The 1,153,433-nt window shown below is 40.0% G+C and overlaps 18 protein-coding genes, 1 long non-coding RNA gene and 7 other non-coding genes across 38 annotated transcripts; 18 read left to right on the forward strand and 8 right to left on the reverse strand.

Moving 5' to 3' along the window:
- Positions 1-3,157: 3,157 nt before the first annotated feature.
- On the reverse strand, positions 3,158-8,393 carry adra2db (adrenergic, alpha-2D-, receptor b). 2 transcript variants are annotated; one of them, XM_063011868.1, is made up of 3 exons: positions 8,377-8,393; positions 4,395-4,445; positions 3,158-4,327 (listed from the first exon to the last, which is right to left on the reverse strand). In XM_063011868.1, the coding sequence occupies exons 1-3, from the start codon at positions 8,391-8,393 to the stop codon at positions 3,223-3,225; spliced, it is 1,173 nt and encodes a 390-aa protein (XP_062867938.1). In that variant the 3' UTR covers positions 3,158-3,222. The 2 variants fall into 2 exon arrangements, with proteins under 2 accessions (XP_062867938.1, XP_062867937.1); XM_063011867.1 differs by lacking the exon at positions 8,377-8,393 and having other exon boundaries at positions 3,158-4,431.
- An 8,520-nt stretch (positions 8,394-16,913) lies between these two features.
- cnot6a (CCR4-NOT transcription complex, subunit 6a) lies at positions 16,914-36,770 on the forward strand. Its single transcript, XM_063011421.1, has 12 exons — positions 16,914-16,985; positions 21,251-21,372; positions 23,715-23,901; positions 25,614-25,699; positions 25,842-25,943; positions 26,170-26,238; positions 27,592-27,749; positions 29,008-29,162; positions 29,303-29,457; positions 31,089-31,319; positions 31,410-31,612; positions 33,370-36,770. Exons 2-12 carry the CDS (start codon positions 21,261-21,263, stop codon positions 33,580-33,582), a joined length of 1,671 nt encoding a protein of 556 aa, XP_062867491.1. The 5' UTR covers positions 16,914-16,985; positions 21,251-21,260; the 3' UTR covers positions 33,583-36,770.
- Positions 36,771-65,970: 29,200 nt separating this feature from the next.
- adamts2a (ADAM metallopeptidase with thrombospondin type 1 motif, 2a) lies at positions 65,971-160,506 on the forward strand. The gene is made up of 22 exons (XM_063011316.1): positions 65,971-66,089; positions 71,808-72,196; positions 102,254-102,422; positions 125,969-126,171; positions 132,603-132,686; positions 133,063-133,219; positions 135,264-135,369; positions 135,527-135,670; positions 136,715-136,847; positions 137,469-137,582; positions 137,703-137,848; positions 138,532-138,707; positions 142,762-142,895; positions 144,312-144,435; positions 144,853-144,933; positions 145,676-145,839; positions 146,443-146,602; positions 147,797-147,929; positions 148,023-148,230; positions 149,020-149,149; positions 149,895-149,969; positions 158,120-160,506. Exons 1-22 carry the CDS (start codon positions 66,002-66,004, stop codon positions 158,857-158,859), a joined length of 3,858 nt encoding a protein of 1,285 aa, XP_062867386.1. The 5' UTR covers positions 65,971-66,001; the 3' UTR covers positions 158,860-160,506.
- Positions 160,507-174,671: 14,165 nt separating this feature from the next.
- si:dkeyp-72g9.4 (uncharacterized) lies at positions 174,672-182,550 on the forward strand. 2 transcript variants are annotated; one of them, XM_063012028.1, is made up of 3 exons: positions 174,672-174,771; positions 177,875-177,960; positions 179,768-182,550. In XM_063012028.1, the coding sequence occupies exon 3, from the start codon at positions 179,770-179,772 to the stop codon at positions 180,490-180,492; it is 723 nt and encodes a 240-aa protein (XP_062868098.1). In that variant the 5' UTR covers positions 174,672-174,771; positions 177,875-177,960; positions 179,768-179,769; the 3' UTR covers positions 180,493-182,550. The 2 variants fall into 2 exon arrangements, with proteins under 2 accessions (XP_062868098.1, XP_062868097.1); XM_063012027.1 differs by lacking the exon at positions 174,672-174,771 and having other exon boundaries at positions 177,719-177,960.
- A 935-nt stretch (positions 182,551-183,485) lies between these two features.
- On the forward strand, positions 183,486-191,068 carry kiaa1191 (KIAA1191 ortholog). Of its 3 annotated transcripts, none has more exons than XM_063011755.1 (9): positions 183,486-183,624; positions 185,303-185,421; positions 185,807-185,915; positions 186,700-186,893; positions 187,082-187,196; positions 187,459-187,583; positions 188,204-188,307; positions 188,399-188,559; positions 189,459-191,068. In XM_063011755.1, the coding sequence occupies exons 3-9, from the start codon at positions 185,888-185,890 to the stop codon at positions 189,668-189,670; spliced, it is 939 nt and encodes a 312-aa protein (XP_062867825.1). In that variant the 5' UTR covers positions 183,486-183,624; positions 185,303-185,421; positions 185,807-185,887; the 3' UTR covers positions 189,671-191,068. The 3 variants fall into 3 exon arrangements, with proteins under 3 accessions (XP_062867825.1, XP_062867826.1, XP_062867827.1); XM_063011756.1 differs by lacking the exon at positions 183,486-183,624 and adding an exon at positions 183,825-183,841; XM_063011757.1 differs by lacking the exons at positions 183,486-183,624; positions 185,303-185,421 and having other exon boundaries at positions 185,653-185,915.
- An 18,797-nt stretch (positions 191,069-209,865) lies between these two features.
- Positions 209,866-231,477, forward strand: gfpt2 (glutamine-fructose-6-phosphate transaminase 2). The gene is made up of 19 exons (XM_063011108.1): positions 209,866-209,966; positions 213,103-213,210; positions 213,733-213,828; positions 215,070-215,195; positions 216,354-216,412; positions 217,417-217,551; positions 221,820-221,881; positions 224,463-224,542; positions 225,073-225,190; positions 226,094-226,257; positions 226,646-226,741; positions 227,286-227,383; positions 227,551-227,671; positions 227,806-227,963; positions 228,047-228,161; positions 229,204-229,331; positions 229,687-229,854; positions 230,055-230,216; positions 230,557-231,477. Exons 1-19 carry the CDS (start codon positions 209,960-209,962, stop codon positions 230,599-230,601), a joined length of 2,046 nt encoding a protein of 681 aa, XP_062867178.1. The 5' UTR covers positions 209,866-209,959; the 3' UTR covers positions 230,602-231,477.
- A 1,000-nt stretch (positions 231,478-232,477) lies between these two features.
- On the forward strand, positions 232,478-254,392 carry mapk9 (mitogen-activated protein kinase 9). 2 transcript variants are annotated; one of them, XM_063011469.1, is made up of 12 exons: positions 232,478-232,707; positions 239,906-240,057; positions 241,656-241,785; positions 241,874-241,932; positions 242,065-242,203; positions 244,810-244,975; positions 248,605-248,676; positions 250,138-250,320; positions 252,117-252,241; positions 252,645-252,708; positions 252,796-252,867; positions 253,226-254,392. In XM_063011469.1, exons 2-12 carry the CDS (start codon positions 239,942-239,944, stop codon positions 253,366-253,368), a joined length of 1,269 nt encoding a protein of 422 aa, XP_062867539.1. In that variant the 5' UTR covers positions 232,478-232,707; positions 239,906-239,941; the 3' UTR covers positions 253,369-254,392. The 2 variants fall into 2 exon arrangements, with proteins under 2 accessions (XP_062867539.1, XP_062867540.1); XM_063011470.1 differs by having other exon boundaries at positions 253,229-254,392.
- Positions 254,393-257,830: 3,438 nt separating this feature from the next.
- Positions 257,831-272,390, reverse strand: si:ch211-247j9.1 (rho GTPase-activating protein 24). Its single transcript, XM_063011471.1, has 8 exons — positions 272,339-272,390; positions 267,683-267,796; positions 263,618-263,825; positions 262,865-262,997; positions 262,377-262,450; positions 262,165-262,286; positions 260,922-261,927; positions 257,831-258,909 (listed from the first exon to the last, which is right to left on the reverse strand). The coding sequence occupies exons 1-8, from the start codon at positions 272,388-272,390 to the stop codon at positions 258,672-258,674; spliced, it is 1,947 nt and encodes a 648-aa protein (XP_062867541.1). The 3' UTR covers positions 257,831-258,671.
- Positions 272,391-277,248: 4,858 nt separating this feature from the next.
- Positions 277,249-288,413, forward strand: clk4b (CDC-like kinase 4b). 2 transcript variants are annotated; one of them, XM_063011109.1, is made up of 13 exons: positions 277,249-277,347; positions 280,564-280,738; positions 283,216-283,447; positions 283,905-283,995; positions 284,711-284,777; positions 284,915-285,031; positions 285,362-285,528; positions 285,950-286,044; positions 286,127-286,256; positions 286,370-286,452; positions 286,783-286,862; positions 287,209-287,299; positions 287,450-288,413. In XM_063011109.1, exons 2-13 carry the CDS (start codon positions 280,569-280,571, stop codon positions 287,579-287,581), a joined length of 1,455 nt encoding a protein of 484 aa, XP_062867179.1. In that variant the 5' UTR covers positions 277,249-277,347; positions 280,564-280,568; the 3' UTR covers positions 287,582-288,413. The 2 variants fall into 2 exon arrangements, with proteins under 2 accessions (XP_062867179.1, XP_062867180.1); XM_063011110.1 differs by lacking the exons at positions 277,249-277,347; positions 280,564-280,738; positions 283,905-283,995 and having other exon boundaries at positions 283,363-283,447.
- Positions 288,414-324,995: 36,582 nt separating this feature from the next.
- trnaw-cca (transfer RNA tryptophan (anticodon CCA)) lies at positions 324,996-325,067 on the reverse strand. The gene has a single exon. It is a non-coding gene; the product is annotated as a tRNA-Trp (tRNA).
- A 46,881-nt stretch (positions 325,068-371,948) lies between these two features.
- LOC134330626 (uncharacterized) lies at positions 371,949-374,852 on the forward strand. Its single transcript, XR_010015021.1, has 4 exons — positions 371,949-371,978; positions 372,162-372,188; positions 374,626-374,652; positions 374,824-374,852. It is a non-coding gene; the product is annotated as an uncharacterized LOC134330626 (long non-coding RNA).
- A 1,183-nt stretch (positions 374,853-376,035) lies between these two features.
- On the forward strand, positions 376,036-388,656 carry LOC134330870 (collagen alpha-1(XXIII) chain). The gene is made up of 22 exons (XM_063012142.1): positions 376,036-376,089; positions 376,483-376,542; positions 380,777-380,893; positions 381,321-381,347; positions 381,546-381,572; positions 381,663-381,716; positions 382,548-382,610; positions 382,713-382,748; positions 382,900-382,932; positions 383,173-383,217; positions 383,910-383,954; positions 384,053-384,124; positions 384,207-384,260; positions 384,623-384,679; positions 384,793-384,819; positions 384,920-384,988; positions 385,310-385,372; positions 385,616-385,642; positions 385,738-385,791; positions 385,918-386,004; positions 386,732-386,770; positions 387,794-388,656. The coding sequence occupies exons 1-22, from the start codon at positions 376,036-376,038 to the stop codon at positions 387,869-387,871; spliced, it is 1,188 nt and encodes a 395-aa protein (XP_062868212.1). The 3' UTR covers positions 387,872-388,656.
- Positions 388,657-390,692: 2,036 nt separating this feature from the next.
- trnav-cac (transfer RNA valine (anticodon CAC)) lies at positions 390,693-390,765 on the forward strand. Its single transcript has one exon. It is a non-coding gene; the product is annotated as a tRNA-Val (tRNA).
- A 1,462-nt stretch (positions 390,766-392,227) lies between these two features.
- LOC134330254 (small ribosomal subunit protein RACK1-like) lies at positions 392,228-397,247 on the forward strand. The gene is made up of 8 exons (XM_063011302.1): positions 392,228-392,436; positions 393,794-393,965; positions 394,967-395,114; positions 395,207-395,302; positions 395,650-395,760; positions 395,989-396,129; positions 396,837-396,947; positions 397,116-397,247. The coding sequence occupies exons 1-8, from the start codon at positions 392,328-392,330 to the stop codon at positions 397,179-397,181; spliced, it is 954 nt and encodes a 317-aa protein (XP_062867372.1). The 5' UTR covers positions 392,228-392,327; the 3' UTR covers positions 397,182-397,247.
- Positions 397,248-399,565: 2,318 nt separating this feature from the next.
- Positions 399,566-403,708, forward strand: LOC134330551 (heterogeneous nuclear ribonucleoprotein A/B-like). 2 transcript variants are annotated; one of them, XM_063011729.1, is made up of 9 exons: positions 399,566-399,630; positions 400,090-400,253; positions 401,218-401,386; positions 401,455-401,613; positions 401,699-401,830; positions 402,018-402,111; positions 402,378-402,545; positions 402,643-402,728; positions 403,101-403,708. In XM_063011729.1, exons 2-8 carry the CDS (start codon positions 400,111-400,113, stop codon positions 402,711-402,713), a joined length of 936 nt encoding a protein of 311 aa, XP_062867799.1. In that variant the 5' UTR covers positions 399,566-399,630; positions 400,090-400,110; the 3' UTR covers positions 402,714-402,728; positions 403,101-403,708. The 2 variants fall into 2 exon arrangements, with proteins under 2 accessions (XP_062867799.1, XP_062867800.1); XM_063011730.1 differs by lacking the exon at positions 402,643-402,728.
- A 2,269-nt stretch (positions 403,709-405,977) lies between these two features.
- trnav-cac (transfer RNA valine (anticodon CAC)) lies at positions 405,978-406,050 on the reverse strand. The gene has a single exon. It is a non-coding gene; the product is annotated as a tRNA-Val (tRNA).
- Positions 406,051-408,695: 2,645 nt separating this feature from the next.
- On the reverse strand, positions 408,696-408,768 carry trnav-aac (transfer RNA valine (anticodon AAC)). The gene has a single exon. It is a non-coding gene; the product is annotated as a tRNA-Val (tRNA).
- A 2,575-nt stretch (positions 408,769-411,343) lies between these two features.
- Positions 411,344-411,416, forward strand: trnav-aac (transfer RNA valine (anticodon AAC)). The gene has a single exon. It is a non-coding gene; the product is annotated as a tRNA-Val (tRNA).
- Positions 411,417-411,796: 380 nt separating this feature from the next.
- On the forward strand, positions 411,797-411,869 carry trnav-aac (transfer RNA valine (anticodon AAC)). Its single transcript has one exon. It is a non-coding gene; the product is annotated as a tRNA-Val (tRNA).
- Positions 411,870-415,950: 4,081 nt separating this feature from the next.
- mat2b (methionine adenosyltransferase 2 non-catalytic beta subunit methionine) lies at positions 415,951-425,188 on the forward strand. 3 transcript variants are annotated; one of them, XM_063011556.1, is made up of 7 exons: positions 415,951-416,027; positions 418,836-419,030; positions 419,138-419,252; positions 420,078-420,230; positions 420,632-420,825; positions 421,678-421,791; positions 424,131-424,822. In XM_063011556.1, the coding sequence occupies exons 1-7, from the start codon at positions 415,998-416,000 to the stop codon at positions 424,305-424,307; spliced, it is 978 nt and encodes a 325-aa protein (XP_062867626.1). In that variant the 5' UTR covers positions 415,951-415,997; the 3' UTR covers positions 424,308-424,822. The 3 variants fall into 3 exon arrangements, with proteins under 3 accessions (XP_062867626.1, XP_062867627.1, XP_062867625.1); XM_063011557.1 differs by lacking the exons at positions 415,951-416,027; positions 424,131-424,822 and adding exons at positions 417,395-417,538; positions 424,953-425,188; XM_063011555.1 differs by lacking the exon at positions 415,951-416,027 and adding an exon at positions 417,396-417,538.
- Positions 417,848-417,920, forward strand: trnav-aac (transfer RNA valine (anticodon AAC)). The gene has a single exon. It is a non-coding gene; the product is annotated as a tRNA-Val (tRNA).
- A 1,724-nt stretch (positions 425,189-426,912) lies between the features above and the next one.
- On the forward strand, positions 426,913-435,729 carry zgc:165573 (cysteine-rich and transmembrane domain-containing protein 1). Its single transcript, XM_063011766.1, has 3 exons — positions 426,913-427,140; positions 433,069-433,378; positions 435,520-435,729. The coding sequence occupies exons 2-3, from the start codon at positions 433,090-433,092 to the stop codon at positions 435,624-435,626; spliced, it is 396 nt and encodes a 131-aa protein (XP_062867836.1). The 5' UTR covers positions 426,913-427,140; positions 433,069-433,089; the 3' UTR covers positions 435,627-435,729.
- A 7,539-nt stretch (positions 435,730-443,268) lies between these two features.
- tenm2b (teneurin transmembrane protein 2b) lies at positions 443,269-874,915 on the reverse strand. 2 transcript variants are annotated; one of them, XM_063011444.1, is made up of 30 exons: positions 874,774-874,915; positions 788,390-788,643; positions 755,354-755,626; positions 573,242-573,460; positions 552,494-552,719; positions 526,551-526,789; positions 491,265-491,387; positions 485,326-485,531; positions 484,399-484,594; positions 483,158-483,259; positions 480,027-480,221; positions 476,061-476,261; positions 474,184-474,369; positions 468,501-468,647; positions 463,602-463,812; positions 462,984-463,103; positions 461,713-461,974; positions 461,342-461,609; positions 460,264-460,407; positions 458,678-458,930; positions 457,793-457,813; positions 457,297-457,529; positions 456,334-456,488; positions 454,744-455,618; positions 451,836-452,011; positions 450,913-451,148; positions 449,627-449,923; positions 447,313-448,933; positions 445,193-445,323; positions 443,269-445,073 (listed from the first exon to the last, which is right to left on the reverse strand). In XM_063011444.1, the coding sequence occupies exons 2-30, from the start codon at positions 788,589-788,591 to the stop codon at positions 444,336-444,338; spliced, it is 8,256 nt and encodes a 2,751-aa protein (XP_062867514.1). In that variant the 5' UTR covers positions 788,592-788,643; positions 874,774-874,915; the 3' UTR covers positions 443,269-444,335. The 2 variants fall into 2 exon arrangements, with proteins under 2 accessions (XP_062867514.1, XP_062867515.1); XM_063011445.1 differs by lacking the exons at positions 755,354-755,626; positions 788,390-788,643; positions 874,774-874,915 and adding an exon at positions 608,986-609,173.
- An 89,760-nt stretch (positions 874,916-964,675) lies between these two features.
- Positions 964,676-966,605, forward strand: LOC134330920 (EF-hand calcium-binding domain-containing protein 9-like). 2 transcript variants are annotated; one of them, XM_063012194.1, is made up of 5 exons: positions 964,676-964,753; positions 964,933-965,072; positions 965,332-965,512; positions 966,179-966,267; positions 966,411-966,605. In XM_063012194.1, the coding sequence occupies exons 1-4, from the start codon at positions 964,720-964,722 to the stop codon at positions 966,223-966,225; spliced, it is 402 nt and encodes a 133-aa protein (XP_062868264.1). In that variant the 5' UTR covers positions 964,676-964,719; the 3' UTR covers positions 966,226-966,267; positions 966,411-966,605. The 2 variants fall into 2 exon arrangements, with proteins under 2 accessions (XP_062868264.1, XP_062868265.1); XM_063012195.1 differs by lacking the exon at positions 966,411-966,605 and having other exon boundaries at positions 966,179-966,268.
- Positions 966,606-993,174: 26,569 nt separating this feature from the next.
- nipal4 (NIPA like domain containing 4) lies at positions 993,175-1,004,678 on the reverse strand. Its single transcript, XM_063011989.1, has 6 exons — positions 1,004,432-1,004,678; positions 999,799-1,000,062; positions 998,492-998,548; positions 998,272-998,362; positions 997,225-997,385; positions 993,175-996,563 (listed from the first exon to the last, which is right to left on the reverse strand). The coding sequence occupies exons 1-6, from the start codon at positions 1,004,469-1,004,471 to the stop codon at positions 995,953-995,955; spliced, it is 1,224 nt and encodes a 407-aa protein (XP_062868059.1). The 5' UTR covers positions 1,004,472-1,004,678; the 3' UTR covers positions 993,175-995,952.
- Positions 1,004,679-1,031,277: 26,599 nt separating this feature from the next.
- gria1b (glutamate receptor, ionotropic, AMPA 1b) lies at positions 1,031,278-1,149,725 on the reverse strand. Of its 2 annotated transcripts, none has more exons than XM_063012057.1 (16): positions 1,149,644-1,149,725; positions 1,149,406-1,149,540; positions 1,119,054-1,119,293; positions 1,100,989-1,101,173; positions 1,096,255-1,096,308; positions 1,087,049-1,087,207; positions 1,077,630-1,077,797; positions 1,075,857-1,075,961; positions 1,075,379-1,075,489; positions 1,070,506-1,070,712; positions 1,068,262-1,068,725; positions 1,047,464-1,047,662; positions 1,046,845-1,047,092; positions 1,038,574-1,038,688; positions 1,035,154-1,035,288; positions 1,031,278-1,031,602 (listed from the first exon to the last, which is right to left on the reverse strand). In XM_063012057.1, the coding sequence occupies exons 1-16, from the start codon at positions 1,149,723-1,149,725 to the stop codon at positions 1,031,444-1,031,446; spliced, it is 2,766 nt and encodes a 921-aa protein (XP_062868127.1). In that variant the 3' UTR covers positions 1,031,278-1,031,443. The 2 variants fall into 2 exon arrangements, with proteins under 2 accessions (XP_062868127.1, XP_062868128.1); XM_063012058.1 differs by lacking the exon at positions 1,038,574-1,038,688 and adding an exon at positions 1,039,183-1,039,297.
- Between the last annotated feature and the right edge of the window lie 3,708 nt (positions 1,149,726-1,153,433).

Here is a 1,153,433-nt window from a genome sequence, read left to right on the forward strand (position 1 = left end):
CTAACTCTAACAAAAATGAGCAACCAAGCTAATTTGACTCCCCCAGTTGGTCTTCCCTTTAGATCTTCTGGATACAGTAGACCCTTGACTTACGAATTTAATTGGTTCCAAAGGGCTGTTCTTAAGTCAAAATGTTCGTTAGTTAAACCTGTTTTTCCCATAAGAATTAATGTAAATAGAATTAATCTGTGCCAGACCCCCCAAACCACCCCCTTACCTAACCTTTCTAATGTCTTAAATGGTCTTTTTTGTTATAAATACAAGTATATTTTCCCTTAAATCTTAAATTATAGAATAGACATTACTGTAATAAACAATAATAAAAAACAATACACAGTAGTACTGTACATAAAACAACACATCACATTTCAGGACAGTATGTGTGCTGTATCATACACCATAATACATTTCCTTCTTTTTTTTTTATAAAATGTATCTACCAGAAACAACAATAACTCTCATATATCTCTATTATTTCCTTCTTTATTTCAATAGTGTTGTATTTTGTAGGTGTAATTGCACTAAAGAAAGACTACTTTACCGAGCCAAATTCCTTCTTCACTGTCCCCTCTGTCTGATACACAGTGACAGCTACTGGCAGGAGTAATTATACAACAACAAATGTAATAGATTTGTTCATTCTCTCAACACTGCGCTTTCTTTGCACCTTCTTTGGGGACATTTTAATATTGAATTTAAAAATATACAGTGTATCACAAAAGTGAGTACACCCCTCACATTTCTGCAAATATTTCATTATATCTTTTCATGGGACAACACTATAGACATGAAACTTGGACATAACTTAGAGTAGTCAGTGTACAGCTTGTATAGCAGTGTAGATTTACTGTCTTCTGAAAATAACTCAACACACAGCCATTAATGTCTAAATAGCTGGCAACATAAGTGAGTACACCCCACAGTGAACATGTCCAAATTGTGCCCAAATGTGTCGTTGTCCCTCCCTGGTGTCATGTGTCAAGGTCCCAGGTGTAAATGGGGAGCAGGGCTGTTAAATTTGGTGTTTTGGGTACAATTCTCTCATACTGGCCACTAGATATTCAACATGGCACCTCATGGCAAAGAACTCTCTGAGGATGTGAGAAATAGAATTGTTGCTCTCCACAAAGATGGCCTGGGCTATAAGAAGATTGCTAACACCCTGAAACTGAGCTACAGCATGGTGGCCAAGGTCATACAGCGGTTTTCCAGGACAGGTTCCACTCGGAACAGGCTTCGCCAGGGTCGACCAAAGAAGTTGAGTCCACGTGTTCGGCGTCATATCCAGAGGTTGGCTTTAAAAAATAGACACATGAGTGCTGCCAGCATTGCTGCAGAGGTTGAAGACGTGGGAGGTCAGCCTGTCAGTGCTCAGACCATACGCTGCACACTGCATCAACTCGGTCTGCATGGTCGTCATCCCAGAAGGAAGCTGACGCACAAGAAAGCCAGCAAACAGTTTGCTGAAAACAAGCAGTCCAAGAACATGGATTACTGGAATGCCCTGTGGTCTGACGAGACCAAGGTAAACTTGTTTGGCTCAGATGGTGTCCAGCATGTGTGGCGGCGCCCTGGTGAGAAGTACCAAGACAACTGTATCTCGCCTACAGTCAAGCATGGTGGTGGTAGCATCATGGTCTTGGGCTGCATGAGTGTTGCTGGCACTGGGGAGCTGCAGTTCATTGAGGGAAACATGAATTCCAACATGTATTCTGAAACAGAGCATGATCCCCTCCCTTCGAAAACTGGGCCTCATGGCAGTTTTCCAACAGGATAACGACCCCAAACACAACCTCCAAGATGACAACTGCCTTGCTGAGGAAGCTGAAGGTAAAGGTGATGGACTAAACCCAATTGAGCACCTGTGGCACATCCTCAAGTGGAAGATGGAGGAGTTCAAGGTGTCTAACATCCACCAGCTCCGTGATGTCATCATGGAGGAGTGGAAGAGGATTCCAGTAGCAACCTGTGCAGCTCTGGTGAATTCCATGCCCAGGAGGGTTAAGGCAGTGCTGGATAATAATGGTGGTCACACAAAATATTGACACTTTGGGCACAATTTGGACATGTTCACTGTGGGGTGTACTCACTTATGTTGCCAGCTATTTAGACATTAATGGCTGTGTGTTGAGTTATTTTCAGAAGACAGTAAATCTACACTGCTATACAAGTTGTACACTGACTACTCTAAATTATATCCAAGTGTCATGTCTATAGTGTTGTCCCATGAAAAGATATAATAAAATATTTGCAGAAATGTGAGGGGTGTACTCACTTTTGTGATACACTGTATATATAAAGAAAACACCGGAAAAACAACCCCCGCTGTCCGAATGTTCGCTCGCTGTATATATACTGTATATATATATACTGTATATATATATATATCTATATATATAGAGAGAGAGAGAGAGAGAGAGAGAGAGAGAGAGAGAGAGAGACGGTCGGGGTCAACGTGTTTGTGACGTCACCTGTTTCGCGAATTTCGGTTCGCAATCCGAAGTTTGTTCATACGTTAAATTGAAAAAGATCGTTCGTAACCCAAAATGTTCGTATGGTAAACGGTTCATAACTCAAGGGTCTACTGTATTTGCCTGGCAAATAGCCCACTTATTTTGAGCAGCTGAATATTCTCAACCACTTCTGTTTGATTTCAGAGAAAACAAATACTGATAATTAATGACCAACCCTTTAAAGCAAACATTAACATTCTTAAGGCTTTTTTTTAAAGCTTTAAAGCTTTTAAACTAAATATCTCTTTGTACTAAATGGTTGACATTTGCCTACCACCTCTAATTATTTTAAAATAATAACCGTATATGCGTTTCTTTGTAGAAGCTACAGTTTTTAAACACACAAAAACACACTTTCATACATTCAAACATAACAGACTGACCAATAGAATGTAATCTTGGGCTTTTTGAATATAACCTGCTGTCTTTGCTTGGTTGTATTTTGCTTAGAGTAGCATGACTCTTTGAGCTGATTGATTAAATATTGCCTGTCATCCACATGCAAATTCATTATACTTACAAAACATCTGTCTAAAATCACTGACCCCTCTTTAATTTGTTGTGAGGACATTAGTTTTGGCTTTCTTTAAATTGGTGCATCCCTAATTATAATATATACACATCAACACACCAAAATTAGTTCAGTCTCTTTCTATTAGAACAGGTAAAGTAAACACACACATGGGAACTAACTGCCCCTCATTTACATTTAGATCCTGGCTGGATTGTGGCACATTATCTTCTTAAATGCTCTCCGAAAGTCTCGGTTAAATATTGTATAAATTATAGGATTTACCGAACTGTTGCAGTACCCAATCCAAAAAAAGAGGTCAAACAGGGTATCCGGGATGGTACAGCTCTCTCGGCACACGGCATGCAAGCTGTAGGTGAAGAAAAACGGGAACCAGCAGAGCACAAAGACCCCCATGACTACAGCTAGCACAAAAGTAAAACGCTTCTCACGCATCTGGGCCAGTTTGGCTTTGGAGAGAGTTTGCTGCCTTACATGATTAGGTGGATCCTCTTCAAAATCTTCTAAAGAGCGCCCATTGAGCTTGGTGCGTGCACATGGGTATGCACTTTTGTTTGAGCGAGCACTGGAGACCTCCAAATCGATAGTGTCCAGCTCACCTTGGCGCTGGTCTTTTGAGCTGCAGTCGCTCGGGGTGGTCGCCTCAGACCTTCCTTTACGAACAAATCCGGTCTCGGACTGTGAGGGTTGGCGTGCCATGCTGGGCTTGGCGACAAACACGGTAGCGGCACGCTGCTTGGCCACCCTGTAGATCTTACAGTAGACTGAAACCATGATGAGACCTGGAGCGAAGAAGGAGACGATGCAGGAAGCCAAGATGTACCAGGTGTCATTGTTGAGCAGGCACACAAGCTCATCGTGCTTGGTCATGACCAGCGGCGGAAAGGAGATGACGGCCGACACAAGCCACACTGCAGCGATCATGGCCTTGACGCGCCTTGGTGTCCGCTTCAGGTTATAACTCACGGCACTTGTGACTGACCAGTACCTATCCAAGCTGATGGCACATAGATGTGCGATGGATGAGGTGCAAAACAGGACGTCAAGCGCCAGGTAGACGGCGCACCACGTGCTTCCGAAGTACCAGTACCCCATGACCTCATTGGCCAGAGAGAATGGGATGACCAAGGTGGCCACCAGGATGTCAGCGGATGCCAGGGACACCAAAAAGAGGTTCTGAGGAGCTCGTAGGGCACGACTGGTGAATACAGCCACTACCACCAGCACGTTGCCCACGATGGTGACCAGGATGATAATAGTGACCACCAGGATGATGAGCGCGGCAGCGCACAAGGAGTGTGGTGCAAGTTTCGGTGCAAGTTTTGGAGCGCTGGTGCTGTTTGCGGAGGAGTTGAGCACCGAAAAACTCGCCTCCGCTAGATCCATCCTGAACACATAAGCTCACCATTTCTTTACTCTAAGCTTCCAGGCTCCATTTAACAAACTGTTCTGGTTTTTGCGAGTTTTATTCCGACATGCGGCGTTGCTCCTGTGAGAACTGCACAGTTTTCCGACAATTACTGAAATCGTTTCCATCTTCTGCGTCTGCCGTTGCGCTTTGGAATGGATAGCAGATTGTTCCATGTCCGGGCATTCTGTCCTTGGAAAACTGGGTGTAAATTATATTCCTGGGCTTTGTATTATTTTTCTAATCCGTTCTGACAGAACTCGAGAAGATAAGCATCAAAATGCGTCTGTTTCTGCGCGCGGATTCGCACAACGTATGTGGGAGATGTGGCGCGTAGTTTTACATTGTGCGCCTGTCTGAGAGAGAGAGAGAGAGAGAGAGAGAGAGATTACACAGGCATTACACAGAGGAGAACAGGTTGGTTTTAGTATTGGTCAGTCCACTTTTCCCTCACAGACCTGGTTTGGTGGCATGGTGGCACAGCTGGAGTCAGTGAGGTTTGCATGTCATTGTTTGGATTTTTTCTGGGTACTACTAAAATTGCCTCTAGATTTGAGTAAGTGAATGAACATTTGAGGGGAGGCATGGTGGCTTGGTGGGTATCACCTCACAGCAAGAAGGTCCTGGTGGAGTTTCCATGCTCTCCACGTGTCTGGTTGGGTTTCTGGTGTGCCAATCAGGTAAATACTAAAGTATTTACATACTAAAGTCCTCTTAAAAATCAGTGTGTGAATGTGTGTGTTAGCCTTGTGATGGACTGGCAACCTGTCCGGGTGTTTTGTGCCTTTCACTCAGTAAATCGGAACCACCGCCTCCTTTAATTGGATTAAATGGAGGTAAAACAGACAATAAATGAATGAATAAACGTTTCAGTGTTTAATGTCCTTCTATGGTTTGGTGCCCTGTCCAGGTTGGTACAATTACCACCTAGCAATCAATGTTTTCAGGTAGCTCTGGATTTATTGCGAACCAGTGCCAAACTTTCCTGTATGTGCCAGCTTACCCCATGTTGGAGCTGGATTGCACAAGTGCACACCAGATTCATCAGTTCACAAGTTTAATGGTAAACACAGTCATGGACAATTTTGTATCTCCAATTTACCTACCTCACTTTCACGTGTTTGGACTGCGGGAGGAAACCGGAGCTCCCGGAGGAAACCCACGCAGACACGGGGAGAACATGCAAACTCCACACAGAAAGGACCCGGACTGCCCACCTGGGGATTAAACCCAGGACCTTCTTGCTGTGAGGCGACAGTGCTACCCACTAAACACAACAGAAACAACAAGCCCTGCATGAACCCAGTTCTAAAAAGTTGGGACAGTAGATAAATGTAAACAAAAATGTAAAACAGTCAACATCATATTACAGATATTTAACCAAACATCTTTGGTTTATTTGATGTTTTACTTTATCAGGTTTATTCTTTTTTTCTTAATATTTCTCTATTTCTAATGAATACAGCTGTCCACCTGCAAAATATGTTTTGGAAAGTTCCACAGGTAAACAAGTGAAAAGGTAACAAGTGATGCTATTACGATTAGGTATAAAAGGAAGATCAACCATAGGCTTAGTGTTTACAATCAAGGATGGGTTGAATTTAGGAATTTTATCATTTACGTTCCATCACATTATGCTCCTTGATGCTTATATCCCTTAGACAGCACTGCACTAGGAACTGTGTCTGTAATAAATGTAACCACATGGGATCGGAAACACTTTTGAAAACCCTTGTCAGTAAACACAGATTGACTGAACTACACAGAGCAGAAGCTGAATATCAACAACATGCAGGAACCCAGCCGACTTCAATGGGCTAAGGCTCATCTGAGAGGCAAAGTGGTAACATGTGCTGTGTGGTCTGACAAGACAGATCTTGTTTTTGGGAATAAAAAATGCCATGTTTTTCTGGGCCAGAGAGGAACAAGAACACCCTGATTATTATTAATGAAAAGTTTAAAAGCCAGTGTACCACTGTGTTAAAGCCAGTAGCATGGGTGAGATGGGTAGCTGTTTTGAAATGTGTGAAATGTGTACACCGATCAGCCATAACATTAAAACCACCTTCTTGTTTCTACACTTACAGTTCATTTTATCAGCTCCACTTACCATATAGAAGCACTTTGTAGTTCTACAATTACTGACTGTAGTCCATCTATTTATATACATACTTTGTTAGCCCTCTTTCATGCTGTTTTTTAATGGCTAGGACCAACACAAGACCACTACAGAGTAGGTATAGTTTGGGTGGTGGATCATTCTCAGCACTGCAGTGACAATGACATGCTGGTGGTGTGTTAGTGTGTGTTGTGCTGGTATGAGTGGATAAGACACAGCAGTGCTACTGGAGTTTTTAAACACCTCACTATCACTGCTGGACTGAGAATAGTCCACCAACCAAAAATATTCAGCCAACAGCGCCCCATGGGTAGCGTCTGAACACTGATGGAGGTCTAGAAAATGACCGACTCAAACAGCAGCAATAGATGAGTGATCGTCTCTGACTTTACATCTACAAGGTGGACCAACTAGGTAGGAGTGTCTATTAGAGTGGACAGTGAGTGGACACGGTATTTAAAAACTCCAGCAGCGCTGCTGTGCCTGATCCACTCATACCAGCACAACACACACTAACACACCATCACCATGTCAGTGTCACTGCAGTGCTGAGAATCATCCACCACCTAAATAATACCTGCTCTGTGGTGGTCCTGTGGGGGTACTGACCATTGAAGAACAGGGTGAAAGCAAATTAAAAAGGTATGTAGAGAAACAGATGGACTACAGTCAGTAATTGTAGAACTACAAGTGCTTCTATTTGGTAAGTGAAGCTGATAAAATGGACAGTGAGTGTAGAAACAAGGAGGTGGTTTTAATGTTATGGCTGATCAATGTATATACAAATACAAAGTTATCTTTTATTTGTGCTGTTTTAATTAAATGTAGGCAAAACAAATTCCCAAATTCTAATTGCATAATGTATTCATTTTTGTATTGTTTGTATTTAATTATTCCTGTGACATACCTGTACCAACTAATTCGCTCCTATACTGATACATAAGCTGTTACACATGCCATTTAAACCACCTATTCAAGCCACCTATTTAAAAAAAAAACAGCAACGTTTCCCTCTCATCTGAATTTCGGCTCATGGTTCATGCGCTCTCCTGTGGTCTCTGATAAGAGTTCTCACATTAACACCACACTGCTCCATTTACTCACCAAAAGAGCTCAACCCAAATTAATTGCCATCAAATGCCACAAGTGGCTTCGTCTCATTAGCTGCATTGGGTCCCATATAAAGAGGCTACATCCCAGAACACATTTTGCACATGCAATACCAATCCAAACTTCTTATGAGCAGTCTGAGCTTATGCTCCATGGAAGCGCATCATTAAATCACACCATGTCTGTGATGGCTTTCAGTTATCCTGTTTAATCTGAATGTCTGGGTTGGAGAAATAAACACCCACGTTCATGAAAAGTTCAGTTTACTCTGTGGGCAGCATCCTGACATCAGTGGCAGATCTTAATTTTTATATTTTCTTAAAACCAGTTATATGTATCAGCAAAACCTAGACCTATTATATTACTGTGTCTGTAGCAAAAACTCTGATATGACACAGCTACAGTATTTCTTATGTTGAAAATTAACCAAACATGGATGTTTGCTTAAATGTTTTACAGTTTTACTTTCTGCAGTGTGAATATTAAGAAGCAAGATTATATTTAAAATAATTTGACTTTTTATTTACACAGTATTTTACTTTATGTCCACCTTCCTAATATTGTGTTGGTCCCCCTTTCGCTGCCAAAACAGCCCTGACCTGTCGAGGCATGGAGTCTTTCTATCAGAACCAGCATTAACTTCCTCAGCAGTTTGAGCTACAGTAGCTCGTCTGTTGGATAAAACCACACTGGCCAGCCTTTGCTCCCCATGTGCATCAATGAGCCTTGGCCTCCCATGGACCCTGTCACCGGTTTACCACTGTTCCTTCCTTGGACCACTTTTGATAGATACTGACCACTGCAGACCGGGAACACCCCACAAGAGCTGCAGTTTTGGAGATGCTTGTATGTCAGTTGAGAGGCGTCCTCAGTCAGCGGTCGAATCAGTATAGAGGACGCATTCAGGGTAACTGGACACGACTAGATTATGGGGAGAAAGTTGGGGGAAAAAAGTGGGGAAAATTATATATATATATACTGTATATATATATATATATATAATAGATAAAGTGCTACCTAAAGCGATGTAATTTACAGGCATTTATTAGCCTTTTTAACTTGGACTTTATGGACAGATTTATATTTAAATCACAAATAATTACAGATTAAAGAATGTTGCTTTACCTGCTGGATTTTTTTCTGACATATTTTTGGCTTTCAAGTAGCAGCCCTCAATCCATTATTGATCAAGTCTGTTCCTGTTTTATCATTTTAATTGTTCCTTATCTGAAATTGCCCCAGTCTTAATTTTTTTAATTGTTTCCCTGTAAAACCAGACCAGAACCAACAACTGAGGGATTGTTTGTTTGATTTTTTCATTGGTCTTGTGCACCACTTTTCAAACTTTTCACTTATTGCTGTTAGCAGTGGCAAATGCAGAAGTCACAAATATAAAAAGGCAAAAATGTTATTTCTGAGTGACATTAGGAAGTCAAATTTTATCATTACTCAGTCATTAAGATGAGCAGACGTGCATACAGTAAATGTATAAATAATTTTCACATGACTGAATTTTCTAGACAGTTTTCTATTCGTCCCCTTCCTACAATCATTAGCTATTGTAAGGATTCAACGAGAAGAACATCCTTATTAAATCATCATGTAATGAAGATAATTACACAGTAGAAATGTTACTTTGACAGTTTATATCTCGAAGTGTTGATGAGTCTGTCTGACTTATAGGATCTTTAACATCATTCACTGTGCCCAAGCCTGGCAGATCTACTGAAGTGGTTTAGTTTAAAGCATAAATCTTCTCCTTTTGAACACTCAATGGGATGCATCTGTAGCGTCAGCGGATGCAAGCGGCCCATCAATGAGGGGTTCTTTATGCTAAACTAAGCAAAAAATACAGCAGATGCACTTCTGTAAAATTATAATGTGCTGACAAATCTGACATGAGGGAAAATGTGTGTGGGTGAGACAGCATATAGGCTTACCTTCTAAGCTTTCCAATTTTACCCTGTTATAGCTTATGTGGGTCATTCTAGGATAGAAAAGTGCCACAGCAGGGTTATCTTTGGACAGTTATTGCATTTCTATTAACTACATCACAAAAACAGTGTTATGAAAAAAATAAGGCAAAATTACTGTAAACAGTTAATAAAAGTGTGCTTTATGGAGGAAACTGTAAACCTTGTGTTAACACCTGCCCATAGAGTAACTCCCTACAAGTAGGTATGTGCAAAAATATTTATACTAACGGACTGCAGATAAAGTAAAAACATAGAATGGTCAGTTGTAGCTGTAGTGGCAGGACTTGGGTTGCAGTTCTAGGGGTATTTCAACCACAATAAAGTTGGTCCTTCAGGTACTTCAAATCAAAGTGTCTAAAAATCATAACTGCATGACCACATGTTGTCTTTTATGCTTTATACTTATCAGCCATAACATTAAAACCACCTCCTTGTTTCTACACTCACTGTCCATTTTGCCAACTCCACTTACCATATAGAAGCACTTTGTAGTTCTACAATTACTGACTGTAGTCCATCTGTTTCTCTACATACTTTTTTTTTAACTTGCTTTCACCCTGTTCTTCAATGGTCATGATTTAGGTGGTGGATCATTCTCAGCACTGCAGTGACACTGACATGGTGGTGGTGTGTTAGTGTGTGTTGTGCTGGTATGAGTGGATCAGACACAGCAGTGCTGCTGGAGTTTTTTTTAAAATAATGTGTCCACCCACTGTCCACTCTATTAGATACTCCTACCTAGTTGGTCCACCTTGTAGATGTAAAGTCAGTGACGATCGCTCATCTATTGCTGCTGTTTGAGTTGGTCATCTTCTAGACCTTCATCAGTGGTCACAGGACGCTGCCTATGGGGCGCTGTTGGCTGGATATTTTTGGTTGGTGGACTATTCTCAGTCCAGCAGTGACAGTGAGGTGTTTAAAAACTCCAGCAGTGCTGCTGTGTCTGATCCACTCATACCAGCACAACACACACTAACACACCACCATGTCAGTGTCACTGCAGTGCTGAGAATGATCCACCATCCAAATAATACCTGCTCTGTAGTGGTCCTGTGGGGGTCCTGACCATTGAAGAACAGCATGAAATGGGGCTAACAAAGCATGGACTACAGTCAGTAATTGTAGAACTACAAGTGCTTCTATATGGTAAATCGAGCTGATAAAATGGACAGTGAGTGTAGAAACAAGCAGATGGTTTTAATGTTATGACTGATCTGTGTATATTTAAGTAAAATCCAAACTTTATCCACTCCCATATTCCAGAATTCATTAAAAGTAATTTGGTTTGAATCAGTTATTGTGGTCAGACCCTATTAAATAAACAGTAAAATTGTAGTTATGTGCCAATTCACAATGTTAAAGGATAGGTAATTTTCCAGAGACTCAAACGCTGGTTAGCATGTCTTTTAGCTTTGTGGGTTAATCTTCTCTACATAAAATCCTGCTTTTGTCCTGAAATAAGAAACTTTGGATAAACATTCTTATATATTTTGCTGAAAACATAATAATGCAGTTTTAGAATCAGATATTCAAATTCCACTTTTGTCTAAGTGTAATTAGGGCAAGTATAGCTATTAGCACTTAGCTTAGCACACTGCTATTTGCTTATCTATATGCTGTGTACTAATGCTACCTAGAAATAAGTAAATATATGCTGTATAGCAGTAATTATAGCATACTTTGTCATGTTTGTTTACAATTAAATAAATTGCTAAGAATATGATGATTCTGATGCAATTAAATGATCAGATGTGACCTCATGTGCTTTGTTAGCTGGCAGCTTGCTGGTTTTCTTTATTGGATTGCTCTACACTATCAGAACATTTAAAATCTGATTTTGATGTGTATGGCTGTGCAGTGTCTAGTCACTGGAAAGTAACATTTAATCGAATTAACACTACACCTGCCCACGAGATATTCATTTAATCACAGACACACCTGTTTTTATCACAATGCTCTATTTAGGGCTAAGCTGTGGTATAACTGTGTCCAAACTCATGGAAAGTTTCTGAGACCATTTCTGATTGATGCACAGTGTTTGGAAGGCAAAAATCATCTAACATCTACCTGTGAAGCATGGTGAAGGTAGCACCATGTTTGGGCTGCTTTGCTGCCTATGGACCTGGGCAGCTTCCAATTGTAAGTGAATAAATGGACAGTGGTAGCCTAATGGGATGTCAATTTGGAAGTTGGTAGGTTTGAATACCAGTTCTGCCATGCAGCCACTGTTGGGTACTTGAGAAAGGCCCTTAACCCTGTGTGCTCCAGGGATGGCGTACAATGGCTGACCCTGTCCTCTGACCCCAGCTTTCAAACAAGCTGGAATGTGTGGAAAATGAATTCTATTGTACTGTACGCGTGTATATGTATATATGACATTATATTCTATTTGGAGTTGTATACGATTTGACAGTACAATATAAGGGTAATAGTACATTGCTTGAGACTACAATGAAACTGCATGTTGTAGTGAGACAATTACTCCAAAATACATGATTAATTAAGAATAAAATGTGTTTTGTAATATCCGAGTTTAGACATTAACCAAGTGAGATACTGTAGCAGAGGACTGTTTATGCAAGAAATCTAAAGTCACTCACACTCACTGTCTTAACCGCTTATCCAGTTAGGGTCACGGGAGGGTGCTGGAGCCTATCCCAGCTTTTTCAATGGGCGCAAGGCATACAGTAACACCCTGGACGGGACGCCAGTCCATCACAGGGCAGACGCACATACACACACACCCATTCACCTATAGGGCAATTCAGTGTCTCCATTTAACCTTGACTGCATGTTTTTGGACTGTGGGAGTCGCAGACATGGGAAAAACATTCAGACTCCACACAGAAAGGTCCTGGTCCGCCCTGCCTGGGGATTGAATCCAGGACCTTCTTGCTGTGAGGCGACAGTGCTACCCACCAAGGCACTGTGCCGCCCCAATCAAAAGTCTAAAGTCTAAAATTTCTTCTTACTGTTGTGAAAATCTGATCAGCAGCTACAGGAAATGTTGCTGTTAATGAAGTTGTAGCAGTATGTAATATGCAAATAAAACAAAACAACACAACTGACCTATATTAGATTAAAAAAGTTTGAAAAAATGCATTATAACCATTTAAAAAATATATTTACATTATTTGAAATTTACATGAATTCAAGTTATCAAATTTAGAATAGTACAATTTTTATCACAAAAACATGGTCTGGAGCTGTGGAACAGACCATAAACTTCTAATCTGCAAGCTCTGAATGAGGCTAAAGAAATATTAGGTCTCCACAATGTGACATGAAATGCATACCACCTGTTTTCAGGGAAAACATCAGAGACAACTCTGAGAAGAATGAAAAAGAGAAGGAGATCAAACTGGATAACTGATTTTAAAGTGAAGATTGCAAAAGAGAACAGGCCAACATCAAGAAGGATACAGATCTTTTAATGGAAATAAACCATGAATTTCAGAGAGCCTCGTGAAAAGAAAAGGTCCAGTACCACAACATCTCTAAAGACTCTAAAGATGGAAACAATGGTGGAAAAACAAGAACTGTTTTCCAGAAGATATGTGACACAGAAATAAATTTCAACCCTGAGTTGGTATGCTAAGGAAAGTCTATGGACAAGTCATTACTGATCATACAATGTGCAAACAATGATGAAGGGAATACAAAGAAGATCTATTCAAACAAGACAGCAGTTCACAAGACTCTTATGTTGATCTCAAGTACATAAAAATCAGACAGGCCTGAGATCACTACTAAAAAGCCACATGGATTCAATAAAATCAATGGGAACCAAATTATACCAACAAATCTGAAAAAAAAACTGTCACTCAATTGGCAGCATAATAGAAGAGTTCAATTTATATCCCAAGACCATAGAAAGGAGACAAGAAGAATATTGCAAACTATCTTACAATCTCCCTCTTATCACACTCCAGTTAAATTATGCTGAACAGTATTCAGCACAGTGCAGAGCTTTAAATCGAAAGAGAACTGTTAGACGTGCAGGTAGGATTCATAAAAGGCAGATGAACAAGAGATATTATTACAGATGTACACTGGATTGTAGAAAAAGCCATGGACTTTAAAAAGAAAGTCAATATTTGCATTATTGATTGCAGCAAACCTTTTGACCTTTTGTCACCATTCCTGTTCTACCTGTACAGTGAACATTAAGCCATTAAGAAGCCTGAGGAACCAAACAGAAAACAGGATGTTCTGAGAAAAACACTGTCCATATGGTCATTAAGAGTCAGAATGGACTTTATAGGCACATGCTTTTTTGTTGTGTTTCCTTTTAATAACACTTTATAATTGATTAGTGTCTAAAGACAACAACTAATCCAGCTTTTACAGTGAACTTTTTGCCATTTTTCCTCTATGCAATACTGTACTTCTGGGGAAGTTTTAACTACAATGCAACTGGTCCTTTAGTTCAAGCGTCATCTACCTTTAAAAAAATGCAATATAATACAATACTGAATGACCACATGTTGCCATTTGTGCTTTGTGTTTAAGCAAAACATTATATTAACAGTGTTATCTCTTAAAATAATAACTCTGGTGGCCATAGGGCCAATTCTGGTTGGGAATGATTCCACACTGTTCGAACACTGGGACACTTTCACAAACCAGCCAAATTACCAAACATCAGTCCGCCTAAAAACAGGGGGTATAATTTAGAATAGCATATACAACAAAACCAAGCTACTAAAAACTGAATTGGATTAATTGTGTACCTGCTTGCTGAAGGTGATATTAGGAAAGAAATTAAATGTGCAGTTACTTTGTGCTTGGTGAGTAGTAGTAGCTTAATAAATAGTATCAATCAAGTTGTATGCCTTTGAACTAATTCACCTTATTAAAGAATGAGGAATATTTTGATAATGTCATGCCCTGTAGGGTAAAATACCTAATATCATTGTGCACTTGCTTATTTAGGTACGTTGTGCTTAAACTTCTAGATAATTCCTGATGCCTTAATGTCAAAAGGGCAAGAATCAACCCATACTTGCTCTCAAGAACTGTGACTTTTTGGGAAGAGGATGGAAATCAGAGTACCTGCATAAAAAAACACACAAAGCTATTTGCCGACCTCAGAAACCATATAGCAGTCAAACACCTACTCTACCAGCAGATGTATACAAATAAAGCCAACCCCTAGATCTTAGCATCTATGGCATGAATTATATACAGTATACAGCTTCCAGCCGTGTTGTACTTAAGGAGTGCGTATCCTATGATAAGCCAGAAAACCAGCTAATATTAAATGTATAGACTGCCCTCTCGTGTCAAATTAATGCATTGCAGCATGATTGCAGGAAAGCATTTATATAATGAATAGATACAAACACATTTATATAATGAATAGATTTATGTACTGAACACACACACACACTGGAGGACATCCAGTGGCTTGCACTGAACCCTGACCTTAGCCCCATTTAATGCCTTTGAGATTAATTTAAATATGAATTGCAAACCAGACATTCTCAAATGGTTTTTGAACTAACACACTCCAAAATCTTGTGAAAAGATTATGTTTTATTTAACAGACAGTATATAGTGAATTTAAAAAGTATTTAGCATAACCATAAATGCTGTTTACTGTGTTAGATCTCAATTTCTTTTCCTTTTTTCATTTCATTTTCATCAAATGCTTTTTCCTGGACTGGGTCCCACTAGGAAACAAGAGAGGAATACCCTGAACAATGCCATCCAGAAGCAAGGCTGACACACGCTCCCTGAACATGCCGTCAATCCATGAGAAAGCAATCTACACACTCATATTTACTCAGTCATTTACACTTAGGGAGAAGTGTTTTTGAGTGACCTTGAATCCATCACAGCTCTAACAAGAACAAAGCAGTAAGGTTAGCTGAGATGTCAGGTGGAATGAATAAACCATACTGCCATTTAACAATGGAAAGCTGGAGAGACGTTATCTGGAGAGACATTCCCATGCCAATAGAATGTGCCTGAATGCATAAGGCCAGCTGTAAAATTGTGTTAAATGCAGTGCCTTTGGACATTGGACAACTGTTTAAGCCCAAGAACCATCTTGATCAAACCAAAACTTTTTCGAGAGCCAATTACAGTGTAGCGTTAACAGATAATGTGTCTGGATGCAGTGTCGACTGCAAAGTTTACATTTGCATTTTCGGCATTTAGCAGACGCTCCTATCCAGAGCGACTTACAAAAGTGCTTCCATAGTGAACATTACCTTACTCTAGTTTAAGTAGACAACAGTCCAAGAATACAAATCTGCTGAAAACCCTGGTTTTTTTTATGCAAGAAATAAATAAACGCATAAGTAAGTACATGTCAGCTTAAGTGCTTAGTAAAGAGGTGGGTTTTTAATCATCTTTTGAAGACAGCAAGAGACTCATGGACAGACAAGGGAAGCTCGTTCTACCACTTGGGTGCAAGTACAGAGAAGAGCCTTGATGCTTGTCTTCCTTGAGTTCTGGGTTTACCAATTAATCTAACTGAAGTGGTGTGAATCATACTGCCAAAGGATTCTACAGCAGTGAAAATACATTTTATAGAGGGTCTTGATGCATGATGCCAACTTTCCAACCATCTATTTTGGTTCAAGCGTCTCAGTATTGGTGGGGTGTAAAAAGGTAGTGGTAACTCAGCAGTTAAGGTACTGGACTGGTAATCAGAAGGCTGTTGGTTCAAGCCCCACAATGCTTCGGTTGTAATTTTTTGGCCCCCTGAGCAACCTTAATTGTATTTGTTTGTTTTATTGTTGTATTTGTTAATTGATTGTATTTGGTCACAACGATAAGTTGTATAAAAGTGTCTGATAAATGCATATAATGGAAAAACAATGATATTACACTGATACTAAACTCTGAAGCAGTAAAACCTTATTTTCTAAAGTGGTTTGATGTAAAATAGCAAGTGTAAAGTTTGCTAGAGTAGCTTTAGCTGCAGTGATGTAAATTACACCGTTTTTAAACTCCAGAGCAGCAGTATCTTCAAAATATAAAAAAATATGATGAATATATGATTTATGCGTGTGTTTGTGTGTGTTTTGAGTGAGTGTAAACGTCCATGTAAACAGTATTTATTACGGAATAAAAATCTGACTCAGTTCTACTGCTTTCTTGTCGCGAAAACAGTGGAGGCGTTGTGTGAATTAGCGGACCAATCACAGCGCTCGGTTCAGGATCTGCCAATCAGCGCGCGTGTTGTTCTCGCAGCGCTGAACTCTCACGGACGCCATGATGCTTGTTTGCTTTCAGTAAGAACAGCGGATAGAAAGTGGAGCAGAAACAAAGGAGACGCGCACTCGGGCTTTTTCAACTGGTAATGCTCTTACAGGTAAAACAGCCGCGCTTAAACATTGACTGCCCATGGTTTTAATGTAAGTGAATAGTTTGCTTTGTCTTTATATCTTGTGGTTATCGAATTCGCTTGTTTTTTGAGTTTGCAAAAGGGAGATTCGCGTGATAGCTAGCACGCTAGGCTAACTCCTCAAATCTTAACAATAGCTCTTCACCATGGTAGCAGTCAATTTATTTATTTATCTTCATCTGAGTTCTTTATTTGCATTTATTTATCGGTGCGTTTGTGCGTGCTATTTCCAGAGTTTATATATAATTTAGTATTATGTAAGTTAATTGATATCAGCCGTTAGTTTGGGTTTAAATATTTTATATATATTTGTATTTGAATCTACTATTAAGTGAATTAAATGCTTGTGGAGTGTTTGTTCCAGGTTCATTGGTAAGTCAGCACTTTCAGTGACCTTCTATTATATCGCTATTAATTCTCAGCTCATTTAAATATGAACTCTGTAATTGTTTGATATTTAAGCTTAACGATAATGCACTTCCTAGAAAATAAAAGTGGTTTATTGGAAATTACCCTTTATAACTTTGTACTGTCTATGTTTCTGAATATAATCCCTGAGAACTTTACCAAATCCAAACAGGAGTAGCCAGCACTTACAAACTTGGCTTATCTGGCGTTGCAGCCAGGTCTACAGTAATTTACAAAATATTATTTTAACTTTTATTAGATAAATAAACACACAAGCTTCACAAACATTAACATTCAGGTTTCAACCAAAGTGGTTAAAAGAACACGCACTGATACACATGGCCATGTGCACATGGACCGTTCACTAACAGGCAGTGTAGGTAGGCACCCAACTTAGTGCTGGGAACTACTATTATATAATCACAGTTTGGTACTTTTAAGTGCATTTTTGTTTCAATTTTAGGTGGTTTATGTAGAATCAGAGGACCAATCAAGTGGTGATGATTAGTCAGTGATGTGGTACCTACTTTAGAAGCAATTCTTTACAGATGACTTAAATGAAAATCTTTAGTTTAAGGGTCAAATTAATGATTTTGTGCTTTGTGTTTGAGCAAACACAATATTAATATTATCTTATGTCTCTAAATAATAACTCTGGCGGTCATAAGGCCAGTTCTGGGTGGTTGATTCAACAAGCATGGTAGAACTCTAAAGCACCTTCACAGACCAGGCAAATCACCAACCTCAGTCTGCCTAAAACAGGTGGGATTATTTAGAATTTCACATCCACACAAAAAAATACTTCAGACGCAATTCTTTACAGGTGACTTAAATGACTGCCTAACTTCTAATGTTCTACAGAAAGTAGGCACATCACTAAATGTGTTCCTCAGACAAACACAAAGAAACAGTCAAATTACATGGTAGTATTGACTTCAATTTTGGCTAGTTATTTCACGTAATCATTATAAATGACTTGTTTTCTGATTTATTTCCTTATACTCAATACTTTGCCAAATCTGTACAAGTGAAAAAATTGCCAGGCTCATAAAAAGTTGGATGTAACTCGAGGTAAAGAATGTTTAAGTGTATTACAAAATATGAGTGGCCACCCACTCAAAACATGTAACAGAGGGGATAGATTATATAAGGTTAGTACATGCTGTAGTGGTTTAGTAATAAAAACTGAGCTCTACACATACCATTTTAAACACGTGGAATATCAAAGTTCTTAATGATGCATTAAATAAATCTTAATAAACAAGCAAAAATGACAACCTGACTTGTAGGGTTGATAAGATGTGCTTGATAACAGCACTATATGAACAGATTAGGAGTTCTTGTTGGTGTCCAAATATTTCACTCACACACACATTTGTTTTTGACTAGATGGGCACAACTTCCCACAGAAAAGCTGAAAAGATTACATAGAGGTCATTCTTATTTTAATACCATTTGTCTATAATTTGGAAAGTCTAGCAAGCATGGGCAAGTGTCCAAATACTTTTAGCTGTATAGTATATGTATTCCACTAAAATCTGGGAAATCAGTTAAAATAAATAGCCTTGGTTACACACAATAAGTGGTCAGCTATTTTAGCAGCGTCTGACAAACACATACATTTTTTATGCAGTAGTGGTTAGTGGTTGCAGCCAGTGCTGAGGTAGTTACTACTCACAACTATAGTAATTATTACTAATACGTATCCACCAAACTGATTAGCTTGCATCAGTAAGTTTATACCAACTCAAAAACTTTAATGTCAGCCATTAGCCTAGGTAATTTACTGAACATAATTAACATTTTGAAACATCTAATGATTATAGCCTGTCTAAAAATAGCAGCCCTGAAGAGAATTAAGGTAATATGGTTCAGCCACAAGTTACTAAGATTTACAGTCAGCACATGGCGTTTCAGACATGTAGATTGGCAAGTATTTTTTCATATAAGTTTTAATAGTAGCCTAAATTACATGATTAGTACAAGGATGAGCTGTGGTTACCTGACACAGTTCATTTGATAAACCCCATAAAACTATGTTCGAAGTGGGTAGCACTGTCGCCTCACAGCAAGAAGGTCCTGGGTTCGATCCCCAGGTGGGGCGGTCCTGGTCCTTTCTGTGTGGAGTTTGCATGTTCTCCCCATGTCTGCGTGGGTTTACTCATGGGGCTCCGGGTTCCTCCCACAGTCCAAAGACATGCAAGTGAGGTGAATTGGAAATACTAAATTGTCCATGACTGTGTTCGATTAAACAAACAAACTTCTACAGCAACATGGTTATTTAGTTATACAGGCTATAAAGCTACTTAACCACATGCTTACTACAGTCATGTTACATAAAACCAAATGGTCTTGTATGTATATATTAATTTTACGTAACACTGGTGCTGTTTTATTCTGCACCTCTTGTGTTTTGAACATTTGTGCTTTGTTAAACAGGGGATGTATTCAGTTAAGTCATAAACAGGAAAGCTGTTGCACATCAACAATGAGCCATGGTTTGTCAGTAAAGAGAATGTCCCAATATCAAAGTAACACTGCTATTCTTAAAAATAAGAATTGAACAGTGTTTGTTAACTGTTCTTAGGTCGTATTCAAGTTTTGATATTGGTGAACCGACAAGTCCTACACGAAGTCGAAACTACGGCTGGATGATATGCCAAATCTTACTGTTCTTTCAGTGCCGCTTAATAGGAATAGCACATTCAACGCTTTATTTATTAAAAACGATCAAATTAAATAAATATAATTTAGGTCATTTTCCCTTTGATTATCCAGCAGCTTTTGTAGAACCAGTTCTGCATTCAGAGTGTAGACTTTCAAGGGTTGCTGCTAGTGAACAGTTCATTACAAGGTCTAACTAAATATGCCAATCATGATTAAATAAGATGAAGTCAGTTCATTAAAGCACTTTCTGGCTGTACTTCCTAGTGTAGTTATTTAAAGATTATAAGCAGTTTTACCTTCATTCTGTGCAAGAAAGCACATTTTTGTGTGGGGGGAAAAATGATCTTAAACATCACACATGTTCATATTGATGCAAAACAGCTTCCATTTGTGTTTTTAATGGTTCAGTTGTTCACATTGTAAATAATATATTTTCATAAAGTCTATTGTTCATATCAGAGCTCTCTCTTAACGAGTTTATACCCTGAGTATGCACACTAGGATTGTGTGAGTCTCAAATCAGCAGTCTGAAGCCTCACTCAGTTCAAATTACCTTTTTAATTGTTGTTAATAATCAAACAATTGTTTCTTTGCTGGTTATTGTTTAAATGGCTACCATACTTAATTCAGATTGGACTGTTTTATAGAACATATAACCAATGCTTTTGTTCACCCCATGCCATTTTTACCTCTAAACATTTTGTACTGGGTTCCCTGTTCCAAACCTGAGACCTAAAAGTGCAGCAATGCAACCTATGAACATTTATATGCACCATGAAAAATTATACCCAACTAGCCTATTGATCTTTGTAAAGTGCTGCCATGTGTTCTCTGAATCCTGATATCCATTCAGGGGCTCACGTACCTCAATCATGTCCATGAGCTACTGTTAGACCTCAGTGTCTTTTCATGCAACACGAACACATGCTTTAATGCCCTGCCAAAACCAGCTTGGCTTAGATTGTGTCTCCAATCTGTTTTTAGGCCTTTTATGTCAGAGCTTCCTGCATTTGATCCATTCATTTCAGATTGGTTGTTAGGATTATTGCATCAGAGCAGTAGATTGCACCCAGCTGTCACACTATGTTGCTTTTAAACTGCACTCTCGTTTCTATGGAATCAACTAATGGAACTAACCCTTTCACCTTTTTTTTTAGTATTACAGGGATGCCCAAGGAAAAATATGATCCGCCAGATCCAAGGCGAATGTACACAATAATGTCAAGCGAAGAAGCAGCTAGCGGAAAGAAGTCATACTGGGCAGAGCTGGAGATCAGTGGTAACGTTGAGGCTTTCACTGGAAGGCCATTTTTATGTATCTCAATGTGGCTTATTGCATGGTTTCACACATTCTATTGTGAAAGCAGCTGCCTTACCCATTGCATCCTTCAGCATCAGCTGCTCAGAGGGCAGCATTTAAACTGAAAATGAATCTTGATGGGCATTTCATACAGACTCGGTCATGTCATCACAAAGCCACCTTGTAAATAAATCAGCTTCTAATCAATCAATAGCCCAGATCAAAGGCTAGTCTGAAGTAGTTTTAAGCCTAGTCTTAGTCTTGAGCCTGATACACTCTGGTGATTTTCAGCCATGTTGAGTCGTTTTCTCCATAACTGGTTTCTTTGCTTTAGAAAGTACTTGCTGACAACAGAATAACGGAAACAGACTGCATGTCTTGCCAGATGCAAATTACTGATGGGTGACATTAGTGTCGGGACTCTAATAAACCACCGAAGCAACTTCAGTTGTCCTTGGCTGAGTTCTAAAAAATTGACAGATGTAATAGCATTTGAATTTTGGGTTTGCCATTGTAGGCATTAAGTAAGGATGCAGATGACTGTGTTCAGCACAACACAATAAACTCTACAATGCTTCATGTAGCCTATGTGATTATCCTGCCACCAGTGTTCATATCTTGTGGTCTGCTCAAGATGCCACAGCTCATGTCTTAAGTTACCACAGACACAAGTGCCTGCTGCTCCGCACCAGATAACTATAGTGGGATGAGAGAACTTTCAAGAGTTTGTACTATTACCTGAATTCTGGTGCAGCAGGTCCTGGTTGGTGTAGTGCAGTGTTTTATATTTGTTTGATCTTCCAAAACGTGAAAAACACCACACTGCACTTTTCAAAGATTCTTCAGGACCCAGTGCCCCCACCCCCAAAATACTGTCATTTTTTGGCTCTGCAGTATAAAGTGAATTTGTTTGTAAATTAGTAGTGGGTTCAAAGAAGGGTTAATGAGCAGAAACACAACCAACGTCTCCACCATACTTTGGGGCAAGTTGTGGCTTTTCCAACATTCCAATGTACATTTGAATTTGACAGCCCAGTTTTAAATTTCTTTTGTAATGTAATTTGTTCCAGGGCCAAGTAATCTAATTAGTGTGTTAAAAACACCTCTAATTTAAAATCTGTGTTGGATGTAAAAAAAAAAGTGTTGGGTGTAGCATCTGAGCAACATTTTAGTACAAAATCTAACAGGAAATGATTCCTGCTTCTTGCACTACACGGTAATTTGGATGTGTTTTGGCCACTGTAAATATTAGGTTTTTACGCCTATAGTTTGTTTGCACTGATGCAAATCAGTTGATGAGTTTGTTAACTTGGAGCGTTTCCTCCTTGGTTTGGTTTCTTTTCACACAAAAATCCCAGCGCACTAAAAACCATAACAAACCATCTGAACAACAAACATTCACTCTGATAATTAGTCTGAGGTGGGAGCAAGAAATACAGGGAAAAGGGCCTGTGTTTTGGACTAGTGCATGTTTTTATGCAATTTAACATGGTGCCAAGGCAAATATGGTATTTGTTTATAGCTGTGGTAATTACCTGGGCAATGTACCAGGCTACACTAGATCAGAAGAATGCTGAATTATTTTTGAAGGCACGTATTGAAAACGCTGTTCTGCTTTAAACTTGGCCAAGAAGACGTGTTACCATCAGAGGACTGAGCAAAAAAAGGGAGCCAACATAGAAAATGTACAACGACATGCTAGTTAGGTCAGATGCTGAGTTTGTTTTATAGATTGGGACTGGACAGAGACCACCTCCTCAAGAATCTCGATTCAGATGTTTTGGTCTGCACCCTAGTATGATTACTGTGTTCCCCCCTACTGAAATGAATGGCATCAAGAAGGAAAACGAACCAGAGTTACCTGGACTAAAAGTGCATGTAAGCACCCCTAATTTAAGACAAGCAAGGTTATTATACACTTGGCCAGCATGCGTAGCTAATGTTGACAAGTCATGAAATTTAATTGACAAGTCTTAGCATAGGTATCTTTTAGTCTGCCACTAAAAGTGTTCAGCACCCCTGGTACAGCAAACAAAAATCTGAATTTAGAAGGCCTTTGTTGTCCAAGCCATGCCTTCTGATTGGGACAGTCTCTTAGCAGTGATTAAATGTTGCTCAGAATTGCTGATTGCTAAAGGGTCTGTCTTTCACATGCAGCGCTGAAGGGATTTATTGATTAAATGGCTTTTTTGGCAGCTGCTTGATTTCAACTGTGATGAACAAATAAATTGATGTCAGTTACATTTTTAAAAGGAGACCACTGATACTTAAATGTAACCTGATTATCAAGAATGAACTTGATCTCTCCGGTTTGCCTTTAGGTAAAGTCAAAAGTCTGAGCACAGCGTTATGGTCCCTCACCCACCTGACTGCTTTGCACATCAGTGACAACTCTCTCTCACGCATCCCTCCTGACATCTCCAAGTTACACAACCTGGTGTACCTGGACCTCTCGTCTAACAAGATCAGGAGCCTGCCTGCCGAGCTAGGCAACATGGTATCTCTCAGGTCAGTGGCACTCCATGAGCTGATGTGTGAAGTAAAGAGCTGTATACTTTGTTCTCTGCTTTCAGAATGTCTGCTTTTTAATGCTGCTGGTGGGCTTTGCAGAGCTCTTCATGTTTTTAAATTCTGATGTTATGAGTCATTGTGGGTTTCAGCTGCAGATCCCTGCTAATTAGTTTTTTTTTTTGTTTGGAGATGTTAATGACTGCCTCAGTGCTCAGTAATACCAGCCTGTCTGTTGGTGTTAGTGTGTTAAGTGTTGCTGATGCAGGGTGTTACATGGGGATCAATGTCACTGACGTTATAGACCAACGTGTGTGCTGCTGTCAGACCGGGTGGTTATAAATTATTTAATGTAAGGGTATTGCACATATGGTTTACTGTTTCAGAGAGTCTTGATTAGTCCTTGTGATAAAGGTTTGTTGTACTGCTTCTTTTGTACATTTTGCTTGTCAGTCATGGAATTGTAGCTCCATGATGCAACTGGCGATTTAATTTATGCTGCACTTAAATTCTAAAGTTTTCTTACACATTTAATCTGTGTTACACTGTCAGTGTTAGTTATTAGGTATATCACTTGTGGGTTAAATCTCATTTTTTTCCATTAGATTTTTTTTGTTTCATTTAAATGTTTTCCCACTTCAAATCAGAACTCTAGACAAAAAGCCAAATGTGTTTACAGTGTGCTTTTTGAGTTTTGCATACTTTAGCTTTTATATTGCACTGTGTTAAATATGTAATACATTTAGGGGAGAACACAGACTGATGCACACCCACTCAGGCGGAAATGCATTGTGCACTATTCGAGTAAAAATGTTGCACAGAGGTGAGGAATAATGCACTGATCAGGGTGTGACTCTCTGTACTCAAAGGTGATTCACATATGAACTCGCCTCATGCAGGTGAAAAGATGCAGTCGGCTACTGCGCACGCAGTCAGAGGGGGCGTGTCAATCTCGCTCTCCTCAATCAGGAGTGGTGATCAACATTGGTAGAGAGAAAGCGTAATGCAGTCAGGTAATTGGATACGACTAGATTGAGAGGAAAATTGGGAAAAGATGCAAAAAAAGTGTGAACATTTGTTTCTTAAATGTGATGAGAAAAAAAATCACAGCTTAATCGACTATCAGAATGATATATTCAAAATAAGCTATATTCAAAGCAGATATTCTGTTTTGTCTTTTAAAAAAATATTTATTGCAGTCAGTAGTAACAGTTTGACAGGTGTAGTTTACCCTTGAGTTCATAGTGCTTTTTGTGAGGTCTTGTCGTCATTTTGTGATGTATCACTTTTTAAACCAGATATTAATAATATAATTTATTCTAGAAGCCGATCATCATGAAAAAGGGTTTTGTTTCAAAACGCATCCTGCGGTACAAGATAGTATGTTAGCACAGTTAGGATACAGGTAGCTGTTGCATGGTAGCTCACTCTAAAGCTAGCACAATTTTAATGAATTTTAAGAGACACCCAACAAAGTCAGAATTTTTCTGCAATTTGCTGTGTTGATTTCTGTGTCAATCTGTGAACACCAGAATGCAGTTTACAGGCCTGAAAAACATGGCCTAGAACTTCAGCTATGACCTGCCAGCTTAAAAAAATAATAATAACAATCTTAATTTTAAATCATTTAGGTGTTCAGGCTGGTATGTCTGGGTGTGTCTTTAGTTGCTCAGTTTTGCTCGAATGTGAATTATGCTTTCTTTTCCTTTCAGGGAGCTGCTTTTAAATAACAACCAGTTGCGAGTTCTGCCTTTTGAGCTTGGAAAGCTGTTTCAGTTACAAACACTGGGGTTAAAAGGTCAGTTAAGATCCTCGTTTAACTGGGACTTTGTAAATAAACAATTTGGTACCCAGAAAGGCTTTTCCATTTAACAGAAATGTAGTTAGTCTGCCAAGCTGTGTGTTTTGAGATGTAAATGCATGTTTTCTTTGGATTTTAGGAAACCCACTTGCACAAGACATCATGAACCTCTACCAGGAACCAGATGGAACACGCCGGCTCCTGAACTACCTGCTGGACAATCTTGCAGGCACAAAGCGTGGTAGTTTGATCTTATCCCCTGTAACTACATAAACACTTCCCAAGAAAGCTTGACTTTCTCTAAAGTAAATGTGTGTTGATAGATTGATTATAATCATCTTGTTTTGCCTTTAACTTTTTTGTAATTAGAGGTAATTACATTTGCAGGCATTAATGAAGTGGGAGCTTTTTATTTTTTTTGTGTTCATTGTGTGTATGATATTTAACATTGTCTCTCTCTGCTGTAGTCTCCACAGAACAGCCTCCTCCTCGCTCCTGGGTACCTTTGAAGGAACCTGACAGGACGCGACCAGCAGGTAAAAAAATATGTTATAAACACACACACACACACACACACACACACACACACACACACTATAGTACAAACTCTGTGCATCTTTTCTGCTAGCAGTTTATTGGTGTTGCGGAACCATGGAAATGTAATTCATTCAGGACAATATAATACACAAACCTCAATTTTTGAAAAGTTGGGACACTTTGTAAAATGCAATAAAACTAATTTGGGATTTGCTAATTCTTATTAACTTTCACTTAAGTGACAAATACTAAGAAAAGATTTCCAATGATTATATAAACACTTTTAGAATTTGATGCCTGCAACACACTCAGATACTTAGGACTGAGAGAGGTTTACCACTGTTTTACATCAGCTTTCGTAGTAATGACGCTTTAATAATTTAATTATAACTAATATAAATAATTATAGGACACGAATTGCTGCAGTTTTCCAAGTGGATTTTTTTTCCTATTTTGCAACACTTTATCTGCTGTCTATGCTGGCCATTGTTTGATGCTCCTCTTTGTGATATTCCATAAATTTACAATAGGAGATAGATCTGGACTGCAGGCTGTCCAGTCAAGCACATGCACTCTGTGTGTATAAACTTACCGTTGTAACGTATGTACGTTGTCTTGCTGAGATAACCATGGACTTCCCTTAATAACAACAAATGTCTTTCTAAAATTTCAATCTATGCCTACACACACTATGGTACCTTCACACACATGCATGTCACCCCTGCTGTGGGCACAGCAGATGTTTCCACTGTGTCAATCCATCTGAGAAAAGCCAAGTCCAGAAAACTTGGCTGCAGTTCTGCATATAATTAATGCATGGCTTTGTATATGTGTAATAGTTTCAGGTTGCATTTCTTCTTATATTGACAAATTCTGTCAGAACCGATTATGCCAAACTTTGAAAGAGAACTGTGTAAGTGGTGTGTCACAACCCATCTTTGCTAGCATAGACAGCCTTTGGTCAATGTACCTTTTATACCCTGTCATGATACATTTACCTGTTACCAACTGACCTACTTATTGTAGCATGTTCCAAAGCGGTGTAGTTTAAATATTCTTAGTTTGCCCTGCCGCAGTTTTTTGAATGTGTTGCAGCCATCAAATTCAAAATGTGTTTATCTTTGGCCATGCAGTACCTGAAGATTTAAAAAAAAGTGACATTTTCTGTTCATAATAAAAATTATACAGCTTCAATGCTCTAGTATGCTTTTGTCCTTTTTGTCAACTTAAAGTAGCTGTTTAAAATTTATTGCCTAAGGTATTAGTGTCCTAATGTGTATTAATGTGAATTAATGCCACAAATGTTTCAGTGGCTGGTCTAATTTATTTTCCTGAATCTCTTCCTCTCCTAGCCCTGTTCTCAGTAATGTGTTATAACGTTCTGTGTGACAAGTACGCCACACGCCAGCTCTACGGTTACTGCCCTTCATGGGCTCTCAACTGGGAATACAGGAAGAAGTCCATCATGCAGGAGATCCTGAGTTGTGGTGCAGATATCATCAGTCTACAGGTCTGACTTCCCCCACACGAATTCACATGCACAAATATAGAGCTGAAAATTAAAACATTATATACATTATTCAACAATCATTAAGATCAGAAATGTGCCAGTGATGTGACTGTATGGCTGCAGTAGTTTAACAGTTTTAGATTTTAGATTGTTTGGGACACAATAGTTGTATTACACCATGGCACTGATTATTAACAGAAATTGTTTTTTCTTGTGCTACACTAAAATTTGTAGACATTTTAATACATACAGTTACTCAAAACAATGTAGTCCCACTTACTGACTTTGGCCTCATGATATTTGGATCAGTAAATGTAACTACCACAGTATATCCTAGTATAATATGCAGCATTTTGAACATCTAGCTGACCTTGTTAAACCTGAAATGACCCGATTAGCAGTGCAGCTAAAGTGTGTTTATAAAGCAGATGTTGAAAAACTGTTATAGCAAACAGTGAATGGTTCTCTAGTCAAGCGTTCAAATAAAATTGTACTTTAACTGAAGTTAATTTATCAAGTGTTAGCCAATTTTCCTAATGGGTTTTGTTAAGCATTTTCTTTCTGGTGGTGGGCGGCAAGGTGGCTCAGTGGGTAGCATTGTCTCCTCACAGCAAGAAGATCCTGGGTTCGATTCCCAGGTGGAGCGGTCCTTTCTGTGTGGAGTTTGCATGTTCTCCCCGTGTCTGCGTGGGTTTCCTCCCACCGTCCAAGGACAAGCAGACAGGTTAATTGGAGATACAAAATTGTCCATGACTGTTTAACTCAAAGACGTGAACTGATAACTTGTGTAACGAGTAACTACCGTTTCTGTCATGAATGTAGCTAAAGTGTGTAAAACATGACGTTTAATCCTAATAAATTAATATTCTTTCTGGTGTCATATGAGTAGTTGTGGTGGTATTTCCGATTTGTTTAAACCATTTGGACAAAATAGAAAATTAGTATTGTTTAGATATCTTGTGAACCTGCCAGCTTATCTAAAAATACAGTGAATGACTTTGCACTGTTAGACCTGGACTGACTTTTTCTGGCCCCCCTTGGTCCAGTATTGAGAAGTACTACACATTTCGGAGTAACAGAAACAAGATTCAAATCAGCATTGTTGTATCTAAATGCAGCAGAGGTGCAGATGGCCAGGGAGTTTTGCAACTGTTGAAAGATGTGCTTGGATAACTTGCGTTCACAGACAGCTGGTAATTACTCGTGATTGTGAGGGGAAAATGTGAAAGTTTTAAGCATTTTTGTGTGTTCTGTTCAGGAAGTGGAGACAGAGCAGTACTACAACTTTTTCCTGGTAGAGTTGAAAGAGCAAGGTTACGAGGGCTTTTTCAGTCCCAAGTCTCGAGCCAGGACCATGTCCGAGTGTGACCGCAAACATGTGGACGGCTGTGCCATCTTCTATAAGACGGAAAAGTGAGTGCCTTGTTTATTCCCCCAGCGTTTGTTTAGTGTTTGTCAGTTTTAGTAGTAAAGTGAAATAGCAGCTTTTTAAGTGTAAAAAGCTGGTCAGACAGTGTGTCACTTTAACCTGGCCTTGTGTGTGCTGGGAGCAGGTTCAGCCTGGTGCAGAAACACACGGTGGAGTTTAATCAGCTGGCCATGGCTAACTCTGAGGGCTCAGAGGTCATGTTGAACAGGGTCATGACCAAGGACAACATTGGAGTCGCTGTGCTGCTGGAGCTGCGCAAAGAGATGATTGAGCAATCAGGTCTGTCTTAAATCTCTAAAGAATTTTGTGTATGTATGCATGCATGTATATGTATATTTATATATATATATGTAACCCAAATGTAGGTCATATGGACTAAAGATTATGCAGGGTTAGAATAACTAAGGCAGTATTAACAAAATATCCTGTTACTCTAAACTAAAATACATCATTTTCTGTGTGCATTTGCTGTATCAGTCATCTGATAAAATCCTTAATTAAAAGTAAAAGCACACCAACAGTTGTTAGGGAATTGTTACCGTGGATACCACTCAGTTGTTTTTATATAAAAGACTTCCAATTAGGAGCACCAATACACCTGCTTGCTTATCTGATCAGTCAGTCATGTGGCAGCAGCACAACACAATCATACAGACATGGGTTTTAGTGTGTACATTTAACATTTAGTCTACCTCTGTTTTTATGCAGCCAAGAAAAGGAATCTAAGGCCACAGTGGGAACAGGCTTACAAACATCAAATGGCAGTAAATGAAATAAAAATCTGGTCTAATGAATCTTTATTTCTAATGTCACGTTCAAACATTAAGCTCTGTGGGTAGCACTGTCTCCTCACAGCAAGAAGGTCCTGGGTTCGATTCCCAGATGGAGCGGTCCAAGTCCTTTCTGTGTGGAGGCGTGTTCTCTCCGTGTCTTCGTGGGTTCCTCTGGGAGCTCTGGTCCTCCCACAGTCCAGACATGCAATTGAGGTGAATTGGAATTACAAAATTGTCCATGACTGTGTTTAACGTTAAAGACTTGAACTGATGAATCTTGTGTAATCAATAACCACCTGTCCTGTCATGAATGTAATTAAAGTGTGTAAAACATGATGTTACAATCCTAATAAATAACATTTTGTCTAAACAGCTTAAATCTCTATTTACCCAGCCTGCCTAGTTCAATCTGCCTTCTAAATTCAATTGAGCATTGCTTGTCACGTTTTGTTCCTTGCTAGTCATCTCAAACTGGTTCCATTAACACAATACGTGTTAATAGCCTCCCTAGTAATCAGATCTAAATATAATAAAATGTGTATATAATACTTAGTAGAATATATGCAAGGCTTAGGCAAAAAATTGAGCATTGGGTGCTTATGTTCAATATTATTACAGTTTTCTTAGTGAGGAGGCTGGTAAAAGTCTACACAATAATGCTGCCTATAGGAAAAAAGAACGTCTTAAACTGTGACCGTTTTAGCGTCTGTTCATACCATAAGTGAAATGATTGCTGTGACAGCTGCTAGAACTGCTGTTTGTTGAGGGCAGATATTATTGGCTGTAGCAATGCCTTGATTTAAATAACCATTAGTCTTCTACCAGTTAATCACTGTGCAAATGTACTGCAAGCTCATACCTCAAGCTTTATGTGGTTGTACTTGCTAACGTCTCTGTCATGCTGTCAGAAAATACCTAAACTAAACAGTGCTGCAATTTAAATGCATTTTCTATACAAAAGTCAAATACATTATTATCCAAGGTTAATCTGCTGTCATTTTATAGCAGGTGAGAGATGTCACTTTTTTCTATTTAAATCTATTATATCCAATAGGGCTTTTTTTCTTCTGCCTACTTATTTTAGTTCTATCTTAGTCAGCACACATGAATTAAACATGTATTGTTCCTGTCCATCAGGGAAGCACTTGTCTGGCATGGAGAAGCAGCTACTGCTGGTAGCCAACGCCCATATGCACTGGGACCCAGAGTACTCTGACGTGAAGCTGGTACAGACCATGATGTTCCTGTCAGAAGTGAAAAACATTGTGGACAAGGCCACTCGCAGCCTCAAGCTCTCCTCTGTATCCGGGGAGACCAATGCCATCCCACTCGTCCTGTGTGCTGACCTTAACTCATTGCCAGACTCGGGTAGGCTTTTTGTCTGTACGTTTATTGTATGTGTTTAAATCTTCTTTTTGCATTTTATGTTATAAATAAAATGTTATGCTGTGTACGTAGGAGTGGTGGAGTACCTGAGTACAGGTGGAGTGGACAGCACACATAAGGACTTTAAGGAGCTGCGTTATATCGACTGTCTGACCAACTTCAACTGTAACGGAAAGAACGGCACATCCAGCAGCAGGATCACGCATGGCTTTAAACTGAAGAGTGCCTACGAGAACGGCCTGATGCCTTACACCAACTACACCTTTGATTTTAAGGTACAATTTTTCTCTAATGCACACATGCACTGTTTATGAAGCTCTTTTCAATAAAATATTAATTAGATACCAAAGTTAACATGGCTCTTATTTGCTGTAACTTCCAGCTCTTTCCATCATTCCAACTTTGCCACAATTTTGAATTTACATTAGTCTAATAAAATCTTGGTACAGCAAAGTTACTGTAAAGAAATCAGTATTTGGTTAGGTAACATCAGCTCATACTTAAAGCTCTGATGGTAAAGTCAGATTGATAATGTGGAGAAGGAATCCGGATGTCCATTACAAAAATAAAATAAAAGCCTTTTTATAGTAATAATCAAATTAGGCAGTGACGCACAAACCAGTCTGGCAGTATTTCAAAGTAACTTTTTAGAATGTTCTTAGTAGGCTATTTTTAGTGTCAGATCACTCTAATTCATTCTTTTTTTTTCTGGATTTTTGCCCTTAATCTCCCAGTATATTTTCCAATTCCCAATTCTAAATCCGACACTGCTTGCGCGGTCTGATCAAGAAGAGCCAGATTACCACACTCCCCCTTTGACACGTCTAATCTACAGCTGATTCTTATTCCACACAGAGAGCCACACTAGACACTAAGACCCCTCCCCTCTCTTACGCAGGTGCCCAGAAAAGTCGCGAAGATCCCAACAGGAAGAGACCCTGTTCACCCTCCCCACTTTCAAACACGGTTGATTGTGTTTGTGTTGATGTCCAGCCTGTTTGAGCTTGCAAATTCGAATCTTAGCAGGGCCACCAAACACTCAGCAGTGGTGCCACCCGAGCACCCTCGAACCATTTCAATAAGACTAACCGCTAAGCTACCACTGCCCTGATGTGTTTTTACTACTTGTATAACAATCCAGCTATCCAACACATTGTCTTTACAGCTTCTTCTCTTTAGTTTTTAACCATTGTCACCCTTAGTCAAGGGGCTGCAGGTAGTTCTCTGGTCCAGCAGAGTCCCTCTGACCGGGGATAGGGAGGAAAGCCCATTGTGTGTAAATGCCAAGGAGGAGACGGGGTATTGCTAAACTTTTATTCCCGATTGATTTTTACCGACGCAGCCCTGCTGAGATTTGAATTTGCAAGCTCAAACACTCACAGTGGTGTGGTACTGCCAATTGAGTGCCCTCAAACCATTTCTATAAGACTAACCGCTAAGGTACCACTGCCCAAATGTCTAATTTCTACCTGTATAACAATCCAGAAATCCAATACGTTCTCTTTAAAGCTTCTTCCCTTTAGTTTTTAACCATTGTCACCCTTAGTCAAGGGGCTGGCTGCAGGTAGTTTTCCGATCCCCTCTGAGCAGGGGTTAAGGAGGAAAGCCCATTGTGTGTAAATGTCAAGGAGGAGACGGGGTATTGCTTAACTTTTATTCCTGATGGATTTTAATTGATGCAGCCCTGCTGAGATTTGAATTCACAAGCTCAAACGCTCGCAGTGGTGTGGTACTGCCAATTAAGCGCCCTCAAACCATTTCTATAAGACTAACCACTAAGGTACCACTGCCCAGATGTCTCATTTCTACCTGTATAACAATCCAGCTATCCAATACGTTCTCTTTAAAGCTTCTTCCCTTTAGTTTATAACCATTGTTGTTTTACACTTACTTTAGACTGGTTTTTATGTTGGTTTTGCTTTTCTACCCAGTTTAGTTTGGATTAATATATATGTTTGCCCTTTATGGTTGTCTAAGTACTCTGAAACAGGTGTAGAATTTTGCTCTGACACTGTTTTTCTTTCTCACACAGGGCATCATCGATTACATCTTTTACTCTCAGCCTCTGCTGAACGTGCTTGGAGTGCTGGGCCCTCTGGACCCCCACTGGCTCAATGAGAACAATATCACTGGCTGTCCGCACCCCCACATCCCCTCCGATCACTTCTCTCTGTTTGCACAACTCGAGCTGCTCCTGCCCTACTCGCCCTTGGTCAACGGGCTGCACGTGCCTGGCTGCAGGTAGTTCTCCGATCCAGCAGAGGGAGCTCTCGTCCCTCTGAGCAGGAGGTCAAGGAGGAAAGCCCATTGTGTATAAATGTCAAGGAGGAGACGGGGTATTGCTAAACTTTTATTCCCGATGGATTTTAACTGACGCAGACGTTTGGCAGTCTTACCTGTATCGCCCCTTTGTTTGGTTTGTTTCTTTTTTTGGGCACAAGTTATAATGTTCTCTACTATTTTCACACTGTATCCCAAACCAGATGGTGTACTTTGTATATTTTACCTAGACAATGGTTGATGCTTTTATATCAAATACGGCAATACCTTCTCACACAAGCAGGGAGTCCTGACCAAGCAAGCTCATCAGATCTCTATTTTGGTCCGTGCCATTTTTGTGAGGCCAGTAAAGAGCGAGCAGCTAAATTCGATAGGAATTGGTAATCGCACCAGCGTTCCAGCGAGTCTGTTGTCATTCTGTAATGCCCTCCACACAGAGGGCAGCTTAGATGTGCGCAGCAGCTCGTTCGGACTCGATTTTTTGCACTCCATATGGTGCTGAGGCTTCTCCTGGTGCAGCGGATTAGTGCTGTCGCTAATTCACCAGCCTCGGACACTCCATCTCGAGATTAGAGTGCAGTGCCCAGTGTTTTTAGCTCACGGTCTGAGGGTGTACAGTATCAACACAGGTGCAGTCAATAGAAACGATCAATTGGAAAGCTGGGATTAGGCATGCAGTAACGGGAGTGCCGCTGAATTAAACGCTTAGTATGCTGCGATTAGTGAACCACGCACAAGCTCAGTCACTTGGCTCTAGCCACCCTCACCAAAAGGCTCCATAATACAGTTTGCCCGTTTTCTTTCTTTTATGTTTGGACTCCATGTGATTGATTGTATACAAATTCTACACATGCTGACTTTGTGTACATACCAATTCTCATTTGAACGAATGATTGTATTGTGAATGAATGGGGAATTTCTATCAGTTTTCAGTGTCCCCTAACATGCAATGATCAGCATGTATTTAAACCAATTTTTATGATTTGCTGTAGAAATTTGCACTCGTCCAGGTCTTTTTGACCCCCCCTTAAAAAAAGAAACCCAAATTAATTAACTATAATTTGTGTTTTTAATGCACAGAGCCCGGTGTCTTTGCTCATTTTTTCCCATAAAAGCGTACAACATTGTGCCTCATCACTTCTTTCCTTCAAGTGCACTGCCACTTCTCCCCCTGGATACCTGAACATGTTGTTTTATTGTAATAGCTAACCTTCTGTCCCCCTTTAGCTACTTTAATAATTGGCTTCACTGTCATTCTTTTTTTCTTTCTTCCTTGCTTGGTTCAATTTCCGCAATCCCCAAGTTCCACGATTTTACTGCCACTTTGTCCCTCTTGACTCAGGCGATTTCTTACATTCGGTTGTAGCTTGGTTTGCGTTGCTTATACTACTGCTAGTTCGCAGCCGTCTCCTTGTTTGTGTTGTGCCATCTAAATCTGCATTTTGCTGCAAGGCCAAGTGTAAATCTCCAAGTCCGTCTACTGTAAAAGCCGACGTTTGTTTTTGCTGCGTGAGTACCGTGGGTCTAAGCTTGTTTGGTTCTCTTTAAACCAGGATCTTTCACTGATGTGCTTCAAAGCCAATCATTATTTTTTTTTTTTTGGTAAATGTTTTCGTTCTAAGTTTGTCAAGTTTTTAAATGGAATGGATTGACAAGCACTTATTGTATATCACTAGTGCAGCTACCCATGTCCCCCTTTTTATGAAAAGCTTCGTTTGCCATGAGGCAGAGATCAGTTTTAATGATTCGCTGAGCAGTGGATAAGGCATTATAAAATGGTCCACGCCGTCCCACTCTCTGGTTCTCCCTTTTATTTCCCTGTTTCTCTTGGTCTCTTTCATACCTCTCTGGGTTGTTTTTAATCTAAAGCAACATGTCTGGTTGTTCTATTCAATTGCTGATGGTGTTGTAGCTGAAAAGAGAATTTTCCTTTTTTTTCTTATTTGTAAAGTGTGAATAAATTATGTATCACGTTTCCTTTCTTTTACATGAATTGTGCTGTGTGTATCATGATTATCTAATGGTTGTTTTGTCTGTTTTCATTTTGTTTGCTTTTTTGTAATACTCAGAACCAAAACTTTTGTAAACATGTTGGCACACTGAATTCTAGATTTATACGGTTGCTAACGTTCACGTCGAGATACTTTTTAGTGGAAAAAAATTCAATGAAATCTAGAGAAATCACAGAAATAAAGAGCTGTCGTTTGTCACCAATCGTGATTTCTTTCAGCTTCATGTGGCATTTTTACCAGGCCGACGAGCATGTGTTTGATAAGCTTTAGATAGTATGAAGCGTAGCGGGCAGCACAGCCCTTTGTTTCCTGCTCTGTGTTGTGTATCTCTCGTCGAAGCTGGTTCCCCAGAATCTCACCAGGGCAAAAGTGAAAAGCTTTGAGTGGAAATGTAGGGTGTATTGTGAGCGTTTTTAGCCTTTGAAATCAACACGCTAGCTCTTTACGCTCGGCTCTCTTTTGCAAAGCCAGTCGTTTCTGGTTCAACACGGGTTCAGTTCTAATCGTTCCTATTATTTTAATCAAAATAATAATCCGTTCAGAGGGTGTCAGGAGCTGGTAGCAAATTAATTAGCACTCGAAACTTGGCAATAACAGCTTTTCTTCTTTTACAGCAGTTCCAGGCTTTTTTTTTTTTTTTACTTACTCAAATGATTGAAGCGGAAATGTCTGGCTTTACCAGAGAGTTTCTCTTTCATTTTGCTGTTTCATGTCTCTTTTCCTTTCTCACTGTCAGTAGGAGTAGTCACACAGAGGTCAGGATTGTGGTTGAATCAGATGGACGTCTATAAGTATTTAGGTAATGTCACTATATGATGCACTGGACCAACTCTTGTTTACCATTTATGGAATACCAGCAAAACACTTGCACAATGTTTTAAAAAGAATGTTGAATATATAAATATATATTAAAAATATACATACAAAAATTATGGCAGCTGTTTTTATTCTAATCTTAAAAAAGTGTTTTAACAAAAAGCCTAATGGTAAACAAGGCGTTTTGGGTTTTACTTTTCTTCTCCAGTTCTCTTGGTTCTTCTCTTCTGAGTAGTGATGTGTTTTTAACAGGGTCAGCTTGTTTCCTCTACACCTCTGTATTTTTTCCTACCCATGGTCAAAATAAATTCTACATTTGTTTCAACACTGTTTTGGTGGTTTTCTCCTGGTTGCTGTGTTTTTAACAAATGTCAGGAAAAACAAAAGCTAAAACATTTTTAATTCACTTTAATTCACTCTTTTGTTGTTTTAATGTATGGTTACAATTAAATGTAATCAAGTTAAAATTTGGTTACTGTGCAAAATCTGCCAATGAAATCAAATCAAAAAGAACGTAGACACGCTAGCACACCAGAGTTGACATCAAACTCGAGTTCGAATTAAAATAAAAGTGTGGAAACTTTTTGAAGATCCCTTGTACAATGCTATGGACTGAATCTTTTCAAAGTGAAAGTATATATTATTTCATAATTATTAAATTTATGATTTTCTTTAACAATTAAATATCAGCTATAGAGCTTAGTTATTATGTAGTTCTGTCACATTGTGTTATTTACCTATGTTTGTTAGGGAGCTGGGTGGCACGGTGGCTTTGTGAGTAGCACTGTCGCCTCACAGCAAGAAGGTCCTTGGTTCGCTTCCCAGGTGGAGTGGTCTGTGTGGGTTTTTAGTCTAAAGACTTGCAATCAGGTTAACTGGAGATACAGTACTAAAATTGCCCTTGTGTGTGGTGTTTGGAGGTGCAGTTGCAAATGGACTGGTGCCCTGTCCAGGGTTGGGGGGGAGCAATTTTTCTCACTGCCCCCCTGAGCAACGCAGCCCAGAACCGGGGCTGCATGTAAGTGTGAAGATGGTTTGTGTAAAAATGTTGTTTGTGCTATTGAGAAAAACTGGTACATGATGTTCATGTTGTTTTACCTAAAATATGGTTCTGATTTATTATTATAAAGAATGAAAATAATAAATGTTAAACAGCCTAAATAAAACATTTTGATCATGTTCCTATGACGGTGTAAGACCTGTTATACTTTTTATAGGTGCAACCCTAACCGCCTACCCGCCGCTCCCGCTCAGGTAAACACCCGCCATCCCACCCCACACCCTGTGCCCTCCGCCAACCCGCCAGCCCAGGGTGTTCCTTATTTCCAGTTCTGAAAGTTGGCAACCCTAGTCAGGTCATTAAATGAAACTTTAACTTTAAAGCTATTGTACCTTCCCAAACTTCAATTTCTGGTGCAAATAAAAATAATTAGCAATCATTTTTGTTGAATATGGAGCAAACTTCACATGTTTGGCTGGAGTATTTGGAGACATTAGCGTCTTCTAGTGATCACTTTAATGTCGTTGTTAAAGGTTCGTTTTACTGTCTGCTGAGGTGCATGTTGGCCAGCAGGTGGAGTTCCTGTTTCACTACATGACTGACCTGAACTTATAAAACCTGTGTCTATAATCAGCCAAAATATGTCATGGTAAATATGTTTAAATATGGTTAAATTACCCTGTATATGTTGTTGCTGTTATGTTAGATACTAGTTGTGGTTTTGTAAGGAAACAAACATTTTTTGGGCCAGCACAAGGGTGTGTGGGTGCTGCACAGTTCTAGCTCCAAACCTTGCCTCTGGATACTTCATGAAGAGTTCACAAATATTGTCTTCAAGTGTGAGCATTGGTTTTCTAGTGATACGTTGTTCCCTCCCACCCTCCAAACATGCCTGTAAATAGAATGGCTACTTTAAGTTTTCCCCAAAGTGTTTATAAGTGTTGACTGGCATAAGACTAAGCCAAATCAAACACGCCGGCGATTTATTCGCTGTGGTGACCCCTAAACTGAAGCAGAACTGTTCACAGTAACCCCTAGTAATAGAAAATCAAACTTAAAGAAAATGAAAATTTTAGTGGACGAAAGCACACAGGATGCACCTGACTACAAGAGGGTCTGAACTTATGATTTTTTTTTCTATTTATTTATGCATTTTCTTCCAATTTAGCATAGCCAATTAGTCTTCCGCTGCTGGGGATCCCGATTGCATCCGAGCAGGGTTCATACTTGCATGCCCCACGCCCCCTCCGACATGTGCGCAGTCCCTCGACCCCTTCTTTTTTGCCCGTGTCTCGGTGGATTCTCACATGAGGCTCATCCACCTCTGCACAGGCGCATCGTCTGCTAACCAGGGACCTCGAACAGCGTTTGAAGACCCCACCCACTTAGTCCCGCTTAGAAAGAATAAATAATTAGAGATCGCTATAAAAGCAATGAAAACACTGCTTTTTTACGAATGTTATTGTCTCCAGTCACCCCTAGGTGGGAGCAGTGTCTCGTTGCAGCAAAAAAGCTCTTTTGTGAGTAGTATAGTTATTCCATTTTAAATGCCCCCGCCCCCGCTGGTCTGTGAAATTATATCTTATATGAAACCGCTCCGTGGTGCAAAAAAGGTTGGGGACCACTGCTGTAGTAGACTTGATGACCAATTTTGTCGGATGAAGGCACTGCCAATTGTGCCCGCTAGATGGCGCCCAGTCAACCGGTAGCACACCTCATATTCGAACTGGGTGGGATTCTTAGCGCTGGTGTTCTAAAGGAATATGAAAAAATGAAAGTGCCTGACCTCACAAAGTCTCTTTCAACTAAACCTGCTACGTCCACCTGCTTCAACGCTTTTTAAAATAGCTCGAGGGGAACCCTTTACTTTTCCCAACCCTTGCTTTCACTGTCAAGTCACATCTTATTCCACTTCGTCTGAGGTTACCCAGGTATAGAGTTGCTGAGCAACAGAGAGAAAGTTTACTGAAATATTCCACAGAGAGCCAGTGGATGACCATCACGGTTTATAAAAAAACAGAGAGAGTCTCATTTCATTAGGAAGAAAAGATGCTGTCACTAAGGAACCAGCTTAGGAACACAGTAAGCTGTAGAATTACTTTGAGATTTGGTGCTAATGCCTATTAATACATGATCTGTCTTCTGCCTGAGGACTGACTCGACTGAGTGTGAATTCATGCGCTGGCCTGCCCTAACCTGCATAGCACAACTGACGGCTACATTTTTATTACTAACAAGTCACAACTAAGATACATTTAATTGGCACAGATAATATAGTATAAATAGTTGAATGTATGATTCATTCTTTTAGCAGAGATGGGAAGTAATAAGTCTTTCCTTTATTAAACGCTTTAATTTGTATGTGCTACATTTTAAAAACAGACTTATTACTGCGCTCCAGAAATAAACCTTTTTTAACATCTGGCAGCATCTGTCGAGACATGCTATCTAGCACTGTATCAATTTGCCATCCTCAGTTTGGTTTGCTTGTTAATGCATATCAAGCAGGACTTCATTCTCTGATTCGAGGCATTAGGATTTAAGAGTCGATTGCAAATCTTTAGAGATGAATCTACAAACTTGTTTAAATAATTACTGGCCTCTTTATTAGGAACACATACCCTGTTAGCACTTGTATGTGTACTAGAACTTTCTTTTGTCATGCATAATGTGTGTAAATGTTCTTATATCCGTGGAGGATTTTTGATCGCAAGATGCTGTTGGCTTTATATATTTGGAGCACTATTCTCCTCCCAGCATTGACACTGCATTAAAATATCAAAAATATCAACACTGCTGCACCTGATACACTCATACCAGTACAATGGTCCCAAGCAACATCTGGTCAGTGAGGGTCCTATTAGGGTTATGGATTACGTATTAGGGTTAGGGAATATGTGTTAGGGTTAGGGTATTAGGGTTATGGAGTACATATTAGGGCTTGGATATTAGGGTTAGGGTATTAGGGTTATGGAATACATATTAGGGTTAGGGTATTAGGGTTATGGAGTACATGTTAGGGTTAGGGTATTAGGGTTATGGAGTATGTGTTAGGGTTAGGGTATTAGGGTTATGGAGTATGTGTTAGGGTTAGGGTATTAGGGTTATGGTATTAGGGTTATGGAGTATGTGTTAGGGTTAGGGTATTAGGGTTATGGAATAGGTGTTAGGGTTATGGTATCATGATTATGGAGTACATGTTAGGATTAGGGTTATGATATTAGGGATATGGAGTACATGTTAGGGTTAGGGTATTAGGGTTATGGAGTATGTGTTAGGGTTAGGGTATTAGGGTTATGGTATTAGGGTTATGAAGTATGTGTTGAGGTTAGGGTATTAGGGTTATGGAATAGGTGTTAGGGTATTAGGGTTATGGAGTACGTATTAAGGTTAGGGTATTAGGGTTATGGAATAGGTGTTAGGGTTAGGGTATTAGGGCTTTGGAGTACGTATTAAGGTTAGGGTATTAGGGTTATGGTATTGGTTTATGGAATAGGTGTTAGGGTATTAGGGTTATGGAGTACGTATTAAGGTTAGGGTATTAGGGTTATGGAATAGGTGTTAGGGTTAGGGTATTAGGGCTTTGGAGTACGTATTAAGGTTAGGGTATTAGGGTTATGGTATTGGTTTATGGAATAGGTGTTAGGGTATTAGGGTTAGGGAGTACGTCTTGGGGTATTAGGGTTAGTGAATACGTGTTAGGGTGCTAGGGTATTAGGGTTAGGGAATCTGCTGCTGACTGATGGATAAACGTGACTGATGATCCTTCTAAATGTAGAAGGTGTGTTCCTGCCTGCCCCTGTCCTCAGAGACAAGAGCAATATGTAAATGTAAATGACTATATTGAAATAGAAAAAGTGTACACGCAAAATTAAAATATATAAATAATAAAGGAGACCATACTGATACTCTTAAACTTAGTCCTACAGCCAGGTTAACAACCGTTCTCTATGTTCAACTGGTGTGGGCTACTGTAGACATACTGTAACGTAATCTATTGCTTTGTTGTTTAGTGTTCAGGGCTTATTAATGATTGAATTTATCCCAGCGTACTCATATTATGCCAGCAGCTGTGTGCCTGTTTTGGGGTTAATGATAATTGCTGGTACAATTTCAAAGGCAACCTAGTCTGACCAGTTTAGTTGACACCTTCAAGGCAGGCAGGTGCTTCCCTCAGGAACGGTGCACAGCTGCCCCCTATTATCTTTTAACATCCTGTCTGCTGAGTCTTGGGTCACAAACTTGATTTGGCTCTTCTGAGGGTATGAAAAAGTTATTAATATTCATCCTGTCTGAGTAAAGTTATTGCTCTAGCTGTTAACTAAGAATTATAGTGCAGATGACAACATGCAAGCTGAGAACTGTACTGTATGACTGATGTATTTTATATATTTATAGAAAACACTTAGCATATGTGATACATACACTACATGGCTAAAAGTATGTAAGCACTGCTCTTAATTATAGAGTGTAGGTGTTTTAGCCACGCCCATTGTTAACAGGTACAGTGGTACCTTATAACTCAACACCAAAATCTTTGAAACTCAACACCCTTCGAGAAATTTGTATTCTTCAACTCAACGTTTCCCTTAAACTCAACGTGTTTGGTTTGTTTTTAAAAAATTTGTATTTATTTAATTTCAAATTACCAATGAACAGTCGCTTTGTTCAGCACTCGGCTTGAGCAGTGCGGTAAAACGTCATCAAAGTGTGAATATGAGACGAAACTACATTTGTGTGGAATAACCATCAGATTCACTTTGAAAGCTCCACATGTATCTGTGTTTATCTGGATTTTCCTCCTGTTTCACTTTTAAACTTGTGTTACAGCTTGGGGTTCTGAGAAATTGTAAAAATCAGCTTTTTATTTCAGTGTTTTTGTATTATATTTGTTATTTTCAGTGTATAAGTGTCAAAAACAACCCTATTATTTTACATTAGCCTAAAATATATGCAAGTCCACTGGACCATGGAATGCATTAACAGGTTTCCCATACATCCTTATGGGAAAAAATATCCTGAAACTCAACACCTTTTAAACTCAACGTCACTCCCAGAACCAACTGACGTTGAGTTACAAGGTACGGCTGTATAGGCAATCAGTTCTGTAAAATAAATAATACACTTTTATGGTGGCAAAAAATTATATTTTAGTAGTAAAATTCTATTGGCCACTATACCACTGAGCTGCTTAGCAACATACCTTAGAGGAAGAAGAAGAGCGCCTTTATTTGTCATATCACTGTCGCCTCACAGCAAGAAGGCTCTGGGTTTGATCCCCAGGTGGGGCGGTCCGGGTCCTTTCTGTTTGGAGTTTGCACGTTGTCCCCATGTCTGTCTGGGTTTACTCTGGGTGCTCCGGTTTCCTCCCATAGTCCAAAGTCATGCAAGTGAGGTGAATTGGAGATTCTAAATTGTCCATGACTGAGTTTGACATTAAAAACTTGAACTGATGAATCTTGTGTAACGAGTAATTACCTGTTCTGTCATTAATTAAATATTTGTCATACATACATACTGTTTACTTGGACAATACAATGAAATTTTTTCCCTGTATCCCAGCTTGTTTGGAAGCTGAGGTCAGAGCGCAGGTGTCTGCCACTGTATGGTGCCCTTGGAGCTGAGAGGATTAAGGGCCTTGCTTAAGGACCCAACAGTGGCTGCATAGCAGAGCCTGGATTTAAACTGACAATCTTCCGATTGATAGTCAAAAGCTCTACCCACTAGGCTACCACTTGATTTTTGTGGATTTGAAGGGGGCATGCCTATATTGGGATTATTAGACAGGTAAACTAGCCAGCCCAGCTTTGTGTTTTTCAGATGCTGTTTTCCCATTGTTTAAATGTTTTATTTCATAGTTTTGCAGATATTTTTCCTTTTTTTTTTTTTATTCATAGCAAAAAAAACTATATAGGTGCTCTGGCAGTGCAGCTGTCTAATATGCTAGCACACCACTGAGATCTGGGTTCCAATTTCAGTTGGCTAGGTGTCTAGACAGACATGATTGGCTATATCTGTAGCCCTGCGATGTCTAGTGTGTTCCAGACCTGTGCCCCGAGCAGAGGAACCAATCCTGAAGCAACCCTGTCCAGGATAAAATTATATAAATTAATTATTTGTCTGAACACCTTTAACATAAGTTTGACATCTGCCAATCTACTGCAGCCACAGTGCAAAACAGACCTGGAACTCCCACTCCAACTGTTTTCAAATATTTCAAGTAGACATGCGATGTTATTGTGTTCATTAGAAAGATGCATTGCTCCATAAACCCTGTTACCACATCAGCGCCTACATCTTTGTAGCATGTGTGTTTTTACATGCAAACTTTTCCATAATCAGGATCAGGATGAGGAACATCCACGCGCAGAGATCATCAATATGAACAGCTTGATCGTTGAGAACTCAGGATAAGGCCTGGCCTAAAAGAGATGGAGTCAGGAGTGCAGGCTGCTCACCCGGAGTGATGTAGTCTAATGAGAAGCATGTGGAGCTAAGGATGAAAACAATCCACTGCAGAGTCACTCGTTCAGTCTGGCAGTTGGAAAAATGTGGGTTTTACTGATGATGAGCTCAGTGTCTATATTTCTGACATGGTTTTATTTTATTAGAGTGACCAGATGTATATTCTAGGAACAGACACAAATTTTTTACTTTTCAACTCTTCAGACATCCTCAAAAGTACTTGAAATAATTTATACTGTATCTGCACACTAGAATACACACACTATCACAACTCAGATTAACCCCTCCAGTATACACCATATGGCCAAAAGTATTAAGGGGGATCTCAGAACAGGACATCCAATATGCTCAAAGTCAGGTGTCCTCATACGTTTGGTTATATAAAAAAATAGTCTCATAACTTGGTCCAAGGAACACAAAACCTGGACCACTGAGCATGGAAAAGCATTATCTTTTTTATCCATATTTCTGATTTTAGAAACCATAATCCCTGCAGCCAACAGTTAATGATGGTCATGGTTCCATAATGTTGTGGGCAGCATTTAAGGACATGGTCTTATAATAGCCTGATGATTATCCTTTATTCTAGGATAATAATGTCCCATTATCATTGTTATTATTTAAAAGTATTTGTTTGAATTACAACCCCAAATCAGAAAAAGTTGGGACAGTGTGGAAAATGCAAATAAAATAAAAATGCAATGTTTCTTTTATTGACTTTTATTGACTATTGATTTTTATTTGATTGTAGACAGTTTGAACCTGAGATATTTTATGTTTTGTCTGCTCAACTTTATTTCATTTGTTCATATACCTCCTTCCTGCATTTCAGGCCTGCAACACATTCCAAAAAAAGTTGGGACGAGGACAATTTAGGGCTAGTAATGAGGTAAAAAACTGAATAATGATGTGATTCAAAACAGGTGATGTCAACAGGTGATTGTAATCATGGTTTGGTACAAAAGCAGCATCCAGGAAAGGCTGAGTCTTTGATGAGCAAAGATGATCAGAGGATCTCCAGTTTGTCAACAAATGTGTGAGAAAATGATTGAAATGTTTAAAAACAATGTACTTTAAAGAAAGATTGGAAGAGATTTGCATATTTCCCCCTCTACAGTGCATAATATCATTAAACGATTCAAGGAATCGATAGGAATTACAGTGCGTAAAGGCCAAGGGCGCAAGCTTAAGCTGAATGCCCGTGATCTTCGATCCCTCAGACGGCACTGCATCATGAACCGCCACTCAACAATAGCTGATATAACCACATGGGCAAGGGATTACTTTAGCAAACCTTTGTCAAGCACTACAATACAGAGTTACATGCACAAATGCCACTTAAAACTTTACTGTGCAAAAAGAAGCCTTATGTTAACCATGTCCAGAAGCGGCGTCGACTTTTCTGGGCTCGAAGGCATCTAGGATGAACCATCACACAGTGGAAACGTGTATTGTGGTCAGATGAATCAGCATTCCAGGTCTTTTTTGGAAAAAATGGACGCTGTGTTCTTCGGACCAATGACGGAAAGGATCGTCCAGACTGTTATCAGCTACAAGTCCAAAAGCCAGGGTCTGTCATGTTATGTGTCAGTGCCCTTGCCGTGATGGCAGCATTAATGCAGAAAAGTACATTGAGATCATCTGTCATTTTCCACGCTGTCCCAATTTTTTTTTATTTGGGGTCGTAATCAACCAGTGAAATTTCAGCTTTGTTTATTTTCAGCCCTGGTAGCCATTCGGCTCATGAAGAGACGACCTTGCGTTTTATTTCCTCAGAGAGTGGAATTAATTGTTCTCGCATTAAAGGCAAATCGTCCAGATACAGACACATTAAAGCGCCTCAATATCACATTACCACTGTTAAGAATTGCTGCATATGTTTTCTTTTCAGATATAGAGACAATTATTGTCCAAAACATTCCAAATTTGATTTGTTTGTGCATAGAGAACTATCTTAAAACATTTGTGGATCATACAGAGGGTTGTTGTTTCAGAATGTCAGGCAAGCACGATGTTTTTCTTGGTTTGCATCATTTTAGTCTCTTTATTACTGTAAAGTCATTTTATTTATTTTTTAGGATTTACTAGATTTTTCTACTGACCCTAGTGGGCTGATGTCTGACAATACATGTCTGATGTCTTATCAATAGATAAAAAAAATGACTTTCTGTGTAATAGAAATATCTTAGATCTGAGTCATTACTTGTCTGGAACTGCCACAGACAGAATGTGTTTGATTCAGTCCAGCAGCCCCGTTGGGTTCCACATCCAGCAGATATGCTTGTATTTACTTTGTATACTCTTGTCAATATTATCTAAATGAAAGAAAAAAGCAACATATCTTCCCACCAGGGCCTTCACTCTGTACCTAAAAGCAGCTGATTGATTGCCTGTCCCCACCCTTGCGCTGCCTCCTCGCCTCTGTCACTGCGAATCCCTTTTGCCATCCATCTCGCCCTCCGAGGAACGTATACTGTGCCAGAGCATTGTTTTGGTACGCTCCTAAATTGAGTTGTTGATTAGGTTCCAGGCTGAGTCGAAAGACAGAGAGGGGGCCGGAGCTGGGCTGCGTGCCCGTGCCGAGGCTGGAGGCGTTTGTCTATGCCACAGCGCCGGCAAGGCATCAAGGAAACTGCTGTTTGTTAGTGGGGGAGCCAGGCTCTCGTGTAGTTTCAGCTAAGATGATGAGATGCTAGGTGACAGGAAGAGCAAGTAGCTTATGCTTTGCAGGGATTTGCTGAATCAGCAGGCGGGGAGGCACAGGTACCTCTGAAAATGTGTAGGCAAAAGTGCAGAAATTGAACTCTCTTAGCTTTCATAAGGCAGAGAGTCTGTTACCATTCATTTGAATTGCTTTAATAGTTAATTGGTCTTGCTGAGAAATATCTGCAGTTCATCCAAACCTTTCTTAACATCATACAGTTAAGTGAAATGTTTAAGTTCACATGCAAAAAACATGTAATTTACAGCAGTTTCAGGACCTTTTGTGATTTCTGCAACTGTTCTCTTTTTGTGATTGAGGTCTTTGATAATTTTGTTGTGTGTTTTCTAAAAATATGCTTGGTTAAATGTATATGCTATATACACCCATCAGTTTAGATTTTTTATTTGTTATTAAAACCAGCAGCAGATTTGTACTAAAAGCTTTAACATGTTTAAAAACACGTTATACTCTTAGCATCCCTCTGCCAGTTTTGTGGCCCATGCCTCAACCAGTCAGCACTATAGGAGTTGCTGTTGCAGCAGCATGTGACTCAAACACGGGCAGTTGTCTTTGTTGAGTGGCTGGAGCCATCAATGGATGCTAAAACCTGGGTCTGGTAGTGGTGGGCAAGTGAATTTGACTATGGTCAAATCTAAAATCTATGGTGCATCATAAAGAGAAGAATTAAACAATGGCAACCATAGATTGATAAGAATCTGAAGTCAAGCGAAAATGGGGATAACAGTCTTTTCCGAGAACTCATTCTGCACACGGTTTAACAGGGTGGCTTCATAATCTAAGTACAGGTGCTTGACGGGCCTGCCTACAGCCCAGACCTGCCTTTTATTATATGGTGCATCATGAAGAGATTCAGCAGCTGAAGTCTTGTGTCAAGCAAGAATGGGTAAATATTCATCTCAGAAAAGTGCAACAATTTAAAACGATTAAAAATGTTAATTAATAGGAAAGTTGATGTGACACAGTAGTAAACATGTCTGTCCCAACTTTTTTTGAGTGTGTCAAGAGGCATCAAGAGCTCATATAAACACAGATATATCTAAAATAGGCTTAACGTTTAGTTAGATGTAGTTCTGTGGTTAGCATTATCTGCAGGAGCAAAAGTGTATGCATTGCAAAATGGTATGCTCAGCTTAACAGTCAAAAAGCACCATAAATATATGGACACTTAAAATATCTAACAAAATTATACAAGGGTTCTTTCTGTACTTTTTAAACTATTTATTAAGAATTTCAAAAACAAATGATATTTTTCTACAAATGATACTTTTCTACATAGTCACCTTCCAATGTTTTTTTTCCCAGTGTTTGTAACGTTTTAATGCCATTAGCGGAAAATATTTTTGGTTGAGCACGTATGCACTGATGCACCGCTGCTTTCACGTCATCATCATCATATGAAAATCTTCTTCCCCTTAAAGCTTCTTCGAGCGTCCAAAAAGGTGGAAATCAGATGGCGCTAAATCCGGACTATAAGCTCGCTCAGTCTCTCAGACACGACCAATTACTACTCCTCCCACCCTCACCTTTTCCAACCAAAATATAAAAGTGCGGAAACTTTTTAGAGATCCCTCGTATATTCTTACTGCTTCCGTTTCAAATGATTTATGGTGTTTATAAGTGAGTGAATTTGACGCCTTTCCTATGACCATTTGTAGAAACTCTGTGAAGGGTTCTGTGGTAAAGGGTGGACCGCCAAGCTCATGGGAATACAGAGAAATCATGATTCCTGATTCAAAAGGAAAAACAACAAAACAAACAAAAAAAACAAACAAACAAAAAGTTTCTTATTGGACATACTGTATATTGGACAATTTAATCTTTTTTAAATAACTGGGTTTTAGAAATCATTTCATAGGAAATTAAATACAAATTCTTGTATGGACAAGTCACACATTGGAAACATAGCTTTGACTGATTTATGGATGGCCTAGGGTGTCAGAAAAACTTATTAATTCATGAGATTTGAGCAAAACGCTGCATACCCGTCACACTAAACCAAGTGTAAACTGTGTAGTGTATAGTCACAAAAGATACACAGATAGTGTATTACCCTGCGTCCCATATGAATAGGGAAACGGTGCAATGATCAATCCCAGTACCCCAGGAACCTGGTGCTGTATGGCATTCACACTACCTGTTGTGCTACCATGCTGCCTTAATGTTATATTCTCTACTCATACTATAGAGAACATACTGTATGTACCATACCATATGAGAATTATTTTGTGTTTACTGAGGATGCAACTGGTAAAGAGGATGCCATACAGCAACATGGGTTCTGAGAAATTGTGTTTGTACCTTAAATCATTGGTAAATGTGTAATTAGTTTAGGATTGTAGTGGAAAAACACTTAATGAAGCCTCAGAGACTGGATTATGAGTGGAAAAGTGTTTTAATATTGTCTGCAGAGAACGATCGCACTGACATAGTCTCACATAGAAACTCAGTGAATGCGATAAGAACGGAAGCAAATAATCATCCTTTATACTCCCATACTCCGGATGACAGAGATTTCTTAGCTAGAACATCGGAACTGTCTAAATCAGCTGCAACTGGGTTTTGGAGGTCATACAATGTAATTGATGCACTTTTTAAGGCCTCTTGCATACTTCCTGCGAAACTGAGTTCCTGAGCGTTGCACGAAGCTGAATGCGCCTTCGCGAGCTTACAAGCTGGCATATTTTCAGCGGTTTCGTTTTGCCTGTCACATCTACTCCACAGCTGACATTTATGATGTCAAGTTCCATGACTACCGAAAAACGATGATCACAGTTATATAGAGAGTCTCTCCGATTTCTCTCCATGAGTTTATAACAATCTGAGTGTCTTTATAATCTCTCAGCAAGGAATCATAAAGGTGACGATACCGCCGTACTTGCTCTGAGAGACGCTAGTTTTTTTACCGGCCAATCACAGGCATTGTTGCGGAGTGTCGTTGTCCATGGAGTTCGCCCAGCTTCCATGTGCGCAACAAGGCGAGCGAAGCCTTTCAGGGACATCCGTGGTTGTTCACTTTCTCCACAATTACGTCACATTTGTCGCCAAAGCCAGGCAAACATCATCTCCGCATGAAGTATGCTGAGGCCTTTACACATCCAGTAATATTCCAAGGTAGCAGTATTCTTGGAATATTGGAATATGACTACTGGCAATCATGCCCTGAATATGTACACACATTCTAAGTAGTAATTAATCATGTTTATAAAACGGATAGTTCCGGTCTGATTGGCTGAGCCGCGTTCGAAGCCGTTGTAAAATCCCCGATAAACTCACACCTATGACCACCTCACATCATTCCATATTAATACGCAACTGAAAAGAAAAATTTAATGTTATTTTCGCCCTCATGTTGCCTAGCAACACTGTTAATCGAACTATTTTGCGTCGCGGAAGAATGCTTTATTGTAAGTTTATACACAATAAATACATTTATGAATTAAACATTGTTGTATTTATTATATTTTATGTTGACCGCCGTTTTATAAAAGCAATAAGCCACTCGAGACCGTACGTTACTGTTACGATTTTAGCACGGGGAAAGAAGTTTAAAATCACAGTAACGTACGGCCTCTCGTGGCTTATTGCTTTAATTAATACTTCTAGTGTAAATTAACATTTTCCTCTGGGTACTCGGTTACTGTAGAATGTGGACTCACTGCTATTACTTGCCTGTAGTGACTAAATATAAGTATGTAGTGACTTAATGTAAATAAATGAAGAATGTGTTGCCCTGCAATTGATTGGCACCCAACTATGTGTGTTTACATCTTGTTCCTATGGTTTCCAGGTAGTACTGAACCCAACGTGACAGTAAGGTGGCTACTTTTTAAATGCCTGTCTGTGTCTGAGTTTTCAACGGGGAAAAAAGAAAAATCTGATTTACAATGTCAGAACGATCAGTTCTAAACAAACTGTTCCTTCATTCCAGCCTCTGACTAGTTTATTGAATTGAATTCCCCTCTCTATTTTATTCCTTTCCAACATCACACTTCTTTGATCACTGGAATGAAAGCAGTAGATGTGGCGCTGACTGCCAGAAAAACAAGGCTGCTTCTGCTCAAGCGTCAGACTAAAACACAGAGTGGATTTCTGGTAAGCAGCCCATTATAGACTTAGGATATACAGAATGGATTTTTTTATGTTCGGTCAGATTTACTGCTTTGGATCAGAAATAATTGTTTCAATGGGAATGCCAGGAACAGGTAGTAAATCATCCCTACACTTCCTCTGCTTTGAATTTTGTGTATCTTGCAAAAAAGTGGGGGAGCCCATGTGGCTTTTCCCATATTTTACAGCCAGGTTGAGTTTTGATTTCACTCTTGATGTTTATCTTATGTGTAATCTAATTGTTCATTCATTTTTCAAACCAGCCTGTAGAGAAGCGCCCTCTTTTTTCTCCTTATCTGTACTTATTGAAACTGAGCTGAACAACAGCAAAAGAGACACCTCGTCTGTAAGACAAGCTCTAATGAGGTTCTGTTATTGTCAGCTACTGTCACAAGATTTCTCCTTAAATTGTGTCTCCTTTGCATCCCCGTTCCCCAGCATTTCCTTGGCTAACAGGGTTTATTCTTTGCTGCAGAAGGTGCAGAAGACCTTGCGGTCCTTCTGGACCATAGACAAGCGCTGCAGATTTAGCATATGGCTGCCCAGTGGGGTTTACTGTGTGGAACAGCAGAGAGCTGTCCAGATCTTCCCCCAATAAGCAGCCAGGCTGATAACCTTTATCTGACCTATCTAAGTTCAACTAGTTCCTTTTCCTAACAGTGCAGTACAGACATCCCAAAAAACAAAGAAAAAAACAGGATTCCTTTTCTGAACTTCAGCTGAACTTCAGGATTGCACAGTGTGTAGATTGATTTTATGTACAATTGAAGGAAACAGTTTATAAACTCTGTGGAATTCACTCTTCACTACATTTCCACATTATTTGCGTATGAAATGTCTTCACCTGAATCAGCAAATGAATAAGTAATTTATTCATTCATTATTGTCTGCTTTGCTACTGCTTAATCCTGGTCAGGGTCATTTCATTTGTCAGTTTGTGTCTGTTGCTTCAACCACTGCTTTTATTTTCTCATTTTCCCCTTTTGCTTGTGGCTTTTAGCCACAATTTCGTTCTACCTTGGTTGAGCATTCTGCACACACCAGAAAGGTGCCCTTTTTAGCGCGTCCAGTTGCCCCATTGCATCATGCTTCCTCTCCACCAATGCCGATCTCCGCTCTGACTGAGGAGAACGAAGCTAACCCACGCCCCCTCCGACACGTGGGCAGCATGCCGTATGTATCTTATCACCTACACTTTGACGAGCACTTTTTTCTCACCTCTGTGCAGGCGCCATCAATCAGCCAGCAGAGGTCATAATTGCAACAGTCATGAGAGAGAGACCCTATCCAGCTTAGTCCCGCCCATCTGAACAACAGGCCGATCGTTGTTCATGTGGCCGCTCAGCCTCAGCCGGCAGAGCTGAGACTCGATATGATGTATTCGAGATCCCAGCTCTGGTTCCAGCATGTGTTTTTACCACTGCGCCACCTGAGGGGCTAAACTGGTTCATTTTAAATTTAGGTACGGAGCTACACCAGGCACCTCACTCGCGCAACCCATTACATAAACCCATAAAACTAATGACATTATTTAGTCAAGAATGTCATCCATACAAAGTCTCCTACGAATGTGTGGAAACCTTAGACACCAACTGTTCCATCTGATTTCATTTGCACATGTTATCTTTTGGGTGGCGAAAAAGGGAAAAGGCTATTTTATGTCTCAGCATGTTTGTAGGAGTCCATGCTGGCTTGTATAAGCATGTGCTCATGAACCCAGTTAACTCCTCTCATACCGCTGTTTTACTAGCACTCGGTTTTATTTCTGGTCCTGTAAATGTCACATCAGGACCAGAAAACCAGAGGAAGGGCTTAAAAACTCACTGGGAAACCCCGATTGACCCTCTGAAATGTCAGTTGTTCCACTCTATTAAACAGCTGTAAACTTCCACCAACTTTTTTTGCATTTTAATTATATTGCTTTAATTTTTAATTGCTTGATTTATTCAAAACATGAAACTTGATACAAATATCTTTATGTAACAGGATTGTCATGCTTTCATTTGTCCTTTTCACCCAAATGTTCCCCCAATTTGTTCTTAGTCAGTTCCCACTCACTAAGCATCATCTATTACATAACAGGTTCTAATCTTGATGGGTCAGTGCTAGGGTTGCGTTCGACTAAAAGTTCAACCTACAACTAGGAAAAACCAAAGAAAACACTCTAATGACCGTGAATTTCTGATCTCCTCAACCCCTAATTAGGCCTGTGATGTCATTTAGCATGGTTGCTTACACTGGCAATGTTTAACATACACCAATGAGCCAAAACATTAGAACCATCAGGTCCTTTAAATTCTGTACATTGTAATGTGGATCATCCTATAGTGCATCCTGGTGCCATATCTTCAATGGATAAATGATAAATGTGCCCAGGGGTCCACATGATCTTGGAGAAACCCAGATTCGTCTGACCAATTGACCTTCTTTTATTGCTACAATGTCCAGTTCAGTTTTTTTGGCAAGGTTGGCAAGACAGTCCATTTCTTGTTTGAATATTGTGATAGTTGGGGTTGCCAGGTGTAATCCAACAGCTACCATACCATGCCATGAATTAGAGAAACCTGCTGAAACCTGGGTGACTGTACACAGTCAAGTAAGCTAAATGGGTTTAGAGGTCTTGCTTTTTCCGTGTCAGCAACAAATCAACAACTTTGGTCAACTCTGAGAAGCTAGTATTGAAGTAAGGTCTCATGATGATGTAAAGCAGGGTTTTTCAAACTTTTTGTCCATGACCTAGGCAACACAAACAACGTATCTTACACTCTCTGTACAATCTGGTCCCACTGTGGTTTACAAGATGTAACAAAAAGCCTCCACAAGGAGGTGCTTGTGTACAAGTTTATTTAATTTTTATTATAGTTCTCTTCGGCCCTGATGTAAAGCCTGCTTGACTGAGAAAAATTTAATTTATGTTCATGCTGCTTCCAATTCATCACAGACCTGTTTTTTCCCCTGGTGTTTCCTGGATTGCATCTAATCACCTAAACAAATGTCCTCTTAGCACATGTTATCTAGAATTTTCTTCCTGTCTGTAGCAAGACGCCACTGTTTCATATACTTTTTGATAGGTAAGAGAGAACTTAAATTCATAAAAGCTTTGTTTTGAACATCATTTAGTCCACAGAAATCACTCAAATTCCAATACTGCCAATAGATAGATGATAGATAGATAGATAGATAGATAGATAGATAGATAGATAGATAGATAGATAGATAGATAGATAGATAGATAGATAGATAGATAGATAGATAGATAGACAGAAACTAAAGGTCTACATATGCAATACATCCAAAAGTTGTGTAAAAGTCTGCATAGACATTGCAAGCAGCAATAGATTTGAACTGATCATGTGATCTGTCAGCGTGCAAGTGCGTGTTTTTGAAAGAAAGGAAGCATCGGGTAGAAGAAATGAAAAACAGCATGGGCAGGGAGTAAATGTGAAACACACGCTCTGGCGGGACACTCTGACTCGGCCGTGCTTTGTTCCAGAGCCAATGGTGACGCCAATGAAGTTCCGATCTCTCTCGCTCTAACACTGCAAAGTAGTTAAAATGCCCATCCCAGAATTGCATTCTTTCTTCAGCCCCCATCCATCCTCCGAGATCAGAGCTGATTTAGGATAACAGTGGCTTGTATGTCAGTGGTGGTGTGTTCTGTTCTCGGAAGTCTGAGGTCAATCATGTTGATGTCATGTGAGTTTATGAATCATGGAAATTGTGAGCTGGACTGGTGAAACAAGAAGTAGGTTTTGGGTTATGTATTTTATATTTAATTACTCACTATTTTATATACAGTATTATGCACTCACAAGCACTTTATTAGGTACACCTGTCAGGTATGTGCATTCATATTATGAGTTACACCAATACCTGTGGGTATACAATTACTGACTGTTGCATTTGTTGCTCTGTAGATTTTGTCACCTCTTTGAAAAGACATGGTAGTGTCTTGTGATGGGTACTGTAGGTATCAGGTGCAACCTTAGTGTCAATCTTAGGAGGAGAATAGTGCTCCAACCAAAAATATAAAACCATGAATAACATACGCCCCCTCTGACACGTGTGCAGTAGCCGACTGCATCTTTTCACCTGCATGAGATGTGTTCATATGGGGCTCAGTCTCTCACATGCAGAGTCACACACTGATCCCCAAGATGCAGGCACCATGATGCAGGCGCCATCGATCAGCCAGCAGAATGCATAATTGTATTAAGGAATCCCCTCCGGATTTTAACCAGATGGACAAGCCAATCATTGACTTTGTAGGCGCCCTGCATGCCAGCAGCAGAGCTGAGATTCAAACTCACAAGTTCAAGATGTCAGCTCTGGTGTGGTAGCGTCTTTTATCGCTGCGCCACCTAAGCACCCTTCTTGCATTTTGTATCTTAATTCATCCCAAAAATGTACAGTGGCATTGAGGTCTGAACTCAAATTGAAAAGAACTTGTACATCTGTGAGAACCTCATTAATGCTGGATAAATATACAGGGTAACTTGTACATCTGTGAGAACATCATTAATGCTGGGAAAATCTATGAACAACACATGCTGCCTTCTAGACAATATCATTTTTATGAATGTCCATGCTTATTTTATGAAGACACTGCTAAACTACATTTTGCTTGCTTTTCAGCAGCGTGTCTGGGTAATAAGTTGGTGTGTAATCAATTAGTAAAAGACAAATTACAAATGACTGATTGTTTTTTAAACATCCATGATACAAAATCTTCCCTTAAATGCTTTTGTTTCAGCAGGAAATGCTCATCTCGCATAACTGGTTCCATCCGTCCTTAGACAAGGACCAACCAGATGCTAACCAGACCTAGAGAGTTTACTTCTCAAGGTTGAAGCTCTGTCATAACTGAGTTGTTGCAATAAAAGTAATAAATAATAGCAAATTAAATGATTTACATTAACACAGACCTGTGATTTACCCTGCAATTACAAAATACTTCTATCATGTTTAAATGTGCTAATGCAGGTCTTTAAAACAAAATATTATTTAAATTAGGTTGTGGATAGATGAAGCATTATTACAACAATGCCTAATTTTAAGAAGTGTCTAATAATTATGGCAACAAGCTACTTAGCCAAAAGTATGTGGACACCCATGTTTACATTTACATTCATGTAATTTAGCAGACACTTTCCTTTAAAAACGACTGACAATTGTGACCAAATACAATGCAAGCAGTTTAGGATTAAGGGCATTGCTCATGGACCCAGCATTGGCATTTTGGCAGAGATAGGGCTTAAACCAACAACCTGCTGACTATAAACTTATATAAAGTGTCAGCCCACCACCACTGAGATCCGGGTTCGAATTAAAGCAGCACTGTCTGCCAACCAGGTATCTACACAGACATAATTGGCTATGCCTGAGGTGGGATGACCAAAGCCCTGTGATAGAGTGCCACCCTGTCCAAGACATTTCTGCCTTGCGCCCAGTGTTTCCCGGTGGAAACAGACATGCTACGGTCTTCACCAAGATAAAACAGTTGAGGAAAATGAAATGAAATAACCAAAGTGTCAGAGTACAGACTGCAAAGTAGATATAACTTTAGGATTATATTAAGATTGTATTCAGATTTTTGTATGACAGCATTCCAAGCAGGAATGAAGCTGAACTTAAGTCAAAAGGGTGCAAGTGCATGTGTGGCATACACCAAAAGAATGGTATAGCATTAAATGTATAATGTGCTTGTAAAGTTACAAATGACTAGTACAGGTTTTTCAGGTGAAGAGTTGATTGATTTAGACTAGTTCTTTCATGCAACATGCTAATTCAAAGAATTTTAGAATGATGGATTCTGTGTAAAGCAGCTTTAGAGATTTCTAAGTACTTACAGAAATGCTTTAGTTTTTTTAAATGTTTATTTTTATATTTGTTCCATACTACACTGAATGCACTCTAAATAATTTTGTACTGTAGAGTTATATTAGGGTTAGTAACAGAGTGGTGAGCTTCATTAAGTAGGCAGATGCATCTGTTCTTGTTAAGTCTGTTTAATATACAGTACATGTTTAATATACATGACCATCTGTTTTAATACTCGCTGTTTTTCTAAACATTTCTTCTCCACTGAGTAAATTTCCACATCCTACTTACTTGAAGGGCATTCACAATCATCTTTAAATACAGAAAGTAATGCTAAATTTAAATATTGCAGAGTACATTAATCACCTTAATCCTCCCAGTTTGGACAAATTTAATTTCTGGCTTTCCAAGGATGGCCACAGCAAGCCTCGCTGCCTACTGCCTACCTAGGCAGCTGCCTAAATAGAATGGATTCTAACTGACATTGAATTTTAGAAGGCAGATTATTTAGACACACTACTTGGACAGGGATTACTTCATCGGCTGTCACCGCCTACCCCCGCGGTGTTAGCTTACTAACAGAGTTAGCCTCAGGCCATTCAAACCAATGGAATCTGTGTACTGAAACCTGTCACATTGTAACTGACAAACCCAAAATTTTAAATAAATGACACTTATACACATTTAAAAAATATATATATAAATGAATTAGAATTAACTGCATTAGAAAATAACTTAACTTGCTGCTCTGTTTTTGTCCGCCATTGTTGTGAAAAGTGCTGGGATTGCCTTTGCAGGTGAGGAAGTTTCCTCATTATTCAGTCAGAATATTATGCAAAATAAGGCATCTCGGTAGGCAGCATTTTAGATAGATGGCAGCATTTTAAGGCATCAAAGAATTTAGAAAGACTTCTTCTCGAGAGTGTGCATAGCATGATGTAAAATGCACTTCTTTTTACTGGACAGTGGCAGATTTCTATAGAAAGCCCTAGTGAATTGTCAGTCTCTATATTCCTCAACTGCTTCTGCTAGTGCATCAACAAGATGATAGGTGTTTGCAGACATTTTAGTCTGTAAAGCCCTTGACCAAGCTGGTGGCCTGGCGGAGACCCAGCACAGCACCCACACTACCTACTGCATGCTGCCCATACATTCAGCTACCTTTAAATGACCTTCTTGGTAAACTACATACCTATTAGTCAGCTACCTCTTTGTAAATATAGACTATATTTTTATGGCATGGGTAGCCATTTGGGTCAGACAATCATTGTCTATGTAGGTGCCCAGTCTGCCGGTAGCAGAGCTGAGATTTAAACTCATGAGTGTGAGATGTCAGCTCTAGTGGGCTAGTATGTTTAACCTCTGCGCCTCCTGAGGGCATTTTATTATCATTTATTAAACTTAGTTGGCACTATTCAGCTAGGTTCTAATGAAATCTATCAAAACTAGATTTAGCTGGCAGACTGCTAGAAAATGTAGCTTGATTTTTAACCCAGACTAATACATATAAGGAACATTGTTCAACCACAATGTGCTTTATACCACTTGTGCATGTTGATTCTACTTGTGTGTGACTGCTTGGCTAATAGGAAACAAAATCAACTAGGCTTTTGACAAACAGTTCTTCTGCTTTTGTTGCCTTCAGGGGCAGTTTGGGATTTGGTAGTGAGTAGTACAACTGAAAATCAAATTTTTATTTGAATGCACAACCCAATATCAACAGTGAGTGGCCCTGTTCTGTAAGCTTGTGGGTTATACCTGTGTGGGCAGTGGTTTCTCACTGGTTAAACTACTGGACTAGTATTTATAAGGTTGCCGGTTCAAGCCTCACCACCACCACTGTTGGGCCCCTGAGCAAGGTTCTTAACCCTCAATTGCTCAAACTGTATTCAGTCATAATTGTAAGTCATTAAGCGTCTGCTAAATGCTTAAAATGGAAATAGAAATACCGAGCTGTTGTTCACAATAAAAGTGTTAGGAATTTACTGGGGCATCTTAAAAAGTGGCACCCTGTATCAGCTGTCACTGAGCTTACACATTTTTCTGCCAGTGTTTGTCCATGCATGGGTCTGTGCTTGATTTATGCACTTGTTAGCAATGGATGTGACAGGAACAGCTTCATTATGCCATAAATATGCAGTCTGTCTTCAGCTTTGCACATCTCGTTCAGCTAAGGCTCCTGACAAGGTCACTTGGAGGTGGTAAAAAATGCCATATGATCTTTTTCAACCTTTCTTTTGGATGAGTCACAAATATTTTTAAATGCTATAAAAAAAAAAAATCAAAGACCCAAACAAACTGTGGTTAACGCTTATAAGAACGACATGCTTTGGTATGCCAGTGCATTTCAGCGGCCTTTAACATGTTATTGCTTATCCCCGCATAACCTTTGCTGGCAGAGAGGACCTGTAATTGTACTTTCAGATGCACAGCCCAGAGGAGATGACGCGAGAGAGAGAGAGAGAGAGAGAGAGAGAGAGAGAGAGAGAGAGAGAGAGAGAAGAGAGAGAGAGAGAGAGAGAGATGTGCTGACAGATAGATGGCCTGCGTCCCTCTTCCTCCTGTGCTGCATTCATTAGACATTCATCAGATTTCTCTGTCTTTCAGGAATTCGTCATCCAATCCTACCAGGTGATTTATTTCAATAATCCATTTATATAAGCTCAAGTCACTGCATTCTTGCCCATTTTACCACAGAATACATCGCAGGATTACACATGCTGAGATGCCGGACATACTTTCAGGCAGATTGCATTTGGCCACAAGTCCTCAGAGATGACAGAATAATAATTCCAAAATAATCCTGATTAAAATAAATAAAAATAAAACAAGATTTTTCGGTTATGGGGTCGGCATTTCTGGCTTCTTCCCGTTAGTGGTCGCCGGCGGGATTTGGCACAGTTTTACGCCGGATGCCCTTCCTGACACAACCCTCCCTATTTATCCGGGCTTGGGACCGGCACTACAATGCACTGGTTTGTTCATCTAGCGGCTAGGTATCTATAGGACAATTCAGTGTTTCCAATTAGCCTGGTGGCATGTTTTTGGATTGTGGAAGGAAACCGGAGCACCCGGAGGAAACCCACCCGGACATGGGGAGAACATGCAAACTCCGCACAGAAAAGACCCAGACCGCCCCACCTGGGGATCGAACCCAGGACCTTCTTGCTGTGAGGCGACAGTGCTACCCACTAAGCCACTGTGCCACCCCAATTATAACATTGTGTTGTCACAACTTATTCAACACCTGTAATGTATCTTCCATTAGCCATCGTTTCTTTAACGTGTATTATTTTTAGTTCTACTCACTATCTTTTTCATTGACTGGTGCCCTTTATTTGGCATTTGCCTAGACATTTTTAGACAAATGCCTATATTCCCTATGCCAGTTCTTAGTCTGGACTGAACAATGTGTGTAATAGGTTATTAGCTGAGGCAGATTGTGTTTGTCTAAATCTGGGGTAAGACACACACTGTAGTTTAAGAATGTTATGTCAAAAAGCTTATGGTCGTGTTCACATACATATAATATCTCTTGATATTTTTCCTAAATTTTTTCCTACTGTCCACTCTTAAGTGATCAAATGTGTAGGATAGTAGTCAAAAAATCCTGCATTGTTAGCTAAAGCAACCGATGATGCAGCCTTTCATATTGCATCAGGCTCAGAGGTGTTATTGTCCCTGAAAGGCAGCTGGCAGGAGAGAGAACCTGCAGACAGGGGTCTCACGGGGTTTGACCAGGCAGAATGATTGATAGAGAAACCCGAGCACTAATATCTGTCTAGGTGGGAACAGGTGAGGAGGGTAATACAGTTTTTTATATATAACTATATATAGTTCTTTCCCAGCAAAGGTTTTCTGAAGACTGGGAAAGACACTCCAGGATTTACCAGGACTGATTCCTTAACCAGGCTGTTGTTGACTTGGAAGTGTGCTTGGAATCATTGTCTTGCTGGAAAGTCGATTTATAACCAAGGTTAACTTTCACCACAGAAGGCATTATGTTCCTTGTCAAAATTCCTTGATATTTCTGTAAATCCATGATGCCCATCAGATGGTCAAGATCCTGCAGCAGAAAAACATCCCCACACCCACCACCTGACCAACCTTCATGCTTAATCATTGGCTTAGTATTCTTGTAACCTTTGATCCATATGGCCAAGCAGTTTCAAGTGTGTTTTAACACACACCCAGAATACTGCAGGCCTATCCAGATTTCTTCTGACATATTCTAGTTGACCCTTCCTGAGCTTGTAGGTCAAGAGTGTCGATCATCCTGGAGCCCGGCCATGAAGTCCTTAGCTGATAAGTGAACTGTTTATGGTTGCCAATGACACATTTGTCCCATCAGGTCATCCTGTAAAACTTTTGCAGTAACACGTGGGGTTCTTCATTGTTTTGATAAGATTGCTATAGCCACTGAACAATATTTTGGGCTTTCTCCCATGGTCAGGCAGGTTTGCTTCTGGACATGACTCCCAACGGTATCTCTAAGGATGATCAAGGTCTTAGTTATCTTTTGTGCTTTTGTGACAGCTCATTGTTTTTCATCCTGGTTGCGGCACACTTTAAACAAAGCTAAAGCAAATGAAAGGTGGTTATTGAGTTCTCAGTGGTTTAATCATGTTGTAATTCAACTTTAGATCATACAGACTAGCAGTAGGTTTTATGATCAGTAAAATAATGTAGGGTTGAATAATTGTGACATGGCAATATTACCAAAATGTTTACTAATCTAAAATACACCATTTACTGTCTTTGTTCATTTGCTGCATCAATATACAGTGTATCACAAAAGTGAGTACACCCCTCACATTTCTGCAGATATTTAAGTATATCTTTTCATGGGACAACACTGACAAAATGACACTTTGACACAATGAAAAGTAGTCTGTGTGCAGCTTATATAACAGTGTAAATTTATTCTTCCCTCAAAATAACTCAATATACAGCCATTAATGTCTAAACCACCGGCAACAAAAGTGAGTACACCCCTTAGTGAAAGTTCCTGAAGTGTCAATATTTTGTGTGGCCACCATTATTTCCCAGAACTGCCTTAACTCTCCTGGGCATGGAGTTTACCAGAGCTTCACAGGTTGCCACTGGAATGCTTTTCCACTCCTCCACGATGACATCACGGAGCTGGCGGATATTCGAGACTTTGCGCTCCTCCACCTTCCGCTTGAGGATGCCCCAAAGATGTTCTATTGGGTTTAGGTCTGGAGACATGCTTGGCCAGTCCATCACCTTTACCCTCAGCCTCTTCAATAAAGCAGTGGTCGTCTTAGAGGTGTGTTTGGGGTCATTATCATGCTGGAACACTGCCCTGCGACCCAGTTTCCGGAGGGAGGGGATCATGCTCTGCTTCTGTATTTCACAGTACATATTGGAGTTCATGTGTCCCTCAATGAAATGTAACTCCCCAACACCTGCTGCACTCATGCAGCCCCAGACCATGGCATTCCCACCACCATACTTGACTGTAGGCATGACACACTTATCTTTGTACTCCTCAACTGATTGCCGCCACACATGCTTGAGACCATCTGAACCAAACAAATTAATCTTGGTCTCATCAGACCATAGGACATGGTTCCAGTAATCCATGTCCTTTGTTGACATGTCTTCAGCAAACTGTTTGCGGGCTTTCTTGTGTAGAGACTTCAGAAGAGGCTTCCTTCTGGGGTGACAGCCATGCAGACCAATTTGATGTAGTGTGCGGCGTATGGTCTGAGCACTGACAGGCTGACCCCCCACCTTTTCAATCTCTGCAGCAATGCTGACAGCACTCCTGCGTCTATCTTTCAAAGACAGCAGTTGGATGTGACGCTGAGCACGTGCACTCAGCTTCTTTGGACGACCAACGCGAGGTCTGTTCTGAGTGGACCCTGCTCTTTTAAAACGCTGGATGATCTTGGCCACTGTGCTGCAGCTCAGTTTCAGGGTGTTGGCAATCTTCTTGTAGCCTTGGCCATCTTCATGTAGCGCAACAATTCGTCTTTTAAGATCCTCAGAGAGTTCTTTGCCATGAGGTGCCATGTTGGAACTTTCAGTGACCAGTATGAGAGAGTGTGAGAGCTGTACTACTAAATTGAACACACCTGCTCCCTATGCACACCTGAGACCTAGTAACACTAACAAATCACATGACATTTTGGAGGGAAAATGACAAGCAGTGCTCAATTTGGACATTTAGGGGTGTAGTCTCTTAGGGGTGTACTCACTTTTGTTGCAGGTGGTTTAGACATTAATGGCTGTATATTGAGTTATTTTGAGGGAAGAATAAATTTACACTGTTATATAAGCTGCACAGAGACTACTTTTCATTGTGTCAAAGTGTCATTTTGTCAGTGTTGTCCCATGAAAAGAAATACTTAAATATCTGCAGAAATGTGAGGGGTGTACTCACTTTTGTGATACACTGTATATTGCACTCCTACAGTATTTATGCTCATATCGAAATAACACCTTCATATGTACCCTCAGGCCATGTTGTTGTAGTGTGTTGTGATTTACAGATACTTGTTTGTATAATGTGAATATTTGTAGTGTGTACTATTACTTTTGATTTACATAACTTGCTACTGAGGTCTTAATTTATAAAGAAGTATCTATCTATCTATCTATCTATACTCTGGGAAGTGAACTCTTAGCTGTGGACCTTCTGCCGTTGCCATGCAGAATTTTGTGCTGCTGATTACCAGATTAATTTCATTCTAAATTTTTTAACAGCTCTGAGCTTCTTTTGCTCTGACTCAAAGACAAATTAGAGATATTTCGGGAAATAACTAATAAATCATTAATATACCCTGCTCATCTCCGTAGCCGGCTAAAGAATAGAATAACGAGAGGAGGGGTGAGAGGAGATGCCTCCACGGTGCACTTTGTAGGATGGACAATTTCGACTCACTTTACTGAATCGATTCTTTTATGTAAGTGAATCAATGTCAAGGTTGAATTCATTTGATTCATGTAAAACTTTTGTACAATTCTAACCTATTTACAAATGATAATAATAATAATAAATGTATGTTGTAATATGTTTACTTATAGCTAGTAGCATGAGCACAGTGCAGTTGAGCCCAAGACGAATTTCAGCTCTCATGCTATCTCATCATTACATCTAAATCCACAGTTGCTAAAGTCCAGGGAGGTCAGGACAATATTAGGCACCCCAAGTGGACAGGGCCAAAAATAGCCCATGGTCTGAAAACCATACAAAGTCTGAGATGAGGTGGATTAATTTATCTAAGTGCCAGAATTGTCTAAAAAGTCAACAGCAGGAGTTTCATAAAAAAAAAAGAAAAAGCACAGACAGTTTTAAGAACCCCACTTGGACAGTGCCCAAAAACATATAGAATGAAAACTGTCAGATGTGCGGAATAGTGAATCTACCTGCCTGTGTTCTCGACATTTCTGCGGGTGGCTTTGAGTATGAGAAGACGCGCAATAATTGGAAGAATGGGATCAATTTCAACAGGCCCAAGTAGACAGGGTCCATGAAAAGGTCTTGAAATAAAAAGAGTCAAATTGTGGGACAAGATGAGGCGTCCTGTCACTGTGACTGCTATTTATTGCTTTGAGGCTAAGCAGGGGTACTGTAATGAGGTGAAAGGTTGGGCCAATTTTAAAAGACCCCAGGTATGAGGAAGTCCAAAAACAATCCCTGAATTAAAGACTAAAATTGTGAAATAAAGTGGATGAAGGGGGCCAGAATTGCTAATAATGATTCAAAGGTGTTACAAAAGAAAGTAAAGTCAAAGATTCCTTGTGGACACAGTGTACAGGTGATATGTCACTTGTGTGGACAGAGTGGGATTACCTTGTTAGTGGGTCCAAAGTTCCCATGATTGGCTCTCCAACTTAATCCAAGTCCAAGTCCACCACTGATAATTCATTTAGACTGTGGAAAAGGGCACCAATAACAAAGATTTCTGACTAGTTAATGGACTGGGGCCCCCACCCTGTGCAATTATTATTTTCAAAATTTTGTTTCCCATGGTGTCATTGAGTGTGGTGATCTGCAATGCAGTGTCAAGTCTAGAGTGTTTTACCTTTACATAGTGTGTCAGAAAAGGTTAGAACCTGCAATGTTCCTAAACAGGATAGACTACTACATTAATTTGAAGGACACCAAGTAGGTGGTCTGAAACCAGTTAAAACAAAGAGTGTTAAACAGGCCGGGGAAATTCTATCTCCTCAATTTTATCCCAGCCCAGGCACTTAAATTCATCCACCCCTTTCTATATGACACCTGTAGCATTGTGGTGCACGGCTGGCAGCAGACAAATACACTAGCCTACCACATGAAGCTCAAAAGTCCATTAAACTTGTTGCTGATTTAAAAAAACGTTGGCTTTAGCTATAACGGTATCTTTCTAAAAGTATCACTAACATTTAATGTGTAAAACTAATGACTTTAATTGTTAAGAACAATGTATTTAGGCTGCTCCTGTATCTAGGTGTTGCCACAGTGGATCTGGTCTGTACCACCTTGGCACTGTTTTTACACCAGTTGCCCTTGTTGACACAAATCTCCTTATTGTACCTGAGCTTGTGACCAGCACCGAGAGCACACTGACTATTGCACTTCCCAATGGCTAGGCTGTTTTAGCAACCCCCACCTTGGACATTAGCCAATCATGTCTTTACCAATTTATTGCAGGGCAAATTTTATGTCTTTGATTGGCAAAAGAAACTGGAATACACCAAGTGATCCACCTCCTCACAGACAGTGACCAGAGGTCATGGTGGGCTCAGTTTCCCTGGAACCACTAAGTGCAATGCAGTAATGCACCCTGGACAGAACTTCAATCCATCACAAGACATAGTCAATCATGTCTGTATGTATACGTCTGACTGGCAGATAGCACAACTGGGGATTTGAACCCTGGATCCCTGCCCAGTAGTAGAGGGTTAGAGTAATTTACTTGTGCCCAACCCGAATGCCTATTTATTTCACTTATAAAGTAAAAAACTGCATGGTGTGCTGTAGTTAAAACAGCAATTCTGTGAGGTTTTCATCCACTTACTTATGTTTACATGTTCTATTACACTGTCTCATCATTCACCATCCAAATCTGTCATTAACTTTAAGGGCAACAGACCAGACAGAAGCTCCAACATTCATGTTGATGAATCTTTGAGTCACATGATGAAATTGTTTTATGAAAAGTTTCGTATTTATTTGAAATGGGTAAAATGTTTAAACCATTCTAAAATATAAAAAGAGGGTTTCAGTGTCATTACTGAACTAAATACAGCTGCGTGTACAATAGGTACATCAGTAGACAACGGTGTACAACCTCAGATGCCTGTGAGTCGATTCGCGCGAGTCATTTAAAAGAGTCGTTCGGAGGAGAAACGATTCATCGCGAATCGCCCATCACTAGTTTGCAGTCGGTCGTCCGCGCTCTCTCTGCCTGTCCGCCGACTTGCCATGGATGTACCGCCTGCTAAATATGCATTTTTTGTTATTTTACTTCACTTTCAGCGCACGGACACTTTATATATCACCGACAGTATAGGTAGGTACACAGGTTTCGTGTTGTTTATGCGGTTTGCACTATTGGTGGGTACTTTATTGTTGCTGGAATACCGGGAGAGATGAGGACGGTTCAGATAAACGCTGAGGAGACTCGACGGAGTGATAATTTAGCTCTTCTGATGCTACTGTACACATTTTAAAGCTTTGGGTGCTTGAATTATTTAGGGAATTCAAACAGGAGCATAACCCTGAATGTTAAGACTCTTTTTTTATAAGTGTTTTATAAGTGTAACTTTTCAGGCTGTGTTTCATTTGAATGACAGCGCGTCGTGTTGACGGTTTGTTTTCTGAGGTAACTTTGTGCTGTTTGGTTCTGACACTTCAGAATGCGCGTGAGTGGCCGCTGGAAGTGAACTAGCTGACGGAGGCAGTGTTTCTGCATAACATACAGGCATTACTGTCATTCCTACAGAAAAAGCTAGATAAAAGTCGACGTGCATTGCTCCTGCAGGTTGTTCTTGCACCCTTGGTGTTCCAGGAGGTACTTCCAAATGTGTAGAACACACACAAGAGGAAAGTGATGAAAACTTGTAAGTATCCAGTGTGTCAGGACTGTACACTTTAACGTGCAAGTGCTTTTAACTTTGACAACGTGTAGGATGACATTGTGTGACAGGTTGGTAGCTCCAGAGAGTTTTACAGAGCCTTGACCTCAACCCCATTAAATGGCTGAAGTGTGAATTGGAACCTTGATTGCGAATCTGGATAATCGATCCAACATCAGTGTCTGATTCTCAACATTTTGTGGAAAGACTTTACAAAGAGGGGAGGCTGTTATAACCTAAAAATGGGAAAATAGAACAGTATAGAATAGAATGCCCATGTTTTTGGAATAGGATATTCCTGTTGCCCTTTATGTCTAATAGGGACAGTGGTAGTCTAGTGGGTAGAGCTTTGGACTATCAACCGGAAGATTGGCGGTTCAAATCCAGGCTCTGCTGTGCAGCCACTGTTGAGCAAGGCCCTTAACCCTGTCTGCTCCAGGGGCGTCGTACGATGGCTGACCCTGCGCTCTGACCCCAGCTTCCAAACAAACTGGGATATGCGAAGAAATAATTTCATTGTACTGTACACCTGTATATGTATATATGACAAATAAAGTATATCTTCTTCTTCTTCTTCTTTTAATAGCCATCAACATTCTCAATCCGGTGTAGGGATCAGGGATTAGGGAGTAGGTCAGGGATTGTCACTGTCCTGTTGAAACACTTAAGATTTATGAATATTACTTACATTACATTTTTGGTATTTAGCAGACACTTTTATCCAAAGTGACTTACAATTATCATGGAATACGTTGAGGGGCTATGTGGGTAGCACTGTCGCCTCACAGCAAGAAGGTCCTGGGTTTGATCCCCAGGTGGTGCGGTCCGGGTCCTTTCTGTGTGGAGTTTGCATGTTCTCTCCGTGTCCGCGGTTGTTTCCTCCGGGTGCTCCGGTTTCCTCTCACAGTCCAAAGACATGCAAGTGAGGTGAACTGGAGACACTGAATTGTCCAAGACTGTGTTCGATATAACCTTGTGAAGTGATGAACCTTGTGTAATGAGTAACTACCGTTCCTGTCATTAATGTAACCAAAGTGTAAAATATGACGTTAAAATCCTGATAAACAAACAAGTTGAGGGTTGAGAGCAGAGCTCAGGGGCCCAACAGTGGCAACTGGGTGGTGACGGGGCTTGAACCGGCAACATTATAATTACTAGTCAAGTATCTTAACCGCTGAGCTACCACTTAATTATTTTGTTCCAATTCACAATTGACAAGTTCCAAATGCTTGATAGTAGGTACATTAATGTTGGAATGCATGCCTCCCCCTTTTTATTTGACCTTTGACATTGTGGTCAGATAACTCAATCTTCACAATCTTTATCTGACCACAAGACACTTCTTCAGAATGTGGTCAGAATTTTTTTTTATAATTAATTTGGTTAAATTCAGTGTTTTAGCAACATGTTCAAAGTGTAATAATTTAGACGCACATTTTCTTTACGGCTCTGTTAAATTCACAGTGTGGAGAACACGAACAGACTCGCGGTAATGACAGATGAAACAGATAAGCCAAAATGACCCAAATATGTGAAGAATTTGCTAATTTGCTACAAAAGTAATGAACAGGTTTAATGTTTTTTTCAGAAATCCTAGCAAGCACCCTTGACTGTCCCGCAGTGTTCTAAACACATATGAATACTTTATTTGTTTACTCGATCACCTACTCTTAATAATAACAAGGAGAAGCAAAGTGGTCAAGACGATTTGTTATACAGCCTTTGTACACACGTGCATTACAGCTTAGCCTTTAAACAAACATGCTTTGAACAATAGATCACTGAGGGCCTTAGTGTGTTGTTTTTGCCTTGGCATTACATATTGTGCTCATGGGATCTTTGCTGGATGGTCACTTTTAGGAAGAGCAGCATGTGTACTATAACACCTCTATTTGCAAAAGATATTTTGTTAGGGATGATGCTAATAAAATGCTACATCATGGTTTGCACAGACCTTAGATTTATACCATGTATCTACATTTTTGTAGATGTTGCACATCTTTGGCTACCTCAGGCCGGGTGCCTATACGGACAAGGATTGGCTCGTCTGCAGTGGTGTATACCGGAAGGCCATACTTGAGTAAAAGTACAAGTATCTTACCAGAAATTTACTTTGATAGAAGTATAAGTCACCTTTTAAAATATTACTTGAGTAAAAGTCTAAAAGTATCTGATGTTTAATGTACTTAAGTATCAAAAGTAATTTGATATTAAATGTACTTAAGTATTAAAAGTAGAAGTAAAAGTAAATGCCGTTAGTATAAATGGAAGCGGTCATTTTAAATATAAAGATTGTTCTTTTAAGCCTGTAAACCACCTTAACAATTAACCTGTTTTCTTCCTTTCATCTGAACAAGATTTGTGGCAATTCATGATCATAATCAACTGTTGACATCACCTGTTTGAAGTCATGACATTATTTAGTTGTTTTTTTAAAACTTATTACTCGCCCTAAATGTTCCTGTTCCAACGTTTTTAGAATGTGAGTCGATGTAAATGTAAGAAACACTGCATCTATTTTATTTGCATTTTCTATACTGTCCCATTTTTTTATTTGGGTAGTATATTTCAATAACAAAAAAATAATTTTGGCATAATTAATTTAAAGCAAAACTTTTGTGGCACTTTTAACCCTTTAATGATCTGTTCAACCATTATTTTAAATCAAAATATTTGAGTAAAATAAGCTGTATTTAAATAATCTTTTTTGGGCTGTATCTACTCACTGAATGGCATGTGTTAAACTAAAATAATATTGGTATTGTTTCTTTAAGAAAACACCATTTCTGACTTGAAGCCAACAGCTAAAAAATCATGAATAATAAGTTGGATAAGTTGAGTTTTTGTTGAGATGATTAAAGGGTTGAAGACGTGCTGCATGTTCCTCAGCACCATGAATCTCTCCTCTGCCGGTCTAATACAGAAGTTATCTGAGGAAATATTTGTCCGTAGGTGAGTTTTTAAAAATAATGGACGTGTCTTCATGAGTTTTGCAGTCAATGAATCCCAAACAAATTTAGTGAAACGTTTTATTTGTGGTTCGAATGTAATCGGTAAAAATGGTAGGTAGATATCTGAACAATGTTAATGCTAATAATATTTAAAAAACGCTGATGCTGCAGCTTTACTTTGTTAATCATTGTTAACTTACATCAGTGTGTTGGACGGGGAGCTTCTGAAATGTCCATATTTGCGTGTCTTTGGGTGAACGACGCACTTTTAGAACACTCAGCTAGCGTTTAGAGAACGTTTGCACATGCGCATTAATGTGTTTAACCACCGTCTAACTCACAAGCGCAGATTCACCAAACCAGCGTGCAGTCCGTCACACATCTCACATCATTTAATTTTCATTTTGTAGTAACGAGTAACGAATTTACATACAGCGAATGTAACGGAGTAAAAGTACACAATTCCTTTAGAAAATGTAGTGGAGTAAAAGTGAAAGTTGCCGAAAATTTGTATACTCCAGTAAAGTACAAGTACTTCAAAAAACTACTTAAGTACTGTAACGAAGTATTATTACTTTGTTACTATACACCACTGCTCGTCTGAGACTGGGAATGCCTGAGGGGTTTCCACATAGCTGCTACAATTATTACCTCTGCTGGCTGACTGAAAGCCCTTGCACAGAGACAGGGGATAATGTTGTGCCTCTGTGACTTTCTGTGCATGATACGGATCTCCATATGAACCCACTTTGTGCATGTGGATCGCATGTTAGTCATGGCCTTCTTGATCAGGAGTGGACATCATCAGGAATAGAAAAAGCAGAATGTAATTGGGTATGACTAGATCTGGAGGAAAATTTGAAAAACAAAAAATAAATAAATAATTGGAAGACCTAATGTTTTCATCGGTTGTTAGCTCAGAGCGGTGATGTTCACAAGTCACAAAATACGAGTCCGAGTCGAGTCACGAGTCTTTAGGCTAGAGTCAGAGTCAAGTCACGAGTCAATATAATAAACACAAAACATATATTGGAAATGTAGTGTAGAAATAGACAAATAATATGTATGTTCAGATAAAAAACAACAACAGATTAGCGACTGTATTTTGCAGTTTTACTTAGTGCTTTTACTTTCCTATGTACCAGTTAAAAGCTTATACTGACGTTTTGTTTTCTTTGCAAATTACGGCACAGCGGCCAAAATCCAAAACACAGCAAAAAATCCATAACCACTGCTTACCTTAGCTTATGTTGTTCCAGATGCTATTACATTTATAACCGTGTGTCCCATCAGGAATATAATCTGTTATTTTGTAAATGTGCTTATAATTAAAAACCTCCAAACTTTTCCCGGTTGTGAAGTAAAACACGAACTCGTTAGCAAGCCAATTAAGCATCTCATTGACAATCATTTGTGTGACGCTGCAATACATGCAAATAACAGCAATTCTTACTGACAATTAAAATCAGAAGGTCTGATTGGTTCAGAAAGCGGTTCTTACAATCATTAGCGCCAATTCTGTAGGAGCGTTCCATTCACATTATCTGTTACTGTGAAGTGCACTACTTATTCCACCATTTTAAGTGAGATTCGAATTCAGAGTAGGGAGCGACGCTTCATCACTATGCCAGAAACTGGCTGGAACATTTAGCCATTGCGTGCGTTGCAGGTTAAGACGGCCGGAGCCTTATTAGAGAGCAGAAAATGACACGATCAGAATGATGTGGGATCATATATATATATATATTGTCACACGTAACTAATGTTGCTGACTTTTGTTGTCCACAAGTAATTTTGTGCAAATCTCGAGTCGAGTCTGAGTCATTTGAAACGAGTCCGAGTCGAGTCTGAAGTCGCTGTGTGTGCTGGCTCAGAGATCTACATACTTTTCAGTTTTAACTTTGAATGATTAGTTTGTTTAAGAAAGACAGTGAGAAAATGAAAGTAATAATGCAAATATTGAGGTAATTCTATATACAGTAGTTCACAAACCTTCTCATTAAGAAGCACTCTAGTTTGCTCTAAAAATATGATACACTAATTTATTAGAAAGGAAAGGCATGCAGGAACGTTTTCTCTACTGATTACTAACTTGTATAATAATTGTAAAAGGGTTATCTGTAGACGAATGTAAAAGATGCTTATAGCCCTGTGTAAAGTGCATTCACTTTGTCCACTTTCTTGTGTGTGCGCCTACTGCAGATTCCCTGCAGCATGTCCTGAAGGAGTACGCCCTGGTGAGACCGGCGAGCGTGGATGCAGATGGACGCTTCCTCTCCCACGCCGTCTCGGCCCACTGTCTGAGTGGTCTGCACCGGCGCAGGAGGAGAGACACCCACCAGCACAGAGAGCAGGAGACAGAGCCGGAGCGCCGCGAGACGCTCTTTTACAATGTCACCGTTTTCGGGCAGGACTTTCACTTGCGCTTAAACCGCAACTCACGCTTGGTGGCACCAGGAGCAACTCTCGAGTGGCACGAGGAGGATAACCGAACCCGAACAGAACCCCTACTGCCGAGTGACTGCCTGTATGTGGGCCACGTTACTAATGTGCCAGATACCTCAGTGGCCATCAGCAACTGTGACGGCCTGGTGAGTGAATCCTCATTGTTATGAACGTGTAAGTTATCTGTCATTACGTCATAGGTAAGGCCCTACGTAACTCACGGACCTCATTTTTCAAAAATCACAGATTTCACAGAGTTTTAAAGAAAAGCGCCACATTTCACAGCAGTCAATAAATAAAACGTATAAACTGAATGATAGAATCAGTGGAAGACACTTCCATATTCATATTACAGACACTTTATCAAAAGCGACTTAAGCAAGGCCCTTAACCCCATTCTAGTTGCTTGTATTGTTTGCTTTTTCAGTTTGAAGGGCCCAACAGTGGAACAGTAGAAGTTTATCACTGCTAGTGGGACTTAAACCTTCAACCTCCAGATTAATAGGCCAGTACCTTAACCATAAAGTTTCATCTGGAAACACTGTACACAGTGCTAGAATACAACCTAGACAGGATTAAATTTACAACAAACGTAGCAAATGCACCTACTGGCATGGATTTTGGATGCAGCAGGTTAAGCCCCATACCTGCAGGACCGGGAGAAAAGACCATGACATGCTCTCTACAAGTGTTTTAACCTATGAGCTCAAATGTAGGTTGTGACACTATACTACTAGATTCTATGATTTGTAAACGCTGCCACTGATTGTACTCATGTTATCGACTTGTCTTGTCTACATGGCTGGTCAAGCCAAGCAATCTGATCCTCAGTGGAAAAATAATTGAATCTCATATCAATCACTGTTAAAACTGAGCACCGTCTTTAAAGGAGGTTCTCGAGTGCGGACTAAAACTTATTAGATCTTTATATTCTTTAAATCTCAAAGAACCGAATGACTTTTCTTCTTAATGCTGCACAACAGATCATGAACTGTAAAATTTATTAGTTTCTACATGTTGCTTTTATACTCTCCACTCCCTGGATCTAACAATAAAACTAAAACACGACCCCATAAAGTAAGCATTTTAACACACGGCTAATGGAGTGAATTAAACATGTCTTTTTTTGCTTCTGGACCTACAGCGGGTCTGAGACAGTTAGTAACTGTGCTTGTATTTTACATTTTTCTTAAATAAAATACAATGGGTTTTTTTTTCTTTTTCAAATCGTATTATCTTTGTAATTTCAGTAAGGCATTAAATGTTTGAAAATCTTGATTATCTTAGTATTTTCGCTACTAAAAAGAAAATAAACACATATGTAAAATTAACCATTTAAATAAGTGGTCCCCAACCACAGGGCCGCAGACCGGTCCCGGTCCCTGTGTCATTAATTACCGGGCCACACAGAAAGATTGCTACAAAAAGCAATTAAATTTCCAAAACTCTTTGGGTGTTATTGTTTTATTACTACAAGGTGGGAGCAGCGTCTCGTTGCAGCAAAAAAAGCTAAGGATTTACACTGATTTGCCATTCTATAGCTGTTTTATTTTAAATCCTCCCGCCCTTGCCGGTCTGTGAAATTATATCTTATATGAAACCGGTCTGTGAAATTATATCTGAAATTATAAGAACCGGACCCGCCGCAACCGGTGTCGCGGACAAACTTTACAGTGTACACACTTGAGTGTAATTACAATATTTCAATGATTTATTATAAAAAGATTTAACAATCTGAACGTCAAACATTGCTTATCTTGTCTGATCTATAATAAATACGCATCAGTATAAATGCATGTGTATCAATTACACTTTAACACAAACATCAACACATAACATTTTGGCATTGTAATCTCTCTCTGCCCACACAAAACAGAATAACAGCAGCACTTCAATATATTTCAAAAGTTAACTGCTTACTTTATAGTTACAGATATTTCTTAACAGTGTATGAACGTGTGCGATTAGTTATGCCTGTAATCCAGAATTAAGTTCTATACCGTAACAAAAAATATGAATGTAAATGTTCATGTTGCGATGACGGTAATGTAAAATAATGTTAAAATAATTCAAAGTCCAAACATTTGAGTGGTTAACGAGAACGCTACTTTAAATGTCACACAAGCTCAGTGCAAAACACGAACACGGAAACGGTACAAATCTGCTCTCTTCCCTACACACTCGCTCCCTACGCCCTATAGTGCGCTTAACTTTCTTAAAGGGCCAGACAATATATTTTAGAATTCACATTACACGACAGGTGAGACGTTCTTTTTTCTTAATATAGCGCTTTTATTTAGGAAAAAATAGTTCTTACATAGGCAGGAAAATCTATGGCAGACAAGAGTCAGAACAGCGGATTGGGCGTAACGTTATTATTACTGTTTGCTCCTTTTTCTCAACACTTGTGCTCGATTTACACTGAAGATATATTTAGTAAATAAGTGCATGTCCGCGCATGCACGCGCTTAAAAGACGAGCCGTTTTTCAGTTTCTGCTTGTTAGCTCACAGCTAACGCTAGCCAGTGTGGCTCTTCACTCGTCTCTCTGTGTTATCACCAGTGAGCACCCCACAGCCAATCAGCGAGCTCCAACCGCCTACCCCTCCCACCCCTCCCTTACTGTGGATGCGCGCATGTCCTAAAGTCTCAGTTTTCAAGGTAAACCTGAAGCAGAAATTTGGCGCTTCACATTTAAAAAATACCGTCACCATTTTTGAATACCGTCACCATTTTTGAATACCGTCACCATTTTTGAATACCGCGGTATACGGTAATATCGTCATACCGCCCAACCCTATTACCACACATGATTTCTATTTTCCGAGGTGATATACGTGCACACAGGTGTGCAGAGTAGCGAGTCTGACGTGGAACTCGTTACCTTTAGTCTGAAACACAAACAGCTTTGAGCATGTCCAGACGTCTCCCAGAAAACACTGGTGTGACCTCATGCAAGCTGCCTACTGTTTTTACTTCCCATTCCACTCACTGCCTCACCAGTAACAACCAGCCTTGCAGTGAACCCAGCGAACACACACAGGGCACCCTGGGAAATGACGGACACAGCTTGGAGTCTGGCCAAGCCATCCGGATGGCAGGATTACACCATCCGACCTATAGTGCCTGTATGTAGTTGGGGAAAATGTTTGGCTTTTAGCATTCAGATGTGAAAGGTTAAATAAGTGAATTACTATCATGCCATTGCTCACTGTCAGTTATGGATACACAATGCTAATGGTGTGCGATACGGCTCATATACTGTACTGTGTTGTGAAAAGTGATCGCCTTCTTTCTGATTGACTCTGTTAGTGCATATGTGTCAACGAGTGAAGGAAACTACAGTTAAAACACTTGTAAAGCAAACATTCCAGCAATGTTTGTCATTTAGAGATGAGAGAAGACTGAAAACTGATTACTACAATCAAATGGCACACTAAATCATAAAAAAGAGCTACAATGCCACAACAAACGATTCTAGATTTAGTAAACGTGAGATTACTATTTAAAATACTTCTTGTTTTACATCATACTACTCGGCATGCAGTATTTTTCTCACAATGCCATGATTTTAATTCAAAGTGGTACATAAAACTTCAGGGTTTTGTGAAACGGTGAGAGTCAGTTTTCTTCCACCATTTTTGTGCTTCTTGTTTAACTATGTCATATAAACACTTTATGTAATTGGTGGCACTTTTTTATATTTCTGTTTATTCATTTTGTCCCCTTTTTCTCCCAACTGTAAGCGCATCCAATTACCCGATTGCATTACGCTTCCTCTCTACTGATGCTGATCCCCACCCTGATTGAGGAGAGCGAGACTGTCACACACCCCCCCGACACGTGTGCAGTAGCCGACTGCGTCTTTTTAGCTTTGTGTATGGAGAGCCACACCCTGATCAACTCATTATCCCTCGACTCTGTGCAGGCGGCATCAATCAGCCAGCAGAGGTCATAATTGCATCAGTTATGAGGTCCCTATCCGGCTCCCACCCTGTATGAACAACAGCCAACCATCGTTCATGTAGGCGCCCAGCCCAGCCATATGGCAGAGCTGAGTTTCGAACCGACGAGTTCGAAATGTCAGCTCTGGTGTGCTAGCGTGTTTTACCACTGCACCACCTGAGTGCCCATTGGTGGCACTTTTGAATCAATCAGATTAAACTTAGAGTGTAGTGGCAAGCTGTAAAAAACGCGCAGCAAAGCAGTGAATCTGCACAGTCCGAGATGTTTAAGGTTTGAGGTAGCGCAGGTGTTGCAGGGTTTTGTGAAACAGCGAGAGTCAGTTTCTGTGCTTCTTTTGTAACTACGTCTTGTAAACCAGTGGTCCCCAACCACCGGGCCGCGGACTGGTACCGGTCTGTGTGTCATTTATTACCGGGCCGTACAGAAAGAATAAGTTATTAGAGATCGCTACAAGAGCAATTAAATTTCCAATACTTTTTGGGTGTTATTGCCCCCAATTACCACTAGGTGGGAGCAGTGTCTCGTTGCAGCGAAAAAAGCTCAGGATTCACACTGATTTTCCATTTTATTGTTATTCTATTTTAAATCCCCCCCACCCAAACCGGTCCATGAAATTATATCTTATATGAAACTGGTCCATGGTGCAAAAATGTTGGGGACCGCTGTTGTAAACAATTGATGTAATTGATGGCACTGTTGATACAATCAGATTAAACTTTGAGTGCAGCGACAAGCTGTAAAAAATGCACAGCAAAGCGGTGAATTTGCACAGTCTGACACATTTATGGTTTGAGGTAGCACACATGTTGCAGGGTTTTGCAAAAAGTCAGTTTCTTTTCACCATGTCTGTGCTTCTCTTTTAACTACGTCTTATAAACAACTGATGTAATTGGTGGCACTTTCGGAAAAAAATCTGATTGAACTTTGAGAGCAGCAGCCAGCTGTAAAAAACGCGCAGCAAAGCAGTAAATCTGCACAATCCGAAACATTTATGGTTTGAGGTAGTGCAGGTGTTGCAGGGTTTTCTGAAACAGTAGGAGTCAATTTCTTTTCACCATGTCTGTGTTTCTTTTGTAACTATGTCTTGTAAACAATTGATGTAATTGATGAAACAATCAGAGTGAGCGGCAAGCTGTAAAAACTGTTCGGCAAAGCGGTGAATCTGCACAGTTCGAGACATGTACAGTTTGAGGTAGCGCAGGTGTTGCAGACCTCAAATTTAAAATTGGTTTATAATTGCTAAATACAATTAGGTTGGTCAGCCAAAACATTAAAAGTCCTTTTTTTGTAATTTTGTCAGGTTAATAAAGATTTAAGAGTTGTAGCCAGTTGTAGCCTAGCGGTCAGGTACTGGACTAGTAAGTAGAAGGTTGCTGGTTCAAACCCCACCACTGCCAGGTTGACACTGTTGGGTCCTTGAGCAAACCCTCAATTGCTTGGACTGTATACTGTAAGTCGCTCTGGATAAAAGCATCTGCTAAATGCCATAAATGTAAAGACATCTCAGGTTTTTGTATTCATGTCCCAACTTCTCCGAAAATGGGGTTCGTACATGTGATCAAATAGTACAGCGCTGGTGATGATATTTTTATATAACTGTTCTAAATAACTTTCACATTAAAGAGTTTAGACATGTCTGATTCCTCCACTGCAATGTGAACCTCCACCTTCCATGCATTCCATCCATGTTCATCAAGGAGCACGTTTACAAGCACGCTCACCCGTCGGCTCTTTTCACCAGCCAGCGGCGGACTCCTTCTCGAGCCAGTATGTATTTCTATTACCGACAGCTTGGTATCAGACAGACTGCTTTTACTTAGCTGTCGACCTTGTCAGAAATAACTGTATTCAGCCTGAGCGCTGACCTATCGGTGATCTATTCCAGCACAGTCATTTACACTCAGGCTTTTTTTTCAGTGTCACTGGCTTGCATTTGCACAGCGGTCTGCCAAAGCACATGTAATTCCTTATTACAGCGTGTTTCTGCTTCTGTGATAACTGATAGCAATACCTGTGCCTGAGGACGCGGCTCTTCCAGGAGCGCTTCCAAGGCTGAAGCACTCGGCTCTCTATTTGATTTATGTTGATCTAGGCGGGCTCAGTTTTGCCACGCGGCTACGGTTCGAGGTGATCAATGATCTGCCCTGACAGGTCTACCTTCCATCTTTATGTGATAGGCGAGCAAGTGTGGATTTCACCAAGGTTCACTATATGGCCAAACGTATGTCAGCACCCCTCTGAATCATTTAATACGGATGTTTCATCCAATTGTTCCTCTTTCAGCATTATGCGCCCATGAGCACAAAGCGAGACACGTTAAGCATAGTTTGTTGATACTGAGTGTAAGGGAACTCTGGCTTGCACAGAGCTTTAACCTCAGACCCACTGAATGCCTGCTCGATTGACTGAATGGGCTCAAATTCCTACAGACGAGCCTTTTTAGGGGAGTGGAAGCTATTATTTAGACTACTCTACCCAACTTTGATATTGTGTGATGATGTATCTAAGTGTTCATGATGTCTATAAGACTGTGCTTCTGTGTAGCAACAGAACAGCATTTTTACTATTTTATTTATGCATTTTCTCCCTTTGTCTCCCAAATTTACTGCACCCAATTAGTCTTCTGCTGCTGGGGACCTTGATCGTGTTCAAGGAGGGTATACACCGATCAGCCATAACATTAAAACCACCACCTTGTTTCTACCCTCACTGTCCATTTTATCAGCTCCACTTACCATGTAGGAGCACTTTGTAGTGCTACAATTACTAACTGTAGTCCATCTGTTGTAGTCCATGTTGTTCTTTAATGGTCAGGACTCTCCCAGGACCACTACAGAGCAGGTATTATTTGGGTGCTGGGTCATTCTTAGCACTGCAGTGACACTGACATGGTGGTGGTGTGTTAGTGTGTGTTGTGCTGGTATGAGTGGATAAGACACAGCAGTGCTGCTGGAGTTTTTAAACACCTCACTGTCTGGACTGAGAATAGTCCACCAACCAAAATCTAGCCAACAGCGCCCTGTGGGCAGCGTCCTGTGACCACTGATGAAGGTCTAGAAGATGACCAACTCAAACAGCAGCAATAGATGAGCGATCGTCTCTAACTTTACATCTACAAAGTGGATCAACTAGGTAGGAGTGTCTAATAGAGTGGACAGCGCTGCTGTGTCTGATCCACTCATACCAGCACAACACACACTAACACACCACCACCATGTCATTGTCACTGCAGTGCTGAGAATCATCCACCACCTAAATAATACCGGCTCTGTGGTGGTCCTGTGGGTGTCCAGACCATTGAAGAACAGGGTGAAAGCAGGCTAAAAAAGTATGTAGAGAATCTGATGGATTACAGTCAGTAATTGTAGAACTACAAGGTGCTCCTATATAGTAAGTGGAGCTGATAAAATGGACAGTGAGTGTAGAAACAAGGAATTGGTCATAATGTTATGCCTAATCGGTGTATTTGCCTGATACACTCCTTTCAACCTGTGCGCTGTCCACTCACCCCTTTGTGGATTGGTGCGTGAGGCCAGTCTCGCACACGAAGAGTCATGCACTGATCTTCATGTTCCTCCACTTCTGTACAGGCACCTCGAGCTACTAACCAGCGTCCTTACACAGTCTTGAAGACCCCGCCCCTTTTTAGTCCCACCTAGCAGACTAGTGGTTAATTTTGTCTGCTGCTAAGGAATACCCAGCCGACTAGTAGCCATGCTGAGATTTAAAGAGAGTTCAGAATCCCAGAGCTGGTGTGTTAGCGGAATATCCCGCTGCGCCACCTGGGCGCCTCAATTTTTTACTTGTTGGACAAAAGACCACATTTCATTAAAGCTAAAACCCCCCCAAGTACCAGCCAAAAGTCTTACAGGATCTCTTTCTTTCTCTCTCTTTTACACGCACACACACACACACACACACACATGGTGCTGTCAAGTCGATTCTCATTCCTGGTGACCATACGGATAGTGTTTTTCCAGAATATCCTGTTTTCTGTTTGTGTCTTTAGGCTTCCTAATGGTTTGTTCAGTATTTCTCTTATTCTATCCAACTATCTTGTTTCTAGCAGTCCCTTTCCTCTTTTACCTGCAGCTGTTCCAAGCAGCTGTTTTTTTTCCCATTGAATTGGTTCATCTCATGATGTGTCTGAAAGAACAGTGGTAGTTTAGCTTTGAATTACCAGTTGGAAGGTCGGGTGTAGGAACCCTGGCTCTGCCATGCAGCCACTGATGGGCCCTTGAGCAAGGCACCTGCACCCTGACCCCAGATTCTAAACAAGCTGGGATATGCGAAAAAAGAATTTCTTTGTACTGTACACGTGTACATGTATATATGACAATTAAAGGTGTTCTAAATAAGAAAGTTTCTGGCTTATTTCATTCTTAGTTCTGATATAAATAAATCTTTCTCTTACGGTAATTGTGGTTACCATTATGCAGCTGTTTTAGCTCTGGCTAACCCTAACAGGACAGTCTGAATGAAAATCAGATGTTGCATGGGTAGCTGGTCAGCTATGACATAATCCATAATTCTGAGCTTGTGAAATGTTTGTTTTACTGAAATGCAGTCATAAACGTCTCAGTGTTGAGACACAGTGAATGACATGGATTGTTGAAGCAGAAAAAAATGTACTCATTTATATATTGGTTTTTTTCCGGCTGCTCCCATATTAGGGTCCGCCCTAATACCTAATTTGGCACAGTTTTTTTTTCCATTTATTTATGCATTTTCTCCCTTTTTCTCCAGATTTAGCGTAGTCAATTTGTCTTCCGCTGCTGTGGATCCATGATTGCATTCAAGGAGGGTATATTTGCTTATCACATGCCCTCCGATGCATGCGCAGTCCTAGCGGGCCCCTTCTTTACGCCTGTGTTTTTGCACAGATGCCTCTATCTTCTAACCAGGGTCCTTGCACAGCGTTTGAAGACATCACCCACTTAGAACTGAAAAAAAAACAAAGAACTGGTGGTTGATTTCCGTTGGTGCAGACACCCCCTGCCACCAGTGAACATCCAGGGAATGGACATTGAGAGAGTGGACTCTTATAAGTACCTGGGTGTCCACCTCAATAACAAACTGGACTGGTCAGTTAACACTAACGCACTTTATAAAAAAGGTCAGAGCAGACTGTACCTACTCAGGAGACTACGGTCATTTGGAGTTCGGGGGCACTCCTGAGGACTTTTTTTGATACAGTGGTGGCATCAGCCATCTTTTATGGAGTGGTATGCTGGGGCAGCAGCATCTCTACAGCGGACAGGAAGAGACTGAACAAACTCATTAAGAGGGCCGGCTCTGTCCTGGGGAGCCCCTTAGACCCAGTGCAGGCGGTGGGAGACAGGAGGATGTTAGCCAGGCTGGCATCCATGCTGGAGAACGAATCCCACCCCATGCATGAGACTCTGGCAGCACTGGGCAGCTCCTTCAGTGACAGGCTGCTTCACCCCAAATGTGTGAAAGAGCGGTATCGCAGGTCCTTCCTTCCTGCTGCTGTTAGACTGTATAACCAGCACTGTTCCAGAAAGATCACACACGCTTTAAATCATTCATAGCAATGTGCAACTTTCCCCTTGTGAAATTATTACAGTGCAATATTTTTCCCAAGTGCAATTATTTGTAATTATTTGTAAATATTTTTAGAGTTTTTCTGACTTTTTTATTATTATTATTATTTTGTACATTGTACTTCTTATTGTCTATATTTTTGTACTGAGTGCTTTACTATCCCTTTGCTGCTGCAACAATGTGAATTTCCCCACTGTGGGACTAATAAACGATTATCTTATCTTATCTTATCTTAGTTCGGTCATTTCCCCAACCCAGCAGGTGGCCAATTCGTGTCTGCTGCAGGCACTGCCAATTGTGCCCGCTACATGGCGCCCAGCCGACCGGTAGCACAGCCGAGACTCGAACCGGGGTGTTTGGAATCCCAGCGCTGCTAGCGCCTGGGCACAGTTTTATGCTGAATGCCCTTCCTGATGCAACCTTCTTATTTTTATCCATGCTTGGGACCAGCACTGAGAGTGCACTGACAATTGCACCTTCCACAGTACCACACAAAAAATTCCAGCACCTCTATTATGACTTGTCCCACTGCTTATGTCTGTCCCCAAAGACTAACCTCCAACAGTGTGTGATTCAGGGCCGGCCTCTGGTGTAGGCCTTGCAGGCTGGTGCCCATTTAATTTATTTTTTATAAAATTTTAATTTTATATTCATGTTTTATCACTCTTTTATCCTGGTCAGGGTAGTGGTGGCTCCAGTTTCCCTGGGAATCACTGGGTGCAATGCAATAACACACTCCAGAAAATCCGCCCCAAAATGTAGACAATCATGTCTGCTTGTAGCTGCCCGACCGGCTGATGGCACCACTGCGCTTGAATTGTTTTGGATGAATTTTAGGGCTCCAGAGGTTCTAGGGTCGACCTTAGGTTAAGACAACTAGCCCTATTTCTTAGAAAGGCATTTGTGTAGAATGTATGAACAATGTATTACTATTCAACTTTTATCCTGACCAGTTAAAAAACAATCAGCTACCCTGGTACTGAAGCTTCATAACACATACATTCATGCTTCATAAAAAGCATTAGAAGCACACATTAGTCTTCATCTGCACTGCGTTATCCCAGCAAACTCCTTTGCAGTCTGATAAGCCTGCAAACCTCTGCAGAATACACCCACCGCTCAGCTCCAGCTCTGTCTGTGGCAACGGGGCTCGAGTCTGTCAGGAAACTGGCGAGGGCAGGTGCATGCTGGGAGGCCCGAAGCCCTGCTAAGTGAGAAGTGAGTAGGAGGCAGAACGGCGACCGTGTGCTTTGATTCTCCAGCAGGGGCACAAGCTGTTGCCACCACTACTGCTACTTTCCCATAGGGAAACTTGCTAGTGCGGACGTGCCTCCCACACAGAAGACGCACGTGTGGCGGTGCAGACGTTCCATCCTCTTCTCAGTTGATTAGGAAAGCGCTGGTTCAGAAGAAACTTTACGCTACCCTATCGCGCTCTCGCTCTAGATTTAGCCTTGTGTGCCAGGCTTCAGATGTGAGAAAGAGTTCAGCGTGCATTCTTCCCAGTGAGCGTCATGTTCAGCTCGCTGGAGCGATGTCTCCTCTCGGTTTACAAATCGAATTTCTTCTACTGGAGTTTAAATGGCTGTTTTGTTTCAGAGATATGATAGTGGTGGAATAATCCTTTTCTCACAGAGGGAACTAAGCAAACATCAGGAAAGTTCATAATCCACTTAGAACAAAGAGGCCTTTTCAAAAGCAGATCTTTTACTTGTGTCGGGAAAGTGATCTTTTTTGTCTAACTGTATGTCATTGGGTGTGTAGTTTTAGTTTTGGAGGTCCAGTGGGCAGTGTCTGAGCATTATAACACTTATGAACTATTATGTAGCTCATGAAGTGATCACTGAATGTACACTGATCAACCATAACATTAAAACCACTTCTATGTTTCTACTCTCACTGCCCATTTTATCAGCTTCACTTACCATATAGAAGCACTTTGTAGTTCTACAATTACTGACTGTAGTCCATCTGCTTCTCTGCATGCTTTGTTAGCCCCCTTTCATGCTGTTCTTTAATGGTCAGGACTCTCCCAGGACCACTACAGAGTAGGTATTATTTGTTTGTAGGTATTATCTGTTTCTCTGACACAGCAATGCTGATGGAGTTTTTAAACATCTCACTGTCACTGCTGGACTGAGAATAGTCCACCAACCAAAAATATATCCAGCCCACAGCACCCCGTGGGCCCTGTGACCACTGATGAAGGTCTAGAAGATGACCAACTCAAACAGCAGCAATAGATGAGCGATCGTCTCGGACTTTACATCTACAAGGTGGACCAACTAGGTAGGACTGTCTAACAGAGTGGACAGTGAGTGGACACGGTATGTAAAAACTACAGCAGCGCTGCTGTGTCTGATCCACTCATAGCAGCACAACACACACTAACACACCACCACCATGTCAGTGTCACTGCAGTGCTGAGAATCATCCACCACCTAAATAATACCTGCTCTGTGGTGGTCCTGTGGGGGTCCTGACCATTGAAGAACAGGGTGAAAGCAGGCTAAAAAGGTATGCGGAGAAACAGATGGACTACAGTCAGTAATTGTAGAGCTACAAAGTGCTCCTATATAGTAAGTGGAGCTAATAAAATGAACAGTAAGTGTAGAAACAAGGAGGTGGTTTCAATGTTATGGCTGATTAGTATATGTACGAGTAGATAGATCTAATAATGTCGCTGGTTTAAAATGTAAACATAAGAAGTTAGATGTAAGCAATTTTCATTTTGCTTTATCCTGGTCAGAGTTGCTGCAGTGGTTTCACTGGGAAAACACTGGGCGTAAGGCAAGAATACACTGGACAGGGCGCCAATCCGTCGCAGGGCTTTTCTCCTCCCCCCTCCCCTCCAAGACATAGACTATCGATAGCATCGCTGAGTGCTATCAGCTGGCCGAGCGTCTACACAGATAATAGACCGCTGCACCACCTGAGCACCTTATAGTATAGTGATTGCGTTCAATAACTGTAACAGAACACATCTGATTACTGCAGATCAGACTTCTACATCGGTGGGATAAAATCTTGGCCCCATCATCTTTGCAAAACTGCTTTTAAACGAGCAGAAACTGCCCATCTGAGGTCCTGAAACGGCAGGCAGCTCTGCTCAAGACCCCTTAATTGTGTTTTATTTTAGCTATGCAGAGGTGACCTTGCTCTTGTGCCTTGGATCACTGTCTTGTTGCGTAACTAAATTTAGCCTGAGCTTCAGATTACAAATTCAGATTTTTGGGTAAAGACCAGCATTAACGTTCCAGTCCCTTTATGGCCAGTCACTCAGATACTGAAGCAGCAAAGCATCACTACACCAGCACTGCACACACCGTCACCACGTTTCACTGTTAATATGATCTCACTGTGAGATGCTGTGACAGATAAACAATACATGTACATGTTAACCATTCCTTTCAAACATTTTACCTGCATTACATGGGAGTTTTGAGAAGCTGACCACCTCTTGGAAGGTTTACCACTGTTTTAAATTTTCTCCAGTAGAATTGGCATTCACTCAAATATATTATAATAGCTCTCTTTTTGTTCTGTCTCGTTGTTTCACTTCAGGGATTGTTTTTGGTCGTGATATTCGTGTATGTTGTGTTTTTACACACTTTAGCTTACACCCATCAGCCATAATATTAAAACCACCTCCTTGTTTTCACACTCACTGTCCGTTTTATCAACTCTACTTACCAAATCAAAGCACTTTGTAGTTCTACAATTACTGACAGTAGTCCATGTGTTTTTCTATATGCTTTGTTAGCCCCCTTACATGCTGTTCTTCAATGGTCAGGACCACTACAGAGTAGGTATTATTTAGGTGGTGGATCATTCTCAGCACTGCAGTGAAACTGACATGGTGGTGGTGTGTTAGTGTGTGTTGTGCTGGTATGAGTGGATAAGACACAGCAGCGCTGATGGAGTTTTTAAACACCTCACTGTCACTGCTGGACTGAGAATAGTCCATTATTCAAAAATATCTAGCCAACAGCGCCCTGTGGGCAGCGTCCTGTGACCACTGATGAAGGTCTAGAAGATGACCAACTCAAACAGCAGCAATAGATGAGCGATCGTCTCGGACTTTACATCTACAAGGACTTTACATTTCCACCGGACTTTACAAAGTACAATCTACATCTACTGAAATAGCATTGCTGTAAATGTATGTTGATACATTATTTTTTATTCTGTTTATGCATTTTCCCCATTTCTCCCAATGAAGTCATATCCAATTACCCAGTTGTAGGTCCTCTACAGCTGCAGACGGCCCTGCTCATGGCGTGCACTGCTCTCCATTATTTCCCATCTTTGTGCAGACATCATCGACCAGCCAGCAGAGGCCGCAGTTACAGCAGCAGTAAGGAATCCCTTTGGCCCTCCCACCCCCGGACATAACCACTCATGTCTGTGCAGACGCTCGGACGGCCGATAGCAAAGCTGAGATCCGAACTCGATAGCTCGATATCTCAGCAAGGGGGGCTAACGTTATTTAACAATGCGCCACCCAAGTGTCTGGTGCCATTCGTTCATAACTGTCATTTTTTTACAATCAGGGTCACAGAGGGTTCGACATTCTGGCACTAGAAACTCTGGATAGGGTGCCAGTTTATTGCAAAGCCCTCTCATACTTAGCAGCAATTCAGAATATCCAGTCTAGCTTTTGCCAGATGCTAAGAGAAGAGTGGAAACTGGATTAGCTATGGGAAACCCATATGAAGAAAATGTGTCACAGACAGTGACCAGTAGTGAGATTTTCACCCAGATTGCTGGAACCCTGTAGCTGTTGGGCATACACACTTTCAGCTCTGCTACTATGCCACCTCTTTAAGTGAACACTGGACACCAGCATCTATTTTGTCGGTTATTGATGATATCAGTCAGTATATGGATTGGTTGATGCTCATAGCTTTGATATTGGTATTGAAATTTACATTTACATTTTCGGCATTTAGCAGACGCTTTTATCCAAAGCGACTTTCGGTACTGTGACAGTGTATTGGTTAAGCAATTGAGGGTTAAGGGCCTTGCTCAGGGGCCCAACAGTGGCAATCTGGCTAGTGACCTTTCAATTACTAGTCCAGTTCCTTAACCACTAGGCTACAGCTATCCTGTTGAAATAAGATCAGGACATCTGTATTGCTTTCCACAACCTATGTCAAGTAAAAAACATATGCAAATCAGCGCAGTCCCTGTATCAGTTCCTAGTTTCTACCATCTAACTGTCTTTGTCACTCTGTCACTGGCTCGAAGCCCAGTCTAGCAGAATGTGTGTTACGTTACCATTTGCAGGGGACATATTGACGGTCTCGTCTGGATTTCTGGTCGGGCAAATTAGCTTCGCTTGGGTGTTAAGAGTATCTTTTATCTCAAAGACACAAGCAATTTACTCTCACAACAGGACTCAAACACAGCTGTGTACTTTCACTGTTCAATCCTTTGAAGCCGAAAACCCAGGAGAATGTTTCAACACCTCAGACTGCACTTATTCTCAGCTTTTATTTACCCACAGTTTTACCTTCCATCAGTGGAGGATTAATCAAAGGTCTAAATTCTCTTTGGGTTTTTTTCTTTCTTCTGTTTGGGTGACTGTGGCAGATAAGGGGAAAAGTACTGTATTGTAATATGCAATCACAGTTTCAACTGAGGGATACAGATTTAAATCTGTAATGAACAATTTTAATCATGGATAGATATGGGTGGATAAAGTATGCCAAAATAAAAAATATATATATAATGACTTTGTCCTTACTCATATATAATGAGTTCTTTGTCCTTCGGTTCGAGAAGTTAAAGGGGCTTGTTGGTCTTACTATCAGGGGGTGCACAAGATTTGGCCGATTGCTGGTTATTCAAAATCTTTCCGTACTTAGCGCAGCTCTGTACACCTTTATCTGCATCCGCCTGGGCTTGTTAATTCAGTCTGTTCATGTTCCTCAGAATAAGTCCAATATTAATCCTGGATTTAATAATCCTCCCATAATGAAATTTGACTGCACACCAAGGCTGACCAAAGCTGACATGACCCATAAATAGCCGAGAGAAACAAATACCTAACCACTTTTGTTTTTGTTATTTAATGCACTTCTAGTGGGTTGAGAAAGTATTCAGACCTCTTAACGTTTTGCATACTTTATGTTAAAGAATGGGTTGTTTTGAACAGATACACTGATCAGCCATAACATTAAAACCACCTCCTTGTTTCTACACTCACTGTCCATTTTATCAGCTCCACTTACCACATAGAAGCACTTTATAGTTCTACAATTACTGACTGTAGTCCATCTGTTTCTCTGCGTGCTTTGTTAGCCCCCTTTCATGCTGTTCTTCAATGGTCAGGACTTTCCCAGGACCACTAAAGAGCAGGTATTATTTAGGTGGTGGATCATTCTCAGCACTGCAGTGACACTGACATGGTGGTGGTGTGTTAGTGTGTGTTGTGCTGGTATGAGTGGATAAGACACAGCAATGCTGCTGGAGTTTTTAAACACCTCACTGTCACTGCTGGACTGAGAATAGTCCACCAATTAAAAGATATCCAGCCAACAGCGCCCCGTGGGCAGCGTCCTGTGACCACTGATGAAGGTCTAAAAGATGACCAACTCAAACAGCAGCAATAGATGAGCGATCGTCTCTGACTTTACATCTACAAGGTGGACCAACTAGGTAGGAGTGTCTAATAGAGTGGACAGTGAGTGGACACGGTATTTAAAAACTCCAGCAGCGCTGCTATGTCTGATCCACTCATACCAGCACAACACACACTAACACACCACCACCATGACAATGTCACTGCAGTGCTGAGAATGATCCACCACCCAAATAATACCTGCTCTGTGGTGGCCCTGACCATTGAAGAACAGGGTGAAAGCAGGCTAAAAAAGCATGCAGAGAAACAAATGGACTACAGTCAGTAATTGTAGAACTACAAAGTGCTTCTATATGGTAAGTGGAGCTGATAAAATGGACAGTGAGTGTAGAAACAAGGATGTGGTTTTAATGTTATGGCTGATCGGTGTATAATTGCCATTTATTTACAATCAATCTACACTTCCTCACCTAAAAGAAAAAGTGAATCAATTTTTTGTATTTTTCTTTACAATAAATTCCAAATGAAAACCTAAAATCTCTTATACGTAAGGTATTTAAGTAAGCTTTATTCAATACAATATTCTCGAAGCACCTTTGGCAGCAATTATAGCCGCAAATCTTAGAAATGGGCAGTTTATCCCATTCTTCATTGCAGATCCTCTCAGGCTCCCTCAGATTGGATGGCAGGTGTCCGTGAACTGCCATCCTCAGGTCTCTCTACAGATGTTTGTTTGAGTTTAAGTCTGGGCTTAAACTGGTCACTCGAGGACATTCAGAGACTTGCCTCGAGGCCACTCCAGTGTTGATTTGGCTGTATGCTTTGGGTCACTGTCATGTTGAAAAGTCCCCACAGTCTGAGTGTGTGTGCTCTGGAGGAAATTCTTTTCAAGCATGTTCTTATATTTGGCTGCATTCATTCGTCCCTCTATTCTTGCCAGGGTTTCTGTCCCTGCCCCTGAAGAACACTCCTAACACATGGTACTACCACCAGCATGTTTCATCATATAGTATACCAGATATAGTGCTTGTTATCAGGCCTGAGAATCATTTTCCCCATGTTGTGCATGTCCTTTACATTAGGGATGCAATGTATCTTACGTTGATTTTATTTGAGAACTGACCGGTATTAGTAGGTTAACCAGTTAATGACATCCCTTTAGCGTCCCATCAAATTATTAAACGGATCACAGAGTTAATTTTTAAGGTGAATCCTGATGCTTGCATAGCTTTGTCAGTCCTCGACTTTATTCCTATGAAAACTGATGATGCGAGTACATCAGCTGGACACTACTAACCTTGGGAAGAAGGTCAAATTTAAACCACTCAGAAATTATTTCTATTATACATGGTGACTATTTTGGCCACCAGTTTCCTGGGTGGGAAAGACCAAACTAAAAGTAGGTGGGGTCTTGAACACTGTGTAGGGACCCTGGTTAGCAGCCCAGAAGTAGCAGCAAGACAGAAGTGAAGGAGCATGGGGTCGGTGTGTAATCCTTAGTGCGCAATATCTGGGCCCATGTGCGAATCCACCGAAATGTGGGCGAATAAGAAGGAGTCCAGGAACTGTACGTGCAATGGGGGGAGGGGGGGTGTCATAGGGGATTGGGGGCATGGGGCATAGGGATGCCACTGGTTCAAACCCCACCACTGCCAGGTTGCTGCTGTTTGGCCCTTGAGCAAGGTCCTTAACCCTCAATTGCTTAGACAATATACTGTCACAGTACTGTAAGTCGCTTTGGATAAAGGCGTCTGCCAAATGCCAAAAATGTCAATGGGGAAATATACCCTCCTTGGACGCCATCAGGATTCCCAGCAGTTGACGACTAATTGACTACGCTAAGATCAGAGAAAAAGGAGAAAATGCATAAATAAATGTATTTATTTCAGTGAAATAGATAGGGGTGTCCACATATTGGATCTTGGTGTAATAAATCAGATTTGTTAAATTTATTTTTTAAAAATTGACCCTCAAATGCTTGGATTAGATTCATCTTCAGTAAGCTAGAACATCTAGACAAAGTCAGTCACGATGTTTTATTCCTAAAGCTCATTGTTGCTATGCTGTTGGTTGCCAAGTGTCCACGTTGTTAGGTGATATCAATAAAACCTGTTAGAGTGTGCTGAGCCGCCACTGTTTCTTCTTTAATTAACCATATGTAGTTGCATGGGTGGCACAGTGGCACAGCTGGTAGAGTTGCTGTAATGAAGCGATGGGATCTGAGTTTGAACGTTGTCACTGTTTACTGCCTGTAAGGAGATATGTATGTTCTTTTTTGATCACTGTAGGGTTCCTTCATGTTCTACAGTTTCCTCCTACGTGTCCAGTGTTTCCATGAGGGTCTCGACCCAACTTGTTACTAATTGAGCTGAAGGGGTGTCACCATGCATCATTTTTTTTTTCAGATTATTTCTCCAGAGCTGATTTGTTGATCTATTCACTAGCTCCAGCACACTTGTACTGACAGGGGTGTTTAAGGTGTTTGCTGTGGCTCTGTTGCTTTTTCCATTTAAGTGTTTGATCATTTTCTCTATGAGAATTTTAGGAAACTATTTTATTTCCTCTGTTTGCTACTCAGTGTGAGATATTTTCCCAACCAACACCTTTATAATGAAACAACATTTGTTTTTGCTGCATAAACATCTAGAACCTTATTAGCTTTTTAAACTATAGGTACATATTTAATACAGTAACTCTACAGTGTGGGATTCTGCAGTTGTCTGAGCATAATCTGATGAATGAGCGGTAAACAGCATACTTCACCAACAAAATGTCCAATTTTAAAAAATCCAATCAGGCCAGCTGAATTTCATTCCAGATTTCCATATGTGCACGGTTGCAAAAAGAGTCACATGTTTACGCGTGAGTTGTTTGTTTGTTTATTTGGATTTTAATGTCATGTTTTACACACTTTGGTTACATTCATGACAGAAACGGTAGTTACTGGTTACACAAGATTCATCAGTTCACAAGTTTAATGTCACAATAATGACACAGTCGTGGACAATTTTGTATCTCCAATTCACCTCACTTGCATGTCTTTGGACTGTGGGAGGAAACCGGAGCTCCCGGAGGAAATCCACGCAGACACGGAGAACATGCAAACTCCACACAGAAAGGACCTGGATCTCCCCGCCTGGGGATCAAACCCAGTACCTTCTTGCTGTGAGGCGACAGTGCTACCCACCGAGCCACCGTGCCACCCTTATGTGTGAGTAATTAAAAGAAGATAACAGGGTGCCTAGGTGACACAGCGGTAAAATACTCTATGGGCTGGTTGGAAGTGTCTTTAAGTTTAAGTTAAGTTTAAGTCTTTAAGTTTTTAAGTGTCTTTAAGTGTCATTAAGTCTCAGCTATCGGCCGGCCGGGTGTCTACGCAGACATGATTGATCATATCACAAGCCTTTTGCATTAAGATTACAATATAGATTGATAAACTGCATTGAAGTTTGGCATACATATGTATGTGGCGGCACGGTGGCTCAGTGGGTAGCACTGTCGCCTTACAGCAAGAAGTTCCTGAGTTTGATCCCCAGGTGCGTGGAGTTTGCATGTTCTCCCCATGTCTTTCTCTGGGAGCTTCGGTTTCCTCCCACAGTCCAAAGATGTCCAAGTGAGGTGAATTGGAGATACAGAATTGTCTATGGCTGTGTTTGATATTAAACTTGTGTACTGATCAGAATCAGAATACTTTATTGATCCCCGAGGGGAAATTTCAGGGAAATTACTGATGAATCTTGTGTAACGAGTAACTACATTTCTGTCATTAATGTAACCAAAGTGTGTAAAACATGACGTTAAAATACTATTAAATAATAAACAAACATATATACAGGGGTTGGACAAAATAACTGAAACACCTGGTTTTAGACCACAATAATTTATTAGTATGGTGTAGGGCCTCCTTTTGCGGTCAATACAGCGTCAATTCGTCTTGGAAATGACATATACAAGTCCTGCACAGTGGTCAGAGGGATTTTAAGACATTCTTCTTGCAGGATAGTGGCCAGGTCACTACGTGATGCTGGTGGAGGAAAACGTTTCCTGACTCGCTTCTCCAAAACACCCCAAAGTGGCTCAATAATATTTAGATCTGGTGACTGTGCAGGCCATGGGAGATGTTCAACTTCACTTTCATGTTCATCAAACCAATCTTTCACCAGTCTTGCTGTGTGTATTGGTGCATTGTCATCCTGATACACGGCACCGCCATTGGATGCACATGGTCCTCCAGAATGGTTCGGTAGTCCTTGGCAGTGACGCGCCCATCTAGCACAAGTATTGGGCCAAGGGAATGCCATGATATGGCAGCCCAAACCATCACTGATCCACCCCCATGCTTCACTCTGGGCATGCAACAGTCTGGGTGGTACGCTTCTTTGGGGCTTCTCCACACCGTAACTCTCCCGGATGTGGGGAAAACAGTAAAGGTGGACTCATCAGAGAACAATACATGTTTCACATTGTCCACAGCCCAAGATTTGCGCTCCTTGCACCATTGAAACCGACGTTTGGCATTGGCACGAGTGACCAAAGGTTTGGCTATAGCAGCCCGGCCGTGTATATCGACCCTGTGGAGCTCCCGACGGACAGTTCTGGTGGAAACAGGAGAGTTGAGGTGCACATTTAATTCTGCCGTGATTTGGGCAGCCGTGGTTTTATGTTTTTTGGATACAATCCGGGTTAGCACCCGAACATCCCTTTCAGACAGCTTCCTCTTGCGTCCACAGTTAATCCTGTTGGATGTGGTTTGTCCTTCTTGGTGGTATGCTGACATTACCCTGGATACCGTGGCTCTTGATAGATCACAAAGACTTGCTGTCTTGGTCACAGATGCGCCAGCAAGACATGCACCAACAATTTGTCCTCTTTTGAACTCTGGTATGTCACCCATAATGTTGTGTGCATTGCAATATTTTGAGCAAAACTGTGCTCTTACCCTGCTAATTGAACCTTCACACTCTGCTGTTACTGGTGCAATGTGCAATTAATGAAGATTGGCCACCAGACTGGTCCAATTTAGCCATGAAACCTACCACACTAAAATGACAGGCGTTTCAGTTATTTTGTCCAACCCCTGTATGTACATATACATGAGTATAGTAGAGCACATTTCTTGTACTGCGTATCCCAGCTTGTTTGGAAGCTGAGGTCAGACCACAAGGTCAACCATTGTAGGGCAGCCCATGGAGCAGACAGGGTTAAGGCCTTGTTCAAGGGCTTTACAGTGGCTGCATAGCAGAGCCTGGATTCGAACCAACAATCTTCTAATTAATAGCCCAAAGCTCCACTCACTAGGCTACCACTGTTCCATAACTTTGTTTCTGTTATTTTGGCCACCTGTATTATTTTTCCATGACTCTTTTTGCTTGTGGCTTTTCAGTCACAGTATTGCTCCACCTTGGTTAAGCATCCTGCAAACTGGGTTCATTTTCACTAGCATTTTCAGTAGCATGGCGAGACCAATCCTTTATCAATATTAGACCAAATTAATGAGTAATTAATGCAGTCAGAAACTTCATTTCAAATCTGTAAACTTTGCTTTTTACCAGAGCCTCTTGTGTCGACTGAAGTAATCCAGCAGGCTTCTGGGAGTTTTCCTTTCTTCTTCTCTAGTTTTCATTCAGCAAACAACCAGAACAAAGAATTGTACCAAACTACATATCATTATATCATGATTTATGTGAATAAACAATGCAATTTAAATCATTTTCTTTAAAAAACATACACTTACCATTCCAGACGATTTCCCAGCATTTATATTTGTATATAAAAAAGCTTTTGTACTGAAATTGTTTGATGATGTGGTGTGTTAAGAATGACAGTGATTAACTCCGTCTTTAATCCAGTCACTATAGAGATGTGTACTTGTGTATTTATCTCTCATTTAATGCCCACCAGTGTTTTACAAACGATAATGGATAGGTCACTGCTTCACTCTATAAACATCTGGTTCCTGTTAGCCGACTGTGCTCACAGGTAAGAAGCCTGCCCGGTTTTTATATACACTGTGAGTCAAACAGGGACCTCTGTAACTTTGCAAGAGTTTTGGAAATTGATTAACATCTGCCAGTGTTGCATTCAGAATTAAATTTGCAATGAGATTTTCACAAACAATTATATTTTTTATATTAACTACATGTGACAACAGGCCTCACAGCGACAAGGTCCTGGGTTCGATCCCCAGGTGGGGCGGTTCGGGTCCTTTCTGTGTGGAGTTTGCATGTTCTCCCCGTGTCTGCGTGGGTTTAAATGCAGTCAGGTTAACCGGAGACACTGAATTGCCCTGTAGGTGAATGGGTGTGTGTATGAGTGGGTGTGTTGTATGTGTGTCTGCCCTGCAATGGACTGGCACCCCATTTAGGGTGTTACTGTGTGCCTTGTGCCCATTGAAAAGCTGGGATAGGCTACATATAAATATATATACTGTATATATATATATATATATATATATATATACTGTATATATACAGTGTATCACAAAAGTGAGTACACCCCTCACATTTCTGCAAATATTTCATTATATCTTTTCATGGGACAACACTATAGACATGAAACTTGGATATAACTTAGAGTAGTCAGTGTACAGCTTGTATAGCAGTGTAGATTGACTGTCTTCTGAAAATAACTCAACACACAGCCATTAATGTCTAAATAGCTGGCAACATAAGTGAGTACACCCCACAGTGAACATGTCCAAATTGTGCCCAAATGTGTCGTTGTCCCTCCCTGGTGTCATGTGTCAAGGTCCCAGGTGTAAATGGGGAGCAGGGCTGTTAAATTTGGTGTTTTGGGTACAATTCTCTCATACTGGCCACTGGATATTCAACATGGCACCTCATGGCAAAGAACTCTCTGAGGATGTGAGAAATAGAATTGTTGCTCTCCACAAAGATGGCCTGGGCTATAAGAAGATTGCTAACACCCTGAAACTGAGCTACAGCATGGTGGCCAAGGTCATACAGCGGTTTTCCAGGACAGGTTCCACTCGGAACAGGCTTCGCCAGGGTCGACCAAAGAAGTCGAGTCCACGTGTTCGGCGTCATATCCAGAGGTTGGCTTTAAAAAATAGACACATGAGTGCTGCCAGCATTGCTGCAGAGGTTGAAGACGTGGGAGGTCAGCCTGTCAGTGCTCAGACCATACGCCGCACACTGCATCAACTCGGTCTGCATGGTCGTCATCCCAGAAGGAAGCTGACGCACAAGAAAGCCAGCAAACAGTTTGCTGAAGACAAGCAGTCCAAGAACTTGGATTACTGGAATGCCCTGTGGTCTGACGAGACCAAGATAAACTTATTTGGCTCAGATGGTGTCCAGCATGTGTGGCGGCGCCCTGGTGAGAAGTACCAAGACAACTGTATCTTGCCTACAGTCAAGCATGGTGGTGGTAGCATCATGGTCTTGGGCTGCGTGAGTGTTGCTGGCACTGGGGAGCTGCAGTTCATTGAGGGAAACATGAATTCCAACATGTACTGTGACATTCTGAAACAGAGCATGATCCCCTCCCTTTGAAAACTGGGCCTCATGGCAGTTTTCCAACAGGATAACGACCCCAAACACAACCTCCAAGATGACAACTGCCTTGCTGAGGAAGCTGAAGGTAAAGGTGATGGACTAAACCCAATTGAGCACCTGTGGCGCATCCTCAAGTGGAAGGTGGAGGAGTTCAAGGTGTCTAACATCCACCAGCTCCGTGATGTCATCATGGAGGAGTGGAAGAGGATTCCAGTAGCAACCTGTGCAGCTCTGGTGAATTCCATGCCCAGGAGGGTTAAGGCAGTGCTGGATAATAATGGTGGTCACACAAAATATTGACACTTTGGGCACAATTTGGACATGTTCACTGTGTCCAATGTGTTCTCACTTATGTTGCCAGCCATTTAGACATTAATGGCTGTGTGTTGAGTTAAATCTACACTGCTATACAAGTTGTACACTGACTACTCTAAGTTATATCCAAGTTTTAGTTCTATAGTGTTGTCCCATAAAAAGATATAATAAAATATTTGCAGAAATGTGAGGGGTGTACTCACTTTTGTGATACACTGTATATATATATATATATATAATATATTTATAAGGCGACTTATTGAATACAGTTTTGAGGATTAAGGGCTCTACTTAGGGGCACAACAGTGGCAACTTGGCAGCGGTTGGGCTTCAACCAACAGCCTTCTGATTACTATTCCAGTACCCTAACCACTGACCTACCTCTTCCCTACCACTACCGTTTTCATCAGTTTACTTCATGTAGACTTGAATGCACTGAAAGTGGGTCACATTTACACCAAATGTTTGGACGCTGAGCCTACAATAAAATCTTTTTTCACTCAGACTGACTTAAAAAAGTTATATTATTATTATAATACATCTGTTAGCATGATTGTGGTTAGCGGTTGTTGTAGCCTAAATCTGGTATTGACTGTGCTTCCTGTTCCTCAGACTCATTTGTATTTCATGCCTTTTGATTTTGACCCTGTCCTGCTTGTTTGGATTATGATGATGGATTTTCCAGTGTTAGCTCTATCTGCTGATGTGCTGACCCAAGCCACGGGCTCAGGCTCTGCAGATAAATTCAATATTTACATTACATCCCACTGTTTCTGGCCTTTGGCGCCCATGTCATCAAATGTGACATGCTATTTAACTAAAATGAGTTTTAGAAAGTTTTAGAACCTGCATGCTTCTATTGGAATGTTCCGAATGCTCTCTGAATGTTATAGAACATTGTTTTAGAGGGATTTAGGTCTCGCCCATTGCTTTCTGATGCATTAAATCAAGCATATAGCTATTTAATCTCTGTAGACAGTTACAGTGAGTTGAGTTATATACGATTGTCTTATATACTATATACTTATATACGAGTTCAGCACAGTGGTACAGCAGATATAGCCGGTAGTGTGGGTGCATCGTTGTACCAGGGTATTTGGGACCTGGACTAGTCCACAGCTGGTGACCTGGTTCTATTTTCCACATGATGTCCTCTGTGTGCATTGGTTTCTTCCCAAAAATGTTCCATGGGTGGCATTATTTAAATACCCCCCCCCACGCACCCACACACACATACTGTCATTGGCAAATATAACTGTCCTGGATGGTGCTCAGGTGGTGCAGCGGTAACACACACTAGCACACCAGACCTGAACTTGTCGTGTTGAATCTCAGCTTTGCTATCTGTTATCCGGCTGGGCGGGGTGCCTACACGAACAACAATTGGCTGTTGTTCATACAGGGTGGGAGCTGGACAAGGGGTTACTCATAACTGATGCAATTACGACCTCTGCTGGCTGCACAGAGTCGAGGAATAATGAGGATTAGGGTACACAAAGCTGATCTGCATATGAACTTGCCGTTCGTGCAGGTGAAAAGATGCAGTCGGCTACTGCACACATGTCGGAGGGGGCGTGTATTAGTCACGGCTCATCTTATTCAGAGTGGAGGTCAACACCAGTAGAGGAAAAGCGTAATGTAATTGGGTAATTGGATATGCTAAAGTCAGGTGAAAATGTATAAACAAAATAATAGAAAAATAAAATTGATAACTGACCTGCACTGAGCCCTCTTTGACCTCAACCCCATCAAACACATTTAGCATAAATTGAATTGCATACTGTAAGTCCTTGGGTTACGGCGGACTCGACATACAGCGTTTCGTGGTTACGTCGCCATCTCCTATAAATTTATTAAGAAAGTCTTGTTCCGTCATTCCGATGTACGCCGTTTGAGACGTACAAACAAAGTTCGCACGGGAACTAGTTGAATACATTATTTTTACTGTTTCACTTCATTACTGTGCTGTGTATGTGCTCCATGTGAGTGACGTAGATGCTTATGTAGGTGGGTTCCGACTTACGGCGAAAATTGCGTTACGTCGCGTCCGTGGGAACGGACCCCCGACGTAAGTCGAGGACCTCCTGTACTGTGAGCCAGGCTTCAGACCACATGCTAAATGCTAATGCTAATGCTTGTGTGGCTAAATGGCGGCGAATCCTTAAGTCATTTTAAAAATCTAGTGAAAAGCCTTTTATAGCAGCAAAGACGACACAAAATCCATATGAATATCTGTAGTGTGACTTAAAACTTTGGCATTGAGACTTTTGGCATTTTACTGAACAGTGATGCTAGAAAAACACGTTGATTAGCAGTACAGACGGTCAGATGTACATAACCACGTCCAAACAGATGGTTGTGGCTTTCCTGTTAAGGGCTTAAGCGTGGCAGGTTTCCAGGAGAACTGTTCTTTCCGTCCTCCACACACACACACACACACACACACACACACACACACACACACACACACATCCAGCTGACTTTTCTCATGCTCGATCCACCTCAGGTTTGACAGGAAATAACTCCTCCACTCAGTGCAAATGACCACCGGACTCGGGTGCTGGTGTTGGACATGCATCCGGCCCTGCTGGGTTTGTTGGAATTCCAGTTAGTTTTTTCATGCTGTTCATATTAATGATTCTGTGCCTAATGGTTTTTACACGCATGATTAGAGGCCAAGAGACGCTCTCTGGCTGTATGTGTAGGAAAGTAAGCTTTCCCCCACTTATTTGATGATAAGAGTATGCAGTTTTGGAATTTCTAAGCTTTTCGAATGGAAAGAATTTCCCCTTTAAAGCTCTCGGCTTGTGCTACTGTGTGGAATGCGTACACGATACGACCAAAAGCATTCGGATACCTGATCGTGAGCTTACTAAAACCAAAACCAAAACCACTGCTGCTCATTTTGAGTTGCATCCTCACTTGTAGGCACCACTTCTATGGGAAGCCTTTCCACAAGAGCTTATTCAGTAAGGCCTGATCACAGTCAGTGTTCCAGTTCTGCCCAAAGGTGTTGTCGTCTACACAGACATGATTGCCTATGCCTGAGAATGGGGAAGGTAAAAGGCCTGCAGTGGATTTTTACCCTGTCCAGTGGCTTCCTGCCTTACACCCGGTGTTTCCTAGTAAAACCGGGCCCTGACCCTGACCAGGATGAAGCAGTTTATGAAAATGACATGAAATAATAATCTTATTTAACTGGATACTTTAACTGGAGGAATTCAACATCAATGCACACATTTTCCAAAAAAATGTATTAAATAAAGCACAGTGTTATTGAGTTGAATTACATCTCCCCTTGTGGAGGAGCTTTGACCTGTTGAACATATAAGGTTACGAGTCTCCTCACATCAATCACGAGGTGCCTCACATCTAATACCAAGATACCCTGTCATCGCCTTGGTCAGGTAGAGTCAAATTTATGTGTATAGCACTTTTTACAATAAACAACTTTACAGAATCCAGGACCGACAGACCTTAAACCCCTGTTGAGCAAGCCAAGGGCGACAGTCCACAGTTTTTATGCTGGATGCCCTTCCTGAGCTTGTGACCGGCACTTAGAGCACACTGACTAGTGCACTTCCCAAAAGATAGGCTGTTTGGCCAGCCCCCCTCCTCAGACACAGCCAATCATGTCTGTGTAGGCATCCAACTGACCAATAGTAGATTTCAGAATGTCAATGGTAGTGGGCTAGCATATTCTACTGAGCGCCTATAAAGAGAAAAAAACATAATTAAGCATATTTGCTTAATGTCAATAACCTTTGAATTAAGTAGTTTACATAAAATGTATAATTATTATTTTCTACTCATGAAGAGATCCCTGGCTTTAAACGGTTACAGACCCACTGCTTTAAAGCATCAGGATCACACTTTGTGAGTTTCCCTTGTAATGAAGACTGCACAATTTGAAAATAGCCAGTTTTTTGGACAGATGATGGACTCCTGGACTCCTGCGCGTCTCGTTTTTGTCAGCACATTGTCAGAATAAGTGATTGAGTGTGATGGCTGCCCCTGAATACAGCAGTATCGGTTTATGCAGCACGCAGCCATTTCCGCCGTAATGAACGCCCAGGGGACACGAGAGAGAGTGAGAAAGAAGGAAGGGACAACTTTCCGTGGAGTATTTCCTGGGAGACTCGGCTAAATGGCAGACTCAGCGGCCTAGTTAGGGCTATTCTGCATCGTGCTGGACTTCTTTTAATGATGACCAAAGGAAAGCGGGAGCGCCTGTATGACATTATAGGTGCTCCCGGATTTCCCAGAATCACTGGGTGCAATGCAGTAACACACCCCGGACAGAAAGGCAAGCTATCACAGGGCCTCAGCTTTCTGTGTATGTAGACGCCAGATTAGCCGATAGCACCACTGGTGTCAAAATTCATCTAACAAAACAACAAACAAATTAAGATTTGATTGTTTATGTTATGAGCTTTTAGCTCTGCAGTTTAGGCCAATCTGAGATTCAGTTTTGAACAGTGGTCCAGGTCCCTGAATTTCTGTCTATTACAAGCATAACTTGAGATCTGCTTTACTGTCTGTCTGTATATATTGGCCAACGTTAAAAGCAAGCACTTGTTTTGAAGATGCGATTAGTAGAAACTGATGTTCTGGCAGCTTTTCTAAGAAGAACCTGCCAAACTCGAATGTGTGAACTGATCTGAATGATCTAAAAGCCACTGATTTTTGAACATTGCTTATGTAATGATACTGTCTCAGTACAATTACTTTTGGAAATGAAAATGTACTGTTTTATGTAACCGTTTCATTTTTGTTATTGTAAGATAAACATGTGAAATCTCCTGCAGTGTGATTGTAATAAAAATAAATTATAATATATAAACATTTATAAAATAAACAGTAACATCTGGAACTGTTTATAAATGCGGCAGTATTAAATTTTTGATGCCATTATTTTAAACATGTTTTTTAAACACTGCATAATTTAATTACAGAAAGAAAACAGAGATTTTTCTTCAGGATTTTATCATTTTATAAGATCGTTCCACTACTGCGAGTGATAAAAAGCTACAAGTAAAGACTGGAATTGAAAAACAGCTGTGAATAATATACAAATAATCTTAACTTAATCAGGAGCATTGTGGCCTCATCTTCATTTCCGATGCTCATGAGCCCAATGTTGCCGCTTTCTGCGGTGGACAGGGGTCGACATGGACACCCTGACTGGTCTGCGGCTATACAGCATTAACCAGCATTAACGTCTTCAGCAATCTGAGCTACAGTAGCTCGTCTGTTGGATCGAACCACACGGGCCAGCCTTCGCTCCCCACGTGCATCAGTGAGCCTTGGCCGCCCATGACTCTGTCGTCGGTTTACCACTGTTTCTTCCTTGGACCACTTTTGGTAGATACTGACCACTGCAGACCGGGAACACCCCACAAGAGCTGCAGTGTTGGAGATGCTCTGACCCAGTTGTCTAGCCATCACAATTTGGGTCTTGTCAAACTCGCTCAAATCCTTACACTCGCCCATTTTTCCTGCTTCTAACATCAACTTTGAGGATAAAATGTTCACCTGCTGCCTAATATATCCCACCCACTAACAGGTACCGTGATGAAGATATAATCAGTGTTATTCACTTCACCTGTCAGTAGTCATAATGTTATGTCTGTATATGTGTATATATACTGTATATATATATATATAAATGTGTGTGTGTTTGTACATATTTATTTATTGATTTCTTAGTATTTTAACGTCATGTTTTACACACTTTGGCTACACAACATTAATCAGTTCAAGTCTTTTAATATCAAACACAGTCATGGACAATTTTGTATCTCCAATTCACCTCATTTATATATATTTATATAGTTTAAGTTTTGAATATATGTTTATGTAGTTTTATAAATTTTGAAACAAGGGGCTTTGGCTTTGGAAACAGGACAGCTTCTTGAAACGGTTAGTAGAGCTCATACCAGGTATCATCCTATGTTTTTAATAATGGCTCCTGTCTCCACACATGATTTAGCTGAAGACAGAGAAGTTATCGATCAGGAGATCAGGTTGCTCGAGGGTTCCTTCCAAAGCTGCTGAAAATCCGATCTAGTGAGCCAACAGAAATAGCCCCAGTAGCTGCTTCTCTTAATGGACTCTACGTGCAAGCTTTGTAGCTGTCTTTGAATGAAATGTTACTTCGTTCATTCTTACCCTTCATCTTTATGTCTTCTTCCCTCTGCATTCTCTCTCTCTCTTTTTCCCCCATACGCCTTCCTCTCTCTTTATTTCTGACAGGCCGGGATGATCCGTGCAGGTCAGGAGGAGTTCTTCATCGAGCCACTCGAGAGAGGAGCCGACACGACAGGCGAGGAGGAGGGTGGATCCGGACGACATCACATTCTCTACCGCTCGTCTGCCATCAAGAAACCAGGCGTCAGTCACGCAGACTACTTCCTCCCCAGAGGTCAGGAACTCACCGCATCAACTGCATGCTGATGCCTGGTGTCAAAAGATTGTTGCTCTTGGGGCTGGACTCAGAGTAAAGATATGCAGTGTTGTAGTCCATGTCTGTTGTGTTAAGACCAAGATTTAAGGGTTAAGACCAAGATCAATACTAACAAAAACTGAGACAGGAATGAGACACGTCCCGTGCTAAGGACGGCAAAACCACTTCATGCTGGCTGTGAACAATATTGATTGATATTATTGACAATTTATTCAGATGCACAACCAATTTTATTTGAAATTGATTTTTTATTTATACAAGAATGCACTGGCGTGCTCAAGTGGCACAATGGTAAAATACATTAGCTCACTAACGCTGGGATCCAGGGTTTGAATCACCAGTGGTACTATTGACTGGTCAGGCCTCTACATACAGTCATGATTGGCTATGTCTGGGGGGAAGGAAGGTTGAGCCTAGCAATGGTTTGCCACCCTATCTGGAGTATACTGAGTTGCGCCCAGTAATTCAGGTGCAACCGGACTTGATTAAAGCAGATTTTTAACTTCATTTGTTGATTATTTGGCCAATTCGGAATGCAGCCTTTAATCCTTTCTTTTATAATATTACCCCAATTCCTCTAGGGTGTTGCAGCGGTACATTACACCAGCTCACTACCTTTGGGTTCAAATCACCAGTGGTACTATCGACTGGTCAGGCATCTACATACAGTCATGATTGGCTATATCTGGGGGAGAAAGGGGGGTCGAGACTAGTGATGGATTTCCACCCTATCTGGAGTGTACTGAGTTGTGCCCAGTGATTAAGGTGCAGCTGGACTCATCGTGACCCAGACCAGAATAAAGCTGTTTATAAAAATGGGGGATTTTTAACTTCATTTGTTGATTCTTTGGCTAATTCGGAATACAGCCTTTAATCCTTTCTTTTATAATATTATATTTCTCATTATCATAATTCCACTAGGGTGGTGCAGCGGTACATTATGCTATCCCACTAGCATTGGGATCAAGGGTTCCAATCCCCAGCAATACTATTGACTTGTCGGACATCTACATACAGACATGATTGGCTATATCTGGGGGAGAAAGGGGGGTCGAGACTAGTGATGGATTGCTGCCCTGTCTGGTGTGTACTGAATTGTGCCCAGTGTTTTCGGGGCTACTGGACTCATCGTGACCCTGACCAGGATTCATTTGTTAATTTTTATAATATTGTATTTCTAATTACCGTAATTCCACTAGGGTGGTCCAGGGGTTTTCAACCTGTGGGGCTTGTCTGGGGGGGCGCGAGTGCCTGACCGGCGGGCGTGGCATTGCGAGATTTTTTTTTACTTCTAAAACTAAAGCAATTCATTTTTCACCCACGGGAGACATATTTGATTAGTCTCACTGACCACGCTCACACGCACGTTTAATGTTATTCAGTTATTCAATTCAGGCTGCTGTTATAGGACGTGTGTGTGTGTCTTTAAGAGAGATGCCCTGTTCACAGTATCGCAAGTTCGCGGTTGGCACACGAAGGGGGGCGCATGTCCAAAAAGGTTGAAAACCCCTGCTTTAGACTATCACACAAGGGTTCCAATCACCAGCGGTGCTACTGGCCAGTCAGGCATCTACATACAGGCATGATTGGCTATGTCTGTGGGGAGGGGGTGTTGGGTTAATGGCCCTGGGTTGTGTTGCTGCCTTGCATTTAGTGATATCGGGGATTTGACCAGAATAAAGTGGTGATAAACTAATTAGAGGACACTCGGGTCTATTACACCAACCCATAATTATGGTGTAACAGAGACATAATTGGCTATGGCTAAGGGGGATGGTCAAAACCCTGCAATGTATTGGCACTTCGTCCGGGGTATTCCAGCCTTGCACTCAGTGTTTCCTGGTAGAACTGGACTCACTGTGACTCAGACCAGGATTAAGTGGTTAATAAAAATGTAATTAATGATCTTAATTAAATATTAGCACTTAAGTCTTGTTCTTGAGTGCGGTCTCTGCATTGGATTTTTTTAAGGTGCTTCAGCTGAGCACCTTTTTAAACTTGTCCTGAGTTTCTATAAAACACATCTGAAGTGTTTTACTCTGCAAATCATGTCTATGTATTTTTAATCAATTGTTGTAGAGTGCCTTTCTCTGCTTCTCAAGCTCCTGGGCCATTTTTGCTGAGACCACCCACTGGTCATTAATATTCATGAGCAGACCCTTAGTGTTCATTAATATTAATTAGTTGGCTCGCATAAGTTGCATGAATTAGAGCTGCTCTCCCTCGGCCATATTGCACGAGTCTAAATTTGATTGTATATATAAGTAGGAGAATGAGCGAACGCTCCTCAAGGATTCATTTATACCACAGTTTATCAGTTAAAACCTCCTTCACCATTTGGCACACTCATTGGGTCTTTCTGAAAACCTAATGAGCTGCCTTGCTGTCTACTGCCTACCTGGGTAGCTGCCTAACTAGAGAGGATTCCAATAAGACATTAAACTAATAAGGCAGATTATTTAGATGCACTACTTAGACAGCGATTGCGGCAATTACGTCACCACAGTTTTCGCTTACTAAGCTAACACAGTTAGCCTCAGGCCATTTAAGCTAATAGGTTGAGGTGGCACATTTCATCAAAAGCAACTTATAGCACACGGTCTAAGGACCTTGCTCAAGGGCCCGACAGTGGCAACCTGGCAGTGATGGGGTTTGAACCAGCGATCTTCTGATTACTAGTCCAGTACCTTATCCGCTAGGCTACAACTGGCACAACTCGCTAGAATCCCAGCTATCATCTCCCAAAAATGGTTAAATTGTCACTGATGAATCCGAATTTGTAAATAAATGACACTTGTACACCTTTATACAAATCACTCACTCACTGACTCACTCACTGTCTTAACCGCTTATCCAGTTAGGATCGCGGGGGGTGCTGGAGCCTGTCCCAGCTTTTCAATGCGCGCAAGGCACACAGTAACACCCTGGACGGGGCGCAAGTCCATCCCAGGGCAGACACACGTACACACCCACACACACATACACACACACCCATTCACCTACAGGGTAATTCAGTGGGTGTGTTTGAAAAACTAGGGAGCTGTCTACATAGACAGCATTTTACGTCATCCTGTGCGCGCTCCCGAGAACGAGGCTGTTCGAAATCCTAGATGCCTTAAATTCCTCACTTCTGAGGCATCTTAATATCTCAATGTTATTTTGGCTCAAGAACGAGTGAGCATCGGTCCTTAGTGATCAAGGCAATTCCAGCATTCATTGCGGGTCGGGTGGAGTTATTTTCAAACGTAAATAAAATATTACTGATTTTTAACTTGTATAAACTTGTACCGAGTGTTTTTATTTGCAAGTTCGGGCTTGTCAGGAAATTTAACCGTTATCGGTACATGAAGGAAGATGTTATATTGACGTTAGCGTGCTGTGCTACCTCAGTTTATTGGTTTTATTGGCAAGATGCTAAATGCTAAACGCGAAATGCTAAACCGGATGGAATCGCTGTCTAAGTATTGTGTTCGAATAACCTGCCTTATAAATCATTGACTTATTAGAATCCTCTCTACTAAGGCAGCTGCCTATGTAGACAGTAAGACAGCAAGGCAGCTCCCTGGGTATTCGAACACACCCAGTGTCTCCAATTAACCTGACTGCATGTCTTTCGACTGTGGGAGGAAACCGGAGCTCCCGGAGGAAACCCATGCAGATACGGGGAGAACATGCAAACTCCACACAGAAGGGACCCGGACCGCCCTGCCTGGGGGTCGAACCCAGGACTTTCTTGCTGTGAGGCGACAGTGCTACCCACCGAGCCACCGTGCCGCCCAATCAATGAAAATTAATTTACATGAAAAAACACAGTTTGTTGTTCTGCATTCGTCCACCATGTTTGTCATTTTTTGTGATAAAAGTTGTGCTACACTGAATGCTGGGATTTCCTTCACCGCTGAGCAAGCATTGCATGCTCCCTCATTATTCAGTCAGATTATTGGTCAGAATTAAGGCACCCCAGTAGGCAGCAATTTAAGACATCTAAGAATTTGGACAGCCTTCTTCTGAGCGCATGTAGGATGATGTACAATGCGTCTACGTAGAGAGCTCACTAGATTTTCAGACAGACCCATGTCTTCATGGATGTTTTTTATTTATTTATTTATTTTGCACATATACAGCTAGGTATTATGCTAACCCATTTCCACTGACATCTGGGGATCCGGGGTTCAAATTCGCCAGTCAGGCATCTGCATGGACATGATTGACTAATATCCAGAGGGGGATGGTCAAAACGGCCTAGCCACTGGAAGGTGCTTGCTCTTAGTGCTGATAAAAATCAGAGGGTTGAGGCAGTATTCACATTTGGCAGCTTATCACCGAAACCTGGTACAGCTTAGCTAAAGTGTCTGGTCTTTAAAGTAGTTTTATTTCTGTACATACATTTTTGATTTTCTTCTTTTTTCTCACTTCCTCTGGTGCACCGTGTGGGAGCGGTGTGAGAGGAGGACAGGCTGGATGAAACCATAAATTTCTCCAGGTGGAATTCACGTCACTCAGAGTCTAGCCTGAAGGGTTCAGCCGTGAAGTTACCCGGACTAGGCTAGAGTCTGTTTACTTTCTTTACGTTCTCCTCAAGTTTCTCAGGGTCATTAGTCCTGAAGCAATGAAAAGATAAAAGAGGAATTGGAGGAATCGTGTGAGCTGGGTTATTCCACACCATCCACACATAAAACTTAATAGAATATATAGAAGAATACACCGATCAGCCATAACATTAAAACCACCTTCTTGTTTCTATACTCACTGTCCATTTTATCTAGAAGCACTTTGTAGTTCTACAATTACTGACTGTAGTCCATCTGTTTCTCTACATACTTTTTAACCTGCTTTCACCCTGTTCTTCAATGGTCAGGACCACCACAGAGCAGGTATTATTTAGGTGGTGGATGATTCTCAGCACTGCAGTGACACTGACATGGTGGTGGTGTGTTAGTGTGTGTTGTGCTGGTATGAGTGGATCAGACACAGCAGCACTGCTGGAGTTTTTAAATACTGTGTCCACTTACTGTCCACTCTGTTAGACACTCCTACCTAGTTGGTTTATCTTGTAGTTGTAAAGTCAGAGACGATCACTCATCTATTGCTGCTGTTTGAGTTGGTCGTCTTCTAGACCTTCATCAGTGGTCACAGAACGCTGCCCACGGGGTGCTGTTGGCTGGATATATTTTTGGTTGGTGGACTATTCTCAGTCCAGCAGTGACAGTGAGGTGTTTAAAAACTCCATCAGCATTTCTGTGTTTTATCCACTCATACCAGCACAACACACACTAACACACCACCACCATGTCAGTTTCACTGCAGTGCTGAGAATCATCCACCACCTAATTAATACAGACTGTGTAGTGGTCCTGTGGGGGTCCTGACCATTAAAGAACAGCATGAAAGGGGGCTAACAAAGCATGCAGAGAAACAGATGGACTACAATAAGTAATTGTAGAACTACAAAGTGCTTCTATATGGTAAATGGAGCTGATAAAATGGACAGTGAGAGTAGAAACAAGGTGGTGGTTTTAATGTTATGGCTGATCGGTGTATATCTACACCTTTCTATCATTTCATCACTTGCGTTCAATAACAAATACATACTGCAGCTCAGAATTGCTCCCCAAATATCAAAATTAAAAATATTTGGCTGTTCTTATCCAAATGCATATTCATAAACAACATCAAGAAGCCAACTAATTACAGAGCAACTTTGCACATCTGGTTTTTGTAATATTCCTGTCAGAGCCATTTTTAATTTTAAAGAGATTAGAGCATAATGACTAGCACATACTTGACCTACGAAAGTGGAATATTACTAACGTCTTTAGCTCTACCTTTCTTATTTGTACTAGAATAAGGGAATATTTACAGAGGAAGCACTTCTATAAGTCACTGTGGATAAAAGCACCTACTAAATGTAATGTAAAAAAGGTGTCCACGTACTTTATGCTCAAAAGTAAGTGGACACCCCTCATAATGACTGAGTTCAGGTTTTTAGCCACACCCATTGCTAACAGGTGTATCAAATAAATCTTATTAAAAAAGCTTACCATACTGAGGCAAAGGTCCTTTCCTGTTTCAACATGAACCCTGTGTCCAAACTGAGTTCCATAAATACGCCTCATTGTGAGAAAAAATGGTGTGGAGTGCACATATTTAACACCTTTGGCATGAATTGGAACGTTGATTGCAACCCAGGCTTTCTCATTCAACATATGTGCCTGACCCCACAAATGCTAGTTTGACTGAATTGGCACAAAATTCCCACAGACTCCAGAATCCTTTGAAAACAGTGAAGGGTGTTATAGCTGAAAAGGAGTGGTCATGGTCAGGTGTCTACATAAGTTTCACTATATAGTGTATTAGCAAGGTCCTTACCAGATACAAAATTTTTAAGCAACCCCTTTTAGACCTGGGTTAAACCTACGCCTCTGGTCACTGTAAGAAGTCTGGCATGTTCTTCCTATGTTCACATAGCTTTCCATTGAGTACGTATTGTAGAATCTGCCAAAGGTGGACTGACAACTCTAAATTGCTTCTAGGTGTTAGTGAGTGTGCTATGCCATGCAATTGTTTGGCACCCTGTCCAGACTGTATTTCTGTCTTGTGCCTTCTGAGTGGTGTTGAACCCACTGCCATCATGGTCAAGTAAATGAGGGACTAATGTTAGTACAGTGCTATGTGTAATTGCTTGTTTGATAGATCAACTGATATTAATGAAATATTAAGACAGAAAGTACTTGTTTTTTTGCCTACCTGATAAAAATGTGACCTCGGGAGGTGCAGCACTAATTTACACTAGCCCACTATTGTTGGAATCCAGCGTTCCAATTTTCTGTTGTGGTATCAGCCGGTCGAGCATCTACATACAGACATGATTGACTATGTCTGAGGTGGTGGCTTAGGCCCCAATATGCTTTGTCATCCAGATTTTTGGGGTGTCCGGTTAATGCATTGCACACAGTTATTCTGGGGACTTTATGTAGATAAATGTAGATCAAACTACTTCGTCCAACATTTATTAATCTTGACTGGCAATAACTGAAATGAATATTGTCTCTTAAATTTAACACAGTTCACTGTTCTGTGGTTTTGTATGTTCTCTACCGCTAGCCGTCATGACTTCCAGCAGCAGTTCTAGCAATCCCCTGTAATAATGTGTCAGGACATGAAGGTAACACTGTAGTTCTGAGTGCATGTCAGGATAGATAAACTATAAGCTCACATAAAGCTTTAATATGCATGTTTTCATTCATGTGTCCTGTTGTATTATTGCAAAATGATAATGGACGTGTTCCAGTTTTAATGTATGCATAGAAAAATTTAATAGAGAGAGAGAGTACACTGCAAGTGCTCCAGCAATGCAGGGCTGGAAATGAACTCATTTCTACATGTCTTTATACATACATGTATTGTACATGACCATAGATTTATGTTTACGGCATTTAGCAGATGCTTTCATTCAGAGCAATGTGCTTTTGTGACTAAATACATCACAAGTGATCAAGGGTTACAGGGGGTCTTGGCGAGGGAGTGTCTTGTCCCTTCAATTAATAGTCCAGTATCTGTAGTAATATCTCTTCCAGGGACAGTAGTAGCCTAGTGAGTAGAGCTTTGGCTAACAGTCGGAAGATTGCCAGTTCAAATCCAGGCTCTGCTATGCAGCCACTGCTTGGCCCCTGAGCAAGGCCCTTAACCCTCTCTGCTCCAGGGGCGCTGTGCAATTGTTGACCCTGCGCTCTGACCCCAGCTTTCAAACAAGCTGGGATACACAGAAAAATAATTTCCTTGTACTTTACATGTGCAGGTGTATATATGACAAATAAAGGCATTCTTCTTCTAGTTTGGCATTGAGCCACGTTAAGAGTCGTGTCCTTCTATGTGGACGTTTTGGCCGGCAGAGGAGCCATGGAAGCTCAGATGATTGGTAAGTCAGTTGATTGACAATCATATGCACCTCATGAGTGTGAATTCACTCCAGATGGAAGTTTTACTTGCCAGCTCCTTTGTTGGCAAACCTGCCTTTCTCTGAAAACATGATACTTGGCTGCTCAGTCCAGCCTGGTTTCCTCTGGCAAGTGTTCATTCTGGGAGCTTACCCAGTGTCCAGGTGTTATGGGCTTAGTGAGGAACCACCCTGGGAGAGTGGACTGCCCCAGAGGTGGCGTGACATCCCAATTCCCAAATCCACAATATGGATAGGCTGTGCCAGTCGGTGGGGTTGGGGTCCTGGCTGGTTTTGAGGGTATCCTCATATACAGTATCTTAACGGATGAGCTACCTCTGCCAACACAATGAGGTGAAACAAGTATTCAACTCCATTTGTTTTTAATATGCACACATTTGTCTTTCATTTATTTTTCATTTCATTTTCATTAACCACTTTATCCTGGTCATGGTTGTGGCAGGAATTTTTGTTGTTGGAAGTGGAGGCAAATCTACAATAATGCCCACAGCTTTTGACAAGCAAGCACTTAGACAGGAGTCCACATGCTTTTGGCCATATAGTGTATTTTATCTAATAACTGACTCTTGTGTTTTGAATACTGTTGGTGTAAGAGAAAGGTTTCATTCCTACTAGGTAGCTCTTAGCCCTGATCTCGGAAACGCATTCTAACACTGTCATTATCAAACCCTAGAGAACATCAGACTTTTACTTGACAGCTTGTAGCAATTTCCTAATATAAACCTGATTACAGAGTCGTATTATGTTTGCATCCACGTCTTAGCTTGAAGTGAACAGCGGTATAAGAGCGCACCCATGGAGCTTTTACCTCAGCATGTGCATCCCAGACATAACATGTAACAATAATAAAACGGCTCACTGAGTACAGAGGGGTTTGAAACTAAAGCCAGGCTCAGATGAGATGTGTGGCAGTGTGAACTAGAGCATGTGTGTATGCCCGAGTGTGAATGAATGCTGAAGCTCAAACTGAAATCCAGCAGAGGCATGTCGCAGCCAAGCCTGCACTCAGGCAGCCAGCGTCTACGTGGCAGATTTGATGGGATTTTAAGCTCTACTTGGCAGACATGAAACGGGCAAAACTTAAAAACTTGTGAAGGGGAAAAATGAGGCAGAGGGAGCAGCGACAGGTCAGGCCTTAAAAATGCCTTTGTTTTCTGCATATAAATGTTCAGAGCTGAGCTAAAGAAAACCCAGGCTGTTTTCTTTGTCTGTGATTAAGCCTGAACGGTTTCCTGTCGCATCTCTCTTCTAAACATCTACAGTTTTAAATCAGTACTTAAATGTCTTAGTGTTGAAATACACTGACCAGCCATAAAATTAAAACCACCTCACTTGTTTCTACACTCACTGTCCATTTTATCAGCTCCACCTTTCTCTACACTTTTTTAGCCTGCTTTCACCCTGTTCTTCAATGGTCAGGACCACCACTGGACAACCACAGAGCAGGTATTATTTGGGTGGTGGATCATTCTCAGCACTGCAGTGACACTGACATGGTGGTGGTGTGTTAGTGTGTGTTGTGCTGGTATGAGTGGATCAGACACAGCAGCGCTGCTGGAGTTTTTAAATACAGTGTTCACTCACTGTCCACTCTATTAGACACTCCTACCTAGTTGGTCCACCTTGTAGATGTAAAGTCAGAGACGATCGCTCATCTATTGCTGCTGTTTGAGTTGGTCGTCTTTTAGACCTTTATCAGTGGTCACAGGACGCTGCCCACGGGGTGCTGTTGGCTGGATATATTTTGGTTGGTGGACTATTCTCAGTCCAGCAGTGACAGTGAGGTGTTTAAAAACTCCATCAGTGCTGCTGTGTCTTATCCACTCATACCAGCACAACACACACTAACACACCACCACCATGTCATGGACAATTTTGTATCTTCAATTGACCTCACTTGCATGTCTTTGGACTGTGGGAGGAAACCGGAGCGCCCGGAGGAAACCTACAGAGACACGGGGAGAACATGCAAACTTCACACAGAAAGGATCTGTACCGCTCCAGCTAAGTCAGCAGAAATTGTCACTAGCACTGCCCCACACTGGCCGAAAAGGGCACACGCCCCTGTCCGACATATACATAGTTGCCGGTTACATCTATTAACCTGTTCACAATGATGTCTCAGAGAGAGCTGCATCATGTTCAGAGAGACATGCTAAGCTTCACTGGGACAGTGGTAGCCTAGTGGGTGGAACTTAGGCTATCAATTTACATTTACATTTTCTGCATTTAGCAGACGCTCTTATCCAGAGCGACTTACAGAAGTGCTTCCATAGTGAACATTTCATTTCTCAAGTTTAAGTAAACAACAGTCGAAGAACACAAATCTGCTGAAACCTGGAAAAAAAATGTTAGTAAATAAGTACAAGTCAGCTTAAGTGCTTAGTAAAAAGGTGGGTTTTTAATCGTTTTTTAAAGACAGCAAGAGACTCAGATGTTCAGACAGACAGAGGAAGTTCATTCCACCACTTGGGTGCTAGAACAGAGAAGAGCCTTGATGCTTGTCTTCCTTTAGTCCTGGGTGGAGGCTCAAGTCGAATCCTAGCTCTGCCATGAGCATGGCCCTTAACCCTCTCAGCTTCAAGGGTTCTGGTGCAGAGTTCGAATCTCAGCTCTCTAGCGCCGACCAGTCAGCGAGCGAAAATCAGGGCAAAAATCGTGTAGTGTGAACTAGGCATTAGCGGCGAAGGCAATCCCAGTATTCAATGCGGCATTACTTTTCTCACAGAAAAATAAAAAACGGTGGCGGACGGTGCAGAGAAACGAACATATTTTCAAACGTAAATAAATTATTATTGATTTTTAATTTGTATAAACTTGCACAAGTGTATTTATTTGCAAATTTGGGCTTGTCAGCAAATTTAGCAATTTTTTAATTTTCAATACACGGAGGGAGATTTTAGTTGACATGCTAGCACGTTGTGCCACCCCATCCCATTGGTTTGAATGGCATGGAATCGCTGTCTAAGTAGTGCGTTCGAAAAAAACCTGCCTCATAAGTCGATGTCTTATTAGAATCCTCTCTACTGAGGCAGCTGCCTATGTAGGCAGTAAGACAGCAAGGCAGCTCACTAGGTTTTCGAACACATCTTGTGTCACTGTGGACTAAGCAAAGTCAATACGAAATGGATTTGACCTTGAGTTTGGTGACCCTGTTTTTAACCCATTTGAACATCCTTGGAATGTTGGAATGGATCAGTTGGAATGTTGATTGCGAGCCAGCGATTCTTGACTTGATCTCACAAATGATATTTGTCGACTGTTGACTGTCGACTTATTCCTATTCCTGACACACTCCAAATTCTTGTTTAAAGCCTGCACAGAAAGGTGCAGGTTTTAGAACGGCATGTAACGAGCTCAAGGTCAGTTGTTTGTGTACTTTTGCTCATAAAGTGGATAGTAATGCTGATATTTCAAAAAAGAAAAAAAGAAAACGAAAGTATTTGTGTGTATGAGTGTGTGTTAGAGACACGCTTTCCATTTTTATTTTTGCTTGTCCAGAAACCACATTCCAGTTGTTGCACTGGCTCGGCCCAGTGTTTCAGGGGAGAGTTCACATCCTCCGGTTCTGCTGCCTCAGCCCGTCTCTACTTTCCCTTCAGACCTCTGATATAAACAGAAACCCACACAATGTCTTCAGATGTGTGCATCATATGCAGAGGGTGGCATGGCCTTTGCTCCAGCACCGGTCGTCTCAGCATTGCATCGTTTATCAGGTTCAGAACCGTAATTACGCTTCTCTGGAGGTGCTCTGGTAGAAGACTGTGATTAGGCTTATTCACTAGGGCCTGTGTTTTGGCTCAGAGTGATGAGGTGTGTCAGCGTTAGGTGTGTTTATAAGATACGCTGTATAGCAAAAGTATGTGGACACCCCTTGTACTAATTACTAGGGCCCTATATAATTCACAGATCGTGAAATGAGCTGTTTTCTGTGTAATATGCAATTTGCTGTGAAATTTCAGCATTCAAGTGCCTTACGTTAACTGGTTAATTTGCACAATGAGGCGGTCCTAGCAATCCTACGGCAATTCAGTTAGCAAGTCTAAATCAGCTAAAAACATTACTCGGGTAACTGAATTTGGAAAACTTGCAGTTTAATTCTGTGGACACAGAGGGGTGCGCGTCACATCACGGATGAGTATTTTCGCATTTGAGACAGAGCCTTGCACCGTCACTGGATGTTCTAGGTTTACATTAAACCATTAAAGTAGGCTGTGCTGTGTATTGTAGCTTCCATTTATTCCATGAAATACGTTTGATGGGGAGGAAATGAAGTGGCCTGCAACTTCGTTAAATACCTTTAAGATGAATCAGAATGTAGGTGCTCTGGTGGCACAGCGGTAATTTGCGCTATCCTACTACCACTGGTATCCAGGGTTTGAAACCCCACCAGTGCTATTGGCCAGTTTGATGGTGTTTGCAGTGTTTTTTTTCTTTTACTGAGGCCTAAGATGGATTGGCTTCATGATGGATTGCCATTCCTTCTTAAAAATAATAAGGGCGCTGCTCAGGTGGCGCAGCGGTAAAAACACACGCTGGAACTAGGGCTGGCGATTTTGCAAAAAAATAAAAAATCTCGATTATTTTAAAATTATAACCGATTGTCGATTACGATTTCGATTTTTTTTTTTTTTTTGTATAATGCAATTGAAATAACACTCAAATTTCTTTTTTTTGCATTGTAATTTAAAAGACTGCAGAAGTGCAAAAATAGTAACAGCACCACCTATAATTATCCTTGTAAGGGACTCAAACTTTATAACAATAATGATATAACAATAATTAAAACAGAATAGAAATCTAAATTATCTATATGCTTTATAAGAATAGCTGACAAATAACTCTTGTTTTAAATATTGTGCAGCAGAACCACCTTACAAAAAGTTCTTTACAGGTTTCTTAAAAGGAACACGAGCCTGTTTACTGTTTCCACCACTAAGTGAGTCTGTATCAGTATCTACACTGGGGGGGGGCATCAAGTAATCACTCAGCTCAGCTTTGATTTTGTCCTCTTGTGATTGGGGAGTGGATGGAGGGGGCCAGTTCTGCTTCTAACAATATAGACTACAAATCCCAAGCTCTCACGGACTGTCACGTGTCAGCCAATCCTGAGCCAATCCGCGCTCATCGGAGTTTTGATTCAGTTCGGCTGTGTTTGTTTCAGTGAATCTTAATGAAACTCTTCTGTTTGTGTCTCGTTTTGCCGATCATGTTTGCGCTCTTTATTTCTAAATCTAACCGTTACCTCGTATAATCCTTGTTGTCTTCCGTTTACTGTTTTAGTCTATCCTCTGTACACTGTTTTTGCCCTTTTGATATTAAACTTTCCCTGATTTATATTCCGCGAGCGTCTGGTCAGTTTCTGCCTCGTGACATGTTGATATTTTAATTAAAATATAAAGTATGTAAACAATCGCGATTGTCACATTCTAACATCGGGTGAAAACGTTCATGCGAATTAACCGAATTAATCGTGAAATTCGCCCAGCACTAGCTGGAACCAGAGCTGGGATCTCGAATACCTGCCGACTGAGCTGAGCAGCCACATGAACAACGATTGGCCTGTTGTTCAGATAGGGGTGGGATATTTAAAGACGGATAAGGACTCTCTCATAACTGATGCAATTACGACCTCTGCTGGCTAATTGATGGCGCCTGCAGAGACGGGAAAAGAGTGCTGTGAGGGAGTGTCTCTTCGTACACAGTGCTGATCCGCATCGCACTCATCAAAGTGTAGGTGACAAAAATGCATTCGGCTGCTGCCCACGTGTCGGAGGGGGCATGGGTAAGCTTTGTTCTCCTCAATCAGAGTGGGGATTGGCTTTGGTGGAGAGGAAGCATGACTTAATCGGGCAATTGTATGTGCTAAAAGGGAGAAAAAGGGGAGAAAACCGTTACTCCTAAATACAGGAACAGCCGAATATAAATTTGATTGTACCGTGCCTGCACTGATGCTTCCATCCATGCTAATATTGAAGCATGCTAGTCCACCACTGTTAAAGCTAAATAATGCAGAGAGTTTCCACTGTTTAAATCAGTGAAGAAGACATGGCGGATAGACACGACGCTGCGCTCTAGCGGTGGCGTTCGGCTGTGTTTCTCAACATCGCCAACAGTTTTCTACTGTTAGCATTCAGATACACCCAGCGAAAATTTCCTCACGTGTTTATTTACTGAATCTGTCGCATGATTAGTCACATCTGCTAGTCTTGCTCAAAACGCCAAGTTACGTGTTCTGTTTTGACTCCTGATGCCAGTGTCTGTGCATCCATCTGGCAAGTAATCTTCCTGGATCTCATCAAAAAGCATGTGTGTTACTAGGAGACCTCTGGAATGTGTGGATGTGGCTGAGCTTTCACTTCATCAACTTGATGAATCGAGTTTGAGTTTGTTATATTCTCAGCATTTTTAACGTTTGAATGTTATTTTTCACATTTCTCAAGTTTTAATCTCTATAAATCTCTATTGATCTGGTTAGTGTGTTGTGGGCAAACAGCACACCAGCAGTCAGGACACATTTTACTCAAACACTTTCATATGTAACGGGTCCAGTCATGCCACGAAAACCTCACTATTAAACTAAGTATAGTATACCGTTCTTTCTTTTTTCTTTCTTTCTCTTTTCTATTCTTTTTTCTTGTCTTTATTTATTTATTTTCCTTGTCCCATTTTCTTTTTTTCCATAATTTTTTTCTTTTCTTCCTTTTTTCTTTCTTTTTTTCTTGTCTTTCTTTTTTCTTTCTTTTTTTCTTGTCTTTCTTTTTTCTTTCTTTTTTTTCTTGTCTTTCCATTTTCTATTCTTTTTCTTTTCTTCCTTTTTTCCTTCTTTTTTCTTGTCTTTCATTCTTTCTTTCTTTATTTTCCTTTTCCCATTTTTTCCTTTCTTTTTTCTTTCTTTCTTTCTTTCTTTCTTTCTTTCTTTCTTTCTTTCTTTCTTTCTTTCATTAATTTTTTTCTCGTCTTTCTTTCTTTTCCTTTTTCTTTCTTTTTTCTTGTTTTTCTTTGTTTTTTACTTTTTTCTTTCTTTTTTCCTTTTTTGTTTTTTTTTCTTTCTCTCCCATTTTCCTTTCTTTTTCTTTCCTTTCTTTCCATTTTTCTATTCTTTCTTTCTCATCTTTCTTTCTTTTATTTCCTTTTCCCATTTTTTTCTTTCTTTCTTTTTTCTTTCTTTTTCCATTTTCTGTTCCTTTTTTATCTTTTTTTCTTGCGTCTTTCTTTGTTTCTTACTTTTTTTTTCTTTTTTCCTTTTTTTGTTTTTCTTTCTTTCTCTCCCATTTTTCATTCTTTTTCTTTACTTTCTTTCTTTCTTTCCATTTTTCCATTCCTTTTTTCTCATCTTTCTTTCTTTCTTTCTTTCTTTCTTTCTTTCTTTCCATTTTCTATTCCTTTTTTGTCTTTCTTTCTCTCCTATTTTCTATTTCTTTTCTTTCTTTCTGTCTTTTTCTTTTCCCATTCTTTTTTCTCTTGTCTTTCTTTTTTTATTCTTTCTTTAATTTTTATTCTTTTCTGACTGTGTCTGACTTTGTTCCATTTTCTTTTCACATTCCTTCTTTTCTTTATTTTTTTTTCCTTTCCCTCCTCCCCGGCTTCCTCTCTTGTACTTTTCTTTTATTTCTTTTACAATGAAAATTCTTTTCCTGGTGTCCTCATTTTCTTCTTCTTTTTAATCTTTTTCTCCCTCCCTTTATTCTACACTTTTAACAACAATGGAAATTTGTTTCTCACAACCTAAAAAAAGACTTTTCAGTGATTACAGAAAGGTGTGTCAAAGGAAGAGCTGCCAGATTAAATATCCTTACAATTAAATACTCATGTTTTCCTATTTCTGTTACCAGCAGACTTTGTCCTGCCATGACATGCCAGCTGTGTGGATGTCTACAATTTGCATACAAACATTTTACAAAATAAATTAAAATAAAAAATAAAACAAACCTGTCATTTCGACATGCACCATTTTTTATTATAGCACTGTTCTGAACACATGTGCAGCCCTTCTGTAGCTTTCTATTTTTAGACTTTAGCCAAACACACGGTGGTGCATCGAACCTGGTTCACCCTTGAAATATGATGAGTGTGGTTTTTAAATGGACGCTGACTGACGGTGTGATATTCGCTCGACTGTGGCTGTAGTTGCACATGATTTTGCTGTTAGCTTTGTCTTGTAGATGAGGACGGCACAGCTGCAAAAACACAGCTGCTTAGATGACTTGAAATGAACTAGTGAAAGAATTTAAGCCCATTTCTCTTGAAAATTGCATTTTTTTTTACTTTGATTGAAAGATACAGAAATATTAGAAATTATATACTAAGCATGTTGACTAACTTGAATTCTTACTGGAGTAAAAATGTGCAGATAGCTGAGATCTGTATAAACGCATTTACTGTGTTTGTGATAGGGATGTAACGATACACTCTACCCATGATGCTACTCAATTCACGGTACTGGGTTCACGATACGATTTTTTCCAGATTTTTTTAAACAAAATGATATTGAAGACAAATTATGACAAAGTTTCCTTTTATTATTTCTCTTTAAATAAAATAAAATACTGTATTCGTGCTTATCTTTGTTTATCTAAATAATTAATGTCCTTTTATTTCTGAAGTAGGTACAAACTAGGCCAAATAATGTTTAGTAAAAAACTAAAATGAAATTTTAAAACAAATCCAACATTATATAAATAAATGAATAATAAATGAATAATACAAATAAAGAAAGTATCCTCACATAAATAAATTTGCCTGGAAATTTAAGATTCATCTTAAATAAATAACCAATTTGAATCGTGGCACATGTGCACTGATTTTTAACTGTCTTGTGGTGCATCGTTACATCCCTAGTTTGCTAAACATTAAACATCACCAAAAATTAATTCTAAAAGTTTTTATACATCCACTATCTGCCTCTTAAATCTTGAATTGTTTTTTAAAATGTGGTGCACTAAAAAATGGGAACGCAATTGAGGCTCTGGAATTATTCAATTTGCTTATAGAATGTCTGGGACCAGAAGTCTTACAGTTGTTGTATTTCATGTGTTGAACATTGTATTACATAATCAAGTAATAATCATTTGACTCAGTCTAGTCATCTGCTAAATAGACCTAAATAGTTATAAAATAATATGATGTTTTCCATTTAATGAAGGGATTAATAACTCTGAATGAACAAAAGTGATACAGAACTGCCATGTCTCCAGTATCATGTTGGCACTTGCCAGTGCAGTGCTTGTTGTTGTAAGTATTCCCTGTAGTTTGCAGGCCTGGGCTGATAAACTGCTGACTTCACCAGGTGTTTAAAGTCTTGGCTTTAATCTTTTAAGCCCTGGTGAATACTTTGATGCATGGTCCTTGTCCTGAACGAGAGTCAGAATAATACTGATAGCCTTGAAGTTTGGGAGGATCTTTAAAACATCTCCAATCGTGGTCCATTTATAGATCTAAGCAAGATTTGTGAGTGTTAAAGAGGAACTTGATTTTGCTTTTAGGCGTACCACTTTTCTTTTATTCAAAAAAAGACATATGAACAGGGTTTAATAGTCAAGTGACTCGATAGCCGAATTTATAAATGCAACACATATTTCTAGCAGGTACATAAAAGTAAGCATTTAACGACACAAGCTCTATAGACAGCGCTTGACAGTTGAATGGGTGACTTTCTAAATGACTTTCATTCTGGCATTGTCATAGGATTGTTACGACCCGTCTAGGGTTAACCCGTAATATAAGGTAGTTCTGTGGTCAACAGAGGTCTAACTGAAATAATGGATTGTACAGAACTCGAAAATAACAAACAAATAAACGAAGTCGTAATGAATGCAACTGAACATGTGGTACATGGGGGCACGGACAACCATGTGCAATTTTTTATAAAGGGAAATAAAGTATGATCACAGCAATATTTACAGGCGATAAAACACAATGACTATTTACAACTACAAAGTATCTACAACGAATCATAGCTTAAAGTTCATGAGGACTACACAGTAGAGTCAGGACCATTTACAAAAAACAGAAGAAAACAAAGTCTACTGAAGAACGAATGTAAATGAGCACGTCTGTCAATGGCACTGCCTGACACCTGACAGCCCGCTGCTTGTAACAGATAAGGTCCTCCCTCCTGCACGCAAATGCACTGCTCCAATAGTTGGATGACGATCAGCCGTTCCAGAAATCGAAGCAATCTATTTGCTGTTGTCTTGAAGGCACTTTTACTCTACTCACCAATCTGTTTTCTCAAAACCTGCTACAGATATGAGTGGGAGGAGCACACAAACTCACAACACAATCTCTCAATCTCTCCACCATAGTAAACCGCTACAGATTTCTGTTATTGTGAAGTAAAAACGTCTAGGAGCAACAATATCTCAGCCCTAAAGCCATACATATTTACATAATACATGTATATAACATTTCTAATGTAATATACACCGATCAGACATAGCATTATGACCACCTTCCTAATATTGTGTCAGCCCCCCTTTTGCTGCCAAAACAGCCCTGTTCCATCAAGGCACGGACTCCACAGGCCAGCATTCGCTCCCCACGTGCATCAATGAGCCTTGGCCGACCATGACCGTGTCGCCGGTTTACCACTGTTCTTTCCTTGGACCACTTTTGATAGATACTGACCACTGCAGACCGGGAACACCACACAAGAGCTGCAGTTTTGGAGATGCTCTGACCCAATGGTCTAGCTATCACAATTTGGCTCTTGTCAAACTCGCTCAAATCTTTATGCTTGCTCATTTTTCCTGCTTCTAACATCAACTTTGAGGATAAAATGTTCACTTGCTGCCTAATATATCCCACCCACTAACAGGTACCGTGATGAAGAGATAATCAGTGTTATTCACTTCACCTGTCAGTGGTCATAATGTTATGCCTAGTCGGTGTATAATCATTCTTTAAAGTAATGTACTATGAAAAGTGATAGCTCAGAGGTTAAGGTACTGAACTAGTAATCCAAAGGTTGCTGGTTCTAGCCCCACCACTGCCAGGTTGCCACTGTTGGGCCCTTGAGCAAGGCCCTTAACCTTCAATTGCTTAGACTGTATACTGTCACTGTACTGTAAGTCGCTTTGGATAAAAGCGTCCGCTAAATGCTGAAAATGTAAATGTTGAGCCCCTGAGCAAGGCCTGTAACCCTTAATTGCATGAAATGCCACAATTGTAAGTCACTTTGAATAAAAGCATCTGCTAAATGCTGCAAACGTAAATCTAACGAACAAATCTGGAGTCAGCAGATTCCAGAAATTTGGGCCAGTACCTTATGTGGTGGATTGTTTAAAAGTCGTTTTTTATGATCTGTGTAGGTGTCATTTTTCCAGTGAAGGGAATGGATTGTGTGCTTCTAACTTTTGGAGTAGCTGTTTGAGGAATACCCTCCGTGCAAAAACCTAGGTTTATAAGGAAATAGAAATGGTTTGTCTTGTTTGTTATGGTGGAACTGGACATTTACATCCAACATCTTTGGGCTGAGTTGGAATCCTGACTGTATTCGGCCTTTTCTGGCTCAGTGTCAGGAATCCCTGCAGCCATGTTTCAGAATCTAGTGAAAAGCCAAAACTGACTCCTTATTAACAGCCATAAATTTGATATAATGTTTGGGTGTCTGGTGTTGACAGTTGTCTGTATAATAAAGATCTTTTATTCCTTGAAGCGACGTGTACAAGTAACAGCATGTTTTGTCTGAGCGTATTCCACTGCACACTTTGCACATTTTTTAATCAGGGTTTCTGTGTTTCGATAGCAATTTCATTAGATAAACAGATCCATAGACATCAGCTATGATGTAAGCCAGCATTTTTTGGTTCACACAGCTGTTTTGCTGTCATATTCTTGTTAACCTCACTGCTAAATGGAAATAACCCCACATGAACCAGGCTGTTGTAAATATTAGACTAATCAGATGTTCCTGGGAGTTGAACTCTTCTGAAAAAATGCAGGGAACAAAGCAATCAAAGCCTCTCTTGGTCATTTCTCTTGAGATATGCATTGCTTTGATTTAGTCAAATGAGCATTGATAGCCAAGAAAACCTCACAATTAATCATATGTACAGGCAACATTCTCATAAACTATCTTCCAGATGTGCAAACACAGTAGTTTATGTGATACTTCCCAACTGTAAATTGGTTTATAAACTCTAACAGCATAGTGTACAGTCATCTGGGAGTCTTAAAAATGATTTTAATGTTCTTTACTGTTTATGGTTGCCAAGTTAATTTGGGTATGTTGGCAATTAAAGAAGCTAGGAATCTTAGAAGTCGGAATATTTATTTATTAATTACATTATTAAATGCATTTGGCTGCACAGTGATTCGGTGGGTAGCTCTGTTGCCTCACAGCAGGAAGGTTTGATTCCCAGGTGTAGCAGTCCGGGTCCTTTCAGTGTGGAGTTTGCATGTTCTCCTCGTGTCTGTGTGGGTTTCTTCTGCGAGCTCCAGTTTCTTCCTATAGTCCAAAGACATGCAGTCAGGTTCATTAGAGAAGTCCTCCTAGGTACGAGTGTGTAAATGTGTGTATGTGTGTTTGCTCTCGCTCTCTGGGGTGTTTCCTGCTATTCGCCCAGTGAATTGTACCCACGGACCCTGAATAGAATAAAGCCGTGGTAAGACAATGATTGAATTAATTCATTTTTCCTAATTTTTGTCCCGACTTAGACGTATCCAATTACCCGATCACATTTTCACAACCTCCGCTCCTGACCGAGTAGGGCCGTGACCAACCCACATCCCCTCCAACATGTGTGCAGTAGCTGAACGCTTCTTTTTCACCCACATGCACCGATCTCTGTTATGTAATACATGATGGTTCTTTAAAAAAGCATATAAAAGGCTGTGGTAATGCAGCGTTTAAGGTACTGGGTTAGTAATCAGAGAGTTGTCAATTCAAGTCCCATCACTGCCAAGCTGCCACTGTTGGGCCTCTGAGCAAGGCTCTTAACCCTAGATTGCATGAAATGTCACAATTGTAACTCACTTTGAATAAAAGCGTCTGCTAAGTGCTGCAAATGTAAATATAATAAACAGAATTCATTCTTTTTTCTTGATTTTCCTCCCAACTTCCCAATCACATTTTCACGACCTCCACTTCAGACTGAGGAGGGCCGTGACTAACCCACGCCCCCTCCAACACGTGTGCAGTAGCCGAACATGACTCGAGTTTATATGGAGATCCGTATCACACACTGAGAGACAAGCACCGATTGATCACCCAATTCTTCAGCATCATAAAATGAATTTACTGGCAAAATCAAGATTACTTAGCCAACCATGTTTTCCACAGTTAAAATGCTAAGCAATGCGGAAAATGCTGACTGCACCACAATAGAGGACTTTTTCATCTCCAAGCTAACAGAACTTCCCAGAACTATTACCTAAAAAATGACAAGTGTTACAGTTTTGCAGATGGACACCTGAATGATCCCATAATCTAAAAAGAATGTTAGGGAAACATTTTTGGCTGAGCTATATCTGAGAGAACATGAGTTTGGGGTTGCGTGGGGTTGAGCTATTCGAGTGGAGCTTGTGTAATCACATTTTAAGCAGTGAAACCCTCCTCTACGTCATTTATCATGGCGTCTGCTCTGCTTTGCCTCTCCGTGAAACCTTATTAGCCAGACGGACCTCGTTATTAATCACACTTACTGGCAACATTTGCATAAACGATCCCGAAAGCTTTGCACTCTGAAGGTATTGTGGATTTGTCATCCGTTGTGCGTCCTACATCGACCCAACAACGATTTAAGCGGCGAAATCCATTTATCCAGCTCGGGTGTCTGAACCCAACATCAGCCTGTATGCAAATAAGGTGAGACAGTTTGCACCGTAAGACAACTTACTGTGATAGTCAAAGTGCTGATTCATCCTGGATTATAAATATCTCCTGGTTCTATTAAACACGCTTTTATTCATGAACTGGGAGGTGTAGTATCATATTGTTTACTCTGCTGTTAGCAGACTTGCTGCAGTGGGAGTTTTAATTACACAAGGCTGAGAATAGATCACTCTGGTCAAGCAGGTCCCATCATTTACTCATACAATGGGGGGAAAAGCTGTTTAACACCAGGTTTTTACTATTTTGGGTATTTGCAGTGCTTATATACTTTTCAAATTTACACACTAAATTTCACTAATACACAAAGAAGTATGTGCTTATATGTTTAAAAAACTGATTGACTATCAAATATCTTTTTCTATTTATTTATGCTTTTTCTCCCCTTTTTTCCCAATTTAGCGTAGTCAATTTTGTCTTCCGCTGCTGCGGATCCCTGATTGCATTAGAGGAGGGTATATTGCTGCTCACATGCCCTCCGACGTGTGTGCAGTCCTAGCGGACCCCTTCTTTATGCTATAAAGTCTCTATATGCTAACCAGAGTCCTTGCACAGCATTTGAAGACCCCACCCACTTAGTCCAATTCGTGTATGCTGCAGGCACTGCCAATTATTCCCGCTAGATGGCGGCCAGCCGACCGGTAGCAGTGTGCTAGCGGAATATCCCGCTGTGCCATCTGGGCACCAAATTTCTTTTAATGTATTATAATTTCATTTCTTTTTTTTTATGTTAAATCATCGCTTTTTCCTGGTCACTGTCACGCTGGGTCCAGTTTCCTCAGATTCACCGGGCACAATGCAGTAACAAACCCAGAACGGGACTCCATTCCATCGCGAGTCCTTGGTTATCACCCAAACCCAGACATAGCCAATAATGTTGGTGTAGACGCCCAATCTTCTGATCATCATCGCTGAGATTCAAACCCTGGATCTCAGTGGTATTTGGCTAGCGTATTTAACTGGTGCATCACCCAAGTGTGAGGAATTACACATTAATGTTTATAATCATAAATACAGTGGAACCTCGATTTAAAATGCAATTGTTCGAAACAACTAGGTTTTTTCCAAGGGGTGCAAAAATATACGAAATTACAACACTAAGGTCCACAAAAGTGCTAAACATGCACATAAGGTAAACAGTAAAATGAACAAAGTAAATAGATATGGTGGTAGCTATGACGTGATTGGATGATGCAGCCCAAAGTTATCCAAAATACTGAAGTAGGTTCTTAGTAGAACCCAACAGAAATATAATAATTCAAGACTAGGGCCATTTTCGAGGCTCCAGTTAAACTGACTGCATGTCTTTGGACATGGCGAGAACATGCAAACTCCACACAGAAAGGACCTGAAGCGCTCCACCTGGGAATTGAACCCAGGACCTTCTTACATTAAGCCATCGTGCTGCCAAAGTCAAATTTTATACTATTGATTTTACACATTTATCAATGGTTGTGGCTGAAACACCTAAACTTGATCATTAATAGGGAGCAGTGTCCACATACTTATGGCTAGACCAAATGTGTAAATATTCTGTCTCTACCACACTGTAATTTTTTTATTTCTCTAACATTCCATAACTTCAGTCATTCCTTATTTCCACCAATATGTCCAGCAGCTGAGGTGGACCGTCCTCATGGCTGCTTTACAATGTAGGTGTGTCACACGTCACTAGCCATGTGGTTTTCATTGTGTGTGTGTGTGTGTGTTCAGGTCCAGTGCTGACTGGTTTGGCTGGAGTGAAGACCATAGCCAGTGGAATAAAGCCAAAAGTGAATAGCAGCAGGCGTACACGCAGGCAGTCTTACCAAGACGAGATCTTCAACATCGAGGTGCTCCTGGGGGTGGACTGCTCCGTGGTGCACTTTCACGGCCGAGAGCACATCCAGAAATACCTGCTCACTCTCATGAACATAGTAAGTGACCTAGATTTCAACACTGGTTCCAATTAACATCCAAAAGTCTCCTTTTTTCCACAAACGATGCGTCCAGGCTTCATATCTTACTGTTTTCTCACCTCTGAGATTGACTTTGGAAAGTGTTGAAGTCTTGGAATGATTTTTTTTACACCTGTACTCCAAGAGGACTGCCCGACTGCCAAGCTTGTTCAGGCCACTCTAGTATAAAAAGTACTAATTTGCAGAAAGTCAGTAGGCAAAGGCAATACTTATTAATACATATTATTAATATATTATTAATAAATAATAAAAAAATATTTTGTCATTTATATTAGTAGTCTCAGAGCCTGTTGTTGGAGCCCAAACTATTCAGAAGGTGGAGTGACTGCTCTGAATGAGCCCTTAGTTTGGGTATCATCGGACCTGCTGCAACCCTATTTACAATTAGTGACTGTTGGATTCTATGTGACATAAGGGGTCAGCCTCATAATTTACAGCAGTACAAATAACGTCACGGACCATGAAATAAACCATTTCTCATGTAATATGCAATTTGCTCTGAAATTCATATTCATTTAAGGTTTGTGTTTAGCAATTTAAAATTTTTCATTCTCGTAGCGTTCAAGCGCCACCACTGGTTAATTTGCGCTGTGAGGCGGTTCTAGTGTAATCGAGCGTCTTTAGAGTTTGCTAAGTTTATAAATTAAAAATTAAACTGTACATAGACAAACTATCTGAAGGTTAATACTTTACTGGCTTGTTCTTTTGAGGCACAGACTACAGAGAGATGATCACGTGTGTAGAGAAGCACACTTTTACACTGATTATGGAATCCACAAAGGGACAAAATGCACTCGATACATAAACATATACAGTGGGGGAAATAAGTATTTGATCCCCTGCTGATTTTGTAAGTTTACCCCCTTACAAAGACTTGAACAGTCTATAATTTTTATGGAAGGTTTATTTTAACAGAGAGAGACAGAATATCAACAAAAAATCCAGAAAAAAAACATTAAATAAAAGTTATAAATTAATTTGTATTTAATTAAGGGAAATAAGTATTTGATCCCCTACCAACCAGCAAGAATTCTGACCCCCACAGACCGGTTATGTGCCCATGAGGCACACAAATTAGTGCTGTCCCTGTATAAAAGACTCCTGTCACAGAATCAGTTTCTTCCATTCAAATCTCTCGACCACCATGGGCAAGACCAAAGAGCTATCAAAGGACGTCAGGGACAAAATTGTAGACCTGCACAAGGCTGGAATGGGCTACAAGACCATCAGCAAGAAGCTTGGTGAGAAAGAGATCACTGTTGGTGCGATCATTCGAAAATGGAAGAAATACAAGATCACAGTCAATCACCCTCACTCTGGAGCTCCATGCAAGATCTCACCTGGTGGGGTAAGAATGATTCTGAGAAAGGTGAGGTCAGTCCAGAATTACACGGGAGGAGCTTGTCAATGATCTCAAGGGAGCTGGGAGCACAGTCACCAAGAAAACCATTAGCAATAACACACTTCACCGTAATGGATTGAGAACCTGCAGTGCCCGCAAAGTCCCTTTGCTCAAGAAGGCTCATGTACAGGCCCGTCTGAAGTTTGCCAATGAACACCTGAATGATTCAGAGAAAGCTTGGGAGAATGTGATATGGTCAGATGAGACCAAAATTGAGCTCTTTGGCATCAACTCCACTCGCCGTGTTTGGAGGCAAAGAAATCCCCGGTGGGGATGGTGTTCTTGGGGTCATATCCAGCATTTCTCTGCTCCCAGCTCCCTTGAGATCATTGACAAGCTCCTCCCGTGTAATTCTGGACTGACCTCACCTTTCTCAGAATCATTCTTACCCCACCAGGTGAGATCTTGCATGGAGCTCCAGAGTGAGGGTGATTGTGATCTTGTATTTCTTCCATTTTCGAATTATCGCACCAACAGTGGTCTCTTTCTCACCAAGCTTCTTGCTGATGGTCTTGTAGCCCATTCCAGCCTTGTGCAGGTCTACAATCTTGTCCCTGACGTTCTTTGATAGCTCTTTGGTCTTGCCCATGGTGGTCGAGAGATTTGAATGGAAGATTCAAAAAACTGATTCTGTGACAGGAGTCTTTTATACAGGGACAGGACTAATTTGTGTGCCTCATGGGCACATAACCGGTCTGTGGGGGTCAGAATTCTTGCTGGTTGGTAGGGGATCAAATACTTATTTCCCTTAATTAAATACAAATTAATTTATAACTTTTATTTAATGTTTTTTTTCTGGATTTTTTGTTGATATTCTGTCTCTCTCTGTTAAAATAAACCTTCCATAAAAATTATAGACTGTTCAAGTCTTTATAAGGGGGTAAACTTACAAAATCAGCAGGGGATCAAATACTTATTTCCCCCACTGTACATCAGACATGGTCAGCACACAAGCCATTCAGGTGGCACAGTGGTAAAAGCACACCAAAGCTGGGATTTCGAATACATTGTATTGAATCTCAGCTTTGCCATCCGGTGGGATGGGTGGCTACATGAACAACGATTGGCTGTTGTTCACAGGGTGGGATGAGCCAGGCCAGGGTTCCTCATAACTGGTCATACGACCTCTGCTGGCTGATTGACGGCGCCTGTGCAGAGTTGAGGAATAATGCTGATCAGGGTGTGGCTCTCCATGCACAGGGCTGATCCGCATTTAAACTGCAGGTGAAAAGATGCAGTCAGCTACTGCACATGTGTCGGAGGGAAAAAAAAACACTGCCAGCACACTACACCACAGAAAAGTCTGTTACACTAGCAATCCTACGGCAATTCAGTTAGCAATCGGTTGGTCAAAACGTCCAAGATGTTGAAGTCTAAAGCAGTAAAAAAAACACAGGTACCTGAGTTTGGAAAACTCCCAAACGACTCTGTTGATGCAGGGGGGGAGTAAGTATTTTGGAACATGAAACCTTGTGCCATTGCTGGATGTTCTAGGTTTACATTCAACCGTTGAGGTGAGCTGTGCTGTGTATTGTAGCTTCCATTCATTCTGTCATTCAATGTATGAGTGTAATTCAATGACTGCCGTAAAATGTGGCCCTTTTCTTTAAAAATCTGTCCTACCTCTGTCCTCGGTCCATCCCAGTCTGTCCTTATTGTTTGCTTTTGATCGCGGTCGTTCTGTTGCTCAGCAGAAGACGAGTCTGGTGGAAGCCCGTGCTGCATAATTAATTTCATTTTAACGATTTTCTGGCACTTCGGCCTCCCGCTCGTCAATATCCTACCTGCTCCGGCGGCAAGCTGGGAGCCGAACTAATAGAGCTCGGCCGGGGTCCGACCGAGGGCCGGAGACAGCGACGTGCTAATGAGGGGCCTCTGCTCTGCTGGTTAGTGCTGCGTGTTTGTCAGACAGACAGCGTGAGAAGACGAACGCAGGGAAAATAAGCGGTAATGAGAGAAACGTTACTGATTGTTGTTTACGTGCTAGGTTAAAAGGCTAGGATATGTTTGTGGGAGAGACGCGAAGCCGTAGAGGGCACGACCGCACAGTCGATACAGAGCTTTCCCACACTCGTCTTGTCTCTTTCTCAAGGTTGCCAGGCAACTTTAATGACTGTGTAAGGTGATAAACATGATGAGAGGACATCCCCCCTGCTTATTAGAGTCATCAGCACCCTTAATTACCACAATTGCAACCTAATACTACTCTATGTGGGCTAATGAGGGCTAACACCAATTAGAACTATAAACCGCCTCATTAGTTGCGTTTCCAGTGAGTCGCCGGTCCTTGACGTGGATTGTTTCCACTCTAACCGGAGTGGACGTTTGATTGTCTGTATTGCATTTTTCTATTTTTTGTGATCTGTTTTCTTTCTTCTGTCAATCTGTCGCTTTTTTTCTCTCTGTTTGCTCGATTGCACTCAGATTCTTAAGCAGCCTCTGGTCGACCTGCCACCCATCTGTCAGTCTGTGTGAAGGGCTGTCTGAGTGTCTGTGTGTGTGTCACAGGGCTTCATTAGTTTTCCCACCCTAACACACCCAACTGCTGCATGTTCTGGCATCACTTCTGCAGCTCAGGCTTCTTTCCATGATGGGCTCTGTAAATGGACAATAGGGCAGGGTTGGGTGTGGGGGGGGGGTAGAGGGCAGGTATAGACATGTATACTATTTATTTTCTCTTGTTCTGTCACAAACACACACACTGTGGTATGTGGATATCTGACCATGTGCTTGTTGGACATTCCATTCCAAAACCATTTTCATTATTACATAGAGTTGCTCCTCTTTGTGGCTATAACAGCCTCCACTCCTTTGAGAAGACCTTCGTAAGAAGAAGAAGAAGAACGCCTTTATTTGTCATATATACTGTACATATACAAGCTTGTTTGAAAGCTGGGGTCAGAGCGCACCCCTGGAGCAGAGGAGGGTTAAGATCCTTGCTCAAGGGTCCAACAGTGGCTGCATAGCAGAGCTTGGATTTGAACTGACAATCTACCGACTGATAGCTTAATGCTCTACCCACTAGGCTACCACTGTCCCCTAAAGGCTTTAAAGTGTATCTGTGGTGTAATGTGCCCATTGAGTCTAAAGAAAAAGAAACAAAAATTTGACGTCAGGCAATGATGCTCCAATTCATCCCAAAGTGTTTCATTGGGGTTTCGGTCAGTGATTTGTACAGGCCACTGAAGTTCCACATTGTCTAACAGGTCCCCCTTTACAAGGAAACCCAGACTGAGCTGGGGACAGCACCAACTGGCACAGGCCACACTCAGTGCGGATCCAAATGTGGGGCCCGCTCCAGAAAGAGTGAGCCCAGCCTCAAAGTTCTAAGAGGAAGCAGGTTTCCCTGCAGAGAACTTGACTTCTGTGAAGAAGATACAGTGATAAATAGAAACACTTCCACCTGGAGCAAATTAACACTCACAGGTGATGGTCAGTTAAGAGGAACCAGCATCTTCATACCCTTTCTGTCGTTCTCCATAGCGGTGGGACTGTTACAATCATTTTATTTATTATACTGTGTAATTATCATTACTTTACGTTGTTATCCTTGATGTCATGATTACTTAAAGTAGTTGCCTATTTCTGCTGACAGTGTGATATATTTTATAATTATAATGCAATAAATACATTTACATTTTTGGCATTTAGCAGACGCCTTCATCCAAAGCGACTTACATTACAGTACACAGTCTGAGCAACTGAGGGTTAAGGGCCTTGCTCAAGGGCCCAACAGCAGCAACCTAGCAGTGGTGGGGCTTGAACCAGTAACTTTCGGATTACTAGTCCTGTGCCTTAACCATTAGGCTACGGCTTGCCCAGAATACATAGGAATCTGTTAATAATGTTCCCTTGTTTCATTTTTATAGTATGATAAGCTTTTTTTAAAAGAAATACACAAGCAGGTGGTCAAAATGCTATTAAATTACGTTAAACTACACCCATAAGCACCACTCACACAGTTGTTACATTGACATCCATGAATAACCTCCTTTGTCTTTCGAAAATTGCTGTATGTTGTAATGCATCAAACAGCCAGAAAACCAAAGATATAAAAGGATTAATGATCCATTACCCAAAAACCACCTTCTTTACAACAGACTGGAGAGCTGAGGTGTCGACTCTAAGGTTACGATGCATGGTCATTACCTTAATCAGCCCTGAGGTTACTGTCAGGCTAAAAGCTTTGACTGAATCCACCATTGATCAGCCACTAATACTCTTAAACTGCTCAAGGGAATCTGGCTTCCCTGGCCTTCCAGCTACTGTTAAAGTCAAAAGTTTACATACACTTGAAAGGAATATGTATTTCAAGACAGAAATGAAGAATTTTAAATATTTTATTGGCTGTTCTTTTGTAACTGAAGATCTACAATGGTGTTTAACTTTGGTTAGTTCCAGATTGTTTGTTACTGGTTATGATTGACGATCAGAATAATAACAATAATAATAATTTTACTACTACTGTCCCTACTACTAGTCATTTTACCTTTAGTACGTCTTTACTTTTATCTTTTCACAATATTATGTGAAAAGATAAAAGTATATTAGTATATTATATTAGGTAAAACACCTAAATTATTGTTTTTTAAAGCAATTCTCTCACAAAGTTTGTCGCAAAGTGGTGAGCCTTGATCCATCTTTGATTGCAAAGCCTTTGGTTTGTCCTCTTTTTATACCCAAACATGATACCCTCACCTGTTACCAATTCATCTGCTAATTGTGGAAGATTTTAATATTATATAAACCCAAATGTTTTGTAATTTTTCTTATTTTATCTCTGTCCCAACTAGTCTTAAGTGTGTTGCAGGAATAAGATTCAAAAAGTGTTTCAGCCAAAACAATAAAATCCATTTTTTTTTTAATTAAGTTTTTCTACTACTTGCATTAGATTATGCCTTCCCGTTCTTTCCACTTTTATTCATATACTGAAGTTGGTTAATTAGCTCTATCTAAAATGAGTCTCTCTTTCTGACTCTGCCCTCAGGTAAATGAAATCTACCAAGATGCATCACTGGGCGCTCACATTAATGTAGTGCTGGTGAGAATCGTCATGCTCTGCTCTGCCAAGGTAAGACCACCTTAAAAATACAGCCAGCTCAGTGAAAGCCCTGTCAGAACTTTTGGTCCTGGCCCTTTTTAGTGTAGTTTGCTTTATGTAAAGTAGTATGTAATGATATTCAAAATGTTAAATAAAAGAAAGTCCAGGCAGAGTAGATAGATGGATGGATGGGTGGGCGGGCGGACGGACGGACAGTTAGTTAGATAGATAGATAGATAGATAGATAGATAGATAGATAGATAGATAGACAGACAGACAGACAGACAGACAGACAGACAGACAGACAGACAGACAGACAGACAGATAGATAGATAGATAGATAGATTGATGCAGAAATTCTGTGTTAATTTATGTTCTCTGTTTCTGTTCCTATGCTCCTTCTTAGTCTATGGGACTGATTGAACTAGGGAACCCCTCTCAGAGTCTGGAGAATGTGTGCCGTTGGGCTTTCCTGCAGCAGAAGGAGGACGAGAATGATGCAGAATATCATGATCACGCCATCTTCCTCACCAGACAAGAGTTTGGTCCCACTGGCATGCAGGGTATTACTGCTAAATACAGCACTATACACACACTTATAAGGGATAGTTTTAAGATTTCAGTGGGTTCTGTAGTGGTTGTTTTTGTGACTAAAATGATCGGGTTAAAAAATCAGTAGTTTATTGTGAGTTGTCTCAAAAATACACTGGGTCAAAATATACACACACCAACCTAGATTATTCATTTGAAGGTATAGAAAGTTCATAATGTGTTTATATGATGTGACTTTGGGTCTGTTCGAAAACCTAGTGAGCTGCCCTGCTGCCTACTACCTACCTAGGCAGCTGCCTGAGTACAGAGGATTCTAATAAGACATTAAACTCATAAGGCAGGTTATTTAGATGCACTGCTTAGACAGCGATTACGCGATTATGGCGATTACATCACCGCAGTTTTCGCTTACTAAGCTAACACAGTTAGCCTCAGACCATTCAAACCAATGGGTTGAGGCAGAACAACCCGCTAGCTTGCAAGCTAACATCTCCCTGCATGTATCGAAAACAGTAAATTGTCTCTGACAAGCCTGAATTTGCAAATACATTAAACCTGTACAACTTTTATACAAATTAAAAATCAATGAGAATGTATTTACACTTGAAAAGAACTCCGTTAGTTGCTCCGCATTTGTCTTCCATATTTGTAATTTTTGTGAGGAAAGTTGTGGCACACTGAATGCTGGGATTGCCTTCACCGCTAAGGAAGCATCGGATGCTCCTTCATTATTCAGTCAGATTATTGCTTCGAAATAAGGCACCTCAGTGGGCAGCCTTCTTCTCGGGAGTGCGTGTATGATGATGTGAAATGCATCTATGTAGAGAGCTCACTAGGTTTTTGGACAGACTCATGGTCTCCTAATTATAGTGACTATAAATGACGACTCATCTTGCTAATTTGCCTCAGTTGTTTCAGTAAATTAAAATAATCACACATTCTCACCTCAGAACGGATCACACTGCCAAATTCATGAATTACAAACATTAGTACAATTAGCAGTTCATTTACAGCCGGTCACACATATACACACAGACAGAGCTTATTACACATTGTACACTGTTACTCCAATGTGCTCACACATTTTGTGCCAACACAGACAACACAGTTTTGTTGTGTTTTTACCTAAACAATGTGACATGATTAATCAAGATTAAATGTTAATTAATGTTATATTGGTAAAAACCGAAATATCTAGTAGTAAAGCTCTACAAATGTTAATCGTTGTCGGTTTACATTGATAGACAGAGTAGATTGGGAGGGGGGTGTTGTATACAGACTGTACAGTCAGTAATTTACACTTATGGTAGGTGTACCAGATGTAATTGCTGTTAAGTATAGGTGTAATCAAACCCCTTTAACACATACATATTTAGCCGGGTATTTACTGCTATATATTTACAATATTCTGGGTTACAACCTACAAACCCATTTCAAGAAACACTGGGATATACACCGATCAGCCATAACATTAAAACCACCACCTTGTTTCGACACTCACTGTCCATTTTATCAGCTCCACTTACCATATAGAAGCACTTTGTAGTTCTACAATTACTGACTGTAGTCCATCTGTTTCTCTGCATGCCTTGTTAGCCCCTTTTCATGCTGTTCTTCAATGGTCAGGACTCTCCCAGGACCACTACAGAGTAGGTATTATTTGGGTGGTGGATCATTCTCAGCACTGCAGTGACACCATGGTGGTGGTGTGTTAGTGTGTGTTGTGCTGGTATGAGTGGATAAGACACAGCAATGCTGATGGAGTTTCAGGTGAATTGGTAACAGTCAATAAAAGGATCCAATGGTTAGGCTGTTGGGTCACAACAACTCCTCCTCTCACCACCCCCAACCCACCAGACATTGGGTGCCGATTGTCTGTGTAGATGGCTGATCGGCCAGTAGGACCACTGGGATTCAAACCCCTTATTTCAGCTGTTAACATGTAGTAAATATTTTAGGCGCACGTTTGGGTGTATACGGCCTATTCACTTATCAGATGAGTAATCTGTTTTTGTTGTTTTCATTCTGTACATATGTGTTTGTTTGTGTGTGTAGGTTATGCTCCAGTAACTGGCATGTGTCACCCAGTAAGAAGCTGTACTCTGAATCATGAAGATGGTTTCTCATCTGCCTTTGTGGTGGCACACGAGACAGGACATGTGTGAGAAACAACCGCCTTCACACTCTTAACTTATACTTCTTTAGCAGCTCATTAGATCTTTCAAAATGTCCAGAATATGTCTCAATTCATGGTAACTGTGTATATAAAGAATTTTAGCATGTGCAGACTTTCTGTTTCTATGTTGTGCAATAATCAGGTTAGGAATGGAACACGACGGGCAGGGTAACGAGTGTGGGGATGAGGTGCCGATGGGCAGCATCATGGCCCCCTTGGTGCAGGCAGCCTTCCATCGCTTTCACTGGTCTCGCTGCAGCCAACAGGAGCTTAGAAAATACCTCAAGTGAGTCAAACCTTTTAATTATTAGTGATAATACATATATACACGTAAAGTCAAAAGTTTGACATCTCCCTGAGGGCCATGGGAGCCTTGGGAATTTTAAGATTTTCTGCAGCTGTACTTTTTCTGTAACTGAATGATTAAACCAAATACTTAGACCATAAAAAGGTTTATTTTAGGTTTAGGTTAGCAATGCCTGAGAAGCAATGTCCCAACCCCACCACAATGTCCCAACCCCACCAGATGGCACAGCCATCGCCCTTTGTGAGTCCAAACGTGGGTCCCGCTCCAGAAAACAGGCATCACAAAACCTCTAAGAGCAGTTTACTTGTCCAGGGCGGTTTTATTGGGAAGGCTGAAATGTGCCACAACACTGGCTGAGTTCACAAAAAGACACAAAGTATGCTGGCATTATATGCCAACCGCAAACCAGACACCGAGTGTCTGTTGAAATGCCAGCATGAGCGGCAGAAGAATAAACTGTCGGTCAGAGGAGTCAGAGTCACTATGTCCACAAATAACAACAACAACAAAACAAATACAAATGCACTAACATCTATTACACTAGCAGGTGTACACTGACCATGGAGGGCAGTACCCGACACACGTCCTCTCTGGCATGTAGTGTCCAACCGCTTCTTTTTACCTGGATGAGGCAGGTTCACACAGGAATCAATATCGCATACAGAGAGTCACACATTAATCTTTGCTTTTCCTGTCTCTTTTTGTTCTGGAATTCTTTCTGCCTTCCCAGTTTGTGATATAGCCAATTATGTCTGTGTAGGGCCCAGCCTGCCAATAGCATACAGCGTATTGTTATGATTAACCCAACAATGTTTTTAAATTTTTTTTTAAGTATTTACTGTAATCCTGGCTTAGTAGGTCTTGCATTTGAATCAGTGTTAAATTAACTGGTCAGTTTTTGTATACCTCTTTTTCCATATATGGCTATTCTCTTAAACGTATACATTTTTATTATACATTATCTAAAATACAGTTATTAATAAGAAAGCCTCACATAATTATGTTGTTTTTATGTTGTTGCAGCACCTACGACTGTCTGCGTGATGACCCCTTTGACCACGAGTGGCCATCCCTGCCACAGCTACCAGGTCTGCATTACTCCATGAACGAGCAGTGTCGCTTTGATTTTGGCATGGGATACATGATGTGCACAGCGGTGAGTGAGACATATCTGGTATAACTGGTATTAACAGACAGACACACGATCTGATGCACAATTTGCACCACTCCTGAAGTTGCTACGAGAGGAGTAAAAGAAAAAGAATGCAACTTTTTTTTAAATGTCAAGGGCTAGAATAAAAGCGGTCGCTGTTGTCAGATTCTTGTCTTCATGATGCGTCATATAGAAGACCAATCTGGACTGCAGGCAGACCAGTCATGCACATGCACTCTGTGTCTGCATGCACTCTTTGTGCACAGGCACACAGTCATGCTGAAACAGGAAAGGGTCTTCTCTAATTAATTGTTGCCACATTGGAATAATAAAATTCTTATTTAAATTGTTTTTACATAATTTTTAGCACTAACTGCAGTATTATCACTGCACTTATCAGTTCATTGGCTCAGGCCTGAAAGCCGACCGTCTCTAGCCCATCAATCCTGTATTTTGTACACACTTGTTATTCAACAGTGCAGATTGATAGATGGAAATTAATTCGAGTGAGTCTCTGGTTACTGGTAAATTGCCCTGCCTGCATTTGACATTTGTTTTTCCTTACTGGCTGTATTGAACCCTACAAGCTGCATGTGTGAATGCGAGCATGACTGTTTCTTTTAGTACAGCACCTACGACCCCTGCAAGCAGCTGTGGTGCAGCCATCCTGAAAATCCTTTCTTCTGCAAGACCAAAAAGGGCCCCCCCATCGATGGCACCAAATGTGCTACAGGAAAGGTATAATACAACTGCACTTTATATTTTTTACCTTAAGAACAACAGCATTGGTCTTACAGTGAGGTAAGTGACTTGCTAGTCATGCCCATTTCTTCAACTTTGTTTCTTATTCTACTACAGAACTGTTTTAAGGGGCACTGTATCAAGCTGACATCAGACATACTGAGGCAGGATGGTCACTGGGGTCAGTGGACTAAGTTTGGTTCCTGCTCCCGTACCTGTGGAGGCGGTGTTCGATTTCGTACACGCCAGTGTGACAACCCTATGTTAGTATGCACTTTCACATTACTGCCTGATTTTTATTTTAGGCTTTAATAATACTAATATGACGATCTTGATGTTTAACAAACCTCTGTATAGTGTTGGCAGTGTTTATGTCAGAATAATAAACTCTAAAATCAAAAGGTCAACATCATGCACAATGACAACGCAGGTGACGCTACACTGTCCGAGTTTCTCAGAAAGAAGATCAAAGAATGCCAAATGAACCAGTCTCGCAGAGCTTGCAGGTGTCAAAAAGGCACAGACACCATAAAGTCTAATGGCATTGAGCCTACAGCAAGGAGGCCAGCTAAGTGGGAATATGAAAGACTCTTGGCTGCAGCGAATTCATGCTGATGAGACGCAGAGACTGTCTAATTAAGGAAAACACAACTGGCAGTCATCTGCACTTCCATGTCCCCTATTGGTCATAATAGCATAGCAAGCGGGCATGATTCTGCAACCAATGCCTCTGCCTATCTCCATGGCAGGTGGTTTATTTATACCTTGGTTTTTTTTTACTTTTAGAGATTCAACTTTGATAGCCTGACATTAAAGCAGTGTGTGATTTGTTATTATGATTTTGTCAGTTTACTACCGTAGAAATCACTGTAAAAATTGTTTGGCAATTTTGTTTGTATTTTACAACTTTCTTACTTCTTTTGCAACTCTCTCTTTTCTTACCCAGTCCAGCCAATGGTGGTCGCACCTGCTATGGAAACAACTATGAGTTCCAGCTGTGTAACTCGGAAGAGTGTACCAAGGACATGGCAGATTTTAGAGACGAGCAGTGCAGGTTATGGGATCCACACTTCGAGCATCAGGGGACCAAGCATTTGTGGCTGCCCTATGAACACACTGACCGTGAGTTGCCAAAATATAAAGACAGACTTTATATTATCAGGCTCAGTATATTTTTAGTGTGTGACCGAATCATTGAAGAATATGGAATTCCATGAGAAACATTTTTAATCTTTCAAATTCCTTAGATGTTTTATTGATTCCATGGGGCACATAAACATCTTGTTTTTGTTATTTCTTAGAACATGCTTGTAAACAAGGTGCTTGGCTTTAATACAGATAAGCACTGGGACCAAAACCAAGAGTTTTCTTTGAGTATAAACAACAATCCCAACCTTTTAGCACCATTCTATTTTAATGACTCTGCCAAAAAAAATTAATATAATATCATTAGGGTGACATATTGGCGCAACTGGTTGAGTGGGTGCTGCAAGGCAACATGGGTCCTGGGGACCTGGGTTTGATCCTCAGCTTCAGAAAACATCTGTGAAAAGTGTTTGTGGATTTATTTTTTGTACTTTGTACTTATACTCTGGTTTTCTCCAGTACTCTAGATTCTTCCCACCAGTATTAGGTGTATTGGCTGCTCCAAATTCCCCCTAGATGTGAGTAAGTGAATAATAGAGTGATGTACTGTGATTCTCTATGATTCCTGGTCCAGTGCATTTTCCTTTCTTGTGCAGTGATTTCAGCAGCCCCGGGCCCAGTGTGACCCTGATAAAGCAGTCAGTGAAGGAATAAATGATAAAATAATTAATACTGTATAAATGACTAAAATTTAATAGTCCTTTATTTACAACACTTGTTTTGGGAGGAAATTGCCTGTTGCCTGTGTAGACAATGCAACAATGCTGTTTCACTGCTTTATCGGAGTGGCTCATGCAAAATCTGCTTCCATCTTCTGGGGAAGCTGAGAAATTGCATGTCCTTAAAGACATTTGCCAGGATTCTGTAACAAATTATCTAGTTTTTTGGGGGTTAAACATCTGTTAATGGCACAAACAAAATGCTCTTAAGGCTGCTCAGGTGGCAAAGCGGTAAATTATGCTAGCCCACTGGGATCAAGGGTTTGAATCCCCAGCAGTGCTCTTAGTCCTAATAAATACAACAGTAAGTTTGAACAGTACTTAAAAATTCCAATAACACTGCTGCACCTGGTACACCTATACCACAACTTATACTACCATGTCATTACCATTTTGGCGTCATTGCAATGCTTAGAATGGTCTATCACCCAAAGATCATCTGTTTAGTGGAGGGACTATGGGCATCCCTTTCTGTTGATAAATGTCGACCAGAGGGGTGACTGTGTACAGAGCAACAGATGGGCAACAGTCAGTCAGTGTATACTCGAAAAGTTTAACTATATGGCAGGTGTAGCTTAAACATTTATCAATGACTGTGCATTCCAGATGTGTACCTAATAAAGTGAGTGTAGTGATAATTGTGAATACAAATGAAACTTTTCTCGCTCTTACTTGTAATTCAGAAATGTTTACTCATTTAAAATATTGACTAGTGTTTTAGTAGCACAGCTTAATTGTTCACTTAAAGAGCACTTTAAAAATGAAACCTTTTAAGTACAAGTGGAGAAAATATCGTAGCTGTGTTGAGGGGTAATTCCTCGAATATTGTTTCTGGCACTTCAGGGACTTGGAGGAGTAAATGTTGAGAAGCGGTGATGTATTACACTTAAAGTGAAACCTACACCTGTGAAACATAAGGCTAGAGAGGAGAAGTGTCTGGATCAGTGATGCCAAGATAAACCTGTTTGTATAGTTCTGTAATGTGTCAGAGTACTGGATCTCTCCCAGTAGAAACAACTCTAGTCATTTGCCTACACACGTACAGTCATTAGAATATGTTTATCACTGAGTGAGATGCACTGGGTGGGTTGATGTCCTCTGTCACACAGTCTAGTTCTTCACTTCCCATGAATTACGCAATCCCTACGTCATAGAGCTCAGTATGTCACATAGAAGTGGGTGATATAGTATTGATTGACTACTTACTATATACTGAGCATTTTGTAATATTGCTGTTTACTAGTGTATAGGGCAGCACAGTGGCTCGGTGGGTAGCACTGTCACCTCACAGCAAGAAGGTCCTGGGTTAGAGTTTGCATGTTCTCCCCGTGTCTGCATGGGTTTCCTCCGGGAGCTCCGGTTTCCTCCCACAGTCCAAAGACATGCAAGTGAGGTGAATTAGAGATACAGAATTGTCCATAAATGTGTTTGACATTAAAGACTTGAACTGATGAATCTTGCGTAACCAGTAACTACCTGTCCTGTCATGAATGTAACCAAAGTGTGTAAAACATGACGTTAAAATCCTAATAAATAAATAAATACTAGCATATGACCCACTTTGTTCTGATTTTGACTTTGGAATATCCTCTGTCTTGTTTGCATGATCTGCTGTGCCCTGGCCTTGGACTACCTGTTGTTTGTCACGACTGTGATTGTTGGCACACGTCTGATTTGCCTGGTTCGTGTGACATCCTCCATGTGTCGTAAATTTGCTTTGTTGACTGCTGGAAGGATTTTAGGTTCTTCAAGTGGTTGAACCATAGACTGTATTTACACAGTATGTACAAACATCATGAAAACACATTAAAAGTAAAGCCACAAGGTTAGAAGTAAGCCAAAATTATCCATATTCCTGTTTAATGTATTCTAATGAACTAAGTTTTTTAAATGCAATTTTATTTTCATCAACTGCTGGTCAGGTAATCCTGGTCAGGGTTGCATTGGGTCTGGTTCACTCGAAAACACTGGGTAAAGGCAAGAATACCCTTGACGAGGTGCCGATTCACCGCAGGGCTTTAGTTTTCTTTAGGACCTCCTGGAAGAGTCATTATTGCGTTCTTGGTGAAATTATGGCTGGCTGGACACTCTTGGTTTACCACACAGACTCCATTTGTGGATAATTACTCTCACTCACATCAGTTCTATTTTAGTGATGTCTAGATTCAACAGGTCTGGCAGTAATCATACCTTGAAGTGGCTAGTCAATAGAACTCAGTTGTCAATTAAATTTGGTTAAATTGTGATTTAGTAGCTAAGAGGGAAGTTACAATGGGGCCACATTTGGGGTCAAGGTTTTGTAACCACACTGCGTCGCACTGTACAGTAAAGTAAAAAAAAAGTGTGTATCCTCTCAACAGTCTTAAGGTGTCTGGTTTAGAGAACACACACACAGCGCAGGCTCAGTTGGATGTTTTACTTCTGGGCTGTGGTTTAGTCCTCTGGCATCCTGCTTCTGCAATTTATGCCAAGCTGTAACTCAGTTCTAACACAACACAGGCAATAGAATGGCTTCCCAAAAGAGAAAATTCTTGCTGGAAGACGGTTAGAGAAGAGACTGTGTTTAAAGGGATATTAGTAAAGTAATGGATTCTAACCATGGTAGCCGAGGGAGTGTTGGTAGGAATTTAGACAGCAGCAGATACACATGCAAAAGCAATTATGCAGCAGTGACATCTCTGTTTTTCCACCAGGACGAGACTGCTCATGGATGGAATGTGCATTAAATAGCACTCAGTTATTTAGTGGAGAGTTGCACCCTGTCGTACCAACACAGTTCTGGGTTTCTGAGCAAACACACTGCTGTAAACGATGGCGAAGCATGATTCGCTAACAAGGACAAATCGGATATACAGTTTGAATTGAAAAAGAAAGGGACTGCGCATGCATCAGAGGGGGCGTGGAGCAGGCAAATATACCTTCCTCGAATCCAATCAGGAGCCAAAAAACAGTAATAATAATCATATTAAACAGTATCTGCATAGCAGAGCCAGGATTCAGGCCCACCACCTTCCGATTGGTAGTCCACAACTCAACCCACTAAGCCATGAACACAGGGTTCTGAGAAGTACTTTGTAATACAAGAAATGGTTATACAAAGGAACACCTGAGGTATATGTACACACTAAATACACAAAGAACAGTTACAGGTGTATACAGTTAACAAGAACCTAGGTCACAAGCCTGACCCAGGATAAAGCAGTTGATGAAAATGAAATGAAATAAAAATGTACATTTATATTATATTTATATAACTGCTGCATTGATGAAGATTTTATTTCCATTTGTTTTGTTTGTGTGGGTGCTGGTAGCTGAGGAGAGGTGCCAGCTCTACTGTCAGTCCAAAGAGACGGGAGACGTGGTGTTCATGAAGAGGATGGTACACGACGGCACACGCTGCTCCTATAAGGATCCTTACAGCGTGTGTGTACGTGGAGAGTGCGAGGTAACTCATACATACCGGCCGCTGACACTAATCCCATCACTGGAATGCATCTCCTCCAATGCTATCAGATGAAGAATGTCAGGCCTAATCAAATAAATCTCAGATGGCTAGCTCTGGCTTTGCTCCCGGGTTCTCTTTCAGTCTCTGTAGGAGAAACGGGGGCAGGGCACTTTCATTCGAGTCAGGTTATTGGATAGGCACAACCAGACAGATATTTAGAGATGCTCTCTTTTTTATTTCGAAATAGCATCTTTTAATATTTTGGTCACATGTTCAAGTTACTGGGAATGTGCTCTTCTACCAGCTTTTCAAAATACCTAAGGGTGGAATAACCCCTAAATTACTAGAATATTCTCATGTTTATGTTGTCCAACATGTTCCATGGAAGCTAGCCACAAAGCTACTGCTTAATGTAAATTCTCTCTTTTCTTCACGACCACCCTAAAAATCTCCCTTCCATCATCAACTTATTCTAAACTGTTGGCACATTTCACATTCAATGGGTGACATTTTACCTATTGAATTCCATCTGTTATTTATTTGCAGCAATCAGTCATTTAGACATTCAGGAAGAGTTCAGATTTGTTAAGCCTTTACCTGGAGATTTGCTCTGCATTGGGTTTAAAGTGGCGGTGGTTCCCGTTAAAACACAGTAAATAGAAAACGGCACAAGTTAGCCTTTACTCAGTTAAGTGTCATTCAGCAAAGAAGACTCAGTTAGCAGTTGGTTATTGGCAACATCTACACCATGAGCCTGACCATCAGCTTTTTGGAAGTCCCATTTCAAAAACAAATAGTATTAAAAATGAGTGACCTTTGTGTGATATTTGTAATTATAACAACAACCGTTCTTCTGATAGGCTTCTGATAGGTTTGTGGGAATTTGTGCCCATTCAGTCAAGAAACATTTGTATCGATGGGCGCTGATGTTGGTCCAGAGAACCTCAAATGAAAATGTAGGATTCTGCAGATCTCATTTAAATATCAGTGACACCAGGTTTAAATAAATAAAATATTTTAACATTTATCGTGTATCCTGTACAGAGAGACATGCTAGGCTCCATGTGACAGTTTTTCCAGTTGTGAGTTTACATATTGCGGCAGCAATTGGAAGAGACCCCCAGGGCTCTGGATGTGGGAGGGCTATAATCTCTGGAGGGCTTTTCTGCTGCCCTCTAGCGATTAAAGACTGGCATCTATGGGGCTAAATTGTGAGCTTGTATGGCATAATAATTAAGGCTACACTCCTAATTGTTGCACATGAAGCACACTTGAAACACTGCATATTATCAGCATGAACATTAACTTTAATTTGTCTTTAACTTTAATGTCTTTAACTTTAACTTTTAACTTTAACTTTACCTGACTGAAACAGTAAGAACATGCTATATCAATTCTCCCTGCTGTTTTGTGCAGAAAGTGGGTTGTGATAATGTCATTGCCTCCGAGTTAGAGGACGACAAGTGCGGCGTATGTGGAGGGAACAACTCCACCTGCAGCATAGTCAAGGGCAATTTCACCCGCAGTACCAGAAAACCAGGTGAGTATTGTGTTTGTGTTTATTAGTGAATCTTGCACATGACTGCAAGGATAAACATGTTAAATACAGTTTAAAGTGTAAAGTCATTACAATATTGAGACTCCTGATTTGAGGGTCATGTCAGTTTCATTACTAATACTGCCCCTGACCAGAAGAGTAGATCTGACACTAAGACACTGTATCTAACCCTATACAGTATTTTCACAGCAGGTTACTATCTTTAAGGCTGGTTTTCTAGAAGCAGGCAAACCCAAAATGTGAATGAAATAAAAGGCTTTTTAATGGTGCGGGACAGATGAAATAGTTTTTTCAGGTCTTCTTTGGATCAGTGTCTGGAAAATGACTTCTGTTCTCTTCAATGCATGTGTTTTTAAATGTTTTGTAGCTTCCTTATGACTCTCTTAAATAAACACTCAGGTTTTCTGAAGATCCTGGAAATTCCCAGAGGAGCGAGGCACATCCTGATCCAGGAGTTTAAAGGAACACCTCACATTCTGGGTAGGGAGCTTCACTTAAATAAACACCTGTATGGTTAATTACAAAAACCGCTGCTGAGAGCTCGGCCTTTCACTGCTCGTTATTGATGGGCTCTTTCTGGCATCGCAAACTCAAGTCGTTCTAGCTTGCCATTGGTCTGTGAAACACTGAGCTTTTAAAAACAAATTTCTTAATTGTGTTGGTTTATTTCTGTTAGACTAAGCTACAGGATATGGCCAAAAGTATCTGGACATCTTACAAAGAGATTGTTGGACACCCCATTCCAAAACTATGGGCATTATTATGGTGGCACCACTACTTTTCTTTTTAAAGGAAGGCCTTTCACAAGATTTTGTAGTGTGCCTGTGGGAATTTATGCCTATTCAGGCGAGTGTTCAAAAGAACACTTGTGAGGTCAGGCACCCATGTTGAACAAGAATCAGTGTTAAATATCCCACTGGTTTTCACCAGTGTTTAGGTCAGGGCTCTGTATGGCTTCTCCCTCTCGCTTTTATTGACCTTGCTTTGTGCACAGTGAAATTCATACTGTTGGAAAGAGAAATGGCCATTTTCAAACTGTTGCCACATATTTGGAGGCATATCATTTATTTTACATAATTGATTTTGTACCTCTGATAGGAATGGGTGTGTTCAAAATTTCTGAACTCACTGATTAGGAGGGGTGGCCCAGTATTTTTGTCCATGTAGCTTATGTTTTGTGTTGAGTCTTACAGAGTTGTAAAGTGAAAGTGTTTCTTAATAGCGGTGAAGAATCAAGCCACAGATGATATGTTCCTGAACGGTGAGGGTGACTTTCCTGAGTCCAGAGAGGTGATTGAGAATGGTGTACTCTGGGAGTACAGCAATGAGGATGATCTGGAGACACTGCAGACTACAGGCCCGCTGAGATACGGAGTCCTTATCATGGTAATGAGCCTGAGTACATGATGTCTGTTCTGTTTTTCTTGTTTTATTTCAAACATTTAAAATGAGCTATGTGGAATATGTCATCATGCCAAGTAGTTAAAACAAAAAATAAATATTACTAACAATAAAATTAATGGTGATAGGTGATGCAGCAGTAAATTACAATAGCCTACTACAGCTGGGATCCAGGGTTTGAATCACCGGTGCTATTGGCTAACCAGGCATCTATACACAGAGATGATTAGCTGTGCCTGAGGGTCAGAAAGGGTGGTCGAGGCCCTGTGATAGATTGGAGCCCTGTCCGGGTGTGATGCTACATTTCGGCCAGTGATTCTGGAAAAAACTGACCCACCGCCACCCTGACCAGGGTAAAGCAGTCTTAAAACATGAAAATGACAGATTAAAGGTTCAAATTTATGCTTAGAAATGAATAATTTCTTCATATGCATAAGTACACATTTATTTAGTAATTAAAATAAATACATTTGAAGTTTATATATACACTCTAAACATTTTAAATACCAAAAACCACAAAGTCATTGAATTCTTGTTTTTATTTTTCATTGTTGTGTGTTATTTCAGTAACAAATGTTTATTTTCCAGGTCCAATCAGATGGAGCGTCCAAAGTCACTCTGTCCTACAAGTACATTCTCCCAGAGGATCCGCCATCATCTATGGAGAACAGCTTACCTCAGGATGACATCGCTTTCTTTGAATGGGCTCTAAAGAAATGGTCCCACTGCTCCAAGCCATGTGGAGGAGGTACACTCCAGTAAAATACACAAATTTTCCTGAGATTTACTCGTCACTCTGGTGGCACAGTAGTAAAACACGCTAGCAGATCAGATCTCTCATCGGCAGGCTGGGTTCCGGTCAATGATTGGCTCGTTTGCAGGGAGGGTGCTGGAGGGGATTCCTCATAACTGATAAAATTACGACCTCTGCGCCTGCACAGAGTTGGAAAATAATGTGGATCAGGGTGTGTCTCTCCGTGCGCAAAGCTGATCCACATATGAACTCGCCTCGTGCAGGTGAAAAGATGCAGTCGGCTCATACACACGTGTCAGAGGGGGCGTGTGTTAGTCACAGCTCTCCTCAGTCAGAAGTGGAGGTCAGCATCAGTAAAGTGGAAGCGAAATGCAATTGGGTAATTAGATACAACTAGATTGGGAGGAAAATTGGGGGAAATGCAAAAAAAATGATTTACTCGGCTCATGGACAGTATGAATGAGCTTAAATGCTATAATAGATTGTGAGGGTCGTTAGTGGGTATGTTGTCTTATTGATTTAACAAGAACGGTTGTGCAATTGACAATCGTGAAGAATGTATAAACACAGTAAATAAAGGTTTTGCATGTCCAATTCCTTTTCATAACTATACTAACAAATCTGAGGTGATGTGTGTGTGTCTTGCCCAAATGATGGTGGATCATAAAAAGGTAAATTTGTGTCTTGACCATTTATGGTAGTCATTTATTACATGTGTAAGACAGTCAGTAATCACAGTTCTTATAACCAAGTCTTCTAACCAAGGCCATAGCCATGAAATGAACACTAGGGGGACCAAATCTACCAGGACAGGAGGGGGGTTCCTGTCAATCTAAATGGGAACACTGACAGATCCTAACATTACACAAAGCTAGTTAGTGGAATATGTTTATTTATAATTTTTACATCAGTATATATGTTGTTCTTATCCGGTTATTTTAACTAAATGTTAGTCTTATGTTTGTTTGTACACACCTGGGTTTTGGCTTCTGCAATTTTATTGTATTAATCGTATAATGTCAATAAAGCCCTTTCTGATTTCTGATGACACATAAACTGTTAGACTTGTTCTCCAGTTTCATACAAATGAAGAACGCTGCCTATTTGCACTTCAAACAGAGGGGCAGAAATCTTGATACATCTTGTTTTTTCTTTAAATGGTTGACCATAGTGTTTTTTTAATTGCAGGAAAGCAGTACACACGTTTTGGCTGCCGCAGAAAGTCAGATGGCAAGATGGTCCACCGCACGTTCTGCTCCAGCATCCCCAAACCCCGCGCCATCAGCCGAGCCTGTAACCAAAAACAGTGCTCAGAGCCTATGTAAGCTAAGCTTCACACTGTGCCTTAAAGTTGTTTACCTTAGATGCTGTCAACACAGCTTGACTGATAAAGTCTGTGTGCTGCTAATCACAGCTGGGTGGCAGGAGACTGGGAGGAGTGCACAAAGTCGTGTGGGAAGACTGGCATTCAGACCCGGCCTGTGCGCTGCGTGAGGCCTCAAGAGGACGGCAAATACAAAACCGTCAGTGCCAAATACTGCGACGATGAGCGGCCCGAGAGTCGCCGCAGCTGCAATCGACAGCTGTGTCCCGCCCAGTGGAGGACAGGACCCTGGTCACAAGTGAGTGTGTGTTTGTGTGTTGGAGTAAATTGAGAAAAATGCTTTTAATAAAACAAGTAATTGGAAACGGTAGGTTTAAACACTTAAAAGGCCTATATTTGGAATTGTTAAACCTAGAATAAAGGTCGCTGAGGTCACTGTACTCTTAAAAAAATAAAAAAAAATAAAAAAAAATGCAAGATTAGAATGTGCCAGCGAGAAAGAAATTAATTAGCACACCTGCTGGTTGGAGATGGGTGGTAGGGCTGGTAGGGCAGTGGTTAAGGTACTGGACTAGTAAACAGAAGGTTGCCTGTTCAAACCCAAATGCTGATAAGTTGCCACTGTTGGGCTCCTGTGCCAGGCCCTGCACTCTCATTTGCACCCTCAGTTGTGTTCAGTCATAATTGTAAGTCGCTTTGAATTAAAGGCGTCTGCTTAATGCTGCAAATTAAAATTCGTACATATTGTCCAAATACAAACATGACGAAAATGTAGCACCTACAAAAATAACTCAAAACTGTGCAGGTTGCTGGTTCGAACCCCAGCTTTGCCAGGCTGTCACTGTTGGGACCTTGAGCAAGGCCCTTAACCCTCAATTGCTTAGACAATTATGTGATCATATCATTTAACTGAACTCAGTCTCTGGAGTTTTCCTATATTAGTTTTTGTATTAGTGTAAGAGTCATGGTGTAGGAGATTAGTCTGTCTTGAACACGACTGTTTTGTGTGCATTCAGAGAAAACAGGAACTGGCTGTGTATTAGTGGAAAACTCATTTCTAACTGTCTAGTGTGTGTGTTTATCTTAGTGCTCTATGAGCTGTGGAAACGGAACTCAGGAGCGTCAGGTCATGTGTAGCACTCCTGATAATGCCATCGGGACCTGTACAGACACCAAGCCTGAAAGCATCCGGACATGCCAGCTTGGGCCATGTTCAAGTGAGTACCAGGGATCACCTCGTTCTGCTCTTCTGCAATACTATGTGCCAGTGGTACTTAAATTGTAGGTTTAAGGAGGGTGGGGGTGTCCACAGTGGAGTTTGCTAGTGGTGGGTAGCTGATCTCTACACTCAGTTTGCACCATCAACTTAAACATGGTGCTAATGGTATTAGGCCGAGCTATTTTACTATGTGAACATGGTTTAATAAACTGTAAATAGATTCTGTGGGAAGTTTGGACTCTAGAAGCATTAAAAAAGGGACGGGGCTTACACATTCCAAAAATAACCTACCAATACAGTGATTTCACAAAAAATCTACACAAAAAAAAACACTTGTCAATACTGATTTAGAGCACTTGGTGCCCTAACCAGGGTATTTCTGCCTTATACCCAGTGCTTACTGGTGGAACCAGACCTGCCACAATCCTGACCAGGATAAAATGTTTGATGAAAATGAGTTTTGCTAACACTGTGTGTCACAGTGTGAACATTCAAAGTAATGTTACTCTGTGAGCCATTTTAACTTTAAGGGTCATATATTTGACTGGATGAAATACATTTTATATAAGATGTATCCCAGGGTTTTTCACATATGGATTGCAGAGAAAATAATAATAATTAAATAAACTTGTATGCAAATGCCCCCTTGTGGAGGCTTTAGGTTACATGCTGTACACCACAGAGGGAGTAAGATGCATTGCTTGTGTTACCTGATGCATCCTCTTCTCTCTATTGTTCTCTAGGTGACAAAGGGAACTTCTTGATCCAGTGGCTATCCAGAGCAGACCCCGAGTTCCCAGCACCCAAGATCTCCTCAAGTAAAAGACCTCTTTCCAGCGGGCAGGCCTCCTTCTGCACCGTACCCGCTCCTGCCTGGAACCTGGCACTCTTTCTGGCCCTCTGGCTCTGCTACTCTCTGCCTTGACTGCTTCGTTCTTGCTCTCTGGAGCCTGCTGCTACTTTTTCTTCTTCTCCTCATGCTCCTCTTTAAGGGAGTTTCGGGGCTGTTTTTACCCTCGGCCCATGTGGGCTCTGAATCAGGGAACAGAGGTGTTGAAGGTCAGGATGAAGGATGTGTAACAGAAGAAAGGCTGAGATGTTGCCATGAAGAGATAAGTGAAGTTTTGCAAGGCTGGGAGGACTTATTTTAGAGGAACTATACAGAGGGGTCATGGAGATCTTGGTTCGTTATTGTTTATAAGGAATGAAAAAGGAGTTTTAGATGATGATTTGTATTATACTAGGTATACCGTATATTATTTAAAGCTATATTATATATATTCCACAGAAATAAAGGTATGGGTCTGGAAGCCCTGCCGTGTTGACTGTTATATTGTATCTCGTATTTTTGTACATACAGTATTTACTTGAATAGCTGTGAAAATCTTTTTGGAGCGCATTAAATGTAGACATGCGGTGTACTTAAGGCAACATCAGCTGTGATTTTCATTTAGGCTATTTTATAAGCCATGTTAGTCAGCAGGGTGTAGACAAAACTATAAACTTATTCTGCTGGGTACTTCTTTTCCTCATCAGTTTTAGTCTCCAGGTCAGGCGTGCACATACAGAAATACCTCATGGTAGTTTCTTTAAAAACCTCGATTTTGCATTTATATTTGCCTTATCCCTGATTTATAAGACTTAACAGTGTTGCATAATATTGTGTCTCCATGATAGCTTAGGTAGAGGCAGCTACAAAAAGGGGGTTTCACTATAGTGGATGTTTACAGCTAAATGAATCACTTGCTGCATGTCATCAGCTCGACTTTGTCATGATTGTTGCCATATAATACATGCAATGTTCTCTAATCGTAAATAGTTTATCTATCTTTTATAGACTACACAGAGAGAATTTATACAGTGGCAAGTACTCAGACCCCTTGACATTTTGCACAACATTGTGTTGTTGATTTGCTTTTGAATGGGTGTGATTGGCATTTTTACTCATCAGTCTACACCTAATGGCATGTTTTACAGCTGCTAGTCTTTTTAGATACCTCATTACACGCTTTGCATACCTGGATTTGGGCAGTGTATCCCATTCCTCATGGCAGATCCTCGCAAGCTTTGTCTGACTGAATGGTGAGTGTCTGTGAACTGCAATCCATAGATCTTTGATAGGGTTTAAGTCTCGGTTTGGGTGGGGTCACTTAAGGACATTCGGAGACTTCCGTAACCTCCCAAAGCCACTCTCATGTTCAGTATTGTGTTGAAACGTGAGTTTTTTACCCCAGTTTGAGTGTGTGCGCTTTGAAGAAGGCTTTCTTCAAGGATGTTCCTGTATTAGGTTGCATTAATTCGTCCTTTAGTTCTTACCTGGTCTCCCAGTCCTTGCTGCTAAAAAGCACACCCATAGTGTGATGCTGCCACCACCATGTTTCACTGCAGGTGATATGCAATGGCTGTTTATTTTAACAGACTTAGTGCTTCATGTTATGCTCAAAGAGTTCAATTTCCATGTCATCAGACAAGAGAATATTGTTTCTCATGCTGCCAGAGTCCTTTATGCTGTTTAGCAAACTTCAGTCTGTGCCTTTTACTCAACAGCGGCTTCGGTCCATCACTCTATTATCATGCTATAAAGACATGATTTATGTAGTGCTACAGAATTAGTTAACTTTGGGTGACTGCGTAGGTCCTTTTTACCTCCCTGACCCAGCCTTCACCTGCCCAGATGCCCAAACTGTAGGAAAGTTGAAGATTGTGCCAAGCTTCTTTCATTTCAGAATGGTTGAGGCCACTTGTGGCCGTAGATACGTATATTGTTTTATAGCCTTGTCACAATTTGAGATTCACAAAAAGTACATTTAAGCCCTCGTAGACCCAGGTGTGCCAGTCGAAGTCCAGTCGATTCAAATTGCAACAGAAAGACTCCAGTAAAGTTCAAGACACATCTTAAGGATAATTAATGCAAACAGGATGCAAACAGGAGAGCAACAGCAAAAGGTCTAAATAGTTAAGTGAATACGATATTTCAGTTTTACATTTTTAATTCCCCTTCAAAAAACATAGATTAAATGTAGATTGATGGGTAAAAATGCCAACTCTATCAGTTCAAAATCAAGAAAGTCAAGGGGTTTAAATACTTTGTGAATCCACTCTATATGTATCTATAAATCCATTATATAATGTTATATATAGTCAGCAACGTTTATGACTGTTATCATTTAAGTGTTATGCAATTAACAAAACTATATTGTATTTAATGTCTATATACTCTATATGGCCAAAAGTATGTGCCAGTCCCTTGTAATTGTAGTTGACTTATATCGTTTCAGCCACACCCAATGCTAACAAGTGCATAAAGTCTGTTATATAAAGTGACTCTTTGTGGCTCTTAACTGTTAGCATGACTTTGTCTCTTTACATAAAGCAAGGTCTATGAGATTTGTCTGGTGTATAGAAACTCCAGTGGCCTGAGCAGAGCACTGACATCAACCCCACTGATCACCACTGGTGTTCATTGAAATGTAGACTGCAAGCCAGGTCTTCCAGTCCAGTTCTAGTGCCTGACCTCACAAATGCATCTACTAAATCATCAATAAATTTCCACAGAAACACTTCTCAAAACCCTCTCAGAAAAAAGTGGCTGCTGCAAAGGTTAGGCCAACCCATTATTAATGTCCGAGGGATGTTCAGCAAGCTTCTGGCCATATAGTGTATTTTGTGTCCTGACCGGGTGAAGTTATATTATTTAAGCTGATTCTATAGACTAAGATTATTGTCTATAAGTATATTCAGGTTATTAACCAGATATAGTTTTTTATTATTGTAATTCCTGCTATTATAAATCCCATGAACGGATGTCTCACCCCAGTCAATACACACAACTTAATAACACACCAGACAAAACAAAGCCATCAGCCGTGTAGCTTTATGACTTCATTACCTTTTTATAAGGTACCCTGGGCTTTGTTCAGAATGGAGTTATGTGGACACGAAGCAGCAGCACCCAGGACAGAGTTTTCCCAAAAACCCGATCCATAATTTGAACTGAACCTGAGCGATCCACTATAGCAACAAGAAGCCTGACAGTTTGTTGAATCCACAGTATTTTTCCATTAAAAGTCCTGCTTAGATTAATAAAAATAGACATGAAGATTATAAAATACTATTTAAAGGTAGTATTAAATATATAGTGAGTTTAATTATTAAACATTTCTATAGATGTATATTTTATTTAGCACCCTTATCAAACATATTATACTAAATACTGAGTGTAGTTTAAATAGAATTAGTAGGCCACATACAGTGCCTTTATTTTTATGTGATTATATTTTTTACCATTAACATTAACCCACAGATGTGAGTGAGTGAATAGGTGTGTGATAGCCAGTGAATTGTAACAAATTGCCATTTGTCAAGTGTTTCCGGTTGGCCCGAGCAAGGCCCTTAAGCATAAATTACTTGCATTACAAGTGGCTTTGGATAAAATTACAGGCTAAATGCCATAAATGTATTTAATTCTGTCTATGATTAGTAGAAAATTTGTTTTAAGTGTTCATTTTACCATTACTTCAATTGTTAAGGTAATATACACTAATCAGCCATAACATTAAAACCACCTCCTGGTTTCAACACTCACTGTCCATTTTATCAGCTCCACTTACCATATAGGAGCACTTTGTAGTTCTACAAATACTGACTGTAGCTTATTTGTTTCTCTACATACTTTTTTAGCCTGCTTTCACCCTGTTCTTCAATGGTCAGGACCCCCACAGGACCACCACAGAGCAGGTATTATTTAGGTGGTGGATGATTCTCAGCACTGCAGTGACACTGACATGGTGGTGGTGTGTTAGTGTGTGTTGTGCTGCTATGAGTGGATCAGACACAGCAGCGCTGCTGGAGTTTTTAAATACAGTGTTCACTCTATTAGACACTCCTACTTAGTTGGTCCATTTTGTAGATGTGAAGTCAGAGACGATCGCTCATCTAGTGCTGCTGTTTGAGTTGGTCATCTTCTAGACCTTCATCACCGGTCACAGGATGCTGCCCACGGGGCGCTGTTGGCTGGATATATTTTTGGTTGGTGGGCTGTTCTCAGTCCAGCAGTGACAGTCAGGTGTTTAAAAACTCCATCAGCATTGCTGTGTCTTATCCACTCATACCAGCACAACACACACTAACACACCACCACCATGTCAGTTTCACTGCAGTGCTGAGAATGATCCACCACCTAAATAATACCTACTCTGTGGTGGTCCTGTGGGGGTCCTGACCATTGAAGAACAGCATGAAAGGGGGCTAACAAAGCATGCAGAGAAACAGATGGACTACAGTCAGTAATTGTAGAACTACAAAGTGCTTCTATATGGTAAGTGGAGCTGATAAAATGGACAGTGAGTGTAGAACCAAGGAGGTGGTCATAATGTTATGCCTCGTCAGTGTATGCATTAAATTAAAGCCAATTTCTTACCTTTTGAAACATTATAAAGAGGTTTTGGTATTTTTCTTTTATTGTGGATACAATTCACTTATATTTTACTCTAATGAGAGAATTTAATACAAATCCAATTCCAAAAATATTGGGACAGTACATAAAATAAAACCAAAACAGAACAGTGATTTTTAAACTCCTACTGGTATTTAACTACTAATAACATGAATATAGATATTTAAGGTTTCACCTTAAATAAATGAGCTTCAGTGATTGAATGATATGACCAGGACTGTAGTGAAATGTTTATATTCTGTCCTGCCTGTGACCTTCGATCCTATAGACTGTGCTTTAATAAAACCACCAAGCTTCTTTACAGAATCTAACCACATGGGTTAGGGAACACATCAGTAAACCTTTGTTAGCAAGCAGTCAACAACACTGCTACTTACTCTGGCTTTAGACCTATCAGAACTGGACTGACGGAAAGATGGAAACATCTTGTCTTTGTACCGTTTTCAACCAAATTTAAATTACTGCTCTCTGGATTTTAATTTTTCGTACTGTCTTAAATTTTCTGGAATTAGGGTTGAATTAAAATAGACTTTTTTAAGGCAATGCATATTTGGCAATCAAATTATTTTTCTTAACAAATAGAAATACAAAGTAAATCAAGGTAATTGACGTGTGTTGCAAATCTGACCTAATTACTTTTTACCTAGTTTACAAAGTTCAGTCAGGAGCTCTCAAAATGACCCCTTGTGATCTGAATGCTTTTTAAAACTCATTTTTCTCAGCCGCTCAGGTGGCACAGCAGTAAAAAAAAAAAACACACGCTAGCACACCAGAGCTGGGATCTCAAATACATCGTATCGAGTCTCAGCTCTGCCTGCCAGCTGGGCTGAGCGACCACATGAAGAACGATTGGCCTGATGTTTATATAGGGGTGGGGTGTTGAGCCGGATAGGGACTCTCTTATGACTGATGCAACTACGACCTCTGCTGGCTGATTGATGGCGCCTGCACAGAGACGGGAAAAGAGTGCGTTGATCAGGGTGTGTCTCTCCGTACACAGAGCTGATCCGCAGCTGATCTCGTCTGGTGTAGGTGACAAAATGCCTACGGCTGCTGCCCACGTGTCGGGGTGGCGGGGTGGCTTCGTTCTTCTCAAATCAGAGCGGCAGTCGGCATTAGTGGAGAGAAAGCATGACGCAATCGGGCAATTGGACGCGCTTAAAGTCAGGAGAAAAAGGGGAGAAAATGCATAAACAGAATATTAAAAATAAAAACAATTCATTTTTCTCCTGCAATGTCTGTCAGCGGTAAATCAGTTCTATATAAAACCTTTTTGATGAACAGGGCTATTTTAGGAATATCTCCAGCCCATCACTCTTCTGTAACACAGTGTCCCGTTTCCGTATCTTCACTTCAACAGTATGGTTGTTTGCTCTTACAGCTTGAGAGATATGACATTTTTATGTTTTATTATTTACATTCCCTGAAATCACTTGTTGTTTTGGTGGATCGAACCGTCTCACAAAGTGTTTAACCAAAGTGTTTACCAAACTGTGAATAAGCTAACGTTTTAAAACAGTTTACATTGTACTGCGAAAAACGTGTTGTATTGTACATGGTGTATCTGACAAAGACTGAGTGTTATTTATATGACTTCTTGTCAGCCAAATCTATACAGATTATAAAATAAAAGGTCAAGTTAAGTTAAATATTTAGACTCTAATCGTGAATTATTTATATTGATTACTAATTAGTGCTATTAAATACTATTCAGCTTACTTAACTTAAGTATTTTCTTTAGTTCCTTTATCATAGCTTTTTTTTGGTTTTTATTCTTAATTCTAGGTGGTGTGTATGTAATTAGTGGCAATTATGGTTGGTTTTAGTTGTGTTCGAGCTATTTTTCTGCATCTGGAAACATCACATTCATACATTTAATTGCTTTTTTGTTTTTGCTACTTTACCTGCACACTGTCTGTGTGCTAAATTTAACATTTTGAAATCTAAAGTTCAATCAAGCAAATAAACAGCAATTGTGCATTCAAATGTGCAGAAGTTTGTTCCCTTTAAAACATTTTAACTTACTTTCATTTAAAAAATGAACAAAACACGACATTTGACCAGGGCTGTCCAAACTTTTGCCTTGTCCAATAGATTTTAAAACGAAACTGTAGGGATTCACTTCTATTTAGCCACACAGTTAGTATTAATGCCGGTCTGTGAGGAGATGCACTGATGCCTGCTGTGTAGACAGTGTTCCCAATCAACTGCCAGCATTACCAAACTTTACAGTCATTACCAACTACAGTGCAAGATGGTGAAATGTGATTTATTACTCAGGAACCATTCCGCTTTAGAGTCCAGTTGTGTGTTTTACATGAGGCGGTTTGGAGATCTGTATTGAGTGTTAGAATTGTAATTGAGTGTCCCCATTTTTCTCCTGATTTAGAGCACTCAATTTTTTGTCTCTCTGATACCATATTGCATCCAAGGAGAGCACGTCGCTGTACACGCCTCTTCCGACACATGTACAGCCCTTCTCTTCTCGCCCCTGCATTCTGCACAGGCGTCTCTTCCGCCAATCAGAGTCCATACACAGCTTATGAAGACCCACCCACCCACACATAGTCCGGCCCCCACCCTCAGATACGGTGGCCAATTAGTATCTGCTGCAGGCACTGCCAATTATGCCCGCCAGATGGCGCCCAGCCGACCGGTGGCAACATCGAGTTTCGAATCGAGACTCCTTCTGTGAGCGGTTATCGATCCTAGATTTTACACTGTATAATAACAACACCTACAGTTGACCAGTGAGTCTCTAGCAGGGCACAAACATAGACCGGCTGTTATAGTTTTTTTTAATTGAATGTGTTTTATATTTGTAGCTTATTATTAACTTGAATAATCCAGGTATAATTTAAATTTCCTGTTTTCTTTTTTCCTTCTTGCTTTTTCATCTCTTCTTTCACTATGAACTTTTTTAAACTTTTTGCTTTAATTCTGTTGAAGATGTCCTGATGATCTTTTTTTTCTCATTTATATATACTCAGCATGCACTTTATTAGGAACGCCTGTCTTGAACTTTCATTCATTGGCCAGTCTAGAAGCTACAGCTAGAAGTCTAGATTTAGATGCACTTTGTGGGTGTACAATTACTGACTGTCGTCTATTTGTTGCTCTGTACACATTAATTTGAAAGGTCCCCTATAGGACCCCACTGAGCAGATGTTACTCCGGAGCAGGACCATTTGCAGCACTGCATTGACACTAACATGGTAATACTATGATAGTGTGTGTTGTACTGTATTAGGTACAGCAGTGTTGTTGGGGGTTTAAAATACTGGTTACACATATCTGCCTTTTTTATCAGGCACGCATACCCTGTTAGCACTCGTTTTAGACAAACAGTTAAAGTCTAGAAATATTTTTATTTTTAATCCTTTAATGTGGGTTAGTCCTCCTCTAGTCCTTTATTAATGAGCGTTCCTAATAAATAGCTCAGTAAGTTTATATATTTAAATAAATCCAGTAATTGTGTGCTAACCTTCATGCATGCATGTATGTGTGTTCTAGGGATACGCTGCAAAGGAGACAAGTCTACACTCTGTCGTAGACTGGAGGTACTAAATAAGTACTGTTCGAATCCTGGCTACAGGCAGATGTGCTGCAAGTCCTGCAGTGAAGGAAACTACACCATGAACCTCAACCAGACTCAGACCTGGGACAACACCAGTGCGTCTCCACACACTAATCATTCTCACTCTAATCAGACCTTCACACTCCATCAGCCACCCATCACCAGACCCAGCAGCACATCCACACCATGGAGATACACCACTCTGAACCCCTTCGCTCTTAGAGAAACCCCATTACCCAGCACCACCAGCGCTGTCCATGAAGACACAGATGGTCCGAGCACCTCACTTGATGAGGAGGAAATCTTAGAACCCTGGAAAGTAGATATCGTTGATGATGTCTCTGAAGCCACGTCTGGGTTTGACGAGCTTTCACCAACCACTCGTGAATATGAAACAACAGTGAAACCGTTCACGACGTCTGTACAACCCATGATTACTACTACAGGATCTCCACCAATAATAGAGCTTCACAGATCAGAAGACAAGAAGGAGAATAACTCTATCGATGTATCCTACAGGGTTGTAAATGTTAACGAAGTGTCCCGGAACCACTTTATACCCAAAAAGCAGGTGACTTTCCGAGAGAAAACACAAAACAAGAGAATTCAAGAGCTCCTTGATCAGAAAAGAAGACAAGGTTTGATTAAAAGGTTTATAAGAAAGCCTGGAGACTGATTACATGTGTTCTTATGCCTCTTGTGCGTACCTGTCAGGGTCGTGGGATTGCTTCTGATGTATTATAACGTTTTTGGCAAACTCACCTTCAGAAATGCCAGGAGCTTTTGGCGATTTCTCTTAGCATTTGTATAAAAAGCTTTGCTTTTGCTCCTTTCCCATCACTTACACATTATAAAATACATTTACTCACGACTGTCCATTCATTCCGGAACTGTGATTTTTCTAGTTTGGACATTTTCTGAAGAACTGCACCTTTTCATCCTGATGTTGAGCTTAGCAAGGTCACAGCCGCAAAGTGATTTAATCTCAGAGTATACATGTGTCAGCTATTCTCTGCTTGGCTAGAGTGCTGTTAGGACAGGAGACAAATTAAAGGTAAAACCAAAATGAATAGTTGGAGACACGTAGCGTGCAGATGCTTTCACTGCATGATACAGTTAAATGAATAACATCCTACTAGCTGTGCAACAATTATCATGATTTATGACGTAACATCATTAATGTGCCACAATATAATATTAAAACAAATAATACATATAGAAACTATGTGACCAAAAATATATGGACATTTGTTTATGAGCCTGTTGAACATCCCACTTATAATTTGTGGGCATTACTGTATACTGTACACCACACCCCTTTTTTTGGCTATAATTGTGGCCACTTTTCTGGAAAGTTCTTTACTTAAAAAAATCTTACAGGTACCATAAGACCTGGCTAGCATCTGATATTCCAGTTTATCCCAGAAATGTTCAGTTGGCTCCCTGTTCTTTTACTTCAGATTTATTAAACTGTCCATGCTGGAACACACATTTATGCTGGAACAGTAACAAAGCTTGGATTGTATTTGGTCACGACTCTTAAGTTGCTTTGGATAAAAGTGTCTGCTAAATGCCAAAATTGTAAATCATGTCTGCATGTAGACGCCCAACCAGGTGATAGCACTGGGGAATTGAACCCTGGATCCCAGTGGTAGTGAGCTTTCAGAATTTACTGCTGTGCTGCCCAAGTGCCTATTATTTAAATATACACAATATAAAAGATATTGAAATGACATACTTGTCCCATACAAGTTTATGTAGAATTGTAACTTTAACTGCTCATAACATTTCATTAGTGGTGGTAACATTGAGTTATTACTATAAAGATGCACATCTGTTTATTGGGATGTAATCTGTATTTTATATCAAAATCACTGCAACAAATGTCAAGACATTTTTCTTACACTTGATTTTTTTTAATATAACTTGTTTAGCAACTCATTATTTCTAACTGTGGTATAGTTTTAATGTTCTCTGGTATTTTCAAATTAATTCTCTTTTGTAACACATTCACATACATTTCAGTTACACTGCATCTATCCAGATGTTCTTGACATTCCATAATGTATATATAAGTGAGAATTTTATTTTATTTTTTTATTTATTGAAGTGCTTTTGAGTCTTTAACAGTGCACTTTGATGTGAAAGCATTGCATGCGGCATGAGCAGATGTCTTAGCTATAGCACATTCCCAATGTCTGATAGTCTGATACATACATATCCACACTGTCTGATGCCATTCTCCTGAAGACGAAATGTAAGAATGCTATAAGTATGTGCGTTCTTTTATACATTATTGTAATAAAACTGCAAGTAAAGTCAACCTACTGACTTCTATACTTTTTTGTAAGCCAAGAATGATCATATTCCAATAGTTATCAGATGTATGAAATCAAGCACCTTATTCTACTGTACATATTAATCAGTAATGAGGTACTGATTTAATGATCATCTGAACCAAATATTTATAGACGAAAAGTATCATGTTCAAATAAAGGAGGAAAATGTGTTTTGTTTTATAAATTCTTATGTTGTGAAGACCTGGTTTTGCTGTAGGTGTAAGGTCGGCTGCGTTGTTAAGGTGGTTTACAGGCTTAAAAGAACAAACTTCAAAAAATCTTCTCTGACCACTTGTGTTTTTAACAGCATTTACTTCTACTTAAGTACATTAAACATCAGATACTTTAAGACTTTAACTTAAGTAATATTCTAAGAGGTAAGTTAAAGTTAATTTCTGATAAGAAACTTTCACAATATTGCAGTTTTACAATGTATTGCACAAACTACAAAGTACAGCAGATATTGCACATATTTTAAAAAGTTATTTCACCTGAGAGCAGATTAAAACCATATGAATTATGAATCATAAGATGATTGTCTGCGTTTGGGGCGGTGCTGGTTATATAGCCTGACCATGCCAAAAGTAAGAAATACAGTAAAAACAGGGTCAGCAAACACTCGGAACTACAATGGTTGTTTTCCATTAAGTTTGTGTATGATGATGCAACACGCGTTGCAGTTGTAATAAGTTTAAACTTCTTAAATACAAGTTGGATTGTTCTGTATATTGATTTGACCATAAGATGGCAGTGCTAGTCTGTTTTGTCTGCTAAGGCAAAAAAAAAAAATCTAGCATTTCTTAAAGCAAAAAGTGTCTCCCTAAACTGTTCAGGGTTATTTCTGAAATCTATTTCTTAAAGAAAACATCTTAAACACATTTCTTGAAAATTCGTTTGCAAATCTGAACACCATTACTCACACTGCATGGCGTAAACAACAGAATGCTAGGCATGGGCTGATTGATCCAAATATCGATGTTATCAATACCAGCGTTGGTATTGGAATCGGATCACTAGTGTGATGGGATCGATACTTTAGTTTGACTTTTTCTCCGCAACATTCAGTAGTTTCTCCCGTTTCATCAGAAAGTAAAGATCATGTGTGTACATACAGTAGCAGCTCCTCTCACATCTTACATGCTCACCTCACCTCACTCCTCCCCTCCTGCTCTGCTGTGTTTTGTTGTGGTACCGTCACATTGTTAATGTAAAATCTTAACAGATATCGGTACATTGGTAGGTATTGGAAGATTGTACGTTTCTGAATACTTTGCTCTGCACATACAGAAATAAGGGGAATTGTATGGAAATAATAGTGTAAACTATACGTACGTAAAGTACGGACACACCCTACGCACTTTGCGCACCTTACGCAACGTTCCGTCTGCGCATGCGTGAGGCTCTTATTCCGTGTGTTTTGATAAATAAGTGTTCTTTTATTTTGAGCTTATAAATGTAAACAGTCTGATCGCATCTATTTTTTATTTTAAATTAACAAGGACACGTGTATTCGGTCACTATTAAAAATCTACAAATGTATTCACCCAGCAAACAGAACTACGTGGTATGAGTTAGCCGCTTGGTGGTAATAATGGTAACGTGAAAAAGTAAAGCACCAGAAACAAGAAATCGGACCGCTTTAAACAACTAAATTTATTTACAACCCTACTGAGAGCAGCTACGTACAAAATGTATGTACTACAATAATAATATGATAGAGTTATAAATACAGAGTGCTTACAGAAACAGAAATGACTGTAATTAGCTTAGCAGCTAACACTAGCGACTAAGCTAACAAGTACCCGTGTTGTCTTGGGTATTAACTCACAGCTGTAATGTCTTTCGTATAGTTAGTGTACTGCACACAGTGCACAAGTCTTTATCTTTTATAAATATAATAATAGTTATGATGTATGAGTTATGTGGGTTTTAATCAGTATCTCAGCTGTGAACTAGTTGGTATTGAAACATTCTCCAGGCTAACCTTATTACTAGGGATGGGCGGATCGATCCAGATATCGATAGTATCGCTACTTCAGTTTTACATCTACATTCAGGACGTTTCTTCCGTTTTATAAGAAAGTAGAAACCATGTGTGTACAGAGCCGCTCCTCTCTTACATGCTCACCTCACTCCTCCTGATCTGCTGGGTTTTGTTGTGGTACCGTCACGTGACTAAGCGGCACATGTAGCAGAGAGAGAGGCTGTGTGTATGGGGATATTTTACTGCAGTAAATAAAAAAAAAAATAAAAAAGAATTTAAAGTTAAACATTTAAAGAACATTTGTTCTCCAGTAATACTTTTGTTTATTTTTTTTTGTAAGCCATAGAAGTGCAGTAAAATGTAGTTTTGTTATTATATTATTGTATATGATTGTATGAAAAACCTCTAACTGAAAATAAATTTAAGTTATTTAATAATTTTGTGGATTTTGTTTATTTTACAAAAAGCAGAAAAGTGGAACTTCAGTCGATAATAAATGCACATGTTTATCATTTATGTACGGGTATTTTAGCACTGCACTCTTAACTGTTTCTATCAAAAGAAGAAAACAGCCATTTTGCGTTCAATGTGTGATCTATACATCATATTTTAAGAAGTAAAAACACGTTCAGCTCATATAAAACCACCCGGTTTCTTGTGCTCACCTTCACTGTTCAGTGTAACAGTGAAATGCTGCTTTTTCCTCTCGTGAATCACTCGATATGCATCAGTGCTTAAAACAACATGGAAACGGTTCAAGATCCACATGATGGCGCAGAAACACCACAAATATTCTGAAAACGCTATGAAAACATATTATAAATAACGAGTGCAAATTATTATTTTAATATATGGAATTGCAATAAATTATTTCATTTAAATGTAAATAAACAATATTATAATACACATTAAAATGAATGATGTGTCGGTTAGTGATTCAATAGTTCATTACTAGTTGCTCATACTCTCATAGGTCTGTGTCAGTCACGTGTTTAGCGAGGTGACGTCACCGACGCGCCACTGTATATGTTGTTTATGTTAGCAGTTTAGTGAAAGTAGCAGCAAAGACATGTGCATTACTTTTATTCTTTTAATGCAGAGAAAGATGGAGAAGCAGACGCGAAATGAGAGGAAACCATACCGAGGCAAACTCAGCAGGGATTGTTGTTTGGATAAATGATCATCTGTTAACAGCATTGATAAGCTAAGTTGGTTGCGAGCAGGTGGAACAGCGACCATGTTGTGCTTGTAGTGGTAAATGTTTGTATCATTCATGCTGCTTATTTTGCACAAAGAGTACTTTTTGTCTGTGTCTATTTACAAGTACAAATAAAGTACATATATTGAAATTTAACATAACTGTACTTGATTACTGTTCTGATTTGCACACACTCTTGAAAACAATGGTTCCTTAGTCAAGATGATGGTTTGTTTGTATACTTAAAGGCTTCTGTGCATTATGAAATGTAGGCCTAATTATCATCAGGAAAACAAATAATGCAAAAAACATTTAATGTTAGTCCACGATTTTGTTTTGTGTCATTGATGCCACTTAAAGCTAGCAGGAGCATATATCAATCTCCCTGCTGAAACTTCCTCTTGGATCTAATTAATATTGTTTTTGTTCTTTTATTTCTGACAGAAGATTGTAAGTTTTTGAATACTTTGCTTTGCACATACAGAAATATGGTCAATTTTATGTAAATTGCCCCTATTTAGTGTAAATTGTACATATAAGGTAAACACACCTTACGTACTTTACGCAAATTCACGAAACGACCCTAATACGTAGGTCAGTTTCGTGCATCGGAGCATGCGTAGTGAGGCTCTCATTCCGTGTTTGTGTTCTGTGAATAAGAGCTCTTTTCTTTTTTTCCCTTATAAACAGAATAGCATCTATTTTTATTTTAAATTAACAAGGACACATATACTCGGTCACTATTAAAAATGTACATATTTATTCACCCAGCAAACACAACTACGAGTTAGCCGCTTGGTGGTGATAGATACTTTACTTATCCCGAGGGAAATCATGCCATGATGGTAACGTTGTGAGAAAGCAAAGCACCCAGAAACAAGAAATCTGACCAAAATGTATGTATTACAATATTAATATGATAAATATAAATACAGAGTGCTTATAGAAACAGAAATCACTGCAATTAGCTTAGCAGCTAACACTAGCGACTAAGCTAACTAGTACCTGTGTTGTTTAAGTGTTGTTAACTCACAGCTGTAATGTATTTCGTATAGTTAGAATACTGCACACGGTACACAAGTCTTTACTGTATATCTTTCATAATAATAGTTATGATGTATGACTTATTTGGGTTTGAATCAGTATCTCAGCTGTGAACTAGTTGGCTAGGCTAGGTATTGACACCTTCACACGGCTGTTCTAACCTTATTACTAGGGATGGGCGGATCAATCCAAATATCGACAGTATCAATACTTAAGTTTGACTTTTTCTTCGCTACATTCAGCATGTTTCTCCCGTTTTATCAGAAAGTAGAATCCACATTTGTATAGACGCCGCTCCTCTCACATCTTATGCCAAGTTCACACTACACGACTTTCTGATTTGTCGGGTCGCTGTACAGTTCACACTACACGACTTTCTGATTTGTCGGGTCGCTGTACAGTTCACACTACACGACTGAATCTTTTGCACTCGGGAGTCTTTCAGTCTTTCAATCGGCGATAGGGGGTTTCACACTACACGATCTATCACCAGCTGGAATCACAGGCGAGCTTCTCTGGTCTCCCAAACTACGTTTTGTCACGAAAACAAACGCGAGAAATGTCGAGGGCTTTAATGATACCACGTCCAAAAATGCACGTCAACAAGTAGCGAGTGATCAGTGTTTGTGCGCTAATGTGCAGCGTAAAATCAAGGAGGAAAAAATAAATGAATCTGAGTGGATTTGGCAACACGAACAGTATGGGTTGTTCTATAGTAACTTGGAGGTTAATTAATATTTTTGCAATGCAACATTGGTGTTTTGTAGAGAACGATCAAGTCAGAAATACTGTAAAGCTTGTGTGTGTGCCGGTGTATTCTGATATAAACTATATTATGTCCCTGTCTATATTATGTACCTGTTTGCACTCCTCTCCTGCATTTCCCCTCACACCGTGTCTTGCGTTCTCATTGGCTGTTCGACACAGCACTCATTGCCAGACGTGCAACTGAGATCAGATATCTGACATGCTAGATATCTCAATCCGGTCGCCGAGCGCTCGGTGATCCGGTCGGATCGAGTTGTTGGGTAGTTCACACATAGCGACTGAGTGCCGAGTTTTGATCGCCGAGCGAACGCCGAGTTGCTCCCGAGCCGGCAAATCTAGCGCTGACCAGTCGCCGAGCGAACTTGGCATTACTCTGCTGTGTTTTGTTGTGGTACCGTCACGTGACTAAGGGCACCGAGAGACCGAACACATGTAGCAGTGAGAGAGAGAGAGAGAATAGGGGCTGAGAGAGGGGCTGAGAGAGAGGAGCTGTGTGGGGATCATTTCCAAAAAGTGCAATGAAAGGGATGAATTATGTTTTGTTATTATATAATTGGTTCTGAACAAAACCTCAGACTTAGTAATGCCCTACTCATAAATCATAACACACTGCTCTCCCCTACATGAAAGTAAACTGGCACTGTATTTACTTTATTTATTTTGCAGTATTGCACACCACTACAATTTGTTCAGATTGCTGTACAGTTCACACTACACAAGTGGATCTCTTGCACTCGGTAGTCTTATTAGTTGTTGTGTATTTCACACTACACGACCGATCGGCGATAGGGAGTTTAAAATCTACCATCAGGAGGAATCTCAGATGAGTCTGACTCTGTCTGGTCTCCCAAATTAGGTTTTGTCACAAAAACAAACGCGAGAAGTGACGAGGTGTTTAACTATACTACGTCCAAAAATGCACGTCAACAATAAGCGAGAGATCAAAGTTGTTTGTGCGCTGATGTGCAGCGTAAAAGCAAAGAGGAAAAAATAAATGAATTTAAGTTGGCAACGCGACCAGCATGGATTGTTCTGTAGCGAGCCGCTCGGATCGAGCCGTTGAACAGTTCACACACACGAGCGAACGCCGAGTTGCCTCCGAGCCGGCAAATCGTGTAGTGTGAAATCGGCATTACTGAGGGGGCAATGTTATGTCGGTGCCTCGGTGGGTACTTGGGCTACGTCCACCAGATTGTGATTGGTGCACAGAGGGACAATATGCAAATATTTGGTTTTGCAACAGCTTATGTGTAGTCTACAGTGTTTAGAGTTGCTATTGGTGGTAGTAGTAGTTAGTTCAATTCTATTTCTATTTGCTTATGAAAAGGCATTAATAGAGTAATTGGCTGGTTTCTGTGGAGAAGCAGTGTACAATATTATCTACAATCAGCTTTATACTCAAATAGTCTGTCTGCATTTCTGTCTGCCTTTTACAGGCCTAACGAATGGGTGGTATGGTAACCCTGTATGTTTTAGGAACTCATAAAAGATGTGGTAGTAATTAAATGATGTCATTTTTTCATCAGCTTAGATTATCACATGCATCAGTAAGCTTATGTACTTGGGTGACTATAAAACCATATAATTAATGAGCAAAAACTTTCTGGAATAGATTTCTGTTTGTTTGCTTGGTCACACTAGAGAGCTCATTAGACAGTTTAAAGAACTTGAATTTAAGTTTCATAACCTAGATATGGCAGGATAAAACTTTCTCTAAAAATGATAGAAAAGTACAAAATGGGGTGGCACATGGTATCCGACGTTCTTTATTGTAACCTTGTGTCCTGTAAATGTCTGAAGGAGTTTTGTATGTTCCCCCAGGGTCTGTGGCTTTATCCAGCTACTCAGACTTTCAGCTCTGCTTAGCTCAGAGGTGTGAATAAAGCTCAGCACTAGATACTGCTGCAGTTTACAATAATCCTCTTCCTCCTACAGCCCTGATGCAGTGTATTTTGAGACCTGAACTCTTAATATTGATTTTTATGCTCAGAGCTGCACTGTCAGTCAAGTTTAGAATTTCATCTTCAGTCCTGACAGGCAAAAAAAATAGCTTTGCCTTTGATTGCCTGTTTTCATTGGTTGATTTAAATGATTTTCAAAGTATTTTTTTCTGTTATTAAGAAAAGGTCATATTATTGATGTGCTAATGACAGAAGGTCCTAGTGACCTTGTTTTAGTGACCAGTAACGATAATTTTTCTGTAACATTGTTCATACTGTAAAATTTAAATTGGCACAATATACACTACAATTAATGTATGTAACAAAACAGGAAAAATGTTAAAATTAACTGTTTAAACTGGGAAATTTTATTTTTTACTTCATTTCCTAACAAAGAAACAAAACTAGGAACAAGGATTAAGAATCAATTTCAAAGAAAAAAAAGAATAAATAACATACATTGCATAATGTCAAAGTAATGTCACTTAATGCAGTTTCTTTCTGTTCTCTTGCTTTTCTTCACTGTACTTTTAAAAATGTGTATTCATCTTATAAATATTTTACATTTGTGTGTCCATGGCGCATAAGTGTTGCAATTTTAATGACCAACTCTCTGCACTCTGCACATTTCTGTATCAGCATTTTCAACATGTAAATAATTGACAGAGGAAACAAATGGAAGATGTTCAAAACAACAACACTGGACATTACTCCCATAGAGTTATGCTAGGTACTAGATTATACAACCATACCATATTTTTCTTATAAAAATAAGTGCTGAGTGTAAATGAGAGCTGATAAACTTTGTTGGTTGTTTTATAAATTAGAAGTAACAGTTCATGTCTGTGAACAAGCCTGAACAAGATTGTCCCATACTGATAAGATTACACAATTGGATGTCTGATTTTAGAAATAAGCACTACTAAAAATTGCAAAAATGCATTGAAATTCTTTAGCACTTTGACAAATGCTGTACTTTTTTTTGTATGCATTTTCTCCCCATTTTCCTTTTGATTTAGCACACTCAATTTTGTCTTCCGCTGCTGAGAGATACCAGATTGCATTCAAGGAGAGCACGTTGCTGTACACGCCTCTTCCGACACGTGCACAGCCCTCCTCGCCCTTCTCTGCACAGGTGTCTTTTCCGCCAATCAGGGTCCTTACACAGCGTATGAAGACCCACCCACCCACATATAGTCCAGCACCCACCCTGCAGAAATGGTGGCCAATTAGTATCTGCTGTAGGCACTGCCAATTATGCCAGCCAGATGGCGCCCAGCCGACCGGTGGCAACACCGAGTTTCGAACCTGGGTGCCCAATGCTGTAATTTTTTTGTAAATGTGTTAGACCTTTACTTTGAGTGTTTTCAGTTGCAGCAAATTTGGGTCCTTTAGTTATTGAAAAACGTATTCAGCACTCAACCGTTTGGCTGTGTGCTTTGGGTTAATCTGTTAAAAGTCTTTTGACAGGCGCTCAGGTGGCGCAGCAGTAAAACATGCTAGCACACCAGAGCTCACAAGTCCGAATCTTAACTCTGCTACCAGCAGACTGGGCGCCTACACTGACAGTGATCTCTATATTTTACTATTTCTAATGAACCCTGACCAAATTAACATGTTCATTACTTAGTCCACCACCTTGTTTTTAGGAAGGTTTTCTTACCCTGATGATTGATAGATTTTCACCACACTTACTACATAGAAAGTCAGACCTGTTCTACAGTAGGGGTAAAATGTATTTAACCACGTTTGTAATACAATATACACTTTATGGCCAGATATATTTGGGTACTTCCCATCCCAATGGTCATCCCATTCCAAAATTATCAACATTAATATGGAGCCCCCAATTCTGTCTATATCAGTCTCTACTTTTCTGGGAAGGTTTTCCACAAAAAATGGAATGTGCCCAATTAGTCAAAAGAGCATTTTTGAGGGCAGGCATTAACGTTATGTGAGAAGACCTGGCTCGCAATCAACATACCATTTCAACACAAAAGTGTCAAGGGGTGGGGTTCAGGGCACTGTACAGGCCACTAAACTATTGCTATAATGTTAGAAACTCTACATTTGCTTTATATTATTAGTATAATAAACTTGTTAGCTATCGGTGTGGCTGACACACCTGAAACTATTTAATTAGACCAGGTGTCCACATGCTTCTGGCTATTTAGTCTATGACTTTTATCTTTAAAAGATCACCACTGTTGCAATTGTACATTACAGTCCAAATCCCTGAGCTGTATGTTTTGTCCACTCAACCATAATAATGGGGAATAAAAACAGAATCAATCTGCTCTGTTATTGGTACCAGTGTAGCAAGGAAGATAACAAAAGCATTTAGTAATATGACTCAGTGATGAAAACAACAAGGAAAGATTGTTGTGAACAGGCTGCCAGTGATGCAGTGAATGTGCCAGGTCTTTCATTATGATTTGGAATTTCCCTTGTTTAAAAAAGATGATCTATTTAGAGGTTTAAAATGCTCACACAACGTTTTTTGAGAATATTAGATCTCTACATTAACTAAAAGCAATGTGACTGTTGTTATACTAAGCTTCCTACATGCCAAGACTTTTGACCCAGATCATTTACTCCATGTGAATTCCTGTCAGGTGTTTATACTGTAAAAGCTGCCCACGCTCTGGCCTTGTTTTCCCTGTTTATAGTAGCGGACCATACGTCTTGCTTTCCTGTGCCAGCTTAGCAACGTCACCCTGCATTAAACATACAAAGGAATACTGGGTCAAATGTAATCTCTCTATTTTCTCACCAATAACCTGACCAGTTTGTAGAATTCAGACACAAAGAATGTGCTTTGTATTTTATTTAGTAATATGCTGATTTAAATTCTATGCCTGCAAGCCAACAGACCTGGCAGACAGACAATACTCAAAGGGGCAAAATATTTGGGAGGTGGGATGTAACCAGAGTACCTAGAAGAAACCCATGAAAAAGAACATTTCTTGGCTTGCTTGTTTTTAATGTGCTCTGTTAGATTATCTATAAAAAAATTGTTGTTTTATTCATTGTCTGTTTTACCACAGCTTTTTTGTTTTAGGGTTGTGGTGGGTCCAGTTCACTGGGAGAAAGGTACACACACACACACACACACACACACACACACACACACACACACACACACACAGGGCAGAAAACAGAAAGGACCTGGACCTCTTTGTCTAGATATCAAACCCTTACTGTGAGGAAACAGCACTATCCACTGTGTCGTCCTATATCTTCTTTTTCTTCCTCGGCCTTTGTCCTGTTTGGTTGCGGGGTCGGCTCTTGGCGGATCATGATCCGCATTGATTTGGCACAATTTTTATGCCGGATGCCCTTCCTGACACAACCCTCCCTATTTCATCCGGGCTTGGGACCAGCACTACAATGCACTGGTTTGTGCATCTAGTGGCTAGGTATCTATAGGACAATTCAGTGTTTCCAAGTAGCCTGGTGGCATGTTTTTGGACTGTGGGAGGAAACCGGAGCACCCGGAGGAAACCCACGCAGACACGGGGAGAACATGCAAACTCCGCACAGAAAGGACCCGGACTGCCCCACCTGGGGATCGAACCCAGGACCTTCTTGCTGTAAGGCGACAGTGCTACCCACTAAGCCACTGTGTCGCCCCGGTGTCGCCCCGGTGTCGCCCTGTATGCAGTTTAGTATTTTAATTTCAGATCTTGGTCATGAGCTTGGCTGAGAGATGTTTCTCTGCATATCTGAGATTGGCTGTACTCAACACAACCACAATTAATCTGCTTTTAAACATCTTTACATAATACCCAGTCATTGTAGCGGCTTGGATTTTGGTTAAGGGGCCAAAACAAGGTAGACTTTTGTAGGCAAAAGGGTGCTTACTTACGTTCCCACAACATATTTTGTTCTCTGCAGGATCAAAATAAACACAGGTGTCACTAGGAACACAGAACAGTCCAAATAACCTCATGCTGGTATAAGCCTGTTTTAATGACTGTTGGACTTGAGGTGAATGACATCACCCAAAACAAATAATGTTCTATTATACTTGGCTTGAATGTTACATTTAGTACATTGAAAATATTACGAAGTAAACTTTTACATTTACAAGTATCAACAGACACGTGAACATGATGTATTATTTGTGTATTTTAGGGACATTATTGATTATTCTTTATTGTTTGGCAGATGTGAAACATGGACAAACAGCATCACTGTGGAAGAACCATACTCAGAGAAGAAGGCATAGTAACAGAGACAGCTGAAATACACCATATTTCCTAAATCCCCCCTCCCCCCCCCAAACTGAGCATTATTAGCCTCTTTGGATTATTAACTACTTTGGATTACATACCAATGCACAAAAGCACATAAGTTGGAGTAAGGAGCTAAAAAACCTAAACATCTGAGCCATAAAAATGGTTTGATATGTCTTCTCTACCCATATTTCCCACATCATTGCAAATGTATGCCTTTAACCCTTAATATACGCTTATGTACGCTTATCCCCTAATGGCATATATTATATACATACAGTATGTGTGTGCAGAGCAAATGTTCAGATTTGGAAAGAATGTCACAATCAGAGACCAAGCAGAGAATTTATCTTGGGTATGGCCTTGACTATTATGGCCAAGTATAAAAATGCTTGAAGAGCAGAATTTAAACAATTTAGTCTACGCAGCACATGCTCATGTGTTTTAGTTGTGTGGTTTAGAGAAACAGTAAGAAAAGGAGCTGTATTTCTTGGATTATGGGTTTCAGTTACATTCCACCAAAAACAGCTGACTCTATCTTTAACCCCTTAAACTCCATACCTGAAATAGCATGGACAAATATAACCACCAATTTAATTGGGAATTTCATCTCAAAATAAAGTATAAGCATATCAAAATTGTATTAAAGTTGTATCTGAATTTTGGGCGAAGTGTCCTCATTGTGGGCGGCACGGTGGCTTGGTGGGTAGCACTGTCACCTCACAGCAAGAAGATACTGGGTTCGATCCTCAGGTGGGGCGGTCCGGGTCTTTTCTGTGCAGAGTTTGCATGTTCTTCCTGTGTCTGCGTGGGTTTCCTCTGGGAGCTCCAATTTCCTCCCACAGTCCAAAAACATGCAGTCAGGTTAATTGGAGACACTGAATTGCTTTATAGGTGAGTGTGTGTGTGTATGTGTGTGTATGAGTGTCTGCCCTGCGATGGACTGGGTACAGGGTGTTACTGTGTGCCTTGCGCCCATTGAAAAGCTGGGATAGCCTCCAGCACCTCCCCACAACCCTAATTGGACCCAAGGACAAGGTTAAAATTAGCATTAGCACCCTAAACATGGTGCCATTCCATTGCAGGGCATCATTTACTGTCTGTTTACTAACTTACACACTTATTCGCTTATTCATAAGGGTAATTTAGAGCAGCCAATCCATGCATTGGATGAGTATTAAACCCAGCTCATTTAGGACCTCTATTACTGTGCTCCATTTACTCTAGCATGAAAACACTTGAACAAAGATCACCTTGGCTCTGTATCCTTCGAGGTCCACATTTTTTCTGCCTGGCTTCAGAGTCTGACCTACTTACAAAGCTCAAAACATTATACTCCCTTTTCATTCTTTTCATTTATTTTATTATCAGCCCCTCCCTCCTGTCTTTCTAATTTCACAGTCTGTCTACCCAATTCCATATCTGTCCATCCTGCATCTGGTACTTATCATGATTTGATTTACACAGAGAGAAAAACCTTTATTGGGAGTGGGTAGTGAGGGATCATATTGCATTAAGTAGGTCTGGTCAGCAAACGTGCCAAACTGTATCTGCTCCACCTTCCTTTTTTCAAACCTCTCAGTCTTATCTTTCTTTTTTTCCAGGAACTGATGGTCAATCACAACAGAGAACGAAACAACAGCATGGTTAATAAAATTCAGAATTTTAATTAGGGTTGGACCCAGAGATTTATCTCATCCACCTTAACTGTTACTCATAATGTAAAATAATAATTGCAAAATTGCACCTTACTTGGACGTAGATCTGGTAAATGTATTGTTCTAATGGAGTTTAGCAAACCTCAGGCTTTTGCATTAGTTTTAAATGAAAAATGAAAAAACAGCACTTGAAATAAACTTGCTTTCTCAAACAGGCTAATTAAAGCTCTTTTTGTAATAAGCTATAGCACTAAGATTGGATTTAGACATTTTTAGATATGAGGCATTGTCTGATTTAATTTGACTGATTTAATTATTTGTCATTATTTGTTTTCACTAACTGTCCCACCTGAAATCGCTGGGCGCAGGACTGGAACACACCCTGGAAATTATGCCATTCCATTGTAGGGCATCATGTACTGTCTTTTTACTAACTTATACACTTATTTGCTTATTCATAGGGGTAATTATACATTTGATGAGTATTAAACCCAGCTAATTTAGAACCACTGTTGTTATTGTGTATTGTCCACTTACTCTATCATGAAAACACTCTGGATAAAGCATCAGTCCATAGCAGGGCACCATGCACTCATTATGCTGAATTTTTTCTTTGTGTTATTTTAAATCTTTTACATGTTTAAAAATGACTAGGAGAATTTGGTCTCTGTGTCACTCCATATCTATACCCCAGTAAAACAAGATGTCTGCTTAAGATTTTCTAAACCTGCCACTCAGGTCGCGCAGCGGTAAAACACGCTAGCACACCAGAGCCTTGAACCTGTTGGTTCGACACTCAGCTCTGCCATCTGGCTGGGCTGGACGGCTACTGTACATGAACAACGATTGGCTGTTGATTATACAGGGTGGGAGCCGGAGAGCGACTTATTGACCTCTGTTGGCTGATTGAAAATGCACTGATTAGGGTGTGGCTCTTTGTACACAAAGCTGATCTGCATATGAACTCATTTGATGCAGGTGACAAGATGCAGTCAGGTACTGCACACGTGTCGGAGGGGGCGTGTGTCTGTCTCGCTCTCCTCAATCAGCAGTGGAGATCAGCATCAGTGGAGAGGAAGCGTAATGCAATTGGGTGCTGCACAGAAATGTGTACTGGGCACCTGGGTGTGATACTTGCCTCCAGTAATTATCTGTGTAAATTCAAATGTAATTCTTCCCCATGTCCAGTTGGGGTTTGTTTTTCAGACACACTCTGGTCCTCCCTGTTCCTCAATAAACACAGACGGTAGACTGTCTGCTTTAAAGCATCTAAGTGGTTAAGTGAGTGTAAGTGTGTGTTGCCTTGTAATGGATTGGCTTCTATTCAAAGTGTATTCCCATCTCATCATGCTCCCAGTGTTTCCAGGCAGTGTTTCCAGGGAGTGGCAGATCAACAAGGCCTTGTCCAGGATGAAGCAGGTAATAAAAGTGAAATGTTATTTTTTCCACGCCCGGGGAGTCAGGTTGCACTGCAGAGTTTAGCCTGTACCTCATTTAGTTTAACTGTTTGTCCAATAATTAGCAAAGTCCTTATAGGCTGAGGGAATGCTATAAGAAATACATTCAGCAAATCTTTCTAAGGCTGCAACCCAAAGGGAAACGAGTTTGACACCCTGGTTTAAACATTGCTTGTCAAACATGGACCCAAATGGGGCGTATATCTGAGCAGTGCAATTTAATCTATTGTCTTCAGAACTTCAGTTCAAGTTAGGCTGTGTTTGAAATAAAAACCAGTGCTTTGTCAGCAGTGTACTTACTTTATATGTTTTGGAGGAAATACTAGATAGAAATTGGCCTTTCCAAGTAGAGAAAGAACAGGGAAAATATGTTTACTCTGGCCTCACACCCACACACTGCAGTAAGAGCAATCAGCATTTGCTGTAGTTTTGTTTGTTATGTAGGCACTGCCCAAGTTTGCCACCCAATCATAACAAGGCTGAGTAATACGAACTCAACAAAAGGTCACTAAGAGATTATTATAGCAGCACAGCAAAGAGGGAAAACACGACTGTAAAGTACCTGAGATAAAGCAGTGATTCATTCGGTGTGGTTTAAAATATTTCTGAAATTAAAGTGGATAAAAAACACCTAACTTGCACAATCATAGGTGAAGAATGAAATGCAGTTTATTTCCGTGGGAATATACAGGTAAACTTTAGTTTACGTTCCAAGGCCACAGCCATGAACACTGGGGTGACCACATCTATTACAAGAGGGGGGTCCTGTCATTCTAAAACATTCTTGCCATATCAACAACTGATGGGAACACTAACGGATCTTAACATTATGTTTATTTATATTTTTTTCATCAGTATACTGGGGGTGCATATTAAACATATCTAAATATTGGGGGGAACATGTGGGCCCCACTGTATATTGTGATTACACCCTTGTTGTTACTTGATCGGGATTCTGATTATTTTTTCCAACTGTTTTTTTTTTGTAATTGAATGATTGGCACAAACACTACTTTGATCAGAAAACCTGGACAAAAATACATACAGCAGCTAAGATTATCAATTTCGATATCAAGTTCTATAGTGTCATTTAAATTTGTAGCATGGCCTCCCAATTACTCAGTAGTGATTACGATACACTATATCCAGCTGACAGCTTCTCTGTGCTGATATAAATCAAGCTAGTTTAACTACAGTACATGGAACAGTGGTTTATTTTCCAAGGTCAGGAAGAATCACCCTTATTCTGAAATTTTTCTGGAAGGTTAAATGTAATCCAGCAACCACCAAACAAGATCTGCTAATATTTGGAAACTGCTTAAACATAGATGTCACTTTCCACAGTCAAGCGAGTCTTGCACTGCCCATTTTAATAAATTTTAAATAACCAATATTTTAAGACTAAAATACGCAGCCTTTAAATGTGCACATAAGCCCTTGACTTAGTCTGTATCAGCATGGAAACTCACCATGACAGTTATTGTTTCTCTTGGAAAAGAAACTATACCCTAGTAGTTAAGGTACTGGACTCTAGTAATTAGAAGATCGCTTGTTCAGTCTTCACCACTGCTAGGTTGGCACTGTTGGGCCCTTGAGCAAGGCCATAAACCCTTAATTGCTTAAACTGTTATAACTGTAAGTCGCTTTGGATAAAAGTGTCTGCTAAATGCCGAAAATGTAAATGTAAAAAATATCTCAGTCCTGCTCAGACAGTAAACAAAAAATTAAGTACTCTGATCTGTGTAATAAATCTCTACAGTACAAACTACAATTAATGCAATGAGCTTTAGAGAATTGATATTGGGGCCAGTATTACCCTTAAATGCTGGATTTGGAATAGTATCAGATTGGATTTGGCATTTTTCACAGGCAAACTACTCTAGGCAAATATATAACACCCATTCAAATCTATATATTTACACATATCTACTGCTAACAAGTGCACAGTCAGGCATACAGCTATACGGTCTTTTACGAGTAAAATGGCTAGAATTGAAAAAGCTTAGTGACTTTCAAAACTGCACAGTGAACCAAACACCATTTTTCTTCCAAGCAAATTTTGTTAAGTGAAAGAATCTAGGAGTGGCAACAGCTTAGTCATAAAAAGGTACACAAATTAAGCTTACAGAACAGTACAGCTAAGTGCTAAAGAAATCATCTGTCATTATTATCATTTACTTCCAGGTTTCATATCACAATTCGTAGCAATATTAGTACAAGAACATATCTTTAGAAGCTTGGTGGATTGTAATTCCATGGCTAAATGGCCGCACACAACCCTAAAACCAACATGCCACATGCCAAGCATTATTTAAGTTCAATATTTAAAAAATGTGAGTGATAGTCTGATGAATAAATATGCTGCCTACCTAAATGCATTGTGCATTCATTCATATTTTGTAAAGTTTGGATAATTTAATACTCTTGGACTGTTTTTGATGATTTGTACTAATAATGAAAACATTAAGGGATGGCATTTTTCTAAACCCTGTTCTTTGAGCTATGAAGCATCAGTTTAATGAATCCCTTTTTTGTTTCAGCATGGCAGTGGCCTGTAATGTTTTTTTATAGCAGCAAAGTGGAACCAACTTATTATTAGTCCACATATTTGTGGAATTAACAGGCTCATGAACACAGTAATATCAGATCAGTTTCAGGCATTAGCCAGTATTAAGGGTTTTGATTTGATGAGAAGGGGAAAAAAATTTATTGTTTCAAAACAATAGAATGACAAAGCTATTTTTCACACTCTCATGCCTCACCCTCATCGTAATCACCCAATTGCCTCGCCTTTTTTCTCCCTCCCTTCAGCACTCCCTTTCTCAACACCCTCCTTCTTGCATCAGTCCAATTTATTTTTCAAATGACCGTGCACGGCTATGGGATAGGAATGAACTGGTGGTGCTATTTTTAGCCCAGGCCAAGGGAGGGTGGAGGAGTGAAGGAGTGAGTGCAGGAAAGTGCACACATACAGGAGAAACAGAAGGAAGGCAGAGAGGAGAGGAGTGAGGGAGGTAAGCCTGTCATTCCTTGTGGAGCTGAGGTTGAGCACTGTGCTGTTCCAGCGACAGGGGGCAACGCCAGACACAAGGAGAGGAAAGGAGGCAGAGGAGATCCTCGGAGACCATCAGGAGGCAGAGACACGTTGGGGGTAAGAATTAATAGACATATACCTGATACACTTCAGTTTTCACCTTATCTCTAATATATAGCTTTATTTCTAGAGTAAGACATCATATAAATATATACATAATTAAAAAATAATGAAAGTAATCATAGCTGTATTGGGTTTAAGGTTTAGCAGAAGATGAGCAGAAGGGGTCAGTGACATTTGGGATTCGCTTTTATTAATACATTATCTAGTGTCCTGTATGCATCTTTCAGTTTGATTCTTGAGTAGATTTGTGGGTTTGTGTATTGTGTTTTTAAAGCTGTGAAGACTCATGTTCAAAAGCCGAGAAAATGGAAGTAGATGCTAAACACTGAGAGAAAATTGGGGTGGGCATGGGCCAAGGCATGGTGAGAAAGAAGGTGTGGGTGTAGAGTGATGCGTTGTTTACTTTGTTCTCCCACCCAAAATATTGGGTCTGCTAATACTGGGGTTGAGGGTGGACAGGTTCTGAGGGGATATATATCTTTATACTGTATATGATTGTATGAGCGTGTGTGTGCGTGTGTGTGTGTGTGTGTGTGTGTGTGTGTTGCAGTATGTTGTGTGTGTTCGTGCACTCTCTAGTTGCACTGAAATCTGAGGAGTTGTTACCATGGAGACTGGGCTTGCACCGTTTCTGGTAACCAGTGCCTCAGAGCATTTATGTAGTTACAGTAATAGCTAAACAATACAGATATTACATGTTTAATATATTTATGATGCTTATTGTTATGAAATATGGCAATTTTTAGGAATAAAGGAGGTGGGAAGGTGTTGTTTATTATATATTTGGAATCCTAAATGAGTATCATATCATGGATTATAAAGAATTTTAGAATGATTTAACAGTTTGGTTAACTATACAGTAAACTGAAATATACAAATAATTTAACAACAGTTAATTCTTAAAATTAAAGCATCTTTTAATCACTTCACTTAAAAATAACTCAATAGTCAACAAATATTATACTGTACAATATATACTTTCACATTCAGTCATATACTCCCTCACATTCACATCAGAGCCTGACCTTATATATGCTCTTTTGACTGAAGGGGCACAAAATCTCACATACACACTCCAATATCTTGTGGAAAGCTCAGGAGAATGGAGGCTGTGATAGTCACAAAAGATTACTCCTCAAAAACAGCAATGAACCAGCAAGTAAACCAACAATCAGAAACTAGGTGGGAAAAAATACCCTTCATACTTCCACAATCATTTAGAGTAATTAGTAATTAGAAGCCAAGTCCTGTTCTGGAGCACTCAGGTGTGTCTCTACGTGCTGCCAAGACGAAAGGACAATCAGTGATGACCTTAGAAAAGCAATTGTTGTGGCTCATCAGTCTGAGCAGGAAGGCTTATGAGGCTATCTCCACTATTTAACATTCACAACACAGTGTGAATGATTGTTTACAAATGAAGAGCCTTCAAGACGGTTGACAATCCTTCTGGAGTAGGCTTTCCAGTCAATTCAGACCAAGGTCAGACCATCTAATGCATAGAGATATAAAAAACAAGGAGCTACATCACATGACCTACAGGCCTCTGTAAGCATATTAAAAGCTGGTTTATGACAGCACAATTAAAAAGACGGAACAAATATGAGACCAGGGTGAATATGTTTGGTCATCATGCACTCTATTTGCATATGTACCATATTTGGGGAACATTATTCACATTGTATAACCACAAACATCTCATAGCAACCAAATAGTTTTTTTGTCAAGCTCATGGTCAGGTGTCCAAATGCTTTTGGCAAATATATATAAGTCTTCATTTGAGGTGTTATCATCTGTTTTGCAGAAATGAGGCCGAGGTCCAGACTGCTGGCTAAACGAGGCCTCCCCACCATCCGGGAGGGTTCGGAGGAGCTGGTGCATGATTTGAACCAGACCAACAGCCAGCACAACAGTGCCCAAGACTACTTCCACTCAATCTGCCAGCTGGCCCAGCCCACTTTTCCCTTGCGTGAGCCGGATCGTGACATCCTATCCATCGGCACACTGGACTCCCCCAAGCCATGCTTGCGGCCACACCGTGTGCGCCAGCTTGTGCAGCCTCTAACCCCCTCCAGCAGTCCCTGTACATCCCAGCCACCCAAAGAAGACAACACACAACCTGCAGCTTCAGAGCCAGTGAAAACCCAGGGCTCAGAGCAAGACAGATTTAGCTCCACTGATCCGCTCGAGTACCTTTATGGCTACAGAGGGGCAGAAGCATCTTCCTGTTTGTCGAAATGCAGTAGCAATACCAGGCCATGTTCTGCTTCCAATGATCAGCAGAAAAGCAGTTCAGAGCTGCGTCTGGCAGAATCTGTTCCGAGTCCAGCTGTGCCACAGCGCTCCCCACTAAGCAGGAAGAAACTAGACAGTTCCAAGTTCGACGGCACCCCTTGTGGATTGAGAGCGAAGAACACTCGCAGCATGGACAAGCAAACAATGGTGTCACACTGGATCTCCGAGTGTCGAAGCGCATGGAGGGAGGCACGTAACCGCGCCTGCATGCTGCCTGCCATCGCTGAGACATAAAGCTTCTGCAAGCTGTCAAGACTTTCATCAGTACAGGGAAATATAAGAAATAGAGACATGATTTGACATCACAATTCCAGTCTATACGCATATACACATCCATTTTTAGGTGTAAACTCAGCAAAAGTGACCCTATAGATGGTAACGTGTTAATGCCACACCAGCTCTAAATATTGGTGATAAAACTGGTCAGTGTCAGTCTAGTTATGTCCAGTTGTGATCAATAACTGTCGATTGTTTGCAGCCTTTAGTGTCGTCTGGTGATTAAAATAATCAACAAAACAAAACTGCGATACTGATTAGAGTATTTTGTACATAGAGTTTGTGGAATACAAACAGTCTGATGCCTGGTCAATGCACAGAGTAAAAGATGTACCAGTGTGGGGTTTTTTTTTTACAGCATTTATTTACAGTTTTAAATAAAATTCTGTTTTATGTATAAGTTTTTATATATGCCCGCTAAATCAAAGCACTTTGTTAGGCTGTATGCACTTATTTCAAAACTCGTTTTGACCATATCTAGAGTCTAAAAGAATCTAGAAAGTCAATTATTTGTGTATGATAGTCAGAATTTGTACAGCTTGACAGATACCCAGCTGCTAAAAGCACAAGACCACTTAATTAAAAGGGGTTAAAATGTCATTTTCTCTTAAGTTTTTCGAATGTTACTACCATCCTCTGCCTGCAGTTGCAAAACAACTACTATTTTAAAAAATTGGGATTTCTACAACCATTCCTTTTCTGTGAGTAAATAATTGCACATACTTCTAAGTCCAATCATTTTTAATGAATCAAAGTAATGATGCGAATAATGTATGTCAAAATCTGCTAGATCAAAAATATACATACATCACATCATCAGGAGGCAAAAAGCTTGATATTTTTTTAGAAGTGATTATGATTGACTACAGGCTGTGATTTCTCTGTGTCCAAATAAAATAAAGTTAGTTTGACCTGCCTACCGTCCGATAATATTTAATGTACCACAGGCTTAAATGCTGCTTTTTTGGAACTAAGAAGTATGTGTTTATTTAGTCACAGAAAACTATTAGTTGCAGAAATCCTTTAACTTTAATTTAATGTTAATTTAAAAAAGGGAAACGTTTTAAAAGTGCATGTAAACTTTTGAACTTTTTTTTTTTTAATTAAGCTCTTATAATCAGTGCAATCAAAACAGTGAGCTTTGTGCCGTTGGGCTATCTGTTCCTATCCAATAATTTTGGTTAGATTTTATTATTTATAATTTATTTTTAAAATAAATTCTTGTTACATTCAACAAGCTGACAATAAGATATTCATGTTATTGACCCAGGGTCTGTAAACAGAATGAAAAATCCAACAGAGGTGATGAACAATATTAAACCAAGCAGAAACAGCTGGTGTTTATTTGTGTTTGAGGTATGAATTTATAGGGAGGGTATACATTTGTTGGGTTAATGAAAATAAATATTTTAGCTTTAACTAAAACATTTAGCTTTTTTTTATTCTTAATTTTTTACTTGAAAAGCTCATACACTGCTATTTGTTCATTTAGTGGATTCTGGTCTAGAGTAATCTAGCTTCTAAAAACATATTAGTCTTTAATATGTTTTTTAATCTTAACAATAAACTTTTCTAAAATTAAAAGACATTTTTATCACACAGATGTTTGGAAATGGCAAAATGCCTGCTTCACATCCTATATATCTCTGTGGTATTTCAACCTGTTATAACACTTTTTGACACTGATGCATACATGATGAGGAAAGCCACTTTGGGACTGCACTGTTATCTTTAAATGACTGTTCTCTTTCCCAGACCCTAAAACCTTTAAGCACTGATTTGGCATTTCATTTTTTAGGTAATTAACTGTTAAATTAAGAACCATGCAGAAAAAAAAGTTTGCTTTTTTGTAAATGATTTTCTATTTATGTATTTAAATTTCTTGTAAATAATAATGTTTGCCAATAATTTAAAAAAGGACCAATAGGAAAGAAAGGAAAATTAGGTGTTATTTGTAATGTCTTTGAAAATGTGTTTGTTTTCCACTTTTTAAAGAAATAAAATGCCTGTGTTTAATTCCTTTGTGTTTCGCAATGTACTTTTGTGATCACCTTGATTTACCAAAAGTAGCTTTCAGCATTTGAAGCAATAATAAGAAACCATACTGTACTTTTCGCTCAGTTAATCGGACCCACCGCGACCCTGAATATGATAAAATGAATTAATGAATAAAATATTTGGAGGGTAAAGTTGGAAAAGTATTGGTGACCTGTCCGGGGTGTTTTCTACTTTTCGCTCAGTTAATCGGACCCACCTCGACCCTGAATGTGATAAAATGAATAAATGAATAAATTATTAGGAGGGTAAAGTTCGTACATTTGAAGCAATAATTAGAAACCATACTGATCAAGTATTGATGACCTGCCCGGGGTGTTTCCTACTTTTCGCTCAGTGAATCGGACCCACCGCGACCCTGAATACGATAAAATTAACGAATAGATAAATTATTAGGAGGTTAAGGTTGGTGCATTTGAAGCAATAATTAGAAACCATACTGATCAAGTATTGGTGACCTGCCAGGGGTGTTTCCTACTTTTCGCTCAGTGAATCGGACCCACCGCGACCCTGAATTTGATAAAATGATCAAATGAATGAATTATTAGGAGGGTAGTAAGGTTAGAAAATTAGAAGCAATGATTAGAAACCATTCTGTTCAAGTATTGGTGACCTGCCAGGGGTGTTTCCTACTTTTTGCCAGCAGTTGTTTAAAAGAAATGCAGAACGAGTCTCTTACTCCCTCTTGTGGTACATTATAGTACTACACTTACTCCCTCTTGTGGTACATTATAGTACTACACTTACTCCCTCTTGTGGTACATTATAGTACTACACTTAAGCCGCCTGGGTGATCCACATCTGGGTTCTCGCAGTGAAGTATCGCGAGATGAAAGCGAGAGTTAGGAACCGTTCCAAACCGGTCTGTGCTTTCAATCACACACAGTTAACGGGAAGTGATGGCAAAGACGAAAGTACACACCGTACAAACCCCTTATTGTGTATTAGAACGGGTTCAGTTTATTTATTCGTCATATATATGATGAACTGTTAGATACGAAGAGGAGGCAGATAGCTACGGAATCTCTGAGTCTGGTAAACAAGCTTATGTGTACTGTTTGGTTTGGTTTGGTTTGTATTGTTAGTTGGTTTGTACAGCTGATATGAGTTGATGTGAGACTGACACACTGGACCGGTTCTGTCCTTGAACTGGAACGGTTAGATCACTGGGAATCTGATGTTCATGGCGGCTGGTTCGTGTGTTATTGTCTGCTGTCCTAGCAAGTGTGTTTGTACTGAAGCGACATGTTCTGTGAGCTGCTCCAGCCATTACGTAATGCTTTCTGTCCATGTGTGCGTTATAATATACTGGCATGAAACATCGAAATGAACTATTAACCTTATTCTATTGTTTACATGCACACAAGCATCAGATTGCTTGTGAATAAGAATACTCCTTAACTGGGTTTAGATGCACTTTATTGATCTAGTTATGCAAAACCAGTGAGTTTACCTGAGTCAGCCAATAATCTAAATTGAGAAACATCAACAAGCTTTTCAGCATGACTGTGTATAACACAATATTACCACATCATTGAGCAAAGAACAATAATAGTAATGTGAAATTAAAACCGCAACTAAGGTAAACAATGTGGAATTTGTGGTGGGGATGTAGGGAATTATTTGGGGGTGGAGGGGAGCCAGGTATTGGTGTGGTAGGATTGGCTGGTTACTCACTGTTTCTCAGGCAGAGACAGATTGTGAATATTTTTCCTTTAAACCTATAATCGACTACCATTAATCATCCTATTACAATCTAAAACACATCACTTAGCTTTATATCAAGAAGTCTTTATATATTATTAACTAAAACAGTGCAATGTAGCAAACAGTTCTTTAAAGTATGAACAAAACACAGTCATAATAAATATGTAGTTGGTATATTCATTTAAAGTTCCTACTGACAACACTGGTGTACTTATTATAGAATTAGGTTATTATAAGTGGAGTTTTATCTTCATACTGAAAATGATGCAAAACCTCCACATGATTTTTTGACAAAAAATAATAATAAGTTGTAACACACAGATCCACACACTGTAACATGCAGTCAGACTCCATACAACACAGCTTCACCTATTGTACATTTAAGAGGCTTCAGTACCAGATGACTCAGGGCCTTTTTACAAAGTTCATCTACTGAGTCTGTAAACACTTAAAAGTGCAGAATTTTATTGGGATTGATCTTTAAATGCATCCATGGATAGTAATCAGCCTAATTCAAATGATTATTTTTCTACTTTCACTTTAAAGATTTTTCTCAGCTGCTGTATTCATGTACCTGCAGCAAAGTTTAGTCAGATTTAGTTGATATTTGTTGGACAGGAGCGCTACATAAAGTCACTTATCTTTTCCTTGTGATATTTTAGGCAAATATTATAGACCCCAGGTCTGTTTTAGCCAATGAATTTGTTAAAACTTAGTACTAATGTAAAATATTTGTAGAGAGATGTCTTATTTATTTTCAGCATTTAGCAGACGCTTTTATCCAAAGCGACTTACAATTGTGACTGAACATGATTTTGAGCAATTGAGGGTTAAGGGCCTTGCTCAGGGGCCCAACAGTGGCAACTTGGTGGTGGTGGGGCTGGAACCCGGCAACCTTCTGATTACTAGTCCAGTACCTTAACCACTGAGCTATCACTGCCCTATAGTACAGATTAGTATATTGTTAAAAATTTTATGACTTGTTTTTTGTTTTTTGTTTTTGCAGATTTCTCACTGCACTCCTTTCATCGTGCCACAATGCTCAAATTGCATACTTTTCATTGTGAGAGTCTGCAAAATACTGCCCTATAGCAGTAGGACCTCAGGCCTCAACTCCCTGCACAGGTAAGCAAGCTCTGCTTACTGTAGTGTAAGTTCTAGTATAGTCTTCTTTAGTTCCATGTTCCTAGAGACTCCTACAACAGTTTTAGTTTTCTATTGGTATAACCCTGATCCTGCAGTTTGACCCAGCAGTTTAAGGTTGACAAACAAGCAGTTGGTGCCAATGACCCCCAGGAAAGAGAGCTTTTTATTCTTGTACACAACCTTCCATGTCTGTTTTAGGCTGCTTTACTTTTAATTATTATTTTCACATAATAATTTGATCTTTATAGCACTTTCTTGAAGCTTGAAGTGACATAATTAAACCTTCTTTAAATGCATTGTAATTTTATTTGCTGCTTTTGTTCTGCTGCTAATTTTAAATACATTTTTTTCTGTTTCTGGACAGGTCAGATCCAGTCTCTCATTTGCTTGGATTTTCCTACTTTTTTGCACATTTCTGCCCAGGCAGAATCATACTTTAGTGGCCATGGTGTCCAGACCTGGAGACATTCCAGGTAAGGACAGACTCGGTTTGAAATCCTTCTCTTATGTGTGTGTGTGTGTCTGTATGAGTAGGTTGTTGGGTGTATGTTTCAGTGTTCGAAGCTAAGTGACCTTATTCATAGGCTTAACCAGGTTTTACCTGTAACAAAGCTTTATATCTCTAAATCTGCCATTTGCACAGGATGTCAAGATCCTAGCCTGTTCTAAACTAAATTCTCATACTTGGAACTGATTTAGCTTTCATGATTAACTATGTCAAGGAAGGTGGTAGCCGAGCCCCCACAATAGACCCCTGCTCTAGGGGATGGGGGTGGTTGCCGCTTTGCACCCAGTGATTCTGTTAAAATCTGACCCATGGCGACCATGAACAGGATAAAGTGGTGGTCAAGCATGAAAACAGAATGAAAAATGAAATACTGTATTATATACTTAAATAATTATACAGATTGTGGTTTAGGTTCAAAGCTCTCCCTGTGCCCACGTGAGGTTCCTCTGGGTACTTAGTTTTTCCCCAAAAAACATGCAGAAGGTGGCGTGACTGTAATACATGTAATTGAGTGAGTTCATGGATTGGTGTTAAACACCCTGCAATTGACTGGCACATGTTAAAGTTATATTTGCACCATAACATCCAGTGTTTCTAGGTGGCACCAGATTCACTACAGCCTTTGTAAGAATTAATTATTAAAGCTGAGTAAATTAATAAGTTTATTGATCAACCAGAACTGTAATAATTAACGCAGTTGTTTTTATAAAACTATGGGTACTCATCTGTATGGTGTTGTGGTGTTTTAGCCTTGGAGGCGAGCTCTGGAGTAAGCGATGGCCTGCTGGGAGGCATGTCCATTCCTACAGGCATGACCCGCCGTGCCCTCAACTACGATGACAACCTGGAGCGGCCCATATCTCCTCCCCCCACTGACATCAACATAACCAACCTGTGGAGAAGGCCTGTTATTCCTGAAAGAAAGTTCTCCCGCCTGGCTGAGGTACTCCGCTTCCTGACATTTCAGTGCTTATTAGGGAAAAAAAATTGTAACCAATAATCAGCCATTATTAGTGGACAGTTAAATGTTAAGTAAACAGAGTTTGATTATGTACTATTAATGTAAGACTAACTAAATCTTGTTACAAAATCCTACAGACTGCATTTAAGCTGATCTTTTTTTGTCTTTAGGAGACTGAATCAGAGGATGCAGTGAAGATGGCATCTGCATTTGAATCCACCCAACCTGCAGTTCCAGTGGTGAAGGCCAAAGCTTCCTCAGTGCTCATGAACTCCCTCATCATCAGTAAGAGAACTGAGTCCTTTACAGTACTCATCTATTATCTGGCAGTATTAACAGACAAGTATTTGCATCAATATTGGTTTGCATCATTTGCATCATTATTCTGGGACAGTGGTAGCCCAGTGGATAGAGCTTTGGGCTATCAACTGAATGGTTGAGAGTTCAAATCCCAACCCTACCATGCAGCCACTGTTGGGCCCTTGAGCAAGGCCCTTAACCCTGTCACTGACAGGATTGATGGGGAATTTGTACCTGTGTATTTCAGAGCAGACCCAGGAGAGCATGCAGAGTTTTGAGAAGAGAGCAGGTTTGACTGATACAGGCTACACTCCACACAAAGGCCTGGCTGCTGAGGAGACCAAGTATCACCGCATGGCTCAATCAATGCAGGTCAGTTTTCAGCCTGTGCTTAAGTTATCTTATTAAGTATTTATTAGTAGAAAGCAGCCTCAGAGCACGTTTTTGTAAACAGTCACATGCAAACATTTGTAAAAGAATGGGTCATTTTAAAGAATTACTCAATTTGAACATGGTAAGATGCCACCATTGCCACAATCACCTGTAAGTGGTATTATTGGACAGTGATAGCGTTTAGGAACCACAGCAACTCAGCCATGAAGTGATCCATGAAGGATCGCTAAGCAGTAAGGCACCAACGAGTTCCAAACCTCCTCTTTCATAAACATAAGCACAATGCCTCTCCTGTTCCTGCATAACTGTGACCCAGAGGACAAAGCCAGGTCTATATAGGCATGGTTCAGTAAGTTTGACTCTTTTGAAAGAACTTTGGACTGAAATAGGAGAGAACTAAGAATATCACCCCCCCCCCCCCCCCCCCCCCCCCCCCCACACACACACAAACAAAGGGTGAACAGAACATCTGTCTCAACAGAATCTGTACTGTGTGAATTTGATCCAATCTCATTGATGGCCTGTAATTTACTGCAGTTGTGTGTACACAGTGTACATTTTATTCACTATTATTTATATTCAAATATGCTGTGTCATAGAAGTTGCAAATGACCGGTTCTGACCTAAAAGAGGAGAAGCAGTCAACCTCTGCTCAGTCAACTCCATCTGGAACTCCTCAGTCATCTCCCAAACAGAAGCGCAGGTACACTGTTGATACTTCTTACTGTAATAACTAGTAAAGCTGTTTATGCTGTGGTAAATATTCAAGCATTTTTTGTGTCTGTATGTTCCAGAAGCTGGATTAGCAGTCAAGGCTCTATAGCCTCACTCACTGGCTCAGAACATAGTTTAAGTTCCAGTTCCAGCATAGATATGGGATCAGGTGATGGAGCTGTGGAGCGCTGGAGCATGTTTGGACCAAAACCTCAAGTCCAAAAGTCCAGCACTGACCCAGGTACATAGCACTTAACAGATTTCGACCCCCCCATCATATGCCCCATTCAGAAAACCTCACTTTAGCATTGGGAGACCCATAAACCCATCCCTGACCACAGCTGACAGTCACAGCAGTGATATAAAGCAAGTGTCACTTTGATGTCAGGTGGCACAGCAGTAAAACATGCTAGCACACCAGAACTGACATTTCGAACTCTTCAGTTCGAATCCTAGGCAGGCTGGGCGCCTTCACGAACATTGATTGGCTTGTTGTTCAAAGGGAGGGGGGAGGGGATTCCTCATGCATTTACGAACTCTGCTGGCTGATTGATGGTGCCCACACAGGGGTGATGCGAGGGAGACGAGGGATAATGCAATCAGGGTGTGTCTCTCCGTACACAAAGCTGGTTTGCATATGAACTCGCCTCATGCGGGTGAAAAGATGCAGTCGGCTACTGCACACTTGTCGGAGGGGCATGTGTTAGTCACAGCTCTCCTCTGTCAGGAGTGGAGATCAGCATCAGTAGAGACGAAGTGTAATGCAATCGGGTAATTGGATATGACTACATTAGGAGGAAAATTGGGGGGGAATGAAAAAAAGGTAGCATAAAAAATATAGAATGCATGTATTCTGGCCCCTAAAACACTTATATTCATACAGAACTCGTTTTAATAGATATTCATTTATGATTGATATAGCTGATACATCCTGATATTTGTATTGCTTTGTAAACTTTGTATTTTTTTTTTTACTGTTTTTTTATCTTACTTTTAATATTTCACAGCTTTATTGCATCTTAAACTTTAATGCATCACAGTTTGCAATCAGCCCATTAGCCACAAGTTAAGGATCATTTGTTTAGAAGTTACTTTTTCTTCGCTTTTTCATACCCTCCCTTTTCTCTCTGATTTTCACAGGTGGCTTTGCATTGCAGTCCTATAAAGGTGCTCAGAAGCCCACTCCCATAGAGGTTATGAAGGCTCAGGCCACTCGGCTGGCCGAGGACCCCACCAACTTTAAAGCTCCACCCAAGTTTGAGATTCCAACTATGGATGGCAAAAAGCAAGTGACTCGACCCCACAAGCTCAAACCACGTGACATGAACGTTTTGACGCCCTCTGGATTCTAATCTTTCCCACAAACTAAGTCTCGTACATCAACACGTAGCTGGTCTATCCAGATTTTCCCTTGTCTTCATTGTGCTGTGAAGTGATACGTGATTTGCTTTCCTTGTTTAAATCTGTCTCTGCACACATGACTCAACTACAGTTAGTCCAGCTTCCCTGGAATCGCTGGACGCAATGCAGTAACACGTGACCCGTAAGTGGCGTAATCCTTTGTGGTGCTTCAGCCAATCCCCAAGTGTGGGCAGCAGACTAAACAACTTATGGCTGTGCCTCAACAGCATACTAACTTGCTATTCAAAATTTTAATTTGGTGTGTTGTTTAACAGGATATCCATACAAAACGGTTTGCATTGAAATGTAAGCAGTCATTTATGCACTCACCTTTTTAAAAGGAGCTGAGTTCGAATCTCAGCTGTGCTATTGACCGGCCAGTTGCTTACACAGACACGACTGACTACGGTTGTTGGGAGAGCTGGATAAAGAAATAGGTATAAGATCGTTCTTTGAGGTGTCACAACTGCTAATGACAATGCCCCCCAGGTGGTAATAATTTTAATATTGCAACACTTCATGTTCACAAAAGAGATGCAGGTGAGTGTTTATACATGTATGTAGTCCTGCACAAGTAACTATGATTTCACTGCTTCAAATGTTTACTGCTTTTTTGGACATGCAACCCTAATTTCTTTACCAACAAATGATCTAAATGATACTTTGTAGCTTAACAATGTCCCCTAAATCAGATTTGAAAACTTGGCCATGCTTTAATGGAAAACATTTTGGATGATTACTACTTTTCAGCTAAATTAGCATCATAGCTAAAGTAACATCAAAGCTAAGAAAGAAAACCTGTCTGAGGTCCCTGGTTGCATTTAGTAAGAGGAAATTGTTAAAATTAGATTTTGTTAAACCCTTTCCTGTGTCGTCTCTGTGTGTTAGTCTCATGTCATATTCAACACTGGTGTATGAAGGAATATGAGCTAAGTTAGATAGAAGTAAGCCTGTTAACTTCTTGTTCCGTTTCCGTCTTTGTTTTTTTCTTCTTGTAGTGTAGTCTGTACTGGACCAGTGGATTTTGTAGTAAACTTGTGGGTTTGGGGTTTGACTGTTCACTGCTGCTACATCACCGTGAAGGCTAGTATAGTATTAACTTGTGCTTCGTTGGTCCATGTGTGATTTTTTTTTTCATAATTCAGATTCATGCTATGTTGCATTGAGCCACTAGAGGGCACTAGTCACTCGGCTAATTTTTATTTCATGTAGCAACTTTACATTTAATTAGCATACAGAAATCGGTTATATTTTTGTTAAATGTTATAAAATTGAATTGAATTTCAGAATTTTGAATGTATAGTTTATTTCCTGGTGGACCGTTAAAGCTAAATAAACCCTAAACACCAGTTTGGCTTCAGTGTCATCAGTCAGTGATGTTTATGTAAATGTTAGAAAAATCAGATTAGCGTAATATGACTTGCATCTCAAACATAAAAACAACATAAAGGAGGTATTGTGGTCACAAATAAAAACTATAACTAAAATAAATGCTACTATACAGTCTAGTTCAGGGGTGTCAAACTCATTTTCACCGAGGGCCACATCAGCATTATTGTGCCCCTCAAAGGGCCGATTGTAACGTATTCTGCTGTGATTGCAATCTGTTGTTTTTCTTGGAGGTTGAATTCTGCATTTATATTGTCCTCCTTTACCACAGACACGGCCTCATAACACAAGAGACGCACCGTTTTCTCTTCCTGAAGCACAAACTTGTTTTCATTTTCATTACATTTCCTCCTTCTGCTTAATTTTCTTACTTATCTTCTTGCACATTTTGGGATCATGTGTAAATATTTCTTAACATCATCTACTGGTGGGATGTGTCACTTTGCAGGTCACAAAATGAGCATGCATTTTGAGAGATGCAGTTAATGTTTACAGAGTTTACAGTGTATTTTAAGACAATTGTTCTGCCCTCACTAAGAGTTTATCCCCCTTGCTCAGCTAGACAGACAGACAGACAGACAGACAGACAGACAGCTCCCTTCAGAATACAGTCGGTTTTATTTGCTTCCCAGCTGTGTGATACACTGTGTGCACCAGAATGAAGTAAAAATACAAACAATAAAACAATAAAGAACCTAATACAGTACAAGCACACAGCTGTAGTCAAGTGTTACATCTGGTACAATATGAGCTTTAACCAAACGTAAAATAGCGCTAACGAGTTAGCATTTTGTGTAAAGATACTAATTGCGGTAACAATTGTATTTAATTATGGTAAATTTGTAACTAAAACGCTGTGATATACTCACTAAACATTTACAAACAACTGAGAATATAAATGCCACTACTTACAGACGATGCTTTGGTAATATATTACAAGATAATTATTTATATTTATTATAATTGTTTACATTACTACCCGCGTTCTTTTGCCGTAAAAGTCACATGGCTTCTCAGCGAAGGTCAAAGTTAGTTGCCATGACTACGATGTCAACAGTTAAAGGCTTAAAGGCGCAGGAGTGCCATTAAATTATAACTGGGTCTCTGTAACTACTCGAACCATCACAACAATCATACAGTCGTTAAACCTCTCGCGGGCCGGATCAAATGACGCGGCGGGCCGGATCTGGCCCGCGGGCCGTGAGTTTGACACCCCTGGTCTAGTTGATAAATGCCTCCAAAATACAGAATAATATGAGTAGTTTTATGACCCAGACTCAATAAAATCTATACATTGTAAGCTTTACAAAGAATGGTTTAGATTACATTTTGCCATATTGCTTAAATCTAGTCAAATGATGTTTTTAACCTACAGTATCTTCTGCCAGCAATCATATGTAGTTTTACAAGGGCATACTTGGATTATGAAAACATCAAGAAATAATATCCCTATACATGCTGTTAAGCTACTCAAGAAAGGCGCCTAGGTGGCGCAGCGAGATATTCCGCTAGCACACCAGCGCCGAGGTTATGAACTCCTCGGTTCAAAATTCTGTGTTGCCGCTGGGCGCCATCTGGCGGGCATAAATTGGCAGTGCCTGCAGCAGATACAATGTGGCCACCGTATCTGCAGGGTCGGGACCGGACTATGTGTGGGTGGGATCTTCATACCCTGATTGGCGGAAGAGACGCCTGTGCAGAATGCAGGGGTGAGAAGAGGAGGGCTGTGCACGTGTCGGAAGAGGCGGAACAATGGAACAATGAGAAATCTGTTGAAATAGGTACTGGTTTCACTAAACGAACAGACTGTTTGCAAGTGACTTTTATACAGTTTAGTTTTGGTGAACGAAACATTCACTAAAGATTCAGCGATCTGCAGCATTACCTCTTTGCTGCATGTAACTTTAGAGGGGTGTTTTCACAATAGCCTCACTCTTAAAGAGATTTTCACTCACTGTTTTACACAAAAGAATGTGACAAAACCACTGCATTTTTGTGTGTTTGTTTAGTCAACTAGTTTGACCAGTCAAGGAATTCCTCCAGAAGCAATGAGTTAAAAATAAATTAAAGTTTAGGCTGGCTTTAAATAATGTTGAGGATTGGTGAGCTTGGTATGCTGTGGACTGGTACAGGAATTCCACACAAAAGCCCAGCTGTGTTTCTTCAGCTCACATCCAGCCTTGTTGGCAGACTGCTCATGTCTACGGCTGCCATGGTAAACACGTTTTCCTGAAAGTCCTTCCCTTTCCAGCACCCCTCAAGCTCTCCAGCCCTCTCCCTAGGTGACACTGGAGTTTTGCTCTGTGAAACATTGTAGGTCATTTCCTGAGTTTGGTCACCTCCCAAAAAACATGTCTGGAGTTAATTGGCAGCCTGGTGGTCCACCCACTTGCAGGGCTTACCAGCGGTTTGCTGTGTGTGAATATTGTTGTGATATAGACCATGAGATCACGGTCTAAGCACCAAACTAGATGAGACCAAGATGAATCATTTCAGAGGTTTTTTCCACCTTAATGTGACCCATAATATGTTCAGTTCAATTAAAAAACGTACAGATCATTTAGGGAGGTAAAACTTATTATAATGTGGTGACATAAATATGCACACCCTTAAACTAATACTTTGCACCTTTTGATTTTATGACTGCATTCAGTTGTTTTGAGTAGGAGTATATCAGCATGACGCATCTTGACCTGACGATCTTTGCCCACTTTCAAAATCATAAAATGTGTCAGATTGCGATGGCATCTTCTGTGCACAGCCCTCTTCAGGTCACTTCACAGATTTTCAGTTGGATTCAGGTTTGAGCTCTGGCTGGGCCATTCCAAAACTTTGAGCTTCTTCTAGTGAAGCTGTACTTTTGTTGACGTGGATGTATGCTTCAGGTCAGTCACCAGCTTTTTAGCAAAGGCCTGAAGGTTGTTCCAAAACTGACTGGATACTTAGAATCCACATTGACTAAAGTTCTAGTTCCAGCTAAAGAAAAACAGCCCCAAAGCATAATGCTGCCATCACCGTGCTTTACTGTGGGTGTGGTGTTTTTTGGTGATGCACAATGTTCCTTTTGGAATTATGGCCAAAAGGTTCAACCTTGGTCTCATGAGATCAGAACATATTTCCCACATCCTTTTGGCAGACTTGATATGAGCTTGGATGTTTTTCTTTGTCTTGCCAACCTACACCAGAGCAGTGACAACGAATACTGGAGCTTGTTGTCACATGTAGTACACAATCAGTACTTAAAAGCCCTGCAGCTCTTTAATGTTGCTGTGAGCCTCTTGGGAGCCTCCCAGACCAGTTTTATTGTCTTTTTTTTATTTTTTTTATTTGGTCAGTACATCTAGTTCTTGGTAATGCCACTTTTGTACCATATTTTATCCCCTTGTTGAGGACCACCTTAACTGTATTCCATGGTATATTCTGGATTCTGTCTTGCCACCCTACCCAAGAGCACTGACATAAAGAATACTGGAGCTTGTTGTCACATGTAACTCTTTAATGTTGCTGTAAGCCTCTTGGGAGCCTCACAGACCAGTTTTATTGTCTTTTTATCAATTTGGGCGGTACGTCTAGTTCTTGGTAATGCCACTTTTGTGCCATATTTTGTCCACTTGTTGAAGACCGCCTTAACTGTGTTCCATGGTTTATGTAATGCTTTGGATTTTTTTTGTACCCCTCTCCTGACTGATGCCTTTTAACAGTGAGATCATTTTGATGTGGCTTTTGCTTTAAGATGCAACTAAGTAAAGATCAGGAAAATTCTACTAGAAGAGCTAAACTTTATATGGGGTTTATTGGAGTCACTTTAATTGATGGCAGGTATTTAGTGACTACTGTTTAACATGAGTTTAAATGTAATTGGTTAATTCTAAATACAGCCACATCCCCAATGATAAGAAAGTGTGTGCACATTTATGCAACAACTTTATTTTAGCTTTTTATTTTTTTTTTACCTCCTAAACAATGTCAGTTTCTTTTTTATTATAATTGTAGTGAGTCAAGTCACACTAAAAGTGAAAATAATTTTGGAATGATTTATCTTGGTCTGATAATCTGATCACAAAAACCTGGCATTTTAACAGCGGGATGTGGACATTTTATATCCACTGTATGCTAGGATGCATTAAAGCTGTTTTGGTGGTTGTGGTGACACAACACATTACTAAAACCCTTTAGGTTGATATTTGTTAATGTAATGATATTTTTTAAATTACTATTTAATATAACTTTAGTATTTTTAATACTGCAGTGGGAACACCTAATACTTCAACTGAAGTTAAGCATACTATATTAATTAAAATTTACAGCTTTAGGCTGATTGTTGTTATGGAGTTTGGCATTTTATTTCTGTGTCTGACTGGGGTTTCTTCTGGGAACTCTAATTTCCCCCCCACATTCCCCAAGTGGAGTACATGTATGAAAGATTGTGTGATGCCATATGATTTGCATATATCCAGGGTTCAGATTGAATAAATAAATAGAAAATAATAATAATAATAACAATAATAATAATTGGATATTATAATCTTAATTGTTGTTGCATGGGTGCTCGAGTGACGCAGCAGTAAAATAAGCCAGTCCACTACACCTGGAATTTGAGGTTTGGATCTCAACTGTGTTAAAAGCGGGGTGTCTACACAAACATGACTGGCTATGTCTGGAGTGGTCAAATAGACAAAAATGTTATGGTTTAATTTTTTTATTCACTTTGACACAGCAGCAGTAATGAAAAGGCGTGAATATTACCCCAGGGTGCCGCAACACCCACTTTTGGATCCACTGCTATACACATCCAAAACTACATCCCAACCATAACACAGTGTTAAGAGTTAGTCGAACACTGGCGTGTTCTAAGAAGCATCCCACACATGTTCTAAAGTCCCAAAACCCCAGAGCACCACTTTGTTAGCTACAGACATTGTGACTGTTCGGCACAGCTGGGTGGAAACATGATGTTCATTTCTGACTACAGGAAGAAAACTCCCATTAAAAGTCATCATAACATTGGGGTTTTTTTGCACCTCAGGAATGAATGATATGGCTCCACTTGGTCCACAAATCTTTACTTATGTATAGTATTTCCTTATTTTCACTTAAGAACTACAAGGAAGAAAGTACAAAGGTGACCAGTACAAATGGTTTTTTTTTTCTACTTCCTTGTAAATCTTTGTTTCTCACTATAATTGATTACTCAGAATCTGAACATTCAGAATAAGACATTTTAGGGCTGGCTCGATACCACTTTTTATGTCCGATACCGATACTGCAAATTAAGTATCTGCAGATACCGATACCAATCCGATACCATAATTTCTCCTCTTAAACAACTAAGCAGTAATAATACATGTCTCAATGCACCATGGTTAAACTAGCTATCTAAATAACAATGCTCAGACTGTGAAACAAATATTCTAAAGGAATAAATACAGAACCTACAACATCACACTTATGCAAAACTGCTGTTTTTATTTTAACTTTTACACACAGAACAATTAGCAGCACTTTTGGCTTGTTTAACAAAAGTTTCTACAATTGGAAGATGTGGATGTCAATCAAATGTGATGGACCAATTAGAATTGACACAGAGTTGAGATTTTCCGTTAAAGTTCTGTCACGTTTCTTAGATTATTAAACCCTGCTGGATTTTGAAGAGGACTTCTGTGGCTAAACGGGAAACGGTGTAGTTTGTTTTATTTCATAACACTAATGGATTAATCGTTGAGGATGTGAGAGATCTCCAAGCCGGGACATGATAGGTTTTCTTTATCTCAGGTGAGCGATTTATAATTTTTAAAGTTTTTATTGTGTTTAAACAGTGTTTTTAGATGTGGTAGTAGTAGATGATTTTTATTGTGTTTAAACAGTGTTTTTAGTTGTGACAGTAGTAGATGATTTTTTAAAATGCTAAAAGTTTAAGTAGATCAGTGTGTTTTAATTTCTGAATGGCTGTTGCGGATGAGTTGTAGATCAGTGGCACATGTTAATGATGTCATCAAGACGCACCTTGTTACGGCAGTTGCGAGTGAGCTGGCAGTAAACGGCACTCTGTTGGAACGTATCTTCGTGTGTTATTTGGTTTACAGACAAACAATGGCCTTATTTACATTGTGTTATTTACATTAAGCAACATTAATGTTTTTCCTTCCGATATCTGCTGTCCAGTGTTTCCATAATAGACTCACTTTTAATAGTTCGAAACTGAGGATACTGATTTTTACAATTTGTCATGTGGTCCATTCTTGCTTAATAGAAAAATTCAGCTGCTACTTTACACATAAGCAAGTCACTCATGCTGTGGGCAACAGACGTGTCTCTACCTTAAGGACCAGTGGGGCATATGTCACTGTGGAGCAGTTCACAATATTATCAATAAATATTATACATACTTTATTTATTTTTTCTTCATAACCACAAATATTGATGTGCCTTTATTACATATGACCAATATATTCCAGAAAATCTTCCTGTACCTGTTACTTAAGAGCCAGTATTTCTCCTGGCAGTCTTTGTTTGGTGAACAACAAATGTAATTGCCAAATGAGTTTGAAATTTGCAACTTGTGCACATGTGCAGCGTAATTTCAATAAAGAACTATGAAGAACTGTCACATTGACCCTATGCCTGTACCAGCCAGTAAAAAAAGATTTACAGAGGCCTATGTCAAGACGTTTACGGTAAATATCTTTCACTGTATTGCGTTGCTACAAAACTAGCCATAGTCATCACAGTTCTGCTAGCCAGACACTACTAATAGCAAGGCAATGATGAATCAATGATTGACGATTTAAAACCAGTTCAATTTTTAATTGAAAAAAATCTATTGAAAATGAATTCATTCATGGATTGGTGGACTTTGACGGAAAAGTTATGGACAAGTTTGCCCAGATATCAGTCCCTTTATTCTGATGGATGTGGAATGGACTATAGTGTTCAGGTATTACCTGAATTTTAATAGATAAGATTGGGGTGTCAACACAGGGTTGAAGATCTATAGCAAAATATGTATTTCACCTTAATTTTAGAAAAGCACTTTTCTGGTCCTTTACTTTTTCTGCAGTCATAGGGTCTAGATAAGGTGTGTGTGTGTGTGTGTAGATCAGCACCATAGACTGTTATTGTTACTCCTCTGGACAAAATTTCTATAATGGGCTAAATTAAAAGTGGTTTCAAAATTTAATAAATTAAACAAAGTTTTAAAATCCTTCTTGCAAGCCATACTGCTGTCAGAACTGCTAAAGTGAGTATGCTCTGGACCTAGCAAAATGCGCAGAACACACGTAACACATTCCCTGATCACACACAGTTATACTGTATGTTTAAGCGATGTTCACACACATGAAAAGACATTAATGCCATCATTTTGCAGACTGTTTTGACATTCTCCTAATTGTTACGATCAGTTCTGCTTAAACCTCTTCCCATCCAGATGCCTGTAACAGCTGACAAGCTGAAATGGAACCAACAATATAAGAGGTACCCCATCAGTGGCCTAACATCTCTAATTCCAGCATAGGCAGCCATACAAATAAAATACAAAGATCCAGCATCTTCACCTTCATCAACAAAGAGAAAGGCAGCAACCATGATCAGGTGTTCTGAAATGATGTACGATAAGACTTGCCCTGAGATCTAAGTGCTAGCCTAACCTCTCCCTGGAGGTGACCTTCTACGAAATGTAAGATGTCTGTGAAATGTTGTTGCATAAATAAAGACACACTAATTGCCAAAAAATAGGTGGACACCTGACCAAAAGCTTGTTGGACCTCCCATTGCAAAATTGTGGACATTAATACACTGATCAGCCATAACATTAAAACCACCTCCTTGTTTCTACACATTTACTGTCCATTTTATCAGCTCCACTTAGCATATAGAAGCACTTTGTAGTCTACAATTACTGACAATAGTCCATCGGTGTATATTGCATTTCCTTCCTTTTGAGGCTATAAAAGCAGGAGTTCTCCACTCTTTGGGAGGGCTTTCCTCAAGATTTTGGAGCATTCATGAAATCAAGCAACAATGTTGGACAATTTGTGTTTCTCCACAACAAACCATTAAAACAGCTGAAGTCAATAACTAGGATGGGTGTCCACATATTTTGGCCATATGTTGTAAATAACTTAAATGAAAGTAGTTGAATACATGTTTTCTCTCACTGTAAAAGATAAAAGGATAACTGCGTTCTTTCCTAACAGCTTCAACCAACCATATAATCTGAGCATTGGCTTGCATGAAGCCATAATTTGCATACTGACTATTAAAAGGGGCATGTTCTTAATACTGCAAAAATTTACAGTAAGCAAAAAAAAATGTATGCATCTACATATCAATTATCTCACACACACATGAATGTCAGAGTCCTCTGGATTTACCTTTAACCTACTGGCAGTATAGCAATGCTGGTAAGTAGGCGTAGTAAAGATACAGTAAAGTGAAAGAACTATGGTTTACTGTGCAATAAAGTCGAATTAGTCTCATAGGATAACATGCATGTATGCCATGGCAGTCTTGGATTCACAATAGTTAACAAGCAAATTGTTATTTTCTGTAATTGAATAATTGGAACACATACTTCTTTGTCCAAAAAATCATCGGTTTACTGTGTCTTTTATATCTAACAAAAAGGTCAAACAATTTGAACAACACAGCTGTGGTTAAATCTTCCTTTGGCTCTTTAGACACTCTATTTGGCAGAATTGGTTGATCAGCTTTAACATGTGTTTTAGGTCACTGTCATGCTGGAACACCCAATGACGTCCAAGATTCAGGAGGTAATTTTTCTTCATAATTCCATTCTTTCTACTGGCAGCAAAGTATCACCAGAGCATAAAAATACAACAACCATGCTTGATGGTAGGTACAGTGCTGTTGGGTTTCCTCACCTTTTTACCCCCAAATATATTTATGGTCACTGGGTCCACATAACTTATTCGTTGTTTTATTTGATTACAAAATACTTATTTAAAAGTCTTAATCCAGATCACAGGCAACAAACTTTAGTCGAGCTTCAAACTGTCGGTTTTGAACCAGGGGCTTCTGTCTTGCATGGCTGCCTTTAAACCACTGCCTAAACAAAGCTTGCTTAACGCAGACAAACTATTATTATATTATTATTAAATAAAAAAGATCAGTCTGTACAAAAACAGAATGCAAAGGTTTTAATATACTGTATACATGAATTAATCTCATTCCACATTTGTTTGTTTATTTATTAATCACATTTTCTCTCTTTTGTTTTTATTTAATTTCCAATTCGAATTCTTAATGAGAGCACTAATATGTACGGAGGACCATGCTATACTTTAGGTATTTTTTCACCACCCAGTACAGTACCTTAACCAAACAGTAGGACTCTACTATAGCAGTGGCAAGTGTAGGTGAATCCCTATTAGTCCTTCCCAATTGTGTCTGTTGAGTGCCCATCGAGGCCAGTGGCATAAATGAGACTCGAAGACTTCTGTGCTACCCAAGCAAGCCATTAAAAACACTCCTTTATTGTTTTGACATAATTAAAATAATGCAGTTTACCAATGGTGCTGAAATTAGAATTCCAAAATGTTTAGCAGATATTTTATTTAAGATGAGTACAACGTTAACAGTGGGTCTGTAAAGCCCTTAATTTCTGTGGGTGTTCTGTGATTTTAAAAGTGTATTGTGATGTACTGTGTTCACCACTGATACTTTTTTTATTTAAGTGATTCCAGCTGTGGCACATCTGTTGCCCCCCTGGAGAGGCTTAACTTTTATGCAATAACCTGGAGATCTAGTGAGCATAAATACACACAGGCTTTAAGTTTGGCAATGAAGGTTGTGTTTTCTGTCTGTAAATGGCTGAATGAGTAAAAGGATGATAAATTAGGGGGCAGTTTACAAAGCCATGAGGAAAGAAAAGCATGTTCCTCATAAAGAAAATAAATGTGAATTTTAGTTCATTTACTTAAAGGCACCACCCAGAAACACTGGGCACATAGCCAGGAATACACACTGAATATGAGACTATATGTATCGATACATTTACTTGTTTAATTAAACATGCTGATTTGCCTTCTGCATGTTTTTGGAAGGGGTGAGGAAACTTGAGTAACTAGAGTAAACCCATGCAGACCCTCTGAAAAATACTCTCAAACAGTGACCGGAAATTATGACGAGGAATTAGTGTTAAATTGAAATGCAATCATTACAGTGGAAATTCTGAAATGCAATACACACGTCATTGCTTTTCACAGCAACATGTAGAATATGTGATTATTATTATTAATTGCTGTTATTAATAATATTCACTTGTTATTATTATTATTATCATTATTTTTATTAATACCACTTTATTACTATTTACTAACCTTTTTCTGGTCAGGGTAATGGTGGGTCAACCAGAAAACTGCAGAGCGACACACCTAGGGGCATTTTAGAGCAGCCAATCCTCCTTCTGCATGTTTTTTTTTTTTTTTTTTTTGATGGAAGGGAAGGGTAAAAGAAAAAAAAAAGAGTAGTCAGATGAAACCAACATTGACACATGAGAATTTAAAGTGATCAAGATTTTGATTAAGGATTAACCAGGGCCCCAGTACCAATGTTGCTGTGTGGCACCCACTCTACCAGCTGCGCCATTCCTGCTGACTAAAAGATTTCAGTAGACTGAAACTAAATAGAATACTAGCATAAGTTCAATGAACCTCAGTGTAATCATGGGCTTCAATAATGGGCTGTAAGGAGTTTGGAATGTCTTCACGGTATCTATGTGGGTTTCCATCCACCTCACAAAAGCTCCCAAATTGGCTATTGGCTAAAATTGCTACAAAAGTGTGACAGAGTGAATGTTTGAGTGGGTAACAATGATTGCTGGTCCAGGGTTTGTTTCTGCCTTGCATTCAGTGTTTCCACATATGCTTAAGTCCCAACGCTCTCGATATTTGCTTTACTAACCAGGATTAAGCAGTTAGTAAAGCTAAATGAATAAACATTTTTCTTCCTACTTTCCTTTTTCTGAAGAAGTACTTTGAAGAGACACAGCTGTTTAAAAAGATAATATGAGGGGGTTCTGTTTCACTGTAAATAATACTGGTATAAAACCAGAAAGCATATTATCTGCACAATAGTCTCTATTCAGTTGTTAGTGAAGACCGGTCTTGTTTGTCTGTGGCACCACCCTGTTAGTGGTCACTGGAAGCCTAGTTTTCATGGGCAGAGCAACACCGTCTGCTTGTTTACAGTCATCATGAAAAAATGTTAAGTCTATTGTACAACGTAAATAATAGGCTGGTGAACCAGAAAAGTAGAATTTCCACAGAAACACCTTTTAATGTAAACAATTCTTTGAAACGGACTCTTTTTTCAAAAATCATGTCACACACTAGATTAGCCATGCCCAGTGCCATTTTAACATGAGTTGTCACAACACAAATTCCTTTTGTAAATTTGATACTACCGATATCCGTGATTATCTAGATAAGGTGTAGTGACCTAATATGAACTACCGCTATAAAGGTACTGTAGATCTGCAGAACAGGTTTGGCAGACATGCAGTAGAGGAGTATAATATGCCCAGTGAGCAAGTACAGTGTTAAAGTGGCAGGGGCATGGCTATATTACGTAATCTGAGGCAAATCATACAACAGAATACACGTGGTTTTAATTTACAGTTTAGGGCAGCCCATTGTCCCAGGCTAGGCCCTTCTTCCCCTCTGTTCTCCCACACATGGGACTTCTTAAACTTATAACTGCACTGCTAAAAGGTTTTGTCCATTTTGTTAATGTTAATTAAAGCAAGCAAGAATGTGAAAATGAACTTATTTTAACCTGGTATGAAGCTTCCTGAATAGCATGGTATTTAAGTATATCCTTGTGATCTTTTAATTTGTCTGAATTTACATGCTCAAATGTTGTCTTTTGTTATAGATGCAACATACTCAACCAATCACTCCGACTAAAGCTATAACACAGTTCAAGGCAACATCTTATAATCAAGCCATGTTGGTACATACGCTGCTTCTTGAAAAATGATACACCTTTAGGTTTAATTTAAACAATCATGGGGCAGGTCGCATCTCACCACCAAGGTGTGGTCAGGCAGGATACTTAATAAAGGTAGAACAATACTGTGGCTAAAAAAGCAACAAACTGTGTTATGGGAAAATAAAGGAAGTGGACAAGATAATGGAAACAAAGTAACAAATAAAAGTTTGGTTAATCAAAGGGCAAATAAAAATGTTATCTTATTAAAAAAGCTATGAAATCCAGAGCTGAGATCTCGAATACATCGTAATGAATCTCGGCTCTGCCTGCCGGCTGAGGCTGAGCGGCCACATGAACAACGATTGGCCTGTTATTCAGATAGGGGCGGGATTAAGCTGAATGGGGACTCTCTCTCAGACTAGTGCGATTACGACCTCTGCTGGCTGGTTGGTGGTGCCTGCAAGGAGATAGGAAGAGGGTAGAGGGTGTGGCTCTCCGTACACAGTGCTGTACTGCACTGCACTCATCAAGTGTAGGTGATAAGATGTTCGATTGCTGTGCACGTATCGGAGGGGGCGTGGAGCAACCTCATCCTCCCCAATCAGGAGCAGGAACCGGCATTAGTGAGAGGATGATTGATGGGCAGAAATTGGATGCGCTAAAGTTAAATAAAAAAAATAAAAAATAAAAAAAAAGCGATGAAATGTTAAAAAAACAGTATTTTTCTTACAACTCCAGGGTATTTTTTTGAAGTTTTAAAATTAAACATAATATAATACATTTGTCTCAATGGCAGTGCTTTAAATAGATCAGTGGCAAACTTGGGTGAAGTTTAATTAGATTGACTACTGAGTGTGGCAGCAAGCCTTAAAAACCGAGCAACAAAGCAGTGAATTCGAACAGTAGTGCCCCAGCAAAGTTAGCTGTTCACTCCATAAGAAAACAATGGCAGAGTCAGCGCAGAGTGGTTTGGCCGCACATTTTGTGATAACGCTAAGGTCATGAATGAAAATGGAGAATGTCTTTTAAACACAAGATAAATAGTAAAATTAATATTTGACTTTGACCTTTTTATTTGAGTGACACTATTTTTAGGTTTAGGACAATATACAGTACACATGACAACTGTTTGGCACAATAATTACTGTAAGGAACTCTATTAAGTCACTATCTATCTTACAACAGTTTTCCTGGACATTCATATGCTTCTATGTCCTTTGTATACCCGTCCGAGTCAATGTTTTCCCTAGCGACACCATAACCTCCTGCTTTACTGCACACTATGGTTTTATGGTGTGTGGATGACTTATGACTTTACTTTATCAATCTCCTTGCTGCTGAGTACAGAAACACACAGGAAGGGTCTAGGGTTTCTTTGTCAAACACTGTAATACTACACAGATGTCTTTTTGGAGTAGGGCTATTTGAAAATGACTGTGCAGTAAATTAGCTTTAAACCTGCATTCATTTAAAGAAAAAATAAAAACTTGATGGAAATTTAATTCATCCTGAATTTGGTGTGTAATTTGGTACATATATAAGTTAATGGACAACCAACCAAGCGTCACAGTTATAACATGACCTTAAATATGGAGCTAGATTCCTCTTTACTGCTACTAGCTTCCAGTCTGTTCTGGATATTGACGGTGAGGACTCAATTCTTTTTAGTCACACATACCATGTATTGATGTTAAGTGATAAAGGCTGGTTTAGAGATGGAATTCCAAAACATCCTAAGTTTTATGATATTAAATAAGTTTAGGTCAGGGCTTCTATACCAAACATCTCTTTTTTGACCTTACTTGGTATAACTGTCTTGCTAGAACAGGAAAAGGTATATCTAACTGTTCCTGAGTTAGTACATTTTTTAAAGAGACTGTGCCAGCAATGCCAGGACATTTAGACAGAGACAGAGCTGCACTTACTAACCGATTGTATAAATTTACTCAAATTAGAACTCAATTCTTCACCAAAATTAGTCCTAAATACCCATAGTTTAAAAATCTTCCTGATGGGGAGAAGCTGCCTTATGTTTTTGTTGAATGTAAAGAGTTTAGCACACTGGCAGCACTGAACATGTCCCACAGTCTGAGGGACACTGAGTGACCATATCAGATATCAAAGATACAGGTCCATTGGCACACAGTGACAGTTAAATCTATAGTATTATTATTATTATATAATCATTATAACTGCCATTATCAATATTATTATTATTAAACATTATTACAACTATTATCATTATTATTATTATTATTATTATTTATATAGGTAGCTGTATAAGTAATAAAGATAATGGGAGTATTAGTAACTGTTAAAGCATATTTAATTACTATTTAATTACTATTATTGCTATTGATAATAGGGTTGTTATTGTAGTTACTGTTCTTGTTTTAATTATTTCTATTTTACATTTTATTTACCACGTTCATTTTTTATCAAATCTTTGGCAATACAAATATTATTTGAACTGAATGTTATTGTGTGCTATAAAATTGTTTACTCTAAACTAAGCTCTCTACTGAAATATAGCTACCCACTCTAGACCATAACAAACACTTGACAGGTAGCATTCTTTTGACATCCACCAAGATACGATTTATCTTTTAGTCTGCATGATGTCACAGCATAATTTATCACTCTATAGAACAAGGCTTTTCCTATTTTATTGCTTGAGAGTTCATGGGCAGTCTACTTTACACCACTCTATCTGAGACATGGCATTAAGCACGGTTATCCTACGCTTGTGTTCAGCTGCTCTGCAAAAAAATCCAAATTTCTGAGGCTATAGACAATAGTTTATTTGACTCAGTGGTTTTTTTTCTTTGCTTGTAAGTCCTACTGCTTCATGAACTTTGTACACTTCATAATTAAAGCTCACTGGGCAGCTGTATCGGAGCAGACTTTTGATTTTAACTGAATTGTTGGAAGGGTGAAGTTCTTTAACAGTCCTACTGAGCCTCTTTTGTAACTCCCATTCTGTTGTCTGTGTCTATATGAATCACATCAGAACTATGCCCAGATATTTATGGGCATGGGCAGCAATAGTTAATGTACTGGACTAGAGATTAGAAGCTTGCTGGTTCAAGCTCCACCTCTGCCAGGTTGCCATTGTTGGGCCCCTGAGCAGGGCCCTTAACCCTCAATTGCTTGAACTGTATACGGTCACAATTGTAAATCAGTTTACATAAAGGTGTCTGCTAAATGCCGCAAATGTACAAATACTATTATAATAAAGGTCAAAACAGAACACCCTTGAGGTGCCACACAGATTAAGGGTCCTGTGGACATGGGTTCAACTTCAACTTCCTTTGTGGATTTCCTTCTAGTACTCCAGTTTCCTCTGTCCTCTGAAAATCATGCATGGATGATCCACATTTCCCATAGATTTGAGTGAGTGAATAGGTGAGTGTGTATTGCTGTTCAGTGAACCGGCAGCCTGTCCAGGGTGTACTGCTTTTAATTCAATGATGGTAACTCTTCTACATGTTTTAGGGTAACTTTTAAAACTATTTAAATAGACCTAAGAAAGGGTTCCGCTATTTTTACAACTATATGAAACCTTTTTTTAGCTAAGAGTTTAGGGAGTAAAAGTTAAATGCATAAAGTTAGATAAAAACTATTAAAAATGACAAAGTATTAATACTGAATTACTTTCCACCTTTAGAACCCAAACCTAAAACTAATATACAGATTTTAATCTTTTAATTATTTCACTCTAAAGTCACTCTTTCATATACTGTATATGTCCTGTAAGTTCAGGTAAAAAAAGTTCAGTGTCCAAATTCCAAGAAAACTCAAACTGTCTTAATGATGAACTGTTAGTTTAACATGCTGTGAATCACTACCAAGAAAGATATTGGGTGAGTACATAATACCCAAAAACTTAACAAGCCAGTTACCCATGGAAAAAAATTTGTAAACTGCAGATCCAGCTTTGTAATGACGTCTACATTTCTAGGCTGGGCCCTCACCTAATGCCTGCTGACGTTTGTCACGAACGGACTCATGGGAGAGGAATAAGAACAAAAAGAAAAGAAGAAAGAAAGAAAGACAGATGGCTCAATACTGCAATTACACAGTAAATATTCTGTAATTATCTTTTTGATCTGTTTACATAGAATAATAATGCACATTGATTTATCAGTTCTGACACTACAGAACTGCAAAATCTAACAGTAATCTAACAAAAATGAGTTCAAAGCATGATTTGAAAAAGATCATGAAAGATCCATATATATATATATGGATCTTTGTGTGTGTGTGTGTGTGTGTGTGTGTGTATATATATACAGTATATATATATATATATATATATATATATATATATATATATACATACCGTATATACCAATCAGCCATAAAATTAAGACCACATCAGCACTTTCTAGTTCTACAATTACTGACTGTAGTACATCTGTTTCTCTACATACTTTGTTAGCCCCCTTTCATGCTGTTCTTCAATGGTCAGGACCCCCACAGGATCACTACAGAGCAGGTATTATTTGGGTGGTGGATCATTCTCAGCACTGGTGGTGTGTTAGTGTGTGTTGTGCTGGTATGAGTGAATAAGACACAGCAGCACTGATGGAGTTTTTAAATACTCACTAGTCCACTCTACTAGACACTCCTACCTATTTGGTCCACCTTGTAGATGTAAAGTCAGAGACGATCGCTCATCTATTGCTAGCTTTTTGAGTTGGTCATCTTCTAGACCTTCATCAGTGGTCACAGGACGCTGCCCACGGGCGCTGTTGACTGGATATTTTTGGTTGGTCGACTATTCTCAGTTCAGCAATGACAGTGAGGTATTTAAAAACCAGCACAACAGAGAAATGCAGAGAAACAGATGGACTACAGTCAGTAATTGTAGAACTTCATAGTGCTGCTATATGGTAAGTGGAGCTGATAAAATCGACAGTGAGTGTAGAAACAAGGAGGTGGTTTTAATTTTATGGCTGATCAGTGTATCTATATTTGTTTATATGTGTATATATGGTGTGGTCTGTCCCATTTTGACATTTAAATAATTTAATTATTTATTGAAAACAGTTAAGGCTGATAATGAATATACATTTCTTTCGCAGTTGCCAATACATTATGCTACCACTAAGTACAAACACAGTGATTGTGTGAACTTTAGCATCTTATTCCATCGTCCTTACGAATTGCGTCAGGAAGGGCATCTATGCAGAGTAGAATGATTCACAGGGGTGACCCCTAATATGGGAGCAGCCGAAAGACAACAAAAAAACATAAACAAACAAAAAAACCAAAGCTAGGGTAAAGAGCCATTCCCAGCATTCTCAGTCTTTTTTATACCAAGGAATTATATTTTATAATTAATATGAATTTCTTGAACAACAGGTTCTGAAATAAAATAAAAAACCAAGTCATACTCACTTAAGTTAGAATAAAAAAAATAGTTTCTTTATCAAATAATGTAATTTTCAGCTTGTACAACCGGCTTGTAGACCAATTACATGGTAAGAAGTAACAGAAAGGATGATATCAGATAAACTTAATGCCCTTTCAAAGCTACATTCCTTGAAAAAACATTCATTTCCTTATTTATTTTTACTTTATTCTTCTTTCTTCCCACCCAGAAACACTGGATGCAGGATAGGTACATTTACTCACACTTAGATGCAATATGATAAGTTAATCAAACTTTTGTATGTTCTTGGGAGGTGGGATTAAACCAGAGTACTAAAAACCCACATTGACATGGAACGAACATGCAAAACTCCATACAAACAATAACGAGAGGGGAGGATTGAACTTAGAACTTATGCGGTTATGCAGCACCCATACTACCACCCAACCACCATGTAGCTCCCTCTCGTAGGTAGTGTTAAATAATAATTTAGGTTCCCATAAGCATTGGAATCAGTAGGCTCAGGCTTACTTTAAGGCTTGTGTCAGATGCTAAAATGGTCTATTACCCAAAAATCTAGTCAGTGGTGGTCTTGTCTTGTGAATGTGCCATGTGAAAATCTTATGAAAATCATCAAAGCCATTCCTGATGGACTGCTGGATGTTTTTTGTATCTGTAGTGACCACACCCTCAATTTGCATGTCCAAAAACTCACTACAGTGTATTAATACTAACAGAACTTAAATATGATGATTAACTTAACTTGTGATTATCCTTTTTTGAATTTGACTTTGTCATCTCATATTGTAAATAGTCTCGCTTCCTCTCACCGACCAAAGACATGCAGAAGGTGGACTGGCTGCTCCAAACTGCAACAAGGTGTGAATGAGTAAGTGAACGTGTGAGTATGTGTTGTCCTGCAAAAGCATTCAGCCCTCCCTCAGACACGGCCAACCTGGCTTAGCCCAACTTTGCGTTTTCAAGTCTATACCGGGGTGTTTGCCTGGTGCACCCCGAAAAGTGCCTATTTGAACTAAAGTGCAGTAACTAGCCCTATTTATATGAGCACAACGAGATCACCAGCTTCAGTCAATCATAATTACTAACATGAAATTGGGGGCCATGCCTCCAACCGAATATGTGTTGTATGAGGAGGAATAAAATGATACTTGGTGTTGAGGCAAAAGGGGGGGAAGGGGGGAGTGGATACCACTGACATTTAGCGTTTTGGGTAGTTATGTCATCGGCGCAATGACGTTATAACGCCTCCATTAGATTTAAAGCGCCAATCCCAGTTCTAACGAGTTTTAAGACAATCCGAGTGAAGGTGCAGAAGTGGGCGTGTCTTTCGATGACAGCGAACACGGTGGAGCCGAAGCTCATATAACCTCACTGTGCGTTAGTGACTAGGTGATTGTGAGTGCATAGCAATTCCTTGCTGAACTTCTCGGAACTCAAAGCGACACACAGAAGCTAATTTTATCTTCGAAACACACTTTTCTTGACAGAAGACTCCATAACGATGTGTGGTAAGTCGTAACAGAACTTCGCCGTAATAGCCTTAGTGTTTTATTATTTTCCGTAATGATGAGTCGTTTGTGAACGAGTCGGCTCTTTGATTCGGCTCTTTTAGGTGGATGTTGGAAGGCAAGTCAAATCGTTCGTTTCGGGGCGTTTGCATGATGAATTTAGATATGGACTGATAAACTTATTTAAAGCTGTATGTTCTTAAAAAATATGTATCAATAAACATGAATTAGTAGACTTCACTGTCTTCAGAATACAACCAATATGTTTTTGTATTGACTATGTGTATGTTGTATTAAGAACACATTATTTTTATGATTGTTTTAAATTAACTTCAAATTGCATACCATTCATTCATTTTTATTAACCACTTAAATCTGGACAGAGTTGTCAGGAGCCATCCAGACACTGGACACAAGGCAAGAATAGAACTTGCCAATCCACACTTATTCACAGTCAGGGGCAATTTAGGGTAGGGCCAGTCCCCACCTTTTGCATGTTTTAGGGAAGGAGAATGAAACTGAACTATGCAGAGTAATACTTTTCATACATGGGGGAGACACATGACACTCCTAACAGACCCGGACCAGAAGCAACGATCCAACTCAGGTCTTTAGGACTCCTGTTGCTGGTAGGCACCCACCTTACCAGCTGCGCCACCATTTTTTTTGTTAAATGCTATACTTCTTAAAAACAAAAAATCAATTAACTTACAATAATAATTAAAAAAACAACAGTTCTTGAATAACAATTTGAAATTTGTCTAACTTAATGTATGTGTGTTAGGCCATTTTTTTTTTTACATATTTTAAAACATGTACTTGTGACACATAAGCTGATTAAGTCTTACATGCCCATATTGCACCCATTTTTACCAAAAGTTTTATATGTTATTAATACATTATTTTTTGAGCTTCATTCTGCATTTAGTAACACTAAGATAGTCAAAGGTGTTTCACATGCATTTTAAATGTGCCCTATATATGTTACTCGGTTTAATGTGTACTAACATGAAATGTTACAGTAACAATCAAGGGCAGTGTATTCAGTATTCAACTATAAAAATAAACTGCATACTGTTAAAGGCTTTTTTTTAACCCTAGGTCAAAGTAAGACTGCATGACATGACACATATCGTCTTATGAAAATAGAAAGGTTTATCTTTATTGTTTACATTGCGATATAGGTAGTAGATTAGGGCTGTACTGTAAACAGTTTCTTAAACAAGCATACAAGAGATGAAGTATATTCATTCATGGGAAAACTGTTATAAGCCATCTTTGAGAGTACTGTATTGTGTAAAATATCATTACTGTGGTATAAATTGACATAAACCATAATGAAAGATTGCTCCTATTTAGACATTACATATACAATGTTGGCTTGATGTTTTCAAATTATTTTAAATGTTTTTTGACAAGCAGTATTTTTTATTTTAATCCTAATTTTTATTAAATGATAGAATGTTATGCTTTTAATAAGGGTACAGAACACTCAAAGGTCATAATATTGCTAATCTTCTAGTTAGCTGGCACTGCTACAAAACGAAGAGTACTGTAATTTAGGAGCCGAAAGAGCCAAATCTTACTGGCAAGTCATTTAGTGAGTCATTTAATATGATTCACTAAAAGAGCCGGAATTCTCATCAATAAGAGAGAATCTGTTTAATCGACCCTACGTACTATGTACGCTATGTTAAACACAATAACACGTTTTAAAACCCCCGGAATGTAATTAAATCATGTATAGGCTGTTTAGTGGAGAAAAGTATTCTGGTGTAACCAGTGACAGATCCGGTTTCGCTCGAGCACTGAATACACACGAGACTCGGGAGTCGTTCTACTCAACTCTTGAAGCTTTGTGGTTTTATCAACAGTCTCCTTACACCGAGTTTCATGCATCACCACTGGCAAATTATTATTCAAAATCAGAGATAACAATATATGTTTATATATACAGAGGTCAAACGTTATATACTTTTGTTAGAGGCACGTATTTTTTACCAAGGTTTTAGTATTGTGATAATTTAATGAAGCGACAGCAAGTTATTTATTTGGTGTAGAACATTCAATAATGTCATTTATCTTTTTGAATAGGCCTTATAATTCTTTGTTAGTTATTATGACTGACTGTAGCAACTACAGTGACTTCTCTGGACAGAAGTAGGGCCAGTTTGACTGCACCTCTTAAAAAGTACTTGGATCAGTGATCTCCTAGTTTTGTTGGTCAATTGTGATTCAAAAACAGACCAAAAAGGTCTGCCATTATGTAGAAATGAAACAAAGATTACCCTGACCAGTCAAGCAAGGTTTACATCATCATAGGCTTCAAGGCAGCTGTCCAAAATTGCCTCTAAGCTCATGACAGTGATAAAAGGTGCGGTCAGACTAGCCCTATTTATATTGGCCCCAGCTGTAGTCAGTTATAATCGCTAATGAAGAACTGGAAAGCCATAAATATCATACTTTTTATGTTCATAGAAAATTAACATAAAATGCATGTCTGTCTCAAGTGCATATAAACTTTTGCCTTTAAGTGTATATTAATATCAGTATGCTTGTATTTTACATTTTCAAAAGTAATTTAGGCCCCTTACTATTGTGTGGTAGTGGAATGCACTGTCATTGGCTAAACTTAAACACTGTAAAAAAATACTCAAATCCTTAATTGTAACCTTGCTGTTAGTCACTATTTTTAAGACACTTTGCATGTTCTCCTCATGGCTGTGCAGGGTTTCTCAGCATACTCCAGTTTCCTCCCACTATTCTAAAACATGCAAACAGGGGATTGAATAAACTGTCCCTAGGTCTGAGTGTAATGTGTTATTGTGGGGTGCCCTGCCATATTCATCATTAATACAATGTAAGCTTTCTCACAGTGCATATAACAGTTCATTAGATTTCTATGCAAATGTAATTAAAAGGAATTTTGATTAAAGGGGACATTTCTTACTGATATTACACCACTGGAAAACTGTTCGAAGTGACCTTGGAATTTACAATGTGAGATATGTGACTCAGATGCAGTTATTCTTTGTATTTTTAAAAATTAATTATTTCTTACAATTTTATTCACATATTTTAGTTACATATTTAAAGCCTTTAATCTTTGCTCTCTTTCTTTAATCCCTCTCATCAGGCATTTTTGCTTACCTGAACTACAGAGTGCCCCGTACAAGGAAGGAGATTTTTACAACGCTAGTAAAAGGATTGCAGAGGTTGGAGTACAGAGGTTACGACTCTGCAGGTAAGGCAGCTCTACCCAAAGTAGTGAATGTTGTTCCAGGATGTTCTGGTAATAGAGACTACTGTAAACAGTGGCCTAGTTTCTTGTATTTTAGCATAAGGAGGCCAGGTATTTAGTGTCCCTGGCGCAGTGGCTGATGTATTTTTAACTGTTAATTGATACAGTTGAGCTTATCTGGCTAATGTGTTGTAATCTGTAGTTTTTTTTAATAGTGGGTATTTGAAGGTACTGGCAAATTTCTTCTACATTGTGTTAGATGTGTTGATACTGCGTATACGATGTCTGTAGCACACAAGTCTTTGTAAGTAGGAGTGAGAAAAATGATCCAGCCTGGGTGTATTTAATACAGTTGAATTGCTGCTTTTAGCCTGTACCAAAATCCCTTACTGTATCTTTAAGCTCTGCTTTGATACTAACCGTTGGGTATTATTCTAATGTTTGGGTAAGTCAGAGTGTGTTTGAACTGGTTAAGCAGGTCTCTTTAGAGTCGTCATAGTCTGACCCTGTGTCTGTTTTGTTCAGGTATTGCAGTGGATGCAACTGGAGAACACAACAAAAATGGCATCTGTCTCCTTAAGAAGAAGGGCAAAGTAAAGGCACTTGATGAGGAGATCTACAGTAAGTAAAGTCATTTTCCACACTGTAAATCTTTTGGCATCCTTTTAGCTCTGTAACTCCATGTAGTACATTTACTATACCTATGCCTAAACTTAATGCAAGTAAATTTACATGAACTGAAGCTGGGCAAAAAGGGCCTGGGTTCAGTTCTTTCTGTGTGATGTTTGCATGTTCTCCCTGTGTTTGTGTGGGTGTTCTCTGGGTAAAACATACACTAAATGAATGAATAAATGAAAAAGCAAAACTACAGAAAAAATAAAAGAAAACTTTAAATTGGTTTTAAAATCCAAATGTGGTTACCGTATTTTGCAGTAAAACTAGGTCAAATACACAAACTTAAGTCACTTTGCTGGTAGGGATTAAACATTTTATCACAAAAATAAAAATGGTCACTGTAGCCTTTTCACCAATTTTCCCCTTTTAACATGATCAGTTTCCAGGGCAACACTGCCATGTGTGTCTGTTTATGCTCTGTGTCTGTGTGGTCCTAGGCAACACTCATTGCCTATTTATTCATTCCTATATTCAGTGTCTACACCAGTCTTTTGTCTCCCACTGGATTATTACAGTATGTCTTCTTCTGCTTTTTGTCTTGTGTCTTTGGCTGTAAATCGTTGTTCTTATAAGCAATACTGAGTCTTGTTTCTTGTTCCTGTTCTTTGTTAACCCTAGGTTCAGGTCTGCTGTTCTACTGATCTCTTGGTTGTAACATTTGTATTGTGTCTCTGTATTGTATTGTGTAAGTAGATCTACCTGTAATCAGCTAGACTGCCTGTGATTTGACCTTTGCTTTGGACTTCGACAATAATTACTGGATTCGCCTTAATGCAGATATTATGCACGTGTGCCATGTCCAAACTACAATCCGCCAAGCAACAGCGACTGATTTTGTTGTTAGAAATATGTTTCTGCCACTATGATGCCCGTGTAACTTTGAAAACAAGAAAACAGACCAGAAAACAAGATAGTTATAGACTGAATCTAAAAGAAAAAAAGTAGATTTATGTTCTATTCAATAGCATTTTGCATATTAAAAAACTGTTATAAATGAGCTATTGCCTTTTATAGCTGCCCAAATTAACTTGCTCACCAAGTGCATTTAAATACTGTGGGTAAGGTATCATGTAGGCCCAGCTTACATTCTAACATTTTGGTATTATTTGATCAGTTAAGGAAATACATTTTACTCCTGAGATCATATGTTACAATCCTGCTTACTTTAAATCACTTTGTATTTTCAGAAAATGACTCGGTTGATTTGGACGTGGAGCTCGACACACACTTCGGCATTGCACACACTCGCTGGGCAACACACGGAGAGCCCAGTGCTGTCAACAGCCACCCTCACCGTTCTGACAAGAACAATGGTAACACTTGTACACTCTTTCAGAAGTTTACAATGGCAATTATTTTATGATCACTTAATATTCTAATCTAATAATTACCAGTACAATAGTGATATTGTTGTATTTAGAACATTTTATGACTTAACATCATGTACCCAGTTATCACTAACTGCCCTTCTCAGCTGATCAATGCAAAGATAAAAGACAAGTAATACCTGACTAGTGATGAGCGAAAAGCTCAACTTTAGACTTCAGTCTATGTACATCTGCTGGTTATATAAACAGCCTTTTATTAGCATTGGGTTCTGTTAGGACTGCAAATTTGAGCACGGCTTTAATCTGTGAATTTACATTGATTTGCCACCTTCAACTAGCTTTTTGTTTCTTGCTGGAAAGTGGTGCACCTTTAGAAATCTTTAAAAGTGTAAAAGCAATCCCATTAGCTATGAGATTATGACATTATAAAAAAGCTTATTGAAAAACTAAATGAAAATGAGGCAAGCATTTCAATTTGTTTTGTATCATACATGAGAAGTATTCACATGAAATCTGTCCAATCAATAAACTGTACTATATTTAATAAACAGTAAGTTTGGTAAAAGTATACAATAAAAAAAATAAAAAGACAATACGTAAGTCTTCTACTTGATTTGTCCAAGTTTGTCAAAGTGGATGGGCACTGTTCAGCTTTATACAGATCATCTTTCGCTGGTGATCATAAGGAGCATTTTTTTTTACCTCTGGAATGCCACTGTCACAAGATAGATCTTATAGATTAAGCACTACTTAAAGTATTTAAATGTATAACAACACCACATTTGAAGCACACTACCTATTTAGACAGCAAACACACCTAAAACATTCCACAGTTCATTCCTACTTTACATGACCTCACCTTGTTTGCACACATAATATGCTAATTCAGGGTCTCGCTACAGGTGAAGAGTAATCTGTGATAAAAATGGTGCAGTGCGTAGTCGTCATTGTGTCTATTGTTAGTATGTGGGCATACAAGATGAAGCTTAGTTAGATATACCTGTATATGTGCTAGCATAACCTGTCTATCTTGATTCTTCTCAAGGGGAAGGTTGAGTAATAAGTGAAAGAAAATGGATTGGAAATAACAATTAACTGAATCATTTCTGTCTTTTTCTTTTATTCTCACTTTTTACAATGCAGAATTCGTAGTGATCCACAATGGTATCATCACTAACTATAAGGAACTGAAGAAATATCTGGTGGGTAAAATGTCTACGGTGCATAACATGTTTCTATGCTATGACATTGTTATTCCTACTTATAGGGAACCACAAGGTGCATATAGGGGTAGTAAGTTTTGGTCACCAAGGTACAATCTGTGTTAATGTCTTCCATAGGGGCCATTTACATAACAACAGGACAAAAAGTATACCTTATTAGGGATGTGTCTCGCCACTTAAATAACAACAGATCATATTTTTAAATCTAAGTTTTTTGGGAGTGCATTACAGCAGAGGTCTAATGACCTACAATCCTAATTCCATCTTTATGTGGATTTGTCTACTAAAAAGGGCAGATGTAGTGAGTAGTTTTTACAATAGAAGTAGATAATATTCACTTTATTTAATGGCTACATTTACTCTGTAATTTAAAGTAGCCCAATAATAACAATTTCATTTTTAATTTGTGTGCTTGGTAATTAAATGCATTTAAATATGGATTAGTCTCTGCCACAGACGTATTAAGCCAGTTTCAGCTTTATTGATATGCAGTAGTGTATTGAGTGTATTGTGAAATATGTTTGAACAACACCATGAGCTCTTAGCAAAACCATAGCCAACATAAGCACCCTAAAATCTAATCAGATTTTTAGTAGACATTTGGTCTTTTGTGTGAACATAGTGAAACCATGAAGTGTGATGTTTTTTGTTCAAATCTTAAGGAGGAAGTGATGGTTATTTTTTTTTTCAACACATAAAAATGATGTCAATCTTGATCATCTTAACAGATGTTTAATATCTGATACAGAAAATTTTGGCTTTTTTCCCTAGACTTAACTTTTCAGTTTTTACATACCAAACCAAAAAATAGTGATAGCTACTGGAGTGTTAAATAAACTATAAAAATAAAAAATCTGAAGCTTAGTATTATTTTTGTGCAACACTACATTCACCAAATGATTATAATCTTTCAGACACAAGTTTGTTTTGCTTCTGCTTGCTTGTGTAACCATGGTATATTTGGGTTTAACCTTTTTTGACAGATTTCCAAAGGCTATGAGTTTGAGTCAGAAACTGACACAGAGGTCATCCCCAAGCTGATTAAGTATTTTTATGACAACCGTGAGTGTGATCTGGTGTCCTTCTCCAACCTGGTGGAGTGTGTCATCCAACAGCTGGTGAGCATCAAGCTTTTGCATCTCAGTGCGTATGCATGTGCCTGTGTCTGTGTGTGTGTGGGTGTGTTCGCATGTATGTGTGCTTGGGTGGGTGGAGTCCTACTCAGACACTTCTGGGACCTTTTTGTTCATACTGTAGGGGCCGAAGTCCAGTTGTTTCTCAGTGTGTTTTATGGGGTGAAGGAAGTTGGTAACAGCTATTGCTCTATTTAAAGTGTATTACTGCCATGTTTGCAAGCTGCTGTATAGCTTTTATTATTAAAACTGCTGGTAATTTAGTACTCACACACTAGATCTGAGTGATATGCACTTCTTTCATTAACTTCTACAAACATACCTACTTAACCCATTTATGACTGATACTGTTCCTATAACCTATTGTTTAGTGCTGTATGTCATTTTTGTAAGTCCAACTTCAACAGGAAAGAAATGAGTAACATTAAAATATAGGAAATACGTTTTTAAAAATAGATTTTACTAGATTGTATAGTATGAAAAATTTGGAAACTGGCAGCATTTTACTATATGTATTTACAAATTTGTTAACTTTTTTTAAGCACTGTCTTTTGGTCTTTTAAAACATCTAACTGTCATGATTTCCGGTTTGGCGGCACAGCAAGAAGGTCCTGGGTTTGATTCCTAGGTGGAGCGGTCGATTGAATTTCTGTACGAAAAATCTTGTTGCAAGGGTTTGTTGCCAGGAATAAAAATCAGAAGCTAATCTGGTGCTCATGAGTAAATGCATTTTAAATCTAAACTATATTTTAGCAGCATTATACTTTCAACTTAGTGTGGGGGGCATGCTATACATCACATGTGTAAACAGACATCAAGGCTTCTGTTGTCATGTGTGATAGGATGACAAATTAGAGCAAGCTACCTGTTAAAGTTTTGAGTTAGCTGATAAAGTATTTAGCTTCTTGTTTATATCTGTAAATTACGGTAAGTCCTGCTGTGTCTTGAAGATCTTTGGAAACTGTCCAACGTAATTAGATAACTGGAAACAATTTAAGACATAACTTTCAAAAGGTTTTGGGTTAGATATAATATGTTATGATTAGTCCTACTTACTGTATATAGATAAGCCAAAATCAGAATATTTTTATAATTTTTATTCAGTACTTTCTGTAATGAGTGTGTTATGCTTTATCAGTACCATCTTTAGATAAGCTGTAATGTTTCCTTAAAGGGTTCCAAAGTACTAATCTATGTTAACATCTCCAGCAATAGAGCTGTTTAGTTGACACTGACACACCTTTACCTAAGTTATCCTCCTGTCTTCCTGCTTACCGGAATCGTCAGTTTATCATAAGTTCATAAAAATGCCTCTGTTATCAGCCAGGCCTGTTTAGTTGGCCTTTCCTTATATACCTCACCAGGAGAAACACAGCAGGCTTTATGGTTTCTCCTAAAAACTGATTTTATTATCTAAATTAATTTTCACAGCCTTGTAAGGATTAATGACGTTCTGCAAGATGAAAGCAATTACTTTTTGAAAGTTAGTGGGTTGCTGGTTTGAGGGTCTTTTGTGTATGTAGCAACCAGGACTCAGGGATGACTCGTTGATTAAGAGGGGCCAGAGGGAGGGAGAGAGGAAAAAAGAGAGTTTTGGCAAGAGGAGATTGGAAACAGACTGCAGATTCAACTAGGTTAGCATGAGTAAATGCATTTCTCTGTGTGTGTGTGTGTGTGTGTAATGCTTACGTGTGCAGCAGAGTGTAATGTCTGTGTGTTTGTATATTGGGCAATTTCTGGAAAAGTGTGACTTAGTGCATGAATGTGAGCTGTATCTGTGTGTTTCTATGTAGGTTTTTGTGTCCAGTCTATTTCATTTTTTTTTTATTTACACATCCTGTAGCTTGACCGACTGCTAAACGGGTTGAAGCTGAGAATTAAATATGTAGAACATTACACATAAATGCAAATAAGATCAGTTTTAGCCAAAGTTTCCACACTTGTATGCAAACATAGTGTAAGAGAACAACGCGACATTGATAAATAAATAGTGCATTATATAAAACAACTGAAATGGATATCAGGAGCAAATACCACAAGTGAAATAGGCTTTCGGTTAACCAAAACTCTCAAAACTCACATGGACACAGGCACACATCTTTTTTCATATTCTAATAAATCATGTTGCAAAGATAAAGTAAAATATGGGTTTGTGGACCTTGTTTGGTCTCTTATACATTTACGTCTGGGCAAAAAATGGGCCAGATTAAAAACTTGTTTAATGGTCCTAACAACAAAATGCACTCCTGATAACTGTCACTATTTGCTACACAAGATGCTACACATTTTTTACCAGTCTGTAGTCGAAAGTGCAATTTTCTATGCAGCCATCTGCTGGGGGAGCAGCATTAGAGCCAAAGACTCCAAAAAGCTTAACAAGCTTATCAGGAAGGCTGGTTCTGTGCTGGGTTTTGCTCTGGAGCCCCTAGAGCTGGTTATTGAGCAGAGAATTTTGCACAAGCTGCTCAACGTAATGGACAATACCACACACCCGTTACACGACCTGCTGATTAAACAGCAAAGTGCCTTCAGTGGAAGGTTCCGCCAACTTCGCTGCAACAAAGAGCGCTATAGGAAGTCATTTCTGCCCACAGCGGTGGCAACCTATAATAACTCTCACTGGTGCAAGAGAAGGACTCAGAACCTATAACACCCACAAAAGACAATTAAACTACAATTTGCACAGGGTACTGTTTTTAGTTTTTAGTTTTTATTTAAAATTTCAAATTGCACAACGTCTGTAACTGCACCTTCAGCCCCCCCCCCCTTTTAGTTTATTTTGTTCTTGTCCTGTTAGATGTTTTTATATTATATTATTATTTTTTATGTTATTATATTTTTATTTTATTTTATTTTATTTTATTTTATTTTATTTTATTCATATATGTATATTTTTAGATTTTATATCTATATTTTTAGATTTTATATCTCACTTGTATTTACATTTGTACTAATTTTTTGATTCTTTATTTACCTCATTTTAATGTCACTGTGTGATGTTTTTTGTCATAATTGTTATTGCTGCTGCGACACCATAATTTCCCTTCGGGGATTAATAAAGTACTCAATCAATCAATCAATCAATCAATCAATTGATCATCACTGCTCATTGCTACAGTGAACATTGAAGATAAATTCATGGAAAGATTTAAATATTTTATACAAAACTCAAACTAATACATGCCTGGGTGTTCACAGTTTCAAAATCGTCTGGCTTTTTAAAAAAAATTGGTGATCTTTTGGATTTGGCCTATTTAGTTTGAGTAGAAGAGTACTTCAGCAACCACTTTGATCTGGTCAGGATTGTGGTAGGTCTGGTTCCACCGGAAAAGAAAGGCATAGCCAATCAGTCTGTCCAGAAGCCTGACCGGGTGACAGCACTGCTAGCGGTGGGGGTCACACAGAGAGCAATATAGCATACAGACCCATGCACTGCTATCCATCAATTAACCATCCTTCCTGCAGGCACCTCAACCAGCCATTTCAGCAGCAATGTGTGGTTGCACATCTGATATTAGACCACTACACCGCCATGTCCAGCAATTCATGTCCAGCTAATTACATGAGGGTTCTTCAAAAAGTTTCCACATTTTTTAAACTCTGTTTATTAAGAATTTCAAAAACAAATTACTATCCATTCATTTTCTATAGTCACCTTCTGATGCATTTTTTCCAGCGTCGTACCAACTTTTTAATGCCATCAGCACAAATGTTTTTAGTTGAGCATGTAGCCACTGATGCACTGCTGCTTTCATATCATTACATGAAAATCTTCTTCCCCTTAAAGCTTCTTTGAGCGTCCAAAAATTTGGAATCAGATGGCGCTAAATCTGAGCTTATAGAGACTATAAGCTCTCTCTCAGTCTCTCAGACACGACCAATTAGCTACTGACCAGGCGTAAGCCATGTTAGTCCAGCTGATTTTTTAATAGACGTGAACTTTATCTAAATGGCTGAAAACTTTCATATATCTTTGTGCGTAAGACCGTGGGTGGTTTTCTCTCATAGTGAATGTACATCTCAGGGTATAGGTGGCCCCCATCACAGAGAGCTGATATTACTCCCTTGCTATGTGCTTACCTTAAGGTTCTGTTCCTCTGAGCACTTTTTACTGCCCCTCTGCTCCCCTTCATATTCTTTGGTGCAACAAAAATACCTGTTAAAATATGTAAGATAGAGCAGATATATTGCTTGTTGGGTATCAAATCAGTTTGTGTGAATAATATATAAACAATGCTTTTTTTCTTTTGCAGGAGGGGTCTTTTGCTCTAGTGTTCAAAAGTAGTCACTTCCCAGGAGAGGCGATTGCCACCAGGTCAGTAGCAGTACAGTTTCTAAGAACAGCTTTCCCTTCTTTACCCTCCTCATGTGCCCTCTTGCCTTTTTCCACATTTTTTGTGCCTACATGTTATTTTTATGTAACTTTACATCAACCAATTACTGAAAACATTAGACTTCCTATCAATGTTGGATTGGTATAATAAAAATGAAAAGAAAAGAAAAATTTAACAAAAACGTTAACTATAGCTATTTTGGCGGGAGACATAGCTAGCAGGTTGGCAACCCAAAACTAAACCAATGCAGCCCTTGAGTTTCATGCCCCAAACATCCTGCCTAGGCTGGAACTCCTGAATGTAGTGTGAGAATGGAAGCTCTTTAAACTCATGCTCAGATAATTGACCAGTTTGGTTTGACCAGTTTGGATGAGTCCATATAATTTTTTCCTTCAGTTTACTGAGCTCTGGGCAGCGTTATAGACCATTTTAGTTTTGGTTCATATATTTTATTATAAGCTGCCAGAATGTGAGGAGAACCTCTACTATAATTCCAGTAAAACTTCTTGACCTAAAATAGCTGACCCTACCTTTAATGCAGCTCCCACAAAGTTTTGTTTCTTCTAGAGTTCCCTCTTAGTCATGTTCTGCTAGCCACTAAAAAAGGAAGTGATAGTAAAGGGGTGCGATTTACTACCTTTGATGTCTTTGACAGTGTTAATGGTAAATTCTCTCAGATTTATTCCATTTACTTCCTCAGTGAAAGTGTGCTAGATCTTGAACCTCTTACTCTGGCTTAAAGCTGTAGAGCTGTGCTGTAGCCCTTTAGGGACAGTGTACATTGATTTATACATATGGAAGTGAGCCGAGTGAGGCCACGTACGGAGTTAATCACTCCCATCTGCCTTTGTTTCGCTCTGAATGAGTGTGTTGGTTGTGGTCCCTCTTTTTTCTCCTAAGAGATATAAGTGCATGGATAATCTGTTTTGTCCTTTCATAAAAAGTGTCCAAGTATTGCTTTTTTTAAATTATTAACATGAGTTTGGGGTGGACCATTACAAGAAAATGTGCAACTTCAAGGAACAATCCTTAAAAAGAAAGGACTTGTTTTGTGTCCACTGTTCATTTTGCAAGTTTGTGGAAACGTCTATTCGCACCATCCTCCTTTCGTGTGTAAATAAGCTGCCTCCTTATTTGACTCTATTTGAATGCAACTCTCATTGAGACAAATCTGTCCTCATTTTTTCTGTGTTAGCTTCTTTGCTGTTTCTTTTGACTATAGCATTTATTTTGTCATGGTTTGTCATATGGACTGCATTACAGCTGGACATTACTTTCATGTCTATGCTGATTTTTATTCAAATTCGCCGTTGTTCAAACAGAATGGATCCTGGAAATGTGTACACAAGACAATTCTATTTGATACATTCAGCACACAGTGTTGGATTATGATGAACTATGCTTACCAGGTGTCCTACTTTATTTCCCTGGTGCCGGATCAGGGTCAGGATGTAATGAGGGAGAAAGGAAAGCAGAGAAAGTAACCAGCTCTGCAGTATGTCCCATGATAAATAAGAAATCCTTTACGGAAATCCTTTAGGGTCTCTGACAAAAAAATATTTAACTCAGAAACATGATTTTATGCATAGAATTAAAAACAGATATTATTAAAGATTACAAATGGCCAATTGGTTGGCACAGCAGACTTATATGTGTTGTAATGAGGCATCTACAAGTTTATTGAATCTGGCCCAACTGTAAATGATGTAAAATAAAAACTACCTAATTAATAATGCACTAATTTCCCAGGCCATTCAGTTTAATTATCAAGCACTTTTGTTTGTGATGGGAAGTGAGACTTAGACATTAAATTCCATTAACATCTTTTTGTGACAAATCTATAATCAGCAATAGATTGCTTTTATTAGATGGGAGGAGACATAATTTCATGAATATTCATTACGGGTTCTTACAGAAAATAAAACGCTTTTATTTGCGTTTCCAAATTCTTAAAAATCTACTGCATCTGAGTGTATTTCACCAGTTTTCAGGGTTAAAAAAAAAACCTTTTACATTTTTTTTATTTCATTTTCGTCAACCGCTTAATACTGGTCAGGTTAAAAGTTGCGGCGGGTCTGAAACTGCTGGCACTAGGCAGGACGACTCAGGACAGGGTGCCAATCCATTTCAGGGGTTTAATCACACCCCTCCAAAAACATAGCTGATCATGTCTGTGTAGACATCTGGCCGACCGATAGCCAGGTCCAAATCTCAGTGTTGGAGGGCAAGTGTAATAGACAGCTGTGGCAAGAGAGCACCTAAATCCTTTCCTTTTTTATGTTAAACAGCTGGCTGTAGAGCTGTTTTTAGTTGCTTTATTTACATGTAATGTCAATTATTCATTATTTTTATTATAGGTTGCTGTCACTAGTCATAGCTCGTCTTAGTTTCATTATTTCTATCGTTTGATGTGGCACTAATTGAATTTTTCACGCTTACACAATAAACATGACACACATGACACACCTGAGTCACTGTTTACTGCAATAGTTATTATAGCATTGTTCTATAAAGCAAAAATTACAACTATTTTTATATTGTCTCTGCTTTTTTGTGGTCTAGGAGAGGAAGTCCATTGCTGATTGGTGTGCGAAGCCAGTACGAGCTCTCCACAGATCAGATCAACATTCAGTACAAGAGTGGTATGTCACAATCTGGCATTGATCCCATATGTTAAACACACACCCATCAGCAGTTTACCAAACCTGTTAACTCTATTGTGTGTTTAATTTGCTCCCATGATTAAGCTAAGCCATTACTGTACCACAAAGGCAGCAAAATCAAACGTCACTTGATCACAGGCATGCTGTAGTACAGGACCTGAAACATAAGGGTGTGGTACAGTGATTATTGTGTTTACATTTAGTTCCCAGATGCAACCAGCTGTAGAGAAAATAATTTGATCCTGATAAAATGATAATCCCCTTGCACCTCTTCACAGCAAACAGTGGGGGGTTGAAATTACTGCTGTATTACTTTTGACCTGAACTGTGTTTCATTTACCAAGAAGCAGGAATCCTGGGTTAGTGAGGTGCCAGATTAAAAAAAAGATTTTAGATTCTTTAGTTAAAAATTTGACGTGCTTTCTTTTTAATTTCAAATTCACAAAAACTGTGCAGGTTCTGCTGTTTGAAGTGTTTACTAATCAAGTGATTTTGTGAACCTATTGCAGTTGATTATAAACAAGATGTTCAGGAGCGGAACTTAATTAACGGGATGGATAGCAACAATGCCTTGCACTCGGTACATGACAGGATGGCTGTGGAGTTCTATTTTGCCTCAGACGCCAGGTGATTCACACATGGAATGACACATACTTGCTGATAGTGACTTCACTGTTGATTCATCTCTTTCTTTACGTAAATAGCAAGAATTTTTAAGCAAGAAGATGTTCTATATGGTCTACTCCCATTGACGTTTATGTTAAATGCTTTAAATGCTTTGGCTGTGCTTTCATTTTATGAATATTTATGAAAAGCACAGCACTGCCACTCTGTGGCCACAATATCCCACTACAGTAGTAATAGTTTGGTCTGTATTTGTATGTGACTTTAGACTGGTTTTGAGGTCAAATGTAACGTCCAGTGCAAAATCCTATTATTCCATTTAAAACTGAAATATTGTAATATGTGTAACATGGTTTAGCTGCTGAGTTGGGCAGTAAGCATTGGAGTCATGTTCTTTTGCACTGCCGTTTTCTGGCAGGCAGAGGGAACACGGAGATGCAGATTGAAATGTCTTTTTCTATTAAATGACAGTCATTTGCGTCTTGTTAGCATTATATATCACAGGTTTCTCTTTCACCGATTTTCCAGTTCTTCTGTCTGGTAAACCTGCTTTTCTCTGGAACTGTGTTGTGGGGCTTGATCCAGTCCAGTTTTTAGCTGGCATATAAGGCCAGCACACTTAGCTTTTTCTAGGAACTCATCCAGTGTTGCAGCATTTTTGAGCCTCACGACAAAGCTGCCCTGGGTGAGCAAATTGCCCCAGAGGTGGCTTTAGGATTGTATTGCCTAAACTGACATGCAGACACTGCAAATCACCCATTGTTCACATTTTGTATTGCAGGCTCTAAAACCAATATTACTCTCATTATGAAAACAGTTGGTGTGTTGTGACTGTTTTGCCTGTTTTGTTGTCTGTTTAGTGTGTTTACATGTATTTATAACTGTCTCTATGTCTGCATCTGTCAGTGCAATCATTGAGCACACCAATAAGGTGATTTACCTGGAAGATGATGACATAGCAGCCGTAGCAATGGGAAAGCTGTCCCTGCACCGCATGCTCCGCACTGCTGGAGAAGACTCTGTTCGAGTCATCCAGACCCTACAGATGGAGCTGCAGCAGATTATGAAAGGTCTGAGATCTGCAACACACACTCACACACATACACACACAGGGTTGGGTTTATTAATATATGCCAAAAGTTAAAAATTCAAAATATGTTTTAAAAAGGCACACATTCCTCAGTGTACATCAGTGCTAAACGATTTATCGAATGTGCAGGATGCTTATTTAAGGCAGAACATAACTGTCTCATAACTGCTTGATGAACATAACTGCTTGATGAGGCACTGACAGTAATCTGCACCTTAAAGCCCCCCTGCCGAGCATTAGTGGCATGGCGGGTGGGCCCCTTGCTACAAGTAATTTTTATTTCCCCTAACATAGAAAATGCTTTCTCTTTCTTTTCCTCTTTGCCCTGTTTCTGTATGATGATGCTATTTTTATGGTTCCAACCATAGGTAACTTCAAGGCCTTCATGCAGAAGGAGATTTTCGAGCAGCCTGAGTCTGTCTTTAATACCATGAGAGGCCGAATCTGCTTTGACACCAACGAAGGTACAGACAGAACTAGAAAACTTTTAAAACTTCACTCACCAAACAAACACTGCAGCGATCATTGTATAAATAACTTGAATATAGTTATGGCCAGATTAAATAGCTCAAGACACAATACATTTTTGCCCTTTTATTTTGACACATTCCTTTACTAGAGTGGCACAGCGGCCTAGCCCACCACTGCTGAGATTTTGGCTGTGATATTTATTGTGTGGGTGCCTACACAGTCATGATTGGCTGTGTCTAAGGGAGGAGAATGGTTGACAGAGTTCCTCATTGCTAATACAGTTGCAGCTTTCAATGGATGTTCACTGTGCCTGTGTGAGGATTGGTTGATTCACAGATAACAGAATATAGGCTGTGTCTGATGAAAGGGATGGCTCAACAGCCTAGCCATTGGGGGTATAGGAGGGTTGTGCCAGAAAGGGCATCCACACAAAAACTGTGCCAAGTCTGGTATGCGTGGCAACCTCTAAATATGGAAACTACCGAAAGAAAAGAGGGAATTCTCAATAACACACTGTGTGTATGCTTTTGTGTGCAGTGGTGCTTGGTGGCTTGAATGATCATCTAAAGGAGATCAAGAGATGCCGGCGGCTCATCATAATCGGCTGTGGAACAAGCTTCCATGCTGGAATTGCAGTGAGTAATATTAGTAAACAGCATGCTAACATTTCTCATGAATTAATGTGAGTTCATAAAGTGGGACCTGTTTTTGCATTGAAAGTGCTTTGATGTTCCTAAACTTAAAGATCAACTACTGTTCATGCAAATTAATATCATAAATCTGTGCTTATCTGTGTGTTTAGACGCGGCAGATCCTGGAGGAACTGACAGAGCTGCCTGTCATGGTGGAGCTGGCCAGCGACTTCCTGGACCGAACGACTCCAGTCTATAGAGATGATGTCTGCTTCTTCATCAGTCAGTCAGGTACACAACAAATCAGCATAAATGTTTCAAAATAAGGATTCGTATTGGACTAAGACCACTAGTGACTGTGAAATTATTTATAAGCAGCCACATTGGCAGTTGTGATAGAGCCAGGTGTGTGTGTGTGTGACTAGGTGAAACAGCTGACACCCTGATGGCCCTGCGCTACTGTAAGCAAAATGGTGCTCTCACTGTTGGTGTCACTAACACAGTGGGAAGCTCTATTTCCAGAGAGACAGACTGTGGAGTCCACATCAATGCTGGGCCTGAGATTGGTGTGGCCAGCACCAAGGTATGCTACATCAGGCACTGTTTAAGTCTTTTGTTCTGTCTTTCTTTCTCAGCAAATAATAGGTATGGATTGTGTTTGTGCAGGCCTACACCAGTCAATTTGTGTCTCTGATCATGTTTGGGCTGATGATGAGTGAAGACCGACTCTCACTGCAAAAGAGGAGGCTGAAGATCATTGAAGGCCTGCAACGTCTTCCAGGTGTGTGTGTGTGTATCATCATGTATCTCAAAATGGGGCATTGTTTAAAAAGAGTAGCATCATGCCTGCAGCACTCTGATACCTGAATTTGAGTCTTAGCAGTTCACAGGCCTGTTCAGGCACTTAACAGACAGAGTTGGTTGTGTCCGAGGATGGGGAATGCAGGATGAGACAGCAGTGACTGATACTGTCTGGTTGAGGTGCCTGCACAACTGGCTGAAGAATACACAGAGCATAGTGATTTACTTGTAGGTGTTAAAGGCCTCTATAGGGCCTGTGACCCTTCTTGGTCAGTGTGGGTTTTAGGCATGCATTGGATTTGCAACAGAGAAATAGAATTTACTTGATTGGGAGATAAAGACTTACAGGCCAAATAGTATAAAAATCAATGTAGTGCCAAAATTTTGTGTCAACATAAATTTACAGGGCTTTGGCCATACCCCCTTAGACATGGCCATCCATGTCTGTGTAGATGCCAATAACACAGCTGAGGTTCAAATCTGAATATTAGCAGTTGTGGGCTAGCCGAAATGACCGCTGTAACACCCAAGCTTGTATGTTAAAAGTAATTCAGATAATTGTGTAATTTGAGTTTGATAAGTTTACCTGCATAATATTTCTAAGGAAAATGTGTGTGCCCAGTGGCGTAACTAAGAGCTCATGGGCCCCAGTGCAAAAAGATATTTTGGGGCCCCTTAACAAATGTCATATATACATTTATGTTATAAATGTTTTATTTCATATATGTAAGTGTTTGCTATATATATTTCCTATTTGGTTTGCCATAATACATGCATAAAACGTGCAGCCAATGGGTGGGGCAGTAAGGTGGGTGGTTGAGTTCATGTCGTGGAGGGGCCCCCCCTGCCATGGGCCCCAGTGCACCTGCCCCCCTGTAGTTACGCCACTGTGTGTGCCTATTAAGTGTTTAAACTTCTCTTGTTAACATTAGTAATGTTTTAATTGACCAACTACATCTGGGATAAAGGAAATGTGGGCAGACTATTCATTTAAACTTTTTTTTCTTTCTGTTCTATTTCAGACATGATTAAAGAGGTTCTAGCAATGGACGAGCAAATCAAGTCCATAGCCGAGGAGCTTCATCACCAGAAGTCTCTGTTGGTTATGGGCCGTGGCTACAACTACGCAACCTGCCTGGAGGGGGCACTGGTGGGTACAAAATATGCACTTAAAGTTCAACAGATTGTATCAAATGTAGTCCAGGTACTTCACAGAGAGTAGGTAGAATGTAATGATAAAAATAACACTATACTGTGGAAATCATTTGCACCCGTTTCTTTTATCTGGACTGGTCAAAAGCAAGTGTTGTGAATTGTATATTTTCTATACTACTAGTGTGTGTGTAAAAAATAATGTACAGTACTAACAGACCCATGGTATGAAGGTTCAAACTCACTTGAATGTGTACTGAGCTACAAGTGCACCATTCTTTGCATTTTTAAAGATTTTCGTGTCATATGATTGGAGAGAATATTAATTATGCACTGTACCGCATCTTTTGCAGAAAATTAAGGAGATCACATACATGCACTCAGAGGGTATTCTGGCTGGTGAGCTGAAACATGGTCCGTTGGCTCTGATTGACTACCACATGCCTGTCATTTTGGTGATCATGAGAGATGCCTGCTACACCAAGTGCCACAACGCCCTGCAGCAAGTCACAGCAAGACAGGTACCATTCACCATTCAAACATATTTACACACTGAGACACTAAAACAGACTTATTCACATTCAGTTATTTGTGTTTTGAGTGCTTTGGCTCTCATTACCTCAGACACCAGGCTATGCCTGTATTGCTGAGGAAAGAAGGAAAATGCGTGTTAAAAATGTTCTTAAATTAAAATCTTAAACTCATTTTGTGTATCTCTCAGGGTCGTCCCATCATACTGTGCTGCAAGGATGATCCAGAGATTAGTAAGCAAGGATACAAGACGATTGAGCTGCCCCACACAGTAGACTGCCTGCAGGGTATCCTGTGTGTCATCCCCCTACAGCTCTTGTCCTTCCACCTGGCTGTTCTCAGAGGATATGATGTAAGTGAACTTTACCCTTCGTAGAACACTGTCCAGTACAGGGCAGATACATTTATCTTTTTATCTTTTCCATGTTATAAAACTTTTCTTCAGTGTCATATGGGTGCCTCATCACATACCCAAAGTATTGTAGCTTGATTTTTATCCTAGTAGTAAGTTTTGGGTGTTATTGTGTTCGGTGTATTGTTTATGGTTTACATTTACCAGTTCAGTGGTACTTTTTTATCAGTAATTCTAGGAAGACAATTTTGCAAAATCTGGGTGCATGTATGCAAACGTGCTAAAACAGCATGTTTGCATACAGGCACCCATGCTAATACAGAGCCTATCTTTGTTACAGGTGGACTTTCCGAGGAACCTGGCCAAATCTGTGACAGTGGAGTAACCCATTAAAGCAACTTGAATGTTCTAGTAGCATAGCCTTGGAGAACACTACCATCATAGTGCAATTATGAGTGTGCGTGTTTACGTGTGAGTGTTTGAGCGTTTAAGTATTTATGAATTTTATCACCACAACCAATGTGAGTACAGGAGGTTTTATGAGGTACCATAATCAGATCAGTTTTTTTTCCATAAGTGCCTAATGTCTTACTATGCTATTACAATTGAAGGGAACACTAAACTGTGCCTTAAAACCTCACTGCCTCCACTCTCCAAAGGATTACAGTGAGGTAGAATGTTTACTTTTTATACCAAAGTGCAATAATTATAAAATCATTAACCCATAAGAATTCTATGGCATTTAGTAGGTAAAGTATTGTTATGAAAAGTGAAAGTTGACCTTTAATTAAAGCACAGAAAAAAAAATAAAAAAAAATAAAAGTAATCTAATTTTGCATGTATTTTTAGTGTAATAAAACAAATTATGTTTTTTATTACTTATTTTCATAGACTTTACTGGGAGATGCTTTTATAAGGGTATATTGTCAGATTTATTACTTTCACTGTTCGTTGAGGCATTCTGAATATGCGCCACTGTGTTTTATGTACATTCCATATTTTTGGTAATATTTCTTTAATCTATTTATGTTGTGTAGAAATAGGTAACTTATTTCATGCTTGCTGGCCGGGACTCCTGGTTGGTTTGCGTAATTTCTATATTCTGTTTCTATGTCTATATTCATTTCAGAAATGAAAACTGATTTTAATATGTATGGGTTTTTATGTTTTAGGGGATGATGGTTAAAATGTTGTGCATATAAAGACCATTAGTATGCATATATTTTTATTTACTACCAAACTGTGATCAGAAAAAAAGAATAAAGCAAAATATATGATTCCATGATGTTATTTTTCATTCATTCATTGTCCCTTTGCTATATCCTGCATTGTGCACCCGGGTGTTGCCTTCTGATGGTGCCCTGTGTGTATTTCTGCTGAGTACACAATGTTTCATGACGACCCCACCTCCCATACATATCCTTGACTCAACAGGCAACATTCTACATACCCCAAACCATCCATTTCACACACACACACACACGCACAATCTGCATAATTCTATTTGGTCATACAAGAATAAAAGTAATGCGTTATTAAGTGTAATATATATTTAGTGCATTTTTATATATATGTGTGTGCTAGATTTATGCAGTATGTTAGATTTAGTGCTTTTTGCCTGCACTTTTTGTCCTTTGCTGCTGAAGTTCGATGTGAGCTGATGGCTATGGCATGACGTCATTCACTCCCTGGTCGCTCTGTACTGTGTAGTGATGGGCATTCGGCTCTCTTCAGTGAGTCATGGAAAGAAAATCAACTAACCGATACGAGTCAACTCCTTCGATTCTCACCGGCTTTTCGTTTGGTAGCATTTTATGTGTGTTTAAAAAATAAAATAAATTAAAAACGTGTATTTTAGTTGAAAGGAAAAGTGATGTAACAGTGGTAAATATGTCCCATATGTTTCAAACGTGTGTTAGGCGTCAACAAAAAACAAAAACAATTGTTTATGTAGTTTTAACAAAAAATTAAACATGTTTTGTACAGTTCCTTAATACAGATAATGTGTAATGTCATATATAATAATCTTTTTTATCTATAAATCTAATTACCAGCCACTATCTCCAATAGACAGTCCGCTAAAATTTGTCCAAGAGCTCGGTAATAACTCATCTGCAATTTTACAAAAGATAGCAAAAGTCATTTAATAATAATAATAATAATAATAAATTTCTTAGCGCAAGTCGGTTCTCAGCGTTCAACTATAGAACCGAGTGAAAGAGTCGATTCGTCCGCGAACGATACATTACTAGAACCGTCAGTGTCGCACAGACCTCCGCCCCTGCAACCATGCCGCCCAAACAAGGGATAAACTCCGGATTTTACCATAAAAACCCTTAAGGAAGGAGAAAGGGAGTTTTAAAACTTATTAAGATTCAGTTTTTGATGTAAAAAAGAAGGCAGACAGACTTCCGCAGTCCAGAAGCTGTGTGTTAGCGGTTAGCTGGAGTGTATGGGAGTGAAGTGGAGAAGAGAGGAACAAGAGGAGGAGGTAAAGCTCACATTGGATTCATATGCATCTGCCCGGCTTACACATTCCGTTACTGCGCGCACATTTCATACAACATTTATTCCTTATTCACCTTGATAATAGACATGTTACTGGTTTCGCTTTGTTTCTCGGCAGTTAGAATGAGTTTGTATTGAGTTAGGAAGCGTTGTGTTGGGTTATGTTAACCTTGGCCGCCTAGTGCACAGCTGCAGAGTTTTGGCCTCCAGCTACCAAGACTAGTATGCCTAAACTTAAAATGCGCTTTTTTGTAGAATAAAACCATAACAAACTTCACTGTGTCTCGGGTTTAAGTCATAACCGGCTGTTAGCCATGTTTTCCACATACAAGCTAGCCAGATATGATCAGCATGTAGTCAGGTAACGGCGGTGACATGCGCAGTCATGTCTTTTTTAATCTGCTAACTATACTAAACCCACTATGACTATGAATCTTTACATTTAGCAGTTTAAAGGTTTAACGTTGTACTATAATGTATAGTAATGACAAAAAGCGCTTGTGTGAAAAATGAGCTTCGGGCAGCTGGGTTGACTAGGAAGTATTGAAACCGGTTGCCTTCGAAAGCGCATACTACTGTATTTAATAGTATGTAAGTATAGTATGCCACGGTAACTGCTAGTACTTGTTTTGTCACACTACTTAGTACGGTAGTATGCACCTTGAGGCAGCCGCACTCTGCTGTAATATCTACAATATGTGTAGACATCTAAAAGGGTGTAGTACGTTTTGCTTTTGTGTACTTTAAACTAGAGTTTTTACAAATTGCAAGTAATAGCTTGCAATAGTTTGAAGTTAAAACCATTTCCAAAGAAATATGGGTAAGTGGGGACCAGTGGCATATATCTGTGTTCTTATTAGGAGAAGAATCAACATAGTGATATGATTTAATGACATATCATGAAATCAGGTAAATACTGATTTGTTGGCAGACTTGGTATGTGACAGAAAGAGGGAGAGAGTGTAAAAAAACATCAACCAACATAATTTAGCATGGTTTAGAAACAACATCTTAATTTATGTAAAATCATGCACGCTTCACCCATGTCAAAGTACCCGGGATGCATACAAACATTTCTCCATGTGGTATTTTTTTTCTCCCAGGGTCAGGTTGGAATAAAACATCTAACATTGTAGTTGATTTCATTATTGTGTTTTAAATGTTAAGTGGAAGTTTTATTGGATTAACTTTTAATACATAAAAACGAACCCGCTGGCGGCTTCACACTCAAGGGGCACTGCTCTCTTGCAGCGGCTTTACTGAATTGATCATCTTTAGGCACAGCAATGACAATCAAGTCAGCTCTTTACCAGAATTAATGGGCGGCATGGTGGCTAAGTGGGTAGCACTGTAACCTCACAGCAAGAAAGTCCTGGGTTTGATCCCCAGGTGGGGCGGATTGTGGGGCGGATTGTCAAGTGAGGTTCTTTCTGTGTGGAGTTTGCATGTTCTCCCCGTGTCCACGTGGGTTTCCTCCGGGTGCTCCGGTTTCCTCCTACAGTCCAAAGACATGCAAGTGAGGTGAATTGGAGACACTAAATTGCCCATGACTGTGTTTGATATAACCTTGTGAACTGAAGAACCTTGTGTGTAATGAGTAACTACCGTTCCTGTCATAAATGTAACCATTGTGTAAAACATGATGTTAAAATCCTAATAAACAAACAAAAACTTGATGTTAAAATCCTAATAAACAAACAAACATTACCAGAATTAACATACTAACAAGGATAATGAACTACTGGTTTTGACAGGGGAAAACCTAGTAATTTGAACTTGCGTAAAATTAAATTTGTGTAGCGATAACTTACTCTAAAAGCCACTTCAAGTATCAAGGTGGTATAAAACTAAAATAGTTTATATTGGATTGGTATAGAAATAGTCTGCAGATGGTTAAATGCGAATGTTTTACAGTACACTGTATTTGTACATTTAATTGCTGTACATTTTATTGCTGATACAGGGCAGTTGTAGCCTAGCGGTTAAGGTACTGGACTAGTAACTGAAAGGTTGCCAGTTCAAGCCCTACCACTGCCAGGTTGCCACTGTTGGGCCCTTGAGCAAGACCCTTAACCCTCAATTGCTCAGACTGTATACTGTCACAATACTGTAAATCGCTTTGAAAAAAAAAGCGTCTGCTAAAATGCTGAAAATGTAAAATGTAAATGTCAGTCTTGGACAGTCTGTAAACCGAACGCTATCTGGAAAATCTTTTTTACCAGATTTGACTCTGTGAACGTGTGAATGATTGTTGCTCTGAGTAGATTAGCACCCCAGGTAGCATCATGTCAGGGGTATATTACTGTCTTGTGCCAATGCCAATGTTAGACTTTGAGAAGAATGAAGCAGGTAACAAAGGTGAATAAATGATTTGTGTTGTTTGCTTAACTGTTTATGCAGTCATTTTTAAACGTGTAATTATTCCTCTAATTGTCTTTAAAAAATACAACAATACATGACTGTCAGTTTATGATTACCTACTGACTTGCCTCATTGTTTACTTGGTTGTGTTTTAAGCTGGTAAGCTAAAAGAATTTATTTTTCATCCTTACCCACCTACATTGAACAATGCTGTGATTTGTGCTGCCAGATGATGTCATCCAGTTTAATATTAGAACATGATTAAAGAGTTATGTCCCCTGTGCAGTCATAGATCATACTTATGCTTTATGTTAGTCCTTATTGCAGATGATATCCGGTTTAATTATTACTCATAAAAAAGACAAATAAAGGAATTACACGGCTGGGAAAGGCAGGGCTTTATCTTTTTGGATGAAGGTCTGGTGCCTTTCCAGGTCAGCAGACCATCAGGATATCACAGGGCACTTAACAGATTATCGTTTCTCCCATTTGTCCTGTTAATGGGAACGTGGTGTAATGTCCTTTGTGTTTTTGCATTTGTGATAACCAGTGCTTGGTGATGAAAGCGTTTTATGTTCAGTCTGTCTCATCAGTCACCTTGTCTGAGTTGGAATTGCTTTCCTTATCAGGACGTTGCTCAGCTGTAACAGGTCGGGCTGCAGTATAAAAATGTCTGTCGTTCTCTTACTGACGGAGAAAATATGGGCACCAGATAAAGTCAAGGTGAAAGGGAGCTGTCTGCTGCACAGTTTGCTTGCTCTCAGTGATTTAACACTAGTTTAGTCCAGCTGAACCATGAGTGTGTAGTGGAGAGAGGGAGAGTTCTTTTTTTTCAGTCATTTTAGAAGCATCTTGTTCATGTTTATTTCCGGCATCTAGATTTAAAAAGTGGCCAATAAGTTGTGTGTAAAATGCCTTTATTTGTCTTTTATACATATACAGGTGTACAGTACAACAAAGTTCTTTATTTGCATATCACGGCTTGTTTGGAAGCTGGGGTCAGAGCGCAGGGTCAGCCATTGCACAGGTTAAGGGCCCAACAGTGGCTGCATGGCAGAGCTGGGATTCGAACTCTCAACCTTTCAATTAATAGCTTAAAGCTCTACCCACCAAGCTACCAGTGTCCCAGTGGTTATAAAATGTTCTTATGGTGATATTATAAGATCTGGAATGAGTGGTACTCATTTCACTTTGGTTTGCACAGTAAAGCAAAGGTGATCTATGGATGTTGGCTTCTTGAGTCATAAGTGCATATTTTTCTTTTTACAAAATTTGAGCCAATAACTGTGAGTTAAAAATGCCATGTCACTCACCATGCAAAATGCTGATTGACTGACTCTCTTGCCCCTCATTTTAATGTCGCATTTAGAAATATCCAGCTCTATATTTCACTTTTGACCTCTACCCCATACATAACATCGGGCCACAGACGAGCACATGCCTCCTCTGAACTATAAATCCTACAGACACCACAGCCTAGGTGTTGCTTATACTGTCCAACCCTACCTTCCTCAATCTCAGCTGTATTAAAAAAATATGTATTATTAAAGTTCCCTTATAGGTTTATTAAATTATCGAATTTGTGCGCCCAGGTGGCGCAGCGTGATATTCCGCTAGCTCACCAGCAAGAGTTTCTGAACTCCCTGGTTCCAAGCTCGGTGTTGCCACCGGCCGGCTGGGCACCATCTGGTGGGCATAATTGGCAGTGCCTGCAGCAGATACTAATTGGCCACCGTATCTGCAGGGTGGGGGCCAGACTATGTGTGGGTGGGTGGTCTTCATACGCTGTGTAAGGACCCTGATTGGCAGAAGAGACGCCCGTGCAGAAAGCACGGGTGAGAAGAGGAGGGCTGTACACACGTGAAAAAGGCATGGGCGGTGGTGTGCTCTCTTTGGATGCGATCTGGTGTCTCTCAGCGGTGGAAGAAAAAAAAATTAGGGGAAAAATTATCAAATTTACTCCCTTTCAGCTAGGAATTTCTCTATCCCCTTCATAATGAGGGTAGATGGACTAAATTACTTGGACTTCAGCCTCAAGCATTACAATTGAAAAGCCTAAAACCTCTTAAAAATCTTAACAAATTTGTTTATATAGTTAGATGTAATCCAATACTAACAGAACAGGTCTGCCATGAATTAAAAGCTCTTGGCACACAGGTATCACTGTCTCCAATCAAGCATGCAAGCAAGTAAAATGTCAAAGCAATGTGATTAATGGCTTAATTTAGATGCAGGTCTTCCCTAAAGGTTACCTCAATTTGTTTTGACATGCTGTGACCCTGATTATTGTCCAAACACCTTATTATCATTAAAGATGTGAAGTGTGATGGCTGCTCGGGCCATGGAAACACAATTCATGACGCTTAAAGCAGTTTCTGAATTTATGAATCTGAAGCAGTTAAGTGTAGTAGAAATGCAAGATGAAGAATTATTCACTCACTTGCAGCAAGCCTAAAACTAGGGAGTTTTACACATACAGTAGATTAAATTAGGTCTGATCATTAAGCCATACAGCATTTAATGACTCATAAAATATTAAAGAATTTAAATACAATGTGGTTGCAGCCTTGCAATTGTACAAAACATACAATGCTCCAAAGTTAAGTGCTGAAGGCCAGTTGTGGCCTAGCGGTTAAGGTACTGGACTAGTAATCCAAAGGTTGCTGGTTCAAACCCACCACTGCCAGGTTGCCACTGTTGAGCAAGGCCCTTAACCCCCAATTGCTTAGACAGTATACTGACACTGTATTGTAAGCCGCTTCGGATAAAAGTGTATGCTGAAAATGTAAATGAATAAATGACTTTATTATACAAGTATTATTTGAGCAGTATTAAGAGTGTACTATTATAATGCTAAAGAACTAGCAGAATTAGTCATATCATGACCAAATAACTCTATCATCATGAACAGTAAGCACTAAAGAGTAAAAGATAATGAGGCTTTGGTTGAAGCCAAAAGCAGCTCCCTTAAGATATTGGATTATTGAGCGCTCTTTAACCTAATTATGTTGATCCATCTCCACAGGGATCTGGCAGTTACAGAGATAACAATGGTAATCTTAATGCATAAGCTTTAAGTATTAAAGCTTTAAGTCTTAGCAGGTCAGAATATTCTAATGGTCAATATTAGGGATGCATCAATAAAAAATTTTCCCAACCGAGTACAAGTACATGCATTTTTGTACTTGCCGATACCGATACCAATACCTATTTAGAATACCGTTTTTTTTTTTTTTTACAAAAACACATGTGAGAAGTGACGAGAAGTTTAATGATACCACGTCCAAAAATGCACGTCAACAAGTAGCGAGTGATCAAAGTGTTTGTGCGCTGATGTGATGAAATCAAGGAGGAAAAATAAATGAATCTGAGTGGATTTGGCAACACGAATAGCATGGATTGTTCTGTAGTGAGTTGGAGGTTAATAAATATTTTTGCAATGTTGGTGTTTTGTTGTTATGTTTTGTAGAGAACGATCAGGTCAGAAATACTGTAAAACGTGTGTGTGCCGGTGTATTCTGATATAAACTACTGTATATTAAGCCCCTGTCCCACCTGTTTACACTCCTCTCCTGCATTTCCCCTCACACCGTATCCTGCATTCTCATTGGCTGTTCGACATGTCACTCATTCCCAGTCGCACATCTGAGATCAGATATCTGACGTGCTAGAAAACTCGATCCGAGCGCCGAGCGAAAATCAGGGCAAAAATCCTGTAGTGTGAACCAGGCATAACGCAGCAACGTGCACTAGGCACACGGTATCGGATGTTTAGTATCGGAGCCTCGTTTGCGAGTACGAGTACAAGTTAATGAGCGCGGTATCGGGCAAATACCCGATACCAGTATCGGTACTCATGCATCTCTAGTCAATATCTATCTTAAATGTGCTCTACATAAGCAATTTTGCCCTGAGCTAAAGAAATTCTGTAGGAACACAAAAAGAAAGTTTAAATATATAAACAAATATAGATCTAAAAGGGCTACAAAGTAATTTCTAAGATTTGCATCAGTGTAAAGTCTTCCCCAAAGTGTATGACCAACTCATTAAGGAAGTCGCACAAACTTAAACATCTCAGGAATGCCATACATTAATGTGAAACACATAATTGTATCAAAAAATAAAAATATATGTTTGCACTTTAACCCATTCTCTTTATTTAGTCTTAATCTAAAGTTTATTGCAGCAATTTGCTCATATGAATGGGCAAATCTTTGTCTTTGATTAGCTGATGCATGATTACGTCATGACTTTATAAATTTTTTTATGTTTGAAAGTTCGTTCCTAGTGAAGTTTCATATGGACAGCTGTTTGACCATGCATCACTGCATATGGCCCCTCGATTAGCACATCATTCTCATTAAAATCGATGACATGATTTTATTTTTGATGGATGCCAAGGACGTCCACGTGAAAGCAGCTTTACACAAGGCTGGTGTGGATTATTGCACGTTTAAAAGCTGGCCAATTTGCCACACGTGAAGTGCATAAGAAAGGTGTCTGTGAGTAATACTCATGACATAAATAACAGAGACATAAGCGCCTGTTTAAATCATAATTGTGGCACTGTCTTCCCCTCAGCTTTTGTTTTGAGAGGATTTGGATTTTTGATGGACAGTTTTCTGGCGTTAGTATGAATAATTTAATGATATTTTCTGTCTGATTCTCCCTGTATGAGTCATAATTAGTGTTTCTCCCACACAGCATTGAGGCAGTAAAGCTGGCAGGGACTGAGAGAGCACATCAAGTAATGAATTGGCATCATCTTATCTCATTCTTTTTTTTCTCCCTCCCTGTGTCGTTTTTTCTATTCATTTTAGGTCTGATTTGTCCAGAGGCGTTCAGCTGGAGGAGCCATGACTGAAAGTGAGGGACATTTCTACAGTGTACAGGTGGGAGACTCCACCTTTACAGTGCTCCAACGGTACCAGCAGCTCCGTGCTATCGGCTCAGGGGCTCAGGGCATCGTCTGGTGAGTGGGTGCCGTGTGCCATCTTCCTGACACATTTCCTCTAGTGTAGCCTGGTTACTGTCTGGTTGATCATCTCTATTGACGCAAAATGACTCAAAACGTTCTTTAGGAGAGGAGTGTTTTGTACAGTGTCTTGCACAGTAATAAATGCATCAAGCATTAAAGCTACAGCTGATTGTTTTTATTGTGATCATAATTTGGCTTCCTCTGCTCATTAAACACACAATTCAGGATCACTTCACAGTGACCTGGATTACTGCATCACATTCATAGAATTTGGTCTGATCTTTATCCAAGCCTTAATAACTAACATGTGTATTCTGCCTAAATTAGTAACACACAATTATTGTTTTTATGTATAAACAATCATTTCAAGTCAATCAAACTGGTAGAGTAACTTGTAGCTTTTGTTTTTTGCAGAAACAAACCTGATCACAATCAGTTCACATCATCTCAGTTAGACTAGTATTTGAACTTTGATTTGGCCATTATAACACATACACATTTTACTTGTTTTTCATTTTGTTGTAGAATTATTCTTGGATCAAGTTTATTGTTGTTTAGCATGTCCTTCTCATGTCTTCTTTATTTGTCTACACTTGGACGTGACATTCACTTACTGGTATTCCTTTGGTAAAAAGGAATACTTCATAGTATAGATGTGAAGTTTGATCACTGAAGAAAGACGCATTCAAGCTTGTGAGAACAAGTGCATTAGAAAACTGTAAAAAATGTCATAAAGGAAGATGATGACCACTGAGCGAGTTTACAAGATGGCCAGAACAGAGGAAGAAATGCTGAACCTTGTTAAGTCCGACATGTTATGTTACTTTAGGCACTTGATGAGACACATGACAATTATTGAAGGCAGTGTTATGACAAGGAAGATTGTAAAAAAGCTGGATTGAAGACATCACAACACGTACTTCGTTATAGCTCGTGACCCCAAAAAAATGGGTTCGCAGAGAAAAATTATAATAATTAAATAAACTTGTACACGAAAGCCCCCTTGTGGATACTTTATGTTACATCTTGTACACCACAGTGGGACCAGATTGTGCAGAGCAGAAAGAGTAAGATGCATTACATGTTTGTGTTGCCTGGTTTGTGAAAAAATCATGGACAAATCATGGGTCGCTTAAAAAAAGGTTTGAAAAACCCTGTTATTGGCTACCCCCCAAAGTTTTGCAAATCTCTCATACCTAAAAGAGGAATTTCCCCCAGATTTCCATAAGGTATTTCAAGCAATGTTTGTCTTTAAAAGGACAGTGTGGTTGGTTAATGTTGTACCAATAAATGTAGTGTATTAATAATAGCCTTTTTCTTTTGAAAAAAGAACTTAACACAAGTTTTCCTGAAGCAGGACTAAAGGTCAAAGCACAAGCATCACTATGGAAACTAATGTATGAAAAGCACAGAAGAACCAGGATGTTAGCTTCTTTTCTCTGTGTAGTCAGGTTAATTATGCCTATTGTAGCTGCCATTAGCATGCCAACTTGTTGAAGCCAACTGGCAGTGCTTCAAGTTTGTAAAGATGATGGTGATGAAAAGAATAATGTCAGTAATAAAAATATTCTCTTTTCACCCAATGTCTGCAGTTCTGCTTTGGACACAGTCTTGGGCATCCCAGTAGCTGTTAAAAAGCTCAGCCGACCTTTCCAGAACCAGACCCATGCCAAGCGGGCCTACAGAGAACTGGTGCTGCTAAAATGTGTCAATCACAAAAATGTATGTATCCTAATCCTCCAAACTCCTCCACATCTCCTACTTGCTAACTTTTTTCAGCTGACTCGGATGTGCTTCTTTTCCCCCACAGATTATCCGTTTACTGAATGTCTTCACCCCTCAGAAGTCCTTGGAGGAGTTTCAGGATTTGTAAGCACAGTTTTATGGGAGTTGATTTGTTAGCAGCGCAGGCAGAGCAATTATTATTCATAGCCTTGCCAAAGCTATAATGCTTACTTCAAGGGTACAGATGAATTATGCTGTGCCTGTTTGTTTTTTCAGGTACCTAGTGATGGAGCTAATGGATGCTAGCTTGTGTCAAGTAATACACATGGACCTGGACCATGAGAGGATGTCCTATTTGCTGTATCAGATTCTGTGTGGCATTAGACATCTGCATTCTGCTGGTATCATCCACAGGGTAAGAGTGCCATGTTGTTGTGGTCTTTTTGGTGCCAGTTGGACAACTGCCTAGTGGCGTATCCAGTGGGTAATAAAATGAGAATGCGGTTAGTAATCTTAATCATTTTTGAAATGTACAGTGAAGCAAAGCGTAGTATGGCTACTACTGAATCCTTACTAATATACTTATCCAGTATCCTGGTTGTACTGGTTATAACATCAATGGTACAAAGTAAATACTAATAAATCCATTTTCTAATGCATGCATATTATTGTTATTAATAATAACAACCAGTGGGGTTAGTACAATCTTTACTTAAAGGATGTTTTTAAGTAAACACACACACACACACACACACACACACACACACACACACACACACACACCAGACATAGCCAATCATAGCCATCTTGGTGTTGGTGCCCAAGCCCCATGATTTAAGATTAAAAGCAGTGTGGAGAAAAAAAAGATCTGATTTCAAATGTACACTATATGGCCAAAAGTATGTGTAGACCAATCCTAATTAAATTCAGGTTTTGACCCCCATTATATGCTTCTAACTTTATGGCAGCAGTTTGGAAAGGGCTTTGTCTGTTAGAGCATCAAGACTGTGATGCTTGACACAAGGTCCATAAGGACATGCTTTGATAAGCTTGGTGTGGAGAAATTCTAGTGGCCTGATCAATGTCGTATTTTTGAATGGATGAATTGGATATGAATGAGCCAGGTCTGTCATAGCTGCAAAGTGGGCAAATGGCATATTAATGCCCATGGTTTTGGGCATTAATGGGTTGTCCAACAAGCTTATGGTCACATATCCACACACTTTTGGACCATATACAGGTCCTTCTCAAACAATTAGCATATTGTGATAAAGTTCATTATTTTCCATAATGTAATGATAAAAATTAAACTTTCATATATTTTAGATTCATTGCACACCAACTGAAATATTTCAGGTCTTTTATTGTTTTAATACTGATGATTTTGGCATACAGCTCATGAAAACCCAAAATTCCTATCTCAAAAAATTAGCATATTTCATCCGACCAATAAAAGAAAAGTGTTTTTAATACAAAAAAAGTCAACCTTCAAATAATTATGTTCAGTTATGCACTCAATACTTGGTCGGGAATCCTTTTGCAGAAATGACTGCTTCAATGCGGCGTGGCATGGAGGCAATCAGCCTGTGGCACTGCTGAGGTGTTATGGAGGCCCAGGATGCTTCGATAGCGGCCTTAAACTCATCCAGAGTGTTGGGTCTTGTGTCTCTCAACTTTCTCTTCACAATATCCCACAGATTCTCTATGGGGTTCAGGTCAGGAGAGTTGGCAGGCCAATTGAGCACAGTAATACCATGGTCAGTAAACCATTCACCAGTGGTTTTGGCACTGTGAGAAGGTGCCAGGTCGTGCTGAAAAATGAAATCTTCATCTCCATAAAGCTTTTCAGCAGATGGAAGCATGAAGTGCTCCAAAATCTCCTGATAGCTAGCTGCATTGACCCTGCCCTTGATAAAACACAGTAAACCAACACCAGCAGCTGACATGGCACCCCAGACCATCACTGACTGTGGGTACTTGACACTGGACTTCAGGCATTTTGGCATTTCCTTCTCCCCAGTCTTCCTCCAGACTCTGGCACCTTGATTTCCGAATGACATGCAAAATTAGCTTTCATCCGAAAACAGTACTTTGGACCACTGAGCAACAGTCCAGTGCTGCTTCTCTGTAGCCCAGGTCAGGCGCTTCTGCCGCCGTTTCTGGTTCAAAAGTGGCTTGACCTGGGGAATGCGGCACCTGTAGCCCATTTCCTGCACACGCCTGTGCACAGTGGCTCTGGATGTTTCTACTCCAGACTCAGTCCACTGCTTCCGCAGGTCCCCCAAGGTCTGGAATCGGCCCTTCTCCACAATCTTCCTCAGGGTCCGGTCACCTCTTCTCGTTGTGCAGCGTTTTCTGCCACACTTTTTCCTTCCCACAGACTTCCCACTGAGGTGCCTTGATACAGCACTCTGGGAACAGCCTATTCGTTCAGAAATTTCTTTCTGTGTCTTACCCTCTTGCTTGAGGGTGTCAATGATGGCCTTCTGGACAGCAGTCAGGTCGGCAGTCTTACCCATGATTGCAGTTTTGAGTAATGAACCAGGCTGGGAGTTTTTAAAAGCCTCAGGAATCTTTTGCAGGTGTTTAGAGTTAATTCGTTGATTCAGATGATTAGGTTAACAGCTCGTTTAGAGAACCTTTTCATGATATGCTAATTTTTTGAGATAGGAATTTTGGGTTTTCATGAGCTGTATGCCAAAATCATCAGTATTAAAACAATAAAAGACCTGAAATATTTCAGTTGGTGCGCAATGAATCTAAAATATATGAAAGTTTAATTTTTATCATTACATTATGGAAAATAATGAACTTTATCACAATATGCTAATTTTTTGAGAAGGACCTGTAGTATGCCAGCACTGGTTTGAATGATTCAGCTTTTCTTGGTAGACACATGTGATTTGGGAGCAGGGATTTGAAGGTAACACTTTATGAATGATCAGAATTTGCTGTAAAAATCTCTAAAACCTATTAACACAAATCACTGTGAAGACTAATCTTTTCTTTTCTTCCCATCAGGATCTAAAGCCCAGTAACATAGTGGTAAAATCCGACTGCACTTTAAAGATCCTCGACTTTGGACTGGCCAGAACTGCCTGCACCAACTTTATGATGACTCCATATGTGGTGACCAGATACTACAGAGCACCAGAGGTCATATTGGGCATGAAGTACAAGGAGAATGGTAACTGTGATTATGTACTACTAAGATTTTTGTTAGGCTTTGTTGAGCCAGATATTGCACACATTGCAGATTTATTTTTGATCATGGGCATCTGAATCTGAAAGTGATAATTTATTCTCCGGAAGACACAGCTACCACTGATTTTACTGGCATTTCTGTTTTGATTATAGAGAAGCTCACAATGCTGGTATAATTTTCTTCTGACCCCCCAGTTTAAGCAGATTTCCCTACTCCCGTTATTCTAACTGATATGTAAGTCTCTTTTTTTGGCCACCAACAGTTATTCAGGGTATATCAAAGAACGAAAATGACTCTCAGTGGTTATTGTAACCAGTAAATAAAGATCATGTTGGTTTTATGCAGTTTATAAAAATGCACTCACTCTGCGGACTGGCACTCCTTACATGCTTTTCAAGATTGTAAAGATAAAATATTCTTTTTTCACTTAAGGGCATTCCAGTAGCTGTTAAAAAACTCAGCCGTGTGCTTTCCCTACACTGACACTTGTAGTGACGTTATGTCTGATGTCACCAAACGGCTCTTCGCTCCTGTTCCTGACCCACTTAATCGGTAGTCATTTGGCCTTATGAGTATATTGCCATATTTGGTGAATAACACACCTGGAGAGGGATTGTTTCTTTATTGACATTTTTTGCATTTTGTGAATATTTGGTTAAGACAACAAAAGCCATGCTTGGAATGTTAGTCATGTTTAATTCTTGTAGGTCCTGTTTTTTTGGAAACAGTGGGCGTAATGCAGTAACACACCCCAAACAGCAGGCCCTCAGCCACCCCTACCTCCTCCTGCCCTCCTCCTCCTCCTTCCTCAGACGTAGCAAGTCATGTTTGTATATAGACACCAGATTGGCTAAAAGCTCTGCTGGGGATTCGAACCCTGGATTTCAGCTGTATTGGGTTAGCAAAATTACCCCAGTGCCAGCCAAGTGCCTGTTAATATAAAAATTGTTATATTGTAGAGCTGCATAATATAATAGATGGGGAAAGGGGTGGTGGCAGGAACAGCCAAGCCAATGTCAGTGCACTCTCAGTGCCGATCTCAAGCCCGGATAAAAATTGGAGGGTTGCGTCAGGAGGGGCATTCAGCATAACGCTGTGCCAAGTCTAGGATGCGGATCAGATAAGGATAAGACTGCTTTTATTTGTGTTGAAATTTAAAATATACATACAAATTGAGCATGTACTGTATACTGTGTTGTGCAAATACAGATACGCATTATTACTAGTTGTAAATTGGTTAATATCACCCAGCCTGCATTTACCCCAGCGAGCATTAAAGCATTAGAGTCACTAATCCTCGATCCCAGTGACAAGAGAATGTGACAAACATAGTGATTAAAAAAAAAAAACATTTTGCAAAATGCGTCTCTGCTCAAATTCAGTAAACCAATATGGTGTAGGTGTACAACATAATCTCCTGACAATAGGGATGTAACGATGCACCAATACACAGTTAAAAATCGATGCATTTTTGCCACGATTTAAATCGGTAATTCAAGTAAAATGAATCGATATTTACTTTAAACAGCAAATGGCACTTGCGCTACCACCTCGCCTGGTTGCCACATCGAGCTTTATCCAAAATGGGTGAAAATTCAAAGGTTGCGATGGTGATTTATGCCCGACTTGGCAACCCGGTCACTACACAGTTCTAGAAAAAAGGCGACCGCAGGTGAAGATGTAGAACTTGAGGATGCTCCTTCCTCTTTCAAATCAGAAGTATGGCAGCATTTTGGCTTCCTCAAGACCGAAAATGAAAGAAGATAATGGACAAAACAAAAACAACAAGATACTGAACTACACAAATAGCACAACGAACATAATAAACATATAAACCGGCACCACAGTGAGAAGCTCCGGTCACCCCGTGTAAGCGAAAAACATTCATAAAAGGGCAAACCACGCTGACAAGTGCGTTTACATGAGGTGCACTGGTATTTTCAGTAGCTGAAAACACACTGGAGTCTAAATACTGCATTCCATCGCGCCCGCACTTTAGCCATACTGTAATGCCAGCACTTTACCAAGCTTGGAAGGAGCACAGGCAAAACCTTAGTTTATTTATTTAGGGTTACTTTCTTTGTTTGTATTATTTATTTATTTATTTATACAATGTGGGATTTGTTTTAAAATTTCATTTGTTTTTTACTAGGGCTGTCAAACGATTAAAATTTTTAATCGCGATTAATCTCAGAATTTCATATAGTTAATCGCGATTAATCGCATTAAAAAAAATCTGTGTAAATGTTATAGAAAACAAGGATTTTTATGTGAAATGTTACAATTAAAATGGTGAACACATTGTATGCTAAATGTACTGATGTTAAAAACGGCTGGGACAAGAGAAAACTGTAAGGGAGTTTTATTCACTCACATACTAGGCAGTAAATGTCAGATTGTAGTTTAGAATTTCTCCATCAGCAAACATTGTAGATCAGCGGTGCTTTAGGTGGGATAAGGCGTAGTTATTGTAACAGACTTTTCTGTGGTTGTATTGTGACAATGGTTTGATGGACGTTTCTACACGAAGTGAGTGTGTTTTGACCCTTTGGGGCTTCCATAGTTCATGGACTAACGTGCTTGACTCAGCTTTCCGGTATTTGGTACCTTAACAGAATAAGTTAATAAAAGTGTTCTGCTCCCGACAACTTGTGAATATAGCGTGTATTTATTTCTTTATTAGTGCATCACTACAACGCTCGGTTACATTATGCTAACAAACCGCAAATGAAAAACGGTGGCAAGTCCGACATTAAAACGTTTGTTTTAACATAATGTTAACATAATGTAACCGAGCGTTGTAGTTCTACCAGTCAAGTCTCAACATTAACTAGAATTTGCGTTAACGGCACTATTATTTTTAATCGCGTTAAATTGAAATCGCGTTAATGCGTTATTATCGCGTTAACTTCGACAGCCCTATTTTTTACACAAAATGGGAAATGTGAGGGGAAATGTGCAGCATTGTTTTGATTTTGTTTTGTTTTTTATTTAGATAAAAGATAAGCACACATACAGTATTCTATTTTATTTTTTTTAAGAGAAATGATAAAAGGAAACTCATAATTTGTCTAATTTAATTTTGTTTAAAAAAATCTGGAAAAAATCGTATCGTGAACCCAGTATCGTGAATCGTATTGTATCGTGGGTAGAGTGTATCGTTACATCCCTACCTGACGATTCCTGTCTCATGCTGAATTTTACACTTAAGCAGGGTTGTACATTGCATAAAAGACATGAAAATGTGGAACTGATGTCGTATCTCTTCCTGGGTTTTATTAAAACATTTTTGGACTATACATTTTGGCTAGGTCAGTACTTGGCCCCAAGAGACAACAGCTGTGGCTCCCTACATGCCCAGCTGAGACAAATCATGAGCAACACGAGCATTCTGTCACCTGCTAGTGTAAACATGGTTATTTAAGTCCAGTCAAATTTATTTGTATAGCACTTTTTACACCCTTAAATTGTCTCAAAGCACCTTTACAGTATAGTAACTAGAATTTACAGGGACCCATTCTCCCTGAGTGGCCTAGTGGTTCGTTTGGATGCATTACCTAGTTTTTGTGTTTTATGATTGTTTGTGACTGTAGACTTATGTGTTTTTACAGTGGATATTTGGTCGGTGGGCTGCATCATGGGTGAGATGGTTAAAGGCAGTGTTATATTCCAAGGCACTGATCGTATCCTTTCAGATTACTTTGAGTCCCTCGATCTCCTACATTGTTGCACAAGGCTGTTCACTTTTATGTGTTTTTAAAACAACCTGCTGCAATTGTTGCAGTGCGGTACTATCTGGAGGCACTTCCCTTCCTACAAACTTTAATTTGAGTGCTGTTTGCAAAATTCCTTAGAGCAGCTGCTTGAGAAAGTGTAACGCAACAGTGAACAAACATATGGCAGCAGAATGTGTTTGTGAGGCCTGGACTCCCCTGGGAGACAGGAGACTCTGTATTTTGCATTTTTGTAGCATAGTTAAATATTTTATGTCTCACAGGCTAAATGCAATAATTGTGAATATTTAAACTCGCCAGTCAAATACTGTACGTATACTGGGTAAAAAAACATGTCATGCTTAGGATGACAGCAAACATATTTCATTATTATTAATTAATAAAAAAAAAGTTTTATATAGTAGAGGTGCACAACTGAATCAAAAAGCAGAACTTCTTGTATATTTAAAGCATGTAAATAAGCTTATAAATGCTTTTAAATGGTGTATATAAATAATCTGACAGCACTACAGATTTTTAGAATTTAACACAATGGGCCAACTTTAATCTTATCAGTATTACCTTTAGCTGGTTTAATTTATTTACAGAAACAATCCAAAATCCTTACTATGATTGAATCTGAGTAATTACACAGCCATATCCAAGATAATAGATATTAAATGTTTAATATATTGCTTGTCAGTCATGTAAAATCAGATAAAATATTTCCATTTACATGATAATGGGTTTGTACAATTAGTTACATTGTCACTGTAATTACAATTTTGGATGCGTAGATTAATTTAGCATGAACCTCCCTAATTCAATGATTTCACTAGCCGTGTTTCCATCCAAACCATTAAAATCTTTAAACACAGTTTTTAAAGGAAAGAAAAAACCTATATACAATTTATTTGCAGATAAACAATTTCATAATTTTTCTTGTTTATTTTTACAATCTTAATGTGTCACAGTCATTTAAACTGCTGCAGGGTAAACAGACAGCATGACATGTTTGTCTGTAGCTGCTGTTGATTCTTCATTGGAAAACATTTAGCAGATGGCTGTAAGTGCACATCTCGAGCAGAACTCGGCACGTGTCCTCTATTAATTAAACATCTCTGTGAGTACAGCTCCTTGTAGGCAAGTTATTCAGGCAGTTAGGCTTTGTTCATATTTAAAAGAAAATCTGATTTCCATCTCATTGAGTCAGGTGCACAGAGAGCTGATAAGCATTTGATTTGTCTGATTAAGCTGATTAGCATTTGCCATTTAAGGTCAATATAAAATTAAGGTCAGTTGGCAGTAGTGTGTGACTGTCCATACGCTGTACTGCTCTCTGTGTGAACCCATCTCTGCCAGGTGAAAAGCAGCCTCACATTAAAAGCTGTTTAGTTTTTTCCCCATTTTTCTTAACTTGGCTTGTACCAGATATTGACCAGTGGAATAAAGTGATCGAGGTGCTGGGTACACCCTCTCTGGACTTCATGAACCGTCTGATGGAGACAGTGAGGAACTACGTGATGAACAAGCCACAGTTTCCCGGAGTCAGCTTTAGTGAGCTCTTCCCAGACTGGGCTTTTCCATCAGAAACAGAGCACGACAAGCTGAAAAGTGAGACTGGCATCTTTTAATTTATTGTCTGTCTGTCTTTTTATTCTTTGCTCCTCTGTGTCTGTTACAAAACCTCATGAGCAGTCCTAATATTTTTTATTTCACATTGTTTCAGTGTATTGCTTACCAGCTTAAGAGAAAGAACTGTCTCAGTGATTGTGCTAAAGCTGACTGCAACATAGTGTGAACTAGGGTTGGGTGATATTGCCGATTTTCATACCGTCATACCGTCTTCATAAAACACCGCGGTATACGGTATTACCGCAGGGGGGGTGCGGAAATCTCTCTGTTAGTAATGGGTCGTTCGCGAGTGATCCGATTCTATTGAACGGCTCTTTCAAATGAACCGAGTCGCATCTCTGGGAACCGTTATATAAATGTATTATATGTTCTTTTCATTTTTGTGCCATTCTTATTGGCTGTAATACACCAATTCTGCTTCACATCAGTACGGGGAATTAATCAGTCATAATAAAAGCTGTTTATTGTCGGAATTCAAATCTGAGAATCGCGAAGAGTGAGCGCAACACACACACACACACACACACACACACACACACAGAGATAATATTATATTGTATAAACTTGCACAAGTGTGTTTTTTTGCAAGTTCGGGCTTGTCAGTGAATGTAACTGTATTCGGTACAAAGAGATGTTATATTGACATGCTAGCGCGTTGTGCCACCCCATCCCATATTTTGAATGGCAAGATACTAACTGTTAGCTTAGCAAGCAAAACCCGATGGAATCGCTGTCTAAGTAGCGCGTTCGAATAACCTGCCTTATAATAAGTCATTGACTTATTAGAATCCTCTCTACTGAGGCAGCTGCCTATGTAGGCAGTAAGACAGCAAGGCAGCTCACTAGGTGTTTGAACACACCCTATGCAGAGTGCTCCCTAGCTTTTGTGTTATCGCCTCAAAAAGTGAGCATCCCCACAACCAATCAGTGAGCTCCAACCGCCTACAACTCCCGCCCCTCCCTTATTGTGGATGCGCGCAGGTCTTAAAGTGTCCGTTTTTAAGGTGGATTTTAAGCAGAAATTTGGCGCTTTGTAAATACCGCGGTATACCGTAATACCGTCATACCGCCCAACCCTAGTGTGAACTGAACTTTGGTTTCTTTGGATTGCCCATTAACCAGTTCATATTATATGCAACTAGAAATACACCAAATAATACTTAAGAAAGCTTTATTATTAATTCGTTCATTCATTAATTGTATGTTTTATCACTGCTTTATCCTATTCAGGGTTGTGTTGGGTCCATAATCTTTCATTATAATCGGGTTTACAGGGGTTTGGAACACATCCTGGACCAATTCATACCCCATGGCAAATTTAGAACTGCCAATCTACCTGCATGTTTTGTGCCTGAAGGAAACCCACACAAACAAAGCCAGACCTTACCAAACTGGTGTAATGCAGCACTTACATGCTGCAACACAGTGCTGGCAGTTTTTAAATTTAAAAAAAACTGAAGGGGTGTTAACACCTAATGTTGGTAAACCAAATCATCAGTTTTTAGTTTGTGCAGCTGCTTTTTTATATTAAAGAAAAGAAGAAAAAAAAACACTTTTGTGGTTTGGTGTCTATAACATAATAATACCTGTTGTTTTGGAAATGGATAGTATTTAAAAGCTTATGGTCAGGTGTCTACATACTTTTGACCTTATAGCATTCTTTTAATAATACAACTGGACTCAGAATCTGTTATTGATGACATTTTATTACCACGACAGCCAGATACAGGATGAAGAAATAATTTCTGTCTGTTCTTCCCTCATTCCTTCTGCAGCAAGTCAAGCTCGGGACCTGCTGTCAAAGATGCTGGTAATTGATCCAGAGTGTCGCATTTCTGTGCAGGAGGCCCTGAGTCATCCTTACATTCATGTGTGGTATGACCCGGCTGAGGCTGACGCGGTGGGTAAACAACCCTCTTCCTTTAACACCACATAGTTGTTTTAAAGTCTTAAATATATGTGTGTATATACTGTATATATATAGATATATAGCAATATATATGTAGTTATTTACAAAGGCACTGGATGATAATACTATTCTAGTATATTCTAGGAAAGTATTATGTTTTAGGGGGAGTGCACCAAGGGGTTAAAATAACTTTAAAGCCATTATATAAAAATTTGGGCAGGTATTTACTAAAATGCTGCATCTGTAGAAAATGTTAGCCCACTACTACTAAGATCCAAGGTTTGACTCTGACTAGAAACACCTGCTATTTATTATCCTTAATAGCCTCAGAGCTTCTTAAGAGACCCTAGATTTAATAGGGTTAATACATGTTGTTTCTGTTTCATTTTTATAGCCCCCACCTCAGATCTCAGACAAGCAGTTGGAGGAAAGGGAACACAGCATCGAACAGTGGAAAGGTACAAGTTATTGACATAAAAAGAAATCTGACACAATGTCCCTTCCTCCAATAAGATCATCACTTGTCTTTGTATACATTTCTGTAGAGCTAATCTATAAAGAGGTGATGGACTGGGAGGAGAGAAATAAGAACGGTGTCCTGAAGGAGGAGTGCTTAGGTAAGTCACCACCCATCACCGGCTTTGACATAAAGTCTGATACATTTTTAGTGGGAGACAGGTCTGGACTGCAGGCAGGCCAGTCTAGTATGTGCGATGACATGCTGTTGTCACACATTCATAGGTCTTGGCTAAAGCAAGCAGGAACATCCCTAAAAGAGCCGTTGTCTAGATGGAAGCACACATTGCTTGAAAATGTGAATGTACCCCTCAGCATCAATAGTGCTTTCAAAGACATGTAGCCCCTTGGCAGTGACTGAACTCATGTTTTTTAGCACTGTAGATTAGACTATCTAACAGCTTATTGATTTTAAGAATATGCACTCATATTCTGTGTGTATGTGTGTGTGTTTTGTAGTAGATGGGGTGGTAAATAGCAGTGCCACAGCTTCTCAGTCCTCCTCCATTAACGACATCTCGTCCATGTCCACCGAGCAGACCCTGGCTTCAGACACTGACAGTTCCTGTGTTGAGACCATCGCTGGGGGCCTAGAGGAGTGACGGTGAACCTCTCCACCCCACATCACACCCTTTCTCTGTTTCGACTCATCTTTTCCACATTTTCTCCAGGTGCTGGTCTGGGCTGGACTGTCGGGATGTTAAACCGAGAAGGAAACCCATGCAGACACGGAGAACATGCACACTCCACACAAAAGAGACCCGGACCGCCCCGACTGGGGATCGAACCCAGGACCTTCCTGCTGTGAGGCGACACTTTTACCCATCGAGCCACCATGCCTCCCACATTGACTAAACATAATTATAGTCTTATAGCTTCTGTATGTGCATCTTTCTTTTCAAAATGAATGTCACATGAGTAAAATGCTTGCTGTATCACTAGTTGAAATCTAAAACTTGAATGTCATAGCAACAGCATGTGATTGTAAAGTTTTTGAAGGATTAAACCCAACTTATCTGCAGTAACACATGAACTACCAAAGATGTAGCAAAATTCAGGAAATCTGAAATGTTGCACACTGCAGCTTTTAAAATACATTTAGCTGTTTAGCTTATTTTATGCTACCACTATTGAAGCTGGGTAGAAAAAATGAATGAATGGATGTGTAAAATTTTAAAACGTATTCTGTTACACTAGGCACATGTCTTTGTTCGTATAGTAGATCACCAATGCATTCCAGTTTAAGGAAAATGAAACGTACCCAAAGGTAAATATGACCGAGAATGTTTGGAGTGCAACAACGTGAAAAAGTACGAACAAATGCAGTGTTAAAAGTATAGTGTAGCCCTTTGTAACAAAATCACATTGGTAAATATGAATTATACTGTAATACAACCATTTTGGCCTCAGATAATTCTAAAAAAGAAAACTATATAGACATGTCTGTTCTTAATGTTTTAGTCATTTTTATAGTCACCTTCTTGTAGCCATGGTGTAAAATGCACAGCAGATTAGTACCTGCCCTTTAGCCCTAGTATTCATTCATTTATTTATTCATTTTGATGTCTGTTTTATTACTAGTCCCGTACTAGTTTATTATGTTTCCCGGATGTGTTTTGCCCAATTAAACAGACCCACCGCAACCTGGACCAGGATAAAGCGGTGGGTCTGTTTAATTGGGCAAAACACATCCGGGAAACATTCCGGACTAGTCGCCAGTCCTTCACAGGGCTCCAGCCCTAAAAATGTACACAAAATAATTGCCATTTTTAAAAAGAAGTTTTACACATTAACAATAGATTAAAAACTAAATTAATATTTTACATCATCACTGCCATATATTTTCTATTGTTTAAACAAACGCAACTTTGAGAAGTTTGTAGAGATGCGATCCTCTGTAAACCCTGGTACTAAATCAGCTTGCATGATTTTGTGAATGTTAGCAACTTTGCTTGGATTTTTAAAAACACAATACTTTAGTAAATCAGGGCTTCAGTGATTAATAAATTAAGTCATGGACTTAATTTTCTTAGACAGAATCTTTTGAAAATTGTTCTCCCTTTTTATTTCTCAATTTCTCCCTCCCTGGCCTTGTTTTCAAAAAACAAGAAAAACCTTTAGCTACAACCACAGCTTCCGACTTCATTCAGAAGTGAGGTAATGGGTACTTTTACTTAATGGATTTTCTTTTTCTATCTGTGCCATGTAGCTGATACCCGATATCTTTCATATCCCGATATCATCACTCGAAAGAAGCACAGTCAGACAATTATGGAACCAGCCGAGTCATAGTGAGTTCCTCCTGTAAAGGTTCTCAGTGCTCTTTTGCAACAAGTATTGCATGTTTGCTTAACATTTAACACACTGTATGACTACAACAAATCCGTTGAGTATGCTTGAACACAAATGTAGTGCCTGCCTCTGTATATACACACAACACAACATGCTTTCAGACCGAGAACTTGCTATGCTCACTCATACAGGGTGTAGCCTTGTACATACGTAAATAGGGCATGCGTAAATGTTACAGTTTGTTTTTCTTGTGTTGCTCAAACCTGATTTTAGAGCTTCTTAGAATGTTGTTTCACGCATGTACTGTAGGCGGTACATTCTTCATTTAAAAACAATGTGAACAAGTCCAAAAAGTAAAGCGTACATTCACGGTGAGCGATCAAACTCTGAAGTTATTGTATGATTTCAGACAAAATAAATAAAGCCGGAGCCTAAATGCTGACCTTTAGCTGTTGACATTTCATACATTGACAAATTCTATTAGAATTTGTGACTTCAGTAACCACAGTGCCCTACCTAATGATTGACGGACAGGCACACCGCCTCATCACAATCGTTCATCATGCCTTAAGCTTCTTGCTATTTTTGCACCATCCTGCTTTAATTTTCTTTGCTCTTAAACAAAAGGTTCACATATGGTTCACGTCATGCCTTCAAGCATCAACTTGATGTAGGTTGTCCAGCACTTCTTTACATACTAGTAGCACTTTTTATTTCTTCAGTATGACAAATAAGTATGCAAGTATTCAATCTCAGTGCTGTAAACATCTGTTTGAACAAAACTGGACTTAGTGGTATTGAAACCATTGCAGAACAAGCAGGCCATTGAATCTTTCAAGGGCTTTTTGGTGTTCCACGGCTGTCACCCTTGAAAAAGAGTGTAAACAGTGTGACAGTTGGTGGTGTTAGACATGGGACCAGTAATGATTTGAGTAGATGTTTTTGTTCAATTTTGTTTTATGCAGTTCAAGCACTTTTTGAACCCGTCATCTCTTTATCATGTACCAACCCATGAATGGAGTGTCATAACTGCAGTGTATATAGAAAAAAATCTTCTGTGTGGTTTCCCACGTCCTCTCACGGGCTGTTGAGAGTAAAAGCTCTCCGTGAGCTTTTGTCAATACAGCTCTGTCTGAAACATGCAAAATGTCAAACAGGATTCTAGAACTGCTGCATCTGTCAAATCCATCTCTGTGTGGAAGAAAACAAACATCTGTAACAAATGGCCAAATAAAAGCTTAAACAAAGCCCTGTTGTGATTTGTTTTATTTTTTTATAAATGCATATCAGTTTAGATACTGTACAGCCGAGGTCAAAAGTTAAGACACTTGCTACAGATTTGTATTTCATGGCAGTTGGAACAACAAAAACTGCTTTTTAATAAGGTAAATTTAACTTTGCATAATATATGACAATCTAAAGGGTCAAAATATACAAAATATTTTTTATAATTTTGCCAGTTTAGGGCACAGTTGTTAGTGATTAGAATTGACCACAGCTGGTGACTTTGTGCCACAGGTAAAGGGCTAGTTTGACTGTACCTACTACATTTACATTTGTGGCATTTAGCAGACACTTATATCTTTTTAGCAGACTTGCAGTTGTGACAAAATACAATTAGAGCAATTGCGGGTTAATGGCCTTGCTCACTGGCCCAACAGTGGAAACTTGGTGGTGGTGGGGCTTAAACCAGCAACTTTTGAAATACTGTACTGGTCCAGTGCCTTAACTGCTAAGCTACTACTATCTTAGACTGACAAGCATTACAGTAGTAAGATCTATGAAGCTCGGGCCAGATCTCAGAAGAAAGCAGATCATAGATTTTTTTTAAATCAGGAATGTCACTTGGAGCCATTTCTAAGAAACTTCAGGTCCCAAGATTATCTGTACAATCATTCGTTAATACAAAGTACAGGCAACAGTGCTCCCCTGCCAAGGTCCGGTAGAAAACCCAAACTGTGTCTTTATGCCGAGATCAAATTTGTCCAAAGAATGAGGTGTAATCAGAAAACAAGCTAATGAAGAAGCTGCTGGAACACAGATGTCACTGTACACCGTCAAGCAAGTTTACGTTGCAAAAGGTTTTAAGGCTGCAGTGCAGGAAAGAAGGCACAGCTTGAAAATCCCACCTTAAATGTTACTAAATGAACGCACACAGCTGAATTCCGACTACTCCACTGAAACGAAGTGTTAAAGAGCAAACCAGAATTTTGCCAGTAACTAGTTGATGGCTATTAAAAGTGGCTGATTGAGGTCAGGAAAGACAATAAACATATCTCTAAATATTTCATGTGCTGTATATATGTCGTTGACCCAGCAGATGGGGTGGGGTGGTGGGTATTTTCATATCAAAACATCCATAATGAATGATTGAATTGAAGCATTCGGTTGAAGCAGTAAGATTAGTTGTAAGGATTTGTCATAACTGCTGCAATTGCGACCTCTGCTGGCTGGTTGATGGCACCTGCACAATGAGACCTGGTTTAATGGAGATTGGGGCGATTGAAGACCAGATTTTGATTTAAAAAAATGGGAGAAGTATGCAATAAAAAAAAGCATCTTTTAAAACAAAGAAGCGTGATTTTGTCATTCAAATACAAAAAGAAAAGTTGCTGAAATCACTGACAGCCCAAGACTGCCACAACACACTAAGCCTGTACATAAACTTTTGACCTGAACTGTTTATATACAGCAGACCTGTGTGACTGGTAATACAATCAAAATGTACCAAAAGAAGCAATGATAGATATATTTAGTCAGTGCATTAAATCATTGATGAAAATAAAAACAGGTTTTATTATTGTTTTATATTTGTTCATTCTCCTTCATATAAAGGCAGTCCTGGTTACAGCAATGACACCATGCTTGCTAGACGTACAGTAGCAAGAAAATGTTTGTGAACCCTGAACATTCCAAAGCACAGATTTCTGCATTCAGCTGTTAATCTGTTGCATTCTGGGTCAAAGAGGGGTTAAAATTGGCAAAAAAAGCATTATTTAAACAAAGCTTTTAGGTCTTTAAACCCCTAAATCGATTATAAATCCCATCTGATGGCTTGTATAAATGTCTTTCTCACTTTTTCATCATACGTCAGGGTGCACCACTCAAGTCCTAAAGAGCTGGATTTCAGCTTTACAAAACATGGAAAAAACAAATCTGGTGTATTAGTGCAGGGAATCATTAAAATGTTTTGAACTCTGGCCATCCAGGACTAGAGCTGTGCACCAGTGTCTTAAGTCCTCTTTGTGTCACCAAAACAGCTCTGACCGTGGAAGCAAGCAAGCAATCTTACAAACCTCCAATCTCATCACTTTAATTGAGCCCAAAGGTTTGCATACTTTTTGTATACCGTACTGTAAATGATGAATCAATGCACAGATTGAATTTGGACAACCTCTTACCCAACCTTTGAGTCATTCTGTTGACTTTGTGTACCTGCTTATGTACAAAAAGCCAATTTTCAGTCATCTGTCCCATCTGTTACATTTAAGTTAGCACCGGTTTGTAAATTGGGGAACATTTTCCTTTTAGTGCAGTGGGTTTCCATTAAGCCAGGGGAAAATCCTAGCATGTGTTATAAACCTGACTAAAATATGGAAGCATCTTGTGAATTTTAAAAGCTTTGAATGATGCGCTCTGTTTTTCGAGCCTCTGAATTCAGTTCTCCGAAAGTGGTGAAGAACTGCTCCATCTCATGCTGTAGAGCAGCGTTTCGTTTATCTGCATCAGCTCGAGCACGTTCCATGTTCCTCATCTTGATCTCAGCCACGCTGACCCAGAGTCGATGTTGCTCCAGAGTTGCACGTAGTCCTGCCACCTGTCCCTGGAGTGCCTCGTTTCGCTGTTCCAACCTCAAGAGATGAAAACAACAGTAAATCCAAGTTTGTTTCACGCTTGCATATTTTCAAACCAACATCCACCATGCCAGTGTCAAGATTTACCAGTTAAAGGTGCATTGGTTAATGTTTTATTGACTTTGCTAATAACATATATACCTAGAAAAGATTTGTTGACATCAAATTACAAATGTACTTAAAGCATGTGTATCAAAAGACTAACACAGCACAACAATCTTGGATGCAGGACCCTATGTGTGGTGACCTGAAATGTTTGAATATGTAATTCTAGACAGATCACTTCATTATAGAATAATTTAAAAGCTGACTATCATTTTATGTCATAGTCATTATGGGTATTAAAAATCAGTTTCTTGAACAGTTCTTACATCATGCTTTCATTTTTTAAGTGATGAAATTGCTTAGCAAACATTATGTAAAATATGCACTTATTGCCAGTACTGCACTTAAAAAAATGAGGGGGTTGTGAAAAATTTTCAACCCCTTTTTAGGTCCCTGTCTTAAAAAGGCTAAGATTCACTAAGAGAGCACATTATAATATGATTACAGGGAACTGCATTCTGTAATTCACCTTGTAACCAATAGAGCCTAAATTCCAAACCATGCACTGTTAATTATCTGAGCAAAATTAAGTGTGAGCACAAATCAAGTCAGAACAAGTCCAGGTTTATTATTGGTAGCCCTTATCTGTTAGTAGAAGCTGGACCATTACTAGGAGACATGATGGCACCAAACCCAGTTTTAAAGAAGTTGGAACAGTAAATAAAAAGAAAATAAATGAAAAAAAAAAAAAACATGGATAATTTTATTTATAAAATTTTAATAAAGTTTATTTATATTTATATTATGGTATGTAATGTTTTATCTTATTGACTATGACTATTTTTGTTAATAAATTCCCTGTAAATCGCTAATTTGTTGCTTTGAGACCTGTGCACTTCCCAAATGAAAATAGGACAGATGGGAATGATCAAAAACACCAGTTTTGAAACTTTTCACATGAAAATAGGTATCATGCTCCATTAGATTCTATTATGTTTAGGTACAACAGGAGCACTGCCAAAAAGCTGTCAATTATAGGGATGTAACGATACACTCTACCCACGATGCAATACGATTCACGATACTGGGTTCTCTAAAAGTTTTCTTTTATTATTAAAAAATAAAAAAATAAAAAAATAAAATGAAAAACTGTATTTGTGCTTATCTTTTATTTGCCCTTTTATTTCTGAGGTAGCTACAAACTGCAAAACAATGCTGCACATTTCCCTTTTTGTGTAAAAAAAAATGAAATGAAATTTTAAAACAAATCTCACATAAAAATCCCACATAATACATATAAAGAATCCTCACATAAATAAATTTGGCAGAAAAATCCAGTACCTGGCAACTCTGTGTAGTGATGTCAACCAGGCGAGGTGAATAGCGCCAGTGCCCTCTGTTGTTTAAAATGAATATCGATTCATTTTACATGAATTACCGATTTGAATCGTGGCACATGTACACCGATTTTTAACTGTCTTGTGGTGCATCGTTACATCCCTAGTCAATTATAAGCAATAACTGATCGAGGTTTGCCCATATTGTGTACAACTTTGTGGCCAAATAATCAACGTTTAATGCTGAGCAGAAAATATGCTGATCTACAAGACGTCTTACAACAGTGTGGCTTCGTAGTAAGAGAGTGCAGGTGCTACACTGACCAGCCTGCAGTCCAGACTGCCGCCCATTGCAAATGTGTGCTACATTATGAAGCGCAATATACAGAACGGAGATCCTGCAAAGATGGTGAAAAATTCACTTCAACACCTACAAAAATTATTCCAAAACATTCTTTAAAAAAAGTTAATGTAACAGTTGAGAAAATGTTCCTGTCCTGAGTCTTTATCACTTTATCATTAAGCATCTATACACAAAAAAAAAAAAAATGTGATTAGTTAAATATCTTTTTGTTGTAAGGTAATGTCCTGGGTTTTGTATGTGAAAGAGACTGTAGTAAGACTCACCTGTTAATTTTGTCTTCGTAATCCACTTTCTGTCTGGCCATTTGCTGTCTGAGACCAACCAGAATGCACTGTATGGCTTGAGAGGCGGGCAGGTCTTGCTGGTCTGAAGGAGCACTTGGAAGAAAGACTTCACTGCTACCTGTGCTCAGAGGGGCATCTGTGGGAGCAGTGGATGAAGTAGGGGAGTTGGGATGTGGCTCTTCATCTGTTTTACTGGAAGTAAAACATACTGAGCCTTGGTTAAAATAAGGGCTATCAGGGCCACCACTTTCAGACCCTCCATCCATGAGTAGGACCTCGCACAAAGACCAGGAGCTGTTGCTGTCAATCATGCTGGCAGTTCCACCCTCAAAGTCTATTATTCCAGTGCCAAGTTCCCCATCCTCTAAACATTCGTCCAGTCGTAACTCAGTCACTATGTTGTCATACACAGACAAGTTGCTGTCTTGGGCTTCACTGCTTCCACCACTGTCGTCGTGGACTTTCTCAGTCTCCCAGGTACACATACCCTGGCTAGGCCACCTAGAAGGCTGAGAAGGGTCCTCATTCCCAACTTCTGCCACAGTAGTCATAGAAGAAGAGGCAGTGGGTGGTGTGGTCAGCAGAGGTACAAGTCCTGTTTGGGAAGGCTCCTGTGCTGAGCTCTGAGGCAGGGGCTGGGAAGAGACCTCAGGCTGCAGCTGCTGTACCAAAAGTAGATGATGTGGAGTGTGATGACTTTGGAAAGATGGTTTATCCTCAGTGATAAGGGGCAGGGAAAGCTTCCGAGAACACGGCATGAAAGTGTGGACTGATTGAAGTTGTCGATTTGGGTTCCATTCTAGCTGAGACTCCTTTGGATGGCCAGATGGGTTGTTAAGGATCCACTCTACCTGGCTGCCTTGTTTGTGTGTGGGAGAAAAGGCTGGTATGGAGGTTCTGGGAGCCTTGCAGGGCTTTTCTCTTGAGAAAAGCATACTGTGTTCTCCGATCAGCTCTGACATCAGATGCTGTACCGCAGCCGTACCTAGAGAGAAGGGTTATACAAATATCAGTATGAAGAGGCAAATGAATGCTTAGCAGCACTACTATGAGCTTTACAGAAAAGAGCAATTTGAATTAAAAGCTAATAATAGAGGTCACGTAATATAAAGACCAAGGGATGAAATTAAATACTTAGTTACCATAAGAATATCAGACGATGATAATCCAAGGTTTGTACTGATAATAAAAGAAAACATGGGATCAGTGCTTTTCTACTTACCACCAATTATACTTTCAGGGTCCTCAGCTTTGGGCCGGAGGATGTTTGGACCAAAAACAGTGGCCAGGTTCTGGATGCTCATCTTGTTGGTGCTAGAGTGGGACTGGACCTCACTTAGGAATCTGCAACAGAGATGTTTAGATCTGTCATACGAATGGTGACAAATATGAATTTTAATGATGATCTGAAGGCACTCTAGATCCCACACTTACTGGCAGATGTATTTCAGGAGATTAAAGTTGGCTACAGGAAGCTCGTGAAGAAGATTCTTTAACTCCAGCAATCCCTAAAGTCAAACATAGGAGGGTTTTCTATCAAGAAAGGTAAAAAAAAACTACATGAACACCTGACCATGAGCTTGTTGGGCATCAGATTCAAAAACAATGGGCAAAACTTTTGAGTTGTCCCCCACTTTGTAGCCATAACAGCTCCCAGACTTCTGGAAAGGTTTTCCACAAGATTTTTCATCTGTGAGACTCTGCCATTCAGTTAAAAAACATTTGAAAGGTCAGGCACTGATGCTGGACAAGACCATGTCTTTATGGTCCTTGCTTTGTACATAAAAGCACAGTTATACTCCTCACAGACAATATCTGGAGGTAAAGACTGAACCCAGGTCTTAGGACTCTGGTGCTGTACGGGGTTGTATAACCTCATAAAGGTACCTGCAATTAACTGAAACAGCATCTGTAATGGTTACCTGCTCCCGGCCTGTGGGGATCTTCTTGCCACACAGAAGAAACTGTTGGTAGCGGGAGAAGGGCACCAGTGGTTCAGGTAACTCTCTGAGGTACAATTTCAACAGTGATGCCACTGTGTGGACATCAGTACTGCTGAGTAAAACACACACACACACATACACACAAACATAACAGAATTTGTTTTGTTCATATCTTTGCTAATTTGACTTACAATGTGAACTTTGGTTGTTTTATTGAAGTTTGAACAGGCACCATTCAAATTTAACAGTAATACTAACCATGTTGCTAGTTCTTGCAGGTGAAATACATCTACCATATACAGATGCTACCACCACCATATTTTACAGGGGAGATGATGATGTTAAATTTATAACATGGGTTATGGGACTCAGATTTGGTTAGAGTGATACATTAGCCATTTCAACTAGGTACCCTTCTAGATTAAAGTAGTGATTTGACCTTGGCTACAGTCTTTATAGTTTCCACATCTTACTGACTAAACAGAGGTCTGGGATATGTTCAGTTTTTTGGAATCTTGTATCTTTATCCAGGTCTGTGCTGTTTTATTATTAAATTAAATTATTAAATGTGCCTTTAATTTTATTTAGATTTTGTACATATTGACAGTCATACTAATATATCTCACACAAGAACAGGCAAATAATTCATGGAAAATATTAGAAAACACTCGATGCATACAATTCTTTATCCACCAACAGGTAAAATGACACAAAGTCTAAATGTTTTTTTACCTATCAAAGGAGGGTTTTTCACCAGCATCAAAAGCTTCCTGCAACTCCTTAACAAGTGTCGCCTGGCCAGGTTGCCTGAAGAGCCCAACTTCCAGCAGCCCATGTTCCCTGATGAAGTCCGCACACTGCTCCACCACCAAAGGGACCATGTGGTCCCCATACCTGCGTTCATACACCACCGTCTCCTCCAGCCGCTGCCCAAACACCCCTAAAACAAAAAGGCAGAGGGCTTAAACCCTGGGTTTCTGTCCTGACCCTCAGAATGTGTAAAAATATAAAGACGATATTTTAAGCACTCCTAGCAGACCAGTATTTTATAGCCTAGCATGCAGTTCTGGAGCGAGAAGCTAATAAAAGTCTCTCTGAAGTTCTGAGGAAAAGTTATAGCATTGCATCAAGTTCCTCTGTGTAAAGGTTTGAAATACTCACGTCTTTTAAAGCTCAGCACCCTTTTAATTTTTCTGTAAGCAGAGTTGGAGAGGTAGCTTCCTGTGCGGTGGACCGCCTGCTTGCTCTCAGGCATCTTTTTCTCGCCTCCCGGAGTTTTGTGTCTGCTTCTCTCAGACACAGTCTTACTTTAGCAGGGTCCCAGCTGTCTTTAGTCAGCAGTGTTTTCCAAGTGAAATCCAGAACGGAGTGAAGGACTAATTAAAAAGGCAAGCAAGGTTCCACCTCGTAGTTCTACAAAGTGGTTCTGTTTTGTAAATACTCACTCCGTATGGAACGGTAGGTCTTGCTTTCCTTGCTTAATATACTCCTTCTCCTTGACTCCCATGCAATATGTGCATGTAGGTGGATAAGTGCTGTTAGATTTGAAGCTGAGGATAGACAGTCTTTTGTCCTGCTGATGTGCAGTGACACTTAAACTTAAAAATGCAGGCTAATCGGATATATCAGCATTCCAGTGGTGACAGCAATTCTCATTCTTGAACAGGAGGCATTGTTTCCAGACAATATGTTCCACAAATGAGCAGACCTGCTGCAATATTAATGTAGAAAAGTCAAATCCACATATCAGGTCAATGCTGGTGTGTTCTGGATTGAACCTGCAGCCCTTTTCATGTCAGGTGAAACTTGTCTGGTCCTCCCAAATGATCCAGGAACAGCTCTTCTCAAAGCATGTTCTCTGACTGTTAATCAACTCGTCTCAGTTCGTCATGTAGCATGTTTATCTTGGATGAGGAGTTTGTTTGCCACTAATTGTAGTTAGGAGTTTCCACTGACGTACGCAGACACCTCCTTAGTTCACTGTCGCTCTGAACTGCATGTCATTGGAAGTTGCATGTTTTTCAAGGCCTAAATACCTGAAATTTTGTTAAGTCACGATTTCATGACCTGTTGTCTTATGTTTTTCCTTTCCCTCTTTAAAAAAATCTCCCTTTGCCAGGCTCTGTTTTTTTCTCAGCCCCCAGTCTCACTCACCCCTGGCTTAAACTACCCCTCCACAGGCTTATTGGAGCATGGCCAGGGTGGCGCCAGCTCACTCTTTTCCCCTATCTCCTCTGCTCTCCATGAATCATTAACACTATACACCACTGTCACAGACTGACTAAAAATAAATGAGCTACCAAGTTGCCTTTTACCCACTCCTTCACCTTCTGCCAGGCTTTCTTTCTCTTTTCTCTGTGTCCTTTTTACTCTTTCTCTACCCTCTGTAACTGTCTGTCTTTAATGATTTTCAATTGGCCTGCAGTGAACACTCCCCCAGCTCCCTTTTTAACCTATGTCCACTTTGAGTAACTTGGTCTCTGATGACAAACACAGCCCAAAATGGGTCCTGAGACACCAACCCAGCATGTAGGAAACTTGACTGAGCGTGCAGTGTGTTATTTTTTGATGAATAATTTCTTAGCACAGACATCCCAGGAGGGGAGCGGTTATTGCTTGGAGGTCATGTGGTGAATTCATTGGGAATGTTAATCTCTCCTGAGAAATAAGCCACAAAGACTCAGCAGCATGAGCTCTGCTAGGACATTTAGATGGACACAGCAGTTTTCCCTTAGGCATGGTACACTTGCTGTGGAACATTCCTGTTCTTTAAATAAAAATCTATTGTGTTCTTTCTTTAAAAAGAAACCTTTAATATTCTTTAATAATTAAATTTTAATAATTTTGCATTGTTCAGTCATAACGGTGGTCTGATCTTTAGTCATGTAATTGGCAAACACAGTCTACTGTACCTAAACTAATAACTCACAATTTTTGTATTTACTGTTCCCTTGCACTAGGCCTTAATCCACAAGGTTCTGTCCAATACGCTTCAAAGTTGAGATGAGGTTTTGGCTGTGTTATGATGTTCTTTTTATTAGTACACAGAATATTGTCCCAAAGACAGGAGTCATTGAGTCAGTTTAATGCAAACTTAAAATTAACAGAACTATGCTTTCGGAAAGCAGATGATTTCTCTGTCTTGGAATAATTAAAAGAGGAAATTAAGACCTTCTTTGTCTAAGCTGTGAGTAATCCTGTGGATAATAAAAGGTTGGCCTTGACAAGATAGCATGGGCTATGCTGCTTAGTGAAATATGCTGCAGCTAAACCATCTGAGACTTTTAAGTTAATTATCTAGACATTGTGGTTAACATGAGACCTAATAAACAACCAGTGTTGACATGGTCACTTCTTTTTTAAAAAGGGCACAGTCATACTTACAACCCACACCAAGGTGACAACAGCCTATTTTTAAGATATTCTATTTGTAAATGTTGAGGTAGATTAAATCACAGAGCACTGATACTATTGTTAGTTTGTTCTAACACCTCACTGCTACCCATCAGTACTGAGACAGAGAATGATAAGGAGCTGACAACCCCCTTAAGTAAAGCAGGGTCTACTCTTACACTGGTGTAACCTGGCATTTGGCCAGATATCCTGACACTGCTTCCTAAAACCCCTCTCCCTCTCTGTCTTACATTTCCTTTCCTTACCCCCGTACAGAAATCTAGACTGGGTTTAAGCTGTCTCTGAGCTGCCTGAACTGAGCCTATACTAAAATAGTGCATGAAGGGCTGCAATCCAGGATCATCTGCTTATGCCAGGAAGTTTATATCGAGCAACAAGAGCTTTCAAGTGTGTTAACTCTGACTGACCCCAGAACGTTTATGATACTTTTGTTCCAATCCTTCAACAAAAGGTACACACACAATTTAGTTTTTGCCTGTTTGTCTGAATGCCAGTTTTAGGGGTATATAGACAAATGCTTTTTTGACAAATGTTTGAGGCAAGACATTAAAACATGTAATGCATTGAAAAGGTCTAGAAACTGAGAGGAATTTATGTATTTTGTCAGTAAATAAGTGTGTGTTTGTAAAGTGTGTTGTGGCTATGAGTGTGTACGGTTTACCCAATATGGTTTACTTAAAAAAGTTGAAGTGATGCTTTTGATCATTCCACAAATTTTCTGTAATGCACCTGTTCCCACCTGTACAGTGTAACCAAGAACCATTAAAAAATACTGATAATATGCCGATAGAACATGTTTTAAAGTCAAATAAGCTGCGCAAAGGTCACTACTTCTGCTTTATCTTGGTCTATGTAATCAACAACACATTCAAACTCCAGGATTCCTATTTTTGGGCAAGACCTACTTTCTTGCATGGCAGCCACTAAACTTTACTAGATGAACTTCTGTTTTATTTCTGACCACTGGACCACTGTTCCATATACTTTCTAATGGCTGTTTTGGTTTGTTAATGGGTTCATACAGTTTGGGGTTGATATTCTCCTAGTTTAGTTCCTGCAAAGTCTATCCTATCACACATCAGCTAGCAATCAAAACATCCTTCAAAACACTGGGTGTAAGCCAGGATCTCACCCTGGACAAGTGGCAATTCATATGGCAACATTCATATGGAGACAGTCACGCATTCACTCGCTCAATTCTTATGTCTTTTGACATTTAAGAACATTCAGCTTACCTTCTGCATTTTTATCAAAATACTCAGAGGAAACACACACAGACACCGGAAGAACATGAGAAATAAGAACCAAACCTAGGACCTGAGAACCCTCCTTTGTCAGATTTAGCTAATGCCCACATATCTACGTATGTTTTTTAGTAATTACCTGTAAAAGGTATCCACACTCCCTTGTTGAGGCTCTTTAGCCATTCATCCCCTTGACCACAGCTGTTAGACAGGAAAAAGTATGACCCAGGGCTTGCTAATACATCTCTGTTCCCTGTCAGAGAAAAAATATGGGAAACAGTCAACTGCTTAGTATATTTAATAGCATGCATTTAGTAATTTTGTTTAGATATCATGAGCACAGTAACTGTCGGATTGGCACAGTAATCAAAAGTTTCTGTATTTTGGTTGGAAATACACAGTTGGTATCAACTAGGGTACAAACATTAAACTAATATTTCACACTGAATTTTATCTTGTACATTAACAATAAGTAAAAGACCTAAAACATGCATCAATTCAAAATAATAAATCTTTTAAAAATCAGAATAATTGCTTATTATTTGACCATAATGATGAAAATCTTAAAAGCACAATTGTAAAATCATATAAATGGTCTGTTCTTCCAGAATCAACATCGAGAAGAGAAGCTTTTTGTAAGTTTGCTCCTGGAAATGCTTATTGATGCCTCCTTAATTACTAGCTCCTACACCCTTCAGCCAGTGATTCAAAAATTAATCAAAGTCAGACATCTTTAAGGACATCTTTTTTCTCTGAAGGTGCTGTAAGGAATCAGGAAACAAGGAGGTAGAAGGCTATCTTAATTCCCTACTTTAATTGCTTTGTTGCATTTTAATATTACAAGCTGTTTTGCCTGTTACTGAAATTAATTTAAATAGGCTAATTAGGATTATATTCACTTGAAATAAAGACCTGAAACACATGGCAGTGAAATCCCTGCTGTAAAGTTCTTAAATCTAGTGAAGTGTGGAGGCTTAATTTAATTTGACATTTTTCCATTGTTTTTATAAATATAAATATTTATATACATAAATATGATGTTTAGGTTTTGTTGATGTGATTTGCTTCTTGAATGTTGATCAAAAGAGCAAATGAATCCAGCTTGAGTAAAGCAGCATTTGAACCCTTGAGCTATTTAGTTTGTGTCACACTAAGTTACATTACACACATTATAGTGCATAGTGGATAAACCAAAAGTATCAAAGCTGGGAGTATTCACTTTCCACTTATTACCTGCCTCATTGAGAATAAAATTACCATACTGTTTTACTGAGCGGAAAACAGATATGAACCATCTCCGTTAAGGTTAAATGGGCCTAATTAAAAAGATCTTTTACAAGTCACAGTCAATCCTTTCTTTTTTCCTAGTCTCTTACTGAGATAATGGCCAGAGAACAATCGGGTGTCCATTTCTCATCCTAAAACAGTATTAAGCTTAAAAGCGGAAGAGCACAGCATTGATTTTCTTTATAATTTAATTTAAAAAAGGTCTTGCGGTTTCTTGGAGGAGATATTAATCACAGAATGGGTCCCGGCCACAATTAAACCATTCTCCATATTCCAGTCGCATTTTGCTGAGAGAGCGCAGTAATTAATTTCAGCCAGACACTTTTCTTCACCTACACAGAGCAGTAAAAATCTCCTGAGTGGTTTACCAATATATTCTTTCAGTCCACGCATGAATTGCAGAACCTGCCACAGCCTAATGATAATAGAAGCAGATACAAGACATCCGTAGGGCTAAAGGGAAGTGACTATAATGTATGTGTAACAAGCTTAAGATGAGCTTAATGTAAGTGAACATCTGTAGCAATCTCAGTGACTAGTTCTTTATCAGCTGCACTACCTTGCACTGATAATACGGTAGAAAGATAATGTCTATAAACCCTATCTTAAGTAGATTACAATGTATCAGTAGGTATAAAAGGTTTTTTTTTTGGTCAGGAAAACAAAGAGTACAAACATTTCTAAATTAACAACTGATCTGTTAGAACAAATGGGATGCTAAATGACCTTTTTATCTAGGAAAACTCACAATATTAAATGAATGGGCTGTACTTACCCTTGTACCCTTGTAAGAGACATTTACTAGAATTTTTGGAAGTCTGCAAGTTTTTTTTTCTCTGACTGAATTATTAGAACATGTACCGCTGTGTCCAAAAAGTTTTATAAATTCAAGTTTTTCCATCATTATACTGAGTGTTAAAAATTAAAAGGTTGGAGGGTAAAATAATATCATAATTTAGCTAGTTTGTTAGTTGTTTTATGCCAAGTTTAGAATCTTAGAGTCTTAGAAAGAACTTAAACAGTCATGTAAAATGTACATATGTGTATAATGCTTTTTACTATAAATATTGTCCTAAAGCAGCTTTACAAAAATTAAGATTCAAAACTGTCTCCATACACTGAGAGACGAATTGTTTGGATTATTAGATATAATACAAAAAGTAGTAAAATATTTTAGTAGTAATAAATATAATATAGGAACATGGATTTTACTGTTTACAGTCAAGCGAGCTCTAAATTGCCATGTGTTTAGTATTTATTTATTTATTTATTAGGATCTTAACGTCATGTTTTACACACTTTGGTTACATTCATGACAGAAACTGTAATTACTGGTTACACAAGATTCATCAGTTCACAAGTTTAATGTCAAACACAGTAATGGACAATTTTGTATCTTAAATTAACCTGACTGCATGTCTTTGGACTGTGGGAGGAAACCCACACAGACACAGGGAGAACATGCAAACTCCACACAGAAAGGACCCGGACCTCCCCACCTGGGAATCGAACCCAGGACCTTCTTGCTGTTAGGTGACAGTGCTACCCACTGAGCCACTGTGCCACCCGCCTTGTGTTTAGAGACTCCATAATCAGCACACCTATGTAGAAAAAGCAATCTGGCTTGACTGAGGACAGTGTCACCCATGATTCAGCAACTTTTAATTAATGTTAGACCTGTTTTTTAAGACCTGACAGTTTGGGTTCTTAGCCTTGTCATTTTAATGGATATAGTCATTTTATTTGAATGGGAATGGAGAAGTCAACAGCCTTTGCCAAACATTACATCTAAAACCATGAGGACTATAATGAAGTTAAACTCCCTTTGTTGCTATGCAAGCCTTCTTGTTTCTGGAATGAGTTTTAAATCCTCTAGATTTTAAAACATTACTGCTGGGATTTCATTGTATTTAACAGTTAGTTGGCAGTAGGTAGTCACTTCAGTGTTGCAATTTATCAATTCATATGGATTTAATTACGGCTCAGTACAGACTTGTTGAAGTGTAATTTTTATGTCCCACTCCCAGGAATGCATTTTACTCCTCCAAAGTCCATTAGCAGTGTGCTTTAGACCACAGCAGCTGACTTTTGCATTACACAGTGTGAGTTCATGCTAATTAAAAGAACCTAACTTCATGCAGCTCCAAATGAACTGTTTCTGCTCTGGCATTGCTTCAAAAGGCAGCTTGAAGTTTCGCAGTGACTGCTGCGACCATAAACAAATGATATTTACACTTCTTTGCATACTTCAACATTCAGCAGTTCTGTTTTGCTAGACTTTTCTAGACTTACCCATTAAACAAACACGAAACTTAACATAATTAAACATCCTACACTATATAGACAAAAGTATTTGGACAATCCTTCTATTAATGAGTTTAGGTGTTTAAGCTACACCCACACTACGTGTATAAAATGTAACACTAAACAATAAATATACAATAAACAATTTACTTTTTTCCATCATAACTGTGCCACTGTGCAAAAAGTGAGGTCTATAAGACATGGAGTGACAAGTCTGGTGTTGAAGACCTCAACCTCACTAAACATGTTTGGGATTAATTAGACTGTCAGTTATAAGCTAAATGTTCTGGACTGATGTTGCTGTGTGACACCCACTCTATCATCTGCAACACTACACCACCCACAAAGTGTTGTTCAGCTTAGTGTATTAAGTAACAATCTCTTAGATAATGCTAAATCTGTCCTTCAAGTGTCCATGCATCCATAAATCTGTTAACACATCCTGTGCTCACTCCATTGGCCTTTTTTGTGTTTGTTATGCTGTCCTCTAACATCAAATGGAATTAGTGTCCAGGATAGTAACCTTCACAATTACTTAATCCACAGATACTCATAGATAAAAGTCTACTTACAGTGATGACCATGTCTCTACTGAGGACATGTTCCAGAATATGTCAAAACTGCTTGACAGATATTGATAGCTGATTAAATTATTTATCTGGTAAAGTATCTCTTCTTTTGGACAGCTTGGTTGCACAGCAGTCAGAGTGAATGTCACAGTTCCAGGATCCTGAGGACCTGGGTTTAGACTTCCACTTTAGTTAGGATGTGTATGAAAGTTGTCATGCTCTTCCTATGTCCATGTGGGTTTCCCTTGGCTGCTCCAGCTTCCTTGTACCTCCCAAAAGCATGCCAGGGGTAAGTTCTAGGCTACTCTTAATTGTCATGAGGTGTAAAGAATTGAGCAAATGGGTAAGCATGTGACACCCTTTAATGAACTGGTGCTCTGTCCAGGACATATTTACACCTGGTGTTTTTGTGGAAGGGTTCAACACCAATCCGGATCAGGATCGAACATTTATTGAGGATGAAGGAAAGAAACAACAATGCTTTGTCTTTGAATTGGCATATTAGAAAAACAGCATCAATCTCTGAAAGATATCTACAAACAGCTCAATGTTGTCATTTGTTAGAATCCATATCAGGTCACCTGTAGCATAGGTGTAGGTAAGTTGTACCAACCACATAAAACAGGTACGCTTACCTTTCTGTGTGACACTGTCAAACTTCCAAGACTTAAAACAGGTGAGTCCCATGCTGCAGGTGTAATTCACATGCAGCACCCTATATTTGCTGGAGTACCGTGGTGCTGTTCATCATTCTATCAACATTAAAGATGTTGGTGAACAGAGGCTGGCCTTGGCAGCGGTGTTCCTGAGACCAGTCCCTCCGGCACTTCCATGGCCTGGCCGAACCGCCGCTCCTTCCATCTAACTCCCCACATCTCCCTCTCCATCCATCCCATCAATAAAGATCCAGCTCTACCCCCCTGGCAGTCTGTACTTGGGGAGATAGGAGAATGGGCGGGGGCCCTCTGCGGCAGACATACACGTACACACACACACACTCCCGAAGCCAAAGTCTGGCCTCAGCATCCCGCCAGCAGCTGTAATTACTTCAGTACAGTACAGCATTTCAGGCAAGCAGGGCCAATTTCCCTAATGCATCTACCTCCCCGCACCCGCAGCCCCCCACCAGCCACCCAGCATTTGGTTTAATGGCCATCGACATGATCGGCCCTCACCCGCACGCAATGACTCAAAGAGGTTATAAAGACAAGAGCGGGTGGACGGTGAGTTAAACTTTTGAACCATTATCCATTATGCTAAGAGGAGCCATTTACATAGGCTCCCTCAACTCTCTTGCTTTTCTTCTTCCTACTATATTCTGTCCTTGCTACTATATTCTGTCATCTCTTTCATTTACTCTTTCTCTCTCTCTCTTTCCGTACACCAGATTTATGTCCCTTGGCCTGGCAGGAATGTCTGAGATATATTGATCCTGATGAAAAAGGGTCACTTCATTTGAAAGAAAAAAACAGTTCATCTGACTAGACTTTACACATCTCATCAAATGTCGGATGGACCAGTAAGGACACTTGCTTGTTGTGAATGCCACAACAGTGGTTTACAGCTAATGCCCATACTGAATGATCTAGCCAGTAAAAGAAGCAGGGTACTACATATCAAGTACTGGCATGAAATGTTTTAGTGAAATTAAAAAAAATAAAATTATCTCCAATACACCAATGCACCACTTATGCATATCAACATAGGCCACAAACTGGTTTGAAGCACTACCAACATCTATGACTTTCAATTGGCAAAAAATGCATATAATTTCAGTATCAGATACTTAAAGTCATAACAATTGAAAAACAAACTAAAATGGTATTGGTGCATTGCTAAAAAAAAAGAAAAAAGAAAAACTGAGGTTACTGAGGTAGACAGAAGATTGTTGGTGTAAGCCCCATAATGACAAATGCTAACTGATGCTAGCCAGCAAGTGAAGCCTGAGATGGAATTCTGTGTGTATGTTTTCCCTCTCATATAAACATTTGACCTATTAATTATCCATACACAACATTTAATGTTTTTTTTTTCTATTTTATTTATGCATTTTCTCCCAATTTAGCATAGTCAATTTGTCTTCCGCTGATCCCAGATTGCAGTTGAGGTACAGCCCACGTGCAGCCGTATCTGCTAATCAGGGTGCTTACACAGCGTTTGAAGACCCCATCCACATAGTCCGGTCATCCCTATCTGCAGGCACTGGCAGTAATGCCCGCTCGATGGCGCCCAGCTGACCAGTGGCAACGCCAAGTTTCAAACCGAGGAGTTCAGAATCCCGGCGCTGGTGTGCTAGTGAAATATTCCGCTCCGCCACCTAGGCGCCACAACATTTAATGTTAACACTGTAAACACTTTGGGAGAGTCAGTCTTTAAATGTATTCGTATTTAGCATAGTTTTGTTATCTTGCATTTACACAATTTGTCCTAAATATTACAACGTATAGTGGCTAATCTAGGTCATCAAAATACTTTTTTGGTTTTCTTTATATGTTGTGTTCCACTGCTGTCCAAATCTAGTGACTGTAAAGATGTAAGCACACTATTCAGTATAAACTGATACTCAACATACCTGATATTGTATATTGCACAATAGCGTATAAACAGTAGAAAGAAACTCCCTACAAATGCGAGCATCTCATATCTCAGCAATGTCTGTTTTCTAGCTTATACTGTTTCTCTGAAACTATTTGATTATCTCAAACAATAAAAAATTTCTTCTTCTCTGACAGCTGACATTTTAAAATAAATGTATTTAGTAGCAACCATCAATATGCCAGTGTCTGTGGTTGGCATTTATTCTTTGCTACCAAATGATAAATGAGCAGCAATCAACTTGAGTTATGTTTTGTAGTTTTTAAAGATTTCACTAATGCAAAGCTCATCTTGTTGGAGTTGGCTTCTGGCCAAAGTGCATCCCGAGGAAATTGACAATGCACTCCATCACAACAAGCTTGAGGCTGAACATGATGTCTATTTGCATACACAAAGGAAACTTGCAAAAGACTTGTCGACATGTTGACACAGCGCCAACGTAACCTGCAAATCGAGAATAAACCTCACATTTTTGTTATTCCCTAGCATTTTGGGCACCCTAGGATTTCAGTACACTATACTATCTATATGGCTATTAACAACTGAAAGCCTTTTCATTTCCAGCAAGACTATGCCCTTGTGTAACAAGCTAAGTTTATGAAGACATTCAGTTTGTAGAAACTTCAGTGGCATTTACTCTGGGTTTGGTCAGGTTTGCTTTTCAGTCACTGTCTGTAAAAAACAATTTGGCATTTTCTTCCACATCTGCATGGGTTTTCTTCAGTACTCTGTCCTGTTCCTGATGTTTTTGGGTTGTGTAAATAATTTTAAATAAAATAAAGGTATTAGTAAATGCTTAAAATAGTGTAACATTTCATATGTTCAGTGCTGGTAAGAATGAATCTATTGGCCCTATGTTTTTTAACCAGGATTACACATCATGCTTGCAGTGCTTCTGCCTAAAATGTAGTACTAGTAGAATGTTGCCCAAGGCAGCTGCCTATAAAATTTATGCCAACAACAACCCTGCTGAAATCCACTCTTGTTTTGTGCTTTTTTTCTGTGCTTTCTGCTTTCAGTCTGTAGTGATTCACTGCATGGCCAGGGCTGAGGCAATTCCAATTACCACTGAAAGCCTTCGTCAACCATTGTGTCAATATGCTTAAGTCATGCCATTCATGTGCTCGGGCGGAGGCTCTCCAGAAAATGAAACCAGACACACACTGGCCTGCGACTTTTCTCACATCCACACTTAATCATGCCTCCATTATCATGAGTGTCAATCTCTAAGATTAAAAGTGCTGCAATAGAAGGCCGGTGGTATGAATTAAAATTTCATTTAAATTTTGAAGGAAGCCCTTGCTGACCTTTCCATAAGGAAACAACCTGTAAATGTGCTGGAAACCCAAATTATAAATTCCTTCCTACCGTTGTGTCCCAGACTTTAAAGCTGTTAACAAACTGCGTCTGCCCCCTACAGCCTAAAACACATCATGGCATGCAAATAAGGTCAAAGATGGATTTTAATAGGTGTAAATAATAATTAGCATCATCATTAGCCACTATGTATTCTAGTATGGTTTGCTTACTGGTACATCGTCCATACACTGTCCTCCAGGTACTGATCACTCACATATTTGGTTTAAATATACACAAGAATATACATATAATTTAGGATATATACATAAATTGAAAAGTAGTTGAAAAGTTTAACATGCACAATATGAAGTATTGAACTTAAAGCTGTAGGACATGCTGCAAATGTATTAATCTCTGTTCTGCAGAAGAAATACAAATTATGATTATACATAAATGCTTAAAATCATCCATTCAGGGGTACTTTATACAAAGCACCAAAGACAAAATGGAGTGGCCATAATACTACAGAAAAAATACTTTTGGCCATATAGTATTAACATTAGCAGAGCAATTTGTTAAGTACTTGTTTAAAAGCTTTATAAGCTATAACTACCATTGGTGTCAACTTTGTGGGTATACAATTACTGATTACTGCCCATCTGTTGGTCTGTACACTATTGTCTCCCTATTTATCAATCGAAAGATGATATTTGGGTGCTCAGGTTTTGAACTCGTTGCTTCGAAACTCCGCTTTGGTGTGCTAGTGTGTTTTACCGCTGCGCCACCTGAGTGCCCAAATGTCATCTTTTGATTGATAAATTCAAAACTCAGCTCTGCCATCTGGCTAGGCTGGGTGCCTACACAAAAAATGATTGGCAGTTGTTCATACAGGGTGGGAGCCGGATAGGGACTTCTCAGTTATGACCTCTGATGGCTGATTGATGGCGCGTGCACAGAGTCAAGGAATAATGCATTGATCAGGGTGTTGCTGTCGGCTACTGCACACGTGTTGGAGGGGGCATGGGTCAGGCTCGCTCTCCTCAATCAGGACGGGGATCGGCATCAGTAGAGAGGAAGCATATTGAAATTGGGTAATATGCTAAAAGTCTGGAGAAAAAGGGGATAAAATACATAAACAAACAAACAAACAAATACACACACAAATATATATATATATATATATATATATATATATATATATATATATATATATATATATATATATATATATATATAGTAGTGGACCATTTTCAGAACGGCAGTAACTCTAACATGGTATTAGGTGTAGCAGTGTTGGGAATTTTAAACACCTCAATGTCAATGTTGGGAGAGAAAAAGTTCCTTAACGAAAAAATAATTGGCCAACAGCTTCCTGTAATCAGTATTTAAAAAAATCACATTTACGTTTGTCCATGGTAGTATTTCAAATGTAAAGCATTCATTAGGTCATTTTAATGAAATAGCAGTAAAATACTGTTTACACATCTCAGCGTTTCCATTTTCTCCAATTTGTATACAACGGAACTTAACACAAGGCTGTGTTTCAAACAACTCTAAGCTCCCCGTGAGCGCGCACTACATTTAGTAGGAAATAATTACCCTCTATTTAGTGCCCTACGTATTCAGTAGCGAGTAATTTAGAAGTGGACCCAAGTTATTAAATGAAGGCGCACCCGGGGAGCCTGTAAGGAGAGAGCCGTGTCTTCTTTCAGCGCTTGTAATAAAGTCTTTTAAACTGAAGATAGTTAAGGTAACCTCACGCTTTTATTTATTAACTCGTAAAACAGTAACCATGGTAAAGCTAACTGGCTAGTAAGTTCCCGTTTCTGCCCTGGAAAGGATAAACACCGACAAAGTGTTATTAATTAAACGCTATAAAGTAGACGAATACTTTGTGGATTTTTGGTGTAACTTACCTAAATAGAATGTATAATTGATCCAGTAATAACAATGATGAATTTACTCAAACAAACCAGCTTATTCTGCTGTAGTCTGTTGTTGTGTTGGCTAGCTGCCAGATGACTTCCTGTTTCCAGTTACTGGCTACAGCAGCTTCTGTAGTAATGTGAGGTGTTTCACCACTCACAAGAAATGTTTCATCTAAAAGCCTTAAAAATACTTAAGTGTTTAATTAATGTTACGTTCCGTAATTTATCAGTGTTCCGTACAGCCTTTGTACATTTTGCAAATCTGTTAGCTCCGGACTGACTAGCTGTACGGAACACTGTTAACTGTAACAGGAGTCCGGACAGTTTAAAACCCAGTGGGTTCATCTCGTTTTAAAAATCTTGTCTGCTTGTTTACTTTTCTCAATTCCAACCAATATTTTTGTGTTTTCCCAATTGCACAGTACCCTTTGGAAAAGTGTATATATATATTCCACATTTAGTGTTTGTTGCCAGTACTATGTGAACCATATCTAGGCCTAGTGTGCTTGTGGTGTGGAGTGATGGCATTGTCCACCAGACCCTGAGAGCTAATACTCTACTGTAACTCTTTTACAATGGCAGTAGCAATAACAGTACGATTCTGATTTTGTCCCGTTGGTTGTTGTGGGGTTTAATTTTCTGGGGATGTGTTTCTAACCACACATCTTTACTAAAATCAGTTGCGGTGGGCAGCACTGTCGCCTCACAGCAATAAGGTTCTGGGTTTGATTCCCAGATGGGAGCAGTTCGGGTCCTTTCTGTGTGGAGTCTGCATGTTCACCCCATGTCCGTGTGGGTTTCCTCTGGGTGCTCCGGTTTCTTCTCACAGTCCAAAGACATGCAAGTGAAGTAAATTGGAGATACAAAATTCTTCTTGTGTGGGATGATGGCATTGTCCACCAGACCCTGAGAGCAAATACTCTACTGTAACTCTTAACAATGGCAGCAACAATAACAGTACAATTCTCATTTTGTCCCTCTGTGTTGTTGAATTTTTTTGTGGATGTGTTTAAGTCTTTTTCTAACAACATGTCTGCTAAAATCAATTGCAGTGGGTAGCACTGTGACCTCACAGCAATAAGGTTCTGGGGTTAATTCCCAGGTGGAGCAGTTTGGGTCCTTTATGTGAGGAGTTGCAATGTTCTCCCCGTGTCTGTGTGGGTTTCCTCCAGGAGCTCCGGTTTCCTCCCACAGTCTAAAAACAGGCAAGAGAGGTGAATTGGAGATACAAAATTGTTCATGACTGTGTTTGATATTAAACTTGTGAACTAATGAATCTTGTGTAACAAGTAACTACTGTTTCTGTCATTAATGTAACCAAAGTGTAAAAGATGACGTTAAAATCCTAATAAATGAAATGAAATGATTCCCTGGTGGAGCGGTCCGGGTCCTTTCTGTATGGAGTCTGCATGTTCTCCCCGTGCCTTCTCACAGTCCAAAGACATGTAAGTTAGGTGAATTGGGGATACAAAATTGCTGGTGATGGTGTTTGACATTAAATTTGAACTGTTTTGAACCTGTCCTGTCCTGTCATAAATGTAACAAACAAAAATTAATTGCACTTGGGTTTTAAATATGGTTACTGTTAACCAGTATGGAGTACCAGCACCACTGTGACCTTTTTGCCTGTGTACTGGCACTTTTTACAAGCTGTCCATATTCTTTTTTGCCCTCTTCATATCAGATTCTGGGCAATTCATTGACCGTATAGAAATTACATTACACATAAGGGACGTGCACCTGTTCCGTTCTCTTAACACGTCTAGTACAAGACAAGTGATGTTAATTTAAATGTATTATGTAATTATTTGCATATACCGACTGATCCACATTCAAGCACTGATATGGTACTTGTATTCTCTTACTCTAGTGGCGATTCTGTTTAACCAATCACCTGTCTGCTCTGTTTCTCACCACACGTATGCAGTACGCTTGGTCCAGAAGGGCAACCGAATTTTGCCTGGGTACTTTGGTATAGTACCAAAAAACACTAAACACTGTGGGATTACAGATTTCTAAAAAATCTAAATTTAACCATATTTTTGGGTACCATTCAGTAGAAAAGGGACATTTGTTTGCCCTTTCTGGCCAGGCGAGCCAGAAACAGGTAAAAGGTTGAAAAGGTTGAATTTTCACAGAATCACCACTGCAGCACAAAAACTATAGACCTACAGAAAATTAAGCATCACAACAACCGCAGCGGAGCAAATCAAACATCATCCTACTGCCACTGTTTACAGTTGCCGTCATGGATTTGTTCTCAGCATCTAGTGGACTATGCAAGCAATGCCTTACCTTAAGTGAACAACTACCTTTACCCTTGTGCAGTTGGAAACAGGCAGTAGCACATTGGGTACAGATAATTCTGAAACTGGATATGTATCGTGTTGTAAATGTAGGGTACACTGCAATGAAAATGGGACAAAACACGAGGGGATGAAATGAGGACACAGCTATCAAGGCTGAACATATTTGTGAACTGAGATGTCCTTATTAACTAAAGCACTGCTTTAAAGGGACGTCACATATTATTGACATATTACTATTAAAACATAGGCAGATGTTTACATGTTATTATAAGCATGCACTAGAGTGTTACATAAAATAATTATAGACCCAAAAGCCCTCAGTTGTGATCATGTGAACTTTTAAATGCAAACGGGGGTGAGCAAGTCATAGAAGAATATAAAAAACATTGTTGCACTTTCAGTGCATTAGCCACATTAAGTAAACAAAACGTTTTTGTTTTTAAATGTTACTTAAACAATGTTTTTAAAATGACCTTGTTTACTAAAATACTAGAGTATAGGTGCATAAACTGCTCTTGAGTATGTAACTGAGATTCTCAAGAGCCACCTGAGTAGTTGAAAATAATTACCTCTCAGTCACCTCTTGAAACTTAATAACTAGACAACATACTAGTGTCGCGTCAGTTGGTTTGGATTTTACAGCTCAGCACGGGGCATAGAGCAGGCTGTGGATCAAGTTCTCAGTCGTAATTTTTTTATTAGTTGTACATTTTTTTCTTATTCTGGCAGGACAGATGCGGCGCTCAAAGCGGTTGCGCCGTTCGGCTGGCAGGACGGAGGAGTGGAGCTGGGAGGAGGAAGAAGAGATAAGGGTTGAGACCTGCAAGTGTCCAAAGAGGAGCTCATGCACCTGGGAGAGAGACAGGAGACCTGGACGCAACCACCACTACAGAACATACGAAAGGTACTATAAACAAAAAAGACATTAGATGCATTGCTTTAAAGTCAAGTCAAGTTGCCGGTGAGGCTAGTTGAATTAGTAGAGTTTAGATAGGACTTGTATGAGACTTCGATGTAGTACAGAGTGAACTAGAGTGTAAAGTAGAAAAGAATAATTCTGGTCATTAATTAAAAATTTTTTTTTTATTTATTATGATATTATTTCAATATAATTTATGGTTCAATCATTGAAGAAAAATGTATCCAGCACCAGGCCTGTGTAGCAGAAAACCACTGCTAATCAGGGGACAACATAAGGGTTTGTGTCATTGGCCAAAAAACCCACATTTGTCAACACAATGGTGACCCTGAGTCATTTGTGTAGTATTTGTATAGTATTTGTATAGTAGGTGTAGTTTATAATTCATATATGGACGTTTAATAAAAAGTTCATAAATGTTAATAAATGAACAGATAGGTGTGCCTAATAATGTGCTCGGTGAGTGTATATTCACACACTGTATAGCCAAAGAAAGCTCTATAATGTCATTTAAATCCTCCTATTTTTTTCATATATAAATACAACTGTTCTGACTAAAGCCATTTCAAATGGGCTGATTATCTTATGCCAACATTGAGGGGAAAAACCCAACGCGTTACTTTATGTTAAGAGGAGATGTACCCGGATGTTCAAATATAAACAGCAACAGGTCGGCCATAAATTAAAGCTGCTGAGTTGCTGAAACATATGTGAAACGCTCAACAGTCAACCAGGTTAGTATCACCATGCTTCTGTATTCCTTTGTTCATGCATTTAGCATTTAACTTCAGCAACTAACTTCTCTCCATCTTTAAGGTTCTGATTTTGAAGGAGGTGCTCTTTTTCCTGAATGGCAGCAAGTTCAAGCCCATGTAAAACTGTGTGACTTGATTATTAAATGCTTCATAATGTAAACATGGAAACATGCCAACCAAAAGTATGCATCCATTAGTGCTTTTTATATGGCTGAAGCCTCTTTAGCCTGGCAAACGTGATGTGTTGAGAGCCAGCACTTTATCAAATATTAAATAAATATATCAAATAAATTAAAAGGTTGAAGTAGTCCATGAACCTGGAGTCCAGCGATTTGGATGCAATTTTTAGAATTGAACTGGTGTTGGTTTAGATTTGTTATATTTTCTAAAAAGATTTCTAATGCATTTTATACATTTCAATAAATGCATGTCACCAGTGCATGTGGGAATAGACTGTCTTCAGGCACACAGTAATCATGCCTGTACTATTACACCTAACTTGACAGTATTTTTTTCTTTGGCTGCTCCCATATTTAGGGATTGCAACAGCAGCTCATTCTGGCACTGAGAGTGTACTGACAGGTGCGATCTAGTAAAAGCTAGGCTGTTTGGCCAATCATGTTTGTGTAGACGCCCGACCAGCCGATGGCACTGCTGAGAGTCGAGCAGTAGTGGGCTTGCGTATTTTACTGTTGTGCCACCTGAGCTTCTCAGAAAGTCACTAATTTGGAGGATTTTAATATTAAACCAGTATCGCCAAATAATCAGATATTGCTATTATTACATATAGGGTGGGGTGTGATAAGTTACTTTCTAGGAATTTGTGAGCCTGTAAATTTAATAGTGATGCAGCAATTTTTGTTAGTGTCAGTGTGATGACTGGCTGTTGCCAGATACTGATGTTTTTTAACACCTATATACCAGGGTTTTTCAAACTTTTTTTTCAAGCAACCCACATTTTGTCCATTATTTATTATTACGCGACAGGCAACACAAACAATGCATCTTTCTCTCTCTGATTTACAAGATGTAACATAAAACCTCCACAAGGGGTCGTTCGCATACAAGCTTTTTTTTCTCTGCAACCCTTTTTTATTTTTAGGCTCGTGGCCCTTATGTTTGAAAAACACTGCTATATACAGATATACAGAAAATCAAGGCATGGCGGACTTGGCTTTAATAGTATGTTTTGTGAAATACATTGATCAGAAAGTGCATTTATGATACATACATGATCTTGCTGGTTTCACATTATTTTATGTAGACATCTGTAGGTTTAACTTGGTTTTAGTTGGTTCTGTTGTTAAATAAGATGTGTGTTTTTTGTCAGCTAAGGCATTGTGTTAAAGGCTTTACTACTACAGTACTGACAGGTTGAAACATCCCTTTCCTCAAGGGATATGTTAAATGGGAAGAGTCAGCGTTCCAACAGGAACTGTCTCTGGGTCTAATGCTAAGTTTAGCGCCGTTGAGGATTCCTGTATTTTGGGAAGACACATGACACTTTTGATTTCTGGCAGGTCAAGATCTCACATTTATCTCGTGCCTGCTAAAAGAACTGATAACCTGCACCAACCACATAGACTTATGTTTTGGCTCTGAGGCAGATAGAACATCAGGAAACATATTGTCTTCTGGTAGGAACATACAGATTGTTTGGAAGGTACTTTTTGTTTTGAAGTATTTCTGTGATAATGATTTTTTTAGGAGTCACAAGAGCAGTAAGGGACTGGATTCCTTAGAAAGCAGATTACAAATGCCCAGTCTGGAACTGCAAAGCTGTGAGGACAGAGCCAAGTACCAAGCTGCTCCTGAGCGGAGACAGAACGGAAAACAACACTGGCACCAGTACAGCAGATCTTTGGCTCATGATGGCTGCGCTCATTCCAGTAGCAGAGAACGCAATTGTTCCCAGCCACAAAACAGCCACTCGCACTTGGTAAACTTGCTATACTTCTTTCTTAATTTAGGCTGGGTTCTAAAACAGGGGTGCTTACTGGGATTTTTTTCATGCATAAATGGTGGGGAAAATTATGTAAATTAGATTTTTTGCTGAATCATTCCTTAAAGTACAAATTTAGAGTAATAGAACAAAATGGCTTTTCTCATTTGTTGTTACTCCATTTTTTCCTAAATATCTTGTCTGAAAATGTTGTTACCATGTCTTTCCTCTGTAACACACACTACGTTGGCTGTACCTGTACTGTTTCTCGGGACTGAATTTGAAATCGCTGCTGCTGCTGTGGGCTTCTGAACGGCTTTCAATCATCCCTCCACTCCACCAACACTCCTTGCTGAACGAATGAATGCTGTGTTCTGACCTGGTCCTGTCTGGTGTTTGATGATGATGATGGTGATGATGATGTTGTGTTCCTGCATCTCACTCCTGCTTCCAGAAAAGTCCTCGCCAGAAAAGAACCAGAAGTTTTGAGGATGATGAGGAGGGTCACCTGATCTATCAAAAAGGAGACATGCTAAGAGCAAGATGTACAGAACACGTATCTTTTTCTGTCTGTCCTGTTTAGAGTTTGGGAGACTTCCAGCTAGTTGGGTGGGGGTCATTTTACAAAGTTACCTGTAAGGTTATTGAACTAGCTTATGTGGTACCATGCTGAATATTTTCACACTTGTAGGGGAACTCTTGTAGTTCAAATCATCGTAACAAAGCAGCGGTAAAAAGAACCGGCTGGGCCTACACTGTAGGATTTTGGACTAGTTTTCCTGTCAGTTTTCAGTTCTGAGATCAAAACTAACTGCTGACACATGATCTGGTAGTGTAAATGGGTGAAGGAGTTACCACTGAACATTCTGTTCTTGCTCAAAGTAATCTGAGGTCCTTCAATATTTGAAGATGTCAAATTTTTATGATAAAAGTATTTTAGGCAAGGCATCATGTTATGTAACCTATAACTGCCACTAGGAGGAGATACAATCTCTGTGGCATTAAAAAGCAACTTTATTTATTTATTTATTTATATTTCTTCCATATGCACTGGCTGTTTCACCCCCTGCAACACTCCATATTAGTCCATCCTGATATTCTGTTGCATTGGGATTTACTCTATTTATAAAAAAGAAATACATTAGTGAAGTACTTACTAATGTGGTGTAAGCCCTGCTTTACTAGATCTGAAACTAATTATTATTGGTAATATGTGGTCATTGCTTTTAGCTGACTGCACAATCTGTTTCCTTTGTTTAGATGAGATTGTAAGCACTCTAGGGGAAGGAGCCTTTGGAAAAGTAGTAAAGTGCATTGACCACTCACAGTAAGCATTTGCCTCATTTACAAAGAATTTCAATTGTGTACAGTGGTGTGCTCTCACACAGTCATGTTCAATTATATACTGATATATACATAATCATGTTACTAACCTACGTAACCTTTTGGCTTATTCATTGGCAGGGGTGGTATGAAAGTGGCTCTGAAGATAATCAAAAATCTGGAGCGATATCGTGAAGCAGCTCTGACAGAGGTGGAAATCTTGAAACAGATGATCTCCTTAGACTCTGAAAAGAAAATGTAAGTAGTTAGCTTTAAGAAAGAGTTGAAACTGGTGTTGTCTTTATATTAGTATTAAAGCTATGTGGCTATTAAAGCTAACAGTTCATAAAAGATGTATATCCTGCGTAATTTTTTAGGATAAAAATTATCTCAAATTATGATGAGGGGAAATAAGTCAGTTTTTTCCAGTAAAAAACAAATTAAGACACTAAACATCTGGGAAAAGTGGAAAATGATGTGCATTTTTCAAAATGTTTATTTTACTGCAGATAAATTAGAAAGTGTTAATTTAAAAAGGACTGTATGAATTTCAGACACACACAGATAACTAATGTAAATCTATTTCAGTGCTTTCGTGCGGATGCTCGACTGGTTTGATCACCACGGCCACATCTGCGTTGTGTTTGAGCTGTTAGGACTAAGCACCTATGACTTCCTGAAAGAGAATGACTTTATGCCCTACAGTGTGGACCAGATCAGGCACATGGCAGATCAGATCTTCAGAGCTGTACACTGTAAGAACCTTTTGTTTAGTACAGTAGTAGTTTCTTCACACCAAAAATATGTGCAGTTCAGGTGTTTTAGCCACACCCATTGCTAAGAGATTTATAAAATTATTTTTTACAAAATACATTATGTGCTTCAACTTTGACAACAGTTTGGGGAACCAGTTATTGTTGTCAAGCATTAGTGCCTGTTTCTACAATGTTTTTTCCCCACTGAATAGAAATAGCTATAGTTGCAAAAGAGTGCCAGCTCCATATTGATGTCCATGGTCAGAAGTCCACATTTCTGTCTATAGAGTGCATATTGTGCTGCATATTGCCATAGACTGCTTAAAAGTTTTGCTTTGTGGGTAATTGGCTGATTGGGACATGTCCATGTCTCTCATAATACCACCTATCACCATTGTGTTTACTCTTTGCTTTTTTGTAGTTCTTCATCAGAATAAACTAACACACACTGACTTGAAACCTGAAAACATTCTGTTTGTGGACTCAGACTGTGATGTAAAATACAATGCCAAATTGGTAAGTTGGTGTCAGTTATTTACCTTTCAGAATTTTCTGTATATAGAAGGCCTTACTGAAGTATTGTTGTTCCATTCTATAGAAACGAGAGGAAAGGAAGCTGAAGAAACTTGACGTAAAGGTGGTAGACTTCGGAAGTGCTACGTACGATCATGAGCACCACACTTCAGTGGTGTCGACACGCCACTACAGAGCACCTGAGGTCGTCTTAGGTAATGTATAATCTGTTAAATGTCAGTATTAAAGTTCTTCTAAAGATTAGCTGCCGTGCCATCATGCAGCATGCATTGTATATTCATTAGCAAGCACTTTTCTATTTTGTCAGAGCTGGGCTGGAACCAAGCATGTGATGTTTGGAGTTTGGGCTGCATTCTGATGGAATTCTATCTGGGATTAACTTTATTTCAGGTAAGAAGAACATCTGAGTACAGATTAATCTTATTTGAATAGTTTCACACACCTTGGTGTCTTTATCGTCACTACAGTGGTATGAGGAATGTTAAATGAAATGGGGAATTTTGGCTCTAGTGGTTGCTGGTAAGGCACTGGCTAGGCCATTAAGCAACATGAGAACATTAAGAACATGTTTTCTTTGGAAGATTAAAAGAGTGGTGTAAACATACCAACTACATTTACAACTATATATGTTATAAAAGACAATAAATGAATTTTACTTGAATTTTTACTTTGAATTTTATGAATTATGTATTATTAATCATGCTCCGTTTACTGTTACAGACTCATGACAGCAAGGAACATCTGGCCATGATGGAGAGGGTTTTTGGCCCCATACCTGTCCACATGCTCCAAAAAACAAGGTAAAATGAACATAAAAATTGACCTTTGTTTTGCTGCTTAGCTGTGTTGGCAGCAAGGATGTTGTGCAACCCTGATGCAGTTTGTAATGCAGTTCATAATTATCTACAGGCTTCATGTGCTACTGATGTACTGATTACATCTGCATTTGATTGGTTTATATGTTTTTATTTGCATCCAAAAGACTTATTTAGGACATACAAAAAAAATACATCTAAAACATCTACGACTCAAAGGCTTTCATAGACAGCTGTGTTTGTTTCGTAACTTTTACTGTGTCCAGCTGTACGATGTGATTCAGATAACGTAAGGCTTAGATAAACATTTAGCTGTGTGGTGTGGTTCTAGTAAGCAGCACTACGTTCATCGTGGCAAGCTGGACTGGGATGAGCACAGCTCCTCTGGCAGATACGTGAGGAAGCACTGCAAGCCACTAAAGGTACTACACACTTTAAATGCAGGAAATTTGTTCCTCCTAATTAACTGTAATTGTAATCTACTTAATTGTAGATTACTTTATTCCGCTATACACTGCATGAAATGACCGATTAATGTGTTTTGTAAATTTGTATCTTGGTTGTTTTTCCAGCAATACATGGCAACCAAGAGCTCCAAGCATGAGCAGCTGTTTGATCTGCTACAGAAAATGATGAAATATGATGTGTCCAGGCGCATTACCTTGGAGGAGGCCATCAAACATCCGTTTTTCACACAGCTTTGAAGGAGAGTTCAAAGCCTGCTGGTTAACTGTTACATTTGGACTCAATACAACTCCTATGGAGACTGCTGCTGACTGTATCAGTCTGATCTAAAGATTCAATAAATGAATTACAGCTTAAGCCTTAAAGCTACAATATTTAGGGCCATTGGGTGGCGCAGCGGTAAAGTATGCTAGTCCACTACGGTGCTATTGGCCGATTGGGCATTTGAGGGTGCATGATTGGCCAAAAAGGGGGCGAGGGGTTGGGGATAGCCAAAACAGCCTAGCTATTAAGAGGTGCAGTTGTCAGGTATAGTATCAACTGAGACCTCTCTGGTGCAAATATGGGCTTGCGAGCAAGTTGCATGAGAACATTTTATGATCTGGTTGTCCAGTGCAGAATATTTTTATGGTTGCAAGCAGCATGTCAGTCATGTGTAATATCTGAGTAGTGCCTAACTCTGTTTACACCATTAGCACTTTTTTCTGCTTTTTTATTTGCCTGTGGCTGTTCTTTTGGTTGGTGAAAAGGGAAAGCGCATGATCACTGTTTCTTTTAAACTGTTGTTTATTTCATTATACCAACAACGTAACCAGTGATTGCCCAGTAATATATAGCTGAACACTGAACAACCAAATTACCTGCTGGTCATTTCTTTTTTTTTAGGCCAGCTTTGGTGTATTAAGGCTAGCCCTAATGCCAAAATGGTATCAAATCCTGTGTAACACCAAAACTCATACTTCCATATTTCTTATCTATTTTTATTTAAAATTGTATTGTGTGTTTTGCTGCAATAATTATTTATCCAGTGATTTATTGTTTTATGAAGACAGTAAAATATTAAAAATGCAACATTCATTTGTCAATTCAGATTCATTTCATTGTGGGAAAATGTGACTAGAACCCAAGATTGCGATGCCCATTATCTAACTTCCTGTGCCACACTGTACTGCACCACTGAGCAAACCCCTTTTTTTTTTTTTACTTCATGGCTTAATCGTTTAATGATTAAATGTCACTGTTTCTTTTAGGTCACACAAGGAAAAGCTGTTTAGGTATTTCACGAATTTAGGAACCATAGTTTAAACGTCCAGTTACTATTTACATAGAGTTTGTCATTTTCTCTCTATGCCCACATGTTTTTTCTCTCGTTTTTTTGGTTTCCTCCTCTTCCCAATGAGCATGCTGGTGGTGGGTTTTAAGGCTGCATTCACAATATAGGAAAAATATTGTAGTGTAATATAAATACATAGTGTAAATCGCAAAATTTTGATATTTTCTTGTTCTAATCTCAGCCACTTAGAATTTAGGATACATATTTGATCTACGACACTGCTGTACAGTCTGAGTCTGAGTTTATGCTTTTTAGACCCAAGTCCAGTTATTTTGTCATATTTTTATGCAAAAACATTATTAAATATGTATGTCATTTTACATTACTACAGACAAAACAGACCAAACAGGGTTGGTTTAGGAGTGTTTATTTGTTTGTGTTATATACACACATTTAAGGTACATGCTATTATGAACAGCCTGAAAACTCAGAATAAAGTAATTATTCCAATGCTTATTCTTTTCAGGAACAGATTGCCTAAAGAAAATACTGAAATACATTAGAGTGAGCATGGATAACCTGCACATATCCAACAGTCCACGTATTCTTGGAATCGAAAGTGTTTTATTAGTGGGTTTTTAACACTGACCAAAGGCAATGCCCACAAGCCACATACGTACTTGCTGTTCAGTACTTTTACGAATACTATGTAGCCTACAGGCTCTCCTGTAGATGGCATCACATGTCAATATTTAGACTACAGTGTTACCACTCACGTTACAAAGCCATGTCAAGACTTGTTGAATCAATATTGCAGTCTAGCAATATATTATGCGTTTATTCTGTTCATATAAATCACAAATGGTTAAAATCATATTGATTTCATTCGAACAGTATTGTGCAAAAGATCTTTTCATAATCACTGCACAGCACTGCCTGGAAATGCAAAGAAAAGTTTCAAACAGCATTGGGTTCTGAGTAAAAATATTGTTACAGCCTTAAGCCGCTAAACAATAGAACATATTTTAGTAATATGCCTTGTTTTTTTATTCTGTCAGAGCTAATAAATAATCTGAGTAATATCATAAGGAAGCCTGTGTATTAGTGCAGCACCAAGTTCCACAAGCATCAGGTTTACACACTTTAATTTATTTCACCTGAGGGCAACCTGGGTTTTCATGTGATCTTGCAGGAGGGAAAAAACTATTGGGTACAACTATTGATGTTATCATTTAATTTTAAATAATGGCTTTAACATTCGTTTAACACCAGTAATAAGTTAGAACAAACTTTTAAGTGTAAAATTGGAAAAACAGATGTGTGTCTAAAGTCTGTTCCACTAAATTTGCCTGTTTATATTTTTATACGCCTCTTTTGTTAACAACATAATTTCAAACACTGACTAGGACCCCAGTTTGCTTTTGGAACAGACTTTTTTTTGCTGGACCAACACACTCCCCCCCCCTCCCTTATCTCCCAAACTAGTCATTTTCAATCTCTGATTGTAACTCTGCCACAGAACCTCTGATCTGATCAGAATCAAGGAAAGCCGGATCACCACACGTGTCCAATCTGTGGCCACTTCTTATCACCTACAAGTGTTGGGTTCCCACACAGTCTTATCGCGTACAGAAAATCATGCTATGCTTCATGTGACTCACCCGCCACTTGCACAGGTGCCTGGACTTACTTGTGTCTTACTAAAGTCTGTTCCACTAAATACCCACCGTGACCCTGAATAGGATAAAGTGGTGGTAAAGCAGACAATAAATGAAAATGATGCCTGCAACAAATTGGTCTGAGAAGGGACAAACCACTAACTGCCGACTGTTTGTGGGGCAGCCAAGACTCATTGATCCTAGAGGACATTTAGGCTATGTTATCTGGTATTGATCCTGAGGAGAGCTACTGTGATTTAAACTGCTGATAATTTTAACACTGGTATGAGTCGAATGTGTCACAACACAGTGCATCAAATCCTTCTGTCTGCTGGTGTTGGTGATGTCCTGGTACCATGTACCACAGGACTCGTTTGGATGTCTTGTGTATTGCATGTCTCGGCTGGTCAGAGCTGTTTTGACAGTATATGAGGCGGGTGGTCCTCATGTGGGCTTATCAGTGTTTATATTACTAGAATAGAAGTAAAAAGGAGTGTAATTAGTTGTTATTTCTGTTAATGTAAAGCCTGTTCTGTTTGGTTTGTGTAAATATTTATGAGCATGCTGTGGGTTAATTGACTGAGCTGTGCTAGCGCGCGCTCAGGCTGGCAGGAAGTGAGAAGTTTGGTGTGCTGCTGGTACAGTTAAATGTGCGCGCGCTCAGCTCACAGCACACATCTGCTTTGCGCCTCGTTCATCTCGTTTGTGCTCTTAAGCGTTTGTGGACCGTTTTGTCTCCTGTCAGCACAACTTACAGTCCACCAGTAACCACGTTTTCTTCACTTAAAGGCTCAGACGGAATTAAAACGGCTATTCGGACACTTACAGACAACTATTTGAACTTTTTTAAAGGACATTTTTGACAAGTTTATAGAGGTACCGTTGATAAGGATGCGCCCCAAGGCTCCGTCTACAGACATGTCCAAACCAACGCCAGTCAGTGGTCACGGCAGTTTGTTTCACTGTGTCCCAGCCGTTTTGTGTTTTATTTTGTCGGTATTTTCGATAACGGTTTGTGTCCTGACCACTTTAAGAACTACTTATCTGGAGCGCAGAATGGAGTTAGTGGAAGCGAAGCGAGTCTCTGTGGTGAACTCGGTTCCTGAGTCACTGGAGCTAAACGACTCCCTGTGGGATGCTGTAGAAAAGTTGGTACAAAAGGTGAGCTTAATGATGAACCTTTTAATCGACATGCAGTTGAATGCATTGTTAAAGCAGCTACAGCTTAGTTATTTTTTAGTAATTTATTATAACCCTGTGTAATACTTGAACAACCTTCAAAACAGTGATGTCGTACACTTCTGCAACTAGCTGCCATTAGCAAATTATTCCTCCCAATTTACAGGCTAATATCTGATCTGCATTTAATTTGTCACATTTTGGTGGCTCAGTGGGTAGCACTGTCCCCTCACAGCAAGAAGGTTCTGGGTTCAATCCCCAGGTGGGACGGTCCAGGTCCTTTCTGTGTGGAGTTTGCATGTTCTCCCCATATCTGCGTGGGTTTCCTTCGGGAGCTCCGGTTTCCTCCCACAGTCCAAAGACATGCAAGTGAGGTGAACTGGAGATACAAAATTATCTGACTGTGTTTGACATTAAACTTGTGAACTGATGAATCTTGTGTAACCTGTAACTACCTGTTCTGTCATAACCAAAGTGTAAAACATGATGTTAAAATCCTAATAAATAACTAAATTTGTCCCATTTTAGCCAGATATATATATATATATGTGTGTGTGTGTGTATATATGTATATATGTATATATAAAATACCCTTCAGTGGTATCTCAGTATAGAATATTGTTAATGATAACAGGTATCCGTAAAGCGACCCTTAATCTCTCTTTAATCTCTCAACATCACGTCCCCCCCAAAATAGTGCCATAAAAATCTAAAATGTACAATGGTATTCACATTATACCTTTTTGTATCTTAGCCATTTGTCAATTAACAATAAGTATAATTTACAAAAGTAATTTTAAGTTACTCATCAGCTTTAATATACTCTAGGTGCTTTGTTTTGAGATGTCTTATTAAGTCTTATCTAACATAAGTGAATGTTTAATATCAGAATTATTCCCCACTGTTTTTTTAAGTTTACACTGCAGCTAAAGTGGTACAGATCTAATTTTTACCTTATACCTGACCACCGCTGTTTTTCATATAAATAGAAAGAATCCTATTTTGGCTATGTTTACACTTTTTTTTTTACATACGTGACAAAGATTTGGGGGTATTTTGTGAAAGCATCAAGTTATGTGACTTTTACTTCAGTTCAAGTAATTTGTAATATTAGATGAGTATATTATAATTAAACATATTGTAAATTGTTATTGATTAATGTGAAATATTTAAATCTATTACAATTTCAAATGATAAAAAATATGTTTAAATACTCACTTCCAGTTAAAGTACAGCTACTGTGCAATTAAGCTGTTTATTTATCAGGTATGTCTACTATATAGACTTACACTATCAAATGATCAGTTGGTCAGATATGATTTGTGTGGTGGAACATTCTCATTAACACAGCAGCACTGTTCCAAGTGTGTGACAGGGGTTAGACTTAGTTTCACAGCTGGCTTGAAAGAAGCCTGAACTGATTTAAGCAGCAACCAGGCACCACTCTGTCACTATCATTGCTATGCTAAGAATGGTTAAATATCCAAATAATAACTGATCATTAGTGGTCTTTATCTATAGTGTAGGTGTGTGTGGGGGGTCCATGGCGCACAAAGGTTGAAGGGCTAGCGTCAGCAGTTGTACACTGTATTTTACAGTTATCATACAAAATGGTCATTTAGTATATATATACTGTGCTGTGAAGGAAAATGGTCATGCAACACCTATATTACCCTAATAAAGAGTAATTACCCCTAAAAGCTAATATCTGGATGTGTCATCTTTAGCAGCCACCATTTCCTAGATTTGATCCCCAGGTGTGTGGAGTTTGCATGTTCTCCCCGTGTCCGCGTGAGTTTCCTCCGGGTGCTCCGGTGTCCTCCCACAGTCCAAATTCATGCAAGTGAGATGAATTGGAGACACAAAATTGTCCATGACTGTGTTCGATACAACCTTGTGAACTGATGAACCGTGTGTAATGAGTAACTACCGTTCCTGTCTTAAATGTAACCGAATTGTGTAAAACATGACGTTAAAATCCTAATTAACAAACAAAATAGCAGACACCACTGCAATCAGATGCTTTCAGTAACTTTTTTCCCGTAAGTTTTATTGAATTGTCTAACTTCAGCAACATTGCTGGGCTTTTAAATATGTACTGCCTATTCTGCCTCTGCATTTTAATAGGTTTCAAGTCAGTGCATTCAGAGGTGAACTACTTCTGCTTCTGATGTTTGGATGATATATAAGCTCAGCATGTTCTTTACTTAACAGTGTCTGCTGATTCAGCACTTGGCCTCATGCAGGTCATGAACTGCTATTAAATTTCTAACATACATTTGTTCTTTATTGCAGAGAATCAAGGAAGCAGCTCCTAAACTTCGCACACCGAGGGATCTAGTTCACGAATGCTCATGCCCACCAGGTAAGTCCTTCTGAAGATCTTTGTTTAATTTTGAAGCATACTGTATTATTACGCAACGGCTAGAAAGAATTCCCTTTTCCTTTCAAGAGTTTACAGAGAACTTTTGAGAAATGTTAATGGGTATGTAACTGACAGCATGTAAATTTGCTATGATGTAATCCAAGGTACATCATAGCAAAATTACATCATTGTGTCTCTTTTTTTGTTTGTTTATCCATTTGGGTAGAATTGAGCCATGGTGCTATTTTAAAACACCTTAGATAAATGAATCTTTTGATCCGGTTCAAGTAACTTCACTCTTTAAGAAGTAGAAAGTGTGTGGCACCACAACAGCCTGCTAATATGGGATGACAGAAAGCCACAGGACATTTAACATTATTCATAATTATGTGTATTACTAGTTTCTTATATCAGACCAGGAAGTTCTGGAAACTGGCACTTAATTTGTCCTATTGTCCACAAATTTCTGCAACATCTAAGAGTCCACTGATATGATGCTGAGTGACAACATCTGTGGACTGCAAACTGAGAACATAGACTTCATGTAGTTTGAACACAGCCCACATGGAGGTTATAAAACACCAAATGTGGTTCCTCTCTTCTCAGAATGTTGGACAGGCAAGGGGATGTTGCGAAATTTATAACCATAGTACGTTCAAATCTATAGTTGGACATCAAAAGAAAAGGTCAAGGAAGGACGAAAACAGGCTTGGCTTTGTATGGATGTGTGCACTTTGTAACCTTTTTATCTCTACAACCCATTGATGTTTCTTTAATGACTTTAAGGGCTAAAATTAGGCCTTTGTGCTTTGTGGATCAGTGCGTATGATAGGGTTCCTACTACTGGGATGATTTCATGATTTGTCATATGCCCTCTCCATTGTCTGTTCCAGAATGTGGTATGTTTTGAATTTACGTCCATGTGTCATCTGACCTCAAGATTCCACTTACTTATTTATTTTGTTTAGCTTTCAACATTCTCCTTTGTAGCAGCAGATTCAGATTTAAGTTATAATAATCACATTTTATATGTTAAAAATGCGCATCTTTTTATCATCAGCAATTACTGGGTGGCTTAATCACAGTATTAATCCCACAGTGGTTTAGTACTCATATAGTACATTGAAAATGTCTTTTTTTGTCATGTCATTTTATCTTCATATTAAATATTCATTGATGAAATTGGGTCAGAGTAAGTATTGTCTTATGCAGCCATTGTTTTGTCTGCCAGGTATTATGTGTTATTGGACCTCAAATTTTTTTACCCTCCCATTACTTTATCACACCATGTCTATGTTTATTAATCAAAGCTACTAAAACTCCTAAAAGTCCTGTGTGTGTGCGTGTGTGCGTGTGTGCGCGCGCGCGCGCATGTCTGCCCTGTGATGGACTGACATCCTGTCTGGTGTGTTTCCTACCTTTTGCCCAATGCAACCATGACCAGGATAAAGCAGTGGTAAAATAGACGGTGATAAATAAATGAAGGAATGCTTTGCCCATGTGTAGTTTTTTTTCTATTAATAAAATATCAAGTGTGCTTGGGTGGCACGGTGGGTGGTAAGTTAAGCTATTCTAGCCCACTAACACAGGAAACTAGGTTGTGTTACTCCTTTACACACAGTGATTCAGTAGAAAACCAGAACTACTGTGACCCTGACCATGATAATATGGTGATAAAACATGAAAATTAAATGAAATGAAAGTCAATAATCTAAGAGAGCTTTCATTTTGTCTGCTCTGTGAAATTGTTGTAAACCTGTTTAATCTTCTGGCAGTACTTACAGGTTAAAATGAAGCTGCTATGTTACATTTTTTAAAGTCAGTTTTCTGAAAATGTGGCTCTCTACAAACGTGATAATTACTACCTCGGTGATGATTTTTTAAATGCCTCTTCCGTTTTGTTTGCCAGAATGTGGTTTGTTTGGACTTTAAATCCATGTGTCAAGGGTCCTTACAACTGAGAATTAACTCTCTTCAGACATTTGTTTTTCTTCTTGCATCTATAAATCACTATGGACGTTATGCTTTCATTTTAAACTTTTGCATTAACTTTTTTCAAACATTTTAAATCATTTGAACAGAGAAAATTATTAGTCTGTGAAAATAAATGATATTCTGGAAGAAAAAAATCTTCTATACTACTTGGTCCAAATGAAGCCACTTTATGACATTGTTTAAATGTTGTTTTCTTGAAATGTGGCACCCATGAGAAGACAACAGGTTTGATCAAAGACGTAAGGCTTAAACAAGCTGTCATGGGCTATGCGTAATTATATATTGTATGCGCTGCCTGTCACACTGTGGGTATGTTTTGACTTAACTTCCATGTCTCAATAAGCTTACACATCATTTTGTCATACAAGCCATTTTGTGTAAATTGAAGTGGTGAAGCTGAGTATCCGTTTTATCACCCCATGTTACATATTCTGTGATGATTTTTATCATTAGTTTTATGCCCTTTGTACTGTCTGCCAGTATGAGGATATGTTTGGGTTTTACATCCATGTGTCACCGAGAGTTGAGATTCCACTAACTTTCTGACTTCATGTTTCTCTCCATGGTTTCCTTGCAGGAGCACTGCATCTCTTAGAGTTATTTTATAAAGAGCCTGTATGTCATTTTATGATTACTGGGTGGCATGGTCACCATAATTATCCTGGGTTGATTGTGATATTCAAAGAGAAAATGAAATATATCTTCTCCAGAATTAAGCCACGGTGGGATTTTCTATAAATAGGGCTATCTAGAGAAATAACAGGTTAATAATGCTTTTACTATGTAGCTATGCAGCTATTAAAATGCAAGCCAATAAGCTCACATCGAGAAAAGGGAAGAAAAAAAACTGTATTGCAACTGAGTATTGCAACTGAGGATGGAGGATTTTATGCTATTTCCCATCTAGTACTTAGCAACTCCATACTGTAAGCTTGTATGGCATATTGTGCCTGCTTCTAGATATTTTCATATCATAATATCACAATTTACAGGTGACTAGGACAGCTCTTACTGGGCAGAGGTAACATGTTTAAAGGTAATATTCCATTTTAATGGCAACATTTGTCTATAAAGATTGCATCGCTGTCAGCTTAATTGTAAGCAATTATAAACACGTTTGCAACATGTGTGGTTATATGTATAAATAATTTAGTAAAAAAGGGATGGTCACATACATTTAGTCATGTAGTATCATTCTGGTTGATTTGGTACCTTAAATTATGCTTTTAAAAATTATGTTTGCATTTTTCCCTTTTTCTCCCAATCTAGTCGTATCCAATTACCCAGTTGGTCTCCACCCTCATCTGCAGACCCCTACCTGGACTGAGGAGGGACATACCTACCCTCCAACGTACATATACCCTCCAACATATGTGTAGTAGCCAACCGGTTCTTTTCACCTGTCCGACATGGGTTTAAACAGGGATCACCATCGCATACAGATAGTCTCCATTATTCCATCAACCAGCTAGCAGAGGCCATAATTGCTGCAGCAATGAGTAATCCCTTTGGCCTGCTTACCTTCAGACATAGCGAATCATGTCTGTGTAGGTGCCCGGCCAGCCGATAGCAGAGCTGAGATTTAAACTTGAGAGCTCAGTAGCTCAGCAATGGTGGGTTAGCGTGCTAGACCACTGCGCCAGACCACTGCGCCAATCAAGCCCTCCTTAAATTAGGCTTTTCGTAGTTTATCTTGCATAACATTATTTCAATGTATTTTTATCATAACACGGAAGGCAAGAAATCAGTCATATTTTAATAGATTTTCTTTGTGAAGTCATTTCAGAGAAATTGTGGCTTAAAAGTATCTATTAAAGCAATTAAGAACATGTGCAAATTCTGTGCGTAGAAACAGTTAAAGTCAGCATGCGGTTTAAATGTGTACACTGCCAGAGGGGTATGTGAGAGCAGAATGGACCATAACTAATCAAGGACAGGTGAGCTTCACATAAGTGCTGTGGACATGAGATCACTTCATAACATTATTCAAAGGATACAGTTTGTACATTCCTGAGAGGTTTAAGGTTAGATATCATAGTTTCTTTGATCAGGATGAAGTGGTTTCTGCAGGATAATAAATGGTGATATTACTGGCAGTAGTGATTATACTGACACTCATAATGTCCTTTAACTAAGTAATTATGTTTGTACAAAGTATGAAGTTCTTTTATTAAGCATAAACAAGAGACGAAAAGTGTTTTGTCGTTGTTTACTGCTTTTTTTTTTAGAAACTAGTTTTGCGTTTATGGCTTTATGTTTGAGGTTGTTCCATTTTAAAAACATTTGACTTTTTGGCAGATGAAATTCTCCTCTATGTCTTGGTACATGTTCAATGCCCCAGTACCATTTACAGAGACACAGTCAGTTGCCATGATGCTGGCAGCTTCATACTTGACTATGGGTATTTTAACAAGCTGAGGGGGCAATACCTTTTTCACCCGACCAGTTGATGTTGGATAACCCTTTCATTTAAAAATTAAGTGATTGTTTCAAAACTATATTAAATCAGGAAGGCTATCAGTCTATTCCTTAAATCGGAAAGAAAAAAAATTGTGGACACCTGACCCTAAATGTTTGTACTAACTTTTATTGATTAGAATAAACACCATCCTTGAAAAACTCAACTACCCCTTATAGCACTCTGAGTGTAATAACTGACTGTCAGTACAAAACTTCAACCGATGGTGGTTACAGTAGTGAAGGGATGCTTACAGTTTACAGCCTCAGTTTACATCCACCAGGGACATTCTGTGTGGATGCTTAATTTTCATGGTCTTTAAATGTTTTTCTCCATCAAGACATCTATTTTATTTAAACAAGTATGAATTTCTTGCCTCAACTTTAGGGAGAACAAATCAAGCCTTGGGAAGCAGGTTTTGAGGAAGTGAATGCATCTGAACATGTCTTGAACATGAAAGCGACTTTGTGGAGCATTTCCTCTTTGTCTTGTTAAAGGACATTGCAAAAGTGACTCAGGACTACATGTTGAAGTATTCAGACAGGGTAAGGCCAGTGGTCTTGAATGATGACTTGAATGGAAGCCTATAAGTGCTTCCTTTGCCCTTGTTACTGGGTTGTCATTTACAAGAAGCATGAAAGCACACTTGAACGAGGGACACAAAGATGACTGCGGTCTGTAGAACATAAACTAATTGGCTCAACAAAACAACAGATTGATGCAAGTCCACTAAAGCTTCCACTCAAAGTGTGGTTTTCTTAAGACCCTGACTGATAATTAAATGTTTTCCCCAGGGTCTGAAAGAACAGTTTTTTTGTTTCTTTTAGTTACTGTTAGTCCACGTTCACAGTATTACAAGTACCGAGAATTACAGCCACAAACAGTAATAAGCACTGTGCAACTTACAAACATCATTTCCAGAAAGAAAGCAGTTAGCAGAGTAATCTTGTAGTCAGAATTTGTGATTTGTTCATTCTTTTAAACCTTTATGTATCTGACAAATTTAGAAAGAAAAAAATTTCCAATATTTTCACTGATGAACTTAATTGTGTCGTGTTTAAAGTGTAATTCAAACTTTGTTTAACAGATAGAAGTACAAAAAATATTTTCAGTGTTAAGACATGAGTGTTTTAATTTAAGATAATTTTTGCAGTTTTGCAAATTGACTTTTTGGCCGTTGTTGCTGTATACAAGACTTCAGGTGCTTACCAGTCTGTGGTCAACGTGGTCTGATTCTCCTTTTTATGATGCACCATACATTTTAAATAGGAGACAGATATGGACTGCAGCCAAGCCAGTTAGCTTCCTTCTTGCATAATACAATTTAAGGTTGTATTTCTTGTAAGTTTAGTATTTCTAAACTCATATGGCTTTGTCCACGTACACGTACCTTGACCTTTACACACTGAGATTTCTCCTGATTATAATACTATGCATAGTAGATGGTGAAAGACCTAAATTCTTAGCAATCTTGCACTAAGAAACATTGCTGGACCACAAATTACAGTTTTTTTTAGTTTTTTGTTGCATTTTAGAAAGTGTCCAAACTTTTCTGAAATGGGTTTTTTGTAATTATTTGTGCTTATTTGTGCAAAATATGTTTATCTATAAATATTACTTGAGAGATGCATAATTATGCATCCAATATTCCAGAAGCACATGTTTTTGGAAACAAATATGAGATGGAAAATTGAAATAGCTGCTATGAAATGTTGCTGGATTGATCCATAAATGATCAGTCCATGCATAGTTTGCATAATAATTATTTCTTGGCACTGTTTCCATACTGGCTGCAAGGTAATTCATACCACATGACAGAAAGTAAAAAAAAAAAAAAAAAAAAAAAAACAAATGCATGCTTTAGTGGCGATGGGAAAGTGTTTTTAGTTTAGACCCAGTGACTTTGTAATCTGAAAAGTAGTTACTGTGCTAGGTTTTTTATGACCCAGTGTACTGTTGTAGTACATAATTTTGAAAGGGACATTCAGATTCAATTTGTGTTGTGTTGTATGTGGAGTTCTACTGAGAGGAATGCAAGATAAAAGAATGTTTCACACAGCCACAAAACCTTGTGGCTTATCCCTTAGGGGAACAGACAGTAGGACATGATGCATACTTTCATGAGTTGTGGTGATCTGCTAAAATAAAGGCACTTTTAAAGAATGTAATCTCGCTTGGTTTATGGGTCTACCTGTTGAGAAGGCTGTAATCTTTAATACTTCCTTAATGTAGCTGTCTGGGTCTGACAGGGTTTGTCTCTGCATAGTTTTGCTAGGAAAACTAGACTTCTGTTAGTCTAAGAAATACCTTATGTTGATGACGGGTTTATTTTGTTATTGTGTAAAATGCACAAAAGTGCTTTTAACTTTTTTGCACTTGTTTGTACTGTAACACAAAGTACTGTTTTATATACCCTGGAAATCAAATCTGTTTAGAATTAAGGAGGAGTGTTACCAGTGCATACTGTGGAGACAGAACTGAAATAATGTACATGGCTGCTGTTCTTGAAAGTGTGGGAAAAAACAGGATTTCAATATGCACCCCAGAAGACCAGACCATTAATGCCCCTTTTTGTGGATGCCAAACAGTTCTGCTAAATGAAACCTGTAAGCAAAAGCAGACATAGTGGCAGCATGGTGGCACAGCTAATAGTATGAGTACAGCACCACTGTACTAAATTATTGAGTGTCTGACTATCTGTGATGCACCAGGATAAAGCAGTGGTAAAACATGAAACTGAAATGAATTAAAAATACTTAATATACTTTGTAAAGGAGCTGGCATTATACAACATTTCACTGCATTAATTTCATTCTTTAAACTGCTTTATTCTGGTCAAAGTTGCGGTGGGTCTGGCCTCCCCAGAATCACTGTGCACAATGCAGTAACACTCCTCCTACCCCCCCCCCCCCCCTTCCCGACAGGATGCCAATCTAACCCCAACAAACCACCCCATAATTAAAAATGTAAAAAAAATTTCTGCTTACATGTTAAGGTCAGGGGCGGCACGGTGGCTTAGTAGGTAGCACTGTCGCCTCACAGCAAGGCGGTCCAGGTCCTTTCTGTGCGGAGTTTGCATGTTCTCCCCGTGTCTGCGTGGTCTGGTTTCTTCTCACAGTCCAAAAACATGGTCAGGTTAATTTGAGACACTGAACTGCCCTGTGTGTGTGTGTCTGTGTCTGTTACTGTGTGCCTTGCGCCCATTGAAAAGCTGGGATAGGCTCCTTGTAGAGGTGCCCGCATGCTTTTGGCCAAATAGCGTATATTTAGGTGGTGGGTAAATATTTTAATCTTTCTAGGTGTTCATCCTGTAATTCGGTGTGGGAAAATTTGATCTATTTTTGGATGTAAAATGAACAGGTAGCAGGGATCGGATCACCAGAGCTGGCTATGATCAACAGATAGATGATGTAGTGTAAATGTCTACCTAGTATTCTCAATTTACACCAGCCTATAGTTGGATGCTTGCTTAATAGTTAGTCAAAGCATATCGCTTCATCAAGGTTAACATAAAATACAAAATAATAGCAGTATGGTCCCTGTACCGCTGGCTTATTGAAAGCATCTGTCAGTACTTTGCAGGAGGGCGTTTGGCATGCTTTGCATCTTGCTATAAAAACTCTCTTCTTTGTTTTACCAAAACATTTCCCAATTTATTTGAATGAAACGTGAGGCCTGTGTTCTCTGGAGACAGCACAGGTATGGAAACAATTATGGTGTGCAGTAGTTTTGATTATCTAAAAAATATTACTTCATTAAATATTACAGGGTAAAAGATTTTCTGTTTCTTTCTTGTCCTCATTGCAAACATTACAGCTGATGTTCTTTCCGAATTTTAAAATAAATATATTTTCAGCCTCCCCAGGATTATTCTTGATCTTAGTATTTAAACTACACTCTTGCAAAACACTATTTATTGGTATAAATAGTATTTGTAAGTTGTATTTCAAGTAAGAATTTAATAGGAGATTTTTAGCATAGTGTCTTAATGAGAAGAGTAAATAGTTTATGAAAGTCCACTGACTAAGCTTAGTGGCTTTTAACATCTAATGATTGTTAATGTTTCCTGTGTTGTTTGTGCCCTTGTGGGCTGCAGGTATTTAGTGGCTCATGAGAGCTTGAATTTGGCTGAACTGTTTGATGGTTGTACACACAGATGTGTTGTCTGAGCCTTAATTTGTTAAACTAGTCTTAAAATGCTTATTAAGATCTTGTGGTCGGCTGAGCAGAGTCTCACACTGGGATGCCTGGATTACAAGAACAGCCTGTCTGTCTGCTCTGTGTGACTCAATTGAAAAAAGAATAAAATATACACAGATTTGTTTTTTCTAGACTTGAGTAAATCACAACATTAAAGAGCTAGTCTTATCAGATTGGTACGCTTAAATAAATATCCTTCCATGAGTATTTTTTGGCATTTTTTGTATTTTTTTGGTCTTCTTCTGATTTTGTAGCACAGTGTTCTTTAATACATTAAAAGAAAAAAGATCAAACAAAGCTAAGAACCATCAGTACATTTTAAATAAATAGCATAAAAAATCTAGAGAACATGATTAAACTGAACAGTGTTATGCTGACTAAATAGAGGCTGGAAACAATGTTAAACCGACTACTTGTTATGTTTACATCTCTTCTTTCAGTCAAGAGATATGCCAGCAAGGGCCCTGCATTCCACAAACACCAACATGGTGGACTCCTGTGCTAAGTCAAATCTATATAGACCAAATACTATTACTGAATGCTTTGGATTCTTCTCTTTTTGGGGTTTTGTTGGCTTGAAACTGTATTTAGCCAGAGACTTACGTATTGTATTGCCCTGTAACACCCTGGACGGGGCGCCAGTCCATCACAGGGCAGACACACATACACACACACCCATTCACCTATAGGGTAATTTAGTGTCTCCAATTAACCTGACTGCATGTTTTTGGACTGTCAGAGGAAACCAGAACTCCCAGAGGAAACCCACGCAGACATGTGGGGAACATACAAACTCCACACAGAAAGGACCCGGACCGCCCCACCTGGGAATCGAACCCAGGACCTTCTTGCTGTGAGGCGGCAGTGCTACCCACCGAGCCACCGTGCCGCCCTAGTCTTTCAACAATTAAATGCATAACAAAAAGTTGTGGAAAATGAACTAAAACCCATCCAAAACATTAGTGGCTGCTGTAACTGCCAAATGTGGCTCAACCAAGTTTAAACAAGAAGAATGAATAGTTATGCATTGTTGACATTTAAATTTTTTAATAACTGTTCTTTTTTTACAGTAATTAGGTATTTATTCAAAAGATAAAGTCCCCAGTTTAATTGAAAAATTTTGTTTTATTTTATTAATTTTTTCTAGGCTCTGGATCCTTGCGACCCTAATCAGCATGAGGTCATTTAAAAGCTATTCCTGTGCAAAATAAGCTTAGTTTATTAGGGTTATGTTTTATTAGGTTTTTGCTCACAGGTCATTGCTATGAGCAACAAATGAATGAACTATCCTCCAAATCAGGAAATCAGATTTTAAGCTCTTTTTATTTGCAAACTCAATCACAGGAGATATCTTTTCACTTAACCTCTCAGGCATAGCAATTTATTTACTTCCGTGCTGAGTAAAATCCTTTATTTCCTTCTCTCAGCTGTTGGTATAAATAGAGACACTATGCTGAACTGTATGTGTGTATGTACGAGTAGAAGTAGTCTGATTCATATACCATTATCAGGCTCTTGGCTAACTTTAACTACAAATCAGCTGCTTTCAGCCAGCCGTAAGATTTTTCTTTGCTTTATAAACAGCTGATTCATATGGCCAAGTTCCAGTTCTGATTCATCACTCGATAGAACTGTGTCCCAGAACTTTGCAGACCTATCCAGATTTCTTCTGGTGTATTTTAGTCAATCCTCCCTGTGCTTCTTGGTTAAGAGTGGTGTTCGTTGTGGAATCCGGCTATAAAGTTCTTGGTCTTCAATGTTCTTATTATTGCCACAGACACATTTGTCCCGGCCTTCATCAACTTTTTTTTGCATTAACAGTTTTTTTTTTCATCATTGTTCTGCTAAGATTTAAGTTAGGCAGGTCAGTTCGTCGCCCTCAGTCAGGGAGCTTCTGGACAATGCTCCCAATTGTATCTCTAGGAATGTTCAAGGTCTTGGAAATCTTATGCCTGTTCCTTTTCAGGTGCAATGGAATTCTCACTTAATTCTGTCTCAGCCCATTGTTTTTCACCCTGGTTGCAACACATTTTGAACACTTAAATCTTTGGGTGATGTTTAAATAGCAGAGTTGTTATTCCCAATGGGTTTATCATGTTTTAACTGAACTTTAGGTCACACAGACAAAGCAGTAAGTTTTAAGATCAGCAAAATTATGTATAATAATTAAATAGTGACATGGCGGTATTAACAAAATACCCTGCTACTCACATCCCAGTGGCTAGGCTGTTCGACCCAGCCCCCCTATGCATAGCCTATCATATTTGTCTAGACACTCGACCAACCGATAGCTCTGCTAAGATTCAAACCTCAGATCTAAGTGGAAGCAGACAAGCATTTTTATCGCTGCTCCATCTGAGCGCCGACCTGTATGCAACATCAGCTTATTTGTATTTGAATAGTTATGTTACTTGTCCTTCCAGAAAAAAGTATTCTATTCTCAAGTATGACTTTTGGTCACATTATGCTAAATCTGTAAATGGATTATAAAATATTTAGACATAAAATGGCTCAATGATTTAGAGGACAGGGCCAAAAATATCCATCCAGAGGAAGTTATCTTCAGGTCCACTAGAATAAAATTCAGTTCTGTGTGAACACTATTTTTCAGCCGCAGTCAGACTTGCGTGCAATTGTTGAATTTGGCTGATGGCAATCTCTTAATTATATGTACAATTGTTAATTATATGTACAACTGTAGCCACTGATGGCTGATAAGATGCCCACTCCTTTCTGCTTCTGTGCTATACACAACATTGTGGTTTTTTACTCATGTTTTGGTTTATTTTTGCCCTTCTCCTATACATTGTATAACCAGCCAATGAACTTGTGAACTTTTGAAATTTTGTCCTAACCAAAACTCTTGGGACAGAAAAGCTTCTACAGTTTGTATACTGCAGTACCTGCAGTACCTTTTAGACATGAAGTCCTGTGCTACGAAGGTTTTTATTTTCATACCCTGAACCTTTGGAGAACTGTGACCGTCTCTTCACCAGGATCCAAGCTTTGTGGCGTTATCACTGGGGGTGGGGTGATTATTTCATTAGTTGATTATCTTAGTTCAGAGTCACAGTGTAGACACATGCTACAGGCTGTCCTGATGACACTCAGGCCCCATGCTGAAAAATAAACTTCCGATCAGGATGTCCCTCTAGCAGTTACATAGTCTGTGTGAAAAAAAGAAGTGTGTGACTGTGTTGATAGATTTGTGTCTGTCGCTGAAGGAGCAGTTCTGCTGCCTCAAGGATGGCAGATGGCTGAATTCGAAGGTTCAGGGGACGGTCATGGTAGAGCTCTGTGTGTTTTATTTCACTCGGCTCTTGGACAATGGAACAGATTACAATTAATTATTTAATGATCACCAGTGCCCTCTTTCCTTTCCTCCACTTTCTTACACATGGCTTTTATCTGGGCTAAATAGAAAGTTCATTTTCATCTGTCACGCAGAGTTAGGCTTTGAGTACGCTTTATCAGTTGAGACAGCAGAAAAAAGATATCACTGCCCGAAGAAAGCACTTTAAGTGCAAGATGGAAATCAACAAATTTAGGACATTTAAAGGGGCTTTTCACACTGTCCACCTACCGTAGGTTTACAACAAATCAGAAAGGAAGATCACTCTAGTGACATTAAATCTGAAATTAATTTGAGATATTTATCAGAGAGTAACTAGTTATTTACCAGAACTACAACAGATGTGTTGAAGGAAGCATAATCCTTAATCTGATTTGCTTGCAGTGAGCTATACTATATGGCCAGAAGTGCTTATACACCTGACCATGAGCTTGTTGGACGTCCCATTTATGTGATCTTATAATAACAGCCACTCAGTTGAGAAGGCTTCTCACAAGACTTTGTATGTATGTGGGAATTTGTGCCCATTCCTTACAAAGAACATTGCCTTAATTGTTTTTGTAGTTTGTAGTTCCTTCCAAAGCTGTTCAGTAGGGCTGAAGTCAGGGCTCTGTGCAGGCCACTGGATTCTTTAAACTTTTTCTTCATGTCTTTACAGACCCAGGGGCACAGTGATGCTGGAACAGGAAAGGGCCTGCAAGAAAGTTGGAAACATATAATTTCCTTTATATAATTGATTACACCTGTTACAGTGTATCACAAAAGTGAGTACACCCCTCACATTTCTGCAGATATTTAAGTATATCTTTTCATGGGACAACACTGACAAAATGACACTTTGACACAATGAAAAGTAGTCTGTGTGCAGCTTATATAACAGTGTAAATTTATTCTTCCCTCAAAATAACTCAATATACAGCCATTAATGTCTAAACCACCGGCAACAAAAGTGAGTACACCCCTTAGTGAAAGTTCCTGAAGTGTCAATATTTTGTGTGGCCACCATTATTTCCCAGAACTGCCTTAACTCTCCTGGGCATGGAGTTTACCAGAGCTTCACAGGTTGCCACTGGAATGCTTTTCCACTCCTCCATGACGACATCACGGAGCTGGCGGATATTCGAGACTTTGCGCTCCTCCACCTTCCGCTTGAGGATGCCCCAAAGATGTTCTATTGGGTTTAGGTCTGGAGACATGCTTGGCCAGTCTATCACCTTTACCCTCAGCCTCTTCAATAAAGCAGTGGTCGTCTTAGAGGTGTGTTTGGGGTCATTATCATGCTGGAACACTGCCCTGCGACCCAGTTTCCGGAGGGAGGGGATCATGCTCTGCTTCAGTATTTCACAGTACATATTGGAGTTCATGTGTCCCTCAATGAAATGTAACTCCCCAACACCTGCTGCACTCATGCAGCCCCAGACCATGGCATTCCCACCACCATGCTTGACTGTAGGCATGACACACTTATCTTTGTACTCCTCACCTGATTGCCGCCACACATGCTTGAGACCATCTGAACCAAACAAATTAATCTTGGTCTCATCAGACCATAGGACATGGTTCCAGTAATCCATGTCCTTTGTTGACATGTCTTCAGCAAACTGTTTGCGGGCTTTCTTTTGTAGAGACTTCAGAAGAGGCTTCCTTCTGGGGTGACAGCCATGCAGACCAATTTGATGTAGTGTGCGGCGTATGGTCTGAGCACTGACAGGCTGACCCCCCACCTTTTCAATCTCTGCAGCAATGCTGACAGCACTCCTGCGCCTATCTTTCAAAGACAGCAGTTGGATGTGACGCTGAGCACGTGCGCTCAGCTTCTTTGGACGACCGACGCGAGGTCTTTTCTGAGTGGACCCTGCTCTTTTAAAACGCTGGATGATCTTGGCCACTGTGCTGCAGCTCAGTTTCAGGGTGTTGGCAATCTTCTTGTAGCCTTGGCCATCTTCATGTAGCGCAACAATTCGTCTTTTAAGATCCTCAGAGAGTTCTTTGCCATGAGGTGCCATGTTGGAACTTTCAGTGACCAGTATGAGAGAGTGTGAGAGCTGTACTACTAAATTGAACACACCTGCTCCCTATGCACACCTGAGACCTAGTAACACTAACAAATCACATGACATTTTGGAGGGAAAATGACAAGCAGTGCTCAATTTGGACATTTAGGGGTGTAGTCTCTTAGGGGTGTACTCACTTTTGTTGTCGGTGGTTTAGACATTAATGGCTGTATATTGAGTTATTTTGAGGGAAGAATAAATTTACACTGTTATATAAGCTGCACACAGACTACTTTTCATTGTGTCAAAGTGTCATTTTGTCAGTGTTGTCCCATGAAAAGATATACTTAAATATCTGCAGAAATGTGAGGGGTGTACTCACTTTTGTGATACACTGTAGCTATTATTGTGGCTGTGACACATGAATTTAATAATTTGGGCTGTCTCAATACTTTTGTCCATATAGTCTAGCTTGGATACTGAAAATATGTAGGCTGCCTTATGCTCTCTTTTCCACTTGTTATACCCAGGTTTTTTAAAACGATATACTGCTGCGCACTGCCTTGCTATATCCATGATGGCATCAGGCATTGTAGTGGCAGGTAGTGGCTGCCTTTTTCGACATCTGCTGGGGCAGCTTAGGATTATGATCCTGTGACAAACATCCTTCTTTTATTTTAAGGGCGAATACTGGGAGTATGACATCTCCAGCTCCTATTGCTGCTCTCACCTATCTGTTCATTTGCTAATCCACTTTGGGCTGCAGATTTTGAATTGATTTTCTTTCTTGATTTTTTTTTTTTCCTTTCTTCATTTCTTTTTCCTCCCACTTTTTATTAGTTTCTCCCCCTTTTTTGCCACAGCATTGTTCTATTTTGGTTAAGTGTCCTGCACTTGGGATCTTTTCTCCCAGTCTGGAAGGTACGAGGCTTTACCTGCCGCTTTAATGGCGAGTAGCAACACCGTGTGTTACACAACATCCAAACTCTTCCAGAATGAGCAAATCCTGGATAACTGTTGGATAGTTGGGTTGCGTAAAAGTGTCTAAGAAGTCGCTAAGGCTGTTGACCATTTGTGCCAAGAAAGAAATTCTTTATTTACTAAACAGCACAGGCCAAAAATGCAGGTTTTGGGTAATCACCCATAAATCACGTGCAGAATCCGAATTAAGAGAAGATGCAGGCAATAAACAAATTTTATTTGTATAAATTGGTAAATCCAAACAAATAAATTGTATTTATGTTGCATTTATTATCCATAACATGCATGTAGTAGTGACTGGATGCAACCCAGTAAAATACAGTAGACTCAAAGCTGCAACAATATTAGTAAAGGTAGACTAGTTAGAACATAGTTTTTGAGTGTAGCTTGGGCTTTAAATAGAAAATTAGTTGTTTCTTCTTCGATATTTGACAAATATTGTTGAATAGAAACCAAATCCAAGTAAAAAACAAATGCAGGACAACCTGAGCCATAGGGTTGGTTTAGGGAATTTGCTGATAAATATAATGTGAATTAATTACACATTAATATTACTTTAGCATATTATAATAGGTTCGATGAAAAAAAAAAAGTCAATTTCTATGTTGTGTTGCTCTCATGCTTGTCACATTTGCCAGAATCACGGCTCCAATGTATTCATGCAAAAGAAAAGTATTCACTAATAGAGCAGTGATTCATAAGTCATCCCACTGTCACTAAATAACATTCCAAACATTCAACAAGTGTTAGCATTTTCCCACATTTTTGAAAATGAACTACCCTTGTAAATATATGCTAATAGTATATTATTCATCTTAAGATTAAAATATTTTTTCGTCTTTAAAAGAAAACCTAAAAAAGATTAAAAGAATCTAATTGTCAGGTTTGCTGTGACTGACAATAGGAGGTCATTTAGTCAAAGGGTAGTTCTTACATTCATTTCTATGGAAGTCGTTTTCTTCTTTTACATAATTTAAATTTGGCCTTGCTGGAATAGTATAATGGGAAGGGAAGATTTTTTCCTGGCTAATATGCTTGCTTAGATGAAAACAATGTGTGGAACCTGAACAATGCAAATGTATTAAAAGTGGTAATTACGTTACACAATTTAGACAATTTTAAAAATGCCTCGTACCTCCCAGCCCATGTGAATGACCTCTCTGGCATAACTAGTTACCATAAATGTTCTAGGGCACAGCATAAATTGCACGTGACCTCGGGTGCATCCATATAATAAATCAGACCCTGTTTTCAATATGCTCACGCAGAACTTTTTTGTGAAGTACTGTGTTTGTGCATGTACGTGTAGATTAGATGTCTGGGCTAGGTGATTGCTTTTGGACCGTGTGGGTAGCTTAGCCTCAGCTAAATTTTGATTGGCATGTTTAATATCCAGGCTATAATACTCAGCTCCTGGGGTGCAACTCATTATTGTTGGGAATAGAAAGTGCGCAATTCTGCACAGTAGCTAAATAAGATTCTGTCAGATCTGCTTTGGAGGTTATACTGTATACTTTCTTTGGTCTTGATAGAATGTAAGGACTTTTGATTCAAAAAAGTGAAGAAAAAGTTGGAACTAACCAGTTATAACAGCATACAAAAACTAATAATGTAGAAGGTCACTGTTAATCCTCTGTTTTGCAAAGATTTCCTGCACATTTGATTTGACGTTAGAGTTGTGCAATCATGTCTGTGTGAACACAATTCTTCCACAAACAAGCCCAGATTTTTTACCCCGTTTGCAGACCAAGTGTTTAGACCAAGAGTAGTAACAACCTCAGAAACAACCTCACTGCTGAGTCCGGTAACACTGCATGTATTCTTCTAACATCATCAATGGAGCTTCTATGGTTAGAACACAATGGTAAACAAAAATAATTTGTTTATATTTTTATTCTTTATTACTTTATTGATTACTGCACAATGCAGTAACACACCCCGGACAGGACGCCGTTAGCCATTAATGTCTGTATGTAGATGCCCGACTGGCTGATAGTGACTCTGGGGAATCAAGCCCTGAATCCCAGTGGTAGCGGGCAAGTGTAATTTACAGTTGTGCTACCCGAGTGACTCACTCACTCACTCACTTTCTTAAGCGCTTATCCAATTAGGGTCGTAGGGGTGTGCTGGAGTCTATCCCAGCTTTTCAATGGGCACACAGTAACACCCTGGACGGGGCACCAGTCCATCGCAGGGCAGACACGCACACATACACACACCCATTCACCTATACGGCAATCCAGTTTCTCCAATTAACCTGACTATGGGAGGAAACCAGAGCTCCCGGAGGAAACCCAGGCAGACACGGGGAGAACATTCAGACTCTGCACAGAAAGGACCCGGACAGCCCCGCCTGGGGATCGAACCCAGGACCTTCTTGCTGTGAGGCGACAGTGCTAGCCACCATGCTGCCCCACCCGAGTGACTTGTTTATATTTACAAAATACAATTAAGTTTAACTGTTAGAAATCTTTTCTTTGTATTTCTGTCAGTTCAATAAAGGTTTTATTTAATTTCACAAAACTTTTCTGACAAGGGCTTTTGTAGCACGTTTACCAATCTGTATCAGACTTTTACCTTCACTGTAAAATGTATCTACAGTTTACAGTTGAAGTTAAAGTAGTGGCATCACTTTTTTTTTTTAATATTGTAATACCGCGCCAAATTAGGTGGACAAACCTGGCTAACATAAATGTATTCAAGATTAATTTTGTTAAAGTAATAATTCTATAATACAGTAATAAATATAATATTATTTGCTAAAATAACAACATAGACATTTGATCCTGGTTCAAGCTGGTTTATGATGGTTTAACTGCTCTGGCTGACTAGTAAATTGTTACTTGTAAAGCTAGTTTTACTGATTTCCTTCATTATCATGTCATGCTGCTCATGGTTAAAGCACTAAGTAGACTAAAGTTGATTTGTTGCTGATCATTTTCTCCAAAACATAAAAACAGACAGGCTTTAGTACTAACAGAGTCCAGAATGAATACAGAAGAATTTTTTTAAAGGAGTTTCCCATAACCAATAAATGTGCTATGCTGTGTCAGAAAGCATTAGTAATCACTGGTGCCTGGCTTTTTTTGACCTGTCGGATATTTTTTCAGCATGCACTGTGAAGCATGAGACAGAAAGCCATTCCAGTCCTCCAGTCCATCAGTCCATGTAGCACATCTGCCTCAGACTCCACCATTTACTGTTTTTCTTGTTCGTCCAATCAGCACAGTCAAATTTCAAACATGATTTTAATGACAACTTAAGTATGGCTGGGTAACATGAGCAGTTTACTTTAAGTCAACATTTACATACACACACGTGTAAGAGGCATAAATGGAAAAAAGTGTACGGACACCTGAACATAAGCTTGTTAGACATTCCACTCCAAAACCATTAGTTTTATTTGGAGTTGCCTCTTTATGCCACTTTAACAGCCTTTACTCTTTTAAGAGGCCTTTCCATAAGATTTTGGTCTTGTGTTTGTAAGCATATAATTTATTTTATGTTTGTTTGTTTGTTTATTAGGATGTTAACGTCATGTTTTACACTTTGGTTACATTCATGACAGGAACGGTAGTTACTCATTACACAAGGTTCATCAGTTCACAAGGTTGTATCAAACACAGTCATGGACAATTTTATATATCCAATTCACCTCACTTGCATGTCTTTGGACTGTGGGAGGAAACCGGAGCACCCGGAGTAAACCCACGCAGAAACGGGGAGAAGATGGCATAAAAGATGGCATGACATTACCATGTACGTGAATAAACTCCTCAGTATAATCCATTCTTCTACCATCCGGGTACAGTTTTTTTGTTCTAATACTTGTGCGGATGGCATGGCTTTATGCTTTGTTGTATGTAACTAAGCAGTGTTGAGAAAATCTACAAATTATTAGAGTGTTTACCATTGCTATGGCCATATGGGACTGATCAGTAGCCACAAATCAAATAAACCGTCATAAAAGGTTTCTGTTGCAGAGATGATGTAAATGAATGGATGGAACATCTAAGCTAGCCGTAAAACAGTATTAACAGTGCAGGTGTTGCAAGCCACTTCAGTAGCAACCTGCTTTTAATAAAATGTATCCAGTGTGTTTTTCATCATGGTCTGACTGGTTTTGACCTTGCAGCTGAACCTGAGTCTGTAGTGATGGGAAAGGTGTCAGAAAAGCGCTCGGTTAACCGTACGTGCTTTTGCTGTTCACATGCTAATGTCGTTACAAGCAGAAAGTGTGAGAATGGGTTAAATTATGCCCTAAGCATGAGGCATAAAAATGGATCCTGCATGTATGTTTGACCCCTTGCCATCAGGTGTAGCTGGCCTCTGTGTTAATGACTGATCTAACCTCTGGAGCAGAGTCTGCTTTGCTGAGGCTTCCTGACCCAGTGTCATGGGCTTCTTTTTACCGCAAACATATGTTTGTATCCACCCAAGTCGGACTGCTTACTTTACTTTCTTCTTGTACAGTATCTTACCTTATCTCTTATAAGATATATAAAGGTTTTTTTTGGAACTGAGGTACAAAAACAAATTAAATACAATTAAATTACATCAATGTAGAGCTACTTATCAACCTCCTATTACGGCTAAACAGTCTACACTCTTCTGGGAAGGCTTTCCATAAGACATTGGAGAGTGTTTGTAAAAATATTGTGCCTATTTAGTGAAAAGCTCATTTGTGAGGTCAGGCACTTGTGTCGGAAGAGAAGACCTGGCATTAAGGTCACTGTGCAGGCCACTGTAGGTCAACCAAACTCTTGATGTAGACCTTGTTTTGTGCACAATAATGCTGGAAGAAAAAAAGCTATTGCCCGAATTGTTGCCACCAAGTTGGATGCATATCATTTTTTTTAAATTTCATTTTAATGACACAGCTTTAACCTGCTCAGGGTCACAGTGGGTCCTGTTTTCCCAGAATCACTGGGTGCAATGCAGTAACACACCCCGAACAAGACGCGAATCCATCACGGGACCTCGATCATTCCCCTCTCAAGACCTAGCCAAGCATATCTGTATGTAGGCACCCGAGCGATCGGTAGCACCACTGGGGATTCAAACCCAGTAGTTGTGAGCTTGTGCAATTCACCACCACATGAGCGTCTATGTATTTTATATAATTGATTTTATACATCTGTTAGTAATGGGTAGAGATGCATGAGTACCAATACTGGTATCGGGTATTGGCCCGATACCGCGCGCAGTAACTCGTACTCGTACTCGCAAACGAGGCTCCGATACTAAACATCCGATACCATGTGCCTAGCGCACGTTGCTGCGTTATGCCTAGTTCACACTACACGATTTTTGCCCTGATTTTCGCTCGGCGACTGGTCGGCGCTAGATTTGCCGGCTCGGGAGCAACTCGGCGTTCGCTCGGCGATCAAAACTCGGCTCTCGATCGCTAAGTGTGAACTATCCAACAACTTGATCCGACATCCGACATCAGATATCTGATCTGAGATGTGCGACTGGCAGTGAGTGACATGTCGAACAATGAGAACGCAGGATACGGTGTAAGGGGAAACGCAGGAGAGGAGTGTAAACAGGTGGGACAGGGGCTTAATATAGTTTATATCAGAATACACTGGCACACACACGTTTTACAGTATTTCTGACCTGATCGTTCTCTACAAAACATAACAACAAAACACCAACATTGCAAAAATATTTATTAACCTCCAACTCACTACAGAACAATCCATGCTATTCGTGTTGCCAAATCCACTCAGATTCATTTATTTTTCCTCCTTGATTTCATCACATCAGCGCACAAACACTTTGATCACTCGCTACTTGTTGACGTGCATTTTTGGACGTGGTATCATTAAACTTCTCGTCACTTCTCACGTGTGTTTTTGTTTTAAAAAAAAAACGGTATTCTGAATTGGTATCGGTAACGGTATCGGCAAGTACAAAAATGCATGTACAGTGTATCACAAAAGTGAGTACACCCCTCACATTTCTGCAGATATTTAAGTATATCTTTTCATGGGACAACACTGACAAAATGACACTTTGACACAATGAAAAGTAGTCTGTGTGCAGCTTATATAACAGTGTAAATTTATTCTTCCCTCAAAATAACTCAATATACAGCCATTAATGTCTAAACCACCGGCAACAAAAGTGAGTACACCTCTAAGAGACTACACCCCTAAATGTCCAAATTGAGCACTGCTTGTCATTTTCCCTCCAAAATGTCATGTGACTCGTTAATGTTACTAGGTCACAGGTGTGCATAGGGAGCAGGTGTGTTCAATTTAGTAGTACAGCTCTCACACTCTCTCATACTGGTCACTGAAAGTTCCAACATGGCACCTCATGGCAAAGAACTCTCTGAGGATCTTAAAAGACGAATTGTTGCGCTACATGAAGATGGCCAAGGCTACAAGAAGATTGCCAACACCCTGAAACTGAGATGCAGCACAGTGGCCAAGATCATCCAGCGTTTTAAAAGAGCAGGGTCCACTCAGAACAGACCTCGCGTTGGTCGTCCAAAGAAGCTGAGTGCACGTGCTCAGCGTCACATCCAACTGCTGTCTTTGAAAGATAGGCGCAGGAGTGCTGTCAGCATTGCTGCAGCGATTGAAAAGGTGGGGGGTCAGCCAGTCAGTGCTCAGACCATACGCCGCACACTACATCAAATTGGTCTGCATGGCTGTCACCCCAGAAGGAAGCCTCTTCTGAAGTCTCTACACAAGAAAGCCCGCAAACAGTTTGCTGAAGACATGTCAACAAAGGACATGGATTTCTGGAACCATGTCCTATGGTCTGATGAGACCAAGATTAATTTGTTTGGTTCAGATGGTCTCAAGCATGTGTGGCGGCAATCAGGTGAGGAGTACAAAGATAAGTGTGTCATGCCTACAGTCAAGCATGGTGGTGGGAATGCCATGGTCTGGGGCTGCATGAGTGCAGCAGGTGTTGGGGAGTTACATTTCATTGAGGGACACATGAACTCCAATATGTACTGTGAAATACTGAAGCAGAGCATGATCCCCTCCCTCCGGAAACTGGGTCGCAGGGCAGTGTTCCAGCATGATAATGACCCCAAACACACCTCTAAGACGACCACTGCTTTATTGAAGAGGCTGAGGGTAAAGGTGATGGATGTCCAAGCATGTCTCCAGACCTAAACCCAATAGAACATCTTTGGGGCATCCTCAAGCGGAAGGTGGAGGAGCGCAAAGTCTCGAATATCCGCCAGCTCCGTGATGTCGTCATGGAGGAGTGGAAAAGCATTCCAGTGGCAACCTGTGAAGCTCTGGTAAACTCCATGCCCAGGAGAGTTAAGGCAGTTCTGGGAAATAATGGTGGCCACACAAAATATTGACACTTCAGGAACTTTCACTAAGGGGTGTACTCACTTTTGTTGCCGGTGGTTTAGACATTAATGGCTGTATATTGAGTTATTTTGAGGGAAGAATAAATTTACACTGTTATATAAGCTGCACACAGACTACTTTTCATTGTGTCAAAGTGTCATTTTTTCAGTGCTGTCCCATGAAAAGATATACTTAAATATCTGCAAAAATGTGAGGGGTGTACTCACTTTTGTGATACACTGTACTTGTACTCGTACTCGGTTGGGAAAAAATGGTATCGATGCATCCCTAGTAATGGGTATGGCTAAGAATGGGTACCCACATACTTTTTGACCATATAACATACACTATATGGACAAAAGTATTGGGACACCCCTTCTAATTATTCAGTTCATGTGTTTTAGCCACAACAATTGCAAATAGGTGTAATAAATCGATTAGATGGAAATTATACGCTTCCAACTTTGCCAGATACTTTTGCCCATGTAGTGTTCTTCTTGATTCAACTCACCAAAAAGAAAGATCAAAAACACCTACATTTTGTTTTTTAATTAAATCTAAACAGAATGTGCCCTTTCAGTCTTGAATAAACAGCTATAAAGCTTCCACAGTTTTGATGAAGTTCCAGACCTCTTAACCTCATTTCACGCTGCTCTCGGACACACTTCTGAGAAAGCATGTTACAGTCGTTTCTGCATTATCAGTGCGCTACATTATCAATGCCCATGTGGCTTAATGTGCGTAAACCTCTGTGTACTGAGTAGTTGCTACTTGAGCAGTCTTTTTACCTAATATTTTATTACTCTAGTAAATGGGGGTATATGTAGGCCTACTTGACCTTTTACTGGTATATGTAACCATTCCATGCCCCTCTACCCCCTATTCCAACCAGGGCCTTAAAGGTTTTCTTTTGTTCCCTGAAGGAGAAAGTGGATACTTGTTATTTTTTACAAAAACGAGAAGAAAAAATGGCTTTGGGGAAATATTCATTAGATCTTCTCTGCCTGTGCTGTTTAGATTTATGTCTCATGCAGAAATGGATGTGGACTGTAAAAGACTCTGTGAACGAGCGGAATGTTTTAGATGGCTGATACAGTTACTGTAGCTGAGTGACTGGGGGAGGGAGGTGTGTCAGCACCCTGCGGTGTGAGGGACACATCTCTCTGTGGCTGCAGAGGTAATTCAGTGATGGATGGGAATATTATGGGCAGCTGGGACATGTGAGAAAGACACAAGACTTAAATTAGTCACAAGTGCACACCATAAACTTGTCTCCAAGTGTGACTAAATGCCGTGGACAAAATCACAAGCACTGTAGTTCTTCATGTCTACAAGAGGGACTGTTAGCCCCTGACCATTATTCCTCCACAGGATTGTACATTCAGCACCATGCGTTCTGGTACTAAGCATTCTCATGTCATCTACCATTTCAGATGAATCTGCCAGATTATGAAGCCTGATCATCACTCCAATGAAAAATATTCCATCTGTGCTAGGGTCCAGTAGCAGTGTGGGTTGCATTGCTTCAGCCAATGTGTGGCATTTTAAAAGTCATTTTGGAAATTAAATGTTGCAATTAAAGACATGTGTACCCCAGTCCTGTAAGATTATGTGACCCACTGCTTTATACACTGATCAGCCATAACATTAAAACCACCTTTTGTTTCTACACTCACTGTCCATTTTATCAGCTCCACTTACCATATAGAAGCACTTTGTAATACTACAATTACTGACTGTATTCCATCTGTTTCTCTGCATGCTTTGTTAGCTCTTTTCATGCTGTTCTGCAATGGTCAGGACCCCCACAGGACCACCACAGAGCAGGTATTATTTAGGTGGTGGATCATTCTCAGCACTGCAGTGACACTGACATGGTGCTGGTGTGTTAGTGTGTGTTGTGCTGGTCTGAGTGTATAAGACACTAGTGTCTAAGTTTTTAAAGACCGTGTCCACTCCTACCTAGTTGATCCACCTTGTAGACGTAAAGTCAGAGACGATCGCTCATCTATTGCTGCTGTTTGAGTTGGTCATCTTCTAGACCTTCATCAGTGGTCACAGGATGCTGCCCATGGGGCGCTGTTGGCTGGATATATTTTTGGTGGGTGGACTATTCTCAGTCCAGCAGTGACAGTGAGGTGTTTAAAAACTCCAGCAGCGCTGCTGTGTCTTATCCACTCATACCAGCACAACACACACTAACACACCACCACCATGTCAGTGTCACTGCAGTGCTGAGAATGATCCACCAACTAAATAATACCTGCTCTGTGGGGGTCCTGACCATTGAAGAACAGCATGAAAGGAGCTAACAAAGCATGCAGAGAAACAGATGGACTACAGTCAGTAATTGTAGAACTACAAAGTGCTTCTATATGGTAAGTGGAGCTGATAAAATGGACAGTGAGTGGTTTTAATGTTATGGCTGATCAGTGTAACTGAGATGTTTTTGCTCTTGAACATTTCCTCTCCACAATAACAAAGCTTACAGCTGATTAAGACCAATCTGGTCATGAAACACCTTGATGAGTTTATGCACCTTTAGATATATGAATACATGAAATAAATATGTTCAAATGTTATAAAAAGTCATGAGTTAGGAGTAGTGTATTGGCCAAAAGTATGTGGACACCACTTTTAATTGTTAAGTTCAGGTGTTTCTGCCATTTCTGACATTGCTAACAGATGTATAAAACCAGCTATATAAATACATCATATCAACTTTTTTTTTTTAATGCATTTTCTCCCCATTTTCCTCCTGATTTAGCACACTCAATTTTTTTTCTTCCGCTGCCGATAGATGCCAGATTGCATCCGAGGAGAGCACGTCACTGTACACACCTCTTTCAACACATGCACAGCCCTCCTCTTCTCGCCCATGCATCCTGCACAGGCGTCTCTTCCGCCAATCAAGGTCCTTACACAGCGTATGAACACCCACCCACCCACACATAGTCCGGCCCCCACCCTGCAGAAACGGTGGCCAATTAGTATCTGCTGCAGGCACTGCCAATTATGCCCGCTAGATGGCGCCCAGCCAACCGGTGGCAACATCGAGTTTCGAACCGGGGAGTTCAGAAACTCGGTGCTGGTGTACAAGTGGAATATCCCACTGCGCCACCTGGGCGCCTTCATCATATCAACTTTTAACAATTTGGAGAAGGCCCGTTACCATTCCACCATGATTGTATTCCTGCTCACTAATTGAGGGCTTTAAAGACTGGTAATGATTTAACGAGTTTGGTGTGGAGGAACTCCAGTTTCCTACACAGAGCTCAGATCTCAACCCCACTGAACATTTTCGGAGTTGGAAAGTCAGTTGCAGACCAGGCCTTGTCCAGCAACAATGCCTGACCTCATACATGCTGATTTGACTGCTTGGGCACAAATTCCCACACACACACTTTGACATCCCGTTTCATCAGGCCACCTTTTCTGTGCAGGCTTTCCACAAGATTAGGCAAGTTTATGATCATGTATCCACATACTTTTGGCCATATAGTGTAACAAATCGGAGTAAAAACAGCAGTCGGATTAATAAGCTGATTTAAAATGGTAATAGTAAAATTTACTTTTTTTTAATATAATTAAAATTAGACTGGGGTGCTTGGATGGCACAACAGTCTTATACTCTCGAAGGAGAGTTCAAGCTCCTAAATCTGAGTCTCAGCTCTGCTGCTGACCTGGCCTGGTATTTAATGGACTCAGCTGGCCATGTCTGAGGGAGGGAATTTTGAATACAGAACAGAAACTTCTGCTGTCTGGTCCTTCGAACCTGTGCGACCAGCGTGGGAGTGGTGCAAGGGAATTCTAACAGGGACCTGGTAAAATAATAGGGGTAAAAATGTAGGAATTAGACCATCTGTTCCTCAGATTGTCATGCACAAGTTCTCATGCATATCTTGTCACAATTAGCCACTACAAGAGATAACATCCTGCCCCGTGGCTTTAATGGACTGCCACAGGAGATTGTGTTGAAGGGTTGAATGATGCCGTGTCAGATGCTGCTCAGCAGTGTGTGATAGGTGTTAGAATGGCAGTACACATGCCTTTCCTCTCACCAGACATGATGGTCCATCTGGGCAGGATTGTGGCCTCTCACTTGCGTGATGGAAGCCAGGCGGCCAGACCCCATAAGGAATTCTGGGAGCTGTTAGAGATGTCTGCAGTCTTGCGACAAAGACCTGGGCTCAGGCTTAAAGAAATGCCTCTGAAGTTCTGCACTGAAGCTACAAGGTTAATACATACTGTTACTCATGTATTTTTATTTATGTGTAATTTATCACTGAATTAAGGCACACTTACCTTCAGTCTGGATGTATGACACCTGCTCCACCATCACTGCATTACTTTGAAATTACCACATACTCTTTCTGCCTTTGATCACTCAAATTTCTTAATGGCGTGACTAAAAATAATTTGTGGACTTTTAATTACCTTAAATGTCCAGAAATACCTACATTCATTGCTGCTATTAGGTCATTTGTTTCGAACCTCTCAACATTAAAGGTAATTATTATTATTATTTGTATTATTTTGCAAGGCTGCAGATGTTTTAGTTGGAAACCTCCTGTTATTTAGACACACCATCAATCTGTTATTTTTTTTTCTCATGAACAGTGTAATAAGTCAGTTCTCTGGCAAATACAGTCTTACCATATAAATTGCTGAACATTAGAATTAAGCACGTTTTTGTGGTTAGATGTTGCCCAACAACAAGGAAAATATATTAAATATAGGCGCTCTGTTGTCGCAGTGGAGAAATACACAAGCCCACTACTGCTAAATTCCAGGGTTTTAATCTTTTTTTTTTTTTTTTATATATTCATTTATGCATTTTCTTCCATTTTTCTCCCTTCTAGCGCGTCCAATTACTCGATTGCGTCATGCTTCCTCTCCAGCAATGCCGATCCCTGCTCTGATTGAGGAGAACAAAGCTAACCCACGCCCCCTCCGACACGTGGGCAGCATGCCGTATGCATTTTATCACCTGCATTTTAATGAGTGCAATGCAGCTCAGCGTTGTGTACGGAGAGACACACCCTGAGAGCACTCTTTTCTCATCTCTGTGCAGGCGCCATCAGTCAGCCAGCAGAGGTCGTAATTGCCCCAGTCATTGGAAAGAGACCCCATCCGGCTTAGTCCCGCCCAAATCTGAACAACAGGCCAATCGTTGTTCATGTGGCCGCTCAGCCTTAGCCGGTAGGCAAATCTGAGATTCGATACGATGTATTCAAGATCTCAGCTCTGGTTCCAGCATGTGTTTTTACCGCTGTGCCACCTGAGCGGCCCGGGTTTGAATCTTTTTGGTGCTATTGACCGGTCGGGCATCTGCACAGATGTGATTGGCAGTGTCTGAGGGTGGACATTCTGAAGGGCTTTGTTACTTAATTCCAGCATTACTGCTGCAAATATGGCCTCTCCCGGCTGGTTTAAGGCGTCTTCATAGGACTGGAAAATAATAGAGATCTGCATGTGACTCTCTGTACTCGATACTTATCTCTGTGTGAACATGTTGTACATGTGAAAAGAAGCAGTTGGCTACTACACGTGTTGGAGGGGCATGTGTTAGGTATAGCCCTCGGTCAGGGTAGGGGTTTGCAGGGGGAGAGAAGAGATAACTGGGTAATTGGATATGACTAGATTGGGAGAAAAATAGAAAAGGCATAAACAGATTTTTAAAAAAGCTATTTTGCCACTCTGGTTCTCATTGGATTCAAAGGTGTAGTTTCAGATCATCATGCATACACTGTCTTGTAAGTACTTTATAATGCACTCCCCTGTTTAGATGCTGTTCTGGATGTTTGTTTATTTAGCCAACAAGCTTAATTTGAGACTGTAAATAAAACAAATGAAAAGGAATACCCTGGGGCCACCAGTGTCTTTTATCAGGGTCATGTCTTGGACCTCAGCCCATTAGACAACAGCTCAGGTCATTTAACCCTTCACCCTTAACCCTTTACTAGCACTGATTACTCTAAATTACAACTTGGGACTGATTTATGACCACCGCTTTACAAGTGTTTACACACAACCTGCACATTGAGACGCTATTTGCAGGCTGTAAAACTTAAGACAGCTGAGCATGATTTTAACCCAGGATTAATTAGTGGGCTAGCATTTCAGCAGCTGCACGCTCCCGCTAACCTTAATAATTGCCATTTATTCATTGTGTGTCCTGAGGGACAGGTCTCTGTAGTAAAACAGGAAGTGAAGCACAATTACAGCAAGTCATTTCGTTAAGTCTTACGAGAATCTAACGCTTATGTGCGTTGCAGGAGGTTTGGAATTGGTAATGCTGCATTTTCAGCTGCATCGCCGTAAGGGGTTTTGAGGGTTTTGGTTGGACTGTTCAGTGATGGTGAGAGGATTATTATTATCTACTTTTCATACTGAGTGATGGCTTTTCCTCAGGAGACTTGTGGTGCAGCTCATTGCAATGCAGTGGTTGAGCTAACAGTGTGGTTTTTAAAGTGAGAGTTTGAAATTTTATGCCACAGGCCACAAAAACTTTGGTTTTGTGTCCTTTATTTTAATCAAATTTCTTCACACAAAACAGCCTTTTGAAATCCTGACTTTCAATGTTAGCAATAGTTTTTTTTTTTTTTTTTAAATAGTTTTGGGCCCATGGAAGCAAATAATTATAAATGGGTCAAATATGTATAAAGTAATATGCTTAATTATCTAAAATTTAAGGGTTTTCTTAAAAGAATGAATCGAGTGAGAAGCTGAACAATCTTCTGGCTTGTAGAAACAGACACAAACAAACTACCCTACTGGATAGTATTTTAATTCTCACACAAACAGCCAGTCTGTGCAATTAGTTGGCAGTATTAGGTTTGAAACTTCTTTTGAATAAAAAAGGATGAGTGAACTGGACTGGTTTTGACCCTGAGGCTTGACCAATCATTGCCTATGGAAACTTCAAGGTATTATTTTTCTTCATTTCATTTTCATCAACCGCTTTATCCTGGTCGGTGTCATGGCTGGTCCTGTTCCACTGGGTGCAAGGAAAGGGGCCTGTCCATTGCCCCACATTTAAACCTAAATCACTGCAGTAGTGGGCTTGCATAATAGACCGCTGCATCACCTGAGCATTGTGTGCATCCACATAGCCAATCATGTCTGTGTATGCTAAATTATTAAAAATTTAAGGGTTTTCTTAAAATAATGAATCGTGAGAGAAGCTGCACAATTTTCTGGCTTATAAAAACAAACACAAAATACCCTACTGGATAGTATTTTAAATAGTATGTTCTCACACAAACAGCCATGTCTGTGCAATTAGTTGGCAGTATTAGGTTTGAAAAAGAAAAAGGATGAGGGCTGGACTGGGTTTGACCCTGAGGTTTGACCAATCATTGCCTATGGAAAGTCCAAGGTATTATTTTTCTTATTTCATTTTTTTCATTTTTATCAACCACTTTATCCTGGTCTGGGTCAAAGTTGGTCCTGTTCCACTGGAAAATACTGGTTTGAAGGCAGGGTGCCATTCTATTGCAGGACCTCAGCCACCCCCAGACCACCCATCCCCTTTAGGCATAGACCAGTCGATAGCATTGCTGAGATTCAAACCTGAGTGGGCTCACATAACAGACCGCTGCATCACCTAAGCATAGTGTGCATCTACATAAGCCATCATGTCAACAGGCTAATAGTGCTGCTGAGATTTGAACTCGAGATTCATAATAGACTACTATGCCCCCAGAGTGCCTAAATAAATCTATACTTACTAAAGCAGGACAAGTAAGTTTTTTTTTTTAATATCAAACCAGACGTCAAGCTGTTCTGTGTCAAAATAAAGGTAAAAAGACATTGAGGTTGCATTTACAAAGCTTGATTTGTTGTAATTCAATTCAAATTCAAATTTATTTGTATAGCACTTTTTATGAGTAGTCATTTTCTCAAAGCAGCTTTACAGATTCCAGGACCAAAAGCCACTAATACCACTAAACAGCCAAGGGCAACAGTGGCAAAGAAAAACTCCCTAAATATTACAAGTAAGAAACCTTGAGAGGAACCAGACTCAACACGGACCATCCTCCTTGTGTGGCTTAGAGGCTAAATGATAAAAACTGATAATTAAATGTAACTGTTTACTTTAACAATTCCAATGTTAAACTATATAATTTCATTTAAACTTAGTGTAATTATCTCATTAAGATTAAACAGCGAAGTTTCCTCCTGCAGGTCAGGAGTGTATCTGGAGTGTATGTTGTCAGAATGAGTGGATATGGAGCTCTGTGGGGGATTTATTGCTCATGCTGTGCTAGATCAAAGCACCCTGTACTATATGTATGTCAGTCTCATCAGGTCACAGCCTTTCTATTACAGTGATATCTGAGATTGACCGTACCAAACCCTTAAACCCATTACACACATGGAGAAATAGGGGTTAATGGAAAGTGTAGAATTTCACCCACTGTGTCTTGTTGTACATACTGTCCTTGCTGTGTCAGTGAAGTGTAGTATGGACCCTTTCACGCCCCTCATCCACTGATTATGTGACAGCGGGAGGGAAAATGTGGACTGCCAGTTTACATTTAAACTTCTGACCTCTTCTCCTCCCAGCTGTGTGCTCCAGGTCACTGAGGCATACAGTTTTAAATCAATGTTCTTAACAAACTGTTTACCACAGTTATTAACGCTGTTGCAATGAAGAAATACATTCGGTGTGTACAGCGATGTGTTCCAAGTAAATATCAGAGCTTTATTTTTGTGATACCAATGCTCGGATGATGAACAATAGAAGCAAGGAATGTATTTTTTATATATCATATGTCATTTTAAAAGCTACTTTAATAAAGATCATATCTTTACATATAGATAGATACTTTATTTATCCCCAGGGAAATTAATGAATATTTTGACCTCGACGTGATTTGAACACGCAACCTTCTGATCTGGAGTCAGACACGCTACCGTTGCACTACGAGGTCCTTTCGTCACGAGGTTGTGCCATATAATCTATTACAAGAGTTGAGGTACACTAAAAGGCCAAAAGTAGTGCTGGAAGATAAGTCGGTTTATTCAGAATACCGGCTTTAATTCCTCGTACGGTATGGATTTTTCGTGTACCGCCATACCGTAGCATAGTTTATACAACAGGTTTTGGCTTTAATAGGCAGCAAATCACATAATATTGTTTGCCACTAAAAGCGCTATGAGGCTAGAAAGCCAGGTAGCGTTATCATAACAGTCTGAACAGGTGAGAGAGGCTTCATTGAAACGGTGGGGGAAAAATTGAAAACAAAAACACAAAACAGATGGAGGATGATGAGAGAGACATCAGATATGCACAGTAAGAACCTGGCTAGGACATGAGCTGTGTCTGCAGTTTTTGTTTAAAAAAAAATCAGACACAGACGAAAACACTAGTACATACTGTACAGTCTGTCGAGCCACTACTGTTGCAAAAAAGCTAACTGACGCAGTAAAGTCCCAGTCATACAAAAAAATAAGAAAATAAGAAATACTATGATATACTGCCAGAATCTTAAAAAAATACAGTGATACAAATTTTCGGTCATACCGCCCAGCCGGCATGGTGGCTCAGTGGGTAGCACTGTCCCCAGGTGGGGCGGTCCGGGTCCTTTTTGTGTGGAGTTTCCTCCGGTTTCCTCCTACAGTCCAAAGACATGCAAGTGAGGTAAATTGGAGATACAAAATTGTCCATGACTGTGTTTGACATTGGGCTTGTGAACTGATGAATCTTGTGTAACGAGTAACTACCGTTTCTGTCATGAATGTAACCAAAGTGTAAAACATGACGTTAAAATCCTAATAAATAAATAAATACCGCCCAGCCTAGCCAAAAGTATAGAGACATTAATATGGAATCTGTATTATGGAAGAGATACAAGGGCCAGTAACCGTGGCTATGATTTTTGAGGGCTCTTTGGCCACTCATTAGAGTAACTGATCCCCTGTGGTCTGAACCTTGGATAGAGAAATGCTACTTACATATTTTGATACAGAGCCATGTATCCAGAATGGAACACTGGTTTTCTGACTCCTAACTTGCCTGTTCTTTGGAGTGAGTGCAGCTAAGTACAAACACTGGATCGCTATGATCGCTTAGCTTACCTCTATTCCATGGATCCAGGATGGATTGTGTTTAACCACTCAATTTAAGAGAACATGTGCACTGCCTGGCCAAAAAAAGTCACAGTTTGGATTTACATAAGCAAATACTTTAGAGCCTTTGATTGAACACTTAGTAAAGTGAGTAATTTGTTTCAGCTGACAACAGTTCTTTTAAACCTGAAACATTTACTGTGGGTAGCTTCTCACTTCTTAAACAACCATGGCAGAAAACGAATCCCATAGTCGTGGAAAAGATGTTCTTGTGTTTCAGATGGGTCGAATTATTGGCATGCATGAAGCAAAAGAAAACAACTAAGGAGTTTAGGCTAAAATTACTGGAATTGGTTTACGACCTGTCTAATGCATTATTAAAAGCTAGAGGGATGGTGGTGAACCATCAACTTTGCGGAAGAAATGTGGTTGGAAAGAAGTCTTGATTGACCACGATCGTAGATCACTTAAACGCTTGGTGAAATCCAGTCGTAAAGAACTGACAGAAGAACTGTGGAACTGTGTTTAACTCTGGAGGTAGCATTCCCACATGCACAAAGCAATAAGCAAAAAGGATTGGGACAAGGCAAAAAAGGGCTTTGACTTGCTAGGGATTGGACTTTGGAGCAATGGAAAAAGGTCATGTGCCAGATTTGCCTTATTCCAGAGCAATGGATGCCAAGACAAGGACAAGAAGGGAAAAGCTTAAAGTGGTGCACCTATCATGCATAGCGCCCAATGTACAAGCATCTGGAGCCAGTGTTTCAATTAGTCAGGTCGAGGCACAGAAATGTTATGTCGTAATAAAATAGGGCTGCCACTAACGACTATTTTTCTATTGATTAGTCTATAGACTATTTTATCGATTAATCTAGCGATTAATTTTCCTTTAGAAAATTCAATTCAGAATCTGAAGAAGTCATTCGGAGTGACGAAACGTATCTCTACAACAAACTTGTGTCCAGATGAACTGATTTAACTTTGTGGATTTGTGTACCTGGATTATTGAGCATGCATCAACAAATTCAGAATCTCATTTAAATCAAATCAAATCAAGGTTTATTTGTCATATACATAGTCATACACAGTACAACTGGCAGTGAAATGCTTTAGTAACTGCTTCAGCCACATTAGTTACAAATTTACTATTTTATTTTATTTACGCTTCTTTTATTTTAACAACAAACTGTATGGCATTATATGGCACAAAACTAAATGTAAACAGGTTTTATGTCCATATTATCAAATTCTCAAGTGCTCCATATTAAACAAAGTGCAACATGTGTTTATGGCATTCTGTACACAAAGCAAAGTGCTTAAATTTATAGCAGGTAGGCACGTCTCATTAAGTCCAATGTACAGTAACGACAGAATGAGCCCAGATTCTAACCTACACATTCACTCAAAACTTACTTCAAATTCTAAGCGATGTAAACTCGTATGAGCTTTTTGCGCTTTGATCGCTGCGGCAACTGCGAGCCCAAAGGAGCAAAGTGTGCGTCGCTAGGAAATACGGTATTCCTAGATCTCCACGATTAAGAAGTTTAATGAAACAATATAGACGTGCAACATGGTGCTAGTGCTGCTGTGGTACCATCAAAGCAGTGTACAAACCACAGTTTTTGTTTTGTGCCAGTTTAAAGTTTTCCCAAACTTTTGATGATTTGGGTCTTGGAAAACTTTTAGCTTTTCTTTAAAATCTCTCTACAATCGGCCTCTGACTGCTGCAGACGGCATTTTTTAAGTCTGCGCTTAATGCCGGCAACCAGTGACTGGACCAAATACAACTTAAGTCATGTACGCAGCAAGTAGTGCTGAGGGAAATCATATGAATGTTTATATGAATGGAAACGTTGTAGAAATAAAATAAAAAAAGGATCATTTATAAACATAGTTTTAAAAACGATGCATAGACTATTGAATATTGACTTTGACGCATTTTTAGCATCGACAGCATCGACTAGGTTGACCAATCGTGGCAGTCCTATAATAAAATGAAGTCAACTGACTATAGATGAATGTACTGAATGACCAGGCTAGCCCCTTTAACCCCAGTAATACCTGGTTAGAATTCACTTGTCCAGCCTTTATGACCAATAAGCAATTAGATAGAGACTGCAAGGCTATGGAATGTTTCTGAAACTGCAGTTTCGGCTGCTGGTGGTGACTATGGTTGTTAAGCCTGGTTTGTTTCATGTTTGGGTGTCTGGCAGGGCAGGGAGTGGGGGCAGCCATGTGGGGTAATGGGTTAGAGATCCAGCAGGAGGTAGATGCAGAGGGGAAAGGTCATAACCAAAGGACCTTGACAAAAACCAGCATGGCTAAACACAGATTTCTCTACTCTGGTTGTATAAATCACCAGAGATGAACTCACATGCCAGTGTTGGAGGATACCCTCCCAGGTCTCTCACCTCTGCTAAAAGTTTATCAGAGTGCCACTGGAAAGGTTGAGCTGCTAGGAAAGAATTAAAGCAGAGAATTAATGCCCCACGCTATTCTGGGAGATTGTGTGTGTCTGGCAAGAGTTGTGTTCTAAATCCACACTCGAGCAGATTTGTTTGGAAAGATGAAAAAGACATCTGGTAGGGGTCAAAAACAGAGAAACCATTCATAGCTCATTTGCTTTCAAGCAGTAAGACAGAATAAATCAGGATAATCTAAAGCAAAGAAACTCTAATATAAAGTGCAGTTTAGTATTTAATTTGACTTTAATTTGTACTAATGGATTTGATTGTGTATTTCTAAGGGATGAAAAGTCTTAGTTCCATTAAAAAATGGGTTCTTTGGCTACTGCAAGCTGTACCCCCAAGGCAAACCAGCAGATCAGCGTTAAATGGTCCCCTCTCTAACCTTCTCCATGGTGTTCAGTTCTCTTGGTGTTTCCCTGGCAGGGTAACTTATTTTATTCCATTTTAAGACAGTGTTAAGTTCTGAAATCTCCTCATGTCATTGTCTTGTTGCATCTGTCCATGTCTTAGGCAGCAATGTAGCCCTCAACCATGATATTCCCTCCAACATACAACGATCAGCCAAAACATTATGACCACCTCCTTGTTTCTACACACACTGTCCATTTTATCAGCTCCACTTACCATATAGGAGCACTTTGTAGTTCTACAATTACTGACTGTAGTCCATCTGTTTCTCTGCATGCTTTTTCAGCCCCCTTTCATGCTGTTCTTCAATGGTCAGGACTCTCCCAGGACCACCACAGAGCAGGTATTATTTAGGTGGTGGATCATTCTCAGCACTGCAGTGACACTGACATGGTGGTGGTGTGTTAGTATGTGTTGTGCTGGTATGAGTGGATAAGACACTCATGGCCACAGATGGCCATATCTGGGCTTATGGTGTGGTCTTTGCAGAATAAAATTTTTTGCAGAATTTGTGTATTTCCCCCTTTTCTCAATCTTCAATTTCTCTTTCCCTTCTGCACCCACACCCTGACCGAGGCGTGCTTCAGACTATTACACGTCCCTTCCAAACCATGACCATCCCCGTCAGGGTCTCGGTGTGTCCAGTTTCCCCAGAACCACTGGGTTCAATGCAGTAACCCACTCCATCGTGGGGTCTCGGCCATAGGTGGTCGTTGTTTGTCACAAAGACCATCTTTAAAGCTCTGATCTCAGGTCAGTGTGCTGCTGAGTTGGCGTAGAGGTCGGAGTTCCGGCAAGAGTGCACCCTGGGAACAGGTCAACACAGGTCAGAGGTCATTACATGCTGCTGATTGACAACTGTCCCTAGAGACCTGCAAATCTGACACAGACAGGAAGTTTGCACTTATGGTGATGGATACTCTGACGGATTACTTCTGTTGAACAATTTATGGCAGGTATCACAGTGTAATCCAGTCTAAAAAGTGTATCTTCAGGGAATTTTCTTACATCTGTTTCCCATCATTCATTATTCTGTGACATTTTTTTTACTACAACAGTGTTGGTAGTATTGATAATAGCTTTTAAGGTTGAGTCTTAGTCAAACCCTATATAAGTTTGTATTATGTTAATTGTTTATATAACAATAGACACTGATCAGCCATAACATCAAAACCACCTCCTTCTTTCTACACTCACTGTCCATTTTATCAGCTCCACTTACCATATAGAAGCACTTTGTGGTTCTACAATTACTGACTTTGGTCTATCTGTTTCACTAGATACCTTTTTAGCCTGCTTTCACCCTGTTCTTTAGTGGTCAGGACCCCCACAGGACCACCACAGAGAAAGTATTATTTAGGTTGTGGATCATTCTCAGCCCTGCAGTGACACTGACATGATGGTGGTGGTGTGTTAGTGTGTGTTGTGCTGATATGAGTGGATCAGACACAGCAGCGCTGCTGGAGTTTTTAAATACCGTGTCCACTCACTGTCCAATCTCCTACCTGGTTGGTCCACCTTGTAGATGTAAAGTCAGAGACGATCGCTCATCTATTGCTGCTGTTTGAGTTGGTCATCTTCTAGACCAGGGGTGTCAAACTCATTTTCACCGAGGGCCACATCAGCATTATTGTGCCCCTCAAAGGGCCGATTGTAACGTATCCTGCTGTGATTGCAATCTGTTGTTTTTCTTGGAGGCTGAATTCTGCATTTATATTGTCCTCCTTTACCACAGACACAGCCTCATAACACGAGACGCACCTGTTTCTCTTCCTGAAGCACAAACTTGTTTTCATTTTAATTACATTTCCTCCTTCTGCTTAATTTTCTTACTTATCTTCTTGCACATTTTAGGATTATGTGTAAATATTTCTTAACATCATCTACTGGCAGGATGTGTCACTTTGCAGGTCACAAAATCAGCATGCGTTTTGAGAGATGCAGTTAATGTAGGATTTTACAGTGTATTTTAAGACAATTGTTCTGCCCTCTAATAGTTTATCCCCCTTTCTCAGCTAGACAGACAGACAGACAGACAGACAGACAGCTCCCTTCAGAATACAGTCGGTTTTATTTGCTTCCCAGCTGTGTGATACACTGTGTGCATCAAAATGAAGTAAAAATACAAACAATAAAAACAATAAAGAACTTAATACAGTAAAAGCACACAGCTGTAGTCAAGTGTTACATCTGGTACAATATGAGATTTAACCAAACGTAAAATAGAGGTAACGAGTTAAAATTTTGTGTAAAGATACTAATTGCTATAGTAACGGTAACAACTGTATTTAATTATGGTAAATTTGTAACTAAACCGCTGTGATATACTCACTAAACATTTACAAACAACTGAGAATGTAAACGCCACTACTTACAGACGATGCTTTGGTATTACACTGCAAGATAATTATTTATATTTATTATTATTGTTTACATTACTACCCGCGTTCTTTTGCCGTAAAAGTCACATGGCTTCTCAGCGAAGGTCAAAGTTAGTTGCCATGACTACGATGTCAGCGGTTAAAGGCTTAAAGGCGCAGGAGTGTCATTAAATTATAAGCGCGTCTCTGTAACTACTCGAACCATCACAACAATCATACAGTCGTTTAAGCTCTCGCGGGCCGGATCAAATGACGTGGCGGGCCGGATCTGGTAGCGGGCCGTGAGTTTGACACCTCTGTTCTAGACCATCAGTAGTCACAGGATGCTACCCACAGGGCACTGTTGGCTGGATATTTTTGGTTGGTGGAGTATTCTCAGTCCAGCAGTGACAGTGAGGTGTTTAAAAACTCCATCAGCGCTGCTGGGTCTGATCCACTCATACCAGCACAACACACACTAACACACCACCACCATGTCAGTGTCACTGCAGTGCTGAGAATGATCCACCACCCAAATAATACCTACTATGTAGTGGTCCTGGGAGAGTCCTGACCATTGAAGAACAGCATGAAAGGGGGCTAACAAAGCATGCAGAGAAACAGATGGACTACAGTCAGTAATTGTAGAATACAAAGTGCTTCTATGTGGTAAGTTGAGGTATGTGGTACAAACAAGGAGGTTGATGGCTGATCAGTATAGTATTTGTTTAAAAAAACAAAAATAGTGATAGTGTTTGTAGTGTACAAACTTCTCAGCAGATTCCAGCAGAGCCACCGATATGGCCAGGCATCCACGCAAACACAATTGGATGTGTTTAAAGTAGACAAGTTTAGACAGGGTCTCTTCCCACTGTCGCTACAATATCCCATCACCAGGACTGGTCTGGGGGCCTGCGCGAGGTGGGGAAGGGAGAGAGGGTTGTCAATCACATGGAGTCTAGCATGGCTTTTCGTACGCGATACAGGCAGGAGACTCACAATGTATTTATCTGACCATGTAATGGAATTAGGATCAGTATACATGTAAGAACATGAAGACATCCGGCCTTACTAAAGGCTTAATGGGAATTTAGCATAGTTTTCACATCTGGACTTAATGCTCAGGTAAAGAACTGCTATACTGTTCCATACACAAACGTATAGAGTCCTCATCTCAGCTGGTTAACATCAGTATTATGATTTTACATCTGGTTCATGAACAGGAATCAAACTAATCCTGTTTATATTCATATTCAAACATACAATGTTTTAGAAAGCAAAGCAGCTGAAGAAGTTGAACTAGCTGGCAAGCTTGGTAGCTGACCTTTCTGCATAATTAATCGATCACAACTTTCAATCTGTTCATTGAGGAGGTCATAAAATAGACTTAAATATATCTTGGTTTTATGAAACCACTATTTAGATAAAAAATTTAATGCATTTTCTCCCGATTTTTTTAGCGCGTCCAATTTTTACCCAACTGCATTATGCTTCCTCTCTAACCTCAGTTATGAGGTCCCTACCTGGCTCCCTACCCTGTATGAACAACAGCCAATGGTTGTTCATATAGCCGCCCAGCCCACCCGGATGGCAGAGCTGAGATTCGATACGATGTATTCGAAATCCCAGCTCTGGTGTGCTAGCATATTTTACCGTTGTGCCACCTGAGTGGCCATGGAACCACTTTTGATTTACTTAGTAACTTGGACAGTATGTCTATGGGAATTTTTACCCTGGAATATGGACATATCATCAGGAAGATGTGTTTGCACCATAGGGTGCACTTGTTCTTGTCAAACTGCCTTAAATTTGTAGACTATTATACAACTATATAATTATTATCTGTTTGTTGACCATGCCAACATGGATCATTCACTGGCAGCAGGCATTGGGGATTAAAAATACCCTTTGCATCCTTCAAACATAAGCCCACTCATGAAATATGACTTGTTAGAAAATACTAAAAGGAGTTTCTCTGCACTGTCAAACCTGTCAAACCATGTGTTTATGGATCTGTTCTTGTGTACAGGGGCACAGTCATGCTCGAACAGGAAAAATGAACTGGAAATCTCATACACCTGTTATCAATAGATGTGGCTGAACTATGAAGCGCCCTCTTGTGTTCGAAGCATATTTATTCACCTTAAGTGTGACTTGAGGCATCAATATTAATGTGGTAACTCAAACAATTATTTAAGTGTTTTAGTTTAGTGATTAAAGCACTCAGCACAAGGAAATGTGTAACCTGACCAGAAATCAATTATCCTCAATCCAATTGCTGACAATTCCTGTTGTTTTGAACCTTTTTTGGGAGTGGAGGGAGCCCTGTGTCTTGTCTCTCGTGTGTGACGAAGCGAACGACAGAACGTCTGATCTGCAGACGGGGGAATTTCTAACACATGCTTAAATAGGTCCTCATGAGCAGCAGATGTTCTGTGTGGTCTTTCTTCTGCTTTTCATCCCTCACCGTGTCCTGGGAGAGGAAGCATTGCGGTCTGGAATTGATAAATGACAGACTTCTTCTTCATCCGTTTTTGACTGATCTCTCAAAAACCTTCCACTGATCTCTTAGGTGTCAATCTGTTCTCTTAGAGCTGTAATCAGAGACTGAGAGTTAAGTTGTGAAAACACATCTGTAAATACACAAGGAAAGTTCAGTCTTCCGGTGTGCGGCGATGTGTGCAGCAAATTCAGATTATGGGAATGACCTGTGTACAAATCACACCTTATAAGGTTTCCTCACTCACTCACTCACTCACTCACTTTCTTAACCGCTTAGCCAATCAGGGTTGCGGAGGGGTGCTGGAGCCTATCCCAGCTTTTCAAAGGCACACAGTAACACCCTGGACGGGGTGCCAGTCCATCGCAGGGCAGACACACATACACACACCCATCCACCTATAGGGCAATTCAGTGTCTCCAGTTAACCTGACTGTATGTTTTTGGACTGTGGGAGGAAACCGGAGCTCCCGGAGGAGAACATTCAAACTCCGCACAGAAAGGACCCGGACCACCCCACCTGGGGATTGAACCCAGGACCTTCTTGCTGTGAGGCGACAGTGCTACCCACCGAGCCACCGTGCCGCCCTATGAAAGCCTGGAACATGATTTTTTTTGTGTGTTTTTGCATGAATGCTTCTTTAAAGCTTTAACTGTGTCAGAGTTAAATAAACAACAACAATTTTTTGTCAAAAAAGTCACAATCCAGGTCCGCAGTAGTCCAATGCTTGAGCCCACTGCTAAGATCTTCAGCTCTTGAGTTCGAATTCCAGGCTGTGCTAATGACCTCGCCATGCGTCTTAACAGGTACAATTGGCTGTCCCTAAAGAAAGGTGTTCGAGGGGGCATCATTGCTGCTGTACAGTTGCATACTGTACCTATGCTGTCTGGTTGAGGTGTCTGCACTAGTGATGAAGGATTTGTGTGGGGCATAGCTTGTCTCTCCATACGCGATACAGATCTCTGTGAGACTTCGTCACTGTCAGGTGAAAAGATGCGTGCTTGCTGCTACTGTATTCAGCAAAAAAATCCATCCTGCTTGTTTCCCTCAGTAACTCCTGTTTATTCTCCATACCCAACACAACACTAAAACAACACTAAAACAATTCCAATAGCCAGTGTGTGGACGATCTGTATTTGATTGACTACTCCTAATTAAGATAACACATTGCAAACTCTTAGTATAATCAACAGACTAAACCTACATTTCTTTTGAGTTGTTTTATATAACATTATATTATAGTGTTAAACACTGGAGCAACTAAGCTGTGAGTGGGGTGGATGGCATCTGTTTCAGTCCCAGCTACACATGGAGAGACTGGCTGCAGGCCGAATAGTCTTACAGCTGACCTGCATGTAAACTCTTCCTGGATTAAAGCAGGATATAGAAGATAGCAGAGCTTTTTTTCGGATGACTTACTTGCACTAGCGTTGCAGATAGCAGTGGGGGGTTTAATGGAATGTATATGTATCAGTGGTTGCTACAACACAGCTGCAGCTTTATATAACTGCTTAGTATTAAATTAAAAGTGGAGATAATACTGATCTAATTGCTGCTATTAACATTAAACACTGAGGTTTACATATTTTATGAACATATTTTACTTATGGAACTTGTGTTGTTGCCAAAATGTACATTACATGGGCAAATATATGTTGACATCACTTTTAATTTATGGGGTTTATCTGCATCCATTCCAAACATATCTCCATAGACAAATGCTGGCTCTTGTACTAAAGTGCTTAGTGACGTGGCACTAAAATATGAATAAGGCTGTATATTTGAATACACTGTATGTTTTATATTTAAGTGACTTACATTTGTGATCCAATGCAAGCAATTGAGTATTAAGGGCCTTCCTTAGGGACCACACAGTGGCAACTTGTCCTGTCTTCTGTTGTTTTGAAGCAAAAAATATGTAGGGCTATCTTCTTAAATTAAGCAATAAGGAACACAACCTTACAGTTGCAGCACTGACTACTCAGTTCCAAACTTCCACTAGAGGGAACATCAGCATAGAAACTGTTTGTTAAAAGCACACCAGAGCTGATATTTCGAACTTGTCAGTTTGAAACTCAGCTCTGCCATCTGGCTAGGCTGGGCTGGGCGGCTATATGAACGACGATTGGCTAGTTGTTCATACAAGGCGGGAAGCCGGATAGAGACCTCATAACTGATGCAATTACGACCTCTACTGGCTGGCTGCACAGAGTCGAGGGATAATGTGGACAGGGTGTGGCTCTCGGTACACAAAGCTGATCCGCATATGAACTTTCCTCATGCAGGTGAAAAGATGCAGTCTACTGCACACGTGTCAGAGGGAGCGTGTGAGTGTCTCGCTCACCTCAATCAAAAGTGGGGATCAGCATCAGTAGAGAGGAAGTGCAATGCAATCAGGTAATTGAAATGACTAGATTGGGAGGAAAATTGAGAAAAAATACACAAAAAAAGCCTAATGCTTCAGCTGAGCATTTAGACAAACACAGTCAAGAATAATTTTGTATCTCCAATTCACCTCACTCGCATGTTTTTGGACTGCGGGAGAAAACCGAAGCTCCCCGAGGAAGCCCACACAGACACGAAGAGAGAACATGCAAACTCCACACAGAAAAGACCCGTGACCGGAAATAGAACCAGGACCTTCTTTCTGTGAGGCGACAGTGCTACCCACCGAGTCACCGTGCTGCCCACGATCTGACAGATTGTTAGGCATTTGGCAACTATGAAGTTTTGTGGAGGGGAAGGAATGGTTGCTCTGTGCTTTTTAGTTTCAGTTAAATAGACCACAACTCTACAGCATTGCAACATTTTATATAACTGTGTGTTTTCCAGTTTAGCAAATTAGTTTCTCGTGCATAAAGGAGAAGTGGTTCATCCAATTCTATGTGCAGAACTGTAACCTCCCTACACAGAGCCCTGACCTCAACCCCATCCAGCACATTTGGGATAAAGTGAAACCCCAACTGCAAGCCAGGGCTTTTCACTAAATCTCTAAGGCTCTTGTGGATCAATGAAATGAATCCTGCAGCCATGTTTCAAAATGTAGAGAAAAGACATAGACAAACATAGACAAACTCTGGCAGTTTTACTAAGTGTACATACATATATCTTATTTTAAGAATAAAACCTTTTCAGTGAATATTAGCAGCTATTTCTCTTCTTCTGCTGATGTCTCTTGTGGTGTTCCACAAGGGTCCATACTAGGGCCCCTCCTTTTTTCTCTCTATATGCTGCCATTGGGTCAAATAATTAGGAAGCACAATGTCAGCTTTCACCTGTATGCTGATGACATACAGCTTTATCTTCCCATTAGACCGAATGACAATGGCTCGTTAACATCTCTTAGCAGTTGTCTTGAGGACATAAAGAGGTGGATGGCTGACAATTTTCTTCAGCTGAATGAAAGCAAGTCAGAGGTTATCGTTTTTGGGGGTCCTCATCACATCAATAGTGTCTCCAATAACCTTGGTCACTTGTCTACATGTGTCAAAACATCTGTGAGAAATCTTGGTGTTATCTTTGACTCTGACCTCCGATTTGATAAACAAATCAACTCTGTGGTAAGGAATAGCTTCTTCCAGCTCAGAAATATTGCGAAGATTAAGCCTTTTCTCTGCTATTCTGACCTGGAAAAAGTTATTCATGCATTCATTTCTGCAAGAATTGACTACTGTAATTCTCTGTATATTGGGATTAGTCAGTCTCTGTTGCGGCGCTTGCAGGTAGTCCAGAATGCAGCAGCAAGGTTACTGACTAATACCAAGAAAAGAAACCATATTACACCAGTCCTTGCCTCACTACATTGGCTGCCTGTTCAGCACAGGATTCATTTTAAAGTGCTTTTATTTGTTTTTAAAGCGCTTAATGGTCAAACCCCGGCTTATCTCAGTGGTATGCTTTCTCCCGCAACCGCACAGCGATCTTTAAGATCAGCCACTCAGAATTTGTTGACTGTTCCTAGGGCTCGTTTGAAGCTAAAAGGTGATCGTGCATTTGCAGTTTATGCTCCGAGGCTATGGAACACTCTACCTCCTAATATTCGACAAGCACCTTCGGCCGCTGTTTTTAAATCACTCCTAAAAACATACCTTTATAAGCTGGCATTTGAACAGTGAGGAGCTGTGTTAATTTTAATTGTTTAGTCTATTTGTATTTGTTTTATTTTGTCTCTTACTCTGTATTTTTATTTGGTTCTTACTTTTTTAATATAATGTTGTGTTATGTATGCTTATTCGATGTACAGCACTTTGGTCAACGTAAGTTGTTTTAAGAGTGCTTTATAAATAAAATTTACTTACTTACTTACTTACTTACTTACAAATGTAGTGGAAAGCTTTTCAAAGACCTTTATAGTGGTAATGTAGAAAAGTAGGCATGATTTACATTTTGTTTAATTCTACATAAGACATTATTATAGCCTGATTAGCTGCAGATGTATAATTTAACATGGATTAATAATCTTAATTATACTGTCACGGTGCCTTAATTACATTTATGATTAAACAATAATCTATTTGGGTTTTTTTTTCCAAACCGATCACCTTTAATGCGTGGTGAAAAGTCCCACAAGCTTAGATGATTACTGGGAAAATCTCTCACTCTCCTGCCTCCTGTTAAAAAGTTGACACCAAAGCCGTCTTAATCTGCTGCCATATTTCCCTTCATGCTCATGTCTACCTAACCACGCTGTTAAGCATCCATTAGCACGCATGTCTGGTTCCTGTTAAACTCAAAGGAAACCTGCTGCTTGTGCCACTCACAGAGCTGGAACCAGGGGTTAGGTAGCATTCTTCCCACTGCGTTCTCGTTAAAACTGTCATCGTGATGGTGGGGAGTTGTGCTAGCTAGCTGTTGCTAACGCTTGAATACGGAGAGACTCACGCAAGGTGTCTTAGGATGCCAGTGTCGTATAGCAGGAGGTTTCGCTTTAAAAGATGGAAACCCGGGGACAGAGTCTCCTAGTGAACAGAAAACCGATACTACAGTATTTGCAGTTTAATTGTTTAAATATTGCCTTTCATCCAGTATTACACTATTAGAAAAAAAAACTTTATATTTTGCTCTCAGTAGATAAACTTTAATAGCAATTCCTAAAAGAGATGCACTGAACAAGGTGTTAAATAACCACAATATCACCTTGCAATATGTCTGACATTAACATTCAATCAATTAAGGCTATAGCTAATTACAACAACTGCTCATGCCAAAATTATAGAAACAATCAATGATGGAACCGTCAAAAAGCTTGTGAGCCTCTACAGAGCTTTAATATGAATCACTCATTCACTTTCTTAACCGCTTATCCAATCAGGGTTGGTTGGGGGGACCCCCTGGACGGGGTGCCAGTCCATCGCACGGCAGACACACACAGACACACTCATTCAACTATAGGGCAATTCAGTGTCTCCAGTTAACCTTACTGCATGTTTTTGGACTGGGAGGAAACCCACACAGACACGGGGAGAACATGCAAACTCCACACAGAAAGGACCCGGACCGCCCCACCTGGGGATCGAACCCATGACCTTCTGGCTGTGAGGTGACAGTACTACCCACTGGGCCACAGTGCCGCCCTAACATAAATCAGTCAGTAAAAGAAAAAAATGGGGCCTATCCCAGCTTTTCAATGGGTGCAAGGCACACAGGAACCCCCTGGAAAGGGGTGCCAGTCCATCGCACGGCAGACACACACACATACACACACTCATTCAACTATAGGGCAATTCAGTGTCTCCAATTAACCTTACTGCATGTTTTTGGACTGGGAGAAAACCGGAGCTTCCGGGGGAAACCCAAGCAGACATGGGGAGAACATGCAAACTCCACACAGAAAGGACCCGGACCGCCCCACCTGGGGATCGAACCCAGGACCTTCTTGCTGTGAGGCGACAGTGCTACCCACTACGCCACCATGCCACCCTAATATGAATCAGTTAAAAGAAAAAAAATTGTCCAAAAACAATGCATAAGCTAATTTATATTAAAAGTTTGTAGAATTAATTTTATATATTCTATATTTAGGTATTAAAGTGCAGAGGTAAAAACTTACAAGATGGGTAGGTAAAAGATGTAGTTTGCGTTTTTCCACTATCAAATATTTCTTAAGCATTCTTATGCTTTCTTTTAGCCACTGTGACCAGCATTGCCAGAAACACTGTATAGCCAAAAGTATTAGGTCAGCTGACCATGAATGTGTTGGACATCCCATTTTAAAAACAAATAGTATTAAAATATAGTGACCTGTATGTGATCATTTCAGCTATAATAACAGCCACTTTTCTGAGAGGGCTTCACACAAGACTTGAACTATGTCTGTGAGAATTTATGCTCATTCAGTCGAACGAGCATTTGTATGTCTGATATTAGTCAAGAAAGGTCAGGGCTCTGTGCAGACCACTGGATTTTTCATGTTTTGTGCCAAGAAAGTTGGAAGTGTCTTTATATAGTTAATTTATTACACTTGTTAGCAGTTGTTGTAATTGAAACACATGATTTCACCAATTAAAAGGGTTGTCCTAATTAGAGATGGGACGATCGATCGGCTATGAATCGGTATCGGCCGGTTTTTAATCAAAATATGCTATCGGCGATCGGCCGATATCTCCTAAAAGTAGCCGATCCGATCGTGTGATATATAAAGATCATGTTAAGTTAACAGCTCAGTGGATTGATCCAGACGCCAACCATCACATCATCATTCATCAACCATCGTACAGAAACCACAGTGAAAGCTCTTCATGACCTAAAATAACATTAACGTTGTGCATCATACATACGATGTAATTTTGCTGATTGTAATATTTACTTTAAAAAGATAATTCAACCCGGTCACATCTGAGTCGATTCTATCAGCACGTTATATAAACTCCTGGTTCACTTTGGTAAATCGTAAGCGGTTCTTACTTGTGATGTAGATGAGAACAGAAAACGTTACAGAGCCAATCAGAGGCAAAAGTTTATTCATTAGCAAATTCGTTAGTTCAGGATCATCTGCTGAACTTTTAGCTCCTTAGACGGAACGAGTCTGACGGTCGGTTACAGATCTGTGGTAACAGCAGTTTAATTAAGCTTTTTAATTAAGCTTTTTAATGTAAGAGAGTCACACAGAATGTTCTGTAGTAGTTGGTGTTTATTTAAAACCACGACATTTAATTAATAACAGTAAACACGGAGAGATAACTGAGAAGAGAAACTTACGCTTGGCGAAAAATGAATCGACTCATGAATCAATGAATCACTTATAGCGATACTGTGAACAAAGCGTATCTTCTAAGGGCACACACACACACACACACGCGCGCGCGTAAACGTGGTTTATCTTCACTGTGAGGCTCTTTTTAAGTTTATTTATTTTATTTACTGCTAAACCCCCCCGATCGCAATCGGCTATCGGCCGATGTCCCTGAAAGGAGATCGCAGATCGGAATCGGTGCCAAAAACCCCGATCGGCACATCTCTAGTCCTAATACTTTCATTCATATATTGTATGTGTGGAATAGGGTAAGCGGTACAGTTTTACATGAAATGAAACCTCTCTTTTAATCACTATCTGTGTGGATCTTAGCAAGCTTTCCCCATATCTAAGTGGTATTGTCCAATAATTGTTCTACAAATATGCAGAAGTTGTATTGACTGTTTTATATTCACCATGGGTGTAAGTAAAGTGAATAAATGGGTATGTGTAAGGTGCCCTGAGATTGATTTGCATGCTGTCCCGGGTGTAATTTTGTGACCAGGATAAACACAATAGCTTACTGGGCTAATGTTGAAAATGGGATGAAGAGAGACCCCATAATCTAGCGCTGGTTTAATATATAGATTATTTTAACATTTACAAAAAATGCTCACACTCCAGTTTGTGTACAAAAAAAGCCATGGCTGCAGGAGCTGAACAGTGCACCCAGCAACATACCTGCTGGTAATGCATACTGGTTTCACACATGGCATAAGTGACACCTGTTAACAGATTACAGCCTTTACGCTGCAAGTGTTATCGACAATGTACAGCCTGTTTCTATTTATTACAGTTTCCTCCTCACAGATTTGCCGGCTTCTTTGCTGGGATACTTTGCTTTTTCTAAAAACTGACGCTGGGCTAGATCCGGTCCGGTTTTTGCAGGTGTATAATGCCAGTTTACTGTGTTTTTTTTTTTTTTTTTTTTTTGGAAAGTCAGTCCATGTCACGGCACTTTTCAGTCATCATGAGGGAAGCACCCTAGAAGAGCAAGCTGGTCTTTTTCATGATACACAATGGACGCGAGTTGTTCCAGTTGGTGGGGTGGGATGCTGTTTGTGCATTGCTATCCCCGGCTTGTTCTGGCTTTTCTTCTTTGTTCTTTTCATTTATGACAAAGACTTTCTTTGTTTTTGCTCACTGTAAAAAGAACCCCTGAAATATCAGTACAGAATGTTGTTTTTATTTAACATACGTAGACTGTTTTAGTAATGATGCCTCATGCAGATCTGGTTTCATTAAATAATTAATCACACAGACTTTTAATTTACTAAAGTGTTGTGTTTTTGCAAAATTGCTCCACTCGCATCTGTCAAGGGTTTAATGATGCAAATCGTTTCCATCAGTTTGAGCTCTTTTGCTTATGTGTTTATGGTAATTACTTCTCTGGATCACAGCATTGGAATAATCTTGGGTGTTGAAATTAGACCAACAAACGTGATGCTGTTATAGCAAATCCGTTTCTAATTTTCTTACCTGGACTTTCAAAGTGCCAAATATTTTCACCCCATGAATGTTTTATATTACATTTAACATTATACCAGCTAAATATTTGCTCTTTCAGTTTTGCTCAGCAAATACAGCACAGAAAAGCAAAGCAGTGCACGAGGTGCAAGTCGTATTTATTGACACAGTGCAGGTTACATACTGAACCCGCTGTTTCTCTAGAAAGGCCGAGATGTTTGTTTTTGCTGCACAATTATGTGGATTTCTATCATACCACCCAGGTATTACCCGGCACCAGGCAGGTTCACAAAAGGTCTGGTTTGCAGTTCAGCCAGGCCATGGAGTAGAGCAGAAACACATATGTAATCTTCTAATGGGTCAACTCATTTGAGCGTAAAAAACAACAAACGCTGAATGAGATTAAACAGATTGAGATAATGAGACTGAGGTTTGCTATAAGGAAAAATAAACACAGAAGTAGGTTTGCAGACTTTTGTTTGGTATAGAACGCATACATTTCAAAATAACATTTCATAAGGAGTTTTCTTAGTAGATCCTGATTTAAGTGTTTTTTTACTTGCACCCGAGTCTATTTGAACAGCCTCATTTTGTCCAAAATCTTTGAATTCTATGTTTTTCAACAAAATAAACATCTCCCAAATCCTGGAGTCAAATAGCGGCATCTTGCTGATATTGATTGCCAGGTCACATCTTTTCCCACCTAACTGAGTTACATATTACCTGCAGCACTGGGGTAATATTTTGCAAACATTAGATTAGTTATATATTAATTTATGAAACAGCAGACATGTAAGGGGGTCTTCTGTCAACTCCCTGCTTTATTCCTCTCAAAATAAATGTTAAAATGTATGTGTGTTAATAAATTAATCTGGTTATTTTGTTATAATTGTTTTTGTTTAAAAGTTTCAACTGTGCTTCATTTTTTGTATGATTTTTTTTTCTGTAGATCTGGCAACTTATATGGTCATAACTCAATTCACATGCTTTGAAATGCTAAAAGTATTTGAAGTTTTTTGGCATTTCCGGTTTCCAAATCTAACAGGGGGTACACTTAAGTACAAAAGACATTGAGCTATGCTCTGTACATGTTTTTATTTTATTTTATATTACTTACACATGTATGTGATCTGTGATGTGAACTTAACATGTGATCAGTTTAAATTGAAATTGAAAGTGGGTCAGAATTACGTAATACATTTAGCATTTAAATGCACTTGGAAATTAAATGAAACAGTGTCTCAGACAGTCTAAATGTGAAAATCACAGGCAGTGACATTCATTATGAACATTATGAGCATGTGTGGCTCTCCGGTTGCAACAGTGGCGTTAGTAGGAGCTCATGGGCCCCAGTGCAAAACATTTTTTTTGGCCCCCTTAACAAATTTGTTATATATATATATACAGTATATATATATATATAGGGGGTCGGCTCATCTATCCGCTGCGAGTGCTGCTTGTCCGGCGGGGATGCTACGGGTCTTTTGCTCCGTGTGGTGGTGTGGGAATAAAGGCACATGACAAGGTAGAGTTCACTTTAACTGTTTAGTCAGGACTTCAATGAGGGATACAACACTTTAGACTGCCTAGCTCCAGCAACCGAACTACCTATCGGGTTCAATGCTGGGGCCATACGGCGAGTCTCATATACAAAACTAACTGCAGAACGTCCAAACACACGTGTATAAACTGGGTGCTGCATTCTGATTGGCTGAGCTGACCATGACCGCTACAATATTGTAATATAATAATAACGACCTGGCGAGTGCAGCCAATGGGTGGGGGTGGGAGGGGGGGGGGGGGGGGCGGTGGGTGGTTGAGTTCTTGTTGTGGAGGGCCCCCCCTTCGCCATGGGCCCCAGTGCACCTGCCCCCCCGGTAGTTACGCCCCTGGTTTGCTAAGCATTCTAACACATTGACCCACCAGCACAGAGACCAAGGTCTGAGCTGTAGGGTTGTTAAAATTAATAGGAAGAAATAAGATGTATCCAATATGATTTTTAAACAGCGTACCCTAATCACAAAGTTTAACAGATTAAAGGAAGGTTAACACACTTGAAACTGCATGAATAGGTTAATAGCTTTAATATCTAACTATGCATCGACAGTAAGTGCTGGCATAGAATGTGTTCCTAATAAAGAGATCAGTGTTAGAACAGCGTTTAAAAATCCCAACAACACTGATGCACCCAAAAAACATTTTTATTTTACTAATGACAATTATTCTGCTCCAGTTTATTTTAATATTTTGTTACATTTGTTTATGTGAGCAAAGACATGCTAGGTACTGTATCTGTTCAAATCCTCATCTCCCATCTGGAACCACTGAAGAATAAGAACAGCCAGATCCGCACTAAGGGACACGTCCTTCTGTCTAACTGCACGGTGCATATTGACACAATGGATGGTGTTGCTCGCAAAGATAAACACATCTCAGAACCTTCATTATGTGGGTTCAAAGATGCCAACTGGATGTTGAAGACCCATATTAATCTAAGGAGGGGACGAAACTAAACGGTTTTAATTATACCTCAAGCTGCTGTTTGCTTTTCTTAATGCTGTCTTTAGAAGCTGAAAATAGTCAGCATTTATGGAGCATACAGAATTTGTTGTCATTTATACCAGGTAATCATATGAGAAGGAAAGGTTATATTCTGTGGGCATGCCATTCCACTTTTACATTTGACATGTGTTTTCAGAAACTGTATTTAGCTTAAAGATTTTTTTGTGTAAAAGACTAGGTCACATCAGGTCTTACTCAGAGCTGACCTCATAATTTCCCAAACCAAGTGAGAATACATCAATAGATTTGCAGAAAAGCTTATTTATGTTCTGTGGTATGACACACGACTGCGTGCACGCAGCCTGTCAAGCACATGCACTCTGTGTCCTCCAATTAAAAATGCAGTGAGGATATTGGCCTCATGCTATATTTGCATATGCTGCAACATCATGATTGTGATTATGCCTGTAAATGAATTTCCAGTGCTTTATCTGTGACAGATAGGAAACTAACTGCGTTGGTAACTCATTCTGTGTGCATCAATTATCAGGCACCTGGGGCCACACAGGAGTCATCATCATCCAAATGCAGTTTATTTCCAAATGCAGAGTGATTTTAAGCAAGTGCTCTGATTGGATTCTGTCACTATAACATACACTATTCATTTTACACTCTGGAAAAGTGGTAGTGGTGAAGACACGTCCCCATTATCCCAGAGTAGATTACACCTATCTGTTCCAACATGGATATTATGTTTCTATTTTAGGTTTCTGATCTCATTCTGGGCTTAAGGATGGCAATGCAAGTTTCAATGTTGTCCAGAGGTCTCTCATCACTGTCGCCTTTGCTATCCTCACTTCTCTAAATAATAACACACACCTTTTCTTTCCCTGATCTCAGAACAGCCTATGTTGTATTGCATCAGTTAAGCTCTAGAAGTGTTGTTTACAATGTGCTCTCCACATCTGAAGCCGTTCGGTGCTTCCTGACCAGGTCATTCCCCAGCTAAACTGTACACATCCACATTCAGCTATAATTTACCCTACAGTCAGTAAATAAAGACAATGTTTAAAGCCTTAATGTCTCTTTTTTGCTTCTTCCATCACCAGGGACCTAACAGCATAAGCATCAGGACTAAGGGCTGCACAGAAACTGAACTTTACAAACACCTTCAGCTGGTGGCCAGCATAATGAGCAAAGGGAATGTTTTAACAACTGGAATAGATTTTCTCTGCACCAGAGCATTTTTATGCAATGCAGTTGTTTGCAGAATAACAAGTTGCTTCCATGGAACATATGAGCCAATTCAGTAAACAAGGAAAAAGCACTTGTGTTTATTATATTCCTTTATTTTCTTTATTATGAAGTTTACTTCGAAGAGTCTCCAGGAGATGTTTTTATTTAACTTAAACACCTGTGTGAGGGTGGCGTGCACAGGGCAAAGTGTGTTCAAAACACAGGTGTGTTTCTGTAATCCAGGATTCACAATTTATTCCTTGCACTTCAACAACTCATGACAAACAGTGTTCAAACAGTTTAACATTACTGTCTATGTGGTATCTAAATTATTTTACTATGAAAGTCATGTTTTACACACCTCAAGAAGTTACTTTTAAATACAGTATGATGGTTTTGACCTTTAACACCATAGAAAAATATTTCTAACATATCTAATCAAATTTTGATTTATTTAAACTACCATTATTCTAGGGCAGAAGTTTGTTTGGTGTTTATAAAGTTCAATAATTAAAAAAATAGGTTTTTAGGAGGTTTTTTTTGTTGTTGTTGTTGTTGTTGTTTATGCATTTGCTCCCCGTTTTCTCCCTTTTTAGCGTGTCCAATTGTCAGATTGTGTCATGCTTCCTCTCCACCAATGCCGATCCCCGCTCTGATTGAGGAGAACGAAGCTAACCCACGCCCCCTCTGACACGTGGGCAGCAGCTGTACACATTTTGTCACATACACATGACGAGTGCAGTGCGGATCTGCACTGTGCACGGAGAGACACACCCTGACAGCACTCTTTTCCTGTCTCTGTGCAGGCGCCATCAATCAGCCAGCAGAGGTTGTAATTGCATTAGTTATGAGAGAGTCCCTATCCACCTTTAATATCCCACCCCTATCTGAACAACAGGTCAATCGTTGTTCATGTGGCTGCTCAGCCCAGCCGGCAGGCAGAGCTGAGACTCGTTGTATTTGAGAACCCATCTCTGGTTCCAGTGTGTGTTTTACCACTGCGCCACCTGAGCGGCTCGTTTTTAGGAGGTTTTAAGGGGTTTTCGACCTGATAGTCTAGTTTTCAGCCTAGATTTCCCAAAAGGGTCTGGACACACTGCTTATAACACACTGCTTATAAGAAGATGTTTTGATTCAAATGATAAACTTGTAGGGGTTGAGATTTGACAAAATGGAAACTTTCAAGGCACTTCCTGTCGTAACCAGTTTTGCCACCCCCACCAAAACATCCTGCTGCTGCATTTGTGCCAAGATACTGTTTATATTTTTCCCTACACAGCACAAATAATAAACAGCTAACTTTTAGTTTGTAATCATACAAAGTTTGACTTTAGGGACGATTTTGAAATTCTAAAAACACCCATACAAATGTTAAGGTTGTAAAATGAAGTAATAAAATTATATTTGTAAATCGTTTGTTCAGTTAAAAACAGGATCAAAGATTCACACAATTATTATACTTGTGACTTTGTATGTTTGAGTCACTCTGCTTTGTTTAAATACAAATGGAATTGTAGCTTAGACTATTACAATTAATGCTTTTGATTTCATTTGCAAAAGATAAAAAGGCCTAGTTTAGTTGCTGGTTGCTTTTTATTATTACCATTACACTACTAGTGCATGTTATATTTTAGCCATTCACCTGTTTAAAGAATTACTGGAATAAATAAATCAAACCCTACAACATTCAAACAACCGCTCTGGTGTTGGGGGCTGAAGCCCAGCAATGGTTTGCCGCCCTGTCCAGCCTATTCCTACTTTGTGCCTTGTGTTTCCCAGTAAAACCATACTCACAGTGACCTTGACCATAATAAAGTGGCTGATGAAAATTAAAATAAACAAGAAATGGGCACTCAGCACAGTGGTCACAGCAGTCTGTCTGATTTTCTGTGGTTCTATCAGTCGGCCAGGTGTTTACACAGACGTGATTGGCTGTGTATGGGAAAGGGGGAGAAGTCTGAAGCCCTGTGATGAATTGGTACCCTGTCCATTTACGTTTACGGCATTTAGCAGATGCTTTATCCAAAGTGATCTACAGTTGTGACAGATACAATGCAAATAATTGAAAATCAGGGGCCTTGCCTTAGAGCCAAACAGTGGCAAGTTGACAAAGGTGGGTCTTGAACCACTAGGCCAGTACTTTAACCATTAAGCTACCACTGGCTATCCAGGGTATGTCTGCCTTCCACCCAACATTTCTTGGTGCAGCTGGGTCCTTTGTGACCTTGACCAGGATAAAGCAGTGAAAGAAAAATAAATGAGATTTTGTGAGAAACTGTTATTGTATGTGTTTGTTAGGTTCATTTTATTACATTATTTTCTTATGTTCACCACCTACTGGTGTATATTTAAATGGTTATCAAATACTGTGACACAGTAAAACTTTTTTTTTTAGATTATCCTACAATGAAAATGCTACAACATCACACTGGTGTAGTATAAAACAATATGATGAAATTTTTAAATCAAACTTATAGTTACAATGACTAAACCATCATTCTTTTCCCCCAAAAAGCTTTCATGAATTTAGGTTATTGTTTTTTAAACCGTCTTGGTCAAAATATACATACAGCAACTCTACACTGTAACTTACTTGTGTAGAAATCATGTGGCACGGTCTCCTAATTTTTTGTTAGTGGTCATAAATAATAATAGCTTGTTAATTGACTATGCACATAAAATTAGGGCTTGGATAACTGTACCTATTAAAAAGTTCATGGGACAATTTGTTCTTTAAATGGTCTGGCTTAGAGGACCTTGGATCATTAGACACAATGATCAGACTTCAAAAAACAGTTCTATCAATTATTGGAAGCTGCTAGAACATGGGTAACAAAATCCACAATGAAACAAGCCTGACATCACTGTGAGCAAGAAGAAAAATGAGCAATTTGTACATATAAAGTACATATAAACTCTGACGTCTGTTCCATGTTTGCCAAGCACTGTCACTGGGAACTTAAATCCTGTGACTTGTTGAGAGAAAAGAACGGAACGCTTTCACCAGCTGCCTCTGCATCCTTTTATTTGACAGTGTGTTTTGAATACTTCAGCTATAAAAGCTAGGAAACTGCAAGGGCTGTCCTTAAGGCAGTTTTTCAAAAGTCAGGAACTCAAAGTGTGTGTACGTTTGAGCAGAAGTTTTTAATTCATTCCTGGAATTTGTTAGATCAACTGTGTACAATATTATGCACTCGATTATACAAAGGAAGTTGTTTTTAAGGAGCACTTTATCATGCTGAAAAGCTGGATTAGTTCAAATGTGGCTTTTCGTACTGACATCGACTTGGACCTAAATTAGAGAATTGTGACTGATTATTCAGTTTAGAGTTACTGATAGTAAGCCATTGATTTGCAACACTGCACACACGGAGGAACGGCATTTGACAATGTCAGTCGTCTGTTTTGATAATTGTACATTCCAGCCATTTGCACGCTGATTGCAAACTATGCAAATGTTACCACAGTGCTGTACAAACTTTGCTTTTCCAGTTATTCACCAAGACTAATGATAACTCTGTCGTAACTTGTCATATGACACTACTATAGATTTGGCACTGAGATCCAGGGTTCAAATGTCAGTAGTAGTATCAACTGGTGTCTAAGATGGTTAATGGGGTGGAGGGCTGAACATCTTAGGCTTTGAGATGTGCACTTGTCAGTGTCCTCCCACTGCCAGTCCCAAGACCAGATAAAAATAACTAGGGTTGTGTCATGAAGGGCGTCCAGCACAAACATCAGAGCAACTATATTGCAGCATGTCACTTGGGAAAAAAATTTTCTTGTCAATTTTAAATGGAAGTCTGTGGGGAAACATTCTTTTCTGCACTTAAATAGATAAAACCCAGAGTCTTCTATGCTAGTACCCTGATGCTTCTTAGAAAAAACATAACATGTGTTGACTATTCATAAGAGCCCCTACGTGGAAGTGAGTAAAATAGGTAGGTGTGTGATTGCCTATGATGGACTGGCACCATGCCTTGCCCAGGGTGTGTTCTTGTCTAGCCACTGTTTCCAAGATACGCAGCAGACCCACCCACAAGTTTAGCTTTGCCCAGTGTGAACAAATGCATCCACATTAGTGCAATCTACGCTGCATGTACGATCCATGTGGAAATGTTCACCCCTTCCAGAGCTCCGTACTCCCCAAATCAGAAGCACGTGACTTAGCAGTTGCTCATATTGCTTTTGTCGTTTTTGATGATGCTATTGTTTGTTTGGGTTTTTTATTAGCATCTGCAGTTATGTTTAAAGTTGGTGTAAAATTTAAAGTCTGTCTATCTCATGAATAACTAATTTTTTGGGACTTCCAAGAGATACAAGAGCAAAAATGTTTGTGCTATTTGCAGGTTTAAATTTCTGTAACCATCCATATCCAGGAGACCAAGAGAGTTTAATTTGTCCTGCTCTCTGAATGAGAAAAAGCATTGTTTTGGCTCTGACTGAATAATTGGAACACATACTATCCATTTTATCAGCTCCACTTTTATATAGGCGCATTTTGTAGTTCTACAATTACTGACTGTAGTCCATCTGTTTCTCTGCATGATTTGTTAGCCCCCTTTCACGCTGTTCTTCAATAGTCAGTACCACCACAGAGCAGGTATTATTTAGGTGGTGGATCATTCTCATCACTGCAGTGACACTGACATGGTGGTGGTGTGTTAGTGTGTGTTGTGCTGGTATGAGTGGATCAGACACAGCAGCGCTGCTGGAGTTTTTAAATACCATGTCCACTCACTGTCCACTCTATTAGACACTCCTACCTAATTGGTCCACCTTGTAGATGTAAAGTCAGAGACGATTACTCATCTATTGCTGCTGTTTGAGTTGGTCATCTTCTAGACCTTCATCAGTGGTCACAAGACACTGCCCACGGGGCGCTGTTGGCTGGATATTTTTGGTTGGTGGACATTTCTCAGTCCAGCAGTGACAGTGAGGTGTTTAAAAACTCCATCAGCATTGCTGTGTTTGATCCACTCATACCAGCACAACACACACTAACACACCACCACCATGTCAGTGTCACTGCAGTGCTAAGAATGACCCACCACTCAAATAATACCTGCTCTGGTGGTCCTGTGAGAGTCCTGACCATTGAAGAACAGCATGAAAGGGGGCTAACAACGCATGCGGAGAAACAGAGGGACAACAGTCAGTAATTGTAGAACTACAAAGTGCTTCTATATAGTAAGTGGAGCTGATAAAATGGACAGTGAGTGTAGAAACAAGGAGGTGGTCATAATGTTATGCCTAATCGGTGTATATGTTTTACAATTTTAAATTAATTTAAAAGTGTACACAGATCATTCAGTCACAGAAAAAAAATGTTTGGATTTGTTAAAATTCAGAGGACAATATAATGGTCTAATGCTTTAGTGTTAAGTCATTACAAATTGAGTCTAACGTCTAGGTTAGCTTTTTGTTTAAGTTTAGCTGTTTTGGCTTTAATGGTTTTGTTATTTGTTTTGTATTTTTTATTGCTGTAAAATATATAGAATTGAGATCTACAGTATTTTGGGCTTTCCCGTGTGGTATTTCTGGCATATTTAATGGCAGATTACAGAAATGACATTTATTTAAATCTTGTCCCTTGCATAAATGAACAAAAGCACCATTGTCAATCTTGTGGGCCAGCTGGGATCTCTGACTGGGTTACATCTTGGAAAAATTGCAAACGCTGGCTCTTAAATGGGCTGAAATTCAGCACAGGCCATGTCCACCTACTTTCTAAAACCAGCTTATTTTAACATGGGAGACATTTAATCCAAAGCACAAGCAAAACATTTCAAGCCTGAAAACTGATCAAGCTAAATGTTCAAAAACAGGCTTACAATTTAATTAGTTCTCTCAATGCACTGTTTACTTAGCTTTACTAAAAATCCTAGCGCTTAATTTATTATAACCAGAGCTGACAATTCCTTTAGCATTTGTATACCTGGACTGCATGGTCTCAGCTGAGATCAGCAAAGACACACAGCACCTTCATTTACTTTTCCCTCCTGCTGAGATCACAGTTTATGCTTTGCTAATGATCATTTTTATTTCAGTTTCCTTCATTGCTTCCAAGAGTACAAAACAAGACCTAACAACACATTTAACCATGTGCTACATGGTGTGTAACTATACTATGAGTAATGCATTAATTAGACACTGTTTATTTTAATTGCTGTTGGGGTTTTTTGAGCATCACCTTCACAATGTATCGACTGGCTTATAAACTTTATTCTGTGATCCGTCCCACCCTGGTAATGACTACTGTCTGTGTTCACATCTGAACATGAATTCATTTCATATGTGTAGCAGCAACTGTAACCAATAAGATATAAAACCACTTCCTGTGTTGCCATTTGCTTGAATACCTGATGTTATAGTCTTTAGTGCAGGGTGCTGTGTTTTAAGTGTATAATTTGAATCTGGACTGAATTTAATTGAATCTGGACTGAATTTTTATCCAGAGTGATTGTGGAATTTAAGTGCCATTTATTGCTTTTTCCCTCCTGCTTTTCACACCTTTATGTGCTATACAGCTTTGTATATGGTGTGACTAATTAAACATTGTAACGTGGAACACCTGTTTAATTAGTGCCTCAGCATCACTCCTAATACAACACTGATGAAAGCTGGAAGTCAATTCCAGATACTTGATAATACAGAGGCTATTTTTTAAATGCTCTTTATAACTGTCTCATACTAAAAATGTTTAATCCATTTAGACCACTAAATTTACACCAGAGTTAATTCTCAGCACAACAATGACACTACCATGGTAATAATGTGGTGGTGTGTGTTGTTCTTTTAGTCTTTTATCAGTGGACATTTTCTGGTCACAGGATGCTGTTGGCTTGGTATTTTTTGGTTGGACCCAGCCTTGACAGTGAGGTTTTTAAAAACCACAACAACACTCCTACACCTGCTACACTCATACCAGAACACACACTACCATGTTAGTGTCACTGCAGTGCTAAAAATGGGCCACCACTCAAATAACATCTGGTCAGTGGGGGTCCTTTTCTCTTTTCTCTTTTTCTTGCATGAAAGTTAAATTATTTGAACAGATCAAATTCTTGCATGCTTAACGCTTCTCCTGCTATGATGCACATTTTATAGGCATGAGTTCTGTGTTCACATCTATGATCTTAGTTGTGTTAGTCATTGAACACATTGACAGAAAAGAAATAGATCAGTACATTGGATTAAAAATATGCTAGATCATATACTGATCCAGTGTTTAGGATCAACCTTCATATGGTTTATGAACTAATGACCCACAAGGTTCCTAATTTTTATCTTGGGCTTTCACAAACTTTTGTTCAACCGGAGACACTGTTCCCTTATTTTACTTTGAATTAGTTCCATGTGTTACTATAATAAAATTCCGACAGTTGAAATCTTTGCCTGCAGAAGTGCCCTTAGAATTTTGGCATTTGTCTAAAATTATGTATATTGAACACAGCTGTTTATCATGATAGAAAAAAGATTCACTTTATCATTTACTAACAGTCTGGTCCATTTGGCATATGATGTCAGGTTGCATAAAGTGAAACCGGAGGGTGACTTTATCTGTAAGATTTTGTGGTTATCTATAAGACCTGTAAGTGTTATGGTATAATTTTAAGTTAGCTTCATATGTGCTAGATACACTAGATTACCAAGTATGTGAACATCAACCATGAGTTGGTTGGAGATTCCCTGCTTTCCCCTACTCACTTTTGTGGAAAGGCTTTCCACAAGATTTTGACTCAATATTGTTCTAGTTCGTGCTACATGTGTTTTATGGGACAGGCCAATATCCTTCCTCCACACCAAAGATGTCAAACCATGTTTTTATGGACCTTACTAGGTGCACAGGAATAGGAAAGGGTTTTACTGAACAGGACATGGTGATTCATGTTGGCCCTTACCAACAACTTAGTTCATTATTCTCTGCCCTGGTAGAACTTGCCTATTAACTCTTTGTGCTGTTTTTTGCTAAATGGGAACATCTAGGAGCAACAACAGCTCAAAGTCACAGAATAGGTATTATGAGTGCTAAGGTACAAAGTAGAGTTAAACTAAGGAACAAAATGTGCATACACTTGCAACGGACATGAATGTTATGTCAGTCTTGGAAACAAGAAGACCCTACTATAAACCATCCACCTTAAAGCTTGAATAAAGTTTGCTGGTTTTGATTACATACACAATAAAAAAAACAGAAGTAGTGACTTGTTGTATTTATTGTCTATTAATAGTCATAGAGTGCTAATTTTTGTATATGTACTTTTGGGAGAGTTGCACTGGTTTCCATGGCTAAGCAACCACACACAAGCCTATCACCATACACAATAAAGAGCTCCTAGAGAGGTGTAAAGCACGTTACCCATGGACGCTAAATCAGTACAAACACCTTCCCTTCTTTAGGGGATTAATCAAAATGACCAGTTGGCAATCAGGCAGATGAATATGGAAAACACTACCTGCCTGAATGGACAGTGGGTTAGGTGAAGGATTTGCAATAGTCCTGGACTGTGTTTTATTATTTGTGCTTGGCCCTTAGTTCCAGTCAAGGGAAGTCTTAAAACAACATATTATATTGACATTCTGTAGAACTGTGTGCATTTATCTTTGAAGAAAATTCATAGAATTTTCTGTTCTGTTTTCGGCATGACAGTGTCAGTGCATAAAGTAAGGGCCATAAAGAAAAGGTTTCCTCTTTTGCTCTTTGGTCTTGGTCCTATTCTTTACCTTGTGTCTGATCTTATTAACGATCCTGTGGCTGAATAGAGGCGAATCCCTGCAATCATAATTCAAAAGTAGATAGCTGTCCTAGAAGAGTAAAGGCTGTTATAGAGGTAAAAAGAAACCAGTTTCATATTATTGTCTGAGCAGGTTTAATGTTTAACATGCATATGTGGGTGTAATGTTTTGAGTTTTATATATACAGTATTTTATTAAAAAATGTATTGTCAGCCTACGCTATTACCACAAGCCAAGGAGCATCTTTCTATTTTTTTTTCAAGACACAGTTGTTACCCATATGTGTTCAACTTGTCTGGACGGCCAACTCACTCTTCTCTGTACCCACTCTCATTCATTTCATTTGGTCAGTGGGCATTAGGGTGAGTTACTGTGCATGACTGTGTTTGTTTGTCCAAGCTTATGTGATGTCATCCTTGGCTCCTCTGGTGCTGCAGAAGGAGGACAATGTAAAAAGGATTAGCTGGACTTCCTTGTCACAAGGCGACATCTTCCACCCATTATCACCAGAAATGACACTCCTCAGGACGTTTCCTTTAGAGTAATCAGGCCTTGTGGAGCTATAGAGGGGAAAAAGGAAGTACCACTTTTCTCACGCATTGACGAATGTCAATGATGGAGACACGGCATATAAAAACGGGGTTTGAAATGGCACACTATGAACATTACTTACAATAAACATAACAGACAATGAGTAGATGATGAAGACAACAGTGACATTCAGCTTCAAATTCATTAAGCTCCAGACACACTGATGTACATTACACACATTTCTATTTGTTTCTTATTAAATTCATTCTCTTACATGGCGCTCGGGTGGTGCAGCAGTCTCTTACTCTAGCCCACCATTGCTGGGACTCGGGTTTGAATCCTGGCGGTGCTATCAGCCTAGCAGCTGTCTACACAGACATGATTGGCTGTGTCTGAAGAGGATGGCCAAACCCCTGCAATGGATTGGCACCCTGTCCAAGGTGTGTTCATGCCTTGCACCAGTGATTCTGAATGGAACTTGACCCACTGACCAGGATAGAGCGGTTGATGAAAATGAACAGAAATAGGCAATTAACAAATACACTGACTAGGCATATGACCACGTCCTGATATTGTGTTGGTCCCCCTTTTGCTGCCAAAACAGCCCTGCAACTGTGATGCACTGTGTATTCTGACACCTTTCTACCAGAACCAGCATTAACTTCTTCAGCAATTTGAGCTACAGTAGCTCGTCTGTTGGATAGGACCACACGGGCCAGCCTTCGCTACCCACATGCATCAATGAGCCTTGGCCGCCCATGACCCTGTCGTGGGTTTACCACTGTTCCCTCCTTGGACCACTTTTGATAGATACTGACCACTGCAGACCAGGAACACCCCACAAGAGCTGCAGTTTTGGAGATGCTCAATTTGGCCCTTGTCAAACTCGCTCAAATCCCTATGCTTGCCCTTTTTGCCCTTGCCATTTTTCCTGCTTCCAGCACATCAACTTTGAGGATAAAATGTTCACTTGCTGCCTAATATATCCCACCCACTAACAGGTGCCATGATGAAGAGATAATCAGTGTTATTCACTTCAACTGTCAGTGGTCATAATGTTATGCCTGGTTGGTGTAGGCAATTAAAAGAGGTTGGTCCACCTTTGCATCCAGTGGAGACATCCTCCACTCTTCTGTAAAGGTCTTTTGAAAGATTTTGAAACATGACTGCAGGCACAGTAATGAGGTTGGGCACTGATGTTAGAGAGTAAGGCTTAATTCGCTGTCGGGGTTGTTCTTCCACACCAACCTTTGTGCTAACACAGTTTTCAGAGGCAGGTTTAAACTCTATAGTGAGTGCTGCTGATGAACACAATTGCACTTGAGTCTCTGTAGCATACAGGTTAGTGGCTGAACCGTTATCGTCTCTAGACTTGTCTGCCTTACAAGGGCTTTTTCTTGACTTCTTAGAAAGATGCAACCTTGTGCAACCTCCATGTGACAGCACCACAGGAAATTAATAGGCTCCTCCTGACAGCTGATACCACCGCTGTTTGTAAAGATTCCATGGCTGTTTATTTTACCAATGTCTTAGCAATGCCAGAATGCATTATGTAGAGGGGGTGTCTACATACTTTTGGCTGTTTATTCTGCACAAACAAGTACAGTACTGAAATAAATCATCAAGTGGATATAACACTTGACTGTAGTATACTAATTGGCAATTTTCCTATACTGTATACCAGTAAAGGAAAAGTTTATGGTGTATATACACTGATCAGCCATAACATTAACCACCTTCTTTTCTACACTCACTGTCCATTTTATCAGCTCCACTTACCATATAGAAGCACTTCATAGTTCTACAATTACTGACTGTAGTCCATCTGTTTCTCTAAATGTCTTTTTAGCCTGCTTTTACCCTGTTCTTTAATTGTCAGGACCCCCACAAGACCCCCACTGAGCAGGTATTATTTGGGTGGTGGATCATTCTCAACACTGCAGTGACACTGACATGGTGGTGGTGTGTTAGTGTGTGTTGTGCTGATATGAGTGGATAAGACACAGCAGCGCTGCTGGAGTTTTTAAATGCCGTGTCCACTCACTGTCCACTCTATTAGACACTCCTAGTTGGTCCACCTTGTAGATGTAAAGTCAAAGACGATCGTTCATCTATTGCTGCTGTTTGAGTTGGTCATCTTCTAGACCTTCATTAGTGGTCACAGGATGCTGCCCATGGGACGCTGTTGGCTGGACATTTTTGGTTGGTGGACTATTCTCAGTCTAGCAGTGACAGTGAGGTGTTTAAAAACTCCAGCAGCGCTGCTGTGTCTGATCCACTCATACCAGCACAACACACACTAACACACCACCACCATGTCAGTGTCACTGCAGTGCTGAGAATGATCCACCACCCAAATAATAACTGCTCTGTAGTGGTCCTGACCATTGAAGAACAGCATAAAGGGGGCTAAAAAAGCATGCAGAGAAACAGATGGACTACAGTTATCCTATTTGGTAAATGGAGCTGATAAAATGAACAGTGGGTGTAGAAACAAGGAGGTGATTTTAATGTTATGGCTGATTGGTGTACTGATGCAGTATGTAGTATACAGTATACATTGTACATTATGGGCGCTCTGGTGTTGCAGCGGGCCAATGCAATAGCTGGACGGCCGGGCATCAACACAGACATGATTGCCTAAATCTGAGGGGGAAGGATGGCCAAAGCCCCACAATGGATTGGCAGTGGTAAAATGTTATACAAGTCTGTCATTTCTAGCAGAGCCATAGAAAAAAGTAAAGATTGATTTAACAAGGTTTATTAAGTTTGTTTACTTTGCTTGCCGTGATGCAAAGAAGTGATGGTTTCATTTATTGCTCCAGACAAACTCTCGTGCCTCTAAAAAGTATTGTTTTGTTTACGGGTGCTGTATGTATTTACTAAATTAACATGAAGGAATTGAGGTCTTGTTGAGCACAGCTGCATTTGTTATTTTTTTCCACGGCGGGAACGTAAGTTATGGAATGCGTACATTCCATTCTGTTTGGTTGAAGCCCTGCGATAAATTGGTGCCCCCCTTCTAAATGGAACTTGACCCACCTCGACCCTGACTAGGATATAGCGGTTGATAAAAATAGAAATATATTAAAGACATTTTCTAGCCACAGGCAATTAAAAGGCAGTTTACCTAATAAGGAAGTGAGGTCATGTGGAGCACAGCTGCATTTAGTATATTTTCACGACGCATTATGGAATGTGTACATTCACCACAGCTGCAACAGTTTTATAATAGGAAGCATATTAACCATATTAAGTGAATGATAAAAATCTCTTTGCATATTAAGCTGACACAACCTTAAAAGCCTGTCCAAATGTCCAAATAGCATAACATTTAAGATATATATCTTTATTACCTGAGGAGATGCTCTTTCTTTGAAATGTAAATTTCTGTGTTGATGTTACATTTTTTTCTTTCTCTTTTTTTCACAGGACCCCCGGGAAGGAGGGGCAAAAAAGGAAATCCTGGTGAGTAGAAATTTTCTCAGGGTAACACTTTACTTGAAGAGTTCCTACTAGTGTCTATATAAGATTTACATTTACATTTTCAGCATTTAGCGGACGCTTTTATCCAAAGCGACTTACAGTACAGTGACAGTATACAGTCTAAGCAATTGAGGGTTAAGGGCCTTGCTCAAGGGCCCAACAGTGGCAACCTGGCAGTGGTGGAGCTTGAACCAGCAACCTTTGGATTACTAGTCCAGTACCTTGACCGCTAGGCCACAACTGTAAGATGACATAAATCTTTTAAAGAGCAGTTCTGAAGGATTTAAGCATGTGAGGTTACATTACACTCCTACAGCTCATATTTAGCAACATGAGTTTCATGACCTCAGACTCAGTGATGGCATAGTTACCTTGAAAAAGTAATCTGATTACTCCTTTAAAAAGTAACTTAGTTACTTTATGGATTACTTGATTTTAAAAGTAACTAAGTTAGATTACAAGTTACTTTATTAGTTATATAATGCGGTCCGCTAATGTATCCCATAATGCAACTGGAGCTGCGATTGAAGAGGAATAAGAAACAAGAAAGACGCGGAAAACGGAGTCCTCTGTTCACAAGTGTAAGTAAGATAAATAAAATAACATTTTTAAAGACAAATAAATAACAAAAAGACGATAAATATCCTACATTTTGGCGAGTGGGATTTGTAATGAGTCTGTAACCATGGTGATATTACGTCATCACGTCCCCACGTCATCACATCATCACTCGGCGTTGGCCGAGTAGTGCACACTTCCTCCAATCTAGTGCACACTCTGTAAGTAACCGATTCCGGACGCAGCCCGTGACTTAACTGTCGCATAGGCCAGACGTCACTCCCCGTCTCGCAAGAAGAAAGCAAAAATATATCTTTTTACTAAGGAAAATAACAAAAAATAGTAACGCACAGTAACTTGGATAAGTAACTTTAATCTGATTACTGGATTGGAAATAGTAACGCGTTAGATTACTCGTTACTGAAAAATGCGGTCAGATTAGAGTAACGCGTTACTAAGTAACGCGTTACTGACCTTCACTGCTCAGACTATAACGTCAGTGTTCTAGCTAAATAAAATATTTGATGCACTTAACGTGCCCTAAAGAGCTGCACATTGTTCACATTTTTAAGGACCCTCACTTGTTTGTTTGTTTATTAGGATTTTAACGTCATGTTTTACACTTTGGTTACATTCATGACAGGAACGGTAGTTACTCATTACACAAGATTCATCAGTTTACAAGGTTATATTAAACACAGTCATGGACAATTTTGTATCTCCAATTCACCTCACTTGCATGTCTTTGGACTGTGGGAGGACACTGAAACACCTGGAGGAAACCCACGCGGACACGGGGAGAACATGCAAACTCCACACAGAAAGGACCCGGACCGCCCCACCTGGTGATCAAACCCAGTACCTTCTTGCTGTGAGGCGACAGTGCTACCCACTTAGCCACCGTGCCACCCAAGGACCCTCACTTCATTTTTTTTTTACATGCAGAGCCTTCAAAATGGGTTGTTGTATATTTATTGATACACGTAATTGAGTTATAAATTGCTGTTCCGGTGCTCAGATGACGCAGCAGCAGTCCATTACACTAGCCCACCAGCACTGAGATGCAGATTCTAATTTCAGCTGTGCTATCGGCCGGCTGGGCATCAACACAGAAGTGATTGGCTATGTCTGGGGGAAGAGGTGGATTGGTGCCCTGTAAAGGGTATTTCTGCCTTGTACACAATGTTTTCTGGTTTAACCAGTTTTGCCATGACCCCAGCTAGGATAAAAGATAACCTGTCTGTATGTAGATGCCTGACAGGGCGGCACGGTCGCCTCACAGCAAGGAGGTCCTGGGTTTGATTCCCAGGTGGAGCAAACTTGGTCCTTTCTGTGTGGAATTTATATGTTCTCCCTGTGTCTGCTCGGGTTTCCTCCGGGAGCTCTGGTTTCCTCCCGCCGTCCAAAGACATGTGAGTGAGGTGAATTAGAGATACAAAATTGTCCACTAACTGTGTTTGACATTAAAGAATTAAACTGATAAATCTTGTGTAACCAGCAATTACCTGTCCTGTACTGAATGTAACCAAAGTGTGTAAAACATGACGATAATAAATAAATAAATGTAGGTGCCTTTCCAGCCAATAGCACTGCTGGGGATTCAAACTCTGGATCCCTGAGGTAGTGGGGTAATGCAATCTACTGTTGTGCCACCCGAGTGCCCCTTATTATGTAGTGCCAAAGAAAACTACTTGGAATTGTTGTCAGAGAACACAAAGTGATGACCACTTACTTATGGTAAGAAGAATTGTGTCTTTGTACTCAGTGTGTTGACTTTGGCACAAGGAGAAGCTGCAAGGACTCACAGTCTCCAAATAAAAAACAGCATGCTCTGCATAGAAAACTCTCCTTCAGGGGTTCAGGGCATTGAATGACCTGAATTGACACAGTAGGATCCTGCTTGTCTTCTTCTAATTAACACTTTCACTCTCCATTTCTCCACCCAACCCCCTCATCCTTGGTGACACAGATGGATCAGGTTTCCATCACAGCTTTGTGACAGGGAAGAATTTATCAGTGCGGCAATTTGTAGGAGTTTGTGTTTGTTTATGCTGGGTTCTGATCCTGTACAGATCAGCCTAAGACCCTTGCAGACCTGCATTCGCCTTCAGTTCTGTCTGTGTCAGATTCCTCCCGCTATCATATCTCTGGAGTCGCCGGAGCTTTGCCAATGTCTGTCCAATCCATTATGCTCCGAATATTAAGACAGTGCGGGAAGAAAATATGCAGCAGCAGTGGGAAATATTAACCCACATTAACAGACACTGAAGTCTTAGAATGGAATTCGACTATTTATATGGCACCGGTTTTATCCAGAATCATTGGGCTCAAGCTGGGCAGGCCCAGTTGACCTAGATTTTGGCGTGAGACATTTAAATAGGGTTCATTTGCAGGAGCTCAAATAACAAGAGCTTTACACAAAAGTGATTGTTTCATATTCATAAAAAGTGCAAATATGTGTGACTTACTCAAAGAGAAAAGTCTTTTATTTATTTGTTTTCACTAACCGGAAAAAAACATGCAGGACAGACTCCTAACAAATCCCATGTCTCGCCAAAAGAAAGCAGTACAGGCCTGCATAACACATACATTACTCCCACAGTAAGGGGGTCCAGTGAGTTTAATCTGATCTGAGCATTTTATCATGTTTTGAGTACTTTTATCCCCATAGAGGTGAAAAAATCTGTACAAATTTATTAATCACCTGATCCCTACTATCAAACACATACAGTATACTGCCAAAAGTATTCACTCACCCAGTCAAATCATTGAATTCAGGTGTTCCAATCACTTCCATGGCCACAGGTGTATAAAACCAAGCCCCTTGGCATGCAGACTGCTTCTACAAACATTTGTGAAAGAATGGGTCGCTCTCAGGAGCTCAGTGAATTCCAGCGTGATACCGTGATAGGATGCCACCTGTGCAACAAGTCCAGTCGTGAAATTTCCTCGCTACTAAATATTCCACAGTCATCTGTCAGTGGTATTATAACAAAGTGGAAGCGATTGGGAACGACAGCAACTCAGCCGCGAAGTGGTAGCCACATAAAATGACAGAGCGGGATCAGCGGATGCTGAGGTGCCAACTTTCTACAGAGTCAATCACTACAGACCTCCAAACTTCATGTGGCCTTCAGATTAGCTCAAGAACAGTGAATAGAGAACTTCCATGGCCGAGCAGCTGCATCCAAGCCTTACATCACCAAGCACAACACAAAGCGTCGGATGCAGTGGTGTAAAGCACGCCACCACTGGACTCTAGAGCAGTGGAGACGTGTTCTGTGGAGTGACGAATCACGCTTCTCCGCCTGGCAATCCGATAGACGAGTCTGGGTTTGGCGGTTGCCAGGAGAACGGTACTTGTCTGACTGCATTGTGCCAAGTGTAAAGTTTGGTGGAGGGGGGATTATGGTGTGGGATTGTTTTTCAGGAGTTGGGCTCGGCCCCTTAGTTCCAGTGAAAGGAACTCTTAATGCTTTAGCATACCAAGAGATTTTGGACAATTTCATGCTCCCAACTTTGTGGGAACAGTTTGGGGATGGCCCCTTCCTGTTCCAACATGACTGTGCACCAGTGCACATTACTTTTGGCAATATAGTGTATATCCTGATGGTAGTGAGCTCACTAAATAGTTTGATCAGTAACAACTCCAGTACAGTTTCAGACATTTGAAAACTTGATGCCAAGGTGCACATAAACTGTTCTGTGGTGATCTGCTTGTGGTGATCTAATGCCTTACTAAGAAACTACAGTCTTAGTATTAAAAGTTTGGACACTTTATTAAATTGAACAAATTTAATTTGTTTTGTTGATTGAGTTGAGTACAATTATAGGTTAAAATGCGGTCAGTTACTGACTGTTATATGGCAGTGGTAAGTTGGTGGTTAAGGTAATGATTTATTAATAGGAAGGTCCCTGGTTCATGCCCTGCCACCACCAAATTGCCACTATTAAACCCCTGAGTAAGACTCTTACCGCTTACTTGTACTGTATTTAGCCACAGTTGTGATACGCCTTGGAAAAAAGCATCTGCTAAATGCTGTAAATGTGTGTTATTTTATGAGATCACACAAGGCTATGGGATCTCAGATTTGTATATTTATAAATGCTTATGGATCTTGGTATGAGGATATGATATGAATATGTTTCTTGGCCTGTTCCATTGTTTTTAAAAAGTAAAACATACAGAATTGTGATTATTTAACATAGATTATTTTTAATGGGACGCTTTAACATAGCGCACTTCAAAATAGACATGAGAAGATTTTCTGATATGCAAGACTAATCTCTTGCCCGCTAAGATTGTTTCCACGCTGCTGGAATACCTCAGATATTTTCAGTGGCTGTATTTAATTCAACACATGCTTTAGATTTCAAGAATTCGTCCCGTGAACCTTTCCTAAATCTCTTAATGCTTTGGCCATTTTGAGTAAATTTGTGTAATATCAGATTATCATCAGAGATTATTTACGATTTCCCACACATTTCACTAGACTTTGATATGTAGCATCAAAAAATGCAGTGGCTAACCTAATCTACTTGGATGGCTCCTCACCTGCTATTATTTTTGGAATCTGGGTTCCACAATAATCAAATTGAGACCTGGTGGATTATGTGCAGGTTCTGTTTCATTTCGATGGAGTAGTACTGATTTAATCATGTAAAGCCATAGATTTTAGTGTTTGTATTTGATTAATAAAACATGTTGAATGTACACTATAGGGCCGGAAAGTATGTAGACATCTTGTTGGACATACTATTTAAAAGCCATGGTCATTAATATGTAGTTGCTCCCCTCCTTCTCCCCCTAATACACTTTTTAATTATTTGGGAACTGAGGATACTAACTGTTACAGTTTTGCAAGTGAAGTATTTGCCATTCTTGCTTAATACAAGACTTCAGCTGCTCAACAGTCCGTGGTCATTGTTGTCTAATTCTTCTCTTGATAATGCGTCACACTGAGAAATAAGGTTTGCATATGCGGATCTACCACATAACTGTAATTTTTAAATATAAATGTTTATGAAATACAAAAACAAACTAAAGTTATGGTTTAAAAACTGTGATCCTTACAAACAAACCGCAGCCCAGAATTTATTTTAATGTAACATGTAACATTATGTAGTGCAGTGTTATACAAACAGATGACTGTGTTTAATTGGCAGCTAATATGGTAATCGGTTATGTTCAAAGAAGAGCTTCAGACCTTTGCAGCTCACTTGGCTGATTCTATTTTCAAGCCTGATAAAGAAAATGTTCCGGGCAAGACAACATAAGGAATTTCTTTGACAATTAACAAACTGGCCCACAGGAACATCTGTGGCAATAAAATGCAGCCAATTCACTGACTTCTCTGACAAAATACAGTTGTAGGTACTTAGACACCACTGTGCAACTGTAGCTTGGTGGCTTGTACAGTAGGTGACTGAGCATTTAAGTGGTATTTCATTGTTATACTTGAACTTTATGATCTGTCATGATTCGTTTTGCATCTGTAACATTATATTAATGGCCATTTGTACGTACTCTGAGTCTCTGGCGGAATATCCCCAAACCCATCAACAGATCCTAATGACCAGTATGGTAGCAGCCAAAAAGATCATTCTTCTAAATTGGAAATCTCCTTTTGCCCCGTGTTTTAAAAGATGGCTGTCAGAGATGACTCATGTGACCCTGATGGAGTGATTAAAATGTTGTGAAAATAAAACTCGGAGGCCTTTTCATGGGATGTGGGGCAGGTTTTTGGACAGATTAGGGGGACCTTAAGTGATTTTTTAACAATTATTATTATATTATTAATTATATAAATTTTTTGTATTATTTATTTATTTATTTACTTTATTTATATTATTATTATTATATATATTTTTTCTCTTCTTTTTACATTTTACAATTTACATTATTATTATTGCTATGTTAAATTGTCTGTGGGTGGGGAGTAAATAGGGTTGTGTGTTTGTTCACATTTGTATTATTGTTCTGTTCCATGTTTAAATCTGATAAAACTATACATTTTAATTACATTTTAACTGTCTAAAGTCAAAACGTACAAAACGTAATTTTAACGTTAATGTTATGTTGAAGAGTCATACTCACAATCAAACTTTTACTGTCAACAAGTTTTAGTAAGTATTTCATAAATCCTTCATAAATCCTTCAGAATTAATTGTTATAATGGAATTTTAAAGGTGTAATTTTGGTACCTCTGTGTTAATTAATTAAAAACTACAATTTCTATTTTTAACCTGCAGTTTTATCTCCCTTGTTCTCTTAACTGTGTCAACATTAAATGAATAACTTGGTTATTCTCTGTTTGGGGGATATTTATAAATAATAATCATTGAATATTGTGAAAGTAACCGGCCCTTGGATATTTTGATATGACAAACTCCTGCCCTTTGATCCATGCAGAACATAATAGCTGTCAGACATTGGCACTAGAGCCTCATTCCAGTTCACATGTTGCTTTTGGTTTTACTCAACCAGTGTCTGTACAGCATCACCTTTTTAATGCTTTTACTTACAAACCCTTTTGGTCTGCATGAAGAGTGCAAGAAGAACCAATTAATGCTGTAAACAGCTCTTTTGTTGTTCACATGAGTGTAGAAAGAAATTTGCACATCTGACATGCGAAGTGTTTGAACAAAGGCTGTGTTTAGCTAATTGAAACCAGTTTCATCTGTAGCTAACACTAAAACGGTTTGTTTGCTTGTGTTGTTTGTCTGTGTTTCAGGAACTCCAGTAAGTACACCAGTAATTTGTAAACATGTAATGAATAGCAAATGTGTGTGAATGTGAATACGGTCAGCCATGGCACGATCTTGGTCCAATTCCCACGACACATCTAGCTAAACCGTGACTTAATGTTGATGGTAGACAAGGTAAGAAAAGAGTAAATGTTTTCTGAAGGCAGGAGACAGAAAACATAATATCAATTATAGTAATATATTTGTGTGCAGTCTATGCTAGTAACACTTTCTGGATTTGGTGAATATCTTTATTATGTTGTGTTATCTCTGTACTTATTTGAAGCGAAATCAAATTACAGTAGCAGGGCCGCTCAGGTGGTGCAGCGGTAAAACACACGCTGGAACACCAGGGCTAGGATCTCGAATACATCGTGTCGAGTCTCAGCTCTGCCTGCCGGCTTGGCTGAGCAGCCACATGAACAACGATTGGCCTGTTGTTCAGATAGGGCTGGGATATTAAAGCCGGATAAGGACTCTCTCATAACTAATGCAATTATGACCTCTGCTGGCTGATTGATGGCGCCTGCACAGAGACGGGAAGAGAGTGCTGTCAGGGTGTGTCTCTCCGTACACAGTGCTGATCCGCATTGCACTTATCAAAGTGCTGCCCACGTGTCGGAGGGGGCGTGGGTTAGCTTCATTCGCCTCAATCAGAGCGGGGATCGGCATTGGTGGAGAGGAGGCATGACGCAATCGGGCAATTGGATGCACTAAAAAAGGGAGAAAAAGGGGAGAAAATGCATAAACAAAAAATAATTTAAAAAAAATTACAATAGCAGTATGTATTACAATCCTCAAAGGTGACTTATTTAAAATTATTTATTAATATTAAACCAGTATAATTTTTTTTACCAGTAGAAACTTTTGTTCAAAAGTATTGATTAAATTACACCTTTTTACATTAGAAATGTAAAATGCACATCACCACAATGATTCATGTTTTAAAAAATACATTGCATCAAATCCAAATTTAACTAATGATATTGTGTCATGTATTTTTGTTCTTCCTTTTCTCTTTAAATACAGCAGTGTGATGTGTTTTTAATCCAGATCTTTTTTTTCTTTTTACTAACCCTAACAGGGGACTCCAGGACATGATGGCTATCCGGTAAATATGTCTCTGATTCATTGTTCAAGCAACTAATTCCACACTGTGCTTATGATGCTTTGTTTAACCTCAAAAACCTTCTTATTCAGTTTCATGTATCATAGAGCTCCACCTGCTGGCTGTAAGCTATAGCTCACAAGAGCACATGCTCTTTGATGATGGACTTTTATGTCCTAGCGTATTAGCTTTTAGCAGGTTGTATTTTTAAGGATAATTATTAATTTTAAGAGTATTGCATAACCTATTAGTTCAATAAACTATGCATTAAATCATGCTCATTTAGTTATCAATCACATTAGAACAGTCAAATACTGTAATAAATGGTTACACAAAGTCCTGTTATTGGAATCTGGACTTTATGCAGGCTAGTTCTGACCATTAAGTTGAGCTACATTTCTGTTTAGGGGCATTGCCATGTTGAAATATGAAAGGGCATTTCCCAAAGGTGATTTAGATTTTTAAAAATAAGTATGCTTTGAAATTCATCCTTGATCAAAGCATTTTAAGCCTTGCTCAAAGGCTCAGCAGGACTGTACAACCTATTGCTATCTCTGAGAGCCAAATCCTATGGTTCTCTGGAAGAGAACATTACCCCCTGTATCACCAGCTCTCTGGCATTAACCAATCCATAAAAAGAAATCAAACATATTAAGGTCTTAGGTCTAGCTGCTGTTTTTGCAGCAGCAGGCAACATTTAAATTTAAAACATTTAAAAAATGAGGTATTACGAGATAAATCCCACTTCATATATCTGAACGACCAATCATATTGGCTGCATTTTGCACCTAGAATGACTGTACTTTATATTTTCTTGGGTTTTGAATAGACAGTAAAATGCATTTTTAAACAACATTAATGCTATGTGAGATATGTCATATTTTTTCAGTTGCCACAAACACATTCTGGGGGGCATTTCCCAAAACGTTTCACTTACCATATACATAGAAGCACTTTGTACTGACTGTAGTACATCTGTTTCTCTGCATGCTTTGTTAGCCCCATTTCCTGCTGTTCCTCAAAGGTCTGGACACCCAGAGGACCACCACAGAGCAGGTATTATTTAGGTGGTTCTCAGCACTGCTGTGACACTGACATGGTGGTGGTGTGTTAATGTGTGTTGTGCTGGTATGAGTGAATCAAACACAGCAGCGCAGCTGGAGTTTTTAAATACCGTGTCCACTCACTGTCCACTCTATTAGACACTCCTACCTAGTTGGTCCACCTTGTAGATGTAAAGTCTGAGACGATCGCTCATTTATTGCTGCTGTTTGAGTTGGTCATCTTCTAGACCTTCATGAGTGGTCACAGGACACTGCCCATGGGGTGCCGTTGGCTGGATATAGTTTTGGTTGGTGGACTATTCTCAGTCCAGCAGTGACAGTGAGGTGTTTAAAAACCCCATAATGCAGGTCATTCATTCAAATTTGACTATAAAATATGCAATGTTGTATTTCAATGTTTAAATCATTTTTCACAAAATTAAAGTACAAAAGATCATTTGTTAATCTACACATCTAAATTAAATAAATCAAATGCTTGTTCAGAGGGCAGTATAACTGGAAAAGAAATAGATGGCACTGGTTAGCTATAATTCTGCCATTGAAAGCTGCTTGGCCATGAAGTCCTGTTGATCAGGTAAAGCCATTTGACTGGACTGTTCCGAGGAAGGCCCAAGAGATTACCCAGGACTGCGTGAAGGTTGCACAGGGTATGTAGGCTGAGGTTGGGTAGATGGGAACTTTAAACATACACCTACTCCCATAGATATCCCTTCAGTGGCTGTTGGGCCTAGTATTCTCAGTGTTGCTTCCTCTTCCATAGTAAGGCATGTTGCAGATAACTGACATACACCTGTCTTAGCCCATTCTTTCCTAAATTGTGCCCCCATTTGCGCTGTAGGCTTGCAATGCTTCTGGATTGATGCATGAAAGGTTAATTGTGTGCCTATTTATAGGCTTGATATGCAACAGATAGCGATTGCAAATATAATGTTTTTATACCACTAATTTAAAGATCTATTGGTTATCTCATTCGTAGTTTCAAAGACTTACGAGGGCTTTTGGGAAACACTTGCAAAATTGCCGTTCTTAAAGTTACGTCGTTCTTAAAGTTGTTCGTAAATCGTTACGATCAATCGTTATTGGGAAACGCACCCCTGGTCAGTAATGATAACAACATCAGCAGCTTCCTACCTGGCCACAACAGACAAAGCAAAAACTACATCACTGATTTGTTGCCTGCTAGTGTGAACACAGGGTTACCTGCTAGAAGGTAAAACATTGAAGGTCTATACTGTATCTACTTTTCATCACAGGAATTACTTGTAAGCAGACTTTCAGTCGCACAAACTGACTAATGCGTCTGTAACTGGGTGCCTTCTCTGCTAGTCTGAAGGATTCTAACATTAACACAGAATCACACAACTGTCTGAAGTTTTTCCAAGCATAACTGCAGAGGTAGTTCAGAGTACAGTGTGTTTGTGTGCACTGCCACTTATCTATCACGTATCTACCAATCTTAAAACAAGAAATCTTGCTCCTGCTCAGCCTGACCTGCACATGTGTACGTCTTACTCTTTCCATATCTGTCCACCTCTTTGTCTCTACGCTTTTCTTTCATATTTTCTTTCATTCACAGCTTAGATGCTGGAACTGTCTAACACAGCTGTGGAAAAGCACTTACATTTTATTTACATTTCCAATATTTGGCAGATGTGTTGCAGTGATTGACTGTCAATCTGGAAAACATGTGTTTTTGCTGGTACAGCTTGGTGTTAGTCTGAAGATATGAAGTTTGGCACAACCAGATGCAGAAGTCAGTGCTTTGGTCTGATTTGTCTTTAGTCTGCTTTTAAAAACAAAAAATATTAAATTCTACCATTAGCACATTAAAGTCTTGTGTTTTGTCATATTCATGGCTTGAATGGCTTTTAGTACAGTGCAGACTTACTTGGAAGACTAGTTTATTTTTACTTGTATATGAGGTCTTATTTATAATGCAAGTTTAATGAAAAACTCAAATAAATATAGTAAAAAGCCTTGCCGAGTAATCACACAGCTAAGATTTGTATTGAATCTCAGTGGTAGTGGGTACTCTCTAGCACTGGAGGAGAACATTGCCTTCTATATTTTATGCATGTTCTCACAAATGCCTAAAATCTTCTAGTTTTACTTTAATGGACAGGAAAGACAGAAGTGTTATCCATCCCACAGAAATTGCATGACCAAATATGCTTTCTTTCACCTCTGCATGAATGTCTGTGGCTTTATTTAGGGCCACATTTTTTATGGTAATGCAATCAAGGTGAGAGGTATTTTGGGGAAAACAAAAGATATAAATAATTAAATTAAAAGTCCAAAAAGTCCAAAGTGTAGGCTGTCGTACATTTCCTACAAACACCAGTGGGCAATTGCTCTGCTCCTGCTAGAACCCCTGCTTGACTGATTGCTTAGTCTTACATTGATAAACCAATATAAAGTTTAGAGCAGGTAGTTAACCTGTCAGGTACAGATTTGTTTGTTTTATTTTTTAATTAATGACCTGCAAGGTTTTTAATTATTTTGACTCACTAACTGTTTCAGCACCTCCTAAAAAGTGGACAGCAACCTTTCTGTCCTTCATTGTGAACATCGACAATTCTGTAAAAATGGATGTACAGTAGTTTTCTATGACCAGGTTAATGTGGTATATCTGTGGTGGAACTTTATGTAACCATATTTTATGGTGGATTATGGGTTACTGTCTACACGTCTACAGATATAGTTTAAGCTTTGACTCCTTACTTTAAACTGCAGTTTAATAACTGGAACTGAAGATGCTTAGTAACAACCTTTCTCAGCAACTAATATGTTTGAACATATTTGTCTTTATTTCAGAACTATTTAATTAAATATAATGTTTAAACATAGCATAAAAAGATTAAAGACTTTCTCGTTGATAATAACCTTAATTCTTTTATGGCCCATGATGCCAACCCTTGCTCTAATTTATTATCTGCTTTTTACTAAACCTCCAGTCCTTTCTAACCTTGTTATAGTTCTGTTTTCCAAGCCATTATATGGTAGTTGTTATTTACTCAGTGCTTGTAAGTGTAATTTCCCAGTGCTTTAGTATAACTTTCTGAAATACCAGTAAAGCATGCTAGCCCACTACCACTGAAATCTGGGGTTTGAATCTCAGCACTGCTATTGGCTGGTCAAGCATCTACACAGACATAATTGGAAAGTTGTACCAGGAAGGGCATCTGGTGTTAAAAAAAAAAAAAAAAAACAGTGCCAGGTCAGGTATTTGAACCACAATCATCCACTGTGGTGACCCATAATACGAGAGAAGCACATGTTTTAGATGAGGAGCGTGATTCTCTGACAGGTTTCTCTAACAGTGTTTCTCTTTTTTCTCACAGGGTCCTCTGGGGATGGATGGTAAGCCTGTAAGTACCATCATATATATCTGACCACTATGTAAAGGTGGTTCGGACCAAAATATTTTCATTCTATTCATTCTAGTCCTATCTGTTTAATGTAAGGTGTTGCGTCAGAGTGGACAAGACATTTATTTTTAGTTTTTGTGAATTCAAACATTAAAAGTGAGGGATGATTTGTTGTATTTACAGGGTCCTCCTGGTCCCAAAGGCCCTCAGGTATGTTTTCTGATCTGTCTGACTTTGATTTTGTGTAATGAAAATGATGAACATTGAAAATCTTTCAGCTTGTACCACTTGGGGTAAAAGCTTACAGGTTTACTAAATCATAACAATGAATAATATTAAAAAAGAGAGTTGTGTGACTGGGCGATTAAGAGCAAGCATCATCTCTAAAGAGTGGTGGTGAACTCTGTTCTGTTGTCTGAGCATTGTAGACCATATTTGGTTACCTGCATATTGAGAAAAATACTAAAATTGTGTTGTTCATTCATTGTTCACCCCAGTTACACCTGAGATGCTTGGACATAAAGTTAATCCAAAACCATCGTGTGTTGTGTTTTTCCAATTAAGAGTTTAAACCACTCACACCTAAGGACAACTCAGAGTGTTTAATCCACCATCTGCATATTTTTGGGAGGGAAAGAATATCCAGGCTCCTCATAGACAGTGACTTATAGTAACCCTGTTTCCAAAAAAATTTAGACATTTAGTAAAATGCTATAAAACAAGAACTTTAAACCTTTTAAACCATAATTTCATTGACAGAAGTACAAAGAAATTAATTTTAATGTTTTGGCCAACCAGTTTTATTGTATTTTGTAAATATCACAGCAAAATAAGAGTAACCATAGAATATTTAATTAAGGGGTATCATAATTGGGTGGATCTACCAAAAGCTTGATATTTGCAAGCTTCATGAAAAAATTGTCAAAAAGAATGAAGGATTACGAACAATTTTACCATCTACCATACATAATGTGAAAATATTCAGGGAATCCAAACAAATCTTAGTCCATGTAGTGCAAGGCCAGAGACCACTGCTGAATGTGCGTGACCTTTGAACCCATTAGGCTCCATTGCATGAGACACCGTCATGCTACTCATGCTACTGTGATAAATATAACCACTTGAACTCTGAAAACCGTGACTTAACACAGTCCACCACAGCACAAAGAAATGCAACCTGAAACTTTATTACACAAAGAAAAAGCCATACATCAATTCTATGCAGAAACACAACATATTTGGTTCTGAGCTCATGTCTGTACCAAAAGACAGTGGTCAGATCAGTCTAAGATTCAGTTATTTTTTTATCGGGGGCAGATGTCTCCCAGACTGTAATGATGCAAAAAAGCCAGCATTAGTCATGGTAAACTTTTGGCATATATGTGGAGGTTACATTGTCACAGAGGCGTATATTGTGATTTTAGAGAGTCCTGTGCTTCCTTCAAGGTAAATTCTCATTTTAGCAACTTAATGACTAGCCTCATTCTGCATGCGCTATGACAGAGTGACTTCGTAATCATAGACTGTGTGTGCTTGATTGGCCTGCCTGCTCTTCAGCTCTGTCTACTATTGAAAATGTATAGCACATCATGAAGAATCAAGAAAAGGCTAAAATTCCACTTGTAGACTACAAGTTACAGCAGTTTCAAACGGTTAATGTGTAATTGATATGAAAGGTGATGTAACACGGTGCTAAACATGCCTCTATCAGGTTTTTTAAGTGTGTTGCGAACATTAAATTAAAAAATTAGTTTATATTTACACAATACAATTGAGTTGGTCAGTGAAAGCATTGCAACATCTTTTCTTTGAACATTTGTTAGTTAAATAAAGGTTGAAGAAAAAGAAAAAGGTTCTTGTTTTGAGACTTTCCATTCACACCTGCTGTGTGTGTGCCTAATCTGTCTCAGAGACACGTTTGACTTTCATCAGCACTTCAAAGCATGTTGGCTTCCTGCCATATACATGTATATGTTTATATGTCCACTTTTTGATCACCAGATTCACAATATACCCATTAAGCTGCCATAGTGTTTTACACTGATGATTCAGAACATGCAGATTTTAATCAGAAGTTTTGTTTTTATTTTCAGAAATGTGTTTATTATTCTATTTTGTAATGTAGGGTTGAATGAAGTTAAATAGATTACACAAGACTAATTTCAACATAATAATATCAGTAATTTGTACTGCAAATGTGTTAATACTGTTTGTTTGGAATTAAAAGGTTTGCAATACAGTTTTCAGTCAGACACATGAACACAAGGAAAATGCATTAGGAAATAGCAGAACATGAACCATGTGTTGCATGCCTGTGATGCATAAACATGGTCCATTTGTGTGTGGGTTAGAGAAAAGAGCTGAGCTCCAATGTGGAATAAGTAATGGTATATGATACTGTATTTTAACTTCACTCGCTACTCACTCCAATTAAGTCTACACCACAGTCAAGGAAACACTGCACCCTCGATGAACCTGTATATGGATTATGGGAATGGCATTGCATTGCATTTCTTTTTCTTTGTAGATTATTTAATACAGTACTTTGACAAGGCTTGAAGAGTGTGACTAAACATTTCACCAGTGTTTGAAGCTGTGGTTATAAGAATCTTTTATCTGCTATCTCACCTGTCTTTTTCTTTGCTAGGGAATGCCCGGGCCAAAAGGAGATAAGGTAGGCATACTAGCACACATTCCATCAATTTATCAATGAAAGGTTTAGTCTAATGTAAGCCAGGCTTAAGATATCCTAGCGCTTTCTAACATACAGCTTTGCAGAATTGATTACACATCACTGCACAATATTTAGATCAGATGTGGTTGCTAACCGTTGTTCTTTTCACAGGGTGATCAGGGAGACATGGGGCCTAGGGTGAGTGTGCCAGAAACATCAAATACTAAACTGATGCCTTACAGCATTCAGTGAGTTTATGTGCTGCCAGGTTCTGTGTTAAATCTAAACATAAGCTTTACTTACTGAGTATTTACTTCAAAAGAGCGTGCTTTATTAAAAGCTGATGCCTGATTACTGTTTTGCTGTTTAATTGATGTCAGGGATCTGGTCATTTTTATGCCATTTTTAACTTAATGGCCATTCCAACCCATCAGGATAAGAGCTAATATATGCTTTCATTTAGTCACATAAAGACAAACAATTAAAACAAAAGTAGTGAGACACCATATCTATTTTTTGAATTCATGTGTTTTAGCCACAACATGCTAACAGGTATAATGAATTAATTAAATTTTAAATGAATTTACATTTTACTCATAAAACTACAACTATAATCTACAATTATAATAAGGACAAGTAAAATATGTTGTTATAGTTTTTTGAAAAATTAATTAAAAAATCAAAAACATAGTTTGGAAAGGAACACCTGGGTGTATAAGGCCCCAACATTTTTGTATATATAAGTGGCAATCATTTTGTCAGTAAAAAAAAAATTTGTCATTAAGTCCAAGGAACTATCTGTGGATCTCTGTAGAAAGACATAAATCAGGGCAAGGATACCACTCCAGTGGCTTAGCCAAAGCCCAGACTCAGTTCTATTGTTAGACGTTTAGATGGCAGTTTACAGACACTCGCAATTCAGTCTGATGGACCTCAGTTATAATTAGTAGGTGTGTTCATATACTTTTAGACATATAGTTTTGCAATAAAAGACAAACTCAATCCTAACAAAAGGCAAAATCCTTTTTTAAATATTCTCTTTCCCTTTTTGACATCCAGTGGTTGTCATTATGCTTTTCATTATATGTATAGTAGTGTCAAATGTTATAGTACTGTAAACCACTGTTATTTTGGGAAATAGACAAACTCTATCCTGAGAAAATGTTACCCTTCCCTTTACTTCTGTTTTAACCACAATATTAAATAGAAACCTTGTGGGCCATTGTCCTTTAGTGAAAGGTAATTATATCCAGAAGTAAATGGTATCTGAAACACCAAGGCATTCAGAATGAATATGAAATGTATCTGAATGACTTCGTAGCATAGTTGAGGGTTCCATGGGCAGCATCAGAAAATGCTCATCTCCTGGGATTTGGAATATTAATGGACCCAACCTGCTTTCTGTCAACATCTCAGGCTGATGGTGGGGGTGTGATGGTATAGGGAATGTTTTTTCGACAAACATAGAACCCTGATACCATTAGTTCATTATGTGAATGCAACAGCCTAAGCAGAGTATCCGACCATGTGCGTTCCAGCGTGACCACAGATATTCAAGAAAAGTGCAAATGTTTCTGTTTATAATTTATTCAGAATGCACATGTTTATTATTTTGACTTTGATAAAGATCTGACCACATTTTATAAATAATAAATGCAGAAATCCAGGTAATTTCACAGTGTTAACAAATGTTTCTGGAACTATTTGTTCCAGTAATGTCCTGGTTTACTAATCTAATGCCATGTTTAAACACTAATATCCCTGTCTACTACCCCCACCTTCCCTTTACTGTTGTCCCTTTACTTTACATTTTGACTTCTGGTCTCTCAGGGTCTTCCAGCACATGCCACCTCTGCCGGCCTCCTGAGTAATCAGATTCTCACAGTCAAGGTTTGTTTCTAACCAACTCTTTCTTAACTGTGCCATTGACATTGAGTGTCTATTTGTCTGACTTTGGTTTTCTTCTTAAGTTTGTTTGTCTCTGTGGTACAATCAGTGTTATTTCATCTGCTCTGTCTATACAGCATTAATCAAAACGTCAGATTTATCAAGACAAAACACAAAATGAAAAATAGTTAATTAATAAAAATGGTGGCAATCTGGTCCCACTGTGGTTTACAAGGTGTCACGTAAAGCCTCCACAAGGGGGTGTTTGTGTACAAGTTTTTTTTTCTTTTTTTATGTCTTTTTTTTGTTTGTTTAATTATTTTTATTTTTATCGGTGACCCTTTTTTGGCTCATGGCCCAGGGTTTTCCCAACAGCACTCAGTTTGCCCTTTAATATTACAGTTTTGCCACCACTTTTTGATTTTTTTTACAAATAAGAACAACTCAATACTTTGTAACATAAACTTTGTTGGCAATGACAGAGGTCAAACGTTTCCTGTAAGTCTTCACCAGGTTTGCACACACTGTAGCTGGTATTTTGGCCTATTCCTCCATGCAGATCTCCTCTAGAGCAGTGATGTTTTGGGGCTGTCGCTGGGCAACACGGACTTCACAAATTTTCTATGGGGTTGAGGTCTGGAGACTGGCTAGGCCACTCCAGGACCTTGAAATGCTTTTTACGGAGCCACTCCTTCGTTGCCCGAGCGGTGTGTTTGGGATCATTGTCATGCTGGAAGACCCAGCCACGTTCCATCTTCAATGCTCTCACTGATGGAAGGAGGTTTTGGCTTAAAATCTCACGATACATGGCCCCGTTCATTCTTCCCTTAACACGGATCAGTCGTCCTGTCCCCTTTGCAGAAAAACAGCCCCAAAGCATGATGTTTCCACCCCCATGCTTCACAGTAGGTATGGTGTTCTTGGGTTTTTCTTCTTCCTCCAAACACGACGAGTTGAGTTTTTACCAAAAAGTTCCATTTTGGTTTCATCTGACCACATGATATTCTCCCAATCCTCTTCTGGATCATCCATTTGCTCTCTGGCAAACATCAGACGGGCCTGGACATGTACTGGCTTAAGCAGGGGGACACGCCTGGCACTGCAGGATTTGAGTCCCTCTCGGCGTAGTGTGTTACTGATGGTAGCCTTTGTTACTTTGGTCCCAGCTCTCTGCAGGTCATTCATCAGGTCCCTCCGTGTAGTTCTGGGATTTTTGCTCACCGTTCTCATGATCATTTTGACCCCACGGGATGAGATCTTGACCCCAAGGGAGATTATCAATGGTCTTGTATGTCTTCCATTTTCTTACAATTGCTCCCACAGTTGATTTTTTCACACCAACCTGCTTGCCTATTGTAGATTTACTCCTCCCAGCCTGGTGCAGGTCTACAATTTTCTTCCTGGTGTCCTTCGACAGCTCTTTGGTCTTGGCCATGGTTGAGTTTGGAGTCTGACTGTTTGAGGCTGTGGACAGGTGTCTTTTATACAGATAACGAGGTCAAACAGGTGCCATTAATACAGGTAACGATTGGAGGACAGAAGAGCTTCTTAAAGAAGAAGTTACAGGTCTGTGAGAGCCAGAAATCTTGCTTGTTTGTTATTGACCAAATACTTATTTTCCACCATAATTTACGAATAAATTCTTTAAAAATCCTACAATGTGATTTCCTGGATTTTTTTTTCTCATTTTGTCTCTCATAGTTGAAGTGTACCTATGATGAAAATTACAGACCTCTCTCATCTTTCTAAGTAGGAGAACTTGCACAATCAGTGGCTGACTAAATACTTTTTGACCCCACTGTATATATATGTATATATACTGTATATACTGTATATATATATATATATATATATATATATATATATATATATATAAAAGAACAAATTTAGAATTTGATGCCTTCAACACAGTCAAATAAGTTGGGACAAAAGTCTCTGAATCGTCTTACAATATCATGTACAGTAGATAGTTATAGACCTAAATTATTTTCAGTTTTATGTTGAGAATGTTTTTAATGAGTGTGTTGCAAACTTCTGATTTCAAATTTGTGTATATTAACAAAATACAATCAAGTTGGTCAGCTAAAACATTAAAGTCTTTTCTGTGTACTCATGTCAGTTTAATAAAGATTCAAGAGAATGGACAAATCTCAGCTTCTTGTTTTTATTGGATTTTACAAAATACCCCAACTTTTTTTTATAGTTATATAGGTAGATTTTGTCTAGACATCAATTTTACTCAGATAAACACATAGATTTCTTTCTCATGGAGTTGTTACATGTGCTGAACACCTGTTGACTGCTTCTCTTTCACTATTTTGAATGAATTCTATTCCCATTATTACTGATGTGTCCATAGTTTTGATGTGTACATGTGGGAAAATTCTAGCTGGCATTCGTGCGTAATACATAATTATTTGTTATTTTGTTATATTAACAAAAAGCTAGTTTACAACTAAATTGAAAAAAATAATATGATTATAAATACTATAATAGCATTACAATTACGGAAATAACATCTCGTGTGGTTGTTCTTTCACAGAATCAGAAAATAACATTTGACAAACTGTGTTCCCTTTCAGGTTTACATTCCAAACTCCTTTTTCTATGGGCACTCGACAACCAAATTTCAAATATCTTTTGTATATTACTGCATGCTGCATATTGGTTCACTTGTATAACTGATTTTGCTGTAGATCTTTTTATTATTTAATATCTTGTCTTTCTCTGCTTTTTATGCTGCCAGATGATTTTCCCACTCTGTAAGCATGACTAAACAGGAATGTGCAGTGTGACTGTGTTACTATTTTAGTCATTAAAAAATTGGCTCAGGTGGCGCAGCGATAAAACACGCTAGCACACCAGAGCTGGAATTTCGAATACATCGTATCGAATCTCAGCTCTGCCTTCCGGCTGGACTTGGTGGCCACAAGAACAACGATTGTCTGTTGTTCAGGGTGGGATGAGCCGTCCTAGGGTTCCTCATAACTGGTGCAATTACGACCTCTGCTGGCTGATTGATGGCTCCTGCACGGAGTTGGGGAATAATGCTTATCAGGGTGTGGCTCTCTGTGCACAAAGCTGATCCGCATATGAACTCGCCTCATGCAGGTGAAAAGAGGCAGTTGGTACTGCACACGTGTCGGAGGGGGCGTGTTTCAGTTGCGAAGCTCTTTAGTCGGCAGTGGAGGGTTGTATCAGTAGAGGTGAAGCGTAATGCAGTCAGGGTAATTGGATACGACTAGATTAGGGGAGAAAATTGGGGGGGAATCGGAGAAAAAGAGGAAAAAAACCCATTAAAAATTGTGTAAAATAATCACTATTTGTGCAAGTGAAAAAAACATATGGCATATTTGCAGTAGATACAGTATTGCATTTTCTCTCGCCCTTCAATTATTTGAGCTGTGTGGATCTTCCTCCATAGATCTCATTTTTGAGAAGGAAGTCCTCTCTAAATGTTAGTGGTGCATGTCATTCTCCAGTTACTCTTGCTCTCTGTATCTCGTATTCCTCTGTTTTCTTATCAGATTATCTCCCCACATTATAAGCATGGCTACCTATTAGTCACATTTGGCCGACACTTTTCACAGGCACCTTTTGAAGGTAAAGCAAAAACATCATGCATGTCTTATGACATTTTCTACATCTTTAATCACTCATCATTTATCTTCCTTCACTTTCTTCCTTCTTGCTTTGTTTCTAACATATGTCCTTGAGAACCTTCGCTCAGACCCAATCAAAGTTCTGTTAACAGGAGTGTCTGGTTTGAATTAAGAGTAACTAACAGTGACAGAAACAAAGTGAATTGTGTATATGCCTTAGCATGGATTAATGTTTTGTTTATAGACATCATGCATGGGAAAACATTGCTCACAGACCACAGCTATTAAATCGATTACAAACAATGTTTTTTTTTTTGGTAGTATAAAATGCTAAAATTGGGACAGTTTTATATAACACCACATGCCTGGATTGTCATTCTTCAGATAACTGTTCATTTTAACATCAGTGGGTGCTTTGGCAAACTAGACCAATTCAAAGCCTTTTAAACATGTTAGCTCTGTTGGAGTGGCCACAGGTGGAAGTTTTTGTGCTCTTTTATGTATAGATTATCACTGAGATATGTTAATCATACATTATACAATGAAGCTAAAACAATCCATTTGTAGCTTATTTGCTTATTTGGGTAGCATTAAAACAAACTAGAGGATTTCTCTGTTTCTTTTTCTCTTTGTAGGGTGATCAGGGTCAGGCAGGGCCTCCTGGTCCACCAGGGCCTCCTGGAGCACCGGGCCCAATGGGGCCTCCAGGTAACACAGGCAAAGACGGACCCCAGGGCCTCACAGGACAGCCAGTAAGAGCAAAAGCACTCACACACATTCAGTTTTGTTCTCTGTGATGACCTTATTCTACAGTCTAGACAGTTTTGACACATCCGGAGGAAGCCAGGTGTTGATTTGCAAATTATGAGACAACACACAACAGTGTTCAGGGCTGGGTTCAAATTCATTTTATTGAGACAAATTGGCTTCATTGGTCCTTCAGTTGCTTCCCTTATATCAATACTGACTTTACAACTAAAACATTTTATTCTATCTTTCTATCCATACATTATATGGACAAAAATATGGAAACCTGAACATGAGCTTGTGGGACATACCATTCCAAAACCTTAAACCTTAATATGAAGCCTCAAATGAGGATTTTCTGAGGTCTGGCACTAAAGCTGGACTAAAAGTTGATGTGACTGAAAAGTTGATGTGCCATCTGTTCTTTAACAGGGCCTTCCTGGAGGAGATGGAAATGAGGTTGGTATCTACTATATGAGATTTGTACCAAATGTAAAGTGTGTTACAAATTAAATGTATTATTATTGTTTATTATTATTATTATTGGTAGACAAATTTGCTATTTTAAACTTCCGCTAATCAATGAAACATTTTTGTTATAATGTAATAAACTTATTTATTAGACTTTGACAGTCTTTGTGCTTCTGTCTTTAATAGGGTCCAAGAGGGCCACCTGGTGTAAAGGTATGACCTTTATTATTTTTTCAAGTTACAGCTAAGCAGGTGGTGGTCTGACGTTAATTGTTCATTTTAATTCTACCACCTATCATGCAGGGTGAAGTTGGAGAGCCTGGCGTAACTGGAATTCAAGGCCCACCAGGGCTGAAGGTAAGGTTAATACCATCTAATAAACTGTTATTTAATTGCCAATACAGTTTGTGATCCTGTCAGTCTAAGGTCAATAATAAATTCATGGAATAGTCTTCTGACTAGAGTGTAATCGGCTATTAAAATTTAGTTTCATCAAATGATGTTTGGTATCTTAGATCACTAATAATAACTGAAATACTTGCTTCTGGCTCCTGTAGGGACAGTGAGCCTAGTGCCTAGTAGGTAGAGCTGTTAGTTACCTATTGAAAGGTTGTAGGATTGAATCCTGGCTTTTCCATGCAGCCGGTATTGAGCAAGTCCCCTAACGTCTTCGGCTCCAGAAGCACCTCTCAATGGCTGACCCTGTGCTCTGACCCCAGCTTCCAAACAAGCTGGTACATGTAGAAAGCATTTCATTGTAGTGTACTGTATATGTGACAGAAATACATTCCATATGCCCTACAATATTATTATTATTAGTAGTAGTAGTCGTAGTAGTAGTGGTGGTTGTAGTAATAGTAGTACATAATAGTCATAGGTGATAGAGCAGTTCCAAGAGCAGTGACGAGGGCACAACTTTGTAGATCATGGTGTGTTTAGTGAGTTAAAGTACTTTTTTTATGTTGTTTGTGTGAACTCAGTTTACATATATTATATGAAATTGATATTCACATATATTATTTACATTGATAAGATAGTTAAAAATTATCTAATTTTATCACATTCAAATTCACTTCTGTGAATGGTTTCAAACCAGTACCCGTTAAACAAATAGCACAAATAAAGTTGATGTTTTGTATTAGTATATCAGTTTTTTCTTACTTATTTTCATATTTTACTTTTTTGCAGGGAGATCAGGGTGTGCCAGGTGATGAAGGAAAAAGGGGCATGGATGGAGTCCCGGGCGTAAAGGTAACATTCTTGTAAAGTGTCCTAGTGTTACATATAAGATTTCATTTACTGCGTAGTTAACACTGTTAGATTACAAACTCAACAGTACCCATCCCTTTACAGGGAGAAAAAGGAGACACTGGGACTCCGGGACTACAGGTAAATAGGTTGTCTCTCATCTAAGAATCAAATTAACCTTAAACGAGTTTAGTACAATGCTTTGTTTTGTCTTCAGTAAATTGTCAGTAATCTACTGTGTTTGACACCTTCTTTTCTATTCTTTTTCTATTGCTGCTTTTCTGGAGAGAAGGGTGTTCCTGTTATTACTGAGAACATCGTGCAGGTGAGGCCTAGTAAAACATGGTAAAAAAAAAAACAATTGTGGGTGGTCGGGTGGCACAGTTAGCTCACCACTGCAGAAAAAGTTCGAATCTCAGCAGAGCCACCATCCTGGCCAGGCAGCCACACAAACACAAAAGGGGGAGATAAAGGGGGAAAATCCAGGAAAAAAGAATATATTTTTTTATGATTTTACATGGAGTATTATAAAACAGTTCATTTGCATACCGTGGTTTTTCCACAGGGTCCACCTGGCCCACCAGGGCCTCCTGGGGAGCTAGGAGAAAAGGTAAGAATATTTTTGTTTCTTTTGATTGACACTAGTGGTTGACAGAATTTCACCCTCTATGCTTAATCCTAACACAGTTTAGCCTGGAGCATTTTGTGTACTTTATTAAGGCTCAGTTCTGTGGGAATCTCGAAAGAGGGCAGCAGTGAGACATCTAATGGGAAAGCTAAGACAGTGGTTGCATGTTAAGAACAGCTCTAGTTCCTCATACACTGCATGGTACCCTATGGTACTGTATATTTTTAAATGTGTAATCCCATATATAGTGTTGTTTTCATTGCCACGTGACCCGTATTGTATCTGAGTTTCAGCACTAAAGTTGGTTATCCTACTTTACCAGGGACCAAGTGTCCCGAATTGGGCAGCATTGGCAAAACTCAATTGCCACTGGAGTAAAACAATACCAGCACCATATTCAAAACCTAAATTGCAATGGATTTTATTAAAGTGGTGTTATAAAAAAACATACAAACAGGGCTACATAAAATTAAAGACAACATCAAACACAGCAGGGCAAACCAAACAATGGATGGCGCAGCACTTATCACAACCCTAATCAGGGGATAGCAGTGGATGAATGGATAAATAAGTCAGTGAATCAAAACAGTATGTTAAATTAGTGCACAACCACAAATGTTTTCTGACTCTTTTCAAAATGGCAAAGAATTACCAGTAGGCTGATATTTTGACAGGGTGAGGCTGGCATTCCCGGGCTACCTGGATTAGAGGGCATACAGGTAAAGTAGCTTCTTATGAACTGCTGCATAATATGGATAACTATTAATTACACTGTTAGATTTTATTTCTTTATTCACTAATTCACTGCTCTCCACAGGGTCCTCAGGGCGAAAAGGGAGAGGCTGGAGTAGCAGGAGAAAAAGGAGAGATGGGTCAGCCTGGACCAGCGGTGAGCAGGACAATGCCCTGTATCTAAAAAAAAATTGTAAAATGTATTTTTATTTTTTTATTATAAAATCTTTTTTTCTCAGGGTGCTGATGGGCAGAAAGGGGAGAAGGGAGACTCCAGGATCGAAGACAATCTGGTTTGTTAATTTTAATGTTATTGAAATGATGTTGATTAAATAAGTATATATCCATATCGTGTACCACTTGTGGGATATTTAAGTACTAGTGGTAGTTACACCACAGTTTGAGAACCACTGTGATAATCTATTCATTGTAACCCACTCAGTTTTTACAGTTGTGCTGTTCTGTGCCAGATTTCCACTTGTGCCAATAATCAAATAAAAATATTAATATTATTGTTAATAATGTTAACACAATTGCTTTATTTTTGCACTTATTGTATATTATGACTTTTATGACTATTATGACTTATTTAAATCATATAAATAAGTCATATTTATTATCTATCTCTAGTTACTTATTTATTCCTGCTTTTCAGGCTCAGATTATCCCACTGCCTGGCCCTCCAGGACCACCTGGCCTTCAAGGCATTATGGTAATGGAAGCTAAAACCTTTTTTATTATCTTTAAGCATTTTGGTTTGTTTTTTTAAATAAGCCACCTTATTCAAAAGATCTAATGCTTTGTTGCTGTTTTATTTCTTTCCAGGGTTTTGCTGGAATGCCTGGCCAAAAGGTACAAGTGAAAGTCTAAATAAAAAAAACACCTTAAATACTCTGTGGTTATTATCAGTTTATGGTTGTTAATGTAACTACATGTATATTTTTGAATTTAGGGGGAGCCAGGTGAGGCGATAAAAGGAGAGAAGGGAGAAGTGGGAGAGACAGGTCCACCAGGGCCAAGGGTAGGCAATCTACAATGCTATTCTTCTCATTGTTATTACGCTTTAGTCTTCTCATACACATTGACTAGAAAATGTATATATATCAATACCCAATCATGATAACCTCACCTGTTAACAATCCACCTGCTTATTGTGGAATGTTGGAAAAAACTGAAGCTCCACTGTATGAAAGACAAGCTTCAGCCATTTGATTTAAATTGTAATATAAAATACATTCTTGGTCTGGAATCTTTTAGTTGACCATACATGCCCATTAATACTTTGACATAGGTCATCTGTGGCCTGAAATAGACTAACATTGCTCTCCTTTGCTGTGGTCAGGGTCCTCAAGGGTTTTCTGGTGCTAATGGATTGGTGGGTCTACCAGGTGCCAAGGGCGAAAAGGTCAGTATCTTTCAAAAACCATTATTAAAAGAAAGTGAAATGACATGATTACTGAAGATAAATATGTAATATATAAAGACACTTACTGATTATCATTAATGTGTTTTTAAAGGCCACAGTGTGCTTACTGGCAGCATGTTTACCTTGTTTATTGTGAAAAAGCTCATAGTCCTTTTCTTTCAATTTAAATGCTCAATTATATTATATACTATAATATTTAAATATGTACATTTCTTTACACAGGGAAAACAAGGAGAACCTGGAATTGATGTGAGTATATTTGGCCTTACCATAATAAAGAACTGACTACTTCTGTGTTCTGTTTTGTATCAAAACTCTAAACGATTTTATGCTTCACCTACTAGGGTTTCCCAGGCCTACCAGGAACCAAGGGTGACAAGGGTGACCGAGGAGAAAAGGTGTGAAATTCTTTACTGTCACCTTTTTACATTTTTACAAATGACGTGTGTGAGTGGATTAATATTTTTTTATTGTCTTTTCACTGTGGTTTTCCCCTTTTCTCTTCTACTCTTTCGTTTATTTAGGGTGAAAGAGGCTTAGTGGGGAAAAAGGGTCTAAAAGGACAGAAAGGAGAGCAGGGGCCTCCAGGACTGGACCAGCCATGTCCTGTGGTAAATGCTACTTAATTTTTGTAACATTTATTAACATCAAAGCGCAGACAACCTCTTTTGTCCGGCCAACAAATGCAGCTTAATGTTTTTTATGAATTGGGATTTCTGACTGAATTATTTATTAAATGTGGTGACCTTCAACCACTTCATATTTATAGAGTTTGTGCCTAAGCTAATAACACACACATTTGTACTTTTTGCATATATTGATTAATGACGTTTTTTGGCATTTAGCAGACACTTTTATCCAAAGCGACTTACAGACCTACTAGACAGTATATTGTCTAAGCAATTGAGGGTTAAGGGCCTTGCTCAAAGGCCCAACAGTGGCAACCTGGCAGTGGTGGGCCTTAAACCAGTGATCTTTCAATTACTAGTCCAGTACCTTAACCACTACAACTGCCCTTATGGTAGTCTAGTGGTTAAGGTACTGGACTAGTAATTGAAGTGGACAATTACTTAAAGTGGGATTTCATGCCACTTTTGTCTTGACGATGATTTGGCCAATCCAAGTCATCGCATTTTATTAGTTACATTTTTGGATGTTTCATCTTATTTTATCTCCAACATAAAACTGATTTATTCTCAGCCTTGCTGTCTCATTTCATTTGGTGTTTTCTTTTTACATCTCCAGAAATTACTTGATGGCAGGGGTAATATGGGAATTAGCACTCAAAATAACTATATGAAACATTTCTCAAAGGGACCTGTTTTGTTTTTATACTAGGACCGAGACGGACTGCCAATACCAGGTTGCTGGCATAAGGTTTGTACTAATTAATTGTATACATGTTAATAAAGATCTACAGTATAATACAAGGAAAAGCACATTGGCACAGCTTATGAAGTGTGCCCAGTGTTTCTTAGTTGGTCTGAACCCACCACAACCCTGACCAGGATACAGTCAGTTAGTTGCTAAAAATAATTTATGAAACTTAAAAACAGTGTAATCACAGTTAAACATATTAAATACTAGGTGGGTGTGTCAAATAACATACAGATTGTAAATGGCTTCTTTCTGACATTGTACTGATGTTATTAATTTGGAGTATCTAAAACATTTCCCCTATTGTTTTGGCCTGTTCTGGGTTTCCCTTCTTTCCTCTTTGTGGTCCAGTGCTTCCAGGCTGCTTTATTTATCTTTCTGATGTGTCTAGAACTCACTTAGATTCCACAAGTTGCTATTTGAATTGATTGAACATAGTAAGAAAAGGCACATCTGGGTCTGTAAGCGCATTTAACATAGCAGACAAAGACCAAGTCATAAAGTCCAAGGAACTGTCTTTATGGCAGAGTGGCAAGAGTGGTCACTGTTAAGTAAAAGGCATTTGACAGACTACTAAGAGTTTGATATATGGTATGTAAATGACTTTGGCAACATGAGTAAAAAAGATTATCTGGTCTGATGAGATGAAAACTGACCTGTTTGGGTTCAAACAAGCAATGCCCATCATCAATACTATCCCTACAGTGAAAGATGGTAGGAGCCGAAGCCATTAGCCAGGAAACAATTAAATAAAAAAACTGCTGATGTTTATTTTTACCGTTCACACTTTGTAAGTGTAAAGCTTGTACACTGTGTTTTAATACATTTTCTTTCTACTCTGTTTCAGTGATCATCTGAAAGCATGGGATCTGTACATATTGATATAGATATTTCTAGCTAACAATTTAAATCTTTTTTTTTACTTTTGTACTGATTTTATATTTGTATTTAATATACAGAACTTTGAAACGCAAACCTATTAACACAGGAATATAACTCTATATTGCTGCTTTCTGTGTTTAGAATGGCAGTTTTGAGAGTTCAGTTGAAATATACTTTGACTCACACATGGACTGGCTAAGTGCAGGTTGGATCCAATAAAAGTGGCAGATGTAATTGAGGACAGCATACATATAACAATATATGCATATCAGCACAAGATTATAACCAGCGTTTCCCATTGCCTGTGACAACATAACACAGTAACCTATGCTTATCTGAATTACCCATCTTCTAATGCCCCAAAGTATGGAAACAAGACACCATTTGTGGAGGGATACCACTGGAATACCTGTGAGGAGGCTCTATGATGGAGCATGGGATTACAATTTGAAACTGGACTTCTGAATATTACATTAGAAAAGAAAACCACATATTGTAATCTGTTTTAATAGTTAAAACCAACGCAATGGTGGATGTCACCATTTACTTTGTACTGCTCTAAAGAGGACAAGATGGTGTGCTTGAGGTTAATCACCTTTTAATGAACCATTAAACAGAACAGTGATGCTTGTGTATTTCAGATTATGGGAAAACCTTGTATTATACAGCACTGTAAACAGATGACATGAATTATCCTTAAAAACCAGAAGAAAATTAATCAATGACCAAAAGTAAACAAAGTGACAAAAATGGCCTGTGTGTGGTTCCTTAATACATCTTGAAAATGTAATACATTGCATTGTTGACAAAGTTGGATAACACAAAAGACTGTGTGACTGCATGGCTATTTTTATTAATCCTAATAATATTTTTGATACTGTGTAAATAATGTATAGTTATTTTTAAAACCTTGTCTGTAAGCATTTTGCATTTCCTGATTGTGTAAGATGATTTATTGATATAAAATGTAATGTGTGTATTTTAGTCCTTAATCTTTTACTTCATGTGGGCATTTATTTGTTATGTATGCTGATAAATATTTGATTTGTGTTGATATACAACCTAAAAGTGTCTAAATACCATGCTGTGTTCTCATTCATTATTCATTTATTTCGATCACAAGGCTCAAGTCAGAATTTAACATGGAGGGCCTGTATGAAAACCACCTAGTAAACTGACTTGCTGCTGTTTTATCCACCATATTAGAATTTTTGTGAGAAAGGTTGTGCAGCACTGAATGCTCAGATTGCCTTCACTGGTGAGCTCTCTCGTTAATTGGTCAAAATATCCGTCAAGGCATCTCAGTAGGCAGCATTTTGCTGTGTATAGCAGACCCTTTTATCCAAAGTGACTCACAGTTATGACTGAATGCAGTTTGAGCAACTGAGAGTTAAGGGCCTTGCTGACAGTGGCAACTCTGAGTGGTGGGGCTTGAACTGACTACATTCTGATTAGTAGTCCAGTATCTTAACCGCTGCTAGGGCAGTACGGTGGCTCAGTGGGTAGCACTGAAGGTCCTGGCTTCAATCCCTAGGTGGGGCAGTTCGGGTCCTTTCTGTGTGGAGTTTGCATGTTCGCCCCGTGTCTATGTGGGTTTTCTCCAGGAGCTCCGGTTTCCTCCCACAGTCCAAAGCCATGCAAGTGAGGTAAATTAGAGATACAAAATTGTCCATGACTGTGTTTGACATTGAACTTGTTTCAAGAAATTGCAAAACAGAAGCATTGTAACTAGTGGTTTCAGATGTTTGGCCCAAACTATAACTGGTGTTTAGAAAGTTTTTCCCAACTTTGTTTCAGTAGTTCCCCCCAAATGTGTTGCACTCATAGGTTGCTTTGCTTTCACCCATCTATCCACTATCCAACCAAACCATCTCATTGGGCTTCAAATCAAGACTTTGTACCTTGTCCATGATTTGAAGCCTACATCTTGTTCTTGTCTTTTACGATAATTGTGAATTGTAAAAGTAGCCTACTCTGGATCACACACAAGAGCCCCAGAACATCATGTTTCGTCCTCCATGTTTGAACCACTTAGGAGCCATTACTGTGTCTGCTCTGTTGTGTATAGACTCCCTGCATGATTAAATGAAGATTTACATTTTTGATTCATTGGTCTGTAAAAACCTCTCAGTCTTTAGTAGTCTGCTGGTGGTGCTGCATGTCCCAGACAGACCTGTCACAAAAGTTGCTGACTCTTAGAAAAGATGCTACCAAACATCCCAAGTCTCCCGGAAGATCCGGGAGTCTCCCGCATATACATAGCGGCTCCCTGATGCCCGCAAGTCAGATAAAATCTCCCGGAATCTAGAACGAGCGTCCAAGAGCGCGCGCACACACACACAGCGCACATGCAGGGACACAGACTTTTTTCCTGATCGCGTATTAAATCCGGTATCTGATATACAATCTAGCGCACTGAGTAGGGAACATAAATCAATTGTTTAATCTGCTGTCTAGTGCACTAAGTAGGGAACATGAATTCATATCTAAAATACTATCTAGTGCACTAAGTAGGGAACTTAAATCCGTTATCTGATATACAACTTAGTGCACTATGTAGTACACATTTGTGACACGAACACTTAGCTAAAAGTTCTGTTATCACCCATATCCTTTGATGTGTGCGAGAGGTTTTTTTTATGGGGGAGGGGCGTGGCCGGTGGTGGGCGTGGTCCGGGCGTACCTCCCGGAAATGAGTTTTTGCAATTTGGGATTAAACTAACAATCACACAGAAGTATATGTTGTCAGGTTTCAGTAATATAATGGTTATCACGTTTACAATCCTGTTAGATTAAGCTAACAATCACACAGAAGTGTATGTGTTGCCAGGTTTCTTAATATAGTGTTTATCACGTTTGCAATCCTCATACATTAAACTAACAGTCACACAGAAGTGTATGTGTTGCCAGGTTTCTTAATATAGTGTTTATCACGTTTGCAATCCTCATACATTAAACTAACAGTCACACAGAAGTGTATGTGTTGCCAGGCTTCCGCAATATAGTGGCTAACAATCACAGAGAAGGCCCGTGTTTTCAAGTTTCCGTAGTGTAGTGGTTATCACGTTCGCCTCACACGCGAAAGGTCCCCGGTTCGAAACCGGGCGGAAACATCGTTAATTTTTCATGTTTTGTCCCTGCTTTTGAAAAACTGTAATTTTGAACATTGCTAGTTCACCGAAGGAAACAAAACATTTTTGGCAAAAATGTTTTTAAGCTTTGACAAGTATTTGTTCATTTTCTTGTCACCCTCAGACTTCATGTCTTTAACTGTCTGTCTTTTGTCATGTCTCGGTTACTGAATATTCATAAAACAACCGCTTGTCAGGTTCACAACCTGAGTTCTGTATTGACATAGATAGATGGATGGATGGATTTTATTGTCATTGTAGTTATACAACGAGACTTTGTTTGGTAGCTCTCAGTGAGAGCAGCAGCAGTAGTAAAATAAACATAGGATAAAAATATTAAAATATTAAAAAATTAAAAGGGTACAAAAGAAAACTCGGTGCAGCACAAAATGAGCTAAAGTTACAATAAATATGAGAAAATAGTATTTACATTGTGACAGGTAGTAATTATTATTATTAATATTATTGCACAATAGTATATTTAGTACCGTAGTTAAAGTGTAATCAGTGCTTTAAATAGCAGCTTGGGGAGGGCAGGGTTCAAGACAGTTTGGTTTGCTGTTTCAGTAGCTATGGGTGTGAGCCTGGGTGTGAGCCTGGGTGTGGGCCTGGGTGTGAGCCTGGGTGTGGGCCTGGGTGTGGGCCTGGGTGTGGGCCTGGGTGTAATAGAGACTACAGCTCTGGGGAGAAAGCTGTTCCTCAGTCTGTTTGTTCGAGTCTTAATTGTCCTGAATCTTTTACGGTTGCCCACATCTAGGGATGGATGAACCAGCTCTTTGATCACCTAAAATCTAACGTTGCTTTTGGACGCCTATTTTTTCTAAAAACAGTTTACTGTTTTCTCTACATTCATTATACGTAGATTAAAATTATAATGCATTTCCTTAGGGAGATTTTGAATATTAACCGAACCTCTTACCAAACAACATAAACATAATACAAAGGTTTTTTTGTTGTTGATTTTTTAGCCAAAACCTGGATGTACATGGAATGATTTTTTGATTGTGTCGTGTGTCATTTCAGTGCTCTTATTATTGGAATTTGATTTGAAGGAAAACACTGGAGTGAATGATATTCATCCTTATAGGCAGACTATTATTTAGTTGCTCTCCTTCCTACTTTTTTAATCACTATTTGTTTAAAATTATCTTATTAATCATATTTTTCAGCAATGTCAAAACTCTGTTCCTATTTTTCTTCTACAATACAAGACTATTTTGATACCTAAATACAGATGAGATGCTTTAATATTTTTACTTAATCAGGTTCGTTGCGGGTTACTTTATAATTTACGTGAGTAATTCATCAAACACGTATCATCACTTTACCTCAAGAACGAGTATTTAATTCTTGCTTAATTCAGCTGCTTCGCTTTAAACTACAACTCCCAGAATGCAAAGGAAGGCCCTCGCCTGCTAAGATTCGCATCCGGGTTTTTGACGGTCCTTTTCCTGTGCCGAAAAAATTGAGCAGTTTGGGTGTTTTAGCCCTCCGACTCAATCCAAAGCCATCGTCCCCGAAAGGCGCGGTACTAGCTTGTAAAAATGACCGAGCAGATGACTTTGAGAGGAACCCTGAAGGGTCACAGCGGCTGGGTGACGCAAATCGCCACAACGCCTCAGTTTCCCGACATGATTCTGTCCGCGTCCCGAGGTGAGAGAGCGGTTTGTCCCGCCATTACTTCATACTGTGTACAGTGTGTAGCTGCTTCTGCTGCTGTTTATTCTGTTTCAAAATAAAACACATACTCACACTGAGATTAAAATGCTCTCGCTGTCATCAGTGGACCAAAATGACTTGAAAAACATGTTGCTTTAATGTAAATAGAGAGTTCTGAAAGTCTGAGCTTCCATACTGAGTTAGCTGTACAGAGTCCTGGTGTAAATTAGCTTTAGAATCCTGACATGTTAAGCATGAACTATCAGAAGAAAGCTGACGTTGCTCTTGGACACATCACTGCTTTGACTGACATCTGGAGTTTTAGCAATTGAAACATGCTCTGCTGGAGGGCTGATCAATACAGAGGAATAGTATTACAGTATTTACTTTTATGGCATTTAGCAGACTTGCATTTAGAAATGACAGTTGATTGCCTTGCTTATGGGCCACCAGTTGCAACTTGGGGATGATGGGGCTTGAACTGGCAACCTTTTGAATACTAGTTCAGTACCTTAACTGCTCTCAAACATTGGAGTTATTCTGAAATGGTTCAAGACCTTGACTAATTCTGATCATTAACTGGCATTAAACTGCACTGTTTTAATGTGTTTCATCTTGATGTGTGTGTGAATAATCTATTATTTAACATTATGCATTATACACATTCATAGTATATACTAAGACACTGCAGAGGATGATTTGGAGAAGTTGGACAAATCTAGCAGTTTTGTTCTGAATTGGCCCTGAAGCCTTACATTCATTGACATCTGTAGATAAAATAATAAATGCCTTAATTTACCATATATACATACACACCCTGCAGCAGAGAGGGTTAAGGGCCTTGCTCCAGGGCACAACAGTGGCAGCATGGCAGCGCTGGGGTTTGAACTCTGAACCTTTCAGTTGATAACCCAAAGCTCTACCCACTAGGCTACCACTGTCCAAAGTTGTCTCAGTTGTCAGAACCACTACTAGTACAAGTAAAAATGAGACAACATTAGACCCAATTTTGTACCATGGCAAAAGCAGAAATGCCATTAACCAGTCAGATATTGTTATATAAACATTAAATAAAGTAATTCTTTGCGTAAGATTTCTGCAATGCCCGTTCAGCCTTTTAAATATCAGTTGTTAGATGATGGAAATAAAATATAACCTTTGTAATTAATTCATTTTTTAAAACATCATCTTTAATCTATTCAATGCTATAACACATCTATAACAAGTCAATTCAAACTTTTCTCAACATTAATATTTATTTTATTTAAAAAGCTACCACATACACAGGGATGTTTACCATGTTAATAAAAGTTCTGAAGAGTAAAACCTGCTTTTTGCTACTTTTTTGCAGATAAGTCTATCATTATGTGGAAGCTAACCCGTGATGAGACTAACTATGGCGTCCCCCAGCGTGCCCTTCGTGGACACTCTCACTTCATCAGTGATGTGGTCGTCTCCTCTGATGGGCAGTTTGCTCTCTCTGGGTCATGGGATGGCACTCTGCGCCTCTGGGATCTCACCACGTAAGTCATGTTTAATATAAGGAACCATCGCCTTGCACATTTACTGTTTTGATCCAATCGCACCTGATTCAACTCAACACACTTGAACTTGTGCTAGAGAAAGAAAAACTATATGAGCAGGATAGGACCAGGATTGAGAATTAATGCTGATTGGAATGGATACCTGAGTGAATATAAGTTTATTCCTGTTGGGTATATGGTTGTGAAGAGTTACAATGGAGATTCTTGTTACTATAGAGAATTTCATTACAATTGGCTGGTGTCCGACAGTTGGCCTGAGGGAGGAATGGTCCATGAGGTTTCTTTTTTTTATTGCTTCAGAAATGCATTTGTGGAGAGTATAGCATGACTCTTTATGTGATGTGGCTCTCTGCAGGCCTTGTGATAGCAAGAAAGAAAAGTTCACTGTCAAGTAGTGTGTTGTTGCCCATATAGTTGAAAACCTATTGTTGAATTTGGTTATGATAAATCAAATGTTATCCCCTTGGTACCTTCACCTAACTTAAATTATTGGTGTAAATGATTGCATTTACTTAGTCAGCCTTTAGCAGACCTTTGCTGTTATGTTTGCAGCAGCCTCAGGTCATACAGTGTTTGGATGTGATGGCACTCTTAAATAAAATGTATTGGGCTCACTATGTAGCACTGTCGCCTCACAGCAAGAAGGTCCTGGGTTCGATCCCCAGGTGGGGTGATCCGGGTCATTTCTGTGTGGGGTTTGCATGTTCTCCCCATGCCTCCGTGGGATTTCTCCGAGAGCTCCGCTTTCCTCCCACAGTCCAAAGTCATGTTGAATTGTCCATGACTGTGTTTGACTTTAAACTTGTGAACTGATAAATCATGTGAAACCGTAACTACCTATTCTGTCATGAATGTAACCGAGGTGTGTAAAACATGATGTTAAAATCCTAATAAATAAATAAATGAAAGGTATTGAGCCAAATAAAATGTTGGTTTAAAGAGACATTTTTAACATACCTGTTTCCTTATCTGTCTTATAGTGGGACCACAACCCGCCGTTTTGTTGGCCACACCAAAGATGTGCTAAGCGTTGCTTTCTCTGCTGACAACCGCCAGATTGTCTCAGGCTCCCGTGACAAGACCGTCAAGCTGTGGAACACACTGGGTGTGTGCAAGTACACCATTCAGGTCAGACCTGCAAAAGTCTAGAACATTTTTCAAGATTTAACTAGTTTGTTTAGCTTGCATCTGACACTGTGTATGTCCATCTGTGTTTTTAGGATGAGGGCCACAGTGAGTGGGTGTCCTGTGTGCGTTTCTCACCCAACAGCAGCAATCCCATCATTGTTTCCTGCGGCTGGGACAAGATGGTCAAGGTAAGCTTGAGTTTCTGTTAAACAGTTCTGCCAGCAATGAGAATCGGACATGTCAAAGAAAAAGTCTACTGATTGTTCTAAAAACATTAGAAAACTGTGGAATATTTGCCAAGAGGAAAATAGCTTTGGGTTAATAACTTTAAGACTAACAGATTTTTGCTGTTAGAAAATGACCTACAAGATCATTTGCCCTGCTTTAGGTGTTGGTAAACCTTGGTGCTATTGTTTTTTTTTAATTACTCACAAAAGAGTAAAAGGTTTTTGTGTTGCTGTAATTATGTTTGGAAAGAGACACATTTTTATGGCAGGCTCAGTTAATTTTTTATCTGCATTTGATTTCTCCTCAGGTGTGGAACCTGGCCAACTGCAAGCTGAAGACCAACCATATTGGGCACACTGGCTTCCTGAACACGGTTACTGTCTCTCCTGATGGGTCTCTGTGTGCCTCTGGTGGAAAGGTATTGCTTTTAATTAAGCAATGTAATTAAGCTATCCCCATGTTAGACTTTTGTTACCGCTATGTCCTGTCTACTGTTAGGGGTGGGATCCATGTTTTTTACCGTTACATTTTTTTTAAAAGTGTGGTATGTGAAAGTTATTTGAGCTTTTCCTATGTGACCTTGTGAAGTAGTTATAGATACAGAAGCTGTCTTGACCTTGTGTCCATCTTTTTTTTTTTTTTGCAGGATGGACAAGCCATGCTGTGGGATCTGAATGAAGGGAAGCACCTGTACACTTTGGATGGTGGTGACACCATTAATGCCCTGTGCTTCAGCCCCAACAGATACTGGCTCTGCGCAGCCACTGGCCCCTCCATCAAGATCTGGGTATTGCTTTTACTCTGCTACTGCTTTACTTTGTGCAAACACAGCATGTTAAATTCAGCATGTTTCCATCAAGCTTACATATTTTGTAAAACTGTTGAGAAAGAGAGGTAACTGGCAGTGTCTGAAGGGCAGGTTGGATGGGGTCTCTTTTTGCTGCCACTGCAATATGCAATCGCTTTGGACACATGTCAGATGCGGCATGTGGTGATGGCTCTCCTTAAGCAGATCAAGGATTGTTTTGCAAGTGGTTGCCTCTGTTGGGTCCTTGATCAAGGCCTATTAACCATCAATTGCTTGGACTGTGTGTGGTTTGCTTGTTTGACATTTTGTGTGAAAGCGACTGCTAAGTGCCGTAAGTGTGTACACATGTATGCATCTGTGAGACTTCACATTCATGTAGGGAATCATCTTTTTGGCTATTATGTATTTTTTATTTTAAATACCATGATAGATTACTGATGTGATGTGTAGGATAGTGGAGGTTTTATTTTATTGCTTTGTTACACTCCAGTGTTCACACACTGGTCGAAACTAGGGCATATGTGTTTGTGTTGTTACTAAGAAGAAATGTCCTTTGCAATTGCATTGTATTTGTATTTTTTTTTACATGAAGGGAGTTCAGTGTGTTGCTGTTTCATTTAGATGCTCTGACAAATCTCTATCCCTCTGTAACCTGTGTTGTGATGCTGGTTGATTTTTATTTGTAGGATCTGGAGGGCAAGATTATTGTTGATGAGCTGAGGCAGGAGGTGATCAGCACCAACAGCAAAGCCGAGCCACCGCAGTGCACTTCTCTGGCCTGGTCTGCTGATGGACAGGTAAGTGAGCAGTCTCGCTGCTTTGGATACGTGTGTGTGTGTGTGTGAGAGAGGAAGAGACTTAGTCATTTCAGTGGATAGTTAAATGTTAATTGTAAATTTCGTTCCAGGTTGTGCTTTTAAGCACCATTTATTAAGTATAATGTTTTACATTTTTTTCTTTCTTAGACTCTGTTTGCTGGCTACACTGACAACCTGATCAGAGTGTGGCAGGTTACCATTGGAACCCGATAGAAATTCCAAGAACAAAATGCTAAGAATGAACTTGGATTAAAATAAATAAATAAATAAAAATCGGAACATTTGGTATCTGTAGTGTTTTATTTTTCTGTTGTCTTGCTGCGTAATGATAACTGTTGATGCTAACTCTTGTAATTTTTTGAATTTTATGGAATTTTTTTATTTATTACTTTGTTATAATGTATATAGTGACTTGAGTAAAATGATTGATTTTAATGGGATGTATCATGGGGGGCTTTGTGTGGCTGATGTGTGTGAGAAATGTATTTGACACATTTATATATGTATTTTTTTACAAGCTAAATAGTTTCTAATAGAATTTGTAACTGAGATATTTGCTGCTCAGATTGTAAGCAAGCAGCTTAGCCATGGCTCATTTTTAACATGCTTATTTACAATTCAAACCGCTCTTTAAAATCTTACTATGAAGTCTCATGCTTCTTATTTTTTATAATACAAACTGCTACTTTAAAATTAACTTTGTGGTTATACATCTACTTACTGTAGCCCTGATGTTGTACAGCACATTTTGTCATTATTCTGTTCCCCCGTTTTAAAATTAAATAAGCCTTACAGTTTAATATTTTGGTGGTGGACAATTTTCAGCACTGCAATATGTTGTACTGGTAAAAGTGTATCAGGTGCAGCAGTAATGTTGGGGTTTTTAAACATCTGTGTCAGTGCTGGGAGGAGAATAGTGGTCCAATTAAAAATTTAAAGCCAGCTGTTTTTTGTGATCAGAAATTGTCCACTGATTTAAAATCCCAATTTAAGTTCAACACATAGTGTGCGTGAAAAAGAAAAGATCTCTAATCTCTAACTGTATACCTACAGTGAATGATAACAGGGTACGTTCAAACAGTATTGTCAGAGGAATAATGGGCAAATTAAATTGTGAATTGTCTTTCTAACAAGAATTAAAATACACATGATCCTCACCACCCTCTGTACCCTGTTAACTTGATTTTTTATTTATTTATTTGAATGATTGGAGCAGACATTCAAGCTAAGCAGTAAGGACTGGGTTGAAGTAAAGGCTGCTGGGGTGTGACTATAACATGACTGGCAGGAGAAATGTAAACAAGCCAGCCTTGCCGTGTTTTTTTAGATGTTTTTTGTAAACTTAGTAATTTCATGGCATTATTTCAACATTTCTGTTTTAGTGTTTACATAACATTTTAATTCTAATAAAACAAGGAAATCTTGACCAGTGAAAAGTAGTTTTAATAGTACTTAGAATTGATAGTTTTAAGAGATTTTTTTTACATTTATGACACAACACTTTTATTACAAGAGACTTGCAATTGTTACCAAATACAATGCAAGCAACTGATGTGATAAAGTTATTGCAAATACCTTAAATTAAATATTATTAAATTTTTATTAATATTATTAAATACTATTAAATTAACAACTATAACAGTTGCTGCCATTCTGCTCCACATACATAACACTACTGTTATAATGTCAAATATTAAACTGCAACAAAGTAGTGTTACTCACTTTTACACTGTTTTGGAAAGGGTTGTGGAACTGATTAGTAAAAGGTTAGCTACAATTACTAATTTTGCACCTCCTGAAGGTTGACAAAACAAAGTATGAACTGTATTGGTAGTTCATCAGTTAAGGTACTGGACCAGTTATCAGAAGGGTTGCCTCTTTAATTCCCGATATTACCAGTCTGTCACTCTTGGGCCCCTGAGCAAGGCCCTTAACCCTCGATTGTTTGCATGGTATTCAGTTTTTTTCTGTAAATCACTTTGTATCTGCTAAATGCTTGAAATTTGAACAACTTTAATGTGCCTTAGCATCAACTCTGCAGGTGTCTGAAACAGTCCAAAAAGGATCTTCTTAGTATGAGTGCCAAGCTTATCACTAACATCACTTTAAACTCAAACCAGTTGAGGCACTGTCATCCTGAAGGGAAACACTCTGATATAGAAAAGAAAGAAATGTTTTATGATGCAGTAGGTGGATTATTTGATTTTAATAGTCTGAAGATGTGAGTTACGAAGCATGTTGCAGACTGCTTCACCCGGGATGTATTCCTCCGTGTTTCCAGGGTGCATCGGACCTACCGCGACCCTGATTATTATGAGGTGGTAAGTAAATTGGATACATTGTTTGAATGTACTACGATGATTTAATAAAACGTAATTCAAACTTTGACAGGCAAAATCCATATAAACTCGATTGTTATTATGACTGAACAATGTGTACTAATAGAAACCGTTGGTTTAAACTGGGACAAAAACAAATCGCGTATGATAAGAATAAAGGACCAATCAATTAATGTTATCAATGCACATATCGACCTGGCTGTCCAATCGGAACCAGTTTTGTTAAGCGGGGATTCATCCGCAGCTTTAAATGCTGCCACGAGTCGGCGGTGTGAGCGAGTATCCATCTTGAACCGCGGTTGTGGAGCTTCGCCAATAAGCCGGTATATATTTTAAGCACGTTTTCTTATTCAATAACAAAGCTAGATACATATTTTGTCGAGTTGAGGATTCTACTGTCAAATTGGGAGCGTATTTGAAACTTTAATTAAGGTTATGTTCGTGTTTTGATCAGTATGAAAAGCGCGTATGTAGGCCGCGACCGTCTACGCTAAGCTAAGCTAATACTGCTAAGCATCGAGCGTAGCTAGTGTGACGTGTTTATTAATTTATGCACAATTAAGTCAAACCTGTCTCTCAAACTAGATTCATAAAATAGCTTGACTGCCGTTTGTAGCATAATGCAATGTTTACGTTCTAACTAGAGCCGTTACAATAACTCGATATGTTATCATCGCTAGTAACGAGCAGCAGCCTGTTGTCAGTGTAAGTCACACCCATTTCACGCGCCTATACCACAATTTCCAATTAATCACTATGTTGTTTTTATTTTCTGTATGAAGGGTGCTACAAAATCTGTAAGCATGGCCGATGAACAGCAGTTCATGGAGACCTCCGAGAACGGAGAGGAGATGAACGGAGCTGAGGCCCAAATCGACTCGGGAGAGACCCAGAACGGAGCAGAAGGAGGACAGATCGAAGCCAGCAAGTCCGAGGAGGACGCCGGGTGAGTGCACCTACAGATGTGGGTATACGTTACAGTAGGAGCTGGGTGTCTGCGGGGCTTTGTGAACCCGCTCTTTGTTGGCGCCATGTGTCCTTCTGAATGGGGGATGGGTCATGCCGGCGTGCCTTTCAGCGCCGCTAATGGATCCGACATGTATTGTAACTAGCAGTAACGGTGCTGTGAGTTCGTTAGCTGAGATTTCTTGAGCGGGATGCAAAAGCCAAATTTCCTGCTTGCTGCACCAGAGACCAGACTGGTCCATGCTGACATGGAATACAGTAGCGCAACCATTATTGCAACTGTACCTGGGTTTGTTTGTGCTCCTACTGATGCTTTTATGTTTACCACAGTTGCAAGAATGGTTGTGCTATTGTAGCCTTTGTCAGCCAGGACCAGTTGCTGACTGCATTATATATCTCCCGTGGTATTTTACGTAAACTCTAAAGATGGTTGTACGTAAACGTTAACATTACTTACTACAGTCAGATGTTAGGTAAGATGTTTGTGCACATGCTTTAGACTTATCTACAGTGACTAAAGCTCAAATCTGATTGACCTGACAGTTAGCTGTTTGAAGGATTTTATACTTGGAGGGGAAAAATAAATGTAGTGGTAGTTTTATGGTTCACTTGCTATAACTAGCCAGTCACCAATCTTTTTTTTTTTTTTTTTTTTCATTTTTATTTATTTTTCTGTTAGGCACATGCCTGAAACCATAAAAGAAATCCTTACACAAGACAACACAAAAACAGTATTAACATATCTCGCAACCATAAAAATGAAAATATAAAATGGACCAAATGACAGATATATAATACTCAGTTCCTGCCATTAAATGACACGTGTTTAACATGTCATAAAAATCTCAAATAAATACATTTTTCTGTTAGTAAATAGGGTTACATGTTTGGGCTTTGTTGGTGTTAATGTGCATATTTTTTTTCCTTTGTCCCCTTCTCTGCAGCAAAATGTTTGTTGGTGGTCTTAGCTGGGATACAAGCAAAAAAGATCTTAAAGACTATTTCTCAAAGTTTGGCGAGGTGATGGACTGTACTATCAAAATAGACTCCAACACAGGAAGGTCACGTGGCTTTGGTTTCATCCTTTTCAAAGAAGCATCAAGTGTGGATAAGGTAATTGAGTGATGCCTATAACAACAGAGCTGTTTTCTTTGCAGATTTGTAACCGTGTTATGTTATAGGTAATGGTGCAAAAGGAACATAGGCTAGATGGGCGACAGATTGATCCCAAGAAAGCAATGGCAATGAAGAAGGATCCTGTTAAGAAAATATTTGTTGGAGGCCTTAACCCTGAAACAACAGAAGAAAAGGTTAAGGAGTACTTTGGGGCTTTTGGAGAGGTAAGAAACTACCTTTTACATTTTAATAGTGTTCTGCCAGGTAATTATTCATCTATTCATAATTGTTTTCTTTTACCCTCACCAGATTGAAACTGTTGAGCTTCCCACAGATCCAAAAACAAGCAAAAGGAGGGGCTTTGTGTTCATTACTTATAAGGAGGAGGTGCCTGTCAAAAAGATCCTAGAGAAGAAATACCACACTGTTAATGGAAGCAAGGTAATTGCTTCCCACAAGGTGTTTCAGTTAAGCTTAACTGTATGCAGCTTTACATGTATATTTTACTTTTAACACCTGCATCATGTCATTTGGACATGTGGCTATTTGAGGGTCTAGATGTAAATGCAGCTTTGAATTTCTTTTGATAAATAGTGCTCATGAAGTTAATAACTTTTTTTATTTTCAGTGTGAAATTAAAGTTGCCCAGCCTAAAGAGGTCTACCAGCAGCAGCAGTATGGTGCCCGTGGTGGCTTTGGCGGTCGTGGCAGGGGACGTGGTGGTAAAGTTTCAAAATTATAACCTTTTACTTTTGTGTATTTAAGTATCTAAAGTTAAGATGGTGCTAAATTTGACTAGGCTACAACACTGGCAAATTGCAGAATGTAGTGTACATTTGTTGTTCTTTGTATTATGCTTGACATTAAAGTTATGGCATAATATCAAGATGGTCACTGGATTCTGTGAGTTCTGGTGTGTAGATGTTTGCAACTTGACTTGTAACTGAACTTTGGTTGTAGATAATTAGTTGCTTTTCTCCATCCATAGGCCAACAACCAAGTTGGAACCAGGGATATAACAACTACTGGAACCAGGGCTATGGCAGTCAGGGTTATGGCTATGGTGGCCAGCAAGCCTATGGCAGCTATGGAGGTTACGGAAACTACGACTATTCTTCTGGCTACTACGGTGGTTATAGTGGTGGATATGACTACAGTAAGTGCACAGACTGCCTGCTTCTGCTTGCCTGATCACCATGGTTCATTTGTCTTTGCACAAATGTGCTCAGAGCCTCTCTTTCCTCGTCTTTCAGACCAGGGCAATGCGAGCTATGGGAAAACTCCAAGACGTGGAGGCCACCAGAGTAGCTACAAGCCATACTGATCACATGTAGTGCAGGTATGCATTTTGGCATGACTTTATTGCTGTTAACTGTAGATGTTGCCTCCTATTGGGTTACATTTAAATCCCCACAATGCTTTCTTTCATTGGATGAAATTCACCATTTGTCATAGAAAGCTTTTGGACTTTGGCTAAGTATTAAGATGCAACTGAACTACATTACTTGATCAATACGGGTTGAGTTGGTGGGCCCACTCACTTTGCATGTTGCAGCGACTGCGTATTAAAATATCTTTACACAGAGTATTCTGCTTTGCAAACTGCTTGCTGCCTTTCTTTTGGGATTTTTCAGCTATTTACCACTTGTCTAGTGCTTACCTGTTTTCCTACCTTTTTAATCGTTTCTGCGTATTTTTCTTCCCTCTTCAGGCCCTAAGTATTTTCAATCCAAGAACCCGTAACAGCAGCAGAAAGGTCATTCAAGATGGAACTCTACTTTTTGGTATGATGGGACACATGCTCCATTTGTACAGGACAATGGATGAATGGGGAAACTGTCTCTTCCACAATTTTTATTTTATTTTGTCCACATTTCCAGTGATGGAAGTGTAATTTTTACTGTACTTTTTGGTACCTTTTTTCAATCTATTATATTGTATGGTTGTATTTTACATGTCAACTGAATTTACAGCATTTAAAAATATCATGAGCTATCGAAGCTTTTTGAAATAAAACCTTTGTGATTTTTTTCTGGTGTTTCAAGATTTACTGTTGCTGAACGTTGCATGCCTGCAAAACTGCACAGAGGGGAGGGGTAATGAAGGTTTTTTGGTTTTTGTAACATTGTCTAATGTCAGCATTTGAGTTGCATTTTTGGCATTTGCCAATTATTTGTTTTCACTTTAATTTCATAGCTGTTCTAATGGTAACCAGTAAATATTAAACTTTGCCTGCAAAAGGAGTTTAAAGGCTTTTGATGCCTTGATTAAATCTCATTCCTTTAGTGTAATTGATAGAAATAAACATTTTGTTTAATATTTCTGTGTACTTATTTCTTCTAGATTAATGGGTAATGGTAGTGTTAAATGTTTTGTTTGCTGACTGACCTCACTAGAGTACTTCAAAAAAAGTATTTAAAGATTAACAGATTTGCTAGTTTAGCTTATGTTGCTAATGCCACAGCTTTTATTAAAACCTGCTAAAATCTGAGCTGTAATCTCAACACCTAATAAACGTGTGTGAATTGGTGAGTGGGTTTGGGGTGTTACAGTGCTCATTTTATAATGCTCCAATCTTTGTAGTATTTATACATGTGTTTTTAATAATGTGACTTGTGAAAGTTAATCCTGACTTAACCAAACAGTTATAAAATATCATTCAGTACAGACTGTTTAACTTGAAACACATTGTCCTTATATTACTTAAAGCCCTGTCTTAATACAGACTGACTTTTTTATTTATTTATTTTTTTTATGTCTTTTCTCTAAAGAACCTTCGGTGATTCTTTAGACTCACAAAAGAGCTTCAGTACTGTAAATCTAGCCCTGTGAGGCTATTCGTGCATAAGAATCTTGAATGCTGTCTTGTGTCCTTTTGTAGTTTTTATGTAGCACCTTTTTGTACAGTTAATTAGAAGTAGCACTTATGTTTACATCAGAGCTCTTTATTGTGGTATCGAAATATTTAGGCAGTGTATTGTCATTGCCCAGCTCTGTCTTTTCTGGTAATGTAAAACTATCTTAAATCACACTATGTTGTGTGAAGATAAACTTTTGAATTATTAGTAGTCAAAAGTTAATCAGATAAAATATGAATTTAGTATTTTAGAAATTACAGGTGTTCAGTAACTGCTCATGATTGACTTAATTAGCTTTCAAGAACATGATAAAGTTTTAAACCAAATCTCAAACATGTGTGCCACGATTATTGGCACCCCTTTATACTCTGCGTAATACCTTTTTGCTAAGATAACAGCTTAGAGTCTTCTATCATGCTTAAAGAGGAAAAAATGGTAAAGGATGTGAGACTAATCCTCCATATCCTTCAGATTCCAAGCTCATACCATAGGTTTTCTGTAGGGTGTCCTGCTGGTTGCTTTCCTGTTGGAGGATCCATCCAAGGCTCAATTTTCTGAACATTCTGATGACATGTCCAGTCGATTAAAAAATAGATAAGACCTAGATAAACAAGATTTAACAGATCAACAACAATGATTTTTTACAATATGTTCCATAATCACCACACGCCATTGAGTGTTTGTAAATAGTATTGAATAATTACTGTCTGCTTTTTACCATGTCCTTTGTAATGTCCAGTATATTTATACGAGCATACATTCATATATTTGCACTTGTGCCTTTCAACTCTGTGCATTATCAACTCAGTATTAAGTTAACGAATAAAGCATGTTTCCGCCCGGTTTCGAACCGGGGACCTTTCGCGTAGGCGAACGTGATAACCACTACACTACGGAAACCTCGAGGCGATGGGAAAAGTAGTACCCTATAACACTATGTTAAAAAATCGGTTATATTAACACAATAGATATTATTGTAAGGAGGTAGTTTTTAAAAATAAATTTACTTGCATTTATTAAACTACAGTAAAGTTTAATCTTTAACATTTGTTTGACTTTCCCGTTTATCTCACTGGTAAAAAATAACGAATAATAATCATATTTAAAAATTTAATAGGCTTTGAAAACATACTACAGTTACAATTTCATGCCGAATCCACCATTATATTTATTTAAAGAAAAACAAGACAGACCTGCTGTTCAAGCTTTTACTGCTGCCAACACTTACAGCGTTAATACTGCATGTATTCAGATAAATACATCTATTGACTGTGTTGTAAACATTAACAAATTTGGAATTTGATGCCTGCAACAGCAGAGGTTTGGACATGGCAATGTTAAGAGTGGAAAGTTACGCTGTAATAAAACCTTGCAGCAGATAAATTGGAGACAGGTGAGAGTATCATGAATGATTATGAAAGGAGAATCCGCCTAAGGCAGTGGGAGCTCTAACAACCAAAGTGGTAAAGTTTTATATTAGATATTTGCCTGATATTAGATTTTCTTACTTCTCGTTCTCGATCAACAAAAATGAATAAAATCTAAAACCTTTCAAAAAAGCTAATTCTCAGTTAATTTATTTAGGTTTATCTGCATTGAAACACTAGGGTAGAGTTTAAAAGGTCCAACAGTATAGTTATAGTAATAAATGTAGTAGTGTATGTAGTGTTTAACGTGGGGTGTGACTGTATATTGTCCAGCTATATTTCACAACTTGGAGTGGAAAAGTATGTTTCCGCCCGGTTTCGAACCGGGGACCTTTCGCGTGTGAGGCGAACGTGATAACCACTACACTACGGAAACTGGTGGAGGACAAGATTTACAACAAACCTTTTGCAGGGTAGTAATAATCTGCTTGAACATTTTGTAAACTGCAACGAAAATATGACTCACTGATTTGTTGATTCTCCTCAACCTTCACTTAACTAACAAAAGTACTAGCATTGTTGTTTACATTAACAGACATCTAATAATACTAATTATTTTGTAAAAATTTAAATTTTTATAATAACAATGATTATGTTAGCTAGCTTTAGCATGTGTTATTAGCTTATTAGAGCTTTGGAAAATTCCTTACTTTCCTTTTATGGCTGTTGAACTGCACAATGTGGAGTAGTTTGTCTGCGTCTGCACAAAATGCTATTAGTAAATACATAAACATCATAATTGCGCAGAATAGCATCCATAAGTAAAGTGACATAAATAGTCTTTTTTATTACCTGCCTTTTATATATTTGCACTACATTGATTTGTTGATTTCCCAGCTAACAAAATTACGTTCTGAGAACGTTCCCCAAACGTTCCATTTTGGTTGTGGGAACGTTGCATTGGAATGTTCCCTCAACGTTATTTTGACGTTTATAGAACGTTACCTAAACCTCATTTGCAACCATAATTTAACGTTCTGGGAACATTGTCTTGGAATGTTCTAAGAACATTTTATAAAACGGATAGTTCCGGTCTTAAAATCTGATTGGCTGAGCCGTGTTCGAAGCCGTTGTAAAATCCCCGATAAACGCACAGCACACCTATGAGCACCTCACATCATTCCATATTAATACGCCACTGAAAAGAAAAAGTGAATGTTATGTTCGCCCTCATGTTGCCTAGCAACACTGTTAAGAACTACCTGGGGTCGCGGAAGAATGCTTTTTGTAAGTGTTTTTGTAAATAAAAACATTTATAAATTGAACATTGTTGTATTTTATTATATTTTCTGTTTTATAAAAGCAAATAAGCCACTCGAGACCGTGCGTTACTGCTATGATTTTATCACGGGAAAAGACGTTTTAGGCACTCCGCTTTGCGTCGTGCCAAAACAACCTTCCTCGTGACAAAATCGCAGTAACGCACGGTCTCGAGTGGCTTAATGCTTTATTAAATAAGGTCCTCCGAACGTTCCCTTAACATTCCATTTTGGTTGTATGAATGTTTTATTAGAACGTTCCTTCAACGTTATTTTGTCCAGTTTTCTTGATGTTCTCAGAACGTTTTTTAAAGTTATGAAAACGTTCATAGAACGTTACCTAAACCTCATTTGCAACCATAATTTAACATTTTCTGCATTTAGCAGACGCTCTTATCCACATGTTTAGGGTCATTATCTTGCTGAAAGACCCTGTGATGACCCATCTTCAGCTTTCGGGCAGAGGCCACCAGATTTTGATTTAAAATGACCTGGTATTTTAAAGAGTTCATGATGCCATGCACCCTAACAAGGTTCCCGGGGCCTTTGGAAGAGAAACAGGCCAACAGCATCACCGATCCTCCCCCATACTTCACAGTGGGCATGAGGTGCTTTTCCGCATACTCATCTTTTGTGTTACGCCAGACCCACTTAGAGTATTTGTTGCCAAAAAGCTCTATCTTGGTCTCATCTGACCAGTTGAAGTCCCAGTACCGCTTAGCGAACTCCAGACATTTAAGGTTATGCTTGTAAGTGAGAAAAGGCTTTTTCCATGCATGCCTCCCAAACAGCTTGTTGGCATGTAGATAGCGCCTGATGGTTGTTATGGAGACTTTGTGACCATGCTACTCTTTGATGCAATTTTCTAACAGTGAGCTTTGGAGAACTTTTTACTTCTCTTACCATCCTCTTCACTGTGCGTGGTGGCAAGATAAACTTGCGTCCTCGTCCAGGCTTGTTTGCCACTGTTCCAGTTGTTTTAAACTTCTTGATGAGTCCTCTGACTAGATATGGGCAGGTATAGGCGAGTGGCTATTTTCTTGTAGCCATTGCCTGACTTATGAAGGTCGACACACATCTGCCTTACTTGAATGGTGTGTTCTCTTGTCTTTCCCATGTTGAAGAGTGGATAAGAGAAATAGGCCTCTGTGTCACGTCATATTTATACCCCAGGGAAACAGGAAGTGATGAATTACTAATTAAAGGTTCCTAGATACTGTGATCAACTTTATGACCTACAGTAGAAATGACAGAAATGCTTCAATTAAATTTATTTTCTAGGAATTGTTAGGGGTGCCAATAATTGTGGAACAGGTGATTTTATGAAAAATAATTATTTCTTAATTAATAATTATTTCATTAAAAAAATTTTTTTAATTCACTTCAGTTAAGGGTTACATTTTTCTACAATTTTCCGTGTGAGATTATGCTTCTGCAATAAATATTGAATTTATTTTAAGGCTTTTAACACAGGGGTGCCAATAATTGTGTAGGGAGCTGTATATATAATTTTTCCTAATATGCGTCTAAAGAATATCAAACACATACTCCTTTACAAAATTTTCGTTCATATAACATTACACATTCTATTAAAGTTATTGTGAGAACGTTTGCTCATAACATTAGGAGAACTTTCACGTAACGTTAGTGAAAGTTGTGGGAACGTTCCCTGTTAACTGGGTTGCACCTCTGTTTGCATTGCATTGACTTCGTACTTATCCTGCTTAACGATAACGTTCAAATTAATCTAGTTAATAAAACATGTTTCCGCCCGGTCTCGAACCGGGGACCTTTCGCGTGTTAGGCGAACGTGATAACCACTACACTACGGAAACTTGTACTCAGGACACGTAAACTTCCATCAAAAAGCAAGCTGGGTAGCAGTGTGTGGCGTTTACAAATACAGTAATACTGGGTGAGTCAAAATTATGTTAACACTAATTAATCTTTTCCCCACGAAATGTGTCCGGGCTTTAAATGGTACTGGCGAACAGGTTGAGTCCTGTAAATCATCTTACACATGTGGAGTATGTTTTGTGAATAAATGGTTTCCGCCATTCAAGTGTTAACATCATTTACACACCGACCCTTGAACAGTAGGTGGCGCAGTGGGTATATTTGACAAGATGTGACTGTACGGGAAGACATCTGCATCATCTCCTGTTCAGGCCCGGAGTGCCTAATGGGGAGATTCGGGAGGATTCCCGATGGGCCGGCTCATGTCAGTCTCGAGTTTGGGCCGGTTGGATGGAAAAAATAATTTTGACACTTATCTGTCACTTATCTAATCTTCTTCTTACATTCATTCATCTGACAGCGCAGCCCCTACCTACATCGCAGTAGATCAGATGGGTTCTACCATCTGAGGGAATCCCCCCCTCCCAAATGTTTCAGTTGGTTTGGCCCACGAGTCGTCTTTTCTTGAGCGCCGGTAAAAGTAAACTTACAACAGAATAGCGCAAACCAACAGTCAGTGGTGATTTTCACAAATCATCAGTCGGTGGCTTTTTAGAACCCAATACACAGCATTAATCACAAATATCCAGTTTCAAGCTGAAAATAATAAACATCATTTGAAGTGTAATATATTAAATAGCCTAACTCATTAATGGAATGTTTTTGTTCCGACGCTACTGTACTGATGATCCATGACTACTGAAGGGACAGGTAGAGGATAGTCTAACAGAGTTATTTAAACTAACAGTTATTTGTAATGTAAAATATAACGTAGAGAATATACATGATATATGTTAAATTGTTCAGACATTCAGAAAGATGTCAGCATGATAGCCTAATTTATTTTAACAAATGGAGACAAATAGCCTAAATCACTATCAATTTTACACCATCATAATATAGGCTAAAAAAAAAAAAAAAAAAAACTTCAAGCATGTTATGTTATTCAGCAAAATAAGCTAACCCTTAATGAACTTTTTTTTTTAGCCTCAGAGCAGCAGATAAGGCAGTCTGATCCTGCTGGTGAACCGAGTAGGCATGGAGAGGCCAGGACTACAGAGACAGGTAGAGAGGATAAAAATGAACTAAAAAAACTATTTTATGTAACAAGTTGCACACAGAACAGATGTGATGGATAGATTCTAAATGATACCCAGTACCCAGATATTCAGAATGCTGAAAATGCATTAAAATCAGCCAAAATGAAATAGGTAAACAGGAACTCTTGTACACAGAGAAGGAAATTCTCATGTCTATAGACAATCACACCGTTATTAATAAAGTTGCAGAAACCAGTGCACTGTTTAGGAGGCTTTTGATGCTGTAGGTAGCCTACTAAATATGCGAGTAGTGAAGCTTAGTGTAAACCTAACAATAGAGCTCATCTCTGTTGGGAAGACAAATGCAGTTTTAATTTCAAATAATTTTTATTTCAACTTATTGCTCCTGTACAAATGTAAATACGTTTTCATCTTTATCAAATGTTTTTACCTTTTAAATCTTTATCTGATTTAAATTTGAATTAAACATGTTTAAGTGAAGTGTTTTCTGTTAACTTACCAACATATACCTGAACTTATACCCAATAAAAAGGCATTGTAAGAGCTAGCTGCTGTTTCATTTATTTAAATTCCTCTTGCATGGAAAAAGTGGGCCGGGTTTGGGCATGAAACTCCTGGGCTGAAAAAGGGGCCCACTCCGGCCCTGCCTTATACTGATATGTTACTATATGTGTTAAATAAATGTGATATGTTACTATATCTATGAAATGGATGAACTTGGGTAAGGCTGTTGTAGCTAATGGTCTCAGTCTTCTAATCGTCTCAGTCTTCTAATCTACAATTGTAGAATAAATGAACCCTTCTCAGTTTTTTAAAAGTCTATTGGTCTATTTGAATGTATTAGTAAATTTAAATGTAGTAGACATACAATTTTAATTTCAAATTATTTTTATTTCAACTTATTGCTCCTGTACAAATGTAAATACGTTTTCATCTTTATAACATTTTTTACCTTTTAAATCTTTATCTGATTTAAATTAAACATGTTTAAGTCAAGTGTTTTCTGTTAACTTACCAACATATACCTGAACTTAGACCCAATAAAAAGGCATTGTAAGAGCTAGCTGCTGTTTCATTTATTCAAATTCTTCCTCCGTGGAAAAAGTGGGCCGGGTTTGGGAATGAAACTCCCGGGCTGAAAAAGGGTCCCACTCCGGCCCTGCTCCTGTTCCACACTCCAATTTAGCTGCTGGTGGTAATGCACCTATTAGCTGATCTGCCAACGGCCAATAAAAAAAATAACAAAAAAGGACAAAATAAATAGGGTATGTTTACATTACTATACCCCTGCCTGGTGAACTGCAGCTTAAAAATTCAGCAGTGCATGCGTTTTCTATCGCTGCTACTTTTATAAACCACCAGCAACCCTTCATTTAGTAAGGCTTGTTTGCATGTTTCCGTAGTGTAGTGGTTATCACGTTCGCCTAACACGCGAAAGGTCCCCGGTTCGAGACCGGGCGGAAACACGTTTATCTTATTTACTAAAATGACGCTGTGAAACTAACACACATTCACGCATTCCATAACCTTTTAAACAACGTTAAATAACAGGCGCTATCGGGTCAAGTGAACTTTATTAATTAAATCACGAATTTATCCTTAGTATTCATTTAAGTAATCACTTAACCCGTGTGGGTCCGGCTTCACCCAGAAACACAACGAGGGCATGCTGTCTGCAGATTACATCCTCTAGTGTGGTGCAAGTTCAACGTACATTTGTCATTGGTTGCTGGTAAAAGCACAAAACTAACTCAAATACAATTTGGGTACATTGTTTGCAATATATAAGAATTCATAGGCATGCTAGACCACCAACAACTCCTCACTCAGTAACATGAGTTCGCATGTTTCCGTAGTGTAGTGGTTATCACGTTCGCCTAACACGCGAAAGGTCCCCGGTTCGAGACCGGGCGGAAACATGTTTTATTTAACTTATTGAAATGATTGTGTTTGTAAGGAGGTATTATTTTGCCAAATTTATTAGTCAAAATACACTGCACCGCTATGTTTTTATATGTTTCTGTGGCTTTCTTTCGTTTGTATTCTCCTCGTCCACCTTCATGCGTCTTTGCACGAGCTCATGCGCTTCTAAGCCACTAGTATTTACGGCAGGTCACCAACGGGGATCCACATCTAAATGCTTATTTAAGTGTTGTGGTAAGAACATCTAAACCACAAGTTTAAAACAACTAAAGCCTTATCAATAGGTTTAGTCATGACAAGTACTCTATTTGCGCATGATTCCGTGCAATTATTAAATAAAGAATAATAACTTATCACTTGACATTTAACACAATGATAAATGCAATATTGAGTAAATAAACCAGTGTTGTAGTGTTGTATGCAAGTACTATAAACAGCATGTAAACTCAACACGTCAGTGCAAGCAGGTAAAAGCGACGGTGAACAAAACAATGTGTACGTTAAATGTTGTAATGTAATTGTAAACAACATTTAATTACGTCAATATTAAAAGTCTGTTAGAACTCAGTCAGTGCTGGTCAGGGGAGGCAAATCAGTGCAGCAAGAACACAGAAGAGACCATGCTGACTGGCACTGAGATAAATGAAGTTCAGAAGCAAACTGTGGATGAAATATCTATAAGAGAAAGTAGCAGAGTCTTACAATCGACAGCATTTCAAACGAGCCATTTGTTGGAAAAATACGTTTCCTAATAAGATTGCTAAATGGTCCAAAAATTAGAAAAGGAGGAGAAGCTGAAACTAAAGTTTGAAATGATCGAGGCCAAACAGAGAAGACAAAGAAAATCAACTGAACCTAAAGTTGAAAATGAAATTTCTGGAAAGAAAAGCCAAACGTAAAAAGCAGAAAGGTAAATGAAGCTAGAAAAATAAAAAAAAGGATCTAGAAAAGAAAATTAAAGCTTCTCCTTAGGCTGAAAGATAAAGGTGCATGAAACAAAAAACAAAGGCACAATAAAGGTACATGAAACAAAAGACAAAAATGTTGTAAACAGCTACAAAACCCCCAGATTTAGGAGTCGTAAAGTAAGGTGGTTTCATGGCACTGTAGCATGTAAGTTTGACACATACAACCACAAAACTAGATAAAAAAAAATAATAGGGCTGTCAAACGATTAAAATTTTTAATCGCGATTAATCTCAGAATTTCATATAGTTAATCGCGATTAATCACATTTAAAAAAATCTGTGTAAATGTTATAGAAAACAAGGATTTTTAAGTGAAATGTTACAATTAAAATGGTGAACACATTTTATGCTAAATGTACTGATGTTAAAAACGGCTGGGACAAGAGAAAACTGTAAGGGAGTTTTATTCACTCACATACTAGGCAGTAAATGTCAGATTGTAGGTTAGAATTTCTCCATCAGCAAACATTGTAGATCAGCGGTGCTTTAGGTGGGATAAGGTGTAGTTATTGTAACAGACTTTTCTGTGGTTGTATCGTGACAATGGTTTGATGGCCGTTTCTACACGAAGTGAGTGTGTTTTGATCCTTTGGGGCTTCCATAGTGCATGGACTAACGTGCTTGACTCAGCTTTCCGGTATTTGGTACCTTAACAGAATAAGTTAATAAAAGTGTTCTGCTCCCGACAACTTGTGAATATAGCGTGTATTTATTTCTTTATAAGTGCATCACTACAACGCTCGGTTACATTATGTTAACAAACCGCAAATGAAAAACGGTGGCAAGTCCGACATTAAAACGTTTGTTCTACCAGTCAAGTCTCAACATTAACTAGAATTTGCGTTAACGGCACTATTATTTTTAATCGCGTTAAATTGAAATCGCGTTAATGCGTTATTATCGCGTTAACTTCGACAGCCCTAAAAAAAAAACTAAGGTGACGTCCAATGTCACTTTTACTGACACCTGCTTTACCTTTTACTAATTGTTTTTTGTTTTTTTTTCGTATGAAACACCTTTGAAATAGGCAGACATTTAACCAGACGGGACATGCTCAGATATTCCACAATAAAAGCGACGCATTAAACATTTTCTTTTTATATAATATTGTCGTTTTAGACAAAATGCTTAAAAAGTATAAACTGCAATATAAAATTAAAAACAAAGTAAGATTAACGGAAGATTTAAAAGAAGTACACTGGTAGTTCTTTTTCCATTTATAGACGTCTATGACACCTTGGATTTTGGGGATTTCTGAAGGGTGGGTTTTAGATAGACTTTGGGGGGGATATTCTTGCTGAACCTGGCAATCATGATAGCCAAACAACGACGCTTATTCACACACATGCAGTAGCAACTTTTTTTTAAAGTTAACTGCTACTACCGTGTTTCCCCGAAATTAAGACATCCCCTGAAAATAAGACCTAGTAGAGGTTTTGCTGAATTGCTAAATATAAGGCCTCCCCCGAAAGTAAGACCTAGCAAAGTTTTTGTTTGGACCGTACGCTGTCCCTGCTGTGCTGTACGAGTGTGCTGTGGTGAGCTCCCCCTGGTGGCCGGAAGCTGTAATATCGTCCCTGCTGTACAAGTGGCTTAGTATATACTGTATACTGTATATATATATATATATATATATATATATATATATATATATATATATATATACAGTATACAGTATATAATAAATGTTCATTTTTTTTGTTCAACAATAAATGTGAATTCTTCTTCATGGAAAAATAAGACATCCCCTGAAAATAAGACCTAGCGCATCTTTGGGAGCAAAAATTAATGTAAGACACTGTCTTATTTTCGGGGAAACAGGGTAGCTAAGCTACCAGTGGCCACTGGTTTAGTGATGGAGTTTGCTTGTTGGGAAGGTATAAAAAAATCTTACAGAAGGATCACACAATTAGTTTTATTTTGTTACCATGGATGGCTCTAACAAATAGATGCTGTTATTGTCTCTGTGAACAGACATCTACAAGCACACATATACTGATTTTAGCTATTAATCCTTAATAGCTTACATAATATTTAATTAAAATATATTTAATTTTATTTTACTGAACTATTCAACCAATGTTTTTGATAGATCTGCTTGAATAAGGGTCAAATAGCATGTGAGGCAGGTGGTAGGGTTTGGGCTGAAATCAAAGAACACATTGCATTAGATAAATAAAACGTATAATGAAAGTCACAGTCTGATATTATTTATTTCTAAAATATAAGAGAATAAAAAAAAGAAACCCAAACAAATTTATTGCCGAGGCTGTTTAAGGGCCCTCTAACCGAGATCATCACAGACAATTCAGATTTGAAAATATATTTACAAACAATTAGTTCTTTGAGCCCCTCATTAAATAAGTTGTAAAAATTATGTAAATTGGTAACTGTTTAAAAACACTTTAAATTTATATAAGCGGAGCATTTTCTAAGGAGATTTTCATTCATTTACTTATTTATCTTTTATTGACTTTCATTGTATATAATACCCTTTTGGTACAAGATTTATTTTAGATGATTGTAATTCCTCTGGCTTGGTTTTTTCTTTTATGTTTAAATTTTTTATTTCTCTGCTTAACAATACTTTATTGTTAAAATTAGTGCGAGATCATATATTTTTTTGATAATGTGTTCATATATATATATATTGTGGCGCCGGCGAGCAGGAAGGCGAGCGTCGGGACCTCGAGTGAGCTGCCCTTGGCAGATCTCTCAGTGGTTTAGGACGTACACTCATACATACACACATACATTCATACAACAGACAAACATATAAGCTACCTATCCAGCTCTCACCGCAGCCACCCAGTCTCCCACACTGGGATACACGCTGACGGTAAGCCTGGATACCACGGCTCCTCCCACTGACGCTACAATATATATATATATATATATATATATATATATATATATATATATATATATATATATATATATATATATATTATATATATATACTATATGTATGTTTATGTAATAGTGTTGATTTAAAAAAAAAAAAAAAAGATCATCACAGACATTAAGATCACAAATACTGATTAAAGGACTTTTATGTTGAAATGCCGTAACGGCACGTAAACTATCCGGACCAACAGCTTTCAGGAAGATTTTGCACCAACTGATGCGTCCAAATTAACAACAAACAAACAAAATATGCCTGGATTTGAATATAGCGAATTTGAGGTAAATGTGGGATGTTTGAAAGTGGGTGATACTGCACTCATTATCAATTCATACCTTACGTTATGGTCTTTTGTGTTTTATGAACTAAGATTTAGTAATACATGCAGTAGAGACTGGTAGATGAATATTAAAAGTGTAATAATCTATTAAATCAGACACATAGAGGTTTTTACAGGGATGCGGGGTCTGGATGTCTAATAAGTGTTTTGTTGTCTCGTATAAAAGGTAGGCGTTATGGTTTGTAAGTAGTTTAGTCAGTTCTTTAAACCCCAAATTATTTAAGTAATTTAGGTTTAGGATACATGTCCTTGCTTCATCCTGAATGATCGATACATTCTGTTTTGTATAACTTGTAAACGAATCGTATGTTTAAGTCGTATCGTTTAGGACCTAAAGTTTAGGTGTACACGAGTATTGTATTGTGTAAATAGAATTAGACACCCGAGTGCCCGTAATGAAAATATTTCTAAAGTTATTAGATAGTAAAAAGCTTTTAATAAGAAACTAGGCTAGCTAACCATAACTATAGATCGTGATGGCTAAATAATATGTTAATTAAATGTGGGTAGCATTTTATATTGACTTTCTAACTATGCCCATGCAACACTGCAAATGTCAAAATTAGGTGTAACATCAAGACAACATAATTGCCTTGCAGTGCCTGGCAGTGTAATGATTGGTTGACTGTGGACAGTGTTATGAGTGTCATTTTATTCACAAAGTAGAAATTCTGAAAGTGTTTTAAAAGACAAAGAAGCTTGCCTACATTGCCTTACAAATGTTTAGTAGTTTTGGATTTCCAACTGTAAATTATGAGAGATTACTCGATAAGCCAATAGTTTTGACAGTTCATTTTAACAGAAATCTCTATTATAGTACACACAAATCTAATTACAATGTATTATTTTTGCATTAAATATATGTTGATAGTTTTTAGAGTTATAAATACACAAAGAACGAAGAATCGTTTCTGAGCCGAAAGAGTCAATTGATATGACTCGCTGAAAAGAGCCAAAACGTTTATTCACTAGAACGCATGCGCTGGAATCGTCCCATTTGCACCTGCTTACTGCTTAAAAGTAGCGTGCCTCAAATGGGTAACATACACAAACTTTACATTACACTTTTGGGCATTTTACCACTTTAGGTATTTCGGTTGGACAATAATGTACTGTATTGTAGCGCTGGATTTATAGTGCACTGGATAGATTACATCCACGAGTTAATTTTCAAAACAGTGCACTATGTAGTGAATAAGATGCGGTTTAGGACACACACCTCCATTTCCTTCCCATTCTAACCATTGCGCATATCTGTTTAGGTTTATTTAAGCTTGTTATCATGTCGTGTCGGTTATTCAGATTGTTTGTAACTCCTAAAGTCAGACGGTTATAAATACAACAGGTGGCTTATTATAAACATTCGGGTGGTGGGATAGCATTAGTGACATGAGCGTCAGAGATAAAGAACTAAAGATCCTTTTTAGTCCAGGTCATGTACAGCTTGTACAGGTAAGATCTGCACAACTGAACCTTTATGGGTTGTCATTAGATTAGTGTACTCTTGATTGCTTAGTAATTATATTTTAACAGTCATCGAGATATCGGATTCGCTTACGTAAACACACCATGGTCAAAGAATTGAAGTCAAATGTTTTTATACACTTGCAGGAGACAAGTATGTTTAATTGGTTTTTTAGCAGGCTGATTTTCTTTTGTGATAAAGCAGTGTTTTAATCATTCAGTCACAATGCAATGTATAAAATGCCATAGGCATGCTAGACCACCAACAACTCCTCACTCAGTGACAGTGTATCGCATGTTTCCGTAGTGTAGTGGTTATCACGTTCGCCTAACACGCGAAAGGTCCCCGGTTCGAGACCGGGCGGAAACATGTTTTATTTAACTTACTGAAATGATTGTGTTTGTAAGGAGGTATTATTTTGCCAAACGTATTAGGCAAAATACACTGCACCGCTATGTTTTTATATATTTTGTGCGTCCGTGCATATGTCTCTTGTGTGTTTTTGTGGCTTTCTTTCGTTTGTATTCTCCTCGTCCACCTTCATGCGTCTTTGCACGAGTTCATACGCTTCTAAGCCACTAGCCTACTAGTATTTATATGGCAGGTCACCAAAGGGGATCCACATCTAAATGCTTATTTAAGTGTTGTGGTAAAAAGAACTAAACCACAAGTTTAAAACAACTTAAGTCTTATCAGTAGGTCCAGTCAGGAAGAACTCATATGCGCAATGGCCAAAGAATTGAAGCCACATGTTTATACATTTATAGCAGACAAGTATGTTTGGTTGTCTTGGGGATTCAATTATTTTTGCAACTTTTCATTTTGTGAAAATCTGCCTGCTAAAAAACCACAACGATTTAGCTTTTCAATGCAAATATAAATGCAGTTAGTTTGGCTGCACCCATTTAAATAAATAGAACAGAGGGCTGTGTGTGTGCGTGACAGGCCATGAATGAACCTCTTGCCAAGGACCTAAACTGTCAATCGATTAACTAAAGAAATGTAAAAGTTTCTATTTTGCATGCCACTGTCTAAGCCTGACTGTGGACAGTATTGATAGAATAGAATGTAGCTACTTGGTCAATAAAATGTTAAAATAATGTGATCTTTTTTTGTTAAAAACATACAAGGAAAGTAAACAGTATTATCACAGGTTGTTACACTGCCAGTCTAGAAAAATCAGATTAACAAATGAACCATGTAAATATCTAGCACTTATAATCAGGCTGTTGCCATGGTTTGTAATTAAGCTCACTTTGAGTAACCACTCTTGGTTTTTTTCAGGACACTGTGTACACTCCATACCGCCGTGTGCTCGTGACAGGAGCCACAGGTCTTCTCGGACGTGCAGTCTACAGGGAGTTTCAGAACAATGACTGGAACACGCTGGGCAGTGGGTATTCCCGTGCTCGTCCTCGCTTTCTGAGCTGCAACCTACTGGACGAGGAAGCTGTGCGGTCGGTCGTTCACAACTTTCAGGTGCTTACATCTTACAGCCCATAGCAGCACAGCTTTAAGACTAACATTAGTGTCACCTACTGCTTACAGTCTTTACATGTCCAAGCTGTTGATTGTTTTGCTCTCAGCCCCATGTGATTGTGCACTGCGCTGCTGAAAGAAGGCCAGACGTGGTGGAGCACCATACGGAGGCTGCTTTAAACCTGAATGTACATGCATGTGCTACTCTTGCTAAAGAAGCAGGTCAGTGTAGTGATATGAATCCATTCAGACCTGCAACTCAATTCTTTCATTAATTTATTGTCTACTTTACCACCGTTTTATCCTGGCCAGGGTCACGATGGGTCTAATACAAGTTATGAAACACCCTGCCAGTTCACACACAGACCCACATCACTAGTAGGTGATAAGAAGTGGCCGGCTAGTGGATGCGTGCAAGCGGCAGTGGATTTACATTTAGGAATCGGAAATAACTAAATTGGGAGAAAAAGTGGATGAACATTTTGTATTACTGTGAAAAATTGTGTAACCTGGTTGCTTTATCAATGTGATGTATCTAAACACAATTTATTATTATAGAATGATCAAGTTAAATAGAAGTGAAAACATGACTCTTTCAAAGTTAATTTGAACATTTAGTGCCGGGGTGCTTGGGTGGTGCAGCAGTAAATTAACCTAGCTCACTACCGCTGGGATCTAGGGTTTGAATCCCAGTCGTGCTATTAGCCGGTCCGGCATTTGCATGCAGCCATGATTGGCCATGTCTGGATGTGGGTGGTGGCCAAGGCCTCATGATGGATTGGTGTCCGATCAGGCGTTTGCATACAGACTTGATTGGCCATGTCCGGATGTGGGTGGTGGCAGAGGCCCCGTAATGGATTGACGTCCTCTCCAGGGTGCGTTACTGCATTGTGCTCAGTGATTCCGGGGAAACTGGGCCCACCAGGATATAAAACATTGGTAAAATATAAAAAAGAAATTAAAAAGTGCCTTTAGGATTCTAAATAATATGTTATATAATTATATAATAGTGCCTGTCTAATTTTATGGTTTGTTTTCTTACAATAGTGGCAGGTGGCATCTTCCTTATCTACATTAGCACTGACTATGTGTTTGATGGGCGTAATCCACCATATGGAGAAAACGATGCTCCTAACCCATTAAACATGTATGGAAAGTCCAAGCTTGAGGGTGAGAGGGAGATAATCAGACATTGCCCAGGTATGATAGCTTCTCTTTTCTTATGTTTTATTATTATCCACACCAAAATCTATTTAAGAGAAGACACAGTGACACAGCTGTTAAATAAATACTTCTCAAGTACTTGCACTAGGTGAATTGGCCACACTAAATTGCCACTAAGTGTGAGTGAGTATAGTGAGTAAATGTGTGAGAGTGAGTAAATGTGTGAGTGTAACAATGTATTGGCTCCATGTCTATGTATTTTTGGCTTGTGTCCAGTGTTTTCTGCTTTTGCTGGACACAATGCGACCCTAACAAGGACAATGCTTAGTAAAAACATTAAATACATTAAGCATTATTTAAGCGTATTCCATTGTATCCAGTTCTCTGACAGATCTTTATGCTGTTATTGTGTTATGCCTTGGATTTCCCTTTCCCAGGTGCGGCTGTACTCAGGGTGCCCATTCTGTATGGTGAGGTGGAGAAGGTTGAGGAGAGTGCAGTAACGGTGCTGTGGGATCGTGTTCAGGAAGGAGCAGAGAGTTCCACTATAGATCACTGCCAGCAGCGCTTCCCAACTTACACCAATGATGTGGCTCGTGTGTGCAGGAACATGGCTGAAAGAGCTCTTCAGGTAAGCAGTGGTGTGGTGATCTCCTTGATATCAGAGTGGGGTTGTGCATGCAGCAGTTCATTCACAATTAGGAATTGGTATTTACTAGATAAAGGTAAAAGTGGAAAATCCTCTCAAAATGTAAAGCATTTAAAGACATAATTTAAATTATTTTCTAATATCCCACAGCTTTGCTTGTCGTCTGTTTTTATTAGTACACTGCCCCCTGCTGGATAATAAACGTATAAATTAAAAAAAAAAAAAATTGAGTTCTCTCTGCCCAGGAGCTGACAACTAAATATAGCCTCATCACCATTTACCACCACTTTATACTAATCAGGGTTGAGGTGCATCCGGCTTCCCCAGAATTACTGGCCACAATGCAGTAGCACATCCTGGACAAGGTGCAAATCCATCATCATGTGTTGAGCCAGCAACCTTCTGAGTACTACTCCAGTACCTTAATCGCTGAGCTGCCATATAAGACGAACCACATATGCACTGAAGAGTTACAAAGCATGTGACATTAGGCGTTTTAGTGCAGTATGTTACTTAAAATTTAAAAAAGAAGCTTCCCTTATTAATGTGCAGACAGTAAGTGTAAAAGCACATAATTATATAATATAAAATGATTGTAATGAACTGTTTATACAGCTAATTGTATATATAAGGCACATATATAGCTCAAAAATTGTTTTATGCACCTTAGAATATGATCAACACTAATTCAGCACTATTTCTATGTAATATAAATTGTATGAATGATCTTCTTGCCCCACTCCAAAACAGTAATAAATTATTATAAGTTTTTAATTTAACACTGGTTGTACAGGTAGTATAAAGTAATGTGAAAATTTTAATGTGACCTTTAAGGACTCCTCTCTTCGTGGAATCTTCCATTATTCTGGCAAAGAGCAGATGACCAAATATGAAATTGCCTGTGCCATCGCTGATGCGTTTAGCCTGCCCAGCAGTCATCTCATACAGGTAAGTCACTGTCCACAGGTCCACAAGTCATATTTACATGTTATATCTGTTGTGTCACTCAGACATCAATTTATGTGTGTAGCGCTTACAATGAACTAGGGATATTAGTAGTTAAAACTGACAAATAAGTAAGTGTACGGTTAATGTCATTTTGATTAATTTCATAATTCTCATAAAATCAAATCCTAAATCTTGAACATAACATTAATGTATATGCAAAAAAAATAATAATAATACATTGCTAAAAATTTCTTGCTGTGTGTGATGTGTCCACATTTGATGTGTACGCTTTATATTGTGCATTTTACATTTATATATTTTTATTTTTCATTTAAATCTCTACTTTTACATTTTTCTATTATCTGTGTATATTTGGTGTTTTATTATTATCCAACTTATTGCTCATGTGACTGGACAGTTATCAAAGCATTCCACTGCTAGTTGTACCGTGTCTGACTATGTGTTGGACAAACTTTTTTTTTATTAAAATTTTTTCCTACATCTAAATTATCTGTAACATTTATAGGGACAATTGCACAAGGTTTTTGCTAGCATTAAAAATAGCATTTAAAGCATCTTTGGCAGTGGTTCACTGAGAACAAACCACAGCATGCATTAATATCCTCAAGATTTTTAGCTTTTCAAATTGTGCAAAATTCATACATTGGGTATGTTATAAGGTTAACAACTTGTTTGTTTGTGGTTGTTTGACATTATTAATTAAAGTTTGTGCTAGCTTTTGGTTCCCACAAAGGACGGTTTGACAATTGTTGGGAAATAAATGCATTTGGCCTTCCCTTCTGGGAATGTACTTTCCCTCAAAATACATGAGCACCCACCTCTATTTTGTTTTATTCACCCTCCATTTTCTTACATTGCCTGCATGCATGAGTTTTTACAAACATACAGCAACATTTACAGCATTTTTATAAAGTAAAAATAAGTTTGTGCTAACTAATTTATTTAAGTAATAGTAAGACTAGTATCATCAGCCAATAACTGTAGATCTGTAGATCTACAATAAATATTTGTGCACGTAACATAAGTTCAGGTTCCATTTACTTATTTGTGCTGCAGTGTGAACCAACGTGTCATTGTTTTAAAAGCTCCTGCCCCGAGGTTGTGCTGTTTTAATGCTCGAGGTCGTTCTTGCTCTTGGGCTCTTTCTTGCAGAGTTGACACTCAACTGCACAATTTTTTAAAGGACCTTTTAGCCTATTGATTTCTGCCATGCAACTTAATGGTCTTTCTTGGGGTTTGTTTTCTTTTTTTCTAGTTTTTAGTGGAATATTTGATAACATAAAACTTTTATTGAATTTTTTTTTGACTGAGTAGTCAGTTATAAGCAAGTATTTGTGACAGCCCTACTCATGTGATCAATCTTACAGTCACTTTATAATTGTGTGGTGGATTTGTGTGTGTGTATATATATGTGTGTTTGTTTGTGTGTGTGTGTGTGGAAGGGGATTGTTGGTTGTTTGTTACTTTAAGGGATACTGGTTTAGAGTGTTTGGTTGTAAAAGAGATATCATAATACCATCGGCTCAGGTTCTTCAGGTTTTCTTCTTAGAAATGTCTTTAAGGTAAATAATGACTGATGTACAAATGTTTTGACTTGTTTTTTTGGACCAAGTTTACTTAGCAGGCAGGTTCACATGGAGTTTCATTAGCTGACATTTTAGTTAACTTACACATTGGATACCCAAACAAGTTTGTGTTTAACCCATGCAGCTGTTATGTAAGCATCAGTTTTTTAAATTCAGGTGGCATGATTAATCCAGGCTTAGGTGGGTATATTCTGGGTAGATCAGTGCAGCACTTTACAGGGGTGAGACCTTGGACACTTTTGGGAAGTATCGACAGGGCTCTTGTGTGAACTAAAGTCAGTACATCACTGGAAAGGATCTACCCTGGGCAATTTTCAAACGGTGCTTTTCAATCTAGGGAGAAAGGCCACCAGGGGGTCACAGCAAGGATAGAAATGTTGCCTTATAAAACTAACAAAATTACAATTAGCTGTAATTAGCTGGATGGATATTTTACGAAATCCATTATTGTGAAATTTGTATGGATCATATCCTGTGTAAAATGACATCCTAGACCAATTGGTAAATTGGTTGCAAGTTGAAGCCTACAAAGCCTTACTATTACCAGTGAAGTTGGTAGAATGTCCTGGGTTATTTACTGTGTAAAATGTAAAATGGTGTTTGTGTGTGTGTTTGTGTGTGTTTGTTTGTGTGTGTTTGTGTGTGTTTGTGTGTGTTTGTGTGTGTGTGTGTGTGTGTGTGTGTGTGTGTGTGTGTGTGTGTGTGTGTGTGTGTGTGTGTGTGTGTGTGTAGCTGACAGAGCAGCCTGCAGGAGCTGGGGCTCAGCGGCCACAGAATGCACAGTTGGAGTGTTCTCGTCTGGAGCTGCTCGGGCTAAGTGTAGAACCAACAGTTTTTAAATCAGCGATAAGAGACAGTCTGTGGCCATTTCTTCATGATAAACGCTGGAGACAGACCGTCTTTCACTGAGAGACAGCACTCACATTCCTAATTTTAACAGAAAACAGGGCCTCTGTTTATAGGCGGAACAGCCTTATTTAATTTATGAGATTATTAATGACATGAGCAGCAATTTCTTTGTTTTTTATATTGCAGTATGGATAATGGAGTCTTTGCTTTTGGCAATTTCTCTGTGGCATCACTCCTTAGTTCTGCAAAATCCTTTGTGTTCTTGAATTCCATTACAATATGTAAACAACAGCTTGCTTTAGCGCATATAGCAATGCATGCTGTGTTTTTTGTTGATTTTTTTGCTTCTATGAGAACAGAGAAAACATAAGTGTTAAAATAAATTACTCTTTTAAGATGAACAACTATTGTAAATTTTGTTTAAACAGTATTCATTTTCATTATCATTGTTTATAACATACTCTGCACTGAAGCTTAGAACTAAAAAACCTTCAAGTTGTAACTTCTTTTGTTTGGAGTTTTGGAATACAGTGTAAAGATATGACCTAAGAAAATAAATGTTAAGTGTGATGTTACCCTAAGAGTGCTGGTTGTATTTCCTTAAAGAGTTTAGTACAAACATTTGTCTACCATTGTCAGTACCCAAGCTTTAAAAAAAGGATGATGGCTTGCATGGCTTTGTGTTTTTGCTGTGTCTTAACGCAGGTCCAGTCTTAATGCAAGGGCATTTGCTTTTCAAGTCTTGGAGGAAGAATGTGCTAGCCATCTATTGTGACAAAAGAAAATGCTTAATAATTAAAGTGCAAATGCTTTCAGAAAGGTGTTCCTCATAAATCAACCAATGAAAATGCTACCATGCTCTGTGACAGGTATAAAATGCTGAAAATTCTGTTAAATTTGCCTTGTTTTTGGGTTGTTTTATTGTAGAAAACTGCATGGTCTGGAATTCCTTTAATGTAAATAAACTGTTTTTTTGGAAAATATTTTTGGAAAATTTAAATATGACATTTTAATGAAAAATACTATTAAACATACATTACTTACTGGGTATTATAAATACTTTTGCATTTTAAAATGTTGTGATCTTTATACTATTAAGTTCTATGTACTTGTTCTTTGACTTGAGTAATCATAAATTTACCCAAGTCACCCAAGATTACACAAACAGGAGCTTGCAGTAAAAGCACCAAGTAAACGTAAGATCACTGTCAGGGTTGCCAGATGTTTAAATGTTATACATTTACCTTACTTGACACATTGTTAACATGCATGAAGTAATAAAATGAAAAGCTAAATAAAATAACCTTTCATCCAATAACTGTTTCATTCAGAGGATGTGATAATCCTCTGATCCTTAATCAGTGGTCAGCTTCTGGCCCCTTGGCACTGCTAACCTAATAGGCAAAGTATTCTTAACCAAATGGTAACCCTGTGGTGTAGCTAGTATGCCTGTGGGCACTGTAATTAACAATTTAGCACTCAATACAACTCTACAGGGACCTCACACAAACTACTGTATAATAAGAAACATTCATAACTTATCTTTACAGTACACGGATAGAAACAGTGCCATTGTTTAATTATTATTTAATTTATGTATTAACCCTGTGTATAAAATACATAAAATGTATTAACCATTTTATGTATTAACTGTTAGTTCACACAGCACCTTTTAGCCAATGTTTTGTCCAGACTTATTCTGTAAGTGGTAAAAGTGCTGCTACAACTGTCTTTGAACTCTAAAACCATGTTTGCTTACAGCAAAGGTTGGTATTTACAAGTTTGCTGATAAGTTGAAATGTAGACTGTTTAAAAGTCTGGTTCTTTGCCTTAGAAGTTATACTTGACTTAATAACTTAAATGTTAGCTGTACTTTCGTTCCTCTGCTTTGTTTGTTTGTTTATTAGGATTTTAACGTCATGTTTTACACTTTGGTTACATTCATGACAGGAACAGTAGTTACTTATTACACAAGGTTCATCAGTTCACAAGGTTATATGAAACACAGTCATGGACAATTTTAGTGTCTCCAACTCTCCTCAGGAAACCGGAGCACCCGCAGGAAACCCACGCAGACACTGGGAGAACATGCAAACTCCACACAGAAAGGACCTGGACCGCTCCACCTGGGGATCGAACCCAGGACGTTCTTGCTGTGAGGCGACAGTGCTACCCACTTAGCCAATGTGCCGCCCCACCGAGGACGTAATTGTATTCTCTTTGATTGTTTATTAGGATTTTGGCGTCATGGTTTACACTTTGGTGACGTTCATGACAGGAACGGTAGTTACTCATTACACAAGATTCATCAGTTCACAAGGTTATATCAAACACAGTCATGGACAATTTTTGTATGTCCAATGAACCTGACTGCATGTCTTTGGACTGTGGGAGGAAACCGGAGCTCCCGGAGGAAACCCACGCAGACACGGGGAGAACATGCAAACTCCACATAGAAAGAACCCAGACCGCCCTGTTTGGGGATCGAACCCAGGACCTTCTTGCTGTGAGGCGACAGTGCTACCCACCGTGCCGCCCTCTGTGATTGTAACGTACAATTAAACACATTAAAAAATGGAAGCAATCGGGCACAGTCACCCTGACTGATAATTACTCACTTTGTTCGCTTAATCTGGCAACCCTGTTATCAGGCAGAGGAGGGGCGGATCAGCTGACAGTAGAGTAGGAACTTTCCTCGTCTGGTGTGACGTCATGACACAGAGGTGGTGTTCAGTGTGGATGTGTTAGGCACTCTGAACGCGGGCTGCTATATTTCTGATTAATATTCCTCACTATATTAAAAAAAACACTTTCGTCTACAGACCAGACAAGAACGCGCTTGTGGATACTGACTGCTGCAGTTTAACACTGCTACCATCTATAACAAAGAAAGGTAAAATAATATTTATCTGTAGCATATTAAATGAGTTTTTTTGTTTTAAAACAGTTTATTTTCGTAATTCAGTGTTTTTTCTGACTGCTTAGCTCAGCATTCATTCTGTGTGACGTTGACTTGCCTTGTAGCCTGGTAGCGGATTCTCAGGGTCTTACAGTAACATACTTCTATGAAATTACTTCAATAACTTATTACGTATTTCATTTAAACTTTAACGGTAAATACGTATTTTTGTTCCTTATTATTGCTGAGAAGAATACATTTATTTTGTCTTGCTTTTTTATTGGCATGGGTCGCCTCACACAATCACCTGCTTCTTGTGAGTGAAAACAGACCGTTTACTGTGGTGCATTCACTGGCGCATACGCTTTTAATTTACTAATGAATAAACAGTACTGGCTCTCAAAAGCTGAAAATTAACCAGACCAACATGTCGAGCTTAAAACTAGAGTACGTTTTAAAGTGACAGTCCAATATGTATTTTTTATTCTATAAGTAATTACCACAAACAATAATTTAAGATATCCCTGTGCTGTAAAAAGAATGAAAATATGATAGCTCTAAACCGACTTGTAATGAAACCTAAGGCAGTTATTGGAGCACTCAGTTAAGCTCTAAAATCTAAGTATAAATGGGTTTGGAAGTGTGACGTTATACACTGGATGGCGGCCATATTCCCAGGAATACTGTTTCCTCTAGATACTTAATAATAATGTAATGTGAAAAAAAAAAGGTCCAGTTTCTCCATCGAAAAATTTACAGTTAAGGTCAAAATTATTAGCCCCCTAGGAAATTTTAAATATTTCCCTAAAATACTGCCCAATGTTTGCAATATTCATAAAATTTCATATAGTAAATCATTCATCAATTATATGGCCCCATTTTGGTACACTTTAGAATGTAAAATAAATATTCAAGATTTCTTTATGAAAAATCTGGTGAAAACTGAGATGGTCAAAATTATTAGCCCCCATGTGATTTTGTGCTTTCAAAACAAATGAACTGGGTTTGAAACCACACCTGAGCAGTCAAATAGGTTTGAAAACACACCTGAGCAATCAATTAGCACTGAACCTTATTTAAGTGAATCCAAGAAGCAGAGTTAGTATCATTTGACTGCTTGAATGAAAGGGATACTCAAGGGTTGCTCAATAATCTTTGTAAGAAGCAATATCATCATGCCAAAAAGCAAAGAAATCAGTCTGGACCTCAGACAGAAGACAGTGGACCTTCATCTTCAGGGGGACGGATATACTGCCATTTCCAAGCATTTCATGGTTTCTAGAACAGCTGTGCGTTGCATCATCGCAAAGCACAAAGAAACAAAGTCTGTTAAAAATAAACCTGGCCGTGGTCGAAAACACAAGATTTCCAAAACTTTGCAGCAAAAAATAATCAGAGATGTCAACAAGAATCCCCGGACCTCTGCAAAGATGATTGTTGCTGAGCTGGCTTCCTCTGGACTTGATGTTTCATGCAAGACTGTTGTGAGGGCTCTTCATCGTGGTGGACTTTGTGGTCATCGTCCAAGAAAAACCCCGTTGCTCTCACAGCGGCACACCAAAGCCCGACTGAACTTTGCCAGAGACAATCTGAAACATAAGGGTGAGTTTTGGAAGTCTGTCCTTTGGTCTGATGAAACCAAACTTGAGCTGTTTGGGCATATGGATGCTGCTTTTGTTTGCGTAGGAAGGGCGAGGCCTTCAACCCTAAAAATACTGTCCCCACAGTGAAGCATGCTGGTGGAAGCATAATGCTGTGGGGCTGTTTTGCTGCTTCAGGGACAGGAAACCCTGTTCGGGTGCATGGGACCATGAAAAAAGAGGATTATGTGGATATTTTGAAGAATAACATCAAGACATCTGCTGCCAGTCTAGGGTTAGGTCGTCGCTGGGTCTTCCAACAAGACAATGACCCGAAGCATACATCAAAGTTAGTCAAAAACTTTTTGAAAGACACCAAAATCAAGGTTCTGGAGTGGCCCTCCCAGAGCCCTGATTTCAATCCGATCGAGAATCTGTGGAGGGAGCTTAAGGTTCGGGTCCATGCTCGGAGACCAAGCAATTTGCATGATCTTGAACAATTTGCCAAGGAAGAATGGGCTAAAATCCCTCAGGAGACATGTGCCAACTTGGTTAGAAATTATCAGAGGAGGTTGTTGTCAGTTTTGGATCAGAAAGGCTACACTATTGACTATTAGTTGTTAGAGGGCTAATAATTTTGACCATTGCATTTTTTGCTTTTTTCTTGTTTCAGTTCAGCAAACCAATAAAAATGTTCATTTGACCTTATGCAGATGTTGTCTTTGATCTTGTGGACGCACACACACTATAAACACTTAAGGTTATGGCCCATGTCATTGGAAGGATAAAGGTTTTATTTGATTTCATAAGGGGGGCTAATAATTTTGACCTTAACTGTATGTTTAGAAAAATGTGTTGTTTCTATTAATATCAAAGCTGTATAAATAAATGTCATCACTGTAATTATAACAACAATAAAAAAAGACAGTGAAGAGAGGTGGCTTCACAAATGTCACAAATCTAGACTGTACTTTTTAACATTTTAAAATTTACAATTAATCAAATGTACATAATTGTATTCAACTTATACAATACATAGTTCCGTTAAGTGTGTCAGTAGTAACTAGTAGACGAACATCACATGTCGTATAACTTACTGTACTAGAAATCCTTAATGGATAATTGATCTATGTGACTAAGGCTGCATTTACAAAAAACAAGCTGATGTAATTGATTTTATTAGGAGCATTGTGTTGACTGATTGCACCATCATCAATGCATAGCCTTGTGTAAAAATGATGCTCTATTATCTTTGAAAAATGTGAACCTTTTGTCAAAAAGTACCTCACCATAGTAAAGCACCAACCAGACACAGAGATATGACGAAGATACTGGGGTAAAAAAAACAATATAATGAATAGTTACTGCTAGCCCTCCTTGATTTCACCTTACTTCCCTGCCATGCTGATCAGGAAAACCCAAACAGCCAGTGTTGGTTCCATGGGTAATATGAACCACAATCCCGATTCTTATTACTGCTTCAGATATTTTCCATCTTAATGTAACGTGACTGTGTAAACCATAATGATCTGATGTAACTGTCAATAACATTATATACAAAACACCATCACCAGTTACACAAATGAAGCAGCCTAAAAATGTACCTGCTCCTCCTTCTGATTTTTTCTATTTTTGCATATATGGCACATTATATGGTTTAATATCCTCATAAAAATATATATATTGAGACACGAACATATGAATAAACACAATGATTATTTCTTTTATTGGAGGAAAATGCTATGCTAGCTAGGTTATATGTGTGTAAAAAAACTGCCCCTTAAACTTAATAACTGCTTGTGCCACATTTAGCAGCAGCAATTTCAACAAATGTTAGGACTTTCTCTTGGAGAAATTATGGCCCACTCTCTCTTCTAAACAGCCACAGCCATGAACTGACTATTTTAGGTCCTGTTTTCCTAATAATGTTCAAGTCAGGTCTTTCATTCCAAACTGGATTATATGGCTAAAGCAAATTTGTGCATTGAAAGTTGGCAATATTGGAGTAAAAAACAAGCTTACATTTGCTTTCTCTAATGTTTGTGTTATAAACGTTTAGTGCTGCCCCAACAGCTGCCCATATACTTCAGTTATAAGAGAGTTTCCAGTAAACAGATCTTACAGTCTTTTTCCAAATATGCAGACATTCTTAATTATAGTAATGCTACGTACAGCAAACAAGTAATGTTAAACCTGGAGAATAAAATGTGCAAATGAGATTCCTGTTACTTTAAGGTAAAATTAGATGTACTTCAGTGATAGAAGGTCTTAAACGTACACCAGCTGCACACTTAGCATTGTTTGTGTGTTGCCTGAGCTCCATTAAGTGGCTTTTGGTTAATAATTTACCACCTCTATGGAACCACTCAGTCTGGTTTTATCTAGACTAAATATTGCACCAAACTAAATTTCCAGAAGAGGACTATACAAAAACAGTGTATGCTAAGAGTCAGTGACTATACAGTGTTACTTATTCACAAGGTTTTAAACCCCCTGATTGAATTCATCATGTGGAAAGCCATGTGTTTGTCATGGGATACACAATCGGTACAATTATTGTAGGAAATAACTGTATGTGCCGAAAAACCTTTGCTTTAACCCAAAATTACCCAGATTTCTCATAAAAATTGAGTGTTTTTTTTTTATATTTTAATTTCTAATACACAGACAATTGTACCTTTTATGCTTTTATTGAACACACTGATTATTCATTCACAGTCCAGACTGAAACCTTTGGGCCCCTGACCCCAAGGTTTTTATTGACTCACTCACTACATTTCAAAAATAACTGTCTATACTTTTTACTGACTATGTTTCCAATTAAAAAAAAAGTAATTCATTTTTTTTTTTCATTTTTAAGTAATAATATCAAGTGTCCCTGTGTATAGGTCAACAGTAGGGAGGGATATTGATTCACAGATTCCAGTTATTGAGAATTATGTTTACTCTAAAGCTGGAAAGACCACTCCACACATCAGAAATGATTCATTTATAAGTGCAGTAAATGATTCAGCTGTAATATTTTACCAAATTCTCCCTCTGCACCACCTCAAGTAGTGCTTTATAGAAAGCACAAACAAGGTAAAATGTAACCTTTGTGACAGGAACTAGATTATTCAGATAGTTGCCAAAGCATGAAAGGGGGGAAGGTTTTGACTTTGTTAGCCAACATAGTTGTTTACCTTGTGTTAGTTATTAATAAAACATGTTAGTTGAGGTTAAAGGATTAAGACGAAAAACTAGATGAGAAATTACCCACTCATGTTTTAGTAGGGAGTTCTATTTATTGTTATAAGATAAGAGAACACTTTATTGATCCCAAAGGAAATTGCAGCGGCGGCATGGTGGTGCAGTGGGTAGCACTATTGCTTTGCAGAAAAAAGGGCGGCCAAGGTCCTTTCTGTGTGGAGTTTGCATGTTCTCCCTGCATCTGTGTGGGTTTCCTCTCACAAGTCCAAAGATGTGGAGTTAGGCCAATTGGAGCCCTGTGATGGACTGGCAACCTGTCTAGGGTGTTTCTGTCAATCAGACCCACCATGACACTGACCAGGATAAAGCGGTGGTAAAACAGACAATGAATGAATGACTGAAATAGTTTTTGTTTGGCCCAATCAAGCTGTGTGTCATTGTATGAACCCTGGCAATGTTTGTGTAGTTTTCAACAGGTGCACTATGTGTGCATTTTTTTATCTTAAAAGGTATTAAAAATAATTTTATTTAATTACGTTATATGTCTGTTAAAATGTGAATAAAAAGATCATCTTGAAAATATTTATTTTAGAAAACTGCACTATTATAGGAATGGTACAGTCGACTGACTCACAGTTAGACTTTAGAATTTTGAGTCTATTAAAATTTTTGATTTTCCATTTTAAATACTTATACTAAACTTAAAATATACACCATTTTTTAATATGTGAATAACCAGGTCCATTCCTGATATTGACGAATATAGAAGGTCTTAATTATCTGTGGGAATATGATTAAAAGCAATTTGCTTCTAGGAAGAAGTGTAATTTAAAATAAAAAATGAATAAAGTTTAACATTAATATGTTACTATTATTCTTTTATCAGGATGTTATCTGAAAACTGGCTGTGTTATTTGAACGTTTGCTGTACGTCATAGAAAAAAAAATCTATCTGATTGTTCACAAACACTTGAACATACATGTTATCAGCTGGCATTAGGCAGTGCAAATCATACATTTGTGACTAAAAGGGAGAGGCTTTGATGTCACAAATGTCAACAGCGTTTCCTCACTCTGGTTTCTGAATTAGATTGTTATAACTGTATAGATTTAAAGCAAGTAATTGCAACTGTTTCTCTGTTTTTACTTTCAGACATCTCTCTCCTGTGTTTAAATGAGTTATGATCAACCTCCCCCATACACAGGCCCGGGCGGCCCAGTTCCAGGTTACCCTCCTCAAGGCGCACCTGGTTACCCCCCTCAGGGCTACGCACCTCAGGGTTACCCGCCGCAAGGTTATCCTACTCCGGCCTATCAAGCTGGCCCCGACCAGCCACCTTTCCCTAACTACCCGCAGGCTCCTCCAGGGTCATACCCAGGCCAGCCTGGCTATCAGGGATATCAGGTACCTCCTCAACCCCAGTATGGAGGACCAGTGTATGGAGAGGCACCTAAAAACACAGGTAAGCTTGGGTCAGAGAAGTTCATTTTTAATTACATATTATTTTTTAATTATCATTTATCTATATGGCAGACCCATTTATCCAAAGCAGAATGTAATCCAAAAATGGAGCTTAGCAGTTAAATGATGTAGTTTTCAGTGTGGTTTTGTTAGTTACTTTTACATTGTGTAGTGTAGGTCTGCAATCTGTTCATTTTTCAGAGCCGCTTTTCCATGTGTTGTTAAGTGATTTGGAGATGCTGGCACATAAACATAGAACTTGTAAAGTTTTTTTTTGCACAGTTACTGTGTAAAAGTGTGGAAAGCTAATACACCCACATCAAACCAGTCTTTGATTTTCTGTCTTTGTGCTATCTATAAAAGTGAGTACTGACTGCCCTAAATTCAGCTTTTAGCATTGTAAAAAAAAAAAATTGTTACAGTCGTGAGTGTGAACTTTCATTGGAAGAAACAGAGCTGGCCAAAAAAGAAAAGAATTAAACTACTTATTAACTGCTGCTGTGCAAACATATCAAGGAAACCATGTTGCTTCTCTAAAAAGCTAATGTTAAAAATGAGAAAAGCCTAAGATTTAAGACCATACAGTATTGGAAGTTAATAAATGGATTACATATTGGTGTATTAATTTGGCATACTATTTAGCACTTTGAAGTACTTTGCAGTTAGAACACTGTAAATCTGTGTCAAAGCCACATGTCTTCACTGACTACTTACTGCAAAAGTGTGGGGCGTCTAAGCTTGTTTAAGGAAAACATAAACCAGGCCTTACACAAGTCTTATCTAACTTTAGGACCACACAGTTTACTTGAAATTGGGGAAATGTGTTATCATGTACCTGATGACGCTGAAGTCACTTATCATTACTTGTTTGCACTTCATATTGTTTGTCTACCACACTAACATTACCCTTAATTAAAAGCAGTCACTGCTTTAGGTTCCTTGATGTTTCAACTGCAATGAGCAGGATTTTGCAGTCAGGCTTGTAAGGTTTAATGCTGTGGTACAGACTGCTGTGCTTGTTTTTGGCTGTGACCCTACGTTCACACTAGAAAGCAACGCAGCGCCTGGTGACCAGTAATTTAGTAGAAGGGCAACACAGAGCCATGATTCAAGCAACAGCAGCAGGTAACATAGGGTCACAGAGAGGACAACACACTTGGCTATAGCACCGATCTGAATTAGCACACACACTAAAAAGGAAACGATGCTCTGTGTTGTGGGATGTTGGTGTTAACACAGTTCTCTGTTATAATAGACACATAAGCTGTAGATAAAAATTCATAATGACTATGGCTACAGACCTGTGGTGGCTACAAATTGTTGATTTTTGACTTTTTGTTGATTAAAAGAGGTTTGTAGATAATATTTGTTTATGTTTTCCCATGGGTTTTAGTGTAGCATTTAATCTTTATGACCAAAATACGTGGCATGGCCAAAACGTATGGGTATGTGGACACTCCAAAATTTAATGTACTTGTTAAACAACATGGGTGTTTACATGAAGTTGGTTGCCTTTTGCTGTTGTAACAGCCTCCACTATTCTGGGAAGGCTGCCACTAAATTTTTAAACACAATCATTAATGAGCACTGCTGTTATGCAATAAGGCCTGGCCTGGAGATAGTGTACCAATTTATTCCAAAGTTCAAACTAGGTAGGTTCTTTCCCACTAGACTTTCCTTTTGTGCACAGGTGTTACTTTATGCCAAAACTGAAAAGAATGGCATTGTATGTAGCAGCAATATCATTTTCCTTTCCTGAAATTAAGGCGCCCTGCCCAAACCACCAAAATAGCCGTAACGATAATGATTGTTGTATATAATTCATCAGACATCCAGATGATGAAGAATGGATTGTCACCAGAGAGAGTCCAATAATTGTGCTTTACATCTTTCTGATCAACATATTGTCGCGATATGCATTGTTTATGATGATTTTAACCTTGTCTGAGGCTGCGCAACTGTGTAAAATACAATCCGTAAAGCTCCGCACTAGCAGTTCTAGCAGTTTTTGTGCTGCTGCTGTTTTGCATTGGTAGTAAACTTGTACCCACATGCTGGCCATGTAGTGTATCTGTTTTTGAAATAAGACTCTTGTGTATCCTTGTCTTATTTCAATTTTGTTATGTCTCTGTCCGTCTGCAGTGTATGTGGTCGAGCAGGGCCGGCGAGACGATTCGGGTGAGCAGGCGTGTCTGACCGCATGCTGGACAGCTCTGTGCTGCTGTTGTCTGTGGGACATGTTGACCTAATCTGACTCCAACAAGGCCTCATCTGCAAAGACCTTTCCCTCCGTATTTATGTATGGCTACTGCAAAACCAGATTCTGATCTAATAAAAGGAGGAGTGGTTTGTTTTTGTTTCAGGGATTTTCCATATTCCAGTTTGGAATACTTCTTTTCACTCCATCCATGATTTCAATGCTATGCACTGAGAAATATTTATAGATGATATGCAGTCATAGTTCTAAGTGAATGTTAAACTGAGTAAACTGAGCTTTTTATTTTCTGTTTTTCCTGTAGAGACAAAGCACAACAAATGCTATGACTCTTATTAGAGATTATTAGAGAATTTCAAAATGTAAAAATGCAATCTGAAATAAAATAATTTCTTAGAATTAAACTGTAAACAAACTGATTTTTAAACTTTATATTGAATATTACATGTTGGGTGGTGTTTGGTGGCCAAGACTCACTGATGCCAGGGGATAATTGTGCCTTGGCCAACGGACGAACTGAAAGGCTACTGAGGTTTACATTTTAATTCTGGTGATGAGGTGAATGTATTACAGCTGTTTTATGTATAGGTCTAAGTAGTTGCAGACCAGTATAAGTGCTTATGCAAAACTCTATACAGTGTTTAAAGTGGCTACAGTGGGCACACAGAATGTTTTGGCTGATGAGTGTTGTGTGGCACTTTCCTTTTTCATTGCATAATACCCTACAGTACACAATTGCCCCTTTCCATTGCATAATACCCTACAGTACATGATTGTCCCATTTCCATTGCATCATACCCTACAGTACATGATTGTCCCATTTCCATTGCATGATACGCTACAGTACAATAAGGTATGCATTCAAATCCAGAACTGTCCATACCGTACCTAATATGCTGATGTCCTTTTCCAGTTGCACAAGGTAACTTGTAAAAGTGGGAAATCAGATAAGGCTGTGATGTCATTTTCCACTGGACACTGAGAGTAAATATGCCACTGTACCTCTAAACAATAGTAGTACCAACAACAGGACAATCTTTGGTCTTCCGCTTTGCAGTTGTTGTGGTCTTTAATTTTCTGTAGCCCTTAAGTGCAGAGCTTAAGTTTTTCATTTTTTTTTAAATTAATTTGGATCTTAAATATTTTGTGTCTGTATTGTCTCTCTTAAGTGTCAATTCTTACACAATCTGCTTTGTTTCCACCCTTATGGCCCACTCTGTAGTACGCTTGGTCCCAGGCCAAGAAGAGTAACCCAATTTAGCATACGTCACTTGGCAATGAAAACTATATTTATAAATGTGGGATCACATTTAAAGAGGTACTGTACCGGAAATGTCTTAATTTAAACTTAATGTTTATACATTTACTGGTCACTTTATTTGTTTTGCTTGTTTTGTATTTATTTAATAGACATTTATTGAATTACACCTACCATATACAATATATGGCTAAAAGTATGTGAACATCCAACTTGCTTGTCTGGAATGTCTCTCTGAGTATAATTCTAATTATAGCCAGTAAGCACAAAGCACATGAAACAGTGGCTTCCTTGGAAAGAGTTGGAACTTGGTCTACCACCTTATCCTGAGAGGAAATTTGTCTGAATTGTCCGATGTAACCAAAGACCCATCAAAAACAGGTTTGTCATGAATAAAAAGCTGATAGAGTCACAACCACAGAAGGAAAGAAACTCATTTTTTAAAATCTGCACCTCAAAGCTCGACTCAAGTTGCTGGAATAGTTTTTGAGATATATTGTATACAGAACTGGGAGTGCATTAGCACTGCATAGTTTACATTAGGTTTTTGAATTTAACTTAATAGTTTTAAAATGAACATTAAAACACAAGTTGCCCCAGATTAACCAGCTCTCTGTAGATTACTATTATTCAGTTTTAGTCAGACAATAGATAATGGTCATAATTTTAAATTAACAAGTCCAAATTAAGCTGTTAATAGTTCGACATAAAGCTTTTGGCTGTGTCATTATTACACTGACTTGTGATTTGGTAAAATTTAGGGAATACTGTGACTAAGTAATCAAAGCTGAAATGGCTGTTTTGGTTCAGCCCTGTAGCAAGAACATAAAGATAAAGTTTGGAGGGTAAGTATTTGTTATGTCTTTGTTACATAACATGTTACAAAATTTAAAAATTAGGGTTATTCATTTTTTCCTTTATACATTTGTTTGTGGAGACAGACCAATTTAGTTAAATAACGCCAAGTTAGCAGACGAACTGCTAACACTAGTTAGCTTGTAAAGCATTTTTTTTATGTGCAGATAAACCATGCATAACAGAGAGAAGAACACACTTTTACCGAAATATTTTAGGGTAAAACATGAAAAAACTATTCCTTGAACGTTATTAAAAGCCGAGAGAAAACTTATGAGCACTTTGCAAAACGGCTTCTAACACAAACATTAATGCATTACAGTAGTCAAACATTTCAGTTACTAAGAAAGGTAAAAGTGCAATACGACATGCAGTGATGGATAAACATCACATTCAACGTACTTGTTAGTGTATAAGGTTCATTTAAATTGCCCCCCCTCCCCATTTGTTGTGTGTTTTTATTGTATTTCATGTTGTGTTGTTTTGCCATTTTGGTGTTTGTTCTGTTTGTCCTGTGTTTCTTTTTGTGCTGCAGAACAGGAACCTGCTGTAAACCAGTTTTTAACTGAGTCAGGCCAGTATAAATGTGGCATATTTTGATGTTGCTTTAAATTTTCCTGTATAAATAAATAAAGAAAGAAAGAAAGAAAGGTGCATCAAAGTTGCTCCCGAGTCACACCTACCAAAAATACACTATATGGACAAAAGTATTGGGACAGACCTCATAATCATTGATTTCAGATGTTTCATCAGGACAACAAAGAAAAACCTCTGTGTTTCTACAAAAGATGTGTGGCCTTCTTCCATATTTAAATCTCATAAAAATCTTTGGTATGGTTTAAAGAAAGCAGTTGCAGCATGAAAACCATCAAACCTCAATAAGGTGTAAGTTTTGCACAAGAAAAATTTATTAGGATTTACAAGAGAGGTGTCCAGAAGCTTAACAGTTACCAAAATTTGGAGCTTATCAAGGCAAAAGGATGTTCCAACAAGTACTGCGGCTGGGGGTTGAATAATAGTGCACTTTATGTTGCATTTCTTAAATTTATTAATAAATATTCTTCATGTGTTTACTGAGATTTATTGTATTTCTATTCAATTCTATACACCACCATAATACCTTTTAAAGTGAAGGGGACTGCAAATTTCTGATTGCAACTGTATGATACATTGTCACAGATGTCATTATGGCAGTATTCACACATCCATAATTTGATTGCTAACAGTAAGTTCATAACATTAAACTTGTGCTTTTGTAACACTATCCTCTTGTTGATTGAACACAACGTTGTGTGCTCCTGCCTAAGACAGTTAAAGAAAACAAATTCCCAGAGAGTTTAAGAGCACAGCACTCTGGTGTCATTGCCCTCACCCCTGAGGTAACACTCACTGCACACTAAATAGTTCCTAAGTGTAAACTTACCCTCTCCTGCTTTATGCTATTTAAAGCACAAAGCAAACAGGACCACTGCAGCAACCCACAGCAACCCTGTGGTTTGTTCCCTTCATTTAGAGTCCTAGTTAAAAGTATTTGCGCTGTTGTACTCTTTCTGTTTTTGCATATTTTTCACACTTGTTTAAACCAAAGTTACACCAAAACAGTATTTATTTAAACATTTTACAATTAAATTAAAAAAAATAAACCATATAATAGAGTCAGTAATAGAGTCAATTAGACTCCAACCAGGGTTGATTTAAATAAATCCTATTTTGCAAGATGGAACTATCAGAAAGGTTCCTAGTGATCTGCACATTATGTTGTATTTACAAGAATTTAAAAGAGAGAGAAGTTAGGAAAATGTAGCAGTCTGGGCAGGGTAAAAAGCCATTTTACTATAAATCTCTATGACCCAGTGAACCAGAGTGGAAGCTGTTGTGTTAAAATAAAAAAAACTTGTGATTTTGGTGAATCTTCTCAGAAATGGTTGTTTAACCATAAACTTTTCCAAAGGCACATCGAGAACTTATCCAGGAAGTTGCAAAAGAACTCAGTCAGATTTTAGATACTGTAGGCCTTACTCCTAAGCAACGTCAGCCTTTATTTTTTACCATTTATAATATAGTGGCCAAAAATAACATCCCTAAGAGAGTTGCAAGGTAATTGCATTATGATAATGTCTATGGACTGATGTGTCCAAAGTGAAAATTTTGAAAGACTGGTCCTGTTTTATCTGATGTGACGTCACTACAACATTCCACAATTGTCTAACTCTGGTGATAGTGTAATAGTGTTAGAATGCTTTGCTGCCTTAGGTGACATTGCAGTTGATGAAACAATGTGTTTTGCTTTCTACCATGAAATACTAAAGAAGGATGTATGGTCATCAGGTTATTGCAACACGGCAACAATCCACCTCTGTGTGTCTCAAAACTAACAAAACAGAGGTTTTTGATAGACCTAGTTAAAGTTTAGACATTAAACCCATTGAGACACTTTAGCAGGATTTAGAATAAGCAGACTAGTCTTAAATCTCTTTAGTCTCTTATTTTAATGTGCTTGAATCAAAGCAATTCTGCAAAGAAAATTAAGCCAAGTTTTCTCTTCTAATTTACAGTTATCTAAAGCTGTTGTTGTAGTAATTGCTGCTAAAGATAGAGCAACCATTTATGTGTAAGGGTAGTTTCTTTTTCACACAGGGTCAGTTGGTGTTGGCTAACTTCTTTTCTTTGATAAAGAATATATATATATATATATATATATATATATATACTGTATATATATATATATATATATATATATATATATATATATATATATATATATATATATATACAGTAGTGTTCAAAATAATAGCAGTCCACCATTAACCTGATAAATCACTGTTTTTAGTAGAAATGCTATTTCTACATAGCAAAAAATTGACTTGAAAGTGTAGTAGAGTAATGAAAACAAAACAAACCCAACAATTAGGACATGCATCCCACTCTGAATAATCGAAGAATTGATTGAAAGGGGGTTGTTCAAAATAATAGCAGTGAGGAGTTCAATTGGTGAAGTCATTCATTCTGCAGAAGAACGGGTGTCAGTTTTGGCCCTTATTTAATGTAGGAGGGTGGCAAATGTTGCACAGGTTAGTCATAGCACATTTCCTTTTGAAATACTGGGGAAAATGAGTTGTTCCAGACATTGTTCTGATGAACAGCGTACTTTGATTAAAAAGTTGATTGTAGAGAGAAAAAACATACGGAGAAGTGCAGCAAATTATAGCCTGCTCAGCTAAAATGATCTCAAATGCCTTGAAGTGACAACCAAAACCTGAAAGATACGGAAGGAAGCGTGGAACTACTGTTCAATTGGATCGAAGATTAGCCAAAATAGCAAATACTCAGTCAATGATCACCTCCAGAAAGATCAAGGAACATCTAAATTTACCAGTGAGTACAGAAGATGATTAAGTGAAGCCAATTTACCAGCAAGAACTCCTTGCAAAGTCCCGTTGTTAAGAAAAAGACGTTTCCTGAATGGGTTAACATTTGCCAAGGAACACATTGACTGGTCCAAAGAGAAATGGCTTAACATTTTGTGGACTGGTGAAAGCAAGCCAAAGTTCACTGTGAAGACAGTAAAGGACGGTGGTACAAAATGGTACAAAAATACGGTCGTACAAAATACGAGGGATCATGGGATCATCAATGACCCAAAACATCTTGGTTACAGACAAACAAGATTGAGGTAATAGAGTGGCCAGCCCAATCCTCTGACTTCAATCTCACAGAGAACTTGTGGGCTGAAATCTGAAACGTGTTTTTTTGAGGCAAAACCCAAAATTGCAGAAGAACTGTGGAATGTAGTCTAATCATCCTGGACTGGAATACCTGTTCAGAGGTGCCAGAAGTTGGTTGACTCCATGCAACACAGATCTCGGAAACAATTGTTCTGCCACTAAATATTAGTTCAGTAATTTAAAGTAATTTACAAAAATTTTCATGTTATAGATAAATGTTTTGAGTTTTTAAAGAAAAATGCTGGCACTGCTATTATTTTGAACAGCCTAATATTCATTTTTCTTAATTTTCTGTAAAGGATTGACACAAACTGACTACATTTTGTTAATGTTTTGATTTAGAATTGAAAGTGTAGTATTTTCAGTGCATTTGCATTTATGGAAATAAAAGTTATTATAATGATTTTGTGCTTTATTCGCTTTTTTAAAATCACTGCTATTTTTTTGAACACCACTGTATATATATATATATATATATATATATATATATAAAGTCTTATATTAAACACCTACTGTCTTATTATCAAAATTATGTCAAAAATTAAACATTAAAACATACCAAAAATGACCTGACCGGGGCATTATAGTTTGCAAGAAAACAAACTCAGAAAAAAAACTACCACAATTCTAGTTATCAGTCTGACCTACGTGGTTCTGTAGCAGGTCTTACAACTTGCAACATCATTTGTGTTGCAACAAACTGAATAAGTGTTTCAATACACTGTTATTTCAGAAAAGTTTTATATGCTGCCATTACACATTGAGGTAACAAGTTAATATTCACTACAGGCCATAAGCTGTTGCACAGCTAAGTTATCTATAGCATATACAGTCCCCTTCAAAATGATTGGCACCCTGGTAAAGATGAGTGAAAAAGGGTTATAAGAAAGTCACCCTTTGGTGAATTAACGCTATTTAACACTGGAATAAATGAGAAAAGTGTAACCTTTAAACAAAGTAAATGTATTTTAAAAAAGCCTCAAGAAATAATAATTTTAAAAAAAACACGTGCCACAATTCTTACCGCCCCATACCCCATAAGTACTTTGCACAATTTTTGTTTTATCTGATTATGGAACATGATTCCAGGATTTTTTTGCCTCTCTTACCATACTCTGCCCAGTGCATGGGGGCAAAACAAACTTGGGCCCTCATCCTGGCAAGTTTGTCACAGATCCAGTTGATTGGAATGTTTTACGTATTGCAAAAATTGAAATGGAGTCTTTATGCATGTTTTGTCCAATCTAGTCATATCCAATTACCCTGATTATATCTTCCTTCAGTGCTACAGACCCTGACCCTGGCAGATGTTTAGTTTGACTACCATAACTGATTATTGATGAAAAATGTTACAATGTTGTTGACCACCAGCATTTTAGCATTTACCTTCCAAAAAAATTCATAAGTTTTTAATATAAGGAATATTAGCTGCTCAATATTGGAAAAAAAAAACATTGGCTAAGTAAAATGGACACAAATACATGGCCACACTAATATGGTTGAAAATCTATATTTTCCCATCAACAACTAATATGATAAAATCTTTCATATGACTGCAATATCAAAAGAGCATTTCTGTTACTAATGAATAAATTACTATTGCATTGGAAGATTTACCAGCCCTGCCATGAATTCCAGCTTGGTCATGACATATGTAGGTCAAGAAAAGAGGTGCTCATTTAATTAGTCTGTAATTTTGGGGCAGTGGCATTGAAAAGGAAAATACCATACACAATTCTTGGAGGTGCTTTATAGTGCTATTAGTGGTCATAAGTTAATTGGGTTACAGTTGATAAAAACAACATGCCTGTTTTTGGGCTAAGAAAAAATGAGCACAATCATTGTGTAAAAATGAAAGTTTATTTTCAGAAAATTCCCAAAGAATCTCCATCTTAAGAGTGTCTGAGTGTTTTTGCACTAGCTATATTTTGCTGACATCCACTGTGGTGCTTCACAGTAAGAATGAAGAAATTATGGTAGAGCAACAATTACAGAACTCAATTAGAAAAGAAAACAAGTCTGAATATTCAAATGTCACAAGATTCAGTCACTATGAATTCTGTCAAACAAAGTCACTTCTTTAAATAAATGTACATGTATTTTAATCCAGTTCTTCTAATCGCTGACAGCTTTACATACAGTTTAAGAGCAATATGTATTTCACAGCTTCATAGACTTAAATTAGAAACAAAAACACCATATATTACCTTTCTTTTGGTTAGAAAATAAAGTAAATAAAAAGAAACATTTAAATGGATTTACATATTATACAAAGGGTAAACAAAAATGAGCAACCTTCATGGAGATTTATATTCGGCAAAATATTTATCTCCTTGTGATTGTCATATAGTGCAAATGTAAAAGGACAAAGATATTGAGAAACAATGATCTGCATGTCAAACACGCATTTCAATGAAGAACGCTTGCCATCTGCCCTCCACATGGGAAAGCTGTGTCCAAAAAGATGCCAACATTAAAGTTGTTTTTAAACAAATCATTGAAATGTATTTGTGATTTATTGTCCATGGACTTTAATACATACACTGGCAAGAGATGGCTTAAATAACAATTGTATTTTGAGGCCTGAGACGGTGACCGACTGTTTCAGCATGTTCACGATCGGTTTCCTGTTTTAAAAGAAGCCTTGATATGGAGGTCGAAAAATGCAGCGTGCCATCACTCAGCCCTCATAAGAGCATAACCCAAAGGCTGAAAAAGTCTGCCGTCCTAAAAATAGGTCTAGTTCTCTCACTTTTTTTATTACAAGTTTTTCTGAATTCAAAGTTTTTGAGCTGTGCACTACAGCAGGATTAAGTCTTTGCAAAAGGTGCTTACAACACTCTGGATTCTGGTCCTTTTTCCTTGGGTTAGGAAAATGTAATGGCAGCAGCCATTTACCAGCCTGTTACCTCCTTCCCATCTCATTTTGTTTAAGAAACTGGATGTTAGCCCTGCTGTCTGCTAGTTCAGGATACTGTTCCACTGGCAGCACATAGTAGCCCTCATAGCCTGGAACTTTTCCCATGGCCAGGAGCTGCTGTTTTTCGGTCTCGCTCCATGCCCGGCTGGCATCTCTGCCATCCTGTACTTGCTGCTGCTCTCTGACCCAAGCTTGAGCCATTGCCCTCTGCTGGGCTTGCTCCATCACACGGGCTCGCTCTTTTTCCAGCAGCTCAGCGCCGAGCCCATATCGCACGCTAAATGTTAACACTGATGTGTGAAACTCTATGGTGACGCCACGACGTGATCGGCCACTTATAGTCACATTGACACCATTCTCTAGTGTTCTGTGTCCACCACTAATGCCCAGGAACAGTAAGTCACCGTCAGGTAGACTGAGCTTCACAAAAAAATGCCAGTCACGCCCGTCGATTGTGTAGTGCAAGCCGTTAAGGTAGATTGCCCCGTTGAGCACCTGTGCAATCTTGCGTCTGCCCTCGCTGGCCACACTTGTCACAGACGCAAAAACCTGGCCTTCCCTGATGGCCAACATCATACCTTTAGCAACAACAGGCACACTGGTACCGAACCAGTATTCAGGCTTGTCTCGTTTAATGCGCTGGTGCTTGTTGAGCAGCCTGCCCTCCAGAGCCATGAAAGCCTGGTTGTGTCGCTCCACTGAATGCTGTACTCCAGTAAACAGCTGTAAAAGTAAAGAGCATAAACGACAGTGAAAACAAACTCAGCATTTATTTTGAGCTAATGTTTGATTTAATACATGTTAAATGGTGTATTAATAAAGGAAAGGAAAAGCAAACATACCCGGGCATTGTCACTGTCCTGACTGGCAAGCAATTCATAAGGAGGTTCAACAAAATACAGTGAATGTCTGGGAAACCCAGGTATGATGTTGCTGAGCTGGAAACCAAACATGACCAACCAGCTCTTCACATCTGAAGACAGAATACAGGAAACAGGAATTTTTACCAAACTGTAATTGTTTACATTACCAAATGAAGAAAAAATCTAGTTTAATTAATCTTAATCATTACAATAGGCTGACAGTACAATCTTGGTAAACATACTGCTATCACACTACCAACATTGCTATACAGTTTGATGTGATGCCTTGCAATACTTGCAAAACTGATGATGCAATGTGGGGACCGACTATAATGACTGACCAGTCCAGTGTTTTACCAGTCAAGTCTAGCCCGTTACAATACTCAATTTAAAGCTTTGGGAGCTGATTGCACTCACACAGGTTAAGAACCCCTACCCATATTTTTGAGACATGTACAATGACATGATTTATGTCATTTAAATTATTCTCCAGGCCATCCAAGGAGGATGGGTCCCTAAATCTGGTAAATCTAAATCTGCGAGTCGCCGGCAGGACATGTTCTAAAATAGTACTAGTGACTATAGAGCTCCGTCTAAAAACTGTATTTGTGTTGCTGTTCTTTTTGAATCAATAACATTTGCATTGATGTAGATTTGAAAATGACAATAGTGAATATAATATTTTAAAAACAGAAATGTTGTATGTATATGAGCTCTTGTCTGGGTGCGGAGTTTTATATCGTGCGCATAACGCTGAGACAAGCAAGCTACGCATGCGCAGCTACGACGGGGAGTGAGATGCGGTTTATAATAATAATAATAATAATAATAATAAAACATGTCAGAAAAGCGAAAGAAAACTTAATATTTTCACAATGATTGGGAGGAAAAGTGTTTCATTCGTGGGGCGACGGCAGAAAGCGGCACAATGTGGAGAGAGGCTTCAGTCAGTACGTGTCACAAAAACGTCCATTTAAATCGTAGCTTTTAAAAAAATCATACTTAACTGATCATTTGTACAAACATTGGACAGAGTTCATGATTTGTTCTAAAACGTTACAAAGGTAGTGATAAGTACAAACGGGGTACAAACGGGATACAAACGGGACATGATTGGAAGATGTGACTTAATGATTTCCTTAAAAATGCTACAGAAGTGATCATTTGTGGAAAAAAAATGCTACAAATATTGAAACTGATTGAGATTAACAGAAATAAATAATGTTACATGTTTAAATATATGTGTATTTTCTGCCATGGTAAATCATTGTTAATAATTGTGAGGAATGATTAACATTTATTTAATGTACAACTCATTATATCATAAATATATATAATATTTATTATTATTATTATTATCATAATATTATCATTAAAGGTGAACCATGCAACTTTATGGTATTCAGGAAGCTTGTATCCTACAAGTAGCCCTTCGGCTTACTCAGTACTCCTAAAGTAGCCCTCTGTTTCGAAAAGGTTGGTGACCCCTGCTCTAGAGGCTTCTTCCTGTAATTTTAGGGGAGTTTTTCCTTGCAACTATCGCCCTCGGCTTGCTTAACAGTGGTTTTTGGTATGTCAGTCCTAAATTCTGTAAAGTCGCTTTAGGACGATGTCTATAAAACACGCTATACAGTACAAAGAAATTTGGCTTGACTTAACTTTGACTTGACATGCAATACAACATGTAGTAAGAGAAGTACCATAATTGGAAACCTAAATTATGCATTTTTAAAGAAATTTAGCATTTAAGCATTTAGAAATGCTTAAAACTTGTAAGATTACTCATGATGCTTGCATTACAGTAAAACATATGGTCTGTGAAACCAGATGGAGACTCTATGATTTAGGCCAGCTTTTAAAACTCATTTGGTTCTTTTACAGCTAAATCACAGGTCATTAAACATTTAATGTAGGGGGAAGCCTTATTAAATGCCATAATAGCCTAAACTTTGATTAAGATCTTGGCTGCGTGAGTATTATTATTATTATCCAGTGCAAAGGAAATACTGGGATAATAGTGAATAAACAAAACATTTTGCAACCCTAACAATTATCGTCATTACAATGAAAAGAACTTAAAAGTATGCAAAAACACCTACCTGTCACATAATTCTTAACATCAATCATATCGCTGAGAGGATTGTTGTTCTTGAACATGTACAGGTTGAATGGTGCTGGCTCCTTGCCTATCTTTGCCCAGAGTGTGTGGTCAGGTGAGGTCCAGCGTCCAGCTAGCACATCATAGTCTCTTTGGGTGAAATGCACAAGCTTCGTCAGAGGGTCATAGAGGCCTCCGTGAAAGCCAAGGGAGAGCTGAAAGTCTGGGTTGGAGTCGTGGTAGATTTCGCCATATGCTGTGTACTGCAGCTGCTTGACCATTTGCCCATTACTGCTGAAGACGGCTAGTGGTGTACCTGTGTTGTCTGAGGCAATGTAGAATTCCTCACCACCGTTCACCTCCATGGCAAACAAGTGGCCTTGGAGGTCATAGTAGAAGGAGGTGATCTCTGCTCTTGAGTGGTTGTAGATGTGGCTTACTCGGGTTGGGTGATTGAGGTCAGCATAGAAGTACTGTTGGTGTTCACCACTAGCTGTGCGACGTGACACACGACGTCCAAGACCATCGTAGCGGTACTGAACACTCCATCCATCTGCCGTGCGGCTGTATGCCCTCTCCAGGAGGCCTTTGGAGTTGTATTCAAAGAAATCTGAGCCCCTTTGGCTAAGGAAGCCATCCTCATCCAGCCTGTACTGCATGTCCCCGAGGCGTGTGATGCGGTCACGTAAGTCATATCGGAGAGGCAACAGCCGAGCACTATTTCCAGGGTTCAGTAAGTGCAGGTTGCCATTTAGGTCATAGCTGTAGCGCCACATGGACCAGTCATTAACTTTGACACCAACAAGCTGGCCATCACCGTCATACTCGTAGCGGTATTGTGTGGTGTTAGCATAGGGCCCGATCTTAAGCTCACGTTTTATCACACGCCCCATGCTATCATACTGCACTGTCATCCAATACATGAGTGAGCGAAAAATCTCATACTGCACTTCCTTGATTCGCCCATGGGCGTCAAAGTGTTTGCTAAGTGTCATAACAGCCGTAGTGATGATTTGGTTGATGTCATAGTAGATAATGCCAAATTTCCCAAAATGCTCCACTTTGCCAGAGATTTCATCATAGCGGTAAAGATCCACTGGAAGAGGCGTCTCTCCGATCACAGGCTTTATACTGGCCACCCTGAAGCTGTTGTAAAGGTAGGTGTAGTCAAAGCGAGCGTTAACCATGCCCTCTTCTGAGAAGCGGTACATCTGCTTATCCACCAAGGGTCCAAGCTTGCGGTAGCGTATGGTGCAGGAATAGCCGCCACTTTGCAGGTTCACCATTTTGAGCACTCCCGCTGTTTCATCATAGCCAAAGGTGACAGCAGTTGAGTCGTACAGCACTTCAGTGAGCTTGCCAAGCTTTCCGTATTTGTAGAGCACCCTGCGGCCTGTACCCAGGTAGAAAGTTGCCCGGGGACGGCCATCCTCACTTAAGTCATGGATGACGGTTGCATTACTTTCGGGAGGGTTGTAAGTGTTGCGGATGTAGCCCACAGACACGTGGGTAGACATGGTGTGTCTAGCCATGCTGGGCATGGTGACAGAGTTGAGCCGACCATAGTTGTCAAACTCGAACACGTACTGCTTTTGACTTTGCTGCAGCAGCAACACCATAGACTGAACATGGAAAGAAAGAGAAAAACACTTAGTTATATATTGTGTGCTTTGAGATAGGAGGCTAATAGATTCTTAAAGGTAAAGTCAATTCAGTCAGAGATGTTGTTTCTCCACCTTTTTGTGTGGAGTAAGAAACTATTAAAATTCTTCAGTAAAGAGGAGAGATTGCTGAAGAAGCGCTGAATAAAATTTGACGTTTCAGGATTGTACTACCAGAATATACATCAGCAAACACATACAAATCAAAATTGAGGGGCAGCAATATGAAGGGCTGTGTCCTAAATCCACTATTACTACTAACACTATCAGTGATGTACTTATTTGACACTACTTAATTTTGTATGCAATATTTTGTATTCGGCAGCTTCTCAAGGTCTCATTGGCTGTTGCTCATAGCTTTTGGAGAGAGTCAGTACATGACTGTGGTTTCAAATTACCTAAAAATACCAGCGGCTCAGCAATTGATCACTGAGTAGGAAAATCTGTTTGCTGATTGACAGAGGCCTATTTAATAAATCCTCAGGCAACAAAACCAACATTTTCACAGGTTTTAAGTCACATAGTGTGCACTAAGCACACGTTTCTAGAACACTTGCTTGTGTGAGGGCTTTCTAAACTGAAGTCTGGATGTTTTTCCATTTGAAAATACTCTTAATTGACAGTAACTGGAAAAAAAGGGACAGTGTGAATTACCTTATCCAGGTAACTGAAGCTCCAGACTTTCCCGTCTACAAAAGTACGCGACAAGATGCGGCCAAAGGTGTCAAACTCGCTCTTCTCGCTCATGCTGCCCCTTTGCAGACCCACCAGACGACCTGTTGGCGAGTAGGACACATTGACCAGAGCCAGACTGCTGCTTGGAAGCCAGGTAGCAGGTCGACCCTGAGCATCGTAGATGATGCGCAGCGTAAACTTCCGGTGGTCGTCATACACCTTCTCAGTTCTGGTGTTTCGGTCATAATCGATGGACAGCAGGATCCTACCATGGGCCTGGAAAATGTTTAAACTTTTATTCAGGATGTACTGAACAGAATACTGTATTTCAATATTCATATGCATAATACATCATACTAAAATATAACAGAGCAAAATATTAAGTATTGGAAAGGAAAGACACATATGGCCAAAAGTATTTTGACACCTGACCATGAGCTGGTTGGACATCCCATTTTAAGGACAAATAGTATTAAAAAAGAGTGACCTCTCACCAGAGCTAAGATCTCGAATACATCGTATCGAATCTTGGCTCTGCCTGGAGGCTGAGGCTGAGCGGCCACATGAACAACGATTGGCCTGTTGTTCAGATAGGGGCGCGATTAAGCCGGATGGGGACTCTCTCTCAGACTAGTGCGAATATGACCTCTGTGGGCTGGTTGGTGGCGCCTGCACGGAGATGGGAAAGGAGTGCGGTAGAGGGTGTGGCTCTCCGTACACAGCGCTGTACTGCACTGCACTCGTCAAGTGTATGTGATAAGATGTTCGATTGCTGTGCACGTGTCGGAGGGGGCGTGGAGCAGCCTTGTCCTCCCCAATCAGGAGCAGGGACCGGCATTAGTGAGAGGATGATTGACGGGCAGAAATTGGATGCGCTAAAGTGGGAGAAAAAGGAGGGGGGGGGGGGGGGGGGTGGAGTGACCTCAATGTGATCTTTTCAGCCACTCTTCTGAGAGGGCTCCTTACAAGACTTTAAAGTATGTTTGTGGGAATTTGTGCTCATTCAGTACAAATTTATTTATTCACTGTCTGTTTTACCACTGCTTCCATCCTATTCAGGGTTACAGTTGGTCCAATTCCTTGGGCAAAATGTAGGAAACACCCTGGAAAGGTTACCAGTCCATCATAGGGCACCCACAATCATATTTACGCACACACACTGTATATTTTAATATTTGAACTTTCCTAATCCTACAGTGTTAAATAACATTTTAGTAACAACACTCATGTAGCACAGCCTTTGTTTTATAAAAGCCCATACTTACACGCAGTTTCCTTCCAAACACAGTGACTTTGCCTTTGGCCAGCTCCTTTCTCATCCTCCACTCGATGGAATTGAGGCTGCTGTCTGTGGGTAGAGAAATGTTGCGGATTCCGATGGTGGGAGTGACTGAGCCTGCCAGGATGTGAGGCTCAGTGTGGAAGCTAAGTCCCATTCCGTTAGCATACGAGACCCTTAGGGTGCCATTGTGGTACAATTGATAGCTGTTTCGCACTTGGTCTGTAAGAGGGTCAACAGGGAGAAAGTAAAGAGTAATAGGAAGAAACCAGGCATCACTTTGTTTGGCATCCGATTGCAACCGTACATTACAGAACAATGTAGCATACTGTACTGTATATGTGTAGTGTGATGGTTGGGAATAAATGGCTTTACTCTAAGCTAAAAGCTGCACAACTGCCTGCTGTTTCATTTACATGCTGTAATTTCACCAGGCTTCGCTCTCCACAGGCATGTGCCAGCAAAACGCAAATGTTTACACATTCAGAACCTTTCAAAACATGGCTAACAAATGATGTGTATGCAAGGGAAGCTTAAATGCAACAACAACGACAAATATATTGAATTTATTGAAAAAGCCAAATAGCTCTAGATCTTTATCACTCTAATAAGGCACTATTACACTAAATATATTTCTCTACCCTAAAATACCCTTTCCATGGGTATTTTATCTTTTAAATTTGAATTTGTTTACATGTCATGTGCCCATTCTTTACAGAAGCACTAATAAACAGTCTCATTATAATCAGAAATATTGCCAAGTAATGTCACAAAATAAAAGATTTGGGTTTGAAAGACCTTTTTCAGTTTATATTTTTTGTTTTTGGATTTCTTGTGTGGGCAATGATACCAGAATTTGTTACATGTATGCTCACCAAACAGTAATACACAACTTAATACCCTTCGTACCTTGAAGCACAGTATAAGATGCCATCACAGAGGACAAATTGGTAATAACAGTCACATCATCATCTCTGTTGGAACTCTCCATATCGATGTTAATGGACCGCTCTATCTGACGGTGCAGACTGGTCACCATTCCCGTTGGGTAGGACACATTTGTCAAACGCCCCTCACTGTCATAGCTGCCAAAATATAGAACAAGAGTTAGGTCAAGTTCTAATCAGAATAATATAATGGACTAGGACAAATATACACTCCCATGCTAGTAGGCAACTTTTTTTTGTTTAATTGTTCTAGTCTGTGAATTGGCAAGAATGAAACACTCCCAAGACCTTGACCACTCAGTCCCTGTGCCACCATTTGCTACTTAACATTTGCTACAGAGAACTGCTTAGAAAAAAACTGAAGACAAAGGCTTTGTCCGAAATCGCATGCTTAAACAGTACATAATAGATTCGAGGCAGTGTGCACTGCTCGGCCGGTAAAGCAGTAAGCTCTTTCAGTACGCAAGTGTGCAGTATGCACGCAACCTTGTACGTACTACGTCCGCCATCCTACCAACGTCATGTGATGCATGACGTCGCATCACAACAGTTATAACAATTTTAAAATCTGACAAAATTAATTCTGCCATTCTCCACAAAGCTACTCATAGCATTATTCAGGGTTGTACTAAATCATAACATGTCTTACTCGCTTTTTGCCATCTTTGTATACTACGTATTTGGATATAATAACCGCTCTCGCATACTGCTTTCGCGTACTGTTCAGTATGGAAATATGCAATTTCAGATGCAGCTAATGTTTTCCAAAATGGTGTTACCAGAAAAAGAATCTGGTACAGCCATATCATGCAGGACTGATGAGCTGCTTCACTGTAAAAAGTTTACTTAATTTTTGTGTGGATTTTGTTTGAACTAAAAGCTCCTTTTACACTAAAAAACCCAGGGCTACAACAAGCTACTCTTACTGGAAACTGTCCCAGCTTTGCATTTTTCGTAATTTGCAGTAACTTACCATCAGCCCCGGTTCTGGACTGCTTTGCTTGGGGGGGCAGTAAAACCTAACGAGGGGGCATGTTGATAGTCATGTTTTTGAAGCCAGAAATATATTCAAGGCTTGATTTGTGCATGAATGATGACAGCCAAGCTATTGATACTGGCTTAAAGTGATGTATGAGGTAAAGAAATAAAAATGCATGTTTTCGAACTTAAACTTAAAACCCAATGATTAAAAAATACATGTTGATTATGTAAATGGAGAAAAAAGATTATCTAATTGTATTTCATTTTAATACGCCCCCTTAATTAAATTGCCATTACTAATAGAACAACTCTATTTCTTGAAAGGCTTTAATACAAATTTAAGTCAAAGCTGACAAATGTACCTACACACAGACTGAGAATATTCAAACGTGGAAATAGGAATGAGTGAGAATATTTATATTATTGGGAAATTAAAATATAAAGAAAACAAAAGAATACTAATTCTGTAAAAAAAAAAGTGTTTACCAGTATACCTGCCTCTCGCTCACACTAACAGAACTTATACTGCCGAACTGAACTGTTTGGGGCAGTCTGCCGATTTTTATATGACTCAAAGAGCCAATCAGGAATAAGCAAGGAAATATCTTCACACTGTAAAACAAAATGCATTTTTGTGATTGGTTCAGAGATCATTTTAAAAATAGCCGTTGCTTGCATTGTGCTTGGGGGGGCAAAGACACAATTTGGGGGGGCAATGCCCCCCTCAGCCCCCCCCCTAGCGCCGGCCCTGCTTACCATGTTTTATCTGTTCGTTTGGTTCTTGCTAATTTTTTTGCTAACAGTTTGTTTTTAAGACATTTAAAAGCTTAATGTCTAGCTATTTTCGGTTTGGTCCATATTTGAACGGGAGTATACAAGGTAAAAAGCCACCTGTCTAAAAAACGCCTATAATTTATTATTTTGATATCATAGTTATTTATATTTCCACATGTTGTTAACATTTTCATCGGTTTAGGACAGCTAAGCGTGCAGTACTACATTATGAACGCTAGGTGGCTCTACAACTGTTTTGAAGGAGTGCTCGAACGCGAATACAGTACATTTGTTGAGCCTTTCGAATTCAAGTTATCAACTGCACTGCTTTACTCATTTTCCATTAACTGTCCAGTTCTATTACATTATTGTTACCTTATTTAATTTAATTTAAACATATGTAATGTTAAACATGCGTACTGTGGATTTTGTTTTAACTAAAAGCTCTTTTCACACTTAAAACCCAGGGCTACAACAAGCTACTCTTCCTGGAAACTAACCCAGCTTTCACATGGTAACTTACCATGCAGCCATGACATTAAGACCTAACAAATTTCACACACAATAAATATAGTATTTGTTTCAGGTTGTTCCCTATATGGAATTTGCTCATAAACTGTAAATGGCTGTGTCCATTTATTAACTGGAAGCACAGTGGCACAGCAAGTGGAGTGGACACCAGAATAAAGTGATGAGTAAATGATATAAAGCAATTAATGAAATAATGGCTTTCGCTTAATGTTTCATCAGCTTCTTTAAAGGTGTCAGGACTATACTAGGTCTGGTTAAAAATTCCAGGGTAAAAAGAATGTGTGAATTGGGCATGTCCAAACATATGCTGCCACTACTCCACCTGTAATAGCCACCGAAGCGCAGTATTTATACCCTAAAAACAGTATCACTGCACCACCCCTATCCTGACCTACATTTTTTGAGAAACTAATTATTTCACTTACACTTAGCCTCTTCAGTCACTACTAATTTAGATTGTCCAAGAAGATTGTCAGCTCCCTTCAGTTTTTAAAAAATGCCACTTCAGTTAAAGTTTTCACTCTTTGACCAATCTGTGCACTAACAAAACTCTCCTAAAATTTTTAATCTCAAAACATACTCACTTGTAGAAGTTGGTCCACCCAGTCTCATCAGCTTTAGAAGTGAGAAGCTCAGTGTTCGGGGAATAAGTAAGCAGCGCCACCTCCTGATTAAGGGCTGAAACAGATCGTATGCTGCCAGCTGCATCCATGCCCAGTGTTACCACTTGGTTCTCTGGCAGCAACAACAACCGTACGGCTCCACCCGCTTCTCTCCTGATTTTCAGTGTGTTGTTGGAGCTGTCAGTGATCGAAGCTAGCTCTCCATCTGCTCCATAGCTGAAGTTGTACAGTGTGAGGCCTGTGACAAGACTAAGCGTATGCCTGTGCAGGCCATCCTCGCTGAACACGTAGAGCTCCTGCTCAAGTGCTGATCCCAGCTCATATTGACCTGCTACGCTCAGGCTCGGACGGTTCGCACGGACTGAACGCACACGGATGTTGTTGAGGTCAGCAATGTAAAGAGTGCCATCAGGTGCCACAGCCAGTGAGGTTGGTGCATTGAGGCTAGCGTCTGCGGCATAGCCATCGTCTCCGGAATAGCAGTTGCAGTTGACGTCATTCTTGCAGTCACACTCTGATGCAGCTCCGGCCAGCAGTGAGATCTCGCCATCGGCACTGACCTGTCTCACCCGGTTGATTTTCTTCTCATCGCTCTCAGCAATGTAGAGCACACCTGAATGAGAAACAGCAATAGCTGTGGCGCTTTCCAGTGTTGAGTGGATTGCCAGCCTGCTGAGGGAGTAGTCTATGCCCGGAACCTGGCAGTGCATGGGTCGTCCGGCCACAATGCTTACTTGGTGGTTCTCTGTGATGCGCAGGACAACATTGTTCTCCAGGACATAAAGTGAGTTGTCTATGGGGTTGACAGCCAGATCAGTGGGCCATTCTAGACGCACCTGCACAGACAGAAGAGTTTTTTTTAGAGCCTTTCGGATTCTTTTGCTTGAAATTGCATGCAATTTCAGAGATAACATTTAAACTTATTTTTATTCTCATAGTGTTTCATTGTTTTCTCTACAAAAACCTGAAACAAACGTCTTGAAATTGCTGACCTATAATCTTTATGTCCCTTCCTTCTCCCAATCTAGTAATTTCCAAACCTTATTACAGTTTCTCTGCTGCTTGCACCACCCCTATGCTGGCCAAGCAGAGAAACAGACTAGCACCTTTCTCCTCCGACATGTGTGCAGTTGCCAGCTACTTCTTTACACCAGCCAGCAGTGGATGCTATGTGCATCCTCCACCACTCATGCTGACCTCTCAATCAGACAGATGAGTCTGCATTTCTGAAGCAGAAATATATAAACCCGATTCCTACCTCTGACTTGGCCAATTGTGCTGGTTGGGTGTTTGTGTCACACTAAAAGCAGCAAACAATGTCTTTATTAAAATTGCTTTTTGGACTAAGAGGGACAGTCCTGCTGTTGCAGTCTAAGAAGCATATTTTATGATAGTTTTGATTAATTTTACACAACTGTTGGCTACAGATGTGGCTGAACCTCTATAGCTAAGGAAGGTGAATATTTAAAGCTAAGCAAAGCTATGTTAGATATCATAATCAGAATACAAAATAGACAGGATCAGAGAGCAAGAAGTGTGGGCTTAGCTGACCTGGCTGACGTCCATGCTGGTGTCGCAGCTAAGGGGCCGGACTGCAGTCAGATCATTAGTTTTTATCAGAGTGGAGATAATACCATTCTGATCCACCTTCCGAATCATGGTGGCATCCACGAAGTACATAAGTCCATTTTTATCCACAGCAATTCCTTCAAGCGACAGACAACACAAACAATAACAGTAAGATTGACTGAAATGACTCTTGCCTCTGAACGTCTGTAAACAAATTCAGGTTCTATTCACTGCAGAGGAACATTCAGCAAAAGATTACGGGCAATCTTGTTAAACACCTAAGCTGAAATCTCTGCTGAAATGCATATTAGTATTCTCAGAGTCTAAACATGATGATGTGCTGTCCTCCGGAGACCATCAAGATTGACTTTAAACAACTCCGATCTTCCTTGTCGTGGCAAATTCGAGCACTAAATATTTCCCATTGAATATATCATGCAAATCCAAGACAAGGCTACCACTGCAGTCTATTTCAGAGATGTTTACCCCCATTGTATTAAGGGGTAAATATACCCCACTTTGGGTGTATTTAATTCCCTTGTACTCCTGTTCACCCACCCCAGGTTTGCAAACTCCTCCACAGATGATGAGGCTAGTCTCTTTGTATTACCGAGCCACTTGTGCTGGCACATCAGTCAGACAGCAGGGGTCACTGTTGCAGCAGCAAGGAGGCTATACCCCATCTAAACTTCCCTCTCTCCGACATGACTGTGTAAGACAATTTTGGCAATTTTGTTGATGGCACCGCTGAGTGGTGGGCCAACTGAGCACTTACACCCTGTCTTTTTCTGTGTATTACTTCATAACATTCCCCCTTTTACAGCACATCTAACGCTTTAATCACTTTCAAAATAGTGTTCCATAAAATCACCAACTTTTTCCTTTCTGCCCCCAGTTTTAATGTCTGTTAATGAGGATAGTGAACAGCAGTGTGGAATCTCTCACCTCTGGGGCTCATCAGTGTTGCCTCAATAGCTTTGCCACCGTCCCCACAACGGGCATCATCAAAGGGCACACACTGCTCACCCGTGCCTGCCACCACCTGGGCGTTATCCAAGAGTGGGCGGACGCCGTTTAATGAGCGTACACGGTAGATCTGTCTGGAGTTTGTGTCTGACAGAAACAGAGCGTTCGTGACCGGGTCTACTGCGAGGTAGTACTTGTGACTCGGGCTGTTGCTATGGAAATAAGAAAAAAAGAAGGAAATTTGTCTTAATAGCGTGAGACCAAGTGCGCCGTCACCTTGGTGAACGTGATAAAATGTTAAGAGCTCATCTTAGCTCAGTGATATGACTTCTAAAATAAGATGCTGCAGAATTAAATCAAAATGGAAATTGCATTTTGGATTATTAAAGACTATTAAAGCTTCAGTTTTGTCATGGATATTTCAGGTGCTCTGTATTAAAAAGTGCAAACTGTAAAATGAATGTCTGGGGCTTACCTGTGCCTCAAGTCCTTGTTCCTACGTTGAACAGAAAGAAAAGAAGAAACAGGTGCCTTTAGATGCAATGTTGTATCAGTAAAGTACAATTACATAATAATCTTTATTAACTTAATAATTAACTTAAAATGACCACAAATCTTATTACATGTAATGACATCTATAAATAGATCAAAGATATATTAAAAACATATAAAAATATATATATAAAAAACTCTAGGGATTAACAAAATAACAGCAAAGTGAACCAAGTGGTCCAGATGGGCTATACTGCATCAGTAGATCAGCAAGTACTTAAGGACTTAACAGCTAGTAAATGTAAACTGAATAAGCCAGGTTAATTACCTAACTTTCTTTCATTTTTTACAAGTTGCAGCATATTAAACTAATTAAAGCTTATTCAAAGGTAATATAAAGATTGTAAATGCCTGTCATATTTTCTAACCATCATGTAGAAATGATGGCCCTTGTTTATCAAAGTTGCAGATGCTCAAATCTGATAGTAAGCTGGGCAAACATAAAATCCACATTAAAGGCGGAGTAGTTTATACTCCACAATAAGTGATTGGATCTGTGTTTTTAAATAATGTTTTATTCTTAAATAAAAGTATACAGTTTTTAAAGGGTCAGTTATTGAAACTGATGGAATTTAAATATTAAATTTAACCAGCATTAAATGCTCTTAACTGTAGCTTAGTAAGTTTCTGTTTATCCACACATTTATATTTTGAAGACAGTGACTAATTTTGTGTAACTTAAACTGTGTAAAATTGTATGTACAATGTTATTGTCAGTATTAAAATTAGAAGTAAATATAGAAGTAAAATTCAAACTCAATTTTATTGTGAATCCAAAGTACTGAATTCATACCAACATATGTCTTACCGCAGCTCCAGGATGGCAGTGGTGTTAAGAGAAGGGTACACCCTTCTGACAAAGTTGAGGTCACCCACATAAAGATTTCCCCCTCCATCACATGCTAGGGCCACTGGAGCCAGCAGCTTGTTGCCCTCGGCCAGGCCACTGCAGCTGGGGCAGGAGATGCTTCGCCGCCGCCCGTTTCCCATGATGCTACTGATGACTGGAGGCTGTTGCTCTGAGATGAACACGTTCTCCCCAGAGCCCTTATGCAGGATACCTAAGAGACATGGATCAGGCGAACGGTTTGCATTCATTATAATTTACAAAAAAATATGAAATTCTTTGTGTATTCAAATGCCAAGTGGAAATTCTGACATTAGAGGCAGCAATACTGCAAGATGTGTGTCATTATCACAGTTTTATAATGAAAGCAGATGTGAAGAAAAACAAATAAACCCTCTACAAACAATCAAAAATGACACACAAGCGAAACCAAGAAAATGTCAGAGTGATTATGAAAATGTTCATGACAGCAGGTGTGTAATAAAGCCTCAAAACAAAGCGGTTTGGTTTCATTGTGCTAACTAACAAAAGATCTGCAGCGTTGTGTTTGTTGTGTCCTATAAAGAATCAGGGTTGCATTTAATAACCAGCAGGCGCCAAGATGTGAAAGGTCAGCTAAAACAAATAGCCTCTTATCATTAAACACTAAAAAATACAGTATTTATCTCAAACTCACTTCGGCAGGAGGACCAATTTAAATGTTATTTACTGTCTGATTTATGTTACTATCATAATGTAACTCCTATTAATGGTGACAGTCTGGTGCCATCAGCCAAACAAAAACTGTAGCATGATAAGTCACATGATGTTTGACAGAATATGTGCCACAGCAAAGACCATTCAATAAAAGCCAATGCTAACCACTTTAGTGTTTTTTATATTACCTATATGAAGCTTTACATGAGTGACACAGTGTGTCCTTGGTTTTGTGTAAAATAGTTTAGTGCAAGTGTCTGCATCTAATTGTTCTACTGTTGTAAACAGTAGTAAACACGTGTTCTTAATGCAGCCACTACTATTGTAGCCAGAATAAATATTTAAAGTCAGATTAAATATATGTGGTTAAGCAATTGTGTAATTTATACCAATTTAAATGTGTCCTGTTGGTGTAAATGTAATGCAGGCAAACCAGTCTTAAGAAAACAGTAACTACAGTCATTTGACCTTTATCCATTCAATAAAAATATTACCCCTGCTCACAAATCCCAATAAATTACCCAAAGGCAGTCTATAAACAGCAACAGGGAGGACACACTTTGAGTTATTGATTGGTATGGGCTAGCAGCAATGGCCTATAGATAAATATGTAAAGAGTTCCGCCCACAGGCCAGTTCCTTCCATGTCAGGGCCAAAAGATTGCAATGACATTCAGTCCGGGCCAACAGACGTGGCCGTAAAATGGGAAAAGGTTAATGTTGTTTATTAATAAACTTCAAAATGTATGTACTGATTGTAGTAGTGAGGTACAGTCACACAGTACCAAGCTTGATCTAATTGTTGTATTTAAGGTTACTTTAATTAATAAGTCAGCAGCATTAATATCTCACCGTGGCGGATGTTGAGTGTATGATGTTTGTCCAGGGACCAGCCTCCCAGGTGGTTGGGGGTAAGCTCATAACCCTGCAGAACTGCTGTTCTTTTCTCCCACAGAATCTTAGAAGCACATGTCTCATACTCAAATCCCACTGAGACTAGAGAGAGGGAAATACAGTAAGAGAATGAAGCACGCACACGCACACGCACACACACACTTTAAATTGAGTTCTTTTTTGACCAGGGACTAGAAAATGTATTGCTTGAAATAATTTGAAGAGTGTCACTGCTTCAGCAGGCCTTCTTTACTCAGTATAGGGAGTCTCTTTGTTAAATGATATGTGGTGAAGGGAATAACAGTGATGTTTTTATAAAACCACAACCCAGGGCTGTAAAAGGGCATCAACCCAGCATGGAGGATCTGCTCCTTTGTGTGAGATGGAACAGAAGGAGCACTGCCAGAGCCCTACAAAATGACCTCCAGCAGGCTACTGGAGTGCATGTTTTTGCCCAAACTGTCAGAAACACTCTGTGAGGGTGGCATGCGGACCCAACGCCCCCTAGTGGGACCTGTGCTCACAGCCCAGAACTATGCAGCTTGATTGGCATTATCCAGAGTTGGCAGGTCTGGCATTGGCGCCCCGTTTCATTCACAGATGAGAGCACACTGAGCATGTGACAGACGTGAAAGATTCTGGAGACACCGTGGCGAACATTATGCTGCCTGAAACATCATCCAGTATGACTGGTTTGGTGGTGGATCAGGGGAGGCAGGTCCTTGGAGGATTGCACAAACCTCCAAGTGACAGCCAAGGGTACCCTGACTGCTCTTAGGTACCAGGATGAAATCCTCAGAGCTATTGTCAGAGCTTACACTGGTGCAGTGGGCCCTGGGTTCCTCCTGATGCAGGACAATGCTTGGACTTATGTGATAAACGCATTGATGCCATTGATTGTCCCTCACATTCAATACACGTTAGTAATGAGAGTGGCGGAAACAACTGTAACCAATCATTAGCAAAGGTGTTCATATAGTTTTGGCCATATAGTGTATCTGCTTTAACTGCTTTATCTATGTCAAAGAAAACTTACCCACAACCTCGGCCAGGCCATAAACTCTCTGCTTGTAGGCATCAGTCTTGTCCCAGATATAGGTATAGGCCAGATTAGGCAAGGCGTGGAACCATTTCTGAAACAGATGACCCTCCATGGCTACCATCAGGTGCACCTTTGCCAAGCCAAGAGGCACCTGCGCTGGGATCATTGTCACTTTGAGCAGGGCACGATAACCTGATGCCCTGGAGCTTAGGTAACAAAGGTTCAGACTGGTGCCTGGAATCTCCACTTGTTCATGGAGAACCTGAGAAGAGAAAATGTGCTAGTATTAGACACCATGACCATGCTGCTTAATATTAGCTTTTTAGCCAAACATTATATTTATATGTATACATAGAAGTATGTACCTGGCTCTCTGGTATGATGTGCTTTTCAGTGGGGTTGTAGCTAAAAAAGGAGGAGAGCGGGGATGGTACTACTACAGGATCAGGTCTAGCAAAGCCACTCAGGTCACAGGCTGAAATGATGTTCTTCTCTGTCTTCATCACCAGAGTATCCATGGCATAGAAGCGGTTCCACGGCAGCCACACGGTATGCTCCTGACTCAGAAATGGAGCGCGTTCAAAGCGCAGAGTCAGAGATGTACCACCATTAGCCACCAAGTCAAACCTGAACACCAGAAAACAGAGATTTACCAATTCGTCTTCTTAGAAAAAGGCAAACGTAGTTATACACATTGAAAATATTTGGACGCCTGACCATGAGCTAGATGTATATATGAATTTGTGCCTATTCAGTCAAGAGCATTTGTTGGGTCAGGCACTGATGTTAGACTAGAAGTTTTGGCTTGCAATCAATGTTCTGATTCTTCAAGATCTGTGCAGGCCACTGGAGTTCCTACTTACATCTCCACTTAATTTTGTTGGTAACAGGAAAATGTTTCCACATTCATTTGGCCGTTTAGTGTAGTTTTCAAAATAACACTTATTGCACATATTGAGGCTTGTTTGGTAATGTAGCCTAACAATAAACTGTTGAAAAACTTGATTGTAATGGTCATATGTAACTTTTCTTGGCTGCTTTTGATGGGGGTTGCAACAGCAGATTATTAAGATTATCCATCTTGCCCTAAACATCCTACTTTGTCACCCCAACCACCTGCATATCCTCCCTCACTGCATCCATAAACCTCCTCTTTGGCCTCTCCCCCCCTTTTTTCCTGCCTAGCAGATTCATTCTAAGCACCTCTCATCCCTCCTCTGCACATGCTCAAACCATATTTATCTCTCTGCTTTAACTTTGCCATCGAAACATATGTAATTGTGTGGCATTAATTAAGATGTAACTTGTATTGCATATGTTCACATTAATTGTAAGTATGAAAGGATACATGGTTACAACCTGCTTGTTGTAAAACTTTAATGATTAACATAGTATAAGCAAAATGAAGCATGGTAGGGTTTGCAGTCACAGGAAATTAATCAATTCTGGCTTAACAAGAACTCTGTTTGCATGGGACGCATATAACACCACCCCCTTTTTGATTATTTTGCTTCAGCCAGACATCCTGTCCAGTTTTACACAGTTTAGTTTAAAAGGAATATCCATTAATAAATGACAGTTTGGTGTTGAAAATCTGTTAAGAGTCTGAGCTGAAACTGAAAGTGTGGACACTTACATGCCATCCTGGCGAGTCATGGTGTAACCGTACTGTGGGTACTTCACAAAGCTCACATTGACGCCGACTAACGGGGTTCCATCAGATGTCAGAACCTGGCCCCGAATCAGAGACGCCAAGCTACACATGCCATGACAAATACACACACAGACAGACAGTACAGAAAGATAGAGCAAAAAGAGAAAGATGAGATCATTGTATGAGCTTTGCCTTTTTGACACATGCACTTTATCCAAGAATTTATCTGTGAAGGGTGTTGTGTGTTTGTGAACAGTCAGATACATAAATGGGTAGAACACACTGACATCTACTGAGGTAACTGATATAAATTATTAGTACAGAGACAACAGGAGAACCTTGAATGTTACAAAGAAGACTATAACAAGGGTAGTCTGCAAATTAGAGTGATTCAGACATAATAGAACTATTATGTCCACTAATGCATGATATGTTTTCTTATCTGGTCAGTCTTAAAAAGAAAATGAAATAGAAGACTCAGATGATAAGATGTTATTAGTCTGAATAAACTTGACAAGTTAACAGCTTACATGTCAAATTTTTTTATGTGTTTATGTGGTTTTTATATGGTCATGTGGCCTAATTTTAACCATCAGTTACCTGTCATTAAAAGGGTTAATTCCTGGTATGATATGAGTGCTGTCTCTTCCCACCAGCACTTTGACCCTGTCATAAAAGGAAGGTGCTTTTTGGCCAGCTGACTGGCTTTGCTGGATGATCTGGAGCGGATCTCGAGACCCACGACACAGCGGATTGGTCAAACAAGAACTCTGAGTGCAGCAGTCTGGGTCCATGCAGTCAACCAGGCCATCTAAAAAAGAGTTTATGGTAATCAAATGTTACACACAATTTACGAAATTCCAGAAACATAATCGTGTAAAAGTATTGTTAGCAAAATACAACAAATTATCTGACTTGAGTAACAGTAAATCTAGTAAAATAAGCTATATTGGAAGAGAGTGATTCTACGTATTTCTATAACATTTTCACAATAGTCTCAAAGCAGCTTTACAAATTCCAAAAACAACCACCATAATGAGCAGCCAAGGGCAACAGTGGCAAGAAAAAAATATCGCAAGGAATCTTGAGAGAAACCATACTCAACACATACCCATCCTCTTTGGATGGCCTACAGGAGATTTTCTTCATAAAATCATCAATTTAATATAAAGAGAGACAAGCAGTTCACACAATTAAAAAACATTTTATAAAATGCACTAAAAACAAGAATCTGTTTTTTTCATTGTCTAGAACCTTTATTTAACTGACAAAAGTACAAATAAACACACTTTGGCTGACTAACTTGATCATATTTGTAAATATAAACACATTTTGTATTTGATGCCTGCAACATATGTGGGGACAGGGACAAAATGAGAATAACAGGAATCATGATTGGGGGTAAAGAAGGAGCTCATCTAAGAAGGACTGAAAGACAAAAAAACTGTGGAAACACACATGCTGTTGTCTTATGAGTTGATCATCCAAATTGTTATCAGCAAAGATCCAAAAGTCAACATGTGTCATGGTATGTAGGTGCATCAGTGCCCACAGCATGGATGACCTTGCTTATGTGTGAAGGTACCATATGAGTAAAATATTGGGACATATGCTGCCATCTAGTTGAAGTATTATCTCGAAAAATCCATGAGACAATGCCAGACCATGAGATTTTGCACATACTGCAACAGTGTGGCTTTATAGACACAGAATGCGTGTGCTTGACCGGCCTGCCTGCAGTCCAGATCCGTCTCCTATTGAAAATGGATGGTGCATCGTGAAGAGGAAAATCAGATAATGGCAACTGTGTACTGTTGCAAAGTCTTGTATCAAGCAAGTCAGTGCCCTCAGTTCCCAAACTATTAAAAAGTGTAATTAACAGGAAGTGATGTAATACAGTGGAAAACAAGTACCATCCCAACTTTTTTGGGTGTGTTCCAGGTATCAAATTCTAAATGTATTTATATTTAGTTCAGCTGGTCAGTGAAAAAACTGGAAATCTTTTCTTTGTACTTTTTCAGTTAAATAAAGGTTCACAAGAAATAAAATCACAGATTCCTGTTTCATTGCATTTTAAAAATGTCCCTGGAAATGGGATTTGTAATTAAAATAAAAATGTTTGCTTCTGTGGCTGTGTAAGACCAGCCATGAGTAATAAATAAACATCTGAACTAATTAATGTTCTGGTTCTGTCTCTGTCTCACACATCTTTTTATCACTTCTATCAAACTTACATCAAAGTTGTGAAGGACATCCCTCCCAATCCTGCAGGGTTTATTTTATGCTCTCCCTCGCTGGGTGCAGCTACACTCTTTTCAACTCTACTCCTCAAATACATCAACGCTCATGGTCTACAACTTTTGCCGCTGCTTGTACTTTTAGACTTTACTGTCTGTGATCTGTTTCTGTAAAGTAACCCCTCTGTGGCATTGAAAAGGATGAGGAATAAAGGATGCAGGAAGTTGCTTTATGTATGTTTGTGACAGACTGATGGGTCCAGTTGGGGTTGGGAGTTAAATAAAGTGAAAGAAATAATAGTACTTGTTTGTGCAACATGGTGGTTTAGTGAAGTAAAATTTATTCGTACAGCACTTTTTACAATAGTCTCAAAGCAGCTTTACAAATTCCAGAAGCAAACACCCTAATGAGCAGCCAAGGGCAACAGTGGCAAGAAAAAATCCTTAAATATTGCATGGAACATTGAGAGGAACCAGATTTAACACAGACCCATCCTCCTTGGGTGGCCTAATGGAGGTTTTCTCCATAAAATCATCAGAATTTATTATAAAGAGAGACAAGCAGTTCACATAATTAAAAAAAAAGTACAAACCATATTTCTGAAAAAGTTGGGACATTATATAAAATGCACTAAAAACAAGAATCTGTGATTTATTTATTGTCTTGGATTTTTTTATTTAACTGACAAAAGTACAAATAAATACATTTTGGCTGAACAACTTGATCACATTTGTAAATATAAACAAATTTTGTATTTGATGCCTGCAATATATGTATGGACAGGGACAAAATAAGAATAACACATTAGAAGGGTTTTTGAAACCCTGGATCAGGTCCAGAGACGCAGATCAGGATCAGGTCGCAGAATTTTTTTTTTTTAATTAACTTGTATGCAAACGCCCCCTTGTGGAGGCTTTATGTTACATCTTAGGAAGAGTAAGATGCAGTGTTGGCTGGGTTGCTTGAAAAAAAAAGGAAAACCATGGTTTAGGTCTTTATAAACTGTTTTATCTTGATAGGGTTGTGATGTGTCCAGCATCACCTAAAAAACATTGTGACGCAAGACAGGTAGAAGGAAGAACCTGCCCCAAACAGTATGCCAGTCTAATCCAGGAAACAGCATTCCACCCCTTACAATCAATGTTTAGTGGAACCAATTCCATGTTTTTGAGAGGCAGGAGGAAACCAGAGTTTCCAGATGAAACTCATTCAGACACTAGAAAGACTTGCTCAACTCCTCACAGACAGTGATCGTAGATCAGATTTGAACCTAGCTTTTCAGGATGCTGATGCTCTGTAGCAACCATAATATTTGCTGTACACAGTGAGAATAAGAAAATGCAATAAAATACTAAGCACAAAATCTGTGAACTGTAAAAATACAGCAGCTGTGGGGCTCAAAGAGTGAATCGGGAAAAAAACAAACCCAGATCTATTGGTTACATAATTGTTGTAGCCTGCAGCAGCTCCAATTCCCAATCTTCTATTCCACAGATATAAGTGCTCTGTCATATTGATGGACTGACCTTCTCCCACTATTGAACCATTTGCCAGTAAAGGAAGGTCACACGTGAAAGGAGCTCTAATGAATATGGGTTGAGATACAGTGGCTTTAAAACTATTCAGCCCCTGAACATTAATTAAAATCAGACTGCACGTTTAAAATATAGTACAGTAAGGGTTTTTATTTGATATCTATTAAACGCTTGCCAATTCTTTTCATTTGCTGACAGTCAAAAGTCTAAGATATTCACAGAACAGCTGTTTTCAATGACTTTGACTATAAATACACTATATGGCAAATGTGCTTGATAAACATCCCATTTTAAAACAATAGAGAATTTTATTTGTATGGTGTAGTCCAAACCTTAACCATAAGTCATTATACTGGAATTTGTTGATTTGTTTATTAGGATTTTAACATCATGTTTTACACTTTTGGTTACATTCATGACAGGAACGGTAGTTACTTATTACACAAGGTTCATCAGTCCACAAGGTTTTATCGAACACGGTCATGGACAATTTAGCAACTCCAATTCACCTCACTTGCATGTCTTTGGACTGTGGGAGGAAACCGGAGCTCCCAGAGGAAACCCACGCAGACACGGGGAAAACATGCAAACTCCACACAGAAAGGACCCGGACCGCCCCACCTGGTGATCGAACCCAGGACCTTCTTGTTGTGAGGCAACAGTGCTACCCACTTAGCTACCGTGCAGCCCCATTATACCTGAGTACAGTAGTGTTTACAGAATAAATCAAACCACTTAAAGTTAAATATTTAATTATAAAGAAAAACATCTTTGGAAAAGCATGCAACTCACAGTCACACTGCCCAGATCACTGGGATTTAATTACAGAAGTCAGCAGCTGCAATTAAAGGTAATGTTCATGAATGAACAATATCTAAGGGGTTACACAAAAAGAGCCTTCATGAAGAGCTGTAAGGAAGTAAGACCTGTAAGTGGCAAATATTGGTTTGCTTGTTGTTTAATAACACTAAAATAAGAATTAAAAGTATTATGTGGCATAAATCTAAAGGCACATATGCCTAATAACACTCTCCCACTGTAAAATTGCTTTTTAACAGAAGAAAGTGGCCGTCTGGTGGCCGTCCGAGATTGGTTAATAAATGAATGGTGCACATTACATTACAGATAAATATTAAATAAAAATCTGCAAGGAAAGACCTCTTTCAACAAGACCCTTAATGAGAGGACGCTGGCGAAGCAATGCTGGAGTAGTTTACAATAAAGAAAATTTATGTTTATGAGTGGACCATCTTTGCCTGTAACTCCTGGTCCTAACTACACTTCATCTGTTGTAAGACCTTAAAATTGCTGTTCAACACCAGGCCTTAAATAACCTGGCAAAATAATAACCTGAAGAATTTGGAATGGGCCAAATGTCCACAATTAACAGACACAACCATCTTAATAGCTGCTTAATGTGTGCTAACAAAGTGGGTAAATACATATGACCTATAGACATTTCTGTTTTTAAAGTATTTCATTAAAAGATGCTGCTGTTTTTGGTTTCTCACCTAAATTTGACCAGGGATTCTCCTGATTTGCATAAGACTGTATAGGTAATTAAAGTTAGACTTTTAACTTTTAGCAGTACATTGACAGCAAGTAACCAAAGGTGGGAAGTAATAAAGTACAAGTTAGATTTTTATGCATTTTATGTTTCCCAACAGAAATGCACTGTTTTTTTTCTCTGCTACTGGTTTGGCCTGGAATTGATTCATGCACTCACCCCCTTCGTTGTCTTTGTTGTCACTGCAGGAGATCTCCATGGCAACATTGCATCCCGTTCCCCTCCAGCCAGTGTGGCATTCACAGTGCCAGCTGTTTTGACCCATAACACACTGGCCATTACCATTGCACAGGCCGGGACACCCATCTGCAAGAGAAAAGAAGAGAGAGTGAACAGGGGAGAGTGAGATAATGGATCAATTTTTAAATTTGATTTGATTTTCAATTGTCGTAGATTAAATCTGCCACCCCGGAGACAACAAGCCAAACAACTTAATTATATAGAACTAAATCTTGGACAAACACACTCCTCCATCGCACACACACACACACACACACACACACACACCTCAGGAAAGCTATATCTATACATCTGGATTTAATAGTCTGATGAGACATAAAAAGGGGGATTGTTACACAAAAAACAACCCATTTTTCAATAAGGTGTAAGATCTGGGACATGGATCTGTTCTTCTTCCAGAGGCCCTTGTTAGGCTTTGCTGACTTCATGAAGTACCCAAATATTTCTTTCAATATTTTAAGGCAAAAAATCTGGCAGCCTGTGCCAGAATAAACTGGATATTGATTGAATCATCCAGCAGGATAATGGTCCAAACCACACCAACATAGTCAGATGACCAAAGAATCATTTTGTGATTATTGTAATTGTAATAATCACCCTGGTCTCTGGGCGTAACCTTTATTAAAACCCTGTAAAGTAAAATAAAAGAAAAAAATCTTCAAGACATCAAAGTCTGGAGGATCTAGCGACAACTCAGTGTTATCATGTTTTTTTTAATTAGTTTTTTTCAATCCTAATAGCACAGCTGATCGAGTTGGCTGAAACAAAAAACACCATGACATCCTGCACTTGTTTTTTTTCTCCGCATGGACTGAAAAGCCACTTACTGCAGCTATTTTCAGGAAATGTACTTGGTGAGAAAGCTTGTTAAAACTGAATAGTTCTCAGCATGGTTTGTCTCATCAGAGCTCCACTCGAGCGCTTACTGTCTTTAAACAGTGTGAGAACATTGCCAGGCTAGAAACACTTTTCACACTGTGTTGTGCCAACAGAGCAACCAATTAGTATTCTACCTACTTTGTACTGTTATTAGCATTCTCGCTAATTCACACTGTAGCGATACTGCAGAATTACAACTAGACTACAGCAAGACGTGTTCACTCTCCTTCGACACAGAAACACAGAACATGCACAATACTTATGAAGATACGACAATGCAGTATGACAGAATTTTACATTAAGTGGTTCAGCTTTAATAATCGCATACAAGTCTGGGAAAATGAGAAAATGTATGGAAATGGCAACGCTGTGTTACCTTGCAAGCACAGTAATTAATTTTTGTAGCAAACTGGCATATATAATGAATCCACATATACAAACACTCGCACAGAGCACAAAAGCAGCTATTGATGTGGATCTGGTCTAATTCCCTGGCATATGGTGCATTCGTTAGGCATTATATATATTTTCATTTATTCCATTATAACTGAGCAACATCCTAATTAGGAAAAGACTAAAAACTGAAGTGATTTTTTGCACCAGATTTCTTCTTGTTTTCATTTTTATCAGTCGCATTATCCTGGTCACAGCTGTTGTTGTTTTTAAAGTGCTCTATAAATAAAGTTGAGTTGAGAGTTGAGTTGAGTGGTCAGGGATGCAGCATATCCGGTTCCACCAAGAAACAGTGGGCACAAGGCAGGAACATGCTAAACAGGGCACCAATCTATCGCAGAGTTTCAACCATTCCCGTCACCCAACCTTTCCTCAGATATGGCCAATCATGTCTGTGTGGATGCACAGCTGGCTAAAAGCAACACTGGGATTCACTAGATTTAATATTATATAGTATCTAGGTCTAAATCTGTGTGACAGTTGTAATCGAATTGTAACCAGTTTGAATATTCTTGAACTGGCAACATCTAATGGTACTCAAATGCATGATTCTTTAGCACTGTGCATTTCATTCTTTTATTTCATAGTTCAGTTGACTGTCAATCCTTGTCAAGGAGGCTGGATGCATCATTTATATCAATACCTGGCTGATAAAGTTAGTCTGTATATGAGCTCACTGGAAGCAGAGCTAAACACTACTAAATGAAACAGTGTACTAAATTCGTAGTTAGTAGTGTAACTAAATGACAATTCTATATCAGTAAATGAGTGTATAATGTGGGATGGAGCCTGTAGTTAAAAGGATAGCCTGTATAACAGAGCAGAGTTGATCAAAAGTAACCTTATTTTGCTTTTATTGGCGATGTCATGATGATACTGGTTAAAAGCAGTTTTTTGTTAACAGTGCAGCTTCAATATTGGCCACATAATTGTATTTCCTTAATGAACAACTATAAAAACTATATTTAATCTATTAATTCATTATGTTTTATAGTTTTGGTCAGAGGCGTGTGCATCACTTTATTAAAATCAAAGAAGGCCACATTAAGACTCTTTTAAATTTTTTTTATTTATTTTTGTTTATGTATGTTCTCCCCTTTTTCTCCCTTTAAGCGCATCCAATTGCCCGATTGCGTCATGCTTCCTCTCCACCAATGCCGATTCCTGCTCTGATTGAGGAGAACGAAGCTAACCCACGCCCCTGCCAACATGTGGGCAGCATGCCGTATGTATCTTATCACCTGCACTTTGACGAGTGCAGTGCTGCTCAGCGTTGTGTACGGAGAGACACACTCTTTTCTCATCTCTGTGCAGGCGCCATCAATCGGCCAGCAGTCGTAATTGCACCAGTCATGGGAGAGAGACCCCATCCAGCTTAGTCCCGCCCATATCTGAACAACATGCCAATCGTTGTTCATATGGCCGCTCAGCCTAGCCGGCAGGCAGAGCTGAGATTCAATACGATGTATTCGAGATCCCAGCTCTGGTTCCAGTGTGTGTTTTTACCGCTGCGCCACCTGAGCGGCCCACATTAAGACTGTCTTGATGTGGTAACACTGTAGCATCAGAATTTAAAAAGATTTTTACTCACTTATCCTAATAGCTGCTGTTTACTAGCAAAGGAGTAACAGAACCAAAATGTAAATTACACAGTTTTGTAGCTTTCTGCATTATAAAAAAAGCAGCTTAAAGCGGATTTATGTTTATCTTTTGACATTAATTCATAAAGCCTTGTTAAGCTTTTTTTTTTTACATTTAGCCTTTATAGTGTCTTCCAGTCTGCACATTTACTCTTTACTGCTACCTGTTTACCCTCATCCTCTTGTTTGATGTACAGCTAAAGTACCTACTACACATTTAAGTGTCTATGCTTCTACACACTTCAGAGAAAGCGCATTACAGTCTTTAGTCTATGGCTATGTGGAGCACAGCAGGATTATATATGTTTTCAAACATTTCACCATGTGGATGGTGGATTGGCTACTGTAATAAGTAAGTAATGCCCTGTATTATATTGCCGTCTTGCGCAGACGTGTTTCTGCAATTAACTCATTGTTTTCAGGTGGCACCAAATCTGGACCATGATGAATGAAGTTGTGATGTATATTAGTAAAACCCCAAGTTACCCCACATATCCATATGGTTATGACCAGTTCATCTTAGTCCCCAAGTGGTGGCGAAGTTCATGTTCTAAATTATCATAAAAAGATTTTAATTGCCCAAGTCAGTAGAGAAAGCTGGAATGGAAATACAACTTTAGCAAAAAAAAAAAAAAAAAAAAAAAAAAAAAAAAGACAAGCCCAGTATAATCAACCTACAGCTTCTGGCTTATGATCATAGCTCTGAGCAAACCAGACTTCATTTGGATATTCAAATACAAACACATTTTGATTGCTTCTGTGTTTGTTTTTTGGCATTTGGTCAAACAGCATACACAGCTCCATTGCTACATCGTAACAATACAGATTTATCAAACGAGCTATGGCTTGGGTTTAAATAGCATTCAGTACAAAGTCACTAGCACAGTCAGTGGGCATTTTTTAGATTTAAAACAATCTGCTTATAGTCGTGTTGTAATAATGTGTTCTGATTCAGCTGTCCTTTAGGCATTGTCGTCAACCTGCTATCAATATTGGAGATTTACTGGTGCAATGATTGGAAACCTATCATTTTCTCAGTGCAGGTCAGTGAGGTGCATACTCTGCACAGTAAGCAGTCTGTATCATATAATTGCAGCTAATAATCATGAAGTACAAATGGAAAACTATAGATCAATCAATGTAATATAATGTAATGTAATGTATGATTTACATGCTTTGACAGAATTCTTTTTAAAATATAATATAGGTATAATATTGCATTACAAAATGTAAACGTATATACAGTATATACAGTATACATACACTGATCAGCCATAACATTAAAACCACCTCCTTGTTTCTACACTCACTGTCCATTTTATCAGCTCCACTTACTATAAAGAAGCACTTTGTAGTTCTACAGTTACTGACTGTAGTCCATCTATTTCTCTACATACCTTTTTAACCTGCTTTCACCCTGTTCTTTAATGGTCAGGACCCCCACAGGACCACTACAGAGTAGGTATTATTTAGGTGGTGGATGATTCTTAGCACTGCAGTGACACTGACATGGTGGTGGTGTGTTAGTGTGTGTTGTGCTGGTATGAGTGGATAAGACACAGCAATGTTGCTGGAGTTTTTAAACACCTCACTGTCACTGCTGGACTGAGAATAGTCCACCAACCAAAAATATATCCAGCCAACAGCGCCCCGTGGGCAGCGTCCTGTGCCCACTGATGAAGGTCTAGAAGATGACCAACTCAAACAGCAGCAATAGATGAGCGATCGTCTCTGACTTTACATCTACAAGGTGAACCAACTAGGTAGGAGTGTCACAGTGAGTGGACAGTGAGTGGACATGGTATTTAAAAACTCCAGCAGTGCTGCTGTGTCTTATCCACTCATACCAGCACAACACACACTAACACACCACCACCATGTCAGTGTAACTGCAGTGCTGAGAATGATCCACCACCCAAATAATACCTACTCTGTAGTGGTCCTGGGAGAGTCCTGACCATTAAAGTACAGCATGATATGGGGCTAACAAAGCATGCAGAGAAACAGATGGACTACAGTCAGTAATTGCATAACTACAAAGTGCTTCTATATGGTAAGTGGAGCTGATAAAATGGACAGTGAGTGTAGAAACAAGGAGGTGGTTTTAATGTTATGGCTGATCGTGTATATAGTGTGTATATGTAGATGTCACAGGTCACAGTGGGTCTGGTTCCCCTTTAAATCACTGGGCACAACACAGTAACACACCCTGCACAAAAGGCAATCCATTGCAGGGCACTATCCACCTCATCCCTTTTCAAGATATAGCCAATCAAGTCTTTATGCAGGTGCCCAGCTGCCAAACAGCACTGCTAGAGATTTAAACCCTGGATCCCAGCCGTAGTGGGCTAGCCTAATAGCCTGCTGCACTACCAGAGCAATGTATGAGGTTTAGAATATATATTTTGCATGAGGTGATTTATCCACTATTACATTTTGCATGAAATTGATGTATCTTCATGCATATTTTAAAACGTTTAAATGGGAAAATACTATTCTTCAACAATAAAAAGTAACTGTGTACTCAATACTGCCTTTTATAACTTATTAGGCTTGGACTAAATACTAACAATTTACTTAAAATAATAAATCATTTGAACACGTGTGTGGAATGTTGTGTGGATATTTACCGATGGTGCAGTGCTCCCCGTTCCAGCCTTGCTCACACTGGCACTTGCCATCTCTACAGGTGCCATGCTTCACGCACAGTGGGTTACACAGCCTCTGATCGCATCCTGCGCCAGCCCAGCCCTCCTCACAGTGGCACACCCCACCCACACACACACCATGACTTCCACAGTCAGCAGCACACACCTCTGTGTGGGGAACGACAACAAGGTATAAATGTTATTTCAGAAGAAACAAAAGCACAATGAAAGAAGGATTAATGTAGGTGGGGAAAACTTGGGAAGAAAACTGAATCAAGTGAGTTCATGAACAAGTTAAAGACAGAAAGTATGAGATTCCTGCTGTTATATCACCCCCTCACCCTAACTTTTGTTTTTGAAGAAAAAAGGCATTGAAAAAGAAGTGAACACAACTTGAACACAAACAGAAAAAAGCTCTGAGAGCCTCTGGATGTTTTTCTCTATTTAGTGCCAGTTACATTTAAGTTCAGCTAGTTAGCATTGTTGAAAAATATTTGTTTTGGATGGTTCTTGCCACACAGAATTGAAATCTTTCTTCCACCTGACTGGTTAAATATTCACCAGCATTAGTGTAGGACAAACACGGCTTTAAAGATGCCTAACACAGTTGAAGCACTTCCTTTAAATTGGATACTCAGTTGATTCTCAACGGCTTGGGAACAAAAGAATAAATGTATAAAAGTAAACAATGTATGAATGTTTAGTAAAATGATGAAATCTGCTTTCAAAGTAATGTTAAGCACTCAAACACATTTAAAAATAATGAGTCATTTACTTCATATTTTCAATACATTATTGTTGTGTCTAAGACTATTTTGATAAACTTAAAAGCTTCGGTTGAAGCATCTGCATAAAAGAAACAGAAACTAATTTCCTCTTTAGACTAAGTGGCATAAACTGGGCAACCAAGTGAATAAATTAAATAACCAAGTGAGTGTATTTTAAGCAGCGTAATTATAAAAGCACAGTTTACCTCCGGAGGCAGAGAGAACATTAGCAATGCCTCCACAGTGTGCATTCAAACATAATAAACTTACAGAATGGGGAATGGTCATTTTATTAAGCAAACAAAATAACAAGAAGGTAATGTATAACATTTAGGTACTTTTATAATAGACTGTAAGATTGTGTTTATTTATTTCATTTGTAACGGTTAATTTAACCACAACAGTGATTGGTTGCTGCTAATATGTAGCTCAGTTTTACATTACTTTGACCTATAATGGAATAAAGTGAATGATATTCCAAATATAAAATAGAAATGTGATATTTTCTAATAATAATAATAACAAACACTACTAAAACATTAATTACATTTAATTACATTTCATGTTTCACTACTGCTTTATCTTGATCAGGGTCACGGCAGGTCCAGCTTCCATGGAATCACTGAGAGCAATGCAGTACCCCATCCCGGACAGGATGCCAATCCATTGCTGGGCCTCAGCCATACCCCCTCAGACATAGCTAATTATGACTGTATGACACTCCACAAGACGATGCTGCTTGGGACTCGATCCTTGGATCTAGGCAATAGTACTCTAGTGTAATTTACTGCTGCGCTCCCCAAATGCCTAATAGGTAATGATATATTTATTGTTACATTTTTGTTGCTATATTCTTCTTTTTCTTATTCCTCTTCTTCTTCTTATTATTAAGATATGAATAATTTGAAGGCTACTGCTATAAAAAATGACTACTTTTACTAAAATAATGGGTTTTTTTTTCTTAAATTGTGATTAACAAAGTACAATTTCTTGCTTTTTTACATACCTCTAGGTATTTACCAAGATGGAAGGTTTAGCATCAACACAACTTTAGAATGCCTACAATTACATGTAATATTAGTGAAGGCTGACCTGTGGAGCAATCAGGACCCATCCAGTTGGGTTGGCAGGTGCAGAGGCCCGTGTCTGTGCTGTATACTCCATGGCCGTGGCACTGTTCTGGGCATTGAGATCTGGGCATGTCACACAATGGTCCAGTCCAGCCTGTTTTACACAGACACTGACCTGATACACATGAACCATGACCTGAACATGTTGGGTCCAGGCAATCCACTGAGACAGACAGAAAGAAAGAGATAGAAAAAGAGAATTGGTGAACCAGGATAATGAACATATGTAAATTTAGAAGATTTAAAGGATATTACAAAAGCAATCAAGAGATTCTTCCTCTTATAATTAGTCCCCATCTTGCTCTGTCCTGAACATCTTCCTCTGTCACACCAACTACCTGCATGACCTCCCTTTTCGCATCCATAAACCTCCTCTTTTTCTCTTGCCTGGAGGCTCCATCCTCAGCACCTTCTCCCGAATACTCTTATTCCTCTTCCTCACATACCCAAACCATCTCAATCTCTCCTCCCTCAGTTTGTCTCCAAACCATCCTACCTGCACTGTCTGGCTAGCAAACTCATTCCTAATCTTGTCCATCTTCGTCACTCCCAAAAAAATCACATCTTCATCTCTGCCACTTCTAGTTCCCTGTCCTGTCTTTAAGTCAGCGCCACTGCGTCCAAGCCATACAACAAAACAGGCCTCAATGCTGTTTTGTAAACTTTCCCTTTGTATAATGCTTTCTTTGATGATTGTTTAGTCTGCTAACATGTCTGCAGCCAAAATAAGCCTGTGTGCAACCAATAACAGATAATTTGGTCTAATGTTTGTTTCTGCCTAGAATCAGGTTTTAATCACTTTTTTAATGTAATCAAACTGCACTAGCATTTACGTGGTTCATTAAATTCAAACAGATTAACTACTGCAAATGTAAAAGCACCCTGAAGTGTTCTAATGGTTTTTACTGCTGATCTGTCAGTGATTGTAGATCCATGGAATGATTTTCTAATAGTATCAAATGTGTTTCACAGTAGTCTAGTGGTCTAAGAGTGATTCGATTAACCTTAGATAACCTTATAGCTAACCTCAAATAATATAGACGTAGGTTAATCACAAATTCTACAATATATATGCTCAACCCATAGCTTAATCAAAAATGAATAGATGCTTTAAACCATTAAGACCATTACAACTATTTATCCCAATTAAAGTTAAAAGGCTAATTTCCACTTGGAAGTGGAAGAAGATGTCTTTCAGCAGAGCTGTGTTGTTTCTTACTTCTATGCACAAGATATTGTGCTAAAATTCAACACTGCATGGTATTTAGTGTCCTGGCACTAAGGTAATTTACAGAACAGTATGGTTGTTTGTCTTGCTTGATGAAGCACCTAACCCTGATTGCTACAGTAGATAAAATAAAGGGTTACTGGATGGTGAAAACAGATCACTATGGGTAGCTTCAGTAATGTAGACTGACAAAAAAACACTTTATTAAAAATTTTTTACACTATAAAAACATTTTATTATTCACTATATAATCAAGTGTGAACACCCTCTCAGTATTGGATCAGGTGTTTCAGCCACACCCATTGGTAACGGATGTCAATTCTATATAATAAATTATATACAACCGTTTGGGACAGACCCATTTGCTTTTCCTCTGAGCACAAAGTAAAGTTTATGACGACATGGTTCAATGAGTTGGTGTAAAGCAACTGGTCTGCACAAAGCATTGACCTTTAGGAGTTGTGCTCATCATACTTTTGGCCATACAGTGTAAATGCTGTCATGGAGGTTAGGAACCAGGTGCATTATGACAGGATTTAAGGGCCAAGTTTAGTCCATTTGGTGCCCTTCTTCACCATAGTCTTACTGGGATTTTGTTAGCAATATTTTATGGTATGTTGTTGAGTCTGAATGTGTTACTGTACTGTTTTGGTAAACTATCCAGTAGTCTGGCTCCAGCTTCTAAAATGAACAGTTTACAAGACCCTCAGAAAAGTTGGAACATTTTGTAAAATGTACTAAAAAAAGTTGGGCCAAGGCAAAATAAGAGTGCGATGTTAATTAAATATTCAAGTGACATTGTTTTAAAACATTAATAACTAAGAGTACCACAACTGGCTATAAAATTAAAATTCTTTTAAGGCCTACTCTTTGCAAGCAAAGATGAGTATGGCTTACCACATCTACCAACTACCATACATGATATTGTAAAAAGATTCAGGTAATTTTTAAAAATCTCAGTCCGTGTGGTGAAAGTTTGGAAACCGTGATGCTACTGAGATAAATATAGCCACATGGTATTGGGAGTATTCCAGTGTCACGTAAGACAGTCTGCCTCTGCAACAAGAAATGCAACCTGAACTCTGTTATACAAAAAGAAAGCATTATATCAATCCAACCTTCGTGAAGTGGTTTAGTAATAAGATTATATTTTAAATGCATCTTAGGTGCATTTAAACCTGCATTCTATGTGGACAATATCTGTCTAAATATCCTGACACTCATTTTTCATCTTGGCCCTTCAAACTGACCTCTGGGATTACTTTTGCCAAAAAGGAGCAACATCTCATATGAGGAGTGCAGTAAGCCAAAGTCATTTTCAGTCCAATTCTTTAAAAGCCTGATCAATACAGCCAAGTTAATCCCTTTTGTAATCTTTATGATATATGTACTCTGTGCAGCTACTGAAACTAAACAGATTTGGAAATTGAAAATCTCACAGGAAGAGAAGTTTTAGGGTGAGAATGCAGTAACTGTGAATGTGTGGGTGTGTGGTTCCTGTTAAACACAGCAAATACATATCAGAGCAGTTGGCTTAATGATTTATTGTGAAAATGTAACTGTTTACCTTCCACTTGTTATTGGATATGTCACACTGATCAACCAGTGTAGAAAAATGAATTGGAAAACTGACTAAGCTAATTAAGTGCTGCCAAATTATAAATCTTATTCATCTTGCACCATTTCATCAAAGTCTATTAGTTATCTTTAGGTTCCTAAAGGATACCACATTTTAAAAAATCTCAAAAAAGGCTGAATAAAGCTGTCAAAATGTAAAATTACAGACTTAATAGACAGCCTACAAAATCATGCTATTGAAATTCTTTTACACCATTCTGTCAAACCATGTCTTTGTAGATCTTGCTTTGTTCCCAGATACACAGTGATAAAACAATAAAAAAGCAAGAGCATTTCCTAAAGGTATTGCCAAATGAATCTTGGAAGCATATAATAATTTGATATAACAGATATTCTACACCTGCTAAAAATAGGCATGACTAAAACATGTGACTGAACAATTAAGAGGTATCCACATACTTTTGGACATATAGTGTATTTGCTATCATTTCACAACACCACTGGTGAGGAGATGTAGATGTAATGATGATTACATTTGGTGGATTTACTTAATGCCTGCTGGATACTGAATGACAATAATTATAATTATAATGAATAGAAACTCTTGGTAAACAAGTTTTACATTTCATTAAACAGGTATTTTTTTCCTAAATGCGCACACACGCACACGCACACACAGATAAGACAAGACAGATTCATTTTTTATTTTTATTTTTTATTTTTTTTAAATGTTTTGTTCTTTCCTCTCTCTTCATTTATTATTACTATTACTTTTCTTCTCCCTTTTGTCTGCTCATGTCTGTTCCCTTTTTTACACTCCGCTCTCACCCCCCTTTTTTTTCTGTTTGTTCATTATTTTGCTTATATTATTTCCTTATTAGATGTAATGTATATCTTCCCTCTGCGTAACACACTTTAGTACTTTGCATTAACAATAATAAAGTTTAATTGGTCCCTCGAAGAGGGGGGGGGAGTGGGGGGGGGGAAAGAAAAAAAGAAAAAAAAAAAAAAGGTATTTTTTTACGTGAACATGTTGACTTAAGCGAATGTGTAGGAGTCACATACATACAGCCAAACTGACTGTTTGTGTATTGAAAAACTGAACTGTATATTGACTCTTACATTCATCGCAGGTCTCTCCGCGGTAACCAGCAATGCAGGCGCAGGTGCCATGGCTGCAGGTACCATGGCTGCTGCACTCAGAGTCAATGCACTGATTCACAGGCACATCACACTCCAGTCCCTTCCAGCCACTGTAGCACATGCATACACCTTTACTGTACTGTCCGTTACCACTGCACAGGACAGGACACGCTGCTGCAGTACACAGAGACAAGAACCAGAGAGGAAAAAACAAATAAAAGAGAACAATAAGAAACATCTGAATTAGGAAATCTGGTAAAACACGCATAGTGAAAAAGAGAGTAATAAAATGTATTTAATTCATATAAAAACACTAGGCAAGATGTACTACGTGCTTGTAAAACTGTGCTGGCTATGTGTGAAACTGGTGTTCATGCCTTGTTTTTGGGGTGCGCTTCTCCCATACATAAGCAAAACAGGAAAGATTACAAAAACATGGGGAAATGGTAAATGGAAATGTGGCTGCATATTCTGTTTTATTTACCTACGTTTGGGCAATTAGCAGCTTGCCAGTTTTGCACTTCAAAACTAAAACTAAGTGTGAATTAGGAAGCAGAATTTATTAGGCCCGAATTTATTTTATGGAATGGTATTACAGCCACGAAATAAATAAAATTTTAAGTTTGGGCAATGTATTAGAATAAGTCATTAATTAGACAGTCATTAATGAACAGATTTTGAATCAGGCACAATTATACATAGATTAATTTATTAACAAAAACATAATTAAGAATATAGAATTAACAAGAAAATATTATTCAGGAAAAATGCCATTAGCAAATAATGCAAATAATTGGAGGTGCCGGGTACCAGCTGTGTTATCACCCACAGCTTTAAAAGTTAAGTCATTTATTTTAGACACATTTTGAGCTCATATTTCTAGCCCACAGTTTATTGATGCAAAGCAACAGTGTCTATAGTGCCAATCGCTGGCCTTCATGTAGAAACGTCTGTTTGTTAACTGTGAATGACTATGCAAACGAGTAAGCCATGTGGGTGAGCTAAAAGTTAGATCCATGAGGTGCTTCACATCTAAAAAAAAAAAAAAAAAAGTTTGAGGTGAACAAACACCCCTAAAAGTGAAAAGTTATTTATTTTTCATATTGTAATAATTCATATTGTCTGTGTGACTGCTTAAATGAAAATGATATAAAAGCACAGGGGACGAACAGTATGAGACCTGGATCTCCCACAATAAACCATGAGGCGTAAACACACATCCCACACAAACACTCCCAAACTCCCACAGATATGGCAACAAAGCAATACAACTCATATATTATTAATCCAAGGAGACAGAGTAATATCTCCAGTAGCAGACACTCATAGATACAGGATATGGCATTAAACATGCCTGCAGTTAGCTGGCATAACACTTTCTTTCTCTGTCTGCCTAAGCCTACAGTGCTGCAGCCGAAACAAATAGAGAGTTTCATATGGAGACTCAAATAGTTTCGAGAGAAATAAAATTTACACAATGCTCCACTTGCCACAAGTGTAGCTGCTAAGCAAAGAGTAGTTGTGAGGTTGGTATCTGCGGACCATGCTTTTCTCAAAAAAAACAAAAAAAAACACCCCTTGGCTAAGAGAAACAATATAATACTATTAGAATTTTATAAACAAAGGGCCAGAATATTTCACATCATATTGTTAACTATAGAAGTCATCCAATCACGAATGTTTGTGTTTGAGTTGTCACTTATGTTTTAAAAAAAGAGGACAATTTTAATTAAAATTCCTTTTACTACAAAGTACTTTTGACCTGAAGTGCAGAAACTGCTTCCTTGGCTTATTCATCATCTACACTGATTTTGTAAACAGTAAAAATAGAGAACACAACTGGATCTACAAATCACTGTGTTGTAATCATTTACATTGGTTTACTACATGTTTAGCTGGGTGCTTCATTTTTTAGCTGAGAAGTTTTATTAGGGTGTAGGAACAGAAATGATTGTGTAGTTGATTACTTTTTTTTAAATCTATTATTTACTGTTACTGTTGTTCCTGCTGTTTTCAGGTTGTCCTGCCACTCTTTTCGAGTGACTGCTGGCTTGTGAAATCTTGTGCGACACACCTGTCTGTGGGGAAAATTTGTTCTATAAACTTTCCAGTTGCAGTTTATTGCTCCACTTGCTATGGCTCATATGGATTCATTTCATTGTTTAATATTTTCTTTAATTACTAAACCATAGAAATTGTAACAGAGTAGTAAAATTAATAGTAAAAAACAGAATTTACAAAATTATTCATTTATTTTATGTAACCTTTTTACATAGACTATATGACCCAAACAATATAGATGCTACTGGTCATTTCTGAGTTCAGCTTTTTCAGCCACATCTGAAGGACAATAGTTTTATTCTTTCCTGTTTTAGTGAAGAACAATTTAAGTGGCATGTAAGTAGCACTGAACAGAAATCCCCACAGACACACAACAAAATCTAATGGAAAACCTTATTGGGATGGTGGGGGGGACTCCATATTAATGCACATGGTTTTAAAATGGGTTGTCAAACAAGATTATAATCAGATGTCCACATACTTTTCACCAGTGTCTGGATTCTTGTTCTATATTGTTTTGACTATATATTTTTTTGGTCATAATTACACATTTATTCACTTCATATTGATGAGTATAAGATACAAAGACACAATGTTTAAATCTGAAGTGGATAAAACTGAAAGTTTTTAAATATCAAAATCCATCAAAACAAAAGTGGTTGAATGCTTGGTTTTCTCATCATACAGTTTGAATCAATTTTGATGTATTAAAACAAGGCAGCAAATGTCGATATTAATGTAATTTCACCTTGGTTGTCAACCTGCATGGACTACAGGAAATGACAGTGCAGTTAAAAAAGTCACATATATGAATGTATTGTTTTATTTCTAATTATTACTAATTAGGGAATACAACCTAAAACACAGCCTGTAATTTGGACCACTACAGAATTTATTATATATAAATCATAGAAGGTAAGTGTTCTAGCTCTGTATGTCTGACTGATTTTATTTGAATTTGGTCTCTATTGTTGGCATATATACAGTATGTAAGCAACAAAACATGCTTTTCTGATTCTTAGTGAGCTGGAAAGTGTGATGAGTTTTACCTTTAGAGCAGTCCACGCCGTGGAAACCGGGAAAGCAGTGACACACTCCTGACGTGCACTCTCCGTTACCATGACAGTTCTGCGGGCACTCTTGCACAGAATCTGGGAAGCATTGCAACAGGTTAAAACACACAAGGAATAATGAAAATGAGGTGTAGATTAATCCCTAAAGCTTTTAATTAATCCCCTATGCTGCATGTACTTGAAATGCATTTTTTTTTACCTTATTAAGCTATGAAAATTATCATTGGTTGGTCTCCAAATAACATCCATTAATTGTTATTCAGGCTGTGCACAACCCCATCACCATGTAATGAATTGAAAATAATGGGGGTACACCTAAACATCTGGTCTAGTGCTGACAATTAATATTTACAAAAATATGCCAAAACATTAGGACCACCTGCATAACAGGCAGTCAATACAGATCTGACCACTGTCAGCGTGTACTGTATTCACCACAGCTGGTTCTGAGCACCCCTCAGTGTTTCGAGGACAGTAGAGATCTGGCCTTTATGAAAGTCACTCAGGTCTTTATGCTGTTTACTATGAGTAGCCACCATCATCCCAATATTTAATATATTACTGACCGTCACATGCATTATTGTTACAAAACAGGAGTTGCCAATCACTTATTCAGAACATGGTCATATTGTTTTGGCTAATCAGTGTATACATGAGTGTTAAATGCAAATTAGTTACAGTAACTACATTTACATTTTAAGCATATAGCAGATGCCTTTCATCCAAAGCGACATACAGTACTGTGACAGTACACAGTCTGAGCAAATTGTCACATTTTATTGGTAAGCCATTTAATATAATTAAACTCATGCAGGCTTGATTTTAACCAGCCTTGTAGATTATAAATTTTACTCATCGTAACCCTTACCATTAAATGTAAGCATTTATTTTAATGTTTGTACAGGACCACTATGACACAGAAGAAAATACTGGAATATCTAATATATCGAAAAAAAACCCCTATGCTTCTAGAAAGACCATCTGAACCTTAAGGACTCCACTGAACCACAGTGAGAGTAATCTTTAATTAAAGGTGTGTCAGGACCTGTACGACCACAAAATTAAAGTGTTTTAAATTTAAGAGTGGCATAGTCAAAGTCATGACAAGATACAAACAGTTCATGCTCAAAGTCGCAACAGTGTTTTTGATTTAGATCTTTTATTTAAACTCTAAGCTAGAGCAGAAAAAAATGATACGCTGGTGTATAAAGGCATACCCAGGGCTACTGTACTGAAGGAGACGGGCTCTTTCTCCTTTCCATCATTGTAAAAGGCCAAATGCCACATTCCAGGCTCCAGATACTGCACAAATATAGCCTCGTTCTGCACCACAGTCTGGATACTGCGCCTTTCCCGTGGAGACTCCACCACGCTCCACTTCTCCTTTCCATCCAAACGTTCCATGTAGTCATACTATAGAAAGACAAACCAAGAGACCAAGAGAAAGAAGAGCACATTACAGATGACCAGGACTAATTCAGATTAAGAAAATCTCCCATCATCACTCGTCTCGTAGCTAGAGTGCCTATTCAGTGGAAAAACAACATTTGCAAGGTCAGACAAAAAGGCCTGGCTCATAATGGGCATTTAAATAATCCCAAAGCTGTTTAATGCAGTTGGGTCAAGTTCTATACGAAACATTGGAGTATCTCCAGACCAAACTAACTGAATCACATCTTTACAGACCTTGCTTTTGTATTTTGGACCCAGTTATGCTAAGTAGGAAGCATTTTGTAATTTAATAACATACTTTTTTTCATCTGTAAGCAATGGGTGTAGCTGAAACTCAAAATTAGAGGGGGCGTGCACATGTTAATGGTTGACTGCTTATTGCGCTTTCAAAATGCTAAATTTAATAATGAGATTTAGCCATTTGGCTGTATGTTGTCGACTATCTGACTGGATTTCCTAATGATCACTTTTTGCTTTCTCAGTGGCACAGATTATACTGTGGACCCAGATCTAAAATGCTCAGTCTGCCCCAGCAACCTAAAAAAGTATGACGATTAGAAATGTTGTTGGAAAGCCTACACAAAAGTTTAAAGTGGGTTCATTATGAACATGGTGCCATATTAAGCAGAAAGTAATAAAAAGGTTCACAAAGGTTAATGGAGAATACGAGAGCGTGCTGCTGTTCTGCATACCTGGGCATGAGAGGGGGGCAGGCCTTTGCGCATGTATACCCCAAACAGGGCATCCTTTCCCAAAGAGATGTTAAACTTGAGAAAGTGGGGCTGGCGCAGATGAAGTAAAGACCTCCAGAACACACCAGGGGGAACCTCCTGACTGACCCTGCGACCCACCTCCAGCTCACCACTGTTGATACTGCTGTTGCGTAAAAGCCACGGCCCTGAAACAGAGACGAAGAAGAACGTTGCAATAGAGAATTAACTAAATGGAACAGAATCTAAAGGATTGGTACTGCCCTGTCTAAATATGTTGCTCCATATTAAACATTTGCTGAGCTTAGGAAAAAAAAACACATTTTATACCACAGAGGCCACGCTCTGTATTAATGAGTCTGTAGAGTGGGTTTCCAAAGCCATTAAACTTTGCTTCTCCCCGTGACATAATACAGCGCCTTTATTATGAACTGCCCACTCACACACAGAGATGGCTAATGTGACAAATGAGTAGAAAAATGTGTTCTAGTAACATTCTGGGCCACATAAGCTCCCAGAACAGTAATAATAAGCGCTGTCATCAATTTGACAAGTCTCTGGAACTTTATATTTTCCAAATAATTAGTTTTCACACTTTAATGAACTACACCTACCATATTGATGCACATTGTGGATAAACAACTACTGATTGTTGCTTCATTTTTGCCCTGTACACTGTATCAACCACCTCTTTTCCTGTAAGGTGCTATTCTTCTCCCAACATGCCACTGCTACTAACAACACTACTGCATCAGGTACACTTATATCCATACAACACAGTGCCATGTCATTAATATGTTAATGTTACTGTTGTGCTCCATGAAAACTGATGTCCACCATCAAAACAATATACTATTAGCTAATCAAATTATTCAATGACCAGCCTAGACAGCTAATCATTTTTACAGAGAGTGGTCTGCACCGGAGTTGACTTGAAGCAAACCCCAGACCATTCCTTTTACATAGACCATGGATCTGTACTTGGAAGGCGCACCTGTGATTTTACACATGCCCAAACGCACCAAGCTTTGTGTCCAAACGGATTTGGCTATAGCTTTTAACCCTAATCTTGCATGTGCAGCTTGATTTAAACTGTCCTACAGTTCTGTAGGTAGAACATATGACATTAAATGAAATAAACACTACAGTTATAAAACTGTCCCAACAAAGGTTTTGGATAAACAGCTCAATTGGCATATAGTTTAATTTAAAATACACTTAGTGAACCATGTTAAACATTTTACAGACAGTGGCCAGATATTGAAATGGAATCCAGGGCCTTAGGACCCATGTTACTGTGTGACAAACTTTCTGTAAGGGCGGCATCACATGTATTATGAGCACTGGTTTTAGCTCTGGAGAAACAGCACAGGTTATATCATTACACTAAGAAGCCCTCATCTACTTTCACCACACACACATATACACATACACAGAGAGAGAGAGATCTGACTGACAGTCCTGCTAAAACATGAGCTGCCTTCTAACCTTGGGATTCCACTCCATCCCCTCTCATTAACAGACCACTTGGAAGGAGAGATTTGCAGCTCAAGAACTAAGACACACACATATAGTGAGAGAGAGAGAGAGAGCGGAGAGAGAGGAGAGACAAGGCTTCACACTGCTGACATGAGCTTATCCAAGCAGAAACACTCTCATCAGCACCAAACAAACCCAAAATCTGTCCCTTCTCCACTTCCTCCTCATCCTTCTCGCTTTTTTATGTCTGCCTTTCTCCCTGAGACTGAGTCAGGCTGACTTCATGTTCACCATCACACATCTTTACATCTGGGACTTGCAGAGCATTTTAATTATAATTATAATTGTAATTACAGTACTATAACTGTGCATTAACATTAAAGCAAATCAGTGCTGGGAAGAGTATTTAAAATGTAATTAGCTAAGCTACTCTATAAATATATAATTCAACTAATCCAAGCTGTCCTAAACAATATACCTGCTACACTTCAAGCTACAAGGCAATGATGCCATATCCATTACTGCTGTCGGCAATTTCTTCTTTCTCTTTTCCTCAGATTTCCCCCCCAAATTTTCTCCCCTAATCGAATCATATTCAGTTACCCTGATTGCGTTATGCTTCACCTCTACCGATACAACCCTCCACTGCTGACTGAGGAGCTTCGCAACTGACACACGCCCCCTCCGACACGTGTGCAGTATGACCGCATCTTTTTACCTGCACGAGGTGAGTTCATATGCGGATCAGCCTTGTGCACGGACAGCCACACCCTGATCAACATTATCCCCTGACTCTGTGCAGACGCCATCAATCAGCCAGCAGAGGTCGTAACTGCATCAGTTATGAGGTCCCTTTCCGGCTCCCTGTATGAACAACAGTTAAACAATCCAGCCCAGCCGGATTGCAGAGCTGAGATTCGATACGATGTATTCAAAATCCCAGTTCTGGTGTGCTAGCGTATTTTACCGCTGCGCCACCTGAGCAGCTGCTGTCACCTATTTAAAAAAACAAATAAATAAAAAAATGATGGTACTCGGGTGGTGTAGCGGTAAAATTACGCTAGTCCACTACTGCTGAAAATGAGGATTATTATAATTATTATTATTACTATAAGGCCAGAGATAGCTCAGCAGTTAAGGTACTGGACTAGTAATCATGTTGCCAAGCTGCCACTATTTGGTCCCTGAGCAAGTCCCTTATCCCTTAATTTCTCAAATTATATTCATAGTTGTAAGTCGCTTCGGATAAAAGCATTGGCTAAATGTCACAAATGGTAATGTAAATGTACATAAGTTAGGCTATATTAAATGAAAATGTGCATGCATTCGTCAAGAAGATTAGCAGTTACAGTATAATAAAACACATTATAAAAAAGTAAAATGCATTAGCTTATGCAGACTTTTATAAAATTAAAGTTGGATATTATTCTGCACAAACAAACTGTTGTATATTGAGATTACACTTACTAAAGATAGGTTAGGTTTGGTATATATACTGACTGTTAGGAGAGTTAAACCCAGGACTTTCTTGCTGTGAAGCGACGGTGCTACCCACTTAGTCACCGTGCTGCCCCACAATAGGATGTAATGGTGGTGCAATGGTATGGGAAATGTATAGTTGGAACACCTTGAACTCCCTAATACCACCTTGGCATTGGTTGAATGCTACAGTATCTGAGTATTGTTGCTGATCACTTGCATTCAATTTTAGGGCCACAATTTAGCCACCTGGTAAAGGCACCATGATGCAGCATGTTAAAAAGTGTTTTCCTTCTCTTGCATGACAGGTTCATATTTTCCGAAAACCTGTAATAAACTGACAAAAATTCCTGGCAACCAAGCATGTAATCCAATAATTTAAGCACATGTTCCTTACAACTTTTGACTCCGACTGTACCCTCGCCTTAGTGTTGCTCCATTGATTGTTGCAGCCTGTTAGTAGCAGACAAATGTCCTTTATTTCATCTACTACAGGGTAGATTATGTCTTGGTTAAACTGTAATCAATAGAGTCTAGTACATTTAACATCTTCAGCTCTCTGGTCCACCCACAAACTCCCACAATAAAATCCTACATCCTTTTTCCAATTATAGGAAGGATGTGTGTTATCAGCATGCATTTGTGAGTGTATGTGTGTGCAATTGCTCGATCGACACAACAAAAAAGCTTTCCACTAAGCCTGCAGGAAGAAAACGGTTCAGAGAAAGAAATTCCCCACACGCTTAAACCATTTCTCCCGCCGTCGTCCTGCCCACAGTACGCCCACGTTATACTGAATCTGCACAGAAAGTACTTGTTCTTTGTGTAGTCATTCACACTTTCACCAGTGTTTCTTTAGCTGTGGGTGGATTCTGTTTTAGAGATTAGTGTGTGTGTGTGTGTGTGTGTGTGTGTGTGTGTAGTAATCAATATCTGACTTTGTTTATGGTCAGTGGAAGCTGTAGTCTATGTGATGACTTTAATGCTGATGATGATGACTACATCATTTGTCATAAGTGAATGTCCATTGTTTTTGTCCACAAACCAAACAAAGCATCTTAAAGACAATACAGCACCAGACCAACTATTCAACAGCTTTATCTGTCCATTAAAGAGAAAACAAGAATAAAAGAAACAAGGACAAACAGGTACATGCCACTACTAGAGTATTTCTAAGACAAAGATTCTAATTATTATTACATCTCACACACAAACACACAAACATTACTACGTACACACTGTACTATTTTTATCTGCATGGTGTTTATTGTGTTGTTTGCACTTGTGTTCTGTGTTGCATCCTGGTCCTGGAGGAACGTTGTTTCATTATAATATGTACTTGTATATAGCTAAAATGACAATAAAGCCACTTGACTTTTTTTGACTTGAGATACTTCTAAACAATGAATCTAAAGACATGTGCACAATAAACCCAACTGTGCAAAATAAACCCAAAATGCATATAAAAAAAGTTCATGCAACCAACATCCTCTGTTGCACATAGTGTACAACTATAGAACTAATAACACAATTTTAGGAGAGAGAATTTGGTCAGAGATTCCTTCCCAACACTTTTAATCCCTTTAAGTTTCATTTAAGTTTCTTCAGTGTTTTAATTTAGTCTTTTATCCTTAGAGATTGTTTGTTTATTATTAGGATTTTAACGTCATGTTTTACACTTTGGTTACATTCATGACACGAACGGTAGTTACTCATTACACAAGATTTATCAGTTCACACAACTTTAATGTTAAACTCAGTCATGGACAATTTAGTATCTCCAATATACCTTACGGGGAGAACACGCAAACTCCACACAGAAAGGACCCGGACCATCCCACCTGGGGATCGAACCCAGGGACCTCCTTGCTGTGAGGCAACAGTGTTCCCCACTTAGCCAGTGTGCCGCCTCTTTATCATTAGAGATAAATTTGAGTCCAGCAGTAACAGAACAACATTGATGCATCTTTTGAGTTTCCACATTTGAATGTGCCAGAAACCTTGAAAACATACATTTACAGTTTACAAAAAGTTCATGTTTCTTAGAGCAGGATTACTGTAATAAAAAAAACTATTGAAAGTTGAAAAATGAAAGACATGATGCAATGCTGTTATTTTGAAGAGTAACCTAAACGTTGTAATCTAATTATGCTGTGTTTTTATGTAGGATGTTTTTATTGCATGAAACGCACCATTAATTTTTTTAGCAATGTTTTGCATTATCCATTTAATTACTAAGAGTTTGTATAAAATGCCAACTGATTTTAAGTCATTATTATCATTCTTTTTTTTACCTTGGTGCCATTAAAGCAAACAAAATTGCTGTAGAGGCAAAACGTGTGTGTTTGTATCGCAAAAAACCGTTATGATTTAAAAACAGATGTGCTAAGGTTAAAATCCTTTTCAGCCACATTCTAGTTTATGATGCTTAAAAAGGTATTTGGCCTTTTCTACTGCCTTTAGCACAGACTGAACAGCTGTATGACTGAGCTACATTTGACTAATGTCAAAATTGTCAAGATGAAACCCTTGACTGTTTTTTTTTTTACAAGCTCTGCATGTTTTGGCTACACATTTACACAAGTTCAAAACAAGGATGCCTCCACTGAAACTTGGCGGTGCTATTGACCAGGCTGGACGTCTACACAGAAGGTACTGGGGTGAGTTGATTGGTGCCCCATCCATGGTATTTCTGCCTTGCAACCAAGGAAACCAGACTCAACCCTGAGGGTAATTCGATTGACAAAAATACAATAAAATACAATTAAAAAAATTAAATACATATCTGCTACTAAAATTCATTATTTTAATGTACTAACCTGACAGGTGTTTCTAATAAATTGCTCACTAAATGTATAAAGTAAATATTTTCCACCTCCTACCTACCTGGTTTATTTTAATATCTCAGATGACACACATTACGCTACTTGATCAACTTGGGTTGTATTGTGGACTATTCTTACCTCTGCCTCCGGAGGGCACTGTTGCTACATCACCAGTACCAGGCATCCCAGCGCTTAGGCCGGTGCTGACAAGATGCCCAGTGGTGGGCTTCAGGCGCCAATTTAGCCCGAGTAAATTGAGAGCTGAAAGAGACAGAGAGGGAAGAGAGTGAGAGATTTAGTGATACAGATCATGACAAAATATTTCACCATCCATATACACAGTGCATATATAACTGAACATGACAGCAATAAATCTCACTGCCCTGCTACCATACCCAGTGCCAAGTGGAACATTTTCATCCATTCACTACCCAGCGCCACTAGACATGCACTTCAGAAATGGTCCTATCCCAGCCCGGTTTAGCTATATAAGGTCTGTATGTTTTATAAGCATTTTGTTATCTTTTATATTGAAAATATAAAACTAAATTAATACTAATATATTAATATTTTTAAAGAAACGCTTATTTACTCTTAAATCTAATAAAAATTAAAGTTTTATTAATTTAATCATATATTTTCATGTTTAACAACTGCTTTATCCTGGAGAGGGTCAAGGTGGTTCGATTTTCCCGGGGATCACTGGGCGCAATATAACACAGCTTGAATAGGACACCAATCGATCATTAAACTGTTTTTTTTTTTGTTTTTTTTTTAGCTGCCCAAGGATTACGGTCGTCACAACGGATCTGGTCTGCATACTAGACTTGACAACTTTTATACCGGATGCTCCTCCTGACACAACCCTCCTATTTTTATCCGGGCTTGGAACAGGCACTGAGGGCGCACTGACAAGTGCTCATCCCAATGGCACCTCGGACATTAGCCAATTGTGTCTGCGCAAACACCCAAGCGACTAATAGCACCGCTGAGATTCACACCCTTGATCCCCAGATTTCAGATCTTAGTAGTAGTGGGCTAGAACACTTTACAGCTGCTATTTAAAACATAGAACCATTCCATCTCCACAGACCAACACTGGCAGTGGAATGGGTTATACTAATGAAAACGGTAACTTTGAACAGAGCAAACCTTTGTTTTGTTAGCGCTGCCCCGATTTTTTAAATGCAAAGAAAAAATAACAAAAGCTCAGCTGCAAAACTGCAGGGCGCATAAGCTTACAGAACTGAATCACAGAACGATGCATAGCAAGTAAAAAGTTACAATCCACACTGCTTCTGAAAATCAGCTTGGTTTGGAAGACCATTGCTGACCTGCACACAGAGCCCTGTCTTAAAATGTATCAAATAAAGCGTTTCTTTTTGTACAAGTAAACTAAACATGGCTTACATTTACATAATTTACATTTATTTAGGAAAGTTATACAACACTTATCTAACCCTTGTGAAAAGTGTTTTTTCCCAAAATAACTGCTCGTATCATCTTTAGCAGCCATGATGGCAACTAATCACTTTTTATAACTTGATATTTGTTTTTTTTTTACATCACTACAGAGGAATTCCTTCACCCATGCGCATTAAATCAGACACACTGCCAGTTTTGTTGTTTGGCATAAGCTGCTTGTTTTTTTTTTATGTCATACCACAGTATGTCTGAGTTTAGGTCAGGACTAAAAAAAAGACTGAAAAATGATTTTTATATTACTTTATATTAAGACCATGATACATTTCCAAACAACTTTAATATAAGTACAGTTTCTTTATTATTTTCTAAAATTACATAAAAAAATCAATAACATTTCATAATGAACTTTTCTGCTTTAGTGCATTTTTTCTTGGAATTGGGCTCAAGTGTGACATTTTGCATACATATGATGAATTCAGTGCACATATCATACATACATGACGTGCATGTATATACATTAACAGCATATTAAAAACAAACTGGACTGGTCACATGACACTGATGCCCTCTATAGGAAAGAACAGAGTAGACTATTCTTTCCGAGGAGGCTGAGGTTATTTAATGTGTGCAATAGACTGGTAAAAGTATTCTATCAGTCTGTGGTGGCCAGTGCCTTCTTTCTGCTGTAGTGTGCTGTGGTGGTGGCATCAATGCTGGAGAAGCCAACAAACTGGTGAGGAAAGCCAGCTCTGTGGTGGGTCTGGAGCTGGACATTCTGGAGGTAGTGGGTGAGAGGAGGATGAAGGACTAAATCAGAGCGATCCTGGACAACCCCCTTCATCCTCTCCAAGTGGAACTATGGTGGCTGGGAAGTTCATTTAGTCATAGGCTCATTCCACCTAAGAGCAAGACGGAGCGCTTTAGACGTTTTTTGTGCCCACTGCTATCAGACTGCATTACAATAGCAGAATACACAGGCTGTCCTCACACTGACCAGCTTCCTCCACTTTAACTCAAATATCCTTCTCCCACACTTTTTCCTGCACTGGACTTTATATTACATACAACACACATATGTATATACTGGGTGGGTCAAAATTATGTTAACACTGATGGATCTATTCCCTGCGAAATGTGTGTTCGGGCTTTAAATGGTACTGTTGCTCGCTGTTTTTTGTGTGTTGAACATGATGACGAACAGGTTGAAACTGTCCTTTAAATCATCTTACACATATAAAGTATGTTTTGTGAATAAAAGTTTTTTGCCATTCAAGTGTTAACATAATTTTGACTCACCCTGTATAGTATATATATATATATATATATATATATATATAGTGTTTTCCTATATAGTTGTAACTTGTCATACTGCTTTAATAAATACAGTTATTTACTCTAACTGTATTTATTCTGTGCTGGAGCTGCTGTAACACTCGAATTTCCCCCATGGGGATCAATAAAGGAATATCTTATCATATACTGCATGTGCATTTGACGATTGGTCCACTCATTCACATGAAAATATCTATAAAAATTCTGCTTAACCTTTTTATTGACTGGGCTGCAAATGACATCAACAGTAGCCAATATCCAGACCTATAGGCTGCTTTAATAAATTAATGTTGAGTAATAATGGGCCTAAAGTAAAGAAGTATAAAATGATATAGAAGATTAAATACTGCATCACCACTAAAATCCTTTTATTAACCTCTGGACTGGATTTAAATGGCCATTAAAAGGTACCTTTTAAACGGGATAGCCTGCTGTGTTCCAATACTATCTCAATTCACTCAGTTTATAGAGAAAGCTCACTACCCTGCCAATAGTACTTGGAATACTGTGACTTTATATTTGCTATTTTTAAATGTATTGTCAATACATTACGTTCATGTAGTGAATGTAAAATGTTACTGAAAACTGAAGTGAGTTTCATTTTTCCAGGAGTTTTGCCCAATGCTGGAAACACAGTGCTGAAAAACCTACAACCTAAAACCTTCAAACACACACATGCACACACACATACACACACCCCTCAGAGAAGATGCCGATGTCGGCAGTCTCAGTGATAATGACTCACCTTCTTGCTTAGTCCTCCATCACCCCTAAATCTCATCCCCACAAAATCAATGCCTTCTTACTCCTCTCTCACACTCGCTCACACACTCCTGCAAATGCGCTCACACACTCCTGCAAATGCGCTCACACACTCCTGCAAATGCACACACACACACACACACACACACACACACACACACACACACACACACACATCTCCATCTTATAGCAGAATGAATACAGCGGGCTCTCTTATCATTCTGGTGTGAAGTGACTGCTCTGGCCAAAAGAAAGTGCTGACTCCTCTAACCCACCTGCTGCTCTGCTGCCAGCTTCTCTACACACATACACACACACACGAGGTCACTTACCCATCTTACTCACACTTATTTACTTACAGTAACACAACACACATCTCTGGTCCATATCAGTGTATCTCCCTTCCATTTCAAACTAGGCTTATCGTACGTCTGTCTCCTGTCTTTACCTTTACCTCTCCTCTTTGTCAATCTGTCTATCTAAACAGCACTGCGAAGATACGACACCTCCAGATGAGATCAAAAGTTTGCATATACTCGATCAGGGGCACGTATGTCAAGCCAGAATTGGGAATTTTGAATGTTTAACTGTTCTTTTTCCGTGACTAAAAGATTGGTCTAAAATATTCACTCATTCATTCATTGTCAGGTTTTACCACCTCTTTATCCTATTCAGGGTCACTGTGGGTCCGATCCACTTGACAAAAGGAAGGAAACACCCTGGACAAGCCGCCAGTTCATCACAGGGCAAACACACACACATTTGTAGCATTTAGCAGACACTTTTATCCAAAGCGACTTACAATTTTGACTGAATACAGTTTAAGCAACTGGGGGTTAGGGGATCAGGGATCCACAGTTGCAACTTGGCAGCAGTCGAGCTTAAACCAGCAACCTTCTGATTATTAGTACAGTACCTTAACCATTGAGCAACCACTGCCCACACACACACACACACCCATTCACCTGACTGCATGTCTCTGGACTGTGGAAGGAAACCAGAGCACCCGGAGAAAACCCACACAGACACAGGGAGAACATGCAAACTCAACACAGAAGAGACCCAGACTGTTGCTGTAAGGCAAAGGTGCTACCCATCGAGCCACTGTGGGTCTAAAACATGTACAGAGCCATTTCTAACAACCTGTGTATGTACAAAATACATGAAACAGTCACATTTTGGAAAGATAGGTAAGAAAACCCAATCATGGCAGCAGAAGTACAGTAGTACTTAGTAGTACTTAGTACTTAGTAGTTTAGCTAAACAATGATCTAACATTAGCGTACTAACTTTAGATGTATTTGATTTAAGATTTATATCAAATTACAAATGTGTCTTCATTTTGCTATTTGATTCTTGACTTTCAGTTCACTTCATCTTTTGCCTTTCTGCAACTAATGGATTCTGCCATTTGTATGCTATTGGTATTCCCAGGGCCACCGGGTAATTCAGGGACCTTTAAGTTGGCTAGAATTTCTCGGTGTGATGATGAAATTACATCATATGTGCAGAAATGTTTGGTGCTGCTTGCCGTAAGTCCAAATAAATCTATCACACATGAGTGCTTATCACAGTCACCAGATGAAAGTGACCGAGCTGGAACACGCTCTTGCTTCCGCAAAATGAATGAGACTCAACATTATCTATGAACATCAGAGGTGCTAATGCTGCTTTAGACAGCAAGAAATCAGGAGTGGTTAAGTCCTGCCATGACCTGCTGCTGTGATCCACTCCAGTATGAGCAGTAGCAGTAGTGTGTGTGTGTGTGCAATGGAAGCCTGTAAAAGCTGAAAGCATGCAGCATGCAGAGTTTTTTACAGCTGCACACATTTAGGTTTGATTGTTTTATGCATTGTTTTGGTTGAAAACCAGTTTTTGACCAGAACCATATGTGCTAGTGTTAGCTCATTATATTGACTGCAAGATTAACAAGATTCTTATGTGGCTAATACGACTATGGTCTCAGTTCAAAAATAATCATTTAAAAAAAAAAAAAAAAAAGGCTCGGCATTGGGAACCACAGGAGTTCTGTTAAAATGCCTGCCTCAACTCAGGTAAAATAGATGGATGGATGGGACGGATGGATGGATGGATAAATTTTTTTTAATATTTTGTTTATGTATTTTCTCCCCTTTTTCTCCCAACTTGCCCAATCACGTCATGCTTCCTCTCCACTAATGCCGACCCCTGCTCTTATTTGAGGAGAACAAAGCTAACCCACACCCCCTCTGACACATGGGCAGCAGCTGTATACATTTTTGTCACCTACACTAGACGAGATAAGCTGCGGATCAGCTCTGTGTACGGAGAGACACAGCCTGATCAACGTACCCTCTCCCCGTCTCTGTGCAGGCGCCATCAATCAGCCAGCAGAGGTTGTAGTTGCATCAGTCATGAGAGAGTCCCTATCTGGCTTAATGCCCCACCCCTATATGAACAGCAGGCCAATCGTTGCTCATGTGGCCACTCAGCCCAGCTGGCAGGCAGAGCTGAGACTCAATACAATGTATTCGAGATCCCAGCTCTGGTGTGCTAGCGTGTGTTTATACCGCTGTGCCACCTGAGCGGCCATAAATGGATACTTTTTTAATCCCGAAGGAAATTAAACTCTCTGTAGCATTATACAGCAACGAAGGTACACACTAAAAAATTCAACATTATAAATTCGAGAGAAAAAAAAAGCAGCACAAACATAACCAAGATTGAAAGTAACCTGAATTTGACATATACTGCATAGTGCAGTTATTAATGATGAGGAAGGATTACGTGAAATATGTATGAATGAAAGTGCAGGGAGGTGCAGTTCCAAGTATACAGTGTATGGTACAAATGAAATAAGGATTAAATATTAAATAGTAAGGTAAATATTAAATTGACTAGGTTTCTGAATCACTTAAGTAAAGGTATGAGGACCAAACCAACCACAGAATGTTTCTGCCAGAGCCATGAAAATTTTTTAGGAAATGTGCTATTTGTTAAGGTAAAATTAGACTTATTAGCTAACTAACTTCCTTGCTCAGTTGAGTTGAGGGATTAATGTAAAGGTTTATAACTTTATGTTAAAATAATTTTACAATTTGCTTAAATGATTGATTGACCAGCTGGCTAACTGGCTATTTGCTTAAATGATTGATTGACCAGCTGGCTAGCTGGCTAAGTAACTGATTTATTTACCTTGATTGTCTTGACAGATTAATTAATGAAATTAATTAATTTAATAATTAACATTAAATTGACTAGGTTTCTAAATTACTTGATGAGGTAGTGCCCTATTTTTTTCTTTCTTTTTTAACTTAGATATGTATTAAAAGTTAAAAACAAGCTAGCAGATAGCTAACTTAGTAGTTCATTTGAGTTAAAAGATGCAATGTTTAAATTCTATGGTGTGTTAAAGTATTACATTAATGATCTAACCTTTCATTGTTTTACCTACAATAATAGGCTAGCAAGCTAACTTACTAATTTATATGTTGAGTCAACTGCTTTAATATTTCATTATCTATTATCTATGATGCATTGCTGAATACATTAGGTTGTTTACCTACGTTAGATACCTACGACTAGCTATATATCTAACTGAATTAAATTGGTTTGCTGAGGTTAAGGGATTATCTTCCATTATTTTTGGAAAATAGTCATTAACTGAGAAGCTAATTCATCTTGTTAAATAAGCAAGCTAGGTAGCTAATATGCTATTTCATTTAAGTAAAAAAAAAGTTAACAGCAACGTCATGCAGGCACCTTTAACTTCAAGTGTCAGTTTAGTGCACTTGGCTTGAATAATCAAAGCTAAAGGACATTTTTACCAGCTCAGTCGAAGTCCTTTGCAATAATCATGAATTATAAAAAGGAAATGTGGTAAATGAGAAATTAATGAGATGGTGCATCACACATTACGTAATCTCTATGTATAATTTACTTCTTGAAGAATATAATAATATTACCTACTAGGAGAGAGAAGGAGGGAGAGTGGATTTAGGAGAATTCCCCTGCTGCAGCGGAGGAAGTCCATTTACTTATTTCACCAAGGGTATTAGGCTGCATGTGGGGGGTGTACTTTGCACATATGAAAGGTGGAAGTATTTTATAAAAAAAAATAGAAAAGGAAGAGTGATGTCAGATCCCACTTATAGCGCATTCATTCAGAGTATCGAATCACATAAGCACTGGCATAATCACACTATAATAAAGATACTGTTGTGAAACAGGATTGGATCACAAATACATAACATTAGACATTAGTACTCTGCTGTAGCTGTCAATGCATCTGGAGGAAGAAATAATTACCCTTTTGCAGCAGTGTGGTTTAATTTTGACCAATTCCTTATGTCAGATTAAATTTCTTAGGTTTCTTGGCAAATTGTTTAAATGAGGGTCCCTCTGATGAACCTGCAATTCTACCATCCATAATCAAATCGAGTCAGCAGATTAGCTAGACCATTCAACCCCTTTACCTTCTTTTTAAGAGGCCAGTCTTGAGTTTTATGACTTTGTTTGGGCTGTTGTCTTGTTGAAACATCCAGCTTTAGTTAGTTTTATGTCCCGATTCATTTACTTTTTTATGTTTCTTTTAATGATGTGTAATGCCTCATTATCATTTGCAGGAAAACATCCCTTTATGCCACATAACATTAAATGTTAAAAGTGACCCTGAACTAAACTACAATACCTGCATATACACCGCACCGATGAGTCATAACATTATGACCACCTCCTTGTTTCTACACACATTGTCCATTTTATCAGCTCCACTTACCATATAGAAGCACTTTGTAGTTCAACAATTACTGACTGTAGTCCATCTGTTTCTCTACATACTTTTTTAGCCTGCTTTCACCCTGTTCTTCAATGGTCAGGACTCTCCCAGGACCACTACAGAGCAGGTATTATTTGGGTGGTGGATCATTCTCAGCACTGCAGTGACATGGTGGTGGTGTGTTAGTGTGTGTTGTGCTGATGGAGTTTTTAAACACCTCACTGTCACTGCTGGACTGAGAAATGTCCTGCAGGCAGCGTCCTGTGACCACTGATGAAGGTCTAGAAGATGACCAACTCAAACAGCAGCAATAGATAAGTGATCGTCTTTGACTTTACATCTACAAGGTGGACCAACTAGGTAGGAGTGTCTAATAGTGTGGACAGTGAGTGGACACTGTATTTAAAAACTCCAGCAGTGCTGCAGTGTCTGATCCACTCATACCAGCACAACACACACTAACACACCACCACCACCATGTCAGTGTCACTGCAGTGCTGAGAATCATCCACCACCCAAATAATACCTGCTCTGTAGTGGTCCTGACCATTAAAGAACAGCATGAAAGGGGGCTAACAAAGCATGCAGAGAAACAGATGTACTACAGTCAGTAATTGTAGAACTACAAAGTGCTTCTATATGGTAAGTGGAGCTGATAAAATGGACAGTGAGTGTAGAAACCAGAAGGTGGTTTTAATGTTATGGCTGATCGGTGTAAATAGCTATGTAAGGGATAAAGGGGTGGCTTTACATAACCAAAAAGCACAGGATTTAGTGCAACCAGTAAATTATAAACAGTGCTATACATTTTCTAAATTACTTAATTCTTAAAAAAATGACAGCTTCTATGATTAAGAATGATCTAATTATGGTTAATGATATGGAAAAATAGCATGTGACAGATGCTTCCTAAGGTAGACTGTGGTCTAGATAAAAATACAGTGCCAAAAATCTATAAGAACCTAGAAAAGTGAACCAGATCCTACACCCCTGCAGGTATCTTCTCTCACCCCAAAGTTTTGGGATACTGGATACCTGATTTGAACTAAGTATACCCTACACACAACATTGCCACATTAATTTTGTGCCTGCCCATAGTTACAACTGCTTAGATATGATGAACCACTGTTTAGAAAATGGATTTAGCAAGGAGCGTTAGAGGTGGAAATCTGATCCTAGATCAGCTTCGATGTGCACATGAAATTAGGTTATGTGGAAATTCCCACTGAAAACTCTTTCACACAGACACTGTGGGCAGCTGAGCACCAACACAGTACAAAGCTCCTTTACAGCTTCTGTTAATTGTGTGTTTTACACCCCGTTCATCTTAAACGCTGACAACACATTCACAAGAAACAGTGCATCTGTTTTTATTCAAATGGTGTGAAAAAGAGTTGTAACATACTGGCATGTCTAGCGTGAAATGGCGTAAATTGGCATTTGAAGGTGTGAATTACAGAATGTTTAAAAGGAAACATGATTGACAGCCAAAGGTTGGAACATGGCAAACATTCAGGTGGGACGTGTTATCAAGATCAGATAACAAAGAGATCAGTGCAAACCAAATCAAGAGGGAAGGGTCAGTTTTCGTTTTAATAGCTTTCCTCTACTTATAGTAAGCTTAAGTGTAAGCAGAGCAGTTTAACAGTAACGGAACTGAACCGATGATTCGTGTGATTGATGAGCTCATGTGCAGTGTGTTGTTATGTGGAGTGATGAGTCATGGGTAATAAGAAAGTCAAGAGGTTACTACATTTCTTTTTGCATTTTTCCCAATTTCCTACCAATCTAGTCGTATCCAATTACCAGATTGCATTACGCTTCCTTTCTACTGATCCCCACTTCTGACTGAGAAGAGCAAGACTGACACACGCCCCCTCCAACACGTGTGCAGTAGCCGACTGCATCTTTTCACCTGCACAAGGCGAGTTCATATGCGGTTCAGCTTTGTGTACGGAGAGCCACACCCTGATCAATGCATTATTCCTCGACATTATTCCTCGTGAATCAACCAGTGCCATCATTGCCATCAACCGCCATCAACCAGCCAGCAGAGGTTGTAATTGCATCAGTTATGAGGTCCCTATCCGACTTCCCTGTATGAAAAACAAGCCAATCGCCTGAACACCTATTCAATTCCTTCTACAATTTAGGAATGCAAATTTGATTAGATTTTTTCAATCAATTAACCAAAATTGACCATTAAAAAGAGGTTTACCATTAACTGAAAAGCATATATTGACCCATCAAAAATTACAAACAAAATGCCCTAATGGGTTTAGTCCTCCATAAATAATTAAATTGTAAAATAAACACATTTACAGCATTTAGCCACTATTTGGACCTTGAGCAAGACCCTTAACCCCAGCTTCCAAATGAGCTTGGATACGTAAAAAATATTTTAGTTGTACTGTATATATACAGTATATATATATATATGACAAGTAAAGGCATTCTACAGTATTTTATTCTAAAACATGTTTTCCTAACAACTTACCATGAGCTGTACTTCACTGTGAGCTGTAGAACTAACAGACTTTACACTCAGTGGAACCACATGCTCTGCCACTGAAATAAACCAATGGTTGAAAGATGAACTTACTGTGAACAAGTTGGTAATATATTATTAAGAGTGAGCATCAAGTATCTACAGTTAAGGAAGAGGAACAGCTTCCTTCCCTGAGCTGTAATCTCTATGACACCCCCTCCTTACACACACACACAGTCACACATCCATAGCTGCTGAAGACAGCAACCAACCAACCAACCTGTCTGTTACCTCCCGCCCTCCACAAGCTGCTGCTAACACACAGATCACATCTTCTAAATTGAATTACTACAATTTGTGCAATTACTGTTTTTTCTTCTCTAATACTGGGTAATACTGGAACTACTCAAGCACAGTGTGTACACCGATCAGCCATAACATTAAAACCACCTCCTTGTTTCTACACTCACTGGTCATTTTATCAGCTCCGCTTTCCATATAGAAGCAATTTGTAGTTCTACAATTACTGAATTACTGACTGTGGTCCATCTGTTTCTCTGCATGCTTTGTTAGCCCCCTTTCATGCTGTTCTTCAATGGTCAGGACTCTCCCAGGACCACTACAAAGTAGGTGTTATTTGGGTAGTGGATCATTCTCAGCACTGCAGTGACACTGACATGGTGGTGGTGTGTTAGTGTGTGTTGTGCTGGTATGAGTGGATAAGACACAGCAGTGCTGCTGGAGTTTTTAAGCACCTCACTGTCACTGCTGGACTGAGAATAGTCCACCAACCAGAAATATCCAGCCAACAGCGCCCCGTGGGAGGCGTCCTGTGACCACTGATGAGGGTCTAAAAGATGACCATCTCAAACAGCAGCAATAGATGAGCGATCGTCTCTGACTTTACATCTACAAGGTGGACCAACTAGGTAGGAGTGTCTAATAGAGTGGGCAGTGAGCGGACATGGTATGTAAAAACTCCAGCAGAGCTGCTGTGTCTGATCCACTCATACCAGCACAACACACACTAACACCACCACCATGTCAGTGTCACTGCAGTGCTGAGAATGATCCACCACCTAAATAATACCTGCTCTGTGGGGGTCCTGTGGGGGCCCTGACCATTAAAGAACAGGGTGAAAGCAGGTTAAAAAACTATGTAGAGAAACTGACGGACTACAGTCAGTAATCGTAAAACTACAAAGTGCTTCTACATGGTAAGTGGAGCTGATAAAATGGACAGTGAGTGGAGAAACAAGGAGGTGTAAGCCCTATATATTGATTAGAGGCTTATAAGTCTTAAATAAGGAGCTTATTTACTGGTCAGAATGTGCATGAATCACAAGTTATTATATAAATTAAAAAAAGTAGATTTTGTTAGTTTTAAACTTTGCATGTAGATTAATCTATTGATCTGTTTCCAAGTAGCTATAAAAACTAAACAGGCCTCCAGTTAATGTAACAGAAACAAAAAATGTAACTAAATTCCTGAATAAATAAACTAATAAGTCAAGTATAAGATCTTTAATTGTAATTATTTATTATATATTATATTACAGACCGGCACACCACATAAACACAACATGAACAAAATCATATTTTAGCTGGAAAGCAAAATTAAGCACTTTATCCAGCAGCCAATTAAATGTAGTTTACATTATAAAACCTGCAAAAGTAAACAACTGTCATACTTTTTGTGAAGAATTGTATTTCCCAGCAGAATGTGTCAATGTTTAATGTATCCTCACAACTCACCCTAAAAGCAGCAGCAGAGCCACAGAGGCTAGTAAACACAGTAATCGATTATAAACAGTCACTAAATTATTCACTGGGTCTTTTTGCTGCGTCCAGATGGGCATTGCTTCAGTAGAACTCAATCTAAAATGTGGCTTTGAAATGTGACTGCAAAGTGGAGAAGAGGCAGAAACCAGTTACCTGTCTGAAACCAGGAGAAATATGGAGAAAAAAGCACTTTTGGACAAGAATAACAAAGACAGAAAATTCTGAATCTTAATAAGTGTGTTTACCTGAGCATTAATAGTTCAATAATTGACTGATTTCTAATTATTCAAGTAGTCATGTACTAATTCAATAAAAGCATTGACGTTATTTGTTTTAGAAAAGTCCAAAAAAAACTGTGCACATGTGAAAATACATGATTGACATGTAAAACAACAATAAGGATGGCTTGAAGTATTTTTTTCTCTACCATAAAGACTGCAATTATACAGCAGGGTGATTTGAAAGTGGATTAATTAAACAATAATAACCGGGGGATAATTGTGCTCACAGCCAAACAGATTACAGATTAAATAATCTAACACTGCTGTGTTTATCAGTGTGAATTTTTTTGTCCTTGTTCTCTGTCTATAAAATAGGATAGAACTTAATTTATCCTGGAGAAAATTCCAGAAGTTGCCAGAAGTTGTACAGAAAAAAATACAGCAACATGAAAAAAAGTAGGAAGGCCCCCGGTTGGCTCCACTAGCACTCCAGCACTGGGATTCGGAACTGTCCGAGTTTGAATTCGTTCGTTTGTTTATTAGCCTTTTAACGTCATGTTTTACACTTTGGTTACATTCATGACAGGAACGGTAGTTACTCATTACACAAGGTTAATTAGTTCACAAGGTTATATTGAACACAGTCATGGACAATTCAGTGTCTCCAATTTACCTCACTTGCATGTTTTTGGACTGTGGGAGGAAACCGGAGCACCCGGAGGAAACCCACACGGACACAGGGAGAACATGCAAACTCCACACAGAAAGGACCAGGACCGCCCCACCGGGGGATCAAACCCAGGACCTTCTTGCTGTGAGGCGACAGTGCTACCAACTTAGCCACCGTAAAACAGTAAAAGAAGAATATTATTGCACATTAAATTATGTCACATTAGTAGTGGTTTACAAGGTACTTAAAGTGATTTTTGTACATATTTGTACATAAAAAATTATATTGCACATAATATTGAAAGTAAATTGCATGTTATACTCAGTGTCCAATGTTTCAGCTGTCCTTTCTACAGAACGGGGAAGAGTTATACAGGTTGATGGCCCTTGTGGAAAAAAATTGCTTATTTAGTAGTAAAACTTCCACCTTTACCACAGGTAAACTCTCATGTCGACACCAAAACCAAATTTCTAAAGTGACTGTCGTGGTGAGGTTCATTAAGATTTTTTGCAGTCATGTGAATATTTTGTACATATTAAGTAAGAAGGTGCAGTGTAAAATGCTTCTTGATGAAACCACAATCTATTACTATTTCCTCGGCTGCTCCCGTTAGGGGTCGGGATCCACATTATTGATTTGGCACAGTTTTAACGCTGGATGCCCTTCCTGACACAACCCTCCCTATTTATCTGGGCTTGGGACCGGCACTACAATGCATTGGTTTATGCATCCTAGTGGCTAGGTACCTATAAGACAATTCAGTGTCTCCAATTAGCCTGGCTGCATGTTTTTGGATTGTGGGAGGAAACCGGAGCACCTGGAGAAAACCCACGCGGACACGGGGAGAACATGCAAACTCTGCACAGAAAGGACCCAGACCACCCAACCTGGGGATCGAACCCAGGACCTTCTTGCTGTGAGGCGACAGTGCTACCTACTTAGCCACCGTGCCGCCCCTTGATGAAACCACAATAAGGGAATGAAATTAAAGTACAGTTCGCTAAGGCTGTGACTAACGTTTCAAATTTTGTCGACTGTGGTCCTCTGTAAATCATATATGCCACATCTAATGTGTATCTATATTTGGATGGCATTGATGAAAATGATTCAGATGCCAGACTTTACAGGCTGTGCCTTCTGCTACAAAACGGATTTCCAGATTGGTGTTTTAAAGACACAATATTCACAATATTGTTACCTTAAATAATTCTACAATAGTTTTTAAACTAGGATATAAAACTGACCAAGCTTTAACTCAGACCAGCAACATGACCACAGTGGATTTACACTTGGATTTGTGAGACTTAGTGCACAACCTCTTTATGATAATCAACCAAATGTTGATTAACAAAGAAAAAAACAGGTACTAGGATACACTTCCGATTTCCATTGCTATTTTTGCACAGACTTTCTCAATTTCATCCGATCATCCGTCTTATGGATATGCACAAGAATGACGCAAAGTTTGTGTATTGCTAAAAACATGAAGCAAAATGTGTAAAGGCTACTGGTGCAAATGCTATTACTGCTAACACTACTAATGCCTGAGCTCGCGCCTTTATCTCCTAAAGCAATGATAATTTTAAATATGAATACAATGCTATTAATACTAATCAGCTACTACAAAACTGATTCATGCAACACGCTTTGCTACGGGTGCTTATTGCACATGCTGTTTTGAGGAAAACAGCGTTTGGAGTGCATCCCTAAGGGGCGCACACATTCACATGCAGCCACATAGACACACGCGCACACACAGAGCTCAACAACACACGTACACACACTGCTGATGCAACTTCAGAGCAATCTGTGTCTGACCTTACAGAAGCCTCTCAAACCTCCTTTACTGTCACTAACTACACACGCCCTCAGAGAGATTCTGTAAAAAAGCTACGGCTAGAGGGATTCAACAGGCAGCCTGTGGGCCAAACAGAGCTTACCATCATAATAGGAATTAATAATAGAAAACATTTGTTTTAAATTACTTGTATTTGTCAAAGTTCCAGTCACAGACAAGCTACTAGCAAGAGGAATGATTCTGAAACTGATTCTTAGCTTGTACCCTAAGCACAGTACTAATGGGTTTGTTAGAATATGAAAATAAAACAGTGTAGTAGTGTACTATATTGATATACTTTATATTTAAGGCCCTACCTAATTCACGGCCATGAAAATCGTGTCACAAGCCATAAAATAAACCCTGTCCTGTGTAATATGCAATTTGCTGTGAAATTCAAAATTTAGTTTACTGGTTAATTTGCACTATGAGGCAGTCCTAGCAATCCTATGGCAATTCAGTTCGTCTACGGCAATCGGTTAGTCTAAAGCAGCGGTTAGTCTAAAGCATCTAAAAACATGACTTAAGAGAACAGGGTAACTTGTTCTGTGGACGCAGAGGGGGGGAGTGTCAAAACACATGAGAATTTTTGTCTTTAAGACAGAGGATGAAGCCTCGCCCGTCGCTTCTAGGTTTACATTCAACTGTTAAGGTAGACTGTGCTGTGTACTGTAGCGTTCATTTATTCCATCAGTCAATTTATCGTCGAGGCAATGGTAGCTCAATGATACTGGACCAGTAATCTTAAGGCTGTTTCAAGCCCCCACATTCGCCACTTGCCACTGTTAGGCCCCCTGAGCAAAGCCCTTTACCCTTAATTGCTCATATTGCATTTAGTGATAATTGTAAGTCACTCTGGATAAAAGTGTCAGCTATTTGCCGCAAATGTAAATGTATGTATAATATTTATTGACTGCCATTAAATGTGGCACTTTTCTTTAAAAAATCTGTGATTTTTAAAAAAACGAGGTCCGTGAAATTAAGCACATTTTCCCGTGAATTTAGTAGGACCCTACTTATAGTACAGTAACCAGTGAACGACATGACTATGTGCTTTGTGTATGTCTCTGTTTAACTACAGTAAAAAAAACAAAGGTGTCCCTTGGCTAGCCCACCACTGCTAAGATCTCAAGCTCTCGAATTAGCATATTAGCTTTGCTATCAGTCACGAAAGGCTATGTCTGAGGGTGGGAGGGTCAAAATGATTCCTCATTACTGCTGCAATTGTGTCCTCTGCTGACTGGATGAAGGTGTCTGCACAGAGATAGTGAATAACGAAGAACACCGGCTAACAGCACAGCTTAGATTCGAACTTGAGAGCTTAACATCTCAGTACTAGTGAGCTAACGTTTTACCCTGTGTTTAGCTCTTGAGGTCACAATGCTGATTGTTTAGTATGGACTACAATGCTTTGAGAACATGGTCATTATAAAAAGTGCTATATGAAAAGATTTATTATTATGAGCCTGTCAAGAATGATGGGCACCTGAGGGGATGTATACACAGCAATGAGCACAGCTTGGACTTGTAATGCACATCAAATTGTTTTAATAATTGCTTTATTGTGTTCAGATATTTTCACATTATTTTTTATTTTCTATTTATTTATGCATTTTCTCCTGATTTTTGGCGTATTCAATTTGTCTTCCACTTTGCGTTTGAGGAGGGTATACTTGCTGCTCATACCCCCTCCAATGTGTGCGCAGACCCCTTCTTTTACGGCCGTGCTTCGGTGGATTCGCACATGAGACTCATCCACTTTCTGCACAGCTGCTTCGGTCTGCTAACCAGATTTATCTTTCTAACCTTGCACAGCACTTGAAGACCCCAGTCCGGTCATTTTAGTCCAGTCGTTTTCCCAACCAGCAGATACGGTGGCCAATTTTTGTCTGCTGCAGGCACTGCCAATTGTGCCCGCTAGATGGCGCCCAGTCGACCGGTAGCATAGCCAAGATTCGAACCGGGGTGTTCAGTGCCAATTAAGTACAGCAGTATCCATGAAGGGCTGAGTCTTTAAGGAGCAAAGATGGGCAGAGGATCTCTTTATTTGTTAATAAATTCAAGGAATCCGGAGGGAATTTCAGTGCTTAAGGGGCAAGGGTGTAAGCAGAAGAAAAACCATCATTCATCCATAGCTGATATAACTACATGGGCAAAGGATTTCTTCGGCAAACCATTCTCAGACAGTACAAAACAGAGTGCCTGAGAAACAAATGCCACTTTAAACTTTACTGTGCAAAAAAGAAGACTTTAATTAAGTCCAGGAGCAGCATTAAGTTCTCTAGGCTCAGAGGCATCTGGGATGGACCATCACAAACTTGTGGTAAGACGAATCAGTATTTCAAACCTTTTTTTTTGCAAGAAATGAATGCCATGTACATACTAGAATTGTGTTTTAATTATGACATTTTTGAGGCTCAGAAACATGTAAAATATTTTGTTTAAGAAAAAAGTTTGTTTAAGACCAATCTAGAGTTGTATCAAACATCCAGCTGATTTTTGGCAAAAGATCCAGACACAAATAATAATAAAATGCCCCCCAAAAAAGACCTTCCCTGCCTGTGCCCCTCTGTCCCACCCAGCAGACACGGTGGCCAGTTTTTGTCTGTTGCAGACAGTGCCAATTGTGCCCGCTAGATGGTGCCCAGCAGAGCCGAGATTTAAAAACCAGGGTGTTCAGTGCCAATTAAGTACATTTATAAATTCTTTAGAAAAGATAATGTGGTGTGTGAATTTTGTACTACGATTTGTACGGTTTGTGTTGTTTTTATGATTATTTGCTTTTTATTTAAAATGTAAAGCGTCTTTGAGTATCTTGGAAAGCGCTATATAAATAAAATGTATTATTATTATTATTATTATTAATCTAACTTAACATACGTCAAAGAAAATATTTAAAATTAGTATTTGGAATATTAAGGAATTTGGGTACTTCTACCACCTGCGATTTGCACAGGTACAAGGTGAACAGCCATGCTTTTAGTCTGGTTAGCCTTTATATAAAACTCACACATCTTTGCAAAGTTGAAAAAGTTGCTTGTTGCCGTGCTGATCTTTTTTTATGCGAGTCTTTGATGTGTGTTTGATTTTGAACTTTACAGGTTCCTCTGATGTGAATACAAATCAGAGACTACAGTCTGTTACAGCAGTCAGATTCCCCCGAGGAATCGTTCGATCTGATTGCATCAGCTCTCTGTCTCTACCTATGCTGATCAAACTTGCTTGTGGTCTCTACTGTCTTTACTGTTGACCTGAAGGCTACCTGAGTTGACTTAGCAAACAGCTATGACACAGCAGTGCTTTACACAGGCCTGCACTTTACAACCCTGAAGCAAAAAACGTTGGGACAAGATGGAAAATGCAAATAAAATAAAACTGCATTGTTTCTTACATTTACTTTGACTTGGTTTGTCTGGTCAACTACATTTCATTTAATTTACATCTATTCCTGCATTTCAGGCCTGCAATACAATTTAAAAAAGCTGGGATGGGGGGGAACTTAGGGCAGGTAATGAGGTAAAAAAACTAAATGATGTGATTTTAATCATAATTTGGTCCACGAAGGACAGAGTCTTTTACAAGCAAAGAAGGCAGAAGATCTTTCCCTATTTGTCAACAAATGCATCAGAAAATTATTAAAATGTTTAAAAACAATGTTCTTTAAAGAAAGAATAAAATGTATTTGCATATTTTACCCTCTACAGTGCATAATATTATCAAAAGATTAAGAAAATCTGGAGAAAACTTTCAAAACTTTCAAAAAGAAGCCTAATACTAATCATGTCCAGAAGCAGCGTTGAGTTCTCTGGGCTCGGAAGCATCTGGGATGGACCATCACATGGTGCAAATGTTTATTGTGGACTGGTGACTTAGTATTTTAGGTCTTTTTAGAAGAAATAGATACCATGTACATACTAAAATGCATGTGACATGTAAAATATTTAATAATTTTTTTTAACACCAATCTAGACTTGTATCAAACATCCAGCAGTTTCAGCAAAAGATCCAGACAGAAATAATAGATCCAGACAGGGCCTCACTGTCACTCTGTCTATGACTCCCAACCTGCTGCACTCCTACATGAAGGTACAGTTGAGGTCAAAGTTTCAAACACTTAAAATGTACTCAATATTGTCATATCCACCTCCCCAGTCGTAACTACCTCTGGTGCTGCAGCTCTACACTGAATATATTTACTCACCAGTCACTTCATTAGAAACATCGTACTAATACTGGGAGGGACTGCAATTTGCACTCAGAACAGCTTCAGTTCTTCATGGCGTGTACTGCACAAGGAGAAACATTTTAGATCTACCCACTTTTTGTCCCCACAGGACCAAAATGACTCAGAAAGCAAATAAGGTTTACAACATAATGTATTCCCACACAGTGTAACAGTTATACCACAACTCTCTCCCTTTCTCTCTCCTGCAGACCACAATCTGAGGAGTCACTGGTACGACAGTGTTTGACACTTCAGCTCTGGTAAAACCTGCATGTCTCCAAAGGTTTAAGCCTCGCGCTTCACATTATCACCCCACACCACTCCACAGTGCCCACAGTCAGATCATACACCCCAAACATCCACCTATCACTCAGGCCAGCTCTGCCTCTTACACACACACGATCAGGATTCACACACAGTGATGACAGGAAAGAAAAAAACTGAGAAAAAACGTGTATATTTGGAATGAAGCTCCATTTTATCTGCTGGAGGCAAAAAGGTCCAGAGTGTGTCAGTGACGAGCCAGGCAAATGGCATGGGCTGTGGGTTAGAGATTGGCTGGTGTATGATTTATCTCAGAGAGGCAGAGAATCTCCAGCAGCATCTCGTGTATGTGTATGTGTGTGTCAGTGAAAGTATGTGCGATGAGGCTGCAGCATGAACTGAAGGTCAGAAAGTGCCTGTGTAGGAGAATGGAAGAATGTGATGTGTATACGACTGAGTGTGTGCACTGAAAGGAAGACATGCATTAAACGCCTGGTCTGGTTGACATACGCCACGTTGGTGCAGGTAGAAAAGGAGTCTGACTCACTGTGTGTAACTAATGAGACTGAGAATGTGTGCATAAGGACACAATTCTCTTATAAAATGTTGAAGCAGAAAGAAAGTATAAATGTCAGTCATTTCTGCCTGGAACACAAACTACAATCTTTCTTTAAACCTGGCAACACTTAGCAAGACCTAGCAAACAGTAAAATGATTAGAAACCTTCTTGTTATGCTTTAAGGTCTGTCAGAATAAATTACATGTATTCCCAGTCTTAGGCTGATTAAGAGCTGCCAAAGGTGGTCCAACACTGCAGTTACACTCACTTTCAATTTTTTTAGCTCCACTTACCATGTAGAAGCACTTTGTAGTTCTACAATTACTGACTGTAGTCCATCTGTTTCTCTACATACATTTTTAGCCTGCTTTCACCCTGTTCTTCAATGGTCAGGACCACCACAGAGCAGGTATTATTTAGGTGGTGGATCATTTTCAGCACTGCAGTGACACTGACATGGTTGTGGTGTGTTAGTGTGTGTTGTGCTGGTATGAGTGGATCAGATGCAGCAGCGCTGCTGGAGTTTTTAAATACCGTGTCCACTCACTGTCCACTCTATTAGACACTTCTACCTAGTTGGTCCACCTTGTAGAGTCGATCGCTCATCTATTGCTGCTGTTTGAGTTGGTCATCTTCTAGACCTTTATAAGCGGTCACAGGACACTGCCTATGGGGCACTGTTGGCTGGATATTTTTGGTTGGTGGACTATTCTCATTCCAGCAGTGACAGTGAGGTGTTTAAAAAGTCCATCAGAATTGCTTTGTCTTATCCATTCATACCAGCACAACACACACTAACACACCACCACCATGTCAGTGTCACTGCTGTGCTGAGAATGACCCACCACCTAAATAATACCTACTCTGTAGTGGTCCTGTGGGGGTCCTGACCATTGATGAACAGGGTGAAAGCAGTCTAAAAAGATATGTAGAGAAATAGATGGACTACAGTCAGTAATTGTAGAACTACAAAGTGCTTATATATGGTAAGTGGAGCTGATAAAATGGACAGTGAGTGTAGAAACAAGGAGGTGGTTTAAATGTTATGGCTGATCAGTGTATACATATACAGGTGTACAGTACAACAAAATTCCTTCTTTGCATATCCCAGCTTGTCTGGAAGCTGGGGTCAGAGAGCAGAGTCAGCCATTGTACGACGCCCCTGGAGCAAAGAGGGCCCAACAGTGGCAGCATGGCAGAGCAAGGAATTGAACTCTCAACCTTTCGATTAATAGCCCAAAGCTCTACCCACTAGGCTACCACTGTCCCTTGATAGTTACATGGTATTATATCTTATTCTGGTATGAGTGTATTAAACGCAGCAGTGTTCTATTAAGGCCCCTTTATAGGGTGGTGTGGGTAGTGACAAGTTTTACAGAGCATTGGTTGAGCCAAGACCTCAAGACCACCCACCTAATCTGTCAAAACAACTTCTGATTTTTATCAGCTACAAGTCATCCTGATCAAAATTAAAACAAAAATGAAATATTCAACCCCCTCTGCATTAAAAGGCATCATGGTGATGTGTATAGAATTGTATGGAACTATAAAACATTAAGAATATTTATCAATACACACCAGCAATGTTGATAACATAAGTGGACATAATTTCAAGGCTAAATGATAAGACATTTATCATCTAATATCCAAACATCTAACTTCTTTTTGCCCTGAAACCCTCTAATAAATTACACTGGTAGCTCAGCGGTTAAGGTACTGGATTAATATTCATGAGATTGCCGATTCAAGCCCCACCATCACCAAGTTGCCACTGTTGGGCCCCTGAGCAAAGATCTCACCCCTCATTTGCTTGAATTGTATTCAGTGATAATTGTAAGTCTCTTTGCTAAATGCCATAAATGTAAATCTAATAAGGCGACTTCAGTAGATTCTAACAAGCTTCTGACACTTTTTTGTGGAATATTTCCCATTCTTCTCATGCAAAAGCCTCCAGCTCATTGATGTGTGATGGATTTCATGCTGCAACTGCTTTCTTTAAATCCCACCAAAGATTTCTTTATGAGATTTAAATCTGGATACTAAGAAGGATACTCCAGGATATTCCATGACAGATTCCTTAACCAAGCTTTCATTGAAATGGAGGTGTGCTTGGGATTTTTGTGTTAATGGAAAGTCCAGTTATTACCAAGGTTCAGTTTCACTACAGAAGGCCGAACATTCCTCTTCAAAATCCATGATGCTGTCACATGATCAAGCTTACACGAGTATTTTTTTGGTCATAAGCCTTGTGACAGCTCATTAAAGGCTGTGGTAGCTCAGTGGTTAAGGTACTGGACCAGTAATCAGAAGGTTGCCGGTTCAAACCCCACCACTGCCAAGTTGCCACTGTTGGTCCCCTGAGCAAGGTCCTTAACCCTCAATTGCTCAAACATCGTGTTCAGTCATATTTGTAAGTTGATTTAGATAAAAGCGTCTGCTAAATGTAAAATGTAATTTGTTTTCACCATGGTTGAATCTCTGTGTGGTTTCTATAAAACATCACAGCTGAAGAAAATGATGGGTCCTTATTGAGTTACCAATGGTTAATCATGTTGTAACCCAACTTCCCAGACTAGTAGTAAGTTTTTAGGGGGTGAATAATTGTGACATGGCAGTATTAACAAAGTATCCTGCTACTCTAAAATACTACATCATTCAACTTATAAAGACTTTACTTAATTTAAATAATAGCAAAATAATGAAAAAAATGAACGTCCATGGTTTTGGTGCACAGATTTTACTTGTATAACCGACACACAAAACCCAATTGCCAAAAGCAAAAGAAAAAAAATAAATAAAGAAGAAAACTAATTAGCGATGGTATTTGCTCTTCTTTGACTCCAGCATAGCAGCAAATTGCCTGTGATATTTGCAGAATTTTGTGCAGATGCTCCATGTGTGTTTGCCAGCTGTTTTACATGTTTACAGCAGATTTTTAGCCTTCAGGTTGATTCACAGACTCACCTTGTACATCTAATGACATCAGCTTGAAGCATTTCATAGTTACAGTGAGTGTAAGATTTGCAGTGATAGCTCAATAAAAGCTGGCAAGAAGCCACCAGTGGGCACTTAAGCAATCAACTGCAATCAACTGTTCAGCTTGTATAACAAGGTTAGGCAGAAATACAAGTATACAGAATGCACAGATTTAGTCTATTCTGTCTAACATACATTTAAAAATGGCAGCATTTCAAACCCATTTAATATTAATACAGTAATGTTATTTAATTTTCACGTTTTAACTCTTAATTCTCATGGTCATGGTCGTGGTGAGTCTGATTTCACAGTAATCACTAAGCACAATGGAATTGGACACCCTGAACAGGATGCCAATCTATTGCGGAGCCTCGGATACCCCCCTCCACCAAGACATAGCCAGTTATGTCTGTATGTAGATGTCCAGTTGAAAATCAGCATCACTGTGGATTTGAACCCTTCCCCCCAAAATAGTAGCCTTTCTAACCATGAAGCATTTAACACAGGGTTGCCATGAGTACATCTTTCATGTGGAATTGGGCTTCCTATTTATTATAAAAAGCTTATTAAATATTACATGAATATTTCTTGTCCCCAGCTTTAAGAACTAATACGTAAGAAATGACCCATGGGGTTTATTGGCTCTCAGGTAAAGTTTTACCTTTTTAGCCATGATGTCTCGGGGGCATGCAGATGCTCCAGGAATGAATGCTGTAGGGGGAGTCATGTACTTCTAACCTTAAGCCAGTTAAAAATTTTTGCCAATGTGACCCTAATAGTTCAAATCCAAATGTACTTGTTTAGTGATTGTTGGAGCCTATTTTTGTTAAAACCTAAATGGACAATTAAAGCCAGTTCTTGAGCTAGCCAGACTACAAAGACAAGTCGAGACATGATGTTACATTGTGTCCAACCATGAAGATAATTAATTCCACACAAATAATTACTTAATACGTACTTTCAAACATTGGAAACATTGGTTGCAAGAGGGTTTAATGAACAACCACATTTAAATAGCTTACAACACACTAAAAATCCACTTCAAACTAAATGTGCCATTTCTCCAGCACAACACTGTAAAAAGTGGCATAATCCACAGAATTTAAGGTATTTAATTTTCTAATTTACAGCTTAAGTGTAAGCTGCTAGTTCTAATCGAGATAAGAACCATTAGGTTAGTGTAGTTCTATTCCTAAAACTGGAGATCTTCTAGCATCTGTTTGTTTTTAGAAGCATACCCACATACAGCATTGAGAAGTCCATATTTGTTGATACAACAGCAATATGGAATAGATTAACATTCTAAAATACTTTTTTAATTAATACGTTTGTCTTAATAATTCACTGAATACCTTTATAACAGTATTTAGTATTCAGAGGTAAGCTGGATTGGTTGGATTTACTGAAAGGACAAGTAGATGCACCATTTTGCAGGCATAGCTGTATGGTAATCAATGCCAACAGCTGTCAGCCCAAGGCCTATCTGTTTTACGGGCTGAAGCTGAGTTCTGACAGCATGGAAGTAAGACCGCTTTCAGAGAACAGCAGACACATTATTGTGTTAATAGATTGTGAGCTGGGTGGGTGATTGAAGCTGGTATTGAAAGTGGTGTTATCCACTTAAGGTGGGTCCAGCCATTAAAACTAATAATATAAATAGATATCATACATATATTTTGATTAGAACTGACTGTCATGCTATAATACAACATTATTTAGGCTAAGAAGCTCTGTGTAGATTTCATACCTGAATCAACAGATTTTTAAAGCATAATTATCAAATCATGGCCATTAAATGGCCAATTACTTTAGAGTGTAAACCATAGATGTAACAAGCAGGATTACAACATAGTTATATTGTGAATATGTTACTGTTTTGGTATTTTAAACTTAGTATTTTACTAAACATCTTTAGTTAAGTGTATTCAGTATAAAATAATCGGAGGTAACAGTATTCCATTGTTGCACCAACAATCCAGCAAGTTGAAAGTTACACTATCTGGCCAAAAATACATGAGCACTCTTCTTAATTATTAAAGTCAGGTGCTTTATCTACACCTTTTGTATAAAATGCACCTAGTTGTATACAATAATGTATAAAATAAAAATATTCCTTTTCATGTTTCTGCATGACTGTATACTTTTGCACAGGGCAAATTCAATATCTAATAGTTCTATTTATTTTTTTTGTTTTTCCTGATTCCTTGGTTCTGTTGTTAATTATTAATTGATTGTTTATAATTATATGCTGTATTCCACCCAAACTTTTCTCCAACATTTGGCACTCTGGGTGCCCAGAGGTTTATTATGCTAGCCCACCACCACTTGAAATCTGGGATTAAATCTCAGCTCACGTCTACACAGACTTAATTGGCTATGTCTTAGGGAGGTGAGGGATGGCCAAAACCCTTCAGTGGATTGTTGCTCTATCCAGGGTGTTTCTGTCCAGTTTTTCCTAGTGGAACAGGGCTCGCCATGAACTTGGTAAGAATAAAGAGGTTGATAAAAATGAAAAAAAAAAAAAAAAAAAGTATTAACATTTCCAAAGGTCTTTCTTTACTTTAACATAACCACTTAGAGGTGAAGTGAATAACACTGATTATCTCTTCATCATGGCACCTGTTAGTGAGTGGGATATACTGGGCAGCAAGTGAACATTTTATCCTTAAAGTTGATGTGTTAGAAGCAGAAAATATGAGCAAGCATAAGAATTTGAGCGAGTTTGACAAAGGCCAAATTGTAATGGCTAGACGACTGGGTCAGAGCATCTCCAAAACTGCAGCTCTTGTGGGGTGTTCCTGGTCTGCAGTGGTCAGTATCTATCAAAAGTGGTCCAAGGAAGGAACAGTGGTAAACCGGCGACAGGGTCATGGGCAGCCAAGGCTCACTGATGCACGTGGGGAGTGAAGGCTGGCCAGTGTGGTCCGATCCAACAGATGAGCTACTGTAGCTCAAATTGCTGTGGAAGTTAATGCTGGTTCTGATAGTATGGTGTCAGAATACACAGTGCATCGCAGTTGCAGGGCTGTTTTGGCAACAAAAGGGGGACCAACACATTATATGGTCATAATGTTATGCCTAATCGGTGTATTTTTAGATTTTTTTAGAGGATATGCAGATCTGATGTTCTGATGTAGAAGGCTCAGTTTGCAATGGGCATTTCAAAAGGTTTTCAATGGGTTTAGGATTAGGACCACTGAGGTTCCTTCACACTATAACTAACGCTAACCTACTGTTTCACACCAAGTAGTATTACTAAATGTCTAGGGGTGCACATATGGGTGCAAATTTTCTGCCACAGTGACACAAAGTAAAAACATGTACTTACTCTGAATATGGTACACTTTTTATTTATGTAGCTGAATCCGTTTTTCACCCATAAAATACTACAGTATTCTGTTTAACTATGTAAGCTTATAAGCTGCTTTAAATGAAAATGTTTCCTAAATGAATACATTCAAATGCAAACTCCTTAGAAGCGTCTCTCTAACAATCAACGCTACAATCAATCCTGTATTGTTCGCAATCTCTCACTCTAGCTGACTTCCTAATGGAGGAGAAATCTCTCAGATGGCAAGACGTACCCGAGTAAACAAAAGCACATTGTTATCCACTGGTGCGTGGAAGAAGCGAGTGGGTGGTGAAGCGCTTTAGCCCCCAGATACTCATCATTTATCTCTCCACTTTTATCCCTATTCATCTCATTCACCAATTAGCTGCAATTAATCAGCGTGGCCTTAATGCTGCCTGAGCCACCGGTCCCCCCACCATCCCTCAGCCCCATCCCAAGGCCCACTACCCCCTCACATTGGTGCTGCTACAGTGTCTCCTAGCAACCTGCATCCAGCTCCATCAACCGGCGAGGACACCGCCGCAACGGCTCTGCTTTCAAATGCCAACAGAATGACAAGGCAAGATATTCAGGGTAAATAATGTTTGTGCAGGAGAGTGATGGGGAAATGCCAGCATGGGTTTTGGGCTGCTGTGTCAAAATATTTCAAGTGCCTACTACTTTAATAACTTCCTTTAGCTTATACTTTATCAAATTAAACAAGTTTATGCTGGGTGAAAAATGCCATCTACGCTACGAAGATCAGGCAGACAACCAAAAAACAAAAAAACAATACTTCTACTTTTATACTTTCCCCCTGACATATTTCAAAGGTGTCGGAAACAAGTGAATTCAAACAGTGACTTCAGTTGTAGGAAGCACATTTCACACAAAGAGAAAAAAAAACTTCAGAATAAATGCAGTGACTTTGTTGTGCTTGTTTTTGAGTGGATAAAAGACAAGGGAAATAAGAGGAAAAATCTGGAGCACAAGAGGTAATGTTTAAAATTTATGGACACAACTGAAGCGAAACAGATACGATTCATTTTTTTTGTAGTGCACGCAAGTTTAAAGCATTTAAATCTGCTGCATTTTAAACTTTGAGAAACTGCTTCTTACAGGCTTCATATTTTGACTCTTATTTATTATCTATTTTGGCCACCCCTAAACCAAACCTAAAAGAATACAGCAGTCGGCTAAAGATGTTGTTTGATTGTTTTGTGAGTACAGTGGTACCTTGAAACTCAACGTCAATTGGTTCTGGGAGCGGTGTTAAGTTTAAAAGACGTTGAGTTTTAAGGTATTTTTTCCCATACAGGTATGGGAAACCTGTTAATGCATTCCATGGTCTGGTGGAACTGCATATATTTTAGGCTAATGTAAAAAATGGGGTTGTTTTTTGACACTTACACACTGAAAATAACACAAGTATAATATAAAACACTGAAATACAATTTAAAAACAGTTAAAATCAATCAAAAATACAATAAAACCTGCATACTACCTTCATTCTTCTTAATTAGTGGAAAGAACTTATGAGCAGTAATAATTAAGAGAGCTTTAGTGTTTCTATAATGTTCTTTTAATACATTAAGTTAAATTTTTTTTTTTTTTACAATAACCGTTTTAGACTCTCTCGGACAAGCTGATTCTTACAATTTCTTAGAACCCCGAGCTGTAACACAAGTTTAAAAGTGAAACAGGAGAAACACAGCCAAACACAGATACATGTGGAGCTTTCAGAGTGTGAATATGACAGTTATTCCACACAAATGCAGATTTGTCTCATGTTCGCATGACATTTTACTGCACCACTCAAGCGCTAAACAAAACAGCAGTCGCACACACATCGAGTTTAAGGGAAACGTTGAGTTTAGGGGTACCAATTTCTTTACAAAGGTTTGAGTTTCCAAGTTTTTGAGTTTAGGAGAGTTACAAGGTACCACTCTATATGAATATTTTATTATATATATATTAATAATAATATTATATTTCATTACCAACAATGTATTCCTGTGGCAAATATTGTTTACAATTACCATACCAAATTTTTAGCTTCTAACTAATTCTAATCTGGAGTTACTTGATGTTGGAGTCCATGTTGGTCTCCAAAGGTCTCCAAAGCTTTTCAACACAAGAAAACAGATTATGTTGCTTTATAGTGTCATTATTCAGTACATATGTGCCTTTTTGGCTCTAAAGCTCTGTCAGACTCATGAAATTCACCACTCCCCCATTTCTTCACACCAGTCTGTTCAAAAGCAAACTAAATCACTGAGTAAAAACAAGTCAGAAACGACTCTTTTCAATCAAATGATTCATTGAAATTGAATCAGGGAGCTGTGCTCTAATTAATGGTAAATATTCATTCATTTTTCTCATTCTGTTTCATTATGGTGTCATGCCTGACCTCAGCCCTACTGAACAGCTTTGAAATAAACTGAAACATCAACTGAGGCTTCCTTAGTGCCCAGCCAGCCGTACAAACTTTGCCATCTTTGGATGGAATGGGCACAAATTCCCACAGACACACTTCTGTGAAGTCTTGTGAGAGGCCGACTTAAAAGAATGGCTGTTGTTACAGTTAAATACATCACTTAGAGGTCACTCTATTTTAATCCCATTTGTTTTGAAATGGTATGTCCAACAAGCACGAAGTCAGGTGTCCAAATACATTGTACTGTATATTCTAGATATCTGCGTCGATGTTATATTACTAAATGCATGCTAAGCCCAATCATACCTAACAATATCCAAATGATATTCTGTCCACACTGGTTTAACCATAAACACATTGGTAAGCTAACTAAAAGTGCATCACCCACCACAATTCCTTGTCTTGTCTTTGTCCTTTTTCTCATTCTAATTCATTACACTCTTGTCAGCAAGCACACACAATAAAGCAGCACTAAAATATTTCACCTGAGGCTACAAGAACATGGTTAAATAAACCTAATAGAAAAACAACTGCAGTGAGAAGGTGATAAACTTGTAAATGTGAGGAGCATTCATGCAGCACTATAAAAAGTTTTTTGGTTTGCTGAATGAACCTCTTTGGTTGGTGCTCAGTGACATTTATTATGAAATGACTCAAATATTTAACCCCTATACACTTTTTTCACATTTTGTAATGCATCTAAGTTTAATTATATTGTGTTAAATGTCATGAATTTACCAATGTCAATAATAATACAGTGTTAAAAATATACAGTTTGCAGGATTAATTAAAAACATAAACATGAGAAGTTGTATTTATTTCTACATCTGCCATGAGAAGTCACAGGATAAATTAAATGGGTTTCACCCTTGAGTAATAAGTTTCATGTCATAATAATACACAGTAAATATACCTGGCTCTGGAAGGCCCCAGTGTGTTTAAGTAAATACCCAAAGAAACAACGTCATGAAGACAAATGAGCTGTAAAATTTCCGGAGCAAATGTCTGAAAAAGAACTAATAATGTTTGTTTAAGAAGTAAAAAATGAGTGTGGCGCTACAGAGGAGGCAATCCACAACTTACAGACCCACTAAGGAGGACGCAAGTTAGAGAAGCAACTAAGAGATCCAAGACAACTTTAAGCAGCTATAGAGATCCACAAGTCAGCTGTGAGAAGCTGTTTACAGGACAACTGCAGTCTAAACACTTTGGTGCGAATGTTTCAGTCCTTAGCCTCCAACCAGCTATACTTAGCAGAAATATAAAATGGATTTATTCTTGATTTGGTGCCCAGAGATGCTTAGATGTTCAAAAACTTCACCCTTGTTTGAAATCTTCTGGCATCAAGCAGTGTAAACCTAAGTAGATGCCACACTTTACTACAGACACAGAATATTTCTCCACCTTTATTAAAACTCAGGTTCATAATGCATACCAAGTGGCTTTTAAGATACATCCACACATTTTTGGTTACAGGAAAACAAAACAGCTGAGAATAGAATGCATTAGTAAATTAATAAGAAAATCCTCAGAGCTGATAAAACTTATATTGCGTTGTGTTGCATTCATGGATGCTGCCATATGGTACACTTCAAATAAAAAAAGTGTAAATATTTTAAATAAAAAAAGTGCTAACCAGTGTGACAAAACAGATGTCTCTTTTACAGATAGAGATACAGATATCTGTAGTTTTTTCTTTTAAATGTATTTTTTAAATTTTATTTATGCATTTTCTTCCCTTTTTCTCCCTTTTAGCTCGTCCAGTTGCCCGATTGTGCCATGCTTCCTCTCCACCAATGCCGATCCCTACTCTGACTGAGGAGAACGAAGCTAACCCACGCCCCCTCCGACACGTGGGCAGCATGCCGTATGCATCTTATCACCTACACTTTGACGAGTGCAGTGCAGCTCAGCGTTGTGTATGAAAAGACACTCTTTTTTTCATCTCTGTGCACGCACCATCAATCAGCCAGCAGAGGTCGTAATTGCACCAGTCATGGGAGAGAGACCCCATCCGGCTTAGCCCCGCCCATATCTGAACAACAGGCCAACCGTTGTTCATGTGGCCGCTCAGCCGTAGATGGCAGGCAGAGCTGAGATTCGATACGATGTATTCGAGATCCCAGCTCAGGTTCCAGTGTGTGTTTTTACGGAGTACACATTTTTAGGACATATTTTGTCACCTGAGCAGCCCAAATATCTGTAGTTTAAAGCAAGACTTGGATAAAGCAAGTGTAGGATGCAGTATGTATGTAAACTTTTACACTTGTTACCTTGATAAACCTAATAGATCTAATAAAAAAACTAAATAAGTAAACGACAGATAGCTGACATCTTGTCTAAAACAACATTTGTGCCAAGAGAAAAACTGAATAATTTGTTGTGAAAGTATTTTTAACATTGACTCCCCAAAGAGGAAAGTGATAGTAACACCAAACAGCACATCAAAGAGCAGATGAACTTTTAGCCGGATGGAGGAAATGTGTTTATGGCTGGCTGTTCCTCTGCGATTGGAAAACAACAATGAAATGCGTCAGTGCTTTATCAAAGTCTCTTTGAAGCCTTTAGTTCTTAGCGGTAAATGTCAGTGTTGTGAGTGAATCACACAAGTGAGACTTTAGGGCTAAAGTGCAGTTTGTAAGAATCACCCTAAAAAACTAACAACACCCAACAACACTACAGTGCTACAGTACTACACTACAGTGCTTACAGTACTACAGTACAGTAACTTACAGTGCAGAGTATTTACCATATGACATAATACACTTTAAAGGTCAAAATGTGTAGGTACCACCTCTAGGTATTAGAATTTGTAATTAGAATTAGAAAGTAATGAATAAATAAGAAATTATTAAATAATTCGTACAAAATCAAACAAATCTTCATAGCCAAACACTGCAGCAGAGTTGCCCAGACTAAAGTACTAATATATACTGTATGTATATACACTCATCAGCCATAACATTAAAACCACCTCCTTGTTTCTACACTCACTGTCCATTTTATCAGCTCCACTTACCATATAGAAGCACTTTGTACTTTGCAATTACTGACTGTAGTCCACCTATTTCTTTACATACCTTTTTAGACTGCTTTAACCCTGTTCTTAAATGGTCAGGACCCCCACAGGACCACCACAGAGCAGGTAGTGACACTGACATGGTGGTGGTGTGTTAGTGTGTGTTGTGCTGGTATGAGTGGATCAGACACAGCAGCGCTGCTGGAGTCCACTCACTGTCCACTCTATTAGACACTCCTACCTAGTTGGTCCACCTTGTAGATGTAAAGTCAGAGATGATCGCTAATCTATTGCTGCCGTTTGAGTTGGTCATCTTCTAGACCTTCATCAGTGGTCACAGGACGCCGCCCACGGGCGCTGTTGGCTGGATATATTTTTGCTTTGGTTGGTGGACTATTCTTAGTCCAGCAGTGACAGTGAGGTGTTTAAAGACTCCATCAGCATTGCTGTGTCTTATCCATTCATACCAGCACAACACACACTAACACACCACCACCATGTCAGTGTCACTCCAGTGCTAAGAATGATCCACCACCCAAATAATACCTGCTCTGTGGTGGTCCTGGGAGAGTCCTGACCATTGAAGAACAGCATGAAAGGGGGCTAACAAAGCATGCAAAGAAACAAATGGACTACAGTCAGTAATTGTAGAACTACAAAGTGCTTCTATATGGTAAGTGGAGCTGATAAAATGGACAATGTGTGTAGAAACAAGGAGGTGGTTTTAATGTTATGCCTAGTTGGTGTATGTATATACATGTGTATGTATGAAATCATTCTTCAAATAAACTGTCCTAAATAAAGGTGGGTTATGTATGAAATGGTGCTTTGTCTTTTCATATAAATGAAGAAAAAGCATTATGATGGAGTCATATTTCACTTCAGAATCAAAATCACCCCAGAGCGCTGTGTTTGTGCCAGATAATTTACCCGTTCTCAAATCAAACTTTCTTTAATTTCCCTGGTTAACCTTTCACAGGGGAACGATGTAGCAACACAATTAGCACGTTCTCTTTTAAACTCTGTGCCATGTGAAAAAACAGCTAACAAATCTGTGACTGTTTCCAGGCTCAGAGTAAAAGAGCTGATTAATAAGAACCAGATCTAATACGAGGTCTGGGGATGGAACTCATTCATTTATGAGATGCTTTGAATTGAGTAAATTTCGGCTTCAGCTGTGCAACCATACAGGGCTGCTTTGTACAGGTCTTGACTGCAGGCAGGCCAGTCTAGCAACCACACTCTCTGCTTATGCAGTCATGCTATTGTAACACATGAAGAATGCGGCTTAAAGGCAAAATTGATGTATATTGACAAAACAATAAAACTGGCTAAATAAAATGTTAAAGTTTTGAGATACATGTTACAGTGTTCTGCTTAAATTGACATTTTAGACTGTTTTGGAATCAAGTTTTGTATATGTTTAAAAATCACGAAGGCTAATAAGCCTAAGCAGCTTAATTACCAATGTTACCGCCTAGCTCGGCACGGTGGCTAAGTGGGTAGCACTGTCGCCTCCCAGCAAGAAGGTCCTGGGTTCGATCCCCACGTGGGGCGGTCCGGGTCCTTTCTGTGCGAAGTTTGCATGTTCTCCCCGTGTCTGCGTGGGTTTCCTCCCACAGTCCAAAAACATGTAGTCAGGTTAACTGGAGACACTGAATTGCCCTATAGGTGAATGTGTGTCTGCCCTGCGATGGACTGGCAGGGTGTTACTGTGTGCCTTGCACCCATTGAAAAGCTGGGATAGGCTCCAGCACCCCCGGACCCTGACTGGATATGCAGTTAAGAAAGTGAGTGTTTTTAAAACCTTTCCTTTTAAATTATGTTAAAAATTGGTGGTGGTGCAAGGTGCTCAGGTAGCACACCAGTGCCGAGATTCTGAACTCCTTGGTTCAAAACTCGGCGTTGCCACCGGTCGGCTGGGCACCATTTAGCAGGCATAATTAGCAGTGCCTGCAGCAGACACAGGATGACCAAACTATGTGGGTGTGGTCTTCAAACGCTGTGTAAGGACCCTGATTGGCAGATAAAGAAGCGCCTCTGCAGAATGCCAAAAGTATGTAGACACTTGGCCATGAGCTTGTTGGACATTCCATATAGTTATAAGCATTAATACAGAATCAAGCTCTCTTGAAGCTACAACAGCCTACACTCTTCCAAAAGCGTTTTTAGAAAATTATGAAGTGTTTATGTTGTCAAAGTCAAAAGAGCATTTCTGAGGTAAGACATTGGTGTTGGATGATAACACCTGGTTTATGAACAGTTCCAGTTTATCCCAAAGGTGTTTATTTTTGATTGAGGTCAGGGCTCTGTGCAGACCACTGGAGTTCCTCCCAACCAAGCCCATCAAACCACGTCTTTTTAAGAGCTTGCTTTGTGCACAGGGGCATAGTCATGCTGACACAGGAAAGGCCTTCTATCAAAGAGTTACCACAAAGTCGGAAGCATATAATTAATCTTATATAATTTATTTCATACACCAGTTGATGTCTAGTCGTATCCAATTACCCGACTGCATTATGCTTCCACTTTACTGATGCTGATCTCCATTGCTGATTGTGATGAGCAAGACTGTCACACGCCCCCTCCGACATGTGTGCAGTACCGACTGCATTTTTTTACCTGCACAATGCAAGTTTAGATGCAGCTTTGTGTATGGAGAGACACACCCTGATCAAGACATTTTTTCTCGACTCTGTGCAGACGCCATCAATCAGCCAGCAGAGGTCATAATTGCATCAGTTATGAAGAGTCCCTATCCGGCTCACACCCTGTATGAACAACAAGCCAATGGCTCACGTAGCTGCCCTAGCCCAGCCTGATGGCAGAGCTGAGTTTCGAACTGACGAGTTTGATATGACAGCTCTGGTGTGCTATCATGTTTTACTGCTGCGCCACCTGAGCAGCCCTACCTAACTTTTTACTTGCTGTTAATTATGTATAATTAAGGATTGTAATGACAATTACAATATTATTAATAATACAGTCCAAATGCCATTCTTTTACTCAGCTTTCATGCTACAACCATCAGCTTACGCCTATGCTCACTCAGATTGCTCATACTTTTTGAACCCATTTATACTGAGTTGAATTGAAGATGTATAAACAGTATAAAAGATATTCTTTATTTAAATAAAAAATAGGATAGAAACTGACAACGCAATGTGTGTCCCACTAAAGCGCACTGACAGCTTTAAACTCAAATCCTGCACTTTTATCTGCCCACTCAAACTCTGTAGAAAGAGCTTTCCAAAAACTCAATCCCGACTTGAAGTTTTCTTCAATCTCTGTTCTTTAATCAGAAAAGGCCCTGCAGCAAACTCAGAATAGTTCGTCTTACCTATGAAGTAAGAGAGCAGCACAGCTAGCAGGATGGCGGCGGCGATGGCAGACATGGCAGCGCATTTCCAGCTGCAGTACTTGGAGGGTTTCTTGAGCTTGAAGGAGCTTCTGGAGAAGGTGTTTCTGGGGAGGAGGCGTGGCGGGGGTGAGTAGACCGAACCGCCAGTGAGGGGGTAACCAGGCGAGGTGCTGCTAAACAGTGGAGTGCTTCCTGATGGGGTCTTGAACAGGAAGTGTCTGCAAGAAAAGGACACAGAGCTTCAGTGGAAAGGTATCTAGTAACACTTCCTATGAATCATGTATTAATAATTCACTTATGTTATAAAGCACACATGATACTATAATGGCTGACATGAGACTGTGTTATTATTATTATAACATTCCTCAGGTTTCATAGATGGCACATTACAGCATTACATAGGTTCTAACACGTTTTAAGTGAAGCAAAATGTTATACAAATGTGAAAAAAATGACAAAATTACACTACATAGCCAAATGTATGTGGACACATGACAATGAGCATGTTGACCATCACATTCCAAAACCATGGGAATTATTTTATTTTATTTATTTAACCTTTATGTAACCAGGCAAGTCATTAAGAACAGCTTCTTATTTACAATGGTGGCCTGGCAAAAGGCAAAGCCTCTTGAGGAACATGCTATCTTACAAAAAAAAAAAAAAATTACATAAGACATTGAAAACAAACAACGATGATCACAATACACAACAACAAATAGTCAAACCACCCAACAAGAGTGTAAAAAGTTAATCTGTCATACAGCTGCATGTAATGTAATTAATATGGACCCCCTCCTGCAACTGCAGCTGTAAAGCTTTTAACAACCTTTTGAAGTGTCTGTTTGAAATTTGTGCCCATTTCGTCAAAATCACCTTGGTGAGATTAGGTACCAATGTTAGACAAGGTCTGGCTTGCAATAAATGTTTCAATCAATCCCAAAGGTGTTTAAAGGGCACCATGGTCAGGACTCTGTGCTTCCCCCTCAGTTCCTACCACCAAACAATCTAAGTCATGTCCTAACAAACTTCACATTTGGACACAGGGACAAGTCATGCTGGAAGGAGGACAAAAGCCTTCCCCAAACTTGTCTTTACATTTTTGGTATTTAGCAGACTCCTTTATCCAAAGCGACTTACATTACAGTTACAGTATATAATCTGAGCAATTTAGGGTTAGAGGCCTTGCTCAAGGGCACAACAGCAGCAACCGGGCAGTGGTTGGGTTTAAACAGTGACCTTCTGCTTACTAGTCCAGTACCTTAACCACTAGGCTACAACTCTTACTATTTTATTTATGCATTTTCTCTCTTTTTTCCCCAATTTAGTGTAGCCAATTAGTCCTCCTCAGCTGAAGACGATGATCGCATCTGATGAGGGTATATTTGCCTGACGCGTGCTCCCTCCCGAGTGTGCGCAGTCCACTGAACCCTTCTTTTCGCCCATACTTCGATGGATTCGCACATGAGGCCAGTCTCGCACATGGAGAGTGACTCAATGATCTCCACATTCCTCCACTTTTGTACAGGCGCCTTGGGCAACTAACCAGGGTCATTATACAGTGTAGAAAATCCCACCCCCTTTTTAGTCTGGTCTTTTCCCACATAGCAAACTAGTGGCCAATTTTGTTCGTAAACAACTTCTGTCGGTGCATGTGACTGAAACACCTGAACTGAATAGTTTGGACTGGTGTTGATCTTTTTGGCTGTTTACTGTATGTGGAAACCACTTTTAAATAGTGGGTTAGTGTAATTGGCTGGAATGGTGTAAAGCACACCATTACCGCACTCTGGACCAAAAGGAAGTTTTGGTTGGCAAATCTGGGCTTGGGTGATACTGGAAAACGGCCAACAAGTAAGTAGTACCAATTTAAGTGTAATGTTTTGCTGTGGAAGAACTTGACTGACCTACAATGACCTTGACCTCATACCCTATTTAAATTCTTAGGGCTAAATTGAGTTGTAAACCAGAAATCTGGTTGAAAGCCATTCCATTGGGGTGGAGACTGTTGTGGAAGGGTCATATAAATGTCTATGGTTTTTAAGTGAAGTTTGTGAATGTGAAGAGTGTCAGGTGTCCACAACTTTTGGTCATGTAGTGCTTTTTATAGTGTTATGTATAATATTTGCATATTTTTAGAGGTAGTTGTAGCTCAGTAGTTAGGGCTTTGGAATATCAATCATTAGGTTAAGTGTTTCAATCCCGGCAGCAGCCGTTGTTAAGCTCTTGAGCAAAGTGTTAACCCTTTTGCACCAGCGGTGTCATATAATGTCTGACCCCAGCTTCCAAACAAACTGGAACATGCAAAGAAAAAAAAAAATCATTGTACTGTTAAAGTGTTTATGTCTATATGACAAGAAATTAATTTTTCTATACTTTATATAACAAGCTATATTACATTTATATTGCATTATGAACATAGGATTAATTGTATACATTAACCAGCAAACAACAGAACTTAAGTACTAATGTCTCCTTGAAACAGCCAAGCAGAGGCAGCAGTTTAGAAAATTGTGGCTATTAAGAGCTAATTACTGTTAGCAGACTTGGCTTGCATTGTTCTTCTTAAAAACTTTGCATTAAATAAATGTATTCATTTGTCTATTTAAACAGGTAAATTGCATTCTCTGGTTGAACTGAACAGTAAACATGATATTATCATAATAATTGTCCTCTCATACTCTCTCCGTACTATTTGTAATATGATTCCAGTAGGTTTATCCTCTGCCATGGTAACACATGTATGTACACTGTGAGTCAAAAAAGGGACGTTTGTATCTTCGCTGATAACTTAGGCATTATGTTCAGGTTTTAAAATTCTTTCACGACCAGTGCCATTTGCGACTTTGAAATGCCCTCCCTTCGCAAGGACACTGTTTGAACAACTTGCATTCGCAAAAACAGATAATCGATGTTGAATTTGGTCATAAATGTACATTTTATAGTTTACAGTTAAAGTTGACGTGTATCGTTAATATGAAAATCTTATTGTTTGTGAGAATTATCATTTTACAAGGCATTGTAGGTACACGCTTAAGGTGTGTGAGGTATGATATCCCCCCCCCTCTTTTTCTCAGTTTTTCCCCCTCAATTTTCTCCCCTAATCTATTCGTCGTATCCAATTACCCTGGTTGCATTACGCTTCCCCTACCGATGCTAACCACTGCCGACTGAAGAGAGCCGCAACTGAGACACGCCCCCTACGACACGTGAGCAGTACCCGACTGCATCTTTTCACTTGCACGAGGTGAGTTCTCATGCCAATCAGCCTTGTGCACAGAGAGCTACACCCTGCTCAGCATTATTCCTCGACTCTATGAAGACCCCATCAATCAGCCCGCAGAGGTTGTAATTGCATCAGTTATGAGGTCCCTATCCAGCTCCCTACCTGGACAAACAACAGCCAAACTTTGTTCATATAGATGCCCAACGCAGCCGGATGGCAGAGCTGAGATTCAATATGATGTATTCCAAATCCAAGCTCTGGTGTGCTAGCATATTTTACTGCTGCACCACCTGAGCGGCTTAGAGGTCTTTTTTTTACCCACATTGTATAAAGTATTCATATATCTATGAGCAAACCTTATTGCAACCAGATGTAAAGAGAAACAGTCAGATATAAGTTTTTGGGATAAACTATCCAGTTATAGATTAAAGATACTGCAGTGTAGGGTGTCCAGGTGACGCAGAGGGATAATCCGCTAACACACCAGCATCAAAATTCTGAACTCTTGGGTCTCGGCTCTGCTACAATTGGCTAACGCCTGCAGCAGACAAAATTGGCCTCCAGTCTGCTGTGTGGGAAAAGACCGGACTAAAGGGGTGGGGTTATCAACGCTGTGTAAGGACCTTGGTTGCACAGGGCGCCTGTACAGAAAGTGGAGAAGTGTAGAGATCAAGGCGTGGCTCTTCATATGCAGTATGGGTGAATAAGAAGGGATTGGTGGACTGTGCACCCGTCGGAGGGAGTGTGTGTCAGGCAAATATACACCATCTTTGGATGCCGCCTGGGTCCCTAGCAGCGAATTGGCTACGCTGCATTGGGAGAAAAAGGGGTAAAATTTATAATAATAATAAATAAAGGATACTGCAATGTTTCAATTACTGACTACATATTCCATGCTCCTTTGCCCTTCACAAGATACACTTATGCATTGTAAGTCTTTTGTTTATAATTTGCACGTCAGAAAAAATATTTCAATTCATGACAGCTTAAAACGAGTGGAGGTAAATAATCCCAATGTGAACGATTTTTTACAAATAAGAGTAAGGTCACAGCGTTCTGTGCATAATGCATTTATTTAAATCATGTCTCTGGTCATTAGTGGAGAGTTATGAAATGGACAGGAAAGTGGACATATACCATGATGTCACTAGCTCCCCTTTAAGTACACAATATAAAACACTGATGCAAAGTCAACTAGGGTAAAATGTAACTTACTAAACCTTAGCTCTATGCTTTCTGTGGGTGTTCCACCAGGTTTACCTGGGCCCCCTGTTTACTTTGTGGCTCAAAAATTCATACAGCACCCTAACCCATAATACGCATTTTCAATTTAGTGGTCAACAGACTGCTGTTTGCCTTAAGAGCACTGTTAACCCACACTCAGCTCAGCTTTCAATGTTTTCATCAAGCTTTCTGAGTCTAAATGTCAACATGATTGTAAGTTCATCGTAATACATGAGGACAATTTGTAAGAACACAAAACTATGATGTATTGTGCCAGTGTGTGTGTAGGGCAGATGGTGGAGAAAAGAAATAAACAGCAGTTGACCAAGCAGCTTTGATGACTGTGTTAAACTAACACCATATCTTCTCAGGACAGGAAGTTTAACTTGACCCAACCTGTCCTTGGCTCGAGTACCTGCTGGTTCTCCACCTGCTCTAACCCCATAGCTACAACCAAACACTCCAGACAGCTCAAACGATGCATCCTGCTCAAGCTACAGTCAGGGTTAGAGATCTTCAAGTGTAAATATCTAAATATTAAATAAACTGTTAAGTAATGTATTTAGTTTCATTACATAAATACAGCACGACTTGTTTAAAGTAGGACAATTAAGTTAGAAACGCATGCACCTGGCAACCCAGTTTAAAGCGCCGTTTGAAGAAAGTGTAGTTTGTGTCCGCATAATACAGCTACAAAATTTTTATGTAGCATTATTTTAATAAGAAATGTTGAACATATCAGGTATGTGCATTTCAATACTGTCTTTTAAAAATGCACCTTGGACTGAATATACTTTTAATAATGTACAGTGGGGGAGGGGGGTTTGTTATGTAATATACTTCCAACATTTAGACAGTGGACGGTGTTTTTCCAGTGTTTTCTTTATATTTTGTAAAATTCTATATTAAAATGGCCCCAAAGCGTAGTGTTGAGAAAATAAAAAATCTATATTTGTTGTTGTATAATTACTCCTGCCAGTAGCTGTCACTGTTTATCAGGCAGAGGGGACATTGAGTGAGAGAGAAGAAGAAAGTCCACTGAGTAAAGCACACATACAAAATACAACACTATTGAAATAAAGGAGATAATAGAGAAATATGAAATATTGTTGTTTCTTGTACTGTAGATACATTTTATAAAAAAGAAGGAAATCTATTATAATCTATTGTATTGTACAGCACACGTACTGTACTGAAATGTGATGTGTTTTATGTACAGTACTACAGTGTATTGTTGTTTATTATTGTTTATTAAAGGAATGTCTATTCTATAATTTAAGATTTAAGGGAAAATATACTTGTATTTATAACAAAAAAGACCTTTTAAGACATTAGAAAGGTTAGGTAAGGGGGTGGTTCGGGAGGTCTGGCACGGATTAATTCTATTTACATTATTTCTTATGGGAAAAATAGGTTTAACTAACAAACATTTTGACTTAAGAATTAATAAAATTCCAATTAAATTCGTAAGTCAAGGGTCTACAGTATACACTGTAAATAAACACAAATCATGTCACTATAGTAATACCATAATTTGCATTTACATTCCAAGGTTACGTCTGCAGTGGTCAGTTTCTTTCAGAGTGGTCCAAGGAAGGAACATTGGTAAACCAGCAAGATGGTCATGGGGGGCCAAGGCTCATTGATACACGTGTGGTCCGATCCAACAGACGAGCTACTGTAGCTCAGATTGCTGAAGAAGTTAATGCTGGTTCTGACAGAAAGGTGTTAGAATACACAGTGCATCACAGTTTGTTGCATATGGGGCTGCATAGCTGCAGACCAGTCAGTGAGGAAGGTGGTCATAATGTTATGACTGATCGGTGTACATGAATACATGAATTTCAGAAGTTTTTAGTATTTGGTATTTTTTCACTTTTGATGTAATGACAGAAAGCACTCAAGTCAGCATAGTCCAATAGTCTACTAATAGTCCAATCACAATATTCCAATTTAGTAACTGAATGCTTGGCTTTCTCTGTTTTCAAGTACCCTATAAATGCTCAATGGGGTTTGGGTCAGGTGACTGTGAAAGAAAGTCCATGTCAGACAGAATCTAAGCTCTGGACATGTACAAATGCTGGCAAGGAATCTCATTTCAGCATCTGAGCAGAGAGCTACCATGAAAAGTTCATGGTGTAAGAGAAACACGAGCTGGTTACCTCACACATCTCGTCTGTGAGCAGAATGAGTTTGGGTAAGTGTGTATTATGTGTGTGAGCTGAGGTAGTTCGAGGTGGAAGTGGATAAAGGCACTCGATTGTACCAAAATAAAATCCTTCATTACGTCCCTGTTGCATTTCCGTTTATATGTGTGTGTTTTTCTTGAATATGGAAGACATAGGGTGTTTTCGAAAACCTAGGAAGCTGCCTTGTTGTCTTACTGCCTACATAGGCAGCTGCCTCAGTAGAGAGGATTCCTAATAAGTCAATGACTTATAAGTGCGGTTATTCGAACGCGCTACTTAGACAGCGATTCCATCGGGTTTCGCTTACGAAGCTAACACATTAGCATCTTGCCATTTAAACCAATGGGATGGGGTGGCACAGCGTGCTAGCATGTCATCTAACTTCTCCCTCCGTGTAGCAACAATGGTTAAATTCACTGACAAGCCCGGACTTGCAAATAAACAATACTTGTGCAAGTTTATACAAATAAAAAATCAATAACAATTTATTTACGTTTGAAAATAACTCCATCCGTTTCTCCGCACCGTCAGCCATGTTTTTTTTTTATTTTTCTCTGAGAGAGGAGCTGCCGCACTGAATGCTGGGATTTCCTTGATGACTAAGGACGCTTCCGATGCTCACTCGTTCTTGAGTCAAAATAATATTGAAATTTTAAGATGCCTAACTAGACAGCTTATTAAGGCATCTAGGATTTCGAACAGCCTCATTCTCAGGAGAGCGCGTAGGATGATGTATAATGCTGTCTATGTAGAGAGCTCACTAGCTTTTCGAACACACCCATAATGTAAAAACAGGCTCTCTTAGAACACTAAGCACACTTAGAAAAGGTGGGTATGAGTGAGGTCTAACTTTTTATTAATGAAGGGTAAATTGACAGCTATGAATCAGCAAACAAGGCAATTTCAAAACATATTGTTCTCCTATTGTAGTTTTCAAAAGCCACTCCAATTTGGTTTTGGCTGCATGCTTTGGGTCACTGACATTTTGCAAGGTAAAATGTCAGCCCAGTCTGAGTATGTTTTTATTAAGGATGTTCCAGTATTTGGCTGCATTGATTTGTCCCTCAATTCTTCTGTCTTCCTCTCCTTATTATTGAAGGACCCCCATAGAGTGATGACAACAACAAGTTCATAACACTATTAGCCAGGTGATGTGCAGTGCCTCTTTATCGCCAGACACAGTGCTTGCTGTTCTGCCCAGTGAGTTTAATTTTCCCATCAGACCAGATAATCTTTTTCCTCATGCTGCCTTTTAATAAACGGTGGCATCTTGCCACTCAGTCTCTCTGTGCGGTCCTGACAGTGCAGTGAAACTTATGAGCCCTTATGGACCCAGGTGCCCCTTTCCAAACTATGTCCAATCAATTCAAATTGCAACAGGTGAACCTCAGTTGAATTCCAGACACATTTCTATCTTAATTACATAAAACAGAATGCACCTGACCACAATTTGAAATAACACAACAAAGGGTTTGAATAATTTTGTGAATAAGAAATGTTCAGTCATCCCCCCCCCAATTTTCCTCTCAATCTAGTCATGTCCAATTACCCTTATTGCATAATACTTCCCCTTTGCTAACCTCCACTCCTGATTGAGGAGACATGTGCAGTACCAACTGCATCTTTTCACCTGCACAAGGCGAGTTCATATGTGGATCAGCTTTGTGTACGGAGAGACACACCCTCATCACATTATCCCTCGTCTCTGTGTGGACGCCATCAATCAGCCAGGACAGGTCGTAATTACACCGACTAGGCATAACATTATGACCACTGATAGGTGAAGTGAATAACACTGATTATCTCTTCATCATGGCACCTGTTAGTGGGTGGGATATATTAGGCAGCAAGTGAACATTTTATCCTCAAAGTTGATGTGTTAGAAGCAGGAAAAATGAGCACGTGTAAGGATTTGAGCGAGTTTGACAAGGGCCAAATTGTGATGGCTAGACGGTCTGCAGTGGTCAGTATCTATCAAAAGTGGTCAGAGGAAGGAACAGTAGTAAAGTGGCGACAGGGTCATGGGCTGCCAAGGCTCATTGATGCATGTGGGGAACGAAGGCTGGCCCGTGTGGTCCGATCCAACAGACGAGCTACTGTAGCTCAAATTGCTGAAGAAGTTAATGCTGGTTCTGATAGAAAGGTGTTAGAATACACAGTGCATCACAGTTGCAAGGCTGTTTTGGCAGCAATATTAGGAAGGTGATCATAATGTTATGCCTAGTCGGTGTAAATCAGTTATGAGGAATCTCCTCCGGCACCCCCCCAATCGTTGTTTGTGTAGGCGTCCAACCTGCCGGATAGCAGAGCTGAGTTTTGAAACGAGGAGTTCGAGATGTCAGCTCTGGTGTGTGGAGTGTTTAAATGTTGCACCACCCGAGTGCCTTTATCCATTCAAATGTAAATACACATAACAATAAAGTACACAAAAACTCAAGGGGTATGAATATTCTCCAAATCAGTGTGAGTAAGCATTTAATACTTAATATGTATGAGTGTGTAAGCAATTATTCTAGTGTGTGAGTAGGTAAGTATTACAACAAGTGAGCAAGCGAGCAAGTTATTAATCTGGTCCACCAGGTGCAAACAGAACTATCAAATAATGTATATGAATAACACTAAAATTCCCAAACCTGAAGAGAAGATAGAGCACTTTCTTTCCTTTAAAAGGAGTACTTTGTCTTTTTAACACAGGGGAGCACTTCAGTAATCTCAGCCTCTGGGTTGAAATGATTTGCCAGTGGTGTAGAAGGACAGAACCGGAGGGACATGTGAACAAAAGCAGTGGATGGAAGAAGACAGGTGAAGGATGAGTGGCGACAAAGAGACAATAAAAGTGCTTCAGCAGAAACAAATTCACACATCGACCAAAGTGTGGATATTAACCTTAGTAAAAAATGGTGTTCTCTGACCCTAGCTGTCTATTCGTCTTTATTGTCTTCTCATATCCAGTGGACTGGTTTATTGAATAAAGACTAGTGAATGGATGAATACCTTTAGCCTTTATATGTAGAGAACAGTAATATAATGCATATAAACACCAGATTAAATTACTGTAATGATTAAATTGACTGTGATTACTGATTTTTTTCTTTATTTGATGTCTGTCAGTGTACTGCTCATCTCAATTGCACACTTTTCTGCTTAACGTTTTGATAGTGTACTGCCTAAAGGGCAGTGGTGGATCAGTGGTTAGGTAGTTGAGGCTCAACAGTTAAGGTACTGGACTAGTAATCAGGGTTGCCAGTTCAAGCCCCACTACCACGGTGCCACTGTTGGGCACCTGAGCAAGGCTCTTAACCTTCAATTGCTCAAACCGTATTAAAATATAATTGTATGTGGCTTAGGATAAAAGTGTCTACTAAATGCTGCAAATGTTATGTACTTTCTATTAATGTCTCTATTCTATGTTTATATATAGTATACCTTTCCTATATTTTTATTAATCTAAAATATGCTGACACCCGCACCAAGAGAAATTCCTCCGAATAAAGATTCTGATTCTAATTCTTTTTTTAATGCATTTTTTCCCCGTTTTCTTCCGACTTTTAGCATGTCCAACTGCCAGATTGCATCACGCTTCCTCTCCACTAATGCCAATCCACGCTCTGATCTGAGGAGAACGAAGCTAACCCACGCCCTCTCCGACACGTGGGCAGCAGCCATATGCATTTTTTCACCTGCACTAGGCGAGTGCTAATGCGGATCAGCCCAGTGTACGGACAGACACACCCTGATCAACACACTCCTTCCCCGCCCCTGTGCAGGCACCATCAATCAGCCAGCAGAGGTCGTAGATGCACCAGTTACGAGGAGACCCTATATGGCTTATCAATCATTGTTCATGTGGCGACTCAGCTGTGATTTGATACGATGTGTTCGAGATCCCAGCTCAGGTGTGCTAGCCTGAGCGGCCTCTGATTCTAATTTTGAAGTATTATATGATCACAGGTCACAAAAACACTGGAAGGAAGAGGGCAGGGAAATTTGTATGGATACAATAGCTAGTCTAATTTTTACCTAAAATTATGTAAACACCTCTTCAAATGATGTGAAATTTGCTGTTTCATCTACATCCGTTGGTAACAGGATGCAGATAAATCAGTAGACAGTGAAAGCAAAATAAGCTATATGGAAAAAAAGCTTGTCATTAGTAACATTGCACGTACATAGAATGTCACCTTTCCAACAGGTCAGTTTATGAAATGTCTTCCTTTTTAGAGCTGACCTTGTTAATGTGCTGTTGATGTGCTGACCTTGTTAATGTGCTATTAATGGTAATGTGTACTTGTACATCCACAAATTATTTATGTATTATAAATAATTATTTATGTATATAATGACACACAACATTGCATGCACTGGTCTTTCACGTTCACTTTTAATTTCATATTTATATATTTTTCTATATTTCTATATTTTCTATATTGCATAAAACACTGCACCTTTAACCCATAATATGAATTGCACATGCTAATGTTTACAGATATGAATGTGTGAATGTGTGTTCTAGAGAGAGTGTGAATTGTGTGTGATAAGACCAAAGTCAAATTCCTTGTATGTGTGTGCATACTTGGCTAATAAAGCCTGATTCTGATTCTAATGTGGTGTGAAAGTCTGGGAAAAACAATAACTGGTACTGCAAGTGATGGTAAGCTGACTTTTAAGCTTCAGGTGAGTTTTATTGTTGGCGCGCCTTTAATTCTTGTTTTATGAAATCTGTCCTCACATTCTCAGGGTATCGTAAACCTGGGCAGCAAAACTGCAGGTACGACCTTGAAAGATTTAACTCATTTGTACAAGGTCAGGGCTGATTGTAGTCTCTCCCTCTGTTCCATCTGGCTGGAAATACAATTTGCGGCCAGATGCAGGACAAACAGATTTAAGAACTCATTTGTTCCGGTTGCCATCAGGCTTTTAAATAACTCAGCTGGATTTTTATGTTGTAGTCACTGTCCACTGGCACTGACTTTATACTAACCCAGAACCTTTTTAACCTTTTTATGCTGGATTTACTGTTGGTCCGAGGTTTTGTGTGAATACTGCTGACTGTACAACAAATTGCCCCTCAGCAATAATAAAGATTTACACGTGTTACCATCCGGTAGTCTGTTTGATGAATCTGGACTTGGCAGGTGCCATGAAAAGGCTACCCATTCAAATGCATAAGGGCAACTGTAAAGCTGCCCTTGAGTGATTGTTGTTTTACATTATTAGAACGAGACCTTTAGAATGACCTTAAGAAAAGCTGTAGTTTAACATCAGTACGTGACCTCACATGCTCTTCTGGGTGCAATAAATTCCCACATTCATGTTTCAGAGTCTAGTCAAAGTCACCCAAAATAATGGGTGACAAGAAATGACATAAACTTATATTAGCAGTAACAATTTGGCTATCTTTAGCCAAGCTTCCAATCTCCCAGTTGATTATCGTAAATAACCGAGAAACATAACCGAGAAAAATGTGGTCACAATTAATTACAGCAATAAAGCATTGTGTCTCCCAAGTACATGCCCACACGTTCAAATCCTAATGACCAAGTGACACACGAGGCTAATGCTGCAGCCATCAGTCTTCAGTCAATAATGCTTCAGTGCTGGATAGAAACTAATTGAAACATGGCAAGTGGGAGGTAAATTAATTGATTATTCAATCATATTTTATTCATTGCTGCTCTGTTGACTATGCAATTCTTCACAGCCTTCCAAATGACTGAGAGTAAATAGTTGTGTATAACGTCCAAGAGGCAACCCGAAATATGAACCACCATTAACGCTTCAAAACACTGCCAATATCAATCTCATTAAGATTCTCGAGGGGCCGTTTAAAGTTTATTACGCAAAAATGTGCATCAGCTTCTGAAAAGAGGTGGGAAAAAAAATCAATTCTTGGATGTGTGTCAGTTCTCTTTTTAAACAATTTAGCATCGTAGCACAGCTCTCCAAAATCAACTCCATCTTTTTAGGGAACTGCTGGATGGGATCTGAGGTTGTAGACACTAATCTAATTAATTAATTGACTGATTAATCTAACGGTTATTGGTGGTTATACACTCTTTATAGAAAAAAGGGCTGTGTCCTACTTCACATGCAACACTTATTAATCATAAAGCATAAAACTGGCGTACAGATACATCAGACACACACTAAACAAAGAACATTTTGTTCTAGTACCTTTTCTGAATATGTACTGAACTTAATTCTATAGTGGGATACTTTTATAGTGGGATAGTGATAGCCTAATGGGTAATGCTTTGGGCTATCAATTGGAAGGTAGTGAGTTTGAATCCTGGCTTTGCCATTCAGCCACTGTTGGACCCACAAGGCCCTTTAACCCTTATGGATACGGGGTGCCATACATTGGCTGACCCTGTACTCTTACCTCAAACAAGCTGGGATATACGGAATAAAAATTTCACTGTACTAATACATGTGTATATGTATATATGACAAATAAAGGCATTCTATTTGCCCTAGATTATTAGCTTATTATAATATATTCAATTAATGCTTCAGCCTCCTTTTACCCTAGTGAATGTACTAATCAATGAATGCACTGCTAGTGATGTTGGTACACACCATGTAGTAGAATACAGCTAATTACTGAATATATTGAACAAACTAAATTGAGGAGTCTGTAGACATACACAGATCAGGCATAACATTATGACCACTTTCCTAATATTGTGTTGGTCCCCCTTTTGCTGCCAAAATAGCCCTGACTTGTCAAGGCACGGAGTCTGACACCTTTCAATCAGAACCAGCATTAACTTCTTCAGCAATTTGAGCTACAGTAGCTCGTCTGTTGGATCGGACCACACGGGCCAGCCTTCGCTCCCCACATGCATCAATGAGCCTTGGCCGCCCATGTCCATGTCGCCGGTTTACCACTGTTCCTTCTTTGGATCACTTTTGATAGATACTGACCACTGCAGACCGGGAACACCACACAAGAGCTGCAGTTTTGGAGATGATCTGACCCAGTCGTCTAGTCATCACAATTGTGCCACACTTGCCCATTTTTCCTGCTTCTAACACATCAACTTTGAGGATAAAATGTTCACTTGCTGCCTAATATATCCCACCCACTAACAGGTGCCGTGATGAAGAGATAATCAGTGTTATTCACTTCACCTGTCAGTGGTCATAATGTTATGCCTAGTCAGTGTATTTCTTATGTATTATTATGTAATAATAATGTAATTTAGTGTCAACAAATATATTTGAATTTCAACGCTACACTTTTATTCAAAAACTATGTAAAATAATAAAAAATTATATAACCTACATTATTTTTTATACAGCACAGACAATGTCTATTTCAGCTAAACCCTTGAACCCAATCAGTCCCGATGAAACTACTGAGTTGTCACTAAATGTAGTACATTTACTATGAGGTGCAGAACTTCCACCATTTTTTTGTATCACAGATTTAACTTCTTATCAAGCAATCAGCTCAAACATAACCTTTAAAAAATGTCCTAAATGTAACTTCATATTGTTTCAGCTTTTTGTTCACTTTTAATTCTAACAAAGTGCTATTTTTATTCACAAGTATCAATTTAAGTGTGCTAATTATATTTCTATATAAATACATTTTAAAGAGCTTTTTTAATATATTTATCCTATGCAGCAGTGGTTTGCTAGCAGGCTGACAAGTTACCTTAGTAACAAATGTGGCTTAGGTAGTGCCATTACCATGATTACTAATTTTCTGCACTTTATAAAGTTTATAAAAACCCAGAGCATGAATTCTTCAGACTTAAAAGCACCTGCTTTCTTTTTAATATTTCTTTTTAATCATAGTAAAACCCTCTGATATTTGCATGATTGTTGATTTTATTTTATTAATTTATCAGTATTACATTATATTTTGCTGCTTTTTTAATAATACCGCTTTATTCTTTTCAGTGTCATGTCTTGACAGGTCCAGTTCCACTTGAAAACAGGATGCTGTTCATAGACTTTCCTCAGCATCTGATTGGAAAGCTGAGCTTGCTGGACCTGAACACCTCTCTCTGCAACTGGATCTTGGACTTTCTGACTGGGACTCAGACCTCAGTCTGTCCGGATTGGCAAGAACACCTCCAGCACCACCACACTGAGCACTGGAGCTCCTCAGGGCTGCGTACTCGGTCCACTGCTGTTTACACTGCTGACTCATGACTGTACAGCAATGCACAGCTCTAATTACATCGTAAAGTTCGTGGATGACACGACCGTGGTGGGCCTCATCAGCGAAAACAATGAGTCAGCGTACAGAGAGTAGGTACAACCGTTAACGGACTGGTGTAGAGTCAACAACCTTAGCCTACCCTCACACAAAACTCAAGTTGTGCCTGTTTGGGCACTCAACAAGGGTAAAGGGGGGGCCCTGGTGGTTTGTGGTTTAGGAAACTGTACATCCTCCCACCAGAAAACTGCTGGCATTAATACTTAAATGTTACAAAAAGCTTTATTCCGCATGTTAACGTCATTATCACAGTTACAAAGCACACAGCACAAAAGCAAACACTTCTTTATCAGGAAATTTATCTTAATAGTGAAGGTTAGCCAGTTCCTGTAGAAGCTGATCTGATTTTTATCACTGTGTGGGAATGCTTTTAGTGTTATAACATGCTGTGTCTGATCTAAAAGAACCCACCGTGTGGCTTCACACTGAAGCTAATGACGACAAAATAACTGCAGAAGGAGAAAAGGATTTAGCTTTGCTCTAAATCATGAGCTTTCTAGGATGAGTTCTATGGTTTCTGGCTTTCCAAGAAGGCTCCCGGCAGCTCAGTACCACCCTAATTTTCATTATTTAATCATCTTCTGATTAAACAGTGCGACTAAATTACATTTCAACCAAGAAATATGTTGATTTTAATAGAAAGCAACAAGCTGTCACACAGTAATTCGAGGCGAGGGAAACTGTCTGAATTGTGTTGCATCAGGTATTGTTTCATAATCACATCAACACTACAAATAATAATCAAGAATTACAACAAGCTGCACAAATTCCACTCCTGCACTTAGCTTAAAAATCAATCATCTTCAAAAAATGTCATAAATGGACCTTGTGCCTTATTTTTTATTTTTTTTATTTTTCTATTGTTCCCCACTTTCCCCCCCAATTTTTCTCCCCTAATCTAGTCGTGTCCAATTACCCTGATTGCGTCCTCTATACTGATTCGACCCTTCACCGCTGACTGAGGACGCCTCTTAACTGACATACACCCCCTCCGGCATGTACAGTCAGTACAGACTGCATATTTCACCTGCACGAGTCGAGTTCATACACTGATGGGCACTGTGTATGGAGGGCCACACCCCCATCAGCATTATTCCTCAGCCCTGTGCAGGCGGGATATCAGTCAGCCAGCAGGGGCCGCAGTTGCACCATTTATGAGGACCTATGATCCGACTTTTTTACCCTCTAACCCTGAACAACAGCCAATCGTTGTTTATGCTGCCACCCAGCCCAGTCAGAAAGGCAGAGCTGATATTCGATACGATGTATTCGAAACCCCAACTCTGGTGCGCTAGCGTACTTTACCACTGCGCCATCTGAGCGGCCTTGTGCCTTATTATTTTAACTTTTATTTACTTTTATTTCTAACAAATGACTATTATAAGCACCGGTAGCAAAGGAAACAGTTGCAGTACACAAGCAATGATGAGGAAAAGCCGTTAAAAGTCTTGCTTTCACAGTAAACACCGTTTTGCCTTCTGGGAAACAAGGACGGGCCAAAGCAATTAACAAGTAAACGAGAGATGTAACAGATAATGCAGCAAAACACAAACAGCTCTTTAAGTGCTTATTAAGTACTTCGTGATGTGTTTATGGTTGAATACTGACCTGCTTTGTGTCAGTCCACAGTAAAAGAAAATTATGTTTCCTTTATCAGATTTGTTTGTTAATTTATTAGGATTTTAACGTCATGTTTTACACTTTGGTTACATTCATGACAGGAACGGTAGTTACTCATTACACAAGGTTCATCAGTTCACAAGGTTATATCGAACAGAGTCATGAACGATTTAGTGTCTCCAATTCACCTCACTTGCATGTCTTTGGACTGTGGGAGGAAACTGGAGCTCCCGAAGGAAACCCACACAGACACGGGGAGAACATGCAAACTCCACACAGAAAGGACCTGAGCCGCCCCACCTGGGGATCGAACCCAGGACCTTCTTGCTGTGAGGCAACAGTGCTACCCACTAAGCCATTGTACCGCCCCCTTTATCAGATTAATTACATTCAGGACTTTAAACATTTCTATGATGCTGTATTTAAAAATGAACTAAATTCACTTGAAAATACCAAACAGCTGAAGTCTGAAAATCATCTACAAGTCTTTATTGTTATTCATTGTCCACTTTCTACAACACACTGGATCAACCAGAAGTGAAACAGCCCCTAGCATAATACTGACCTCACATTGACAGTAAGTTGTTAAGTTGGAATACCTCACCTCCAAACATCTTTCTGGTCATTGTGGCCAAAAAACAAGGGCTTTGCTTTTAACTTTTGTCTTTTATGCTTTTCTTATGAATTTTAGCTAAACTTCAAAGTGCTTTCGACATGACAGCTTCAAAGATCATGGTTATTAAATGTTAAATGACATGTAAAAACTTTTGACATCACCCATATAATGATCTAGGTAGTTCAATAGGGATGTAACGATGCACCACAAGACAGTTAAAAACCAATTCCCATGTGTAACGATTCAAATTGGTTTACATGTATAATGAATCAATATTCACTTTAAACAACAGAGGGCACTGGCGCTATTCACCTCGCCTGGTTGACGTCACTACAGTGTTGCCAGTTTCGGAACTTTCCAGCCTAATTTATTTATGTGAAGATCCTTTCTTTATTTGTGTTATTCATTTATTTATTTAATGTGGAATTTATTTCATTTCAGTTTTATTGCACAAAAAGGAAAATGTGCAGCATTGTTTTGCATAGTTTGTACCTACCTCAAAAATAAAAGGACATTCATTATTTAAATAAATAAAAGATAAGCACAAATACAGTATTTTATTGTATTTTTTTTAAAGAGAAATAATAATGTCATAATTTGTCTTTAATTTAATTTTGTTTAAAAAATTGGGAAAAAATCGTATCATGAACCCAGTATCGTGAATCGTATCACATCATGGGTAGAGTGTATCGTTACATCCCTATAGTTGAATATTGCACAATGCACAATTGCACACCATACTTTTTTAAACTGCATATTTTAGTCGTATTCCTCCATTTTTTGTCCTTTTTATGGTCTGTATATTTTGTACATTTCGTTGCCTTGTACCTGTACTGAGCAATGACAATAAAGTTGAATCTATCTATCTATCTATCTATCTATCTATCTATCTATCTATCTATCTATCTATCTATCTATCTATCTATCTTCTTCTTTTTTAATATTTTTATATCTTATATTTACACTGCATCTTTTCACCTGCACGAGGTGCGTTCATATGCGGATCAGCCACACCCTGTCCACATTATCCCTCGACTCTTTGCAGGCACCATTAACCAGCCAGCAGAGGTCATAATTGCACCAGTTATGAGGTCCCTTGTCCGGCTTCCTGCCCTGTATTAACAACAAGCCAATCGTTGTTCATATAGCTTCCCAGCCCAGACGGATGGCAGAGCTCAGTTTCAAACCAACAAATTCATAATGTCAGCTCTGGTGTGCTAGCATGTTTTACCGCTGTGCCAAATTTTACTTGTATTTTCCTATTGCACTACATGGACGTGTTTGTGTGATGCTTGTAATGTTTGAATAGCTTCTGCAACACTTCAGTTACCTTTGGGGATCAATTAAGTAATCAATCAATTAATTAATCAATCAATCAGTGTGTAGTAAGTTGTAAGCCGCTCTGGATAAAAAGTGTCTGCTAAATGCTGTAAATCTTAATATGAATTTCTGACCCGGCAGATCATATCAAAACTGTCCTATTTTCAAAAAACCCACAGAAGCTTTTTTGTGACTCTATAGTTAGGTACTTCAAGTCAAGTACTCATAGAAGGTCAGGGCAGCTTAAGTGAAGTACAAATGCAAGCAATTAACTCGTTACTGGAAAGATAACACCTTTGACCGCGCCATAGTATCGTCAGTGGGCTCTTTGGTAGAACCCATTGCACTGTTGGTCTTAATACATGGCATGGCTGTATTTTTGCTTTTAAACGCAGAGTCTGGTCCAAATACTTGGACCAGTGTGAAATGTCACTGTTTTGTCTATTTGTCTCATAACATTAAGCAGTTCTTTACTGAAGTTCTGCACTTAGCCCTGCATTCGTTTCCGAACGTAGTGTTGCTGATTTGACAACTTCATTCTCTAACCTCTCCACTGCTCGTAAAGTGGGTCTAGATAAGAGCTATTGCAATTCCACTTGAGAAATAGTGGTGGCACAACACGTCTTCACAATGTTCTGCATAAGTACTAAAGCACCTGCAGTGTTTCCAGAAGAACAGAAAAGCCAAATCTGCTGAGTCTTATCTAAATTCTAATTATTCATTACAGTTGCTAAATGTGTACCGAACGTTGTCTATAAATATGTATGTGCTCAGTCTGAACAGTTCAACTTAGTCCTTTGGTAAACTGCTCCATTCCGAGACAGTAAAATCAGAACCACAATTAAACCGACTTCATTTATCATGTTCTGATTTATTTATTACTGCTGGCTAACAAAGCAAGTGGATGAGCAGTGGCTGAAGTACAGAGAGAGGGGATTAGCATTTTCTTTTCCTTTCCTGGCTTACACTGGGGCACGAGCCTGTTAACACTGTGATATGCCAATGTGAAGAATGAGCAAGAGGTTCAACACCGGGGTTTTAAACAAGCCCACAGGGCCTGAGAGAGAGAGAAGAGAGAGAGAGAGAGAGAGAGAGAGAGAGAGAGAGAGAGAGAGAGAGAGAGAGAGCAAACATTAAAAGAAAGACAAAGTATGACACAAGAAAATAAACAAAAATAAACAAAACAAAACAAATAAAGCAGGGAGGAGAAAAAGTTAAGAAACCAAGAAGTGTGAATGGAAATAGTATAAAATTTTATTAAGAAAAAGAATAAGAAAGGAAGAAAGGAAGGAAGGAGGAAGGGAAGACAGTGAGGGAAGAAAGAAAGGAAGAAGGTAAGGAAGGATGGGTGGAGGGATGGGTGGAGGGAGGGAGGGAGGGAGGAAGGAAAAAGGAGGAAAAGAAAAAAGAAGGAAAGAATGAAGAAAGGAAAGTGGGAGGAAATACAGACAGAAGAAAGGAGGGATGGATGGAGGAATGGGTGGATGGATGGATGGAGGGAGAGAGATAAAACAGAAGGAAAGAAGAAAGGAAGGAGGAAGGGAAGACAGAAGGAAGGAAGGAAGGAGGGATGGATGGAGGGAGTAAGGAAGGGAAGATGAAAGGAAGGAAGGTAGAAAGGAATAAGAAAAAAAGGAGGAAAAGAAAAAAAAGGAAAGAATGAAGGAATAAGGAAGGGAAGACAGAAGGAAGGAAGGAACAAAGTAGGGAAGGAGGAAGGGAAGACAGACAGAAGAAAGAAGGGATGGATGGAGGGAGAGAAAAAAAAGAAGGAAAGAAGGAAGGAAGGAGGAAAGACAGAAAGAAGAAAGGAGGGAAGGAAGGATGGAGGAATGGGTGGATGGAGAGAGGGAGTAAGGAAGGAAGGAAGGAGGAAGAAAAACAATAGGAAAGAAGGAAGGAAGGAGGAAGGGAAGACAGAAGAAAGAAAGGAAGGAAGAAAGTAAGGAGGGATGGACGGATTAATAGATGGATGGAGGAAGGGAGAAAGGAAGGAAAGAAGAAAGAAAAGAGGGATGGAGAAAGGAAGGAGGACGGGAGAACAGAAAGAAGGAAGGATAAAGTAAGGAGGGATGGATGGATGGAGGGAGGGAGGAAGAAAGGATGGAAGAAAAGAAAGAGGGATGGAAGGAGAAATGGAGGGAGGGAGGAAGAAAGGATGAAAGAAAGGAAACAGGGATGGATGGAGGACGGGAAGACAGAGGGAAGGAAGGAGGGATGGATGGAGGAATGGATCGATGGAGAGAGGGAGATAGGAAGGAAGGAAGAAAGAAAAGAGGGATGGGAAAATGGATGGGGGGGGAGAAGAGAAGACAGAAGGAAAGAAGGAAGGAATGAGGAAAGGATAAGGGACAGGAAGAAAATTAGGTAGGAAGGTTGGAAGGCAGGGAATAAAGTAAACTAAATACAAAGCAGGAGAAAGTATGAAATGAAAGAAAGAATATAAAAAATGAATAAAAATTAAAATATACTAGGCAGAAGTTCGCAAGTAGGTAATAAGAAGATAATGAAGTGATAGAACAGTAAAAAAGAGCTAAGAGAAAAAGAGGGAGAAGGTGGTCCTATAAGCTTAAATTATGGAACTTTAGTCGAGTATAGTCGACTCCAGTTCGGAGACACTGCGGGAGTTTTAGCCACGACAAACCTTCTCTAATTGGACTCGGTCTCTCCTGTAGCCCTGCTTTCTCACAGATAAATATAGAGCCAGTGTTACTGCGAGCTGTGAAGCTGAAGGGAATTCCCTGTGCTGCTGCACTCACACTACACACTCCGACACCGGGTTATTAAGGCACGAGCTCATTTAGGTGATGTGCCAGAGAACGGAGGTAAGTCTGTGAAAAGTGTAAAGTCCCTAAAGAAGGAAGGTGGAGGAGAATGTTATTCCAGCTTGGAGAAATTCACATCAAAGAATAAAATAAATCACATTTTTAAACGTATAATACAAAAATAGGTAGGTGAAAATAATGGAAGTGCTTGTTAGCTGGTCTTTACAAAATATAGTGACTGTTAGGAAATTGCAGGATATGAAGGGGTGTCTACCTGCGTGTTAGTGTGTGTATATAACTCCATTTTCCCCCACTAGCTCCATGATGGACAACAAAATAGAGCTGCGGTCAGAAGTCACCCATTCTGCCACCGGGTAAAATGCCACCTTGTGCTTTTGAAAGCTGTGTTAAATTGCCTCTGTAAACACCCAGTGGCAGTAATAAACCCAAATGCTCTGAGAAATGCTGAAGTTGAACTTTTAGCAGGACAGATCCATCTGACAGACTAAGCAATACATAGTATGAGGCAGGTATGAGGTTAAGCCCATACGCACCAATCCTATTCCCCAAGAGCCAATTGATTAATGAGCCAAAACATTAACATCAACCCACAAAATGTGAATGACCAGATGACCATACGATTTGCTGTCAGAATGAGCAGTTGTTCATAGGCAAAAGTGGTCCAAGGAGGGATAATCCACAAACTGCCACAACATTGTTTGGTATTTTTAAGAATCTGTGAGGTTTTTGGGAGGGCTGAGGTAAAGTTTTAATGTTTATGGTATAATTCATCAGTTTTTGATAAATTCCTGAGGCAGCCATGGATGAGCACCCACTTTGGAAATGTATGTTCTGCTGGGAACCATTATGTTAGAAGAGAAACTGTCCAGGATACTAAACAATTATCATTACAGCTACTAAGAAGTCCGCAGTTCCACATGAACCTCTTTATCATTTATTAACGTCTTTGTAAAAAACGTGATCCCTTTCCAGGACTCTCCATATTTGGTATTTGAAGCCATATTAAGCAGTCGAGTGCTGCTTTGCATGCTTGCCATAGAATGACCTATTTTCCAGGCTCCTCCTCTTTCGCCTGAGAGCGAATCAGAAAATCTCTTTATTAGTGAGAGAAAACGTGAGAGAGGTTACGTGACCTAATTTTGTGTGTGTGTGGTTATAGATCCCCTAGTGGAAAGGTTTGTGTCGACAGGGTAGGGGTGCATGGTCATGAGGAGGGTGGGGTAGATAGAGGGACTTGGCTGTGTCCTATATCACAGTGCTTGCTAAATAAAACATCTGAGAGACAGACAATAAGAGTGAGTGAGACAGAAGAAGTGAGAGGGAGAGAGTCAGAGTGGGAGAGCGTAGCTCATAAATACTTTATGTAAGATGTATTTGGGTTTATGTTATAGCAGAGCAGAAGGGAGTAATCCCCTCCTCCACCATCCACCCTCAAAAACGAGTAAGAAATGTAGATTTAAAGCAGGAGAGATGAGGTGCATGAGCGTGAATGAGCTCTGTTTATATACATAGATTTGGGTGTTGTAAAGGGAGATGTGTGTATGTGATAACATTTTGAAAGTGTCAACAACGTCTGAGGTGCTGCAGCGGGTGTAAGTAGCAATTTTGGGGGGTAAAGATACCAGTCTAATACAACAAGTGTTGATTGTTTTTTGAACATTTTGATTAAAGCCGCAAATGTCGACACTGCATTTTAGCAATCACATATTAAACAAAAACGGCGCCCAGGTGGCGCAGCAGGATATTCCCCAGTTCGAAACTCTGCATTGCCACCGGTCGGCTGGCAGTGCCTGCAGCAGACACAGTTCTGCTAGGGCGGGTGACCGGACTATGTAGGCGGGGTCTTTAAACGCTGTGTAAGGACCCTGACTTGAAGATAGAGAGGCGCCTGTGCAGAATGCATGGGTGAAAAAGGGTTCCGCTAAGGGCTGCACGCGGGTCGGAGGACACGTGAGCAGCAATATACCCTCCTTGACCACAAATCGGGGATCCCCCAGTAGCGGAAGACAAATTGACTACGTAAATTGGTAGAAAATGGGAGAAATTGCACAAATTGAATAGAAAAAAATATTAAACAAAAACCTGATGACGTGAGTGTACATTAGTGAGGAATAATTTTTTGTATTTTTAATTTAATACATGCAAAAATGGTTTCTGCCATGCATATACACAGAAAATGTACAATAACATAAAAAATCCCAATTATTTTCTCTATTATGAAAAAAAGGGATAAAAATCATCAATAATTTTCCATTGTTATTAACTTAAATAAGAACAAAATATGTTTTTTTTTTTTCTTGAGTAATTGGTCGCCCCCACATTCACACACGTTCAGGCAGAAAATGCAAAAAAAAAAAAAAAAAAAAAAGAAAGAAAATACAGAAAGAAAAAAAAAAGAACATAAGATAAAACAACAGTTTTATACTGCACCCATTCAATTTATTCTACTATTATTTTTGCTGGGCGGCACAGTGGCACAGTGGGTAGTTCTGTGTTTGCTCCTGTGTCCTTCCACAGTCCAAAATAATGCAGTTAGATGAACTGGAGCTATAAAAAATTGCCAAAAGTGTGAGTGAATGAGAAAATCTTTTTAACAGCGAGATAAAATGTGAGAGGCTGCGTGACTCTTTTCCAGCCTTTCAGACCCACAACAACCCTGACCAGGATAAAGCGATGGTAAAACAGACACAGAATAAATGAATTAATTTTAGATATAAACCCTTATTCATAAATCATAACAAATTCCAATGCACATGCCTATGAGGTTGCTTACAAACAAACGAGGTTGCTTTTTTTTTTTTTTTACAAATGTATCAAAAAGGAAGGTTATTATAAATGTTTAATAATATGCAACAATATATTGTTCACTGATTATATATGAATATTTGGACATATTCTGAAATGCTTTAAAATGTTTTGTTATTATTTTAATATATTTCTTTTCAAAATTGACCATGCAATGCACTAATAACTTCTATTCATTATTTAGTTTAAATTTTTTAAATATTAACATGAATAAAAAAGACCTTTAAAAAACCTTAGCTTTCTTACAAGCTAAAACATGTGGACATATTAGGGTGGATTCATTATTTTAAATAAAATATTTAACCACCCGCCCCATCCCAAAAAACTTCACTTCTTATATCTGTCAAATTAAATCAAGAAAATTGTAATTAATACTGAACATGAAAACTGAAGTGTGCAGCTCTAACACACCAAAAAACATTCCTCTTTCATTCCACAGGAACGTTATATCTGATTAATTAAAACATGTTTGGTGTATAGACTGTAGCTAGCAAAAACAGTCATACCACTTCTAAATAGAGCTTAAGAAAGCATATAGCAGGATTATTATGAAAAATTATATCTGTTATATAATACAGTTGATTTTATGCAGTTTTACTGATAATCAAACAAATGGTTTTCATTCATATGTTAAAAACATATATATAAAATATTGAACTACTCACTGACATTCACATTTTAAGGGGTGGTCATAATGTTTTGGCTTAACAATGTAAATACAATACTTAAATACATTTCTTTTACTGTATTTTTAATTAAATGATAAACTTGAAATATGAAGACAAAATGTTACAATTCCAGCACAAATTTACATTTCTTTTGGTCTTTGTGGTTTCTTAATTTATTTATTATTATTTATTGTACTGTTTAGTTATTTACTGGGTCCAGCCCCACCTGAAAATACTCTAGTACTAAGAAAGGAACACACCCAAATTATTGCGGCAATACGTGTCATGGCAACACATGCTCATTTACTTATTTGAATCTAGGGGCGATTTAGTGAGCCAATCCACCTTCTGTTTGTTTTCGGAAGGCAGGAGAAAACGGGAGTAACCAGAGATTAGGTGGGTGTTGGCTCCACTAAAGTTTGGTGAATTTGGTGTACATATAATTTCTTTAAGAATTTAAATGTATTTTATTGATATTTTAATAATACATGTATGTATACAAATTATTTTTTAGATTCAGATAAGATAGTTACTAGTTTATAATAATGTGTACTAATGTATTACAGTTAAATCTCAAACTATTATTACTATATATATTTATTTATTTATTTATTTTTATTGGTATGAATCCTAAAATTCTGTCATTTAAATAAGTTATTATTACAGTAAATAACTTATTTAAATAAATAAAATATAGTATGTCCTTAAAAGTGGAAATGTGTTTATCCCAGTAAAAAATTTGAATAATATTGAACAAAAACATTTATGTATGTTATTTAAATGTGTACACTGTTTAAATCAATTAAATATTAATTAAATATTACATGGACACAACAGTTAAAAAATAAGTGAACTAATAATCATGAAGTGGGGTCATGTATTTAATTATAGAAACTGTGTACACATTCCAATTAAGTAAATTCAAGGACTTTTCCAAGTGTAATATTCAGGCTGCAGTGTGCCTTCATTATGACTAAAAATGCTATTATTTTTATTTCACATTTCTTCAGCTTAAAAAAGCTAGTTATTTAATGTAGAATTCAGGATGTCTAGCTTCTTTTGTTAATTTGTTTCCAAAAACATCTCTCATTATCTCCCCCCTCATCAAGCAGCACATCAGCTGTCAGGAACAGAACGTGAGGGTTATACACATGATCCATTATCTGGTTTTCATGAACAGTAATATAATTTAGGCTGGCAGCAGGATGTGAAAGGGCAGTGAGATGTAAACTGACCGTGTCTCGAGTGGCACGCTGCTGTTGAGAGCCCAGCTTTCCTGAAGCTGAACTGACTCCGGGGTGGAGGGTCCATCACCGGGGGCACCGGCAGACACGTGGCTCTGAGGTGCACGGCGGCTGATGTGGGTACCGCAGTTAAGCGAGTTAGCCGACGACTGGTGGTGGTTGTGCGGAGGGGGCAGAGGAGGCCGCGGGGCGGACTGCCCATGATGACTGGACGGACCTGGAACAAAGAAATATGTATCCAGTTCCAGCACATGTACAGCAGATCGGTTCCCACACAGCTGATAAAAACGGTGCTACTTAAGCCTAGATTCAATTTCTTCAGCTTTTCTTTTTTTAATAGAGCGCAAACGAAGGAAGGTGCAGCAGAAAGAGAGAAGATGTGAAATGTGAGATCAGAAACAGTGGCAGGCTGATCACTGTGAAATGAGATCTTAGCTAATACAAGCTAAACTGTCAGATGGTCGGAGGAAGGAATACATTTCACATTTTCTGATAATAAATTCTAATACACTTATTGCCAGAGCAACTAGTTCAGGAAGCTGGTACAAAAAAAGTAAGGTATGTAATATCAGAAAAATATATATTAATATAGAAAATAATATAGAAAAATGTAGAAATTATTTATTTTAAAAAGAAAATGTAAATATCAAATATAAAATTGTTATAGTAATAAAATTAATATTTATTATATTGTTTATTATTACTATTATTATTATTAAATAAAAAACATGGCTAGCAAATATTAAAAAGTAAATCTTTAATTGTATCTAACATTTGGATTTTTTGCAATCACAGCTACATAAAAAGTGATAATTCAAATGTATTAAATACGTAAACTAAACATGTACAGTATGATTTAATACAGTAAATACAAAAAAATAAGGAAACACAATTACATTAATATTAGAAATCTAAATATATATGTAGAAAAAATGTATAGTGTTTTTAAAACAAGAATTAAATATTAAGAATTTTAAGAATTAAGAAATTATTAAATATTAAAAATTAAATATTGGATGAAATATTCTTAATATTAAAAACTCAACCTCCTTGTATCTCTTTAATTACATGTATTAAAAACTAAAATAATTACATAAATAAATAATTACATAAATAAATAAATACATTTATTAATAATGCATTTGTAGCTGTTTGGATTTTAAAATTCATATACAGTAGTAGGGTTTTCCCTTTCCATTTGCCTTTTTTGTTATTTATTTAAACTGCATTTACTGCTATATAATTAGCTAGTATTATACATAACACAAAAAACCTACATTCACAAAATTTGCATACAAATTTGCATATAAATACAACTTATCTTCAATATTTTGAAGAGCTTAAATAGTTAAAAATACTCACTATTTAAACACGTTTAGTTTTAGTAACGTTTTTAAAACTTATGGCAAAATAAAGACATAAATATTATAACTAAGGATATTTTATGTGGCTTAAAAATGTACTTTGTCTGATAAGTAGAAAAAAAAGAAATACAAATAAAAAAACCCAGAAATGACTACAAATGTACACATTTCATACATGTGGTTTTAAATAAAAATATCCACACCAACTATTCCTGAATCAATGTTGTAAATAACTTTTACCATCTGAATTCATACAGTTTGTGTGTTACTTATCTACAGTGGCTGAAGCCAAGCCAAACAAAATAAATGTGGTTACAGTGGTACAAAGCTCCACAATTATTCTCTATATAAATTGTCCTTCCTACAATGTCTGTACAAAGTCAAACCCATTCAAATTCATCTCCGGCTATTTTCCCAGGAGTCTGGCCGCTGTGAAGAGGGCAAAAGCGAAGGCCTGAAAGCCGTCTTGCATTCAGCGAAAAGAAAAGCAGTGGGGACATGAAAGGAGGGATTGGTGGCCGGGAGAAGATCGGCTACAGTCTGAGGGGCCAGGCTGTGTAATCTTGCCCCTCGCAGCGTGCCAGAGCAGCCAAAACCAGCCTCTCAACAAACGCTGCACAGCACAAAGCTGTGGATGAGAAAGGAACTCTGAGGGAACTCTGCACACCCTGTAACAATAGCCCCAGAAACAATGGATTATATCCCAATGACATGTCCATCAAAGCTGACCCCGGCCCAAGCTACTCTCGACACCCCTCCATTCTACACAAAAGCATTGTGGGATTGCACTTCTAACTGTTCTGTTATCTCTGACCAGGCCTAAATCCCAAGCATCTTTTTTGTTTTTTTCCTACTGAGAGGCTGAAAATTGAAGCGACAGCGACTGAATTGCCTTTGTGGAAACGGCCATCAATAGAAATGCCCGGGCACATGAAGAGAGAGCAGAGCTGGTAGCTTTTTCTTTCACCCAGGAAAAGAGCGCGCCAGGGGCCTCAGTGTGAAGTGGACGGGCTGGCATGGGACAATAGGCGCACTCCTGTGCTTTTTCATCTCGTACCCCCAGGCTCCAATATAGAAGAGCCAAAGTCAGACCAGTAATGCTGAGATTACAGTAATACAGATCCGCTGGCTGCGGTTACTGTTATTATTGCACTACGTCATGTGGAGCTGAGACGCACAGTATCTTGCAATGTAATGTACGTTTCCCGCTGGGTCAGGCACCGACTCACGGGCAGAGGCTCACGGGCGCGTGAAAGGGCAGAAGTGGGCGCTCATTTCCCTCTATAAACAGCTGATATAGTGGCTTAAACCAGCATAATCAACAAGGTGAAGTGACCTTAAGTGCTAAGTAAACACATCCAGGCTTTTTACACTTTACATCCAAGCTGCCGTGAGAATGAAAAAGAATATTTAGATTAAGGGCAGCAAAACAGCACTGTTTATTTAATAATCCAGAGCTGTGAATTCAAACTGTTAACCTAATCTAAAATTTATAAATCTACATTACAAGACTTAATATTTTACTTTTTACTTATACAAATAACACATCATCAAAATACAGTTTCTTTAAATATCTTCTAGTCTGATGTAGAGAATGTGTGGCCAAAGAATGTGTGGCTACCAATGGGGGTGGTAGTTGGGTGGGCAAAAGTCTTAGACCCCTAGTGAACCTGTTTCTATATTTAATTTTTCTATAGATTTACGGTGCCAGCCCACTACTGATGAGTTCCAGGCTTTGAATACCCAGCAGTGGGGATATACACCAATCAGCCATAACATTAAAACCACCTCCTTGTTTCTACACTCACTGTCCATTTTATCAGCTCCACTTACCATATAGGAGCACTTTGAAGTTCTACAATTATCAACTGTAGTCCATCTTTTCTTCAATGGTCAGGACCCCCACAGAGCAGGTATTATTTAGATGGTGGATCATTCTCAGCACTGCAGTGACCCTGACATGGTGGTGGTGTGTTAGTGTTTGTTGTGCTGGAGTTTTTAAATACCGTGTCCACTCACTGTCCACTCTATTAGACACTCCTACCTAGTTGGTCCACCTTGTAGATGTAAAGTCAGAGACGATCACTCATCTATTGCTGCTGTTTGAGTTGGTCATCTTTCAGGCCTTCATCAGTGGTCACAAGACGCTGCCCACAGGGTGCTGTTGGCTGGATATATTTTTGGTTGGTGGACTATACTCAGTCCAGCTGTGACAGTGAGGTGTTTATAAACTCCAGCGGCGCTGCTGTGTCTGATCTAATCATACAACCCAAATAATACCTACTCTGTAGTGGTCCTGTGGGGGTCTTGACCATTGAAGAACAGCATGAGAAGGGCTAACAAAGCATGCAGAGAAACAGATGGACTACAGTCAGTAATTGTAGAACTACAAAGTGCTTCTATATGGTAAGTGAAGCTGATAAAATGGACAGTGAGTGTAGAAACAAGGTGGTTTTAATGTTATGGCTGATCGGTGTAAAATAATAATTCAATTAATGATTTTTAACAGGCACATAAACACATTGAACTTGTACACAAACACCCTTTGTGAAGGCTTTACGTTACATCTTGTAAACCACAGTGGGACCAGATTGCCCCCATTTTTATTAATTAAGTATATTTCATTTTGTGTGTCATTTTGATGTATTGTTTGTGTTGCCTGTGTCGTGGTAAAAATGGGTCATGAACAAAATGTAGGTTGCTTGAAAAAAAGAATAACCCTGGTTTAGTAAATACATTTAGTATAGTAAATAATGCATTGTCTATCTATTATGCATATGGCTACATCAAATTCCCATTCTGACGTTTATGTACATTTTTCAAAGATTCAACACTTTATTTATGGTTTTAGTAATTGAGGATTGAAGGTCTTGCTCAGGGGCCCAATGTGGGCATCTTGGCAGTGATGAGACTTGAACTATCAACCTTCTAATTACTAGTCCTGCACCTTGTAAGGAAAAAAGGACATCTCTCCAAACTTGATGAAAAATGGTCAATCTCTATTACAAGAAGCAGTAGCAAGATACATGGATGTAACTCGGGTTCAGCGGAGCTGGACCAAACACCCAGTAACTGAAGAATACACCATATATACATTATACCGCCTACCATTTAAGCTCTTCCTGTGAAGGATGTGTATTACCAAAAGGAGTGCAGACACGATGAAACTGTCACCTCAGTTCTAAAAGTGTTTTGTCACTTTCATGTCTAGGCCAGTTCCCTCTGTCTGTAATGGTTGTTGATCACTCATTATCATAATTGTATTAAGTTGATTAGAACTTCTGGTTCCCACAGTGAGAGCTGTTGCAACCCTTCCTGCTCTGCTTTGCTTCTGTACGCTAAATAAGCCAAATGGTCTCCCCAACTCTGGGGAGAGACACCCTGGTTTAGACCTTGATTATGATAATAATGCAATTGAATGCAGCTAGGTAAGCCAGACAGCCTTTGGTCCATACTGTAATTCTTACAACCGCCTTAAAAATTAAATTGTTATTCTGTGGCTAACCTTTCCCTCCAGCCAAAACTCTACCAGACTCACTCGTGATGTGCAACGTACAGTCGAGCAATCCGGGTATGAACGTAAGTGTAAGGGTAACATGGCCTGTGCTGTCTCCTTGGCTACTGGTAAACATTTCGGTTCAAATTGTAATTGTCTGTTGTGTCATGCCTTTCATACCCCTTGGGTTGCAACGCCGTTGGATGATATCACAGCCTCTGGTCTTAATAAGGATTACGAATAAGGATTATTATTTTGATGGGTCAATTCCTGAATCACTGCAATATAATATAAAATAATTCCACACAGTCTTCCCAATATTGCACTAATTGTAATACTAGTGGCCCTCTATATGATCCAAAATTTAAGCAGATGTCTTTCAAGGTAGTCCCAATAAAAGGTCAAGGGTGCCTGTGTTCTCGAGGAAACCCAGAAGACCCCTTCCTGGGCAATACCATTTGTGAAATAAATGTCTACATGAATGACCCTAGTTTAACTGATAATTGCAATAAAAAATTGTACTGCTTCTACTACGGCCTGCATTGAACTCTCCAATGCTAAAGCTTCAACTTCTGTCCTTTGGGTTTGTGGTAGCACTGCCTATACTAGTCTTCCTACAGAGGTTCAACAATTCCCGTGGCGTGGGTGCTGCACCCCAGCCCTAACCATTCCTACTGTCACAATATATACACAATACACAAATAAACATGAGTGGACTTATTGATTGATCTAAACCCTTTATTTTTTTTAAAGCAATAAGTTGTTTAGTCACTTTTTAACTTAATGTTTCTTTACCCATGGATGACCAATTTGAATACTGGTCTCTGCTTACATTACAACAGAGTAATAAATGTCACGTGCAAGCAGAAACTCAAAGCAAAGCATAACACAAAAGAAACTCAAAAAGAAATGTGTGCACCATCAAAATCAGCCATAATCAAAACCTGCGTATATTTTTCTGTTTGAACTGGTCAGTTTGTGTGGGGATTTTAAAGTTTGAATAATGTAAGCAGGTAAGTGCTCTCATGCTGAATGAAAAAAACACCAGCAGTATAAAATATTTCAAGTAATAAATAACTGTTACAGCATAATTGTGCATAATGGCTAAAAAACCAGTTGCCTTTTACTTTGGATTCAGCGCTTTATTTAATTTGACTAAAACAGGCAAGTTTGTTTTCATTTAGAAACGTACAAATCCAGTAGAGGCACAGCGGAGCAGCTTGAGTACTCGCCACACATTGCTGCCTTTAAACTTGTTTTACCTGTGTCCATGTGTGTTTAGTCTGAGTACTACAGCTTCCGTATACATCCCAGAACAAGCAGAAGGTAAACCAGTGGCTTTAATTGCACCTAGACATGAATGTAAGAGTAAATGTTCTAGTGTATATATAGTATATAGTATATATATATATATATATATATATATATATATATATATATATATATATATATATATATATATATATATATATATATATACTATATATATATATATATATATATATATATATATATACTATATATATATATATATATATATATATATATACAGTATATATATATATATATATACTGATCAGCCATAACATTAAAACCACCTCCTTGTTTCTACACTCACTGTCCATTTTATCAGCTTCTCTTACCATATAGAAGCACTTTATAGTTCTACATTTACTGACTGTAGTCCATCTGTTTCTCTGCATGCTTTGTTAGCCTCCTTTCGTGCTGTTCTTCAATGGTCAGGACTCTCCCATGACCACCACAGAGCAGGTATTATTTAGGTGGTGGATCATTCTCAGCACTGCAGTGACACTGACATGGTGGTGGTGTGTTAGTGTGTGTTGTGCTGGTATGAGTGGATCAGACACAGCAATGCTGATGGAGTTTTTAAACACCTCACTGTCACTGCTGGACTGAGAATAGTCCACCAACCAAAAATATCCAGCCAACAGCGTCCCATGGGCAGCATCCTGTGACCACGGATGAAGGTCTAGAAGATGACCAACTCAAACAGCAGTAATAGATGAGTGATCGTCTCTGACTTTACATCTACAAGGTGGACCAACTAGGTAGGAGTGTCTAAAAGAGTGGACAGTGAGTGGACACGATATTTAAAAAACTCCAGCAGTGCTGCTGTGTCTTATCCACTCATACCAGCACAACACACACTAACACACCACCACCATGTCAGTGTCACTGCAGTGCTGAGAATGATCCACCACCTAAATAATACCTGCTCTGTGGTGCTCCTGTGGTGTTACTGACAATACAAAACTGACCTAGGTGTGAGCGTGTGTCTGCCCTGTGATGGACTGGCAACCTATCCGGGGTGTTTCCTGCCTTTCGCCCAGTAAACTGGACCCACCAAAACCTTGAATAGAATAAAGCGGTAGTACAACAGACAATGAATGACCGAATATATGAATGAAACATCTGTGCAGCCTCTCAGTGTTCAGTCACCAACCTTCAGTTATCTGTACCAGTTCTTCTCTCTCTCATTCTTTCCTGTGTTGCTTTCTTTCACAGCTTTCCGTTCCCCACCATTTAACCCCGTTTATGAATAATTGAGTTTTGACTCAGTGAGCGAACGGCAGGAGCTGACAAAATACTCCGCGAGTGGCACAAAGAGGCCAATACGCTGCTGGAACGGAAAAAGCCAATTTTTACCTCGACAGTCATTTTCGACACTTGAAGCTACTTTTCATTAGAGTGATAATAAAGAGAGACATTTACAATTAAGGCTCATCAATAAAAACGGCACAAACATTAAGAAAACACAGAGGAGAAATTATCATTACATCAGAAATGATAAACAAGTTTACAGGACACAGTTTCCATCCCAACCTACTCATGCTAATTTACTTGTGTTGTTTTAAAGACTGTGGAAAATCCATGGTGGGTTGCAAATGATTTATTAAAAATAATTATACAAATGAAAAATACGCTAAGTGGCCAAAACTATGTGGACACCCTTTCTACTTATTTTTTAAAAACAATTACATGCTTTCAGCTTTGTGACAGTTTGGGGGAGGAACTGTTTCAGACCTGTTCCAGCATGACTGTGTCCCTCTGTACGAATCAAGGACCATTATAATAATGACATAGTTTGAGGAGTTACATATGATCCTGCATGTGTAGCAGGTGTTGCCTAGTGGTTAAGGTACTGGACTGATAAGCAGAAGGTCGCTGGTTCAAACCTCACCACTGCCAGGTTGCCACCGTTGGGCCCTTAAGCAAGGCCCTTAACCCTCAATTGCTTAGACTGTATACTGTAATTCGCTTCGGATGAAAGTGTCTACTAAATGCCAAAAATGTAAATGCATGTGTGCCTAATGGGCACAAATTCCCAAAGATAAACTCCAAAATCTTCCCAGATGAGCAGACGCTCTTACAGTCAGAACGTGCAACTTATTAACAGGGCAGTTGTAGCTTACTGGTTAAGGTACTTGACTAGTAAGCAAAAGGTTGCTGGTTCAAAATCCCACCACTGCCAGGTTGCCACTGTTGGGCCCTTGAGCAAAACCCTTAACCCTCAAGACTGTATACTGTAAGTCGCTTTGGATGAAAGCGTCTACTGAATGCTTAAAATGTAAATGTACTATCAGGTGTCCACATGCTTTCAGCCATAGAGTGCACATGCAGGGTGGCACAGTGCCATTGTGCCACATAGCAACAGGGTTCAAGTCAACAAAAGTGTTTGATCCCTTTTGATTCACCCTAATTTTGCATCTGATAGATGAAAAAAAAAAAAAAAAAAAAAAAAAAATCTGTCATGTATGTAAGTATCTAGCATTTATATAGAACCTAAAGTTCTCTTCACTTCTGAGTCTTTGGTTAGCAGAATAACATCTGAATGATCAGCACTGACCAGTGTAAATTCCTGCCTTGGCCCCAGTGTTCCCAGGATCCAACGTAATTTAGATTATTGTCATCATTTTTTTGTCTTCTAGTGTAATAATATTCCTCACTGCTTGAGTACTGGGGGTTCGAATCCCGGGCTGGACTCACAAATAAAGTAAGTGCATTGCATTACGTGAACCTAGCCATTGTGGGGGACACCTTGTGCACCCCTAGTGCCTGTGCCACACCCGGATAAATAGGAGGGTTGCATCAGGAAGGGGAAAAGACATTAAAAAATGTGCTAAATCAAATATGTGGATTAATGATTTTCTAAAGCTGTGGACCCGCATGTGTTTCTACAGACACGAATCCTGAACGTATGATAATCACACAATCGTTTCTAGCGCTCCGTCTTTCATGTTCAGAGAACACAACATAAAGAACGAGCGCTGCCTGTTTCATTAATGTGGAATGTAAACTTTTTAACTCTGCACAGCTGTCAAAGAAAAGTAAAACAGTGCAAAGAGTCAAATGTATGAAGGAAGAAAAAAGGCTAAAACAGTTAGCGGTGCGGGGGCAGAGGTGGGACGCAGGAGGCAGAGGAGAAGCGACGTTACATCTTCGCGGGGTGCCGTGCCGCCTCTGCCACTCGACCATGGCAAAATTACCGTCAGTAGGCTAAGCTCCGCTAGGCTACAGGGCCTCGGCATGACAGGGATTAAAATAAATTGCTCAACATGAGCGGTGGGAACCTTGGAAAAACAATACGAGTAAAAGCATAAATGTCAATTTGGAATGATAAAAGACACAATTTAAATGTGGCAGCAGGAGCCTGGAGACAGCCGAGGTAATGGAGCTGGTTGCTCCGCTACTGACTCATACTGCTTACTGAAAGAGAGAGAGAGAGAGAGAGAGAGAGAGAGAGAGAGAGAGAGATGAGATAGTTAGGAAGGTGCTTACCTTCACTCATTCTTTTATCTATCCACTAGATCAGAGAATGGACCAGGATATTTTGCCCAATTGAACAGTTTACTGGAAAAAATTAAGCGACAAGTGATCGATCGGCTACAAACCGGAAACAGACTAATATGATAAAGTCTGTATTTGTATTTTAGTATGAAGGTGCGATCAGAACTACACCAATCTGCAACATAATATATGATCAGCTTCAAAATCATACCTTCTAATTTTTGTGTGTGTATAATGAGAGTGAGGGATTTTTTTATGTTTTGGAATTTATATTGATGAATATATTCCTATTTATTGGTATATTTATAAATTATTTATTTTATATATTTAATATAATATCTAACATAATTTTTTGTAAATTTATATATAAATGTATGTATATTATGTTATATATGATATATTTGTATTTATTAAATATTTATTTATATGAATTTTTTTAACGATTATATATATATTTGTGGTTATATATATTTATTTATTAAAATATTTATTAACTGAAATAAAAGTGCGATCAGAACTGCAGCAATCTGCCACATAATACACAATCAGCTTTAAAATGATACATTTTACCCTGTGTGTGTATAATGAGAGTGAGGGATTTTTTATATTTTTGAATTTATATTTATAAATATATTCCTATTTATTAGTATATTTATTAATTATTTATTTTACATATTTTTATAGATTGTGTTACATATATATGTATATATAAAATTTTCTGTATATATATATATATATATATATATATATATATGTATATTTTGTTATATATTATATATTTATATTTATTAGTACATTTATTTATATTTATTTTTTGATGATTGTATATATTTGTGATTATTTATATTTATTAATATTTTATTATTTATTATATATTTATATAAGTTTTTGTATATTTATAAATATATATATTTACATTTTGCTATATATTATATATTTATATTTATTAGTGTATTTATTAAATATTTATTTATATTCATTTTTTAATTATATATTTAATATATATTTATTATATAATTTGTGATTATATATATATATATTTATTAATTAATATATATTATATATTTATTTTTTAATGATTATATATTTGTGATTATATCTATTTATTTATTAACAGATATATAATTTATTATATATTTATTTGTGTTTATTTTTTAATGATTGTACATATTTGTAATTTTATATATATATATATATATATATATATATATATAATTTTTGTATACTTATATATAAATATATGTAGATTTTGTTGTACAGTATATTGTACATTTATATACATTAGTGTATTTATTAAATATTTATTTACATTTATTTTTTGATGACTATATATTTGTAATTATATATATTTACTTATTAATACATTTATATTTATTAGTATATTTATTAACTATTTATTTTTTATGATTTTGTTATGGCTGCGGAAGAAGAGGGTACAGGTACTGACCTGTCCCCAATAGAGAATATGTGGGGAATTTTAAAACAAAAAAATATGACAAAAACAGGCATGTACTGTTGCACACATTGAGATGTGTTTGCAGAAGAAATGGAGCAAAACACCACCTGAAACACTTCACTGTTACAAAGAGGTAAATGCTTTACTAGTGCAACTTTTTTTTGGAATGTGTTGCAGGCCTGAAATGCAGGAATGGATGTTTATTATAAAATTAAGGTCTTATCTTGTGTACTCTTGTCTTTAGCTCACCTCACAGTTGAGTTTACAGGTCAGAGAGCTGGGATGGCCATAGAAGATCCAATGGGGAAAATCTAAACACAATTCAGTTTATTTTTTTGTTGGCAAACGGACACAAATTGTCATTTAAAATCTCACGGTACTTCATGGAGTCCATAATGCCAAATTTTAATAATGCCAAGTATTCTAACTAGGCTTCCATTGCATTAGAAAAAAAGAGCTCCAAAACATGACAAATCTTTCCCACTTTAGTCAAAAGGCAGAACTGAACTGACTGTAATAAACTACTGCAAGACTTTTAGTACTCTGTAATTCTGACGCGCCCTTGCCGAGAGAGCGGCACGAATCTACAGGCAGAACGGGAAAAGTGCAAGATCAGTTTCAGGCTTCTCCAGTTAGTGAGGATCTGTACCTCAAAATAGCCAAGGACGGGAACTGGCTCGAGGACAGCACTATGACGCCCGCTCAGTGCTGATGTTCCTTTCCTAAAAGTTGAACCAGGCGAAGATTAAAGACGCTCAAAAAAAGAGAGCGACAGGAGGTTAGAAGGGATTTTAAATATTCTCCTCACGTCAGTGTTCAGTCTTGGACTCTCATCTGCAGTAATTAGAGCACAATAATGGTCCTCTTATGCAATGGTGAGACCAGACTGCAAATGCAGTCACAGACGCACCAAAACACCATTTGTTACAAGCTATCATCATTTCAGTCTGGAATCCAATCTACATGTCTGGGTGACTCGAGTGAAGGGGTTTCTTTTTTTTCCATAGTGATCAAACATTCAAGATGCTACGCAAATCTCTGGTGATTTCCTTGTTAGCGTGCACAGACACCAGAAATAGCTTGAAGAAAAAAAGGAACAACACATGAATAATGCATGGCTGCTATCAGAACACTAAGAGAGGAAAATTGAAAGAAGGCAGGAAGAGAGAGGAGTTGGCAAGGGGCACGGCTCGTGTGGCCTTTTCGGAGCGTAGCTGCCTGAACACCTCGAGTAGGAGCATCACCTGCTTCCACTGATACTGCGGCGAGAACAACATCAGCGCATCACAATTACACAACACAGAGATCCTGGATGCTCAACGTACCGGGTCACGCTTGCAGTTTAACACGGGAGAGGAATGTGAGCAGAATGCACAGAGGCCAAACGTCAGCATGCTCGCCACTGTGGGCCACCATGCCTTCAAAATATTTAGATTCTTTAATTAATGTAAATAGTGTTATATTTTAAATAAAAAATACGGTGGTATATTGTAACTTGACGTCCCCTAAACTCGAAATCTTTGAAACTCAATGTCCTTCGTTGAGAAATTTGTACCCTTAAACTCGACATTTCCCTGTCACTTAAAACTCCATCAAAGTACGACTATAAGACGAATCTGCATTTGTGTGGAATAACCTTTGGATTCTGATAGCTCCACATGTATTTGTGTTCAGCTGGATTTCTCTCCTGTTTCACTTTTAAACTTGTGTTACTGTTCTGAGAAATTGTGAGAATCAGCTTTTCCGACAGCGCAAAAACGGTTTTGTTGCTTCTCATGTGAATTACTGATCTTTTACTGCTATTTTCAGTGTATAAGTGTCAAAAACAACCCTATCATTTTACATTAGTCTAAAATATATGCAGCTCCACAGGACCATGGAACACATTAACAGGTTTCCCACACATCCTTATAGGAAAAAATACCTTGAAACTCAACACCTTTTAAACAACGCCACTCCCAGAACCAATTAGCATACATTTTTAAGGTACCACTGAACAGTCATTTAACTAATTGATTCATTTAAATTTCCTTAATTTACCTTAAGAACACCTTAGTCACCTAACAAACCTCACAGCTAATGAACATGAACAAGGAAAGCTTAAGTGCCTGACCTCACAAAGGATCTTTTAAGAGGTGGAGCACCAGTCTAACACACCAGCCTACGACCACTATGACTGAGCCCTGAGCTTACGTCACAAGAGTTCCACCAGCCTGGTAGGGGTACTCCACATGCACAACTGGCAGTGTTTTCTTGCCTCTGAAATGGAACTACAGACAGAAGAATACATTGAAAGTAGCTTGGTCTTCCGTACATGCTAAAATTTACCGGTAAAGGTACTGGTTAGTAATCAGAAGGCTGCCAGTTCAAGCTTCACCACCACCAAGTTGCTCCTGAGCAAGACCGTTAACCATCATTTGCTTAAATTGTATTTAGTCACAGTTAAAGTCGAAGTTTAAAGCAAATCATGAGTACAACAATGAAGACACATACCTCTAAACTTATTTCACTCTGAGAAAATAAAAAACTACAGCCACACAACCTAGGTCAGACCACTCCTTTGAACATCTACATAGAACAGCTAGTGCAACACCAACTGTTAATCTGACTGAGCTGCAGAAATCAATATTTGTGACTGAAGATAATGTTCATGGATCAACTGTACCCACGGTATTACACGTAAACAACCTTTTTGGAGAAGAAGCCCTTGGTTTAAAAAATTTTAGTATGATCAGACAGAAGTGGAAGGTTTCAGGTTAAATTCTCAATGGTAAACGCGACCTAAAGTAACCTTAACAAGACTAATCAGTCAGGTTAACACTGTTAAACACAGTGATAGTAGCATTATCTTGTAGGGATGCTTTGTTAAAGCAGAGACTGAAAATCTGGTCATGAATGATGGGAAAATAAATAATGTTCAGTGCAGAGAGGACTTGGATAAACAACAGCTCTCCAGAAAGCTTAGATTGGAAATGTAAACAGACTGGCCTGCAACCCTGCTCAAATAAAAGAGAGAAAAGATCCTTCGAGAGACTCATTTAGTCCTGAGTCCTGATCTAAATTCTGATCTAAACTCTCCCCAAACTATTTTGCACTATGGACCGGTTATGATATAATTTAATGGACCGGTGGGGGCGGGGGGGATTTAAAATAAGAGAACTATAGAATGGAAAATCATTGTGAATCCTGAGCTTTTTTTCGCTGCAACGAGAAGCTGCTCTCACCTAGTGGTGGTTGGAGACAATAACACCCGAAAATTTAATTGCTCTTGTAGCGATTTCTAATTATTTGATCTTTCTGTGCGGCCTGATAATAAATGACCAACGGACCGGTAATAGTCCACGGCCTAGTGGTTGGGGATCACTGACCTGGAGGATCTTGATGAACTTTGTAAACAGGTTTTTGCCAATATTGCTTTATTACAAAACTGCCCAACCTTCCCAAGTGGCAGCATCTACATGAGGGAAGACTGAATGGGTATTTTGCTCTATGCCTCGCTAAGACTGTAAGAATCTGCTGTTGGCTAGTGTGAAGATGAGGCTGGGGGAGATGTGTGCACATGGTAACTAAGCATATCCAAAATTGGGAGAATGCAAAAGTTGGACCCCACCCAGCTCCCCCGCAAAAATATTTATTTATTAGGATTTTAACATCATGTTTTACACTTTGGTTACATTCATGACAGGAACGGTAGTTACTCATTACACAAGATTCATCAGTTCACAAGGTTATATCGAACACAGTCATCGACAATTTTGTATCTCCAATTCACCTCACTTGCATGTCTTTGGACTGTGGGAGAAAACCGGAGCACCCGGAGTAAACCCACACAGACACAGGGAGAACATGCAAACTCCACACAGAAAGGACCTGGACCGCCCCACCTGGGGATCGAACCCAGGACCTTCTTGCTGTGAGGCGACAGTGCTACTCCACTCCAATACTGAACACACAATGTGTTGCTAGTTGTTGAGAGTGACATGCAGTTTCTGCATGCAGAGAGAAACATCCAATCATTTTTGATCAACATCTATAATGATAAACATAAATTGTTAATTTCTGATGAAATCCCAGCATTTTTTTATATCGCAATATATACATTGCAGAAAAAAAAGAAATGTCGCAATGTCATTTTTTCCAATACTGTGCAGCCCTAAGGAGGTGTGTGCACAAGATAACTGAACAAATACATAACACACTTAAAAGTTGTGCGGCAAGAACAATGAACGCTATGAAAGCCAGAGAAGGGTCGGGACGATGCCATATTAAAGCCCATGGGTGTGAAATGATGGTGTCCAACAAGCTTATGGTCAAACATATTTTTGGCCATAAGTTGTACACACTCAGCATTAGTCTATATAAGCAATGCCATTTTTTGTTATTTGCTTGGAATAAAAATACTGGAAAAAAACCCCCAGAAATAAACATTGAGGTTTATCATTTCAGTCTGATTATTGTACTCTTGGAAAAGCTGACAAATTACTTCAGAATCTATTGTGCAGCCCCCGCCCCACCGTTCATATGATCATTTTCAACAAAAAACCCCTGAAGGTAGAGAAAACAAATCTACAGCAGTCAGTATGTGGGTTGTTACACAAGTGCTAAAGATTCATAATTCAGTATCTTTATCATTCAGTTGAAATAACCTGCAGAACATAACTGCAGAAGATTAAAGGGAAGTCAGGACTAATCTTTTGCAAATTCAATGTCTGTAAGTAAGGACTTTTTTTCCTCAACATATGCTCAGAGATACTGTCAGCCTGCCTACTGATGTACTGCTGTAATGAAAAATCAATAACTATCAGTAAAAAAAAACCCTCATGATAAAATTAAACCATGCAAAGCTTTTTAATTACATTACAGAATAAAAAAAGACCTCTGATGAATGTGCTGCTGGCATGATGAGCTTTAAAATAAAGCAAGAAACATCTAAAAAAGTACATATACCAAACACTTGAGATGAGACTTAACCCTTAATACTTTAGTTTGAACCAAAACTGCTTGTTACTGGACATTAAAGGAATAATTTACAGTAAGGTGAGTGAAATAGTGAAAGCCACGCTGATAGAAACGCCAGTGCTTAAGTTCCAGGGGTTCAAATCCCGGCTGGGTTCACAAACACTGATGGCATTACATGAACCTAGCCATTTGGAAGGAGGGCACATATCAGTGCACCATTAGTGCCGGTCTCAAGTCCAGATTAATAAGAGGGGTGCGTCAGGAAAGCTATTCAGAGTAAAAACTGTACTGAATCAAATATGCAGACAAATGATTAATTGTGGTGACCCCTAAATACAGGAGTTGCTGAGAGGAAAAGTAGAAGAATAATTTACAGTAAGGTTAAAAGTTTACATACACTTATACGGGACATGCATGCTGTTTTTGTGATTGAATGAAAGAAAAAAACCTCATGGCCGTTTTTGGTACTTCTCAAATAACATCTGACCGTACTGATTTCCTCTAGGCATTAAGTGCCAGTCTGGGCTTTTTTTCCTCCAGACTTTTTTTTTATGGACACAGCAAAGTCACATGCCTCCATCAGTCATTTTTTTTGCTGCTGTTACATTTTTATTAAGTTTGAGAACGCCAGCTTAAATGAATTTTCCAATCAAAGACATTTTGATCTAAATGTTTGAAAATTAATGCTAAATTTTATATACATATGGCCTTTATATAATTATTGTTATTGTTGTTGTTAATTATCATAATTTTTGTCATTGTTGATTATTATTATATTTATTATTACATTTTCCTTAGCAAAAAATACATGTATGTTTATCATTTAATCATCTGTCCTGTTAACACAAAAATGGTTATTTTATTAAAATAAATATTTCACCAACCATCACAATTTCTCTGATCAGTTACCTTCTTGGACATTACTTTCATAAAGGTACTTAAATGATTCTGTCTAATAAAATAAAAAGTACAACTATGACTGAAAGCAAATGAGAAAATGTTTATGAGAAATTCATTAAAATAGCTAAAATATTTGTGGGTTAATTGTTAAATTACAAAATTCTTAATAAAGATATATATATATATATATATATTATTATTTTTATGTTTTTAAAGGGACCTCTGTACCTTTGCTCACAACTTTGAAAGAAATTTTAAAAAATGATCAACATTTGCTAGTGTTACATTAGGAATTATATTCACCATAAAGTAATAAATATATTGTCCACCACATCTTAAGCATGTAGCTACAATACCTAATATGATAATTTTCACAATGATATTTTCATATTAACAACACACAACTTTAACTGTAACAAAAAACGTTAATTTATAACCAAATTCAACACCGAATTATCTGTCATTGTTTATCAAACAATGCGTGAAAGAGTTTTGAAAATTTATCAACATTTGCCTAAGTTATGGGCAAAAATACAGAGATCCCTTTTTGATGTTTTATATATGCAGTATTTTGTTGGTGAACCAGATTTTAATTAGCTCAAGTGTTTTTTCCACTGACACACACACACACACACACACACACACACACACACACATATACTAACACGATTGATTTTGCTAGGTAAAAATGTTCAGTGTTGTAAATGTGAGACAAGATTAAAACTTGTTAACACAAAAGTTGATGGTAGGCTAAGTTTTGCTAATAAACAAAACTTGTCATCCTTTTTAATTTAAAATGTATTTAAACAGATTTAAACTTAATACACAACAACTACGTTATTTATATACTAGCCACCTTAAGATCGTTATATCTGTTTATTTCCTCATAACATTATAGCAGTAAATCACGTTGATTTTTAATGTTTGCTGCTTGTGTCATGTGTTGTCTTTTATAAAAGATGATAGTCAGGTGTTAACAAAGATAAAAAAAAAAGTGTATAAAACGCCGCCAGAATTTCCTGTCATGTGTTTGATGGCCACAGAGGAAAAAAAGTAACTTTAAAGTTACGGGCACACACACACACAGATGGTATAAAGTGTGTGAGTCACAGTGTTTCCGAACCTGAGCCGAGCTCATTCCTGGCACGCTCAGTTTTGCGTTGTATGATTGATGCTGCTGCACTGTACTGTAAAAGCAATCAGGCTAAATGTACCACCACAGGAGATTCAACAACACCGTTCCACCACCAAAACTTTCACTTCAGAAGCAATTCCAATAAAGCTCCGCTCAACTGCAGACAAGTGGAGATGCTGATCTTGTTAGCCACTGGCATTGAAACAAAAAACGTTTACTTACAATTAAAATTGAATTTCCCTTTAACCCCCGTGTTTTCAATTAAACAGTAAATAGAAAGGAAATGTGAACACTGTGTGCTATTAAATGTTATATAACTGGAGTCAGGGTGCCACCCGGAAACCCACAAAAACAGGGCACCAATCTATTGCAAGGCAACACACATTTACCTGTTTACTTACTAGAGCAGCCAATCCACCTTCTGCAAGTTTTGGAAAGTGGTGATGAAGCAAGAGTACCCAGAGAAACTCCACATGAACAAAAGGAGAACATTAAAAAAAGTTAATAAACAGCAACCAGAAGTGCAGATCGAAATCCAGTTACCCAAGAATACTGTTGCCTATTTTGCAGTTGACCACTTCTAGTTGCAATAAATCAATCATATGAATCACTCATATTAAAAACACATGCTTTTAACTTTGCAGCAACAGTTTACATTTACATTTTCGGCATTTAGCAGACGCTTTTATCCAAAGCGACTTACATTACTGTGACTGTATACAATCTAAGCAATTAAGGGTTAAAGGCCTTGCTCAAGAGCCCAACCGTGGCAACCTGGCAGTGGTGAGGCTTGAATCGGCAACCTTCTGATTACTGGTCCAGGACCTTAAACACTAGGCTACAGCTGCCCCTAGTATAGGAAAGAACCTGCCCTTTTACAGCATGACTGTGCCCCTGTGCACAAAGCAATTTCCAAGACATGAAGCAAAGCTTGGTTTAAAGAAACTCCAGCGTCCTGCACAGAGCCCTGAAATGGACTGGAACGTCAACTGAGGCTTTCTCCTGCAACATCAGTGCCCAGTTAGCCATACAAATGCTCTGTTGACTGAAAGTGCACAAAGTCCTATAGACATATTTCCAAGAAGTGGCTGACATTATCAGATGCTTAACTGTTTTTATTTTCTTTAAATGAATTTGCAGGTATTTATGCGATTGATTTAGAAACACAAAAACTTAAATTAAAATGATTATTTAAATTAAAGATTTTACAGTCAACAGTCTAATCATTTAAATATTGAATTTGTACAGATCAGTAATTATAACTATAATAAATGTATTAAACTACCGCTATAACAATAACAACGATAGGATAATAAAGAGTTGATATTTCTGTTTCACTGGTTTCATTTTGGGCAGCACGTTGGCTTGGTGGGTAGCACTGTCACTTCACAGTGAGAAGGTCCTGGGTTCGATTTCCAGGTGGAGCGATTTGGGTCCTTTCTGCGTGGGGTTTGCATGTTCTCCCTGTGTCTGTGTGGGTTTCCTCCAGGGGCTCCAGTTTCCTCCCACAGTCCAAAGACATGCAGTCTGGTTAACTGGAGATACTAAATTGCCCCTAGATGTGACTGTGTGTATGTGTGTGTGTGTGTGTGTAAATTGCACTCATTGCGACCGTGACCAGGATAAAGCCATAGTTAAACAGACAATGAGTGAATGAATGTTTCATTTTTACTGATGTCCAGCATGGTGGTACAGTTGGTAGGGAGGGTATGGCATGACGCTATGGTTCCTGTGATTCAGGGTTTGGTTCTTGCTTTAGCTGATGTATGTGAGGCGTTTCTCATGGTCTGTGTGAACTTCTTCTTGGTACATACATATGGTGAGAGCGATGTGATCACTCAGATGATGAGAAAGTAAGTGTAAATTCCACTGTGTATTCCTGTCCTACCATTAGTGCTTTATTAAAATAAAGTTACATTTGCACTGATAATATTGGCTGGTATTCTGGTTCTACCAGTTCATAAGTCCACAGAGAAATTATTTAGGCCCTGATTACTTTTACAATAGCAAATGCTTAATTCTATTCAAACGTTATATGACATTACATAACACAAAACAAAGCTATGTATGATATATAAATATTTTTAATATAATTAAAGGCACTATATAAAGCATATACAGTTCTGTTAAACAGTACTTGTCTGCTTTTTTATTTTATCCATTGCTGCATGTGTCACACTGAATGATAATCATATTTTTTTCACAGGAAAAACTTGAGTATCAACACAAAATACAATCTAATTTATTTTAAAGACAACAACAATACTTACTTCACCTCTCTAAAAAAAAGTGTTTGCTCAATAACTGGTTGCAACAACTTAATATAATTTCAGAAAACTGCAAACCTGCACAACATACAATTTCAGTACATTTGATTATAAACCATACATCACACATTACATGACATGACATATTTTTAATGGACATCACAACATTTTTAATAAAAGTCCAAGCTTCATCACAAATTGCTAATATTTGCAAATGAATCCCACTATATTTATTTGCAACAGCAAACTGACCATTACATATTCAAAAACAAAGTACAAGCTGAGAAAGAAAAACAAAGAAGTGGACAGGTGTAGTCAGAGGTGGATGTAGCAATGGAGGTGGCATGCCTTACCTGCAGCAGCAGCGGGATGCTGAGGTCGGAACAGATAGGATTTGTGAGAGAACTCGTCCTCGGGAGGAGGCTCCAGCATGGTGTGAGGCGAGTCGCTGTCCAGCAGAAGCATCTGGCACTCCCTGATGGAGGGTGCAACGGAGGGGTGAGAGGCCGATGGAGGAGGTGGAGGGGCAGGGGGCAGCAGGCTGGGCGATGGCGTGGGAGGGAGGGGGCGACCTGAGGAGCCAGCACACACACAGGGGTAACATGTGTTAGTGAATTAGTTATGAGGAAGCTCACGGGTTAATGTAAATTCAGCGGTGAAGAAATATGTGAAATAGAAATGAAAGTATTTCTTCTGTGCCAACACATAGTGAGCATTACAACATGTCTAATACCGACTGATATTAATAGCTTAACCTATAGCCACTATGGTTCTTCTACATAGATGGATGCTTTCTTTAGTTCTGAATATTAGAAGCCAAGCACAAAAGAATATAGAAATAAAGCATCAGTGGAAAATGAGAGACCACGAGCAAACAGAAAAGGGCCCGGCTTTGGAAAAAGCCAGGAGCTTAATGTCAAAACAGCTTACTGAGGAGAAAAAGAAGCACTTTTACTTATGCAGATAACCTTGCTCTTTGATGGCACCAGACTGAAAGGAGGTCAGCTTTGATGTGCTTTGCTGCTCCTGAATTAATCACGATGCAGTGGCCTTCATCGGCGGAATAGAAAACAGAAATTCTTTCAAGTCTGACATATGTTTTTACTTTTTGTACTGGGCTGTGAAATTGATCCCGTAATTATAAGATCTGATTAGGTGGGGCGGGGTCAAACCCTATATGAAACTAATAATTGTAAAATAAATGTACATACGTAAATGTTACATAATGGTTCTGGTAGTGACATATATTTGTTCCACTCGGGGTCACAAGTAATGAAAAATGAAAATGGAAATCAGGAGCTTTTATATCAGTACATGACGGAGTCCTTTAATGCAGACAGTGCAGTCGTAACACATAGCTCATGTGTAATGAAACGTTTAATTCATCATTATTCATTGTATAAATAGATTCAGAACACAAGTAGCTGAGGCCATATTATTAGATTGTTAAATTTAGTCAGATGTATGTTTTTAATTATTCAAATGTAACTAAATAAAATAAAATAGAACACAATCTAAATCTATAGGTACAATGACATTTCGAATGGCATTTCTCCAATAGAGTAGCAGCAAGAGAGAAATGACAGTAGCAGTAAAATCACAAAAACTATTTACACTCTAAAAAATAAGATAAAATAAAAATCTTTACACTCTTCAGTAAATGTACATTTGTAGCTTTAAATATTAAATACATAAATTAAAGAGAGCAAAATGAACTCAATTTAACTGCGACGTTAGACGGTTAGAAAAGCCAAGACAAGCATAATATCTGTGGGTGGGTGAGACTCCTGATTTTACCATAATCAAATAAAAATAATTATTTTATTATTAAGATATGTTTTTTTCTAGTGTCAGTATATTATTTAATATGCAAAATCACCTGTGGTGTCACGGTAGTAAAAATAAAGTCTAAAATATAAAGAGTTATAAAATAAATGGGTTACATCTGGAATATCTAACATATTTTATATTATATTATATTTATATTTTTTTACATATATTTACATATACATATTTACCACTATAAGCTTTTAAAATGCATTATCACAGTAAATTAAGTGTTGTAATGAAAATGTCCTGTGGTTTGACATCATATCATGTGGTGTGACATCACTTAATAATAAAAATTAAATGGCTTTTATGAAGGTACAGTTAATCTAATTCTCATGTGTTTTTTTAAACACTTAATCATTTAACTATAAAAAGAAAACACAGTTCATCAGATTGTTATTATTTTATAACATAGTTCCACTTCTGTGAGGGCTACAAATAAAGAATATAATTTAAAAAACAGCTATGAATACTATACATACACAAAATATTAATTATAGTTTGCATTACGAAACCCTTAAACCTAGAATACAACTGATTTATATTTAAAATTATTATTAAGATGTGTTTTTTCTTGTGTCAGTATTGCAAACTGGAATGTTTTATGTAACAGTTTTACTTTTAGATGAAAATGTGTTTTTTTATTGTTTTTTAGACCCCTGTGAGAGTGATAAAAATGAAGTATAAAATATAAACTTTGCTTTGGCATTATTTTATACATGTTTACCACTAAAAGTTTTAAAATGCACAAATGCACAACACAATAGTAACACACACAGTAAATTAAGTGTTGTAATGTAAATGTTGTCCTGTGATGTGACATCATATCATGTGGTGTGACATCACTTGAAATAAAATTAAGTGGCTTTTATTACGGTACAGTTAATCTAATCCTCATGTTTTTTTTAAACATTAAATTATTTAACTATAAAAGGAAAACATTTGTTATTATTTTATAACAAAGTTCCACTTTTGTGAGGGATAAAAAGGCTACAAATAAAGAATAGAATAAAAAACAGTTCTGAACAATATACAGGGGTTGGACAATGAAACTGAAACACCTGGTTTTAGACCACAATAATTTATTAGTATGGTGTAGGGCCTCCTTTTGCGGCCAATACAGCGTCAATTCGTCTTGGAAATGACATATACAAGTCCTGCACAGTGGTCAGAGGGATTTTAAGCCATTCCTCTTGCAGGATAGTGGCCAGGTCACTACGTGATGCTGGTGGAGGAAAACGTTTCCTGACTCGCTTCTCCAAAACACCCCAAAGTGGCTCAATAATATTTTGATCTGGTGACTGTGCAGGCCATGGGAGATGTTCAACTTCACTTTCATGTTCATCAAACCAATCTTGGCAGTGACGCGCCCATCTAGCACAAGTATTGGGCCAAGGGAATGCCATGATATGGCAGCCCAAACCATCACTGATCCACCCCCATGCTTCACTCTGGGCATGCAACAGTCTGGGTGGTACGCTTCTTTGGGGCTTCTCCACACCGTAACTCTCCCGGATGTGGGGAAAACAGTAAAGGTGGACTCATCAGAGAACAATACATGTTTCACATTGTCCACAGCCCAAGATTTGCGCTCCTTGCACCATTGAAACCGACGTTTGGCATTGGCACGAGTGACCAAAAGTTTGGCTATAGCAGCCCGGCCGTGTATATTGACCCTGTGGAGCTCCCGACGGACAGTTCTGGTGGAAACAGGAGAGTTGAGGTGCACATTTAATTCTGCCGTGATTTGGGCAGCCGTGGTTTTATGTTTTTTGGATACAATCCGGGTTAGCACCCGAACATCCCTTTCAGACAGCTTCCTCTTGCGTCCACAGTTAATCCTGTCGGATGTGGTTTGTCCTTCTTGGTGGTATGCTGACATTACCCTGGATACCGTGGCTCTTGATACATCACAAAGACTTGCTGTCTTGGTCACAGATGCGCCAGCAAGACGTGCACCAACAATTTGTCCTCTTTTGAACTCTGGTATGTCACCCATAATGTTGTGTGCATTGCAATATTTTGAGCAAAACTGTGCTCTTACCCTGCTAATTGAACCTTCACACTCTGCTCTTACTGGTGCAATGTGCAATTAATGAAGATTGGCCACCAGACTGGTCCAATTTAGCCATGAAACCTCCCACACTAAAATGACAGGTGTTTCAGTTTCATTGTCCAACCCCTGTACATACACACTACGAAACCCTTAAACCTAGAATACAATTAATCTGTATTTAAAATTATTACAACTCACACCACAGGACAATTTATGTTTCTCTCTGTGAGAGTTGGTGAGAAAAGGAAAAAGATATCTGGTGAACACTAGCAGTTAAGAACAATTTAGACTTAAATGATTAGAATTTTATAAAATCCTTATGAAACCGAGTAGTTTATTTAACAAATGTACTTTTTTTACGAAAACAAAACAGAGACATGCAAAGTGTTGCCAAATCAGGGTCCTTACACAGCGTATGAAGATCCCACCCACACAAAGTCCGGTCGTCCCGCCCTAGCAGATAGGGTGGCCAATTAGTATTTGCTGCAGGCACTGCCAATTATGCTCAGTTATTATTATTATTATTATTATTATTATTAATAAAACATTTTATTTATTTGACAGATGAATTAACAACAAAAAGTCAAATCTTATACTGTATTTTTTGTCAACTTTTATTTTATCCATCTTTTTTTTATTGGACTTTTCTAAAGTCATAATAACCAGCTAGATGGGAAATTTAAAAACTTTTTGTGGATAATAAATAAACAGAATTTAGAATTCTTTAATATTCCACCCTTTATAAAATGTAAATTCATTACATGATCTTTAGATCTGATAAGGTGGTTAAAGGGCTGCAGTCTAAATTAAAACTGGATGAAGAGTGATTTACAATAACACATCAGTGTTAATTCAGTTCTGAGTTTATCTATCCGAGATCAACAGTCAGCATGGCTGCTGTTCCTGCAACTAATTTTTGTTGTAGTTTTTAACTGAATAAAAATTGGTTGATTCTTTTCATAGATGAGTGCAATCAATGTAAGTTAAATAAGTTCTATTCTTTATTTTTCTTTTACAGTACAGTACAGTACTTTTTACCCATCAAGCCCTGTTGAATTTATTATTATAATTTCTATTATTATTATTATTATTACTATTATTGTATTAGTTAATAATTGCTACTGTAAAAGTTAACTTGGCCAAAGTATTATTTAGACAATGAATAAAAAGCAACAATTAAATTATTACGACATACTTTAGCTATTTTTAATGTTTTAAATAAGGGATGTTACATAGTTACATTAGTTTAAATAGGGCTTTGCATAGATGAAGATTATCTACAGTATTTGCAGTACAGCATAGCGTAGCAGAACATGTCATGGCAAAGCAATGCACCCAGGACAGCTCTTTCATTCAGAAACTGCCTCACAGACTTTTACTGGAGCATCACAGACTTAAAACTTCCCGTGGCACACAGTACATAACACACTATCAACACACATAATTGCTTCCTAACCCAGCTTTAATGATGCGGCTGCACTGAACAGTGAAGCACGCAGGTCTTGAATAGTGTGCAAACATTAACCAACAACAGGGCTAGATATAAAAAAATCATTTCAATATGAGCTCTGCTACAATACATTTTAGAACTAATTATGCATCTTTTTAAATGTGACCTTGTGTTGAGAATATAGGTGAAACAAATCAAATCATCATTTTTATTATTATAATTAGTAGTAATTGTAGTAGTAGTAATACTTAAAAAAAAAAATTTATTTAACAAAAAACATGACTCGGTTTTATTAGTTTACATTGTAACTAATAATAAATTTTATGTATTTGAGCCCAGAGAATATATGTAACATAAATATAAATAAAATTTATTATTTAATTTTATACTATTTAATAATACTATTTTAATAATTGTATTATTATTATAATATATTTTTAATGATAAATAAAAATATACAATTATTATTATTGGTAGTAGTAGTACTAGTAGTAGTACACTTTAAAAAAAGTGTTAATTTAAATGACTTGGCAAGTTCACACTGTAAACAATTATAAATATAAATATAATAAATATAAATAAAATAATTATTTTATAATTATACTATTTAATAATAACAATAATTTATATTAAATAATAATTAAATAATTATTATAAAATAGTACCCTGTGTTGAGAATATTTGGCAAGTTTGCACTGTAAATAATTATGTTTTGTACATGAGACATACTGTACATATAAATTTTTCATTATATTACTGAATAAAAAAAATAATATTTTATATTAGATAATAATTAAATGATTATTATTATTAAACAGTATCCTGTGTTGAGAAAATATGTGACATAAATATACGTTAAAATTATTATTTTTATATTATACGAATATTTTTAATTATTAATTATTTATTATTAATTATTATTATTATTATTATTATATTAGAGCTAGTAGTAGTAATATTCAAATGCCAACAGTCATAGATTTGTTTTTAATTGTAATTAAGTTAGCATTGTATAAACAGATTAAGGCATTTTGGGGCATGTTATTACAGTAACACAACCCACTGTTGACTATTTTTATTGTGTACAGTGAGCTCAGATGACCAAACATAATAAAATAAACATGATCTTTACAGAACGAAGAAGAATTTATTACAGTATTATGATTGACATGACAGATCACAACTTCTGTTTGTACAGAGCCAAACCCCTATGTGTGTGTGTGTGTGTGTGTGTGTGTGTGTGTGTGTTAGAGTAAAATAATCCCTCTCGGCAGCTCGGGTGTGATGGAATGGTGTCATCAGGGCCCTTTGCCTTTCGCTCCGTCCACAACAAAGTGCTCTCAGGCAGTGTGAACAGTGCTGCTAATTTAATCAAGCCCGCTCTCTCCGGCTTCACCGCCGCCTCAGTCCATCCCCACCGCGGATCAAACACGCACTCGTGCACGCACACACTCTCTCCGGATGTAATGTGATTTTGATTTCACGTCAGCTCTCAGCGAAAGTGGAGAGAGGGAAAAAAACAAGTGCAATTGTCACTTTCCTGGCCGGCATCGAGCCTCTTTCAGCAGAACGATGAAGAGACGGGAAATGAAGGCGTGTGGTGAGACGTGGTCGGATTCGCCGAGTGACAAATCACTGCTTGCTGTAACAAGCACAATTTATCACTCGCCACACTCCTCTCTTCTTTTTTTCCTCACCATTAACACTGAGGACCTTACAGAGAGAGACACCTGGAACAGCTGGCGGAGAGAACCGAGACGTCGGGGACCCACAACCACACACAGACACATTTTCTAAAAAAACAAAACAAAACAAAAAAATCCCTTTGCCTTGTAGTTTGAATTGAAGATGAAGTTGGATGAAAGGTGTGTGTGTGTGTATGCCTGTGCGTACAAGCGTTCATCTGTTGATGTTTGGCGGTGAGCAGCAGGAGGGCAATTAAGCTCAATTCCAAACCTAATTTAGTCAAGTGACCATGCTGCTCACCCCGCATTAGCACACAGGCTATGTTTAAACGCTAGGATCTTTAATCTGAATAAATGCGTCCCAACTGCAGATGCAAAACAAACTGTTCATACACTACATGGTCAGAAATACATTGATTATCCCTTGAACTATTGAATTTAGCTATTTTAGTTACACTAAAATGCATAAAATGAAACATACTTCCATGCTAGAGATTTATTGATCAGTCCTTATAAGGCAGATACCAAGTTGCCAATCACTGACTGCTGGGGGAGGGGTATTTTAGAGCTAAATAAGTTACCCAACTCAGTGTTAGCATGGATGATATGCATTTACGGCCATGAGACCAGACAGGTATGACAGCGTCAGCGTCTTGTGATTAAATACTGAATAGCAGGTTTTGACCCATGGAGCAGAAGTACCTGTCCAAGGGAATGTGAAATTATGAAATATTTAGAATCAAACATGCATCACGCAAGTGAGTAATAGTGGTTTAAAGTGCTGTGAATCTTTCCAGTAGTCAATGGTAATCAATGATACTTCCACAATGTTCTAACAATGCCTAAAAATGATTGGCCGCTTGGCAATGTCTGTTTTACCACTTCTTTATCCTATTTAAGGGCAACATGGGCACAATTCACTGGGCAAAACAGGAAACACCCCACAAAGGTCTACCACAGGGCAAGTACACACAGAAGCACACACCCCTAGGTAAGAGTTTTGTATCTCCAGTTAACCTGACTACATGTCTTTGGACTGTGGGAGGAAACTGAAGCACCCAGAGGAAACCCACATAGAAAGGACCCAAACCATTCCACCTGGGAATCGAACCCAGGACCTTCTTGCTGTGAGAGGACAGTGCTAGCCAGTGAGCCACCTTTAATCCTTTGTCTTTTACTTAACATGGCTTTTAAATAGATTTAGCACAAATAACAGGTGCTAAAGGAATAAATTATTTTATTTTATTATGAAGGTCACAGTCCGTAAAATGCTTTTTCTGAAGCTTTGTGGGTTTCCTCTGGGTACTCAGATTTTTGGCTACTTTACACAACTCCCATGCAACCCTGAACAGAATAAAATGGCTTGGAAAAATAAATTAAAGAATGCTTTTAAAACCATGTGACCAAAAAAAAAAAAAAAAAAAAAAAAAAAAAAAAATTATAATAATAATAAATGATAAATAAAACAATTAAAAACAAATACATAATAAATAAAAACAATAAAAAATAAATAATTATAATAATAAATATATAATAATAATAATAAATACAAAATAATCATAATAATAAAACAACCTAGAGTTAGCTCAGCGACTAATGTACTAGACTAGTGACTGGAAGGTTGCCAGTTCAAGCCCCACCACCTCCAAGTTGCCACAACCCTAAATTGCTTGCATTGTATTTGGTCCCAAGTTAAAAGCTGCTGAAAAATAAATAAACACTTTTTATTATGAAGGTCACAGTCCGTAAAATGCTTTTTCTGAAGCTTTGTGGGTTACCCTGGGTACTCTGGTTTTTGGCTACTTTAAACAACCCCCATGCAACCATGAACAGAATAAAATGGCTTGAAAAAATAAATTAAAGAATGCTTTTAAAACAGCATACCATGTGACCAACAAAAAATAAACAAATAATAATAATAAATAAACAAATAAATAATAAAACAATTAAAAATAATAAATAATAAATAAAACAAATTAAAACAAATCAATATTATTTAAAAACAACTGAAAACAAATAAATAATAAATAAAACAAATAAAAACAAATCAATAAAAAATACATACATAGTAATAAATTACAAAAACAACCTAGAGTTAGCTCAGCAATTAATGTACTAGACTAATGACTGGAAGGTTGCTAGTTCAAGCCCCACCACTGCTAAGTTGCCACGACCCTAAATTGCTTGTATTGTATCCCAAATTAGCAGCTGCTGAAAAATAAACACTTTTTATTATGTAGATCACAGTTCAAAATAATAATAATAAATAAAAACAATAAATAATACATACATAATAAATTAAAGAAACAACTTAGTAAGCTCAGTGAATAATGTATTGGACTAGTGGAAGGACTACTGGAAGGTTGCCAGTCCAAGCCACACTAAGTGGCCACAATTCTAAATAGCTTGCATTGTATTTGGTCCCAAATTCAGTCACCTCTTAAAAATCATCTGCTAAATTCCATTAATGTGAATGTAAATTTGTTGGACGTAAATATCACTGCCAGTGTAAACGTAGAGCAAGTAGTGTTAGTGAAAACTGGGAATATTTAGGACAACAGTAACAACAGTTCAGCCATTTATTACACAAGTGCCCAGAATTCCCCACTGCCTTTAAACATAGTACAAATGCATTTTCAATATATATATATGTTAAAAAATGTCATACTTCAAGAGCTGATTCATGACTCTGGTTCGGTGGATGTGAAAAGAATGGAAGTTTACATTTCACTGGACTTTACATAGCCTGAGATCAACCCCACACTTTTGGGATGAATTGGAATGATGATTGTGAGCCATGCTTTCCCATCAATCATGAGTGTTTTTATACTACAAGAGCAAATGCTCTTATGACTAAATGGACCCAAATTCTAATCCCTAATCCAATGAAAATCCTTCCCAAAAGAGTGGAGGCTGTTACAGCCGGAACAGAAAGTCCATATATTGTAAATGTCCCTTACAAGTGTCTTCTGATTTAGCTCTGTGGTTAAATCTCTGATATCTCTCACGTCCATCTCTGTGCTACATGTATCATTTAACCTCCTTAACCCCCCCCCCCCCCCCCCCCCAACTTTCCTTCACCCGTCACACGTCCACCGCTCGCCTCTTCTTCTCCTCGCTCAATGTCCTGCAGCGCCTGTGTACACACAGCCTACTCAGTCCATGACATTTGCAGAGATTCATCATGCCAGCGTCTGCCAAAATAGCAAGCAAAGGCAAAGAGGATCACCGAGGAAGAGAGAGAGAGAGAAGGATGGCGAAGGAGACTCGAGCAGCGTCCTGAAAATGAGACGCTCACAAACAGGGGAATGAGCCAGGGAATGAACGTCATTACCGACCCCAACCATCCACCGCTATCAGTTTTAATCTATCATACTGAAATACGCTGCCCTCGTTTTTCTGCCGGTCCCTTTTTTCTGTCAGTGCATGACTGTCACACTGAAAGATTTCAGATTTCAGGATCATAAATAAAAAAGTGTCATAGTTTCATTTATTCAACTCTTTGGTACTACTTTTGCAACAACTTGGCAACCCTGAAACCATGAACTGCTTTTAGATTATGGAAATGACCTGAATTTAACTCATGCCCTGAGACCTACTCGTGGAAAACTGGCAACCTTGGAGGCACGCAGGTCGTTTGCATAATCTGACTGAGCCGCACGTAAAGGAAACCTGCGCATTCACACAGTCAGGAAAGGTATCCGAGTCCCCAGGTATCGGCTGCTGTGTGATTCAGTTGCCAAACTTAGTTGTTTTAAAGGTAAGAAAGAATTCTGAAGTTTAATATTTCATTTTATTGTCATTAACTGTTTTATCTGGTCAGGGTCAGGGTGGGTCAGTGGTGGTGGGCCAGAGTAACATGCCGCTGTGCCACCTGAGCACCAGTTTGATTTTTTTTTTTTTTTACTGTTTTATTTATGCATTTTCTCTGATGAACACACATTGGGTCTCTCTGGAAACACAGTGAGCTGCCTGGCTGCCTACTGCCTACCTACAGCTGCCTAAGTAGAGAGGATTTTAATAAGCCGTCAAACTCCTACTGCAGATTATTCAGATGCAATACTTTTTCCTCCAATTTAGTGTAGCCAATTAGACTTCTGGTGCTGGGGACCTTGATCGCATCCGTGGATGTTATAATTGCCTAACACATGCCCCCTTCGATGCCTATGTCATCCATGACCCCTTCTTATTTACCCATAATTTAAAAGATTCATGCATGAGGCCAGTCTTGCACACGGAGAGTCACGCACTGATCTCCACGTTCCTCCACGTTCCTCTTAGCGCCTCTGGCTACTAATAATAAATTACCTAGCTACTAACCAGGATCCACACAGCATCGAAGACCCCACCCTCTTTTTAGTGGTCTTTTTCCATCCAGCAGGTGCAGGCTAGTGGCCAATTGTGCCTGAAGGGTGGTGCCCAGCCAACTAGTAGCAGAGCTGAGATTCAAATATCCTGCTGTACCACCTGGGCACCCAGCCAGTTTAATGTTAGTGGGTGGGATATATTAGGCAGCAAGTGAACATTTTATCCTCAAAGTGGATGTTAGAACCAAGAAAAATGGGCAAGCGTAAGGATTTGAGTGAGTTTGACAAGGGCCAAATTGTGGTGGCCAGACGACTGGGTCAGAGCATCTCCAAAACTACAGCTCTTGTGGGGTGTTCCCGGTCTGCAGTGGTCAGTATCTATTAAAGTGGTCCAAGGAAGGAACAGTAGTAAAGTTAATGCTGGTTCTGATAGAAAGGTGTCACAATACACAGTGCATCACAGTTGCAGGGCTGATTGGCAGCAAAAGGGGGACCAACACAATATTAGAAAGGTGGTCATAATGTTTTGCCTAATCGGTGTAGCTGAACGTAGGGTATACAACAGCTGACTGTAGTGCACCTATTGTTCTTTATACTTTGTCATTCTCCAATTAGAAGGGACCCACATAGATCCCATTCTGACCAGATGCTATTTAATAAACCATTGTAGACCATTCTCAGCACTGCAATGACAGTGTGTTGTATTGGTCTGAGTGTATTAGGTGCAGCAGTGTTGTTAGGATTAGGAAAAGAACAGTGCTCCAATCCAAAATATAAAAAAATATATATAAAAGTGTCCACTGATAAACAGAGGAAGATTAATTGGGTCTGTCTGGAAACCTAGTGAGCTGCCTTGTTGCCGACGGCCCACCGGGGCAGCTGCTTAAGTAGAGAGGATTCTAATAAGACATCAAATGAAGTAAGTGTTCCTAATAAACATGCTTTAAAATCCCAACAGCTGTACCTGATACACATACCAGAACCATACACCACAATTTTATTCCCATTTAAGTGTCACTACAGTGCTAAGAATGGTCCATTACCCAAACATCATCTGGGGTCCAAGTGTAATATTGCCCAGTTAAAGCCCTTGAATGCATCCAGTAGTCATGCAGGTTGACGTCTTGCTGCTTTGCTTTAACAGAGATTCAAATGAGTAGAATCTATTATATTGAAAACACACTGGCACAGCGTTTTAACATAATCAATAGTCATCAGCACACGTCTCAGTACGGCCTTAACCCCTCACCAAACAATCCTCGCCTACTCCATATTGATTGACAGCTTAACCACAAATCGGTCGACGGTCGATGCTTAAACGATGTGGAGTACAGAGACTGAGGTCTGATTCACCCTACAGATTGTGCACATTTAACACCGGTCTGAGAGAACTTCTCGGTTGGCACGGAACAGGTGCTACATCTTTATTCCACCATCTGCCTCAGCCGATCTGTCCTGCCCCACCTTTCCTCCCTCGTTCTGTCCTCCCGCTCAAATCTGTTCCTCTTCTACTGCTAACAGGCGTTTAACATGGTTTACTTTCTTTAACCCTTTCAAGATCTGACTCAGACGCTTTGGTTTGGTGTGTTTTGTTTTAAACCAGGGTTAAAGGCTGCACTGTTTGGGATTTTCACGTTCAAAATACTATTTTCAACTTTCTGAATTTTCCATTGGTGACAAACCATATGCCCATCCGTCTAGCCATCCCACTTTCTGACTTTCTGTGTATTGACTTTTCAAACTTACCCTTGGTGAAAAATAAACCAACCAATCCATCCTAGCCACCCCTTTGCCATCCATCCACTTTATTCATCCATCCATCTATCCATCCACTTTATTCATCCATCCACTTTATTCATCCATCCACTTTATTCATCCATCCACTTTATTCATCCATCCATCAACTAAACATCCATTAATCAATCCATCCATCCACTTTATTCATCCAGTTTATACATCCATCCATCCATCCACTTTATACATCCATCCATCCATCCACTTTATTCATCCATCCATCCATTCACTTTATTCATCCATCCACTGTATTCATCCATCTATCCATCCATTCACTTTATTCATCCATCCAACCATTCACTTTATTCATCCATCCACTGTATTCATCCATCTATCCATCCATCCATCCACTTTATTCATCCATCCATCCACTTTATTCATCCATCCATCCATCCACTTTATTCATCCATCCATCCACTTTATTCATCCATCCACTGTATTAATCCATCTATCCATCCATCAGCCACCATCCATCCATCCACTTTATTCATCCATCCATCCATCCACTTTATTCATCCATCCATCCATCCAGCCATTCATCCATCCAGCCATTCATCCATCCACTTTATTCATCCATCCATCCATCAGCCACCATCAGCCACCATCCGCCACCATCCATCCATCCATCCATCTCAGGGCATTGGCCCCTCCTTGGACATAGACAATCATGTCTGTGTAGGAGCAAGGATGACCAATAGCACCTCTGAGATTCAAACTCGGATCTGAGCACTGGTGGGCTAGCATATTATTATTCATTCACTCATTCATTGCCTGTTTTACCACTGCTTTATCCTACTCAGTGTCGCGGTTGGTACAATTCACTAGGCAAAAGGCAACACACACACACACACACACACACACACACACACACACACACACACACACACACACACACACACACACACACACACACACACACACACACCTAGGGCAATTTTAGTTACTCCAAATAAGACTGCATGTCTTTGGACTGTGGAAGGAAAACTGGAGCTCCAGGAGGAAACCCACTTGGTACCAAGACAGCTTCACCTGGGAATCAAACCCAGGACCTTCTTGCTGTGAGGCGACAGTGCCACCCATATTATTATTATTGTTATTATACAGAATATATCATAGATACTGATTTATCCACGTTCTCCTTGTTTATCATTATCAGCAATGATGCTACTGTTCCAGTTTGATGTTTAGTATGCCAGCATGGTGTTTGGTGTTTTGCATAAATGCCCTGCTGCAGAAAAACCAAAGCTAAATAATATAATTGGATTAAAACTGCAGGAGTCAATAAAAGGTTTTCTTTTATTCATGTAACTGCTTTAATCTGATTGTGGACGTCAGAGTTTGCTGTTTATGTGAAACCATAAATAATTAACTGCACATGCAGACCCTGCAGTGGTCCGAATGATTCGATTATTAGCGCGCATGTAAACACACATTGTTCATTTGTGATGTGTTTTAACCTTGTAATTTGATGAAGGTGCTTGCTTGTTTTGCATCTCAAATCTAGGATTTGGTGTAGACAGTTTTATTACTGGATTTATGTTTTTGTTGAGACGACGAGCCAAGAATTTCTTCTCTTAGAGAGCACACAGGCTTTTAAACTCCCACATGCTTTTTTAGCACTCGGTTTATACAACTGAAATGATTTGCTACGGCATGACGTGCCCCTTAGTTATTATGTACTATAACAGTGGTGTCAAAAAAATTTGACCTCCTGGTTTACATGTCCCAAGTGCTAATTCACCTCGTGAGAAACGTACTATTTTTAGAAAAGAGAAACAGATCTGGGCACATTCCTACACAACTCAAGCTTACATTCATCTTTTTTGTCTGTTTACGTGATTCCAAATACAGTAGAACCTCGATTTTACAAACTTAAAAGGGGTGCACTGGTCTGTAAAATGTGATTGTCATGGGGCATCCGAAAATATACAAAAACACAGAACTAAGGTCCTTAAAAGTGCTAAACATGCATATACACTGATCAGCCACAACATTAAAACCACCTCCTTGTTTCTACACTCACTGTCCATTTTATCAGCTCCACTTACCATATAGAAGCACTTTGTAGTTCTACAATTACTGACTGTAGTCCATCTGTTTCTCTACACACCTTTTTAACCTCCTTTTACTCTGTTCTTCAATGGTCAGGACCCCCACAGGAGCACCACAGAGCAGGTATTATTTGGGTGGTGGATCATTCTCAGCGCTGCAGTGACAATGACATGGTGGTGGTGTGTTAGTGTGTGTTGTGCTGGTATGAGTGGATCAGACACAGCAGCGCTGCTGGAGTTTTTAAATACCGTGAGAGAAAAAAACACAAAGAAAAAGACGAGAACAAAGCAAGCCTCCTGACAAAATAAAGCCTATTACTCATGTAAACAGAAAGACGTGCGCCGGCTAGCGGACAGTACTAAACTACTGGTCTTGGTTAGACCAGACCAGACCAGACCAGACCAGACCAGACCAGACCAGACCAGACCGGACATTCGTTTTTTCAGATTTTGTCCATTAAATCCGAAATTTGTTCAATGAAGCTGCAACAGCGACTTCTACTGCCTAATGGAGGAATTGGCATAAAAAGTGAAGGAATACAGAAAGCACAGTATGATCCTCTGCCAAGCTGGTGCTGCCAGGATGAATAAACCAATTGAAGGCACTAAAAGACTTGCAATGTGAAACAGAATTGTGGAAAAAGAACAGAAATTTGTTAAATGAATAAATTGTAACACCCAGAATTCTCCAGAATTCAATTGTGAGATACCCAAACACTTTCTCTAGGTATTATAATAAGCATCATAGTGGGTATGTTATTATTCCGGTTTGGCTAAAAGCTCCCTAAAAAAATCCTTCATCAGATCTGACAGATATGCAGCAACGTGTGTTTCCTTTATCAGAATGAATTTAGCACTGCTAAAGCTCGACTCAATTTCACTATCGCAACTTATCAGTCGATCAGCGCCGATCCAGCTTAAAAGGATGGACGCGTATGAATTGCTGAGTCTGCTCTCAGTTACACAAAGCACCACTTATAGCAGCTATCATCAGCTGGTGGCTCTTAACAAACGTCACCATGTAAATTAGCTCACGCTCTACTCAAGGTACGTCATGTTTATCTAGAATCGGAAAAATGAAGGATGGTGCGGCGGCATAGAGACATGCTGAACGAGGTTGTGGGTCAGTGTTTGTAAGGGGTTTTACATTCCCAGGTTTGTATGGGTTTCCATAGGGTATTTGCAGATGCTAGACTGGCTACTAAATGAGTAAGCAAGTAAGTGAAACGACTATAATCAGGATAAAGCATTTAGAATATACACCGATCAGCCATAACATTAAAACCACCTCCTTGTTTCTACACACATTGTCCATTTTATCAGCTCCACTTACCATATAGAAGCACTTTGTCGTTCTACAATTACTGACTGTAGTCCATCTGTTTCTCTACATACTTTGTTAACCCCCTTTCATGCTGTTCTTCAATAGTGTTCTTGTTAATGTGTGTTGTGCTGATATGAGTAGATCAGACACAGCAATGCTGCTGGAGTTTTTAAACACCTCACTGTCACTGCTGGACTGAGAATAGTCCACCAAGCAAAAATATCCAGCCAACAGCGCCCCGTGGGCAGCGTCCTGTGACCCCAGATAAAGGTCTAGAAGATGACCAACTCAAACAGCAGCAATAGATGAGAGATCGTCTCTGACTTCACATCTACAAGGTGGACCAACTGGTAGGAGTGTCTAATAGAGTGGACAGTGAGTGGACACGGTATTTAAAAACTCCAGCAGCGCTGCTGTGTCTGATCCACTCATACCAGCACAACACACACTAACACACCACCACCATGTCAGTGTCACTGCAGTGCTGAGAATGATCCACCACCTAAATAATACCTGCTCTGTGGTGGTCCATTGAAGAACAGCATGAAAGCTAACAAAGCGTGCAGAGAAATAGATGGACTACAGTCATTTTAAAAGAGTTTCATGTTAGGTTACGGTCAGGGCTCTGCAGGCCACTGAAGGTTCTTCATACACCAAAGTCAACAAATTAGAATTCACTTGACCAGCTTTGCCACCAGCTGTGAACATTGTTTGCTAAAAATATTATTATTTTTTTTGATTATTTGAGTAACTGGAGTCCTAATATCTTCTAGTATTATAAGAAGAGACAAGTCACACACCTGCACCGAACACCCAAACAAACCCCTGCAAGTGCACTAAATTATTAAAATCGTTTCTAGTTAATTTCGAGCCGGTTTAAATGCCACAGCTCGGAGGCAGATGTCAGTCAAGGCTGATGTGTTTGACAGCAGCGCGTGTGGGAGCCCCAGGGACAGCGTGTCTGTGGTCATTAGAAAAGCAGGAGCCCGTGCGGGGGCACCGACACCTGACGTTGGCCCCGGCTCGGCACTCTGGAGCTCAGAGCTGAGGCAAACGTGCCTCGGCTTTGCATCATCTGACCCCGAGGAGAACTCAGCACGGCCTTGTTGTTTAGCACAGCTCCCCCTACAGAGTACAGAACTGAGAGTGATGCAACTCCTGCTCAGCCAGGAAGCCCAGAGCACTCACACACACGTAAATGTACACAACATACGTAATACTTGGTGTGAATTAACATAACAAACAGGGTCGACGGCTAAATACTGAACATACAGAACCCCAGTGAACTGCACAGAGCTCTGACCTCAACCCTGTTAAACACTGGAATAAACTGAAAATGCATTTTCAAACCACCTGTGGGCACAAATGCCCACAGACACACTTTAAAATGTTGTAAAAAGCCTTCTTAAGATAATGAAGCTTGTTATAGATGCAAGGGGGCATCGCAGTGATGCACACAGTTTTGAAATGGGATGTCCAACCCATCTCCTAGTCAGGTGTCCACATACTTTTGGCAATACGTTATGTTTGGGTAGAAGAGCTGCATGATTTGAAATGAGAGTATTTGGACACCTGACCATGAGCTTGTTGGACATTTGGTATTAAAATAGAGAGGCAACTATGTGATCTTTTCAGTTATAACAGCAGCCACTCCTTTGAAAAGCCTTCTCACATACTTTGGAGTATGTCTGTGAGAATTTGTACCATTACTTATTTATTAATAAATTAATCCCGAACAATTTTGTAGCTCCAATTCACCTCACTTTCATGTTTTTGGACTGTGGGAGGAAACCAGAGCTCCTGGCGGAAACCCATGCAGACACGGGGAGAACATGCAAACTCCACACAGAAAGGACCCGGACTGCTCCACCTGTGAATTGAACCCAGGACATTCTTGCTGTGAGAGGACAGTGCTACCCACCGAGCCAGGGTGCCGCCCCAATTTGAGCCATTCAGTATGGCTGGGAACTGATCAATCAAGGTCAGTCAAGAAAGCCTCAACTGATGTTGGGGTTCATTTCAAAGCTGTTCAGTAGGGCTGACGTCAGGCCTCTGTGCAGGACACTGTAGTTTCATGTCTTTATAGAGCTTGCTTTGTGCATAGGAATAGGAAAGGACCTTCCTTAAACTGTTGCTTCAAAGTTGGAAGCATTTCATTTCCTTTATAAAAGTGACTTATCACACGTTAGCCATTGTGCAGAAGCCATCAATCAGCCAGCAGAGGTCGTAGTTGCATCAGTTACAACAACAACTACTACCCCACCCCAGGGCGGCGCGGCACGGCACGGTGGCTAAGTGGGTAGCACTGTCGCCTCACAGCACGAAGGTCCTGGGTTCGATCCCCAGGTGGGGCGGTCCTGGTCCTTTCTGTGTGGAGTTTGCATGTTCTCCACGTGTCTGCGTGGGTTTACTCCGGGTGCTCCGGTTTCCTCCCACGGTCCAAAGACATGCAAGTGAGGTGAATTGGAGACACTAAATTGTCCACGACTGTGTTTGATATTAAACTTGAACTGATGAATCTTGTGTAAGCAGTAACTACCGTTCCTGTCATGAATGTAACCAAGTGTAAAACATGACGTTAAAATCCTAATAAACAAACAAACAAACAAACAAACAAACTACCCCACTACTACAGTGTATCACAAAAGTGAGTACACCCCTCACATTTCTGCAAATATTTCATTATATCTTTTCATGGGACAACACTATAGACATGAAACTTGGATATAACTTAGAGTAGTCAGTGTACAACTTGTATAGCAGTGTAGATTTACTGTCTTCTGAAAATAACTCAACACACAGCCATTAATGTCTAAATGGCTGGCAACATAAGTGAGTACACCCCACAGTGAACATGTCCAAATTGTGCCCAAAGTGTCAATATTTTGTGTGACCACCATTATTATCCAGCACTGCCTTAACCCTCCTGGGCATGGAATTCACCAGAGCTGCACAGGTTGCTACTGGAATCCTCTTCCACTCCTCCATGATGACATCACGGAGCTGGTGGATGTTAGACACCTTGAACTCCTCCACCTTCCACTTGAGGATGCGCCACAGGTGCTCAATTGGGTTTAGTCCATCACCTTTACCTTCAGCTTCCTCAGCAAGGCAGTTGTCATCTTGGAGGTTGTGTTTGGGGTCGTTATCCTGTTGGAAAACTGCCATGAGGCCCAGTTTTCGAAGGGAGGGGATCATGCTCTGTTTCAGAATGTCACAGTACATGTTGAAATTCATGTTTCCCTCAATGAACTGCAGCTCCCCAGTGCCAGCAACACTCATGCAGCCCAAGACCATGATGCTACCACCACCATGCTTGACTGTAGGCAAGATACAGTTGTCTTGGTACTTCTCACCAGGGCGCCGCCACACATGCTGGACACCATCTGAGCCAAACAAGTTTATCTTGGTCTCGTCAGACCACAGGGCATTCCAGTAATCCATGTTCTTGGACTGCTTGTTTTCAGCAAACTGTTTGCTGGCTTTCTTGTGCGTCAGCTTCCTTCTGGGATGACGACCATGCAGACCGAGTTGATGCAGTGTGCGGCGTATGGTCTGAGCACTAACAGGCTGACCTCCCACGTCTTCAACCTCTGCAGCAATGCTGGCAGCACTCATGTGTCTATTTTTTAAAGCCAACCTCTGGATATGACGCCGAACACGTGGACTCAACTTCTTTGGTCGACCCTGGCGAAGCCTGTTCCGAGTGGAACCTGTCCTGGAAAACCGCTGTATGACCTTGGCCACCATGCTGTAGCTCAGTTTCAGGGTGTTAGCAATCTTCTTATAGCCCAGGCCATCTTTGTGGAGAGCAACAATTCTATTTCTCACATCCTCAGAGAGTTCTTTGCCATGAGGTGCCATGTTGAATATCCAGTGGCCAGTATGAGAGAATTGTACCCAAAACACCAAATTTAACAGCCCTGCTCCCCATTTACACCTGGGACCTTGACACATGACACCAGGGAGGGACAACGACACATTTGGGCACAATTTGGACATGTTCACTGTGGGGTGTACTCACTTATGTTGCCAGCTATTTAGACATTAATGGCTGTGTGTTGAGTTATTTTCAGAAGACAGTAAATCTACACTGCTATACAAGTTGTACACTGACTACTCTAAGTTATATCCAAGTTTCATGTCTATAGTGTTGTCCCATGAAAAGATATAATGAAATATTTGCAGAAATGTGAGGGGTGTACTCACTTTTGTGATACACTGTATATGAACAACAGGCCAATCGTTGTTCACGTGGCCGCTCAGCCCAGTCGGATGGCAGAGCTGAGATTCGATATGATGTGCTAGCGTGTGTTTTACCCCTGCGCCACCTGAACGGCGAATTAGAATAATCTTTGGCAGGCCGACACTAGCTCGAACCCATTTTGTATTCTGACTACATTTTCTGAATTCCTGTATTCCGTCACCACCAATCCCAGGCTGCTGCCACGTGTCTCTCGATGTGATTCTACAGCAAAGAACACAAAACAAAAGCTTTTCAAACGTTTTTCTTCCCGACAGACTCGGCACCGCTGCAGAATAAAGAGCACAGACACAGAAAAGAAGAAAAGCGCCTGCTGTAAGACGTGCCACAAAAGAACACGAGAAAGAAGCCAAATTGAGAAAATTAGCTCATGAATATTAATACTTTAACAAAGTACACTGGGATTTTTTCTTCTGCGTCTTGGACATGAAGGAAATGCTTATATAAGATTCTTAATTTTGTTTAAATGTGTTACATTTCCATTACAATAACAAGCAATCGAGGTCAAAACAAAGCTCCATACGTTCAGAGTACGGCAGAAAGGGAATAGGATTATTTTACTTTAATTAATAAGCACTAGCCGGAGAATTACAGCGAGGATACATTTCTCAATATGTCAATGTTGGGCGTTTGCTGCGAGGCAATTTTTGCATGATGGATGTGACATCCGAACTCGTATTGACATGCAAGACGTTTCAGTGCTGCACAAGCTTAACATCAGTGACAGCAAACACAGTAAATCTGCTTATCTGAGCTTTCAGAACACACACCAAAGACACCCCTGCTGAAAATCTTATACTTAATGTAAACATATTACATAGAATATAGGAAATACACAACGGAGGTGTAAAGGTGTAAAGCAGACAGTGTAAAGCTACAAAAAATATATTAAGTTTGCTGCCAGGTTGCCACTGTTGGGCCCCTTAAGCAAGGCCCTTAACCTTTAATTGCTTAAAACATACGTATACTGTCACAGTACATAACAGTGTCTCCTAAATGACGAAAATGTAAATATAAATATCAAAAGTATTAAACTCATGAGGCAGTTATAGTGTAGTGGTTAAAGTACTGGACTAGTAATCAAAAGGTCCAAGCCCCACCACTGCCAGGTTGCCACTGTTGGGCCCTTGAGTAAGGCCCTTGAACCTCAACAGTACTGTAAGTCACTTTGAATAACAGCGTCTGCTAAATGCCGAAAATTTAAATGTAAATATCAAAAGTATTAAACTATTGAGGCAGTTATAGTGTAGTGGTTAAGATACTGGACTAGTAATCGAAAGGTCCCTGATTCAAGCCCCACCACTGCCAGGTTGCCACTGTTGGGCCCTTGAGTAAGGCCCTTGAACCTCAACAGTACTGTAAGTCGCTCTGAATAACAGCGTCTGGTAAATGCCGTAAAAATGTAAATTTAAATATCAAAAGTATTATAGTGTAGTGGTTAAGATACTGGACTAGTAATAGAAAGGTCCCTGGTTCAAGCCCCACCACTGCCAGGTTGTCACTGTTGGACCCTTGAGCAAGGCCCTTAACCTTCAATTGCTTAGAGCATACATATACTGTCACAGTACTGTAAGTCGCTTTGAATAACAATGTCTGCTAAATGCTGAAAATGTAAATATAAATATCAAAAGTATTTACTAGTAATCGAAAGGTCCCTGGTTTAAGCCCCACCACTGCCAAATTGTCACTATTGGGCCCCTAAGCAAGGCCCTTAATCCTCAATTGCTTGGCCAATATATACTGTCACAGTGCTGTAGTCGCTTTGGATAAAAGCGTCTGTTAAATGCTGAAAATGTTAATATCAAAAGTATTAAACTATCGAGGCAGTTGTAGTGTAGTGGTTAGGGTACCGGACCAGTAATCGAAGAGTCGCTGATTTAAGCCCCACCACTGCCAGGTTGTCACAAACTCCATCAGCACTGCTGTGTCTGATCCACTCATACCAGCACAACACACACTAACACACCACCACCATGTCAGTGTCACTGCAATGCTGAGAATGATCCACCAGCTAAATAATACCTACTCTGTGGTGGTCCTGTGGGGGTCCTGACCATTGAAGAACAGGGTGAAAGCAGGCTAAAAAAGTATGTAGAGAAACAGATGGACTACATTCAGTAATTGTAGAACTACAAAGTGCTTCTATATGGTAAGTGGAGCTGATAAAATGGACAGTGAGTGCAGAATAAAGGAGGTGGTCATAATGTTATGCCTCATCGATGTATATCTAGATATATCACTTGGGCTACGTTCAAAGACGGAGAAATCATATTTGCGTACAATTTTTAGACCGTGTCCACAACGCAAATTAAAAGTGACCAAAATGAACGGTAATTGCATCTACGGGCGTATCCATCGTGGTTGCTATGGTAATGAGGTAGGATTTCCTATGCTGAAAATGTCTGGCAGGCAAAGAGAAATTTAATTTAATTACAATTTGCACAAAAATTTGTTCCTTCAGATAAAATAAGCTGCAGTAACACAAGTTTTGTGCTGAGCTTACATTTTATTGGGTTCTACAACTGAGCCTGGGTTCTGTTCACGCGATGATTATTAGAATAATAATTATTATGTACTTGGAGGCATATTTGATGCAAACAGCAGTGGGGGGTCATGTGTAATTACATTTCAACTGACCCCACTTTTATTGGTTTTATTTACTTTGTTATTTATTGTATTTTGGTTTGATGAGTTTATAATACACTAGCTATTTTGTTTGGATATTAGGAAGTTTCCTTTATGCATTATAAGTTTATAAGTTTATTTATTAGAATTTTAACGTAATGTTTTACACTTTGGTTACATTCATGACAGGTTATACAAGATTGTTTGTTTGTTTGTTTATTTATGACTGTGTTTGACATTTCACTTGTGAACTGATGAATCTTGTATAACCACAGCAAGAAGGTCCTGGGTTCACAGTTTGGACTGTGAGAGGAAACCAGCATTCAAACCCAGGAACTTCTTGCTGTGAGGCAACAGCGCTACCCACTGAGCCACTGTGCCACCCTTCCACTTTATTAACTGTTGCAATGTGCCCACTTGCCATATGGGCCGGTTGACTGTGAACAACTGTAACGTTTCTTCTAAATGCCACTACAAAGGCAGTCTCTCAAGTGTCTTTTTCTTTCGTGTTCCTTTTGTTCCAGAGCTTGAGTTGTCAATCGCTGGTGGATTGAGTAGCTGCCACTACTGCGATCCAGCTCTTCTGTATTTCGTCTTCCTTTTCTGCTTTGATTTGCAATGACTGGAGGTTTTAATTACCATCCCCCTGTGGGGTGCTCACATGGGTTATCTGTGTATTCTGTATTTAGTTATCTCTCTACGTTTCGGGATCTGGTTTGTTTTTGTGTCTAGTTATTTTACATTTTAGCCATTAATGAATTTTAGTTTTATTTTGTTATGAATTATTTCTATAGCCAGTGTATTTTTTTTTAAATATATTATTCCTGTTTTTATGGTATGTTACTGTTTTTTAGGTTTGTATTTTTTGGGTTTAGATACACTTGAATGAATAGAAATTGCCTACTAATATTGCTCGCTCTACAATATTTTGGCTTACAAAAGCTTTCAGCTTTACTTTCAGTACTTTCAGAGTTCAAGTTCCATAAACTTCTAAACTTTTTTAAATTTTTACCAATTATTTACTTATTTTAGTAATTATTCATTCACCCTGGTATCCTTCTGATGATAGTCTGAGTCATTTTGCTACTGCATATGGCCCTTAAATAGACTGGCAACCTGTCGGTGGTGAATTCCGCCTTGCATGCCTTGTTTCCATGTTTCCAGTATAAACTGGTTACTGAAGATGAAGAAATGAATTCTCGCTAACAGAGTTTTGCATTTCCTTTGGCAGGAACCAATCCTGGAGGTAAAGAGGGAATCCATACACTCTTATGAATGGAAAAGCTAAAATGTAATCCTGCTTGTTGCTTGGTTCTTCAAGTATATAACAGTGTACCACAAACTCATCTGAGGTACCTAGTGCCACTATACATTATATGACTTACATAGCCAATATATAGCCATAACTGTGTAGACACCCCTTCTAGTTTTTTGTTAGGGTGTTTCAGCTGTAACGGTTGCTAAAAGGTGTATGAAATCAATTATACATTTTATATCTATATGTCTTACATCTATTTGGCCTTTTTGGGAAAGGCCATTTTCTGCATGACTATGCCCCTATGCCCACTACAGGGGTTGCCAGGTTCAGAATTTTCCAGCCAAATTTATTTATGTGAGGATACCTTCTTTATTTGTATTATTCATTTATTTATTTAATGTGGAATTTATTTTAAAATTTCATTTCAGTTTTTTAAACACAAAAAGGGAAATGTGCAGCATTGTTTTGCATAGTTTGTAACTATCTTAAAAATAAAAGGGCATTCATTATTTAGATAAATAAAAGATAGGCACAAATCCAGTATTTTATTTTTTTAAAAGAGAAATAATAAAAGGAAACTTTGTCATCATTTGTCTTCAATTTCATTTTGTTTACAAAAAAATCGGGAAAAAAATCATATCGTGAACCCAGTATCGTGAATTGCATTGTGGGTAGAGTTACATCGTTACATCCCTATTACAGAGTCATTTCAATATAAAAGAGGCTGTTGTAGCTACAAAGTGTTGGTCAACACAATATTAATACCAATGGTGTTAGAATAAGCTGTGCAACAAGCAGATGGCCAGGAGTCCACATACTTAAATCTATATGTACTTTTACCAAGTTGAAAGAGTTTGCTTTCCCACCCCTTGAACTTTTTTCACATTTTGTAGTTATACATTTTTAAATCGAAATAAACATTCAGTACATTTAACCACTGGGTTAATGCAATAAAACACTTAAAATTTAATTGTGGAGTTAAACCACCAACCCAGTCTGAAGTGTCGTCCAGTTTAAAAAAATTTTCAAGTAGAAATGCCCTAAATTTAGCTCCAACCATCCTCCCTTCAATCCTGATCATTTTTCCTGTCCTCACTAATGAATAAATACAGCAGAAAACAATGCTGCCACCACCATGCTTTACTGGATGGTGTTTTGGTGTCAACTCAACACTGCTAATGAAACGTAATGATAAAAACAATATAATATATTAATATATCCAAGAGTAATTATATAATTACATTTCTCCTTCTTCCTCCTTTTCTTTTTAATATTATTGTGACCCAGGTTTTATAATATGATAACATTATAATATTATTACACACACATTTAAAGACCTCTCCTATCAGGGGTTTGTATGTTTAATTATATTTACTTGAATAAAATTAGCAGTAATAACAAACTCCCAGTGATTGAATCTTCGTAGGACCTGATTTCCCCAAGTTAATGTTTAACATTAAACTGCTGTTATAAAGCTTGAAACCAGAATGCATCCTAACAGCTACACTGCTAAATTAAGCACAAATGTGGTACAATTCCAGTTAAACTCTCAGTCTTTTCCTGACCATGCCCACTTCGTAAAGCAATAAGCGAAAGCACAGCAAGTTCCTGGTGTGATCGGATCTCTAGAAACTAAAAGAAATCCAATACATTTTAGGAAAAGAATCAAAGAAACTTTGGGAGAAGGACGTCAATGAGAGGCAATAGATAGCAGAATCAACAGAAAAGCAACTGTAAATCCAAGCCCAGTTTCCGAAAAGCATTATAAAGTTAAGATCACCTTAACTGGTAGATAGAGTTTCATAATGCTTGCTCCACCATTTACCAAAGATCTTAGCACTGCGATGCTTTTGGGAAACTCTAATCAGTGTGGAACAATAGATCAGTCCTACGCAATCAAACAGGAAGACTAAGGTTGATGACCATATATAGTATATATATACAGTAGGTAACACAATAAATAATAAAACGCCTTTCATAATCTTCAAAACACAGAACTTACAATTTTTAGTTAATAAACCTGTAAGAAAGCCCTTGATGGGAACCTGCATGACGCTCACAGCGAGCCCGAACCACATGTCCGATGTTCGGTCAGTCTTAACTCACTTAACTCACGATGATGGAAATGGGCCTTCCAGACACCTGCCATTAGGCCAGAGGAGTGAGAAACGGTAACGCAGCAAGTGCGCACCACCTCTTACGGGCCATCCATTGACGGAACTGAGAATGGCAGACCCAAAGGGGAGGAAATGAAGAGACAATTAAGTGAGAAAGATGAGAGCGTCCGTAACAGCTGAAAGCTGCCACACTACACTGCTGGTAAGGAACAAACGAGAGAGTAAAACCAATAAGTGACCACATGTGGGCTATCTCTGAACCAGTCCAGTGGTGTGCAATACATCAAAATCTTACAATATACAAGATACTGCCAAAAGTATGAGTTTCCGCACTTTTTTCAATTTTGGTTGAAAACGGTAGGGGCGGGAGGAGTAGTAATTGGTCAAGTCTGAGAGACGCTTATAGTCCCTATTTAGCAACATCTGATTTCCACCTTTTTTGGACAAAAAAGCTTTAAGAGGAGGAAGATTTTCATGTGATCATGATGTAAAAGCAGAGGTGCATCAGTGGCTACACACTTAACCAAACAATACTTACTGATGGCATTAAAAAGTTGGTACAATGCTGGCAAAAATGCATCAGAAGGTGACTATGTAGAAAAGTGATGTCATTTGTTTTTGAAATTCTTAATAAATAGATTTTTTAAAAAAGTGCAGAAACTTTTTGAAGAACTCTCATATGTGTATGGACTGGACCATTATCTTGTTGGGAATTTCATTCCCATACCATGGACATTAACAGATCCATACCCTCTTGGTGGCCACAACATTTCAAAGTGTGTTAGTGAGGACTTGTGCACCTTCAGTCGAATAAGCATTCGTGAGGTCAGGGTAAGTCCTGGCTTGGATTTAATGTTCCAATTCCTCCCAGTGGAGCTGAGCTGGCCGCTTTAATTCCTCCTCACCAATCTCATCAAATTAAGTCTTTATGGACAGGGGAACACTCATTAAAATCTTTAGCAAGCTGTTCCTGAGAATATACGATGTCATATATAAGGTTTATTTTATAACCTAGCAGGTAACCTAGTGGGGTAGAGCTCAAGGGGCCCTTGAACAACCACATAACCCGGGGTTGACTTTGTGCTCTGATCCCAGCTTCTAAACAAGCTGGAATATGCATAAAAAGAATTTCACTGTACTGCACACGTGCAGATGTAAGAGGATCTTCAAAAAGTTTCTGCACTTTTTAAAACTCTATTTATTAAGAATTTCAAAAACAAATGACATCACTTTTCCACAGTCACTTTCCTTTGAGATGCATTTTTCCCAGCGTCGCAGCAACTTTTTAATGCCATCAGCAAAAAGTTTTTGGTTGAGCGCGTATCCACTGATGCACCGCAGCTTTCACATCATCACATGAAAATCTTCTTCCTCTTAAAGCTTTTTTGAGCATCCAAAAAGGTGGAAATCAGATGCTGCAAAATACAGACTATAAGCTCTCTCTCAGTCTCTCAGACACAACCAATTACTACTACTCCCGCCCTTACCGTTTCCAACCAAAATATAAAAGTGCAGAAACTTTTTGAAGATCTATTGTGTGTATATATATATACAGTGTATCACAAAAGTGAGTACACCCCTCACATTTCTGCAGATATTTAAGTATATCTTTTCATGGGACAACACTGACAAAATGACACTTTGACACAATGAAAAGTAGTCTGTGTGCAGCTTATATAAAAGTGTAAATTTACTCTTCCCTCAAAATAACTCAATATACAGCCATTAATGTCTAAACCACCGGCAACAAAAGTGATTACACCCCTAAGAGACTACACCCCTAAATGTCCAAATTGAGCACTGCTTGTCATTTTCCCTCCAAAATGTCATGTGATTTGTTAGTGTTACTAGGTCTCAGGTGTGCATAGGGAGCAGGTGTGTTCAATTTAGTAGTACAGCTCTCACACTCTCTCATACTGGTCACTGAAAGTTCCAACATGGCACCTCATGGCAAAGAACTCTCTGAGGATCTTAAAAGACGAATTGTTGCGCTACATGAAGATGGCCAAGGCTACAAGAAGATTGCCAACACCCTGAAACTGAGCTGCAGCACAGTGGCCAAGATCATCCAGCGTTTTAAAAGAGCAGGGTCCACTCAGAACAGACCTCGCGTTGGTCGTCCAAAGAAGCTGAGTGCACGTGCTCAGCGTCACATCCAACTGCTGTCTTTGAAAGATAGGCGCAGGAGTGCTGTCAGCATTGCTGCAGAGATTGAAAAGGTGGGGGGTCAGCCTGTCAGTGCTCAGACCATACGCCGCACACTACATCAAATTGGTCTGCATGGCTGTCACCCCAGAAGGAAGCCTCTTCTGAAGTCTCTACACAAGAAAGCCTGCAAACAGTTTGCTGAAGACATGTCAACAAAGGACATGGATTACTGGAACCATGTCCTATGGTCTGATGAGACCAAGATTAATTTGTTTGGTTCAGATGGTCTCAAGCATGTGTGGCGGCAATCAGGTGAGGAGTACAAAGATAAGTGCGTCATGCCTACAGTCAAGCATGGTGGTGGGAATGCCATGGTCTGGGGCTGCATGAGTGCAGCAGGTGTTGGGGAGTTACATTTCATTGAGGGACACATGAACTCCAATATGTACTGTGAAATACTGAAGCAGAGCATGATCCCCTCCCTCCGGAAACTGGGTCGCAGGGCAGTGTTCCAGCATGATAATGACCCCAAACACACCTCTAAGACGACCACTGCTTTACTGAAGAGGCTGAGGGTAAAGGTGATGGACTGGCCAAGCATGTCTCCAGACCTAAACCCAATAGAACATCTTTGGGGCATCCTCAAGCGGAAGGTGGAGGAGCGCAAAGTCTCGAATATCCGCCAGCTCCGTGATGTCGTCATGGAGGAGTGGAAAAGCATTCCAGTGGCAACCTGTGAAGCTCTGGTAAACTCCATGCCCAGGAGAGTTAAGGCAGTTCTGGGAAATAATGGTGGCCACACAAAATATTGACACTTCAGGAACTTTCACTAAGGGGTGTACTCACTTTTGTTGCCGGTGGTTTAGACATTAATGGCTGTATATTGAGTTATTTTGAGGGAAGAATAAATTTACACTGTTATATAAGCTGCACACAGACTACTTTTCATTGTGTCAAAGTGTCATTTTGTCAGTGTTGTCCCATGAAAAGATATACTTAAATATCTGCAGAAATGTGAGGGGTGTACTCACTTTTGTGATACACTGTATATATGGCAAAAATTAAGCATAAAACACAGAGAAAAGGGCGAGAACAAAGCGAGCCTCCCGACAAAATAAACCCTAGCACTCTAGTAAACAGAGGGACATGCACCGGCAAGCGGACAGTTACTAAACTACTGATCTTGGTATACTTCTCACGGGAAATTAAACAATCAGACCGAACATTTGGTTTTTCAGATTTTGTCCGTTAAATGGAGGTTCCACTGTAGTTTATTTCATGCACATTGGTGACAGTGATAACCAAGCAGGTAGGCTTGTGGGTAAAGCTCATGGGGCCCTTGAGCAAGCCCCTTAACCTCCAGGGGTGCTGTACAAGGGCTGACCCTGTGCTCTGATCCCAGCTTCCAAACAAGCTGGAATATGCTGTGTATATGTATACAGTATATGACAAAGCATTCTATTCTATTCATTCTATACATTTTACCAATGTGTGAGGATAAATCAAGGTAACCATTGGGGTGGGTCAAATACTTTTGGCCATATAGTGTTGCAGAGATACAGTACTTGTTTACATTTTTGATAGAATACTGATATGTAAGTTGATATCAATTCCATTCTAACATTCTCAAAATAACCAAGATGATGCTGCACAAGTTGCCAGGCTACACAAAAGATCAAAACCGTGACAGCGACAGACTTCAGCACAACGTATATCTGCTGTGTGTATCCCCCGCCAGCACCAGCGCATCTCTTCAGCCGAGTGTGTTTGTCCCTCCTATACATTTTTCCAATTTACCGGGACGCTAACAGCAATAATGTGATATTCTCGAGCAGCGTGTAATTTCTGCATAGCACCAATCTGTGTAAATGACTGTCCAAATGAAGCACATGTTGATTATCAATCTGCAGCGTGGTGTATAATTACACTAGCAGAGATTGAACAATTTGATTGCAATCAAGACGTACCGAGGTAGCATCACATCTGCCAGGATCTACTGACTGACTAAAATGATCAGGGTTCTGATGTTTACGCTTCCAAGCATGAGCTTTTTATTTCCATTTTCAACCTAGTTCCAAAATCAAAGCGAGTACTAGATGATACTAAGTGTGTATTAATACACTGGTAATATCCTATTTTGTTCTTAATTTAATATGAGCTGTGATCTAATACATTTAGCTGGACTCTGTAATTTCCACAATAAAGGAAATTACAGATTACAGATTTCAAATACGAACACGCCATGCGTCTACGTCTCTCTGAACTTTCAAGTGGTGAGTTAATACCGATCAGCCATAACATTACAACCACCTCCTTGTTTCTACACTCACTGTCCATTTTATCAGCTCCACTTTCCATATAGAAGCACTTTGTAGTTCTACAATTACTGACTGTAGTCCATCTGTTTCTCTGCATGCTTTGTTAGCCCCCTTTCATGCTGTTCTTTAATAGTCAGGACCCCCACAGAGCAGGTATTATTTGGGTGGAGGATCACTCTCAGCACTGCAGTGACACTGACATGGTGGTGGTGTGTTAGTGTGTGCTGTGCTGGTCACTGTCCACTCTATTAGACACTCCTACCTAGTTGGTCCACCTTGTAGATTTAAAGTCAGAGACGATCTCTCATCTATTACTGCTGTTTAAGTTGGTCATCATGTAGACCTTCATCAATGGCCACAGGACGCTGCTGTTGGCTGGATATTTTTTTGGTTGGTGGACTATTTTCAGTCCAGCAGTGACAGTGAGGTGTTTAAAAACTCCAGCAGCATTGCTGTGTCTTATCTCCCAGCCTCAACTGTTAACTGTAAGTCTGCTTTAGTTCTGCTGAAGAGAACACAGTTTTTTGTCTTGTTGACATGACATCATGCCTGCAATGGTGCTTAGATTGCCGTCTCCCAGTTCAGACCAGTTTAGCTTGGTTCTCTAGCTGTACAAAAGTACCAAAAATAACACTAAATTGATAAAGATTAGGTATTTGTAATATAATATGGACATATCCAATCACCCCTTATTACATTGTAAAAATCTGCCTTAAGCACAGCATTTATGTTTACTGTCTGCTGGTGGTAGTACTGTTGTAGTGGAACCCTAGATTAACATACCACTGCTATACATGCAGCTTTGTGTACGGAGAGCCACACCCTGATCGCATTATTCCGCTACTCTGTGCAGATGCCAATCAATCAGACAGCATAGGTCGTAATTGCATCAGTTATGAGGTCCCTATCCGGCTCCCTACCTAGATGAACAACAGCCAAACATTGTACATATAACCACCCAGCCCAGCCAGATGGCAGAGCTGAGATTTGATACAATGTATTCGAAATCCCGGCTCTGGTGTGCTAGCGTATTTTACCGCTGCGCCCCCTGAGCGGCAGAACCATCTTTTTTTTTTTTTTTAACCAGACAGCAACTCATGTTCTGATGGTAGAAAAATATCTCTCCATAGAGAATTTGGCCAGATAAATCATAAAGTTGTGTAAACCTTTATAAAACGGGGAAGATCAGGATCTGCTTTATATAACTTTCACATTAGAGAGAGAAACTTTTCTAAATATACAGAACACAAGGCACTTTTAAATCTCTGTGGTTCCACCAGCCTGACCGTGCGCTCTACAGACACAAGTGGCTGTGTCTGAGGGAAGGAAGGTCAGACGGAGTAATACTTTTACACTGTTGCAACAACCAGCTGACTCCTTCCATCTAGTGGAGGCACCTGCATACATGTGGAGAAATACTTGGAGTGTAGTGTGGTTCTCCATGCATGTTACAGCTACATGTAGGAGTCCACTGCTGTCTGGTAGCAATTAGGAGCCTGATAGTACACCTCAAAATGAAAATATATATATAAAAAAATTATAAAGCACATTGTCGGCCTCAACCCTTATTTGCCTGTGATTGGATAAAAGGTTTATAAAAGCTTCACCTAAAGGAAAACCACAAGAGTGTTTCTGTCTTGTGCTCAGTGTTTCCCGGTGAATCTGGACCTGCCACAAATTATGTAATAAAACTAAAAATCTTTGGTGTTATATTATGCCTATAGTGCATATGTACACTTGAAATTCACACACGATTCATTTGAGTGTGTATTTTTAAAAGAATGCATTAAAAAAGCATAAATACGTGTTGGTAAAAGTATCTAGTGAACACAAATTAAAAAGGATACTTTGTTGCAAAGTTCTTGCTGGCAATTAAAGCTCTGAGAAATTTATTTCAAGAAATAATTAGCTTCTGGCAGAACTGTGGTTCCGTTTTGGCTCCTTCCTTTAGGCAAACTGTTTCATTCCCCAGGATTATGAGGGTTCCTCTGCTAGCAATTTTTAAAATCAAGCATTAGTGTTCACTGGGATTCACGTCAAGAGATTTTGGCTTTGTTTGGGGTTGCTGTCTGGTTAAAACTTCCAGATTCAGTTTTCTTGCCTAATTAGATTAAAATTTTAATCCAAAATGCTTTGGGACATTGTTCCACTTATGTTTTCTTAGATTACTCAGGATGTCCCAGGACACTTTGCAGAGAAGCATGACTGGCTGAATTACAGCCAAATATATATATTTTTTCACCCAACAGATGCTCTGGTATGTGTCAATCCTTGTGTTCCTTTTTGGCAAGACTTTTGTGAGAGTTGAGGATAAATGTGGTGCAATTGTTGCTTATTGTTCACTGTGTAACTGTTGCTTCTTTTGTTTTTAAGTCATCTTGCAACTCTTTTAGCGACTGCTGGCTTCTCTTAACTTTTTCAAACATTCACTTACCGGGTAGATGTGAAATGTTGCATGGCCTCCTGTCAGAAGCCAACAGAGTTGTATCTTTATACGGGGATATGATACAAAATATCCACATCATGCCTTTGTGTATATCTATCCATCCATCCATCTAGATAGATAGATAGATATACACCAATTACACCTTCTGTATTGTATTGGCCCCCAAAACAGCCCTGCAACTGTGATGCACTGTGTATTCTGACACCTTTCTATCAGAACCAGCATTAACTTCTTTAGCAATTTGAGCTACAGTAGCCTTCGCTCCCCACGTGCATCAATGAGTCTTGGCCGCCCATGACCCTGTCCCACGCACTAACAGGTGCCGTGATGAGATAATCAGTGTTATTCACTTCAACTGTCAGTGGTCATAATGTTAAGCCTGGTTGGTGTATTTGTGTAGTTTTCATGCATGTGTTCATACACCGATTAGGCAAAACATTATGACCACCCTCCTAATACTGTGTTGGTCCCCCTTTTGCTGCCAAGACAGCCCTGACCTGTCGAGGCATAGGCTCCACTAGACCCCTGAAGGTATGCTGTGGTATTTGGCACCAAGATGTAAGATGTTTGTTGGATCGGACCACACAGGTCAGCCTTCGCTCCCAACGTGCATCAGTGAGCCTTGGCCGACCATGACCCTTTTGCCGGTTTACCACTGTTCCTTCCTTGGACCACTTTTGATAGATACTGACCACTGCAGACAAGTAACACCCTACAAGTGCAGCAGTTTTGGAGATGCTCTGACCCAGTCGTCTACCCATCACAATTTGGCCCTTGTAAAACTGGCTCAAATCCTTACGCTTGTCCATTTTTCCTGCTTCAACCTTTGAGGATAAAATGTTCACTTGCTGCCTAATATATCCCACCCACTAACAGGTGCCGTGATGTTATTTTCAGAAGACAGTAAATCTACACTGCTATACAAGTTGTACACTGACTACTCTAAGTTATATCCAAGTTTTATTTTTATAGTGTTGTCCCATGAAAAGATATAATAAAATATTTGCAGAAATGTGAGCGGTGTACTCACTTTTGTGATACACTGTACATGGTGACATTAAAACTTCTTATATTCTATGTACTCATGACAGTAGTATAAGCCACAGACATACACCGACGAGGCATAACATTATGACCACTGACAGGTGAAGTGAATAACACTCTCAATCTCTGCATCACGGCACCTGTTAGTGGGTGGGATATATAAAGCAGCATGTAAACATTGTATCCTCAATGTTGCTGTGTTAGAAGCAGGAAAATGGACAAGCGTAAGGATTTGAGCGACTTTGACAAGGGCCAAATTGTGATGGCTAGACGACTGGGTCAGAGCATCTCCAAAACTGCAGCTCTTGTGGGGTGTTACTGGTCTGCAGTGGTCAATATCTTTCAAAAGTGGTCCAAGGAAGGAACAGTGGTAAACCGGCGACAGGGTCATGGGCGGCCAAGGCTCATTGTTGCACGCAGGGAGCGACGGCTGGCCCGTGTGGTCCGATCCAACAGAAATCTAACATCTTGGCCCGAAACCATAGCACACCTTCAGGGGTCTAGTGGAGTCCATGCCTCTACAGGTCAGGGTTGTTTTGGCAGCAAAAGGGGGACCAATACAATATTAGGAAGGTGGTCATTATGTTACACCTGATCAGTGCAGAAAAAGTCCCAGTCATACAAAAACAACATATCGTGATATACCGCGAAACCGTCATATACTGTGAGATACCGTGATACAAATTTTTGGTCATACCGCCCAGCCTTACCTCTACCTCTACATAAACAGGACGCACCTTTCTAAGAAATAAAACCTGGACAGCACGCGCAAATTCACTGTGCCTAACTCGTGCACCAAGACTGCCCACTGTGCAAGAAATAAGACGTGCAATCATCAGTACTCTGCATACCTGCGTTTCAATGGATATCACAACATTGCATTAACAAGTGCACGCACCTTCACGAGGAAATGCACAGCGCTGACTGTTTTGGGAAATATGATCACGCACCGAGTCTGTGCACTTTGCAAGAAATTAAAATGTGCAAAAGAATTCTGAAAGATATTTGCCAAGGATGGATGAGTGACATAAAAATGCAAATGCAAGTCAAGAGTGAATGCAACCTGTGCACTATTGTCTGCGCACTTTCTAAGGAATTGCATTTTGCATGCACAAATCTAAGAAATGGAATAAAACAATATTAAAAAAAAAAACATTTAAGCAAATAATGCATGTAATAAAGAGAGTAAGAACATATTTGCACGTGAAAGCAGGCGCGCGTCTGTTCAAAGAGCACCTCGCGCTCTTTATCCACATAAATATCCATCGTTTATAAAAGGAAACAATTTAAAAAAGTATCAGCAGTGTTTCTTACACCCCAGCACAAGCCAGAAAACAAAAGTCCACACAAAAACGAGTTCAGTTTCCTCCGCCTGCTTACCTTTGCGTTTGTCCATATTGCGCGAGTTCAGTAGTCATTCAGCATCGGGGTTTGAGCGCATTGCTCGAGCATCTCTGCACCCGCGCGACTCCTCCTCACAGCCCCGCACTTCTACCCTTCTCCACCCGCCTGTCCTCACTCTGTCTGCGGCTACAGAGCTGAATCTCACCGCGTCTCACCGGCAAACAGCGAATGCACGCGGGGGATAAACGCACGCGGGGATGCACGAGAGAAAGCAGTGCTGATGGAAGCACGGACACGGAACACTGTGAGAGTGGATGTGTGTGAGAGAGTGAGAGAGTGAATGAGGGACTGAGAGAGGGTGAGAGCGTGTAGGTGAGCTCAGTGGTGTGTGTGTGTGTGTGTGTGTGTGTGTGTTTCAGTCGCGTTGATTTAACCGGCGCTCTTGCTCCACTTGCGTGAAAGTGCACACAGCTTCCCTGACATGTATTTGTTTTTTCATTCGTTCATTCATATTCACGAATCGCTGTATCCTGGTCAGGGTCGCTGTGCATCCACACATAATGGAAAACACACCCTGGAATGGGCGCCACTACTTTAGCAATACCTTAAGTCTACTTCACTGGAGCCGAGGATCGAACCCGGGTCCTTGGGACTCATGTTGGTCTGATAGGGTGAACAAAATACCTGCAATACACTTGTAGGTGCACAGAGCATCCCTGAAATGTATTCGTGTTTCAATAATTCATTCATTCACTATGTTCACGAATCTCTGTTTAGGTCAGGGTCGCTGTGGATCCACTGCCACCCATAAACACTGGACACATGATAGAAAATACACCCTGGAAAGGGTGTCACTACTTTAGCACTATACCTTAAGTCTACTTTAAAGAAGTGGATGAAACCAGAGGACCAAAAAGAAGATGACACAGACAGTTAGGATCGAACCCGGGTCATCGGGACCCATGTTGTTCTGATAGGGTGAACAAAATAACTGCAATACACTTGGTTACAAAACATCATATTAATTGTAGGTGCACAGAGCATCCCTGAAATGTATTCGTGTTTCGTGTTCACGAATCTCTGTTTAGGTCAGGGTCGCTGTGGATCCACTGCCACCCATAAACACTGGACACATGATAGAAAATACACCCTGGAAAGGGCGCCACTACTTTAGCACTACCTTAAGTCTACTTCACTGGAGCCAAAGATCGAACCCAGGACCTCGGGAGGTGAACAAAATACCTGCAATACACGTGGTTGCTGTGGAGCCACCCGTAAACACTGGAAGCATGATGAAAAATACACCCTGGAAAGGGCGTCACTACTTTAGCACTACCTTAAGTCTACTTTAAAGAAGTGGAAGAAACCAGAGGACCAAAAAGAAGATGACACAGACAGTTAGGATCGAACCCGGGTCATCGGGACCCATGTTGTTCTGATAGGGTGAACAAAACAACTGCAATACACTTGGTTAAAAAACATCATATTAATTGTAGGAGCACAGAGCATCCCTGAAATGTATTAGTTTTTCATTAATTAATTCGTTCATGCATCTTCACAAATCGCTGTACCATGGTCAGGGTCGCTGTGGATCCACAGCAACCTGTAAACACTGGACACATGATATAAAGGGCGTCACTACTTCAGCACTACCTTAAGTGTACTTCACTGGAGCAGAAGATCGAACCCAGGTTCAGTGAAGTCAGGTGCACTGGGGCCTATGGCGGGTGGGGGCCCTCCACGACATGAACTCACCCCCCCCCATTGCTGTACATTGCTTTACATTGCTTTTATATATGCTTATATATATATGAAATTAAACAAATATGTCAACTTATTACATGTGAATTTTTGAGAAAATCTGCCCAACTCAAAATATTAAGTTAACTGATGAGTCCACTTAACAAAAATTATTTTGTCCATAGAATCAATTACAGAACAAAGCAATGTTAGTTGGGAGAACAAAAGTTATCACAACTTCAAAAAATGAGTCCAGATGGTTGACTTAATATTTTAAGCCAAAGTTGTAAAGAACAATGTTTATGAAACAAGGTGAGCATTATTAAAACCCTTTATTAAACAGAATGGGGTAAAATACAATATGCAAACAACAATATGCAATTTCACAGCAAAATAGCTCTGCTAAATAACTTACTAAACAACCTACTACTAAAAATTATTTAGCTAGCACACTAACATACTGCTAGAAAACATCCAGCTTTACTCTCTCTCCAGCTGTTCTGGGCTTCCAAACATTGTTTTACACTTATCTCACATATTTCTCCAGCTAATATTTCTACAATAACAATAGCTTCATATTCACAGACCTTTATCCGCTGATGTAAGTGACTTACTTTACTCTATCCTACCGAGACAGGGAAACCCCGTAGCAAACACCACTGACCTGAAGTGCGCATGCGTTAACTAAATTAGTTAGTATTGTCGATCAGAAACGTGTAACAATTAACTTGATATTTTTTCAATTCTAGGTGTTACATTTATTTGTTCGAAATATACACTGCAGTTTGACAAAAATTACCTCATTCTTACAATATAATTATTTTATTTTCTTCTTTAAACAACACATGTATTTCCCGAGCTCCTCCAAAATCCCAACAAGCCAAAGTGTTCACCAATACAACAAATTGTCCAAAAAAAAATATATATATGTTGTCCCAAAAGTAAAAAATTCTGGAAAAACAGTCCTTAACAATGCATTGCCAAAAATACAAAAAATACACAAAAAAAACAGTTGGATCTCACCAGCGTATTCCACAAAGTGCTCCAAGCTTTAAATCCTCTCCACTCTGCTTGTTCCTTGTGCCATGGTGGTGTCCCAAAATAACAGTTGGAGGCTTTTGGGCCTTTATCCCCAGAATAACCCAAAACACACCAAACTTTCCTTTGTCCCACCTGTTTTTCCCGCCTTTTTCCCTCCTTATGTAGTCCTCCTCAGTAGCTCCGCCCCCAGCCTTCTTAAAGGAACAGGGATAATGGTTCACAAGAATTCATTATGGCCCTTTTGTTTTTTTCTTGCTTGACCAAATGGCAAAACTCCTATACTTTAAATGAATGAACACAGAAAAGTTTACCCTTGCAAGGAGTTATTTTTTTAATCTTTTCCTAGTTTTAATGTGCTAAAATAGACCTTTTTATTTATTTATTTATTTTTTTCAAAACAACACTTTTTATGTGGCAATGTCACAAACGTACAATTGTAAGTTACATGAACAAAGAGAAATTAGTTTGTAATAAGTTCGAGTGGAATTTGTTGAAATGATTTAATATGACATGTGATGACGTGATGACATGTGATACCTACTAACTTATTTTTAGTTCAAATTACATTCTTATTTTAGTTTAGAGAACTGTTTGAAAGTTGGCTTTTTTACAGTGTACCTGCAATATATTTGGTTAAAACATCATATTAATTCTAGGTGCACACAGCATCCCTAAAAGGTATTAAATTTTTTTAAATAATTAATTAATTCATTAATTTTTACGAAATTGCTGTATCCTGGTCAGGGTCGCCGTGGATCCACCGCCACCCGTAAACACTGGACGCATGATGGAAAATACACCATGGAAAGTACACCACTGCTTTAGCACTACCTTAAATCTACATTAAAAAAGGGGAAGAAACCAGAGGACCAAGAGGAAAACAACAGGAACATGAGGAGAACAGGACTAACTCTTCTCGATTGGAGTCGAGGATTACACCTATGTCCTTGGAACCCATGTTGCTTTGATAGGGTGAACAACACAACTGCAATACACTAGATTACAATCACCATATGAACAGCCTCCAATCTAGTGGTATGGATTCCACCAGGTGTTGGAAGAATTCCTTTGAGATTCTGGTCCATTCACATGACTACACCACAGATTTGGACAAATGCTTCCCAGTTATGGACAAATCTTCCCTTCACATCCCAAGGGTGATCCACTGGATTTGGATCTAGTGACTGTGAAGGCTATTTAGGTACACCGAATCCATAGAGATGTTCTTGAGAACCAGTTTGAGATGACTTGTGGTCATAAAGAGATGTACATGGTCAATAACAATGCTTAGATAAACTGGGATGTTCAAACAATGTTCCAATGGTTTTGGATTGGTTTTAGTGAGCCAAACATTTCCCAAGAGAATATTCCCAAAATCATTACACCACCCCACTATCACAGATGATGGGGTTTGGCTAAGAGATTCATCATTTTTAGATCAGTTTTTGTGACCATGTCCAGTTTTGGTGAGCCTGTGTTCTCTGTAGCCTAGATTAATAATTTTGGGAGGAAACTTGAAACTTGTGGTCTTTCCTTGTTGCTGTCCAGTCCATCTTCCTTAGGGTTTGACAATACGTCCATTCTGGGAGGCTTTTCTTGTAAGCCTTCCAGAATGAACAGTTAGCATAGCCTCTGTGTCAGGTCAAACCTTTCTGTCAACTGTTAAATCAAGAGACTGTTTGGTACGTCCAGTCTAATGAAATGCTCTTGCAGCTTGGACCACCCTTGCATTGGCCAAGGGACTCACGCAACCCCTGAAACATGCAAACAGTCACCAGCTGAGTTTTCAGACAGCTGTACCGCTCACAAAGAGACATGCCTTGAACTCTGCAAATACCCCCCACTAGTGCAGGCGGTGGGAGGCTAGCGGATAAGAACGCTGTTTCACCCAAGCACCCCCAGCAGTTTTTGACATTTTATGCCACAGTTAAAGTCACTCAGATCCAATTTCCCAACATTCTGATGTATTTGATGGCAAAACACTCACACTGTGGATTCAATTAAATGAATAGAACTCTGTGCACTCTGTATTAATCATCCAAACATGTGGTGTAACCAGGCTGTCAATGTATAATATACACTGATCAGCCATAACATTAAAACCACCTCCTTGTTTCTACACTTACTGTCCATTTTATCAGCTCCACTTACCATATAGAAGCACTTTGTAGCTCTACAATTACTGACTGTAGTCCATCTGTTTCTCTGCATGCTTTGGTAGCCCCCTTTCATGCTGTTCCTCAATGGTCGGGACTCTCCTAGGACCACCACAGAGCAGGTATTATTTAGGTGGTGGATCATTCTCAGCACTGCAGTGACACTGACATGGTGGTGGTGTGTTAGTGTGTGTTGTGCTGGTATGAGTGGATCAGACAGCAGCGCTGCTGGAGTTTTTAAATACCGTATCCACTCACTGTCCACTCTATTAGACACTCCTACTTAGTTGGTCCATCTTGTAGATGTAAGTCTGAGACGATCACTCATCTATTGCTGCTGTTTGAATTGGACATCTTCTAGACCTTCATCCGTGGTCACAGGACGCTGCCCACTATTCTCAGTCCAGCAGAGACAGTGGGGTGTTTAAAAACTCCATCGGCGCTGCTGTGTTTTATCCACTCATACCAGCACAACACACACTAACACACCACCACCATGTCAGTGTCACTGCAGTGCTGAGAATGATCCACCACCCAAATAATACCTGCTCTATATTGGTCCTGTGGGGGTCCTGACCATTGAAGAATAGGGTGAAAGGGGGCTAACAAAGCAAGCAGAGAAACAGATGGACTACAGTCAGTAATTGTAGAACTACAAAATGCTTTTATATGGTAAGTGGAGCTGATAAAATGGACAGTGAGTGTAGAAACAAGGAGGTGGTTTTAATGTTATGGCTGATTGGTGTACATTGTGGGCTTCAAATGATCCAGGGGTCAATACCTTCTGCTTTTGAAATGGGATGAACAACAAGCTCATGGTCAGGTGTCCAAATGTTTTTGGCCATATAGTAAATCTCTTACTTTGGAACCTCCTCATTACTTCAACAATAGGTCTGACATATTTTTAAAAACACAGTAAATATATTTTGTCAGTTTACCAATACAGCGACCAAAATGCCAGTTTGTAGCGATGCTGTCAGATGGTGCAACTTTTCCATGGCAGGCACGATGGCACACCTTTTCTTCCTCACAAAAGAGAAGAAGTGCACTCATTAGGGTCTAATTCAGAGACAAACTGTCTCACCTCACATACTGTCACGTTCTTGGCCCGGGGATCTATTCGCTGCGTGGCTGTGTCTTGGCTCGTCTGCTTCCAGGAGCCTCGCTATTGTGCTGCGAGATGCTACAAAGCAGGCTGCTCTTCCTACGCGTGGGCATCCGTCCTCATTACCCCTGTGTGGCACGCCCGCTCTGTGCCAACGCTAAAAAAGAGCCCCTCTGCCTAGAGACTCTGACAAATGCCGAGATAGCAACAATGGAGTGAGAGGAGGGTGGCGGGGATGGAGTGTGAACATGTGAGCGTACGAGACCCAGCCCGAAAGAGAAAGGCCACAACTCACTGCTTTGTTGTTGCCATCACCACAAAAGCTCTCCAAAACCGTGTAGGAAAATGAGTGTACTCGAATAGCTCGCGGGGCGTCTGTTCTCGGCACAAATGCCACGACGGGATTCAGACTCCGGGGAGTGAATGCTGAGATATATATCCATGTGTAGTTCTGGAAGCTGGCCCATACCATCAATCTCTAACACAGACTCTCAGAATAAAGAATGCAAAATAAAAAGCTAAAGAATGGCATGAATTTATCACTGGCTTCTGTGTTGCGCTCAACATCTCTGTTTCACGCTGCTAAATACACTCTTGTATATAGACATATGCACACATGGCTAGATTACAAAGGACTTTGTACTTACTGCATTCTATAAGAAAACATTGTGGTACACAATATGACCAAAAATATGTGGACATCCCACCTAAATACTGAGGTCAAGAGTCTACAGTCAAGACTGTGCAAGGTCCAAAAAGACATAGTTTGAGGATTTGTTGAGAAAAATGGTATTGAGGTAGTGGTATCTTATTGGTTATGGTACAGGATTAGTAATCAGAAGGTTGCCAGTTCAAGTCCCACTTCCAAGTTGCCACTGTTGTGGCACTAAGCAAGCCTCAATTGCTCAAATTATATTCAATCATAACTGTCAAACAAACTGTCTGCTAAATGCCACAAATGTAACCCCAGTGGATTGCACAGAGCCCCAATCTCAACCCTAATAAACATCTTTGGGATGAACTGGAACACTGATTCCAATTCCTTCTGATTCTAAGGCCTTCTTGTCCAATACTATCTACAGAATACAATCCATCACTAGTGACGTAAATTCCATAGACACACACCAGACTCTTGTAGAGTCTGTCCTACCATTTTGGAATGGAATGTTAGGTAAAATATCAAGGTGTCCATAAACTTTTGGTAACTTCTCCTTCTCCTTTGACCTCTGTGTTACATTTACAATTTTGGCATTTAGCAGACGCTTTTATCCAAAGCAACTTACAGTGCTGAGACAGTATACAATCTAAGCAATTGAAGGTTAAGGGCCTTGCTCAAGGGCTCAACAGTAGCAACCTGACAGTGGTGGGGTGAACCAGCAACCTTTGGATTACTAGGCCAGTACTTTAACCACTAGGCTACAGCTGCCAACTAGTATTTTGGATAAAACTGTCTTCTAAATGCCGCAAATGTAAATGTAACCCTAGTTGATTGCACATAGCCCCGACCTCAACCCTAATAAACATCTTTGGGATGAACTGGAACACCAATTCTAAGGCCTTCTAATCCAACACTAGTGCCTGACTTACTCGTTTGACTGAATGGACGTAAATTCCATAGACACACACCAAACTCTTGTAGAGTCTGTCCTACCATTTTGGAATGGAATGTTAGGTAAAATATCAAGGTGTCCATAAACTTTTGGTAACTTGTCCTTCTCCTCTGACCTCTGTGTTACAGCAGCGGTGCTCATTTCAGTAACAGTTAACCTCCCTCTCTGAATGTTAAACAACCCCAAGACCCCTAACCATGAACTTGGTTCTGCTTGTAAATAATTCTCTTTGGTCCCTGTGCTCATTACAATTCCACTAAGCTTGGACATAGGCTCACATTCTCACATATACCTGTTATGTCCATCTATTTACACTCCATGCTTCATACAATAAACAGGAAGCTTTGTCTGTGTGTGATGAGTTTCTTCCGGTGTTCACTCAGGTTTTGCAGGGCTCATTCTCTCAAACTCATTGCAGAAAACGACACTGGAGTAGAGGATCTGAACACCAAGTTTTTTTTAAGATCTCTTGCAGTTGTAGCCTAGAGGTTAAGGTACTGGACTAGTAATCAGAAGGTTGGTGGTTTAAACCCTACCACTGCCAGCTTGTTACTGTTGGGCCCTTAAGAAAGGTCCTTTACCCTCAATTGCTTAGACTGTATGCTGTAAATCGCTTTGGATAAATGTGCCTGCTAAATGCTGAAAATGTAAATGTAAACACATGTCCAACAAACTCATGGTTGGGTGTCCACTTACTTTTGGCCTACTGTATATGCAATAAAAGTGTACAAGCCTAAATGTACAACAGGGAGCCTGTCAAGACTCAAACTGGCTTTCTTTTCCTTATACACGCAGTATGTACAGGAGGTGGAAAAAGACAGGAATCCGTAGATAAGAGGACAGTTACCAGCTGTAATAGAAGTCGCGCTACACCTACACTACACCTGACATCTGTTTGATGCGTGATCCATTCAGATATCGTCTGTGTGCCGTCCAGACCTCTTAAGTTGCCAGATGTTTCCTGAGTAAAGGTCTCATGCACATGTTTATTCAATGTGATCCAGGTCATCCCTTTAAAAGAAGCACTTTCTGATTAAAAAGAGCTTTGAATAAGTAATTGTCCCCTGTCTAACTGACTTTGATTTGAAATGTTATTGCATGTTTGTCACACTGAAGGTTAGATACAGAAGAGCAGGAGAATGATCTAAAATACAGAAGCAAATTCGCCTGAAAGCCCTGACTTGATCAGTACAAATTTCCAATTTTGTGGTAACTGTTTAAGTCCTAACAGTAATGTAACCGGTTAAAATATGATTGCTGGATAACTTTAACTTTAAAAGTATTTATTTAAAAAAAAAAAAAAACATTTTTTTTTATTAAGAAAACCTTTGTTCTAACAGGGTATCAGCTGATTGGTATCATAGGGTGTGTTCGAAAACCTAGTGCGCTCTCTACATAGACAGCATTTTACGTCATCCTACGCTTGCTCCAGAGAAATATGCTGTTTGAAATCCTAGATGCCTTAACATGCTTACTAGTAAGGTATCTTAAAATTAAACGGCATTTTGACTCAAGAACGAGTGACCAGCTGATGCTGCCTTAGCGATGGAGGCAATCCCAGCATTCAGTGGGCCACAGCTGTGACCAAGACAGCAAGTCTTTGTGATGTATCAAGAGCCACGGTATCCAGGGTAATGTCAGCATACCACCAAGAAGGACAAACCACATCCAACAGGATTAACTGTGGACGCAAGAGGAAGCTGTCTGAAAGGGATGTTCGGGTGCTAACCCGGATTGTATCCAAAAAACATAAAACCACGGCTGCCCAAATCACGGCAGAATTAAATGTGCACCTCAACTCTCCTGTTTCCACCAGAACTGTCCGTCAGGAGCTCCACAGGGTCAATATACACGGCCGGGCTGCTATAGCCAAACCTTTGGTCACTCGTGCCAATGCCAAACGTCGGTTTCAATGGTGCAAGGAGCGCAAATCTTGGGCTGTGGACAATGTGAAACATGTATTGTTCTCTGATGAGTCCACCTTTACTGTTTTCCCCACATCCGGGAGAGTTACGGTGTGGAGAAGCCCCAAAGAAGCGTACCACCCAGACTGTTGCATGCCCAGAGTGAAGCATGGGGGTGGATCAGTGATGGTTTGGGCTGCCATATCATGGCATTCCCTTGGCCCAATACTTGTGCTAGATGGGCGCGTCACTGCCAAGGACTACCGAACCATTCTGGAGGACCATGTGCATCCAATGGTTCAAACATTGTATCCTGAAGGCGGTGCCGTGTATCAGGATGACAATGCACCAATACACACAGCAAGACTGGTGAAAGATTGGTTTGATGAACATGAAAGTGAAGTTGAACATCTCCCATGGCCTGCACAGTCACCAGATCTAAATATTATTGAGCCACTTTGGGGTGTTTTGGAGAAGCGAGTCAGGAAACGTTTTCCTCCACCAGCATCACGTAGTGACCTGGCCACTATCCTGCAAGAAGAATGGCTTAAAATCCCTCTGACCACTGTGCAGGACTTGTATATGTCATTTCCAAGACGAATTGACGCTGTATTGGCCGCAAAAGGAGGCCCTACACCATACTAATAAATTATTGTGGTCTAAAACCAGGTGTTTCAGTTATTTTGTCCAACCCCTGTATGTTAGTTAGTTTGTGAAAACTTATGCAATCGCTATCTAAATAGCGCAATCGAATAACATGCCTTATCAGTCGCTGACTTATTAGAATCCTCTCTACTGAGGCAGCTGCCTATGTAGGCAGTAAGACAACAAGGCAGCTCACTAGGTTTTCAAACACACCCATAGACTGTTGTCTACTTAAACTAGGGTAGGGAAATATTTACTGTGGAAGAATTTCTGTAAGGTGCTTTGGATAAGAGCGTCTGCTAAATGTATAAGAAAAATTATTATTAATTTATTAGGATTTTAATGTCCTGTTTTACACTTTGGTTACATTCATGACAGAAATGGAAGTTACTCATTACACAAGATTCATCAGTTCAAGTCTTTAATGTCAAACAGTCATGGACAATTTAGTGTTTTCAATTCACCAGAGGTGGAAAGTAACAAATTACATTTACTCGTGTTACTGTAATTGAGTAGTTTTTTTTGTGTAATAAGTTTGAAAAAGTTTTATGGGATGGTCTGTACTAAAATGACATTACACATCCCTAAATGTTTTAAATGTTGTATCAACATGTTTTTTTCTAATTATAATTTAATTAAAAACAACTATTGTGAGATTTATCCACTTGTCCTGTTTGCATTAAACAGCAGAGACCCCCCCTGCTGTTAAAAAAGTAACTAAGTAACGTTTACTCTGAGTACATTTTAAATGAGTTACTTTTTACTTTAGTAGATTTTTAGACTAGTAATTTTACTCATACTTAAGTAAAAATTCATTAAAGTAATAGTACTTTTACTTGAGTACAATATTTTAGTACTCTTTCCACCTCTGCAATTCACCTTACTTGCATGTCTTTGGATTGTGTGAGGAAACAGGGTTTCAGCAGATTTGTATAATTGGACTGTTGTTTACTTAAACTAGAGTAGGGAAATATTTACTGTGGAAGACCTTTTGTAAGGCGTTTTGGATAAAAGCATCTGTTAAATGCCAAAAATATATATATAAGAAAAAATATGTTCTACAATTTATGTAACATGATCTAAAAACATATAGCCTGACAAATATGCAACAACAAAGGCAAACAAGGTGCCACATCATAAAAAAAAAACATTATCAACACCCACAATTAATAAGATTCATCTTCTAATACCCCCCATATCCCCCTGAAACACCCCACACACTTAATACTGTATAACGATGAATAGTCTGTTAAACACTGAATCGTTTATACGCAGCTCTGTTATCTACAGCATTATAATACACACCAACAAACATGACCTTCACTTAGAAACAGTGAAACTAATGTTCCACACACACCCGCACCCTCACTGAGTAACCACATGGAAACCGGCAGTAGATCAGTTTAAAATGGCATCATCTATTCCTGATGGATGAATTCCTGGACGACCTTATCTATCACTCTAATCCATTCTTTACGCCCGTGTGTATTTTATCTTCCCGCTAATGACGAGCAAAAGCCTCAGGTTCTACAGCGGCATACCTTCATAATGAAGCAATTCGCCTGCTCGCCTTCATATCTCATCCGAACAGACTAGACCTTAAATCGTTTAACACGCATTAATTCAGCAGAAGAACAAAAAAGGCTGTCATGCTCAGGGAAGGTCCCGGTGCCACTTTCAGCGGGCTGAATCTAAATGCCAATCAAGCAAGAATCTGACCTTTGCACAGAGAGCTAGTGAAAGAGGGTGCATTCTCATACGCATCAGAATCCATCAAATAGATACAAATAGCCTGGCTTCTTACTATTGTTCCATAATACGTTACTGACGTGTGCAAAGTAGGTCAAATATTGGCAGCTTATACTCACTAGACCGGAAGTACCAAGTCGAATTCTGGGTTCAAAAAATAAATAAATAAAGAAGTTTACATGTCATGTATAAAACTACTGCATAAGCCTGAACGCAAAACTTACATGACATCTACATAAAAAGATGCATATTGTGCATCTTTTCCTAACACTTATACGCAAATAAGATTATCATGCAAAAATGTGCACAAAAATAGTGATGTATCAAGTTTATTACATATTCTGTGCAATGCATTAATTAATGAGAATTAAAACCCAATCTCCTTTGCCGCCACCGATTACGTGTATGGACTGCTCCTCACACGGGGCACCATAAACGTAACGCCTATGCACTCTTGTGACCCATTAAAATGATTGCCTGCTCATAGTAGATGGTTGAACTACCAAAACTTTTAGATTATACATATCCACAGGATGGTTCGAATGAAGAAAACCCCATCAGAAGAGGTTATATATAAATATATAGCACCAAAAGAGGTATCTATCTATATTTATATCTGCTATGAGTCTGTCTGTCTATCTTTATGTTCCAAATATCACAAGGCTTAGACAGCTACATTAGCATTAATACACTGCTCACAAAAATTAAGGGGTTTTTCAAAATGCCCTGGAGCAAGAGTGGCAGAGGATCCCACAAGAACTGCTGGACAATCTGATCCTGTCCATGCCCCATCGCTGTCAGTGTGTTTTGGCAGTCTTGGGTGACCATACACCCTACTGAACAGTCAATGTGTGGCACTCTCATCCAGTTTGACATGCTTCTGTTCACCTCACCAATATGTCACTTGCTACTCAATCACGATAATTGAGTTTTCATCTCATTTGCATAATCGAACAACTTTCTTTGACTTGTCATTTGCTTTTCTGATGTTCTTGTTTAATAAAAAAAAAAAAAATCAAATGCTTCTTTTTTTATCACTTCATATTCATTTTGAAATATTTTGAAATTTGAAAAAATTTGAAATAATTTGAAACATTTTTGTGAGCAGTGTAATTTTAGTTTAAGCAGTAAACCCAAATTAAGTATTTATACATGCAAATTATGTTAGTGAACTCACAGAGTAGAGGTTGATTTACTTAATACAGCAATAGCATGACAGCAGTGGGTCTTAGATATTGTCTTAAAAAAAAGTTTGCCTGACTTCATGAGAAGAAAGCTGTCCTTGAGAAAGTCATGGAGCTTATGTAACGCAGTGTGGGATGAATCAGTATATTACAGCCTGACTCGACTCGCTGAGTAGAACCAGAATGTTTTATTAACCAGTCTAATGAGCCTCTCAGGTGTTCAAAGCTGAGCTGAATGATTACGAATCAAGCACCTTCAAGCTAACCACTATATAATCTTCCTAATAAGCATGTCGGTCACAATCAGGAATTCATCATAGGCCTGAGTTGAGTGACATTCATTTCAAAAAGGTCAGAGTTAATTTACTTCAGTCTAGTGTGTGTATATGTTGTGCAACAGTTGATTGTCAGCTTAGGGTTTTAATGCAATAATATTAACAATATATAAATACTGTGAATAAATATCGGCTATAAACAGGTTTAACAGCGAGAGATGTCTGGAGTAAACTCTGATTGAAGTTTTTTGGGGTTTGTAAGTAAATGCAACCTGAAATCAGAAAAAGTTGGGACATTATGGAAAATGCAAATAGTAATAATAAACAAAATGCAGTGTTGACTACATTGACTTATTTTTATTTTATTGTTTTGTCTGGTTAACTTTATTCCATTTGTTAATATACATTTTTTCCTGCATTTCAGGCCTGCAAGACATTCCAAAAAAGTCAGGACGGTAAAGCAGCATAATAAAACACACTGCGTTTTTTTCTCTTTTTATTTAATTTTTCATACTGTCCCAACTTTTCCTGATATAGGGTTGTAGATCCACTGTTACTCTGAAAAAGTCATTTTCTTGTGTTTACTGACTTCTGGGGATTAAGTAAGGATTTTGTTTAGCTTGCCTCTACCCCCAGTTTCATAAGAATAAGTTTACATCCCCACTATGTACTATGTATCCAAAATGAACATACATCTTGTTTATCCTACGTATGAGTTACATGGGACACATTTAAAAAAGCTCACTTACTTAACCGCTTATCCAATTAGGGTCGCGGGGGTGCTGGAGCCTATCACAGCTTTTCAATGGGCGCAAGGCACACAGTAACGGGGCACCAGTCTATTGCAGGGCAGACACACACACACACACACACACACACACACACACTTATTCACCTATAGGGCAATTCAGTGTCTCCAATTAACCTGACTGCATGTTTTAGGACTGTGGGAGGAAACCGGAGCTCCCGTAGGAAAGCCACACAGACATGGGGAGAACATGCAAACTCCGCACAGAAAAGACCCGGACTGCCCTGTCTGGGGATCAAACCCAGGACCTCCTTGCTGTGAGGCGACAGTGCTACCCACCGAGCCACTGTGCTGCCCTTTAAAAAAAAAGCTCTGTAATGTAATTATATTGTTGTTCTATTACAGTATTAGTATGGCTAGCAAATTTGCAACCTGGTTCAAATAAATGTCCCTGCAGAGCTACAACTGAGTCAATAATTTACAATTTAAAAGTTAGCTAATCAATAATCACTAGGAAGGAATCACAAGGTATTAGAGGACTGTGTCACAAAGTTAAACACAGTTATACCTTTTTATAAAACTTTTAAAAAAGTTAAAAGATAAAAGATTTTATCCTCTTGGCAAATTTGCTTCAATTACCTAAATGGAACAGCGGTCCATTTAACAATTTTAAATTTACTCTAGGTCTTACAAGCACCCTGACCAGTTCTTAGAAACCAATTTTAGCTATTTTGGCTTCTTGTTAAAACACCAATTTTATTTCCTTGTCCTCTAATATTAAATTATTTCCGATCTCCCTGTTCACTGCTACATGGACATTATTGTTAAAGAGCTATTGTACTGTGTTTGATCTGACCCCTGTTCTGGTTTATCTAAAGGCTTAATGATACACTCACAGTTTGGTGCTTTTTCTTTAGCAGAACTATTTACAGTGGGTTCTAGGAAAAAAGATGAGTGCGGTGCTGTACATTGCTTATTGTTCACTGTGAAGCGTTTAGGTTAGCCTTCAGCTTTTTTGAGCGAATTCTGGTTTCTTTGATCATCATTATTCAACTCACATTATGGGGACGATTTATGGTTCTATGAAGTTTTAACTTGCAGATCATTAAATCATTAAAACAATAATGTTTAGGGTGTTTGCTATGCTTCTCTGCAAGAGTTATTTAATCATTATGTCTATGAGGACTGTTGGAAGATTACAGCTCCCTTATAACTAAACCTATATACACCGATCAACCACAAAACTAAAACCACCTTCTTGTTTCTGCACTGTCCATTTTATAAGCTCCACTTACCATATAGCAGCACTTTGTAGTTCTACAATTACTGACTGTAGTCCATCTGTTTCTCTACATACTTTTTAAGTCCTGCTTTCACCCTGTTCTTCAATGGTCAGGAATTTCCCAGCACCACCACAGAGCAGGTATTATTTAGGTGGTGGATCATTCTCAGCACTGCAGTGACACTGACATGGTGGTGGTGTGTTAGTGTGTGTTGTGCTGGTATGAGTGGATCAGACACAGCAGCACTGCTGGAGTTTTTAAATACCGTATCCACTCACTGTCCACTCTATTAGACACTCCTACCTAGTTGGTCCACCTTGTAGATGCAAAGTCAGAGACGGTCGATCATCTATTGCTGCTGTTTGAGTTGGTCATCTTCTAGACCTTCATCAGTGGTCCAGAGTCCAGCAGTGACAGTGAGGTGTATAAGAACTCCATCAGAACTGCTGTGTCTGATCCACTCCTACCAGCACAACACACACTAACACACCACCACCATGTCAGTGTCACTGCAGTGCTGGGAATGATCCACCACCCAAATAATACCTACTCTGTAGTGGTCCTGGGAAAGTCCTGACCATTGAAGAACAGGGTGAAAGCAGGCTAAAAAGTATGTAAGAAATTGATGGACTACAGTCAGTAATTGTAGAACTACAAAGTGCTTCTATATGGTAAGTGGAGCTGATAAAATGGTGTATACTGTATGTTCAAAAGACATTTGGTGTGTATTTTTAAGCAGATTTATGCAGTGAAAGTGCTAAAAGTAATAAATAACCAAAACAAAATTAAATAAATACTTGTTTCCCCTCACTGCACTATATGTATGATGCATTTTTAAACTTCTATCTTTATAAAGTTAACAAAAGTATTATTAAGCATCAGAATTTGTAATATTGATGATCAACTATTCAATAAAAAGAACTGTTACCTAAACACATTTAGAAAAATCTTAAAATCATATTTTCATCTTACCTACACATTCAAATAGTTTCTTTTTCTTTGACTCCAGCAGTTGAAACATCTATTTAATTGAAGTTTGCAGTGTTAAAGCAGCATTATTTAAAATTGCCCATGCTGGCATGTATGCTTTAATAAGAAGATCCACAAATAGATGAAGGATGAGTTAAGCTGTTCCTTCCTTTACTGCCTGCAATCAATCTCTGTCTGCCGTGTGTCTTTACATCGAGCTCCAAATCTCTGTTCTTTCAATACTGTGTACACCGAGAGCCTGAGTGTCTGCTTCAGCAGTCTTTCCTAATTACACCTCTATTCACCCTCACCTGCCGTCTTTAACACCGCACTGTCCACACTTTCAAACACACTCGAAATCACATCACGCTTGCCGTATTTAATCCTGCTACAGACAGAAACGATGCCGATCAAGGGTTTGTTCATGCCAGGTTGCTGCTTTTTGTTTACCTCAGCATAGATAGCAGACAGGCTAGCTAACTGCTAATGAACTAGCTCACACTGGTCACAAACAGAAACAGAATTTTAGCATTAGATTCCTACAGTAACATTGATATATTGTGATATATAAGTAATTAATTCAAAAAACTAGATTACTATACAGGCCATTATTTAGCTAGCTACCTAGCTGCTAATAAAGTAAAAAATATGAACGGACGAAACGAAAACATGGCGGTCTAAATTGCTAAATGGCCAATCTCAATATCCTGTGTAGGGCTGAAACGATTCCTCGAGAAACTCGAGTAATTCGCTCACTAAAAATCATCGATGCAATCGTATCGTATCGTTTAATCCATACAAGCATGGGTGGCTCGTTCCTTAGGGCGATCGGGCCTTTTTTCTATTGCATTCAACCAGTGTTAAACTAGCTGTGACTGTTCTGGACAGTCTGTCTTGCCTCTGAATATCGTAGTCCAATCAGCGTCGAGTTGTGTTCCGTACAGTACCGCCCCTTTTTGGGCGATTTCAGTCTGATTGAAAATCGCCCCGGATTGCTCTCATAGACTCATGTTAAGGCACTTTTTTCCGAACTGTAGGCACTGCAATACATTCTGAATGGGTTCCGGGAGGGCTCGCACTTACGTGCTTGCATCACACTTAACCTGGTGTAGCGATCTCGTCACCATGACTACCATTACCCTCAGTTCGGAGCAACTCCATCATGTCATTAAGGGAAATAACATTCAGTCGTTGTAGTAATCAGGATAAATTAGCAACTAAAGAATTAGGGCCACCCAGACCAAATTTAAACATCAAGCAAGTATTTACAAAGGGGGGAAATCATATAAGCTACAAGTAAATAACAAGTAAGTAATATAATTTTTAAATTGTAAATTGTGATTGCACTTATTGTATCTCCCCAATTGTTTAATTGTACTTCTTTATTAATTGCACATCAGCCCCGTTGCCAATCTTTATTCTGGATCTGCTGCACCTAAAATAAAATGCTATCTGATGAAGACTGAATTAAATTGTTAGTGTGAAGGCTTTACTTAATTTTATGATTAATTATAAAGCTGGTCTCTCTCCATGTTCAAAGTTATTTGTGAGGGCAAACTGACAGATGACTTAAGATGTTAATTATTTAAGCTTTAATTTACCCATTGAACGGGTCACCTTGCCCCCCCCCCCCCCCCCCGAGAGATTTGGCAGGAGCCACCACTGCATACAAGTATATACAGCTCGGAAAAACACTGTCCGCTGTCCGAATGTTCGCTCACTGTATATATATATATAAAGAAAGAGAGACGGTTGGAGTCAACTTGTTCGTGATGTCACGTGTTTCACGAATTTCGGTTCATAGTCCGAAATTTGTTTGTACGTTAAGTTGAAAAAGATCGTTCGTAACCCAAAATGTTCGTGTGGTAAACCGTTCGTAACTCAAGGGTGTACTGTATGTATTTACTTTTGCTCTTTATTAAAGCAAAAGTATTTTTTATCCGATTACTCCGCTGGAATAATCAGTAAAATACTTGATTACAAAAATATTCGATAGCTGCAGCCCTAATCCTGTGGCTGTGGTGAAAAAACAACAACAATGTCTTTATAGCTCACAAACAAAAACATGGTGGTCTAAATTGCTAAATGGCAAACATCTGGGAAGAAGTTTACCTTGTCAGTAGAAGAGTTAAAATTTTACTTACCCCATTTAAATTTAACATGAGGACATTATTGTCAGACTGGTATCAATACTAGTCAATACTCAACCAATTAAAACCAGTCCATCCCTTTTGGTCCTTTGTGGAATTTGTGGGATGTGGGTTTGGTTTGTTTTAATTTGGCTTTAGTTGAATCATTTCTCCTCCCCTGCTTGGTACGCCCACTGTGCCGAAAGACATTTACTCAGTTAAAACACCACTGGCAACCCTCTTTTCTTCCTTCCTTTTTTGGGTTAATGGATTATTTAAACACTGCTGAGCAGCAGATAAACAGATTTAATTTTGCCTCCTGCTCACTTCATAATGAAGTCAAAATGGAATTATCTGTAATGTATTTTTAAAAAGCACAGCAGGTCCATCCATTCTCACGCTTACACATACCGGCGTTTGGTTTGACCCATGTTACCAAAGAATACCACCAGCGTCACCACAATGCACCAGATCTGACAAATTTTTAGGCAGCTTTGTGCAGTTTCTGATACACTGCAGGTGCGCTCGCCACTTAACATTTCTTTTGTGATGACGGCGAGAGGGACACGATTATTCCGAATCTGCTAAACTGCCAGGTGCTGGAGATTTCTACGCCATACACGTGCTGATACAATGGTATGGTTCGACTCTATTTTTGCTGAGGACCTTTTGTAATAAATAAATGCATTTTTTTCAATAGATGCACGATAACGAAATGTGCAAAACTCAACCCAAACGAAGGTGAGTTATTTTAGGGACTAAACATATTCAGCCCTCTTTTTTTTAATTTTATTATTATTATTTTTTTACCCCTTTTTCTCCCCTTTTTAGCGCATCCAATTGTTCAATTAGCATCGTGCTTCCTCTCTGTCTATGCCGAACTCTGCCCTGACGGAGGTGATTGAAGTTAACCCGTATCCCCTCCGAAACACGAGCAGCAGCCAGATGCATCTTTGCCACCCACACATTGACGAGTTTGGCGCCACCTAGCGTTGCATGCGGAGAGACACACCCTAAGGGCACCCCCTCCCATCTCTGTGTAAGCGCCTCCAATCAGCCGGCAGAGAACGCAATCGCATTCTGACAGAGAGAGACCCACATCCGGTTCTTTGTCCCACCCCCCACATGAGCAACCGGCCAATCGTTGCTCATATAGCCACTCAGCTTCGAACCGGTAAAGCAAGGCTGGATTCGATACGACGCTTCTCAGAATCCAGCCCTGGTTGCAGCGCGTTTCTTTTTACCGCTGCGCCACCTGAGCAGCAACATATTCAGCCCTCTTAACGCTAAATGTGTATGTATGTAATTTGTAGATCAGCTGTTTTTAGTTACGCCACAATAAAACATAGTGTTCTCTTTGTGAGGTGGAACTGGTAGCTTAATGTGTTGATCTTTGGGTCATGAATTTAAAGGTTCTGGGTTTGAATCCTGACTCTGCCATGCAGCCACTGTTGGGCCCTTAACCCTCTCAGCTCTAGGATTGTTGAACAATGACTGACCATCTGCCCTGACCCCACGCTTGGACCCCAGCATCCAAACAAGCTGGGATATGTGGAAGAAACATTTGTACATGTGTGTCTGTATATATGACAGGCTGAGCAGCTATATGAACAACGATTGGCCTGTTGTTCAGATGGGTGGGACTAAGGTCGGAAGTGGGTCTCTCTCTGTCAGAGTGGTGCAGTTACGACCTCTGCTGGCTGATTAGAGGCGCCTACACAGAGATGAGGCAGGAGTGCTCTTAGGGTGTGTCTCTCCGCACGCAACGCTAGGTGGCGCAACACTCGTCAATGTGTGGGTGGCAAGATGCATATGGCTTGCTGCTCAAGTGTCGGAGGGGATGTGGGTTAGCTTCGATCTCCTCGGTCAGGGCAGGGATCGGCAGAGGCAGAGAGGAGGCGTGATGCACATTGGGCAATTGGAGAAAAAGGGGAGAAAATGCATTAAAAAAACAAACAAACTCCAGCAGCGCTGCTTGTCTGATCCACTCATACCAGCACAACACACACTAACACACCACCACCATGTCAGTGTCACTGCAGTGCTGAGAATGAATCACCACCTAAATAATACCTGCTCTGTGGTGGTCCTGTGGTGGTCCTGACCATTGAAGAACAGCATGAAAGTGGGCTAAAAAAGTATGTAGAGAAACATATGGACTACAGTCAGTAATTGTAGAACTACAAAATGCTTCTATATGGTAAGTGGAGCTGAAATAGACAGTGAGTGTAGAAACAAGGAGTTGGTTTTAATGTGATGGCTGATCAGTGTATATTCTGGGGGGCATATTTGCCAGTCACATGCTTTGTCCAACCCCTTCTTATTCTTCCATACTTTAGTGGATTTGCACATAAGGCCAGTCTTGCGCATGGAGAGTCATACACTGATCTCCATGTTTCTCCACTTCTGTACAAGCACCTTGGACTATTAACCAGGGTCCTTACATAGCATCAAAGACCCCACCCTTTTCAGTCCAGTCTTTTTCCACCCAGCAGACTAGTGGCCAATTTCGTCTACTTCAGGTACTGCTGATTGTGCCTGGTAGGGGGCGCCCAGAGGACCAACAACAGAGCTGAGATTAGAACTTGGAGAGTTCCGAATTTCATCGTTGATGTTCACAGAAAAGAAGTCAGTTGCACCTTTATTGGAACCCTTTAAATTCAAAGAAGCACAGATGTTGTCCACAAATTAAAACTTCTCCACTTCTATTTACGTTTGCCTTTTACATTTAAATCCCATAATAACCACTTTTTTGAGCACAGGAGTTGTTATTCAGTTTTAAAACCTGCTTCCTTCTCCAGTCGTCCCTGAGCTGCTAGAGACCAGTGAACTGGGGGGACGATTTCTGCTGTCATCTATGTTCCAAATCCCAAGGGTTCCCAGGGCAGCGTTGTCCTCGTGAAGTGTACCGGCTCGTTTTTCTTCACTTCGGGGAGGATAGGGATACATGCGGGACAGGCAAGGACAGGGAAAGATGGGAAAAGAAGGAAGAGAAGCAGAAATGGAAGGTCTTACCAGTAGACAGCTCACCACCTTAGTCGTCTGTCTTATTAATGGAAGAGAAAAGAAGGTGTAGACTATATAGCCAAAAGTATGAAGACAGTCCTTTAAATGATTAAGTCACACCTTTTGCAAACAGGGGTAAATAACCACAATATGGTATAGGGAACACTGATTATGGGCTGGGCTTGGGCCATTTTGACACTTTTTTATGTAAACAGGGTGATAACTGACAGTTTACTTACACACTTTTTGTATGATGTGGCTTTTTTCTTTTCTGTCTTTTTAGGATGTTTTTAAAAACACAACTACACACCAGAGCTGGGATTTCGAATACATCATATCGATGTATGGGACACTTTAGTTTGCCCCTAGGTGTGGGTGACTTTACATTATCTGCAATGTACTAGTGTCCAGTCTAGGCTGAATTTCTGCCTAAGATTTGCCCAGTGTTTGTGGACAGGCTCATTCAAATGCATTGGCAAACTGGGCAAGCCAATCCACCAAATGGTCAGCTACCAGAATTAGGTTTGAACCCAGATCCACAGGACCTAGAGCTGTGCAGAACCCACACTACTAGCTGTGTCAATATGTTACTCAAAACTTTCCATTCACCCCTTATGAGTCCTGAGTGTTCTGATGCCGGTATGATTAATAATTTCCACCATTCGCACCAGCAACTATTAAACCCTACGCCTCGTACAAAGCACAGTTAGTAGGTGCTGCCAGACGCAGCTTGCCTTAATAAACTGGAACTAAATGTCAGACGAATAACAAGCACGGATTGCGGTCTCATCAAGCTGCACTCTGCACCGCACCTTCCCACATTCTTACATCTAACCCTGTGTGTAGGTACAGTTGATGGATAAAACAGGCTAAGAGTGAGCCTCAGGGACAACAGAGGGCAGAAGAGGGCACGTGTATTAGTGTGTGTTGTGTGTATTTTGTTCGCAGGTGTGTATTTACCCGCACTGCACACCGAGTTACTGAGGAGATTGCTGACGTTCCCTGTAGAGACAGGGTCGAAGGTCCGCACTCGAGACCCCTGAGACTCATAAGCTAAACTTCAGCTACTGCACACAGGAAACTGTTGCATCCACAGGGCTGCCCACTAGCAAGCACACCAAAAATAAAGAGATAAAACAAAGTGTGGATCTAGCCTGAGGATTGCAATACCTAAAACAAACGAAAAGCAAGGCATGGTGTAACCCCCAGAGTCAGAGCTGTGGGGTTTGTTTTAACTTTAGACAGACACGCTTCTCATGAAACCATATTATACAGTATGTTCGGTGTGTAGCAAAATACATAAAATATTTTTAAAGGAGATTGTGGTTTGATCAAACAGTTTGATTCTTATAATGTAAAGAACACATAAAGACATGAGACGAAAATATAGATTTATAAACATAGACATTCTAGATCTATAGCCAATGTTTGCTACCAAGTCTGCTCCACAAAGCCTAAATTTAGGGACCTTGGTAATTGCTTGAGGCTGTTTGATTTCTATAAAAGAATAACATCTAAAACTGTAAATTCTCAGTTTTGAAACATACAAACAATTAGACCTTTGTTATCCATACAGTACATGATACCGAGAAGTCAATGCATAGAGCAAATCAGGCTGGATAGACAGTCTCAGTTACCCACTCCCCACTTTTATCCAGTTTACATTGGCTTGATACCTTGCTACTCTCTCAGTCTTATTTTTAGTAGGACCACATCTGGGTGGTAGGGTTTCTGATTTGTATCTCATTTGTGGTCAAATGCTTTTTTTTTTCTATACGTTCTGTAAATACTAGTCAGTAAAGTACGCTGCACTGTACCCCCCTGGTATTTGCTTTTGTTCCCTTGGCAAACAACGCCCAAAGGCGATAATGATGCTGCCAGTGTGAACAGGGCAAAAAGAAGCGAAAAGTTGCTGCCAGTGTGAACGCAGGGCGACAAGAGACAAAAAGTTGCTGCCAGTGTGAACGCAGGGTAAGCCGTACAGCCCATCCTGATTGATGTGTTTAGCCAGTGCAAAACTTGGTTTGCTTTGTTAAAGCCACAGACTACATTGCACCATTGCTGCTTACAATATTGCATTAGCACTGTATAATGCCTACGCTGCATTCAGTGTGCTCTAATTGGCTACAAATCTAATAATCAAATAAGTCCCTGAAGGGCTTGAATGTGTAAACATGTACTTTTACAAACTTGATAGTACTGGTGAAAAATTTACCTGTTCGAATTCTTAGATGCCTTAAAATGCTGCCTAGTAAGGTACCTTAAATTTGAACTGTATTTTTACAGAATAACGAGAGAGCATCCGATGCTGCCTTAGCAATGACGGCAATCCCAGCATTCAGTGTGGCACAACTTTGAGTTATTTTCAAACGTAAATAAATTATTATTGATTTTTAATTTGTATAAATAAGCACAAGTGTTTTAATTTGCAAATTCGGGCTTGTCTGTGAATTTAACCATTTTCGGTACACAAAGGGAGTTGTTACTTAAGCAATAGAACACGAGAGGGAGTGTGTTATCGCGAATAACATCACGGCTGTGATTCGGTCGCAGGCACGAGCCGAAGATCATCACAGCCGTGATGTTATTCGCGATAACACACGACCTCAAGTGTTCTATTGCTTTTATACAACAGTTTTTACAAAATAAAGAAAGAAAATAATAAATATGTTTTAATATTGACAATACCTTCCGCCAAAAAGTAGTTCCACAACAAATATAAAGATTAACACTACAAAGCAGACATCCCAAGTTGCAAAAACTCATTTTAGGGAGGTAAGAACAACAACAAGAAGAAGGCAAGAACCTCCGAAGGGAAAAAAAGAAATAAAAAACCTCTCGCACACACCAAAGGATATGGGTGATAACAGAACTCCTAGGAGCTGCTAACTGTGCTATTAAGCTAACTGTTTGCGTTACAAACACATTAATGTTCCCTACATAGTGCACTAGATTGTGTATCAGACAATTGATTTATGTTCCCTACACAGTGCGCTAGATTGTATATCAGATAACGGATTGTGTGAACGCAGGGTAAGTTTGTGTGCATGAAGCTTGTCGTTAATGGCAACGCATCAGCGGAGTAATACCATTGTGGTGTGAAAAGACCGTGCTGTTATCACGAATATCAACACGGTTAGAACGCTTCTCAACCAATCAGATTGTAAGGTCGGAACTAACTGTTGTATAATTGACATGCTAGCATGCTGTGCCACCTCATTTCATTAGTTTGAATTTCATGAGGCTAACCGTGTTAGCTTAGTAAGCAAAAACTGATGGAATCGCTGTCTAAGTAGCGCATTCAAATAACCTGACATAAGTCGATTACGTATTGTTTGTTTGTTTATTAGGGTTTTAACGTCATGTTTTACATTTTGGTTACATTCATGACAGGAACGGTAGTTACTCATTACACAAGATTCATCACTTCACAGTCATGGACAATTTAGTGTCTCCAATTTACCTCACTTACATGTCTTTGGACTGTGGGAGGAAACCGGAGCACCCGGAGGAAACCCACGCAGACACGGGAAGAACATGCAAACTCCACACAGAAAGGACCTGGACTTCCCCACCTGGGGATCGAACCCAGGACTTCTTACTGTGAGGCGACAGTGCTACCCACTAATGCCAAGTTCACACTTCACGACTGGATCTCTTGTAAACGGGAGTCTTTCAAGTCGTTGTGTATTTCACACTACACGACTGATCGGCGATGGGGGGTTTCAAACTACACCATCTATCACCAACTGGAATCGCAGGCGAGCTTCTCTGGTCTCCCCGAGTTTCTCCCGAGCAGTGGACACAGCCGGCGAGCGAAAATCAGGGCAAAAGTCGTGTAGTGTGAACTAGGCATAAGCCACCCTGCCGCGTATTAGACTCCTCTCTACTTAGGCAGCAAGACAGCAAGGCAGCTCACTAAGGTTTTCAAACACACCCTTTATGTCCACATTAATAAAGGAGGGGCAGTTAATAACTAAATGTGCAGTTTGCACCAAGGTAGCAGTTATAATAGTGAAAGTAATGTTTTTAATGACTACAAGTTTTCAACAGCATATTTTATAAAGTAGAAAACAAAATTAGGTTGTGCGAGAGACAAAAATGCCTCAACGGGATGTTTGACTTGGGGTTTAAAGGAAAGAAAACAGAGTTAAAAAATGAAAACAATATGATGTATGGAGCAGATGTGACAGGGAGACAATTAGCTCCTCTCGAAACATCAGGGAGCAGGAAATGTCACCCCACCCAGTCTATCCCTATGCCCAGAGCTAAATGAAATTGAAATAATAGTCTTTACAAGACGTTAGCTTTTACAGTTGATGATATGAACTGTTCCGCTCTTTCCCAGCAGGGAGGAATTAGACAGGCTGTGAGCAGGCTGTTTTTTCGGGCTGCTCCCGGCTGACAGGAAAATGCTGCGGGTCATTAGTCGAGGGTAATCTAATGCCTTCCATCGAGCATCAGCTCTCACTTAGAGCATTAATTGGTGAGTGAGTCACCTCACCTTTCCAGGTCTAAAGAGGAAACTGCTGAGAGGGTTCCTCTGAGTTTACTATAATTAATCACTGCGACAACCGGGGTAAAGAAGAAAAACAAGCAAAGTTAAGACCTGCGGCACGCCTCTCTCGGCTTAGGTTGGGCAAAGTGTTAGATGATGCAGCTACATGCGGGATCATTACAGGTTTAATGCCCGAGTTTAATGGATGCCAAAATCTGTTTGAAGAGACATTAAAAGGCTATCAAAGCCAGAACAGTCCATTTCCTGGCAGACAGCACAATGGTCTGACATACTGCAGTGATACCGGGGCCGTAAAGAATGTACCAGCGCTAGGTTATTGTTCAGACTTTCACTTAAATGCAATGCTAATGTAGGGTTCATTTGCATTAAATTGATTCAAATGAACCATGTGGGAGTTCGTTTAACAGGTGGCTTTACCCTTTTCCTTTTGAATCAAAAGAAAACCCTTCACCTCTTACTCTTATGAAATGTAATGACAGAATCATTGGCTGTGATACATGATATGTCTTGTTACACAGTATGTAAGTAGGAGGACACCTGACCATGAGGTGGTTGGACACTATTAAAAATAAATACATAAATCATGGAAGTGTGAGCCAATAGTAGACAATAAGGTCAGCTGTGCTGTGTTGCCACATATAATCATGTAAACTAATGATTGGAAGCACTAGCAGCACTAACCTCAACCCCTTCTGGTAAACAAGTGTAATAACATTTGCTTATAATAATTGTTTTAAAATTGATAGGGATCTACACCAATCAGCCATAACATTAAAACCACCTCCTTGTTTCTACACTCACTGTTTATTTTATCAGCTTCACTTACCATGTAGGAGCACTATATGGGTGGTGGATCATTCTCAGCACTGCAGTGACACTGACATGGTGTTGCTGTGTTAGTGTGTGTTGTGCTGGTATGAGTGGATCAGACAGAGCAGCACTGTTGGAGTTTTAAACACCTCACTGTCACTGCTGGACTGAGAATAGTCCACCAACCAAAAATATATCCAGCCAACAGCGCCCTGTGGGCAGCGTCCTGTGACCGCTGATGAAGGTCTCGAAGATGACCAACTCAAACAGCAGCAATAGATGAGCGATCGTCTCTGACTTTACATCTACAAGGTGGACTAACTAGGTAGAAGTGTCTAATAGAGTGGACAGTGAGTGGACATGGTATTTCAAAACTAGAGCAGCGCTGCTGTGTCTGATCCACTCATACCAGCACAACACACACTAACACACCACCACCATGTCAGTGTCACTGCAGTGCTGAGAATCATCCACCACCTAAATAATACCTGCTCTGTAGTGGTCCTGTGGGGGTCCTGACCATTGAAGAACAGAGTAAAAGGAGGTTCAAACAGTATGTAGAGAAACAGATGTAGTACAGTCAGTAATTGTAGAACTACAAAGTGCTTCTATATGGTAAGTGGAGCTGATAAAATGGTTTTAATGTTATGGCTGATCAGTGTATATGCATCATTATTCCCTATTGTATTCCATTTAGACATATCCAATTCATCTATGCATTCTGGCCACCTCTGTTGCTAAGGAGGGCTGCATAAAGCCACCAGTCTCTCATTTACGCTGGTCAGCAGACAGTGTCTATTGGTACCATTGAAACTCAAACTTGGGTGGTGGTATAGCATGTTAGACTGCCAACCACCCTTGCAATAATACACTTTACCTATCCCACTTCTCTATGCATTCTGGCCACCGATGTTGCCGAGGAAGGCTGTATATTGCCACCAGCCCCTTATTTACACTGGTCAGCAACAGATCAACAAGAAGGTGACGCACCATTCTGGCCACATCTGTATCCAAGGATGGCTGCATAAAGCCACCAGGCCCTTATTTACAGTCAATAGACAGTGTCCATTAGTACCATTGAAACTCAAACTTGTGTGGTGGTGTGGTAGCATATTAGACTGCCAGCCAACCACACCTGCAATAATACACTGCATTCTAGCCACATCGCCAACAAGGGCTGCATAATGCCACCAGTTCCTTATTTACACTGGTCAGCAATAGATCAGCAAGAAGATGATGCCCCATCTCTCTGACATAGCAGACTGTTAAATGCCCAAAACAATTAGCACAATTAAAACATGAACTTGTGGTGGTGGTGTAGCATATTAGAATGCCAGCCAACCACCCCTGCAATAATACACTTGGACATATCCAATTCCTATATGCATTCTGACCACATCTGTCATCAAGGAGGGCTGCATAAAGCCACCAGCCCCTTATTTACACTGGTCAGCGGCAGATCAGCAAGAAGGTGATGCCCCATCTGACGGTCTCTTTCCGACATGGCAAACTGTTAAATGCCCAGAACCATTAGCACCATTGAAACATAAACTTGGGTGGCCTCATCTGTCACCAAGGCGGGCTGCATAATACCACCAGCCCCTTATTTACACCAGTCAGCGGGATCTCGGACATGGAAGACTGTTAAATGCCCAAACCATCAGCACCACTGAAACTCAAAATTGGGTGGTGGAGTAGCATATTAGACTGCCAGCCAACCACCCTTGCAATAATACACTTAGACATATCCAACTTCTTCATGCATTCTGGCCACCGATGTTGCCAAGGAAGGCTGCATAAAGCCACCAGTCTCTTATTTACACTGCTCAACAGACTGTGTCTATTGGCACCTTTGAAACCTAAATTTAGGGGTGGTGGTGTAGCATATTAGACTCCCAGCCAACCGCCCCTGTACTTACATTTTCTGATGCAATAATACAATATCATCAGACATTTTTTAAATCCATAATTTTCAAATAATACTTACAGCTGTATTAAATTTTACACTTAGACCGGACTCAAGCCATCCTCCCTAAATGCATTTAGTCATAATAACACTTTTTAATATATAATTGTGTGACCGTTACATATTAACCATCAGAAGCTGTCATTTCTCAGCAGCAGCTTATGAAAATGCATCTCACGTTATGCAAAAATATGCAGATATAAGACACCACTTGTAACAGCAAAATCTTCATTATAAATGTTAATGACACATTTTTACATTTTAGGTTTTTACACTAGCAAAAACAAAGAGTTTGCGCGCACACACACACACAGTGTTTCGGGGGTGATCAGAAGGCTAAGGCGAGGCACGCTGTAAAGAATCTGATTACTCCCATTCCAGAGTCCGTTCCATCTCCACCATTATCCCATTACTGCAGCGTGTCCTCTCTCCACTGCAATTAAAGCAAACCTTCAGAGACATGTGAGACCCATCTCTTTTTGCCAAATGTCATCCATCATATGTTTAGAGGAAATGCCAAGGGAGAGCGATAGATGCGTCTGATTAGTGTCTGAGCTTTGCTCCGAGGCCTGATAGATTGGAACTAGATGAAGAGGGTGAATACAACTATAACGGCAGCACCGTGGGCATCTCTAGTGTACTGAATAAGCAACCTGAACGGAGAGTCTGGTCTGAATGAGGCTGCAGAGCTAAATGAGGGGGGGTTAAATGGCAGGACTGATGAAACAGGATGTGATATGGCCTCGCCTGCTCTGGAAGTTTAATTAAAACCCGAAGTCCTGCCACACAGGATGCGTCAGCGAGGGAGAGACAGGAGTGCAATGACGTGACTAAAAAAATCCAACCAAAACAAACTGCTAAATGAGAAGCCATGAGAATAATGGGGCCGGCACTAACAACACATCGTGTGTGTGTGTGTGTGTGTGTGTGTGTTGGGGAGGTGTTCATGAAAATGGCTAACCACAGCATGCTGAGGCTAGTGATTTACAGCTCTTGTATATGGCTGTTGACTACAGGGCGTTAATGAGAGGCTGTGATGGGGCTTGTTAGCAAGTAATGAGCCGTGGCTCTGATACCACCCCTTGGACTGAGTCACGGACGGGGGGGAGTTGGGTAAATGGTCCACTACCCCACACTGAGTCACAAAAAAAATACAGCTTATGTATATTGTCACAGAAAGTTCATTAGGGATGTACTTTCTTCTCCCTGAGTAACTCTCAGGAACTTAAAGCACTGTTAAAAAACATGATTTTTAATTGGTGACTCCTCTGGAGAGAGGTACAGACCATCTCAAATGAATTCTTTATTAAATACAGAATTTCCAAGCAGTTCAAGGAAGAATAGAGAACCCCACAGCCTTGTATATCTGATATTTGAACCGTTAGAGGATGATGCTGGACCTGGAAAATTATACCTTCAGAATTTAGGCACTAGCTACAATATTAGTGATGAACCAAAAACTGGTTCTTATGGTGTATTTGGTCACTATGGGATTAGAACTGTGGGCAGTTGTAGCCTAGTGGTTAAGGAACTGGACTAATAGTAAAAAAGTTGCTCCCACCACTTATTTTATACTTATATCTATACACAGTTTGAGCAATTAAGGGTTAAGAGGCTTGCTCAGGGTTCCAACAGTTGCAACTTAGTGGTGGTGAGGCTTAAATCTGGAATCTTCTGATTACTAGATCAATACCTTTACCACTGAGCTACCACTGGCTACCGCTGAGCCCCACCACTGCCAGGTTGTCACTGTTGGGCCCTTGAGCAAGACCCTTAACCCTCAATTTCTCAAAAAAGTGGCTGTTGTTATTACTGAGAGGATCACACATATGTTTCATTTGTATTTGAAACTGGATGTTCAACAAGCTGGCCTTTTAGTGTATGTCAGCTGAATAGTTTGGGGACTCAATATACTAATCCAGTTTTTGAAACAGCTACAAGGCTTAAATATGCGGCACATGTTTTTTAAAGGGAGATAGGTCAGGGCTGCAGACAGGTCAGTCTAGCAGCTGTTCTCTAATTATGCAATCAGGGGAGTGGTAGCGCAGCAGATAAGGTACTGGACTAGTAATTAGTAGGTTTCCTGTTTAAGCCCATCTCCACCAAGATGCCAGTGTTAGGCCCTTGAGCAAGGCCCTTAACCCTCAATTGCTTAGACAGTATACTGTTACAGTACTGTGAGTTGCTTTGGATTAAAAGCATTTGCTAAATGCTGAAAATGTAAATGTTGAACTGCTATCTGCAGTTTTATAGCCAGTCTGCTATTTAATGAACATTTTCTACCAATTTAGACATATCCAGGTACATTTTTGTACATTTGCGGCATTTAGCAGACACTTTTATTCCAAACGGATACAATTAAGACTGAATACAATTCAGGCTATTGAGGGTTAAGGACCTTGCTGAGCCCAACACCGGCATCTTGGCGGAGATGGGGCTTAAACAGGCAACCTACTAATTACTAATGCAGTACCTTATCCACTGAGCTACTGCTACACTTATTGCATAATTAGAGTACAGCTGCTAGACTGACCTGTCTGCAGTCCTGACCTATCTCCCATTAAAAAAACATGTGCAGCATATTTATACCTTCTAGACGCTTCTAAAAGTATTTGGACACCTGACCATGAGCTTGTTGAACATCCAGTTTCAAATACAAATGGTGTGTGATCTTCTCAGTAATAACAACAGCCACTATTTTGAGAAGGCTTCTCACAAGACTTTGGATGTTGTCTGTGGGAATCTGTGCCCATTTAATCAAAGGAGCAATTGTATGGCTGGGTGCTGATGCTACTCAATAAATCCTCAACTGATGTTCCAGTTAATTCCTAAGCTGTTCAGTGGAGGTGATATTAGAGCCCAGTGCAGACCACTGAAGTTCTTCAAGTCTTTAAAGACCTTGCTTTTTACACAGGGGTACAGTCATCCTGGAACAGGAAAGAGCCTTCCCTAAACTGTTGCTGCATATCTATATTGATGTATTACACCTGTTAGCAACTGTTGTGGCTGAAACACATGAATGCAAAAATTACGAGGTGTGTCACAACACAGTGGTACCTTGAAACTCAACGTCAATTGGTTCTGGGAGTGGCGCTGAGTTTAAAAGGCATTGAGTTTTAAGGTATTTTTTCCCCATAAGGATGTATGGGAAACCTGTTAATGCATTCCATGGTTCCGTGGAACTGCATATATTTTAGGCTAATGTAAAATAATGGGGTTGTTTTTGAAAATGGAGAGAACTTATGAGCAGTAATAATTAAGAGAGGTTTAGTGTTTCTAAGTCGTTCTTTTAATACATTAATTCACATTAAGCTTTTTTTTAACGATAAGCGTTTTACACTCTCTTGGAATAGCTGATTTTCACTATTTTTCAGCACCTCGAGTTGTAACACAAGTTTAAAAGTGAAACAGGAGAAACACAGATAAACACAGATACATGTGGAGCTTTCAGACTGGATCTGATGGTCATTCAACACAAATGCAGATTTGTCTCGTATTCGTACTTTGATGACGTTTTACAGCACCACTTAAGCCGAGCGCTGAACAAAACAGCACTCGCACACACATTGAGTTTAAGGGAAATGTTGAGTTTAAGGGGGTGCTGAGTTTAAAAGATTTTGAGTTTAGGGGACGTTGAGTTTCAGGGTACCGCTGTACTTTTGTCCACAAAGTGTAGCTCAGTGGTAAACACTTCTTTGGATGATGCTAACCCAAAGAAGAAAACAATGGACACCACATATAAGCTGTTTGACTGCATTTAGAGTGAATGTAAAACAAAAACACGTTAATGCTCTGTTGCTGAGCTGATTAAGTGCTGTAATTATACCTTATAGTCTCCTGTCCTATGCGACAAATACGTTTTCGTTGACAATAATAGTCTAGAAATGTGTCAATTATCTCCAGCATGGGATCTTTAACTGCTTAATGATGCAAGGCAAACAAAATCCGATCAACAAGCTCAGACCACTTCTTCTCATCAATACAATAGGGGGAATATCCTGCTGATAAATAAGACTTAAGAGGTGTTAGATGTGAAGCCTGGCAACCGGAGAGAGGGTACGGCTGTCAGCGTGAGACGAGGCATGTTGCCAAACACGACAACATGTTGAAATCTCCTTCTGTCATTGTTACTCTGATATCTCCAACCCATCGTTTAGAAATGACGAAGAGAAAACATGAGGGACAAAATCTGAAAGTGTATTAACTAGGGATGTAACGATACACTCTACCCATGATACGATTTTTTCCCGATTTTTTAAACTGAAATTGAAGACAAATGACAAAGTTTTCTTTTATTATTTCTCTTAAATACTGTATTTGTGCTTTGGGGCTATCTTTTATTTATCTAAATAATTAATGCCCTTTTATTTCTGAGGTAGGTACAAACTATGCAAAACAATTATGAATTAAGCCCAATTTGGCTGAAAACCCCCGAATCTGGCAACCAGGTGTATAGCACCAGTGACGTCAGCCAGGCAAGGTGTATAGCGCCAGTGCCCTCTGATATTTAAAATGAATATCCATTCATTATACATGTAAACCGATTTAATTAGTGGAATTTTTTAATCGGTTATTAACTGTCTTGTGGTGCATCATTACATCCCTAGCATTAACACATCATTTCATTTCATTAAAAATCTAACCATTATAATTAATTATTTGGCAGTTGCATGTTTTAATACCCCAAAAACTACAAAATCGTCCTTGGAATTTATTTAAGAAACTAGCTTGCATTTGTACGAGGGTTCTTCAAAAAGTTTCCGCACTTTTTAAAACTGTATTTATTAAAAAAAAAAAAAAAAAATGACATCACTTTTCTACAGTCATCTTCCTTTGCAATGCATTTTTCCCAGCCCCGTACCATTGTAATGCCATCACTGATGCACCGCTGCTTTCACATCATCATCACATGAAAATCTTCTTCCTCTTAGAGCTTCTCTGAGTGTCCAAAAAGGTGGAAATCAGATGGTGCTAAATCCACACTATAAGCATCTCTCAGTCACGACCAATTACTACTCCTCCCACCCTCACAGTTTCCAACCAAAATATAAAAGTGTGGAAACTTTTCTTAGATCCTTCGTATAATGTAGACATAATTGACTGAGTCATGCAAATTCATAATAATTAATCCAAAGCGACCAACAAACAGGACTGAATAAAATTCAAGCTACAAAGGGTTAAGGACCTTGCTCAGGGGACCACCGGTGGCAACTTGGCGGAGACGGGGCTTGACCAGGTAAACTACTAATTACTAGTCCAGTACCTTAACCGCTGAGCTACCGCTACCCTGATTGCTTAATTAGAGTGTTAGAGTATTAGAGTGCTAGAGCGACCTGTCTGCAGTCCTGACTGATGTGCATTTTTCTTTTGGTTTGTAATCTTAGGCTGAATTTAGTACAGAGGGCAGGCAATATCACCAAATGGTTTATTTGGGCAGATCTAGCAGTGACAGTCATAATTCATATCATATGTCAAACAACAGGCAGACAGACTGGTCATGCAAATTCATATTCATTCATTCAAAGCGACCTACAATTAGAACTGAATACAATTCGAGCTATAGAGGGTTAATGACCTTACTTGGGGGCCCAACAGTGGAACTTGGTGGAAACTGGGCTTGTAAAGGCAACCTAACAATTACTAGACCAATATCTTAACCACTGAGCTACCACTGCCCTGATTGCATAATTAGAGTGTTAGAGTGCTAGACCGACCTGTCTGCAGTCCTGAGTGACATGCATTTTTCTTTTGGTATCTAATCTTGGGCTGAATTTTGCAGGGGAGGCAGGAGATGTCACCAAATGGTTTATTTGGGCAAATCTAGTAGTGACAGTCATAATTCATATCATATGTCAAACAACAGGCAGACAGACTGGTCATGCAAATCCATATTCATTCTATGCAAAAGGGAACACATGGGTATAAATACACAGACTCGTCTGGGTGACGATATATATATCCCCAGTTTTTCTCCCGATCTAGTCGTATAACACACGCCCCCCTCTGACACGTGTGTAGTATTCGTCTGCTTCTTTTCACCTGCACAAGGCGTGTTTATATAGAGCTCAGGCTCCTGTACAAAGACTCACGCACTGATCCCCATTATTCCCTGTATCTTTGCAGGCGGCATCAATCAGCCAGCAGAAATCATAATTGCATCAGTTATGGAATCTAATCCAATCATTGTCTGTGTAGACACCTAGCCTGCCGGTAGCAGAGTTAGGATCACAAGTTTGAGACGTCAGTTCTGGCGTGTTAGCGAGTTTTAACGTGTTTTACTGCTACGGAAATAAAAAATATTCCATAACTACTGTGCATTGAAATAGAGAACATTAGCATGATTCAGTATTCCTTGTTAGGTATTATGAATGGCTATAGCTGAGGACTTCTATATTCTATTATAAATAGGGATGGGTTGAATGCACCTGAATGGAACACTGGTGGAAAAAAAAACCCATAGTCACCTTATTCTGAGAAGATACACTGATACGCCTTCTTCCCATAATGCATCCTGGTGCCATGTGTTTCTCAGATAAGCGACACACACGCACCCGGCCATCCACGTGATGTAAAAGAAAACGTGATTCATCACACCAGGCCACTTTCTTCCATTGCTCTGTGGTCCAGTTCCGATGCTCACGTGCCCATTGTTTGCGCTTTCAACTGTGGACAGGCAGGGGTCAGCATGGGCACCCTGATTGGTCTGTGGCTATGCAGCTCCATACGCAACAAATTGTGATGCACTGTGTATTCTGACACCTTTTTATCAGAACCAGCATTAACTTCATCAGCAATTTGAGCTACAGCAGTTCGTCTGTTGGATAGGACCACACGGGCCAGCCTTCGCTCCCCACATGCATCAATGAGCCTTGGCCACCCATGACCCTGTCGCCGGTTTACCATTATTCCTTCCTTGGACCACTTTTAATAGATCCTGACCACTGCAGACCGGGAACACCCCACAAGAGCTTCAGTTTTGGAGATGCTCTGACCCAGTCGTCTAGCCACCACAATTTGACCCTTGTCAAACTCACACTTGCTGCCTAATATATCCCACCCACTAACAGGTGCCGTGATGAAGACATAATCAGTGTTGTTCACTTCACCTGTCAGTGGTCATAATGTTATGCCTGATCGGTGCATTTGTTCAGATATACAGATGTAATCCGAGAAGCACCCAAAACAGGTCTACTATTACAAACCCAGTTTCTAAAAATATTGGGACATTTATTATAATGCAATAACAATAATAATGAAGAAAAAGAATCTGTGATTTGATAGGCTTCTTAAACCTTTGGTAAACTGACAATAATTCGTTGTAGTTTGTAAATATAACCAAATAAATAATTGTTGCCTGCAATACAGTCGAAAAAATTGAAACAGGGGCCAAAAGAAATACTTAAGTTATACTATAATATAAAAAAAAGGTGAATTGCAGGTGAATTGATAACAGGTGAGGGTATCATGATTAGATTTAAAAGGTAGATCCACCAAAGGAAAAATGCATCACGACCCAACACTTCGTGCCAAACATCGTCAATCAGTTCAAAACACTGCATGTAATTTTCTTCACCATCTGTCACATGTAATACTGTAAAAAATTCAGATAATCGATGGAAATCTCAGTCCCTGTGGGGCGAGGCCGGAAACCCCTGTTGAACGTGCCTGACCTTTAATCTCTCACACGCCACTGCACGAAAAAAAGACACGCTAATGTGATAAATACAGCCACATGGGCTCAGGAGTGCTTTGGGAAACCGTTGTCATTTGACACAATCTGCTGATGCATCAACAAATGGAACCTGAAACCCTATTATGCAAAGAGAAGAGAAAACCATACATCAATTCTACACAGACAAGCAGCTGAGCTCTCATGACCTGAGATCATCTCAGATGGACTAAAAGTGCATCAGTGGACAGTGGGAATGTGTGCTGTGGTTGAAGTTGAAGTCTCATATCAAGCAACTATGGGCAAAAATTCCTAAACTGCAATAATTAGTGTCCTCAGTTTCCAAATAATTAAAAAAAATGTGTTATTATTATTTTTGTTTTTGCATTTTCTCCCCTTTTTCTCCCTTTTAGCAAGTCCAATTGCCCGACTGCGTCATGCTTCCTCTCCACCAATGCCGATCCCCGCTCTGATTGAGGAGAACAAAGCTAACACACGCCCCCTCTGACATGTGGGCAGCAGCCGTATGCATCTTGTCACCTACACTTTGACGAGTGCAATGCGGATCAGCAATGTGTATCGAGAGACACACCCTGACGGCACTCTTTTCCCATCTCGGTGGCATCAATCAGCCAGCAGAGGTCGTAATTGCATTAGTTATGAGAGAGTCCCTATCCGGCTTTTTATCCCACCCCTATCTGAACGACAGGCCAATCGTTGTTCATGTGGCTGCTCAGCCCAGCCAGCAGGCAGAGCTGAGACTTGGTACGATGTATTCGAGATCCCAGCTCTGGTGTTCCAGCGTGTGTTTTTACTGCTGCGCCACCTGAGCGGCCATTAACCCTTTGATGCACAACCTGGGTCAAAAGTGACCCAACTGAGTTTTTATGTTCTATATCTTTGCAATAAATTAATTTTGTCATTCAAGCTTACAGGAATTTTTCAATTAACTTGTTTTTGATCATCACAAATCCTTATTTCAGTTTTATATTTTTTGCTTTTTTAATAAAAATCATTTTTGTATCACTACCCTTCTATTGCACAACATGGGTCAAAAATGACCCTTATGTATTTACTATGGAATTTGACAGGAACTACTGACATTTGTAAGTGTTTGTAATCAAAAACATATTTACTGATCTTTTGAAAGACAACCAAAGATTAGGCTCTTGAATCTTGAATATGTCCAATACTATTTGCTTGCAAGCTGTTTACATATTTTAGTATAGATAGCTTTTATTAGCTAAGACAGCAAATACATGAATAACTGAATAATGTGCATATGAAAATATTCTTGAATGGATGAATATGGGTCATTTTTGACCCATGTTGTGCATTAGAAGGGGTTTGCTTAGCTTGTTTAAACAGGGTAATTAATAGAGGAAGTGATGTAACAATGGTAAACATGATTCTGTCCAAGTACAAGATTTTTGAAATTGGTGCGAGCATGATAGCTCCGTAGTTGAGGTTTAGGACTAGTAATCAGAAAATTGCTGGTTCAAGCCCTACCACCACCAAGCTGTCATTGTTGGGCCCCTGAGCAAGGCCCTCATTTGGTCAAACTGTATCCGGTCAATATTGTAAGTCGCTTTGGATTAAAGCATCTGCTAAATGCTGCAAATGTAAAAGTGTGGCTGTTGTTATAGCTGAAAGATCAAACAAAGGTCACTCTGCTTTAATACTGTTTGCTTTTGAAATATGATGTCCAACAAGCTCATGATCAGTGTCCAAATACTTTTGGTCAAATAGTGTACTATTGTAAGGAAAAATTATGAATTAAAGTAACCTATTAAAGGGCTAGTAAGCTATAGGTTAATATCATGCAGTGTGTTAATCTAAAGATAATAGTTTCTCTATAGATAAAAGCAGGCAGATTTTCTAAATTGAGATGAACCCAATTACCAACCACAATAAATACCAGACTTAACCAGCCAAGAGGAGCTACCCATTTAAAACAGCACGTTTCTCAGTACAGAGGGGTTTAAAACATTAAGGTGTAAGATAAATGGACTCGGTTAGAAAGAAAGACTAGGGTGGATAGAGAGGTCTGCAGTAAGAACCCTGCCTCCTGTTCCAGAAAGTGAATAGCTAGTCTGTGGAAATAAAAAACCCACTTCTAATAAGAAAGGTGGCCTATCGATTGTCTGAAGGGGAGACGAGGGATGACACCGAGCTAAGAGAAGGATGATGTGGGCTTTTCACAGAAAGATGGAGAAACGAGACACTGTGGAACAATAACCAAGGATTGATCCCATCCAAATGAGAATGGTCAGAAATAATCCCACAGAGCTGGCTTCTCATTTACAGTCACGCTCTTTCTACCAGCAGCACTGTCGCTGCTCCTTACTAATACCAAATCCACCCCCCGCTGTTCCCAAACACATCCAGTATAACTAAACACAAATCTTATTAGCTGCAGCGTTTGGTCTGTTGCTTATTTGAAAATAAAATATATTGTATTCATTTTTTTCCCTTCTGCTGCTAACACTAAAGCAGTAGTTTTAACCTTGGGTCAAGGACCCTACATGGGCTTGCTTGGGATGCAGATGGGTTTACAGAAGATCTTGGAGCAGTTCTTGGAGCATAAATCAAGCTGATTTTTATTCATTGTTTGTTTTACCACCGCTTTATCTTATTCAGGTAGGAGACACCCCACACAGGACGCCAGTCCATCACTGAGCAAACACACTCACAAACACACATATATACCAATCAGCAATAACATTAAAACCACTGTCACATTTTATCAGCTCCACTTACTATATACTAGAAGCATTTTGTAGTTCTACAATTACTGACTGTAGTCTATCTGTTTCTCTACATACTCTTTTAACCTGCTTTTACCCTGTTCTTCAATGGTCAGGACTCTCCCAGGGCCACTACAGAGTAGGTATTATTTAGGTGGTGGATCATTCTCAGCACTGCAGTGACACTGACATGGTGGTGGTGTGTTAGTGTGTGTTGTGCTGGTATGAGTGGATCAGACACAGCAGCACTGCTGGAGTTTTTAAACACCTCACTGTACTGCTGGACTGAGAATATTCCGCCAACCAAAAATATCCAACAGCTGTGGGCAGCGTCCTGTGACCACTGATTGCTACTCAAACAGCAGCAACAGATGAGCGATCGTCTCTGACTTTACATCTACAAGGTGGACCAACTAGGTAGGAGTGTCTAATAGAGTGGACAGTGAGTGGACACGGTATTTAAAAAAAAACTCCAGCAGTGCTGCCGTGTCTGATCCACTCATACCAGCACAACACACACTAACACACCACCACCATGTCAGTGTCAATGCAGTGCTGAGAATGATCCACCACCTAAATAATTCCTGCTTTGTGGTGGCCCTGTGGGGGGTCCTGACCATTGAAAAACATGGTAAAAGCAGGCAAAAATTTATGCAGAGAAACAGATGGACTACAGTCAGTAATTGTAGAACTACAAAGTGCTTCTATATGGTAAGTGGAGCTGATAAATGGACAGTAGAAACATATATAAGGCCCTTAACCCTCTCAGCTCCAGGGGTGCAGTACATTGGCTGACCCTGCACTCTGACCCCAGCTTCCAAACAACCTGGGATACACCTTACATGCCATTTATATGCTTAGACAACTTAAACACCCTGGCACCCTGGTAGTGCAGCAGGATATTCTGCTAGTACACCAGTGCTGGGATTCTAAACTCTCAGAGTTCGAATCTCAGCTCTGCCTCCAAATGGCTGGGCACCCCCTAGGAGACACAATTGACAGTACCTGCAGCAGACAAAATTGGCCACTAGTCTGCAGGGTGGGATCTTTGACACTGTGTAAGGAGCCTGGTTAGTAGCTTGAGGTGCCTGTACAGAAGTGGAAGAACATGGAAATCACTGTGTGACTCTCCATGCGCAAGACTGGCCTCATGTGTGAATCCACAAAGTATGGAAGAATAAGAAGGGGTCGGTGGACTGCGCACACGTTGGAGGGAGTGTGTGTCAGGCAAATCTACCCTCCTCGGACACAATCGGGGTCCCCAGCAGGGGAAGACTAATTGGCTATGCTAAACTGGGAGAAAATGCATAAATAAAATAGTACAAAAACATATAAATATTAAAAATGGGTGTACTGTTTCAGTACCGTTGTTTAATTGTAATTATTTTGTGCCTAGTTTGTGCTGACCAGCGAGCATTTGCTGGACCTCTGAGAAAAGAATGGGTAAAACTGGGTAAAACTGTCGGATCTGACAGATCTCTGCTCTCCTGAGGCCTCCGTCCTTTGTGTTCAGCTTCATCCATTATTTACTTCACTCATATAAACTGAAGCACACAGAGCATCATAAGGTGATTCTATACACTCTTTAATGTGTAACTTTTATGATGTAAAGCTAGGCTAGCAGACACAATGCACACCACATTCATGATTAAATAATGACGACTAATACATTTATTAATGAGCTTTAAATAAAGCAGTGTCGGACAAGCATTAGAGCCACGGGAAGTTCAGTGTAATGGTAAAAAGCGGCGTTATTAATTTACATAATCGTACTCAACAGGATAACAGCGTTCTGTACTAAAAGAAGCAATATAAAGAGTATTTCATAGATTTATAACACATACAACAGTGCACTTTTAACTTCATGCTGTTGTTTCTTGTACACAACAGTGGGGGACAAATAAAAAAAAATTAACAAATTAAAATGCTTCTGTTTTGGCCCTGTTCTCAAATGGATTACAATGTATTTTATTACAATATACACTAAAACAGTATAACAGCCATAACATTAAAACCACCTCCTACACTCACTGTCCATTTTATCAGCTCCACTTACCATATAGGAACACTTTGTAGTTCTACAATTACTGACTGTAGTCCATCTGTTTCTCTACATACCTTTTTAACCTGCTTTCACCCTGTTCTTCAATGGTCAGGACCCCCACAGGACCACTACAGAGCTGGTATTATTTGGGTGGTGGATCATTCTCAGCACTGCAGTGACAATGACATGGTGGTGGTGTGTTAGTGTGTGTTGTGCTGGTATAAGTGGATCAGACACAGCAGTGCTGCTGGAATTTTTAAATACCGTGTCCACTCACTGTCCACTCTATTAGACACTCCTACCTAGTTGGTCCACCTTGTAAATGTAAAGTCAGAGACGATCGCTCATCTATTGCTGCTGTTTGAGTTGGTCATCTTCTAGACCTTCATCAGTGCTACCCACCGAGTCACCGTGCCGAAAAAAATCAATAAATAAACAATTACATCATGTTTATCAGCATAGCAGCTAAACGCTTTCTATGACGGTAATTTAAACTAATAACACACACATTATTCAATACATTGCATGGACTTATCATTTTCAGCAGTGATACAGTAGTAATGATCAACTGATAACCAACAAAGAAGTCATTGTTCGATTTAACACAGTTAAATGCTATTTAAATTCATTTTTAGCAGCTGACAATTGATTTTTATGAGATTTAAGGCTTACCAATACAAGGTAGGTGTACAAACTCATTTAGAAAAAGCCGCCTTTTTTATTTTGAAGTTCTTTAAAATACATTATTATTAATGATATCATGAATGACGGAACTATTGAACATTAAAACCACATACAATTGCTGTTTTTTGTACATGTGGATCTATCTGCTTGTTGCATTAAAATGATTATAATTATTATTTTACAAAACATGGCGGCATTGTGGCTCGGTGGGTAGCACTGTCGCCTCACAGCAAGAAGGTCCTGGGTTTGATTTCCATGTAAAGGGGTTTGTGTCCTTTCTGTGTTTGCATGTTTTTCCCATGTCTGTGTGGGTTTCGGGGAACGTTCGGGTGAAACATTGAGGGAACGTTCGGGGGGGGAACGTTGAGGGAACGCTCGGAGGGGAACGTTGGGGGAACGTTCGTGTGGAAACGTTGGGGGAACGTTCAGGGGGAACGTTCGGGGGGGAACGTTGAGGGAACGTTCGGGGGGAACGTTGAGGGGACGTTCGGGGGGAACATTGGGGGGACGTTCGTGAAGGAACAATGAGGGAACCACCCAAACGTTTTCTCAACAGTCCACGCAACCATTCCCTCAACAATCCACCCAAACATTCCCTCAACAAGAAAACGAGTTATATATCGTAGATCGCCGTTCAGCGAAAAAATATCGAGATATTATTTTTGATCCATATCGCCCAGCCCTACTAGGTATAAGTCTTTCATATGACTGTTCAGGAATTTTAGCCCACTTCTTAGATCAGATATACTAGGTTTTTAATTAGGAACTAGTTAAACCCCCCCCCCCCCCCCATGTTCTGCTAATTCTTATGCTTAGTTTTTAACAGACTCCAAACATCCCTCTGCCCCTCTGTTAATTTCACTTACACATTTGCACTCCTTACACATACACTTCCTTTAATACCCTAGTGCGAAGCAAAAACCAGAGCTGGTGCTTGTACAAAGAACAAGCTAACCATTTTAGGAACTGGTCCCACATGTCCACCAGTATAAGAGCTGATTTATCAGATTTGGGAGTTGACTATTGTAGGGCTTTGAAATAATAATTGTTTTATTCCTGGCTTTCATGCTTCAGGATATATGCTCAGTACATCAACAAAGTAAACAAACAGCAAACTAAAATAAAATTAACAAACTAACACTTATTACTTGAGATTTATTACTGATAATATTTATATTAATATATAATATTTATATCATTTCATTATTATTACCTGTTCTTTTATTTTTTATAATTATGTAATAAAATTTGCAAAAGATGACTATGTATTCTGACTGTGTGTGCACTTCTACTTAGTTGATCTCATTTCTCAATAAAACATTCTTCCCTGGACCAATAATATAGTTTTAATATTTCATTTAGCTTTTTTTATTCGCTCACAACACTACCATTCAAACCACTCGTCCACCTCTATCGTCCCTTTCTTTCCTCCAATTTAATCACCTAAATTATCCTATTAGATCATGTTATTCCCTCTGTAGTTCTCTCTACAGCACCTCAACTACAGTAGGAGTCACAGTTCCAGCAGCGAGGAGGTAAATCCCCATCCGGCCTTTCTTTCCTCATACACAGGCAATTGTGTAGCAGCGCTGTGTCTCCGTAGTGTTAGGCTAGCGCATTATAATTCTGTTTAAACAAAGTACTCTGACCTGTAATTTATTTTAATACTACTAGTTTTAATACTAAACTATGTTATACATAGTTTGGGATTTGAGACTTAAGACAATTTTATCATTATTATGTGTTCTTTAATGTTTATTTTTTTTCAATATGGTATTTTTTTTTCTAATTACGTACTACAAATAGCAGAAAAATAATCTCAGTAGAGGATGCATTAACTTTAAAATAATAATAATAAAAACTATGACCATGGTAGGGGTCCGGACATTTGCATAAGTCTATAAAATATTTCTTATATTTTTCTAAGAATAAAATGTCTATATTCCTGTATTTTAATATGATGTGTAGCTAATTACATACTACATTCTCATATTTTTCTAAAGCTCTGCCATGCCACTGTTGGGCCCTTGAGCAAGGCCCCTAACCCTATCTGCTCCAGGGGCACCCAACAATGGCTGACCCTGCGCTCAGGCCCCAGTTTCCAAACAAGCTGGAATGTGCGAAGAAAGAATATCGTTGTACTGTACACCTGTATATGTATATATGACAAATAAAGGTGTTCTATAAAAATAAAATTTCTATATTCCTGTATTTTAATATGATGTGTAACTGGCCGCTCAGGTGGCGCAGCGATAAAACATGCTAGCACACCAGAGCTGGGAATTTGAATACATCGTATCGAATCTCAGCTCTGCCATCCGGCTGGACGGCCACATGAACAACGATTGGCTGGGATGAGCCGGACCAGGGATTACCTCTGCTGGCTGATTGATGGCGCCTGCGCAGAGTTGCGGAATAAAGCTGATTAGGGTGTGTCTCTCCGTACACAAAGCTGATCCGCATATGAACTCGCTTCATGCAGGTGAAAAGAGGCAGTCTGTACTACACACGTGTCGGAGGGGCGTGTGCCAGTTGCGAAGCTCCTTGCTCAGCAGTGGAGGATTGTATTAGTAGAGGGGAAGCGTAATGCAATCAGGGTAACTGGATACGACTAGATTAGGGGAGAAAATTGGGGTAAAACATCGGAGAAAAAGAGAAAAAGAAATGATGCGAAGCTAATGGGTAGTAGAGGATGCAATAATTTTTATTTAAAAATTTTTTAAAAAATTTATTTTTCTAAGAACTAAATTTCTATATTGAAGTATTTCAATATAACGTGTAGCTGTTCAAATTAAGTTTTATTAGCATTAGCAATATTTCATTTGTTTATTTGCTAGACATAAGTTGATTTTTCAAAAATGTCAGAATATTGAACAGTAGAAAACTGCCCACTATAAATCATCACAAAATATGAATGAGGGGTGTGTTTCTGCCCTACACACAGTGTCTCCAGTAGGTTTTAGATCAACCATGACCCTGATCAGGACATAGTCAATACTGAAGATAAAAAATCAATAAGGCAAACCACAGCTTCACACCTGATGCAGTGTTCCGAACACACAGGAAAATTGCCCCGTAGCACTCCAGATGATCACTAACCAGCATTATTTGATACCCTCACCCTGGCATCCATCACATGAATCCTTACTCTGAAAGCCATACCTCTCTCATCAGCCCATTGATCTCTCCTCTCACCCTTCAGAGACAGGCCATTCGCTGAACGTGCCTGGCAATTAAAACCAGCCTGGAGCCGAGGCTAATGAGATTGCAGAGCCATACTCCCTCTCTCTAACACATCCCCAAGGTTATCAGTTACCAGGCTCACCAAATGTGTGGTTCCCCATTCGGCAGAGCGGTGGGCGCTCTGGACGTGAACAGAGGCGAGTAAATGCAGAGCCAGGACCAGAACCAGACACAGTTCCTCGAATGCGGGTGGCAGGAACCCGGTCGTTCTGCAGGTAAGGACGACTGAGGGAAGCTACACAGACAGAAAGGTAGAATACAAGTTCCCTGCCTCATTAAAAGGCAGGTTTCCTGTCGCAGCCCATCCTGTTCACACCAAGCTAACATGCTGAGGTGGCGAGTAGCAGCGGAAAATCATCCCGTGTTTTTCTGGTGCAGTTCTCCTGTCAAAACCAAGCAGTGGTAGCTTTCCACACGGTGCTTTTCCCACCCTTATTAATAATGCATGTCTAAGACACTGCTGATTTTAAAATATAATATGCTGTCATTTACAATCAAATTACAATAATGCGATGCTGGGAGTACTGGGAATAATATTTGCCATGATTTCATGATTTAGTCAAAACAGATTGCTCCGGTGCATTTTTAATAACCCGCAAAACATGATTTTGTGAAGAATTAAACATGATGTGGCATGCTAGCTTAGAGGAATAATCAACAACATGGTCATGTGATTAGCATTAAGCCAGCGAACTACACAAAAATGTATTATTCCTCTATAAGAAAGCATTTCTTTCTGCTTACAATGTTACAACTTGCCAACAAGATCAACTAGTATGTCTTAGAGACCTGGGGTCAAGCCTTACCACTGGTCATCATCTGTAAGTGCTTCTGTCCTCATCTATAGCAGATTCTTTTATCCAAAACAAGGCAATGCTAGCAATTGAGGGGCCTAAGAGTCAATGTGCAATGGTGAGACTTGATCCAGCAACCTTCAGATCGGTAGTTCAGCACATTAATAACAGAACTGACAATAAGTTTATAAAAAAAAAATCTCTGTGGCTGCTTTAGGCTCTGTAAAAAACAAACATGGGTTGGAAAGCAGTCTTCATTTTGTTTACGGTCTGCAGTGGTCAGTACCTATCAAAAGTGGTCCAAGGAAGTTACAGTGGTAAACCGGTGACAGGGTCATGGGCGGCCAAGGCTCATTGATGCCTGTGTGGTCCAATCCAACAGACAAACTACTGTAGCTCAGATTGCTGAAGAAGGTCATTCTGGTTCTGATAGAAAGCTGTCAGAATACACAGGGCATGGCAGTTTGATGCATATGGGGCTGCATAGCCGCAGACCAGTCAGGGATGCCCATGCTGACCCCTGTCCACCACCGAAAGCGCCAACAATGAGCACGTGAGCATCGGAACTGGACTATGGAGCAATGGAAGAAGGTGGCCTGGTCTGATGAATCACGTTTTCTTTTACATCAAATGGATGGCCGGGTGCGTGTGCGTCACTTACCTGGTGAACACATGGCACCAGGATGCACCAGGATGCACTATGGAAAGAAGGCAAGCCGGCGGAGGCAGTGTGATGCTTTGGGCAATGTTCTGCCATCCATGTGGACACGTATCACCTACCTAAGCATTGTTGCAGACCATGTACACCCTTTCATGGAAACGGTAAGAGGCTGTGGCCTCTTTCAGCAGGATGATGCGCCCTGCCACCTAGCAGAAATGGTTCAGGAATGATTTCAGGAGCACAACAACGAGTTTGAGGTGTTCACTTGGCCTCCAAATTCCCCAGATCTCAATTCAATCGAGCACCTGTGGGATGTGCTGGACAAACAAGTCCGATCCATGGAGGCCCCACCTCACAACTTACAGGAGTTCAAGAATCTGCTGCTGACATCTTGGTGCCAGATACCACAGCACACCTTCAGGGGTCTGGTGGAGTCCATGCCGACGGGTCAGGGCATGAAAAGTATATGAAAGAACTACACTATTTTCTACAGTTATGTAATAGAGCTTGAATAATGTAAATGTTTTATCATCCATACAACACCAGTGGTATCATATGGTAGCGTATGGAGACGATAGAAACTTTGGTCTTTAACTGTTGGACAATTTGCATTTTCACAAATCTGCATTGTTTTAAGAGATGCCATCTGCTTTCTTTTACTTGTGTTAGGATGTAAAAAAAAACTAAAAAACTAAAAGGATACAAAAATTAACAAATGTAAAGGGAGCTATTAAATTTTCCCCTCATATATACACTGTACTTATGAATTTTACAGTGAACTTGTGCAAAAATACTGCCTCCCAACCCATGTTAGTTTTTTCTCATATTTGGGTAATTCCTACAATTCGGTGCCTTTTGTGTCCCCAGTACTGATCATTGTATTTATTAAATAAGATTTTAAACAATACAATTTACCATTAAACCAGAGGTTTTCCCATGTCCCCAGTACTGTACATTCTGATTTAGTGATGGATATATGAGGTTTAATCATGAAAATATCTCAGTCTTTCAATGCTGTTTAAAAGGTTTGCTTAAGTCCCTCTAAACCAAGGGTGGGAACCTTTTACCCACTGAGGGCCAGATTAATAATAACATATCTGGTCACGGGCCACAGACTACAATGATGCAACATACGGCCAGATAATATAGGCTTTATAAAAATACATGATGCTGATGGTTCCACTTAGTTTGTTAAGAGATAAACCATAGGAGGGCACTGTTATTATTAGCTTTTCAAAAATGTCCTCACTTCTGGTTGTCGTGCATGCCCTCCAATGAAAGTAAATCCTCTCTCGTCTAAAAATCCGCTATAATTCTATGTACAAAAATTGCCAACTGGCTCGTATTTGTTATGTCTGTCGTCTCGTCTAAAGCCAGCGACCGAAACTCGAAATCCGTTATAGAATCTTTCCGAGAGTTTTTAATATCCTCTGCCATATCACCAATACGGTCAGACACTGTCCGGCGGGAAAGGCTGATGTTCTGAAACAGTTGTAACTTTTCTGGAGCTAATATTTTAGCGGCAGAAACCATGCACTCCTTTATAAACTCGCCATTAACACAAATTAAACATACTGGCTTTCCTTTCCCTTCAACAAAAAAGAAATCCGTTGTCCATTTTTCTTGAAAGACATTCATCATCAACTTTCCTGCACTTCGACATTTTTACAAACTTGAACAGACCTCAATGCCAGAAAGACGCAGCTAATTGGTTCATTTGATATACACGTCATCGTTAATTGCAGGGACAGAGACGCCTGGGTTGCTTTGCTTGCCTTGTTGCTACCGCGACCCTGAAATGGATTATGCGGAACAGATGATTATGATGATTAATTGTGTAAAGCCCAGACAATAAAGTCTAGGAAATACATGGCGGGCCACATTTGATTGAGCGGGGGGCCGTATAAGGTCCACGGGCCAGAGGTTCCCCACCCCTGCTCTAAACCTTGGATTTTTTTTTCTTTATGAGTTTCATTTTATTGCTGATTATAAGGGTTTTTCACACGTCTCTCAAGTTGCTGTCCACCCTGTTATCTCTTCCTACTGTCTCTTAAAATGTAGAGCTGTTTAACATACTGACATCATTTCCTGGAGTTCACATGATCTTTTTAGAAGGAAAACAACTGTGGAAGATGAGTGGCTTATTAAAATCCTCATTTTAATGTTGTTTTTTTTCCCACATTTTATCCTAAAAGTCTTATAGCGTAAACCATAACATGTCCACCCTGTTATGGGATATATGAGAAAAAGCAACATGATTTGATAATTTTAAAAATAATCATACTAAAAAGCAGGGAATTCTTTGTCCGAATTCACTTTTATGCTAGCATGGTTTTGCTCACTTGCTAACTAATGGCTAATTTTATGTCAGAATGTCCACCCTGTTATGGTCCACCCTGTTACAACGTAATACTTAACAGGGTGGACGTCACAGTGTAAATGAGGTGCATGTGTAATTGAGCTTGACCAATATGAGTTTGGAAAAGTATAACATGTCCTTTTTATAATAAAACATGAAAAACAAATTAAAACAGTGTTTCATTTTTCAAAAAGTTTAAGGTCCAATCCCAGGAATGACCCATTTACAGAGCCTAAGGCAGCCACAGAGGTTTTAAGATTGATGGGACTTTGGCTCATGAAGGGAAATTTTAAACAAAAATCACTACTCAACCTCCCCCTCCCCCAGCGTTTGCAGATGTTGCTCGAGTCCGAACATCCAAAGTAAAAAATCTATCAGCAGTGTGACTAACATGCAAAGTTCAGCATGCAAATCCAGCTGGTCAGTGAAGCGTCAAACAAATACATTAGTGTCGCCTGCTTTCAGTCAAAACTAAAAAAAAAATTCAGAGCATCAGAGAATCGTGTTGACCTAGGCATTACACCAGCATAACACTGCTCAAACTGAACCCATCCTTTTCTTCTACCATCACCATCGGAAACAAAACCAGTGTTCTGACAGATAAAGCTGATGGAAAGGTTTATTATGCAATTTAACAAAGAAGTGAACCAGTCTCTCTCTCTCACCGCACATGCTTAACAAAACACAGAACAAAGACAACGCTCTGCCCTGACAGGCTCCACTCACCTCTTTTCTGCCAGATTTGAATATTACCATCATGCTTTATTTCAGGGTTCAGACAGGTGGGAGGAGGGTTAACCAAACATCTCCAAATTAGAAGCTTTCTAATGGGCGTTAAGAAATCTCGTTTATTTCCAAATTTAACACTGACTTGTGACTCCGATGGTAATTTGCTTTATATAGAATCTGCATGTTTAGCCATATTCATGGATAAACTGTAGTCAAGTCTAGTCACCTTTATTTCTATAGCACATTTAAAAGACAACATGTGTCAACCAAAGTGCTGTAGATTAAAATTAGGTATAAATACCACTGAACTATGCAACATTTAACAAATCATACATACAAAAACATAACATACATACAAAATAATATATACATAATAATATACATACGCACCAAGGCATCTATTGTGTGGGACTCCTTTATGAAAAGTGGAAGACTATTCCAGAGTCTTGGGGCAGCTACAGAAAAGGCCCTGTCACCCTTGAACCTCATTTGAGAACATGGAAGAGCTAAGAGCAGCTGGTAGTGATACTTTTTTTAATACCCTTTACTTTAAATTTACACCCCAGCTTTTTTCTGGACATCCTGTGCGTGTGTCCTTTGCCAGTCCTACGGTGGGATGAAAAAGGTTCTCTATTAATGAAATGTCCCTTTACCTCTCTGGATCAGTAGCCTCCCCGTGGGAGCGGGTTCTAATTGAGCTCGCTGCAAAATATCAGATCCCTCTGATCCTGTCACATTCATTTCCGGCTCCTGCCTCACAGGAGAATTCCAATTACACCTGCCTACACGCTGGCAGCCATCAGCACCACAAGTCTTGCTGTTCGTACAGGAAAAGTGTTTACACCAGGAGAAAAATCAGGGCTTTAATTAAGAGAGGATGCAAAAACTGATTAGTGCGTACTGCGACTGCTGAACCCATCAGTGATGCTGTAGTCAGATGAAAAGCGTTGGACAGGCAAGACAAATCGATAATGACTTAAGGGCACAGAAGAGGAAACGGTGCTGTTAAAGAATCCTCATGGTACAGGTCTGAATAACATCTGCATGTGTTTAAAAGTGGGGCTAAAAAGCTCCATGAGACTGGATGATTGAAAGAGCTTCCAGTCTGGTGGTGCAGGGGTTCTTGATACACCGCTGGTACATAAATACCGTTAGTAATTATGTAATTATTATTATTTATTAGGATTTTAACTTCATGTTTTACACACTTTGGTTACATTCATGACAGGACAGGTAAATACTGGTTACACAAGATTCATCAGTTCAAGTTTTTAATGTCAGACTAAGTCATGGACAATTTAGTATCTCCAATTCACCTCACTTGCACGTTTTGGACTGTGAGAGGAAACCGGAGCTCCTGGAGGAAACCCACACAGACACAGGAAGAACATGTAAACTCCACACAGAAAGGACCCCAACCGCTTCACCTGGGAATCAAACCCAGGACCTTCTTGCTGTGAGGTGACAGTGCTACCCACCGAGCCACCCAAATTATGTAATTGATCTGTTTCAAAAAGCATTGTTGTACACTATGTGGCCAAAAGTATTTGAACATCTAATCATGAGGTTGTTGTACAATTTCAAAAACAAATGGTATTAAAATAGAGGGACCTGTATGTGATCTTTTTAGCTGTATCAACAGCCACTCTTATGACTTCTGTGGGGATTTGTGCCCATAAAGGTTAAAAGAGTGTTTGTATGGCTAGGCACTGATTGTTGTCAAAAAAGCCTCAATTGATTTTCCACGTCTGAAGCTGCTATTATTATTATTATAATTTAAATTAATAATTTCATAATAATTAAATAAATAATTAATTAATTAATTTAATTAATATTTTATTCATTATATATATTATTTTACCTTAGAAAGCCATTTGCAGTGGCTGATTAGTGCAGATAATAGTAGTAATAATAATAATAATAATAATAAAATAATAATAACAATAATAATAAAATAACAATAATAATAACAATACAATAATAATAATAATAAAATAATAATAATAATAATAATAATAATAAAATAATAATTTTATAAGTGTTAACTTATTTATGCTGTCATCTCACATCAAGAATGGCATCAGTTTGATTCCCCAGGGTCCTTTCTGTGGAGTGTGGGTTTCCTCCATAGTCCAAAGACATGCAGTCAGGTTAATTGAAGATACTAAAAATGCCACAAGTGTGACTGTGTGTGTGTGTGTGTGTATGCACTGTGATGTACTGGCAACCTGTCTGGGGTGTTTCCTACCTTTCCTATTTTTAAACAGGTGGTAAAACAGACAATGAATAAATAAACCGGTGAGCCACTGTGCCAATGTATGATTGCATAAGGTTATCAGGCTACATCTATTATGATCAGAATAGATTCCAGAGGAAAGGTACTTGTCTATCTGCAAAATGTAAATTCATTGGCAGCAGCACCTAAACAAGATTATGGAAATAACCTGCATGTTCTCACCTCTAAGGACACCTGGAGAAGAAATCAGGGTGATTTACTTAAGTCACGTCAGGGCAACCTCCTTTCAAACATCTGCATTTAAAGTCATAGTCAAGTCAAGTTTATTTGTCTCAATGCAACTTTGCAGAATCCAGGACCGACAGACCAAAAACCTCTGTTGAGCAAGCAGAGGGTGACAATGGCAAGGAAAAACTTGCTTAAAATGACAGGAAGAACCCTCAAGAGGAACCAGTCGGGCGGGACTAAGCCAGCTGGGGTCTCTCTCCCATGACTGGTGCAATTACAACCTCTGCTGGCTGATTGATGGCACCTGCACAGAGATGAGATCAGGGTGTGTGTCTCCGTACACAACGCTGAGCTGCACTGCACTCGTCAAAGTGTAGGTGATAAGTTGCATACGGCTGCTGCCCACGTGTCGGAGGGGGCGTGGGTTAGCTTCGTTCTCCTCAATCAGAGCAGGGATCGGCATTTGTGGAGAGGAAGCATGGCGCAATCGGGCAATTGGACATCTCTAAAATCTGCTTTTTGGTTCTCAATACTTTAGGCCCTATTTTGATGCCATAAACAAGCACCTTGATTATAGTTGATTATTTCATTTATTGCTAATATAGGGTCTTCACACTAAGCTCTAGTCATCTTTTTTAATGATTCCTAGATCTGACCATCTAAAATATGTATGAAACCTTGGTGTTATCCAAACTATCGTCAGCGTCAGAAAGATTCTGCCATTCCTCTCTATCAGATTCACGTCCAGTCGTTTGTCATTTTGAAGCTGCACTACTGCAACTCCTTCCTGGCATCAGACCTCTGCATCTGATTCCAAATGCTGATATCAATCAACCACATGCCACCTCACCGCTCTCTTTAACGGCTTCCCATAACTGCTCGCATTCAATTTAAAACAAAGCTGCTTGCATACGAAGCTAAACACTGGCAAGGCAAACTGTTCTGTACCCTGTTCTGTACCCTGTTCTGTACCCTGTTCAAGCCACAAGTCTGGCTTATCTTGATCCTCCTGACGGAAATTGGGAAGGAGAGATGACACGGCTCCTTACTGCACTAGCACCCAAGTGGCTTAGTTGTGTATATAAATATACACTGATCAGCCATAACATTAAAACCACCTCCTTGTTTTTTATACACACTGTCCATTTTATCAGCTCCACTTACCATATAGAAGCACTTTGTAGTTCTACAATTACTGACTGTAGTCCATCTGTTTCTCTACATGCTTTGTTAGCCCCCTTTCATGCTGTTCTTCAATGGTCAGGACCCCCACAGGACCATGACAGAGCAGGTATTTATTATTTGGGTGGTGGATCATTCTCAGCACTGCAGTGATACCGACATGGTGGTGGTGTGTTAGTGTGTGTTGTGCTGGTATGAGTGGACACAGCAATGCTGCTGGAGCTTTTAACACCTCACTGTCACTGCTGGACTGAGAATACTCCACCAACCAAAAATATCCAGCCAACAGCACCCCGTGGGCAGCGTCCTGTGACCACTGATGAAGGTCTAGAAGATGACCAACTCAAACAGCGGCAATAGATGAGCGATCGTCTCTGACTTTACATCTACAAGGTGGACCAACTAGGTAGGAGTTTACAGAGTGGACAGTGAGTGGACACGGTATTTAAAAACTCCAGCAGTGCTGCTGTGTCTGATCCACTCATACCAGCACAACACACATTAACACACCACCACCATGTCAGTGTCACTGCAGTGCTGAGAATGATCCACCACCTAAATAATACTAAATAATACCTGCTCTGGTGCTCCTGACCATTGAAGAACAGCATGAAAGGGGACTAACAAAGCATGCAGAGAAAGACAGACTACAGTCAGTAATTGTAGAACTACAAAGTGCTTCTATATGGTAAGTACAGCTGATAAAATTGACAGTGAGTGTAGGTACAGTAGGAGTTGTGGTTGCAGCTGCAATTAAATTTGACCACAACCAACCTTTACACACTTACTACATCAGCTAACCATGTCTACCTGCTGATGGCACCACTGAGATTCTGAGCCAGATGGTAAGCTAGCATATTAGACTCCCGCCCCACCCGACAACTGTTCCCACTCAGACAACTTAAAAAAAACATCACATGTTCATCTATAAACTGGCATAATAACCTTCCTAATGATGTCAGATGGCTGTAGCTATCAATCTTCTGTCTTTAATTTGTTGTCGGGCTTGAGAACGTGGGTGCTGTTTGAAGAATAGAGGCGCAGGATAAGAGCTCATTGATGGCGCTACGCCTCCCCCTTGTCTCATTTTCATGCATGGCTGTGTTGAGGGATTTCTGCACGTGTGGCCGAAGCAGCAGTCAGTAAAACAAGGCTCCTTCACTCAAACTGTGAGCTAATTGGGTGTGGCTAGGACAATATGGCTTCCAGAGATAAATGGGCCAAGATTAAAAAAAGGAAAAACTTTCACTTTTCCGGGGCATCCAATCAGCTCACAGGGAGACACATGGAAGCTCAGCCAATTGGGCTTGCAGTCAAGATTTTTCGCCTTGATAAAAGACACGAACTGCCATGCTAATGTGTTGTTTTCTCCGCTGATGAGAAATGTAACACAGCTTGACTAAGAGTCGTTATTGTTAATATGGCAATTTAGATGAAATAATTATTTTTCAAAGTGGTAAAGCTCAGCAAAACAAAAGTATGAGAGTAATGTGCATTTATACAGCGTCGGCCTGATTAATCTGAAAACTGCGTAGATGTTTCACAGACCGCCAGTAACATATTCCTAATTCGAGACCTTGGGTGCTCACAGGGGGGGCATTCTTTGGAATTCATCTTGACACTCTTGACGCTGACATTTACGGCATTTAGCAGATGCTTTTATCTAAAGTAGGGTGGCACGGTGGCTTGGTGGCTCAGTGGGTAGCACTGTAGCCACACAGCAGGAAGGTCCTGGGTTTGATTCCCGGGTAGTGCGGTCCGGGTCCTTCTGGTTCTCCTTGAGTCTGCGTGGGTTCCCTCTGGGTTTCCTCCCACAGTTCATAGACATGCAGTCAGGATAATTAGAGATACTAAAGTCTGCGCCCAGGTGGCACAGCGGGATATTCCACTAGCACTCCAGCACCGAGTTTCTGAACTCCTCGGTTCGAAACTCGGTGTTGCCATCGGTCGGCTGGTGGGCATAATTGGCAGTGCCTGCAGCAGATACTAATTGGCCACCGTATCTGCAGGGTGGGGGCTGGACTACGTGTGGGTGGGTGGGTCTTCATACGCTGTGTAAGGACCCTGATTGGCGGAAGAGACACCTGTGCAGAATGCAGGGGCGGGAAGAGGAGGGCTGTGCACCTGTCGGAAGAGGCGTGTACAGCGATGTGCTCTCCTCTGATGCAATCTGGTATCTCTCAGCAGTGGAAGACAAAAATTGAGTGCTCTAAATCGGGACTGGCAACGTGTCCAGCGTGTTTCATACCCTTCAACCACTGAATTGGACCCAACGCGACCCTGAATATCTATGAGCAATTTAGGGTTAAGAGGGGCCCAACAGTGGCAACTTGGTGGTGGTTGGGCTTAAACCAGCAACCTTCTCAATACTAGTCTAGTACCTTAACCACTGAGCTACCACTGAACTATTACTATATAATAATATTATATAATATTATGCTATATTAAAGGGAAATTAAATGGGTGTGGTCATGTATTAACCAATAGGAATCTTCTTTAGCTGAGCTTGTTTTACATTTTGGTTACATTCATGACAGGAACGGTAGTTACTCTTCACACAAGGTTCATCAGTTCAAGGTTATACAGAACACAGTCTTGGACAATTCAGTGTCTCCAATTTACCTCACTTGCATGTTTTTGGACTGTGGGAGAAAACCGGAGCAGACGCAGACACAGGGAGAACATGCAAACTCCACACAGAAAGGACCCGGACAGCCCCACCTGGGGATCGAACCCAGAACCTTCTTGCTGTGAGGCATTTAGCAGACGCTTTTATTCAAAGCGACTTACAATTGTGAGTGAACACAGTTCAAGCAGTTAACAGTAAAGAGCCTTGCTTAAGGGCCCAACAAAGGCAACTTAGCAATGGTGGGGCTTGAACCGGCAGCCTACTGATGACCACTTTCTACAAGAAAGAAGAGGATTTCCATTATATAACAAATTTATTACACCTGTTAGTAATTGCTGTGACTAAAAGACAAGAATTGATTTTAATAATTAGAAGTGGTGTCCCAATACTTTTGTCCATTGTTAAACATTTTGAAAATGTTCCTGCTTTCATTTTTCAAATCTTGCAGCAGGTACAGCAGGTACGTGGGTACTCCTGGCACCTCGGTGGCTAGGCACGACCTGCCCCATTACAGAAAATATTACACAATATTGTTTAATACCTTTTAAACTGAAATCTTTATATAGAGTTTTTTTTATAGCACACTGCGTTTTATAACAAGCTCCTGAATGGTTATGCATCACTGTGATCTTTAAAGTAAAGTGGTTTGGCCTTCACTAGCTATAGGTAATAGTACTGTTTTGTGTATACAGCTATACCAGGGAAAATGCCAATGCATTTATTCTCCTTATTAAATGACAGAAATAATAAATATGTTTAGCTTAGAAAAGTGAAAAACTGTTGCTACTTGGCATGATTTTTTATATAATTTTGGAATAGCATTATGATCAGGCATTGATTTTACAACCCCAAATCAGAAAAAGTTGGGACAGTATGGAAAATGCAAATAAAATAAAAATGCAGTGTTCCCTACATTTACTTTGACTTTTATTTGATTGCAGATATGAGATATTTCATGCTTTATCTGCTAAATTTCATATCATTTGTTAATAAACATCTATTCCTGCATTTCATGCCTGCAACACATTCTACAAAAAGTTGGGACGGGGGCAATTTAGGGCTAGTAATGAGGTGAAAAAAACTAAATAATGATGTGATTCCAAACAGGTGATGTCAACAGGTGATTGTAATCATGGTTTGGTACAAAAGCAGCATCCAGGAAAGGCTGAATCTTTGGTGAGCAAAGATGATCAGAGGATCTCCAGTTTGTCAACAAATGTGTGAGAAAATGATTGAAATGTTTAAAAACAATGAACCTCAAAGAAAGATTGGAAGGGATTTACATATTTCTCCCTCTACAGTGCATAATATCATTAAACCATTCAAGGAATCGGGAGGAATTTCAGTGCGCAAAGGCAGAGGGTGAAAGCTTAAGCTGAACGCCCGTGATCTTCCATCCCTCAGACGGCACTGCATCAAGAACCGCCATCATCATCAATAGCTGATATAACCACATGGGTGAGGGATTACTCTGGCAAACCTTTGTCGAGCTCTACAATACAGAGTTACATGCACAAATGCCACTTAAAACTTTACTGTGCAAACAAGAAGCCTTATGTTAACCATGTCCAGAAGCGGCATCGACTTCTCTGGGCTCGGAGGCATCTAGGATGGACCATCACACAGTGGAAACGTGTGTTGTGGTCAGAGGAATCCAGGGTCTGTAATGGTACGGGGCTGTGTCAGTACCCTTGGCAAAGGTAATTTACACTTCTGTGATGGCAGAACATCACATTGAGATCTTAGGGCAACATATGCTGCCTTCAAGACGTCGTCTTTTCCAGGGACGTCCATGCATTTTTCAACAAGACAACGGCATGACTGCGGAAGAAGAGGGTACTGGATATATATATACAGTGTATCACAAAAGTGAGTACACCCCTCACATTTCTGCAGATATTTAAGTATATCTTTTCATGGGAAAACACTGACAAAATGACACTTTGACACAATGAAAAGTAGTCTGTGTGCAGCTTATATAACAGTGTACATTTATTCTTCCCTCAAAATAACTCAATATACAGCCATTAATGTCTAAACCACAGGCAACAAAAGTGAGTACACCCCTAAGAGACTACACCCCTAAATGTCCAAATTGAGCACTGCTTGTCATTTTCCCTCCAAAATGTCATGTGACTCGTTAGTGTTACTACGTCTCAGGTGTGCATAGGGAGCAGGTGTGTTCAATTTAGTAGTACAGCTCTCACACTCTCTCATACTGGTCACTGAAAGTTCCAACATGGCACCTCATGGCAAAGAACTCTCTGAGGATCTTAAAAGACGAATTGTTGTGCTACATGAAGGTGGCCAAGGCTACAAGAAGATTGCCAACACCCTGAAACTGAGCTGCAGCACAGTGGCCAAGATCATCCAGCGTTTTAAAAGAGCAGGGTCCACTCAGAACAGACCTCGCGTTGGTCGTCCAAAGAAGCTGAGTGCACGTGCTAAGCGTCACATCCAACTGCTGTCTTTGAAAGATAGGCGCAGGAGTGCTGTCAGCATTGCTGCAGAGATTGAAAAGGTGGGGGGTCAGCCTGTCAGTGCTCAGACCATACGCCGCACACTACATCAAATTGGTCTGCATGGCTGTCACCCCAGAAGGAAGCCTCTTCTGAAGTCTCTACACAAGAAAGCCCGCAAACAGTTTGCTGAAGACATGTCAACAAAGGACATGGATTACTGGAACCATGTCCTATGGTCTGATGAGACCAAGATTAATTTGTTTGGTTCAGATGGTCTCAAGCATGTGTGGCGGCAATCAGGTGAGGAGTACAAAGATAAGTGTGTCATGCCTACAGTCAAGCATGGTGGTGGGAATGCCATGGTCTGGGGCTGCATGAGTGCAGCAGGTGTTGGGGAGTTACATTTCATTGAGGGACTCATGAACTCCAATATGTACTGTGAAATACTGAAGCAGAGCATGATCCCATCCCTCCGGAAACTGGGTCGCAGGGCAGTGTTCCAGCATGATAATGACCCCAAACACACCTTTAAGACGACCACTGCTTTATTGAAGAGGCTGAGGGTAAAGGTGATGGACTGGCCAAGCATGTCTCCAGACCTAAACCCAATAGAACATCTTTGGGGCATCCTCAAGCGGAAGGTGGAGGAGCGCAAAGTCTCGAATATCCGCCAGCTCCGTGATGTCGTCATGGAGGAGTGGAAAAGCATTCCAGTGGCAACCTGTGAAGCTCTGGTAAACTCCATGCCCAGGAGAGTTAAGGCAGTTCTGGGAAATAATGGCGGCCACACAAAATATTGACACTTCAGGAACTTTCACTAAGGGGTGTACTCACTTTTGTTGCCGGTGGTTTAGACATTAATGGCTGTATATTGAGTTATTTTGAGGGAAGAATAAATTTACACTGTTATATAAGCTGCACACAGACTACTTTTCATTGTGTCAAAGTGTCATTTTGTCAGTGTTGTCCCATGAAAAGATATACTTAAATATCTGCAGAAATGTGAGGGGTGTACTCACTTTTGTGATACACTGTATATATATATATATAGCGCTGTTGCCTCACAGCAAGAAAGGCCTAGGTTTGATTCCTGGGTCCTTTCTGTGTGGAGTGTGCATGTTCTCCCTGTGTCTGGGTTTCCTCTAGATGCCCTGGTTTCCTCTCACAAGTCTAAAGACATGCAGTCAGGTTAATTAGAGCTACTAAACAGTGCGAGTGTGTGATCGACTGGCAACATGTCCTGAGCGTTTCCTACCTATGACCCAATGAATCAGACCCACCGTGACCCCTACCAGGATAAAGAGGTGGTATAACACACATAATGAATGTATGTATTCTGAGCAGAGCTCGCTGGCTTAATGATAAGACCAAAATATGATGATACGAGGCACTTCGAACACCAGGCTGTATGTACATTGGCTTATACACTGCTAGGCTAACGTTGCTAAATTAGCATCAGCGCACCGCATGGTGCCAGCAGTAATCCCCCAAATCTTCTTCCTACATCTCTTTTTATATTACAAACAGCTTAGACGATTCTGCAGGGAACAGCTCCGCAGATTATGTTTTCATTTTACGGCCCCCCACCCACCGCTCGGAAACGGTCGTTTTTCAGACGGGCCGACATCAGCGCGCGTACACCCTCCTACACTAACGTACACCTCCCCGCGAGGGCAGTTAGGAGAAACGGGGTTAGACAAAGCAGCCCAGGTAATTAAACTCCATTCATGCTGACACACAGGATCAATAACGCCGGCTCGCTGTAAACCGCGCACTGTGCACTGCCAGCGCAGAGGCCAGCCAAGCCAGAGCATTCAAATAAATAAATAACAGACAAACATCCGCTATAAATACTTTCCCTATGTACTACAAAGTAAACAGAAAAGCCCTCACACAGTACCAGACGACCCTGGCAGAAAAACGAACGCACGAGGTGGCGGGATGTCAAACCCACATTAGGGCGATTGTGTCCCGCAGGACGAAGCGACTCCAGCTGTGCTTCAGCAGGAGCAAAGACACACAAAAAAGAAAGCAGCGACGCAGTCTCACACCGGGCGCTGGCAGGGGGCGCCGTGGCCCAGCGGGTCATCGGCAGCTCGATGGCAGCAGACAAAGAGGCGGACGCCGTGCCTGGCATTTGCTGCCCACCACGTCACGCTCTCGTGAATCCGTAGATGTCAGGCGCTGGAAAAAGCAGAGATAAGACCACCTGTTCCAGCAGCGGAGGCGCGTGTCAGCGTACGCACCCAGACTCTTAATGCAGAACGCCGCCGCGGAGACGGCGAGGGGTGGGGGTGGGGTGGGGGTGGGGGGGTTCAATCATAATTAACCAAAGTCCGGAACATTTCAGCTAATTAGATCTGCAGACCTGTTGGCATGGAAACGTGACAGCATGTGCTACCCCGCCTCCCCTTCTCACCCCACATGGCTCTGACGGAAATTGGCAAACGGACGGTGGCGCTCGGTCCCGGCTCGGTGCCAGGAATTATTCTCATCTCTGGCTCTCAGGTTCAAGATTATTTCTGTTTGACTCTTTAATCTGTTAACCTAAAATAATTCAGTCATTTATTTTTACTAAGAGCATTATCCTGGTCAGGGTCACAGTCACCGACCATCCTAAACCATCCAAAACCATCCAAAACTACATCTAAATATACTGTATATCCGTATCTTGATTATCATAACGTGTATGGAAGCCAATAATTTTCTTTAAGATAAATCTCTGTCTGTCTGTCTGTCTGTCTGTCTATCCATCCATCTATGTGTCTGTGTGTCTGTCTGTGTGTCTGTCTGTCTATCCATGTCTGTCTATCTGTCTGTCTATCTGTCTTCTCATCTGTGTTTGTCTGTCTGTATCTATCCATGTCTGTCTGTCTGTCTATCCATCCATCCATCTGTCTATCTGTGTGTATTTTTATCTATCCGTCTCTATCTATCTGGCTATCCATTTGTCTATCTTGCCATCTGTGTGTGTGTGTCTGTCTATCTGTTTGTGTCTGCCTGTCTATCTATCCATCCATCTATCTATATGTCTGTCTGTCTGTCTGTCTGTCTGTCTGTCTAATCTATCTCTGTTTGTCTGTCTGCCTGCCTGTTTATGTGTCTGTGTCTATCTATCCATCCATCTATCTATCTGTGTGTATATCTATCTATCTGTCCATCTGTCTATCCGTCCGTCCGTCCACCTATCTATCTACATTGGAAATGATGCCATCTGGAAACCCTGGGCGCAAGGCAGGAAAACACCCCTAAATCCTGGAAAGGGAACCAGTCCAGAATGGGACTCACCCTTATCACACACCCACGCACACAAAAACACAGTGGCCGGTCACTGTACACTCTGTGGCCAAACTGAGTTCGAGGCTCTGTGCAGGCTACTGGAGTTGCTCTACACTAATCTCGTCAAACCATCATCAAACCCCACAGTGGAACAGGAAAGGATCTTTCCCAAACACAAAGTTGGAAGCTTCATCAATTTACTTCTGGTCATATGGATTATTTGGGAGGCTGGAGGACACTGGAGTGTCCAGAGGAGATGTGTCAGACTTGGGAATCACACTGAACACTAATGTTGAACGCATTGTCTCATCCTGCAAAATCCCTTGGGTGTCATGACCACATAATGAGTGCAGTGGTCGTGTGCGTACGCCGACGATGCACCTGTTGGGGTGTAGAAACATGTCAGGGATGATTTAGTTAACGACGGGCGCCATTTTTCACTTGTTCGGCGACAGCCTGTGCTTTGCTTTGTGCTTGCCGTCTGCTTTGAATGACAGCTGTGCTGCCGATCCTGCGCCTACGCGGTCAGGCTTCGTTCTGAAACCACGCAGAAAATCAAATATGATGGAGTAAGATGGATAAGTGGTGCAAACATCATCAATACAATGAGTAGCGCACAGCTGCAAACCCCCCTTCCCACAACAGTCTTGAAGATTTCAGAACTTAGTCAGATTCACTATGTTGCCAAAAAAATGTGGACACCTAATCATGAGCCTGCTGGACATTCTATTAACCAACCATGGATATCCACATGGAGTTGGACTTTCACAAAGGTTTGAGAATGTGGTTCCACTGGTTCCGCCAAAAGAGCACCAATGTTGGATCAGAGGGCCCGACTCACAATCAGCATTCCAATGCATCTTGAAAGTGCTTGATCCTATCAAGGTTAAGGTCAGGGCTCTGTGAAGACCACTTGACTTCAATCAGGCCAAGCTCATTAAGCCATGAGTCTGTCAAAAATCTAGCAAGCTGCCTTGCTGCCTACTGCCTACCTAGGCAGCTGGCAAAGTAGAGAGGACTCAACCTGACATCAAACATTTATTTAGACGCAGGACTTAGACGGTGATTACATCATCAGCTGCCCCTGCCTACCGGGGACCACCTTTATGGACCTCGCTTTGGACACAATCATGGTAGAACAAGAAAAATCCCTTTCCCAAAACTGTTGGCACTAAGTTGAAACAGGTGTCCACATATTTTTGGAAATAGTTTATTTGTTACTAAGAGCATTTGTTACTAAGAGCATTATTCTGGTTAGGGTCATGGTGGAGAAGGTGCCACCTGGAAACTCTAGGTGCAAGGCAGAAACACACCCCTGGATCCTGGATAGAGAACCAGTGCAGAACGGGACTCGCCCTTATCACACACCCAACTGAAGTAGCCAGTCAAACTTTAGCATGTGCACTATATGGTCATAAATATGTGGACACATGACCATAAGCATGTTCAAAGCCATGGTTGGTCTTTGTTCCTCTGAGAAGGCGTTCTACAAGATCTTGGAGTCCCCATTCACTTCCCCTATTTCCCCATTTACTTTTGGTAATAGTAAAGGTACTGGAATAGTAATCATGAGGTTGCTGGTTCAAGCCCCACCATCGCCCTGTTGGGCCCCTGAGCAAGGCCCCATCTGCTAAATGCCACAAATGTAAATGTAAATAGAACATGTAAGATGAGAAGGCCTGACTCGCGATGGACGTTCCAATTCATGCCAAATGTGTTGAATGAAGTTGAGGTCAATGCTGGCACAATGTTGGAACAAGAACAGGAAAGGGCCTTCCCAAACTGTTGCCATAAAGTTGGAAACCCTCATCAATTTACTTGTGGTCATATTGATTATTTGGGAGGTAGGTGGTCACTGGGCTGTCCAGAGGAAATTCATGCAGACATGGGAGGGATGTGTCAGCGTCTGCACACAGATGGACCAGAGGCCAGTCGAACTTTAGCCTGTGAACTACAGGGGTTGGACAAAATAACTGAAACACCTGTCATTTTAGTTTTCATGGCTAAATTGGACCAGTCTGGTGGCCAATCTTCATTAATTGCACATTGCACCAGTAAGAGCAGAGTGTGAAGGTTCAATTAGCAGGGTAAGAGCACAGTTTTGCAAAATATTGCAATGCACACAACATTATGGGTGACATACCAGAGTTCAAAAGAGGACAAATTGTTGGTGCACGTCTTGCTGGCCCATCTGTGACCAAGACAGCAAGTCTTTGTGATGTATCAAGAGCCACAGTATCCAGGGTAATGTTAGCATACCACCAATAAGGACAAACCACATCCAACAGGATTAACTGTGGACGCAAGAGGAAGCTGTCTGAAAGGGATGTTCGGGTGCTAACCCGGATTGTATCCAAAAAACATAAAACCACGGCTGCCCAAATCACGGCAGAATTAAATGTGCACCTCAACTCTCCTGTTTCCACCAGAACTGTCCGTCGGGAGCTCCACAGGGTCAATATACACGGCCGGGCTGCTATAGCCAAACCTTTGGTCACTCGTGCCAATGCCAAACGTCGGTTTCAATGGTGCAAGGAGCGCAAATCTTGGGCTGTGGACAATGTGAAACATGTATTGTTCTCTGATGAGTCCACCTTTACTGTTTTCCCCACATCCGGGAGAGTTACGGTGTGGAGAAGCCCCAAAGAAGCGTACCACCCAGACTGTTGCATGCCCAGAGTGAAGCATGGGGGTGGATCAGTGATGGTTTGGGCTGCCATATCATGGCATTCCCTTGGCCCAATACTTGTGCTAGATGGGCGCGTCACTGCCAAGGACTACCGAACCATTCTGGAGGACCATGTGCATCCAATGGCGGTGCCGTGTATCAGGATGACAATGCACCAATACACACAGCAAGACTGGTGAAAGATTGGTTTAATGAACATGAAAGTGAAGTTGAACATCTCCCATGGCCTGCACAGTCACCAGATCTAAATATTATTGAGCCACTTTGGGGTGTTTTGGAGAAGCGAGTCAGGAAACGTTTTCCTCCACCAGCATCACGTAGTGACCTGGCCACTATCCTGCAAGAAGAATGGCTTAAAATCCCTCTGACCACTGTGCAGGACTTGTATATGTCATTTCCAAGACGAATTGACGCTGTATTGGCCGCAAAAGGAGGCCCTACACCATACTAATAAATTATTGTGGTCTAAAACCAGGTGTTTCAGTTATTTTGTCCAACCCCTGTATATGGTCAAAAATATGTGGACACATGACCATAAGGATGTTAAACATCACATTTCAAAGCCATGGTTGGTGTTTGTTCTTCTGAGAAGGCGTTCTACAAGATCTTGAAGCCACTTCCCCCATTTACTTTTGGTAATAGTCTATTTGTTAAAAAACAAAAAAGAGTCTCTTGGTGTTTGATGCCTTATATCAGGTGTGCGGCTTAGTTCCTCTAGCTGCTAGGAAATTTGGGAGCTGTCTCAAAACCCCAGACGCCAGCTGTCATCCAGATGTAACGACCGATACAATCCTTCCTCCTTTCCATCTCATTTTCAGCATTGATTTGTTTGAAACTTGAACATCGCACTGCCATCGCACAGACACAACATGCTGCAGTCTTATCTCGCGCAACACTGCAAAGTCTCTCCGACTTCCCGGGCTGTCTGAGAGCGGGGAGGCGAGACGGGGGGAGTCTGAGTCCCGCTCAAGGGCGATGTCAGTCTCCATCACTGAGACGTATAGAGTGGCAAGACCAGCGCCACTGTGCCACTGAAAGAGCCATTTAAGAGCCTGTGTGTGTGTTTGTGTGTGGTTTGTGTACCTGGGTGCTGTGTGTATGTTCAGGTGATGGATGGTGAGGCTACCTTGCTCTCGTCTGCTTTTCACCAAACTATCCCGCCGCTGATTTGTCATGGCTGTCAGAGGGCAGATGCTACTGCTAAAGCACTGAGCCCCACTTTATCACAGTCCTCAAAAAGTCGGAGAGGATGCCTCCAGCAAATCGCTTCAAATGGCCTCTTCACAACCGCTGCAATCCATACATCTGTAAGCTACACAGGCGTGCAGATGTTCAAAAAGACTCAAAAATCCCACTGGTCATTTAAAAGGGGATGGAGGTTTTTTTTCTCTTCCAGAACAATTCACTAGGTTCTATTTTATTCCTCCCAATTTAGTCATATCCATCTACCTTGCTGTACCCTCACAGCTGCAGATCCATACTCTGACCGGGAAGGGTCATACCTAACATGCCTCCTCAGATAAATGTGTTATTTCTGTCTATTATTTACCCTTTCTGTGCAGGGACACCATCTCTGAGGCCGGAATTGAAGCAGTAATGAGAAAACCCTTCAACCATCCTTCCCATCAGACACAGCCAATCATGTCTATGTAGGTACCCAGCCGGGTTGAACTCAGTGGTGGTTCGGAAGCCAAGTCCAAATCATTTAGGGGTTCTTAACCTGCTGCCTGTGGGCCAGCATGAGCTTCTTTTCCATGAGCCTAATCTTTACATATACTAATGTCTATGTATTATTGACAACTGTTGGGTATGCTGTGGCTACCCGACAAAAATAAATAAATAAATAAAACAATTAAAATAAATAAATGAGTAATTATACATGCTGACAGACAGGCAAACAAACAAATAAAATGATTTATGTTAAAAAAGTCATGGTCATTGCCAAACCTTTTATGGTCAGAGTAAATATCTCCCTTTAAATACATGATTCATAAAACCCTCCACCACCTGATAACAGGAATTTAGTCCATCACAGAGCATCAATGTTCCCACCAATTCACCAGCTCACTTGCACCAGTGGACAACTCAGAGCAGCCAATCAACATGAGCGACCGATCTGCATGTTTTTCGAAGGCGGCAGGAAAAAGTAATACCTGGAGGTAACCTATTCAGAATCAGCAAGAACATCCGAAACTCCTTACAGACAGTGACTAAAAGTAAAGGTCAAACCCAGGTCCCCTGTACTGAGATCCAGGAGACAGGACAAGCACTTTCCCACTGTACCACTCAGCAGCCTAAATGTCTTTTTGTGTTAATTTAATTAAAATGGAAAAAAAACGGAAAAAATAACACATTGGCACCACTCCACCCCTAGGCCAGGGCTTGTCAAACCCTGGGTCGCAACCCTTGGATGGCTCAATAGCCGGTAAAAAGAAGTTGCAGAGAAAAATAATAATAAATAAATGAAAAATTTTTACCAGGCACAAACACAAAACAAAGGAGGCTTTATGTTACATCGTGTAAACCACAGTGGGACCAGATTGCCACAATTATTATTAATTAAGTATATTTAATTTTGTGTTTCAATTTGATGCATTGTTTGTGTTGCCTGTGTCGAGGTGAAAATCATGGACAAAATGTGGTTCGCTTGAAATAAAAGTAAAAAAAAAACGACTTTCTAGGCCAGCGGTTTAGGTGGCTAGAATCTCACAGACAAATCATCTTCATTCCTCCTGGCAGTGTGAGGATGATTTATATATCTATTCATATCCTACCCATCCATCCAGACTGAGCCTGACAACAAAGTCTGTGAGTCAAATCCAAACCTGCATCACCTGACGTCTACTCCCACCTACATCCAAACTGATCCAGAGGAACAGAGGAGTCTCAGATCCAGTGGTGTCTCCTCGCCTTGTGCAGACATGCCCATTTCAATAACAGAATGGAGATAAGAATTTGACAGGCCAGCTGACAGAAGTTCCAGATGTTCGAGACGATAACTCAGTATCATACCTTTGCAGACCAGACCTTTTAATCGTTGTGCTAACTCAGGGCTGGAACAAATCCTTTCCTTCTTGGTTCTCAATTCTGTTTGGGAGCACCAGAGGGGGGAACTAGGTAAACACACTTACACACTGAGATCTTACCTGCCAAGTCAGTTGGATCTTCTCGCTGTCACATTTTGAAAGACAAAATCTCTACCATGTTTATAACACATTTTAAAATTATTAATAAAAGCAGCTGTTCAAACTTTATTGGGTACATCTACACCGATCAGCCATAACATTAAAACCACCTCCTTTATTCTACACTCACTGTCCATTTTATAAGCTCTACTTATCACATAGAAGCACTTTGTAGTTCTACAATTACTAACTGTAGTCCATCTGTTTCTCTGCATGCTTTGTTAGCCCACTTTCACTCTGTTCTTCAATGGTCATGACCCCCACAGGACCACTACAGAGCAGGTATTATTTGGGTGGTGGCTCATTCTCAGCACTGCAGTGACACTGACATGGTGCTGGTATGAGTGGATAAGACATAGCAGTGCTGCTGGAGTTTTAAAACACATCACTGTCCCTGCTGGAATGAGAATAGTCCACCAACCCAAAAAATATTCAGCCAACAGCGCCCCGTGGGCAGCGTCCTGTGACCACTGATGAAGGTCTAGAAGATGACCAGCTCAAACAGCAGCAATAGATGAGAGATCGTCTCTGACTTTACATCTACAAGGTGGATCAACTAGGTAGGAGTGTCTAATAGAGTGGACAGTGAGTGGACATGGTATTTAAAAACTCCAGCAGCAGTTTGCTGTGTCTGATCCACTCATACCAGCACAACACACACTAACACACCACCACCATGTCAGTGTCACTGCAGTGCTGAGAATGATCCACCACCTAAATCATACCTGCTCTGTGGTGGTCCTGTGGGGGTCCTGACCATTGAAGAACAGGGTAAAAGCAGGCTAAAAATGTTTGTAGAGAAACAGATTAACTACAGTCAGTAATTGTAAAACTACAAAGTGCTCCTATATGGTAAGTGGAGCTGATCAAATGGACAGTGTGTGTAGAAACAATGAGGTGGTTTTAATGTTATGGCTGATCAGTGTAAATGTTACATACACTTATCTGTATCAGTTTGTATCTTGTTATCTCACCTCTAGAATCTATTGCTTTTGCTTGCACTGGGAACATGGGAAAGGTTTTAACTGAAAAAAAAAGAACCCATTAACTTTGTGGACAAGGGCCACTCGTTCACGTCTCGTTAAAGGCAAAAGGGAATAGAGCAACAAAGCAAATCTATTATTCTGTTAACAAGCCAATCATTTGTTTATTTGCTCGGGTCTTGTCTGTAAACCTTTTTGTCTCATCAGTATCATTTTAATAGAGCGGGTGCACTGGGACCTGCCTACTAAAGAATTTCATGAATGCAGAACTATAAATTGCCCATGGATGCAAATACACAGAGCTCAGTGTTTACAGACCCCCCACAGCCCTCGTCAGGATGACGTGGTTACAAACGCCTTTATCCAAAGTGACTTACAGTACTGTGACAGTATACAGCCTAAGCAATTGAATTTTAAGGGCTTTGTTTAAGGGTCCAACATTGACAACCTGGCAGTGGTGGAGCTTGAACCAGTGACCTTCTGATTACTAGTTGAGCACCTAAGCTACAACGGCTTCCAATGGGTCGCATCTTTATGCATTTACATTTTCTGCATTTTAGCAGACGCTTTTATCCAAGGCAACTTACAATTATGTTTTGTATACAATTTGAGCAATTAATGGTTAAGGGCCTTGCTCAGGGGCCCAACAGTGGCAACTTGGTGGTGGTGAGGCTTGAACCAGCAACCTTCTGATTACTAATCCTTCACCGCTGGTCCACCTTGTAGACGTAAAGTCAGAGACGATCTCTCATCTATTGCTGCTGTTTGAGTTGGTCATCTTCGAGACCTTCATCAGTGGTCACAGGACGCTGCCCACGGGGCGCTGTTGGCTGGATATACTTTTGGTTGGTGGACTATTCTCAGTCCAGCAGTGACAGTGAGGTGTTTAAAAACTCCATCAGCACTGCTGTGTCTGATCCACTCATACCAGCACAACACACACTAACACACCACCACCATGTCAGTGTCACTGCAGTGCTGAGAATGATCCACCACCCAAATAATACCTGCTCTGTGGGGGTCCTGGGAAAGTCCTGACCATTGAAGAACAGCATGAAATGGGGCTAACAAAGCATGCAGAGAAACAGATGGACTACAATCAGTAATTGTAGAACTACAAAGTGCTTCTATATGGTAAGTGGAGCTGATAAAATGGACAGTGAGTGTAGAAACAGGGAGGTGGTTTTAATGTTATGGCGGATTGGTGTACACACACTATTTATATACTTTTTATATCAAGGCAAAGAACAAGCTTTATGATAAGCATGTTATTTAGCCTTGTTACTGTTTTTATTGACATTAAAATCTCCATTTAGCATAACTTCTGCTGAAAGTGTTAGTTCTTCGCTAATGTAAGCTGTTCTTTATTACTTGTCAGTTTTATTACTTTGCAAAGTTTCATCCCTATCTAGCCCCCCCAAAATGATACAAATCAATAAATTACAAAACAAATGTTGTTTAATTACATTTTTCACAATTTGAAAAAGACCGATTTGAAGGTACCCTGAATTTTACACCTGCACCTTAGTGCTAAAAACAGACCTTCTGTTATTGTGTGCATACACCGAGCCCCATGAGCCTGTCAACGATGAGAGGTGATCAGGTGTTTGAAAAGCACAGCGCGTCCTGTCAGAACAAAAAAGTTGGACACAGGTGAGGGACGGGGGCGAAAGGCAGCTGGATGGAACAAGACAGGTTGTGAAAAGGAAGGCGGACCGGGTTGCTGCTAATCACATATGCCGGATGAGAATGTGTCAGGTTGGGAGAGCTTTTCAATCACACAGGCCCCCTACCTTTCACTCGGGAGGCCATTTCGGGACTTTCAGAGACCCGAGCTGAACTAGATTACCTTGAGTCTGTGTGAACTCTCAAGGAAATCAAAGATAGAAAGACGACAATCTATCAAAGAGTGAAGAAATACAGTAGTATGACCCCAGTATACAAGGTCAGAAATGTGAATGTGGAAAGAGTGATTTCAAATTTTACAAATTTTACAAATTTATAGTACATGCACAACACACACTAACACACCACCACCATGTCAGTATCACCCGCAGTGCTGAGAATCATCCACCACCTAAATAATACCTGCTCTGTAGTGGTCCTGGGAGAGTCCTGACCATTTAAGAACAGCATGAAAGAGGGCTAACAAAGCATGCAGAAGAACAGATGGACTACAGTCAGTAATTGTAGAACTACAAAGTGCTTCTATATGGTAAGTGAAGCCGATTAAATGGACAGTAAGTGTAGAAACAAGGAGGTGGTTTTAATGTTATGGCTGATCGGTGTACAACAGTGGTGTTTTACAGACACACAGAGTATAGCAGCACATCACAAAATCTTTAGTTAGGAGTGGTTGGATGCTTAGTGCTCTGGGCTAGCAATCCTTTAACTTCTTTCGGGATCAATAAAGTATCCATCCAAAGCATTTTATTGTATTGTGTACATTTATACTGTGTATGACAAAAAAACTGCATCCTACACCTGCACCATAGCACAGAGTAATAACTTCTTACCACAATACTGTCCCACCCTACAACATGCACTACGTCAAAATAGCAGAGTGTTTATGGAAACGCACAAATGTTTTTGCATAAAACTGAAGTACAAAGTGTAAAACAGCACACACATATTCCTCTGACACCTATGATTACTTATTAAAATTCTAATTTAACAGAGAAGAACACGTCCTACCTTCACCTTTAATACAGTAATATAATTATCACAGAGTAGTGATGAGGTCTCAGAGTGAGCTTTTAAGCTGTTATGGTAAGATGGTAACAGTGTCTGAGCTCTGGGGGTTTGAATCTCAGGCTGGGCTCACAAATACAGAAGGAGTATGGGGTTAAGTGAACCTAGCCATTGGGGGACACATCAGTGCACCCTTAGTGCCAGTCCCAAGCACGGATAAACCGGACGGTTGTGTCAGGAAAAGCACTCCTAACAAGAGCTGCCAAAAGGACTCATTCATCATTCAGAGATGAGATTGTAGAAACGTACTATTTATGTCTTACTATGATCTTACAGGCTCTCAGGTAACATTTATAAACATTTATTGTGAAATCCACATTTTTCTCCACTTTAAGTAAACAGCCATTGACACACGCTGGAACACACAGTCATTGACTATTTTATAAGCTACATCTACAATACAGATGAATTCTATGGATATACATTTACTGACTGTAGCCCATCTGTCACTACACTCTGTTAATGCCTCATCACTTAAGACCCCAGCAAATAAACAGATGAAAAGGGTTGCCAGATTTTACAGTTATTTGGTACCAGCCAAAATCCATCCAATTAAAATGCATATATATATATATATATATATATATATATATATATATATATATATATATATATACAGTGTATCACAAAAGTGAGTACACCCCTCACATTTCTGCAAATATTTTATTATATCTTTTCATGGGACAACACTATAGAAATAAAACTTAGATATAAGTTAGAGTAGTCAGTGTACAGCTTGTATAGCAGTGTAGATTTACTGTCTTCTGAAAATAACTCAACACACAGCCATTAATGTCTAAATAGCTGGCAACATAAGTGAGTACACCCCACAGTGAACATGTCCAAATTGTGCCCAAAGTGTCAATATTTTGTGTGACCACCATTATTATCCAGCACTGCCTTAACCCTCCTGGGCATGGAGTTCACCAGAGCTGCACAGGTTGCTACTGGAATCCTCTTCCACTCCTCCATGATGACATCACGGAGCTGGTGGATGTTAGACACCTTGAACTCCTCCACCTTCCACTTGAGGATGCGACACAGGTGCTCAATTGGGTTTAGTCCATCACCTTTACCTTCAGCTTCCTCAGCAAGGCAGTTGTCATCTTGGAGGTTGTGTTTGGGGTCGTTATCCTGTTGGAAAACTGCCATGAGGCCCAGTTTTCGAAGGGAGGGGATCATGCTCTGTTTCAGAATGTCACAGTACATGTTGGAATTCATGTTTCCCTCAATGAACTGCAGCTCCCCAGTGCCAGCAACACTCATGCAGCCCAAGACCATGATGCTACCACCACCATGCTTGACTGTAGGCAAGATACAGTTGTCTTGGTACTTCTCACCAGGGCGCCGCCACACATGCTGGACACCATCTGAGCCAAACAAGTTTATCTTGGTCTCGTCAGACCACAGGGCATTCCCGTAATCCATGTTCTTGGACTGCTTGTCTTCAGCAAACTGTTTGCGGGCTTTCTTGTGTGTCAGCTTCCTTCTGGGATGACGACCATGCAGACCGAGTTGATGCAGTGTGCGGCGTATGGTCTGAGCACTGACAGGCTGACCTCCCACGTCTTCAACCTCTGCAGCAATGCTGGCAGCACTCATGTGTCTATTTTTTAAAGCCAACCTCTGGATATGACGCCGAACACGTGGACTCAACTTCTTTGGTCGACCCTGGCGAAGCCTGTTCCGAGTGGAACCTGTCCTGGAAAACCGCTGTATGACCTTGGCCACCATGCTGTAGCTCAGTTTCAGGGTGTTAGCAATCTTTTTATAGCCCAGGCCATCTTTGTGGACAGCAACAATTCTATTTCTCACATCCTCAGAGAATTTTTTGCCATGAGGTGCCATGTTCAATATCCAGTGGCCAGTATGAGAGAATTGTACCCAAAACACCAAATTTAACAGCCCTGCTCCTCATTTACACCTGGGACCTTGACACATGACACCAGTTAGGGACAACGACACATTTGGGCACAATTTGGACATGTTCACTGTGGGGTGTACTCACTTATGTTGCCAGCTATTTAGACATTAATGGCTGTGTGTTGAGTTATTTTCAGAAGACAGTAAATCTACACTGCTATACAAGCTGTACACTGACTACTCTAAGTTATATCCAAGTTTCATGTCTATAGTGTTGTCCAATGAAAAGATATAATGAAATATTTGCAGAAATGTGAGGGGTGTACTCACTTTTGTGATACACTGTATATATACACACACACATATACATATCATACATACACTGATCAGCCATAACATTGAAACCATCTCCTTGTTTCTACACTCACTGTCCATTTTATCAGCTCCACTTACCATATAGGAGCCACTATTGCTATTACTATTAGACTGCTTTCACCCTGTTCTTCAATGGTCAGGACGCCCACAGGACCACTACAGAGCAGGTATTATTTGGGTGGTGGATCATTCTCAGCACTGCAGTGACTGACATGGTGGTGGTGTGTTAGTGTGTGTTGTGCTGGTATGAGTGGATCAGACAGAGCAGCGCTGCTGGTGTTTTTAATCACCTCACTGTCACTGCTGGACTGAGAATAGTCCACCAACCAAAAATATTCAGCCAACAGCGCCCCGTGGGCAGCGTCCTGTGACCACTGATGAAGATCTAGAAGATGCCCAACTCAAATAGCAGCAATAAATGAGCGATCGTCTCTGACTTCACATCTACAAGGTGGACCAACTAGGTAGGAGTGTCGAATAGAGTGGACAGTGAGTATCCACTCATACCAGCACAACACACACTAACACACCACCACCATGTCAGTGTCACTGCAGTGCTAAGAATGATCCACCACCTAAATAATACCTGCTCTGTAGTGGTCCTGTGGGGGTCCTGACCATTGAAGAACAGCATGAAAGAGGGCTAACAAAGCATACAGAGAAACAGATGGACTACAGTCAGTAATTGTAGAAGTACAAAGTGCTTCTATATGGTAAGTGAGTGTAAAAACAAGGAGGCGGTTTCAATGTTATGGCTGATCAGTGTATTTTAGACAAAACCACTTCACTGTCTGTAGAAGCCTGCTTTCCACTGGGGAGAAAAGGATGGAAAGACTGTCGGCCTTTTATGACTGTGCTACTGTATCTCAAACACACACACACACACACACACACACACACACTTGGTCTTGTCTTGGACATGAGCATTTAATTTTATTTCGGGCCTGGAGGCAATCAATCTCTCTTTACTTTTCTCCATCTTTTTTCGGCCCTTACCTGCCTGCACGGTACGCTGCTTTAACAAGTGTCAGAGAACATACAGCTGCTAATGGCATACTGGGTTGCACTATGATTAAAGTTTTAATTTTTAATTCAGTTGCTACTGTTTTATTGAAAAAAGCAGTACAGTGGTGTACTGATAAAGAGAACTCCACCACAACCTCTGTCTTCAAGATCTGTTTCGCTTGAGCAGAATCTGACTGGAATCTGTATGGCATAGGTGTAGGTGCGAGCTATATGGGCAGAATTTATTTTAAGGGTACATTTAACTGTATATCACTGTAACTAGGGTGTTTGAGTGGTGCAGGGATAAATACACTAGCCCAGGCTATGTTGGGTGAGTGGGGGGTCCAAAAATCCAATGCCCTGTATGGCACAATAAATGGATGCATATATTTACAGGTATATACCATTCAATCCATGCTCAGAAAATATTCCTTACACCTTTATACTCCCCAGTACCCCATCACAGGCAATATAGGTGTATGGATACACACTGTTTAAGCCAATTTCTGACCATAGCATATTGGCATATGCATATCATAGCAGTAGCCAATATTTGAGTCTGTCTGTAAACCTTGTGAGCTGCCTTGCTGCCTGCTTAGACAGCTGCCTAAGTAGAGAGGAATCTAACGGACATTAAACTTTAAATAGGCAGATTATTTAGACACACTACTTATACAGTGATTACATCATTGATTGTACCTGTATATCACAACAGTTTTAGTTTACTAAGCTACCAAACCAGTGGATTGAGACAAAACAAACGCTAGCATGCCTGCTAACACCTCCCTTCATGCACCAAAAACTGTGGGAGGAAACCCGAGCACCCGGAGATAACCCACGCGGACATGGGGAGAACATGCACACTCCACACAGAAAGGACACGGACCTCCCCACCTGGGGATCAAACCCAGGACCTTGCTGTGAGGCGACAGTGCTACTCACTTAGACACTGTGCCGCCCCAGTCAGAATATAGCTCAGATTAAGGCATCTCAGTAGGCAGCATTTTAGGGCATCTAAGAATTAAGACAAGCCTAGGACGACATAAAATGCTGTCTATGTAGAGAGCTTACTAGGTTTTCAGACAGACCCTTTGTGTAAGAAAGAGAAGATTTAGTCAAGTCAAGTCAAGTCAACTTTATTTATATAGCGCTTTTTACAATATACATTGTCTCAAAGCAACTTTACAAAATCCAGGACCAACAGATACAAAAACCCCTGTTGAGCAAGCCGAGGGCGACTGTGGCAAGGAAAAACTCCCTGAAAATTACAGGAAGAAACCTTGAGAGGAACCAGACTCAACAGGGCCCATCCTTCTTGGGTGGTCTGGAGGATACTTTAAATAAATACACGATTTACACAAATCATACAAACACAGAATTGAATGATCTAAAAGTCATACAGTGGTAATAAATAGATAAATAAACAATTAAATAATAATAGAGTTGTTTAGGTGTTAGGTGTTTTGGGTCTAGTGGTCTGGGATTCTCTTCAGGTTAAAAGAAAAAAAACTGCACACTGTCAGACCTTACACAAGAAAATACCACTAATTTTATTAAAATATTAAAATAAATATTTAATGATATACTAAAATATTTTTTTATATTATAAAAATTACATATATTTTATATATTATTTTTTTCTTAAATATTACAATTATTTTTTATAGGCATACAGCTTTAACCCAGTGATTCTGGTGAATTTAGGTCCTTGAAAAGATTTAGAACAACTGTTAAACTGTAAACCCTCGAACAGTCTGGTAACACAGGCTGCAGCACTGCAATAACCTCAAAAGACGGTTGTAAACAGCACAAAGCGAGCAGACAACACAGAAACAACTGCTATTAATTAGTGTCAGTGTTTACAACCGACCAGAGAAGAAAACATTCTCAGAGAGAAAAATAACCCAGTGGATACAGATGCCGACTTGAGCTGTGCTTTAATGAGCCGAAATAGTAGCTTAACTCAACCCAAGGACATTTAAAAAATGTATGTTATGCTACTATTTACTTAAGGAAGCTAATTTATTTTTATTAGTCTTTATTCAGAGTAAACAATTAAAAATGTGTTTGTACTCTGGGCTTTATATTTTTAAATGTGCACAGTTTTTTAATTCCTTTTAATCCCAGAGTCACACAAACAAGAAGGTGGTACAGAAGATCTAGGTAATCATACCACTCTGTATTTGAATAGGGCTGGATTACAGGGTTGGAAAGACTTGAATCACCTCATGAGTCGATGTCATTATCAGAACTATCAGATCACCACAATGGCAATATTACATCTTTGTTGTTGCTTGATTTTGATGCTTCTTGACTTTATACATGATCAATTGATTTGATATTGTCCAACCAAGGCAGCACACAGGAAAAGTGTCTGTTAATTGCTGCAAAGCCAGCAAAACATTAGGACTACAAATATACTACTCGTACCACTGTACTAAACTATTATACTACTAGTACTACTATACTAATATACTACTACACTATAATATAATGCATAGTACTACTATACTATAATTCTACTACTATACTACTATACTATAATACTACTAGTACTACTATACTAATACTACTACACTATAATATAATGCATAGTACTACTATACTAATATACTACTATACTATAATTCTACTAATATACTACTATACTATAATACTACTATACTAATATACTACTACACTATAATATAATGCATAGTACTACTATACTAATATCTACTATACTATAATACTACTAGTATGACTATAATGCATAGTACTACTATACTATAATTCTACTATTCTACTATTATACTACTATACTATAATACTACTGGTACTATTATACTATGCTAATATACAACTAGTACTAATCTACTATAGTTATATATTATTAATACACTACTATACTATAATATACTATAATACTACTAGTACTGCTGTACTTCAATAATATACTACTATATGACTACACTATACTTTATACTACTATACTTTAATACTACTGGTACTACTATACTAATATACAACTACTACTAATATACTATAGTTATATATTGTTAATATACTACTATACTATACTTTTCTAATATACTGTACTAGTATACTATACTACTAGACTATAGTAATATACTACTAATACACTACTATACTTTTCTAATATACTGTACTAGTATACTATACTACTAGACTATAGTAATATACTACTAATACACTACTATACTTTTCTAATATACTGTACTAGTATACTATACTACTACACTATAGTAATATACTACTAATACACGTATACTATAATATACTTTTCTAATATACTACTAGTACTACTACACTATAATATTACTAGTACTACTAATAGACTTCTATAATTTTCTAATATACTGCTAGTACTACTGTATTATAATCTTACTAATGCTACTATACTTATAGTAATATACTACTAATTTACCACTATACTATAATATTACTAGTACTACTATACTATAGTAATATACTACTCTACTTTTATAATACTATTATACTACTAATATACTACTAGTACTACTATACTAATATATTACTTTACTAAAATGCTACTAGAACTACTAATATAGTGTCAAACAGCTCTAATCTGTTTGCAACTTTCTAAAGGTTAAGATCTAATAATACAAACCAGGTGTTATTAAGTTTAAATAAAAAAATAGTTAGACTTGGAGGGTTATAATGTGTAAAATATAGCTAGAAAACTATTATTTAACTTATTTAAATTTAAAGAGTGCAATGTGACAAATGCAAAGAAAAGAAGAAACACCGACTTTTAAGCATATCTGAATATTGAGGGGGGCATGTGATTATGGCCTTGACAGATGGTGAGAACTTTAATAGAACGTTATCACTTTCTATAGTCACTGTAAGAAGTTAACAAAAAAAAAAATAACCAATGAACTGAGAACTTTTTAAGTTCATTTTTACTACATGATGAGTCCATAAATCCCTCCAAATTAACTACAAATGGGTAACTTGCAAAAAAAAATAAATCACTAATAATTAGAAAAAACAAACAAAATTCAATCTGCCAGCCCACGACATTTTAACAGCCCAGTATGATTAAAATAGTGCAATCTGGCAGCACTGAGTTAGTACTGGGGGGTAAATGTGTTGCGTACCCCATGGTGCAGACCTCTCAATGAGTTACATGTGAATTTAAAAAGAATCGGTGGGGAGGCTTTGTCATGCCAAGCCTGAATTAGAAAGTAAGCTTGTAACAAACTTTATAAAGCAAGTTCCAGCCAGAATGGTCAAACAGAGTATGTACCAGGTCTAGTATTCACTTAACCTGGTAAAAATATATACAATAGGAAACTAGGGCTACTACATGGAACAATATCTGTTGCAAGTGTTGTACTTTTATCATAGTTACCTTAACTAAGCATAAGTGCTTAAGTGTAGTTTGTTTTACCTTATTTACTTTATTTAGGCATCTACAGGCTTGCTTCAAACATCTCATTGTACTTGTACAGTGACAAATACATCTTATCTTATGTGTGTTGTATGTAATGTAAATGTAATTGCAAGAAAAAGTGTGTGTTGGCGGGGCTGGATGGTCAGTTTGAGAACACTCTGTGTATTCTAGATATGCAGTCTGATAGCAGTGGGCACAAGGTAGTACGGTGATTTAAAACATAGTGCCAGTGCAGCTTTAGAAACCCAGTGGACTGGCCATTAGGTGTAACTGAGCATGGATGAGTACGTGTGTAATGCCCTGTGATGGACTGGTACCCTGTGTATCACTGCACTGGGACCACTACACACCTGCCAATGAACAAACATGATTTGAAGCCCCAGTCACCCTAAAGGATTTCATTGAAGGTCACTGAGGATATAGACGGCCAGTTGGCACAGCGGGATAATCTGCTAGCACACCAGTGCCAAAATCAGCACTGCTACCAGTCAGCTGGGCGGTCCCCCTAAAGTCTGCAAACAAAAAAATTAGCCATTAAGTCTGCCGGGTGGGAAAAGACAGGACCGAAAAGTGGGTGGGGTCTTCAACACCATGCAAGGACTCTCATTAGTAGCCCAAGGCGCCTGTACAGGAAGTGGAGGAGATCAGAGATGAGGGCGTGGCTCTTATTGACACACACTTTCTGTGAATTTGCATGCAAAGAAGGAGTTGGTGGACTGTGCATGTGTTGGAAAGAGCAAAAATTACCCTCCTCGGACACAACCGGAGTCTCCAGGAGGAGAAGACAAATTCTCACTCACTCTCACTGTCTTAACCGCTTATCCAATCAGGGTCATGGGGGGTTCTGGAGCCTATTCCAGCTTTTCAATGGGCGCAAGGTACACAGTAACACCCTGGATGGGGTGCCAGTCCATCGCAGGGCAGACACACACACACACACGTACACACCCATTCAACTATAGGGCAATTCAGTGTCTCCAACTAACCTGGCTGCATGCTTTTGGACTGTGGGAGGAAAGTGGAGCTCCCAGAGGAAACCCACACAGTCACAGGGAGAAAACAAGCTTACTCCACACAGAAAGGACCCAGACCGCCCCGCCTGGGCATCGAACCCAGGACCTTCTTGCTTTGAGGCGACAGTGCCACCCACTTAGCCACCGTGCCACCTGAGAAGACAAATTGACAACTCTAAATTGGGAGAAAAGGAGAAAATGCATTAAAAAAAAAACCTCAAACACACACACACACACACAAATAATAAAATAAAATGTTCAGTAATTAAAGTATGGTTTGAATAAAATAGTCCCTACAGTAAGAAGACCTAGGAGGTAGGTTCACAAGAACACACCCTATCAATCAAACCTAAACTCAGTTCCTAATAAAAGCACATGATTTAACATGACACGCACTACAAATGAGAGCAAAACACGACATGAAAATGTACTGACATAGCACAAAAATAAATGACTGATATTTCAATTCTCTAGTGTGTGATCTTCCTCTGACCCCGTTTCCCACTGAGCCCATCTGTGCTCCTCCAAAGAGGAAAAAGGGCAACATTTTGTTGACAGCCATGGGGGATCAAACCCTGCGCTCTCGCAAAACTATTCCAGAATGTGTACTCACAGCTGGACCTGATGTGCACATCAACAGACCTGGGGTACATGGATAAGGATGGACAGAAGTATCGATACGCCCATTCTAATTTTTGGATATATGTGTTTCAGCCACAACAGCTGCATGTTGAACGTATAGAAGACTAGAATGCCTTCATGTCATATATACAGATGTACAGTACAACAAAATTATTTTTTCGCGTATCGCGAGCTCTTTTGGAAGTTGGGATCAGAGCGCAGGGTCAGCCATTGTACGGCACCACTTCAGCAGAGAGGGCCTTGCTCAAGGGCCCAACAGTGGCTGGATGGCAGAGACGGTAATCCAACTCTCAACTTTTCGGCTGATAACCCAAAACTCTACCCACTAGGCTTCCACTGTCCCATTAAGAATGCATTATACTGTATAATGGAAATGAAAGTTTTGCAGCAACAGCTTAGGGAAGGCCCTTTCCTGTTCCAGCATGGCAATGTGAGTATAAAGACATGAAGAAATGCTTGGTTTCACTCCAGTGGTCTGAACAGAACAGCTCTGGAATGAAATTGGAGTGGAATTAATTAATAATTTTTGGACCAACATCTGTACCCAGCCATATAAATGCTCCTTTGATTAAACGGCAACAAATTCCCACAGACAGACATACTTCGCAAAGCATTCTTAGAAAAGTGGTTGTTATTGCTGAAAAGATCACACTACAAGTACTAGTACTCTATTGTGTATAGTTAGTTAGTTAGTGTTTAGTTTTTAACGCCATGTCTGCCCTTTGGGCCATGTTCATGGCAGAAAAGGTTGTGATCTCTCTTATTTACTTATTCCATTTGACTTAGGAGTTATGTCTGTTGTCTATGTATGTGCATTTATATGTGGTGCTTCAGTTATGTTAATGACAGGAATTTTAGAAGTGTTGTTGCTTTTGTCTTGGTAAAGAGTTCCTTTATGGTTTTTGCTGATAAGATCTGTTGCCTTTCATGGTTATAAATGACACATTCCAGCATTAAATGTTTTATTGTAATCTGTGTTTGGCATGTTGCACAATATGGGGCAGTTTTGCCTTTTATCAGGTACATGTGTGTTAATCTTGTGTGTCCAATACGACATCTTGTGTACACTGTCTGATCCCAACGGTTTTCGAGGTAGGTCATCATTTTTTCCCCAACAGTGGGATTCATTTCATACAATTTATTATTCTGGTGTGTGTTCCAGTCGTTTTGCCATTTGTTCTTGATATATGAGTTTATTGTAGGTTTGATGTCCATTGGTGGGATTTGGTACATTGGATCCGGTATGGATGTGGCCTTTTTTGCTACTCGATCCGCTCTCTCGTTGCCCAGGAGTCTGCAGTGTCCTGGTATCCAGCATAATATTATATTGCAACTGTGCTTTCTGTGATTGTTGGGTGGTTGGTTTCTAGAGCTTGGAGTGCTTGTAGGCAGGATTTTGAGTCTGTGCATATGAGTGTTGTTCGTTGTTGGATTGATTCTGCATACTCTAATGCTAGTAGTGTAGTAGAGTAGTGCTTGGGCTTCTGCTGTGAAAATCGAGCTTTGTTTAGGGAGGGTTATTCCTTTTTGTTGTTGACCAGATACTATTGCTGCTGATGTCTGACTGTCTGTTTTTGAGCCGTCTGTGTATATAGGGGTGTATGTAGGAAATATTTCTCTGATTTCTAGAAATCGCTGTTTATATGTGTTTGGGTGGGTCTCTGATTTTTTGCTTTGAGAAATGTCCATGATGATATTTATCTGTTTAAGGTCCCAGGGTGGAGTGGAATAATGAACAGCTGTGTTTGTGCAATGGTGTCCAAGTTTAGCTATTGTGTATAATAAAAGTGCTAACCCTTGTATCCTGTTAAAAGTGCCTACAATGGACATACAGGCATCGGAACTGGACATCGGAGCAATGAAAGATCATGTGGACGGTCAGGCACTTGAGCACCACTGACCCTGGGATAAGATGGCATCAGAAAGCATTGTAGGATGATTCACCTCACTGTGTACAAATATTGAAGGACATACAGATGTCCTGGTACCAGAGACCACAAGACTCCACAAGTTTCCCGTTTAATAAGCAATTTGCTGTGAAATTTTAAATTTAAGGTTTGTGTTTAGCGGATGTTTAGTGTCCTAGCAATCATACCGCAATTAAGTTAAGTGACTGACACACACCCCCTCCGACAAGTGTGCAGTAGCCGACTGCATCTTTTCACCTGCACGAGGTGAGTTCATATGCAAATCAGCTTTGTGTGTCAACGCATTATTCCTCGACTCTGTGCAGGCACCGTCAATCAGCCAGCAGAGGTCGTAATTATTAGTTAATGAGGTCCCTATCTGGTTCCCACCCTGTATGAACAACAAGTCAATTGTTGTTCGTGTAGGCGCCCAGCCCAGTCGAATGGCAGAGCTGAGTTTCGAACCGACAAGTCTGGTGTGCTAGGGTGTTTTTTACTGCTGTGCCACCTGGGCGCCCGTTTGTTGCTTTATTTATAAACTCAGCAAACTCTAAATACGCTCGGTTATACTAGCAATCGGTTAGACAAAATGTCCAAGATGTTGAAGGCTAAATCAGCTAAAAACATGACACAGGTAACTTTTGTTTAAAAATCCGTGATATCTGAGATTTTTTAACAATGAGGTCCATAAAATTAAGCACATTTAGTAGGGCCCTACTTACATCTCAGCAGGTCAGATCTGTTTTAACAGCAAAATAGACATAGTTTTTTAGGATAGGGGTACCTAATCAAAACCCATCAAATGTCAGGGTGGCTAAACTCCCCACAGACAGAAACTGGAGGTAGGGCTCTGCAGCCCTTTAAGAGACAGCTTTATTTTGGCAAAGCGCTGGTTTGTGTTGGTAGTGTAGAAGATAATGCATGCTAAATTTGTAACTAACCTCTGCGTCGTCTCTTTTCCGGGCACGCAGCAGATGCTCGGCCTGGCTGAGAGCAGTGTGGGATGTGGCAAAAATGGTTCATGAGGGAAATAACAGCGAGAGCGTGACTGAGCATGTAAAACTTGTTTGGAATTAAAAAATCCACGTTCTGTTGATCAGCCGAGTCCTTTGTGGAGGGCATTAGCATTACAAAACAGTTTCTCAGCAGTCTGTATTTGGACAGTGTTTTGATTCTAACCTGTCCAGGTTGCACACCATATGATCCCTTCTACAACTCAGCACTGTTGCAGCTCCCGCGAAGCACCTAGGTAATTAGATCCGAAGCACCTTGTCGTTGGTGAGGTATACAGAGGGGCAGCAGTGGCCAATAATCCTGCGATGCTCCAAGCTGCCACTATGTAGCTCGATGTCCAATAGGATCCAAGTGACCATTGAGGACCTGCTGCTCCATTTCCTTTCCCATCTGGGACTTTCAGTTGCCACAGGACCACTGCCCAGAGCAGGGGTTTGAGTTCCCTACTACTAGGTGCCCCTTTGTCCTGATCTTAAATTTTCCATTTCTAAATTTAAACCTACATGCTATACCTGAAGCGGCACAGATGGTATTCTGGAAAAAGATGGTCAGTCTTACACCATGCTATTATAATCAGTGTTAATGCTAATGTACTATATAGTGTGAAATGTCTTGACAGAATCTATTATCCTCCAACTTTATTATCCACAGAGATAAGAACTTCTATTTTTAAAATCATAGCACAGCAATTAGAATTCCTGGGTCACTCAGGTACATGATTTTTCTTTTATTTAAACTACAGGGTTGATTGTGCGTCATACTGATTTCTGTCATACTGAAGCTGATTAGGCAAGAATTTACTCAATTTATCTGTACTGTATCACCACAGCATGATGCTACCACCACCACATTTTGAAGTGGGGATAGTGTTACCTGACCGATGAGTCTTGTTATATATTTGCATCTTACAAAATCTGTTAAAATGGACAGTGAGTGTAGAAACAAGGTTGTTAAAATTCCATTTTATCAGCTCCACTTATCATATAGAAGCACTTTGTGGTTCTACAATTACTGACTGTAGTCCATCTGTTTCTCTGCATGCTTTGTTAGCCCCCTTTCATGCTGTTCTTCAATGGTCAGGACCACTACAGAGAAGGTATTATTTGGGTAGTGGATCATTCTCAGCACTGCAGTGACACTGGTGGATCAGAAACAGCAGCGCTGCTGGAGTTTTTAAATACCGTGTCCACTCACTGTCCACTCTATTAAACACTCCTACCTAGTTGGTTCACCTTGTAGATGTAAAGTCACAGACGATCGCTCATCTATTGCTGCTGTTTGAGTTGGTCATCTTTCAGACCTTCATCAGTGGTCACAGGACGCTGCCCACGGGGCGCTGTTGGCTGGATATATTTTTGGTTGGTGGACTAATTTCAGTCCAGCAGTGACAGTGAGGTGTTTCAAAGCTCCATCAGCGCTGCTGTGTCTGATTCACTCATACCAGCACAACACACACTAACACACCACCACCATGTCAGTGTCACTGCAGTGCTGAGAATGATCCACCACCTAAATAATACCTGCTCTGGTGGTCCTGTGGGGGTCCTGACCATTGAAGAACAGCATGAAAGGGGGCTAACAAAGCATGCAGAGAAACAGATGGACTACAGTCAGTAATTGTAGAACAACAAAGTGCTTCTATATGGTAAGTGGAGCTGATCAAATGGACAGTGAGTGTAGAATCAAGGAGGTGGTTTTAATGTTATGGCTGATTAACATTATGTACACAGTGCAGATAAAACACAAGACCTACAACAAATACAAGGTACATTTTTTTATCTAAAAGAGTGAAGGGAATGGGACCAAAATGCACTACAGGACCAAAGACATGTGGTTTTGGCATGATAGGATTCAATAGCCTTAATTATCACTGTACATGTATGCTAAGTAATTTTTGTGCTGTAATTATATAGTTATATTTATTATTTATTTATTGTGAATTCCTATAAATGCATTCCAATCCAAACCTTGTCTCCATCCAACCTGTTGCAGTTAAAATTAAAACATAATTTATAGTCTTGTGAATACTGAATCCTACAATTCCATTTCCTTTTTCTTAGCGAGCAGCTTTGATCAAGTGGACACAACCGGGTCTGCAATTCATCTCTTTTGTATTGGAGAAATGTCTGGAGCAGAAAGGAGGAACAGGCAAGCAACAGCAAAGACATGAACAATAACAAGGAGCTTAAAATGGAAGGAAAACACAGCGAGCACAGATTAATGAGGTGGAGATTGAATAATTGTGTTGGTTTCTTATGACTCAGACTTAACTATGTTGTCACTCTTCCATACATACGCTGTTTCCATATATGCCAGGAATCCATAGGTGGGTAATTGCATGTTCTGTTTCTAATTACAGTTAGATACGAGGGGAGGGCGAGCGCAGAAGTATAGTTACAAGTGAAGTCAAACGTTCACATCTGCTCGTGAGTGACGTGTATGTTACAGCGGCGGTCCCTAACCTTTTTTACACCACGGACCGTTTTTGTATAAGATATGCTTCTCTACTTACCATATAGAAGCACTTTGTAGTTCTACAATTACTGACTGTCGTCCATCTGTTTCTCTACATACCTTTTTAACCTGCTTTCACCCTGTTCTTGAATGGTCAGGACCCCCACAGGACCACTACAGAGCAGGTATTATTTAGGTGGTGGATCATTCTCAGCACTGAAGTGACACTGACATGATGGTGGTTTGTTAGTGTGTGTTGTGCTGGTATGAGTGGATCGGACACAGCGGCGCTGCTGGAGTTTTTAAATACCGTGTCCACTCACTGTCCACTCCTACCTAGTTGGTTCACCTTGTAGATGTAAAGTCAGAGACGATCTCTCATCTATTGCTGCTGTTTGAGTTGGTAATTTTCTAGACCTTAATCAGTGGTCACAGGACGCTGCTCACGGTGCACTGTTGGCTGGATATATTTTTGGTTGGTGGACTATTCTCAGTCCAGCAGTGACATTGAGGTGTCAGCATTGCTGTGTCTGATCCACTCATACCAGCACAACACACACTAACACACCACCACCATGTCAGTGTCACTACAGTGTTGAGAATGATCCACCACCTAAATAATGTCCTGGGAGAGTCGTGACCATTGAAGAACAGCATAACAGGGGGCTAACAAAGCATGCAGAGAAACAGATGACTACAGTCAATAATTGTAGAACTACAAAGTGCTCTTATAAGGTAAGTGGAGCTGATAAAATGGACAGTGAGTGTAGAAACAAGGAGGTGGTTTTAATGTTATGGTTGATCGGTGTATATGTTAGGAGGAAATTTGTCCAGATAGTTATATGAAAGGGAAGCGGTAGCTCAGTGGTTAAGATACTGGACTACTAATCATACCCTTTAGATAAAAGCATCTTCTATATACTGCAAATGTAAATGAAATCCATAATTGGTCAGATCTGTCTCCAGCTTATACCCACTGTAAATCAGCTTTACTGCTCTTGCTTGGACGGTGGAGCCTTCCAACCATACAACACCTTGTGGGTGCTTACCAATGCCAATTACAATCTGTTACAAGCTCAGTCTATCCTCTGTCCTTTGTCTTCTCAAGGAACAGGGCACAAAAAGTCTGACGGTTGCCCCAAGCCTTCCTGCTTCGCTAGCATTTCTCCAATTAAGGTCATGACAGAACACATGTTTCCCTGTCTGGCCACACGGCAGAGCTGAGGGCTACCTTTAAAACTAGTAGCTGTAAATGTTTCTCTCAAGGCTGCCAGTTATAAGACTAAATGTCCTTATACATACAGTAAATGCTTCATGCTCGCCAGTGGCAAAACACGCTAAAGGGCTGGAATAGATATAATTAAAATTTATTTTAATTGCACTCTTAGAAAATAATGTTTACTCTTGATTGGAAAATGATTCTAATGAAACAACTCTAACTAAAAGAACCTTTAAGCAACGTGAAAGGCTCATTTTTGCAAAAAAGCTTCTTTATGTCTCATAATATTATACAGCTAGGTTAATAAGTGCCCAGGTGCCTGCCTCTGGCTCATAAATCAACCTCACTGCTGTTGCTGGGTTGGTGGATCCATCCAATCGTATGCTACCTCGTAAATGCATACGAATGCCAATTATCCGTTACAGGCTCAACCTGCGCCTTTGGTCCTCCCAAGCATTGGCACATAAATAGTCTGATGCCGTCCCCAAGCATTCCTGCTTGCATTTGCATTCCTCTAATTAAGCTCATGATAGAACATGCATTCCTCTATCTGGCCATACGACAGAACCGGGGGTTCCTCTTGAGACGCACCACTTCAACGAGACAGTCGACTGGCTGTCCTTACACACAGACAAATGCTTCCAACTTCCTACAGGCAAGAGTTGTGTGGACTGGATTTGGTACCATGGTTATTTGCACATGTAATTAGAACTGGTGGTTCTAAAGGTGTAAAAGGTTCTTCAATCCTAATAGGTTTATCTAAACTTTTACTCTAGAGGGGATGTAGGATGAGGAACAGAATCCTGCAGAGACACTTGGTTGTTAATTACGGAGGAAGGGTCAGATGGGGTTTGGTCCTCGATGCCACTGCGATACAAGATTCCCAGAATTGTTTGAGGCACCGGCACAAGTGGTGAGGGTTTCACTTATGGCACAGTGTGAATGTTGTGAGTGGAAGAGGCAGAAGACTACTGGAGTTGGGGGCAGTGGGGGAGTTGGGGGCAGTGGGGGAGTTGGGTTGCTTGAATTTGATTGTTAGCAAGGGGAAGCTTTGAGAAACTCTAGGAAACTCTGGAATGAGTGATGATTCTGAAGAACTAGAAGATGTTCTAGAAGCAGAACATCTGGATCAATGGGCCCTGGAAGATGTTGGTTAGTCTGATGAGCATTTTAGGCTTTTTCTAGACTAGAAAACATATCAGAATGAAAAAGCCAGTTTAGAGTAAGACAGCTGGTGTATCAGTCTATAATTTATATTGCCTGCTTGTAAAGCGTACATTTGCATTTACATTTCCAGCATTTAGCAGAGAATTTTATCCAAAGCTTACAAATTTACAGTACTGTGACATTAAGCATTAAGGGCCTTACTCAAGGGCCCAACAGTGGGGCTTAAACCAGCGACCTTTGGATTACTAGTCCAGTACCTTAACCACTAGGCTACACCTGCACCCCTGTAGCCGAGAGGGATAGTGGTCTTGCTCAAGGGCCGGGATTCAAACTCTCAACCTTTGATTGATTGCCCAAAGCTCCAGCCACTTGGCTACCACTGTCCCAGCTAAAGCTGGTACTGAAGCTATGATAAAATGGACTGTCTGGTATGACAAATACCTACAAATAATTAATTGTGTGGGTTAGAAAGACAGAGTACTAGTCCAGTACCTTAACCACTAGGCTACACAGCGCTGCTGGAGCAGAGAGGGATAGGGACCTTGCTCAAGGGCCCAACAGTGGCTGCATTGCAGAGTCGGGATTCAACCTCTTAACCTTTTGATTGATAGCCCAAAGCTCCAGCCACTTGGCTACCACTGTCCCAGCTAAAGCTAAAGCTGGTACTGAAGCTATGATGAAATGGACTGTCTGGTATGAAGCCTAAGGATAAGTATAGAAAACAAGAATTTAACAAATTTTCTGATTTACTTTAAATTTACACGCTTGTCTTTTGATTTTGTACTTATAAATTTAAACAAAACACATTAAAAACTAATTAATAAAGAGAGAATTATTGTCAATGTGATAAGCCGCTCAGGTGGCGCAGCAGTAAAAAAGTATGCTAACATACCAAAATTGGGGTTTTGAATACATAGTATCGAATCTCAGCTCTGCCTTCCGACTGGGCTGGGCGGCATGAACAACGATTAGCTGTTGTTCAGGGTTAGAGGGTAAGAAAGTCAGATCATAGGTCCTCATAACTGGTGCAACTGCGGCAACTGCTGGCTGACTGATGGCACCTGCACAGGGCTGAGGAATAATGCTGATGGGGGTGTGGCCCTCCGTACACAGTGCCCGTCAGTGTATGAACTTGACTCCTGCAGGTGAAAAATGCAGTCTGTACTGACTGTACGTGCCGGAGGGGGCGTATGTCAGTTGAGAGGCGTCCTCAGTTAGCGCTGAAGGGTCGAATCAGTATAGAGGAAGCAATCAGGGTAATTTGACACGACTAGACTGAGGGATAAAAATTGGGGGAAAAAAGTGAGAAAAATAGAAATAAAAAATAAAAAATAAAATAATATATATATATATATTTATGTTGAGGTTACATGAAAGTTATTTATATTGGAAGAAAGCCTATCTTTAAAATATGCTCCTGTGGGCAGCACAGATACAGTCGTGTACAGAATTAGGCTAGGTTCACATTGATGTCTGTGATTTAAAAGTCCGGTCAGTTCTTGATGGACCGAACAGATGAATAACCATGTAGAAAAATGATACATTGTCATTCATTAAATAAAGTTTACTTGTGGTTTGATCTTGTGATGGATTGTACCTCCAAGTTCTCCTTCACCAACGATTTTCAAATAAATAAAAGATATAAAGGCAACCAGCCAGAAGTTTCCAGTTAAAACCGCCCATTAAAGCACTAAAACCCTTATTTTCTCTCTACACGACATCTTTCAGAGAAAATAAAAGAACATATCAGGTCGGATCTAAAACTAATATTTTTATTTTTGGATATAGTTATTTATTTTTAATGGCTTAAACAGCATGCTGCTTTCAGTCCTCGTATCCAGTATACAAGAGAGCCGGTAGCCAGCAGGCAGTGTTCTCTCTCTGGCAGTGTTCCATTCCATTATATGGTCCTAAATACACAGTAATTGAGTACAGCACCATTAGTGTCTTTATTATATAGTATGTCATTAGCAATTTGGGACATGAGTTTGCCAGCATTGTAGAAAAAATAAATAAATAAATAAACTCAGCAATGGGCATCAATGTGATTTCTGTTACATCCAGAATGTACACTATTTTGCCAAAAGTATTCACTCACCCATCAAAATAACTGAATTCAGGTGTTCCAATCACTTCCATGGCCACAGGTGTATTAAACCAAGACCTAGGCATGCAGACTGCTTCTACAAACATTAGTGAAAGAGTGGGTCGCTCTCAGCAGCTCAGTGAATTCCAGCGTGGTACCGTGATAGGATGCCACCTGTGCAACAAGTCCAGTCGTGAAATTTCCTCGCTACTAAATATTCCACAGTCAACTGTCAGTGGTATTATAACAAAGTGGAAGTGATTGGGAATGACAGCAACTCAGCCATGAAGTGGTAGGCCATGAAAATGACAGAGCGGATACTGAGGCGCATAATGCACAGAGGTCACCAACTTTCTGCAGAGTCAATAACTACAAACCTCCAAACTTCATGTGGCCTCCAGATTAGCTCAAGAACAGTGCCTTACATCACCAAGCACAATGCAAACCGGATGCAGTGGTGTAAAGCATGTCGCCACTGGACTCTAGAGCAGTGGGGACGTGTTCTCTGGAGTGACGAATCACGCTTCTCCGTCTGGCAATCCGATGCACGAGTCTGGGTTTGGCGGTTGCCAGGAGAACGTTACTTGTCTGACTGCATTGTGCCGAGTGTAAAGATTGGTGGAGGGGGGATTATGGTGTGGGGTTGTTTTTCAGGAGTTGGGCTCGGCCCCTTAGTTCCAGTGGAAGGAACTCTTAATGCTTCAGCATACCAAGAGAACTTTGTGGGAACAGTTTGGGGATGGCCCCTTTTTGTTCCAACATGACTGCGCACCAGTGCACAAAGCAAGGTCCACAAAGACATGGATGAGCGAGTTTGGTGTGGAAGAACTTGACTGTCCTGACCTCAACCCGATAAAACACTTTTGGGATGAATTAGAGCGGAGACTGAGAGCCAGGCCTTCACGTCCAACATCAGTGTCTGACCTCACAAATGTGCTTCTGGAAGAATGGTCAAAAATTCCCATAAACACACTCCTAAACCTTGTGGAAAGCCTTCCCAGAAGAGTTGAAGCTGTTATAGCTGCGAAGGGTGGGCCGACATCATATTAAACCCTATGGATTAGGAATGGGAGTCACTCAAGTTCATGTGCGTGTGAAGGCAGACGAGTGAATACTTTTGGCAATATTGTGTATATTTGAATTTAGACTAACAGGCCTGTAGGACTTCCATGTGTTGTGAGCTTAAATCTCTTTAAACTCTTCATGGCTTCAGTTGACACCTTTTGAAGTTAAAATGGGGATGTTTGTAAACTGCAGGAAAGATAAATTGCGGTTCAAATGATGGTGCGATTCATTAGGCTGAGAATGGTTTGTCAGAGCCAGCAGCAATAGGGAAAATGTATCAACCAGATGAGAAAATGTGGATGATCATCAATGCTTTATGATCCATTAAAGCAACGTTGATGAAGGATTTTTTTTTCAGCTCATTCGGCTAAGCAGGAATCTCTCAGAAGAAAAATGTCACATTGTGCTTTACTGAATAATCATCCATTACAGACAGACTTTCCATTTTATCAGGGAGTCTATAAAATACATTCTCACTGGAAAGAGAATAGAAAAAAAGTCCTGATCAGATATTCCCTTTTTTATATATAGCAGAAAGACTGTCAGTGCTGGTACAATTATTTATGCACTTCTGGTTATTTTAAGACCAGGATATAATCCTCTCTGTATAGGAATTACACATTGAATTATTAAGTAAGACCAGTGGATGTTCGGGCAGTGCAGCAGACTAGTACACTAGTTTGAATCTCAGCTGTGCTATCAGCCAGCCAGGTAACTTAGTTCCAGCATGACTAAACCTCTGTGTGTGTAAAGATCTTGATCTGACAAGTTTGGTATATAGGACTCGAGTGGTAACCACAGAGCAGTCCTTAAACCTAAAACCTTTTGCAATTTGCATTCTTAGTGGCTAGAACTGAATAACAAATTTGAAAAAATTAATACATTAATACAGTGGTACCTTGGTAAGCTCAACATTAATTGGTTCTGGGGTGGCGTTGAGTTTCAAGGTATTTTTTCCCATAAGGATGTATGGGAAACCTAATAATGCGTCCCATGGTTCTGTGGAACTGCATATACAGTGCCTTGCAAAAGTATTCAGCCCCCTTGAACTTTTCAACCTTTTGCCACATTTCAGGCTTCAAACATAACGATATGAAATTGTAATTTTTTGTGAAGAATCAACAACAAGTGGGACACAATCGTGAAGTGGAACGAAATTTATTGGATATTTTAAACTTTTTTTAGAAATAAAAAACTGAAAAGTGGGGCGTGCAATATTATTCAGCCCCCTTGCGTTAATACTTTGTAGCGCCACCTTTTGCTGCGATTACAGCTGCAAGTCGCTTGGGGTATGTCTCTATCAGTTTTGCACATCGAGAGACAGAAATTTTTGCCCATTCTTCCTTGCAAAACAGCTCGAGCTCAGTGAGGTTGGATGGAGAGCGTTTGTGAACAGCAGTTTTCAGCTCTTTCCACAGATTCTCGATGGGATTCAGGTCTGGACTTTGACTTGGCCATTTTAACACCTGGATACGTTTATTTGTGAACCATTTCATTGTAGATTTTGCTTTATGTTTTGGATCATTGTCTTGTTGGAAGATAAATCTCCGTCCCAGTCTCAGGTCTTTTGCAGACTGCAACAGGTTTTCTTCCAGAATGGTCCTGTATTTGGCTCCATCCATCTTCCCATCAATTTTAACCATCTTCCCTGTCCCTGCTGAAGAAAAGCAGGCCCAAACCATGATGCTGCCACCACCATGTTTGACAGTGGGGATGGTGTGTTCAGGGTGATGAGCTGTGTTGCTTTTACGCCAAACATAACGTTTTGCATTGTGGCCAAAAAGTTCGATTTTGGTTTCATCTGACCAGAGCACCTTCTTCCACATGTTTGGTGTGTCTCCCAGGTGACTTTTTATAGATATCTTTGAGAAATGGCTTTCTTCTTGCCACTCTTCTATAAAGGCCAGATTTGTGCAGTGTACGACTGATTGTGTCCTATGGACAGAGTCTCCCACCTCAGCTGTAGATCTCTGCAGTTCATTCAGAGTGATCATGGGCCTCTTGGCTGCATCCCTGATCAGTCTTCTCCTTGTTTGAGCTGAAAGTTTAGAGGGACGGCCGGGTCTTGGTAGATTTGCAGTGGTCTGATACTCCTTCCATTTCAATATGATCGCTTGCACAGTGCTCCTTGAGATGTTTAAAGCTTGGGAAATCTTTTTGTATCCAAATCCGGCTTTAAACTTCTCCACAACAGTATCTCGGACCTGCCTGGTGTGTTCCTTGGTCTTCATGATGCTCTCTGCGCTTTAAACAGAACTCTGAGACTATCACAGAGCAGGTGCATTTATACGGAGACTTGATTACACACAGGTGGATTCTATTTATCACCATCAGTCATTTAGGTCAACATTGGATAATTCAGAGATCCTCACTGAACTTCTGGAGTGAGTTTGCTGCACTGAAAGTAAAGGGGCTGAATAATATTGCACGCCCCACTTTTTAGTTTTTTATTTCTAAAAAAAGTTTAAAATATCCAATAAATTTCGTTCTACTTCACGATTGTGTCCCACTTGTTGTTGATTCTTCACAAAAAATTACAATTTCATATCGTTATGTTTGAAGCCTGAAATGTGGCAAAAGGTTGAAAAGTTCAAGGGGGCTGAATACTTTTGCAAGGCACTGTATATATATATGACTGAGTGATATATACTGACTGAGGAGCTTCGCAACTGACACATGCCCCCTCCAACACATGTGCAGTACCGGCTGTATCTTTTCACCTGCACGAGGCGAGCTCATATGTGGATCAGCTTTGTGCACGGAGAGCCACACCCTGATCAGCATCATTCCCCAACTCTGAGCAGTGGGTGTTCGGGCAGTGCAGCGGGCTAGTACACTAGTTTAAATCTCAGCTGTGCTATCAGCCAGCCAGGTGGCTGAAGCCCTGCAATGGACTGGCACCCTGTCAAGGGTATTCCTGCCTTGCATGACGCTGACCAGGATAAAGTGGTTGATGAAAATTAAACAATGTAGAAGGCATGTAAAAAATAAGACCAGTCAATTTAGTCAGGGGTCATTGTTGGAATTACCTGTTAATTTGGGGTGCTCAGGTTGTGCAGCAGTAAACTATGCATACTGACCACCACTAATGCATACTGACTGACTGTGCATACTGACCACCACTTCAAATCCCCAGTGGTGCTATTGGCTGCTGGGATTCTGGTTTAAATCTCCAGTGATACTATCGGCTGGTCTGATTCTGGGTTTGAATCCCCAGTGGTGCTTTCGGCTGGTCTGATTCTGGGTTCAAATTCCCAGTGATGCTATTGGCTGGTCAGATTCTGGGTTCAAAATCCCCAGTGGTGCTTTCGGCTTGTCAGATTCTGGGTTCGAAACCCCAGTGGTGCTATCAACTGGTCGGATTCTGGGTTCAAATCCCCAGTGGAGGAAAGGCTATCTGACTGGTTATAACAGTACCTATGGGGATTGGTCCACAATATCAGTGACACAGTAACAGCGATGGGGAACAATTAGAGTCTGTTTTTACCACCTTTAACCTTCATTACTACAGATACAGTAAACATTAGCTTATGGCAGATATTCATTACTTTCTCAGATCACATGATGCTGTCTCATCTCTGAGCCCCTCTCGCCTCGCGTCTCTCCCGAGTGATTAATCTTCTAACACTAATTAGATACTTGCTAATTAGCTTCTGACATATAAAGCGAGGTACAAAAACATTTGCATGAGTAGACGGGAGGCTGTGGACACAGACTGGACAGACGCAGGAAAGCCACAGGGTTCTTATGGTCAAAAATATGAGGACACCTCTCCTCATGCTACCAGATGTACACAATCAATTATACAAATAAGATGCTCTTTTTGATTTGTTGAAGATACTTCTCTGTTCCAGCATGAATGCGCCTCTGTGTGTGTAAAGATGTGATCTGCCAAGTTTGGTACTGAGGAACTCGAGTGGTAGCCACAGAGCAGTCCTTAAACCCAAAACCTTCTGCAATTTGCATCCTTAGTGGCTAGAACTAAATAACAAATTTGAAAAAAATTGGGTAATACAGTGCTACCTTGAAGCTCAACATCAACTGGTTCTGGGAGTGGCGTTGAGTTTCAAGGTATTTTTTCCCATAAGGATGTATGGGAAACCTGTTAATGCGTTCCATGGTCCCATGGAACTGCATATACAGGTCCTTCTCAAAAAATTAGCATATTGTGATAAAGTTCATTATTTTCCATAATGTAATGATAAAAATTAAACTTTCATATATTTTAGATTCATTGCACACCAACTGAAATATTTCAGGTCTTTTATTGTTTTAATACTGATGATTTTGGCATACAGCTCATGAAAACCCAAAATTCCTATCTCAAAAAATTAGCATATTTCATCCGACCAATAAAAGAAAAGTGTTTTTAATACAAAAAAAGTCAACCTTCAAATAATTATGTTCAGTTATGCACTCAATACTTGGTCAGGAATCCTTTTGCAGAAATGACTGCTTCAATGCGGCGTGGCATGGAGGCAATCAGCCTGTGGCACTGCTGAGGTGTTATGGAGGCCCAGGATGCTTCGATAGCGGCCTTAAGCTCATCCAGAGTGTTGGGTCTTGTGTCTCTCAACTTTCTCTTCACAATATCCCACAGATTCTCTATGGGGTTCAGGTCAGGAGAGTTGGCAGGCCAATTGAGCACAGTAATACCATGGTCAGTAAACCATTCACCAGTGGTTTTGGCACTGTGAGCAGGTGCCAGGTCGTGCTGAAAAATGAAATCTTCATCTCCATAAAGCTTTTCAGCAGATGGAAGCATGAAGTGCTCCAAAATCTCCTGATAGCTAGCTGCATTGACCCTGCCCTTGATAAAACACAGTGGACCAACACCAGCAGCTGACATGGCACCCCAGACCATCACTGACTGTGGGTACTTGACACTGGACTTCAGGCATTTTGGCATTTCCTTCTCCCCAGTCTTCCTCCAGACTCTGGCACCTTGATTTCCGAAAACAGTACTTTGGACCACTGAGCAACAGTCCAGTGCTGCTTCTCTGTAGCCCAGGTCAGGCGCTTCTGCCGCTGTTTCTGGTTCAAAAGTGGCTTGACCTGGGGAATGCGGCACCTGTAGCCCATTTCCTGCACACGCCTGTGCACGGTGGCTCTGGATGTTTCTACTCCAGACTCAGTCCACTGCTTGCGCAGGTCCCCCAAGGTCTGGAATCGGCCCTTCTCCACAATCTTCCTCAGGGTCCGGTCACCTCTTCTCGTTGTGCAGCGTTTTCTGCCACACTTTTTCCTTCCCACAGACTTCCCACTGAGGTGCCTTGATACAGCACTCTGGGAACAGCCTATTCGTTCAGAAATTTCTTTCTGTGTCTTACCCTCTTGCTTGAGGGTGTCAATGATGGCCTTCTGGACAGCAGTCAGGTCGGCAGTCTTACCCATGATTGCAGTTTTGAGTAATGAACCAGGCTGGGAGTTTTTAAAAGCCTCAGGAATCTTTTGCAGGTGTTTAGAGTTAATTCGTTGATTCAGATGATTAGGTTAATAGCTCGTTTAGAGAACCTTTTCATGATATGCTAATTTTTTGAGATAGGAATTTTGGGTTTTCATGAGCTGTATGCCAAAATCATCAGTATTAAAACAATAAAAGACCTGAAATATTTCAGTTGGTGTGCAATGAATCTAAAATATATGAAAGTTTAATTTTTATCATTACATTATGGAAAATAATGAACTTTATCACAATATGCTAATTTTTTGAGAAGGACCTGTATATATATATATATATATATATGACTGAGTGATATATACTGACTGAGGAGCTTCGCAACTGACACACGACCCCTCAGACACATGTGCAGTACCGACTGTATCTTTTCACCTGCATGAGGTGAGTTCATATGTGGATCAGCTTGGAGAGTCACACCCCGATCAGCATTATTCCCCAACTCTGCGCAGGCACCATCAATCAGCCAGCAGAGGTCATAATTGCACCAGTTATGAGGAACCCTGGTCTGGCTCATCCCACCCTGTGAACAACAGCCAATGGTTGTCCATGTGGCCTCCCAGCCCAGTCGATGGCAGAGCTGAGATTCGATACGAGGTATTCTAAATCCCAGGTCTGGTGTGCTAGCGTGTTTTACCGCTGTACCACCTGAGCAGCTGCATATATTTTAGGCTAATGTAAAATAATGAGGTTGTTTTTGATACTTATACACTAAAAATAACACAAATATAATAAAACACTGGAATACAATTGAAAAACAGTTAAAAATTAACAAATAAAAATACAATAAAACCTGTATACTACCTTTAGTTCTTTATTGTTTCCTTATGCTTTTAATTGGAGATGCTTGATTTACATGGGAAGCTGCAAAATTGCTTTTGTGCTGGCTGTGCCGTTATTTCCTATGAAGTGTAGCGGTGCACAAAGCTTAATGTGACTTATTGTACTAAAACAAAGAGCGAGGAATTTCATTAGTGGAGAGAACTTATGAGCAGTAATAATTAAGAGAGGTTTAGTGTTCCTATGTGGTTCTTTTAATACATTGTCACATTAAGCTTTTTTTTTTTTTTTTGACTCTCGGAAAAGCTGATTCTTACAATTTCTTAGCACCCCGAGCTATAACACAAGTTTAAAAGTGAAACAGGAAGAAAATCCAGCTAAACACAGATACATGTGGAGCTTTCAGAGTGGATTCAACGGTTATTCCACAAAAAATGCAGATTCGTCTCATATGAGCACTCTGATGACGTTTTACCGCACTGCTCCAGCCAAGCGCTGCACAAAGCGGCATTTGCAGACGTGCAATTTATTTATTTATTTTTTTCCCTTTTTCTCCCCCTTCAGCGCATCCAATCGTTCAATTTGCATCGTGCTTCCTCTCTGTCTATGCCGAACCCTGCCCTGACAGAGGAGATCGAAGCTAACCCATATCCCCTCCAAAACATGAGCAGCAGCCGGATGCATCTTTGCCACCCGCACATTGATGAGTTTGGCGCCACCTAGCGTTGTGTGCGGAGAGACACGCCCTAAGGACACTCATTCCTCATCTCTTGTGCAGACGCCTCCAATCAGCCAGCAGAGGCCGTAATCGCATTCTGACAGAGAGAGACCCACATCCGGTTCTGTGTCCCCACCCCCCAACTGAGCAACCGGCCAATCGTTGCTCATACAGCCGCCCAGCCTCAAACCGGGGAGGCAGAGCTGGATTCGAAACGATGTACTCAGAATCCAGCTCTGGTTGCAGAGTGACTTTTTACCCGCTGCGCCACCTGAGCGGCCGACGTCAAGTTTAATGGTACAGATTTCTCAAGGAAGATTTTGAGTTTAGAGGACGTTGACTTACAAGGTACCACTGTATTTGCAAAAAATAGACCACTAAGAACAACCCAGTCACATGACTTTAAAAACAAACCTAATAGGTTAACCAGGGGTGTGTTCGAAAACCTAGTGAGCTCTCTACATGGACGGCATTTTATGTCATCCTACGCGCTTCCGAGAAGCCTTAAAATGCTGTCTAGTAAGGTACCTTAATTTTGAACAGTATTTTGACAGAATAACAATGGAGCAATCAATGCTGCCTTAACTGTGAAGGCAATCCCAGCATTCAGTGCGGTACAACCTTTCTCACAGAAAAATAACAAATATGGTGGACAGTGCTGAGTTATTTTCAAACGTAAATAAATTATTATTGATTTTTAATTTGTATAAAAGTGCACAAGTGTATTTATTCGCAAGTTCGGGCTTGTCAGCGAATTTAACCGTTTTCGATACATGGAGGGCGCGTTGTGCCACCCCATCCCATTGGTTTGAATGGCATGAGGCTAGCTGTGTTAGCTTAATAAGCAAAAACTGATGGAATCGCTGTCTAAGTAGTGCGTTCTAATAACCTGACTTATAAGTCGCTGGCTTATTAGGATCCTCTCTACTTAGAAGCTGCCTATGTAGGCAGTAAGACAGCAAGGCAGCTCACTAGGTTTTCGAACACACCCCAAGTCACTCTAAATAAAACGTCCTACCAAATGCTGTAAAAGTTTATATTGCAGGATGAAGCTAAGTTAATATTTAGCTTCAGTCTGTATGAAAGCAGTGATGATGAAAACCCACCAATATGCAAAGAACTCATGGTTTACATGTTCCATTAGATTCTCACTGTATTCAAATACTCCTCTCATTTCACTGAAATAATGACCAGGGTGTGGAATTTAATGAGCATTAATATGGAAACTGTGGGAGAAGCTGAGATTTGAATTAGCAATTTATAAGGAAGCCTGGTTGGAGAAAAGCAGATCTGGTCTCCTGTCAGCACCTTTGTGGATTTCCTGTGCCCATGTCTTGCTCATTTCACACAAGCTGGCTGATTAATGAAGCCACACTATTACCATTTCATTGTGTGCTTCTGGATCCCCACAGAGCAAGAAGAAAGATTCATCACTGCTCCATATCCAGCGGGTTTAATACCTTACAACTCAACTCGATGGTGTGCACGATTGTACGCTACGCTTTTGCTTCACAAATGAAACGTGTCCACATTTTAATGGTCTTAATGTAAGTTTTATGACTAATAAAAAAGCTCCATGGTCCAATAAGTCATTTATTCATGTATTCATTTTTAATAAGTGCTTGATCTTGGTCGAGGAAGCTTTAGGTCTGGTGCCACCTGGAAATACTGGGTGTAGACAGGAATCCACCCTGGACAGGGCACAAATTTAAAGTGCACGTTCACTCAGTTCATTCATTTATTCATTGTCTGTTTTACCACCGCTTTCATTATTCAGGGTAAAGTGTTTAATCAACACCTACTGCTTCCAGATGTACACAATCAATCACACAAATAAGATGTTTTCATCAATTTGATGAAGATTACTGTACCTTTAGGGATTTCATAATCAAAGGAAAAGTGTGCTTCTCTACACACGTGATCATCTGTGTCAAGTCAGTTAAGTATTATCCTCCCGATAGTTTGTCTATGTACAGCTGTTTATTTGTTACTTTACAAACTCAGCAAACTCTAAAGATGCTCGGTTACACTAAGACCGCCTCGCAGAGATGAGGACTGAGTCTGCAGCGCACAGCGACTTCAGACTCGACTGGGACTCGTTTCAAATGACTCAGACTCGACTCATGACTCGTAAAAAAAAAAGAGTTGCTAGCGTAAGCATGTGTTAACATTAGTTACGTGTGACAATTATACTCCGATCAGCCATAACATTAAAACCACCTCCTTGTTTCTACACTCACTGTCCATTTTATCAGCTCCACTTACCATATAGAAGCACTTTGTAGTTCTACAATTACTGACTGTGGTCCATCTGTTTCTCTACATACTTTTTTAACCCGCTTTCACCCTGTTCTTCAATGGTCAGGACCCCCACAGGACCACTACAGAGCAGGTATTATTTGGGTGGTGGGTCATTCTCAGCACTGCAGTGACAATGACATGGTGGTGGTGTGTTAGTGTGTGTTGTGCTGGTATGAGTGGATCAGACACAGCAATGCTGATAGAGTTTTTAAACACCGCACTGTCACTGCTGGACTGAGAATAGTCCACCAACCAAAAACATTCAGCCAACAGCGCCCTGTGACCACTGACCAACTCAAACAGCAGCAATAGATGAGCGATCGTCTCTGACTTTACATCTACAAGGTGGACCAACCAGGTAGGAGTGTCTAATAGAGTGGACAGTGAGTGGACATGGTATGTAAAAACTCCAGCAGTGCTGCTGTGTCTGATCCACTCAAACCAGCACAACACACACTAACACACCACCACCATGTCAATGTCACTGCAGTGCTGAGAATGATCCACCACCTAAATAATACCTGCTTTGTGGTGGTCCTGACCATTAAAAAACAGGGTGAAAGCATGCAGAGAAACAGATGGACTACAGTCAGTAATTGTAGAACTACAAAGTGCTTCTACATGGTAAGTGGAGCTGACACAATGGACAGTGAGTGTAGAAACAAGGAGGTGGTTTTAATGTTATGGCTGATCAGTGTATACCTAATATGCTTCTTCGGGGCAAAGGTTTGGGAAAGGTCCTGTTCTGTTCCAGCATGATTTTGCTTGGTGTATAAAATGTGGTCCAGGAAGACATGGCTTGACAAGTTTGGTGTCCTATTCAGGGTTGTAGTGGGCACCCTGAACTTTAGTATCTCCATTTAACCTGACTGGATGTCTTTGAACTGTGGGAGGAAACTGGAGCTCCCAGAGAAAACCCACAGAGACACTTATCTCCCAAGAAAGGCCACACAAAGGACCTGGACCATTTGAGCTGGGTATCAAACTCGGGACCTTCTTGCTGTGAGGCGACCGTGTCACCCTTTACTCATTTACATGTAGAGGAAATTTATTAAGTGCAGCTTATAAGCTAATGCATTTTAAAAGGGGACGGAAACAGTTGAAACAGATTCAACCTTAACATAATGATCATCGTGAGCCAACTTGGAGGGGAAAAATCCTAAAAAAAACAAAAAACCATACAGCCCGGGGCATGTGGACACCTCATTTTAGAACTATGAGCATTATAATGCAATTGCCTGTTCTTTTTCTCCAAAAGCCTGCACCCTTCTGGGAAGTTTCCCCCCAAGATCCACTAGGAGTATGCTCATTTAGTCAAGAGCATTTGTTAAATGAGGAGGCCCGGGTTGTGATTGATTTTCTAATTTATCCCAGAGGTGTTCAGGTCAGGGCTCTGTGCAGACCACTGCAGTTCGTTAGTAAGTAAAGAAATTCGAATGCAGGGAAAATGGAAGCGTCCTAGCCTGGTCTATATTAATTCTAACTGTTTATATTATCCATGGAACTGCTAAAAGTCATGAATGCCTAAAGGTTTAAATTGTTATGTATATTATTCTTACATAGAGAGGATTAGCTGTGTATTATACAACAGGAAGTTCAGACAGCATAACATTTGAAGTCATTTTTGTATTACTAAGTCAGTAACAGTAATGATCCTCTCAGCTTTGGTCATTGATTAGCAATGGTCAGGACCCCCACAGGACCACCACTGAGCAGGTATTATTTGGGTGGTGGATCATTCTCAGCACTGCAGTGACACTGAAATGGTGGTGGTGTGTTAGTGTGTGTTGTGCTGGTATGAGTGGATTAGACACAGCAGCACTGCTGGAGTTTTAAAATACCGTGTCCACTCACTGTCCACTTTATTAGACACTCCTACCGAGTTGTCACCTTGTAGATGTAAAGTCACAGACGATCACTCACCTATTGCTGCTGTTTGAGTTGGTCATCTTCAAGACCTTTATAAGTGGTAACAGGACGCTGCTCGTGGGGCGCTGTTGGCTAGATATTTTTGGTTGGTGGATTATTCTCAGTCCAGCAGTGACAGTAAGGTGTTTAAAAACTCCGTCAGCATTGCTGTGTCTTATCCACTCATACCAGATTGTTTGGAAGCTGGGGTCAGAGCGCAGGGTCAGCCATCGTACGGCGCCCCTGGAGCAGACAGGGTTAAGGGCCTTGCTCAAGGACACAACAGTGGCTGCATAGCAGAGCCTGGATTTGAACCGCCAATCTTCCAGGTTAATAGCCCTAAAAACCCTGGAGAGCTCACAAGTCCATCACAAGGCAAACCTATGCCTAATATGCTTCTAACTTTGGGGCAAAAAGTTTGGGAAAGGCGCTCTTCTGTTCTTGATCGATGCATAAAATGAGGTCCATGAAGACATGGCTTGACAAATTTGGTGTGAAGGAACTCTAGTGGCCTAAACAGAGCCCTGACCTCAACCCCACTGAACACCTCCTAACTGTATAGATGCTCTTTTGACTGAATGAGAACAAATTCCCACAGACTATTTTTACAGTGTATAGTTGAATAAAAGGGATTTTAAACAATGTTAAAGTTTCTCTGATTTATACAAAGGATCTTCAAAAAGTTTCCGCACTATTATATTTTGGTTGGAAACTGTGAGGGTGGGAGGAGGAGTAATTGGTCGCGTCTGAGAGACTGAGAGAGCTTAAAGTCTGGATTTAGCGCCGTCTGATTTCCACCTTTTTTGGGTCAATGTAAATTTTTTTATAGAGCACATTTAAAACAACAACTGTTGAACAAAGTGCTGTACTCTCTACAATAAAACAAATAAAACAAACATTACAAAAGACAATAAACAGTACACAATAAAACCCACATAACACGAGGAATTACACAACTCTCATACTGTGTTAAAAGCCAAAGAATAAAAATATGTTTTTAACCGAGACTTAAAAACAGTCACTGTAGGGGCCGCCTTAACATATAGGGAGCTCATTCCAGAGTTTGGGGGCAATAATAGAAGCGAAGTGACCTAGAAGGAATATATGGTTGCAAGAGATCTGAAATGTATGATGGGGCAGATCCATTCAGCGCTTTAAAAGTGAACAAAAGAATCTTAAAATCTAATTAAAAAAATTCTAAAACGCACAGGGAGCCAATGAAGAGATGCAAGAACCGGAGAGATGTGTTCACGCTTACGTCACTCAAGGAAGCTTTAAGGGGAGGAAGATTTTCATGTTATGATGATGATGGGAAAGAAGTGGTGCATCAGTGGCTACATTAAAATGGTACAACCCTTGTAAGTAATTTAACTGGGCAGAACTGTTTATACAAGCAACAGAACAAAAGACGGAGTGTAGAAGTAAGCAATATTGACTAATTTACCAATCTTTTTAACTACCAAATATAGAAAATAACCCACGCAATTACTTCTCTTTGTAATCTGCAAATGATCCCATTTCACCTTGCTTTAGGTAAAGGGGCTTAACACTCATCAAAGCTAATCAAACTGTGACATTTACGCTCCTATATTACTCTTTCAATTAAGGATAAGAAACCTCGGAGAGCCAAATGTCATCAGTAAGCCTTTAACACGACGGGTGCTGAGACAAGCTGCTCATCACATGGCATGGGGCATAGCCACCGCAAACACACACCTTCGAAACTGACTCGAGAGACCCTCGATATGTCGCTAATGATTTGAAACCACACTAAAATGTGTCACAGAATCTCACTGGGTGATCGAGCTTCTCGGCGGCATCTTCAGGAGGCGAGAGCTTCTGCGCCGAGAAGGCGGTTATCCGGCCATGGCCCGGCCAGCATTTTTCAGCAGGGGGGTGTGAGAATGAATGATTTAACACCGGGAAGGGTTCACAGATGTCTCCAACGTCAAACTTCATGCTTTTCACACCTTGGGAAGTAATGTAATCTGCAGAATCTATGTCGGTTAATCAGCAGCAGACTGAAGTGACAGTAATGATTCAGACTTGCCGTCAAGCGCAGATTTTAGGTTCGTCATCGTTTTACCGCACTATGTGGTGTCAGATTTTACCTCTGTATGGTGTATAGTGCATCAGCGCAGTGCTTTCTGCTGTAAATAAGAGGGCGCGTCTTTCAGCCGTAATGAAAAGTGTTTTGACTGCATGTACGGCGTACTGGGAACGCCCCCCCCCCAACCCCCAACCCCATTGTTCCAGATGTTTGAGGATCATCCAGGTGCTTTTCTGTCAAATAGACTAGCACTAGCACTGATGTCTCTCCTGATACCCAAGAAACAGTGGTTTCCTTCTTGCTAAGAATCTTATTTTTGCCTAGTCTCACTGGTACTGTGTAGTGTAGTCACTGACCCTAGCTGAGGCTATAGATGTTCTTTCTCGGATCTTCTGTGGCATCCTGAATCAGTTCCTGTTGAGCCCCTGGCTTGTTTCTACACTCACTGTTCATTTTATCAGCTTCACTTACCATAAAGAAGCACTTTGTAGTTCTACAATTACTGACTGTAGTCCATCTGTTTCTCTGCATGCTTGGTTAGCCCCCTTTCATGCTGCATGATAGATATTTTTCTTCAGATCGAGTTGTTGAGTAGTTCACACTGCGATCGAGAGCCGAGTTTCGATCCCAGAGCAAACACAGAGTTTCTCCCGAGCTGCCACATCTAGCGACGACCAGTCGGCGAGCGAAAATCAGGGCAAAAATCTTGTAGTGTGAACAAGGCATAAGCAGTACTATAGCGTTTAACACTGGTGATGGTAAGTTGCCATAGACAACATTAACATGCGTCATCATATTTAATATTCATTTTAAAACATGATACATGAAGATGTGTTAAATACCTCATTCAGCTTCAAATTCTGTTTACTCTTCCCTCTTACACAGTAATGTAAATGTTCTATTTTCTTCTTCGGCTTGTTTCCATCTCATTTATTTCTCTCTCACGCTGCATCTCGATCTTAGCATAATGTTCGTCTATTCTAAATGTTCAATTAAACCAAAATAAGCACTAAAAGAGAAAAGATTAATGACTAATGCTCTGTTTTTCAATTATTATTTATTGCTACACTATGATAATAGGGTGCTCGGATGGCAAAGTGGTAAAACAAAAATACGCTAGCCCACTACCACTGAGATCCAGGGTTTGAATTTTAGTGGTGCTATCGGCCTGTTGGACGTTTACACAAATTTGCAGGGGGGTGGGGAGGTCGGCTAGCCATCGGGAGGTACAGTCTGGTTGGAAATACTGTATGTGAAAACACTTACATTGTTATAACATCAATTCTATAATACTGATAAAACATCAATTCTATAAATTCTATTCATTTATTTATCAATTCTATAAATAAATCATGCTTGTCAAGAGCCCTGATATCAATTCCATTAAACACCTTAAAGATGAATTTAAGGGTGATTGTAAGTCAGGCCTTCATATCCAACATCAGTGCCTGACTTTATAAGTGCTCTTTTGAGAGAACAGGCACAAAATCACACAAACTCACTCCAAAAGCTTGTAGAAAGTATTTCTAGAAGGCTGACTAGGCCACAAAAAACATTCTTTCACTCATTTTATGTTTTAATACAGCTGTATCCTGGTCAGAAACACAGTAAGTGGTTATGGTTTCCCCAGAATCACTGGGAACAATGCAGTAACAAACCCCGAACAGGACACCAACCCTTGTCTCCAGATAAAGTCAATTATGTCCGGCCGATGGCACCTCTGTGGATTCAAACCCTGGATCCCAGAGGTAGTGGGCTAGTGTACTTTAATGGCAAGCCACCCCAGCAACTCTATCAATGCTACAGGTTTTAGAATTAGGTAGTTGTAGCCTAGTGGTTAAGGTACTGGTCTAGTAATCAAGAAGTTGCTGGTTCAAGTCCCACCACTGCCAGGTTGCCACTGTTGGGCTTTGGATAAAAGTCGCTTTTGGATAAGTGTCTACTAAAAGCCGAAAATGTAAATGGAAGTGCACCTATGGGCCCAGTCTATTGTCTGTTGTTGGGACAGTTTCTACCTGAAATTTTAAGCTGAAAAATTCTTTCTGAATGAAAACCTGCCCATAACAGTATGAAAAAGTAAACAGCAGCAATATAAACTTGATATCACCTGCAAATTTCATACCCATATCTAGTGCCAAGCTGAACTAAGTAATAATTTATTATTTCACTCAAATATTAGATCCAACAGAGAATTGTTTGACAGGATCAAACACATCAATCTATACGTGACCGTGCAACAGAGTACATGTTCAGAACTAAATACGCTTTCTACATGCGTCTATGTATGTCACTGTAGCTCATGTCACTGTATACTGAGGGAAGAAACAAGTTGTTGAAAACATGTCTGATAAACCAGAGAGATACCATTGCAGAAAATCAATAATTCATAGGTAGCAATCAGATTTTCTCAACCCATCGTCAGGGTGAGGTAGAACAGGCCGGGCTTCTCAGCGAGTCGAGTCGGAAAATGTCAGCCGGGCTTGTCTGAGGAAAAGAAAAAACATCAGCCGTTTGCATCTGGCTGTCTAATGATGTGCATACAGCTGCATGTGTGCATGTCCTGAATATAGGCTGTGACTGACAGGCTCCTTCAGGATGTAAAACTAAGAGCTCCAAATCCTGGCCATATCAGCATGAACAGCATGGAGACCAGTGTAGGTCTCTTGAGTTTTCTACACACCTTTCTACTCACTGAACAACCTTCCAGGACCACCCTGAGAAAACCAGAAGGCGTGATACAGAACTGTTCAGACGTGACTGACAAGCATTCAGACTCATCCTAGGAAAACCCGGAGGAATGATTAATAGAGGAAAAAAACAGTTCTAAGCAAACCAGCATCACAAACATACATCCAATCAAAGTCAGTGGTAAAAAAATGCTTCCTGTTCTTCCTGGGCACGCAAATATTCAGAAAAAACAGTAGGCATAATGTGCATTAAGTGCTAACTCTATATAAAAATAAATAAATAAATAAATATATATATCTCCCTGAATCTCCCTGTTGCTACAATAAACAACAATCTAAACCAGGGGTCCTTAAACTTTTAACCGAAGGGCCAGATCACTGTTTTTCAGTCTTTCAGAGGGCTATTTACCATGTATAATGGATGTATTGTTGGTGTTATGTACAACCCCAAATCAGAAAAAGTTGGAACAGCATGGAAAATGCAAATACAGTGGTACCTCGGTATACGTCCTTAATCCGTTCCAGATCCTTGGACTTATACCAAACAGGACGTATACCAAACGAATTTTTCCCATAACAAATAAAGGGAAAACGATTAATCCATTCCCATTTAAAAAATCCTATTGTTATTGGCATATTATACGTTGATGGGGTTGTATAAAACATTTTATAAAACGGATAGTTCCGGTCCTAAAATCTGATTGGCTGAGCCGCGTTCAAAGCCGTTGTAAAATCCCCGATATACGCGCACCTGTGACCACCTCACATCATTCCATATTAATACGCCACTGAAAAGAACAAGTACAAACTTGGTTGAACACTACAGTATTTTAAGTTACGTACTATACATTTACTTCGTTGCTTGGCTCTTCTCATTAACTTTCTTAGAACTCATGGTTAATGAATTGACTAAAAATGTCCGCGAAAAAACACAAAATCACGTGAAAATTCACAGAGAGTTATAGCGCGGGTTGTTCACTGAATGGTAGCAACTGGCGTAATGACACTCGTGGCTTTTTGTCGCGAGAGGTAAACAAGGGTAGCGCGCGGTGTCGTGACTCATTTTGACCCATACAAGTTCTAGCACGCGAATACGTCGTATTCCAAACAAAGGTCGTATACCAAGCAAAATTTTTCGCGTCCAAACAGGACGTATACCAAGTTGGACTTATTCCAAAGCGGACGTATACCGAGGTACCACTGTAATAATAATAATAAAAAAACACAGAGTTTCTTACATTTACTTTTATTTGATTGCAGACAGGATGAACCTGAGATATTTCATATTTTGTCTGGTCAACTTCATTCCATTTATTAATAAACATCGATTCCTGCATTCAGGCCTGCAACACATTCTAAAAAATGTTGGGACAGTAAAACATTTACCACTTGTTTACCAGTAATGTTGCCGTTCCTTTTCACCACACTTAAAAGATGCTCTGGCACCGAGGATACCAAATGATTCAGTGTTTCAGGTTTATTTTTGTCCTGTTCTTCCTGCAAACACGTCTTAAGATGTGCAACAGTACGGGGTCGTCGTCGTCGCATTTTTCCTTTTAAAAGTCTCCACACATTCTCAGATGAAAGTATACAGCCCGTTTGTTTAATCAGTGCTTTTCCACTGAGTCTGTTTTTTGATGGCTGGTGATATTTTGCAAATCTGGCAACCCCATGCAAAAGAATAAAGTTTATAAATACACTCTTTACGCAGCATGCATCATTCAACACAAAGGTGCTATTTTTAACACTTTGTTTTGACTCCAGTGGCTTCCCAGACATAACACTGTCCTCCACAGCGTTACGTTCTACTTACACAAGTAGTGATTTAAAAATTATTACGTGTTAATAATCTTTAGTCACTGAACTACTTTTAACCCCATTTTAAATTTTTTAGCAATATTAACAGTCTATTTCAATTAATATGTGAATCAGGTGTGGTTTGTATGATTAGCTACAGCCTTAGGAAGGTTGAATTTAATTTCACAGGCATTTTGAGTGCAGATTGTGGCCCACATCAAAGCACATATTGCGCTGCAAGTTCTTTACTAATTAACGTCACGTCCACCATAAAATCTAATTCAGAGGTCAACAAAACCAGTGCAGGTTGACAAATTGAACCCTGTTGGGATTATTATGGGTCAGGGCTTCTCGGCCAGCATCAGTAATTTACCTTGTAAATGCTTTTGAGATGGAATGAGCCCCAATTTCTACAATAAAGCTCCAAAATAAAACCACTGCAGAAGAGTGGAGACTGTTATACAGAGATGGAGACACGAGTCTGAGTCGCACGTAAGTCGCACACACAGAGACTTCAGACTCGACTCGGAATCGTTTTAAATTACTCGGACTCAACTCATGACTCGCAACAAATGACTCGTGAACAACAAGAGTCGCTAGTGTCAGCATGTTAATATAATTATTATTATTATAAATATTCTGCTCTCTAATAACGCTCCGGCTGTCTTAACCCGCAACGCATGCAGTGGGTAAATGTTATAGCCAACTTCCGGCATAGTGATGAAGCATCGCTCCCTACTATCTACACAGTTTGAAGTTCACTTCATTTGAACATTTTCGTTACCTTTGGATTGGAATCTCACTTAAAATGGTGGAATACCCTACGTAGTGCACTTTACAGGAACAACTGTGGTGAATCAAACACTCCTACAGAATTGGCGCTAATGGTTGAAAGAGCGCTTTCTGAACCAATCAGACCTTCTGATTTTAATTTTTAGTAAGAAATGCTGTTATTTGCATTAATTTAGTTTGTGTCACACAGATGATTGTCAATATAAACGCTTGATTGGCTTTCTAATGAGTTCGTGTTTTACTTCACAACCGGGAAAAGTTTGGAGGTTTCTAATTCTAAGCACATTTACAAAATAACGGATTATATTCGTAATGGGACACACGCTTACAAATGTAATAGCATCTGGAAGAACATAAGCTAAGGTAAGCAAGCAGTGGTAATGATTTTTTTGCCGTATTTTGGCCGCTGTGCCATGATTTATCGTGTGCTTTTGTTTTGCAATGAAAACAAAACGTATTGGTTTAAACTGGTACTTTCTTGTTACGAAAATTACATTCATTTGCACAATGACTAGGAAAGTAAAGACACTAAATAAACCGCCAAAATACAGTCGCTAATCTGTTGTTGTTTTATATCTGAACTTACATATTATTTGTTTATTTCTACGCTACATTTCCAATATATGTTTTGTGTATATTATATTGACTCATGACTTGACTCGGACGCTAGCCTAAAGACTTGTGACTTGACTTTGACTCTAGCCTAAAGACTCGTGACGACTCGGACTCTAGCCTAAAGACTCGTGACTTGACTCGGACTCTAGCCTAAAGACTCATGACTTGACTCGGACTCTAGCCTAAAGACTCGTGATTTGACTTTGACTCTAGCCTAAAGACTCGTGACTTGACTTTGACTCTAGCCTAAAGACTCGTGACTTGACTTTGATGCTAGCCTAAAGACTTGTGACTTGACTTTGACTCTAGCCTAAAGACTCGTGACTTGACTTTGACTCTAGCCTAAAGGCTCGTGACGACTCGGACTCTAGCCTAAAGACTCGTGACGACTCGGACTCCAGCCTAAAGACTCGTGACTTGACTCGAACTCTAGCCTAAAGACTCGTGACTTGACTCGGACTCTAGCCTAAAGACTCGTGATTTGACTTTGACTCTAGCCTAAAGACTTGTGACTTCACTTTGACTCTAGCCTAAAGACTCGTGACTTGACTTTGACTCTAGCCTAAAGACTCGTGACTTGACTTTGACTCTAGCCTAAAGACTCGTGACTTGACTGAGTCTAGCCTAAAGACTTGTGACAACTCGGACTCTAGCCTAAAGACTCGTGACTTGACTTGGACTCTAGCCTAAAGGCTCGTGACTTGACTTGGACTCTAGCCTAAAGACTCTAGCCTAAAGACTCGTGACTTGACTCGGACTCTAGCCTAAAGACTCGTGACGACTGACTCTAGCCTAAAGACTCGTGACTTGATTTGGACTCTAGCCTAAAGACTCGTGACTTGACCCGAACTCTAGCCTAAAGACTCGTGACTTGACTCGGACTCTAGCCTAAAGACTCGTGATTTTACTGACTCTAGCCTAAAGACTTGTGACTTGACTTTGACTCTAGCCTAAAGACTCGTGACTTGACTTTGACTCTAGCCTAAAGACTCGTGACTTTTCTGAGTCTAGCCTAAAGACTTGTGACGACTCGGACTCTAGCCTAAAGACTCGTGACTTGACTTGGACTCTAGCCTAAAGGCTCGTGACTTGACTCGGACTCTAGCCTAAAGACTCTAGCCTAAAGACTCGTGACTTGACTCGGACTCTAGCCTAAAGACTCGTGACGACTGACTCTAGCCTAAAGACTCGTGACTTGACTCGGACTCTAGCCTAAAGACTCGTGACTTGACTTTGACTCTAGCCTAAAGACTCGTGACTTGACTCGGACTCTAGTCTAAAGACTCGTGACTTGACTCGGACTCTAGTCTAAAGACTCGTGACTTGACTCGGACTCTAGCCTAAAGACTCGTGACTTGACTCTGCTGTTATATTGCAACAAAAAGAAGGACAACAACTTGGAGGAGTAAGGAATGCTGTTAAATGGAAAAGCAGATGTGTAGGTTTAATCTGGTCCAAAATAAAACAGATATCAGAGACGATCAGAGAACAACTGCAGTAGGAGCACTGGACCAAAGCAAGCTAACTGAACTGAGCAACAGCCAATCAGCTGTACGATTCATGATCGTGTATTGGTCTCCATGGAGACTGACTGGAGTTCTTCGGCCTATGGCAGGCTAGTGACGGGAAGTTCAGGTATAATATCGCACAGCGGTCATCAATCATCGGCAAGCAGAGGCCGCACGGCCTCCACGCTGCACTGCTCTTTACACAGAACCGACGTAGGAACAGGCTTTATATCAATCACGCTGACACACTTCCAGCAAAGCAGTGCCCGCTGCTACCCACCCAATACCCACTGCACGTTATCCTTCAACGATCAGCGCCATCAACTACCTAACAGCCTCATCTTTCTGCCATTCTCTATTTGCCTTTTGTGCAAACCTACTGGCTGAAAAGCAGACAGGCAGCGAACAAAAAGAAAAAAAAATGACAAAATGACAGTAATTCACCGCAAAACGCGTCATGTTCACAAATATAAAGACGGTAATTGAGCTGTTTGTTGAGGCTTAAGCAAGCTGTATGAAAATAGCACGAATGGCTCACTGAGCAGCGAATCCGTTGACACAGATTTACGAAAACCCGAGTGAAACGCAAGTGCAGAGCAAGTGCTTACTGTAAAATGCAGCCGTTAAGGTTTACATCGCAATGAAAACCAGCATGTGATGTAGAGAAACAACAACCTTTAGCCATGAGAATAAAATATAATCAGCTCGGTAGAAAAATGCTTTCTCTGGCTCAGAATAACTTTCAGCTTGCCAGCGAGGCTTAATTAAACCCGTCGAAGCGGTGGTTTACTGCGCGTCTGCTTTCTCCGGCTCCTTGTGTATGTGTGATTCCTTTGATTTCTGATAATATGTGGCTGTGCATTTCAGCAAAGCATCACACAGCATGTGGGAGAAAAATGGCACAAAGGACAGAAGAAAGCCCTAAAAAAAAAAACAGAACACAAAAGTAAGTAACACAAAAAACCCACACAAAATGTGTCAGAGAGAGGCAGGTATGACTGTACACCTTCTGAAAAAGGATGGATGGATGAAGGACATTTAGTAAAGAATGTCTACCATCTGGAAGGTCAGATTTAATCAAAAAGCCACTAAAGCTGCTAAAACTTGGATAGCCCTGTCCACACAGTCAAGCAAGATTAACACTCACATGTGCTTCAAGTCTGCCATTTAAGACAGAAGCTTTACACCAGAAATGGCAAGAATAAAGGCCTCAGCATACTTCATGTGGAGACGACGTTCACCTGGCTTCGACGAGCAATGTGACGTAATTGCGGAGAAAGCGAACAACCACGGACGTCGCGCAGAGGCTTCGCTCACCTTGTCGCGGAGACTGGGCGAACTCCGCGGACGAAGACACTCCGTGACAACGCCTGTGATTGGTCGGTAAAAAGGGGCGTGCCGTGAAAACAAACATGGACGATTTTGAGGAGCGTCTCTCAGAGCAAGTACGGCGGTATCGTCAATGATTCCTCGCTGAGAGATTATAAAGACACTCGGATTGTTATAAATTCATGGAAAGAAATCAGAGAGGCTCTCGGTATAACTGTGATCATCGTTTTTTGGTGCTCAACGTAATGGACAATACCTCACACTCGTTACACGACCTACTGATTAAACAGCAAAGTGCCTTTAGTGGAAGGCTCCGCCAACTTCGCTGCAACAAAGAGCACTATAGGAAGTCATTTCTGCCCACAGCTGTGGCAACCTGTAATAACTCTCGCTGGTGTAAGAGAAGGACGCAGAACCTATAACACCCACGAAAGACAATTAAACTTACATTTTGCACATGGTACTGTTTTATTTGCACAGTTTTTAAATTGCACAACGTCTGTAACTGCACCTTAGCCCCCCCCCTTTCAGTTATTAGTTTCTTTTGTTCTTGTCCTGTTAGATGTTTTATATTCTTATTTTTTATATTATTATATTTTATATTCTTTATATATATATTTTTACATTTTACATTAGATCTTACTTGTATTTACATTTGTCTTAATTTTTTGATTCTTTCATTTACCTCGTTGTAATGTCATTGTGTGATGTTTTTTGTAATAATTGTTATTGCTGCTGCGATGCCACAATTTCCCTTCGGGGATTAATAAAGTACTCAATCAATCGAAACCATAACCCATATAACAGAGTTTTGGACCAATTTAAGCAAGAATTCTATAACAAATTACTGTTTTACTCACCAAATTTAGGCATTTTCACAGCGTTCCTGAGCATGAGAGCTGACTAATTGACTCAGGTAGAGGTGTTTACAGAACAGAGCGAGCGGGCGAAATTCAACCACCCAATCACAGACTAGCATTTAGAGGGCGGACCTTCTGCGATTGGCCAGATTCGTGGCTCGCCCACCACTGGCCAATCGCAGAAGGTCAGCCCACGATAGGTAGCACTATAAGCAGTCAAATGAGGCTGTTAAACCAATGGAATACAAAGCATTTGTTTTGACATGTACCTGAGCCAATGACAGATAATATTGATTAAAAATGTAACCAGTTCACTCCAAAAGGAGGATTTTTAAGTGTCCGTCCTAGCGTTGCATGGGCGGAGGACTGGCAGCTGAAAAACCGGACTGTCCGACCTAAAGCCGGACGGCTGGCCACCCTACATGACATGCAAAACAAAACCGCTGAAAGTATGCCAGCTTGTAAGCTTGCGAAGGCGCGTTCGGCTTCGTGCAACGCTCGCGAACTTAGTTTCGCAGGAAGTATGAGGAGGGCTCACGAGCAGAGGCTTCTATATTTCACAGCTCTGAGTCCATGGTAATAAAAAGCTTGCTTGGCTGTGGAAAGTCTTCAAATGTTATGACAATAGTATGTCTAGAAGTACCTGATTGTTAAACTCAGCTTTTAGGCCACATCAGATCCAATAGCAAAAATTATATGGTTTTAGCTTTCTGCTAACAGTTTGGGAAAGGTTCTTTCCTGTTCCCACATGACCGTGCCCCTGTGCACAAAGCAAGGGTCAGAAAAACATCCTTTGATAAGTTAAATTCAGAAGAACTTACAGTGCCTTGCAAAAGTATTCAGCCCCCTTGAACTTTTCAACCTTTTGCCACATTTCAGGCTTCAAACATAACGATATGAAATTGTAATTTTTTGTGAAGAATCAACAACAAGTGGGACACAATCGTGAAGTGGAACGAAATTTATTGGATATTTTAAACTTTTTTTAGAAATAAAAAACTGAAAAGTGGGGCGTGCAATATTATTCAGCCCCCTTGCGTTAATACTTTGTAGCGACACCTTTTGCTGCGATTACAGCTGCAAGTCGCTTGGGGTATGTCTCTATCAGTTTTGCACATCGAGAGACAGAAATTTTTGCCCATTCTTCCTTGCAAAACAGCTCGAGCTCAGTGAGGTTGGATGGAGAGCGTTTGTGAACAGCAGTTTTCAGCTCTTTCCACAGATTCTCGATGGGATTCAGGTCTGGACTTTGACTTGGCCATTCTAACACCTGGATAAGTTTATTTGTGAACCATTCCATTGTAGATTTTGCTTTATGTTTTGGATCATTGTCTTGTTGGAAGATAAATCTCCGTTCCAGTCTCAGGTCTTTTGCAGACTGCAACAGGTTTTCTTCCAGAATGGTCCTGTATTTGGCTCCATCCATCTTCCCATCAATTTTAACCATCTTCCCTGTCCCTGCTGAAGAAAAGCAGGCCCAAACCATGATGCTGCCACCACCATGTTTGACAGTGGGGATGGTGTGTTCAGGGTGATGAGCTGTGTTGCTTTTACGCCAAACATAACGTTTTGCATTGTGGCCAAAAAGTTCGATTTTGGTTTCATCTGACCAGAGCACCTTCTTCCACATGTTTGGTGTGTCTCCCAGGTGACTTTTTATAGATATCTTTGAGAAATGGCTTTCTTCTTGCCACTCTTCCATAAAGGCCAGATTTGTGCAGTGTACGACTGATTGTGTCCTATGGACAGAGTCTCCCACCTCAGCTGTAGATCTCTGCAGTTCATTCAGAGTGATCATGGGCCTCTTGGCTGCATCTCTGATCAGTCTTCTCCTTGTTTGAGCTGAAAGTTTAGAGGGACGGCCGGGTCTTGGTAGATTTGCAGTGGTCTGATACTCCTTCCATTTCAATATGATCGCTTGCACAGTGCTCCTTGAGATGTTTAAAGCTTGGGAAATCTTTTTGTATCCAAATCCGGCTTTAAACTTCTCCACAACAGTATCTCGGACCTGCCTGGTGTGTTCCTTGGTCTTCGTGATGCTCTCTGCGCTTTAAACAGAACTCTGAGACTGTCACAGAGCAGGTGCATTTATACGGAGACTTGATTACACACAGGTGGATTCTATTTATCACCATCAGTCATTTAGGTCAACTTTGGATCATTCAGAGATCCTCACTGAACTTCTGGAGTGAGTTTGCTGCACTGAAAGTAAAGGGGCTGAATAATATTGCACGCCCCACTTTTTAGTTTTTTATTTCTAAAAAAAGTTTAAAATATCCAATAAATTTCGTTCTACTTCACGATTGTGTCCCACTTGTTGTTGATTCTTCACAAAAAATTACAATTTCATATCGTTATGTTTGAAGCCTGAAATGTGGCAAAAGGTTGAAAAGTTCAAGGGGGCTGAATACTTTTGCAAGGCACTGTAGATCTATTAAATACTTAAAATGAATTGGAGCATGGATTGCGTCTGACCTCATCAATGCTTCTTTTCCCTATACGGGCACAAATTGCCACAGACACAAAGCAAAATATTTTGGAAAGTCTTCCCAGAAGTGTAGAGGCTGTAATAGTCTATGGGTGTATGTGGGAGGGGTATTTTTGCTCGTTGTGGAATGGAATGTCCAACATGTTCATGGTTGTTGACCATGTGTTTGTTTATTAGGATTTTAATGTCATGTTTTACACTTCGGTAGTTACTCATTATACAAGGTTCATCAGTTCACAAGGTCATATTAAACACAGTTATGGACAATTTTGTATCTCCAATTCACCTCACTTGCATGTCTTTGGACTGTGGGAGGAAACCGGAGCCCCGGAGGAAACCCACACGGACACGGGGAGAACTTGCAAACTCCACACAGAAAGGACCTGGACCGGCCCACCTGGGGATCGAACCCAGGACCTTCTTGCTGTGAGGTGACAGTGATTCCCACTTAGCCACCGTGCCGCCCTGTTGACCATGTGTCTACATACTATTGGCAATATAGCGTATCTATACTTTCTAGTCCTCCTATACATATTTTATGGTTTTCCATTGAGTGCTTTAAGTATATTAGTGTTCCATATAGTAGACATTAACAGTTTTATTTAATATTAATTATATGTCAATAAATGCCTGTTTTCCATTTAATGTTAATAAATACCGAAGAAGCACCTATGTAAGTAGAATCTATGTAAAAATCAGCAGCTGTCTTACGTATTAAAAGCAGTTAAATGATTTCTTGTTAACACCATGTGTATTCCATATAGTGAAACATCACCCAGCAATCAAGTTCATCTGCTGCTGTATCACACTGATGAGAAGTCGCCTCCACCTCTGGGGACATTTCTGGAAACAAGAGAGAACTTCTCACAGAGAAAACTCAACTCAGACATGGGCAGAAGATACCAGACTCCACACAGAGTAACATGATACAGGGATCAAACCCAGGCCACTGGAATCAATACCAGTCTATGAACTATCATGACCTTACACAATCAAGACTTTCCACAACTGTATCTGTGAGAATTACTGGTGTAAGAAGTTACAGCTGTTGGACAAAAAGCCTGGCTGGCAATTAATGTCTGAGTTTACCACAAAGGTGTCTAAAGGGGTTATTCACAAATCATTGAAGTTCCACCACACCTAACTCACTCAGACTAATAATTCTACAAATACATATCATTTATTCTATATCCTTTCTTGTACACACTTGTTAGCAATACATCGATCAGCCATAACATTAAAACCACCTCCCTGTTTCTACACTCACTGATTTTATCAGCTCCACTTACCATATAGGAGAACTTTGTAGTTCTACAATTACTGACTGTAGTCCATCTGTTTCTCTGCATGCTTTGTTAGCCCCCTTTCATGCTGTTCTTCAATGGTCAGGACTCTCCCAGGGCCACTACAGAGCAGGTATTATTTGGGTGGTGGATCATTCTCAGCACTGCAGTGACACTGACATGGTGGTGGTGTTAGTGTGTGTTGTGCTGGTATGAGTGGATAAGACACAGCAGCGCTGATGGAGTTTTTAAACACCTCACAAAAATCTAAAATATCCAGCCAACAGCACCCTGTGAGCAGCATCCTGTGACCACTGATGAAGGTCTAGAAGATGACCAACTCAAACAGCAGCAATAGATGAGCGATCATCTCTGACTTTACATCTACAAGGTGGACCAACCAGGTAGGAGTGTCTAATAGAGTGGACAGTGAGTGGACGCGGTATTTCAAAACTCCAGCAGCGCTGCTGTGTCTGATCCACTCATACCAGCACAACACACACTACTACGAATGATCAAACAGCCAAATAATACTTGCTCTGTAGTGGTCCTGTGGGGGTCCCAACCACTGAAGAACAGGGTGAAAGCAGGCTAAAAAGGTATGTAGAGAGACAGATGGACTACAGTCAGTAATTGTAGAACTTCAAAGTGCTTCTATATGGTAAGTGGAGCTGATCAAATGCACAGTGAGTGTAGAAACAAGGAGGTGGTTTTAATGTTATGGCTGATCAGTGTAGGTGTTGATGCATTGACAGGGTCTCTTTTAAAACAGTTATTGAGTCACATTAAGGTCTGAAGCCTTTCTGTAACCACTGGACAGGCACCAACGATTCAAGAAGCAAAGGAGTCAATCAACCTGTAGGGATTTTTTTGGGATATAAGAGAAAGCCACTTGAAGGCCATATTAACTTGACAAAAGTAACAGGATGCAAGGATTAAACCCAGGTAACTGAAGCTGTTTGGCACTAACACTACCAGCTGCATCATTGACCAGCAGTCCCAGACCTTATTAATTTCAGTTTTGTCATAATTGCAGTCAAATTGGGTCGCAACCTTTGTATGACCTCATTAAACAATACAAACAACCAGGTAAGAAATGCTGACCACTTAGGATGGCATTTATTCAGGGTTAAATCAGTGTGTGTGTGTGTGTGTGTGTGTGTGTGTGTGTGTTTCCTAAAGAAAAGCACTGATGTCTCTGCCAGCTTGCCCCACAAATGAACTGGCAATTTATTCAGCACCCTCAATTCCTTGTTAGCCATCTCCATTCTGGCCACCTATAAAAGGACCATTATCAGACATGGGCAGCACATAACTCACAGAGAGCTGTGGGCTGGAGGTAAGCACCATCTCACCACTGAACAAAGTATGTGCATGAATGCGAACCTTCCCTCCTGATTAACCTTAGGTGTCGACTGAACATCTGTGACTGAATTTCTATATTTTTAAGTTCTATTCATAATTCAATGTATGCATTTTTTCTCACAGTCTTGTCATATCCAGTTATCCAGTTGTATCTCCTCCGCTGCTGACCCCTAGCCTGACCGTGGTGGGCCGTGTGCCTCCAACATTTGTGCAGTAGCTGACTGTTTCTTTTCACCTGCCTGAGGCTATCACATACAGTGAGACGTGCATTGATCAAGCAAGCAGAAGCCACAAGTGCAGCAGTAATAAGGAATCCCTTGAGCCCTCCCTCCCTCCGACACAGACAATCATGTCTGCAAGGATGTCTGGCTGGTCGACAGCAGAGCTAAGATTCAAACAGGAGATCTCAGCAGTTGTGACCTATGTATATAAAAGTGCTCAGGTGGTGCAGCGGTCTGTTGTGCAAGCCCACCATCTCCGAGATCTGGTTTTAAATCTCTGTAGTGGTGCTATCAGCTGACTAAGCATCTACACAGACATCAGACATGGTATGTCTAAGAGGGGGTAGCTAAAGCTCACTGATGGCCTGGCTACTTGTCCTTTATTACATTTACAACACTAATCAGACACTTACACTTGTGACCAAATACAATCAATTGAGTGTTAAGGGTCTTGCTCGAGGGTTCAACAGTGTCATTCTGGCAGAGTATGATGATTAAACCAGCAACCTAATGATTACCATTCCTGTACCTTAACCACTCAGCTACCACTTGCACTTACATACCCTAAGCCACAGATCGCAGAAATTAAAAGCATCCTGAACGCAGCATCATACAACTGTTAATATGTAACCATAGCAACTATGGTGTAAATGCCTATTTTCTATAAAAAACAATTATGTTACCGTGTATCATTTTTTTTTTTTTTTTTTTTTTTTTTAGAGTTTTGCACAGTTTACTTACATAATGACTGAATAAGTTGGTATAGCAAAAATTTCCTTTCTGGAGTAAGAGAAACAGGACCACCTGGTGTTATGGTGTTTACCGTCTCCATTTCCATCTATTATTTTTATATAACAGGACAATTGGTTGGTTGTTATGTCTTACCTAAAGTGAAGTCACATATGGCTGTGATAATAGTAGAAAATAGAAAATACACTGCTTGAACTTTTGTTTCTTTACTAATTTGCTAATAAACTCCTTATTATTGATTATTTAAATATTATTCTTTGATGTGTGTGTAAAAAAAAATCTATATAGCATCAATGGGCACGTCCTGATTGTAAGCTCAATAAGCAGGTTAAAGCAGTGATCCCCAACCAAGTGGGTAGCACTGTCTTTTCACAGCAATAAGGTCCTGGGTTCGATCCCCAGGTGGGGCGGTCCGGGTCCTTTCTGTGTGGAATTTGCATGTTCTCCCCGTGTCTGCATCGGTTTCCTAAGGGAGCTCAGGTTAATTGGAGACACTGAATTGCCCTATAGGTGAATGGGCGTGTGTATGTGTGTGTATGTGTGTCTGCCCTGCAATGGACCGGCACCCCATCAAGGGTGTTACTGTGTGCCTTGCGCCCATTGAAAAGCTGGGATAGGCTCCAGCACCCCCCTGCGACCCTGATTGGATAAGCGGTTAAGAAAGCAAGTGAGTGAGTGAGACAGCTACAAGAGCAAATACATTTTCAATACACTTCGGGTGTTATTGTCCCCAATCACCACTAGGTGGGAGCAGCATCTCGTTGCAGCTAAAAAGCTCAGGATTCCCACCGATTTTCCATTCTATAGTTCTTCTAGGGACAGTGGTAGCCTAGTGGGTAGAGCTTTGGGCTATCAACCGGAAGATTGGCGGTTCAAATCCAGGCTCTGCTATGCAGCCACTGTTGGGTTTTTGAGCAAGGCCCTTAACCGTACAATGGCTGACCCTGTGCTCTGACCCCAGCTTCCAAACAAGCTGGGATATACGGGGGTTGGACAAAATAACTGAAACACCTGGTTTTAGACCACAATAATTTATTAGTATGGTGTAGGGCCTCCTTTTGCAGTCAATACAGCGTCAATTCGTCTTGGAAATGACATATACAAGTCCTGCACAGTGGTCAGAGGGATTTTAAGCCATTCTTCTTGCAGGATAGTGGCCAGGTCACTACGTGATGCTGGTGGAGGAAAACGTTTCCTGACTCGCTTCTCCAAAACACCCCAGAGTGGCTCAATAATATTTAGATCTGGTGACTGTGCAGGCCATGGGAGATGTTCAACTTCACTTTCATGTTCATCAAACCAATCTTTCACCAGTCTTGCTGTGTGTATTGGTGCATTGTCATCCTGATACACGGCACCGCCATTGGATGCACATGGTCCTCCAGAATGGTTCGGTAGTCCTTGGCAGTGACGCGCCCATCTAGCACAAGTATTGGGCCAAGGGAATGCCATGATATGGCAGCCCAAACCATCACTGATCCACCCCCATGCTTCACTCTGGGCATGCAACAGTCTGGGTGGTACGCTTCTTTGGGGTTTCTCCACACCGTAACTCTCCCAGATGTGGGGAAAACAGTAAAGGTGGACTCATCAGAGAACAATACATGTTTCACATTGTCCACAGCCCAAGATTTGCGCTCCTTGCACCATTGAAACCGACGTTTGGCATTGGCACGAGTGACCAAAGGTTTGGCTATAGCAGCCCGGCCGTGTATATTGACCCTGTGGAGCTCCCGACGGACGGTTCTGGTGGAAACAGGAGAGTTGAGGTGCACATTTAATTCTGCCGTGATTTGGGCAGCCGTGGTTTTATGTTTTTTGGATACAATCCGGGTTAGCACCCGAACATCCCTTTCAGACAGCTTCCTCTTGCGTCCACAGTTAATCCTGTTGGATGTGGTTTGTCCTTCTTGGTGGTATGCTGACATTACCCTGGATACCGTGGCTCTTGATACATCACAAAGACTTGCTGTCTTGGTCACAGATGCGCCAGCAAGACGTGCACCAACAATTTGTCCTCTTTTGAACTCTGGTATGTCACCCATAATGTTGTGTGCATTGCAATTATCTGAGCAAAACTGTGCTCTTACCCTGCTAATTGAACCTTCACACTCTGCTCTTACTGGTGCAATGTGCAATTAATGAAGATTGGCCACCAGACTGGTCCAATTTAGCCATGAAACCTCCCACACTAAAATGACAGGTGTTTCAGTTATTTTGTCCAACCCCTGTATATCTATCTATCTATCTATCTATCTATCTATCTATCTATCTATCTATCTATCTATCTATCTATCTATCTATCTTAAATCCCCCCGCGGTCTGTGAAATTATGTCTTATATGAAACCGGTCCATGGTGCAAAAAAGGTTGGGGAAAGATGGCTTCTATAGGAATATGTAATAGGATATGTAATCAGAAATAAAGTTAAATACCTGTAAAAAATGAAGTGTCTCTAAAACTTTAACAAACTACAATGTTTTACTGAACATTTGTTAAGTGAGAGGATAGTTAATCACCAAAATATATTAATATGCGACCGTACCTCTTTAAGCAAGCAATATATTACATCATAAAATATTCCACTTTATTAATGACACTGACAAAAGCAGAAGTGCAGGATATTCTGCTGTGCTTGAAGCTTCACCAGCATAAGCTGATGATACATGCCTGTTCTACAATTTCTCCCAGCACAATAGATGGCTCCTGTCCTCCAAAACAACCTGAGACAACAGGAAAAATGCACAGCACCTCCTCATCTTCTGCCACGTATCAGCACATCAGACAGTCGCATTATAACCGCCGAGTCAGCCGCGCTTTTTTGCAGGTATCCGCCGTCGTACCGGCCCTACTACGGACCTGCATCAATTGGATCGATCCGAAGCTCTCCAGGTGCATCCAACCATTCATCAGTGTCAGTCTGCAGACAGAATGCATTCAGGAGCACAATGCTATCTGCTCTATCTGCTCACAAAAAAAGAAATGGCAGGAATTGTTGTCTTGTTTTTTTAAAAGAAGATCTGCTATTAATTCAGTCCTTTGAGTTTGGAACAGGAAACAGGATTGTGTTTTTTTTGTCCTCCTCATGCCTGCTCCTGACACCTATTCTGTTTGTCCTACACTTCTAAACAAAAACAAAAAAAAGCTAAAAACGGTAAATAAAGAGGAGCGATGACAGTTTTGAAAACATGAATGAAAGATGAGCGGAAAGAACAGTGGGCTGATTGACAGTCGCCGCTGTTATTTAGTGCTTTGCTGTCAAAAGCCGAAATCAAAGTGTCCCTAAAGAATCTCCAAGTTTCCTCCTAATTGTACAGAGTGCACAGGAACTAAGGTGAGCTTCTGTTGATGCATGCTCAAAAATCCAGGTACACAAATCCACAAAGTTGAATCAGTTCATCTGGACACAAGTTTGTTGTAGAGATACGTTTCGTCACTCAATCCGAATGACTTCTTCAGTCTGAGCTGGTGTTGAATACCCCAACCTAGGGCTGGACGATATGGCTAAAATTTATATCACGATATAACTCCTAATTTCGGTCGATACGATATAATTCCGATATCGATATGAATAACACGAATGTCAGAAAAACTGCCAAAAACACCAAAATTGAATGGCTGTACCTGCAAACCTCTTTTCTGGTTTCTGGCAAGAAATACAAGCTGAATTAGTCCTTCATCTCTTATCAGCTATTTCGTCTGCTTCTTTTTCAACTGTGGACAGTGGCGGAGCCGGACAATTTCCATAGGGGTGGCCAGACTGAGACCATTGCTCACACAGGGGTGGCACAGAAACTGTCTGATACCTTATTTTTGTATGTGGCTAGTGGCTGTTGATCTAGTAGTGTTTTGGTCACTCACTCGTTTACCTATGGCAGTGAGTACCATGTAGAATTACATCAAGCCTAGTATAATAAGCTTTTTATTTTTTCTCATTTTCTAAATGAAAAACTAAAATATAGCCTATAACCTTAACAGAATTTCAAAGATATTCCTTTGCAATACTTGATCATTTGACTGCAAACTTGTGTGTACTGATGAGACTCATTTGAATCCCAGAACATGCCAGTGTGACTGCATGGAAAACAAATTTTAATTTTCTTTCAAGAATATGATACATTCTGACCAACACTATTAAGCCAAATCAGCATTGAAAATTGACTTTACTTTTAACAGCCTTCTACAGTGCTGGGGCTTCTTAAAACTGAATATTCTCTTTTCAATAGAAGTGTTATTTAAATGCTATTAAATTGTTTTTGAAAAAAAACAAAAACGCCCAATTAGGAGGAAAACAGCCCAATCTGGCAACAGTATTAATAACTGGTATTAGTACTCAGTACTAGTACTACTTCTGTAATTGTGTTGGTGGTTGACATTTATGTTGAGTGCGTAACTGCACTGTTTTGATGGAGAACTACTCGCTTGAGGTGCGCTGCTGAATTGCGTCCCTGTGGGAACACCTGCGAGCAGAAATGCTTCCGCAAAAAAGTAACACTGCAAAAAAGTAACACCGGCAAAGCGCACTGACGTAATGCATATCGATCGAATTATTGTCCAGCACTACCCCAATCTTATATGCAGTTGATTTGCATAACGACCGATCACTGCCCATTGAATAACAATGGAACCATGATCAGGTCCATATGTAATTCACAATGACCATTAATTACAATGGCCATGTGTGTCTTTCACACATGATTGGGGTAAAGCTCCAATTACGGCATTGTATGATGGTGAGAGATGTACTCTCAGACCCTCTTCCCGGTTCAGGGATGGTCGTTCCCTCTTCACGTAAATGGCCTCTTTGACTCCACGTTCAAACCAGCGTTCCTCCTCGTCAAGGATCTGCACATCTTCATCATTAAATGAGTGGCCGCTGGCTTGCAGGTGGGTGTAAACCGCGGAGTCCTGGCCAGAAGAGGTCGATCTTCTATGTTGGGCCATCCGTTTTGCCAGTGGCTGTTTAGTTTCCCCGATGTACAGTTCCCGACAATCCTCCTGGCACCTAACAGCATACACTACGTTACTCTGTTTGTGTAAGGTGAGCTTCCTCACTCCAGACTTCATCTAGGTTTAACAGAGTGGCCTATAACGTGACAGTGGTTAAATAAAGTGTCTTATAGGCGCTTGAGTGGTGAGGCATTTTAATACGTTAGCCCATCACAGCCGAGACTGTGGTGTGTTAGTGTGTGTTGTGCTGGTATGAGTGGATCAGACACAGCAGCAGTGCTGGAGTTTTTAAATACCGTGTCCACTCACTGTCCACTCTATTAGACACTCCTACCTCGTTGGTCCACCTTGTAGATGTAAAGTTAGAGACGATTGCTCATCTATTGCTGCTGTTTGAGTTGGGCATCTTCGAGACCTTCATCAGTGGTCACGAGGCACTGTTGGCTGGATATCTGGATATTTTTAGTCGGTGGACTATTCTCAGTCCAGCAGTGACAGTGAGGTGTTTAAAAACTCCAGCAGTGCTGCTGTGTCCTATCCACTCATACCAGCACAACACACACTAACACACTGCTCTGTAGTGATCCTGGCCATTGAAGAACAGCATGAAAGGGGGCTAAACAAAGCATGCAGAGAAACAGATGGACTACAGTCAGTAATTGTAGAACTACAAAGTGCTCCTAAATGGTAAGTGGAGCTGATAAAATGGACAGTGAGTGTAGAAACAAGGAGGTGGTTTTAATGTCATGGCTGATTAGTGTACACCTGTATATGTATATGACAAATAAAGGTATTCTATTCTATAGCAGTGGGTGGGTGGGTGGGTAGAATGTCAACAAATAGGATATCACCCTGGGCCCTCAAACAGTCTTAAATAGACAGACAAATGAAATTTAACTAAGTGAGTTTTATCATTACTCTGACCCACAATTCTTCACTTCACTCACCACACCATTGTTAAACATACCCACTATCTTTCAAAAAAAAAAAAGAAAGAAAAAAACTTTCAACTTGTATTGAAGTTTTATTACCAGCCTCCAACAGACCGTCACATCTGTCTTTTCTAATGAGATAATCCCCATGAAAACCCCTGGAAACAGGATGTTAAATTAGTACATCACCACCAGTGGTGTCATTACTATTTTGACAGACTTTATTGTGCAGTTTGGATACACTTTCTATTTAACTTGAACACAGTGTTGTTGGATTGTTTTCTTGAGAGGAGCAGCTGTTGAACAACATGAATTTAGGCCTCGTCTCAAACATTCCAGCTGTGCCTATATGGTATTTTTAAAGCCAAATAAAAAGAAGAGCCCAAACTCCCAAAAGCTAATTTGCCACAAAAATAGTGGTTAAATGTGCAGCTATCACCAACCACAGTTGTAATCAGAAGGTTGCTGGTTTAAGACCCATCACTGCCAGGTTACCACTGTTGGGCACTTGAGCAAGGCCCTTAACTCCTAATTGCTTAGATTGTATACGGTCACAACTGTAAGTAGCTTTCTATAAAAGCGTCTGCTAAATGGCAAAAATGTTTTTAAAAAGGAAAGGACCCGGGCCGCTCCATCTGGGAATCAAACCCAGGACCTTCTCGCTGTGAGGCGACGATGCTAGCCACCGAGCCACCATGCCACCCATCTCATATGAAGCTAAAGCTTCCTACTGGCAGTTGGCTATACCAGAGACCTTGTAATAACTAACAGTTTGTGGCAAACATTTTATATTCTAAGACTAGACTATGGGGTGGCATGGTGGCACAGTGGGTAGCGCTGCCACCTCACTGCAAGAAGGGCTAGAGTCCTTTCTGTATGGAGTTTGTATGTTCTCCCTGTGTCCATGTGGGTTTCCTCCAGCTGCTCTGTTTTTCCCCAACAAGTCCAAAGACATGATGTCAGGCCAACTGGAGCTACACAATTGCATGAAGTATGAGTGTGGACCTGGCAACCTGTCCAGGTGTTACCTGCCTTTCACCCAATAAAATCAGACCCACTGCAACCCTGACCAGGATAAAGCTGTTGTAAAACAGACAGTGAATAAATGAATGGAATCAATTGTGTTTTGACAATAATCATAGACCTGTCGATGTAGGCAGAAAAGCTTACATCGACAAGCTATTTACTGTAGTATGTCTGTGGGATTTTGTGCCCATTCAGTCAAAAGATCATCTGTATGGCTGGGCACTGATGTTTAAGGAAGCCTCAGTTGATGTTCCGGTTCATTCCAAAGCTGTTAAGTTGGGCTGAGGTCAGGGCTCTGTGCCAGACAGCAGAGTTTCTTTAAACCAAGCTTTTTTCCATGTCTTCAGGGGCACGGTCATGCTGGAACAGGAATGGGCCTTCCCTAAACTGTTGCTGAAAAGTTGGAAACATTTAATTTGTTTTGACATTGATTTATTACACCTGTTAGCAATTGCTGTGGCTGAAACACATGAATTCCATAATTAGAAGGGGTGTCCCAATACTTTTGTCCATATAGTGTTTTCCTTTTACATGTCCATATTTGTTTCTTTACAATACTCTTTAAATAAACTGTGCATGTGTTTCCCTATAGCATGCTGGTGCCCGGTTAAGGGCGTGACCCTGCCCTGCACTCAGTGACTTTAAAAATAAAGCATTGTAAATATAATAGCTGTAGATATAAAAAACTGTAGATCTGATAATATATATATATATTACATTACACAGCCATAACATTAAAACCACCTCCTTGTTTCTACACTCACTGTCCATTTTATCAGCTCCACTTACCATATAGAAGCACTTTGTAGTTCTACAATTACTGACTGTAGTCCATCTGTTTCTCTGCATACTTTTTTAGCCTGCTTTCACTTCTTTGTTCTTTAATTGTTCTCCACAGGACCACTACAGAGCAGGTATTATTTAGGTGGTGGATCATTCTCAGGACTGCAGTGACAATGACATGGTGGTGGTGTGTTAGTGTGTGTTGTGCTGGTATGAGTGGATCAGACACAGCAGCGCTGCTGGAGTTTTTAAATACCGTGTCCACTCACTGTCCACTCTATTACACACTCCTACCTAGTTGGTCCACCTTGTAGATGTAAAGTCAGAGACGATCGCTCATCTATTGCTGCAGTTTGAGTTGGTCATCTTCTAGACCCTCATCATTGGTCAGAGGATGCTGCCCACGGGGCGCTGTTGGCTGGAAATATTTTTGCAGTGCTGAGAATCATCCACCACCCAAATAATACCTGCTCTGTGGTGGTCCTGGAAGAGTCCTGACCATTGAAGAACAGGGTGAAAGCAGGCTAAAAAGGTATGTGGAGAAATAGATGGACTACAGTCAGTAATTTTAGAACTACAAAGTGCTTCTATAATGTAAGTGGAGCTGATAAAATGGACAGTGAGCGCAGAAACAAGGAGGTGGTCATAATGTTATGCCTAATCAATGTACTATATATATATATATATATATATATATATATATATATATATATATATATATATATATATAAATCTGCACTTACCATATATATATAAAATTCAGTGGCATTCAAGCAGTGTGTTAACCTGCTGCCAGGGCAACAACACCGAGCAGGGTGAGCTGTCAAGCAATCACAGCTCTGACCATTTGAAATGACCTTCAGGCTTTAATACACTGAGTGGGCACAGCGTGTGTATGTGTGTACCACAGAGGGCAGTGACGCCACACAGCTTTTACTTAAAGATAAAAGATAAGATTTTTTAGACGCCTCAGACAGTGTGTTCAGTTTCTTAGAATGGAATTATAAACACGCCCATCTGATTCTAGGTCAAAGCAATCCACTATGAATCTCTCAGAATGAATTAACATCATGACTTGACACTGATGAACAGTTAAGGAATTAGTAATTGAATTGGTTTGTGATGGTATGATGGTGAGTCGGTCAGTCATAGTGTATTTAATTCTATATTTACACCGATCAGCCATAACATTAAAACCACCTCCTTGTTTCTATACTCGCTGTCCATTTTATCAGCTCCACGTACCATATAGAAGCACTTTGTAGTTCTACAATTACTGACTGTAGTCCATCTGTTTCTCTACATGCTTTGTTAGCCCACTTTCATGCTGTTCTTCAATGGTCAGGACCCCCACAGATCAGGTATTATTTAGGTAGTGGATCATTCTCAGCACTGCAGTGACACTGACATGGTGGTGGTGTGTTAGTGTGTGTTGTGCTTGAATGAGTGGATCAGACACAGCAGTGCTGCTGGAGTTTTTAAACACCGTGTCCACTCACTGTCCACTCTATTAGACACTCCTACCTAGTTGGTCCACCTTGTAGATGTAAAGTCAGAGAAGATCGCTCGTCTATTGCTGCCGTTTGAGTTGGTCATCTTCTAGACCTTCATCAGTGGTCACAGGACGCTGCCCACGGGTACTGTAGGCTGGATATATTTTTGGTTGGTGGACTATTCTCAGTCCAGCAGTGACTGAGGTGTTTAAAAACTCCATCAGTGCTGCTGTGTCTTATCCACTCATACCAGCACATCACACACTAACACACCACCACCATGTCAGTGTCACTGCAGTGCTGAGAATGATCCACCACCCAAATAATACCTGCTCTGTAGTGGTCCAGGGAGAGTCCTGACCATTGAAGAACAGCATGAAAGGGGGCTAACAAAGGATGCAGAGAAACAGATGGACTACAGTCAGTAATTGTAGAACTACAAAGTGCTTCTGTATGGTAAGTGGAGCTGATAAAATGGACAGTGAGTGTAGAAACAAGGAGGTGGTTTTAATGTTATGCCTGATCTGTGTATATTTTTTAAGTTGCCTGGGTCGTGGTCGCTAGTACACCAGCACTGGGATTCTGAACTCTCCAAGTTTTAAATCTAGTTTTGCAACAGGTTGGCTGGGAAACCCTACCAGGTACAATTGGCAGTACCTGGATCAGACAGCATTGACCACTAGTTTGCTGGGTGGGAAAAAAAAAAAAACATAAGAGGGTGGGGTCTTCAACACTGTAAGAAACCTGGTAAGTAGCCCGAGGTGCCTGTACATAACTAGAGGAACATGGAGATCAGGACATGACTCTTTGTGCATGAGGCCAGTTCACCAATTTTTACCAACATTATTATATTGTAAAAAAAAATGTAGCCTAGGGCAGTTGTAGTCTAATGGTTAAGATACTGAACAAGTAATCAAAAGGTCGCTGGTTTAAGCCCCACCACTGCTAAGTTGCCACTGTTATGCTCTTGAGCAGGGTCCCTAACCCTCAATTTCTTAGACAATATACTGTCACAGTACTGTTAGTCGCTTTGGATAACATGCCTAAATGTAAAAGCTTCATAGAAAACACTCCTGCAGGTGATGTTAGTGTGTCTTCAACAAGCTTAATAAATAGGGTGGTCATGTCCTAACAATATTTAAGCATGACTAAACTGTCCTCCTGAAACAAAAGGATTTATTGTGCTTCTTGGCAGCAGCTCGTAATGCACCACTTTCTAAAAGCACACGAATTATGATGCAACATGGAAGTGAAAAACAGTTGATCCTGTACATGAAATTGCTGAGCGGTGCCACTCATCAACGTCAATTCTTTTGAGTCAGTCAATCAAATCAACGGAGGAAGGATTTAGTCTGACAGGAATGATGGATGTTCATTATCTGCTGACGCAACGGCAAAGCTGAACTTCTGCAAGCAGAACTTGGAGCATCCGTCTCCTTATGCTGTGTGAGATGGTAGAAGAAAGAGTTCGACTACCAACTAAAATCATGCTGCAACTACAGACCCCCTAATCGCTTTATTAATTAAATCTATAAATAATAAAGTTTCTTCTTCTTATTATTATTATTAAATATTGCAAATAGCTCAGGCACATTTCTACACCTCTACCCAACTTTATTCTGGTCAGTCATCCTGTAGGTCCAGTTTCCACCGAATCACCGGTCACAATGTAGTAACACACTTCAGACAGGACGACAATCCATCAAGAAACCTCGGCCACCCCCCTCAGACAAAGCCAATCATTTTTGAGTGTAGACCTCCATTTAACAAATGGCACTGCTGGGGATTTGAACCCTGGATCCCAGCAGTAGTGACCCAGCGTAATTTACTGCTGCACAACCCATGCGCCATAATATACATATACACTGATCAGCCATAACATTAAAACCACCTCCTTGTTTCTACACTCACTGTCCATTTTATCAGCTCCATTTACCATATAGAAGCACTTTGTAGTTCTACAATTACTGACTGTAATCCATCTGTTTCTCTGCATGCTTTGTTAGCCCCCTTTCATGCTGTTCTTAAATGGTCAGGACCCCCACGGGGCCACTACAGAGCAGGTATTATTTAGGTGGTGGATCATTCTCAGCACTGCAGTGACAATGACATGGTGGTGACATGGTTAGTGTGTGTTGTGCTGGTATGAGTGGATAAGACACAGCAGCGCTGCTGGAGTTTTTAAATACCGTGTCCACTCACTGTCCACTCTATTAGACACTCCTACCTAGTTGGTCCACCTTGGAAATGTAAAGTCAGAGACGATCGCTCGTCTATTGCTTCAGTTTGAGTTGGTCATCTTCTAGACCTTCATCAGTGGTCACAGGACGCTGCCCACGGGGCACTGTTGGCTGGATATATTTTTGGTTGGTGGACTATTCTCAGTCCAGCAGTGACAGTAAGGTGCCACCCTGTCAGTGTCACTGCAGTGCTGAGAATGTTATGGCTGATCAGTGTAATTGATTAGAAAAGGGTTAGAAGAGAACTTGCTGACCAAACTGGTCTTCCAAAATGTATGAAGTTCCTGGACACTTTTTTTTACAGACGTCCTGACACAAAGGATCACATTGTTTTCTCTGCATTACTCCACCACTCATCCTAGAGCCTCAACCAGACAGAAGGTGATGGTTTTCCATTTAGATTTTATCCTCAGACACAGCCAATAGCGTATTGTATGCAAGCCAACTCAGGTATCCATACTAGGGGGATCCCAAGCACCTTCCAGATCAGCATTGGCCAATATTAAAAATAATAAATCTACTGATTCTACAAAAGTATAGTAAGGTGTTCCACAGGGATCAGTATTGGGACCTCTATTATTTACACTCTATATGCTTCCATTAGGAAAAATTATTCATAAACATGGAATCAATTTTCACTGCTATGCAGACGATGCTCAAGGATTCTTACTGTATTTTGGGGTTTTTTGGTCTGTTGGTCCTGGAGTCTGTAAAGTTGTTTTGAGACAGTGTCTATTGTAAAAAGCGCTATACAAATAAAATTGACAATTCTAATTTTGGCCAATGCAGGCGTAGAAAAGATACATTTTTGACTATACCCATGTCAGTGTGAACTAGGTCGAAACAGAAGTTTTTTTTTTTTTTTTGTTAATTGCTTGAGTGTTTCCCCAGCATAGTTTCTCTCCACATGAGGTCTATCACATTCTAAATAGGCACTAAACTAAAATTGCCTAATGTATATCTATTTTTCGGAGGACTGCATTCGCACGTCGATTCCGCAGCGATACCTCACGGAACGAGTGATTAACACCACACAGCGGGAGAGTTCGCAGGTTCCCGAATAGAACACGAGAAAGCGATATGCGAGTGTAGAATCAGGGGCGATGCAGGGGAAACGGGAAGAGAAGCGTAATTGTTCAGGGCTTTGACCACTCGCTGTAATTAAAGCATTGGAACGATTTAAAGTGCACCGTGGCAGGGGCATCAATGTTTCGTGCAAGTAACACAGAATAAAATCGATCCCCGCGGTTGAAAGGGACGGTCACAGTAAAGTGTCGTCTAGAATTGGAACTAGGATTTTTTTTTTAAAAAGACTCATTAATTAATTGATGTTTAATATTTGGTTCATCAAACCTGGAGACCTAAAGGAAACCAATTTGGAACCCACTGGGAGAACACACTTATATAAAAATATAAGACTTGCACCAAAAGTATTTGGACACCTAGCCATGAGCTTGTTGGACATCCTCAAAAGCCATTGGTACGGCGCCCAGGTGGCACAGCAAGCTATTCCACCATCACACCAGCGCCGAGATGCTGAACACCCAGGTTTGAATCTCGGCTCTGCCACCGGTCGGCTGGGCACCATCTAGCAGGCACAATTGGCAGTGCCTGCAGCAGACAATAACTGGCCATCGTGTCTGCTGGGTGGGATGACCGGACTAAGTGATCGGGGTCTTCAAACACTGTTGACCATGATCATCAGATAGAGACGCCTGTGCAGAAAGCATGGGCAAAAAGAAGGGGTCCGCTAGGACTGTGCACGGGTCGGAGACGGCGTGAGAAGGCAAGTATACCCTCCTCGAATACAATCAGGGATCCCCAGCAGTGGAAGACAAATTGACCACTAAATTGGGAGAAAATGAGAGAAAATGCATAAATAAATAGACGTGACATCTTTGTGATCTTTTCAGCTACACAAACAGCCACTCTTATGAGAAGGCTTCTCACAAGACTTTAAAGTCTGTAGGAATTTGTACCCATTCAAGCAAATGAGCATTTGTATGGCTGGTTTAGTTGGAACAGTTGCTGGTTAGTAGGGCTGAGGTCAAGGCTCTGTGCAGGCCACTGAAGATTCTTTAAGACAAGCTTTCCTTCACGTCTTTATAGAGCTTGCTTTGTGTACATGGGAACAGTCATGCTGGAACAGGAATGAGCCTTCCCTAAACTGTTGCTGCAAATTAAAAGCATTTAATTTCCTTTGTATAATTAATTGATTAGACCTGTTAGCAGTTGTGGTTGAAACATATGAATAAAAAAAATTAAGAGTGTGTTTCAATACTTTTGTTCATATAGTGCTGTGGTGGGCAAACTACGGCCCGAGGGCCACATACGGCCCGGCATAAGGTTAGGCTGTTTGATCCGGCCCGTTGAGCATTTACAAAGTTGTCCTTTAAAGAACAGCTTGCAAACTGAATCACTGAGTCAACGAGTAAGAAACGACTCTTTTCAAACTAATTATTAATTGGAATCGAATCAGGGAGCTGTGCTCTTATCTATGGTAAAGATTCATTTGTTTTGCTCACACTGTTTCATAATGATGTCGTGTTCAAACAACTTAATGAATCAGTTCCTCAGAAGAGATTCCGTGGTCCAGGCCTTGATAAACAGCTGTATAATAAACCAATCAGAGCTTCCGAATTCAGATTTTGGAACGATTTAAAGCACGCTGTCACAAGGGCATCAATGTTTCGTGCAAGTAATACAGAATAAAATTGACGCCCCCGGTCGAAGGGACGATCAAAGTAAAGTGTCGTCTGGAACTGGAACTAGGATCTTCTTTTAAAAAGACTCCTTAATTAATTGATGTTTCATATTTTTTTTAGCTTAAACAATATAAGCTAAAATACAGCCAGTGGTCTGCCATTGTACTTTAAGTTTACATTATATCGTTTCGCATCGTATATCGCCACTACTCAAAAGCATATGGAGATTTTTAGTCATCTCGCACAGCCCTACTTTAGAGCTTTTATTTCACCTTTTTTTCTTCAATACCCGGCATTTCAGTTGATTCCGCTAGTTTGCGCACTCCAAACACTACCGACCTTTGTTAAAGTCGAGTCTATCGTCTATACACACAGACAATTCATTCTTTTATTGATCATTTGTATTAGTTCACCCCCCATCTGCTACTGGCCCGGCCTGTCTGTCACATTTTAAAGCCCAATGTGGCCCTTGAGCCAAAAAGTTTGCCCACCCCTGATCTAGTGTATTAAGAGCTGTAATATACTGTATGATGAGAACATTATATGTGCACCCCTTTAATCATTAAGTTCAGGGGTTTCTGACACTGCCAAATTTGGGAAGATTGCGACATCAGATGTGAGCCAGCACTGCTTGATTCACAAATTATTGGATGCCGACATCAGACAGCAGGTGGTACCGCAAACTAATGTGACAGCCCACCACCACAGAGATCTGAAATCCCAGGGGGTGCTATCGACCTAGCCTGGTGTGCAAGCAGCCACTATTGAAGTCTTGCGCCAGAGTCGATGAAGCTTCATTGGCGCTGTCCAACTGCAACCTGTCTGGTCGAGGCACCTGCACTAGTGATTAATGATTTCCTCCACTGGTAAAAAAAAAGCTGTAGCTGGTGACTTCATGCCTCTTGGAGGGGACGTCTGTTAGGTTCAGCTGGGCAGTGTTGGCTAACGTTCTAGCAGGTTGGTACCGCCACATGAGGCTCAACAAATAGTACTGCAGCATATGATAGATGACATACTGATACTTCTGAAACTTTTCACCGCTCAATCCTGGTCAGAGCCAGGGTCACAATGTACCACACTCTAGACAGGACACCAACCCATCAAGAAACCTTAGCCACCCCCATCAGACATAGCTAATCATGTCTGAGTGTAGAACCCCAATCGGCAGATAGTTGGGGATTTGAATCGTGGATCGTAGTGGTAGAGGGCCACCCAAGTGCCATAACATATATATAACTAGGGGTGCATCAATACCATTTTTTACCAACCGAGTACAAGTACATGTATTTTTGTACTTGCCGATACCGATACCAATACCTATTGGATCAGATATCTGACATGCTAGAAAACTCGATCCGGTCGCCGAGCGCTCGGCGAGCCGGTCGGATCGAGTTGTTGGGTAGTTCACACTTAGCGATCAAGAGCCGAGTTTTGATCGCCGAGCGAACGCTGAGTTGCTCCCGAGCCGGCAAATCTAGCGCCGACCAGTCGCCGAGCGAAAATCAGGGCAAAAATCGTGTAGTGCGTACTAGGCATAACGCAGCAACGTGCACTAGGCACACGGTATCGGATGTTTACTATCGGAGCCTCGTTTGCGAGTACGAGTACAAGTTAATGAGCGCGGTATCGGGCAAATACCCGATACCAGTATCGGTACTCATGCATCTCTATATATAACCTTTAAACACTTTAGATTAAATAATGTTGGAGGGGGCGTCTGTTAGTCTCAGCTCTCCTTGACTGACACATGAGGCCCAACATGCAGTAAAGTAGCGTGTGATAAAACAACACATTGATACTTCTGAACCATTTTACTATATGTTGATGTTTTACCACCACTTCATCCTGATCAGAGTCACGGTACGTTCAGATTCCATGAAATCACCGGCACAATGTAGTAACACACCCCAGACTGGACAGCAATCCATCAAGAAACCTTGGCCAACACACCTCAGACATAGCCAATTATGCAGATAGCACTGCTGGGGATTCGAATCCTGGAACCGAGTGGTTGTCGGCTAGAGTAATTTACTGTTGTGCCACCTGAAGGCCATAACATTAATTAATAAAAATAATAAAAATTAACTGTGATTTTCCAGTTACTTATTTATACAAATTTTAGCTCTAAAACATAAAGATGTTGGCTAGTACAGACAAAATAATGTTGGAGGGGGCATTTGTTAGTCTCAGCTCTACTTGGCCACCATTAACCAACTATGTCCTGCCATCCATGTGGATGTTACTTTGACACGTGCCACCTACCTAAGCATTGTTGCAGACCATGTACACCCTTTCATGGAAACGGTATTCCCTGATGGCTGTGGCCTCTTTCAGCAGGATGATGCTTTCTGCCACAAAAGCAAAAATGCTTCAGGAAAGGTTTGAGGAGCACAACAACGAGTTTGAGGTGTTCACTTGGCCTCCAAATTCCCCAGATCTCAATCCAATCGAGCATCTGTGGGATGTTCTGGACAAACATGTCCGATCCATGGAGGCCCCACCTCACAACTTACAGGAGTTATAGAATCTGCTGTTAACATCTTGGTGCCAGATACCACAGCACACCTTCAGGGGTCTAGTGGAGTCCATGTCTCAACGGGTCAGGGCTGTTTTGGCAATATTAGGAAGGAGGTCACAATGTCATGCCTGATCGGTGCATGTCAACTTGTGATTTATTTATACAAATTTAAGCGTTAAAACATAATGCAGCTGCTGGCGAGTAGAACAAACAACAACTTTAGACTAAATAATTATGGAGGGGGCGTCTGTTAGTCTCAGCTTTCCTTCGCCAGTGTTGACCTACGTTCTAGCACCACATAAGGCTCTAAAAGAGCTTATGATCGAATCAAAACACTGACACTTCCACATCATCACTCAGCAGAGGCTCATTTGACCCAATAGTTGGGTTATTACTCCCGTCACATTAGCATTTACCGTTAATCCCTAAAATTTTAACTTCACTAGCCGTTACCAACAATGAAGAATCAATGCAGAACGCATAAGTAGCAATTCAATAATACTATACGACGTACAGGAAATGCCACTCTATTCCTCATTACCTAACCCTCTGACTGATGATGCTGCTGACAGCTTCTGACAGCTCTGGCAGTAATGGATCGTAATGCCTCTATCCATTAAACTGCAATGTAGGCGACAAAATTTACCAAACCAGTTCATCCCAGCTACTCAACACAACCACAGTCTGTGCACTCCTGACAATAAGCATGTTGGTGGCATTAATATGGAATTCACCACAAAGTTAGGCCACATAATTGATTGACTTGTTAGCATTAGTATGGGTGTCCACATAATTTTGGCCAGTGTATATTAATGGATTTTCATGTTACCACTGATTTATCCTGGCCAGGGTCACAGTAGGGATGGTTTCCTAAGGATCAGTAGGCACAGTGTAGTTACTAGCATAATTTACCGCTGTGCCACCCGAGCGTCCTGTACTATTTTTTCTTTCATTTTAATGTTTTTGAAACCACTGCTTTATCCTGGTCAGATTCACAGTGGGTACAGTTTTCCTGAAATCACAGGGTGCAATCTGGGAATCAAAATGTGGATCCTAATTGCTGTGAATAAATATGAAAAATAAACTCCAGAATTTCATGATTTTTTTTGTATTTTTTCATGAAACTTTTTTTTTTTTTTTTTTTTTATTAAATCTTTTTTTTTATTTTTTATTTTTTATTATTATTTGGCTGCAATTATATTAATATTTTTGTATTTGGCTGCTTAAATTTTATTACATCTTTTTTTTATTTGGCTGAATAAATTTTATTAGATCTTTTTTTATTTGGCTGAATAAATTTTATTAGATCTTTTTTTATTTGGCTGCGTATATTTTATTAAATCTTTTTTGTTGGTAGAATAAATTTTATTAAATCTTTTTTTATTTGGCAGCTTAAATTTTATTAAATCTTTTATTTGGCAGAATAAATTTTATTAAATCTTCTTTTATTTGGCAGAATAAATTTTATTAAATCTTTTTTACTTGGCAGAATAAATTTTATTAAATCTTTTTTTATTCGGTTGCTTGAATTTTATTAAATCTTTTTTTGTTTGGCTGCTTAAATTTTATTAAATCTTTTTTTATTTGGCTTCTTAAGCTTTATTAAATCTTTTTTTCGCCAAATAAATTGTATTTAATCTTTTTTATTTGAATGCTTAAATTTTATTACATCTTTTTTAATTTGGCAGCTTAAATTTTACTTCTTCCCGATGCAACCCTTCATATTTTTTCTGGGCTTGGGATGGGCACTGAGAGCACCAACCCAAAAGACAAAATAAATATCTGCTTTAACTTGCTGGCTTTAATTTAAAAGTCCTTTTCTGTTCCTGTGCAGTAACACACCTCAGACGGGACACCAATAATTACAGATTTGGTTTGATGTTCATTGTAATGTTCTGCCATCACTGTGTTACAGTGTTTTTCATTAAATAAAGTATAAAAAATATTACTGTACATGCTTCCCCTAGTGACAGTCTCTTTCTATAAGCATGTGTGGTTAGTTTAGCTGTACAGCTGAGCTTGTTACTGATGTTGAGACAACAATCCCCAAACATAAATAATAACTTAAATTAATAAATTAATATAAGGCTGTGAAAAGAAAGAAGGTAAATGTAACTGCACTTCTTGATATGAATCTAATCAAATTATGGAGAATTTGAAAATTAAGAGTCCTGTAAAGCACTGGTTCAAAGCTCAACCTGGGGGCTGGGCCCACTAGAGGGCTTTGTTGAGGCGAGTCCCATTGCATCTTATTAAGAAGAGTAAAAAACACTTCATGGAACAGGGTCTTTAAGAATAAACAAATATTTAATTCACCCACCTTTAAAGTGCAAAGGTCAACAGATGGTGACTACAAACAATTCCAATTCAGCTGTTGATGCAGATCCCACTGAAGCAGAACCAGGTGAGAAAGCTCCACCAGAACCACCAGCCCAGCAGAATAAAACTCACACATCAACCAGAAAATACCAAGATGTTTAACTCCTATAAGCAATTTCCTGTGAGGAAGAAGATGATACCTTTTGTCGAATAAGAAAAGTTTTTTGAACACAGGGGGGGTCTAAGAGGAAAATAGGCTGAGAACTGCTGCATCAGCTTTAGAGGAACCTTGCTAAGCTTGGAAAATAAGACCTACAGTGCTACAAAAGGTCTGAAATTCCAGCAGTGCTTTAGCAACAAGAAGCTAATACTGGTGATTTTAGATGTTTAAATATTTTTTTTCTTCATTTGTTTTTGTCCATGCTTATTAATAGGCATAAGAAAAGTTGGACAAGCAAGACAAATCTGATAAAAAAAAAATTACCTTCAAATTCTCAAGCTTTCAAAAACCATTTAAACTATTTCTTTTTAAAAATCAAGCTATAATTTATATTATTTTACAGCAGAAGCCGGAGATGGTCACAGACGACTGGCAGCATGCCAAGCTTGGCTAATTGGCCTTGGGTTTGTTTAAAACATTGTGATTAATGAGGTTTCTAATGAGAGCTTTATGATAGTGGGAACCATCCATCTGCCAGGGCAGCTCTCATCAGAGATGTGCTGCAAAACACAGTTAAAACTAAAGTGCTGCATTGTGGGTATCTGTATTCATCCTCTACTGCTGCTCTGCGTGTCTTAATACGGGAAGCAGTCAGCACTAATCTCACTCATGAGTGTGCAATCCTAGATACTGTACTGCACACCAACACAAACAATAACACACACTGATGGATGTGCAATAATAACTTACATAAACTTAAGTGTTCCAGTACACTTTGTATTGAAGCTGATAGAAGACAGAGATTTGACATACTGATTTTGTACAACCCCAAATCAGAAAAAGTTGGGACAGTATGGAAAATGCAAACATTCTTACATTTACTTTGACTTGTTTAATTGCAGACGGAATAAACCCAAGATTTTTTCACGTCAACATTACAATGTGGTAAACGTTTTACTGTCCCAACTTTTTTGAAATGTGTTGCAGGTCTAAAATGCAGAGATGTATATAAACAAAAGTTGACCAGACAAAACATAATATTTTGGATTTATAATTGCTGTGAATAAACATAAAATAAATTCCCAAAATGTATTAAATTTTTATTTTTTTGGCTGCTGAAATTTTATTAATAATTTTTTGGTTGTTTGTTATGGCTGCTTACATTTCATTAAATTTTATTAAATCTTTTATTCATGTATTTATTAATTTTTTTATTTTCTTGACTGCTGACATTTTAATATTTTTTTTGTTTGTTTTTGGCTGTTACATTTTGTTAAATCTTTTATTTTTTGTTTATTCAGTTATTTTTAAGCTGCTGAAATGTTATTAAATTTCTTTGTTTTTTTGGGCTGATAATTTTATTAAATCTTTTTTTTTTGACTGCTTAAATTGTACTATAACTTTTGTTAATTTTTTTTGGTTGCTTACATTTTATTAAATCTTTTTTTTTTTTTTTTTTTTTTTTTTTATGGCTGCTGAAATTGTATTAAATCTTTTGTTAGTTGTTTTGGCTGCTGACATTTTATTACATTTTTTAATTTATTTATTCATTAGTATTTTTGTTTTGGCTTCTGAAATTTTATTAAATCATTTATTTATTCATTCATTCATTTCATTCATTTATTGGCTGCTTAAATTGTATTAAATCTTTTTTTCTGCTATTGTATTTATAGAGATCAGAGCGGTGGATCATTCCTGTCTTCATATTTGATTTTGAACAGCTTTTACCTTTCCTTATGTAACCCTTGCACTGGCACCAAGAGCACCACTGTAAAAGATGAAAAAAAATCTCTGCTTTAACTTTCTGGCTATAGTTTAAAGTCCTTTCCTGTTCCAGTAAAAAATACTTAAATTAAACTGCTGCTCTGATTCAGTGAATCTAAAACATTCTAATACTGAAACATCTGAAAAGAACAGAGATAAACAAAAGAGCGCCTTTAGAGAGTCAAGGCAGATCTGTGTAACTAAGAACACCAAAAAGATAAAGAACCCAGCTACTATACGGTGATGTGGATGAGCCCAATTTTTCAGAGCGGGGTTCTTTTATCCCCTCGCATTATCCATGGGTGGTTTGTCTTGCACAAAGGACAAGGGCAGACCCCATTAAGTGGCAAATTGGCATCTTACAGCTTAATCAGTATGCATCGGCAGTCTGTGGGAAACATATGAAAAGTCATTACGGTCAAATCAATTCTCAATTACTTCTTTTTTACTGCTGCCATCGACACATTAAATAAACACTCGGCGCTGTCTTCACCGCTTCTGCTCGCCAGGTGACGGTAATAAGGCCTGGCATGCTTCGCTCAAGCAGGAAGAGAACGCTAATGGATTGTAAACAATTGAGAAGTAAAAGCAAGGAAAAGAGAAGCACTGAGCGCAACAAGTACCGATAGTGTGTTTATTATTAGTCTATTAGTCGCCTCACAGCAAGGTGGTCCTGGGTTTGATTCCCAGGTGGAGCGGTTTGGGTGCTTCCTGTGTGGAGTTTGAATGTTCTCCCTGTGTCTGTGTGGGTTTCCTCCAGGAGCTCCGGTTTCCTCCCACAGTCCAAAGACCTTTAGTCTGGTGAATTGGAGATACAAAATTGTCCACGATTGTGTTTGACATTACAGACTTGATGATGAATCTTGTGTAACCAGTAACGTCCGGTCATGAATGTAACCAAGGTGTTAAAATCCTAATAAATAAATAATAAAACAGTGCTGTCAATGATGGACCAAGGCCAGCTACATGCTAACTGTTAGGGATGTAACGATGCACCACAAGACAGTTAAAAATCGATTCACATGTGTAACGATTCAAATAAATTTACATGTATAATGAATCAATATTCACTTTAAACAGCAGAGGGCACTGGCGCTATTCACCTTGCCTGGTTGACGTCACAACAGGGTTGCCAGGTTCGGAATTTTCCAGCCAAATTTATTTATGTGAGGATACATTCTTCATTTGTATTATTCATTTATTTATTTAATGTGGGATTTATTTCATTCCAGTTTTTTTTTTTTTTTTTTTTTTTTTTTTTTTTTTTAAACACAAAAATGGAAAAGTGCAGCATTGTTTTGCATAGTTTGTACCTACCTCAGAAATAAAAGGGCAATTATTATTTAGATAAATAAAAGATAAGCACAAATACAGTATTTTATTTTATTTTATTTAAGAGAAATAATAAAAGGAAACTGTCATCATTTGTCTTCAATTTAATTTTGTTTAACAAAAAATCGGGATAAAATCGTATCGTGAACCCAGTATCGTGAATCGCATTGCATCGTGGGTAGAGTGTATCGTTACATTCCTACTAACTGTTGAATGCTTCAAGAAAAGCAGCCCCATATCATGATGCTCCTACCACCATACTTAACTGCATGTTTGGCGTTATTGAGGATCATACCCACAACTCATTTTGTTTTAGTTTGTTAGCTTTAGTGTTAATCTGACCACTGTTTTGATTTGTAGTTTTGTGTGGGGTGCAGGAACAACAGTGATCATCCTTTATTCCATCCAAAGAATTTACTCCACCCAAGGAGGATGGAGGTCCCTGCTGAGTCTGGTTCCTCTCAAAGTTTCTTCCTGTAATTTTAAGGGAGTTTTTCCTTGCCATCGTCACCCTCGGCTTGCTCAACAGGGATTTTTGGTCTGTCAGTCCTGGATTCTGTGAAGCTGCTTTGAGACAATATCTATTGTAAAAAGTGCTATACAATTAAATTTGACTTGACTTCAACTCTTCAACCTCGCAGCATTAATACCTTAATTTAAGTTAATATATCTGTACGTTTTTTACAAACATCCATTTGTGTATTCGTTGCAATATAAAATTCACCCGTAATGCCCGACATCAGCACTTTTATTACATTTCGCAAAGCCAAAGCTCAAATAGGTTCAGGATTAAGATTAGGCATCTAAATAAGGATCCTAAATTGAAAACGAAATTCATTTTTTGCACAAAATGCTTAAAGTCAGTAAATGACATGCTACTAAGCTCTCGCCAGGCCATTGACCCAACAAGCTCTTGGTTCCAGATTAGGAACATGTTGGCACAGGAAACCAGTAGAGAAAAAAAGGAAAATGGTTTAAGATTGAGCCCTGGCACAGGAACCAGCACTTGAACTGTGTCAGGGGGAAGTGACCATGCCATGTCAGGTGCCACTTTACCCATCACATGCAGGGCAAATCACCCATGAAGGACAGTAACAGCTAAATTCAGTTGTGCTACATATAAAAAAGCAAGATAAAGAAATAATACCTATGCAGGGTGGAAGAGTGGGCAGTTGTAGCCTAGTGGTTAAGGTACTGGACTAGTAATCAAAGGTCGCTGGTTCAAGCCCCATTACCTCCAGGTTGCCACTATTGGGCCCTTGAGCAAGGCACTTATCCCTCAATTGCTTAGACAGTATACTGTCACAGTACTGTGAGACGTAATGGATAAAAGTGTCTGCTAAATGCTGAAAACGTAAGGTCCTGGGTTCGATTCCCAGATGGAGCGGTCCGTCCGGGTCCTTTCTGTGTGGAGTTTGCATGTTCTTCCTGTGTCCATGTGCAGTCAGGCTAATTGGAGGTATGAGTGTGTGTGTGTTCTGTGATGGATGACCCTGAATAGCATAAAGTGGTGGTAAAACAGACAATGAATGAATACCTATAGAACATCAAGGTGCTGGATTTACAGTATTTAGACTATAAACACAGTGTGACACACAATCTGTCTATGCTAATAGTCAGTAACTTACATACTGGTAAGCTCTCGCCAAGCCATTGACCCAACAAGCTCTTGGTTCCAGATTAGCAGCATGTTGGCACTGGAAACCAGTAGTTTAAGATTGAGCACTGGCAAAGGAACCAGCACTGGAACAATGTCGGATGCCTCTTCACCCATCACATGGAGGATAAATGACCCATGGACAGTAAGTGCTAAATTCAGTGGTAATACATATAAAGGCAAAATAAAGAAATGCAGAGTGGCGCAGGGGCTCAATGGGTAGCACTGTCGCCTCACAGCAAAAAGGTCCTGGGTTCGATTCACAGATGGAGCAGTCTGGGTCCTTTCTGTGCGGAGTCTGCATGTTCCCCCCGTGTCTGCGTGGGTTTCCCCCGGGAGCACCGGTTTCCTCCCACAGTCCCACTGGCCCCCATCCAGGGTGTTACTGTGTGCCTTTCACCCATTGAAAAGCTGGGATAGGCTCCAGCACCCTAAACAGCGGTTAAGAAAGTGAGTGAGTGAGTGAGAGTGGCACAGTGGCTCAATGGGTAGCACTGTCATCTCATAGCAAAAATGTCCCGGGTTCGATTCCCAGATCCTTGTGCGGTCCGTGATCTTTCTGTGTGGAGTTTGCATGTTCTTCCCGTGTCCATGTGGGTGTGTGTGTGTGTGTTCTGTGATGGACGACCCTGAAAAGCATAAAGTGGTGGTAAAACAGACAGTGAATGAATACATTTACATTTTCAGCATTTAGCAGACGCTTTTATCCAAAGCGACTTACAAAATGAGCAGAACACGCTGAGCAATTGAGGATTAAGGGCCTTGCTCAGGGACCCAACAGTGGCAACTTGGTGGTGGCGGGGCTTGAACCGGCAACCTTCTGTTTACTAGTACAGTACCTTAACCACTGAGCTATCACTGGCCCTATATCACTGAATACCTATGGAGCTTCAAGGTGCTGGATTTACAGTATTTAAACTATAAGCACACACACACACTAAACACACACACACACTAAACACAAGACCCTGAGATGCTTCATGGCTAGTTACACAACATTCTCTTGATCAAATCCGTCTCTTCCTTCAGCATCTCTATTAATTAGCTCCCACGGTGAGGATGCATTACAGACTAAAGCCAAACTGCGCTTACATTTAATTCAGAATGTATAGGAACACACGACACCATCACAACCACACACACACACACACACACACACACACACACACACACACACACACACACACACACACACAGGGGTGTCGCGACTAAACACAGACAATCGAAACACAGGGGCGACCTTCTGAACAGACTGAGCTTGTCTGCTTTTCTCCAGCAAGATGGGAAGAGAAATGAAATATGAAATATTGGCTCTGGTCAGTAACAAAAACGTTTGTTGATTTGGAACAGAGATTTGAGATTTGGAACAGAGGATAGATGTGTGGTGAGAACAATACACACTGTCAGCCACAATTATTGGCAACTCTGGCAAAAATGTTAATCAAAATAAATCCTTCTTCGAGAAATAATTTGGAAGAAAAACACATGTCCAATCATTATTAGCAGCCGTGTAATTAATACTCTGTAAAGCTATCAGTGCCAATAAAACAGCACTTAGTCTTCTCCTTTTATTATTTTATAAGATTGGAGTATTCAAAGCAGCATATTTGAGAGCATCTCTCCGAATGGTCAGGGGTTCTTTTGGCCATTTTAGTACTGTACCTTAGGTCATTGACCCCTACCAGTCTGAAAAAACAGCAATCACTGTCATGTTGTTGCTGTAGAAGTAGCGCTCAGTGCTACTTAGAAAGGTTCAAACCTCAGCATTGGATCCTCCTTACACAGAACACACTACAAACACCATTTTTAGGTTCTAGTAAAGCAACATGTATGCAAGGTTTCTACACACACTCGGACTTTTACCAGCTTGGAGTAACACGATCGTCAACAAAAGTCGAACAATCCAACCCCCAAAAACACCAATCAGACTCTGTTCTCCACTGGTTATTATGCACAGCACCCCGCCAGCCCTTGACCCACTGCACGGTCCTACCTGACTCATCGTCGGTCCTGTGTTCGTTTTCCGAATCGGTCAGAGTGAGCGCCGATTGGTCGGGGCTGGACAAGCCCGAACTGTGATGTGACTTCAGGCCTTGACCTCTCCACAGCTGGACGGCACGCTCCGGTGTCATGAGGCCCTCGGGGTCCGAATCGGCATCGTCATAGCCGGCACTCGAAGAGTAACCCTGCTGTGCCAGGCTCAGTTCTGAACAGTACACATCCTGCTGCTGAAGAGGCTCACACAGCTCGGCCAACATCAGGCTGCCTGCAATGAGAAATCAGCCAGTGAATGAAGGGAAAAAAGCATGTTTGTATTACAGCCGGGTGAGAAGCTAATTTAACTAGCGTAGTATTAGAAATATTAGAGAGTTTAAGAGAGGCTTTATTGTCATTTCAGCTATATACAAGTACATATTGAAATAAAACAACGTCCCTCCAACACCAGGGTGAACAAAAAGTGCAAGACAATGTAAGTAATAAATGATAGGTGAGGTAAAACTGATGATATACAGTTGGCAGCATAGGGTTTTTATAGCAGCAGAGATATAACAGAGTAAGGTGCAAAAAAGGCAATTAATGCAAATAATACAGTCACTAAGTAGTTGTATGTGTTGGAGTTGTCAGAGTCCAGGGAACAAGACTGTTGGTTGTGTGAGTCTGTATATATACAGTATGTGAGTAATTATGTGTCACAGTGTAGGTATATGTGCGAGCATGTGTATGTGTGTGTGTGTGTATAAATAAGCATAATTGTGTGTCAGAATCTAAGTGTGTTAGTGTATGCATGTATATGTGCAAGTATGTGTGAATTTGTGTGTACGTATGTTAGTGTATGTGCATGTAAGTTTGTGTATGTGTGTGTGTTTATACGTATATGTGTCACAAGCGTTCTATGTATGTATGTACAGTATGTATGTATATCTATGTAGAGTTTGAATGTTCTCCCCATGGCTGTGTGGGTTTCCTTCGAAAGCTCAGTCAGAATAACTGGAGATACTTAAGTCCCCCTAGGTATGAGTGAGTGTGTGTGTGTGTTTGCCAGGCGACGTGTCCGGGGTGTTTCCTGCATTTCGCCCAGTGATTCAGACCCACCACGACCCTGATTAGGATAAAGTGTTGATAAAACAGACAATGAATGAATCAATAAATAATCGGCGAGCCCCTTCAGGTTGCATCTTTGAACAACTCACATATTAGTCAAGAACTGATTGAGCGGTGACCAATTTGCCTCGTAGCTGGCGCATCTGACGGCGACCTCCAAACCTATCAGCGAGCGGAAAATCAGGGCTAAAATCATGTATTTTGAACTAAACCCTACAGAAGTGCTTTCTGAGGACATATTTCCTTAGTCTAGTCTAAACAGACAACAGTCTAAGCACACATCTGCCCTGAAACCCTGTTACAACTAAAGTAAAGGTAGAACTTTCAAAAGAAAATTTCAGTACATGCACATTAGCTTCAGTTTAAGTGCTTAGTTTGTTTATTAGGATTTTAACGTCATGTTTTACACTTTGGTTACATTCATGACAGAGCAGGTAGTTAGTCATTACACAAGGTTCATCAGTTCACAAGATTATATCGAACACAGTCATGGACAATTTAGTGTCTCCATTTCACCTCACTTGCATGTTTTTGGACTGTGGGAGGAAACCAAAGCTACCGCGGGGGACACGGGGAGAACATGCAAACTCCACACAGAAAGGACCCGGACCGCCCCACCTGCGGATCGAACCCAGGACCTTCTTGCTGTGAGGCGACAGTGCTACCCACTTAGCCACTGTGCCGCCCAAGTGCTTAGTAAAGACATTCAAGTTCATTTTACCCCCTGGATGCTGGTACGTAGAAGAGCCTCAAGTTCTGACTGGTGGATCAAGACGAGCTAGACTTCTGGCTTGAAGGATATGTGGTACAAGCAGGTATAGGATAAGTGTACAAACTATGTTAAGGAGCTCTGTTCTAATCCAAACAAAAACCTTTTTAATGCATTTCATATTCATATAATCTTGTCAAGTTAGAGTATTTAATACACTGACTGCATCTTAGTCAGCTATGAATTGAACTGTTTGCTACCCACAATCTTATATACACTGTCTGTTCTGCTTGCTGTGTTGATGTTCATCTTACTGTGCTATATTACTGCCATATTCACTATGATGTGCTGTTGTTATTAAATAAAGAATAAAGACTTGTGTTTGGGATTGCAATTGGACACTAAGCTTGTTGGTTAATGATTTTGGCTTATACCCAATGGTTACTATGCACAGTACACCAACACCCCCTCCACCCTCTTTCCTTCCAGTTCTTGACCCATTGCACTGTCCTATCTGAGTCATCATCGGTCCTGTGTCTGTCTTCTGAATCAGTAAAAGTAAGTGCTGGTTGGGCATGGACAAGACTGAACTGTGATGTAACGTCAGACCTTGACCTCTACACAGCTGGACTAGGAATTACATAATTTACAGTGATATTACATACAATTATTTTACTGATGTTGGATACGAAGTGCTCAACATTACAATTCATCTGAAAGTTTTTTTAATGGTGCTTAATTCATGGCTCTGTACAGTCATGTTTGAACAGGTAGGAGTCTTTCCCAAACTGTTCCCACAAAGTTAGAAAAATCTTATTTGTTTTATATCATTCATTTAAAAAACTGTGTGAAAACACCTAAACCTAATAAAAGGAAGGGTGTCCACTTACTTTTTTTGCCATAAAGTGAACTGTATGTCAGAACCAACTCTTAGAGATGTTACAAATGAACACCCTAATGTGTATTTCCAAACTCTATCAATTTTATGCAAGGTCTTTACAGTATTATGGGTTCAAATGATGATAAACACAAGCAGGTGGTAGAAATGGAAAAAAAAAAATTTTTAAATTTTTAAAATCATTACTGCCACATGATTTAATGTGACACATGGCACTGGTAATTATCCTTGAATAAGTTTAATACAATTTATTTATTTGTATAAACAATTTCCTTTTTAATTCACTAATTATAACATGGCTAAATAAAAAGACCAAATCTATATATGAGCCATGGACAAAAAATTGGTTTAAGATCAGCAATCGTTAATAAATTTATACAAAATGCATTCACCCAGTGGGATGAATTGGAAAGTTGATTGTAAGCCAGACATCGTACATCATTGCTTGACTTCCGCACATTTTTTATCTTTGCACTGTAGTACACAGTATAATTTATACTTTACAGTTGATGCTTTACAATCTATACCAGCCATACGATGTATACTGAAATAACACCTCCATATGTACCCTCAGATCCTGTTGTTGTATTGTGTTGTGATTATACAAGTACTTGTTTGTATAATGTGAATACACTGATCAGCCATAACATTAAAACACCTCCTTGTTTCTACACTCACTGTCCATTTTATCAGCTCCACTTATCATATAGAAGAACTTTGTAATTCTACAATTACTGACTGTAGTCCATCTGTTTCTCTACATACTTTTTTAGCCTGCTTTCACCCTGTTCTTCAATGATCAGGACCCCCACAGAACCACTACAGAGCAGGTATTATTTGGGTGGTGGATCATTCTCAGCACTGCAGTGACACTAACATGGTGGTGGTGTGTTAGTGTGTGTTGTGCTGGTTTGAGTGGATCAGACACAGCAGCGCTGCTGGAGTTTTTAAATACCGTGTCCACTCACTGTCCACTCTATTAGACACTCCTACCTAGTTGGTCCACTTTGTAGACGTAAAGTCCGAGACGATCGCTCATCAATTGCTGCTGTTTGAGTTGGTCATCTTCTAGACCTTCATCAGTGGTCACAGGACGCTGCCCACAGGCACTTTTGGCTGGATATTTTTGGTTGGTGGACTATTCTCAGTCAAGGAGTGACAGTGAGATGTTTAAAACCTCCATCAGCATTGCTGTGTCTTATCCACTCATACCAGCACAACACACACTAACACACCACCACCATGTCAGTGTCACTGCAGTGCTGAGAATGATGCACCACCCAAATAATACCTGCTCTGTAGTGGTCCTGGGAGAGTCCTGACCATTGAAGAACAGCATGAAAGGGGGCTAACAAAGCATGCAGAGAAACAGATGGACTACAGTCAGTAATTGTAGAACTACAAAGTGCTTCTATATGGTAAGTGAAGACGATAAAACGGACAGTGAGTGTAGAAATAAGGAGGTGGTTTTAATGTTATGCTGATCGGTGTATAAACCTTTATATTGGGGAGTAACATTATATCAGTGCTCTTGATTTAAAAATGACAAAGCTAAAAGCTGATGGTCAGGTGTCCACATCCTTTTGGCTGCATACTGTAAGATCTACCAACCTGCTTTGTGAGTGTTTACCAGCTAGCTACTGTGTAGTGAGTTATGAGTAAGACTGATGAGGCGCTTTCAGACTAAAAGAATTACTGGGAACCTTATAGATCAGAAGGAATTATTAAAGGTTATAATTAAGAGGGTCGTTTTGGCAGTAAAACTTCAATTTAAAAATTATGAAGATAAGCGCTGATAAGCACCAGGGCTGGAAAATGTATAAAATATAACACAGCAACAAGAGAGAATCTAAACCATTTACACTCACTGGCCACTTCATTAGGAGCACCTGTTCATACTTGTAATTTTCCAATCAGCCAGTCATGTAGCAGCAACATAATGAATAAAATCATACAGACACCGGTCATTTAGTTAATGTCCATATTAGAGAAATATGATGTAAGTGACCTTGACAGTGGCACAGTGCTGGTGCCAGACAGGCTGGATGGAGTGTGTCACAAACTGTCTAGATCCTGAGGTTTCACGTACAATCTGTAGATACCAGAAATGCTGCAAAAAATCTAACAAGTGACAGTTTTGGGGGTTAAATTGTCCTGTTGACCAAAGAGATCAGACAAGACAAGCTACATTTGTTTAAACTGGCATGAAAGCTCTGTTTACAACTATCTTGAGCAAATAACAATGCACAACATTTACATTACCACTGTTGGCATTTAGCAGACACTTTAATTCTAAATCCTTGGTCGCTTCTGTTTAAAGACATTGCTCAAGGGCCCGTACATGGCAGTGGCAACCTAGCAGTAGCAACCTTTCCACTACTGTTCCAGTACCTCTACCCACTGGGCTGGACAAATAATTTAAGGCTATAGTGGACAGAGGTTTACAGAATATTGAATCTTTATTTTTGATGTAAGGGTGTGAAGACTATGCTATGTTGGCACACATTGTTTAAATGCCTCAGATGATGCAAGCTGACCAGCCATTGATGGCCATGAGCACCCCTTTGGATCCAATTTGCCATCTTATAGTGGTTTGTATCATCATGTACTGTATATTGTATCATCTTACACAGCAAGTACTTGTAGCAATGTATTGTACTTCAACAGCCTGCCCAGTTACCAGATCTAAATCCAGTGATGCACACTGGAGAGAGAGAAGGTAGAACCCATCTTCTAGATCTTCTAGACCTTCATCAGTGGTCACAGGACGCTGGCCACGGGGCGCTGTTGGCTGGATATATATTTGGTTGCTGGACTATTCTTAGTCCAGCAGTGACAGTGAGGTGTTTAAAAACTAACACACCACCACCATGCCAGTGTCACTGCAGTGTGGAGAATGACCCACCACCCAAATAATACCTACTCTGTAGCATGAAAGGGGGCTAACAAAGCATGCAAAGAAACAGATGGACTACAGTCAGTAATTGTAGAACTATATATACAGTGTATCACAAAAGTGAGTACACCCCTCACATTTCTGCAAATATTTGATTATATCTTTTCATGGGACAACACTATAGAAATAAAACTTGGATATAACTTAGAGTAGTCAGTGTACAGCTTGTATAGCAGTGTAGATTTACTGTCTTCTGAAAATAACTCAACACACAGCCATTAATGTCTAAATAGCTGGCAACATAAGTGAGTACACCCCACAGTGAACATGTCCAAATTGTGCCCAAAGTGTCAATATTTTGTGTGACCACCATTATTATCCAGCACTGCCTTAACCCTCCTGGGCATGGAATTCACCAGAGCTGCACAGGTTGCTACTGGAATCCTCTTCCACTCCTCCATGATGACATCACGGAGCTGGTGGATGTTAGACACCTTGAACTCCTCCACCTTCCACTTGAGGATGCGCCACAGGTGCTCAATTGTGTTTAGTCCATCACCTTTACCTTCAGCTTCCTCAGCAAGGCAGTTGTCATCTTGGAGGTTGTGTTTGGGGTCGTTATCCTGTTGGAAAACTGCCATGAGGCCCAGTTTTCGAAGGGAGGGGATCATGCTCTGTTTCAGAATGTCACAGTACATGTTGGAATTCATGTTTCCCTCAATGAACTGCAGCTTCCCAATGCCAGCAACACTCATGCAGCCCAAGACCATGATGCTACCACCACCATGCTTGACTGTAGGCAAGATACAGTTGTCTTGGTACTTCTCACCAGGGCGCCGCCACACATGCTGGACACCATCTGAGCCAAACAAGTTTATCTTGGTCTCGTCAGACCACAGGGCATTCCAGTAATCCAAGTTCTTGGACTGCTTGTCTTCAGCAAACTGTTTGCGGGCTTTCTTGTGCATCAGCTTCCTTCTGGGATGACGACCATGCAGACCGAGTTGATGCAGTGTGCGGCGTATGGTCTGAGCACTGACAGGCTGACCTCCCACGTCTTCAACCTCTGCAGCTATGCTGGCAGCACTCATGTGTCTATTTTTTAAAGCCAACCTCTGGATATGACGCCGAACACGTGGACTCAACTTCTTTGGTCGACCCTGGTGAAGCTTGTTCCGAGTGGAACCTGTCCTGGAAAACCGCTGTATGACCTTGGCCACCATGCTGTAGCTCAGTTTCAGGGTGTTAGCAATCTTCTTATAGCCCAGGCCATCTTTGTGGAGAGCAACAATTCTATTTCTCACATCCTCAGAGAGTTCTTTGCCATGAGGTGCCATGTTGAATATCCAGTGGCCAGCATGAGAGAATTGTACCCAAAACACCAAATTTAACAGCCCTGCTCCCCATTTACACCTGGGACCTTGACACATGACACCAGGGAGGGACAACGACACATTTGGGCACAATTTGGACATGTTCACTGTGGGGTGTACTCACTTATGTTGCCAGCTATTTAGACATTAATGGCTGTGTGTTGAGTTATTTTCAGAAGACAGTAAATCTACACTGCTATACAAGTTGTACACTGACTACTCTAAGTTATATCCAAGTTTCATGTCTATAGTGTTGTCCCATGAAAAGATATAATGAAATATTTGCAGAAATGTGAGGGGTGTACTCACTTTTGTGATACACTGTATATACTGTATATACACACACACAATACATAATAATACTCATGTAATAACAACATAATATATAATCAGGTTTGTCATTTAAAACACTCATTTAAAATGTTGCATTTGTTTTGCACTTCTATCAGTTAAAGAAAAGTTCAAGCGATTTAACACACTGTCCCAACTTTTTTGATAACAGGGGTTGTTTATTTGCAAATAACCTCCCTAATTACCTCACATATAAAGGTGGACATCGTGTCTTTTATTCAAATGATTAACTGTAATAAATAGAGCGTTTGTATTGCAGCATGTGCTACATTGTGATATGAATGATCTGAAATGGGAATTAATTTAATAAAAATACTTTATTTTAAAAACACAATGGCTGAGCACATTAAAGGAGAAGATAATTCATAAAAAAGGAACACGTTTTAATCAATCTGAGCTTGCCACAAAAGCGCAATTAATGAATGGGTGGGAAAGACTTTCATAAAACACGCGGTGAATATTAAACAGGGTGGATCGTTCTGGAAGATTCCACCCTGTTATAGGACACAATGGATTCACGGGGGGCTGCGAGTCAAGTCGACGTCCGATACCACAGAGCAAATACCTAAATGAATCTGTGAGCATTTTTAATGCATTCATTATTATGCCCATTATCAGCAATGCACAAGTTCAACATACTACCACCACCATGCTTTACATAAGGAACAGGGGCATATTATGCCAGCCCACCTTGACCCAAATAGGGTTCGCAGTAGAGCCACCTACCTAGTCAGGTGCTCTAGACATGACTGTGTCTGAGGAAGGAAAGGCTGGTTGGGATATCATGTCCTAGACGCTGCAACAGGTACTGGCATGAGCGGCGGGAAAAGGAGGGGTTTAGGATGTCTTGATAATAAGAACAAACACTAGGTACAGTGGTGTTGGCTTTGAATGCTTCATCTTTTCTCCTCTAAATATCAGAACATTGTTACATCTTGCAGAATTCTTCACCGTGATGTGATCGCAGCACTACAGGTGTACTGAGTAACTAAAGCTAGCAGATGCTAGCTCCATCTAGGCTGTTAGAACAAAAGAAAGTCTGCACTTTATTCTAACTCATTATTACATCCAAGTTGTTTTTAGGATGTTTTTTTCCCTCTTTGTACTCCCACACACGCACCATTAAAAGAGCTGACAATCTGTAGCAATCTGTAGCTTGTCTCTACACCAGGAGACTCAAAGGTTTATCGCTGGGAATTAAATCCTCCCGACATTTAAGTGACAAAGTGAGAAGGTTGGGATCATCTGTGCATTTTGGCAAGCAAGAGTTACCGATATGGCCAGTTTTAAAGCTTTGTAAAGTTCAAACTACTAAAAGCCAAAAGCTAAAGTAAGCATTTATAGAAGAAGAAGTGAGCACCGTGAAGAACAGCTCCCAAAAGAAAAATCTTCAAGGTGTAAACTTGAGGCAAGTGATCGAACGGAGCTGCCAGCCAGGAGCGTTCTGACAAACTGGGGATCTCTTAAAGTAGTGCTTCTATAGAAACTTACGGCTCCCTGAACGCCGAGTCTGTTTAGATACAATTTGCCCGTTTTCAGACCCCCTCGGTGTTCGAGTGAATATGCCGTTCTACCTGCTGCTAAAATGAGAAAGAGCAGCAGGGTCATTTGGAGAGAGAGCCATTGCCATGGCAACATCCACATGCCAAAGTGTTTCGAGAAAGGTACGAAGTGGGGAAATGTCCTCACTTCATTCTGCTTTTCCCCCTCTCAGACCCTGGACTCATCTCGACTACTGTGCAGTAGGGATGGGTACAGTGTTTTGAACATTTAGATACATAGAACGGATATACGCCGATCAGGCATAACATTATGACCAACATCCTAATATTGTGTTGGTCCCCCTTTTGCAACTAACTGTGATGCACGGACACTGTGTATTCGGATTTCTTACTATCAGAACCAGCATTGACTTCCTCAGCAATCTACAGAGCTACAGTAGCTCGTCTGCATCAGTGAGCCTTGGCCGCCCATGACCCTGTCGCCGGTTTACCACTGTTCCCTTCTTGGACCACTTTTGATAGATACTGACCACTGCAGACCGGGAACACCCCAAAAGAGCTGCAGTTTTGGAGATGCTCTGACCCAGTCGTCTAACCATCACAATTTGGCCCTTGTCAAACTCGCTCAAATCCTTACGCTTGTCCATTTTTCCTGCTTCTAACATCAACTTTGAGGATGAACTGTTCACTTGCTGCCTAATATATCCCACTAATAGGTGCCGTGATGAAGAGATAATCAGTGTTATACACTTCACCTGTCAGTGGTCATAATGTTATGCCTGGTCGGTGTAGATGATTAAATCTATTTTACTTATGCATTTTCTTCCTTTTCTTCCCATTTTATTCTACCTCTGCTGGGGACCCTGATCCACCCGAGGAGGGTATATTCGCCTGACGTGTGCACAGTCCACCGACCCCCTCCTATTCGCCCATACTTCAGTGGATTTGTGCATGAGGCCAGTCTTCACCTTCTGATCTCCACCTCGGGCTACTAACCAGGGTCCTTAGACAGTGTCAAAGACCCCACCCCCTTTTCAGTCTGGTCTCTTCCCACCCAGCAGACTAGTGGCCAATTTGTCAGCTACTGGCACTGCTGGCATTGTGGTAGTCCAGATAATCCTAAAGATGCCTTAATAGGGTTGAGGTTGGGAACTCCATTGGCACTCCATTTGAACTCCATTGGAACTTTTATTGGAACTCTCATTGGAACTCTCTGTGGCACTCCTTTGGAACTCCTTTGGAACTCCAGTGGCACTCCCTTTGGAACTCCCTTTGGAACTCTCTTCGGAATTCCAGTGGCACTCCAGTGGCACTCCTTTGGAACTCTCTTTGGAACTCCAGTGGCACTCCTTTGGAACTCCTTTGGAACTCCTTTGGAACTCCCTTTGGAACTCCACTGGCACTCCATTGAAACTCCAGTGACACTCTCTTTGGTACTCCAGTGGCACTCTCTTTGGTACTCCAGTGGCACTCCTTTGGAACTCTCTTTGGAACTCCACTGGCACTCCTTTGGAACTCTCTTTGGAACTCCCTTTGGAACTCTCTTCGGAACTCCAGTGGCACTCCATTGGAACTCTCTTCGGAACTCCAGTGGCACCCCTTTGGAACTCTCTTTGGAACTCCCTTTGGAACTCTCTTTGGAACTCCAGTGGCACTCCTTTGGAACTCTCTTTGGAACTCTCTGTGGCACTCCTTTGGAACTCCTTTGGAACTCTCAGTGGCACTCCTTTGGAACTCTCTTTGGAACTCCCTTTGGAACTCCAGTGGCACCCCTTTGGAACTCTCTTCGGAACTCCACTGGCACTCCATTGGAACTCCAGTGGCACTCTCTTTGGTACTCCAGTGGCACTCCTTTGGAACTCTCTTTGGAACTCCACTGGCACTCCTTTGGAACTCTCTTTGGAACTCCAGTGGAACTCCCTTTGGAACTCTCTTTGGAACTCCAGTGACACTCCTTTGGAACTCTCTTTGAAACTCCACTGGCACTCCTTTGGAACTCCAGTGGAACTCCCTTTGGAACTCTCTTTGGAACTCCAGTGACACTCCTTTGGAACTCCAGTGGAACTCCTTTGGAACTCCAGTGGAACTCCTTTGGAACTCTCTTTGGAACTCTCTTTGGAACATCTGATTGGACATCACTTTGCAAAAGGCTAGAATTAGAATGGGTTTTTACCCCTGAACTCAATAGCTATTAACATTCAATAATTAGGAGTATGTACATTCCTTCGGCCATGACATGCTTATTAATAATTGTTTTTTTTGTATTTATCTGAATTCGAAATACAGGTGGGTAAAATAGCCACAAAGCCAAGAAATGTCTGAGACCCAGTCAGCCACTCGGCTGGTATCGATTTGTATTTGTGTTCTGACATTATTTCTCACAGGTTTGACATTTTACTTTACCTAAATCAGAAAGAAAAAGGAGCATGTCATGCTTAGTTGTGAGCTAGCAGTATTACAGTTATAGAGACCCAGAACCTGAACTAACAAGAACTTCAATACAGGAGAAACAGAAAGAACAAAGTACTCTGTACTAACTAGCAATTTCATACATGGCTTTATGGATGCCTGTATTTTTAATCAACCAGTAGTTATCTCATTTTCCCAAGAGCGAGTGCTCATCTTGGTTTGGACGGGTGATTCTGTTTTCACAGAGGAAGCCCCTACATTGCAGCCTCTCAAAGTACACCCCCCAAAATAGCACCAGACATTTTCCTTAGCGGGTGATATTACTTCAGAAATGTCAAATCACCAGATTTTAATAAACCCCTGACCTTTCAAAATTCCATCCTAGATTGTCTGTCTTACACTTCAGGTTATCATCATTTTTTTCTTGTTTAGCCAAGCAAGCCGTCCGTGGAGACCAGTACAGTTGTGTTTCAGAACTGGGATGCATTCAGCTTCCTCCTAATCATTTTAGGTAGCTCGACTGAGCTGCTGGAAAAAAAAAACAGACTTTTTTAGTTACAGGTCTCACTGTGGATTATTTGGGTCATTTGGTCGTGTTTGACTCGGCATGGAGCACGATCTGTCTTTTGATTTATTGTAGCTGTAGCTGTAAAGAAGTAGACAAATATGTGCTTGTTGACTTCCAAAATCATTGGCAATTGTCTGAAATTGGTTCCCCTTTACTTGTCTCCAATGTCCTATATCAGACACCTTCCAAAAGCTCTAGACTTCCACAGATATGCTCCAAAATCATCTTGGATGCCTTAAAAAATGAGTGGAGGCTGTTATAGCTGCAAAAAATGACGACTCTATATTTAAATCCATGGTTTTGGACTTGGGCATCTGGTTTAACATTTATAATTGCAGATATTATTTGGGTGGTGGATCATTCTCAGCACTGCAGTGACACTGACATGGTGGTGGTGTGTTAGTGTGCGTTGTGCTGGTATGAGTGGATCAGACACAGCAGCGCTGCTGGAGTTTTTAAATACCGTGTCCACTCACTGTCCACTCTATTAGACACTCCTACCTAGTTGGTCCACATTGTAGATGTAAAGTCAGAGACGATCGCTCATCTATTGCTGCTGTTTGAGTTGCTCATCTTCTAGACCTTCATCAGTGGTCACAGGGCGCTGTTGGCTGGATAGATTTTTTGGTTGGTGGACTATTCTCAGTCCAGCAGTGACAGTGAGGTGTTTAAAAACTCAATCAGCAGTGCTGAGAATGATCCACCACCAAAATAATACCTGCTCTGTAGTGGTCCTGTGACGACCTCTGCTAGCTGATTGATGGCACCTGCACAGAGTTGGGGAATAATGCTGATCAGGGCGTGGCTCTCCATGCACAAGGCTGGCCCTTGGTACTGCACACATGTCGGAGGGGGCGTCTCAGTTGCGAAGCTACTCAGTCAGCAGTGAAGGGTTGTATCGGTAGTGGTGAAGCGTAACACAACCAGGGTAATTGGATACGACTAGATTGGTGGGGGGAGGGAGTGGTGAAAAAAGTAGATCATTCTTTAACCAATGAGATCACTTAGTCTGAGCTATACCTGTATAGAAACAATCATTTTAACAACCAATGCCTGCACACCTCCCACAGTTCCTAGCACACTATACTGCGCCATAAACAACAGGCTATAAAGTTCCAGAGCTATATAAAACATCACAGAGCACAACAGAGCCCCAAATGCCCCCGGATATAGTAACATATGAGGCTGTGGATCGTCTTTAAGGGAGCACAAATAACTGCCGAAAGATCAAAGAAGAAAAAGGGGCACTTATCACCCCTCGGAGTGGTTTGAGCATCTTATAAATAAACGCTAAAGCAGGACATGACCCTGTAAGATCCTCTGTGCTTGGAAATACTCAGCAGAACATAACAGCGCTCAGAAGCTGAAAAAAATGGGTTCAAGCGAGATTAAATCCTTTTTAGGATGTTTTGGGGGCTAGTCCTAGCCTCAACAGATAGCCGTATTAAAGCTTTAGGATAAACTAGGGGGGTTATGGTATGTGGCGAGCTGAGCATGAGATTGTTGGACATCCCATTACCAAAGCATGGGTGATAATATATATATATATATATATTTATATATACACAGATCAGCCATAACATTAACACCACCTCCTTGTTTCTACATACACTGTCCACTTTATCAGCTCCACTTACCATATAGAAGCACTTTGTAGTTCTACAATTACTGACTGTAGTCCATCTGTTTCTTTACATACTTTTTTAGCCTGCTTTCGTCCTGTTCTTCCATGGTTAGGACCCTCACAAAGTAGGTACTACTTAGGTGGCGGATCATTCTCAGCACTGCAGTGACAATGACATGGTGGTGGTGTGTCAGAGTGGACAGTGAGTGGACACGGTATTTAAAAACTCCAGCAGCGCTGCTGTGTCTGATCCACTCATACCAGCACAACACACTCTATTAGACACTCCTACCTAGTTGGTCCACCTTGTAGATGTAAAGTCAGAGACGATCGCTCATCTATTGCCGCTGTTTGAGTTGGTCATCTTTGAGACCTTCATCAGTGGTCACAGGACGCTGCCCACAGGGCACTGTCGGCTAGATATTTTTGGTTGGTGGACTATTCTCAGTCCAGCAGTGACAGTGTGGTGTTTAAAAACTCCAGCAACGCTGCTGTGTCTTATCCACTCATACCAGCACAACACACAGTAACACACCACCACCATGTCAGTGTCACTGCAGTGCTGAGAATGATCCACCACCTAAATAATACCTGCTCTGTAGTGGTCCTGTGGGGGTCCTGACCATTGAAGAACAGCATGAAAGGGGGCTAACAAAGCATGCAGAGAAACAGATGGACTGCAGTCAGTAATTGTAGAACTACAAAGTGCTTTTATATGGTAAGTGAAACCATATATATACAGTGTATCACAAAAGTGAGTACACCCCTCACATTTCTGCAGATATTTAAGTATATCTTTTCATGGGACAACACTGACAAAATGACACTTTGACACAATGAAAAGTAATCTGTGTGCAGCTTATATAACAGTGTAAATTTATTCTTCCCTCAAAATAACTTAATATACAGCCATTAATGTCTAAACCACCGGCAACAAAAGTGAGTACACCCCTTAGTGAAAGTTCCTGAAGTGTCAATATTTTGTGTGGCCACCATTATTTCCCAGAACTTCCTTAACTCTCCTGGGCATGGAGTTTACCAGAGCTTCACAGGTTGCCACTGGAATGCTTTTCCACTCCTCCATGACGACATCACGGAGCTGGCGGATATTCGAGACTTTGCGCTCCTCCACCTTCCGCTTGAGGATGCCCCAAAGATGTTCTATTGGGTTTAGGTCTGGAGACATGCTTGGCCAGTCCATCACCTTTACCCTCAGCCTCTTCAATAAAGCAGTGGTCGTCTTAGAGGTGTGTTTGGGGTCATTATCATGCTGGAACACTGCCCTGCGACCCAGTTTCCGGAGGGAGGGGATCATGCTCTGCTTCAGTATTTCACAGTACATATTGGAGTTCATGTGTCCCTCAATGAAATGTAACTCCCCAACACCTGCTGCACTCATGCAGCCCCAGACCATGGCATTCCCACCACCATGCTTGACTGTAGGCATGACACACTTATCTTTGTACTCCTCACCTGATTGCCGCCACACATGCTTGAGACCATCTGAACCAAACAAATTAATCTTGGTCTCATCAGACCATAGGACATGGTTCCAGTAATCCATGTCCTTTGTTGACATGTCTTCATGTGGGCTTTCTTGTGTAGAGACTTCAGAAGAGGCTTCCTTCTGGGGTGACAGCCATGCAGACCAATTTGATGTAGTGTGCGGCGTATGGTCTGAGCACTGACAGGCTGACCCCCCACCTTTTCAATCTCTGCAGCAATGCTGACAGCACTCCTGCGCCTATCTTTCAAAGACAGCAGTTGGATGTGATGCTGAGCACGTGCACTCAGCTTCTTTGAACGACCAACGCGAGGTCTGTTCTGAGTGGACCCTGCTCTTTTAAAACGCTGGATGATCTTGGCCACTGTGCTGCAGCTCAGTTTTAGGGTGTTGGCAATCTTCTTGTAGCCTTGGCCATCTTCATGTAGCGCAACAATTCGTCTTTTAAGATCCTCAGAGAGTTCTTTGCCATGAGGTGCCATGTTGGAACTTTCAGTGACCAGTATGAGAGAGTGTGAGAGCTGTACTACTAAATTGAACACACCTGCTCCCTATGCACACCTGAGACCTAGTAACACTAACAAATCACATGACATTTTGGAGGGAAAATGACAAGCAGTGCTCAATTTGGACATTTAGGGGTGTAGTCTCTTAGGGGTGTACTCACTTTTGTTGCCGGTGGTTTAGACATTAATGGCTGTATATTGAGTTATTTTGAGGGAAGAATAAATTTACACTGTTATATAAGCTGCCCACAGACTACTTTTCATTGTGTCAAAGTGTCATTTTGTCAGTGTTGTCCCATGAAAAGATATACTTAAATATCTGCAGAAATGTGAGGGGTGTACTCACTTTTGTGATACACTGTATATATTTATGCTGGACAATATAGCCTGGCTCACAATTAACTTTTATCCCATGTCATTTCATCCCATAGATTGTGCTCTGGTGGCACAGCTGCCTATTACGCCCAGTGGTGCTATTGGATGGCCAGGTGTTCACACAGACATGTGGGGTGGTGGTGGGTTGCTAAAAGCAGACCTGCAGAGACCCTGACCAGACAGATCAAATTTTAGATGTCCATGACTGTGGTGTCCACCTAGTACCTGCCTAGAAACAAGTATCTACAGTGTAAAATTGGGTCATCTGTGTTTTAGCTGACCTGGTGTAGGGTTCTGATCCTGATGTTGAGCTGCTATGGCTCTGATGTTGACCACAGCTGGCCAAACACTGCTTACATCAACACAGAAACGAGGAACTTATTCAGTATCAGCAAGGCCGCCTCGCAGGCTGATTGCACATCTGGGAGCTCACAGCTACGCATCGACGGCGGAACAAATGAGGCATAAAGTGCTGGTCTCAGAGTAAGAATTCAAATCTGCACTTCAATAGTGTCTCATCTGACAGAGCTTCTGCACTGATGAAATATAAAAGATGTTTTTTTATGTACTATAATCCCCATCAATGATTCTGTGTACGGGTGAAGCCGCTGACTTTATTTACATAGACGATACAGATACTACAGTTACTACCCCGTCCGCAGGGATCTCCAGTCGATCTCTATTTTAATCTCCTTTTATATTCCGGCTCCCGGTGCACCTGATCAGCGGCAGCACCGCGTTGATTAGCTTGTTGAATTGGAAGCTTGAATGGAGTGGGGACTGCAATCTCCACTCGGTAACAGCGAATCAGCTCGTTCTTCAACCTGAAAATGGCTTGTGTCTTTATTTATTTTTATTTGAATGCAATCTGCTCTGTATCTAATGCCTTCCCTGTAGCTAATGTGTCTTTTTAGATGCAAAGTACCTTATAGAGCTAACTCACTCGCTCCAGTGAAAAGAGACAGGTAGAAATAAGAAAAGACAGAAGTCAAGGTTTGAACCCAGGTCTCCAGAACACACTGTTTTGAGACATCTACTCTACCAGCTGAACAACCAAGCTACCTTGAAACAAATGCAATTAATTGATGTATTTAAATATTCACCGATCAACCATAACATTAACCCACCTCCTTATTTCTACACTCTGTCCATTTACCATATAGAAGCACTTTGTAGTTCTTCAATTACTGACTGTAGTCCATCGGTTTCTCTACATACTTTGTTAGCCCCCTTTCATGCTGTTCTTCAATGGTCAGGACCCCCACAGGACCACTACAGAGCAGGTATTATTTGGGTGGTGGATGATTCTCAGCACTGCAGTGACACTGACATGGTGGTGGTGTGTTAGTGTGTGTTGTGCTGGTATGAGTGGATCAGACACAGCAGCGCTGCTGGAGTTTTTAAATACCATGTCCACTCACAGTCCACCCTATTAGACACTCCTACCTACCTTGTAGATGTAAAGTCAGAGACAATCGTTCATCTATTGCTGCTGTTGAGTTGGTCATCTTCTAGACGGGGGTCACAGGACGCTGCCCACGGGGCGCTGTTGGCTGAATATTTTTGTTTGGTGGACTATTCTCAGTCCAGCAGTGACAGTGAGGTGATTAAAAACACCAGCAGCATTGCTGTCTTATCATAACGGTCCTGCGAGAGTCCTGACCATTGCAGAACAGCATGAAAGGGGCCTTAACAAAGCATGCAGAGAAACAGATGGACTACAGTCAGTAATTGTAGAACTACAAAAAAATGCACTGCTATCCGTGAATCAACCATCTCTCATTCACACACCAACCCGCCAGCAGAAGCAAAAATTGCAGCAGAAATGAGGAACCCAGTCGACCAGCTCACCCACAGACACAGCCACAGCCAATCATGTATAGGGAGCCTGGCTGGTTCATAGCAGAGCTGAGATTAGCAAAGTTAGGCTTAAGAATTAGACCTCTGGGTCACCTGAGTTCTTAATTTGTGATATGAACAGTTTCGGTACTTGAAGCTTGCCTGGGAGGTATGCCTTTAAACAAAATGTATGAATTTGAATACAACATCTGCACATCTGTAATCTAAATAGCAAAATGTGTCCTCTAGTTGATATTTTGCTCAGAATTAAACTGTGTTGTGTTTAAGGGAATAAAAATACTGAGCAGACTTCACAGATCCAGTTTTACTACAATCATACATCACATGCTTGTCACAAGATCTTGTACATTCGCCAGAAAATAAAGAAACCTTGCAAACATCTAACATAACCGAGGAGGACGACTAGTCGTTTCACTTTCGACTGATGCTAATCTGGATACAGACAGCGCCGCTAGTGTTATCCAGCTTTGAAAAATGGCTGTACGTGCAAAAAAAACAAGGTTGGCTTGCACAGAGTTGCTTAGCAGAGTGTCATATTTTAGGCTGATAGGGAAATTCTGCCGTTAGTGTATAATTTTACACGCTAGATCTATATTCATTGACTTTTATTGATCGAAAAAGACCGAAGTTTACACTGCAGAGCAAATCCACTAAAGAAAACGTTTAAAGAGATAAGACTTATTTTAATTTAAAGGTTTAGATTTTATATTTATGTGGCATTGTGTTTTTCATTATGCCTTTATACAGAATAAAAGCAGCTACATATTTTTAATAAACATAAATACACAAAATTAAAAAGAAATTAATATTAAAAATGAACATATTGTCGCTCAGGTGGCGCAGCGGTAAAAAGACACGCTGCAACCAGAGCTGGATTCTGAGTACATTGTATCGAATCCAGCTCTGCCTTACCGGTTCGAGGCTGAGTGGCTGTATGAGCAACGATTGGCCGGTTGCTCAGTTGGGGGGGCGGGACAAACAATCGGATGTGGGTCTCTCTCTGTCAGAATGCGATTACGACCTCTGCCGGCTGATTAGAAGCGCCTGCACAGAGATGAGGAAGAGTGCCCTTAGGGTGTGTCTCTCCGCATGCAACGCTCATCAATGTGTGGGTGGCAAAGATGCATCCGGCTGCTGCCCATGTTTCGGAGGGGATATGGGTTAGCTTCGATCTCCTCGGTCAGGGCAGGGTTCAGCATAGCCAGAGAGGAAGCACGATGCAAATTGAACAATTGGATGCGATAAAGGGGGAGAAAAAGGGGGGGAAAAAAACAAAAAAAATGAACATATTGCCACTCAGGTGGCGCAGCGGTAAAGTACGCCAGCACAGCACAGTTGGGGTTTCGAATACATCGTATCGAATCTCAGCTCTGCCTTCCGACTGGGCTGGGCGGCAGCATGAACAACGATTGGCTGTTGTTCAGGGTTAGGGGTAAGAAAGTCGGATCATAGGTCCTCATAACTGGTGCAACTGCGGCCCCTGCTGGCTGACTGATGGCGCCTGCACAGGGCTGAGGAATACTGCTGATGGGGGTGTGGCCCTCCGTACACAGTGCCCGTCAGTGTATGAACTCGACTCGTGCAGGTGAAAAATGCATTTTGCTGATATCAAATGCTTAAAATTGATATTTAGTGTCACTCCAGACCTGAGACTTTCAACAATGCTCCATTTTTACCCAATCAAATTAAAGTAAAAACAATATTTGCAGTAAACTCTTCAAAAATAAAACCCCAGAGCATTCAAAAGTCATAGTAATCAATGTTCTGTAGACATTTAAGGTCAAACTTTGTCAATTGTTTTAGTTCTGGATCTTTTGATAATGTCATGTACTGTAGATGGGAGAATCCCTATATGTAATGCTGTTTTGCCATAAGAAATGTAGCATTTTTTTTTTTTTTTTTTTGACCCATCCTTGCTTATCAATAACTGGGACTTTTATTAATGCATTTTATCCAGTCATGTTTTGTTGATTTTTAAATAAATAGAAGTAAAACTATTCAAAGTAAACTACTCAAAAAAAAAAAAAAAAAAAAACTGCAGTTATGTTATATGTTAATATCTTCATTTGATTAACATATTCAAATATATATACACCGATCAGTCATAACATTAAAACCACCTCCTTGTTTCTACACTTACTGTCTATTTTATCAGCTCCACTTACCATATAGAAGCACTTTGTAGTTCTACAATTACTGACTGTAGTCCATCTGTTTCTTTACATACTTTTTTTTAGCCTGCTTTCATGCTGTTCTTCAATGGTCAGGACCCCCACAGGACCACCACAGTGCAGGTATTATTTAGGTGGTGGATCATTCTCAGAACTGCAGTGACACTGATCAGACACAGCAGCGCTGCTGGAGTTTTTAAATACTGTGTCCACTCACTGTCCACTCTATTAGACACTCCTACCTAGTTGGTCCACCTTGTAGATGTAAAGTCAGAGACGATCGCTCATCTATTGCTGCTGTTTGAGTTGGTCATCTTCTAGACCTTCATCAGTGGTCACAGGACGCTGCCCACGGGGCGCTGTTGGCTGGATATTTTTGGTTGGTGGACTATTCTCAGTCCAGCAGTGACAGTGAGGTGTTTACAAACTCCATCAGCGTTGCTGTGTCTTATCCACTCATACCAGCACAACACACACTAACACAGTGCTAAGAATGACCCACCACCTAAATAATACCTACCTCTGTGGTGGTCCTGGGAGAGTCCTGACTATTGAAGAACAGCATGAAAGAGGGCAAGAAAGTATGCAGAGGAACAGATGGACTACAGTCAGTAATTGTAGAACTACAAAATGCTCCTATATGGTAAGTAAAGCTGATAAAATAGACAATGAGTGTGAAAACAAGGCGGTGGTTTTAATGTTATGGTTGATCGGTGTATTTAATAGTGACGTGTGCAAAAGTTTGGACCCCCTTCTAAGTCAAGACTTTCAACATAGCCTGCAAATACCTCTTGCGGCCAGCTATGATTCATCCTTTCTTCCTTGTATGATTTTTTTGCTAAAGAACACGTCCAGTTCTTAGATATCCCTGGGGCATCTGGCATGCACAACATTTTTAAGATCTACCCACAAATGTTAAAGGCATCAAGAGAGGAGAAAACAACATGAAAAGAGAAGACAAGACGATACTGGGAATAAAAACGAGTCCGGCAAACCTTGCGGTTTTATAAATGAGCTGAACAGAACTGCACTGAGCACAAACAGCACACCACTGGGTGCAATCAAAGCCACGCTCCACAAGTCAAGGTTAACTTCTACGTGAAGAGAAGAAAATCACTCCATACCGGCTGCTCCATATGAACAATGAACTCTCGTCACCAAAACAGGCGTCTCTCATATGGGCTGTTTGGTCAGCGCATGATCTCATATTCCTCGCTGCCGGGCTTCTGCTTCTCGTTTCTAAAACTCCTAAAAACGAGGCTGTAGTGGAATATGAATGAGCGCATCACCAGCAGTCCGACTCCATCCATATCACAGGCCAAACGCTCGACGTACCTCTGAAGTGTCTGCCAAATGTCCCTCCCCACAAAATGATTGTTAATAGTGAGTCATATACTCCTGCATTTACATAATAGCGCCGGGTTTAGGAGGGAATAAACGAGTTGCATTAATGCATAATTTAATTTTCAGGGCGAGTTTGAGAATACAAGCATGAATATATTACAGCGGTGGTCAGCTTTAATAGCCACTAGCAATAAAATAAAATAAAGTTCTATCAGGAGAGTTATTAAACGAGTCGCATTTACTAAAGCATGAAAGTAACGGATCGATCGTCACTTCCTAACCTAAACAAAGGTGAAATCAAAACCATGTGCTAGCTGTTTATTAAACAAGATAAAATGATTTATAGAATGGCTGCTGATGTAAAGAAGGGCCAAAGTCAAACCTACTATAAAATCAAACCAAAATTAGGTAGACAACCTTTTCAAACTATTCTATACACCAATAATGTTCAAAAATTTTTAAGGCTGTGTTGAGTCCAAATTATTCATCATTTGCCCGGCTAGGTTAACAGGACCGCCTGGGTTAGGAATGTGATAGTTTGAGAACTTTAAGTACAGTAGCACTGTGTAGAAGTAGATTTTTTAAATATTGCATTGGTGCTGGTAATCAGTGTACTGTATTCATTCAGAATCCACATTTACCAATTGTTTTAGTTCTGGATCTTTTGATAATGTCATGAACAGTAGATGGTAAAATCCCTATTTTTCATTCTGTTTTGCCTTGAGAAATGTATCTTCTAAACTGATGGTTAATTTACTCACACAATTTGTCTTTCGCAAACCTACTACAAAAATCAAACCAAAATTATATAAACAACCCTTATAAATCATTCTACAGCCCAGTGATGTTCAAAATGTTTGACGCCATGTGTCCCAAGAGCCAAATTATTCATCACCTGTTTGGACACCCGGCTAGGTTAACAGGACCGCCTGGGTTAGGAATGTGAGTGTTAGAGAACTAAGTACAGTAGCACTGTGTAGGAGTAGATTTTTAAAAATATTGCATTGGTGATGGTAATCACTGTTCTGTAATCATTCAGGATCTTGTTTTGATTCTGAATCTTTTGATAATGTCATAAACAGGAGATGGTAAAACCCCTATTTTTCATGCTGTTTTGCCCTGGGAAATGTATCTCCTAAACTGATGGTTAATTTACTCACACAATTTCTCTTTTGCAAACCTACTACAAAATCAATCAAACCAAAATTTATACAGACAACCTTTTTAAACCCTTCTATAGACCAGTGATGATCAAAATGTTTGAGGCCGAGTAGTGTACCGATTAGCGCATTAGTGCCACCCAAGAACCCCATAGGTTAGATTTTTTTATTTCATTGGTGTACCATCGCTATCCTAGTTAGGGACATGGTGAACCACTAGACAATGTGTAGTAACACACCCTGAATAGGATCTAGCCATCCCCACAACCTCAGACATAGTCAAATAAGTCTGTATCTGGAAGCTCAACTGGCCGATAGCTTTGTTTGGGATTCGGACGCTGGATCCCAGCAATGGTGGGCTGGCATAATTTACAGCTAAGCCACCTGAGCGCCCCATAAATTATTAGTGTTAATAACTTAGTCGATTACTCAATTCCTATTGGACTGCTTTCAAAACTTGAGTTTAAATCCATTGTCTTCTAGCATGACGATGCCTTGGGCACAAAGTAAGGTCAGTTATTAAATGGTCTGCTGAGATATATGGGTATGAACTTGACGGGCTTGCATAAAGCCCTGACCTTAAACACCTTTGGGATGAATAGAAACACTGACTGTGAGCAAGGCTTTATTTCCAGAACTTAATAAACCTAAATCCCTGCAGTCATGTTATAAAATCTAGCAAAGGGACTTTCTAAAATAGTTCATGTTTGTGTATTAGCAAATAGGGAACAACAAGCCAGAGAGGACAGGGAGGCAGTAAACGAGTGGCAATCTAAGCCCTATCCCACCAAACAAGTGCTGCAACACCAACTGAAACAAACCGGACTGGATCAGGCCCAGCATCAAAGTTCTAAGAGAAAGGCAGGTTTTCCAACAGAGGAGCTGGCAACTCAGTGAGGAGGAACCTGTATTAAAAAGAAACACTTCCACCTGGAACGAACACTTCACAAAGCACAGGTGACCGTCACTTGAGAGGAATGCTTCCTCTGGCGACTATATATGGCAAAGCAGAAATGCATGAATCTGTTACAGTGACCCTCCTGCCAATCTCCACAGCAAGTGGACCCTTATATAAGATTTTTTTTCATTCAAACTAATGAATATGGACCAAATTTACTCTAATGACTGTGAAAAATATTTGCGGTCAGCAATAATAATTGAGGTCAGTGCAAATATTTACAGCACACCCAATCATCACAACAGGCCTTCTTGACCAAATAATGAAATTTTCTGCCTCATCTGCCACACAGTTTTCTTCCAGCTCTATCTAACACTCTCCTTCTGATTCAGTGATCTGCTATGGTTGGCGGTTTGGTAAGGCCTCGGATTTGGGGAGGTAAATGCCACGCACCAGATGCTGCAGAACCACAACACGACCTAAAGGGGAGTAAAGGGAGCACTTAGAGCGTCTGAGAAGCACTGCATTTCACTTCCACATGCAGACTTTATGAGCATTCAAGGACCTTTCCACCTCCCTACCCATATGGGCTCCACTGATACAGGAGCCTTGCCGAGTCGGTCATGGCCTGCCGGACTAAATCTGCCTGCACAGATTTGAATTTCTCCGTCAGCCATCTGAGAGCTAATAGGAAATTAAAGGGAGATGAGCAGGATGCTGGGCAGCTTAACTGGATATGAAGCTTTCAAAGAGGGTGGCGGATGCTAGAGCTGGTGGCCAATAATGATTTACATCAGGGTTTTTCCAGGTTTTTTTCAAGCGACCCACATTTTGTTCATGATTTTTAGCGCCACCCAAGCAGTACAAACAATGCATCAAAACAAAACACAAACGAAATTTACTTAATTAATAAAAATTGGGGCAGCTCAGGTGGTACAGCGATAAAACACACGCTGAACACCAGAGCTGGGATCTCGAATACGTCGTATCGAGTCTCAGCTCTGCCTGCCGGCTTGGCTGAGCAGCCACATGGACAACGATTGGCCTGTTGTTCAGATAGGGGTGGGATTAAGCCAGATAGGGACTCTCATAACTAATGCAATTACAACCTCTGCTGGCTGATTGATGGCGCCTGCACAGAGACAAGGAAAGAGTACTTTCAGGGTGTGTCTCTCCGTACACAGGGCTGATCCGCATTGCACTCGTCAAAGTGTAGGTGACAAAATGCATACGGCTGCTGCCCGCATGTCGGAGGGGGCATGGGTTAGCTTCGTTCTCCTCGATCAGAACGATTGGCCTGTTGTTCAGATATGGGCGGGCCTAAGCCGGATGGGGTCTCTCTCCCATGACTGGTGCAATTACAACCTCTGCTGGCTGATTGATGCCACCTGCACAGAGACAAGGAAAGAGTGCTCTCAGGGTGTGTCTCTCCGTACACAGGGCTGATCCGCATTGCACTCGTCAAAGTGTAGGTGACAAAGTGCATACAGCTGCTGCCCACACGTCGGAGGGGGCGTGGGTTAGCTTCGTTCTCCTCAATCAGAGCGAGATAGCCATTGGTGGAGAGGAAGCATGGCGCAACAGGTCAATTGGACATGCTAAAAGGGAGGAAAAAAAGGAGAGAAAATGCATAAAAACACAAATATAATAAAAAGAATCCTGGCAATCTGGTCCCACTGTGGTTTAAAAGATGTAACAAAGCCTCCACAAGGGGACAATGATATACAATTTTTTTTTTCATTTTAATGCACTTTATTTTGGCTCAAAGCCTGATTTACATAACAGTCCAAACTGGCACTGAAACTGTATAGTTAAAGGTATTAAAATGCAACATCAAAACTAAAAGGCACCAATGCATAGAGCTGGGTTCAAGTCTCAGCAGCGTTTCTGGCTTGGTCGAGTGCTCTACAGACTAGTGAGGAGCTGGCAAGGCCCCTAAGGCCCTCAAAGAGTGCCTAACGTATTAAAAAAATTATATAATATACACAATAATATAATTAGCAACCAGTTCTTATTATCTCCTCATAATTCCCCAATGTTTAAGCAAATAAATCCTTCATACCTGCCTATTCAATTTGTGCTGGGATGTAAAGGGTTAGATGAAAGAAGCCTCTTCATCACCCTATGCTACTGCTAAAAAAAATGTCTTGTTATAATTGGTGGTCCAGCTATAAATTCTCAGAGGGCTGAGCAACAGCAAGTAATTCAACGAGAGACCGATTTTAAATAACAGTTAAATTGATATCATCCCTGCAAAGCTGCAGACAGTATGTAGCATTTAAAGCCTAGCGGTTAAGGTACTGGACTAGTAATCAAAAGGTTGCTAGTTCAATCCCCGTCATTGCCAGGTTGCCACTGTTGAGCCCTTGAGCAAGGCCCTTAACCCTCAATTGCTTAGACAATATATTGTCACAGTACAGAACTCTGGCTTGTTATCTCTATAGTTCCTCTGAAGTGCAAACAAAACTTGCATAATGATGTGTGATTCCATTTCTACCCTAAGATTGTCAATTGTGTCCGTGGGAATTTGTGACCAGGAACAAAAGAGCATTTTGTTAAGGCAGGAGATGTGATGTCTGGGATCTGTGCAGGTTATTAAAAATCATTCACACCAAACTTGTCAAACACTGCCTTTATGGACCCCAGTCATGCAGTCCTTGTGGAACAGGGAAGGGATTTTTCTAAACTAATGCTAAAAGTTCTCAGCTCTGCCACCCAGCAGGCTGGACGCCTAAATGAACAACGACTGGCTTGTTGTTCTGTGAGGGTGCTGGAGGGGATTCCTCATAACTGGTGTGATTAATGGCACCAGCACAGAGATGAGGGATATTGATAGGGGTTTGACTCTCTGTACAAAAAGCTGATTTACATATGAACTCACCTCATGCTTGTTTGTTTGTTTATTAGGGTTTTAACGTCATGTTTTACACTTTGGTTACATTTATGACTGGAACGGTAGTTACTCATTACACAAGATTCATTAGTTCACAAGTTTATATCAAACACAGTCATAGATAATTTTGTGTCTCCAATTCACCTCACTTGCATGTATTTGGACTGTGGGAGGAAACCGGAGCACCCGGAGTAAACCCACACAGACACGGGGAGAACATGCAACCTCCACACAGAAAGGACCTGAACCGCCCCACCTGGGGATCGAACTTGGGACCTTTTTGCTGTGAGGCGAAAAGATGAAGTGGGCTACTGCACAAGTGTCGGAGGGGGCGTGTGTCAGTCACGGCTCTCCCCAGTCAGAGTGGAGGTCAACATCAGTTGAGAAGAACTGTAATGCAATCAGGTAATTGGATACGACTAGACTAGGAGGAAAATTGGGGGGCAATGGGAAAAAAAATATAAGTTTAATAATCAACAATCCTGCTTCTGCCTCTCTTCACACCCTCATGTGCACCACTGGTCCTCCCAAGTAGCCATCCACTCGAGAGCAGAGTCAATCACAGTGAGAGATATATCTTAGTGCCAGCTAGCTGCTCTATTTCCCCGCTGCTACAGTGGGAGACGAGGAAGACAAGGTCGCACCTTGCTTGAGGGAGATGGAGATTTTCTGTAATGAGATGGAGCTCCGGTAGCGGAGCGTGTTTCATCTCTGGCAACATAACTCCAGACTTTCTGCTGCATCTGATTAGAGTCAGTGTCTATGTAAATCACAGCTATCCCAAAGAAAGTGTACGTACAACAGTAAGGCGTTTCAAATTCAGAACAGACGAAGTAAAGGAGCAGGGTGGAGTTACATTATTTCACTGTGAGGAAAAAGACTAAGAATAGGGTCAGACAAACTACAGACATGAAGAAGAATGACTTGAGTCATACACAGTCGAGTCACATTATTATGACCACTTCCTACTTTCGAAGGTGGCAGCACACAGCTCATGAAGTTTTGTGAGCTGGCTTGGTGGGTATATACACTGATCAGCCATAATATTAAAACCACCTCCTTGTTTCTACACTCACTGTCCATTTTATCAGCTCCAATAGTTCTACAATTACTGACTGTAGTCCATCTCATGCTTTGTTAGCCCCCTTTCACCCTGTTCTTCAATGGTCGACCACTCCCAGGACCACTACAGAGTAGGTATTATTTGGGTGGTGGGTCATTCTCAGCACTGCAGTGACACTGACATGGTGGTGGTGTGTTAGTGTGTGTTGTGCTGGTATGAGTGGATAAGACAGCAGCACTGATGGAGTTTTTAAACACCTCACAGTCACTGCTGGACTGAGAATAGTACAACAACCAAAAAAAAAATCCAGCCAACAGCACCCTGTGGGCAGCGTCCTGTGACCACTGATGAAGGTCTAGAAGATGACCAACTCAAACAGCAGCAATAGATGAGAGATCGTCTCTGACCTTACATCTACAAGGTGAACCAACTAGGTAGGAGTGTCTAATAGAGTGGACAGTGAGTGGACACGGTATTTAAAAACTCCAGCAGAGCTGCTGTGTCTGATCCAATCATTCCAGCACAACACACACTAACACACCACCACCATGTCAGTGTCACTGCAGTGCTGAGAATGATCCACCACCTAAATAATACCTGCTCTGTAGTGGTCCTGTGGGGGTCCTGACCATTGAAGAACAGGGTGAAAACAGGCTAAAAAAAGTATGTAGAGAAAGAGATGGACTACAGTCAGTAATTGTAGAACTTCAAAGTGCTTCTGTATGGTATAATGGTATAATATGGACAGTGAGTGTAGAAACAAGGTGGTGGTTCAGTTTATTTATATACGTGTCAGTGGCACAATATAAATTGTATAGGAAACCCACACAGACACGGGAAGAATATGCAAACCCCACACAGAAAGAACCTGGACTGCTCCACCTGGGAATCGAACCCAAGACCTTCTTGCTTTAAGGCGACAGTGCTACCAGTCCAGCACATTATAAAAGACTCAGCAGGATAGAAAGCCTACAAAGCCTTTTGGGGTGGGAACACTTTTTACAACCCTCCCATGAAGATATACACACACATACACATTAGCGCCAGTCTGTCATTGATAATCATTACCCCCCGACCCATTCAGCAGTGCCTCCCCGGTGAATTCTTCATGCAGTTTTGGACTATCCTGGCGCCATTCGTAATAGATCAGTAACGATCGGTCGAAATCAAAGTTAAAAGGCTCCCCACTGATCTAAATACAGCTGCTATTTCACCTCACTTGAAACCCAATAGAGACCCCACCTTACCCCTCCAGCTAGCATCTCCGATCATTCATTAACACTGACACTAAATTATTAGGAAGGCAGGAGCTGCCAGAATGGAACCCCATCCATAATTCATCCTGATAAAAAAATAAAACAGCTTCATTATAAAAGACACTCATCCACTAATATGCACAGAGTATTCAACCCACTGCATTACTCATCTCTCAAAAACTTCTACACGATTAGAGTCCCAAGGAAGGTTTTAAATCAAGTCAACACCCCTCCACTCCCAAAAAATAAACTCATTATCAATGATCCCTGCTCAACCAATCCCCATCTGCTTCAAATCCTTGGGGTTAATTATCTCCCAATTATCTAAGAAAAATGTAATATTAAATTATGTATGTGGACACCTGAACATGAGCTTGTTCCACATCCCATTCAGGCCAAAAACCACGAGCATTTCTATGGACTTGTAACCCCCCTTTGCTTAACACATGAATCACATCACACTTCACATCACACTTTTATTCTCTTGAACAAATTTATATGTACGAGGGATCATCAAAAAGCTTCTTTTATATTTTGGATGGAAACTGTAAGGGCAGGAGGAGTAGTAATTGGGCATGTCAGAGTTTATTTAATTTATTATTATTTTTTTTAATAATAAACTTTGAAAAACACTGGTTTAGGATGTTGTTACCCTTATCAAAATACTATAATGTATTAATATGGATGAATATAAATTTAAAAGCACTCCCTTTGTCCATTACATGACTATTTGATAACCAGTCAGCTTTTTATGGTAGCTCACATTTATCACAGGTAAACATACAGTAAGTGTGATTTTAGTACCTGACTCTTAATTTATTAATTGCAGCAATTTTTTCAACCGTTACCAAAGCTGTCAAAACACATTTGCAATTATTACATTTAGCAGGTACTCTATCAGTCTCTCAATCCACCATTCTACTGTGCAAAAAATATGTGAAATAGTGTACTACCAGAGGTAACACTTTGTAGTATACAGTGGTGGGCAGTGGTAGCTTGGTGGTTAAGGTACTGGGCTAGTAAATCAGAAGATTGCCGGTTCAATTCCACCTTCTCCAAATCGTCACTTTTGGGCCCCTAAGCCCTCAATTGCTCTAATGTTAGTCGGTTTGAATAAAAGCGTCTGCTAAACGCCACAAATGTAATGTAAATGAGAGCTTATAGTTTGGATTCAGTGCCATCTGAATTCCACCTTTTTGGACGCTCAAAGAAGCTTTAAGGGGAAGACGGTTTTCATGTGATGATGTGAAAGCAGTGGTTACACCGCTCAACCAAAAACATTTTTTGCTGATGGCATTAAAAAGTTGGTACGACGCTGGAAAAAGGCATCAGAAGGTGACTATGTAGAAAAGTGATGTAATTTTTTTTTTTTTTTTTTTTTTATTCCTAATAAATAAAGTTTAAAAAGTGCGGAAACTTTTTAAAGATCCCTCATATATATATTTATAAATGTATTTATTAGGATTTTAATGTCATGTTTTACACTTTGGTACAATTTTGTATCTCCAGTTCACCTCACTTGCATGTCTTTGGACTGTGAGAGGAACCCAGAGCTCCCAGAGGAAACCCAGACGCAGGCCCAAGGAGAACATGCAAACTTCACACAGAAAGATCCTGGACCATTCCATCTGGGAATCGAACCCAGGACCTTTCTTGCTGTTGGGCGACCGTGCTATCCATCGAGCCACGATGCTGCCCCATCACGTATTAAATTACTAAAGTAGACACCTGAACAAGACCTTGTAAATCATCCCATTCCAAACCCCTTTTCATTAATCTAGAGACTGGAATCGCTTTTGCAGCTATAACAGTCTACACTCTTTCCTGAGAAGGTTGTTTTCAGTATTTACAGGCGCTTTATTTGAAACCACACATGACTGCAGTGCAAAGCAATATAGAACTGAACTGATTTCAAAGAAAAAACTAAAGTGAAATGTGGATTAGAATGTAGTTTGCACTCGTCATTGACGTTTACAGACTTTTCTGAACCTGTCTGATTGAGAAAACGAGCAGCATTATTATTGATTCGACTCTCCTCGGGCGTTCACTCCCACAGCCTTCTCTGCATCACTGTGTACCTGGTATATAGCACAGCTATACTTGTTTATTTCAAGTTATAAAGTTATCAAGATAGATTTCCTGGCACTGTGAAATTTTCATTTGCAGCTATTGAGAAAATCTTATTACCAGCGCATTCATAAATAAGCATTAATGGATTACACAGAGATACAATCTAATTACGCCAGCATTTGTTTTAAAGTTTCTATTAGTCAGAGTAAGAGCGGAGTAAGAACTCTGTGCTCCAGCACTGTTTAGTCACAACTAGAGTAAATAAAGTGAACGCAAAGAAAATCGAATGCAGATGAACAACTGTGCTGCAATTATTCTGCTGCTTATTTCTTTCTATTTTGAATGTGTGTGTTAAAATCACCTCCTTGTTTCTACACTTACCGTCTATTTTATCAGCTCCACTTACTATATAAGAGCACTTTGTAGTTCCTTACATGCTGTTCTTCAATGGTCAGGACCCCCACAGGACCACTACAAAGTCAGTATTATTTAGGTGGTGGATCATTCTCAGCACTGCAGTGACACTGACATGGTGGTGGTGTGTTAGTGTGTGTTGTGCTGGTATGAGTGGATCAGACACAGCAATGATGATGGAGTTTTTAAACACCTCACTGTCACCGCTGGACTGAGAATACTCCACCAACCAAAAATATCCAGCCAACAGCGCCCCGTGGGCAGCGTCCTGTGACCGCTGATGAAGCTCTAGAAGATGACCAACTTAAACAGCAGCAATAGATGACCGATCGTCTCTGACTTTACATCTACAAGGTGGACCAACTAGGTAGGAGTGTCTAATAGAGTGGACAGTGAGTGGACACGGTATTTAAAAACTCCAGCAGCACTGCTGTGTCTTATCCACTCATACCAGCACAACACACACTAACACACCACCACCATGTCAGTGTCACTGCAGTGCTGAGAATGATCCACCACCTAAATAATACCTGCTCTGTGGGGGTCCTGTGGTCAGCCATTGAAGAACAGGATGAAAGCAGGTTAAAAAAGTATGTAGAGAAATACATGGACTACAGTCAGTAATTGTAGAACTACAAAGTGCTTCTATATGGTAAGTGGAGCTGATAATATGGACAGTGAGTGTAGAAACAAGGTGGTGGTTCAGTTTATTTATATACGTGTCAGTGGCACAATATATTTATGTATTGATTTATTATTTTATTATTTAAGTCACAGCAGATTATTTTACAACACACAATATGCCCAAAATGTAAGTGGACATTCCAGACTACAGAGTTCAAAAAGGAATTGTAATTGATTATAAAATGAGCATAGAAACCAGACAAATTAACTGTGTTAAACTGGAACGCTAAATGTGAGCTAGTCCTTAATATTTTAAGTGGCTGACCTCACAAATGTGAATAAAAGCCTTCAGAGAGAATGTTTTGATGATAATAATGTTTTTGGACCTTGAAGAGGTTATAATTAATAATTAATTTTGGTTAAAATTCTAATCTACAAATAAATAAATATTGTGGGAAAGTAACTGTTCCCTTGATTACTTAATTAACCAGTTCAGCAAATTTAATTAGTAAGCCAATTTAGCTGAGAAATCTTTTATTATCTGGAACCCTTCCATCAATGTCAATCAGCGTTTTATAAGGAACAATATTTAGCACTCTGTAGAAATTTTAGATGAGCTACAAAAACATTTCAGCCTACTAAAGATTACCAAGGCATTTGTTAAGACTCTAGGACTCCACCGAACCACAGCGCCGAGATTCTGAACTCCTCGGTTCGAAACTCGGCGTTGCCACCGGTCGGCTGGCCGCCATCTAGCGGGCATAATTGGCAGTGCCTGCAGCAGACACGTTTCTGCTAGGTCGGGATGACCGGACTATGTGGGTGGGGTGTTCAAATGCTGTGTAAGGACCCTGATTGGCAGATAGAGAGGCGCCTGTGCAGAGTGCAAGGGTGAAAAATGGTTCCGCTAAGAGCTGCGCAAGGGTCGGAGGAGGCGTGAGCAGCAATATACCGAACAGTCTTGGACAATTGTGTCTCCAATTCACCTCAATTGCATGTCTTTGGACTGTGGGAGGAAACCGGAGCCCCCGGGGGAAACCCACGCAGACACTGGGAGAACATGCAAACTCCACACAGAAAGGACACGGACCGCCCCACCTGGGGATCGAACCCGGGACCTTCTTGCTGTGAGGCGACAGTCTTACCCACTGATTATTTCACCATAAAGGCATTTGTTAGCAGAGTAGTTGCTTTTGGTTAAAGTTCAATAATATAGTTGCATTATTGATGCATTAGTCAAATATTTGAACCCCACTGTATACACATTGCCATGGTGTATGGTGTCTGTTTGCCTGATCTCACCACAAGCGTCCTCTTGTAATACTAGTAATCCTAGTAATACTACACTGAAATCTCAAATACCAGTGTTTGAACATTATACTATTCAGACTATTGTTACAGTGAACAATATCACTAATATCACCATTGTCACCAATATCATAATCCAGACCCTTCTTACCTTGCGTGACGTATTCGACCGTTCCAGACGCATAGTTCATCCGTGGATCCTGCTCATATGCCTGCAGCGTCTCGCTGGAGCTGTAGCATCTCTGTACGTCCACAGGAGACTCGTCTGCACCCAGAGAGGTTGTAGCGTAGTGGAACTCCTTCCTGGACCTGGTTTGCGACAGGGAGCCGTTTTGCTTCTCCTTCAGGTCCATCCTGATTAGAGCCAGGTAGCTCACAGGATGCAAGGTCAACTGTGTCGATCACCTAAAAAAAGAGGAAACGAAGCAAATGAAGTTCAGGGAAGAGTGGAAGTGAAGACCTGATCATGAGCTCATGTTTCAAACCATGGGCATAATTATATGGGCGTTGCACCTCCACAGGATTTTGAAGTGTCTGGCTTAAATTCAGCATTAAAGATTATTCCAAAGATGTTCACTGGGGTTGAAAAGGTCCTTTACACAAAACTCAAAATTGCTTTGCATCACAGTCATGCTGGAAATAAAAGAGACCTTTTTCAAACTGTTGTTAGCATGAAAACGTATCTAAAAATGTAAGTCTTTGTGTTTGCCCTTGTTTCGAAATGGGCATGGACACAAGATGATGTCCTTTGCCAGCTTCATAAATACAGACCAGCTTTCCAAAGCTAATCTGGAGGACCAAATCAGGTCACGTGTGTGTATACAGTGCACATATATGGATCACAGTGTGTAATACGATATGCTGGAAGCCCAAAAGTCAAGAGTCAAACTAAGCTAGCAAATAGGAACAGTGGTCACAAGCTCACTAACAGGGAATACACAGCACAATACAGTACAGGTGTATACAGAACTGAACAAACTCTATAACCCAATCTCAACAAACACCATGAGCTTGTGAAATCTGGAATGCATAACCGGGCTACAATTTAGAACTCATGCATAAATATGCATACAGTGATATACAGCACACAAAACCTGGATCCCTGAGAAATAAATAAAAATATACATGCTGATGATGAGTCCATATGTCCTACAGAATTCAACGCAAAGGTGACCTATGGTATCTCTTCTGATGGTCACATATGTCCCCAATATACTAAAATAATTGTAGTTTGATAAACAGCAGGTTCATGACTCCAATCACAGATCAATAAATCTAAATGGAAAGTTCTAGACTGCAAACTGTGAGGTAGATCCCGACCTGCTTCGTCACTCCACAAACTACCCTGGACCAAGAATTAAAGCTGTTTTTGAGACACGGCCCTAGTGCATCTGAAGTTGTTCTCAAACTTTGGGTCAGGACCGTTGATGTGGATCACTTTTTAAGGCAGACAAATAAGTAAAAAAAGAAAAAGAAAAGAAAAGAAAAGCTTGAACCAAGCTTTTAAATAGATATCATCATCGTATTAAGGCTATATGTGGGGTCTGGTGGCACATAAATCAAATACGCTGGGTCTATGAAAAAGCTTTGGTCGCATCCACTCAATCAATGACAGATCATTACACAATAAAATGCCTAAATATCATCATCCAAAAACAAACGGAACCTGATGAGTGCAGATCAAACCCAGGCTGAGACACGCCAGCAGAGGGGAGGCGAGCGGAGATTAAACCCTGCCATCTTATTATCACCCACCGAGAGTAAAGAGAGGAGATGAGAGAGAGAGAACAAGAGAGAGAAAGATGGCCATTCACCCTATTTAACAACCTCCCACTCTGCATCTGTGACTCGCTGGTGATTCATCACAGGGGACTCTCGTCACATCGGCTCTTACTGGCTGAGCAATCAGGAACCATTCACACACGCATGCACACACGCATGAACACACGCACGCACACACACGCACGCACACCAGATACAGTCATTTAAATGATTATTTACTATACTGCCAAAAGTTTGTGAAGACACCTTTATACTACTGTAGTGCCTTTGTCTATTAGACACACTTACGCTAACAGGTATATCAAGTATAATAATAATAATAATACCAATAAAAAAACAATAATAATAGTAGTAATAATAATAGTAATAGCAATAATAATAATAATGATAATAATAATAATAACAATAATACCAATAAAAAACAATAATAATAGTAGTAACAATAATAGTAATAGTAATAGCAATATTAATAATATTATAACAATAATACCAATAAAAAAACAGTATTATAGTAATTACAATAGTAATAACAATAATAAAAATAATAATGGACAATAATAACAGTAATAATAATAACAGTAATAATAATATTAATAATAACAGTAATAATAATAATGATAAAAGAAAATAATAAGTTATAATAATAATAATAGTAATAATAAAGTAAATAATGATAACAGTAATAATAAAAATAACAGTAATAATAATAATGATTAAAATAATAACAGTAATGATAATCGTAATAATAATAAAAATAATTATTAAAATAATAACAGTCATGATAATACTAGTACTATTACTACTCATAATAATAATACTAATAGCTGTAATAATAATAAAAATAATATTATTAATAAAGAATGCAGTAATAAGTAATAACTTAACTTAATGTAATACTTATAATAGTAATGATAATACTAGTAATAATAATGGTGATACTAGCAATAATAATAATAATAATAATAATAATTATAATAATAGCTGTAATAATAATAAAAAATAATATTAATAATAAAAAATAATATTATTAATAAAGATAGCAGTAATAAGTAATAACGTAATGTAATACTACTAATAATAATCATAATACTAGTAATAATAATGGTAATAATAATAACAGCAATAATAATAATAATAGCAGTTAAGCTAAAAATTCAATGTTTTAAGTAGCATTTAAAATTCTCTATTTTTGAGTCAAATACACAAACATCTACACATACATATATTAAAACCTCACTAAAGCTTGTGGAGCTGAATGTTTAACATATAGCATGAGGATTAACCAAAAGAATAATGGCTGTTATAGCAGCAAAGCAGAAATCAGCCCCAACTGATGGTAAAATTGATGGTTTTGGAGTAAGATGCTGAACAAGTGCATTCAGATTTGACAGTCAGGTGTCTAAATACTATTGTCCATGTAGTGTATGAGAGGAAAATGTTTACCTAGCAGTGATTTCAGTATCTTCTGAATCAGATCTATTGTGTAGCACTCTGGGCTATGTGAGCACATAAAAGCTGCACAGCAGGTACAAAGCAAACTGCACAACATTACAGCAGAGTGAACAAGCTGCTGGGAAAGGCTGGCATAAACACCGGGCTAAATACACTGAGCTTTTGTTTGGAGAAAAGACATCCGAGTTCAGTTAAACACTCACTCAGAAGTATTCAGACAAGACAGTCAAGAGGCAATTACATCATATTCAGTGGTGTCGAACAAAAGAGAATCGATGAACAACATCTGAGCAACTGAGCAGTGAAAAGCAGCCCATTACCATTCGATAACCATATAGTACTCACTAATGTTTATACTGGTGGAGGTGATGATTACTGATCACATATTAAAGCTGAACTCGTCTTGGCAACTCTATCATGTCACTTACAACCTCTGTTCAGTTAAGCTCCACAATGGGAAAACACACAGATGCCTCCTGCAAAGCTTGACTTTTGAAGGGTCTTTCCAAGCACCAAAAGCTCTACAAGATTTAAATGTACCCAGCTAACATGTATGTTGATTAACCTGAGGCAAATATGTACAGTGGTACCTTGTAACTCAACGCCAATTGGTTCTGGGATTATAGTTGATAGTGGAACGATCGATCGGCTATAAATCGATATCGGCCAATTTTTAATCAAAATATGCTATCGGCGATATTTCCCAAATGTAGCCGATCCGATCGTGTGATATATAAAGATCACCTCCATGTTAAGCTTAACAGCTCAGTGGATTGATCCAGACTGAGCTACAAAGCACCAATCATCACATCACCATTCATCAACCATCGTACAGAAACCATGGTGAAAGCTCTTCACGACCTAAAATAACATCATTAACGTTGTGCATCATACATAGTTCAGGATCATCTGCTCTAACTGACAGAAAACTTTTAGCTCCACAGACGGAACGAGTCTGACTCGGTTACAGATCTGTGGTAATAGCAGTTTAATGAAGCTTTTTAATGTAAGAGAGTCACACAGAATGTTCTGTAGTAGCTGGTGTTTATTTAAAACCACGACATTAATTAATAACAGTAAACACGGAGAGATAACTGAGAAGAGAAACTTACCTTTCGCATAAAATGAACCGACTCATGAATCACTTATATCGATACTGTGAACAGAGCGTCTCTCTTAAAGGCACACACACGTCAATGCTTCGGTCACCGGTTTATCTTCACTGTTCGTCCTATTTTTAAGGTTTTTTCAGACTGAACTGTATAACATCTGACCTGCGTGTGTGTGTGTGTGTGTGGTCAGTTAGACTAATGAGATATGTCTCACGTGGGTGAAAAATGAATTGCTTTAGTTTTAGAAGTAAAAAAATCTCGCAATGCCGCCACACCCCCTGGTCAGTGTTGGGAAAGTAAGGGGTTAATGTTTTGAAAACACATGGCATTATGGGTACTGTATTGCATGTTGTTGTAGTCGCTGTGTGCTGTAGCCGGGGGCAACACGTGAAACTTTCCCCGCTCGCTCCTTCACTCTGTTTATATTTATTTTCTTTTATTTATCGCTCTGAAAAGAAATCGGAGATCGAAATCGGTGTCAAAAACCCAGATCGGTACATCTCTACATAAGATTGTATGGAAAACCTATTAATGTGTTCCAGGGTCCCGTGGAACTGCATATATTTTAGGCTAATGTATAATAATGGGGTTGTTTGACACTTATACACTGAAAATAACACAAATATAATATAAAAAACACCTGCTCCTTACCTTTACTTCTTTATTGTTTTCTTACGCTTCTTAATCGTGGAGATGCTTGAATCTTGGAATACCGTATTCCGTTCAGTAAAGGTGCATTCACATAAGAAGTGACAACCGCTTTTGCACTGGCTGTGCTGTTATTTCCTACATTAAGCTTTTTCTAACGATACACGTTTTACACTCTCTCGGAAAAGCTGATTCTTACAATTTCTCAGCATCCCAAGCTATAACGAGTTTAAAAGTCCGGCTAAAGACAGATACATGTGGACGCTTTTCACACAAACGCATATTTGTCTCATAGTCACACTTTGAACAAAGCAACAGTCGCACACACCGAGTTTAAGGGTACAAATTTTACGACGAAGGGTGTCAAGTTTCAAAGATTGAGTACAAGGTACCACTGTAATTTTAGTTTGTTAAATAAGAAAGTAATGATAAGCCGCTCAGGTGGCGCAGCGGTAAAGTACGCTAGATCGTATCGAATCTCAGCTCTGCCTTTCCGACTGGGCGGCAGCATGAACAACGATTGGCTGTTGTTCAGGGTTAGAGGGTAAGAAAGTCGGATCATAGGTCCTCATAAATGGTGCAACTGCGGCCCCCGCTGGCTGACTGATGGCGCCTGAACAGGGCTGAGGAATAATGCTGATGGGTGTATGAACTCGACTCGCGCAGGTGAAAAATAGGGGGTGTATGTCAGTTGAGAGGCGTCCTCAGTCAGCGCTGAAGGGTCAAATCAGTATAGAGGACGCAATCAGGGTAATTGGACACGACTTGATTGGGGGGGCGGATTGGAAAAAAAAAAAGAAAGTAATGATAAACCATTCAGCCGACAACATACAAATAAGTCACTGTTGGATTATTATTGCCTGGTAAAAATCATGTAAATTCATTCCTAGTGCTAATAGTTCGTTTGAACTGAGGGCAGAGCTACAGATCTCAGACACGAGTGGTACAGAGTGAGAGTTCAGGCTGCTGATTTGTAACTCACCCTCACCCACTCTCAGTACCAATTCTGTGTAAAAACTCATTCAGAGAAAGAGCACTGTCCTTCTAATCCCAATTAAAATTTGAGTCAATATAGAGTCAGACTCCATGTTAACCCATGTAGCTATGTGAGTATTTATTAAGAGGATGCTGTGTAGACTTGGCACCAGCTACCGTCTCTACATTCAGAATGCCAAGTTGGTTAACCTCACACTGTTTATGTTCATCTACAATACTGCCATGTTCACTACCTTATGCCGGTTAGGGACATAGAAACAGTGGTAGCCTCGAGGTTAGAGCTTTGGGCTATAATCAAAAGGTTGTGGGTTTAAATCCCAGCTCTGCCATGCAGCCACTGTTGGGCTTTTGAGCAAGACCCTTAACCCTCTTTGCACCAGGGACAAGGGCTGATCCTGCACTCTCACCCCAGCATTCCATTCTTTTCCATTTAATAAAATACACAGTTTTGGTAATATTAAACTGTAATATGTTTTATATTTAATGGGATTCTATGAGCGTTGACTCATGAAAATCATTTACTGGTTAAAAAATGGAAAATTTGCATCTCAATTGTTAACAGTATAAGAAAGCATGTTTATATGAGGTCATACATCTAAGACCGTCCAAACTTTCCATTTGGGAATCGTCAGTTTAAAGGGTGTTTTTATATTTAATAAAGTTTAAAAAAAAATCAAGAGTTATGACACTTGATCAAACATGCCATTACGTTAACAACAATCAGTATAAAAAAGGCTCTAGCTCTCAATTTTATTAGTGCTATCAACATGGCCAGGCATCCAACAGGCACACTTGGCTGTATTAGAAGGAGGAAAGTAAGTAAAAATACAATTTCTGTGGTCTGGCTGAGGCACCTACATAAGTGGTAGATGATTTATAAAGGCAATCCGCTGCTGGAAGGTAAAAGGAAGTGTGTAGTGACCGCACGATTAATTACCTAATTTACATAATGACACATTTTCATCCTGACAACAACAGCATCTTCAGAGATCATCATGCTCATTTCAGATGGCACAAGCATATGATACTATAAACCACATGGACCTCAGTCACCAGACCAGACACCAACAGAACATCTATGGACCAACATGTTAGACAGAACATCCAAGATTCCGGACTGACGTGTTGGACAGAGCTCTTTATTACCATAATGAAAACACCAACTGGTGCATATTCTGGATTAAAGCACAGCCAGTGAAAATAATCAATTCCAAGTGAATCAAAGTTGCTTGTGCTGGCCACATCTGCATACGTGTGGTCAATGATGAGTGTTAGCCTAGTGGGTGGAGCTTTGGGCTATCAACCGGAAGATTGGCGGTTCAAATCCAGGCTCTGCTATGCAGCCACTGTTGGGTCCTTGAGCAAGGCCCTTAACCCTTGTCTGCTCCAGGGGCGCCGTACGATGGCTGACCCTGCGCTCTGACCTCAGCTTCCAAACAATCTGGGATATGCGAAGAAAGAATGTCATTGTACTGAACACCTGTATATGTACAGTATATATGACATATAAAGTATATCTTATGACAAAACGGCCTTATAGAATAAGAAGAATGTATTAAGTTGTCATATATACATATACAGGTGTACAGCACAACGTAATTCTTGTTTTACATATCCCAGATTGTTTGGAAGCTGGGGTCAGTGCAGGGTCAGTCATTGTACAGCACCCCTGGAGCAGACAGGGTTTAAGGGCCTTGCTCAAGGACACAACAGTGACCGCAGGGCAGAGCAGGATTAGAACTCAACCTTTCAATTGATAGTCCAATGCTCTACCGACTTGGCTACCATTGTCCCTCAAGTCTTAGGCTTATAAGGGCAAAAAAATATGCAAAACACAACATTTGGACAAAAGTATGTGGACACCTATTATCCACCATTGAAGCTCTAAGTGTCACGTCGATTCCTACTCCTGGCGACCCTAACAATAGTGTTTCTCCAGAACATCCTGACTTCTGTTTGGGTCTTCATTTGTGGCATTTAGTGGACGCTTTTATCCAAAGTGACACAGTTACCAAGCAATTGCGGATTAAGGACCCTGCTTAAGGGCCCAACAATGGCGGGGCTTAAACCAGCAACCTTCGGATTACTAGTCCAGTACCCTAACCACTGAGCTACCACTTCCCAGTTTTCAGGTTTCATGACTCATTTATTGTTCCTCTAATTGTATCCATCCATCTAATCATCTTGTTGCTGGTTGTTCATACTGTGTCCAATATAAAAGGTTGGACATCTGGGCTTCAAATAAGAGGTTAGGTTTGATTTTGTCGGGGTCTACTTTGCCGCCAGAGGTATTCTCAAAACACTTTACAAGCTCTAAAGGTCAGGAGCATTGATATTCTTCCTGTCCTGCTTTCACATCCATAAAGGACCACAGAGAAGACCAAAGTCTGGACAAAGAGAGACATATCTTTACATCTGAAGATCAGCTAAACATTATATTAATAAGAAAAATTGTGCAATTCATTTTTGGCTATAAAATGTATACATTTTACACAGTAGATGGGCAGTGGTGGCTCAGCAGTTAAGATACTGGACTAGTAATCAGAAGGTAGCCACACCATTGCCAAGCTGCCACTGTTAGACTCCAGAGCAAAGCTGTTAACCCCTTAATTGCTCAAACTGTATTAGACATAATTGTAAGTTGCTTTGGATTTGACATTCTATCATAGTGCTGCTGAAGGATAGCTGGTTCTCTCAGAGCTCCATCAACAAAAAATACCCAATACATCACACCAACATCCTACAAGATTGTTTGGCCAGCCGACAAGTCTATGTATCTTATATAATGGCGTCCCATGTACCGTTAAGGCGCAAAGAGGTGGAAGTGTCACCTCACAGGTCAAAAAAAATTTGCAGAGGGGAGGGAAATAGCCACTCGAACAGAAACGTCAGCGAGAATTGCCCTCAGTATCAATAAATGATAATCTGGCTGAGCGGTCATCTTGGCAAACTGAGGAAAGTTCTGTCACACAGCTCCATTAAAATTAATCCTCGAAAATCCACCTCGGGCAAAGCCAAGCACGGCTCGAACCACTGCATGATCCGTTCTGTCACTGAGCAGCAAACGCCTGCCAAAGGATGGACTCCGGCTCTAGTAAGGACCAATGCGGGGAAGTGCCTGTACTTTACACCTGTGGTGTAATTCAGGCATGGTTACAGGTGTGTAGTAATGACTCCTAGAATGAATGAATGTATCAAAACTTGGCTATATAAATGCTAAAACTTCCCTTAAATGAAAACACATTAAAAGGTTTTTGGGCAATCATTTTATCACACATACAAAAAAAAGATGTAAAAACATGCTGCAATGGATTGGCACCCTGTACCACACCCAAGATACACTATATTGCCAAAAGTATTCACTCACCCATCCGAATAATTGAATTCAGGTGTTCCAATCACTTCCATGGCCACAGGTGTATAAAACCAAGCACCTAGGCATGCAGACTGCTTCTACAAACATTTGTGAAAGAATGGGTCACTCTCAGGAGCTCAGTGAATTCCAGCGTGGTACTGTGATAAGATGCCACCTGTGCAACAAGTCCAGTAGTGAAATTTCCTCGCTACTAAATATTCCACAGTCAACTGTCAGTGGTATTATAACGAGTGGAAGCGATTGGGAATGACAGCAACTCAGCCACGAAGTGGTAGCCACATAAAATGACAGAGCGGGGTCAGCGGATGCTAAGGAGGATAGTGCGCAGAGGTCGCCAACTTTCTGCAGAGTCAATCGCTACAGACCTCCAAACATCATGTGGCCTCCAGATTAGCTCAAGAACAGTGTAGAGAGCTTCATGGAATGGGTTTCCATGGCCGAGCAGCTGCATCCAAGCCTTACATCACTGAGCGCAATGCAAAGCGTCGGATGCAGTGGTGTAAAGCACGCCGCCACTGGACTCTAGAGCAGTGGAGATGTAAAGTTTGGTGGAGGGGGGATTATGGTGTGGGGTTGCTTACAGGAGTTGGGCTCGGCCCCTTAGTTCCAGTGAAAGGAACTCTTAATGCTTCAGCGTACCAAGAGATTTTGGACAATTTCATGCTCCCAACTTTGTAGGAACAGTTTGGAAATGGCTCCTTCCTGTTCCAACATGACTGCGCACCAGTGCACAAAGTAAGGTCCATAAAGACATGGATGAGCGGGTTTGGTGTGGAAGAACTTGACTGGCCTGCACATTAACCCAATAGAACACCTTTGGGATGAATTAGAGCGGAGACTGAGAGCCAGGCCTTCTCGTCCAACATCAGTGTCTGACCTCACAAATGCACTTCTGGAAGAATGGTCAAAAATTCCCATAAACACACTCCTAAACCTTGTGGAAAGCCTTCCCAGAAGAGTTGAAGCTGTTATAACTGCAAAGGGTGGGTCGACATCATATTAAACCCTATGGATTAAGAATGGGAATCACTCAAGTTCATGTGTGTGAAGGCAGTTGAGCGAATACTTTTGGCAATATGGTGTATTTCATGTTTTGTCTCTTCAACTTCATTTAATTTGGTACATACATTTCAGGGCTGCAACACATTCCAAAAAAGTTGGGACGGTAAAGCATTTACCACTTGTAAATTTATAATTGCAACTGTATCGTAGTGCTTGACAAAGGTTTGCCAAAGTAATCCCTCGCCCATGTGGTTACATCAGCTATTGATGAACGACGGTTCTTGATGCAGTGCCGTCTGAGGGATCAGAGAACACGGATGTTAAGCTTGACGCATTAAAATTATCAGATTCCTTGAATCTGTTCATGATATTATGCACTGTCTCACACATCTGTTGACAAACTGGAGATCCTCTGATCATCTTTGCTTCTCAAGACCTTTCGTTAAGACTGCGTTGGTTCCAAATCATGATTACAATCACCTGTTAACATTACCTGTATGAAATCACAACATTATTTATTTATTTTAATTAAAGATGGAACGATCGATTGGCTATGAATCGGTATCGGCCGATTTTTAATCAAAATATGCTATCTGCGATCGGCCGATATCTCCTAAAAGTAGCCGATGCGATCGTGTGATATATAAAAGATATAATATTTGTAATATTTACTTTAAAAAGATAATTCAACCCGGTCACATCTGAGTCGATTCTATCAGCACGTTATATAAACTCCTGGTTCACTTTGGTAAATCGGAAGCGGTTCTTGCTTGTGATGTAGATGAGAACAGAAAACGTTACAGAGCCAATCAGAGGCAAAAGTTTATTCATTACCAAATTCGTTAGTTCAGGATCATCTGCTGAACTTCATCATCAGATCATCAGAAAACTTTTAGCTCCACAGACGGAACGAGTCTGAGTCGGTTACAGATCTGTGGTAATAACAGTTTAATTAAGCTTTTTAATGTAAGAGAGTCACACAAAATGTTCTGTAGTAGCTGGTGTTTATTTAAAACCCCGACATTTAATTAATAACAGAAAACACGGAGAGATAACTGAGAAGAGAAACTTATGCTTCACATAAAAACGAATCGACTCATGAATCAATGAATCACTTATAGCGATACTGTGAACAAAGCGTCTCTTCTAAAGGCACGCGCGCGCGCGCTGCTCCGGTTTATCTTCACTGTGAGGCTCTTTTTAAGTTTATTTACTTTATTTACTGCTAAACCCCCCAACCTCCCCCCCCGATCGGAATCGGCTATCGGCCGATATCCCTGAAAGGAGATCGGAGATCGGAAACGGTGCCAAAAACACAGATCGGTACATCTCTAATTTTAATGTTTAATATTTTTTTTACCTAACTGGTAGCCCTAAATAACCCAGTCTTAACAAATGAGCAGCAGGCCTGAAACTAATTAATAGATGCATATTAACAAATAAATGGATAATGTCTGCAATGACATAAAAGTTTAAGCAAAAGGAAGAAAAACAAGAAGCATTTTCCATACTGTCCCAACTTTTTTCTAATTTGGGGTCGCTGTAGCACCGCATGCGAGAGTGCTACAAAATCTTAGACTAATAAAATACACAGATGAATCAATTTATTTTATTTGTTAGATTCCTTACACCAGGGGTTTTTAACCTGTGGGGCGCGCCTGTCCGGGGGGGCATGGCATTACGAGATTTTTTTACTTCTAAAACTAAAGCAATTCATTTTTCTTATACAGGAGACATATTTGATTAGTCATGCTGACCACGCCCACATGCACGTATAATGTTATCCAGTTCAGTCTGAAAAAAAAACCTTAAAAATAGGGCGAACAGTGAAGATAAGTGACAAAAAAATAACTGCTGTTATAGGACGTGTGTGTGTGTCTTTAAGAAAGGGAATAGTGGGCGATGCTCTGTTCACAGTATTGATATAAGTGATTCAGGAGTCGATTCATATGAAGCAAAGCGTGAGTTTCTTTTCTCAGACAGCTCTCGTTTTTACTGTTATTAATGAATGTTGCGGTTTTAAATAAACACCAGCTACTGGAACATTTTGTGTGACTCCCTTACCCTAAAAAGCTCAGGCTTAATTAAACTGGCTGTTACAACAGAGCGGTAACCGAGTCAGACTCGTTCTGTCTGTAGAGCTAAAAGTTTTCTGTCAGTTAAAGCAAATTATCCTAAACTAACAAACTTAACAGTTGATGTACTCTTGCCTCTGCTTGGCTCTGTGAAGTAACGTTTTCTGCTCTTATCTTCATCAAAAGCAAGAACCGCTTACGATTTCTGAAAGTGAACCACGAATTTATATAATGCGCTGATAGAATCGGCTCAGATGGGATCGGGCTGTATTATCTTTTTGAAGTAATATTTTCAAGCAGCAAAATCGCATCGTATGTACGATGTGCACAACGTTAATTACGTTATTTTAGCTTGTCAAGATCTTTCGCAATGGTTTCTGTGCGATGGTTGACGGGGGTGGGGGGTGTGAGGCACGAGTTCGAGTTGGGGGTGGGCAGAATCGCGGTCGGTACATGGAGGGGGACGCATGTCCAAAAAGGACCCCTGCCTTACACAACCACTCAGACTGAAATCCACTTTCCATAGTGCTATAAGGGTTCAGAAATGGCATCAAATGGCCATTCAACACAATTTCCCAGTGTACCCACGCCCATGTCAGTTTTTCTCCCTACTTACAAAGAGTAGACTTAGACTTATCTAAAAGTTTTGGTACTGAACAACTGATATCTATTTTTGATGATATGAAGGGTGTGGAGGGTTCTTCTGGGAGATTTTGAAGGTATAGTCTGGTAGAGTCTTTATTAGACAAGGTAAAGAGTAGCTGGAGAGCTAAACCCCACAGAGAAACCACAGTACAGTTCACCTTTTACTACAGTCCTGAGGCAAGAACATGTTCAGTCTCCTGAGCTCAGGGGGAACAAGACTGTGACTGCAATGATCCCTGAACGTTTCTATTAGTGGCTGTACTAGTCAATGAGAATCAGCTGGGTCATTTTTACACTTGGTCCCAATATTTGGGTACCAAATCAAAGACGTTTGAGTTTGCACGATTTCTATCAAACCTGCTTCTAAATGTTATTGGTAACCTTCAGAGAAATGTTGACGAATGGGATGAATTAGAAAGATCAGGGTCCAAACACACATTTTTCTTGATGCAGTGGTGTCTGAAGGATTGGAGATCACAGAAATTCAGCTTAGGTTCTTCAGATTTCTTAAATCATTTAATAATATTATGCACTTTAAAGGGAGAAACATGCAAATCTCTTCCAATTACTTTGTGAAAAATTTCATAATTGTCACGCAACTGTTGACAAACTGCCCATCTTTGCTCCTCAAAGCCTTTTGTAGATGTTTCTATCAGCGGCTGTACTAGTCAATGAGCATTAGCTCGTTTTTACATTTGGTCCCAATTTTTGGGTACCATATCAAAGATGTTTGTGTTTGCACGGACGAGTTCCTTTCAAACCTGCTTCCAAATGTCATGGGTAATGTTCAGAGAAATGGTAAAAAATGGGATGAATTAGAAAGAATGCAACAAAAAAATCAGGGTCCAAACACACATTTCTTGATGCAGTGGCATCTACAGGATTGGAGATCACAGGAATTCAGCTTAGTCTCGCACCCTTACCCTTTACACACTGAAATTTCTTTAGATTCCTTAAATCATTTAATAATAGTATGCACTGTAGAGGGAGAAACATGCAAATACCTTCCAATTACTTTGTGAAAAACGTCATTTCAATCATATCAATAATTGTCACGCATCTGTTGACAAACTGGAGATCCCCTGTCCATCTTTGCTCCTCAAAGCCTTTGGTTTGTTTGTTTATTCAGATTTTAACGTCATGTTTTACACTTTTGGTTACATTCATGACAGGAACGGTAGTTAGAAGATTCATCAGTTCACAAGGTTATATCAAACACAGTCATGGACAATTTAGTATCTCCAGTTCACTTCACTTGCATGTTTTTGGACTGTGGGATGAAACCGGAGCACCCGGAGGAAACCTACATGGACACGGGGAGAACATGCAAACTCCACACAGAAAGGACCCGGACCGCCCCAAGACCTTCTTGCTGTGAGGCAATAGTGCCTCCCACTTAGCCACTGTACCGTGAAGCCCCCCCCCCCCCCCCCCCCCCCCCCCAAAAGCCTTTGGTAGATGTTTCTTTTAGCGGCTGTACTAGTCAACAAGCACAAGCTGGGTCATTTTTACACTTGGTCTAAATATTTGAGTACTGTATCTATGATGTTTGTGTTTGCACAGACAACTTCCTTTCAAATCTGCTACCAAATGTCATGCGTAACGCTTAAAGAATTATTGAAGAATGGGATAAAGTACTGTAGAATAAATGCAACAAATCAAGTCCCAAAACGACATGGACCCAGAACATAAATGTAAACTTAAAAATACCCTTAACATACTCTAATAAATAATTAAAATGGCTTTGTTTACTTTATATGTGCAAAAATATGCAAACTTGACACAAACTACATATCCGTTTTGCAGGTTCTTTAATTCATATATAATTTTAGGTGCCTCTAGCTAAGTGGGTCCAATAAATGGTGTAGCAGCATATATTTAGGTAAATTATATCCTATGTGATTGCATGGCAGCTGTAATTAAACTAAAATGTTTACCTAATTACCTGTAAATAATGAATTTGGACAAATACATGAGTACGTTTTTTGCAAAGTAAAAAAAAAAAATTTTAATTATAGCTTTGAAACATCCAGCGTAAGTACTGTGGCTAAATTTTGGTCCAGTTGTCTCCACACACAGCAGGAAACTATTACTAATGTACACAGTGTAAACAACATTCAAATGCTTTTTTATTATTATTCTCTCTTCTTTTTTTTTTTTAAACAAAAGCAGTACTAAATAGGGCAGCATGGTGGCTCGATGGGTGGCACTGTCGCCTCACAGCAAGAAGGTCCTGGGTTTAATCTTTCTGTGTGGAGTTTGCATGTTTTCCCTGTGTCTGTGTGGGTTTCCTCCAGGAGCTCCAGTTTCCTCCCACAGTCCATAAACATGGTCAGGTTAATTGGAGACACCAAATTGCCCTATAGATGAATGGGTGTGTGTACGTGTGCCTTGCACCCATTGAAACGCTGGGATAGGTTCCAGCACCCCAGCGACCCTAATTAGATAAGCGGTTAAGAAAGTGAGTGAGTGAGTACTAAATAGAACTGTGTTTAAGAACAAACCATTAATTCACACAAATTGCATTTGAAGACCCTACCTGACGATACAACTTCAAATATGTTAGATATAGTTGGTTTATGATTAGATAAAGTAATGTTGGTGGCATCTGGCTAAACAGGGCCCAACTTTATCACTAACCAGATTCAAAGGCTGTAGGTAATTGTGAACGATTTTGACTCAAATCCAAAACAGAACAAATAAAGCTCTTCTTACTGCCATTTGTATTTTACACAAAACATTATTGTTTAGCCAGCCGCTCTAGTGGCGCAGTGTTAAATTACGGTAGTGCACTACCAAATCACCAAAGGTTTGAATCACCAGTGGTGTTTTCAGCCAGTCAAGTGTCCACATAGAGACATGATTCGCTATGTTTGGAAAGGGACGGCTTGGAGATGGATTGGCGTCCTGTCTGGGGTTTAGTCTGTTCCTTTTGGATTAATAAATGGGTGGAGACAAGGTGTAAAGAGGAACAGATAGACTACAGTGAGTAATTGTAGACCCACCAGGTTCATCTGTATGGTGGGTGCAGGTAAAATAATAAACATACAGATGTGGTAACTGTTAAAAAAAATCACATTTAATGAAAAAATGTTAATAAATAATGGATATCAGTGATCTAAATTTTGTTTGATACCTAAACCTGATCCTGCACTGAAATCACTGCAAGCAAATTATCTCCGTAAACTAAGCTTACATTACCAAAATATCTAAAACCAGGCTGATAAACACACAGGCTGATATTTCACACAATATTCATCTTTCACATATTTTCCATCTATGTTCCATTAGTCAACATCACATCAATTCATAGAATAATATGTTGCTAAAGAGATCTGACTTTGTTTAACTAAAAAACACATTTATTTATTAGGACTTTAACGTCATGTTTTACACACTTTGGTTCCATTCATGACAGAAACGGTTGTTACTGGTTACACAAAATTAATCAGCTTACAAGTTCAATATCAAACACAGTCAGGGACAATTTTGTATCTCCAACTCACCTGAGTGCACGTCTTAGGACTGTGGGAGGAAACCAGAGCACTCGGAGGGAACCCACACCGACAAGGGGAGAACACGCAAACTCCACACAGAAAGGACCCTGTGGTCCACAGTGGTGCTTTCAGCCGAGCTACACATACAGACATGATTGGCTATGTTTGAAAAGGGATGGCTTGGAGATGGATTGGCACCCTGTCTAGAGTTTAGTCTTGTCCCTTTTTATTAATAAATGGATAAACACAAGGCATAAAGAAAAACAGATGGACTGCAGTCAGTAATTGTATACCCGCAGGGTTAATCTTTATTGTGGTTGCAGCTAAAATAATAAACATACAGACATGGTAACTGTTTAGTCTTAAATCAGTGATCTAAATTTTGTACTGACATCACTGCAAGCAAACCATCTCTGTAACTATGCTTACATTACTAAAATATCTAACAGGGTTGATGAATGCAGGGTTCAGTGCAATATTCATCTTACTCTGTTCCATCAGTCAACATGACATGAATTCATAGAATAAAATGTTGCTAGAAAAGACATTTGACTTTAACTAAAAATAAATAAATATTTTTTTGACAGAGGGTTACTCATGGAGCATTTTCACTAGAGACTTTTGCTCGAGCCCACCAGGGTGAAGACCGAGGTTAAAGCCACTGGACCTGGGAGGGAGGTACAAATGGAGGGAGCTTGGGAAGCCTGCATTGCAGGAAAGAAAAGACCAGATGAGCAGCAGAGCAGTGAGGTGCTTAGCATCTCTCACCTTAAATGTTGAGGTAACAAGTGCAATCAATGGGAAATTGGCTAAATGTCTAAACTAGGAAATGTAACTAAAATAGAGAATCTAAAGTGTACTTGTCAGGCTGTTAAAATACAGCGGTGTGGAATAAAGTTATACTCTTCAAATGATTGTTATTCAATGTTAATCTCACTATGGACTAGGTGTTATTACCAGGTGCATTGTGCCTCGTGTATAAGAGGTTGAGAGCGCAATGAAAAATGTGCTTCCTTCCATAATTTATTTATTTATTAGGATTTTAACGTCATGTTTTACACTTTGGTTACATTCATGACAGGAACGGTAGTTACTCGTTACAATGGACAATCTCCAGTTCACCTCATTGCACATCTTTGGACTGTGGGAGGAAAACGGAGCCCCCAAAGGAAACCCACACAGACAAGGGGAGAAAATGCAAATTCCACACAGAAAGGGCCCGTACCACTCCACCTGGAAATCAAACCCAGGACCTTCTTGCTGTGAGGCAACAGTGCTACCCACTAAGCCACCGTGCCACCCCCACACCTTCCATAAAGATGTTTTATGTGGGTGTACAAATAGGGCTCTGTACAATGTCAACTCCTGTATGGCATTTATCAACCAAAAACGACCCCCTGAGGACCCTCACTGATCAGATGTCTGGGTGGTGGACCATTGTCTTATTGGGATCCCTTTAAATTGGTAAATGGATGGACACAAGGTGTAAAGAAGAACAGGTGCATTACAGTATTTGTAGAACCAGAGGGTTCATCTGTACGGTGGGTGCAGCTAAAATCAAGGAACGTACCAACCTGATGTGTCTAAATACAATGATTGGTACAAAATTCATAAAAAGAATGACAATTACCAAAAAACCTGAATGATATGGTAGAGTGACGCCCTTGTGGACACAAGGTGTAAATAAATACAGATGGGCTTCAATCAGTAACTGTAGGCACCCAAGGTTTATGGTGAATGCAGCTAAAATCAAGGAACGTGGTGATGCTCAGGTGGCGCAGCGGTAAAAACACACGCTGGAACCAGAGCTGGGATCTCGAATACATCGTATCAAATCTCGGCTGAGGGGCCACATGAACAACGATTGGCCTTTTGTTCAGACGGGCGGGACTAAGCCGGATTGAGTCTCTCTCTCATGACTGGTGCAATTACGACCTCTGCTGGCTGATTGATAGCGCCTGCACAGAGATGAGAAAAGAGTGCTGTCAGGGTGTGTCTTTCCATACACAACGCTGAGCTGCACTGCACTGCACTGGTCAAAGTGCAGGTGATAAGATGCATACGGCATGCTGCCCACGTGTCGGAGGGGGCGTGGGTTAGCTTTGTTCTCCTCAATCAGAGCAGGGATCGGCATTGGTGGAGAGAAAGCATGAAGCAATCGGGCAATTGGACGCGCTGATAGATAGTGATGGTACAAAAAACCTGAATGATATGAAAGAGTGACGCCCTTGTGGACACAAGGTGTAAATAAATACAGATGGGCTTCTGCAGGCACCCAAGGTCTATGGTGGGTGCAGCTGAAATCAAGGAATGTACCTACCTAATGGGTGTCTAAAGAAGTGCTTGGTACAAAATACACAAACCTGAATGATACTGGAGAGTGACGCCCTTGTGGCTGTTTGCTCACAGGTTGGTTCCCTCTCAGCTAAGCGGCAGAACGTTTTCAGAACAGCTACTAATGAAGCTGGAGCCAGTACTGCAAATCGTCACTCACATAAATACACATGTTCTCTCTCTCTCTCTCTCTATCTCTCTCTCACACACTCACACACACATACACCTGACTAAAGGGTTGTTTCATAGGCCATTTCATCTCGTTCCCCCATGCCTGGATAATGGGCCGACTCTCCAAACACATTATATTCCATTGCCAACAGGCTGCACAAGTGGCTAGAGAGGATCCCACTCTTCACTCGCAAGTACCATAAAATTAGAATGCAGGCTACACAGCGCTTCAATATCAGCTCTTAGAATATCTCCACCTCTCACGCCGGCTCATTATTTGCTCTCTTTCCATTGTGGAAATCAAGTAGATTCAGTGTATTTTTTTAAATCAGTAGGAATCAAATACTTTTGTTTCATTTCTCTTTCGCTAGCACTCGACAGAAAGAGGGCATTCCAGGTGACGATGAGTACGTGGCATAGCAACCTGACCGCTACCGTGGAAAAGGGTTTGTTTTGGATGACTGTCACACCCAGCCTTAACTTTAACACTCCTGGTTGCCAGTTGCATAGGTGCACCTACTATAGAGGTTCTATTTGTTGGTAGAGTTATTGAACTGTAGTTGTTTGAAAAGACCACACCTGGCGCCCAGGTGGTGCAGCTGGATATTCCTCTAGCACACCAGCACCGAGATTCTGAACTCCTCGGTTTGAAACTCAGCATTGCCACCGGTCGGCTGGGTGCCACCTAACGGGCATAATTGGCAGTGTCTGCAGCAGACACGGTTTTGCTAGGGCGGGATGACCGGACTATGTGGGTGGGGTCTTCAAACGCTGTGTAAGGACCCTGATTGGCAGATAGAGAGGCGCCTGTGCAGAATGCATGGGTGAAAAAGGGTTCCGCTAAGGGCTGCACATGGGTCGGAGGAGGGTTGAGCAGCAATATACCCACCCAACAAATTGACTAGGCTAAATTGGGAGACAATGGGAGAAATGCATAAATAAAATAGAAAAAAGAAAAGACCACATCTGAACCGCTACTGACTAGATATTAAGTTGGTGGATCATATTGTGTGTGGATGTTGCTGACTTTTATATGGACAGACCAGGACACAGGCAGCGAGAGACAAGGCAGCCAATATGCAAAGGAGCATTCGGATGATTATTGTTCTCTATGTATATAATTGTCGTTACTGCTGCTTTTAGGTCATCCTGCAACAATTTTTTAAGTGACTGAGAAGACCTTGTGAAAACGTACATGGCACACCAGCCTAGAGATTGAATAACTGAGGTCAAATAATCTTTCCACTTCTAGTTTATCAAACCATTAGCCCAGACAGGAATGTTACGGCTATGGCTTATTGACTATCAGGTACTTGACATACTTACTAAACAATTACATTTTCTGGCAACAATACTTATGTACTCAGTGCCTCCCACTTCAAGGACAGGTGAGAATTTTAGGCTAAGAACACTCAGTCTGAAAGTGGTCAGCCAAATGCTTTCAAAAATATATGCTAATCACACCCATGTCCTACTTAGTTTATCAAACCATTAGCCCAGACAGGAATGTTATGGCTATGGCTCATTGACTATCAGGTACTTGACATACTTACAACACAATTACATTTTCTGGCAACAGTACTTGTATACCTCCCACCTTTCACTTCAAATTTAACTCAAAAAATGTAAGGATAGGTGAAAAAATTTTAGGCTAAGAACACTCAGTCTGAAAGTGGTTAGCCAAATGCTTCCAAAAATTGATGCTAATCACACCTACTTATATGTAGCTGAGCTTATTTTTAATGGTTTAGGTCAGATTTCAGTCAGTTCAAATGAACATTCAGTTGATAATTGTTCTCTACATATATAATTGTTGTTTCTGCTGCTTTTAGGTCATCCTGCAACTCTTTTCAAGAGACAGCTGGGTTCTTCCTTGACTGAAAAGACCTTGTGAAAACTTACATGGTGCACTAGCCCAGAGATTGAATACTTGACGTTCAATGAACTTCCTACTTACAGTTTATCAACCCATTAACCCAGACAAGTATGTTTGCTATGGCTCAATAGCGTTAAAAATTTTAGGAAATTTAGGTAGCTTCATCCCCTTCCACATCTTTATTGCTACTTGTTGAGGATTCTGTACTGACGTTTTTTCAAAATATATATATTTTTATTACAGCATGGGAACCAAAATAAACCAGTGAACTAAATGTGATGAGAGAATGTACTTACATTTTTTAATAAACCATTATCAGATAATTGACATACTTACAACACAATTACATTTTCTGGCAACAGTACTTGTATACCTCCCACCTTTCACTTCAAATTTAACTCAACAAATGTAAGGATAGGTGAGAATATTAGGCTAAGAACACTCAGTCTGAAAGTGGTCAGCCAAATGCTTTTAAGTATTGTATGTAAATTACACCCTCTTATATGTATATGAGTTTATTTTTAATGGTTTAGGTCAGATTTCAGTCAGTTTACAGAAGCATTTGGTTGATTATTGTTCTCTACATATATAATTGTTGTTTCTGCTGCTTTTAGGTCATCCTGCAACTCTGTCTTTAAATTCAAGTCAACAAATGTAAGGATAGGTGAGAATTTTAAAAGGCCCTAAACAAGTTTCAGGTGTCCTTAAATAATGCCTGGGGAAGTTCAGACATGCTCAGTAGACCCCTGTTGGATTGGTCCATTTGTAAAGGGGATTCATATGTCATACATTTCATACATTTTCTTTTATTTAACTGAACTTTTGATGGTGGTGTGTGTTTTAGCTTGTTATGCTTCAAGTTATGCTTCAGCCATCTTAAACAAGTCTATCTGAAATCTGTATTGATTTAATCTGTGGTTATAAGTAAGTGTCTCCCCCTGCAGAGAGGAAGTACTGGTATGTTCTGGGTTGAGTAGACCAATTAGAGTCTATTTAAGAGCTCATTTAAACTCTACAGTGAATGAACAGTCGGCTGAAAATAATGCACCTCACATTTTTTTTCCCACAACCTTGCTGAAGTTTATCTACCTTCACCTAAGCAAGGTATCACATTGGGTGTGTTCAAAAATTTAGTGAGCTCTCTACATAGGCCCATTGTACGTAATCCTACGCACGCTCCTGAGAACAAGGCTGTTCGAGTTCTTAGATGCCTTAAAATGCTGCCTAGTAAGGTACCTTAAATTTGAATGGTGTTTTGACTGAATAACAAGGGAGCATCCGATGCTTCCTTAGCGGTGAAGGCAATCCCAGAATTCAGTGCAAAAAAAAAAATGACAAAAAAAGGATAGACGAATGCGAGGCAACGAACAGTTTTTTTTTTTTTTTTAAATATACAAACATGATTATTGATTTTTAATTTGTTTAAACGTGTACAAGTGTCATTTATTTGCAAATTCGGGCTTGTCAGTGACAATTTAACCGTCTTCAGTACACGGAGAGAGACGTTAGTTGACTTTCTAGTGTGTTGTGCCACCTCGGCCCATTGGTTTAAATGGAATGAGGCTAACTGTGTTAGCTTAGTAAGTGAAAACTGATGTAATTGCTGTCTAAGTAGTGTGTCTAAATAACCTGACTTAAGTCGATGACTTGCTAGAATCCTCTCTACTGAGGCAGCTCACTAGATTTTCGAACACACCCTTCACTCACTTTAGTCAATAAATCTGTGCATGTTTGTCAATGGTTTTCTTAAAAAATCAATTCATACTAAGAAGCAAAGGAACATTTGGTTGATTGTTGTTTCTGCTGCTTTTAGGTCATCCTGCAACTCCTTTCAAGTGACTGTTGGGTTCTTTCTTGCCTGAGAAGACTTTGTAAAAACATACATGGCGCACCAGTCCAGAGATTGAATACTTGAGGTAAAATAAACTTTCCACTTGTAGTTGTTGCTAGTTGTTGTGGACTCTTACAAGTGTAATCTGCACAAATGTATTTTTACTGGTGACCTGAACATCTCCATGTTCAAAATGTGAAGAGAAAATGTACTTTTTTTAAATATCCCACAACCTTGCTGGAGTTCATCCACCCTCACCTGCAAGTAAGATGTGACTTTAGTCACTTTAGTCAATAAAACTGTGCATGTTTGCCAATGTCAATCTGTTTATTCTGAATAGGAAATGAATTCATGCTAGGAAATGAAACTTTGTTGCCCTCACTCAGCGCATCACTCAAAACAAGGTTCAGTCTAGAAACACAGTTCTGAATATATATATATTTATATATATAGAGAGATATAGATATAGATATAGATAGATATATATATAGTTCAAACATTCATTACACCCAGTCATATCCAGTAGGTTAGGTTTTACAAAAATTCATACATTTTATAAAGTACAACATTACTTATCTATTATTTCTGCTGTTTTGGGGTTGGATAGACAGTAGTCAAGTAATTTGGTTAACATGTTTATTAAAATTAATGCTAACATTGTCAGAACTGGGAAACAATGTGACTTAAGTAGAATGATATGCTGGTTTAAGTATGTCAGAAACTGCAGATCCTCTGAGATTTTTAAGCACAACCACCTCAAAAGTTTAAACAAAGTAGTTTAAATAACAACAACAATCAAGTGAGTGATACATTTGCAGGTGAAAACAGTTTGTTGAACACAGAGGTCAGAGGGAATGTCCAAACTGGTCTGAGCTGGCAGGAAAGCAACCTAAGAAACACTAAAAAAAAACCTCTTCTTTACAATGAGGGAGATGGGCTTCACGTCTTCATCTGCAGAATACCAGATAACTTGGTTTCCAATCTTATTAGAAATAAAAACATGCTGTGTATGGTAAATTTTTACCCTACCATCCAAAAAATAACAAGATTTCTTAGACCAGGTAATAGGGTTGGGCGGTATGACGGTATTGCGGTATACCGCGGTATTTAAAAATGTTGACGTATTTAAAAATGGTGACTGTATTTAAAAAAATGTGAAGCGCCTAATTTCTGCTTCAGGTTTACCTTGAAAACGGAGACTTTAAGACCTTCGTGCATCCACAATAAGGGAGGGGCGGGAGTTGTAGGTGGATGGAGCTCACTGATTGGTTGTGGGGGTGCTCACTTTTTGAGGTGATAACACAAAAGCTAGGGAGCGCTCTGCATAGGGTGTGTTCAAACACCTAGTGAGCTGCCTTGCTGTCTTACTGCCTACATAGGCAGCTGCCTCAGTAGAGAGGATTCTAATAAATCAATGACTTATTATAAGGCAGGTTATTTGAACGCGCTACTTAGACAGCGATTCCATCGGGTTTTGCTTGCTAAGCTAACAGTTAGCATCTTGCCATTCAAAACCATGGGATGGGGTGGCACAACGCGCTAGCATGTCACTATAACATCTCCGTGTACCGAATACAGTTACGTTCACTGACAAGCCCGAACTTGCAAAAAAACACACTTGTGCAAGTTTATACAATATAATATTATCTCTGTGTGTGTGTCATGCTCACTCTTCGCGATACTAAAAGTGTTTCGGATTTGAATTCCGACAATAAACAGCTTTTATTATGTTTGATTAATTCCCCGTACTGATGTGAAGCACAATGGGTGTATTACAGCTGATAAGAACGCCGCAAAAATGAAAACATATATATATATTAGGGCTGTCGTTAATCGCGTTAATTAATGCGATTAACGCGTTCAAATTTTAATCGCGATTAAAAAAAATTATCAAGATTAAAAATTTTTAGCTAACTATTTTTATTTGGCTGTTTGTGCCACATACATGTGTGTCTCTGTGGTAATTAACTGTATTTCAGATGAATTAGGATGTAAAGCGCATGAACTGTCCGATGATAAACTACTTTTAGCGGTTTTCACTTTTTTTACGTGTTGAAAAGATGAATGAAATCACGCAAGCTCTAACGAGTATTTCCATTGGCTGCAAGAGCTGTCCATCAAAACCATGTAGCTCCGCCTTCTCCCCCTCCGGTAAAAAGTGAAACTGTGTGTGATGTTTCATCTCTACAGTTTATTCAGGTTATTCTATCACATGGTTATAAACATGATTTATATTTGTGATGTTTGTAGTTTTCTAAAAACACATTCGTATCTGATATTTATATGGACTAAGCGTTTACATGGACTGTTTTAATTAACACTTTTTTTTATATAGCTATAGTCAATTACTTACAGATAATGCTAACTTGACTGTTTCAGGTATTTATAGATGTTTAAATGGTAATTTAGAACAGTATTTCCCAGTATTCTTTCTGCATAAACACAGTATTAAAGGGTTTTCTTAATAGATCTATGAAATAATCATATCTGTGTTTTGATGCTTTATTGATGTCTTGTATTAGATCAAAACATTATGGTTGGTGCACCTGTTTTCAGTGTCAGGGTCATGAACAGGAAAAGATCCTCACTTTTGTCAGATAATGTGCTTTCTACAATGAATTTAGATTTAATAATTTTATCATATTTTATGAATGTTTTATTGGTAAACGTGTTCTTGCAATAACAATGTGCATAACTGTTCAAATTTTGCTTAATTTGCGATTAATTGAGATAAATACTGTATATTAGGGCTGTCACAAGAGAGAATTTTTTAATCGCGATTAATTTTGTTCTTTAATCACGATTAATCTCGATCTCAATCGTGTGACAGCCCTAATATATATATATATAATGGCTCCCACAGATGCGACTCGGTTCATTTGAAAGACGTCCGCAACCAGCCCATTATGAAAATCGGCAATATCGCCCAACCCTACCAGGTAATATGTTTACAGTCTTTAACTGGCCTGAACCTGTGCCCACTGTAACCTGAGCTTCCAGTTTAAAGCTTATTTAAACTAAAGCATGTGGTCTTTTGCTGATGTAGCCCACGTTCCTCAAGCTCTGACCTGTTACCACCCACCACAGTGATTTAGTTACTACAGCTTTGTCATCAGATTAAACTTTTCACCGTTCCTCCCTGACCTCTGTCGCCAACAAAGCCTTTTGACCTGCAGAACATCTGCTCAGTGAAGGAGTTTAGTTTTTTACACCATTTGGTGTAAACTCTAGACAAGGTTGTGCATAAAAATTCGAAGAGATCAGCACTTTCAGCTTTGACCGTGCCAAGGTCAAAGTCACCGATTACATCTTCTCCGTTCTGATGTTTCATGTGAAGATTCACTGAAGCTTTTGAACTGTGTCTCTGTATTAATATAAAGGAGCTAATTATAATGTAAAGTCATATTCCTTTGTTAATCCTTCTTAAAAAGGATTTCATACAGGTCCTTGGTGTATTGTTGTGTACTGTTTGCATCAAGATTTGCATCTTTAGACATTGGCAGGGTTACGAATGGCAACATTGTGAAGCTCTTGTCATGGAGTTATTTATTTTTATTAGGGCGGCAAGTGGGTAGCACTGTCGCCTCACAGCAAGAAGGTCCTGGGTTCGATCCCCAGGTGGGGCGGTCCGGGTCCTTTCTGTGTGGAGTTTGTATGTTCTCCCCGTGTCCGTGTGGGTTTCCTCCGGGGCTCCGGGTTCCTCCGACAGTCCAAAGACATGCAAGTGAGGTGAATTAAAGATACAAAATCATCATTGTGTTTATACTGTATAATGATAACACCGGTCTTTTTCCAGTTTGCGGTCATGAGCTGCTGCTGCTACATATTGTGAACTATAGAGTATTTTAAATAATCATATAAATAAAAAAGCGGTAAAACACACGCTGTTCACCAGAGCTGAGATCTCGAATACATCGTATCGTATTGACGGCTTAGGCTGAGTGGCTATATGAACAACGATTGGCCTGTTGTTCAGATAAGGGGCGGGACTAAGCTGGATGGGGACACTCTCTCAGACTAGTGCGATTACGTGCATGGAGATGCATGGAGATGGGGAAGGGGTGCGGTAGAGGGTGTGGCCCTCCGTGCACAGCGCTGTACCGCACTGCACTCGTCAAGTGTAGGTGATAAGATGTTCGATTGCTGTGCACGTGTCGGAGGGGGCGTGGAGCAGCATCGTCCTACCCATGGCTGGATTACTGACCGGGCCAGTGGGGCCAGCGCCCAGGAGCCCTTGAGGTCAGGGGGCCCCGGGGGGGCCCTGGCCCAAAACATTTTGCGATGCCTATCAACATATATGATACAATATATTTTTATTTCCGAGGGCCCTCCATTTTAAGGATCCTCTGACTATTAGGGACTTTGACCCCAGGGCCTCTTGGGGCCCCTAGCCATGCTTTTGGGGCCCCTAGCCATGCTTTTGGGCCCTAGCCATGCTTTTGGGCCCCTTATGAAAATGGATGAGGCGTTGTGGCACTGCTCTGACTTCGACTTCTGGCTATTAGGGGTCCTAGGAAAGAGGGGGGCATATTTTTAGAGGGTCCTGGTTATGAGAGCCCCTACCAGGGGGCCCTAGAGAAGAGCAGGGCATACCATTAGAGGGCCCTTGATCACGAGGGCCCCTGCTATGGGGCCCTTGACTTCCATAGAAGTCGTTTACCATGGCTCCTTGACTTTCTAGGGACCTACAAATTGCCAGGCAAGCTACCATATTTCATAACAGACGTTTTGTTGCAAATATGCGATTCAGGCCCTTACTTAATGTTTCTGAATTTGTATTGTTTCAAAATTATGTTCAATTTCTCTTAAGCGCAGAGACACAAATTAATTTAGCAATTTTGCAATTATTTAAATTTAAGACAAGCAATTTCAAGCAGTTTGAATGCATACACACACTTAACTGAGCTATTTGATGTTCTTTTCATGCCTGACAATATGTCCAACAGTGAGCTCACTTTAAAGGCTAACTCACTCGCTGCAGCATATCCTTCAGATCTGAACATGAGCCTGGCAGATGAATTGATACAATACAAATCATTCATAACAAAAAAAGAAAAATGTCCTAGTAAAATGCTCAAAACCATGATAAATTTGAATTAACAGTCAACCTTTCCAAATGTCTACATAGCACTTAGACTTTTTTTCACTGTGCCTATCACAAATTGTGAAGGGGAGCGTTCATTCTCCAAACTGGCTCGTATTAAGAATGAACTCAGGATTAGGATGCGCTAAAACCGCCTGAAGTCACTGTCACTTCTGGCCATTGAATCAGATTTGGTCAGACAGCTTAATTTTGATGAATTAGTGGATGACTTTGCAAGAAAGAAGAGTAGAAAGAAACTTATATAAAATAGATTGTGTTAGGGTTAGTTATTGACAGGTTGTTTAATGTATTAATTTATTTATGTTTTTGGAGGAGGGGGGGGGGGGCAGACTATCCTTAATCCGTCCTTGGTCCTACCCAATCAGGAGCAGGAGGAGTGAGAGGATGATTGACGGGTAGAAATTGGATGCACTAAAGTGGGATAAAAAGGGGTAAAAAAAAGAAAAAAAAACCATGAGAAATCATCACTAGATAAAATTACAGTTATTAATTGACGCTTTAATATCATCTTAGATCAGAGCACGCCTTTGTCTCGTCAGGTGTCTGTGCACACGGATACACGTTACAGGCAAAATGAGCTCAGACTCAGTCTAACTTTATTTAAGAAGAATTTGGATGGTAAGTTCATGGACTGTACACGTCGTGGGAACATTTAACACTGGTGTTAAATGGATCACAATAGACTGTAGACGCTTTAACGTAGTTAACGATGTGGGTCTACATGACGTTATACGTGTTGCATCTAGAAATGGTTCATATTAGTACCCCGAGCGCCTGTTTTTAGTGGCAGGGTTATGAACAGGAAAAGATCCTCACTTCTGCCAGATAATGTGAACAGACTTGTCATTTTAAATAACTGGCTGTAAGATGGGTAGCTGTTAGCAACTCTATATAGGCATTGACTGGCTTTCTAAAGATAATTTAGATTTAATCATTTTATCATAATTGTATTAATTTTTTTATTGTTAAACATGTTCTTGCAATAGAAATGTGCATAACTTCAAATTTTGCTTAGTTATTTTTGCAGTCGATTAATCGATTACAATTTTTTATCCTAAAACATTTAATTTATATATATATATATATATATATAAAATGCATTTTTTCCACTTTTTCTCCCTTTTTAGCATGTCCAATTGCCCGATTTGCGTCATGCTTCCTCTCCACCAGTGCCGATCCCTGCTCTGATTGAGGAGAACAAAGCTAACCCACGCCCCCTCCGACACGTGGGCAGAATGCCGTATGCATCTTATCACCTACACTTTGACTAGTGCAGTGCAGCTCAGCGTTGTGTACAGAGAGACACACCCTGACAGCACTCTTTTCTCATTTCTGTGCAGGCGCCATCAATCAGCCAGCAGAGGTCGTAATTGCACCTGTCATGAGAGAGAGACCAACAACAACAGGCCAATAACCTTAGCCGGCAGGCAGAGCTGAGATTCGATACGATGTATTCGAGATCCCAGCTCTGGTTCCAGCGTGTGTTTTTACCGCTGCGCCACCTGAACGGCCTTATTGTAGTAATGTAATTATTTGTCCATTTTTGTAGCTGTATGTTTACAGCACTTAGCAAGTACCCTATCAATTTATCGTCACTTGACAGTCAGTCTATTTTTTCTGTCAGTTCTGTCAGTCATTACATCCATTTCTAGCATCCAGAACCCAATCGAATCCCAGATCTGCTTATGTATGCCAATTGCTGTGATCTTTGTGCTGAGCTGGCGCCTCCTCACAGTCCTTCCTCACCATCCAGTAATTATCAGCAAGTGATTATTGCCAGTTTGTCATTGTGTGCCAAAATAAAAAAAAACTTTCAGGATTTGTGTCAGATCCGAGGTTAAGCGAACACGCCAAGGTCAGAGACAAAAGAGCTAATTAAGGAATCATTCGGTTGGCATTATTCCTGAACAGACGGCTAGAACAAAACACAGTGCTACATAAGGGGGAAAAAATGATCTAGTCTGGGTGCTCGTGATTGCCAGACACACAAAAAAAACCCTCTTTGTGCAATTTTATTATTAAGATTTGAACATAATTTTAGAATAAGCAAAACAGAAGGATAAAGAGATTCAATTCAAGTACAGAGGTACCTTGAAACTCAACGTCAACTGGTTCTGGGAGTGACGCTGTGTTTTCAAAGGCGTTGAGTTTCAAGGTATTTTTGGGAAACCTGTTGATGCGTTCCATGGTCCAGTGGAACTGTATATTTTATTTAATGAACAAACTTTTTTTAAACGAATTATTCATTGGAATCGAATCAGGGAGATGTGCTCTTATCTATGGTAAATGGTCCATATTTCATTATGGTGTTGTGCGTAAACAACTCCATGAATCAGTGCATTTGATTCAGAGATTCACTCAAAATTCAGGCTTTGAAAAACAGCTGTATAAACCAATCAGAGCTTCCGAATTTAGATTTTGGGTGGATTTTCAGTTGTTACTTTAATCGTTAATTAATGTAATCGTTAGTTAGGTGGACAAACACAGTTGAATATGGATATATATATAGTCTGGAAATATTCTGAGAATAATATGGAAACATACAAGATGGCCACCAAGAAGAAAAACAAGTTTTTATATATTTCTAATGAAATAACACTAGGATATAGATTTGGTCACAATTTGAAGAAGAGAAGTTCAGGTAAGCAGCGTTTATGATTTTAAGCTGCTGTGTTTTTGATCTGGGTCGCAGTGCTGCTATTTACTGTGCGCTTTCATTTAGCAATGATAGCAAAGCATTATCAAATATTGAACTACTTCTGGATTTGTATGCTTATTTATCTGAAGTAAAACAAACAGCATAAATGTGAACAAAGCGACAGTCACACACACTTCAAGTTTAAGGTAAAAGTCGAGTTTAAAGGTACAAATTTCTCGACAAATATAAATATATCAAATATTTCTAGTTTAGGTGACGTCGAGTTATAAAGTACCACTGAACTTGACTTTTTATAAGTGGAAGAAAACCAAAGATTAAACCTTCTTATTTAAGGCGGTAAGTATCTCCTTCTGCTTTTTGTGTTGCTGAATTTAGCCTTTGGTAGGAAGCAGATCTGGGCTGCTTAACAAAACTTAACAAACAGACTGAGTCACAGTGTTGGTAAACAAAAGGCTGGAACTTACGTCAAGCTCTGAAATATTTTTGGCATTTGGTAGATGGTTTTATTAGAAGCAACCATCCGGCACACTGACAATCCAAGCAAGTGAGAATTAAGGGCTTAACAGGGGCAGCTTGGTGATGGCAGTGCTTGAACCTGCAACTTTCTAATCAACAGTCCAGTACTTTAAATCATAAGCTACTAAATATCTAAAGCCAAACTATTAAATTAAAACATCAACCTGAAGGACTTAATTGATCTGCTAGTAAAGTCTTGTTGTCAGATATCACATGACACCTTCAGAGGTCTCGTTGAGCCATAGTATGGCGCCCCTGGAGGCAAGATGGTTAAAAGCCCGACAGTGGCAAGGTGGTAGAGCTAAGGTTAAAACCCTCAAGCTTTCAATTGACAGCCCAAAGCTCTACACACTAGTCTACCACTGTCCCAAGAAATATTGTTTTTGTTAAAATTTGGCAAATAGGCAAATACAGCAGACCCTTGACTTACGAATTTAATTGGTTCCAAAGGGCTGTTAAGTCAAAATGTTGGTTAGTTAAACCTATTTTTCCCATGAGAAATCAAATAGAATGAATCTGTCTTTTTTGTTATGAATACAAGTATATTTTCCCTTAAATCTTAAATTATAGAATAGACATTACAGTAATAAACAATAATAACCAACAACCAACAATACATAGTACTACTGTACTGTACATAAAACACACATTTCAGTACAGTACGTGTGCTGTAACATACACCATAATACATTTTCTTCTTTTTTTTCTTTTATATAAAATGTATCTACCAGAAACAACAATAACTCTCATATTTCTCTATTATTTCCATCTTTATTTCAATAGTGTTGTATTTTGTAGGTGTAATTGCACGAAAGAAAGTCATTCACTGTCCCCTCTGTCTGATACACAGTGGCAGCTACTGGCAGGAGTAATTATACAACAACAAATAGTCATAGATTTTATTAGAAATAGAATAGAAAACACCGGAAAAAAAACGCCCGCTGTCCGAATGTTCGCTCACTGAGTGTATATATATATATATATATATATATATATATATATATACAGGTCCTTCTCAAAAAATTAGCATATTGTGATAAAGTTCATTATTTTCCATAATGTAATGATAAAAATTAAACTTTCATATATTTTAGATTCATTGCACACCAACTGAAATATTTCAGGTCTTTTATTGTTTTAATACTGATGATTTTGGCATACAGCTCATGAAAACCCAAAATTCCTATCTCAAAAAATTTGCATATCATGAAAAGGTTCTCTAAACGAGCTATTAACCTAATCATCTGAATCAACGAATTAACTCTAAACACCTGCAAAAGATTCCTGAGGCTTTTAAAAACTCCCAGCCTGGTTCATTACTCAAAACTGCAATCATGGGTAAGACTGCCGACCTGACTGCTGTCCAGAAGGCCATCATTGACACCCTCAAGCAAGAGGGTAAGACACAGAAAGAAATTTCTGAACGAATAGGCTGTTCCCAGAGTGCTGTATCAAGGCACCTCAGTGGGAAGTCTGTGGGAAGGAAAAAGTGTGGCAGAAAACGCTGCACAACGAGAAGAGGTGACCGGACCCTGAGGAAGATTGTGGAGAAGGGCCGATTCCAGACCTTGGGGGACCTGCGGAAGCAGTGGACTGAGTCTGGAGTAGAAACATCCAGAGCCACCGTGCACAGGCGTGTGCAGGAAATGGGCTACAGGTGCCGCATTCCCCAGGTCAAGCCACTTTTGAACCAGAAACAGCGGCAGAAGCGCCTGACCTGGGCTACAGAGAAGCAGCACTGGACTGTTGCTCAGTGGTCCAAAGTACTGTTTTCGGAAATCAAGGTGCCAGAGTCTGGAGGAAGACTGGGGAGAAGGAAATGCCAAAATGCCTGAAGTCCAGTGTCAAGTACCCACAGTCAGTGATGGTCTGGGGTGCCATGTCAGCTGCTGGTGTTGGTCCACTGTGTTTTATCAAGGGCAGGGTCAATGCAGCTAGCTATCAGGAGATTTTGGAGCACTGCATGCTTCCATCTGCTGAAAAGCTTTATGGAGATGAAGATTTCATTTTTCAGCACGACCTGGCACCTGCTTACAGTGCCAAAACCACTGGTGAATGGTTTACTGACCATGGTATTACTGTGCTCAATTGGCCTGCCAACTCTCCTGACCTGAACCCCATAGAGAATCTGTGGGATATTGTGAAGAGAAAGTTGAGAGACACAAGACCCAACACTCTGGATGAGCTTAAGGCCGCTATCGAAGCATCCTGGGCCTCCATAACACCTCAGCAGTGCCACAGGCTGATTGCCTCCATGCCACGCCGCATTGAAGCAGTCATTTCTGCAAAAGGATTCCCGACCAAGTATTGAGTGCATAACTGAACATAATTATTTGAAGGTTGACTTTTTTTGTATTAAAAACACTTTTCTTTTATTGGTCGGATGAAATATGCTAATTTTTTGAGATAGGAATTTTGGGTTTTCATGAGCTGTATGCCAAAATCATCAGTATTAAAACAATAAAAGACCTGAAATATTTCAGTTGGTGTGCAATGAATCTAAAATATATGAAAGTTTAATTTTTATCATTACATTATGGAAAATAATGAACTTTATCACAATATGCTAATTTTTTGAGAAGGACCTGTATATATATATATATATACATATACATACATACATACATACAGAGAGAGACGGTCGGAGTCAACTTGTTCGTGATGTCATGTGTTTCTGATCGCTCGTAACCCAAAATGTTCGTATGGTAAACGGTTCGTAACTCGAGGGTCTACTGTAGTTTAAAAACTGGCTTAAGCTAGGTTCAATAAAAACGTAACTGCTGCTCATTCATTGCAAACTGACCTTCAGGATAAAAGTGCTGCATCCCAAACTACATGAATCATCTTTATATAAAGCTGGAATCATTTATTGATTTTATAGACCTGTTGGCAATGAGTGTATCTGAACCACTTAAACAATAGGTACAAGAGGTGTCCACATACTTTTGGCCAATTCTCAAGTCATCCTTCCAGGATTGTTATTATCTTCTAGAAATTCTGCATCGGTTCAGTTAGAGTGAAACTGAAGAGTCACTAGGAATTCTATAAAGGTTATCAGGCCAAAGCACTTGCATAGATCATGTGAGTCACACTATCCAATCAGAACCACAAAGCAAAGAAAAGAAATAAATAAATAACACAGTTCTGTCATATTCGCTCGGATTGCTTTTTAATGCCACAGAGACTCGAGGAGGGCTTTGTCTGCACCTGGCATCAAGACCAGCGTTCGTCTTCGGCTCGTCCTCTTCAGAGAGCGTACCCCGAGCAATGGAAATGAAACGCATCGTGGTAATGGAACAAAATGCCATTAACGCTGTCTCGAGTCCCGCGCTGAAGTTCAATTTAAATATGTATGATCAGACCCTCATCTGTACTGTGGAGTAATACCGGGATGTGAGAGGAACCAGAGAAAAATGTCTGCTCAATTAGCTACGGGTCATTTACTTCTCAACCATTATAATTCAAAGAAGGTTGAGTGAGAGCTCTGAGGCTTCTGGGAAAAAACCTGATGATGCGCACCAGTAAACACAAACATCGACTAGTGTTTAATTCTCACAATTTTCAAGAGACACCAAAAGCATAAAATATACACTGATCAGCCATAACATTAAAACCACCTCCTTGTTTCTACACTCACATTCCATTTTATCAGCTCCACTTTGTAGTTCTACAATTACTGACTGTAGTCTATCTGTTTCTCTGCATGCTTTGTTAGCCCCCTTTCATGCTGTTCTTTAATGGTCAGGACTCTCCCAGTACCACTACAGAGTAGGTATTATTTAGGTGGTGGATCATTCTCAGCACTGCAGTGACACTGAACATGGTGGTGGTGTGTTAGTGTGTGTTGTGCTGGTATGAGTGGATCAGACACAGCAGCGCTGCTGGAGTTTTTAAACACCTCACTGTCACTGCTGGACTGAGAAAAATCCACCAACCCAAAATATCCGGACAACAGCGCCCCGTGGGCAGCATCCTGTGACCGCTGATGTAGGTCTAGAAGATGACCAACTCAAACAGCAGCAATAGATGAGCGAATCTCTGACTTTACATCTACAAGGTGGACCAACTAGGTAGGAGTGTCTAATAGAGTGGACAGTGAGTGGACACGGTGTTTAAAAACTCCACTCATACCAGCACAAGACACACTTGATCCACCACCTAAATAATACCTGCTCTGTGGTGGTCCTGGGAGAGTCCTGTAGTAATTGTAGAACTACAAAGTGCTTCTATATGGGAAGTGGAGCTGATAAAATGGACAGTGAGTGTAGAAACAAGGAGGTGGTTTTAATGTTAAAGCTGATCAGTGTATTTTTCACTAATTAGAAAAAGTGTTAGATATAAGACCATTAGTTCATCACTGCTGTATGTCTGAGAAAGTGAGTAGTATCTCATTAATACTGAAATTTTTCATAGTTCTCCTCTCATCATCAATTCTGCTGCTTCTTAAAACACGGTACAGTATATTTCTCATCCCATTCCCTAATCGCGCTTCCTTCAGAAAAAGCCGTGACGGCTCGACGCCCCCGCCGTCTACGAATGAAAAATTAAGAAACTCCAACAGCAATGTCAGACTCCATATTTCACTTCCATCCATTCACCCAGCTGGAAGGAAGCAAGACAGCAAGTTGATCAATGAACTTTAAAGGCTGTAATAAAATAGCGCAGGCGTCCCATCTTCACCTGACCTTCCATCAGCCGGCCTCTCAGCCTCCCTCCCTCCCTCTCCCCTCTGTCCTAATGGAGTCTTTCACAACTGCGCCGGGATGGACGGACTCTGCGCGGACGATAATCAGATTTGTCCGACCAGCGAAAGTGCTCGGAGATAAAAGTGGCGTAGACTCCGGACCATGAGGCATTACTGAGACTGAGAGAAAGAAAGTAAGTGAACACCGTCATCATGAGTGCAACTGTGTGTCTTGATGCAGTGGCCAAACAGGCATTAAAAGGGATGCTAACTATTCTGCTTAGCAGGTGCAGCGTCAGGAGGATCTGTTTTGCACAGATAAACAATAGCAGAAGCTCCTGTACTGTAGAAATAAAGTGTCCTCTTCAGCTTTAATGGAACAGACTTAGCATAAAAAAAGCATTTTCATTATAAAATCCTTAAATACACACGATAGTAGATCAGTGCTGGAATAAATGGCCAAAAAAGTACAGTGGTACCTTGTAACTCGACGCCCTTCGTCGAGAAATTTGTACCCTTAAACTCAACGTTTCCCTTAAACTCGACGTGTTCAGTTTGTTTTTAAAAAATGTATTTAAGCCGCTCAGGTGGCGCAGCGGTAAAGTACGCTAGCGCACCAGACTTGGGGTTTCGAATACATCGTATCGAATCTCAGCTCTGCCTTTCCGACTGGGCTGGGCGGCAGCATGAACAACGATTGGCTGTTGCTTAGGGTTAGAGGGTAAAAAAAAAGTCACCATAACTGGTGCGACTGCGGCCCCTGCTGGCTGGCTGACTGGCGCCTGCACAGGGCTGAGGAATAATGCTGATGGGGGTGTGGCCCTCCACAGTGGGCCTGTACACAGTGCCCGTCAGTGTATGAACTCGACTCGTGCAGGTGAAAAATGCAGTCTGTACTGACTGTACGTGCCGGACGGGGCGTATGTCAGTTGAGAGGCGTCCTCAGTCAGCGGTGAGGGGTCGAATCAGTATAGAGGATGCAATCAGGGTAATTGGACACGACTAGATTAGGGGAGAATTTTTTTTATTTAATTTCAAATTAACAATAAACAGCCGCTTTGTTCCGCGCTCAGCTTGAACGGTGCGGGACGAATCTGCATTTGTGCGGAATAACCATCAAATTCCCTCTGAAAGCTCAACATGTATCTGTGTTTAGCTGGATTTTCCTCACTGTTTCACTTTTAAACTTGTGTTACAGCTCGGGGGTTCTGAGAAATTGTAAGAATCAGCTTTTTACTTCAGTGTTTTATATTATATTTGTTATTTTCAGTGCATGCGTGTCAAAAACAACTCCATTATTTTACTTTAGCCTAAAATAAATGCAGTTCCACAGGACCATGGAACGCATTAACTGGTTTCTCATACATCCTTATGGGAAAAATACTTTGAAACTCAACGCCTTTTAAACATAACGCCAGTCGGAGAACCAACTGACGTTGTGTTTCAAGGTACCACTGTATCTAAATACTGGTTTTCAGCCTTCAAACTGGCCTTGAAGTGCAAAACAGAAGAAAAAAGCACAACATTTAGAATTTTTACATTTAAATTTGTAACTGGGAAGATTTTTGCGCTAAATGGTCTAAATAGTGGGTCAAAAAATATCGAGGTATTTTCGAAGGTGTTTTTAAAGTTCATCTTGTAACTGAGGTGCTCTAGTGGTGCAGTTTTACACACTTCGGTTACATTAATGACAGGACAGGTAGATACTGTGATAGCTGTGGTAAGGGCAGCTGTGAAAAGGGCAGTGGTAGCTCAGTGGTTAAGGTACTGGACTAGTAAACAGAAGGTTGCCGGTTCAAGCCACGCCACCACCAAGTTGCCACTGTTGGGTCCCTGAGCAAGGCCCTTAACCTTCTAATGCTCATCATGTTCAGCTCATTGTGTAAGTCGCTTTGGATAAAAGCGTCTGCTGAATACTGAAAATATAAATGTAAACGTAAATCCATCAGTTCAAGTCTAATGTCAAACACAGTCATGGACAATTCGCCTCACTTGCATGTCTTTGGACTGTGGGAAGAAACTGGAACTCGCAGAGGAAACCCACACAGACTAACTCCACACAGAAATCTGGAAATCGAACCTAGGACCTTCTTGCTGTGAGGCGACAGTGCTACCCACCGCCTTCTCTACACATACATAATTGGCGATGTCTTGGGGGTTGGGATGGCCGTGGTCCTGCAATGGTTTGGCGCCTTGTCCAGGGTGTTCCTGCTGTGACCCTGACCACAATAAAGTGCTCAATGAAGATAAAATAAAATAAAAAACAATACACAGGCTGCTCAGGTGGCGCAGCGGTAAAATGCACGCTGAACACCAGAGCTGGGATCTCGAATACATTGTATTGAATCTCAGCTCTGCCTGACGGCTGGGCTGAGCAGCCACATGAACAACGGTTGGCCTGTCGTTCAGATAGGGGTGGGATATTAAGCCGGATAGGGACTCTCGTAACTAATGCAGTTAAGACCTCTGCTGGCTGATTGATGGCGCCTGCACAGAGACGGAAAGAGAGCTGTGAGGGTGTGTCTCTCCGTACACAGTGCTGATCCGCATTGCACTCGTCAAAGTGTAGGTGACAAAATGCATATGGCTGCCGCCCACGTGTCGGAGGGGGCGTGGGTTAGCTTCGTTCTCCTCAATCAGAGTGGGGATCGGCATTGATGGAGAGGAAGCATGACGCAATTGGGCAATTGGACGTGCTAAAAGGGAGAAAAAGGGGGAGAAAATGCATAAACATAAAAATGTAAAACAATGATACACAGCACTGTGATGGGCTGGCGCCCTGTCTAGGGTATTTCCTAGTAAAAACAGATCTGACCCAACGCTGACCAAAGTAAAGCAGTTGATAAAAATCAAATGAAGTCTCGTAACTCGTACTTAAAACCATTTTCACTTAATGCTCAATATCAGATTCAGATTTAATTATCAGCATGTCTTATTTTAGATAACGACGCCTCTCTGTATTTTTGTATTTCAAAGCCAGATAAGATTTTATCTATGAACTCTCTATAGCTCACTGTTTCTCTTCCTACACTCCTGTTCGCTCTTGTTCTCATTAATATTTTGTAGGACAGTGGTATCGTGCCACGGGAGGAACAGGAGTGCGGTTCCCTCAGCATTGATCAAATAGGTTGGGGGATAAATAATTCAAACGCTCCCACTCCCCAGACTAAAGCAGCTGGGCTTTCTGAACTGCAGCATGGTAGAAACGTTCAGACCCCATCACACCTCCAGACACCTGCACATGTGCTTTATTGCCCCGTTTTGACACTGTGATACAGGTTGTGATCTTAAAACTAACCCTAGGTGAAGTATTTCCACAGACTGATGGCGCTTTTCCACCAAAAGAACTCTGGTTCTTGAACCGGTTCTGTTCGGGTTTCTTCAAACCTTGGTGTTTTTTAGAGAACCGACCCGCATTTCCACCAGTTTAGGGAGCCAGGCATTCGTCATCAACATTAGTCACTGTGAAACGTATGTAAAGAGTAGTAACATGATGGTGGAGCGTGTACGAGCTGCGAGCAATTTTATCAGCTCCACTTACCATATAGGAGCACTTTGTAGTTCTACAATTACTGACTGTAGTCCATCTGTTTCTCTGCATGCTTTGTTACCCCCTTTCATGCTGTTCTTCAATGGTCAGGACCACTACAGAGCAGGTATTATTTGGGTGGTGGATCATTCTCAGCACTGCAGTGACACTGACATGGTGGTGGTGTGTTAGTGTGTGTTGTGCTGGTATGAGTGGATCAGACACAGCAGTGCTGCTGGAGTTTTTAAATACCATGTCCACTCACTGTCCACTATATTAGACACTCCTACCTAGTTGGTCCACCTTGTAGATGTAAAGTCAGTGACGACCAAGTTGCCACTGTTGGGTCCCTGAGCAAAGCCTTTAACCCTCAATTGCTCATCATGTTCAGCTCATTGTGTAAGTCGCCTTGGATAAAAGCCTCTGCTAAATGCTGAAAATATAAATGTAAACGTAAATCCATCAGTTCAAGTCTAATGTCAAACACAGTCATGGACAATTCGCCTCACTTGCACGTCTTTGGACTGTGGGAAGAAACTAGAACTCACAGAGTTTTTAAATAGTGTGTCCACTCTATTAGACACTCCTACCTAGTTGGTCCACCTTGTAGATGTAAAGGCAGAGACGATCGCTCATCTATTACTGCTGTCTGAGTTGGTCATCTGCTAGACCTTCATCAGTGGTCACAGGACGCTGTTGGCTGGATATTTTTGGTTGGTGGAGCATTCTCAGTCCAGCAGTGAAAGTGAGGTGTTTAGAAACTCCAGCAGCGCTGCTGTGTCTGATCCACTCATACCAGCACAACACACACTAACACACCACCACCATGTCAGGGTCACTGCAGTGCTGAGAATGATCCACCACCTAAATAATACCTGCTCTGTGGTGGTCCTGTTGGGGTCCTGACCATTGACGAACAGCATGAAAGGGTGCTAACACAGCATGCAGAGAAACAGATGGACTACAGTCAGTAATTGTAGAACTACAAAGTTCTTCTATATGGGAAGTGGAGCTGATAAAATGGACAGTGAGTGTAGAAACAAGGAGGTGGTTTTAATGTTATGGCTGATCGGTGTAAGTGCTCTGTACTTCTTTAAGTTAATCGGTCATTGTTTTAGTACAACAATCCACGTTAAGCTTTAATTTTCATGTTAAACATTCAGTACAGTCTTGGTCGCTTTTAACATGTCATATCAAACAGTTCATCTCATTTGAGGCGCTTTGAAAATATCAGCGGCAAACTGGTGAACTTTAAAAGATGGAAGTGCAGCATCAAGCTGGAAACAGCACAGCAGCACAAAAGCGGTTTTGCAGCTTCTCATGTGAAAGCACCCAAACCTCCACAACTTGACACACCCACAGATGACATCACGGTTCGCACTGAAAAACCTAGTATTTAGTGGTGTCAGGTACGAAAGCAAGTTCGCTGTTTGGATCCTCTTTTTTTTGGTGGAAACATGCTGAACCAGTGCAACATCAAGTTCGCGAACCAGAACGGAGCCCGTTCAGCATCTGGGGAAAAGGGGTACGAGAGTCTAAACTGTAGATGAGGGCGGACTGGGAAGTGGACGGCTCTAACATGAGGACCAGTACAGAGGCTAAGTCGGTGCTCGGGTGAGTCAGACGGGCACAGATATGTTTTGGTAAGCAGATCACACACTGGCCACGGGAGCCGACAGATTCCGTGTTTTAATCAGAGAGGAGAAAGACTCGCCTCAGAACACTAATGAAATGGGGAGACAGCTGTGCTCGGACAGGGGCGCCAAGCGCACGTGTCATTCTACAAAAACGCTACCAAGAAAAAGGTGAACGTTGGACTGGTTACACCACACTGTCATGTCTTCCTCTTAATATTACAAATATTAACATCTTCCCAGCTATTCAACAGCTGTAAAAGAATTATGAAATAGAAGCAGATGTTTTAATATTTATTTAACCTTGAGGAAGGATTTTATGAATAACCAATCAAAGAATATCATACTCACACACCTTATTTAATTTAAACTGCATAGATTTAGTAAAGCAGAGTAAGAAAAATCTATGAATCCTTTTTATCCAAAGCGACTTACAGTATATTGTCTAAAAAGTTGAGGGTTAAGGGCCTTGCTCGAGGGCCCAGCAGTGGCAACCTGGTAGTGGTGGGGCTTGAACCAGCGACCTTTCTATTACTAGTCCAGTACCTTAACCGCTAGGCTATGGCTTGCCTGGTGTTTGCTGTATCCCTGAGATGTGTCTAGTACCTAATCTGACTCTAGCTGTTGCCATTCTATTTACTGGACATCATTTTGATTTAAAACCATGTACAGTGATACCTTGAAACTCTACGTCAATTGGTTCTGGGAGTGGGGTTTAAAAGGCGTCGAGTTTCAAGTTTTTACCATAAAGATGTAAGGAAAACCTGTTAATGTGTTCCACGGTCCTGATTCGTACAATTTCTCAGAACCCAGAGCCATAACACAAGTTTAAAAGTGAAACAGGAGGAAAATCCAGTTAAACACAGATACTTGTTGACGCTTTTAGAGTAAATCTGATGGTTATTCCACACAAATGCAGATTCGTCTCATATTCGCACTTTGTTCAGCGCTTGACTTAAGCGGTGTGGTAAAACGTCATCAAAGCGGCTGTTTATTGTTAATTTGAAGTTAAATAAATAATTATTTTTTTAAAAAGGCTGAACACAGCGCCCAGGTGGCGCAGCGGAATATTTCTGTGTAGAACTCCTCGGTTCGAAACTCGGCGTTGTCACCGGTCGTCTGGGCACCATCTGGCGGGCATAACTGGCAGTGCCTGCAGCAGATACTAATTGGCCACCGTATCTGCAGGGTGGGGGCCGGACTATGTGTGGGTGGGTGGATCTTCAAACGCTGTGTAAGGATCCTGATTGGCGGATGAGACGCCTGTGCAGAGTGCAGGGGCGAAAAGAGGAGGGCTGTACACGTGTCGGAAGAGGCGTGTACTGCGACGTGCTCTCCTCGAATGCAATCAGGTATCTCTCAGCAGCGGAGGACAAATTGAGGGAGAAAATGCATTTAAATAAAGGGCCCAACAACAATCTGGCAGATGTGGGGCTTGAACCTGCAAGCTTCTGATCACTAATTGAGTACCTTAACCACTAAGCTACCACTCTCTTTCACAGTAATACATGCTGGATTTAAATATTCTTTGGTTGGCAATAAAATGATCACACACTAAACAAGTGCACTTAATTCAAGCAAACTGTGAGGATTGTAATTTAATAAGTGACCAAAACACTCAGTAGAGCACCGGCAGCCCTATTAAACCTAATGAATGAAAAACACAGAGAAGAAAAATCCAGAAGAACATTTTCTAGCCCTGTGACGTCAGGCTAATTGGCTCTATAGAGTTTGGCTCTGAATAATTCACTAGGCCGTTCAATCACTTGCCCCGAATTTAATTGCACAGCATAGGCTGCTTACTGTATGTAATGTTCATTTTATTTTAATGAACTTTTTTAATTAGGCTTTATAATGAAAGTTTTGTTCATGGTCAGCTGTGATAATGAACCGAACTCATTTCTTATGTACATGAAGTGACCTTTTTTTATTTGATTGATCGGATTCATTAAAAGTCTCGAGATGACAAACTTCAGACTTCCATGGAAAACAGAGGGATGGAAGCTTTCCATATATGGCCAGAAGTGTGTGGTAAAAACACAAGAGCGCTGGAGTTTGAGTCTCGGCTCTTCTATCGACACGCCTGGCGCCTATACAGACAATGCTTGGCTCGTCCGAGGGTGGGATTCCACATAACCGCTGTGATTACGACCTCTCCTGGCTGATTGATGGTGCCTGCACAGAGACGGGAGATAATGCAGATCAGTGCGTGACTATGTACATGATGCTGAGCCCCATAAGAACCTCCCTTGCCAGTGAAAAGAAGCGGTCAGCTACTGTCAGAGATGGGGACTAGAGTCTGCACACACAGTGACTTTAGACTCGACTCATGACTCATGACAATTATATATTGTCATGATTATATATATTATATATATTATTATTATTATAAATATTTTGCTCTCTAATAACGCTCCGGCCGTCTTAACCCGCAACTCACAACAATGGGTAAATGTTATAGCCAGCTTCCGGCGTAGTGATGAAGCATCGCTCCCTACTATCTACACAGTTTGAAGTTCACTTCATTTGAACATTTTCGTTACCTTTGAATTGAAATCTCACTTAAAATGGTGGAATACCCTACGTCAGGGGTGTCAAACTCACGGCCCGCGGGCCACATCCGGCCCGCCACGTCATTTTCTGTGGCCCGCGAGAGCTTAAACGACTGTACGATAGTTGTGATGGTTCGAGTCGTTACAGAGACGCACTTATGATTTTATGGGATTCCTGCGCCTTTAAATTCAACTGTTGACATCGTAGTCATGGCAACTAACTTTGACCTCGCTGAGTAGCCATGTGACTTTTACTGCAAAAGAACGCGAAGTAGCGTAGTCAGTAACGTAAACAATAATAAATAAATACAGATAATTATCTTGCAGTATAATACAGAAGCATCGTCTGTAAGTAGTGGCGTTTATATTCTCAGTTGTTTGTAAATGTTTAGTGAGTATATCACAGCGTTTTAGTTACAAACTCATTAGCGCTATTTTACGTTTGGTTAAATCTCATATTGTACCAGATGTAACACTTGACTACAGCTGTGTGCTTTTACTGTATTAGGTTCTTTATTGTTTTTATTGTTTGTATTTTTACTTCATTTTGATGCACACAGCTGGGGAGCAAATAAACCGACTATTCTGAAGGGAGCTGTCTGTCTGTCTCTGTCTGTCTGTCTAGCTGAGAAAGAGGGATAAACTATTAGTGAGGGCAGAAGGATTGTCTTAAAAATACACTGTAAAATCCTAAACAAACTGCATCTTTCAAAATGCATGCTGATTTTGTGACCTGCAAAGTGACACATCCCGCCAGTAGATGATGTTACACATATTTACACATGATCCTAAAATGTACAAGAAGATAAGTAAGAAAATTAAGCAGAAGGAGGAAATGTAATGAAAGTGAAAACAAGTTTGTGCTTCAGGAAGAGAAACAGGTGCGTCTCTTGTGTTATGAGGCCGTGTCTGTGGTAAAGTAGGACAATATAAATGCAGAATTCAGCCTCCAAGAAAAACAGCAGACTGCAATCACAGCAGGATACGTTACAATCGGCCCTTTGAGGGCCACCATAATGCTGATGTGGCCCTCGGTGAAAATGAGTTTGACACCCCTGCCCTACGTAGTGCACTTTACAGGAACAACTGGGTTGAATGGAACGCTCCTACAGAATTGGCACTAATGGTTGAAATGCTTGATTGGCTTTCTAACGAGTTTGGAGGTTTTTAATTATAAGCACACATTTACAAAAGAACGGATTATATTCCTAATGGGACACACGCTTATAAATGTAATAGCATCTGGAAGAACATAAGCTAAGGTAAGCAGTGATTATGATTTTTTTGCTGTGTTTTGGATTTTGGCCGCTGTGCCGTGATTTATCGCACGCTTTTGTTTTGCAATAAAAACAAAACGTATCAGTTTAAGCTTTTAACTGGTACCTTCTTGTTACAGAAATTACATTCATTTGCACAATGACTAGGAAAGTAAAGGCACCAAGTAAAATTGCAAAATACAGTCGCTAATCTGTTGTTGTTTTATATCTGAACTTACATATTATTATTTGTTTATTTCTACGCTACATTTCCAATATATGTTTTGTGTATATTATATTGACTCGTGACCTGACTTGGACTCTAGTGTAAAGACTCGTGACTTGACTCGGACTCTAACCTAAAGACTCGTGACTTGACTTGGACTCTAGTCTAAAGACTCGTGACTTGACTTGGACTCTAACCTAAAGACTCGTGACCTGACATGGACTCTAACCTAAAGACTCGTTACTTGACTTTGACTCTTACCTAAAGATTCGTGACTTGAATTGGACTCTAACCTAAAGACTTGTGACTAGACTCGGACTCTAACCTAAAGACTTGTGACTAGACTCGGACTCTAACCTAAAGACTCATGACTAGACTCTGACTCTAGCCTCGGACTCCAGTCTAAAGACCCGTGACTTGACTTGGACTCTAGTCTAAAGACTCGTGACTTGACTCGGACTCTAGTCTAAAGACTCGTGACTTGACTCGGACTCGTATTTTGGGACTTGTGAACATCTCTGGCTACTGTACAGTTTGTTAGTCACGACTCTCCTCGGTCAGCACCCGTAGAGGAAGTGAAATGCAATCTGGTAATTGGATACGACTAAATTGGGCAAAAAATGCTGGAAAAAAATACTGTATTTGCAACACCTGACCATAAGCTTATTGGAAATTTATTTATTTATATTCATTTATTGGACATCTATAAGACATTTATTGGACATTGGGAGGGTTTTGCTTAATATTTTAGAGTGCATCAGTGAGAATTTGTGCCCGCTCGATTAAAAAAATTGAGACAAACGGGTCTGACTCATTCCTAGCTCATTCTAACCCAATGGAGGTCAGGAATCATTGGGTTTCCTCTCTGGTGGCCTGTACCAAACCGTGCCTTAATAACCAGGCCTTTGTTAAGTTAAGTCTTAGGCCTTTCCTAAACTCTTGGAATACAGTGGTACCTTGAAACTCAACGTCAGTTGATTCTGGGAGTGGCGTTGAGTTTAAAAGGCGTTGAGTTTCAAGGTATTTTTTCCCATTAGGACGTATGAGAAACCTGTTAATGCGTTCCATGGTCCTGTGGAACTGCATATATTCTAGGCTAATATAAAAGAATGGGGTTTTACATGGGGCAAGCATCTCCACAATTAGGACGTCGAGTTACAAGGTACCACTGTAGTTATTGTTTAATATATTGATCGTCGGGTGTCTGCTCAGTGTGTTTGTATGCAACAGGTGGAGTACGTGGGCTGATTTCCTTGCAGTGTGTGTGTGTGTGTGTGTGTGTGTGTGTGTGTGTGTGTGTGTGTGTGTGTGTGTGTGTGTGTGTGCACGCGCTCTGACGGCTGATTATCCCCCTTTCAGAGTGGGCTTGTCCTCTCTGTGCTCATTAACTCACTGTTAGTAATCTACTCGGAGCTGTCCGCCATCAGCCGCCGCTTTCTATGAAAGCTAAAGCCAGACTAGCGGGAGGAAATGAAAGCAACAGATTGCGGCAGATTGAAATGTATTTCTTTTGAGTCGGTCTTGAAAGGCCGGTCCTTTTATAGAGCGTAAAACATACCAGCAGTAAACGTGCTGGAAACAGAAAAGCCGGGGTAAACGTGAAATGTGGCCGCCAGGATTAAATATGTAGCTTAACTAAATATGCTCCTGAATATACCAAGTGCACTAGAAATACATCTAGGGCCCTATGAAAATACTTCAGGGAAGGCTTTTGGAGTGCACATGTGGCAATCTGTGCCCATTCAGAAAGAATATTTTTGAAGTCAGGTACTGATCTTGGATGAAAAAGGTAATTCCAATTCATCCCATATGCAATTAACAGTGGGTTCATTTGAATGTTCATTTTCAGCACGTAGCAGACACCTTTATCCAAAGGGACTTACAGTTGTGACAGTATACTGTCTAAGCAATTGAGCGTTAAGGGCCTTGCTCAAGGGCCCAACAGTGGTAACCTGTCAGTGGTGGGGCTTGAACCAGCAACCTTCTGTTTACTGGACCAGTACCTTAACCATTGGACTACAACTGCCCCCTATAGTACTGTGTCTATAGTACACTGTCTAAGCAAGTGAGGATTAAGGGCCCTGCTTAAGAACCCAACAGTGATATCCTGGCAGTGGTGGGGCTTGAACCAGCAACCTTCTGATTACTGGACCAGTACCTTAACCACTGGACTACAACTGCACCTGAACTCAATAATTAAAAGTGCTCTATATATATGTTTGGCCATAAAAAATTAAAATATGAATATATTCCCCTACGTTTTATCACTTCTTATGCTGGTCAGGGTTGTGGTGGGTCCCTTCGGCTGCCCCAATTGGCTTTCAGGAGACTGCAAATATGTAAAGTACGCTAGCTCACCAGAGTTGGTGTTTCGAATACATCGTATCGAATCTCAGCTCTGCCTTTCCGACTGGGCTGGGCGGCAGCATGAACAACGATTGGCTGTTGTTTAGGGTTAGGGGTAAGAAAGTCGGATCATAGGTCCTCATAACTAGTGCGACTGCGGCCCCTGCCGGCTGACTGATGGCGCCTGCACAGGGCTGAGGAATAACGCTGATGGGGTGTGGCCCTCCGTGCACAATGCCCGTCAAGTATATGACTGTGCGTACTGGAGGGGGCGTATATCAGTTGAGAGGCGTCCTCAGCCAGCGGTGAAGGGTTGAATCAGTATAGAGGACGCATTCAGGGTAATTGGACACGACTAGACTTGGGGATAAAAATTGGGGGGAAAAAAAATATTCGGAATTGTTGTACTCTCGAGTTCGAACCTCAGCAGCTCTATTAACCTGTCCGGGCATTTTGGGTTTGCCTGAGGTAGAGGTGGTCAACTGGGTCTTTCGTTGCCTCTAGAAATGTGCCCTCTTTTGGCTGGTTGAGGTACCTGCATGAGCGGTGGATGATTTACAGAGGGCATAGCGTGACTCTCCAAAATGCAATATGGCTTGTTCAAACTCCACTACTGATGGTTGTTACGGTCAACTGTGTTAGCTCGCGGCTGACTACCTGAATATACTGAACGAGCAGGTTATTCCATCAATGGATTTTTTTCTTCCCTGATGGCACGGGCATATTCCAGGATGACAATGCCAGTATTCATCGGGTTCAGATTGTGAAAGAGTGGTTCAGGGAGGATGAGACATCATTTTCACACAGTGATTGGCCACTAGGGGTGGGCGATATGGCCTTTAAAAAATATCACGATATTTTGGGATATTTTTGCGATAACGATATTCACTCGCGATATATAAGAACACTTTTTAAAACGGTTTATTTTAAAAACACCTTTGTTTGACGCAGAAAATCCAAGGTACAAATGTTACTAAATGTACGTTAAATTAAGCATCACTTCCAGTAGTGCTGGGCGATATGGCTAAAAAACTCATATCTCCATATGCTTTTGAGAATTGGTGATATACGATACGATATAATGTAAACTTAAAGTACAATGGCAGGCCACCGCCCGTATTTTACCTTTTATTGTTTATAAGTTCTCTTAAAAACACAAAACATTGTAGTTCTGATCAATTCTGGCTAATTACAGTGTTTTGTATTATTATAAGGCTGTATTTGTATTCATATTGATAACATTTATATTAAACAAACCAGCAGAATCTCACAATCACATTTATACTGTCCGTTTTACTTCAAAAAATCCCGAAAACGTTTAACATTTGATCATGATTTGCTATCATTGTACTGTTTAATGAAAGCCTGTCTGTCAATTATACAACAACCAATGAAGAGAGAGCTTGAAATTCCGCCCCAAGTCTAAATTCGAAGCTCTGATTGGTTCATACATCTGAATCATTTGAATCGGAGTTGTTTGCCCACAGAGTCAGCAACACGAATGAATCTTTCTGACTCATTGACTCAGTGATTCAGTTTCCATGCTCATATGTGAAGGAAAGCGTTCCGCTTAGCGCTTTTGTGTTTTAAACGTTCTCAGATGGTAACCTGTGTGGTAACCTGTGTGGTAACCTGTGTGGTAACCTGTGTATTCTGTGTTCGTTCACCGACACCGTTTTTGTTTTCACATCATTCTCGGACTCACGCAGTGACCGACACTCCTCGTACTCAGGCGGGTGCTTTTGCTTTAGGTGCTGAAATAAATGTGATGTCGCCTCCGTTTGTCGTCATCGTGTTTTTTGCACGTTTTGCAGATTACAGTCGTTTGTTTGGAGTCTGACCTTGTGTATCTGAAAACCTTCCACACTAGTGATGTAGCTCGGCTTTTAGCGACTAGTTCATCCTCAGTGCTACTCTCTGTCCAGTATTTCACTGTTACGCGCTTGAGAGTGAGTGACGCGCGTTTGCTAACAATATCGCGATATGGCAAAAAGCATTTCGAGTTTACAACTACACCGGTGAACCCCACTGAGAATCTTTGGGATGTGCTGGAGAAGACTTTGCGCAGTGGTCCAAATCTCCCATCATCAATACAAGATCTTGGGGGAAAAATGAATGCAACTCTGGACAGAAATAAATGTTGTGACGTTGCAGAAGCTTGTGGAAACGATGACGCAGTGAATGCGTGCCGTAATCAAAGCTACAGGCGGTCCAACCAGATATTAGTGTATGACCTTTTTTTTGGCCAGGCAGTGTATGTATTTATTTTTGCTATTTATTAAAGCAAAAGTATTTCTTGTCCGATAACTCGATTAATCGTTGGAATATCGATAGAATACTCGATTACGAAAACAATCAATAGTTGCAGCTCTAATACAAACCCACTCTTTTAACCTCCACGAATGACATGAGTCACAATCTGTGATTCTTTTAAAACCTTCTTTACATGCGAAAATAAATAAATAAATAAATAAAATAAATAAAAATCGCCCATATCACAGACCTTCTCATGCAGCAAACAGCATGTACATCACCTGCTGGCATTTCCACTGAAAGAAATATGAAGCGACTTTGCTTGGGTGATAAGACGCATATTAAACATTAGGGATTGCAGTGTGAAGCGACAGGTTTTATCACCAGCACAGGCTCAATTTAGCGAGCAATCTGGGATTAATGTCGGTCCCTGTCTATAAATCAGCATTTCTATCAGGCTCGAGACCCCCTGCGCATGCTAATGGACGGCAACGAGAGCGAAGGCAAGGCTGGGAGGAAAGAAGCCTCTGTGGTAATTAGAACGCCCCCCTCCTCCCCCTCCCCCTCACGGGTCACAGAATGAGGGCTTGTAAGGGAGACGGAGTGTATCAAGCAAATGCCGGTTCAGTGTTACTTAAGTAGTGAGGGCTTCAGAGGGTGACAGATGAAAATCAATCGACTTTATTGCCTTCCAGCACCAGAGCGGTTCTATCCAGCTTCAACGTGCCAGGCTGGAAAACCATCCATCAGGAGATATCGAAAACGTTCAACCAGTGGTACTCAATTCAACCAGGGAAATTCCACACATTGATTTATATGTGTATTTATTAAATCCACTTTAGTAGCCGCTATTAAAGCATCAGGGTCACACAGGGTCTGGAGCCGGTCCCTTAAACCAGTACATTGCTGGACATCACACACTGATGACACCAGAGCAGTTCAGGTGATCTTTGCATATAGCTTCATTAATCATGCATACATTACAGGGCTCTAGACTAACTTTTTGCACTGGTTGCACTGGTGCGCCTAACTTTTTTTCTTAGGTGCACCAGCACAAAAGTTAGGTGCACCCAAATTTTCGACCGCATCGCATTTAACACCGCAGTTTTACAGGTTCACTTTTTTTTTTTAAATCACTGTCCACACAGGCAATATTGACTTGTAAATAACTAACAATCTGGTCAACATGGCCTCATCTGATGATCTGTTTGCTACTGCCTGCCACTGAAAGGCAGTGGGGAGAGGGGGACACTTGGGCAGTGCATTTATCGCGGCATGTAATGTGTTTTATAGATGCATTGGGCTTTTTCAGCCTTTCAATTCAAAATGTATTAGAACCAGTCACAAATACACTATTGCCGGCCATGGTCTTCCCATGCTCTTTACAGTTAATTATAGTATTATAGACTAATTATAGCACACTTATAAAAATTATAAAAATAATAATAGAGTAAATGTGTATGTATGTGTGTATATCTATTTATATGTGTGTGTATATTTAAAATTATATGTATATGTTTGTGTGTGTGTGTGTGTGTGTGTGTATGGGGCTCTAGAGTGTTAGTGTAATCTTAAATGCAGTGCATTATATTATCGGCTTTACTGGATCTTTTACACAGATTCCCAAAATCGCTTGCGGTGCACTCACTGTGTATTTTGACTACATGTATTGTAATATATTTTGGTCTTTTAGTTATTTTTATATTTTACTTAACGAAAATATTGTCGTGTTTTTACTTTCACTATCGCCACACTTTACCGCTAGCATTAGCCCCTTGCTACTGTAGAGGGTCGGCTCACCTAGCCGCTGTCCGGTGGGGATGCTGCGGGTCTTTTGCTGTGCGGTGGTGGAGGTGTGGGAATAAAGGCACACGACAGGGTAGAGTCACTTTAACTGTTTAGTCAGGACTTAAGTGAGCGTTTTTACACCGCCGAGCTCCAGAACCCGAACTTCCATTCTGGGGACATCCGGCGAGTCTCATATACAAAACTAAACTTACTGCAGAACATCTGAACGCACGTGTATAAACCTGGTGCTGCATTCTGATTGGCTGAGCTGAATGTCGCTCACATATCACCGCTACAATAATGTCCCGCCCTTCGCTATCTCTGATTGGTTTAGACCATGTTATTGGCCTAATGTGTGTCTGTTGTTGTTTTTTTCCCTCGGATGCCTGGTCGCACCGGTGCGACCTGAGATTTTTTTTAGTCGCACCATTGAGAAATTAGGTCGCATGTGCGACCAAATTGGTCGCACTCTAGAGCCCTGCATTAGGTCTGTCTAAACACAGACGCCCTGCTGGCCGATAGCACCCCTAAGAGCAGTTGTAGCCTAGTGGTTAAGGTACTGGACTAGTAATCAAAAGGTCACTGGTTCAAACCCCACCACTGCCAGGTTGTCACTGTTGGACCCCTGAGCAAGGCTCTTAACCCCAAATTGCTTAGACAGTATACTGATAAAAGCATCTTCTAAATTTCGAAAATCAAAATGTACAATTCGAACCCGGATCCCAACTGTGGTGGCTTGGCATAATGGACCACTGCTCCACCTGAGCGCCCAAGGTCTACAGTATATATTATTATATATATACTGATCAGCCATAACATTAAAACCACCTCCTTGTTTCTACACTCAATGTCCATTTTATCAGCTCCACTTACCATATAGAAGCACTTTGTAGTTCTACAATTACTGACTGTAGTCCATCTGTTTCTCTGCATGCTTTGTTAGCCCCCTTTCATGTTGTTCTTCAATGGTCAGGACCCCCACAGGACCACCACAGAGCAGGTATTATTTAGGTGGTGGATCATTCTCAGCATTGCAGTGACACTGACATGGTGGTGGTGTGTTAGTGTGTGTTGTGCTGGTATGAGTGGATCAGACACAGCAGCGCTGCTGGACGTTTTAAATACCATGTCCACTCACTGTCCACTCTATTAGATACTCCTACCTAGTTGGTCCACCTTGTAAATGTAAAGTCAGAGACGATCTCTCATCTATTGCTGACGTTTGAGTTGGTCATCTTCAAGACCTTCATCGGTGGTCACAGGACGCTGCCTATGGGGCGCTGTTGGCTGGATATTTTTGGTTGGTGGACTATTCTCAGTCCAGCAGTAAAACTCCATCAGCATTGCTGTGTCTGATCCACTCATACCAGCACAACACACACTAACACACCACCACCATGTCAGTGTCACTGCAGTGCTGAAAATGACCCACCACCCAAATAATACCTGCTCTGTGGTGGTCCTGGGAGAGTCCTGACCATTGATGAACAGGGTGAAAGCAGGCTAAAAAAAAGTATGCAGAGAAACAGATGGACTACAGTCAGTAATTGTAGAACTACAAAGTGCTTCTTTATAGTAAGTGGAGCTGATAAAATGGACAGTGAGTGTAGAAACAGGAAGGTGGTTTTAATGTTATGCCTGATCGGTGTATAATAACTACCATCTTTTTAATCATCAGTAAACCTAGTAACATCAGTCTGCCAAAGGTTCTTACTCCTGTGCACCAAGCCAGCCCTGTAAAAACAAGGTGGGATGAGTTTGGTGTAAACAAACTTCACTGCTCTGCATGATGCCCTGACCCCAACTACTGAAAAGCTCTGGACTGAACTGGAACATAGAATTTTCATCCAGCCTCACAACTGCACTTTTGACTGAAGTGCCGCACTCGCCGACACACTCCAAAATCTTTTAGAAGTCTTACCAAATACATTGAGGTTGTTGCAGCCACAAAGAAGAGTCAGTATGACACAACTCCAAATTACTGCCCATATTTTCTTTAAGAACTTTATACTGAGGTCTAAGGCTATTTTGTTTGTAGTCTAATGTCATCATTTGCTGTTTATATCACAAGAATGGTCTTGACTGCTCCGTCCTTAAAATCCATCAGTTGTGGGTAGGGCTGAAACGATTCCTCGAGTAACTCGAGTAAATCGATTACTAAAAATCATCGATTCAAATTTTTTGCATCGAGGAATCGTTTAATCCGCACAACCATATACAGCTCACGGTGTTTTACACGGACGACTTTCACTTTTGCGCAGCGTGTTCAACGCTGTGTGCAGGTGACGTGAAGAATCTGAGGGCTGCGTCCCAAATATCTTAAACATAAACAGAACTTAACAGGACTTAATCCGGGTTCTTTTTGCGGACAGTTTAATGAACACTACGTATTTGGACACGTTCGCCGCTCCTGCGGACTGAACGTATCAGTTTAGGACGCAGCCGAGATTTGATAGCGCGGACTGCAAAATATAGAGAGAAAATAGCGAACAGGAGGAGACTGGACAGAGAAAACCACAGAAAGTCTGAGATCATTTTAAGCTGATAAAACTAAAACTCAGTATAACATCCACACCATCAGAGCGTCGTGTTTACTTTACTCATGTTTACTGACTTTACTTCCTTTCAACCACCACAGGCTTTTATGAAGATTTAGGCAAACACACACACACATACACACACACACACACACACCAGATCTACCTCATCTAGAGACACAATCCTGACAGATTTTTATCCCCCTACAAACACCACAAAACCTCCCAACAAAATATTAAAGCTTTATGTTCTGCGTGAGCTGTAGCTGAAACTTTGAGTTTTGAAAGTTGCACAAATTACAGGCTTATGTTCATGTATTTTTGTTTATTATTATTTATGACTTGATGACCTGATGTTTCAGGTTGCCTGTTTACATTTTAAAAGTAAATTGATTTATTTTTGATTTATTTATTTTTGCATTTAAAAAATGTTAAACTGTCCTGTATGCAAGGAATACAAATGTACAGTTTGGTTTAAGAAACATGTCTTATTTAATCTAATATGTATTTGTTTTTGCTCTTTGTTAAAGCAAAAGTATTTCTTATCCGATTACTCGATTAATCGCTGGAATAATCGATAGAATACTCGATTACAAAAATAATCGATAGTTGACGCCCTAGTTGTGGGACTTGAACAAGCCATATTGCATTTCGGAGAGAATTTCGCATTTTAATATGTAACTTTTTAATATGTAGCATGTCTTTGCAATCTCCTAAAAGCCCATTGGGGGCAGCCAAAAGTGCCGGATGTGGCCCGGGGGCGTACAATACCCAGGTCTGGTCTAGTCTTTCTTCAATAAGCTTTTTAGCCAGCCTACAGTCAGCACACGCTGACACATTCCAAAATCTTTTAAAAGTCTCACCAGATAAACTGAGGTTGTTGCAGCCACAAAGAAGAGTGAGTATGACGCAACTCCAAATTACTGCCCATATTTGTACCCATTAGCTCATGGGTAAGTGTGGACATACTTTTGGAGATATACTGTATATATGGATCGCCATGATATCAAAATTTAATGAAAAGAGTCATCAATCCAGGATGGGCAATTAAGGGTGTGTTCGAAAACCTAGTGAGCTGCCTTGCTGTCTTACTGCCTACATAGGCAGCTGCCTCAGTTGAGAGGATTCTAATAAGTCAATGACTTAGAAGGCAGGTTATTCGAACGCGCTACTTAGACAGCAATTCCATCGGGTTTCGCTTACAAAGCTAACACAGTTAGCATCTTGCCATTCAACCAATGGGATGGGGTGTCACAGCGCGCTAGCATGTCAACTAACATTTTCCTCTGTGTAGCAAAAACGGTTACATTCGCTGACAAGCCTGCACTTGCAAATAAATACACTTGTGCATGTTTATACAAATTAAAAATCAATAATAATTTATTTACGTTTGAAAAAAACGTAATGCCGCACTGAATGCTGAGATTGCCTTGATCACTAAGGACGCTTCCAATGCTCACTCGTTCTTGAGTCCAAATAACATTGAAATTTTAAGATACCTAACTAGTGAGCTTATTAAGGCATCTAGGATTTCGAACCGCCTCATTCTCGGGAGCGCGCGTAGGATGACGTAAAATGATGTCTATGTAGAGAACTCGCTAGCTTTTCAAACACACCCTAAGTTTCCGCTGTGGAGGGTCGGACCAATAGGCCAAACTTAAATATTAATTTCATAAGCATTATAAAAAGCAGTAAACTATATTTTTATAAGCTGTTACTGCTAAGAGTAAATGTAATGATTAAATGTAACAATTATGCAATGAAAATGTGAAGCAGACCTGGTAAAAACACCAACATTATTAATATTTAATCAACATTCACAAAAACTATGTATGCAGTAAAGAGCAGCACTATATGAACTTTATACTGAGGTCTAGTGCTATTTTGTTTGTAGTGTAATTTCCTCAAATGCTGTTTATCACTAAAATGGTCTTGACTGCTCCGTCCTGTATGTGTAAAGCTAAATAAAAAAAAGCCCTTGCTGCTTTTGCAGCTTAGTTGGCAAAGCTTCAGATGTCTGTGCCCGAGCAGCATCAGTCAAGGTCTCGTATTTGTCTTCGTGTTAAGTCTCGTCATAATGATTCAAACTAATTCTTAAGCACAGTGATCTGTTTTCCACAAATCAAGCACATGGCTTTACCTTTGACTTTAGTGGATGGTTAAAAGTCCATGTATCAAGGCTGAACGAAGGGTTGGGACAAGGAGTCAAGTCTAGAATGGGTTTTCCTTCTATATTAACAAAACAATTGATGGGAACCATGACAAAGGTTAACATTACGCAAAGCCAATGAGTGAAATATGTTTATTTATAGGTTTAAAATCAGTATCCACTATATCTGTCTGTCTATCAGTCTATCTATCTATATATCTACATCTAAACCTACCTACCTACCTACCTACCTACCGTATATACATATATATCTTTTTTTTTTTCAAATACTGGTTCAGTGTTACTGAAGTAGCACTGTTTTATCTGTGTGGATGCCCTGCTGGATGATAGCACCCCTAGAAGTCTATGTATCAATGCCATGGCTTTAAACTGAACGGGCGGGGGTTAGGGGGGTCAAATCTAGTGTGGGGTTTCCTATCATTGACACTTACATATTTTAACATTACGTAAAGCCAGTCAATGGAATGTATATATGTGTGTGTGTGTGTGTGTGTGTGTGTGTGTGTATATATATATATATATATATGTATGTGTATATATATATATATATATTTGTGTGTGTGTATATACACAGAGAGACATGTGGGGAAAGAATAGGGTGTGTTAATTACTACAGTGACTTACACACACACACACACACACACACATATATACTGTATATATATATACAGTATATCTCAGTGGTGATTTCTCTAAGACTGCAAAGGAAGCTCAGCTTCCCCTAAAATGTCAAAAATTTAATGGTCAAATATGTACAGTTGTGTTAACATTTCATTAACTACCAATGCTTTAGAACACGTTCATCTCGAAGACGACTTCGTTCAGAATCAGCTACTTATCACAAATCGTCTGACTCGAACTTCTCATACATTCCCGTAGCTCAGTGCATTTGCCCGCAGAAGCTGAGCGTCTCTTCACTTCTATGGGGCTGCATGGGAGTTTTTTTTTTCATTGCTTCGAAACTCGCCGGTCATTGGATAAATGCCACGATTTTGTCCCGCCCCCGGACACTGAGCGTCTCTGGGGGTGAATGGAGCTGTGGGCGGGTCTGGACGCTGAGCTTCTGCAAGATGATTGGAGGATCAGTCGAAAGGCTGAATCCCGTTTTGATTGACAGCTGTCACTTGAAGCTTCAGTCCCATCGCGGATTTTGCGAGTGAAGTCGAAAGACAAACTGCATCCCATTTCAGGCCATTTTCTTGAAAAGGAACGGAGGGCACAATTTATATATAAATAAATTGACAAATTTTATGATGTAAGCCGACAATGAGCTTCCCCTCTTTGAAAGACCAGCAGCTGCCACTGATGTGTGTGTGTATATATATATATACATACAGTATATATATACAGTGTATCACAAAAGTGAGTACATCCCTCACATTTCTGCAAATATTTGATTATATCTTTTCATGGGACAACACTATAGACATGAAACTTGGATATAACTTAGAGTAGTCAGTGTACAGCTTGTATAGCAGTGTAGATTTACTGTCTTCTGAAAATAACTCAACACACAGCCATTAATGTCTAAATAGCTGGCAACATAAGTGAGTACACCCCACAGTGAACATGTCCAAATTGTGCCCAAATGTGTCGTTGTCCCTCCCTGGTGTCATGTGTCAAGGTCCCAGGTGTAAATGGGGAGCAGGGCTGTTAAATTTGGTGTTTTGGGTACAATTCTCTCATACTGGCCACTGGATATTCAACATGGCACCTCATGGCAAAGAACTGTCTGAGGATGTGAGAAATAGAATTGTTGCTCTCCACAAAGATGGCCTGGGCTATAAGAAGATTGCTAACACCCTGAAACTGAGCTACAGCATGGTGGCCAAGGTCATACATCGGTTTTCCAGGACAGGTTCCACTCGGAACAGGCTTCGCCAGGGTCGACCAAAGAAGTTGAGTCCACGTGTTCGGCGTCATATCCAGAGGTTGGCTATAAAAAATAGACACATGAGTGCTGCCAGCATTGCTGCAGAGGTTGAAGATGTGGGAGGTCAGCCTGTCAGTGCTCAGACCATACGCCGCACACTGCATCAACTCGGTCTGCATGGTCGTCATCCCAGAAGGAAGCTGACGCACAAGAAAGCCTGCAAACAGTTTGCTGAAGACAAGCAGTCCAAGAACATGGATTACTGGAATGCCCTGTGGTCTGACGAGACCAAGATAAACTTGTTTGGCTCAGATGGTGTCCAGCATGTGTGGTGGCGCCCTGTTGAGAAGTACCAAGACAACTGTATCTTGCCTACAGTCAAGCATGGTGGTGGTAGCATCATGGTCTTGGGCTGCATGAGTGTTGCTGGCACTGGGGAGCTGCAGGTCATTGAGGGAAACATGAATTCCAACATGTACTGTGACATTCTGAAACAGAGCATGATCCCCTCCCTTCGAAAACTGGGCCTCATGGCAGTTTTCCAACAGGATAACGACTCCAAACACAACCTCCAAGATGACAACTGCCTTGCTGAGGAAGCTGAAGGTAAAGGTGATGGACTAAACCCAATTGAGCACCTGTGGCGCATCCTCAAGTGGAAGGTGGAGGAGTTCAAGGTGTCTAACATCCACCAGCTCCGTGATGTCATCATGGAGTGGAAGAGGATTCCAGTAGCAACCAGTGCAGCTCTGGTGAATTCCATGCCCAGGAGGGTTAAGGCAGTGCTGGATAATAATGGTGGTCACACAAAATATTGACACTTTGGGCACAATTTGGACATGTTCACTGTGGGGTGTACTCACTTATGTTGCCAGCCATTTAGACATTAATGGCTGTGTGTTGAGTTATTTTCAGAAGACAGTAAATCTACACTGCTATACAAGTTGTACACTGACTACTCTAAGTTATATCCAAGTTTCATGTCTATAGTGTTGTCCCATGAAAAGATATAATGAAATATTTGCAGAAATGTGAGCGGTGTACTCACTTTTGTGATACACTGTATATACAGTGTATCACAAAAGTGAGTACACCCCTCACATTTCTGCAGATATTTAAGTATCTCTTTTCATGGGACAACACTGACAAAATGACACTTTGACACAATGAAAAGTACTCTGTGTGCAGCTTATATAACAGTGTAAATTTATTCTTCCCTCAAAATAACTCAATATACAGCCATTAATGTCTAAACCACCGGCAACAAAAGTGAGTACACCCCTTAGTGAAAGTTCCTGAAGTGTCAATATTTTGTGTGGCCACCATTATTTCCCAGAACTGCCTTAACTCTCCTGGGCATGGAGTTTACCAGAGCTTCACAGGTTGCCACTGGAATGCTTTTCCACTCCTCCATGACGACATCACGGAGCTGGCGGATATTCGAGACTTTGCGCTCCTCCACCTTCCGCTTGAGGATGCCCCAAAGATGTTCTATTGGGTTTAGGTCTGGAGACATGCTTGGCCAGTCCATCACCTTTACCCTCAGCCTCTTCAATAAAGCAGTGGTCGTCTTAGAGGTGTGTTTGGGGTCATTATTATGCTGGAACACTGCCCTGCGACCAAGTTTCCGGAGGGAGGGGATCATGCTCTGCTTCAGTATTTCACAGTACATATTGGAGTTCATGTGTCCCTCAATGAAATGTAACTCCCCAACACCTGCTGCACTCATGCACAAACATACGAATGTATGCTAATTAAAAAAATAGCAGTCTCTTCAAAATAAAAACAATGCGGTTGTATTGTGTGTATGATGGACACTTATTTACATTCCATTCCTAATTACCACTGATCATTGACGCAGGTCATCCAAAGGGCCGGATGTGGCCCGGGGGGCATACAATCTCCCAGGTCTGGTCTAATCATTCCTCGATAAGCTTTCCAGCCGGGTTTAACCCCCCCAGAGCACGGGTATACAAACCCCACTCTTTTAACCTCCAGCACCTAGAGACTGCACGCGTCCAGCACAGTGCCGGTGGAATCAATCCTCAATTTATCCTCTTATGGTGAATTACTGAAATAATTGCATTTCCTAACATCTTAGATTTCATTGCTCTCCACTGCAGTAGAAGGATGTGAGGGAGAGTGTGTATCCGTGTGTCCGGGAGAGAAATCTCCCTCGCACGGTCCCTCAGCATAATGTGAGAAATTGCCCAGGAGAGGCAGCCAGATGGATCCTGCCGGAGTGATCAGGTTCCACTCTAGTAATGAAAGTCAACCACTTTAACGACTCTGAAATTACAGCCAGAAAATGGCCATTTAAATGTCGTGCTTGACCACAATAAAAATGAGATTCTTTCTCCATTATCATGGCTGGATCCTGCATCAAGCGATGATTACACGCTTCTGATTTCATTACTCCTCAGCCAATGTACAATTACGCCGGCTACACATGACTGACTGCAGCCAATAGTGATTTAGCATTTGTCCCATATCATGAACATCATTGCCAGTCAATCTTTATGTAAATTAAAAATTACATTGCTTCCTCACACCTTACAACCAAAAGTATGTGGACGCCGCGCTTAATTGCTGAGTTTGGGTGTTTCGGCCGCACCCATTGCTGGTATGCAAGACTAAATATTTGAAGCAAGATGAAAAACAGCGGGCCTCACAGCAAGAAGGTCCTGGGTTCGATTTCCAGGCGGGGAGGTCCGGGTCCTTTCTGTGCGGAGTTTGCATGTTCTCCTCCTCCGGGAGCTCCGCTTTCCATAAGATGAAAAACAGCGGGCTGCACGGTGGCTTGGTGGGTAGCACTGTCGCCTCACAGCAAGAAGGTCCTGGGTTCGATCCCCAGGCGGGGAGGTCTGGATCCTTTCTGTGAGGAGTTTGCATGTTCTCCTCCTCCGGGAGCTCCGCATTCCATAAATAATTAGTGTATGTTGCTTTGTGAAATTCATAATGGATAAAATACATAAAACAACAATTGACTGATATTTGCCTTAAATACCTGCTGTATATAATCTGATACACTTCTTCTCACAGCAAGAAGGTCCTGGGTTCGATCCCCAGGCGGGGTTTGCATGTTCTCCTCCTCCGGGAGCTCAGGTTTCCTCCCACAGTCCAAAAACGTGCAGTCAGGTTAATTGGAGACACTTAATTGCCCTATAGGTGAATGGGTGTATGTATGTGTGTCTGCCCTGCGATGGTCTGGCGCCCCATCCAGGGTGTTACTGTGTGCCTTGCGCCCATTGAAAAGCTGGGATAGGTTCCAGCACCCCCCTGTGACCCTAATTGGATTAAGCGGTTAAGAAAGTAAGTGAGTGAGGTTTTTCAGGAAAACAATACACCTATTTATGATGTAGAGGTCTCTAAAACTTGTGTATCAAAAATGATACACTTAGCCTTATAGGGTTAAAAAAGGGACTATTGTACACCAGCAAATTTGTCTAAGCAGTGTGCCAAATCTGAACCCACTTTGTAAGACATTTCCCACAGCTGAGTAAGTTTTAAACCATAAGCTACACATCAAATATTAATTCCTCACTTTTAAGGTATGGTTTTGAGGCACTCGAGCAAAAACTGCACACATAAAGCCCTGTGTCCCTTCTGTTTTACTCCGTTTTATTAATTTGGTGGTTGCACTGTGCCAAGGACTCATAACCCAGCCCAAACCAGCTGGCCATCTCACCTCCTCATGTAAAAATGTTTTTTTTAATTAAAATTTGTACCCTCGCCACTTTTAATGCTGAGAATTTGCTAATGAAATGAGGTGCAGCCTGTGAAGTGAGATGTGATTCGGTTTCTACCTTTTTTACACACACTCCATTACTATAGGTTCCTATACGGTTCTTTGCTTGGTATGGACACGTCATGCGGAGCAAGGCAGATTCAGTGGCCCGAACAGCCCTGCAACTGAACCCTCGAGGGTGCCGGCCAAGGGGGCGACCAAAGATGCGATGGCTGGACCGTATCAATGTAGACATGAAGATTGTCATCGCGGCCCCAGAAGACATCCTAGATCGCGCCAAATGGAGAAGATTAACGCCAGGACAGAGAGAGATGGTTCTTTGCTTGGGAACAGATCCAGAAATAGGCTAACTTTCAGTGTTGTAGGCTTTTTTCATTATGTCTGGCAAGATGGCATTGTTCACAAATGTAAAAAATCCCACGTGTTAGCAACCAAGCTAATAATAAAAAATACAGCTTTCTCTTCCCAGGATTCAGGATTGGTGAAGGAAACATCGATAACCCTTGAATCAGGAAGACCTGAAGTCTTTGGCAAGGTGAACCAAAAAGCTGCTAGGTGAGGTTTTATATTATATACTCAGTATTTACTGCCAATGTAAAAAGTGCTAGCACACCAGCGCCGAGATTCTGAACTCCTCGGTTCGAAACTCGGTGTTGCCACGGGTCGTCTGGGTGCCATAGCGAGCATAATTGGCAGTGTCTGCAGGAGACACATTTCTGATAGGGCGGGATGACCGGACTATGTGAGTGGGGTCTTCAAACGCTGTGTAAGGACCCTGATTGGCAGATAGAGAGGAGTCTGTGCAGAGTGCTTAGGTGAACAAGGGTTCCGGGGGAGGTGTGAGCAGCAATATATCCTCCTCGACTGCAATCGGGGACCCCCAGCAGCAGAAGACAAATTGACTACATTCAATTGGGAGAAAATGGGAGAAAATGCATAAATAAAAGTTGCCGTTGCTCACAAATGTAAAAATCCCACGTGTTAGCAAGCAAGCTAATCAAAAAATACAGCTTTCTCTTCCCGGATTCAGGACTGGTGGAGGAAACATTGATAATCCTTGAATAAGGAAGACCTGAAGTCTCTGGCAAGGTAAACAAAAAAGCTGCTAGGTGAGGTTTTATATTAAAAATTTTATATTCTACATAGTGTTTACTGTTAGTGTAAAAACATTGGCAAAGCTCACAAAACATCGATAAACCTTGAATCAGGAGGTAAATGTAAACAAAAAAGCTGCTAAGTTAAGTTTTATATCATATACTCAATGTTTACTGGCAATATGGAACAAAGTTGGCCCTGCTCACAAATGTAAATATCCAATATGTTAGCAAGCAAGCTAATAAAAAAATACAGCTTTCTGTTCCAAGGATTGAAGACCCTTGAATCAGGAGGTAAATGTAAACAAAAAAGCTGCTTAATGGGGTTTTATATTATGTACATAGTGTTTACTGTCAGTGTAAAAACATTGGCAAAGCTCACAAAATGTAAAAATCCCACATGTTAGCAAGCAAGCTAATAAAAAAAATACAGCTTTTTCTTCCCAGGATTCAAGACTGGTGGAGGAAACATCGATAACCCTTGAATCAGGAAGACCTGAAGTCTCTGGCAAGGTAAACAAAAAAGCTGCTAAGTGAGGTTTTTATATTATATACTCAGTGTTTACTGGCATTGCTTACAAATTTGAAACAACACTATGTTAGCAAGCACGCTAATAAAAAAATACAGCTTCTGTTCCCAGGATTCAAGACTGTTGGAGGAAACATCGATAACCCTTGAATCAGGAGGTAAAGGTAAACAAAAAAGCTGCTAAGTGAGGTTTTTATATTATATACTCAGTGTTTACTGGCATTGCTTACAAATTTGAAACAACACTACATTAGCAAGCATGCTAATAAAAAAATACAGCTTTGTCTTCCCAGAATTCAAGACTGGTGGAGGAAATGTTGATAACCCTTGAATCAGGAAGACCTGAAGTCTTTGGCAAGGTAAACAAAAAAGCTGCTTAGTGAGGTTTTTATTATAGACTTAGTGTTTACAATCAATGTAAAAAAAAATGGCAATGGTCACAACTTCAAAAATCTCACATGTTAGCAAGCAAGCTAATAAAAAATACAGCTTTCTGTTCCAAGGATTCAAAACTGGTGAAAGAAATGTTGATAACCCTTGAATCAAGATAACCTGAAGTCTTTGGCAATGTTAACAAAAAAGCCGCTAAGTGGGATTTTATTTTATATACTCAATGTTTACTGTCAATGTGGAAAAAAAAAACTGGCCCTGCTCACAAATGTAAAAATCCCACGTGTTAGCAAGTAAGCTAATAAAAAAATTACAGGTTTCTGTTCCCAGAATTAAAGACTGATGGAGGGAACATTAATAACCCTTGAATTAGGAAGACCTGAAGTCTCTATCATGAAAGCTGAAGAACAGAGAGGAAAGATGGGTCCTCAACTCAATAAGAAGACAAAAGTCATGACAACAAGAAGGACAAATAACGTGATGAACCCAGTGATGGAGAAGATGTTGAAGTGGTGGACAGCTTTTGCCTCCTTGGATCAATTATTAACCACACAGCACTTGGTGGAACAAGGAACTTAAAAAGATCTTCAGGTGTAAAGATTGCTCTCACCAAACACAGATCAGAAGTGTCCAGACTTTGGTCTTTTCTCTGGTTCTTTAAGCTTATGAAAGCTGGACAATAAAACAGCAGGAAAGGACGAATATCTGTGCTTTAGAACTTTTGTGCTGGTGATGACTTTTAAGAAGACAAACAAATGGATTCTCGATCAGATCAGACCTAACCTCTGACTTAAAGCCAAGATAGTTAAACTGAAGCTCACTTATTTTTGACACGTTATGGGAGGAAGTTGAAAGAGAAAGAGAAGAGGACGACCATTAACAAGATGGATGGATACAATTAGAGGAACAATGAACGAGCCATTAAGAGGCCTGAAGACCCAAACAGTAGACGCTGGTGAAAGCTCTGGAGAAAGACTATCCATATACACTATATTGCCAAAAGTATTCGCTCGTCTGCCTTCACACGCACATGAACTTGAGTGACGTCCTATTCTTAATCCACAGGGTTTAATATAATGTCTACCCACCCTTTGCAGCTATAACAGCTTCAACTCTTCTGGGAAGGCTTTCCACAAGGTTTAGGAGTGTGTTTATGGGAATTTTTGACCATTCTTCCAGAAGCGCATTTGTGAGGTCGGACACTGATGTTGGACGAGAAGGCCTGGCTCGCCGTCTCCGCTCTAATTCATCCCAAAGGTGTTCTATCGGGTTGAGGTCAGGACTCTATGCAGGCCAGTCAAGTTCTTCCACACCACACTCGCTCATCCATGTCTTTATGGACCTTGCTTTGTGCACTGGTGCACAGTCATGTTGGAACAGGAAGGGGCCATCCCCAAACTGTTCCCACAAAGTTGGGAGCATGAAATTGCCCAAAATCGCTTGGTATGCTGAAGCATTAAGAGTTCCTTTCACTGGAACTAAGGGGCCGAGCCCAACTCCTGAAAAACAACCCCACACCAAACCCAGACACGTCCACCAGATTGTCAGACGGAGAAGCTGATTTGTCACTCCAGAGAACACGTCTCCACTGCTCTAGAGTCCAGTGGCGGCGTGCTTTACACCACTGCATCTGACGCTTTGCGTTGCCTTTGGTGATGTAAGACTTGGATGCAGCTGCTCGGCCGTGGAAACCCATCCCATGAAGCTGTCTGATCCACTCATACCAGCACAACACACACTAACACACCACCACCATGTTCAGTGTCACTGCAGTGCTGAGAATGATCCACCACCTAAATAATACTTGCTCTGTGGTGGTCCTGTGGGGGTCCTGACCATTGAAGAACAGGGTGAAAGCAGGCTAAAAAGTATGCAGAGAAACAGATGGACTACAGTCAGTAATTGTAGAACTACAAAGTGCTTCTATATGGTAAGTGGAGCTGATAAAATGGACAGTGAGTGTAGAAACAAGGAGGTGGTTTTAATGTTATGGCTGATCAGTGTATGTATAAACTGCATTCATTATCTGGTCATTGGATGACCAGCTTTTTAGTCATCCCTGTTCTGAAACTATGGGCATTAATACGCTGCCCCTCATACTTTTGTAGCTGTCTTGGAGCTTCACTCTGCTGGAAAGACTTTCCATAAGAGATACTTCAAAGGTGGTCCAAAGTGCTGGTGATGGGGTTTGAGCTCGCCATCTTCCGATCAATAGTACAGTACCCTTACCGCTGAGATACCTCTGAGTGATGTGGACGGCTGATGATGTGTGCATTGTTTATCTGTGGATGCTGTAGGATCTTTCTGGTACCAGACACAGGACTTGTCTTGTGGAGTGTGTGTGTTGTGGTTTAGGGCTGTTTAGACTGCATATTAGGTGGGTGGTCCTAATGTTTTGGCTCATCTGTGTATACTGTTGATATATGATTTACATTTTTGGCATTTAGCCGACGCTTTTATCCGAAGCGACTTACAGTAGTATATAATCTAAGCAGTTGAGGGTTAAGGGCCTTGCTCAAGGGTCCAGCAGTGGCAACCTGGCAGTGGTGGGGTTTGAACCAGCAACCTTCTAATTAGTAGTCCAGTAGCTTACCCACTAGACTAGAACTGCCCTATATAAATAAAGCGTTATCTAATTCACGGAGCGTGAAATGAGCCGTTTTCCATGTACATGAAATTCAAAATTTAAGCTTTGTGTTTAGGGATTTAATATTATATGAGGCGCAATATGAGGCGGTCCTAGCAATCATACGGCAATTCAATTGTAGTGTGCTGACAATGTTTGATGTATGTGTCTACATATTGAGTGCATTTTGTCCCTTTGGAGATTCCATAGTCAATGAAAAAGTGTGCTTCTCTACACCTGTGATCATCTCTCTGTAGTCTGTGCTGCGCCTCAAAAGAACAAACCAGGGCACCCACATGGCACAGCGGGATATTCCGCTAGCACACCAGCGCCGAGATTCTGAACTCCTCGGTTCGAAACTCTGCTTTGCCACCGGTCGTCTGGGCGCCATCTAGCGGGCATAATTGGCAGTGCCTGCAGCAGACACGGTTTTGCTAGGGCAGGATGACCGGACTATGTGGGTGGGGTCTTCAAACGCTGTGTAAGGACCCTGACTGGCAGATAGAGAGGCGCCTGTGCAGTAAGCATGGGTGAAAAAGGGTTTCGCTAAGGGTTGCGCGTGGGTCTGAGGAGGCGTGAGCAGCAATATACCCACCTTGACTGCAGTCAGGGATCCCCAGCAGCGGAACACAAATTGACTACATAAAATTGGGAGAAAAATGGGAGAAAATAAATAAATAAAATAGACCAACTATCAGGAGCAGAACACCCTGGTCAGGGCGCCAGTCCATCGCAGGGCAGACACGCATACACACACACAGCCATCCACCTATCGGGCAATTCAGTGTCTCCAATTAACCTGACGGCATGTTTTTGGACTGTGGGAGGCAACCCACGCAGACATGGGGAGAACATGCAAACTCTGCACAGAAAGGACCCGGACCGGCCCACCTGGGGATTGAACCCAGGACCTTCTTGCTGTGAGGCAACAGTGCTACCCACCGATCCACCGTGCCAGCAGTTTGGAAAACTCCCAAGTGATTATGTGGACGCAGAGGAGGTGTGTGTAAAAACACAGATGAAAATTTTCGTCTTTGTGACCGTCGCTGGATGTTCTAGGTTTACATTCGACTATTAAGGTAGCTGTGCTGTATATTATAGCTTCCATTTATTCTATCATGTAATTTCTGAGTGTTATTTAATGACCAGAATTTAGTTTTACTTGCTCTGACTCAAAACTGGTCATAATGATGCAGATGTGCATTCCTGCTTTTTTCTCAGTGGTGATTCAACACATTCCACCCGTTTCCTCACACTACGCAGCACCTTGAGTGTGTCCATCTGTGTGAGCATATGGAAGTGAGTGTGCTTCTTTTTTTTTTCCGCCATGCCAGCCACTTTATATTTTATAGCTTGTAGGCTGACGGAGCACACTTGCCCACTAAGGGATCCATAAAGAAGAATACATAAACAAGCCGGACGTTTAAATACACATGCACATACATGAGTGACCTCTGCTCGCTGAAGATGAAGCAGGGTAGTGGTTTGGGAAATTGCTTTGGAAATAGGATCTGCTTCATGGCCTGAGATTTAGGAGCCAAACAAAAAAGCTCCAACGGTTTCCTTAAGCCACTGATGAATAAACAACATCAAGAAGCTGTTGAAATCTGGGGAGCTAAACTGGACACAAAGGGCAGAAGAAATATAAAATAATTACATTCTCATATTGGACAGCAAGTAATCAAGTACTTCTTACTATTTACACTGATCAGCCATAACATTAAAACCACCTCCTTGTTTCTACACTCACTGTCCATTTTATCAGCTCCACTTACCATATAGGAGCACTTTGTAGTTCTACAATTACTGACTGTAGTCCATCTCTTTCTCTGCATGCTTTGTTAGCTCCTTTCACCCTTTTATTCAATAGTCAGGACCCCCACAGGACCACCACAGAGCAGGTATTATTTAGGTGGTGGATCATTCTCAGCACTGCAGTGACACTGACATGGTGGTGGTGTGTTAGTGTGTGTTGTGCTGGTATGAGTGGATCAGACACAGCAGTGCTGCTGGAGTTTTTAAATACAGTGTCCACTCACTGTCCACTCTATTAGACACTCTGACTTAGTTGGTCCACCTTGTAGATGTAAAGTCAGAGACGATCGCTCATCTATTGCTGACGTTTGAGTTGGTCATCTTCTAGACCTTCATCAGTGGTTACAGGACACTGCCCACGGGGCACTGTTGGCTGGATGTTTTTGGTTGGTGGACTATTCTCAGTCCAGCAGTAAAACTCCATCAGCGCTGCTGTGTCTGATCCACTCATACCAGCACAACACACACTAACACACCACCACCATGTCAGTGTCACTGCAGTGCTGAGAATGATCCACCACCTAAATAATACCTGCTCTGTGAAGGTCCTGACCATTAAAAAACAGGATGAAAGCAGGCTGAAAAAAAAGTATGTAGAGAAACAGATGTACTACAGTCAGTAATTGTAGAACTACAAAGTGCTTCTATATAGTAAGTGGAGCTGATAAAATGTACAGTGAGTGTAGAAACAAGGAGGTGGTTTTAATGTTATGGCTGATCAGTGTAGAAACCATTTCACTGGCATCCATATCTGCTTCCTGTCTCTAATAAGTAACAGCAAGAGAACTCAAGGCTGGGCAGAGCATCCTGGGTCTTGCCAGTGGGCATGGAGCTCAGCTGGCCAGATGAGGAATTAAAAGCAAAGGTATGGCACAGCTCTTCAGGAATCTGTGCTGTGGGCTCATCTGTTCTGTGATGTTGTAACAGGACGGACAAGGACGAACATCCGGGAATAAAAAACATCACACTGTAGATTGAGCAATATGGCTGTAATGATTAATGAATGAAAAAAAACACCTCAAAGATGAAAATTGATAATAGAAATTATATTTGAAGTAAATGTGTTCATGCTACCCAGCTGGCTAATGAGGTTAGCCTAATGATAACAATGTTCAATTCAAACAGTCTGATACTGAAGCACTGATACAATTACAAAAGGTCTATTATGTTCCTTTATTCATTCATATCTAATAATTATTTCATCCCAACTGTTATTGTAAAGGATTCTTGACAAAACAAAGCTCAGCTTTAAAAAGCCGTGAATGATAAGACCCTGTAATAATGAACTGTTCAACCTTTCAATTATTCATCTTAAAGAGAGGAAAATCAATGTTCTACTCTGTTCTACTCTGTAGTCGTTCTGAACCTGCAGCCTACAAGCACTTGATAATTGATTGCGCCATGTTATTAATCTAGACTTGGTTTCTAAAGCAGACGTGATGCCTGTGAAGATGAAGCAGTTTATTTAATAAGATATATTTAAACACTTCAGAGAAAGTGTGAAATTACCTACGGCAACAGCGCACACCTTCAAAGCTTTAATTATTCTTACTTAATAAAAATGATCGTTCACAAGGAGACACTAAAACTAGTCTGCTAGTAGTAATACTAGATATTAGTATCTGTTTATAAAAGAGTTTTCCTCATTAAAATTTGAAGAATAAAAATATTAAGTACATTTTTAATGCAGAAAAAAAATTATTCTTTTATTTTTTTAGGCAAAATAAATTCAGTCTACATTTTAGGCAGATACAAAATTTTTAAGTATATTTTTGTGACAATAAAATCTGATTATTTTACTTTTAGACAGATAAATTTGGGCTGCATTTTTAGGCAGATATTAATTCAGGCTGCTTTTTAGGCAGAAATAAAATTCGAGATGCAATTTTAGATAAATATTAATTCCAGATATTACATCTGGACTGCGTTTTTAAACAGATTTTAAATTCAGATACTAAATTAAATATATTTTTGAAAAAAAAAAATTTAATATTTATTTTTAGGCAGATTAAATTCAGGCTGCGTTTTTAAGCAGATCTTAAATTCAGATCTGCGCTGCATTTTTAAACAGATTAATTCAGTCTGCGTTTTTAGACAAATCTTAAATTCGAGCTGTGTTTTTGATATATATTAAATCTGGGCTGCGTTTTTAGGCAGATATTAAATCTGGGCTGCATTTTTAGGCAGATATTATATCTGGGCTGTGTTTTTTAAGCCCATATTAAATCTGGGCTGCATTTCTTTTAAAGCCGATATTAAATTTGGGCTGTGTTTTAGGCAGATCTTAAATTCGGGCTAATTTTTAGGCAGATATAAAATCTGGGCAGCGTTTTTAGGCAGATCTTAAATTCAGGCTGTGTTTTTAGGCAGATCTTAAAATCAGGCCACAATTTTAGGCAGATATAAAATTCAGGAAGTGCTATCGTTTGTTGGCATTCCGGAAAACGTATATGTGTGTGTGTGTGTGTTGGGGGGGTGACTAATAGCACTTGGTTATCATAAGAGAAATTGGTACAGTTCACTAAGTTATGCTGTTCGTCTATAGCCTGCTTTCGGCTTTTTGCATTGTATAAACTGCCAGACTTTAACTATTATGTTGTCTGATTAACATTTTGCTACTAATACTATTAAACTCAAGTCATGTCCAGTCATTAGATACCCATCCAGTATAATTAAACATCAGTTGCCTATTAGGGTTAATATGAAATGTTAATTGAGGTGCCAGTTACTAAAGTGTTTTGCACAGCATTGATTTATACCTGATTTTAAAAGAATTGTTATTTATACAACTACAAATGCAAGCTTCACTGCTTTACCAAGGGTACTGAAAACATTTCAAATATATACTGTATATTTGGCAGATTTTACTTCGCAGCCTGGCCATCAGGGTATTCTTAAACAAAAGCAGATTTGACATGAAGTCAGCTGTTTAAGCATGCATGTTTAACACAGCAGGACAGAAAGTAAAATTTGTTAAAGGAGCAGAAAGCAAACAGCAGACAACAGCTGTCCTGAATGAGATAAATACTTACTGTAGTAAATCTTCCTCTGTTCGCTGCCACTGATGTGTTAAGGCTAATTCCTCCACTAGTCTTAATCCTGTAATGTGCAGAGCTTTGGGAGCTGCTGGTCGCACCTGTGTGATACGTACGATCACGTCGCTGTTCCTCCGCAGAGGTCTGTGCACACGTTGCCTACATGGGTGGTAACTTGCTGTAAGCTGTCTTGTTAATAGGGTGGTAATGGGAGCTTCCCAGGTGAGTTTGTGATGACAGCTTGCATATGGTTGGTGCTGATGACACGGGGAGCATTGGAGAGGAAAAGCTGGCTCAACAGTCCAACAGGGATTATGGCCATGAATCACTAGCACTAAATAGTCCAAGCTGTTACAGTACATCGTTTCCTCCTCACACAGTGCATGTAAAGCTTTAAACACTGTAAACAATACAGCTTACTCTGCTGTTAATAAAGGATCAATGTGATTTTTTTAACATTGTTCAAACAAGTCGATGATCTGACTAGGAAACAGCAATTCTGACTCAGTATTACAGATGAAGAGAAGTGTGTATTGTAAGGACCAGTTTTCTGGTTAGACCATGAGGGAACGTTCGTGAAAGAACGTTGGGGGAACGTTTCGTGGGGAAACGTTGGGGGAACGTTCGTGTGGAAACGTTGGGGGAACGTTCGTGAAGGAACGTTGAGGGAACGTTTGTGGAGGAACGTTGGGGGAACGTTTGTGGGGAAACGTTGGGGGAACTTTCGTGAAGGAACGTTGAGGGAACGTTCGGGGGGAACGTTGGGGGAACGTTCGTGTGGAAACGTTAGGGGAACGTTCGTGAAGGAACGTTGGGGGAACATTCGTGAAGGAACGTTGAGGGAACATTCGTGAAGGAACGTTGAGGGAACGTTCGTGTGGAAACGTTGGGGGAACGTTCATGAAGGAACGTTGAGGGAACGTTCGTGGGGGAACGTTGAGGGAACGTTCGTGGGGGAACGTTGGGGAAATGTTCAGGGGGAACGTCGAGGGAACGTTCAAGGGGAACGTTTGGGGGGAACGTTAAAGGAAGGTGAGGGGGGAACGTTGAGAAAACTTTTGGGTTTTCAACAATCCACCCAAATGTTCCCTCAACAATTCACCCAAATGTTCCTTCAACAATTCACCCAAATGTTCCTTCAACAATTCACCCAAATGTTCCCTCAACAATTCACCCAAATGTTCCTTCAACAATTCACCCAAATGTTCCTTCAACAATTCACCCAAATGTTCCCTCAACAATTCACCCAAATGTTCCTTCAACAATTCACCCAAATGTTCCTTCAACAATTCACCCAAATGTTCCTTCAACAATTCACCCAAATGTTCCTTCAACAATTCACCCAAATGTTCCCTCAACAATTCACCCAAATGTTCCCTCAACAATTCACCCAAATGTTCCCTCAACAATTCACCCAAATGTTCCTTCAACAATTCACCCAAATGTTCCTTCAACAATTCACCCAAATGTTCCTTCAACAATCCACCCAAATGTTCCTTCAACAATTCACCCAAATGTTCCCTCAACAATTCACCCAAATGTTCCCTCAACAATTCACCCAAATGTTCCCTCAACAATTCACCCAATGTTCCCTCAACAATTCACCCAAATGTTCCCTCAACAATTCACCCAAATGTTCCCTCAACAATCCACCCAAATGTTCCCTCAACAATTCACCCAAATGTTCCCTCAACAATTCACCCAAATGTTCCTTCAACAATTCACCCAAATGTTCCCTCAACAATTCACCCAAATGTTCCTTCAACAATTCACCCAAATGTTCCCTCAACAATTCACCCAAATGTTCCCTCAACAATTCACCCAAATGTTCCCTCAACAATTCACCCAAATGTTTCCTCAACAATTCACCCAAATGTTCCCTCAACAATTCACCCAAATGTTCCTTCAACAATTCACTCAAACGTTTCCGAGAAAATGTTTGGGTGGATTTTTGTGAAAACGTTTACATTACACGACAGGAGATGTATTTACTAGAAACAACTTTCTTTTTCTTAGAATAGCTCTAAGTAAAAATTGTTCTCATGTGAAGCTTCCCCAGCATGAATTTTAATAAAAGTGCCTGTAAAAAATTGGAACAGAAGTGTCTTTTTGTTATTACCTTATGGGATAAAAAAAATATCGAGATATATATCGCATATCGCCGTTCAGCGAAAAAATATCGAGATATTATTTTTGATCCATATCGCCCAGCCCTACTTTGTAGCAGTTTCATTTATAAGCCAAAGGTTGGACTTCAGTGGCCTAAATAGAGCCCTGACCTCAACCCCATGGGATGAATGGGGTTAATCTGTGAGATTAACGGAAACATTATTGCAAGCAGGACCTTCTTATTCGACATCAGTGCCTGAATGTCCAACAGGTTTATGGTCAGGTGGTCGGTTTACATGTCCCTCACAAGACCACATAAACTTTTAATCTCTGTGTACTGTAAACAGTAGAATAATATGTAAACATCAGTTTTTAAGCACGAAATTCTTCCATAGATGTAACTCTGAAAAATAAGAAAATCTGCAAAAGCATTACAGTGTTCAGACTCAGCAAAAACGTTCGACATCCTGCACGGTGCAGAGGATACTGACACAAGCTGCAAACTCCCCGAAAAATGATGGATGGCTAAGTGCCGATGATGGATGACTAGGTCACTTAATCCCAGTAAAGCTATTAGTAAAGCTTTTACGGAGATGTCTGACCACCAAGCTCAACTTTCCCCTGACTTAAAGTGCAGAGCGTAAATGAGCAGGATGTTTACATGGCGTGCACAGCCTGAGCGCTCACTCGTCATGTATCTTAGCTTATTTTTATACTTGGATCCTTAGCCAGGATCGAGTCCAACCAAACCCCAGCTGAGTAGCATCATGTGTAATGTGCAGGGAGTATTTATCATCTTTAGTAATAAACCGCTTACTACTTTTATTATTGTTTATTTTAAAAATGCACAGTGCTTCACCTTATTGTTTACCTTTACTTTGTGTTATTTTTAGGGCTGTCATTAATCGCGTTAATTAAATTGATTGAGAATACAATTTTTAATCAAGCAATTTTTATTGGGCTGTTTGTGCCACTTTAAACATACACTATATTGCCAAAAGTATTCGCTCGTCTGCCTTCACATGCATATGAACTTGAGTGACGTCCTATTCTTAATCTATAGGGTTTAATATGATGTCGGCCCACCCCTTGCAGCTATAACAGCTTCAACTCTTCTGGGAAGGCTTTCCACAAGGTTTAGGAGTGTGTTTATGGGAATTTTTGACCATTCTTCCAGAAGTGCATTTGTGAGGTCAGACACCGATGTTGGACGAGAAGGCCTGGCTTGCCGTCTCCACTCTAATTCATCCCAAAGGTGTTCTATCGAATTGAGGTGCAGGCCGGTCAAGTTCTTCCACACCAAACTCGCTCATCCACGTCTTTATGGACCTTGCTTTGTGCACTGGTGTGTACATGTTGGAACAGGAAGGGGCCATCCCCAAACTGTTCCCACAAAGTTGGGAGCATGAAATTGTCCAAAATCTCTTGGTACGCTGAAGCATTAAGAGTTCCTTTCACTGGAACTAAGGAGCCGAGCCCAACTCCTGAAAAACAACCCCACACCATAATCCCTCCTCCACCAAACTTTACACTTGGCACAATGCAGTCAGACAAGTACCGTTCTCCTGGCAACCGCCAAACCCAGACTCGTCCTCCGGATTGCCAGACAGAGAAGCGTGATTCGTCACTCCAGAGAACACGTCTCCACTGCTCTAGAGCACAGTGGCGGCGTGCTTTACACCACTGCATCCGACACTTTGCATTGCGCTTGATGATGTAAGGCTTGGATGCAGCTTAACGGCCGTGGAAACCCATTCCATGAAGCTCTCTACACTCTGTTCTTGAGCTAATCTGGAGGCCACACGAAGTTTGGACGTCTGTAGCGATTGACTGCAGAAAGTTGGTGACCTCTGCGCACAATGTGCCTCAGCATCCGCTGACCACGCTCTGTCATTTTACGTGGCCTACTACTTCATGGCTGAGTTGCTGTCGTTCCCAATCACTTCCACTTTGTTATAATACCACTGACAGTTGACTGTGGAATATTTAATAGCGAGGAAATTTCACGACTGGACTTGTTGCACAGGTGGTGTCCTATCATGGTACCACGCTGGAATTCACTGAGCTTATGAGAGCGACCCATTCTTTCACAAATGTTTGTAGAAGCAGTCTGCATGCCTAGGTGCTTGGTTTTATACACATGTGGCCATGGAAGTGATTGGAACACCTGAATTCAATTATTCGGATGGGTGAGTGAATACTTTTGGCAATATAGTGTACGTCACTGTGGTAATTTGCGCTGTTTTAACACAGCAACATTGTGTTTACACTGTAGTCATAACACGGGTCTTTATCCAGTTTGCAGTTGTGAGTTACAAATTACTCGAGCTGCTTCTGCTACATATTGTGAAATAACGGGTATTTCTAATAATCATTTTGGTTTTCAAAAAGCATGAGAAATCATCACTAGACAAAATTACAGTTATTAATTGACGCTTTAATATCATCTTAGATCAGAGCACGCCTTTGTCTCGTCAGGTGTCTGTGCACACGGATACACGTTACAGGCAAAATGAGCTCAGACTCAGTCTAACTTTATTTAAGAGGAATTTGGATGGTAAGTTCATGGACTGTACACGTCGTGGGAACATTTAACACTGGTGTTAAATGGATCACAATAGACTGTAGATGCTTTACGTAGTTAATGATGTGGGTCTACATGACGTTATACGTGTTGTATCTAGAAATGGTTGATTGTAGTACCCTGAGTGCCTGTTTTTAGTGGCAGGGTTATGAACAGGAAAAGATCCTCACTTCTGCCAGATAATGTGAACAGTAGGGGTGGGGGAATGCGTCGACATAGTCGACGTAATCGATTACGAAAATACGTCGATTAGCAAAAACGTGCGTTGACGTGTCACAAAGATGGTCACGCCCACTAAAAACATGGATTTCTCTGTGGAAGCTGCAGCTTAAAAACTATCACACGAGCATCTAAAGTTTAGGAGTGTTTTTCACAAAGACACAACAATGTGGTGCTCTGTAAACTTCGCAAAGTGAAGATGGTTTATCACAGCTGTACGACTTCTATGCACGAGCACATGAAGCGCAGGCATCCCGGAGCTCATTTTCAAGATGTCAGCAAAAAACTTTTTAAACAAGCTGGAATATGCAAAGAAAGAATTCCTGTTGTACTGTACATACAGGGGTTGGACAAAATAACTGAAACACCTGGTTTTAGACCACAATAATTTATTAGTATGGTGTAGGGCCTCCTTTTGCGGCCAATACAGCGTCAATTCGTCTTGGAAATGACATATACAAGTCCTGCACAGTGGTCAGAGGGATTTTAAGCCATTCTTCTTGCAGGATAGTGGCCAGGTCACTACGTGATGCTGGTGGAGGAAAACGTTTCCTGACTCGCTTCTCCAAAACACCCCAAAGTGGCTCAATAATATTTCGATCTGGTGACTGTGCAGGCCATGGAAGATGTTCAACTTCACTTTCATGTTCATCAAACCAATCTTTCACCAGTCTTGCTGTGTGTATTGGTGCATTGTCATCCTGATACACGGCACCGCCATTGGATGCACATGGTCCTCCAGAATGGTTCGGTAGTCCTTGGCAGTGACGCGCCCATCTAGCACAAGTATTGGGCCAAGGGAATGCCATGATATGGCAGCCCAAACCATCACTGATCCACCCCCATGCTTCACTCTGGGCATGCAACAGTCTGGGTGGTACGCTTCTTTGGGGCTTCTCCACACCGTAACTCTCCCGGATGTGGGGAAAACAGTAAAGGTGGACTCATCAGAGAACAATACATGTTTCACATTGTCCACAGCCCAAGATTTGCGCTCCTTGCACCATTGAAACCGACGTTTGGCATTGGCACGAGTGACCAAAAGTTTGGCTATAGCAGCCCGGCCGTGTATATTGACCCTGTGGAGCTCCCGACGGACAGTTCTGGTGGAAACAGGAGAGTTGAGGTGCACATTTAATTCTGCCGTGATTTGGGCAGCCGTGGTTTTATGTTTTTTGGATACAATCCGGGTTAGCACCCGAACATCCCTTTCAGACAGCTTCCTCTTGCGTCCACAGTTAATCCTGTTGGATGTGGTTTGTCCTTCTTGGTGGTATGCTGACATTACCCTGGATACCGTGGCTCTTGATACATCACAAAGACTTGCTGTCTTGGTCACAGATGCGCCAGCAAGACGTGCACCAACAATTTGTCCTCTTTTGAACTCTGGTATGTCACCCATAATGTTGTGTGCATTGCAATATTTTGAGCAAAACTGTGCTCTTACCCTGCTAATTAAACCTTCACACTCTGCTCTTACTGGTGCAATGTGCAATTAATGAAGATTGGCCACCAGACTGGTCCAATTTAGCCATGAAACCTCCCACACTAAAATGACAGGTGTTTCAGTTATTTTGTCCAACCCCTGTATGTATAGGTATATATAACAAATAAAGGCATTCTATATTCCTTTACTTGAATTTTACAAGCTCTTTCTTTAATATTATGGGAGATTTAATGTTTGACATTACAATAAAGGTATCTATCACTGCAGGTATTTTTTGCAGAATACTACCCTAAAGTGCATATTGTGTTAAGAGAAGATTAGAGAAAATATTGAAACATTAAGATAAATTGTGTTTTTCATTATTTTATGTTGGCACACACATAAACCTCTTTTAAATAAGCAGTAAATAAGTTTAGACTAATCGATTAATCGGGAAAAAAATTAAATAAATTTATATATATATACAGTGTATCACAAAAGTGAGTACACCCCTCACATTTCTGCAGATATTTAAGTATATCTTTTCATGGGACAACACTGACAAAATGACACTTTGACACAATGAAAAGTAGTCTGTGTGCAGCTTATATAACAGTGTAAATTTGTTCTTCCCTCAAAATAACTCAATATACAGCCATTAATGTCTAAACCACCGGCAACAAAAGTGAGTACACCCCTTAGTAAATGTTCCTGAAGTGTCAATATTTTGTGTGGCCACCATTATTTCCCAGAACTGCCTTAACTCTCCTGGGCATGGAGTTTACCAGAGCTTCACAGGTTGCCACTGGAATGCTTTTCCACTCCTCCATGACGACATCACGGAGCTGGCGGATATTCGAGACTTTGCGCTCCTCCACCTTCCGCTTGAGGATGCCCCAAAGATGTTCTATTGGGTTTAGGTCTAGAGACATGCTTGGCCAGTCCATCACCTTTACCCTCAGCCTCTTCAATAAAGCAGTGGTCGTCTTAGAGGTGTGTTTGGGGTCATTATCATGCTGGAACACTGCCCTGCGACCCAGTTTCCGGAGGGAGGGGATCATGCTCTGCTTCAGTATTTCACAGTACATATTGGAGTTCATGTGTCCCTCAATGAAATGTAACTCCCCAACACCTGCTGCACTCATGCAGCCCCAGACCATGGCATTCCCACCACCATGCTTGACTGTAGGCATGACACACTTATCTTTGTACTCCTCACCTGATTGCCGCCACACATGCTTGAGACCATCTGAACCAAACAAATTAATCTTGGTCTCATCAGACCATAGGACATGGTTCCAGTAATCCATGTCCTTTGTTGACATGTCTTCAGCAAACTGTTTGCGGGCTTTCTTGTGTAGAGACTCAGAAGAGGCTTCCTTCTGGGGTGACAGCCATGCAGACCAATTTGATGTAGTGTGCGGCGTATGGTCTGAGCACTGACAGGCTGACCCCCCACCTTTTCAATCTCAGCAGCAATGCTGACAGCACTCCTGCGCCTATCTTTCAAAGACAGCAGTTGGATGTGACGCTGAGCACGTGCACTCAGCTTCTTTGGACGACCGACGCGAGGTCTGTTCTGAGTGGACCCTGCTCTTTTAAAACGCTGGATGATCTTGGCCACTGTGCTGCAGCTCAGTTTCAGGGTGTTGGCAATCTTCTTGTAGCCTTGGCCATCTTCATGTAGCGCAACAATTCGTCTTTTAAGATCCTCAGAGAGTTCTTTGCCATGAGGTGCCATGTTGGAACTTTCAGTGACCAGTATGAGAGAGTGTGAAAGCTGTACTACTAAATTGAACACACCTGCTCCCTATGCACACCTGAGACCTAGTAACACTAACGAGTCACATGACATTTTGGAGGGAAAATGACAAGCAGTGCTCAATTCGGACATTTAGGGGTGTAGTCTCTTAGGGGTGTACTCACTTTTGTTGCCGGTGGTTTAGACATTAATGGCTGTATATTGAGTTATTTTGAGGGAAGAATAAATTTACACTGTTATATAAGCTGCACACAGACTACTTTTCATTGTGTCAAAGTGTCATTTTGTCAGTGTTGTCCCATGAAAAGATATACTTAAATATCTGCAGAAATGTGAGGGGTGTACTCACTTTTGTGATACACTGTATACACTGCTCAAAAAAATAAAGGAAACACTAAAATAACACATCCTAGATCTCAATTAATGAAATATTCCAGTTGAAAATCTTTATTCATCACATAGTGGAATGCATTGAGAACAAAATAACATAAAATTGATCAATGTAAATCAAAATTATTATCCCATGGAGGTCTGGATTTGTAATCATACTCAAAATCAAAGTGGAAAATCCAATTACAGGCTGATCCAACTTCAGGGGAAATTCCTCAAGACAAGTTAAAATGAGGCTCAGTAGTTTGTGTGGCCTCCACATGCTAGAGGTAGCATGAGACGGTGTCTACAGCCCACAGAAGTTGCTCAGGTAGTGCAGCTCATCCAGGATGGCACATCAGTACGAGCTGTGGCAAAGAAGGTTTGCTGTGTCTGTCAGCACAGTGTCCAGAGCATGAAGCAGATACCAGGAGACAGGCAATACACCAGGAGACATGGAGGGGGCCGTAGGAGGGCAACAAACCAGCAGCAGGACCGCTACCTCCTCCTTTGTGCCAGAAGGAACAGCAGGAGCAGTGTCAGAGCCCTGCAAAATGACCTCCAGCAGGCCACTAATATCCATGTTTCTGCTCAAACTGTCAGAAACAGACTCCATGAAGGTGGTATGAGGGCCCGACGTCCACAAGTGGGGCTTGTGCTTAAAGCCCAACACCGTGCAGGGCGATTGGCATTTGGCAGAGAACACCAAGATTGGCAGATTCGCCATTGGCGCCCTGTGCTTTTGACGGATGAGAGCAGGTTCACAGTGAGCACGTGACAGACTTGACAGAGTCTGGAGACGCCGTGGAGAACGTTCTGCTGCCTGCAACATCCTCCAGCTTGACCGGTTTGGCAGTGGGTCAGTAATGGTGTGGGGAGGCATTTCATTGGAGGGCCGCACAGCCCTCCATGGGCTAACCAGGGGTACCCGAACTGCTATTAGGTACCGGGATAAGATCCTCAGACCCATTGTGAGACCATATGCTGGTGCAGTGGGCCCTGGGTTTCTTCTGATGCATCACAATGCTAGGCCTCATGTGGCTGAAGTGTGTCAGCAGTTCCTGCATGATGAAGGCATTGATGCTATGTACCGGCCTGCCCGTTTCCCAGACCTGAATCCAATCGAGCACATCTGGGACATCATCCACCAATGCCACGTTGCACCAGACTGTCCAGGAGTTGACTGATGCTTTAATCCAGGTCTGGGAGGAGATCCCTCAGAAGAACATCCGCTGCCTCATCAGGAGCATGCCCAGGCGTTGTAGGGAGGTCATACAAATACGTGGAGGCCACACACACTACTGAGCCTCATTTTAACTTGTCTTGAGGAATTTCCCCTGAAGTTGGATCAGCCTGTAATTGGATTTTCCACTTTGATTTTGAGTATGATTCCAAATCCAGACCTCCATGGGATAATAATTTTGATATACATTGATCATTTTTATGTTGTTTTGTTCTCAACGCATTCCACTATGTGATGAATAAAGATTTTCAACTGGAATATTTCATTAATTGAGATCTAGAATGTGTTATTTTAGTGTTCCCTTTATTTTTTTGAGCAGTGTATATATATATATAAATAATCGTTAGATTAATCGATAAAAAAAATAATCTTTAGGTGCAGCCCTAGTGAACAGACTTGTCATTTTGGCTGTAAGATGGGTAGCTGTTAACAACTCTATATAGGCATTGGCTGGCTTTCTAAAGATAATTTAAATTTAATCATTTTATCATAATTGTATTATTATTTACAATTTTATTGGTAAACATGTTCTTTTAATGAAAATGTGCATAACTGTTCAAATTTTGCTTCGATATTTTTGCAGTCGATTAATCATGATCAATTTGGTTCTTTAATCGCGATTAATCTATATAAAAAATTTTAATCGTGTGACAGCCCTAGTTATTTTACATTTGTTTGTTACAACATCATTAAATTGGTGGTGTCCAAAGTTCTATAGTGTTAAGGACTCAATTCCTTGTTAGTTGTTATAATTGATGACAACTGATCTGAGCTTTGTGCCCATCATAAGGAGCCTCGTAGTTATTTGGTACCAGAACCCTGCTAGCAGGTCCTTCAACTTTTATACATTGTAAGGTTGATTGTCCTGCAGTGCCTCCTGGTGCCATCTCTTCTACCAGTAAAAATGCACCACATGATGCCTGCATGTCCAGCGTAGGTGCTTTTTATTGGTGGAAAGAAGTTAGCATGGATGCTCCGACTTGTCCGCGACTATCTACCTCATCATCACAATACAAATGATCTGGGATTTGTGCCACAATAGCGTTTCTGTTGGACCCAAAAAATATGACTGGAGCCGTTTCATACATTTCACTTTACCCCAACCATGCTCTCTTTTTCTGCATTGTCCCAAATTGGATATACTCAATTTCCCTCAGCACTCTGAGAATGCCCACAGCTAGCACAAACCTTTTCTGGTAGATGCAAAGCCACAAGCCACATGCCAACTAGTGGTGAACTCATGTTAGCCTCAGCATGTACAGACAACCACACACTATTCTCCTCCTGTCTTCTACAGCTCAACCAGACAGCTGCAGGTGATTCCTCATTCAGACAAATAGCAGCACCGAGATTCAAACACATGACTCAAGTCTCGTAGTGGCGGTTAGTACATTAGACTGCTGTGCAGTGTATATGAGCAGTGTATATATATATGAAATAATATTTACAATAATTTGCTTTAGTTTCCACTCCTCTAAATTGCTTTTAACAAAATTTTTGTGAGTGTCTTTATAGACCACAGGGGGTGGATGATGCTGGTACCTTTCCCCAACCCTTACCACTGGGTAGAAGCATATCCCTTATCGTACAGAATTGATTTTACTTTGATTCCTCATACAGTATGGATTTTTAATACACTGCCATACCATAACATAATTAATTTTAACAGCTGTAGGATTCAAAAGGGAGCAGATCATATAATATTGTTCGCCGCTATGGAGCGCTGTGTAGATTAAGTAGTTAGCCAGTTAGAATTAGCATGACAATGTTAACAGATGTGAGAGGTTTCCTCAATATGGTGAAAAAAATAAACAAAAACAGGTGGAGGATGAAGAGAGGAAGACCAAATATGCACCGGAAAAACCTGCCAAAGAAATGAGGCGTGTCTGCAGTTTAAAACAGACTAAAACACTGTTCTTATACTATATACTGTACGGTTTGTTGAGCCATGGCTGTTGCAAACAATGACATTACGAACGCAGTAACAATCCACACATGCAAGGACACAATTCCTCTATAGAAAGAAGCTTGCAGAGCAATAATTAAAACACTGGATTCCAGGTTTGTCTTACAGGGTGAAAATACTTCAGTTCGGTTGCTAAACCAACATTATAAGTGAAACGGAATCGGAGATACGTAAAGTCATCCACTTTTCTACAACAGACCAGTGGTCAAGTTGTACATAAACAGTAAAAATTGTATTTATTGCAACTGTTTTACACATACTGATTCCATCATATATTTTGTCATTTTGTTGAGATAAGCAAAGTACTCAGTGCTCAAAACCTTAATTTTATACATGGTGACATTGAAACTATTTATAGAATAAGCCACAGACATATACAAAGTCCCAGTCCTACAAGAAAAACATACTGTTATATACCGTACAACCGTCAGAATCTTAAAAAATACTGTGATACAAATTTTTGGTCATACTGCTCAGCCTTATATTATACACTGATCAGGCATAACATTATGACCACCTACCTAATATTGTGTTGGTCCCCCTTTTGCTGCCAAAACAGCCCAGACCTTTTGAGGCATGTAGTCTGACACCTTTCTATTAAAACCAGTATTAACTTCTTCAGCGATCTGAGCTACAGTAGCTCGTCTGTTGGATCGGGCCACATCGGCCAGCCTTCGCTCCCCACGTGCATCAATGAGCCTTGGCCACCCATGACCCTGTCGCTGGTTTACCGCTGTTCCTTCCTTGGACCACTTATGATAGATACTGACCACTGCAGCCCAGGAACACCCTACAAGAGCTGCAGTTTTGGAGATGCTCTGACCCAGTCGTCTAGTCATCACAATTTGGCCCTTGTCAAACTCGCTCAAATCCTTACGCTTGTGCATTTGTTCTGCCTCTAACATCAACTTTGAGGATAAAATGTTCACTTGCTGCCTAATATAACCCACCCACTAACAGGTGCCATGATGAAGAGATAATCAGTGTTATTCACTTCATCTGTCAGTGGCCATAATGTTATGCCCAGCTATAAAGTGACGCATTAAGATTTAACTTAAATGCAACCATGCCACAAAGTAATTGTACACCCAGTATATTTTTTGAAAATCAACAATGACTTTAGTCACAGAAGAAACAAACCAACAGCCAAGTAATTAATCATGAAGTGTCTATAATGAAGTTTACCTGCCAATAAATGTACTCAATGTTCTTTACCAAAAAGTAAGTAAATCAGTATTACATGTTATATCTATTAAGTATTTAAAAGTTGAGCATTTGATAACAGTTATAAGTATATTTTGTTACAAAGGTTTGCAGTTTTTCTGACAGACAGCTGAACACAAGTATATGGACACTTGTGGAAGATGTCAAACTATGTGCGTTTTACTAACCCGAATAACACATTAAATAAAAAAATGTAGAAAGGTAGTTTTAAATACGTTTTAGTTTGGCAGTGTAAAGAATAAAGAGTAAATGTACGTAGTTTTAACAAATAGTCAACAATGAAGTGTCGTCACGCTAGTCAACTGTGAAGGATTTTGTCACGCAGTTCACCTGACTGAACACGAGACGTTTTATAAATACAATGTATTATATATTACAAGCTATAAAGTGGCACATTAACATTTAATTTAAAATTTCACAAATTAAGCAGCCATGCCACAAAGTAATTGTACATAATGGTGGGCGGATCAATCCATGTTGTTAAAATCCTAACAGACATCAGTACGTTGGTAGGCATTGGAAGATTGTACGTTTTTGAATACTTTGCTTTGCAGATACAGAAATTGGGGCAACTTTATGGAAATAATAGTGTAAACTATACGTACATAAAGTACGGACGCACCTTACGCACTTTGTGCCACCTACGTAAATGAATCGGAGCATGTAGTGAGGCTCTTATTCTGTGTGTTTTGGTGAATGAGAGCTCATTTCTTTTGACTTTGTGCTTATAAATGTAAACAGAATAGCATCAATTTTTTAATTTAAATTAACATTGACACATACAGTATATTCGGTTAGTATTAAAAATTTACAAATGTATTAACCCAGCAAACACAACTATGAGTTAGTCGCTTGGTGGTGATACACCATGATGGTAATGTTGTGAGAGAGTAAAGCACCAGAAACAAGAAATCGGACCGATTTAAAAAACTGAATTTATTTACAACCCTACTGAGAGCTGCTGCTTACAAAAAATTATGTATTACAATAAAACACATAAAGGTCATGAAAATTCATTCAGATTTAGCAATTTGATGATGCATCTACCTTACTTATTAAAAAGTATCGGTATCGGTATCGATATCGGCGATACTGGCCCTGCATTTACTTGGTATCATATCGATACCAAATTTTGCAGTATCGCACACCACTGATTGTACACCACCAAATGCTGGATGTATAGTTTGAGCCAGTAAATTTTTTGAAAATCAACAATGACTTTAGTCACAGAAGAAACAAACCAACAGCCAAGTAATTAGTCATGAGGTGTCTATAATGAAGTTTACCTGCCAATAAATGTACTCAATGTTCTTGACCAAAAAGTAAAACAGTATTACATGTTAAATCCATTAAGTATTTTTTGTTACAAAGGATTGCAGTTTTTCTGACAGACAGCTGTACACTAGTCTTTGGACACTTGTGGAAGATGTCAAACTATGTGCGTTTTACTAACCCAAATAACAAATTACATAAAAAATTTAGAAATGTAGTTTTAAATACGTTTAGTTTGGCAGTGTAAAGAATAAAGAGTAAATGTACGTAGTTTTAACACATAGTCAACGATGAAGTGTCGTCAGGTTAGTCAACTGTGAAGGATTTTGTCACACAGTTCACCTGACTGAACACAAGCGATATTTTATAAACACAATGTATTATATATTACCAGCTATAAAGTGTCACATTTACATTTATTTAACATTCAAATTTCTCAAATTAAGCAGCCATGCCACAAAGTAATTGTACACCCAGTATATTTTTTGAAAATCAACAATGACTTTAGTCACAGAAGAAACAAACCAACAGCCAAGTAATTAATTATTAAGTGTCTATAATGAAGTTTACCTGCCAATAAATGTACTCAATGTTCTTTACTAAAAAGTAAGTAAAACAGTATTACATGTTAAAAGTTGAGCATTTGATAACAGTTATAGGTATATTTTGTTACAAAGGTTTGCAGTTTTTCTGACACAATTGTAACAACCTAGTGTTTGGACACTTGTGGAACTATGTACGTTTTACCAACCCAAATAACAAATTAAATACAAAATGTAGAGAAGTTTTAAATACGTTTAAGTTTGGCAGTGTACAAAATAAAGAGTAAATGTACAGAATTTTAACATATAGTCAACAATGAAGTGTCGTCAGGCTAGTCAACTGTGAAGGATTTTGTCACGCAGTTCACCTGACTGAACACGAGACGTTTTATAAACACAACCTACTATAATAAAGCCGATTTTTTGTTAACAAATGCGAAATGTGAAACATTAATATTACTCTGTAAATAACGAATTCCATTCACAAAGTATTTAAAAGTCAAACACTGATTGAAATCTCCTCACACCGCGGCGTCAGTGTGTGTGTGTTACCTATACTGTCCGGTACAGCGAGTCTCTGCTATAACACCCTGCCGATACACCGACTTCATCATTATAAACTCATAATGTTTCAAACACATAGTTTAAAATGTCCTACCTGTTAAAACGCTCGTGTTTCTTCTCTCAGATGATCGACATTATGTTTCCAGGTTGGAGGTGTAAGTTTGAGACGGTATGTGTGAGCTGCAGTGGTTTATTATTGGTGTCGCTGTGATGGCACGATCAGCTCTGATCTTCTTTCATCACCACACACGTTCATACACACACAGTCCAAAACACACACTATCACTATCACACAATCACACAAATCCTGTAGTATTCCAGGTCAGATCTGCTTAATGTGTAGCGTTAACAGCAGGAAGCACATGTGGAGGAGTGTTATGGAGAGAGCTGAGGAGAGGATGAGTGAGGGAGAGCTGGAGTCATTACTACACCACTCACGCCTTCATCCAGCCCCATACCCTAAATACACCAGCCACAGGAATTCACCTCAGATCCATCCTTAAAACTTCACATTCTGAGAACTTGTCAACATATATTATCATCCAAGTTTCTAAGAAAACAACAGAGAGAATAAATGGCAGAGATGAAATGAAATGACCTGGTGCTGATTGATTTAACACCATGTTTCCCAAACTGGTGTAACTGTCAGATTCTGCTTTAAAGTTTCAGTTTCCAAGAAAAAATAGTTTCATACTAGTTTTAACTGTACATATTTGTTTAAAAGATACCCATTACACTCCAGATCACTGAGATAAATTAAAAGAACAGTACACTGAAATTTTTAAGTGACAAAAAACAGACAAGTCTACATTTACATTTTCAGCATTTAGCAGACGCTTTTATCCAAAGCGACTTACAACTATGAATACAGTCAATTGAGGGTTAAGGACCTTGCTCAGGGGACCAACAGTGGTGGTGGTGAGGCTTGAACCAGCAACCTTAAGATTACTAGTCCAGCATTTTAACCACTGAGCTACCACTGCCCACTACTGTGCCCTTCTACTGTGCCTTGTGGATTGGCAACCTGTCTAGGATATTCCTGTCTTTTGCCCAGCGTATTCTGTACCGCTCTGTACCGCGCAACCTCCGAGCCACTAGTCTCGCTCGACTTGATCCTCCACCCAGGACTAAAGGAAGAGAAGCATCAAGGCTCTTCTCTGTTCTAGCACCCAAGTGGTGGAATGAACTTCCTCTGTCTGTCCGAACATCTGAGTTTCTTGCTGTCTTTAAAAAACTATTAAAAACCTTTCTACTAAGCACTTAAGCTGACTTTATTACTTTATTAATTAACTCTCCCTTTAGCTTCCAAATCAACCAGTTAACCAAAATCAATTGACACATGGGTTCAATTTCACTAGCCACTCCCTGACATGATTACCGCCAAATCTGATGAATTTAAACTTCACTTAAATAGAACCTGTCTGGCAATGTAAAACAGGCTAGAATGTCTTAAAAAAGCTGCACATGATGCCACGTTCTAAAGAGTCATTGAACCATCTACTAGTCTGGGTAGTGTTACAAAGCCATTGCTAAGGCTATGAGACTACAGCAAACCACAGTGAGAGCCATTATTCACAAATGGAGAAAACTTGTAGCAATGGTGAACCTTTTTCTGGAGTGGCTGGTCTACCAACATTTCTCCAAGAATGCATTGAAGACTCATCCAGGAGGTCACAAATGAACCCAGATAAACATTTAAAGAACAGTAAGCCTCACCTGTCTCAGTTAAGGTCAATGTACATGATTAAACAATAAGAATGATACTGGACGAAAATGGCATTCATGGGAGAGTTACAAGGTGCAAATCTTGCTAAAGCTAACACAACATTCTATCATAAGAACATCATAGTAACAGTCAAATATATTACACCATTTAAATAGCAACAAAGGTGCTTTTAGGTGCTGAATTAGAGCTTTGGTTTCTTTAATGCATGGCAGCCTATAAGCTCGGATCGAAGTTAAGCTTACTTGATTGTGGACCATGTCATCTGTGTTCCAGCAGCTTTTTATTTTTGTGTCTTGTTTTTAGATTTATGGTGGTTCTTAGATTACATCTGACCATTTGGTCAAATGTTTGTTTAGCATAAAGTCACATTTTGGGTTTTATTTCTGACATTGGCAAGAGACCATGGCGGTTCCACGACCTTTCTAATAGGTCCAGTCAAACTACCCTTGTTTTTATGAGCGCAAGTCACCAGTTGTGGCAAATCATAATCACTAATAAGGATTAAAGAATAAAGAATGCTGTGCCGAATTTTAAATTACTTTAAAGAACTGTCTACACCACTTTAGTTGCTGTGTCTATATTTTTGGCACAAAAAAGTTTGTCATATGTTTAGTAAAGCCAAAGTAAACCTAATTTTGTGTTTGTAAATGTGAGATCTCAGGGACTCAGGAGGAGGTTTTCCAGACCATTTTCCCACTCCACCAAGCATTACAATTGGCAATAGTAATTTGGGCAAGTAGCATTGCTCTGGCATCCACCAAAGCCAGATTTGTCTGTCACACACTCAGTTGGTAAAGATGATTTATTACTCCAGAGAATGTCTTCAGTGTCATCAAAGTCTGTTTAAAACAGTCAGGTGCTCAGGTGATGTAGCAATCTATTACGCTAGCCCACCAGTGCTGACACTTGACTTTGAATCAGTAGTACCACCTGCCTGGTTGGACACTCTAGACAACAGCAATTCCTACTGTCTGGTCAAGGGAGTGCAGTGTGGTGCAGCTCAGCGTTGTGTATGGAGAGACACACCCTGAGAGCGCTCTTTTCTCATCTCTGTGCAGGCGCCATCAATCAGCCAGCACAGTCATGAGAGAGAGACCCCATCCGGCTTAGTTCCGCCCATATCAAAACAACAACAAGCCAATCGTTGTTCATGTGTACGATGTATTCGAGATCCAGCTCTGGTTCCAGCGTGTGTTTTTACGGCTGCGCCACCTGATCGGCCCTCAGTCGAGATTGTTTTGACATGATGTTTGACATCTCCTTCACTAAAAAACACTAAGCTGCGCATGGGTTTATGAAACCAGTTATTTTTCCACCTATACTTTGGTTCAGCAGTGGTCACTAATGTGGAAAATCACTGAAGTTTGCAGCAGAAAGAAATAGACTGAAAAGTGCATGGAGCAGAATGAAAAAGATTTTAAGCTTCAAAGATACAACTCAGGTGTCTATGTGCAGACTAGCTCTTCAGATAAGGGGTTATGTTGCAAAATGATTGATTTTGGACATGCCGGCAGGTTCGAAGTTCTCAAGTGGTAAACAAAAAAAGATAATGTTTTGATTCTTACAGAAAAATAACAATAAGGAAGGCAGCCATTCTCCGTGTGGCCTTGTGTTTCCGTCAGGATTGAAATCAACTGTGAGTGAATTTCTGTCTGTGAATGTCATGCTCTATTTGGTGGAGACTTAACACATTTCTATCCAATATCCTTGTGCCAAACGCACACATTTCTCTGCAACCCTGCTAAAATGGTGCCTCTCTTGATTATGACAGATTGCATTCATTTCATTTTGCCAGCCAAAGAGTCTCCCCCAGAGAAAAGCAGGTAATGGAAATGGGGTCCAGAAACTGGAGAGGCAAGACATGAGAACAAATAGACCACTGACCTATTATTAGTATGACTGATGAGAAATAATACTATTGCCACAAAATATTGATTCTAATTGTCAAAAAATAGTTCCTGTATTATGAGTTTGATAATAACTCCAGCTCCAGATTTGGCCCAGAGCTCATTGTAATACGAAAAAATCAAATTCATATACACTGATCAGCCATACGATTAAAACCACCTCTTTGTTTCTACACACACTGTCCATTTTATCAGCTCAACTTACCATGTAGAAGCACTTTTAGTTCTACAATTACTGACTGTAGTCCATCTGTTTCTCTGCATGCTTTGTTATCCCCCTTTCATGCTGTTCTTCAATGGTCAGGACTGCTGTACTAAGAATAGTCCACCAACCAAAAATATATCCAGCCAACAGCGCCCCGTGGGCAGCATCCTGTGACCACTGATGAAGGTCTAGAAGATGACCAACTCAAACAGCAGCAATAGATGAGAGATCGTCTCTGACTTTACATCTACAAGGTGGACCAACTAGGTAGGAGTGTCTAATAGAGTGGACAGTGAGTGGACACGGTATTTAAAAACTCCAGTGGACACGCTCATACCAGCACAACACACACTATCACACCACCACCATGTCAGTGTCACTGCAGTGCTGAGAATGATCCGCCACCCAAATAATACCTACTCTGTGGTGGTCCTGGGAGAGTCCTGACCATTGAAGAACAGCATGAAAGGGGGTTAACAAAGCATGCAGAGAAACAGATGGACTACAGTCAGTAATTGTAGAACTACAAAGTGATTCTATATGGTAAGTGGAGCTGATAAAATGGACAGTGAGTGTAGAAACAAGGATGTGGTTTAATGGCTGTATAGTGTGTATGAATATTTTACAACTACAGTTCTTTGACCTTGAACATTCCTTCATATAAAGTTTATCAGTTTATAATACTCAGCAGATGATTTTTTTTACTCTATGTTGCAGCTGGAGTCTCTGCTCAGATGAACTGTTAATGCAGCAACCTTCCTGACATGAGTGGAAAAACTCTGAGTTTATGATTTAGTGGACAGCTGTGAGGAGTTAATGGAAACACTGTAGGTCAGCGTGATGTATTTTATTGAGTGGAGAAATTCGAGTGCTCAGTTTTTTTAGCCGGAAGCTGTTCTCTCAGGTAGTGACATGCAAAGATCCCAAATAAAGAGTACTAATTTGCTTGTGCAAGCATTGGAACATTTGTCTAGATGGTCAGATGTATTACGGTCAAGCAAGCTATTCATTGCTATGGGATTAAAATGTGAAGTGCATGAAAAACACCTACTTTCAGATTTAACCTTTATCCATCCAATAAAACGTCTACGCCTGCCCAGAGATATCCAAATAAACTACTGAAAAGCCGTCTGTAAATAGCTACTGTGAGGAAAAACTCCCATAGATGTCATTGGTATGGGCCAGCAGCAATGGCCTATGAGTAAATATGTAGGGAGTTCCCCCCATGGACCAGTAGTGCTGGCTGAAAGGTTGCAACAACATTTTAGACCAGACCAGCGGGGCGTAAGAAAAGAAAAGGTTATTATGTTGACCTATCGCTCATGGCAATATTAAGCTTACTTGACTGTGGACAGTGTCACCTACATTCCAGTAGCTTTTAATTCATGGCAAATTGTTTTTCGGTGATTCTTTAGATAGATACGTCTAAACTTTGTCCTCTACACTGTTCACACTGGTAATGCACTTAGCATCAAGTGCTAATCAGACCATCACTGCCACCACCTCGTGAACTCTTGGAACGTTTAGCATCATATGCGAAGTGTTCAGTACCTTTAATTTATGGAGAATAATATTGTAAGCATTTAAACACAACAAATTAATACTCATGGTGCAGTAGTACCAGCTCCAGCTGTATTTTCACTCTAATCAATATTTCTAAATGATTTTATGACTGAACAATGAGTTCTTCATTGTTTAGTCCAGTCTGTGATAAAGTCCGTTGTACGTTCTGGACATTTTTGGTGCAAACACGGCATGTGTCCATCCCATCTAGTAGGAGCAGCGTTGTTGGCACAGCAGCAGTCTTGCATTCTTTAACCTCGAGAACAGGGTTCCGTCAGAATCACTTTGGGGTAAAACAACAGAAGATGTAGTTACAATGTGAAATCGTTTTACAGTTTGTTTGTTTGTTTATTAGGATTTTAACGTCATGTTTTACACTTTGGTTACATTCATGACAGGAACGGTAGTTACTCATTACACAAGGTTCATGCATATGCCAGATGCATATGTTTTCAATCTAGACACTGTAATATACGGAATTGTTTCTTATTTGGAAACTAAACATCGTGTTTCGTATTGAACTGATACGGGAAGCGCTTTCTTCTGTATTTTTATAAATGGGAGAGAAATGCTGCAGATTAGACTGAGAAGGGTGATATGTATGAAACAGAAGGAAACTGCTGCTACCGTGGGAATTAGAATGCGTTTGATTATTATTTTAAGTAGTATTTACTTTTAATCTTAGTAACGCCGTGCATGCATATCAGTATAACAACCTGTTTATTACTCCGCTGTTTGAGTAGCGCAGTGGGCAGAGCGCATTGCGTATATTTTTTCGCCCTAGGTTCTAATCCGGCTTAGGGCGAAACTAAAGTAACACAAGCAGGGCCGGCGCTATGGGTGCTATGATTTTCTCACTGTCCCCCTAAGCAACGCAGTCCAGAACCGGGGCTGCATGTCAGTGTGAAGATGGAATATGTTTGCACAATTGGGAAAAAAATGTTACATGATGTTCTTTATGCATATTGTTTTGCCTAAAATATGGTTCTGATTTATTATTAAGAATGAAAATAATAAATGTTAAACAGCCTAAATAAAATATTTTGATAATGTTCCTATGACGGTGTAAGACCCGTTATATTTTTATAGGTGCAACCTTAACTGCCTACATCCACCCCCCTTCTCCGCTCCCACTCAGGTAAACACCCACCATATAACTCCCCCACCCTATGCCTTCCGCCAACCCGCCAGCCCAGGGTGTTCCTTATTTCCAGTTCTGAAAGTTGGCAACCCCACACTGAACCCACTTTGTGCACCCTATACATTGATTGATTGATTAGTTTTTAACGCCATACCGACACACTGGGGTCATTTATACGGCGGTACCCTATACATTAAAAAAGTATGGAAGTAAATCTGTCTCATCAGATTTTGAATTTAAAAGCCTTTGAATTTTGATTACTGAACTTTAAGCCTTTGAATTTTGATTACTGAACTTTTTTGCCTCAGAATTCAACCCACACATTTTACAATAACTCATTTTCACTTTCATTTTTTGATGTTAACAAATTCAAAATCAAAAATTCAAGTTTATAAAATTCAAATAATATATATTCAGGTTGCTCAAATTCGATAGGTCAAATTCAGATCACAAAATTCAGATTAAAAAATTCAGACTAAACATCCGGGACACGCAGGATGAGCAATCGATTCCAGAGCCGTAGAGAGAACAGAGTAGCGACACTCCCATAGAGAACCGCTGTGACGGGGGCGGGACATTTCTCTGCACAGCTCCGGGTGGAGCTCTGTTCATTTCCACTACTGAGCAGCATTTTCAGCTGTATGTTGCTTTGTTTTAAAGAAATAATGAATTTGATGTCATTAATATACTTAATACTGTTATTGTTTAGCATTTGCTCAGCACTAAATGTTACATGTTTATCTTATTTAATAGGTATAACTGAATTTAGCTCATTCAGTTAAGCTTAATTAATGCCACTAGAGTCTTTTCACCTTAAAATGAGGTGATTAATCAAGAGTCTTGTTACAGAAATGATAATAAAACATTAGAGCCATAATAAATCATGCTACTTTTACTTTCACACTTAAGTACATTTGAAGGTAAATACTTTAGTACTTTTACTCAGTGAAGTGGAGGTAAAGAGTATTTTACTTTTACTACTACTTTTACTGGAGTAATATTTTACCTTGGATATCTCTACTTTAACTCAACTACATGGTTTGTGTACCTTGTCCACCACTTACATTAGACAAAATGAACTAGTGCATATTATTATGAATTAATTCATGTATTACATGTAGGAATGAATTATTAATCACTCATGAAATAAGAGATGAATGAAGCTATTTCATGTACCTGCACAATAATGTTAAAGGTACGGTAGTGTGTTTATAAATCTGTTCATTCAGTGCAGGTAAACATTATGAATCCAGCCACATGGCTCAGTGTTTAACCAAAATGATGATTATTATTATTATTATGAATCCTCAGGAAAGTGAAGGGAGATTATAGTTTATGCAAAAAAAAAGAAAGAAAAAAAGCTCTTTAATCTCTGTACTGTATATTGTTTATACTACTTAATGATATGGCATTATTTAATGTATGCTAATATAATGTACTGTGTGTTAACAAGAACGATCTATTCATTATAAGTCATTATAAACATCAATCTTTCACTTCATATACCAAATGCAGTAAATGTAAAGGCAGTTGAAAATACCCAGAAATTGTACAAATGTTTATTATTTAGTGTTTAATACTTCATTCACTGCTGCTTGTCCCATCCCAGCTAGCCTTGTAATTGTGGCCCACTTCCGGCGCAGCTGGGCCGGAATAGCCCCCAAAACACTGCGATACCATTTATTTCCCGTTTTCTTCTCCTTTCACATCCTCATAGATAAAATAATACATTTATTCTACAGATTAACTACAGATTAACTACAGATTAACTACAGATTGTGCAGCAGAAAGTATTTTATTAAGATAATTGCAGCAAGTATAATAATAATAATAATAATAATCAGAATATTAAAAATAAGACAAATTATAAAAGTGAAACAAAATGACAACTATATTAATATTATATATAGAAAATAACATATAATTGCATATAAGAATGATAATTATCAAAGTGAACAATATTGTAAATATACATACTATACTACGCATACACAATACTACTAAACATACTACTACTACAACTACATCTACTAATACAGCCTACATACATACCATAAATATTTTACACACACACACACACACACACATATATATATATATATATACAGTGGTGGAAATAAGTATTTTATATTATTAATTATTATTATTAAGTATTTAATACACTATTGAATGAGCTTTAATTATTTTGCAGCTGTTGGCTAATGCAAGAAACTGTTTACCTTTTAGCTAACGTTACCTGAAGTGTATTAGTTCAGACTACCAGTTAACCTGAAACTCAATAGATAACATTACCTAACAGTTTCCATTTCCAAATTGCTCTCTATCTTAATCCAAAACTCATTAATAGACTTTCTGCTTACATTTTGCTAAGTAAAATGTTAAGATTCAACGTTAATTTACCAAACACGAACAAATAATTAGTCCTCTTTTTTAACGGCTCGCATCGCACTGTTGCTATGGTGACGTTGTTCCGCGTCTCTACGAGCACCAGCCAAACCCAGCTGTGGTAACAACTGGACCGGATCTGGCTACACTGATTCTGGCCGATTCTGACACTCGGCCGACTGTGCCGATAGAAAAGAGGGAGCTGGACCAGATGATTGTGCTAGCTGGGATATGAGAACATGACAGCGCGGGGTTTTTTGAAACTATTGGATGGATACATAAACCACGTGACCGTGTGGCGGCGAGAACAAGGATTGTCGCAACTCTCTCTATCTACGGCTCTGATCGATTCTGTCTCAAATCGAACCGACACCCAGCCAATCAAGTTACACTCCAGCGATCAAGTGACAACGAAGCGGCTTCGTTTACAGCAGAGCCGTAGAGAGAGAGAGTTGCGACACTTCTTGTTCTCGCGGTCACGTGGTTTATGTACCCCTCCAGTAGTTCCAAACAAACCCGGCGCTGTCATGGGACAAGCAGCAGTGAGTGAAATATTAAAAGGCAAATAATAAAATATTGTACAATTTCTGGGTATTTTCACCTGCCTTTACATTTACTGCATCTGCTTTAATGTCAGTTTGGTATATGAAGTGGAAGATTTTTATAATGACTTAATAGGTTGTTCTTGTTAACACACAGTACATTATATTAGCATACATTACATAATGTGATATCATTAAGTAGTATAAACAATATACAGTACAGAGATTAAAGAGCTTTTTTTCTTTCTTTTTTTTTGCATAAACTATAATCTCCCTTCACTTTCCTGAGGATTCATAATAATAATAATAATCATCATTTTGGTTAAACACTGAGCCATGTGGCTGGATTCATAATGTTTACCTGCACTGAATGAACAGATTTATAAACACACTACCGTACCTTTAACATTATTGTGCAGGTACATGAAATAGCTTCATTCATCTCTTATTTCATGAGTGATTAATAATTCATTCCTACATGTAATACATGAATTAATTCATAATAATATGCACTAGTTCATTTTGTCTAATGTAAGTGGTGGACAAGGTACACAAACCATGTAGTTGAGTTAAAGTAGAGATATCCAAGGTAAAATATTACTCCAGTAAAAGTAGTAGTAAAAGTAAAATACTCTTTACCTCCACTTCACTGAGTAAAAGTACTAAAGTATTTACCTTCAAATGTACTTAAGTGTGAAAGTAAAAGTAGCATGATTTATTATGGCTCTAATGTTTTATTATCATTTCTGTAACAAGACTCTTGATTAATCACCTCATTTTAAGGTGAAAAGACTCTAGTGGCATTAATTAAGCTTAACTGAATGAGCTAAATTCAGTTATACCTATTAAATAAGATAAACATGTAACATTTAGTGCTGAGCAAATGCTAAACAATAACAGTATTAAGTATATTAATGACATCAAATTCATTATTTCTTTAAAACAAAGCAACATACAGCTGAAAATGCTGCTCAGTAGTGGAAATGAACAGAGCTCCACCCGGAGCTGTGCAGAGAAATGTCCCGCCCCCGTCACAGCGGTTCTCTATGGGAGTGTCGCTACTCTGTTCTCTCTACGGCTCTGGAATCGATTGCTCATCCTGCGTGTCCCGGATGTTTAGTCTGAATTTTTTAATCTGAATTTTGTGATCTGAATTTGACCTATCGAATTTGAGCAACCTGAATATATATTATTTGAATTTTATAAACTTGAATTTTTGATTTTGAATTTGTTAACATCAAAAAATGAAAGTGAAAATGAGTTATTGTAAAATGTGTGGGTTGAATTCTGAGGCAAAAAAGTTCAGTAATCAAAATTCAAAGGCTTAAAGTTCAGTAATCAAAATTCAAAGGCTTTTAAATTTCAAAATCTGATGAGACAGATTTACTTCCATAAAAAAGCACCATTGCACATTTAAACCATATAATCCTTTAAAAACTCTACACTACAGGGTAAAAAAAGACCCATCTCAATTCATTTAATGGTCCCGACAACAAGTCATTGGTCAGAAAATTTGCAAGAACGTCTGCTACTGATGCCATCATTTGCTCAGCACTTTGCTATAAAACTCTGGGTTTTTAGAACCATCCAAATTATCTTGTTTTTCCCCTAACAGATTACTGCACTTTTGGGTTTGACCTCTTTTGCCCACACTTTTAAACCTCTTTTAAAAAGTCCTAATAAAAAAACACATAATTTATAACACTGCAGTAATGCAATAATGCATGCACAAGCTCCAGTCCTCTTAAATCTTCCCGGATTATTGTATTATGTTTAATAACTCTTGTTAAATGTCAAAGACATTATATATCAGAAGCATGCCAAAAATTTTTCTGTTTGTTAAATTGGTTGTCTAATCATGATCCTCTTTAACAACAATTTCCATGCTGATATTGCCAGCAACAAAATGTTGGTGTTTCATTAACACCTATCACCCGATATTCAACTTCTGACATGTTGCAGTAAATATATTCTTGCTCCCAATTAGAACTGTGAGTATAAGGTTGTGGGTTCAGACATAAGAGTTGTTTTTTTATCTTCCACCTAAATAGATTTACCTGACATTAAAGATCATCTATGTACATATGTTATGCTGATCAGCAATAACATTAAAACCACCTCCTTGTTTCTACACTCACTGTCCATTTTATCAGCTCCACTTACCATATAGAAGCACTTTGTAGTTCTACAATTACTGACTGTAGTCCATCTGTTTCTCTACATACTTTGTTAGCCCCCTTTCATGCTGTTCTTCAATGGTCAGGACCCCCACAGGAACACTACAGAGCAGGTATTATTTGGGTGGTGGATCATTCTCAGCACTGCAGTGACACTGACATGGTGGTGGTGTGTTGGTGTGTGTTGTGCTGGTATGAGTGGATCAGACACAGCAGCGCTGCTGGAGTTTTTAAATACCGTGTCCACTCACTGTCCACTCTATTAGACAATCCTACCTAGTTGGTCCACCTTGTAGATGTAAAGTCAGAGACGATCTCTCATCTATTGCTGCTGTTTGAGTTGGTCATCTTCTAGACCTTCATCAGTGGTCACAGGACGCTGCCCACGGGGCACTGTTGGCTGGATATATTTTTGGTTGGTGGACTATTCTCAGTCCAGCAGTGACAGTGAGGTGTTTAAAAACTCCAGCAGCGCTGCTGTGTCTGATCCACTCATACCAGCACAACACACACTAACACACCACCACCATGTCAGTGTCACTGCAGTGCTGAGAATGATCCACCACCCCCTGTGGGGGTCCTGACCGTTAAACAACAGCATGAAAGGGGGTAATAAAGAATGCAGAGAAACATATGGACTACAGTAAGTAATTGTGCTTTTATATGGTAAGTGGAGCTGATGAAATGGACAATGAGTGTAGAAACAAGGAGGTTTCCTAGCCCTAATTAGCATAATCCAACAGACACCAGCCAAATCAATACCAAATCAAACCACCATTAGATCAGATAAGTGTCAGACCAACTAAACTAAGCAGCACCAAAACATCTAAACCAGCATTGACCAACATGAATAAGCACTAGCCAGGACCAAATAAACATGTATTAGCACCAGACCCAGCTACAAAAGATCCAGACCAGCTAAACTATATCACATTACACCAGCACTGGGCCAGAACTAATTCTAGTGAAATGCTAAAGAAAGCTGTGCATTACAGGGAGTCCATTTATTGTGAATATAACATGTGGTTGAAAAACAAAGGCAAGCTTTATCAGTTTTTATCAAGATGCACTTTTCTCAATATATGATGGCATGTTATTCCTCGTTATCAGGGAGAAAAAAGGCTGGCTTTTTGACTCCAGCGGCTCCCCGTCGCTCTGTAAGCACATCAGAGCAGAAAGATTCCTGCATGACCGATTCTCAGGGGGATAGATTAGCCTCTGATGCTCGCTGACCCATAGCAGTGCAATGCAGATAAGAGAACACAGCAGAGAAACGGAGGGTGACAGGGGGTTTAGACGCAACCAAATTGATATTTTCCCCTGCCAGAGGTGCAACACCTTTCAAAGAGTTGTTTTTGATGTTCTTCTCAGTTTTATCTCCATCACACTTCTCTATTACTTTCTTTTGTGGGGCAGCCAAGAGTAAATCGGTCCACAGGACAGGTTTCTCAGACAAAGTGCTTATTAAAATTGTCTCCTCCTGTCTGCCAGCCTGCTGGATAATGGCATCCCTGAAAGCATTAATTCTGTGCCATTGGGTTTGTGACACTGGACTTTGAAATTGCAAATATGCTCCGCGAAGCCGCCGGCTTTCTCACAGACTCGGTTCTCAGCAGGAAGTTGGTTACCAGTGTGAAAGGTCAAACTGTTGCTATTGATGCCTGAAGAAAATGGAACTATGGTGGTAAAATATAACATGGAAAACTGAATATCAGTTGCTATGACCATGCTATGTAATGTAATGACATTCAAGTCGTCTGTCTCTGTACCTAAAAGTACAAACCTTTAGGCCTTGCTGTCACAGATAATGTCAAACGTTCAGTTGATGAGATGCACAGTGGCAAAGCAAATGCAGTAGAGCCAAAACCTATAAATATACACTGATCAGCCATACCATTAAAACCACCTCCTTGTTTCTACACTCACTGTCCATTTTATCAGCTTCACTTACCATATAGAAGTATTTTGTAGTTCTACAATTACTGACTGTAGTCCATCTGTTTCTCTGCATGCTTTGTTAGCCCCTTTGCATGCTGTTCTTCAATGGTCAGGACTCCCCCAGGACCACTACAGAGTAGGTATTATTTAGGTGGTGGATCATTCTCAGCACTGCAGTGACACTGACATGGTGGTGGTGTGTTAGTGTGTGTTGTGCTGGTATGAGTGGATAAGACACAGCAATGCTGATGGAGTTTTTAAACACCTCACTGTCACTGCTGGACTGAGAATAGTCCACCAACCAAAATATATATTCAGCCAACAGCGCCCCGTGGGCAGCGACCTGTGACCACTGATGAAGCTCTAGAAGATGACCAACTCAAACAGCAGCAATAGATGAGCGATCGTCTCTGACTTTACATCTACAAGGTGGACCAACTAGGTAGGAGTGTCTAATAGAGTGGACAGTGAGTGGACACGGTGTTTAAAAACTCCAGCAGAGCTGCTGTGTCTGATCCACTCATACCAGCACAACACACACTAACACACCACCACCATGTCAGTGTCACTGCAGTGCTGAGAATGATCCACCACCTAAATAATACCTGCTGTGTGTCTAACTTTATGGCATTCATTTGTGGAACGCCCTTTCTGTTCCACAAATACTGTGTACTGGTGCACAAAGCAAAAATACACAAAGAGATGGTTTGATAAGCTTGGTGTAAAGGAACTCCAGTGGCCTACACAGATTCCTGAAATCAACCTCACTGAACACTTTAGGGGTAAACTAAAATGTTAATAAAGAGCCAGGCTTTTTCATCCAACATCCATGCCTGACCTTTCATATGTTCTTTTGACTGAATGGACACAAATTTACAGACACTTCCAAAATCTTATCAAAAGCTCTCCTAAACGAGTGTCAGCAGCTATAATAATTTATGAATTATTGTCTATATTAATGCCTATGGTTTAGGAATGGGTTATCCAACAAGCTTACGATCTGGTGTCCACATACTTTTGTACATCTCTTACAAGTGACACCCATTTGGATTGCTAATAGATCACAACTAGCCCTGTTATTTAAATGGGAGGGATGATGTATGTCTTTTACCTATTGATTAAGGGCAAACTAGCCAATCGTCATGTTGCTGTGCCTGTGACACAGCTGGAGTCACCGTCCAGGTGTATGAAACAGCTTTGTGATAAGTACTGGCTTTACATGTCTTGGATGAAGCACATGTAAGCCATCACCCTTCAACACTGGCCACTGTTGTTTAATAGGGTTTACGAAATGTCAATGGGCAACATGAAGCAAGATCTCAGGAAACCCCCTAAAGGCCCAGTGTGAATTTTAAATGTCATTTGTTTTACTTGAAATGGGTTTTCTAGACCTCAGATTAATTAAAATTAAATAATTAATGCTATTAATTTCAGTATTACACAGTACAACTCATTACTGAGGCAATGAAAATGTTCATTAAAGCTTTCACACTTAGCAGAGACTAAATTTGTATGTAAAATGAATGAGTTTTTAATTTAAGGTATTAAGTAGATTTTTCTAGACAATAAAGGGCAGCATGATAGTATAGCAGGTACTGTTAGTTTGGCAGTTCTGGGTTTGATTCTTACCTCTAATACTGTCTCACAACTTGCCAATGAATGGATTGATAACTTGATAAATTGATATATTGCTCCAAGGAGTAAATGTAATGAACATATTATTCTCATCAGGGTCTCAGTCCAGCACTACCCTTGCGACTTCTTGGATTCAAGGTGGAATACACACTCCCAAGTGCGCCAACTGATCAAAGCCAACACAACTTAAGCAGCCGATCCACATTCTGCATAAGATATAAGGCAAAAAGTATGTGGACACCTGTCCATAATCTCGCTGATGTCATTTGGGTGAGGTTATAACATCTGAAATCAATAATTAGGAGGTGCATCTACATACTTTTATGCACTGCACTGTGACCATTAGAAGTTAACACACAAGGGGGCCGCTCAGGTGGCGCAGCGGTAAAAGCACACTCTGGAACACGAGAGCTGGGATCTCGAATTCATCGTATGGAGTCTCAGCTCTGCCTGCCACATGAACAACAATTGGCCTGTTTTTCAGATAGGGGTGGGATATTAAAGCCAGATAGGGACTCTCTCATAACTAATGCAGTTACGACCTATGCTGGCTGATTAATGCGCCTGCACAGAGACAGGAAAAGAGTGCTGTCAGGGTGTGTCTCTCCATACACAGTGCTGATCCGCATCGCACTCGTCAAAGTGTAGGTGACAAAATGCATACGGCTGCTGCCCACATGTTGGAGGGGGCATGGGTTAGCTTAGTTCTCCTCAATGAGAGTGGGGGTCGGCATTGGTGGAGAGGAAGCATGACGCAATTGGGCAATTGGACGAGCTAAATGGGAGAAAAAGGAAAGAAAATTCATTAACAATATATATATACAGTATATGTTAACACACAATATTTAAGATCATAGAACATCTTATTCTATTACAAACACCATTTCTGGTAAAGTTTAAATATGTTAAACCTTTATTTAATGTTTTAACTTACCCACGATTGTATTGATGGCACCTGAACAGAGACGGGAAAAGGGTGCTGTCAGGGTGTGTCTCTTCGTACACAGTGCTGATCTGCACTGCACTCGTCAAAGTGTAGGTGACGGCTGCTGCCCACGTGTCGGAGGGGGCGTGGGTTAGCTTCGTTCTCCTCAATGAGAGTGGGGGGGGGTCGGCATTGGTGAAGAGGAAGCATGACGCAATTCGACGCGCTAAAAGGGAGAAAATGCATAAACAAAAATAATAATACAAAAAAGTTAACACACAATGTTTAAGATCATAGAACATCTTATTCTATTACAAACACCATTTCTGGTCAAGCTGTAAATATGTAAAAATATAAAACTTTATTTAATGTTTTAACTGACCCACGATTGTATTGTGCAAACATGAACAAAATTGGTACAGTAGCAGAATAAGAGTAAAAGTAAAAAAAAAGACCATAGTTTTTAAAAAGTCCACAATAAGCAAGTGAATTGGTACAGACGAAGGAATCATAATTCATGATTGGGTATAAAAGGAGGATCCACTGAAGACTCACCCATTTCTTTTGGATCACCCCTTTGTGCCAAACATCATGAAAGAAATGTTAATCATTTTAAATAGAACATTTTTACAAAACACAAAATCTGTGAAATGTGGAAGACTACAGTAAGTTATGCCCACACATTGCAGTGCTAGATTTCTTGGCACTTTCTGGGATTTTCTTTCCTTTTTTCCTTTTATATATTTTCGATCCATGGTTAATTGAATCCACAGATGCGGAACGTGTGGACATGAAGGGTCGACTGTACTTTATTCTTTCTTTACATTTGTTCTTTACTCTTGGGAGGACACAGAAAGGTCCAGATATTGTCACAGGGACCCTGCTTTTCCCTTTCCTGCCCCCTCTTCAGAACCCCAAAACCAGACAGAAATGAAACAAAAAGAGAGATTTCATTTATTCATTCATTCATTGTCTGTTTTACTGCCACTTTATCCCGGTCAGGGTTGCGGTGGGTCCGATTCATTGGGTGAAAGGCAGGAAACACTCCAGACAGGTTGCCCGTCCATCACAAGGCAGGACAGAACAGGACATACAGTTTTTTTTTAATTGCTCCCACTGGGGTGGTTGCACACCTTCTGTGTGTGTTTTTATAATTTACAATATCATACTGTATATATTTGGGCAAATATGGGCGTGCTTTAGTTTACCATAAAATACAAGAAACCGCAATGCAATGGCCACTCAGGTGGCTCAGCAGTAAAGTACACTAGTGCACCAGAGTTGGGGTTTCGAATACATCGTATCGAATCTCAGCTCTGCCCTTCTGACTGGGCGGCAGCATGAACAACGATTAGCTGTTGTTCAGGGTTAGAGGGTAAAAAAGTCGGATCATAGGTCCTCATAACTGGTGCGACTGCGGCCCCTGCTGGCTGACTGATATCCCGCCTGCACAGGGCTGAGGAATAATGCTGATGGGGGTGTGGCCCTCCATACACAGTGCCCGTCGGTGTATGAACTCGACTCATGCAGGTAAAAAATGCAGTCTGTACTGACTGTACGTACCGGAAGGGGCGTATGTCAGTTGAGAGGCGTCCTCAGTCAGCGGTGAAGGGTCGAATAAGTATAGAGGACGCAATCAGGGTAATTGGACACGACTAGACTGGGGATAAAAATTGGGGAAAAAAAAAAATATATATATATATATATATATATATATATATATTAGGGCTGTCATTTAACGCATTAATTAATGCGATTAACGCGTTAAAATTTTAATCGCGATTAAAAAAATTAATCAAGATTTAAATTTTTTATCTAACTCATTTTATTTGGCTGTTTGTGCCACGTAAATATGTGTCTCTGTGGTAATGAACTGTATTTCAGATGAATTTGGATGTAAAGCGCATGAACTGTACACAGAACTTTACAAACACTGCTGTCAAATATATCACAATGGACTGGATAAAGCAGTATGTCTAAAGTCTGTCCAGAGCCATAGATAGAGAGAGTTGCGACACTCCTTGATCTCGCCGCTACACGGTCACGTGGTTTATGTAACCCTCCAATATTCCAAACAAACCCGGCGCTGTCATGTTCTCATATGGGACAGGCAGCAGTGAATGAAATATTAAACGCTAAATAATAAACATTTGTACAATTTCTGGGTATTTTCAACTGCGTTTACATTTACTGCATCTGCTTTAATGTCAATTTGGTATATGAAGTGGAAGATTGATGTTTATAATGACTTGTTAATAGGTCGTTCTTGTTAACACACAGTACATTATATTAGCACACATTACATAATGCCATATCATTAAGTAGTAGAGACAATATACAGTACAGAGATTAAAGTTTTTTTATGTTTTGTTTTTTACATAAACTAATCTCCCTTCACTTTCCTGATGATTCATAATAATAATAATCATTTTGGCTAAACACTAAGTCATGTGCTGGATTCATAAGGTTTACCTGCACTGAATGAACAGATTCATAAACACACTACCGTATATTTAACATTATAGTGCAGGTACGTGAAATAGCATTCATTCATCTCTTATTTCATGAGTTATTAATAATTTATTCCTACATGTAATACATTAATGAATTCATTATGAATATGCACAAGTTCATTTTGTCTAATGTAAGTGGTGGACAAGGTACACAAACCATGTTAAAGTAGAGATATCCAAGGTAACACATTACTCCAGTAAAAGTAGTAGTAAAAGTAAAAATACTCTTTACCTCCACTAAAGTACTAAACTAAATTCACCTTCAAATGTACTTAAGTATGAAAGTAAAAGTATAATGATTTATTGTGGTTCTAATGTTTTATGATCATTTCTGTAACAAGACTCTTGTGTCTTATCGAATCGATACCAAATTTTGCAGTATCGCACACCACTAGTGTACGGTAATTACGGTAATTAACTGGTAACCTAGTACAGTTCTTTACTGTAAATATGCTCCACAGTTAGTTATTGTAGAATTGCAGTATTTTACTGGCAACTCTGCTGGAAATGTACAGTATATTACTGTAAGCTCACAGTAATTTTACTGTAAAATGATGGTAATTAACTGTTAACACATTACAGTTCTTTACTGTAAAAAGGCTCTACTCTGCAGCCAGTAAATTACTGTAATTTTACAAAAACATTTTACAGTGTAAGCCTGTAAAAACCCTGAAAAATGAAAATGCCAATACACTATAACAGATTCAGGCTAATAGAAGAGAAGCAGATATCTGAAAATGGGCACTGCTGATTGACAGTAGTCAGTGAGTGAGAGAAAAGAAGCAAATAAGTGCCTAACAGATGTGGAGTGTTGGAAAAACATTGCAGGTGATAACAAAATGAGGCTGGTTGTGAAAAATGCTTGAGACTGCACAGCTTTTTTTCAAGGCAAAATGTGACTATTATAAAGAAACTACAAAATATACTGTTCTGTGTGATATACGACCGTGTGTAAATCAGTAAATGTGCTCAGCGTTTAGTCGCTAAGTGAGACTCTACACTGTTAAAATGCAATGTTGGTATTTAAGAGCTACAGTCATCAATTACCCACACATAGTTTATTATGAGGAGATCCAGTGAGGCTGAACTCTCAAATCTCTTCAGCAAATTTAATTAAATCTCATTGCATTTTGGGACACATTATGTCCCATTAGCATTTGCATTGTTAAACTGTTGATTAAAGTGTTGATCAATGGATTTAAATCCAAACACAGTTAAAATATATTAAACATCTGCAGCATATTCAGTATTATTAATAGACCTATTTGGTCGCTATTAGTTTTACACAGGGAGCGGGAGAAGTTTCATCATTTGCAGATACCAGTCTATGATTTTATTTCTGTCTGGATGCAGATAATGAGTTTAGGGAGACAAGCAAATATTTTATTACAGACGTCTCGGTGAGAAATTAATGCTGGGGCTGCTGTTGGATTTTCCCATTTACATATCCCTGATTCGGTATTATTTGTTGGAACTTTTGTTATGATGTTGAAGAATTTAGAGTTAGTGAGGTGCCTCTCTTTGTTCTTGTCTCATGCAGATTCAAATAATTCCACTAGAGACCTGTGGACTGCGGGAAGTTGCTCATATCAGTATATTTCAATCCCCTTACCTGTGATGTAGCCCTATCTAAAGTAGTAGGTACTACCAAAACACAAAAAGTGTGAATACAGATGTTTATTCAAGTCAAGTCAAGTCAAATGTATTTATAGAGAGCTTTTTACAATGGACATTGTCTCAAAGCAACTTTACAGAATCCAGGACCAACAGACCAAAAACCCCTGCTGAGCAAGCCGAGGGCGACAGTGGCAATAAAAACAGCACCCACCTCCCCCACCGTCATCAAACCTGAGTGATCGGACAAGAGAAGCTGAACGACAGCAACCCAACATCCTTGATCACCACAAGTTTCTATGATCTAGAATCCCCAAGATCTGCGCCTTTGGTCCTAAGGGTAAGAGATCAAGCCAACACGCAGCGCCAGCAAATCTGACAAACATTTATGACCTCTGCTGGCTGATCGATGGAGCCTTGTGCAGGTGAAAATAAGCAGTTGGTTAGTCACGGCTCTCCTCGGCCATGAGTGGTCATCAGCAGTACAGAAAAAGCGGAATGCAGTTAGGTTATTGGCTCTGACTAGATTGGAAGGAACACTGGGGAGAAACAATGTGGCAAAATGTACTTTAGTACAAACAGACACAATATTTAACAATTAAACAATTGAGAAAAGAATTCGTTAATATTTAAGAATTAACAAATTAGAGATCCACCTAATTGATTATTACTTTAATTAAATGACACTAAACAGGGTGGAATCTGCCGACTGTGTGAAGCTGAACTGTGTGACAAAAAGTTTTTGCAGTTATAAAATATAGGAGCCTAAAACAGGTCAGTAAATTTTCTAAGATTTAACCTGCTCTAAATAAAATGCAATTTACAATGTTGATCAAACACTGTATTGGTTCACTGACCTTGTAACAACTTGTTTACCAGGAGAGCAGAAAGAAAGTAGCTTATTTATTTTTACACATGACTTTGCATTCCAATCTGTTCGGAAATTGAGATACTAACAGGTCCTGGGAGAATCTGTTTAGAGCCATAGTGAAATAATCAATGCTAGAAAATGCTGACCTTATGGTATTGATTGATTTTTCCCTCCATTCTCCTTCTATAGAGAGCACAGTGTGAGTACTGTGTAAAACCCATCGTACAAATCATGATTTTGGCCGTTAAAGAGAACTACGAGCTCCTGTGTTGATATTGTGCTGAGCTTGTCAGTACGTAGCTGGCTTAGAGACGCTGACGACAGCTTTCACGCTCAAAATTTTTACATTATGCTTCACAGGCCGTTAGCTAGACAAACTGATTAAGAGGGCAAGTACATCCTCGAGTGCAGTCCTTCACTTGAGAAAAACTGCTAGGCTGAGTGACTGTAAAATCAGCACTTCTGAGCTATCTCTGCGATACAATACGGCATAACCCGGGATAAGTGTGAAAAAATGTCATTAAAACTGGCCAGTAAATAGCTTTTACATCCGGACGAATGCCAGGCTAGTAAGAAAGCGTCAAATTGGCTGGCAAGCAGACAAGTGTCATCCAATCCTAGTGTCTGCTAGCTGTTGAACATGTCAAATAGAGGTAATTGATGCAGTTTTTAAAGACCAGCAGAGTTCCCCTGACAGGCCGCTCACGCTGCCATGTTTGTAGGTCTGACTGCCTCAGGAAAAGCAAAATGAATTGCAAAAACTAGGCATGTCTAAAGTTGGGCCCCGGGGTCAAATGCAGCCTGCAGACAGCAGTTTTTGGCCGGCAGCCTCTCTTTTATAATACATTTATATGCAGCTCACAATATTTATGCACTACTATTCTACTCTGAATTAGCATGCTAAGAGAATGCTTAGATTATTCACATCCACAGACATTTCTTAATGGTCTACACTGCTCAAAAATTAAGGGGTCACGAACACTGATGTCAGTAACGCATTACTTAGTAACGCGTTACTCTAATCTGACCACATTTTTCAGTAACAAGTAATCTAACGCGTTACTATTCCCAATCCAGTAATCAGATTAAAGTTACTTATCCAAGTTACTGTGCGTTACTATTTTTGTCATTTTCCTTAGTAAAAAGATATATTTTTGCTTTCTTTTTGCGTCTCGGGGAGTGACGTCTGGCCTATGCAACAATTAAGTCACGGGCTGTGTCCGGAATCGCATACTTACAGAGTATGCACTAGATTGGAGGAAGTATGCACTACTCGGCCGGTAAAAAAGTACTACATCCGCCATCTTACCAACGTCAAGTGATGAAGTGGGGACGTGATGACGTAATATCACCATAGTTACAGACTCATTACAAACCCCACTCGCCAAAATTTTGGATATTTATCGTCTTTTTGTTATTTATTTGTCTCTAAAAAATTTTATTTTATTTATCTTACTTACACTTGTGAACAGAGGACTCCGCTATCTTTCTTGTTTCTTATTCTGCTTCAATCGCCTACGCAGCTCCAGTTGCATTATGGGATACTTTAGCGGACCGCATTATATAACTAATAAAGTAACTTGTAATCTAACTTGGTTACTTTTAAAATCAAGTAATCAATAAAGTAACTAAGTTACTTTTTAAAGGAGTAATCAGTAATCAGTAATCAGATTACTTTTTCAAGGTAACTATGCCATCACTGGTCACGAATCACATACGGGTTCTTGATGAACAAAAGATTCAAGTCTTCAAATAAAGATTCAAGTAATAAAGAAAATCTTCTGATATTAATTGTGTAATTTGATAAGAACAAAATGACAATATTAAAACCAGAATCATCATGCCATTGAGGCCTGGATTCACAAATTAGTGTGTATGGCCCCCCTGTATCCACTCTCAAAATCATAAGAAGGCGGATGGCGTCCTGGGGGATCTCCTCCCTGGCCAAGAGCAGGGCATCATTAAGCTCCTGGAAAGTATGTGGCTCTACTTGGTGGCATTGGCTGCACTGATACATAACGTCCCAGAGGTTCTCAATTGGATTCAGGTCTAGGGAGCTTGAGGGACAGTCAATAGCATCAATGCCTGCATCATCCAGGAACTGCCTACAAACTGTCACATGAGGCCGGGCATTGTCCTGCACTACGAGGAACCCAGGGCGGTTTGTGTGACCCTCCAAGAATACGCCTCAACAGACCATCACTGACCCACCATAAAACCAGTCAAACTGGATGATATTTTAGGCAGCATGTTCACCATAGCATCTCCAGAATCGGTGTGAACCTGCTCTCATCATCAGAGAACGGGGCGCCAGTTGGGGACCTGCCAATTCTGGTGTTCTCTGGTGAACGCCAATCGAGCTGCACGGTGCTGGGCTGTGAGCACAGGTCCCACTAGAGAACGGGCCCTCATGCCACCCTTATGGAGTCTCTTTCTGACAGTTTGGTCAGAATCATGCAAACCAGTAGCTGGCTGAGACCTATAATTTTTAAGAGACATGACCATGAGCTTGTTGAACATCCCATTACAAAACAATGGGCATTCACATTTTGCATCAGTAACAGTCTCTACTCCTTTAGGAAGGCTTTTTGCAAGATTTTGGACTGTCTGGAAGAATAAGTTTCCATGTAGTCAAAGAAGCATTTGTAAGATCAGACTGGACAAGTAGGCCTGGCTCGCAATTTTAATTCCAGTTTATCCCAAAGGTGCAGACCACTGGACATGCTGTAGACCTGACCACCTCCACAAACTTCATATATAAACTTCATTTTATGCATTTTATCATGCATGCTGAAATGTAAAGGGCCCTTCCAAATTGTTCCCACAAAATCGGAATCATCCCATTTATTTTATATCATTGATTTTACTGATACTGGGACACCTAAATCTAGAAGTTAGAAATGTGCTCATACTTTTTACTACTTTTATGTGCATGGTGCTATCTAAATTTGAGCCCGTTGGCGGCTCTGTGAAGTTATTCAGTAGAAAGTTAATAGTCTGGTTCCAGCTTCAAACTTTTCCTCCCTAGATGTTTAAAGGATAACCCACATTACAAATGTATGCCGCCAGTGGGTTATACAAACTACCAGCCACCACGTGGTATAACTTAAATAAAAAAATACTCAAAAAACTAAATATTAGAGTAAAAATAAATAAATAAAGAGAAATTTAGGTTAGCACAGTAACTTAATAAGCATTACATCACATGCAGGTATTTTTAATGCTGGGATGAAAGAATTAGATTTGAAACATCTAAGAAGTGTTTGAATTCTCGCAACAAGAAGGAATCTTTGATTAGACACGTTCCTCGCATAAGAACTCCTCAGCCCTCGTTTCCATTGGAATTCAAAGGTGTCTCAGAATCACACAGCCAGCCAGGTAACGCCCCACGTTTCCCTTCAGTCTCCTTAATGACCCAATTCTACAACTGAAAGATGATGCAACGTTATATTAAGACCCTGCACATCTAGGTCATCATTCATGTAGGGTTAGACATCACTGATCTTGTTAAAATCCTGGTCACAGACGCTTCTTTGATCACACAAACGCATACGGTGTCACCTCTACATTTCCAAAGCTTTTTATTGGGCTTTTTTTTACCTGCACCATATATTTAAATACAGGGGATACAGGGTGCCAAGCAGTGGTGATTTCACTAAGACTGCAAGGGAAGCTCAGCTTCCCCTAAAATGTCAAAAATTAAATGGTCAAATATGTACATTCATCTCGAAGACGACTTCGTTCAGAATCAGCTACTTATTACAAATCGACTGACTCGAACTTCTCATACATTCCCGTAGCTCAGTGCATTTGCCCGCAGAAGCTGAGCGTCTCTTCACTTCTATGGGACTGCGTTGAGGTTTTTTTTCATTGCTTCGAAACTTGCCGGTCATTGGATAAATGCCACGATTTTGTCCCGCCCCCGGACGCTGAGCATCTCTGGGGGTGAATGGAGCTGTGGGCGGGTCTGGACGCTGAGCTTCTGCAAGATGATTGGAGGATCAGTCGAAAGGCTGAATCACGTTTTGATTGACAGCTATCACTTAAAGCTTCAGTCCCATCACGGATTTTGCGAGTGAAGTCTAAAGACAAACTGCATCCCATTTCAGGCCATTTTCTTGAAAAGGAACGGAGGGCACAATTTATATATAAATAAACTGACAAATTTTATGATGTAAGCCGACAATGAGCTTCCCCTGTTTGAAAGACCAGCAGCCGCCACTGGTGCCAAGTATTATAAACCAAAAAATATTTCTGTTTGTCTGTCTGTCTGTATATCTATCTGTCTCTGCCTGTCTGTCTGTATGTCTATCTATCTATCTATCTATCTATCTATCTATCTGTCTGTCTGTCTATTCATCTGTCTATCTATCTATCTGTCTGTCTGTATATCTATCTATCTGTCTGTCTGTCTGTCTGTCTGTCTGTCTGTCTGTCTGTCTGTCTGTCTGTTCATCTGTCTATCTATCTGTCTGTCTATTCATCTGTCTATCTATCTATCTATCTATCTATCTATCTATCTATCTATCTATCTATCTATCTATCTATCTATCTATCTATCTATCTATTGATATTTGTCTGTCTGTCTATCTGTTCACTTGTCTATCTATCTGTCTGTCTATCGATCTGTCTGTCTGCCTATCTGTTCGTCTATCCGCCCGTCTGTCCGTCTGTCTGTCAGTCTATCTATCTATTTGTCTGTCTATCTGTATTTATTTTAGTCAGACTGATCTATCTGTCTGTCTGATCTGTCTGTCTATCTATCTATCTATCTATCTATCTATCTATCTATCTATCTATCTATCTATCTATCTATCTATCTATCTACCTACCTACCTACCTACCTACCTACCTACCTACCTACCTACCTACCTACCTACCTATCTATCTATCTATCTATCTATCTATCTATCTATCTATCTATCTATCTATCTATCTATCTATCTACATGGATCTTTTATTTTTAGTGTTGCTTGACGCCATTCCGGAGCAACTTTGGGTCCAAAATGTATCTTTATAAACGAGTATCTGCATGTACATAACATGAAACAGTGGTAACTTTGCCAAAAAACCCACAAAATGTCATCTTAAACTAGGAGAAAATTTCATCAGACAGTCTGATGTATCACCCCCAAAGTACAGAAATCACGATTCATCTATGGAGCAATATTTTTTAGTTTCTGTAAGCCTGGGCCCAGTGTAGCCTCAGATTCCTGTTCTTGGCTGACAGGAATCTGATGTTACCTTCTGCTGTTGTATCTCATCCACATGAAGGTGCTGAGATACCTGTCATGAGTTAGCATTGCCTTTAACAGCTCAAACTAGTCTGGCGTTTGTGAATTTCTCTGCTGATACATGGCTGGCTGATTGGACAGTTCCATGAATAGGCAGTTATACAGGCCTAATAAAGTGGCCATGAGATTATCCAGCCATCTAATATGTTCTCAGTGGGACTGCTGGGAAATGCAGACGTCTCTGTGAAACTGATTTTGAATCATTTTGACTTACTCAATGAAATTCAATCAAAAAACTGAATTTCTTTTTCTTTTTGTCAAGGTTTTTTGTAAGTATTTCAAATGAAACCACCATACAGACTGTACACTTTAAATTATTTTTCTTCCATTCAACTTTAGTCTCTGTCTTACAAAAAGGAATAAAAGCTAAAGCAAGGCAACCCAACAATCTAGGTCTTAACCATCGTTGAGACATTTTTCAGATATTTTCAAAGCATTCCTCATCCAAACACCTCAGCCTAAGAGCGAATACTCCTACAGAGATGCAAAGGTGCTATTGAAATTCTAAAGTGCCTAGACCTGAAATGTCTTGCAATTGTCAGTCCAAAAGTGAGACTTTTTTACTATTTGAACACTTTTCCTCTAGTCGTATGGCTTTATTATGGATTTAATAAAAATCAATAAATAAAATAAAGCAATACAATCTATTAACTCGCCATCAGGGACACATTTGTACAATATTTTGCCAGTCCTGACTCAAACACCTCTATATAAGAGCTCCTAAACGTTTTAATCATGTGAATAATGTAAATACTCCAAAAAGTGTTGTAAAGATGATATTAAAATTCTGTTTAGGTGTGCTTGAACCTGAAATGCCTGGCAACTATCAGTATTCATGAGCTAACCCAAACAGTAAGCCTCAATAAGATAGAGGGTTCGGCATGGCTTAAGGGCTTTAAATTGAAAAAGGTAAAAGAAGGACCAAGTGTGACTGAGGCAGTCGCTGGTAACACTGAATGCAACTTAAAGAATGGCACAAATAGTACCAATGATGATCATAATAAAATAGTTGGACAATTAAATTCCAGTCAGTGATGGGTGGTGCTCACCAAGCAGCTGGCCCACCAGATTATTCCAGTTAGTGATGGGTGGTGCTCACTAAGGAGCTGGCCCACCAGATTATTCCAGTCAGTGATGGGTGGTGCTCACCAAGGAGCTGGCCACCCAGATCATTCTAGTCAGTGATGGGTGGTGCTCACCAAGGAGCTGGCCCAACAGATCATTCCAGCCAGTAATGGGTGGTGCTCACCAAGGATCTGGCCCACCAGATCATTCCAGTCAGTGATGGGTGGTGCTTACCAAGGAGCTGGCCCACCAGATCATTCCAGTCAGTGATGGGTGGTGCTCCTGTCTTCAGCACCATGGACAGTTACCGTGGAACAGCTGTATCAAGTAGGAAACATCGTTCATGCATTCATTCATTTATATTTTGTATTGTATTATATTGATCAGCACTATGGACCACTTGGCAAAAATCCATTAGGAATACACCCTGAACAGGGCCCTGATCCATCAGAAGACATCACTAACCCATCCTCTTACTTATTCTAACTTTAACTAGGAGACAATCCAAACCAGCCACTTATTGACATGTTTCAGAAGGTCATAGGAAACCACTGACCTAAAGGAAACACAGGAGAACATGTCGAGAACATACAAAACTTTTCACGGCCAGGGCATATGAATGAACTTAAGTACCCAGGACCCTGTTGCGGTGTTGCATTCCCTGTGCCTACTGTAGCATCAAGTCACAGTATACTTTCATATTAAACACATATTCTAGCAATGACGTGGCACGCCTACACATCAGATCCTGTGGGTGCCACAGAGCACCAAGGACCTGGGTTCCATACTTTATTCCAGCCACTGTCTGCACCATTTTGGTATGTTAAATGCATATGTATATACTGTTTACACCCAATATAGGGTCTGTCTGAAAACCTAATGAGCTGCCTTGCTGCCTACTGCCTACCTAGACAGCTGCCTAAGTAGAGAGGATTCCAATAAGACATCGAACTCAGAAAGCTGATTATTTTGACACACTACTTAGACAGCGATTATAGCTATTATGTCACCACAGTTTGCGTTTACTAACCTAACACGTTATTTAGTCAGATTATTGGTCACAATAAGGCACAGCAGTAGGCAGCATTTTAAGGTATCTAGAATTTTAGATAGATGCAAAATGCTGTCTATGTAGCGAGCTCACTTGGTTTTCTGACAGACCCATATTTGGGATTGTACACTACAATCTTGTAGCTGGTGCTATATATATTTAAAATACGTCCTTTTACTTTAGAATATACACCGATCAGGCATAACATTATGACCACCTTCCTAATACTGTGTTGGCCCCCCTTTTGCTGCCTCATACCGACAAACTGTGATGCACTGACACTGTGTATTCTGACACCTTTCTATCAGAACCAGCATTAACTTCTTCAGCAATTTAGTGCAGTAGCTCGTCTGTTGGATCGGACCACACGGGCCAGCTTTCGCTCCCCACGTGCATCAATGAGCCTTGGCCACCCATGACCCTGTCGCCGGTTTACCACTGTTCCTTCCTTGGACCACCTTTGATAGATACTGACCACTGCAGACCAGGAACATCCCACAAGAGCTGCAGTTTTGGAGATGCTCTGACCCAGTTGTCTAGCCATCACAGTTTGGCCCTTGTCAAACTCGCTCAAATCCTTACACTTTGTTAATTTTTCCTGCTTCTAACACATCAGCTGCGTCCAAAATCGCATACTTACAGAGTACGTACTAGATTCGAGGAAGTACGCACCGCTCGGCCGGTAAAGAAGTACGCGCTTTCAGTACAGAAGTGTGCAGTATGCACGCAACACCCCTACGTACTACGTCCACCATCTTACCAACGTCAAGTGATGACGTGAGGACGTGATGACGTAATATAACCATAGTTACAGACCGCATGCTCATTACAAGCCCCACTCGCCAAAATTTTTGATATTTATCGTCTTTTTGCGCTAATCATAACGTTATTTAGGGTTGCACGCAATAATAACATTTTTATTTTGTTCATCTAAATTACACTTGTAAACAGAGGAATCTCCGATTTCCGCCATCTTTCTTGTTTCTTCTTCCGCTTCGAATGCCTACACAGCTCCAGTTGAATTATGGGATACATTAGCGGACCGATAGTGTGCATCGTTTGCATACTCAAAAATGGATGCCCAAGACGTAGGTCATCTGGGTACTTCTCGCGTACCTTTTTATGTATACTATGTATTCGGACATACTGTACTTACCGCTCTCGCGTACTGCTTTCTCGTACTATTGAGTATGGAAGTATGCAATTTGGGATGCAGCTGTCAACTTTGAGGATAAAATGTTCACCTGCTGCCTAATATATCCCACTAACTAACAGGCGCCATGATGAACAGGTAATCAGTGTTATTCACTTTACCTGTCAGTGGTCATAATGTTATGCCTAGTTGGTGTATATAGTCTCTATATTTTTTATTTTATTTCTAGCCTATTTTATTTACTTTATATTTATAAGTAATTACTATGTGCGGGAGCTGCTGCTACACTTAAATTTCTCCCATAAGGATCAATAAAGGAATCTTATCTTATAATAGTGGGTTTCCCATATCCAAACAAATGAACCCGTATGTGGATTTGCTCCTCTAAATTGTCCGTAGGTGTAAATAAGTATGTGCATGATTAGCTCCTTGTGAAGCTCCTTGTGTTTCTGCCCTGCACCCAGTGTTTTCCTGACTTACCACAGCTCTGATCTTTGGTGACATGGTTAATAAGGTGAACTGGCTTCATATATTACCCATATCAAAGCTCATAGCACGAGCTAATTGTCTGTGCTGATTTCCTCTTAGTAACCAGGCCGTGTCTATGCAAGCCTCTGTTACCAAGTAATGCAAAATGTCACAAACGTGCTAGCCACGCAGAGCCAGACATGATCTTATTAAGCAAATACACGTCTGGAGAGGGGCAACATGGACTTATTTTGTCTTAAATGGCAACATGGACGTATTAGGGTTGGAATAAACTTAATTTTGAAATTATGTCAATGCAATGCCTCATTAAAAAAAACTATGACTAAAATAGAAAATCTCCTATTGACATCAACAGTCTGTTGTTACCATGGATGTAAGGGAGCCAGTGAGGGAGACCAAATAAGACACAGTAATTTTCAAAAAACTGCTTCAGCCTGTTCATGGATGTGATGGGTCAGGGGGGAAATACGCCCTGGACTGGGTGCCAGGGCAACATATACACACAAACATACATACACTCACTTGAGCAGCCTATATGCCATTTAGCAAAGCTTCTATCCAAAGCGCTTTACACTTGATACAAGATGCAATTTAAGAAACTGAGGATTAAGAGCATTGCTCAACAACATTGATTACCATAGTTACGCAGACGACACACAGATATATCTGGCTCTCTCACCATATGATTACAACCCAATAGACTCACCGTGTCAGTGTCTGGAGCACATCAATAACTGGATGAGCCAAAATTACAGTTAAATAAGGACAAAACAGAGATTGTTGTGTTTTGCAGCAAAGAGAAGAGGATTAGTGTCAGTGAACACCTCAGTTCTCTAAAAACCAAAGACCAAGTCCGAAATCTTTCCGTTGCATATAACTGGAACAGACTGCCAGGAGATATTAGATGTGCCCCAAATGTAGAAATTTTTAAATCCAGGTTAAAAACTTTTCTCTTTTCTTGTGCCTATGATTGAGCTCTAAATTTTTGCACTCTATTAGTACTACTCTTAAGCCTTGATGTTTTAAAATCTTTATTTTAAAATCTGTATTTGTATGTTTCATGAATTCATATAGCACTTACCTTTTATAAGCTATTTTACTATATTTTCTTTTAGTTTTCTAAAAGTTTCTTCATTTTTTATCTCTCTTGTTTTAATGTCGTGTTCTTTCAATTGTAACTAAATGTTTGCAAAAAGCCTTTCTCAGTTTCTAGATCTCAGGAATGTTTTAATGCTTTTAAATATTTTTCCTTATGTAAAGCACTTTGAAGTGCCACTGTGTAGGTGCTATACAAATGAACTTGCCTTGCCTTGCCTCAACGGTCCAACAGTGACAGCTTATAATAATAATAATAATAATAGTAATAATAATAATAATAATAATAATAACAATAATAATAATATATTAATAATATTATTATTATCTAATAAAGCAATAAGCCACGAGAGACCGTGCATTACTGCGATTTTATCACGGAGAAGGATGTTTTGGCACGACGCGAAGCAGAGATTTTGGGGATTTTACGACGGCTTCGAAGCGCAGCTCAGCCAATCAGATTTTAGGACCGGAACTATCCGTTTTATAATAATGATTCTAATAATAATAATATTTAAATATTAATAATACATTTATATTATTATTATCTAATAATAATTTTTATAATAATAACAATTTTAATAATAATGACATTATGGTTTAATCATAGTAATAATAATGTTAATTTCTTTGAAGAATATAATAATAATAATAATAACAATTTTACTGTCATCCACCGCTTTATCCTGGTCAGGTCAGCAGTGGATTCTTTCAGCTCAGGTTTTTACACAATGCCCTATGGACGGATGATCACACTACACACCCTGTATTCCTCCACTGGACAGTAGCAATTTCCATTGCAGCAGCAAAGAGGTGTATCCCCACATCACCTTCCCTCCCTCAGACACTTGCTAATCATGTCTATTGATTGCCCGACCAGGCCGGTGGCACCTCTGAGACTCAAACTCGAACTCTCTTGTAGGTAAGAAAAGTTCATTTTAACACTAATCCAAGTCCATATTGTTATCCAGGGCAAATTATTTAGTCTTGTATTTACCTAATGAGATGGTGACATGCTCTGCGGGGCTATCACGACTGTGACATTTTGCATTAATTGGCAACAGAGGCTTGCATAGACATGGTTCAGTTACTAGGGGAATATTAGTATCAGCAATTAGCCCAAAGGAAGAGCTGTGGTATTGGTAATATATTAGAAATATGAAGGAAAATGAATTATTGTTCATTAATGTTTGGTAGCATCCTGATTAGTGGGAGGAAATCAAATTGTATCCGTAGGAAGCCCATGCAAACATGGGAGAGACTAATATTGGTGTCAATACTGGCAATAAACATTGGGTCAAAGCATCCATAATTATTATTTTTATCTAATTACATGGAAATGTAGAATTACTACTGTAATATGTTCATAAATCTTGCCTTTTTTCTTTAACAGTACGTTTTCTTTGTTCTCCAGCTCAAACTGGTGTCTGAAATGTATTCACTTACCCATTAATAAAGAGAACATATGTGTTCTGTGTGTGTGTGTGTGTGTGTGTGTGTGTGTGTGTGTGTGTGTGCGCACCACTCTGAGATTACTTTATGTCAGCAGTGCCATGTGTTACTTCCGAATGGAAATTTGCTGAGGGATGATGGATTTCTTGTGTCTGTCCGGGCTGCATAATTGAACAATATCCCTCCGCTGATGGCCGGCGCATACTGAGACTTGAGCAGGCGGATGATCAGCGCACATAATGAGCTCTGATTTTCATTATTCTAATGCAGACAATTCGGACCACTTCACTCTAGTCCCACCTGTAATATATGCATTAGGGATTGCAGGGTTCTCTCTTGCTGAGCGTCTATGAATATGCAATTAAGCTGAAAGAATCACTTTGCTTACATAGAAAAATTACCCAGCTATGTAGAAAACACACTGTTGAACTACACGGATGACAGTAATAGAGAAAGATGTATCGGTTGAGTCAAGAGAATTCACGTATACTTTCAATGCGCGTAAGAGTTTCTTTATTATTTATTTATGTACATTCTAGCTGTTTAAAAATGAAAATTCATATTTTTCTTAAAGTATATTAACCAGCTGAGAATTCTCTCGCATGTATTGCAGGACTGTGCTCTCGTAATCCAAATCTAGCGGGATTACGTTACATCACTGCTGCTAAAAGCACTACATGTGGCTAGCTTAGACGATATGAAGGGTTGACATCAGAGAAAAGAGGCTAACTATGAAGAACGTCAACTGAATCCAGTAGGGAGTAAAGATTTTGGCTAATCAGCCATAACATTAAAACCACCTCCTTGTTTCTACACTCACTGTCCATTTTATCAGCTCCACTTACCATATAGAAGCACTTTGTAGTTCTACAATTACTGACTGTAGTCCATCTGTTGCTCTACATACTTTTTAACCTGCTTTTACCCTGTTCTTCAATGGTCAGTACCACCACAGGACCACTACAGAGCAGGTATTATTTAGGTGGTGGATCATTCTCAGCACTGCAGTGACACTGACATGGTGGTGGTGTGTTAGTGTGTATTGTGCTGGTATGAGTACCATGTCCACTCACTGTCCACTCTATTAGACACACCAACACCTAGTTGGCCCACCTTGTAGATGTAAAGTCAGAGACGATCGCTTATCTGTTGCTGCTGTTTGACTTTGTCTTCTTCCAGACCTTCGTCAGTGGTCACAGGACGCTGCACATGGGGCGCTCTTGGCTGGATATATTTTTGGTTGGTGGACTATTCTCAGTCCAGCAGTGACAGTGAGGTGTTTAAAAACTCCATCAGTGCTGCTGTGTCTGATCCACTCGTACCAGCACAACACACACTAACACACCACCACCATGTCAGTGTCACTGCAGTGCTGAGAATGATCCACCACCCAAATAATACCTGCTCTGTGGTGGTCCTGTGGGGGTCCTGACCATTAAAGAACAGGGTGAAAGCAGGCTAAAAAAGCATGCAGAGAAACAGATGGACTACAGTCAGTAATTGTAGAACTACAAAGTGTTTCTATATGGTAAGTGGAGCTGGTTTTTATGTTATGGCTGATTTGTGTATATATGACAAATAAAGGCGATTCTATAAAAATACATTCCAGCAGATCCCTTTAAATCCACTGAAAGCTGTCGCTCAGTAAGAGTGCTTTAATATTTCTGCAAAATATATGAAATATTTATTGGCATTCTGTATTTTAAACAAAGATAGTTCATCATGAAGCTTTGAAAAGATGAGTTCACTTTAAAGCAAGCTAACAGTTGGATTCAAAGCATCTCGGTCCCTTAGATGATGGAAGTATCTACCCTGTCAGAGAGTGATTAGCACTTTCTATAGCGTGATTCCCCACACTGTGAACAGTTGGTTTGAAGCCTTCATATCACACAGCACTGTGAGTGTTGTGACTGAGATTGGACAGGAGCACTCAGCATGTGTCAGAGTTCATCCACAGATGAATCCATCTGCTCTGAGATGTAGCAACAGCTCAGGCTTGAACGCAACATCAAACACAGAGGGAAGCGGAACCTCGTGGGTCATGCTCCAGATTGGTGGTTCTTAACCTTCTTTCCTATCGACAGCCTGTCTACTCTGTAATGTTGTCGCAATTGTGGGGTGCATTTATGGTCAAATGTATGTGGACGCTATGCTCCCCTGCTGCTTTAAGAGCCTCCACTTTTCCATGATAGCTTCCCACGACATTTTGGATTGTCATTTGGATGGCAAAGCCTGGCTCAAAAAGAGTCTGCTGGAATTCCTCCATTTCAAATTCTATATGTAGCTCACTGTGTCCACTTGCACTGTGTCCACTGTGTTCCATTCCTTTCCAAGAAGTTGCCCTGAAGTTCTGAGCTTATCATTTACTTTATATCATTTATTTTATACACCGGTTAGCAAAGGCATGGCTGAAACACCTGTACCCAATAATTGTATTGGGTGTCCACATACTTTTTGCCACTTGAATATCTCATGTGTATTTGATGTGTGATTCTGAACGTTTAGAAGGCTCCAAATAATTTGAGTCCTACGCAGTAAAAAAAACCCACAGCAACACAGCGCCCCCCTTCGGTGTGTGTGAGAACCTTGGCATGTTTAACATATCCATGAGGGTTTCTTTCACCTTCCAAAACATGCTCAAGGTGAACCAGGAGACTCTAAATTGCCCCCTGGTGTGAGTAAGGAAATTAACATGTCAGTGTGAGTTGCCCAGGAATGGATGTGTATGCTGTCCAGGGTTTATACTTGCCCAGTCTCCACATCATGCAAGTCATAGCCTAGTGGTTAAGGTACTAAACTTGTAATCAGAAGGCTGCTGGTTTAAGCCCCACCACTGCCATGTTGCTGCTTTTGAACCCTTGAACAAGACCCTTAACCCTTAATTGCTCAGACTGTATACTGTAACTCTAATGTAAGTCGCTTTGGATAAAGGCATCTGCTAAATGCTGAAAATGAAAATGTAAATCATGTATGACATTTATGCTGGCCATCATTGACTGTAGACTAGCACACGCCCCCTCTGACATGTGCCAACCTTTCAGGCTATTAGTTTACCATAGTATAGACGCTAGACTTGCTAGACTTCTTCTGCCCATGCCGCTACCTTGACCAGACCAGAGTTGCTGTTGCGGCCATGAGGAAAAACTCCACTTAATCTTCTCACCCTTAAACCTGGTCGCTGATGTTGCTGAGATTTGAACAAGCCCCCCAGCAGTTGTAAGCATAATGGTTTGCTGTGCTACCCACCCAAGTGCCTCTTTTTTACCTAATTGCAACACATTAGTACACATTTGAATTCCTTTCATGGCACATTATGGTATCTTCATTCTGTATCTAACATCTAAAAAGCATCAAGGTTATAATTTGCAACTGGTCCATCATATACAATAATCTTCTCTCTCAAACATCCAGCAAAAGCACTTGGTGCCATAGTGAACATCAGGTTTTCCATTTTTTTTTGCCTTTTTTCTATTTTTGGTAGCTCTATGGTTTGGCACTAACAATAAAACATGGACAGTGGAAGATCTGAAATTTCAGGTACTCACAATAAGAGCACTCTGTTTAATCCCAGGTTGTGGTTGGTAAATTGGTTGAAGTTCAGTTTTTCACCATGGTCTAAAAGATTGAAAAGCCATTTTTAGTTCCATGGCTCTAAGTGGCACCTTTGCAAGGACAACAGGACATTTCTGATCACAGCAGGTGGAAGCTCCATGGCAACATGGGTTCTAAAGACCAGGGTTCGATTGTAATATTTCTTGACCCTGGATTTTTACATGTATGACATTTAGCAGATGTTTCGTTGTGGTTCGGTGGAGTCCCAGAGCTTTAGAAATTGCCCTTTTAGCCCTTTCCAGACTAATATACATTATATGGCATGGCAACATGGGTTCTAAAGACCAGAGTTCGATTCTAATATTTCTTGACCCTGGGTTTTTACATTTATGACATTTAGCAGATGTTTCAGTGTGGTTCGGTGGAGTCCCAGAGCTTAAGAAATTGCCTTTTTAGCCCTTTCCAGACTAATATACACTATATTGCTAAAAATGGGACAGTAGAAGATCTGAAATTTCAGGTACTTAGAAATAAGAGCACTCTGTTTAATCCCAGGTTGTAGTTGGTAAATTGGTTTTTCACCATGGTCTAAAACTGGTGGTACGTGAAGCAGCACGAGGTGGTACGCCAGATAATCTCGGAAAAGTAATTACATGCACCGAAAAAATAAATAATTTAATAATTATAAAAAAAAAAGAAAAATTACTAATAAAAATCTGTTTCACAGTTCTTATAATTCTGTTTTAATAAAATCAGTTTAATTGTATTAAAACGAATGTGTTTTTAAAAATATTCGGGGCTACGCAGCCTCCGTACTTCATTACGTCTTATACTTCACGTTCGTGGTTTCCATCTCGAAATTTCCAAACGTCATCAGTAAAGTTATCAGTAAAGTTATCAGTAGCTCTCTCGCTTTTGTCAGAGCCAGATCTGCGTTTGAAGCTCACTGATCTCGTTCCTGACATCACCAGGCTGCTCCGCTAAACACGCGCACCCCTCTCACTGTAATGGTTAAGTTGTAACTGCATATACAGTGTATCACAAAAATGAGTACACCCCTCACATTTCTGCAGATATTTAAGTATATCTTTTCATGGGACAACACTGACAAAATGACACTTTGACACAATGAAAAGTAGTCTGTGTGCAGCTTATATAACAGTGTAAATTTATTCTTCCCTCAAAATAACTCAATATACAGCCATTAATGTCTAAACCACCGGCAACAAAAGTGAGTACACCCCTTAGTGAAAGTTTCTGAAGTGTCAATATTTTGTGTGGCCATCATTATTTCCCAGAACTGCCTTAACTCTCCTGGGCATGGAGTTTACCAGAGCTTCACAGGTTGCCACTGGAATGCTTTTCCACTCCTCCATGACGACATCACGGAGCTGGCGGATATTCGAGACTTTGCGCTCCTCCACCTTCCACTTGAGGATGCCCCAAAGATGTTCTATTGGGTTTAGGTCTAGAGACATGCTTGGCCAGTCCATCACCTTTACCCTCAGCCTCTTCAATAAAGCAGTGGTCGTCTTAGAGGTGTGTTTGGGGTCATTATCATGCTGGAACACTGCCCTGCGACCCAGTTTCCGGAGGGAGGGGATCATGCTCTGCTTCAGTATTTCACAGTACATATTGGAGTTCATGTGTCCCTCAATGAAATGTAACTCCCCAACACCTGCTGCACTCATGCAGCCCCAGACCATGGCATTCCCACCACCATGCTTGACTGTAGGCATGACACACTTATCTTTGTACTCCTCACCTGATTGCCACCACACATGCTTGAGACCATCTGAATCAAACAAATTAATCTTGGTCTCATCAGACCATAGGACATGGTTCCAGTAATCCATGTCCTTTGTTGACATGTCTTCAGCAAACTGTTTGCGGGCTTTCTTGTGTAGAGACTTCAGAAGAGGCTTCCTTCTGGGGTGACAGCCATGCAGACCAATTTGATGTAGTGTGCGGCGTATGGTCTGAACACTGACAGGCTGACCCCCCACCTTTTCAATCTCTGCAGCAATGCTGACAGCACTCCTGCGCCTATCTTTCAAAGACAGCAGTTGGATGTGACGCTGAGCACGTGCACTCAGCTTCTTTGGACGACCAACGCGAGGTCTGTTCTGAGTGGACCCTGCTCTTTTAAAACGCTGGATGATCTTGGCCACTGTGCTGCAGCTCAGTTTCAGGGTGTTGGCAATCTTCTTGTAGCCTTGGCCATCTTCATGTAGCGCAACAATTCGTCTTTTAAGATCCTCAGAGAGTTCTTTGCCATGAGGTGCCATGTTGGAACTTTCAGTGACCAGTATGAGAGAGTGTGAGAGCTGTACTACTAAATTGAACACACCTGCTCCCTATGCACACCTGAGACCTAGTAACACTAACAAATCACATGATATTTTGGAGGGAAAATGACAAGCAGTGCTCAATTTGGACATTTAGGGGTGTAGTCTCTTAGGGGTGTACTCACTTTTGTTGCTGGTGGTTTAGACATTAATGGCTGTATATTGAGTTATTTTGAGGGAAGAATAAATTTACACTGTTATATAAGCTGCACACAGACTACTTTTCATTGTGTCAAAGTGTCATTTTGTCAGTGTTGTCCCATGAAAAGATATACTTAAATATCTGCAGAAATGTGAGGGGTGTACTCACTTTTGTGATACACTGTATACTAGTGATGGGTCGTTCGCGAACGATCCGATTCTATTGAACGGATCTTTGAAATGAACGAAAGGAACCGAGTCTTTTATTTCTGCGCAGTTCTTAAAGACTGTAATCCACCCATTCAGCTTTGCATCAGTAGAGGGAATTAATCGTAAATTGTAATGAGAGCTGTTTATTATCGATATTCAAATCCGAAAACACTTTCAGTATCACAGAGAGCGAGCGAGACACACACACACACACACACGCACACACACACACACACACACACACACACACACACACACAGAGAGAGAGGGAGAGCTAGTAGTATAATGACAAATAATTGAGAAATAAACTATAAACTTGTTCAATTGTGTTAAATCTGGTTCTTTCATGGCGTGTATGTTTTAAAGCAGAAACAAACACAGTCACATCTCTGCACAAGAGAGGATTGCTCTGAAACTTAATGCAATGCAACAACAGTATGTCTCTAACCTGTAGTTTTTTTTCCTTTTGAAATAAATCTTTTTTTCTCGTTTAAGTGTTGTTTGAATTAGGCCTACATTTAAGGCAAGGTAACAATATTTGATATTAATATCGGGGGTGTCGTATAGTTTACCTAATATATATACACACACACACACCTAATTAATGTGTGCCATATGTGGTTCTGTGATGAGAAACATAGGTGGTACTTGGAAGTTTTGGTTTGATAATGGGTGGTACTTGGTCTAAAAAGTTTGAGAACCACTGGTCTAAAAGATTGAAAGGCCATTTTTAGTTCTATGGCTCTAAGTGGTACCTTTGCGAACATTCAGTTCTCTGAAAAATACTGGACTGTAAGACAAGATGTTTCTGATCACAGCGGGTGGCAACATGGGCTCTAATGACCAGGGTTCGATTTTCATCTTTCTTGACCCTGGGTTTTTACATTTGTGACATTTAGCAGGAGATGCTTCTATCCAAAGCAACTTACAATGGTGTTCTTGAGTGAAAATGTGTGTTCTTGAGTGGTCCAGATGCTTAGCAGTCAGTTTGACAGAGCATGAGAAGAAATGCCATGTTAAATGGGATAAACTGCCCAAATCCAGATGTGCAAATCGTATTGCTGTCAAATAGGCTTCTACACAGTGTTAAATAAAGAGTATTTTTGTGAATTTTTAGCATGTTGACCAGTTCATGTTAACTCAGTTTAAATATAATGCCTTTCACTGTGGTTTGAGGGAGTCCTAGAGCCTTAGAAATGGCTTTATAGTTCTTTCCAGACTAATATAAACTATATGGCTAAATGTGTGTGGCCACCTTCATGGCCATTAATATGGAGTTAGTCTCCACTTTGCAACTATAGCAGCCTTCAATCTTATACACAGGATTTTAAAATGTGCATATAGGGATATGCGCACCATTTATTTAAACTGGACGTCAAAGCCTCTGGGTCACAATCAGTGTTCTACTAGTTTTAGTTCCCGTTGTTCAATATAATGATTGTAAAATTGTAAAAAGAGCATAAAAACATCTATAATAAGCCAATTTGAGCCTTCCAGTGTATTAGTCGATTATGTTTAATTAATTGAAGAAGCCAAAAATGATGAACAAGATGAATTGCTCGGCCCTCTAGCTATCTCTCATTTACAAAACAGCGCACAACAATGAACTGATTTTAGCACAGAATGTGAAGCCTTTCAAACACTCTTCCCTCTGAGAACAAATAGTAATTATGAGACTCCAAAACTGCACCGAGTGCCTCCGAGGCTATGTAAAACAATCTGGCTGATCTGTTAATTGGTGTTTACACGACAGTGGTCGACTGACTATCGCTGAGCGAGGCGAAGACAAAGAGCAAATTCAGATGAATGTGCATTAAAAAGGACTCAACTGAATGAGTATCAAGTGAATTTAGCACCAGTCACTATCGACAGATGCACCCAAACACCGTGCCTTCCGGCTTTTAAGTTGATTTTCGGTCCCCAGCTGTGAACAAGAAGAACTGTCTGCTGATTTAAGAAGCGATCGCTTAATCTCATCCTGTTCTCTCATTTATACAGCTTAGGACAAGTAGAGCGGACATGAATAAATCAGTCACTCTGGTCTGAAATCTTTAATCTCAAGGCTTTGATAAACACCCAAAAAAAAAAAAAAATCACGCCGAATGCAGTGATTCAAGCAGAACCTTCACACAACTCTTCCTCCATTTGATGGCGTCTCCCAATCCACCATCTATTATGTATAATTCATTGAGAGGAGGTCAAACAGCTGCTGCCACAGATTAACGTGCACATAAATATTAATAAAAGGGCTCCTAAGGCTACGCTCCTGTAATCTGCAAAACAATTTGGACCGCTGTGCAGCGGAGTAAGAACAGGAAAATCCCACTGTGAGATTCATCACTCCAGAAAAGCACGCGATTCCAACCGACAAGCTTAATCCATCATGCACATTTACTCATCAGAAGTCTTTTCTTTGTTCTTATTCACAGTGGACGTTTCTGTAAGAGATAAAAGCGTGTACCCACACCAGGGTGTCTGTATTACCATGAAAGTCTTGCATAATTTCAATAAAACTTTTTTCCAGTAATAATTTTAAAGAAATTTGTTCTGCCTATACTTACAACACTCAAACCAGTACTTTATGAGGCTTTACTCTACTGGGAAGTAGACCTCTGAACTTCTGATGTATCCAAAGGTCAGTAATTCTGAGTAAATGCTCAAATCAACCATTTGGTTGAGCTTATTTTGAGTCTAAATACTTAGATAAAAATAAGCTGTATTTAAATCATCTTGTTTGGGCCGTATCTACTTCTTGTTTGACGTGTTAAACTCAAAAATATTGGTAGATGACACTGTGGTTTTAAGAAAACAGCCTTTCTAACTTATCGTTCTATCCTATCATTTTTGTGATCATCTCAACTGTTTGGTAAAGGCTAATAAAAAAAATACTGTGTGCACTAGTAAAAAATATTAATTGTTTATTGTTGGTATGGTCCCAATATATAATATACATATATAATATACAATATATCATATTTTGTTTATGCATTTTCTCCCCTTTTTCTCCCTTTTAGCGTGTCCAATTGCCCGATTGCATCGCGCTTCCTCTCCACTAATGCTGATCCCCGCTCTGACAGCTTTGTGTACGGAGAGACGCACCCTGATGGCACTCTTTTCCCATCTCTGTGCAGGCGCCATCAATCAGTTAGCAGAGGTAGGTAGCGTAGTTGCATTAGTTATGAAAGAGACCTTATCTGGCTTTAATATCCCAACCCTATCTGAACAACAGGCCAATCGTTGTTCATGTGGCCGCTCAGCCCAGCCGCCAGGCAGAGCTGAGACTCGATACGATGTATTCGAGATCCCAGCTCTGGTGTTCAAGCGTGTGTTTTTACTGCTGCGCCACCTGAGCGGCCGACTACAGTCAGTAATTGTAGAACTTCAAAGTGCTTCTATATGGTAAGTGGAGCTGATAAAATGGACAGTGAGTGTAGAAACAAGGAGGTGGTTTTAATGTTATGGCTGATCAGTGTATAGCTGGTAACTTCATTGTATACTTAGTAAAAAAGCACATGGAGCAGTGGTCTCTCACCAAGAAAACCCAGACTTTACTCTTAATCTGTAAGGGAATCCATTATTATCCATAGTAATGTAATCCAGTATTACATGACTATGTACAGTAACAGTCTACTGAACTAAGATATCACAGTCAGTTCAAACTCTTTATTTCTGATCACTACAATGTTTTTTTTTCTGTTTGGCATTTGTGGCATGCTCAGAGTGCAACAGTTCAGCCATTATGCTAATGCTGGTGTGCTCGCTAGAACACGGAGTTAAATTGAGTTGCAGCAAGTGACAGATGGGAGACCGGGGCTGTTAATTAAATGCGAAACAGTGTGATGCAAAACTGTGCTTATTAAAATATTTCACTAAAGGCTGAGGCCTGAAACACCAGTGCAATTATCAGATTTGCACTCCAATTCAATGGTGGTAAATTGATGTTACGCCATACACTCAACCCCATTTAAAATTGCTACAGTCTGCTACAATAACTGCAAACAATTTGAAGGTTAGATTGTAATTGCATTATTCATTCATAAACAAATTGCTTAATAATAGTTGAGGAGTCATATTGCAGGTTAAGTACATCCTAAAAGAGCAACAGAAGAAGAGTTCAATCATGGCTGAACTGGCAAAGGGATGCAGAAAGCCTCAGGTTGCTTACATCCTTAAAATGTCAAAGACGCAAGTTTATAGACACAAGGTCAACCAGCAGCCAATAGCAAACATCTGCTAGGGTAAAAAGCCATGCAAAGATGATAAATGAGACGCAAGTAGAGCCAGAATGAGGTTTTCAAAAGACCATAAGGATTGGACTGTAGATGACTGGAATAAGATCTTCTCTGATTAGTCCAGTTTTCAGTGTGGACCAACACCTTGTCATCTAACGGTTAGACAGAGACCTGGAAAGGCCTACAAGCTACAGTGTCGCACACCTACTGTAAAATTTAGTGGGGGATCAGTGTTGATCTGGGGATGCCTTATGCCTAGTTCACACGATTTTTGTCCTGATTTTCGCTCGCCGACTGGACGGCGTTTAAATTTGCCGGCTCGGGAGCAACTCGGGATTCGCTCGGCGATTGAAAATCGGCTCTCAATCACTATGTGTGAACTACTCAACAGCTCGATCCGAGCGGCTTGCCGAGCACTCGGCGACCGAAGAGAGATTTCTAGCTTGTCGAATATCTGGATCTGAGTTGCCTGACTGGCAATGAGCACTATGTCGAACAGCCAATGAGAACGCAAGATACGGTGTGAAGGGAAACGCAGGGGAGGAGTTGTAAAAAGGTGGGACAGGGGCGTAATATAGTTTATATCAGAATACATCGACACACATAAGCTTTACAGTATTTCTGACCTTATTGTTCTCTACAAAACATAACACCAACGTTGCATTGCAAAAAATATTTATTAACCTCCAACTCGCTACAGAACAATCCAAGCCAAATCCACTCAGATTCATTTATTTTTTTCTCCTTGATTTTACGCTGCACATCAGCGCACAAACTTTGATCGCTCGCTTCATCTTGACGTGCATTTTTGGACGTGGTATCATTAATTCCCTCGTCACTTCTCGCGTTTGTTTTCATGACAAAACGTAGTTTGGGAGACCAGAGAAGCTCGCCTGCAATTCCAGTTGGTGATAGATCGTGTATTGTGAAACCTCATCACCGATCAGTCGTGTAGTGTGAAAGCCACACCGACTTGAAAGACTCCCGATTACAAGAGATCCAGTCGTGTAGTGTGAACTGTACAGCGACCTGATGACTTGGAAAGTCGTGTAGTGTGAACTTGGCATTAGCAAGGCAGGAATCGAGTAGATTTGTCTCTGTAAAGGCCACATACAAGTCTAGGATAGTTTCTTTTGCTCCAACAATGTTCCCCAACTATGGCCGTGGAGGGTTGCTGGAGCCTATCCCAGCTTTTCAATGGGCGCACACCGTGGACGGGGCGCCAGTCCATCGCAGGGCAGACACACACACATACACACACACCCATTCACCTATAGGGCAATTCAGTGTCTCTAATCTACTGCCTGCAGACACTGGGAGAACATGCATACACAGAAAGGACCCGAACCTCCCCGCCTGGGGATCAAACCCAGGACCTTTTACTGTGAGGCAACAGTGCTACCCACTGAGCCACCGTGCCAACCTAGCTAGAAACAAAATGTTTGAATAAAAAAAATAAAAAAAAATAAAATGAATATAAAATTTCTAAATCATGCAAGGATTTGGGGGGGGTGGGGGTGGTGGCAATGAATTTGGTATAAGAACAAACATATTTAAATGTAATTTAATTTAAAATATATATATATTTTTGACCATGAAAACACTGGTTTTATTTATCAGGTAAACAATGAAAAGCTTTTCTCCAGTGTTTTTGTCTAACTGGAATCTTACAGCATTGAGTAAACTTCCTCATTCACCACACCGACTGCTCTGCTCCCACTGGTGCCCTGAGATTTCACGATAATAGACGCTTTCAGACTGTATTCATAATTAAGTTCCAACAAGAGGTATATGACTCTGTCTACATTAATGTGACATTCCAGATTTAGTTACCTCCCTGTGCTAGACTAAGTGACAGTGCAGGTACCAGTCATTAGTGCTGCTGTGAGAAGAGTTCCCATCCTCATGCCACCAACCTGGTCATCAATGATCCAGACAGTGCTTCAGGGCTTCGTCTCCCACAGTCAGGATCTCGACATGTTACTTTCAGAGGTTCATTAGCACCTGCAAGTACACACACACATCAATCAATGTATCTATTATCTCTGGGTAAGATAGAAACCTGGTGGGATGTTTGATCAATTGCATCCAGCATATTATGCACAATTGCATACAATTTGGGTTTGTGCATTTATTACCCATAATTCACAAAATTATTACCCATGGTTCTTATAGAATATAATAGATTAGAATAGAATAGAACACTTTTATTAGTCATATACACTCATAAGCCATAACACTAAAACCACCTCCTTGTTTCTACACTCACTGTCCATTTTATCAGCGCCACTTACCATATAGAAGCACTTTGTAGTTCTACAATTACTGACTGTAGTCCATCTGTTTCTCTACATACTTTTTTAGCCTGCTTTCACCCTGTTCTTTGATGGTCAGGACCCCACAGGACCACCACAGAGCAGGTATTATTTGGGTGGTGGATCATTCTCAGCACTGCAGTGACACTGACATGGTGGTGGTGTGTTAGTGTGTGTTGTGCTGGTATGAGTGGATAGGACAAAGCAGCGCTGCTAAAGTTTTTAAACACCTCACTGTCACTGCTGGACTGAGAATAGTCCACCAACCAAAAATATCCAGCCAACTGCGCTCCCCGTGAGCAGCATCCTGTGACCATCCAAATAATACCTGCTCTGTGGTGGTCCTGGGGGGGTCCTGACCATTGAAGATCAAAGTAAAAGCAGGTTAAAAAAGTATGTAGAGAAACAGATGGACTACAGTTTTCAGTAATTGTAGAACTACTAAGTGCTCCTATATGGTATGTGGAGTTGATAAAATGGACAGTGAGTGTAGAAACAAGGAGGTGGTTTTAATGTTATGGCTGATCGGTGTACATGTGTACAGTACAATGAAATTCTTTCTTTGCATATCCCAGCTTGTTTTTGGTAGCTGGGGTCAGAGCGCAGGGTCAGCCATTGCCTGGCGCCCCTGGAGCCGAGAGGGTTAAGGGCCTTGCTCAAGGGCCCAACAGTGGCTGCATTACAGAGCTGGGATTCAAACATTTAACCTTTCAACTAATGTCCCAAAGCTCTACCTGCTTATCATCCATGAACCATTTTGGGATTTTTACATATACAGCTTTTTAATGCATTTCCCCCCAGTTTTCCTCCCAATCTAGTCATATCCAGTTACCCGATGCTGACCTCCACTCCTGACTGAAGTGAGCCGTGAATAACACATGCCCCCTTTGATACACATGCAGTTGCTGAACGCTTCTTTTCACCTGCACAAAGCATAAGTCATGCACCAATCTCTCGTTATCTTTTATTGATCAGCCAGCAGAGGTCATAATTTCAGCAATTATGAGGAATCTGCTTTGGCATTCCCACCCTTGTAGAAGCCAATCATTGTCTGTATAGGCACTGAGATAAAATTGAGTTCCAGATGTCAGCTCTGGTGTGCTGGCATGTTTTACCATGCATTACCACATGTACAGCTTTTTCAGGTCATGCCACAACATCTCAGTTGGGTTGTGCTCTAGTCCCTGGTTTGGCCAATCCATACCGTAGCACACCAAACCATAGGCATTAATTTATCACCTCTTTCACTTTAGCCATTTAGATGTGTGAATTCCTCTGTATTCCTCTGCTGTCTGATTTAGGCAGAGGTTTTTCTTGGTCTCTCTGTAACAGTAGCCATATAAACAGACAATGTAGCAAGTTCTAGCAGGCTGATGTTGGTCCAGAAAGGCTTAGTTGATGTTCCAGTTCATTTCAAAGCTATTCAGTGGGGCTGAGGTCAGGGTTCTGTGCAGGCCACTGGAATTTCTTTAAACCAAGCTTTTCTTTGTGAACAGGGATACAGTCATGCTTGGAAAGGAACTGGGCCTTCCATATACTGTTGCTGCAAAATTGGAAGCATTTAATGTCCTTTATATAATTGATTCATTATACCTGTTAGCGATTGCTGTCTGAATCACATGAATGCAATAATTAAAAGAGATGTCTAAATAGGGTGTGTTTAATAATATTATAAGATAAATAACAGACCACATTTAATGAGTAATTATAAGAAATATTGGTAGCTGCAACTATTTACTGTCTAGGCCAAAGGTAAAATAAGTTTATTAAACATTACGTATCGATTAATCAGTCACTGTGAACACAGAGGTGTGTGTGTTTATAGTGTGTGTATTTTTGGTACCTATATTAATCATTTATGCCTCTAATTTTTCAGAAACAAATGGACCATCAATGCAAATTCAACAAACATAATTAAATTGCCGGAGGAACTGGGAGGAAAGAAGAAATGTAAAATAAAATGATTTGCCTCGTTGTCGAGGGGCAAATTACCAGATGACGCTCTATACAAATGAACCATCCTGCTCATTTGTCAACTCACTCAAATGATGGTCCTCTTGTGGAACCAGGTTCTAGAGAAAATGCATTTTCCCTCAAACCCATTAACAATTCAATAACTTATGCAAAGCAGTTTGTTTATTCCTTTTTGCCTCTTGATAGCTTACATAAATCTCTGATATTGCAATATTGGTAGACCATTTTTCATCTGTAATTCCTCCATGAATTTTAAGCCTAAAAAGGAAATGATACATTAAAAACATCATCATTATTATTATTATTTGTATTTTTTAGTCTGTGCCTTGTTGCTTTAGGTTTCTCAAGTTCATGAACGTCTGTGATTGCTTCAGCATGGAGAAAACTGGATCCATTCAAGCCACTGTGTCCATAAGTTGATCTGGTTTATAATTTGTATTAAGATTTTCTAGCTGTTTATGCGTATTATTCAAGATTCTTCATGAATCAACCAAGATCCCTGAACTCCAAATTCTGCTAAGAAGTATAATATACGATAACTCGATCTCCTGATGTGTGAGGCCTGGTAGAGCACAAGCCTCTAGGTTTTGTAAATGGCATTATTCCAAAACCTCAAAACTAGATTTATACCAAAGAAATAGCATATTCTTCATATTTTAAGGTGTTTGAATAGCAGTGCAGCAATGAGTGTTGTTCCTGAATGGTTCCAAGTGCCCGATTACCTTTAAAGGTTGAGTCTAGGACATGCAACTCACCCTGGACACAATCTTGTTTCTCTGCTTCCACTTGGAAGACATTATAGGGTCTTAGAGACACACACCTCCAGGTTTAAAAAGAGTTTAAAAGAGTTGGTTTGGTACAAAAGTAGCATCCAGAAAAGGCTGAGTCTTTGATGAGCAAAGATGGTCAGAGGATCTCCAGTTTGTCAACAAACATGTGAGAATATGATTGAAATGATTAAAAACAATGAACCTCAAAGAAAGATTGGAAGGGATTTGCATAATTCTCCCTTTACAGTGCATAATATCATAAAATCATTCAAGGAATTGGGAGGAATTTCAGTGCGTAAGGGCCAAGGGCGCTAGCTTAAGCTGAACTCCCATGATCTTCCATCCCTCAGACGGCACTGCATCAAGAACCGCCACTCATCAATAGCTGATATAACCACATGGATTAGGGATTACTTTGGCAAACCTTTGTCAAGCACTACAATACAGAGTTACATGGAAAAATGGCACTTAAAACTCAGCATTCCAGGTCTTTTTTGGAAAAAATGGATGCTGTGTGGTCCGGACCAAAGATAAAAAGGACCATCCAGACTGTTATCAGCAACAAGTCCAAAAGCCAGGGTCTGTCAAGGTATGGGACTGTGTCAGTGCCCTTGGCAAGGGTCATTTACACTTCTGTAATGGAGAAAAGTACATTGAGATCTTAAAGCAACATGTGCTGCCTTCAAGACATCATCTTTTCCATGGACGTCCATACATTTTTCAACAAGACAATGCAAAACCACATGCTGCACACAATATAAAGGCATGGCTGCGGAAGAAGCAGGTATGGGTACTGGACTGACCTGTCCTCAATAGAGAATGTGAGGAGAATTTTGAAACGAAAAATACGACAACGGCGACCCCGTACTGTTGCACATCTTATGACGTGTTTGCTGGAGAATGGGACAAAATAAAACCTGACACGGGAAATCACTTGGTATCCTCGGTGCCAAAACGTCTTTTAAGTGTGGTGAAAAGGAATAGCATTATCATAAAGTGGTACATGCAGAAATGGATGTTTATTAATAAATGAAATAAAGTTGAGCAGACAAAACATGAAATATCTCAGGTTCATCCTGTCTGACATCAAATAAAAGTAAATGTATTAGTTGCATTTTCCATGCTGTCTCAACTTTTTCTGATTTGGGGTTGTACTTTTCACAGTTTTAGTGTTTATGTGTATGTGACAGTGTCCATTCATTCATTCATTTATTCAGAATAACCAGTAAAACAGCTAAGGTTTTTACTTTCTGCTGTGTGGCTGTATTATACTTTATACTTCAGTTTTTGCCTGCCACATGTGCCAGCTGTGATGTTTGTTGGTGGCTTACAGCCAACAAATGGCAAAATAAATATTTCATCTGTCTATGAAAAACAGTTACAGGCCACTAATATTGCATTTCACTCCACTTACGCTTGACAGTCAAATATTTATGAGCCAGTTTATAACGTCTGATCTAAATGCGTTCCAGTGCCTCTACATGACAAAAAACATTAATCCCTGCAGAACAGTAATATTGTTTTGGCAAATCGTAGAATTTGGCAAACATGATCTATACAGGATGCACATTAATTACCACAATGTTATATGCAGCAATGACATTTCCTTTAAATCCTTTATTTGTCAACTTAAATCAACTGTTTTTTTTTTTAAATGTCACATCGTAATGTAACACTTTCTCAATATTATTATTATTAGTAAATACAGTGGTACCTTGAAACTTAATGTCAATTGGTTCTGGGAGTGGCGTTTAGTTTAAAATGGTGGTGGTGTGTTAGTGTGTGTTGTGCTGGTATGAGTGGATCAGACACAGCATTGCTGCTGGAGTCTTTAAATACCGTGTCCACTCACTGCCACTCTATTAGACACCCCTACCTAGTTGGTCCACCTTGTAGATGTAAAGTCAGAGACGATCACTAATCTATTGCTGCTGTTACGGCGGCTCTGCAGTGTAATGGGGTGTGGTCCGGACATGGAGCCACCCAGTGAACGCTGGTGAGTAGGTCACCGGGACGGTTGACCTTTGGGGAGGGGGCTGTGTAGCGTCACCACTAGGGGGCCGGCACGGGCTTTACCCAGAAAGCCTTGCGGCCATGGTATCCAAGCTTACCGTAGCCGTGTAGCCCAGTGTTGGGGATGGGGTGGCTGCGGTAAGGGCTGGATAGGCAGCTTTATGTTTGTCTGTCTGTTGTGTGAATGTCTATGTGTATAAATGGTTGTCTTTAAAATAACCGTCTGGCGGCCCCGACGCCCCTCCCTTGATACTTGCCGACGCCACAATATTTTTCCTCAGAGCATCCTGTCTTCTGTCTGGGTCTTTAGGTTTCTTAATAGCTCATTCACTGTTTCACTAATTGTATAAGTTTTTTTATGGTGGCTGTCCTCTTTTTTTTTTTACCTTTCAACTCTTTGAAGCATAACTGCATTTTACAGTTCATTAGTTTTACCCATAAAGTGTGTAAAATAGGACAGCCTCAGTTTGGTGAGCCTCAGTTGTGTTTCGATTGCCAGTTTAGGTTTGATTTGGTGGATGATCCATTTGTTTGTCTTCTTTGCAATTCAAGGTACTATTAATAGATGGATGGATAGATGGATAGATGGATGGATAGATAGATAGATAGATAGATGGCTGGCTGGCTGGCTGGCTGGCTGGCTGGCTGGCTGGATGGATGGATGGATGGATGGATGGATGGATGGATGGATGGATGGATGGATGGATGGATGGATGGATGGATAGATAGATAGATAGATAGATAGATAGATAGATAGATAGATAGATAGATAGATAGATAGATAGATAGATAGATAGATAGATGAATGGCTGGCTGGCTGGCTGGCTGGCTGGCTGGCTGGCTGGCTGGCTGGCTGGCTGGCTGGATGGATGGATGGATGGATGGATGGATGGATGGATGGATGGATGGATGGATGGATGGATGGATGGATGGATGGATAGATAGATAGATAGATAGATAGATAGATAGATAGATAGATAGATAGATAGATAGATAGATAGATAGATAGATAGATAGATGATGGATGGATGGATGGATGGATGAATGGCTGGATGGATGGATAGATGAATGGATAGATGGATGGATGGATGGATGATTTTATGAATCCCAAAGGTAATGGTGTTTATGAGTATAGAGAGTATATAATTGCAGTTTTTACTTCCCTTCCAAGAATAGGCTTCACATGAGTACACTGATGTAACTGTTAGTTATACAGGAGAAAAGTAGTTTTTCTTAAATAATTTACAGTACACAATATGGCCAAAAGTATGTGAACACTTGGCTGATCTCATTGGACATCCCATTATTAAAACATAATAACATTATAAATTAGTCGCCACACCTTTAAACTATATTCGTAAAGACTTTCCACAAGAATGTGGGGTGTCTAAAGGAGTTATTGTCCAAGCATGTTTGCTATTAAGGTACTGGTTGTGGACAAGTAGTCCTAGCTCACAGTTTGTGTTAAATGGAGTTGAGTTCAGGGCTTTGGGCTGTGCAGGCCAGCCAACTTATCAAGCCAGTTTTACATTCCTAATTAGAACAAATCTAAAAAGTGGATAAAAAAAGGTTAAAGTATGCATAGGCGTCGTAGTGCAGGTCCCAAGCCCGGATAAATAGGTAGGGTTGTGTCAGGAAGGGCATCTGGTGTAAAAACTGTGCCAAATCAATAATGCGGATAATGATCCGCTGGCAACCCCTAACGAGAGAAGCCGAGAACATAGAGAGATATCTGGAAGCACATCCAAGAAGCTTGAATTTTAAGCTGTGCTATTGGCCAACTGGGATTCTACACAGATGTGACTGTCTATGTTGTAGGAACGGTCGAAGCCCTTTGATTGATTGCTGCTCTGTCCAGGGTTCTAGTGGAACCGAACGCGCCGTGAACCCCAACCAGAATAAAGCGTTTGATGAAAATGAAAGGAAAAACATATCTGGAGAGTTAAAGGTCACACAAGGGCATGATATTTGCATCGCGTTGCAGCTGAAAGTCAGTGCCACATATCACCGGGGTCATGGTTCTGGGTTCAATTCTCACCTCTGGTAACTGTCTGTAACTAGACTTACACAAATTTAACCATGTTAATTCCGAAGGATCTTCAAAAAGTTTCCACACTTTTATATTTTGGTTGGAAATAGTGAGGGTGGGAGGAGTAGTAATTGGTTGTGTCTGAGAGACTGAGAGAGCTTGTAGTTTGGATTTAGCGCCATCTGATTTCCACCTTTTTGGATGCTCAAAGAAACTTTAAGGGGAAGAAGATTTTCATGTGATGATGTGAAAACAGTGGAGCATCAGTGGCTATTTGCTAATGGCATTAAAAAAGTTGGTACGACGCTGGATAAATGCATCACAAAGAAAGGTGACTGTAGAAAAGTGATTTGGTTTGTTTTTGAATTTCTTAATAAACAGAGTTTTAAAAAGTGAGGAAACTTTTTGAAGAACCCTCTTTAAGGCAGAGCAGTCATATTAGAGTTTTTGTATAAAAAAGGCTGTGTAAGAACTATTGTAATAACCAATCATGCACCTCCTATTTTATGCTGTTAAATAAATTTTTTAAATATGAGCCAAAGTACATTCTCATACATACAGTACATGCATAACCCAGACTCACTGCTGTCACCGGTGCAGTTTCTTCTGGCTTTTCCCCATAAATGGTTCGAGTAGAAACAAAGCAATTTAAAACTCTGCCATTACACAGCCCCATCTGATATTAAAAGAAAGCTAAACCTTACTGCTTCCCTTTAAAACACATTTTAATGAGCGTACCACAAACAGGCAAGGCCGATATATCTTCATGGCTCACTATAATCATTCCTTTGTGTGGGAGGACAGGGTGTCATTTATATAAAATTGACTATTCAACTATTCTGGAACTGGTAACAAGCATAAATTTAACAAGCCCTAAGACTGCCGGCAATTCATAAATTGATGCTAAATGCGAGCTTAGCCTTGTTACCTTCTGTCTGCTGTCGGTTCTTTATGACAACAGAAAAAATAGGTCTGCAGAAATAAATGGTTCAGCTTAAGGATCGGGTTTCTTCTTTGAGAAACTGAAGCTTATTAGATAAAGATTTGATTTGTTAACAAACCAATGGAAGTGGAACGACCACAAATGAACTTTGGCATCCATTCCGTTATATTTATTTATATTCAGCAATAAAAATACAGGGCATAACAGGAATACAACCTGGACATGGCACTGTACTGTATACTTACCAAACCACTAACACATATAGGCAACTTGGAAAAGGCAATCTATTTTTGAGGGAACGTTGAGGGAACGTTTGGGTAGATTGTTGGGAATGGTTGGGTAAATTGTTGAGGTAATGGTTGGGTGGATCGTTGAGAAAACATTTGGGTTTTCAACAATTCACCCAACCATTCACTCAACAATCCACCCAACCATTCCCTCAACAATCCACCCAACCATTCCCTCAACAATCCACCCAACCATTCCCTCAACAATCCACCCAACCATTCCCTCAGCAATCCACCCAACCATTCCCTCAACAATCCACCCAAACATTCCCTCAACAATCCACCCAAACGTTTTCTCAACAATCCACCTAACCATTCCCTCAACAATCCACCCAACCATTCCTTTAACAATCCACCCAACCATTCCTTTAACAATCCACCCAACCATTCCCTCAACAATCCACCCAACCATTCCCTCAACAATCCACCCAAACATTCCCTCAACAATCCACCCAAACGTTTTCTCAACAATCCACCTAACCATTCCCTCAACAATCCACCCAACCATTCCTTTAACAATCCACCCAACCATTCCTTTAACAATCCACCCAACCATTTCCTCAACAATCCACCCAACCATTCCCTCAACAATCCACCCAACCATTCCCTCAACAATCCACCCAACCATTCCCTCAACAATCCACCTAACCATTCCCTCAACAATCCACCCAACCATTCCCTCAACAATCCACCCAACCATTCCCTCAACAATCCACCCAACCATTCCCTCAACAATCCACCCAAACGTTTTCTCAACAATTCACCCAAACATTCCCTCAACAATCCACCCAACCATTCCCTCAACAATCCACCCAAACGTTTTCTCAACAATTCACCCAAACATTCCCTCAACAATCGTTCGTGAAGGAACGTTGGAGGAACGTTCGTGTGGAAACGTTGGGGGAACGTTCAGGGGGAACGTTGGGGGAACGTTCGAGGGGGAACCTTGGGGGAACGTTCGTGTGGAAACGTTGGGGAAACGTTCGTGGGGGAACGCTGGGGGAACGTTCGTGAGGGAACGTTGAAGGAAAGTTCGTGTGGAAACGTTGGCGGAACGTTCGGGGGGAACGTTAGGGGAACGTTCGGGGGGAACGTTAGGGGAACGTTCGAGGGAGAATGTTGGGGGAACGTTCGTGTGGAAACATTGGGGGAACGTTCGTGGGGGATCATTGGGGGAACGTTCGTGAAGGAACGATGGGGGAACGTTTGTGAAGAAACGTTGGGGGAATGTTCCGGGGGGGAACGTTGGGGGAACAATCCGGGAGGAACGATAAGGTACCATTCATAGAGAAACGTTGAGGAAACGTTAGTCAAGGAACGTTGGGGGAACGTCCGTGAAGGAACATTGGGGGAATGTTCCGGGGGGAATGTTAAGGGAACGTTCGTGAAGAAACGTTGGGGGAACGTTCGTGAAGGAACGTTGAGGGAACGTTCGTGGGGGAACGTTGGGGGAACGTTCGTGAAGGAGCGTTGAGGGAACATTCGTGAAAGAACGTTTGTGTGGAAAAGTTGGGGAAACGTTCATAAGGGAACGTTGGGGGGAATGTTCGTGTGGAAACGTAGGGAGAACGTTGGGGGAACGTTCGTGAAAAAACGTTGAGGGAACGTTCGTGGGGGAATGCTGGGGGAACGTTGGTGTGGAAACGTTGGAGAAACGTTCGTGGGGGAACGCTGGGAGAACGTTCGTGAAGGAACGTTGAAGGAAAGTTCGTGTGGAAACGTTGGGGGAACGTTCGGGGGGAACGTTGGGGGAACGTTCGTGTGGAAACATTGGGGGAACATTCGTGGGGGAACATTGGGGGAACGTTCGTGAAGGAACGATGGGGGAATGTTTGTGAAGAAACGTTGGGGGAATGTTCCGGGGGGGGGGGGGCGTTGGGGGAACGTTCCGGGAGGAACGATAAGGTACCGTTCATAGATAAACGTTGGGGAAACGTTCGTCAAGGAACGTTGGGGGAACGTCCGTGAATGAACGTTGGGGGAATGTCCCGGGGGAAACGTTAAGGGAACGTTCGTGGAGAAACGTTGGGGGAACGTTCGTGAAGGAATGTTGAGGGAACGTTCGTGGGGGAACGTTGGGGGAACGTTCGGGGGGGAACGTTGAGGAAACAATTGTGGGGAAACGTTGGGGGAACGTTCATAAGGGAACGTTGGGGGGAATGTTCGTGTGGAAACGTAGGGGGAACGTTCGTGAAGGAACGTTCATGAAAAAACGTTGAGGGAACGTTCGTGGGGGAATGTTGGGGGAACGTGAGGGGGGAACGTTGAGGGAACGTTTGGGTAGATTGTTGGGAATGGTTTGGTAAATTGTTGAGGTAATGGTTGGGTGGATCATTGAGAAAACGTTTGGGTTTTCAACAATTCACCCAAACGTTCCCTCAACAATTCACCCAAACGTTCCCTCAACAATTCACCCAAACGTTCCCTCAACAATCCACCCAAATGTTTTCTCAACAATCCACCCAAACGTTTTCTCAACAATTCACCCAAACATTCCCTCAACAATCGTTGGTGTGGAAACATTGGGGAAACGCTCAGGGGAACGTTGGGGGAACGTTTGTGTGGAAACGTTGGGGGAACGTTCGTGTGGAAACGTTGGAGGAACGTTCGTGGGGGAACATTGGGGGAACGTTCGTGAAGGAACGTTGGGGGAACGTTCGTGAAGGAACAATGGGGGAACGTGTCGGGGGAACGTTTCGGGGGAATGTTAAGGGAACGGTCGTGAAGAAACGTGGGGGGAACGTTCGTGAAGAAACGTGGGGGGAACGTTCGTGAAGGAACATTGGGAGAACGTTCGTGAAGGAATGTTGGGGGAACGTTTTGGGGGGAGCGTTAAAGGAACGTTCATGGAAAAACATTGAGGGAATGTTCGTGGGGGAACGTTGGGGGAACGTTCGGGGGGAACGTTCAGGGGGAACGTTGGGGGAACGTTCACGGGGAACGTTGGGGAAACATTGAGGAAACAATCGTGGAGAAACGTTGGGGGAACGTTCGTGAAGGAGCGTTGAGGGAACATTCGTGAAGGAACGTTCGTGAAGGAACGTTCATGAAGGAACGTTCGTTGGGGAACGTTTGTGTGGAAACGTTGGGGGAACGTTCGTGGGGGAACGTTGGGGGGAATTTTTGTGTGGAAACGTTGGAGGAACAATCGGTGGGAACGTTGGGGGAACGTTGGGGGAACGTTCGTGAAGGAACATTCGTGAAGGAACGTTGAGGGAACGTTCGTGGGGGAATGTTGGGGGAACGTGGGGGGGAACGTGAGGGGGGAACGTTGAGGAACGTTTGGGTAGATTGTTGGGAATGGTTGGGTAAATTGTTGAGGTAATGGTTGAGTGGATCGTTGAGAAAAATTCACCCAACCATTCACTCAACAATCCACCCAAATGTTCCCTCAACAATCCACCCAAAAATTCCCTCAACAATCTACCCAAACGTTCCCTCAACAATCCACCCAAACGTTTTCTCAACAATCCACCCAAACGTTTTCTCAACAATCCACCCAAACGTTTTTTCAACAATCCACCCAAACATTCCCTAAAAAATCCACCCAAACGTTTTCTCAACAATCCACCCAAAAATTCCCTCAACAATCTACCCAAACGTTCCCTCAACAATCCACCCAAACGTTCCCTCAACAATCCACCCAAACATTTTCTCAACAATCTACCCAAACGTTTTCTCAACAATCCACCCAAACGTTTTCTCAACAATCCACCCAAACGTTCCCTCAAAAATCCACCCAAACGTTTTCTCAACAATCCACCCAAACGTTTTCTCAACAATCCACCCAAACGTTCCCTCAAAAATCCACCCAAACATTCCCTCAAAAATCCACCCAAACGTTTTCTCAACAATCCACCCAAACGTTTTCTCAACAATCCACCCAAATGTTTTTTTCAACAATTCACCCAAACGTTTTCTCAACAGTCCACCCAAACGTTTTTTCAACAATTCACCCAAACATTCCCTCAACAATCGTTGGTGTGAAAACGTTGGGGAAACGCTCGGGGGAACGTTGGGGGAATGTTCGTGTGGAAATGTTGGAGGAACGTTCGTGTAGAAACGTTGGGGGAACGTTCGTGTGGAAACGTTGGGGAAACGTTCGTGTGGAAACGTTGGGAAAACATTCGTGGGGGAACATTGGGGGAACATTCGTGGGGGAACATTCGTGAAGGAACGTTAAGGAAACGTTCGTGAAGAAACGTGGGGGGAATGTTCGTGAAGGAACGTTGGGGCAACGTTCTGGGGGAAACGGTAAGGGAACGTTCGTGGGGGAACGTTGGGGGAACGTTCGGAGGGAACATTGAGGAAACAATCGTGGGGAAATGTTGGGGGAACGTTCGTGAAGGAGCGTTGAGGAAAAGTTCGTGAAGGAACGTTCGTTGGGGAACGTTTGTGTGGAAACGTTGGGGGAACGTTCGTGGGGGAACGTTGGGGGGAATGTTCGTGTGGAAACGTTGGGGGAACAATCGGTGGGAACATTGGGGGAACGTTCGTGAAGGAACGTTGAGGGAACGTTCGTGAAGAAACGTTGGGGGAAAGTTCGTGAAAGAACGTTGGGGGAACGTTTCGGGGGGAACGTTAAGGGAACGTTTGGGAAGGAACGTTGGGGGAACGTTCTGGGGGAACGTTAAGGGAACGTTCGTGAATGAACGTTGGGGGAACGTTCGTGGGGGAACGTTTGGGGAACGTTCGAGGGGAACGTTGGGGGAATGTTCGGAAGGAACGCTGGGGGAACGTTCGGGGGAAACGTTGAGGAAACAATCGTGGGGAAACGTAGGGGGAACTTTTGTGAAGGAGCGTTGAGGGAACGTTCATGAAGGAACGTTGAGGGAACGTTCGTGGGGGAACGTTTAAGTGGAAACGTTGGGGGAACGTTTGGTGGGAACGTTGGGGTAACGTTCATGAAGGAACGTTCGTGAAGTAACGTTGAGGGAACGTTCGTGGGGGAATGTTGGGGGAACGTGAGTCAGGAACGTTGAGGGAACAGTTTGGGTAGATTGTTGGGAATGGTTGGGTAAATTGTTGAGGTAATGGTTGGGTGGATCGTTGAGAAAACGTTTGGTTTTCAAAAATTCACCCAACCATTCCCTCAACAATCCACCCAACCATTCCCTCAACAATCCACCCAAACGTTCCCTCAACAATCCACCCAAAAATTCCCTCAACAATCTACCCAAACGTTCCCTCAACAATCCACCAAAAATTCCCTCAACAATCTACCCAAACGTTCCCTCAACAATCCACCAAAAATTCCCTCAACAATCCACCCAAACGTTCCCTCAACAATCCACCCAAAATTCCCTCAACAATCTACCCAAACGTTCCCTCAACAATCCACCCAAATGTTTTCTCAACAATCTACCCAAACGTTTTCTCAACAATCCACCCAAACATTCCCTCAAAAATCCACCCAAACGTTTTCTCAACAATCCACCCAAAAATTCCCTCAACAATCTACCCAAACGTTCCCTCAACAATCCACCCAAACATTCCCTCAAAAATCCACCCAAACGTTTTCTCAACAATCCACCCAAACGTTTTCTCAACAATGCACCCAAATGTTTTTTTCAACAATTCACAACAATCGTTGGTGTGGAAACGCTGGGGAAACGCTCGGGGGAACGTTGGGGGAACGTTTGTGTGGAAATGTTGGGGGAACGTTCGTGTAGAAACGTTGGGGGAACGTTCGTGTGGAAACGTTGGGGAAACGTTCGTGTGGAAACGTTGGGAAAACATTTGTGGGGGAACATTGGGGGAACATTCGTGAAGGAACGTTGGGGGAACGTTCGTGAAGGAACAATGGGGGAACGTTTCGGGGGGAAACGGTAAGGGAACGTTCGTGGGGGAACGTTGGGGCAACGTTCTGGGGGAAACGGTAAGGGAACGTTCGTGGGGGAACGTTGGGGGAACGTTTGGGGGGAACGTTCGGGGGGAACGTTCGGAGGGAACATTGAGGAAACAATCGTGGGGAAACGTTGGGGGAACGTTCGTGAAGGAGCGTTGAGGAAACGTTCGTGAAGGAACGTTCGTTGGGGAACGTTTGTGTGGAAACGTTGGGGGAACGTTCGTGGGGGAACGTTGGGGGGAATGTTCGTGTGGAAACGTTGGGGGAACAATCGGTGGGAACGTTGGGGGAACGTTCGTGAAGGAACGTTGAGGGAACGTTCGTGAAGGAACGTTGGGGGAACGTTCGTGAAAGAACGTTGGGGGAACGTTTCGGGGGGAACGTTAAGGGAACGTTTGGGAAGGAACGTTGGGGGAATGTTCTGGGGGAATGTTAAGGGAACTTTTATGGAGAAACGTTGGGGGAACGTTCGTGAATGAACGTTTGGGGAACGTTCGAGGGGAACGTTGGGGGAATGTTCTGAAGGAACGCTGAGGGAACGTTCGGGGGAAACGTTGAGGAAACAATCGTGGGGAAACGTTGGGGGAACGTTTGTGAAGGAGCGTTGAGGGAATGTTCGTGGGGGAACGTTTAAGTGGAAACGTTGGGGGAACGTTTGGTGGGAACGTTGGGGTAACGTTCATGAAGGAACGTTCGTGAAGTAACGTTGAGGGAACGTTCGTGGGGGAATGTTGGGGGAACGTGAGGGGGGAACGTTGAGGGAACAGTTTGGGTAGATTGTTGGGAATGGTTGGGTAAATTGTTGAGGTAATGGTTGGGTGGATCGTTGAGAAAACGTTTGGGTTTTCAAAAATTCACCCAACCATTCACTCAACAATCCACCCAAACGTTCCCTCAACAATCCACCCAAACGTTCCCTCAACAATCCACCCAAACGTTTTCTCAACAATCCACCCGAACGTTTTCTCAACAATCCACCCAAACGTTTTCTCAACAATCCACCCAAACGTTTTCTCAACAATCCACCCAAACGTTTTCTCAACAATCCACCCAAACGTTTTCTCAACAATCCACCCAAACATTCCTTCAACAATCCACCCAAACGTTTTCTCAACAATCCACCCAAACGTTTTCACAAAAATCCACCCAACCATTGCCTCAACAATCCACCCAAACGTTTTCTCAACAATCCACCCAAACGTTCCCTCAACAATCCACCCAAACGTTTTCTCAACAATCCACCCGAACGTTTTCTCAACAATCCACCCAAACGTTTTCTCAACAATCCACCCAAACGTTTTCTCAACAATCCACCCAAACAATTTCTCAACAATCCACCCAAACGTTTTCTCAACAATCCACCCAAACGTTCCCTCAACAATCCACCCAAACGTTTTCTCAACAATCCACCCGAACGTTTTCTCAACAATCCACCCAAACGTTTTCTCAACAATCCACCCAAACGTTTTCTCAACAATCCACCCAAACAATTTCTCAACAATCCACCCAAACGTTTTCTCAACAATCCACCCAAACGTTCCCCCAACAATCCACCCAAACATTCCCTCAACAATCCACCCAAACGTTTTCTCAACAATCCACCCAAACAATTTCTCAACATTCCACCCAAACGTTTTCTCAACAATCCACCCAACCATTGCTTCAACAATCCACCCAAACTTTTTCTAAACAATCCACCCAAACGTTTTCTCAACAATCCACCCAAAAGTTTTCTCAACAATTCACCCAAACGTTTTCTCAACAATTCACCCAAACGTTTTCTCAACAATTCACCCAAACGTTTTCTCAACAATTCACCCAAACGTTTTCTCAACAATTCACCCAAACGTTTTCTCAACAATCCATCCAAACGTTTTCTCAACAATCCACACAAATGTTCCCTCAACAATCCACCCAAACATTTTCTCAACAATCCACCCAAACGTTTTCAAAAAAATCCACCCAAACGTTTTCTCAACAAATCAGCCAAAGGTTTTCTCAACAATCCACCCAAACGTTTTCTCAACAATCCACCCAAACGTTTTCTCAACAATCCACTTAACCATTCCCTCAAAAATTCACCTAAACATTTTCTCAACAATCCACCCAAACGTTTTCTCAACAATCCACCCAAACGTTTTCTCAACAATCCACCCAAACATTCCCTCAACAATCTACCCAAACATTCCCTCAACAATCCACCCAAACGTTTTCTCAACAATTTACCCAAACGTTTTCTCAACAATTCACCCAAACGTTTTGTCAACAATCCACCCAAACTCTTTCACAACAATCCACACAAATGTTCCCTCAACAATCCACCCAAACATTTTCTCAACAATCCACCCAAACGTTTTCAAAAAAATCCACCCAAACGTTTTCTCAACAAATCAGCCAAAGGTTTTCTCAACAATCCACCCAAACGTTTTCTCAACAATCCACCCAAACGTTTTCTCAACAATCCACCCAAACATTCCCTTAACAATCCACCCAAACAGTTTCTCAACAATCCACCCAAACGTTTTCTCAACAATCCACCCAAACGTTTTCTCAACAATCCACCCAACCATTCCCTCAACAAACGTTTTCTCAACAATCCACCCAAACAATTTCTCAACATTCCACCCAAACGTTTTCTCAACAATCCACCCAAACGTTTTCTCAATAATCCACCCAAACGTTTTCTCAACAATCCACCCAAACATTCCCTCAACAATCCACCCAAACGTTTTCTCAACAATCCACCCAAATGTTTTCTCAACAATCCCCCCAAACGTTTTCTCAACAATCCACCCAAACGTTTTCTCAACAATCCACCCAAACGTTTTCTCAACAATCCACCCAAACGTTTTCTCAACAATCCACCCAACCATTCCCTCAAAAATCCACCCAAACATTTCCTCAACAAACGTTTTCTCAACAATCCACCCAAACGTTTTCTCAACATTCCACCTAAACGTTTTCTCAACAATCCACCCAAACGTTTTCTCAACAATCCACCCAAACGTTTTCTCAACAATCCACCCAAACGTTTTCTCAACAATCCACCCAAACATTCCCTCAACAATCCACCCAAACGTTTTCTCAACAATCCACCCAAACGTTTTCTCAACAATCCACCCAAATGTTTTCTCAACAATCCACCCAAATGTTTTCTCAACAATCCACCCAAACGTTTTCTCAACAATCCACCCAAACGTTTTCTCAACAATCCACCCAAATGTTTTCTCAACAATCCACCCAAACGTTTTCTCAACAATCCACCCAAATGTTTCCTCAACAATCCACCCAAATGTTTTCTCAATAATTCACCCAAACATTCCCTCAACAATCCACCCAAACGTTTTCTCAACAATTCACCTAAACATTCCCTCAACAATCGTTCGTGTGGAAACGTTGGGGAAACAATTGGAGGAACGTTGGGGGAACGTTTGTGTGGAAGCGTTGGGGGAACGTTCGTGTGGAAACGTTGGGGGAACATTCGGTGGGAACATTGGGGGAACGTTCGTGAAGGAACGTTGAGGCAACGTTCGTGGGAGAATGTTGGGGGAACGTGGGGGGGAACGTGAGGGGGGAACGTTGAGGAACGTTTGGGTAGATTGTTGGGAATGGTTGGGTAAATTGTTGAGGTAATGCTTGAGTGGATCGTTGAGAAAAATTCACCCAACCATTCACTCAACAATCCACCCAAATGTTCCCTCAAAAATTCACCCAACCATTCACTCAACAATCCACCCAAATGTTCCCTCAACAATTCACCCAAACACTCACAACAATCTAGCCAAAAATTCCCTCAACAATCTACCCAAACGTTCCCTCAACAATTCACCCAAACGTTTTCTCAACAATCTACCCAAACGTTCCCTCAACAATTCACCCAAACGTTCCCTCAACTATTCACCCAATCGTTTTCTCAACAGTTCACCCAAACGTTTTCTCAACAATCCACCCAAACGTTTTCTCAACTATTCACCCAAACGTTCCCTCAACAATTCACCCAAACGTTTTCTCAACAACTCACCCAAACGTTCCCTCAACTGTTCACCCAATCGTTTTCTCAACAGTCCACCCAAACGTTTTCTCAACAATCCACCCAAACATTCCCTCAACTATTCACCCAAACGTTACCTCAACTGTTCACCCAATTGTTTTCTCAACAATCCACCCAAACGTTTTCTCAAAAATCCACCCAACCATTCCCTTAACAATCCACCCAAACGTTTTCTCAAAAATCCACCCAACCATTCCCTTAACAATCTACCCAAACGTTTTCTCAACAATCCACCCAAACGTTTTCTCAACAATCCACCCAAACATTCCTTCAACAATCCACCCAAACGTTTTCTCAACAATCCACCCAAACGTTTTCACAAAAATCCACCCAACCATTCCCTCAACAATCCACCCAAACATTTTCTCAATAATCCACCCAAACGTTTTCACAAAAATTTACCCAACCATTCCCTCAACAATCCACCCAAACGTTTTCACAAAAATCCACCCAAACGTTTTCTTAACAATCCACCCAAACGTTTTCTTAACAATCCACCCAAAAGTTTTCTCAACAATTCACCTAAACATTCCCTCAACAATCATTCGTGAAGGAACGTTGGGGGAACATTCGTGTGGAAACGTTGGGGGAACGTTCGAGGGGGAACGTTGGGGGAACTTTTGTGTGGAAACGTTGGGGGAATGTTTGTGGGGAAACATTGGGGGAATGTTTGTGAAGGAACGTTGGGGGAACGTTCGTGAATGAACGTTGGGGGAACGTTTCGGGGGGAACGTTAAGGGAATGTTCGTGGAGAAACGTTGGGAGAACGTTCGTGAAGGATTGTTGGGGGAACGTTCGTGGGGGAACGTTGAGGAAACAATCGTGGGAAAACGTTGGGAGAACGTTCGTGAAGGAGCATTGAGGGAACGTTCGTGAAGGAACGTTGAGGGAACGTTCGTGGGGGAACGTTTGTGTGGAAGCGTTGGGGGAATGTTGGGGGGAATGTTCGTGTGGAAACTTTGGGGAACATTCGGGGGGAACGTTGGGGGTACGTTCGTGAAAGAACGTTTGTGAAGGAACGTTGAGGGAACGTTCGTGGGGGAATGTTGGGGGACCGTGAGGGGGGAACGTGAGGGGGGAACGTTGAGGGAACGTTTGGGTAGATTGTTGGGAATGGTTGGGTAAATTGTTGAGGTAATGGTTGGGTGGATCGTTGAGAAAACGTTTGGGTTTTCAACAATTCACCCAACCATTCACTCAACAATCCACCCAACCATTCCCTCAACAATTCACTAAACCATTCCCTCAACAATTCACCCAAACATTCCCAACAATCTACCCAAAAATTCCCTCAACAATTTATCTAACCAATGACCTGATTAACAATAACCAACCCAGCAATCACATCAATGCTGATCAACCAATAACACTACTAGAAATAGACAACCAATCAGTCATGTCACTCAAAACATTAAAAAATAATTACAGCATTAATAATTTAATAATTGCATCACAACCAACCAATCACATCACTTAACAACACCTATTCAACTAATCAGATCAATCTGATATCACTCAACAATAATTCATCATCACATCCCTAAAAATGTTAAACTTATCACTAGGGGTGGGTTTATAAAATCGATTTTTTGATCCGAATCGATCTTTATTTGAATGATCCGATATCGATTCATATAAACGCGAGATCGATCTTTTAAATGAGCCCCTTTCCACGGTGTACACGGAAATCTGTTACCCCTTTTAATTTCGCGTGACCAGCCACTGATTTTTCGTGCAACGAGATCTGACCTGCACATCAGTTTAGCATGGCAGAAGCTCAAGTTATGCCTGGTTCACACTACACGATTTTTGCCCTGATTTTCGCTCGGTGACTGGTCAGCGCTAGATTCGCCGGCTCGGGAGCAACTCGGCGTTCGCTCGGCGATCAAAACTCGGCTCTCAATCAATGTGTGAAACACAGGGTAGAGGTTGTAAACAGGTGGGACAGGGGCGTAATATAGTTTCTATTAAAATACACACGAGTTTTACAGTATTTCTGACCTTATCGTTCTCTACAAAACAAAATATTTATTAACCTCCAACTTACTATAGAACAATCCCTGTTGGTTGTGTTGCCAAATCCACTCAGATTCCTTTATTTTTCTCCTTGATATTATGCTGCTCATCAGCGCACAAACTCTGATCGCTCGCTACTTGTTGGAGTGTATTTTTTGGACGTGGTATCATTAAACCCCTCATCACTGCTCACGTGTGTTTTCGTGACAAAACGTAGTTTGGGAGACCAGACAGACTCATCTGAGATTCCTCCTGGAGATAGATGGTGTAGATGTGAACCCCCCCTCATCACCCATCAGTCGTGCAGTGTGAACTGTACAGCGACACGGCAAATCAGAAAGTTGTGTAGTGTAAACTTGGCATAAGCTGTTCAACAGCCAGGTGTATGTTTACATTACATTTACACTGTTGAAGCGTGTCAGACATATAAAATAATAATAAAAAATTTTAAGTTACTGTTTTTTTTATTAATTATTTATGTAAAAACAAATATTTTTAATAATGAGTGTTCTTTGTACAATTATCACATTCGTTCTCTGAACATCTGTACATATTTAAACAAAACCTGTTAATGTAACTCAAAAATGCCCAAATGATTGAGAACCCCTGCAGTACTGGACTGATAATGAAAGATTCATTGTTTTAAAAATATTTTTGACACAAAGGTTTTGTGTCTCCAGTCTGTTTCTCATAACCTACCAGCACCCCCCTCCACACACACACACACACACACACACACACAGACACAGCTGTTGAATTGCAGTAGCAAGCAATAACAGGTGTGAGGAGTCACTGTCAAACACACACACACACACACACACACATACAAACACACTTGATCAGAGTATTTATATCCATGTACATCCCTCCAACTATAACTATAGTTCAAACTAGGGCTGGGCGATATATCGAGATTTTATAAAATATCGATATATTTTCATATGCGATATAAGATAAGACAATAATAATATATATATAATAATGTATTCTGTAGCGAATGCCGAAAACAAGTCCAGACAAAAGGTTCCAGCTCCATGTACCTTTGGTCATTCGTTTATCACTTCAAATCCCAAAGTTGAAAAACAAGAAAACGAGTCGTTATTCGTTTCAAAAACCAATATAAATATACAAGCGCATGCACGTGCTGACATGCATGTACTTACTTCATATACAGTGTAAATCATGCAAGTGTTGAGAAAGTAATAATAACGTAACGGTGCGTCTCCTGTTGTTCTGACTTGTGTGTTTGTATATGTGATGTGCATATATCTGTAAAAAACAAACATTATGGGGAGTGATTTCTGTACTGGATGTTGTACGTGGTCATGTTAGTTTATACTGGATGATCGCCCGACGTCGTCATTTATTTATTTATCTTCTTTTTATAGTATTTCTTGTTGTCGGCCAATAAACAATCAAAAATTAATAAAATTGCATGAACTAACTCTGCAGTACACAAGGAGCAAACAGCAATTAAACAACAAATAAAGCTGTTAAATAATAATAAAGTGCATGAAGCAGAACGCTGATTAAAATGCATTAAATGTTGTAATAGTTACACAGTAACATGAACGATTAGTTATACCTGTATTACAGAACTGAGTTCTATACAGTAAAAGAAAATATTAATGTAAATGTTGTGGCGACGGTGATGTAAAATAATTCAAAGTCCAAACATGTGAGGGGGGTTTAACGAGAACGCTACTTTTAATACCACACAAGCTCAGTGCAAAACAACAGAAGAACATGAGCACAGCCGGAAACGATAAATTCTGATACCTTCCCTACACACTCGCTCCCTGCGCCTTATAGTGCACTTAACATTCTTAAAGGGCCAGACAATATATTTGTAATTCACATTACACGACAGGAGATACCTTAGAAACAACTTTCTTTTTCTTAGAATAGCTCTTTTTTTTTTTTAAGTAAAAATAGTTCTTGTGTGAAGCTTCCCCAGCATGAATTTTAATAAAAGTGTCTGTAAAAAAATTTGGAACATGTAGCTTTGTCTCAGAAGTGTCTTTTTGTTATTACCTTATGGGATAAAAAAAAACGAGATATATATCGTATATCGCCGTTCAGCGAAAAAATATCGAGATATTATTTTTGATCCATATCGCCCAGCCCTAGTCTAGACCAACAACCTGGTGGCAGTTCATCATGGCTTGTCCCTCCTCAGACCACTGTTGATGGGTGCTGTTTTAGAGATACTTAAACTAGGAAATTGGTTGATATGGGGTCTGTCTAAAAACCCAGTGAGCTCCCTTGCTGCCTACTGCCTTCCTAGGCAGCTCCCTAAATAGAGTGGATTCTAATAAGACATTGAACTTATAAGACAGATTATAAGACCCACTTCTTAGACAGTGATTATGGCGATTAAGTCACCACAGTTGTTTAAGCTTACTCTGACTGAGGAGAGCCGTGACTAACACACACCCCCTTTGACACGTGCAGTAGCCGACTGCATCTATTTTTATTGAGCTATATTATTTTAAAAGTGTGTGGGGTGTGCTAGTAAATAAGCTAGAAAATAAAGTAAGCAGCTATGCCCCCTCCCCCCATCCTTCCCAAATGAAACCCAATGGAAACGTATGCCCTAATTCATGTGATAGTTGTACACTGGCTAATAAATGCTGTTTTATTAAGGTGACCTGATCAAACTCGAGACTGAGCACTGAATTTTAAAGCCTCTGACTTTAGATCCGGACCTTATCCCGAATCAGGTTATCGTGAACAAAGCGCACTTCAGGAGGCACTGAGTGCTTGTGCAATTCTCAATCCAAACTGCACTTCCTAAACAAAGGAGTCTTTAAGGTAGCTTGTTTTCCTGAGTACTACGAGACTTTAGGTAGTTGAGAAATGATCAGAAATGGCTAAACTCAGAAACAGAAGGGGTGTACGAATATTTTTAACCAGGTAGCCATGTTGCAAGACCATCCTGGCCGTTGACTTGCCAAAAAGGCAAGCCAGTCTTTTTATATTTCTTATTCAGTTGCAATATATTCATGTTGTGAACTCCGTGAGATGGTCTAAGAGACAGTCATCACTTGGACCCCTGAAGGCACAAAGAGGAGACATCACTCTCAGAGGTCTCTTACCTAAAGGCTGGTGTCTAAACCTGGACATGACGAATGGACTTGCAGTACCCAGAGGATTTCAGAAGTGTACTGGAAAACCATCATGTCAAATGCATGGCCATGTCAAAGTCTGACCAGTGAGATGCTGAGAGACAGAATAAGATGCTGTGCTTTTAGTAACAGATTTTCTTAGCATCAATAATAAAAAGACAGGTCGCTCTGTCAGAGCACGCTAGTTAGCTAGGGAGAAAAAAATGGGAGAAAAAAATGAGAAAAAATGGTGTCTCGTTTATTATGAAGTAGGGATGTAACGATGAACCACAAGACAGTTAATACCGATTCAAAAATTCCACGATTCAAATCAATTTGACATGTAAAATGAATCAATATTTACTTTAAACAGCAAAGGGCACTGGCGCTATACACCTCACCTGGTTGACGTCACTGGCGCTATACGCCTGGTTGCCAAATTCGGGGGTTTTCAGTCAAATTGGGCTTAATTCAAAATTGCAAAATTAATTAATTTTTTACTAGTGGAGTCAGACGTTTGTAATATTTCAGAAATTTGTAATACATCACTAACAAGCGTACATCATTATATGCACTTACTGTGAAAATCTGAATACAACAAACCATGGCACCCTGTTGGACTAATGCCACAAACCCCAGCATTTCCTCAAAAAACTGTTTGTTTACTGATTTAACAATGACCAAAGGACTATAGTCATCCAGACAATCACAGAGACACCTCAGCTATCCAAAAAAAACATGTATTCTTTACAGGCCAAAGTTGTTTACATTGGTTATTTGCAGCAAAGCTGTTTAGTATTCAGACAGGGACACACATATTTGACTAGCATTCACTCTTTCAGAGATAAAGGCTATGAATAAAAAGCAATTGCTTCATTTTAAGTGGATATGTTACAGTCCTCTTAGCTAAATAAAACAAACCTGGACACACATGCATACACTGCTTCTAGCTACAGTGGGGGCCAAAATTCTGGGACCACTAGCACAAATACAGCTATTTTGCATTTTTCTTGAATTTAATATGGTGTTCTTCATCCAATTCTTAAAACCTGGCTGTAATGGACTTCATGGTCACCTAACCTAAACCCCAGTGAGAACTTCAGGTGGCGTCATGTTTTACACATCTGGTTACATTCATGACAGAAACACAAGGTTCATCAGTTCACAAGTTTAATGTCAAACACACTCATGGACAATTTTGTATCTCCAATTCACCTCACTTACATATTTTTGGACTGAGGGAGGAAACCGAAGCTCCAGGAGGAAACCCACGCAGACACGGGGAGAACATGCAAACTCCACAAGAAAGAACCCGGACCGCCCCACCTGGGGATCAAACCCAGGACCTTCTTGCTGTGAGGCGACAGTGCTACCCGTTGAGCCACCTTGCCGAGGTGGCACATAGAACACACACAACTGAGAAAGTCAGTAACGTCACAAGATGCTCTTTGGAATATTGTTAAATCATGCTGGGAGAACATGGATTATCAGGACTTGAGGAGTCCATGCCAGCTCAAGTGCATGCTGTCATTGCATCCAAAGAAGGACATGCCAAGTACTAAAAAAACTAAATTGTATTTTTTTATTTAACTTAAAATTAAGGGGAAAAAAAAGCTAAATAACCCAGTTTCACTATTGGTCTGAGACTTTTACAATATATTAGACTTGCAATATTTTGTTCCTAAATACAACATTAACAATGCCCCAATTGTGTAGTTAAATATATAGTGAATGCCCTGTTCATTCCCTGTAATCACCTAATAACAGACTGGCTAGTTTTATTCTGATAAATTCCTTTTTTTGCATGTGTGGTAGGTAGAAGTGGTCCAAGTGGGATTTCAGCATCTGGCTCAAATTGCATCCTTACACTTAGACAAACCTTTAGGTTTCAGATACAGTGGGGTCAAAAAGTATTTAGTCAGCCACTGATTGTGCAGGTTCTCCTACTTAGAAAGATGCGAGAGGTCTGTAATTTTCATCATAGGTACACTTCAACTATGAGAGACAAAATGGAAAAAAAACCCAGGAAATCACATTGTAGGATTTTTTAAGAATTTATTTGTAAATTATGGTGGAAAATAAGTATTTGGTCAATAACAAAAGTTCAACTCAATACTTTGTAACATAACCTTTGTTGGCAATGACGGAGGTCAAACGTTTCCTGTTAGTCTTCACCAGGTTTGCACACACTGTAGCTGGTATTTTGGCCCATTCCTCCATGCAGATCTCCTCTAGAGCAGTGATGTTTTGGGGCTGTCGCTGGGCAACACGGACTCCACAAATTTTCTATGGGGTTGAGGTCTGGAGACTGGCTAGGCCACTGCAGGACCTTGAAATGCTTTTTACGGAGCCACTCCTTCGTTGCCCGAGCGGTGTGTTTGGGATCATCGTCATGCTGGAAGACCCAGCCACGTTCCATCTTCAATGCTCTCACTGATGGAAGGAGGTTTTGGCTTAAAATCTCACGATACATGGCCCCGTTCATTCTTCCCTTAACACGGATCAGTCGTCCTGTCCCCTTTGCAGAAAAACAGCCCCAAAGCATGATGTTTCCACCCCCATGCTTCACAGTAGGTATGGTGTTCTTGGGTTCTTCTTCTTCCTCCAAACACGACGAGTTGAGTTTTTACCAAAAAGTTCCATTTTGGTTTCATCTGACCACATGATATTCTCCCAATCCTCTTCTGGATCATCCATATGCTCTCTGGCAAACTTCAGACGGGCCTGGACATGTACTGGCTTAAGCAGGGGGACACGCCTGGCACTGCAGGATTTGAGTCCCTCTCGGCGTAGTGTATTACTGATGGTCCCTTTGTTACTTTGGTCCCAGCTCTCTGCAGGTCATTCATCAGGTCCCTCCGTGTAGTTCTGGGATTTTTGCTCACCGTTCTCATGATCATTTTGACCCCACGGGATCGAGGGAGATTATCAATGGTCTTGTATGTCTTCCATTTTCTTACAATTGCTCCCACAGTTGATTTATTCACACCAACCTGCTTGCCTATTGTAGATTCACTCTTCCCAGCCTGGTGCAGGTCTACAATTTTCTTCCTGGTGTCCTTCGACAGCTCTTTGGTCTTGGCCATGGTTGAGTTTGGAGTCTGACTGTTTGAGGCTGTGGACAGGTGTCTTTTATACAGATAACGAGGTCAAACAGGTGCCATTAATACAGGTAACGAGTGGAGGACAGAAGAGCTTCTTAAAGAAGAAGTTACAGGTCTGTGAGAGCCAGAAATCTTGCTTGTTTGTTATTGACCAAATACTTATTTTCCACCATAATTTACAAATAAATTCTTAAAAAAACCTACAATGTGATTTCCTGGATTTTTTTTTTCTCATTTTGTCTCTCATAGTTGAAGTGTACCTATGATGAAAATTACAGACCTCTCTCATCTTTCTAAATAGGAGAACTTGCACAATCAGTGGCTGACTAAATACTTTTTGGCCCCACTGTATATATACTCTTATTCCAAGCATTCAGTACTAATGTGCATGTAAATGTGTACAAACAGTATGTCAATTAGGTACATCATCATTGGTGTCATTAATAGGGATGTAACAATGCACCACAAGTCAGTTAATAACCGATTCAAAAATTCCACGATTCAAATCGATTTGACATGTAAAGTAAATTGATATTCACTTTAAACAGCAGAGGGCACTGGCGCTATACACTTTGCCTGGTTGATGTCACTGGCGCTATGTGCCTGGTTGCCAGATTTGGGTTTTTTCAGCCAAATTGGGCTTAATTCAAAATTGTTTTGCATAGTTTGTACCTACCACAGAAATAAAAGGGCATTCATAATTTTGATAAATAAAAGATAATCACAAGTACAGTATTTTATTTTCTTTTTTTAAAGAGAAATAATAAAAGGAAACGTCATAATTTGTCTTCAGTTTCAGTTTAAAAAATTGGGAAAAAATCGTATTGTGAACACAGTATCGTAAATCGCATCGTGGGTAGAGTGTATCATTACATCTCTAGTCATTACTATTCTGACACACTGTGTAATGTGCAGTATGCAGTTTTGAACACAGCCAAGTAGTTAAACAATATCAACATTATTAATAGCTAGAGCAGTACGACTGGTATGCTATAGCACTGTAGATTGTGAGTTCGAAAAACATTTTGCAAGCTTTTATTATTTAAGTGCAACTCTAAATTAATGTACATATGTTATTAGACTTATTCAGAAACATGTAAATGGTCAGGTGGCATCTGTTGGTAATGCAGTGGAATTGCATGTTCTTTATTACAATTCTGCTCTAAATCATTAATTTCATAGTGTTAAAGTTTTATAATAACTCAATGCATTATCTAGCCAAATTGGCAGGTCTACTAATCTGCTGGTTTCATAATAGTTATGTGTAGAAATCAACCTAACATCAGTATTTAATGCCATGTTTACATCATTATATAAACTTTTTTTATTTATCATTAAACTAATATATAATCCAAAATGTCCCAAATGTTATGCATAGTTTACATCTATGCAACTGTCCTTCTCTGTGACTAGATCATTAGAATCATATCATATGTGTGTTTTTATTTCCACTTTATCTGTCCTTTTAAATCCTTTTAAATAATACTGACGGTAACTAAAGAACTGACACCAGTTGTGAACCAGCAATTAACAGCAGCAAATGTTTAAATAAAAAGAAACCAAGCTGGTCCTGCTCCTGCGTGACCTTGAAAATTGCTTTGGGACTCTGCAGTGCTACAACTCAGAGCATGCCAGTGTCATGTTTGTTCATGTTGGGTGAATGCGCATAGCCACCGAGCCACATGGTGCCAATAAATATTTAACTTATGTAGCCTACCAAGAAGGGGGGTGGTTGAGCTAGCACATCTGGCAGAAGCATCTCCGAATACGCAATAAGATTGCTTCCCGACATGCTTGAACATCTCATTGCAGACTCCATAGAAATTGAAACCCGGAGCCGAGGACAAGAATAATGACAAGCCACTTGAAAGGTCAATGCTTGACTGAGCCAAGAAATGAGGAAGGACAAATGGTGGTGGAAGAAAGCGGGCTGTGGGGTGGCATGGGGGCAGGTGAGCGTTCACCTTCATCTCTGCAGGAATAGAGGACGAGTGTACTCACCAAGGATATGGATAAAGCACGGGGGGGAATGTTAAACACGAGAAATCAGAGAGCAGACGCCAGCAGCCCACCTCACGGCCCAGTGCACCCTGTATGGTGCACCATGTCCAATCTCGACCTGATGAGATGACATGGAGGTGCTACATTTACCACTGACCAGTAACAGTGGTATGCCACCAAACTTCATGCTCCTGTGAGTTTCAATGTAGCTGAAGTATTTATTAACCTTGATGTACAAAAGTCCACCAAAAACTGGAAGGTCATGAAATGTTAATGTGGCAAATATCTCTGAAAATCTAAAAAATCTATAGAAATATGATCCATTTTATTAGAAAAACAATTTTTTATTTGTTTATGCATTTCCCCCTTTTTTCTCCCAACTTTAACGTATCCAATTACCCAATTGCATTATGCTTCCTCTGTACTGATGTTGATCCCCACCCTGGTCGAGAAGAGCCGAGACTGACACACGCCCCCTCCGACACATGTGCAGTGGCTGATTGCATCTTTTCACCTGTACGAGGCGTATTCATATGCAGATCAGCTATGTGTACGGAGAGCCACACGCTGATCACACATTATCCCTCATCTCTGTGCAGGCGCCATCAATCAGCCAGCAGAGGTCGTAATTGCATCACTTTTGAGGAATCTCCGTCCAGCTCCCACCCTGTATGAACAATAGCCAATCGTTGTTCATGTAGGCGCCCAGCCTGCGAATAGCAGAGCTGAGATTCGAAACGACGAGTTCGAAATGTCAGCTCTGGTGTACTAGTGTGTTTTACTGCTGCGCCACCTGAGCGCCTGAAAATTGATATTACAGATATTACATAACATCTAACTTCACACTGAACCTGCATTCAATCCTTACACGTCTAAAAGTTTGTAGACAATTGATTATGAGCTCGTTGGACATACTTTGTACCTATTCCCACGTCCACAAGATTTTTAAGCCAGTCTGTGGGAATGTGTACCCATCAAATACCAAAAAAAAAATTCTGAGGTCAGGCATTGATCATGGACGAGAAGGCCCGGCATGCACCAGCTAATGAGGAGAATGTTTTACAACACAGTAAATACATCGAGTCCTTCTGTATATGAGGCTGCATACTCCTGTCCACTGATGAAGCACCTACAGTGTGCCCGCAGGCAGTCGAGCGGGAAAACGGATCAATAAAACAAGGTCGACTGGTCTGACTCGTCCTGCAGAGGAGTTGACAACACGATGCACTGTAGGACAATTCACCTTCCAGCGTACAGAAGTCAAAGGAGCTGCTGGTAATGCCCTGGTACCAGATACCACAGGTCGTCTTCAGATGTCTAAGAGAGCCCATGTCTTGGTGGGAGACCATGTCAGAGCTGATCTGATAGCATATTAGGTGAGTGATCCAAGATTTTTTCTCTGATCTGTGCATCTCCCAGCCAATCTTTAGTCTTGACCCTTTAAATTATATACGACTTGTCCTAACAGAACTCATTCACACTGGCTGCAGCAAATCCCCCAGTTCACCACCATAGTGGTCAGCACTGCATCTTTCTGTTTCCTGTTACATCCATCCATCTATCTACATCCATCCATCCACCAATCCATCTAGCCGTCTATTTACATTCATCCATCCAGCCATCTGTCTACATTCATTCATCCATCCATCTATCTACATCCATCCAGCCATCTATCTACATCCATCAGTCCATCCATCTATCTACATCCATCAATCCATCCATCAATCCATCCATCTATCTACATCCATCCATCCATCTATCCATCTATCTACATCCATTAATCCATCCAACCACTCATCCACCCATCCATCTATCCATCTATCTACATCTATCTATCCATCCAGCCATCTATCTACATCCATCCATCCATCCATCTATCTACATCCATCCATCCATCTATCTACATTCATCCATCCATCCATCTACATTCATCCATCCATCTATCTACATCCATCCATCCATCTATCTACATCCATCCATCCATCCATCTATCTACATCCATCCATCCACCTATCTACATTCATCCATCCATCCATCTATCTACATCCATCCATCCATCTATCCATCTATCTACATCCATCCATCCAGCCATCTATCTACATCCATCCATCCATCTATCTACATCCATCCATCCATCTATCTACATCCATCCATCCATCTATCTACATTCATCCATCCATCCATCTATCTACATTCATCCATCCATCTATCTACATCCATCCATCCATCTATCTACATCCATCCATCCATCTATCTACATCCATCCATCCATCTATCCATCTATCTACATCCATCCATCCATCCATCCATCTACATCCATCCATCCATCTACATCCATCCATCCATCTATCTACATTCATCCATCCATCTATCTACATCCATCCATCTATCTACATCCATCCATCCATCCATCTATCTACATCCATCCATCTATCTACATCCATTAATCCATCCAACCACTCATCCATCCATCCATCCATCCATCCATCTATCTATCTATCTACATGCATTAATCCATCCAACCACTCATCCACCCATCCATCTAGCCATCTATCTACATCCATTCATCCATCTATCCATCCATCCATCCATTCATCCATCTATCCATCCACTAATCCATCCATCCATCAATCCATCCATCCATCTATATCCATCCATCCAGCCATCCATCTACATCCATTAATTCATCCAACCACTCATCCACCCATCCATCTATCCATCTATCTACATCCATTCATCCATCCACCCATCCATCTATCTACATCCAACAATCCGTCCATCCATCCACCCACCCATCTATCTACATCCAACAATCCGTCCATCCATCCACCAATCCATCAATCTATCTACAGCCATCCCTCCAGCTATTTACCCCCATTCATCCATCCATCTATTCTTCTATCTACATCCATTCATCCATCCATCCATCTATCTACATCCATCCATCCATCCATTCATGCATCCATCTATCTACATCCATCCATCCATTGATCTATCTATCTACATCCATCCATCCATCCATTCATTCATCCATCCATCTATCTACATCCATCCACCCATCCATCTATCTACATCCATCCATTGATCCATCTATCTACATCCATTCATCCATCCACCCATCCATCTATCTACAGTACATCCATCCACCAATCCATCCATCCACCCACCCATCTATCCATCCATCTATCTACATCCATCACTCCTTTCATCTATCCATCCATCTGTCCATCCACCAATCTATCCATCCATCTACACAAATAGTGGAAATTTGCAATAAAACAAAACAAAACATTGAAGGTAGTGTAAATATATTATAAAATACATACAGTCAAATACAAAACCAGCTGTCAAAAAAATATCCCCCCCCCCCACACACACACACACACACTTTATAAGAACAGGTTTCTAAAGCACTTGTTGAAGAGGCTGAGGGTCCAGACTGAGCATAAGCTCTTGATTTTCATTATAGGAGCAGTCCTGTGCTGCCTCGTCAGTGCAACCACACACCATCATCAAACCCTCTTTGCTTTGATCAACTCTTCAAAAGCTTTTTCCTGGCCTCTTATCAATGCCTGCTCGCCTGCTTTCTGACAGTTCCAGCTTTCTGCCACCACTGATAAAATGCTGCCTTTAATTCCCTGTCTTCATACTGAATTTGATTTCTGGGGCTGCTTTTGGTTATTTCACCTATATTGGGTTTTAGGTATTCACTTCAAAAAGAATAACAAAAGCTTATAGAGTGGAAGCTGATTCTCCTGGTACGGCGGACAATGACGCGTCTTTTTCAAGTCTGTTAAAAAATATCACATAAATAAAGCATGACAAGAATGAGCAAGGTTTCATTCTCTGCCAGTTGTTTCGTGTTTGAGCTGCGATGAGAACTTCTGTCTATCTAAGAACACTATCTATCTAAAAGTATGTGGACAGCATTAATAATCACGGAGTGTTTCAGCTGCACACACTGCTAACATATTAAAAATTAATTATAATAAATTAAGGATTTTTTGACAACAGAAATACACCCTGTGGTTGCTTATCTATCGCATGGCAGTGCACACTCACACTTACTTGCTCATTTACACCTAAGGAGAGTTTATAGCAGCCAATCCACCTTTTGCATGTTTTACGAAGAAGACCAATGGAGAACTTACAGACAGCAATCAGCTGTATGCCACCATGCAATGCTCTTCTAACAGATCTTTCTCTGATTAAAATGAAAGATCGTAATAAGCGGTGCCAGTTTTAAATGAGTAAGTGAAATATGAGTCCATGTTGGCCTGCAATGTCCTGTCCATGATGTACTCCTGTCTTGTGACCAGTGGTTTCAAGTGGCACAAGACCCCGATTATGATTAAAAAAAAAATGGATCCCTGCATTCTAGTTATGCATGTAGTGACACGATATATGATATATAAACAAAAATATATAATATAATGTAAAAACAACTTATGGCCAAAAGTATGTGAACACCTGATCATGAGCATGTTGCATGTATTTAAAAAACATATTGATGTAAAAATAAATATAGAGTATAAAGCAAGGTGGCACGGTGAACTCGCATATGAACTCGGCTGGTGCAGGTGAAAAAATGCAGTGGGCTACTTCTCATGTATCGGAGGGGACGTGTGTCAGTTCGCTCTCCTCAATCAGGGGCAGGGGTCAGCACCAGTAGAGAGGAAGCATAATGCAATTGGGTAAAAATTGGACGTGCTAAAAATCGGGAGAAAAAGGGAGAAAATGCATTTAAAAAAAAAAAGATAACTATGAGAATGATATAATTAAATTTATGTAATTTATTTTATACACTTCTTAGCATAAATGTACCTGAACCCAGACGGGTTTCCAAATGCTTTTGGTCATATAGTGTATGTATATACTATGCAACACACTTTACAAAGGGGTCTATAAAATAAGCCGCTTACTTTTGGCCAGTTTAGTAGGTGTTTGAAACTGACCTAACAGGATTTAGAAAGAAACCTGGAAAACAGAAAAGCTCTTTAGTTAGCCAGGGGAGCAGCTTTTCAATGTGCATGGCTGAAGATTTTGAAAAGCCAGAGACTGACAGGGATCCTTTGGGGAGTTTGAGCTTTTCTCTGTGCCAGAGACCTGGGGAAAAAGAAAAGACTACCTTTCTTGTAATCCCCGTCCTCAGTCACCTTATTTTCTTCTTTTGCTGAGTCACAATACAAGAACATGAGACTGAATGCCTTAAAAGTTGCATAATGCAAACTGAAACAGGCTACAGCACAACTAACAACTAACACAGCTAATGCCAAGTTCACACTCTACGACTTTCCAAGTCGTCAGGTCGCTGTACAGTTCACACTACACAACTGGATCTCTTGTAAATCGGGAGTCTTTCAAGTCGGTGTGGCTTTCACACTACACGACTGATCGGCGATAGGGGGTCACACACTACACCATCTATCTACCAACTGGAATCGCAGGCGAGCTTCTCTGGTCTCCCAAACTACGTTTTGTCACGAAAACACACACGAGAAGTGATGAGGGGTTTAATGATACCACGTCCAAAAATGCATGTCAACAAGTAGTGAGCGATCAAAGTTTGTGCGCTGATGTGCAGCGTAAAACAAGTAGGAAAAATAGGAACAGCATGGATTGTTCTAAAGTGAGTTGGAGGTTAATAAATAATCTTTGCAATTCAACGTTGGTGTTGTTTTGTAAAGAACGATAAGGTCAGAAATACTGTAAAACTTGTGTGTGTCGATGTATTCTGATATAAACTATATGCCCCTGTCCCACCTTTTTACAACTCCTCCCCTGCGTTTCCCCTCACACCGTATCTTGCGTTCTCATTGGCTGTTCGACATAGCACTCATTGCAAGTCGGGCAACTCCGATCCAGATATTCGACAAGCTGAATATCTCCAGTCGCCGAGTCGCTCGGATTGAGATGTTGAGTAGTTCACACATAGCGATTGAGAGCCGAGTTTTGATCGCCGAGCAAACGTGAAATCAGGGCAAAAATCGTGTAGTGTGAACTAGGCATTAGGGTTAGGCAACAACTCTACAGGGGCTATACAGATTAAGGAGATTAAAAAGATACTAATCCATCCTTGACTAAGTACTTTATTTTGATCCGGGTAATGGTGAAACACTGGATGCAGCACAGGATGCTGAGGAAGAGGGACTTGCATGGTGGGGTCAGGCTGGCAACATCAGAAACTTTGGTGCAAATAAAATCAACACTGCTAAAATATCAACACTACTAAAAATCATAAAATAGAAGAAAGAAAAACATTGCTGTCCGACTGCCTAATCCTAGGGTTAGAGTTAGGGTTAGGCCTAAGGCCTCCATTCATAGGGCCTAACACAGAATAAACAACTCTACAGGGGCTATACATCTTTAAAAGACAATATACAATATACATATCCTTACTACTTTATTCTATTTAGGGTAATGGTGAAACACTGGATGTAGCACAGGAATACACCTTGACAGGGTGCTTATCCATAGCAGGTTTTACTTTCTGGGTGTTCTGGTGTTTTGAGAGGTGGTAGGAAACTAAACCACCCAACAAAAACCAATGCAGACATGCAATTGTAATGAAATTATTTTGCAGAATTCAGAACTCTTAATCGGCCAGCAATTTTTATTTTTATTGATGTGGCACTCGAGCATCAAGTGCTACATCAAGATAACTAAATGAAGATTTTAATTGTACAGCAGAATTGAATGCTCTACGATAAAAAATTGTAGGCAGCTTTCCTTATAAGTACTTACATCGAGCAACTATGACATTGTGAATTAAATAACATTATCTTATTACAATAGCACCTGTCAGAGGGTGGGATATATTGGACAGTGAATGAAAAGTCAGTTGATGTGTTAGAAGCAAGAAAAATGCACAAGTGTAAGGATTCGAGTCTATTTGATGGGTTTATGATGGGTAGATGTCTGGGTCTGAGCATCTCCAAAACTGCAGGTCTTGAGGAGTGTTCCCATTATACATTGGTTATTACCTATTAAAAGTGGTCCAAGGAGGGTCGACTGGTGATGTGTTAGAAGCAAGAAAAATGGGCAAGTGTAAGGATCTGAGTCTCCTGGTCTTGATTGGTTTATGATGGGTAGATGACTGGGTCAGATCACCTCCAAAACTACAGGTCTTGAGGAGTGTTCCCATTATACTTTGGTTAGTACCTACCAAAAGTGGCCCAAGGAAGGTCACCTGGTGAACCCACGACTGGGTCATGAGCGCCCAAGTCTCATTGAAGTGCGTAGAAAGCAAAGGCTAGCCCATCTGGTCCAATCCCACAGAAGAGAAACCTACTGTAGCACAAATTGTGCTGTGTATGGGGCTGCGCAGCAGTGGACCTATCAAGAGTGCCCATGCTGAACCCTGCACTCTGGGTGTGAATCCAAGACTTTAATGCTGCCTTTAATGAATTGGATTTTTTAGTTCACTGCACTGCTGCATTTTTAAACCATGGCATTCTGGTGGAAGAATTAAGATAGGAGGTGGAATAAGCAGGGGCCGCCAAGAAAAAAGTATTTTTAAAGATAAAGGATACAGACACAAGCCTTAGGTATAAATATCGTCCCACGCCTCTTTCCGCAGCATGGCAAATTTGGACAAATTAAAATTCCCCCTGGACAGCAATGTAATGCTGAAGTCGTGTCTGAAAGCAAGATGTGATGCACACTTCAGCGTCTACTGCCCACAAAGACACGGAGGTGCATGTACGGATCACTTTTAATGAGGCTGTCTGTTTCTGCGCCGCGCTGTGTTCTAGCCTGGTTTAAAAAGGCTTTAATACTTAAAGGCGTACAGCTGCATACCTGTTAATTAATTACACAGGCTTCAGAGCTGAACATTTTTGCTGTATTGAGTGGCATGCTGCCTGGTTACTCAAGGATATAATCATAATTTGTTGCAAATACAGGCATGAGCCAAATTTGGTAGGCAAATGTATTGTGGCCTTGAATATGTGCTACAGCCAGTGTCCACTTAAGTGGCCCTGTAGCACTTGCACAACTGTAATGACAGAATCTGAAGAAACAATAGCAAATTAGCTCATTTGCATGAAAATAAAGATGGTATTAGCATTTTACATTTGCTAATTAATTGCCCACAATTAGTTAGTGGTTGAAAATTTTACATACTATTTTACATACTAATTCAGAATGTATTTTGAGCTTAATACTGTGAGTAACTTTTTGGGGTAAAATAAATCATCACAATGCAAAATATGGGTGTTGGTTGTTAGTTACACTTATGTCCATATACTTATGGTATTAGGCCTAGTATTTTTCCACTTTGCACAGCTTAAGAGACACAATTGTGCAGCAACATGATTCATAGTGGGTATTTCTTTCCCACTGTCGGGGGGGTCGGTTGCTGGAGCCTATCCCAGCTTTTCAATGGGCACAAGGCACACAGTAACACCCTGGACGGGGCGCCAGTCCATTGCAGGGCAGACACACATACACACACACACACACACACACACACACATTCACCTATAGAGCAATTCAGTGTCTCCAGTTAACCTGACTGCATGTTTTTGAACTGTGGGGGGAAACCGGAGCTCCCAGAGGAAACCCACACAGACACGGGGAGAACATGCAAACTCCACACAGAAAGGACCCTGCCTCAGAATCAAACCCAGGATCTTCTTGCTGTGAGACGACAGTGCTACCCACCGAGCCACCGTGCAGCCTATAACTTAAATTAGCTACTCTAAATTCTACTCAAAATTTCCCATTGGTGTGAGTCGTTAATGCCCTGTGATAAACTGGTAGTGTGTCTAGGTTCTATTTGTGCTCAATGTTTAGATGTAGCAAAGGTTCCACATACCCTGACCAGAATAAACCAGTTAATAAAATTAAATGAATAAATAACACAAACAGTAACACATTTTATCCTGAGGCTAATATCACCTTCTAACCACCACATAATTAAAAGACAATAACAAGATTTACAGAAACTTTTTATACTTAACTAAAGAAAGCTTGGCTAATTAGCCAGCCTGTTAGTTGTGTGCTAATATTACCCACACAGTATATTTTGACAGGGTTGCCAGCTCTTCTAAGTATATAATGTCTGAGAATATAATTTAAACCTTAACACTTCGTTGTAGCCAATAGCCTGCCTGGTGTCAGTGACCTTTCTCTTCATTTCCTTGCTGCATCATGCAGATTCCTGGAAACTTTGGAACTGGATCATTAGTCTTGTAACAGCCAGTTTCTTATTATAAGTTAAATTACTTTGATTAATATATTTTTGACTTACATTTTGCAAATAATATATTTATTAAAATCTAATGTAAAATTAGACCAAGTGCTGAAGTGTGTCTGTGGTCTGTTGAACTGTTGGACTGAAATATGAAGGGAAACAAAATGCCATGTAAGAACATCTGAACTCAATCATTAGGAAGGGTATTCGTTGTACATTTTCAGCCTTTATTCAAAGCAACTTACTTTACTGTGACAGTATACAGTCTGGGCAATTGAGGGTTAAGGGCCTTGCTAAAGGGCCCAACAGCAGCAACCTGACAGTGGTGGGGCTTGAACTTCTTTCCTATTACTGTTTTTTTTGTTTACTTATTAATCTTCAATACTCCTCATCTATAATACTCTAATATTCCATCTTTACTTCTTACTCTTCCTCACTGTATAATTTGAATTCAGATAATTGTAACTGTAATGTTCATAATTATATACACCGACACCTTTCTATCAGAACCAGCATTTACTTCGTTAGCAATTTGAGCTACAGTAGCTTGTCTGTTGGATCGGACCACACAGTAGGGTTGCCAACTTTCAGAAATGGAAATAAGGAACACCCTGTTTACCTGAGCGGGTTAGGGATGCAGGTTGCACCTGTAAACAATATAACGGGTCTTACACCATCATAGGAACATTATCAAAATGTTTAATTTAAGCTGTTTAACATATATTATTTTCATTCTTTAATGATAAATCAGAACCATATTTTAGGTAAAACAACATGCATAAACAACATCATGTAAAAATTTTTCTCAATAGTGAAAACAACATTTTTACATAATCCATCTTAACACCGACATGCAGCCCGGTTCTGGACTGCGTTGCTTAGGGGGGGCAGTAAGAAAATTGGGGGAGGGTTGGGGCAATGCCCACAACAGCGCCCCCATAGCGCCGGCCCTGCTTGTGTTACTTTAGTTTCGCCATAAGCCGGATTCGAACCTAGGGCAGAAGAACGTGCGCAATGCGTGCTGCCCACTGCGCTACTCAAACAGTGAAGTATTTATAGTGGTGGTAAATTCGGTTCATTTTATGGACTCGGGTTAATCTGAGTCACTTAGTAATGTGATCCGGTTTACTTGGGTCACTTGAGTCAGTTGAGTCACTTGTCTTCCATGCACTCATCTTCTGTAAATAAATCCTTCTCTCTTAATTCTCTTGGGGGGGGGGGGGGGGGGGGGGGGTAGAGAGGAGGGTGGACTCACCTACCAATCAGATGGGTATATTAATGGGTCAAGGGTTTAAAATTACCATGGGGGCTGTGATACTCCTTAAGCAGTACAGTGCTAAAGTAGCCTGTAAGCATTTGCATTTTAATAATAATATACTGTAACTATATTATGTTCTTTTGCTTACAAGAAAATATGCTGCATTACTAATCTATACCACTACTACTACTACTACTACTACTACTACTACTACTACTAATAATAATAATAATAATAATAATAATAATAATAATAATAATAGCATGTGCATAAAATCAGCCACATAACGAACACCAGTGTGTGTAATCGCTGTTTATTGGAATATTTAACTTATTACTTAGATTTATAGACTGGAGTGAAGCCGGTTCAGCCAAATCATCAGAGTCAGAGGTGTTTCCAGTGAGTCGGCTCACTCGCCTTGTATACTTAGCAGCAGCCAGTCAGAGGACTCGTAGGATTAATTAAGATTTCGGACTCGTGATTCCTGATTCAGTACAAAGATTCGAATCATTAACCCGGGTGATTCAGGAACCGCCCAGCTCTAGTATTGAACAGTCTAATCTGCAGCGTTTCTCTCCCATTGATAAAAATACGGAACAAAGCGCATCCCGTATCAGTTCAATACGGAACGCGACATTTACAGTGTATCACAAAAGTGAGTACACCCCTCACATTTCTGCAAATATTTCATTATATCTTTTCATGGGACAACACTATAGACATGAAACTTGGATATAACTTAGAGTAGTCAGTGTACAACTTGTATAGCAGTGTAGATTTACTGTCTTCTGAAAATAACTCAACACACAGCCATTAATGTCTAAATGGCTGGCAACATAAGTGAGTACACCCCACAGTGAACATGTCCAAATTGTGCCCAAATGTGTCGTTGTCCCTCCCTGGTGTCATGTGTCAAGGTCCCAGGTGTAAATGGGGAGCAGGGCTGTTAAATTTGGTGTTTTGGGTACAATTCTCTCATACTGGCCACTGGATATTCAACATGGCACCTCATGGCAAAGAACTCTCTGAGGATGTGAGAAATAGAATTGTTGCTCTCCACAAAGATGGCCTGGGCTATAAGAAGATTGCTAACACCCTGAAACTGAGCTACAGCATGGTGGCCAAGGTCATACAGCGGTTTTCCAGGACAGGTTCCACTCGGAACAGGCTTCGCCAGGGTCGACCAAAGAAGTTGAGTCCACGTGTTCGGCGTCATATCCAGAGGTTGGCTTTAAAAAATAGACACATGAGTGCTGCCAGCATTGCTGCAGAGGTTGAAGACATGGGAGGTCAGCCTGTCAGTGCTCAGACCATACGCCGCTCACTGCATCAACTCGGTCTGCATGGTCGTCATCCCAGAAGGAAGCTGACGCACAAGAAAGCCCGCAAACAGTTTGCTGAAGACAAGCAGTCCAAGAACATGGATTACTGGAATGCCCTGTGGTCTGACGAGACCAAGATAAACTTGTTTGGCTCAGATGGTGTCCAGCATGTGTGGCGGCGCCCTGGTGAGAAGTACCAAGACAACTGTATCTTGCCTACAGTCAAGCATGGTGGTGGTAGCATCATGGTCTTGGGCTGCATGAGTGTTGCTGGCACTGGGGAGCTGCGGTTCATTGAGGGAAACATGAATTCCAACATGTACTGTGACATTCTGAAACAGAGCATGATTGCCTCCCTTCGAAAACTGGGCCTCATGGCAGTTTTCCAACAGGATAACGACCCCAAACACAACCTCCAAGATGACAACTGCCTTGCTGAGGAAGCTGAAGGTAAAGGTGATGGACTAAACCCAATTGAGCACCTGTGGCACATCCTCAATTGGAAGGTGGAGGAGTTCAAGGTGTCTAACATCCACCAGCTCCGTGATGTCATCATGGAGGAGTGGAAGAGGATTCCAGTAGCAACCTGTGCAGCTCTGGTGAATTCCATGCCCAGGAGGGTTAAGGCAGTGCTGGATAATAATGGTGGTCACACAAAATATTGACACTTTGGGCACAATTTAGACATGTTCACTGTGGGGTGTACTCACTTATGTTGCCAGCTATTTAGACATTAATGGCTGTGTGTTGAGTTATTTTCAGAAGACAGTAAATCTACACTGCTATACAAGCTGTACACTGACTACTCTAAGTTATATCCAAGTTTTATTTCTATAGTGTTGTCCCATGAAAAGATATAATCAAATATTTGCAGAAATGTGAGGGGTGTACTCACTTTTGTGATACACTGTAGTTTCCAAATACGGAACGATTCCGTATTTTACGGGACGGTTGGCAACCCTACCACACGGGCCAGCCTTCGCTCCCCACATGCATCAATGAGCCTTGGCTGCCCATGACCACTGTTACTTCCTTGGACCACTTTTGATAGATACTGACCACTGCAGACCAGGAACACCCCACAAGAGCTGCAGTTGTGGAGATGCTCTGACCCAGTAATCTAGCCATCACAGTTTGGCCCTTGTCAAACTCGCTCAAATCCTTACGCTCGTCCATTTTTCCTGCTTCTAACATCAACTTTGAGGATAAAATGTTTACTGCCTAATATATCCCACCTACTAACAGGTGCGGTAATGAAGAGATAATCAGTGTTATTCACTTCACCTGTCAGTAGTCATAATGTTATGCCTGGTCAGTGTAAATAATAATATAAACTACTACATTTAAATTTACTAATACATTCAAATAGACCAATAGACTTTTAAAAAACTGAGAAGGGTTCATTTATTCTACAATTGTAGATTAGAAGACTGAGACGATTAGAAGACTGAGACCATTAGCTACAACAGCCTTACCCAAGTTCATCCATTTCATAGATTTTGGGTGTGTTCGAAAACCTAGGGAGCTGTCTTACTGTCTACATAGGCAGCTGACTTAGTAGAGAGGATTCTAATAAGTTAGTGACTTATAAGGCAGGTTATTCGAACGCACTACTTAGATAGCGATTCCATCGGGTTTAGCATTTCGCGTTTAGCATTTAGCATCTCGCCATTAAAACCAATAAACTGAGATAGCATAGCACGCTAACGTCAATAACATCTCCCTTCATGTACCGATAACGGTTAAATTTCCTGACAAGCCCGAACTTGCAAATAAAAACACTCGGTACAAGTTTATACAAGTTAAAAATCAGTAATATTTTATTTACGTTTGAAAATAACTCCATTCGTTTCTCCGCCCCGTCAGCCATGAATGCTGGGATTGTCTTGATCACTAAGGCAGCGTTCGATGCTCACTCGTTCTTGAGCCAAAATAACATTGAAATAATAAGATGCCTAAGAAAGTGTGGATTTTAAGGCATCTAGGATTTCGAACAGCCTCCTTCTCGGGAGCGCGCACAGGATGACGTAAAATGCTGCATATGTAGACAGCACACTAGCTTTTCGAACACACCCATAGTAACATATCACATTTATTTAACGCATATACAACCCCTGGCAAAAATTATGGAATCACCACTCTTGGAAGATGTTCTTTCAATTGTTTAATTTTGTAGAAAAAAAATAAATCACAGACATGCCACAAAACTATCATTTCTCAAACTGTCAACCCTCTGGCATTAAGAAACAATAAAAAAAGAAACAAATATAATAGTTGTGGTCAGTCACAATTGCTTTTTTTTAGATCAAGTAGAGGAAAAAAATATGGAATCACTCAAATCTGAGGAAAAAATTATGGAATCATTAGAAAACACTGCACCATTATTACTTTGTTGCACCACCTCTGGCTTTTATAATGGTTTAAACTCTCTGAGGCATGGAGTTAACTAATGACAAACAGTATTCTTCATCAATCTGCCTTCAACTGTCTCTTATTGCTGTTGCCAGATCAGCTTTGCAGGTTGGAACCTTGTCATTGACCATTTTCTTCAATTTCCACCAGAGATTTTCAAATGGATTGAGATCCGGACTATTTGCAGGCCATGCCATTGACATTATATGTTTTCTTGAAGGAAAGTTTTCACGTCCTTTGCCCTATGGCAAGATGCATTATCATCTTGAAAAATGAAGTCATCATCACCAAACATCCTTTCAACTGATGGAATAAGAAAAGCGTCCAAAATTTCAATGTGGACTTTGGCATTTATTGAAGACCATCTCCCCTGTGCCTTTACCCGACATGCAGGCCCATATCATCAACAACTGTGGAAATTAACATGTTTTCTTTAGGCAGTTATCTTCATAAATTTCATTGGACAGACACCAAACAAAAGTTCCAGCATCATCACCTTGCCCAATGCAGATTCGCGATTCATCACTGAAGATCACTTTTATCCAGTCACCCACAGTCCACGATTGCTTTTCTTTAGCCTACTTTAACCTTGTTCTTTTCTTTTTAGGTGTTAATGATGGCTTTTGTTTGGCTTTTCTGTATGTAAATCCCATTTCTTTTAGGTGATTTCTTACAGTTCAGTCACAGACATTGACTCCACTTTCCGGCCACTTGTTTCTCATTTGTTTTGTTGTGCATTTTCTGTTTTCAAGACATATTGCTTTAAGTTTTCTATCTTGATGCTTTGATGTCTTACTTGGTCTACCAGTATGCTTCCCTTTTACAACCTTCCCATTTTGTTTGTACTTGGTCCAGATTTTAAACACAGCTTACTGGGAACAACCAACATCTTTTGCGACATTCCACAATGATTTATCTTCTTGAAGGAGTTTTATAATCCTCTCATTTGTTTCAACTGACATATCTTGTGTTGGAACCATGATTCATGACAATCTGCTTTGTGCAACAGCTCTCCGAGGTGTGAGCACTCTTTTTAAACTGAAGAATAATTAGCAAATCTAATCTGCTGCATTTGTTTTGTTTTTAAACTGCAAATTACAGAGTGATTCCATAATTTTTTCCTCAGATTTGAGTGAGTCCATATTTTTTTCCTCTACTTGATCTAAAAAAAGCAATTGTGACTGACCACAACTATTATATTTGTTTCTTTTTTTTATTGTTTCTTAATGCCAGAAGGTTAACATTTTGAAAAATTATAGTTTTGTGGCATGTCTGTGATTTATTTTTTTTCTACAAAATTAAACAATTGACAGAACATCTTCCAAGAGTGGTGATTCCATAATTTTTGCCAGGGGTTGTAGTAACATATCAGTATAAGGTGAGTAGGTAGGTAGTATTTCAAGTGATTTGCTTTTATTTGAAGATGGTCAACAAAAAAATCATCAATTAAAAAGCACAAGCGAGCTGATATATCTGCAGACAGCTCCAGTGTTGCCAACTTAGCGACTTTGTCGCTATATTTAGCGAGTTTTCAGACCCCTCTAGCGACTTTCTTCTGCCCTATTTCTCTTGTTTTTTTACACATATTTGGCATCATGTTTTAAACTGTTCTGACTGGAAGTGAGTGAGACATTACAGCTACTGAGATTCTATTGCTATCTAGGATTTATTACTCAAATTATTCAAATTATTGTTCATATTATTCATACTATTTCTGATCGTATATTTTAGGATTCTGGAAAACGTTTATGCTACTTATTTAGCTTTGCAAACATTGTTTACTCCACGTTATCCGATTAAAACGAATTAACTGATGAATAAAATTGACTTCACTGAGTGGATTGTTTACTAAGCGCTTGGCTCTACGGTACAGTATCTGAGTACTTGGCTGTAATTAAGACTGCGCATGTCGCCACCTGTTGGACTAAAGTAGAAATGCCGTTGCAGCCGCATAGTTAGTTCACTAAAGATTCTATTGTGACGTCACCACATCCGATCGTAATTTGGAGGTGCCACTCAAACGGATTTAGAAATAACGATTGCTGATTATTAGTTCGATTAAAATGAAAATAAAGTTAAAGGAAGAGAGTCTGCTACGTTTTCTGGATTTTAACACCAATACCTGTCTCTTGTCTACGAGGAACACTAAAATATTGTTTGCTTATTTAAAATGTTGGATGCTCACAACACCAACACATTAAATGGTTAGATTTCCACAGGCTTTTGATGTTTTTGCCCAATTTTATAAAAATGATATTTTTTTTGCTTTATAGAATGAAATTATTATTATTAATGAAATAATTATATAATACAGTATGTTGCTTTACTTTTCAACTACTGAAATTGGTCAGTATTAAATATTACTGATGTTTTTCTGCTATAGACATTCAGTTCTACAAACATGTTACAGACTTGAAGAAGAAGGAGATCATGCTAACTTTTGACATGCTGGACTGGAATTCAACTGGAGAGATTGGCTTTGATGAATTTTACATGCTGGTCTGTGTTCTGCTCTGTACTGAGGTATGTTAGTAAACTTAAAGATCCACATCCACCATGATAAACACAAATGCTCTAGTATGAAGCCATTTCTATGCTTTGCACAAGAAGTAAAATGTTACCTTTCCTTGAATTTGTGCATATTTATTTTGTAGGTAAACCCAATAGTGGTCTTAAGAGACATCTTAAACATTGGTCTCCACAGGTTAAGAAACACTATCTTGCCTATAAGTAGTTGGGTTAAAACAAAACAACTTCTGTCTTTTTTTTTAATCCAATGCAGCACCACACAGAAAAGCATTTTCTTTCCCAGCACTCGAGGACAGTCTTTGAGCTGATGGACAGGGATGGTGATGGAGCCATCAGCCTCTCAGAGTTCCAAGATTCTGGCTTCCTCTTTAATCTCGAGAGCTACTCCCTTAAGACGGCTTTACATGAGTTAGATTTTTCTGAACATACAGAAGGTATACAACTTATTCTACTTATTCTAAGTTTTTAATTAGATAGGTGAATCCACACTGTACTTGAACTTTAGTTATTTTATCATGTAGCTGCAGGTTAAACAATTATATATGACTATAACCCATTTAATTGTATGCACAACTGGTCACCCACCTTCTTCCTATCAATTAAGGAAAAGGTCATTGTCACTGCTATGTAGTTCACCAGCAAATAATATCTGTTCACTTGTGGTCCTTTTTAATTGATATACAAGTAAAGTATGAGTGACAATTGTGCATTATTATTATTGTTGTCATTGTTGTTACTGTTATTAGGTATGGTGACTAAGTGGGTAGCACTGTCGCCTCACAGCAAGAAGGTCCTGGGTTCGACCCCCAGGTGGGGCGGTCCGGGTCTTTTCTTTGTGGAGTTTGCATGTTCTCCCTGTGTCCTCGTGGGTTTCCTCTGGGTGCTCCGGTTTCCTCCCACAGTCTAAAGACATGCAAGTGAGGTGAATTGGAGACACTAAATTGTCCAAGACTGTGTTTGATATAACCTTGTGATCTGATGAATCTTGTGTAATGAGTAACTACCGTTCCTGTCATGAATGTAACCAAAGTGTAAAACTTGACATCAAAATCCTAATAAACAAACAAACATGCTTAATTAGGCAATTTATTCGTTTTTAGAAACTCTACTACAAGGATTTAAAGGTTTTTGTCATGGCTTGCATTGACTTGCAAAAGGACACCAGAAAGCCCAGAGGACTGGCTGAACGGTAAGTCTTATACCAGTATTTAATTTACCTTGTGTAAAAAATTGTGGAATTGGACTGGCATTTATGAAATATATAAAATTCTTTTTTAGCTCTTTATTTAAATAATACAGATTAACACTAAGATGTAATATGCTGTTTTATAGGATAAAAGGGTTTTGGAAGAGCTGGAGAAGTACATAAGCAGGAATATCTACATCCTAGTGACATCAAGAAAGCGGAGCTAACACTAGAGCCATATACTGTACACTTATGAAACAATGGCTGTTCAGTGCTTACACTTCTAATCTAAAGAGAATTTCTGTCACACTTACTGCTAACAGCTATATAAAATCAATTAAACACTCTATGAAAATAGCTTGGGACAGACTTTTATGTTTCAGCTGTACTTATGTGTACAAAACAAGATCCAAAGTGACATGAATGGATGAGGTGTGGAGGATCCCCACTGGCCTGTACAGAGCCCTGACCTCAACCTACCTAAAACCCTTAAAGATTGTGACCAAGGCTATTTCGTCCAGCGTACTGCCTAGCTCATAAATGCTTTTTGACTGACTAGGCACAAATCCCTAAAATCCTATAAAATCTTATGAAAGGACTTTCCAAAAGAGTAGATGCTGGTTTTGGTGGGGGTTGACTTCATATTAATGTACACCGATCAGCCATAACATTAAAACCACCTCCTTGTTTTTACACCCACTGTCCATTTTATTAGCTCCACTTACCATATAGAAGCACTTTGTAGTTCTACAATTACTGACTGTAGACCATCTGTTTCTCTACATACTTTTTACCCTGCTTTCACCCTGTTCTTCAACGGTCAGGACCCCCACTGGACCACTACAAAGTAGGTACAGTGACAATGACATGGTGGTGGTGTGTTAGTGTGTGTTGTGCTGGTATGAGTGGATCAGACACAGCAGCACTGCTGGAGTTTTTAAATACCGTGTCCCACTCACTGTCCACTCTATTAGACACTCCTACCTAGTTGTTCCACCTTGTAGATGTAAAGTCAGAGACGATCGCTCATCTATTGCTGCTGTTTGCTGCTGAGTTGGTCATCTTCTAGACCTTCATCAGTGGTCATAGGATGCTGCCCATGGGGTGCTGTTGGCTGTTGTGCTGTCCAGCAGTCACAGTGAGGTGTTTAAAAACTCCAGCAGCGCTGCTGTGTCTTATCCACTCATACCAGCACAACACACACTAACATACCACCACCATGTCATTGTCACAGCAGTGCTGAGAATTATCCACCACCCAAATAATACCTGCTCTGTAGCGGTCCTGACCATTGAAGAACAGCATGAAAGGAGGCTAACAAAGCATGCAGAGAAACAGATGGACTACAGTCAGTAATTGTAGAACTACAAAGTGCTTCTATATGGTAAGTCGAGCTGATAAAATGGACAGTAAGTGTAGAAACAAAGAGGTGGTTTTAATGTTATGGCTGATTAGTGTATATGTCCAACAAGCTTATGGTCAGGTGTCCACGTACGTTGGCCATATAATACACCTGCTGCATTATTTTACTGTTTGGTGTCCATAATAAGGTGTCTATTTAACTTTCTACTAAAAAGGTTAACCTTTTAAGGTGATGGAATATTGATCAAGCCTTCGAATCCCACAGCCTGCCTACTGTGATACATTTTCTCATTTGCATTTACCTTTACTGTATACTAGTTTGGACCACTGCTTGAAGTTTTTCGCCTACTCTACCCACCCCTTACCTTAGTAAATTAAATCAGGTAAAAGCTGGTCAATCGAAGTGTAACACCCCCCTCCCTCCCTAATAGGCTGAACTACTTTTGGTTACCCAAATCTGTTAGATGAATAGCACAGTGAGAAGAATGTGTGTACTGCTATGTTCATCTCCCTTCTCATGGTTCTTACCCTTACACCACCAATTACTGGTTTGATGGTTGCCAAGGCTGAGTCCCGCTGCAACCACAGTCTCTCTGTTTTATCAAAGGCTTCATTAAGAGGCACTGGCTAATTTACCCCTGACTTCCCTTAATGCAACTCTCTCATTTATTTCCAGTCAGACTCTGATCTCAGAGTCAACTGATATTTATTTAAATCTCTGGCAGAGCTTCACAATAAGTCTGACTTCTAATACAGTCTGACCTCAAGAGCCACTAATTACATCCACAGACAGGTCAGCTATTCTAACTACCAATGTAACGACTGTTCAGTCAACCCCATATGGCAAACATTTACAGACCTGAAATAGGGTCACCTTTTTACACTTCCAATCTGCCCTCTTGGAGTTTTCAGTCAAACACCTGGGTCCTGATGCAGAATTGGTTCATGGACTTTAATCTGTCAGAGCGAATTGGGCTTTGATGGATTTTTACTTTAAATAGGCAGGCAAACACAAACTGTAGGATAGTGTATGTACCTTACAAGGAGTAAAAAATTGTATCAGAGCTGGAAAACAGTTATGTTGTCACTGTAGTGTCCATGACCTTCAATCTCTGCTGTGCTCATCAGCTGGAGTACATAGGCTCGGACTGTCTCTGCTAACCCACAAAGCAATCTTGCCCAGACAAGGTTGAGAGGAGGAAAAGCTGACCTTTGATCTGTGACAGAATTCAATTTTGGCAAAGGACCTTCTTGGCATCATCTTGCTGCAAAATCTGAGCACTGCCGGTTATAAAAAAAGTCCAGAGAGATGAGAGTCGCCAACCATCATTCAGGCAGGATATTGTTTAGATAAAGGACAAATGTCTGATGGGTTGAGGTGCTAGAAGGGTAGATAATCATTGTATGGTATTCCTAGTGCACACAGATGTGGCTGAGGTACACAAATACACCGATCAGGCATAACATTATGACCACCTCCTTGTTTCTACACTCACTGTCCATTGTATCAGCTCCACTTACCATATAGAAGCACTTTGTAGTTCTACAATTACTGATTGTGGTCCATCTGTTTCTCTACATATCGTTTTAGCCTGCTTTCACACTGTTCTTCAATGGTCAGGACCCCCACAGGACCACTACAGAGCAGGTATTATTTAGGTGGTGGATCATTCTTAGCACTGCAGTGACACTGACATGGTGGTGGTGTGTTAGTGTGTGTTGTGCTGGTATGAGTGGATAAGACACAGCAGTGCTGACGGAGTTTTTACACACCTCACTGTTACTGCTGGACTGAGAATAGTCCACTAACCAAAAATATCCAGCCAACCACGCCCAGTGGGCATCGTCCTGTGACCACTGATGGAGGTCTAGAAGGTGACCAACTCAAACAGAAGCAACAGATGAGCGATCATCTCTGACTTTACATCTACAAGGTGGACCAACTAGGTAGGAGTCTCTAATAGAGTGGACAGTGAGTGGACACGGTATTTAAAAACTCCAGCAGCGCTGCTGTGTCTTATCCACTCATACCAGCACAACGCACACTAACACACCACCACCATGTCAGTGTCACTGCAGTGCTGAGAATGATCCACCACCCAAATAATACCTGCTCTGTAGTGGTCCTGACCATTGAAGAACAGGGTGAAAGCAGGCTAAAAAAATATGTTGAGAAACAGATGGACTACAGTCAGTAATTGTGGAACTACAAAGTGCTTTTATATGGTAAGTGATGCCGATAAAATGGACAGTGAGTGTAGAAACCAGGAGGTGGTTTTAATGTTATGGCTGATCGGTGTATATGAATACTCATCCAAAAAACACTTTTTGTCAAGCTGTAATCTGATAGATAAATAGTTGAATGTAAATTATATTAAGCTTAAAAGATAAAACTAACATTTTACATTGGTCTCTGTTAAAATACTGCTGGTTTAAGTGCAATGGGGTTTGGAACTGACGTCAATGCTTTTATGGTGAACCTGCGCAAAATCGTTATCAAGCATTGAAGCACTTGGGGTTGGTATGTGACTTGTAAAATGGAGAAATGTAATGACTGGTTGGCAGAAGAGGATAGTATAATAACTTATTATGCAGTAAAAATGATAAATAATGAAGTATGTATTTAATGAAGCACAATGAATTATTGCAGTTATGCTTCTTTTTATGCACTTGTTAGCAATAGGTTTGGCTTAAGAAACCCTATAATTAGGATTGTCCACACACATATGTAATCCTGGTAAAGAACAGGTGGAACCATCAATAATAAAATAATATACAAATTATTTGGTATAAACAAAACCTCATTACAGAATCATATTTATTTCTAGAAGTAGAAGGAACAGTTGCAATTACCTCTGAGTGTTAATTATGTTGCATGGTATACGAAAATATAAATAAAATAAATAGTAACTGCAGCTTAGAAATCTGCTGGAAAAACTCACGTTTTAACCACTGACATTTCTGGCATGATTGCAATCTTTCTGCCTGAAATTGTATAAACAAAAACTGTTCAGTTAGACACAATGAAAGTAAACGTTCATAATTAAATATTATAGATACACTGATCAGCCATAACATTAAAACCACCTCCTTGTTTCTACACTCACTGTCCATTTTATCAGCTCCACTTATTATATAGAAGCACTTTGTAGTTCTACAGGTATTATTTAGGTGGTGGATCATTCTTAGCACTGCAGTGACACTGACATGGTGGTGGTGTGTTAGTGTGTGTTGTGCTGGTATGAGTGGATCAGACACAGCAGCGCTGCTGGAGTTTTTAAATACCGTGTCCACTCACTGTCCACTCTATTAGACACTCCTACCTAGTTGGTCCACCTTGTAGATGTAAAGTCAGAGACGTTCGCTTATCTATTGCTGCTGTTTGAGTTGGTCATCTTCTAGACCTACATCTGCCCACGGGGCGCTGTTGGCTGGATATATTTTTGGTTGGTGGACTATTCTCAGTCCAGCAGTGACAGTGAGGTGTTTAAAAACTTCATTCAACATTGCCCACCACCACCATGTCAGTGTCATTGCAGTGCTGAGAATGACCCACCACCCAAAAACTACCTACTCTGTAGTGGTCCTGTGGGGGTCCTGACCATTAAAAAACAGCATGAAAAGGGGCTAACAAAGCATGCAGAGAAACAGATGGACTACAGTCAGTAAGTGTAGAACTACAAAGTGCTTCTATATAGTCAGTGAAGCCGATAAAATGGACAGTGTGAGTAGAAACAAGGAGGTGGTTTTAATGTTATGCCTGATCAGTGTATTATAGAAACGAAATTTTTAAAACAATCATTAAGGGATCCTTTATTCAAAATGCAGCATGTGGCTACAAGTATGTAGATATTTGAACGTGACCTCATTGGACATTCTAATCCAAAATCATGAACCGCAATTTGAAGGTGCTGCCAACAATTCTAGGATTGCCTTTTACAAGAATTTACATTGTCTCTGTAGGAATTTGTGCCCATTTGTGAGGTAAGGCACTGACGTTGGATGGGTATGCCTGGATTCAACCTTAGAAACTGGATACCAAAGGATTTTTGTTTGTAATTTTTCTATATTTCCTTTAATCTAATCAATACAAGTTCCCCTATTAAAATTATCTCGCTGCTTGTACCAACTTTGAACTGGACGAGAACAGCTGAAGATATCACATGCCCCCTCCGACGTGTGCAGTCGTGGGCTGCACTTTCTTACCCACCAGTCCTACAGAGTGTCATGCTATGAAGTCATTGAATCTAGGCTTAGGGTTAGTCACTTGTTTGTACAGAGGTGTGTTGCGTCCTGCCACTGAGGTGTCAGCGGCCGCTCTGGAAAGGAAACTTAGTCGAAAGAAGCCACATTGTCGGCTGGGTTCCCAGGAAAAGATAAAGAATGTCGCCATCTGCGCCGGCAGAAAAAAACGGACCGGATAGAGCCTGGCATCAGGTTCCAAATAAGGAGCCAGTAGTATTGTGAGGAAGAACCTTAAATAAATAATAAATACACCTCTTTACCTGAAATGAATCAACACTTATTGATGCGGAGATGGGTGCCAGCATGACATTCAAGTGCACAAACTCATGGTCAGTGTTCCACAAAACCTTTGGCCATTTAAGGGCTTCATCATGGTCAGGGTGGGCCCTGGGCCACCTGGAGACACTGGGCACAAGGCAGGAATACATCCTGGATAGGATTCCAGTCTAATGCAGAGCAACACACAATCAACATTCACTTACTAGTACCTAGGAGAATTCAGCAGTCAATCCTTTACAGACTAAGGTTAAAGCAGAGAGAAGGATTGAATTCAGATCTCTAGGACTCACGTTGCTGTGTAGCACTTGCTCTACTTGCTGCACCGTCTTACTACCTGGCCGGAAAGATTGAACATTTCAAATAAGAAGGAACAGGTTTTGTACTTATTTAATATTCTGCTTGTCTTTTGAAGATCTCCCAAATTAGTCCAATATTTTCCTTGCATTTTGCACTCCAACCCCTGTCAAAATCTTCATTAAAAAGCAATGACCTCAGTCTCAGAAATATGAAACCAGACGTGAGAGTACAACGTGCATCACCAGACTCACGCGCTCTGATCCCCCCTACGGCGTGATCGAGCTGAGAGCCACCACTTACTGATCCTGCACTTAATCAGCTCACCGAAATGGTGGATCACGAGAGACAGGGCTCTGTGTCACATGTCTTCAACGCCGCCCCCACAACCACTGTATAACCACAGCCTGATAGCAAAATCAATCCACCATCGCTTCAGAATGATCGCTTCAAACCCCCAGCACATGTTTTGTCACACACGGCTAGGCAGTAAAAGTGATATTAAGATTATTGATTGTTGTGTATGGGCCGCTATTAATAACGCTGAACATGAAGCAGGGGCGATATGTGGCCCCGTCCCTGCATATGCCGAGATGCGTGCTGGGTGGGGTGTTCTTTGTGTAAATGATGGATTGCTGGGTGCCAGTCATGCTCCGAGACTGGTAAAGGCTGCGGAGATAAAAATCGATGCCCGCATTCTTTTTGTTGAATCAGAACACACTTTAATCAGACCTGTCATTAAGTGACCTTTAGTCTCATTGGCCGGGTCAAATAGGGTTTGGTTCTCCCTACACTGGAGAACATGTCAAACTTCTCACATACAGTGACCACATTGGAGTTCCAAGGGTTGGAACTCAGGTCTCGGATACCACCACATGTACCACCATGACGCCACCAATTTACCAAGACAAGAAAACATATCAATGTTTAATGTAGGTATGTAATTATTTAATCATTCATTTATTTATTTGAAATAACTGCCTCATCTTGTATAGGGTCAAAGTGAATCCAGAGTCTGCCCATGTCCACTGACCACTTCTAACAGACCATTGAAAAGGCACCAATCTATCTAATACATACACACCCACACATTGGCATGTAACATATAAAAAGAAATAAACAGTAGCCAAGAGGTAAAAAGGTTCCGACAGTAAACAGTCTTGGTCCATACCTCACTTCAGATAAACGTCTGTAAAGGGTTTGACATGTTCCCCCTGTATTATGGTGAATCCTAAGGCCTACTCCAGCACCTCTGGCTACAATTCTGTCACATGGTACCATCCACACATTCACTCATTTATATCTGTTGGAATTGAAGTGGCCAGTACATCCACTGGCATGTTCTGAATGGTAACAAGGACTTCACATACACATGCTTATTTGTAGGGGAGAATTTTGGTCCATACCTGGTTCTTCTAGTGTACACTGATCAGCCATAACATTTAAACCACCTCTTTGTTTCTACACTCACTGTCCATTTTATCAGCTCCACTTACCATATAAAAGCAATTACTGACTGTAGTCCATCTGTTTCTCTACATACATTTTTGGCCTGCTTTCACCCTATTCCTTAATGGTCAGGACCCCCACAGGACCACCACACAGCAGGTATTATTTAGGTGGTGGATCATTCTCAGCACTGCAGTGACAGTTTTATTGTTGTGCTGGTATGAGTGGATCAGACACAGCAGCGCTGCTGGAATATTTAAATACCGTGTCCACTCACTGTCTACTCTATTAGACACTCCTACCTAGTTGGTCCACCTTGTAGATGTAAAGTCAAAGACGATCGCTCATTAATTGCTGCTGTTTGAGTTGGTCATCTTCTAGATCTTCATCAGTGGTCACAGGATGCTGCCCATGGGGCGCTGTTGGCTGGATATTTTTGGTTGGTGGACTATTCTCAGTCCAGCAGTGACAGTGAGGTGTTTAAAAGCTCCAGCAGCGCTGCTGTGTCTTATCCACTCATACCAGCACAACACACACTAACACACCACCACCATGTTCAGTGTCACTGCAGTGCTGAGAATGATCCACCACCTAAATAATACCTACTCTGTAGTGGTCCTGTGGGGGTCCTGACCATTGAAGAACAGCATGAAAGGGGGCTAACAAAGCATGTAGAGAAACAGATGGACTACAGTCAGTAATTGTAGAAATACAAAGTGCTTCTATATGGTAAGTGGAGCTGATCAAATAGACAGTGAGTGTAGAAACAAGGAGGTGGTTTTAGTGTTATGGCTGATCAGTGTAGATTAGCTATTCAAATTTTCCATCGAGCGTGAGTGAGGTAGTAAAAGGGTGAGTGTGTAATGTCTAGTTATGGACTGGAGCTGAGTCTAGGGTGTGTTTTCACCATGTGCTTAGTGTTTTCCGGACCCAGTGCAATCCTGAACAGTATAAAAGGGTTATTATAAATAAATAAATATATGGGCTACATTTTGTATTGAGGTTTTTAATAAAGAGAAAGGAGAAGAGGTGTGCATGGAAACGGACAGATAGAATTAAGCCAGATAAATAAATAAATAAATTATAAATAATTATTTATTTAGCAAGTATTTAAAAGTCATATTTAGTTATGAAAATCAGACTGAAGTAATAGTAATTGTAATAAATTTGCTACACTAATCGACTGCAGTAATGCAGCTGGTATTGGAACACAAATTGTTCTGCTCTGGTCACAGCGTGTCTCCCAGTTTAGCCCTGTAAACAGCAATCATTAATAAATCCGGACACGTTAAATCTGGACTCCCTTCATTACTCTGCATGTGTAGCTATCTTGGCCCGCTATAAACGTGAGCGCTCCCTGGCCCCAGATGGAGCCGACGCTGAGCCGAGGGAAGAAAGCCATGATGAAACATTAATATTTTCAGCAATGTTTTATTGAACCGCCTTACAGCAGCAGGGGGGGGGGGGTAGAACATTTACCCATTGGAAATAATATTATGGCACGGGCTGTGCAGTGGCTTGTTTACTCTGTAGTGAGAGGTTCCAGGGAGCCATTATGGCAGGAAACACGGTGACACTCTGCGGTGCCTGGAGTGCTATAAGAACAGTACATTTTCTGTAAATCCTAACACAGACCACAGACTGTTTTATCTTTAATCAACAGAACAGTGATATGTACCATTCACGTGATGTTTGGTTACATACAAGGATGGACTGGCAAGTGCAATGGCAACATGAGGGATTGATAAAAATATGGAAAATGTATGTAGCAGATGTAATTGCATGATAATCAAGAAGCTACTTCAACACAGACAGTAAAGTGCATAAAGCACAAAAATACAAGTTACCTACAATCAGAGAGAGAGAAAGTACTGGGCCAAAATATAAACCGAGTTCAGTCAGGACCTGAGACCTGTAGTTTAGCTACACTATCTGTTCAGGATTCAAAATATGAACTTTGATGTCTGGGATGTTCAAGCTCGTTTTGTTTCTTTTTAATTATTTTAGTCATTCATTCATTCATTTTCTTATCCGCTTATCCAATTAGGGTCTTGTGCTGGAGCCTATCCCAGCTTTTTAATGGGCGCAAGGCACACATTAACACCCTGGACGGGACACCAGTCCATCGCAGGGCAGACACACATACACACACACACACACACACACACACACACACACACACATACACACATTCACATATAAGGTAATTCCGTGTCTCCAATTAACCTGACTGCATGTTTTTGGACTGTGGGAGGAAACCAGAGCACCCGGAGTAAACCCACGCAGACAAAGGGAGAACATGCAAACTCCGCACAGAAAGGACCCGGGCCGCCCGGCCTGGGGATCGAACCCAGGACCTTCTTGCTGTGAGGCGACAGTGCTAACCACCGAGCCACCGTGCCGCCCTTTAATTATTTTACTTTTATATTATTATTTATTACAAATATCATGCTCTTTGTTGCTTTAATTGTAGTGGGTCAGTCTAGGAACAGTCCTGGTCAGGATTTTGGCCATGTCCTGTCCTGGTTACTTAAAATGCCATGGATCACCACTAGTTTAGAAAAGGGGCCAGAATACACTTACACTTTTTATCCAAAGCAACTTTGTACTATTTAAGCACTTGAGGGTTAAGGGCTTTGCTCAAGGGCCCAATAGTGACTACCTGGCAGTGGTAGGGTTTGAACCAGCAACCTTTTGATTACTAGTCCAGTACCTTAACTGCTAGACTTCAACTGCCCAACAGATTTAAGAAATACTCTGCCTAATGTTTTCCATATTGAGATCTATCCCCATTTTGTTTTGCCAGGATGCCCCTTTTTTAGGCACTGTTGATACATTTATTTCTATGGGGAATTTCATTTTGTAATTTGCAAAAAATTCGCTTTAATCAAACTGACTTTTAGGAGCTGTTTATTTTTTGTTAATGTATTAATCATGATCTGTCACCAAGTGTCACTGTGGTGCGATAATTCAAACCTTTTAAAAGCTCGACCTGGATCAGGTGTGTGTTTGAAACTATTAAATGCTCCTCTAGGACTGATGTTGAGACCCCCTGAGATTACAGTGCAGCAAATACTGGCTGTGCTCAGAATTCTGCTGCTGCAAATATAGCACATAGAGGCTTATGTAAAAATAAATAGATAAATAATAATCCTTGTCTCTGTCCACTGTCAGGCCAGGGTCCTTTCTGTGTGGAGTTTGTCCATGTAGGTTTCCTCCTGGTGCTCCGGTTTACTCCCACAAATCCTGACGTGCAGTCAGGGCATTTAAAGCTAGTCTATCTATTTCCTTGGCTGCTCCCGTTAGGGGACAGTTTTTACACCGGATGCCCTTCCTGACACAACCCTCCCTATTTATCCGGGCTTGGGACTGGCACTACAATGCACTGGTTTATGCACCTGTACCTATAGGACAATTCAGTGTCTCCAATTAGCCTGGCTGCATGTTTTTGGACTGTGGGAGGAAACCGGAGCTCCTGGAGGAAACCCACGCAGACACGGGGAGAACATGCAAACTCTGCACAGAAAAGACCCAGACCGCCCTACCTGGGGATCGAACCCAGGACCTTCTTGCTGTGAGGCGACAGTGCCACCCACTTAGCCACCTCATTTAAAGCTAGTATAACTTGCCTTAAGTGTGAGTGTGTGTGTGTGCGTCAGCTCTGTGGTAACTTGTCCATGATGTTTCCTGCCTTCTGGCCAACAAATCAGACCCACCACCACTCTGACAAGGATAATAATGTGGCAATGAATAAATTCGAAATGTTAATTTTAATAATTCACATATAAGCATCTCTGGCTGTGTCCCAAACCACACACTGCAATATTATCATAAAATAATTGCATGCCAAATACTGTTTTTCACTGAGACTTTCTCAGTTTTACAGTGATGTAGGGAAATGAAATACATAATTAAAAATGGCTTTAACAAGTGCATCAATTTTGGTGGATGACAGTGATGCCTTTTGTGTTTACAGCCTAGTGTAGACTAGAGTTCTCTGGATATGAGTTGAGTGGGGTTTTGTAATTAACTGCAGTCAAGCTTTACTACAGCATGAGTGTACTTAAAAAGCTCTTATTTATCACATAAATGTGCAGGGGTGGACAAACGACTAGCCTGGGCATCAGAGACGAGCTCATTTGTTTTTTATGCTTAACAGGTGGGCAAACAACTTGGCAGCTGTAAAGGTGACGACCAGCTTCATTTAAACATCTTTTATTTACTGGCTTTGTCTCATAATAAGCAACTTGTTTTACACGTTTCTTGGTGAAAACTGTTAGCTACTTCCATATACAGTTAGTGCTGGTGGCTCCATTCCAAGTAAGCACTGTTAGACCCTTCCACTCGTGAGTCCTCACACACAACTGAAGCACGTATGGCATTAAAAGTGTGCACTTGGTGCTCAGGATATTCTGCTAGCACGCCAGAGCTGAGATACTAAACACCCCGGTTTGAATCTTGGCTCTGCTACCGGTAGGCTGGGCGCCATCTACCAGGCACGACTGGCAGTGTCTGCAGCAGACAAAATTGGCCACCGTGTCTGCTGGGTGAGAAAATGACCAGACGAAGTGGGTGGGGTCTTCAAATGCTGTGCAAGGACCTTGGTTAGCAGACCAAGGCGCCTGTACAGAAAGTGGATTAGCCACATGTGCGAATCCACCGAAGCTGGGGCACAAAAGAAGGGCTCTGCAAGGACTCCACACGTGAAGGAGGGGCGTGAGCAGGCAAATATACCCTCCTTGAATGCAATTCGGGATCCCCAGCAGCGGAAGACAAATTGACTACGCTAAATCAGGAGAAAATCGTATTACATCTCAACTCTGCCATCAGGCTGGGCTGGGTGGCTATATGAACAACATTTGGCTGTTGTTCATTCAGGGTGAGGAGCCGGATAGCGACCTCATAAATGATGCAATTACAACCTCTGCTGGCTGATTGATGGCGTCTGCACAAAGTAGAGGAATAATGCTGATCAGGGTGTGGCTCTCCATACACAAGGCTGATGGCGCATGTGTCTGAGGTGGCGTGTGTCAGTTCGCTCTCCTCAATCAGGGGTGGGGGTCAGCACCAGTAGAGAGGAAGCATAACGCAATTGGGTAAAAATGGGACACGGTGTCCTCTTTTTCCGGACATGTCATCTTTTTTGGTCCTAAAAATGCATCCAGTCGGAATTCTAAATCACCAGAATGCTTGGGATTGGGCTTTTGCAGTCAGTGTGCTCTATTCTTTCTGTGTTTTTGCACTGATTTCACCCTTCTTTTTAGGTCCCGGCTTCTCGCACTTGAAAAAAGGGTTTTTGTCTCGGTCGGGATCCTTGGGAAGCAGAATGCATGACCTGCAAAGCTGACTGTTAAATAAAGGTGCCAGTTCAGCAAAACACAAAACTGCAGCTAAAGGGAAAAGTTTGTCAGGTAAAGACCGGGTTTGGTTGTTTATTTATTAGGATTTTAATGTCATGTTGGTTACATTCATGACAGGAACGGTAGTCATTACACAAGGTTTATCAGTTCACAAGGTTATATGGAACACGGTCATGGACAAATTAGTATCTCCAATTTACCTCACATGCATGTCTTTGGACTGTGGGAGGAAACCCACGCAGACACGGGGAGAACACGCAAACTCCACACAGAAAGGACCCGGACCGCCCCACTTGGGGATCGAACCCAGGACCTTCTGGTAAAGACAGGGTAACACAGAAGATGTTGTTACTGCTGCAGAGGGAGTTTTTGCATTTCACACCACGAAGTATCACAACAGCTACAGATCGCTGGGCTGCACTAATTCTGAAACAGCAAAAGTGCACGTTGTAAGATAGAGGTTGTTGTCAATGCCGTGATAGCCCAGCCTCCCAGAACAAACTTCCGGTCAGTGCAGGTGTCTGTCTGGCCCATGCTGCCATCCTGCCAAGTGTCCTGCCATCCAAACCAAAATATGGTCACCCTAAATTAATGATGTACTATATTAAGCTAGGGGCGGTCTGGGTCCTTTCCGTGTGGAGTTTGCATGTTCTCCCCGTGGGTTTCCTCCGGGAGCTCAGGTTTCCTCCCACAGTCAAACATGCAGTCAGGTTAATTGGAAGCACTGAATTGCCCTATAGGCGAATGGGTGTGTGTGTCTGCCATGCGATAGACTGGCGCCCCCTCCAGGGTGCTACTGTGTGCCTTGCGCCCATTGAAAAGCTGGGATAGGCTCCAGCACCCCCCCTCCCCGCGACCCTAATTAGATAAGCGGTTAAGACAGTGAGTGAGTGTATTATGCCACTTACAATGTATTAAGATCACATTGTACTATCTTATTTTCAGCATAGCTAATTTTGTTTCTGGTCAACCATGACTCAAATCTGGGCAGCCCGACTGGAGAATTTGTTTGCCTGGTGGATTCGGTGTTAAATTTATGATTTGTGTGTAATTTATTCAGTAATTACAAAGCTGCAGCACAATAGCTATTAACAGAGGTGCCGTATGTGTGCCGCGAATGACTGGAGGCACTGTGGCTGATCTGATTTGGACCGACTTCAGCCATTCATTTTTCAATTCACTCAGAATGGATTAAAACATCACAGGCGATCAAGCCCTCCGACGCAGAGCCCGATAGGTACACCTGAATACTGCCAATGTAGTGTAGCCCATAACTGTTCCATTTGCGGTGTGCAGCTGAGCCTGAAATTAATACAGATTTCTTTTATTTTAAGGCACAAGCTCATGCACAGTGAACCTCCAGTAATGCTCGCTGATGATTTTACTGTATATTAATTAAAGACTGAAGCTGAATAGCTGGGCTTTTTGATTGATGTCTGACCTCTTGGGGATCGGTGGGAAACACAGTCCCTGCTTTCTTTCTGCCTCCCCTGAGATCTTGGAGAATGGCGAGCCGAAGAAATTAAATGTTTATCGTCTCCTTATCAAATTAACCACTTTATTGCACTCTTAATTGTTTATTAAAGGTCTTAAGATGGAATCACATAATGAACCTGGCACCCGTTTTAAGCCCTTTTTTTCCAATTAGGAAGCGCACTGACTCATGTCATCTGCACCATGTTGTTCCTATGAAAGTTAAGATTTAAGGAACTTTTATTTTTAGTTTTTTCTATTTTTTTTCCTCCAGGAGTGTTTAACTATCTTCTGGGCTGGGCTTCTTTCTCATTTATTGTCATTAGATTACCACAGTACCCCCTACTGGTTACAACTGGCTAAGACAATAATCCAGGCACTTCGGTCACAAGTGCAAGTGTCTAGTGAGGTCAGGCACTGATTTGCAGGCCAGTGAATAAATTATTTCAATAATATTGGATGAGGTTGATGATTATATGCAGGCCAGTCAGTAAACAATCTATTTTATGCAGGTGAACATTATTATGATGAGGTAGGAAAGGATATTTTCCAAACTGTTGCCACCTCCTTGTTTCTACACTCACTGTCCATTTTATCAGCTCCACTTACCATATAGAAGCACTTTGTAGTTCTACAAATACTGACAATAGTCCATCTGTTTCTCTTAATGCTTTGTTAGCCCCCTTTCATGCTGTTCTTCTGGATCATTCTCAACACAGCAGTGACACTGTCACGGTGGTGTGTTAGTGTGTGTTGTGCTGGTATGAGTGGATCAGACACAGCAGCACTGCTGGACTGAGAATAGTCCACCAACCAAAAATATCCAGCCAACAGTGCCCCGTGGGCAGCGTCCTGTGGCCACTGATGAAGGTCCAGAAGATGACCAATTCAAACAGCAGCAATAGATGAGCGATCGTCTCTAGGAGTGTCTAATAGAGTGGACAGTGAGTGGACAACTGCAGCATTTAAAAACTCCAGCAGCGCTGCTGTGTCTGATCCACTCATACCAGCACAACACACACTAACACACCACCACCATGTCAGTGTCACTGCAGTGCTGAGAATCATCCACCACCTAAATAATACCTGCTCTGTGGTGGTCCTGTGGGGGGTCCTGACCATTGAAGAACAGGGTGAAAGCTGGTTAAAAAAGTATGTAGAGAAACACATGGACTACAGTCAGTAATTGTAGAACTACAAAGTGCTTCCATAAGGTAAGTGGAGCTGATAAAATGGACAGTGAGTGTAGAAACAAGAAGGTGGTTTTAGTGTTATGACTGATCGGTGTATGTGATCAAAGCTATCAAAACACATACCAAGGGCTCTGCTTTCCTTGACCTCAAACTCTCATTCTAACTGTCCATTATTCTAGGCTCATGAAGTAAACAAAACCTCCAAATGTTTTTTGTAGTTCACCTTGAAACTGCTAAATTGCACCCAATGGACCTTTTAAATAATCATGCACCTATTTTATCTAATCGGTTAGATTTTCCAAATATTCTCGAATACAAAACCCATTGTAACAAAATGCACATGTGACGGTGGTCCAATTAGCCGAAAAAAGAGCAAGAGCATCCATAAATGTAAGCTGCACAAGCACACATTAAGTAACCTTCCCACGAGGTCCCTGAAAATAAAACGTCTCCGCCATCTGCAGTCTAATTAAAAAGACAATCATAGAGTCGGGTTCATGCTAAATAAGAGATGAAATAACTCATCAAGGTGCTTATGTCTTTAACAACCTTGCATCTCATTAGGACACAGCTATGACTACAGTGGTGTCTCCACTTTAAAAGGAAACATTGATCCTAGCGTTCACTGGTCAAAAATGGTGAACAGTTATTGTGCTTTACTTTGTGTTCTAGCCCTGTGCTTACACCAGCAGTGATTTTGTAATTTTGAGTGCCAATTGTCCTTTGAATCGCTGATTGCTCATCGCCCTGTGTGTGCACTGAAAGCGTCATCATTGCCGGCAACAGACGCAGAAAAAAAACAAAAGAAAATGCAAATCCTTCCCACTCATTTTTTAACCACCAATCAGACGTGTTCCTGCTATAAATAAAATCCTGGAGGGAAATCACCCGCCTGTAATTCCTGCATGACAAGAAAACAGGCGGCACGGTGGCTTAGTGGGTAGCACTCACAGCAAGAAGGTCCTGGGTTCGATCCCCAGGCGGGGCGGTTCGGGTCCTTTCTGTGCAGAGCTTGCATGTTCTCCCCGTGTCTGAGTGGGTTTCCTCCGAGAGCTCCGGTTTCCTCCCACAAACATACACACAAAAAACCTACAGTCAGGTTAATTGGAGACACTGAATTGCCCTAGAAGTGAATGGGTGTGTGTGTGTGTGTGTGTGTGTGTGTATGTATGTGTGTCTGCCCTGCGATGGACTGGCGTCCCGTCCAGGGAGTTACTGTGTGCCTTGCGCCCACTGAAAAGCACAATAATTATCATGTAACACACACATGTAACACACACATGCAACACACACACAATTTTTTATTTTTTTTATTAACTATTTTGCATTTTACCCCCTTTTTCTCCCAATTAACGTAGCCAATCTACTGCTGGGAACCCCAACAGTGTCCAAGAAGGGGGTTTCTTGACCGACACACACTCCCTCCGATGTGTGCGCAGTCTGATCCCTTCTTATTCACCCACACCAGGGTCCTTACACAGCCCCACCCCTCTTTTTAATCCGGTCACTTCCTACCCAGCAGATTGGAGGTCATTTTTGTCTGCTGCAGGCAGCTGCCAACTGGTAGCAGAGCTAAGATTCAAACCTCAGAGTTCAGAATCTTGGTGCTGGTGTGCCCGCTGCGCCACCACACTTACAATTTTATATAAATTGGGCCATATCTGCCTGCCTGCCTCTCTCTCTCTCTCTCTCTCTCTCTCTTCCTATCTATCTGTCTGTCTGTCTGTCTATCTATCTATCTATCTATCTATCTATCTATCTATCTATCTATCTATCTATCTATCTATCTATCTATCTATCTATCCATCTATCTATCTATCTATCTATCTATCTGGCAGTCTATCTATCTATCTATCTATCTATCTATCTATCTATCTATCTATCTATCTATCTATCTATCTATCTATCTATCTATCTATCTATCTATTTGACAGTCTATCTATCTGTCTGTCTGTCTGTCTGTCTGTCTGTCTGTCTGTCTGTCTGTCTATCTATCTATCTATCTATCTATCTATCTATCTATCTACCTATCTATTTGACAGTCTATCTATCTATCTATCTATCTATCTATCTATCTATCTATCTATCTATCTATCTATCTATCTATCTATCTATCTATCTATCTATCTATCTATCTATCTATCTAATAAAACACAGTTGATTAACCAATTTTAAAAGCTCAGCTGCACCTGCTTAAGTCATTTCCAGGTAATTCACTAGTGTCCTTTTGTTCCAGACTTGTTTTGCCTTCCTATTTATTCAGCGTGTAATTACAGGTCTGCATTTCGAATGATGTCCAGGAAATTCAACTCCTCCATCTTAGGCGGCAGCTAAAAGCCCAACAGGGCAGACCTTCATGCTATGCTGCCCCTTAATGACTTTTTAATGGGCCTTTTATGCTCTCGGTTTTAACGATGTACTTACAACAGCTCTAATCATTTTATTGGAAATGATGAATGATTGAGAAAATGCTAACATTAATTTAATTTACTGCTCTGTCTTCCTGCATTAAAAGCCTAAAGCTTTACGGAAAGAGAGAAAAGGGAAAGCAGTAGCGGTAAGACAGTGTGCATGCTAAAGTACAGAACAGCAGGACTAATTAATGAACAGAGCGTTGCCGTTTTCCTTTATCTCTAATTAGACCCTTTGGTTGAGCTTACTGATTTCGGCTCTAAAGCAACAAGGCCTGGTTAACAAGACGGGGGAAACGCTACCTTCCAGGCTTCCACATCATTCATCATTCATTAAAACTCTTAAGGGACCAGAACACAGCTGAGTTCTAACAGATATGATGTTAAAATCCCAACCAAGATGCATAATTATTGTCTGTTGATTTATGCACAGGAAAAGCAATTTCCTCGCACATACCAACAACTTCTAGCTAAGCGTTTGTGACTAAAGGTGCAGTTTGTGGATGTTAGCTAATGCTAGCAAATCTGAATTTAATCCAACAAATACAACAATCAGCCATAACAATAAAACCACTTCCTTGTTTCTACACACACAGTCCATTTTATCAGCTCCACTTACCATATAGAAGCACTTTGTAGTCCATCTACTGTATTTCTCTACATACCTTTTAACCTGCTTTCACTCTGTTCTTTAATGGTCTGGACCCCCACAGGACCACTACAGAGTACGTATTATTTAGGTGGTGGATCACTCTGAGAACTGCAGTGACACTGACATGGTGGTGGTGTGTTAGTGTGTGTTGTGCTGGTATGAGTGGATCAGACACAGCAGCGCTGCTGGAGTTTTTAAATACCGTGTCCACTCACTGTCCACTCTATTAGACACTCCTACCTAGTTGGTCCACCTTGTAGATGTAAAGTCAGAGACGACCTTTTGCTGCTGTTTGAGTTGGTCATCTTCTAGACCTTCATCAGTTGTCACAGGATGCTGCCCACAGGGCGCTGTTGGCTGGATGTTTTTGGTTGGTGGACTATTCTCAGTCCAGCAGTGACAGTGAGGTGTTTAAAAACTCCATCACCATGTCAGTGTCACTGCAGTGCTGAGAATGATCCACCACCCAAATAATACCTGCTCTGTGGTGGTCCTGTAGGGGTCCTGACCATTGAAGAACAGCATGAAAGGGGGCTAACAAAGCATACAGAGAAACAGATGGACTACAGTCAGTAATTGTAGAACTACAAAGTGCTTCTATATGGTAAGTGGAGCTGATAAAATGGACAGTGTGTGTAGAAACAAGGAGGTGGTTGTAATGTTATGGCTGATCGGTGTATATATCACAAATAAAGGCATATTATTCTACAGTATGTTAAATTATTAATCAAAAAGTCCAGAAAACATGTACAAACTGCTTCAGAACTCAATAGTGGTTTTTTTTTAACCTCTCCATGGTAATTGTAGCCTTATGTGAGGCTTCCCAGCTATGGAAACTTATAAAGAATTCTACAAAGGAATGGTGTGGCAACCAACAAATAATGATATTTAAAAGCCAAGTACATTAGCACTCAGTGCTTCTGTTTTGTAACCATGTACAGCATACTATTTCGCAACTGGGCTATTGTTGTTGGTCCTAAACATTTCCACTTCATAATAACAGCACTTAAAATTGACCAGGTCAACAATAACAGAGCAAACAACAACTGATTTGTTAAAAAGGAGGGATCATATGACAACGCTGCATGGCATGTAATTGAGTTGACTATTCCTAAGTGTGCCTACATATTTACATTTCCAGCATTTAGCAGACGCTTTTATCCAAAGCGACTTACACAATGAGCTGAACACAATGAGCAATTGAGGGTTAAGGGCCTTGCTCAGGGACCCAACAGTGGCAACTTGGTGGTGGCGGGGCTTGAACCGGCAACCTTTTGTTTACTAGTCCAGTACCTTAACCACTGAGCTATCACTGGCCATTACATATGGACAAAAGTATTGGGACACCCCTTTTTAATTACTGAATTTATGTGTTTAAGCAACAACAATTGTTAACAGAAAATAAATCAGTTATATAAAGGAAATTACAGTATATGCCTCTAACTTTGCAGCAACAGTTTAGGGAAGGCTGTTTCCAGTTTCTGGAATGTGAACAAGAACAAAGTTCTATAAAGACAAGAAGAAGATTTGGAATGAACTGGAACATCAACTGAGTGTCCAGCCATATAAATGCTCTTTTGACTGAATGGACAAGTCCCACAGATATACTTCAAAGTCTTGTGAGAAGCCTTCTCAGAAGAGTGACTGTTGCTATAGCTGAAAAGATTACAAGCTCATTCTATTTACACACCATTTGTATTTGAAATAGGATGTCCAACAAGCTTATGGTCAGGTGTCCAAATACCTTTGGCCATATAGTGTACTTTCAGCCATGACAATAACCTGTGAGCTATGCCTGTGATATACTGGGTCATTTGCACCAGTTAAGTCAGTCCTAGAGTGTTGGTGGAGTACAGGTATGATTCTTGGCTCAGTGTGGATGTTCGCCAAATGTATGTGTGGGTTTTCCTACAGCTATTCCAGTTTCTGGCTACTTTAAACTGACCCTTGGTTTGAGTTAATCAGTGAATGGGTGAGATAATAAAGTCCTGTGATTAACTAGTGCACTGTGAGATTGTGAGACTGTAAGGCACTGGTTGCACCTCAACCCAGACCAGTGCAAAGCATTATGAAAGATGATGGAACAAATCAGTTATTTCATTAAATTAACATCCTGGTTACCAGGGTCATAGGTCAGCAATAGTGTTTGTGTTGCACAGCTTGAGGATCCTAAGTTTAATACTCAGCTTGGCTTACTCCAGGTTTGAATCTCCGCCTTGCTATTGGTGGACCAATGATTGGCTATGCAGTGGATTGATGCCTTGCCTTGATCCCAGTGTTTCCCAGTGGGACTGGACCTGCCGTGGTCCTGACCAGGAGAAAGCAGTTGATGAATATGAATATATTGTTGACGTGGATTTCCTCTAAACAGTTTGCTTTTCTTTGGCCCCTGTAGAACAGAAGTTGGACAGGAGAGTGTGTGACCCCCTGCAAGAAATCATTCCCACCCTAATTGTGCCCAGTGTTTCTAAAAATTAATTTATGAATAAATGTACTCTCATGCATAGGAATGACATAGTTGTATGCAGCATCTACAAGTAACCCCCCCCCCCCCCCCCTCCTTCTGGAAGTAAGTCAAAGTGGTCTGTAATAATTCAAGAAGGAGAAAAAAACGATGTGATAGACCTATTCATTAGAACCCGATGTCACACCTAATGTATTCTGCACTTCAGACCTTAGCGGGAAGTCCATTACATTCCTCCAATCCAGAAATTGCATGCTGGGTAGGACTGAAATTCATTATTCTGCAACATGACTACATTAACTTCATAGCAGCCACCTGTGCAGTCATACTTTCCAATAACAGCAGGATAGCGCCTACGCTTTCATCTCTCTAACCTACGCTCTTCAGTCCTCCAGCCACTGGCTTCTTCATTCCTTGCTTTATTCTGCTCTGCCATTCCATCAATCTGACACTGGGCTTTAATAACTGGACAAAGAACCCAGTGATTGAAATAGACATTTGTCATTCATCCCAAAATGCCATTACAGTCAATTAAGAGACTAAAAAGGCTTTTTAAAAATCTAATCATTAGATGATGTGCACATATTTGATTCAAGCAAGACACTAACATATTAGATTCATCAGACAGGCCAAAACCTGATGGCAGCATTCATTCATTCATTTATTGTCTGTTTCACAACCGCTTTATCCAGATGGGTGGTGGGTCTGATTCATTAGGTGAAATGTAGGAAGCACCCCGGACAGGTTGCCATTCCATCACAGGACGGACACACACACCCACACACATCACTGACACACACTCACAATTTGTAGTAGCTATAGTTGGTTTCAGTGCATGTCTATGGACTTGTAGGAGGAAACAGGAGCAGCAGGAGGAAACTCACAGAGAACATGCAAACTCCACACAGTAAGGACCCTGGTGGCCAGGCTGGAAATTCTAACCCAGGCCCTTCAAGCTATGAGGAGACAGTGCTACCCATTGCGCCACCATAAAAAATTAAAGCTTCTATGAGTCTTAATACTGCAGACAGTTATATTAATCACAAAGGCACCATGGCAATATTGTGGCAAAACTGGTAACTGGGCATTGCACAACTGACACCGTTGGTGAACTTTTGGCATGTTCTCTCCATATATGAGTTTCCTCTTTGTACTTTTGGTGTACTCTCATTTTCTAGATATATGCACCAAGTGGATAATACACTTTCGGTAGCCTTGTGGTAGCATAGTGGGTAGAGCTTTGAGCTGTTAATTGGAAGGTTGTCGGTTCAAATCCACACTCTGCTATGCAGCCATTGTTGGGCCTGCTTCCAAATAAGCAGGGATATGCAGAAAAAGAATTTAATTGAACTGTACATATGTATATCTATGACAAATAAAGTTCCTCTTCTTCTTTTTTTGTATATTACATAACTTGGGTACTTGAATGTCCAAAAACGTACCACCGAGGATACCACTTCAATTTCTAAGAGTGTACTTTAACAATTTACCCTGTGTAAGTTTGTGCTGTAATACATTTCTGCCAGTGCCAAGTCTCTTTAGGTGGTGCACAACCCATTACATCCCTGAGCCAGATTAAGGCCTACATAAGCATATCATTAACACACAAAACCTTAGTGTTGTCCTGGATAGCCAGTTGTCCTTCTCTGCTTATGCCACTAACATGACAAAATCATGCCAGTTCCTCCTCTATGACAAAAAAATTCTACCATTTCTCTCTATTCTATTTCTCTCTAAATTCTACCATTTCGTCACTTAGATTCTTGTCCAATCACTTGTCATCTCGAAATGGATTACTGCACCTTTCTTCCAACAGGTACTCCCATGTCCACTATTAAACCCCTGCAACTGATTCAAAATGCAGCTGCCCATCTGGTTTTCAACCAACCCAAACACAGTGATATTTACATGTTCGGCATTTGGCAGACGCCTTTATCCAAAATGTGACAGTACTGAGACAGTATATATTGTCTAAGCAATTGAGGGCCCAACAGGAGCAACCTGGCAGAGTTTCACACTACACCATCTATCACCAACTGGAATCGCAGGCGAGTTCCTCTGGTGTCCCAAACTATGTTTTGTCACGAAAACAAACGCATTTAATGATACCATGTCCAAAAATGCACCTCAACAAGTAGCGAGCGATCAAAGTTTGTGCGCTGATGTGCAGCGTAAAAGCAAGTAGAAAAAATTAATAATTCTGAGTGGATTTGGCTACGCGAACAGCATGGATTGTTCTATAGTGAGTTGGAGGTTAATAAATACTTCTTGCAATGCAACATTGATGTTTTGTGGAGAACGATAAGGTCAGAAATACTGTAAAATGTGTGTGTGCCGATGTATTCTGATATAAATTATATTATGCGCTTGTCCCACCTTTTTACAACTCCTGCCCTGCGTTTCCCCTCACACCGTATGTTGCGTTCTCATTGGCTGTTCGACATAGCACTCATTGCCAGTTGGGCAACTCAGATCCAGATATTTGACAAGCTAGATATCTCTCTTCGCCGCTCGAATCGAGTTGTTGAGTAGTTCACACATAGCGACCGAGAGCCGAGTTTTGATCGCCGAGCGAACGGCGAGTTGCTCCCGAACCGGCAAATCCAGCTCAACCAGTCGGCGAGTGAAAATCAGGGTAAAAATCGTGTAGTGTGAACTAGGCATTAGATAACTTATAAAACTCTGTTCTGAATCATGCAAGTCTTGATCATCTTGATGAACTTGAAATCAGGCATCAAGGCATTCGAACATCTGAGTCTGTCCTACCTATACCTCTGTTCCAACAGTTTTTAGCAGATTTATATCCTTGGACTGTTGTCTACTTGAAGTAGAGAAGGAAATGTTTACTGTGGCATCACTTATACAAGTCACCCTGCTAAATGAAGAAAATGTAAATGTAAGATGAGTCATACTAACAATAAATGCAGTTGTAATAAGACCGTATTTTGTCTCAGGAATCAAAAACAAAAGCACCACTCAGTGCTGAAGTTCACAGATGAATAATTCATTACTTAACCTTTGCATTTCAAAGCACTGCTGCCTGAAATTGACACAAAAAAAACAAAAGCAATTATAACACAATGTGCTTTCCTAAAGCAAAGAGGTGTCAATTAAGCAGGAAGAAAGAGATGACCTCAACGGTGAATTGATCTGTAATTGATTATGTACAGTTCTACATACCGGAAAAGGGCGAAGCCTGCTGTGATGAGCTCTGAGGAATTTTTGGGGGGTGTTTTATTAGTAAGTGAACGTTAATGAAAACGGTGAGTCCAGCAATGCATTATTTGTATGGAGATGATGACACCTACTGGTTGTAACAAGAATTGCATTTTATTCAATTGTATTTATTTAGACGGTCATGCATGACTTGAAAATGAAAGAGGAGAAAAAAAACACACTGCATGATTAAGAGTTCGATCCTTATATTGTACTTCAGTTAGATGTTGTTTTAGGCTGTTTATAATCATGTTTTGAAGTGGTTTGGATCTGTAGTCTGAACAGAGCCTGCAGTGGCACGCATGCGCAAATCAGTCCTCCATCTGAGATTTAGCAGAAACCTCTAATTAATTCTGACTACGAGTTTAAAAAACAATATTACTATTTTAAGCTGTTAATTGCCATAACAGGTACATAATTACATGAAAACTATACATTTTACATTACCCTTACACGATATTTGTTTTACTTGCGGTTGCTCAATATAGCCTGTGTATAAACAAGAGAAAATTATCTGAACCAATATCTAAATTATTTGAACCATTATCTAAATTACCCACCCTTTGCATATTTCATTAATTGTAAATAATGTACTGATATTCTAATTTATCGTATCGTTTTAAAAGAAGAAATTATGTGACATTGTATGTAGCTTCAACAGACGCCTGTTAGCAGTGCTTGCTTTAGTCTGCGGCTGAAGCTCAAATTTCATTCAAATTGAACTGTAGTGCACTAGAGCGCTCCTATCGTCTATTCAATGTAGTGCACATCAAAAGTGACGTAAGAACGATTTATAAATTAAGCGGTTTTACACAGGACCATTTTGTAAGGAGAAAGTATTTCAAGAAATGTAGTGTAGTAAGAGCTACCAAAATGCATTAAAATGAAAAAATATACATTAAACATACAAAGTTCTTGACAAAATGACTTGTTTACAATTACACACTGTAATGCTACTGTTGTGGGGCTACTCCACAATAATTCTATATTTTTAGAACAGGATGTCCCCACACATAGTACACATACTTACAGAGTATTATGGCTTTTTTTCACTTCACGGTAATCTAAAAGGTACAGTTCAGTTTTAAATCCTTGATCACATACAGTACATTGGTTGTTCCCACTAGAAGTAGCTTGTACTTAACCTGAGTACCCTTGCTAAATTTGGTTACTTTCCTGACCAGGGACCAAGCATACCAAAGTAGGCTGTATAAGTAAAGCGAGAAACCGTGCAAATTGTTAACTGGTCAAATGCAATCATTACAGACTTGCAAGTGAAAAGTTTAACATTTTTAACAATGAAGTTCATATCTAACCGAAACAAATTCCAGGTTGAGATCCTCATTTCTGTGTTTAAAAGGGGTTGAGGGTAATATTTGTTTATCTGTGAGTAAATTAAAAAAATAACTATTGAATCAAGAAGTTCCATTTGTAAATACTTGTGAAATCTGTTCATGAGCTGTGTACCTTTCTGTGAAAGGGAATTCAAAGTAGCTTTCTGCCAAAGAACAATGAAAGGCCAATTTAGCATTTCACTTTCAATATGTAAAGTTATGTTAAGTAAGTTTACCAGTGGGGTTATAGGTGTAGTCACCTTTTAGGAACAGAAAGGATTATGCAGTGTACATTTACTGCAGTACTGAGTACTGGCTAGCCTTGTTTAAGTACATTCAGCTTCTTAGTGGACATAGCAAGCCTTTAAATATGGTAAAATCTATTGTGTTTTTAATCTCATAAGGATTGTCAAAATGTCATTTTGGTCGTACTGGTCAAAATGTCATTTTATGTTTACAAATAAGGCAGGGAGTTTTGGAGTAGACTATTAAACTGAAATGTTAAAAGGTGTATGTGAATGTGAATGAAGTTTATAGTAAGTCTGAGACACCAGAATCTAAAGAGAATAGGCGTAACTACTGGGGGGGCAGGTGCACTGGGGCCCATGGCAGGTGGGGGCCCTCCACGACATGAACTAAACCCCCCACCGCATGTACATATATACTCCACCATCATATTTACTGCTTACAAATGAAAACATGGCAAAACTTCCTGCTAAATGGCTAGCCTCTTAAGACCAACAGTAATGTGGAAAAACACATTCGGCTACTGTAGTTTGCCTTGTAATCAATACCAGTAAGCGCAATTTTATCCAGATACATTCAATCATGCAGGACTATTTAAATTTGTTTTCAAATCAAATCAAGTTTCTAGTCAAATTAAACAAATTCGTTTGCATGGGCAGCAAAGTTTGCAGAGATAATTATAATTTTATTTCATTGTAATTTTTTATTACTCTTTTATCACCCCCAGGGTTGCAGTGGGTCCAGTTTCCCTGGAAACTCTAGGTGCAAGACAGAGCGCCAGTCCATCACAAGAAATAATAATAATAATAATAATAATAGTTTTCCCCTTCTTGCATTGTCCTAATTTGGACACTCAGTTTTACCTGGGATAACCTCTTTGTAAAGCCATTAGCTGCATCTGTACACCAGCCAGAAAAAAAATAGAAAAAAAGTCAAGAAAATATTGTTTAATAGATTAATCTAAAACAAGTACATTGTCCTGCACCATTGACGGTCCTCAAGATCAGCATTTTATTGTCTTATGCTTGATGTCTTTATCTAATGAATTCTTCACAGTAATTAAAGCAAAGTTCACATTTCAATTGGCTCTGCCTGAAGCCATCAAACACACCATACACAACTGATCGTTCTTCCTTAGGACGACAGGAAAAAGGGAAAATAATCAGCTCATTCAATACAAGATTGATACAAATACAAAAATTCCACATTATTATTTGCACGTGCCACCTTTTGACATTCAACCTTTATTTTTGTAGTTTTTGAGGTAAGCATGTAAACTTGGTGTTTTTGTGTGACCTGAATGCTGTTCTCTGTTTCCATGAACATTTTCTTAAATGCAAGTGCAGAGCTGCAGCAGTTTCGACAAATTTGCATTGGGTTGCATGGACAAAAAAAAGCTTCGTCTCTACTCTGTCTGAAAGCACACACTGTTCTGCTGACAAAAGTGCACTTGTAAAATTCATATACAACTGTTACAAACATACTAAAAACAATGTTATATACAGTGTTGCTGTATATGAGAACATAAAAAAGTACTGAAAATAAAGTGTCTACATTTGAAAATAATCACCTATAATAATCATTATATATTAATATTTCAGGAGCTTCTCCTCATATAACTGATACTCAGCACCATCAGCAATAGCCTGGCTGCATCATGAATCACTTTTATCGGAGAAGACGCCTTTTAAACGTCCAAATATTAAGCAAGACTAAAAGAAATAGTTGGTCAGAGAAACACACTGACAGAATTTTACACTTATACCAAGTGTAGCTAATTAACCAAGATGTGTTACATGTCCATTAGATGTTTTTTGCACTGGAGCTGCAAGGCTGATGTTACAACAATTAATGGAAGTCTGTTTATCCATATATGGTAATATCAGGTATGGATATATTGAAGATGTCTAATATTTAACATTTTAAACTATTATACCTAAGATGGAATAATACTAAAAAAATTATTAAAACAAAAAAGGTATGATAACAGAATACCTGAAAGACTGAAATCCACAAACAGTAATATAGACAGACCTGAATATTCACTAAATCATTACAATCTTCAAAAATACAATGAAATATGAACGTTTATGAATATACAATTTAAAAACACCTTATGCCTAGCTGTAAACCCATAATAGCAGGCTGGCTTGCTGACTGATATTAAACTGTTAGCTTGCATATGTCACAGGTTAACACAGGACAGATTTTACAATCAGAGATTTGATGTCATACACAATTAACTGGTATTTGGTTGACTCTTATTTTGAAAAGAAAACGCTAGAAGGTGCATGAAATAAACTAAACAAATTCTATGTAGATTTAGTGCATTGTTTAGGGTGTGGATGAACAGTGGTGCAACTGGTAGCATGGGTACATAGTATCAGTCCTTGTCTTCAGTCACTGTCTGGAGTATTGCATAATTTCAGTACACTGGTTTCCTTCCACCCCTTAAAATATGCAGAAATTGAAATGGCTACGTTCACTTGCCCCTGGGTGTGAGTGAATGAGTGGGTGAGTGGTTAAGTGTGTGTTGCCCAAATGACTGGCATCATTTCAATGATGCAGTGATAATATCAAATAAATAAATGATTATTGGTTGATCAAGGTCATAATAGGTCTGGCACCACCCTAAAAAACTGGATACATAATAGAAAGCTCCTGTACAGGGCACCAGTCCGTCGCAGGCTGTCACATACACTATGCCTGCCAATGGCTGATTTTAGTTATTTCTGCCACATCCATTGCTAACAGGTGTATAAAATGATATGAGGTAAATGATGTGTTTAACATTGCGGAAACAGTTTGGGAAAATCCCCTTTCTCTTTTAGATTGATATTGCCCCTGACTACAAAACAAGGTTTATAAAAACATGGTTTGAATAGTTGTGTGCAAAGAAGCTCCAGTTACCTACACAGAGCTCTGGTCTTAACCCAATTGAACACTTTTGGGATGAATTAAACGTTTTGCAAGCCAGGCCTTTTCTACCAACATGGGCAATAATTACCACAGACACACTCCAAAGCCTTGTACAAAGGCTTCCCCAAAGAGAAGATGTTACTAAAGCTACAAAGGAAAAAATAGCAAGTCAATATATACAGTATGCCCATGGTTTGGTCCAGCAAGCACATGGTCAGGTGTCCCATTACTTTTGTCTATATAGTATATTTACTTACATCAAAGGGCGATGTAGATTAGCCCATTTATCTTCTGTTTGTTTTCAGGAGGTGGGTGGAATTGATAGAACATGTGAAACAACTCACAGACAAGGAGTGGAATTGAGGATTCAACCCACTACAAGCTCTACAAGCTGTGACAACTAAGTGATTACTTGTATCCAAATGTCAAAATAATTATTATATAATAATGATATTAGCACAAATGTAACAGGACTTCTAACTATACTATATATATATAAGAAAACTTGCACATTTTCAATCTGTTTAAGAAAATTCGAATATTAGTGCTGTCATGGACTGATGGCCTATCAGGGTAGACTCACTGCTTGTGCCCAATGTTTCCAACAAAGTGTCTGGAAGTGTCTAGTTACCTTACCTGCATAGATCCAGTGCAAAAAGTACATTTCAGACACCAAAAGTTTCTTGGCAGACCAAGTATCCCTGAATTAGAATTTTCTATAAAATATGTTGTTATAATAAGTCCTGTAGTTTGAAACAAGTACATTTTTCTCCAAAAACACCATGTGCTTCTCAGCTGATGATGAAGACTCTGGGTCCTTCCTCTCTCATTGGTGGTAATGTGTCCACATTTTCAATGAGCACGTGCTTGTCCTCCCTCTTAGTAGGACTGTGCTGGATCTGAGGCTGGCACAGGTTACTCCTCAACTCATCTACAGTCACACGTAGGTCCTTAAAGAGATGGAGCATGCTCACGCCGAGCACAATGACCAGAAAGCCCCCTATGGTTCCCACCATGTCCACGCCTGACATGGAGCCCCACTCTTTAAACAGAATGATGGATGTGGTTAGCACTACAGTGGTGAAGAAGACGTAGTAGATGGGATAGACCAGCAGGGTGTTGAAAGTGTCCAGAGATTTGTTCAGGTAGTTGATCTGGACAATGACAGATCCTACTAGGGTCAGTAAGAGGATCCATGTGAGGGCGTCCTGGAAGACGGAGGGATCGTAACAGGCGGTACGGATGACGAGGCCCAGGCCTTTTACCGAAGACACAGTGAACGACCCAAGAAGCGAACAGATGCTTATGTAGACTAAAATGTTGGTCTGGCCGACTCGGGGAGCAAGGTAGAATATGATGACCAGACACGCGATGAAGAGGATGCTGGCAAACACCAGGAAACCTTAAAGAGAAGAGCAGAAAGAAGATGAGTAATATAATAGCTTGAATGCCCCATTTAATATGTAGTGTTTTTATTTACAGTACAATCATTTATTACAATCAAATTGGTCTCTAGGAGCCAGTTGCATTAACAATGCTTGTGTCTGATTGGACAATATTAAATATATTCCAAAGAGTGGATCTGAATAAGCAGCTCTTCCCACAGCCACACTCTTGTGGAAGACCTTCTCAGAAAACGGGTCCTGTTATAGTCGCAGATGGAGGGAAGACTAAATATTATTCAGTTGATTATTATTTTGGAACAGGATGTCACAATTTTGTTGTGCACTTGGGTGGCACAGGGGTCTAATACACTAGCCCAACACCACTGAGATCTTAGATCTTGGGTTTGAATTTCAGCTGTGTTATAGACTGGCCAGGTGCCCACACAAACACAAAGGCGCCTCTTCAGGCTGCTCGAGGTGCCTGCATGGTAGATTCAGGGATAGCAGGACCTGACTCTCTGTGCACGTTACTGCTCTTTGTTTAGACTACGTCTCTGGCAAGTAAAATGAAGCAATGTGGGCTATGCAACAGATGAGGAGGTTTCAGTTGGGGAATTGGATAAGATTGGAATGAAGAAAGTGTGTTAAAGAAAGTCATTTAGATTTAGATGTATTCACCTGGATCTAACAATTTCTCGGCCATTTCATTCAGGTTAGTCACGGCTTCCTCTTCCGGTGCATGTATCACCATTATTGTGCTTCCTATAAGGCTGAGCATGCAACCGAGTTTTCCCAGCAGGTTCATCGTCTCACCGAACAGATGAGAGGAAAGCACTGCACTGTGGACAAAAACAAAGGTTACAATACAGAAACTATTTTAAATAATACTTATATTTGCATAATTTATGAGAAAAGTCTGGACACCCCTGGTAAAATTTACAACACAAATCTGCACATTTTACTGTGTAAAATTACTTTAGATTAGAAAAAAAACACAACATGGATTTTAAAAATAAACCACGACAACTCGATATTTCACAATATTTGCCCTAATTTTCAAGCGTTCACTCAGGGATCAAAAATCTGCTCTTGATTTAACATCTCGATCTGAGCAGCTCACCAGTCGCTCGCAGACTCAAGAATAATATCTAGCATGCTAAATATCTGGACCAGTTGGTGACTCAAAATCATGTTGTAAATGTGTGGGGAAGGTGTAATACAGTTTCTAGAAGAATACATTGGCACATACACAAGCTTTACAGTATTTGTGACCTTATCGTCCATGCCAAACCATAATACAATACGTTGCATTGCAAAAAATATTAATTAAAATCTGCAGAACAGACAATCCCTGCTGGCTGCACAGCCAAATCCACTCCTTCACCCAGATTCTTTACTTTTTCCTTACTTGCTTTAATGCTGCATATCAGCGCACAAACAACTTGGATCCCTTGCTTCTTGATGATGTGCATTTTTGGACATGGTATAACTAAACCCCTCGTCACTTCTCGCGTGTGTTTACGTGGTAAAAAGTAGTTTGAAAAACAAGACAGACTCGTCTGAGATTCCTCCTGGTGATAGATGGTGTAGTGTGTGACCCCTACCGCTGATCAATCGTGTAGTGTGAAAACCACAACTCCCGATTACATAAGATCCAGCAGCCTAGTGTGAACTATACAGCGATCTGAACACTTTAAAAGTCGTATATTGTGAACTTAGCATTACCTGAAAAGGACACTCAGGGCTCCAAGTGGGGTGACTACAGTTGCTGGAGCAAACATGTACGCTGCAAAATTTGCTGCCTCTCCTCCCCCCACTGACAAAAAACACAGATGCAAACAGAATATCTTACATACTGATAGTTTATGTTCACCATATGAAAGTGTATAGATTCATTAATGTGCCAATAATGTGCGGTGTTCATGTGCGGTGTTCATGTGCTTACTGGTTAAAAGTCCACCCCACCACATCCAGTCCTTCAGGTAGCCATGTCCTCCTTCACCTAGAAGGTTAACATTAGAAAAAAAATTTGATATTTTTTTAGGTATGTATCAATATTAAACAGATAATAAACAATGTTAAATAAATTCATACAACACACAGGTAAAGATATTTGACCACTGCTTGTCATACACCGATCAGCCATAACATTAAAACCACCTCCTTGTTTCTACACATATTGTCCATTTTATCAGCTCCACTTACCATATAGAAGCACTTTGTAGTTCTACAATTACTGACTGTAGTCCATCTGTTTCTCTGCATGCTTTGTTAGCCCACTTTCATGCTGTTCTTCAATGGTCATGATGGTGACATGATGGTGGTGTGTTAGTGTGTGTTGTGCTTGTATGCGTGGATCAGACACAGCAGCACTGCTGGAGTTTTTAAACACCTCACTGTCACCGCTGGACTGAGAATAGTCCACCAACCAAAAACATCCAGCCAACAGCGCCCCGTAGGCAGCGTCCTGTGACCACTGATGAAGGTCTAGAAAATGACCAACTCAAACAGCAGCAATAGATGAGAGATTGTCTCTGACTTTACATCTACAAGGTGAACCAACTATGTAGGAGTGTCTAATAGAGTGGACAGTGAGTGGACACGGTATTTAAAAACTCCAGCAGCGCTGCTGTGTCTGATCCACTCATACCAGCAGGGTCCTGACCATTGAAGAACAGAGTGAAAGGGGGCTAACAAAGCACGCAGAGTAACAGATGGACTACAGTCAGTAATTGTAGAACTACAAAGTGCTCCTATATGGTAAGTGGAGCTGATAACATGGACAGTGAGTGTAGAAACAAGGAGGTGGTTTTAATGTTATGGCTGATCAGTGTAAGTGGTGCATAAATTACATAAATAAATACAGAACTATGAAATTGTATTAGATCATTACAGATTTTCTAGACAGATCTAAGAAATATCTTAGCAACATCTAAATTATTTAATTTTATAGATTTTTGATACATTAAGATTCTTGCATAATCTCAGTTGGTTAGCATATTTAGTTTGTCAACATTCTGCAAGCTAAATTGGTTCTGGTCATGTTACTTTACTATGTTAAACAGTTTTTAAATAAAAAAAAGCTCTCCCAACAGGAAACTCAGGAAATAATATGTGGATGAGCTGCTAAAAGCTTGTCCGGTAACTGTTAACCATCGACTAATATCAGATAGCTATCAGTAAAAACTGTTAAGAAAAATATGCATTCTTATTATACCAATCCTTGTAAAAAGCATCTACTTAGACACTGACCTGCTCTGGTAAGCCCATTTGCAGCCAAACGCAGCAATGCCTTCTTTTTTAGGATCACACTTCCTCCTATGAGAAATGCTGAGAGCACGGCCAGGTTCAGACCGATCCAGAAGTTGCTTTTGCTCCATTTGTCTGTAGCGAAGGCTGGCAGAGCAGCAGTGGCGTTGAATTCACTGCTTAAGGACCAGTTGAGGGCTCGCTCCGACTCGGGATCAATCATGCAAGCAGAGGTGGGAGGCTCACAAAGCAGTTTTATTACTGTCCCTAAAACAAGCAGAAGGCATTAGGATTTAGAACAAGGGGATATGAAGGAAACAGTATAAAGTATCAAATGTAATAAATGAAATGCAAACTAAGTTGATTTGTCCAAAAACATGCTAAGGGATGTGGACACATGACCATGAGCTTATTGGATGTCTCACCATAACCACAAGCATTAATATAGTGAACATTTAGAACTTTTTGAACAATTAATGACGCCAGGAATTGATGTTGGACGCTAAATATGTTCAATGAGGTGAAGGTCAGTTAAGGTCAAACCATGTCCTTGTGCATAGGGGCACTGCCATGCTGAAACAGCAAAGGACCTTCCCCAAAGAGCTTTAACAAGGTTGGAGGAAACATCATTTATTAGATACAATTATTATATGAACCTGGTAATAATTAGTATGGCTAAATCTCCTAAGATTAATAATTAGATTGAGCATCTACATACCTTTGGGCAAGTAGTTTACATGTCAACAGTGTATTACATCAGCACATTTAATATCCAAAACACTGTACAATCACTGTTTGTTCTGTTGCAGCTTTCCATGACTAAATATATGCATGTGGGCCATACACCGACCAGGCATAACATAATGCCCACTGAGAGGTGAAGTGAATAACACTGATTATCTCTTCATCACGGCACCTGTTAGCAGGAAAAATGTAGTGTAGGGATTTGAGCAAGTTTGCAAGAGCTAGATGGGTAGACGACTGGGTCAGAGCATCTCCAAAACTGCAGCTCTTGTGGGATGTTCCCGGTCTGCAGTGGTCAGTATCTATCAAAAGTGGTCCAAGGAAGGAACACTGGCAAACCGGTGACAGGGTCATTGGCAGCCAAGGCTCATTGATGCACGTGGGGAGCGAAGGCTGGACTATGTGGTCCGATCCAACAGACGAGCTACTGTAGCTCAAATTGCTGAACTTAATGCTGGTTCTGATAGAAAGGTGTCAGAATACACAGTGCATCACAGTTGCAGGGTTGTTTTGGCAGCAAAAGGGGGACCAACACAATATTAGGAAGGTGGTCATAATGTTATGCCTAATAGGTGTATGTCTGTTTGTAAATGTAACGTGACTCTCTGTCAACAAGAAAACTGACTCTGTCAACAAGGACCGTGCTGACCTTCGTGTCGAACGCTTAAATGACTTAAATGCTTTCTTTTAAACCTGTGCAACAGGTTTTGGGGGGCTGCGGTTAGTGTAAACAAAAGTGGATAAATGAATTGAGTTAGATGAATTCAGTGTTTAATTGTTATTGTCTTATCAGTACCATTGCTAATGTCACAGGACACATAAAGAACTCAAAATGAGATCCAGTAATTTGAAAACAGACCTAAAAGAAATCCTTTTTCTGTTTTTGCCACCATGCTAATATTACATGTTTAATGCCTCCTGTTGGATCTAATATCAGCACAAACACGGCAGATTTGCTGATCTGGTTAAGAAAGCCAGAACAGATTACTTGGGATGTAAAGATGCACCACAAGGCAGTTAAAAATTGGTGCACATGTGCCACGATTCGAATCGGTACTTTATGTAAAATGAATCGATATTCATTTTAAACAACAGAGGGCACTGGTACTATTCACCTCACCTGGTTGACATCACTACACAGAGTTGTACGGGATTTTCCAGCCAAATTTATTTATGTGAGGATACTTTCTTTATTTGTATTATTCATTTATTTATATAATGTGGGATTTGTTTTAACATTTCATTTCAGTTTTTTTTTTTTACACAAAAAGGGAAATGTGCAGCATTGTTTTGCATAGTTTGTACCTACCTCAGAAATAAAAGGGTATTCATTATTTAGATAAATAAAATATTATATTTTATTTTTTAAAGAGAAATAATAAAAGGAAACTTTGTCATAATTTGTCTTCAATTTCATTTTGTTTGAAAAAATCGGGGAATAATCATATCGTGAACCCAGTATCGTAAATCGCATCGCATCGAGGGTAGAGTGTATCGTTACATCCCTACAGATTACTGATCGCTCACCGAAACCAACAGTGTGAGATCCTCTTCACTTTGATATATCAGCACTGTTTAATGAGAGACTTGTTTTTGCCCAATGAAAACTGGTTAGCTGGCCAACATTGACAAGATAGCTAAAACATAAATGTTTGCTAACAGGGTGAGACAGCAGGAGTTGACACGTCGTCACAGTACTTAGAGAAACACATCAGCACAGCTGGTTGTTCTACTTGTCAGTGTGGGTTCAATCCAAACAACCAGAAGGTGGATTTGGCTGACTTAAATTGGCACTAGTTGTGAGTAAATATTTGTGTTTTGCCTTGTGATTGATTGGACTGTCCAGACTGTACTCTTGCCTTGCACCCAGTGTTTTTAGGTGATGAATAACTACAGTATTTCATAACTGTTAAAACCATTTTATTAGACTTATAGCTTCAGTGCAACTGACTGCATTTAAGATCATGATAAAATTATAATTGTAATAATTATAGTTTTTTAGTCTAATGCGTACTTTAAAATCTATACTTAAAATAAATAAATATTATAGGGAATTAAAATGACCTCCTACCCATTGCTCACTATAGGACAGAGTGTGGGGTATGGTTTCTGACACACTGGTCACGTTAAGTGTATGTTTACTTAGTCAACATGAGTGTTCCAATACTAACACACACTAACACACACTAACACACACTAACACACACTAACACACACTAACACACACTAACACACACTAACACACACTAACACACACACACTAACACACACACTAACACACACACTAACACACACTAACACACACTAACACACACACACTAACACACACACACTAACACACACACACATCATCGAAACAGAATTTTGTGAAAACATTAGACTTTGTTCTTTTATTAAGTCATACAATGTCATACTAATGCTATTACTTTATACCTAGTACTGATGCAGTTTCAGAGATGTAAATTTTTTTTCAAGTTAATCGCAATTCTTTCACTACAAACACAAATTTTATGAAATTATTTTACAGGTTTTATCAATGTGTCATTAAGTGTCATAATCCAATATATTGTCATTTTCTTAATCAGACTTACCTATCTTCCCAATAAAAAATAATAACTTTAAACATGTTTGACATAAAATAATGCCCAAATCTGCATATTATAGCCAGAATTATTTTAGCATTCAGTCAGATCATGTTTGTAGAGGTCATGATGCAATTGCTTTTGACAGGTGTGCAATAAACATAACAATGTCAAAATGACACCAATTAATTCAAGTGTCATTATAGGTAAGAATATTGGCCCTAAATTTTCTATTGGTAGTACACTGGATTTTAAATTTTTATTAGTATATTTTATGTTAATTTTTTACTACTATGAGACAAGAACAGATATGTAAACACAGGATATAAGCTCTCTTAAACCAAGCCACCATTACACTGTTGCTTCTGGTGTTTTGCATACTATGCTTGCCGACAGATAGCTTGGTCACTGAGAGAATGTCCGTTTAAGATTGTATCAGTTCCAAACAATGCTGTTCTGCTATTATAACAAAGCAATGCTGGAACCTAGGCTACACCACCTTTGGGTGGCAAAACTACTGGCTGTAATCAGGCCTCCCTATCATCTTTGTTGGGCCCCAATAAAATGTATTTATACATTTATTAATCCTCAGAAACCAGGGTGACGCAGTGGTCCAGCAAGTGCGGGCCAAAACATGAAATAGAAGTCACTGGACCCACTGCAACTCTGATTTGTATAAGATAGTGCGTTAAACAAGTATTTTCAGTAACAAGTTTAGGACTGTAGTGGATCTTAGTCTACATGGAAACACAGGCAGGTTTCCTTAAAGACAGAGACTGGGTGTCCTGTAAGAGATTCCAACTCAGACCCCAAGACCTAATGTGAATATGGTGCTTTTGTATCTGTTGGTCCTGGATTTTTGTATCTGTTGGTCCTGGATTTTGTAAAGTTGCTTTGAGACAATGTATATTGTAAAAAGCGCTATATAAATAAAGTTGACTTGACTTGACTTGCTACACTTCCTCTACCAGTAGGTTATTATTGATATATTACATATTGTTATACTTTATTATAATTAATTTGCTTACTATTTTTCCTACACCATAGCTGGAATTTAATTTTAATAGAATAAATAAATCTTTAATAATTTGTTTGGTTAATATGCCAAAAATCTGAAAGTAATACTTTAAATAGTGTGTGTATTTTAGCTTTAAATTCAGAGTAGTCTGGGTTAGACCTTGGACACGCGCGCATGCGCACTCTCACTTACACCTGCGTTTCGGTATAAGAACATGTTCTGTCAATTTAAAAATGTTCAGAATTTATGTTAAAAAGTATCTGTGTTCAGTATTTGTGTTCAGGTTTCTTACCATTTTCCCCTGAGTCCGATGTGAGGCGAATCACCAGCATGCTCTTTGATTCCCCGATGTTTTAAAGCTGTAGGCTAACTAATACTTAATATAAGCACATTAAAACAGCTCAATATTTAATCCGTACTATTGGATGTCCATTTATTTTCCATTAATTTATGTCTGAATGTTCGGTCTGGTGTAAATTAAACCCAGTTTAAGCTCTTAAATGCGAATGCTAATTCTTATAGAGCTTCAGATGGGCGTTGCGAACAGCACAGGTGTGTGAGCGTGTGTGTGTGTGTGTGTGCGCGCGAGCACGGGTGCGCGCTACCGGCACCGCCCGGCATCGTCTCTAAACTGACTCCTCCTGAAGAAAAACCAACACACCGTGAAACTCAGAATAAATAAACCAACAATTTACAACTAAAGTGTTTTACGGTTTTACAATTTGTAAGACATTCAACTGTGCTGACTTATTACTGAATTATTGTTAAATATTTCCATTTATTAAACAATTTGTTTAGTTTCATTCGTCCTGCACTTGCTGTCCCTCATATTTGACTAGAAGAGGTGTGCGCGTGCGCGTGTGCGCGTACACTTTGTAATCCTCCAACCACCAGTACAAAGAGATTTTCAAAGAACCCATTCGGACAAAACGTTTTAGGTGGTGGACCAGTTTAGTTACACTAACATGGAGGTGACATGATAGTGTGTTGTATCTGTATTAGTCCACAATATGCTGCACCATAACATTTCCAATACTGTTTACACTTACTAGCCTTTATCAAGCATGTTTACCTTAGCACGTATTGTAGGGTGGTTACAGTTAGAGACTACACTTATTTTATTTTTAAGCTCGACATGTATAAATCCTCTTTCAGCCTTCTATGTCAATTTGTCAATTGACAAATTTACAAGACTAACTAGCCTTTTAGACTTACGACCCTTACTGGCCTTTTTATCAGGCATGTTTACATTTATGTATTGTAGGGTGGTTAGAGACTACACTTATTATATTTTTTAAGCTCCATGTGTGTTAATCCTCCTACAGCCGATGTCAATTCGTGAGTTGACAAATTTACTAGACTTACTAGCCTTACTAGCCTTTTTATCAGGCATATTTACGTTAGCACGTATTGTAGGGTGGTTACAGTTTTTAAGCTTTCTGTGTGTTAATCCTCCTCTAGCCTTCTATCAGTTGACATTAATATGGCTTAAAGCCCACATATGTGTCCAAATTAAAGCAATTCTGAAATACATATATTTTTCATAGTAATGTAAAGTAATTTTCTGTTATTGAAAGTGTTTGGTGGCCGTTGATTGCTGGCACAATCGGTTATTTAATGCTGTGGTGCTTAACAATTTATACCTAAGACAATTGGAATGTGACACGCCTAGGTGTAACAGTGAAACTATGTATAAATCATGGTGTTCTGCTCCACTAACCCAGACGCTGATGAAATGAAAATCACTTATGATGCAGAATGACGATCACAGTACAACACCTGTGTGATGATTTAACCTAAATACACTTTTAAAGACAATCATTGTAGATTATGGTGTACATTGTACCAACCTTATTGTATTACTAGCTAAGCTTTCTAATTCTAAGCTTTCTAAGTTTAAAAAATATTATTTTACGGATATAAGCTTTAGGTTTACCTACAGGTATACCAAAAGACAACATTAATTTATGGTAAAAAAAAGAAAAAGAAAAAAAAAAGAAAACAATAATAAGTATTACCGTTGTAAAAAGTAATTTTTATTATCTAGATCCTTTAACTTTTTTTGCAATGTGTTGTAGATTTTATTTTGAATGGATTCAATTGCTATTTTATTCATCAATCCACACCTAATTACTCCTAAAGTTTTTAGGGGGTTTCAAAAATGAATTAAAACTCAAAAACTAACATTTCTTATTTACAAAAGTACCCCTTTTCAATACTGTTAGGAGCCCCTTTGGCAGCAATTACAGCTGCAAGTCTTCTTATGTCTCTACAATATTTGCACACTTGGATTCGGGCAGTTTATCCAGTTTTTCTTGGCAGACTGGATGGCTAGCATCTTTACTGACATCTTCAGGTTTTTTTTCCATTGTTTATTAGGATTTAATTGTGGGCTATGGATGTGGTACTCAGACACATTCACCTGCCCAGTAGCCACTCTAGTATTGTTTTGGCTGTATACTTCAGGTCATTGCCATGTTAAAAGATTAACTGTCTGATTTATGGAGTGTAGAATGAATGTTGGATTTTTTTTACTTTTCTGAAAAAAGACTCTATAGCCTGGATGCCTAATTTGGCCTGAAAGCCACAAATGCCCAACCAATGAAATATAAATCTAGTGTACTCTAGCAAGTCTGCCAAGTATCAAGCTAATCAATGTAAAAAAACTAAGGAGCAAATAAGTAAATATTAGATGTATGGAATGAAGTGTGGGTTTGACCTAGCACATTTTGTCCTATTTTTTTTAAACAACCTTAAATGATGAAGGTTATTGTGCTTCTGCATTTAGTATACAATGTTGGGCAGGTAAAATGACTTTATTTACATCACGTGTTTCTACTGTATGTTGCCTGTTCAAACATACTAGCTAATACCCCATGATGTGCCAAATTCATCCCGGGCATGACTCTACATGTTGTATATGCCCTCTATTGTAAGATTAGATTTTTGCAACCCACATACATTTGTTGCCAGGTATCAAGTGTACAATAGCACATCCCTAATCTTGTACATACGTACACACACATAACCTTCCCTGAACTGAATTATTAAAGCTGAGAAGAGTCTCAGGTTTGACTGAACTTTTTGTCCAGTTTCTATTAGTCATATGCTAAGAATGAAGACATGATTCATTGTTGCGTTTGTCTCTTAGTGATGTTATCTTGCCACAAGTTTCTCTTCCTTGTCTGCTCACCCGCACTTTTTTCTAACTCTGGAGATAATGCAGTCACTGTCTGGGTGGAGTTTTGCATATTACTTCAGTCTTCATGTGGGTTTCTGCCAGGGAGCTCTGTTTCACCACTGCTTTATTCTGGTCATGGTTGCAGTGAGTCTGATTAATTGGGCAAAAGGCAGGAAACACCTCTGACAGGTTGCCAGTCCATCACAAGGCACCGAGGAACTTCCACATCCCAAAAATATGCAGAAGGCTACTAAAAATGGCAGACTAAATGTATGTGAATGTGTGTTACCTTGTGATGAATTAGGGTATTTACAGATACAAGTCCAGTGTGAGCCTTACCAAGATAAAATGTTTAGTAAAAGTAATTTAATGTGTTTAAAATGACCTAGTAGGTACGGCTGACAGTAATAAGTCTAATACGCTATTAGCAATTGTTCTGTCTGAAACACATAAATTTAAAAATTAGAAGGGTTGTCCCAATACATTTGTCCATATACACCGATCAGTCATAACATTAAAACCACCTCCTTATTTTTACACTCACTGTCCATTTTATCAGCTCCACTTACCATATAGAAGCACTTTGTAGTTCTACAATTACTGACTGTAGTCCATCTGTTTCTCTTTATGCTTTGTTTGCCCCCTTTTATGCTGTTCTTCAATGGTCAGGACTCTCCCAGGACCACTACAGAGCAGGTATTATTTGGGTGGTGGATCATTCTCAGCACTGCAGTGACACTGACATGGTGGTGGTGTGTTAGTGTGTGTTGTGCTGGTATGAGTGGATAAGACACAGCAGTGCTGATGGAGTTTTTAAACACCTCACTGTCAAATCTGGACTGAGAATAGTTCACCAACCAAAAATATCCAGCCAACAGCGCCCCGTAGGCAGCGACCTGTGACCACTGATGAAGGTCTAGAAGATGACCAACTCAAACAGCAGCAATAGATGAGAGATCGTCTCTGACTTTACATCTACAAGGTGGACCAACTAGGTAGGAGTGTCCAATTGAGTGGACAGTGAATGGACTCAATATTCAAAAACTCCAGCAGTGCTGCTGTGTCTGATCCACTCATACCAGCACAACACACACTAACACACCACCTGTGCTGAGAATGATCCACCACCTAAATAATACCCACTCTGTGGGGGTCCTGACCATTGAAGAACAGGGTGAAAGCAGGCAAAAAAAAGTATGTAGAGAAACAGATGGACTACAGTCAGTAATTGTAGCACTACAAAGTGCTTCTATATGGTAAGTGGAGCTGATAAAATGGACAGTAAGTGTAGAAACAAGGAGGTGGTTTTAATGTTTTGGCTGATCAGTGTATTGTACATGTGTGCTGGTAAACATCTTGTGACTACATGACTTGGTAGATAAAACGTATGCTTCTGAGGTCTTGACATTGCTTTTTTTTAATGATAATTTTGTTTTATATTTAATAAAAACACCACACCTGACCTCGCCTGATTACGTCTGGGACATGCCCAAAAAGTTTTCCAGCTGAGACAAGTTCATTCATGACTTAACCATTTACGGCCTTTAGCCGCAGGGACTGCATAACTAATCACAAAATATATTTATCCTATAAATTATCCACTCAAAACTCAAGTGTATCTTTATTTATAGCAGTGTGGGAAAATAACAGGGCGGCACGGTGGCACGGTGGGTAGCACTGTCGCCTCACAGCAAGAAGGTCCTGGGTTCAATTCCCAGGCAGGCCCTTTCTGTGCGGAGTTTGCATGTTCTCCCCGTGTCTGCGTGGGTGTCCTCCAGGAGCTCCAGTTTCCTCCCACAGTCCAAAGACATGCGGTCAGGTTAATTGGAGACACTGAATTGCCCTATAGGTGAATGGGTGTGTGTGTGTGTGTGTGTGTGTGTGCCCTGCGATGGACTGGCACCCCGTCCAGGGTGTTACTGTGTGCCTTGCGCCCATTGAAAAGCTGGGATAGGCTCCAGCACCCCCCTGCGGTTAAGAAAGTGAGTGAGTGAGTGAGTGAGTGAGTGGGAAAATAACAAACTCTCATTACAATATTGGAGTTTACAAAAAAGGTTATTAGAGCTAAAAATTTATAAAATATATCTTATAGCATTTTAGCATGATAATGACTGGATCAAATAATTTTATTTTCATGTTGTTTAGCATTTTCTCTCATTACATTGCCCCAATTCCTCTGTGATCTGGTGATCTCTGCTGCTTGCACAACACATTGACCAGAGAGTCATTGTTGTAGCGGCAGAGGTGATTTCCTAGTTGACCGTTGCCTTTTCTCAGACACAGCCAACTTTTTTTGTTTAGCATACAGACTGTCTGTTTGTATTGTAAGCATAAAATCTGATTTTAAAGTCTGATATGAATGTTAGACAACAGGCCTGTCTTGCAGTCAATGTTTTCCATTAATTCTATTACACCAAACTCATCAAACTATATATTTATGACCCTTGCTTTGTGAACTGAACATGCTGGAACAAGAAAGGGCCTGCTAAGGTGAAAGCATATTATTTATTTGTATTTTAATGTCATGCATCTGTCATCAATCATATTTAAAAGTTATGTCCACATACTTTCAACCACTGGGTGCATGCAGTAGTACAGTATTAGTATTACATGAAGTATTATTGCATGTAAACATCAGCTAGAATGACTAATAGCTCTGACATCATTCAGACCCGTTATGGGAAACAGGTTTTCTAGCATTCTAGGAAGAAGCTTGAGCTTCAGCAGTATCAACAAAGGCAGGTGTCAGGTATCAGTTGTTCAGGTCTTTCAAAGAAGTGCTGCAGACTAATTACACCAGCTGCTTAACACTGCAAACTCATGTGCATTGAGGGAGGCGTCAGAGGCCGAGTCTGGAGACCTGTAACCCAGTGTGGGAGTGCTCATTCACCTGGAGTGGGAGCGTCAGTAATCCCAATGATCCACGGTCCCTAGTGGTTGCCCTCCTGTCCAAAGATGTCACCAAGGTACAAAAATACATGCTGTGCAAATTATTTGACTGCATGTTTTAAAGATACAATACGGAGAAATTATAATTAGCGGCATGGTGTATAATTAGTGACATCTATAAAATAAAAGATATATAAGGCAGCACAGTGGCTAAGTGGGTAGCACCTCACAGCACGAAGGTCCTGGGTTCGACTTCTAGGTGGAGCGGTCTGGGACCTTTCTGTGTGGAGTTTGCATGTTCTCCCCGTGTCTGTGTGGGTTTCCTCCAGGAGCTCCGGTTTCCTCCCACAGTCCAAAGACATGCAGTCAGGTGAATTAGAGATACAAAATTGTCCATGACTGTGTTTGACATTGAACTTGTAAACTGATGAATCTTGTGTACCTGTCCTGTCATTAATGTACCCAAAGTGTGTAAAACATGACGTTAAAATCATACCTAATTTATAATAATCATTATAAAATCAAAACCTAATAAATAAAAAAAATTTCTATACAAGATGTAACATAAAGCCTCCACAAGGGGGCGTTCTCGTGAACCACCTAAGGGTCGCGACCCAGGGTTTGAAAACCCCTGGCTTGAAGCATCCACATAACCCATGTTGTTCATTATAACAAACCAGGGCATGTCTGAATGTATAGGGCACATAACATAATAGGGCCTCATGGGCACATAACCGGTCTGTGGGGGTCAGAATTATTGCTGGTTGGTAGGGGATCAAATACTTATTTCCCTTAATTAAACACAAATTAATTTATAACTTTTATTTTATGTTTTTTTTCTGGATTTTTTGTTGATATTCTGTCTCTCTCTGTAAAAATAAACCTTCCATAAAAATTATAGACTGTTCAAGTTCTTGTAAGGGGGTAAACTTAGAAAATCAGCAGGGGATCAAATACTTATTTCCCCCACTGTACTGTATATGCTTGTGTTTGCTGTGCCACCATGCCATGACATTTATTTATTTATTTTTTATTTATTATTATTTCTTATTGTTATAATTGTTATATTGTTGTTATATTGTGTACAATTATTGTTGTGTTTATGGGTGCCGCACAGCAACATGGGTTCTGGGTTTGACTTGGGTTTGACTTATTACTACATATTCCTTTTTGATATTTAAATTCTTGTATTCACACCTGTATGTATATATCGGTTAAAATCTACATTATTTTATCTACATATATTGCTATTATTATTATCCGGATATTACCACTACTATACTCATCCATACCTATGTGTGACATATTCTATATCTGATACACAGTCTATAGTCATATTCTATTATATATATACAGTGTATCACAAAAGTAAGTACACCCCTCACATTTCTGCAAATATTTTATTATATCTTTTCATGGGACAACACTATAGAAATAAAACTTGGATATAACTTAGAGTAGTCAGTGTACAGCTTGTATAGCAGTGTAGATTTACTGTCTTCTGAAAATAACTCAACACACAGCCATTAATGTCTAAATAGCTGGCAACATAAGTGAGTACACCCCACAGAGAACATGTCCAAATTGTGCCCAAAGTGTCAATATTTTGTGTGACCACCATTATTATCCAGCACTGCCTTAACCCTCCTGGGCATGGAATTCACCAGAGCTGCACAGGTTGCTACTGGAATCCTCTTCCACTTCTCCATGATGACATCACGGAGCTGGTGGATGTTAGACACCTTGAACTCCTCCACCTTCCACTTGAGGATGCGCCACAGGTGCTCAATTGGGTTTAGTCCATCACCTTTACCTTCAGCTTCCTCAGCAAGGCAGTTGTCATCTTGGAGGTTGTGTTTGGGGTCGTTATCCTGTTGGAAAACTGCCATGAGGCCCAGTTTTCGAAGGGAGGGGATCATGCTCTGTTTCAGAATGTCACAGTACATGTTGGAATTCATGTTTCCCTCAATGAACTGCAGCTCCCCAGTGCCAGCAACACTCATGCAGCCCAAGACCATGATGCTACCACCACCATGCTTGACTGTAGGCAAGATACAGTTGTCTTGGTACTTCTCACCAGGGCGCCGCCACACATGCTGGACACCATCTGAGCCAAACAAGTTTATCTTGGTCTCGTCAGACCACAGGGCATTCCAGTAATCCATGTTCTTGGACTGCTTGTCTTCAGCAAACTGTTTGCGGGCTTTCTTGTGCGTCAGCTTCCTTCTGGGATGACGACCATGCAGACCGAGTTGATGCAGTGTGCGGCGTATGGTCTGAGCACTGACAGGCTGACCTCCCACATCTTCAACCTCTGCAGCAATGCTGGCAGCACTCATGTGTCTATTTTTTAAAGCCAACCTCTGGATATGACGCCGAACACGTGGACTCAACTTCTTTGGTCCACCCTGGCGAAGCCTGTTCCGAGTGGAACCTGTCCTGGAAAACCGCTGTATGACCTTGGCCACCATGCTGTAGCTCAGTTTCAGGGTGTTAGCAATCTTCTTATAGCCCAGGCCATCTTTGTGGAGAGCAACAATTCTATTTCTCACATCCTCAGAGAGTTCTTTGCCATGAGGTGCCATGTTGAATATCCAGTGGCCAGTATGAGAGAATTGTACCCAAAACACCAAATTTAACAGCCCTGCTCCCCATTTACACCTGGGACCTTGACACATGACACCAGGGAGGGACAACGACACATTTGGGCACAATTGGGACATGTTCACTGTGGGGTGTACTCACTTATGTTGCCAGCTATTTAGACATTAATGGCTGTGTGTTGAGTTATTTTCAGAAGACAGTAAATCTACACTGCTATACAAGTTGTACACTGACTACTCTAAGTTATATCCAAGTTTCATGTCTATAGTGTTGTCCCATGAAAAGATATAATGAAATATTTGCAGAAATGTGAGGGGTGTACTCACTTTTGTGATACACTGTATATATATATATATATATATATATATATATATAACTATAGCAATATCCTTATTTCTATATTTATTCTTATATATCTGTATTGTTTATAAGAATAGATACACTACTGCTTTTATTACATGTACCAGATGCACAATTTGCACATACTGTTTTTCTGTTGCATACCATATGCTGTATAAATGCACCTTATTTACTTACTTACTTAATTTGTATTTGTATTAGTTTCTCTTTTTTTTGCTTGTTAAACTACTGAAGACCAACAATTTCCTTCGGGATAAATAAAGTATCTATCTATCTATCTATCTATCTATCTATCTATCTATCTATCTATCTATCTATCTATCTATCTATCTATCCATCTATCCATCCATCCATCCATCCATCCATCCATCCATCCATCCTATCCTATCCTATCCTATCCTATCCCATCCCATCCTAATCCTAATCCTAATCCTAGCCTAGCCTAGCCTAGCCTATCCTAATCTATCTACTTTCCTTGGATCATTCTGTAAAAATGTAAGAAAAAGTTTGTCCACCAAATGGAAACATTTCCATTTGTTTTTTATCCTTTAAGTATTAACTACGATCTTGCCATGTCAGTGAGAAGCCTGAGATGTCCTTTCAATATCCATGAAACTGAATTTATTCACTAAATTGTTATTGGACATTAGACATTGTGGACAATGAACACTGAAATCTCCCTTGACGGATTCACTGTCTGAAATAATCTTGGGGTCAGTTGTTCACTCCACTATAAAATGTTATACACACATTTTTCTTTGTTTTCTAACTACACAAACGTGGCTGTTCCTTATACCTGTACAGCCGTGTCTAGTCAGTAAGTGTATTTCTGTAAATATCCACTAGATAGCACTACATACCACTTGGTAAATTCAGTTCATTTTATGGACTCGGGTTAATCTGAGTCACTCAGTAAAGTGATCCGGTTCACTTGGGTCAGTTGAGTCACTGTACTGACGTTCTGATTGCGATTGATTTACTGCATGGAAATGAATCGAAATATCACTTATCTTCCATGCACTCACCTTCTGTAAATAAATCATTTTCTCTTGGCACCTCACACTTCTCTTGTCAGTAGGGTTGCCAACTTTCAGAACTGGAAATAAGGAAGGAAATAAGGAACACCCTGGGCTGGCAGGTTGGCGGATGGCATAGGGTGGGGGGTTATATGGCGGGTGTTTACCCGAGTGGGGGGAGGGGGGGGGGGGGGTGTCATTATTTATAATAATAAATCTGAACCATATTTTAGGTAAAACAAAAAGAACAAAAAGAAAGGCAATTTAAATAATAAATGACCCACGGAGCGGTACCGGACCGCGGCCCTGTGGTTGGGGACCACTGTGCTAAATGACATAAGCATTTAAAATGACAATGACAAGCAAAACAGTGGAAGTGCCAGACTGGCCTGCTTGCAGTCAGATGGCACATCTGATGACTTGATGTGCAAAGGATTAAACTAAAATTGATTTATTTTTTAATAGATTTTTCATTGTATCAAAAGGAAATATTATATAACAGTGGTAAACATTTTTGGAATGTGTTGCAAGTATTAGTTTTGGAACCATACCCAAAAAGTTTCTAAGGTAAAACATTAATTGCCCTGTTTTAATGTTTTGTTTTACTGTCCAAAGGTTTACTTCAAAAAATAAAGTGACACTTGGGGTTTTCTTACCCACTATGCTCAGTAGACCACTAATCCATACATTTTTTACTTACGGACCATTGTACAGATAATCTAAGGAATCAGCTTGATTGGAACTTGAGATATAAGGTTAGTACAAAGTGTTACTGGACTCTCCTATCGTGGCTTGTTAGCCCTATTTATATGGACACAGCCATACTACTAATTAGGGATGTAATGATGCACCACAAGACAGTTAAAAATTGGTGCAGATGTGCCACGATTCGAATCGGTTATTAATTTAAGATGAATCGATATTCACTTTAAACAGCAGAGGGCACTGGCGCTATTCATCTCGCCTGGTTGACGGCACTTTACAAAGTTGCCAGGTAGGGGGATTTTCCAGCCAAATTTATTAATGTGAGGATACTTTCTTTGTTTGTATTATTCATTTATTTAAATAATGTTGGATTTGTTTTTAAATTTTATTTCAGTTTTTTTACACGATAAGCATTATTTGGCATAGTTTGTACCTACCTCAGAAATAAAAGACAAGACATTAATTATTTAGATAAAAAAAGATAAGCACAAATACAGTATATTTTTTAAAGAGAAATAATGAAAGGAAACTTTGTCATAATTTGTCTTCAATTTCATTAAAAAAAAATTTTTCTTTATGCATTTTTCTCCCTTTTTAGCGTGTCCAATTGCCTGATTGCATCATGCTTCCTCTCCAACAATGCCGATCCCACTCTGATTGAGGAGAATGAAGCTAACCCACGCCCCCTCCGACACGTGGGCAGCATGCCGTATGCATCTTATCACCTACACTTTGACGAGTGCAGTGCAGCCTAGCGTTGTGTATGGAGAGAAACACCCTAAGAGCACTCTTTTTTCATCTCTGTGCAGGCACCACCAATCAGCCAGCAGAGGTCATAATTGCACCAGTCATGAGAGAGAGAGAGACCCCATCTGGCTTAGTCCCACCCATCTGAACAACAGGCCAATCGTTGTTCATGTGGCCACTCAGCCTCAGCCGGCAGGCAGAGCTGGGACTCGATACGATGTATTCGAGATTCCAGCTCTGGTTCCAGCGTGTGTTTTTACTGCTGCGCCACTTGAGCGGCTTGCAATTTCATTTTGTTTAGAAATATCGGGAAAAAATTGTATCATGAACCCAGTATCATGAATCATATTGCATAGCGGGAAGAGTGTATCGTTACATCCCTACTACTAATAAAACATATGGATGCCATAAGAAGTTTCTATACGATTAATGAGTTGCTGTATGAATTTTGACCCTACAGATCTTTTACAAAACCCTATAATAATTAAAAAAACTATTTTTGGACACATATGTGCAAAATATATGTCCCCTACAAGTGTATGTAAACTTTGTCTTCAAATGTTTGGTATATTCATTAGTTTTCAAGTTATGCTACCCCTCTGTTGAAGTGTTGCCAGACATCTACCAGATGTTTTTAAATTTTATTTGATAAATACTTGTACTTTTACTTTTGAAAAGAGTTTGTATACGTCTGCCATCTCTGCTCATGTCAGTTCGTGTGCTATTTCAGAGATGCCTTTTGTTCGGAGTGTGTGCTGTACTAATTACAGTGATCATTCAGCGCCAAGTCGCTCTCATGCTCATCACCTCCCACTCGCACGCTGCAAAACAATCCACACGTTGCCACAAGGGCCGCCTGTGTGACGCCATTAGTCCTCGCTTCCAGCCCATTTGATAAATCCGCAGCAACATATTCAAATTCATCACAATTGGCCCAAGTAAACGTCTTCACCAGTCAATGTGAATAAATGTCTTTAATGAACTGAACGGCACCCAGGTGAGACGTAGTTTAATTATCACAGCTGTTAGGTTTAAGTGCTTTTATGACATTCGCTTGAATTTTAGATGCAATGCTAAATGTCATTATGGAGACATTTAGACTCCAAATTACAGCTTTAATATTTAGTACCTCATAAAACAATGTAGACAGCCAAACATAACAGACATTTGTGCTTATTGTTAAAAAAAACAGAACTGGTCATTCTTTTGTTGTAATAACAGCATCTGGGCTTGATGATGTTGGGAGATAAAGCCTGGTTGTACAGGTTAGTGAAGTGCTTTTACACCGAACTTTGCAAACTGTTTCTTCATGGACCTCAGTGCATGAAAAACTGTCATGATTTTTCAATACTGAAAGTGTCATAAAGTATTAAAAACTCTGTACCTGGCCAAACTAGACTTGATAACCAGACTGCCAGGTACTAAAGTCTAATGATTTATTTTTGAAGTAAAGGATTTTTAATTACTTTATAACTTTACTTGTATGTCAATTGATCAAAACCTACCCCAACTACACTATATAACCACTATATAACTATGTAGACACATGACACCGTCAGCTTGTCTGACATCCTATTCCAAAACCATAAGCATTACTTTCAATCTGCCACCCCTTCCCTGATATTATAGCCTCTCTCTTATGGGAGAACCCTGAATGTTCAAGTATACCCATAGAAATGAGTGTGGGGTCAGGTACTGCTGCTGGACAAGATAACTTGGCTCTCAATGTTCCAAATTATCCCAAAGGTGTTCAGAAAGGTGTTCCTTGTAACTTGTCAAAACATGTATATATGGCCCTTGTTTTGTGTGTAGAGTTTACCACAAATTTAGAAGCAAATTTAGAATTATACACACTGATCAGCCATAACATTAAAACCACCCCCTTGTTTCTACACTAACTGTCCATTTTATCAGCTCCACTTACCACACAGAGGCACTTTTTAGTTCTACAATTACTGACTGTAGTCCATCTATTTCTCTACATACTTTTTAGCCTGCTTTCATGCTGTTCTTCAATGGTCAGGACCCCCACAGGACCACCACAGAGTAGGTATTATTTAGGTGGTGGATCATTCTCAGCACTGCAGTGACACTGACATGGTGGTGGTGTGTTAGTGTGTGTTGTGCTGGTATGAGTGGATCAGACACAGCAGCGCTGCTTGAGTTTTTAAATACCGTGTCCACTCACTGTCAACCCTATTTTACACTCCTACCTAGTTGGTCCACCTTGTAGATGTAAAGTCACAGACGATCGCTCCTCTATTGCTGCTGTTTGAGTTTGTCATTTTCTGGACCTTCATCGGTGGTCACAGGACACTGCCCACAGGGTGCTGTTCGCTGGATATTTTTGGTTGGTGGACTATTTTCAGTCTAGCAGTGACAGTGATGTGTTTAAAAAATCCATCGGTGCAGTTGTGTCTGATCCACTCATACCAGCACAACACACACTAACACACCACCACCATGTCAGTGTCACTGCAGTGCTGAGAATGACCCACCACCCAAATAATACCTGCTCTGTGGTGGTCCTGGGAGAGTCCTGACCATTGAAGAACAGGCTGAAAGCAGACTAAAAAAGCGTGCAGAGAAACAGATGGACTACAGTCAGTAATTGTAGAACCACAAAGTGCTTCTATATGGTAAGTGGAGCTGATAAAATGGACAGTAAGTGTAGAAACAAAATGGTGGTTTTAATGTTATGGCTGATCAGTGTATATTTTATATAATTGATGATATACACCTGTCAGCAGTGGAGGGCTGTGCACATACATTTGGTCAAATATTGTATGTTTGACTTGTTTTTCTGCGTGATACACAAGTAGAGACTAATATCCATCCGATCCCTGGTAAAATAAAGTGATGCCCTAAAAGTACAATATGAAGGGACTGCAGTACAGCTGCCCTTTTTGGATGCAGAACGATGCTAACAGGAAGCTCGAGGCACGCCACTGCAGCAATCCAAAGTCGAAGGAAAAGCAGTGAAATGACTGGGGTTGGCATGGCAACCATTTGGGTAGAACTAGAAAGAAAACAAGAGAGCGAACGTTCTGCTATTGAAACCGCGAAGTTGCCGGGGAAGTGTTAGGACAGCCAGTGAGCAGCGGGTATACAGAGCACGAGGAGCTTGACACTGAGCACCTATTGGAGATGTGACACTTGACAGCATTATGTGTGAAGATGTTGTTTGAAAAAGGCTTACCAGTGATGTGCTGTGAGTAGCTGGTTATAAAAAGGAGGTGGTGAGATGGTCCTCTTGGCTGGTATTTCCATAAGTGTAGAAAAGATTATTTATTGAACCTCGTTTACTCATCAGTTCAAATTCAGTGGCAAACACCCTCATGGCCAATTAAGTATCTCTGTTCACCTAACTTACTGTCTGTGGACTGTGTGAGGAAACCCACTCAGGCACAGGGAGAACATGCAAACTCCACACAGAAAGGACCTGGACCGCTCCACCTGGGAATCCTTTTCACCAGGACCTTTTCGCTGTGGGGTGAGAGTGCTACCCACCAAGCTACTCTTCCACCAATACATTATTTACACTGATCAGCCATAACATTAAAACCACCTCCCTTGTTTCTACACTCACTGTACATTTGATCAGCTCCACTTACCATATAGAAGCACTTTGTAGTTCTACAATTACTGACTGTAGTCCATCTGTTTCTCTACATACTTTTTTAGCCTGTTTTCACCCTGTTCTTCAATGGTCAGGACCCCCAGTGGTCCACCACAGAGCAGGTATTATTTAGATGGTGGATGATTCTCAGCACTGCAGTGACACTGACATGGTGGTGGTGTGTTAGTGTGTGTTGTGCTGGTATGAGTGGATCAGACACAGCAGCGCTGCTGGAGTTTTTAAATACCGTGTCCACTCACTGTCCACTCTTAGACACTCCTACCTAGTTGGTCCACCTTGTAGATGTGAAGTCAGAGACGATCGCTCATCTATTGCTGCTGTTTGAGTTGGTCATCTTTGAGACCTTCATCAGTGGTCACAGAACGCTGCCCACGGGGTGCTGTTGGCTGGATATTTTTGGTTGGTGGACTATTCTCAGTCCAGCAGTGACAGTGAGGTGTTTAAAAACACACCCACCACCAGTGTCAGTGTCACTGCAGTGCTGAGAATGACCCACCACCCAAATAATACCTGTAGTGGTCCTGGGAGAGTCCTGACCATTGAAGAACAGGGTGAAAGCAGGCTAAAAAGTATGTAGAGAAACAGATGGACTACAGTCAGTAATTGTAGAACTACAAAGTGCTTCTATATGGTAAGTGGAGCTGATAAAATGGACAGTGAGTGTAGAAACAAGGAGGTGGTTTTAATGTTATGGCTGATCGGTGTATTTGCACATTGTTGACTGCAACTTGTTTTCTGGATTCTCCGAAGACTAAAGTCAGGATGGCTGAACAGAATCACTGAATCATTAACAGCATTGTTCTAATTACTATGATCCCCAGCCACTGTAGAGCAATAAAACTTTGAAACAGCAGTGGAGTTGAGATGACTTTGAATGAAACATCAAGCAACGCTCACATCGTCTGGGAACCCGTGGTGAATATAAATGATTGAGGGGTGTTCTGTGACACCGAGCACTCATTGGAGATGAGATGACGGGCATATGGAAGAACAGGCTGCTCGGAAAGTGATTTTATCAGTCCCAGCATGAGGGGAGACCATTTGCTGGGTTCAATATCTCCTCAGGCTCTATACGAAGTGTTTCCACTTGCTTGCTGGTAAACTTAATCCGACACCCTGCGGAACCACGTATCCGGTAAAAGAGACGGACTTGTATAATGACACTTGCTGATCTGCTTAATGTTTTCATTGATTCGAAAGCCTGGGTTTTGTAAAACATGCCCCATTGTGTACGCGAAAGGATGAAAAACAACACACTTCATAGTGGTCGCGCGCTTTTATTTTCAGACCTCTTTTTACAGTAACTATGGAGACCGCTGGTCAGCTGACTGCGGAGAAATGCAGTAATTGACCAGGCAGTGGAAAAGCCTCCCTGCAGTTTGATATACACTGAAAATTTGGGACATTTTTAAAGAAAGATAAAAACAAGAATTCGTGATTTGTTCATTCTTTGACTGGCCTACTGATTTGTATAAATACAAACAATTAACAATATGGTACTTGCAAAACACCTGAAATTGGGACAGAGGCATGTTTACCCCGTGTGTGTTAGTGGATCAGACACAGCAGCGCTGCTGGAGTTTTTAAATACCGTATCCACTCACTGTCCACTCTATTAGACACTCCTACCTAGTTGGTCCACCTTGTAGATGTAAAGTCAGAGACGATCTCTCACCTATTGCTGCTGTTTGAGTTGGGCATCTTCTAGACCTTCATCAGTGGTCACAGGACGCTGTCCACGGGGCGCTGTTGGCTGGATATTTTTGGTTGGTGGACTATTCTCAGTCTAGCAGTGACAGTGTGGTCTTTAAAAACTCCATCAGCATTGCTGTGTCTTATCTACTCATACCAGCACAACATACCTGCAAAACAGCTGAAATTGGGACAGAGGCATATATAAAGGTGTTACCTTTATTATTAATTACACTTTTTAATCATTTGGGAACTGGTGATACTAATTGTTGCAGCTTTGCATGTGGAATTTCTGCTCTCAGCAAAACGTTGATGGGGATGTTTTAGTCTGGGCTGTAGCTGGGCCACTCAAGACAATTGGTCCGTCTGAAAAACCTAGTGATTTCTCTACATAGATGGCATTTTACGCCATCCTTCAACCGCTCCTGAGAAGAAGCCTGTCCAGATTCTTAGATACCTCAAAATGCTGCCTACTAAGGTACCTTATTTTATCTTATGGTTACATTCATGACTCATTACACAAGATTCATCACTTCTCAAGGTTATATCAAACACAGTCATGGACTATTTTGTATCTCCAATTCACCTCACTTGCATGTCTTTGGACTGTGGCTGGAAACAGGGGCTCCAGGAGAAAACCCACACATACATGGGGAGAACATGCAAACTCCACACAGAAAGGACCCAGACCGCCCCACCTGGGGATGAAACCCAGGACCTTCTTGCTGTGACCTTCTACCCACTTAGCCACTGGTAATCACTAAGTAGTGCGTTTAAATAATCTGCCTATCAAGTTCGATTTCTTAGAATTCAAATCCTCTCTACTTAGGCAGCTGCCCAAGTAGGCAGTAGGCAACAAGGCAGCTCACAAGGTTTTTGGACAGACCCAATGCTATTTGAGTTTGAGTACACTTGTTTTAAGGTTTTTACTCTATTTAATTCATCCATCAATTCTTACCCCTAAGTCTTTCTGTCACTGCCACTGAGAAGCACCTCAATAGCATAATGCTGCCACCACCATGCTTCACTTTAGGGATGTTTTTGTACCAGACAGTGTTTGCTGTTTTGCCTGAAGTATTTAATTTTCATCTTATCAGATAAAAGGATCAGAAATGACTTGAGGACAATAATAGGAAATTTCAAAGAAGCTGTCATATCATACACCAATTAGGCATAACATTATGACCACCTTCCTAATATTGTGTTGGTACCCCTTTTGCTGCCAAAACAGCCCTGACCCATCAAGGAATGAAGTCTGACACCTTTCTATCAGAACCAGCATTAACTTCTTCAGCAATTTGAGCTACAGTAGCTCATCTGTTGGATCGGACCACATAGCCCAGGCTTCGCTACCCACGTGCATCAATGAGCCTTGGCCGCCCATGACCCTGTCGCCGGTTTACCACTGTTCCTTCCTTGGACCACTTTTGATAGATACTGACCCCTACAGACCAGAAACACCCCACAAGAGCTGCAGTTTTGGAGATGTTCAGACCCAGTCGTCTAGCCATCACAAATTGGCCCTTGTCCTTTTTTCCTGCTTCTAACATCAACTTTGAGGATAAAATGTTCACTTGCTGTCTAATATATCCCACCCACTAACAGGTGCCGTGATGAAGAGATAATCAGTGTTATTCACTTCACCTGTCAGTAGTCATAATGTTATGCCTAGTTGGTGTATGTCATAAACCTAAAGTATTTAGCTCAGTATTCCCATACATCTTATGATTAATTAATGTCTTTATGAATACAAATACAATTGTTTTGTGTGTTTTAAAGCAGACTGTGTTCATTTATTATTACGACTTGGACTCTATTCAACAAGAGTTGTATTTCTAATAGAGAAACTAAGTAATTTCCAATGAGCGAAGATGCTTTACTAGGATTTGCAACTTGATTTTCATTAATAAAAAGCATAAAAATATGTTTACTGTTCTGTCAAATATCTATCATGCACTATAAATGCTAATCACTTTTAGATTACTGATATCACAATAACATCTAGTATGTTTCACTGGCTGGGATTGGGTCCCTGTTAAAAGTATGATGAGGCTGGGGAATGCAGGATTGCTGTGGGAGAAATGTATCTTGCCTGCTCTCTCCTCTGTGGCACAATGCAAGCAGTTTGCAAAGTTTTTATTGAGAGAACTGAGTGTGTAATGAATGGACTGAGCTTAATTACAGTGGGCTATAGCTCCTGATCAGCACCTCTCTGTGGATTACTGCTCCCAATTACACCATGCATTATGCACTGTTTCAAGTTGCCCCTGGCTGAAATGAAGGATTCTGGTGGTACTGTACTAAAACATAGACTTCCTGGATGTGCACCATTTTTTTTTCTTAAGCGAGGCATTTGATATGCCAAAGTACAAACACTAGGGTAAATTCCCTTTTTATACATTTGAAAAACCTACAGGATAAAGTGCATTTTTATGTACTATTTGTACTATACAATCTGTCCACATAGTGGAACAAAAATACTAATTTTTTTTTTTTTACTTATTTTAATGGATTTCGGATTTAATGGACAAAATCCTGAAAACCAAATATCCGGTCCAATTGTTTACAATTCCTGTGAGAAGTGTACCAAGACCAGTAGTTCAATAATTGTCTGCTAGCCGGCGCACGTCTCTCTGTTTACATGAGTGCTAGGCTTTATGATGTCGGGAGGCTCGCTTTGTTCTCGCCTTTTTCTCTGTGATGTATGCTGAATTTCTAGTGCTTAATTAAGATAAGATAAGATTCCTTTAAAGACAAAGAAAGTCAAGCAATCTCTCACATCAGAAGCCCTTTGGAATGTTGTAAAAAAATCACAGGTCAACAAAACTGATCAGATTTTGCACAATTTTGAATCCATGGAGTGCAAGCTGTCATTACAGCAAAAGGGGAAAATACAAAATTCAAAGAAACTCTAAAATACATTTACATTTTTAAAGATTGTTGGGATGATTATAGAAAAACATCATTTAAAATTGCAAAAAGGCAAAAGGCACTGTTTTACTAGTAGTCACAGACTTTTGCCCCCCATTAAACATCTACCTAATCTTATCTACCATCTTATCAATTAATTAATCTTTACCAATTCATCCATTCATTCATTTATCCATCCATCCATCCATCTCTTTGTTATCTTGCTTTTTTTAGCTTAGCTTTCTGTTAGCTTATTTCCAGGCTTTAACCAGATGACTTCTGTACTTCATTAATATTCTGTTGCCTGAAGGCAATGTTGTGCAAAGTGAAAGAATAAATCACAGCAGAAACCTTAAAAGAAGAAAAAAATATATAAAAGTACTGGCTTAACTGTGTGATTTGTCTAAGCCCCAAGCAACAATAGGCCATTTTAAAATCATATGTGTGATTAGTGGTCAAGACCATTTAAAATAAGACCAAGACAAAACCAAGAATTTTCATTGTCAAATTAAAAAAATACTGATATTCTTTATGTCAAATCTACTACTAAACTAAGATCAAGACCAGCATGGAGACTACCTACAGTGAGTAGTTTGGTAAACAAAAAAATTGTAGTTATACTACAATTAGAGGCCCACTACAAATAAGTAGCTTTAATAATAAATGTTTACTAGTATGAATGTGTGTTAAATGGCTGAACATGTACTTAATCTCTCTTTCTTTGTTAAGAAGAAACGCGCTCAACCAGCTGATGGCATTAAAAAGTTGGTACGACGCTGGAAAAAAAAAGTGATATAATTTGTATTTTGTGATATAATATTTTTAAAGAACCTTCGTATAAGTCATCTTTTATGACTGTTGGCTCAAGTAGAAAGAAAAACAAAACCAAGATCAGGTCATAAGGATACTTCTACCTTTAACATATGCACAACTGAGGTTTACACACACTTGTAGGGTACATATGTAATGATTTTTAATTGGAATTTTAACACAAATTTACACAACTATTTTTGTAGGGGGTGTGGAAATTGAATTTCTTTGATTTTCTCCCAATTTATCATAGCCAGTTAGTCTTCCACTGCTGGGGACTCTGATCACATCCATGGAGGGTATAACTGCCTGACCAACATGCTTCCTCCAATGTGTGCGCAGCCCACCGTCCCCTTCTTATTCGCCCATACTTGGGTGAATTCACGCGTGAGGACAGTCTCTGATCTCTGCGTTCCTCAACTTTTGTACAGGTGCCTCGGGCTACTAACCGGGTTCCTTAGACAGCACTGCAGACCCCAACCGTCCTAGCAGACTAGTGGCTAATTTTGTCTGCTGTAGGCACTACCAGTTGTTTCTGCTAGGGGGCACCCAGCCGACTGGTAGCATAGGTGGGATTCAAGCTCAGAGAGTTCATAATCCCAGTGCTGGTGCGCTAGCGGAATATCCCGCTATAGTGTCTTATAGTGTCTTTTATTAAATGATGACAAAATCTTCTGGGTCAAAAATTTACATACAACAACATTTATTAAAATGGTAGTGAAAGTTTCATAAAATCATTGAACTTTTTATATCACCCAGAGCCAAAATTACAAGAAAGTCTAAGGAGCTCTGCTCATAATTAAAAACGGATTGTATACTTTCACAAGTCAGAAACTTTAGACCCCAGGATTATCCGTATAAACAATTTGTGTAATTAAAAAATACAAGGTTGACTGGGGAGAGAAGACTGTAATACTTAAGGTGCAAGGTTAGTTTTGGTGTTTTCAAATAATAGCAGGCCCATACATTACCACTCTTTTTACATCTCACTAAACGTGAATAATTAAATCTTTCATCTTAGCCAAGAGTAAAAATGTTAAATGTGCATTTCAAAAATTTGCAAGAAGCGAGTGGAAAAAGAGCTATTGCAGTCTAGCAGTGTTTGCCACTGTGGTTTGATACATTTGTGTTACTCTTATGAAATGTGAAGACCATATTTTGTTTGACTGATAAAATATCATTTTCACAATCAAATTCCAGACCAAATTGAACCCCACACCAGTGAGAAAATGGGAAGAAATAATGATACCTTCAGCCTATAGCTTCAGGCAGAGCAATATTAGGTGTGTCAAGATAGCAATGTGTCAGAGTGTATTGAAATGCACATCTACTGGCATGGCTTCGGTCCCCACAAGATGCTGCAAGACATTATCAACTGTTACAGCACATGAAAAGCCACAGGCTGTTGGTGATTGACTTTGAGAAAAAGCAGGCTGCTTCGGCCAAGCGGCTTGTCTAGAAAGGCCAGGCCTGTGGGGGAAACGAAAGAGAGAGAACAAATGTGGCATTTGTTAAGATCGATAACGCGTTCCAAGATGCATCAGAAGAAACTCGGCAGCGCAAAGGTCCCGTAAATAGTTATTTTATATGAAAGGAGCTCAGCGGTGAGGATGAATTCATCTGTTCTGATGTTTGACTGAGCTGTGGGAGAGGAGGTAGTAAAACAGAACGCCACAATAGGGAGTAAATGAGCCCGAGTGAAGCACATAACCCCAAGCACCAAGGCACAATCCAATCTGAAATGAGGATTTGAGGAAGCAATTGTAGTAGAATTACCACTTTAAATTCGATTTGATTCACCTCACTTGTAAAAATATGTCAAAGAAAGAGAGAAAGAGATGAGAGAGAGAGATCTACGATCCACAGACCCGACGTGGTTAGAAAAGTTTATTCTGAGCAATACTAGTCAACATATTTCTTTTCTGCAAATTTCAGAATCCACAAACACGTTGGCTGAAAGTTGTTTTGTAACACTGACTGATGTATCAGTCGCCCTGAAAAAAAGAAAACAATATACAGGACAAAAACCGCACCATAAATACAAGATTCAAAAGAAATGAAAATATGACATATGAAACTATTATATCAAATTAAATTCAGTTTTTAACACTTATGTATCATGTCTTATTTTTGTCTTGCTTTTTAAAATATTTGTTTTGTTTAATTTTGTTTTTTGAAAAAATCAATTCCAGTATAAAAACGTTTAGATTCTGGCCAGCTGTGCCAATGGCAACAAAGTGCCATAAAATTTTTATTAAAGATAATGTCCTAGCCCAGACAAATACAGCAAATGATCATGCCACATGTTGTACAAAATGTCTGTTTACAGTATATTCTTGTGCTTTTCTCATCCAATCACAGAGCCAGTCATGATCTTGTATTGAAAAGACATCTAGAAAAATCACGTTTGAATGACTGATTGGTGGCAGGGTTCGGTTACTGAATCATGTCCTTCTGCCTTGCTGAATATGGCCGGCAGGTGGTTCAGGGAGGTGCAGATGATTGAGGGGTTGGTTTCTCTTAACTAACAGTCACCTGTGCTTTTACTGAGTTTGATTTGCTCCAGGTGGAAGTGTTTCTATTAATCACGGTTGTTCTATTACAGATTTACTGTATCAGCTCTTTTGTTGAGAAGCAATCGCCTCATCTTCTGTTTGACCAATGAAAAGAAAATATCTGGACAGACAGTAAAAATCACTGTGTGCAATTAGACTAAATGCTTTTAGTGGCATCTTTTACCAAAAAGAAAGCCTTTATGCAAAGTCTATTTTCAGTACAAGATCACATCTGGCTTCATTACACTAGTACAGTGTGACACAGATCCAGCAGAATCAGCTCACTTTGGCTGTTTCAGTGTTGCTAGCATAAGCTACAGCAGAGGTTATCATGCTGCAACACTTGACCCTTCCCCCTCCATTCACATCAGAAAGCGACAAAGTGACAGGCTACTATTAATTTATCTATAAAAAACATTTAAATGACAGTGAAAAATGAAAACAGGGCTGTGAGTGACAATTTAATTTGAATTCTGTGCAAACTAGAAACTATGACAAGAGTGCAGTGAGAAATTTTAGTGACTGGCTCTGGTAGTCCCAATAGATCGTCCAAGCCTGGTCTAAGCCTTGGACACCATCCATGTGTTGCCATGTATAAAAAATAAAATAATATTTTGCTGTAATATGGTTTTCCTAGATTTTGGTAAGACATTGAAATGTATTTTAAGCAAAAGTAACAGTGATTTGTAATAATTTTACAGTAAACCATATCGTCGCTGTCCAATGAAAAACACGTATCTCCACTTTTAGCGGTTTTCACTTTTTTACATTTATTGATTGTGGGTATAAATCTCTGTCTGTCCATAGCAGCTACTATCAAAATGACCAATAAAAAGATGAAAAATCATGCAATCTCTTTAACGAGTATCTCCACTGGCTGCTAGACCTGTCCATCAAAAAGGCGTATCTCCTCCTCCTTCCCCTTTGGAATTCACCAAGAGAAATCTGCGTATGTCCCTGTTTGCTATCTACAATACACATAAGTCCATTTTACATATGAAACCAACAGACTGACGACCTGATAAAGATATATTTTTATTTCTGTGCTGAATTGTATCTAAATTGCATTAAATCTGTGGTTTGTTTGCACTTGTACTGTCAGGGGAAAAAGTTTTTTCCTTTTCCTGAAAAGTTGGGTTTTTAAAGATACGTGTTTTTCATTGGACAGCGATGATACACATTTTGGCCGCAAGCATTTTCTGGTCAGTGTCTGCCAACTAGCAACAACAGCAGCCACTCCTGACACAAGCACAAGAATCACATCAACCTCTAGAATGATTGCCGGGTTAGTAACATGGCTTTGAGAACAAAACAAAAAATAGAAATTATTAATCTTCAGGAAAAAATGACATCTTCATTTGGTTTGAGGTACATCATTGTTCCAAAGAGGCGCATCGACCTCTGCGTCCATTTTTATTTTATTATTTTTGTTTTTGCTCTGTGCATGAAATGTACCTAACTGCAACAGCAATCAGACAAATAAGCAGGCTAATGGGACTGCTCGCTCTCCACCTCCGATTGTAATTACTGGCAATGTGTTTTCACGGTATTGCATCAACGCTGTGAAACGCAAACTGTCTCAACGGGCATTGCAATAAATGCACATTTTCCATGGTGGGCCACTTTCGCAGATTCCACCTCGCGATTACAGTGAGCCGTGGGACAGACGCACATATACACTACTGCTTACACACAAAGAAGGAAAAACATTACATGGAAGACAAAGCCAGAAAGTCAAACACAAACTTATACTCTGTATAGTTCCAAAATAATGTTTGAGAATGAACGAAATGGCATAAAATGTATTATAATGACAAACAAGCTCTGCCTAAAGTAATAACACCCGAATACATGGATTTTTTTATGTCTTCAGTAAACACTGATTTATTATACACAGTCAAGGCAGAAAAAGTTTATGGTTTATGATTTCTGACATTTGTTTCATTTAACGAGATATGATTAGAGTTGTCGGATATACTGTAGAGTTGCCCCGTCCTAAACCTCCAGCGGAAGACAAATCCTAAATCCTTCTGTGAACGTGTTCATGTGAACCATGCTCTGATCAAAACAACGTTCAGAGAACTTGCTGAATGCTGATCAGGGCTACAAAAGCCAGTGTGCTTTAGGCTGTTGCTACACTCTGTGTGAATGTAAAAGATAGCATTGAAGGGCAAAAACTAAATACCCCTATATAAATGATTTCCAATATAAAAAAGGAATTAATACATTGACCATAAGGTTTTTTTATTTATTTTGAAGAACATTTCTGTGAATGTCCAAGCCAAAGGTCAGACCTTAACCAAATTGAGATGTTTTGGCATAACCTAAAGAAAGCTGTTCATGCAAGAAATCCCCAAATGCTCTAAAATTATTCTGATTACCAGCTGAAAGCATTGGTGCTAAAGAACACTTGTGTGAATGACCAAGCTCCATCCAAGGGCAAAATCTAAATACCCTTTGAGAAGTGTGGTTTCCAATAAAAAGCAAATAAATTAATACTTTAACCATAAGGTTTTTTGGTTTTTTTTGAAGAACATTTGTGTGAATGTCCAAGCCAAAGGTCAGATCTTAACCCAATTGAGACATTATGTTTATTCTGAAGAACATTTGTGTGAATGTCCAAGCCAAAGGTCAGATCTTAACCCAACTTAGATGTTTTGGCATAACTTAAAGAAAGCTGTTCATGCAAGAAATCCCAAAATGCTTTACCAGCTAAAGGCAACATCATTGGTGCTAAAGAACATTTGTGTTTATGACCAAGCCAAAGTTCAAATACTAACCCAGGGGTGCTCAGGTGGTGCAGTGGTAAAACACACTAGCACACCAGAGCTGACATTTCAAAACTCAGCTCTGCCATCCAGGAGGCTAGGCGCCTACACGAACAACGATTGGCTGGACAGGACCTCATAACTGATCCAATCTAATCTCTTCTGGCTGATTGATGGAGCCTGTATAGGGATAGTGCATTGATCAGGGTGTGCCTCTCCGTACACAATGCTGATCCACATATGAACTGGCCTCGTGCAGGTGAAACGATGCAGTTGGCTACTGCACACATGTCGGAGGAGGCGTGTGTCAGTCTCGGCTCTTCTCAACAACCAGGGTGGAGATCAACATCAGTAGAGAGGAAGCATAATGCAATCGCGTAATTGGATACGACTAGATTGGGAGGAAAATTGAAAAAAAAAAATCTTAACCCAAGATGTTTTGGCATAACCTAAAGAAAGCTGTTCATGCAAGAAATCTTAAAATGCTTTAAAATTCTAAAACAAAAATCCTCGTCATTCTGATAACCAGCTGAGGGCAACATTATTGGTGCTAGGATGTTCTAGCCATTATTAAATCCAAGGTTTTGCAATGCTTTCTTTTAGCCTAGACTGTGAATATTAAATCAATCTGTTCATTAAAGACACAAAAATGCAAATTCATAATTATTTGTTTAAACTGAATGTGATTTCTATCCTATTATTATGGGTAGAAATCAACCTATTCCATTGGGGCTTGGAACTGTATATATTGGGTGGTGTCTTTTGTCCCAACTCTGGCTCTCCCACGCTTTCAGTATCTAGATTGCTCTTTCTTTCAGATCTAATCACAGCTTGAAGACTGCGAGCAGGTGATTCATCACGTATGCCAGGGCAGAAGGAGATGAGCAAAGGATATGACGAACGTGAGCCATCAGCTCCTGTTTTTTTAGAGAAGAATCTAATTGGAGTGGGGGTGCTTGGAGAGGACCTAATAAAAGAGACAAAACATGCTTTATGGGAAAAGACATTTCCAACATTGGGTGTGTAGAGGGATTGTGAATTTGTTCATTAAAATCAACTGACAAATTATACAATAAAGGTGAACAACAAACAGAATAACAAGCTCTTCTTCACTTTGACATCGTTAAATAAACCCAAATAAAGTAAACGGCATAGTGCAAGTGTCACTATTTGTTAAGTGAAGCCTTAGCTTGTAGTCCCACAAAATGACTTTTTTTGTACAAAAACCCCATTAGGCTCCTTATTGCACCAGATAAGTGTCAAAAAAATCTCCAAACTTCATATTAGAAAAGTATCTTGCCCTCATGCTCATCATAAAGAGTTCAGAGTGTGTAGCGTCCATTTGGATGAAGTCTGTGTCACTTTTTGCATTTTTTTGCATTTTTCTGCTCAGTCCTTCAATGTGGCCGAATGTAAACCATTCCCATCTACATGCCGCTGGTACTCATGCCCATGGCTGCTGCCTGGCCCATGCAGGGCAGAGTCTGTGCCGCTTTGGGAAAGTCATGAGCCACTACACGGCCGTTCTCCCCACCGCCGCCTACGTGAGTCAGACTGGAGCCCAGCATTGCTGCGTCGATGATTTGCTGCGAAAAAAAGTTAAAATATTAAATGGTTTAATATTATTATTTGTGGTTGATCTGTGCTGTGCTTGTATCATATAAATAGTCTAATCCAGCAGTTTACAGCTTACCCTGGTAATTTAGCTGTAAGGAAACTGCAAACTACCTCCTTGTTTCTACACTCACTGTCCATTTCATCAGCTTCACTTACCATATAGGAGCACTTTGTAGTTCTACAATTACTTACTGTACTCCATCTGTACTCCACCTTTTTAGCCTGCTTTTACCCTGTTCTTTAATGGTCAGGACCTTCCCAGGACCACTACAGAGTAGGTATTATTTGGTTGGTGGGTCATTATCAGCACTGCAGTGACACTGACATGGTGGTGGTGTGTTAGTGTGTGTTGTGCTGGTATGAGTGGATAAGACACAGCAGCGCTGCTCACTGTCCCTGCTGGACTGAGAAGAGTCCACCAACTATATAAAGGGAGGTTCACAGCTATTCCACTGCTGTAAGAACCCACAATCGTGCCAATAAATTCTCCAATCCAGTCAACTAGTATCTTTGTTTTCATTTATCATCTTTCCATGACAGGATGAAGAGCCTTGCTCAGGGGCCGTGGTGGGGCTTAAACCAACAGTCTTCTGATTACAAGTCCTGTACCTTAACCGTTGAGCTACTACTGCAGCATGAACTAACATCTTGTTTTAGCAACAACCCTAGCAAACAGGTGTATAAAATCATTCATATAAAATAATTATAAGCTTTTAACGTTGTGCCAACAGTTTACCGAGGGCCATTTCCTGTTCAAGCATGACTGTGCCCCTGTGTGCAAAGCAATATCATGGTCTGATTGATCCACTGGCCAGCACAGAGCCTCGACCTCAATCCCCTTAAACATCTTTCAGAGGAATCTGCCATGAATTTTTTATGTGATTCAAGTCAGAGAATTGTCCAGACCATTCAGCAGGGTTATATGGACCTGGGCACCAGGGTTTTAGGGAACTTGGTTCGATCCTGGGTTCGGATTACTTTCTGTAAGGTGTCTGTGTGGATTTTCTTTAAGACAAAGGGTTTTCTGCTTCATTTTATCTTCATTGGCCCGTATTGCATTTCATATACTGACAGTGATGTATATATTTAAGTCTTTAACTTACATATTGAATTTCTAGGAGATCTATTTAAAATGTAAACCTGCTGTGACCACCATGAACAAACTGCATATAAAAAGCTTATTTCTGATATTGTTTTTCTTTTTTGCTTTGTTGTGCATGTTGTCATTACAATTACTAAATCACCAGCAAAACATCCACTAACTGTACATCTGTTTAACTTCACATGTAAACTGATGAACACCTCTGCACCTTCAGGTCTCTACACAGATAGCTGATGAGTTTATGTTTCGGCTCTTTCTGGGCCACTTAAGGACATTGAGAGACATGCATCAAAGCCATTCCAGTGTAGTATTGGTTGCTTTGTGTCACTGTCCTGTTGAAAGGCAAACTGTCACGCTGCACTGAGTTTGTAAGCATACTGGAGTAGGTTTTCTACAAGAAAGTTTCCTTTATTTGACTATATTTGTCCATCCCCAGTTCTTATTAGTCTCTCTGTTGCTGAGAAGCAACCCCATAGCATGATGCTACCACCAAGCTGCTTCACTGTAGGGATGGTATTAGACGAATGATGGATGATGCAACATGTTTATTGCAAGACATTGTGCTTGCTGTTCTACCCAACAGATCAGAGAATCTTCTGGAGGACTTTTATAGATTTATAGATCTTATTGTACTTATTGGCCAAAAGACCAGTTTGCCAACAGTCAACTCTAGGAAGATTCAAAATTGTGCCAAGTTTCTTCCATTTCAAAATGGTTTAAGCCTGCACTGTAGTCCTGGGAACACGAAAACCTTTACCTTATTGTTTAATATTCCAGCTCGGATATATGCTACAGTTTTCTCACAAAGATCAACAGACAGTTCCTCAGACTTTATTTCTAGGTCTTTAGTCCCGACAATTGTTGGCATCTTAAGAAATCAGGTCTAGCAAATCAGAAAATGCATGAAATAGTATTTGACAACATGCTAGCTAAAGATACAGCCGTGTTGTAAGATCAAACCCTGTAATCAAATCATTTTGATAAGCGCATCACCAAAGGCTTTTACAGAATGTGAGAAAATCAGAAATGAAATTCAGAAATGCACTCGAACACATACTCAGGATTTTTATATTGTATGACCTGGAATAAAATAAGATTCTCTGCACGGCTCCATGTGTAATTACATCTAAAATTGTCAGTGTAATTTTCTTTTATTTGTGTGGATGGCTGAGAAGGGTTTGAAGGAAGTGTGTTCCAGGATTAGAAAACAGCACAGCGGGGAGGGTTTCTGTATCACTCCTGCCCACTGTAACTATTATTACTGCCTAAAGGAAGGACAGTGGTCATGCTCTCATAATTATGATACACACATTTAATACTATTTTAGTGAATTGGCATTCATGGTTGTGTTTTTTCCACATTTACAAGGGAAGAGTTAGCTTAGCTTGATAGCAGCTATTAGGACAGGCATTGCAGATACGTTCCAGTGTCTGGTTTGGTGTTCTAAGTTACTTTTAAAATCCTAACCTGAATCTAAGAAACTTGCAAAACTAGAAAGAATTCACTCACTCACTCACTTTCTTAAACGCTAATCCAATCAAGGGTCGCGTAGGGGTGGGGGTGTTGGTGCTGGAGCCTATCCCAGCTTTTTCAATGGGCACAAGGCACACAGTAACACACCTAAGCCAGTCCATCACAAAGCAGACACACATAAACACACACTCGTACACACACCCATTCACCTATAGGGCAATTCAGTGTCTCCAATTAACCTGACTGCATGTCTTTGGACTGTGGGAGGAAACCGGAGCTCCCGGAGGAAACCCACGCAGACACAGGGAGAATATGCAAACTCCGCACAGAAAGGACCCGGACCACCCCGCCTGGGGATCGAACCCAGGACCTTCTTGCTGTGAGGCGACAGTGCTACCCACCAAGCCACCATGCCGCCCCTAGAAAGAATAACAATCACAAATGTAGTATAGCTAAAATGCAAATGTTATCACTTTATCGAGGTTAGGGTGCGTCTGGGTCCAGTGGGAAACACTGGACGCATGTGAGAAATACTCTGGACAGAGCACCAAGCCATCACAAGTCTTTGACCATCACAAAAAAGCCAATCGTCTGTATAGATGCCTGACTGGCAGATAGCACTAGCAGGGCTAGTGTAATAGACTACTGTGTATTACGGCCATTGTTCTGGATTAGTTTTTTTTTACCTTTCATCTAAGGCACAATCTAGAATATCTAGAATTTCATCTAGAATATTTGGGGGAAAGTGTAGACTGGGTGTATTTTGCTTTTTGCTCCTGTTTGTGGACACAATTCGGCTGCATTTTAAACACAGAACTTCGACCGCAAACTGCATCACGATTAAAACATACTACCGTGTTTTATGGTTCTGGCTGTACAGAATTAGAATCATGAACATGTGTACATACTCTGAACTGTGTGTTTGACAGTGTTTCCTTTATGTACCTTCATTCTCCGAGACTGGAGTCTGGACTTGTAACAGAACTCGACCAAGGCCACCAGCATGGCCAGTCCCAGTCCTCCGATCAGAATGTAGAACACCCCGGCCACATTACTAAGGCTCAGGGCACTTGTCTTATCCTGAAGAGCCCAGAGAATACAATTAGATAGGGATACACATGCAGGGCAACACATTCACAGCCACAGACGTACACGAAATACACACATGCATTTACTAACACACACACACACACACACACACGGCTTTTCGTACTGTATATTATATACTACTACTATTCAGTAAACACATAGATCACATCTATTGCCTTGCGACACAATTTAATAATATCATAAAGTATCCATTTAGCTGTACATATAGACTAATAGACTATATTTATACGCTGACAACAATCTAATGCCTTTCCATTATTATTAATAATTCACAACATAGCTAGATGTTTCTCAAACATGCAGACTCACATGCACATGCTGGAATAACACATATCACTTGATCTTATTCTTTACACATACTTCAGCATACGCTTTGTATCATACTCATATACTGACAAAAAATGTCCAATAGAACAATACACCTCCCGTTTTACAACTGATACAATTGACACCTCGAGGTCTGAGGTGCACTCAGAAGGTGAGAAAAATCGGTCTATGGGACTTTAGAATTGAAAGGAGGTCATTCCGTCTCACACATAGGGCGAGTCCTATGAGTACTTATTGGGGTGGCTGGAATCGGTGGCATGCATGGGTTCGCAGACCATCCTGAAGTCTCATCCAACAGCATGCACATTGCCTTTGGGACATGGACATAGATATATTGCATTACAGGACTTTCTAGGGGAAACTGGACTTCACAGTGACCCAATACTCTCCAAACGTTCATTTACTCTTCTGTGGATGGACACTGTATTAATTCAAATTGGTTCTGCAAGTGTTAAGGTTTAAATGAAGTAATAGAAAAGGTTCACATATTGTAAGATTGGAGTTAGATTATTACTAAAGGTCTACAACCCTGCAGAGATTAGTCTAAATCTTAGGTCTGTTCACATTAGTTTCGACGCAGAGTTCACATTTTATGAACTGGTTCTCTTATAAGGCAGCTTATCTTGACATTTACATTTTCAGCATTTAGCAGACGCTTTTTATCCAAAGAGACTTACAATTTTGACTGAACATTATTTTTTTTTTAACAATTGAGGGTTAAGGGCCTTGCTCAGGGGCCCAACAGTGGCAATTTGGTGGTGGTGGGGCTTGAACCGGCAACCGTCAGATTACTAGTCCAGTACCTTAACCACTAAGCTATCACTGCCACACATCTTGACGCACTACTTAGACAGTGATTATGGCGATTACGTAGTTTTAGCTTGCTAAGCTAACACAGTTACACTCAGGCCATTCAAACCAATGAGCTGAGGCGGCACAACCAGCTAGCATGCCAGCTAATGTCTCCCTCTGTGTAGCAAAAATTGTTAAATTGTCACTGGCAAACCTGAATTTGTAAGTAAATCACCAGAGAAACCAGTCAAAGTTTCATGCAGTCAAATTTGTTAAACTGGTTCTCTAATTTTTCTAATAAGACATCAAACTCATAAGGCAGGTTATCTAGACGCACTATTTAGACAGTAATTATGGTGATTACGTCACCAGTTTCGCTTACTAAGCTAACACAGTTAGGCTCAGGCATTTCAAACCAGTGGGTGGAGGCGGCACAAGCCACATGCCAGCTAACATCTCCCTCCGTGTACCAAAAGTGGTTTAATTGTCATGGACAGACCCAAATTTGAAGTTCGAGATTTATGCAAATTTGTTGAACTGGTCTGCAACCAGTGCTTTGTTCTGTGTTTTTTTCCTCTTTGCACCTCTAATTTGTGCACTCTGGTGATTTCTGCCTGTGGTACCATGCCCTCTATGATCTATGCTGGTTTTGCACTAAACAGATTATTCAAGATTAGGGCCAAAAAGTTGCCCTTTGTCTTATGAGACTATGAGACATTTTCTCAAGGAGATTGTGGTCACGTGTAAGGAGCTACCAACACCTGCCATGAGTTTTAATGTGCTGTGGGACTCCCAGGTTAGTTTTGTCCTGTCATCAAATTTCCTGGGTCATCCTATCCTGGCAATGCCCCAGTGGTGCCAAATTTTTTCCACTATGCTCCATGGTACACCAGTGCCTTTAATAATCTTTTATTACCCTCTCTGGACTGGTATTCTTCAACATGAAAATCCCATGTCAGCTCCTTGTGGACCATGACTACGCTAGTAGTGTCATGATGTAACTATAAGAAGGAGATTTTTGTGCTGCTGATGTGTAAACTGTTGTAGATCTATTGTAAACAAATAGTGTACATTTGTGTGTGTGTGTGTGTTTCCTCCAAATTTACAAGGGAAGGGTTAGCTTAGCTTGCTAGCAGCAATTAGGACAGGCATGGCAGATACATTGCAGTGTTTGATTTGGTCTCCCAAGTTACTTTCAAAAGGTCTGGTTAGACTGGGAAACACTGGACACAAGTAAAAATACCCTGGACAGAGCATCAAGCCAGGTTTTTGGATATCACAGTAATAGCCATTCGTCTGACAGGCTGATAGCATAAGTGCTGGGGGCTGGTGTAATACACCCCTATGTATAATGGCCATTGTTGTGGATTAGGTTTTTTAAAGGCCTTTAGTAACGTGATTAATAGAGCGATGTGCATTGGAGTAAACTCTGCAGGTTTGTAGATTTCTAATAATTGGCTGAATTCCCATCCTACCTGTGATGTAAACTGACAAAATTGCAACTGGTAAGTTGAGATTTTGCAGCTAACATTAAAATAAACCTTGTGCAAGATTTTAATTCTAACTTTAACTATAATAAAAATAATACTTTTACCTCTAATGCACTGTGTATAACTTCTGTCTATCTGCATCTACATTTCGATTACTAGTAACACATTTATATATAATAACATAATAAAATATATGATAAAATTTAGACATAGGGGGTTGTACATATAGGTAAAGTATTAACTAGATTCCAAGGGTCTGTCTGAAAGCCTAGTGAGCTGCCATGCTGCCTACCTAGGCAGCTGCCTAAATAGAGAATATTCTAGAACATCGAACCTGTAAGGCAGATTATGTAGCAGTGTACTTAGACAGTGTCACCGCAGGTTTAGCAGAATACTGACCTACTGTATTTTTAAACTGGGCTTTTAATAAAAGGTTGCACAGCCTGAAGCTGTGTACAGTATATTTCTGTTATGAGTGTGTGCATGTGTGTGTGTATGTATGTGTGTGTGCTGGTAGAATTTGTATAAAGAGTGAGACAGCGTGCAGGTAGTTGCTGTGTAGTAGAGATGGTAGGGATAAGTGTGAACAAGTCTTAGTGCATTAAAAAGGCCCAGAGTGTGGCAAAGCACCAGCAGGTGAACTGACCTTTCTTGCGGAGTCCTTGCTTCCACACTGGCCTTTATCGTACCACCATTTGTTTTTCAGTTTGTCTAAGACGGCTTGCTCATTGAGCTTCAACACCGCTAGGTTTACTGGGATTCTTCAACCGGGGAAATAACATAAATAACATTACCCATGTTATCTTATGTTATTCAGCATATTATACACATACACCTTTAAATATGTACTAATGTGTTCTGCTTGGCTACATTTAGATCAAAGAAAAGAGGACAGAAAAAGCACAATCACAAAGTCTGAAAAAGTCTCAGTGTTAAAGTGATATGCGTTAATACTCCATCTAGCTTTTCCCTTTTCGCCCTACTGCAAGATGTGTATTACTATATCACTTTGGGCAACCGGCAAGTGGAAACACCCGGATAATAAAAGATTTATTCTATAAAATCAATATAAATGATTGAATATGTTCATGATTATTGTTTAAAGGTAATGAATATACATCTTTGGCAAAATCAGATATTTTAAAGCCCCATACCATAATAAGTACAGGTTCAACCAGAGTGTTTGTTTCGAGTGGTTGCCGGTTACCCCTTCACCATAGTGGTTACCCGCTGGATAGCTCATACTGGGGCTGACCTTGGAATCACCTCCCCCGCTGCCGCACTCGCCCTTGTCGTACCACCATTTGTTTTTCAATTTGTCCAACAGGCCCTGCTCGTTCAGTTTTAAGACTGCCAGGTTTACTGGGTTTCTTGAAATGATAAGATAATTGGGGTCAGCGTCAGTGGTGAGAATGGGACGGCGAGGCAGAGGTCTTAGGAAATGAAGCGTGAGTCAATCTTGAAAAGAGGGCAAAACATGAATCAAACTGATCTGATCAGGTGCCTGATTCTACAAGACCTTTTCATGTCTTGTGTGATGTCAGAAATGTAGTGTGTCAGATTTTACCAAGGAAGACATGAACCGGTAGGAAGGGAAGAGGAGGTAGTAGCAGTGCTCTGGTTTTTAAGATAGGGGTATTTCTTTTCAAAAAATAAATAACCTTGAGGAAGAACTCTCAGAATAGATCATTATTTTAGTGCTTTTAGGTATATAAAATGATGTTCGATCAGTGTACTTACAGGTGCTTTAGTAATCTAATACTGGGGGGAAACAAACCTTCACAACTCATGTAATAATCTGAATTTTTCATCAGATAGTTGATATAGAAATTCTTTAATTCCCTGCCGTTGTGCACTGAGAATGTTGTTTTTAAAGGATTAATTCATACACTTTAGTTGACAAAACATTAACAAAATCCTTTCTTGTAAATGACTGAGCTTTGTGTTACATATTTATCTGCTCATCTGTAAGATTCCAAATTAGTTTTTTATTATAATTTCACAAATTTCCTACATTGCCCTGTCCCAACTGTTTTTTGGTTGCAGGCATTAAATGTGTTGCAGGCATCAAATTAGTTATTAGGGTAGATTGGCAAAGGATATTAACTTAATAAAGAAAAATATTAAATAACTAATTTTTGTACTGTTTTTAATTAAATATTAAGTAATGATGACAGAATACATATCACTGTATTCTGTTGTTTTTTCATTTAATTATTTATTATTGAATAATTCTTATTACATCCTACCACACTTATGGGAAATTTGGTTTGTATTTTGGTTTGAAATTTTAATTGGAAATTACTTTTAATTAGAAATGATTTGGTTTAAACTGATTTATTTAATTGGTTTATTGTTTAACCAATTTCTGTATTTAGCAACCCAGCTTTGTTTTAATTGCACCTAAAAAAGAAGCTCTGACACTGTGATTCATCTGATGCCTGATTTTTGTTTTTTTATTTTTTGGAAGCACAACTGGCATATGAACATTTGCTTTTGATTTGCATAACTAATAAATACTTGATAAGAACTGATGGTGGCAAATATATAATCATGACGTTCCTCTTTAAGCTGTCTATCTTTCATTCCAGACATAGGCTGCATTCTAAAACACAAACTATATTATTAGTAATTACACTGTGGGTAGTGAACTTATTTAAGATACTTTAAAGCAGGTTGTGTTTTGGAATGCAATCTAGGAGGAAGTTATAGAAATGTGATTAAAATGTCCCAACATTTATGGAAATTGGGTTTGTATAATGACACTGTTACTTACATTTATTAAGAAATTACTAAAAATTTATATTTTGGCAGACCAACTTGATTGTATTTTATGCCTGCAGCTTACTCAAAAAAGTTGAGACGAGCATAAAAGAGTTATTAGAATATACAATATTTAAGTTACACTGTTGTGAAATATTCCCCAATAAGCAGGTAAATTAATAACAGGTAAGGGTAGCATGATAAAAAATGAAGATCCACTAAAGGTTTAGTCGTTGCAAGCAAAAATAGGTTGTGACTCCCCACTTTGGGCCAAATTTCAAGTGTACTGTCTATCAGCTCAAAAATAACAATTCTCAATGCACGATTGATAATAATTTAGGCCTTTCACCATCTACCGTACATAATATTGTGCAAATAATTTGACGAGTCCTCAGAAACACTGCATGCAAAATTGTAGCAATAATTTTAGGAAATTCCTTGTTCTCTATTGTTTGTAACAGAGCATTCTGCTCCTGCCTCCTGCTTCTGCCTCCACTCCATTACAGGGAAGCCCTTCCACTGCGTGGCAGAGAATGCCACAGGGAAAGGAAAGCTAACAGATCGTGGATCTGTTCTGCTCTGGGGCAGTTGTGTCTTTCTTAGTAAAACCTCTCTTTTTGAGCCCTCCATTTCAGGCAGGGGGCTTAAAAAGAGGTCATCTTATGGGTGACTTCACTCATGATCGTTAGTCTCTGAAGTACACTGCTTTAGAGTAACAGGAAGAGAGAAAAGGACAAATTCATTACTGCATTTTCCAGATACAAAAACCTTTTCTAGCCATATAGCAAATGCTACTACTTAGATGGCATAGATTTGTTACTATTAGCTTACATTACTTTAAAAAAGAAAATGCTCTCTTTCTGATTGCCTTTGTTTAAATATATATATACATATTTGCAACACTAAATGATTTGTATTTTATATGAAAAAAACTATCGATATTTAAATACGGGATATACAGGGGTTGGACAAAATAACTGAAACACCTGGTTTTAGACCACAATAATTTATTAGTATGGTGTAGGGCCTCCTTTTGCGGCCAATACAGCGTCAATTCGTCTTGGAAATGACATATACAAGTCCTGCACAGTGGTCAGAGGGATTTTAAGCCATTCTTCTTGCAGGATAGTGGCCAGGTCACTACGTGATGCTGGTGGAGGAAAACGTTTCCTGACTCGCTTCTCCAAAACACCTCAAAGTGGCTCAATAATATTTAGATCTGGTGACTGTGCAGGCCATGGGAGATGTTCAACTTCACTTTCATGTTCATCAAACCAATCTTTCACCAGTCTTGCTGTGTGTATTGGTGCATTGTCATCCTGATACACGGCACCGCCATTGGATGCACATGGTCCTCCAGAATGGTTCGGTAGTCCTTGGCAGTGACGCGCCCATCTAGCACAAGTATTGGGCCAAGGGAATGCCATGATATGGCAGCCCAAACCATCACTGATCCACCCCCATGCTTCACTCTGGGCATGCAACAGTCTGGGTGGTACGCTTCTTTGGGGCTTCTCCACACCGTAACTCTCCCGGATGTGGGGAAAACAGTAAAGGTGGACTCATCAGAGAACAATACATGTTTCACATTGTCCACAGCCCAAGATTTGCGCTCCTTGCACCATTGAAACCGACGTTTGGCATTGGCACCAGTGACCAAAGGTTTGGCTATAGCAGCCCGGCCGTGTATATTGACCCTGTGGAGCTCCCGACGGACAGTTCTGGTGGAAACAGGAGAGTTGAGGTGCACATTTAATTCTGCCGTGATTTGGGCAGCCGTGGTTTTATGTTTTTTGGATACAATCCGGGTTAGCACCCGAACATCCCTTTCAGACAGCTTCCTCTTACCCTGCTAATTGAACCTTCACACTCTGCTCTTACTGGTGCAATGTGCAATTAATGAAGATTGGCCACCAGACTGGTCCAATTTAGCCATGAAACCTCCCACACTAAAATGACAGGTGTTTCAGTTATTTTGTCCAACCCCTGTACGTTTATTACACAGCAAGTAAAGTTGATGTGTTGGAAGCAGGAAAAACTGGCAAGCGTAAGGATCTGAGCGACTTGTCCAAGGGCCAAATTTTGATGGCTATATGACATCAGGTCTTGTGGGTGTTTCTGGAATGCTGTGGGTAAAAATGACCAAAGGAAGGTCTACCGAAGGACCAGGGTCAGGGTGCCCAAGGCTCATTGATAAGCATGGGGAGCAAAAGCTAGTCTGTCTGGTCTGATCCCACAGAAGAGCTGATGTAGCACAGAGTACATGACAAAAGTTCAAGCTGTCAATTTGACCTTCAAATTCCACAGATCTCAATCCAATTTAGCATCCGTGGAATGTGCTGGACAAACAATTCCGATCCACAGAGGCCCCAAGGAGGACCTAAGGGATCTGCTGCTAGTGTCTTGGTGATACCACAGATACCACAGAAGTGATACCACTTCAGGGGTCTCGTGAAGACCATGCCTTGACAGATCAGAGATGTTTTCGACCTGCACAATATTAGGCAGGTGGTTTAATCTCATGACTAATATCAGGTAATTATACAAACTGGTTTGTGTTCACATCACATTTTCATATTTATAAATATAAAATAATTTAGCTCTGATAAATATGCAATAACAAAGGCAATCATAAAGGGTGCAATAATGTTTTTACAGCATTACTGGACCCAGAAGATATGTACTTACATACATACAGTGAGATAAAAAGTAGTCACCCAATCCAAACTTCCTCTATTCTTGCATATTTGTAACACTACATTAATTCAGATCTTTATATAAAATGTGATATTTTACAAGAATAACATATATAAACACAAAACATAGTTTTTAAAAGAATTTTTGCTTAACATTATGATCATGGACTGATGACCAGTATATTCTTCTTGAGGATTTTTTAATAAAAGACTAAATTCACCATGGTGTCATAGCACCACTGTTCCAGAGCCTTGACTGATCATGTCTTATAGAAAAGTATGGCTCTCACTATATGTTGCTGGAGTGCCAGAGCCTTGACTGATTATGTCTTAAAGAAATGTATGACTCTCACTGTGGTTTGCTGAAGTCCCAGAGCTTTAACAGATCATGTCTTATAGACACTTTATGGCTCTCACTGTGGTCTGCTGGAGTCCCAGAGCCTTGAAAAATATATATTTTTTAACTTTTTTCCACAGTATTTTAGTAATTATCTGTTGTGTGTTAAAACGTTTTAATCTACTGTCCTTGTCTTTTATTATTTTTTATTGCGTTTCTATGTTAGTGATGTTTAGATTTTAGAAAGCTGATAGCGATCTAACTTTAGGGTGTTTTGTCTAATTAAACCCAATTATCAATTTAATTTGTTTAACTGTCTTGCTGCACATCCTTTTTATAAGCCAGGATGTGTTGGATTAATTTTTATATATCTTTAAAATACATTTACTGATTATTTAAAAACTGTATTTTGTATTTATTTACATTGTCGTTGTCTTTTTATTGTGTTTAAAGATCTGACACAGTGTGACAAATATGAAATAATAGAAATAATTATAAAAAGAGTTAACACTTTTTCATGGCAGTGTATATTTTCAATCATCTATATATTAAAACCTTGATCACTAACTAGGCAAACAAAAAAACCCAAATAAGTTTGTATAAGCAGTACAAACAGTGTGTAAATTTAAAACTGAAATATACTTAAACAATAATGTATCTTATATATATTGAATTTGTCCTAATCTAAAATATTTTATACTCTAAAACCACTGTCTGGAAAATACGGTTATTTAATGAAAACCAACACATTAGAAGAAAAAGTCATGGTGGGAGACATAAATGATGCATGGTAATTATGATTAACATTTTAGAACCTGTCATCATTTTCCACTTTTCACAATATGAGGAATGTCAGAGAAATATCACCTAAGCAGAGTGTTCCTAGCATGGGCAAACAGTTCTCTTCACTTTAATAATAATACATCTAAGGTTATTTTCTTTGGTCACCCAGGTCTACTAACGATTTAACTGGTAACCCAGGTGCAATATGTGCAACCACAGGTGAACAATCTTGGGGTGATATATTTTTTTACATTTTCTATTTTCTCCAACCTTTTTCTTCCAATTTTCTCCCCTAATCTAGTCATGTCCAATTACCCTGATTGCATCCTCCACTGATTCAACCCTCCACCGCTGACCGAGGACGCTTCTCAACTGACACACGGGGCGTGACACTCTGACACGTGCTTAGTACAGACTGCATTTTTTTTTACCTGCACGAGTTGAGTTCATATATACCTATCAGCACTGTGCACGGAGAGCCACACTCTGATCAGCATTATTCCCCAGCCCTGTGCAGGCGCCATCAATCAGCCAGCAGGGGTTGTAACTGCACCAGTTATGAGGGCTTGCCCATAACCCTATGAACAACAGCCAATCGTTGTTCATGCAGCCTTCCAGCCCAGCCGGATGGCAAAGTTGAGTTTCGATACGATGTATTCGAAAACCCAGCTCTGGTGTGCTAGCGTATTTTACCGCTGCACCACCTGAGCGGCTCATCGGGTGATTTTTGACCATGACCACAGATTTATTTATTTTGATTTTAACCATCTTTGGAGTAAAACTGCCAAGTTGTTCACTGTTTTATGTAGCAACTTGAATTTGAATTTAAAAGTATTATATAATTAAATAAAACTAGAAACTGTCAGGGGTGGTTTTAAAAAATGTACAAATTTGTGATTGTTACTTTAATTGGTGCAGCAGAAAAACATTCGCCTGACCATATAATAGTCAATTACTAATCAGTTAGTTGTGGGTTGTAGTTTGTTTTAGTCTGCACCATGTGTGAATATGGTTGATCTGTGTAGATGATTAATTTGTATATGGATGATGAAACGGGACGGAATGGCATCATGTAGTGACCTCTGAATGAATGAATGAATGAATGAATGAATGAATGGATGAATGAAGTGCATCAATGTGGCATTTATACAGTAGAAAACAGGTTTGATAATGAACATGTGACACTCAAGGAATGAATAATTAATGCTGTTTACAGGACAGAGATGAAGACATTTATAAATATTCAAAACATTTTACATTTACAGAGAGTTTATCCTGGATTTATTTATATTTTTTTGTAATCTTTATCTAGTTGTGGCTAATTTTACACTACAAATTCTCTGCTGCTTGCTTTGCACTTTTTTACATCAGCTAGTAGTGGAATCTCATAAAGAGCCATATCGCATATGGAGAGTCACGCTATGCCCTGTATGTACATCCACCACTAGTCCTGATTCATCGGGCAGACAGTAAACCCTGTCCCAACTTTCCCACCATCAAACATGGCCAATTGTGACTATTGAGTGCCCAGGCAGGCTAGTAGCACCGCTAAGACTTGGAACTGGAGAGCTCCAATGCTCCACAGTAGTGGGCTGGCATATTATATATATATATATATATATATATATATATATATATATATATATATATATATATATATATATATATATATATATATATATATATATATATATATATATTATTATTTTAATTTCTTTTTTTGTAAATTAGTGCGTCCAATTTCATCCCGTCAATCATCCTCTCACTAATGCCGGTCCCTGCTCCTGATTGGGGCTGACGAGGCTGTTCCACGCCTCCTCCGACACGTGCACAGCCAATCGACCGTCATATCACCCACACTTGACGAGTGCAGCGTGGCAGAGCACTGTGCACGGAGGATCACACACTCCGCTGCACCCCCTCCCGTCTCCATGCAGGCGCCACCAACCAGCCAGCAGAGGGCGCAACCGCCCCAGTCCTGAGAGAGCATCCCCTCCGGTCTCAAAACCCGCCCCCCCACCTGAACAACAGGCCAATCGTTGTTCATATAGCCGCCCAGCCTCGACCGGTGAAGGCAGAGCTGGATTCGAAATGACGCACTGACGCAGAGATCCAGCCCTGGTTGCAGCGTGTGTCTTTACTGCTGCGCCACCTGAGCGGCAGAGTCACCCTTTTAATTGATCAAACAAAATGATACATTAGATTATTCATTTCAATGGTCATTTTGTTTTATTTTTGAACAAAATGATCTCCAGTGTAATCTCTCTAGTCTCCAGGATTAAAATACATTTGTAAACAACAATCTATTAACTGTGATTAGCAGGTATTTGAATTTTACCTCAAATCAGATCCTTTGGGAGTGGCAACCCCATAGCCCTTTGAGTCCAGGTTACCCCCGACCTTCATGGTGTCACAAGGTTTGCGCTGTTCGATGTACTCGTTCATGGTGGACTCCAGCAGATAGGCATATTTTCCCTTGGATTTCCTGACTCTCACTACTCCCTCATCAGTCGTCTTCACGAACACTGTGGGGTCTGCAGACTTCATGTAGGACCACATCTTTTCAAACACAGCTATCTTTGATCTCTGTGGTCGAAAACAGCATCAAATTAGTCAGATTAATACAGATTTTTTGTATACATTGATCAGCCATAACATTAAAACCACCTCCTTGTTTCTACACTCACTGTCCATTTTATCAGCTCCAGTAATTCTAGAACTACAAAGTGCTTCTATATGGTAAGTGGAGCTGGACAGTGGATGGACAGTGTGTGTAGAAAGCAGGAGGTTTCCATGGTTTTAATGTTATGGCTGATCGATGTATTACTGAATACTAAATGATGTATTACTAAAATGTAAAGTGCAACTGAAAAACCAGCATAATTTACCTAACAGATTCCTAAGAATTGCAATTATTAAATGCATTGATTCTCATTGAAAGTGAATTTGTTTCTCACCCTAAAGAATTCTTTGGTGGATCCTCCATCCAAGGTGCCGTATGCAATCTCCGTCTGCTTGGCCAAGTCTTCAGCGCTCTCTATGGGTGACACCATCCTTTCCACAGTGAGGAAAGCAGCTAGGTTAGCCGTGTAGGAGGAGATGATGATGAGGGTAAAAAACCACCAGACACCCCCGACAATCCGACCAGAGAGCGATCTGAAGCACAAACAATAGAAGGTACAGTGAGTGATTTTAGCTGCTAACCTAGAATCAAATACAAAAACAAATACAGTCCATTCAGTCTGTGAGCTATTGTTGAAGGGTAGCATGTTAAATATAATATCAAAAGCTTTTTGATTGATCAGTTACTAGGACATGCATTCCTGTTAAAAAGCAAGAATTCTGTGTCTTTCTAAAGCTATTTTTGGTTGCAATATAGATTAAAACTTACTGTGCTTACACTTCATCTAAAGGTGCAAATCATAAAACATCTGAGCGAGTCGTACAATAGATGATGAATTGTTTAGGGAACCATGGTGTCAAAAGACAAGACGCCTGTTTCTCAGTATTTCAAAAAAAGACTTCATTAGACTGTGTGATAAGGAACTGCCAAAAAAGACAAATATAGATTGTTTTACACTAATCAGCACAGCTTAGAAGCGCTTCTATTTAGAATCTTTCTGAAAAAACACTAGAAGAGGAAAGCTGCCAATGAGAACATCCTTACCCACAGACCAGCCAAATCCAAAGCCTAAAGCAATCATTTCTCTGGAAACGTTTCCTTTGTCACTACCCCCTTCAGGCCTAAAGCCTCCAACACAATACTATAAAGAAGCAGAAGCCCTGGGTGGGGAGGGAAAGCCCAGGAGAGAAAGGAAAAGCTAAGCATGTTGGAGCAGCGCTGATAACACCAGCCAAAGAAGCTGAAAAACAATGAGCCATAGCTGTCTTCTGCACTCTGTGTGCTGACAGTTAACAGCCTCTCTCCCGTCCTCATATCTCTCTTACTCTCATTCTGTCTGTCTGCTGTCCCAGGCTTTACAGATCCGCCAGTGTGAGAGCAATTCCAATTCTACTTGTTTTTCCATCTAGCCAATCTGTCAGTCATGAAGCACTGCATCGCTGACCAGAACTAAATGATTTGCTTTTCTCAACGTTGTGTGCCAATAAATATACTAAAATTGTCATGAATTTTGTTTGTTTTTAACGTCATGTTTTTAAATTTTTGAGCAGTTACTTATAATACACGGTTTATCAGTTCACAAGGTTATATCAAACACAGTCCTGGACAATTTAGTATCTCCAATTCACCTCAATTGCATGTCTTTGGACTGTGGGAGGAAACCGGAGCACCTGGAGTAAACCCAAGCGGACACGGGGAGAACATGCAAACTCCACACAGAAAGGACCCGGACTGCCCCACTTGGGGATCAAGCCCAGGACCTTCTTGCTGTGAGGCGACAGTGCTACCCACTTAGCCACTGTGCCACCCTCATTCACTGTCACACACATGAACAGAAAAGTCAGACACTCGCAGATAACGACAAGATGTTTAATAAACTAGTTCAAGATTCAAAGAGTAATCCAAAAAGTTGTCGGTAACAGGCAGAAGGTCTTACAGTGATTCCAAATGTGACTTTTGCCACGTTTTATACATTTTGTCCCAACCTTTTTAAAATTCATGAGAATTTTAGGATATTTGTTGGCACACAAATAACCTAAAATTGTGTTACGTCACCTTTCTGAGAATACTTAATAATCAAGTTAAGATTAGAGACACTGGTTAATTGTCACACTGCCTGCGGTTCCTGACAATACTGCTGACTATATTAATGTGGAGGGCTACATTTCCCCGGAGTCAGCGGCCAATCAGGTGGCCTGCTTCACCAGTGTACTAATTAACACCTGAAGTTAATTTAGAAATGTCTATATAAGCGTGATTACAATAGTTAGACGTTGCAAGGTATTGCCAGTGCTACTCTGCGTACTAAGGGTTTTCAATGTGTCTAGTGATTTCTGTGTATGAGCCTTTTTGCCTGTTATTGTGACCATGATTTCGACTACTGTGTTTTGCCTAGTGATTTACGTGCTGACCTACTGCATGGTTTTGACTTCACTTTGGATTATCCCTTTGTACTTTGAACTGTTTAATAAAACGTTTTTACTATCCGCGAGCGTCTGACTGTTCTGTTCACGGTCGTGACATTAATCAACAATACACAACCGTCTGGTATTTTTTAAATTTCATTATAAAACGGATAGTTCCGGTCCTAAAATCTGATTGGCTGAGCCGCGTTCGAAGCCGTTGTAAAATCCCCGATAAACGCACACCTAGGACCACCTCACATCATTCCATATTAATACGCCACTGAAAAGAAAAAAGCTGCGTCCGGAATCGCATACTTCCATACTCAATAGTACGCGAAATGAGGACGCGAGAGCAGTTAGTATGTCCGAATACATAGTATAAATAAAGAGGTACGCGAGAAGTACCCGGATGACCTACTTATTGGGCAGACATGTTTGAGTATGCAAGCGATGCACACTTGCGGTCCGCTAATGTATCCAATAATGCAACTGGAGCTGTGTAGGCGGAATAAGAAACAAGAAAGATAGCAGAGTCCTCTGTTCACAAGTGTAAGTAAGTGTAAGTAAGATAAATAAAATAAAACATTTTAAAGACGAATAAATAACAAAAACACGATAAATATCCAAATTTTGGCGAGTGGGGTTTGTAATGAGTCTGTAACTATGGTGATATTACGTCATCACGTCCTTACGTCATCACTTGATGTTGGCAAGATGGCGCATGTAGTACGTAGCATACTGCACACTTCTGTACTGAAAGAATGTACTTTTTTACCGGCCGAGTAGTGCATACTTCCTCCAATCTAGTACGTACTCTGTAAGTATGCGATTCCGGACGCAGCTAAAGTGAATGTTATATTCGCCCTCATGTTGCCTAGCAACACTGTTAATCGAACTACCTGGCGTCGCGGAAGAATGCTTTATTGTACGTTCATACACAATAAATACATTTATGAATTAAACATTGTTGTATTTATTGTATTTTATGTTGACCGCCATTTTATAAAAGCAATAAGCCACTCGAGACCGTGCGTTACTGCTATGATTTCAGCACGGCCTCTCGTGGCTTATTGCTTTATTTTATTTCACTATTAGTTTTTCTCAACATTGTGTGCCAACAAATATTCTAAAATTGTCATGAATTTTAAAAACTTGGGACTGAGGTGGAATCCAATTCACTGCACATGAACAGAAACCTCCGATGTTCGCAGATAATAAGATGTTTAATAAACCAGTTCAACATACAAAGGGTAATCCAAAGAGTTGATACAGGCAGAAGGTCAGTACGTAAAGAAACTCATCCAACACAATACAAGAAGATGTAGTCGAAATAACAGCCATAGGGTCAAACACAAAATACTTTGCCACATGATAAACACAGAACAAATAACGGGCAACTTCACCAGGTAGCATGGTTTGCATCAGACCCTAAATACACAACCGTTGACTAGTTTCAGGTGTGGTAATAAGTAAACTGGTGATGCAGACTCCCTCTGCACTGTCTGGTTGGCAGAATGTGCCACATGATCACCCGCTGACTCCTGGGAATTGAAGTCCTCCCTGTTATTGTAGTCGGTGGGTACTAGTCTGAATGTGGCTGTGTCAGGAACAGCAGGCAGTGTGACAGGTATTCAATAAAAAACAGCACAATAATAATAACTATTATTATTATTAAGACTATTATTAATAATAATTACCTAAATAATAGAGACGCTGATTAATCAAGTGGTGCATAGGACCAGCACACGGTCCTGACCTCAAACCATTAAACACCTTTGGGATGAAATGTTCTTTATTGCTTTTTTGGTGCAAGACAAATTATTATCCACTAACAGGACTGTCACATACTGTGCTCTTAGTATCATCTTGATTATTATTTGTATTGTAATGGGAAGAACACATCAAGCACTGGGGCAGACTGTCCTCACCAGGAACCCAGACAAGTTTGCCCACTGAGGGTCACCTCCACCGTAGCAGAAGCCCGGGGCTGCTGTCTCCATGTGTGTGTTCGGTGAGGAAGTATTTTTAAATGTTCAAGAGCAGTGGAACCAAAGCTAAATGGACAGTGTTTGCCTGTGGGGTGGGGTGTAATGAGGCGACTGGTGATGTGGGCTTACACCGTCTGACTATTCCTTCAACACACACACACACACACACACAAACATAAACTAATGCACTGTATGTAACACTTCCTCAGGCTTATTAATCTCTCTCTCTCACACACACACACACACACACACACTCTTACACAGTCATACACAAACATGAACTAATGCACTGTATGTAACACTTCCTCAGGCTTATTAATCTCTCTCTCTCTCACACACACACACACACACACACACACACAGTCATACACAAACATGAACTAATGCACTGCATGTAACACTTCCTCAGGCTTAGTAATCACACACACACACACACACACACATACAGTCATACACAAAAAAAAACTAATGCACTGTATGTAACACTTCCACAGGCGTATTAATCTCTCTCTCTCTCTCTCTCTCTCTCTCTCTCTCTCTCTCTCTCTCTCTCTCTCTCTCTCTCTCACACACACACACACACACACACACATACACACACACACACACACACTTATACAGTCATACACAAACATGAACTAATGCACTGCATGTAATACTTCCTCAGGCTAACTAATCACACACACACACACACACACACACACAGTCATACACAAACATGAACTAATGCACTGCATGTAATACTTCCTCAGGCTAACTAATCACACACACACACACACACACACACACACACACACACACACACAGTCATACACAAACATGAACTAATGCACTGCATGTAATACTTCCTCAGGCTTAGTAATCACACACACACACACACGCACACACACACACACATAATCATACACAAACATGAACTAATGCACTGTATGTAACACTTCCTCAGGCTTAGTAATCACACACACACACACACACACGCACACACACACACAGTCATACACAAACATGAACTAATGCACTGCATGTAACACTTCCTCAGGCTTACTAATCACACACACACACACACACACACACACACACACACACATAATCATACACAAACATGAACTAATGCACTGCATGTAACACTTCCTCAGGCTTACTAATCACACACACACACACACACACACACACACATAATCATACACAAACATGAACTGCTTTAGTCGTGTCTGCTGGTATTTACTGAGACTTGGTTTCAGCAAGATTTACCGGATGCTCTGGTTTCTCTGAACGGTTTTAACTTGATTCGGCTGGATAGAAATGAAAACTCGGGTAAACGCACAGGTGGAGGAGTGTGCGTTTATGTAAACGATAAGTGGTGCACACAGTACACCGTACGGGAGAAGGTGTGTAATTCCGATCTTGAACTTTTACTTGTAAGTTTTAGACCTTTTTATCTACCCCGAGAATTTGGGAGTATTTTAATTTGTGCTGTTTACATTCCGCCGGATAGTACTGCGAGGGTCGCAGCCTCTACGATAGCGGATTGTGTTTCTAAACAATTACAAAGCTCCCCCGAAGCCCCCTGTTTTATTATGGGTGATTTTAATCATTGTAAATTGGAAATGGCACTTCCTGGATTTGACCAATATGTGGATTGCTGTACCCGAGGTAATAAGGTCTTGGATAAGTGTTATGGAAATATTAAAAACGCCTATAAAGCGAAGTTGAAGCCACCTTTGGCTAATTCCGACCATAATGTAGTCTGTCTTTTTCCATCCTATAAGCCAGCTTTTAAAAGGTGCAAGCCCCAGCTTAAAACAGTGTATGACTGGAATCATGATGCTATTGAGACTCTGAAAGGGTGCTTTATGGCAACAGATTGGGAAATTTTTCATGATCAGGACTTACAGGATGCCTCAGTTTCTGTTACAGATTATATTAAATTCTGTGTTGATAGTGTGGTACCCACAAAAGTGTTTTTAGTATACCCCAATAATAAGCCTTATGTCACAAAAGAAATTAAGGATTGTATCAATCGTAAAAGACTGGCTTTTAGGAATAGAGATAAGGTTCAAATGAAGACAATTCAAAAGGAACTTAATTATAAGATAAGAGAGGCCAAAAATGTGTACAAAGATAGAATCGAGGGGCAATTTTATCATAATGACTCGAGGAAAATGTGGGAGTCCTTAAAGTCTATGTCTGGTATAAGTGCAGGTAAAAGGTGCATTAGTGTAGTAAATGAAGCTGGGAAAGCCAATGAGCTAAATGAATTTTTTTGTAGATTTGACTTAAGTGATGGTACTACAACACAGCCTCTAAATGAACTAAGGAATAATAAGTCAAGTTCCAGATTACTGATTGATCAACTTGCAGTACAGAACTTGTTTTTAAATTTATGTCATAAGAAGGCCACGGGGCCAGATGGGATTTCAGCATTCATGTTAAAATTGTGTGGAGTGGAGTTAGCTGAAGCATGGTGTCCCATTTTTCAAAGGTCACTGGACACAGGAATTGTGCCAGATATTTGGAAAAAATCTACCATTGTACCAATACCTAAAAACACGGGTTGTAAGGATAATAACAGTTACAGACCCGTGGCTCTGACTTCAGTGGTGGCAAAATGCTTGGAGAGGTTTATTGTCGCCAGACTGAAAGAGGAGGTCAGCAATAGCTTAGACCCTTTCCAATTTGCCTATAAGAGCAATAGGAGCACAGAGGATGCAATTGCTAGTTTGATGCATATGATCTTTAAGCATCTCGATAACTCTACATCTTATGCTCGGGTATTGTTTATTGATTTTACTTCTGCGTTTAATACAATTCAACCACACTTGCTGATTAATAAACTAATAGATATGAAGGTCAATCCATTCATTGTAGAGTGGTATCGATCATTCTTAGCAAATCGGACACAGCAGGTCAGAGTTAATGGATGTCTGTCAGATTGGAAGATCTTAAGTACAGGTGTTCCCCAGGGCTGCGTTAGTTCTCCTCTGTTGTTTACACTCTATACCAATGAATGTAGGAGTATATATCCCAATAATTTTTTGTTCAAGTTCTCTGATGACACTGCCATTCTAAGTTTAATGCAAAAGAATGACAGTGTTAATGACTACTTTGCTGAGGTACAGAGATTTGTGGAATGGTGTGACATTAATTTCCTCAAATTGAATATTAAGAAGACACAAGAGATTGTCTTTGATAACAAAAAAATTGGTGACCACAGTCCAGTGGTTATTTATAACAATTCCATATCTCAGGTGTCTTCTTATAAGTATCTGGGGGTTTATATTGACAGTTCACTTGGATGGTTAACCCATGTAGAGTATCTCTGTGCCAGACTGCAACAGAGACTGTACTTTCTGAGGAGACTTCGTAGCTTTGGAGTGGACCAAAAGATTATGATTTTGTTTTATAAGACTATATTAGAGAGCATTGCAAGTTATGGTATTTCTGTCTGGTTTGGTGGCCTCTCAACCCAACTAACGAATAGGTTGGCTAGTGTTGTCAAAAATGCCTGGAAAATCATTGGGGGCAACCAGTACTCTTTATTGGGTACAGTCTATGAGCGGTCTGTGCTGAGGCTGGCAAGGAATATTACTTCTGACCCTGACCATGTTATGTTCTCAGAATACCATCTTCTCCCTTCGGGAAGAAGATTCAGAATGCCATTGTGTAGATTTAAGAGGTTTAAAAACTCTTTTGTGCCTATTTCCATTACTATTCTTAATTCCAACAGGTGAGCAGAGTAGGGGAGGTATTTTAATGTATTTTATTATGTTGTATGTTTAATGTGTGTTGTTTGATGTTCAATGTTTGTATTGTATAGTATGTCATTGTATGTCTGTATAAACGATATGTAGCTTGGGGTGGCCCAAGTAAAATTTCCCCTAGTGGGACAATAAAGTAAATCAAATCAAATCAAATCAAACTAATGCACTGTATGTAACACTTCCTCAGGCTTAGTAATCACACACACACACACACACACACGCACACACACACACAGTCATACACAAACATGAACTAATGCACTGCATGTAACACTTCCTCAGGCTTAGTAATCACACACACACACACACACACATACAGTCATACACAAAAAAAAACTAATGCACTGTATGTAACACTTCCACAGGCGTATTAATCTCTCTCTCTCTCACACACACACACACACACACATATACACACACACACACACACACACACTTATACAGTCATACACAAACATGAACTAATGCACTGCATGTAATACTTCCTCAGGCTAACTAATCACACACACACACACACACACACACACACACACACAGTCATACACAAACATGAACTAATGCACTGCATGTAACACTTCCTCAGGCTTAGTAATCACACACACACACACACACACGCACACACACACACACATAATCATACACAAACATGAACTAATGCACTGTATGTAACACTTCCTCAGGCTTAGTAATCACACACACACACACACACACACGCACACACACACACAGTCATACACAAACATGAACTAATGCACTGCATGTAACACTTCCTCAGGCTTACTAATCACACACACACACACACACACACACACACACACATAATCATACACAAACATGAACTAATGCACTGCATGTAACACTTCCTCAGGCTTACTAATCACACACACACACACACACGTTTACTCTGGTTGCTAGGTGACACAGATACATGCCGGTGATGTATAATGATGCTGGGCCCTCCAGGACACCACTCATGTTTTGAAGTCAAAGTCAAGTCAAATGTATTTATATAGTGCTTTTTACAATAGACATTGTCTCAAAGCAACTTTACAGAATTCAGGACCAACAGACCAAAAACCTCTGTTGAGCAAGCCGAGGGCAAGAGTGACAAGGAAAGGAACTCCCTTAAAATTACAGGAAGAAACCTTGAGATGAACCAGACTCAGCATGTACCTCCATTCTTCATACATGTCCTTAGAAACATATGTAAACTGTATATACTGTATAAATGTAAGTTCATCTTTATAAAGAACTTTGAGATTTTTGAGGTTTTAACCTTATAAGTAACTACAGCTTCTGGTTCTTAAATGCTTTACTTCTTACTGTAGATGCATATTGTTTAGCAATCCTGGTAAAAAAAATTATTAACTAACTACCATCTGAAGGTACACCGATGAGGCATAACATTATGACCACTGACAGGTGAAGTGAATAACACTGATTATCTCTTCATCACGTCACCTGTTAGTGGGTGGGATATATTAGGCACCAAGTGAACATTTCATCCTCAAAGTTGATGAGTTAGAAGTAGGAAAAATGGGCTAACGTAAGGATTTGAGCGAGTTTGACAAGGGCCAAATTGTGATGGCTGGACGACTGGGTCAGAGCATCTCCAAAACTGCAGCTCTTGTGGGGTGTTCCCGGTCTGCAGTGGTCAGTATCTATCAAAACTGGTTCAAGGAAGGAACAGTGGTAAACCTGCGACAGGGTCATGAGCGGCCAAGGCTCAGTGATGCACGTGGGGAGCAAAGGCTGGTCCGTGTGGACGAGCTACTGACGAGCTACTGTAGCTCAAATTGCTGAAGAAGTTAATGCTGGTTCTGATAGAAAGGTGTCATAATACACATCGCAGTTTGTTGCATATGGGGCAGCAAAAGGGGAACAACACAATATTAGGAAGGTGGTCATAATGTTATGCCTCATCAGTGTATCAGTGTATTATCATAATGCTTACTTTTGTTAAAGTAAAAGAGGTGTGTAGCAGAACTGAATATGATCAAACCATTAGAACAGTTAAACGTCAAGGGTCTCGTTCAAGGGTCTAGTGTGAGTGCCTGATACTCTGAACCTTCTGGCTCATAGCACAGAACAATTAATGACTACCACTGCTGCCTGCATTATTACATATGCCACTTCTGTAATTATGACTTTATTATGCTGAAAGAAAATGTCGCCACTGTTTGAATTAATAATGTTTTTACTCACATTAGCATAAAACTTTTGCATCTGTAGTTGGACTCAATAAATCAAGTAAATTAGGACTGGATTATAATGTTATTATATGTGTTAGTGTAAAATATTGTGGCATTTAAATAAGGTTAAAATGTTTTTTCTCTAACGAATACTGTTAAAAATGGTCTTATAATAATGGACTATTTACATAATGTAAAAGGGAATGATGTGAGCTGCATGCAAGCGTATACAGTGAGGGTCAAAAGTCTAAGACCACTACTAAAAGTGCTTTTATAAGGCTTTTCTTCTTCAAAATTAACATGTCATTTACTGAAAAGGATAAAACTCATAATTCGCTAGCACCCCAGCGCTGAGATTCTGAGCTCCCGGGTTCGAAACCTGGTTTTGCTACTGGTTGGCTGGATGCCCTCTAGCAGGCACAACTGGCAGGTCGTGGACTGCATACACATTGGAGGAGTATGTGTCAAGCGAATATACACCGATCAGCCATGACATAAAAACCACCTCGTTTCTACACTCACTGTCCATTTTACCGGCTTCACTTATCATATAGAAGCACTTTGTAGTTCTACAATTACTGACTGTAATCCATCTGTTTCTCTGCATGCTTTGTTAGCCCCCTTTCATGCTGTTCTTTAATGGTCAGGACCCCCACAGGACCACCATAGAGTAGGTATTATTTGGGTGGTGGATCATTCTCAGCACTGCATTGACACTGACATGGTGGTGGTGTGTTAGTGTGTGTTGTGCTGGTATTAGTGGATAAGACACAGAAGCGCTGCTGGAGTTTTTAAACACCTTACTGTCACAGCTGGACTGAGAATAGTCCACCAACTAAAAACATCCAGCCAACAGCACCTCATGGGCTGCTGTGCCTGATCCACTCATACCAGCACAACACACACTAACACACCACCACCATGTCATTGTAACTGCAGGGCTGAGAATCATCCACCACCTAAATAATACCTGCTCTGTGGTGGTCCTGACCATTTAAGAACAGGGTGAAAGCGGGCCAAAAAAGTATGTAGAGAAACAGATAGGCTACAGTCAGTAATTGCACAACTACAACGTGCTTCTATATGGTAAGTGACGCTGATAAAAAGGACAGTAAGTGTAGAAACAAGAAGGTAGTTTTAAAGTTATGGCTAATCAGTGTACATTCTCCTTGGACGCCATTGGGGTCCCCAGCAGTGGATTGGCTATGCTAAATTGGGGTAAAAAGGGGGAAAATTGCCTATAAATTGCGTACGTCACCCATTACACTCATTAAACTTTACAATCTAAGACACACAGCAGCAAAATGAACCATACTCCCACCAGTGTGTGTATAGAAGGGCATGCTGTTGTCTCTTAACTTGATTTGAAGTGCTTCTATGTAAATGACAGCACACGTGACACCTTCATCATTTAGCAGGTAAGACCATTAAATCCCAAAACAGGAATATAACTCCATCCCTACACTCCTAAACCATCAGTTCTGTGCCAGTCTGCTCTGCCAATGCCTTTACACAAGCCAGCTAATTAACTCCACCACCTTCTCACATCCTGCCATTATAGCAGCTAAGAGACACGATGCCTCTTATTGCTTTAGAAGCTACGGCATTTACACAGTGTGTCACAGAGGGATGTGGAAGAGGGGCGACCACGGAGCTTGGCTTTTTGACTCACACCTTTATCAGTGTTAGCAGAAGAACGTTCACATGCCCTATCAGATTAAGCACCTGATCTATTAGACTATTAGACAGGCTAAATCAGACCTGGGCATTGTACGGCCCGCGGGCCACATCCGGCCCGCTAGACATCCCCAACCGGCCCGCATGAGGTTCGTGGCAATTAAAATTCAGACGTAAATAAATGTACATCATGCAATACATGCAATACATGCAATACAACAGGATTGTTTTTGACGGGAGGGCTGTGTCTTTAAATATCCGCAAGTTTCGTTTTCATGTGTGTGAGTGTATCCAGCTTCACCGTAATGCGAAGTTGCGAACAGAACTGAGTGTGACTGACTGTCGAGTTTTTAACAAGACTTGAACTTCTGAAGTATTTATTTACTGAAGTCAGATGTAAAGCTGTTTAACGGTTTAGGGTTTAGGGTTTATCACAATTTAGGGTTTAAATCGCTGTTATGGTACTAAACTGAGAAATACATGAACATGAACGATGCAGAGCGTCACACTTGAAGCTTCACTAACTGAACTGCAAAAGCAACACAGACTTTTTATAAAGTTTAACACATCCAGAACTGAAGCAGTCGGGACCAGCTTTGTGATTTTAATAAGAATATCCAACAATAACAAAGGACTCAAAACAAAATAGTGTAAAGTTTAAAAACCTGCACATTTTGTTCACATTTGTTTTTTTTTGCATATGTTTGTTTAAATAGTAAAATAATGTTTATGTTTTTACTCTGCCTACTTCTAATTGTCTGATTGTAACATCTAAACATTAACAACTTATTAGAACTGTACAATTTACTGCTTTTAATAAAGAGTGAGCAGTTGTAGCCTAGTGCTTAAGGTACTGGACTAGTAACCAGAAGGTCACTGGTTCAAGTCCCACCACCACCAGGTTGCTGCTGGCCCTTAACTAATATTGAGCAGAATTAAGTTCACCTTATTGGTCCGGCCCTCCACAACAGTCCCAGTTTCTTATGTGGCCCTTTCGAAAATTTAATTGCCCACCCCTGGGCTAAATGATGTAAAAGAACAGAGAGAATGGTGCTTTATTTGGAAGGTGACGCCCATGTGTGCACGAGCTGACAGGAATTACCCTGTGTGTAGTAAAGGATTTGAATGGCAGCTCTGACATTTATCAAGGACAAACACGCTTTCCTTCTGTTTAAGTGCCTAGATTCAACTTTCAAACTGGACCAGGCTGATTTGCAGTATTTAAAGTAATGATTTAAGTTTTCACCAGTCATGAGCTAACTCATTATGGCCAAAAGTATGTGGACACCCCGTCTAATTGTATAGTTCAGGTGTTTCAACAGCTGCATTAAAACATTCATTGCTTGTCTACCACCCCTTAATCCTATTCAGGGTTGCAGTGGGTCCGAGATTCACTGGAGAAAAGGTAGGAAACACCCTGGACAGGTCACCAGTCTATCACAGGGCAAACATACACACACACACTCACACACACTCATACTTAGAGTGATTTAATAACCCATTTTATCCTGACTGCATGTCTTTAGACTGTGGGAGGAAACCAATGCTGGACCCAGACTGCTTTACCTGGGAATCAATGCCATGTCCTTGTTGTAAGGCGGCAGTGCTACCCACGAGCCACTGTGCCACCCTGTCTTAAAACATTTGTATAAAATAAATTACTAGTGTGCATTTACAGTATTTAGCAGTTATGACTGATACAGTTTAAACAACTGAGGGTTAAGGGCCTTGCTCACAGGCCCAACAGTGGCAGCTTGGTGGTGGTGGGGCTTGAACTGGCAACCTTCTATTTACTAGTCCAGCACCTTAACCACTGAGCTACTGCTGCCCACATTTTCCACATTTGTGGCAACAATTTAGGGAAAGACCTTTCGTTTTATCATAACTGTAACCCTGTTGTCAAAGAGCTTATGACAGGAGACGAGGGCAAACACACACAGATGTTACATCTAGTTTATTTAGACAAGATAAGACACACACATGAACTATGCTAATCGCTACACTAACTGCTATGTTAAATGCTAATGATGAACACATTAAACGTGATCTTAAACCCTAAGCAAAGCTACACCCTGCAATTCAACACAATGCTTAAGCGCAACATGAACTAGATGCTAATGCTAAACATAAACTAGACTAAAACACAAAACAGGACATGATTTTCTAAACAAGATTTCAAAGCAAGATACACAAGGTAGAACACAAGACCAGATTCACTAAATGACAAGATTCTTAGGGCAAATTCCAAACACTGCCCAAACAAAGTAACCATCAAAACAGCCTCCACTAAATGAGCTACAGCCATTCCTTACATACCTTGAGCACTCGACCTGTGATGAGGTTCAGCTATGGATCATTAGCTCATTTGTCCAATAATCATGAAGGGGCATCAACTTGAAACTATAAACAAAACCACCACAACCATGTGCTCTTGGAAACAGGGGCGTTGCACATACACATGAGACATGAGCTGGAGCTCAGTGAGGCTGGATTTGTGACACCTGTGCACAAAAAACAAGGTCCATGAAGACATGGTGTAAAGGGTTTGGTGTTAAGGAACAACAATCACCTTAAATAAACCCCTTTGGGTTTAATTTAAAAGTTAACTGCAAGCGTGGGCTTTTGACTAAATGGCACACATTTTCAAAGCCACCCTCTAAAATTTGGTGGATAAAGAAGAGGCATTTAAAGCCACAAAAATCCAGTATTAATGCCCAGAGTTTTGGAGTGAGATGTCAATTCAGTTCATACTAAGAGGTAAAAGTAATGGATACAGGTATGAAAGTGGTTGGGCATCAGACATATTACATACAGATTACTAGCACAGCTTTCATTAACACAACTTGAAAAAATCCATATTTGAGAAATTACTGATGATTACAGTAATTACCTTCATACACCTTTGATCTGTGCAAAGTCTCCCGACAAAATATGATCAGAGCTCTCTTGTATAATATCTAATCAGTTGGAACAGCATTATAAATCATTCTGAGACCACAGAGAACTCAGATGAGTTTTTTCATCTGCATAAAAAGGCCTGAGGTACTGAGGAGATAATTCGAAACCATGCCGCACCGCTGCAATTTCTTTCACCCTCCTCCACTTTACCTGATGTAACATCCATCTGGTGGGTCATACCGAGCCAGAACAAACTTTACATTCTGTGCTATGTTCCCCACATGTAATTGCCTGATAAGAGCAGATCAAAGGCTTCTGTCAAGATTTCAGTAAGAGCTTCTGGTTAGCACAGGGTACAACCCTAATTAGCCAATCAAAGACAGGCAGCAAAAAACCAGTCTCCTGCAGCTGTTAAGCTCACAGCCAAGAAGATGTCAGGCGGCAGAGAACCCAGCCGGAACAGACATAAGCATCAGACTGAGAGTGGAATCTAATTTGAGCATGATAGCTCTCCCCTCAAGCCAAGGATATATATGTCATACCTAAATGTCAAATCAGTCGAGAAGGCCAAACTTCCAGAGGCTCGGGGATCGTCTGGCTATAATGAGGGAAGAGAAAAGACAACCGAGTGCAGCATCAGGCTGCCCCACACAACACGTTTAATGCTCTTTGTAATTACTATTGCCACAAAAAGTACAAGCGTCAGTTGGGCAGAAGGGATTGGACAGATGTGGTTCAAGAGAGTGGCAATTAAAAGGACAGGGGTGACACAGCTGCAGCCAGCCTGGCCAAGACATACTCTTCATGACTGATCACAACTGGAACGGAACTGGAATTAAATCAAACGACAGCTGAGACACATGACGGGGTCTGATTAATATTGTAAATGCTGTTACACTATATGGCTAAAATTATATAGACACATTTATCTACAGACTGACAGAAGTGCTTCCATAGTAAACAATTTCCTACCACATTTTAAGTAAACAGTCTGAGAGTACAAATCTGTTAGAATATAACTCTGTTAGAACAAAGGTTGTTTTTTTTTAAACAGATGCTATAGATCAGGGGTGGGCCAACTTTTCGGCTCAAGGGCCACACTGGGTTTTAAAAATTGACAAACGGGCCGGGTGGGTGCGGGGGTGGGGTTTTGGAACTAATTTATTTTTGTGATAAAAGGATGAATTTTTGAATATAAATGAAACGCCAAACTCATCCCATTATGTGCACGATTACGCATGCGTGAATGTGATTTTTTAATGTATTTTTAAATTATTTTTATCTTTGTTCATACTTGGTGTATCGCCATCTAAACAAAACCAGTTCAGCATTTTAAGCAGAACTTTCGACATAAGTTAATGGTTTATGTGTGACGTTTTAAACCAGCCAAGTGGTTAGATCACGCTGGCATGATAAGCAACTCCAGAGGGGTAGTAGGGCTCAGTGCGATGACAAATGTGACGAATTAATATCTGTGTGTAGGCCAGATAGACTCGGCTTTAGCAAAGATCGGTAGTGTTTGGCGTGTGCCATCTAGTGGAATCAATTGAAATGCAGGTTATTGAAAGAAAAAGGTTAAATTAATTAATTAAATTAATTAAAAACAATGGTTCTGTTCAAAAACCTAGTTTATGCATGTGTTCGAAAACCTAGTGAGCTCTCTACATAGACAAGACCGAGACGAAGGCTGTTTGAATTCCTAGATGCTTAAAATGCTGTCTACTAAGTCACCCTAAATCTGAACGGTATTTTGACAGAATAACGAGGGAGCATCCGATGCTGCTTTAACGGTGAAGGCAATCCCAGCATTCAGTGCGGCACAACTTTTCTCACAGAAAAAAAAATATGGCGGAGTTATTTTTAAACATAAATAAATTATTATTGATTTTTAATTCGTATAAACATGCACAAGTGTCATTTATTTGCAAATTCAGACTTGTCCGTGAATTTAACTGTTTTCGGTACACAGAGGGAGATATTAGTTGACATGCTAGCGTGTAGTGCCACCCCATCCTATTGGTTTGAATGGCATGAGGCTAAGTGTGTTAGCTTAGTAAGCGAAAACGGATGGAATCACTGTCTAAGTAGCGCGTTCGAATAACCTGACTTATAAGTCAATGACTTATTAGAATCCTCTCTACTGAGGCAGCTGCCTATAGGCAGTAAGACAGCAAGGCAGCTCACTAGGTTTTCGAACACACCATTTGTCACCGTAGTTTTTGCTTACTAAGCTCACACAATGGGCTGAGGCGGCACAACCCGCTAGCATGTCAGCTAACGTTTCCTGTCAATAACTGTCAATGACAAGCCCGAATTTGCAAATAAATGACACTTGTACACCTTTATACAAATTAATAAACAATGAGAAGGGCAAGTCGTAGCCTAGTGGTTAGGGTACTGGACTAGTAATCAGAAAGTCGCTGGTTCAAGCCCCACCACTGCCAGGTTGCTGCTGTTGGGCCCTTGAGCAAGGCCCTTAACCTTCAATTGCTCAGATTGTATACTGTAATAGCACTGTAAGTCACTTTGGATAAAGCCATCTGCTAAATGCTGAAAATATAAATAGTTTATAAATTGGTTTTGCCGCATTTGTCCATCATATTTGTAATTTTGTGTGCCAGACTGAATGCTGGGATTGCCTTCATGGCTAAGGAAGCATCTGATGCTCCCTCGTCATTCAGTCAGTTTATCGCTTCAAAATAAGGCACCTGATAAGGCAGCATTTTAAGGTATCTAACAATCCGGGCAGTCTTCTTCTCAGGAGCGTGTAGGTTGGCGTAAAATGCGTCTATGAAGAGAGATCAACAGGTTTTCGAACAGATGTACGAATGGACAGGGGAAGTTCGTAGACACTCTCACAAGTTTGAGCATTTCAGCAACACCTATTGCTAGCAGGTAAATAAAATCAGGTAATCAAGTATATAAAACAAACTATATTCTTTTAACTTTGTGGCAGCTATATCGGGAAGGACCTTTCCTGTTTCAGCATGACTAAGCCCCTGTGCTCAAAGTGAAAACCATAGACATGGACTGACAAGTTTGTTGTGGAGGAAACCCCAAAAGTAAAGTCGTTAACTGAAAGATGAGCAAGCAAAAGCTCTATGATTCAATCTTAACAAAAACTGTACATTTTACAGAACTGGGTTTTAGCATATTTTCTTGGATTCATATTTAGAGTAAAACAACTTTATTTCAATGAGAATATTTCCTGCTCATGTTCCCAAATTCCAGATAATTAGATTTTCCATTAATAATGTTAAGGTTAACATCACCAGATTTAACCCCTATTGGGCTGACAGTAAGGTAAATCTCCAACCCTTTCATTCCCCACAAGGAATGCACAACACCAGTAAGCAAATATGCCTTTTGCCTGTTCTGTAATATTCTTGGATTTAATAATAATACAAAAGTGGCTTTTCTTACAGCCTGTGGGAATCAAAGTAAGGCATAAAGGTGAAGGAAACTCCTGAGAAAACAATAACAATTCAATACACATTTAAAATGACTAAATACAGGTTTAAAAGCTGCATTTCTTATGTTTTGTACAATGTTGATGATTGTATATAATGAAATAAAAAAAAACAGTCCGGGTACAGGGATGACTACTCTGCCAATGCGTGGCTGAAAAGTACTGCATTAAATTATTGTGAGTTACTGTAAGAGTGCAAATAGAGTGGAAATATTTCAGCTGTAAGTGGAAAGTTTGTTGTTTACAAGTAAAGACTGAACATCAAGAGAAATGTCAGAAAGTGGAATAAAACTTTAGATTCTTTAAGGAATATTCAAAATATTTCTTATATTCTTTATTTCTTTCTGTCTGTCTCAGTTTTTTTGTGTTTCTTTCTGTCTGTCTCTGATTGTCTCTCTTTCTCTGCCTTTTTTTCTTTCTGTCTGTCTTTCTTTCTGTTTCTGTCTGACTTTCTGTCGTTCTTTCTGTCTGTCTGTCTGTCTGTCTTTCTGTCTGTCTGTGTTCTCGCTCTGTCTTTCTGTCTGCCTGTCTTTCTTTCTGTATGTCTTTCTCTCCCTCTCTGTCTGTCTTTCTGTCTGACTGTCTCTCTGTCTGTCTGTCCTTCTTTCTGTCTGTCTTTCTTTCTTTATGTCTGTCTCTCTTTCTTTATGTCTGTCTCTGTCTGTCTTTCTTTATGTCTGCCTGTCTGTCTTTCTGTCTGTATTGCTGTCTATTTGCCAGTCTGTCTCTGTTTTCTGTCTGTCTTTCTTTCTGTCTGTCTGTCTGTGTATGCCTGTCTGTCTTTCTGTCTGTCTCTCTGTCTGTATTTCTGTCAGTCTGTCTGTCTGTATTTCTGTCAGTCTGTCTGTCTCTGTCTGTCTGTCTTTCTTGCTGCCTATTTGTCTTTCTTTCTTTCTTTCTTTCTTTCTTTCTTTCTTTCTTTCTTTCTTTCTTTCTTTCTTTCTTTCTTTCTTTCTTTCTCATGTATCCCTTTATTCATTCCTGAATTTTCTACCCTTGGTCTCCCAATTTATTCATTTTCAATTCTTAAATCTACTGTAAATCTGCTGCTGCTTGTACGAATCCCTATCTGAATTTTTGCAGGCACTTCTTATCACCTGCCAGTGTTGACTTCCCATGCGTATGAAGAGCCACGCTAGGCTCCATGTGACACCAACCCGAACCCTTCCCCCAACACCTAGAACAGTCCTGGAGATTACATATCGCAGTAACAGTGAGACCCTATCTGACCTTCCCTCCCTCAAACATGGTCAATTGTGTTTGTGTGGATGCCCGGCCTGGTTGGTGGCTTTGCACTGAGCGACTGCTGCACCACCAGAGCACCTATATTATTTTACAACATACTGACGACCTAAAAACATCTATTTCTATAATTTACCTTTATGACCTGTGTATAAACTAATTCCATTTAAGCTATTTGTTTTTTGTTGTATATTTGAGCTATTTATTGTTTTATTTAATGAACAAAATGTATGTTCGCTTTCATTTAAGTTAAAAGAATTGTAAGACTATAGCGCATTACTGTAAAGTGGTTGCATTACTCACTGTAGTGAACATTAATGAAGCAATTTCACACAGTTGTTATGCCTTTACATTGATGAGATAACCTCAGATAGATGAGATGTTCTCAGAAATTCTAGAATCTAAAATCTTCCTTCTAAAACGATGAGAGGACATCTGTAATATTACAGCCCTCATTTTCCTTCATACCAAATTCTGTTTTATAGCACCATTTATGACCACTCAGTGGTTTGTCATTATTTTTAAGACACGGGATATTATCAATTCTATGACTCATTTGGGATTGTGTAAAGCATAGTTCTGCTCTATTAATCCCTGTGTTTCATATGGCAGAAGTGTTTTTAAAAAGGAAAAAATGCTTTTACTCATTAGTGAGATATTTCTCCCCAGGTAGTCATGCTTTTATAAGCTTTACATTTGTCATTTTGTCCCTGCTGTTTTAAACAGCTCCAGCTGCTTTCTGTCTTGCTCTCATTATGTCATAGCCATTTAAAGCTCTAGACTGTTATTTTTTATATTTGTCCTTCTTTCAAATTGAGTTTGAAAGAAGCAGAAACATGTCTGCTCCAGGCACTGCCAATTATGCCCTTAGATGGCGCCCAGCCAACCAGTGGCAATGCCGAGTTTCAAATCGAGGAGTTCAGAATCTCGGCGCTGGTGTGCTAGCGAAATATTCCGCTGTGTTACCTGGGCGCCCCTGTTGACATTTCTATTCTTATTTCAATCAAAACTGTCATAATGGGGCATCCAGACTGTGCAACAGGATATTCAGCTAGCACTCTAGTGCTGGGATTCTGAAATCTCCAAGTTCGAATCTCTGCTTTGCTACCGGTTGTCTGGGTGCACCCTAGCAGGCACAACTGGCAGTATCTGCAGCTGAAAAAATTGGCCACTAGTCTGCTGGTTGAGAAAAATGGACTAAAAAGGGGGTGGGGTCTTTGGCACTCTGTAAGGACCCTGGTTAGTAGCCCGAGGCGCCTGTAAAGAAGTGGAGAAATGCGTGACTCTCCATACACGAGACTGGCCCAACATGCAAATCCACTGAAGTATGGGCAAATAAGAAGGGGTTTTGGACTGTGTATGCATTAAGGGAAGCGCATGTCAGGCAAATATACCCTCCTTGCAGAGAAAGACTAATTAGCTATGATAAATTGGGTAAAATGGAGAAACTGCTTAATGGATATATAATGTTGAATGGATACTCGAGACAACACCACCTACCTGGGTGAGATATCACAGCCCTGCTGCATGAAGGCGCCCAGGGAAAACCAAAGACTGTTGAAGATCCCAAACTCATTAGTGTGCTCAGGTTGTTTCTCCTGCTTCTCCTGTTGGTTCTGGTTTTGACCATGCAGACCCTGTAACTGGGACTGGCTGGCCTCTGGTGATGGTGTCCGGTTCTGACTCTGCTGCTCTCCACCGTCCTCAGATTCCTCACTATGCCACTCGTACGGGCTAAACCGGCTCACCAGAAACAGGACCACGCTCACGCCGATGTAGGCAAACACAATACACATCCAGATCTCGTAGGCCAGCGGATCCAGGAAGGAGAACACGCCGGGCTTGGATTTGGTGGGCTTCTTGATCATAATAGAGATTCCCAAGCTCATGAAAGGCTTGGAAAAATCTATGACCTCTTCTCGGACGAGGGTGATGGTGAGAGGAGCTACAGCTACATCGGCTTTCTGCATGGCAAATAAAAAGTTAATTGAGTAAATACTTATCATTAATAAATACAACAGACATGTTAACCACTAAGAGAGCTTTATACCAGTCAACATTTTTGCATCACACCACAATCCCAAATAATTAAACTATATATGTGGAATTTCAATATTCTACATGTTCATCATGACTTGTGGAATTATGTACATTGTAAAATATCCACATCATAACACTGCACATTATTTACAGTCAAATTAGTTTTTTTTAAACATGTTTAAAGACTTTAAAAGACGGCATAGTAAAAAATAATGCCCTGCATCAGATTTTTCACTGTCCATGTGATCCGCAATACCTGAGTCAGCTTTAGGGTGCAGATTTTAAAGCAGAGGCTTGAAGGATGCCCTGGCTATGTAAAGATAACCCTGCCCTTCTTAATCTCGTAAAGCAAACTACTTTATTCAATGTTCTATTCCAAATATTTGTTGTTAACTGGCTATAAACATATTACTACAAAATCAATTACTGTGTATGTAATCACATGGTTCACTTGTTGTCATAATTCTAGTATAAAGAAACTGAAACATGAATTTAAAACTATATCTATAGTAAAAGAAGAATCATTTCCAGCTGAAATCCATCTCAGACCTAACAATGATACTGAGGAAGAAAGATGTCAAGATGTTTGCTTTAAGGCATGGACACAGCACAGTCTGTTCCTAGACTCATTGTGGCAGACGTTACTAGCACATTGTTATCTTTTCAGTACTGATTTGTGTTCGTGTGAGAAAGGAATGACACAATTCGGCCTTGTTTGTTTTGAACTTGCAGACTCTTTGTAGTTCTACAATTACTGACTGTAGTCCATCTATTTCTTTACATACCTTTTTAGCTTGCTTTTACCCTGCTCTTCAGTGGTCAAGACCAGGTATTATTTGGGTGTTGGCTCATTCTCAGCACTGCAGTGACACTGACATGGTGGTGGTGTGTTAGTGTGTGTTGTGCTGATATGAGTGGATCAGACACAGCAGCGCTGCTAGAGTTTTTAAACACCTCACTGTCACTGCTGGACTGAGAATAGTCCACTAACCAAAAAAATATCCAGCCAACAGCGCCCCGTGTGCAGCGTCTTGTGACCACTGATGAAGGTCTAGAAGATGACCAACTCAAACAGCAGCAATAGATGAGCGATCGTCTCTGACTTCACATCTACAATGTGGACCAAATAGGTAGGAGTGTCTAATAGTGTCTAATATTAATAGTTTCCTGTGCAACGTATGATTTTTAAATGATATTTTATTGTATTATACATAGATTAAATTTCAGTATTTCTGTAGTAGAATTATTTAGAGGTAGAAACTAGCTGGCTGATAACTTACACTCAAGTATTCAAGTATTCAAGTGTTTAAGTATTCAATGTACAGCTTGTATGTCAGCACTGTCAGACAGTGTTTATGTCAGCTTATTTATAATTTATGGGTTGGCAATACAAATGTATGCTTTAAAAATTACTTAAATTATTTAAAGTATTATTTTTTTTAAACTGAGGTATTTTACCCACAAGCCTGGGTTTGTTAGAAATTAGAAAGATTTTCAAGACTTTTCTTTAAGTCAGGACCAAAGAAACTACAAATTTGCAATTAAGCCTGAGCTAAGAGAGTGTTTCAGCAGGCGAAAACCAAAAATTTGGAATGTTTCAGCATATTCAAGTCCAACAAGATAGCACTGTAGGTTTATTTGTAGATTAGCTACCACAATTACATCCATCAATATAAAAAAATCCATAAAAAATAGGAAACATACCCCATATACCAGCTCCCCAACCATCCCATTCCACATTTTAGTTTCAGGGTCTCTGGCTCCATACTTGCCATCCGGTACAAGTTCCAGCCTGTAGTTGTAGCCCACATGCTTGGCAATCTCAGCAGCCAGCTCCACGCAGTAGCCTTCATACTTATCGTTCCCCACCAGCTGCTCGTTGTTTTTCTTTAGCATTACGTACGGAGATTCCTGAGGTAAAAAGAACAGCGTCATTTCAATAACGTTTTTTTCATTTTAGGTATCGGATTGACAACAGATGATGCCAAAATTGCCAGTAAAATGGGTCATACTGAAAATAGAGATTTTAACAAAGCACTGTCATAGGATGCCACTTTTCAAATCAGGTAATTACATTTCTGCCCTTCTGGAACCGCCTAGGCAGCTATGAGTGCTGTTCCGTATCGTTTTTACCCTTTTACTTACTAATATAGTCATATCCAATTTCTCCCAATTGCAACCTTAGTCCTGCTGCTGCAGCCCAACACTTTTGATCAAGGTGAGCCACAGACCACTTCTTTTCACCTGCCAGTGGGCAAACTCACAGAGAACAGTGTCATCCCTGTTATCATCAACCTGATAAAGGCACCTGAACCAGCAAAGACTGCAATTGTAGCAGTATCTTGGTCTGGGTAGTCTTGCTCAATGTTTTCCTCTCCTTAAGACATAGCCAATTGTGTCTTGGGTCTCAGCAGTGAAATGCTAGTGTATTAAAATGTTGTGCCACGGGCGTACCAAAAGTGCTGTTATTGTAATGAAAAAAATATAGTAACAACAACAGCTCAGCCTTGTGAAATAGGTTTTACAGAATGTATGCTTCTGAAGGCAGTGGTAGCACAACAGCTGTCTATACAAAGCTTCATGAATTCAGTGAAGGAGTAACACTCACTCACTCACTTTCTTAACCGCTTATCCAATTAGGGTCGCGGGGGTGCTGGAGCCTATCCCAGTATTTCAATGGGCGCAAGGCACACAGTAACACCATGGACGGGGCACCAGTCCATTGCAGGGCAGACACACATACACGCACCCATTCATCTATGGGGCAATTCAGTGTCTCCAATTAACCTGACTGCAAGTTTTTGAACTGTGGGAGGAAACCGGAGCTCCCAGAGAAAACCCACGCAGACACGGGGAGAACATGCAAACTCCACACAGAAAGGACCCGGACCACCCAGCCTGGCGATCGAACCCAGGACGACAGTGCTACCCACCGAGCCACCGTGCCGGAGTAATAGTCTGGGCTTATTAAGATTTGGTGCAGACCCTTTGATCCAATTAAAAAAATTCTAATGCTTGTGTAACTTGGTATCAAAAGTTTGGGGAGGTGGTTCCTGTTAATTCTTCAAGTGCACAAAGAAAGGTAAATAAAGTCTATATCATCGGCAGCTAAACAGAATTGACAGAATGAAATGACAATTGTGAGCCAGTATAGATGCCAAATATTGGAACCTGGCTTTACTTAGGCATGCATCCAACATTTAAAAAAAATTAAAACCATCCTCAGTAGGGCCACCTTTGTCATATTTATTTATTAGGATTTTAACGTCATGTTTTACACACTTTAGCTACATTCATGACAGAACAGGTAGATACTCGCTACACAAGATTAATCAGTTCACAAAGTTAATTGTTTAGTATCTCCAATTCACCTTACTTGGATGTCTTTGGACTGCGGGAGGAACCCAGAGCTCCCGGAGGAAACCCACACATACACTGGGAGAACATGCAAACTCCACACAGAAAGAACCTGAACCTCTCCACCCATTGCTATAGTATTGTCCATATACATTATAGGCTAAAGAAGTGTTTTTGTATTTTGTATCATTTGTGATATTTTAAAAATGAGGGCATTACATAATTAATCAGTTCATACATTCATGCCCATTACTAATGGAGACTAGTACCACTTCCTTTTTAACAAGGCTACATCTTTAAATGTCTAAAGTTGATGAATGCCCCCTAAGGACAAATGATTTCTTTTAAAAGGGTCACTGGGTAAACTTGAGTGGCATGATCTGTTGGACCAGAGATGCGGAAGGTCTCCTAACACTGAATCAGACAAGGAAACGGCGCTCCTAATGAGCAGAATAGAGGCCTCAACGGGCTCTGGATGGATTTTCACTCGTTATACGGTCCATGTGAGGCAGATTGCAAAATAGGGTTGCAAGAGACTGTGTGTTCATTCTGCAGTTTATCAGCATGTGGTGTGAAAATGTTGGCCCCTGAGGAGCTCGCCCTGTTAAAGCCCTCTGCTGTGCCACTGGGGAGATGAACCCTACCACTGGGGGTTGGGAATAAAAGCTGTGAACTGCCCACTAAAATACTGAATGCATGAGAAAGAGACCGCATGGTTCTTCTTTTTGTCTTGCAAAATAGCTTATTAGTGAAGAACATTCATTCATTCACTTATTGATTTTGTCATCTTTAGCAATTATTACACTTCATGACCACCTGGAAATATTGAATATACAGCAAAAATGCACCCGGGACATGGTGCCAATCCATTGCAGAGCATCACATTGCGTACTCTTGTCTGGCTTACTATGGGCTGGGCTGTTGTTGTTCTTAAATTTTCCACTTCACAATTACAGCAACCTCAGTTGACCAATGTAGCTCTAGAAGACCAGATCTGCCAAACTCAATTTCTTCTGCTTTTTCCCGTTAGGGGTCGCCGACGGAACGTTATCCGCATTATTGATTTGGCACAGTTTATATGCCAGATGCCCTTCCTGACACAACCCTCCCGGAGGAAACCCACGCAAACACGGGGAGAACATGCCAACTCCGCACAGAAAGGACCCGGACCGCCCCGCCTGGGGATCGAACCCAGGACCTTTATGCTGTGAGGCGACAGTGCTACCCACTTAGCCACCGTGCCGCCCTACCAGATTTACCAGATTGGTTGTATGTTTTTTTTGCACCTAGTAATAATGGTTGTGACTTGAACCCATTAATTAGGTGTGTTCAAATATTGTTGACCATGTTTGTATATCAATAAGACTTAAAATAAGACTAAAGCATTAATACTTATGGTACACGGAATTACTGAGTGTATGTGTTTAGCAATATCCTTTCTCAACAGGTTTTTACAATCAATGTATTTTCAGCATTGTCAGGGAGAACAGTTTAGGTAAGACCCTTCTTGTTCCAGCATATCTGTGCCCCCATGCACAATGTGAGATATGTGACGACGTGAGACATACTGTACTTACTGTACATACTGCTCTCTAGTTCTGAATCTAAATAGCAGTAGTGCCACAGGCCTGGCTTGCAGCCCAGCAGGCACAACTGGGAGTCTAAGAAAGGAAAAGTTGTATAGGGTTTATCAATGCTGCTGCAAAAATGTGACCTTTGCTGTCTGACCGAGGTAGCAGCACAAGTGGTGGATGGTTCACAAAAAGCATAGCGTGCCTCTCTATGTATATGGCTCTCTGTAAGAATCCACTACAGTGACAGTGCTGGTCGAAGGTGGACAGGGCTGAGGAGAGTCCGAGGCTGTCCTTGGTTATGCAGGCAGCAGAGGAATTACAGTAGGGAACTGGATATTCTCCAAATTTGACAAAAAGACACTATTGATATGAGTAATGTGGGCAGTTGTAGCGTAGTGGTTAAGGTACTGGACTAGTGATTGAAGGGTCACCAGTTTAAGCCTCACCACTACCAGGTTGCCACTGTTGGTGCTATGCTTTGGATAACCCTTTGGATAAAAGCATCTGCTAAATGTTGAAAATGTACTGTTGTTATTTAATACATTATAATCTTAAAATGTAATTAAAAATAGCTAAAACTGTTAAAACCTATGGGATACATTGGGTGTGTTCGAAAACATAGTGAGCTCACTACATAGACAGCATTTTACGTCATCCTACGCATGCTCCTGAGAAGGAGGCTGTTCGAAATCCTAGATAACTTAATATGCTCACTAGTAAGGTATCTTAAAATTTCAACGGTATTTTGATTCAAGAACGAATGAGCATCCGATGCTGCCCAAGCGGTGGAGGCAATCCTACCATTCAGTGCAGCACAACTGAAAAAACATGGCGGACGGTGCAGAGAAACGAACTGAGTTATTTTCAAACGTAAATAAATTATTATTGATTTTTAATATGTATAAACTTGCACAAGTGTATTTATCTGCAAATTCGGGCTTGTCAGCGAATTTAACCATTTTCATTACACAGAGGGAAATGTTAGTTGACATGCTAGTGCATTGTGCCACCCCATCCTATTGGTTTGAATGGCATTAGATTAATTGTGTTAGCTTAGTTAGGGAAAACTGATGGAATCTCTGTCTAAATAGCGCGTTCGAATAACATGCCTTATAAGTCAATGACTTATTAGAATCCTCTCTACTTAGGCAGCTGCCTATGTAGGCAGTAAGACAGCAAGGCAGCTTACTAGGTTTTCGAACACACCCGTTGTCACCCCTTTTAGATAATAATTTATGCATTAAAATACTGTACAGAAATTCCAAGCCATTAACAGTCACCTTATGAATTCCTCTGAGATGAACTGTACCCTTCAAAAAGAGGTAAATCAGTAAAATAACTACAGTACTACAAGGGAATTTGCTTCACTGATTAGACAATCCATGATGAAAGGCATTTATGAAACAGCCCTCAAAGAAGAATAAATAGGACAAGATCGTACTGCCTTTCAAAAATAAGTCATGACTTTACATAACTAGCCCTGCCAGAGGAAATGAGAAGTGTGAGTGGCATTACTAACAGGAAAAAATCACCTGTAATTTGCAGGAAAGCCAGCATGACGGCTATAGCAGGTATATTCCGTCTACATTCACCACTCGCCAGGCAGATTCTACTCAGAAATAATGGATCTGACGCAAGACACTTACTAGAATGGTGGTGACTACGAACGTCCTATTGTGCATGCTGAACGTCTCGTTGAGAGAACGGGTGTATGTCGCTGTGCTCACGTACTTCTCATTTCCGTTCCAGTAGCCCACCTGCAGACAGAATGAAGGAATGATGCAGGAACCTCTGTGCCACTATTTTTAGGATGATAAATATTCATAGGCAAGCATAAGAAGAAGCAAAATCACTTGAAAGGAATGCAAGCTCTTTTCACTCCTTTAGCAACTTACACCTCAGTCTCGCAGCTTTGCTATGAGATAAGGGTAGGACACTCAAGTGCAAAGTACTGCTAATCAACTGAGCTGGAATCCAGGAACGATGGATAGAGAAAATTCTAATATATTCTGCACAGCTGCTGATATGATTCCAATTGTTAGCATAAAGTGTCAAAATAAATAATTACATAATGTCGTCTGTTGACAGAGAGAAAATCTATGGGTATTTAAAAACCTCATTTACCTTCTTGGGTCCGCTTGGGCCGAGCTCCATCACACTGACCGTGAAGTTCGTCCGATGTCCCTTTTCGTTAAATTGGACATGGCCTGTTAGACCTTCGAACTGGACCTGGAGAAAAATACATTATTCAGATTGAGTAACACTAAATATTAAATGATGTTTTTGACAACACTGTAGCCCTGCTGTCAGACACATTCTTTCTGGGGGAAGTGTGGTTCAATTCCAAGGTACACAGGAAAACTGTAATGCACTTAAATAATTTAAATCACATGCAAAGAAACTATTAAATGAGACATGTACACCAATGAGGCATAACATTATGACCGCCTCCTTGTTTGTACACTCAATGTCCATTTTATCAGCTCCACTTACAATATAGGAGCACTTTGTAGTTCTACAATTACGACTGTAGTCCATCTATTTCTCTACAAACTTTTTTTTTACTTACTTTCACCCTGTTCTTCAATGGTCAGGACCCCCACAAAGTAGGTATTATTTGGGTGGTGGATCATTCTCAGCACTGCAGCGACACTGACATGGTGGTGGTGTGTTAGTGTGTGTTGTGCTGGTATGAGTCAATAAGACACCTCACTGTCACTGCTGGACTGAGAATAGTCCACCAACCAAAAACATCCAGCCAACAGTGCCCCGTGGGCAGCGTCCTGTGACCACTGATGAAGGTCTAGTAGATGACCAACTCAAACAGCAGCAATAGATGAGCGATCGTCTCTGACTTTACATCTACAGGCTGGATCAACTAGGTAGGAGTGTCTAATAGAGTGGACAGTAAGTGGACACGGTATTTAAAAACTCCAGCAGTGCTGCTGTGTCTGATCCACTCATACCAGCACAACACACACTAACACACCACCACCATGTCAGTGTCACTGCAGTGCTTAGAATGATCCACCAACTAAATAATACCTGTTCTGTGGTGGTCCTGTGGGGGTCCTGACCATATAAGAACAGGGTGAAAGCAGGCTAAAAAAGTATGCAAAGAAACAGATGGACTACAGTCAGTAATTGTAGAACTAGAAAGTGCTTCTATATGGTAAGTGGAACTGATAAAATGGACAATGAGTGTAGAAACAAGGAGGTGGTTTTAATGTCATGGCTGATCAGTGTATATGTTATTGCACCTTGTATTGCACTTATTTTGGTGGTAGGGTGACAAGTATGGAGAGTTATGAAGAGATTTTACTACAGAGTCAGATGAACGGTAATTTTTTATAAGGTCTGGTCGTTGTATACCCTGATGGTTGCTGGAATAAAGGACCTGCAGTAACACTCCTTACATACAGGTTGGAAAGGTCTGGTGCTGAAGGAGCTGGTTAGAGCCCTACAGACTAGTGTTGTGGATGTGAGGTGTTGTCCAGAATGCATGACAGCTTGGCTATCACCCTCCTTTTTCCCACATAGTATTCTTTTTAATACATCTGGTTAAACGTAAGAGGCCATAACTTAGCCTTTAAGACCACAGAAGCATATCTGTAGGCAAAGTGTGTAGGATCACTAAAGAAAGTGCAAAAAATGACTTCGCCTTACACCCTGCAACATCTCCCAGTCCACAAGCGTTCCTGCTTCTGCTGCAATGTTACACTTCATTTAATTTCATGTTTAAAAATATGAAATGTAAAACATAAAGGAGCTATAAATGGGGAAATATAATATTGTACCATAACCATAAAGTGATTTCCCCCACACATTTCCTGCACTATTAACTATTATGTACTTGATCAGAATTCATAGATGTAGGTATTCTATCGAGTGTGTTACCTGCTGGAGTGCTCTTTGGATGTCAATGCCTTGACCCCATGGAGCAGGGGGGTTGGCTAAGCACTCTCCTGCGTTTCCCCGTCGAGAGATGTCGATACGCTGCTTCCTGAGGTTCTGGAAGGCTGTAGCCATGACACTTACACCATCATAGGTGAGTGCTCCGGTGTACTGAGCAATACAAAAAAAGAGTGATTGTAATTTTTTTGGACATCACATTCAATGGCCATTAACAATGAGTTGCCCCTGGCTCACAATTAACATTCTAATTCATTACAGGTGTTCAACTGGGTTGATGTGCAGGTCAGTGGAGTTACATTACACCAAAATCATCAAACCATGTCTTTACAGTCCTCCATGCACAGCAGCACAGTCATGCTCAAACAATAACGGGAATTTCCCAAACAAAGTTAAATGTACAGCATTTATTTTATTTTATTTCATTCAATCTCATACACCAATTAACAGTGAGCATAGCTAAAAATTTGAATTCAATAGTAAAAAAGTGGAGTCCACCTATATTTGGCCATATAGTATATATGACTTACAACATTATAAACGTATTTGTTGAGGAACCAGCTGTATAAGTTATTTAAGTACAACTGAGCTCAAAAGCAATTATACTCAATGTTTAGCTCTAATTGGATGGCTTCATGTTCTCTATACAAAGTGAATTTTGAACAAAACCATAACATTTTACTGTTTGACACAGACATTTAAGTACTTAAGAGTGATGTCACTATTTATGCTTTTTGATATTTAAATTACTAAAACTCAGAAACCTTCGAGCATAGCGTGGCACTTGAGTATGGTAGAGTATGGCTTGGCTTATCCCATAAGCAAATGTAATACATGAACATACAGTGCCTTGCAAAAGTATTCAGCCCCCTTGAACTTTTCAACCTTTTGCCACATTTCAGGCTTCAAACATAACGATATGAAATTGTAATTTTTTGTGAAGAATCAACAACAAGTGGGACACAATCGTGAAGTGGAACGAAATTTATTGGATATTTTAAACTTTTTTTAGAAATAAAAAACTAAAAAGTGGGGCGTGCAATATTATTCAGCCCCTTTACTTTCAGTGCAGCAAACTCACTCCAGAAGTTCAGTGAGGATCTCTGAATGATCCAATGTTGACCTAAATGACTGATGGTGATAAATAGAATCCACCTGTGTGTAATCAAGTCTCCGTATAAATGCACCTGCTCTGTGATAGTCTCAGAGTTCTGTTTAAAGCGCAGAGAGCATCATGAAGACCAAGGAACACACCAGGCAGGTCCGAGATACTGTTGTGGAGAAGTTTAAAGCCGGATTTGGATGCAAAAAGATTTCCCAAGCTTTAAACATCTCAAGGAGCACTGTGCAAGCGATCATATTGAAATGGAAGGAGTATCAGACCACTGCAAATCTACCAAGACCCGGCCGTCCCTCTAAACTTTCAGCTCAAACAAGGAGAAGACTGATCAGAGATGCAGCCAAGAGGCCCATGATCACTCTGAATGAACTGCAGAGATCTACAGCTGAGGTGGGAGACTCTGTCCATAGGACACAATCAGTCGTACACTGCACAAATCTGGCCTTTATGGAAGAGTGGCAAGAAGAAAGCCATTTCTCAAAGATATCTATAAAAAGTCACCTGGGAGACACACCAAACATGTGGAAGAAGGTGCTCTGGTCAGATGAAACCAAAATCGAACTTTTTGGCCACAATGCAAAACGTTATGTTTGGCGTAAAAGCAACACAGCTCATCACCCTGAACACACCATCCCCACTGTCAAACATGGTGGTGGCAGCATCATGGTTTGGGCCTGCTTTTCTTCAGCAGGGACAGGGAAGATGGTTAAAATTGATGGGAAGATGGATGGAGCCAAATACAGGACCATTCTGGAAGAAAACCTGTTGCAGTCTGCAAAAGACCTGAGACTGGGACGGAGATTTATCTTCCAACAAGACAATGATCCAAAACATAAAGCAAAATCTACAATGGAATGGTTCACAAATAAACGTATCCAGGTGTTAGAATGGCCAAGTCAAAGTCCAGACCTGAATACCATCGAGAATCTGTGGAAAGAGCTGAAAACTGCTGTTCACAAACGCTCTCCATCCAACCTCACTGAGCTCGAGCTGTTTTGCAAGGAAGAATGGGCAAAAATGTCTGTCTCTCGATGTGCAAAACTGATAGAGACATACCCCAAGCGACTTGCAGCTGTAATCGCAGCAAAAGGTGGCGCTACAAAGTATTAACGCAAGGGGGCTGAATAATATTGCACGCCCCACTTTTCAGTTTTTTATTTCTAAAAAAAGTTTAAAATATCCAATAAATTTCGTTCCACTTCACGATTGTGTCCCACTTGTTGTTGATTCTTCACAAAAAATTACAATTTCATATCGTTATGTTTGAAGCCTGAAATGTGGCAAAAGGTTGAAAAGTTCAAGGGGGCTGAATACTTTTGCAAGGCACTGTATATAAAACGATCATATATAAAATATATGCCCATATTTGTGAAAACTTTATATGAAAGCTATACTGACATATATGTGTGGCCCATAAAAATATGTATGTTTTGGTGCTTGTATTGCAGCATGCCCCTTTGCCCGAATTTGAACTAAACAAATATAAGTCGTGCCAACTCAATCAATATTGCTCTGAAGTCTGGAAAAATCAAGCAGATTTTGAAGAGCTTGTTGAGTTTAGTTTACAAGACAAATTATATGTGGATATTACACAACATTTAAATATATAAAATCTATACTTCAATGCCTGAAAATTAGAAAAGTCATATGTTGGCACACAGCCTTTTTTGTATATGTTATGTTAATAAAATTGCATATATACTGTATATACTGTATATATATACGTATATATATTAGGGCTGTCAAACGATTAAATTTTTTAATCGAGATTAATCTCAGAATTTCATATAGTTAATCGCGATTAATCACATTTAATCGCATTTTTTTAAAATCTGTGTAAATGTTATAGAAAACAAGGATTTTTAAGTGAAATGTTACAATTAAAATAGTGAACACATTTTATGCTAAATGTACTTATGTTAAAAACTGCTGGGACAAGAGAAAACTGTAAGGGAGTTTTATTCACTCAAGAGACCCTTGACTTCGTATAAATGTCAGATTGTAGGTTAAAATTTCTCCATCAGCAAACATTGTGAGTGTGTTTTGACCCTTTGGGGCTTCCATAGTGCATGGAATAGCATGCTTGGCTAACAGTATGACTCTAGCTGTTTGCTATTCGGTAACAAAGTAATAAAGTGTTCTGCTCCCGACAACTTGTAAATATACCGTGTATTTATTTCTTTATTAAGCAAGTGCATCATTACAATGCTCGGTTACATTATGTTAACAAACCGCAAATGAAACAAACGGTGGCAAGTCCGACGTTAAAACGTTGGTGCACGGTCAAGTCTCAACATGAACTACGGATGACTCGCAGGGCCAAATAGAATTTGCGTTAACGGCACTATTTTTTTTAAATCGCGTTAAATTGAGATTGCGTTAATGCGTTATTATCGCGTTAACTTCGACAGCCCTAATATATATATATATATATATATATTATATATATATATATATATATATATATATACAGTGTATCACAAAAGTGAGTACACCCCTCACATTTCTGCAAATATTTCATTATATCTTTTCATGGGACAACACTATAGACATGAAACTTGGATATAACTTAGAGTAGTCAGTGTACAGCTTGTATAGCAGTGTAGATTTACTGTCTTCTGAAAATAACTCAACACACAGCCATTAATGTCTAAATAGCTGGCAACATAAGTGAGTACACCCCACAGTGAACATGTCCAAATTGTGCCCAAATGTGTCGTTGTCCCTCCCTGGTGTCATGTGTCAAGGTCCCAGGTGTAAATGGGGAGCAGGGCTGTTAAATTTGGTGTTTTGGGTACAATTCTCTCATACTGGCCACTGGATATTCAACATGGCACCTCATGGCAAAGAACTCTCTGAGGATGTGAGAAATAGAATTGTTGCTCTCCACAAAGATGGCCTGGGCTATAAGAAGATTGCTAACACCCTGAAACTGAGCTACAGCATGGTGGCCAAGGTCATACAGCAGTTTTCCAGGACAGGTTCCACTCGGAACAGGCTTCGCCAGGGTCGACCAAAGAAGTTGAGTCCACGTGTTCGGCGTCATATCCAGAGGTTGGCTTTAAAAAATAGACACATGAGTGCTGCCAGCATTGCTGCAGAGGTTGAAGATGTGGGAGGTCAGCCTGTCAGTGCTCAGACCATACGCCGCACACTGCATCAACTCGGTCTGCATGGTCGTCATCCCAGAAGGAAGCTGACGCACAAGAAAGCCCGCAAACAGTTTGCTGAAGACAAGCAGTCCAAGAACATGGATTACTGGAATGCCCTGTGGTCTGACGAGACCAAGATAAACTTGTTTGGCTCAGATGGTGTCCAGCATGTGTGGCGGCGCCCTGGTGAGAAGTACCAAGACAACTGTATCTTGCCTACAGTCAAGCATGGTGGTGGTAGCATCATGGTCTTGGGCTGCATGAGTGTTGCTGGCACTGGGGAGCTGCAGTTCATTGAGGGAAACATGAATTCCAACATGTACTGTGACATTCTGAAACAGAGCATGATCCCCTCCCTTCGAAAACTGGGCCTCATGGCAGTTTTCCAACAGGATAACGACCCCAAACACAACCTCCAAGATGACAACTGCCTTGCTGAGGAAGCTGAAGGTAAAGGTGATGGACTAAACCCAATTGAGCACCTGTGGCGCATCCTCAAGTGGAAGGTGGAGGAGTTCAAGGTGTCTAACATCCACCAGCTCCGTGATGTCATCATGGAGGAGTGGAAGAGGATTCCAGTAGCAACCTGTGCAGCTCTGGTGAATTCCATGCCCAGGAGGGTTAAGGCAGTGCTGGATAATAATGGTGGTCACACAAAATATTGACACTTTGGGCACAATTTGGACATGTTCACTGTGGGGTGTACTCACTTATGTTGCCAGCTATTTAGACATTAATGGCTGTGTGTTGAGTTATTTTCAGAAGACAGTAAATCTACACTGCTATACAAGTTCTACACTGACTACTCTAACTTATATCCAAGTTTCATGTCTATAGTGTTGTCCCATGAAAAGATATAATAAAATAATTGCAGAAATGTGAGATGTGTACTCACTTTTGTGATACACTGTATATGTACAGTGTATCACAAAAGTGAGTACACCCCTCACATTTCTGCAAATATTTCATTATATCTTTTCATGGGACCACACTATAGAAATAAAACTTGGATATAACTTAGAGTAGTCAGTGTACAACTTGTATAGCAGTGTAGATTTACTGTCTTCTGAAAATAACTCAACACACAGCCATTAATGTCTAAATAGCTGGCAACATAAGTGAGTACACCCCACAGTGAACATGTCCAAATTGTGCCCAAAGTGTCAATATTTTGTGTGACCACCATTATTATCCAGCACTGCCTTAACCCTCCTGGGCATGGAATTCACCAGAGCTGCACAGGTTGCTACTGGAATCCTCTTCCACTCCTCCATGATGACATCACGGAGCTGGTGGATGTTAGACACCTTGAACTCCTCCACCTTCCACTTGAGGATGCGCCACAGGTGCTCAATTGGGTTTAGTCCATCACCTTTACCTTCAGCTTCCTCAGCAAGGCAGTTGTCATCTTGGAGGTTGTGTTTGGGGTCGTTATCCTGTTGGAAAACTGCCATGAGGCCCAGTTTTCGAAGGGAGGGGATCATGCTCTGTTTCAGAATGTCACAGTACATGTTGGAATTCATGTTTCCCTCAATGAACTGCAGCTCCCCAGTGCCAGCAACACTCATGCAGCCCAAGACCATGATGCTACCACCACCATGCTTGACTGTAGGCAAGATACAGTTGTCTTGGTACTTCTCACCAGGGCGCCGCCACACATGCTGGACACCATCTGAGCCAAACAAGTTTATCTTGGTCTCGTCAGACCACAGGGCATTCCAGTAATCCATGTTCTTGGACTGCTTGTCTTCAGCAAACTGTTTGCGGGCTTTCTTGTGCGTCAGCTTCCTTCTGGGATGACGACCATGCAGACCGAGTTGATGCAATGTGCGGCATATGGTCTGAGCACTGACAGGCTGACCTCCCACGTCTTCAACCTCTGCAGCAATGCTGGCAGCACTCATGTGTCTATTTTTTAAAGCCAACCTCTGGATATGACGCCGAACACGTGGACTCAACTTCTTTGGTCGACCCTGGCGAAGCCTGTTCCGAGTGGAACCTGTCCTGGAAAACCGCTGTATGACCTTGGCCACCATGCTGTAGCTCAGTTTCAGGGTGTTAGCAATCTTCTTATAGCCCAGGCCATCTTTGTGGAGAGCAACAATTCTATTTCTCACATCCTCAGAGAGTTCTTTGCCATGAGGTGCCATGTTGAATATCCAGTGGCCAGTATGAGAGAATTGTACCCAAAACACCAAATTTAACAGCCCTGCTCCCCATTTACACCTGGGACCTTGACACATGACACCAGGGAGGGACAACGACACATTTGGGCACAATTTGGACATGTTCACTGTGGGGTGTACTCACTTATGTTGCCAGCTATTTAGACATTAATGGCTGTGTGTTGAGTTATTATCAGAAGACAGTAAATCTACACTGCTATACAAGTTGTACACTGACTACTCTGAGTTATATCCAAGTTTCATGTCTATAGTGTGGTCCCATGAAAAGATATAATGAAATATTTGCAGAAATGTGAGGGGTGTACTCACTTTTGTGATACACTGTATATATATATACAGTGTATCACAAAAGTGAGTACACCCCTCACATTTCTGCAGATATTTAAGTATATCTTTTAATGGGACAACACTGACAAAATGACACTTTGACACAATGAAAAGTAGTCTGTGTGCAGCTTATATAACAGTGTAAATTTATTCTTCCCTCAAAATAACTCAATATACAGCCATTAATGTCTAAACCACCAGCAACAAAAGTGAGTACACCCCTAAGAGACTACACCCCTAAATGTCCAAATTGAGCACTGCTTGTCATTTTCCCTCCAAAATGTCATGTGATTTGTTAGTGTTACTAGGTCTCAGGTGTGCATAGGGAGCAGGTGTGTTCAATTTAGTAGTACAGCTCTCACACTCTCTCATACTGGTCACTGAAAGTTCCAACATGGCACCTCATGGCAAAGAACTATCTGAGGATCTTAAAAGACGAATTGTTGCGCTACATGAAGATGGCCAAGGCTACAAGAAGATTGCCAACACCCTGAAACTGAGCTGCAGCACAGTGGCCAAGATCATCCAGCGTTTTAAAAGAGCAGGGTCCACTCAGAACAGACCTTGCGTTGGTCGTCCAAAGAAGCTGAGTGCACGTGCTCAGCGTCACATCCAACTGCTGTCTTTGAAAGATAGGCGCAGGAGTGCTGTCAGCATTGCTGCAGAGATTGAAAAGGTGGGGGGTCAGCCTGTCAGTGCTCAGACCATACGCCGCACACTACATCAAATTGGTCTGCATGGCTGTCACCCCAGAAGGAAGCCTCTTCTGAAGTCTCTACACAAGAAAGCCCGCAAACAGTTTGCTGAAGACATGGCAACAAAGGACATGGATTACTGGAACCATGTCCTATGGTCTGATGAGACCAAGATTAATTTGTTTGGTTCAGATGGTCTCAAGCATGTGTGGCGGCAATCAGGTGAGAAGTACAAAGATAAGTGTGTCATGCCTACAGTCAAGCATGGTGGTGGGAATGCCATGGTCTGGGGCTGCATGAGTGCAGCAGGTGTTGGGGAGTTACATTTCATTGAGGGACACATGAACTCCAATATGTACTGTGAAATACTGAAGCAGAGCATGATCCCCTCCCTCCGGAAACTGGGTCGCAGGGCAGTGTTCCAGCATGATAATGACCCCAAACACACCTCTAAGACGACCACTGCTTTATTGAAGAGGCTGAGGGTAAAGGTGATGGACTGGCCAAGCATGTCTCCAGACCTAAACCCAATAGAACATCTTTGGGGCATCCTCAAGCGGAAGGTGGAGGAGCGCAAAGTCTCGAATATCCGCCAGCTCCGTGATGTCGTCATGGAGGAGTGGAAAAGCATTCCAGTGGCAACCTGTGAAGCTCTGGTAAACTCCATGCCCAGGAGAGTTAAGGCAGTTCTGGGAAATAATGGTGGCCACACAAAATATTGACACTTTAGGAACTTTCACTAAGGGGTGTACTCACTTTTGTTGCCGGTGGTTTAGACATTAATGGCTGTATATTGAGTTATTTTGAGGGAAGAATAAATGTACACTGTTATATAAGCTGCACACAGACTACTTTTCATTGTGTCAAAGTGTCATTTTGTCAGTGTTGTCCCATGAAAAGATATACTTAAATATCTGCAGAAATGTGAGGGGTGTACTCACTTTTGTGATACACTGTACATGGATACAACATATAATACCATATAAAACTCATACAGATATATTTAATATAAGTACATACATTTTATTATGGGTATTTCATATATATTATAAACTTATATCTACATAGGTCCATATGTGTCCATTTCTGTGTGGGATAATTAAGCATTTATGGATTCATCATTTCTAGTAATATTGCTCTAATGACATGTCTAGACAGACCTGCTACCAGTCCCAAGCAAGGCAGCTGACATTGAAGCCTATACACTGGTTTGATGACTGGTTCATTCTGAACTTGCATGCATGAACAGACTAAAAGCAAAATGAGTCAAATCTAGGCAGCATTTTATATAAAAATGAAAATACAAAGCAAAACAGATTAGCAGATTAAATGGGCCGTAAAAATAACTGAGAATTAACAAATACAGCTGAAGTAACTTGACAGCCGGTGTGGAATCAGAAAATCTAATAACCCTAAGGATGTACTGCTCACTCTTATGGATTTAATTAACAGTGGGATGAGACAAAAAAAGAACATAATAATAAAATAACAAAATGATAAAACCTTTAGCAAATTAATATGATAATATGAGTTATTGCAGTTGCATTATATGGGCAAAAATATAAAGACATCTTATCATGAGCTTGTTACACAGCCAATTTCCAAGCCATGGGCATTAATACATCATCCCCACACAAACACACATGTTTCAGCTATAACAGTCTCTACTCGGAGAAGGGTTTCCAAAAATGTAGGCAAGAACTGTTATCCATACTGTTTTTAGTAATTTAAAGGCATTTAATTTTATAATTATACACTTATACAATAACACCTGATCTCAGTAATTAAAAAAATATGCACACATTTTTAGTTTAAAGTAAATATAGTATACGCCACTATCAGACCAATCCAGCTGTGTATGCTTTCTGCTAATAAGTGTAAGTGCTTGGTGTAAATCCACCTATCAATGATTACAAGTCTTTACCTTAAGTCTCCTCTTAGGGCTCTTTAGGTCTTTACTGTCAAAGTCCAGCCAGTCATCGATAGTCCTGCTAACCGTGGGATCTGAGTAGTTCATTAGCTGAAGGCCAGTCACGTTAGAACCGCCCTTTGCAAACGCCGTCAGGTTCAAATCCAGAAAACCCTGGAAGCAAAAATCAATCAGTTAAAACCTGAGCATGAGATACCACAGCAATTTAATCTTAGCACGCCGGTTTTGGAACAGTAGCCTACACACACACTGCAATGCAACTAGACTATAATTTATATCAGACAATTCTGAAAAATTGTCTGTCTGCTTAAGTTGACAGTTTGGCTTTACTTATCAATCCCTTGCAAAGAAATCATTGTTCGATGTAGTTTTCAATTAGTGCATTCAAACTAGCTGTTTTTAAATGGACACAGAGAAATGTTCAGCTGTAGACAATTTTAATCAATAACAATGAATTAGGAGGCCATGCTGCAATTGTAAAAAATCATAATAGAACTTTCTACATCATCAACTTAATAATGTATTATGCTCTATGTTTGTTTTTGTCACTGTATGTTATCAAAAACACCCACATTACAAGTGTATATAATCTTCAAATATGAGGACTCCAACAAAAAGTTTCCGCACTTTTTTAAACTCTATTTATTAAGCATTCAAAAACAAACCACATCACTTTTCTACAGTCTTCTTCCAATGCATTTTTCCCAGCGTCATACCAACTTTTTAATGCCAGCAGCAAATAAATGTTTTTGGTTGAACTCGTAGCCACTGATGTACCGCTGCTTTCCTATTATCATCACATGAAAATCAGATGGTGCTAAATGTTTGTTTGTTTATTAGGATTTTGACGCCATGTTTTACACTTTGGTTACATTCATGACAGGAACGATAGTTACTCATTACACAAGGTTCATCAGTTCACACACAAGTCATGGACAATTTAGTGTCTCCAATTTACCTCACTTGCATGTCTTTGGACTGTGGGAGGAAACCGGCGCACCCCGAGTAAACCCACACAGACACGGGCAGAACATGCAAACTCCACAGAGAAAGGACCCGAACCGCCCCACCTGGGGATCGAACCCAGGACCTTCTTGCTGTGAGGCGACCCACTTAGCAACCGTGCCACCCTGATGGCGCTAAATCTGGACTATAGGCTCTCTCTCAGCATCTTAGACACGACCAATTACTACTCCTCCCACCCTCACTGTTTTCAACCAAAATATAAAAGTGCAAAAACTTTTTGAAGATCCCTCATATAATTTAATTAGTGTTACTATGATTAATGATTAATATGCAATATCCACACATCATTTTTGTTAAAGGGAATCTTAAAATCTCAGACTGAAATGCCTCTTTCTGAAAAAATACCTATATGAAATACGTAGAACCCAGGAGTATATGGAGATCCTTTGTTTACAAACATTCTGATTGGGTCTATTTATAAAATCTGGAAATAAATAACCATTAGATAATAAATGTCAATATGCAATAGATATTTAGTGTTTAACATAGAAGTTAAAAATAACTACGGAGATACAAAATTGCCCAAGGTGTGTGTGTGTGTGTGTGTGTGTTTGCCCCGTAGCAGACTGGCGACCTATCTGGGGTGTTTCCAGCCTTTCGTCCAGTGAATTGCACCCACAGTTGCCCTGAATAGGATAAAGCAGTAGTAAAAGAGAAATTGAAGTTGACTATGCCCATAACTTGCGTAAGCTAAGTCTTTCAACAATGTTTCTATGTGACACCCATTCTTTATAGAGGGGTGTCATCTCACGACTTGGAGGGGGCTCAATTATGGCACACTACAGCCTTTAAATACTGTATATATGCTCAGTAGCGATACAAAAGAATTGAGGGATTTAAAGTCCTTCACATAGTGAATTGAAAAAAGAGCAGCTTTACACAGAATGCAGTCTACTCAAGTGAAGTAGAAATAGACTAATCCTTCTTAGGACTTAATTATAAGGTGTGTTTTTTTTTTCCTTTACGAAAAGTCTCTCAGCTTCAGTGGCTCAACCAAACACAAATACATAAAGCTCTTAACTGTAAGCTTCTATAATGTGTTTTTTATGCACTGGTATCCATCTTCCTGAAAGGAATGGGCTGAAAGCAATAGGCTGGAGGCAGACTCAGTTTCACATACAATAAAGCAATAAAAAATAATAGTTAGTCAATACGGCTCTGCAGCAGTAAATGACGTAATCCCGTACAGGTATACAGTTTGACACCTCAGAGATTAGAAGCATTTAAAATGAATGTCATTTTCATCTGGATCATCAATGCTGATTAGGTATCAGGCTTTGTACGATGTGTATTTATGTGTGTGGGATTTATTATGTGACTGGCACAGATTCAGCTGAACCCCATGGGTCTCTCACACATAAAGTGTTGCACGCTCGCTGCCTTTATTATCATCATTATTTATAGGATGTTATCTTTTTTCCATTTCTGCTGAGCACAATTATTCACTTGACTAGAAAGCATTTCAGGCGTAACTGTAGTTTCAGGGGAGTCTTTGCTCTTCTCGCTGAGCCCAATTATTAGTTTCACAGTGCTCCTTGTGAAGTCACAGTTTGATGCTGTTGCTTGACTGTTAGGTAACTTCCCAGTTCTGACCATTAAACTGTAGGGTTAGGCGGGGCACATAGAAACTGTGTTCATTGTTAAACACAGAATACATGTCCTAAATGTAATCAATTAAAATTGGTTCAAATCCTGCCAACAACAACATACTGTTTGGGACAGCGGTAGCCTAGTGGGTAGAGCTTTGGGCTATCAGTCGGAAGATTGTCGGTTCAAATCAAGGCTCTGCTATGTAGTCAATGTTGGGCCCTTGAGCAATGCCCTTAACCCTGTCTGCTCCAGGAGCACTGTACAATGGCTGACCCTGCACTCTGACCGCTTCTGCTCTTCTTCTCCTTCTAAAATATACATTTACAGTTAATTATATTTTCAGCATTTAGCAGACGCCTTTATCCAAAGCGACTTACAATTGAGAGTATACATTGCAAGCAATTGAGGGTTGAGTGGCAAGCTGGCAGATGCGGGGCTCGAACCAGCAACCTTCTGATTGCTAGTCCTGTACCTTAACTGCTGAGCTACCACTGCCCTTTAAAGTCTGACTGAAAACCTAGCAAGCTGCCTTGCTGCCCACTGCCTACCTAGACGGCTGCTTAAGTAAAGAGGGTTCTAACTGGCATCAAACTTTAAAAGGCAGATTACGTAGATGCACTAATTAGACAGCAATTACGTCATTGACTGTCCCCGCCTAGCACCGCGGTGTTAGCTTACTAGGCTAACACAGTTAGCCTAAGGCAGATGTGTCAAACTCAAGGCCCACACGTCACTTTATGTGGCCCGCGAGAGCTTAAAAGACGTATGATTGTTGTGATGGTTCGAGTAGTTACAGAGACGTACTTATAGTTTAATGGGACACCTGCGCCTTTAAACAGCAACCGTTGAAATCGTAGTCATGGCAGCTAACTTTGACCTTTGTTAAGAAACCATGTAACTTTTACGTTTTAGCGGCAAAAGAACGTAGGGTAAAGTCAGTAGCGTAAAAAATAATAAATAGAAATTAATTCTCTTGCAATCCAATACAGGAGCATTGTCTGTTAGTAGTAGACATTTATATTCTCAGTTGTTTGTAAATGTTTTAGTGAGTATGTTACAGCGTTTTAGTTATGGCTTTACCGTAATTCCGTAATTTTATACGGTTGTTACGTTACTATAGCAATTAGTATTTTGACACAAAATGTTAACTCGTTAGCGCTATTTTATGTTAAATTTCATTTTGTACTAGATGTAACACTTAACTACAGCTATGTGCGTGTACTGTATTAGGTTTTTTATTGTTTTTACTGTTTGTATTTTGTAGTTTTACTCCATTCTGGTGCACACAGTGTACAGTTGGGAAGCAAATAAAATGACATAACTAATTTGGAGGGAGCTGTCTGTCTGTCTAGCTGAGAAAAGGGGAAAACTCTTGGCGAGGGCAGAACAATTGTCTTAAAATACACTGTAAAATCGTACATTAACTGCATCTCCCACAATGCATGCTGATTCTGTGACCTGCAAAGTGACCGCATCCCACCACTAGATGATGTTGAGAAATATTTACAAATAATCCCAAAATGTACAAGAAGAGAAAATTGAAGCAGAAGGTTGTAATTTAATGAAAGATGGGAAAGTGAAAACAAGTCACATCTCTTGTGTTACGAGGCCGTGTCTGTGGTAAAGGAGTACAATATAAATGTAGATATACATTATAAATGTACTGTATAAATTTGGCATTTTGACACCAAACACGGAATTTAGCCTCCAAGAAAAACAACAAATTGTCCAAGACTTAAAAGGCAGACTGTAATTACAGCAGGATACGTTACAATCGGCCCTTTGAGGGTCACCATAATGCAGATGTGGCCCTCGGTGAAAATGAGTTTGACACCCCTGGCCTAAGATCATTCAAATCAATGGGCTAAGGTGACACAACCCACTAGCATGCCTGCTAACCTCTCCCTCCGAGTACCAAAAACTGTTACATGGTAAATGACAAACCCAAAATTGCAAATAAATTTGTAGACATTTATAAAAATAAAAAATGGAGCTAGCTGATTAGTTTTCGTCCACCATATTAGAAATGGTGGAGGAGAGAAAAGTTGTGCCGCACTGAATGCTGGGATTGCCTTCGCAGGTGAAGAAACACACCAGCTCCCTCATTATTCAGTCAGAATAAAGGTCAGAATGCCCAGGTGGCACAGCGGGATATTCTGCTAGCACACCAGCACCGAATCTGTGAACTCCTCGGTTCGAAACTCGGCGTTGCCATCGGTCGGCTGGGTGCAATCTGGCGGGCATAATTGGCAGTGCCTGCAGCAGATACTAATTGGCCACCGTATCTGCAGGGTGGGGGCCGGACTATGTGTGGGTGGGTGGATCTTCATACGCTGTGTAAGGACCCTGATTTGCGGAAGAGATGCCTGTGCAGAATGCAGGGGCGAGAAGAGGAGGGCTGTGCACGTTTCGGAAGAGGCGTGTACAGCGACGTGATCTTCTTGGATGCAATCTGGTATCTCTCAGCAGCAGAAGACAAAAATTTAGTGCACTAACATGGGGAGAAAATGCATAAAAAAAGAGAATAAAGGTCAGAATAAGGCGTCTAAGTAGGCAGCATTATAACAATGACAATTTACACAAGCTTCTTCTCGGGGGTGTATGTAGGATGATGTAAAATGTGATCAATCTTGAGAGCTTGCTAGGTTTTTAAATAGACCCTTTGTGTAGTTCTATGAGATTATTTAACTTTGAGTCATTATGTGATAGCTTTGGGCCAGTGATAGCTCAGTGGTTAAGGTACTGGACTGGTTAACAGAAGGTTGCCGGTTCAAGCCCCGCCACCACCAAGTTTCCACTGTTGGGTCCCTGAGCAAGGCCCTTAACCCTCAATTGCTTATCGTGTTCAGCTCATTGTGTAAGTCGCCTTGGATAAAAGCGTCTGCTGTAAATGTTATTTCTTATTAGCAATATTGATTGACTGCACTTGGTAATCACTATGTTCTAATGCCCCATGCATTAGAGTGGAAACGTCTGCAAAGCTTTTAGAAAGCAGATCACAGATCTCTAAAGTCAAACAATTCAGTCATTTCTAAGCAATCTTAATGTCAATATTATCTGTACAAACAATTGTATGGAAGAACAAAGCACATAAAACAGTGTTCTCTTTTTCAAAGTCAGGAAGAACTCAAACTCTCATCTAATGCTGAAAGGAAATATGTCAAGATGATCAAATGTAATATAAAAGCCACCAAAAACAGGTCTGGAACACAGGTGACACTATCTACAGTCGAGTGAGCTTCACATTGCTATTGGCTGCACAACAAAGAAGCCCCTAAGCACCTTAGTCAAGAATCCAGATATTTTTTTTGCATTATGCTTCCACTCTACTGGTGCTGACCCCCGCCCCTGATTGAGGAGAGCGAACTGACACACGTCCCCTCCGATACGTGAGCAGTAGCCGACTGCATTTTTTTCACCTGCATCAGCCGAGTTCATATGCAAATCAGCCCTATGCATGGAGAGCCACACCATGATCAGCATTATTCCTCTACTCTGTGCAGACGGCATCAACCAGCCAGCAGAGGTTGTAATTGCATCAGTTATGAGGTCCCTCTCCGGCTCCATAACCCTGTATAAACAACAGCCGAACGTTGTTCGTATAGCCGCCCAGCCCAGTCGAATGGAAGAGCTGAGATTCTATACGATGTATTAGAAATCCCAGCTCTGGTGTGCTAGCGTGTTTTACCGCTGCACCACCTGAGTGGCCTTCATTAGGATTTTAACATCATGTTTTACACACTTCGATTACGTTTATGACAAATGATAGTTATTCATTACACAAGATTGATCAGTTCACAAGTTTATTCACAAACACAGTCATGGACAATTTTGTATCTCCAATTCACCTCACTTGCATGTCTTTGGACTGTGGGAGGGAACCCACACAGACACGGGGAGAACATGCAAACTCCACACAGAAAGGACCCAGACTGCCCCACCTGGCGATCGAACCCAGGACGTTCTTTCTGTGAGGTGACAGTGCTACCCACTGAGCCACCGTGCCACCCCGATGCTGGAAATCTTGTAATCTGACTACTGCGCTGCATGACTTCTTTTAATATGACAGTAATGTAAAATCTAGGTACAAACACTAGACAGCTTGACTGAAAATTTTAAAATCAGTAACGTCACTAATCACCGCAAGCTGTCAGTTCTGGGCTTTATTACTTTGGAAGCGCCAAACAATATGAACACAGAGGTGGTTGGTGTGGTGTGAGTCATAAGGTTTTTCTTAGACAAGCAGTGAGTTGGACAGCCAGTTCCAGAATTGTTGCACCCTAATAATGATGGGTAAAAAGGGTTTTTTTTGTGGTAAAATAAGCCAAAATCATGAGGAAAATCTGACTTGAGAGTAATTTATGAAAATTAATCAAACACATTGGACCCTTGACAAAGTTAAAGCAGTAGTAATACAGATACAGATACACTTTTTACCTCTAAGTCAGGAAACTGGGATAACAATGGTAAACGTTTGATCATGTAGCTGCAAAACTCACAGTGTTTGAATTATTGTTCTTCTGACAGATCTAATCGGGACAGGCAGCAAGGTCTTTAAATATCCTGGTGTTAAATGGGGTTCATGATTAAGGTTCCCAGTCTCTTTTTTGGAAGAGGGGGCACTGTACTTATTTAAGTCAAATTTAGATTTTTCTTATATTCTAGTATGTTTTAGTGTATGACATTTTACTAATTATTACAGAGGGTGCCAATTAAGTGGTTTACTTAAGTGGTAAAACATGCTAGCACACCAGAGCTGACATCTCGAAATCAACGGTTCTAATCTCAGCTCTGCTACCCGGCAGGCTGGGCACCTGCACGAACAATGATTGGCTTGTTGTTCAAAGAAAGGGTGCCAGACAGGATTCCTCATAACATGCGACTATGACCTTTGCTGGTTGATTGATGGTGCCTGGTACTGCACACGTGTCGAAGGGGCCATGTGTTTGTCACGACTCTCCTCAGTCAGAGTGGAGGTCAACATCAGTAAAGAGAAAGCGTAATGCAATCGAGTAATTGGATACGACTAGATTGGGAGGTAAACTGGGGGAAAAGTAGTCCCTAAGCAGTGTGCTTTCAGCCCCCCTCGGTTCAGGGATGGTCATTTTCTCTTCACCTAGATGGCCTATTTGACTCCCTGTTCAAACCAGCATGCTTCCTTGTCAAGGACCAGCACATCTTCATCATTAAACAAGTGGCCGCTGGCTTGCAGGTGAGTGTAGACCACAGAGTCCTTGTCAGAAGTGGTAGATCTTCTATGTTGTGCCATTTACTTCACCAGTGGTTGTTTAGTTTCCCTGATGTACAGTTCCTGGCAATCCTCCCGGCACCTTCACTTGTAATGCTCACTTGCTTAAACAATGCTTCAAATCTTATTTTTGAATTATCCTATGTCATTCTTAAATTGGTGGATTTATTAGCCATTGGCTAAACAAAAGAAAAAAAACGCTAACTAGCCATAACCCAAACTCGAACACACCTGATACATACACACAAGCAGCAACAGAAATCATGGTGGCATTGTGCAATATTTTAATAGTATTTATCTCTTCAGTTCGTGTTTTCCAACACTCTGATCAGCCATAACATTAAAACCACCACCTTGTTTTTACACTGCCTGTCCATTTTATGCAGCTCCACTTACCATATAGAAGCACTTTGTAGTTCTACAATTACTGACTGTAGTCCATCTGTTTCCCTAAATACTGTTTTACCCTTTTTGTTTGGTGGACTATTCTCAGTCCAGCAGTGACAGTGAGGTGTTTAAAAACTCCATCAGTGCTGCTGTGTTTTATCCACTCATACCAGCACAACACACACTAACACACCACCACCATGTCAGTGTCACTGCAGTGCTGAGAATGACCCACCACCCAAATAATACCTGCTCTGTAGTGGTCCTGGAAGAGTCCTGACCATTGAAGAACAGCATGAAAGGGGGCTAACAAAGCTTGCAGAGAAACAGATGGACTACAGTCAGTAATTGTAGAACTACAAAGTGCTTATATGTGGTAAGTGGAGCTGATAAAGAAACAAGAGTGTAGAAACAAGGAGGTGGTTTTTAATGGTATGGTTGATCGGTGTACAATAAAGCCATTTGTGAATGTGTTTGCTCACTATACAGTCCGAATTTTCTCTATTTTTTTAATGGTCATTGTCTGCTATACACGATAACTAGCACCATTCAGACTAGCATAAAGAATACATAAAGATTTCATAAAGCTGTTCAGCAGATTACATACTTAAAGCTTTAAAACAAGGCTCAATCAGCACACACATTCACACACACCAATTCTCCCACAGCTGCAAAAGAAAAGACATCTGATGCTGATGCCTTCCAGGAGAAGCAGAGATGATAATTCTTTAACTCAGCAGGCAATCAGCAATCTGTCTGCATTGAGTTCTGCGTTTCAAAGCATAGGCGTGCTCGCCCGACAGGAATTACAGAGAACAGGTATGAAAGAGATGGTGATACGCCGCTATCGATTTGTCCCAGCATTCTCCGTCTATAATAGCAGATGTTCTGGAGATAAGTCCTCCCCTACAGGAGAGAGAGATGTGGAAAGAAAACATGTCACACTTACCAAGGTGGCCAGTATAAAATGATATGTCTTCAAGTTCTTTCTTTGTGCTGCAATCTGAAAAGCAAGAACAAATTATCTTAAAAATAAATCATTTAAAAGAAACTACATAACGCTACATAACTACGCTTGTGTGATCCAACCATGTTTAATAGTCACATTTGTACCAGATACATTTGGCTGTGTCTGAGGGCCATGGCATCTACACAAGTGGTGGAAGAATACTTAAGTCTAGTCTAGTTAGGGTTAAATGTAGGAATCTACTTCTGGCTGGTGAAAGGAAGACCCTAATGGCATTGGAAGGGAGGGTGCGCTAGTCTTCTATTGCTTTGGCCAGCATGTATGTTGTGTACACTGACCAGGCATAACATTATGACCACTGACAGGTAAAGTGAATAACACTGATTATCTCTTCATCACATCACCTGTTAGTGGGTGGGATATATTAGGCAGTAAACATTTTATCCTCAAAGTTGATGTGTTAGAAGCAGGAAAAATGGACAAGCGTAAGGATTTGAGCGAGTTTGACGAGGGCCAAATTGCAATGTCTAGATGACTGGGTCAGAGCATCTCCAAAACTGCAGCTTGTGGGGTGGTCAGTATCTATCAAAAGTAGTCCAAGGAATGAACAGTGGTAAACCGGCGACAGAGTCATGGGCGGCCAAGGCTCCTTGATGCACATGGGGAGCGAAGGCTGGCCCAAGTGATCCGATCCAACAGACGAGCTACTGTAGCTGAAGTTGTAACTGAAGTTAAAGCTGGTTCCGATAGAAAGGTGTCAGAATACACAGTGCAGCGCAGTTTGTCGCATATGGGGCTGCATAGCCACAGACCAGCCAGGGTCTATGTCTATGAAGCCACACTGTTGAAACTTGTGCAGAATGAGGACTGACATTTTCCAGCGGAAATATACAGTAATATGCAGTATATGTCTCTCATTAAAGGTACCTCCACATATATGCAGATCACCCATGCCGTGGGCACTGAAGCACCCCCATGCCATTATAGATGCTGTTTTTTGCACTCTTCATTTGTAACACTCCGGATTGTTTTTTATATCTTTGGCACGTTGAATCCAGTGTCCATTTTGTCCAAAAACAAGCTGAAATGTGGACTTGTCTGACCACAAAACACATTTCCATTTGCTTTTGGTCCATCTGAGATGGCTACGGGCTCAGAGAACTTGCCTGCATTTCTATGCAAAATTAATATATTGCTTACTCTTTGCATAATACAGTTTTACATTGCATATCATAATGCAGCGGCGGACTGTGTTAAGTTACAATGATTTTCCAAAGTACTTCTGAGCTCATGTGGCTATGTTCATCACAATAGCATGACAGTTTCATATAAAATTTCTCCTAAGTATTCAGTTTCCACCCTTGGCCTTCATGCATCAAGATTTTCCCTGACTCCCTGAATCTTTTCATGATATTATGAATTGTAGATTGTGAAAGACCTTAATTCTATGCAATCCTGTGATGACAAATATTCTCACAAAGTTTGGCACAATATGGTGAACCACGACCCAATTCCGCTTGCAAAGACTAAGCCTTTTATACCCAGTCTTGACCTAACCTGTTACCAGTTAAGCTGCTAATTGTGGAACCTTCCAGAACAGTATTACTTGTCTTATAACTAGTTACAGTTTTTAGTTTATATTGCATTTTAGAGAGTGTCCCAGGTTTTTTGGAAATGGGGTTCTATGCGGAAAGGTATCTACATCAGATTACAAAATATTCTTTTCTTAGTTTTCTTCTTAAATACCCCTTTAACTTTTTTAATATTATGGTTTCTTTTTTTTTTACCCCAGCACAAGTTCAACTATTACTAGGGTAAAATATGTTCATTTAAGTTTGAAGTTTTAGGTGCTAAATAATATGAAATTATCTAATTTATTTTAGGTCCTGTTTATGTTTATTTAACATTAAGGAAAATTAGAAAATTAAGGAAGGTTTGTCAGCTCAAATTGTAGACAAACCCACATTTACATGCAAACACACACATTCTTTGGCTCAAATCCTTCAGCAGGCCCCCCAGACAGAACCTAATTAGTCCCATAGTTTAGAAGTTAATCGCACATCTTCCATTCCTTCCTAGCTATGTGATAAATGGTGTAATTTGGCATCTGTCACCATGGGAACCTCAATTATAGGCCTTAATGACTACATGGGCACCAGGACGCCACACACCTGTGAGTGAGCCTTTGAAAATTGTAACCAAATGAAGGCATCTCTGGTTTTCACATGTAAATAGATCTGCCAAAACTGCTGAAGCTCATGGGGACGAACCATGATGGTTGATGTCTTCATGGTTTAATGATTTTAAAATCATTCAAGTTTTTTTGATTGACCATCTGCCTAGAATTTTATTGTGTTATACATAATAAGTAGAGAATGATCATTTGAATTGACTGAATAATCCTAAAATGCAATAAGCCATTAGATTTTGATCACATATTTGACAAAGAACACCTCAACACTCAAAAGAAAAACAGATGTTCCTATTTGCTACACTCTATGAGCAACATTTTTTAAAACAACATGCTTTAAATTAGCAAAATTTTACCAATATTATTTCTATGTAATACAGAGAATGTCTATATAAACTTCAAATTTGGACTACTACAACATGCTGGCTGGCTTCAGCAAGTAAATATCTAGTTTAGCTAGTTTGTGTCCTTAACCAGGTCGAAAACCAGACCATAAAATGTTACTAATATACTTTTCAAATTTGGTGCCAACCATTTTTTTTATTATTGTTTCTTATGCATTTTCTCCCTTTTAGCACGTCCAGTTGCCCGATTGCGTCAAGCTTCCTCTCCACCAATGCCGATCCCCACTCTGATTGAGGAGAACTAAGCTAACCCACGCCCCCTCCGACACGTGGGCAGCAGTCGTATGCATTTTGTCACCTACACTTTGACACTTTGAGCACTTTGAGACACACCCTGATCAACACACTCTTTTCTCGTCTCTGTGCAGGCGGCACCAATCAGCCAGCAGAGGTCGCAACTGCATTAGTCATGAGAGAGACACTATCCGGCTATATCCCACCCCTATCTGAACAACAGGCCAATAGTTGTTTACGTGGCTGCTCAGCCAAGCCGGGAGGCAGAGCTGAGATTCGATACGATGTATTCGGGATCCCAGCTCTGGTGTTCAGCGTGTGTTTTACTGCTGCGCCACCTGAGCGGCGCCAACCATTTTTAAAAGGATTACTTGATTTAGTTCCAGTATATCTTACTGATCTCCTGACACAGTATTCCCAATCATTAGCTATATTCATTAAGGTCTTAATTCATGTATGTGAATCTGGACCTATAGATTCTTTTTTAAATCCAGATTAAAAATTTGTTTTTTTAATCTAAACTGGCTATTCAAGGTTCTTGGAAAAACATCTGTATTTTCCTCCCTGCTGCTGCCTATTTAGTTTAGTTAGTTTTGTTTGAGTAACTACATTTTAGCCTGACAGTACAGCTAAACATGAGACTTTTAGCCCTGGTTCTTTAGAAGTAATTAATTCACTTCTGAACATGACCAATGTCAAAGCAAATTAACTGTCAGTTTGGCAACCATTACGCCAAATTAATTTATGCACAGTGATTTCACCAGTGGAAATGACCCTTCAACACAGTTCACACTTAAAATTGGCCATCACGTTGGCGAACTGAGTTTATCAGCTGTTCAGGATGAACAGTATGAAGTAGCAAAACATGTACACAGAATAAAGTAAAGAGGAGAGATTTCTGCACTTCGTGTGATTAATGAGCTTTAATGAGGCCATATGCTCAGGGAGCTGAAAACTTAACACCAGGACTAAGACTGATATTTACTTATGACATGCAGGTGGTAGTAGTTCATCGTGCCTGGTACAAGCTCCTGAATGTCCAGTTTGTTCACTGTCATGAAGATGTATTCTAAGTTAAGTTAAAAGTGAATAAATATGTATAACAAAACAAGATATGAATAAATATTCTGGTAGCACATTAGCTTTGGGATTCTGAACTCTCCAAGTTCGAATCTTAGCTCTGCTACCAGTCGGTTAGGTTGCCGCCTACCAGGCACAGTTGGCGGTATGAAATGACCGGACTAAAAAGGGGGCTGGGTCTTCAAAGGACCCTGGTTAGTAGCCCATGAATATCAGTGCATGACTCTCCATGTGCAGAACTGGCCTCACACGCAAAAAAGGTATGGGCGAAAAAGAAGAGGCTGTGGACTGTGCTGAATTGGAGGCAGGGTGTGTGAGGCAAATATACCCTCCTCAGATGCAATGGCTTTCCATCCCATTTTGATGTGAGCCTGTGGGACTTTGCCTTTTCAAGTCAATCACTAACTTTGGACAAGGATGAAGGCCTGGCTCACAATAGCTGTTCCAATTCATCCCAAAAGTGTTTAATGGAATTTAGGTCAAGACTTTGTGAAGGCCATTAGAGCTCCTCCACACCAGTCCTGTCAAGACCATGTCTTAAGGATCTTGCTTTGTGCATAGGGACACAGTCATGCTAATCAAAACTTAGCTCATGTCTATGAAAAGGGCTGAACAATGTACAAAGTATTTCTATAACGCATGAGGTGTCTTAAATTTCAGCCGAATAAGGCTTGACAACTCTTACTTATTAAGGGACTTACTTAATCAGGGCCTCCCAGCATTACACAATTAATTACAATTATTTTTGTACTTAAAACTGGACTGTATTTATGATCTTTTACCAATATAAAACATAAGACAATTTACCAAGTTAAGGATGGAGTTGAGTCTCTCCAGCTCACAGTCCAAAATAATCTTGTGCTCTTTTTTGCTATCCAGGTCCTGGATGGTCTTTAGGAAAGCTGCTTCTGTGAGAGTGTCGAAGTTGATGGATGTAACCTGCCAGGTCTTTTCTGCTGCAGTATCCAGAATCTTCTGTAACACAGTCAGACCTGAGGAAAAAAAAGATATTTTTAATGTATACACATACATTATAGAAGATAGCACAATGGCTCTACGGGTAGTGTGGATGCTCCACAGCGTCAGAGTCTTTGAAAACTGGGTTTAAAGCTTGACTGCAGTCCTTCCAGGTTTCTAATACATGCCAAAACAAGGCAACAACAGCTCACAGCTCACAAATGCTGAAATATGTATAGCATAAAACAGTTACAGCACTGAGTTACTACTGAGTTTCGAACTGCCTATAGAAGCAAGAAGAGCACAAGAATTTTCCATGACCAAGCAACAGCACAGGTGCAATGCTGAACCTCTAATGCAGTGGTAAACAGACTTAATCGGATCTGGATCAGTGAAGCTTTCAGGAATCAATAATGAGACCAAGGATTAAGGTTCGATATGAATATTGTTTATTTACAAACAAGCAATAGCAAGCAAAATACTATAACTGACCACTCAGCACATACAGTAAGTGACCATAAAAATACTGAACAGGGCAAAAAGTATAATTAAAAAAACAGCCTCACCAATCGGCTCTTTGAATCATCATCTCACCACCTTTTAGACTGGGAAGCCCTTGAAGTCTTGGCAGGAGCTGATCAGGAAAAAATCCTGGGCAGAGCGTCCGCTCCCAGATGAGCTACTGCCAAGTCGAGGAGCGGCCCTACTTACACCGATCAGCCATGACATTAAAACCACCTCCTTGTTTCTACACTCACTGTCCATTTTATCATCTCCACTTACCATATAGAAGCACTTTGAAGTTCTACAATTACTGACTGTAGTCCACCTGCTGCTCTACATACTTTTTTTAGCCTGCTTTCACCCTGTTCTTCAATGGTCAGGACCACCACAGAGTCGGTATTATTTGGATGGTGGATCATTCTCAGCACTGCAGTGACAATGACATGTTGGTGGTCTGTTAGTGTGTGTTGTGCTGGTATGAGTGGATCAGACACAGCAGCGCTGCTGGAGTTTTTAAATATCGTGTCCACTCACTAAGACACTCCTACCTAGTTGGTTCACCTTGTAGATGTAAAGTCAGAGACGATCGCTCATCTATTGCTGCTGTTTGAGTTGGTCATCTTCTAGACCTTCATCAGTGGTCACAGGACGCTGCCCACAGGGCACTGTTGGCTGGATATATTTTTGGTTAGTGGACTATTCTCAGTCCAGCAGGGACAGTGAGGTGTTTAAAAAACCCATCAGCACTTCTGTGTCATCCACTCATACCAGCACAACACACACTAACACACCACCACCATGTCAGTGTCACTGCAGTGCTGAGAATGACCCAACACCCAAATAATACCTGCTCTGTAGTGGTCCTGGGAAAGTCCTGACCATTGAAGAACAGCATGAAAGGGGGCTAACAAAGCATGCAGAGAAACAGATGGACTACAGTTAGTAATTGTAGAACTACAAAGTGCTTCTACATGGTAAGTGGAGCTGATCAAATGGACAGTGAGTGTAGAAACAAGGAGGTGGTTTTCATGTTATGACTGATCGGTGTATATACCAAACTTTGCTGTGTCCGCGCCAGCTGAACGGTTGCACTGTCCAGCTGCCCTCAAGTTACATTTCCAAATACAGTAAAATAACAGATTAGATTTCCAGTTCACAAGGTAAGTATATTTTTTTAATTATGAATAAAAAAAATTTCTTGATACATAGTTTATACATAGTCTTGGTAAGTGACACGTGTTGGAGGCTCACGAGCTGGACTTTTAGGACATGTAAACCCACTATCAGAATAGAACTGGCTCATATCTAGAGACATACTATAACTGCACAGCATCATATAATGAAATTCAGGACTAAACATGACTTGATGCCTCCTTGATTGCAGCTCCTCTGTCCTTTATCTTGTGATACAGAAATCAATCAAAGTCTGACATCTTTAACGAGTCTTAATTCTGCTCTGAGTAATTAGGGAACAAAGAGGCTTCTAGAGCAAGGATACGTATGATGTATGAGACAGGGAAGTCTTTTTAACCATTATGTGTGTATAGCCTACGGTGTAATAAATTGTCCACCACCACCCTCACATCTGGAGTAATTTACATATTAAAATAATAATTAGTCTATTTTGATTAATTCCAGTGAAATTTATCACAGATGGTAAAGTCATGAACATGGCTTCACTTAAAAGTGATGTTTTAGTAGAGGAGGGTGTCTCATTTCACAATGTGTTCTGCTTAGATTCCTTTGTCCATGTTCATATTCCTCAGTTTCCTTCATGACTTTGGAGGCAGAAGTTAAGAGTCAAGTAAAGTAAGCAAGAAAAAAAAAACATGACCCTACTGGCCAGACATGCCATTCTTCTGAGAAGGAAACTTTCTTCTCCACCTACCCACAACTAGTGGCTCCAGTAGCTCTTGGGCAACATTAAACTGGAAAAGCTACGCTCTTACAGGTTGAGGACTCTAAATACATTTTATAAAACTTGGTCACCTGTCCTTAAAACTATTACGGAATGCTGTTGGGTTGTCCCTTAACACCCCCCCCCCCCCTTTTTATATGGTGTTATTTTGCTTTTCGCAGTCTCTATTGCTGCTTTAATTTATTGTTAATCTGTCTTTTATTCTTTCGAAGTCACTGTACATTTTGTTTTGATAAAAGAAAATCTCAATATAAAAAATGGTAAAAAAGGAAAGGAAACATTGAGACAATATTAAATAAATTGAATGTATTATTCTGAGTGAACACAATCAATTTGTGTTCTAATATCTACATTTTTGCCAAACAATGGACTTTTAAATTAAGTCTTTTTAATATGTATAAGTATTAATAACTGACATGCACAGTTTGTGTAGGTGACAAATTAAAGGAAAGAACAACATAAAGCCACCAGAATAGCTTCCATGTGCCTTTATATTCTACTCTTACATTTGCAGCATTTAGCAGACACTTTTATCCAAAGCAATTTACAATTATGACCGAATACAATTTAAGCAGGGCTTGAACCAGCCACCGTCCGATTACTAGTCCAGTACTTTCTACAGTATCTGGAACATTACTGGGGGACTGGGGGGGATGGAACAGACGGGGATGACCCCATCACGTGCTGTGGATGGGTGCACTTTCATCCATAAAATAAATCACTTTCATCAGGACAGAAGTGTTCCATTATAACTTTGTAATGATTTTCAATGACCCTTATATCTAAAGAGGCATTTGACCCCAAATCATTCTAGCTATGCTCCACAGCATGACACTGTAAGAGTCAATCATGTAGACCTGCACTGGAATACACGACATGAACATTAAACACTAGCCAGTTGAGCAGACTCCTTTCCTTTTGCTATATCCAAATTCAAAATGAATTCTGCCTGTTCGGTAAATAAATCAGTGTATTTTCCTTTGTTGTTACCCATCTTTAAATAAATATCTTAGAATTTCTGTTTCATATTACCCTCTCAGTAAAAGGTTACATGACAAAAACTTACTAATGCTAAAATTATATCTATAATAAAATGCTTTATTATACAAGTCAATTATGCAAGTCAATTTAATTTTACGCAATCAATCTGTAACAATATATTAGATTTTACAGTTAAGCACTTGAGTTTGAAACTGACTAGTACTCTCCAAAGGAGGCACTGAAGCAGCATGACCTTGTGGACAATGTTCTGCTAGTTTCCTTCATAAATACTTGATGTCAAAAGTCATGCTGTGATTTTGATTGGAACTTCAGAACAAAGCCATTTTTGTCTCACACCGTGGCACAGACACACTTGGAAAACAAATCTAGTTTCAAATCAGCAATATTAATCGTTAGGTCAATATATAATAGTTATATTGTTTCTGATCAGTTAAAAAAATGGCTAAAAATAGTGGTGTAATTATAACCATGTTCAACTATATTTTTGTTAAAGTTAGAATAGAATATTTGACAAGCACACGTGAAGTGGCTGTATGTACACTATGTACACTATACTGTAATACCTCTAGATTTACTTTTTATACATAACATTTTTAGTCTTTTTCTTATATATTTTTATATCTAAGGTGTTGTGTGTATTTCACCTTTGTAGTGTATACATGCATGTGACAGTGTATGTTCTTGTTTGTTCTTGTATGTTCTTGTTTGCCAAGGAGTTGCAGAACAAATTGGTTGTGTTTTATATACAATGTCAATATTATTATTTAAGTATTTATTAGGATTTTAACATCACACTTTGGTTACATCCATGACAGAACAGGTAGTTACTCGTTACACAAGATTTATCAGTTCTTAAGTACACAGTCATGGACAATTTTGTGTCTCCAATTCACCTCACTTGCAAACCGGAAACCGGAAAACCCGGAGGAAACCCACACAAACATGGGAAGAACATGCAAACTCCACACAGAAAGGACCCAGCCTTTCCAGAGATAAGAAAGCTTTTATAGTGCAAAAGAGTAGAGGAACTCATGGCACATGCCCATGATTTTGGAATTAGATGTCCTACAAGGTTATGGTCCACATACTTTTGACTATATAGTGTTTAATGATTTAGTCATTTTAGAAGAGGGAATTTAATTGTATAGATGATTTAAGTAGTATATTCAAACAACTAATGTCATTATAGTCATTATACACACAGCCTACCTATGATGTGTCATGACAGGATGCCCATGAACAGAATGTAATCATACTACAGAAAATAACACCTACATTCTGAGGTGTAACATTTTTTTGCAACAATACACACTTTTAGGGGTTGTGGGAACACATTTCACACATGAATCTGGATGTATGGTTTACTTATTACCTTTTATAATTAATTCATTACCATAATAATAATAATAATACCAGCCAAAAATATGTCCACATAAATAAATAAATTGTATATTTCTACAGATTTGGTTATATATTCTGAAAAGCCACCATAAGGTTGTCTTTAGTCATCACTTTATGGTCACCATTAAATCTGAGCCCTGAATGTTTATACACATATTTGTATATTGGAATCAGAATCCCACTATACATGTAACTCAACTTTTAAATTAAGCCCACGGATTGCAGTCTTTTAAGAACAAGCTTTGCCCAATCCTCGTCTCCAGCACTGTCTTTTCTAAACAAAGTTTTGCTCTGAGTCTCAGGGCAGTGTACCTGCAAAGCTGACAGATGATCAATAATGAAACAGGCTGTATTCACAGAGCAACATTTGTAAGCAAAGCCATCTGAGCAGCCTGAAAATGAGGAATGCTAATGAGCCAGTTAGACACGATGACCTCACACATACTAAAATTTATGGCACGCAAGCTCGATCTGAGACATAAATCTACCCCACCTACCCCGAAACATAAATCTACCTCTAAGTTGAATTTATAACACGATGTGACACTGAGTAATGGAGAGTACATAGAATCATTTGGTAAGCAAATATATGCAATGAGATAATTCTGCATTTATCACGGAGCTTAGCTTGTGCTGCCTGTAGTGGAAATAAATAGTAGTGTGAGTGGAAGTAGATTACTGCAGCTGTCATTCTGTGCTGTTTACAAGTAGAGTAAGCTACTTGTACGGATAAAAGCTACATATATGGGTTATGCAAGATGAGATCTTTGAAAAAGATGAAACCGTGTATGCAAGGGTGGTGCTTGATGTGTTCAATGCGAATCTCCAATTTTGAATAACAAATTCGAATCTCAGCATTGCTATCAACCGTCCGGGCGCCTACACAGACAGGACTGGTTGTGTCTGTTGGGGTAGATGGTCAAAGCGATTCCTGATTACTGCTTTAACTGCAGCTTCTGCCAGCTGGTCAAAATCACCTGCACAAACACCCAGATGGTGCAGCTGGATATTCCGCTAGCACACCAGTGCCGAGATTCGGAACTCCTCGGTTCGAAACTCAACGTTGCCACAGGTCGGCTGGGCGCCATCTAGCGGACATAATTGGCAGTGCCTGCAGCAGACACGGTTCTGCTAGGGGGGGGGGTGACCGGACTATGTTGGTGGGGAGTGCATAGGTGAAAAAGGGTTCCACTAAGGGCTGTGCACAGGCGTGAGCAGCAATATACCTACCTCGACTGCAATCGGGGATCCCCCAGCAGCGGCAGACAAAATGACTACGCTAAATTGGGAGTAAATGGGGGAAAAATGCATAAATAAAATAGAAAAAAAAATCACCAGCACAGAGATGGTGAATAATAGAGAGCAGTGCTTGACTCTCTGTACACTAGAGTTTGGCAACTGCACACATGTATCAGGTACAGGTTGTGTGTTAGGGACGGCCCTCCTCCCTTTTCAGCTGGAAAACTGAATACAACTAGATTGTAAAAAAAAAAAAAAAAAAAAAAAAAGGGGACAAGACATACACAGAATATTACAAAGTTGTTTTTGCCTGAGGAAGCCTGAGCTTTTAATTACATTTTGCTAAACCTTAGTACGGTACAATTCACAATAATAACAGCACTAAAGGCTAAGCACTGTTCTAATTTGACTCGCTGGCGTACTTCATTTCATTATCATATTATATAAACAATGCATATCACTTCCACAAAATCTGAAAGTACATCTGGACAGTTAGAATACACACAGATGTGGTAAACCAACAACACGGCAACACATAGTTATCAATCTATAGATATAAATAAAGATTTTTACTAGGGCTGTCAAACGATTAAAATTTTTAATCGCGATTAATCTCAGAATTTCATGTAGTTAATCGCGATTAATCGCATAAAAAAAAATCTGTGTAAATGTTATAGAAAACAAGGATTTTTAAGTGAAATGTTACAATTAAAATGGTGAACACATTTTATGCTAAATGTACTTATGTTAAAAACTGCTGGGACAAGAGAAAACTGTAAGGGAGTTTTATTCACTCACATACTAGGCAGTAAATGTCAGATTGTAGGTTAGAATTTCTCCATCAGCAAACATTGTAGATCAGCGGTGCTTTAGGTGGGATAAGGCGTAGTTATTGTATCAGACTTGTCTGTGGTTGTATCGTGACGATGGTTTGATGGACGTTTCTACACGAAGTGAGTGTGTTTTGACCATTTGGGGCTTCCATAGTTCATGAACTAACGTGCTCGACTCAGCTTTCCGGTATTCGGTACAGAAGAAGAAGTTAATTAAGTGTAATAAAGTGTTCTGCTCCCGACAACTTGTGAATATAGCGTGTATTTATTTCTTTATTATGCAAGTGCATCACTACCACGATCGGTTACATTATGTTAACAAACCGCAAATGAAAAACGGTGGCAAGTCCGACATTAAAACGTTTGTTCTACCAGTCAAGTGTCAACATGAACTAGAATTTGCGTTAATGGCACTAATTTTTATAATCGCGTTAAATTGAGGTCGCGTTAATGCGTTATTATCGCGTTAACTTCGACAGCCCTAATTTTTACCCACAAGGGTATAAAGGAGGCCAGGCACTAATGCTGGGCAATAAAACCTGCCCACAGTCAGTGTTCCAGTTAATCCTTAAATTGTTAGATGTGTTAAAGGTCAGGGCTCTGTGCAGTCCAGTCAATTTTTGCCACATCAAATTCAGCAAACAATTTTTATGAACCTTGCTCTGTACACAGGGAAAATGTAATACCTACACAGCAAAAAAGGTTCCCCATATATACACTGATCAGCCATAACATTAAAACCACCTCCTTGTTTCTACACTCATTGTCCACTTTATCAGCTCCACTTACCATATAGAAGCACTTTGCAGTACTACAATTACTGACTGTAGCCCATCTCTTTCTCTACATGCTTTGTTAGCCCCCTTTCATGCTGCTCTTCAATGGTCAGGACCCCCCACAGGACCACTACAGAGTATGTATTATTTGGGTGGTGGGTCATTCTCAGCACTGAAGTGACACTGACATGGTGGTGGTGTGTTAGTGTGTGTTGTGCTGGTATGAGTGGATCAGACACAGCAGCACTGCTGGAGTTTTTAAGTACCGTGTCCACTCACTGTCCACTCTATTAGACACTACTACCTAGTTGGTCCACCTTGTAGATGTAAAGTCAGAGATGATCGCTCATCTATTGCTGCTGTTTGAGTTGGTCATCTTTAGGACCTTCATCAGTGCTCATAGGACGCTGCCCACGGCGCACTGTTGGCTGATTATTTTTGGTTGGTGGACTATTCTCAGTCCAGCAGTGACAGTGAGGTGTTTAAAAACTCCATCAGCATTGCTGTGTCTGATCCACTCATACCAGCACAACACACACTAACACACCACCACCATTTCAGTGTCACTGTAGTGCTAAGAATGATCCACCACCTAAATAATACCTACTCTGTAGTGGTCCTGGGAGAGTCCTGACCATTGAAGAACAGCATGAAAGGGGGCTAACAAAGCATGCAGAGAAACAGATGGAGTACAGTCAGTAATTGTAGAACTACAAAATGCTTCTATATGGTAAGTGGAGCTGATAAAATGGGCAGTGAGTGTATAAACAAGAGGGTGGTTTTAATGTTATGGCTGATCAGTGTACTGTATATATATATACACACACACACACACACACACACACACACACACACACATTTTCGGCATTTGAAAGACGCTTTTATCCAAAGTGACTTACAATACTGTGACAGTATTACTTAGTCTAAGCAGTTGAGGGTTAATGGCAATCTGGCAGTGATGGGGCTTGAACCAGTGACCTTTCAAACTGTAGTCCAGTACTTTAACCATTAGGCTACAACTGCTCTATATATATATATACTGTATATAAATTAGGGCTGTCAAACGATAAAATTTTTTAATCGCGATTAATCTCAGAATTTCATATAGTTAATCGCGATTAATCGCATTAAAAAAAATCTGTGTAAATGTTATAGAAAACAAGGATTTTTAAGTGAAATGTTACAATTAAAATGGTGAACACATTTTATGCTAAATGTACTTATGTTAAAAACTGCTGGGACAAGAGAAAACTGTAAGGGAGTTTATTCACTCACATACTAGGCAGTAAATGTCAGATTGTAGGTTAGAATTTCTCCATCAGCAAACATTGTAGATCAGCGGTGCTTTAGGTGGGATAAGGCGTAGTTATTGTATCAGACTTGTCTGTGGTTGTATCGTGACGATGGTTTGATGGACGTTTCTACACGAAGTGAGTGTGTTTTGACCCTTTGGGGCTTCCATAGTTCATGAACTAACGTGCTCGACTCAGCTTTCCGGTATTCGGTACAGAAGAAGAAGTTAATTAAGTGTAATAAAGTGTTCTGCTCCCGACAACTTGTGAATATAGCGTGTATTTATTTCTTTATTATGCAAGTGCATCACTACCACGATCGGTTACATTATGTTAACAAACCGCAAATGAAAAACGGTGGCAAGTCCGACATTAAAACGTTTGTTCTACCAGTCAAGTGTCAACATGAACTAGAATTTGCGTTAATGGCACTAATTTTTTTAATCGCGTTAAATTGAGGTCGCGTTAATGCGTTATTATCGCGTTAACTTCGACAGCCCTAATATAAATATAAATATACATCAAATACATTCAAAACCACTTTGTTTACCATCATAAACCTTTATGGATCTTAATGGATCAGGCGTTTAGGCCCACTGCGTTATACTGGTTAAGGACACAAATGCTTTTTTATATTCTGTGTGGTCCCCTTATCTCCACATTAAGCAGATCACCTAATCATTAAGTGGAACACTGGTTATGCAACAAATGTCCAATCTCTTTACACATGTCTAATCTCCTTACCAGAAAAAATAGTGAGCTGCAGCAGTTCTCATTACCCTTCATTAAACGAGTGTGTCAGATTGCATTTGGAAATGCCTCCTCATTTTATCAGTGCCCGTTGCTCTCTTTTCTCACTGGCACATTTAGGCAAATCTCAGCAGCTGTAAAATTGTCTCACACTGGAGAGCAGAGGGGCTTTATCGCCCACCGAGCAGCACTAAACTGCAGATAAAGCAGTGGTGAGAAATTGTGCGTGTGCCACATTCTATCTGTCTGGTGTTGGTGTCACGTCACGCCACTGCAGCAGCACCGATAAGAAAAATGTGGGGAGATGAGCTGAAGGACTTACCGGGAGGAAGGAGCTTAGTCTGGTGTTGGTCTTCCTGCCACTTAAACTCACCTAATAATTATTCATCATTCTAAACTTAAATGTGGGTTCAGCACAATGGCCCCACATAGCAACATCAATCCTGAGGCCTTGGTTTGATTCTTAATTCTGGTGACTGTCTTAATGTTTCATGTGTTTTCCTGGAAGTGTGTGGGTTTGCTCTGGTACTACAATTTCCTTCCACTTCTCAAAAACCTCCAGGCTGTACATTGGCTGTGCTAAATTACCCCTAGATGTATGTCAGTGTATGTCACTGCACTTTGCTTCCAGGTAGCAATGGGTCCACCATGATCATGACTAGACTAGACCACAACCAAGATTTATTTTTACTAACCAGGTTTTTCTAGTTTTGCAGTTAAACTCAATACCAGGCTGATGTGCTAAATGTAAGATGTGCTAATTTTATTTATTTTATGCACAGTTCATGCTATTTAATATACACTAGGAATATACATTACATTTTAAAACATTAATACATCAATGAGCCATAACATTAAAACCACCTCCTTGTTTCTACACTCACTGTCCATTTTATCAGCTCCACTTACCATATAGAAGCACTTTGTAGTTCTTCAATTACTGACTGTAGTCCTTCTGTTTAACTGCATGCTTTGTTAGCCCCCTTTCGTGCTGCTCTTCAATAGACCACTACAGAGCAGGTATTATTTGGGTGGTGGATCATTCTCAGCACTGCAGTGACACTGACATGGTGGTGGTGTGTTAGTGTGTGTTGTGCTGGTATGAGTGGATCAGACACAGCAGCGCTGATGGAGTTTTTAAATACCTCACTGTCACTGCTGGACTGAGAATAGTCCACCAACCAAAAATATATCCAGCCAACAGCGCCCCATGGGCAAGCGCCCTGTGACCACTGATGAAGGTCTAGATGATGACCAACTCAAACAGCAGCAATAGATGAGTGATCATCTCTGACTTCACATCTACAAGGTGGGCCAACTAGGTAGGAGTGTCCAATAGAGTGGACAGTGAGGGGACATGGTATTTAAAAACACCAGCAGCGCTGCTGTGTCTTATCCACTCATACCAGCACAACACACACTAACACACCACCACCATGTCATTGTCACTGCAGTGCTGAGAATGATCCACCACCAAAATAATACCTGCTCTGTGGTGGTCCTGTGGGGGTCCTGACCTTTGAAGAACAGGGTAAAAGCAGGCTTAATAGTATGTAGAGAAATATATGGACTACAGTCAGTAATTGTAGAACTACAAAGTGCTTCTATATGGTAAGTGGAGCTAATAAAATGGACAGTGAGTGTAGAAACAAGGAGGTGGTTTTAATGTTATGGCTGATCAGTGTATATAATATTTGAATATTGGGTTCAAAATATTATAACTTTATGATGTTTGGTCAATCTTGCTGAGGTAAAACATAGCAATAGCATCATTTTTTTCTTCCTGGCCACTGCAGGGCCTTTTTATAACCCTGTCAACCAATTACACTGTTCCACACAAACTGAAATACCATGTGATCAAAATAATAAGAAGAAACCAATCCAGAAAATGACGTTTTATTGTAGCATTTGATCTGGTTCAGGCAGAGAAGACAGGACATGTCATTCACACTCTACCACACAGGCTGTGTTCCATATCACATAGGACATTGTCCCAAACCATTGAACCAGTGTCTCTGTATCAAAGACGTTTCCACTTTCTTTTCAGGATCATTTCTTTTGCTCACAGTATGCGAGGCACTGGGTGTTTTATGAATATTCCTAATAGCCCTGATACTCACGTCAGCATTTTCTACAGAATTGTAGTCTTATCATGAATGGATATGAATGGATTTTAAGATGCTTTTGATGTGACAGTATTTGAAATCCCATTCTCGCCACCTAAACGACAGCAGAAGCAGGTAACTCAAAATTAGGTGGTGTAAATGAGGTTAAAAAGTGGTTAAGAAACTGAACTACTTATCAGAAGTTTGCTGGATCAAGCCCCACCATTGTCAAGTTGCCACAGAGTGAGGCCATTAACTGTCCAATTGTAAAAAGAACATTAATTAATTTATTCAGTCATAATTAGGGATGTAACGATACTCTCTACCCACAATGCGATGCAATTCACGACACTGGGTTCACGATACGATTTTTTCCCTGATTTTTTAAACAAAATGTTTCCTTTTATTATTTCTCTTAAAAAAAAAAATTAAATACTGTATTTGTGCTTATCTTTTATTTATCTAAATAATGAATGCCCTTTTATTTCTGAGGTAGGTACAAACTATGCAAAACTATGCTGCACATTGCCCTTTTTGTGTAAAAAAAACTGAAATTAAAATGTAAAACAAATCCCACATTAAATAAATGAATTAATAATACAAATAAAAAAAGTATCCTCACAATAAAAAATCTGGCTGGAAAATTCCAAACCTGGCTACCCTGTAGTGACGTCAACCAGGCAAGGTGAATAGCGCCAGCCTCTGCTGTTAAAAGTGAATATCGATTCATTATACATGTAAACCGATTTGAATTGTTTCACATGTGAATCGATTTTTGACTGTCTTGTGGTGCATCGTTACATCCCTAGTCATTACTGCATGTCACTTTGAATAAGTGTCTGCTAATTGCTCAAAATAGTGTGAATGCATAAAGCAGAAAGAATAAACCATGTTTAAAAATTTGGAGCCTCTTTCTCAAACTGAAATTCTCAAAACCATTTACCATTTACCAAAACCATTTAAGGGCAGCACAGTGGCTCAGTGGGTAGCACTGTTGCTTCACAGCAACAAGATCCTGGGTTCGATCTCCAGGTGGAGTGGTCTGGGTCCTTTCTATGTGGAGTTTGCATGTTCTCTCCGTGTCTCCGGTTTCCTCCCACAGCCCAAAGACGTGCAAGTGAGGTGAACTGGAGATACAAAATTGTCCATGTCTGTGTTTGACAATAAACTTGTGAACTGATGAAGCTTAATGACCTTAAAATACTAATAAATTGTGCAGTAATACTATATACTACTATATACTGTAGCGTCGGCGTCGAGGATGGGATAGGAAATTGCTCTTTTTGTGAACATGTGGACAAACACCCATTCACACACATAGACATTCATACCACATTCACACAGCCGATGATGCATTTCTAGCGTAGCCAGCCCATTTCCAGCACTGAGCAACACGGTCACGGTAGATCTTGATACCACAGCCGCAAGTCCTTCTGGGTAAAGCTCCGCCCCCTTTCTCGTCCACAGCAGCGGGTCGCTATACAGCCCCCCCCTCAAAGGTCAACCGTCCCGGTGACCCAATCAATCCACCCCCAATGAAGTCCCTCACAGTCCCGTCTTGGCAGTTCTGCTCACCGACCCCCGGTTTGTAGAAGAGATGGTGCGCTGGGTAGCTCGGTGCCATCACTCGCCGCAGTCATCACGCCAGCTGCCGAGCCGCTGCCTCCACTCACCGCCTCATCTGGAACACTGGCATGCCGCACCGATCCGGTCCGGCGGGCGTGGTCCAACAGGACGAGCTCCACACGCTCAGTCTCCCTGACCGCCGCCCAAGCCACCAGTCTCTCACAGCCTCGGCAGTTCATGGGCCAGCGCACCCGACAGCAATCCAGCGCCGCTCCCGCTGTACCGAGCTCAGAACACCAGCACACCAACTCGTTCAACGTTATGATGTCATCTTGCCGCCAACCGCCGGGCGTTTGCCGCGTCCATCCAGCGACGTTCAATGACCCAATCAACCCCCACAAAGTCCCCCGAGGTGGTGCACCGGGTGGCTCCATGTCCGCACTCACCACAACCCATCACGCCAGCTGCCAAGCCGCTGTCTCTGCCCACTGCTCATCTGGGCCCACTGGCATGCCGCGCCGCACCGATCCGGCGGGCGCGGCCCAATAAGACGAGCGCTGCACGCTCTGCACACTCCGTCTCCCTGACCGCCGCCCGAAGCCGCCAGCCTCTCCAGCCCCAGCAGTTCATCTGGGCCAGCGCACCCGAACAGCAAGCCCGCGTCAGCTCTCGTCGCGCCGAGCTCGGAAATGCCGGTCCAGCCAGAGCCACCCCGAACACCAGTCTGCTCGCCGCTGGCTCTGCCGGATACATCGCCGCCCAGCTCGTCCATCCAAGCTGCTGCCACCGCTGCTGGACTCGAGCCCCCATCAGGTCCACTGGAAGCTGCTTCTTCATCCTCGCCAGAGCATCTTATCACCATCCGCCAGGGGATCATCTAGTCAAAGTCAAACTTCATTTCTTCTGCCATTGTCCCGATCCCGGGACACCTGGATCCCACTTCTGACACCAAATGTAGCGTCGGCGTCAAGGATGGGATAGGAAATTGCTCTTTTTGCTCTTTTTATTTAGTACCATAGTCTGCATTTTTAAATGTACAAATGAATTTGTTCCATCATGCTAATGAACAGACTGTTCTCACCAATAATCACTGCTGACGTGGCCAGAAATTTTAGAACAGTTGGGTTTAAAGAGAGACGTTTCTGAGCTGTCTTACCACCCCCGGCCCGCCACAAGAACACAAGGCATAAAACAAGCTCTTATATATGAATGGCCTAGGCATAATGGTCACGAACCACAATCCTGCTACTTGTGGACAAAAAAAGATTCAAGAAATAGACAGAAGTGCTGTTTTTTATATCCACACTAACACACAAACACAAAAATTACTTGAAAAAGTTTGAAAATAGACATAAGCCAGAGCGCTGCTGTTTCCAGGCAACAGGAAAGCAGAGAAGGGTTCCGAAGGTGTTCCTAGTCGAGTAACATTTATTTTTTAAGCAAAATCAGTTTAGCACTGATGAAAATTAATGCTTATTTCATTGTGGTTGTGGTTTTAAATGGAGATACAGAAATTCAGTTTAGTCTTAGAGTCTCTTTTTGCAGATCCATTACCTGCAGTAGACATGATCAGCCATAACATTAAAACCATCTTCTTGTTTCTACACTCACTGTCCATTTCATCAGCTCCACTTACCATATAGAAGCACTTTGTAGTTCTACAATTACTGGCTGTAGTCCATCTATTTCTCTACATACTTAACCTGCTTTTACTCTGTTTTTCAATGCTCAGGACCCCCACAGGACCACCACAGAGCAGGTATTATTTTGGTGGTGGATCATTCTCAGCACTGCAGTGACTGTGACATGGTGGTGGTGTGTTGGTGTGTGTTGTGCTGGTATGAGTGGATCAGACACAGCAGTGCTGCTGGAGTTTTTAAATACCGTGTCCACTCACTGTCCACTCTATTAGACACCCCTTCTTTGTAGATGTAAAGTCAGAGACGATCGCTAATCTATTGCTGCTGTTTGAGTTGGTCATCTTCTAGACCTTCATCAGTGGTCACAAGATGCTGTCCACAGGGCGCTGTTGGCTGGATATTTTTGGTTGGTAGACTATTTTCAGTCCAGCAGTGACAGTGAGGTGTTTAAAAACTCCATCAGCACTGCTGTGTCTGATCCACTCATACCAGCACAACACACACTAACACACCACCACCATGTCAGTGTCACTGCAGTGCTGAGAATGATCCACCACCTAAATAATACCTGCTCTGTAGTGGTCCTGGGAGAGTCCTGACCATTGAAGAACAGGGTGAAAGCAGGCTAAAAAAGTATGTAGAGAAACAGATGGACTACAGTCAGTAATTGTAGAGCTACAAAGTGCTTCTATATGGTAAGTGGAGCTGATAACATGTAGATACAAAAATTCTGGGCTTTGTCATTTTCTGTTTAGTCTTAAGAGTCTCTTTTTGCAGATCCATTAACTGCAGTAGACATATGTGGAATGGGATGTGCAAAAGTGCTATTTTCAAAATCAATTAGTCTGCAGGATGTACAAATGACTAGTGGACGAGTCTGTCTGCGGGAAGTCCTGCGTAATTACATCCATCCAACAGGATCTAACTCATTTCTTAGTGATGTGTCGATGCAGCACACGGCCCTTTATTACATATGTAACAATTATTAATAAATCAACTACATATAAAGAATTTTCCGTTAGCCTCTATCATAATTTGTCAGTAAACATTCAATATTTTAAAATTGTGACCATTACCAATAGCCTAGCTAAGAACTAGTAAGATAATGCTTTTAGGGTACAGCTTACAAGCAATCAATACATAAAATACGTGTCCACTTAGCGGGCTGAGGACCCTTTTCTTGCCCTTACAGTGTATAAATGCATTTTTAATGGGCTTCAGGTGGCAATATAAAGATGTACGTCTTGAGCCCAGTGATTAACGCAATCAACTGCATTTTACCAGCAGCTGCAGTTTCCAAGTACTTATTTTTGGCGAAACACATCAACAGTTCACATTCACAATTTATCACCCTGTATTTCGTTTTCATAACGAATAAGAAAAGCAGCGTACTGATAAAAACCGCACAGCATTCAAGTCTAGAAAAATCAAATGGTTGTAGAATGCTGTTGACTGTGTATGACTATAGCAGTAGAACACTAACAGTTTCACCTGACTGATGTTTGAAAGCAGTGGAATGTGAGAATGCTTTGGGCATTGGGAAATACAAAGCAAAGAGCAAGTCCGTCCAAGAATATACACCGATCAGCCATAACATTAAAACCACCTCCTTGTTTCTACACTCACTGTCCATTTTATCAGCTTCATCTGTTTCTCTGCATGCTTTGATAGCCTGCTTTTATGCTGTTCTTCAATGGTCAGGACTCTCCCAGGACCACTACAGAGTCGGTATTATTTAGGTGGTGGATCATTCTCAGCACTGCAGTAACACTGACATGGTGGTGGTGTGTTAGTGTGTGTTGTGCTGGTATGAGTGAATCAGATACAGCAGCGCTGCTGGAGTTTTTAAATACTGTGTCCACTCACTGTCCACTCTATTAGACACTCCTACCTAGTTGGTCCACATTGTAGATGTAAAGTCAGAGACGATCACTCATCTATTGTTGCCGTTTGAGTTGGTCATCTTCTAGATCTTCATCAGTGGTCAGAGGAAGCTGCACACAGGGCGCTGTTGGCTGGATATTTTTGGTTGGTGGACTATTCTCAATCCAGCAGTGACAGTGAGGTGTTTAAAAACACCAGCAGCATTGCTGTGTCTTATCCACTCATACCAGCATAAAACACACTAACACACCACCACCATCTCAGTGTCACTGCAGTGCTGAGATTGATCCACCACCTAAATAATACCTGCTCTGTGGTGGTCCTGTGGGGGTCCTGACCATTGAAGAACAGGGTGAAAGCAGGCTAAAAAAGTATGCAGAGAAATAGATGGACTACAGTCAGTAATAGTAGACCTACAAAGTAAGTAAAGCTGAAAAAATGGACAGTGAGTGTAGAAACAAGGAGCTGGTTTTAATGTTATGGCTGATCAGTGTATATGATTCCAAGGTTTACACTGAACTCAAATTAAAAAGTACTGTCCACATACCTTTGCCAGACCAGAGCATTTAGGTTTACTAGTGAGATGGAATTCTTTAATACCCCCCAGAGTCCGCTATTAAACTTTGAAGCATCATAAACCTTCCAAATCGAATTTGTTCAGTATGGAAAGTTTGCTTTTCTAAATTAGGTCTAATAAGTCCATGGACTGCAGAAAATTGCAGCTTAAGTAAATCAAGGCAGATAAACTGTTATGCTAAATTGAATTACAAGTCATTCTGTTGAGAAATCTTATTTTATCCACAGAGCCCTAAGCACTGGAAATATCCAATATCAGACTTAGCCAAAAGCCAACAACTCCATACAGAGTACAGAGTATCGTGGTCCTCCTCACCTTTCACACTATAGCATTCTTTCTGCTGTAACTGGAAAGCCTTTCATAACAAAGCATCACAAGGTAGCACATATAACCCCATTACATACTGAATTCTGAATGTCATATCCTACCTGAATATGAGCTGTACATGTAGACAAATTTGGTCCACTTGTAATGTTCAACAAGGGCGATCAGGGCGTCCTGCAGCTGGGGCCGGAGCTGAATCACGAATTGATTGTTGGTGTCGATTGGGAAGCTGGGTGTAACGAAGCATACATGCAGAGCCCCGCAGAATGACATCAGCATGTTCATGGTCTTCTTATCATATAGACCAATAATGGCGTAGACTCCTTTAGAAAACTGGGAACAAACTGTGGAAGGCAAAATCAGAAAGTTAGGATGTTGTTAATCAAAATATAAATACACATGATGAGCAAGAAAAAAAGTGATACACACTATATGGCCAGTAGTATTTAGACACCTGACCATGAGCTTGTTGGACAACCCATTTTAAAAACATAAACTGATCAGCCATAACATTAAAACCACTTACTTGTTTCTACACTCACTGTCCATTTTATCAGCTCCACTTACCATATAGAAGCACTTTGTGGTTCTACAATTACTGACTGTAGTCTATCTATTTCTCTACATACATTTTTAACCTGCTTTCACCCTGTTCTTCAATGCTCAGGCCACCACAGAGCAGGTATTACTTAGATAGTGGATCATTCTCAGCACTGCAGTGACACTGACATGGTGGTGGTGTGTTGTGCTGGTATGAGTGGATCAGACACAGCAGCGTTGATGGAGTTTTTAAATACTGTGTCCACTCACTGTCCACTCTATTAGACACTCCTACCTAGTTGGTCCACCTTGAAGATGTAAAGTCAGAGATGATCACTCATCTATTGCTGCTGTTTGAGTTGGTCACCTTCTAGACCTTCATCAGTGGTCACAGGACGCTGCCCACGGGACAATGTTGGCTGGATATTTTTGGTTGGTGGACTATTCTCAGTACAGCAGCGGCAGTGAGGTGTTTAAAAACTCATCAGTGCTGCTGTGTCTTATCCACTCATACCAGCACAACACACACTAACACACCACCACCATGTCAGTGTCACTGCAGTGCTGAGAATGATCCACCACCCAAATAATACCTGCTCTGTGGTGGTCCTGTGGGGGTCCTGACCATTGAAGAACAGCATGAAAGGGGGCTAACAAAGCATGCAGATAAATAGATAGACTACAGTCAGTTATTTGTAGAACTACAAAGTGCTCCTATATGGTAAGTGGAGCTGATAAAATGGACAGTGAGTGTAGAAACAAGGAGGTGGTTTTAATGTTATGGCTGATCGGTGTATTTTTCTTTATAAATGAAATTAATTACACCTGTTAGCAATTGTTGTAGCTGGAACACATGAATTCTAAAATTAAAAGGTGTGTCCAAGTAGTATGTTTGTCCATATAGTGTATATGTAGCAATTATGTGATGCAATCATATCAACATGGATCAACAAGAATCTTTTATGATTACCCTCGTTCAACTGGAATTGGATGCATAACATACTGTATTGTAAAGTACCAGGCAATGAAATGTGGCAAAAGTGAGTAAAGGACCCTTAAACCACAGACCACAGTATATGTAGTGCATAAAAAGGTGGCATTTTCCATTATGATACTCCTTATGAAGTAGTACGCTATGAGACACCATTTCCAATTTTTGGTAGTTTCTGTTTTAGAGATTTATCTTGTGGAATAATTTTCTCACAAGGCTAGAATCACAAGTCATCCAAATATTCCATTAGTTCCATAATTTGTAGTGTTTTAAATGATTATAAAATTTATTTTGAATAAATATTTATATTTCTATGAATTATTGGTAGTAGACTGCTTTAATAATAGAGAAAGATCACATCAGGCCTGCAAGCCGCCTGTTAAACAGCCCTCCCGAAGAACCCTGTAATTACACTTCCAACAAAACCAGCAGCCAAAATCCATCTATACTGTAGATCTATTCTGCAACCCTAAAAACCATTCAATCCACCCTCGTCCTGATTTTACTAGATATGAGGTTACTCAGAAGAGATCCCAGCACAGTAACTCTCAATACACTATAAAGCCTTTGTTTGACTTCCTCAGGTTGACACAACACCGTCCATCATCCCCACCTTTATTACAATTACGAAGTTGAATTTTCACCTCGAGGCAAGCAAACTTTCAAACAACACCATCACAGCCCACTCTCCTAATGGAATTGCTCTACTCGCTGCAAGTCTCTGCTGTTTCCCTCTCCGCCTACTTTACTCAGCTTCGTTCACATACATCATTTGTACAAATCAGCCACATCCTTCCAAACTGAGCGCACGGATTAACAAATGTTCTGTCATTACTTTTAAGATAAATATCTCCTCGCAGGAGATAAAACAGCAGTGCATGACTGCACAAAGCCATTACTTCAATTATTCCAAGAGATAACAAATTTCACATTGATGGGATACCATTTTTTATCTTTATTTCTCTTCCATTTCGGATTAATAAACAGGAGCTGGAAAGCTCCAGTGCAGTGGTGCTTGAAACGATTTGCAAGGTGTGATGCTGGCAAGACTGTGAACATTCATGGGTGAATGTGCACTGTAGTGGGGGAGGATGGAAACAGCTTTTTAGCTAGAGGCAATCACGCCAATGCTGCGATGTTTGCAACAAGCAGGTCTGATTTTTAGCCATGCCTGTGGAGATTGTCAGAAGGTGCTTCATCTGTGTAATGCTACACCGATCAGCCATAACATTAAAACCACCTCCTTGTTTCTACACTCACTGTCCATTTGATCAGCTCCACTTACCATATAGGAGCACTTTGTAGTTCTACAATTACTGACTGTAGTCCATCTGTTTCTCTGCATGCTTTGTTAGCCCCCCTTCATGCTGTTCCTCAATGGTCAGGACTCTCCCAGGACCACTACAGAGTAAGTATTATTTGGGTGGTGGATCATTCTCAGCCTTGCAGTGACACTGACATGGTGGTGGTGTGTTAGTGTGTGTTGTGCTGGTATGAGTGGATAAGACACAGCAGCGCTGATGGAGTTTTTAAACACCTCACTGTCACTGCTGGACTGAGAATAGTCCACCAACCACAAATATATCCAGCCAACAGTGCCCCGTGGGCAGCATCCTGTGATCACTGATGAAGGTCTAGAAGATGACCAACTCAAACAGCAGTCTGGTATGACTGTCTAATAGAGTAGACAGTCATACCAGCACAACACACACTAACACACCACCACCATGTCAGTGTCACTGCAGTGCTGAGAATGATCCACCACCTAAATAATACCTGCTCTGTGGTGGCCCTGTGGGGGTGCTGACCATTAAAGAACAGGGTGAAAGCAGGATAAAAAGATATGTAGAGAAACAGATGGACTACAGTCAGTAATTGTAAACCTACAAAGTGCTTCTATATGGTAAGTGGAGCTGATAAAATGGACAGTGAGTGTAGAAACAAGGAGGTGGTTTTAATGTTATGGCTGATCAGTGTATCAACCCAGTAGGATAGATGAACAGCTAATATGTGTTTTCTGTGTGACGCGTAAAGACCAATCTACAGTATATTTAACAGAGTAGAAATAACTATAGTAATATGTGTCTGCAATCAGGTAGTACTGCACCCAACCAACATGAAAGGAAGGAATGTAATTATATGCACCTAGAACAGAAGTGTGCAGTTTAAATACACTTTTTATTTCTGTAAGTGTACTTATTCTGTGATTGATTAGAAGGTGACATGGGGTCTGTCTGAACTTCTCTACATAGACGGCATTTTACGTCATCCTACGCACATTTCAGAAGAAGGCTGTCTAAATTATTAGATGCCTTAAAATGCTGCCTACTGAGGTGCCTTATTCTGAGCGATATTCTGACTGAATAATGAGGGAGCATCTAATGCTTCCATAGCGGTGAAGGGAATCCCAGCATTCAGTGCGGCACAACATTTCTCACAAAAAAGATAAAAAGATTTTAAATTTAAATAAATTCTCATTGAGTTTTAAGTTGCATAAACCCAAATTTGAGGTTGGCAGTGACAACGTAACCGTTTTCGGTACACAGAGGGAGATGATAGTCTGCATACTTGGGTTGTGGCGCATAAGCCCATTGGTTTGAATGGCCTGAGGCTAAATCTGTTAGCATAATAAGCTAACACTGCGACAGTAGATGGCATAATTGCTCTCTAGGTAGTGCGTTTAAATAATCTGCCTTATAAGTTTGATGTCCTGTTAGAATCCTTTCTACTTAGGCACGTGTCTACATAGGCAATTGGCAGCAAGGTACTAAGTCCCACAGTACCTAACATGGTTCATGGTTGCCATGTTCCACTCGTGTCCACATGGGTTTCTTTTGGATTCTGAGGCTTCCTCCTTCCTCACATGCAGACTTGTAGGGGTGAACTGGTTACTCTAAATTGCCCTTGTGTGTGTGTGTGTGTGTGTGTGTGTGTGTGAAGGAGTGAATAAATGTGAGCTTCTAAAGTTTGAACTAAATATATATCCCATGCCCTAGTAAGACCTTATTTCCACCCACCTTTATGCCAACAGCCCTCACAAGAGTTTCAATCTCATTAAAGATAAAGTTTGGCCCTTTTAGACTATCACTGATGCCTCACCTGCTAGTCCGAGGGCAGAGTAGAAGTGTAACCAGCATATTATTAGAACTTAGAACAAAGGTGTGAATTTGACCAGTCTTTTCATAGTGTTAGCATGGTTATTTCTGTAAGAATGGGTACACGGCAAAACATTTTCATTTTCACAATGCATATATTAAACTAGAGGTTCATTATTCAGTGTAGATTATTTTAAAATTTAAAGCAACTTTGGGTTGTCTTGTAACTTAACTTGTTAAAACCAGTCACACTGATGATTTGCATCCTTTTTATTCTGCAAGCTCCATTTCTTGAAAAGTTGGGACATTTTGTAATATGCATTAAAAATAAGAATCTGTGATTTTTTAATTCTATCAAACTGTTACTTAAATGACATGTCTCTTTAAACAGCACTTTAAAAGCAGTCTCTGCACCTAATTAAGTAGCATTCGCTTCAGCTGGAGGGCTGAAGGCCTTTTATACACCGACCAGGCATAGCATTATGACCACTGACAAGCGAAGTGAATAACACTGATTATCTCTTCATCAAGGCACCTGTTAGTGGGTGGGATATATTAGGCAGCAAGTGAACATTTTATCCTCAAAGCTGATGTTAGAAGCCAAAAAAATGGGCAAGCGTAAGGATTTGAGCGAGTTTGACAAGGGCCAAATTGACTAGACGACTGAGTCAGAGCATCTCCAAAACTGCAGCTCTTGTGGGGTGTTAAACCGGTGACAGGGTCATGGGTGGCCAAGGCTCATTGATGCACATGGGGAGTGAAGGCTGGCCCGTGTGGTCCGATCCAACAGACGAGCTACTGTAGTTAAAATTGCTGAAGAAGTAAATGCTGGTTCTGATAGAAAGGTGTCAGAATACACAGTGTCAGTGCATCACAGTTTGCTGCATATGGGGCAGCAAAAGGGGACCAACACAATATTAGGATATGGTCATAATGTTATGCCTCGTCGGTGTATACTGCCTTTGTGTGTTTCAGCTTTTGATATTGTTTGTTTATTACTTCTGACTTCTGTCTGGTTTTTCCCATCGGTCCTTTTGAGCCTTTTTTCTTTATTTTCCCGTCTTTCCAGAGGTTTGTCATTTGCTGGTGGATTAAGTAGCTGACATTAGTGGTAACCCAGGTCTTCTTAATCTTTTTTTCCTTTTCTGTTTTGCATTGCAATTGCTGGGGGTTTTAGTTATTAAGCTTCTGTGGGGTTATTACATGGTTTGTCTGTATTTTTATGACTAATAACTACCACTTTGGGCTGTGGCTTATTATTTGGTTCATTTATGTTTCTCGTTATTTTTTTCCTTTTGGCACCTGATAAATTTAAGATATAATTTCTCCTTCCTTTAATGGGTCTCTAGCCACAGTATTATATTCTGCAATTAGGTTCATTTCTTTGTAACATCGCAGATGCAGGGCTACACATGGCACCACCTAGACCACAGAGTCTAAAATAATATATATTTACATAATCTTAAAGAAGTGAGTAAATGAACAAAGGAAAAAAGCTGATTAATCAAGTTGACTCTGGGTTAAAATAATATGCACAAATGCATATAAAACCGTCTTCAAGCTTTGTTATGGTCCCATCCCAGTTCCCTGACCTAAACCCCATTCACATAAGACATTTTTATGTCATCTTTATTTTTTAAAAATAGCAATTCTCCTGATGTCTGTACAGCACCAATGTGTCTAATACAGCTGCAAAACAGATTGCTCTGAGCTAAACCACCACATGATATCACTGAAAGACAAGAGGTCATTTAACCCCTGAGAGACTCACATCACAAGATAAACACGTCTGATCTATTTTTTTAACCACCAATCACTAACTGCCTGCCTCATTCCCCTGGGTCAGGTTTTTATTACCGCTGACCAATCAGATCAGGCGGGTGAGATCCTTGTCCTACACAATCAACAATGACACCCCCAAAGCCAAATATAATGTAAGAGCCAGACACCGCCTTTGCTCTGTGACAGGGCTTTAACTCACAATCTGGAAGAACTGAAGGCTCTTGCTAAAGGCTGTGCAGCTTATCTAAAAGTGGATAGAACAGATTTATAAACTACAGCTGAAGAGGGCTTGTAGGTTCCAGTGTACATATAGGGAACTTATTAGTTCAGAACCATTTTCTGTCTGCAATCTTTTATCATGTGGTAGATTCAGCTTGGCTGCAATAGTGGCAGCTTATCTACTGGTGGTGAAAAGAAATCTTAATTTGGCAAAGAAAACTAAGTACAATTTTAAATTAAATTAATGTCACAATAACATATATAGTGGATTCGTTAAGTATTCAAACTCCTTGACTATTCATATTTAATTTAAATGCTTACTTTTGCACATCTTGATTTGGACAGTTCAATTGTATCCCATTCAGTTTGTGAATTTTTAGAGATGTTCATTTGGGTTTAATCTGCGCTTTGGTTGGACCACTTAATGACATTTAGAAGCTTGCCTTAAAGCCAGTCCTCATATTACTTTTATGTTGAAAGTTGAACTGTCAGTCCAGTCTGAGTCTGTGTGTACTCTGTAGGAGGTTTTCTTTAAGAATGTTCCAGTATTTGACTGCATTCATCCCTCCCTCCCTTCCTATCTGTCTCTTTCATTCTACTTCTGAGATGTGCAGTGCCTGTTTTAGGCACTCCAAGCCGGCTGTCATACTCCTATTACTCAACAGTGGCTTCTGTCTAACCACTCTTCAATAAAGGCCTGATTTATGGGGTGCTATCCATCCATCAGGTTCTCCCATCTTTGGAGCTCTGTTCTAATGACTGTTAGGTTCCTTCTTACTTTTCTGACCATGCTCAATGTGGCCAGACAGCCAGTTTTAGATGGGTTAAACATTGTGCCAAGTTTTAAAATTATTAAGGCCTTTTGGGAACACTTCAAGGCAAGGCAAGTTTATTTGTATAGCACCTTTCATACACAGTGGCAATTCAAAGTGCTTTACATAAGGAAAAAACATTAATTAAAAGCATTAAAACATTCCTGAGATCAAGAATCTCAGAAAGACATCTTACAAACATTTAGTTACAATTAAGAGAGCATGAAATTCAAACAAAAGAGATACAAAATTAAGAACATGAAAAATTAAAAAGAAAATATTGTAAAATATACCCTACAATTTGGGAAATACGAAATTAAAACAAGAGAGATAAGCAATTAAAACATGAAAACTAAAAGAAAATATAGTAAAATATACACTACAATTTAGAATGTACTCTACTCTATAAAAAGAATTATTAGGAGCATGAAAAACTAAAAGAAATAGGGTAATAGCAAAAATGCTATTAATGCTTCAATCCTTTGATATTGTTTTATATCTTTACCCTGATCTATACCCTGCCACAGTTCGATTAAAGAGATTCACACACAGTTTCTAGGACTTCATGGCTTGCTTTTTGTCCCGAGAATGCAGTGTAAATTACGAGTCTCTATTGACCCAGGTGTGTGCCCCTACAAATGTCCAATCAATTCTAATTACTGTATGTGCATGTTTACTTTTGTGAACAAGAGAATTACTTTTAGATTAAATTTCTCCATACTACAAAAACAGGGGGTTTTTTTCACTATGGTGATTAAGTATTGATTGATGGGGTAAAATGGCACTTCAACTTCAAAATAAAACCCACAGCACAATAAAATGTGCAAAAATTAATAAAGTGAAAAGCAAAATTGTGTTGTATTTTTAGGTACACTTAAGTTATTTTATATACTTTTATTGCATATATCAACTTTAAATTAATATGTATATACAATTATATCATTATATAATTAACACAATTATCACTAAAATGATTGACGTAAAAAGCAAAGTTATGTTATAATATATTTTATATATACACAAAAAGTATTTAACCAATGTTGCTTTAGTTATTTCATCTACATTTATTGCATATATCAACTTTAAATTTATATGTATATAATTATATAATTATCACTAAAATTAATACAGTGAAAAGCAAAATTATATTATAATATATTTTATATGTTCACAAAAAGTATTTAATCAATGTTGCTTTAGTTATGTTATATATTTTAATTGCATATATCAACTTTAAATTTATATGTATAAACCGATCAGGCATAACATTATGACCACCTTCCAAATATTGTGTTGATCATCCTTTTGCTGCCAAAACAGCCCTGCAACTGTGATGCACTGTGTATTCTGACACCTTTCTATCAGAACCAGCATTAACTTCTTTAGCAGTTTGAGCTACAGTAGCTCGGGCCAGCCTTCGCTCCCCACGTGCATCAATGAGCCTTGGCCACCCATGACCCTGTCACCGGTTTACCACTGTTCCTTCCTTGGACCAGTTTTGACACAGTTTTGGAGATGCTCTGACCCAGTCGTCTAGCCATCAGGATAAAATGTTCACTTGCTGCCTAATATATCCCACCCACTAACAGGTGCCATGATGAAAAGATAATCAGTGTTATTCACTTCACCTGCCAGTGGTCATAATGTTATGCCTAGTCGGTGTATATTGTTTATTTGACTTTATAACTGCAAATATGAAATAAAAGTATGTATTCTTATGTATAAATATGAGTATGTTAAAAAATTGTGTTCTTGCTCGGGTCCAATTGATGACTTTATGTTTTTGGTTGTAGTCTTGTCTAGAAACGTCCAGATTTAATTTATTAGATTAGATAGCATTTTCTACCAATATGCCTCTATACATCACTCAGTTTGTGTTAGCATGTTTAATATACATTAAGTATACCATGTAAAAAGCTCCATGTTTAACCATGATCATGTTTAAAATTGTAAGTTATTATACTGATTTATAATACATGTGCTTGTGTATTGAGGAATCTGATAATGAATTATGATCAGTTAAATAACAATTCAGTTAAAAGCATGGCGGATATGCAATCAAGCAGTTATTCTGTAAATATTGCACAGAAGCTACATCTCTGATTAGAATAAGCTTGCAAACCAGCTTCGATGATGTATTATATTGATCTGTTCAAAAGAATCTTTAATCAAACATCTCTACCCCTCAAAAGAGCTGAGTAATCTGCACCGAGGACTCACAAAGAAAGGCCTGTTTGTTCTGTTCTCTGCTAGATGTAAGCTCAGTCAATAGGTCTTTGGAGCCTGGCTGATTGACATGCTGCAGACATTTGGCCTGGTTGTCTGTCAGGCTGATGAAGGGACTGATATTCATAAGGAAGAGTACCAAGGGGGCGTGATGAAATGAATACACTGAGCAGCCTGTCATAAGGTTTAACAACACAGCAGGTGCTTAGGTCTGTTTTACATAAAAGAGTCTTAAAAGAAAGTTTAAATCACTGTGGGCAGGGGAAGCGCAGGTCAAATGAAATAGAAATTTCTGTTGAAAGGTTGAATTTGGGTATCTGACAAAATGTACTCCTGCCATCTATACGGAATATCAATTATGTTTGTCAGGATAATAAAATTTTAGCTGTTACATCAACTAAATCAATTTGATTTTTTTATGCAAATGTATGGAAAATTAGGGAATTATAAATAAAAACATACACTATTTACTGTCATTGTAAAGTGAATTATTTTCATTTCTGTGTAAAATAGCATTCAGCTACTCAACAGTCTGGTGTAGCTGTTATCATTTATTTTGCTTCATAATGTGACATACATTTTGATGAAAGGCAAGTCTGGACTCCAGGCAGGCTAGTCTATCACCTGCACTCTCTTACTTCAAAACCACACTGTTGTAACATGTGCAGAATGTGGCTTGACATTGTCTTGTTCCTCAATCAGAACAGAATCAACCTTAAGCTCACTGGCAAGCGGTAAAACAGAGCAAATCTGTGCAGTGTGGGACACTTAAAAGCATAAGGAACTCCTTAGGAAACAATGGCACAGCCAAAGCAAAATGTCGCATTATGTGAATGCAAAACAGCCCTGACCCGTCGAGGCATGGAATCTGACAGCTTTCTATCAGAACCAGCATTAAGTTCTTCAGCAATTTGAACTACAGTAGCTCATCTGTTGGATCGGACCACATGGGCCAGCCTTCGCTCCCCATGTGCATCAATTGGCCTTGGCCACCCATGACCCTGTCGTCGATTTACCACTGTTCCTTCCTTGGACTTCTTTTGATAGATACTGACCACTGCAGACCGAGAACACCCCACAAGAGCTGCAGTTGTGGAGATGCTCTGACCCAGTCGTCTAGCCATCACAACTTGGTCCTTGTCAAACTCGCTCAAATCCTTACGCTTGCCCTTTTTTCCTACTTCTAACACATCAACTTTGAGGATAAAATGTTCACTTGCTGCCTAATATATCCCACCCACTTACAGGTGCCGTGATGAAGAGATAATCAGTGTTATTCACTTCACCTGTCAGTGGTCATAATGTTATGCCTGGTCGGTGTAAATACACTGAGCTATGATCCCAACTTCAAAAAACGACTTTGAGATTAATTGGAATGTCGATTGCCAGCCAGGCTCTTTTGTTCAACATCAGTGCCATTCAAAATCTCTTCATTTCTCCCAGAACAGTGGAGGTTACAAAAAAAGAGATCAGGTCCACATTCATGTCAATGGTTTTAAAATGGGATGTTCATGAACAAGCTGATGGTCAGACATCCACATATGGTATCTCTTACATAAACATAAATGAACTTTTGAATATGAGTTCTTCCTGAAAGGTCATATTTCAGGATGTGCACATTTTCTGATCGATGTTCAGGTTCCCGCTGCAAGTCAATATGGGTTCAAATGTCAAATCCATAGTGCTGGAATTGCCTTAGAAATATTTGTGGTTTACATTAAATTCATGTAAAGGCATACTGTAGTGTGTGGTATAATTTAATGTTCAGTGGGACTCACTAATAACTGTAATGATTACCAATATTGAGGATAAGGTCTCTAGAGGACTGCACACTAGGAAAAAAAAAAAAACAATATTCCACCATCACAGCATCTAACATTTTCCTGCTCCATCATTTAAAAACGTCGAAATCTTCTTGATATGGCACTTTTAATCAGTTCTCCACACAGCACCTGTCTTATTCCAGTTCAATAACACCCATCACCTGGCCTCATAAATGGATTTTTAAAAGCAGCACCTATCTCCTATACTCTACCAGGCATGATAGAAGTGCTCCACACATGTATGCACATGTATAAAGTTAGAAAAGTAATCACTTTGGCTATAATGTGATGAATAATAGATGAAGTAAATGTGACAGTAGCAGGATGCACTGAGAGATCAGTGCAGCTCCTGCGAGACGTTACCGTTAGTCTGAGTTTTCAAGCTGCCGTCGGAGCGTAGCCAAGCCGTGATCAGCTGAGGGAAATGTTTGGCAATGCGGCAAGGTTAATACATATATCAAACTTAACTTGATTTAATTTCTCTAACTCCTTATATTATTTAATAAATCAATTTGAATTTGCATGTGTAACAGGTTTCATATCACAGCACCGCTAGGACTGGAATCTGACAGTACTGTTGATATGAGACCAATTGCACATGAACACGTTAAAGCTTTTAAAAATAAATTTGAAGCACTTTTATAATAAAATGTTATATTGTACATACAATGTATTTCCTCTTGAGATTTTTATTTTTAATTTTACTTAAAAGCTTCACTGTATGCTCATTTTAAACACAGATTGGTGTAGAGACTCATCTAAAATATTGTAAAATGCTTAAACCAGAGATGTTCACAAGTCACAAAATATGAGTCCAAGTCGAGTCACGAGTCTTTAGGCTAGAGTCCGAGTCTAGTCATGAGTCTTTAGGCTAGAGTCACGAGTCTAGTCAAGAGTCTTTAGGCTAGAGTCACGAGTCTAGTCACGAGTCTTTAGTCTAGAGTCCGAGTCAAGTCATGAGTCTTTAGGCTAGAGTCCGAGTCAAGCCAAGAGTCTTTAGGCTAGAGTCCGAGTCTAGTCACGAGTCTTTAGTCTAGAGTCCGAGTCAAGTCATGAGTCTTTAGGCTAGAGTCCGAGTCAAGCCAAGAGTCTTTAGGCTAGAGTCCGAGTCAAGTCACGAGTCTTTAGGCTAGAGTCACAAGTCTAGTCACAAGTCTTTAGGCTAGAGTCACGAGTCTAGTCACGAGTCTTTAGTCTAGAGTCCGAGTCAAGTCATGAGTCTTTAGGCTAGAGTCCGAGTCAAGCCAAGAGTCTTTAGGCTAGAGTCCGAGTCAAGTCACGAGTCTTTAGGCTAGAGTCACGAGTCTAGTCACCAGTCTTTAAGCTAGAGTCACAAGTCAAGTCATGAGTCTTTAGGCTAGAGTCCGAGTCAAGCCAAGAGTCTTTAGGCTAGAGTCCGAGTCAAGTCACGAGTCTTTAGACTAGAGTCCGAGTCAAGTTATGAGTCTTTAGGCTAGAGTCTAGTCACGAGTTAATATAATCTACACAAAACATATATTGGAAATGTAGCGTAGAAATAAACAAATAATATGTAAGTTCAGATCAAAAACAACAACAGATTTCCTAGGTACCAGTAAAAAGCTTCAACTGATACGTTTTGTTTTCATTGCAAAACAAAAGCGCGCGATAAATCAGGCACAGCGGCCCAAATCCCAAACACAGCAAAAAATCCATAATACTGCTTACCTTAGCTTATATTCTTCCAGATGCTATTAAATTTATAACAGTGTGTCCCATTAGGAATATAATCTGTTATTTTGTAAATGTGCATATAATTAAAATCCAAACTTGTGAAGTAAAACACTAACTCACGTGTTTCACTGACACATCATCCGTGTGACACTGCAAACTAAATAAATACAAATAACAGCATTTCTTACTAAAAAATTTAAATCAGAAGGTCTGATTGGTTCAGAAAGCAGTTCTTCCAACCATTAGCGCCAATTCTGTGGGAGCGTTTCATTTACACCAGTTGTTCCAGTGAAGTGCACTACATAGGGTATTCCACCACTTTAAGTGAGAATCTAATCCAAAAAAGGGAGTAGGGAGCGACGCTTCATCACTATACCGGAAGCTGGCTGGAAAATTTAGCCATTGCGTGCATTGCGGGTTAAAACGGCTGGAGCGTTATCAGAGAGCAGAAAATGACACAATCAGAATGATCTCTGGCTTAAATCCTCATCAGTGTTTTGGTTTGTGATGAACATAAGAGTGGAATAATAATAATAATAATATTGTCATAGGCGCCCAGGTAGCGCAACAGGATATTCTGCTAGTACACCAGCAACAAGATTCTGAACTCCTGGGTTCGAAACTCGGCATTGCCACCGGTCGGCTGGGCACCATCTAGCGGGCATAATTGACAGTGCCTGCAGCAGACAAGGTTCTGCTAGGGCGGCATGACCGGACTATGTAGGTGGGATCTTAAAATGCTGTGTAAGGACCCTGATTAACGGATAGAGAGGGGCCTGTGAAGAGTGCATAAGTGAAAAAGGGTTCTGCCTGTGCACAGGTCGGAGGAGGCGTGAGCAGCAATATACCCACCTCGACTGCAATAAGGGATCCCACAGCAGCGAAAGACAAATTGACTAAGCTAAATTGGGAGAAAATGCATAAATAAAATTAAAAAAATAATAATAATATGCGCTTGGGTTGCATAGTGGTAAATTGCACTAGCCCACTACCGCTGGAATCCAGGCTCCGAGTCCGCAAAGGTACTACCGGCTGTATTACAGTGTACATACAGACATGATTGGCTATGTGTGTGTCTGTGTGTGTCTGTGTGTGTTTTGGGGAGGGAGGGGGTGGTTATATGGTGGCCGAAGCCCCGCAATGGATTGGTGCCCTATCACTGTCTTATCATGTTTATCACTGCCACTCTGACCTGGATAAAGCAGTAATAAAACATGACAATTAAATGATAAAGATCTAGCCATGAAACTATAAAATTAGACATAAATACCTTCCTAAAGTTTTTTTTCTGCTTAGTCCTGGGTATAATATACACAACATGTGACACTGAGCAAGAAATTGTAAAAAATAAATTAAAAAGTGTAAAAAATTAAATTAGTGAAATAGCTTTTATAAAAAAAAATCGCTAGTAAAGGGCAGTTGTAGCTTAGTGGTTAAGGTACTGGACTAGTAACCAAAAGGTTGCTGGTTCAAGCCCCACCACTGCCAGGTTGCCACTGCTGGGCCCTTGAGCAAGGCCCTTAACCTTCAGTTGCTTAGATTGTATACTGTCACAACTGTAAGTCGCTTTGGATAAAAGCGTCTGCTAAATGCCGAAAATGTAAAATGTAAATGTGAACTAGTTGGCTGTTGAATGACACTTTGGATGACGCTTTGATTGAATCAGTGATTGTCATACTTTTTAGACCAGGTAATTAAGTCAAAACCTCTGAGCACCATCTACAAGTGATCTTAGCGAAACTCACAAAGGTCTGTATGTGCTCTGAGCATTTATCATGCCAGTGAGAGAAAGAGATGAGCTTTTTAAGCATCATGGTCTTGATTCTTTCTACATGCTAGTTGGTTACTTGCCGTGCTGTCTGTGTCAAAAACAACACCAGATGTTACAGCTTATGTGTAATCTTCAACATTTAACTTTCTGCCATTTTCTCTGCAGTCCTGGCTTGATACTGTTGGATGATTTATGATAAATTAAAGCTATTTTTTGTCTTGGTAAAAGTGGTCTATCTTGGTGAAATAAGTCTTAAAAGTCTCAAGATAAAGGACAGAAATATTAAATCCAACACTGTGGTTTGGAGGGTAGCGTTGTCACCTGACAGCAAGAAGATCCTGGGTCCTTTCTGTGAGAAGTTTCATGTTCTCCCTGCATCTGTGTGGGTTTCTTCCGGGAGCTCCGGTTTCCTGGACCAGACAATGATTTTGACCCATTGCTCACATGACTGTGTTAATTAAAGCATGACTGCAGCCTAATTATGTGCTAATATTATATAAGCACTCCACATGCAAATGATGGTGTAAAATAAATGAATGTTCCAGGAAGCAAATCAGCTATCTGTAAGTGTGCTGCTCTTCCTCTCCTCTCAGTCTTTTGCTCTCCTCAGTCTTCTTTGCTGACAGATTATGATAATGTGCTTCTCCACTACGGAGCATTGTGACTAATACCCTTCATTTGCATCTGTTTGTCTATTTAATTTTTTTTGCTAGGGGGTTCAGGAAGGACCTCACTGACAAGCAAATCATGCCTATTACTGTAGCACAATCTGCACTGCTTGGCTGACATTTTCAGGGCAGGATTTGGCATTTTCTCAGTCTTAGGCGCTTACAGTGCATTCATAATAGACTAGAGCACCCATTTAATAAAGCGCTATTCCATTTGTACTTTGTTTAATGAGGTGAAATGAGTTTCTGAAAATCTTTTTATCATATATTTTTTACTAGCACAGTATTGTACAACCCCAAATCAGAAAAAGTTGGGACAGAATGGAAAAAGCAAATAATTAAAAAACATTTACTTCTTACTAGGGATGTAACGATACACTCTACCCACGATGCGATGCAATTCACGATACTGGGTTCACGACATGATTTTTTTTTAAACTGAAATTGAAGACAAATGATGACAGTTTCCTTTTATTATTTCTTTTAAAAAAAGAAAAGAAAATACTGTATTTGTGATTATCTTTTATTTATCTAAATAATGAATGCCCTTTTATTTCTGTGGTAGGTACAAACTATGCAAAACAATTTTAAATTAAGCCCAATTTGGCTGAAAAACCCCGAATTTGGCAACCAGGCGTATAGCGCCAGTGACGTCAACAAGGCGCGGTATATAGCGCCAGTGCCCTCTGCTGTTTAAAGTAAATATCGAATTCATGTTACATGTCAAATCGATTTGAATCATGGAATTTTTGAATCGGTTATTAAATGTACTGTGGTGAATATCTCAGGTTCATCCTATCTGCAATCAAATAAAAGTCAAAGTAAATGTAAGGAACACTGCATTTTTATTTTATTTGCATTTTCCATACTGTCCCAACTTTTTCTGATTTAAGGTTGTACATGGATTAATTATTTTTTAAAGCTATTTGGCATACTGTAGCTTTGGGATTATGACCCAGTAGCATCATGCCATTTGGTAAGTATTTTTATGCATTACTGTTTCTATGTACAGTGGTACCTCAAAATCTTTGCAACTCAACACCCTTTGTCGAGAAATTTGTACCCTTAAACTCATCGTTTACCTTAAACTCAACGTGTTCAGTTTTTTTTATTTTTTATGTATTTATTTAATTTCAAATTAACAATAACCAGCCGCTTTGTTCAGCGCTTGACTTGAGCAATGCAGTAAAACATCATTAAAGTGTGAATATGAGACGAATCTGCATTTGTGTGGAATGACCATCAGATTCAGTCTGAAAGCAGCACATGTATCTGTGTTTAGCTGGATTTTCCTCACTGTTTCACTTTTAAACTTGTGTTACAGTTTAGGGTTCTGAGAAATTGTAAGAACTTTGTTTACTTAAACCTAAGCTTCTAATCCACTACCTCAGACCTGTCTATGCACCTAGCCTTGTCATTGCACCTTTGTCTTTGTCTATGCACCTTGTCTAAGCACCTTATGTATGCACCTTTTTTTTAACCTCCCCCATCCCTTCTCCCCTATTGTCTTTGCACTATTGTCTTTCGTTGTCTGCACTGGAGATGTAGCCTGACAGTGTTTCGTTATATTGTACAACCCTGTATTGTATAATGACAATAAAGTTAAATTTAATTGAATTGAATCAGCTTTTATTTCAGTGTTTTATATTATATTTGTGTTATTTAACAGTGTATACATGTCAAAAACAACCCCATTATTTTACATTAGCCTAAAATATATGCAGTTCCACAGGACCATGGAACGCATTAACAGGTTTCCTATACATCCTTATGGGAAAAAATACCTTAAAACTCAATGCCTTTTAAACTCAACGCCACTCCAAGAACCAACTGACGTTGCGTTTCAAGGTACCACTGTATGTGAATAATTATTTCTGCACAGCAAAAAAACTCATTCATATTTTTTTCTTGCTCTACTCTTATGGAATGCACAAAGATGCCACCTTTTCCTTATTGTCAGGGTTCTTAAGGATAACGACCTAAAGACCCTCGGATGTGACCAATGGGAGTATTAATGATACAGTCTTACCCTTCTGAGTACTCTTCTGTGAAACCAGAAGCCTCAACCAACCAAAGCACAAAGAGCACAGAACCAAATGTTTAAATATTCAGCTCTAAAAAACACACTAACCTTGGTGAGTATGTCGTAGATCTTGTTTTTTATTAAGTCCTGATTCTGCACCATAAAACAAATTATTGGTAGATTAATGGACAGTCTTAAATTTCTATTTGACTGATCATAATGGATAATCTATTAAAAATCCAATAAATTACAGATTTTAAAGTACAGACACAGATTTCTACAAAATGGCTCTGGAGGCAAATCAATAGTACCTAAATGATGTGATTTTCCTTAAAACTGTCCTAAATATGTGTGTTAATTACCTCAGCTAAGGTAAATAAACCCTCTGCTAACCAAACTGCTAAGTATTCATACTGCTAATATTTATTTGACAAATGTGAACATAAACAAAGAAAAAAATTCCAATCAATTCCAATTTTGTGAAATGTATCAAGCAAATCCATCATTTCTATTCAAATGATCCTTTTCCCCCTTTTGCACCCTAATCTAATCATGCCTAATTGGAACTTATCTCTCACTCACTGCTGCTGCCACCCCCACCTCCAACCATGGGGGCAGAGGCTGTCATGCACCCCCTCTGACATGTGCACACATAATCACTTCTTTTTGCTTGCCGGGGCGGGTCTCAAAGAGCACAGAGCCGCACACTGGGGAGCTCAAGAGCTTGAGATCTCAGCACTGGAGGGCTAGCGCATTTTACCGCTGTGCCACCCAAGTGCCTATTCAAATAATGTGCATAAACTAGATGAAACCGACTTTTCACAGCATGATAAGAACGGTAAACTTTTTTAGACATAAAAAATAAAGCAGCCAGTAGCACTACTGCAATAAAAAAAGTGAAGCTAGTATATAAAAAAAATTGTATAATAATAATAATATTAGAATAAAAAAATATTAAAATAATAATAAAATAATTACAATAATAGTAATAATAATCATTTAAACATCAAACCTTGCATAACAAAACCATTTTATCCATCCCTCTCCACTGTCTACTCTAATAGTATGTGTCACAGTATGCACAACTTTATGTTTTCCAAAACACATTTAAAAATGTGCCAAATATGGCGCACAGGTGGCACAGCGGGATATTCCACTAGCACACCAGAGCCGAGATTCTGAACTCCTCGGTTCAAAACTCGGCGTTGCCACCGGTCGGCTGGGAGCCATCTGGCAGGCATAATTGGCAGGGCCTGCGGCAGATACAAATTGGCCACCGTATCTGCAGGGTAGGGGCCGGACTATGTGTGGGTGGGACCTTCATACGCCGTGTAAGGACCCTGATTGGCGGAAGAGACACCTGTGCAGAATGCAGGGGCGAGAAGAAGAAGCCTGTGCACGTATCGGAAGAGGCGTGTATAGCGACGTGCTCTCCTAGGATGCAATAGGGTATTCCTCAGCAGAGGAAGACAAAATTGAGTGCTCTAAATCGGTAGGATTTTTTATCAGCTCCACTTACCATATAGAAGCACTTTGTAGTTCTACAATTACTGACTGTAGTCCATCTGTTTCTCTACATACTTTTTAGCCTGCTTTCACCCTGTTCTTCAATGCTCAGGACCCCCACAGGACCACCACAGAGCAGGTATTATTTAGGTGGTGGATCATTCTCAGCACTGCAGTGACAATGACATGGTGGTGGTGTGTTAGTGTTTGTTGTGCTGGTATAAGTGGATCAGACACAGCAGCACTGCTGGAGTTTTTAAATATCGTGTCCACTCACTGTCCACTCTATTAGACACTCCTACCTAGTTGGTCCACCTTGTAGATGTAAAGTCAGAGACGATCGTTCATCTATTGCTGCTGTTTGAGTTGGTCATCTCCTAGACCTTCATCAGTGGTCACAAGACACTGCCCACGGGGTGCTGTTGGCTGGATATTTTTGGTTGGTGGACTATTCTCAGTCCAGCAGTGACAGTTGAGGTGTTTAAAAACTCCAGCAGCGCTGCTGTGTCTGATCCACTCATACCAGCACAACACACACTAACACACCACCACCATGTCAGTGTCACTGCAGTGCTTAGAATGATCCACCACCCAAATAATACCTGCTCTGTGGTTGTCCTGTGGGGGTCCTGACCATTGAATAACAGGGTAAAAGCAGGCTAAAAGGGTATAGAGAAACAGATGGACTACAGTCAGTAATTGTAGAACTACAAAGTGCTTCTATATGGTAAGTGGAGCTGATACAATGAACATTGAGTGTAGAAACAAGGAGGTGGTTTTAATGTTATGGCTGATCTGTGTATTTATATGATATATGATTCATGTGTTATCAGTAAGAAACATAAGAAATGTCAGCATTTTAAGGTCAGAAGCTCATTTGTACAATATCTCCAGTAGCACATGAAGGTAGGATTAGACCAACCTGCCTGCTTTAAAACTTCAAACCCCCTTGAAACTTCTAACTCATTCAATCCTTGTATGGATTTCATACCAATCATAAGATCATATGAATAAAGTAAATAAGACTGACAGCTTATTTGGGATCTTATTATAAGGCAAAGAAATTCATTTCAATGGTCTTAAGAGCACACTGTTCCCTTCCCCTTTCATCATATTCAGTATAATGAGACATGCCAGAGGTGCACACAATCAGGGCGATGAGACCCAAACCGGTGATGAGGCATGGCAAATACACCCTGATGAGAACACTCTGGTCACCTAGGTAATTAGCTTTTCTCTTGCCTTCCCAAATATATATATATACAGTGTATCACAAAAGTGAGTACACCCCTCACATTTCTGCAAATATTTTATTATATCTTTTCATGGGACAACACTATAGAAATAAAACTTGGATATAACTTAGAGTAGTCAGTGTACAACTTGTATAGCAGTGTAGATTTACTGTCTTCTGAAAATAACTCAACACACAGCCATTAATGTCTAAATGGCTGGCAACATAAGTGAGTACACCCCACAGTGAACATGTTCAAATTGTGCCCAAAGTGTCAATATTTTGTGTGACCACCATTATTATCCAGCACTGCCTTAACCCTCCTGGGCATGGAGTTCACCAGAGCTGCACAGGTTGCTACTGGAATCCTCTTCCACTCCTCCATGATGACATCACGGAGCTGGTGGATGTTAGACACCTTGAACTCCTCCACCTTCCACTTGAGGATGTGCCACAGGTGCTCAATTGGGTTTAGTCCATCACCTTTACCTTCAGCTTCCTCAGCAAGGCAGTTGTCATCTTGGAGGTTGTGTTTGGGGTTGTTATCCTGTTGGAAAACTGCCATGAGGCCCAGTTTTCGAAGGGAGGGGATCATGCTCTGTTTCAGAATGTCACAGTACATGTTGGAATTCATGTTTCCCTCAATGAACTGCAGCTCCCCAGTGCCAGCAACACTCATGCAGCCCAAGACCATGATGCTACCACCACCATGCTTGGCTGTAGGCAAGATACAGTTGTCTTGGTACTTCTCACCAGGGCGCCGCCACACATGCTGGACACCATCTGAGCCAAACAAGTTTATCTTGGTCTCGTCAGACCACAGGGCATTCCAGTAATCCATGTTCTTGGACTGCTTGTCTTCAGCAAACTGTTTGCGGGCTTTCTTGTGCGTCAGCTTCCTTCTGGGATGACGACCATGCAGACCGAGTTGATGCAGTGTGCGGCGTATGGTCTGAGCACTGACAGGCTGACCTCCCACGTCTTCAACCTCTGCAGCAATGCTGGCAGCACTCATGTGTCTATTTTTTAAAGCCAACTTCTGGATATGACGCCGAACACGTGGACTCAACTTCTTTGGTCGACCCTGGCGAAGCCTGTTCCGAGTGGAACCTGTCCTGGAAAACCGCTGTATGACCTTGGCCACCATGCTGTAGCTCAGTTTCAGGGTGTTAGCAATCTTCTTATAGCCCAGGCCATCTTTGTGGAGAGCAACAATTCTATTTCTCACATCCTCAGAGAGTTCTTTGCCATGAGGTGCCATGTTGAATATCCAGTGGCCAGTATGAGAGAATTGTACCCAAAACACCAAATTTAACAGCCCTGCTCCCCATTTACACCTGGGACCTTGACACATGACACCAGGGAGGGACAATGACACATTTGGGCACAATTTGGACATGTTCACTGTGGGGTGTACTCACTTTTGTTGCCAGCTATTTAGACATTAATGGCTGTGTGTTGAGTTATTTTCAGAAGACAGTAAATCTACACTGCTATACAAGCTGTACACTGACTACTCTAAGTTATATCCAAGTTTCATTTCTATAGTGTTGTCCCATGAAAAGATATAATGAAATATTTGCAGAAATGTGAGGGGTGTACTCACTTTTGTGATACACTGTATATATATTGCCTTCACTTTAAAGCACACGCTTTCACAACACGCTTCATATTCACACCTAATGCAATCATGCTCAGGATCAATCACAGACATCTCTGCTGCTCTGACAGCCAATTACGCTGCATTTCCAATAGACATCCTGCTGAGCTTGTAAGGGCATCATTGATGTGCTAGTAAAGGTCAAAAAGAACTTTCTTAAAGGGATTTTACAGCCCGCAGGTCACTTAATAGCTTTGTGAAGAAGTCTATAGACAACAATAAATACAGACCTGGGGAATTCTGTGCCACATCGTTAGAAACATGAAATTTTGATTTATTATAATGAATTCTATAATGAACACCTGTTAGCAATGAGTATGGCTTTATCATTTAAACAACATATAAAGAAAGGTGTCCACATACTTTTGCCCATATAATTAAGAAGAAGAATGCCCCAGCAGTGTCTCCATTCACGCACCTATTAACACGTCAGGCCATTTCATAGCCTTAGGCTATGTACAAAAGTATTTTCCTCTTGATTTTGTGTAGTGTTCCATCCTCATACCAGATGCAGTATAAGAACATGATAAACGCCTTTGTGAAAAAGTAATTAAGCTCGTGCCAACTTTCGCATCAACTGCAACTTAACACTTCCTATGACTGGGGATGCGTCTTTTCAAACATAAAGTGCCTGCTTAAAGGTTCTACAGCAGGATATCAACAGGGTTTCAGTCAGGACTTTGACTGGACAGCTCCAAACTTGGTGTGCCTCTTTTAAGCCATTTGGATATGGACTTGCTGTCATGTTTCGAACATTGTCTTGTTGCATAATTCTATTGCACTTCAGCTTTAGACCACAGATGGATCACCAAACATTGTTTCTCAGGATTTTCTGGCAGACCACAGAATTCATGGCAAAGCATCAAAGCACTTCCACCCAATCACAGCAAACTGTCTTTGTCAATTGGCGAATAATTTGTCATAGCATTGTAGGTGACATGGCAAGCCTAGTGGACAGTGGTAGCCTAATAGCTAGAGCTTTGGGCTTTCAATCGCAAGTTGTGGGTTCAAATCCAGGCTGTGCCTTGAGCAAGGCCCTTAACCCTCTCGACTCCAGGGGCACTGTACAATGACTGACCCTGCGTTCTGACCCCAGCTTCCAAACAAGCTGTGATATGCGGAAAAAGAATTTCACTGTACTGTAAACATGAAGATATGACAAATAAAGGCCGTTTTTCTTCAAACAGCCACCAGTTTATTCAATTAATTATTCAATGTTCTACAGTCTGTTAGCGCTCACTTATCTGCCTTTTGTTATATCATTATATTAATTATATCATACATAATTTATTTATTTATTATTGCTTTATCCTCATCCTGATTAGGTTGTCAATGCGGAAAAAACAAGGCTACATCCTGCTACTGTTATTTTTGACAGGTGAGAGGAAACACGCGCTGACACAGCCAGAAGCAACAACCAGAGGAAAGGCCTGAAACCCAGGAACCAAGTACCATGAAGCTGTGCAGTACCAACATCACCAGTTGTGCCAACAGGACACCTTTATATTGTAGCGTAGATAAGACGAAAGGAAACATTACGCTCTTTTACCAGAGGAGGTTTATTGGGAGAAAAGGTTCCTTCTTGAGTAACAAGGGCTTGGAAAAAGAGGCCAGATCTGATATACAGCAGATCCCTCCCACATACTATATGCTATACGCTATACGCTACATTATTTTGAACACAACTATTTAGACCAACACTTTAAACACAATTCAACCATCAATCCCGCTTTAACCCTTATTACGGGAACACCGCGCTCTTGCGGTTGGTGACGAAACCCAAATATTATATACTGTGCAATGACAGATCTGAATAGGCTATATCAGAATCCATATTGACACAATAGCCATTTAAAACAGTACAAAGAGTCATAAACCAATCTGACTCTCTGTGACTGAAGTTGGGATAAATAATGGCATTCTCCTGAGTTAACCCCAGACTTCAAACATGAAACATTCGCACTGCAAACAAGTCGAGGTGAGGATTTTCTCATCATCCGAGCTGTCGGGAGCTGCTAACATCAGCGCAATTCTATAACTCACCACATGCTGAACGCTCCTCTCACCTTCACTCAGGAACCCAATTCCCTTTGATGCTAAAACACGCTGAATGTTAAGTAAATCATGCGGTAATCTTCCAGCCATGCAGCGGTGGAAGCTTTAATAGCTTTTTCAGCCCTTCTGTTTTGAGATTTTTTAGATTCTTACATTGCATACACTTTATAAAAGTTTGATGAGGATGCAATAAACATGATATATCCACAGTTTAAACAAAAATAATAATCACGTATGTCTGTACACTGTAAAAATGGTCTTAACTGGGGGTTTAAGGTACAAAGGTTTGAGGCTTGTGATTGGTAAGGTTTCCTGAATTTTACCACTTTTAAACATAGAGAAACTGTAGGAGAACAGCATTAAGCAGGGCTGCACAAAAATTATACTCTATGTCACTATGTGATCATGACTTTTGTCTCTTTTAATCAGTGAAATAAAACTGTTTATACAGGCCAGCATGCTGGAGAAAAATAATGTGGGACCCAAGTTTGATCCTTGAATTCTATCATTGTCCATGTAAGTCTGTGTGAGTCACTCCTATCCAGAGATGAGGACTCGAGTCCGAGCTGCACGTAAGTCGCACACACAGCGACTTCAGACTCGACTCAGACTCATTTCAAATGACTCGGACTCGACTCATGACTCAATAAACAATGACAAATGACTCATAAATATCAAGAGTCCCTAGCGTCAGCATGTGTTAACATTAGTTACATGTGACAATTATACGTATATATATATATATAATTATTATTATTATAAATATTCTGCTCTCTAATGTTACAGCCAGCTTCTGGCGTAGTGATGAAGCGTCACTCCCTACTCCCTACACAGTTTGAAGTTCACTTCATTTGAACATTTTCGCTACCTCTGGATTGGAATCTCACTTAAAATGGTGGAAGAACATAAGCTAAGGTAAGCAGTGGTTATGATTTCTTTTGCGGTATTTTGGATTTTGGTTGCTGTGCCGTGATTTATCGCACGCTTTTGTTTTGCAATGAAAACAAAACGTATCAGTTTAAGCTTTTAACTGGTACCTTATTGTTACGGAAATTACATTCATTTGCACAATGACTAGGAAAGTAAAGGCACTAAGTAAAACGGCAAAATACAGTTGCTAATCTGTTGTTGTTTTATATCTGAACTTACATATCATTTATTTCTACGCTTCATTTCCAATATATGTTTTGTGTATATTATATTGACTCGTGACTTGACTCGGACTCTAGCCTAAAGACTTGTGACTTGACTCGAACTATAGCCTAAATACTCGTGACTCGTGACTCAGACTCGTATTTTATGACTTGTGAACATCTCTGCTCCTATCTCTAAAAACTGTAAATGATTCTTTAGGTGTGTGTGTGTGTGTGTGAGTGAACAGGTAAGTGAAAAATGGTCTGCAATGGGCTCGCGTCCCATCCATGATGTGTACCTGCCTTATTCTTATTGTTTCTAATAAATAGTCAACTGCAATTGGTAAGCTTAGCTGAACTTAGGTAGTCGAGTAACAATATACATTTGTTTTGACTTTGATTCATTGCCTGCTATGGTGCCTTATTTATTTACAATTATACTCTAATCATGTGACTATTACAGCATCATTTCTGTTTAGTAATTACTTTTTCCATGAAGGCATGACATGACTCTGTTTATGTAAATTGTCTCTAAAGACTGCATGTGCTAGTCGATACTGAGTGTCAGTATAGAACAGGGGTATTCAACTCAAATTTGAAGAGGTCCAGTTAGAGAAAATTTCTTGAAGCAAAGGTCCGGAATGTTTAACTATATATACAGTATATATACAGTATATATATATATATATATATATATATATATATACAGTGTATCACAAAAGTGAGTACACCCCTCACATTTCTGCAGATATTTAAGTATATCTTTTCATGGGACAACACTGACAAAATGACACTTTGACACAATGAAAAGTAGTCTGTGTGCAGCTTATATAACAGTGTAAATTTATTCTTCCCTCAAAATAACTCAATATACAGCCATTAATGTCTAAACCACCGGCAACAAAAGTGAGTACACCCCTAAGAGACTACACCCCTAAATGTTCAAATTGAGCACTGCTTGTCATTTTCCCTCCAAAATGTCATGTGATTTGTTAGTGTTACTAGGTCTCAGGTGTGCATAGGGAGCAGGTGTGTTCAATTTAGTAGTACAGCTCTCACACTCTCTCATACTGGTCACTGAAAGTTCCAACATGGCACCTCATGGCAAAGAACTCTCTGAGGATCTTAAAAGACGAATTGTTGCGCTACATGAAGATGGCCAAGGCTACAAGAAGATTGCCAACACCCTGAAACTGAGCTGCAGCACAGTGGCCAAGATCATCCAGCGTTTTAAAAGAGCAGGGTCCACTCAGAACAGACCTCGCGTTGGTCGTCCAAAGAAGCTGAGTGCACGTGCTCAGCGTCACATCCAACTGCTGTCTTTGAAAGATAGGCACAGGAGTGCTGTCAGCATTGCTGCAGAGATTGAAAAGGTGGGGGGTCAGCCTGTCAGTGCTCAGACCATACGCCGCACACTACATCAAATTGGTCTGCATGGCTGTCACCCCAGAAGGAAGCCTCTTCTGAAGTCTCTACACAAGAAAGCCCGCAAACAGTTTGCTGAAGACATGTCAACAAAGGACATGGATTACTGGAACCATGTCCTATGGTCTGATGAGACCAAGATTAATTTGTTTGGTTCAGACGGTCTCAAGCATGTGTGGCGGCAATCAGGTGAGGAGTACAAAGATAAGTGTGTCATGCCTACAGTCAAGCATGGTGGTGGGAATGCCATGGTCTGGGGCTGCATGAGTGCAGCAGGTGTTGGGGAGTTACATTTCATTGAGGGACACATGAACTCCAATATGTACTGTGAAATACTGAAGCAGAGCATGATCCCCTCCCTCCGGAAACTGGGTCGCAGGGCAGTGTTCCAGCATGATAATGACCCCAAACACACCTCTAAAACGACCACTGCTTTATTGAAGAGGCTGAGGGTAAAGGTGATGGACTGGCCAAGCATGTCTCCAGACCTAAACCCAATAGAACATCTTTGGGGCATCCTCAAGCGGAAGGTGGAGGAGTGCAAAGTCCCGAACATCCGCCAGCTCCGTGATGTCGTCATGGAGGAGTGGAAAAGCATTCCAGTGGCAACCTGTGAAGCTCTGGTAAACTCCATGCCCAGGAGAGTTAAGGCAGTTCTGGGAAATAATGGTGGCCACACAAAATATTGACACTTCAGGAACTTTCACTAATGGGTGTACTCACTTTTGTTGCCGGTGGTTTAGACATTAATGGCTGTATATTGAGTTATTTTGAGGGAAGAATAAATGTACACTGTTATATAAGCTGCACACAGACTACTTTTCATTGTGTCAAAGTGTAATTTTGTCAGTGTTGTCCCATGAAAAGATATACTTAAATATCTGCAGAAATGTGAGGGGTGTACTCACTTTTGTGATACACTGTATATATATATATATATATATATATATATATATATATATATATATAGCATTTAGCAGACACTTTTATCCAAAGCTACTTACACAATGAGCAACTGAGGGTTAAGGGCCTTACTCAGGGACCCAACAGTGGCAACTTGGTGGTGGTGGGGCTTGAACCGGCAACCTTCTGTTTATTAGTCCAGTACCTTAACCACTGAGCTATCACTGCATAACATATAATATATATATTGATATATATTATATATAAGTAGCCTAGTAGTTGTATTAACATCTGCATGTAATCAATAACTGACTGTCAAATCAAATGTGTTTATTAGGATTATAACGTCATGTTTTACACTTTGGTTACATTCATGACAGGAACGGTAGTTATTCATTACACAAGACTCATCAGTTCACAAGTTTATATCCAACACAGTCATGGACAATTCAGTGTCTCCAATTCACCTCACTTGCACGTCTTTGTACTGTGGGAGGAAACCGGAGCACCGAAGTAAACCCATGCAGACACGGGGAGAACATGCAAACTCCACACAGAGAGGACCCGGACCACCCCACCTTATCAAACCTTTCTCTTATCAAATTAGGAGAAAATAAAAATAAATTGTGCTCCAGTGGGAAGTAAGAACAGAGATGAGTCTCTCCATCACGGATTAAATGCTGTAATTTCGCTGTACACGTTTCTTTTTTGGAGAGCGTCATTTGTCTCCTGTCTCACTCGTCTTTTCTCAACTTTCTCCGGCACAGTCGTCTGTATCTCTCCCTTCGTTTGTTCTACGTTCGCTATCTTTCTTTTTCTTTCCACCGTCTTTTCACATGTAACTCGCCTCTAACTCTCTCATCTGTAGAGTTGCAGTGTTTACCGACTGGAATGCACAGACTTGATTGGCTGAGTGGTGTCACGTGATCTCTGGTGTCTGTGCGTTTTCTCATCCACTAAACCGCTACCGTAAATGGTACAGAAGCTGCGCCGGTTAAAATAGAAGCGCTCCGTCAGGTTTCAAATCATAACTTTCTGTTTTGGCTGTAGGTCCAAATCCGTATGGGACAGCTTCTGGGTCCGGACCCGGACCGCGGTCCGCCTGTTAGTGACCTCTGGTATAGAATTTGTATTGATTATCGGCATATGAATGGGCACAAATTTACACCGACACACTGCAAATCTAAGGAAAGCCTCTCTAGATAAGTGAAGGGGGTAGCAACGGAGATGGAAACTGTATTATTGCCCATGGTGTGGCATCTACATACTTTGGTCCATATACTGTACCTAAAATAAGCATTATTTGGTGAGAATCATGTTAATTTTCTCACCTTTTGTTTAGTTAGTCCCTGTTTAAGCATTATCATGTGTCACTATGTTCAATTTAATTATTTAGTTTTAATTTAGGGACTACATAAAAAACTTAGGTAGTTGACTAATAATAAATATTTGTTTTGAAGCTTGTTTGCCTGCTATGGTGGCTTTTTTTAACAAGACTAATGCGCTTTTCATATAAAATATCAACTCCAATAATATGACTATTACTAGTACTGATTATCAACAGGTACTCAGAGCTTTAACATGGGTATAGTATCAGAAATAAAACTATTGGGGTCAGTGGATCTTTTTTAATTGACTGTACATTAGTGAACAGAGTGTACCACTAGAGTCCTTTTTCTGACAGCATAGGCATGTTAACTTTCAGTATCAGATCAGCATTGGGAAAATATTAATGAATATATTGAGTTTTTTTTTTTTTACTGTACCATGATGGACAAATGTAGGCTGGTTATTAATTCTGGCAGTATGGACAGCACAGCATACAGTGTAAGGGTGATTTGATGGACATCATCCTCAGTGCACAACTTTGCTGCAAGGGCTTTTGTTTGGAGGCTTCATTTTTGTCTCTGGCTTGTCAGCGCTAATCTGTGCTGGATTTGCATTTTAAAATAAACATTAGGATCAGTTAGATTGATTACATTGATTGAACTTTGACTATCCAAACATGCAAGTAGCATTTTCTGACACCATTTTTTATTAACAAGATTAAATGTGCTTATTATTTAAAATATCGACTATAATATAGTATCAGAAATAAAACTATTGGGGTCAGTGGATCTTTTTTAATTGACTGTACATTAGTGAACAAAGTGTACCACTAGAGTCCTTTTTCTGACAGCACAGTCATATGTTAACTTTCAGTATCAGATCAGCATTCGGAAAATATTAATTAATAAATTGAGGTTTTTTTTTTTTACTGTACCATGATAGACAAAATGTAGGCTACTGGTTATTAATTCTGACAGTATGAGTATTGGTTATCAACAGGTACTCAGAGCTTTAACATGGGTATAGTATCAGAAATAAAACTATTGGGGCCAGTGGATCTTTTTTTAACTGACTGTACATTTGTGAACAGAGTGTACCACTAGAGTCCTTTTTCTGACAGCATAGACATGTTAACTTTCAGTATCAGATCTGCATTCAGAAAATAGAATGGATTGAAGGGATGTATTGTTTTTATTGTGTTTTACTGTACCGTGATGGACAAATGTAGGCTACTGGTTATTAATTCTGACAGTATGGACAGCACAGCATACAGTGTAAGGATGATTTGATGGACATCTCTTTGAAATCCTCAGTGCACAACTTTGCTGCAAGGGCTTTTGTTTGGAGGCTTCATTTTTGTCTGTCAGTGCTAATCTGTCCTGGATTTATGCCAGTCTATGGAGAAGACATCTGCTTTACACCAGGATCAGATCTAAATACTAAGGCGGTTGCGCATTTGTTGCATAGTGCGTGCATTGCTGCAAACAGGTGCGCGCAAGCCTGGTGCTGCTGTGTTATGGTGATTATTAAAAAAAAAAAAAACATATATATGACAGAGATGGAACTTACATGCATATGTCATGGCGAAGCTGCTGCCCACATCGACCATGTCCACCTGTGGGATGAGTTTGGGGAGCTCGTGCTGCTGAGAGAGCGCGAAGCGGAACACCTCATATTCATGCGAGTCGGTCGGGAACAAGCCGCCTGGCGCAGATGAAAATAAAGAAAGAAAATCTGTAACATCAGCCTGTACTGGTGCAACTTAAACAAATCTGAAATATGAAGCGCGAGACGCGCGTGCACTCACCGATGTTGATGTTACTTGGGAAACTCGTGCACGAGCACCAGCAGAGCAAGCTGGTGAGCAGTAATGCCAGACTTGGCTCCATATTTCCTTTTGCATTTGCGACGGGAAAAGCCGAAATCCGAACATAAATCCACCAGCATTCGCGTTTTTTTACTTCATTGCGAGACAATAGAGGAAAATGCGCTCCGCTCCGCGCGCAGCTGCCTCGCGACTACCGTTGATGCGCAGAATGGCAGCGCTACTGAAATGCAAGCACCTCGACGTTAATGCGCAGAGTGGCAGTACTGAACACATGCTCCTCTATCCCCCAACAGGATCACTGTGCACTGGCGGACACCAGTTCTCGTTTTTATATTCCACCAGTTTCTAATATGCACATGGCAGCGTCTTTCAAATATAAGCATCGCAATACTGATGTGCAGTGTTAGCACTACTGAGATATAAGCTTCTCACTATTGGTGTGTGGAGTGGCAGCACTACTGAAATATAAGCAGTCCACTACTGATATGCAGTGGAAGCACTACTGAGATATTAGCATCCCACAATTTCTACATAAAGTGGCAGCACTACTGAGATATAAGCTTCTCACTATTGGTGTGTGGAGTGGCAGCACTACTGAAATATAAGCAGTCCACTATTGATATGCAGTGGAAGCACTACTGAGATATAAGCATCTCACTATTGATATGCGAAGTGGCAGCACTACTGAGATATAAGCATCTCACTATTGATGAGCGAAGTGGCAGCACTGTCACTACTGAGATATAAGCATCTCACTATTGATGTGCAAAGTGGCAGCACTACTGAGATATAAGCATCTCACTATTGATGTGCAGTGGCAGCACTACTGAGATATAAGCATCTCACTATTGATGTGCGGACTGGCAGCACTGTCACTACTGATAGGCAGTGTCAGCACTACTGAGATATAAGCATCTCACTATTGGTGTGTGGAGTGGCAGCACTACTGAAATATAAGCAGTCCACTATTGATATGCAGTGGAAGCACTACTGAAATATAAGCATCTCACTGTTGATGTGCTAAGTGGCAGCACTACTAAGATATAAGCATCTCACTATTGATGTGCAGTGGCAGCACTACTGAGATATAAGCATCTCACTATTGATGTGCGGACTGGCAGCACTGTCACTACTGATAGGCAGTGGCAGCACTACTGAGATATAAGCATCTCACTATTGGTGTGTGGAGTGGCAGCACTACTGAAATATAAGCAGTCCACTATTGATATGCAGTGGAAGCACTACTGAGATATAAGCATCTCACTATTGATGTGCGAAGTGGCAGCACTACTGAGATATAAGCATCTCACTATTGATGTGCAGTGGCAGCACTACTAAGATATAAGCATCTCACTATTGATGTGCGAAGTGGCAGCACTACTAAGATATAAGCAGTCCACTATTGATATGCAGTGGAAGCACTACTGAGATATAAGCATCCCACAAGGGCAGTTGTATCCTAGTGGTTAAGGTACTGGACTAGTAATCAGAAGGTTGCTGGTTCAAACCCCACCAGGTTGCCGCTGTTGAGCCCTTGAGCAAGGCCCTTAACCCTCAATTGCTTAGACAGTATAATGTAAGTTGCTTTGGATAAAAGCATCTGGTAAATGCCGAAAATGTAAATGTAAATTTCTACATAAAGTGGCAGCACTACTAAAATATCAGCACCCCACTATTATTGTGCACTACTGATGGGCAGTGGCAGCTCTACTGAAATATATGAATCTCACTATTGATGGGAAGAGTGACAGCATTTGTAGGATTGCTGTGAGAGTGGCATCACTACTGAGATATAAGCTTCTCACTATTGATGTGTGGAGTGGCAGCACTACTGAAATATCAGCAGCCAACCACTGAAGTGCATAGTGGCAGCACTACTGAGATATAAGCATCTCACTATTGATGTGCGGACTGGCAGCACTGTCACTACTGATAGGCAGTGGCAGCACTACTGAGATATAAGCATCTCACTATTGATGTGTGCAGTGGCAGCAAAACTGATATATAAGCAACCAACTATTGATGTGTGGAGGGCAGCAGTTTTAAGATATAAGCATCTCACTGTTGATGTGCGGACTGGCAGCGCTGTCACTATTGATAGGCAATGGCAGCACTACTTAGATATAAGCATCTCACTATTGATGTGTGCAGTGGCAGCAGTTTTGAGATATAAGCATCTCACTATTGATATGCATCTGAGACACAACTATTGATGTGCAGAGAGTCAGCACTACTGAGATATAAGCATCTCACCATTGATGGCAGCACTACTAAAATAGAAGCAGACGACTATTGATGTAAGAGTGGCAGCACTACTGAGATATAAGCATCTCACTGTTGATGTGCAGAGTAGCAGCACTGCTAAGATATAAGCATCTTACTACTGATGTGTATAGTGGCAGCACTACTGAGATATAAGCATCTCACTATTGATGTATAGAGTGGCAGCACTACTGAGATACAAGCATCTCACTATTGATGTATAGAGTGGCAGCACTACTGGTATATGAGCATCTCATTATTGATGTGAGAGTAGCAGCACTACTGAGATATAAGCATCTTACTATTGATGTGGGAGTGGCAGCACTACTGAAATATAAGCAGTCCACTATTGATGTGAGAGTGGCAGCACTACTGAGATTTAAGCAACACAATAATAATGTGCAGTGGCAGCACTACTGTCTTTGGGAGGTTTGGAGAAACTGGAGTACCAAGAGGAGATCAATAAGAACATGAGGACATGCTAAAGTCATTACAGACAGTCGCTGGAGGCAAGGATGGCACGATGGGCCCCAAAAACATGTTGCTATGTAGCGCTTTAACCTGCTGTGTTACCGTACTGGCCACTTTGTGACTGATTTGTCAATAATTTCAGGTATGGTAGGACATAATTAAGCAATGTCATATGGTTCTATGTTCAAATACTTTTCATTCTACTTTTTAGTCAGTTCCCAGGTTTAGTAGGTAACTAAACCTGCAGGGTTATAGCAGGGTCTGAGATAGTAAAGACAACAATGTAAGGACAATAATGTAAAGACAATAATGTCTGTAACTATAAATTTAAATCATTCCATGGTTTACAAAGGAAACATAAAGTATGTGGACACCCTCTTTATTATTGAGTTCACAAAATAAATTATGTGAAATACATTCTATGCTTACAACTTGGGGAAGGCTTTTCACTCTTCCAGCATGTCTCCAGTGATGGAACTCCTGTGGCCTATAAAGACAGCCTTGTCCACAATCCCAATAAACAACTTGAAGATGAATTAGAATGTCATTTCATGTCACTTTGTGACTGATTTGTCAATCATTTCAGGTATGGTGGGACATAATTAAGCAATGTCATATGGTTCTATGTTCAAATACTCTTTATTATACTTTCCAGTCAGTTCCCAAGTTTAGTAGGTAGGCACAGAACAGGAAAATTACCAATATCTACAGGACTCTAATCCTAAGGGACTGGAACTGATGACTCCGGAACTGGACAGCAGAGTGGTGACCTTGCAGGTTCATGTTGTGTAATGGAATCATTGCTCTGGGAATATGTTTCAATTAAATGGCTCAGTAATGAACTGAAAGCTGCTGTAGTGGCATTGTTTATGCTATAATTATTGGTTAATAATGATCAAAAGCCTTCAGGGAGTTAATAAAGTTAATGTAAAAAGCTCAGAGATGCACAGAGAGTAGCTTCAGAGTTCTTTGCACTTTAAATGAGTTTTCCAGACTTTTAATGAAACCTGGTTTACTACGAATCCAAATTCCTCCC

The sequence above is a fragment of the Trichomycterus rosablanca genome, chromosome 16, assembly GCF_030014385.1.
Source record: "Trichomycterus rosablanca isolate fTriRos1 chromosome 16, fTriRos1.hap1, whole genome shotgun sequence".
Classification (NCBI taxonomy): domain Eukaryota; kingdom Metazoa; phylum Chordata; class Actinopteri; order Siluriformes; family Trichomycteridae; genus Trichomycterus; species Trichomycterus rosablanca.

Excerpts from the sequence above, each read along its gene's own strand:
- mapk9 (XM_063011469.1), top strand. The coding sequence starts at position 239,942 with ATGACTGAAAGTGAGGGACATTTCTACAGTGTACAGGTGGGAGACTCC. Across the intron at positions 240,058-241,655 it reads GGGGCTCAGGGCATCGTCTG|TTCTGCTTTGGACACAGTCT; the intron begins GTGAGTGGGTGC and ends CAATGTCTGCAG. Across the intron at positions 244,976-248,604 it reads CATGAAGTACAAGGAGAATG|TGGATATTTGGTCGGTGGGC; the intron begins GTAACTGTGATT and ends GTGTTTTTACAG.
- LOC134330551 (XM_063011729.1), top strand. The coding sequence starts at position 400,111 with ATGGCCGATGAACAGCAGTTCATGGAGACCTCCGAGAACGGAGAGGAG. Across the intron at positions 401,831-402,017 it reads ACACTGTTAATGGAAGCAAG|TGTGAAATTAAAGTTGCCCA; the intron begins GTAATTGCTTCC and ends TTTTATTTTCAG. Across the intron at positions 402,546-402,642 it reads TAGTGGTGGATATGACTACA|ACCAGGGCAATGCGAGCTAT; the intron begins GTAAGTGCACAG and ends CTCGTCTTTCAG.
- cnot6a (XM_063011421.1), top strand. The coding sequence starts at position 21,261 with ATGCCCAAGGAAAAATATGATCCGCCAGATCCAAGGCGAATGTACACA. Across the intron at positions 21,373-23,714 it reads GGCAGAGCTGGAGATCAGTG|GTAAAGTCAAAAGTCTGAGC; the intron begins GTAACGTTGAGG and ends GTTTGCCTTTAG. Across the intron at positions 31,320-31,409 it reads TAACTCATTGCCAGACTCGG|GAGTGGTGGAGTACCTGAGT; the intron begins GTAGGCTTTTTG and ends CTGTGTACGTAG.
- si:dkeyp-72g9.4 (XM_063012028.1), top strand. The coding sequence starts at position 179,770 with ATGAGGCCGAGGTCCAGACTGCTGGCTAAACGAGGCCTCCCCACCATC.
- gfpt2 (XM_063011108.1), top strand. Across the intron at positions 226,742-227,285 it reads CTGCTTTGACACCAACGAAG|TGGTGCTTGGTGGCTTGAAT; the intron begins GTACAGACAGAA and ends TTTTGTGTGCAG. Across the intron at positions 228,162-229,203 it reads AGGCCTGCAACGTCTTCCAG|ACATGATTAAAGAGGTTCTA; the intron begins GTGTGTGTGTGT and ends GTTCTATTTCAG.
- kiaa1191 (XM_063011755.1), top strand. The coding sequence starts at position 185,888 with ATGGTGTCCAGACCTGGAGACATTCCAG. Across the intron at positions 185,916-186,699 it reads CAGACCTGGAGACATTCCAG|CCTTGGAGGCGAGCTCTGGA; the intron begins GTAAGGACAGAC and ends GTGGTGTTTTAG. Across the intron at positions 186,894-187,081 it reads AGTTCTCCCGCCTGGCTGAG|GAGACTGAATCAGAGGATGC; the intron begins GTACTCCGCTTC and ends TTTTGTCTTTAG.
- si:ch211-247j9.1 (XM_063011471.1), bottom strand. The coding sequence starts at position 272,390 with ATGGGACTCACCTGTTTTAAGTCTTGGAAGTTTGACAGTGTCACACAG. Across the intron at positions 267,797-272,338 it reads TGACAGTGTCACACAGAAAG|GGAACAGAGATGTATTAGCA; the intron begins GTAAGCGTACCT and ends TTTCTCTGACAG. Across the intron at positions 262,451-262,864 it reads TCCCCACAGGCCGGGAGCAG|GGATTGCTGGAGTTAAAGAA; the intron begins GTAACCATTACA and ends GTTTGACTTTAG.
- mat2b (XM_063011555.1), top strand. The coding sequence starts at position 417,476 with ATGAGCGTCAGAGATAAAGAACTAAAGATCCTTTTTAGTCCAGGTCAT. Across the intron at positions 417,539-418,835 it reads GTCATGTACAGCTTGTACAG|GACACTGTGTACACTCCATA; the intron begins GTAAGATCTGCA and ends GGTTTTTTTCAG. Across the intron at positions 420,826-421,677 it reads TGGCTGAAAGAGCTCTTCAG|GACTCCTCTCTTCGTGGAAT; the intron begins GTAAGCAGTGGT and ends GTGACCTTTAAG.
- zgc:165573 (XM_063011766.1), top strand. The coding sequence starts at position 433,090 with ATGAGTTATGATCAACCTCCCCCATACACAGGCCCGGGCGGCCCAGTT. Across the intron at positions 433,379-435,519 it reads AGAGGCACCTAAAAACACAG|TGTATGTGGTCGAGCAGGGC; the intron begins GTAAGCTTGGGT and ends GTCCGTCTGCAG.
- LOC134330920 (XM_063012194.1), top strand. The coding sequence starts at position 964,720 with ATGTTGGATGCTCACAACACCAACACATTAAATG. Across the intron at positions 964,754-964,932 it reads CAACACCAACACATTAAATG|ACATTCAGTTCTACAAACAT; the intron begins GTTAGATTTCCA and ends TTTCTGCTATAG. Across the intron at positions 965,513-966,178 it reads TTTTTCTGAACATACAGAAG|AAACTCTACTACAAGGATTT; the intron begins GTATACAACTTA and ends ATTCGTTTTTAG.
- adamts2a (XM_063011316.1), top strand. The coding sequence starts at position 66,002 with ATGGATGTACCGCCTGCTAAATATGCATTTTTTGTTATTTTACTTCAC. Across the intron at positions 102,423-125,968 it reads AGACTACTTCCTCCCCAGAG|GTCCAGTGCTGACTGGTTTG; the intron begins GTCAGGAACTCA and ends GTGTGTGTTCAG. Across the intron at positions 136,848-137,468 it reads GATACATGATGTGCACAGCG|TACAGCACCTACGACCCCTG; the intron begins GTGAGTGAGACA and ends TGTTTCTTTTAG.
- clk4b (XM_063011109.1), top strand. The coding sequence starts at position 280,569 with ATGCGGCGCTCAAAGCGGTTGCGCCGTTCGGCTGGCAGGACGGAGGAG. Across the intron at positions 283,448-283,904 it reads AAAACAGCCACTCGCACTTG|AAAAGTCCTCGCCAGAAAAG; the intron begins GTAAACTTGCTA and ends TCCTGCTTCCAG. Across the intron at positions 284,778-284,914 it reads AAGTGCATTGACCACTCACA|GGGTGGTATGAAAGTGGCTC; the intron begins GTAAGCATTTGC and ends ATTCATTGGCAG.
- tenm2b (XM_063011444.1), bottom strand. The coding sequence starts at position 788,591 with ATGGACCTGAAGGAGAAGCAAAACGGCTCCCTGTCGCAAACCAGGTCC. Across the intron at positions 755,627-788,389 it reads GGTCGAATACGTCACGCAAG|GCAGCCTGATGTTGGCCGAG; the intron begins GTAAGAAGGGTC and ends TTCTCATTGCAG. Across the intron at positions 491,388-526,550 it reads GCTGCTCTCTTACTTCATAG|CTCTCAATTTACTCGGGCTA; the intron begins GTAAGACGAACT and ends TGTCTCTTTCAG.
- nipal4 (XM_063011989.1), bottom strand. The coding sequence starts at position 1,004,471 with ATGCTGGTGATTCGCCTCACATCGGACTCAGGGGAAAATG. Across the intron at positions 998,363-998,491 it reads GTGGGGTGGACTTTTAACCA|TGGGGGGAGGAGAGGCAGCA; the intron begins GTAAGCACATGA and ends GTTTTTTGTCAG. Across the intron at positions 996,564-997,224 it reads CGAGAAATTGTTAGATCCAG|GTTTCCTGGTGTTTGCCAGC; the intron begins GTGAATACATCT and ends CTTCTCTTTAAG.
- gria1b (XM_063012057.1), bottom strand. The coding sequence starts at position 1,149,725 with ATGGAGCCAAGTCTGGCATTACTGCTCACCAGCTTGCTCTGCTGGTGC. Across the intron at positions 1,096,309-1,100,988 it reads TCAACTCCATCCTTAACTTG|ATTGCAGCACAAAGAAAGAA; the intron begins GTAAATTGTCTT and ends CTTGCTTTTCAG. Across the intron at positions 1,031,603-1,035,153 it reads TCCAGTCTCGGAGAATGAAG|CAAATCATCGACGCAGCAAT; the intron begins GTACATAAAGGA and ends TTTTTTTCGCAG.
- adra2db (XM_063011867.1), bottom strand. The coding sequence starts at position 4,431 with ATGGATCTAGCGGAGGCGAGTTTTTCGGTGCTCAACTCCTCCGCAAAC.
- LOC134330254 (XM_063011302.1), top strand. The coding sequence starts at position 392,328 with ATGACCGAGCAGATGACTTTGAGAGGAACCCTGAAGGGTCACAGCGGC. Across the intron at positions 392,437-393,793 it reads GATTCTGTCCGCGTCCCGAG|ATAAGTCTATCATTATGTGG; the intron begins GTGAGAGAGCGG and ends ACTTTTTTGCAG. Across the intron at positions 396,948-397,115 it reads CCTGGTCTGCTGATGGACAG|ACTCTGTTTGCTGGCTACAC; the intron begins GTAAGTGAGCAG and ends TTTCTTTCTTAG.
- LOC134330870 (XM_063012142.1), top strand. The coding sequence starts at position 376,036 with ATGGACCCAACCTGCTTTCTGTCAACATCTCAGGCTGATGGTGGGGGT. Across the intron at positions 376,090-376,482 it reads CTGATGGTGGGGGTGTGATG|GGTCTTCCAGCACATGCCAC; the intron begins GTATAGGGAATG and ends CTGGTCTCTCAG. Across the intron at positions 384,125-384,206 it reads TGGGTCAGCCTGGACCAGCG|GGTGCTGATGGGCAGAAAGG; the intron begins GTGAGCAGGACA and ends TTTTTTTCTCAG.